This window comes from Haliotis rufescens, unplaced genomic scaffold, assembly GCF_023055435.1.
Source record: "Haliotis rufescens isolate VD_foot unplaced genomic scaffold, xgHalRufe1.0.p SCAF_4, whole genome shotgun sequence".
NCBI classification, from domain to species: Eukaryota; Metazoa; Mollusca; class Gastropoda; order Lepetellida; family Haliotidae; genus Haliotis; species Haliotis rufescens.
This window is the reverse complement of record NW_025964112.1, coordinates 14574966-15728398: the sequence shown is the minus strand read 5'-3', so window position 1 is coordinate 15728398 and position 1153433 is coordinate 14574966. Positions and strand designations below refer to the sequence as shown.

General features: G+C 40.0%; 10 protein-coding genes, 1 long non-coding RNA gene and 2 other non-coding genes across 25 annotated transcripts; 3 read left to right on the top strand and 10 right to left on the bottom strand.

The window, feature by feature from the left end:
- Positions 1-81916: 81916 nt before the first annotated feature.
- Positions 81917-201963, bottom strand: LOC124140510 (frizzled-5-like). 9 transcript variants are annotated; one of them, XM_046508118.2, is made up of 5 exons: positions 170208-170950; positions 169514-169618; positions 135224-135285; positions 120519-120606; positions 81917-85214 (listed from the first exon to the last, which is right to left on the bottom strand). In XM_046508118.2, exon 5 carries the CDS (start codon positions 84649-84651, stop codon positions 82891-82893), a length of 1761 nt encoding a protein of 586 aa, XP_046364074.1. In that variant the 5' UTR covers positions 84652-85214; positions 120519-120606; positions 135224-135285; positions 169514-169618; positions 170208-170950; the 3' UTR covers positions 81917-82890. The 9 variants fall into 9 exon arrangements, with proteins under 9 accessions (XP_046364074.1, XP_046364073.1, XP_046364078.1 ...); XM_046508117.2 differs by lacking the exons at positions 169514-169618; positions 170208-170950 and adding an exon at positions 201844-201963; XM_046508122.2 differs by lacking the exons at positions 169514-169618; positions 170208-170950 and adding an exon at positions 172972-172989.
- Positions 189233-254141, top strand: LOC124140512. Of its 2 annotated transcripts, XR_007218055.1 has the most exons (4): positions 189260-189642; positions 195737-195870; positions 201903-202223; positions 253442-254141. XR_007218055.1 is itself a non-coding variant. In XM_048381755.1 (3 exons), exons 1-3 carry the CDS (start codon positions 189420-189422, stop codon positions 201918-201920), a joined length of 375 nt encoding a protein of 124 aa, XP_048237712.1. In that variant the 5' UTR covers positions 189233-189419; the 3' UTR covers positions 201921-202033. The 2 variants fall into 2 exon arrangements, 1 of the variants encoding a protein (XP_048237712.1); XM_048381755.1 differs by lacking the exon at positions 253442-254141 and having other exon boundaries at positions 189233-189642; positions 201903-202033.
- Positions 254142-341134: 86993 nt separating this feature from the next.
- Positions 341135-402712, bottom strand: LOC125372458 (proline-rich protein 36-like). Its single transcript, XM_048382528.1, has 6 exons — positions 402585-402712; positions 384961-385085; positions 343907-344838; positions 343742-343815; positions 343478-343551; positions 341135-343287 (listed from the first exon to the last, which is right to left on the bottom strand). The coding sequence occupies exons 1-6, from the start codon at positions 402710-402712 to the stop codon at positions 341135-341137; spliced, it is 3486 nt and encodes a 1161-aa protein (XP_048238485.1).
- A 6080-nt stretch (positions 402713-408792) lies between these two features.
- Positions 408793-409206, bottom strand: LOC125372457 (protein GVQW3-like). Its single transcript, XM_048382525.1, has one exon. It carries the CDS (start codon positions 409204-409206, stop codon positions 408793-408795), a length of 414 nt encoding a protein of 137 aa, XP_048238482.1.
- A 28432-nt stretch (positions 409207-437638) lies between these two features.
- On the top strand, positions 437639-477176 carry LOC124140509 (Krueppel-like factor 6). Of its 2 annotated transcripts, none has more exons than XM_046508115.2 (3): positions 437639-437894; positions 473294-473993; positions 474490-477176. In XM_046508115.2, exons 1-3 carry the CDS (start codon positions 437793-437795, stop codon positions 474675-474677), a joined length of 990 nt encoding a protein of 329 aa, XP_046364071.1. In that variant the 5' UTR covers positions 437639-437792; the 3' UTR covers positions 474678-477176. The 2 variants fall into 2 exon arrangements, with proteins under 2 accessions (XP_046364071.1, XP_046364072.1); XM_046508116.2 differs by lacking the exon at positions 437639-437894 and adding an exon at positions 472588-472742.
- A 2469-nt stretch (positions 477177-479645) lies between these two features.
- LOC125372456 (extensin-like) lies at positions 479646-481469 on the bottom strand. Its single transcript, XM_048382524.1, has one exon. It carries the CDS (start codon positions 481467-481469, stop codon positions 479646-479648), a length of 1824 nt encoding a protein of 607 aa, XP_048238481.1.
- A 3447-nt stretch (positions 481470-484916) lies between these two features.
- LOC124140507 lies at positions 484917-512247 on the bottom strand. 2 transcript variants are annotated; one of them, XM_046508114.2, is made up of 6 exons: positions 512094-512247; positions 505337-505632; positions 494979-495191; positions 492724-492894; positions 492152-492314; positions 484917-488666 (listed from the first exon to the last, which is right to left on the bottom strand). In XM_046508114.2, exons 2-6 carry the CDS (start codon positions 505381-505383, stop codon positions 488556-488558), a joined length of 705 nt encoding a protein of 234 aa, XP_046364070.2. In that variant the 5' UTR covers positions 505384-505632; positions 512094-512247; the 3' UTR covers positions 484917-488555. The 2 variants fall into 2 exon arrangements, with proteins under 2 accessions (XP_046364070.2, XP_046364069.2); XM_046508113.2 differs by lacking the exons at positions 505337-505632; positions 512094-512247 and adding an exon at positions 496189-496718.
- A 15031-nt stretch (positions 512248-527278) lies between these two features.
- Positions 527279-530782, bottom strand: LOC124140541. 2 transcript variants are annotated; one of them, XR_006861933.2, is made up of 3 exons: positions 530723-530782; positions 528432-528496; positions 527279-527611 (listed from the first exon to the last, which is right to left on the bottom strand). It is a non-coding gene; the product is annotated as an uncharacterized LOC124140541 (long non-coding RNA). The 2 variants fall into 2 exon arrangements; XR_006861932.2 differs by lacking the exon at positions 530723-530782 and adding an exon at positions 529863-529908.
- A 1965-nt stretch (positions 530783-532747) lies between these two features.
- On the bottom strand, positions 532748-548264 carry LOC124140538 (fibrinogen-like protein 1). Its single transcript, XM_046508168.2, has 5 exons — positions 547311-548264; positions 545608-545707; positions 540275-540363; positions 535609-535875; positions 532748-534321 (listed from the first exon to the last, which is right to left on the bottom strand). Exons 1-5 carry the CDS (start codon positions 547620-547622, stop codon positions 533998-534000), a joined length of 1092 nt encoding a protein of 363 aa, XP_046364124.2. The 5' UTR covers positions 547623-548264; the 3' UTR covers positions 532748-533997.
- Positions 548265-559437: 11173 nt separating this feature from the next.
- On the top strand, positions 559438-1021253 carry LOC124140501 (titin-like). Its single transcript, XM_048381766.1, has 281 exons — positions 559438-559575; positions 584149-584306; positions 585498-585560; positions 587372-587486; positions 588089-588179; positions 589116-589214; positions 590750-590863; positions 591603-591783; positions 592070-592296; positions 592931-593053; positions 593357-593548; positions 594377-594491; positions 594889-595130; positions 596223-596345; positions 596936-597127; positions 598277-598464; positions 599256-599860; positions 600859-600998; positions 630703-630825; positions 635193-635384; positions 635605-635713; positions 636351-636595; positions 638056-638175; positions 638425-638616; positions 638826-639023; positions 639379-639492; positions 639686-639808; positions 640117-640308; positions 640885-641055; positions 641329-641508; positions 643289-643417; positions 645552-645740; positions 646214-646390; positions 646869-647018; positions 647583-647705; positions 648470-648661; positions 649102-649285; positions 650015-650133; positions 650930-651045; positions 652084-652304; positions 654033-654329; positions 655192-655346; positions 655585-655733; positions 656501-656639; positions 656744-656924; positions 657251-657438; positions 658080-658385; positions 659150-659436; positions 660063-660364; positions 660999-661196; positions 661736-662023; positions 662263-662930; positions 663836-664094; positions 664404-664710; positions 665341-665695; positions 666810-667046; positions 667721-667968; positions 668101-668308; positions 668678-668810; positions 668955-669117; positions 669396-669526; positions 669879-669939; positions 670672-670773; positions 671223-671330; positions 672188-672337; positions 672679-673062; positions 673603-673704; positions 674878-674934; positions 675507-676028; positions 677052-677150; positions 678631-678702; positions 679130-679204; positions 679559-679726; positions 681785-681850; positions 683093-683331; positions 683587-683730; positions 683866-683947; positions 684430-684610; positions 684787-684973; positions 685258-685374; positions 685562-685826; positions 686273-686360; positions 686728-686857; positions 687090-687392; positions 687585-687719; positions 688010-688201; positions 688367-688557; positions 689110-689239; positions 721661-722446; positions 725657-730228; positions 732794-737788; positions 739877-740493; positions 746413-749548; positions 751037-751099; positions 752109-752180; positions 753564-753860; positions 755285-755617; positions 756413-756461; positions 757682-757780; positions 759579-759681; positions 760074-760374; positions 760655-760776; positions 761417-761494; positions 763896-764369; positions 764436-771926; positions 773461-773612; positions 774314-774495; positions 775458-775605; positions 776025-776440; positions 782108-782386; positions 785684-785778; positions 786170-786410; positions 786670-787083; positions 787584-787703; positions 788052-788231; positions 789296-789393; positions 789564-789922; positions 790426-790610; positions 791088-791202; positions 791466-791638; positions 792097-792208; positions 792918-793147; positions 793988-794273; positions 794687-794858; positions 795535-795735; positions 796488-796746; positions 797260-797529; positions 798569-799369; positions 799627-799893; positions 800173-800439; positions 804243-804509; positions 805162-805428; positions 806123-806389; positions 807338-807607; positions 807892-808158; positions 808883-809152; positions 809672-809941; positions 810478-810744; positions 813523-813789; positions 814386-814652; positions 815215-815481; positions 815794-816060; positions 816471-816737; positions 817051-817317; positions 817728-817994; positions 818306-818572; positions 818983-819249; positions 819562-819828; positions 820222-820488; positions 820934-821200; positions 821676-821942; positions 822237-822503; positions 822883-823149; positions 824962-825231; positions 826230-826499; positions 826982-827269; positions 827722-828015; positions 828357-828659; positions 829331-829633; positions 830184-830471; positions 830825-831112; positions 831700-832002; positions 832899-833201; positions 833596-833901; positions 834413-834524; positions 834683-834855; positions 835505-835792; positions 835980-836282; positions 840275-840577; positions 841074-841370; positions 842160-842465; positions 843017-843322; positions 843802-844104; positions 844570-844872; positions 845034-845339; positions 845819-846121; positions 846586-846888; positions 847050-847355; positions 847838-848140; positions 848370-848672; positions 848793-849098; positions 849358-849660; positions 849953-850255; positions 850858-851163; positions 851733-852035; positions 852494-852799; positions 853286-853591; positions 854358-854660; positions 855326-855628; positions 857131-857436; positions 858243-858545; positions 858918-859220; positions 859695-859997; positions 860413-860712; positions 861232-861537; positions 861861-862166; positions 862619-862921; positions 863051-863356; positions 865201-865506; positions 865989-866288; positions 866737-867042; positions 867277-867579; positions 868362-868664; positions 869074-869379; positions 869711-870013; positions 870387-870686; positions 871609-871911; positions 872134-872439; positions 872935-873240; positions 873839-874144; positions 875205-875510; positions 875944-876249; positions 876445-876753; positions 877055-877357; positions 878088-878390; positions 879074-879237; positions 879819-879960; positions 880170-880475; positions 893567-893863; positions 895099-895404; positions 895556-895667; positions 895841-896013; positions 896397-896684; positions 897325-897645; positions 898011-898101; positions 898549-898749; positions 899151-899292; positions 899905-900104; positions 900576-900728; positions 901014-901059; positions 904532-904570; positions 905435-905515; positions 906190-906292; positions 907563-907680; positions 921278-921450; positions 921682-921727; positions 922542-922654; positions 923418-923621; positions 924286-924412; positions 925014-925189; positions 925981-926213; positions 926951-927074; positions 927183-927318; positions 927863-928038; positions 928498-928698; positions 929475-929670; positions 930579-930640; positions 930992-931015; positions 933519-933881; positions 934737-934877; positions 935561-935596; positions 935919-936042; positions 936451-936623; positions 937059-937186; positions 941986-942145; positions 943834-943855; positions 944426-944570; positions 945990-946128; positions 947998-948051; positions 996076-996139; positions 996443-996647; positions 997739-997868; positions 998466-998579; positions 998984-999184; positions 1000543-1000641; positions 1001760-1001960; positions 1003112-1003275; positions 1003692-1003855; positions 1004122-1005286; positions 1005886-1006036; positions 1006860-1007045; positions 1007379-1007522; positions 1008353-1008522; positions 1010231-1010384; positions 1011900-1011941; positions 1013168-1013255; positions 1014453-1014653; positions 1015063-1015404; positions 1016548-1016700; positions 1017480-1017603; positions 1019777-1021253. Exons 2-281 carry the CDS (start codon positions 584156-584158, stop codon positions 1020320-1020322), a joined length of 81780 nt encoding a protein of 27259 aa, XP_048237723.1. The 5' UTR covers positions 559438-559575; positions 584149-584155; the 3' UTR covers positions 1020323-1021253.
- A 5219-nt stretch (positions 1021254-1026472) lies between these two features.
- Positions 1026473-1026546, bottom strand: Trnan-guu. Its single transcript has one exon. It is a non-coding gene; the product is annotated as a tRNA-Asn (tRNA).
- Positions 1026547-1028756: 2210 nt separating this feature from the next.
- Positions 1028757-1028830, bottom strand: Trnan-guu. Its single transcript has one exon. It is a non-coding gene; the product is annotated as a tRNA-Asn (tRNA).
- Positions 1028831-1089277: 60447 nt separating this feature from the next.
- On the bottom strand, positions 1089278-1118088 carry LOC124140500. Its single transcript, XM_046508072.2, has 13 exons — positions 1117537-1118088; positions 1104716-1104804; positions 1103700-1103806; positions 1103122-1103159; positions 1098435-1098673; positions 1097711-1097878; positions 1097289-1097396; positions 1096962-1097082; positions 1096658-1096834; positions 1096277-1096364; positions 1094992-1095898; positions 1093459-1094561; positions 1089278-1092371 (listed from the first exon to the last, which is right to left on the bottom strand). The coding sequence occupies exons 1-13, from the start codon at positions 1117577-1117579 to the stop codon at positions 1092257-1092259; spliced, it is 3303 nt and encodes a 1100-aa protein (XP_046364028.2). The 5' UTR covers positions 1117580-1118088; the 3' UTR covers positions 1089278-1092256.
- Positions 1118089-1153433: the final 35345 nt, after the last annotated feature.

Genomic DNA, 1153433 nt, shown 5'->3' with positions numbered 1-1153433 from the left:
CTATTTAATATTTCTCATCATCCCAAAGGCTCTAATTGTATCATTAAGGGAGAATTGAGTACGCAAAAAAGAAATTATGTCGGCAGACTCCACCAAACCTGATATTAAGGCTCCTCCAATGTGCCAAATCAAACTACAGAATAGTACGTACCATTTCCCGAACATCTCCGGATATTGACGAAGTTTAGCGAATTACCAATTGTGACATTGACAACTCAATCGCTTTGATATTTACATGGTTGCCAACACGAGCTTCAACTGACGTTATTATCAGAGCAATAAGTGCCATATGTAACATTTGTCTGGCTTCGTTGAAATTAGTCTAATTATATAGTTGGTATGTAGGCAAATGTTTTCATTTCAATCTTTGACTTTTCAAACATTCTGTGTATTGCTGGGGCTCGGGCAGACATCATGCTGTGAGAAGGACAAAATATTACAACGATTTCCGGGCAGCACGTGCATCGCTTCGTAATTGTACTAGTCAAATGACAATTTGAATTTTTTTTATTAAAATTTGTGCTGAGCAGTGATTCTAACTTTGAAAGTGATTTGACAAAAACAAATTCTGAGACAAACAACTAGACTAACATCTAGTCTCTGAAATGAACATATCGTAAGAAATAGATAGGAGCCCAGATAAATTTCTTCATTCTAGACTTGCCAAACATTATAGACTTGCATGGGCTGGGTTTTTTATATATTTGTATCAGGGTCTGTAAGACTGACTAACAAACCACCAACTGTTGTATCTTTGGTAAGGTCCGAATAACTCTATTTATGTCAAGATTACAAAGAAATATAATTGAATATGTTTGAATTTCCTGAAAGGCTTATTAAAATACAAACTGCTACAAAACTATGTCATGATGGTGTTCGAAATAAACATATTTTCGATCGAAAACATCAACACGGTTTAAAATATATTTATGTTGTCAAACTTAAGGGACGGCGTGTGCGTTAAAAAGTAAGAGTGAGTGAGTTCGGTCGTACGACTTTTTTTGTAGCTGTGAGTGAGTTGGGTTTAACGCTGCTTTTAACAGTATTACAGTTATATCACGGCGTATCAGCTTAATGTGGGAGGAAAGCCCGAAGTGATGCAGGTCTCAGACGTTTACCACTTCGGTGAAACCCACGAGCACGGGTATGATGATGACAAACCTAGAAACATAATCGGGGCGAACTGGGATTCGAACCCACAATCATAAGTTTCTGGCGTGCCCAAGGGACGCAACTCTGCACAGCGAATCGCGGCGCCTTAGACGATTGGGCCACCCGTGTCCCCTTTTTTGGCTGTATTCCACGGCGGGGAAACACCAAAAATGGGCTTCCGCATTATTTCCATATTGCAATTCTACCACGATGGTCGATGCTCATGATGTCAATCTCTGGACTACCTGGTCATATTGTAGGAACAAATGTCTGAGTGTGGCGTTAAACAAAACGATTCCAACGTCATGATGAATACTCGATTTGCCCAAACAGTTAATAATAATATGTCAGTAAACCGTGCTTGGGAAACATTTACTCTCTCCATGCCTTCAAAACACTGGAAGAATCCCCAAATCAAATTCAATTTAAATCAGTGATAATTTATTAAGTAAAACGCCTCCCCATCCAAGAAGTTTAATTTAACAGCTATAACCGAATCATTGGCTCTTACTCGGTATAAGTACTGCTAAATTGGCCCTTACTCGGAATAAGTACCACTGCAGTGAATTTGAATTAATCCAGGAATTATGACAGAAATTCACGTCTCTCCTGAAGGCGGGGGTCACGTCCGTACTAAATGTTGCTCTTGTTGCAAGCGGTCATAATTTAACTAAAATCTCATAGCGATTAATCTTGGTTCCCCCTTCCCGCGGCCTGGTCGTAGGAAGCTCCTCGGTGTAGTGTTACCTAACATTGTCACCTTTGGGCGGTTTTAGTAATCGGACTAATTTAAAGTAGCAAAACTTTCTCAAACTTCTATGTAATTAGCGTTCGCAAACACGTTTGTCACCCTCAGCAACGACATTTTATCCTATCTGGGAGATTCTCAGATTCTGTCAATAAATGGCCATTAGAAGCTCTTACGGAGCTAAACGAATCTAGCTAAAATAGTCCGTTCACAAGCAAGTGCGACAGATGGTCGGCCAAAAACTGATAAAATCTTTGGCAGTGGCATTTCTCCTTTCCGCCCTCTTTCGACCCAACCAAGCTCTTTGCAGGGTGTTTTTCGAGTTCCCGTATCTATTAGACAAAATAAATTCTTGTTTGGATATTATTCACTTACTAACAGCTTTGGCCCTTCCCCACAGGCGCTGGGCGGTCGCGCTGCTGCCGTAAAGTTGATTCATATTTGCGACATTCAGATCAGATTACGACAGTCGGTTAAAATGGCGTCTTGACAAATAAACAAGCACCTGTGCACACATATTTGTGCAACCTGAGATAGGTGAAGAATTAAAGTAAGAAAAACGTTGCTACTATCAAAATATATAAGACGGCTTCATATTTAAAGGAGGGCTAGAGGCTACGTCGCTGTTCATCTCTGTTTATCTCGCGAGATCGTGGCTCGCGCGGCGAGAGTTAACGTTACATGTTTTGCACGTGAGATGATGTTATGTGACGTCAGATAAACAAACCAGGCATATCCCAATGGGGAATGTTATTGCTGAGAAACACGATCTTACTCCTGGTTATCAAGAGTATGCAAAGATGACAAGCCAATTTCCATTTTTATTTTGATAATAGCTTTGTTTGACACTCTGACTTTCTCGGAATCAGTGAAAAAGACGAAAAAATGGGTACCCACTCTCCAGAAATGGAAACCCGATCACTTTTTAGTTCATTTGTCGATCGCCTTGTATAGATTAGGACTCTTTAGGGCAACTTAGAGTCCATAGAAAACATTCTCTGTATATTCACGCCTTTTCAAGATATTCATTTTCATGGAGGTTTCCTTGATTTAAAGTGAGGCTGTGCTTCACGATTAGGAGCCCACTTACAGTCTAGGCCTCCACGCGTGAAACAGAGACTGTGGTGTCGCTGTGTGAATGGGGTATAACTAATTACAAGAATGATGTACAGTAGAACCCCGCTTATCCGGACCCCCAGGTACCCGGAAACCTCGCCTACCGGACGATATTTACCTAAAACAAAATAAATGCTACGTGAAAAGTTTCTTTTATCAGGAAATACGATTTGCGGACCCGAAGAGTGAATTTCAATTACCAACAGTGCAGAACACATACTAGTGTGTCCGGATAAGTGAGGTAATTGTTTTGTTGGTACTTCAGTGACTTGAATCAAACGTGCTAGGGCTGTCAATAAGTTGGGGCGTAGTTCCCCTTTAACGAGGAACCAATATGTATGAAGTTGTGGTCTAGACGATGTAATTATTGTCTTGTAAGAATGAAATGTATGCGTCTAATTTGTTCATTATTTTCTGCTATTTTTATATAAGCCAACAGTTTGAGTTAGAGAGCGTGAGTGAGTATGGTTTTACGCCGCTTTTAGCAATATTCCAGCAATATCACGGCGGGGGGCACCAGAAATGGGCTTTACACATTGTACCCATGTCGGGAATCGAACCCTGGTCTTCGGCGTGACGAGCGAACGCTTTAACCACTAGGCTACCCGACCGCCCCTAGTTTGAGTTGTGTGTCATCGGACCCCGTTGCTCATGATATCGATCACTGTATTGTCATATAAGCTGGATTATTGGTAAACAACAAACAAACAAACATACTAACGATATGTAAAGTGAATATTATCCTAATCTGCATTGAACGCAACTGACTCACTCACGGTATAAAACAACAAAATGAAACAAACATGAAGGAAAAAACAGCACTTTTTATCATGGGAAAACACTTTTTCCTAAACCTCTTCAAGTAAGTTAACACGATACCATTAACATAACTACAAAGAACATTATTCTACTAACAAGATCATCATTCTTCATATAGCCTTCTATTTGTGCGAGCCACCATCTTTTTTCTGTATCGCATTACATTTTCGAATACATGCTAGCGAGGAATAAATGAAAGGCTTAAAGGCTAGTTATGTTTGATGTGAGGAAAATACGTTTATAATGACCTTTTTTAATCCATCAGGCTCACGTGCTCCGTGCCTTCAACAAATTTGTTAGCAAAACACATTAAACTACTATAATTAAAGCTAATAGGAAAACGAAGGTAAACAAGTGAAGACTCCATCCAATACCAAGGACGATGCACGGTGGACAGCTTTCAGTCCATTGTAATCGTCTATTACCAGTTGATGAAGGCAAGCTCGAATTCCTATGCACCTCCGTGATCAAAGATGTTCTATCCAGACAAAATATCCCCACACACGCGAAGCATCTTTAAGAGGACATTGCCACGGAACGCTCAGGTATGTTTCAAGATTGGTCAGGTAGGGGAATGCATGAAGTCATTATCAGTAGACGTGTATTAATATGAATTTTATGGTCGTGGTCGCCTATTACATCCTCGTAGGGTTTCTTAAGTTAGTTTAGATCATGTACGTCTTTGTCGTCGTTGTTTTTTTAGGTAATTGATCTGGGAATTGTGTACTTTTTTTAATAAATGATACTGTTGTGTTTTATATCAGTATTGTCAAATTTATGGTTATTTGAGATCGATAATGATGTCCGATAATGTCGAGCCTCGTTGTGTCGTACTCGTGGGTACCTGGGAAAAGGTTCGATTTATCCGGAGTTCGAGAAGTGAATTTCCGAAAACCAAACATTGTGTTATGAGAGATTATTACATCTCATCTAGTAATCGTTGGTTGCATACAACGTTTCAACGTCGATAACCAAACTATAACCAATAATTAAATTTTCAGACGGAACTCAGTGATATCGTGGATTTGTATGATATTTTCATTAATGAGTTAGTTGGGGAATTCAACCAGGTACCTAGGGCGTGACGAGGCACTAAAGTAAAGGACACATTTTAGAATACAGGAAACCCCTTTATCTCGAAGTCCATTAACTCGAGATATTACACAAGACGTATGCGACAGAATCCATGTTTTAATATCGTAACGCTTGTCTCGAAGGACCCACAACTTGATACAAGCTATTTGGTCCAAGATAACAAAGTGTTACTATGTATTGAATTCCAAATCAATATCGTCGTCGAACTATAGGCTAGAATACTATTTAATGTCACAATCACTGCTTTGTGTTCCAAAAGCGACATTTCGCTTGTCTCGAGCAACGGAAACCGCCTCCGTGGTCTTGTGTTTGAACGTCCGCCCGGAGAGCGGAAGGTCCGGAGTTCGATCCCCGGCCGCGTCATATCAAAAGACGTTAAAAGATAGTACTTGTTGTTACCCTGTCTGGTGCTCGGCATTAAGGGGCTAAAACAAGGACTGTTCGTCTCAGAGCACTATAAATCGCACTATAAATCGCACTATAAATCGCACTATAAATCGCACTATAAATCGGCATCAGTCCGGACTAGTACAAGCACACACACACACACACACACAGACACACACACACACACACACACACACACACACACACACACACACACACCACACACACACACGCACGTGCATGCACGTCGCTATATAAGTGCATTAATCTTGGACGCGGATGACAATGACACGATATACTGTATGACCACAAGCACTGTACGTCTATGTTGCTTCAGTGTACACAATTAATGGTGCAGTATGACTGAATCGATACAAGACACCTTCAGATGCAAATAATGAAGATGTTTCTTTTCTGCAGACCTTGAGTGTCCACGAAGTGGTGTCATGGAAAAGGACCTAGCTTCGTCGGCGTTTAATACAGGTACAAAACAAGCACAACTCGCCAGATCCGATATTCCGAGCAGCAATCAGAACAACATCGGCTCTACAAAACGCCTCAGATGTCCTCTGTGCTGTGAGGACGTCCTCGGGATGCGATGTCACACGGGCGGAGTCACACCAAGCACAAGAGTTATCTTTCCCTGGTAACCATGACCTCCACACACAGCAGTTTTCAGCAGCCAATCCACAAATCGACACACGCGGCTATACATGATTTAAGCCAGTGACGTTGATCCTTTGTTATCCAAGACCAGGGAGACATACGGGAGAAGACGTGTACACTAGTTAGAGATGACAAGAACTGACCGGAACCTAGTCAAGACATCCGTGTTATCTCGAGATCTTAATAATTAATAATAATAATAATAATAATAATAATAATAATAATAATAATGTTTGTCGAAATAAGCAATATATATATCGAGAATCGCAATTCAGTAAATTTATCAAAATAAAATATTTCGAGCTTTAACATTTGATGAGTAATGGTCAATAACAGCAGTTTTTCGAGATACGCCATTTGCCGAGATAACCGTATACACTATGAAAAATACCGAATTACACTCGTACACAACTTGTTTTTAGTGCCTTTTGTAAATTAGGCATCATTGGTCACATGGCATTGAAAACATTTATTAGATAAATATCCCGTTTATACCTAATGGCTACACAATAGTTGGTGATTAGCTGAACTTATTTAATTTCATTTGCACTGAATCATCAACACACATCGTCTCGTACTTAAAGTCCTTCGTTAAGCCTGATGATGCCATGCTGGCATCCCAGGCATCTGACCATCGGCTGACCCAGGCGTCACTGGACCTTTTAGTTATGACATATAATCAATAAATAGCATTTCAAATATCATTAAAATAATAAAGTCGACACTAATCACGTTGTCACATTAGTGAGCTGCTTATTAGCACCCGTTCGTAGTGAATATAACCAGTTTAAGATTGTACGATTCGCAGCCAATGTACATGCACTTAACGTTCTTCGGTAAACAAAAATATCGATGTTCATAAAGTTTGTATTTGAGTCTGGCGATCCTTCCCCGTGGCATTTCGAATTATTAACATTCATCTGATGCGATTTGATTTCCATCACGTCGTCAGACAGTTGAATAGTCATGAAAATAGTTAAACTGGTTTTATGAACTTAAGGTGTTGACGCACAGTCTCCCCATAACTTCACTGATGTTCAGCAGAAAATTATTCATTAGGTCTGAATACTTATTTTTGCGAATTAATCATCATTTGTTCTAGCTAATGGCATTTTACGCACTTCAGAATTTATTATATCATCATTAATGTTAAAATCTTACAATAGCATGTTACAAATATCCTTCTTTGTTACACGAATTACCCATATACGTCGGAATCGCTCATTATCGCGGTAGTAATGCTAAATTGCGAGTAATTAACATTTTGATTATATCTGCGATACTTCGTCGGCCGATTGTATCTTAAAGTAACGAATTCAAAGAGGAATAGAGTGTTGAAAACTAAAATAGAATAAATTTGAATTTAAGCAGATACTATGCGGAATAATTCAGTCACATAATGCAGATGGCCTAATTCATAATTTATTATAACCACCAACGGAACAATGTGTCTCTAATTATCTCGTCACGTGCCAACGGGTTAATGAACACGTACTAATTGCTTCAAACGCGCCTCTCGCTCTGAAACGTAAGTGCGCGAGATTTGCAAAGAGATTAGTCGGCCATGCTAACAAACTCCGTGCACCGCCTTCCTCTTTGCTTTGGGGATAAATGGACGGTTTATAAATTCATTAGGCAAATTAACGACAAAAGGTGATTTGTAAAGGATTTAAAGGGTGAAGTCAAAGTACACAAGGATCGGGCCTGGTGTTTATCAGAAGACTTCATTGAAGACATATGTAAGGGGAGATAACTCTACTTAAAAACAAAAGGGCTCGGATTTCTTGCAATGTTTGCTTTCGGTAGTATCGATGTGCGTGATAAGCTGACACGATTGTAATTAGTGGTAGTCGTGTAATTGAAAAAGATACTTTGTTTTGTTTGGCGTCATCACCGGTGCCGTGTTCATAAATGCGTTAGTCTTTGCCAGCAAGTCTCCAAGTACTCTTATTCTCAAGGGGACCGCCTCCGTGGTCTAGTGGTAGAGCGTCCGCCCGGAGAGCGGAAGGTCCGGGGTTCGATCCCCGGCCGCGTCATACCAAAAAGACGTTAAAAGATGGTACTTGTTGTTACCCTGTCTGGAGCTCAGCATTAAGGGGCTAAAACAAGGACTGGTCGGCTCGGAGTCAGTATACTGTGTCTGAGTGGGGTATTCATGTTAAACTGCGGCATGCTATCTCAGCGTGCTAGCACTATAAATCGGCATCAGTCCGGACTAATGCAAGCAGCCACACACACACGTGCATGCACGTCGCTATATAAGTGCAATAATCTTGGACGCGACGTTAAACCCAATTTCACCTCACCTCACCTCATTCTCAAGGAATATCAATGTGGTTTGACGTACAGACTTGTCTACAGGGTCACAGTTCAGTATGTATATATATTCTAATGCGCGGAATGTGGTGGCCCAGTCGTCTAAGGCGCCGCGATTCGCTGTGCAGAGTTGCGTCCTTTGGGCACGCCAGAAACCTATGATTACGGGTTCGAATCCCGGTTCGCCCGAATTATATTTCTAGGTTTGTCAGCACCATATCCATGCTCGTGGGTTTCACCGAAGTGGTGGACGTCTGAGACCTACATCACTTCGGGCTCTCCTTCCACATTAAGCTGACACGCCGCGATATAACTGTTATAGTGTTAAAAGCGGCGTTAAACCCAACTCACACACTATAACTGTGTTGAGACTGTCATGTTGAAGGGCATCTGACATGGTCTACAGGCTACCGCAACATTACCGCAATATTTCGCAAAATGCAGTCATTATAGGCATTTCTTTGAACTTGACGGACGATAAAGTAGAAAACATTCTCGGATAACTACTTCTTGTTTAGGCTAGGAATAAGCTAAGAATGTTTTGTACAAGATCACCACAACATGAAAATCTACTGCGATGTGATAACCAGAATACAGTTGCACAAGTCTATACAAATAACAACAATTTCAAGATTCTGCTATGTCAGAGCTTAGTCAATGCTGTAGGGGAAATCCCGTTTCACCCTGACCTACAACATGATGTGTTTTGTCTGCACGTGTCGACGGCGACATTTTTTCCCACCCGTGAACTGACATTGTTCAAGGTGACGGTTAAACCGACCATTCTGTGCGTCGCATGGTAAACTGTTGTCCACCAACAGCTGGTTGTTTGCATTAGCGATTAAGGCCTGCAAGAAATCAAACATCTCGCCTTTAAACGGACCAAGGATCAGGGAAGCCCTCCGACTCCTTTTTATCTGTAATCTGGACCTGTTTGTCCCATTTGGAGAGTGTCATCTCCTCATTGTGGACTATAGAGCTCTTTACCCTAGGGATTTAGTTGTGTTCGGCAAAAGAAAGGGCTTTTCCACACCTGTAACGGAAATGACACGATCACGTGACCACGATTGGCCGTCACGTGATCAGACGACCATTTTGTAAATAACGTTGGTTATGGACGTGATAACAAAACCACACATGCCTACAAAAGCATCAAAGGGGAGACAACCCTCTTGAACCCACTTACGACGATGAACAAGATTCACTTAGAGAACGGTGTTTGATGGCGCCCTGAGAGGGTATTTGCAGTGGTATTCCACAGAAATACAATCGTGTAAGGACTCTGTTCAAGCTTACTGATAGAGCAACTCTTGACATACTAAATGTTTGCATAAGATATTACAATTTGTCGATTTTACATCGTTAGTTCTACATTTACCTGCTTTCCAAGTGCATTACCAGTGAAAACATACTTGAAGAAATGTACTTTGCTCTCGAATCACTCATTTAAGGCCCTCGTTTGATCTTTGTTCGTAGGGAGCGGTAACCAAACACCGCACATTTATGTAACAACGCCAGGGCTTTAATTAGTCTCACGAAATTGAATCACCAATACTAAAACTAATATTGCTGTGAACACCCGTCTAAAAAAATCTTTTCTTGAATGCCATGACATTTAGGTGTCACTTGCATGTAGAAATACGTTTGAGAGAATTCAATTTTACAAACTAGTACTTGCATTTGATTCCGTTTCTGCGTATATTTGCGCAACTTCAAACAGCGTGAGATTTAAAATAAGATAAACCTCTCCGCGAATTAATGGATAAGGTTGAGTCTGTAAGTATAGAAATTTGGTTTTAGATATTATTAAAGTATTTATTTGATTTTTTTATAATTAGTTTAATTTTAACTTAAAAATAAATACAAACAAGAGAAAGGTATTAATGAAACCTGGGAAGGAAAGTCACAATTACAGAATTACAAAATACGCTCTGCGCTCGGAAGTAGTCAGTTTCACAGTCCTTGAGCCATATTATATTTCCTTTTGCCCATGTCACCCGTACTTTCAGTAATGCTATAGCCCAAAATGAAGCAAGTCAAGATTTTTCGCAGTTTCTGAAACTCCCATCTCGCTGGGGTTCCTTGTCAATTTAAAATGTAGTTGCTTGTTTCTATCAAAATTATATATTTTAAGAGACAGCGTGTTTGTCTCGCTTGGGAAGCCAGGTCACTGTTACAAAATACGCTCCACACGATCGCGCACCTGTGTTATTATCTGCACGTACTTTTGGGAGAGTCCATTATCAAGCTGCGCATGTACAAAATCAGGGCAGGTTTTGTGCACGTGCGTTACTCCTTGTACGCCAATCCTATCCATTGAAACAACAAATATCACTCATAACGTATCTGTGAAGATGAACAGTAGGAGTGTCATGGCGGATTGATGAGCCAAGTGCAAATCTCCGTATTTGGTTGTTGGGTTGATATTTGCATATCATTCGGAAAACGTCGGATGTTTCCGTTTGCGAGAAACGACACGGGTGGCGGTTATTTTCTCGACATTTCTTAACCGTCATGTTTGGACTTGAGTTTATAACCTCAACAGATGCCTTTGGTTTTCATGGGCACTGGTGGCCTTGTGGTCAAAGACGGCGTAATTGACGAGGCATGCTTGCATCAGCTGGTCGATGGTTGGTTCTGATTATGAATCTTTGTCAGTACTATACATGAAACTGTGGTTTACCAGCGTGGCAGTGTGTGCAAACCTGACTCTAGTTTACATGAAGCTGAAAGTTTGTGTGATGATGCAATCTGTAATGTCTCTCAGCTGTACTCACCGAATCCACGGCAGCCATTTTGAAAATTCATTTTGCCCATTTCTTAGTCTTTTCTGCATGTTTTTGTTTGTTTTATTTGTTGTTTAACACCACACTCGGCAATATTCCAGCGATATGACAGCTTGTAAATGATAGCTTCTGTATCGATTATCCAGTGGAAGACATCATAAACATCGATCTACACAATTGTGAGAGCCTGACCACCTGATTCCGTTAATCGCGACCCGTGAAGATCCGGGGTAGGATAGGTCTTCAGCAACCCATGCTTGCCGTAAAAGGCGACTATGCTTGTCGTTAGAGGCGACTAACGGGATCGGGTGGTCAGGCACGCTGACTTGGTTGATGCATGACATCGATCCCAATTGCCTGGATCGATGCTCATGATATTAATCACAGGATTGTCTGGTCCAGACTCGATTATTTACAGACCGCCGTCATATAGCTGGAATAATGCTGAGTGCGGCGTTTAACAAGAAACCAATCAACCAACCAAACCGTTAGTCGCCTATTTCGACAAGCATGGGTTGCTGAAGAACAATTCTTACCCGGATCTTCACGGGTTTTCTGCACATATCATTCTAAAATGTGTAATGCAGTTAGTGTGTGGTGTGCAGAATTAAATCAAATACATTTCTTGCATATTTGACTATTTCACCCAGCTTCAGAGAGTCTGCACGGAGAACGGAAGGTCGGGGGTTCGATCCCCTGGTCGCGTCATACCAAAAAGACGTTAAAAAATGATACTTTTGTCGTTTTCTTTTTCATATTTTCAAATAAAAACTATGAGGCTTGTTTCAGTGTGTAAGTATTACTACATAGCGTGAATGAGTGAGTTGGGTTTAACGCCGCTTTTAACAGTATTCCAGTCTTATCACGACGTGTCAGCTTAATGTGGGAGGAAAGCCCGAAGTGATGCAGGTCTCAGACGTTTACCACTTCGGTGAAACCCACGGGTATGGTGCTGACAAACCTAGAAACATAATCGGGGCGAACCGGGATTCGAACCCACGATCATAGATTTCTGGCGTGCCCAAGGGACGTTACTTCATAGTACATATAGAACATAATGCTTCATTAAACAAGTTTTTACTTTCTTAAGCAATAAATATATTCCTTATTCTACCTATATTCTGACCGCCTCCGTGGTCTAGTGGTAGAGCGTCCGCCCGGGGAGCGGAAGGTCCGGGGTTCGATCCCCAGCCGCGTCATACCAAAATACGTTAAAAGATGGTACTTGTTGTTACCCTGTCTGGGGCTAAAACAAGGACTGGTCGGCTCGGAGTGAGTATACTGTGCCTGAGTGGGGTATTCATGTTAAACTGCGGCATGGTATCAGTCCGGACTAGTACTAGCAGCCACACACACATCCACGTGCATGCACGTCGCTATATAAGTGCAATAATCTTGGACGCGACGTTAAACCCCATTTCACCTCACCTCACCTCACCTCACCTCACCTCATTGTCTAATTCTTGTACATATATTCTCATATACAGGTGAAAATAATACGTGTTATCCTGCCTGGCGCTCGTCACTTAGGGGATAAACCTTCGGTCGGACTTCAGTATACTGCGCCGGTATCCATGTTAAACTGCGGCATGGTATCTAGCATTATAAAACCGGCATAAGCCCGGACTGAACAAGCCCTAACAAACGCGTGCATATACGCGGCTATATAAGTGCAAGAATCTTGAACGCGACGTTAAATAGAGAATCTCACCCAAGAGTCTTTTGATATCACATATATCGACACAAGTTGATAAAAGTGGAAACATTTCGAGGCTTGCCGAGGATTTTTTCCACTTTTATCAACGAGTGTTGATATATTTGATATCAAAAGACACGAGGGTGAGATTTTATTTATCATCCAACATCATTCTTCCAACTTTTTCAATTTGTAGACAGTAATTATCAGTGTCTTCAGTGTAAAAAGTACTGCTAACAGCTTCAGTAGCAGTTTAGTGATGCCATTTGATTGTGACGTCATGGTAACAGTGACGTCACAATGGTCTGCAAAGCATTGTGATGTAATTTCATTGCAGCGATATCTACAGTGTAGATATCGCTTGATCTAATCCCTGTGGGAGCCAGTTTTGGATGATAAACCCCATTTAACCTCACCATTCCAGTTTAACTTCGTTCTCAACATATCGTGGTTGCCAGTTACGCACGTGTCAGTTTGTCACTTAATAAACGTTTCGTTTGCTTATTCGTTTCACATTTGTGATCTCATACACTGTTCAGAATAAATCAGCTGAGTTATAGAGGTCTGTGGCTTTAATCGTTCTTTCTATTGCCTGCAAATTTTGTACACGATCAAGTACAGATGTATGGCTAAAACGAGTGAATGTTGTTTATATATTTTGGGAGAAAATGTAACTATAACTGTCATTGCTTGGCCCAAGAAATGTTTCTACAATCTTGACCAATATGTGTTGAGGTCTATTCAAAGACTTGCCGATGTTCAACTCTATGCAAACCACAGAATAAGTAAGATTAAGAGCCCAGAGCTAGGATGGCCAAGTCGTTTGAGAGAGAGAGAGAGAGAGACAGACAGACAGACAGACACACAGAGAGAGAGAGAGAGACAGACAGACAGAGAGAAGGGTTCAAAATAAAAGCTTGTACGTCCGGCCTTATAAGGCTTATGAGACACATTAAAATACATGTGTATTCATTGTGAAATAATAAATGAAATAATAATGAAACAAAATTTAAAAAATTTAAATAATGATAATAAAAAACATAAAAAACAACACCAAAGGTTGCAATCGCTGAGGCATCGTGTGCCTATTCTTGGTATCCCTCCGCCGTCATGTTGAAGAAACAGTGTTGACACCGTTGTGAGTGAGTGAGTGAGTATGATTTTACGCCGCTTTTAGCAATATCACGGCGGGCGACACCAGAAATGGGCTTCACACATTGTACCCATGTCGGGAATCGAACCCGGGTCTTCAGCGTGACGAGCGAACGCTTTACCACCAGGCTACCCGGCCGCACTACGCCGTTGTGATACCCGCCCACTCTAACAAATGACCACACATAACCACCGCTATTTAATTCACCGGTGGCATCAATAATATATGGTGATACAATGTTCTGTAGTGTCTTACTTATCATTATGCTGAGAAACGGCTCCAGTTTTTCCTTTTTCAAAACAAAATTAAAGCGACAAATCCCTTACCATAGCCACATGAAATCTCTGCTAAAAGCAGATAATTAAAGATAATACAAGATACTGATGAAATATTTACATTAGCTAATGGATGAAATAGTGTCTGTTGATCAGTTTACAGGGATTCAATTATGGGCTTGAAAACATATTTCATGTTTATGTTGACTTAGGTTCGTTTATAGGAGGACTATGTATGATAATGACACGGCAGGATAAAAGTGATTTGTTGGTGTCGTGCATGTATCCGATAAATCTGCTTCTTAGTAATTGAGTGAGGGTGGATTATGACTAAATATAGCCCTACATTCACCCGCCGCGATGTTGAACAACCTGGTGATCATTCCCATCATCATCATCATCATTATCATCATCATCATCATCATCACCACCATTATTAAGGTCTTCCACTTTTAACAAGGCTTTGATTAACCATATTTGATTGTTTGTGAGTATTTTGTTTTCATTGACTGTTTGTTCTTTATCGTTTCAAAAGATAATCGAACCCGGATAAGTGGAATCGCCGCTTGTGTCGAACTCAGTCCCGTTCCTGTATATGTCACTATTTTAACCCGAATTTATCGGCATTTCCCCAGAAAAGTGTCAGAAAACTGACCCCTCATATGTGTTAGCTGTCATATGTCGTTCGCGTTTTCATTAGCATTACCATTATCGTCATTATTATCACCATCATCATCACCATCTACGTCATTAGCATCTCCCCTGGTCCTTTGTCTTCATGGCTATTACAAACTGTGCATCAACATGCACCAGATGGCTTCATTAGGTGACACATCCTGTTATTGTGATGGTAAATCTCGAAGGTCACTGAACTGCATTATGGACAAACCCTACTGTACACAATTACCAACGAGGTGATAATTGAGGTCGGTGACGTAATGGCTAGCAGGCATCGCAGCGCCACTCCTGACGTGACGTCGCCAGCGTCGAATTCACCCCTCTGACTGGACACAGGCTCTGGCACACTGAGCAGGAAGTGTCATTCAGACTCTGTAATATTGTTTTTAGATACACATCATTACATATTCGCCACTGGGGGCGCCAGCTTTTTCAACAAGACGGCACGTAAACCGGTTCCACCCTCGAATCCGCTGCCGCTAGATCAGCTTCATATATATATCGATTTTAAATGAAACGAATTCGTGAACCTAGTCTAAATGATTATATTTTTGAGTGTTTTGTCTTTATCTACATAAATGCGAAACATTCACGCAGAAGCATTCAGGCGATTGATTACTTCCATTTAGGACACCGTGTTCCCGGTAGGGGTCGCTGTGATCTGGCGATAGAGAGCGCTGATTACGTCACTAATCCCGAGGATCTACTATGAAGAATTTGTTCTCGGCGAGGATTAGCAACGCCAGGCTGTGTACCTGCATACCTGTATCGTTATTCTGTGTGATAATGTATTTACTGCGGGCCTGCTACCAATTTACTGTCAATTATGTAACTGTTACGATGTTCAGCATAACGAGTCGTTATTGAAGCCATAATGACGGAGTTAGGTAGACTTAGTGTCATAACACGTCGACGCAGTAGAATAGGAAAGTACGATAAACATCGGGCATTCAAGCCAGTGCAAGAGAGTCATTAGAGGCTTTTGGTATTGTTAATTTGTATTAAAACAGGGCTTTGTTATTGTTTATTTGGGCCACAGTTGTGCTGACTGTCTGGTCGAATTAAGCATAAAGGAAGCATAGCATCATTTAGGTTAATCCAAGATTGTTGAAACTCCAAATCCGGTTTAATGTAAATTACACTTTTGATTTTGAAATCATTTTGAACATGAGGCGAACATTCTTCGTGCTTTGCATCATTAAGTTTATTTTCGAACTCAGTTTTAAACAACCCGTGAAGATCCGGGGTAGAAAAGGTCTTCAGCAACCCATGCTTGCTGTACACGGCGACTGTGCTTGTCGTAAGAGGCGACTAACGGGATCGGGTGGTCAGGCACGCTGACTTGGTTGATGCATGTCATCGATCCCAATTGCCTGGATCGATGCTCATGATATTAATCACAGGATTGTCTGGTCCAGACTCGATTATTAACAGACCGCCGTCCTGTAGATGGAATATTGCTGAGTGCGGCGTTTAACAAGAAACCAACCAACCAAACTGTTAGTCGCCTATTTCGACAAGCATGGGTTGCTGAAGAACAATCAGGCACGCTGACATGGTTGATGCATGTCATCGCATCCCAATTGCGTAGATCGATTCTCATGATGTCAATCACTTGATTGTCTGGTCCAGACTCGATAATTTACAAACCGCCGTCATATAGCTGGAATATTGCTGAGTGCGGCGTTAAACAATAAACAAACAAACAAAACAGTTTTAAACACATCACCGGGCACACATAGGGCAGACCTCTTAAAGTGGACCCATGGGTATTCTGAGCTTGCTCATAATGTCAATCACTCGTTTGGGTTATTGTTTTTTTGTTATTTCAATCACTGGTTTGTCTGGTCCAATACCTCGTACTTGTTGTAACATTGGTATCGGGTTATTATGTATGGGCCACCATGACACCGGCGGATTGTTGTTGCGGGGTAAAACATAATTCATTCACTCACTCTTTTAATGGGGCGGTCGGGTAGCCTAGTGGTAAAGCGTTCGCTCGTCACGCCGAAGACCCGGGTTCGATTCCCGACATGGGTACAATGTGTGAAGCCCATTTCTGGTGTCCCCCGCCGTGATATTGCTGGAATATTGCTAAAATCGGCGTAAAACCATACTCACTCACTCACTCACTCACTCTTGTAATGAGACAGGTAATATTTTTGACGGACGCCTTCAAGTGTAGGAATCATGGGAGAGACACATATGCTCCAGTTCAGATTTTGCAGATACAGTATCAGCGAAAGATCCTGATTTTCGACGTTTGATGCTTGATGGGTGTTGCTGAAGCAGTGACAACAGCACCGCAACCCGATGTCTGTCGGGTGGCCAGTCTGATGATGACATCCCTGTATAAATCTTCAGCAACGCATGCTTGTCGTGAGAGGCGACTAACGGGGTCGGGTGGTTGATGCATGTCATCGTACCCTAATTGCATCGATCGATGCTTATGCTGCCAGTAACGGGATTGTTTGTTCCAGATTCGATTATTTACAGATCACCGTCATGTATCTGATATACTGTTGAGTGCGGTGTGAAACAACAAACAAACATGAGAAAGACGCCTGGCTTGGTTTCAGCATGTAATTACATCACGTCTTTCTGTTTCCAGACTTTGGATATCGCCTTTGATCGTTTCTATTCTATCCCCTAGTGTTGGGAATTGAACAACCGAGAAACCAAACTCAGTATCCTATCTGGATCACTGCGTAGAAATTCAAAATAGTGGCAACCTCTGTACCAAGCTGCGTGACAAAATATATGATTCCTATTTTCCAATCGTTAATTTGTCTTTCATATTGGGCAATATACACCATCAGTTCCAGCTCACGGCGTCTACATAATGCATCTCAGGGCTTATGAACCTACAAAACATGCACATGTTATTCAAATTTCATTAAAAGACACATTTCTTTTAACAGCCAAGCTTTTCAATCAAGATTTCACCGTCAAAGTTTTGGTTAAGTGATTCCAGAAATTTGATGGTTGACATTCGGAGGAATATACAAAGTATGACACGTTGCTTGGCAACAAGATGCGTGATGCTAGCCCACACTATGACCTTTCACCCCTCCTTAATCACTGGCACTTACTTCAGTGTATCGGGTGGTCAGGTTCGATGACTTGGTTGACGGCGTGACGCCCATCTTCCTGAGGTAAGGGAGTTAACTGACTATAAAAGTCTAGTTTCCACCCTTGTCGAAATAGGCTGGATTTCTGGAGTATAATTTGGCTGGACTAACGAGTCTATGCATAGTCAAATCAAAATCTCGAAACGAAATCGACATCCGGTTCGTAAACTGCCATGCAGAATTCGGTCGATTGCAGGTTTTACAAAGCATATGTACGAACAACTTAGCGTCAATGGATATTTTCCTAATCTTTTCATGTTTTTAATCAAGGTGCTCAAGTGAATTGATGCACTTCGGGAAGTAAGACCCGTTTTATTACAATGTAGATCTTGATTATCAATCAGTTCGTCTTCACGCCATTTTACTTGAAGTAAATGCAAGTGATATTAGAGGTGGAATCTGAATGGTCAATAGGAGGGACATAGAAGGGACATAACTCGTAATAGGCACTGGTGGCGCTGCGATCGAGCGCAAAATTCCCAGCGTAGTTCGGCAACGTTGGAAACTGTCAGTTTTGGTTTGGTTTGGTTTGTTTGTTGTTTAACACCACACTCAGCAATATTCCAGCTATATGACGGCGGTCTGTAAATAATCGAGTCTGGACCAGATAATCCAGTGATTGATATCATGAGCATCGATCCAGGCAATTGGGATCGACGACATGCACCAGCCCAGTCAGCGAGTCTGACCACCCGATGCCGTTTGTCGCATCTTACGACAAGCATTGTCGCCTTTTACGGCAAGTATGGGTTGCTGAAGACCTATTCTACCCCGGATCTTCACGGGTCTTTACAGTCAGTTAACTCCCTTGCCTCGGGAAGATGCGTGACACCGTACCCCGTCGACGCGGATCATTACTCGTGAAACTGATCACTTGATTGTCTGGTCCAGACTCGATTCTCTACAGGCCGCCGTCCTATGACGAGATTACTGTGTTAGGCAACAAACAAACAATTACTTTTAAAATAAATATTGTGCGAGTGACGGTTGCTAACGGTAGGACCCTTTTCGCGAACACCTGGTGTCATCACTGATTTGTCCGTGATCCATTCATTAAATTTCCATCAATTTTGTCATTTTGTCTCTTACTCCCCATGAAATCTGTTTCAGCACATAATCGAGACTGACTATTTTCTGGCGTTGACCCTTTGAGTTTAATCGCCCAGAGAGTTTATTCCCGTCTGTACACTAAGGTTTAACACGCATGGACAACAAATCTCTGTAAATGAACACGTTATCAACCAAATACCGATTTATTGGTGTAATAAATAAAATGAATGATATAGTTACTTTCTTACCGTCGTAAAACACAATAAATTCTTTTCGTTACCCAAATACAAATTTAAGCACCGAAAGCGTGCTTCAGTTAGTTAACACGGAGCTGTAAGTAGAACAGACTCTATTAATGGAGTAGGGCTTCCCTGGCATGTTCTGCCAGTGTGCAGTAAGACATTATTCAATCACTGTTGACAGGAACTAGAATAAATCACCTACTTTGGCTGCATCGTCTGTAAAGGACCATAATTATTTATACTTCACAGCGATTGTTAGGGATACAAGTCAAGCCATTTTCTTTCTCTGGCTTCACGAAGATCGTATATTCAACGAAGGGGACATTGCAGTGAGCGAGACTGCATGGATTGGACGTCGTGTAAGAGTTGCCCCCCCCCCTTCCTGCTGGGATCCGCAGTTTGTAGGTTTGAATCCAAGATTGCCATGGTTATTATGATTGCTCTTTTAGCACTGTACTCAAGCCTGTGGATTTACCCAGGTTGGTAAGCAGTGGCCGTGCTTCTGGTTACTGTTACACGAGTTGACTGACTTTGTTTCCGGCCTAACTAGGTGCACATAATCAAGGAAGAGTGATAATTTGCAGTGAGGGGGTATGGGCGGATACAGGAGGGGTGGGGGGTGGGGGGGCTGCGCACCCCACCCCACCCACCCCTTTTATTTCGAAAAAAATCTTTATTTCTGTACAAATTACCACCAAAGACAATAAATAGATCTTAATTGTGCACCCCCCCTTTTCAAAAAAGCTGTATCCGACCATGGGGGGTATGGTATTACGCCGCTTTTGGTAACGGTCCTATGGTATCTCTGTTAGGGACATGGCTTCACACATCATAAACATGACGGAATCGAACCCGTGTCGGGAATCGAACACTCTTACCAATTCACAACCACGTCGACTCTAAATCTGTTTGAAAATGTGCATGGCTTGGACGTCGTGTAAGAGCTGCGTTTCCTAGCAGCCGGGATCCGCAGATTGTGGGTTTTGAATCCAGATTTCCAGATGCGATGCTGCTGGTTTCTTTTCCACCAGCAGACATGCCGTTTTAAACTGAAGGGCCAAACAAGTATACCGAGTTTGTTTTTTTATGAATTTGAAAATTGAAAGACCTGTTGTTCATTTTGATTATTATGTCTATTTAACAAAGACTACTTCATGCAACAGGGCGGTCGGGTAGCCTAGTGGTTAAAGACCCGAGTTCGATTCCCGACATGGGTGCAATGTGTGAAGCCCATTTGTGGTGTCCCCCGCCGTGATATTGCTGGAATATTGCTAAAAGCGGCGTAAAACCTCAGTCACTCACTCATTCATGCAACAGTCCGTATAAAGTAGTCTGTGGCTGGGTAATTTTCTGTAAAAATATATTGGTTCAAATTAAGACTTGGGTAAGAAATGAATTTGCAACCACATGACCCCCTGCCATGTTTGAAATGTAAATTTGAGCTAGAAAAAGCAAATATATTGATTTTCAAAAATAATATGTAAAAGATATCCAACAACAGATGTGTATAAAAATGAAACCACACAGGTGTATTTTTTGAGTGCTGACTAAGCGCCAGTACAGTTCAGTATGTTCGTTTCTGATGGAACCAATATAATCTCTCTTGAATATGAGTAATTCTTCATATATTAAACAGCATGTATGGTATTTGCGTTTCTTTTGTTGGTGAGTATATATAACCTATAGCAATATGAAAGAATCGGGCGATCCTTAACTTTTTTTAAAACATATATACATATTCCTCAGTCCGCATAATACCCATGGTTGCTGTTCATGGGTTTTCACCAAAGAAAACTACGTCACGCCGGACCTTCCCCGAGCATTAAGCTGACACGCCGTCACATAAGTAAAACATTGTTCAAAGCCGCGTTAAACCCCATGTCACCAGATAGAATCAAGGTTAAAAGTCCTCGTTAAGCTCCGCAACAAGACATGGGTGCGTCTACCGGTGCCTGCGCATTCCAAACAAGAAACCAGTCTTGTCCGACATGTCATTCCTCGTGCCTCGTCCCCTCCCCCGGGCTGTTAGGGCAGGACATTAGCACACAGGGGATAATCCCCTGATCCCGTCAAGCCAGTGTTACGCGTAAGAATCTTACCCAGCGGTCACGTAATCCCTGACATACGCTGAAATCTGTGGCAAACCACAATGCCATAGCTGCGCTAACGTTGTTGTACTGGTTCGGCGAAACGGAACTATCGCATGGGGAGTAATAATGAACTGGGTACATTATTTCGCTTCGTGTAATTAAGAACAATGATGTTTCGCTTGTTTAATGTAAAGGTCAACTCACCACTACCACTGGCCTGCATATTTAACCTTCAATTGTGGTTTAGGTAGTTATTTGGATTATCCATATCACGCGTTTCCGTTTGTCAAATCAAGTTAGACACGTTCAATATGAATATGACAGTTCCCTCACTTGAAGCTTAAAGAACTTCTAGGCTCGGTACGTTTGTGAGTGAGTTTGGTCTAAGGTCATTTATTTATTTCTGTCATATGACGACGTGTCAGCTGGATGTGGGAGGAAAGCCGAAGTGATGCAGGGCCTCTAGTCTGTCACACAGAACCTGATACAAATATATCCAAAACAGCCCATGCAAGTCTATAGTGTTTGGCAAGTCTAGATTAATGCAGTATCAGAAAATGAACAAGGACTGGTCGGCTCGGAGTCAGTATACTGTGTCTGAGTGGAATATTCATGAAAATATGTTCATTTCAGAGACTAGATGTTATAGTTTACAGGACCCCGTTCCACAAGACGACCGTAGCACTACGACAGTCGTAAGTCTATGTTAATGTATGACGGTTACGAACATCTTAGCGCTACGGTCGCTTTGTGGAACGGGCCCGGATCTTAAACGAAACCCACCCGTGAAGAATAGGGTTTCATCAACCCATGCTTGCCGGATCGGGTGGTCAGGCTCGCCGACTTGGTGGATGCATGTCATCGTATCCCAATTGCGTGGATCGATGCTCATGATGTCAATCAGTGGACTGTCTGGTCAAGACTCGATTATTTACAGACTAACGTTATATAGCTGGAATATTGCTGAGTGCGGCGTAAAACAAACAAACAAATTAAATAAAACCTGACAATGAAACATAATCAGGTCGAATCTTGGATTCGAACCACTATTTTTGGTTTCGGTAAGTTTGTAGTCCAACGTTTGAATGGTGTCATTCAGACAATACGTTTCTGGTCTGCTAGCTCGAATTTTATTGTCCAGATCAATATAGCAATACGGGAGTAGCCTTATCACTTATGGAACATGTCATGTTCCTACAAGGCTCTAATTACAGCGTCTGAACCAACACAGAGTGGGCCCCAGACCATGAAGCGGGGGTACCCTGTAAAGTGGTCCCTGGATCAGTGGACTGGATCCCATTACTGATATAAGGGTGGTCTCTGCTGTTAGTGCTTTGTGTCAAATTCACAACAGTCTCAGTGCAATTAAGATAATGGATTACTGCTAGATCGATCTACATCATAATATTTCAGTTTGCACGCGGGCAAAAACACTATCATCTACTCTCTGAAATAAAAACATTTTACCAAAAAAACAGTTGTTAAATTATCTGAATAGATTATAAAACAAAGAGCCTTTAGAACTGCAGTAATCAAGACTCGCATGGCCTGTATATATTTATTTTAGGACTTCAACGTCCTATAGCCAGTCCATCAGCGGAATCTCGTTGCCCAAGCTCGATTATCCCAGTTTATTATGTATCCATTCTATTATGATAAATATCCTTACCCATTTGCCGTCATAACCTCGTTTGAAGCCCGAGTCGAATGGTATGCTCCTCAAATGACTCCTTTAAGCGAGTGAAATTCCGTGCTAAATTAGAGATACAACGATGGAGGTGATGACGTCACAACCGAAACGAAGCTATGATTGGAAATTGTACCAAGGCATTTTTAAAAATAGAATGGATTTATAATACACTTGATAATCGAGGATGTCCGCTGTCAAATCGGAAGTTAAAGAGAGACAAGACACGTACTAATTTGCTCTCCCAGCAAATTTGATACCTCAGTGTGACCCAAATCACTTATTACAGTGGGTGGTGGGGTAGTCTAGTGGTTAAAGCGTTCGCTCGTCACGCCGAAGACCCGGGTTCGATTCCCAACATGGGTACAATGTCTGGTGTCCATGTCTGGTGTCCCCCGCCGTGATATTGCTTGAATATTGCTAAAAGCGGTGTAAAACCATACTCACTCACTATAAATACAGTATCTTGACCCTTACTGGAAATTGGCTGCAGGCCATGGAGTTTAGTACCCCTTTAACAAATGCACGTTATATATACTAGACGGATATATATACTACTCAAAAGAAGTTACAGAACACGCGATTCTTTTATATTATGTATATTAACGGTGTGACAGATTAACTGTAGTTATACAAAACAATCTGGTGTTCTTTAACTTGTTTTGAGTAGTATATATTCTACTAGCAGGTCGGATCAACGGTGACACGGATCCCACGAGCTCATCAAAGCTTGAGACATCTGATGCAACTGGCATGTTTGTTTACTTCGCGGAAACATACCTGTTTTAACCAATCCCTTATGGAACAGAGTAGGAGTGGGGGATCGGTCATGTTACATCTGGTTTAATCAGGTTTAATCCTGACTGACATGAGGATAACAGCTGGCAAAATTGTCAATCCCTTTTTACAGATTTATCAGAAAGATGTACAAATTACAATGACCTCGAAACCTTGAAATCCTAAATTCCAACAAAACATGACACTGACGAGGATGATGCAAACATGTTGTAAGAAGTTGCATATTTCTTTCATCGTGGAAGGTTACAATTCTAACCCCAGCTCATCGAGAACCAAATCTAGCGGTAATACTGTGGGTTCCTCATAGTCTCAGTCGTCTCAAGCACCACAGGGGCGGTCGGGTAGCCTAGTGGTTAAAGCGTTCGCTCGTCACGCCGAAGACCCGGGTTCGAATCCCGACATGAGTACAATGTGTGAAGCCCATTTCTGGTGTCCCCCGCCGTGATATTGCTGGAATATTGCTAAAGGCGGCGTAAAACCAAACTCACTCACTCACTCAAGCACCACAATTCGCGGTGGAGAGTTGCGTCCTATAGGCGTGCCAGATTAGTATTACCCAATTCCTATTAATGGTTCGAGTCCCCGATTTCACTTCTCTGGGACGTCCTGGTGTGTTGTATGGAACAAGACTGTCATATTCTAAAGAAGAAGAATTTGGTGTTGTCTTTTCATGACATTGTCTCCCACACGGAGAGACGCCATCTCGGTGAAGAATTAGCTTCTGAAAACGGTGTTTCATGCAATATGTACTTATATTTCTACTATTTCCAACACTGTACAGTTTCTGTACGACATGGCATAGTGTCATGTCTAAGTAGGCGTGGGATAGCACAGCGTACATCGTGATCTAGTGGTAGAGCGCCCGGTCGCGGTCATACTAAAACCCGTTAAACATGTAACTTGTTGTTACCCTACCAGGCTCATTCGACACCACTCGTCCCTTTCCGTGACCTGCAAGAAGATTCGTCCCCCTATCGATGAATGTTATGTGCGAAAATACGACAAATCAATCACAATGCGCGTACGATTTTAAGTTCTTCGTCAAAGAATCCCTCAGAAACAATTTTTGATTTTACATATGTCTTGCATCTAAAAATATACCTAATACACAGTTAAATGTGTTCAATCATACTGTATAATTCCGCACGTCCCAATGTGCTTTAAATTGTATCTAAACTATATATAATACATGGGGAAATAATATGTGAACCATTACGCAACGAGTTGACAATTGTTTTAGGTATGCCCGTTTGCGCTAAGACGGAACCCGGTCGCAAAAATGGCCACGAGAGGGGCACGAGTCGCTATTCGGCTGTCCCGGAATAACACGAGATGGTCACGAATGTACCAGGCTAAGTGGTTAAAACAAGAACTGGTCGGCTCGGAGTCAGCATATTGTGTCTGAGTGGAGTATTCATGTAAAACTGTGGCATGGCACCTAACACTTCTACATGTCTTCCCCATTAATATCCAAGTTAGTTTTATCCGACTTATCATATATCCGATTTCGTTTTTACCTATCTGTCAATATACAAATTTTCGATATACCCAAGTATTTCTGCTGTGTTTTATTCACTACTTCCATAAATATGTACAAGTCATTCAATCCAAAGACGGTCGGTTGGTAGTCTATATAAGTTAAAGCGTTCGCTCGTCACGCCGAAAATCCGGGTTCGAATCCCATAATGGGCACAATGTTTGAAGCAGATTGCTGGTGTCCCCTGCCGTGATTTATTGATATTGATATTGCTCGAAGCGGCGTAAAACCACACTCACTCACTCGGGAGTCTAAAGGGGCTGAGGATGTATTCGTGTCTGTTTATTTACCTCTTCTCTCTCAAGCTTCAAATATTTCCCTGCTCCTCTCAACATCGGGAAACCAGCGTCGACTGAATGTATATATAACGAATAATGACCGCGGGGGAAACTGCGTTTTAATTAATTTACATTTTAAACTGCTCTTTGTTTTCAATACGATTTAATTAAAACGCTTACGTGCATATTACCCATATGTTAACGTATCAAACAATGACGTCGACTCGCCTCGCCTTCCGCAGGCACCTGATAATACTTGGACTACAAATGTACTCTCGCTTAGTAAACAGGCTGGAAAGTAACAACTATTTATTTTCCGAACACTCACAACAAATAAACAGACCACTCTGTATACGTTCGTGACAACTACAAAATAGACCCATGTTTAACAACAAAAACAAGCTACGGAGAGACCCTGGAACGGTGAGGTCAACCTAAACCCGATACTACTTGCCTAAAGACTCAATGTTAGTCGGTAAGCAGTTCCAATGAACACCGCATGAATAAACAGCCTTGGTCCGCACATTTTCTGGATCATTTATTTTGAAACATGCTCGGAGAGGAGCGAGGCAGCCGAAGGTTGGTATGTGAAGAAAGCGGCCGAGGGTTACATACACCAGCCCGGCAATTTTCCACACGACTGATCCACAAAAGGATGCGCCCTGGAACAAAATCCACATTGATGTTGGTTCACGGGCGACCTGCTCCGCTTGCTATTTGACCTTCATCAGAGACGCGCCATATTTATTTGGAAATATAATATTACACGCCTTGAGTGTTGGGATGTACGTTCATCATTTCTTATATTAGAAAAAAACCACCTTTTGGTGAATACTACATTATTTTAAATTTAGAGAAATTTAGGCGTTTGAGTATGAGTAGGTGAATATTATTTTACGCCGATTTAAGACACCCTGGGCATGTCAAGGCTGGGGACTCCATTTTGGGATTCCGGGTAAGAATATAAGCCCCATAACCCATGACTGAATCCCCGTGGGGATTCCGGGTAAGAATACCCAAAATGGACTTCAGGCGTACTACCCATGCGGGATCGAAGCCGGGAGTTTGGCGTAACGAACGAGTGCTTTAACCACTGGGCCACCATACTTCCTCCTTCCATTATGACTCAAAAATCAGTAATAGCTAGTCACAGTTTTCCAGAATGTGATATTTCGTTTCCCTATTTCATTACATAATTCAGTTTGAAAATCAATCCGGATTTAAACCCTACCTGTCAGATGTAGTTCGAGCAAAAATAAACTTTTGATGGTTATCGGTCCTAATGTGAAATAAAAAATACATGTGGATTTTTTTTGTCTCAAATCAAATTACCTATAAACCAATTTGTTGACTGATAGGGTGAAAGGTATTGATCGTTTTGTGAAAATGTGATTTGAAATTTCATTTGGTGAAAAGATTATCTTGAGCTCATGCAAAAGTCCTCTATGATTGAGGTAAGCTGCAATTACTGTACCCTGCATCCGTTCTTTGTTCAATATCAGCGCATGCGCTTCGCATTTTAACATCTCCGATTTGGCTACAAATCATACACTATAATTACAATTAATATTCCAATCTTTTCTTTAACCACTTACAAATACATATCATATATTTAATCGAAAGTGAACTTTGAATAAGGATTCCAGATCGAAAACGAGTCCGGTACGGGTTTTGGAAAACAAGATGGCGGCACCCGCGAAAACATCGCCATTTAAACATTAATTATTTTCGATCTTATCTGTAGTCCTTATTTAAATATATCATACGTGTTTAAAGGTAGGCGGCTGAGGAAGAGACTGGAGTATTGGTTCTGAAAATATGTTATGATGAAAAGGCAATCGGAGATGTAGAAGTACGCTGTACATCTTTCAGCGCAAATCCGGAAACCTTTCTTACGGGAGGACTCGTAGCCCCTAGTCGTGACAGACAGAAAAAAACTATTTTCGGGAACCGCAGCTAGGACAGAGACCTACCTGAATTACCTAGCCGTGGTGTATGGACAGCGACTAAAACCATATAGTCCTATTCATCGTGATAATCTGACCAAGAGACCTATTAGACGGCCGCAGTTATATAAAAGAAGAATTCGACATAGAACTATCCCATGGAACGGAATAGGATTACACGTTATTTAATAGAATGTATTTTGCACAGAGAAAGAATCCGCGCCTGATCCAACCTAACATTTCCCCGCTAGCGTTGGATCACCCGCTAACGACCACTAATCTTCTGATTGCTTATGTAATCTCAAGAGACCGGAAGTTAAATTAAAGTTTTTAGTCGACCTTGCGTACAAAATCCGCACCGGACACAAATGTGGAACGAAATAAAGAACCATCCGCTCGTCGTGTAGGCCTAATAACAGCGAATCCCCGTGGCAGTTATTTTAATGGGCTGCTGACTGTTATGGCCCCGACTGAAGAAAATTAATTAGGGGGCTTTCAAGATATAGAAAGTCTCCAGTGAAAGGATGCCGGGGTAAAATACAGCCCCGTCGTGTCGAGGGGCCACGACTTGACGAAGACCGAGCCAAGTTTAAAGACAAATATTTGTGTTTAGCTTAGTAGGGAAACAATTAGCGTGTCTTCGAAAGGATTTGTTAACAGGGATTTGGTTGTAATCACGACGTGTTAGTTTGACATGTTAATACAAAATGTAACTAGTTAATCAGTTGATTTGAAACATGGTTAATGACTTGTTGTGATTAGGAAAGCAGCGTTCCAAGTCGTATAGTAGTCCAAAGGGCACACATGGAGCTGTTTGCAGTTTTAAGATTTCTTGATCCGAACTGTTCGGATAATCAAAAACATTTGTATTTGCCTTGTTTCGGTTTAACAAAAAGAAACCCGGAATGTTAAGAACTGGATAATTTATTCCGAAATGTCGGTGATATTGATAAGGAATCTCAACCTTCTGCCTCCTTGCTCTTCGCCATCTGTCTTCTTTCCCTTTTTCTCTTTTAAACGCTTCTATCTTTTCTCCTCTCATTCGCATCTAAACTCTCTCATCTCTATTTCCCCATCTTATTGCTTCTCATCTTATTGCTTCTCTCCATCAGCTCATTGTTTCATCTATGTCCCTCCATCATACTCTCTCTCTTTTTTTCTTTCCTTCTCTCTCTCCGGCTCCTTCCCTCCCTTCTCTCTCCCCAACTCTCTCTCTCTCTCCCCCACTCTCTCTCTCTCTCTCTACCTCTCTCCCCGGTCCCCTCTCTCTCTCTCTCTCTCCCCTTCTCTCTCTCTCTACCTCTCTCCCCGGTCCCCTCTCTTTCTACTCTCTCTCTCCCTCTCTCTGTCTCTCATACCCCGGCTGCTCCCCCCCCCCCCCCGTTCTCTCTCTTTCATACATACACACCTGCCTCTGAGTCACTTTGCTCAAGGTCTATGGGCCGAATACCAGACACAATGACTGACATGTCTCTATTATCTACACCCTACCTTAACCAGGTGCAAATAGTCTTCTGTATCCAATTTCCCCAACAATTATCTTCCTGACCAGCAGTTCTACAAAATGTCGACATATCCCAAGCCCATTGTATTCCCATGAAAACAAAAATAAACAACAATATGAAAAATCATTTATAATATGACCCTTTGCAAGACACATAATCATTCATTGATCAAAGCGAACCAGCTGCACTGGTCTACACTTAGATGTATAGATTTTCTCTTGAGTAATTGGTCATCCGTTTTCTGCCAATCATCACTGAATATTGATAATGAGTCTTTGACTACTAGTATGTTAGCTGTCGACACAGATAATCATTAGCGAACTGAGCGCATCCGGATAGTATCAAAGTACATCAGGACGAAGATACACGCGTAGTTTTTTAAGCATCAGTGGATGTGTCGATATTAGCTCTTATTACTGCTTTTCTAATTGAGCTTTTGTCTTATGCTCATGCTCACACCGTGTAGCTTACAGACGAGTTACCATGACGTGCCTACCCTTTGCCGGGCATCGTGTGAATGTATACGTCTCAAAAAAGATAGTTTATTAAGTGTCACGCTTAACATTATACAGCTGCATTGGAGGTCTTGTATGTTATAATCTTCACGTTGTATTTCCTTTTCATTATATCTAGCTGGACCCATTGACCCGGTGTCTCCTGAAATCTTTACAAGCCCCAACCCCCCCTCCCCTCCCCTCCCCAACGATTCAACGCTGAATCAATTCATTCTACAAATTCATCTTCCTCTTTGTTTTACTCCGAATCGTTGAGCGAGACTGCGAAGCAGGCTCACAGCTTGCCAACGATCAACACTCTCACGCGACTGACAAGCCACCGAGGAAAGTAGATGTAATTTTGACTGGCGAACGCTCCGCCCCCCTCATTAGACGGGTCATTCGAGAAACGACGAGGAGGGACGAAGAAGGGAGAGGTGGAGGGGGGTGGGGGGAGATATTTGAAGGAGGAGAGCTTGTTCGACACGGCGCTCAACAGGGGGGTCAAAATGGGCCATATGCTTTCACTTTTCCCTCCCCCTGAATGATCCCCCCTACACTCAACGATTCCTACCTTACCCCCCAACGCTGTAACCCGAGCCCGGTGTGAGTACAAATAGAAGCAAGTACGTTCAACACTCACTATTATGCGTAGAATATGCGTAAATAAAAACCCTCCAAAATGGAAACCGTCGTCTTTGCCCGCTATTTGTCTGCCAACAATGAACGCCCTTACTCTTCCTCAGACCTGACTTAATTACCCCAGCTTCTCATGGAGGAGACGGACGAGAGGAATCGGCTTCCCCGACCCCCCGCCGCTGTCTGCCTCTCCCCTCGTCCTCTACACAAATACTCTCTCACGTCTCACCGACGTGGGTCTGGACAATGCACATACAGAAAGAAGAACAATGCGCGGAACAAAATAGTCCCCACTTATATAGTTCATTGGACACGGGGAAGACTGCCAACAGCGTTCCATTGTATGAACGTAGAATCGTTCACACTTGTGTTTAGTTTTGGCTAACAAATCTCAACAAACCACGGCTAATTATGTCCGAGGAAGGGTTCTGCCCAGTTCTGGGTCTTCTCTTGGTCTAATCAACTTGACATCTTTTCTGAATGTCAACATGCTTCTTAACACATTGACCAAGGGGTTGACCCTTTGGCGGACACGCGGCATTTGCACAGCTACCGCGATGATCCTGGTCCGCCAATTTCAAACGCATCAACGCCCACTCTAGTTTTCATATCAAAGGTACAAGTGAACATTTTAAAAAACGTTCAGTATTAGTCTACGCAGAGTAGCTAAAATATCTGACAACCCGGTATCCCGTGGCTAGAACATTTTTACACGGGCAAGTTATAATCTCTCCTTGCCATATGTAGTTTTATATTTCTTACTTGTTTTACTTATGGGGATTTATTCCAAAATTTGGAAATTTATTATTCTCATATCTACCAGTCGAATACTATTTATTTCTTAAAAATCGAATCTGTATCAGACGTTCCAGTGATTGATATCATGAGTAATATCCTACGCCGTCGGGTACGATGACACGCAAATCACCGATCCCGACCACCCTGTCCATTAGGTCGCCATCTTGCGACCAGCAGAGGGACCAGTTCTAACCCGGAATCCGGAGGGGACATTTAACTCAACACGAAGAGATTGATCAGTTGAGAGTCCCTGGCAACTTTGGCAAATAATCATCCCTTCTTGCAAATAGTTAATCAGCCGCGACATACTTAGTACCTCCCCGTGTTGGTCAGTGATCAATGGTTAAGGGTAGTAATCTTGGAGAGCTACATGTCGGCTTAGCCAGGTATGTTTTTGAAATGTTTTCGTACAGTGGTCCCGTATAAATAAGTTGTAGAAATTGATTTTAGACAAGGTATTGTTACACATATCCTTTGGTTAAAAAAAACAGGAAAACACATTAAATATATATTTTGTGATTAATAAGTTTGTAATTTTAAGACATTTGGCAATGTTTGTATTGACAATTGAGAAACAATACTGTGAACGTTCAATTTGAAGACTACCGGTTGGCTGTAACCTAAGCTGTATGGACCAATGGCCTACATCCATGCTGAAGAAGAAGATGGAGATGTAATGACGACGACGATGATGATGACGACGACGATGATGATGATGGTTATGATGATGACTTCACAGCACAGCAGTACAAGGACGTGCCTATGGAGATGGGGATCACATCAAGAACTTAAGCTGCAAATAGTATAATAGCTCCATAATCAATTTGTACTTAGAACTTACAAGACAATCTTACACAAAGGACCATAAACAAAATACAGCTATTACTATTCCAAAAAATACTTGAAAAACGGCAAAGATAATTAAACTTAACTCATTTTTCGCCCATTAAACAGCTGAATTGCCTTTTATTTGCAAAAACTACCCCCACGACTCGCTGCTCATTATTTACGTCAACATGTCATCCAGATTCGTTTTAGTCATAGAAGGATAAACATACTCAAAATTCCCATCACGCCCTGGATGAAACTAAAATTATCGTGTCAAACATTATGCCAAGACATAAAAAAAATTAAAATACCAAACATATCACGAGTTCAGTAAACAAAATAATGACGTCATCACCCCAACCTGTCCACCCTGTAGTTGTAGACAAGTGCTTGTTCCCAGGATTCAAAGGTCGTCTCAAACTCCCAACAGCGCTTTTCTCTCACAGCATGTATTTGCAGTGAAAATGCTGTTCAAATACTTATAAAGATTGGGGTAAATGAAAACCGCCTCGCATTGCACCTATAGGCGGCAACAGGTTTTCCTTCCCATTTGAAATCTTGGAATGTCAGGAAGGTGTGTCTACAATATGAAATGTGTCCTGATGAAGTCAATGAAATATCAAAAACGTGTTACTTAAATACGCTATTCCATGCGCCCGTAACAATCCTACCGACTTTTGTTGCCTGGAGCATATAGTCCAATCCACCGCGTATTATAACTTGAATTGTGGTTTAGCTTAAAAAAGTAGTGTATATCCTTTTGAAGTTTTGTAGGGTTTAGGATGACAACTCCATGGCTACAACGCGTGAAAATGGTCGAAGTTTAAACTGAATCATTATGCCATGGTACTGTAGCTCACCTGGATAGTTTTTTATGTGGTCAACATTTAAAAAACGCCACTAAACAAAAGCTACTGTAAGCATTGATATTCAAATATTTTCTGGATGATATACCAATACACACGTTAAATCCTAGTGATTTCAGCAAAATATTACATCATCACGGGGAAAAACATACATGCCAAAATCTTCATTTATTAGTGACCCCCCCCCCCCCCCCCCCCCCTCCCCCAGGGACGTGTCTCTCCCCCTATTATGCAAGTTTGTTGTCCTCTGCTGCAAAACGCTTTACACGCTCATAACCCTCGTGTATCACCAGCAAAACATCAGCTGGCCTCTCATATCACCAGTAAAACACTACTTGGCCTCTCAGACATCAGTAAAGTACTAGTTGGCCTCTCATACACCAGTAAAACATTAGTTAGCCTCTCATATCACCAGTAAAACACTACTTGGCCTCTCAGACATCAGTAAAGTATTAGTTGGCCTCTCATATCACCAGTAAAACACTACTTGGCCTCTCATACATCATTAAAGTATTAGTTGGTCTCTCATACACCAGTTAAACATGCGTTGGCCTCTCATACACCAGTAAAACATTAGTTGGCCTCTCATACACCAGTAAAACATTAGCTGGCCTCTCATACATCAGTAAAGCATTAGTTGGCATCAGTCAAACATTAGTTGGCCTCTCATACACCAGTAAAACAGTTGGCCTCTCATATACCAGTAAATTATTTGTTGGCCTCTCATACACCAGTCAAACATTAGTTGGCCTTTCCTACCACCAATAAAACATTAGTCGGGCTCTTACACACCCGTAAAATTTTATTTGACCTCTTATACACCAGTAAAGTATTGGTTGGCTTCTCGTTCCACCAATAAAGCAGTAATTTGCCTCTCATACCACCAGTAAAACTTTGATTCCCCTTCGACCAACAGTAAACGTTGCTTTTCCTCTCCCTCTCGCAATAAAACACGGATCCCACGCATGTACCACCAGTAAAACATTACTTGCCATCTTATACCACCACCTAAACACCACTACCCTCCTAAGACAAAAGTAAATCACCTTATCACACAAAACACAAATTTCTCTCTTTTATCACCAATACAACCCGGACTCTCCACTTACACCAACAGTAAAACGTTAATTGCATTCCCATACCAATACTATAAGAATTTACCCTCTCGTAACACCAGTAAACACTTAATTCCCGGTATACAACCAGTAAACACTTCATTCCCAGCATACACTCAGTAAACATACACCCTTCTTTTTCCACCAGTAAAAACCCGCTTTCCTTTTATGCCAACAGTAAAACACCACTTCCTTCTCATATCCCAGTAAAACACTGAAACCCTACTATACCACCAGCAAAACATTGCTTTCCTCTAATGCAACCAGTAAAAAATGATCTCTTCTTTAAACCACAAGTGAAACACTGATTCCGTCTTATACCACCAGTAAAACACAGATCCCTCGCTTATATCACCAGTAAAGCACTGATTCCGTCTTATACCACCAGTAAAACGCTGATCCAATTCTTATACCACCAGTAAACCAGTAAAACACTAATCCCTCTCTTATACCACAAGTAAAATACTGATTCCGTCTTATACCACATATAAAACACCGATCCCTCTCTTATACCACCGGTAAAACACTGATTCCGTCTTGAACCACCAGTAAAACACTGATTCCGTCTTAAACCAACAGTAAAACACTGATTCTATCTTAAACCACCAGTTAGGGGGCACGTCCAGTCGTCTAAGGCGCCCTCGGGCACGCCAGAAACCTATGATTGTGGGTTCGAATCCCGGTTCGCCCCAATTATGTTTCTAGGTTTGTCAGCACCATACCCGTGCTCCCGGGTTTCATCGAAGTGGTAAACGTCTGAGACCTGCATCACTTCAGGCTTTCCTCCCACATGAAGCTGACACGTCGTGATAAAACTGGAAAACAGTTAAAAGCAGCGTTAAACCCAACTCACTCACTCAATTATACGACCATTTCGACACTGATTCCTCTCTTATACCACCAATAAAAAACGCTTCTCACATCACACTACCAGTAAAGCACTGCTTCTGCTGCGGTAAAACGTGTGGTTCCCCTCTAATGATTTTTTTCTCCTACGATCCTGCTATGCCAGCGCCACTGGTAAGACTGGACACCTGCACTAAAAATGACTTGAGTGGTGTTAAAACGTGACATGAAACCTTCGTGCCTTCTCCTGCATACAAGAGTTTTAAAATTTCCTCCTGTGACTCTGCTTCAAGGCACGTCTCCAGGAAGCAGTTATCCTCAGCATCTACATAAGAACTTATCAATCATTACATATCTCTATCGACAAAAAGTTGAAATTACTTTTGACATGGAATTGGCACTGAGAGCACTTTCTGACTTTACACAATCACAAGCATCACTGAATGAGCCAGTTTGTTACCCAACACAACCTGTTACGTTAGTTTTATGGCTGAGTATGCGAGACATACCCTTGTCACAATCAGCTGGCTGCATCTCAGAGAGTAGATGTATCGTGCTGTCATGTTGCTCACGTTTCCTCCGTTTACATGGGGGTGGAAGGACTGAGTACATTTGCATTTTTAGATATGCATTCTTCCATTAAGAGGACTGATGAACAGGGCAACAAGTTTGAAAATCAAGGAAACCCCGTCAGAGACATGTATGGGTGGCGTCATTGGAAGCATGCTCTGTCTGTGTATGTTTTTTCCTCATTCTGACTGAGTACATTTGCATTTTTAAATGTGCATTCTTCCATTAAGAAGACCGATGAACAGGACAACAAGTTTGAAAATCAAGGAAACCCCGTCAGAGACATGTATGGGTGGCGTCATTGGAAGCATGCTCTGTCTGTGTATGTTTTTTCCTCATTCCACGGTCTCAGTCTGGCCTAAATCCTGCCTGTCTCTCACAAACAGAAAACAGACGGTTGGGTAGTTCACATCCTATATCGCCCGGACCTTCACGCGGGAGGCCTGGGTTCGATTCCAAGTACTGATCGCCCATTCTTAGATTGCTGGTACGGGGCTCATAGTGTGGTAAGGAACAAATATATTCAAACGTGGATACTAGTTGAAGAGTCCAGTTTCTAAAGAAATATTTAAGAAATTTTAATCGAACATAGAAAACAAATTTTGGGATATTTTGCTTTGAAACGAAATGAAAGGATAAGTCATTGTAAAATGGATAAAATGTATTGAAATAAATATTTTAAAAAAAAATAAAAAAAAATATAAAAAAATAAATAACTGAATAAATAAATAAACAAACACACACACACACAAACAAACAAACAAACAAACAAACAAATAAATAAATAAATCCAACACGATCGCCAACTACCGCATCCATTTACACACAAAGCTCTGCTCTGCGTCCGCCGGTACCTGGCATAGCGATATCCACTCTACACATACCGAAACAGCTACCTGCGGACTTCGATCTTCAAACTTCATCCTAGATTATCGACCAGCATGCTGGGAGAGCAGATTAGCAGGTTAATCCTTCATCAGATGGCGATCAGCCGTGTCACTCTCGCGCTCACGTACATACACATTGCTAGGCCTACACCAACGGCGATCCGCCACTCAATCGTATCATCGATAATTAAATTACAAGATATAGCTTGTCAGCTGTGACATCAATAGCGGGTCTGCTGAAACGCGGATTTGGTATATTGTGGAAGCGGCACGAATGTTTGTTGCTGTATTCACGACGTCTCGGGGCTTATGGTAGGACTATGGCTGAATGTCATAACCTTATGTGGTGTCCTGTTTGATTACATTACAGATTGGATATTACGTAAACTCAAGAATGGTATCAAGATGGTTTGGTGATATAAATTACTGCAAATCCGGAAAATATCGAACTTATTAAAAGTCGTCTTGAACATGCTGGATTTCGTTTTATCCGAAGTTCGCGTTTCACATGAATTACAATATAAAAAAGTGACACTGAAGCTCGCCAGTGTATTATTTTAACGGTTCAAAATGTGACTGCATATAGATCGCTATATCCGAATTAACTGTATTAAATTTAAACTCGGGGATTATACAATACTGTTTAAAACAAATGTTACCTCCATTACCATCGCGGCGCGAATTAGTCGCGTCATGGTCGCGGTCCCGTTACGCGTACGCACAAATACTTATACCCGTGATCGCTACAGTGGTGCGGACATTTCGCGTTACGTTCGTGAGTGAGTTCATTGTAACTAGTAGTGTTATGTTAGACACGTTTCAACATCGGTTACATTAAATGTGGCAGAAAACTGATAAAGGAGAAATGTAGACTTGGAACTTATTTGTTACAGATTTGTCTGTGTATTAGGATTCCTTTATGATTCTGTCAATAAGACAAGAAGAGACTTATTCCTATAATTGATGATGTAATAATGCGTATATTCTTATTCCTATTATCGATGATGCAATAATGCGTATACCAAATCACATTCCTTCGTCCAAGCCTAATGTTGTTAGCATAAACGCAAGAGTGATGTACCATGCGTAGATATCTACAAGTGCATAAATAGATTTATGCGCCATTATCTGAATCGATATCTTTCTTTATCCATGATGAGATTCTCGACAGTTTATCTTCATGAGGTCAATGCGATAAATGAGATATATATTTCAGATAATGAATTGTATACAACGCGACCTTGTGTGACATTGAAGTGACCTTGTGTCAGGTAATCGACACAGTATTACATTCGATCAAGCTCGCGGTTGAGACTTGTAAAATGTATGTTTTCAAAACGGGACCCTTTAACCACATTAGTGATCAGTCTATTCGGCACAAATGGTGACGACTAAGTCCCGCTATCTCGAAGCCGATCATATCGAATAGATGCATATTGATTTAATAAACATTCAAAGCACGTCAAGCATTACATTTTTGGTTTAATGGAAACACGCGATGACTCGATGACACTAAGAGGATAAATTAATTATGTGGAATATATAAAATAATCTTCAGAGGAAAAGTGAGTGAGTTTGTTTTCACGCTGCGCGTAACAATATTCCAGTTATATCACGGCGTGTAAGTTTAATGTGGGAGGAAAGCCCGAAGTGATGCAGGTCTAAGACGTTAATGACCTAGGTGAAACCCACGAGCACAGGCATGGTGCTGACAAACCTACAAACGTAATCGGGCGGACCGGAATTTAACTCCACAATCCTAGGTTTTTGGCGTCAGCACAGCTAATTGCGGCGCCTGAGACGACTGGGCCACTCGTGTCCCCAGAGGAAAAGAGTTGATTTCTTGAAACCCAGTTCAGACCCATGGTAAAACGAATAAATGACTGAAATGTTAACGTAATAATTGTATTTCTATTTCTTTATTTTGGGTATTAAAAATGTTCATTTTAGTGAAGCATTATATACAGTGAGAAAAAGAGTTTAATGTTCTTCTCAATTCTCTTTCCCCCATGAATCTGGTATGTTCCAATCGACGAACTGTCATTCAGTTATAAATCCCAAACAACCTCGTGTTGATTTGTGCAAAATCCAGGATAACAGACTAGGTCGTCTGTGTGATTGTCATTCAAGTCTTGAGTATCACAACCTGTGCATCCGAGTGTAAGTAAGGGAGGTAATTCCCAATCAAGTCGGGTCGACGATATGACCGACTGACCCTGTGATTTTGTTACAGTAATCGCGCGAAGGAAGATTGGAAGGTGACCGTCATTTCAGATTGGAATTGCGAAAAATGATGACCGTCAGCGCAGAAAGATTTTTAATGTTCTTTTTAGATTTCTTTATTGAGTGTGTCAGGAAATACAGTCACAGCAAAAAAAATGCAGTTTCCGGTATCCGGATACCTGCCGGATACCACCGGACACTTACCCAAAACGCGTCCGGGTATCCGGTGGCAGATACCTTGCCGGATACCAGATCCGTGGTATCCGGCATGGACACCTCACCTGAAAGTATGCCACCTGGAATCCGGGTATCCGGCACCGGATACCTCACCGGATACCTCAATCTGGGTGTCCAAGGATCCGCACCGGATACCAAGAATCCAGCACCGGATACCTTATTCTGAGTTTCCAAAAACATGTCACAATTTGGGGGTGCATTTTGTTCAATTAAGTGTGAAACACCTAAATATATATTGGAAACTAACCATGAAAATTGAACATTGCTGAAGGTATCCGGCAGGTATCCGGCAGGTATCCGGATGCAATTTTTCGAGATGTCTTATTTCTGGTAAATAATGTTAGCCTGGGCATATCAGATAGCTGTAGTAATATTCTGTGTCATTTTAGTTGTAAATATCCCCTTAAAGTTGAGATCTATGGGCATGTACTTTTGGAGAAGACAATTTTTTTCAATTTCATCTATAATTCTTTTTAGATGTTAAGCTGTTTAATGCACAAACATCAGTTCTAATACATGTATGATGATATCCTTAAATTTCATGTTCAGACTTCCAGATTATTCTGAGTGAAAGTATAAACTCATCGACTGTGTGCTCACTTGAGCCTTTGGTCCTAGTGAGATGATAATATGATTATTTGTAAAGGTACAAGTACTTGTTATGAGCATACCAGCTTCATTTAAGTTTGAAACACAATATGCCTCACTCTGAGGGTGACATGTACCAGATTTCATCACACTACAGAGAGCTGTTCCTCAGTTACTGAACATTTTTACTGAAAGACATTGAAAGCTAATTTGACCTTCAATATCAGTTGCGACTATTTCAAAAACAATTGTAAAGCGCTTCATTCAGTGTAATATTGACAAACATATGACAATGATATACAACTATATGTATAAGAGTTATTTAGACTTCTGCAGGAAAAGGCACATTAGAGAACAAGAGTCATCAGAAAGATGACATATCCCCCCGGCAGCTGTCTGTAAAGTAACCACTAGTGCAATTCTGTATGTAATGAGTCAACAGTTGAATGTTCTTTAAGAAGCATACATTGTTTATCCAAAAAAGATCCACCATGGTCGCATCCATATGAATGCCAAGTTTCGATCAAATTCTGCCCCAGAAATGAACCTCATCCCCAATTGAGTCTATGTCCAACTTCATTCCATAAAAAAATAAAAAAATAAAAATTAGAAAAATCCCAAATTTGAAAGGCACCACTTCAGTATGTGCATGATAGCTTTGCCAAGTTTCGATCAAATACACTGAATGGTTTTCGAATTCTGCCCCGGAAACGAACCCCATCCCCAATTGAGTCTATGTCCAACTTCATTCCATAAAAATTTAAAAAAATAAAAATTAGAAAAATCCCAAAATATCAAAAGGCACCACTTCAGTATGTGCCTGATAAGAGTTGCCAAGTTTCGATCAAATACACTGAATGGTTTGGGAATCCTGCCCCGGAAAAGGAAATGATTACGGACGGACAGACGGACAGACAGGCTGATCACTATATCCCCCGTATTATATGCCGGGGGATAAAAAGTAAGTGTATGACCTGTTGCCAACTTCTATCCCTGCCCTAAGGAAGAGTTTGGCCATTAACAATTTTTTTGTCTGGCTGTGACATTGACCTTTGACATAGCAGATCAATGTGTTATTCCAAAGATGTCCAAGCAATGCATGGTTTTATACGATAACTGTGGCTATCAAACTGAGGCAAAATATTGGAAAATCCCCATTTACACAGCTGGCTAAAGAAACAAACAACAAACAAATTATTAATTTCTTTTATTTATATGCATATATCACACATTGAACAGTGTTCACATAATAGTTCCTGATGCAGTATGCACTTTCCTCCTATTCTTCAATACTCATAACAGAGCGGGATAACTGTTCGCTTGAAAGCATCAGCAGACCATGCTCACCAGTTCAGAGTTACTTGCCCTCAAACATCCTTTTCCTTCTATATTGCCATGGAAAAACAGGAACCAGGATGAGGGGAGGCCAGATGGGCTCTATCCCTGTTGCATTGTGTTAGTAGAATTGTGAACATTCTATTTGGTGTTTTGGTCCACATTTATAGACAAGTAGTCGCAAACATCATTCCTTTCAAGTGATTACCACATGGCCAAAGACAATAATTTCTTCAACGTCCTTGAAGGGTCCCACTCCGACTTGGCATTGGGTGGTCTTCTCACATTAGCCTGACCACCCTTTGTGAGTGTGTCCCAGTGCCAATTGGCATATAACTTCTCGGTAGGCTCCCATTGAAATAACAGGACTCTCCTCATCGCTGTCTGCCAATCACTTCGGATATCTGGAAGGGTCCTTCCAGACTGTCAACCTGTCATCCGGGTATCTCAAGCTGGACTTCAGTTTCTGCAAAATTATGTATAAAGATTGTAGCAAAAGAAAAGAATTGTTGCAACATGTACTTACAGATAAAAGGCAGCAAATTCACTTAATTTATCATCTTTGAGTTTTGTTATATACCAAACATTTGAGATATATATTGTTCCATGCTGATGAGTTGAAACAATCATTAACTGACATCTCTTAAAAATGTTCCTAGCAACCTATGCTTGCCATACAAGCCAAAGTAATAGATGAGGTAGCAAGTGGGCTCATTGAAAGCTCGTAATCGTACCCAATAACGTGGGATGTTGTCCATAACAGTCATCATCGGTGCGTCTGGATTGAGCTCATAACATTAATCTCTGGTTTGTCTAGTTGAGAAGTGAGATTTGATTAATCTATAATCCTTGTCATTTAGCCGAACTATTGCTGGATGTGGTGTTAAATGAGTGAATTGGGTTTAACGCCTCTTTGAACAGTATTCCAGTTATATCACGGCATGTAAGCTTGATGTGGGAAGAAAGCCCGAAGTGATGCAGGTCTTACATGTTTACCACTTTGATGAAACCCACAAGCAAGTGTATGATGCTACCCTCGATTCAAACCCACGACCATCGGTTTCTGTCAAGCCCAAGAGATGCAACTATGCACAGCAAGTTGTAGTGCCTTTGATAATTAGGCCATCCATGCCAACAGGTGATAAAGAACAAGCAAACTGAAGAAATATTTGCAGAATAGCTACATGAACATGATGAACCAAACAGAATAATTTCAAATATTTACCACTCACTGCTACTCTTCTCTTGTTCCTCATTGCTTCCCTTTTTCCATTGATGCCGTGCAGATGACTGACTCATTCATTCATCCAGACATTCTGCAAACATAAGTAGCATTCACATTACAGAAATGTCCAAACTGTACATGCTGTACATTGAATTCAATTGAAAAGGCCCCAGTTGAGTTTCCAACTTAGAACTGTCCTTATTAAAATATTTCATCCCAAACATTCAGAGATAAAACATAACCCCATATTTAACAACTGTCAAACAATTATTTGACAACAAAGCCAGGGTCATTCAACATACACTTTACATAAGGAATCACTTGTTGCAAAAAGGATCCTCGCCAAGGTCAGAGTCATTCCATGAAATATTGAATGATTAAGTTATAAAGCTTATACAAAACAAGGACATAACAGTGTAATTATAACAATATCCTAAGCGTAAAAAAAATAAAGTCTTTGGTGGCCATTATTGTAAATTATAATCTGTATGAGCATCCCAAGAAAGTTTAGAGTTAATAATCGTTCCTAGATCTTGATATTTTTCTTCATTATCTATAAAAAAGCGGATCTAATTTGGATCATCTTGTTTTGACCACAAATCCATTACGCCCCTTATGCTAACAAACAGTTGACCATAATACTAAAAAAAGGACCCTTGGCGTTTACGGTAAAGTATGTAGAGCAGGAAAATATCTACATCAATCCGTTCCATAAGATCTCTGCACAGAAATCATAAGGCCTCGAAGCCCTGCTACGTACCTGGCAATGCCAATCGCCTTTCCAAATACTGTTGACTTCCGCGTTGTGGATGGCTGAGAGGAACTTCGGCCGGCATTTCCGTGGTGGAGGTGAATGAGAACAATGTATCGATACACGAGGTGAGCTTATCGTAATCAAGCATCACAGTGTATATCGATACACGAGGTTTGTTTACATCCATGTTCTAAAATGGCGCCCTGGACCGTAGGGGAATATGGGTAAAATGGCTTGTTCCGGGTTAACACTAAGCTGGGCCCCGTCTCTAATATCACATTATTGTTTGGCGCAAGTTGACGACGCGCATAGGGAGCCGGGAACCAGGTTAACACGACATAAGCTGGTTCCCGGCTCTCTATGCGCGTCGTCAACTTGCGCCAAGTTATATTAGAGACGAGGCCCAGCTTATACACTGAACACGATCGGTCATTTCGTCAAAACTGGCCAAATATTGAGATTGCAGCTGAGGTCATGCTGGCAGCTGAAGTGACACATTAAGGTAAGGAATATGTGAATGTTACAATGATCACGTATTAAAGTAATTTACCACATGTAAGCCTGTCACATGTGACACATTAACTTTTATAGCCAACATGTAAGTAAATGTATAATTATATTTTTATATGACAAGTAGCCTGTCTATCATATGTTAGTATTTGCTTATGTATATAATGTAGAAATATGTTTACTTTAACTGGATAATTTGTATGCTAATGTGACTCACTGTCTTATTTCATATACTCCCTGTACTCTGTGAGAATGATTAATAGCCTCAACATATTTTTCCAGATGTGAAGAATCAAGAACAGCTTTAATAACAGGGAAGTTTTGCATCAGAGATCATCGTGAAGTGGAAGATAAGACATTTTAAGGGTATGAACATTTTCACTTGAACTAGTTGAACAATAACCATGATGACAACTTTATCATGGGGGAATTTTTGGTGGTGGGGTAGCCTAGCGGTTGAAGCGTTCACTCTTTGTGCTGAAGAACCAGGTTTGATTCCTGCCACATAGCTGCGATATTGCTGAGTGTGGCGTTCAACATCAAACAAAGCTAACAGCCGCATACTTACTCACGTGGGGATTCCAGGTTGAAGTTAGTCCCTATCAACATGATCAACCTATGCTAGTTGTGAGAGATAACTTAATGGATCGGGTGATCAGGCTCCCTGACTTGGTTGATCCATGTCATTGTATCCCAATTGTGTGGATCGATGCTCATGATGTCAATCACTGGATAGACTGGTCCAGACTTGATTATTTACAGACCGCCGTCATATAGCTGGAATATGGCTGAGTGCAGAGTTAAACAACAAACACCAACATGATTCTACAACCTGCTCTTGTGGATACCATTTTGAAGATCCTACACATAACTTCTTTTCGGGTCTTAACTATTGCAATATGTTCTACTACATGTGTTTTAAACATATTTTTTTTTTATAGTGAACTGGATTTGCAAACAAGCCGATGGCTTATCTAAATGATGCTGAAATACAAAATAAGTATTAATAAAATACTAATTCTATACTATTGCAAACTATCAGTTGAGCAATAATGTAATCATCTGATTATAAGTAGATAATGAAGGAGAAGTCCATATTGATTAAATCTACCAGATTCTGAGATAAATGCACGTATTGATTGATTTATTTCAATGTTTTCCTGTACATAATTTTCAACAATTCCATATAAAGCTTTCTTATATCATATCCATGCTGTATAATAATACCTATTATTTCTAATAATAGCATAATTTGGACACACAAATAAGTAATGAATGGTATTTTTATAACAGGTCCCACACATGCGGGATAGGTCATTTGACATGAATCAGTTTTATGTGAATTTATATCACTACAAGCTGATCTGAGTCATGAAAGGATATGCCTTCGATTCTGTGAAAATGGAAAAGCTAAAACATCTCCCAATATTAACCATGCTATTACAGAATTTGTTCACTTGTTTTTGTATGTAAAATATTTTTGAACGATTACATCCATCTAATGATTGTTTGTATGTGTGATATGCCAGTAGAGGTATATGTGTACAAGCATGTGCATACACGTAAAAAAATTATGTTTGTTTGGCTAGGTACCAGTATATGAATAGGTTGTTTTGTGCGACTTGTATATTAGCATCATCATAGTTTCAACAGACAGTTTATGTATATCAAATGTTAAATGTCTTTGTAGGGAGAATTGCATATAAAAACTGTCATTATTTTATTACTTATGAGTAGAACTTTTTAAGTATCTGGCATGATACATTTCCTTGGTCCACAGACACATGTTACCAGTAAACTGACTTGATAAGTAGCATAACAGTCAGTGTGGTTGGAAACTAACTAAGCCGTCACTACTCAATTAAGTAATTAACAGACAATTGCAAGTGATAATACCGACCTGACACTAGTTGCCCTGTTAATCCCTAATCCACCATGAGTTGACATTGAGCTCATCTTGCTAATGAGCTGTTGTGAGCGTAACGAGATGATAAACATCAAAGGTGGGGCAGGCTTTGATCAAGTGTTCTGTAGTAGAGATTACGTCACTTGTTTAATGTTTATTTAGGATTAGCTACATCCCTTGATGCGACCAAGACCATACTTGAGATTATCAGACAGTTTGTCTGGATACAACCTGATGTCTCAACTGTACTTATTGGATTCTGCCTTGTAGCAAACTATGTGTGTGACACGGACTTTGACCACTCTGTGCAGATGCATAACAATGCATAATGAACTTGGGGTATGATTCAATTATGTCACACAAGTCAAAGATAGGTTCCACTGTATTAAGAAACAGACGATAGATGCAATACTGTGTAATTTTATAACAATCAAATGAGTATTCAAATAGGAATACACATATATTTACAATTACCCTTGAAAAGTTCCAAAACCAAATAGAACTACTTAAATTATGATTACACTTGACCAATATATTTGGCAGTTTTTGCCGTTATTGTAAATCTTAATTAAAGATAGGATAAATGATAAACATATGATAATGCATATCACACACAAGTGTGTATTATACGCAAATAAATAAGTCTTGTATAAATAGATTAATTGGAAAGGGTGCTAATTGGGATTGTTCACTAGCCAATATATTAGCAAATATTCCCATGGGCGCTTATTACGTCAAATACTTTAGTTCTGTTTTTATGTATAAGAACCTATTTTATGCAATTTGCATTGCCTTGTTTACCTTTCCTTATGTTTTGATGTAATGCAAACATTTGAGAAAAATTCAGGTGAGCCTGCCTTATGGCACTACAGGAATTGTTTTCAGATGATCAATTACAATTTTGTATTTTCTGTAAAATTTACTGTTTGCTATGGCTTTTTTACATTGGTTAACATGGTTTGGTTAACAGTTGCTTGATAAATTGTCATTACCTTACTCATTGAGAAACCAACTTTTTACCCTTTGTCAATATATGTGTGTTTCTTATATTTTTAATAACAAGCTTTTAAAGATGTTATAAATTGTTTCAGGCACCTGAATTTCACAATGACACCAGATCAGACAAGTCATACAAAGGACTCTCCGGATGATGAATAATCCTCCCCAGAACAACTAACAGGTTCACCTCAGAAAGTGATGATTCTGAATGAATAATGCCACATCAGTGTGATTCTGTAGGTTGTTTTATTACGACATTAATCAAGTCTAAAGGAATTAATACCACAGCAGTGAGACTGTTTATGTGGTGTACACTGAAGCTGACTATACAAATCTGAATGACTTTTGTGGTTTACTGCACAAACATAATTGACTTTAGATATTCTTCTACCTTGAAATTCTTCTGAGATTTGACTAATTTGTTTATTTAGAAAATGGCATTGAAGCATCTGTTTCTGTTTTTGAATGTTCTTGCAAACACCTCTGGTTACTGAACCAATGAAATGTCATAAAATCAATAAATATGATTTTTTATCTTAACAAATTTTTTGTTTTGCTTCTTTAAAGAAATATGATATTGATCATTCATAACATAGGTGCTAACATATATCAAATATACTAATGCCCTGAATGTTTTCCTACAATTAATACAGCTCACTGAACAAAGTTTTTAGTTCCATGTCAGTAGAAAAGTTACATTGATATTTTTATGTACCAGTACTTTATTAGGTGTTTTCTGTGGATGCCATTAGTCTTATGCACCCATTTGGGTTAATGATATTCTGTTTCGAACTTCAATGAAACTCGTCTGTCAAGATGTAACAAGTATTGATACAATTCCAAAATAAACTTTTAATCTCATCAGGAACAAAGGCCCAAGTGAGCACATAGCCAATGACTTTCATTTTTTTGTCAGAGTGAGTATGGTGTTATGCCACTTTATGAGCAAAATTCAAACAATATCATGATGGGTGACACCAAGCAATGTACCGATGTGGTGAATCGAATGCTTCAACCACTAGGCTAGAACAAACTGGGAATATGAAGATGAAATGTAAGGATACCATCATACCAGGACTGAATGCTTTTCATTTAATACGCTGAACATCTAAATTGAAATATATATGAACTTGAAAAATGTTTTCACCAAAAGTACATGCCCATAGATCTCAACTTCAAGGGGATATTTACAACTAAAATAGCACAGCATATTACTACAGCTATCTGCTATGCCCAGGCTAACATTATTTACTAGGAGAAAGACATCTCGAAAAATTGCATCCGGATACCTGCCGGATACCTGCCGGATACCTTCAGCAATGTTCAATTTTCATGGTTAGTTTCCAATATATTTTTAGGTGTTTCACACTTAATTGAACAAAATGCACCCCCCAAATTGTGACATGTTTTTGGAAACTCAGAATGAGGTATCCGGTGCCGGATCCCTGGACACCCAGATTGAGGTATCCGGTGAGGTATCCGGTGCCGGATACCCGGATTCCAGGTGACATACTTTCCGGTGAGGTGTCCATGCCGGATACCACAGATCTGGTATCCGGCAAGGTATCTGCCACCGGATACCCGGACGCGTTTTGGGTAAGTGTCCGGTGGTATCCGGCAGGTATCCGGATACCGGAAACTGCATTTTTTTTGCTGTGAGTCTGTACTAGCACAGCCTTGAAACGGTACTTCAGCTAACCATACCAACTGTCTATGTCTGTATTTACCGAGGCATCGCATTGTGACAACGAAAAGAGACACTCATTTCGAGTTAAGAGCACTCATACAAGCGTTACCTCCAACATAGGGCATTAGCCGAATATTGACACTTATTTTCCCGAATCTTCCTGAAGCATTCACACCATTATTTGATTAATATCATCGGAAATTAGTTCATTGGGTGGACACACGACTCGTCACCGACATCAGTAAACACACTGCTCTATTGAGCGAGTTAAAGACTGATTTCATAGAGGCCATTGTTAAATGACTATTACGGGCTGAAGGGAGGACAGTTCCGCACACAAATGATCCTGATATTTCATTGGTTGAAATAATAATGTCCTGTCACAATCTAAATCGATGGGGACCGATTTGCCATGGCTCTGCTATTGGGTTGGAGCAAAATACATTTTCCGATGTTCTTGCTGTGAGATACTGGTCTTTTGTTCGAGTAACCCAGACATCCCCGTCATCAGGCATCGAGACTGACAATGCAGCCATTAGCGGCTATCAATTTTGTGTCGCAGGAAAATTGCATGCCCTATTTTTGTCGCTGAAAACTACTCGACAAAATAGCATTGATTCCATACTAACAGTATGTGTAGTTGGACAAATTACTCCTCGAATGAGTCATTTTCATGCAGTTAAAAGACAATAGCCTGCACGGTTTGACTTTATATACACCAGAAGCAAGAGCGTAATACGAGACCTCAACACCGTGTAGCCCACAGCGATCGTTGCGATAGTATGGGTCTGAAAAAGACTCGGAAACGCTGACCGAGGACTATGGTGTCATTACACTTTTTTGTTTGGGTGAAGTAAGTTTGAGGACAAAACACGTTTTAAGATGATTGATTACATGAGGTACTATCGGGCACATTGTGAAATATGATTAAAGAAATTATGTGAATGAATATCGAATTTCAATGTGAAATATCTTTTGCGAATGAGTGAGGTGTATCTTGGAGGAGGATGTCAAGTATTGTGTTAAGTGTTGTGTTATGTATAGTGTTACGTGTTGTGTTGTGTTGTGTTATGTATAGTGTTATGTGTTATGGTAGGTGAGATGACATGAGGTCTAACCTCGCGTTTATATTCCGGTTTTATTAAGAAGACTTATTTGCACGATTCCGACTATATCATGAACATGTGTTACGAATCACTATCAAATGGTGATGATATTAGATGTTCGCGGAAATGTGAGGATATCCTGCTCCACCGGGGGCATCGCCACAAACACATGCAATGGCAAGTCAATTGACCACCTGGGAAAAAAACAAGGTAACATGTGATGCAAACTCAAATTGGGGAATTTGCATGGGACATCATTTTTGTCACTGATGGTCACCTTTGGGAATAACCTACCTATATCTATCATAAAATTCTTTGATACCATGAATATTGATATCTTGATCAAACAACGTTTTGAGCAAGAGTTGTATGACGCTCTTTGAAATCTTTGAAGAAAGAGCATGCTCGTATCCTCAAAATGTGTGAAATCTAGAAACAAACAGCTGGAGACGCTGGAATATTGCTTGACACAACTTGTCATACAGTCTTGTGGAGAGTGTTTTGTCACACTGAATCTTTATGCATAGATCTAAATATAAAACAAATGAGGCGGTCTCACTAGTCTCCATTATTTCTAGTTCAGGTGGGCAAATCAGTGGAAGGGAATTGGCTATTTGACCGTTATTGAACGATATCAGACCATCGATATACCTGAAATTTAAATTAAATTTCTCGGCCAAATTTCCTTGTTCTAAGTTTGCTAATCCGAGAAGAAATTCTGATTCAAATCCACAAAGAAACAGATCGGCAGGAAGGGAAGCACAATTGGTGCCCATGGGGATGCCTACTTCTTGCCTAAATGTCTTATTCCCAGATGTATCAATGAAGAATACCAGCATTTCACATATTGTTTTCTCAGTAAACTTCAGATGACATTTACAGTAAACTACGGTTATTACGAACTCAAAGGGACCACAAATTTTAGTTCGTTATAACCGTAGTTCGTTATAAACGTATATACAGCATATATACAGCAAATGACCGGGAAAAAAACAACAGTTCGTTATATCCGCCAGTTCGTTATAAGCGTGTTCGTTATAAACGTAGTTTACTGTACTTTCATTTTTGACAAAATTATCTTGAACCACTGATCTTGGAGATGTAACTACAGTAACCTACGGTTATGACGAACACGCTTATAACGAACTGACGGATATAACGAACTTACTTACCGACTATTTGTTGTAGTTATGTTGTATACTAGTATATGCATTTAACGAAACACGGCTACAACAGACTAAATTTGGTGGTCCCTTTGAGTTCGTTATAACCGTAGTTTACTGTATATCTATCGTCACCACGTTAAGTAACAAATTCCCCTATGGTTCAATGAATGAAGTTTCCCTTTAAATTTGACTTGTGGGATGGTGGTGTACAAATTTGTAAAATCAAATGTTTAGACAGAATTAAACTTTTAGTTCTTTTCTAACATTGCAAACATTTTAGCCTATTTTTGAGAATTCATAAGATACAAATTCCAAAGAATACAAAGAAAATCTGTCCTTGGTTGTATCAGGTATTAAGGGTAGTAATGGGGAAAGGGGTTCGGTGGTACATGTGCTGGACCCAGAAATATACATCTACAGTAAACTACGGTTATAACGAACTCAAAGGGACCACTAATTTTAGTTCGTTGTAGCCGTGGTTCGTTATATGCATATATACATCATAACTACAGCCAATAGTCGGGACAAAAAAGTAAGTTCGTTATATCCGTCAGTTCGTTATAAGCGTGTTCGTTATAACCGTAGTTTACTGTATTTGTATGAATTTTTATGGAGCTTTGCAATGCAGGACAAAAGAGGAATGGGCATGCCTTCGGGTTTTAGCTTCATGTCAGAAGTTGATAGAACTGATGCATGGTCTTGGCAGATTTCTTCCTCAGTTGACATACTGGCCTTATAGGTGGCACTATTTGATATGTCACTACTACTAAGCTCTTTGATACAACGATTAATACAATGATGCTTACATATAATTAGGAGATAAACATACTGTGTTTTCAATGTAGAGCTAGGTAGCTAGCTACCTGTAGATTTAACCCCGCTAAATTGAATTTGGAACCGAACGCGCAGCGTGAGGTTTCAAATGTTAAATTAGCGCGGTTAAATCTACAGGTAACCTAGCTCTACATTGAAAACACAGCATGTTTATCTCCATTCTACCATGACTAAATAAAACGCGAACTCTTTGGTGTTAGCAAATATACTGAGTGAAGCGGGATGGGTTGAGTTCAGTGTTTTGAGTTGGTTATCGATCTGAATTACGGAATCACCGAACAAAATATGGTGCTGTATATACTCAAGCAGTTTGTTTACACCGAAATACTTCACTCGAACATATGACAGGCATTGAAAGCATATAAGCACGGCAACTTGGTAAGCTAACATGAGGTGGGCATCCCTAAAGAAAACAAAGCAAGCTTTGCAAGGCTTTTGCTCTTCATCGCGCGTCACCATTATGACGTCATATCGCTCATTGTGACGCAAAAAATATGACGTCACAGTCGTATATAGAAAAGCGCCAAAATTCCAAGCTCTCTGTTGTCTCCAAAACGTAAATACATTCCCTTTGTTGATTTCTGTCGTGTTTTTCTGCACGAAATGTATTGCCACACATCCTTTGAATATTGTAGTAACCGCATCTGTGCATTTTGTAACCTGTAATTGTAGATATAATTATTTAAATATGCCTACCGACAATGACTGAAAACCAGCTGTTTCAATCAGAGGGGGTTTATTGTGATTTAATAGCCTCTGATTGACCGATCAGAATCGAGTAAATTCCAGATTCATGGTAGAATGGTATATATGGTCATAGTTCTGTAGCCATGTCAGTGGGAACAACGACAAACGTTTCACGCAGGGCAGTCAGATTTTTGATGGCAGCTGACTGAGACAGAAGGAATTATTCCAATTCTGTTTCCTCTCCTTCAGTTTGTGCATTCCACACAACATCACGCACTGACTTAACCTACTCTGAAAGACATTCAACAGGTTCCTCTTCCCTTTGGCCCATATTTTGACATATGCTTCGACAGCATCCATAAATTATATAACTTGTGATCTCAGTTGGTAGGAGGCTGGACACTATTTTTGGTCCGTATTTGAATAACTGGCAAAGGATGTTATTATGTGTGGATATATGACCTAAAGGTAGCACTATGGTGAGTCTTGGCAGCCACAAGTAGTGTGTGTGTGTGTGGGGGGGGGGGGGGGGGGGGGGGGGGGGGCGGTCGGGTAGCCTAGTGGTTAAAGCGTTGGCTCGTCACGCCGAAGACCAGGGTTCGATTCCCGACATGGGTACAATGTGTGAAGCCCATGGTGTCCCCGCCGTGATATTGCTGGAATAATGCTAAAGGCGGCGTAAAACCATACTCACTCACTCACTCACTCACTCACTCACTCACAAGTAGGGGGACTTACATCGTGAGCTGCCAAGTCCACGTTCTGCAACACGTTCCAATAAATGTTTGTTTGTTGTTTAACGCCGCACTCAGCAATATTCCAGCTATATGTCGGCGGTCTGTAAATAATCGAGTCTGGACCAGACAATCCAGCGATTGACATTATCCACGCAATTGGGATACGATGACATGCATCAACCAAGTCAGCGTGCCTGATCACCCGATCCCGTTAGACGCCTCTTACGAACAACTTGGATGAAAAGGTTTTCCTATTGGAAAATGAAAATCGTTTGGTGACTCCTCAAATTTGAAATATTGTGGGACATTTCGTGAAACTGATCTTTTTTTCTGAGAATGTTACTTATATTTAAGGCATCAATTCTTTTGTTAGCAAGTTTATATTCAGGAACAGTGAGTCTGTCTGTTTTTGGTTGACCAATCGTTTAAATGCCAGCCCACTGAGATACCTATTGTACTGACTTACAGCCTACCAGTCCTTGTTTTATCCCCTAATGCCATGTACTAGGCAGGGTAACAACAAGTACCATATGTTTAGGTCTTTTGATATAACGCGTCCAGGGGATCGAACCACCGAACCTCCACTCTCTGGGAAGTGCTATGTTAAATATTGCGTCATATGAAGTACAGGGGTAATGGAGCACACCTGGTGGCTAAAGCGTTGGTTTTGCAAGCCAAAGGTCCGGGTTCGATTCCCAACATGGGTACAGTGTGTGAAGCTTATTTCCCGCCGTCATGTGGCTGGAATATTGCCAAAAGCGGCACAAAACTCCCTCACAATATGAACATATGCAATCCAATGTCATATGTAGTGGTATGTGGGTTTTGTGTGAAGTGCAATGCGAATTAAGTGGGTAGTGGAATGTGAAGGGCAATGTGAATTCCCGTTATATAAAATCAATATTAAGAATAGTCTGAAATCATTAGTGGTCATATGCCTACAACCAACCAACGAACACCAAAGGTCATTATTCCCATAATTCGTAATAACCAGAGTGACTGATTCAAAATTTGACGTCGTATCGGCATTATGCAGCCATATAGCGACCGTAATAACCAGAATTTGTATTAACCGGAGTTGGCTATTCATATCTATAATGAGGTTAGTTGTCACTCCCGGGAGATAAGATTGAATTCGTTAGTCGACGATTCGTTATACAGTGAAACCTCGGTGGTCCGGACCTGGTTAATCCGGAAACCTCGCTTTTCAAACGATTACCTTTAAAAACGTCTACATGCATACAACGAGCATCACCTAGACTAACATCTAGTTATTATTGTAGTTATAAGATATAATAAAAAATAGCCCAGAGACTTTCTTCATTTTATGATACTGATATTGCAGTAATCTAGAATTGCCAAACATTATAGACTTGCATGAGCTGAATTGGATATATTTGTTTCAGGGTCTGTATGACAGACTAAACATCACCCTGTAACAATGGTTAGGCATGTGGTTAATCTAGACGATTTTACTGTGGCTTTCCGGTTGAAGAGGTCTCGTTATAAAAGACTTCATTATATCAAATCTTGAATGTACAAGATGCTTGCTCAGCAGTCACTCAAGGAAAGTTCTTTCACTTCAGCTTTCAGGGTAGAATATCATTTTTCTTTACAACCATATTCTGTCTGACGCTGATAATGCACAAAAAGGTTGTTTCCCCATGGCTACCGTACGTTAAAACAAGGCACGGAGTCACGGGTGGCCCAGTCGTCTAAGGCGCCGCGATTCGCTATGCAGAGTTGCGTCCCTTGGGCACGCCAGAAATCTATGATTGTGGGTTCGAATCCCGGATCGCCCCGATTTTGTCTCTAGGTTTGTTCGCACCATACCCGTGCTCGTTGGTTTCACCGAAGTGGTAAACGTCTGCGACCTGCATCACTTCGGGCTGACACGCTGACACGCCGTGATATAACTGGAATACTGTTAAAAGCGGCGTTAAACCGAACTCACTAAAACAGGGCAAGGAATGCAAAGTACAGAGTTACGTCCCTTAGACGTGCCGGATCCCTATGATCGTGGGTTCGTATCCCAGATTCGCCCTGATTTTGTTTCTGGGTTTGCCATCACCATGTCTTAATAGTGGGTTTCACCAAAGTTTTAAATGTCTGATACCTGCATCACTTGGGGTTTTTCTCCTGTGATATAACTGAAATACTGTTGAAGGCAAATTCACTCACTATACGTTAAAAACAAAGGAAGATACAAAATGTAGTATTTCCTTCCTAATTCCAAAGTCTGACTTCGAGACATCTGTTTCTATTATAGTGAGTGAGTTAAAATTAAACGTCGCATCGGCATCATCGCAGCCATATAGCGACTGCTTCCCTTATAGAAAACCATTGAACATTCGGAAATATGAATCATATATGATGTTTTTACACGTGATGCACTTACAGGATCATGTTTTCATTACTCACATATTTTCATATTTTCAAGTGTCTAGATTTCCGTCTATGTTCTGTCGAATATTGCACAAGCTTAATCTCTTAAAACCTTTAAGCTGATGAAGGGTTTGAAGATGGGAGCCTCCGACTGAGAGAAAAAACACATATTGTTGGCTCCGTGTGTTTTGATTGGTCCGTTTGACACGTTTAGCACGGGCTAAATGTAGTCTCGGCTGGGCAGGAAGAAAGCGTTTTGGTAGAAATAACAAACTTTGTGGAAACAGTGCTGAGATGGATTCTGGAAAATACATCTATCATCTCAAGAAAGACGGTCTAAGAAAATATCTGTGAAATGCCAAACGTTCATAGTCCAATATCATATCTACTTTCAACGTTCCGATTTGATCTTGGTAAAGATGTTGCCGACTGTATAGCCTTGTTCGACCTGTGAAGGAAAATAATCCTTAATATGAAGAGATAACATAGCCGAATTATTGTCATGCCTATTGTGAGCATTTGTCGGTTGCATGTGTCAGCTGTACGGCGAAACTCTGTCAAACCGGACTATACAACATTCCCTCTGAAGTCGCCCGGATTAACAAATTTCCGGATTAACAAGGGAGCAGAGTTACGTCACTGTTTCTATGTAAGTGTTCCCAGCAGTAATGGTACTGGAGAGGGGGGGGGGGGGGGGGGGGGGGGGGGGGAGGGGGGGGGGGGGGGGATTCTGGATTAAAGGATTAAAGTGTATTGAGGTTGACTTTGACTTTGGAAATGTTTTATCAATATATGAACAATAAAAGTCATTCTTTTTGCGTTTTGACTTTTCTCTTGTCAAGAATTGTCCATCTAGTGTCGTCTATGGATCCGCCCCGTAATGCTATCTAAGAGCGACTGTGGTAGATGAATGTTAAATTATGGCTGTAATACGGTCGTTTCAGCATAAACATCGCTCTGTCGAACCGGGTTTATATGTCGTTCTTGCTTTGCAACGATTGCAACAACGATTGGTGTTAGGGTGTTCCTTGCAAATAATGAATGTTGTGGCATTGTATGTCATTACATCTGTGGTAGATGGCATGAATGGCAGATTGCACGCGACAGAATCATTGTCAGTCGTGACATTATTAATCTACTGTCTTCTACATTGAGATGTGAAAAGACTCTCGGTACTGGTTGACCTTGATTAAAATCGCCCAGCAGTACGATGTTTCTTATGTAAACATGCAGTTGGAATTATGTCCGGGTGGCGGTGGTGATATTGCGTTTGATAGGCGGTGGACGGATGGGGTAGGATTCTGTTTGGGGTGAGAGTAGCGACAGCGCGTTGGGAAGACGGTGGAGGGGTTGGGTGGGTCTCACGCGTTGGGTGGGGAGGGTGGGATGCGTTGTTGGCGTTCGAAGGTCCGGGGTGGAATAAAGGATAGGGGTGGAATAGGTTTGTAGATGGGAGAGGAGGATTGCGGATGATGGAGTGGAGGTTGGATGTCCGGATGATGTTTCGGGGTCAGGTGCATCTTCCCGAGGCAAGAGAGTAACTGACTATAAAAGTCCAGTTTCCACCCTTGCCGAACTAGGCTGGTATTTTGGAGTTACATTTTGGCTGGACTAACGAGTCTATGCATATTCCAATCAAAATCGCGAAACGAAATCGAAATCCGGTTCGTAAACTGTCGTGCAGGATTTGCAACTCGTTGTCAGCAGATATTTTCCAAATCTTTTCATGTTTTTAATCAAGGTGCTCACATGATTTGATGCATTTCGCGATGTAAGACGCGTTTTATCACAATAAAGATCTTGATTATTGATCAGATCGTCCTGACTGGGCGCCGCCATTTTGTTTGAAGCAAATGCAAGTGATACGAGAGTTGGAATCTGATTGGTCAATAGGAGAGGCTTAGAATGTACGTAACTGGCAATAGCCGCTGGTGGCGCTACGATCGCGCACTGGAATTCCTGTGCAAGTGTGGGTTAGGTACTGATGTGGAAGGTGTCCACTGAATGAGGTTAAGAACTGGTGTTCTGGTCACAAAAGGGGGCACGGGTGGCCCAGTCGTCTAAGGCGCCGCGACTCGCTGTGCAGAGTTGCGTCCCTTGGGCACGCCAGAAACCTATGATTGTGGGTTCGAATCCCGGTTCGCCCCAATTATGTTTCTAGGTTTGTCAGCACCATACCCGTGCTCGTGGGTTTCACCGAAGTGGTAAACGTCTGAGACCTGCATCACTTTCCTTTCCTCCAACATTAAGCTGACACGCCGTGATATAACTGGAATACTGTTAAAAGCGGCGTTAAACCCAACTCACTCACTCTGGTCACAAAAGCACCCTTTGTCTTGGTTACAGTTATGTACATGTATAAGGAGTTTGACACACATACAAATGTGTACGGACACCGTCAACACTCCTTCCGCACTTAAGTTCATCTTTGATGCTAGTTCCTGAAGCAACTTTATTTATTTAGTTTGTGTGATGCTTAACGCCGCACTCAGCAATATTCAAGCCGTATGACGGCGGTCAGTAAATAATCGAGGCTGGACCAGACAATCCAGTGATTGACATTATGATCATCGATCCACGCAATTGGGGTACGATGACATGCATCAGCCAAGTCAGCGAGCCTTACCATCTGATCGCGTTAGTCGCCTCTTACGACAAGCATAGTCGCCTTTTGCGGCAAGCATGGGTTGCTGAAGACCCGGATCTTCACGGGTTTGGAGCCACTGGTAACGTTCACGAGAATCACGGTATGCCTCTTGACCACGTCCACTCACACGACTCAGGTTGTTAATCACTGTTTCAATCAAGTGTATATGTAGATGAAAATACATCTCAGCTACACGAAAGAAACGAAGATTCTCCAAATAACCTAACCTGTAATAGATGTAGACGCGACTGAAAAACTTACAAATTCCACATGTGAATCCTGTGAAACCGTCCATTCCGCCGCAAGTAGACTGCTGAAACGATGAAAAACGCTGCAGCCGATCTAGTATCTCACTGTCGTGAGAAAACTGCAATGGCGCTGAAGCGGGGCTGTAACAGATCTCAATTCTCTGTCATGAATAACATGCATGCTGAAACGTTACTATAGCATTGATTCAGCGCCATTAGAGCTACAAGAGTCCTACAGAAAGCTATTTCTAATGCACATTAGAACAACAATTGAGTAGTCTACCTTAGAGATCCCAGAGTATATATTTTATAAAACAATCGCCTCTTCCTTTCCACCCTTCATCCAAATCCCTGCTCTATCAGCCTATACTCCTCCCATTCTCAGCTCTATCAGTCTATACTCCTCCCATTCTCAGCTCTATCAATCTATACTCCTCCCATTCTCAGCTCTATCAGCCTATCTCCTCCCATTCTCAGCTCTATCAGCCTATACTCCTCCCATTCTCAGCTCTATCAGCCTATACTCCTCCCATTCTCAGATCTATCAGTCTATACTCCTCCCATTCTCAGCTCTATCAGTCTATACTCCTCCCATTCTCAGCTCTATCAATCTATACTCCTCCCATTCTCAGCTCTATCAGCCTATACTCCTCCCATTCTCAGCTCTATCAGCCTATACTCTTCCCATTCTCAGCTCTATCAGCCTATACTCCTCCCATTCTCAGCTCTATCAGCCTATACTCCTCCCATTCTCAGCTCTATCAGTCTATACTCCTCCCATTCTCAGCTCTATCAATCTATACTCCTCCCATTCTCAGCTCTATCAGCCTATCTCCTCCCATTCTCAGCTCTATCAGCCTATACTCCTCCCATTCTCAGCTCTATCAGCCTATACTCCTCCCATTCTCAGCTCTATCAGCCTATACTCCTCCCATTCTCAGATCTATCAGTCTATACTCCTCCAATTCTCAGCTCTATCAGTCTATACTCCTCCCATTCTCAGCTCTATCAGCCTATACTCCTCCCATTCTCAGATCTATCAGCCTATACTCCTCCCATTCTCAGCTCTATCAGTCTATACTCCTCCCAATCTCAGCTCTATCAGCCTATACTCCTCCCATTCTCAGATCTATCAGCCTATACTCCTCCCATTCTCAGCTCTATCAGTCTATACTCCTCCCATTCTCAGCTCTATCAATCTATACTCCTCCCATTCTCAGCTCTATCAGCCTATCTCCTCCCATTCTCAGCTCTATCAGCCTATACTCCTCCCATTCTCAGCTCTATCAGCCTATACTCCTCCCATTCTCAGATCTATCAGTCTATACTCCTCCCATTCTCAGATCTATCAGTCTATACTCCTCCCATTCTCAGCTCTATCAATCTATACTCCTCCCATTCTCAGATCTATCAGCCTATACTCCTCCCATTCTCAGCTCTATCAGCCTATACTCCTCCCATTCTCAGATCTATCAGCCTATACTCCTCCCATTCTCAGCTCTATCAGTCTATACTCTTCCCATTCTCAGCTCTATCAATCTATACTCCTCCCATTCTCACCTCTATCAGCCTATCTCCTCCCATTCTCAGCTCTATCAGCCTATACTCCTCCCATTCTCAGCTCTATCAGCCTATACTCCTCCCATTCTCAGATCTATCAGTCTATACTCCTCCCATTCTCAGCTCTATCAGTCTATACTCCTCCCATTCTCAGCTCTATCAATCTATACTCCTCCCATTCTCAGCTCTATCAGCCTATACTCCTCCCATTCTCAGCTCTATCAGCCTATACTCCTCCCATTCTCAGCTCTATCAGCCTATACTCTTCCCATTCTCAGCTCTATCAGCCTATACTCCTCCCATTCTCAGCTCTATCAGTCTATACTCCTCCCATTCTCAGCTCTATCAATCTATACTCATCCCATTCTCAGCTCTATCAGCCTATCTCCTCCCATTCTCAGCTCTATCAGCCTATACTCCTCCCATTCTCAGCTCTATCAGCCTATACTCCTCCCATTCTCAGCTCTATCAGCCTATACTCCTCCCATTCTCAGATCTATCAGTCTATACTCCTCCAATTCTCAGCTCTATCAGTCTATACTCCTCCCATTCTCAGCTCTATCAGCCTATACTCCTCCCATTCTCAGATCTATCAGCCTATACTCCTCCCATTCTCAGCTCTATCAGTCTATACTCCTCCCAATCTCAGCTCTATCAGCCTATACTCCTCCCATTCTCAGATCTATCAGCCTATACTCCTCCCATTCTCAGCTCTATCAGTCTATACTCCTCCCATTCTCAGCTCTATCAATCTATACTCCTCCCATTCTCAGCTCTATCAGCCTATCTCCTCCCATTCTCAGCTCTATCAGCCTATACTCCTCCCATTCTCAGCTCTATCAGCCTATACTCCTCCCATTCTCAGATCTATCAGTCTATACTCCTCCCATTCTCAGATCTATCAGTCTATACTCCTCCCATTCTCAGCTCTATCAATCTATACTCCTCCCATTCTCAGATCTATCAGCCTATACTCCTCCCATTCTCAGCTCTATCAGCCTATACTCCTCCCATTCTCAGATCTATCAGCCTATACTCCTCCCATTCTCAGCTCTATCAGTCTATACTCTTCCCATTCTCAGCTCTATCAATCTATACTCCTCCCATTCTCAGCTCTATCAGCCTATACTCCTCCCATTCTCAGCTCTATCAGCCTATACTCCTCCCATTCTCAGCTCTATCAGTCTATACTCCTCCCATTCTCAGCTCTATCAATCTATAATCCTCCCATTCTCAGCTCTATCAGCCTATCTCCTCCCATTCTCAGCTCTATCAGCCTATACTCCTCCCATTCTCAGCTCTATCAGCCTATACTCCTCCCATTCTCAGCTCTATCAGCCTATACTCCTCCCATTCTCAGATCTATCAGTCTATACTCCTCCCATTCTCAGATCTATCAGTCTATACTCCTCCCATTCTCAGCTCTATCAGCCTATACTCCTCCCATTCTCAGATCTATCAGCCTATACTCCTCCCATTCTCAGCTCTATCAGTCTATACTCCTCCCAATCTCAGCTCTATCAGCCTATACTCCTCCCATTCTCAGATCTATCAGCCTATACTCCTCCCATTCTCAGCTCTATCAGTCTATACTCCTCCCATTCTCAGCTCTATCAATCTATACTCCTCCTAATCTCAGATCTATCAGTCTATACTCCTCCCATTCTCAGATCTAAGTCATTTCGAGACTTGAGGGTTCCTTAATACTCGATGATTTCCTTATTAGAAGTTTGTTTTCCTTCAACCTTATACTTAACTAAATTTCGGGGACTATATGTCTTTCCAATAGAGCTACAACGGAACATAAACATAGCTACACTAGAACTATTCGATATCTACAGAGCTACAGTAGCTACTGCAGAACTACAGCAGAACTACATGGCTACAACAGAACTGTAACAGAGCCACATAAGAACTTAAACAGAAATATTGAGCTACAATGGGGCTGAAACAGAGCTACAACAGAACTACATTAGAGCTACAACGTAACTATAATAGAGCTATAATAGAACTATTATAACAAACTACATCAGACCTACAACAGAACAAAAGAGCAAAAACAAAACGATAACTGAAAAACAGAGCTACTAAAAGCAAGTAACTTAACAGGGCAACAACACAACTGTAACAGAGCTACAACAGAATTGATTGTAACAGGGCTGGAACAGAGCTACAACAGAACTGTATTAAAGCTACGACGGAACTATATTAGAACTACAACGTAACTATGTTAGAGCCACAACATAACTATATTAGAGCTACGACGGAACTACAATAGAGCTACAACAGAACTACAATAGAGCTACAACGGTACTATATTAAAGCTACGACGAAACATACAATAGAGCTACAACAGAACTATATTAGAGCTACGACGGAACTTCAATAGAGCTACAACAGAACTATATTAGAGCTTCAACGAAAGGACAATAGATCTACAACAGAATTATATTAGAGCTACGACGAAACTTCAATAGAGCTACAACAGTACTATATTAGAGCTACGACGGAACTACAATAGAGCTACAACAGAACTACAATAGAGCTACAACATAACTATATTAGAGCTACGACGAAACTACAATAGAGCTACAACAGAACTACAATAGAGCTACAACAGAACGCAATCAACTACCGTGCAATTAATTCGGAACGACCTTCCATCAACTAATGTTCTGCTGCAGCCTCATCCCACATGATTGACCTATTGTACATTGATAATGCAAACATGACACTACAAACGAGTTTATTAAAGCCAGCTTTACTGCGAATAATATACATGAATATTTGATGTCGTTATTGCAGTTGAAGACTGCTGTGAATAAATGAAGTATGGGTCCGTTTAGAATTCCGAAACAACCCGAAGCTGAAAATGGTTAATGTTATTTTAGGTACTTGATGAAAAACAAACTCAAACAAAATGAATTTTATTGAAAACATGGCTCGTTATTACTTAATGTTTTTATTTATATAGTTAAACATCAGACACTGTGCTGTTTGTCCTTGTCAAACATCTTTCCATGGCATCTGAGCCTTATCTAAACATACATACGACGCCATTTAATTGATGTGGTTTGACCCCAAGGTGGTAAACGTGGGAGAAGAAAAAGACAATACACGTTTATTTAAATGCCATACATTCAAAACATTTGTCTTCTGAATTAATTCATAAACTGTCCTAGACGCACATCCGGCCTTGATTATGGAAAATTTATTGAACTATTGGTTTGTTATTTACGCGTATTATTGTTTTATCACCAATAATTATTCTCACCGCAACATCTTGGTTCGTTCATAAGTAAATAATTTTCTTTTATATGATGATTGATACAACTTGTTTTTTAAAGGTTTTTCATGGGGGTGTTTAATTTAACTTTGCATTGAAAATTAACTTACGGGGTAAGACCCTACTAGAAGAAATATCGTGTCGGCAGCCTATATAACTTGGTTTACAGTGTATGATCGTACCCCGACAGACCTATTTTGAAACAAAATGGCAAAAAAAACAACATTCAGTTCACTGGACATATAAATCAAGCTTGCGTGAAACATAAGGAAACACTCAAGCAAAATTAATTTGAGCAATCTATCAAATGAGAAGATCTTATTTTTATCCTACTTTACCACGTAATATCACGGGTGTGTGGTTTTCCTTTCTGCAGAGCAACAGAAAGTATACACACTTGTTTAATGGTGGGTAAAAATGAAACAAACAAGAAATGGTTATTGGATGGTGATGTATTTTATAAGGGTTGCATAGTAGTATTTTGGACCTAAGGTATGCAGTATTTTGGCGACTGTTTACAGCAGTGTAACGTTTTGATGACATTTGTATTTTATGGTCAATTTTTCAAGTGTGTACTTCCTTTTGTCCGGCACTTTACTTCATGGTAAACCTGACCATATGAAAACAAAACATAAAACATACAATTTATAACTTCCATATATCAATTTTCGTCGTATGAATATTTTAATAAAGAAAGAAAAATTGTTAATTTCCTGATTTTGAACCAGTTATCTGTCTCCAAAATGTCCGTTTCAGGTAGAAAATATATCCTCGTACCAAAAATGTCGTCTATGAGGTTGTCATCGGCATTACTCCATTGCATCATAAACGTCAGCATAATTATAGATAAGCCGTTAAAAAACCGACAAAATGTATGAAATATTAACCACATCATACTAATCCCAATTAAACGTGGGATTATGACATGTGTGCCAACAAAGTATACATTAATATTTCAGCGCAGTTTACACAAAGCTAATAGCGAGGCCACACAAGTCATTGCGCGGAGCTCGGGGCTCGTGTCACGTGACAGGTTCTAGTCGGCGGATATGGAGCGACGCGCATTCAGGTGGAAAATTGGTGAGGTTGAATAATTAAATAGCCACGGCAGCAGGAGAACGCCAGAGCGAGCGCTTGATCCAGAAGAATAGAGAGTTAAGGGTTATCACGGATTTTATCAGCTTGTCATACAAGCCATACTAACAATGACGAACATGGGGTCGGGAGATTGACTGCAATTCAACTGCCTGGGCGATCTTCTCCGTTGTGTTTGTTCGCATTGGAATAAAAACATTTCTATACCTACGTATTATATATTTGTTTCCCATGGGAGCGTGGAGTTGTGGCACGATCCACGACTGTGAGATCTGTTTGTCTGTGTGCAGTAGGTGGAACAAAATAAGATAGTGACAGCTAAAATGAAGTCATTTTGATGTGACTGTATTAGACATTTGGGCAAATGAGTGTACTCGACGGCAAAGAGAATTTAAAGATTATGGTCCACGCTCCGCTGCAAATCATCACGTACGAAGTAAATAATTTCGAAAAGGTTTATGGAATTTGTTCAAGAACATATGTCCAGGATTTTAATTTGGCAATTATTGGAACTGAAAGGATTAAGGGTTGTTTGGAAACGCAGCAATATTATTACTTGGTGATAATTGGTGTATAATTAACAATTTTGAAATATTTCGGAATGAATGGGTATATAGATATAATGCAAAAAGTTGGGTGAGTGTGGGGGATGTATAGAAATTATTAGAAGGACAATGTTTGACAAGTGCCCTTTTTCTAACCACAGGAGCTACATAATTTTACAAAGGCGCAAAACTTACTAAATAAACAGGTATGGCTAAAATGTGTTCAAAAGGCCGAATTTAGAGATTTTCAGAGTTTCTTGAGCCAGGCTGATTTTTTTTAGGCTGTCAATACCGAACATATATGTATTAAAATCATTTTAGATCAAGGAATTTTTCAGATTTTCTTCAAGTTCGAAAATCGAAAAAGTCGTGATTTGTAACGCATTTTATCCTATACTTGGTCAAGTCAGAAGTTACAAACTTCCAAATGTAAGAAATAAATTATGTTTGTTGTCAATCTTATGAACAAATACATATTTTCATACCAATATTTCAAAGTTTAAAATTTAAGAATTTCCAGTGGGCTAAAATTATATCTTACCACGCCTTGTTCTTTGTGAAAAATAACACAAAAAACGACAATATGTTTAGATTTGTCTTGATACATGTCTTGTTGATAGTTGCACGTTAATATTACTGCTTTAGAAGGATTGAAATGTTTCTTAAACGTGTATTGTAATATGCATGACGTCAATTTTAATCGCATTTTGATCATTTTTGTGTGCCAGAGAGCGTCCACTTGGCAAAACTGGATATAAAACATTATATCTTCAGAAACTCATTTTCTGAATGATTGGATGAAGGAAATTGATGAGAGCATCAGCATCTTAAAGGTGATACACGCAGTGCAGAAAATGAGTGTGTCATAAGGCGTGATAGAATCACATTTCGCCCTGATAGATATGATTGGTATTACGTTCAGTTCTCTTACACTCAAAGCAATATAATCTATTTAATATGTAACGAATTCACCCGCTAATAATGGACATGTTAGTTATATTATAAACATTTGTCATTTAATTTACAGTCTTTACTTTAATCAGAAATATTTAATGGATTACAACATAATGTAAAACTGGACTTAAGTTCCTGGTGAAAATGTCCGGATTAACAGTTGTCCGGATTAACAGTTGTCTGGATGAAGAATTGTTTGGATTAACGAATCATGGATTTTTAAAAGTATCTCATTGATAATAATACTCAGGCAACAGATAACTGTCCATCTTGACGGGGTCCAGTCTAAAGAGGTTTAATTGTGTATACTTATCTTGTTTTGCAGCCATATATGAATGAATAATCCAGTTGGTCATCAGGACGAGGGCGGTCGGGTAGCCTAGTGGTTAAAGCGTTCGCTCGTCACGCCGAAGACCCGGGTTCGATTCCCGACATGGGTACAATGTGTGAAGCCCTTTTCTGGTGTCCCCCGTCGTGATATTGCTGGAATATTGCTAAAAGCGGCGTAAAAACATACTCACTCACTCACTCACTCATCAGGACAAGAATGATCAGTTATGTTTAGAATTCATGTATATACGTGTTTCAAAATTTTATTTATCTCTCTCTTATGGTAACAGTCAATTTCTGATGTTAGTTCATGTTTAGCATCACATTTTTATAACGCCTAGAGGCGGTCGGGTAGCCTGGTAGCCGGGTAGCCTTGTGGCGTTCGCTCGTCACGTCGAAGACCCGGGTTATATTCCCGACCACGGAACAATGTGTGAAGCCCATTTCTGGTGTCCCCTGCCGTAATTTTGCTAAAAGCGGCGTCAAACCATACTCACTCGCTCACTGTAACGCCTAGCTTTACCATACCGCCAGTTTTTACCAGCAAAGTTTGTCAATCTCGTTCCCAAGTATATGATTTTTTGTTCATAATACCTGATTTCCTTCGATGCATCCATCATAAACAACTGTACAAAATATGGGCGCCATAACATGTTTGCAAAAGGTGAGTGAGTGAGTGAACATTTAACGTCGCATCAACATCATTTCAGCCTTATAGTGACGAGACCAAGTTGATATATTCACAAGTGAGTGATGAATGCAAAGATATATTTAAGTGAGTGAGTTTGACGTTACATCGGCAATATTTAAAGAAGAGAACAAGGAATATATACGCGTTGAATAAAGTAAAGCACCGCTTGCTATATATTTACATGTCAATTAGTCAGTTGTTTAAATCGCATTATGTATTAGTTTTCTGGAAAACATTTGTTTTTCTTCACAATATGACATACAATTTTTATATTTTCAATTCATATTTCAAGATATTTAAGTCAAGAACGGAACGATTATCTGATAATGTGTTTTGTATCTGTTCACTAGCAACACGCGTAGTTATATGGGTATCTTTTCAAATGAATCCCCTGTTTCTTTAAACAAGAAAACAGTGTTATCACTAACCCCCTCTATGGGGCAGGCTAGAATTTTATTGGTTCGTATAGTAGTGAATATAAACTTTACAAAAGAGTCGTATAAAGCCCTAAGAAGCGACAGGCACTGGGATCACTTTATGTCATCAGAAAAACATGATTGAATGTGAGAGTAATACACACGTAAGGCACATCCTCTGTAAAACAATATGGCGTCAATTCTCGACCTCAGTCTTGACTAGTATTTCTTAGATAAGCATTCAAACTTTCACTCACGTAACTCCCAATTGCAGACACTATGCACTAAGTTAAAAAGCACGGAGCAAAGGCCATAACTCAGTAAAAATGAAAAGACACCAATTTTCGCATTTATTTAAGATCATGACCAGTGATATAAGTGTGTACAATTTCATTTTTCTAACTGAAATAGTTGTTGAGAAAATTGTATCATTTGAGAAGCGGACGGACGGACGGACGGACGGAAAGACGAAAGGACGGACGGACGGACTTCGTTCCTGTATCCCCCGCTCCACTTCTTGAGGGGACACAGTAATCTGATGTGAACCAGTTCCTGTGTCCATCAAGAAGAACATGCATTGTACCGTTACCTATTGTCATCAGTTATCGGTAGCATCTTTGACACTTATGAAAGGTCCTATGAAAACGTTTCAAAAGTTACATTGAAATTCAAGTCAAATGAAAATATAAGGTAAGTGGTGCTAAGAATGATTTTATTCCAGGTTCATATATACACAGCCGGTTATATTGTTATATATATCATGATTTTGTTTACTACATTATATTTCTTAGATAATTACCCCCTACCCCAACCCTAACACCTTGTGAGGTTTCCGCGAACAGGACCAAAGTACCTTTTGCGTGTAGTAACGCTCTGTGACCTGTGTTAAACGACATTCATTAACTCACTCGCCCTCAGATATTTCTTTGTCTTTTGTCTCAACTGGAGTATTTACTGTAAACTGATGCACATCACTTAAGCACTGATAACCGTCATAACCTCGTTATAACGCCAAACTGGATGTAGCTGAGTACACAGAAGAACAATAGGGCATTACAACGATGCTGTTGTACATGCGTAACATTGTACGTGCGAATTGTCTGTCCGCTTGTTGATACAGGAGGGAGCTTGTTCTGAAGCCGTTACTATTGCAACAGCCGCAGGATAGACATGGAATCCGTTCCTTTATATCTGAAGTACAACCATGTTGATGTGACCGACGTCGATGATGTTAGTGTAGTTGCAGTAGTAGTAGTTGAAGTAGGTGGTAAATGTTGAATGTGAAGCAGTTTCAAAGTGCTGTCTTCAGCAGCAGTAACGGCAGCTGTGGTGTCGTAGTTGAATCCACAGTAGCAAAACTAGATGTAATGCTTATTATAAACGCAAATGAATAATATTAATATAATTATTGATTCTTATAGTACATATGCAATAAGTGTCAAACCATTTTCCATAATCATTAAACAAACTCTGTCAAAAGCAGAGTCAATTATACCTTTCCGGCCATTTGATAAGCGACCCGTGAAGATTCCGGGGTAGAATAGGTCTTCAGCAACCCATGCTTGCCGTAAAAGGCGACTATGCTTGTCGTAAGAGGCGACTAACGGGATCGGGTGGTCAGGCTCGCTGACTTGGTTGATGCATGTCATTGATCCCACATCGCGAGGATCGATGCCCATGATATCAATCACTGGATTGTCTGGTCGAGACTCGATTATTTGCAGACCGCCGTCATATAGCTGGAATATTGCTGAGTGCGGCGTTAAACAACAAACCACCCAACCATTTGATAAGCTTTTGTTTATGAATCACTATCAAATAGTGATGACACCAGTTGTTCGCGAAAATGTGAATGTATCCTCACGACACCACGCTTACCTGGAACAAAGGGTCTAACATATGCACCCGTGAATTGATTTGTTAGTTGTTGTTTCTTTGTTTGTTGTTTAACGCCGCACCAAGCAATATTCCGGTTTAATGACGTCGGCCCAGGTAATCCAGTGATTGATATTATGAGCACCGACCCACGCCGTCGGTGTGCGATGACGGTCCCTATCAACTGGTCCTCTGAGTAGCCTCGTTCGACCAGCATAGGTTTCTGGGTAGTCTGTCTCGGAGACCCGAGAGACTTAATTTAAAACCGAATCCAACACAAGTCTAGATTGTCTCAGTTCTTGGTTGACATTGACAAGATCATAGATCAGTGCCTTTGGTTACATATTTGGTTAGTTAATTGTTCTGGGCTCCATTTTAATTTTATGTTATGTATATCTTATTAATAGCATACATACATACATACATACATACATACATACATACATACATACATACATACCACATACATACATACATACATACATACATATATACATACATACATACATACATACATACATACATACATACATACATACATACATACATACATACATACCACATACATACATACATACACACACACCACATACACACACACACACACACACCACATACATACATACATACACACACATACCACATACATACATACATACATACATACATACATACATACATACATACATACATACATACATACATACATACATACATACATACATACATACATACATACATACATACACCACATACATACATACACATACACACACACACACACACACACACACACACACACACACACACACACACACACACACACACACGTTGCGGTCAAGAAATTTAGCATTAAAGAAGTTTAGCAGAAGAAGTACATTTGTAACAATTCGCCAAAATAGCTAAATATCTAGTCCTGCACCATGGCCGTGGAATGTACTTATTTTATTAAATCAACGTGTATATATATAAAAAGAGAGAGAGAGAGAGAGAGAGAGAGAGAGAGAGAGAGAGAGAGAGAGAGAGAGAGAGAGAGAGAGAGAGAGAGAGAGAGAGAGAGTTGGTCTGAAAGATTGAAGATATGGTTGGTCTGAAAGATTGAAGATTACTTGTTATGTCCCAGAACTCAGTTTAACCACTACTGTTATCGTTTTCAATTTACACCATCACCGATATACCGGTTTATCGTTGGATTATGTAGCAGAACATTAGCCAATTATTGTGTGTGCTTGTAGCTCCTGTTTGTAGACTATGGGTAACAGAACGCGAGCAGATGTCCCCCTTTTTATTACGTGAGGATCGCTGGCGTCACATTAGCCAAACTTTTAAAGAAATTACCAACTGTACACAGCCTTCTAACCCCATACAGGGCCTAAATTATCCCAGTGTTCAAGTAAATTGCCCCGACTTTTTCACCCCCCTTTTCTGAAAAGTTTGGTCTGGCGTCCCACCTTGTTAACTACGTCAGGAGATGGGAAACGACGGCAGAGACAACTCCATAATTGCCACCGTATAATCAAATTACTTCAACCAAACTTTTACATTTGCCTCCTTGTCGACTAATTCCGTGTCCGTTTTAGCATCTCCAGTTACTCTTTCGTGGTCCACAGGCAGTTTTAGTCACAGTTTCTTCCAAAAGTTTGCCTGGAAACCGGATCGGTAATTACGTATGCATGAGCTGGTCACGGTGCACACGTAAGAGCGCCAATACAGCCCCCAGCCTCCTCCTATTTGTCAGGCCCGATCCGTCTCTGACCACATATGGCTCATTTCAATATTTTAAGGATTCGAAACAAAGAATTTGACATCAAGGATTTCTGTTGTTGGCATGAACTCAATGTCGTCAGTTTAAATTATTTAGTTAATATTCGTGGAAATATTATCAAATGGATGCTATCTAAATGGCATGATGATTTTGAGTTTTAATCACAGGCACGAAGATTGATACAGGATATCGGTTTCTTTACCCTTTTTAAATAGTAAATATTTATTCCGAAATAAGTTAATTTTTTTAAAGTATTTTAAAATATTGAAATTGAATATCTAACCGACTATTTCCTCTGTTTGATGTTGAGCTTTTCTCAGTACTGTTTTTTATATTGATTATTAGAGCATTAATGCTGACAGTACGGAGATCGATCCATAAAGCAAGGCTGGCCACCCACCCTCACTGTTATGTGGAGTCATTGTACTCAAAGGATCCACAATACTGACAATTCGGTCCACAACGATAGGGTAGAGTCACTCACCAACACAGTCTGGCGGAGTCGGTTCCAGCCATTGTACCCAACGGATTCACAATGCTGACAGTGCGTGGATCGATCGACGAAACTGGAGTACCTTCAGATACCAGTGTTGACAGTGTGTGGATCGATCGACGAAACTGAGGTACCTTCAGATACCAATGTTGACAGTGCGTGGATCGATCGACGAAACTGAGGTACCTTCAGATACCAATGTTGACAGTGCGTGGATCGATCGACGAAACTGAGGTACCTTCAGATACCAATGTTGACAGTGTGTGGATCGATCGACGAAACTGAGGTACCTTCAGATACCAATGTTGACAGTGTGTGAATCGATCGACGAAACTGAGGTAACTTCAGATACCAATGTTGGCAGTGCGTGGATCGATCGACGAAACTGGGGTAACTTCAGACACCAATGTTGACAGTGCGTGGATCGATCGACAAAACTTGGATACCGTCAGATACCAATGTTAACAATGTGTGGATCGATTGACGAAACTGGTGCACCTTCAGATACCAAAGTTGACAGTGCGTGGATCGATCGATGAAACTGGGGTACCGTCAGATACCAATGTGGTCAGTGCCTAGGTCGATCCACGAAACCGGTGTACCTTCAGACACCAATGCTGACAGTGCATTGATGGGTCGACGAAACTGGGATACCGTTAGATACCAAAGCTGGCGGTGCATTGATGCATCGACGAAACTGGGGCACCGTTAGATAGTCTGTGTCATCAAGGTGATCACTAATGTCGATATAACGGCTTTCGTTGGCTTAGTCCCATTTTGTCTTGATTATCTAATTAAGATATATTCGCTTCTGTGTGTGATGGTATGAAACATGGATACATAAAATGCCCTTTAATCTCAAAATACGGTGTTGGTCCAGATGTCAATACCATGTGTACATGTGCACCAACACGCATCAACGTATCATCTACATCCAACGTAAAAACATGTTTAATTTGAACAAAGAAATTAGATTTTGGCACCGATGTCCTCTCTGTTAAACCAGACATTCCATTCTGTCAGCGCTCATTAATAACAATGTGTTTGTAATTGTCTGTAATTAAAACAACATTTTATATGTTGCCCTCACCTTATGTCATGAAACGATAACTTTCTTACTTTTTGGGTTAAAATGTCATCAAGATTCCTTTACCCCTGAACCTGAGCGCCTGTGCGTATATGTGTGCGAGGGTTTTGGCACGTGTGAACATCACGTGCGCGAATTCGTCTGCGCATGCGCGTACGAACGGTTCGTCTGAATCTCGTTAATATTTTTTAGCTCACCAGGACCAAAGCTCCCAGTTAACTTGAAGCGTTGTCCGTCGTCAGACCGTCTGTCCGTGAACTTTCGACTTTCGACTGAAGGGGAGAGCCTAATACTTTAGAAGGACATCTGTATTCAACTTTGGCCATTTTGGCAATAAAGGGTCTTCTATCTCAGTATCTGTTACCAAAATGAAGCGTTACTTTACACGATGTTAGTTTATCACAACGATGTCCTTTAAAGACCTTTACATGGAGGGAATTTGCCCTCACGAATCAACCAGTCCACAATACACAGCAAATTAACAAACCAGCTCTCCTTTCTCGATTGTTCCAAATTTCACAACAATCAACAGTCAGCACACCTTGGGATATACCTAGTGAGCAACAGTACATAGGCGGTAGTTTTAAATGTTTTATTAAATGTTTTATTAAATGTTTTATTGAATGTTTTATTAAATGTTTTATTAAATGTGTTTTTCTTTTACAAATTCGTCGCAAATCCTCAACCCATTGTCCCTTTTTCACGAGTTTACTGTATTTTATTTTTTTAATTCAAAACCTTTAACATAATGCAAATTCATAGCATTTCGATAGGGTTGCAGTATATGCCAGAATCCTTAAGAAACGATGCTCTTGTATTTCCGGGTTTGGCTATTTTTCACTCTAGAGTAATCAAAGTATGATTACGATTTCTGATTTCATAGACGATTTTTATTTCCGGTAATTCTATATTTGTCTGTGTTGGTCTGGCTGTGGGAAAGATAATCGCTAAAACTGTATCACCATGCTGTTCTTGCTTCCGTCGCCATGACGACAGGAATTTGCTTTTGAAGCATCTATAGAGGCATATTTCACAGTTGTTATACATTAAGAGACATAGACATATAAAATATACATAGATAAAATACCAGGTATCTCAGTCTTAAAGAAATAAAAAGAGACGATGGAAAATTCGAGACAAGGGGGTCAATCTCAAAAGTTTAGTTTGGTTTCACTTCGGTAGAATCGATATTCGAGATAACTGATGTTTCGATACTCCTGCGAAATAAACATCATCACAAAGTTTCTTATAATTATTAGTTTGACATTTCCACGAAATAAATCGATACAACCCGGATAAAGATATAAAGGGGTATGAAAATATCGATGCTAATTGCAGTGCAGAATTTGTTTTTATTTGAGACAACTTGGACGGTCTGGCTTAGTTGTAAATACGGCCACGATTCCCAACGTATGTGGAATATATCCGACCCATTCCCCGTCTCTTAATTATGCTGCGTTGTTGCTAATAACGACACAGAATGACATTTAATGACATACATGATAAAAAAACATAACTGAATAAAATCAGCCATGGTCCCCGTTCAATCGATCATCGCGAAGTTTGATTTTGTTTTAAAAAAAAATAAACAGTCAAAAATACCAAAATGCATCAGTTTCACCTCGACTCGAATCGCTTGGGTGAGGGCGATGGTAATTATTTCCTGATAGACAGGTCAAGTTAGGTTGTTGTTTGTTTTTTAAAAAACATGTGTTGAAATAAATATACATGTATTGCAAGAAAAAGCGCTGAAGATAAAGTTGAATCTCGAAATATCTCCATCACCTTTCTCGTTGAATTCGCGTAGCACTTGTAGGCCTGAATTTCCCAGGGTTCCCCTTTACCAACGGGGCATCATGGGTAATTTGCCATGTGCCCGTGGTGCTTGGAAGGTCGATTCAATTAGAGCTCTTCTTGTGGAGATTAAGAGAAGAAGTCAGAGAGTATAGACAAAAATAGATGTCGGAAGGAAGACTTTTTTCTTAGAATCTTTTATTTCGTTTATATCAATGGTTAACTTGGTTTCAAGAGAGAACAGTCACCGAAATCAGCCTGACCGTTGTCGGTGGTGATTGGAATAGGTAAAATGAAGGCCGAGGCCTTAATCTTCTCATTCTAGTTGGCTTCGTGTTACTTAGTGTAGGCATCATCCATAACCTAGTTTAGTAGTCTTTGTATCAGTTAGTATAGGCATTATCCATATTCTAGTTTAGTTGGCTACGTATAAATTAGTTTATGCATTATCAATAACCTAGTTAAGATGGCTTCGTATTAGTTAGAATAGGCATTATCCATATTCTAGTTTAGTTGGCTACGTATAAATTAGTTTATGCATTATCAATAACCTAGTTAAGATGGCTTCGTATTAGTTAGAATAGGCATTATCCATATTCTAGTTTAGTTGGCTACGTATAAATTAGTTTATGCATTATCAATAACCTAGTTAAGATGGCTTCGTATTAGATAGTATAGGCATTATCCATATTCTAGTTTAGTTGGCTACGTATAAATTAGTATATGCATTATCAATAACCTAGTTAAGATGGCTTCGTATTAAATTCTATATGCATTAACCATAACCTAGTTTAGTTGGCTTCGTATTAGATAGTATAGGCATTATCCATATTCTAGTTTAGTTGGCTACGTATAAATTAGTATATGCATTATCAATAACCTAGTTAAGATGTCTTCATATTAAATACTATATGCATTGTCCATAACCTAGTTTTGATGGCTTCGTATTAATTAGTATAATTATGCATTATCCTTAACCTAGTTTTGATGGTTTCGTATTAATAAATGTATGCATTATCCATAACCAAGTTTGGTTGGCTTCGAATTAAATAGTATATGTATTATCCAAAACCTAGTTTTGATGGCTTCGTATTAATAAATGTATGCATTATCCACAACCAAGTTTGGTTGGCTTCGAATTAAATAGTATATGTATTATCCATAACCTAGTTTAGATGGCTTCGTATTATTAGTAAATGCATTATCATGAACCTAGTTTAGGTGGCTTCGTATTAATCAAGATATGAATTATCAACAACCATGTTTAGTTGGCTTCGAATTAAATAGTATACGCATTATCAATAACCTAGTTTTGATGGCTTCGTATTAAATACTATAGACATTATCCATAACCTAGTTTAGTTGGCTTCGAATAAATTAGTATATGCATTATCAATAACCTAGTTTAGATGGCTTCGTATAAATTAGTATATGCATTATCAATAGCCTAGTTTAGATGGCTTCGTATTAATTAGTATATGCATTATCCTTAGCCTAGTTTAGATGGCTTCGTATTATTTAGTTGTTGCATTATGAAAACACTGAAGGTGTCAAAAGCCAATGGCCTACGTTCAGGTTGTATAATATCAAAATCTTTTCCATGCTTGTTTCATGGTTATAGGGTTTTAATTACCTACCGTTTCCAAATAGACCGGTGAGGTTGTTTTATTTGTATTGCGCATCATTTTAAGTGAGTGAGATTATACGCCGTGTTTGCAACTGTTGAAAAGCCCTGGTGAGTTAAAACATTGTCACATATCGTGCAACTTGAGAAATCGAACTCGGATTGTCGGAGTGACGAGCAAACACTTTGACCACAAGGCCACCCGAAATGGCTCAGTACATGGATGAATTCCGATCTGAGAACGAGGTCCATCGATGAGCATAGAGTATGAATGACATAGGCTAAATAATTATCTTGTTGTACTAAGATTAACCCTGAAAAAAACACTTTGACTCCAAGCACTCCATCTTGAATTAGTAGAACAGTAAACCATTGTGTGATTACTCGTTTGCTTTTCTCAAGCCCATGACTGTGAAGAATTTAAACATTTGTGAGTTGTTTAATACTAAATCGGAAACTTTTAACGATCGTCATGGGTTACTATTATATATTATATATAGAACTAAACGAAAATATTACATATGTTGCCCTACACATTGTAGTTAAGTTATCAAATTTATGTTCCCCAGACCATACCGTTATCTGGCTGCAATGATGCTGATGCTGATGCTGATGCTGTATCACTGGTTCTAAGACAAAACTTACAGAATATACACCTTACATCCTGTACATATTAGTGAGGGGTGTTCTTTTTCTTTAAATATTGTAAACTCAACAAAGAAACGGAATATCCACTGGGTAATTTTCCCCATACTATTGACATCTGTGTACATACTTACAAGAGAATTGAACTATTTTGAATCAAATGAGGAAGGGGAAAAGAAAATGCAATTTGCTTATATTTAATTTTTTTTAAATAAGTTCGTTATATTTGAGTGAAGTTGAATTATAATTGAAACTGTTCGTACAAATTAACTTAGGCTGCCACCAAATATCACATGTCTTTTCGTTACTAAAACACGAAAGTGTGGATTTGATTGGTCCATTTTACGTACATTCCTTGTCAGGAGCGGTGTATACGTTGCCATTTCCTGTTTGATATCATTGTTTCTGATTCATGTATACTACTCAAAAGAAGTTAAAGAACACCCGATTGTTTCATATGACTGTTGTGAGTCCGTGTTTCTTATGACCATTGATAATATGTCATGGCCATGACAGATAAACTATAGTTATATGAATAACTCGGGTGTTCTTTAACTTCTTTTCAGTAGTATATTAACCTGCAAGACATTTTGACGTTATATGTTAGATAAATGGAGCTTTGTATTGAGCTTGGCCCGTGAAGATCCGGGGTAGAATAGGTCTTCAGCAACCCATACTTGCCGTAAAAGGTGACTATGCTTGTCGTAAGAGGCGACTAACGGGATTGGGTGGTCAGGCTCGCTGACTTGGTTGATGCATGTCATCGATCCCAATGCGTGGATCGATGCTCATGATATCAATCACTGGACTGTCTGGTCTAGACTCGATTATTTACAGACCGCCGTCATATAGCTGGAATATTTCTGAGTGCGGCGTTAAACAACAAACAAACAAATTATATGGAGCTTACCTTCCCCATTTGATTTGTAGAACAGTAACGACCTTTTCTAAAACATACATTCGAATAGAAAATGGATTTATTTACATTTCATTTTATAAATCTCCAGTTTAGTTTTAGCTGTAATCGGTGAAATAAATTACTCTTGGATCCGTTCGCATAACACGGTTACTGTTGAAGTTGTTTCGTTTCCTCCCGGTCTTTTAACAAATGAAGACATGTCGAAGAATTACATGGTGGTTCTCCTGTGATTGGGTTCATTCCGTCTTATGCAACAGTCAGTATCATTAAAGTTGCGAGCCGATGTCAGACAAGCAACATCTAACTTAAAACCAATATGTACGAAGCTGGATTCCGAATACGATGTGTTATAATTTCCTTTGGCAATGCTTATTTTAGACCCTTCAATTTAATGTTTGATTTGAAAACATATAAATAAGTTCATTTGAAAACACTGCCATTTACTAAGAAATTATTTTTGATAGGATACCAATTTTCGTCATTTTGGAATGAAGTTTTTATGTATTTGCGAAAGATTTTGAAGTATTGATAAGTTTTGTACAAGAGTATCTCGTTATATTTCTGTCCACCATATTTTATATTTACAGATTTAAGATTCGTTTAATGACTCATGTTTATCTAATTCAGCCAATACCAGACTACATAGACACGTGATTTGAATAACATTAGGTAATTCGTTCAGTGTGTTTTCGTTAAAGCAGAAAAAGTGCAGGAAATTATTGGCAGAACTCATAATTCGCTTTTCGTGTTTTCGGTTCCCAAATTGTATTTTTGATTAATTCTACGAGCGATTTAAACCTTTGCTTGTGTGTGGCTGAGTGTTTTAGTGCGGAGTGATACACGGTAAAGTGTCAGAATCACTGCGCGCCAGTGCTTATTGAGAACATATAACGGTAAACCGCCGGATATTGGTGTTAGCTGCTACTGAACACGGGGTTAATTTACCGTTATTTGGCTGTTCACAAACTGGCAAAAATCGCAGCAATTCGCTGATGAAATATCGCTGGCGTGTTTAGGAGAATAGCCCGTCACAGTAAAATACCGTCTTTGCATTTCAGAATCAATAAAGACTAGCCACTTGGAATCGTCTCGCTGAGAATTGCTCCAATTGTCGAGAATTGACGACGTTGATTTCCAATAACATTTATCCGTTTTTCGGCTGTTATGTCCATATTTCAGAAATGGAAAGGTGTTATGCTCCGAAGCATCGCCTTAACCCCTGTACCTTAAAAAATATGACAGCCACACAATACTAAAGATCCAACTCGTTATATGAATTCGAACAGATCAACATTTTTATCAAATCCATATTCGTTTTTGAGAGAGTGTAACGGAAAGAAAATAGTTGTATTTTAGATAAATGTTTATGTTTTCAGCCGGAAATGAGGCTCTACAACCAACACATGCACGTATGAATGGCGCGATGGCGATAAGAAACACGTAAGCTCCCAACCATAGAGATAAACGATATTGTTTTACACTTGCCTAAAAATACCTAACCAGAGCCGTTTAAGATACGTTTAGTTTAGTCTTGAAACAGGAATTAGAATGCACACAACGTGGGTCTGGCATGTTGTGGGGAACTCTGGGGGCTGACACTACGCATGAAGGAATACACGCTCTTCAAAACAGCTGTTATGATTGAATTAGAGGAAATATTTCATAAGAAAACGAACGAGTTGATGCTCTCATTTGGCAAAATATGTTGGAGTATTTATTGAAAGTTTTATGGAGTAACGGGACTATTTGGACATGTGAAATTGATGAAATTTATTCAGGTTTTTGCCAACTGTGATTGAGTCGATTCCCATGCATGTAGTCAATTTAAACAAAGTATTATTTAAATTGGTAACTGATATTTAGTATTATCGTGACACTAAAACGAAATTAGTTTAAAACCAAATACGTATGGCAAATTTGAATGTCAGCTGTGAAAACTAATATTCTGACCACAAAAGAAAACTATAATTATTTAGTGTTTTATCACGAGAAAACATACATTTTCTTAACGATTAAGTATATATTCGTAAATCATTTTTCATTTATCGATGATAAGTTTAAAAAAGGGTCACAGTCAATAAACAGATAAAAAAAAATTCGTATTGAACGATACATTCTGAACCATAATTCTGAACACCAATATTATTAAAATTTGAAAGCCGGCTCTGATAACCAGAGAGGATTGACACCCTTCCATCATGAGAAAATGTATACATTTGCAATTATCAGCTTTCAATCACAACACATGGAGTTTTAATTAAAGTCTTTCACGTGGTGTGCCAGAAAGCAGAAATCGATGTCCTAAGTTAAATCAAACAAAAGAGAGAGACGCTGGTTCCAAGTTTGGTAAAATTCCTGGTTTTGTTCATTCCTGGAGGGGAATCCAAGTCTTCAAGAGGTTCAAGACACCACTCGTCACGGACCGGTGTAATCGATAGATCGATATCTATTCAATATTGGCCTCTGTCTAGACACTGGTCGACTCACGCAGGGGGGAAAGGGGGATTCATGAGGGGGATTCTATGGGGGGTATCATGCCACAGTTTCAATAGATGGGCTTGTTTTACAAAAGTGAGCACTGAAAACCAATGTGTTTTAATGGACACATTCCTTACCATGCTAGTTTCAGAATGAGATTTTCAATGGCAGTTTCTGACGAGATTAAGCTATACGGAATGACTTTGGTTATGCTGAGTCACAAATGGGACTGGTCAGTAATTGGTCAGCAGACTGGTCATGTTCGACTGAGCGGTCCTTGAGGAGGCACGTAGAATCCTCTTGAGACGGAATCAAATGTTATGTTTCACATTGATGCTCGTGTTCTACAGGATATAGGTGCCAGAGAATCACTTCTAGGGCGGTGCTTGTCTTTGACACATAAAGAACTATCTCCTTGTGTGATTCCTGAAATTTAATTTGTTTTTGAAGACTTACACGATGAATGACAAGGCTGACTCTTGTTCTAGATACAGAAATATATCTTTGATAATTTAATCTCTTCTACGATGCTTAAGTTTAGATGTATCTATCATGTAATTAACACTACTCAAACACTTGAAACACAGGTCTTTGACGATTTACTGAAATTGTTTGCATATATTTACCTGATAAATGACTCTGAAATCAAATCTTTCAAATTTTATTTGTTTTAAGACACTTTCGTGAAGGATTTATATTACCTAACAAAATTAACATTTAATTGTCAAATAAATTCTTAGGGATGCTAATGATTAAGGTTTATAATTAAATCATGATCAGTCTAAGAACTATTGAGGAGTTGACAACAAAAATTACAAAATTATCAAGCTAGATGGTATATTTTGATACAAATCGTTTGAAATCGTTTACAAATAGTACACTGACGTGTTTCAGTCTGCTGCATAGCCGACACGAAACGTTATCATATTATATTTTATAAACTCCATGTCAACACAAGTAATGTATTTTAAAAACATTCTAACAAAAGGCGTTTTCATTTATAAAAATTTATTGCAGAACCCATAGCCGAGAAACGTGCTTCATGAAAAGAAAAAAACTACCCTCAAAATAACCGAAAATAAACGTATAACTTCATACTGCGGTTAAAGATTATATGTGGTATTTGCACTGATCTATTGCCTATCAAATACAGGCGTGTCAGAAATCGTACCAAATACGGTAGTGTTATGAATAGATTTTACAATAACAATGTTTACAGATTCGGAGTGTTTTCTCTGCAACGCGATATGTGCGTTATACAAGACATGACATAGCCTTTTGATAAACTGATCCATTTTGTATTGAGAGGTCTCGACGAGCGAGCGAGTGGAAGTGGTGTTTCGACATTTAAAGTGTTAATTTCAAAGCCAGATATATTTTCTATTTCTCAACGTTTCGCTACAAAATGTTCGATGCGGTCGTTCAATGTGACATTAATATTCTATTATGAATTTAATTCATTGACATTATTCACACAAAATACATATTTTGATAACATACCTCTGGTTGTGATATCAAGCTTAGATTTCGACAAAGCTTCAAATCTTCAAAAGGGATTAAACGGTTTGAATGAAAGAGTTCATAATTAAGTTCGTTTCAAGAAGAGAATACTATTCTCACACCTGAATCAGCACAAATAACAACTTGATATCCCCGAATTAAAAAACGACTAAATTGATTTTATAACTATATACTAATTCTACTTTAAATGTCACTCTTTCAAAAAATAACCAGATGTTTCAAACAAACGTGTTAATAATTCTGTCCATGCCATATTAGTATACTTTCAAGAATTTTGTAATTGGTCAATAGACATTGTGAAATTTATTATCAACATTTAAAAACGAATTCAGTCTCGAGTTCTCTCGAGTGTTCGCCGTCCCAACACAGTTCCTATGTAAACACAATTCAGTATTAAATATTAAACCCTTAGCAAATATTAAACACAATGAGAAATATTTCCGCCTCATTTCCCTTGAACACCAGGAACAACGAAGCCGTCCTGAGACACGCTCCTTTATAATCAAAGTTTGGGGAAACATATGAGACTATTTCAAATGTTGTATCACAGGAAACGCTCTTAACACATGATTTTAACATAAATCTGTTTAAATGGTCTAAATGATAACATTCCGGAAATCTTAGAATCTTATTGGACCCAAACTCGGGCCATTATCCATTAAAACCGTATCACAGAGATATTGGAATATAATGCCTCCTGAAGCAGATGTAAGGGGTTTTTGAAAGTGAATAAATACTAAAGCTCGCCTTGTATTATTCTTCGAGATTTGTGATTGAATTGAATCCCACGTCAGACGTGGCGATTTGCAGCGATTGAATTAATTCCATCTTTATCCGTTGGAGACATTGGAATACAACTTTTGGAATTTTCTCATGTGTTTTCCCCCAAAACGCGTCCAGATGTTGTACCCTGAACTTTGACAGTGCTTCGAGCTCGGGTGAATTGAGAGTGACGCCGGTTTTGTAAACGAGTCTAAAACGTGATGTGTCTAACAACAAATTTTGTAACTATTCATTAAATTTTGTTTTTCTTGTGTCACTCGGTAGCTGGGACATTCACCTTTTCCAGGCGATTATGCCTCCCAGAAGACGCCAAAGAAACATAACGGTCTTTCCACAATGGACATTTCGAAAAACAACGAGGAGTAATTTTAGGAGTAATCAAATTTGTTTCACTCTCAATTTTCTCCGGTCGTGTTTTGCCTGCGATTTGACCTAATAACTTGGTCCCTCTTTTATACGGGTTCAGACGAGGCAAGGAACACTGTGAGGAGTTCGATTTTTTTACACGGGGCATTGTCCCCTTGTGAAAGGACCCAGCTACTGTGGGTTGTCCCCCCGGGCTAAGCAAAGCATAAAGAAGAACGAGAGACATTTTAACATGTATGTAGGGCTGTCTTTTCTACAAATTGCAATTACTAGTACATCATATCGTACAAACAGCAGCTAGAACCCGTATGCGGAAGTTCCACGAGGATTATAGAATCTTTTTTTCGGAGGAATGGCGGCCCGCCGTTCCTCCAACGCTTTGCCAGATCAAGCAAAAACACCCTTGATCAAACATAGTTCGGATCAATTCAGTTCCACTTTTGGTAGCACTGCTGGCAAATATTCTCGTTGTTGCGGGATCCATTTGCACTCTTACTTATTCTCGTTGTGGAAAAATATGTACAAAAATTACATTTCATTTTGTATATTGCCTTTAAAACGTCCATTACACAATTGTCACAATTGAACGCTGCACAAATTGGACGCATTGACGTTGAAAGCATCCCCAGAGCATCGCATATGCCAGCTGGCTTACGCCCAATTCACAATATCTATATGTACAATGCACCTTAAACATAAACACAAACACTGAAAGGTCTCTGAGGTCCATATTTCCTCGTAATGAACAGTTGTCTTCAGGGAAACAGTCTCGGTTGGGAACAAGAAACCTAGGTGTTGGACAGAATCGAGGCTTCTGCGTTGACCATAAAATATCATAGGTTTGAGAAGATACAAACTTCTCATAATTTTAGTGAGAATTTCAAAACAAATCTTCAAAATATCCTTTAGCATAAATATTAGTTTCATAACAGTTCCACATACAAGTACTAAATGAACATTATAAAGTTGTCCAGTAATAAATAAACAAAATATTCTCACAACATACGTAAAATACAATTTCTGAGTATTTTAGAAAATAAATAGCTCAGAATTAGCTCTAGTTTTCTTGATTTCCCGAGTCGTTTCTTTTAGTATTCTGAGCATTTCACGTAATACACAGCTTCTCCATCAACGGTCATTATCGTGTCCCGGAAGTCCGTGTTTCTAATCTCAGTATGCTTCAAGTCTCCCCAAGTCACACGTGACTAAGTGGCTGGGGTTTTGCACCCTGATAGGACGGGTTTGTATATTTTGTCATCATTCTACTTGGATGACTATAAGAATGTTTGTGGCACAGTTTCCCGTGGAATAAATTTCTCCAAGAGTCCACGGTTTTTCCAGTCCAAATCCAGAATCCGGATGTGATTCCGACAACAAGACACATAAAATATTTCAACATAAACACACTATAGTCCGGCCTCGACCCAGGGGACTCGTTGCCGCAGGAGGGACAGGCCCACGTCCGCTCCCAAGCCTGACGCAAATGCTGTTCGTAAAAGTAACATGCGATCACAATGGTGGCCGGCACAGTGTATAACACGGAGAACACTCCGATTCGAATCATCAGACGTTCTAGTTTATCAGTCTTCCCCCTGCCTTGTTGTTTAATAACGTTTCTGATCCTAAACAACGAAACGAATCCGGCGAGAAGGAAGGACGTCCCGATGATAAGGTAAACGAATAGTGGAGCTAACACAAATCCTCTGAGATTCTCGATATTTTGTCCCCCAACGTAGCATATCCCGGCTATAGGGTCCCCATCTACTGAGGACATGGCCAAAACGGCAATGCTTTTCACAGACGGGATGAGCCAAGCGGCGAGATGGAAATATTGGGAGTAACTAGCAATCGCTTCTTGTCCCCATTTGAGGCCGGCTGCCAGAAACCACGTGAAAGACAATATGACCCACCAAATTGATGAAGCCATGCCGAAAAAGTAAATAAGTAAGAACACGACTGTGCACACTGCGGGTCCTGTGGTCTCGTAGCGGATCATATCATTGTCACAGGCCACCTGTTCGTGGCCGACGATGAGGCGAATGATGTATCCTACACTTACCATGAAGTAGCACGCACTGAGGAAGATGATGGGCCGCTCTGGGTATTTGAACCTCTGCATGTCTATGAAAAAGGTACTCACTGTCATCGAAGTGGATATGCAGCAAAGAATTGACCACAAACCGATCCAGAATGTCGCAAAGGTTCTTTCGTCTTGGGTGAAGTATGGGCTGTAACAGTTTACGGCACAGTTGGGAATCCCGCCTGTAGATATGCGATTGTAATAACCGTTTGAATCTTCGATGATTTTCACAAGGGGTTCGCGACATCCACAAGTGCAGTCCCTCTCTGTGGACCTGGTTGGGGCCCCTGGGATGGGCTGGACCCCCGCATCTCCGGGGACGCTGGGGTTGAACAGGGAACCGCCGCCGCCGCCGTCGGTGGGTTTACCCGTGGAGCCACCCTCTCTAGGTGGGGCTTGGGTTTGGGTGTCGGTCGTGTTTACATCCATGCATAAATGGTCCTTGTCGCCGTATTCAGGTAGATTTTCACAATTCATTCTTTCAGGCCAAGCAAATCCATATTGTCTCATGAGAGGAGCACATCCTTTCTTGGCTCTCTCACAGACCGATCGACAGGCAGGGAGATGTTTCTTGTAATTCGTCATACAGATCGGCGCGTACATTGAACACAGGAAAAACTTCAAGTCAGCTGAACACTGAATTTCAACAAGAGGCCAAAATTGGTGAACCTCAAGTCCTGCCTCCTCTTGGGTCTCATGGTTGAATTGGTTAGGCATGTAGGTATTATTGTACCCGATACTCTTACACATGGGTATTGTGATTTCCTGGCATTTCCTGGGTTGCTCTGTCCCCCGGGCACACGGGAGGGACAGGAGGAGAGGGATAAGTCCCGTGATGACGATCCAGGGGAAAGGGGGGCCTCCGCTATTGCCCATACTGAGCTATAACTTGGCTATTCTCTCACTTGGAATAAGTAATGCTTGTTCAGGCTAACACATATTTCGTCGTCTGCTGCCACAAAAACAAACGCACTCTGTTCATGTTAGAGAATTATTCCAGTGAATGCATATCGGTTGTCCTGTTGTGATTAACTCCGGTCAGTTAGAACTGTAGAACTAAAGTCCAAATCTTCTTATTCTTATAGAACACTGAGCATGCCTTTGACACGCAGTGTGCTTCCAGGTAGACGAGTCGGCGAATCCCTATAAACAGGTGAAAAGTATTCCACAAGACGATATCCCACCGTGGGAGAGCAGAGGACTGCCTTGATGTTTGGGCACATCCAAATTTTACCTCCGAACTAGCATCTATCAGTCGTCATGGCTCTCGCCCTCGACTGCCACTTTCACAGCTCATTAGACACTCTGACAAATGACGTCACCTGTCAGTCACGCGAGCGTAATCCAATCAGGTTCCGCGGAGGCTTGAGCAAATTGGTGGGGCGGGGCGAAGGCGGGCTCTGGTTACAGCGGAGTTGTGGCGCTTCTCCGAGCGGGCTCTGAAAATAAAGATACGACTATGTGAGCATTGTGAAGTCTCGGCCGGGACTCTGTTTGTGTACAGAGCCACGAATAAGTAGTATAAAAGTGACACTAGATGTGAGTTACAACACGACCGCTTCGTCAACGCAGGGGAGTTCATTAATAGACATTTTCGTGTTGGGCGACTGGCTTGCTCAAATAATGGTTTAGTCGAATAAAGGAACGGCGAATGGCCTTGTGTGGTTCTATAGTCGACACTATTCATACATGTGTTCCCCGCTAAAGATTTCTATTGTGGACGACTCCATAAAGAAGACTTTTTATTCTACATGGTAGCACGCTGTTACGGGTAGAATGGGACACGGTTAAAGCGTCTAATCGGTACGCGACGGAACGTACCCTTTTGTCGATAGCCTGCCATGTCGATGAAAGAATTATCTGACAAAGTCACCATGATATTTGTGGAAAGAGGGCCCGTTGAAAGAGGTTTACAACACTTTCAATGGGCAACATCGCCTTGGAATACACACACACACTAAAGGTCCGCACAAATTTTGCCCAACGACGATTCGGGGTAAAGCGAACGCATTCCCTATGTGTTGATCATGCACCCCTTTTGTTGAGGCCACACCGTCCTCCGAGTCCGACTTCATGCGTGTTTAGTTAGGGTAGAAAACAAAATATTCTAACCGAAGAAGGTTTTATTTAGCTTTTCTCGACCTAAGGACCAAACCGAACGGGGCACACATACAGAGATCATGTCCCGGTCTATGACTCTGTGATGTGATACTGGATCTCAAAACAGATGAAAAGTCATCCTCAAACTCCGTTACCTGTTAACTGCAAAGCTACCAGTTGTCAAATTAGGGAGACATTTATGTCAATGTATTATTGAGGCTGTACGTGATCATTTTGACAATTTCCCCGAGGTCGGCGGGTATACATAGAGTCCAATATGGTCTTATAAAGGAAACCGTTTGAAAAGCTGGTTTTGAAAGTAGCTGATTTTAGTATCACATAACGAAGTGTGTTTTAGATCTGTAATGTTAAAATTCATAACTTTTAATTACATTATTTGATTTTATTTACCGAGAGTGCGTGATGGTGTTACATTTCCTGTGCTCTGAACTATTCATGGGTTTAATTTGGATCGGGTGACTAATAGCACAAGGGGTCCGTTAGCTTGGGTCTGTTTGCTTTGCTCGGTTTGATTCATGGAGTAACTTTAACTACATATACACCTGATGTCCTGGGGTTATATTGAGCCTTCCAACAAATACCCGTGCTCAACAAGGAGGAGTTGGTTCATTAGGGCCAATCATTATTATACCAATCAAAATATTCCAAATATAGAAAGTGCTTTAATAATTTCCAATTTGATATGTATAAACAGGAATAAAATTTATTCACAAAACGTATTTATTCGTTATACTATCGAAATAAATAGTCCTTATAAACAACGTAGGTGAATATAATACTCGTTGTCTTCGTGTTATTAATAATCACTATAATTCAAATATGAATCAAATATAGTGTTAACATTCAAACATTGTTACTGTATGTATACTGATATGAAATAACACGCTGTGGTTAATTATGAAATAACATGCAACAAATGGTGGGATTACTTTCTAAAATGTGACAAAGTTGCAAAATTACATTTGTAGAAAAAAATGATGTATTTTGGGAAATCATGAACTTGAATAACTTATATGTAACGACTCGGTTCTAAGTGCTTGTTGAGAGATCGGTGGATTTATACCAAAACAGATTAACAATGTGCGTGTCAGGAACCCCAACGACTTATCATTGTCAAAACACAAAGAAACGGCCCTCCATGACATAAATTCACGTCAACCCATCACAAAATATGAATTGGGTAGCTGAAACGAAATCGGATTGCTTTGTCATGATTGAAATGTTCGTGTTATCATTTAAGTTGAATAACTAGTCAAGTCCATATTTTGACTTAATCTCTTCTAAGCATTAGCTTGGATAACGGGAAGATAATCCCGTGATGTAAGACCTCCGAATTAGACCTCCATTGTGTTGGCTTGACATGAAACACAATGGGAAGGAAGATATTTCACACATAAGTCTTGAACGATCTACACCAGACCATGCTCATTATCACATCCTTGTTCGTATCAGAAAGGGCTAATTAGATCGCACTTTTACTGTCAACCACGCTGGGATGCCTGCGAACTGTAGTCAAAATTTCACAACTTTCTTTGATGGCCGTGTAACGACTTAAACACGCTGACAAAATGAGTTTGGGGGAGGTGAGAATAGTTTCCACGGGGATTACATGCTGAGCGACCAAGAGTTGTTTTGACAACTTCGCATCTCTGATAAATATTCGTCAAATTTTGCTAATTACATATGCAGGGGGTCCAATATGTTGTCACGTGTGAACCTGCCCTAACCCAAAACATTTTGAGTAGATATAAACCCACATCCTCTACACTCAAAACGCAAGCTGGGAGGGGGTTTACAGTATCAGAAATTTTGAAACTTTTCCCCCGATTCTAATCGGTCTCGCACAGCGGTCTCGTTACTTCCATTTTGTTACTCCGCTATCGCAAAGCTCCCTACAGCGTTATGAGATTTTGATTGGATAAAGACTAATGGACATGATCATGTGACCATACGATAAGTTCCCGCTGATAAACGGAGGGCTAGAAACACTTAAAAGTTCCCAAAACAACTAATGTTTCTCTGATTTACAACTCGTAACCAAATAAACAACACTTAAGGTTTCTCTAAATATCCAAATGTTTCAAAATTGTCTCGCCCGATTATGAGAAAGTATTATAACTACCATTTCGTAACCTTTTGTAAGAACTTTTTTTTATATAAATGTCGACTCAATCCTGAAGGCATCACAAGTTTGGAATCCTATATTTTAAAAAGTATGTTTGTTGAACTTTTTAAAATCTGTATGATTGGAATCCATTGTGCAGACTGCACAAATTGGATATAAATTTTTTCAAAGTATGTTTCGACATTGCGTATGACCTGTTCCAACTTTACAAAAAACAGTGCAAATACAAAAATCCTCCAAAACCCGATTTGAACAAAATAGTAATGGCAGCATTTGTAAATCTTTACGTCTAATAACCTTTTAAACAAACAACTGCGATGCCAGACAAATCAGTGGCGCCAAAATTGTATGACTTCTAATTTAAGGATTTTATTTTCAAAAATTCCCAAACCCAGCTTACTATAAGAGTAAACAAGCCCAAACAATACATCTTAATGTGACCTTGATCCAAATATTTACTTTGTAACAACACATAATCGCCTCTCAAAACTCGGCACACGCCCATGTCGCTACACGGAGTTCCTGTTGACTCCCCACAGCGCATGCGTAATGCCCTCTTGACCCCTGGAGATTAAATAGTTACTTCCCGACAATGTTACAGCCCTTATTAGTGATGTAATAATAGTAGTTGATCAAACACTACTCGTTAGATAATCATTTAGGCCGACCATGTTGACAGAGGCCTCAATAAGTCAGCGACCCCTAGCAAGCGCCAAATGGCCTATTCATTAGGCGTCGGCACCTGGGCCGAAATTTTGACCTTATTTACAAACTTTCCTATCGCCGAACCATCACGCTGAGCAGATTCTTACAGAAATAAGTATCTTTGTAATGCAGCCAAAATATAGTTTTGTTGAATCCTTAATAGAAAAATGGTAATCGCTGAATTAAAAAAATGTGTTTAATATTAAAAATACTTTAATATAAATTTATGAATCATACCGGAATACAGATGAAGATGTAGAATATACCAGGACAGGAAATAAACTAATATATGCACACAAAAACTTGATATCAAGTTTGAACCATAGAACCAATGTAAGAAATTACCGATGCATTTCTCTAAATTAATACTTTGTGGTCGAAAATTTCAAAAAGCGCTTGGTTGACGCACAAAACCGCCCACATCAATCCATCAAGGACTCAAAAATGCACTTGTAGATGATGAAAAGCACTGGCCAATTCACTGCATAAAACATAGCCAAGAACGAATGATTCTATATAATAAATTAGCTAACGAAGTTACCAACAAAAACTACTAAGATGAAAATGACCGATTCCACTATATATTCTCCAATAATGACCAATAAATCATGACACATCATATCAATAATTTCAATTCAACCGATTTTATTTTGCTCTATCCTTGTCATTAATGAACGTATATTTGATGAGTTTGTGTAAAGGTAAATAGTATCTGTGTTGTACAATGCACCTGTTCTTCAATAGAATTTATTGCAAAGAATATTATATTATCTCATATATATATTATTTTCATACAATCCATATGAAAATGGTCAACATTGATTATTATTAGTTATTGTTACTACTACTACTACTACTGATGATGATGATGATGATGATGATACAACAATGCAATATATTTCTTAATTATCCGAGTATAATCGTTTCAAATGTTAAACTAAACAAACTAACATATAACTTATCCAACATTTTTCAACTTTTCATGAAAGTAAATAAAGTCATAACTTCATATTCGATCATATCATACATCCTAAATATTGTACTATCATCGTCTCTCTATACTTCGCACATTACTACACGACAAACATACCTGAAATGTTTATCCCAGCGAGCTCTAACAGGGGAAATCGTGTCAAAGATTAACAATAATGACGACCGGAGTGTCATAATCCAATCCCACGTCGTGTCACGCCAGTGATTATATTTACAATCCCGAACGCGTAAATACGAATCGTGTCAGCCAGAAACATAATTAGATGCCTTGTTTAAAAACCATCTCCAAGAACACAGACATTGAGCACGTGCACTAATATTCACACATTTTCATAGCATGTTTGACTTGTAAATATGGCATTTTGACTTGAGAGGGCCCATCTGCTTTGGGAGATAGCACTTTACGGTTCGAGGAGGAATCTAATACCTTGTAATATGTTTGAACATTATGTCAAAATATTATTTCACGTACGCCTAAAGTTAATAAACTAACAGGGGAACTTGTACTGGCGGGGTGCCCTGTCGGATTAGCATGTCAAAAATGCGTGACGTTTTTCATATTAGTGTTTCATAAAAATGCCTATAAATGCAGATTGGATATCATGTATTGACATAAATCTAGAGCCACGTGATGAGAACGTGCTATTGGCCCATTAAAATTATTGATATTGTTACAAACACGTTGAACAATTCTTACATTTAAAAACAAAAATGGTTGATAAATCCACATATATGTGCTTTATAAAATACCTCCAACGTTTAAAGAAAATAAAGTATCGACGAAGTATAACACATTCTATTCCCTTCAATATTCTAAAAATAACAGACTGTACATCCAAACCATTTACACTGTTTTCAATGATTCCAATATCAAATTTAAACAGGCACGTATTCTTTCAACCATAAAACCGTTTTGGAAATACAACTGATTCTAAATTACTGCAATATTTTTATTGTCAATAATCGGAAATAAAATGGCGTTTGTTCAACGAGATATTAAATAGACACAACGAGACAGTCACGGCGTACACAGTCAACGTCTACTCACCAGTCAAAGCAATAGGCGGTAATGTAACTAATATCAGCCCAATATCACGTATCCTGGAATTATCTTCGAGAATGTCATACCGATTCTGACAACTTTGTCGATCCGCCGCTCAGTATAAGCTATGCTAAAAGTACATACAGTCTGTTAATTCGGTGGCGACTGTTTGAACGGCTTTGCAGACTGAAGCGAAACTATGTCCTCGGCCCTATACAGGTGAATCTTATCTGGGGTTGTTCTTGCTACTAGCGAACAGTGGACAGTGGACAGTTGACAGCTTGGTCAAAGTGATAACGGTGTTATGTAATGATGGACATGGCCGGAGTGACCGGGGAGTGGACAACGCTGTGGGAGGCAGTGCACCTGGATGGGTTGGAATGGGGTGGGGGATGTTGGGTCGGGGAGGAGAAGAAAGGGGTGATGGTAGGTGAGTAGATGGGAAGGATTGTCTTGGAGGGGTGGGAATGTGTGTGTGTGGAGGGGTGGGGGTTGGGTGGTAGCTGAGAAAAAGAAATATTAAGTGAATTATCATTTAGCGATACATCAGCAATATTCTAGTCATATGGGAGTAATAAGAGAAAGAGAAAGGAAGAGAGATACATTATACATAAATATGAGTAAATGATGAAGGGTGCGAAGATGGATTGAACTGAATGGCGAGGGTAGAAATAAAACAGAAAAAAGAGGAAATGAAAGTGAAAATGATGAAGGGAGAAAGCGAAGGAGGAAGATATGAAGAGGGGTGAATAGAAAATGGAACTAAAGATGGAAGGGAAGAACAAAAAGAACGAAGGATGAAGGGAGAAAAGGGACGAAGAGGAAAGAGAAGGATGAAATTGAAAAGGTAGAATAAAAGAGGAATTGAGAGCGAAGAAGGAAAGGTGGCTGAAGGATGAGCAAGAGAGAAGGATGAGACGAGAGGGTATAAAGGAGCTGAGAGAAAGGCAAGAAGGATGAAACTGGAAAGAGTGAATAAAAAAGAAAATTGTGAGAAAAGTGAAAAGAAAAGTGGACAGGGATGGGCAAGAGAAAAGGTTGAAGCGGAGATAGAATGATAAGATGAGAGAGACTAAAAAGAAAGTTGGGAGAAGGTTGAAACGAGAGAATGAATGGAGAGTGAAGGATGAAAGAGAGAGAAACTTGTTCATACGGGATCACATGCACGTGGTGTCACTGGTACAAGATGAGTATGTAGTTGAGTGTGTGTGTGTGTGTGTGGGGGGGGGGGGGGGGGGGCTGTTTGTTACAATATGTACAGAACAAAACATAAGTTTCACAGTCATACCCCGACATCGGAAAGTCGGCGATCTCGAGGTTGATGTAAGAATCTATGCAGTGAACGAAAGGCATATTACTAACAATAGCCACAAATAAGTAAAGAACACATTCTGGTCAAATATCCAACAATATGTCCATATTAACTGTACTAGAAAAAAACATATCATATTCATATCCGCACGGAGGCCATCCAATTACGCCGCCTTCACGCAAGGCTCATGTTTCACGCCAACGTATGTAGCTCTCATGTAGTATCGCCGATCGATACCGGATTCGTAATTTCATCCCATCGCCATCAACTCATCTTCACAGGTATTGCTCATATGAGAGGAAGCGCAGCATCAGCTGACCTCCACTTCCACAAGCCTCTAAGTCAATAAGTATTAGTTTAAATCATAATTTCTAGATTATATTAAGCATAAGAACAAGTTGTCCCTGAAAGAGACTGACGTTCCTTTGCCGTTCGCTCATCTAGACTTGCCTATCATAAGGATAGAATTACTATACATACACCAATGGACGTATCATTCAGTACAGCCTTGGCAGAAGGCTATAGCTGACCCTGCGATGTAGGTCGAACAGGGACAGGCTAGATGGGTGGGGTGGGTGAGTATGGTTTTACGCCGCTTTTAGCAATATTCCAGCAATATTACGGCGGGGGACACCACAAATGGGCTTCACACATTGTACCCATGTCGGGAATCGAACCCGGGTCTTCGGCGTGACGAGCGAACGCTTTAACCACTAGGCTACCCGACCGCCCCTTCAGGCCTGATGGTGGGGCTGGGGAGTGGGTAGCGTCAGGGTAGGTTTATAGGGGTGCTGATAGACCCGTGAAGAACCGGGTTAGAATTGGTCTTCAGCAACCCATGCTTATCGTAAGAGGCGAATGGCAGGATCGGGTGGTCAGGCTCGCTGACTTGATTCATGCATGTCATCGATCCAAATTGCGTGGATCGATACTCATAATGTCATTCACTGGATTGTCTGGCCCAGACTCGATTATTTACAGACCGCCGTCGTCTAGCTGGATTAGTGCTGAGGGCGCGTTAAACACCAAGCAAACAAACAAAATAGGGGCCCTAATACCAATCCGACCTGACATCAATATCGGAACTGTTATTCAAGTTTGTTAAAGGGGTACTACACTCGGAAAAATTGGCAGTCCAAGCAAGTTCGATTCAAGTCTCTAAAACACCACTTTGTCTGCTAACTCCAATGTTAATGTGTGTATCAACATAACGGTTTATGATAACCCTGGTTACAATGGTTACAAAATGGGTATGCATCACAATGCTGAAATGGACATCAGACTCAGACACCTTTAACTCTTCATCATTTCAAATAACAGAACATTTGCATATGTTTAAGAGCAAAAATAGATTTGATGAACTATGCATAACAAATCTAAACCGAACATGTAAGTTGCGTATATGTCTGTCATATCATAAAGTAATTTATAAACTGCAGGGCAAAAGAAAGTTAACACTCATGTTTGATTTTGTCTAAAAGAAACAAACAAGAAATGGTCATTCGATGGTGATGTAATTCATACGGGTATCATGGTTGTGTTTTGGACCTAAAGTTTGCAGTGATTCGGCGACTGTTTTTTAGTCTTGCTAACGTTTGTAATTTTTGGTTAAATCCAATTTTCAAGTGCATATTTTCTTTTTCCTGGCAGTATATATTGAATTCAGAGATATCATTCTCTTGTTTGAAAAAAAGGGAAGACACCGATTGCGATGTGATTTAAGTGATAACAAGTAAAATAATTATTAACATTACATAATTACAATTTTGTTGTTGGAAAAACACACCTCACAACATATCTCTCTTACGAATATAAAGTTGAAACTGAAATAAAATCTCAATACAAATATATTCTATCGATCTGACAAAACAATTACAATATTCCTTTTCAAATGTGATCTTCACGACGCGTTGTTCATTTACACCATGAATGACAACCGTTATTCAACATTAAGTAGCGACTGAAATATCTTCCCCTTGAACATAATGATGAAACAGTGATAAAATCCAAATACCAAAATATTATCTCGATCCCACATTCCCGATATTCCTTTCTTAATGTGATCTTCCCAACGTGTTCCTCATTCGCACCATGAGTGACAACCGTTATTTCAACATTTAGTACTGGACCAGAAACAACAATGAGTAGTAACCAAACACCGTTATAACAACAAACAAACAACACCGTGACAACATTGCATAACCGTGTCTCATCTGTTCGTCTCGCCTTCCTAATCATTACCAATACAGCACAACAACCAGCTGTATAATTCCAATTAGTGCTGATAAGCAGAGATAGATGAACGATTGATGTACTGGGCTTGTTTACATCGATTACATACCCTCATCACAACACTGTTAGGTCGTAATCTTCCTACTGGCTACTGTGCTAGCGCATTGCTCCCGTGTTGGGCAGGTGCGATATTTAGAGAAATCAGGTCTGTTCTCGTGACGTAACCAGTATGACCTCATTCTGATAAGAATGCCAATGTGTTGGCAATGTGTTCGTGCTTGACTTTACAGAAATAAACATAGATAAAACTGATAGGAGATAAACAAATCCTATATCTGAACAATATACGAGTATTTCTGTTTTCTGTGTGTTAGTTTTATGGGAATTTCTGAAATACATTTATATAATCTATTTTAAACGTATTTACGGAATGGCAAACAGATGGGACACACTGCAGCTGTTTCGCGAACTTAGAAAGTTTGTGTTGAAGGTGGGAATATGGGCGGAAAGGTAACCATGTGCGTATGCGCGGGATGCCATGCCTACGACAGGGGTTCGATTCCCGGCGGTGGTACTACATGTGCAGTAAACGGACGATATTATTGATACAAGCGTAGCGACTCGTGAAGATCCGGGTTTGAATAGGTTTCCAGCAACCCATGCTTGCCGTAAAAGGCGACTACGCTTGTCGTAAGAGGCGACTAACGGGATCGGGTGGTCAGGTTCGCTGACTTGGTTGATACGTGTAATCGTATCCCAATTGCGTGGATCGATGCTCATGATGCTAAACACTGGATTGTCTGGTCCAGATTCGACAATTTATAAGACCGCCGTCATTTAGCTGGGGTGATGCTGAGTGCGGCGTTAAACAACAAACAAACAAGCGTAGTAGGTCTTTGGTCTGAGTCCGCAAGGACCCATTGAACCTCAAACGCCTCGTAAGAGACGACTAACGTGGGGATTGGATCGTCCTACCCAATGGCTTTGAGATTTGCTCGTAGTATCAACCAGCGATTTACTAAGAGTCGCTTGTTTACAGTGAGTGATTATGGTTTAAGCCACTTTTAGCAATATTCCACGCATTGTACCCATGTGGGGAATCAAACTCGGGTCTTCGGAGTGACGAACGCTTTAACCATAAGACTACCCCACAGCCCCGCTTGTTTACATATGCTTGTGGTATAACTATAATATTGATGATTGCGGTGTAAAAGAATGTGTTCTCATTGCCATATTGAGGAGTGTGTTTGGTGACTATGGTTTCCTCAAAGTAAATTCCGTTTCAACCGATCAACATTAAAGAAATTATCGCTGGTGTAATGAGTTAAAATATATGCCTCTGTCTTTTTCCAAACGTGGACATGCGTCAGGTCTTTGAAAGGCATTTAGAAGTGAGGTGAGGTGAAGTGAGGTGAAATTGGGTTTAACGTCGCATCCAAGATTATTGCACTTATATAGCGACGTGCATGCACGTGTGTGTGTGTGTGTGTGTGCGTGTGTTTGTGGCTGCTTGTACTAGTCCAGACTGATGCCGATTTATAGTGCTAGCTCACTGAGATACCATTCCGCAGTTAAACATGAATACCCCACTCAGACACAGTATACTGACTCCGAGCCCACCAGTCCTTGTTTTAGCCCGTACATGCCGAGCGCCAGACAGGATAACAACAAGTACCATCTTTTAACGTCTTTTGGTATGACGTGGCCGGGGATTGAACCCCGGACCTTCCGCTCTCCGGGCGGACGCTTTACCACAAGCATTTAGAAGTGATACACATAAGGAAGAGAATATATGGATGTCAACTTCTTTATTATGATAAACAATATCATAATAAAGAAGTTTACATCCATATATTCTCTTCCTTATGGGGGGTGGGGGGTAGGGGGGCACGGGTGGCCCAGTCGTCTAAGGCGCCGCGATTCGCTGTGCAGAGACGCGCCAGAAACATATGATTGTGGGTTCGAATCCCGGTTCGCCCCGATTAGGTTTCTAGGTTTGTCAGCACCATACCCGTGTTGTGGGTTTCACAGAAGTGGTAAACGTCTAAGACCTGCATCACTTCGGGCTTTCCTCCCACATTAAGCTGACACGCCGTGATATAACTGGAATAATGTTAAAAGCGGCGTTAAACCCAACTCACTCACTCACTCACTCACTCTTCCTTATGGACATGCGTGTTTTGAAAAAGCTGCCTTATACGTGTCCGCACGTGTCGACATGGCGCCATGTCTCGATACTATTAAGTCCTATACCACAAATTGGTTGGACCCACAGACTTAGAACATAATACAGACTTATGTAAAGTTTCTTCAAGTGCTGAGTATATAAGGAAAAGCTTATGAGCTCGACCACAAACTAATCTTCCCATACCTCCGACACAATGTGTTGTTAGGATGAGATAACGCGATTACCACACGAGGACGTTGTTCAGCTTGAGCCCTTGACGCCATGACACGGGAACAACGCGCTAATCACTTGTCAAATATTGACAGCTATGTAACGATTGACAGAAATGTACAACGCTGGCCAGCTGACTCGGCCCATGGTCGATCGCACTTGGAATACCAGCACAGTGCCACTCGTACCACTGACTAAGTCCCAGGAAAATCGGTTTTTGAAGGGGTCCAATGAATGTAATGTGGTTACATTGTAGAATCAAATCAATGAACCACTTAAACTTGATTCAACGAAACTTTAATTCTTGGAGCTAGTATTCTAGTGATTGAATCGATGACAGCTATAATTTCGAGGAATCGGAATAATTGAGTTTGGAGCAATGAAGATAGTATTACATGATGAATCACTTACACTTGTTTAACAAATCATTAATTCTTGGAACAGGTATTCTAGTGGTGACAAATAAGACATATATAGTCAATAATTTTGAGGAAATCAGAAAAATGATAAAGATGTTTCACTGAATCTGAATGTGAAAGATCTAAATGAAACTTAAGAAGTTATTTCATGTTAAGATTGGAACATGGGGGTATTCGGTTGGTATTCGGTTAAAACTGGTGAGATACAATACACAAAGCATATAATATTCTGGAACATCAGTGAAATCCGACTTCAAAAGATTTAGACTGGTCGCAACTTCATTATCAATCATATTCAAAATATGAAACATATTTTTATCAAAATTATAATGAGCCGTTGGCCACGTAAAAATAAAATATTTCTACGATACACTTTACACGTTTAAGAAAAGATTGAAATGCAGTGCGAATCTTGAACTAAATATTCCGGAGTTTTTTCTCCCTCAGAAATTCAATTTTAAAATGACCAGGAAACGTGAATCACGCTTAAGTGAGAGCTGTCCTAGGCTACGTTTAAAAAAAAAATCGGCGAAAGAGTTCTAATCTTGGAAATCCAAACATAACAATGGCGTATTTAGTATTCTGGTGATGACAACTTATATTAGTGATGACACGGTATGAGTCCTTTGCAAATAGACGAAATTATATGCTTTCATCCGCTCTAATTCAGTGACTCTTCGCTTGGACCTGACTCATCGAATAATCTAATCCATTTCAAGACTGACCGATCACGTGATCAGATATTGAGAAATCAACTGAGACATTTGGTATTAGTAGCAATTACGATTCCTACAGAACGTGTAGTGCGACATTATACTGTTGGTATGATTAATACCCACGTTTCCCTGAAGCATAGTCATAAATATTGCGATGTATAGCGTTATGTTCCACATAGTGCCCAATTTCTAACTTCACAAATTTGTAGTAATTTGGTGGATTTCTGTGTAACAGGAACGGAGATGCAGTCTTTGGACATTGTCCACTTAGTTACTGTGTAGATCATACCGTGATCGTGGTTTTGACCAGTCGTAAACGTGGAAGACCTACATCACTTCGGGTTGTCAATCCCAGAACAAGCTGACACACTGTGATATAACTGGAATACTGTTTAAAGCTCACCCACGCCTCACTCACTCACTCACCCATACAACTGTGTAGATGCAACCGAAAGTACAATTCAAATCCTTAATAAATTTTCATTTTCATAGATACCTAAGTACATCAAATATTAAATAAATGTAATCACAATTCTCCACCGAAGGTTTAGAATGGATGTCATTGAAAGTTACAACGGAATAAATACCAAATCGGATATAATCAGCTGGGATGGTAGCCTGGAGTTAAAATCAATACCCCGATGTGTGCCTGCATGTCCCATTTCATCTTAACTGCTATCTGAAGCCCAATTAAAAATGCCAGTGACATGGACATCTTTCAATTGACCACGCCCTCCTGGAGTGGACAGGGGTAACCCAAACTGACCCCTGGGGACGATGGTTTTTTTCCCGGAAACGAGTGACCTCACCATATTCTACATCCTCTGTGATGAAATACGAGGTTCAAATTTATAACATATGATGGCATATAAACTGCCAGCAAAAGAGAGTGTACACTAAAAAGTTGGATTTGTCCAAAAGATTACTGTTATCAAAAGTTACTTGCCTGAAAAAAGGTCGCTGAAACACTGCATCCCAAAACACCACTTTGGTAACGGTATCACATTCATCACCATCGAAAAATCATTTCTTGTTTGCTTCTTTTTCAGCCACCACCAAACATGGGCGTGTATACTTTCTTTTGCCCTGCACTTTACATACTCAGTGATGCTATGGGAAGTTTCAAATGTGGAATATACGGTGGCACATAGTTGGAATTGTACCATACGGTTGCAATGGGTTAAGTCTGTTGTTGGCCGATGTTTAGAACTGTTCACAACTTGAAATAATCAGGTTAGAATAAGTATTCTTTGTAAGAACACACCGCGTATCCTAACATGCTCATATATTGTCAAAGTAAACAATATTATGTGAACATTCCCTCTTACTATTTATTACGTGGATGATTTACTGAACAACTATGTAAAGCTAGCGTTCGTGTATTTATGTTTTGAAAACTGCACCTGTGACAAAGAGCATTCATGGAAGGTAACTTTGAAGGTGTTATTATTATTATTAGAGTAAAACCCATCTTTGAGAACAGTTTGTGTTCGAATTGAATTCCAATTCAGTCTCTTTACATTTGGTCTTTAGAATAAAGAGCTATTTTCGCCTTCACGCTTTAACAATCCCCTCCCCCTTCATTTCCAAATTCCCACCCCCAGGGCAAATGTGATGACCGGGCCCGTCGCGTCCTGATGACCATAATATAATTCCAGCACCATTTTGTCGCCTGTGAGTCACCAACAGCAGCGTGAGGTCACTACGATGACATGCCAGTCACCTCCCCTTACTGTCCACAGTTAAATTCTGTCACTAGGGGGCGCTGTAAATCCCAAAGCGTCCGCCATATTTCAATATTCATGTATCTGTGTGTGTCGAAAGAGGCCTAAATGCTCGAGTAGCTACAGATTTGTTTGACGAGACCAATAGGATTAGTGTAAGCAGAGACAATGCCGTGATTGGGTTCCCTCCGTGCTTGTCCGATCTTACTTGCATCAATTACGCCAGACCCGCTGGCATAAAAAAGTGGGCGAAAGAATATCAGAAAACTTGTTCGACTTCCAAGCGCTTCCTCATTCTAAAAACATCCCATTTACACACTTCATGAGGCGGAAGAATCGTAAATAGTCTCCAATTAAAACTACTATGTGAAACTTGACAGTATAAACAATAGTTATATCATGCAAAATGTAACAATTGACAAGTTAAGAGTTTCTTAAGTGGTATATGAAGTTAAAGAGGTTATTGAAGCCTTCCTCTCGAGCTGTGGTTGATTACAGTTAGGTTTTTAATTATAACCGCCACCCCTTCTCACTTTCTCCAGTAAACAGGTTTAAAATGTGAAATAAGTCATGAACATGTGATATATTTTTTGTAAAATTGTTTTTTTATATCACCGTCCTAGAGCGTATCTGTGTAATGTATAGTACACACGGGCCTTGACAGACGCAACTCTCCTTTTGATAAATTCTCAATTGCAATTACATTAGTGTTCTTTTACGAAATCACAAGTCCCTCTTGTTTGAAGTATACAATAACGACCATGTTGTCTGTTTGTTGTAAGTGTATTTTTATCAACGTTTTGAGGGTGTCTGAATAATAACGCAAACGGTAATTAATAAACGCAACTCTCCTCTTTAAACATTCTAATTTCTTAAATTTAAAGTTGATAAAAATCCTAAAATTGTCAGTATGTTATGTATACGTTTTCCACAACACTCAACTGAAAGCAATAACTGTCTAAGTCAACATCAACGATTCTGAAGCCTTTATATAGCTTTTAAGTACTCCATCCCTCCATCCACGAAATAAATCGTAATGTAATAAATAACAATTTACTTGTTTCCATTACGAAAACAGTTCGGATAAGCATTCACTTACCAAACCTTGTCATTTTGTATCGAAATGTGTGAAAATCGGAATTTTCAAATTGTATCGTGATGTTTGTATATATGCACATGATATGCAGTTTAACATTTCGCCTTTAAATGTCGGAATGTTGTGTGCCACAGTCGACAGCTGATGGTGCAGCCGGACATCATTTTATGTCCGTGCATAGGACAGGTCAAGGGGTTAGCCAATTGAGTCGTGTGACTCATCGGAATTACTCCGGGATAAGGTGAGCTAAATCAGACCTGACAATAATGACCCCATTTAAAACATAACAAAGGAAACAAGATGAAATACTTCAGTTTGATTTATAATTCTCTACTTCGAACATAGCAGAATGTATCAACGACTTCTTCTGATGTACAAACGCCCAAAAGAGAAACATGTATTTATAATTTTCTCTACGTCACCATGAAGCCAAAGTGTATAACGAACTATAATGAATGCTATTAATTCATATTAACAGTCACTTGTGCGTTTCTTCTGAAATTAACCCGGTAACAAAGAGTTTGCAAAGGCATGGGACATTCACTCGACGAATGGATTCGTGTTATTATCAACACCGAGAGCTCCACATTAAGAAATATGCTCAATTTTATAAGACGCGTCTCATCTTAATGAAATATTCATAACGAATGATTATCAATTATCTTTTCATTTGCATGTGCGTGAAATTAAGTTATTGCATTTCATTCTCGTAGGAAAGAACGCTCGCAGTAAACTTGTCTATTTGATTACGAGAAAAAAACATGAAATACGTGCTCGTGACAATGAGCTGAAACCAGTCCAACGACCAGTCGTCATTAGTGAGGCTGACGAGCGGTGTAACACGACATTCTACACGAAAAGAACAATATCTTACAAAACAGCTAACACTCAATCGTGTATTATTGATAAATTTGATAAAACTGAATAGAAAAATAAATAAACAGTCTTTATTGATCAAAAGCAGGGTTCAATAGTTGAACTGAAACTACCGACGACCGGAAGTAATATTATGGCCAGGAAACATAACCCATAATACCTGATTACAGGAAAGCCTTGTGGCATTAATTAATTGGTTTCAGACTAAAGGGGAATAACTGGGGTGAATAAACTGTGAAAAATATGTAAACATAATGGCCATTAAGGATAGGCTGGTTCAGTATGTGTATAAGTCTTATAACCTCAGGTGAAAATCTCAGTCATTCGAGTCCATGTGTTATTGTTTGCTGTCAACACTATAATAATGAAAATAACGTCTAGCCACCATCTTGGTATGTCGTACATACGGGGACCAATAGTTAATTTGATCATATGGTTAAATATAGAACGTAAACGCCAGAGAAAACCCAGTCTCGAATATCCGGAGAAACATATTCCACAGGGCGTAAAGGGTGAAATAGCGGTGAAAGCAAAATGAATGGATCACTGAAAATCAGTGATGACACCAGGTGTTCGCGAAAAGGGGAAACATGTTTTTATTGTTTAACGTCACACAGCAGCTCTCCAATATATCGGAAACATGACGTACAGGTCTATATATATATAGGTCGTCGAATGTTTGTTAATTCCCAGATGGCACAAATAAATATATACTCACTGCCAAAAGAAACGCGAAAGGTTGGATATATGGAGATTTACTCATATTTAAGAGATATTATATTGGTTCGATGCACATACGAACATACTGGTATTTTGTGTGAACCGAGGCTCATGAAAGCTTCACATGTGACGTCATAGATCCATGACTCGAGATGCGCCATTTGGAAATCACGTGCAGCATATCGCGATAAGAATAAAGACACGCTATTGTAACACTTGACTGATTGTTAGTTTTGTCATTAAGTGTCTCTTCTTGACGTACATACTTCTCCGTATGTTTCTTTTGGCGGTGAGTATATAATGTTGATATGAATAGGCTTATGTAAATAACGCAGACGGCTAAAAAGATCTTGGGGCACGGGTGGCCCAGTCGTCTAAAGCGCCGCGATTCGCTGTGCAGAGTTGCGTCCCTTGGACACGCCAGAAACCTATGATTGTGGGTTCGAATCCCGGTTCGCCCCGATTATGTTTCTAGGTTTGTCAGCACTATACCCGTGCTCGTGGGTTTCCCCGAAGTGGTAAACGTCTGAGACATGCATCACTTCGGGCTTTCCTCCCACATTAAGCTGACACGCCGCGATATAACTGGAATACTGTTAAAAGCGGCGTTAAACCCAACTCACTCACTCACTAAACAAATCTACATCTACATTTTAACGTTTGAAACATACTCCTTCCAATCGAACCGAGAACATTGATTTGAATTCAGTTTGGCGTTTGAAGAAAATAAAAAAACCGCAAGGCCGCTTCCAGAGACGGGCAGTGAAGGTTGAATGTGTAAAGAAATTGGAACGTGCAGGTTTAAATGATAGACCTGACTGGCACGTGACTGATATTAGACTTAGGCTAGGCCTAACGACCAGGGCGCACTTTGGTGTCACGCGATCTTTGCGCTACGACTTTTGTAAGTCTATGTTAAAGTATGGGAGTTACGATCATCTTAGCGCTAAAATCACTTTGTGCAAGTGGGCCCAGGTTTCATTTGCAGAACCAGAGACAAACTAATATCAACGTGTTTAATTAGAAATGAGACGTAATAATTACAGTGGCCTTGTCCTGTGGTGGCGGCCTTCAGTGGTTAGGTCCTGGAGCCACGATTAATGGTCACGTGCTGTTGCGACGTCCTATGGACCAGTAATCCCGTGGTGACGTCACGTCAAGTAATCATATGCTAGAGTCAGGGTCAAGGGTCACGTCCAGTAGTCATATCCTATTGTCAATAATCGGGTTAATTGTCATGTCCTACAAGGTCGTCCAAAGGTTGGCATTCTGGGAAAAATAGGTCGCCAGAACCCCATGTATGTAGTCAGGGCTGTCTAAAACAGCTCCGAATTGTTTGTTAGTTTGTTTGTTTGTTGTTTAACACTCAGCAATACTCCAGTTATATGACGGCATTCTGTAAATAATGGTCCAGACTATCGGTCCGAATGGTCAAATCAAACACAGATGCATCATTGCTTATCACATTTATTCATTCCAATAGTGAACTGTTATCAATGGCCACGTCCTAAGACAGCGTTCAAAGGTCATGTCCTAAAGCAACGATCAGCTGTGACGTCCACCAGTCATTTCCTATGAATCTGAGACAACGATAACGACAATCAATGGTCACGTTCAGTGTGCAAAGTCGAGAGGACACGTCCAATGATGGCGGACAATGGTCACGCGTCAGCTTATATACTGTGAGGTTATTCTTAGCAAAGTCCTACGGCCACGCACTGTGCGATCTCCGACATGGCTACGACGTCAATATAAGACGACATCTATTCCAAGAAGAAAACTATTACCAAAATATTTTCTGCAAAACAAAATGATTAATTGACACGTACAATCTATCAAATAAACAGCAGATCGAAAAATCCACTGAAATGAATCCAGGGACATAGCTTTGAAAAAACTAGCCAAATTGTTTGGTTAGAGCAAATCTCTAGGACATGAAGAAACCAGAACAGGAAGGGAGGGGGAAAAAGAGGGAAATGACACCCCCCTCCCCCCTCATTATGGGGTGATTGCCCCCGTGTTTCGTCCAAACGCCACTAACCCGTATTACTCATGCGTGTGGGCCCATGTGCGCGCGACATCCACGTGAAAGCGCACGCATGCACGGTTGAATCATTGACGAGACTGCTCTAACTGTATCAGTCTGCCGCGTGATCACGATGCACCCCCGGGCTGACATGCACAGAGGGGAGAGTTGGGGTTAGTTGGGGGGGGGGGGGGGGGGGGGGCGGAAATGAGGACGTTCCCTCACGAACGCTGTGATTGCAACCTCACGCTGGGGTTCACATTAGAAACTGTGGAAGACAGCGAGTATACCCTCATGAACATACCCCAGCGGGTGACGGGGGTGGGAGCATGGTTGGGTGGGGTGGAGGCCAGGTAATGGGGTGGGCATCACGCCGATTAATGTAGTGTTCTATCCTTGCGCCTCTTGACACGCCGTTAGCCTACACTTACGTCGGTCACGTTGGACCTGGTTGGGTAGGAGGACTGCTTCACCTAAGACGTCATGGTTCTAGGGGGTCGAGGAGGGGGGTCGCATGTGAGGGGGGTGAGGGGATTTGCGAACAAATGGGAGCGGGAGGAACGAACACGAGTAACAGGAGTCTTATTAGAGCCGCTACTGCCTCAGGCAAAGTACATACTGATTGAGTCAAATTGGCAGGGATTTAAAGCGCCACGCTCCACGGGCTATCAAAACGTGTCATATGGGGCATATTTTTTATATATATATATATAGGTCAGGCGTGACATTATCGCAAACGTGCTGCGTTTGAGGGTTTGATTCAACACGATATCCGAAAACCCATTGCCCAAATAATATACAGGCACGCAATGTCCAACCTTGTAAATTAATGTCACAACACAAAATCTTGTCTCTATTTACCGACAATCACAATTTCACAAGACTAAATAAAAAAAAATCACTTGAAGAAAGGTACAGATATCTATTGATGATCCCGTCAACATAGTACAGCATCCATTTGCGACACTAAAAAAATGCACGTCTTAAGCCTACGCAAAATTTCAGTCTTGACATAAGAGCTGAAAGACACCACACATGTCTATTATCGTCATGCGTAAGTCCATGGTTAACGCATTCTGATGACAACATAAATTGGTGGCAAAATTATCACCAGAGAGCAGGCTCTGCCCTACTCTCTGACCCAGTACGACACAATGGTGGGGAGAAGGCGCACTCCACCCGCCCATGAACGCTGCTTTGTAAAGATCCACCGAGGCAGCTTGATGGGCCGCCTTGCCATTCACAGGACGGGGCTACGTACAAGTGAATTCTCAAGCTCCTAATCGAACTAATACCACATAATCAGGTCTAATTCCTGAAATTACGCTTCCAGGACTACATTAGCGGAGCTATAGGCAGCAAGCTTTCTCATAGGCAGTCGGAATGGCTTAGTTCGGGTCCATTTCACTGCCTGAAAACTTCGGACATCTGATTGGTCGAGAGATATCCCCCCTTTCACGTGAAATATACCCCCCGTGGTGATTCTCTCCCGAAGACATGTGGGAAGAGCAAATCGCCGTTCGGCGTTATTTGTCGGAGCTGGGGGTTAATTAGTGCGGAACTTGTGTAACTCAGTCGGTCTCTTCCTCCGCTTCTGTTCGCAGCGCCATCTGCCAAATCTCAGACCCGTATTTTTTTGGCCGAAACAAAACTTCTAGGCATTGCTTGTTGGATGTAATGGAGGGAATAGCCTTCGTCGAGCTAAAGGAGAGCTGACGCATACTATTACGCGTACGAGGGGAGAGGTTCGGGGAAGGATGAGAGGATGAGGAGCGGGGTGGTGATGAGGAAGGGGGAGGGGGATGAGAGACTTGCGTAATGAAGAACAAATCTGACCACGATTGCCTTCTGTCCAATCAGCCATGATAACCTTATTCATACCTTGTAAAATTACAGATGAATTTCAAATGACGACTTGCCTAAAGGACGACCGATTGGTGGTCTATAATTTGGGATGCAGATTAATGATCAACGCCATGTTGTCATTGACATGTTGGGATGGGGACTAGTTACTTTGCAACAAAGAAGGTCAAGGACATCGGTTATTTTCATCACAGAACGTCAAAGGTCAAGGTTATTTCTTATCACGACTCACGTGAAATAACGTTATGGTGTGGATTTTACATCAACGACCTGATATTGATGGAACATTTATTTGTACATTATTGAGATCAGTAATACTTTCTTGAGTACCCCCATCGTTCAAGCGGGAAGCTACGGTTTCAGACCATCTGCCTCTGTTCACAGAAATGCTGCTTAGAATGAAATATTCCCACACATTGGACTAAACTCATGCCGTCTGGAATGGGTTTATGATTTCATTTCGATAAATTAATCTATAAAGTCGATATTGTCTAGCGTGATGGGAATGGTTGCATAGATTAAAGATCTAGAAGATAACTGTCCGCGACATCCAATGCTGGTCGCACATTAAAAACCATCACAACCGCCTTAGGTACAGGCAGTGATGACGGGAACAAACAGCATGCTCGGCTGCAACACATGTAGACGAGCCGAGCCTGAGAAGGAACGTTAGTGTGGAGGGAAAGGACTAAGAAGGAGGTGAGAAAGAAGGCTAAAAGGAGAGGTGATAAGAATAAAGGTGAGACAAGGAGAGGAGGAATAAAATGAGAGGCAGAGAGATGACAAGACGTTGTACCACTGTACCACGAAACTTGAGAAAAGAAACAGAAAAGGAGAGAGAGAGAGAGAGAGAGCGCGCGAGAGAGAGAACAAGAGAGAGAGAGGGGGGAGGCAGAGAGATGACAAGACGTTGTACCACTGTACCACGAAACTGGAGAAAAGAAACAGAAAAGGAAAGAGAGAGAGCGCGCGCGAGAGAGAGAGAGAGAGATGACAAGACGTACCAGTGCCACGAAACTTGAGAAAAAAAACAGAAAAGGAGAGAGTGAGAGAGAGAGCGCGCGCGAGAGAGAGAACGAGAAAAAGAGAGAGGGGGGGCAGAGAGATGACAAGACATTGTACCACTGTACCACGAAACTGGAGAAAAGAAACAGAAAAGGAGAGAGAGAGAGAGAGAGAGAGAGAGAGAGAGATAGAGAGAGAGAGAGAGAGAGAGCAAAACATCCAAGATAGCAGGAGCGGTGGCATACTGTCGACGTTCATGGCCTTTAGTGAAGCTAATTGATATGAAATATCAAGCAACGAGGCCCTTTCAATGACTGACAGATAGGTAATTACATTTACCGATTACTTTATCAGCTTCAGAAGCGTACACAAATATTCCCCGCGATGTCGTAAAGATATGATGTATTCGTTCACCCCATTCTTGTTATAAAATATTAAAAGGAATTGTCGACATTTCGAAAGACGTCAAACTATCTTTTCATTCTAAATCCAATTTCATTTCAATCCAAAATGTCATTAAATGGGTGACGTTATCGGATAGAAGATTGAAATGAACCTTACAAATGTTTTATTTGTATTGGACAGCATTGAATCACATACCGGAATTAAATAGCATCATGTACATAGCATGTTCAGAGAATCCAGCTTGCTCTATAGTAAACCTCCCAAACTCTAAGACAGAAGAGAAGATTATCTGCAATATCGATGGAAGTTGACAGTGCCCCTAGCGCCTCTGAGCGCACAGGAATCAAGACGAAATCTGATTGGCTGATGGAGTCTTCCCATGTCCCCTTCCCCTTACCCCCCTAAGGTATTCTCACCAGCTAACTGGATAAGGCATTACGGGGGCCTAAGTGAAATCAATATAGGCCTTCATTAGTAGTTTTCTGCTTGATAATGTCGCTGCCAGAGGCACCGTTCTCCTCCCTCATCCTAACGTTAATACTCCAGCAGTAATATAGAACAACCCAAGAAAGCCACAAAAGTGATTTTGCGCTTCGACAACTCTTACCTGCATATATTGATTACGTCCACGAGGAAAGAGCTCCTGATCTCGTGCCTAACTTGGATCACGGGACTGTAAAGCTGGAGGGAGGAAGGACACGGTGCTTCTAAGAATGCTACTCTGGTCCCGAGATCACGGGCCCGTCCTCACAAGCACATTATCAAGCCCGCAAACAACGTAAGGTTAAGGTGATCACAGCCCGATGCTCTCTTATAGGGCTTCTTCAATATTGAAGATTTTAATATCGGCCATATTACATCACAATTACGCCATTTCTTGTATTTTAATATTTGCCAAATTCAAAGGCAATGTAATGGACTTACGAGGCTGTGCAATGGAGGATTAATCGCGAGATCTGCAAGCAAGCTGATCAACTAATATGACCCTTAACGCTGATATAAGGTCGTGAAGGTCATTCTATATTGAGCTGTTCGATCTGGGTCCTCGTCAAGACACTTGACGTCAGAACGCACCTTATCCATAGCAGTGTGATGTGCTCAGGTAGATGTAACTGGGGCTGCTTCAGCAGGAACATTGATTGGTATCCGTCGCAGAGAACTCAGATCCAACGTTGCGTGAAGACATCCCACTTGAGCTGATGAGGCAGCACACTACTCCAGTCCTACCTTCGTTTCCATGAACAATGAACTACCTGTACTTTAATTCACAATGTCCTTGAAGTGAACCGTGTATATAAACACGATAAATAACGGTTACCACAGTTCAGGCCTGTTCATTTTTTACCATTTTTACAAATACAGTAAACTACGGTTATAACGAACACGCTTATAACGAACTGACGGATATAACGAACTTACTTTTTTTGGTCCCGACTATTTGCTGTAGTTATGCTGTATATATCCTTAAAGCGAACTACGGTTATAACGAACTATAATTAGTAGTCCCCTTGAGTTCGTTAAAACCGTACTTTACTGTAGTGACTGTAATATTTGCAAATGTCGAAATTGGCATGATGACTGGTAATGTGAAAGATGGGGCGGGAAAACATATTTAAGGTCGTTTAGGACATTATTACAAGGCCTTAGAAACTGGGAATATTGGGAATCGAACCAGGAACCCTAGTGTGACAAATAAACGCATTAACCACTCTACTATCCAATTTGTCGAGATGAGACGTGTACTGTTTTCACATTTTGGTCGGTTGACCCTCGAGATGCCTGCAAGAAACTTTAACTGGAATCTAACGGTGTCAGTGGTTCGATTCCCGGGCGGAGTGTCGGTCGTTCGATTCCCGGCCGCGTCATACCAAGACGTTGGTACTCGTTGTTACCCTGCCTGGCGCTCGGCAATAAGGGTACAAAACAAGGACTGGCCGGTTCGGAGTCAGCATAATGTGTCTGAGTGGGGTATTCATATTAAACTACGGTATGGTGTCTCAGAGCTTTGTACAAGCATCTGATGGCTACCTTTAATGCGTGCCAGTGAATGCTTGACAAAGCTTGTCCTGGAATGTTATTGATTCACGGAAACGGCCTTGTTATGAGGAATTCATTGAGCCTGAGTCGGTATACTACGAGACCATTGAAAATTAAGTGGCTTCTTAATGGATGTTGACCAGTCTTTCTTGAGACGTTTCCTGTCGATTGCCCAGTGGTGGCGCAAGCCGGTATACTGTAACGTCAGGATCGAATGATCCTGGGTTCGAATCCATGATCATTCCCTATAATGATCCCTGGACTGTATGCAGCAGCCCATGGGTTTTAACATTCTGGATCATCAATGCATTATATTTCAGTTCTAATGGGATAAATGCCCCGGACCTATTTGCTACCAGTGGTTCATGAAGGAGCTGGCGGCACAGCATCCATCTCTCGTATCAGTTGCATCCCACTGAATACTCTCGGACAGTTTGAAATAATCGGACAACTGGTTAAGCATCTGTAAAAATGAATCGAACTCAAAACGAATAAGTGTGGTCAAAAGGACCAGGGTACTTAAAACAGAATGGAGATAATATACCCTAGATAATCGAGGATGTCGTTTCACAAAATGTAAATGTCTTCGGGTTTCGCAATGATGAGACTCATATGCTGAAATTTCAATTTCCATTCAACAATTGGAGCAATTGCTGCACGGTGACTTTGGAACAGATTCAATAAATGTTGTTTAACGCCGCACTCAGCAATATTCCAGCTTGAGACCTGTACTTAGTGGAGTCTGGATCAGACAAGTGATTGATATCACGAACAGTGTCCCATGTCGTCGAGGTAGGATACGATAATCCACAAAGTCGACAAGCACAGGTTGCAGGGGATCAGTTCCAACCGGGAATCCCCAAAAGGCTCTATAACTACCCACCTGACTGGCTGTAACTTCCCTCGTTGACAAAAATGTGTTCCGTACTACTCGGTATACTTCGTTAACTCGTCAAATCACGTGTGGGTAATCGTCAAAATGTCATAAATCTTTGTCCGCGGTGTTTACATACATTACACCGCCGCATAACGATCGGGAGATTAACTCATTCATAACTGTACCCTGTCACTCAGCAGGAGAGGCAAACGACGAACACTACAGCAATTCTCGTAAATCAACACTCTCGGGTTATTTCGTACATTTACGGCGGCCCGTCAAAGTGACGGACAGGCACGAGCGGTGGCAACGCCACCTGTCGGCCTTGCTGTCAGTATGTAAGCAATGAACACGTTGGAACGTTGTGCTAACAAGATGGTGCGTGGCCAAGACACCATGGAACAGGTGTTGAGGCATTCAAATAAAACCCTCCAACAATAAGTTATCGCAGAAACTCTAGTGTAACATTGTTAACTAAATTTCAAAGAGGCTGCCTGGTGGAATTGGTGTATACAATTAAGGTGTCCTTGTAGGCTTTGTAATTAATGTTCCGATTGCATGTGTTGTAAATGGCCACTTGTCCTGAATTGCTCTGTTGGTGATTTTGAGGAAATAGGTAAATGTATTTGACAAGCCATAAAGACATTAACATTTACCAGTCTTTGGAGAATGATTTGGGGTTAAGTCCTGAAAGGATCTTAAGTTCGAGCTTTATATCATATCATACAGCGCTAAAAGACGCCCGCATTAAGAAAAATAATGAGAGGTTTGTTTGTTGTTTAACGCCGCACTCGCCAATACTCCAGCTGTATGACGGCGGTCTGTAAATAATCGAGTCTGGACCAAACAATCCAGTGAATGACATCATGCGCATCGATCTACGCAATTGGGATAAGATGACATGCATCAACCAAATCAGCGAGCCTGACCACCCTATCCCGTTAGTCGCCTCTTACGACAAGCATGGGTTGCTGAAGACCTATTCTAACCCGTATTTACGAAAGGAATCGGAAGTGGTAGGTATGAGAGTAATACTGTGAGTGAGCATGGTTTTACGCCGCTTTTAGAAATATTCATGCAATATCACTTTGTGGAAACTAGGGCCCACTTGCACAAAGCGATCTTAGCGCTAAGATGATCGTAACTCCCATACTAGACTAAAATCTAGTCTCTGAAATGAACATATCGTACATAAAAAAACAGTTGTTTAGTTATCTTAATAAAAATATAATAAAAAGGAGCCCAGTGACTCTCTTCATTTTCATACCGCAGTGATCTAGACTTGCCAAACATTATAGACTTGCATGAGCTGTATTTGATATATATTTGTATCAGGGTCTGTAAGACAGACTACTCCCATACTTTAGCATAGGCTTACAATAGTCTTAGCGCTAAGATCGAAATGGGCTGCATGCTTTGTACCGTTGTCAGAATCGAAACCGGGCCTTCAGTGTGACGAACGAACGCTTTTACCACTTTGCTATCCCACCGCCCTAATTGTATTTAGACGTTCCCCAACGTTATTGCCCAGATAACAGAGATTCTGCAATAAGGGGGTTGCACTGTTTACAAACATCATCATTACATCGGTATATCGATTCCATGAAGGTGAACTGTTTAGCAGTAATACTCTTCAGGCATTCAAGGGATACATGTATCTTTTTTTTCCATTACTACTGGTTAATCAGTTAAAATATGGATATCTGACCATAAAAAAACATCGGTACCAACCTCCATTTTTCAGGCTCCCTAAAATGTTCCCGTATAATGTGCATTACATGACAATTCTATAGAGAGATACCACAGTATCCCGTTTTTAAGGTTGCATGCAGACTTATTTCAAACTGATTGATTCTCTATCATATAAGCGAGGACTTCTCTTGTAAGCCAGGAATGCATTTTCTCATGGACAAAATGATGATAAGGACTTTGTATTTATAAAACAAACAAATAGTGAATACGTCAGACATGTACCGATTTTTTCATCTATCTTTTAAGTTTAAATACATGTATAGAAGGGAGAATTGTACGATTGAATTAAGATTGTAGCAAAACGGCCTTTCAAATTCGGTCATGATTTAAATGAACTTCCATCGATGTCTAAGATGATAGATTCGTTGTCTATACCACTGTCGATAACATAACCAGTGACTTCGATAGCGCAATAACGACACCCAGCAACACCAGCCTTCGCCACACAGATGAGGCCCTTCTATCTAACCACCGTGCATTAATGTTTGCTAATTACAATTGCCAACTTTCATATTTCTCAAAACTCGTGCTTCGCTTCCAGTCCCAGCTCCAACCTCCCTTCTGATTTGACATTGTCACGTGACATGTTATTTGGTCGACTCCGCGGAAGAAATTAGTTCCCGAGTCCATTAATTCACCATCGAGGGCGACGTTATTGAAGGCCTGGTCCCGTAATGACGGCCGTGTCGTTTGGGTTACAAAGAGGGTTTAGGCGGTAATTGTTGGACTAATTAACGGGGAGGAGCTGTATGAAGCAGACGACTTTTAAAAACAGGGAAATTGAAGTCAGAATTGGCAAGGACTGACGGTAATTTTATGAGTGACAAACAGAACAGCCTTTTACCATACTCCGAGTCAGTTAGTCATCTGGCGGACCCAGAAACGCTGGTGCAGAGATGGGATGGTTTGGGCACTGATTTGGACATCGGAAAGGGGAAATTGGCCGAACACGGACACATCTGTAATGAGGTTCTCATGAAAAAAAAAAAAGGAATCCGTTTTTGAAAATATGACTCGGTCCATGTGCTTTGGTTTGGTGTTAGCGTATTGGGTTGTGCGTTTGCGCATCACCATAGATGAAGCGGTTTGAATCTTAACGTCTTCATCTATCGGAAGAGGATCCTGTCAGTACACTAATGGGTGAGTTGGATTTAACGCCGCTTTGAACAGTATTCTAGGCATAATGGAGGAAAGCCCGTGGTGCAGGTCTTAGAAGTTCCTGTTTAAACCAACGAGCACGGGTATGGTGCTGATACACCTTGTAACATAATGAAGGCGAATCTTGAATTCAAACCCACAACGATCATAGGCTTCTGGCAGGCCTAAGGAACTCAACTTTTCACAGCGAACGGCTCCGCCTTGAACGGGTGGGCCACCCATGCCTATGTACATACCAATGACCCCTTGAAACCATGCAATGTGTCTCAACGGTACGTACCATTTTACGAACGGGTTTGTGACAAAAAACAACCAGTTACCATCCGTACAAGCAGAATGACCATCAACAAGAAAAGACCAAATACCGGGCTGTTCACAAATTCTTAAGGACATGGACAGCCTCCTTGTTGTAGTGGATATAGCGTCTGCCTAGCGAGCAGAAGGTCGGTGGGTCGATCCCCGACCTCGTCATGCCATAAGACGTTAAAAGATGGTACTTGTTGTTATCCTGCCTGGCGCTCGATAAAACAAAGATTTGTTGATTCAGACCAGAAGTCTGAGTGGGGTCTCAATGTTAAACTGAGGCATGATATCTGAGTATCTGATATAAAACCGGCATTAGTTCGGACATGTACAATCACACACACACGCACGCACGCACGCACGCACGCACGCACACACGCACGCACACACAGCGTCGCTATATAGTCATGTGACCACTTAGACAATATATCGTTGGTCAAAGAACATTATTCACAATTCGAATACACTTTATACGTATTTGCTCAAGTAATACCCTGCCAAGTCTCAGTAACTTTTCACAAACAGTAGACCTGTCAATGGCCATCCAAATCAATATCTTCTCCCTACAATAGGGAATGGAGCCGTGAGATTTAACAATAGAGGAGATACAGAACCTCCGGGTTGTTGCCATCTGCGAGTTAATGCACACTATAACAATAGATAGACAGGTAGAATCGCATCACCAGACTATCAGTCTGGAAGAGAGGACGGAGTTGGGAGATAAATACCAAATGAAATACATTCATTAAACTACCACGACAACGACGGTGTACGTTCTATTGTGGAGACCAATGGCTGAAGATGTACGTGGCGTGCTGCGGCGGTTTAGTTTGTAATTTACTTTGAAACGAAAATATCGCCAAGTTCCGGTTGTGAAAGCTCCAGTGGCCACGTGGATTCCCGACGAAATCTTTTCCTGTAGACAATTCATTGCTTGGGAGCTGAACGGCGCCGTGAAGCAAGCAACTATAGAGTAGTGGATAGCGTCTCGTCGTGAGGCTCGAGAATCTTGTAATGCCTAATGGACTAGTATAACAACATGTACGAAACTATACTTGATTAACATGGTAACAGAAATCATTAAACTTGAGAAGCCTTTTTTTTCAATGAATTGTAAAACTGGGAAGAAACTCGGGCCATGTAGTTTTTGTATCCACAAAACATATTTTATTTTCCAAATACTCCAACAATTTCACTTAGCGAGTAGACATTAATGTCACTTTAAGCAATATTCCAGCTCTATCTTTTGGCACAACGAGCGAACACTTTAACCGGCCCAAAACAGTATTTCAAATTAGGTTTTTAAACGAATAATGTGGCATTCTCATATACATTAGCGTGAGAATATCCTTTCTTCGTGGTTTGAGGTCGTTGTTCTGCATCTGAATGGTTGATCAATTCTTTTACAGAAAGAATCTTCATGTGAAATTACGCAATGCTTTCGTTGCGGGAAGTCCATAACAAGACAACACCAGAGTGAGTGAGTGAGTTGGGTTTAACGCCGCTTTTAACAGTATTCCAGTTATATCGCGGCGTGTCAGCTTAATGTGGGAGGAAAGTCCGAAGTGATGCAGGTCTTAGACGTTTACCACTTCGGTGAAACCCACGAGCACGGGTATGGTGCTGACAAACCTAGAAACATAATCGGGGCGAACCGGGATTCGAACCCACAATCATAGGTTTCTGGCGTGCCCAAGGGACGCGACTCTGCACAGCGAATCGTGGCGCCTTAGACGACTGGGCCACCAAAAAGAGCGCCATAGTCCAATCTTTCGCATGATGACAAATATACTACTCAAAAGAAGGTAGAACACCAGATTCTGTCAAATGGCTATAGTTAATCGTGTGATCTTTAACTTCTTTTGAGTAACATATACAGATACAAAATGTGATTTCATTCGCATATGAAAGCATAAACTATTATCCCTACAGTCTTTCAAGGTACATATGTACGTATATTCTATCTTAATCACCGTAGTAACAAACGCAATCCTATTTGTGACATTTCCAGCCGCGCGTTCTTGTAAATCAAAGAGAGGCCTGATGTGATTTGTTCTGATATCTTGTCACTCTCGGTGGGTCTCGAATCTAGGGAACAAGATTCAAAGTGACAAAATAAAACACCTCAAAATCAAAATATCCAGAAAATATTAAATCAATTACGGAGCTATGGTGACACACACATGACGACTGCCTTTGATTCAGGCGTGGTATGGTATAATTTTTAATGAAATAGCTGAGATCAAAGATGGACGAGCGTTTGTTCAGGCATTCCTCAGCGAATACTACCGACCGCGACCGACTGGGACCGACAACACCCGAGATCTGACGGCGTCAGACATCGCCTTTAATTAGTCGTCGCTCGTTCGTGGATCACAGGTGAAGGTGACACGAGGGAGAGATTTGTCTGGACGAGAGAGAGGGAGAGATACCACCACTGATACGAAAGAGAGAGAGAGAGAGAGTAAGAGAGAGAGAGAGAGAGAATGCGTGTGTTACATCTGTTTCAAGACTTTATTTAATCAACCGAAAAGAATACTAGTCATTTAAGTCACGTTTTTCGAAGAGTTTCCACAAGTTTAACTTAAACATATTTTGGGTGCGCTTACGAACCTCTACATTTCCCAATTTAATTTTGGATCGTTTTCACAACAATGTCATGTAGATAAAAGACAATAAAACAAGTAAAATTGATTCAATTAGTTTAAAGTTGCCGGCCTTCACCTTCCCCTCACAAGGGGACTTAACTCTTGAACGATTTAAACGTCTCCACCAAAACGCTCATCTGTGTAGACTGATGGCGAAATTATCTAAATAAGCTAGGGGTGCAGGAAAAACTACCTGTGTTGATTGACAAGTGAGAGAGAGTTATTGAAAAGAAGGCGGAGACAGTGTCTGGAATAGCCAGAGGCGGACAAAATAACAACCTAATATCGCGCAAATATTGCTCAAACCAAACTTATCACGCTGTGGCCGGCAACCACGACGTCCCTGCCACGGCAAGGATCTAATTAAAGCAGTCAACGAGCTGCAGGCATATTCGACGGTCATAATTACAACTTTCATCCCCGATGTAAAAAAATGTACCAAACAAGCATTATTTTTTCCTAAAGAAGCACGGAGAAACCTTTCCAATGGCAACTTTTCTGTCTCATGACTTCCCCACCGTCTCCGATCGAGCTTCAAGCACCCTAGAGGCAGGAGCCCGCCTGAGGGTAGGGGGAATGGTGGAGGGGAGAGGGGTGAGGGGGAACACAATGGAAACCATCCAACTTACTTCCAATCCTGTCTATCCAATCTCGTCTGCTTTGCCCTAATGGCGGGAAATGTAAGCTATTCACGTGGAGTGCGGACCTAACGAGATGCCAGCTGAATTAGAATGTATACACATCTCGAATTCTCCAAAGCCTATTTAATGGGCGGATACAAGATTTTAGTCGCTTTGAAAACTTTGAAAACTTTTTATCACCAGACATCTTCGGAGTACTAAGTATTTCTCCTTTTACCAAGTAGCGCGTGGCCGGTCGTCTGCCGGTGTGTATGCGCGCGCATGAAAGAGCCGCGTGCTTACCTGGACGACTGTGTGACACGTGAGTTCTCTTAATAACTTCCGTAAATCACTTTAATGCAGTGTTCTGTCTATTGGCAACGTGTACATTCGTCCGTATTAAGAGCCACTGAATGCAGACAACATGCAATCTTTCAACCGGATTACTTCACATCACCATTTATGCTCCAATATGCAGGTGGGTTATACAAAATTTACCCCTGAGACTAATTGAAAAAGTGTCAGCGTGTTTTTAAGTGTCACTGCGGGTATCCCACCGAATGTTCTGTTAAGAACAATTAGGCCGTTTACAACCGACAAAACAAGCACTTTAATTTCAAAGTGTAGAGAATGATCACAAAGACAAGGAGCTTTGTATTCAAGGAGACGTTTTATACAATAGTGAATGACTTGAGGTTGTCATCAAAAATCAGTAATACAACGCAAGAATAACTTATTCACCCGAATGCATAGTTATTCATTGTCATTATTGAATATGTTTTGAAGTTTTAACGAGTGGCAATAATTTCATCAATACGGCAGACACGTGTTATACTTGCGGTCGGCAGACTGTTTCATTTATGTAAGATGTTTTCATGGCAAACGTATCTTAAAAGAAAAATCATAGTTTCTTTCGAATTCTACGATATAACATTTTTTTTCAAATTGCCATCTTAAGTAATAAACGTAATAAATAAAAGTAATTTGTTCTCAAAACACGCATGGATACGCCCTTTTAATCGTCCCTGCCACTTCACACAGCAGTCAGTATCCTTTTAATCCCGAGCTTTGAATCTCGAAGTACAAAGAGCCCAAACAGCAAAATATCAAACCTAAAGACTATTTGAACATTTCATTAGCTCCAGAAAACATACCCCGGTCAACCCAGGCGTATAATTCCCATAACGCGAGCCCCAAATTTATTAATTTCACCAATTAGTCACAAGTTCAATAGAATCGAGGACCCGAATAAGAAAAAATAACTTACAAATTGCTTTATTTTATATTTCCAGATGAAGTCATGAAAAATCGATCACAACAAAAATCTTGATAGTTTTTCGAAACCTTTCGCATCAAAAGAAAGTCTCTTTCATTTGGAACTTCCTTCACGATGACGTCATGATTCACGCACAGGTTACTTAGCAACTAGCAATAATAGTCCGCTTATATCAAACGGGGTGTAGTGTTTCCAAAACTACTTCCCATTTCAATCATACTCTAAAATTTGCAAGATGTCCGACTAAAATACATGTTTTTTTATCAGCTTTATAACTACTAAATTACCTATTTATAGCACCATATCCTTTAGGTGTGAGTGACAGCGCAGACAACTGTGGGAGGGGCATATTATGTACGTTACATATTTGACTGACAGTTCAGTTTGACACGACAGTGTCATGATCATCTAACAGACTAACCATGGTAAATGTTCCTTATGGAAAAATATAAAAAGTTCATATTTACGTACTGCCAGGGCGATGCCATATGAACATGGTCAACATTTAAAAATTCTTTTAATAAGTATCAATAGCTCATATTCGGTTCGGTTAGCGATAAGTCTCTTAATCTGACACACCTCGTCATTCATGCATTACACTCACAAAGTCGACTAACTTGCTTCCAGAAACATGGAAAGATGTTTTAACAAATGTAAAGTAAAATATTAAAACTTCTTAATTAAACAAATAACCAATCTGAATAGGTGATTTCCCAATAGCTGAAAAGATATACATTGCTCCAACAGACAATGATTATGGTGAATAATCATATTGAATATATGATTCATAACGATTCGTTTTACAAGCCATGGGCACTGCGAACATTTGTGGACCGTATTGTATATAGGATCTCTGCTGACATTCCCTCTCCCACGATAGCTTTATTCAAGGCATTATCAACCTCACCATCATCATCACCATCGTCGTCGTCGTCGTCATCGTCATCGTCAACATTATCATCACTATCAACGTTATCATCATTAACATTATGCCAAATACAACTATTTCATCACAATCATCATCAGTGCTATTGTACGAGAAAAGGATGACATATTACATCATGTTTATCAATATTTATCATCATTATTACCATAATGAGATACAAAGATGAAACTAAAACTGTACCATCATCATCGTCGTCATTTCATACAAAGCACAGGCCATATTCTAAATTCCTATATTATTTGTGTTTAAACACATTTCATTATTAAAATGGATTTTGAACAAGTTATCACAACTTTTTTTGCAAACTTCTCTAAAAATAGGTTATCTCGTCTCTACATCATCTACACCACCATACAAAAACCCTCTCCCAAAATAGGTTATTTCATCTCTACATCATTCAGCCTCCATACATCATTAATATACCCGTGAGGATCCGGGTAGAGAATAGGTCTTCAGCAACCAAAGCTTGCCGTAAACACATTTTCAATATTCTATAACTCATAACTATAAAGAGTGTGAATGAATATTGTTTTGTGCCACTTTTAGCAACATTCCAGCAATATCACAGTGGAGGACATCACACATTTTACACATTTTACCCATGTAGGGAATCAGAGCCGGGCCTTCGGAGTGACGAACAAATGTTTTAATGTAAGAGGAAACTAACGGGATCGGGTGGTCAGGCTCGCTGACTTGGTTGCTGCATGTCATCGTATCCCAATTGCGTGGATCGATGATATCAGTCACTGGATTGTCTGGTCCAGACTCGACTATTTACAGACCGCCGTCATAAGCTGGAATATTGCTGAGTGCGGCGTTAAACAACAAACAAACAAACAAAAACACCATCTTTAGCACAACAGCACTTATCAACACACTGACCTCCCTTTCTGACCTCATGGCTAAGCCGAACTTGCTCCAATCCAGGTAAGTTGATTACATCATTCAAACAAACGACAAGAATTCTAAATGGGAAGATATCCAGTGGCCTCAACAATCTAATCAATATCAAGTGACATAGTTCCATTTGATGGGACGGCGAGTGGAAGATGCTTTCAATCACCGTTCTTCAAATCTGCTTTTTCTACAGGTGCATTAGCTTGTGTGGAGTCGCTTAGTATATAGACATACCTTAGAATGTATATACTTATCAATCGGAGACGAAATTGTGTCGTTCACAGAATTGAATTTTCTTTAATGGATCCCAAAAACCATACGTATGGGGAGAACCAATTGGAAAAGTCCTGCTGCCAGGTTTGGGGACACACCATCACAAAGTTCAAATTTAAACAATTATTCATTTGTTACAAAGATATATAAACATGAAATAACGCAAATAGATACTCACCGATTTAATTCTACACTGTAAGTCTATCGTTGATCACCTTTTGCCAGACATCTAGTCATCTACCTCCACGTCTATTTCTCCAAACAATCTGAAATGAAAGACTCGTGTGTTCAGTATGTTGTCTATCGGTGATTGTCAAAGGGAGGTAACCGTTATTCCTACTCCATCGGCCGAAGAGGCATGTCAATATCGGTTTAGCGGTAGCGTGCGTGTCCAAGTGGACATGCTTGAACCAGCGGTCGACAACATACCTAACGTCCACTCGGAGTGATTTTACCGAATCGACGGATTTTCAGAGAGAATGATATTAGGATTTCGTGAATAGGTGAATTTTCTGTATGTAGATGCACTGCTGAGACAAACGACACCGTTCGTGATAGATGCTCGTTAGACTTATTTCATAGGTCACGGGGTACATAAAATCAGCTCTATCCTCTCTAACAAACTAGATAGGACACATTGTGTGCTAATACTCTCTCTATAACGCTGTGGCAGCCAATCGGGGGTACAAACTGGTGGCGACTGGGCGATAATATCACGTTGTGGCAGTGATGGGAGTCTAGCATCACGGGATATCTCGCAACGTGCACGCGATGACAAAAACTGCCGCAGGAATTAAATAGATCCCCACAATGGACAGTTAAACAAATATTGAACATCCATGAAAAACATAAACAGGTAATAACTGTAATGCATTTTTTAATCTAAACCGCGGTAACAATTCGTTGTTTCTTATTTAAATCCTAGGTCATGTAGTTGTTCCTTAAATAAATAGCGACAAAAATAAGAAATCTCTTCCATTGTACGATTCCGACTAGATCTTGAGCATGCGTTTGTGAATCACAAAATCACAAGCATGAATCACTATCAAATAGTGATCATACGAGGTATCCGCGAAAAGGTGAGCATATCCTGTCATCCGTCACAAATACATGCAAAGGCAAGTCAATTGTTCATCTGAAAACAGATTATATTTGGTTGTCCGACACCTAACCCATGATTCTGGTTTTATTGTTTTATCTATCATCGGTTCCGGCTTAGATTTAAAATAATTGATTCGATGAATAAAACTTTCAATCCATGCATCATGTGATTGTACGATGTTCTTGAAAAAAGTAGTTTAAGGTTTAAATATTCTCTTACTTGAATATTATTATTAAGCTGGTACATGTCACTGAGATTCCAACCTTGACCTTGAATTACACCTTGCTCCTTATATATCCTTAAACTTCGAGACAACCGGTAATACGAGGAAGGAGTGGCATGAACGTTCCTCGGGATAACCAAATGTGCTTCACTGTGAGTGACCGACGATTTACGCATGGGGGCCTATCAGCAATTTCTGCACTCATACGGGCCCAGATATATGCCTACAGTACTCATATAGACCCTGAAACAAATATCCAATACAGTAAACTACGGTTATAACGAATACGCTTATAACGAACTGACGGATATAACGAACTTACTTTTTTGGTCCCGACTATTCGCTGTAGTTATGCTGTATATATGCTTATAACGAACTACGGTTATAACGAACTAAAATTAGTAGTCCCTTTGAGTTTGTTATAACCGTACTTTACTGTACATCCAATGTAAGTCTATTAACGTTGGCAAGTCTAGATTACGGCAGTTTCTGAAAATAAAGAAAGTATGGGGGGGGCCTTATTTTTTTTATATTTCATTAAATAATTTAACAATTTTTTTTTCTGTAAAATGATTCATTTCAAAGACTAGATGCTAGTCTAATGTATACTCAATATTGTCGAGTATCTGGGACGGCTCTCACCCCAATCCCACCTCATTAAAATAGGGTGACCAAGCAGTTTTTCCGAAGACCTAGGTTTAACCCTTGTTGATCTGCATTAACCCCGCTGGCTATATGGGCCAGGGGTAACACGAGAAGGGAGGAGCACTAATTGAGATTTAGATGGTTAACAAGATACGTTCTGAGAAATTTACTGAATAGCTACAAAATGCCCTGGTGGGTAAGTTCTAATCCTAAACGATTTCAGAAGGTTCGCCCAGTGCCCCTGCACCCGTGACCACTCCCTGTCCGCTCAATACGGGATTGCAGCCGTGGCCAGAGTGACACCTCTAATATTCAAACGCTTTTAAACCCGATATATCTTTTCAGACGTTTTGGGGGGCACGGGTGGCCTAGTCGTCTAAGGCGCCGCGATTCGCTGTGCAGAGATGCGTCCCTTGGGCACGCTAGAAACCTATGATTGTGGGTTCGAATCCCGGTTCGCCACGATTATGTTTCTAGGTTTGTCAGCACCATACCCGTGCTCGTGGGTTTCACCGAAGTGGTAAACATCTAAGACTTGAATCACCTGGGGCTTTCCTCCCACATTAAGCTGACACGCCGCGATATAACTGGAATACTGTTAAAAGCGACTCACTCAATTTTAGACGTTTTGCACACTTACGCACTACTACGGAGGACTTCGAGAGAACGAAATATCAGTATGGAGCTATAAGGCATGTACTTCTGTCACATCGAGTTTCTCTTGTAATTCTGTTCGTATTTGGTGTGTGAGATGGTGGTATTTTGGTTGAATCGTTGGATTGTGACGCCGAAGGCCCGAGTACAGTTCCTCACATAGGTACAATGTGCAATGTGTGAAGCCCATTTCCTGGATATTGCTGGAATATTGCTAAATGCGGCGTAAATTCATACTCACTCACTCATTCACTCACATACTATGTGAAACCCAATGTTCCCCGCAATGTTATGTCCTAAATAATAACAAAGAAAACATTCTCTCTCTCTCTCTCTCTCTCTCTCTCTCTCTCTCTCTCTCTCTCTCTCTCTCTCTTTCTCTCTCAGCGTGATGAATGCTGAAGACAATGACTAACCCATGCAGTTAACATAGACCGCGCTCCACGGGGAATACCACGAGATTCTACAAAAACAGTTCCAACAACTCCTGGTTACAAAACAAACGACGTCTCCAGTTCCATTCACGTACTTCATCACACGGACAACTGAACATGGCGACAGCCTCTGACAATCTCTGAATCGTAATATCTAGAATCAACTGTATGTACAACGTCTAATAGAAATAACATGCAACACCAAGCAGTCGAGCCCTCCATTTCGTGTCCTGGCATTTCTAAATGTATTTTAAAATAGTCCTAAATACAACCATCCTTCGTGCTCCATGCTGTTTAATACTATTAATGACCAGCAAGCAAACGCCATTATGCCTGTACTTAAGGCCCATGGGAATATAAGGTCGGGATATTTGTACTAATTTACTCGATGAAGCTACTATTCCTGACTTATCGATTACCATAGAAATGACATAATCATACTCCGAAAGAAATAATAACAGCGACCGGATAGTACTTCAGTGACCGTCAGGATTAACCATTCCTAAAGTGCTTCTTAGTCGGCAAGAATTCAACCGACATGGCATCTCAATACAACACTATTCCCCACCATCGCGGCTGAATAGATGGACGATTGAATCTCAATCCTCTATGTAACCGAAAGAATGTAAATACAGCGTTGTATAGCTATCGGCTCTCAACCTTCACAAACATATCATGCCTAGGCAGTTTATTACTTGGCAAACTCTGGTACGATCTCCGCGTCCTCAAAACGCACACTGTCTATCGGTGATGTTTGCAGATTTTAGTGTCCGCCGTTCCATGGATTCAGTGTAAAAGTATTCTGTTGAATTTCAAGGCACTGGGTAAATATACCGTCAATTCGAAAAACTATTCTGCGAATATCGATGTGGGATTGCCTCGGTTGAGTGGCCCGAGAACTCGCCATCAGCTCATTGAAATACGGCCTTCCTCTTAGCCAACAATGCAGTTCCATTGATCAGACAAAACGGTTACATAAAGGAAAACACGGCCGCAAATGAAGGCAGCAGCTCCCAGAATGAGAAAACCAAAATCAATGACAACCATTTAGGCGAACATTACTTGTAAGTATAATCGAATGCTGCAGCATGGCATTAGCGGCAGTGCATGAATGCGAGATTGATTTGCTAGTGGTTTGCCAACCGCCGTAAGACGGACTGAGAAGCGAGGGGTCGACGTTAGCACAATAGGAATCGAAGTTTGACAGAAATTGTGAACATCATCTCTGAGAGACGGCAAGGTAGCTGTCATTAACTGACATATTCATGCTATCTGGGTGAACTTTTTGCCCACTCTGCATCCCCGTGTCACTCGACTAGGTGCATTCAAAGGTTGGGATCGCATGATGAAATAATCACTTAGTTATGTTGTCATTCAGGCAGAGCGCTACGTGCAAGAAATGACAGTCAATTAATTTGGTATCATCATCTAGGGATGGATATAGAACAGGTAGATGAAGACTTTACGGGAGGGGGTGAAAGGGGTCAGATAGGTGGTGTGGTTCGGAAGATGAGTCAATTAACTGTGACAGAAGTTCTTGATGGAAGGTAGGGGCTTGGGGAGGAGAAATGTTGATGGATCGTGTGGTAGGGGTGGGGCATTGGTGGATGGTGGCGTCTTTTGCTTGGTGATAACGGTAAAGCAGGTACTCAAAGAACATCTTGGAAGAGTGCGATTGTTGGAAGGAATGACAGGCAATGGGGGTGGATTCGAACAAGGTGGGGGTCGTTGAGAAAGACGGTGCAACGGGATGATAGTGTGCAAATGCGAGCAGCAGTTTGGTGCAATATAAGACTGACGTACATATTGAGAGAGGGTGCAATGAGTCGGTCGATTGGAATATGGGAATGACACTAAGTTTAAAGAGTAGGCTTCTGGGAGAAGATAGCAGAGGTAGGGGTGATAGTAGGTACACGGTTGTGGTAATTGGAGCTCAGATGAAATGAGGGGTGTTCCGCGGAAAAAACAATGAGCTGGGGGCTGAGAGTCTGGTTATGGGAAAAGAGGCAAGGATAGAGGGGAGTTAAAGTTATGGATTGACTTGGCAGGATATGACAGAGTGGAGTGCCTGGTGAGGTCGATTGGAGACGTTCACAAGCCTTTCCTCGACGAGGATGTTCGAAGTGCATCTATATAAAGGATTCCTCATTTATTTTTATCGTCCACGTGGGTGTGGGTGTCACCGAGGCGGTGGTGGGAGCCAGGGGTTGGTCCGGAGGAATGAGAAGACATTAGGAATCGTCATGAGGAGGACGGACAGTCAGCTTCTGGAGGATCAACGGCAGAGAGTATGACAGAGGGAGGGGGTCGGTAATACATCGATGGGTTTAGAAACAGAGGAGCTGATACAGACGGAGAAACATGCATTTCTAAGGTAATCAGTGTACGTGATAAGGAGATTTCCTTGGTAAAACCTATCAGGGCGGAGTTATAACAATACTGATTTCGAGTGACGTCGCTTTGAAAAGTATTTGAGATATATCACGGCTTGATGAGGTAGTAGATGAAACATACGATAACTGGTGCCGAAATACTTTGAATCATAATCGGGGCGAATCTTTGATTCGAACCCACGTCTGTTGGATCCTGACGAGCAAGGGACGCAACTCTGCGCAGCTTGTAGAGGCACCTTAGACCAATGTACAAGAAGCTGCCACAAGTATAAACAACTCAGTGGGATCGATCGATGTGTCTGACGAAGCTCGGGTCGGTCATTGTTACCAACTGATCTCCATAAAAGTGTGGAACGGTGCTCAGGTCGCTCATTGTCAACAACTGATCCTAATATAAGTGTGGAACGATGCTCAGGTCGCTCACTGTCAACAACTGATCCTAATAAAAGTGTGGAACGATGCTCAGGTCGCTCATTGTAACAACTGATCCTAATAAAAGTGCTGAACGATGCTCAGGTCGCCCATTGTAAACAACTGACCCTAATAAAAGTGTGGAACGATGCTCAGGTCGCTCATTGTCAACAACTGATCCTAATAAAAGTGTGGAACGGTGCTCAGGTCGCTCATTGTAAACAACTGATGTCCATGAAGTGTGGAACGAGGATCAGGTCGCTCATTGTAAACAACTGACCCTAATAAAAGTGTGGAACGATGCTCAGGTCGCTCATTGTCAACAACTGATCCTAATATAAGTGTGGAACGAGGCTCAGGTCGCCCATTGTAACCAACTGATCCTAATATAAGTGTGGAACGAGGCTCAGGTCGCTCATTGTCAACAACTGATCCTAATATAAGTGTGGAACGAGGCTCAGGTCGCTCATTGTAAACGACTGATGTCAATGAAGTGTGGAACGAGGCTCGGGTCGCCAATGGTAAACAATTGATGTCCATGAAGTGTGGAACGAGGCTCAGGTCGCCCATTGTAACCAACTGATCCCAATAAAAATGTGGAACGAGGCTCAGGTCGCCCATTGTAAACAACTGATGTCCATGAAGTGTGGAACGAGGCTCAGGTCGCTCATTGTCAACAACTGATCCCAATAAAAATGTGGAAAGAGGCTCAGGTCGCCCATTGTAAACAACTGATGTCCATGAAGTGTGGAACGAGGCTCAGGTCGCTCATTGTCAACAACTGATCCCAATAAAAATGTGGAACGAGGCTCAGGTCGCCCATTGTAAACAGCTGATGTCCATGAAGTGTGGAACGAGGCTCAGGTCGCTCATTGTAAACGACTGATGTCCATGAAGTGTGGAACGAGGCTCAGGTCGCCAATGGTAAACAATTGATGTCCATGAAGTGTGGAACGAGGATCAGGTCGCCCATTGTAACCAACTGATCCCAATAAAAATGTGGAACGAGGCTCAGGTCGCCCATTGTAAACAACTGATGTCCATGAAGTGTGGGACGAGGCTCAGGTCGCTCATTGTCAACAACTGATCCCAATAAAAATGTGGAAAGAGGCTCAGGTCACTTATTGTAAACAACTGATGTCCATGAAGTGTGGAACGAGGCTCAGGTCGCTCATGGTCAACAACTGATCCCAATAAAAATGTGGAACGAGGCTCAGGTCGCCCATTGTAAACAACTGATGTCCATGAAGTGTGGAACGAGGCTCAGGTCGCTCATTGTCAACAACTGATCGCAATAAAAATGTGGAACGAGGCTCAGGTCGCCCATTGTCAACAACTGATCCCAATAAAAATGTGGAACGAGGCTCAGGTCGCCCATTGTAAACAACTGGTGTCCATGAAGTGTGGAACGAGGCTCAGGTCGCTCATTGTCAACAACTGATCCCAATAAAAATGTGGAACGAGGCTCAGGTCGCTCATTGTAAACAACTGATGTCCATGAAGTGTGGAACGAGGCTCAGGTCGTTCATTGTCAACAACTGATCCCAATAAAAATGTGGAACGAGGCTCAGGTCGCTCATTGTCAACAACTGATGTCCATGAAGTGTGGAACGAGGCTTAGGTCGCTCATTGTCAACAACTGATCCCAATAAAAATGTGGAAAGAGGCTCAGGTCGCCCATTGTAAACAACTGATGTCCATGAAGTATGAAACGAGGCTCAGGTCGCCATTGGTAACCAACTGATGTCCATGAAGTATGGAACGAGGCTCGGGTCACACATTGTAACCATCTTTTAAAAATGTTGCAGCCTACGTTCTGGCACAGTGATGACGTAGCAGGGAACTCTGGGTAGAAAAATGACGATGGATCCATGTTTATTTAACCATGATACTCATTCAAAGACACATATCAGTATTGTTAACATGCGTGAATTTCAAAGGTGATAACATTCATGAGAACATGTAGCAGACACTGATTTATGATGTATGAGTTGTGAATTTCCATTCCCATTCGTAGTCGTATTAATTCACTGCAATTAGTAAACCTATGCATCGTACCGTTTCATAGTGATAGTGAGTGAGTATGCTTTTACGCCGCTTTTAGCAATATTCCAGCAATAACACGGCGGGGGACACCAGAAATGAGCTTCACACATTGTACCCATGTCGGGAATCGAACCCGGGTCTTCGGCGGGACGAGCGAACGCTTTAACCACTAGGCTACCCGACTGCCCTCTCATAATGATAAGATGAAATCAGTCTATGGAACTCTCTGCCGGGCAACTGTCATTCTTTTGCTGGCGTTAAGTTTAAAATCATATGAGAATGTACCCTTGGTCTTGTCGTCTGGTTGGTTTATTAATACACCAACAAATATCCTGTCTGTATTATTAGTAGAAATAGATATTTGGTGTCTGGTACTTTTATTAGAATTGATATGAAATGTGAACGAAATCAAATTACATAGCTTAATATATACAAAATCGTAAATAACCATGAACGACGTCCATTCCACCCACATTACCAATATATAGACAGTAGACCATTTACGTTATTGAAAGTACGTACGCCTAAACTAAGAAACCGGGGTGCCGTTGTACAAGACAACCTTAGCGATACGACTGTCGTAATTCTATGTTAAGGTATGGGAATTACGATCACTTAGCGCTAAGATCGCTCTATACTACGGCACCGGGCCCATTTCACAAAGCGTCATCAGCACTAGTATGAACTTAACTCTAACGAAGCGCTGCGGTGCCTTTGCAAAACGGGACCCAGAGAATAACTTTACCATGTACATGTAGTAAAACGAAGTCCGTGGTAAGGACAGGCCCAGTGACACCTTAACTGAAGTTCTAACGTATGAGTGAATGAGTTGGGTTAGACGCTGCTTTGAAAGATATTTCAGCTTTTATCGTAATATCATGGGAAAGGTCGAAGTGAATTCGAAAATTGTCATAGCCACTTGCCACGCTGGTAAAACCCATTGGTAGGGTGCTCATGACAAATGTTCATTATCGGGGCAAATTTGAGATTCGAACCCATAGCAATCGGATCCTGAGTGGCTAAGGGGCGCAACTCTAATCAATGAGTTGCAGTGCAGGTGGACAACGAGCTCTGATCCACAAGATTTGACATCAAAATTTAAAACCGATTCTTCAAACACAAATAAACCTGAAAGAAATACGATCATATAAATTAATTAACAAGTATTAAATTATCATATAAAATCAAGACACGTTTCAGTTGGCTCGTCTTACCTTGCGATGAGCACCAAGCGAGTGTCCAACTGGCGCGCGTGCCGTCTATATCCCCAAATGCCTCGGTAATGCAATTACCGGAATCTGTATTACAACATAGTGTTTATAAACATATATCAAACTAACCACTCTACAGTCACATACTCATGACCCACACGTCTTAATTGTAAGCAACCGAAATTCCAGTCGACCAATCACAAGCCGCGACGGATGGCAATGCTGGCCGCTGATTGGTCAGCAGCTTGTTTGAAGTCTGGTGTGGTCGAAAACCTGTTCTAAACGTCGACGACTGACAGCGAAGACGTAGTGTGGACCATTGACAACACCGTCGACATTTGACCTTTCCTAATTGCAATTTATACAACAGGTCGCCTCTGTTCAGACCCTGCTTATTACAGCGCACGTCACTAAGTACATGTTATGGGCCTTTTTTAACTCAATAACAAGCCCCGACAATGATATATTTTTTTCTCCGGAGACATTTCAAAGGAAGAAGGCTGGTTTGTTTTTAAATTATCTGCGATGAACATGGCAGTTTTGTTGCACAGACAGTTACATCGTTAACCTATACAGAGTACTCGGTCCGGATGCTGTCCTTGCACGTGTGATTCGCGCTCTTCAAAACCCAGTTTTCCTGCAAACTCAGTGTTTATCAGATATATTAATCTAGCAGTTAATGAGTACCCTTATTGCAAGGAGTGAGTGAGCGAGTTGGGTTTAACGCCGCTTCAACAGTAATCCGGTTATTAGCTTGATGTGGGAGGAAAGCCCGATATAATGCAAGTCTAAGTGACCCGTGAAGATGCGGGGTAGAATAGGTCTTCAGCATCCCATGCTTGCTGTAAGAGGCGACTAACGGGATCGGGTGGTCAGGCTCTGACTTGGTTCATGCATGCCATCGTATCCCATTTGCGCAGATCGATGCTCATGATGTCAGTCACTGGATTGTATGGTCCAGACTCGTTTATTTACAGAAGGCTGTCATATAGCTGGAATATTGCTGAGAGCGGCGTTAAACAACAAACAAACAAACAATGCAGGTCTTAGACGTTTACCACGAAGTCTTTGGTGAAACGCACGAGCACAACCCTAGAAACAATCGGGACGAACCAGGATGGCTTCGTATCCACGATCATAGTTTTGTGGGGTGCCCAAGCCAAGGGACGCAACTACACCTATAAAGGAACTATTTAATATGAAGGCATCCTGATAAAGTGAACACAGACGGATTGATGGCCAGGAATCAGGGTTAGTGTGATAGAGAGTGAGCATAGTTGTACGCCGCTTTTAGCAATATTCTAGTTATCTCACGGCGGGGACACCGGAAATGGGTTTCACACATTGTATCCAGTAGGGGATCGAACCCGGGTCTTCGGCGTGGCGAGCGAACGCTTTAACCACCAGGCTACCCCGCCACCAATCAACTTTAGTAAGTTTACATAACAAAATAAATGATCCTAAAGTTGGAATGAAAATTTCGTTTCGATGTTAATATTGAATGTAAATGTAGGTAAAAATAGATGATACTTTAATTAATTCTTAATTACTTTAATTAATTCTTAATGGCGGACCATACTCCATAGACTGGTAATGTGTGTCTAGATTCTGTACCAAGTGTCATTTGTGGCACTGTCTGTGTGACTGGGGCTACTATTACCTGGTGCCTTCATCTCCATCAGATACTTTGTAGCACCAGACAAACCAATGCTCATGTTGACGTTTTGAATTAACCGTACTAGCGCTTAGCGCTGATCTTGTCCCCATTCAACCAAATTCCGAAAAAAATAATATATATATGGACTTTCTTCTTAGTCATGTTCAACCCTCCACGCAGTTATTACTAATTTACTCAAAACAAGAAAGAATCAATGCGATTATTGTGATAACAGCGGGATTTTTTAAAATCTCGAAATGAAACGCGCGTCTCCGTTGACGAATGATTGCATGTTGAAATAATAGGATTGTTTCCAAATCTGACAATTAAAATAAACACGAAGAAGAATTTAATCATCCATTTCACTCAGCCATAACTCTAAAAAGTAATTTACTCAGAAAATCATCAGGTTCCGAAATGTATTATTTTTCAAAAACCAGTGAATTACACTCGTATTTAAATCAATTCTAAACCAAATTTATCCATCCAAGCAGTTATATTAATTATCTCAATAAAGTACCCGTCAGTCTATGACAAATGGTAATCGTTGCGGCAAATGCCGGACCAGCTAATTACCCTTGCTGGGCCATTTGTTTACAGCGAGGGTAGAAGCTTGTCTCATTGCGTGAGGCCATCATTTGTCATTAGTTTACGTCACCTCTGAGTTTAGACCTGAATTGCCAACAGGTGGCGCCTCTGGTCACTGCTTGCACGAGCTAATCGACGTCACGATAGCACGTGCCACGAGATTCAGAGTGACCACTGGCTAATTGTCCAGTCGGGATGGTCTGACAAGGCCGGGGTGGCGTCTGGTTGAGCTTGATTACACTTGTCACCGTGTATTAGCAAGACAGGTACGCTCGTGACAGGTGCTTCAGCTTGATGTACATGTAATCTATGACCTTCCTACATGGGGTCACCGCTCGTAGCAGGGCTGGGTCGGTGCTTAATGGGATCACGCATCTGTACCTGTGGTTACCTTATCCCTTCATCCCTTCATGGTTTCATATCAATTTTCTATATTGTCACTACTGGGGGCGAAGGATCGTGGGATCGCAGTAGGATTTACAACGCACTTTTACATTTCCGATTGACAATAAATCAAAATAATATGTTTTTAATTACATACCAACCTCTTCCTACGTCACCTCTAAATACAATACTTTACTTCGTGTCTTATTACAGAATTCGCCCCGATTATGTTTCAGGTTTTGTCAGCACAATGCTCGAATAGGTTTCACCAAAGCGGTAAACTTGGAGACATGCATTCCTTCGTTCTTTACTTCCTCCCACATTAAGCTAACACACCGTGATATAACAGCGGTGACAAAAAAGCTGTTGTGATCTGGTAAAAATATTGCATTTTATTTCATTTTTACTGCTTCAATAATACACGATGTTTTGTGCATACGACAAATAGTCATTTCATATTTGATAAATTGATACAAGAATATCATATATCATACAAGCATCCTTATGACATAAATAGAAAAGTTGATACCTTCATTGGAGACACAAGAACTATATGTACATCCGTTATTGTGAAAAAGAGTAATGTAAATCGACAATAAAATGAAAAAAAGAGACGGAAATTAAATTAATGAATTTCAAAATAGATTTTCAACAGGAAGGATATGCCTATAGATAAATGATTTATAACTTTCCAATAGTTCGTTTATAATCAGAGTGGCGAATTAATTGACAGACAGAAGTTCATACATGGCAAAATTAAAACGGATCAGTTTGTCAAAACCACTGCCGCCGTTAGCGGAAGACGCGAGTAAACAAGAGAGGGATGTTGTTCGCTCTTTGGCATTGACAAGTTATGAGGCAATCTATCACAGAACCCATACCAAATTTGCTATAACCTGCTTCACAAGTAACACGTGGATAATGTCAGGAATCCACGCCAGATGCCGCCACTTGCGTCTGTCAAAACTGACATCGCCATGTTTGACGCGAAATCGCGCCATAACCAGCATGGCGCAACTTCCGGCCAATTAGCGGGTCAGAGCGGCGTGACAGTGGAGAACTGGCCTCATCCCCAATCCTCGTCTATCATACAAACGCTTGCAGTAAATCTGCCTAGTTTTATGAAGACGTCATCTCCGAGGAGTTGAAAGTCGGTAGGGGACGGACGGGTCCAATTATGAGACCCCCTTGGTGTGATTTACGGCAATCATAGCCTAATTTGGTTCCGTCTCCCGTCGTATGCCACAGACTTTGAGTCTTGAGGACAGCACAATTAGCTCTGTAACCCAACTCGATTTCGCTCCAAGTTTCGGTATAAAATACTAATGCGAAAATTATCTTCGTTAGATCTTCCATGGTAACTTCACTCTTGGAAGAGATGTAGGCTGACTAAGGCCGGATTTACCATGGGTTTTATATACATGTTTACTGCGACTTGCTGCATGAAGGGTAAAGCCCTCTAGCCGAAGACCTAAAGTACAATCACTTGAAGCTGTCCAACACGTCCAATCCAGCGTTCCACTGTGTCATGCTGTGCTCAAATGGCATTTCGGGATAATCCCAACGTATTTTTCCAACTCAACTCAAAAAATCAGCTATTCGTAGACACTTAAAAATCCCCGGGAACGTATCCATTACATAATCATGAACACGAAGAGTTCAGAGGAACGCGTTTAGCTCTTATTAGTGTTATTCCCTTTCTGTTTTCGACCAAATACGGATCCTCTGTGTAGACAAGCTGTTTGTGTAACATGCGCGTACTTTTGTCAAACAACTGCTCACTGCACTTGGGAGACATTAACGTGACTTTTCAAATAGACAGGACTTGGCAAAGAGTCGACCATATGTTTCGCCCAGTTGTTGCACCTGAAAAGGGTTCTCCTGTACGACATGATCGTTATTTTTCGGTTCAGTTCTAACACAGTAAGGTCCTTACAAACAGAAACCATATGTGCATGATCAATTGTTCGGTGACCCATGTGCAGGGATTAGTCCAAGTCCAAACGGTCTGCCGGAATCATCTTGATGTTTGGACTCTTTGAAGGATTGTTTGAGAGCTTGCTGGGCTGCGTTATTATTATATCCAAACGCGTCTGACCTGACTTACCTCTAAGGTTACCCATGCAGTGACACAAGGTACATGTTCCAAAAACGCCCACACATTCCGTGGAGGATGAGGAACACTTCCTGCTCTCATGCCCACTATATACAGACCTTAGGAGTAATCTCATCCCACTGATAGAAATAGGCGACCCTTCCCAGACCGATAAAACCAACCTCTTAAAACACTTTATGAACCCACCAAAAGAATGGTCAAGTCTTGTTGCCCGGACTATATACCACATGTTCAATATCCTAATATACATAAATGTTTATATGATGTAAATGAAATAACATGTAATGCCTCTATGCATAATGTACATCATATACATATACCTTTCATATCTATAATTATATACATGTTCATATGTAGATAGTCTGTACCCTGCCCTACGAGGGTGTTCAGTACAATAAAAATTCTTGATTCTTGATTCATATTCCTGAGTGAGTGAGTGAACTAGATATAACACAACTTTCAGTTAGTTCACAGTGTGCCAGCTAACTGTAAGAGGTTGTGATGCAGGTCGTGAACGTGTCACTTTGTTAAGCACGACCAAGGATCATAACCAGGTGTCATAAGGGTTTTGATACTGGCATCAGTGGATACTGGCATGACCAAGGGGAGCAACTATTCCCGAAACTGTTGCATCAGTGGTAAAATAGTAATACGAGGACAAAGGATTAGAATACAACTGGTTTTGCATCCACTCTCTAAAATCTCGATGTTGACCAGTAAAATGTGATTGGCAGGTTCTTAAACATTCATCAGAGTTCACCATCGGAGGCGCGGGAAAGAGAACGAGGAAGGTGTGTTTAGCGTTACCGTAAACACACTTACGTAGGTGTCGTAAACAAATCTCTGAACACTGAGCTTGGCGGTGAAACATTTCTTTATCGAAATTGTACATAACATACAGGCCACAGAAAAAGGCTTAACATGTAATGTCTGACCCGCTGGGACAAATTCCGTCAACCAAAACATCCATGTCGTTTTCCTTGATGAGCATCCAAGTAAACAAGATGTCTAAGTCTTACCTAATGTGTTCCTGGTTTTGAATCCACCGTAAGCGAGCTGTCATTCAGGTTCTTGAGCGTATCTGGAAATAGAAGCGACACATTAGCATCCTGCGTAGCCAACCGTTATAGAGGCCCTGAGCCTCGTTTCAAAACGTTATCACAGCGTTACTAACGCTACTCCCGTAGACTTTCAGCAGTCCTGACACTGAGATCACTTTGTAAAACGGGACCTGCTTTGGCAAACTATTTGTGTTTTGGCACATTTCAATAGTAAAGCCAAACTTTCGACACAAGCGATATATTTTTTCATGTATATCAAGAAATATTTACAATATATTACATACATTTCTTAGCAGTGTCTTAATTAGCTCTAAAATCACGCATTATTTTGGAGTTACTAATTACTAAAGTACGTATTTGTGTACATTCTGCTGTTATTATTACCACCACCACCACCATCATCATCATCATCATCATCATCATCATTGTCCCTATCCTAATTTGATCAGGGGAACAACCGACTTAGCACTCTGCTTCATATATGTTGTGGTAATCAATTCTAGAGCAGGTGAGTTATCAGGTTAGCAGGTCGATATCATGAGCACAGATTCACGTCAATGGTGTGCGATGACGCGTCATCAGGCAGGCCACACATTGTGACCATCCGATCCTTATTTCAATCGGTTCTTTCGACAGAAATTGGGTGACCTTTTGGCTTTTCAACCAGATTCCCAACGGGGGAGAAACGACTAACAACAACCTCTTCCTTAAGTGCACAAGTTGAGAAACCGGTACTCCCGTAACGGCAAGTTGGGTTAATCCTATACGTATTCAGCAGGGGACATGCAGCCTTGATGGACCATTAATAAAACTAACGCCAAAAACACTTCCCCACGGGGCATTGACCACAACAGGGCCAGCAGGATTCGAGACCTATGTCGGTATATTATTTCTACTTTCAAGACCTGTTTCCAAGCTAGCAAACGGTTTTTCTCACAATGTTTTGAAATCTGACGATTAGCTTTTCGCATCCCCAAAGGTCTGTCTTGGCGTCAGTTTCGCTGCGCTCTTTTTGTCCGATGGGGCTCCCGATAAGGGTGGTGCAATATGTTCGAAGCAAGCTCCTCAATTACCCCAGGATTCAGCCATGATTAGTCTTAAAACCGTGATCAGAACGCTTAATCAATAGAGTCTTGACGTCATGACTGTTTAGATGCTGATGTTACGTTTAGAATTGGGTGGGTTTTTTAACTGTGATGAAAATAAAAGCGACAAAAATATTTCCATAATCGTAAGAAATCTCAACTAAAAGCAGAGTCCAAAAAACATCAAATGAAAAGGAAGCACGCCCTTTGCCCCTCGTTTTTTGACAGCAGATTCTGTTTTTTGTACGGAGTTTACATAAATGAAAGCTCGGCGTGATTCATACCTACCTACATGCTTCAAATTGCTTTTAGCCCTCTTTTTAGAAGCCATTAGTTTTTGATGAGACATAAACAGTCAATATGGAAGCTTTTTTATTGCTTACAGCGTTTCGAGAGAAAGACCCACAAAAAACGCAGCGTGAGAGTTTTGCGGATATCAAGACATTTGAATGCGTAGCTTAATTATTAAATTCATAATATGTCCTCCTGCACACTTCATCAAAATAATGATACATTTCGAAAATATTCCCTGGTTCAGGATGTGTTTTGTAGGCAACACTGAAACAGAAAATACGAAACACTTATATCTTTTACTTTTCGATTCGGATGTACCCTTTGTTAAAAGAATGTGAACAACAAGAGCACTTGAAAGTCAGAAAAAGATAACAGTAACCAAAGTTGCAAAAATACAATGGATCGTATTTTTCGTAGATCCGGTTCGAACTTATACACACAGAGCATTAAGTAACATTGAATAATAAAGAAAGTCAAAGGTCATGAAGAGTGACGCCCCTTTGTATAACAAAACCCCAGCACATTGTGTGGCACGAGTTGTCAAATATCCTGTGGTGGCCCAGCTGGTTAAAGGTATTTCCGACCGGGATCTTCTGTTCTTACCTAAATATTTTCCTGAACAGATGTTAGAAAAGAATGAGAAGCGTAAAAGTGTAACAGTTTAAACCTTTCGACTGAGATTAGCAGATTTTGATTGCCAAAGTTTGAAAATGCAAGTAGACCTATGATATACGTTCATAATCTTTTTATTTCGAACGTTTTGAAGATATATCTAATAACATTATCCATCTTATAATTCACTTGTTTGCTTTTGTTTTAGTAAGTTACAATAAGATAAGATTAAAATTTAGATCTAGATATGAGTGATTGAGTGAGTGAGTGAGTAAGTATGGTTTTATGCCGCTTTTAGCAATATTCCAACAATATCATGGTGGGGGACACCAGAAATGGGCTTAACACATTGTACCCATGTAGGGAATCGAACCCAGGTCTTCGGCATGACGAGTGAACGCTTTAACAACAAGATTACCCGACCGCCCTAGATCTAGATATGAACAGATATGTCTTGGTGTATAAAGACAAATAAAATATTATTGTAGGCCCTATTAATGATATGGTAAAGGTTGATACGCTATATGTTGTCATTTTGAATTCTTTTGATGAAATAAAAGTAAATAACTAACATTGGCATGTTTCTTAAATGTCAATACAAATTGATTTTATGGATGATATTTGAAGGCCTTTTTGAATTGATTGAATGCTCAATTTATATGAAACTTCAAACAACAAAAGTCCTATTTATAGAATGGTGCAGGAAAAAAAAGCATTTTCAAAATAATAGAAATATTTCATCAGCTTAAGAATTACTATTTTCTATAAGAATAATGGAATCAGTTTTATACTTACTAAATATATATATATATAGTGAGTCACTATATATTTGTTAAAACATTCATGTAAATGTCAAGTGACATTATCCATCTTATAATTCACTTGTTTGCTTTTGTTTTAGTAAGTTACAATAAGATAAGATTAAAATTTAGATCTAGATATGAGTGATTGAGTGAGTGAGTGAGTAAGTATGGTTTTATGCCGCTTTTAGCAATATTCCAACAATATCATGGTGGGGGACACCAGAAATGGGCTTAACACATTGTACCCATGTAGGGAATCGAACCCAGGTCTTCGGCATGACGAGTGAACGCTTTAACAACAAGATTACCCGACCGCCCTAGATCTAGATATGAACAGATATGTCTTGGTGTATAAAGACAAATAAAATATTATTGTAGGCCCTATTAATGATATGGTAAAGGTTGATACGCTATATGTTGTCATTTTGAATTCTTTTGATGAAATAAAAGTAAATAACTAACATTGGCATGTTTCTTAAATGTCAATACAAATTGATTTTATGGATGATATTTGAAGGCCTTTTTGAATTGATTGAATGCTCAATTTATATGAAACTTCAAACAACAAAAGTCCTATTTATAGAATGGTGCAGGAAAAAAAAGCATTTTCAAAATAATAGAAATATTTCATCAGCTTAAGAATTACTATTTTCTATAAGAATAATGGAATCAGTTTTATACTTACTAAATATATATATATATAGTGAGTCACTATATATTTGTTAAAACATTCATGTAAATGTCAAGTGACAAAAATGAATCTTCATCAACTATGGATATAAATAATACATAGATGTAATGTACATATTTCATCACTTCTTGAGTTGAAGTTTGAAATCAGCTCTCTAGCAGGCAATGCAATACATTTTCAAATATGATCATTTGTCAATTTCATAATTTGGATAAGGACACAAGAATGGACCGCCCACATCACACATTATGTTGAAACTGGATGCAGAAAAAGAATATACTCCATCCCGAGAGACGCAGAATAATATTCAATGTACCTACAGCGCATCAAGAGCAGTTATGTTTGTTGTCATATCATCCCTCAATCATGACCACTGTCCACATGATCACTGATTCATTCCAGGCTCTAAAGTAATTCTCAAAACTTATAAACCTTCTGGCTGTTTGTGTAACCCGATATGGAGATTTTGAAATTGTGGAAACACCTCGTAGGAGGTATTACAACGATTGTAACACCTCGCAGTAGGGCTTACAATCATTGTAAACCCTTGATAGAACAAAAACTAGGAAGAGCCTACGAGATGCACGTGCAGATTTCGTGCCATTGCGAGACGCACGTGCAGATTTCGCACCGTTGCGAAACACGTGCTGAGGTCACCGGTTTCATTGAACCGAGTTCATGACTGCAGGCGATATTTCATCTCCGATACAGGTTATACATTTGAGAGATTTTATTACGGTTATTTAATTAAGAACGTTGTCTATGCGATGAGTCGGTTTATAAGTTGGACAAACCATGTCTCCACGAGATTACTAGAGATTGTAATCCATACTTGCCGTAAAAGGCGACTATGCTTGCTGTAAAAGGCGACTAACGGGATCGGGTGGTCAGGCTCGCTGACTTGGTTGATACATGTCATCGCTCCCAATTGCGTGGATCGATGTTCATGCTGTCAATCACTGGATTGTCTGGTCCAGACTCGATTATTTACAGACGGCCATCATATAGCTGGAATATTGCTGAGTGCAGCGTTAAACAAAAAACCCAAAAACAAACAACTCGAGATTGTAAACCCTCACATTCGGGAACGTCCCTCATGTGAGGGTTTACAATCTCTAGTAATCCCTCGAAGACATGGTTTCTCCTACACATACAGTACACTACAGCGTATCATCACTGTACAGGCGCCTCATTTACCTGCAAGGACCCTTAAAATTAAATATTGGAGGTCCCCTGGACCCCCACTGTTGTAAGACAAGGTAAAACCCTGATGCCCCTATGAGGAATCAATCCTGGGTCTTTGGCAGGACAAGTGAACACTTTAACCACTTGACTACCCAAATATACTTTAAGAAAACTGGGATAAAAGAGTGATTAATCAGACAGCTGTGTATCATCACTATCCTCTGTTGACTGACGAGGAACTGTACACATGACGAAATATTTGATTGTCAAATATTTAACGTAGAAAGCCCATGTATAGTAAACTAGGTTATCAAATATTGAAATTGGTGTATCAAGGTCGCCTGTAATGTACATTAACAGGGTGTCACCAGACACAAAGGATTCATTCATTTCACTTACAATTTGAGAATGGAGAATACTATTCATTGCGAGTCATGTAGGATTCAAAGAAGTGAGGCTTTTTGAATCATTAAGTTTATCAAAATTGTAGATTTCCTTTTACATGTAAGTGACAATTTCTATTCTACATATAACAGATATTTTGTATTCTGGTGAGAAATATACCGTACTTTCTTGAGTATAGTGCGCACCCCTCTCACACATTTTCTTGGAATCTACCAGTGATTCGGTCAAGACACACCCAGTGATATAACTTTACAGGATTTTAATGCAAGGATCGGCAAAACATTTCAAAGTTCAACGTGTCAGAGGTTTATTTTCTTAAATCTAACGTAAAAATTACAAGTCATATTAGGCTTAAGGCTTTTATGCCTTAATAAATGACTAATTGAATAATTAATAGTTATGACTACATCAGTAAAGTCCTTGGAAAGTGAAGCGTACTGCAGGTCTTTCGTCAATAACCCTCCTGTTCATGCCAGGGAGCCCTTGTATGCATTACTGAAGCCCCCACTCTCAACAGTGGATAGACCCAGCTTAATCCCTAAAGTTATTTTGTTATTTAGACAAATGGAAAGCTACCGTAAAGAATAATCAACTTCTGTGTGTAATTCTGTCAGGTAAGTTGATCCAAAGTTTAAATTCTTAGCCCCGAGTAGTGACAGCTATTTTTTAATGAATAGCAAATTTTGGATCTAAAATTAATATTCTTTGGTCATTGATTTTTGATTTACTATTTCAATCTCGGGACTGATTTTAATCTTTAATATTCAATATGAGGGACTCGACTTTTGTTCTTTATTTTGAACATTGAAGTTCCAAATTGAGTTGTTAGCATTTCCTTACCTCTTACAAAAGTAAAATTATGAACTGGTCTAAATGACATTTCAAAGTAAAACATAACAGGTCATCCTTGCTATAAGAAGAAAATTAGGGATGCAGTTTCAAATTTTGGATTTTTTAAGTCTGTTGTTTTCATGTAGATTTTGAAAGTCTAGTAATTAATTTGTAATATGACTGTGACAAATGAAACATATGCCTTAGAAGATTTAAGATTATCAGTAATAGCACTTCTGTTAAAGAAATCCTGAAAATAAACACAAGCCCACAGCCTATCTCTAAACATATGTAACATCACGTAGCCATTTTCCATCAGGGTGCTTGTGTTTCGATCTATTTATAGTTCACCAAAAAATGATAGAGCCTTTTTATTTGAAAGCCATAACTCATTTTTTCCAGTGTTTATTTTTTCTGCAAGTTGTCTGTTAAGATGTATACAAAACCCATGTGTTAACCTCAAGTTGATCATGCAGGCCCATTTCGCAACCCTTTTATAGTCATCACAACGGAAGCTAGTGATTTATTGGAAGTTTTGCTGGCTCCGTGCTCATGGAGTAATACACAAGCTTTAAACAGTGACCAAGGATCGTAAACTTGTCTCACATGGCCAATAAAGCACTTGCAGTCATTGAATAAACCATTAATTGATGATCCGTTACAAATAAAGCTTGAAGTATTTGTGTTTAGGTTTTAACAGAACATAAAATGTTCCGCAGGTTTGCCGAGCGCTCATCCATATCCAACTCAATTCAGAACATGTGTTACTGCGGGTTTGAATTTTTTTTACCTTTTTTTAATTTGATATTGTGAAAGAAGGAAACAGTTTTAGGATTTTCCTGATTTAGCTGATGATTAAATGTACGAGGATCACTTGTGTATGATTATCTGATTTACTGTTTGAAGACTGATGTGATTATTCTGAAAATTGATACAGGATTAGGACCCAAAATGTCAATTTCAAGTGTGCCATGAGGCACTCAAAGAGATGTTTAGATGTGCCCTTTGGAACTTAAGTGTATCCGATATGTGATGTGGATGTAAAAACCTTTTAGCGCTTGTAGGCAGCTTGGATTGTATACTCCCCAGGGAGTTGAGAATGATACTGGAATGCAAACAGATCTACAAATAAAACTGCCTTTGAGCAGATGCTAGTACTTGGATATCTGTGGTATAAATATGTATAATAACATTACTTTTGATCTTACTGAATATTTCACCATTGCCAAATACCGTATTCGACGTAATAAGCGCCCAGGGCACTCTCAAAATTATAACTAGGGGGCTCTCATTAGAATATAATTTTAGTGGAAAAAATCATAAATTTCTGGGTTCATGTACCTGAAATGATACAAAAGAAAAGTCTGTGCTTATTATACACGACAGATATATTTTTCCAGAATTTAACTGCCCGTTATTAAGGGTGCATATTACAAATGTGTGCGTATAATACATGAATAAATAAGTCTTGTGTACATTGATCAATGGGAAGGGGTACCAATTGGGATTGTTCACTTGCCAATATGTAGCAAATATCACTGTGGGTGCTTATTAGAGCAGGGTGCTTATTACGTCGAATACGGTAATAAAGAAATAAGTTTGTTCCCTTCTGTTAAAATGAAATTCATCCTTACCATTTGGGGAATTTTGTGACATACTGTCCATTAAGCATATTTAAACGTTCATTAATGTGCTTGTCGAGATTATTTGTATGAAACTACATTTTTCACTGACTTCATAAAAGAATCAGTTTCGATAAGAAATATGATTTCTAAATGTGATCTTCATGCACCGGAAACCTATTTTAATTATGCATTAATGTCTGAATTATGTCTTTGGTGTGTTAATACAAGGAATTCCAAAGCATGTTAACTTCATTTGTCGGAGTATGTTGGAATTACTCCATTTAGTGTGATAATAACATACCGTATACGGTATGCAATGTACGGTATACAATATATTGTATATATATATCTTAAATCTACACTGTTTAGAGAGAGAGAAGAGAGAGAGAGAGGGAGGCTTATATATATATATATATATATCTTAAATCTACACTGTTTTTTATATATATATATATACACCTTAAATCTACACTGTTATAGAGAGAGAGTAATATATAGTTACCATATTCAACGTAATAAGCGCCCTGCTCTAATAAGCGCCCACGGCGATATTTGTTAATATATTGGCTAGTGAACAATCTCAATTAGCACCCCTTTCAATTGATTAATGTACACAAGACTTATTTATTTGTGTATAATACACACTCGTATGTTATATGCACCCTTAATTATGGGAAATTAAATTCTGGAAAAATATATCTGTCGTATTTAAACATTTCAGGCTGTCAGCATAAACCACGAAATTTACGATCTTTCAACTCAAAATAATATTCTAGTAAGAGCCCCCTATTTCTAATTTTGAGAGCGCCCTTGGCGCTTATTAAGTCGAATATCGGTCGGCATATATACTTGTAGTTATATATGTTTATATATAGTTATATTCATAATATAAACATAGTTATATATATGATACATACTGTTATAGGCAGAAATGAAATGCGGGCCCAATCGGTGATCAGGCCAAACTTCACAAATATTATGTTATAAAAATGGTTACAGCTTTAGAGCATGAATTGATACCTCTGCCAACATATCATGTATCATATCTGCTGTAAGTTTTGAGTGCATTGATATATCAGGAATCATGGCATCCCGCATGCTTGATGTGTCAAAATATGGCAGTACTTGATCTAAATGGATATTGTTTTTATACAATACCAACATGTTTGTTTGTTTGTTTGTTTGTTTGTCTAACGCCGCACTCAGCAATATTCCAGCTATATGACGGCGGTCTGTAAATAATCAAGTCTGGACCAGACAATCCAGTGATTGATATCATGAGCATCAATACCAACATGTAATGCCTTCAGACATAGTTTGTTTATATGATACCTGGGTAGGTTAAGGGACAAATATATGGGTATTAATACTGTGAGCAATTGTCAGCATCACGTTGATATCGGTTCTTCTGTTTACGTGGGTCAGCTATCAGAACACAACGCTGAAGCTGCTTGTGTTGCACTCTCCCCAGGAAGCTGAGAATGTAATTTGAATGCACATTGATCAATAGACCAGGTTAACAATGTTGCACACTGTGAGTGAGCATGCCTCTGTGTTATGACCTAATACATTGTGATAATTTGCGGTTTTGCTTGTCAACTATGTCCAGTAACAAAACGTGGAATAGATATTTGGATATGTAGCAAAACACACTGAAATAGAATGCTTGTCTCATGTATTTGAAACGTGAAGATGTCGTCCTTGACATATTCGATAACATCTCATATATAGATATATCATGGCATGTGACATGTCAAAAGTGAACGTAACACTGATAAGAATATGTTCTGATTCAAAATGGCAGCATCAGTGTAAGAAACTGAGCAGGGTTGGAGGGAGATGGTAAGAGAATTAATTAGGAAGGAGAGATGAGAAAGAGAGGTGAGAAAAAAGATGGAGAGAGGGCTGGAGAGGAAGCAGACGGCAAGAGAAAGATGGCGAGAGAAAGAACGAAATGTAGAAAGAAAGAGGGAGAAAGAATCTTTATGGAGCGAGAAATGATTGTTGTCAGAGTTACCTTATACATGTTATATACATGCATCAAGTTCACATTTATAGCCTATCATATTTTCAACACTCTACTCCATAAATACATATTTGAAACTTCCTCATTCAACTGTGCTTTCACCACTTTTGCCTCCTACACCCAATGAAACTCAATGAAACACTGATTACTCTCTGGCAATGATGTTTCATATCATCTTCAAGATGTTCATGAAATCCATGAAATCAAGCGAAACATGCATTTCAGCCACCACCGAACCATCCAGTAAATGAATCTGATATGTATCGTATACAAACCTTGATTCAACTCCTTGATATCCATAACATACAACGATAATCCACAAGAAATCACAAGCTTATCCAAGTATCACATTCGCTAATCCTTAGGCTTCACCATGATAAATTCATCTTTGACGAACAGCCATTGTAGAGCCCACATCAAGAGTAAATAACCCTCAAATACAAGGGCCTCCATCCAACGCTAGCTCCAGAACTCACAGCCTAAATAGTCCTCCATTCAGACATAACCCATATAGTATAATAGTGGTTTTCCTGAAGTATTTTGCTCCCTCTTCACAAGCATAAATAGCCCCATGCCTCTATTAGACTATTTGAGGTGTTTCTTTTCTGCTTGGTGGGTTGATTGACAGTATTTATTGAGAGTCTGACGGGTCTATTGAGTCCTTGTCGGGTTCTTTGGGAAGCGTCTCACCTCCGCTGTTCGGCCATTCAGCGGCAATCATCCATGTAACAAGCTAGCATCATTATAAACACATTGGACCCTCGTAAAATACCTGGATAGAATTCTCGCCCAATAAACATTATGCCCATATTGAAGTATTTGTACGTCTTTTGTCAATATCTCGCATTGAGTTATTTTGCTTTCGTGAACAACTTAGTAAATATACATGTGTCCTTTACGAGTGTAACATTTTCAAGATTGCCTAATCATTAGGGAAAAATATGAATTGGTGACCGGACAGTTTTGTGGCGAATATTCAATAGAATTTTACACATCATTCATGCTGTCCTCAACGACGTGTCTCAAGTGCTTGGCAAAAGAATGTCTTCGCAATACTCCATGTTACGCTCTTGTGTCAACGCACTTCAACCAATCTTCAAGTGCACTGCAATTAACCATTTTTTTTTTAAAAATCCACACCTGTAGGATTTTAATTGGCTGCACCATATAAAAAGGATCCATTTTCATTTTTTCTTTAAAAAATCGTGTGCACTACATTCAAGGATACATCTTTCAATACACATCCGACATGTATGCCTGGTTTGTGATGAAAATCTGTCATGATTTAAACAGCTTTATCGTTGGCAGCATGTTCCGAGAACCTTTCCTGATATTTCAGTTGTCTGACTGTGAGAAAGGTTTTGTCAATTTAGAATTAATGTAGTTAGTCAAGAAAAGGTCAACTTATTTTCTTATGGAAAGATTTTCGATAAATTACCAAATGTAATCTGTCCATTTTACATTAAATTTATATCATAGGATTACTTAAACCAACGCTTATGAAATAATTACCACAGTGATATTTGCTAATATATTGGCTAGTGAACAATCCCAATCAGCACCCCTTCCGATTGATCAATGTACACAAGACTTATTTATTCATGTATGATATGCACTCGTGTGTTATATACACCCTTAATTATGGGCAATTAAATTCTGGAAAAATATATCTGTCGTATATATACATTTCAGGCTGTCAGCATAAACCACGAATTTACGATCTTTCAACTGTTTTTTTCACCAAAATAATATTCCAATAAGAGCCCCCTATTTCTAATTTTGAGAGCGCCCTGGGCGTTAATTACGTCGAATACGGTAACATCAACGATAAATAATGAACACAACTTGACATTGACATACATGCACTCACCGATGCTGATTGATGTTAAATATTAATCCACAGTGTTGCACCATGATACAACGATATGGAACTATTTTCAGATCCTCTGAATATCCCTGAAGTTACACGTCCTGGGTATTTGACAGTCATCTTCCAAGTAAGTGCTTCCCAGCTATACACTATCTGCGTAATTATATCAGAAGTGCATTGTGCAACAGCTTTAGTCCCAAGCCAATATGATATCCTGATATCTTGACGATAAACATATGTGTCCCACGATTCCTGCAACCAGAAGTCTCCAAGGTCCAGTGGGTTAACTATCCGTCTGTTCTTAACTCTTGAGTCGTAAATGGTTCAATGGTTAGACCAGATTAGTGAATTACCTGATATTACTCTGTTACAGTTGAACCAGTAGTAGATTGGTAGAGTTTAGGTGGAGTCTAAGTATGGTAGGGTTGTGGTATAGGAAATGGTGTAGACACTATTACCACATTCAGCTGCCCCACAGTTTGTTTGTTTGTTTGTTTGTTTGTTTGTTTGTTTGTTTGTTTGTTTGTTGTTTAATGCTGCACTTAGCAATATTCCAGCTGTATGATGGTGGTCTGTAAATAATCACGTCTGAACCAGACAGTCAAGTGATTGATATCATGAGCATCGATCCACGCAATTGGGATACAGTGATATGCATCAACCAAATCAGCAAGTCTGACCACCCAATCCCGTTAGTCACCTCTTACAACAAGCAAAGTCACCCTTTTACAGCATGAATAGGTTGCTGAAGACCTATTCTAACCTGGATCTTCACAGGTGTTGCCACACAGATTGACTCTATCATTGATAAATACACAATGCCATTTAGAAAGTGGTCAAATGTAACAAATGTCATATTCGGGATTACACTTTCTTAGTAAAGTACACATTCTAGTACTTATTGGTTTGAGTCTCATGTCGGATTCGAACATCTATCATTGATGGAACTGGGATATGTCATGGTTTATATAATTCCTGCGAATATCCTACATCTATTACATCTCTGCCATAAATCTTGTAATTTGGCTTGTCATCACACTATAAAGTCCTCAGATTTCAACAGAAGTCCTCTTCACATATAAAGTCCTCAGATTTTCAACAGAAGTCCTCTTCACAATCAACTATCTTAACAGTTGGGAATTATATTTTTTTCCAAATACCCAGAAGCCAAGACCCAAATTTTTAATATTTTTTCCTTTCATTTATGTTTCCATTAAATGAAAGATGCCATTTTACTGTATTCTTGAATTGACTTTTCACAATTTGATATTCTACAGCTGAATTCTGTTTATCCAGACACCTTAAATTTTTTGCTGTGAAAAGAATGTTATAACAAGTGAACCAATTTTAGGTAAATTTAACCATTTTGGTCACCAAAAATATGACAATCTGGATCTGGAATTTTTTCAAGATATAATAACAACATTAAATAATAGAATTATTGTTTTCATTGAGATTTCCTAATATCTGAGGTTAAGACTAGTGGTGTTTACTGTTGATATTCTGTTATGAAGAAGAACCCACCTATTAACCAGGGTGCCATTGTACAAAACAACCTTAGCGCTACGACTTAGTCCATGTTAAGGTATGGGAGTTACGATCACCTAAGTGCTAAGCTCGCTTTATTCAACAGCACCCTGCCAAAAGTCAGAATCACAAACCTTTTGGGGATGGGTGCACAGATTGTAAAAAGGTTTAAAAAAGCAGTATTTCAGGTGAAGAGTAACAACATTTATATCCAGAGCTATGGTTTCTCTTAAAGGGATCATATACAGCTTACAGTAGAATGAATGGTGACTGAGTAAACACATTATCTCAAACATCGCCGACTTAAATACATGTATTGTTCATGTCGATGTGTAACTTAATGCCATGATATATGAACATATTGATCCCTCAATAAAAAAAAATAGATTTCAAAAAGGGCACTCCTGGCACAGTTATTGTTTAAAAATAGATTCAACAAATATTGTAAATAGAGTTCCCACTGCACATATAGAGTCAAGCACCTGTCTCTTTGAGAAGAGCTCCCTTGCAGTGTATGACTTCAGTTTCAGGAATTCATGGGCACAAGGAAATGAAATTTCATGATTATCAGTATGAGTTAATGAATAACATTAAAATAAACTAATAATAATTCTTTACTTATAATAACAATAAGAAGTATTTACAGCTGTAGTAGGAAAAACTTCTTACCAGACTTCTTGTTTCCATTAAAGAAAACCATTCAAGGGAGACAACTTAATCCATTCAGAATACTCCTTAACTCTGATTGGTTCTTAATACAAAGTATGTAAGAAATCAAAATGTTTACAACAAAAAACACAGAAATCCAAGGTTTTGTTTAGAAATAAACACAAGGCATCCAAGTAAATTAAAACTACCGCTGCATAATATCACAGTGAGAGATCCCACATGTCCCCTCAAAAAGTCACTGTAGACCAAATGGGTTGTTGCCAAGAAGGCATCGTGAGACTTGAAGAGCTCTACACGTTAATGCCTTGTAAAGTCTTAGTGTTGGTGTCAGGGAGAGACTTATTGGAGTCACAGGTAATACTGTACAATCTGTGATAACAATGTTGACAGGTCGCTGTTGACAGACAAACTTTTGCAGGGACTTTGGAAACAGAAACCTAGATTTAGTAGATTGAGGCCATCTCTTACACAAGGATTAGTTTTCAGTTAGTATTATAAATCAGTAGATGATACATCACATTTTGGCGGAATACATCTGATGACATTTTTTGTAAACTCGAGAATGATAATGTGAAATTGAGATTAGGTTTCTGAATATTGGATAGCTTCATTGAGGTCACAGAGGTAACTCTATCAGGTCAAGGACCTCGACTTTTTTACTTTTTTCACACTTGAACGTATTTTTACCAATCCCCACTGTGAGTAAATAAAACTCCCTTGCGCTACAATTACGAATTTGGAAATTAATCCACGTTGAATTGTATTCAATAAATCTGAGAATGAAGTCATGTTACATGAGACTTGTATTAATTTTCTTTAATCTAGGCATAGAAACCAGTAAAAATGTCAGCCTCGTGTTAAACGTCACCGTCCCAAAACGCATAGGTATATTTCCCTGAGAAGCGAGACGCTACAAGGAGCATCCAGATATCAAGTGATAGTCGCCTTCCATAAAATCCCCTTTACCTGTCACAGGTTAAAAAACTCCACTTGGGTCGTCCAACCATACAGAAATCGTCCGACCATACCACTAAACCAGCAAGGACGACCAGCAAAACTTCAGCAGGATGGTTTTCTTACAAAGAATGAACAATAACTAACAGTGAGTCCGCACAGGTAAGGGCCATCGGGGTGACAGTTAACAAGCGTTGGGCTGTGTAGGACTGACTAGCTCTCAGTTGCTGCTGATGATACCGAAGATGAAGGGACGCTTAGAAGCAGCCGAGAATATTGCCTTTGTGGGTTCTGGATGCGATTCGTTCCTCTGCTTACCGAGCAACAATTAGCCGGCACTCCGACAAAGCTTAATTGGCGAGCTCATTTGTTCTGGATGTCACGGACCGCTCTCTTCGCGGTCACCCTATCCCTTGTTAGACGCTTGCTCAAAGTCCGCGATATAAGGGTGTATTCTCCCAGCCCATGTTTTCCGAGCTGTGAATTGTTACATGTGTCATACTCACAGTGATAAACCCACAGCTATGTATTGAGTTCCCTCCCCGGCACACAGTGTGGAGACTTAAGTGTAAAAAAAAGTTGTGGACATAAATAAATAATTTGTATCAATCACCAAGAAATTTGGCTTTGAACCTTGTGAGACAGCATTATTTTCTTCTTTAAGTTAATTTTCAAACACTGTAGGATGCGAGGTTTTAGTGGATTGTACAAGCTGATTGTGGAAATAGAGGTATTGATTGGTTATTGATGTTATGTAATTGAAAAGAGCGTGATGATGTTACATGGCAGTGTGTCGTTACCCCCAGAAGTGTATTTTTAGACATGTCGAATGTACTGATTACATTAATCAGGAGACTTGAATGTTTTTTGGTAATTGTTCACTTGTTATGTTGATTGTGTGGGAATGTTTTTGCCAGGATACATATACATATTCTGACATTTTAGCTTAATAAGTCTGTACAAATCTGAATTTTTCTCTTCAGTTTTATGAGACAGCTCAAAGGCTTTTATTTCTGAGACTACCTGGTGTCATGTTAATTTTGCTTTTTATATTCTACTCTGTGTGCTTTAATATACTGCTCCATGTTGAAAAACAAATATCTCTTGTCATGTTTAATTTTAATGCAAATTTTGAAAAGAAATGTTCATGAAAATATTTTCTTCAAAAGTAACCCACTGCAAATTGTTTCATAATAACTCCCCACACCCTATGTTTTTTATGATGACTGAATTGAGGATTGAGGCCTAGGTTACCTGGCAGATTGTGTTTCATATGTCACCCTGATCATGCATCATGGATTGTTGTTCATGCTATCAACCACTGAAAAAGCTGGTTATTTTGTGGGACAGCAGTGTACAACATTCACTTCTGAAAATGAAAATGTAACAAAAACATAACTTGAAAATAATATTTTTGCATGAAGCTGTGTAATGACAATGAAGAAACCAGGGCCCACTTGCACAAAGCGATCTTAGCGCTAAGATGATCCTAACCCCCATGCTTTAACATAGGCTTACAATAGTTGTAGCGCTTAAATCGCTTTGTGCAAGTGGGTCCTGGTATTAGAGGCAATCAGAGCATCTCCTGCCCAACCGATGACACTCATTGTTACGGAACGTGAAGGGGGAAGGTTTGGGAAGAATGTTCAAGCAATGTAAAGAAATTGTTTCAGCAAGTTATTTGGGGCTGATGATATTTTCCATGGGTGGCAAATCTCCAGTGAAGGGGCAGCTGTATCCTTGAGCTGTTGGTGATTCAAAAGTAGTTCCCAAACACAAGCAATTGGTCCGAAATGTTTTTGTCAAACTGCAGATACATGAAACAGTTAACTAGTGCGGGATCAGTACAACATGTGATAAAATCAAATACGGAAAATAGATCAGTATAATCAATTAATTTGAGATGCTAGCATACAATTACACATGAAATATTTGGAAAAACCCAGTAGTATTACATCTCTCCTAAGCTTCAAACCAGAATATCTTTTCTCATCTATATTTAACAGATAAACGATGAGTGGGAGTTGTTTATTTCTGACATGAGATATCAACATTTTGTACATCCCCTTTAAGAATGTTAATGAAATGTACAAGCTTTATAAATATTCACGCTATTTTGATAATGATGACTCCCTGAATAGAGTCCGACCTCAGCTATGTTGGACAAGTCCATTGTTAAGTTTGGTAATCCCCACACATTCTCACAATCCTCACATCGATTACCTGTACCTTTTCTCCTAATACTGATTGTCATATCTCTCCCACTCTCCGCCACTGCGTTTATCTGCGTTGCCAAGCTAAATCTATGGGGAACAACTCACCAGACACTTCCCTCTTAAAAATAACGTCGTCCAATATATGACGTCATCAAGTTTCGAGCACATGTTCGAATCTCCAGAAATTACGTCATGATAGAAGAATGTTTTATTGTGATTAAACCGCAATTCATTCCTAGTTGTTCTTTGCGATATATCGTATATTTAGTGATTGAATGCACGCATCACATATTCATAAAACTCCACTGCAGTGAATAGTGCACACTAGGTCTACGTATCACTTATTGTAGCCGTGACGTGTATCGCTGCTGTGAGCTAATGCACACTATGACACATGGGGCAACACCTGAAGAGAATAAAATAAAAAGTTGCCTAAACAACATTGTAAGCAGAATTATTTTTTAAGAATGTGTACTCATTGGTTTATAAATAGACTGATCCAAAGGTGTATAAATATATTGAATACCCAAAGAAAACTATGAAAATATCAACGTGACATGTGAGTAAATACTCACTGGTTTTAACAAAAATGTCTGGAGCCCTGTAAATCTATGATTAGTTTCTGTGATAGAGGATTCAGGGTTGGCATTAGTCTTCAACAATCTCTGCTGTTGGTATGACGTGATTCAATAGATGGATCAGGGGGTCAGGCTCTAGGATTTGGCTGATTTCTTGTCACCTGTCCCAGTGTCATGAGACTTTGCTCATAATATCAATCTCTGATTTGTCTTGTCCCGATTAGATTTTTTCAAGCCGCCACCATAGAACTAGAATATTTCTAAGTGCTGCATTTAACAAAAAAGCAAACTAGGAACTCATATATATTTTGCCATAAAGCCCTACATATCCTGACATACATGTAAACTTATTATGTGACACTTGAGACACCCATCGGGATTTCGGATTTCAAAATTAAAAATTAACCCTAGCAGCCTATGCTGGTTGTAAGAGGCAACTGACCAGATCAGTGTTCAACCTTGGTGACTTCCTTGACAGCATGCCGATGACATGAATAATTGTTAACAATATCAATCACTGGGTTGTCTGGTGCAGATTTGATTATTTACAGGCTGCCATCATATAGCCGGAATATTGCTGATTTTGGCGTTAAATAACAACAACTCCATTTCTTCACTTTAATTTTTTAACGCTCATGCTCCTGCATTTTAAAAAAGGGTCAACGTCAGAGAATTGTTTTTCTTCGAGTTTTCTAAACACGTTAACCTGACATGCATTGTTGTGACTAAAGTCATGTTTAGGTGGCATTAACCCCAACTCCCGCCATGTTTTCAACAATGTAAATCTGTCAAAAGAAATAAACTACTTACCCCTGCTTCTTGTTTGCAGGGATCTTATGCCAAGATTTAAGGTAGAAATCGCCCACTGATAAAACTGGCACTGATAATGAGAACATTGTCCTGACAACTTATTGTCTTTTGAACATCATACTTGATGACAACCTTGAAGCATGCTAGTCTTATACTTGGGCTGATTGTAGTCTTGTTTGTTTCATCCTGTGTTTGTTGAATTTCTAGAAAAGCAACTGTGTTGTCTAATTGAGGATTGATGTGATAGAGTGCCCAGCTAACCATGGTAGGCCTAAACGCTTTATTTGCTTTTATTAAAGCCACTTCACATTGCACGAGTGAGATTATGATATAGGCATGTGTCAGTCAGTCCTTAAGCTGGAGAGCTTGCTGACAGAGTAGAACATAATAGTTATTGTACAACTTATTCTCATTGAGTGTTATGGGTCAAGGTCATGTGGAAAGTGGGTCCATTTTGTGCGGGGACATTGTTTCCAAACGCATTGTGTGCTAATGGAATCTTACATTCATATTTTTATTTTTCATGTTTGAAGTATTTTTTTAGTACGAATGAAAATGACTGTTTGACGGAATGAAAATGGTCAACATTAATGGATTTGGTTTAAAATTTCATTTATAGCCCGAAATTGTTGGGTGACCTTGAATCTAAGACATATGCATGGTAGTAGCTGATAGTTGATAAGCTATTACACAGGAAAATTCAGAATTAATAAAGGGCACGGTTTGAACAATGGTCTGAGGGGACGGATTCTGTATACCAGAATCTCAAGGTGGTGGATCCCGGATCTCAGAATCACCCAAATTAAAGTCATCACCCTGGTTGAGCCATCAGCATCAACAGTGTGGTAGGTGTCCGTCACTTCAATATTGTTGTCATATTGTTAGAGAACCAGGCTCAGTTTGAATATTACTGATGGTGGAGTAGCCTAGTGGTTACAGCGTTTGCCTGTCACGCTGAAGATCTGGGTTCGATTCCCCACATGAAACTCTGGTATTCCCTGTTGTGATATTGCTGGAATACTGTTAAAATCAGCATAAAACCATACTCACTCAGTTTAAATAATACTTAAATAAAATTTATATAACCATCACATATTCTGATTTTCTTTTTCAGTTGTTCGCACAGACAAACCCACATGCATATACAACATTTCAACTAAATAATAGCTCCCCGAAAATGAATATATCGACCACCCAGTTATAATGTAAAAGCAAGTTGCACTCCATTCAACACAAATAGTTGACATAGCTGCCAGGTCTCAGTTACAGGGCCGTGTGTAGTATGACCAGTGCAGTCACAGATTACATTGTCACGTTAAGTGTGTACTAAGGTACGATTTGATCACCAGCTGAATGTCCGAGATTCTATCTGGCATATTGATCCAGTCACACGAACAAAACAGAAAAAATACTTTAGGTTGAACACCCAGCGTTTTGGCTTTGGGACATTATTTAATCTGTGAGATTAAGAGTTCAAGATTATGTTTGTTTGTTAATATTGATATTTGTATAGCACTTGAGATCGGTCTTGTACTTGCTGATCTGGGTGTGTGACATGTGTCAGGTGAAAAGTGGAGATTTAAGTACTACTTTCTTTGTCATTATTAAAAAAATATGTAACCTGGATTCAGTTGTTCTGTATACATGTTGTCGTTATTAAAATATGTGAAGTTCATGGGCTTGGATCGTTGAAGAATTTTTTATTCTTGGGTCAACTGCGTAGTGACCTTGACCTTAACCTTTATTTGACCTTGACATTACCTTGTACGGGTGTTGCCTGGTAAGGGTTCCCTTTTGACTGACACCTGGTGTCATAATTAGGTGTTTAATTAAGAATTTTTTCAACATCTTTTGCATTTATGGATGTATAAACGTAAAAAATTATGCTCTTTGCAAATCCGTAAATTACGCAAAGTTTGCACACAAGTTTATAAACAAATATTGCTTGGTTAGATAATCAAACAATGAATCACTTGCAATTTATTTATAATTATTTGAGAGTTAGGATTCTATCAGTTGATGGTTTTACCTTGTTGGATCTTTACATGTAAAGGAGATATGAAAAACCCTAAGGCTTTGAAGCCCTGATTGATTGTGGTTTACCTTAAAGGAGTTCGTTTTGTATACCCAGTCAAGAAAAATGCTGATCTCGCATCTATGTTGATGGTTAATTAGAAGCAGTAAAATATTCATGATACTGTAGACATTATGTATTTATTGGAATCATGTTTTCAAACATAACAAATAATATTCATGTATTGTATATTTATTATTTATTATATTGAATGCTTCTCATCTGGTGCAAGGGGGCACGGGTGGCCTAGTCGTATAAGGCGCCACGGCACGCCAAAAACCTATGATTGTGGGTTCGAATCCCGGTTCGCCCCAATTATGTTTCTAGGTTTGTCAGCACCATACCCATGCTCGTGGGTTTCACCGAAGTGGTAAACGTCTGAGACCTGCATCACTTCAGGTTTTCCTCCCACATTAAGCTGACATGCCGCAATATAACTGGAATACTGTTAAAAGCGGCGTTAAACAAAACTCACTCACTCACTCTGGTGCAAATTCTTTTTCTTGTGAATGTTGATCGTTTGTTCAATGTTTAGTGAATTAAAATGTAAATGTATAATTGTAAGAGTGTGATTTTTCATGAACTTGTCAGTATCATAGCAACATGATTTTATTATCATTTTTCCTATAGATTATCATTTTGCATTTCTTGAGATTACACACCCTCCATCTATTCTTTATAAAAACAAAAAAACAAACACATAAAACATATTTATAGTAAACTAGCAAACCAACAAGCCCCTCACTCCCAATACACATAACACTAACAGTTTGAAATATCCTCATTATATCAAACTTCATCAACCGACCAAACCCCAGCACCAAGCTCTCGTTCACAAGTCCATAAAGACCCACCCTACCGTTCCCCTCCATCTCCTAATGTGATGGCATACCATACCACCCAAGACCAAACTCATTTGCCAAAATTGTAAGTTCTAAAAAGATGGTATTGTATAGTTCTTACTTCATGCCTGTCATTGTTTGCTGGCTCATGTCAAAATGGATTACGTAACAGGACAAAAACATGACATGCAGTTGTGAAATGTCAGTGGAAAGAATACAGATTGACATTCGTTCGTGTCTAAGATCCTTAAAGGACAGGTGCTCCACTTGAGCAGGGAATCTTGTCTGTGCATCGCAAGGTGCATCTGCGCAGTGGGGATAATTTTGTGTGGTAATAGCTAAAGTACACCTGCGCTGTGGTTGATTTACGTAGTTATGGTGTCCGTGCTTGCAGTTTGAGGTTCCGTGCTGAGGTAGATTTTTCCATTTTGGGTGTCATCGCTAACATAGAGATCTGTAGTGTGTGTAGTAATTGAGTCTGAGGATTTATCTCTGTGTGGATGTCTGATTGTATATCTTTGCCATGAAGGTGTCAAAGGATATATCTATGCCTTGTGGGCGTCAAAGGATATATCTATGTAGTGTGGGTGTCAAAGGATATATCTATGCCTTGTGGGCGTCAAAGGATATATCTATGCCTGGTGGGCGTCAAAGGATCTATCTATGCCTTGTGGGTGTCAAAGGATATATCTATGTAGTGTGGGTGTCAAAGGATATGTCTATGCCTTGTGGGAGTTAAAGGATATTTCTATGCCTTGTGGATGTCAAAGGATATATCTATGTAGTGTGGGTGTCAAAGGATATATCTATGCCTTGTGGGTGTCAAAGGATATATCTATGTTGTGTGGGTGTCAAAGGATATGTCTATGCCTTGTGGGTGTCAAAGGATATATCTATGCAGTGTGGATTCTAATGATATATCTTATGCAGTGTAGGTTTTAATGTGCAGTGTGGGTTCTAAGGATATTTTTATGCAGTGTGAGTGTATAAGGATATATCAATGGACTGTGACCATTAAATTCAATACTGTCTTAGTCCTAAGCTATATCAATATTTTCCAATACATGTTTGCCTGAGCACAATTTGTCCTGTGTGGCTTGTTCATTAGGCTAATGGTTTCATCAATACCATTCCAAAAGTAAAGGATAAGCAAAGGCAAAAAGTCACTTTGTTGGGGTAAAAAAGTACACCTTTACAACCAGCACACCTACATATAATTAAATCCATATCCCATAGGTCAGTTTTTCCAATGGTACACTGACGTAATGGCGCCAGCACTCATCAGTAGAGTTTATGTCCTAACACTTCCCATCTGAGCATGTATTAACTGTATGGACATAACAAACAAATTACTCTGCTTCTTCAATGTTTCTTTTGACAGTCAGCTATACGCAGCTTTCAGACAGTGTTTACAAGACTGCGGTTTGTTACAGGAATGTGTCAAATGTTTTTGTCAGCATGCTTTTGGCAAGGTAATGACAACAGACAATGTTGATCCTGGTAGACAATGCATTCAGACGGTTAGGCTTATGTATGCATTGCTAGTTGTTGTTCTAATCGTACATGTCTTCAAGAAGGGAGCTTGTGTACTATTCTTGAAGACTAAATTAGCTTTGGCACATAGCCGTGTAATAACCTGGGCCCCGTTCCACAAAGTGATCTTAGCGCTAAGACAATAATAACTCCCAAACTTGAACATTGGCTATAATACTGTAAATCTTGAAATTAACGCAAGTGTGAATTAAATGCGAAAAATGTGAGCGGTCTTTGTTCGCATTAATGAAACTTCACATTTATGTCTCCAAAATGACTATCAACAATAAGACAGCATCACTGCACACTTTGGATACTGAAATACCAACTTGAATATATACACAAACGCGGTTTATTGAGCAGCAGTTGTAACAAGTACATAACAATGTCATTTAAAGAATAGGAATTACACAATAGGCACCCGGTGAGTTATCACTGCTGGGATCAAGAGTTCTACCCACTCGTGTCAAACTAGGCATCACTGACCACTCTAATCAGTGAACTGTGTTGTTCAATTATTTTATTGCCTTTGAACTTCCTTAATGCCAGTCAACAGAATAAAAATATATACTGTGTGTTGTTATTAGGAAAACACTGTTGATTCTTATTACGGAAGTGCTGTAATGAGTGCTAATAAGCGGTGCTATTTGCTGATTGATTGGATAAAAGAAAGCATAACTTCTTTGATAGGCATTAGAAGTCGGCGTTCTAAGTAAGGATAAGAATTTATGGATGAACAACTTCTTTGTTACAATTAAGAGCGAAAGCATATTTATCATTCTACTGGCGATGGGGTGGGGGAGTCGCATTGATTTTGAGTTGCATTTCTGGCTAGGGGTCAGCAGTCGTAATACTTTGGAGACGTATTAATTTCAAGATATACAGTAGTCGTAGCTAAGATGGCTTTGTGGACGGGGACACTGACATTTAGTGAGGTTAGTTTCGAGCGAACCAGTCCTGTAAATATAAAGCGTAAATGGGAAAATATTTAGCCTCCATTATCTGCCGAAACAGATTCCATTGGGTGTAAAAGGCTAAATAGCAGTGAATATGATATGAATGGATCACTGAAAATCAGTGATGACACCATGCATGTGTTGAAAAAAGGGTAAACATGTTTTGCTCTACAGCTGGCATCAAACCCAAGCCCAAATATGTTTGAGTTATCTTCCCTTGCCATGTGTACATTTGTTAGTACTATAGCAAAGATGGATCCATGAATTGCACACTCTACCCATGTTATGAAGTTAACAAAAGTATCTAAAAAAGGGAAATGCACCCAAGCCTAGATGATCAAGTCTAGGTGGTGCCTTGAAAACCTGTGAAGATCCGTGTTAGAATAGGTCTTCAGCAACCCAGGCTTTCAGTAACAGGCGACTATGATTGTCGTAAGAGGTGACTAACGGGATTGGGTGGTCACGCTCGCTGACTTGGTTGATGCATGTCATCGTATCCCAACTGCATCGATCGATGCTCATAATATCAGTCACTGGATTGTTTGGTCTAGACGTGATTATAGACGGACTACTGCTGACTATGGCGTTTAACAACAAACAAAACAAAGTGTCTGGAATCCAGGAAACAGGAAATGGCGTTGATCGTTTTTGAATGAATTGTTTTTTGTTGTTACAAGGAACACTGAGAATAAAAGATTTCATGGCTTAAATGTAAGACTAGCTTAAACCTCCTTATCCTGAAGTTTGGTTGAAAGTTTGATGTAATGGGTGCTGGTGAACATTTTCTACATCTTTCCAGTAATTCTCCTTGAAATATATATGGGGCATTTTGACCTCTTCCCCTGCTAAAATCATGCCCATATGCCCTCAAACACATTCATTTCGGAAACATTATATATTATTCATTGAGGCAAACTGTTCAAATTTCAGATATTCTCAGGAGGGAGTGTTCCTTTGAAATGATATCAGGGTGTTAAAATAACTCACAAACTGACTAGACAAATGTTTCCCAGAAAGATATGAACAAGTCACTGGGTCAACAGCATTTGAAAATATTGCTTGCTCCCTATAGGAAAATAAGATATTAAATGTCGGCCTTTGTACAAAGGGCTAAGTTTGTGTGCGTATTACATTATCAAGCAAAACAGAAAGGCCAAATCTACACTAAAAATACATGTGTTAAAGTGTGATCATTCAAGCCATCAGTTATTCAACTCAAGTTTGTACAACAGTAAAGTAAATACAAAACATCAACTTCAAAGACAAGAAGCGATCCCGTTGGAGTTTTGCCGTGCCCCTCTTCCCTGTGAGGAGCTGAAGGACAGAAATGTTTTCACAAGTCATTCGGGAGGAAATCGGATCCAAATGATTGGGAAAGAGTCAACAGACGCAAATGAGGCGCATTTAGTCATGTGATCGTGGGCAAGGAACCCAGACTGTATGGGGTCTCAGCTGTCAGTGGATTGCCAGAGATGGCAGCAGATTGTGCACTCCAAAACTGTACCTTGTTTCTTGGTGCAAGACAAAATGGAGGCAAAAACGTTTATTATCATGATCACATTTTTTCCGTTTTGTTTCCTCTTTGGAAGGGGCTGCCTCTTGGTGTTCTTTGTCTCGGGGAAACTATCAAAAATAGAAATTGCCTTGTGCTCTACAGCCCATCTGCGTGTTCAGATTTTGCTTTCGCATATTTCCCATCTTTTATGAAACCTTGTCTTTTAAAGTATTGGAAAGTTTTTTTGTGTGAGTTTTGGAAAGTCAATGAAATTTATTTGCAAATTATTTGAGTTGTTGTGATTACTTTCATTTATAGCAATTTTCAATATCCTCAGATCATTGTATTAAATAAGTTGAACTTATTTATATGCTCAGAGAAATATGTATGAAGAGTTCACATAAAGATATGAATAAAAAATATATAATATATTTGTCAGAATGTGAAGTTTTTTGAACAGAACAAATTTTATCCTTTTTTTATCACATTTAATCAAGAGGTTAATACGTAAAAAAATGATGAAGAAAATGGTAAAAGAAGATGCAGCACGGTCTCTGGTTGTGAATGCGCTGTTAAAGACATTGTATTTCATACTGTCCATATAAGGTTACTGGGTTAGTTTTTCTCTTTTACGTTCATGATAATTAATTTCTTCACTTTCAATGTTATATATAATTATCAATTATAAATTCAAAGTTGATGTAGTATTATTGTCATTTCAAGATGATTTGGCCCAATTTGCAATGTCATGAAAACTGTGTCAAGGTTACATATTGTTTATAATAGTCTGTTTTCATCATAACATCTTGAAATTTCAAGTTAATATCTTGAAATTTCAAGAAAAAAAGATAGAAAAAAATGGCCCTAAAAGGCTTCCGTACAGTCAACACATACACACAAAATATTATGTCACCTTCAAGATGTCATAATTATCTAATATTCTTGCATTCTTCGGAGTAAGGGTGTATGGTCTTCTTTCAACACGGCAAATACAAAAGTGGTATGTTGTGTAACAAAACTAACTTCCATTTAATACCCAATAACTGACTCCCGTGTAGCTTGTTGTAATATGTCAAGCATTACGACCTCTAGCTATACGACTGTACAAAGACTGTACAAATGTTAGCAAGGCATATGCCAACTCACGTCCAACAAGAAGCATTACAGTAATGGCCCTGCACAGAGCATACAAAGCTCCTTGCACAGGTGGCCCTATTGAACAGGTGTTTGAATAAACAGGTACACTTTGTCAGCATTCCTGTGTTTGACAGGGATCCCCTTACCCGACATGTGCCCAATTGTAAATTACGCCAAACCAGTTCCCATAATGCCTCAGCTGTCGCATATACATCAGCAGCTTTATCGTGGCTCTCCTATACTGGAGAAGTAATTACCACGTCTCATCAGCCTCTTATAAATAAGCCCAGGTGGGCCTACTTCTGGATTTAGACCCTGTCGTTACTGCACTATTAAAAATTGGGAATGAAAGTTATTGCGCGATCGAAAAGTAGGAATGAAATTGTGATAGCTGAGGTGCAGTATTAAAAAATGTTACATGATTTGTTTGTTTTGTTTGTTTGTTTTTTCTTAAATGTATCATTTCAATTCGGTTTCAAGTCTGAATGTTATTTACCTTTGTGTGCAAATATGGTTTTGTTTGTGATGTTTAGCATGGGGTGTGTTGGGGTGGGGTGGGTTTAGCTTTAGCTGGTTGTGAAAAGAATTGTGCATGCTGTACAAAAGGATAATGACCAAAAATTGTTAGAAGTGGTCAACCATGAAATCTCAATAGCCATTGTCTGAAATAGAGGGGTTTTCTTGAAACTAGCATCCCCTAAAACTCTAGTATTTGACATTAGGGTTATGACAAGGACTTTATGACTTTCATTTTGATTTTGAATACTGCCACCTAGCTTTCTACCGGGTACCCATGTCAGTGATGGCCACAGACACTTAATGTTGCATATATCATCCACGGCCTTTTTGTGGTACTGTAGTGTATCATATTCAGAGTATCATCTATCAGTCACTGGTTTGTCTGGTCCAAACTCAATCGTTTACAGGCTAACTTATTGCTATAATACAACATTCACAAGTTTCCTCGCAACATATGATGGTAACAGATGATTTAATGGATCGGGTGGTAAGACTTGTTGACTTGCTTGACTGTGTGTCATCATACCCTGAAGGCATAGATTGGTGCTCATATCAAACGGGTTTGTCTGGTCCAGACTTGATTATTTACAAGCTACTGTCATATAGATGAAAATTTGGGTGAGAGTTTCAACAACAAACAAACAAATATACAATTTACACTTGTCAGAGGGGTACACAAAGTACGTGATCTAGACTACCAGTTGTCGGACTTTCTTTTTGTGGAAGTCTTGGTGGCTGAGTAGGTTGGATCGCTGACTTTGTGTGCTGGCGAGTAGGTGCCTCACTCTTGCAGTATGGGTTTGAATCCCAGATGGGACTCAACCCAAACAAGAATCTGTTCTTTACTAAGAACATGGAAAGTGTTATCCCAAATGTAATATTTGTTATAAACAAACAAAATTTTGCAGATCTCAGAAATCTGTCTGCTTCTTCTTCATCTTTCTACCAAGCCAAAAGAACAATATCATAAAATATATATGAAGTTTTCACATTTTGTATAAAAATGGCGCTATGACCTAATTGCGGATGATAACCAAAAGCTCTGTAGGCGTTGTATGTGTAAAGCATGATCTTGGGAGGTCCTGTTGTATCTAAATGTCTACAAATAAAATATTTTTCTAAATGTACCCAGAATTCCCTTGCCAATTAGTGATTCAAAAGTCCTGCTTTTCGGGCATACCTTGTATTTACACATCTTTAAATCTTCACTTCATTGATTATTTAATGATAATCGAGGGAGTGGTTTATAAAAACAGAATATTGAATTTTGAACGTCAAAAAAATGTTGTGCAAATAGTTTTTTGGGAATGAAAACAAGCACCTGACAATATGGCGTGCAATGGTAGGTCGGCCATCTTGAACATGTGTTCCTGCACTCTGGTGCAAGTCGTGAAATATGGAGAATGACTGTTTAAATGTCATCAGTTGAAGATAGCTACGGTTAGGACAGATGCATTCAAATGTGAGACCTGCTTCGAAATATTTCTTGAATCGGGATCTCCTCTTATTCATACAGAACTGTAAACATGATATTTGATTATGATTTCTAGGGCAGAGGATAATTTGGGATACATCCCAATAAATATTTCCTATCTTGTGGTCCAGATTTGTTTATTTGTTTATTAGGCCAGGATTTGTTCGTGCGTGTATTGGAGGAAAATGTCATGAAATGTTGAGGAGAACAGATCCTTGCTTGTTGGGTAATTGCGATCAGATTTCAATATCAGAGCTGTGTATAAGGTCATATACAATATTGCCCAGACATTGCATTACTTGATGTATATTTATTTAATTTTGAATTAAGTTGGATGTGAATCATATTCTTATTAGAAAAAACAAATATATACATCCAACTTAATTCAAAATTATATATATAGTCACAGAGAAAATATCATTTAAAGATTGATTTGTCAACTATCATGACCTATTTGATATTAAATTATTTTGGAGGATTAGATTCTCATCTCTGGCTGATTTACAGATTCCTTTTTTTAAATCATTAAAATTCCCCATAAATTTGAAAATGCTTATATACCACTCAAAAGAAGTTAAAGAACACCCAATTCAGACAGACAGACAGACAGATTTATTTGTATAAGGCCATTTGACCCATTGTACAAAATACGTTTACATTTTATTTATCTAAGAGTTACCTAATTGATACTTTTTTTTGTGTGTGTGTGTTAAGAACACGTAGATTAGAAATTTTGCAAAATTTATCATTGCATCGTTGTTGGATACTTGACAGAGTCTTTCTAAACAAAAATAATTATGATTAACTGTCTTTGGGATATACATTTCCCGCCGCCTTGCATAAAGAGGACAGTTGTATATAACATGAAGTTCATCCTCAATTACATGACAGTGTTTACATAAGACGGCATCCTCCTCAATATTAGCAACACCCCTACGTATAAGTTGAATACCAAGAGTATTCTGTCCACATCTAAATTTGGTTATTAGCCTTCTATATTCACAATGCTTAATATTTGATAAATATTTTTCAGACTTGTGGGTGGTCTCACACTCCGTCGCAGTGGTGACTCAGCATAACACCACTGCCACAGGCTAATTTGCATATCACGGGACCGGACTTTTCTCTTGTTTGTAAACAAACACGCTTTTTCAGAAATCAGTATAGAACGGACTAATGCAAGTATTTGGGGGCGCTTTACATATTGTTTTGCATAACTATATAGATATGCTACTACAACTGCGACAGTGAGTTGCATGACAATATATATTTATGCATCAAAGTGACCGGGTCGCTAGCTCTCCGTTGGGCTTCGATGACAGCACGTGGAGCCGTACAACCAATGTAAACATAGGATAACTACGCAAAAACAAGTAGATTTTTACGTAGTTGCATACTTTCTCAATGAAAGTTAACCATTCTTTGACATTTGTTTATGAAAATGTGTAGACTTGTCAAACATGAAACGGATGAAAAGCATATGCAATATCTTGAATGGACTGTGAAAGATGTGACGAATCGTCACATGGCGCTGGCCTGTGGCAGAGGTACTATGCTAGCTGGCTGCCGGCCGCATGGAACTCTGGGTAGGAGAGTGGGGTGGTCTTTGACTTGTTTTGAGTAGTATATATGGATATTGACAAGGAATGTTTTGAAGGAGAATGTTCAGTGGATATAATGTTGGTTGATATGAGGCTCGTGAAGATCCGGGGTAGAATAGGTCTTCAGCAACCCATGCTTGCCGTAAAAGGTGACTATGCTTGTCGTAAAAGGCGACTAACGGGATCGGGTGGTCAGGCTCGCTGACTTGGTTGTCGCAATTGCGTGGATCGATGCTCATGATGTCAATCACTGGCTTGTCTGGTCCAGACTCGATTATTTACAGACCGCCGTCATATAGCTGGAATATTGCTGAGTGCGGTGTTAAACAACAAACCAACCAACCAACCACTTAACAACAAAATCGCTCAAGTGCTACAGATCTCATGGAGGTCAAGGGTGGCCCAACTAAAGTGGCACATCTGGCAGTCAGTGTTATCTTGCTTAGATGCTTATTCTGGGTTTGAATCCCAGATCCATGACATGCCAGTATGGTTTGTCAATATGGTAAATGTCAAAAACACATGAATCACTTTGGGCTTTTCATCCAACACTAAAGTTTGCTTGATACTTTATATTTGGATGCGATGTTAAACCCCATTTCACCTCATCCACCTGTAATTCAACATTAAATCTAGAATATTTATTACATCTAATATGAGTCATTAATGGACCAGTGCATAACAATATTATGTTCAATAACATGAATACGATATATTTTCAGTAAAAATGTTTTTCCAGTTAATTAAAGTGTGTAATGTTTCACTTATCTACTCTTTCAAAAGATGAGTTAAAACTTGGCACAGTGTCTACATTTTTTATTATCAATATGAAATCTAAAATTCAAACAGATCATTTAGCAGTTTATCAATGATAGAAAAAAGTGATTAATGTGATCATGTTTTCCTTATCATATCTTCATTAAAAGAAGTTTTGCAGTTTTTGAGTATCCAGTCCATGAAACTAGGATTTGTATCCAAAATTGGATTATTATTTCAAAGTCAGTATTTCGCAATATATAATGTTTAATTCTTAAAGGAATATTTGATCATATTCTTAGGTAAGAGAAGAGGAAGGAAAGGGGCTCTTGGGGCCTTGGAAAGTGTCAAATTTGAAGATAACAAAGACTTGAAATATTATCATGAAAATGATCAGGCATAATTATATGACTAACATTTATTTTTCTGTCTTTCACTTTCAAGTTTAAGACTGCTGATATGAGAAAGTATGTAAGAATGGTTGAAATCTTGAGTGAACTGACTTCGAGATTAAATCTAACTGTGCACAAGTCTGTGACCCACGACGTACCGTATTTCCTCTATTAGACGCCGGGCCTCTAATAGACGCCGGGTCGATCAATTGATACGATTAATGATCCCTTTTTGGGACCTAAATTACATAATGAGGACTCGTGACGATTCGGGACATTCGTGGTCATAGTGAAATGGGGGTATTAATAGAAGCCTGGCCTCCAATAGATGCCGGGTAAAAGGCTTGTCCGAAATAAATGGAAGCCCGGGCGTCTAATAGAGGAAATACATTATTTGTCTCCATATGTTTCACTCTCGTATTCTAGATCTCCTAAGAAAATAAGCTTGGGTCAAAGAATTACTGCTACTCAAATTTCATAACATGCCTTTTCGACACAATTTAGCAAATGTCATATAATTAATTAAAAATATTATTATGTTGTAAGTCTTAACAAATTCTGCTTCTCATTCATTTTAACAGATCTGACAACTTTCTAAACAAGTTTCTTACATTTCTTAAAATAAGCAGATTCTGAAAAGGGCCCTTGTCATACCTTGTCCTTTTCTTGGTGCCAGTGTGTTTTCACTTGGCGGACACCTTCATTGTGTTTGTAACATTGAACTTATCTAAAACCAATCCACCCAATAGAATTTCAGGAAGCGCAGCAACCAACCAATCAGAATCCAGATGTAATCCTGTTTACATTGAATATTGTCAAGTTTGTTGGAAATTTCCTGCATGTTCAAAATGTCAAGGTTTGTGCAAGTGAAGATATTCTGAACATAATCTCAATTAATCGCGTCACTGAACTTCAAAATTGAGTTCAAATCGGTGATTTTTAGGAATCCTAGATGGTCATGGAGTACAAAACATGTCAGGAACAATTATCAACATAATGGTCTTATCTGGTACCGATCTGTTTGATCTTCCAAGTTGAGATTTCTAACAAGAAAGAGCATGTCAGTTTTGTTGAGCATATTTGGATCAAGGCATTTGGTTTGAGTGGAATTAAAGTTAACATGATGAAACAAATGGGATGGTTTACGAATAAAACAGCTGTCCCTTAATAAAACAGCTGTCCCTTTTATTTAACTTGATGTGATCAATGAATTGGTTACATGATGAACCGCATTGACTAACAGCAAACCGCATTGACTAACAGAATATACATCAGATCCAGTCTAAAGTTTACATGCATTAGATCACTGTATGGTATTTATTGGTGGTGACAGTGCTGTCAATATTTGTTACCTTGAGCAGTGAATTGGTTTACGAGAAAATATTTTATATTGATGGAATTCTCCCTGTTCAAATATTCCTGTCAGAATCAGAAAATTGATTTACTAGGTAATTGTTTTTTGTATTATAATACACCTCTTTTGTGAAACAATCATGTTAGAATCAGGGAATTGGTTTACAAGGTAATAATATATTTTATTCATGATACACATCCTTTATAAAATTATCCCATTTAAATTTTTCTCCCACATCAAACCAACATGCCGTGATATAACTGAATTTTTTTCAAAGTGGCATTAAACCCAACTCACTCAGATTACAATCAATGAATTTGTTTCCTGGTTAATAGTATTTTTTATTCAGCACACACATATCTGATAAAATTATCATGTTAGAATCAATGAATTGTGTCCAGGGTAATAGTATTTTGTAGTCATCATTTTTATTATTACTAGATATTAGTTTCTGTCTTTTAATGGTAAATTAATCAGTTAAAGTTCATAACATAGCATACAGAGAAATGGGATCCTAGTCTTGCTACTCCAACAGGTTTAATTATGCATAGCACCAATGGTTGGTTGGTTTGTTGTTTAACGCCACACTCAGCAATATTCCAGCTTTATGATGGCGATGTGTAAATAATCGAGTCTGGACCAGACATTCCAGTGATTGACATCATGAGCATCGATCCACGTCTTTGGGATACGATGACATGCATCAACCAAGTCAGCAAGCCTGACCACCCGATCCCGTTAGTCGCCTTTTATGGTAAGCATGGGTTGCTGAAGGCCTATTCTACCCCGGATCTTCACGGGTCTAGCACCAATAGCTGTGATATAACTGGAATACTGTTCAAAGCGGCCTTGAACCCAACTCACTCACTCACTCACTCACTCACTCACTCACTCACTCACTCACTCATAGCACCGATGAATTGCATCAATAAGAATTTCAGTGCTTAGGTTATAAAGGCTGCCTCACATACCTAGAGAATAAATCAAACAAGAGTCATCAGGAGATGACATATCCCCCTGGTCTGGTGCAATTCAGAAATGGAATTTAGCTTCTTATACCCCACTTTTGATTCATTGCCATTGATACCTTCAGTTCAGTGAAGAAAAAAACTATTGCTGTTCAATATCTTTCTGAAACACAGGCTTGTCTGCTGCCATTGTCACAAAAGTTTATGACACACTGCTGTAGCATAATAGGAACACGTGCCCATAATTGTGCAGTACCTAGGTTTGATGGACATCTAACCTGAACGAGCAGGAGATATTACACATAGCACTTGGATTACTGATGTAGTAAATAAAAGTCGTGTTGTTGAAAGATCGATTTTGTGTGGACCAGTAAGTGTTATAGTCAAACACAAATTGCATTATTTTTTACATGCACTTTGTGCATGTAGACTAAAATATAAAATTTCATTTTTCAATAATAGGTTGCACTTGTGTATGTCTTAAATAGCTTAATCGAGCCCTGGTAAAAATGTGTATTTTATTGGGGTTTTTTTGCTTTTGTTTTTGTCTCTTATTTTTTTGGGTGTTATTTTGTTATATTGTACTGTACTGTACAAGAATCAAGAATCTTTATTGTACAGAACTCCCTCGTCAAGCAGGGTACAAACTATCTACATATGGAATAAATATAACTATAAACATGAGAGGTAGATATACATAATGTACACTATATATACAGATATTACATATTATTTTCATTCATAGTGTTTAAACATTTATATATATATATGTACTGAAGGGGGATTTTAATAATTATGAATGTCAGTAAAATACACTATTTGAAGCAATTGTTTTTACTGCATGAAACTTAACACCTGTATACTTGAACAGTGGCTGACCTGACCACAGACTGTCAAACCAGCGGGAGCTTTAGGGGGGAGGAGGGGAGGGGTCATGGCTGGCAGATATTGGTGAGGGGGATATACCTTGTGACAGACTGTGACCTCCATTTACAGATTCGCCTTCTCAATTACTCCTCGTCCTAGCTCGTCTCAGCTCTGAGGTGGCTTGCTTGGTTTGAAGTAATGCCTCTATGTTCAAACAGATGTACCTTTTTCACAGATTATATATTAGGAGATTTAATGTCAAGTGATTTAACACTGAACGGTTTTATATTCAAAACATGTTTTAGTGATATTATATCCAAAGATTATGTGTACGCTGTAAATTTTTGCAATATGAGAACCTATACATTTCATTGCTCATGACATGAATAAATATATGAAAAAGAATAACAAATTAATCTGATAACCCTAAACTTATTAACTGATAGAACTTATTCCTTTACATAAAAGTAACATACATAGTAAAATATTAATCATGGCTTTTTCATGTTTAAAGTGACTTTTACAGCAAAATTAAGACTAAAAAAATCTCTTCCATTTTGAAATTTAAGCTTTTTCAGATATCTCAATGAGAATAACTCTCCATTATTTCAAGTGTTATTTTGAACATAATAAGCCTTTAGGAGCCATAACTAAGTATGTAATGTCACAATAACAGCCATGAACTATGTACCACACAAACTCCAGCAATAAAACCTGTCACGCTGCCTGTACGTCACTCATAAGTGGAGTGCAGCCTGTTTTCTGAATGATGCGATATCCGTATAACACTCACGTTCCCCCAATCTGGATTGCATATCCTCGGATTCTCAACTTGCTGGATTTTCCGGCCAGGATATGCCTGCCTCATCGTCGCTGAGCACATCTAAATAAACGGTAACTATGGGCGGCAGATAGTTGCTATCGGAGAGGAAGAATATAGCCTGTGAATCGGAATGGTGTCCTACTTTGTAAGTTCCCTCATGAAGATTTTCCTCTGAGGCTCGTCTCCCTTAGAGCCCGGTATTGTGGTTCACAAACAACATGAAAACATCCTGTTTTGTTGCCTTTACCTCATTGTTTTGTTCATTCGATCAGTGGAGCAACTTAACCACTGTCACACAAGTGTGTCCACCAACACCAACAGAAAAAACATCCCACATCAAGGAAACTTAAAATTCTGTCCCATAGAATCCCTGATTCGACTTGATTCAGGGTAGCAATTCATTCGGTTGAGGACATCTTGGTAGTCTCCAGAAAGAATTCAAAGTTTGACAAACTGCCACATCTTCATCACAAACTTGTAGGGTTTTGGCCCCTGCTCACCAAGCTCCGCATCCTCTAAGTGATGTTTTAGTGAAGCAGTTCACTATCTCAGCCCTCGTCCATCCAGATTCCATACCCTGTGTATGTGGAGAACCCACACATGCCTTCACTCTTAAACAGGCTGATTTATGAATGAATTCATTTCTGGTGGCACACGGAAAGTCTACCGTCACCTATCTCTGGCGGGGATAGTATTTCGGCAGTGTAGGCTGGTAAAACCCTGCTCTCAATGGTGGAAGTAGAGAGTGCTAATTATTCAAGTATGGCCTAACTGACACAATGCATTAAGTCCCACCATGGGAAGGTGGCCGGGTTGAGAAAGTTAACAAAACTCATTCAGGTGGGCCCAGGGTAGTCATTGTTTACCCACTGGTGTGAAATGGAGCTCTAACCAACCTATTCACATAATTAGGTCTTGGCATTAAATGATATTTCTTGACACATATTTTTCATTCATAATATTGTGCTTGTTAATGAATTTTATGTGTGAAGTTATTTAGATTTTCTATGAGAATGTAATTTGAAACTGGTATCGTGATTTCGATTTAATGGTATTGTAATTTCTGATAGTTTTATATTTCTTTTAATAATCAAAAGCTAATAATAGTTTCTATTTGTGTGAATAATATGTTGATTTTTTTTATACTGAAAAATCAATATTCTAAATAAATGGGTAACTTTTCATTATGAATGGTTTTTTTCAAATTATATATACCTTTTTATTTAGACGATTTTGTTTGCGAATATTGCTTCAAACTCATGTCAACACTTGTTGCAGACTGAATTCAGCATCAAACGCGGTCACAGTTTTGAAAATTTGAAAACATTACTCCACTCAAAATGCGTTTTGAAAGTGACATTCATGGGGAGTTTTTAAGTGATATTTATATAAGCAATACCTCACGCAATTTGTTGCTTTAAACTAATCTGTTATCTAGATTCAAAAGGGCCACCATAATTTGTCTCAACCGTGTCGCGAAATCCCGTGGAATTTGCGTGAATAATGATGCCGTATTGTGTAACCAGCAAGGATATAGGAACAGAATACAGAAAGGTGTAGATGATCATTAGATCTCAAACTATTCTGACAGCTAGCCTAGCCTTATTGTGTTCAACAATGTTCAGTGAGAAGTGCTTAGTTCTTTAGTGTAGAGCGTTTAGCTGGTATTTTCTCACTCCCCTCTGATCAGCCATGCAAGGAGAATCTTCATACATAGCGATCTGACAGGCGAGGCCCCTGCGTCCAACGAGGACATAATGGGAAGAAAATCACATTATTAGGAATAATTGGATGGATCAGTGATACTGAGAGGAAAATAAAAATACTGTCACAACGTTCCTCTGAGAGCAAGTACTTGTGGCTCGTCACATGCATGAATGTAGCACTTTGTCGGGTAGATTGGAGAAAATGAGTGTGACAATGATGGGTAGTTTTTTATGCTCCTACAAGCATGAATCGTCATGTGTATTTGTCCCCCTTGTCGGACTGATGAGGTTGGGGAAATGGGGTTGTGGATGGAGACAAAGATGAACCAAATTGAGGAACTTCGCGCCCTCGTAAATTACACGCTGCTGGGGAATGATTGACAGGTTTTTGAAATGAGGAGTGAGCATTAGGTAGTGAAAGTGTTTTCTGATAGATAATAAGCACACTTTGGGATGACACCTCGCTGATGACTGCCCTCACAAAGTGAAGCTATACATGATCATATTTTTGAACTCGACCAGTTTGTAGATTACTAATTCCCCATCTGTCTAATTACTCCTCTACCCCAATGTGAAATGAAAGATTTACTTCTAGGAGTTTCTCACTTTGCACTTGTTGGTTTGTACAAATTAAGAAAATAAACAATTCCTTGAACAGTGATAATATACCTGATAATAATGCATTAACCAAATTATCATTTATAATGTTACCGAAATGTCACTAAATTGTAACTGGGAATCGATCTACCATTGTCCACAATGGATAGTAAGGAATAATGTGAAAATGTTTGAAAAATGTCATGTGAGAAAAAGGTGCAATTTCTTATGAACTTTCTAAGGATCCAAAAAATAGTTTATGGTGGAAAATAAACACAAATATATAGATTGTTCAGTAATTTTAAAAACGTTACTCTTCTACCTGGTTGTCAAGGATACATATTCATATTCCTGCATATTCATAACAGCTATGAGAAGTAAAATACATAAGTTTTAAACATTGAAAACAGCACTAAACACTGCATACTCACTTGTTCAATCTTCATCTGGAACCTTTTCCTGAACACTAAAGCGTCCAAGCACATGACAGGGAGGACCAAAACGCAGTCCTTGCGGGCAGGTCCTACCTCCCTTCACAGTTTGAACAACTCGAAACCATATAGCCCCTGTTACAGTGTTCCTGATCTCCCATTAGGACCCATCACATTATACTCTTTATCCCCCAAACATACAATGGCCAATATCTTATCACACTATCTAATGTCATCCCCGATCAAGCCTATTCCTCTACACATGCTGCCAGGCCTGATAGGAGAGGTCAAGGTGGTCAGGGGGAGGTCACTCTAGCCTGGACCTGCACTGACAAATCATGGTCTATAATGAGGCAATGACAGATACCTGTCCGGCCATGCGGCTTGACTCATTAAGTGTGGAGCAATCCTTCTCCAAGCAGTCTGGAACCTTATCTTCTGTAATTATTCCAGATAAGCTTGTCTCACAAATATTTAACAAAATCCAGCCTTGGATCGGTGGGAAAATATTCCTGGTAGCTGCGTGGAATGGCCAGGGCCCATATGCACAAACAGTTCTTAGGCTGTGACTGATGAAACTGGCTTAAGAAAGACATGTGCGAGTCCAGCAGATTGACTTGTGTAAGCATTTTAAAGATAAGATAAATTTTATTGTACATATACCCTCACAGATACAGAAACGTGTAGATTGGATAAAAACTAAAACAAGAATGGTTCAGGACAATACAATGCACTTTAGACTAGACATCATCAGCGCTTAAACAATTCACTGATGAACTGTTTTTTTAACAATACAACATTTTCAGAAAATAACCCATGTATATCATTCGTAGTCTTTTTTTCCGAGAAAGTGAAGAAATAAGTGGGTTCCTTATCACTAGCGGAGCTGTCAGCGCAGTATTATTGGAACATCACATAAAACCCACTGTGATGTTATAAACAATAAAGGACATCATCTTTAATCATTTGCAATAATTCGTTGATATGACAAAAAATTAAAGAATGCTTAATGAGAATTCCTGAAAATAATTCCACCATTATCCCTATGGGTAATATTATATAACATGCACAATTGTGTATGTCACAAGTCAGAAGACTATATATATGTTGTATACTTTTGTCAAGGCCGCACAGCTAGTCCACAGATCTTAATGATGTTTGTACACAGTGTGTATTTGCTCCACAGGCTGGCATCATATTGACATTCAAAGACTAAACTATCAAGTGGACTATTCAGTCGGATCCTGTATTAGTTTGACGTTTTAGTGAAAAAATGGTATTTTGTCTGGGTCACCATCATGAGCTACTTACACTGTCTGTGCACCATGATGTTATTGTGCGGTGAACAATTGTCTCCCAAGTCTGTTTTGTATTAAGGCTAAAAATAAAATAGTCTTGGTTCTCAGGCACCGCCCGCATCATCATGAAGTTCGCCGCACATTTCATTTCTATTTCCATTTTTTAAAAATATATAAATATCCTTTAGTCAAATACTGTATTACATTTATGTAGGGAGGCCCTTTCCCAGATTGATTGTACACAATTGTTTATCTGGTTACACAACTGTTTATTTGGTTACATACTAGTTTGAACACACACACCAAAAAAAAAAAAAAAATTGACACCGCCCGCACTATATTTTCAAAAAACATTGCCTGAGAACCAATTCTTGTATTTTTTTAAGCCTAAGTTTTTTTTAAAATTTTGTTTCCACACAAGTTTGGACCAAATAAAAATAACAATACACAGCTATGTCAAACATCTATATATTTATATGAAAGTCATTCTGTGTGGAGTTAAAACTGCAGCTGGTTTCTTGAATGGAATTTATATACATTTTATTTTGTATAAGAGGGTCTATATTACGAGCAGGGGACAGAATAATAAATTTTTTATTTTTAAATATTTTTTTCTTCTACCTGCTTTTCAGTAGGGGTGGCGGGCCTGTGAAAAATGTGCGGCCTAACAGTTATTGTAGCCTAATGTTTTGTTTGTTTGTTGTTTAACGCTGCACTCAGCAATATTCCAGCTATATGCTGGCAGTCTGTAAATAATACGAGTTTGGATCAGACAATCCAGTGATTGACATCATGAGGATCAATCCACGTAATGGGGATACGATGACATGCACCCACCAAGTCAGCGAGCCTGACCACCCGATCCCGTTAGTTTCCTCTTACATTAAAAGATTTGTTCGTCACTCCGAAGACCCAGCTTTGATTCCCTACATGGGTAAAATGTGTAGAATGTGTGATGTCCTCCACTGTGATATTGCTGGAATGTTGCTAAAAGTGGCACAAAACAATATTCACTCACTCTCTTTATAGTTATGACAGAATTTTCTAGAATATTGAAAATGCTTTTGTGTATACAAATATTTCAAATGATAACTTTTGACATAGATGAAAGTGTGATTACCTTCCATGATGAAATTTTATGTTTGAATTCCATTGTATTATGTTATGATGTGTTATGATGGTTTTATTGTTAAATACTGAAATACTCTTAAATTATGTTCGTTCTCAGCTTAAATCTGACTGGAACCAAAGTACCAGCATATTGATTTCTCCCTGGAAAATATTTTTCACATTTTTCTGTTTGTCATCTCGAACCAATTGTAACATGTTTCATACATGGTATATACTTTCATATTGTCTTTGCTTCCAAAGGTCAAAGGTTGTTTAATAAGTGAAAGGTATTTGTGAAAAGACATCACGCCACAAGGTCATCATAACCTCATGAAAGTTTAGATGCTTACAATCTGTTAATGTAAAAACTAAGTTATGCAAACAAATAAAAACGCCATGCCATTTTAACATAACTGCACCATCACAAAACAAGCCAGAGAGTTTAGCACGAGCTGGTGCAAGGATCCAAACAACAGCACTCTCAGTCTGCGTCATTGCTGCCATGATAAGACCCAACATATATTTTCCATAATCATCAAAAAATGAGTATGAAATTGGTTGTTTATGAGGATTTTATGTTCAAGATATCAGTGTTTTTTTTAGAAATCTTTCTCTCGATACCAGACTAAGCGCAGCACAGATAGGCCTTGTCTGGAGTCAGGTGTTTTCTTGACATGTGGAACTTTGTTTTGTTAAACCTAACACTCCTAATGGTTTTAACAGGAAGAACAATATTGATGAATGCTTATCACTGTAGACTCGGGGAAATGCTTGGCAGAGTTTTACACATACTTTAAAAGTCCTTGCATTTGGACGTCTGCTGGCTGAGAAGAATACTGACTTTGTCCATTTAAATTTAAAAGTATTATGAGGATTAAAAAGGAGATCCAGACTGCTTGAAGATTGGAAGTATAGTTCATCTGAATGCTCTTCAACTAAGACATCAAATGTCTGAAGGATAATTCATCTCATATCTCTGTTGCATGAGAAGAAACAAGTCATTCTTATCCTCTTTACAGCTCCAGCATCCCATTCTCCTCCCCTCTCAGCACTAGAATCCCATTCTCATCCCCTCTCAGCACTAGAGTCCCATTCTCATCCCCTCTTAGCACTAGAATTCCATTCTCCTCCCCTCTCAGCACTAGAATCCCATTCTCATCCCCTCTCAGCTCTAGAATCCCATTGTCAGCTCTAGTATCCCATTCTCCTCCCCTCTCAGCTCTAGCATCCCATTGTCAGCTCTAGTATCCCATTCTCCTCCCCTCTCAGCTCTAGCATCCCATTGTCAGCTCTAGTATCCCATTCTCCTCCCCTCGCAGCTCTAGAATCCCATTGTCAGCTCTAGTATCCCATTCTCCTCCCCTCTCAGCTCTAGAATCCCATTGTCAGCTCTAGTATCCCATTCTCCTCCCCTCGCAGCTTTAGCATCCCATTCACATCCCTTCTCAGCACTAGAATCCCATTGTCAGCTCTAGAATCCCATTTTCATCCCCTTCGAAGCTCTAGTATCCCATTATCAGCCCATTATCAGCATTAGCATCACCTTATAATACATTTGCATCCCCTTCTCAGCACTGGCATCTCATTCTCATCCCCTTCTTACCTCTAGAATCCCATTCTCACCCCTTCTCAGCTCTAGAATCCCATTCCCCCCCCCCCCCCCTTAGCAGAATTCTGTCTTTTTGATAATTTTTATTAGGATGTTTTGATGTTCAACATGTGGTGCACACACTGTTCTATGTCTTCCTCAGCAAAGAAGACCAGTCCTATGGGTCTTTTTGTCATTCTTCAATCACTTGCTTGTTACATAAACTCCATCTTGTACCCACAAATCCTGTTCCTGTGTTTAACGCTAATGAATTCTTCCCATCACACTAACCTTCAACTAGATATAATCAGCACAGAAGTCTACCACAACTTAAGATGAAGTTTCCCAGAGACTGTCAGAGACAGAGACTGTAAAATATAATATAAATACAATATAAATGTTAATTACTCAAAAAGGGTTTGTCATTTGAGACTTGGACAGTGATGGGCTCCTATTTGAAAGCTTATGGACTTAATTTGTACAATGTCTAGACTTGGCTCATAAGTGGAGGAATTATTAGTAACTATATGAATACTTTTAACATCATACAGCCAAGGTGACTGTGTGGTTTGTTTGGAATCAGACAAGAAATTGATTGATTTAAAGAACGAAAATTTACAATAATACTTCTGTGTGGTGATCATTTAAATGAATATACGTAGAAGAAAGTATTCAATGTGTTTTTCATTATTAATATGTTTCATTTGTCATGATAGTTTTAAATACCCCTCGTGAAGATCTGAGTTAGAACTGGTCTGCAGCAACCAATGCCTGTGTCCCTGTGAAGATCTGGGTTAGAACTGGTCTGCAGCAACCAATGCTTGTCTCCCCATAAAGATCTGGGTTAGAACTGGTCTGCAGCAACCAATGCTTGTCTCCATGTGAAGATCTGAGTTAGAACTGGTCTACAGCAACCAATGCTTGTCTCCCCATAAAGATCTGGGTTAGAACTGGTCTGCAGCAACCAATGCTTGTCTCCCAATGAAGATCTGAGTTAGAACTGGTCTGCAGCAACCAATGCCTCTCACCCTGTGAAGATCTGGGTTAGGACTGGTCTGCAGCAACCAATGCCTGTCTCCCTGTGAAGATCTGAGTTAGAACTGGTCTGCAGAAACCAATGCCTCTCACCCTGTGAAGATCTGAGTTAGAACTGGTCTGCAGCAACCAATGCTTGGCTCCCCATAAAGATCTGAGTTGGACCTGGTCTGCAGCAACCAATGCCTCTCACCCTGTGAAGATCTGGGTTAGAATTGGTCTGCAGCAACCAATGCCTCTCACCCTGTGAAGATCTGGGTTAGAATTGGTCTGCAGCAACCAATGCCTCTCACCCTGTGCAGATCTGGGTTAGAATTGGTCTGCAGCAACCAATGCCTCTCACCCTGTGAAGATCTGGGTTAGAATTGGTCTGCAGCAACCAATGCCTCTCACCCTGTGAAGATCTGGGTTAGAATTGGTCTGCAGCAACCAATGCCTCTCACCCTGTGAAGATCTGAGTTAGAACTGGTCTGCAGCAACCAATGCCTCTCACCCTGTGAAGATCTGGGTTAGAATTGGTCTGCAGCAACCAATGCTTGTCTCCCCATAAAGATCTGAGTTAGAACTGGTCTGCAGCAACCAATGCTTGTCTCCATGTGAAGATCTGAGTTAGAACTGGTCTGCAGCAACCAATGCTTGTCTCCATGTGAAGATCTGGGTTAGAACTGGTCTGCAGCAACCAATGCTTGTCTCCCCGTAAAGATCTGAGTTAGAACTGGTCTGCAGCAACCAATGCTTGTCTCCATGTGAAGATCTGGGTTAGAACTGGTCTGCAGCAATCAATGCCTGTCTCCCAATGAAGATCTGAGTTAGAACTGGTCTGCAGCAACCAATGCCTGTTTCCCCATAAAGATCTGGGTTAGAACTGGTCTGCAGCAACCAATGCCTGTCTCCCCATAAAGATCAGGGTTAGAACTGGTCTGCAGCAACCAATGCTTGTCTCCCCATAAAGATCTGGGTTAGAACTGGTCTGCAGCAATCAATGCCTGTCTCCCAATGAAGATCTGGGTTAGAACTGGTCTGCAGCAACCAATGCTTGTCTCTCAATGAAGATCAGGGTTAGAACTGGTCTGCAGCAACCAATGCTTGTCTCCCCATAAAGATCTGGGTTAGAACTGGTCTGCAGCAACCAATGCTTGTCTCACCATAAAGATCTCGGTTAGAACTGGTCTGCAGCAACCAATGCTTGTCTCTCAATGAAGATCTGGGTTAAAATTGGTGGCTCTGTGGAATTGAGTCTAGAACTTACTTCAGTTTTTTCAACAGTGCTTAATACTGTTGTATGTGTACCGGGTATGTAACAAGCATGGGACCTATGATGGTCTTAGTGCGAGTTACAACAATCTTAGCGCTAAGAAGGCTCTATGGAATGGAACCTTGAACTTTTTTTCAAGTTTTCAACATTGCTTAATACTGTTTTAAGTGTATATTAAAAGTATGGAAGTTATGATGGTCTCACAGTGAAATATCTGTAATGGAGGGTACAGTTTCTGATGGTTTCATGACATGATGTGCATTAATTAGCACGCTGTGTAAACAGAGCACTTCATCTTAATGTAGTTTGATCATTTATGTTACAAATCATCCTTTAGAAGCCATATTGAATTCATGCCCAAAATGGAATTTTGCACGTGCTTATAAAAATGTATCAAATTCAAAGACAGTGATATCCTTTTACAATTAAGATAGTTTTAAATGTCAAGGCCTAATAAGTATCAGGTTATGGAGAGATCCTGAAGTTGGACAGTGTCACGAGAGAAGCATTTCTTAATTTGGACCCTGTGAGGATTCTGATGATCAGGTCCTGTGCATCCCATGTCTGTCATAAGAGCCGACTTAAATAGGATTGTTGGCTCGTTGACTTGGCCAATTGTGTGTCATCATGCCTCAATCATTTACTCAAATATTGGTGACTGCAGGAATTAACAACTTTCACTCTTTCATGAACTCACTCACTCACTCACTCGCTCACCCACTCGCTCGCTCATCCACTCGCTCGCTCACTCACTCATTCACTCACTCACTTGCTCACTCACTCATTCACTCACTCACTCACTCACTCACTCGTCCACCCTCCCACTCACTCACTCACTCACTCGCTCACCCACTCGCTCACTCACTCGCTCACTCACCCACTCACCCACTCACCCACTCACTCACCCACTAGCTCACCTTGGAATGGTTTTCCATGCTTAGCAATATTTATGTCATTTCAAGACATCTAATTGCTGGACATGACACAACAATCAAAAGCCAACCACATTCACCAGTAACTGCAATAGGAAATTGTTTTGTTGAATAGTTCCCTTGGCATTCTAAATGTTTATTTCTTCTTGTTAGTGATGCGTCATGTGGCAATATGAGCACTCATGATCCATTTCAATAAATAGTATTGAGTGAGAGAGTTTTATTTAATGCTTATTTAAACAGAATTTCAGCAATATCACATCAGTTAAATGGCACAAAAATGCCAAAATGACACAGCTCACAGCTTACTACTAACATAAAACTCAAGAGTCCAGGGAGAGTGGTGACAGCCCAAGGATCATAATCAGGGTAAATCAAGATGTCAGATCAATGATCAAGAAACCAGTGATAGACAATTTTGCACAGTGAATTACAGTGCCATCATCCATTAAGCCCGAACTGCACAGAGTATATCAGATGTTCCTAATCCAGTGTTCGACGCTTACACTGATCAGCTGACCTGAGTCTCGCATATTTTCTTAAACCAGTAAGATTAAATAAATGCTGGGCCAGAGTTTATTTTGGGGCCTAAGAAGGTAATTTAAGTTATTTTTGGGCCTAAGAAGGTAATTTAAGTTATTTTGGGGCCTAAGAAGGTAACTTAAGTTATTTTGGGGCCTAACAAGGTAATTTAAGTTATTTTGGGGCCTAACAAGGTAATTTAAGTTTTCAACTATGGACATCAGTGATAGACACTAACAATATCAGCAATCTAAACAGCCTGTATGGTGCTGTGGTTACCTTCTTAGCTGGTTTCTCATTCTAATTGCACAATACAGTAATATCTTTTAAAACACATTTTTGGTCATGACCATTGTGTCCTGCAGAGAACCAACAAGATCAGTAGATTTTTCCATGTGCTGATCTTCTGGACAATTGACAAATTTTGGACAGTGTCAAATACTGTTAATCTGTAAATTTTGTTGTGCATATGGATTTGAAGAAATAAGTTAATGTGAGTTAAAGATAATTAGAGTAAGTCTATAATTAAGGTATTCTTGGTATTGAACAAACCATGAGATTCTATAGCATGGTTGATCTATAAAGGAAAAAAGAAATTGATAATTGAATTCATAACTCAATCAATATCATTTTGTTGGCACATTTTCTTTGTCGTTGGATGTTTGTTGCAAAATAATGTTAGTTTGTACATAGCACTGTTGTTTCATATCTTCACAATATCTTTAATAGATGTGTACAAATCTTTGAAGTAAGTATTATTTAACTTTACTTACATATTTGTTGAAAAGAATATGCATTTTTTTTATTATGTTCTAAGTTACCCAGTACGGGAATTATCAAACACATTTATAAATTAGAGCCGATTCAATGAAAGGCCACCCAAACTTGGTAAAAATGCTGTTATCCTAACAACATCCCATACTCCATGAGGCGGAGATTTGCGTGGCACGAACAAGTAACTGTAAATGAAGCAGATACCTTTGATGGTTTTAGCAGCGACTGTTAATGGATTGAGATGCACACAGAGCACAAGAGCAGTTGTCAGTCAAGCAGTATGTGTGTAAATGTTTATGGGAGCTTGGGAGTTGTTTTTTAGGACACACGATCCATGTAATGATTTTACCAGACATTTTGACTGCTGGAGGAAGCAACTTGTTGTCTAAACATCCTTGAAGATGTAACGCTTGCCATTCAAGACAGAATTATTCATGACTGATGGAGGTTCTCTTGCAAATTAGATATTTCTGTATGTCTTTTTGCGCCATATTAGCTATCGGCTCCTTACTTAATTATGACAGGATGAAGATAGGGTTTATTCGGTTGCACTCCCAAGATGACCTCCCTTTGAAGAAGGTTTCGCCTACTTTGCGACATCTTCATTAAGCCTCTTCAAAATCAATGCCTTAGAAAATGTTCCACATCTTGATTAAAGATCCTGTTTTGTTAACAGGGTCTTGTTTTCTTGTGCAGAGAAATATTCATAAGTGGATACAGATTTGTTAGAACCTTTTTCTTGTTTAAGTATATTTTTTTCTAATTGACATTTTTTTCGGTAGCTGTTACTTGAGGACTCGTCATCCACTGTGATTAGGACTAATACATGAATACATACCACTCCCCCTGATAGACATTTTTTATCTTTCCATGAAACACAAAACTGATTCTCATAATATGTCATGTATATATTTTAATGAATGAGAGCTTATTATCCCTATCAAAAGTGAAGAAGTATAGTTTGTCAGTGTGACGATAATGCATTTTCTACACAAAAAAGGTACAGATGTTGGACTTCTGTAGTTTGATTATCCTTTCACTGAAAACTGAAAATTTTGCGTGTTTTGAAACAGTGAATGTAAAAATATCTGATCGTTTACAAAGATCACAGGCCCTTCTGAATATTAAATAGTGACCCCAAGCTGGGCACCATTCAAACACACATTGACTTATGGCCAATATTATTTAAATCAAGACTACGCTCGGGACAACTTGCAGACCTTCAAACATCAAAGCATCAGTGTTAGATGTGTTTGAAGTGTGCAGTTATTGGAAACTTAATTACACAGTGAGTGAGTGAGTGAGTGAAACTTAATTATACAGTGAGTGAGTGAGGAGGTTGGGTGTCACGCAACTTTTAGCAGTATTCCAGCAAAATCACAGCGGGGGACCCCATAAATGGGCTTCACACATTGTACCCATGTTGAGAATCAAACCTGGCCCACACGAGGACAATGTGTCAATTCCACACAGGGCATCCACTACAATGGCTGAACTTGAACATGTTCTCCAGACCTTGGATCAGAGTATCTTCCCAAGGCAAGAGAGTTAACTGACTTTAAAAGTCCAGTTTCCACCCTTGCCGAACTAGGCTTGAATTACTGGGCTCAATCGTAGCGCCACCAGTGGCTATTACTAGTTATGTCCCTTCTAAGCCTCTCCTATGGACCAATCAGATTCCAACTCTCGTATCACTTGCGTTTGCTTCACACAAAATGGTGGCGCCCAGTCAGGACGACCTGATCGATAATCAAGATCTACATTGTGATAAAACGCGTCTTACATCGCAAAATGCATCAAATCATGTGAGCACCTTGATTAAAAACATGAAAAGATTTGGAATAATATCTGTTGACAACAAGTTGGCCGTGCACATGCTTTGCAAATACTGCAGTCGATCGAAATCTGCACGACAGTTTACGAACCGGATTTTGATTTTGGTGCGCGATTTTGATTGGACTATGCATAGACTCGTTAGTCCAGCCAAAATGTAACTCAATAATAACAGCCTAGTTCGGCAAGGGTGGAAACTGGACTTTTATAGTCAGTTAACTCCTTTGCCTCGGGAAGATGGGATCAGAGTGCCCCTTTAAGAGTTTGCATGATCATGAGTGACTAGTATTAAAACTGTCTTATTTTAAGAAACTTATTATTTTAAGATAACCATGATAACTTAAACTTGTGCAGTGTTCCTGGAAAGAGGGCCATTGAGATAAGTATAACTACATTAATACATGTTATTATCATGTGCAAATATTAAAAGATATGTTACCCACTTGGTACAGAATATGTTGGAATTATCACTGAAGTAAGCGCATTATTTTCTCAATAAAATAATCATCTTGATTTTCGTTAATGTGATAAGTTCAATGAAGTATTCTTAGTCTACATTTGTTTAAATGAAATTTGATCAAAAGATCCAAAACTAAATTGTCTTTGTGTTCTTATCACAGCCAAATATTACAAATTCACAGAGCAGCTTCATATAGAAGATGTGAGCTCACTTGTCTGTCAACCAGGAAAAAAAAATAATTTGTGAAATATATGTCCCCCCTCTCCCACCTCACCTCAACCCTAGCAACCCCAACCCCAACCCCAACCCCAACCCCAACCCCAACTCCTCACAAACACACACATTATGATAACCAGACAGTTTGACACAGGAATCACATTACTTTGGCTTGACAAAGCATCCCAATTTTTAGTTAGGACATCATGCCATATGGTTTCTGCAAGATGCACACTTGAAATATTTTAATCAAGCCAATTTTCATACTTTCTGCTTTGCCAGAAGGTGAAACATTTTCAGAGTTTCACATTCTTTGACTTGCACAGAGATGAGCTGTTTTGGAGAGGTTTCATTGTTTGATGTTTTGGAAGGGAACACGGGAATCGGCTGATTATGGGAGCTGTCATGGTTTCTCCTTGTGGCAGTGTCAAGCTTTAATTGGACTTGTGTCAAAGTGACTTTTATCAGAACTCATTTCATTAGGGCTTGTGTCAAATGTGTTGAAATGCTACAAACTTAAAATGAAGGTTGACAGCTATCAGACGAACAATACAATCATTGACTCTGCAATAGCATCATCAAAATGTGTTGAAATGTTACAAGCTTAAAATGAAGGTTGACAGCTATCAGACAAACAATACAATCATTGACTCTGCAATAGCATCATCAAAATATACTACTCAAATAAATGTGGGGTATATGTGACATGACTAGCAGACTATTAATACTACTCAAAAGAAGTTTCAGAACATCTGGTTTTTCCACCGTATAACTAATGTTAATCTATCATCTTAATCAGATTAACTATAGTCACATGAAAAAATTGGGTGGTCTTTAACTTCTTTTGAGTAGTATATATGTAGTCTACCCATGTCACATATACCCCAAGGATGTGATATGGGTGGTCTTTAACTTCTTTTGAGTAGTATATATGTAGTCTACCCACGTCACATATACCCCAAGGATGTGATATATGTGAATATATTTAAACCATTATGATGGTGTCACGCTATGGTTGTGTTTGATTCTAGGTCAGGAATTCACTGGCGATTCACAACATGCATTTTTTGCAAGTAAGACTGAAAAAACTATAATAGGTCATTGTGCAAAATTAAACATCAACCATAACATGGTTTAAGTCGGAGAAATCGCTCGAATCTGTTCATTCCGGAAGTAAAACCAACAGATTGTCATGATTTCTCCGTTAAATCATTTAATTACTCTTGAAGTAATCAACCAAATTGTTCACAGCACGCTTTTAAACCAATAGAAGTGTGCTCATAACGATAATTTGACACATGTTGAAAGTATTGCATTATTGTGTGCCTCCATTCTTTTGAGATTTATTTTGTTTATACATACAATGCAAAGTAAAAAACTTCATATCGTTTTGCTGTATGTTGAGAAGCGAAAGAGCATACTTTATCAAAACAATTGTCTACAACTTTGCATGTATTTCCTGTTACAGAATAGTTTTAATGCAGTAATCAATGGTATGTGCATTTTCTCTTATAACACACAAAAAATCAATCACGTAGCTTTACATTTGACCTTTGTTTCTGTCAATATTTGTTCAGAAAAGAAATCTTACAAGTTTAATTACAAACGGTCAACTCAATGTTTATAATTTTGTCCAAGGTATTTTTTTCTGATTTTCTTCCATCTGTGATGATTTGCACAAAGGGATATGTTGAGTGAAAGAGGGTTCTGATTGGTTGATGTTTGCTTCAGGATTGATATCTGATTGGTTGAAGCAGGTGATGGGGAGATATTTGATATTTAATGAAGTTGTTGAAGCTGTGGTTGATGGTGGTGGTGCTATCTATGATCAAATTATCTACCGATCCAATAACTACAAAGGCGCTGTTTTGATGATGCAAAAGCTCAGTTAAAAAAAGGGCGATATACATTTTTTTTAATAAGAATTCAATAACATTCATATGTAATATCTCAATCAAAATGCTCTCGTTCAAATGCTTACAATGGCACCTTTAATGACACAAAAGCTCATAATATGAGAATATGAAAAGGAGAAATTGTTAAGCCTTTTACGCCCAACGGAATCTCTTTCAGTAGATTATCAAGACTGGCTATTCTCAGGCGTTGACGTTATATATTTTTAAAGATGTCATTAACATGCAAATGTATTTCATTCAGAGGTATTGCTAAACGCCTACATATGTCATAACCAACACATGTGAACACATTTTAACATGATGCCGGAAATTTATCAAGAAATGTAAACAAGCGAGTCTACTTTATTCGTTTATGTTTTGTTTTCGTAAAAACAGTCGAAAATGACATTTGTGAGACTTTGACAGTCAAGAGACAACGTTTGACTTTTTGTGCATATTGCATTGACAGCTTCTTTAGAAGCATGAGCCCTTCATGTAAAAATAGAGATGTTCGTTGAAAAGCCTTAGTAATAACTGCAAAGACTGTATTTTCATTAGCGACTGTTCTATTATTGATGAAGCGCCGTCTCTGTTGCATGCAGTAATTAGGAGAACCTGTATTTTGCAAAATATCTGGTTACCATCTTACACGTTTTTTCTCACATGTTTGAACATAGGATTTGAAAATATTGATTTTTTTTTCTCTTCAGTGATGGCTGGGGAGCTAAAATGGATCTATCTCTTTTGGAGATCTTAACCAATTATTTACTGATCTTTATTTGATAGTTGTTAGCAGTGTTGCCCAGGGAAATCGAAACCTTCCAAAAGGGAATTAATTATATTATGCAAGAGCTTGTCTATGCCATATTCAATGAAAAATAGATGGAACAGTTGTCGAGTTGAGCTGTGACAATCTTCGACTGTCTGTGACTGTCTGTGAGTGTGGCTGTCTGTGATATTACATGTTTACTGAAGCGATGTCAATTTCAGTCTGAGTAATGTCTTAAATTGAAGCAAAGTCTGGCTTGGTTAATTCACCAGATTTAATGAGAATATTTTCGTCTAATCCTCTTAATATCGTTTTGTGTGTTTGTGGATTGTCAAGATTGTCGCATAGTTTGTAAAGTTGTACTGCAGAGGAAACTTGTTGTCTTTCTTGCAGGGGGTTCAGCCTATGATTTATTTTTAAAAAATAACTTTCTCCTAAAAATTCTGAAATAATAATATAATTTATAAAATTGTACATTGGCCATGCTCCATCTCCTGAAAAGTACAAAAAATCAAATGTTTGCTTCCTCTATTCAGAGAAAACATTATGGCTTGAAGCAGTTGTGAAAAGAACACTTCCCAGCCATGATGGTATATTTCACATGTTGAAGCTTAGAATGAAATGATTGTGTTAACAGTTTGAAGTTGAGGCTTCTGTTGTTATTGGATTGAAGCTTATTTACAGTTGTCATGCTAGTTTTCTTGCAAACAAAGTCCTCACTTGGAAGTCCTGAATATGGACTTGTTTGTCAGGGATATGGACTTGTTAATCAGGACACTTTCTGGATATAGACTTTGAAGTCAGGAATATGTCTGGATATGGAAATGGAAGTCAGGAATATGTCAGAAATAGACTTGGAGAACTGGATATGGACTTGGAAGTAAAGAATATGTCTGGATATAGATTTGGAGAACTGGATGTGGACTTTGAAGTCAGGAATATGTCTGGATATAGACTTGGTGAACTGGATATGAACTTTGAAGTCAGGAATATGTCTGGATATAGACTTGGAGAACTGAATATGGACTTTGAAGTCAGGAATATGTCTGGATATAGATTTGGTGAACTGGATATGGACTTTGAAGTCAGGAATATGTCTGGATATAGACTTGGAGAACTGAATATGGACTTGGAAGTAAAGAATATGTCTGGATATAGAGTTGCTTAATGTAGTGTACAAATAAATCCAAGAACTGCATCAAACATAGTCTGACACAGGAAGAACGCAATAAGATTCATCTCCATCACTGGCAAGATGAACAGACTCTGGCTACCTTTGCTGGACTTGCTGTGAAAATTTACAATGGTTTGGCTTAGTGAATTTGGAATCAATACTCACCTCAGATCATTCTTTGAGAATGTTTCTGAAGGTACAGACTGTTGGGTGATGGGGTTCAAGTGATTCCTGTCCGGCCAGGCGTACCATGGTCTAGACTCCATCTCACAGAATTTTGAAGGAAGATCATGCTTACTTGCACATCGCATTCCCAATCTGCTCAGCGTCTCTTGATTAATACAGATGCGCTAATTGTGCGCTAAACTGAAATGGAACTATGGTCATGGGCACAGTTGATTCTTCAGACATATTCCAAATGTTCCGTGTTGAAATGTTACATGTCAACTGAGATGGGAACTCTTTTCTTGAAAGAAGCTTGTGTTCTGTGGATGATCAGGATATAAATAGAACTAAACCAGCAGCTACGATTTGTTATGAGCTAAAATGACAAAGATATCTTTTAGATTTGACATCCGTGACAAATTGTCATGTCTGACAAAAATGTTCTCTGCGTCTCCATTTCAGCCAAATGTGTTTTTTGTTCCTTCTGTATGATAGATTAGAAATTAAAAGGTTTAGTTATTCCAAAATGCAAACAATATTTTTTGAACATTTAGGATCCTAAAATCAAAGATTTCAAGCCTTTTAGGCCCAGAGAAATCGAAATTGTGAATTTAAATTGTCTTTGATCTAAGTGGCCTTGCGTTCACCCTGCGTTCGGCCTTCGGAGAAATGAAGCTCTCGCCGGCTTTTTTCCGGAGTCTATTACGTTCCTGCGAAATACTCTTCACATCCCACCTAAATTCGGCAGTCGCTTGATGAAATCGTCTCCTTTGATCTGAAAACTATTGATTGATTTCAAACCAATTTGAGACAGTTATTTGACGACATCCTTGATACTCTTACACTCGCTAATTCCCTGATCAATGAAATCGCGCTAGGCTTTTATCAGGCTGACAGCGTCATTTGGGTTCCTCTCATGAACGAAACCACAAATTTGTGCCATGTAAAGGGTTAAAGACGCGTAGCATATGCTCATGAAAACAATCCTCCCCTTGGTGTCTTGGTAATATTAAAGAAATGTTGCTTTAAAATTTGCATCTTTAATTTTAGATAATTTTATGTGCATAATTGACCTTTGTGTCAAAGCAACTTAATTAATGTAATCAGTTTGTGGTCAAATAATTGCTTAGAATTGAAATTGCTCTCTAAGGAATCGGTTGTACAATGTACAGTTTAACATTTGTCGATAACATTTAACATTCTTGTGATGGAATGGTACTCATGCCTTGGTCCATCTATGAAGAAAATATCTTATGCTGATAGAACTGTTTTGCAATTGTTTGGATGGATTAGTATTTTTTCATTTCAGATATTTTATTGTTGCTGACAGTGGAATGTGTCTTTATTCATGTTTTACATACAATGGACCTGATTTATATTAATGGTGCAGCTATGATAAATAATAAGGAATTTTAAAGAAATATGGCAACCAGTTGTCAAGAACTTTCAAAATGGCTTGTTCCGAATGTTAGGATCATTTTCAAGAAAATGTCTTTTTCAAAAGTATTGCATCTTCCTTTCAGAAACATAATTGCAGACTGCCTCTACTGGTTTGCATCATCAAGATGGAGGAGGAGGATGGTGATGGTGATGGTGATGAAGGTAGTGATGATGTTGGCACTGATGGAGTATGGTGAAGATGATGGTAGGCATTCTGATGGTAGTGGTGATGGTAGTGATCATGCATGGTGATGTAGTGATCGATTGGGGTGATATAGTATTGATGATTGGGAAGAAAGTACACTTAGCTGTGATAGTGATGATGGTACCAATGTTGACGAGGTAGTGGTGATGGTGGTGAGGATGGTAGTAGTGATATGTACTGCTGGGTGATGGTAGTGGTGATGTGTACTGCTGGATGATGGTAGTGGTGATGTGTACTGCTGGATGATGGTAGTGGTGATGTGTACTGCTGGATGATGGTAGTGGTGATGTGTACTGCTGGGTGATGGTAGTGGTGATGTGTACTGCTGGGTGATGGTAGTGGTGATGTGTACTGCTGGATGATGGTAGTGGTGATGTGTACTGCTGGATGATGGTAGTGGTGATGTGTACTGCTGGATGATGGTAGTGGTGATGTGTACTGCTGAGTGATGGTAGTGGTGATATGTACTGCTGGGTGATGGTAGTGGTGATGTGTACAGCTGGGTGATGGTAGTGGTGATGTGTACAGCTGGGTGATGGTAGTGGTGATGTGTACTGCTGGGTGATGGTAGTAGTGATGTGTACTGCTGGGTGATGGTAGTGGTGATGTGTACAGCTGGGTGAGTGATGGTAGTAGTGATATGTACTGCTGGGTGATGGTAGTGGTGATGTGTACTGCTGGGTGATGGTAGTGGTGATGTGTACTGCTGGGTGATGGTAGTGGTGATGTGTACTGCTGGGTGATGGTAGTGGTGATGTGTACTGCTGGGTGATGGTAGTGGTGATGTGTACTGCTGGGTGATGGTAGTAGTGATGTGTACTGCTGGGTGATGGTAGTAGTGATGTGTACTGCTGGATGATGGTAGTGGTGATATGTGCTGCTGGGTGATGGTAGTAGTGATATGTACTGCTGTGTGATGGTAGTGGTGATGTGTACTGCTGGGTGATGGTAGTGGTGATGTGTACTGCTGGGTGATGGTAGTGGTGATATGTACTGCTGGGTGATGGTAGTGGTGATGTGTACTGCTGGGTGATGGTAGTGGTGATGTGTACTGCTGGATGATGGTAGTGGTGATGTGTACTGCTGGGTGATGGTAGTGGTGATGTGTACTGCTGGATGATGGTAGTGGTGATGTGTACTGCTGGGTGATGGTAGTGGTGATGTGTACTGCTGGGTGATGGTAGTAGTGATGTGTACTGCTGGATGATGGTAGTGGTGATGTGTACTGCTGGGTGATGGTAGTGGTGATGTGTACTGCTGGGTGATGGTAGTAGTGATGTGTACTGCTGGATGATGGTAGTGGTGATATGTACTGCTTGGTGATGGTAGTAGTGATGTGTACTGCTGGGTGATGGTAGTGGTGATGTGTACAGCTGGGTGAGTGATGGTAGTAGTGATATGTACTGCTGGGTGATGGTAGTGGTGATGTGTACTGCTGGGTGATGGTAGTGGTGATGTGTACAGCTGGGTGATGGTAGTAGTGATGTGTACTGCTGGGTGATGGTAGTAGTGATGTGTACTGCTGGATGATGGTAGTGGTGATATGTACTGCTTGGTGATGGTAGTAGTGATGTGTACTGCTGGGTGATGGTAGTGGTGATGTGTACAGCTGGGTGAGTGATGGCAGTAGTGATATGTACTGCTGGGTGATGGTAGTGGTGATGTGTACTGCTGGGTGATGGTAGTGGTGATGTGTACAGCTGGGTGATGGTAGTGGTGATGTGTACTGCTGGATGATGGTAGTAGTGATATGTACTGCTGGGTGATGGTAGTGGTGATGTGTACTGCTGGGTGATGGTAGTAGTGATGTGTACTGCTGGATGATGGTAGTGGTGATGTGTACTGCTGGATGATGGTAGTGGTGATGTGTACAGCTGGGTGATGGTAGTAGTGATGTGTACTGCTGGATGATGGTAGTGGTGATATGTACTGCTTGGTGATGGTAGTAGTGATGTGTACTGCTGGGTGATGGTAGTGGTGATATGTACTGCTTGGTGACGGTAGTGGTGATGTGTACTGCTTGGTGATGGTAGTGGTGATGTGTACTGCTGGGTGATGGTAGTGGTGAGGATGGTAGTAGTGATGTGTACTGCTGGGTGATGGTAGTAGTGATGTGTACTGCTGGGTGATGGTAGTGGTGAGGATGGTAGTAGTGATGTGTACTGCTGGGTGATGGTAGTAGTGATATGTACTGCTTGGTGATGGTAGTAGTGATGTGTACTGCTGGGTGATGGTAGTGGTGATATGTACTGCTTGGTGATGGTAGTGGTGATATGTACTGCTGGGTGATGGTAGTGGTGATGTGTACTGCTTGGTGATGGTAGTAGTGATGTGTACTGCTGGGTGATGGTAGTGGTGATATGTACTGCTGGATGATGGTAGTGGTGATGTGTACTGCTGGATGATGGTAGTGGTGATGTGTACTGCTGGGTGATGGTAGTGGTGATATGTACTGCTGGGTGATGGTAGTGGTGATGTGTACTGCTGGGTGATGGTAGTAGTGATATGTACTGCTGGGTGATGGTAGTGGTGATGTGTACTGCTGGATGATGGTAGTGGTGATGTGTACTGCTGGATGATGGTAGTGGTGATGTGTACTGCTGGGTGATGGTAGTAGTGATGTGTACTGCTGGGTGATGGTAGTGGTGATGTGTACTGCTGGGTGATGGTAGTGGTGATATGTACTGCTGGGTGATGGTAGCGGTGATGTGTACAGCTGGGTGATGGTAGTAGTGATATGTACTGCTGGGTGATGGTAGCGGTGATGTGTACTGCTGGGTGATTGTAGTGGTGATGACATAAGGAGATGCTGCACTGTTGGATGGTTCTGGTCTCGAGGATAGTCTCCACAATGGCAATGATGGTGGTGATGATTGTTCCAATGTTCTAATCAAAAGATCACAAATAAAACAGAATGTCATTAATGGTTTCCTCATGTTGTTCATGGTTTGTCCTGTCCAGACTCCATTATTTACAGACCGCCATCATAAAGTTGGAATATTGCTGACTATGTCATTAAGCAACAAACAAACAAAACATTCTTTATGACAATGAACCTGTACCTTCTCATATACCTTAATTGTTGTACCAACAAAATAGGTGTTAAATAGTGTCATTTCTATGCAAGGAAGAAAATAAATTTATACTTTTTACAATCTATGAACAGTAATATCAGTGTTTTCTATTTTTGCCAACCTATTTGCCAGCTATAAACAGAAACTCTGTTTAGAAATATTTAACTCAGATAAGAGGTATACTCTTTTAACCTATTATAAAAAAACAAGCCGTCGGTGTCTCCCACAATAAAACTAACATGTCAGTTTTTCTTTACCATTTGTGTTAGTAATTGTTTTTGAGCCATGCCAGAAAAAAAGAGCAAGACTTTTAGTTTTTATCATCAGAGTACGAAAGATGGGATGAAATCATGGCGATGTACTTAGCATCCTGTAAATGCTTGGAACAACCTAATGCACGTTGAATTATCTACTTTTGAATCTTGTATGTGTGCACCAGACGCATAAACATATTAGTGTCTTGTGTGAAACCAGAAATGAGGATGTGTTTCTTGTCTAAATACAATTAATGTTGGACTAACTCTCCAGTTATTCAACATTTTGCGATAAGCATAATTATTTGAAAGCTTTACAGTGTCGTAGTGGAATGGAAGTGGGAATATTGAATCCTCTTTATGATAATGGTTATATTATGCAGTATATATTGTTAGTTGAAACCTGATGGTGAAGTCATTAAAATAAAATAGGAGCTACATGCACACACCATTTATTTCATTTTCTGTAAAACATGGATGTATGCATCAAGATACATTTTCTTTCTGCACAGCATGGTGTTTTAAGGAATCTTGTAATTGCCTCACATGATGTAAAATGGTGGGGTTAGATAAAACGCATAAATAAGACTTTGAGACTGACAAATGAGTTCATGGCTGTATCTGCCCTTCTCCAGTTTCAAATGACTTGAAATTAATGTGAAATATAACTTTTCCCAAAGCAACATACCAGCATTTATTTCATTTTTTATGAGGGTGTGTATAAATAACATGCATGTATCAGACAGAGCATATTTTCTTTTCTGGCAATGGGACAAACTATTTTATATTAAAATTTTCTTGGAGGTGGATGATGGAAGGGAGGGGGGGGAGGGGGGTGTACAGGAAAACCTGAAGCAAAGTTGTTGTTATTATTATTATTATTATTATTATTTCAAAATGTTTTTTGCAAGTATTGGTCCATTATTCAACAAAGCATAATGTGAATGATGGTACTTTTTCATCTTGCAAACTGGATTGAAACTTTGTTGCACCACATGCAACATGGATATCTTGATTCCAAATTTCAAATTGTCTCCAATATATCTATCAAAAGGCTTGCATCGAGCCTACAATAAACTTAAAAAGAAGTGAATCAGTCGTAATGTTAAATGTAACTTGATTATGGGTTGATAAAGATGTTTATCATACCTCCATGACCGAATGGTCTGATTGGTTCAGGTGATCTTGATAAAATACTGTGTATCCCGCCTTGGAGGGAAATAAATTTCTCAGCAGGAGAATAAATCCCTTATACCCCACCCCAAACATGTCTGAGAGGCAGAATAATGTCCTTATATCTCACTTTGAAGCAAAAAGTCACACGCTTTTCTCCGAGTCAATGTAAGTCATGTGACATAGCAGAAGTTAACCTCAGCTCAATCGAACAGCTGTTTTCTATCAATTTTAAAGTTGTTTTAATTCATTTACAGTGTCATATTAAAACATGTTTACTCCCGGCATAAAACCTAACACGGGACTCCATGTATCCCTCTTGATCCTGCTTCAACTTATATGGTATTGTACAATCTTATATGTCAAATTTACAATGTTATTTCACAACACCCAGAAATACCATGAAATGCTATACGTCATTGCATATGATATGGATAACACTCGCAACATCAATGTCTAATAGGACTATTTTTAATTTTGTTATTGCAAATTCATGAAAACCATATTTATCATGCTAAGGCCCATGTTCTTCGGGATCACCGGAGGTGAGGCTTCAATGTAAACACTTTGTACCTTCCTCGATCTCTGATGCTTATACAGGTGTAAGAAATATATTTTCAGATCTAGATTTTGTTGATGCACATGGTAGATGTTATGTAAGAAAGTTATTGAGCAAGTTGGAGTGTTTAGGAATGATATTGGACTTGCGTGTAATATTCATCAGGTTTTCAATACAGTAATGATTAACCAAACACAGCCTGATGTAGGGAGATTTCAAGAGGGTTGTATGGCTAAAGTTTTAGCACCAAGGCACTGTTGCACACTGTTGTTCTGATTGTTACACGCCTCCCGAGAGAGGGGATTCTGGGTAAGAGTATAGGCTCCCAGCAACCTTTGCTTGTCGTAAGAGGCGGCTAAATGGATTGGGTGGTTAGGCTCAGTGATTTGGTAAATTGCATAACAATTCCTTGGATTGATGCTCATAATGTCAGTCACTGGGTTGTCTGGTCCAGACTTGTGTATTTACAGACCACTGTCTTGTATCTGGAATATTGCTGATTGCGGCATTAAAGGACAAACAAACAAAAAATCTTGTGAGGGGAAGAAATATTCAGGCATATTTCTTGTCTTCTGGTAAATGATAAAACGGTTATGAGGCTTTGGATGCATTAATATCAGTTTGGTGTTAAATATTGACGGGCTAACTAAAAAAGCCTTGAAAATGACAGTTGAAGCCTTGAAAAGGCCTTGAATTTTAGTGTTCCACATCTGTATGAAGCATGGGTATGGTGCCCACAAACCTAGAAATATAATCAGCGTAAATTTGGGATTCGAACCCATGTCCATAGGTTCCTGGATCACCTAAGGGATGCAACTCTGCAAAGTCACTGGGCCCCCAAGCTCAGATAGTCATTTTCATGTGACTAGTGACCAAGCAGAAGTTTCTGCTTTTGAGAACATTTCTTCTTAAACATATTTAATTGCTTTTGTTTTAATTCTCAGAAACAATGGCCATGTTCTTAATTCTATTGCCAGGAACAAATCACTTTTCCTCTGTGGTAACAACTTTCCTACTCGCTCTTCCAACTCTAGGGACCTTGTTGGTTTGTGAAAAGAAGATCCTTGAACCATTTCCGAGAAGAAGAACAAGGGGGGACAGTGGAGGGACAATGGAGGGATGGACAGATGACAGACACAGGCTAACAGAGATATTCTGTCCCAGTGAGGTATAAAGTTAAAAACATCTGTTGCCTCTTGTTTGTTGAGAAATTATGACAGGCCTAAAGAACAATGTATGTTTCAGTTCTCATTACAAAGATTTCAAAGGTCTGTTAGTTGGCGGTCGATTTGTTTTTACGCATATTTGAAAATGCAACTGAAGTATATGGGGGACATAGTTTTTACCTTGAATTAGATAAGATTGTCAATGAGGAGGCTAGAATGAGGCAATAAGAACCATGTAGAGGGAATATTTGCTTCTATCTTGTTATTGCCAATGTTGAATGTTTAAAAAGTTCTTTGTTTGCAAATTATTGTCACCCAATCATGTGAAAGAAGACTGTTGAGGAGCTATGTCATTGGGAGATTCAAATTACAATTGGGAGATTCACTTTAATGTGCCTCGATGAGTTTGATTTGATGGGACCCCCAACAAAGACGTCATTGCTAATGGATGGGGTCGACATGCTCAGTGGCTTGGTTGATGGCAAGGATTATTGCTCATAATTTGAATCATTGGATTGTTTGGTCCAGACTTGATAACTTTGCTGATCCCCATCTGTTGCTGAGTGCGGCATAAAAAAACACTAGTAAGTCCAGTAAGGTGTCCACTGTCCCTTAAGGTGACCAATGCCCAGTAAGGTGGTCATCTGTTTTCCGGTAAGGTGGCCATCAGTGTCCAGTAAGGTGACAATCAGTGATCAGTAAGGAGACCACCACTGTCCAGTAAGGTGTCCACTGTCCCTTAAGGTGACCAATGTCCAGTAAGGTGGCCACCACTGTCCAGTAAGGTGACCATCAGTGTCCAGTAGGGTGACCACCAGTGTCCAGTAAGGTGACCATCAGTGTCCAGTAAGGTGACCATCAGTGTCCAGTAAGGTGACCATCAGTGTCCAGTAAGGTGACCACCAGTGTCCAGTAGGGTGACCACCAATGTCCAGTAAGGTGGCCACCAGTCTCCAGTAGGGTGACCATCAGTGCCTAGTAAGGCAACCATCAGTGTCCAGTAGGGTGACCACCAATGTCCAGTAAGGTGGCCACCAGTCTCCAGTAAGGTGGCCATCAGTGTCCAGTAAGGTGACCATCAGTGTCCAGTAAGGTGACCACCAGTGTCCAGTAGGGTGACCACCAGTGTCCAGTAGGGTGACCATCAGTGCCTAGTAAGGTGACCACCAGTGTCCAGTAAGCTGACCATCAATGTCCAGTAAGGCAACCATCAGTGTCCAGTAGGGTGACCACCAGTGTCCAGTAAGGTGACCATCAGTGTCCAGTAAGGTGACCATCAGTGTCCAGTAAGGTGACCACCAGTGTCCAGTAGGGTGACCATCAGTGCCCAGTAAGGTGACCACCAGTGTCCAGTAAGCTGACCATCAATGTCCAGTAAGGTGACCACCAGTGTCCAGTAAGGCAACCATCAGTGTCCAGTAAGGTGACCACCACTGTCCAGTAAGGTGTCCACTGTCCCTTAAGGTGACCAATGTCCAGTAAGGTGGCCATCAGTGTCCAGTAAGGTGACCATCAGTGTCCAGTAAGGTGACCACCAGTGTCCAGTAGGGTGACCACCACTGTCCAGTAAGCTGACCATCAATGTCCAGTAAGGTGACCACCAGTGTCCAGTAAGGCAACCTTCAGTGTCCAGTAGGGTGACCACCAGTGTCCAGTAAGGCAACCATCAGTGTCCGGTAGGGTGACTATCAGTGCCCGGTAAGGCAACCATCAGTGTCCAGTAAGGTGACCACCAGTGTCCAGTAAGGTGACCACCAGTGTCCAGTAAGGTGACCACCAGTGTCCAGTAAGGCAACCATCAGTGTCCGGTAGGGTGACCACCAGTGTCCAATAAGGTGACCACCAGTGTCCAGTAAGGTGACCATCAGTGTCCAGTAAGGCAACCATCAGTGTCCAGTAAGGCAACCTTCAGTGTCCAGTAAGGTGACCACCAGTGTCCAGTCAGTTGACTATCACTCATCAGTAAGGTGACCACCAGTGTCCAGTAAGGCAACCATCAGTGTCCAGTAAGGTGACCATCAGTGTCCAGTAGGGTGACCATCGGTGATGTGAGTGAGTGAGTAGGGTTTTATACCACTTTTAGCAATATTCCAACAAGTTCACTACAGGGGACACCAGAAATGGGCTTCACACATTGTACCCATGTAGGGGGTCGAACCAGGGACTTTAACATTATGAGCGAATGCTTCAGGCAGATTAAAGGCTTGGGATGTAAATATTAGAGTTGTCCTAAGATTTGTACAATTCCTGGCTTTACCACCTATCTAGAATCATCCCTCTGAATGATCTTTTATGTACGTTGGTAGTATTGTTCCATCACCATGCACTCCTCAGATTACAATCAAACCCAGACTCTTTTCTTTGCAAGCAGACACCCTGCCCACTTAGCCCTCACATTGGCATTATTATCATAAGGCTTATCATACAATCACATTGATCATTCTGTTCAGCACTACGGCAATGATGTTACAAAAATTGCGAAAAAATTGCGAAAAACTTACCTTCAAACATTCCTCAAGACATATTTACAGAGAAATGCCAAGCAATGAAAAAGATTTTATTGTGATTATTTTTTGACAATGAAAATAACTTCAGTAGGTATTTCTGTGTTGAAAATTGTCTGACACAGTGTTGTTTAAGAAAGGCTGTCCAAATAACAAAGCATCCGACATGTTTGGATTGGTTTTTTTAAGTTACAAGTATTTTTCAAGGAGGCATTGAAAGAAGGTAGGGTATAGAATGGGAAACAAAAACATATTTTGTTTAGCCTCCTTTAAAAAATTGCCACATAAAGCATGGTGTTCTTGAAGGATGCCACACGCGTCATTTCCAGGCAAGCTCTGATTTATGCCTCCCTAGATGCTCGGCAGACGCAGTCGAACTACACCAGCAAGGAAGCCACATAAATTAGTCCAAGACACCACATAAATTAATTAGTGTAACTGCCTAAACAGTTACAGGGGTATTAACTTTGTCAAGACATTCACATCGTTTTTGTGATGTTCCACATAGCTAAATTCACATTCTCACTGCAATTGCGAAAAATAGTTTTTAGATCTGTTAATTGAAACAAAGCAGTAAATAAAATAGGACTTGATTAGTCGGGTCCTTTCATCACATTCACTTAATGTGTGTGTAACAGATTCAAATTTGCAAGAGCTTTTTCAAAATGGATTACATTTCTGAATACTGCTTTCCTGAAAACTTAGACTTTCTCCAACTTTCAACTTGAACAAAGTACAAATGCATAATGTTTAGATTTATCAGTTTCGATGGTAGGTTGGCATTATTTGTCAGAACTGGGCGATACGAATCATGTTTCATGTTAAAAATGAGAATTGTAACAAGTGTGATTAATTTCGTTATGCTCTTTTAAACTTGACCTCACTTGACCTATCATCTTACCCTAACAGGCTTTCCTTGGTCTCACCAGGGACTCCCTCATTATAACACACATTTTGGGAATCATAACATGATCTTTCAGGACCATGTTCACCTTATAGTGAGGGACTGCACGTTTGGCATTTAATCGGAAAAAGTTGATTCCTGACCACAAACTGTCTCTTGATCAAAGAGGGCTTTTAGGAAACAGTTTTGTTATAACGGAGGGTTATGTTTTTAGATTGAAGATAAAATAGAGCTGATTTTTGAAGGGTGTCTAGTTAACAAAACACTCAGTCGGTAAGAATTTTACAAGGTGCACATATAGAATTGGCACTTGTTTTTTTGACTGGATCTCCATGAGAACAGCATGCCAAAAGGGAAGTGCGATTATGCTATATTTACAAAATCTCACATTCATTTAGACATTTTTGGAGTTGATTGTAGATACCCTGCGAAACTCATTCTGATAAAACTTGTCTGGAAGTGTATCTTACATTGGAACAAAGTTCACATGTCTGGGGGAAATTTGATAAAATGGCCCCATTTGGTGATAAAAGGCACAAACTTATGTATGTTAAACGAACTACGTTTATAACAAACTAAAATTAGTGGTCGTTTTGAATTTGTTTTAACCGTAGTTAACTGTATTTAATCACAAAAGAAGTGCTAAACGTGTTATAAACTCTTTCTGTATCAGCTATACTGAATATACCATATAGTCACATTTGTATCTTTGCATCTTTCTTTCAAAATGTGAAAATAATGTCCAATATAACCAATATCTCATTCACGTGTCATTCAATCTTTCAAAGTGGGTAGGCTATGCGCACCTTTTTAAACGAACACCTGGTATCATCACTGTTTGATAGTAATTCATAAAAACATGCTCATGATACAGTTGGAATCATCGACAATGGACTCTTTTTTTAAGTAGTTTCTTGTAATTATGGAAATGTTTTTTTGTCACACTTATGTACATGTATGATAAATTATTATTATTATTAATATTATTTATGGTACATTTAAACTGATGTCATTTAAGATGAAGAAAAATGAAACACAAATGTTAAAACGATATTTAAAGAATCAACAAGGACACTGTAAAACGTCATAACTTCCTGTAAGCATTTGCTAAACATTTATCAGTGACAATTTATAGCGTGAAATGCATTCCAGAAAAATACCTTTTCTTCTTGAACAAAATAACAAAGCAATTTTTTCAACACATTGAGGCAAAAACTCTCGAAACGCAAAGGCTTGTGCTACTTAATTCAATGTATTGTTTGAAAATCCATATCATTTGTATCTAATGGGTTGTATTTTGAAAAAAAATCCCTTTGTACTCCCGCCATGGGAAATCGCAGGAAAATGGAATACTTTGCTTGAGCTAAAAACATGTATGTTTCCAGAAACCAACATGAAAAACTATTTGATCAAATCCCAGACATTTTCATCAGACCTGTTGCCTTTTTTGGTTAAATTGTGAGTTTTCTTTGAAAAAGGGTGTTTTTTTCTTAAGTTAGTAATGACATACTCAGTTAAGTACTTTTTTTAATTATTATTTTTTAAGATAAATGTAAACATAACAAAAACACCTTATCAACGAATCTTTTAAAAACTCTACTTTTACATCATTCTCGTGTAGAGAATCATCCACCAGAAATGGAGATAATACAACTTGAAACATTTAACTTTCAAATATGAAAAGCTAAACGTAAACTTACAATAGGACCTAATTGTAAACCTACAATAAAATCTAATCAGTCAATTTTCATCCAATGAATTTATAATGACTTTACCTTTAACTTTCCAATCCAATTAATGAACTGACCATAAAAATATAATGAGACTTTACATTTGATCTTGAAGTGCTTTTTTTAAGCCGGGCCTCTTGAAGTTAAAGATTTGTTTAATGACGTTATAAATTAATTGAATAATCCTCGTCCTGTGTGGGATTTACTTGTCTTTCCAAAGTGAGGCTCAAATTGTCTTCGCTAATGTAGGTGCCATTAGCAGGCAGCATGAAAAACATGTGCACTGGAGGAATCCGCCGCCAACCAACAGCAGATAATTTACTTTTTCTGTTCCCCACTCACTTCACGGGTTCTACAGGATGCATGCAATTTACTTAACACGCTTTTGGAGTAACTTAAGTTACAAAATAGTATATTCACTTTAAGTGACCCTGCTGTCAGCTTTTTCATGAAGAGTCACACATGTACATTAAGTCCTAAATGAAAAAATTTAAATATTGAATTTCAGATTGAATGCTTTATTACTGGTTTGAGTTTGAATTCTAATTACTAAACGTGTCAAAGGAAATGTTTAACCCCACAAAAGTAGGTACTTCTGTTTTGCAGTTTTTGTAAAAAGGGTTCCAACTCATTTCCATGTTAAATCCTGTTACACCATCCCGTTATCGCCTCTTCGTTACGATGATGGGGGTCTTGGTCTACATACTTTTATACACTGAAATCTTATATCACACTTGTTTTAAATAAAGTATGTATCTTTAGAATTGATTTTGTTGAAAATATAAAGTTGATTGGTGTCTGAAATGGTTTGAACATGACTCAATTCTAAACACCTACCTGTACAATAGATTCACACTGCCGCAGTAATCCAGTAATTCAGCGTCTCTGTTTTTCAGACTGTCCAACAGACTTGAAAAGCACAAATTTGATTGAGAATGGTTGAAAGCCTAGAAAGCTGAGAGCATCAGCTGATGACATCTGCTGTTGTCTGCTGCTCGTTCTGTCACAATAAATACACAAACTGTCGTCTGCTACACAGACCTGTGACCGTCTGCCATTGTCGTCTGCTTCTGTTGCCTTTCAAAGCTTTCAAAAAGTGATGTCGCTTCACAACTTGGAACAAGTTTTGACTGAAGACTTTCGAGAAGTTTATCCTCCCTTCACCAGTGTCGTCTGCTTGAGTCTCCAGCCTCTCTCCCGCTACCTCTCACGCCTCTGTAAGTACAAATTTTGTCCAATTACTCTCGGTGGGTTCTCCGAGGGGTACCAACCTTCCTTGTGTCGGTTTTCATAGAGCTAGTATCTAATCACTTGTGATAGCTGTGCCGTGTCAGAGCACAGCACATTTCTCATCCTCTCTCTCCCAGCCCGACCCACTGCCTCACACACACATAATTAACTTGTTATAAGATGCCAAGGACTTCCACCACCAAACAGCCAACATTATCACACAGATGTACACCGAGTCTCCATGTCTTTCCAACCTTTTGGCAAGCGTCAGTACATGTCATATACCTCACTGTAAACTAAGTATTCCTTCCCGGGGAAGAACTACCAACAACAAATTCCAACGATTCTTCTTTATGTAAGAATTTGAGCTCAAGTTAGACCTGTCAGGCTGGCACGGAGCTTGTTACCTCTCTCTGGTCCTGGACAGGATTAATATCTCAGAAATTGTCTTGCATTAGCACAAGTTGGGCCAAATTTGTCTGTAGACACAGTTAGAGTTAGGCTGATGGAACTTCACAGTGGAGTTTGCAGCTCTGAGGATTGTAGAGGTGGTTAACTATGTAAACAATGAGATGACGGACAGATCCTAGCAGGGGGCTCCTCCCTACAACTCAGCTTATCTCTCCACGGTGCCAGAGACTCTTCTCAAATATAGAGTCTCTCATGTTGGCTTCTGGAGATTAGTTTTATGAAATATGTTTTTTATATATTGATGCTTTATCTCACGGGTTAAGTGTTACCATATATTAATGATTTTTTTACATGACATTTTCATGCATTTTCATCCCGGAAATGAGGTTTTTAGAAAGCATGAGGTTTGCTTCCGATGAATTTACAGATGCTTCTGAGTTGATTTTTGTAAGTTATTCATAACGTTGACATGCCATGCATAGAAGCTCTGCACATGGAAGAAATCCTTATTCAACTTTAGCGCTGAGGAAAATATAGAGTTCGACCATCTTTCTTAGATTGTTTTTCGAACACCTGGTGTCATCACTGATTTTCAATGATCCATTTATCTAATTTTCACCACGATTTTGCCTTTTATGCTCAATGGAATCTGTTTCGGCAGATAATTGAGACTGGTTATTTATTCTCTGGCGTTAACATTCCATATATATGGTATAGGTATATATGTTGAGACAGTTCATTGTGATTGATTTAATTCATGTTGATAAAATACTACCATATAGTCAGGCAAACACAACTCATTGCTAACCATCATTATTATTGCTATTTTGAACACAAATATAACTTTTGCTATGTTTAATATCTTTTGTTTCAGATTGGGCAAGAACTGACAATGGTAAAAATAATGATACTGCTCATTCTCATGTTAACAGCGGGGGGCATGGGTGGCCTAGTTGTCTTAAGGCGCAGCGATTCGCTGTGAAGAGTTGCATCCCTTGGGCATGCCAGAAACCTACGATTGTGGGTTCGAATCCCGGTTCTCCCCGATTATGTTTCTAGGTTTGTCAGCACCATACCCGTGCTCGTGGGTTTCACCAAAGTGGTAAATGTCTGTGACCTGCATCACTTCAGGCTTTCCTCCCACATTAAGCTGACACACCGTGATATAACTGGAATACTGTTAAAAGTGGCATTAAACCCAACTCGCTCACTCATGTTAACAGCAAAGGCAAAGAATATGAGGCAATCATTTGGTGATGTCAGATGGTCTAGTGGTAAGTGTGGTAACTTGTAATGCTTTAGGACCAGGTTCAATTCCCTAACTGGGTTGACATTGTGTGAGTCTTTCGTTGTGTCTCCTCCCTACCAAAAGCTGATATAGTATACTTCCCAATAGAAATGAAAGAAAACCTAAGTTTTTTTGTATGACTATTGTTAATCTGTCATGGCTGGTGGGTATTGCAACACACAGCCTTCAATTGTGGGTGTTCTTTAACTTCTTTTGCGACGTATATATACATGTTGCCTCCAACGAGTGCTTCAAAACTTGAGTTCAATTCCCTAAGTTGGTAGAAATGGTGAAAGCCTTTTTCAGTTTTCCCTTCCAATAGCAAAGAGAGTGCATTAGCGAAGTTGATTTTGAGGGTATCTTTGTGGGTGGTTCATGACCCCATCATGTTCAGGACCAGGAACCTGTTCCACAAAGTGTTCTTAGCGCTAAGATGCTTGTAACTCCAATACTATGACATTGGCTTACGATCGCTTTGTGGAACCGGGCCCAGGTATGGAGGCATGGGTGGCCCAGTCGTCTAAGGCGCCTCTAAGGGTTCGAATCCTTTGTTCACCCTGGTTGTGTTTCTAGGCTTGTCATACATCTTCTCATGGGTTTCCTCAAAACTTGCATCGATTTGGGCTTTCCTCCCACATCCTGAGGTAGATGCCATTGGTGATATTACACTAATCTGCAGCTCCTTCAGACTTGTGGTTCCACTAGACCCTCTTGAGTTTTGCTTGTCTCAGACTAACAGACTAGTGGCCGTGTCTATCCATGACATCAAACTGACATTCTGTGATATAACTGAAATAGCAGTGTTAAAACCAAACTCCCACATCCAATCACAGAACGGACAGAAACTGAAAGAATGTCCAGGCTAATTTTTTGAAAAATGCAGAACTCATTCCTTGAGTTCACTTCCATTAGCTAATGTGGAGACTGTAGAATAGCTATGTGGTTAGTGTGTTGATTCATGACACTCATGCACCAGGTTCAATTCTGAAAAGGGTATAAATGATGGCACTCATTCTTGGTGCTTCTCTGGGTATTATACAGTGTAGGAGGCACGACATGAAACTGACTCCTGTGACTTTACACAAATTGATATCCCATGCAATTAATTATTATGACTTGTACCACTTCCTGTGTGTTATCCGCTGAACAATTGACTTGCCTTTGTATGTATTTGTGACAGGTGCACTGATGGGGCAGGATAAGCTCACCTTTCATGAACACTGGTATCATCACTTTTTGATAGCGATTCATAAACACAAGCTCATGATATAATCAGAATCACACAATGGACTCTTGGACAATGGATATTTCTTATAATTATTGAAATGGTTTTGGTCACTTTTGTTTACAGACAAGTTGTACCTGGTGGGATCCCAGTTTTGAGATTTCCATCCTCGACCATGTCAGACTTAAACAAGGATGCTGCCAATTAGGCCTGGCCTGTTTGATTGAATGCAGTACCCCGACAACACTCTTCATGTCTGCTAACCCGAGTTTCATTATCTACTTCAATCTGGCACTAACTGGTTCACCTCTCTAATTGGAGCCAGGTACACGATGATCTCTGTAAATTAGAACCATATAGAAGCAGATCACACTGGTATCTTTCGACAATTGTGGGTCTACTTGAGTATATATTTCATGTTTAATTGAGTTACAATATTCATCTTCAAACTATATATTGTCAGTTGCCAGAAATAAATGGCAATCTGTCATCTTGCTCATATTTTACACATGACCCTCTTAAAAGTTGTATGGAGCTGAAATTCTGAGGCAAATGATTTTTTAACTGTTGTTAGGTCCCTTAAGCAATTTTTTCAGCTAAAAGTGAGCCTCTATGGAATAACTGTATTCATTAGGATTCGCATGGCATCTATAGTTTGTACATCGTAATAATATTCATCATTTAAGTCCAGGATCATCTGTAATGAAGCGACCCGTGAAGATCCGGAGAAGAATATGTCTTCAGCAACCCATGCTTGCCGTAAAAGGCGACTATGCTTGTTGTAAGAGGCGACTAACAGGATCGGGTGGTCAGGCTCGCTGACTTGATTGATGGATGTCATCGTATCCCAATTGTGTGGACCGATGCTCATGTTCTCAATCACTGTATTGTCGGGTTCGGACTCAATTATTTAAAGACCGCCATCATATAGCTGGAATATTGCTGAGTGCGGTGTTAAACAACAAACAAACAAGTGTAATTAAGCACTGATCAGCAGCAATCATCATGACATTAGCTTAATTAGCATCAAGACCTCTCGTCAGCAGTCAAATCTTGCCTCTTAGGGATATGTTATCTATTAAACTGGTAGGCAAGGTTAGAAACATTAACTAGAGCTGGGTGAAAATCTGATACAATATTTCATGTTAACCCCCCAAATCTAGATATTTTACATCAACCTCTATAGTCTGCACTGATCTTTGGACAAGTAGAATCACTGTATTGTCTGGTCCAGACTCGATTATTTACAGATCGTCGTCATATAGCTGGAATGTTGCTAAGTGTGGTGTTAAACAACAAACAAACAAACTAAATGAATCCCTCCTATCACTAACTTAAAACAGAATTTATAACCTCCATGAGAGCATTTGATTAGACAACTTTTTTTAAGCTTTGTGCCGTTTGAATCTCCAAACCAGATTATGGAAGCGAATGGTCCAGGTAGCATTGAGTGAGTGAGTGAGTTGGGTTTTATCGCACTTTCAACAATATTTCAGAAATATCACATTGAACCCATGGGGAAATGAACCCGGGTCTTTGGTGTGATGAGCGAACGCTTTAACAACAAGGCTACCCAATCACCCCCTTAAGTATGATCTGCTAAAAGCAGAGCCTATTGTTGGATTCCAGCTATATCGTACCAGGGCCCACTTGCACAAAGCAGTCTTAGCGCTAAGACTATTGTAAGCCTATGCTGAAGTATGGGAGTTACAATCATCTTAGCGCTAAGATCGCTTTGTGCAAGTGGGCCCAGGTGTTTATGAATCACTGTCAAATAGTGAAGATACCAGGTGTTCGCGAAAAGGTGACCGTCTCCTGCCCAACTAGTGGCATCCATCACAAACACATGGAAAGGCAAGTCAAATTGTTCACCTGAAAAAACACGGGAACATATGGTACAAGTCAAAACAGGGAATTGCATCAGACTTCATTTTTGTCACTGATGAGTCATATTTGGAAATCCTCCACATGTCTACCATAATGCTTTTGAAAGCTTTGCTGTGGCCATGAATGTAAACAATTCCTGATTAACAAATTGTTCTTACAGAATGTATATACCAGTGAAGACGTTCCTTGTTGTTACAGAGAATATATACCTTGAAGTCGTTCCTCGTAACAGTCCGACCCGTGAAGATCCGGGGTAGAATAGGTCTTCAGCAACCCATGCTTGCCGTAAAAAACAACTATGATTGTCGTAAGAGGCGACTAACGGAATCGGGAGGTCAGGCTCGCTGATTTTGTTGATGTATGTCATCGATCCCAATTACGTGGATCGATGCTCATGACATTAATCACTGGGTTTTCTGGTCCAGACTCGATTGTTTACAGACCGCTGTCATATAGCTGGAATAATGCTGGGTGCGGCGTTAAACAACAAACAAACCGACCAATCATAGCAGTCCAGAAAGTCAAGGTTTCCGGATTAACTTGGTACAGACAAAATGAGGTTTAACTGTTTCTCTAATTGACACCCATAAAAATATAAAAGAAAGTCATTTTCTAACAAGTAACTCCCTTCTAAATAACTATTATAACTTATTTTCTGTTGACAAACAGTTAGGTTTATGGCGAAAGATTGAGTTGTAAGTAGATACACTTGATATCTTAAATCAATATGTTTTACAAAACACTTTTTGAAAAAACATATTTCATCATTCAGGTTTGGTTCTTTGCATATCCTTCATACATTTATTTTTAGAAAAAAATATCTTTGCATATATAGTAAATCTTTCATATGGCATACATGTAGATATAAATTACGTGAAAATCTCAATACAGTAAACTGCTTTTATAACGAACACGTTTTTAACAAACTGATGGATATAACAAACTGATGTGTATATGCTATACATATGCTTATAACATACTACGGTTATAACGAACTAAAATTAGTGGCCCCTTTGAGTTCGTTATAACCATAGTATACTGTATCATCATGTAAATTGAAGTGACAAAACCATTTCTATAACCCATGCTTGCCGTAAAAGGCGACTTTGCTTGTCGTAAAAGGCGACTAATGGGATCAGGTGGTCAGACTCGCTGACCTGGTTGATGCATGTCATCGATCCCAATTGCGTGGATCGATGCTCATGATATTAATCACTGGATTGTCTGGTCCAGACTCGATTATTTACAGACCGCCGCCATATAGCTGGAATATTGCTGAGTGCGGCATTAATCAACAAACAAACAAACATAACAAACATTTCTATGATCATAAGAAATCTATGCTAAAAGCAGAGTCCATTGTACGATTCCAACTATAGCATAAGCATGTGTTAAAGAATCACTTTCAAATAGTGTGGTACTGTTGGCAAAACTGCCCCACATCGATATGACCCAGGGTTAATGATCTTCACAATCGAAGTGTGTAGAAAGTGACTAATAAGGTACTAATTGGATCGTTCCATCCTGAGGATCCTACAGAACAAACACTCCACAAAGTTATCTTTCAATTACCCCATCTTCCCCCACCATCTTACCTACGTGGACATCAACACGATAGCAACACGCAAAAACATATTCCTCTCACTTCGTCACAACTGTTCGCCAAGAAATCCACCTTTGACCTCAAGGTCAGCGATTTTAGTGAGGAATGCAAGAACATGAGAACGCCCTGACATGATTCACATAATGAAGTATCGATAGTTCCTTGAGACACTTCCAACGTGTTGACATCTTCGCTATTTGAATGGTCAAAATCGTGAATCGTCCGAAATATTATCATGTCATTCCGTAGTGACTGGTTCCGTCACTTGAGATTTGGCAAGCCTACAATTTCCTTGGTCTCTCGTTGCTGCCATTACTTCAAAAGCATCACAGTCCTAAACTAAATTTGGCCATTTATCAAACATTTAACTGTTAGAAATGGCTCATCATGAATATTTTTTCGGCATAATTGGTGTATAATTGCTTCGTGAGGCTCACATAAGGAGACAGGCGATGGGCTGCCTCCAAAATATTTTCGTATTGATTGAGAAACTAATGAAGCGAAATAAGTTTCCCGTTTGCGAGCTCATGTTGTTACAACAGAGGCTGGTACACAGAAAACGACATGCCTGCGCAATTAAATGATTACAGTCAGACTCAATCAATATTGAACTTGAATATACCCTCGGCCTTTTCGGTTGCAAAGCAGAGACCTTTTCATACCTCGTTTAAGCATTTTGAAAGGAATTTGTCCCATCATCTCAGCTTTGATGAGGTCCTTTCAAATTAGACTCACAATTTGGTGAAATGTTTGCGAATATTTGACAGTTACATAAGAATCGTGAGATTGGTTCCATTCAAGTCTCCCGCCAAAATTGATCAACGAAATATTCCTTGGTTGTGCCTAATGAACACAGAAAGTCCTTGTGGTATTTTTTGGGATAAGAGAGCACAATTTTATTTACTGGGTTCATCGATTTTTCAACACAAGTATGTTTGCAAATTGTCAATTTTTTACGAATCATTCATGAGAAGAGATGTATATTTACCATGATGACGACATAACTTTGGGAGAATGTTTTGACAAGGTGTCTTCAATGACTAATGTGTCAAGACTACATCTTAAAGTAATATTTACACTCCTCTTCGATATTCCAAACACGTCATCAGATAAGCTTTGAAACTGATTGAGATGTCTTTCCACATATACAGGTTGTAAATGCCAGTAATGGTGGCATTTTCCAAATATGCATTTTTTTCACAAGATTGATGAGGTAAATGTAATGTAAAATCTTAAGATGGAGAAATTGATACCACACATTGAAAGAAGTGTATGATAGTGATTTGAAACGAATTGATTATGATCTTAAAATGAGTGTGTCACTGTTAGTTGTTGTATGAATACATTGTCGGCCGGCAATACATGATTAGTCTTGAGATCATTGAAAACTGAAGACAGCAGTAAGTGATACTTTACAGCATGGGATGACAAGTTGTTTCAGATCATCTTCTTGGGTAGCCTAATGGTGGAAGTGCTTGATTGTCTTGCCATAGAGTTGAGTTTTATTCCTAATAGGGGTAGAAATGTGAAGTCCATTCTTCCACGGACCAGCTGCACAAAGTGATCTTAATGCTAAGATGATTGTAACTCCCATTTTTTAACACTGACTTACAAGTCATGGTGCTGAGGTTACTTTGTGGAATGGGACCCAGCTGTCATCCTTGTTTGTTTGTTTGTTTGTTTGTTTGTTTGTTTATTGCCGGACTCAGCAATATTCCAGCTACATGATGGCAGTCTGTAAATAATCAAGTGGCCAGACAATCCAGTGATTAACATCATCAGCATTGATCTATGCAATAGGGATATGGTGACATGCAACAACTAAGTCAGCGAGTCTGACTACCCAACAATAAATAAATTACTCGATTTTCATCCATTTTTTTTCAAAATGTGTGTGAAGCATTTTATTATTTATACTTTACTTTTTTAACAAACTTTTCAAGGTATAGGTGTAAGGTAACTGTCAATAACCTTAACTTACATGAAGCATCGATGTTTGATTGGAAATGTAAATAGAATTTCCTTAAACCTGTACGTACTTTGACAATAACATGATGGCTGTCAGTGTGTATGGTAGGCCACGGACAAAGCATTAATTTATTATGACAGTTTGTTTTAATAAAAATTCAGGTGCGAAAACTTTGGTTTACCAGGCTGGATTAAACTGTGCAAATGATGTCATGGTACAAAGAGTGAGTGAGTGAGTTGGGTTTAACGCCGCTTTTAACAGTATTTCAGTTATATCGCGGCGTGTCAGCTTAATGTGGGAGGAAAGCCTGAAGTGATGCAGGTCTCAGATGTTTACCACTTCGGTGAAAGCCCCGAGCACGGGTATGGTGCTGACAAACCTAGAAACATAATCGGGGCGAACCGGGATTCGAACCCACAATCATAGGTTTCTGGCGTGCCCAAGGGACGCAACTCTTCACAGCGAATCGTGGTGCCTTAGACGACTGGGCCACCCGTGCCCCCTCAAGGTACAAAGAGCTGATACCAGGAACGAGACCCTTTACCCTGAAACATTTTGGGTGATAATTACTGATTACTTGATTCTGGTTCATATACACTGAGATATTTAATGAATGAGATATTGTATTAAATCCTCAACTAAATGAAGACATGAAAATATGTTTCATTTGTTGCGATATTCCATATGAGGGTTGGGAGTGGTTGGCAAGGGGGTTGGGAGTGGTTCCATATGGTAGCGTGAAAAGAATAGAATCTGGTCAGACAATCCAGTGATTGAGACCAAGACCAAAGATCTTTGTGTCAGGGCACGATGAAACGCCATCAACGAAATCACCGAGTTTGACCACCCGATCTATTAAGTTGCATCTTTCGACCAGCTTAGGTTGCTAGGGACCAATTTTATCCCCGGAATCCCCATGGGTATGCAAACAAAGGGAAAGAGAAAGTTGGATGGATGTGGCATGAACAATTTGAAATACATCGAGAGAAAAGAAAGAAAGATAGATGTAGGGAGAAAGAGAGATAAGTTGGATACAAGATTTATGGGAAAGAAGTAATTGAGTTTGTTTTTACGCAGCTTTCACAAATATTCAAGCAATATCACAGCGGGGGACACCAGAAATGGGATTCACACATTGCATGTGTGGAATCAAACCTGAGCCTTTGACACTTCAACCACAAGGAAAACCCACTGCCCCATAGGACAGAAAGAAGGATATATGGAGAAATATATGATAGATTGGCTGGAAAGCCAGAAGGATGGAGATATAAAGGATGGATTGGGAGGAAAGAAAGAACGATAGAGATATATAGCATGGATTAGGAGGAAAGAGAGAAGGATGGAAGGAGAAATATAGGATGGATTGGGAGAAAAAAAAAGGGATGGATGGAGATATGTAGGATGGATTAGGAGGGCATAAAGAAGGATGGATGGAGAAATATAGGATGGATTGTGAGGAAAGAAAGAGGGATGGATGGAGAAATATAGGATGGATTGGGAGGAAAGAAAGAAGGATGGATGGAGATATAAAGGATGGATTGGGAGGACAGAAAGAAGGAATAATTGAGAAATATAGGATGGATTGGGAGGAAAGAAAGAGGGATGGATGGAGATATAAAGGATGGATTGGGAGGAAAGAAAGAAGGATTAATTGAGAAATATAGGATGGATTGGGAGGAAAGAAAGAAGGATGGATGGTGAAATATAGGATGGATTGGGAGAATAAAGAAAGAGGGATGGATAGAGATATATAGCATGGATTAGGAGGAAAGAGAGAAGGATGGATGGAGAAATATAGGATGGATTGGGAGAAAAAAAAAAGGATGGATGGAGATATGTAGGATGGATTAGGAGGGCATAAAGAAGGATGGATGGAGAAATATAGGATGGATTGTGAGGAAAGAAAGAGGGATGGATGGAGAAATATAGGATGGATTGTGAGGAAAGAAAGAGGGATGGATGGAGATATAAAGGATGGATTGGGAGGACAGAAAGAAGGAATAATTGAGAAATATAGGATGGATTGGGAGGAAAGAAAGAGGGATGGATGGAGATATAAAGGATGGATTGGGAGGAAAGAAAGAAGGATTAATTGAGAAATATAGGATGGATTGGGAGGAAAGAAAGAAGGATGGATGGTGAAATATAGGATGGATTGGGAGAATAAAGAAAGAGGGATGGATAGAGATATATAGCATGGATTAGGAGGAAAGAGAGAAGGATGGAAGGAGAAATATAGGATGGATTGGGAAAAAAAAAGAAGGATGGATGGAGATATGTAGGATGGATTAGGAGGGCATAAAGAAGGATGGATGGAGAAATATAGGATGGATTGTGAGGAAAGAAAGAGGGATGGATGGAGAAATATAGGATGGATTGGGAGAAAAAAGAAAGGGATGGATGGAGAAATATAGGATGGATTGGGAGAATAAAGAAAGAGGGATGGATGGAGATATATAGGATGGATTGGGAGGAAAGAAAGAAGGATGGATGGTGAAACATAGGATGGATTGGGAGAATAAAGAAAGAGGGATGGATGGAGAAATATAGGATGGATTGGGAGGGCATAAAGAGAGATGGATGGAGATATATAGAATGGATTGGGAGGAAAGAAAGAGGGATGGATGGAGATACATAGGATGGATTTGGAGGAAAGAAAGAAGGATGGATGGAGGTAGTAAGAAAGGTGACATGGACACAAGAATGGAAGAAGGGAGGATTGACAAATATCCAAAATTAAAATGGATTGAGAGAAGGTCAGTGAGTGAATGAGTTCGGCCTCATGCCGCTTTTAGCAATATTTCAGCAATATCATGGTGGGGGACACCAGAAATGGGCTTCACACATTGTACCTATGTGGGGAATCAAACCCCACGAGTGAACACTTTAACCACTGTGCTACCTAACTGCCCTACAGAAGAAGGAAGGAAGGAAATGAGATGGAAAGTTTAGTTGACAGGATGAATGAAGGCACAGAAAGGGAGATGTAGAGTCTCAAGTGCTTGATAGAGAGTACATACATGATATCAAAATAATACAGTGTCTGATGACAGTGACACGCCAGTCCTCCCAGAGGTTTACTGAGTGTAATAAAGAAGAAGTGGGTGTATTGGTGAAATTATGACTTGGGATTGGTTACCTGTACGTAATGGTTAGCTAATGATGTCATGCAATTTTATAAACATTTCCATTGCAGATGATCTATGTCCATGTAAACACTACTTAAATCTGTCATGGTGGTAATTATGGCTGCTTATATTGTACTAACCGCATGTATGACCTATTGATATTATGATCGAGTAACGGCTAAATAAGTGACTTGGGTCACATGAACAGAGTGGGAAGTTTATGTAGTGGAAAATGTGTGTTTATATACTACTCAAAAGAAGTCAAGCAACACCCAATTCTCTCATATTACTATGGTTAATCTGTCAAGCCACCTCCATGGTCTAGTGATAGGGCATCCGCCCAGGGAGCGAAAGGTCAAGGTTTTGATCCCTGGCTGTGTCATACCTAAAGAGGTTAAAAGATGGTACTTGTTGTTACCCTACGTTGGCATTAAGGGGCTAAAACAAAGACTGGTCAGTTGGAGTCAGCCTGTTTTTGTTGACACAAATGTGTTTTTTCATTTTTTAAACCTCAAAACGATTGCCTGTGTTTTTGTGTCAGGGATGAAATCGCGAATGTTTTCATTATCTGATTGACTAGGTCGTCACCTATGGTAGTCGCCATCTTTGTGAAGCTATATGAGGTAAGAACAGTAATTTGATTGGATATCACGTTTTCATTACAAGGGGCACAAGTCGTAATCTACGCAAGGTGGCACCAGGGTCGAGCCAAGAAATGGGGTCTTGATGTGGCAAGGGTAGAAACTAGGCTATAATATAGACCTGTGGATGATGCACCTTACCTTAAAGATAAAGATTTATCAAAACTTGTACCATTGGGAAAAGTATATGACAATTAATTGGTGCACATTGCTAAATCCCTATTACTAATGCATACTACTCCTCTTGAGTGTTTGAGTACTCTGCATGTGTAACTTTACTGGGTACCCCAGTGAACCTCCAAGTTAGTCTGTTGTTATCCTCATCATCGGGTCCCCTGAGTAGAAAGCATATGCTAAACAGTGGTGCCCTCTCTCAATTGTTTGGTGTGAGCATGTGTGATGAGGCACGCAGGACGTTTACACATGGCTCACAGAACACTGGCCTCGATTGGTGACATTTATCTACTGAAAACACAAGCTCATTATAGACTGCCTCGTCAGATGATTTCCCCCTCCGAGGTGGGTGATGGGAGCCTGTTTTTTAAACATGGGGAAATATGGTTTCATTCATTCAGAGGGGCAGGTGTGCTATCCATTTGGTGGAGTTGAAATGTTTTCGAACATTTGCCAGTTCTTCTTATAGGTACTGTGTACTTGGATGTATGATGACATGTTTATTATAATAGTGATGGTCACTCACTCACTCACTCACTCACTCACTCACTCACTCACTCACTCTCACCCACTCACTCACTCACTCACCCAACCACCCTTCATTTAAATCTGTTGCCATGACAGCTGCTACATTTATTCTCCAAGACAGAGGGAAAAACCCAACACATGGTGAAATGTCAATCTGTGTCAGGATTCAGTTTGTTCACCTGATCAGTTCTAGAAATATGATTCAGATTTACAGGATTTCAATGACCATGCCTTAGTTCTAAAGGGTAGATTATGCTGAAGAGTTACAAAGTAGACCTTATTCTCGACTGGAGCTCATCGGATGTGGATAGACCCAAGAGCTAAATAGGGGGATGAGTATAGGCTGCTAGAGCTGTAAAGGGATGAATATAGGCTGCTAGAGCTGTAAAGGGATCGGTATAGGCTGCTAGAGCTGAGAAAGAGATCGGTATAGGCTGCTAGAGCTGTAAAGGGATCGGTATAGGCTGCTAGAGCTGTAAAGGGATCGGTATAGGCTGCTAGAGCTGTAAAGGGATCGGTATAGGCTGCTAGAGCTGTAAAGAGATCGGTATAGGCTGCTAGAGCTGAGAAAGGGATGAGTATAGGCTGCTAGAGCTGTAAATGGATCGGTATAGGCTGCTAGAGCTGTAAAGGGATTGGTATAGGCTGCTAGAGCTGTAAAGGGATCGGTATAGGCTGCTAGAGCTCTAAAGGGATCGGTATAGGCTGCTAGAACTGAGAAGGGATCGGTATAGGCTGCTAGAGCTGTAAAGAGATTAGTATAGGCTGCTAGAGCTGTAAAGGGATCGGTATAGGCTGCTAGAGCTGTAAAGGGATGATTATAGGCTGCTAGAGCTGTAAAGGGATCGGTATAGGCTGCTAGAACTGAGAAAGGGATCGGTATAGGCTGCTAGAGCTGTAAAGGGATCGGTATAGGCTGCTAGAGCTGTAAAGAGATCGGTATAGGCTGCTAGAGCTGTAAAGAGATCAGTATAGGCTGCTAGAGCTGTAAAGGGGATCGGTATAGACTGCTAGAGCTGTAAAGGGATCGGTATAGGCTGCTAGAGCTGTAAAGGGATGATTATAGGCTGCTAGAGCTGTAAAGGGATCGGTATAGGCTGCTAGAACTGAGAAGGGATCGGTATAGGCTGCTAGAGCTGTAAAGGGATCGGTATAGGCTGCTAGAGCTGTAAAGGGATCGGTATAGGCTGCTAGAACTGAGAAGGGATCGGTATAGGCTGCTAGAGCTGTAAAGGGATTGGTATAGGCTGCTAGAGCTGTAAAGGGATCGGTATAGGCTGCTAGAACTGAGAAGGGATCGGTATAGGCTGCTAGAGCTGTAAAGCGATCGGTATAGACTGCTAGAGCTGTAAAGGGATCGGTATAGGCTGCTAGAGCTGTAAAGGGATCAGTATAGGCTGCTAGAGCTGTAAAGGGATCGGTATAGGCTGCTAGAGCTGAGAAAGGGATCGGTATAGGCTGCTAGAGCTGTAAAGGGATCGGTATAGGCTGCTAGAGCTGTAAAGGGATCGGTATAGGCTGCTACAGCTGTAAAGGGATCGGTATAGGCTGCTAGAGCTGTAAAGGGATGATTATAGGCTGCTAGAGCTGTAAAGGGATCGGTATAGGCTGCTAGAGCTGTAAAGGGATCGGTATAGGCTGCTAGAGCTGTAAAGGGATCGGTATAGGCTGCTAGAGCTGTAAAGGGATCGGTATAGGCTGCTAGAACTGAGAAGGGATCGGTATAGGCTGCTAGAGCTGTAAAGGGATCGGTATAGGCTGCAAGAGCTGTAAAGGGGATCGGTATAGGCTGCTAGAGCTGTAAAGGGATCGGTATAGGCTGCTAGAGCTGTAAAGGGATCGGTATAGGCTGCAAGAGCTGTAAAGGGGATCGGTATAGGCTGCTAGAGCTGTAAAGGGATCGGTATAGGCTGCTACAGCTGTAAAGGGATGATTATAGGCTGCTAGAGCTGTAAAGGGATCGGTATAGGCTGCTAGAGCTGTAAAGGGATCGGTATAGGCTGCTAGAACTGAGAAGGGATCGGTATAGGTTGCTAGAGTTGTAAAGGGATCGGTATAGACTGTTAGAGCTGTAAAGGGATTGGTATAGGCTGCTAGAACTGAGAAGAGGATTGGTATAGGCTGCTAGCACTGAGAAAGGGATCGGTATAGGCTGCTAGAGCTGTAAAGGGATCGGTATAGGCTGCTAGAACTGAGAAGAGGATTGGTATAGGCTGCTAGCACTGAGAAGGGGATCGGTATAGGCTGCTAGAGCTGTAAAGGGATCGGTATAGGCTGCTAGAACTGAGAAAGGGATCGGTATAGGCTGCTAGAGCTGTAAAGGGATCGGTATAGGCTGCTAGAACTGAGAAGAGGATTGGTATAGGCTGCTAGCACTGAGAAGGGGATCGGTATAGGCTGCTAGAGCTGTAAAGGGATTGGTATAGGCTGCTAGAACTGAGAAAGGGATCGGTATAGGCTGCTAGAACTGAGAAGGGGATCGGTAAAGGCTGCTAGAACTGAGAAGGGGATCGGTATGAACTTCAGGATGAACATTTTATTAGATATATGCTCAGGGGTCTGTAAGAGAGACTAGTTCTCATTCTCCACACTATCCCCATTAGCATTTTCTTTATTGACAATAAAAAAACAGATGAAAATTTAAATTTAGATTGTGAACGAGTTTCTTCATCATATTCTCAGAAAGTACATCAACGCCAAGAGGTGACCTTTTAGAAGGATATTTGGCTTGACAATGGCATTCAGATTCAGTCATGACATTTAGATCAAGAATTAAACTTTTTATTTTTGTCTTATATTGACAAAGAATAAAGTTAAGAGCAGTCAAAATACGACAGTGATTGATCTGTAACTTCAGAAATTTCAATTTCCTTAAGGCATCACGACCTGCATTATCTTTAATCTTCGGTGACGATGTTGTGAAAATAAAATATCTTACATCTCAGAAACTGCTGTACCAGATGAGGTGACTGTTCTCTCCTATCAGATTACCCAGTAGGATGAGATTGTAATGTGACTGTTAACCTTCTAGTGCCTCGCAGGCAGCTTGGGTTGTATACTTCCCAGGGAGCTGAGAATGAAAATCAGTGAACACTGATCCATTGATTGGGGTAGTAATGCAGCACTTTGAGCATGCTTTAGTTTGTGGATTTCGCACATCATAAATATGCACATTGTTATTGTCTTTTACATTGATACATAGAGGATTCATCACAAGTGTTTTTTAATATGGGAAATATCAACCAAGTCTTAGTTAATCGGTATTTGCCGAGCCTTTGGCGAGGCAAATACCGATTAACGGGACGAGGTTGATATTTCCCATATTAAAAAACACGAGTGATGAATTCTATTTATCATTTTCACATTTTTGCTTCCAAATTAAGGAATAATTGCATTAAACATTAACATCAGCAACTTGTCGAAATCTTACGTATAGATCGTGCGTAGTGATACATGTTTTCCATAGCCATGTAAACCAAAATAAACAATTCGCTGAGAAAAAAAGTTCCTCGGATTATTTTAAACAAAATACTTGAACAGACTTTTGCAGAATAATGGAAACTTTAATAACGGTAACAACAACGATTCTGTGTAATCTGATTATATCTCTGGTGTAACTTCACTTATAATATATAGTTTCAAATCAAACTGCTCGCTCTTCCGGTTATCTAATTTGCATATCTAATTTGCATACTTATGTCATTGGGGTATGACATACATGTTTTTATGTCATAAGCTTATGTCATGGATAAATGCTTAAGTTAAATGATAAATTGATAGTATCATCTCACCTCAAACTGATCACATTACACAGACAAGTAATATCAAGATATTTAAAAAACCATCAACACACACTTTCTATAACTGATGTCTCCAGATTGCACAACAAAACTTCGAGCTCACACAGAGTGAGTGAGTTGGGTTTTAAGCAGCTTTGATAAGTATTCCAGTTATATCATGCACATCTGTTTGATGTGGGAGGTCTTAGACGTTTAACACTTTGGTGAAACCCACAAGCATGTGTATGGTACTGACAAACCTAGAAACATCATCCGGGCGAACCGGGATTCAAACCCGTCATCATAGGTTTCTGGTGTGCCCAAGGGAAGCAACTCTACATGCGAAGTTGTGCCCCAGTTCACTCACACTGTACCCAGTGAGCCAGAGTGCCTTGGTGCTATTTTTCCATAAATGAGCAATGTTATTTGATACCTCTTGCTGATCAATCACAGCTTGAGCATAGAGTATTTTTCTCCAACACTTTTTACCAGACTAACACTATATTTATGTACTTTTTGCCACGATACAGATCTTGTTAAATGATGTTCTGTGGAATCTGTCTGAAACCAGATTTGTGTTTGACCAAAAGATTATTCCAGTTTAGACAGTGGTCTGGATTAGATTACTTGATGATGAATTAATATTGTAAATTCAGGACTATAAATTTAGTCCAACATGATCAGAAATTCGTCTGAGTCTGGTTTTGACAGACCCATGAAAATCCGGGGTAGAATGGGTCTTCAACAAACCCATGCTTGTCAAAAAAGGCTTGCTGACTTGGTTGATGCATGTCATCGATCCCAATTGCGTGGATCGATGCTTATGATATCAATCACTGGATTGTATGGCTGGAATATTACTAAGTGCAGCGTAAAACAACAAACCAACCGGTTGTAACAGATTATGTCTCATATGACCTATTTATGATGATACCATCACTTTTAGTTTGTCATACAGACCCTGAAACTTAAATATCCGTAAACTCCCTAGCAAGTCCAGATGACTTCAGTTTCTGTAAATGAAGACATTTTCTGGGTACCTTTCTCTTATACAACAACAATCAATTTATGAAAAATATTTTAAAATATTTTCGATTTTGAGACCAATTGTTGGTTTAAATAAGTGTGCATAATTTGATCCCAATCCACCTGGTACTGCTGTGCTGTGGGGCATGGGTAACGTAGTCATCCATGTTGTCGCAATTCACTGTGCAGAGTTCTATCTCTAGGCATGCCAGGGACCTTGGCCTTTTATGTTTTATAAGTTGGTTTAACATGACATGGTATCAAAAGATAATTTCTTATGAACAGTCGTGATAAAGTCTCATGTTTTTGTCATTTCATCTGATTGTAAAACAGCCAGCCAAACAGTTTTTGTCGAAATGTCTGTTTTTTCTTCTGATTGCGGTTTCTTTGTTTTGGTTGGTCTTGTAAACCAACTTAAAAAAAGGCGTTTGTAGGTTCAAATCCCGATTCGCCCTGATTATGTTTTCTTGGTTTACCAGCACCGACCCGTACTCGTGGGTTTCACCAAAGTGGTAAACGTCTTAGGCCTGAATGAAGCTGACGAACCGTTCTACAACTGAAGTATTGTTCTGAGTGTCCACAAACCAAACCCACTCACTATATAAATTTGAGACTGAGAATACTTTAATCATGCTCCTATCCTCATTGTCTCAGAGAGGATTATTTTTATGAAACAAAATATTTTTGAATTGTTCACATTTTACTTAAAAGTTCATATCAACATCAACTTGAGATGTTTGTCAAAACTCCAAAATACCAATGTGTAAGTCATTCTTATAAGTACATATCATCCCATCTTTTATGAGAGTCTGTCTGTTAAATTGATACAGATTAAACTTATTGAGGTTATAGACATCAAAATCCCATATCCGCTCTATCAGTACAACCAGGACATGATTTGTAACACAATAACTCAAAACTAAATGTCTTTCAGTCTCCTGCCTACATCCTTTCATCTCCACCATTATCGTTGGTGATGTTGTGAAGCTGAAAGGACTCTGCCAATGTGATCCCTGAAACTATTTTAAAGAAATACCAGTCTAGACAATTTCTCTTGAAAGGTCACATAATGGGTCTTTGGGAATATAGTATGGTATTTACAAAAATGTATGTAGTATTGAATTTATAAAATAAGTCTCACAAGATGGAATGACATGATAAAGAGGAGACCCATTTTTCAAAATTCCATGACTGATTTATTATGATTATGAGAAATTGTTATATTGAGGAATTTGTTATATTAATTCTCAGCTACCATTTTTGACTGGCACTGTTTTCTCAAACACTTCAAAGGGGCACTAGTTGCCCAATAATTCAAGGCACCGTAATTCACTGCAGAGTTAATAGGGGGTTGCGTACCCGGGTAGTAAATTTGGACTCTTCCCAGCCCTACAAAGCAGTGTTAAAACCCAACCCACTCACTCACTCATTCTCCCACTCACTCATTCTCCCACTCACTCACTCACTCCTACATTTCAAGGAGATCCTGAAATACTTTTAAAACACACACATCTCTCTCTCTCTCTCTCTCTCTCTCTCTCTCTCTCTCTCTCTTTCTCTCTCTCTCTCTCACCCTCTCTCTCTCTCTCTCTCTCTCTCTCCCTCTCTCGCTCTCTCTCTCTCTCTCCCACATAAAGACAGATATGATCTGGACATGTGTACTCTGTTTCATGTATTTGTTGGATATATTCTTCCTCTTTTTGAAAATATGATTCATCATCAGGATTTAGCTGATGGAGGATAGCCGAACTTCAAGATGTTAACAAATCCACTCTAAATCTACCAAATGTATTTTAATCATTTCTGGTTTTCATATTTATTTTCTGGTGTTTAAGTTGTTTAAGTACCCCCCAAGACCTATTAACATCATATCTGGAGCTGTCATTCATTTCACACGTCCATTCCTGACAAAACATATTACCAATAGTTTGTCAGAAATGTCATAAAAACATGCTTCAGACAGTAAACCCAATTAGATTGTCTGCTGTGCTTCAAGGGTTAAAGGTCGTAAAGGAGTAGAATCGGTCCCCAGTAATCTGTGATTGACACAAGAGGGGACTTTATGGACGTGGCAAGTTCATTAAAACCAGATCTTTTGCTCTGATATGATCTCTTCTCTATAGAAGGTTGGGTCAGGTGAACCCTGAGCGATCTTTGAATTCAAGTTCATTTCTTTACCACCTCAATTCGGAATTTTCAATATTAGAGAAAGAGCACAGCCACAGAACACAATATACCCCTGAAAGTACACCCTCCTGGGTGTAGATGCCATGGCCCAGAGTGGCAGGATGTAGAAAATATCCATGATATCATAGCACAGCTTTTTTGTTTTGCATTACGAACTTCCCAATTATATTCATTTTTAAGATATTGGAATCAGGTATTTTTGTTAATAATATCAACCACTTGTAAAATTTTTCTACTCCAGATTCGTTTATTTACAGGTTGTTGTCAAACAGCTGGAATATTATTAAGTGCAAACAAACAAACCCATGATCAGTGGATTCTGACATAGGTAAGGGACACAACCATGTACAGTAACTTGCAGCACCTTACGCCAGTGGGCTACCTGTGATGCCTAAAGTGTTTTATGAATGGTGGTTGTGGCTGTATTCCTAAAGACTAATCATATGTATTGAGTATATTTCACAATACTCATCCTGTCTGGTGTTTCCGACACTGAATTGTTTATATGGCTGGCAAGTGGGTTTGGAGGATATTAATGGCCACTCAACTATTTGTATTTGTCAAAAGCTCAGCAAATGATTTGTGATAATAGCTCTATTTACCAACTTGATGTTTATCAATTAATTCTCATTAATTTGTCTGCTGTACGACATAAAGTAACAGTCTGGGCAATATTTTCATTCCATAAACAAAATAATAGGTTATGTGTGCTAATTGTGTATGGAAGGTGTCTGAAAGTCATGGTAATTGTTCTCTGCACGATAAATGTCGACATTTGGTCACAATAGGTTGACGGTCTTCATGACAAGATTTAAAGCTATTTGAATGATGATGTTTATGAAAACAATGAAAATTTTAATAAAAAATATCTTGAACTATTTGACAATATGATTATATTACAACAACATGTGAAATATGTTGCAACCAAAACTGTTAAAACTGAAACTTTGTGACAATTAATTTCGATGTTTTTTGGTTAATATTAACCAAAAAGTATATATTACCATCATATGTTTTAAACCAAATTTGGCTGCATGTGAACTTTGAGTGAGTATGGTTTTATGCCACATTTACCAATATCACATATTGGGGAAACCCATCCAATGCTTCATACATTAGAGAATATAAAGAATATAGAGAATCAAACCCAGGTCTTTAGTCAGTTATGCAAGTGCATTAACCACAAGGCTACCCAACAACCAAGGGCTTGATATTTTGACACTAGCCAATATACATAGTTAAGACAATCCACCAGCCAAGTTGGAATACCACTAGCCCAGTGTGAAGCATTACCACGGTCAGATATGATAAAATATGCACTAATTGTTATTGTTGAAATGTAGTTATGAACTATCAGTAGAACATATAACAGATACAAAAAGGAGTAACTAGTCAACATTATCTGTTTACAGTTGTCTTTTGCAACTAATCATCTTCTAGTCAACCTTTTTTTAGGTCTGACGTTAATCAAATATTTGTGGAATTAAGTAGTTGTCCAGTTAATGGTTCCTACTTATTACAGAAGCCAGCTGGACAACTAACAATATAATGAGGTGTTAGGTTAAATAAAATTAATTCTAAAAGGGAACCCTTTTAGTCTCTGAATTTCAGACCCAAAACGGGGCTGAGAGTGGAATGGGGGTGGATGGTATACCGGTATATGCCCTGGGAATGGTTGTAAATGGTATACCGGTAAATGCCCTGGGAATGGTTGTGAATGGTATACCGGTATATGCCCTGGGAATGGTTGTGAATGGTATACCAGTATATGCCCTGGGAATGGGGGTGAATGGTATACCGGTATTTGCCCTTGGAATGGGGGTGAATGGTATACCGGTATATGCCCTGGGAATGGGGGTGAATGGTATACCGGTATATGCCCTGGGAATGGGGGTGAATGGTATACCGGTATATGCCCTGGGAATGGGGGTGAATGGTATACCGGTATATGCCCTGAGAATGGGGGTGAATGGTATACCGGTATATGCCCTAGGAATGGTGGGGAATGGTATACCGGTATATGCCCTGGGAATGGGGGGGAATGGTATACCGGTATATGCCCAGGGAATGGGAGTGAATGGTATACCGGTATATGCCCTGGGAATATGAGTGAATGGTATACCGGTATATGCCCTGGGAATGGTTGTGAATGATATACCGGTATATGCCCTGGGAATGGTTGTGAATGATATACCGGTATATGCCCTGGAAATGGGGGTGAATGGTATACCGGTATATGCCCTGGGAATGGGGGTGAATGGTATACCGGTATTTGCCCTTGGAATGGTTGTGAATGGTATACCGGTATATGCCCTGGGAATGGGGGTGAATGGTATACCGGTATATGCCCTGGGAATGGTTGTGAATGGTATACCGGTATATGCCCTGGGAATGGGGGTGAATGGTATACCAGTATATGCCCTGGGAATGGGGGTGAATGGTATACCGGTATATGCCCTGGGAATGGGGGTGAATGGTATACCAGTATATGCCCTGGGAATGGGGGTGAATGGTATACCTGTATATGCCCAGGGAATGGGGGTGAATGGTTTCTTTTATGTTAAGTCAGAGCCATAATCTTAAACTGATTCTTATGAGGGCTTCTTTCTCAAAAGGAAAACAAGAATTAAAACAGTACAAAAGTGTAACAGACCTAATTGTGGTACTTGCCCTCATGTTTTACAATGTTGTTCTTTTACATTCAAAGACAGAAAAACTTTCTATGTCTGTGAAAATATGTATTGTGCTTCCAAAAATTTATGTCATACAATGTGCTGGATGCAAAGCCAAGAACATTTGGACAGACAGGGGACTCAGCGAGAGAGAGGCCACGACAACAAATAAGGGACCCCTCTTGCTGGTGTATCGATCCCAGTCAACATTCTGAGCTGTGCTGGGAATTAAGTACCAAATTTTGTGATATTCCCGTTTTAAAAATGTGAAAATAATGCACTGAGAAAGTTGAAAGAAATTTATTATATTAAAACTTTCAAACCAAAATTATATGGCTTCAAATAACATATATATGTATATATGCTCTGGGATGTGTAGGAGAGGCCAGTAGTTTCCATGTATTCTATTATTGCTTTTGCTTCAATGCACTGTTGAGGCTATGTGTAACAGATGTGCCGAAATAATCAAACATTGCCATTCATAGCCTGCTGGCTCACTTGTAATGCATTTCTCTACTTTAATTTAAGAAAACATACATCTTTTATTTTATGTTCCCTTGAGATAAATGTTTATACCACAGTGCTATTTACATGCCCAAAATCTAAAATCGGAAAACGATTGGAAGGAATCTTTTGATAGTTTTTATTCAATCAGTGATAACTGAATTCAGAAGACATAACATTCTTCTAGTATCTCCCAAAAAAAGTTGCAAGTTTGTGGAAGGTATTGAAATGATACAAACCACATTTTGGGTTTCCACTTTCACAAATAGATCACCAAAGATGCCCTTTGGGAAGAATTCCTGCCAGCCACTTCAGGAAAACAACATGTCACGAAGGCTGATTTACCTGTACTCATGTCTGCATTTCACCCAATCCCGCCCCAAATCCAACCCAATATTTCAACCCCTAAGACAATTCTGGTAGATATTTCACGGCTCAGCTACTGATACCACGATCCAGTGTCGGCCATTGTTAGTGCTGGAGAGATAACTCTGTCAAGTTCTCAAGGAAGACTTATGGATCAAACATTTGTTTCCAATCAAATTAGTAGCATATTTATCAGTAGAGTGTTGCTATCCTCGGTTATCAGCCCTCTGTGTCAGGATAAGTCTCCAGGGGAATATATAGCTTAGTTCCGGCTACCCCAGACTGTTGACCTTATGGTGCCTGTGAAATGACCTTCATGGTTTTAATCGACAGCGTTGAAAGATAACTTTTCTCATTTTCACACATGGTGTGGGTATTTAAATTAAAGAGGATTTTTCAGAGATTAGAATGAGTTGTCGCACATATATCTCATTTGGGTGGATCACATTTGGCGACAGTTTGAACTTTTAAGATTTAATTTTGCAAATTGATCACATGGTGAACATGGATATTCATACGAAAGAGGATTTTTCAGAGATTGAAATGAATAGCCACATTCCTATCTGTGTATTAGTTTTCGAACATTAATGGTTACAACCACACAAAATGTTAGACTGATATGATAATTTTACATGAAAAGAGGAATTTTCAGAGATTAAAATGAATAGCCACACTCCTATCTTTGTATTAGTTTTCGAACATTAATGGTTACACCCACACAAAATGTTAGACTGACATGATAATTTTCAAGAGACTTCCACTATTCCACTATCATATCATTTTTTTAAGCCTCAAAACTTATTCCACAAATTTGAATATAATTAAATCAATCATTATTACTGGCTCATATTTTTCAAAAAATATTTCATATGCCACAAACGTTAAGTGTAATAATGGCTCTGAAAACCTGACACAGACGATAAACAGGAAGATTTTTCACACTCCTTTCTGCCCCATCTGTGCCTATAATATGTGAGTATCTTTGTTATGAATTCCACTGAAAGCATAACCTGTTAGCTGTGTCATTACTCTGCGTATCTACCCCCGCCATTACCTAGTGCCATGGACCATCAACTCTCGCTCCAGCCACAACAGTTACACAGCAGACACAACCAGACACAACCAGACACAACCAGACAGATGCTTCAGTGTATCTGCAATCTACACTGCACACATATCAAAGCTGTGTCAGGACTATAACAGTCAACTTAGATATATTACAAACTCCCAGGGACCTTTAGCATTGGTTTGTTTCAACATTGAAATATGTGTATCTGAAGAGATACATAATATCTTTCCATCCTAATATGGCAAAGATTGGCCAATCCTTATCTTCCTGCCGTCAAGATATAGCCTATATGACAATATGATCCATATCTTCCTGCTTGTAAAATATTGTGTATATGGCAAACTCACAAGCATTGCCATTGAGTGACATCACAACATTCTGTTCCGTTAGATTTTGAATGATGTCTTGATAAGATTCAATATTCAAGATTTTTTATTGTACAGAAGACCGCCTCCACATTCTAGTGGTGGAGCATCCGCCAGGAGAGCGAAAGTTCTGGAGTTCGATTCACACCAAAAGATGTTAAAAGATGATACTTTCACTCACTCACTCACATACTCACTCTGAGGGGAAAAGTGATTACGTCAATATTTAGCAGCCATTGTGGCCAACTTTGTTGCCTTTTAAGGCAAAGCATAGTATACTGGGAACCTTGTGTTCACCAGGGACCTTGAGGCTCTAGTACATGCTTGTTTACTCGGAAAGGAGGGAGGGAGGGGGTCTCTACTTCGGACCAGGAGAGCTCAACTGGGGACAGAGTGTGCACTGGAATCCCGATGGAGGCTCCAGCTGGTGTACCTAGGGTCACCAGGGTTCCTTTAGAGCTCATCTGAAGACATAGTGTGCACTGGAATCCCGATGGAGGCTCCAGCTGGTGTACCTAGGGTCAACAGGGTTCCTTTGGAGCTCAACTGGAGACATAGTGTGCACTGGAATCCCGATGGAGGCTCCAGCTGGTGTACCTAGGGTCACCAGGGCTCCTTTGGATCTCAACTGGGGACATAGTGTGCACTGGAATCCCAATGGAGGCTCCAGCTGGTGTACCAGCTAGTGAACCTAGGGTCACCAGGGTTCCTTTGAGTTCATCTTGGGACAGAGTGTGCACTGGAATCCCGATGGAGGCTCCAGCTAATGTACCTAGGGTCACCAGGGTTCCTTTGGAGCTCAACTGGAGACATAGTGTGCACTGGAATCCCGATGGAGGCTCCAGCTGGTGTACCTAGGGTCACCTGGGTTCCTTTGGAGCTCAACTGGAGACATAGTGTGCACTGGAATCCCAATGGAGGCTCCAGCTGGTGTACCAGCTAGTGAACCTAGGGTCACCAGGGTTCCTTTGAGTTCATCTGGGGACAGAGTGTGCACTGGAATCCCAACGGAGGCTCCAGCTGGTGTACCAGCTAGCGAACCTAGGGTCACCAGGGTTCCTTTGAGCTCAACTGGGGACAGAGTGTGCACTGGAATCCCAATGGAGGCTCCAGCTAATGTACCTAGGGTCACCAGGGTTCCTTTGGAGCTCAACTGGAGACATAGTGTGCACTGGAATCCCGATGAAGGCTCCAGCTGGTGTACCTAGGGTCACCTGGGTTCCTTTGGAGCTCAACTGGAGACATAGTGTGCACTGGAATCCCAATGGAGGCTCCAGCTGGTGTACCAGCTAGTGAACCTAGGGTCACCAGGGTTCCTTTGAGTTCATCTGGGGACAGAGTGTGCACTGGAATCCCAACGGAGGCTCCAGCTGGTGTACCAGCTAGCGAACCTAGGGTCACCAGGGTTCCTTTGAGCTCAACTGGGGACAGAGTGTGCACTGGAATCCCAATGGAGGCTCCAGCTGGTGTACCTAGGGTCACCAGGGTTCCTTTGACCTCATCTGGAAGATAGTGTACGCAGGAATGCCCATGGGTGCTCTATAAGAATCTAGAATCAAGAATATATTGTACAATATTGAGTGAGTATGGTTTTATGCCGCTTTTAGCAATATTCCAGCAATATCACGGCAGGTGACACTAGAAATGGGCTTCCCACATTGTACCCATGTCGGGAATCGAACCCGAGTCTTCAGTGTGACGAGCGAACGCTTTAACCACTAGGCCACCCACGACCACCCCTATTGTACAATAAACACCATTGAGTACTGTGTACACCATAGGCGACGGCATGACTTGACATTTCTAATGGTGCTCTAGAGTACCACCATGTGGCCACCAAGTACTGTGAATGGAACACCACCTTGTAGGTTGACACTGATTGACTTCAGTCAACCCAACGCCCATGCCTCCCACAATGACATTTCTTCCAGTCAGTGCATGGCAGTCAGCTACACAATGCATTCCACTTCATCCTTGATGCAGACCATTTGCATCACCTCTCAGAGGCCAAATGCATTGATTCATGGACTGAAAATGCACAAAATGTAGGCGGTATTTAACCATATGCACAGGAATATTACATTTTTCATTTGAATTGTTGTAGAGTCACAATCTTATTTCGTTATTAAGATTATATGATACACTTTATGATGAAAAAAAATCAATTAAAATAAAAGTTTTTCGAAAAAATGTGTATTATTTCAGAAAGAAGTATTTTACATTTCATAGCAATATTCCAGCTATATGATGCTGGTATGTAAATAATTCAGTCTGGACCGGACAACCAGACAACCATGCAGTCTGCATGTTTGTATTATAATGCATGGAACCTTTAGTGACATAGACAGGGTGCACGGGGGGCACTGGGGGCATGGGGGCCCAGTCGTCTAAGGCGCCGCAATTCGCTGTGCATGCCAGAAACCTACGATTGTGGGTTCGAATCCCGGTTGGCCACGATTATGTTTCTAGGTTTGTCAGCACCATACCCGTGCTCATGGGTTTCACCGAAGTGGTAAACATCTAAGACTTTCATCACTTGGGGCTTTCCTCCCACATTAGGCTGACATGCTGTGATAGAACTGGAATACTGTTAAAAGCGGCGTTAAACCCAGTAGACTTACTCACAGTCATTGCTACGTTCACTGAATAAAACAATTCAGGGTCCACTTGTATAGTGATCTTAGCGCTAAGAGTGTCATAGTTTACATGCTTTAAACATAGACTTACAATCGTCTTAATGCTAAGATCACTTTGTACAGTTTAGACGGTGAAAACATTACTCAGTTAGATATCAATAATGGTGTTATAGACTTGGATTCGGATAGCTATGAAACTTTAACATAAACCTACAGGAGCCATAACACTAAGTTCATTTCTGCAATTTGCCCGAGGTGAAAAAATACATCAGTGTAGATCTCCTTAATGGTCTAAAATCAGATTTACAAACGTTTGTGTATTCTATTTGAGTTCTATGTGAAAAAAAATTATATTGCATTTATTATCCTGTCCTGTGCAAATATTCAATTCAATATAGATTTGTCAGACCAGATTTTCACATAAACATGATGCAACACAAAGACTACTGAGAACCAGTCTGTGTAGTAATCTTCATTGTAGTTCTCACACACTCCAATCCAGCTATGTGACAGCAGCCTGTAAATAATCAGTCTGAGCCCACTATAACGTGTACTCAACATAATGAATGACATCTAGGTACAATGACCCACAACTTACCAATCCATAAAGTCACCTTGCAGGACAAGCTTTAGTGACTGTAGGGACATATTTTAACCCAGAATCCACACTCAGTGATATATATCAGAGAAGCTGCATACTAAAATACCCAAAATAGTAATGCCTCACAGGCTCCCACGGTTGTATACTTCCCAGGGAGCTGAGAATAAAAATCAAGTTCACACTGATCCAGTGACAGGGTAATAATAAGACCTATCATGGTCTAAGAGCATTTGAAAGTCATAAATGCGAAAGTGATCTGTACAAATTCATCATCATAATAATAATTATTATTATTATTATTATTATCATTATTATTTATTATTATTATTATTAATAATAATAATAATATCCATGGATGGTATGTTTACCCTTAAATAAAATTAAAATGTTCTGTTAAAAAAATAAAATTAATAGTCATCATCTTCATCATCCATGGATGGCATGTTTAGCCTAATATCAAATGAAAATATTATTCTGTTAAAAAAATCAAATAAAAAATATGTGGAGATGAAACATTTCTCTTTTAGAATATCCAAAAACACATCATCATCAACATAAATCTGATCGCACGCTTATAACAAGTCCCTTTATAGATATGTAGCCAAGGCACTGTGCACTTGAAACTATCATTTGAGAAACGTTTGTCCTTGAGGGTGGTTACGTCAAATTCATATCATGTCGGAAACATATAAACATAAGTTAAATGATAAGTGGAGGGATTTTCCCATCAAGGTGAGATACTTGTTTTACCCGAACATGCCATACTTCTGATGCTAAACACACATTAATGTCAGTGTAGCTGTAATATGGAAAGGTTATTAGAGATGAAAAGATAAACTAGTAGATAAATCAATCAAATCTGAAATTTGGATCTTGCTACATTGATTTTTATATTCTGAAAAGTCATGTGCATGTCAAACTAAATTGACGCTTTGTAAATCTTTTCTAATTTTTTAAATTTATAATTTTTATAGATATATAAAAAAAATTGTTTTTTCATTTATGAGGTCTCATAATTGACCTTTTTGTCCCACTGGAAATGTTAAACATAAAGTTACAGAAAGCATTAAAATGTTGTTATGAATATTAGTACCATGTTCATATGGCTAAGAACTGCATGATTTTTTTCTCTAACTCAATTTCAAACATCAAGGGAAAATCTAAAAGTGAGCAAGCTAGTCTTCTTAGGCTCAACAGTTTGCGCTGCCTCCGTGGTGTGGTGGTAGAGTGTCAGCCCGGAGAGCGGAAGGGTGGGGTTCAATCCCCAGGCCATGTCATACCAAAAGACGTTAAAAGATGGTACTTGTTGTTACCCTGTCTGGTGTTAGGGATTAAGGGACTAAATCCTTGGCTCAGAGTCAATATACAGTGTCTGAGTGGGGTATTCATATTTACATGCAGCATAGTATCAGCAGGCTAGCACTACAAAATCGGCATTAGTCTGGACTAGTACAAGCAGCAATACACACACCAAAGTGGTAAAGGCCTAAGACTGCATCACTTCTGGCTTGCCTCCTACATCAAGCTGATGGAAATAACTGAAATATATTATGAAATGTACCGTTAAACAGACTAACTCACTCGAATTCATTTTACATGTTTTGTATTCTCTGTCACAGTGAGCCATTTTCACAATAATGATTTTGGGCGAAATGCCATAGCTTTAGTGGACCTTTCATTCTCCTATCAGAACAATTACCCATTGTGCCATGACATATGTGAATATTTCCATTCTTTTGGTAATTTCAGACAATATTCCATCACATCAAAATAGGTGGCAAATTTACGCCATTGTAAATAATCTTCAAGAATAATTCCAAATTTCATAATCATTTCATCTCTGTTGTTTCATACAGATCATATCACCATCTGAAACCCTGCCAAAAATTTAATTGTTTTTAAATGCACATCTAAAAAAAGCAAATCTAACTTCATCGCTTGTCTTCTGTTTATTTCTCACCATAGCGCCCAATGCCGACATCCCATTAGTGGTGCCAATTTATCAAGTTCACTTTTGATTTCAGCCGGATTGTCTCAGATTGCCTCCCCTGTCAACATGGAGAATACCCAAACCTTTGATAGAGGGCACTGGGTGTACACATGCCAGTGGAAGTCAAATTTGGTCCCAAAACCTACATTCTTGAAAACTGCTTCCATATGATTGCAAGATGTTTAGTCACTGTTGAACAGAGGGGTCTGCATAGAAGACATAGCAAGTTGTCAGTAATCAGTATGTTTTAAGAGAGATGACATGTGTCGATTTGACATGTTATTTCATTGGTGGCAGTTTATTGGGTTAACTTTAATTGGTCATAATTGAGAGATGTCATTTTTTGAATTCGCTTCCTATCTGTTAAACACCTGTGGGAGAAAAACAAAAGAGGCTTTTGTCAGCAAATACTTATTTTTTAGGACATGTCGCTGAACTTGCTTTTTAGATTCATTCTCTATTTTATTGAGATTATGATCTGAGTGGCCTGTTTTTTTAGATGAAATGTAATATGTGTTCTCAACAAGCAATGTCATGAGGTGGCCAGATTCACATTGAACCCTATACCCACTGGTCTCATTAATCTAAGCACTTGTGATATTCCTCTCAAGTGAATGGTGTGATGTGTCTTATGAGAATCAAATAAGTAACAATTATCTTTTTTTTAATTTTGAAAAATGCATTATAATCATGTATTATAATCATTAATTAGATGAATCATGATCATCAGTGAGGTGATTCATGATCATCAGTAAGGTGAATCATGATCATCAGTAAGGTGAATCATGATCATCAGTAAGGTTAATCATGATCATCAGTAAGGTGAATTATGATCATCAGTGAGGTGAATCATGATCATCAGTGAGGTGAATCATGATCATCAGTAAGGTTAATCATGATCATCAGTGAGGTAAATCATGATCATCAGTAAGGTGAATTATGATCATCAGTGAGGTAAATCATGATCATCAGTGAGGTAAATCATGATCATCAGTGAGGTGATTCATGATCATCAGTAAGGTGAATCATGATCATCATGGTGAGATGAATCATGATCATTGAGGTGAATTGTGATCACCCGTGAGGTTAATCATGATCATCAGTAAGGTGAATCATGATCATCAGTAAGGTGAATTATGATCATCAGTGAGGTAAATCATGATCATCAGTGAGGTAAATCATGATCATCAGTGAGGTGATTCATGATCATCAGTGAGGTGATTCATGATCATCAGTAAGGTGAATCATGATCATCAGTGAGGTGAATCATGATCATCAGTAAGGTTAATCATGATCATCAGTAAGGTTAATCATGATCATCAGTAAGGTGAATTATGATCATCAGTGAGGTAAATCATGATCATCAGTGAGGTAAATCATGATCATCAGTGAGGTGATTCATGATCATCAGTGAGGTTAATCATGATCATCAGTAAGGTGAATCATGATCATCAGTAAGGTGAATTATGATCATCAGTGAGGTAAATCATGATCATCAGTGAGGTAAATCATGATCATCAGTGAGGTGATTCATGATCATCAGTGAGGTGATTCATGATCATCAGTAAGGTGAATCATGATCATCAGTAAGGTGAATCATGATCATCAGTGAGGTGAATCATGATCATCAGTAAGGTTAATCATGATCATCAGTAAGGTTAATCATGATCATCAGTAAGGTGAATTATGATCATCAGTGAGGTAAATCATGATCATCAGTGAGGTAAATCATGATCATCAGTGAGGTGATTCATGATCATCAGTGAGGTGATTCATGATCATCAGTAAGGTGAATCATGATCATTAGTAAGGTGAATTATGATCATCAGTAAGGTAAATCATGATCATCATGGTGAGATGAATCATGATCATTGAGGTGAATTGTGATCACCCGTGAGGTTAATCATGATCATCAGTAAGGTGAATTATGATCATCAGTGAGGTGAATCATGATCATTAGTAAGGTGAATCATGATCATCAACAAAGTGAATCGTGATCAGTGAGGTGTATCATGATCATCAACAAAGTGAATCGTGATCATCAGTAGATTTGTCATTCACATGTACAGCATTAATGTCTCATGGACAGCTTCACCAACAACGACTTTAAAACAAAAAAAAAGAAACAATTTTAAAACTTCCATTCCTGCCTCTCCTCATGTAATAAATATAAATGAAAGTGCCGTACCAAAGTAAAAATATCAAATACCATATATTTCATTAAAGATTGTACTAATTATCACTTGATCAGTGCTATCTCAAGATGATAATAACGTCATTAGTTTACTGTAGTTTTGAGCCCAAATCCTGTTTCTAAATGCAGTAATTTCTGAGATTAAATCATGAGAATGATTCCTCTCCAAGACTCATCCCTCCAGGATCCTTGTGCAAGCAACATCCTGCACACAGCATTTCTACATGCCATTCCTAAAATTATCAGTGACAGCAAAAAGTTGTGTCAAGAAATGAATCAGTTTATTTCTTTGGCATGAATGAGAAATGAAGAATATTGTATTGCAGTTGATAAGGCCCCAACAAGAGGAGAACCCTGGCTCCTCCAGTGCTGAAGAAGCGGCATTGTCCCAGGGGCTCATGAACAGGCCTCTGAGAACAACTAGCTGGTTTGCCTCAAAAACAGTTATTTCCAGGGAGAGAACAAGGCTTTTAGGTGAAAAGCAGTGGTGTGTTTGGTGTAGGTTCCTGAATTTTGAAGCTGTGAGAGTTGTACAGGGGTAGTCAGCCCCATGGCTGCGTAATCAGACTGACTACCATACCACCGTTATCTTCCTTGCCATCAAGCTGGTGCACTCCAGACTTTCTAGACTTGCTTCAAGTTGCTGTATGGATAATGTCAGTCAGGCAGTCTTGACGTGGCTTAGAGTTCAGCCTGAGCACTTGAAATATCTAGACTTGGTTAGGTTTTCCAAATGTTTATTATGGCTCTTGAGATTTTCTAAACTTGTAAGATGTCAGGTTTATGTCAGGTTAACATATTGGCCAACTTGAATTATCTAGACTTGCTGAAGTACCGCAGCTGAAGTTTGGCAGTTATGAGTTTGCTTAAGTGCATTCCAGAGCTTTTGACTGTGTGGTAGATGTTGGTTAGACACACTGAAACTGGGGGGTTTATACAGTGCTTGAATGACAGAAATTGCTTCTCAGTGTTTAGGTATTGCAACTGTATAAATTTAAGTTAATTGGTCATCTAGTGGATTGGACTAGCAGAAAATGTATCTATTCTGTAAATCATATTTAAGAAGAAGCTTGATCCCGAGTGCAGGCACTTGGTCACTTGTGGCATGGATTTTGTGACATGATGAACAAATATGTGGCAGTTTTTACAGTATGATTTAGTGATATAAACTGGGCTCAAACATGACAGGATCAGGTGGAGCACATTCATAGAGGATAGCATTATTATTACATGTAAGTCATTACCTTCGCTGACTAAAGAGGATGTTCAGAAAAAGAAATGTCTTCAGAACCATTGTGAGTGAGTGAATGTTGTTTGATTCTTCTTTCAGCAATACAGCACCAACATCATGGTATCCTATATTTAATCGAGTCTGGGAAAGACAAACCAGCGGTTGACGGCATGAGCATGACACACAACCAGCCAGGTCAGGCATTGTAACCACCTAATCCTCATTATTCACATCTTCTTTAGGCAAGGGATTTAACTGACTCCAAAAATCCAGTTTCCACCCTTGCCAAACTAGGCTGGAATTTATGGGCTTGATCGTAGCCTCAAGTGGCTATTACAAGTTGTGTCCGATCTATGCCCCTCCCATTGACCAGATTCCACCTCTTATATCACTTGCATTTGCTTCAACAACATGGCGGTGCTCTATTAAGATGATCTGATCGATGATCAAGATCCGTATTGTAATAAAACGGGTCTTTCCTCGCGAAATGCATCAAATCCCATGAGCACCTTGATTAAAAACATATAAAGATTTGGAAAATATCTGTCGACACCCAGTTGACAGTACACCCACCTCCTTTGCAAATCCTACAGTTGACTGAAATCTGCATGTTGAAATCCATGTTGCTTACGAAACTGGATGTCAATTTCGTTACGAGATGTTAATTGGACAATGCATAGTTATTTCTATCGTTATTTCAGCCAAAATATAACTCCATAATTCCAGCCCAGTTCGGCAAGGGTGGAAACTGGTCTTTTACAGTCGGGAAGATGCATTATTCAACTCTTAACACAAACAGCATGTACTGAGAGAACTGATGGAATTTAAGACAATATTTATATATTATTGCACCTGTTCTGCCAAGAATCTCTATGGGTTGCAATAGAAATTAGAAGCAGAGATTAGTGCCCAAATGCCTAGATCCCATGCTACATAAAGTGACATTGACTACAGCAAAATTAAATGTAAATATTTAGAATACAGTATACATGCATACCATTATTGGATAAAAAAGAAGAGCTATAATCATTTGAATTGGGAAAATATTTCGCATAAAAGAACAGTGGCATTGCTGACAGTTATAAGCTGACAAAAACATTGAAAGAATTTTAACCAGCAAAAACTTTACAGTTCATAAGCGTCAAGAACTGGATGAAGTGGCAAGTTCAGTTACAAGAACAGACAAGAATAATGCAACTCGTGATTACAACACCAATAACAAACAGGAACAGTTTCAAAAACTGACAAGAACAATTGCAGTAAATGACACAGGAAGTGAACTACAAGGGGAGATAACTCTTGTGTTGCACTATTGAAGTGACTCAGCTCGAACCCCTACTGTCATGGTGCATAGCATGGACTTGATTGGCTTAAATACTATCCTGGGACTGTTTTTCCTGCATATAAACACTGTCTGGCTCAGCCATGGCTGCCTGTTTTGTATATTATCCTGTTTAGCCAAATGCCAACAGCAGAACACATTGTTATTCCTTTACATTCAAACTTGTCTGTTCCTTTACTTTCTTGCAAACTCAGAACACCAGACTAGGAGAATGCCTTAGGGAAGTTGTATTTAGACTTTTAAACATATATCTGAGATGTAATGGGACTGGCCATTTAGGTTTGAATGATTGTAATTTCATGTAACTAAATATGTATCAAATTAGATTAAATGAGACATGAATATGCCATCATGTCTAGTTTATTTTGAGAATTATGGTATTGGAATTAGATTTCAACGACATGTGCAATTGGTTATATTTTTGTTTCTGTAAATTAACTGAAATTAAATATCTTAACCAGGACGGAGAAATTAATCATAGAAAATTAGAAACATTACATGATTCTATCTTGTTTAGATTCCGTTTTTATGTTGTCAAAATGGTTTTATTGCAAAAACAAAAGTAATTATTTTGCTTATTCTGATTTCAATAATTCTACAGACTTCTATTGAATACATAAAAGTGTTATTTTCACATATTTACCAGAAGCCTATGCAGAGTTGCTTCCTTTAGGCATTCGATATGATCGTGGGTTTGAATCCCTGAATCGCCCTGATTATGTTTCTTGTTTTTTTCCAGCACTATACCCGTGCTTGTGGGTTTTACTGAGGTGGTAAACATCTGATACCTGTCTGACACTTCTGGTTTTAGTCCCACATCTAGACTAACATCTAGTCTCTGAAATGAACACATCTTACATAAAACAAGTATTTGTCACAGAGTGACGAAATATCCCCCGCCATATACACCATAGTACCAAATATGAAGACAATCCAGCGATTAGTTCTTGAGATATTGTGGCAACACCGTTTTCCAACTCCAAAAACAGATTTGCCTGCTGTGACCTTGAAAATGGGGTCAAGGTCACCAAATCTGACAGGTGTATGCGGTGTCTGTATATACACTATAGTTCCAAATATGAAGACAATCCAGCGATTAGTTCTTGAGATATCGCGGCAACACCGTTTTCTAACTCCAAAAGCAGATTTGCCTGCTGTGACCTTGAAAATGGGGTCAAGGTCACCAAAACCGACTGGTGTCTGCGGTGTCTGTATATACACCATAGTTCCAAATATGAAGACAATCGAGAGGTTTAGTTCTTGAGATATCGCGGCAACACCGTTTTCCAACTCTAAAAGCAGATTTGCCTGCTGTGACCTTGAAAATGGGATCAAGGTCACCAAAACCGACTGGTGTCTGCGGAGTCTGTATATACACTATAGTTCCAAATATGAAGACAATCCAGTGTTTAGTTCTTGAGATATCGCGGCAACACCGTTTTCCAACTCTAAAAGCAGATTTGTCTGCTGTGACCTTGAAAATGGGATCAAGGTCACCAAAACCGACTGGTGTCTGCGGAGTCTGTATATACACCATAGTTCCAAATATGAAGACAATCCAGTGTTTAGTTCTTGAGATATCGCGGCAACAAACAGGTGGGACGGACGGACGGACGTACGGACGGTCGTGAATACTATATCCCCCGCTTCGCGCTTTCGCGCGGCGGGGGATAAAAACAGTTGTTCAGTTATCTTAATAAAAATATAATAAAAAGGAGCCCAGTGACTCTCTTCATTTTCAGATACTGCAGTGATCTAGACTTGCCAAACATTATAGACTTGCATGGGCTGTATTTGATATATATTTGTATCAGGGTCTGTAAGACAGACTAGTCCCACATCAAGTGATCTGACATACTGTGATGTGAGCAACGTACTGTTCCAACCAGCATGAACCCAAACTCACTCACAAACTCACATAGTTGATAATGTGTCAATTAACAATCCCTTGGATTTGATAAGCTGAAATGAGTAGAGTTTTTCACTAATTTCCATGCTTTTCAGAGACGTAATCGTGATATTGCTTAGTAAGTTGTTATTCTGATTTATATTCCTGTTATGGAACACCAACCTCATTTGATTTGACACCTGTTGCTTTTGGACTCTTGCAGCACACTTGATAAACAATATCAGAGTTGGAGTAAGTATTTTGGAAAAGGGGTCGGGGGGGTGTACACATACTGTCCACGTTGCAGAGTGCTGACCATGCAGTAAACACCCACAGTTTGCATCTGCCAGTGAATACTATGAACAACTGCATTAGATGTGTATTGGCAGATTAAATAATATTTTTAAAAATTATTATTTACAAATTGATTGATCAAATAAGCTGAACTTACTTAAAGTGATATTAAATCTGACATGGATATTTTCTATAAGTAGTTTCATCAATTGATTTGTTGTCATTTTTCTTCAAGAACTTTCCATGTAGAAATTACTTATGATTTATTTTTATTTCTAAGTAAATCAATTGAAAGACAATAAAGATATTTCTAATTTTGTTCCGATAATTGTTGGCAAATTAAGTTTGATTGTCATCGTGAATGAACTTTTCAGAGAAACATTTTCTTGTTTTGCTCACAGAAATCCTTGTTAGACCTACTTTGACCTATCATTATAAACTCATTGTTTCATTGTAGCCAAACTTCTATTATTTAGAGAAACCCGGTTCACTATGATTTGATACTGCAGGAAGACCAATCAGAATGCCGATTTCTTAAATGATAGAATAATGTTTGCATATACTTGTCCACCCTTCTGTTACAACTGTTATGTTCTTTTGTTTCAAGTAATCCAGAAAAATGAAGGTGAGCTACATAACCTGTGACTTTTTCATTTTCACAGTAATGGGCACCTACTCATATCAGATACAACACAAGTAGAAGCGGGGCGGTCGGGTAGCCTAGTGGTTAAAGCGTTCGCTCGTCACGCCGAAGACCCGGGTTCGATTCCCGACATGGGTACAATGTGTGAAGCCCATTTCTGGTGTCCCCTGCCCTGATATTGCTGGAATATTGTTAAAAGCGGCGTAAAATCATACTCACTCACTCACTCACAAGTAGAAGCACACAAGAACAAGGATTACTGAAAGTAATGATATCGTTTTTGACAAAAAAGGATGCACAAATGCATTAACATCCTTACAAAATAACACATGTAATATCAATAAGAACTGCACTTACTGACATTCATCCAGGATTTATATGAGATAATGTGTTATATGTCCACGGATGTAGTTATAGTTCTCTAGATTTCTGTGCAGGAAGATGTATTAGTGCAGGAAAAAGTATTCCTGATGAATTTGCTGTCAGGCCAAACACGTTGTGGCTATTGTATTACCCTCTAGGATTAGATTAACACTGCATGGTGCCACAATGATAGGTGGATAGTGTCACCTGTGTTATTTAAGCAATGTTGCGGACATACTAACTTTGGACTGGACAGTATTTATGAGTGACATTTTCCACTTGAGATGGAAGATACTGCTAGGATTGCAAATTTATATGATCTTGAGGTACGAGGATATTCTTTATCATTATGTACCTAATAGCTTATTAGGATTGGTGTAGACGTGTGAGATAGTGATTATTATTATAAAATACCTGGGTGACTATAAAAAGGTCTGGATTTGGTGTAGAAGTGTGAGATAGTGATTATTATTATAAAATATCCAGCTGACTATAAGGAGGTCTTGATTTGGTGTAGATGTGTGAGATAGTGATTATTATTATAAAATATCCAGCTGACTATAAGGAGGCCTTGATTTTTGTGTGGAGGTGTGAGATAGTGATTATTATTATAAAATATCCAGCTGACTATAAGGAGGCCTTGATTTGGTGTAGATGTGTGAGATAGTGATTATTATTATAAAATATCCAGCTGACTATAAGGAGGCCTTGATTTGGTGTAGATGTGTGAGATAGTGATTATTATTATAAAATATCCAGCTGACTATAAGGAGGTCTTGATTTTTGTGTGGAGGTGTGAGATAGTGATTATTATTATAAAATATCCAGCTGACTATAAGGAGGCCTTGATTTGGTGTAGATGTGTGAGATAGTGATTATTATTATTAAATATCCAGCTGACTATAAGGAGGCCTTGATTTGGTGTAGATGTGTGAGATAGTGATTATTATTATGAAATATGCAGCTGACTATAAGGAGGTCTTGATTTTTGTGTGGAGGTGTGAGATAGTGATTATTATTATAAAATATCCAGCTGACTATAAGGAGGCCTTGATTTGGTGTAGATGTGTGAGATAGTGATTATTATTATAAAATATCCAGCTGACTATAAAGAGGTCTTGATTTGGTGTAGAGGTGTAAGATAGTGTTAATTATTATGAAATATCTGGGTGACTATAAAGAGGTCTTGATTTGGTGTAGAAGTGTGAGATAGTGATTATTATTATAAAATATCCAGCTGACTATAAAGAGGTCTTGATTTGGTGTAGAGGTGTAAGATAGTGTTAATTATTATGAAATATCTAGCTGATGATAAAGAGGTCTTGATTTGGTGTAGATGTGTGAGATAGTGATTATTATTATATAATATCTAGGTGACTATAAAGAGGTCTTGATTTGGTGTAGATGTGTGAGATAGTGTTAATTATTATGAAATATCTAGCTGATGATAAAGAGGTCTTGATTTGGTGTAGATGTGTGAGATAGTGATTATTATTATATAATATCTAGGTGACTATAAAGAGGTCTTGATTTGGTGTAGATGTGTGAGATAGTGTTAATTATTATGAAATATCTAGCTGATGATAAAGAGGTCTTGATTTGGTGTAGAGGTGTAAGATAGTGTTAATTATTATGAAATATCTAGCTGATGATAAAGAAGTCTTGATTTGGTGTAGAGGTGTAAGATAGTGTTAATTATTATGAAATATCTAGCTGATCATGAAGAGGTCTTGATTTGGTATAGAGGTGTGAGATAATGTTTATTATTTTGAAATATAAGATAGCTGTGCGATAAATTGCAAAGAACAATGAAGGACAAAGTGTGGTTTATTTTACAATAAAACATTGTTGTATCATGATGTCATTTCTGGAGACTCGAACATGCACTTGCAACTTGATGATGTCATATATTGGACGACATTATTTTTGAGAGGGGATTGTCTAGTGAGTTGTTTCTTATAGATGCAGCTGGGGTACCCAGATAAACACAGTGGCCGAATGGTCACATCCCAAAGTGGGAGAGATATGACAATCAGTATTGGAGAAAAGGTACAGGCAATCAACGTGAGGATTGTTAGAATTTGCGGGAAATCTCAACCTGTGCATAAAATGGACTTGTCCGACATTGCCAAGGTTTGATTCTATTGAGGGAGTCATCAGTATAAAAATATGTGTAAATTTTTTTGAAGCATGTAAATTTTATCACCATCCTGAAAAAGGCTGTAAATAATTTTGATATCTCATGTAAGAAATAAACAAATTGTGGTTGTTGTTTATTGCTCAATAACAACTCCTCATCATCATTTTTTTCTTATACATCTAGCTGATTATAAAGAGGTCATGATTTGGTGTTGAAGTGTAAGATACTGTTTATTGTTATAAATCTAGCTGATTTTGAGGAGGTCATTATTTTAGTAAAGAGGTGTACAGTACTGTTTATTCTGTACATATATGTATATATACAACGCTGATTTTAAGAACAGCAAGCAAAATGAAGTGATGCTGCCAAGAATAATAGACTAAACATCACTTCTTAAAAAACACCCCACTTCTTCTCCCAAGTACAATGTCATTGGTACCCACAGTCTACCCACACCCTTTTCATTTGTAATATGATCTTAAACATCCTCCATCCCCCTCTCCCTATGATTACACTAGGCACCCCAATTGAAGGTCATTGGTACCCAATTACACCCACACCCATGTGATTTGTCTGTAATATGTCCGTAAATTTCTCCACCTTCACCCAATTGCGTGGATCGATGCTCATGATATCAATCACAGGATCGTCTGGTCCGGACTCGATTATTTACAGACCGCCGTCATATAGCTGTAATGTTGCTGAGTGCGGTGTTAAACAACACAACAACCAACCACACCCCCACCACCCACCATCCCCTCCTTATTACTCCTGGGGCCCCAATACAAGGTCAGTGGTACCCGCAATCTTACCCACACCATCATTTGTAATATATCCGTAAACATTCTCTAGCCCCCACCCACCCACACCAACCACTACCTCACCCACAACCCCTTCCCTTTACTCCAGGAGCCCCAATTAAATGTCATTGGTACTCACAGTCTTACTTTCACCAATGTCATTTGTCAGAAATCTATCGTAGGTCCGTAAACATTCCCCACCCTCCCTCTCCCATTACCCCTGGGGCCCCAGCACAAGACCATTGTCCCCACAGTATTACCCCACCCAAGTTATTTGTCACATGGCCGTAAACATTCCCCACCCTCCCTCTCCCATGACTCCTGGGGCCCCAGCTCAAGACCATTGTACCCACAGTATTATCCCACCCAAGTTATTTGTCACATGGCCGTAAACATTCCCCACCCTCCCTCTCCCATGACTCCTGGGGCCCCAGCACAAGACCATTGTACCCACAGTATTATCCCACCCAAGTTATTTGTCACATGGCCGTAAACATTCCCCACCCTCCCTCTCCCATGACTCCTGGGGCCCCAGCACAAGACCATTGTACCCACAGTATTATCCCACCCAAGTTATTTGTCACATGGCCGTAAACATTCCCCACCCTCCATCTCCCATGACTCCTGGGGCCCCAACACCATACAAACCAGGGTACCAGTCTCAACACCACCCACCCATTCCCTTACTAACAGACTGCCAATGTTAATCCATTCACTCCTCCCATTGCCCTGGGGGTCCCCGCCGGCTGCCTGGGGGTACCCCAGGTAGAAAGGAAAACCACAATGATTATTGACCTAAGAAAACTGTTTACAAATTGCCCAAGGGGAGGCGACAGAGTGTTGAAATGTTTTCTGCCAAAACTCATGAAAATAGCATCAAGATGTCTTTGTGGATGTGTGTACACAGCAGGAGAATCAGCAGATGGCCTTTCACAGTGGGCCAGACCTCATCCCCAGAACAATCCCGGATTCCTGGTAATGCCTTCCGGTCTTTACTTACCCCTTTCCCCCCATGCTCGTTTCCTCCCCTGTCTAACCTCAACTTATTTTCTAATGGAATATCAGCTCTGTTGATAAATCTCATGTATAAATATGCCACTTCTTATAATCTAATCCATCATGGTTTCCTGTGAAGTGTTAACCCCTTTGTTTGCGCCTGTCGATGTTGGGGTTTTGTTAATCTTTAATCCTTTGCTTATTTGTATATGTATGCATATTATTCATTTAATACGAACTTCATGATTACATATGGTTTCATGTTTCAACCTCCACAGTTTCCAGTTGTGAAATTCAGATCTTTTCTGTTGAAGGATGCTTGATGGTTTGGGGTTAGCTAATCCTGCAGTGAATGAGTGCGTAAGTTTGGTACTATTCGCCTTTAGTAATAATATTCCATCCACATTCCAGAAATGGGCTTCACACAATGTATGCATGTGACACTGAGATGTTTTTTTGTTTTTTGAATTATTTGTTCCAAAAAAAGGTGGCAAAAAAATTCTCAATTTAAAAAAAAAAGAGTCCCAGGACTCCCAAAATATTAAACGGTTGGCACCTAATAGTATTGCTATACATATATTAGAAGGAGCATCAGGTAATCTAGTGGTTTAAGGTGTTTGCTTGTAACGCTTAAGGTCCAGGTTAATTTCCTGACAGGGCTACAATGGTGTCCCCATTGTGATTCTGCTGGAATATTGCTAAAAGCGGCGTTAAACCCAACTCACTCACTCACTCTGCTGGAATATTGCTAAGAGCAGTGTCAAATCCTCGATGAATAAAATTCACACTCACTCACTCACTCACTCACTCACTCACTCACTCACTCACTCACTCACTCACTCACTCACTCACTCACTCACTCACTCACTCACTCACTCATTCAGTATGTCTATCTTTTCCAAAGAGGTCATATTCTTGGATTCATGTTTGCCACAATGTCAAGAGCAACATGCCCATTTTATCGTACTTAAACCTATCATCCATTGCATTTCAAATTATGCCCCCAGCATTATCATATCACTGTTGTATAAAACACTCATTCCAAATGAAATGGGAGCTAGATATTCATTAAAGATTTGCTGGAGACACTCCTTTGTTGTACTCATAATATACAACAAATGTTAAAGTAAGCCTCACTGAGTGCCTGGAAGCAAGTGCTTTTAAACAAATGCCATGAAGTAAGAATCTTGAAGTAATAGATGCATTATTTTAAGTATTTGAAACAAGCACCTTGAAGCAAGTACCATGAATCAAGAACCAATGAAGTGCCTTGTCACACGTGCTTTGAAACAAGCACCTTGAAGCAAGTACCATGAATCAAGAACCAATGAAGTGCCTTGTAACACGTGCTTTGAAACAAGCAACTTGAAGCAAGTACCATGAATCAAGAACCAATGAAGTGCCTTGTAACACGTGCTTTGAAACAAGCATCTTGAAGCAAGTGCCATGAAGCAAGTGTGTTGAATAAAGTGCCTTGAAGTAGGTGCCATGAAACAAGAACCATGATATGAACACCTTGATGCATGGATGATGAGATAAGCACCTTGAAGCAAGCACCATAATGTAGACACTTTGAAGCAAGCATTATGAAATATGCATCTTGAAGCAAGCATCATGATATGAACAACTTGAAGCAAGCACCATGATATGAACAACTGAAACTAAACAAGTGAGTGAGTGAGTATGGTTTTACACCGCTTTTAGCAATATTCCAGCAATATCACGGCGGGGGACACCAGAAATGGGCTTCACACATTGTACCCATGTCTGGAATCGAACCCGGGTCTTCGGCGTGACGAGCGAACGCTTTAACCACTAGGCTACCCGACCGCCCCGCTTCTACTTGTGTTGTATCTGATATGAGTAGGTGCCCATTACTGTGAAAATGAAAAAGTCACAGGTTATGTAGCTCACCTTTATTTTTCTGGATGACTTGAAACAAAAGAACATAACAGTTGTAACAGAAGGGTGGACAAGTATATGCAAACATTATTCTATCATTTAGGAAATCGGCATTCTGATTGGTCTTCCTGCAGTATCAAATCAGAAATGGGCTTCACACATTGTACCCATGTCGGGAATCGAACCAGGGTCTTCTGCGTGATGAGCGAACGCTTTAACCATTAAGCTACCCGACCGCCCCTTAAAGCCTTGAAGCGAGCACTATAATATAGACATTTTGAAGCAAGCACCATGATATGAACACCTTGAAGCAAGTATGTGCCTTCTGAAAAATGCAGACACACAAGAGCAGGCACACACAATAGCATCAATCTGATTTTCTCCTGTCACAAGGTCACCTCCGATTAACCTCTATCATTTCAGATTTGATTGTTCCAAACAAGCTGATGTCATCACAGTACTTAAAGATCAGCATTACATGCTTTTCAAAAACACAAAACATTCTGATACAATAGAAACACATCTCCATGAGGGTAAGCCGGATGAACAAGGTCATGACAATGCAATGGCATGCAAACATTCAATGCATTATTGATTACAACCATAAGCTTGCCAATAGCAAAAGTAGAGATCCATGACAAGCATCATTTGATGGCACAGCCTCCCCTGTGAACATGACCTCAGAAATTATCAGACTTTAAAGAAGAAGTCGACATTTGATCAAATTTTCTGAATTAATATCACATGGATAAATAAATTTGATTCATTATCACCTGAAATCCCCTGACAATTTAGTCTTTGATGTTGACTCACCTGGCTCGTTAAGCACCCGACATAATGAAAATGTGATCAGAAGACATCTCTCGACACCTGATCATCGCGATGACTGATTAAATGACCAATCAAAGATTGAGAGAAGATGTCACAATTTTTCCGCTCAGGTAGCCATTTATTGACGTTATTGATTTCCACCTGCAGAATGTGTGTACTTAAGGCCAAGGAAGCCATTGTAGAGACTGTTTGGGAATATTTCCAACATGAGAAATAAGATTGTGGTAGTTAAAATCAGGTAGTGTTCTATTTATTTTGCATCCAAGAATTGGATTTTATGTATTATTTGCTTGCATTGTTGATACCATGAACAATTCATCTATTTTTGAATGCTGGATCATATATGCGTCCTGGTATTGATTTTAATAATTGTATGACCAACAGTGTTTTGAAACATAAACAAATGTAATTGAATCTGTGAATGCTGTTTAAAGTTTCCCAAACTTGCTTATGAAATGCATGTATGTTTATTATAGAATGTGCATTTGAATAATATTTGGGGTCAAATGAAGTGAAAATATGTTCATTTTTCGATTTTTACTTACAGTTTGAAAACACAGCTTGTTTCAATCACTTAAGCTATGCTTCCGTACTTGGGTTTGTTAATAGTTAAAATCGTAATGTCATTGAATTAATAAGGGCTGGTCTTCAGTCACGTGAGTGAGTGAGTTGGGTTTAACGCCGCTTTTAACATTATTCCAGTTATATCACGGCGTGTCCGCTTAATCTGGGAAGAAAGCCCGAAGCGATGCAGGTCTCAGACGTTTACCACTTCGGTGAAACCCACGAGCACAGGTATGGTGCTGACAAACCTAGAAACATAATCGGGGCGAACCGGGCTTCGAACCAACAATCATAGGTTTCTGGCGTGCCCAAGGGATGCAACACTGCACAGCGAATCGCGGTGCGTTAGACGACTGGGCCACCTGTGCTCCCTTCAGTCACATGAACATATCGGATAACATTTATGACAAAAGTTTTGCAAATGTGACACTGCAAGTCATTGGGACAATATCCCTGGGAAGGTTTCTGTATGGTTTATGAAGGTTTCAGTGTACTGTGCCATGTTAATAGGAAAGCAATGGTGAAATCATTGCAATGAAAAGGCAGCGTTAAAAAATGGCACTGGTCCTACAGTCCTTGCCAAAACTGCCCAATAGTTAAGGTATCATGAGGACTAGTAGACATTTGCCATTATTAAGAGTTTTGTTATATATGTTATCATTATAAGGACTAGTGGACTAAAACAGTTAGTTTCTGTCGCTGAAAGGTAACTTGGATAATGTGTCAATATGTTGTACCTTGAATTGTGTAACAAGGAGATATATAGTGGGTTCCTAGCAACAAGCTGGTCCTGAAGACTGTAACCAGGTGTAATCGTTATGGCAACTAAAGACAGTCTTGACTTCATCATCCTACATCCTCGCCGTGAATGGCTGGAAAATTGCTGATGCGGCGTAAAACAATATTCATTCATTCATTCATTCATCCTACATCTATAAAATAAGCTCTGTTGTTTTTCTGGTGGCATTTTCTGTTTCAAGAACACTATCAAAACACTATTTCGGACATGGATGGATGTTGAACTATGCTCAATTTCAATTTGAGTAGGAATTAAAAGTTGAATTTGGACACGTGATGTTTATTGGATTATGATCCCATGATTCGAACAAGTCGTACGAGTTACAGGAGGTCCTCTGTTCTGTATTAAAAGTACTAAACTTTTTCTGAGATAGATATTTGTAAAATTACTTATAATCTGTTGACTGTCCAAATGAAAAGGAGGGGGTTAGTGTGCATTCATTTCACAAGGCCCAGTTCATACCTACCATGCCAGTTTAAGTTCACAGTTTACAATAGAGACATGGAGAAATCATTCACTGTGTTCACAGTTTACAATAGAGACATGGGGAAATCATTCACTGTGTTCACAGTTTACAATAGAGACATGGGGAAATCATTCACTGTGTTCACAGTTTACAATAGAGACATGGGGAAATCATTCACTGTGTTCACAGTTTACAATAGAGACATGGGGAAATCATTCACTGTGTTCACAGTTTACAATAGAGACATGGGGAAATCATTCACTGTGTTCACAGTTTACAATAGAGACATGGGGAAATCATTCACTGTGTTCACAGTTTCATATTTAAGTATAATAAATTGTATTTAGTCATAATATCCATATATTTATCTAACATTTATTTCACAAATTGATCAGTTATGCTTGTTTATAATTACATTCAATTTACATGGAGAAAATTCCATGATGTCATCATGCAGTTCTATGATGTCATGCAAAGAGTTTACAATGTAATGATTTCCTTCAGTGCTATGACAGACCCGTGAAGATTCCGGGGTAGAATAGGTCTTCAGCAACCCATGCTTGCCTTAAAAAGGCAACTAACGGGATCAGGTGGTCAGGCTCACTGACTTGGTTGATGCATGTCATCGATCCCAAATGCGTGGATCGATGCTCATGATGTCAATCACTGGATTGTCTGGTCCAGACTCGTTTTTTTTACAGACCACCGTCATATAGCTGGAATATTGCTGAGTACGGTGTTAAACAACAAACCAACCAACCAACAGTGCTATGACATCACACAACCAGGTTGCACTGAAGTTACATCATTCAGCACCATGACATCTTGCAACCATGTTACAATTCAGCAACGTCACACAGTGCGTTCCAAGTCATACCAAGAGACATTAAAAGATGGTACTTGTTGTTTCCCTGTCTGGCGTTCGGCATTAAGGGGCTAAAACAAGTACTGGTCGGCTTGGAGTCTGTATACTGTGTCTGAGTAGCATATTCATGTGCATGGTATCTCAGTGGGCTAGCACTTTTAATCGGCATCAGTCTGGACTTAGTACAAGCACACGCGTGCATGCACGTCACTATTTAAGTGCAATAATCTTGGACGCAACATTAATCTCAATTTCACCTCGCCTCACCTACAGTGCATTCAGAATTCAGACATTCGTTCAATATTTACTACATACTTTTACATTACAGTACATTGATTTTATGTTGCACAAACAAAACACTCTTCTCACTGCAATTAACAACAGCAAGCAATCAATGTACAAGTCATGTACATATCAACTCTAACATGTGATCATATTGTTGAGAGTTATGTGTGACAATTACTCCATGGAACATGCATAAATGGAGCGAAATGTCACCCCAACACAATAGAAATATTGTCTTGTATCCTACCCCATAATGACCAGCTATAAACAAGAACAGCTGTTACATGATCAGAAACTGATGTTAGTTTACGTTGTATTTATTGGAACAAGGCGTCAAGTTCGTAGCGCTAGTATGAATAATGAGACGTGTATGATTTTGTATGGATGTGATAAATATGTAACCTATCCTTGTTGAGTCATTCCTTGAGTCAGACCAAATTTGGTATGGTAATTGTTATGGTTATTTTATCATGGCACCGAAGTCCCACTGGGTGATTATAAAACTTGAAATGTCGGATGCGACTTTGGATTTATTACATTGCTGAACAATGTGGAATATTTGTAGATGACTTTAATATTTGCTGTGTCACTATAACGAAGGTAAATTGGTGCCTTTGTGTAAAGTTCTCAGTGTAGATTTGATATGTTAAGTAATGATGATCCCTGAAAACTGATTATTATGAACTTTCATTTTTTAATTAATTTTTTGTTGAACATTAAGGCTCATATATTTGATTGATGCATACTCATAATGCCAGGTGTTGTTGTTGTTGATTAATTAGTAGTTACATGAAAACCGGGTTATATTTTTATGGCTTGATACATGATATAAGGAGCTGTTTAATGATGTAATTAAATTGAAAAATGAAACAGGTAGATCTCACATAATTTAAACACAACTCATTTGTTCTCCATTTTCAGGATGTTTAATCATTTTGAATTTGATTCTGATTTAAAAACTATTTAAAGATATCTCTTATCCGATTTTTAGAGGTCGGATGGGTATCCTTGTGGATCGTGCTATCAGTTGTCACAGAGAGGCACGTGGTTTGAAATCCGACATTGGTGTATTATGGATAACAACTTCATTGTACATACACATTGGTGTTATATGGATAACGACTTCATAATGCATACACATTGGTGTTATATGGATAACGACTTCATAATGCATACACATTGGTGTTATATGGATAACGACTTCATAATGCATACACATTGGTGTTACATGGATAACAACTTCATTCTACATACACATTGGTGTTATATGGATAACAACTTCATTATGCATACACATTGGTGTTATATGGATAGCAACTTCATTATACATACACATTGGTGTTATATGGATAGCAACTTCATTATACATACACATTGGTGTTATATGGATAACAACTTCATTCTACATACACATTGGTGTTATATGGATAACAACTTCATTATGCATACACATTGGTGTTATATGGATAACAACTTCATTATGCATACACATTGGTGTTATATGGATAACAACTTCATTATGCATACACATTGGTGTTATATGGATAACAACTTCATTATGCATACACATTGGTGTTATATGGATAACAACTTCATTATACATACACATTGGTGTTATATGGATAGCAACTTCATTATACATACACATTGGTGTTATATGGATAACAACTTCATTCTACATACACATTGGTGTTATATGGATAACAACTTCATTATGCATACACATTGGTGTTATATGGATAACAACTTCATTATGCATACACATTGGTGTTATATGGATAACAACTTCATTATGCATACACATTGGTGTTATATGGATAACAACTTCATTATGCATACACATTGGTGTTATATGGATAACAACTTCATTATACATACACATTGGTGTTATATGGATAACAACTTCATTATGCATACACGTTGGTGTTATGTGGATAACAACTTCATTATACATACACATTGGTGTTATATGGATAACAACTTCATTATGCATACACATTGGTGTTATATGGATAACAACTTCATTATGCATACACGTTGGTGTTATGTGGATAACAACTTCATTATGCATACACGTTGGTGTTATGTGGATAACAACTTCATTATACATACACATTGGTGTTATGGTGCTATCCATAATAATCCATTGTGTATGTAAAATAAAGAAGAAAACTCAGAAAACAGATTTCACCAATGTGATAAATGACTTTCACCTGTGTCATGTTAAACTCCAAATATTGGTAGGGATGTATTGCAGTAGACAGTGTCTGTATTGTGATGTATTGCAGTAGACAGTGTCTGTATAGTGATGTATTGCAGTAGACAGTGTCTGTATTGTAATATATTGCAGTAGACAGTATCTGTATTGTGATATATTGCAACACAGTGTCTGTATTGTGATATATTGCAACAGACAGTGTCTTTATTGTGATATATTGCAGCAGACAGTGTCTGTATTGTGATATATTTCAGCAGACAGTGTCTGTATGGTGATATATTGCAACAGACAGTGTCTGTATTGTGATATATTGCAACAGACAGTGTCTGTATTGTGATATATTGCAGTAGACAGTGCCTGTATTGTGATATGTTGCAACAGACAGTGTCTGTATTGTGATATATTGCAGTAGACAGTGCATGTATTGTGATATATTGTGACAGACAGTGTCTGTATTGTGATGTATTGCCGTAGACAGTGTCTGTATTGTGATGTATTGCAGTAGACAGTGTCTGTATTGTGATATATTGCAGTAGATAGTGTCTGTATTGTGATATATTGCAACAGACAGTGTCTGTATTGAAATATATTGCAGTAGACAGTGTCTGTATTGTGATATATTTCAGCAGACAGTGTCTGTATTGTGATATATTTCAGCAGACAGTGTCTGTATTGTGATATATTGCAACAGACAGTGTCTGTATTGTGATATATTGCAGTAGACAGTGCCTGTATTGTGATATGTTGCAACAGACAGTGTCTGTATTGTGATATATTGCAGTAGACAGTGCATGAATTGTGATATATTGTGACAGACAGTGTCTGTATTGTGATGTATTGTTGTAGACAGTGTCTGTGTTGTGATGTATTGCAGTAGACAGTGTCTGTATTGTGATATATTGCAGTAGACAGTGTCTGTATTGTGATATATTGCAACAGACAGTGTCTGTATTGAAATATATTGCAGTAGACAGTGTCTGTATTGTGATACATTGAAACATGATGATAGGTCCATGAAAGATCATCAAGACAGCCCCTTTGTTTGTTTACAACTAATTGTACAACCATATGTACTTGACATATCTATTTTTATATGATTTCCTCACGACAAACATATGATCAGATTCCCTTTAATACCTTGTTATAGTGTACATTCGTCACTTTAACCATTGTTACATGCATATTGTAAAACAAAAAGATGAAAATTAAACCAGTTTGGCACGATCATATTGTGCAAAACGTATTGCAATTAACTGATGCATGGGTGTATTGTTACATCACTAAAAAATTCCTTTTTCAATCAATCTTTTTTCGTGTTTATTTTTTTGTTTGCAGATTATTTACTGGTCATCCCCCAATGATTCATGAAGCTAAATCCTAATTGTGTGTAGCACCCAGGGAGAAGGAGTAACATGATGAGGTGCCCACGTCCTTATGAGGAAATATGATGTTAACATCCCAACAAAGTGAAGTACTCCAACTGGAACTATTTTGGATATTTATGGCACTCCAGATTAACAATTGTTCACATGGGGTTTTCGCTTGACATCGGAACAAAGTGCAGATGTGGGTTGCAAATTTGAGGCAGATTTTGTTTCATGGCCTTACATGTGATAATTGATCTTTTGGGGGCAGTAATGATTTTATGAGGATTTGGAAGTTTATGGGGGTGATTAACAGTCCCAGAACACTGACCATTGCCTGGAAGTCTGGAGAGATGTCTCGTCTTTGGAATCGGTCAAATATTTCATGATGAATTATTATTTGTTCATTTATGAAAGTGTTAAATGTTGAGTAATAGAATAAATATTGAAGTATTAATCAATGTTGATTTCAATCATGAAATATCTGTCTTATTCTATGGCCGACTAGTAGTGACATCAGCAATAATATAATAACCTTATGGAGTTCCGAAAGACGATAAAACAGCAGATGTAGAGTTACTTCCCTTCTTCAAATATCCTTACAAGAAATATTCTTTTAGATTGTTAAATGATCTGCAATTGTATGTTCCTGAATAATACCCTTGAGTTCATGTATGTTTTATGAGTTGTTTGTTTGTTGTTTAATGCCACTCTCAGTAATATTCCAGCTATTTGCTGGAGGTCTGTATTTTAGCAAATAATCAACATCGTGATTGTCGCCTCTCAGATCAAGCTTGGGTTGCTTGAGACCAATTTTTTTTCTAATTCGGATCTCCAAGGAGGGGAGGGGGAGGGGGAGGGGTCTTTATGAACAAGATGACAGGTTTATGTTCATGAGTGAGTGTGGTTTTACGCAGCTTTTAACAATATTCCAGCGATATCAAAACGAGGACACCAGAAATGGGCTTCACACATTGTACCCAAGTGGGGAATCAAACCTGGGTCTTCGTTTATGATGAGTGAATGTTTTGGTATTTGTGGGGTTTTTTCTGCCCTTTAGGTTCCAAAATTATCATATGTTATCTGCATGTTATCCTCCTGGCTTTACATACCTCTTTCCCGCTAGTAATTATAGAGTGATCTATCGAAACATTCACAGAAACCATCCCTGTCTGCCTACTCGAGGGACGTGTTCCTTTCGGAAACTAATTAAATACAGCACCCGAAAAACATTAATATTGACATTTTTGAGTAATCAAAGTTTTATTGGGATTGAAAGGTTCAATTTTAGATTTTAAGAATAAAGTTAATGGATAATTACCAACAAACAAAAGTTGAAGAACTCATATGTTTGTAGTTGAAACTGCTGGATATAAAAACAGATAACAGAATATGCGAGTACTTCAAGTGATGGAGAATTTAGAAAATACTTTCACTAGCCCTTCTCCCCTAAATGAGAGGGAAAAGGTAAGTTATTTCAGGAAATTACATCTTTCAGAATATTACTATATAAAAATTTGTTCAAACCACATCCAACTGGTTTAAAAAAATATATCTTATATTATTCACACCATGCACCGAAGAAGATTCTATATTTAAACTTCCATCAGCGTATTATGGTGTGTGTTTGTTGTAATGTGCCACGGATGTCATTATGACTGGTGTACACGGCACCAAGAGATGGATTTACTACAAAAAAAGTAACAAAACAAGAAAGAAATCTCTGTAAAAGCAGAGCCCATTGTACTATTCTGACTATATCATGAGCATGTGTTAATGAATCACTATCAAATAGTGACAATAACAGGTGTTCACAAAAAGTTTAGCAAATCCTGCCCAACCAGCGGCACCCATCACGAACACATGCAAAGGCAAATCAATTGTTCACCTGACAAACAGGGTAACATATGGTACAGGTCAAAGAAGAGAATGCAAGATGCTTCATCATCTATTTTTGCCATAATAATTGTCTTGTAATGTTTCCACTTATGTAATTGGTGTATTTTCCAATTGAACTAGATCTAATTACAAAATGTTTGACGTCTCAAAAGACCACAACTTGGAGGGCGCAATAATGGCTAATTGTATGTGTTTGTAAATGTGATCCCATTGTCACAAGAACCCTCACAAACATCCTCCAATTTCCCCTTCATAAACAGTACCTCCCTGACGTACTTTGTGAACTGTTTCTTCCTAAATGGCAAGCTTGTTGTAGTCTGGGACCCTGTGGCCCCTATAAAGGCATATGGCTGGTAAGTTGAGCTCAGGGGATCAACAGGGGCCAGCTGAATGCATTAGCAGCCCAATAAGCACTCCCAAGACAATTTGTAGCAAACTCGGGTCTGTTAGCTGCCAATTAAAAGCAACCCAACATGACCTGGGTTGTCTTGTTATTCCTGTAGTTTGGAGAGAGAGATAGTCTCTGGTTCTAGAGATACCAGATGAAAGCCAGATACCCTTGGTGCTGGATCAGGCAGTGTTCACACAGAGATAACACAGTTCTGCATGACACAACCTTGGGTCTGAATTTGTGGACACCATAAAAAAAAACATCAAAAAGATTAATTTCTTAATCTTACATATATGTATGAAATTTGTTTGAAAGAAGAGATGTTTCTGTTTAATATGAATCCCATTTGATGTGGTTTTAGTGGAATTAATTTTGTTGTATATTGGTTACAAGACGTACAAGATCTTGTGTGGATGAAGCTTGTGCAATAACCAGATACCCTTGTTGCAAGATAAGCAGGCTTCACACTCAGATAATGATGCAACCTCGGCTTCCATTTTTGGTTTTTCACCATTTTCTGAGATTAACCATGATCTGTGTAGGTCTGAGGAAAGTTCACATGTGAGACTGGGGTGAATGTCTGCCCAGAGCACGTAGTATACAAACCCTCGTACAGTGCTACAAGATAGTCTTAATACTTGGTAGCTTGGGTTTGGAACATTTGTCCTCATGTAAACTGTATGATTATAAACATTGGTTGATAGCAAAGTGTTTGAAGGATAAAGGAGAGGGGTTATTTGAGCAATTTATGAGTTTTTGGTAAAGTGAGCTGTTTAAAGCTTTGTGGTATCTATCTCATGTACAGCGAACATCTGTATGATAAGATTGAATGTAAGGTGTTTAGTTTTTCACAACTTGTTATGAGAACATAATTTTGAATAAAACTATGATATTTAGAAAAGTCTTCTGTTATTATTCTTGTCAAGTGTGATGCTGGGATGCCAAAAAATAATTTGTCATCAACTCCCCCCCCCACAAAAAAAAATGTCCTGCAAATCATTGTTTGGCTCTTTCTTTTAGAGATAAATTTGTATGTCTTCAGTGAGTTAGTTAAAATTTAACATCACATCCGATTATTGCAGCCATATAATGACAACTGTATGTCTTGAATCATTGACTGATAAACGAATACAATACTGTTCCTAACCACAGGACCATGTTACTAATATTTTATACAAGACTTCTCTGTGAGTGTGTTAGACAAGAATATTAGTTACATAATCCTGTCCTAAACAAAATTCTGGAGAAATGTCAGTGTTATGAACAAAACTCTGTTCCCCTCCAACCAGGACTTCAGTTATCCCTGTTCTATACTTGACCTATGTCCAGACACCACTCACTGACCCATGTATAAGTGTCATATATCTTTATTGTTTATGCTACATTTTACTGAAATTTCTTCTTTTCTTGCACACTTAGGGTCAATCTTCATATCTGTATTTATTTCTACTGAAAGTATTATTATTATTGTATAAACATTTGTTACAGTCGGCCATAAGAGAGGGTTGGTTGGTTGGTTGGTTTTTTAACGCCGCACTCAGCAATATTCCAGCTATATGACGGTGGTCTGTAAATAATTGGTCCAGACAATCCAGTGATTAATATCATGAGCATCGATCAATGCAGTTGTGATCGATGACATACATCAACCAAGTCAGCGAGCCTGATCACCGATCCCGTTAGTCTCCTGTTACGACAAGCATAGTCACCTTTAAAGCAAGCACGAAACCTTGACATATCATTCCAAGGTACATTGCTTTTTTTTTGTCATTTATTCAATTTTAAAGAACATGCTTTTTTAATGTGAACTTCTTCTTTTTTAACCACTGTCACTATGAGATTACAAAAATATATCTGAAAAGTTACAAATTAGAGGAGTCTTAGATAGTTTTATTGACTAAATAGAACATGATGCCAGTACTGAGAGAAGAAAATAACAACAATGAAAAAAAAGTGGAAGTTTTTTGTTTTTTTAATAATTCAAAATATAATTTCTATAAAAAAATAATTTCAAAATTGAAAAAAAATAAATTGGAAAACAATGGTGAAATATCTCCAACCGATCTGAAAGTACCAGATTAATATTTAATGATCCAACATGTCATGTGAAAGTTCTTGAATGAGTGACTTAAAGCATAGACGTTTCCAATTTTCAAGTTGTTGTAAACTTCCAAATATTGCCAAGTGACATCATCACATTACAATTAAGGGTAATTTCCAAAGCCACATGTTAAATGTACCTTGGGGTGGCAAGATGCACAATGTTCTCACTGGTAGATGTCGGGCCACAGCTGTAGATTGTGGGGAGGAAACACATCGACCCTATCTGTTATTTGTGTGTGCAGGAAGCAATAAAACAGATCGCTACTACAAAACCCTCTCAGCTCACGATATGTCAGTGCTCTACCGACTAGTTTATGTCAACAATTCCCTCGCAATGCTTTACTTCGGAGGACATTTGTGCCAAGTTAATGTGCTGAAGATGATGTTTAGAGTTCATCAAAATGGCCATGATTTTCTTATAGCTGTTGAAATAAACTCACTGACAGCGACATGCTTGTTAGTTGTGTGTTCTTGTATATACATTTTTTTTCATTTGACATGTTTTGTTTGTTTTTAAAATTGAGCCGAAACTTCAATTTGGCGTCAGTTATGAATTGTTGATTTGTACAGTCAGCATGGCTGATTTGTTCAGTGATTAATGTCTGAATGAAAACAGAAAACAGGACCGGAGGGTGCAGGTTTGACAGTTCTTGAAGTGTTAAGATTCAAGTGCACGTTTTGGATACAAGTGTTGTAGCCATTATGAATTTGTGTGTTCAGTTGTTAAGTGTGTGTGACAATGGATCTGGTCATGTATATGTCATACACTTTAAATGACATTGTGACACTCGTATAATGTCATGATCCTCTCGCCCGCCATTGACAATGAGTTAGTTGACAGGGGAACAGTTTCTGCCAGTGGTATGTCAGTTATGATTTGGGGCGGTCGGGTAGCCTAGTGGTTAAAGTGTTCGCTCGTCAAGCGGAATACCCGGGTTCAATTCGCGCCATGGGTACAATGTGTGGAGCCTATTTCTGGTGTCCCCAGCCATGATATTGCTGGAATATTGCTAAAGGTGGCATAAAACCATACTCACTCACTCACTCACTCACTCAGTTATGATTTTGTGTTTTCTTAGTCGTTGTGACCCCCCAGGACACAGCCCATGGACAGAGTGAATATTGTTTATTGTTATACCTCTATTAAGAATCTTGCAATTCTATTGGTTAATCCGTACCACGTGACGAAGCAATACATTTGGATGTTGACCCAAAATTATGTAGCTGACACTGACCTCGAATATTGACTTGTCATGTGATCAGTATTGACCTGTCATGTGATGAATATTGACACGTCTGCTAGAAAACAAGATGGCGCCTGGTACTGACATTTCACAGTTTGCATCTAAGTTACTGTTATGAAACAGAGGATGGTTAAAGAATTCATAAACTTTAAAGGGAATTTCGGTAGAACCAATTGGACCCTTGGACCCAACCCATTCGGCAGTCTGACCACCAGACCACCTCAGGGGTTGGGTCCTTGGGTCCTAGATTCCGGGGTAGAATAGGTCTTCAGCAACCCATGCTTGCCGTAAAAGGTGACTATGCTTGTCGTAAGAGGCGACAAATGGGATCGGGTGGTCAGACTCGTTCTCTTGGTTGATGCATGTCATCGATCCCAAATGAGTGGATCGTTGATATCAATCACTGGATTGTCTGGTCCAGACTCGATTATTTACAGACCACCGTCATATAGCTGGAATATTGCTGAGTGCGGCGTTAAACAACAAACAAACCAAATCAAACCTTGGGTCCTTGTTTTTCGCATATTTACCTCATCAAAAGTGGGGCGGTCGGGTAGCCTAGTGGTTAAAGCGATCGATCGTCACGCCGAAGACCCGGGTTCGATTCCCGACATGGGTACAATGTGTGAAGCCCATTTCTGGTGTCCCCCGCCGTGATATTGCTGGAATATTGCTAAAAGCGGCGTAAAACTATACTCACTCACTTACTCATCAAAAGTAATTATTTGTATAATGTGTCAGTCAACAAAATTCCAGCTGTATTACTTAGGCCTTTCAACAATCATGTCTGGAAAAAAAGAGTGCCTGAAAACATGAGCAATGCCCATCAAGGCATGATGACACACGATCAGCCGAGTCACGGAGCATGACCACTCAATCCTCTTTAGTCCCCTCTGACAACAAGCAGGGGACACTGGGGACATAAGCCCCAGGGGGTTCATCACAGAGAGATATGTTTGAGACAGTGTTTTATCCACAAACCAAAACATAGATATGACAGAAGTTTTCTTACTTTTTTTTATATGTATGGAAAAGAAACCATGCAGCTAAGATGGCATCACGAGATCTGTCAATAGAAAGTAAAAAAAACTTTTCCATAGCAGTTATTTTAAAATGTTAAGGGAGCATCCATTTCATTTGTAATGGGGGTAGGTGAGAATTTATTTTGGGAAACAGTCTATTCTTTTTCCCAACTGAAAAACTAAAATTGTTTAAACTTATTTTTTCACCACTGTGAACAACTTATCCTTTTTAAGGCATATTTCTGAACAAACTATTTATTTAAAACTATTCCCCCCTCTCCCATAGAAACCAAATTGATTCTCCCTAAGAAAAGCACAATTATTCATACACTTTTCACAGCCCATTATTCCTAACTTTCCTATAAATTGTTGTATAAATTATATATTTTGTTCTGTGTTGAATGAAAATATTATGATGCTTAGCCCTGACCTGTGATTGACAATGGGAGCAGATGATCATTTGATTCTATTGTATTTTCATGTATAAATATAAAAATGTTGATGAATATTTTATCTAGCTGTTTTAGATGTTACACAAAGATTATTTGTCAAATTAAGAACACAAATCATTTTCAGTTTAAAAATTAAGAATTGTCTTTCAACTCACCGTAAACTTTGTTTGTTGAGCAAATAACACAGTTCGTGAAAACAAATTAAGAAATCTCAAGTCAAATTTAATAACACAGTTGTTCATTATGTATTCTCTATGAAAGTAGCATCTTTGCTTTATGAATGTTTGGGTGCTATTTTTCATTTTTAAATGATCAAAAGTTTAACCTTCCAGCAAATGGAGAGTGTATTTATCTGGCCCTTAGACATCTTCCCGAGGCAAGAGAGTTAGCTGACTATATAAGTCTAGTTTCCACCCTTGCCTGACTAGGCTGGTATTATGGAGTTAGATTATGGCTGGACTAACAAGTCTATGCATAGTCCAATCAAAATCGCGTAATGAAATCGAAATTCGGTTTGTAAACTGTCAAGCAGATTTCGGTCGATTGCAGGATTTGCAAAGCATGTGCACCGCCAACTCGTTGTCAACAGATATTTTCGAAAATCCTTTCATGTTTTTAATCACTGTGCTCACGAGATTTGATACAATTCATGATGTAAGACCCGTTTTATCACAATATAGATCTTGATTATCGATCAGATTGTCTTGACTTGAAGCTGCGATTTTGTTGAAGCAAATGCAAGTGATACGAGAGGTTGAATCTTATTGGTGCACAGGAGAGGCATAGAGGGGACATAACTTGTAATAACCATTGGTGGCGCTGCGATCGTGCCCAGGAATTCCAGCCTAGTTCGGCAAGGGTGGAAAGTGGACATTTAAAGTCAGTTAACTCTCTTGCCTCGGGAAGATGGCCCTTAGACTGTTGTCCTGTACTGTCAATGTGTATGATGTACCCAACAATTGTTTGGTTACTGAATCATTTAAAAGGAAGATGTTAAGAATCCCAGGTATTTTACAATGAAAGTTTTAAGAGGTTTATCTGCATTAGACTTTGTCATTAATGTTTACTGCAGCTTATGGATATTGATGATGTATTTTATTGTTATTTAAACATAATTATATTTTTTGAAAAGCTCTGTGTCTCAGGTGCTATAATTTGCTGAGCAAAGTTACATGTTTAGACTTACCAGAAACCAGTGATCATGGGTTTGAATCCCAGATTGGCCCTGGTCACTTTTATGTTTCTAGGTTTGTCTGCACCATCACCATACTGGTGGGTTTTCCAACAGGGTTATTGTCTGAAATACTGTTGAAGTGCCGGGAAACCAAAATATATACTCACTCACTCACTCACTCACTCACCTCGGTCACGCTCGCTCACTCACTCACTCACTCACTCACTCACTCACTCACTCACTCACCTCAGTCACGCTCAATCACTTACACAATGTAATAGATAATATATAGAAGTGCAGATTGACTGCCCATGGAGATTCCACAATAGAATAGGTTCCCCCAAACATCTCCTGGTTGGAATGAGTGAGTATGGTTTTACACCGCTTTTAGCAATATTCCAGCAATATCACGGCGGGGGACACCAGAAATGGGCTTCACACATTGCACCCATGTCAGGAATCGAACCCGGGTCTTCGGCGTGACGATCGAACGCTTTAACCACTAGGCTACCCGACTGCCCCCTGCTGGTCGGAGGAGACGACTTGATTGATCAGGTGGTCAGACTCTGTGACTTAGTTGATTTTTTTCCTTAATACCCTGATGGCGTGGATAGGTGCTCAAAATATCAATCCCTGGATTATCTTGTCCAGACTCAATTATTAAAGCCTGCTGTCAAATAGCTGGAATATGTGTGGCATTACACAACAACCCAACAAGGACAGAACAGACTTACTTTTGTCCTGATATTAATATATTTGTGATATAAGTTTGAGAGGCTGAGAACCGACCGTAAAACAAAATGATATTTAGCTGAACAATTAAGCATAGAAAACTGTTGTGAAAGTAACTACAATCTAAATCAGATCCTTCTTTTTGTTTGAAATCAGTTCCAGAACTATCATCTCGCTGCCACGGCAGATAGGGTTTTCTTGACAGGTCAGAATACGAGCATAGTATCTTGCTTCTCTCATTACTGGGTATGCATGTGGACTGCACTAGATAAAGTTGCTGGTGTCACTTTTATCAGATGGTCTATGTTCCAGACCTGCCCACCCCCAGTGCTTATCTGCTGGTGATTCCAGTGCCAATTAACTCAATTACAGGCAGTTGCCACTTGCAATTGTCCCCAGGGGCAGGTCACAGGGGTGGGGGAGGCAGGGTCGGTTGTGTTGAGGGTGGGTGTATGTATTGGGAGAGGATTAGGGAGTGAGTGAGTTGGGTGTAACGCCGCTTTTAAATGTATTCCAGTTATATCGCGGCATGTCGGCTTAATGTGGGAGGAAAGTCTGAAGGGATGGAAGTCTCAGATGTTTACCACTTCGGTGAAACTCATGAGCACGGGTATGGTGCTGATATACCTAGAAACATAATAGGGGCGAACCGGGATTTGAACCCACAATCATAGGTTTCTGCACTGCGAATTGTGTGCCTTAGACGACTGGGCCACCCGTGCCCCTGAGGTGTTAGGGAAGTGTGTTACGAGTTTGTGGTGGGTCATAGGTGTCAGTATGTTAAAGGTAGGGCATATGTGTGTGTTCTAGTAAATGAGTATCCTTGGTCTACTGGTAGAGCATCAGCCCAGAAAGCTGAAGGCCCAGGGTTCGATCCCCGGCCACGTCATACCAAAAGAGGTTAAAGACGGAACTTCTTGTTACCCAGTCTAGCAGTCAGTTAAGGGGCTAAAACAAGGACTGGTTGGCTTGGAGGCAGCATACTGTGTCTGATTTGGGAATACATGTTAAACTGCTGGGTGGGATCTCAGTGGGCTAGCATTTTAAAATTGGCATTAGTCCGGACTAGTTATAGTTTACAAGCAGCCACACAAAATCATGCATGCACGTCGCTATATAAGTGCAAAAATCTTGGATGCGACGTTAAACCCCATTTCACCTTACCTCACCTCTTTGTTAAAGGTAGGGTATATCTTTCGTGTGTGTTCATGTGTGCGTGCATGTGTTCATGTGTGCGTGTGTGTGTTCATGTGTGGGTGTGTGCGTGCCTGCGTGTGTTGAAGGTTACAGCATTGATCTAGAAACAACTTTCATGAACAAGTCAGAAACTGAAAAATTACCTCTTGATTGTATTAAATGAAATAATCAATAGTAATAAAACATAGGATCTACGTGATTAAGTATTTTATGGTTCAATATCAAATTTTATTTCCTAAATACCCCAAAGACAAATTTAGTTATTACATTTCACCAGCGAAAACATTAATTCCTCGGCCACTGATGAGTTGATAAATTGGTTATTTTTTTCCAAGCGCTTGTGAAAAATAATATTCCACCAACAATTTTGCCAATCCTTGAAAATTTGGAACTTTTTGGAAGAGAAATATGATACATTCACTAATACACTGCAACATGGAGGAACGCCCGTGAAGGAAAGTGTGGCGAGTAGAAGACAATGAATGCCAAACAAATTGTTTTTATGGGCAGTAATCAACATATTTTGACTGCGCAATGAAAGCAGTCTCCCAGGGGGTATGAAGTGATTGTGATTAATGATGAAATGGCAAGCTTGTTTCCAGGTCTAGTGAACTTTCCAGCGCCAAACTGACATTCATTTATAGGCCTTTTAGTTCATGTATACACAAAGGACATTTGGTATACAGAATCACTGTCATAATGTTCCACCTATGCTGTAAATGTAATGGCTGTTACCAGAGACCATATAATAGATTAATCTATTATATCTCTGCTGTTACCCTTCGTATGTTATGCAGAACAGTTTTCGGGACTAATGGTTATGGAGGCCTTATGAACCTGTTCAACAAAGATTAAATTTCAAAATTTGAATTTACAATACAATAAACAAATATTGAGTTCAAGTTGACCTTTCGCCTTCATGATTGATCGCATACTGCAATAACATTGACATGAACTTTTACCCATGATGTCAGACGTTATGAAATGAGGACCCTGAACAAAGTATATGATACAAGAGGGAGTTTCTGTTGAATTTCCCATATATGATACTATATCAATATATGTATGAGACGGAAGGTGGTGCTTGTGGATTCACTGATGTCCTTGTCCGATAATATTTACAGTTTAACACTCACAAAGGCTTGACTCAGTGCCTCACCGTGGTGTTGTAATTACACCTGCGGCTCCATGATTCACAAGACTACAATCAGCCTGACTAGCCATTGGTCAGAATGATGTCATGGTTGTGTAAGGGGGAGCGACAAAAGGGTCAAAGCGCCATATCAACACTTAACATGTGGAGGTGACAACACGCAATATTTATTAGGGTGCAACTCTCAGAATCAGTCAATAATGGGTAAGAGATGGCAAAACCAGTTATGATATAGTGGTGTGTAAGAGCATGATGAATGGTAACTCAGAATCAGTCAGTAGTGGGTAAGAGATGGGTGGCTATCCTCAGAATCAGTCAGTAGTGGGTAAGAGATGGGTGGCTATCCTCAGAATCAGTCAGTTGTGGGTAAGAGATGGGCGGCTATCCTCAGAATCAGTCAGTAGTGGGTAAGAGATGGGCGGCTATCCTCAGAATCAGTCAGTAGTGGGTAAGAGATGGGCAGCTATCCTCAGAATCTTTCAGTTGATGGGTAAGAGATGGGCAGCAGCCATTCATCCATCACTAGAGGAGAAAGTCAGGTGGTGCAAGTAATCCAATCTAAAGATGGCATCCACTGAGACTGGAGAAGACAACTGTGTTGATTTCATACACTTGACGAAGGTTTCATCTAGGGTGTCATGACAACCTTGACAATATTAACTGCAGAGACAAAGAGTCCACACTTACATTGAGGTGTTTGTAACTCCTCTATTTTGTCCACCTACTTTAAGAAAGCCAGGGCCATCCCACAAAGAGACCATACTTCTAACCAGATCAATCTTGTCCAGTGTTTTAGTCAGAGGGAACCAGCTGGTGATTGTCTTGAACTCCAGAACGAAACCCATGAAAACCAGTTCTTCCTTCTACCCTGTCCCCAGACCGCCTCTGTAGTCTAGTGGTAGAGCGCCCGCCCGGAGAGCGGAAGGTCAGGATTCGATACCCGTCCGCGTCATAAAACGTTAAAAGATGGTACTTGTTGTTACCCAGCCTGGCGCTCAGCATTAATGGGCTAAAACAAGGACTGGTCAGCTCGGTGTCAGTATACTGTGTCTGCATCAGTATACTGGGGTATTCATGTTAAACTGCAGCATGGTATCTCATTGAGCTCGCACTATAAAACGGCATCATTCCAGACTAGTACAAGCAGCCACACACACACATGCATGCACGTCTCTATAATGTGCAATAATCTTGGACGCGACGTTAACCCCATTTCACGTCACCTAACCTACCCTGTCCCGTCACTAGCAAGGATGTGAAGCCCACCTTTAAATTTACCTTTACTAAAGCAAAGGGAAAAACCCATGATCACCATTGCTAACAAATCAGTGAACATAGTCAGGGAAAATTTGAAGTAATTGTCACAGGATTATGGCATCCTATTCGATACATTACTTGATCCTGAGTTTGAATGCTGTTTCTGAGACAAGATCCTACACAACCAAGGCCTCACAATCTGATTTAAATCAGATCTAAGTTTTCGCTGCCACTAAACAAAGATCTGAGGACATCCCATTAAGGGTCACATCAGAAAGACCTTTCGCAAACTTTGACCGACTACCGAAACAGCCAACAAAAAGTCGACATCAGCCAATTAGAAAGCAGCTTTCTCGAGCTTTAGGCACTCGTTTCAACCTGGTGACTTCCATTTCAGACTACACGTGAAAAATATGTTGACACAGTTTTCGATTAAAATTTTGAAAACTGAATAAACGAACATTCCGCAATGTCTAATATGTGGTTGCGATTGTATGGCAGTGCTTCCCACATACTGTGCAACGCCTACTCCGTTCAAATGTTTATCCCACGGAAGCAAAAGATAGACGATAATTTTGACAGAATCAGTCGTATGGGCCGTAACTGTCGTTCGGAATACCCCGTGTTAACTTTTTCGAGGTTGCATGATTAGAAAACACATTCCAGTAATCTGGTAAGTGATGCTTTGATTGGTTGGATGAAAAGTCGTTCTGATATGTGACCCGTAATGGGATGTCCTCAGATAGCGAGGACTAAGATCTGATTTTAATGAGATAGGCCTCACGACTGGTGTCATAAGAGGAAGTATCCAGCTCAAGAGCTCAACTGGTAGCTCAGATTTACAAACATGGACACACGCAGTTTCAGTTCATCTAATGCCTTGAGTGAGTGAGTAAGTATAGTTTTATGCCGCTTTTAGCAATATTCCAGCAATATCACGGCGGGGAACACTGGAAATGGGCTTCACACATTGTACCCATGTTGGGAATCGAACCGGGTCTTCGGTGTGACGAGCGAACGCTTTAACCACTAGGCTACCCGACCACCCCTCTAATGCCTTGAGGCCAGGTAAGGAGACATATGAAGAACTCCTGGAGCAGGGCCAGAAACTCGGGGATCCTGCCCAGTTTGATTGAATCCATGGTTGTGTCCTGAAAACAAGCTTCTGGTCCATCCCATGACAGGATGGTGTTGGGATAGGACCTGTGGATCTGCATCCTAAGAGCTGCTGTCACACAAAATAAGGTCCCACTATACATGGGGAGGTCAAGCGAGGTCAGCCTGATAGAAGAGTCAGGTGTGTCATATTGGGGTGCAGAAACTGGAGACAGGGACACATAAATGATGAGGACACTTTCACAGCTGAATGTCCAGTTATTCTATAGAAGCCAAGCTTGTCAGATTTTGAGATGAGACAGCTAGAACATTCAGACATCAAAGCTGCAAGGTCTGCTATTTCCCGAGCCTCTTGATACGACTGCCATATAGAATCCTTCAAAGCTCAGCCCTAGAATACAAAATTGATGAAGGTCTGTGCCAGTGGGGAAGATGAACTTCTCTGATCGTTAGTAGTGGGACAGTGGAGAGCCGGATGTGAAACATACCTCCGAAAGACTGAAGCCAAAGACTTAAAGTAATGGAAACCAAATACCCACACAGGGCCTACAAAACAAAGCAGAGGGAATGATGAAAGGCCAAAATGTTTCTCTTTGTTCTGACTATGAAGAGGCAAATTGGCAATAGCACCACGCAATCAGGCACAACTTGTAGTTTTTAAGCCAAGTTGATAGGAGGGAGTGATTATTGATGCAAATGTTTGGATCATATCACAACAACAATAAATGGATTCAAAGAGAGCTTGGGTAAATGCTTTGTTTTCTCATTTTGTTTTCATGTATTTGAGGGTTGCAATATCAGGAGTAGTTGAGGTAACTAACTTGTATTAGAGTGAGTGAGTGAGTGAGTTGGGTTTGATGCCACTTATTCCAGTTATACCAAGGCGTATCAGCTTAATGTGGGAGGAAAGCATGAAGTGATGCAGGTCTCGGACTTTTACCGGGGGCCAGGGGTGGCCAGGGGTCTAAGGCGCCGTGATTCGAGTTGCGTCCCTTGGGCACGCCAGAAACCTAGGATTGTGGGTTCGAATCCCAGTTCGCCCCAATTATGTTTCTAGGTTTGTCAGCATCACTTCGGGCTTTCCTCCCACATCAAACTGACACACCGTGAATATAACTGGAATACTGGCGAATAAGTGGCGTTAAACCCAACTTACTCACTCAGACTTTTACCACTTCGGTGAAACCCACGAGCACGGGTATGGTGCTAGGTTTGTCAGCACTATACCCGTACTTGTGGGTTTCACTGAAGTGGTAAATGTCTGAGACCAGCATCACTTCAGGCCTTCCTCCCACATTTAGCTGACACGCCGCGATATAACTGGAATACTGTTAAAAGCGATGTTAAAGCCAACTCGCTCACTCATCTTTGTCATCGATTTTTATTTTATTGCTCAGATAGAATTCATCTTACAGATGTGTTGTATGTGGGCTAACATATTGGAATATGAACTTCCTCAGTCTTAAATGTATTAAAGACTTGATAAAAGAAATATTTTCATAAATTTTGAAATATTGACATTCAAGACCAACTTCATTTCCTGAAAACACTGATTGCAATTAAAACAGGCCTTACCTGTATTTATGGCCACAAATAATGAAATTGGATACACTTTGAGAGTTTAATTAAATTCAAAAATATTACAGCGACTTTTATCACCAATTTTTATGCAGAATGTAATATTTATGTTGAATTTGGCAATAAATATCTGAGTTTCTGGGAATTAAAATGGGGGGGGGGATATGTCATTTAAAACATTTGTTCGTTTATTTTTGTCACAAATAGGAATGTTCATGTGCTGTAGAAGTATGACATTTCAAATTATTAGTAAATATTTTGAGAAGAGAGTGATCAATTGAGGGATGTGTACAAAATCAAATGAAAATAATATTCAAATGTATTTGAAATACAATATTAATAGTATTCATCAAAGTATAGTCAACTTTTTAGGAGTTAATATACTTGAGCTAATATTCAATTTTTCAGATCAATTAAATTAGGAAGGCCTTTTTTTGTTACGTGATAATTTGACCTTGCATTATGAGATTAGGAAAGGAGTTTAACTGTTGCCTGCTGGGCTATTGTTTTCTGCACTGCATACATATAAGCTGAACAAACAACAGTTCTATATATATTAAATGCATGCTGCACATATGCATGTACTTTTCCTGCATTATGGTTTCAATAAGCCATACACAGAAGAACCTCTCTTGAACTCTTTATCATGGAACATTCTATTCAAGCGGCACATATTTGCCAGCAGAAACCAAAAACAAAAAACCCAGTGAGACGGAATGTCTTCAGTTCCCTACAGTTGCCATAGCAAATAGGAAGGGGATTGGATGATCAAAATGGCGGCTTAGTGTGAATGTATATAAGTTTGATTGGCAGTAACCAGTTAAGACAAATGTCCCGCTTGGTTCTGACAGATGCTGATTGAGTGAGTGAGTGAGTGGGTGAGTGAGTGAGTGGGTGAGTGAGTGAGTGAGTGAGTGAGTGAGTGAGTAAGTGAGTGAGTGAGTGAGTGAGAGTGGGTGGGTGGGTGGGTGGGTGGGTGGGTGAGTGAGTGAGTGAGTGAGTGAGTGAGTTGGACACCAGAAATAGGTTTCACACAATATACACCCTTTGGTATGTTGAGCTATTTAACTGAAAAACCTATGAGACTGACTTCTTGAACACCATTGTCATGGCAACATAGTCATATAATGTTTTCAGTTAAGTTACCTGAAATGTCTTTTTTATTTTTTATATAATTCCCCAACCTCGACCAAGCTTTTGAAAGAAAGTCAATGAGGGTCAATAAGTGACCAATAAATGAAGAAATAGCCTTGTTAAATAAAAAACTGTTCTTTGGCTATGGGGATTTCGTTAGACTACATTCTATTATCTGTAGTCTTTCATACAGACCCTGAAACAAAATCACAAAAAAAGACCAAGCAAGTCTAGATTTCTTCAATTTTATGAAAAATATTCTCCTGCATTCTTTATATTATATATCAAAAGACAATTTAAAAAAAAAATCTTTATAAAATGTTTTGATTTCAGAGAATTTATGTTAGCCTTGTACAAACTTTTTCAAAAGTACCTGGGAAAGTTCATATGTAAACATACATACTTAAATGTACCCAGCAAAAATTCATTGGGGTAATGTTTGAGTGATAGTCATAAATTGTTTTGCAGAATCTTCGTTCCGACTCCAATATCTGGACTTCTATTTGTTCAGACATCGTTCTTTACATTGATCACCAGTGTTCAAAGATAAGAATTTGCCTTGGTCGATATTCAGCCAGTGAATATTATTTTTGCTGAGTCAGGACGTTTTACAGATATTCTCGTTTAGCAGATATTGCACTAAGACTTTATCATATCTGAAGTTGATGGACGGTGTTCTCCACGTGTCTTATGTGACTGTCTTCTCTACAACATATGCCATCATTATGTTCTAATGTTTCAGCAGTTTACTTTTCTGAAATATATATTTAGAAATGGTTTATGAATCACAATATTGTATTGAACAAACTGTATTTGGAATTATCTGGTGCATGAATATAGCATAACTCAACTTCCTATTAATTATGATTAACTGACTGTGTATGAGACTTATTGGAGCTAGAATGTCTCAACTTGCTCAAATCTCCACTCCACTCCATCCCATTCCATTCTACACCACTATCCTGTGACACTCGACTCCGCTCCACCCAACCCCCGCTTCCCTTTGCTACTCCGCTCCACTCCATCCCACTCCTCTCCACCCCATCCCACTCCCCTGTGCCCATCTGCTCCACTCCACCCCCTCCACCCCCTCCACCCATCTCCTACTCCACTGTGCCCCTCCACTCCGCTCCGCTTCACCCCACTCCACCCCACTCCCTTGTGCCCCACCCCTCCACGGTCCACCCCACCCAACGCCTACTCCCATGTGCTGCTCCACTCCGCTCCAACCCACTCCACCCCACCCCTACTTCCCCTGTGCCACTCCACTCCCCCATGGCGCTCCACCCAACCCCACTCCCCTGTGCCCCTCCTCTCCACTCCATCCAGCTCCATCCAACCCCACTCCCATGTGCCACTCCACTCCAACCCACTCCACTCCAACCCACTCCACCCCACCCCACCCCACTCAAACAAATGGATTTCATGACGCATCAACAACACCCAACACACTTCTTACAGACCAGGACTAGAAGCAGACTCTTCTGATGCAGCCACACAACCCACAGATACACCTATATATGCAACTGTAAATATCTTCATCACGTATGTCTCCATCAATAAAAGTATTCTAACTTTCCTTTACTTTATGACCAAGTTGAACAACTTCACTGCAAGAACCGTATTCCATCTTCCATTGTGTGACCCCAAGTCTTGCCAGACATTGATAAGGATGTATTATCATCATTTGAAGCAGGGCTGATAGAGCCTTTTCTGTTTGTTTAGTTAAGGCGAAGGTCTTGATAGGTGCAGCAAATCCAACATGACAGGATGCACATACTCTGATTATTATAGACTGCGGGTAACAGGGGCCGTCAGAGGCAGGAGTCTGCAACATTTGTCCTGCAGAGGTGAGACTTGTTTTTTCCACACTACTGAAAGATAATTTTTTTGTGTGAATGGGTATTTTTTTGTTTTGGTTTCTTCTGGCAACTCTGTGGCGCTTGAAAAGAATGTTCTGTGATAAAGAGTTCACAAGAGGTTCTTCTGTGTATTGGAACTGGATATGTGAAGATGGTTCTGATAGGCTTGTGATGTAGTAGTGCTTGCTGTTCAGAAATACATGGAAGAATGGTTGCAGTGTTTAAACATATTTCACCTGGGAAAAGGAAAGCAACACCCTATTGTTATGTTCGTATATTCTGATAAGTGTACACCAATAACTCTTGGGCAGTTGCTACAAGAACACTCCATGTTCCTCCATATAGTCGCACATACTGGCTTATATGATATTGCAGCTGAAAAGGTAGTCAAATGGCCTGAGATAGAGTGAGTGAGTGAGTTGGGTTTAATGCTGCTTTTAACAGTATTCCAGTTATATCACGGCGTGTCAGCTTAATGTGGGAGGAAACCCCTAAATGATGCAGGCCTCAGACGTTTACCACTTCAGTGAAGACCGCCGTCATACATGTATATTTGGAATATTGCTGAGTGCGGCGTTAAACAACAAACAAACAAACAAACACTTCGGTGAAACCCATGAGCACGGGTATGGTGCTGACAAACCTAGAAACATAATCGAGGCGAACCAGTATTCGAAACCCACAATCATAGGTTTCTGGCGTGCCCAAGGATGCAACTCTGCACAGCGAATTGCAGCACGTTAGACAACTGGGCCACCACCGGTCCCCGGTGGCATCATGTCGTCCGACATTCGTGACCAACTCATGTTATTCCGGGACAAGCCGAATAGCGACTCGTGCCCCCCTCATGGCCATTTTTTGCGACTGAGTTCCGTCTTAGCGCAAACGGCCATACCTAAAACAATTGTCAACTCGTTGCATAATGGTTCACATATATTTCCCCATATATTATACATATTTCAGATGCAATTTAAAGCAAATCGGGACGTGCGGAATTATACAGTGTGATTGAACACGCTTATCTGTGTCTTGGGCATAGTTTTAGATGCAGGACATATGTAAAATCAAAAATTATTTCTGAGGGATTCTTTGATGAAGAACCTGAAATCATACGTGCATTCTGATTGGTTTGTCGTATTTTGGCATATAACAGTCATCGATAGGGGAACGAGTCTTCTTGCAGGTTACGGAAAGGGGTGAGTGGTGATGAATGGTCGTCGGACACACTGACTTGGTTGATGCATATCAGTGTATCTAAATTTAGATTGATACTCATGATGTCAGTCACAGGTTTGTCACATGTAGCACAGCAGTAATGTTACTGGCTTGTTATTCAAAAGGCTCCGAGTTTGCATCCCATGTACAAAGGTTAACATATTACCTAATATTAATTCACATCTGGAATTGTTAGAAATCATTTAAAATAAACTACCTTGGCAACATGATAAAAGTTAAGTGTACAGTTCACCAAAAGACTAACATCTAGTCTCTGAAATAAACATATTTTACTAGAAAAAAAACAGTTGCTAAATCATAATTATAAAATACTATAAAAAGGAGCCCAGGGACATTCTTCATTTTCAGATACTGCAGTAATCTAGACTCGCCAAAAATTATAGACTTGCATGGGCTGTATTGGATATATTTGTTTCAGGGTCTGTATGACAGACAAGTACACCTACCATGTAAGTAAAAAGGAAGGTGTATCATCCAATACACAAACGGTTATTTAAAAGAACCGTGGCAATGGGACCTGCATGGACATGGGTATAAAACACTGATGCCATGACCTACTTGTCCTGCCTACACCATATTACACAGCCAATGCCATCAAAAACATTTAAAACCCACATAACAGGCACTTTCTCCTTTAATTACTTTCATGGTTGAAAATGTTTTGCAAAGAATTTCAGCTCGATCAGAATACACAGTGTGAGCAACAGTACTTTCAACATCAACATCTTACAGAACTCTAGCAGGTGGATCCACGCTTCCAGTAATAAATATAGGGAGGTCTTACATTGTTACTCATTACACATAACTTGGCAGTGTGTTGGACTAGCTCTGAAGCAAAACATGACTAGCTGACAGTGTAATTCATGAGACAAGTGTGTAAAATCACAACATTTCACCTAGTAGATAGGACTGCTGTCATCCCAACTGAAAACATCAGCAAGAATCTGGTAAATCTGTTGTGTTGAACATATATGAACATATGCAGGTATGATAGACAGAAGGGCTTCAGGACCTGTTATAAATGTTTTGGCTCATGAAAGGAAGAGTTCTCAGGGTGCAGGTCAAAACTTTTGTCGGATAAGAAAGTTAATTCTGAAAGTTATGAGACATACACCTCCATTTACAGCATCACCTGTGAAACCACGCGGCTTGTGATGCGGAGGCTTTACACGAATGAACCCAGAAAAAAGTGCTCCAAGAATTTTGATCTGATTGTAAACATGGCCACTATGGCAGCCATATTGAATTTGTTAGCCTTGTGAGTGAGTGAGTGAGTGAGTGAGTTGAGTTTAACGCTGCTTTTAACAGTATTCCAGTTATATCACGGCGTGTCAGCTTGATGTGGGAGGAAAGCCCGAAGTGATGCAGGTCTCAGACTCTTACCACTTCGGTGAAACCCACGAGCACGGGTATGGTGCTGACAAACCTAGAAACATAATCGGGGCGAACTGGGATTCGAACCCACAATCATAGGTTTCTGGCGTGCCCAAGGGACGCAACTCTTCACAGCGAATCGCGGCGCCTTAGACAACTGGGCCACCCGTGCCCCCTGTTAGCCTTGTGGTGAAAGGGGACTAACAAGATCGGGTTGTTAGACTCGCTGACTTGGTTGATGCATGTCATCTCATACAGACCCTGAAACAAGACTATCCAAAAACTCCCAAGCAAGTCTAAGGCCACACTTTTTTTAATTTTATGTTTCACAGATTTTTTCCAGCTATTCCAGACAAGGTCAATTGAAATAAAAAAAATTTTTAAAATGTCAATTAGTCTATATGAAAGTCATTCGCTGTGGAGTTAAAACTGCAGGTGGCTTCTTGAATCACTGATAGTGATGTAGACATGGAATTCATATAACATTTTATAGTGTATAAGAGGGTGTATTAACTAGTAGGAGACATAATAAAAATATATATTTTTATGTTTAATTTATTTCTTAGACCAGATGCTTTTCAGTAGGGTCAGAAGGCCGGTGAAACGAAAAATAAAAAATGTGTGGCCTAAATTTCTGCAGTTTCAGGCTGAAAATGAAGATGTTTTCAGGGCTTTTGGGGGTTTCATATCAATGGACAGTTTTGGTAAACACATCTTAAAATATTTTCTTTTCAAACTAAATGTTAGAATAAGAGAATAACAATATCATACAATTTTTGGCATAATTTTATTATTCAACATGCTACATGTATGTACTATTATGAAATATTCATGCAACTTTATGGACTTGAAGTCTTCATATTCTTGTTCACCCTTTTGTATTGTTTGTCATCTAATTTCAGACGAAGCCAGTGGCTCTATTTGTTATGAAAAATATCTCAGTTTGGTCAGTCGCATTTCAAAGTTTAGCAGTAAGTGGTTTAAACATTCAAATGAAATGGCATTATGACCTATATCACATAGTTTCCATGACAACTGACTGGATCGAAGGATTCCAGACAGTTTCATACGTTAACTATTTTGTTTTGATCAAGTTTCTGGATTAAAATGGTTACATAGCATTTAAGAACATACACTGATGCTGTTATGATATTTGCAAGATTGACAAACAAGCATCACAGATAACCATCACTTCATCTTGTGGTAGGGAAACAAATTGAAATGTTACATGTTACATTCTGAAGATTCTGTCAATCATGGCTCAGATATTTACCTGTCAAATCAAAATTAAACAGTTGTTTGTTTCATGATATAGATGTATCTCTTGTGTGACGTCACAATAGGGGCAGTGGGTTACGCATTACGCATAAGAGGCGACTAACGGGATCGGATGGTCAGACTCGCTGGCTAGGTTGATGCATGTCATCGATCCCAATTGCATGGATCGATGCTCATGGTATCAATCACTGGATTGTCTGGTCCAGACTCGATTATTTACAGAGTGCCGTCATATAGCTGGAATATTGCTGAGTGCAGCGTTAAACAACAAACAAACAAGATTAGTAGGGAAATAAATACAATACACTGTGTCTAAACTGACATCACATGGGACAGACAAAACTTGACGGTTTTGGGAGAGTGATGGACTTCTCCGGGTGTGAATTTCAAAAGGAAACATCAAAGGAATTGACGATATTTTGAGGTCTCTGATGATGTATTTGCCAGTTCAACTTTCGATTGTTACAGATTGACACAGCCCACCAGTTACTTGTTTTCCTAACTAACACTGCTAATTGTAACGTAAGGTAAACACCAACATTACAAATACTAATTCATGTTTAGATGTTGACTTATAGTTACTGTTACAGGAAACCTTTCTCAAGCGAGGAAAACAATGCTGGTGGATAGAAAGGAAATTTGAGATTGGGACGAATACTCAGTGCCTGTACCCAGAATAGACAGATCAGGGAATATTCAGAGTTTAAGTAGATAAAATAATGTTTTAATCAAGTTTTGTAAGGGCCAGAAATAGATGCCAGTTTATAGAGAGTTCTGGTATACTGAGATGCCAGTTTATAGAGAGTTCTGGTATACTGAGATGCCAGTTTATAGAGAGTTCTGGTTTAATGAAATGGCAGTTTATAGAGAGTTCTGATATTTTGAGATGCCAGTTTATAGAGAGTTCTGTTATATTGAGATGCCAGTTTATAGAGAGTTCTGGTATAATTAGCTGCCAGTTTAAAGAGAGTTCTGGTTTCCTGAGATACCAGTTTATAGAGAGTTTTGGTATATTAAGATGCCATTTTATAGAGAGTTCTGGTATATAGAGATGCCAGTTTATAGAGAGTTCTGGTTTTCTGAGATGCCAGTTTACACAGAGTCCTCTGTAGCACTGTCAAGCTTTAGAGAAGCGTGTATCCATTTATTTTTACCCACTCAGAGTCAGTTTAATTCAGATTCTTCTTCAAATTGATCCAGAACTTTTTGCATAGGTAGACTTGCATAACACCGGATACCTGTCGGCCATATTTGTTTGATGTGCCCAATACAGGGACACACAATAGCGTGTCTATTTGAAAAATAGGGGGATAAAGTTGAAAATAAGCAGAAAAAATTACCCCACATGCATTGCATTTGTATGATTTAATATGATTAAGCCACAAAACTGAATATCAAAGCAATTCATAAACATCAATAATCAGTCATCAACATGGAACAAAAAATACTTGAAAAAAGAAGTTTCATAATTGTGTGTGGCAACCTCGTCAGTTACATGCATCAGGCCACATTTCAACAAGTATGCAGCATTTTGGTGCAATTTTGGTTACTCAATAATGACATTTACTTACAAATGCTTTTATTACAATGAATTGTGTCTGGGGAAAGCCCCTTTAAATTAAGTGAGACGGCTAAAAATGGCATCTGAAAACTTAGAAACCGTTACTAAGGAAGGAGCTTGCTCACACCGTTTAACAAAATGGTGGAAGGTATCCAGTATACTGCAATCTCTTAGCATACAAATAATTGATAATTGTTTCCCAAGTATTGTTGCTAGCGCTCCAGCTTTGACACAAAATGCAAGCTGTTCATTAAATACAAAGACAGAAGAGATTAACTGGAAAACTGAGACAATATTGTCTGTTGTACGATAAATCATTTGAAATAGAATTTAAATACTGTTCTAAGTGTATATCCATCCATTCACAAACAGGTAATTTGAATGAACAATGCGATGGAAGATTTTAACAACAAACCTTATGTTTCTTTAAGTAAACATTGTCTTTTTGCAAATAGCCACTCATTTGAATCAGATTTGTTCTACTAATCCAAAACCCATTAGTAAGGTTTTTGTAAAAAAAATCTTCTTTTCTTCTAATCAAATACCCATTTGTAGGGTTTGTGTTAAAATATACACTTTTAAGACCCGGCCCAATTCATCTTCATTTTCCAAATTCCACCCTTAGGATCCGGAGTTGGTATCTCACGAAGCTACAAGCTAGAGACATAATTCACCCGGACTTGGCATCAAGACAGACAGTTAGCACATGTGTCTATCTAATGTTTATAAGCTTCCTGCTCTCTCCAAAACAAACCCATGATTTGTGAGGGTCTTTGCATCTGGCTCGAGAGCACTACCGGACAGCAGGGCATTGTATGCAAGGTTCGAGATCTAGATGATCTGCTCTTTGATATACATTCGGCAAAACACAGTTTTGGATTTCATGGCTTCACACACCATAAATAGGCCATATAACTGATATATACTAAGAGAGTTTAAACGGGATTGTATTTTTCAACATTCTTTTCACACCTGATAAAATGGTTTAGGTAGCAGTGAATGTTTGTGAGATTGGTCCAAAGATACCAATGTTTTTTAGTTTGTGTTTTTTGTTGGTTAATTGACTCTGAGTGCACAGCAAAGATTGAGATACTCAACAGAAAGTTTCATAAAAAAAATATTTAATCGTTGAGGAATTGTAGATAGTAATAAATAAACAATGAATGGATTTGGGCAACTTTTGACCAGCTAATCTGATAACACTGAAGTCCTGTAGAACATACTGGTCACAAAGGGAGATAACTGGTCCACAGGGAGAACATATCTTTTTAAATACAGATTGCAAAATAGGGTACCTAGTGATGACAATATCAGTCGACGTGAGATTAAAGTGTGGTGGTACCAACCTTGACATGAAGTTGACTCCAGACCCCATGGGGAACCAGGGTAAAAATAGGAAACAAGCATCCCCTGAACACACAATGCCTTTTTAGAAAGTGGTCAAATGTAACAAATGTTATATTTGGGATAACACTTTCTTAGTAAAGTGCAGATTCTCGTACTTTTCTGGGTTGAGTCCTGTCCGGGATTTGAAACCACACTGCCAGAGTGAGGCACCTAATCACCAGCACACTAAATCAGCGATCTAACCCACTCAGCCACCAAGGTTTCACAAAATGAAAGTCCAACAACTGGTAGTCTAGATAACGTACTTTGTACCCCTCTGACAAATGTAAAATGGCATGGCTCCCATGGCTGAAAGCTATGAACAGACAATGTCTTTTTAGAAAGTGGTCAAATGTAACAAATGTTATATTTCCGATAACACTTTCTGAGAAAAGTACAGATTCTCATACACGGAGGAACATTATGTCATGCAGGTGTAGCAGGGCAACATGGAGGAACATTATACCATGCACGTGTTGAATGAACTCCTATAACATTTGTTACAAGTATCTCATGTTTGTCATAAGAACTCATTATAGAGAATCAAATGGTCAGATGTCTGCAAGTCATCATGTCCTGACTCACTCTTTCAGTCACTGGTTTGTAGACCCGTGAAGATCCGGGGTAGAATAGGTCTTCAGCAACCCATGCTTGCCGTAAAAAAAGACTATGCTTGTCGTGAGAGACGACTAACGGGATCGGGTGGTCAGGCTCGCTGACTTGGTTGATGTATGTCATCGTATGCCTTTTGCGTGGATCGATGCTCATGATGTCAATCACTGGTTTGTATGGTCCAGACTCAACTATGTTGCCATTATATAGCCATTATGTAGCGTGAACATTGTTAATACACACCCACAAGAAGGGTTAGACCATTCAATATTTTCCAACAGCACCCCACCAAACCCCTGGAATATTGCTCAAAGTGGCATAAAACAATACTCATGAACACAGCCCATTCACACACACAAGATTATTGAAGAGCATTTCATCCAATTAGCATATCATTCTTAAAAATACCCAGATCGGGAGGTTTCTGGATTACCCAGGTCTGTACTGAAAAGGTTATCTTGAGCAAAGTCAGAACAAGTTACACTGCATACCTGTAAACAAACAGCAAGATGAAATAGTCCAGGTTGATTGTTGCTGACATTGCTGTCTCAGCATAAACTCCTAATGAATGTAACCGTTGTCAGCAGGTATCGAGGCTGTTTTAAGGTCATCAATCACTACTGTTAATCCTTGTTTGGGTTCTAGAGCAGAATAGCTCCCCATATACAAGTGACTAAAATTAGAAGTGGATAAGGATCGAGATGATGGATTTCAGACACCTTACAAAGCTGTCACATCCACGGATGTGAAACAAATACAGCCAAAACAGCCCATGCAAGTCTATGCTACTTGACAAGTCTAGATTACAGCAGTGAAGGGGGTCCTTTGTATTTTATATTTTTATTATCATTTAGCAACTGTTTTTTCTGTAAAATATTTTTATTTCAGAGACTAGATGTTAGTCTTACACCTCCTTTGCCTGATGTGTGTTTGTGGTAGTGTGTGCACCCAATTGTTTCTAATCCCAGATCAGTCTCTGAATTGTTACACCTCATGACATAGTGTTTGTTTGTTTGTTTGTTTCTTTAATGCCTCACTCAGCAATATTCCAGGTATATGATGATGGTCTGTGAATATTCGAGTCTGGACCACACAATCCAATGATTGACATCATAAGCATCAATCTAAGCAATTGGGATATGATGATATGCGACCACCTAAATCTGTTAGTCGCCTCTTACGACAAGCATGGGTTGCTGAAGACCTATTCTTACCATGAGTCCATGACATACCGGGTAGTCAGACCTGACTGATTGAGTGTCACTGTACCCTGATGACGTCAACCATTACTCAAACTGTCAACCACTATGTCATGTCCAGAATTTAACATGACATAGTGAGATCTGATTGATTGAGTGTCACTGACGTCGACCATTGCTGAAACTGTCAACCACTATGTCATGTCCAGAATTTAACATGACATAGTGAGATCTGATTGATTGAGTGTCACTGACGTCAACCATTGCTGAAACTGTCAACCACTATGTCATGTCCAGAATTTAACATGACATAGTGAGATCTGATTGATTGAGTGTCACTGACGTCAACCATTGCTGAAACTGTCAACCGCTTGTTGTCATGATTAGAATTTAACCTCTACAACCCAACTGCAATATGGCTGACTATATGTACAAAACATTCCACAGGCAACCAGATTACAAACTTCTTTTTTTCGAGGCAAGCTAAACATGGACAAGCATTTTGAAACATTCTGTTGAATTAGATACATGTTAACTGTATACAGAACAGTAGTTGAGACAAAATTTCCAGAGCAGAAAAAATGGCCAATATTACATGCCAATTTCTGTAACGAAAACCAGTGCTGTCAACAATATCTACTTCCATGTCAACCTGATATATCATTCATATTTTTCAGTCCACTTCTTCAGAAGTTATCAATGTGTTCAGTTTTAAAAAAGGTCAGAAATATTGTCAGTGTGCTGTTGAGGAGCCTTGTGTATATTTTACAGAACCTGAGTGTTTGTTGTGTGAGTCACATCATTATTCTTAATGCACTCTTCTCATTGGAATCATTACTTCAAAGTTCATGAAGGTAAATTATCTTGAATATTTCTCAGAAACAATCACATTTTCTTTCACACGACATCTCCTCAGTACTAAATCTTTAACACTGATTACAAAACTGCACGTAGTCATAAACTTACATAAAAAAATAACAAAAATATTATTTCTCTTTTTCAAGTTGAAGCTACATGTAATAATTTCCTGCAGCAATTAGGCATGAAAATTGGATTATAAATATGTTTTACGATGTCGAAAGTTATAAAAAGGTCACTTGACCTTTAAAAAAAGAAAAATTAGTTTTTGACCAGCGATTGCATGAGGAATTAATAGACTAGAACTGGCATAAAATGACACTGAGAACAAAACCGCACTGAAACGTGAGTTCAATGACACTTACCGTTACAATATCCATGGTATTAAACTACAGCGTTCTCATTGAAAGCCACAAATCCAGCAAAACGTCCACAACACCTAACATCCCCAGTCCGTGTCAACGAATATGGTCGAAATGATGCGATGAGTTCTTTGCCCTTTTTGTGCGTCTGCTAAACCTCTTAGATAAATATAAAATTAGTTTTTGATTGGTCGATCTGCGATCGCCTAGGGCATGTTCGCCACTCGTCAATATCTTCATCATTTTGATATTATTTCACTGAGCACAGCGTTAAACCGCTTGTCCGAAATAGATCTCCCTGTCCCACATCAATATTATTGTCAGGAAAAAGACGATGTCCTTATTTTTGTAGCTCAGGAATGATCTGATGACTTGATTACCCTAGCCTAATCAATACTAACGTCAGAGACGACCAATTTCACTGTTAACGAGTCTGTCCTTGTTAAAATGCAAAGTTGACATGACAATATAGTTGATTTCAGAAAATAATCAATCTACATGATAATATCAGTTTGGCTTAATCTTCGATGTAATTCCTAAACTGAACGGAAATGTGATTGGGGTTATCACCATGCAAACATGTTGGTTTTATTTTGATGTTACGATATCAGTAATTCAATGTGTACAAGCATTCAAGCCTCTCTTTAAATAATGATGCACGATACAAGATATAGGTCACATTTATTTGGTTTAATATTGAGCCGTGAATATTAATGATAATATCTTCATTGAGATAGAAAGGTTAGCTCATGTTTGTTATTAATATTCTAAATGTCAGTTCATAGTGATTAATATAATCCGATGTTGGGGTTTATGGGTCTGTTAGCAGAAACCTTTGAATTTTGTCATTTGATATACAATCAATGATCCATGATGCATTCTTTGATCCCTGCTTAATTCCGTGAATGGAAACAGAATAATCAATGATTTTTTGCTTTGCCTGGAATAAATAGTGTTGTAGATAAATGTGGATTTGTTCATTGCAGTTGGCAGTGTTGATTGACTTTTAATGTTTGAAATCTTTGTTTGTATCTTACAAAGTTTTTTTTTTTAATTGTTTGTCATTTTTTATTGATTTTTTTTCAACCAGGTCACTGGGAATGGTTTGGAAGCTACTTGAATGGGATTAAGTTCTGTTTGCTTAATAGGGACTGGAGACTTGGTGACTTAACATTGATTGTGGAGATGGGATCAGTTTCACAGGATCTCACTTCAAGGAAAACATGAAGAGAAGAAACGGAAGCTGAGTGAGTGAGTGAGTGAATGAGTGCGTGAGTGAGTGAGTGAGTGAGTGAGTGAGTGAGAAACAAGTGTGAATGAAGTTTTTTAGTCACCATGACTGGAATTTATATTTTTTTGGTATTTCTTTTTTACTAAAAGCCTAGGCAAGTCTAGATCAAACTAACGAAGTCTTGTTTGCTTGATATGAAAACAGCAGAAGAGGAAAGGTTCTTTCGAAGAAAAAAATCGTAATTATTTTAAAGACATGTTTTCAGTGTTAGTCTAGAAGTTTTACTAGCATTTTAGTAATAATACAAGAGGGACTCACCTCGTACGAAAATCCCTTTTTACACATACCCCCATTTTTTAAACAAAGCAGAGTTACAAACTAGATGCCAGTGATGTTTCTGTTATATATTTGTACATATTTAGCATTTTTATAAGTGATCAGGCACACAAACATGAACATATGTCAAATGTATTACTCACTCATTTAGTGAAACCTTTTCAACACAAATAACAATCTCAAATAACTTTGGGGAGTAATTGAATTCATATAACACTTCAGATTGTTCATCAGCTCTTATGCATATTGCTTTACATGTATTTATTATGTATAACCTTTGACAGTCAAGATATGGCTGCAATACTGCCGATAAATTTAAATTTAGGTTTAAATTTTAACTCACTCACTCACTCACTCACTCACTCACTCACTCACTCATTATGCATATTGTACGCTTTGGAAACTCAACTCGTAATACAGGTTGTATAGAGAATCTCACCTGAGAGTTTTTTTTATATCAAATATCAAAGCACAAGTTTATAAAAGTTAGATCTTCAAAACTTGCAGAGGAGTTTTAAACTTTTATCAACAAGGTTTCATATGTTGGATATCAAAAGACACAAGGGTTAGATTCTATTTATCATCCAAAATCATTCTTGGATCAAAGTGTAAAATATGACCTGCATCACATTAGCTTTTTAATTTAGCAGACATCTTGTGATGGGTTTTTTTGGTTTGGTTTGTTGTTTAACACCACACTCAGCAATATTGCAGCAATATGATGGCAGTCTGTAAATAATCGAGTCTGGACCAGACAATCCAGTTATTGATATCATGAGCATCAATCCACGCAATTGGGATAAGATGACATGCATCAACCAAGTCAGCAAGCCTGACCACCTAATACATCTTGTGATATAACTGAAGTCCAGACAAGGCAGTGTTGAGCCCTATTCAGGTATTCTTGATCCATCTATGATGAAATTATATGATTACTTAGTAGATTTCAGGAAAGAATATGTCCCATGTACCCTGTGTTAATGCTAAGAATTTTCTTAAATGGTGATTGGATAGACAAAATGGCTGCAGAGAATGGCTAGCCCCTAGATGGGTTTCCACGGGAGAGGAGTTACTCTCAACTTTGGCCTTTCAGTATGGATAGATGCTTATGCTATCAATCACTGGTTTGTACGGTCCATGCTTGTTGCACTGATATAAAAAAAAATAACTCTTTTTTAATATTATAAAACATCTACCCATACAACTGATGATATCGATGATCTTTTGGAACAAACCTGTTATAACCAGTCATCAAAGCTGAAATCCAAACAAGTGCCAAAAGCTAATCATAACACAAAGATTAAATGTTGGTTGTCTCATACAGATGAAAACTGAAAACTTTGTCAAGTTTATTTTTGAAAAAAATTCAATTCAATCCTCCTGTATCTGAAAACTGCTTAAATTTCATCTTAACTTTGGACTTTTGAACTTATCATTGGCATATGACTTCCAGAGTTTCAAATACAAAAAAATCAATGTGAATTTCCATTAATATTTGAATCATGCTATAAAAAATTCAGAATTTATCTAAAATTGCAATCATCACTGCTGATCAAATCTCATCAGCAATTATGAGTTATATAAAATAAAAACTAAGCTTTGTTATGAAATGGGTATCCCATCCTCTCAAAATCACTGCAAGAGCAGTATCTAATGTATTGTATCAAAAATTTATTCCAGGTCATTAAATTCTGATCCGGTCGTTTTCTGATCGAATATTTTGGGATTAAAGCCTAACATTTCAGGCCCATCTGTCAGTCATGCCATTGAAGGATTAGTCGTGATTGGCCGTGATAGCAATCTCTTGCATCGAAGATAGAAAAGAGTCAATATCGCTGCGATCATAGCGATAGTCATGTGACACAATCAAGCACTTCACGTATGTTGACTCTGTAATGTGGTGCCCGATGGCAGGAAATCGCTTTAAGAGTTGTGCGATCAAATTATCGCTCCGATGTTAGTCAAGCGTAAAAAGAACATTCTGAAACAATTTCTCTCCTGCGTCGCTGTTGAACTTACTTTAATGTATATTTGAACAAATAATGCATTAGTTAATAGCTTTTGAATGAAATTAATTGGGTATAACCTGACAGACTTTTTTTTTAATGTGAAATCCATGTGTTGGATATTGAGAATTGATATTTCATTCAGTCAGGATTTGTGTACGTCGTTTTGATAGGACATTGAAATAAATGTTGTGTCTCACCCCTCATTGTAAAGAAAACACCTGGACTGTTTTGTTTTGTTAATAAATGTTTCCCATCTTTCAATCATCTTGCAATTTGTCTGTCTGTCTGTCTGTCTGTCAGAGAGTGTGTCTGTGTGTGAGAGATAGTGTGGTGTGTGTGTGTGTCTGTGTGTCTCTGTGTGTGAGATAGTAGTGTCCCTGCTGGAGAATTAATACAGCTTTCATCCCTCAACTCTTACCCTTCATCCAAGCCTCCAACAATCTTGCCTCCACCCATTCGTGTCCTTCCTGCACATCTTCAACCTCATTTACCTCACTGACTGCTCCTCCCCATCAACCCTCACACTCAACCATCACACCTTACCCCTCACTCCTCAACCCTCATCCCGCACCCAACCCAAATTCACTACCCTCACCCCTATTTACTGTAGTTCACTCAAATCTCACACAACCAAACCCAACCCAAATTCCCTACCCTCACCCCTATTTAATGTAGTTCACTCAAATCTCACAACCAAACCCAACCCAGCTACCAAGTCAGAACCCAGCCTGACACTAACCTTACCCAACTTTACTTCAACCCAAGCCACAAGCCACAAGGCACATAACCCAAAACCCAAAACCCATCCCTTAACTCAAACACAACCCCAACCCCAACCCCAACCTCAACCTCAACCACAACCCAAACACAACCCCAGCCTCAAACACAAACCCAAACGCTAACACAAACCCATCCCTAAACTCAAACCCATCCCTAAACTCAAACCCATCCCTTAACTCAAACACAACCACAAACACAACCACAACCACAACCACAACCCTAAACAACCCCAATCTCAAACACAACCCCAACCTCAACCACACCAAAACACAACCCTAACCTCAACCACACCCAAACACAATCCCAACCCCGAACAAAACTTCAACCTCACCCCATCCCCAACCTCGCCCTCACCCTAACCTCATCCCTCACCTCATCCTCACCTCATCCCCAACCTCTACCTCACCCTCACCTCATCCCCAACCTCGCCTTCACCCTCACCTCATCCCCAACCTCTACCTCACCCTCACCTCATCCCCAACCTCTACCTCACCCTCACCTCATCCCCAACCTCTATCTCACCCTCACCTCATCCTCGCCTTCACCCTCACCTCTTCCCCAACCTCTTCCTCACCCTCACCTCATCCCCAACCTCTACCTCACCCTCACCTCATCCCCAACCTCTACCTCACCCTCACCTCATCCCCAACCTCTACCTCACCCTCACCTCATCCCCAACCTCTACCTCACCCTCACCTCATCCTCGCCTTCACCCTCACCTCATCCCCAACCTCTACCTCACCCTCACCTCATCCCCAACCTCTACCTCACCCTCACCTCATCCCCAACCTCTACCTCACCCTCACCTCATCCCCAACCTCTACCTCACCCTCACCTCATCCCCAACCTCTACCTCACCCTCACCTCATCCTTGCCTTCACCCTCACCTCATCCCCAACCTCTACCTCACCCTCACCTCATCCCCAACCTCTACCTCACCCTCACCTCATCCCCAACCTCTACCTCACCCTCACCTCATCCTCGCCTTCACCCTCACCTCATCCCCAACCTCACCTTCACCCTCATCCTATCCCCATCCACATGTCCTCAGCTCCCACCAACCAACTCCTCATCCAGGCCTTCCTGTCCCTCCTTTATTTATTTCGTACCACAACCAAATAAACCTGCACATCTATTCTATTTGACAATATGGTATCTCCAGACTCAACATGATTTATTTAAATGCCAAGATTGAAATAGGACTTGAACGATGGCGACAGAGATTAAGTCCCCAGAGATGCATGGAGTCGGAGTAACTACGCCGATCACATTGCCACACTGACGATAACACGATATCAATATCAGCACATGAGACACATGGTATCCCCCAAAACTCTTCCACAAGAGGGGGCAGGGTGGCCCAGTCATAAAAGGTGCTGCAGTTTACTGTGCAGAGTTGCATTCCTTAGGAATGCCGAAACCCTATAATTGTGGGTTCGAATCTTGGTTCGCCACAATTATGTTTCTAGGTTTGCCAGCACCATACCTGTTCTCCTGGGTTTACCAACGTCTGAGACCTGCATCACTTCAGGCTTTCCTCCCACATTAAGCTGAAATGCCGTGATATAATAGGAATACTGTTAAAAGCTGTGGTAAACCCAACTCACTCACTCACTCTTCCACTTGAAGATGTTCCTCCACAATGATAACATGATACATAGGCATACCTTCTGTATCCAACCCTCTTAGGCTACCTCACAGCATCTTTGCTGCCTCTTCATCCATAAAATCTATTATTGTCATTGAATTACATGCTTTGCTTCAGACCAACTTTAATATTTGGTCTGCAAAATCAATGTCGCCCAATGATAGGAATTTCAATTCCAGAAACATTGGTAAAATTAAATATCTTGACCCCCATTGAAGTAATTCTCAGCAAATTTTTGTCCTATTTTTCAAGCATTCATGATGCCTTCGACACATTTAATGCACTGAATTAAATCAATGAGGTACAACAAAAGAGGGAATATTGAATCCTCCCTTGTGTGGAGAGGCCGCGGTGTAAGTGTGCAATGAAGCCTGTTGACAATCGGAAATCAAACTCCGGAGAAAGACACAAGCTATCGTCTTTGGAAGTCCAAACAGTATGTACCCTGCTGTGAGGGGTATTATGGGAAAAAACGTGTTATTTTCCGTCATTGTTGGTCGCTTCTGCATGAATCTGGGTTTGAGGGTCTTGCTATTGTTGCTTGGACAAAACATTTCAGATGAGAGGTGGTTTACTAGACAACATGCCAGATAATGTCATGTATTATCTTTGTTTCCTGGGACAAGAGAGGTTCTTTTTGTTATTCAGGTACTGCCAGTGTTTTTATTATTTCACAAATGTATTTCATACAATGGAGGCTTCTGATTAAAATATTGATCTAATGTTTCCGATGGTCTTTTTGACACTGGTTAAATTATGACCCTAAAAAAAATAAAATAATTTAATTAACGTTACGTGACAGCTATATGTTCTTCATTGAAACATTTAGTTCAAGTGGCTTCAATTATGGTTCCATGAACTTTGTTTGAATCTGTAGGGGTTGGACGGGGGAGGTATCCCCTTGCTTATAAGACCTGACTAATGAGATCTGGATCTGGCTGATTGTGTGTCATCATACTCCAATAATGTTGATCGTTGCTCATGATATCAATCACTGGTTTGTCAGGTACACACTTCATTATCTACACACTACCACAATAGTGCTATCAATTTGTGGTTTGAAACACCATTTTCTTTACTCATTGACACTACGAGACATGGTTTTAAAAAGATTTAAATATTTAATGACCACTGGTCTGATTTCAGAGTATTTACCTTGGGTAGGGATTTTTCAAATCTAAATGATTAGTGTACATTCTATTTCACTTGGCACACTTTTGTATCTATACGTATTGGAGCAGTGGGGTAGCTTCATTAGGCCTCATCTTTTCCTATTTGTTTTTCAAAATTAGGGCCTACAATTCAATGTGTGGGGGTGGGTGGGTGGAAAGATGAATGAAAAACAAGTTTTAACATGGCAACATACTGAACGATTGTTAGTATAAAGATTGTTATATGTATTATTATTTACCATTCCTTGTGAAAAGTGGTGATAAAATCTCCCATTTTTTAAAATTGGAAACCACCAATATTTAAAAATTTTTTATAAGTTACCAAAAGATAAAATCAGCAATGGAAGTTCGTTTTTTTGTAAAATTATTTTGATAATAAAAATATTTGGCATCAATTAAATGTTGAAATCAAACACTGGTTTGAGACAGTGAGACCAGACTTTGTTCCAACTACTGACCCAATGAAATTTCAAACCCCAATAGAAATCCAATTGAAAGCATTTTAATTAATTTTTTATTTCAACCAACAACCAAACAAAAGTTTTCAGTAATATAATCTACAATCACAACTGTCGACTCCAAACTGTTCTCAGTCAAGCACTGTTGCATTAAAAGATGGATATCAATTTTCACATTAACATTCAAACAAAAACATGTTACTCACTTTGTGACAAAGAACTAAACAATAAGAATCATGTTTTGGGCAAAAAAAGAAATTTCTGAAAATGGAAGTGACAAGTAGAAAAAGAGCATCTTATGTAACTGCCTTCATGCAAACGGTATTGTCACTTTTATTTGGTGGTTCTTCAAAGTTTTCAAACTGTAAGGTACGAGATTTGAACAACTAGCTTTATATCTTGATCGATGAAATCTTTGTATTAGCTAAGTTCTTAAGTTGTAAATAGTGCAGAAAACATGTTCAATTTTATGGTTTGGTTTGTTCAAGAGATTACAATACATGTAATGTCCATTGAAATGTTTGACAACTCTGAATAAATAGAAATCCATCCATTCATTACACTGAAGGATGATATTTTTTTCTGACTTTATATGGAGGCAGTTGCATTCTATCCCATAACGACAACTCCCAACTTAAAACACCAGTGCTAATATTTTCTAAATCGATATCGGTATTTGCTCTGACGTCATATTATTAGCGTTTGGCACTCATCCTCCCAACCCTACTACCCATGATGCACCTCATTACGTTTCCCATCATCCTTTAGACCAAGAGGTCTTTGCTCGTCGGGACAATATGACGGCTTTTCTTTAGAAAGCCATATCGACAGCTTTTGCAAAGAGCATCATGGTTAACTCCTGATTTTTGCCTCCCATTCATTTCTTATTGATCCAAGTGGCCTGCGAAACAAAGCACCTATCGAAATGCGATGTTGACGATTTCTTGAGTGAATTGATCGAGAGTATAGCTGATGAGCTTCATTGTGTCCTTGTCTTGCTATTTGTCGTGTCCGTCCCATGAGAGCACAATATGCTCCGGCCCATATAAGATCGGCTCTAATTAGTCGGACATTTTGGTAAGACAGAACCGTGTATTGATGTAGAACACTTTTTATTGACAGACGAAAGCCGAAGATAACGTAGCGAGAGCTGGAGTATTGACACATGACTGTGTGGGGAGTGAGAGCATTCCAAACTTTGTCCATGTCAGCCGTCACTTCAGTTGCATGGAAGGAAACATACACGGTTGTCGTGGTCAGATTGCATTGGAATGTCACGGCGATGAGCTCACTGGGGCATTGGTGGAGATACATGCTTTATGGCGGACTTGTGGAGAGGGAGCTCTTGTGTCACTGAATATTCACTTTATGGAGATTTTTAATATTTACTTTATGGAGATTTTAGATGATACAAATATATTTATTATATGTAGAAATCATATTGATGCCAAGTAATTTCTTAAACCTGTGGCATATTTCATGTCTATGGTAGATCCAACTATTGCATGTGAATAATGAAAAAGTTATTAATATAACCCTCAGATATATACTTGAGACAAAGAACTGTAAAGGGTGCCTAATGGTCAGACAGTAGGCTCTAAGGCACTGATAGTAAAGGGTATCCAATTGCTCAAACAGTAAAGGGTGTCCACAGGCTCCACTGGTAGAGGATGTCCACAGGCTCAGACAGTAAAGGATGTCCACAGGCTCAGACAGTAAAGGATGTCCACAGTCTCAGTCAGTAAACGATGTCTACAGGCTCAGACAGTAAACGATGTCTACAGGTATACACTTGTTCAGATAGTAAAGGGTATCCACTAGCTCAGACAGTAAAGGGTGTCCACAGGCTCAGACAGTAAAGGGTATCTACTGGCTCAGACAGTAAAGGCTGTCCACAGCCTCAGACAGTAAAGAAAGTCCACAGGTTCAGACAGTAAAGGGTATCCACTGGTTCAGACAGTAAAGGATGTCCACTGGCTCAGACAGTAAAGGGTATTCACTGGTTTAGACAGTAAAGGATGTCCACTGGTTCAGACAGTAAAGGGTATCCACTGGTTCAGACAGTAAAGGGTGTCCACTGGCTCAGACAGTCAAGGGTGTCCACTGGCTCAGACAGTAAAGGATGTCCACTGGTTCAGACAGTAAAGGATGTCCGCTGGTTCAGACAGTAAAGGGTGTCCACTGGTTCAGACAGTAAAGGATGTCCACTGGTTCAGACAGTAAAGGGTATCCACTGGCTCAGACAGTAAAGGATGTCCAATTGCCCAGACAGTAAAGGGTGTCCACTGGTTCAGACAGTAAAGGATGTCCACTGGTTCAGACAGTAAAGGATGTCCACTGGTCCAGACAGTAAAGGATGTCCACTGGTTCAGACAGTTAAGGGTGTCCACTGGCTCAGACAGTAAAGGATGTCCACAGGTTCAGACAGTCAAGGGTATCCACTGGTTCAGACAGTAAAGGATGTCCACTGGCTCAGACAGTAAAGGGTATCCACTGGTTCAGACAGTAAAGGATGTCCACTGGTTCAGACAGTAAAGGATATCCACTGGTTCAGACAGTAAAGGGTGTCCACTGGCTCAGACAGTCAAGGGTGTCCACTGGCTCAGACAGTAAAGGATGTCCACTGGTTCAGACAGTAAAGGATGTCCGCTGGTTCAGACAGTAAAGGGTGTCCACTGGTTCAGACAGTAAAGGATGTCCAATTGCCCAGACAGTAAAGGGTGTCCACTGGTTCAGACAGTAAAGGATGTCCACTGGTTCAGACAGTGAAGGGTAATCACTGGCTCAGACAGTAAAGGGTATCCACTGGCTCAGACAGTAAATAGGGGTTTGCAGTGGAAGACTAAACTCAGATTAACTGAATATGAACTTACCTTGCAATCAACTAAACATGAAATCCCCTTGTAATGTAATGAACAATGAAAATGTAATAAGATAAAGTGAAATGTATTTGAAAGAGAAGTGTCCGTTTGATTAGCGTATGTTAACAATGTAAATGGGTTACTCTCTCAACTATTTCTATTCTATTCTATTTCTGTACTATTCTAGTTTTCCATTTTGTAACTTAAAGAGAGATATCAATTTACTGCTTGCACATATGAACGCCAGAAGCCACTGTGTCTAGAGCATGCACATTTTATGCTCATCCAGCAAGAAGCTGCTGCATGCCAACTTTAACGCTTTCTGCGAAGCTGTTGTTTACCCATGAATCAACCACTGTGTCCCGGAACATGACACTTGTTCCCGGACGCTTTTTCCCAGACACTTCAGAACAAAAAGGGTATCCACTGGTCCTGACAGGAAAGGGAATCCACTTGCTCAGACAGTAATCAGACTCCATCCCCTCCCCATCCAATGTAGTTGCTTACAGACACACCATCCCCCTCTACTCAATGTAGTTGCTTACAGACACACCATCCCCCTCCACACCCAATGTGGCTGCCTACAGACACACCATCCCCTTCCGACCCAATATGTCTGCCTACAGACACACCATCTCCTCCCCCAATGTGGCTGCCTACAGACACACCATCCCCTTCCGACCCAATATGTCTCCCTACAGACACACCATCTCCTCCCCCAATGTGGCTGCCTAAAGACACACACACCCCACCCAATATGGCTGCCTACAGACACACTATCCCCTCCCCACCCAATGTGACTGCCTACAGACACACCATTCCCTCCCCACCCAGTATGTCTGCCTACAGACACACCATCCCCTCCCCACCCAATATGTCTGCCTACAGACACACCATCCCCTCCCCACCCAATATGTCTGCCTACAGACACACCATCCCCTCCCCACCCAGTATGTCTGCCTACAGACACACCATCCCCTCTCCACCCAATATGACTGTCTCCAGACACACCACCCCTCCACCCAATGTGACTGTCTACAGACACACCATCCCCTCCCCACCCAATATGGCTGCCTACAGACACACCATCCCCTCTTCTCAATATGGCTGCCTACAGACACACCATCCCCTCCCCACCCAATGTGACTGTCTCCAGACACACCATCCCCCACCCAATATGTCTGCCTACAGACACACCATCCCCTCCCCACCCAATGTGGCTGCCTACAGACACACCATCCCCCACCCAATATGTCTGCCTACAGACACACCATCCCCTCCCCACCCAATGTGGCTGCCTACAGACACACCATCCCCTCCCCACCCAATGTGACTGTCTCCAGACACACCATCCCCCACCCAATATGTCTGCCTACAGACACACCATCCCCTCCCCACCCAATGTGGCTGCCTACAGACACACCATCCCCCACCCAATATGTCTGCCTACAGACACACCATCCCCTCCCCACCCAATGTGGCTGCCTACAGACACACCATCCCTCACCCAATATGTCTGCCTACAGACATACCATCCCCTCCCCACCCAATGTGACTGCCTACAGACACACCATCCCCTCCCCACCCAATGTGACTGTCTCCAGACACACCATCCCCCACCCAATATGTCTGCCTACAGACACACCATCCCCTCCCCACCCAATGTGGCTGCCTACAGACACACCATCCCCTCCCCACCCAATATGACTGCCTACATACACACTATCCCCTCCCCACCCAATATGTCTGCCTACAGACACACCATCCCCTCCCCACCCAATGTGACTGCCTACAGACACACCATCCCCTCCTCACCCAATATGACTGCCTACAGACACACTATCCCCTCCCCACCCAATATGACTGCCTACAGACACACTATCCCATCCCCACCCAATATGACTGCCTACAGACACACCATCCCCTCCCCACCCAATGTGACTGCCTACAGACACACCATCCCCTCCTCACCCAATATGACTGCCTACAGACACACCATCCCCTCCCCACTCAATATGACTGCCTACAGACACACTATCCCCTCCCCACCCAATATGACTGCCTACAGACACACTATCCCCTCCCCACCCAATGTGACTGCCTACAGACACACCATCCCCTCCCACCCAATATGACTGTCTCCAGACACACCATCCCTCCACCCAATGTGACTGCCTACAGACACACCATCCACTCCCCACCCGATGTGGCTGCCTACAGACACACCATCCCCTCCCGACCCAATATGACTGTCTCCAGACATACCATCCCCTCTACTCAACATGACTGCCTAGAGACACACCATCCCCTCCCAACCCAATGTTACTGCCTACAGACACACCATCCCCTCCCCACCCAATATGACTGTCTCCAGACACACCATCCCTCCACCCAATGTGACTGCCTACAGACACACTATCCCCTCCTCACCCAATATGTCTGCCTACAGACACACCATCCCCTCCCCACCCAATATGACTGTCTCCAGACACACCATCCCCTCTACACAACATGACTGCCTAGAGACACACCATCCCATCCCCACCCAATGTGACTGCCTACAGACACACCATCCCCTCCCCACCCAATATGACTGCCTAGAGACACACCATCCCCTCCCCACCCAATATGACTGTCTCCAAACACACAATCCCCTCCCCACCCAATATGGCTGCCTACAGACACACCATCCCCCACCCAATATGGCTGCCTATAGACACACCATCCCCTCCCCACCCAATATGACTATCTAGAGACACACCATCCCCTCCCCACCCAATGTGACTGTCTACAGACACACCATCCCCTCCCCGCCCAATATGACTGCCTACAGAAATACTATTCCCTCCCCACCCAATATGACTGCCTACAGACACACCATCCCTCCACCCAATGTGACTGCCTAGAGACACACCATCCCCTCCCCACCCAATGTGGCTGCCTACAGACACACCATCCCCTCCCCACCCAATGTGACTGCCTACAGACACACCATCCCCTCCCCACCCAATATGGCTGCCTACAGACACACCATCCCCTCCCCACCCAATATGACTGCCTACAGACACACCATCCCCCACTTCACTTAATCACAATGGAGTTATGTTGGGGATCATAGCCAGCATTATTTTTGATGCACCGTATGAACACATTCACAGTAGGGTGTGTTTACACATCTTTTTGGAAATGATTACAGCACTTGATCGCATTCATAGAGTCAACAGACGGGTTTGAGTTGCAAATATTTTTTACGTCTGTTTGTCTGATACCATATTACCTCTAACAATTCTTCATGAAGGAATCTCCGAGGTCACTCGTATTTCATACATATCATAGAAACTGACTGTCAATGAGGATCAGGTGCGTCCAATGTGCGACCTCATTGAATGTGTAGAGTGCTGCTCATGCAGTCAACCACTTGTTTTAACTGACACAGATTCTATTTTTTACAGTAAAACAACAGCCACCCAAGGCTAGGAGTACTAGGATTAATGAGGGAAGAAATATTCTTGTTATTTCTTCCTTGTCACATTAGTGTAGTAGTGGGTGAGGTGAAATTAGGTTTAACGTCGCGTCCAAGATTATTGCACTTATATAGTGACATGCATGCATGTGTGTGTGTGTGTGCGTGTGTGTGTGTGTGTGTGGCTGCTTGTACTAGTCTGGACTGATGCTGATTTATAGTGCTACCTCACTGAGATACCATGCCGCAGTTTAACATGAATACCCCACTCAGACACAGTATACTGACTCCGAGCCGACCAATCCTTGTTTTAGCCCCTTAATGCTGAGCGCCAGACAGGGTAACAACAAGTACCATATTTTAATGTCTTTTGGTATGACACGGGCGGGGATCGAACTCCGGACCTTCCACTCTCCGGGCGGACGCTCTACCACTAGACCACGGAGGCGGTCCATTAGGAAATGAGCTGAGTTGATTTATATACGCTTGAATAGTATTTCAGTTATGATGTAGGTGTGAGGTAACCCTGATATAATGATAGCATGGCAGGTGCTGACAAATGAACCAAGAATCATGATCAGGTTGAATCTGGGATTCAAACCCATGATCACAGGATCCTGTCATTCCTAAGGGATGCAACCTTGCAACCTTACGGATTCATTATATATGCATCTTCAATAAGGAAATATATACAGTCAAAGTCACAAATTATATTAAGTGACACTACTGACTTGTAATAAATTCTGGAAGCAGATTTATAATTTATTCATGATTGATAAGGAAATGTGCAGTCAACATATCAGAAGACATGGTCAGTTGCCATATCTTTGTTTTCAGTGAGTAAGTATGGTTTTACACTGCTTTTAGCAATATTCCAGGAATATCACGGCGGGGGACACCAGAATTGAGCTTCAGAAATTTTAACCATGTCGGGAATCGAGCCCAGGTCGACAGCGTCATGAGCGAACGCTTTAACCAAAAGGCTACCCGACCGCCCTTTAGTTTTCCAATCATTTCCAAGTATAAATGTGTGTATTTGGTGCTTCAGGATTACAGTGCATTTGTCAGTACGCTAACATAGCATAGCCTAAATGAGAAGGGTATTTTTTTCTCAAAACTCCTAAAAAAGTCACAATAGGTTTGACAATGACACCACATTAACAAGTGAACCTGTGTGTATTTAACTTCTCCCTATACAAATAATGACTATATTAGATTGGGAAAAAAATATTTAAAGAGCTTTATGTAATATATTCCCAAACAAGAACAATCAGTGTTTGTTCTTACATATAAATCAAACGGCAATGATGTCGTGAATTCTTGCATGTACTAATATAATTTATCTAATTGTAAGAGTCTCATTTTCTTTATTTATATGGAGGAGACGGTGTCTGCATATCTAACTTTGAATGTCTGTATCGCCCCCTGGTGGTAAGGCACGAAACTAAACACCTGATATTTGACAGATAGTAATATATTTGAACTGTCTGAGGACTCCCGAGCCAAATGTCCCCATCTGTTAGGAAAGGTCCTCTGAGGACGAGTCTATGAAACAATGTTACCTCGAGAGGGAGGGCAGAAGTGTAAAGCTGATACCGGCATTTTCTGAAACTTGACACGACATATGGCGAAAAACAATAAGAGGAAAGACAACAAATGGGAATCCAACAATGACGATGCATGCACATCGCCATTAAGCGCGCCTTACCCTACAACGGGTCGCCAAGCGTGAAGATTGCCGATTTGACTTGTTGTGTGGGTCACTTAAAGCTATTAATAAAATCCTGACTTTACTAAACGACTCGAGACTTTACAAGAATCATTGCATAGCAAGGAAAGACTATATGAAGTTAACAATACTGACTGCTGAAATTGTTGATATCGCCTGAGACCACCTAAGCGTGCATTGTGATGAAACATGCATGCTGATTGGCTGGATAGACTGATAACGCATCCATGTATCTGATTAGAGCCAGTGCAAATTAAATGTCATCTTTATTAAATTTATTGGCATTTACTCTTACTTCAGTTACCTCCCTTTGACTTTTTCTATGTAATTCTTTCATAAACTGAATAAATCAATATTTTTGTAACGAGATTTTCATTCTAAAATTGCTCTCTTGTAAACTGTAATGCATTTCTGTGCATGAATTTCAAAATGAGTGTGTTTAATTTCAGGGCATAGGTTGAAAGATTATGTGTCATTTTCTTCTCTGGATGTTTTTTTTATCAAATCAAGGGCAGGAATATGAATATTAGCGTTAACCCTTGTAGTTTTGTATTTTGTATGATTTATAAGGTAGTATTAAGTGTGAAGTTTGTGAGTAGATCCGGGGTTAAGATTCAGAAGAAATATTATTTTCAGTGGTGAAACCATAGTACTCTTTTCTCCATGCCAGTAATGTCATCCCTCACCCTTGCCACTTAGCAGTCACACTTCACCCCAAACCTCACCCATTTCACTGCCACCATCTCACACCTTCAAGCTCACCCATCTCCCTGCCACCATCTCACTGATCACCTTCGGACTCACCCATTTCACTGCCACCATCTCACACCTTCAAGCTCACCCATCTCATTGCCACCATCTCACACCTTCAAGCTCACCCATCTCACTGCCACCATCTCACTGATCACCTTCGGACTCACCCATTTCACTGCCACCATCTCACTGATCACCTTCGGACTCACCCATTTCACTGCCACCATCTAACTTACACCTTCAGACTCACCCATTTCACTGCCACCATCTCACTGATCACCTTCGGACTCACCCATTTCACTGCCACCATCTCACTGATCACCTTCGGACTCACCCATTTCACTGCCACCATCTCACACCTTCAAGCTCACCCATCTCATTGCCACCATCTCACACCTTCAAGCTCACCCATCTCACTGCCACCATCTCACTGATCACCTTCGGATTCACCCATTTCACTGCCACCATCTCACTGATCACCTTCGGACTCACCCATTTCACTGCCACCATCTAACTTACACCTTCAGACTCACCCATTTCACTGCCACCATCTCACTGATCACCTTCAGACTCACCCATTTCACTGCCACCATCTCACTGATCACCTTCGGACTCACCCATTTCACTGCCACCATCTCACTGATCACCTTCAGACTCACCCATCTCACTGCCACCATCTCACACCTTCAGACTCACCCATCTCACTGCCACCATCTCACTGATCACCTTCGGACTCACCCATTTCACTGCCACCATCTCACTGATCACCTTCGGACTCACCCATTTCACTGCCACCATCTCACTGATCACCTTCGGACTCACCCATTTCACTGCCACCATCTCACACCTTCAGACTCACCCATCTCACTGCCACCATCTCACTGATCACCTTCGGACTCACCCATTTCACTGCCACCATCTCACTGATCACCTTCGGACTCAATCATTTCACTGCCACCATCTCACTGACATCTTCAGATTCACCCATCTCACTGCCACCATCTCACTGACATCTTCAGATTCACCCATCTCACTGCCACAATCTCACCAACATCTTCAGACTCACTCATTTCACTAACACCTTTTCACTGATCACCTTCAGATTCACCCATTTCACTGATAATGTTCAGACTCACCCATTTCACTGCCACTACCTCACCGACACCATTTTCGTTTGCCCCATCCCATCTCTATGACTTAACATATTTACCTGGTTGCCCAACCCATCTCTACTATGACTCCACCCTTTTACCTGGTTGCCCCACCCATCTCTACTATACCTCCACCCATTTACCTGGTTGCCCCACCCAGGCTCCCCTATGACTCCACCCATTCAACTGGTTGCCCCACCCCATCTCTACTATACCTCCACCCATTTACCTGGTTGCCCCACCCAGTCTCCCCAATGACTCCACCAATTTACCTGGTTGCCCCACCCATCTCTACTATACCTCCACCTGTTTACCTGGTTGCCCCACCCAGTCTCTACTATACCTCCACCCGTTTACGTTGTTGCCTCACCCCATCTCTACTATACCCCCACCCGTTTACGTGGTTGCCCCACCCAGTCTCTACTATACCTCCACCCGTTTACCTGGTTGCCCCACCCAATCTCTACTAAACCTCATCCCATTTACCTGGTTGCCCCACCCAATCTCTACTATACCTCCGCCCATTCAACTGGTTGCCCCACCCCATCCCTACTATACCTACACCCATTTACGTAGTTGCCCCACCCCATTTCTACTATACCTCCACCCATTTACGTAGTTGCCCCATCCCATTTCTACTATACCTCCATCCATTCAACTGGTTGCCCCACCCCATCTCTACTAAACCTCATCCCATTTACCTGGTTGCCCCACCCAATCTCTACTATACCTCCGCCCATTCAACTGGTTGCCCCACCCCATCCCTACTATACCTACACCCATTTACGTAGTTGCCCCACCCCATTTCTACTATACCTCCACCCATTTACGTAGTTGCCCCATCCCATTTCTACTATACCTCCATCCATTCAACTGGTTGCCCCACCCCATCTCTACTATACCTCCATCCATTCAACTGGTTGCCCCACCCCATCTCTACTATACCTCCACCCATTCAACTTGTTGCCCCACCCAGTCTCTACTATACCTCCACCCGTTTACCTGGTTGCCCCACCCAATCTCTACTATACCTCATCCCATTTACGTGGTTGTCCCACCCAGTCTCTACTAAACCCCCACCCGTTTACCTGGTTGCCCCACCCAATCTCTACTATACCTCCACCCATTCAACTGGTTGCCCCACCCCATCCCTACTATACCTACACCCATTTACATAGTTGCCCCACCCCATTTCTACTATACCTCCACCCATTTAAATAGTTGCCCCATCCCATTTCTACTATACCTCCATCCATTCAACTGGTTGCCCCACCCCATCTCTACTATACCTCCACCCATTCAACTGGTTGCCCCACCCCATTTCTACTATACCTCCACCCGTTTACCTGGTCGCCCCACCCAATCTCTACTATACCTCCTCCCATTTACGTGGTTGCCCCACCCAGTCTCCCCTATGACTCCACCCATTCAACTGGTTGCCTCACCCCATCTCTACTATACCTCCACCCATTCAACTGGTTGCCCCACCCCATCTCTACTATACCTCCACCCGTTTACCTGATTGCCCCACCCCACCTGGTTGCCCCACCCAATCTCTACTATACCTCCACCCGTTTACCTGGTTGCCCCACCCCATCTCTACTATACCTCCACCCATTCAACTGGTTGCCCCACCCCATCTCTACTATACCTCCACCCGTTTACCTGGTTGCCCCACCCCACCTGGTTGCCCCACCCAATCTCTACTATACCTCCACCTGTTAACCTGGTTGCCCCACCCCATCTCTACTATACCTCCACCCGTTTACCTGGTTGCCCCACCCAATCTCTACTATACCTCCTCCCATTTACGTGGTTGCCCCACCCAGTCTCCCCTATGACTCCACCCATTCAACTGGTTGCCCCACCCCATCTCTACTATACCTCCACCCATTTACGTGGTTGCCCCACCCCATTTCTACTATACCTCCTCCCATTTACCTAGTTGCCCCACCCCATTTCTACTATACCTCCACCCATTCAACTGGTTGCCCCACCCCATCTCTACTATACCTCCACCCATTTACGTGGTTGCCACACCCCATTTCTACTATGACTCCACCCATTTATCTGGTTGCTCATTATGTCAGTCACATGGTTTTCTGGTCTAGATTTGATTATTTACAGCTTATATAGCTGAGATACCACTGAAAGTTGTATAAATAAAAACTCCCTTCTCCCCTCCTCATTCCAACATCTACCCACCCATGTCCCGTCTTCAACCTGACCCACCCAGTCCCATCCTACCCATCTCCCAGTCCATCTCTCCTCCTCAATCCAGCATCTACCCACCCATCTCCCATCTTCTACCCGACCAACCCAGTCCCATCCTACCCATCTCCCAGTCCATCTCTCCTCCTCATTCCAACATCTACCCACCCATCTCCCAGTCCATCTCTCCTCCTCATTCCAACATCTACCCACCCCATCTCCCATCTGACCCATCAAGTCCCATCCTACCCATCTCCCAGTCCATCTCTCCTCCTCATTCCAGCATCTACCCACCCATCTCCCATCTTCTACCTGACCGACCCAGTCCCATCCACCCATCTCCCAGTCAACATCTCTCCTCCTCATTCAAACATCTACCCACCCATCTCCCATCTTCTACCTGACCCACCCAGTCCCATCCTACCCATCTCCCAGTCCATCTCTCCTCCTCATTCCAACATCTACCCACCCATCTCCCATCTTCTACCTGACCCACCCAGTCCCATCCACCCATCTCCCAGTCAACATCTCTCCATACTTAATCCCCCCTCTCCCCTACAACTTTCCTACTACCAGTAACTTCCTACCCTCCCCCGTTCAACCAAGCATTATCTTCAAACAATGGCAAAATAATTAATTACTGAGTACACCACCTCACACAAAAACCATCCATAATGCCACAAATTAATCCATCAGATTACAGTAAGGATTAGTGACAAGATTATCTGCAACAGTGACAAATACACACAGTAATACACTTGAACGTGATGTAGACCCACTTGACACAACCGGTTACATAAACACAGCTATGACAGACAGAAGGAACGCCGAGACAGAAAAACAACAGGTTGAAATACACTATTACCGATCATACCCAGTTTGTTTGACATCGCACGGAACCTATCAAATTTTGACAGCTATTGTTGACTGTGACATTCTGCCATTGTTTCCATGACTTGCTGGAATTAATTTCGTGTAACGTCAGGGGCCGATTTCTTGATTACTTTGCAAGGTGGAAATCTGACCTCATGTCACATTTATCTATGGTAATCGTTTGAATCGGCCGTGACTTGGCAGAGATTTTCTCATTTTTTAGCTCATCCGAGTTGAAAATCGAGCATTTAGATAATAGCAAGTTATTAGTTCTATTGGCTAGTCACGGCCCCCCAGATGGCTGTGTTTCACAGGCCTGGTGTGCTGCAAGGAGAGATCGTGAAGTCATCTGAATATGTTTTAAGAAGGTTGAACGTTAAAGGATAGGGAAGGGTGTTTAATGTGTTTGTTTACTGTCCTGTGAATTTTGTCATTTTCTGGAAGAATTGGTTTGGATTTAATTTTTATGGTCGATGGTACTAGACCTGTTTTCAAGTGTTCCCTGGTAACTGTTTTATTTTTCCTTTATAAAAATGAGAAATATTTCAGAAATTTATTTATGCCTGTTGTTAATAATACAAAATAATATTTTTAGATACAATTTCTTCCGACTATTGCATCAAAATTCTTTGAAGTTATATCATTGGGTACCTTTTAACTCAGTCACCAGTAGATTGTGAGGAACGTGAGCACAGCTGACAAGAAAAGGTTTTTGAGAAAATACACATGGTAATTTTAATCTCTGCATATAAAACAATGCCTTGGAGAGCAGGAAATCTAATTTAAATGGTAAATCATCATATCTAGTGATGTTTTGTATCAAATTTCTTATTTTTATTGACCAAGTTTGTTATACCTGTTTGTTCACCTGAATTTGCCGAAGGGATAGGATGTGTTTTTTTAAAAGTGCGTAACGCTCGATCAATCTTTTTTTAGACTATGAATTATAAACAACTACTATTCTGTTTTTAAACTCTGAAACATGTCAGGTAGGCAGAGCATGTATACTGTTGTGTTGGTCATCTACCCCCTACAACTCCAGCTCGGTTAAACCGCTGATTGTCTATAATGTTCCTAAATTATTTGGACCCTAAAGGTACTGTTGTAGCATGTGATTACTGTAATACCAAAGTGGTTGGGGGTTGTTTGTTTGTTTGTCTGCTTGTTTGGTTGTTTGTTTTTTAATGCTGCATTAATCAATATTCCAGTTTTATAAAATTCTAAAAGGACAAGACAATCGAGTGATCGACATCATGAACATCGATCCTCTTAACTGGTATACAATGACATGCAGCAATCAAGTCACTGAACCTGACCACCCAATCCATTTAGTTGCCTCTTTCGACAAGCAAAGGTTACTGGGAGCCTATCCTAACTGAACACCCACAGGTCTCAACGGGTTTCTATTAAAAATTATCTTCAAATGAACATAGTATCTTTTTCACTTGCCTCCAGCCTGATGTATGGGAAAGATAAAAACAATAATTAAAACTGTCAGGTCTTATCATATACCAACTGAACTAATGTTATTGTACTGAAAAGGTATTTTATAAGACTATATATGGCTTACAAGTTTTTATCACCAGATATTATAATGATAGGATTAAATTGCGTAATTCAGTTCGGATTTGTTGACTGGTATTTTCGGTGGTACGTGATCGGGGTGATCAACTGATAATGTTTTCTGAGATGGGGGAAAACATTGTGTCATTGGAAAACTTGAGTTTATTAAAAATGTTAGTAAATTTTGGGAGCCATGCTTTACCGCGCTATAACCAAAGCGGCAATAACGAGGTACAGTACATAACAACTTGTAATGTGTGTGAAAAGTCGTACAATAATACGCTATTTGAAGGGGGCGTGGCCTTAATGCAAATGTCCGATTGGGATTTTAAATTTTCCGGACCCCTACTTACAACATACTCCTTTACTTGAGACCCTTACTCAATTGATGACTTCTTGACTTGTTCCTGATTAGAATTGTGCATGTATTTTTAAATGTTAGATTAGCACAGCATACTTATTGTTATTGAATATCTTATCTTATTGTTAAATCATTCATATTGGAATGCTACATTTAAGAAATAAAATAAAAAAGAATTATGTAAATGTCTTAAGGAAGTATTAATGATATTGTTTAAATATGAAACATTATAGAGAAATATAAGATTGCTACGCATTAAATCGCAAAGATCAATGAAGAATAAAGCGTTGTTTATTTCACATAAAACATTGTTCTATATTGACGTAATTTTTGGAAATTCGAACATGCGCTTGCAACTTGACAACATCGTAAATAGGACAACGTTATTTTTTAGAATGAAGTGTCAAGTGAGTTGTTCCCCATAGCTGTAGCTGGGCTACGCAGATGAACGCAATTGCAGACAGATCACATTCAAAAGTGGGAGAGTGAGTGAGTAGATATGGTTTTACGCCGCTTTTAGCAATATTCCAGCAATATCATGGCGAGGCACACCTGAAATAGGCTTCACACATTGTACCCATGATGGGAATTGAACTCAGGTCTTCGGCATGATGAGCGAACGCTTTAACCACAAGGCTGCCTGACCGCCCAAAAGAGTATTGGTGCAGATATGAAAATTGTGAGAATATCTGGGAAATACCAAACGTAACCCCCCTGTTCATTAAATGGACTTGTCCCACATTGCCAGGGTCAGATTGTATTCAAGGAGTCATCATTTTTTTATTAAGGTAAATATTTTTAAAGCTAAGTGCATTTTACAAACATTCTTAAAGTGGATGTACAAAATGTTGATATCTCATATAAGAAATAAACAACTCATTGTCATTGTTTTTTGTACAATAAAACATTGCAAGGAGAATAAAACACTCGGGGCTGTGCCCCCCATGGTTTATTCTCCTTGCAGTGTTTTATTGCACAATAAACAACTCCCACTCGTCGTATAGTTCTTAAACATCAATTCTGAGAAGACAGAGAAGTTAAAAGTTAGACTGACATTTAGTCCCAGAAATAAATATTTATTAATAAGTATCTTCATATTTATTTATTAATAAGTATCTTCATAATAAAAAACGTAAAATCCAAATGGAGCCCAGAACAATACTAAATTTCCTAGTTCCGAGGCAATGTAGACTCGTCAAATCATTCTAGACTTGAGTTGGATTCAATTATAATTTATTCTGCTGGGTCTGGGAGTCAGACTTGGGATATATCTGCTGTCATTTGTGACTTAAACTTCTGTCACCTGTGTCAAAGAACATGAAATCACTCCCCGATTGATATCACGCGTAAAACATGTAGAACACAGACGCGTCAGGAACATAACCACGACAACCGATCCTAATAATTCCAAGTGTTACATGCACGTTCATTAATAAACATCTCATCAGCAACGTAAAAGGTCAAGGTCACAGCTCAGATGACCTCCTCTTAGTTGGAGGAAAAGATAAATAGTCACTCCGATCTCAAATTACTGTCGAGCTGGAATCCAGGCTATTGTTTGGCTGATAAGTTGGCATTGTCGGGGAAATAAATGAGGATATATCCCCCAAAAAGCCTCCCCTGCCCCATGGAGGTCAGCCTTGCACATATACATAATCTCAAGCCGTCTCTCTACCGCCTGGCTGTCCATTCCAGGATATCAGAGGATACTCTGGCCTATTGTTTTCATAATATTTACTGGCAAGGCCTGCCCAGTCTCACCCCTGGAGACAGATTGGGAGCAGGATGGGGGTCGCAGGTGGGGTTGGTGAATTCTATTAACTTTACAAACAAACTAACATAATTATGATGCTAAAGTTCACCAAAGATCACGGGGCAGAAGCAACTTGCTCATATTTACACACCAACATTAATGCATAGGAATTTGTTGCTGGATTGAAGTACATAAAGTATCAGTGTTTGGGGTTAGGGAGAGGTTTGTGTTCATATCAAGGCAGGATTTATTTTGAATTTTGATGGGATTCAAAACATCTCCCAAACCACACAAGTTTGTAGCTGTACTTAAATATCCAGATTTCATAGAAGTGCATATGAAAATTGATAATTGTATGTACAATGCCTATTCCTATGGGCATTGTTTGTCTTGATATTTTTGTATTTCGAAACTCAAAACAGTGTTTTCAAAATTTACTTTGGATGTGGTGAAATATAGATTAGGACTACAAAATTTAATTCATTAAAATTAAATTGGTTTAGGTTTGAATTTTGTTTTTAAGTTCAATAAGCAGGGAAATTAGGCAGTCACATGATACTGCTTACTGGAATTTTGATGTCATGAAATGCCTGAATTATTTAAAAAAACATTTTATTCTATAATTTAATGTCTATGTAATAAATTTGTTTTTAAAAAAGTAAGCCTTTTACATGTTATGCATGAAGTTGTTTTGCAGTTAATTGTAAGAAAGAGTTACTAATTATTATGGTACTTAACAATTTAACAATGCTCATGTTCAACCTACAAATTACAAAAAAATATAAAAAAGTCACTTAAATAATAACTAAACTTAAATGTTTACAGGGATGTTAAGTTTACAAGGATGTCGAGGTATAAATATCACTCATCTTGTGATGACCCTTTATTTGTACATCAGAAGAACGTAGAAAAAAACATTTTGCAAGGATTCATTTGTTGAGCAATATTTAAAAAAAATGGAAGTATAAATATTGCATTCAATACGTTTTTGAAGAGGTAGAAAACTGAAGTAACTATAATTTAATAGAATGAAATAAAAAACATTATAATATTTGAATTTGATTTTTACCAACACAAAAGGTATTTTTTTAAGATGAATATGTCAGTTTCATGCTTAAACTCAAAGGACTAGTTTTCATAAATAAAACTGTTAATAAGTTAAAAAAAACATAATGACATGAATTATAAAAAAAAACATAGCCATAAGTGTGTGATTGTTTTGAAATTGATCCTTTTTTTAAATCCAGTGTATGTTTTAGTGGCGAACACTGGAGGATGTCAGTGCCAGAGATAGACGTGACACGCCCTTCCTATTACTTCATCGTGTCGCACATGACATTTACATGCTCAGATCAGATGGCGACATGACGAAAATGCCAAACAACCCTTGTGTGACCTTTGCTCTATCTGTCACAATCTCATTCAATAAATCTGATTGGGATTGGGGATAAGGGGTTACGTCTAGTCTATATTCTGATTTATAATTGTAGCATTGGAATTGTGTACATGAAGTATGCTGTTGTGTCTTTGTATGTGTGAGACACCATTTTATGATTTATTTTGTATTTTTTACATGTCAATACATCATTTACGGTCATGAATAAAAAATATTTATTTTACTCACTCACCGATAACAATTTCATATCTTGTTTTAAAGATTTTCTTGGTCAATATGCCAGGAGTACAAAAATTATAAGAGACCAACTACTTGATTAAGCATCTGTTAATGTTAACAAAAAGTAAGTGAGTTCCTAAACATTAAAATGAAAGTGCTGATCTCTAGACAAAATGTACCCCACCCCCTGAAAATCAAATGGTTGCTCCCCTTTTTGTCATGTTCTGTTTTTTTGGTTTATTCCCAGAGAAAAAAACCCCTTAATGATACACATACAAAGATGTAAAAAAACACAGCACTCTAAAAACAATATTTTTGACTCATAAATAAAACTAATTTTGACTAAATTATTATTTCTTAGTTTTTAGAATTTTGCAATGACAAAATAACAACGAATGGAAAGTCATGGACCACCTGTCAAGTTCAGTGTTTAACGTTCATCCAAGTTTGAATTAAAATAAAAGTGCTATCTTGAAGTGGCCACTTGTGTTGGTTGTAGTGTAGTGATTGTGGTATAGACTCTGTTGTTTATGGCAGGTGAAACTCTTGGCTGTCAACATACAGTTGACATATTTATGGCTGGAGACACCTTATAGTGGCTCTTGGGCTCAATGTCTGTCACAGACTTGTAATTCATACATGCCAGACTGCATGTCATTAAAGGCTCAAATTCACAATATTTTGCAGTGGAGATTTGGTATAAAGGGTACATGGAATGTGACCGAGTGAATGTTGTTTTTTACCACAGTCAGCAATATTCCAGCTAGCTCACAGTGTTTTTTTTTTATTAACAAGCCTGGACCGGGTAAACCAGAGGTTGATGGCATGAGCACCATGTCGTCACCATGGTGACACATGATCAACAAGGATGGATCCATTATTTAAAAATTCCTTTCTCAGTGTTAGGGGTGGGGTTGTCTACAACATTCTACATTTGGTTTTCACTGGGAGGGGGTGCAGACCCCGTGGACCCCCCACTCCGTATTTGCCAATCATCAGGTTGTCGCACGTGCAACCACTTGGTGTTCATTTTGGGGGGTCAGTACCATACCCATACTTATGGGGGTTTCACCAAAGTGGTAGCACATTATTAGAGTGGGATCTAATTGTTTTGGTTTCCCATGGGGGAGAAATTGAATTGGTGAAAGTTTCAATTACCGTATTTGAAGTAATAAGCGCCCAGCCCTAATAAGCGCCCATATTTGCTAATATATTGAATAGCTAGTGAACAATCCTAATTAGAACCCCTTCCGATTGATCAATGTACACAAGACTTATTTATTCGTGTATAATACGCACTCGTTGCAGCCTGCGGACAGCCTGAAATGATACAAAAGAAAAGTCTGTGCGTATTATACACGACAGATATATTTCTTCCAGAATTTATCCAGTAATTAACGGTGCTTATAACACACAAGTGCATATTATACACGAATAAATAAGTCTTGTGTACATTGATCAATTGGAAGGGTGCTAATTAGGATTGTTCACTAGCCAATATATTAGCAAATATCGCTGTGAGCGTTATTAGAACAGGGTGCTTATTACGTCGAATACGGTATTTGTATTGTGTTTTTTCCACGCTGGATATTTTAATTTTGCTCTCAACTCCCTGAGGAGATACAACCCAAGCTGCCTATGAATGCCAGAAGACAATCAGATTACTATCTCATCCTACCGGGTACCCACTGCTAGATGTACAGAGGAATTTTGAACAAAGTCTCTTGCCGAAGTAGATATAACAAAACTGTGTTTCAGTGTGGGGCATGACTGAAGCCCTAGAAACTCATAGAAGTCACCTTGGTAGACCACGGTCAGCCATCCACCTACTTTCAGTAACCAAAACTGACAATGCTGGACCCACACTTTTTCGTTTCGCTGCAACCCCCTCCGTGGTCTAGTGGTAGAGCATCCGCCTGGAGAGCGGAAGGTCTGGGGTTCGATCCTCGGCTGCGTCATACCAAAAGACGTTAAAAGATGGTACTTGTTGTTGCCCTGTCTGGCGCTCGGCATTAAGGGGCTAAAACAAGGACTGGTCCGCTCGGAGTCAGTATACTGTGTCTGAGTGGGGTATTCATGTTAAAATGGGGCATCGTATCTCAGTGGGCTAGCACTATAATTCGGCATCAGTCCGGACTAGTACAAGCAGCCACACACACACACACATACACACACACATGCATGCACGTCACTATATAAGTGCAATAATCTTGGACGCGACGTCAAACCCCATTTCACCTCGTTTCGCTGCATCAGTTTTTTATGGCTTTTCGAAAAATTGTTGTTTGATCCCTGTATTGGATGAATTAGTACAACCCCATTTGTATGAACCATTTTCTCACACATATGCAGCCATAAAAAGCCCAAAGTCTGACCATGTTGACAACCATGCACTTTGTTTACTGACAAAATGGCAGAACTTAGTCATCTATGATGTCACAATCTAAGAGCAGCAAGATGAGGCTACAAATATGAATATTGCTAATGTGCAATGATTTTAAATTTGTATTAAATATAAAAATAATATTTTACAAATTGTATTTGCGGAATTATGGGTTTCTGATTGACTTTCGTTATATTTGGGAATTGGTAGTTCTTGTATAATTTCAACTGATTTGTGCCCGAATGGAATAGTTAATTGCTGATCCTGGTAGCCATAATTGTTTTGCTTGGTCAAGACTGACATCCTTTCAGACATGATACAGCTGGAATGATGCTGACTGACTGCGTCATAAAATAACATTCACTCATACACCATATTATTGCTGACTAGGCAAAACACCATCCTCGCAATTACCTTGTCTTTTGAGTACCCAGATTATCACAAAATTTAATCAATAGATTTTTGTCTTTATTCTATACATAGATACTTCTTGCCATTTCATTTCCTATACTGGGACAACACTGTTTTGAGGGCGTTATCCACAGAACTTATTGGAATAATTATCTATGGATTAGCAGTGTCAAAAGAAATTGATTTTGGTGGGAAATATTAATGCACCTTTATTACCTGAGGCCAACGAATCAATGGAGACTTACACTTGTCTTATTTACAGGACAGAGGCAGGAAGGAGGAGAGTTAAGCAAATATTTACGCCTTGAGGTCACCATACAGACATGTAAACGATTTATCAAAATTGGAATCCATTAAATAAAGATTTTTTTTTAATCCAAATTTAATGGGAAAAATATATGATGAACCTGAGTGTAGGTTTTGATTTAAAAAAATCCTGCCATACAGCTGCAGACATGATGGGACATCAGTTGAGGAAGTATGGCATGCAGCAACATCGTCGACAACATCCAGGCAGAGCAAACACATGTACACAATACAACATCCCAAAATACATGACGAATAGTTGGTTGGTTTGTTGTTTAACACCACACTCAGAAATATTCCTATGTGATGGCGGTCTGTAAATAATTGAGTCTGGACCTGACAATCTAGTGACTGATATCATGAGCATCGATCCATGCAATTCGGATTGATGACATGCTTCAACCAAGTCAGCGAGCCTGACCACCCGATCCTGTTAGTCGCCTCTTACGACAAACATAGTCGCTTTTTACGGCAAGCATGGGCTGTTGACGACGTATTCTACCCCGGATCTTCACGGGTTACACGACGAGTAGAGTAAGAAATGGAACAAATGGAGATGAGAAATAAATGACAATTTGTCTGTGTCTTATAATTCACATAGCAGGGATTATGGAATAATGTTTCTTATTCATTCAGTTCTGTAATTACAGTATTGGTCTTAAAGCTGGCGACTCATTCAGAATCTGACTTAAAAATTAAAAACTTGAAAAAAGTTCTAATGAAGTCAATAACACATTGGCCAGTCTAGATCATTTCAGTTACAGAGCGTCTAGGCCCTTTCACATAATAGATTAAAGGACGATTTTTAACCAAAAATCTTTTAAAAATCTTTTGAATTCAGAGACTTGAAGTAAGTCTTCATCTACATCTCTGAAACTTGTAACAAGAGAATGGGTGTTTGTTTCAGAAGATTTATATGTTTTAATTATTAATATTAAAGGGTCTGTTTGTTTTTTGTCAAATTTCCAACACTACATATCAGTGTTGGGAATTAAGTAGTGTCTTGGGTTTGGGATTTTCTGATATCATTTTTAATCCAACATAATCCCTCAAACAGTATTTTTCAATATTAGGAACCTTCATGTACATCCAAATTTTTAATAATGACAACAGTTTTATTTTTTACTATCAGTAGGTCCGTGTGTGTTCTGGTGATATGATAACAGTGTGGTATTTTCATGTCAGACAGCTTACAGTACTTCAACTGGTTTAAGAGATTATGTGTGCTTACACACACATCAGGATTCCATTTCCTTAAACTTTCACAGCTAAACAGGTTTTGCCCAACACACTACATAGATTGTAGAGGCAATGAACATATTACATGTCTCATGTCTCGTGTCATGGTAGTGTGATGAGAGAGACATATAGCAAGAATGTGTGCACCTATCAAATATAATGCATACATTAAACAACAAGTAAATAAGTCTTGCACCGTGACTGTGAAATATATGTATTTCATGAAAACAAAACTGAGATTTTATAAAAGCAAGTCTAGCCAGCTCTATTCCATATTCAGCATCAAGATAATATTTTTTAGATGAGGAGAAATGTATTGTGTAATAAAAGATTTCATAGACTATATGTTAAGCCATTAGGTGAAAATGTGTTTCAGAAAATTACAAAAGTCTACAAAATAGCATGTAATATACAAAATAGGAAGCATCAAATACATTATATATTGTAGATTAATTCATAAGACAGCTAAAAAGTTAGAGATCAAATTCAATTTTTTATGCATTTAAAAGAACATGTTGTATTGTGTGATGAGTGTTGACGTGTGTTTGTGAACATAAGCCTACTGACTCAGCAAGTGGATGTGTCACAAACATCATTCAAGAGCAATGGTAGATGAAAAGAATGTGGTTATTCTTTGTGGAACAGTATAGGATGATATGAATTGGCTTACCAGTAGATATAGGGTACTGATTCCGAATTGTTGTCGCTCATCACTGGATGAATGTAGGTCACTTGGCTATATACAGATATGAAAATGCATAAGCTGAAATGTAATAGCACCTGTGATTGGGTGGGTTAGGCCACACTCAGAGATAGAATGTTTGACAGGGTGGGCCACACACAGCAATAGAATGTTTGACAGGGTAGGCCACACACAGCAAATAATGTTTGACAGGGTAGGCCACAAACAGCAATAAAATATCTGTCAGGGTAGGCCACACACAGCAATATAATGTTTGACAGGGTAGGTCACACACAACAATATAATGTTTGACAGGGTAGGCCACACACGGCAATACAATGTTTGACAGGGTGGGCCACACACAACAATATAATGTTTGACAGTGAAGGTCACACACAGCAATACAATGTTTGACAGGGTAGGCCACACAAAACAATAAAATGTTTGTCAGGGTAGGCCGCTCACAGCAATACAATGTTTGACAGGGTAGGCCACACACAACAATAGAATGTTTCACAGGGTGGGCCACACACAGCAACAGAATGTTTGACAGGGTACCTTTAACACACTCATTGATAGCTTGTTTGACAGGGTAGGCCTCACTTGGAGATTGAATAGTTAATGGGGTAGGCCTCACTTGGTGATTGTATAGTTAATGGGGTAGGCCACACTTGGTGATTGAATAGTTAATGGGGTAGGCCACACTTGGTGATTGAATAGTTAATGGGGTAGGCCACACTTGGAGATTGAATAGTTAATGGGGTAGGCCACACTTGGTGATTGAATAGTTAATGGGGTAGGCCACACTTGGTGATTGAATAGTTAATGGGGTAGGCCACACTTGGTGATTGTCTAGTTAATGGGGTAGGCCACACTTGGAGATTGAATAGTTAATCGGGTAGGCCACACTTGGTGATTAAATAGTTAATGGGGTAGGCCACACTTGGAGATTGAATAGTTAATGGGGTAGGCCACACTTAGAGATTGAAGGGTTAACGGGGAGGCCACACTTGGTGATTGAATGGTTAACAGGGTAGGCCACACTTGGTGATTGAATAGTTAATGGAGTAGGCCACACTTGGAGATTGAATGATTGACAGGATGAGTTGGAAAATACCTACGGCTCTAAATAGAAATGTAATCAGGTGGCACAATATCAAGACTATTTCATTATTCTAATGTTTATTAGTGAGCATGTGCTGCAATGTTTTTATAATATAAAAATCAATAATATCATACACTATTGTTTGTTTTGTGTAATATATGCAGCAAGATCTATTTCAACTAGTGTTATATAAGAAAAAGTTCAATTTTCTTTTGTTGTCAGAAAATCTAATCCAAAAGAAATGTTATGATTGTGCAAAATATATTCAAACAAATTCACCTCATGTAAATGGCATTTTGTTGTCAAAATATTTTAAAAGCATATAATTCCTCAAATCAGCCTCTGCAGAATATATTCCAAACATCGGCCTCACCTGTGTTGATTATATCGTCATGTGACTGTTGACAGGTTGGCCCCTCCTTGACCTGGTGTGTATGACTTATGTACACCGAAACCTTTGGATTTGGAAAAATTTTGCTGTCATTTTTTGTGGGGCTAATCGTGTGATCTGAGATTTGCATGCAACGTGAAACTTATTGATGTTTTGTATTTGTCTGTATTGCTCAACAAAATATTATCTCGACATCTCAGTTGCATTCTTGTTTTTTGTGTTTATACTCATATGCACAATCAATTTTTTTTTTTTATGAATTAATTCGTGAGCTTTTGAAATGATATGAAATTTCCAACATTGATATCATGAAGAGCTTTTCAGTGTTTCAGGAGTTTTTAATGTTGATATGTTTAGTTAGGCATGTATAACACATGCACTCAATCATTATGACATTTAATTCCAAACATTGATAATGAATCATTTTTGTGATTTAAATGTTGATAATGAATGTAATGTATTCTCCAGCGCTGCATCCTTGAAGTGCATGTTATCAAACCATGAGACACAAGCTATTTACTGCTGAAGTGATTTGAGACACTATTCACTGCTGAATTGATTTGAGACACTATTTACTGCTGAAGTGACATGAGACAGTAACTATTTACTGCTGAAGTGATATGAGACACTATCTACTGCTGAAGTGATTTGAGATACTATTTGCTGCTGATATGCTTGGAGAAACAATACACTGCAGATGTGATACAAGACACTTTTATTGGCTGAAGTGACATGAGACAGTCACTATTTACTGCTGAAGTGATTTATGACACAGTTTACTGTTATAGTGACATGAGACATTATTCACTGCTGGAGTGTCAGACATTTTCCACTGCGAAAGTTATATGAGACATTTTCACTGCTGAAGTTATACAAGAAATATTTCACTGCTGAGTGAGTGAGTGAGTGAGCGAATGAGTATTGTTTTATGCCGCTTTTAGCAATATTCTAGCAATATCACGATTGAGGACACCAGATATGGGCTTCACACATTGTACCTTCACTGCATGCTGAATAGACATGAGACACTATTTTCTGCTGAAGTGATACGAGACACTTTACACTGCTGAAGAGACATGAGACACTTTTACTGCTGAAATGACATGAGACACTTTACACAGCTGAATAGACATGAGACACTATTTTCTGCTGAAGTGATACGAGACACTTTACACTGCTGAAGAGACATGAGACACTTTTACTGCTGAAATGACATGAGACACTTTACACAGCTGAATAGACATGAGACACTATATTCTGCTGAAGTGATATGAGACACTTTACTCTGCTGAAGAGACATGAGATACTATTTACTGCTAAAGTGATACAAGACACCTTTCACTGCTGAAGTTATACCAGACACCTTTCACTGCTGAAGTTATAAGAGACACTATTTACTGCTGAAGTGATACGAGACACCTTTCACTGCTGAAGTGATATGAGACACCTTTCACTGCTGAAGTGATACAAGACACCTTTCAGTTCTGAAGTTATACAAGACACCTTTCACTGTTGAAGTGATACAAGACACCTTTCACTGCTGAAGTTATACAAAACACATTTCACTGCTGAAGTTATAAGAGACACTATTTACTGCTGAAGTTATACAAGACACCTTTCACTGCTGAAGTGATACAAGACACCTTTTACTGCTGAAGCGATACAAGACACCTTTCACTGCTGAAGTGATATGAGACACCTTTCACTGCTGAAGTGATACAAGACACCTTTCACTGCTGAAGTGAGATGTGCTGAAGTAAACATTATCAGACACTTTTATTCTGAAGTTCTGTAACTCATCAACAATCCCAAAGTTTCAATAATCAAGTAAAGTTCATTAAATCATTATGCCACCGGCACATTGACAATCAACAAAGCTAAATAACTGTTTTATTCAATTTAGATTCAGCATCTCCCCTTTCTCTGAACCAACAATCCTTACATAGTTTAGGCTGGAGCCAAATATTATCAATAGTATATCTCTGCATGTTTTTGTGCCGGCTGATTTTTATCTAAGAAGTGTTCAAACATCAACACATGAGAGTGGCATACAACTCCAGAACTAACTTCCATGTCAAAGAAGACCCCAAAAATGGATAATGACTTCAACGTCTTTATTGTAGCTATTACAGTATAATAAAGAAGTTGTTATCCACATTATTTTGTCTACTTTGTCACCCGTCAACTTCTAAAAAATGCCTATGAAACAATTTAACTTCAGTGTATTTTTTTAAATTAAAACCCCATTATGAGGTTAGATTCTTGAGATAATAATAATCTATGTCCACACTGTGACATGCACAGTGTTAGTGGGTGTGTCAAGTAATTTGAAGATAATTTCAAATATCATTTATCAAGTTGAGCCCCCATGACATGGGAGACTTGAGCTGACACATTGCCTGGTACTGACAACATTGATTAATATATGTATATTTGACAGATTTGTGTGGACAGTATTGTTGGTAGATTCTACACACAGAATGACAAACTTCAGCTTTATCTTGACCTCACCTACACATTATGATCACATGCAATCTGACAAGCAACACGTCATGTCTGGAACAGCATACGATGTAGATTTCACCTCACCAACAATTAGCTTGTGTATACATTTCACGAGCAGGACAATGGGACTTGTTTATTTTTAAAGCGGGCAAGTTCTAAAAAAAAAACAGGATGAAAAACTCTGTTAACAAGTAATAATTTACACCTGCCCTCATTTCTGGTGGGTCTTGAAATCATGGACTTACCATATTGCTTCTGGGAAATTTGATGTAGGGAAATGTTTGGCCTGTTGATCCGCTGGACCATACCACCAACTCCATTCCCAAGCTATAACAGAGGCATTGTTCACCTTGGGCGCAGCAATTTGCTGTGCAGAGTTCTTCTGTCTCTTACACATATCAACCGCTCTGTGGTCTAGTGGTAGAGCGTCCGCCCGGAGAGCGGAAGGTCCGGGGTTCGATCCCCGGCCGCCTCATACAAAAAGACGTTAAAAGATGGTACTTGTTACCCTGTCTGGCGCTCGGCATTAAGGGGCTAAAACAAGGACTGGTCAGCTCGGAGTCAGTATAGTGTGTCTGAGTAGGGTATTCATGTTAAACTGCGGCATGGTATCTCAGTGAGCTAGCACTATAAATCGGCATCAGTCCGGACTAGTACAAGCAGCCACACATACATGCACGTCACTATATAAGTGCAATAATCTTGGACGCGACGTTAAACCCCATTTCACCTCACCTCACCTTACACATATCAGATCCTTTCTTTAGAACTCACCCATACATTCACATTCACACCTGCACCCATACATTCACATTCACACCTGCACCCATACATTCACATTCACACTTGCACCCATACACCCCACTCACACCTGCATCCATACATTCACATTCACACCTGCACCCATACATTCACATTCACACCTGCACCCATACATTCACACCTGCACCCATACATTCACACCTGCACCCATACATTCACATTTACCCCTGCACTCATGCATTCTTATTCACACCTGCACCCATACATACCACTCACACCTGCACCCATACATTCACATTCACACCTGCACCCATACATTCACATTCACCCCTGCACCCATACATTCACACCTGCACCCATACATTCACATTCACACCTGCACCCATACATTCATATTTACCTCTGCATCCATACATTCACACCTGCACCCATACATTCACATTCACACCTGCACCCATACATTCACACCTGCACCCATACATTCACATTCACACCTGCACCCATACATTCACACCTGCACCCATACATTCATATTTACCCCTGCACCCATGCATTCTAATTCACACCTGCACCCATACATCCCACTCACACCTGCACCCATACATCCCACTCACACCTGCACCCATACATCCCACTCACACCTGCACCCATACATTCACATTCACACCTACACCCATACATTCACATTCACACCACCACATATCAGCACATACACTCACACTGCCACATCCACTCACACCGCTATATCCACTCACACCGCCACATCCACTCACACCGCCACATCCACTCACACCTCCACATCCACTCACACCACCACATCCACTCACACTGTCACATCCACTCACACCACCACATCCACTCACACCACCACATCCACTCACACCACCACATCCACTCACACCTCCACATCCACTCACACCACCACATCCACTCACACTGCCACATCCACTCACACCACCACATCCACTCACACTGCCTCATTCGATCACACCACCACATCCACTCACACCGCCACATCCACTCACACCGCCACGTCCACTCACACTGCCACATCCATTCACACCGCCACATCCACTCACACCGCCACATCCACTCACACCTCCACATCCACTCACACCACCACATCCACTCACACTGTCACATCCACTCACACCACCACATCCACTCACACCACCACATCCACTCACACCACCACATCCACTCACACCTCCACATCCACTCACACCACCACATCCACTCACACTGCCACATCCACTCACACTGCCACATCCACTCACACTGCCACATCCACTCACACCACCACATCTACTCACACTGCCACATCCACTCACACCACCACATCCACTCACACCACCACATCCACTCACACCACCACATCCACTCACACCACCACATCCACTCACACCGCCACATCCACTCACACCACCACATCCACTCACACCTCCACATCCACGGACACCGCCACATCCACTGACATTGCCATATCCACTCACACCGCCACATCCACTCACACTGCCTCATTCACTCACACCACCACATCCACTCACACCGCCAAGTCCACTCACACTGCCACATCCACTCACACCACCACATCCACTCACACTGCCACATCCACTCACACCACCACATCCACTCACACCACCACATCCACTCACACTGCCACATCCATTCACACCACCACATCCACTCACACCACCACATCCACTCACACCACCACATCCACTCACACTGCCTCATTCACTCACACCACCACATCCACTCACACCACCACATCCACTCACACCACCACATATCAGCACATACACTCACACTGCCTCATTCACTCACACTGCCTCATTCACTCACACTGCCTCATTCACTGACACTGCCTCATTCACTCACACCACCACATCCACTCACACCACCACATCCACTCACACCACCACATATCAGCACATACACTCACACTGCCTCATTCACTCACACCATCACATCCACTCACACCACCACATATCAGCACATACACTCACACTGCCTCATTCACTCACACTGCCTCATTCACTCACACTGCCTCATTCACTGACACTGCCACATCCACTCACACTGCCTCATTCACTCACACCACCACATCCACTCACACCGCCACGTCCACTCACACCACCACATCCACTCACACTGCCACATCCATTCACACCGCCACATCCACTGACACTGCCATATCCACTCACACCACCACATCCACTCACACTGCCTCATTCACTCACACCACCACATCCACTCACACCACCACATCCACTCACACCGCCACGTCCACTCATACCGCCACGTACACTCACACTGCCACATCCACTCACACCACCACATCCACTCACACTGCCTCATTCACTCACACCACCACATCCACTCACACCGCCACATCCACTCACACCGCCACGTCCACTCACACTGCCACATCCACTCACACCACCACCACATCCACTCACACTGCCTCATTCACTCACACCACCACATCCACTCACACCACCACAGACCGCCTCCGTGGTCTAGTGGTAGAGCGTCCGCCCGGAGAGCGGAAGGTCCAGGGTTCGATCCCGGGCCGCGTCATACAAAAAGACGTTAAAAGATTGTACTTGTTGTTACCCTGTCTGGCGCTCGGCATTAAGGGGCTAAAACAAGGACTGGTCGGCTCGGAGTCAGTATACTGTGTCTGAGTGGGGTATCCATGTTAAACTGCGGCATGGTATCTCAGTGAGCTAGCACTATAAATCGGCATCAGTCCGGACTAGTACAAGCAGCCACACACACACATACACGTGCATGCACGTCGCTATATAAGTGCAATAATCTTGGACGCGACGTTAAACCCAATTTCACCTCGCCTCACACCACCACATCCACTCACACCGCCACGTCCACTCACACCGCCACGTACACTCACACTGCCACATCCACTCACACCACCACATCCATTCACACTGCCACATCCACTCACACCTCCACATCCACTCACACCACCACATCCACTCACACTGCCTCATTCACTCACACCACCACATCCATTCACACCACCACATCCACTCACACCTCCACATCCACTCACACCACCACATCCACTCACACTGCCACATCCACTCACACCACCACATCCACTCACACCACCACATCCACTCACACTGCCACATCCACTCACACCACCACATCCTCTCACACTGCCTCATTCACTCACACCACCACATCCACTCACACTGCCACATCCACTCACACTGCTACATCCACTCACACCACCACATCCACTCACATCATCACATCCACTCACACCACCACATCCACTGACACTGCCACATCCACTCACTGCACCACATCCACTCACACCACCACATCCACTCACACCACCACATCCACTCACATTGCCACATCCACTAACTGCACCACATCCACTCACACCACCACATCCACTCACACTGCCACATCCACTCACACTGCCTCATCCACTCACACTGCCACATCCACTCACACTGCCACATCCACTCATACTGCCATAACCACACCACTACATCAACACAACCACAACACCACCATATCAACACCATAACATCAACACCACCACATCCACTCACACCACATCCACACCACTACATCAACACAACCACAACACCACTATATCAACACCATAACATCAACACCACCACATCCACTCACACCACATCCACACCACCACATCAACACTACCACAGTCACCCCATGCCGTCATATAGCTGGAATATTGTGCAGCGTTAAGCAACAAACAAACAAACAAAACAGTCACCCCACAACATCCACACCACATCTCCACCCAAACCACACCAGGCCCCCTTTACCCTGATAATATCCTCCCATGTGTTTCTGTATGAATAGATACGATCGGCTAAAATTCAATTTGTCTTTTTTGTGCAAGATGTCATCTGTTTTAAAAGTGCATTACCACATCCCTTATGGTCAATTAGATGTGATATATTTACAACTTAAAAAATCAAAGCTTTTTAACAGCAAATGAAGGATCAGGAAGCTAGAATGAGCAGAAAAAACATTCTTGTAATATCACACTGGATCCTGTTTGAAAAGGTAAAAGATGCATTTGTATCTTTGTTGCAAACTGAGAGCCATACATTCAATGGAAACACAAGAGGATGGGAGTGAAAAAATGTCAGAAACCACACATGTTTCATGGGAGGATCATAGAAAGAAAAACAAATTAAAAATACACTGATTTGAAATGAATGCAAAGCAATGCACTGGAAATACATCTATCTAAAAAAAAAAAAGAAGCAGAAAAATATCAGTGTTTAGATATTTTCAGTAGAGACGTGTATGAAATGTGTCGTATCTAACTCTCGTAAGCACCATCAGCAGACATTGTGTTTCATGTAAACCCTCAGCTCCCACAAATACATCATTAGACTGTAGCCCCTGAGATGATCCCCTTGCATTTATGTACTTTTTGATATATGACAGATTATGCAGGCATTGCCAAGCCTTGTTATATCTGATTGGTCAATTTTCCACTTCATTTCTCCCATTTGTTAGATGGGCAGCTTGTGATTGGAGATAATAGCAGACAGAGTTATCTCCCTTGTATCTCTGACATGGCAGGAAGCCATCTTTGATGTGTCAATTTAATTCCTTTGACTAACTAGATATTCCTTAAACAGACTGCTGGTCATCATCGTGATGCTTAATGATGCTAAGATTATAAAACCTCTTTCAAACTGCAAGTCTGTTTAGAGCCGAAGTGAAGGGAAAAGGGTAAAATAAAAGGATGGATGATTACATGCACTGAGCCAGAAAGGATTCATGAAAAAAAGTATGAAACTGTAATTTGCAACCTGTTGAATGTGTTGACATGATAATCAACACATTGGCTACAATGTCGATCACGACTCAGAGGAGTATTTCGATCCTTATTATTTTTATAAATGGAGCTGTTTGCTAGGTTAACATATTACCTTTATATTACCTTGCTCAAAAGAAGGAAACGGTAACCTATGGTTTAAATAACCAGAACATGTTTATAGAGTTGCCTCCCTTAGTAGTGCCAGGATCTGCTCATCCTGAGTTCAAGTCTGAGACTCCAGTTCTCACCATGTTCCTTGGTTGATCAGAATCTTACCAGACGTCATGCATTTCACACAAGTGTTGAACACATATGGATATGATCTCTTATGGCTTTCCACAAACATTAAGTTGACACACCATGATATTAATATAAAATACTGTGAAGAGCACTTTTGAAACCCAATTACATAAAACTCCAAACTGTAGTATACAGTATGTCAATTTGAAACTTACTTCAATAGCTTTCCATCTCTAACATTTGTAGATTTTATTAATGTGTGTTTTCTAAGATGCTAATTGGTGAATAATTTGTAAAAAATATAATCATAATGTAGACATTTTCTTGCATGCATTTCAATGATGTAAGTAATGTACATTTGTATATCAACAAGAAACTGCATTTAAAAACCTCTTCAACTTTAATTAATTTAATTTAATTTAAACTCATATAAGTACATCAGAATTACCAGATGATGCCTTGTATAGAATGATGTGTGTGTGTGTGTGTGTGTGTGTGTGTGTGTGTGTGTGTGTGTGTGTGTGTGTGTGTGTGTGTGTGTGTGTGTGTGTGTGTGTGTGTGTGTGTGTGTGTGCTATTTATAGCACAATGATAATACAGACCTCACTTCCTTTCTTCCAATGTCCTAATGAAGTTTGTGGAACATAGTGTCGTGAATCATGTCACTCTTATCTCCCTTGAACAGACAGAGGTCGTGCACGGCCCTTGGCAGATCCCTGGTCTTAATACAGGCGAATTAGTGCCATAGCAGAGCCTCCTCTATGTTCACTGCCAATTAAATGCGTCTACATGCAGAGGTAATTAATGTCAAATTTCTCCTTGGAAAACCTACATGGGAATCAACGAGTACCTACTAAGGTTTTTCCGTTGTTTTAACCCTGTGTACAGCAAGATCAGAAATTTAAGTGCATATATTTTTTTCACTTTTACAATTTTCTTTGGGGACATTTGAAAGTGTAAATGGTAAGGTAGCGTTAGGATAAAGAATATTTTGAATATTTCTGTTTGGAGTTGAAACATTATGCGTTTCAGGTTTGTGGATGTTTTTGAGTATTTGATGCCTGAAGAATTAATTTGTAACTTGTGTCAGCCAGAGGTTTCAAATGTAAAAATTTCCACACACAACTCAATTCATCACGTTAGCACAATGCTGCGGGGGGAAATAAACGAAGGTTTATTGATCAATATTAATTAAAAACAATATAATGGATGAGATGATTATATATGCCATTTTATCAAAATTTGATATTTGATATTTATAAAATTCATAATAGATTCAGATACAGAAGAGGCTTTGAGTCCTGTTTGAGACTTATGATTCGAATCCACTTAGCCTTGAACAGTAATGACCTGTCATATTTTGGACAATTTGACTTTCAAGCTCTATGATTCTATAATGATCCATTCCTGATGATATGATGTTTTTTTGCACTCAGCAATATTCCAGCTATTTGACGTCCGTCTGTAAATAATCGAGTCTGGACCAGAAAATCCAGTGTTTGACATCATGAGCATTGATCCATGCAATTGGGATACGATGACATGCATCAACCAAGTCAACGAGCCTGACCACCCGATCCCGTTATTCCCCTCTTACGGCAAGCATGGGTTGCTGAAGATCTATTCTACGCCGGATCTTCATGGGTCCATCCTCTCCTGTCGGCTATATATGAAACACTGCAACTTCAGAACAGTCAACACACAATCAAACCATCAGGCAGCCTTAAATAGGTCTTGAAAAAGCAACAAGCCTAAAAGCTGTGAAATTCTGTTGGAAGTTCGACAGCAATGAACATGTATCCATGGTTTGTCCAGACATGTGTTAATCAAGGGGATTTCACTCTTAATTGAACCATCCATATCTCACTACATACATGTCCATTCACATATTGTTGGGCGACCTTTGAACAGTCACAAGTATATCTCACCTCTGGACATAAACCATAAATAACTGATCAAATAACCGAAAGAATATCTGAAAATATGTTATCAAATACAACATACATGCCGCCTAGAATGCTGCCATAGAAAAAAAAACATCTATCCAAATTAGTTTTCAGGATAATAGTATGTCCTAAAAAACAGCTGCAGCAATGAAGCGTGCTATCTGGCACGAACATGGATAAGGCTGAAGTCTCACACCTGCATACAGCGCCACCTATCTCTCTATCCGACACCATCATGCTATATTCGTCTGTCATCACAATGCTTGAAAATTTACACAAATCCTAATGAATGCAAAGTGTATGGTAAGATAAGTTTTCAGGGAGACGGTATTTCGCAGATGAAACTATATCAGCTTGATAAGAGAAAGCGGCACACATGTTGAATTACCATGGGCGAAATCTAGGATGATATTAAAGGTTGCAAAGCCTGTTAATCTTTTCCGTTCAGGGTTAGTTGTGAAAGGTGGGTCCTTCTTCTCAGAAATGTTGTGGTCCTCCTACAGTTACGTTCTTGTTTGGTTATTGCAGATAAGATCTTGTAGCATTTCATGGCCAAGCATTTTCAAAAATGCAGATCGTCAAGTGCATTTATTTCATAAAATATCAGCTGATACAATCTAGTGACGTCTTGTGTGCGTATTCTGCCAGCTTCAAAACCAGAAATTGCCAACTAGTCTCTATGTTTTGATTTGTTTATACTAACATGCTGAAAGCCCAAACTGGTCATATGCCAGTGCATGTACAAAATCTTAGTTTCATATGTGGGGTGTATCATATAGATGGTGAATCTGAATATCAGGAATATATCAGTCTCAGATGTATCATGAAATTGTTAGCTGATTTTTTTGTTCATCTTCCGATTGGCCCTATACTGAAAACAAATCAGAGAATATATACTGATAGGAAAAAGAAAGGGAACACATTTTCTAGCTAAGTTTATTGATTTTGTACATATGCATCCACTTAGGGTTGAGTACAAACAGCTCCAAGGTAATGATGATGATAGTGATGATGATGATGATGATGTGATGGTGATAATGATGATTGATGATGATGATGATATACAGTACAGTGTTATACAGTATGGATTTGAATAAATAAGTTGCATGAATAGATAATAAGCAAAAGTTGTTAAAAAAGTAAATAGAAAATTAGCTTTAATTAACATCAAACCCACCAAGATGTTTAACTCTACGTTCTTGTTTCAAACTTGGACACCAAGCTACTTGGGTACCACTTGGTTTATCTGGGAGACAGGCTGCTGAAACAGGGCTCAGGGAGGGTGTGGAGGGTATGGGTAAGAGGTGGGGGACGGAGAAGGGTCTGGGGCTGCTTGGTGCATGGAGCACCATCTTGGGGGGATTCTTGAATAATGAAGCAGTGTCGGTTGGTCTGCCCTCTTTTAAACAAAGATACATTAGTGTCACTGCGGATTATAAACATTTACATTCCCTCCCCCATTTTGCAACAAGTTTTTCTCGATATTTATCACCGCAGTAAGTCAGAACATGACATGCACTGTAAACCATGGTAAGTCGTTTGGCACTTCTTAATCCAAACATGTTTCTGTTTGGCCACACCATTGCAAGACACTAATTTATGAGGTAGCGTTGCAGAGGTGAAAGTTGTGTTGTGTAATGTTCTGGAAGCTGAGAAGAAACTGTATATCCATAACAAGATAATTGAGATGAATGATACACAGTGTTTTAAAGGGATTTTGGAAGATGTTTGCTTCCAAGTTAACAAGGCAATCTTCACAGATGCTGAATATGTCTTATCTTTTTCTGTATGAAAATGCTTTAAAATGGCAGTAAAAAGAATGCATGATTTTATTTACTGATTTTTAGATTATTTGAAAAGATTTCTTTATTTAGATTTGCACATTTGTTTTTATCTTTGTCATGATGTGTTTATTTATACGTTTTTATTATTATAATTTTTGTAACTTCAAAATTTTAACAAAACCTCACGCATCTGGATCATATATTAAACTATATTTCTATTTATCTTTAACATATGCAAACCTTTATGAGGCCAGATCAATTAATTTCTTGTTTTGAGGATTTTCATGATCAATATATGCCAAAAGGCAGGAGACAAGAAATTTTGAAATAAGATTGAGTTCGATTAATTACCATAATTACATCTTATATGTAAAGTTTTGACCGATAAAAAAGATAATTTTTCGAAAAATCATGAAAACCACAAACTGTTTTTGTAAAATAAGCATTGAAAATATACTTTGTGAGCATTTGTTTGTATTTTGTCAAAACCTATTATTATTTCAAGATTCTTTGTAAGATTAACAACAAAAAGTACTACACATATATTTTGGTTATATTTAGCCTCATTTATAAAACAAGAAAATATATTGGTCTGCCCGAGCAATAACTTCAGGGCTAATTATATCATCTGCCTGAATTTTTCACGTTTTAATCATTTTAATCAGGTCAGCTGGAAATCAAATTTGTAAATAAAACCCAAAAATCTCGTCAATTCATGCCCTCCAGTTAATAAATAAAACCAGTGTAAGCTAATTCCAATTTTATTCCTTGAACATATTTTTAAATTTCGGCAGAAAAAAATCTAATCTACAAGATAATCTCAACATTGAGAGTCCATGTCGTCAAGTTCTCGAATCCAGACGTGTGTCAGCAAGTTTAGACAAACACATGTTCTCTATCTTCTGTGAAACCATCTTTTCTTTGCTTGCATCACACAAGATACGATATACTGATATGGAATGAATCCCTAGTGGTATCAACTGGTCATTTGATAGAGATTCTGAAAGAACCCTTATCAACCAGCGACCTTCAGTGTGTGGTCAGGGCAAAGGGGAGGTAACTGTTCCTTCACCCTTGACAACTTCCTTTGGATATGTACGCCACACCTGTATGGAGTGAAACCCTATCTCAACCCAATCCATGCTCTTAGCTTTGGCCGCTAAGAGAGAAAACACTAAGATTTCTTGTCATGTTTTTGTTTCTTTAGTTAACAGAATGCTCATGCGATTACGTTCCGGACAACATACAGGGATTTTCGAAGAAGTCCTGTCCAAATAAACGGAAATTGCTGAGAAATGGCTGGAGGCTAGTCGGTTCCAGTGAAAGGGATCGTAGGAAGGTGGCGCTGGTATAGTGCTGGCGAATTGAGTGTTTATGCTGTGTTTATGTGCTGAGGATAGTTTACAGGCATATGTTTCTTGGAGGATGTGTATAGATTAATATAGCAGCACAATTGATGATTCACTGCTCTGTTCATTATAGCAGTATTCGTCATGCACACAAAAAACACTGACTGATAATGCAGCTATTAAACCAGATTTCTTTTAAAGGTTATTCATCTCGAACTTTTGCCAACATTTTATAGATGAAGTCTTATATATGAAGTGTTCAAGAAAATGTTTATCCTTGAACAATAATGACCCATTACTTTTATAATGACAACTTTAAACATCCTCCATGTCATTCTAAGTACCCAATTTACAGTGCAATTGTAGATGAAGTATCTTATTTTTTTTTTGAGAATACATAATTTAAATATATATGGAAAATCAGGATGTTAGACAACAAAACATAATGTTATTTCCTGTATCTTTTCAAAGGATGAGCATGGGAATTGGTACCTAGTTGGATGAGATGGTAATGTGACCTCCTAGTGCCTCACAGCCAGCTTGAGTTGTATACTCCAAGGGGTGGTCAGGTAGCCTAGTGGTTAAAGCGTTCGCTCGTCACGCCGAAGACCCGGGTTCGATTCCCGACATGGGTACAATGTGTGAGGCTCATTTCTGGTGTCCCCCGCCGTGATATTGCTGGAATATTGCTAAAAGCGGCGTAAAACCTTACTAAGTCAGTCAGTATACTCCAAGGGAGCTGAGAATCTAATCAAGTGCTCACTGATTCATTGACCGGGGAAATAATAATTTTGCTGCTGTTGTGTAGAGAAAGAGAATTGCTTTGTGAAGTATATAGACTATGTGATTCTTGAGGTTGTCCAGCCTCTCTCTCTCTCTCTCTCTCTCTCTCTCTCTCTCTCTCTCTCTCTCACTCACTCACTCACTCACTCACTCACTCACTCACTCACTCACTCACTCACTCACTCACTCACTCACTCACTCACTCACTCACTCACGCACTCACGCACTCACTCACTCACGCACTCACTCACCAGTGCCGTAGATTTGAATCATGAAAATACAAGTTGGGGACAAGTGATACTTGTACAAATATTTGCCCCCCCTGTCAAAGAAAGTTAACTATGGCCTTGCTCACTCACTCACTCACTCACTGACTGCCGGTTAACGATGGCCCAACAAACATTAACAATAATGATCTGTCATTTATTCGATACTTCGACTTTCACTCCTCAAGATTCTAGAAGGATCATTTCCTATCAGCCATATAGGATACACAACAACTTCAGAACAGTCCACACACAATCAAAGCATCAGGCAGCCTTAAATACACCTTGAAATAGCAACAAGTCCAAAAGCTGTGAAATTCTACCAAAGTAAACTAGAGGAGGAATTGCACCACTTAGCAATCACTTAGGTATAGAGATAAGGAAGGATGAAGATATTAAACTTTAGCATGCAGGTTATATATCTCCATAGCAGTGTCAGCTAGTGATATGTACATCGCAATATACACCACCTCAGGCCTGGATAGCAGAGATAAATATATGTTGGTAGACATATGTCAGAGTCCGATGCAACTGATGGTACCGCCGATGAGGAATATGCCATCCATTTCTTTTTCCAGAATCTAAGCCAAAATGTTTTGACATTTGCTTTATTATTTGTGTAATTATACCAGATATACTAAAAGAAAATGTCATGGTATGTACTCCTGTGTTGTTGGTTGTGTTCAAATTCCCTTTGTCATTTCTGTGTAGGAATGGTGTGGTAGCCCAGTGGTTAAAACCTTTGCACTTCACTCCGAAGGAATGGTTTGAATCCATGCATGTGTTAAGGGTGTGAAGTCCAATTCTGGTGTCCTCCTGCTGTGATATTGCAGGAATATTGTTAAAGGCACCTTGTGCCTGGGTACATTATGGTGTCCTTACATGTACCAAGATAATTCAGGGCTTGATTTAGGTCTGTAAACCATCACCAGTGCAACCAATTATTGAAAAATGCAACCAAATATTTTTGTCTACATATGCACCAAATGTAAATAAAAAAATGTTACATAAATGTTATAATGCATCTGCCCTGAGAGCGGGAAGTCGATCGCCTCCATGGTCTTGTGGATAAAGCATCTGCCCTGAGAGCAGGAGGTTGACCGCCTCCATGGTCTTGTGAATAAAGCATCTGCCCTGAGAGTGGGAGGTCTACCGCCTCCATGGTCTTGTGAATAAAGCATCTGCCCTGAGAGCGGGAGTTCGACCGCCTCCATGGTCTTGTGAATAAAGCATCTGCCCTGAGAGCGGGAGTTCGACCGCCTCCATGGTCTTGTGAATAAAGCATCTGCCCTGAGAGTGGGAGGTCTACCGCCTCCATGGTCTTGTGGATAAAGCATCTGCCCTGAGAGTGGGAGGTCTACCGCCTCCATGGTCTTGTGAATAAAGCATCTGCCCTGAGAGCGGGAGGTCTACCGCCTCCATGGTCTTGTGGATAAAGCATCTGCCCTGAGAGCGGGAGGTCGACCGCCTTCATGGTCTTGTGAATAAAGCATCTGCCCTGAGAGTGGGAGGTCGACCGCCTCCATAGTCTTGTGAATAAAGCATCTGCCCTGAGAGCAGGAGGTCGACCGCCTCCATGGTCTTGTGAATAAAGCATCTGCCCTGAGAGCGGGAGGTCGACCGCCTCCTTGGTCTTGTGGATAAAGCATCTGCCCTGAGAGCGGGAGGTCGACCGCCTCCATGGTCTTGTTGGTAAAGCATCTGCCCTGAGAGCGGGAGGTCGACCGCCTCCATGGTCTTGTGGATAAAGCATCTACCCTGAGAGCGGGAGGTCGACCGCCTCCATGGTCTTGTGGATAAAGCATCTGCCCTGAGAGCGGGAGGTCGACCGCCTCCATGGTCTTGTGGATAAAGCATCTGCCCTGAGAGCGGGAGGTTGACTGCCTCCATGGTCTTGTGGATAAAGCATCTGCCCTGAGAGCGGGAGGTCGACCGCCTCCATGGTCTTATGGATAAAGCATCTGCCCTGAGAGCGGGAGGTCGACCGCCTCCATGGTCTTGTGAATAAAGCATCTGCCCTGAGAGCGGGAGGTCGACCGCCTCCATAGTCTTGTGAATAAAGCATCTGCCCTGAGAGCGGGAGGTTGACTGCCTCCATGGTCTTGTGGATAAAGCATCTGCCCTGAGAGCGGGAGGTCGACCGCCTCCATGGTCTTGTGGATAAAGCATCTGCCCTGAGAGCGGGAGGTCGACCGCCTCCATGGTCTTGTTGGTAAAGCATCTGCCCTGAGTGTGGGAGGTTGGTGGTTCAATCTGGCAGCATCATACCAAATAATGGTAAAAGATGGTATTTGTTGTGACCACGCCTAAGGCAATAAAACAAGGACTGGTCAGGTCAGAGTCGGTATACTGTGTCTGAGTGGGGTATCCATATAAAACTATGGTATCTCAGTGGGCAAGTACTATAAAACTGGCATCAGTCTGGACTAGTTCAACCAGCCACACACAGATCATGATACTATTGCAATGATCTTGAACACGACGTTAAACCCCATTTCACCTCACCTCCCACACATTCCACAATGATGGGCTCTATATGTCAATATCACGTGTTGCATCTTGGAATCAAACCAAGGACATTATGTCAAGAGCAAGTTCACTAACATCTCGACCACCCAGCCTTCGCTTTCACAGTGACTCACAACAAGAAAATTCTTGCAAACTCATGTCTTTAACAAAAAATTAAACATCAGACAATAAATTTTCAACAAGTATGTGTGACATAAAAAAGTAAGCTCCAAATAAGGCCTTTGGCATGGAGTGTCAATAAAACTGCCAAACATAAGACTTTGGTTATGTAAAGTGTATTTAAACAGTTTAAATATCCAGACCAATTGAAGGAACATGTTGTAATTTGGTATAATAGCTGACACAAATTGCCTTCCAAACTGTAATGTCTAATGATGGAGAGATTTGGATGTTAGACTCAACTTTAGACCCACCAGTCAGACTTCCACACACACAACAGTAAATAGTCCCACTGCAAAAATGACATGGATTCAGAATCTCGCTATTTACAGAATCTGACAATAGCTGAAATATTAATTGCAACAAGTGTCGCTAATGCTTCCCAATACGGAGATTGATTGGTTGTAATAGGAGGAAGGAATGATAACAGCAAGGATTATGGTTAGATAGCGTCTATGAAAGCGCCTACCACCATCAGACGTGTAAATCAGAGAGGCGGTTGTTTGTGACATCCAGATTTATGCTGGGCTTCGGATAAGAAGCTGATGCTTCGAATGTGCAGCATTCTGCTGGAGTTGCACATCTAACGCACATCTCGTTATCAGTGCTGCATGTATTTATTTCTTCGTGTAGGTTAGCGTTCTCACAATTTTATTTTTTTGTGACTGGAAAAGTATCATAAGTTTTCCTTTTTTTCAAATTGTTTAGATGTCTTGTTTTTCTTGGGAAGAATTGGGGCTTTTTTAAAGGCTTAGAATGTTTCTTCTTCATAAGTTTTGCCAGCATGACAAACTGAAATTGTTCGTGAGTTCGTCTTACTTGAAGTATGTTATTCTGTATGCAAAAGATGTGTTTAGAACCCATAAAAGAACATCTTTTTAATTTTTATTTAAAAAAGAAATAATTTATTCATTTTCTATTTTTTTGCCATTACCAAACTAAAATATAAGCACAGCCAGCAATTCTAGGATTTTTGGCTCACCATGGCAATGAACCCATGTGAGATTATTTCTGCTTTGTTATCATTTGGGAACAACATCTCCTCTTATGCCTCAAGATGTGCAGAAATAGTTTTTCTCTTGTGCCTTGAAATGTACTGAAATAGTTTTTCTCTTGTGCTTTGAAATCTGCTGAAATAGTTTCTCTCTTGTGCCTTGAAATGTGCTGAAATAGTTTCTCTCTATTGCCCCCAAATGTGCTGAAAGTTTTTCTCCTGTGCCTTGAAATGTACTGAAAAAGTTTTGCTCTTGTGCCTTGAAATGTGCTGAAAAAGTTTTTCTCTTGTGCCTTGAAATGTGCTGAAAGAGTTTTGCTCTTGTGCCTTAAAATGTGCTGAAATAATTTCTATCTTGTGCCTTGAAATGTGCTGAAATAGTTTTGCTCTTGTGCCTTAAAATGTGCTGAAATAATTTCTATCTTGTGCCTTGAAATGTGTTGAAATAGTTTTTCTCTTGTGCCTTGAAATGTGCTGAAATAGTTTTTCTCTTGAGCCTTAAAATGTGCTGAAATAGTTTCAGAATTTTTGATGTTGTCATAAACAAATTAACTCAATTAAAGAAATGAAAGTTTGTGTGAATGATACAGCCAAGTGAACTTAAAGACATTTCATGATGTTTTATATTTGTGAGTGAGTAAGTGAGTATGGTTTTTACACCGCTTTTAGCAATTTTCCAGCAATACGGCGGGGGACACCAGAAATGGGCTTCACACATTGTACCCATGTCGGGAATCGAACCCGGGTCTTCGGCGTGACGAGCAAACACTTTAACCACTAGGCTACCCGACCGCCCCGAATTATATTTGTAACCAACACATACTGTTGAATATATAACTGACATGGTGACACTGGATGCTGTTTTTACAACTTGGTGACTGTCCTAAATGGTTGCCACAGGTGACACAACAGGAACTGTTGGGTGAAGGTGTATACCGTATTCGACGTAATAAGCACCCAGGGCGCTCTCAAAATTAGAAATAGGGGGCTCTTATTAGAATGTTATTTTGGTGGAAAAAAAACAGAGTTGAAAGATAAATGTTGTGGTTTATGCTGACAGCCTAAAATGTTTATATACGAGAGATACATTTTTCCAGAATTTAATTGCCCATAATTAAGGGTGCATATCACACACGAATGCGTATTATACGCGAATAAATAAGTGTTGTGTACATTGATCAATCGGAAGGGGTGCTAATTAGGATTGTTCATTTGTGAATATATTAGCAAATATCGCCGTGGGCGCTTATTAGAGCGGGGCGCTTATTACGTCGAATACGGTATCCAACTTACTTGTATTCACAAAGTGGGTGAAATTTCTGGTTACTAAAGTGCTGTGGTAATATGAAGACAGTGGTGATATGAGGTTTAACATCACTTTCAAGATTATTGCAGTTCTATGTCCATGCACACGTTTGTGTGCATGCCACAGTTTAACATGGACACCCCACCCAGGTACTGTATACCGACTCTGAGCTTATCAGTCCTGGTTTGATCCCCTTAATTGCCGAGGACCAGGCAGGGTAAGAACAAGTACCATCTTTTAACATCTTTTGGTACGACGAGACCGATGGACATGTCAAACCACCGACCTGCTCTCCAGACCATTTCTCAGTGGACCATTCCTCAATTAATGGTTATGAATTCATCGACAGGAATCTGTCTTATCATGATATTTATGAGTCGTAGGGACTCTGAGTAATACATTGGGGGACTGGGATTTGAACCCACAATCATAGGTTTCTGGCCTGCCCAAGGGACGCAACTCTGCACAGCGAATCGCGGCACCTCAGACGACTGGGCCACCCGTGCCCCCTATCAGCATAGGAAGTACACACTCATGCACTTATACTTGTTAAAGAAGCGATTTCCTTGTTTGAAAGAGCTGACATGAAAACTTTGACATGGACTATCCAAGCATACATTGTATTACTTATCACAAAAGAAATAGATAATGCAGAGACATCTAAGATACGTTTCAATTTATTAAGTTTCAATCATACCAACAACCATACACTTTTGTGTGCAGTAGGACTAATATTGTTTGCATCCATTGTAAATTTGTTTGTGTATCTAATGCATTGTTTTGCAACTTATCAGTTGAAGAATGAGATTTATTCGAAGAACGTATATATTGCTGACTTGGTAACTATGGCTCAATCTCACTCTTCATGTTTAATTTTATGAAAGTATGCTTGGCCCTGAAATATTGAACCAATATTTCAGGGCCATTTAGCCACTGTATTATACAATAAAAATAAGTATAAATTTACATTGTTGATTATTCAGTCATGGGAAAATGTTTCAGAATATTGACATTGACCTCTTATAATTTACCGGTAAGTAAAATTTCTTGCTCTCTGATTAAATATGTTATGAACTTCTTTAAGCTTTGGGGGCGGTCAGGTAGCCTAGTGGTTAAAGCGTTCACTCGTCATGCTGAAGACCTGGGTTCGATTCCCGACATGGGTACAATGTGTGAAGCCCATTTCTGATGTACCCCGCCGTGATATTGCTTGAATATTGCTAAAAGTGGCGTCAAACAATACTCACTCACTCACTCACTCTTTAAGCTTTGTGTAACCCAGCCACATCCTGGCAAAATGTTAACACAAAAGGATGGTCTGAATTTATAGAGAGGGCCTACTCTCCATGACAACATTACATTAAAGTGTAAAGCAGTGTTTGAAATATAAAACACCCGTCAGTGCCTTCTCATTTTTGAAAATTATTAAAAATTTCAAAATTACTTGTTTCATTTTAGAATGTTGAGAAAGGTTGCAAAAAGCCCGGAACTAATGAAGTTAGATAGATTTTATTTCCAGCAATAAGACCGTCTTACGGTTGAAATTTGTGATAACAGAGGCTGCTAATGGACAGTAAACGAGATAAGGCAAGTACCGATGGTGAACATAAAAAGACCTCCTTATCTTGAACTACAGAAACTCAATCTAGACATGCAACACTAAAACTGGATTTAATCTAGTCTTGCTTGCTCATATATCGGAATGTAACACATTAAGAACCAGTTTACAGGCGAGTCAGTTATTAAGATGAGAAGAGTTATCCCCCCTGGCCACACCTTATTACTGTTTCAATATCAGTTTAATATGCTAGATGTATGTATTTGTGATCCAAGGCTTCCGATTTCTCCAGTGGGGATTCCAGGGTGCTGTTGTACAAAACAACGTCAGTGTAATGACTGACGTTAGTCTATGTTAAGCATTGGGAGTTACAATCACCATAGCATTGAGATCACTCTGTACAATGTCACCCTGGGCAGAGTAGGTCTTGTAAATTGTCCCATACAGGGTGCAGGAGTTGACTTACTGGGTAACTATCATCATGTCCGTCTGTCGTATGTCCGTCCGTCAATAATCATTTCGTTTCCAGAGCGAAACTTGAAATCCATTTAATATTTTTCAACAAAAACTGGCAAATGTATCAAACAGATCATGAAGTGGTACCTTTTGGTATTTGCAGATTTTTGGGGTTTGTATTTTTCTCAATTTCCATGGAAACAATTTGGACTTAGTCTCAAAAGTGGGGGTAGGTGTCATTTCCGGAGCACAACTTGAAAACTGTGTAGATAATTTGACAAAGGGCTGAAGTTTTTTAATTCTTCCCTGTTTCCATGGAAACAAGTTAGACTTACTCATGGTAATGTCTTTCCATGGGGGAAAAAAACCATCCAAACTCCTAATTCGTGTATAATGCACACCCCCTTCTACACAGCTGTGTTTTTTGGGAAAAAAGTGCGCACTATACTCAAGAAAATACGGTTGCTGAAATGGAGGTAGGTGTCATTTCCAGAGTAGAACCAAAAAACTATTCAACACTTTTCATCCAAACTTGGTTCATGTATTAATCAAAGGCTTAAGTGGTGCCTTTTGCTGTTAAGGAATTTAAAAAAAATATTTTTTTATGTTTCCATGGCAACAAGTTTGACTTTGACTCTGTTCATTGTGGTGTGTTTGTCCGAACCACATCTCTAAAATTAAAAGGTATTCTTTCTTGAAACTGTGCATACACAAAGACAAGATTGCCAACTGGTGCCTTTGAATATTTAGGGATTTTTAGAAGTTTTAATTTTTCTGTTTCCATGGCAACAAGTTTGATTTTGATTCTGTTCACAGTAGTGTGTACCCGACATAGAAATACAAAGTTCCGAATCCCAATTCCATGGTATTGTTTTGACAGCTCAACAACTACTCTTGTATACGGACAGACAGATTAGATACAAATTCTCTCATCAAATTGGACTAAAGTAACAGTCAGATGATTTGTTCTTTTGAATTTGTGGGGGCCGGGGGTGGTTTGAGTTTGGGTGATGCAAACCTGTGACTGAACCAACGACCACATGGTCAAGTATTGCCGTGTTCATAGACCCTCACCGCCAGATCCAAGTAATTATAAGTCACATCTTACAACCAGTAATAAGGGAGTGTCTGTTTGATATTTTATGGGGTGCCTTGGAATTTTTGAAAAAAACTTGAAAAACATCATTTGCTCTCAGTTTTTAAGATGTCGCAACACATGCTGGAAACTCCCCTGCTGAAATGGTGATGGAATCACCATGGTAAACCTTTGCTGGTAAATGGCACCATGGGTTAACATGGTGAATTTGACCATGGTTTTCCATGGTGTACCATGGTCTACCATGGTCAAATATACCATGGTCAAAGAAACCATGGTCTACCATGGTCAAATATACTATGGTCTACCATGGTCAAATATACCATGGTCTACCATGTTCAAATATACTGTGGTCTACCATGGTCAAATATACCATGGTCTACCATGGTCAAATATACCATGGTCTACTATGGTCAAAGAAACCATGGTCTACCATGGTCAAAGAAACCATGGTCTACCATGGTCAAATATACCATGGTCTACCATGGTCTACCATGATCAAAGAAACCATGGTCAAATATACCATGGTCTACCATGGTCAAATATACCATGGTCTACCATGGTCTACCATGATCAAAGAAACCATGGTCTACCATGGTCAAATATACCATGGTCTACCATGGTCAAATATACCATGGTCAAATATACCATGGTCTACCATGATCAAAGAAACCATGGTCTACCATGATCAAAGAAACCATGGTCTACCATGGTCAAATATACCATGGTCTACCATGGTCAAATATACCATGGTCTACCATGATCAAAGAAACCATGGTCTACCATGGTCAAATATACCATGGTCTACCATGGTCAATAACCATAAAGGATCCCCAAAGGGTTATCAAATGTTACTGTATGTTATAAGGCAGTGTCCGCATGTAATGACGGGGCCCGGGTGGCCCAGTCGTCTAAGGCACCGTGATTCGCTGTGCAGAGTTGCATCCCTTGGGCACGCCAGAAACCTATGATTGTGGGTTCGAATTCCAGCACCATACCCCTGCTCGTGGGTTTCACCGAAGTGGTAAACATCTGAGACCTGCATCACCTCGGGCTTTCCTCCCACATTAAGCTGACATGGCGTGATAGAACCGGAATACTATTAAAAGCGGCGTTAAACCCAACTCACTCACTCACACATATAATGACAACATGGATCTCATGTCTTCAAGTGTTTGTTTATAAACATGCTGGTTTGACAGTAGGATGTTGACAACACAGTATTCAAACAGTCACTCCCTCACCATATCATCATTAGTTATGCAACATGTCCTTGAAAAGTGAGTGGTTAAAGCGTTTGCACGTCACGCCGAAGACCCGAGTTCGATTCCCGACATGGGTACAATGTGTGAAGCCCATTTGTGGTGTCCCCCGCCATGATATTGCTGGAATATTGCTAAAAGCGGCATAAAACCATACTCACTCACTCACTCACTCACTCACTCACTCACTTTGTGTTGGGGGAAAAATCATTAAAACTTGCACAGCTGCATTTTTTTCAAGTGTGCACAATACACAAGAAAATATGGTTTATATATTGTCACTGAGCATGCTGAGGAATTTAATAAACTATTTATGTTTCATTGACATAACAGTAAGTACACCATCAGTTTGTTTTTGTTTGAGTGAGTGAGTGAGTGAGTGAGTGAGTGAGTGGCGGTATGGCATTTTTCCAGCAATATCTTGGCAGGGACACCAGAAAATGGACTTCACACATTGTAGATTGTTTGTTTGTTTGTTTGTTTGTTTGTTGTTTAATCCCGCACTCAGCAATATTCCAGCTATATGACGGCGGTCTGTAAATAATCAAGTCTGGACCAGACAATTCAGTGATTGACATCATGCACATCAATCCACGCAATTGGGATTGATGACATGCATCAACCAAGTCAGCGAGCCTGACCACCCGATCCCATTAGTTGCCTCTTACGACAAGCAGAGTCGCTTTTTACGGCAAGCATGGGTTGTTGAAGACCTATTCTACCCAATTTCACAGGTCTCACACATTTTACCCAGTTGGGAAGTGAACCTGGGTCTTCAGCATGACAAGCGAATACTTTAACCACTAGGCTACCCCATCTCTCTCTATTTGAATGAACTAAATAGGACCCGATGTCTCCAATACATATAGACAACATCAAAGACATTTGATCTCATCCTCAATTATCCAGAGTATTGTATGGCCATTCCATTATGATCAATAACCTGGCCCTATACAGGATCCTAGTTTTATGTTGAGCCTGATTCAAATGACACGACATTAAAGGCAGCCATCTAATCAAATTACACAGATGAGTGAGAGAAATTCAGTGCTAAGTCATAAGAGATGGCGATGGGGACATCTTTACCAAAATGAAGCTAAGTGATTGAATCGAAGTATTATACACTAGATTAAAGGTGAGGTGAAATTGGGTTTAATGACGCTTCCAAGATTATTGCACTTATATAGCGACGTGCATGCACATGTGTGTGGCTGCCTGTACTAGTCCGGACTGATGCCGATTTATAGTGCTAGCACCCTGACATACCATGCCGCAGTTTAACATGAATGCCCAACTCAGACACAGTATACTGACTCCGAGCCAACCAGTCCTTGTTTTAACCCCTTAATGCCGAGCGCCAGACAGGGTAACAACAAGTACCATTTTTGGGTATTTTGGTATGACACGGCCGGGGATCGAACCCCGGGCCTTCCGCTCTCCGGGGGTTGCTCTACCACTAGACCATGGAGGCGGTCTCTTCCAAAATGAAGCTAAAGGAAGTAAAATACACTAGATTAAAGAGGATGATGATGTGATGAAGAGATTTGTTGACACCAATATGTCTGTTTTAATTGTAACATGAAGCACAATAATTTCAGTCAACGTTTCTAAGTATTTTGCCCTCTGTTAAAGTTAGACCTTTATTTTCTTCATGACGCTACACAAATTTTATTTGTTGTTTTTTGAGATTTTATAAACTATCAAGATATTTAACTAGTAGTAAGTTGAAACTTCTTTTTCTTTTCAGAATCTAGGACAAGCTTGTGAACAGAACAAGACAAGAAAGGATCTGGAGATACAAATATTGATGTATGAAAGAAGATTATCAAACTTCACATTCTAGAAAATACAGATTGACAAGAGAAATCATTGGGACAGTCCATACAGTGTTCGAAATAAGTGCCTGCCTGTCGGCCCGCTGCAGGTAGATCTTCTGTCAGGCCGGTAGTTGTAAACATGTGAAGGTCCTTACGGCCTGTACGTTTTCGTGTCGATATTTTTGTCACAAAAAACTGCAATTCTTAAATGAGGGACTGAAGAGTTTAGTAGGGGCTTGTGGCTTCCTGAAGACAGCCTGGCATTTTTTTTATTTCAAACACTGAGTCCATACTAGTCATGAAAAGTCCAATTGGACTTTTCTGTACATAGTTTATGTTTGTAGTTTAAAGTCCCACTGGGCAATGTTCCAGCTATATGTCGGCAACCTGTAAATAATCGAGACAGGACCACACAAAGCAGTGATTAATGTTATGAGGAAACATCCAAGCTGTCCGGGTATGTATGTATCGTTATCATCCGAGTCACTGGGCCTGACCACACGATCCATGAAGTCAGCGAACAAGACAAGCATAGGTTGATGGGGACCAATTCTAACCCAGAACCCCAATTGGGGCTATGAATCAAGTAGTTGTGAAGTGCAAATATATCAGTGAGACAAAGTTGACAACGTACCTGGCCACACTCGATGTCCACATGTCTGTTTGAGCAACCCTAACACCATTGAAACATTATATTTTATTGGCCGTGTCGTACTAAACGCCAACTGACTGTTACCCATACCCATATTTGCACAGATCATATTTCATAATTTACATTTCACAGATGAAGGGACCAATGACAGACTAAACTTTCTGCCACATTTGTTGTAATTATCTCATCGTACAACCTGGCCTATTTGTCTGCTGTGTTTTATTTGAGAAACCGAACAATATGGCTGAATTTGCCAGGCGTATCTGTGGACATTTGTACGCGACCAGTGAAGGGGTGGTGTGGGCTTGGGGTCGATAACGAGTTTACTTTGATTGTGTAAACATCTTTCTGTATGATTGACAATGCTTGTGGTAGGACGGCGTGTGAGAACGGATTGAGAGGGTTGTCCTTCCCGAATTGTGTATAACAGCAAGTCAGACAGATGGCCACGGCTCAACAAGTTCTATTCATCCTACATGCAGGTGGATCTGATCCACTAAGTGATTTGAATCAGTGGTTTGTGATTATATTTCGTTGGGTACGATTTGTTGATCAATGCGACGACAGATTTGAGGGCCTTCCTTTCGTGCAAGCGGTGTTGGTTGTATCACAAACTTTTGATATTGATAATGCTCTGTTTAATATTTTTTATGTTGTACTCTGCACATGTTGCATAAAAAGTTATCTTCAGGCTGGGGTTCTGTCATGGTGAGAGTTGTGCTGTGGGTGAGAGTTGTGCTGTGGGTGAGAATTGTCTGTGGGTGAGAATTGGGGTCCTGAGAGGTACTGGACAGAGGAGTTTTGGAATTGGTTGTGAGAATTTTGGGTTGGTGAGAGTAATGGTTTGTGAGAAAAGTGGGTTTGTGAGAATAATAGATTGTGAGAATTGTGGCTTGTGAGAAAGGTTGGTTGGTGAAAATTGTGGCTTGTGAGAACGGTGGGTTGGTGACAAATGTGGCTTGTGAGAAGGGTGGGTTGGTGAGAGTTGTGGCTTGTGAGAAAGGTGGGTTGGTGACAATTGTGGCTTGTGAGAAGGGTGGGTTGGTGAGAGTTGTGGCTTGTGAGAAAGGTGGGTTGATGAGATTTTGTGGCTAGTGAGAAGGGTTTGTTGGTGAGAGTTGTGGCTTGTGAGAAGGGTGGGTTGGTGAGAGTTGTGGCTTGTGAGAAGGGTGGGTTGGTGAGAGTTGTGGCTTGTGAGAAAGGTGGGTTGGTGAGAGTTGTGGCTTGTGAGAAGGGTGGGTTGGTGAGAGTTGTGGCTTGTGAGAAAGGTGGGTTGGTGAGAGTTGTGGCTTGTGAGAAGGGTGGGTTGGTGAGAGTTGTGGCTTGTGAGAAAGGTGGGTTGGTGAGAGTTGTGGCTTGTGAGAAAGGTGGGTTGGTGAGAGTTGTGGCTTGTGAGAAAGGTGGGTTGGTGAGAGTTATGGCTTGTGAGAAGGGTGGGTTGGTGAGAGTTGTGGCTTGTGAGAAAGGTGGGTTGGTGAGAGTTGTGGCTTGTGAGAAGGGTGGGTTGGTGAGAGTTGTGGCTTGTGAGAAAGGTGGGTTGGTGAGAGTTGTGGCTTGTGAGAAAGGTGGGTTGGTGAGAATTGTGGCTTGTGAGAAGGGTGGGTTGGTGAGAATTGTGGCTTGTGAGAAGGGTGGGTTGGTGAGAGTTATGGCTTGTGAGAAAGGTGGGTTGGTGAGAGTTGTGGCTTGTGAGAAAGGTGGGTTGGTGAGAGTTATGGCTTGTGAGAAGGGTGGGTTGGTGAGAGTTGTTGCTTGTGAGAAGGGTGGGTTGGTGAGAATTGTGGCTTGTGAGAAGGGTGGGTTGGTGAGAGTTGTGGCTTGTGAGAAGGGTGGGTTGGTGACCATTGTGGCTTGTGAGAAGGGTGGGTTGGTGAGAGTTGTGGCTTGTGAGAAAGGTGGGTTGGTGACAATTGTGGCTTGTGAGAAGGGTGGGTTGGTGAGAATTGTGGCTTGTGAGATGGGTGGGTTGGTGAGAGTTGTGGCTTGTGAGAAGGGTGGGATGGTGACAATTGTGGCTTGTGAGAAGGGTTTGTTGGTGAGAGTTGTGGCTTGTGAGAAAGGTTGGTTGGTGACAATTGTGGCTTGTGAGAAGGGTGGGTTGGTGAGAGTTGTGGCTTGTGAGAAAGGTGGGTTGGTGAGAGTTGTGGCTTGTGAGAAAGGTGGGTTGGTGAGAATTGTGGCTTGTGAGAATGGTGGGTTGGTGAGAATTGTGGCTTGTGAGAAGGGTGGGTTGGTGACAATTGTGGCTTGTGAGAATGGTGGGTTGGTGAGAATTGTGGCTTGTGAGAAGGGTGGGTTGGTGAGAGTTATGGCTTGTGAGAAGGATGGGTTGGTGAGAGTTGTGGCTTGTGAGAAAGGTGGGTTGGTGAGAGTTGTGGCTTGTGAGAAAGGTGGGTTGGTGAGAATTGTGGCTTGTGAGAAGGGTGGGTTGGTGACAATTGTGGCTTGTGAGAAGTGTGGGTTGGTGACAATTGTGGCTTGTGAGAAGGGTGGGTTGGTGAGAGTTGTGGCTTGTGAGAAAGGTGGGTTGGTGACAATTGTGGCTTGTGAGAAGGGTGGGTTGGTGAGAGTTGTGGCTTGTGAGAAGGACGGGTTGGTGAGAGTTGTGGCTTGTGAGAAGAGTGGGTTGGTGACAATTGTGGCTTGTGAGAAGGGTGGGTTGGTGAGAGTTGTGGCTTGGGAGAAGGGTGGGTTGGTGAGAGTTGTGGCTTGTGAGAAGGGTGGGTTGGTGACAATTGTGGCTTGTGAGAAGGGTTTGTTGGTGAGAGTTGTGGCTTGTGAAAAAGATGGGTTGGTGACAATTGTGGCTTGTGAGAAGGGTGGGTTGGTGAGAGTTGTGGCTTGTTAGAAGGGAGGGTTGGTGAGAGTTGTGGCTTGTGAGAAAGGTGGGTTGGTGAGAGTTATGGCTTGTGAGAAGGGTGGGTTGGTGACAATTGTGGCTTGTGAGAAGTGTGGGTTGGTGACAATTGTGGCTTGTGAGAAGGGTGGGTTGGTGAGAGTTGTGGCTTGTGAGAAAGGTGGGTTGGTGACAATTGTGGCTTGTGAGAAGGGTGGGTTGGTGAGAGTTGTGGCTTGTGAGAAGGGTGGGTTGGTGAGAGTTGTGGCTTGTGAGAAGAGTGGGTTGGTGACAATTGTGGCTTGTGAGAAGGGTGGGTTGGTGAGAGTTGTGGCTTGTGAGAAGGGTGGGTTGGTGAGAGTTGTGGCTTGTGAGAAGGGTGGGTTGGTGACAATTGTGGCTTGTGAGAAGGGTTTGTTGGTGAGAGTTGTGGCTTGTGAAAAAGATTGGTTGGTGACAATTGTGGCTTGTGAGAAGGGTGGGTTGGTGAGAGTTGTGGCTTGTTAGAAGGGAGGGTTGGTGAGAGTTGTGGCTTGGGAGAAAGGTGGGTTGGTGAGAATTGTGGCTTGTGAGAAGGGTGGGTTGGTGACAATTGTGGCTTGTGAGAAGTGTGGGTTGGTGACAATTGTGGCTTGTGAGAAGGGTGGGTTGGTGAGAGTTGTGGCTTGTGAGAAAGGTGGGTTGGTGACAATTGTGGCTTGTGAGAAGGGTGGGTTGGTGAGAGTTGTGGCTTGTGAGAAGGGTGGGTTGGTGAGAGTTGTGGCTTGTGAGAAGAGTGGGTTGGTGACAATTGTGGCTTGTGAGAAGGGTGGGTTGGTGAGAGTTGTGGCTTGTGAGAAGGGTGGGTTGGTGAGAGTTGTGGCTTGTGAGAAGGGTGGGTTGGTGAGAATTGTGGCTTGTGAGAAGGGTTTGTTGGTGAGAGTTGTGGCTTGTGAAAAAGATAGGTTGGTGACAATTGTGGCTTGTGAGAAGGGTGGGTTGGTGAGAGTTGTGGCTTGTGAGAAGGGTGGGTTGGTGAGAGTTGTGGCTTGTGAGAAAGGTGGGTTGGTGAGAGTTGTGGCTTGTGAGAAAGGTGGGTTGGTGAGAATTGTTGCTTGTGAGAATGGTGGGTTGGTGAGAATTGTGGCTTGTGAGAAGGGTGGGTTGGTGAGAGTTATGGCTTGTGAGAAAGGTGGGTTGGTGAGAGTTGTGGCTTGTGAGAAAGGTGGGTTGGTGACAATTGTGGCTTGTGAGAATGGTGGGTTGGTGAGAATTGTGGCTTGTGAGAAGGGTGGGTTGGTGAGAGTTGTGGCTTGTGAGAAAGGTGGGTTGGTGAGAGTTGTGGCTTGTGAGAAAGGTGGGTTGGTGAGAGTTGTGGCTTGTGAGAAGGGTGGGTTGGTGAGAATTGTGGCTTGTGAGAAGGGTGGGTTGGTGAGAGTTGTGGCTTGTGAGAAGGGTGGGTTGGTGAGAATTGTGGCTTGTGAGAAGGGTGGGTTGGTGAGAATTGTGGCTTGTGAGAAGGGTGGGTTGGTGAGAGTTGTGGCTTGTGAGAAAGGTGGGTTGGTGAGAATTGTGGCTTGTGAGAAAGGTGGGTTGGTGAGAATACAAACATACAAATGTAACAAATGTTATATTTGGGATAACACTGTCTTTGTAAAGTACAGATTCACATACTTTTTTCAATTCCCGGACGGGACTCAACCCCAAAATAAATACGAGAATCTGTACTTTACCAAGAAAGTGTTATCTCAAAAATAACATTTGTTACATTTGACCACTTTCTAAATGGCATTGTGTTGTCATGACTTACATACAATTCACATGATTATTTAGGTTTGTTTGTTTGTTTGTTGTTTATCACCGCACTCAGCAATATTCCGGCTATATGACGGCGTTCTGTGAATAATCAAGTCTTAACCAGACAATCCAGTGATTGATATCACGAGATCAATCTACACAATTCAGATACGATGACATGCATCAACCATGTCAGCAGGTAAGACCACCCAATCCGTTAGTCGCCTTTTATGACAAGCAAAGTTGCCTTTTTCAGCAAGCATGGGTTTTGAAGACCTATTCTACCCCGGATCTTCACGGGTCGATTTCATTCCTGACTCATGCATGACTGGAGCCATTGATGGGGTAGGATATGTATCATCACTATCAGATAGTGATTCATAAACACTTACTCATGATTTAGTAGGAATCATACAATCGACTCTGATTTTAATAGATATTTTTTATGAATATTGAAAAGGTTTTTCTACTTTTATGTACTATATGTAAAATAAAATTTGCAACCTTAAGATTGTCTTCTATATCTTCTAATTTAGAGGACATGTTTAATAAGAACATTTGAGTGTGTCTTAAAGGATTAGATCGTTAAACGGAACCAGCTCTTCCAACACAGAAAATTAAACTTCAAAATGTCAAAGTGGAATTTAAAAGGGATTGGCCTATTATTTCCCAGACAAGAAAGATTCAAGTTACTCAAATTTGCATGAACTTGTTGAAACTGTCAAAAGCAAATAAGAAGGATCGGCCATACATCTGGTTGATGATTTCTGTGTCTACATCCATTCACACAACACCCAGATTGTGCACAGAGAGGCCTGTCTTCAATTGTAACTCGAGACTGAAAGCTTGCTCAATCACTGGTAGCCTTGTCAACTTTTCATGAATCTGCTGTCAGATTGTGATTCAAATGTTTAGATTGTATTTGATTAGGAGCCAGTTGGTATGATTTATGACAGGTAGATATCTAATATTTGATTTCTTTCATAATGTTTGAAGATCAAATTTGGTCAGTTCAAGTAGCAGGTGTCTGGAGGGGGTTAGGTCAAGGTCAATCGGTGGATGCCGATTGGAAGCACATGGTTATTGTAACCACCAGTCGACCAGTCGATACTCACGGTTATTGAAATGTGTTTGTATTTCGTACAAATCTATCCAGATTGGTATAGGTCAGATAATCTTAATAATAGTTTGGGTGGTCGGGTAGCCTAGTGGTTAAAGCGTCCACTTGTCACTGAAGACCAGGGTTTGATTCCCGACATGAGTACAGTGTGTGAAGCATTATGTGAAAGGACATTTATATCTCCATTTTTATTATGGGAAAGGACATTTATATCTCCATTTTAATTATGGGAAAGGACATTTATATCTCCGTTTTTATTATGGGAAAGGACATATATATATCTCCATTTTAATTAGGGGAAAGGACATTTATATCTCAATTTTTATTAGGGGAAAGGACATTTATATCTCCATTTCTATTAGGGGAAAGGACATTTATATCTCAATTTTAATTATGGGAAAGGACATTTATATCTCAATTTTAATTATGGGAAAGGACATTTATGTCTCCATTTTAATTATGGGAAAGGACATATATATCTCCATTTTTATTATGGGAAAGGACATTTATATCTCCATTTTAATTATGGGAAAGGACATTTATATCCCCATAATTACTGCCACAAGTTCTCAATCTTACTGAAATCTCCTTGAAAAACATCATTGTAAAATGTAGGTGCAGCACACAGTCTGGTGATGTCGTGTTGCAGTTCATTATCAGGATATACAGAGAAACCTTGATAATCCAGACACTGTCAAATCCAGGCACACTGCCTCTTAATCATTAATACCATCAGCAAGCCTTCTGTATGTAATTAAAAGGACATTGTAAAATGTATAAATGTATGTGTGTTGCAATCTGATAGGTTGAGTGATTGAGTGAGGTTTTACGCCGCTTTTAGCAATATTCCAGCAATATCACGGCGGGGGACACCAGAAATGGGCTTCACACATTGTACCCATGTCGGGAATCGAACCCGGGTCTTCGGTATGACGAGCGAACACTTTAACCACTAGGCTACCCGACCGCCCCCTGATAGGTTGAAAAAATGTTAATATTCATCCAATCTCATTGAAATCAGATCTTACTTTCCATTACCACCGTACAAAAATCTGTGGACACCCCAATACAGGTCATGTCCAGACTACGAGCCAGACTTTGTTTTAAACTTACAAAGCACTGTTTTTTTGTAAGACTAGAGAAAAGTAGCATGTTAAACATGTTAAAAAACAATAACTACATTTACTGTTGTTATCAGTATAAATACATTATGTACAATACTATAACAAAACCTTGTGAAAATTTATCTTAAAAACTTTTAAACACGGCAAATTATGACAAATAACAATAGATCCATGTCTATTACAGAAGGGAGGTAGCTCTAGTACTCATTTTCTATTTTTTTATGGGTTTTTAACCTACTAATCCAAAATTAATTTTAATATTAGAAAATGATGTCTGGCCGTACTCCATATTATCAAGTGATGATCTTGCATTTAACTGGAACCTTACACTATGCTTTCAAGACAACATTTTTCACATGTATCGCCTCCTTTCATCAATGTCAAGTTTGACATATATATGTTTATGTGAAGATACTGATGGTGCTCTTCTGTCACCATGGAGACCGGTGTATGGTTTTTCTGCAGCTGTAAATAGCAACTGCAGTGATTACCCACAAGCCAAGCCTCATACAGACGACAGGACGTGTCCACGACTAATTAACATTTATAGATATTTTAAGATATACGAAAGAGAAGACAGATTTGGAGATATTAGAGCAGGTAGGCTTTGCCAAGTCTGTAAGGCAATTAATAGTTCTGTCTCTTCTGCCGTGAGCTCACCTGGTCTAGTCCACGGTTGTCAGAGTGTATAACCCTTTTCATTTTTTACTTCTCTGAAATTGTTTAATGGATTCAGCTGAAATTTTGTGTGGAGTTTTGTTACCAGTGTTCGAAATACCTGCCTGCCCGACCGTCCGAGACGGGTTGATTTCAACTCGGGCTGCCAGATTTTCAAATCCCCCTCCCCGACGGTCGGGTTATATTTCATATGTGAAAATATTCTAAATATTTCCCGATGATAAGCATTAATTCACATGTAAAGATGAATGATAAAATGTAACCAAAAAGAAACCCTGTTAGCTTATCCTGAGAAACATGATTATAGTGGGCAGGCAGGTTTTGGTCAGGGCTGGAAAGTATTTCAGCTAGCCAGTCCTGTGGTCTGGCTGAAATTTTTGGGAGTTTCATACCCTGTTGTTACTACAGAGGGTTCATGTTTGAGCAAGGCATCAAAATTGCATTCTTTGATTTAGCCTATTTAATTAAAGAAAAAAACACGAAAAATTGTCTTCTCAAAAACTAAAACCAGAGACGTGATACTTGATGGATGTGGAACCAAATTTGTTCAAGGCAACAGGATAATCAAATATGGCCGTCATAAACATCTTTGCTTCAGAAGCTTCTGAACCAATGACTCTGAAACTTAACCTGCTTGTTCCCACCCATAATGATACCTGAATTTGTTCAAGAGGTTCAAATCACTACTCAGTACTCATGTTATTCTTAAGTGAAGCTGAATCTTTGCATGCTTTTTCCAACAAATGCTGACTCCCAATTTGTTCGGGGGTTCAAATCCGATTTGGAACCTGAGGGAGCTTGACTTTTGATGTATGTTTCTTCTTATGATGACTTCATATGTGATCAAATCAGTCAGATTTTAGTGGGTTTTTGTGAAACAATTGAAAATTAGATCCTTCTCCTTAGAAGGTGTATTAGCTTCAGATTATTATTTTTTGTAAAGTAGATTTAACTGTTGGGTATTTCAACTATGTTCTCCATTAGTTCGTTTGTTCGTTCATAGAAACATCGTGGAAATTGAACTACTTGTTCATAAGGAATACTTGTTTCATATTTGTTAATACTTTTGTCCTCATTATTTATGTAGAGACTACTGTAACATCAATGCTAACAGCAACTTTTGCCGTGTGGCTGTCTACTGCAGGTGAGCTACAGTGATTTGGTGCTATTTTTGGTGAGGGTGATGCATGTGGCACTGGCTCCTGTGCATCTTTTAGATAAGGGCACTTTAGAGCAGAGGTGGATAACAGGATAAAATTAATAAATTGAGATTGATCATTCAGTTATGCAGGTAATAAATATCATATATTTGGAATAGATATGATTTTGTTTGTTGTTTAATGCCACAATCAGCAGTATTCCAGCTATATGACAGCGGTCTGTAAATAATCGAGTCTGGACCAGACGATCCAGTGATTGACAACATGAGCATTGATCCACGCAATTGGGATCGATGACATACATCAACCAAGTCAGCGAGCCTGACCACCAGATCCTGTTAGTCGCCTCTTAAGACAAGCATAGTCGCCTTTTACGGCAAGCATGGGTTGCTGAAGACCTATTCTATCCTGGATCTTCATGGGTCGATATATATGAAGGTGAATGAAATAGATACAAGGAATTCACGTTCAAAAATGTATACTGCTTCTTTAAAATAATCTCTTCCTGGATTGACTCAGGTCCTCAGCATCAAAGAGTCGATGACAATGTGGAATGGATGGCTTGTAATATTGCTGAAATATTGCCAATTGCAGTGTTAAACAACATTCTACCATGAATTTTGAAAATATTTTATTTTGATTGGCGAATCAGTTATCAAATCACGATAAACACCCCTTGATTGAAACAGCCAACATCACTGCAAAGCTAATATTTTTGGAATAGTCCTTCATAGTACAGTCACTGTCGGTATTCAAAAGATGTGTGGCAATACATTTCGCGCAGAAAACACGATAGAAATCTTCAAAGAGAATGTATTTAAAGTTTTGAGGACAACAGGGAGCTTTCAATTTGCTGCTTTTCTATATACGACTGACGTCATATCTTTTGTGTCACAATGAGGGTTATAACCTCATAATAGTGACGTGTGGTGCAGAAAGAACCTTTGAAAGGTTTGCTTAGTTTACTGTAGAGGTGCCCACCTTACGTTAGGTTACAAAGTATGTGTGAAGTATGACATGAGTGAATGAGTGGGTTGGGTTTAACGCAGCGTGTCTGCTTCATGTGGGAGGAAAGCCCGAAGTGATGCAGGTCTCAGACGTTTACCACTTCGGTGAAACCCACGAGCATGACAAACCTAGAAACATAATCGGGGCCAACCAGGATTCGAACCCACAATCATAGGTTTCTGCCATGCCCAAGGGATGCAACTCTGGACAGCGAATCGCGGCGCCTTAGACGACTGGGCCCCCATGCCCCCTGTGAAGTATACGGTGTAAACAAATTGATAAAGAGCATATAGAGCACCATATTTTGTTTAAAGGCAGTTGTCTGTGTTTTACAAAACACTGGACTCAACCAATGCCACTTCGCTCCTTATATTTGCGAACACCAAAGAGTTTGTGTTTTATTTTATCATTGTAAAATGGAGATAAACATCCTGTGTTTTCAATGTTAAGCTAGTTTACCTGCAGATTTATCTGCGTTAAATTTAACATTTGAAACCTCACGCTACACATTTGGTTGAAAATTCAATTTTGCGCAGTTAAATCTGCAGCTAACCTAGTTCTACATTGAAAATACAGTATGTTTATCTCCTATTCACAAACTCCGTAACAGACCGTCACTCACTGTCAGCACATCCTGTTTGAATACACCAAGTTCTTCTTTCACCCGTGAATATATTTGGCATTGGTGTAGTTGCCATTTATAACCAACAAATCATACGACAGCCTGGTTCTTGCAAGAGGGAGAACTGCAATTATCCAACCAATGAACGTTCAGTTTACGAAGAGGGGAATCTCCGAGTAACTCTCCATTCCTTAAAAATAATGGAGCAGAGGCCCCGCATCGGATATTCCCCTACCTAGAACTCATCCCTACTTTTACACTTTGACAAAATATTCTGTTGTGGAAAATATTTGAAAAATAAACCAGAACTCTTTGTTGTCTGGTATTTATACTGCGTGAGTCGCCCTTGCGTGATGCACGAGGAATGCGTTCTCTGCCGCTGTTGAACGTGCGCCAAGCTCCGTCGCGAGCTGACATTTACAATGCATGCATGGTACACGGCTCTTCATAATTTTCTTGGGTCCTAAACAAGTATTTATCAATCGCTTGCATATTGTGAATACATGCGGGAATAACAGGAAATATAGAGCCCCGAACAAAGATATATATATTACCTGATTTGTATTTCTCGTCAAAGGTTTATTTAATTGCTAACCTGCTCTTACACAATATTATATACATATTATTTTTAATTATGCAAGATTATGAAAATATTTAATATTTGATTTCACACGATTCCTTCATGTGCCGCCGTAGCTGAGGTTGACAATTACACATTCTCAAATCAAACGATGCGGGATCGGACCCCGTTGTCGACACATGGTTTCGGAAAGAAATTGAAATTATTTTCTTGTCAGTAAATGTAAAAAATTGTTCCGTCTATTCCAAGTGGAAATTAATTCAAATGTTGTTGAAGATAATGTATAGTTGACAAAGAACTCTCCATTCCTGAAAAGTAATGGAGCGTTCAAACAATAAAATGACGTCACAGATGTGTTTTAATTCCTACAGATGGCAGTGTTTCTCACTTCCATCATGCTCTACATACACATTGCTTCAATGTCAGGTCATTGTTGGCGACACACAGAGTATGTGCACAGTTTAGGGCTTATTTGAATTATGTGAGTTATAAATGGCCTCATTTCATTAGCTGACTAAAGTCAGTCACGCTAAGGCCCGGGGAAATCCGGGGTAGAATAGGTCTTCAGCAACCCATGCTTGTCGTAAAAGGCGACTATGCTTACATAACGGGATCGGATGGTCAGGTTCGCTGACTTGGTTGATGCATGTCATCGTATCCCAAATGCGTGGATCGATGCTCATGATATCAATCACTGGTTTCTTTGGTCCAGACTCGATTATTTACAGACCGCCGTCATATAGCTGGATTATTGCTGAGTGCGGCGGTAAACAACCAAACAAACAAAACAGTCACGCTTAGCAAGGCCGTAGTTAACTTTTTTTGACAGGGGGGGGGCAAATATTTGTACAAGTATCACTTGTCCCCAACTTGATTCAAATAAAACTGTTTTCGATAAAAAAAAATCCAGGGGGTGGGGTGGGGTTGGGGTTGGGTGTGTGTGTTATATTGTTTGCTGCCCTTCCCCTGATTCCCTCTGGCACCCTCATCCCCACCCCACCCCACCCCACCCCCTCTATTAAATGACCAGTCCCAGATGTTTAGTTATATTTATTGAGGGCGATTATGTTTCTAGGTTTGTCAGCACCATACCCGTGCTCGTGGGTTTCACCGAAGTGGTAAACGTCTGTGACCTGTATCACTTCGGGCTTTCCTCCCACATGAAGCAGACACGCCACGATATAACTGGAATAATGTTAAAAGCGGCGTTAAACCAAAGCCACTCACTACAATGTTTGCCCAGAGTGATAGTATATTACACATTTTATGAGTGCTTCGCTTGCTTTGTGGGGAACGTTATTGAACTTGCTGTCACAGTGTCTTGTATGTTGTTAATGGCACAGTCAACAACGTTCCAGCTATCTGGCAGTAGCCGGTAAATAATTGAGTCTGGACCAGACAAACCAGTCATTGATATTATCAGCCCGTGCACTCAGCTTTTTATAGTATTCGACACTTTCATGTTATTGTTGGTTCACCCACTCCCACGGACAACTCATTGGTCATAAATTTGTTGGAGGCTGCCAAAAAGAAGTTAGTTAAATCTGTTAAGAAGAAAGAGCCTATTACGATTGAAGTACTTGAAAGAATGTTTGATTGCAAAATGCAAAACCAAAATGTATTTAATTTGAGAACTGTGTCAATGTGTTTGCTTGCATTCGCGATTTTATTATGTCTGCTGAATAGCTTAATATTTAGCATGTCGATTTGTTGTTTTTCTATGCTCATATGAGGTTCAAGACCGATATATACAGTGATGGAGCTTGGTTAATTATTGGTAGAACTGGGACAAAGATGTTTCCTGTGAAGTGTGTTGAATGTTTCTTGGAAAAATCTGGATTAAAGGAAGAAACTAATTCTGAAACTTATCTTTTTTTAAATCTGTCCAAGACCAGTGAAGGCTATATATTTTGAGCCGAAAACAAACCGATGTCTTATACTCGTTTGAGGGTGTTATATATTGAAGCCTTTAAGCCTTATGTACCTGATATAAAATGCATGGTTTGATTTGATTGGTTTCTTGTTTAACGCCCGGCGATATGTAAATAATCGAGTCTGGACCAGACAATCCAGTGATTGATATCATGAGCATCTGGGTCGATCAAACAAGTCCGCGAGCCTGACCACCCGATCCCTTTAGTCGCCTCTTACGACAAGCGTAGTCGCCTTTTACGGCAAGCATGGGTTGCTGAAGACCTATTCTACCCCGGATCTTCACAGGTGTGCATAGTTTGAGGTCAGTGGAGCCACAGTGGCAACCAATAGAAGTATCCCTGCTAGAATGATTAACTGACATGGTTGCTGGAGGAGCGAGAGTGACAATGATGGCTATGTCAAGGACAGCTTCCCAAATAGATTGAAAGTGTCTCTTTCTTTGGGGCTTTGAATTTCCCGTTTTTTGTTTCCTCAGTGCACCGTACAGTATCTCAATATGTTGTAGTTGTGTATTGTATTGTATTAAGGGGGAGAAGGAGGAGAAATATAATTTCTTCCTTTTGAGGGACGAATTAGAACGAAATTATTTTCTCCTAACGTCGGAAAGCACAACAAAGGGAGGTAACTTGGTCTCGTAAGGGGTATATAAGTGAAGGCGCGATGTTGAATTATATTCTTAGTTGCGGTTCAGTCGGGGCTGGCTATATTAAGTTTACATATTCAGTTATGTATGATCTCGATTGAAGTACCAGGCCGATGAATCTTAGTCCTTAACCATGACAGTGGAAAATATGTTTTAGGTATTTTTTTACTAAAACCCTTGGCAAGTCTAGATCAAACGAACCAAGTCTAGTTTGCTTGATTCCACATATGAAAACAGCAGAAAGGAAAGGTTCTTTCGAAAAAAAGAAAGACATGTTTTCATTGACTAAGTGTTAGTCTAGGTGAATCTTTATTTTTTATTTTTTTATGTGTGTACTAGCTGCTGCTAGTGAATGAGAATTGTTTTATGCCGCTTTTAGCAATAATTCCAACAATATCACTATGGGGGACACCAGAAATGGGTTTCACACATTGTACCCATGTCGGGAATCGAACCCGGGTCTTCAGCGTGACGGGCGAACGCTTTAACCACGAGGCTACCAGACTGCGCCTGTCTCGATAGAAAGTGGGATAGAGCGAGTTGGGTTTAACACCGCTTTTAACAGTATACCAGTAATATCACAGCGTGTCAGCTTAATATGGAAGGAAAGCCTTAAGTGAAGCAGCTCTCAGACGTTTACCACTTTGGTGTAACCCACGAGCACGGGTATGGTGCTGACAAACCTACAAACATAATCGGAGCAAATCGGGATTCAAACCCATGATTGTAAGTGTTTGACGCACTCCAAGTAACGCAACTCTGCACAGCGAATTGTAGCACCTTAGACAGAAAGTGTGAATTTGACACAGCAGTTAAGTGCATTGAGCACAATAAGATGCACACTAACCTACTTCTTTTTCAGTTGCAGAATAAGATTAAATATCTTCATTTTAATAATACTCATCTTAGCAATGATAAATTACTTTGACTACACACCAGTGGATGCCTTAGGTATATGTATAATAAGACAGGTAGTGTGTTTCATAATAATTCAAATTCTAAGGATGTTTTAAAAATCTTCTCAGAAAATGCAAACCCCAGAGAGCTGTTCGTTGTTTGAATGATAAATATTTTAAATTTTTGTTGCTGCATGTCAATATTTTCGGTTTTGGGTGCTGCATGTTAATATTTTCAGGTTTTGGTGCTGCATGTCAATATTTTAAATTTTTGTTGCTGCATGTCAATATTTTCAGATTTGGGTGCTGCATGTTAATATTTTCAGGTTTTGGTGCTGCATGTTAATATTTTCAGGTTTTGGTGCTGCATGTCAATATTTTAAATTTTTGTTGCTGCATGTCAATATTTTCAGATTTGGGTGCTGCATGTTAATATTTTCAGGTTTTGGTGCTGCATGTCAATATTTTCAGGTTTTGGTGCTGCATGTTAATTTTAAATTTGAACCATATCGGATTATACATCCATGACCTTTTAGTTTACAATGTGTATGTTCATGCCTTATCATTTGAAGGTGAGCTACACATCCTGAGACTTTTTGCAGGGTAAAGTTAAAATTCTTTCTCGTGGCCATACCCTTTGAATAACATTTACTTAGAAGTTAAGCCTTATGTGTTTTCAGAGTTGTATTTGTTATTGAGTATTACAAGGGGGGATGCAGCATTTCTAAAAGGGAGGGGTCCAAAATATCAAAATCAAACACCGGACCCCCTGGACCCCCACTCTGGATCCACCTATGTCTCAGATGATTAGATTTCACCGGCAATGCTTATTGCTCTTATATAGCGACGTGCATGCACGTGTGTTTGTGTGAGTGTGTGTGTGTGTGTGTGTGTGTGTGTGTGTGTCTGCTTGTACTAGTCCGGACTGATGCCGATTTATAGTGCTACCTCACTGAGATCCCATGCCGCAGTTTAACATGAATACCCCACTCAGACACAGTATCCTGACTCCGAGCCGACTAGTCCTTGTTTTAGCCCCTTAATGCCGAGCGCCAGACAGGGTAACAACAAGTACCTTTTTTTAACGTCTTTTGGTATGACGCGGCCGGGCCTTCCGCTCTCCGGGCGGACGCTCTACCCCGAGACCACGGACATTTTCAAATAGAATACATTTTCTGAAGAACTCTCTCTCCACGTGAGCTCTCATAGTTGAGAAACAGACATGACATGTTGTCACTCTGGAATGCAATGGAAAACATCAAATTCTTGAATAGACCTGGTATGGATAATGTGGGAAAAAAGCCCAATTAAATCAATGTTTTCTATAGTTAATATACATGGTACCCATTCCGTCAAGGCAATTCTCACATGTTCAAATTTGGAATTGAGAAAAAAAGATAATCATCAAGAAAAGTATTCATGTCGTGTGAATAGTCCTGGAGATTTCCGGAATGGGAAACACATTTGACAACGTTTTTCATCCAGACAGATTGTAGCACACACTCCCATTCATATTTCAACTCAGAATTTGTCCCTCTTGGTGGATGCAACTGTGTCCATATCGTAAACTCTCACTCTGACTCAGTTCTTACTTGGGTTCGAATCCCGGTTCGCCCCGATTATGTTTCTAGGTTTGTCAGCACCATTCCCGTGCTCGTGGGTTTCACCCAAGTGGTAAACGTCTGAGACCTGCATCACTTCGGGCTTTCCTCCCACATTAAGCTGACACGCCGCGATATAACTGGAGAAGTGTTAAAAGCGGCGTTAAACCCAACTCACTCACTCACTCACTCACTCACTCAGTTCTTACTTCGGTGATGTACTCATGTTAATTGTTGAGGAAATTACAAGGCACTCATGTATCTCATATAGACAAGTGCAACTTAAATTCTAATTTGACAAATTTTGTAAATATCATTAAAAAAATTGCAATCCAATTTTCTCCCCTAGCCTAGTTTTATTGTAAACGGTTATTTACCTTTCTAATCTAAACTATACAACACTCACTCTGTCACTTTTCTATGACGACATATTTTTACATTGCTTTTGAGATATTTTATGTAAGCTTCACAAACAATAGATTATCTCCCTTGTCTGTTAGTCACACTCAAAAACAGACAGAACATGATACGAATATTACATTTTTCAAAACGTAAATATGTAGATTTTTTATGCTTGTTGATTTGCCAGCAGAATGTTTGATAAATACACATCTGCCCAGTGACACTGCATTGTGACACTTATGGTGAAGACCAAACGTGATCACTTGGTGTTTAAACTCACTCACTCACTCACTCACTCACTCACTCACTGATGATAAGTCCTCTGGTACATCAACCTATCACAGACAAATGAAAATGGTAACTGATGTTGTCAGGACACCTTGCTGATGTAGTGGCCACCTTGCTGATGTAGTCAGGACACCTTGCTGATGTAGTCAGTGTCCAATGCTGATGTAGTCAGGACACCTTGCTGATGTAGTCAGGGCACCTTGCTGATGTAGTCAGGACACCTTGTTGATGTAGTCTTGGCACCATGCTGATATAGTCAGGACACCTTGCTGATGTAGTCAGGACACCTTGCTGATGTAGTCAGGCCACCTTGCTGATGTAGCCAGGGCACCTTGTTGTTGTAGTCAGGACACCTTGCTGATGTAGTCAGTGTCCCATGCTGATGTAGTCAGGACACCTTGCTGATGTAGTCAGGACACCTTGCTGATGTAGTCAGTGTCCCATGCTGATATAGTCAGGACACCTTGCTGATGTAGTCAGTGCCCCATGCTGATGTAGTCAGGACACCTTGCTGATGTAGTCAGGGCACCTTGCTGATGTAGTCAGGACACCTTCTTGATGTAGTCAGGACACCTTGTTGATGTAGTCTTGGCACCATGCTGATATAGTCAGGACACCTTGCTGATGTAGTCAGTGTCCCATGCTGATATAGTCAGGACACCTTGCTGATGTAGTCAGTGCCCCATGCTGATGTAGTCAGGACACCTTGCTGATGTAGTCAGGGCACCTTGCTGATGTAGTCAGGACACCTTGTTGATGTAGTCAGGACACCTTGTTGATGTAGTCTTGGCACCCTGCTGATATAGTCAGGACACCTTGCTGATGTAGTCAGTGTCCCATGCTGATGTAGTCAGGACACCTTGCTGATGTAGTCAGTGCCCCATGCTGATGTAGTCAGGACACCTTGCTGATGTAGTCAGTGCACCTTGCTGATGTAGTCAGGACACTATTGATGTAGCCAGTGCACTATGCTGGTGTAGTCAGGACACCTTGTTGATGTAGTCAGGACACCTTGTTGTTGTAGTCAGGACACCTTGCTGATGTAGTCAGGGCACCATGCTGATGTAGTCAGGACACCTTGCTGATGTAGTCAGGACACCTTGTTGATGTAGTCAGTGCACCATGCTGATGTAGTCAGGACACCTTGCTGATGTAGTCAGGGCACCTTGCTGATGTAGTCAGGGCACCTTGCTGATGTAGTCAGGACACCTTGCTGATGTAGTCAGGGCACCTTGCTGATGTAGTCAGGACACCTTGTTGATGTAGTCAGGACACCTTGTTGATATAGTCAGGACACCTTGCTGATGTAGTCAGTGCACCTTGCTGATATAGTCAGGACACCTTGCTGATGTAGTCAGGGCACCTTGCTGATGTAGTCAGGACACCTTGCTGATATAGTCAGGACACCTTGCTGATGTAGTCAGGACACCTTGCTGATGTAGTCAGGACACAATGCTGATGTAGTCAGACACCTTGCTGATGTAGTCAGTGCACCTAGCTGATGTAGTCAGGACACTTTGCTGATGTAGTCAGGACACCTTGCTGATGTAGTCAGGACACCTTGCTGATGTAGCCAGTGCACCTTGCTGATGTAGTCAGGACCCCTTGCTGATGTAGTCAGGACACCTTGCTGATGTAGTCGGGACACCTTGCTGATGTAGCCAGTGCACCATGCTGATGTAGTCAGGACCCCTTGCTGATGGAGTGAGGACACCTTGCTGATGTAGTCAGGGCACCTTGCTGATGTAGTCAGGACCCCTTGCTGATGGAGTGAGGACACCTTGCTGATGTAGTCAGGGCACCTTGCTGATGTAGTCAGGACCCCTTGCTGATGTAGTCAGGACCCCTTGCTGATGTAGTCAGGACACCTTGCTGATGTAGTCAGGACACCTTGCTGATGTAGTCAGTGCACCTTGCTGATGTAGTCAGGACATTTTGCTGATGTAGTCAGGGCCCCTTGCTTATGTAACTCCATCAGGACGGGAAAAGGTGGAGGATGCGATCGTAAAATCATATATTTTGACCGTTCCTCGATAGTTTAAACATGCATCTGTCAATGTGATTTACAAACATAGGTGATTATCATATGTAGCGGCATGCTATTAGATGCACCCGCTGTATAAATTGCTTATGTAGTTTTAGACTTAGCCGCCAACAAATAACAAGAGCGAATAGTTCGTGCGAAAGAGATTTAAATAATGCCATAGAGAGTTCCCTCCCCTATATTGTGACTTTGGTTTGGAACACTGTTGAGGCGCGGCTGAAACGATTATTATTAATAATAAAGTTCAGAACAGCATTAACGCATCTTATTTTTTATTACTCCAGCAAGTACTAAAGCAACAGAAAGTAATCCCGGTGTCCCTATGATTTCTGCATATAACTGGCAGACACACGACCCCCGGGGTTTATGTATCATTACTTGAGTCGGCGCCAAGTGAGCTCGATTGACCAAGTAAGTCTCCCTCAAGGCCTTCCGTAGCTGGTAAACCCTTAATGGGTTTCTGTTCCTAATCTGTGTCGGGGTCATGAAGCACAAGCCGCAACAGGAACACTCCGACCGGCCACACATTTCTGAAGGGAGAAGAGCTCAGTCGTTCAAAGTAGTCACGCGTTATTATTTTTTATACAAAATATAGAACATATGCTTCAACTCAGTCAATGATATCTGAAAGAATTTTGAGAGCATTGGGTAGTTAAAACGTCCGTTCGCTCATTGCGCCGACAACACGATTCCCATTCCCACGTTGGTGCATCTTCGTTACCCCGCCGTTTTTAAGCCAAAATGAGTGAGTATGATTTTAAGCCGCTTTTAGCAGTATTCCAGCAATAACACGACGGGGGACACCAGAAATGGGCCTCACACATTGTAATTGTACTGATGTGGAATGCTTGCTGATGGTCGGTGGTTATAGCGAACGTTTTAACCACTAGGCTACCCCATCGACCCGTAAAATAAGGTGTTAAAAGCGGCATATAACTATATTCACTTACTAGCTCACCCGGAACCAAATTAGTGCGAAAAATCGATTGAAGTGTTTGAAACTTCACAATTCACATTTCCAGTCATGAACCGTTGCTCATACTCTCAACCACTGGTTTGTCTAGTTCAGGTTTGATTTTTGCCGTGAACATATAGGTCCTCAGCAATCCATTCGTACCGTAATAGGCAACTATGCTTGTCGTAAGAGACGACTAACAGGATCGGGTGGTCAGGCTCTCTGACTTGGTTAATGCATGTCATCGTATCCCAATTGCGTGGATCGATGCTCATGTTACCAATCACTGGATTGTCTGGTCCAGACTCGATTATTTACAGACAGACGTAATATGGCTCGAGTGAGGCGTTAAACAACAAACAAACAAACAAACAACATTCCAAGTCTCCAGGCGGCAGATGACCCCTGATTCGAACCCACGATCTTAGGTTTCTGTTGTGCACAAGGGACGCAACTCCGCACATCTGTAAATGAAATATTTCTATAAAAAATATGCACAAAAAAATAGTCATAGAATACATATTGTGATCGTATAACTTGTCCTTTTAACCCACTCTTACGTTCACTGAATGACGTAGCGTGCCACTACCCACATAGTGTCATGCAATGTAGTAGTCAGGACACCTTGCTGATGTAGCCAGTGCACCTTGCTGATGTAGTCAGGACACCTTGCTGATGTAGTCAGGACACCTTGCTGATGTAGCCAGTGCACCTTGCTGATGTAGTCAGTGCACCTTGCTGATGTAGTCAGTGCACCTTGCTGATGTAGTCAGGACACCTTGCTGATGTAGTCAGGACACCTTGCTGATGTAGCCAGTGCACCTTGCTGATGTAGCCAGTGCACCTTGCTGATGTAGTCAGTGCACCTTGCTGATGTAGTCAGGACACCTTGCTGATGTAGTCAGTGCACCTTGCTGATGTAGTCAGTGCACCTTGCTGATGTAGTCAGTGCACCTTGCTGATGTAGTCAGGACCCCTTGCTGATGTAGTCAGGACACCTTGCTGATGTAGTCAGGACACCTTGCTGATGTAGTCAGTGCACCTTGCTGATGTAGTCAGTGCACCTTGCTGATGGAGTCAGGACACCTTGCTGATGTAGTCAGGACACCTTGCTGATGTAGTCAGGGCACCTTGCTAATGTAGTCAGGACATTTTGCTGATGTAGTCAGGACATTTTGCTGATGTAGTCAGGACACCTTGCTGATGTAGTCAGTGCACCTTGCTGATGTAGTCAGGACATTTTGCTGATGTAGTCAGGGCCCCTTGCTTATGTAACTCCATCAGGACGGGAAAAGGTGGAGGATGCGATCGTAAAATCATATATTTTGACCGTTCCTCGATAGTTTAAACATGCATCTGTCAATGTGATTTACAAACATAGGCGATTATCATATGTAGCGGCATGCTATTAGATGCAGACGCTGTACATATTGCTTATGTAGTTTTAGACTTAGCCGCCAACAAATAACAAGAGCGAATAGTTCGTGCGAAAGAGATTTAAATAATGCCATAGAGAGTTCCCTCCCCTATATTGTGACTTTGGTTTGGAACGCTGTTTAGGCGCGGCTGAAACGATTATTATTAATGACAAAGTTCAGAACAGCATTAACGCATCTTATTTTTTATTACTCCAGCAAGTACTAAAGCAACAGAAAGTAATCCCGGTGTCCCTATGATTTCTGCATATAACTGTCAGACACACGACCCCTTGGGTTTTAAGTATCATTACTTGAGTCGGCGCCAAGTGAGCTCGATTGACCAAGTAAGTCTCCCTCAAGGCCTTCCGTAGCTGGTAAACCCTTAATGGGTTTCTGTTCCTAATCTGTGTCGGGGTCATGAAGCACAAGCCGCAACAGGGACACTCCGACCGGCCACACATTTCTGAAGGGAGAAGAGCTCAGTCGTTCAAAGTAGTCACGCGTTATTATTTTTTATACAAAATATAGAACATATGCTTCAACTCAGTCAATGATATCTGAAAGAATTTTGAGAGCATTGGGTAGTTAAAACGTCCGTTCGCTCATTGCGCCGAAAACCCGAGTTCCATTCCCACGTTGGTGCATCTTCGTTACCCCGCCGTTTTTAAGCCAAAATGAGTGAGTATGATTTTAAGCCGCTTTTAGCAGTATTCCAGCAATAACACGACGGGGGACACCAGAAATGGGCCTCACACATTGTAATTGTACTGATGTGGAATGCTTGCTGATGGTCGGTGGTTATAGCGAACGTTTTAACCACTAGGCTACCCCATCGACCCGTAAAATAAGGTGTTAAAAGCGGCATATAACTATATTCACTTATTAGCTCACCCGGAACCAAGTTAGTGCGAAAAATCGATTGAAGTGTTTGATACTTCACAATTCACATTTCCAGTCATGAACCGTTGCTCATACTCTCAACCACTGGTTTGTCTAGTTCAGGTTTGATTTTTGCCGTGAACATATAGGTCCTCAGCAATCCATTCGTACCGTAATAGGCAACTATGCTTGTCGTAAGAGACGACTAACAGGATCGGGTGGTCAGGCTCTCTGACTTGGTTAATGCATGACATCGTATCCCAGTTGCGTGGATCGATGCTCATGTTACCAATCACTGGATTGTCTGGTCCAGACTCGATTATTTACAGACAGACGTCATATAGCTCGAGTGAGGCGTTAAACAACAAACAAACAAACAAACAAACAAACAAACAACATTCCAAGTCTCCAGGCCGCAGGTGACCCCTGATTCGAACCCACGATCTTAGGTTTCTGTTGTGCACAAGGGACGCAACTCCGCACATCTGTAAATGGAATATTTTTATAAAAAATATGCACATAAAAATAGTCATAGAATACATATTGTGATCGTATAACTTGTCCTTTTAACCCACTCTTACGTTCACTGAATGACGTAGCGTGCCACTACCCACATAGTGTCATGCAATGCATACATTCAGAGGGAGTTGTCAAATTTAAACAAGGTCTTGCCTCGGCTTGCTAAAGACCAGGAAGTGATGCGCGTGTTCACAAACAACATTAACCTATGTAATACCGTCAGGTTAAACCGACTTTCGCTCTCAAAACGCCGTGTCAAGTAAACTCGTGAAGGTTGAATTTAAGTCCAAATATGCCAAGCGTCGCCATACAGGATTGTCGTCTCTCAGACCCTGAAACAAAAACACCCCAAGCAGGTCTAGATTTTTATTTCAGAGTCTATACGTTAATCTTGTGGCTATGGTTTCAATACCAGTTCATAATTCCCCGCACTGGGGGGCGGCGGGGTAGCACACCGGATTCGATTCCTTCATTGGGTACAGTTTGTAAGAGTGAATGAATGAGGGAGGTTGGTTTTACGCCGCTTTTAGCAATATACCAGCAATATCAAGACAGGGGACATCAGAAATTGGGTTTACACGTTGTACCCATGTCAGGAATCGAACCCGGATCTTCGGTGTGACGAGCGACCGCTTTAATCTCTAGGCTACCCGACGGCGCCAAAGTCTGGAAGACATGACGTTTGTCATGATGTTAATCAATATTGCTGAGTGCGGCGTTATACATATTTATGGTTACGACAATTCATGGATAAAGTGCCATTTGTATCTATAAGCTTATGTCTTGTCAGTCTCATTAAAGTCATATGAGGGCATCTCATAACAGGTCACGTCACAACGACCTTTCGCGAACTTTGACCGACCAGTGAAATGACTAACAAGAAGTCGACATTAGCCAATCAGAATGAATGTTTTCGAGCCATACGGCACTAGTTTCGAACTGTCGAGTTCCTTTCAAGACTATGCTTTGAAAATATCTTGAAAAATTTGAAAACAAAAGGACATTTTGGAATGGCTAATAGATTGCTGAGATTGTATGGTGTTACTGTACATGGGCTATGGAAAGTCTCTTCCGTTTAAATGTTTATCCATAGTGAAGCGAGAGAGAGACGATTGTTTTGACGGTTTCTGTCGTACAGCACTAACTGTCATTCGGCATAACCCTTGTTAACCTTTTCGAGATTTCATGATTAGAAAACACATTCCGATTGTTACAACCCTGATCTGGTAAATGACATGTGAGTGGTCGGATGAGTGACCCGCAAGGGACCGACCATTTCATCTTCCGGTGGGGGTTGTTCTAAGATTTTATTGAAAAAATATGTTGACCCCGAAACTTCTTGAAAATAATTATGCTACAGACTGTTGAAAAACAAAAAATTTGCTTGCTACAAAAAATACATTGCTGCGAGGTATTTTTCTTCAAGAACAGGCTCATAGTTATAAAATTAATAAATATATTTTGTAGCTGTAAAAAATGTCTGATCGCGACACAAAATCCAAATACACACACACACACACACACACACACACACACACACACACACACTCTCTCTCTCTCTCTGGTTGAACCCTAATGTCCTCTGATCTTTGATTTGGGGCCAGCCTGATGTACAGATCTGACCACCAACAGGATCAGTAGCCTACAACATGCTACCAGTCTCTCTACAAATGTCATATATATTCTCTTGTGGTTGAACAACTTATGTAAACGATGTTTAAACATTTGAAGAGAAGGGCACGTGTTCCTGTCAAACATGATATATAACAGACACAAGTCATGTTGAACATGTATGGAGAGGATTACCATTCACGCCTTGTATGGAAACTGAACCATCACTTTTTAAAACTTGTTTAGATTATATCATATCACTCATAAATGACGCTGTTCACGAACCCATTCCGTCAATATACCCCAGTAGATCGAGTGGTCCCCACCCGTTCATCCCTTAAAATATATAATGGAATCTTCTATGTTCGTAACATAACCATTCAGACCAGTCAACTCGCAATGGACCGGGGTATGACAGGTATTTCAATGCAAGAACGTCTTGTAAACAGTAACGTTTTAATATACATTGCGGATAAAAAGCGTAAACACGCGCACGTGATGCGTCAGCGACCTTCACACTTGCGCATGTCACCAGATTTTCATGTTCAATCACACAAAGACTCTTTTCACAGAGAATCGTGACTGGACCTTCGCCAAAAGAGCCACGCTTTAGAATTTCTTACAAAACGTGGTGACGCAGGTATATAGGGGCTGATTACTAAACGGTTACATAAATGTTTGGTGACCAAGCGTTTTGAAAAGGACCGAGGCTGAAAATCCCCCGTATATTCCGGGTCGGTTAATGGAATGGAACGCATATCGCCATACTGCGTCTTTTAAATTGAACTGGTGTTGAGTTAAAGATATGAACTCTATTACTTCAAGCGTTTCGTGACTGATCTGAGTCTGTATATAGAAAGTACTTATATTCACCAGCTTGAGCAAAGGACGAAATTAATCACATATTAACACTTTTATGATTTAGTGTCATTACAAGATCGGTTCAAGACAATAGCAATTCAGATCATTCAGAACAGGTGTATGTCGTTACAATCAGATCGTTAACTCTGATATCGGAATAAAAGATCTGTTGTTTTGCCAATAGATGATTTTTCAAAATCTACAGTCTCCAGACATTATTGCAACCATTGTAACAAGTCCAGTCGGCAGAGGGTTATCGTATCGGAGTAACAGATCCCATGTTTATGAGATTCCAGGACAGGACAATAATTATTCTGACACGTCAAGCGTCCGTGCATAATCTACTGATTTATAATTCACTAAAAGATTAACTAATATTTAGGCCTGTTTTATCAGTATATTTAAGACATGAGCCCTCGGACGCGTTTAGGCGTTTCTTCCTTGATTCAGATTGCTGTGATATTGCGAAACGGCCGAGGGGTTCTACCCCACCCCAGATATCAATGAATCTGACATTGAATCATTCAACATGGACGTCAGGTGGACATTGATAGACAATTAGGAGACTGATCCCGAAGCTCTTGAGAAATACTGCCCTTCTTTAAAAAGGTATCTATACACGTACTTTCAAAACAAAGTACTCTTCTCAGTATTAACGCTCCGATATTGGGTGTACGTTATGTAATTATATATGCCCTTAAGTCCACCAACGCCTACATTGTATTTCAAAGTCATAGATCTAACCTGGATGAGGGATAGTTTTAATGATTATCTAAGTTAAGTATACTTAGATGAAATCTAAACCTGGAAACAAAGAACCTTCGTTAGTCTGGAAACCTCATCAAACGGTTAATGGTGGAAGAGGATAAGAGAACCGACCTGACGCCCTTTAGGCCGAGCGCCAGGCAGGTAACGTTTTTAACGTCCTTTGCTATGAAGCGGCCGGGGGATCGAACATTCCGCTCTCAGGACAGACATTCAATAATATTGGGGAGTTTTTTTTATATCATGTAGGGGTTTGTGACTACTGCTGCAGTAAAGACATGTTAATAATGTTTCCTTTTTGTTGTAAGATGTATAGGGGCGGTCGAGTAGCCTAGTGGTTAAAGCGTTCGCTCGTCACGCCGAAGACCCGGGTTCGATTCCCGACATGGGTACAATGTGTGAAGCCCATTTCATGTGTCCCCCGTCGTGATATTGCTGGAATATTGCTAAAAGCGGCGTAAAACCATACTCACTCACTCACTGTAAGATGTATAATGAGGTAATAAACAGCAATAAACAAAATATGTAATATTACATATTACCTCCTAATAAACATTATCAACTGTTAGTAAATACGTTCCATTCATAAACCACAAATATGCGGAAATGTATATGGGTCTTTGTCCATGGGCGTGGTTCGACCCAGTCGAGAAAATATATATAAATAATCCCAACAACCTATATGGACTTTCAGAACCTGTTTTACTACTTATATTTATATATACTTATATATAACTTACATCTATATATAAGTCCTACGTGTTTAATACACCCTAATGTGTGTCATATGTCCATGACAGTGTGTCTGCCCGTTGGGGCAGTCATCAACTGTGCTGACAACACAGGCGGAAAGAACTTGTATGTTATTGCTGTCCATGACATCAAAGGACGTTTGAACAGGTTGCCAGCTGCTGGCTCTGGAGACATGTTTGTTGCAACTGTCAAAAAGGGAAAGCCAGAGTTGAGAAAGAAGGTTATGCCAGCAGTGGTCATCCGGCAGCGAAAACCATTCCGAAGGAAGGATGGTGTCTTTATCTACTTTGAAGACAATGCGGGAGTTATCGTCAACCCAAAGGGTGAAATGAAACGTTCGGCCATCACAGGGACCAGGACCAAAAGAATGTGCAGACCGTATTGCATCAAACGCAAGCTCCATTTCCTAATTGTAACTAAGGGGGTAAATAAAGGGGTCTGTGTTAAAAAAGAAACAGAAAAAAAAAGGCAAGCCAGTGAAGAAATATTGACGTTCAGTTACAGTGCAGTGATCATTGGATGTTTGTTGACATTAGGCAGACGTAATGTTATATTCTTTGTGAAAATACAATTTAATTGTGTAAATTCTATCTTAACTATGTATGTTCCTTAAGCCTATTGTGCAGATGTTAAATACAGAATTACTTACCAACATAAAGGATGCTTAAAGTGTGGTATTTGTATAGCCTTGGTGTGGTTAAACTTTTTGTCTCCAGGTATGTCAATTCTACCATGATTTTGGTGAAATCTCGAATATGAGACCAGCGGTTTCAAATCCCGATAACATACCTCTGATTCAGACATCTACACCCAGATTAACGCTTATTAGATTCGTTTTTAACCCATGCAGATTCAAATATTGGAATTCGCAAGTGTAGGTTATGTAATGCCGATGATTCCTGAAATATTTAAAGCATCAGTTGAGATAGAACTACAGTTAAGAGCTTCAAGACGTAAGTATTGCCCTGCGTTGAAAACACAGCAAGATTACCCCCTATATATGGTCAATTCGAATGTAACATATATTTTCGAAAACTTTATGCACTAATGGGATGATCTGTATCGGTAACACCCTCATCAGTACCATAAGGAAGGTCTTTGGACCGTTCCAAAGGAAAATATATGTGAGTATTGTGTCGAAATAAGTAGGTTTAGGAACGAGACATAATTTCAGATATGGGTCCACAACACTTATGGGTACTTCAATGCAAATTGGCACCTTTCTGATCTTACGTCACGTATTCTTTTGTGGAGTGAGTGAGTTTGGTTTTACGCCGCTTTTAGCAATATTTCAGCAATATCCTGGCGGGGGAACACCAGAAATGGGCTTCACACATTGTACTCATGTCGGGATTCGAACCCGGGTCTTCAGCGTGAGGAGCGTACACTTTAACTACTAGACTACCCGACCGCCCTCCTGTGGTGTAGCGATGATGATGATGATGATGATGATGGTACAACGTCAAGAGGTGTTTCAGTGAAAGCCATGACAAATTCTGATTATAGTGCAGCTGCCAAGGTAATGAAGTAGGCCGTCATCCCTTCTGAATTGACCCCCACCCCTTCACTCACTCACCACCCACTCTAACGTACACTTGTTGAATTACAGTCAGAGGTTACATATAAGGGATATAGTATATGTTTCATGGTGACTGCGGGTGTCTGTCATATTTCTTCCCTTACTCGGGGACTTTTTAAAAATATTGTTTTTGATATGTTTTATCTCTTTATTTCTTTTAATTTTTTGTTACACGTTGCTTTATCAATATGTCACGATTCTGTAACTATTAACATGGACATTCTATCAACTTATCATTTTATGACAATTTGACCAAAATTTGTTTGAAGTTCTTGTTAACATATATTGATGCAGTGTATTTGGTCGTGTAGTTATGCTGTGTGAGTTCCTCTTTAACTTTTTTAAATATAGAAGGTTTGTTAAAAGGTGTGTAGCAATACACCATGTACTTTGATACAAAGATTAATGCTTTTATTTGGGTTTTAGTTCTGTGCTGAAAAACCTATGAAGACAACATGTTTAGTCATTTTAATTGAGACCTGTAATCATTTAATATCAAGTTTTCTAAATCAATCCAGAGAAAGCTCTTTCCGTGACTTGGTAGATGGTACCCGTGGATCGTTCACAGTATTAATCCCTGGCTTGTAAGGCCCGGACTCGATTATTTACAAGCCACCTTGATATAGTTGGAATATTGCTAAATGCGGCGTTAAAAAACAAACAAACAAACAATGGCGGATTGGTGGTTTCATTTTGGAATCAACGGCAAAATGTCCCTCTTTGAGCTCAAATTGGAATCAAAAAGAGGAAACGTCCCCCTTTGACCCACGCCTTTCGCTATTGAGTGATTTGATACATTACGCCATGGCCAGTTTCCTAAATATCTCCCAAGAATGAACTAGTGATAATTACCCGATTGTTTTTCGTATCGTAAATATATAATTTCAAGAATAAAAATTGTATTACGCGAGCCTCTGACATACACAAAATGAAATGACGTAAGTTTCAAATGAAAGTGCGTTGTCACAACGATAATGTGTACAGAAGTCTGAGCTTTGTTGGGGTATTTATAATCAGGGTGGGGGGTATTGAAATCTTGTTCTACAACTTGTAGGATGTATTTATAACACATAGCTAACATACGTATGTGCACGCTCGTACACCTACTGATATCCCTGCTTTATCTTGTCCATTAAATAAAGTAGTTTGAAAACAATCTTAGAGTGTGTGTGTCTTATGGGTATGGGAGGGGTTACTGACAGAATGTTTATGGTCAGAGGACAAACGAAGCTCTGTCTCTTTGTATTTATCTTGTGCCTCCAGTTGTGGGGACCGCCTCCGTGGTCTAGTGGTAGAGCGTCCGCCCGGTGAGCGGAAGGTCCGGGGTTCGATCCCCGACCGCGTCATACCAAAACACGTTAAAATATGGAACTTGTTGTTACCCTGCCTGGCGCTCGGCATTAAGGGGCTTAAACAAGGACTGGTCGGCTCGGGGTCAGTTTACTGTGTTGGAGTGGGGTATTCATGTTATATTTCGGCATGGTATCTCAGTGGGCCAGAACTATAAAATCGGCAACAGTCCGGACTAGTGCAAGCAGCCACACATACACGCACACACACACGTGCATGTTCGTCGCTGTATAAGTGTGCAATAGTCCTCAAGTTGTGGGTGATACGGCGTAGATTTGTGAGTGAATGAGTGAGTGAGTATGGATTTTCGCCGCTTTTAGCAATATTCCAGCAGGGGACACCAGAAAATGGGCGTCACATAGGCACCCAAGTGGGATCTTGAATTCAAGGCTGTGCAAGTTGCCGGAACTTATTTCAAAATCGTGTGTTGAATATTTCTTTCCCAAACCGTTCACCGAGCTGGTAATATATGGCAATACCTGGTGTCCTTTTATTAATTGATTTTAGACCTAATCAAACTAAAATCACAATATCTTAAGGATATCGACCTCTATGTACATAAAAGCTTTATAAAATCTAAATTGTACTTTGGTAACTTTAAATTCTCTCCTCATTATTTTCCCAGATGGGACCTCTGTTTATGAACTTCGTTTGCAATGGTTGATGTTCTACAATATATCATCGATATGCCTGTGTGTTAATACTCGTCAATTTGGTAATGCACTGTTTGTACAATCTGCCATTATGCGAATGTGAAATGATTTTGAAAAGGGCAACGCACCGGCAAAGAAAATGGTAATTACCTCCATCGTCAAGAAATATATTTTTGGCTATAATAGGCCAATTTGTATCCATGTGACATTTGCGGTGTGTGTCCTCAATAATTACCTCACAACAATTATCAGTGATTAATCCATGTTAATATCTTCGGCTCATTCAGGGGCCTTGGGAACAAAGGAAGTTTTACGAAAATAAAAGAAATAATAATAACTCTCATATTGCCAAAAAACTAAACCGTTTAACAGTATTCCAGTTATACCATAGTCTGTCTTACAGACCCTGATACAAATATATATCAAATACAGCCCATGCAAGTCTATAATGTTTGGCAAGTCTAGATCACTGCAGTATCAGTATTCTGAAAATGAAGAGAGTCACTGGGCTCCTTTTTATTATATTTTTATTAAGATAACTGAACAACTGTTTTTTTTATGTACGATATGTTCATTTCAGAGACTAGATTTTAGTCTAGTTATACCACAGCTTGTCGGCTTGGTGTGGGAGGAAAGCCCGAAGTGATGCAGGTCTTAGACGTTTACCACTTTGGGGGAACCCAGGAGCAGGGTATGGTGCTGACAAACCTAGAAACACAATCTGGGCGATTCGAACCCACGATCATTGGATTCTGGCGTGCCCAAGGGACGCAACCCTGCACAGCGAACTGTGGCGCCTTAGACGATAGGGCAACCTGTTGCCCGATGTCATAAGAAATGATAAAGCCTGTTGTACATATTTCACTCTGATGCACATAACTGCACAGACAGATTTCTTCGTCAACTACTGATTTTCATGAGCGGTGGTCTAGCCAAGTGGTAAAGGTGTTACTTCGTTTGTCATTCCGAATACCTAGGCTTAATTTCATAGTATGTTTTTTTCGTGAGGCCAATTCTTCACCCACTACTAGGTCAATTATGGCCTCTGCCAACAGTATGTTACATAGTTGCGGGGGCCTGTCTGGCCTTGGCATTAGTCTGTCTCCATGACCCGAGAGAAAGGAGCCCAACTCAAGTCTAGAATGATTTGGCAAGCCTACATTGCCACAGCTCTGAAATTAAGTATTGTTCTGGTCTCAATTTTTTTAATCAATATTTTAATATATATATATACTAAATAAATCAATTGATTAAAAATTTAATAAGATAAGTTTATTTGTAAATGAGACTGACTGGCAGTCTTGCCTTGACATCTGCATCACCAGTTACAGCTTCCTAAGGCCGTAACTGTGGCCCTTCTTGAATGCAACACTATAAAATAATTCACACCTGTTAGCACTTGTCACCAGCGACACTGACATGAGGGGCGGTCGGGTAGCCTAGTGGTTAAAGCGTTCGCTCGTCACGCCGTAGACCCGGGTTCGATTCCAGACATGGGTACATGTGTGAAGCCCATTTCTAGTGTCCCCCGCCGTGATATTGCTGGAATATTGCTAAAAGCGGCGTAAAACTATACTCACTCACTCACTCACTCAATGACATGACACCGCTGGCCACAGGTGAGCGGCAAAGGGTGACAAACTTTTGGCTCAGGACTGAAGATCGTATGTCCTTGAAGGTTTTGTAGATCCCGTCTAAGCCTATTGACTACTTACATGTACAGCCAAGCGAAGATGAAACTGATGACACAGATGCCAGATTACGTGACCACAGGGTCAGCCAGGTCTCAGCTGTGGATTCTACTGTTGGCAGAGTATCTGGTACATTGTTGGTGCTCCCCCTCCGTCACATTCGTGACCAACTCGTGTTATTCCGGGACAAGCCGAATAGCCTCTTCTTGCAGGTTACGGAAAGGGGCGAGTGGTGACGAATGCCTCCGTCACTGCTGAAAAGGTGCATAACCACTCCCTCATTCCCTCACTCACTCACTCACTAATATTATATTTCCAAATTAAACTGACTAGATTTTTTTTCCATTTGAAAAAGAACCCACTTATACATTATTCAAATATTAATGGTAGATTTCAGTTATAGTTCTGACCAAAGATGAAATGAAAAAAAGTAAAGGTTTGTGGTTCTGGAAATTAAGTCTTCTTCTTCATCTCGGTGTCGTTATCTGCGGCTGCTGCTACTGGTGATGATGGTATTATGAGTACATGTAATCCATCAACTCTATGTTTACGATCTAACAAGGGGGAGGTAACCACGAGGATGTGTATTAGACCATTCATGCTTTTAGCTGGCTAATTAAAGTTAGTTATTTGAGACCAATGTGCCAATATGACACATGGGACATCGATTTCGTGAAAATAACCACAAATCAAATCACGACTGATCAGGTTTTGCGTCCAAGTAGATCGATCTAACAGACTCCTGACACCGATGAGAGGAATCGCTGCGGGTGATATTGTCGTAGTCTAGCCTTACCCATGTTGACACAAGAGGTGTGCGACGGCACTGACATCAAAATTGATGTATCGATTAAACTGATATTATGTCTAGAGGAGGTGTCAGTCAGAATTTGCATTTCTTTTTGTATAAAAATCGGTATTGTCAACACAAAGGCTGTCTGGAGAAATATGGCTGTAGTTTTAAAGACGTAAATGTCTATAGCATCAGGTCGATATCCAAAATGAAGACCCAATGCAGACACAACTCTATACTTAACACATGTGGCTTGGAGGCTTATTTCAATACATATTTCATATGCTTTATTAGCCTTATTGGGTTGAATATAAACATACTCCCTCACTGGAAACTATATTGAGATGCCATTTATCGCCATACGATATTTAGTAACTGAGCAGATATTGACTCTACTGAATGAATATGATGGATTATATCAAGATTTTATTATGGATCAGACGGCGTATCTAAAACCCCGATCTTTTGTGAATAACCGAGCTAATATAAACGCTGTATGTTCTAAAGAATGGAAAGTACAGTTAACTACGGTTATAACGAACTCAAAGGGACCACTAATTTTAGTTCGTAATAACCGTAGTTCGTTACAAGCATATATACAGCAAATATGCAACAAATGCCCCCGACTGAAAAATAAGTTCGTCATATCGGTCAGTTCGTTATAAGCGTGTTCGTTATAAACGTAGTTTACAGTACAAGAATTTATATTTTACTTAGAAAGTGTTATCCCAGCTATAACAAATGTGACATTTGACAACTTTCTACATGGCATTGTCTGTCCGTAGCTTCGGCCATTGGAGCCGTGCGGACGTAGACTCATTGTTGAGTTGTTGGGGCGGTCGGGTAGCCTAGTGGTTAAAACGTTCGCTTGTCACGCCGAAGACCCGGGTTCGATTCCCGACATGGGTACAATGTGTGAAGCCCTTTTCTGGTGTCCCCCGCCATGATATTGCTGGAATATTGCTAAAAGCGGCGTAAAACCATACTCACTCACTCACTGTTGAGTTGTTGGACTTCCGGTTTGTGAAAGTCTCTGTGGCTGATTGGTGGTAACTAGTGCTGGTGATAAGGTGCTTCACTCTGAGAGTCTGGGTTCGAATCCCGAATGGGAATCCACCAAAAAAGCGCTCTAATTTGTACTTAACAAAGAAAGTGTAGACCCAAATATAACCTATGTCATATATGTCCCAGTAGATGTACTACCACAGACATGTCGTATTGTCTATATGTCCTAGGCGATCTAGACAATTTACTATTACAAACCTTATGCAGAGACCATATTGTGTTTGTGGTTTGGTGCATTTGATAAACGTCTCTTGTATAGAAATATATTCCAGTTGTTCTCGTGAGTTTGACATTGAAGACCCGTGCAATGTCTGTGTGTTCTGTGTGGTCTCGTTCAGACATATGGATTACGTGTTCTGGACATTCTTGTTCAGACAATATGTCTGAACGTGGTGAGTGAGCTCGTGAATTCTGTTACAGGTCACACACAGTAATATATGCGTTATATCATGGCAGCCTGTACCATGTTCAAGTCTGGACCAGACAAACTAGTGACTGAAATCATGAGCAACGTTCGACACCAATTGGGTACGATGACGCACACTCACTAAAGTCACCGTGTCCGACCGTCTGATCCATGTTAGTCACCTCTTCCGTCACATATAGTTTGTTTGTTTGTTTGTTTGTTGTTTAACGCCGCACTCAGCAATATTCCAGCTTTATGACGTAGGTCTGTAAATAATCGAGTCTGGACCAGACAATCCAATGATTGACATCATGAACATCGATCCACGCAATTGGGATACGATGCCATGCTTCAACCCAAGACAGCGAGCCTGACCACCCGATCCCGTTAGTCGCCTCTTACGACAAGCATAGTCGCCCCTTACGGCAAGCATGGGTTGCTGAAGATCTATTCTACCCCGAATCTTCACGGGTCCCGTCACACATACAATACTTTTGACCACACCGTGACTGAGTGGGTTTGAGTGGGTTTGATGTTTCAGTATATCGTAGTGTATCATCGTGATGAAGGGGGAAGTCCCGAAGTGATGCAGGTCCTAGACGTTTACCCACGAGCATGGATATGTTGCTTGCAAACCAAGAAACAACTGGATTCAAACTCATGATCACAATTTCTGACACGCCTAAGGGACGCAACTCTGCACCGCGAATTGTGATGCAGTTGAGTGGAGACAGTTGGCTGAGAATTCAAAGCGCCAACAGCGTCATGACACACAGTGACCGATGATGTTCATACACGACATTGTTCGACCATGCGGGGTCAGCAGGACTAGATGACCAGCTACAGGACAGTTTCCTTCCGCTGACCAGTGTTTACGACAAGGACTCGTTGTTGCTGGCTTGTTGTACACGTGTTTATGTCGCTCAGCATCATAACATTCTCATCAACACAAACCTGGACGTCCGCGGTAATAAATAACAATGTCTCATTATTCTCGACGTTGACGCCTAGGTTTTAAATATGCTATACGTACCAACTGCTATGTTGTGTATAACATTCCAACTGCCCAGGGGTCGATCGCCGCAATAAAACCCCTTCCAACATTCGTGACCAACTCGTGTTATTCCGGAACAAGCCGAATAGCGACTTGTGCCCCTGGAGTGGCCATATTTGCGCCCTGGTTCCATAGCTAAAAGAATTGTCAGCTCGTTGCGTAATGATTCCCGTATATTTCCGCATATATTATATGTATTTCAGATGAATTTTAAAGCATATCGGGACATGTGGTATTACACAGTATGATTGAACACATTTAACTGTGTCTTTGGTTTATTTTAGATGGGAGAAATGTGTAAAATCAAAAATTATTCCTGAGGGATTCTATGACAGAAGAATATAAAGTCATACTCGCATTCTGATTGGTTTGTCGTATTTTCGCACATAACATTCATCGATAGGGGGGCGAGTCTTCTTACAGGTTACAGAAAGGGGCGTGTGGTGACGAATGCCTTTCCTGCAGCTTTGTTTTCATTCGGGAAGAGTGGTGACGAATGTGGGTTTTTTGTGTGTCAAAAATTCGCATTGCGGATTGCGAATTTATGCTGAGCGTGCACACCGTTTTTTTTACGTTTTGTACCCAATAAACGCAAAAAACAAATTGTGATCAATTTTTATAAATACATGCGCCAACAACAATAATAACTTCACAGACTGCTTATTTATTTATTTATCTATTTATTTACTCACAAAAAAACTGTAGACAGTAAAAGAAATCAGCGACATCGTTCAGCACATTAATACGACACAGGCCCCTCCCATTCTATTATCAGCCTATCAGGAAACAGTAGTCCGTGGGCCTGGTTGACCAATCAAATGCCACGGAGTCACTTGCAATTTACTTATTCATCTATAGATCGTGACGACAGGGGTCAATATTGTGTTTATATTCTTTTTCTCTGAAAGGGTGATGTGAGTTCTTGTTAAACTGGGATCCATCTTCCCGAGGCAAGTGAGTTAACTGACTATAAATGTCCAGGTTCCACCCTTGCCGAACTAGGCTGGTATTATGGAGTTACATTTTGGCTGGACTAACGAGTCTATGCATAGTCCAATCAAAATCGCGCACCGAAATCGAAATCCGGTTCGTAAAGTGTCATGCAGATGTCGGTCGACTGCAGGATTTGCAAAGCATGTGTACCGCTAACTCGTTGTCAAGAGATATTTTCTAAATCTTTTCATGTTTTTAATCAAGATGCTCACGTGATTTGATGCATTTCGCGATGTAAGACACGTTTTACCACAATATATATCTTCATTATCGATCAGATCGTCTTGACTGGGCGCCACCGTTTTGTTTGAAGCAAATGCAAGTGATACGAGAGGTTGAATCTGATTGATCAATAGGAGAGGCATGGAAAGGACCTAACTGGTAATAGCCGCTGGTGGCGCTACGATCGAGCCCAAGAATTCCAGCCTAGTTCCGCAAGGGTGGAAACTGGACTTTTAAAGTCAGTTAACTCTCTTGCCTCGGGAAGATGACTGGGATCCAACTCGATACCTTTCTTAGTCAAGATCTGAAAACCCCTTCATATAAATGACCACATCTGATGAACCGGATCCCGGTCCAAATGAAGGTCTGAGAAAGAAACCACCCAATTCCTTGACGCTTTAATGTAAGCAAAACTGAGGCAGCATACCATCATACCATATATTGTATCCATGTTTGGATTCGAACCCGGATTTTGCTGGAGTACAAGAGACACTTTAACCACTAACCGCGTAATCAATTACACAGCTGGCAATGTAAATCTATTTTCACGAAAATTACGTAAAACCAGCTTTTGATTATCCATAAGTTCACTCAATACTTTGATAAGAACTGAAGATACCGTATTCGACGTAATAAGCGCCCAGGGCGCTATCAAGATTAGAAATAGGGGGCTCTTATTAGAATATTATTTTGGTGAAAAAACAACAGATAAAGATAAATTGCGTGGTTTATGCTGACAGCCTGAAATGTATATATATGACATATATATTTTTCCAGAATTTAATTGCCTATAATTAAGGGTGCATATAACACACGAGTGCGTATTATACGCGAATAAATAAGTCCTGTGTACATTGATCAATCCGAAGGGGTGCTAATTGGAATTGTTACCTAGTCAATTATTAGCAAATATGGCCGTGGGCGCTTATTAGAGCAGGGTGCTTATTACGTCGAACACGGTAACTGAGACGGCACGTAACCATCCAATTATCTGTGTATGGCTTGCCTTATAACATATTATCTACGTTACCTGTCAATAGGTAAACACGGTGTTCAGTGGACACGTCGACGTAACGTTCCTATTAATCATTGATTCAGGCATGTAGACTTCATGTCCAGGTTCCACCCTTGCCGAACTAGGCTGGTATTATGGAGTTACATTTTGGCTGGACTAACGAGTCTATGCATAGTCCAATCAAAATCGCGCACCGAAATCGAAATCCGGTTCGTAAAGTGTCATGCAGATGTCGGTCGACTGCAGGATTTGCAAAGCATGTGTACCGCTAACTCGTTGTCAAGAGATATTTTCTAAATCTTTTCATGTTTTTAATCAAGGTGCTCACGTGATTTGATGCATTTCGCGATGTAAGATACGTTTTATCACAATATAGATCTTCATTATCGATCAGAACGTCTTGACTGGGCGCCACCGTTTTGTTTGAAGCAAATGCAAGTGATACGAGAGGTTGAATCTGATTGATCAATAGGAGAGGCATGGAAAGGACCTAACTCGTAAAAGGCAATGGTGGCGCTACGATCGAACCCAGGAATTCCAGCCTAGTTCCGCAAGGGTGGAAACTGGACTTTTTTTAAGTCAGTTAACTCTCTTGCCTCGGGAAGATGAGCTCCGCTTGCTGGAGACCCAGTTCTAGCCCGGAATCCCCACGGGGTCTTTCTGTATGAAACCAGGAGTGAAATACTGGTGTTATTGCAAATACCTGCTTCTGAGGGTGACTCTCTTTAATATTTATTCCCACTGTTTATGGCAGAAATATATATTTTTAAAAAAGGACCACTCATATTAACTTCCATGATGATAATTATAATTATAACAACAACAACAATTAATATTATTATTATATGGTTATATATATTATTTTTATTTTTAACTGAATAAGAATAAAAAATGCAGTAAAGAGGGTTTGGGTGATCCTGGCACAGTGAGCCTGGTTAGGCTCGTCATCAGCTCAGGGCTCTTGCCCCCTCTACCCGCAGTCCAGACAACGAACGGGACTTCTCCCAGGAAGCGCTGCCTAGTCAAACCCACCCAGAACTTTTCGGAGAATGTGAAGACTCCCTAACACTGCAGCCTTCTGCATTAGCCAGATTGTCAGAAGAGCTGTATTCCTGGATGCGAACCCGGGTTCTCCCAATGTCAGAAAACAGATCTAGAGGTACCAAACCTAAGGCACTGAGAACAATTGGGAGTCAGACAACTTGGTACTTGGGATGCAAGCGTGACATTTCGAAAGCAAGCTCCGCATATTTGCCATCTTTTGCCTCAATCTTGTCGATCACATTAGCGTCAAAGGGGACAGAAAATTCAATGATATAAATGATTTCATTGGATTTATCAAAAATGACAAGGTCAGGTCTGTTGGCCTGGATACGTCTGAGGCCGTAAATGGGTCTATTCCAAAGAATTGTGTATTTATCATTTTCCATGACGCCCTCTACATATTCCGGGTCGTACCATGGGTAGGACTCTGTGTCAAAACCACAGGCATGGCGAAGACGGTTATAAACTGATCGAGCTACACCATCATGTCGTTTAAGATACTGTGTTTGTGCCAAAGCTGGGCATCCACTGACAATGTGTTGGACAGTCTCATTTAATTCATTACATAATCTATATTTCATATTTACATTTTGATGCAAAATCACACATTGACGTTTTCGAATGGGAAGTGACTGGTCCCGAGCAGCAAACAGAAAGCCTTCTTGTTTCACTTTTCAGACCAGACGACTTCATCCAAGCAAAGGACTCTGCAGGATTGCTGATCTTCTCAGCACACTGCACATATACTCGATGCAGTGGTCGTTCAGATAGCCTCTCCTTTAAAAACTGTCTGGGTCTGGGCCGACTTGACATGGTACTTCCTTGGTTGACACATTTTTGTACCGCCCAGCAGTACAGAACCATCAACAAAATCAACACCGACATTGAGATTATGTCCCACATCCTTGGCTCGTTTTAGAAAACTGTGGAATGCCTTGTTTTCATCATGAGTCTTGACACACTTCACAAGAGGATCATCAGACAAAATAAATGTGTGCAAAAGTGCACAAAACAATTCTATCATGAAGAACCCCAACGTTAATCAAACCACGTCCCATAATGATTGATAAATATTTTTATTATTATAATTATTTGTACGTGACAGCGCATTGAGCATGGCCGGTTAAAAGACTGAACTCGAAAATAGTCAGTGTCATACTATCTGTGCTACCAACGACCCAGGGTAATTATATATCGGATTATCAAGGCAACCCGTTAATGAAGTACCGGGCGGTATATCCCTATTTATCAGCTCGCGAACACACAGTGGGTCTATTATATCATTCCCTTGCTTTCATTATCACTCTCGGTAGCAGCGAGAAAACACGAGGAGAGAGGCGAGAGTTACCTATTGTGTGATGTGATACCTCGTTATTTGCCTCGCTGATGAATCTAATTCCGCTTAGTCCGTGGCTTATATATTGAACGAAAACGAGGCTGCGCGTGAAGGTCAAGGATGCGGAACCAAAATATCAATAGGCGAAATGATATTTTACAAAGAGCATGGTTTACACCCACTTCCTCTCTAATCAACGATTCTAGCTTCTATTGTTGGAGAATATATTAACAATAATGCTGTTTCAATCTCAGGTAGGTGTTGACGACGTTTCAGCGGCTTCAATAGCGAAAATGATTTAGTCCCTTGGCGTGTAGATGGCATTCAATATGTCCCTTTGATTTTGAATTGAAATTTCCATGGCGATATGATGAATGAATGCGATGAAATTCGACAAATATAGGATGATTATTAGGATATTATATTATGTTTTGCCAAACTAGTTACAGGATCTATATTTGTCTTGTAATATGTATTCATCCATAATGGTGCCGCCTCCGTGGTCTAGTGGTAGAGCGTCCGCCCGGAGAGCGGAATGTCCGGGGTTCGATCCCCGGCCGCGTCATACCAAAAGACGTTAAAAGATGATACTTGTTGTTACCCTGTCTGGCGCTCGACATTAAGGGGCTAAAACAAGGACTGGTCGGCTCGGAATCAGTATACTGTGTCTGAGTGGGGTATTCATGTTAAACTGCGGCATGGTATCTCAGTGAGCTAGCACTATAAATCGGCATCAGTCCGGACTAGTACAAGCAGCCACACACACGCACGTGCATGCACGTCGCTATATAAGTGCAATAATCTTGGACGCGACGTTAAACCCAATTTCACCTCACCTCACTTCGTCCATAGTGACTGAGTGAGTTGGTGTTAACGCCGCATTGAACACGTTTGCAGCTGCATCACGGCGTGTCAGCTTAATGGATCGGGAGAGCCCAAGTGACGTAGTTCGTCAATGAACAATTTTGGTGAAACCCACGAGCACGGGTATGTATGGTGCTAACACACAAAGGATCATACGATTTTGTATGGATATTAGATATCTTTACATCATCTTCCCGAGGCAAGTCCAGTTTGTACCCTTGCCGAACAAGGCTGGACTTATTTCTTGGCTCGATCGTAGCGCCACCAGTGGTTATTACGAGTTGTGTCCCTTCTATGCCTCTACTTTTGACCAATCAGATTCAGCCTCTTGTTTCGCTTACATTTGCTTCAAACAAAATGGTGGCGCCCAGTCAGGACGACCTGATCAATAAACAATATCTATATTGTGATAAAATGGGTCGTACATCGCAGAGTGCATCAAATCACGTGAGCACCTTGATTAAAAACATGAAAAGATTTGGAAAATATCTGTTGACGCCTAGTTGGCAGTGCACATGCTTTGCAAATCTTGCAAATGACCGAAATCTGCACGGCAGTTTACCAACCGGATTTCGATTTCGTTACGCGATTTTGATTGGACTGTGCATAGACTCACTAGTCCAGCCATAATATAACTCCATTATTCGAGCCTATTTCAGCAAGGGTTGAAACTGGACCTTCAAAGTCAGTTAACTCACTTGCCTCGGGAAGATGTCTTTTCATATGGTCGGTTTCAATCAGAGCAAAGCTGGGTGCCGAACGTACGGTCAACGATTCCGGGGGCCAACCATCTGTTTTTCCGTTCACAAAAAAACAAATGTGTTTTGAAGCAATGAAAGACAAAATATCATGTCTCGTCTTTCACAAAAAAATATAAGCCAGGGGGCACCTACAGTTTCACGTGCGTAGATTCTGCATTGTGTAAAAGGGTAACTTTAATCACCAGTTTCAACGTGCATGCCTTGTAGACAATGTCATGATACTCTGACAGGTTTGATTAATGGCGGTAATGCTAAACAACATGCATGCTAAAATGGTTATTTTTTATGCATAATTTATGGTCATAGAGAACGCCAGCTCATGTCCATGGTGAGAGTCTTCTACTTCACTGATTTAATAGCCGCGAGAACACAGAGGAATGTTTGAAGTTTAAAAAACTTGTTTTCCATGTCCTTGCGACAATATACGACCTTGACATTTTCGGATATAGATTCAGTTTACGGTTGTCGTAACCATCACTGTGAGTTGTCGTCTACCGTCTACCGGGTGGCCTGACCCTGAGGATAATACCAAGGGGTAAGCGTGAGAATAGTAAATGGGGATTTAGTTAATAGGTAACAAACAATGCATGGCTGTTTGTGATTATTGACTGTTTAAATTTCAATCATTTACTAAACTATATATCCCATTTATATTAAGTCTTACGAGATATAATATATATATATATATATATATACTATTACAGGATCACTTATTTCAATAAGAAAGTCATGAAAAATCAACTTGATGAACAGTTGCCGATCAAGCGAGCTTGGTGGCAAGTAAACGGTGGTGTTTTATGCCGCATTGGCCATGTCGCAGAATTTCACGGCCCTCTGGGACGCTACACAAACACAGATGCAGATCTTCCTCCTTCCCCCCCCCCCCCCCCACCCAAGAAAGTTGCCCACTTACGTCAAATGTCCACCTGACTCCTACCTGGAATATATATCCGAAAAAAATGGAGACCAAACAAGATGACGTCACTTCCTTCCACCAAATATACAGTAGATGACGTCACTTCCTCCCACTAAATATACAGTTGTGAGTCCGCCTCCGTGGTCTAGTGGTAGAACGTCCGCCCCGGGAGCGGAAGGTCCGGGGTTCGATCCCCGGCCGCGTCATACCAAAAGACGTTAAAAGATGGTACTTGTTGTTACCCTGTCTGGCGCTCGGCATTAAGGGGCTAAAACGAGGACTTGTCGGCTCGGAGTCAGTATACTGTGTCTGAGTGGGGTATTCATGTTAAACTGCGGCATGGTATCTCAGTGAGCTAGCACTATAAATCGGCATCAGTCCGGACTAGTACAAGCAGCCACATAAACACACACACGTACATGCACGACGCTATATAAGTGCAATAATCTTGAACGCGACGTTAAACCCTATTTCACCTCACCTCACCTACAGTTGTGATGTAAACAGTTAATTTTTCTCTTATCCTTTCTTTGCAGATGGATACAATAAAATGCATTTAGTAACATAAATAGCCTGTACCTCCAAGGGCGTGAAGCGTTTTACCTTTTGTTCAAAAGCAAACGTAACAACGCACGTCGCCCACAGCAGTCAAAAGGTTTACCTCTCATGACAAGCCCACATAGGTAAACGTACTTAAACGGAGGTCCAGAAGAAATAATTGCTTTGTGTGGAGCTGTAGGAATGTCGTGTTACATACAACACTGGGTGTGACTGGTGTCCATGCAGGTAGACGTTCATGTCGGCCTATATCCTTCTTATATTGTTGGGTTCACCCAGATAGATTATATTTACGAACCTCGGCCCAGGATGTAAGTTAGTTTGCAAGGCCAAACTGTACATGGATAAAGTTTTGTTTTTTATCAATTGTTTACCCGATTCCTTTTTAATCGATTTAAGTTAGTTGCACGCACCGCACCAAGCCATTGAGGTTTTGTCCCAATTGTTTCTTTCAACACGTATCTACGCCCATTGGTCCCAATTTGTTAGTTACTAAACGTACCCCAGCTAACCATTGAGGTTTGGTCCTAAGTGGTTACTTTCTACGCGTACACCAGAAAGCCATTGAGTCTTGGTCCCAAGTGGTTACTTTCTACACGTACACCCGACAGCCATTGAGGTTTTGTCCCAAGTGTAAACTTTCTACACGTACACCAGCCAGCCATTGAGGCTTGGTCCCAAGTGTAAACCTTCTACACGTACACCAGACAGCCATTGAGGCTTGGTCCCAAGTGGTTACTTTCTACACCTACACCAGACAGCCATTGAGGCTTGGTCCCAAGTGGTTACTTTCTACACGTACACCAGACAGCCACTGAGGCTTGGTCCCAAGTGGTTACTTTCTACACATACACCAGACAGCCACTGAGGCTTGGTTACAAGTGGTTACTTTCTACACGTACACCAGACAGCCATTGAGGCTTGGTCCCAAGTGGTTACTTTCTACACGCACACCAGACAGCCACTGAGGCTTGTTCCCAAGTGGTTACTTTCTACACGTACACCAGACAGCCATTGAGGCTTGGTCCCAAATGGTTACTTTCTACACGTACACCAGACAGCCACTGAGGCTTGGTCACAAGTGGTTACTTTCTACACGTACACCAGACAGCCACTGAGGCTTGGTCCCAAGTGGTTACTTTCTACACGTACACCAGACAGCCATTGAGGCTTGGTCCCAAATGGTTACTTTCTACACGTACACCAGACAGCCACTGAGGCTTGGTCCAAAGTGTAAACTTTCTACACGTACACCAGGCAGCCATTGAGGCTTTGTCCCAAGTGTAAACTTTCTACACGTACACCCGACAGCCATTGAGGTTTTGTCCCAAGTGTAAACTTTCTACACGCACACCAGACAGCCATTGAGGCTTTGTCCCAAGTGTAAACTTTCTACACGTACACCAGACAGCCACTGAGGCTTGGTCACAAGTGGTTACTTTCTAAACGTACATCAGACAGCCACTGAGGCTTGGTCCCAAGTGGTTACTTTCTACACGTACACCAGACAGCCATTGAGGCTTGGTCCAAAGTGTAAACTTTCTACACGTACACCAGGCAGCCATTGAGGCTTTGTCCCAAGTGTAAACTTTCTACACGTACACCCGACAGCCATTGAGGTTTTGTCCCAAGTGTAAACTTTCTACACGCACACCAGACAGCCATTGAGGCTTTGTCCCAAGTGTAAACTTTCTACACGTACACCAGACAGCCATTGAGGCTTGGTCCCAAGTGTTTACCTTCTACACGTACCCCCGCCAGCCATTGAGGCTTGGCTTCAGTTGGTTTCTTTTTACACCCACTCCAGCCGAGCGACGAAGTTAGATCCTCTTCATCGATTTCTTTCACCTGAACGAGGTATTGACTAAACAAGAGAAAAGAAACAAGAGAAATATATCCTGGATAAAGTATTTTGTTCATTTCCTCACCAAACAAATTCTCAACCTGAAACCGAAACCTTCTAATCGAGATGGCACAAAATAGCCTGAGCACACCTGCCGGAAATTTGATGACGGGAACGCCAAGCCACACCTGAGTATTCCGTAACAAATCTTTTATACTTTCTTGGCAAGCCCCGAGGCCAACGCGCCGCCAGAGGGCGCCTGCATGAACCACGAGATTCCAAGCCCTCCACCAGGGATCCGTTGTACAAAACGATCTTAGTGCTAAGGTGATCGTAACATTCCTTAACACAGACTTATGACAGTCGTAGCGCTAAGGTTGTTCCTATCATGTTAGCGCAGGAAGACGTCATTGTCAGCTGTTTAATTGTGACAATCAGCCCTTTTTGTTTTATCATACATTAATACATGTTATCTAAACCAAAGGATTTATACATCATTACTGTTTTTTTTTTTTATTGTTTAACTCCACACTCCAGCTATATGACGGCGGTCTGTAAATAATCGAGTATGGATCTGACAATCCAGTGATTGGCATCATTAGCATCGATCTACGCAATTGGGATACGATGACCTACATCTGGGTTAGAATAGGTCTTCAGCAACCCATGCTTGCCGGTAAAGGCGACTAACGGGATCGGGCGGTCAGGCTCGCTGACTTGGTTGGTGCATGTCATTGAATCCCAATTGCGTGGATCGATACTCATGACTCGATTCTTTACAGATCGCCGTCATATCGCTGGAATATTGCTGAGTGTGGCGTTAAACAACAAACAAACAAACAAACAATGAACCCGGGCACATAATTAGGTATAATTGGGCCGAGAACTGAAAATGTTGACATGAATATTATATCTTTCTTTGACACAATCCTAGATCGGCGTCGTTCAAGGTTAACGCGGACATGTTGTATAATGATACATGGACATGTTGTATTGTGAGTACATGGGCATGTTGTATAATGATACATGGGCATGTTGTATAATGGGTACATGGGCATGTTGTATAATGATACATGGGCATGTTGTATAATGATACATGGGCATGTTGTATAATGGGTACCTGGGCATGTTGTATAATGATACATGGGCATGTTGTATAATGATACATGGACATGTTGTAGAATGATACATGGACATGTTGTATTGTGAGTACATGGACATGTTGTATAATGGGTACCTGGGCATGTTGTGTAATGATACATGGGCATGTTGTATAATGATACATGGGCATGTTGTATAATGGGTACCTGGGCATGTTGTGTAATGATACATGGGCATGTTGTATAATGATACATGGGCATGTTGTATAATGATACATGGGCATGCTGTATAATGGGTACCTGGGCATGTTGTATAATGGGTACCTGGGCATGTTGTATAATGATACATGGGCATGTTGTATAATGATACATGGGCATGTTGTATAATGATACATGGGCATGTTGTATAATGATACATAGGCATGCTGTATAATGGGTACCTGGGCATGTTGTATAATGATACATGGGCATGTTGTATAATGGGTACCTGGGCATGTTGTATAATGATACATGGGCATGGTGTACAATGATACATGGGCATGTTGTATAATGATACATGGGCATGTTGTATAATGGGTACCTGGGCATGTTGTATAGTGGGTACCTGGGCATGTTGTATAATGGGTACCTGGGCATGTTGTATAATGGGTACCTGGGCATGTTGTATAATGATACATGGGCATGTTGTATAATGATACATGGACATGTTGTATAATGATACATGGGCATGTTGTATAATGATACATGGGCATGTTGTATAATGATACATGGGCATGTTGTATAATGATACATGGGCATGTTATATAATGATACATAGGCATGCTGTATAATGGGTACCTGGGCATGTTGTATAATAATACATGGGCCTGTTGTATAATGATACATGGGCATGTTGTATAATGGTGACCTGGGCATGTTGTATAATAATACATGGGCATGTTGTATAATGGGTACCTGGGCATGTTGTATAATAATACATGGGCCTGTTGTATAATGATACATGGGCATGTTGTATAATGATACATGGGCATGTTGTATAATGGTGACCTGGGCATGTTGTATAATAATACATGGGCATGTTGTATAATGGGTACCTGGGCATGTTGTATAATAGGTACATGGGCATGTTGTATAATGGTGACCTGGGCATGTTGTATGATGATACCTGTGCATGTTGTATTATGGGTACATTGGCCTGTTGTATGATGATACATGGGCATGTTGTATGATGGGTACCTGGGCATGTTGTATAATGGATACATGGGCATGTTGTATAATGATACGTGGGCATGTTGTATGATGATACCTGTGTATTTTGTATAATGATACATGGGCATGTTGTATAATGATACATGGGCCTGTTGTATAATGGTACATAGGCATGTTGTATAATGATACATGGGCATGTTGTATAATGATACATGGGCATGTTGTATAATGATACATGGGCCTGTTGTATAATGGTACATAGGCATGTTGTATAATGATACATGGGCATGTTGTATAATGATACATGGGCATGTTGTATAATGATACATGGGCATGTTGTATAATGATACATGGGCATGTTGTATAATGATACATGGGCCTGTTGTATAATGATCCATGGGCATGTTGTATAATGATACCAGGGCATGTTGTATTATGATCCATGGGCATGTTGTATCAATGGCACCTAGAAATGTTGCACTACGAACACCTGTGTTGAGTGCTTGTGGACGTAGTTCGTCTTGGCAACCCGCCAACGTGACACAAGGTACAGTTTAGGAAATTTGAACTGTCAACTAAACCCTGTTTCTTGTTTTTATTTAACAAATCTTCTTTCGGAGAATGCTAGTATACTTTTATATGTTTTTGTTTTCATGTCAAAATAATCTATGACGGTCATTTGTTATCTAATATACTCAATTCCTATAAAATTCTTTTAGAAACCTCTCGTTCATTCCTCTTTCGACAATTTAGACAAACCTAATGATATGTACCAGTGAAAAGTTATCTGTTTCATAGTTGCTACAATTATATTACGGGTCGACATTTTGACAATGTTTAAAACAACATCATTGTTCCAGAAAATTTTACAAAACATACAATTTCGTACAATGGTTATGTTGTGAATCTTGAAATAAATGTCTTGCGTAATAAAACAAATAATAATTTAGCTCCTCCTTGTATAAAAAAAAATACTTTCCCCAATAAACAGTCGGCCTTTTGGTTTTGGTTTCCCTTTGGTAGTTAGCATCGTATACCCCCTTGGGCTCTCCTCCAACATTAAAAAGGGGGCACGGGTGGCCCAGTCGTCTAAGGCGCTGCAATTCGCTGTGTAGAGTTGCGTCCCTTGGGCACGGCATCACCTGGAATCGTGGGTTCGAATCCCGGTTCGCCCCGATTATGTTTTAGGTTTGTCAACACCCCACACGTGCTCGTGTTAAACGTCTGAGATCTGAATCACTTCGAGCTTTCCTCCAATATTAAGCTGACATGCCGTGATATAACTGAAATATTGTTCAAATCGGCTTTAACTAAACTCTTTAACTCTTTCAAACGGATCCCTCGGGTAGGAACATGTATTTCCTATGTCGCCAAAGTAACCCAGGTGCTTCAAGCCTACACACTTGGAGACCCGATCAACATAGCATTTACCCTAGTCGTGACCTTCACTTATGCGTGTAATATAATATAGAAACTGTTTGAATATTTTGTTAGTTTCGTGGTACCAATCACGTTTTCCTCGAAAGGTCACCATTCTTTCTATGCGGGGGTCTTAAATCACTCGGAAATATTAAAGCAGGGTTGTCCAGTGTGTTGACCAATATAAGTGGAATCGTGACCACTTAACACTTTGGCCTCTTGACGTGATAATGAAACCGCCGTGTCACTAGGGGTGGCCAACAGCTCCCAAACACCTCCAACAGTGACCTTCAAAACACGCGGAAATATACGAGCCCAGTTTTGCGTTGTGTCGCCGTTCTCGCGTGAGTTTGGAGCATCTGACGAGATTTGCTTTTGCTTTGAAATGACCCGTAATTCCTGTTATATAACAAGCAAAGTACCGTCACGAGTAGACTAACATTTAGTCTCTGAAATCGTATATTACACAATATCCTTCTTGACTCTAAAAATTAAAAAAAATTCCCTATGCTGATTTGTGGAATAGAGCTAGCTTGAGCTGGCTAGACTTGCTTTTGTATGCATTTCTAGATTATTATTTTTTCATAAAATAAATATATTCCACGGTCATGGTGTAGGACTACGTCACGGGTAAGAGTGGAAATCGCTTTGTTCCACTTGCAGCAACTCATACGCAAGTCACAGTGGGGTACTGGTCCTCCATCAGCGTGAGACAAGAAGCTCTGTACTTGTATAAAGACGATGGTGGACAGATAGCCCTCTGGTTAATGTATACTATTGTTCGAATCCATATGTGTATCGTATGAGAAACCCCACCTTGTGATACTGTAGCGTCACCTCATAAATTGCTCATTGTTGGGATAGATTGTTGTAATTAAGTCGTATTTAAGCGCGTTACTCAGGCTTGACGCTAAAACTGACGTTATTATCTTAAATTGACACGATATTGTTTGGTTTTTTTTAAAGAAGCATATTTATATATAAAATAAATTTCCAAAAGATTTAAAGTGATTCCACACGATAGTACATTCGAGTCATTCTAGACCGTGGCATTCAAGCGTAGCTAAGTTCAAATACGGTTTAAAATCAAGTGCGTATTTTAAGATCCAATCTGCCTGGGGGCTCTTGTCCTTGTCAGACTGTGCATTAACGTTGTTTTTCTACTTAACATACTTTGACAATTGTACATTTCCTGACGTACGTCAAGGATGCTAGCCCAGTGAAGGCTTGAAGACCCCCCACTGTAATTTCGATCAATTTCACTGAATCTCTTAACCCGTGTTTTACTGTGGCATTACCCGTCGCGGGGAGGATAGGTTTCGGAGTGATCCGGTGAATTGCTGCGGATTTGATTACAGGTATGCGACCAGCGTCCTGCGGGTAGCTGGTTGAGATGATGGTCAGTAAGATTGACCACAGCAGCTGGTCTTTATCTGCGGTATGTTTATCGGAATACTGTTCATCGGGAAATGACTACATGGTGAGACACTGAATGAGATGGCGTCCGTCTGTTGAAACCAAGCATAGGAAATGCATCAGACGATGTACACTTTTACAAAATAGATGCACAATTAAGATATTTTTTTTGGGGGGGTGGGGGTGTTGATCGTGATATACCTGTGTTAAATATATTTTTTGGTACTTAGAACTTGCAACACAGCAGTCAGTGATCTTTGTGCATCATTTTGAACATTATTATATTTATCTCACGTACCCGCTACAGATTGGAGGAAAGTCCATGTTGACGCAGGTCGCAGGCGTATTTAACTTTTGTGAAAAAATACAAGCTTATGCGTGGTGCTGACAAAACAGGGATCATTAGCAGATTTATACCTTGATCGGCGGATCCTGGCTCGGATAAGGGGCGACACTGCGCAGCGACTTGTGCTAGGACGTTTCCAAATTTGACACATCTGTGACAAAAATTATGCCAAGTGCAATTCCCATTTGGTTGCATCAAACGAGTCGCCGAACCTGACCACCCGATCCCGTTAGTCGCCTCTTACGACAAGCATAGGTACCAAAAAAAATGTAACTGAAGACGGGTTTCCCTATTTTGACTTGCACCATGTGTTCTCGTCTTTTTTCAGGGAAGAATTGACTTGCCGCTGCATGTGTTTATGGCGATGGGACAGGATACGCTGATCTTTTGATAGTGATTTATGAACACATGCTTATGATTTAGTCAGAATCGTACGATGGACTCTGCTTTTAGTAGATATTTCTCATGATTATGGAAATGGTTTTGTTGCTTTAATTCGACCAGCGAACCCCTGACCAGAAGGACGTGAATGTTAATTACTGACAACAGCATGTTTATATCAGAGGAACAATAAACCTGTTGTTCTCAATCAAACATAAGAAGCGAATTGAGATCCTAGTGCTGAAAGCAAACACCCGCTATAATAATAGACCCGGATTCACTTGTGAAGTCCATTTCTAGTGTTCCCTGTCGTGATATTGCTAGAATATTGCTAAACATATCGTAAACCCCACCGCCCAATCACTACTTGTACACGGGGCGATGGGTTAGCCTAGTGGCTAAAGCGTTGGCTCGTCACACTGAAGGCCCGGGTTCGAGTCCCAATATGGTAGACTAACATATAGTCTCTGAAATGAACATATCGTACAGAAAAAAACAGTTGTTCAGTTAATATCTTAATCTTAATAAAAATATAACAAAAAGGGAGCCCAGTGATTCGCTTCATTTTCAGACCCTGATACTGCAGTAATCTAGACTTGCCAAACAGTATAGACTTGCATGGGCTGTAGTTGATATATTTGTATCAGGGTCTGTAAGACAGACTACCAATATGGGTACAATGTGTGAAGCCAATTTCTTGTGTTCCCCGCCGTGATATTGCTGGAATATTGCTAAAGGCGGCGTAAAACCATACTCACTCACTCACTGCTTGTACACGCCTATCATATGCATTCTTTCAACGGTTTTCAACTTTTACATGTATTATTATTCAGTGGCACGGACGCCCATTCATTGTACCTAAGCCTGTTATGTCTGTCATCGCTGTAAAAAATAAGCCATCCAGAAATAATAATAAACAAGGACGGTTTAATGGGATTTATTTGTTTGTTTGTTGCTGGGGAGATAGGGTAGCCTAGTAGTTAAAGCGTTCGCTCGTCACGCCGAATACACGGGTTCGATTCCATAATGGGCGCAAAGTGTGAAGCCTATTTCTGGTGTCTCCATTGCTGCAATATTGCTCAATTGTTCTTCGCTTAACGCTGCACTAACTCAGCTATATGACGACGACTTGTAACTTATCGAGTGATTGACATCATGGGCTACGTCCAACACCATTGAAATAACATGACATGAAATCAACCACTTCACAGAGCCTTAGAGCCCGATCTTTTTAGTCACCTCGTTTGTCAACCCGAGATTAATGGGGAACAATTCTAATCTAGAATCCCCGAGTAGGCGTTTTTTATGGGATGGTGTCGAGCGTTGTTGTTGGGGGAAGGCAGACAGCCTCTGATTGCAAGCGGCTTACATTACCTATAGTGGTGTCCCCACCTGCCAATGTCTTCGGTGCACGCGGACTGATGCTCTATACAGGTAAACAGGTATAGTTTACGAAGCGTGTTACTTTGTGATAAATTAATGTCGTGTGGGTATCCATTCATACTAACACATCGCGAGATCCTGACGGTTAGTTTACGATGGCAACGTCTGATTTGTTTCCGATAAATAGGCAATCTCAAATACGACCTTAGAAATGAAACTAGGGCGTTTTTATCTTCACACTGGAGAGCCCTGGATTAAAACATTACCCGTGTTCAATGTAGCGTTTTTGGCAGTACCTGTTCAAGGATTTGCTTATCAATAGTAGTAGTAGTAGTAGTAGTAGTAGTAGTAGTAGTAGTAGTAGTAGTAGTAGTAGTAGTGGGGAATTGGGTTTCAGCGTCACGTTCAAAATTATATTACACTTATTACACTTAAATATCGACGCGTGTGTCTGTGTGTGTGTGTGTGTGTGTCTCTCTCTCTCTCTCTCTCTCTCTCTCTCTCTCTCTCTCTCTCATATTTGAAATGGGGTTATTGCACTTATATACGTGTGTGTGATTGTGTGTGTGTGATTGTGTGTGTGTGATTGTGTGTGTCTGCTTGTACTAGTCCGGACTAATGCCGATTTTATAGTGCTAGCCCACTGAGATACCATGCCGCAGTTTAACATGAATGCCCCACTCAGACACAGTATACTGACTCCGAGCCGACCTTGTTTTAGCCCCTTAATGCCGAACGCAGGCAGGGTAACAACAAGTACCACATTTTAACGTCTTTTGGAATGACGCGGACGGGGATCGAACACCGGACCTTTCGGTCTCTGGGCAGAGGCTTTACCACTAGACCACGGAGGCGGTCCCCTTATAGAATAAGTGTTAATTGCAGCGTTTTAACGTCAATGATTGTTAATGTGGATCTAGTCGTTCTCGACAGCACAAAGCTTCTCTCTTACAGCGTGTCACCATAGTTGGATATTAGCGTTGGATAATACCACTATTATGATTATTATATGAGGTTCTCGGTTTGTCGTCACCATATATGTGTTCGCAGTTTTCATATCACGCAGGTGGACATCAAAGGCCTGCGTTATCTTGAGAGTGTCTCCGGAGATGCAACTGACAACACCAAAAATAGCTGATCCCAAGCGGCTTTAAATCTAGCTAGGATTTGTTCTCTGTCAATGTGAGTACGACACACACAATCGCTTCTTGTGGTTTCGTGTCTTGAGTGAGTGAGTATGGTTTTACGCCGCTTTTGGCAATATCCCAGCAATATCACGGCGGGGGACACCAGAAATGGGCTTCACACTTTATACCCATGTCGGGAATCGAACCCGGGTCTTCGGCGTGACGAGCGAACGCTTTAACCACTAGGCTACCCGACCGCCCCTCGTGTCTTGAGAAGCTGGTCTGGGTTGCTGCGTGTAGATGAAGCTTGTTCCATCATGTAGGCGATGGTGTTGGTGGCGTCGTGAGTGGTCACCTCTGCCGTGATTGTGGGGATGTAGATCCGGCGTCACTATGGTTAACGTCAGTGGTAAGGCCATCGTTACAAGAAAGTGTCACCCTGCTTGAATATTCCCACCTGACTGTGGTGTATCGTGTGTAGCGCTTGGTGTACATGTACCCTGAAAAGTTAAGCTTCATATCACTGAAATTGTTTTTTGATAAATTATATGATTCTAACTAAAACCATAGATGCTGTTGTTGCTTGAAGTGTTCAAGAGGTTGCCTTCTGCCTTAGCAATGTCGGCTGACCTGTCCCTCTTTGAGACTCATGTAGGGTAAACATTCAGTTTTTTTATTGATAAGATTTCTATTTTCGTATTGACATAATTTCAATTTTGACTTTTAGAAGTTGATAGAATTTCTTTGGCTACTCTGTTTATATACGTTCGAGGAGCTGACCACCTCTCAGAAATATAGTTAGCTTTGCCTTAGCTATTGCATATCTTAAGGCAGGGGGAGATCTACGACGGACAGTGGACCTAACTGTACTTCTTGTATTGATCGAGTCCGACAGCATCATTCCAGTATACATTGACTGCAAGACATGCATATTTTGTCATAGTGCTTTGGTGACCGATTCTGAGGCGTGAGATGGCTATTTCAACTTTCTTTCATTTGAGTATGAGTATGGCTTTTGGTGGATGTTGGGTTGAACTTTGTATAGCCATCTGCCGATCTTACTTGCGTCCCGTTGGGCTTGCCATGTTGGGGCAATGGAGGCTTTGGATTGGCTTTTCATAACTAGATCTCTGAAGAGAGTAGGCTGTATATCCGCTTTCGCCAGTGTTTTTGCTTTTTCATGTCCGTGAATATCTATGTCAGACGGGATTCGTCAGAGCTCCACCTGTTTCCACCGGTCTATTGGTATAGAATATTATTGACAGAGTTTTTGCCGCTGATCAGTCATTATGGCCTGCTCAAAGTAATGTATTCTCCAAATCAGGAACTATATATTTCCCGTGTCCCCTATTTAATTCATATCCAATTGCCTCATGAAGTATTTTAAATTGTTAGAAAAACCTCCTTCATCACACGACCACACTGAAGTGTTAAAAAAAACACACAAAAATACCAATGGCATTGAAGTTATTGTTCCCACTCTCTTAAACAACCTAACTAACTTTATAAATAATTTGGTATGGGGTATTGTCCGGTGGGGTATTGTCCGTTGGAGTATTGTACCAATTCAATTTCAATTTCTCTATTAACTCAAACCACCGGCCAGTGGTATATGAGCAACATAATGGCATACATATATGCAAAAATACAAGGTGGTAATGGCAACAGTGGTTTACTCTAGTGCAGAAAGTAATATTTTTACAAATTTAGACAGTTTTTAAGATTGTAAGTTCTCATATTTGACATCAAATGCTTAAAGGAAATAATGTTTGACCAGTCTGTTATCAATTAATGTATTTCTTTGCTGGTCAAAATATTCACATCTAATGAGGTAGTGGAACTCGTCGGCTATGGCAGGGGAGGAAGAAAGTTTACATGTGCGATATTCGCGTGGGATGCCCTCCCAGCGGCCAGTCTCAATCGGTAAATTATTATTTAGGGTTCTTAATTTTAAAATTGGAGTAATGATTTCTGGTGATAAGAGAAGATATTGTTGTGATATACCCATGTACCCGGGTCGTGTCCGGAGCCCCCCTATAACATGTAACATATTCAACTTCTTGTAGCCCTGTCGTGGCATTGAAGTAATTGTTCCCACTCTCTTAAACAACCTAACTAACTTAATAAATAATTTGGTGTGGGGTATTGTCCGCTGGGGTATTGTCCGGTGGAGTATAGTACCCATGTACCCAGGTCGTGTCCGGAGCCACCCTAAAACATGTAACATATTCAACGTCTTGTAGCCCTGTCATGGCATGATGTGATTGTGAGAGGTTTAATGTTTCTAAAATTGGGTGTACACATCTCGCATCTGAGAGTAATATAGAACAATGGCAAAAATATCCTAATACCCATCTCACAGGTATATGAAACCTGTCAACAAGGGACAGTACAACAATGAGTATAGTATTACAGAATGTTGTCTATATTTTTTCAACTGTAAACTACTATATTGAAAGTGGAGTGTTACTATGACACCTGAATTATATATATATATATATATATATATATATATATATATATACACACACACACACACATATATATACACACACATATATATACACACACATATATATACATATATATATATATATATATATATATATATATATATATATATATATATCACGTCTGATCAGGCCATACTGACTGTTCAGCGGCAAAAACTCTCTCTCTCTCTCTCTCTCTCTCTCTCTCTCTCTCTCTCTCTCTCTCTCTCTCTCTCTCTCTCTATATATATATATATATATATATATATATATATATATATATATATCCGTTGTCATAGTCACCAGCGACACCATGGTTTTCAGTGATAAGTGAGCACATATATATTAATAGACAGGACTTTTGTCTTTTCTGGTCATATAATCTGTTTATCTTATCGAATGAACTGACAGTTGACACGTTCACTCATGGCTAGCCACTCATTAAAATAGTAACTTGGTAAGGTCACTCGCGATCGATGCGATAAACGACACGTGAAGATCCGGGGTAGAATAGGCCTTCAGCAACCCATGCTGGTACAGACTCCATTATTAACGGACCGACGTAAAAGGCGACTCACGGGATCGGGTGGTCAGGCTCGCTGACTTGGTTGATGCATGTCATCGTATCCCAATTGCGTGGATCGATGCTCATGATGTCAATCACTGGATTGTCTGGTCCAGACTCGATTATTTACAGACCGCCGTCATATAGCTGGAATATTGCTGAGTGCGGCGTTAAACAACAAACCAACCAACAACCAGTTATCAGATGTGTTGAAATGAGTGAGTATTAATTTATTTAAAATCTTGTATGTTTTGTACTTAAAAGTACACTAAATGGAATCGGTGGTGCAACGAGGTGGCGAAACGGCTTATATATCCGAGGCTTCGGGGAGGTTTTTGTGTGTTATATTTGAATATGCTGTCGTAGGAATGGATGTTTAGGGTTGTGTTTTTTTCGGTTGGAAAGTTTTTTAAAGATTAGTCACACCGAAAATGTCCCGGATAATGACGCCTATTGATGAGTCATGGCATCTCTGGACATTGCGACATATTGGACCTTTCATCTGAGAAAACTTTTGCATGCTTAGCATTCGTTGTGTGTAATGACTCGGTACAATAATCACGTCTACCAACTCCTAATAAAAACAAACTGACAAAGATTAATGCTTATATTACAACCCATGGATTTGGCCATTCGTCGTATTTGTGTGAATACTTAAACAATTCGCCATGCATCAGTGACTGGCCGATAGAATGAACTCACCGGACTGTGATCAAATCACACTTATATTTTACCCCCCACTCACAGACCGACATCCGCAGATAATCAGTGCGAGAACTGAACTTCAAGTTCAAAGTCCTTTCTTGTGACTTATGCTCACTGAGTCTAACACATAATTATTTGTCAGAGTTTGCGCAAAATTATATGTGTAGGTGCATAAAATATTCTAAACATTTTTGTAATAAGAGACGCAGCTTGGAAAAACTTGTGAACAGGCTGTAAACTCAATTTTAAGATAGATTCTAAATTACATTTATCAATTCTTATTTGAGGATGCTTTCTTGTTTTTGTTTTTTTTGTTTTGGTTTTTTGGTTTTTTTTATGTCAGACATCTAGTAGTACTGGGTAAATGGAGAACTGTTCCCTTTTTAACTGTGTAAACGCTAATAGAAAATGCCCCTTTTAACTCAATAATTGGCATCAGGGAGTAAACTGTCCGCAACTTCCCTCATGGCGTAGATGTGTCTTCATGCAAAGAGGACCGCCTCCGTGGTCTAGTGGTAGAGAGTCCGCCCGGAGAGCGCAAGGTCCGGGGTTCGATCCCCGGCCGCGTCATACCAAAAGACGTTAAAAGTAGTACTTGTTGTTACCTTGTCTGGCGCTCGGCATTAAGGGGATAAAACAAGGACTGGTCGGCTCGGAGTCAGTATACTGTGTCTGAGTGGGATATTCATGTTAAACTGCGGCATGGTATCTCAGTGAGCTAGCAATATAGATCGGCATCAGTCCGGACTAGTACAAGCAGCCACACAAACACAAACACGTACTTGCACGTCGCTATATAAGTGCAATAATCTTGGACGCGACGTTAAACCCAATTTCACCTCACCTCATGCAAAGAGATTATAATGGCTGTGCAGATTACGACTTTTGGGTCAAACAACGTCATTGTACAACAACCGTGGAAGGACAATCGTGCCATATTACCCCCACGTTGGTGCAGAATTCCAGAACATACACCCCACCCCTTTTTATACATACTGAACATTTTAAAGATATAACTAATAATATTTGAAATGATTTAGGTGACATTCTTTCAAGGAAAATAATTAATGTTATTTTCTTATTACCAAACGCATTTTTCTTCACGAGTTATATGGATTCATCATGCATATTGTACGCTAAGTGCATTCCCACTTTTCCAAAAGCACTATCCGCGCTTGAACGGATGAGCATATAAGGTGACGCTTGGCACTAGGAAATACGACTCTGAGCACTGAGCAAGGTGACATCAAGGTCACGCCAGACGACTTTGAGAAATGTAATTTGACCAGATTGCATTTCAAGGCTATCGTGCACACAGATGCTCTGGACCTGCACACTCATCTCAGAAACGAGCAGATTTGTTTTGTAACACAGAATTGACACTGATGCTATCGACAAAAAACACAGTATAAAAATGACTGATGGGTGAAATCGAAAAAAAACAATAACTCACGTATGTCTTTAACAAACGATACTTCATACATTGCTTTTGTTTTTATGGTCATCGCTTTATATTAACTGCCGGAAAACGAAAGTATACACACTGACTTTAAAATTCGATTTGACCAAAGGTACAGAGCTTATCAAAACGTAACTAGGCTTAAAACAACTGCAAGTTTGAGGCCCCAAAACAAACCTGTGATACTCGTATCAAATACAACACTACAGAATAAACATTTCTTTTTGTTTTGTGTGTGTGTTTTAATTATTTTAGCCACCATCAAACATGGGTGTATACTTTCTTTTGCATGGCAGTTTATTGAAGTAAATATACCATACTCGTTAAGATTGATAAGGAAGTTATTGTTTCTACACACAATAACATTGATTCAAACATTTATTTATTTTAATTTTAAACCCCATCCTATATTTGATAACGTTTATATTCATCGTGAAACCATCGCACCACAACCGAGGCTGATACCAGATCACGTGACCACTAGCGGGACGCACTCGGCGTCACTCCTGCCACTTTTACAGAACTTGGCGAACTGTGACCGGCAGACCCCAGCAAGAACACTGAAGGGGAAACTGAAAAGATTTTGTTCAGATTATGACAACAAAAAGCCTTTCAATAATTTCAGAATATATGGCTACACTCTTATCATATTAGCAAGATAAGGATTATATACTCTTCAGCCTGGATAAAAAGGCCAAAAACCTAAAGAAAGGCTTAAAATGTACGCTCTGGTTGGTATTCAATTACATATGAGTATGTATGGAAAAAATTGTTGAATAAGGTCACAATATTAATTATAGAGCAACCAACCTCTTTATCGGCCATTTCGGGTACATATTTCAGTGTCAGGTACGTTTCAGACAATTATATATTTAAGGTAAAGATTTTTTTTTTAAAAACATAAGGATACCGGGACATGTTGGTCTACAATACTTAGACTGACACTTAGTCCCAGAAATAAAGTTATCTTATTTAAAAATATATATCTACAAAATAAAAATAATAAAATCCAAATGGAGCCCAGAACAATCCTTAATTTCTGGGACTATCCAAATCTGCAGCCCTGAAGATTTGGACAAACCCTAGAACTGAGGCCATCTAGACTTGCCAAATCATTCTAGACTTGAGTTTGACACCTTTTTATTTTTTCTCTACGGTCTAGGAGACAGACTGCACAATACACACTGCAGGTCTTAAACCCCGGCTTAAATGAGAATCCGATTGTTATAATGTGCTGTCTTGCTGATTTCATGTGATCTACCTATCCCGAAAGTTCAGATCGCACATACTTTTAACCACTTGTTCGCCTGGCGCAATGTTCGGTTATTTTACAAGCAGCTGAAATGTAGCCGAGATATTGGAGACTGGCGTATAACACCATTCGCTCACGCCTTGTAGTACATGGTTTTACTAAACGCTCAGTAGTCTGGGTTCGATTCCAAACATAAATACTTGGTGTGATAGCTAGCCTTGTAAATCCAGCATCCAGTGTTAATTCATGTAACAATATAGGTCCCCCGCACCCTGTGTTTTGATCAGCGGTCAGACGCGGTGGCTTGGTTGACTGTGTGTCATCGTATCGACAACGATGGGCGTTGCTCATAATGTCCATCACCGGTTTGTCTGGTGCACACTTGATTCAGCAACTCACCGTAATACCACTGGAATATTGCTGAGGGTGACGTCAAACAACAAATGACTCCTGCTTCAAAATCAATGTGTACTTATTATCCAAACTCTGTATGCAGAGTTAGGTCCCTTAGGCGTGCCAGGACCCTATGCACTGGGGCCTGATTCTCGCCCTGAGTTTAGGTTTGGCAGAACCATACCCGTGGGTTGCACTAAAAGTCGTAAAGGTCGCTACAATGTTTGCATCGACCGTGTTTGGTGCCACTGACAATATGCCGGGTTCTTATCATGATGATGTGAAGACCATTTCTGGTGTCCCCCGCCGTGATATTGTTGGAATATTGCTAAAAGCAGCGTAAAATCAAACTCACTCACTCACTCACACTCTTATCTTTTCGATGCAAACTTTTGTGTCTCCTTTCTAATTTGTGTGACGGTTTCTATTTAAAGTGTGTACCCGTAACATATTTCATTATTTGGTAGCTCTCTGCTGGTTTTCTTCGGTAGGCCTGCAGTATATCATTTCAATATAACCTCTGCGGTACAGTTGTTTTATTTTTAGCCAGAACTGCTTCTGAAATGTCAAACTGAATGGAAAGGCATGTTCCTCAACTTTGGTAACCAATGTTACAAAAATGAATTTGAATGCTTATCAAGATTGTAGTCATGTTTCTGTAGAATCTAAGGCTTGAGTGAGTGAGTGAGTTAGTTGGGTTTAACGCCGCTTTTAACAGTATTCCAGTTATATCACGGCGTGTCAGCTTAATGTGGGAGGAAAGCCCTAAGTGATGCAGGTGTCAGACGTTTACCACTTCGGTGGAACCCACGAGCACGGGTATGGTGCTGACAAACCTAGAAACATAATCGGGGCGAACCGGGATTCGAACCCACGATCATAGGTTTCTGGCGTGCCCAAAGGACGCAACTCTGCACAGCGAATCGCGGCGCCTTAGACGACTGGGCCACCCGTGCCCCCTAAGGCTTGAGAGCCAGTGATGTCAAATTGATTGGTCTTTGATGTCACAGTGAGCGATGCCCTAGCTGAATCGACGCGGCGTGTTAGTGTGGTCAGGTCTGGAACAGACACATCAGTGATCGATAGTGTGACCATCGATCTACGCGATCGGGGTACGACGTCAGTTTCGATGACAGGTCACAACAGACTATGGCCACCCACCTGTATGGATGGTGCGTTATGCGAGAGCTTAAGAGGTGGTGAGATGAAATGTGGTTTGAGGTCCCATTTAAGATGATTGCACTTATATAGCGACATGCGTGCGTGTGCGTGTGCGTGTGCGTGTGCGTGTGTGTGTGTGTGTGTGTGTGCTAGTTCTGGGCCCGACAAAAGCCGGTTTATAGTGCTAGCCAACTGTGATACCACGCCGCAGTTTAACATGGATACCCCACTCAGACACAGTATGCCGACTCGACAGTATACTTCATACCTATCAGCCGGTATGCGGCTGTGTGAATATAAATTGATTACCATGCTCTAGTGCAGAAAACAACATGTCAATGTTAGGCGATCTTAAATATATATTTAATATAGGCACTATCTATATTTCTACTACCTTGACATATGTATGCATATAATATCATTGAAAAATATAGTCTACGTGATGGGGATAGAAACTAAAAAAATGCATTCTGTTGTCTGTTTGTTGTTTAACGCCGCACTCAGCAATATTCCAGCTATATGACGGTGGTCTGTAAATAATTGAGTCTGGACCAGACAATCCAGTGATTGACACCATGAGCATCGATCCACGCAATTGGGATATGATGACATTCATCAACCAAGTCAGCAAGCCTGACTACCCGATCCCTTTAGTCGTCTCTTACGACAAGCATAGTCGCCTTAACGGCAGCATGGGTTGCTGAAGACCTGTTCTACCCGAATCTTCACGGGTAAACTAATGCATTCGATCGCCTCACCTAAAATAAAACTTGTTTGAATCCCATGTCGTTTATTTGCCTTCCGTCATGATTGCAAACTAAAAACATATGCATAAAATATTAATCACTCACTAATACAGATACTGTTGAAATTTCAACCATCTGCGTTATTTAATGTTACAAATTTCTGCTCCTAAAAGTGCATGCTCGCATCCAGCTGTGCCCACAACTGAAATATAAACCGCTCATGTTTGTCACCTTGAATCGCAAATGTTGCAGAGGGTGGTATTTCCCTTACATTTGCATATGAAGAGCGGGGTACATCCCGACCGTGAGAATTCGGGGATACCGTCGCTGACTCTCACTCAACTGCAAACACAACCACCCGCATACCTCTCTCCAATACAATGGCGCTCGTAATTTCGCCGGGAGGGGGCGCTGATGCGGGTCAGCGAGGTCGGGAGAGCAGACGACCATTTACCTCGCACTTGTGCACTGAAGTGTATGAGGCCGTTCGTCATAATGGCATGATAATTGTACGAAGCGAAAATAAAGGTAACTTTGTGTGAAGTTTGTCCTCCAATAAAGGCAACACATGTCCTCGCAGTTCGTTGTAGGTGAAAACGTTGATGAGTCACTTCGTACGATGCTTTCAGAATCACATGATTGTAAATAACACACTTTAAAAACATTCCATGTGAATAATATAGTGGAACGTCATGGTGGGTGAGTTTGATTCAATTCCCAACAATTTATTACATACCAGCGATGTTCATCGCATGAAATATTTTACCTTCACAAAATATTTTGTTCATACTCGGAGATGGCCGAGTGCTCTGGAGTTATTAATCTCAATAGTATGACATTTATTATTATGTAGTTAGTGTGTTGGAAATGGCATGAACAACTATTAGTAAAGTGCTGCGTACTTAATTATATATTTGAGATCGACCTTCCGCGAGGAATGTCTGTTAGATCGGCCCTGACATTAGCAGAATCTAGTGTCCTCAGCGTGCAGCCAAATCACCAGTTGTGAATAGATAAAGGACATTGAGCACAGTCAGCTATATCGCCCATGTCAAGCGGTCGATAAGTAAAAATCCTGGTATGTTGGTGTAACATGCAACATGCATCATTTGCATGCATTTACTATAAATGTGGATGGTAGTTGGGGAGATACTGAGTTCAGTCTTAGACTACTTCGATGTCAGTTTTCTCATGGAACAAGTTTTGTTTGTTGGTTGTTGTTAAACGCCGTACTCAACTATATTCCAGCTACATGACGGCGGTCTGTAAATAATCAAGTCTGGACCAGACAATCCACTGATTGATATCATGAGCATCGATCTACGCAAAGGGGTTACGATGACATGCATTAACCAAGTCAGTATACTGTGTGTGAGTTGGGTATCCATGTTGAAATTGCGGCATGGTATATCGGTCGACAGGATTTATAAAACCGGCAATAATCAGAGTGAGTGAGTGAGTGATTTGGGTTTAACGCCGCTTTTAACAGTATTCCAGTTATATCACGGCGTGTCAGCTTAAAGTGAGAGGAAAGCCCGAAGTGATGCAGGTCTCAGACGTTTACCACTTCGGTGAAAGCCACGAGCACGGGTATCGTGCTGACAAACCTAGAAACATAATCTGGGCGAACCGGGATTCGAACCCTCAATCATAGGTTTCTGGCGTGCCCAAGGGACGCAATTCTGCACAGCGAATCGTGGCGCCTTAGACGACTGGGCCACCCGTGCCCCCGGCATTAATCAGAACTAATACAAGCAGACACACACGCACACACACACGTACATGCCTGTTGCTGTAGAAGTGCAATAATTTTGAACGTGACGTTATACACGATTTAACTTCACTTCACCCTGTTAATGTTGGTTCGTTGTTTTAACAAATACTGTGTGGTGTGGAATGCATGTCCCAACCTACTAGAGTCCAAGCAGAAAATGACGTGTTCCACTGCACAGCTGTAACACTGGAGCCAATGCCAGACAAACCAGTGGTTGGTAGCATGACATCATCCACGACCAGTCCAGCAGGTCATACAGTGCAACAATGTACAATAAGCCTCGTTTACCGGGCATATCCCAGAATCATACCGGGCATATCCCAGAATCATACCGGGCATATCCTGAATCCTGACATGACAGTGAGTAGAATGGAACGCAGGATTGGAATGGAATGCAAGTTCTTTTTAATTCAATTTTCAGGCACCTGACACGCAAACTTCGAGTAGCGTGGCTGTATGATCATGTTTGTGTTCCCTTCGTGTACGTCCCAGTGCAACAGTTACACCTATTTTAGGGCCCCATGAAGATTCCGGGGTAGAATAGGTCTTCAGCAACCCATATTTGCCGTAAAAGGCGACTATGCTTGTCGTAAAAGGCGACTAACGGGATCGGGTGGTCAGGCAAGCTGATACATGTCATCGATCCCAATTGCGTGGATCGATGCTCATGATGTCAATCACTGGATTGTCTGGTCCAGACTCGATCATTTTACAGACCGCCGTCATATAGCTGGAATATTGCTGTGTGCGGCGTTAAACAACAAACAAACAAAACACCTGTTTTAGGCCAGACATTAACGCCGAGATTATTCTGAAATATTTAAAGCCGTATTTATTTTGACCGATGGTTGATCAAATTATGGCACAGCAGCGGAACCCTTTACTGTCGTGATTAACGCTTACAATACTGAATGTATGCCTCGATTTACGATGTATATCGTTTGTCGTGTTAATTTCGACGAACGCAGCCTCGTGACATTAATGTCTGGCAAAGGAATTAGCAATGCGCATTAGAAAGAAATAAACCACATGAGTATCGCTTACCACGGTCATGTTAAGCACGGCTGCCGAGACATGGCCATATGCCCAGATGCCATTGACATGCCCTAAAGAAAGAGTCACAATCAAATCATCCGATGAATAGCGTTATAGCGAAGGGAATTAATATACAGCGATATTAACATTAGCAATGGCAATGACACCGACAAGCTGATTGGCTAAGTGCATTTGCGTGTGAGGGCTATCCATGTGATATTGAACGTGACTGCTATATGTCGTGAATCGTTTTGGAATATTTTCCGATATCACTGCATGAATATTATATATTTACGATGCCTTCGTTTTCAATTCTTTTTGTTATAATCTTTTAACAAAAACAGATCTCATATAAAATTCCGAGCGAAAGAAGTGTACACTTGAAAATTGGATTTGGTCTGAAAATTACAAACGTTATCAAAACGTTACTAGGCTGACCTGCTGTGAGATACTTATTGATATTGTGCACATACTGCATGTCAAGGGCGGATCCAGCATATTTAAAAGGGAGGGGTCCAAAATATCAAAATCCTCTCACAGATTATGTTACTGTCTACAACATACTACATTTGGTTTTCAAAAGGTGATCCGCCTGTGCATGTTATATCGCCTGTGGTAGTCGTATCAAATACATCACCATCGAAGGGTTTTGTTTCATCAACATAGGTGTACAGTTTCTTTTACCCAGCAATTCATACGTTGTTTCAGAATATGTTTGATCGTACATCGGGACCACAATGTAATTGCCATCTGGTGATATATTATTCTGTTTCCGTGTCTTACTGAGCCAGCTGGCACACATGTTCGTGACGATATCACAATTATGAAATATTGATTCAATAAATATGATATATTTTGTCCAGAACAAATGAAACAAAGAGACTCGTGTAAAGGTTTATACATAAACTGACGGCCAAAATTCACTGTATTTTGAAAGCCACAAAAGATAGATGCAGGAAGTAAAATGTATTGAAAATATCAAATCTCAACGAAATCAGGATTTTAAATGACAGTCATACAGCATCCGATATTGGTATGACACTTGCCAATATTGAGTTCCGGTAACAAAAATAAACTTTCGTAATGGACAAAGGGCAGAGACATCTAAAATTGCTCAAGTTCAATGACACGTTACATTAATAGCAGACCCTGAAACAAATATATCTAATACAGCCCATGCAGTTCTATACTATTTAGCAAGTCTAGATTACTGCTGTATCAGGCCTATCAGACTAGATGTTAGCCTGGACTACCCTCTGCCAGTCACGCCGCTGCCAACGCCGTACATCTTAATCTCTGACGACAATGTTGCGCTGTCAATAACTATCCCCGGTAAAGCCTGTAAGCCCCAAATCCTTGAGCCCCAAGTCTGTCCGCTCTGTCGACTAATCATTCCGGAGATTCCGGAGATGCAAAGTACGCAAGTACCGGTTTTCATTGGGAGTAGTTACCCTGGATCTACCTGCTCTTTTCCTGTCTGTTTTAACGATCCCCTGCTGCTCTGTTAAAGGGTTTTCTCCGTAGGGCTACCCGGGACAGAATTGAGTCCCATTTTACAGTATCTGTCTCACAGTCCCTGAACCATATTATTTCTCTTCCGTCCAGCCCTTTCCGTAATGCAAAGGGCCTAAATGAAACAAGTCTAAATCTCCCGTCTCACTCGGGCTACTTTTCAATTTAAATGGAGCTATTTGTTTCTGTAAAAAAAAAAATATATTCAGAGACTTAGCGTTAGTCTGGGTATGAGAGTTACGATCAGCTTAGCGCTTAGATTGCTAGGTGAAGCGGGACCCTTGTCACCAGTACCGATCAGTACCCATACGTGCCGTAAGAGCAAACTAATAGGAAGATCGGGCTGGTACAGTGTGAGACCTGGCTGAGTTAGCGCCATCAACTGCGTTGATGGTTGTTTGAACTATCAATTACTAGTTTGCCTGGCCAAGACACGATTTACAGGTTGCCTCTTTATTTATTTATTTATTTATTTATTTATTTATTTATCTGTAAAGGAATAATCCTGAGAATGCGTTGATTCTCTCCGGTGAATCCGTAACAGACCATGAATTTCGGATTCGAGCTCATGACCTGCGAATCCTGTCACAGCTAAGGGACGCAACTCTACACAACGTTTCACGGCACCTTAAGCCACCATTTAACAATGCTGACAGTGTTAGCTATATGCCTATACCTCGTCCAGTTACACCGATATTGTGAGTAAAGTTTTCTTAACGTCGCTGTTAAAAAAAATGAAAGCTATTTATTACATGAACTCAAATCAAGATCATGCAAGCCAGTGGTCGATAGCATGAACAACAAGCCACGCTGTGAAGTACGATTACATGCAGTCTGTTAGTCATACATCAACCACCTGTTATAGTCAACTATATCAAGCATGGGGCACTGGGGCGTACTCTGCCCCGCTACACCCACTTATTTTACGGAGCGGTCTGGTAGCCTCGTGGTTAAAGCGTTCGCTCTTCACGCCGAAGACCGGGGTTCGATTCCCGACATGGGTACAATGTGTGAAGCCCATTTCTGGTGTCCCCCGCCGTGATATTGCTGGAATATTGCTAAAAACGGCGTAAAACCATACTCACTCACTCACTACTTGTTTTATCGTGATGTATCTGAGATAATTCATTCCCCGCAAATTACCTATGTGACAAGCGACACCACCGAGTACCTATCCCTGTGTCTTATTGGCAGTAAATGATGGAGGCAAATATCCTACTGCAAGGCGAGTGTCAGACGTGTTTACGTCAGCTGTTGACATGTAGACGGCGATACGACCCTAGTGCCAGGTAGCTACTCATCCCACGCACAGCCATGTCACATAAACAAAGCCACTTATCAGACCACGGGCTGGCCGGCGGTGATGTATGGCCGATATAGGGAGCGCATGAGTCTGCAGATAGTGTGTCCAGTCGGGGACTGAGTTATGATGCGAGTCGTAGGAAGCGGTTGTAATTGTTTGTATGTTAGAGTTCATACCAGGCCGTAGACAAACGTGTTAGTCTATGAAATCTTATATTACACAATACTCTTCTTGACTCTAAAATTAATAAAATACGAGGGAATATCAAAAAGTTTTGAGCCTCACACAGAAAAAGTAAAAGAATTGGATTGTTACTACTTTATTTTTCAACATAGTCCTCTCCCAACTCCACACACTTGTTCCACCTAGTTTGCCAGTCACTGATGCCCGATCGGTAGAAGTCAACATTCTGGTCCCCTAACCAACCCTCCACAGCAGCAGTTAGTTCATCGTCATCTTCAAATCTCCGGCCCCGGAGGTGTTTTTTCAGCCTGGGAAAGAGGTGGAAGTCACTGGGGGCTAGGTCTGGAGAATAGGGTGGGTGAGGGAGGAGTTCGTAGCCACATTCTTGCACAGCTGTCATTGCAACACGGCTCGTGTGGACTGGTGCGTTGTCCTGGTGAAGCAGAATCCAGCGACGGATTTTTCCACGGCGTTTCACCTTGATGGATTGGCGCACCTGCTTCAATAACTTGGCGCAATACTCCCCATTCATTGTGGTGCCATGGGGCAGGTAGTCGATGTGAATCACTCCTTTGCTGTCCAAAAGAAGATGGTCATCATAACCTTCTTGGTCGATCTGGTGGCTTTGAACTTCTTTGTCTTTGGAGAAGTGGCGTGTTTCCATTCCATCGACTCCTGTTTGCTCTCCGGATCATAATGATAAACCCAGGTTTCATCACTGGTTACAATCCTAAAATGAAAATCATCTGGGTTGGCGTTGTACCGAGTTAACAAGGCTCCACTGATGGTAATAGCTTCATGTCATCTGTAAGCATTCTCGGGACCCATCTGGCACACACTTTGGACATGTGGAGTTTGCCATGAATTATATTATGTATGGATCCATATGATAGGCCTGTTGTTTCTTCTAGCTCATGGAGAGTAATACGGCGGTTTTCCATCACTAGTTTGTGTACAGTGTCGATGTTTTCAGGGCTGGTACTGGTTGATGGCCGTCCGGACCGGGCATCATCTTCTAAGCTCTCTCTGCCACGCTGAAATTCCTTCGCCCACCGTTTGATAGTTGCAGACGATAGGGAAGACTCTCCATAAACTGCAGTCAGTCGCTCTTCCACCTGTTTGGCAGATTGAGCCTCTAGGACAAGGAACTTTATCACCGCTCTGTACTCAGATTTGTCCATTTTGCCAATTCACTAGGGGTAGGTCTCTTCCACGAAGTGTTGTGACAAAATAATTGCAGCCAGCAATATGTTTCTACATAGCATCAGTAGCTAAGACATTCATGTACATCAGGTGTAGCGCATTGTACCAACACAGGAATATTGTGTGAGGCTCAAAACCTTTTGATATCCCCACGTAATTTTCCCTATGCTGATTTCATGTGGAATGCGTGCTTTTGTATACGTTTCTAGATTATTTTTTCTTCTATAAAATAAATATATTCTACAGTCATGGTGCAGGACTAACCAGGCCGTGGTATTTGGCCATTTCCCCTACATTCCAATGTTTTAGATTTAAAACCCCCTGTGTGTTCACGGTCGCTTCATAACTCTAAGATAAACTGTCGGACAAAATGTTTCCCGGCCGCGTCATACCAAAAGACGTTAATAGATGGTACTTGATGTTACCCTGTCTGGCGCTCGGCATTAAGGGGATAAAACAAGGACTGGTCGGCTCGGAGTCAGTATACTGTGTCTGAGTGGGGTATTTATGTTAAACTACGCCATGGTATCTCAGTGGGCTAGCACCAGAAATCGGCATCATTCCGAACCAGTACAAGCAGTGCCCGGTCCGGACGGCCATCAACCAGTACCAGCCCTGAAAACATCGACACTGTACACAAACTAGTGATGGAAAACCGCCGTATTACTCTCCATGAGCTAGAAGAAACAACAGGCCTATCATATGGATCCATACATAATATAATTCATGGCAAACTCCACATGTCCAAAGTGTGTGCCAGCACAAGCAGCACACACACACACACACACACACACACGCACGCACGCACGCACGCACGCACGCACGCACGCACGCACGCACGCACGCACGCGCGCGCGCTATATATAAGTGCAATAATCTTGGACGCGACGTCAAACCCCATTTCACCTCACCTCACCTTCGTTTCATGCAATCTTTCTCCCTACTGTATCGAAATTCCACAGCTCGTCTCGGATCATGCTTGCCTTTCAGATAATGGAACGTTGCGTAATACGTTTACTACGATGTTTACTGAGTATATTTATTTATCCCTATTGACCAGTCAGAATGGCACAAGTGTTTGAAATCAAGTTATCGATAGTGAGGCTTAGAATGAGAACTGCAATCTCCAAATTTTGTCTTTTTAGGCCCTTTGGCGACAGTGAAACGGCTACGCAATTTATTACACTTGATTTTAGAATCGTAAACGCATGTCTACTCGTGGAAGACTTAGATACGCAACGTAAACGGAGAATATGTACTAAAATACTTCAACTACTCAAACCAAAATATACCCGAATACATATATACATCAGAAACACAAATTAAAAACAATATTAAAAGGAGGAATATTAATTACATTCTTAAAGTACAGTGTTTTTTCTGTGTAAAATCGTCTGGCAAATATATCCAGATTTTGATTGCATTGATGCTACTTTAATAGGCAGTCTTAAAGACAACAGCATGTTCTTATTACATATCACGTGTTTGCCTGCGATCTGCATAGAGTCTACTCATGGAACAAGTGAACCCGTTTAGGACCACCCGTGCTATCCCATTATAGGGATTTCGGGTCATATAGCTCCCTGTACTTCGATGTTGTCAAAAGAGTCGGGCCGCCAGCGTGGTCTAGTGGATAGAGCGTTAGCCAGGAGAGCGCAAGGTCGGTAGTTCGATCCCCAGCCACCTCATACCTTGGTAAAAGACGTTAAAAGATGGTACTTTTTGTTAGCTAGTCTTTCATACAGACACTGAAACAAATATATCCAATGCAAGTCTATAATAGTGGGCACGTCTAGATGACTGCATTATCTGAAAATGAAAAGAGTCTCTTGGCTCCTTTTATTATATTTTATTAAGATGATTTAACAACTGTCATTTTTCTGTAAGATATGTTCATTTCAGAGACTAGATGTTAGTCTAGATGTTAGCCTGTCTGGCGCTCGGCAGCAAGGGGATAAAACAAGGACTGATCTCAGAGTGAGGATACTGTGTCCGGCTAGCACAATAAAAATGGCATTAGACTAGAACAAACGCACGCACGCACGCACGCACGCACACAAGCGTGCATGCATGTACGTCGCCATACAAGTGCAATAATCTGGTGCGATAACTCCACTTCACCTCACCTTTCAGGCGTTACACTACACAGAAATATTCTTTGCTCACGCCAATAGTATTTGTTTACTATTGCCTGGGTGTTAAACAGTTTGCATATTAACGTTTTTAGCCATGACAAGTTGTGTTGAGACACGTAGGAGCTTTTGACAATATCCCATCCATATCACGGCGGGCAACTCCAAGAATGTGATCAATGGGATTCGAGTAAATAATAACACTAATAATAAAGTGCTTTTAAAGGCGCATTTCACTGAACGAAGAGTGAGTGAGTGAGTTGGGTTTAACGCCGCTTTTAACAGTATTACAGTTATATCACCGCGTGTCAGCTTAATGTGGGAGGAAAGCCCCAAGGGATGCAGGTTTCAGACGTTTACCACTTCGGTGAAACCCACGAGCACGGGCATGGTGCTGACAAACCTAGAAACATAATCTGGGCGAGCCGGGACTCGAACCCACAATAATAGGTTTCTGGCGTGCCCAAGAGACGCAACTCTGCACAGCGAGACGACTGGGCCACCCGCGCCCCCACTGAACGAAGAGCACTTGCTCGTTGTTTTATTCTTTTGAATTACATGCTGTGAGAGGAACACTCAAAGTCGTCAACGAAACCATTTTAACGTTAGCAAATGGGGTTATCGCCATAAGGAATAGCGTGTTTCACAGATATGAATCTAAACCAAAGGCTTTAAAATCCGAAACCAGCACATCCGGTCACAAGAAAAGGGACGTAACTCTATACACACTGATGTCCAATCAGATACCCATAGCTATCTCTCCTACCAAGATTCTGTCTAGCCATGGTCTTTAGAAGAAGGTGTTATATATAATATATAACCCTTTCAGATAACCTTTGATCGATCGCATTTCCGACATGCTAAAACGCATATGCTGTGTCACTACCTAAATACAATTAAAACATGTGCTAAAATATGTATAGTACTGTATTTTCGTGATAGTGATACTATCGCTAAAAGTCTTTTTGTTGTTGTTGACGCCGCACTCAGCAATATTCAAGCTACATAGCGGCGGTCTGTAAATAATCGTGTCCGGACAAACCAGTGATTGATGTGATGAGCATCGATTCAGGCAGCTGGGAGACGATGATATGCATCAACCAAGTCAGCGAGCCTGACCCTCCGATCCCGTTAGTCGCTTCTTATAAGCATAGTCGCATTTTACGACAAGCAAGGGTTGCTGAAGACCTATTCTAACCCGGATCTTCAATGGTGTGAGGTTAGAGCGTTCGATCGTCACGCCGAAGACCCGGGTTCGATTCCCGACATGGGTACAATGTGTGAAGCCCATTTCTGGTGTCCCCCGCCGTGATATTGCTGGAATATTGCTAAAAGCGGCGTTAAACCATACTCATTCACTCACTCAATGGTGTGAACGCTAAAAGTATTGCCCTTACATGGATTATATCGTACATAGGTTGTTCATAAGTATTGAAGGCACAATCACTTGGCAACGCTTCGTTGTCACTGACATTATACGTCCGTGTTCACTGACCAGTGACCATAAAGTCCCGTGGCACTGACCAAGGGCAATGACCGACACGTTCAAAGTCGCTGACCATCATTTGATCTTTGCATTTAATAGAGCGGCACGGCTCTAACAGTTCGAGAGAAATGTCGGTCATATCCTCACGGCATTGTTAGACGCTGGTTAATATAAACCATCCCATATTCTATACATTGATGTTCACATCTTTGTAAGATTACATATACGCTTGATTTGCTTTGTTATTTATTACATGTCGATAGACGCTCCGCTGGGGAGAAATATACCCGTATGTCTATGTAATTAGAACAGGTTTTGGGTTATGTTCATTATAAAGGTTGGCATGGATAGGATGCACTTTAATAAAACGATTGCTTATTCATTACATTATTAAAAAAACAAAGTGGTTTCATTTACGAAGCCAAAAAAACATACTTTCAGATTCAAGTTACCGAAAATATTACACGGATATGGATTTTAACCTGTTTGGGTAAGCAATGATCGATAAAAGCGTACAAATTAGACTAATTAAGTGTACGTGAGACTTGACGTCTTGTAGAGGACATAGATCTAATGGCATAGCATCAGGGACTTAAATGAATATGAGAAGGGTAAATCGATTGGTATGAACAACAGTGTGATGCAGGAGTGAGTGAGTGGATGTAGATGTAGCCAATGTCTCAGTTGTTCCAGGGAGAACGGGTGGCCCAGTCGTCTAAGGCGCCGCGATTCGCTGTGCAGAGTTGCGTCCCTTGGACACGCCGGAAACCTATGATTGTTGGTTCGAATCCCGGTTCGCCCCGATTATGTTTCTAGGTTTGTCAGCACCATACCCATGCTCGTGGGTTTCACCGAAGTGGTAAACGTCTAGGACCTGCATCACTTCGGGCTTTCCTCCCACATTAAGCTGACACGCCGTGATATAACTGGAATACTGTTAAAAGCGGCGTTAAACCCAACACACTCACTCACTCACTCACTCACTCACTCACTCAGTTGTTCCACGGCTGCCCACGAAGTAATAATGTCTGACTTCAATTCTATTCCTAATTCATGCGATTGACACGGGTCACTTAAAACCACTACCTCAAGCACACAGTCACTCAATGCCGGATTTCAAGTCGAATAAATCATTAAACCTCGTCCATCCTGCAAATGCATAAACGATGAATGTTGAGTTTCAAATTTAAATTTGATCAATTTAACAGGCACAAATGTTTATGTAAATATCTGTTAGCGACCCAATAGTACTTTCATTAATTTGCTTCTACCCGTGAAGATCCGGGGTAGAATATGTCTTCAGACACCCATGCTTGCCGAAAAAGGCGACCATGCTTGTCGTAAGAGGCGACTAACGGGATCGGGTGGTCAGACTCGCTGACTTGGTTAATGCATGTCATCGTATCCCAAATGCGTGGATCGATACTCATGATGTCAATCACTGGATTGTCTTGTCCAGACTCTATTATTTACAGACCGCCCTCATATAGCTGTAATATCTCTGAGTGCGGGGTTAAACAAAAAAACAAAACAAAACAAAAAAATTGTTGATATTTTTGCCAAGCATTCTTATGTACGGTTTTAACTGGACACATGGGTTCTTAATGAAATAGATAAATGGTATATTCTAAAGAGAGGAGCATGAAGTCGGTAGTCTTCACGGCTATAGATAAGTGTAAGTGTAAACCAGAAGACTTACAAGTGGCTTTAGTTTCAGTGACACGCTTTGCGTCCCAAACCGAGACTTTGGTGTCAGGATACACGACAACTTTGAGAAGTCGAGTTTAAATGAAAAGGGTCTTAACACAGAAGTGGCGGTCACTCACCCTGGGTTTAAGTTGGAAGACTGTGAAGGTGGTGTTTTTTTTCTTTCAGGAGCGGCTTTTCACATATATCACGCCAGATGGCTCTAATAGTGCTTATCTCACATTTTACCCGTGGGTTTATCCAAGGCGCTCAACTCAGTGACTGTCGTAAGTGGATGTACAAATATATTTTTACGGTCACTAAAGTGCTCCACACACTGAACAGGCGCTTTGACAGGGCTGAGCAGTGCAGTGCAGTGTGTCGGTGCGTTTTATTTTAACCAACATTTGGACAAGACGTCAATGCAGTAAACGTGTCGATTATGTAGAGACGAAATTTGTTAATTAACATAGAATAAGCGAATGAGCTAACATTTTCCGTCGCATCAGCAAATATAGAAATATAGAAAATAAGACATCACTTGAATAAACGTTATCTTGCCGATTTTAAATGTTCAGGGGAATTTGATTTCAATTAATTAAATTGACAAACTGATGGCTGTCCATATAATGCCTCGAGTTCATGGCATACAGACACGGATGTTTCTGTACTTCAAGACTCAATTATTCTTCATTTATTTGTTATTTTGGCGTAGTTCTTTCTTCAATAAACACGTGTGTGTTTTTTCCCGGAAGTGACATCATAGAAGGGGATTTCCCAAAGCGTCGGCCGGGCAGCAAGCCTCGCTTTTTTGCGATTAAAAGAAATACTTCCGTCGCGCTCTCGCTGCGCTACGTTAATTAAGGTTGATTATCTTAAAACAGCTGGAGTTATTATTTTCTGCCAAAGCACTGGCTTAGTGGGTGCATACCCTATTGGCCTACTGCTCATTTGGTCTATAGAAATATAAAAGGAATTTCTCATTTGGCCTGTCCTTAATTAATCCCCTAGGGAAAGAGCACTACCTTGATGACTTTCTACGAGATGTGTCTGTTGTACACAACCATCCAACTGAGAATGACATCGCGGTTCCAGTCATCGACATGATGAAGAGAGCCCTGGATAAAGCAGACCCTATGTCACAACCAAAAGGATCCGTGAACATCTGGGTTACGAGGTTTGGTCTTCAGCGATCCATGCTTGCCGTAAGAGGCGACTGTGCTTGTGGCGACTATCTGGACAGGGTGACTTGTTTGATGCATGTCATCGTATCCCAGTTGCGTGGATCGATGCTCATGATGTCAATCACTGGATTGTCTTTTCCAGATTCTATTATTTACAGACCGCCCTCATATAGCTGGAATATCTCAGAGTGCGGCGTTTAACAACAACAAAAACAACAAATTTTGTCGATATTTTTGCCAAGCATTCTTATGTACGGTTTTAGTGTCAATCTGTACACGTGGGTTCTTAATGAAATAGATAAATGGTATATTCTAAAGAGAGGAGCATGAAGTCGGTAGTCTTCACGGCTATAGATAAGGGTAAGTGTAAACCAGAACTCTTACAGGTGGCTTTAGTTTCAGTGACACGCTTTGCGTCCCAAACCGAGACTTTGGTGTCAGGATACACGACAACTTTGAGAAGTCGAGTTTAAATGAAAAGGGTCTTAACACAGAAGTGGCGGTCACTCACCCTGGGTTTAAATTGGAAGACTGTGTAGGTGGTGTTTTTTTCTTCTTTTAGGAGCGGCTTTTCACATATATCACGCCAGATGGCTCAAATAGTGCTTATCTCACATTTTACCGGTGGGTTGATCCAAGGCGAGATGTGTCTGTATACACAACCATCCAACTGAGAATGACATCGTGGTTCAAGTCATCGACATGAGGAAGAGAGCTCGGGATAAAGCAGACCCTATGTCACAACCAAGAGGATCCGTGAAGATCTGGGTTACGAGAATTGGTCTTCAGCGATCCATGCTTGCCGTAAGAGGCGACTGTGCTTGTCGTAAGAGGCGACTATCTGGACAGGGTGGTCAGGCTCGCTGACTTGTTTGATGCATGTCATCGTGTCCCAATTTCGTGGATCGATGCTCATGATGTCAGTCACTGGAATGTCGGGTCCAGACTCTTTTTTTTTATTATTTCCAGACCACCGTCATATAGCTGGAATATTACTGAGTGCGGCGTTAAACAAGAACAAAGAAAGCAACCAACGATATGACCCAAAAGGGCAGGAGGCCAATGGAGTGGACACCATTTAGTGTGTGTGTGTGTGTGTGTGTGTGTGTGCGTGTGCGTGCGCGCGTGCGTGCGTGCGTGCGTGTGTGTGTGTGTGTGTGTGTGTGTGTGTGTGTGTGTGCAGTCGCCGCTACTCGCTGAACAGAGGTGCGTACATTACGCATACCAGGATCCGCTGATAGTGGGTTCGAATCCTAGATTCGGCCTGAAGTACTCTAAATGGTTTCACCAAAGTTGAAACGTCTACGACCAGCTTCACTTAAGACACATCTTGGATTAACTGAAGAACTGTACTCACTCACACACCAACCTCCCCAGCCACCCATTCATTCACTCACCCATTTAATGTCTGTATGTTCTTGCAAACAATACCCCGTGCTTCATCTTCTGCACGTGCAAAAGGCCACCGTGTGTCACGCATGTCAATTCCGTCAAAACATGTTCATCGAGACAAGGTTCCACAGCCACTGTGCACATATCAGAATGATGATTGTTCAAAATATACATAACAAAACCTTTGTTTAATAATTGATTCATTAGATCACAAACGGTTAGATTTAAAAAACCTTAAAGAAACGCAGTATTGTCAAGAATTGTAGCTGGAAAAAAATCCAAAGCTTAAGAAGTTATGTCGACAACGCATGACAATACAAAGCTTGAATAAATCTACAAGGTATAGTGGACCATGCCGGCAATGCATGATCGTAATGTCAATTTCAGCTCGATTTAACATAAATTGGTCTCCTATAACTAACGTCTTTTCAAAGCACCCAGTGAAGCACGACACTGAAGCCATACACCACTTCTTGTCTGCCGTTCACAATGTTGGACTTGACAAGTTGCCAAAACCTGGTCCGTCGGGCCATCAATGGGTTTTTTTTACCCTTAAAGGAGTTGGATTGGTGTCAGCGTTGTTATTAGATAGAGTCATAGATGTACGATATACAAATCTAGCCCCTGATATATTAACTCGTTTATCTACGCGCATCCACCGTGACAGACTGTGGTGTTTTATGTAGCCGACAAGTAAAGTTCGGTTACCCCTATCTGTCCTTGGAAATATTAACTTGCAACCATCTGTGAATCAAAACTCCGAAATTGGGTAATGGAGCAAACGGTTGAGCTAAAAACTAGTAGATACTTCCTTTAGTAATGAAATACACGATATATGTTACAGTTGTACTGACAGCATTACTGACAAGGTTTAATGGCTGGTTGGGCATACCGCTGATAGAGCTGTTCGCTGGTTTTGGCGATACGTCCGTCATAACGCGGCATGGGATATCAAGAATGGGGGTATTTCACATAATGTGTTCATGATACGAGTCAAATCCAGGTGAGACAGATGCAGAAAGCAGGATGAAGGAAGCAGAATGCAGGTGTGAAAGATGCAGAATGCAGGAGTAAAAGATGCAGAATGCAGGGTTGAAGGATGCAGAATGCTGGGTTGAAGGATGCAGAATGCAGGGGCGATGGATGCAATACGTAGTGTTCAAGGTTGCAGAGCGCAGGGGTAAAGGGTGCAGGATCCAGAACGCAGGGGTACAGGATGAAGGATGTAGAATGTAAGGGTGAAGGGTGCAGAACGCAGGGTGAAGGATGCAGAACGCAGGGGTGAAGGATGCAGAATGCAGGGGTGAAGGATGCAGATTGCAGGGGTGAAAGATGCAGAACGCAGGGGTGAAGGATGCAGAACGCAGGGGTGAAGGATGCAGAAAGCAGGGTTGAAGGATACAGAATAAAAGTGTGAAGGATGCAAAACGCAGAGGTGAAGGATGCAGAATAGAGGGGTGAAGAACGCAGGGTGGATGATGCAGAATGCAGGGTGAAGGATGCAGAATGCAGGGGTGAAGGATGCAGAACGCAGGGGTGAAGTGTGCCGAACGCAGGGTGGATGATGCAGAATGCAGGGGTGAAGAATGCAGGGTGGAGGATGCAGAATACAGGGGTGAAAGATTCAGAACGCAGGGTGAAGGATGCAGAATGTAGGTGAAGGATGCAGAACGCAGGTGTGAAGGATGCAGAATGCAGGGAAGTGTTCATTGTAGGTAAAAAATATTTAGAGCCTCCACGGAGTTCATAAACATGAGATCATTTTGAAAATATGAGGGCACAACCTTTAAATGTTTTAAAAGTATAATTCAATTATAATTTGTTATTATAGGAGTTTTAATATACATTATGAAGCAATCACCTACAACCTCTTAGGTCACACACAAAAATGTTGTGGTTCCCATTAGTTGAACGTGTGTAACGTAGGGGATAATGGCTTCGGGACAGGAGACTTGAAGTGAAGGCTACAGGATTGGGGGCCGCCTTAGGAATATATTTTGTGCCTGAAAATGCTGGCCAAAATTGTATGGGCTCGGCAGGTTCACATGTCTTGTTGGATGTCCTTAAAGACCATTCGAATGCCCTAAACAGTGGCAGAAAACATACGGTCATTAAGACAAATCCCAACTCTCCCGCTCCCTGAATATTATTTAAATGGTCGGTCCTTGATCTGCGATATGCGATTTTTTTATTCAAAGGCCGTCAGCACCATCCCACAAAAAGCTTTTATTTGTATAGTTGAACACGAAAGAAACAAAATATTTTCTTATACGAATCAAGGTATACATAATAGCATATTACTGTAACCTGAAAATTAAGAAAAGAAAAAATAGGTCAATATTAGAGGTGTGGAGCCACCTCCTTCGCCTTCTTGTGGCTGAGTCGAGCCGTCAAGGTTGAATACCGTATTTGAAATACATATGCTTTCATTCTTGAAACTCTCGTCGGATAAAGCCAGGCAAAGTTACATTATGCCGTGTGGCGTTCCCACGATGCTCCGTCTGTAGATAATGGTACACATTGTTTTCAGTCTATTCACGTGCGGGGCATATCATGAATGGCCTGAAGAGCTTCCCCATATGGGGCAAAGATGCGTTTCAGCGCAACGTTTAAAGAACCATACACCAGATCCCAGTCGGTGTCCCAGTTGGTATTGTCGTGTAAGAAACATCTATTAGTAATATTTTCATTGTAACCTCAAATTCAGTCGTAATTCGAACATAGCTATACACCTCTTGTTTCATCTTCTATTTTGGCAGGCTGGTGGTTAAAGCGTTGGCTCTTCACGCCAAAGAGCCCGGGTTCAGTTCTCCATATGGGTTTGAGATCGACCATTTCATATTTCGGGGTAGGCATATTCCCGAGGCAAGTGAGTTAACTGACTATAAAAGTACAGTTTCCACCTTTGCCGAACTTGGCTGGTATTATGGAGTTATATTTTGGCTGGACTAACGAGTCTATGCATAGTCCAATCAAAATCGCGCACTGAAATCGAAATCCGGTTCGTAAACTGTCATGCAGATTTCGGTCGACTGCAGGATTTGCAAAGCATGTGCATCGCTAAATCGTTGTCAACAGATATTTTCTAAATCTTTTCATGTTTTTAATCAAGGTGCTCACGTGATATGATTAACTTCGCGATGTAAGACCCGTAGTAGTCCAAGGCACCGCAATTTCAATGGTTTGGTTAACGTTTAAGACGTGCATCAATTCGGGCTTTCATCCCGCATCAAGCTGATGCGCCGTGATATAACTGAAATACTGTTAAAAGCAGCCTTAACCCAAACTCACTATGGCTTGTAACGAAATTAAGCCCAATGCACTCCCTCACTCATTCTCCTTGTGCCATACCCCTGGTGATATACTCTTTCTCTCCAGCATTTCATCAGGGAGATTCAAACATAGTCCAGCCGTGATTATTGTCGTAATCCTGACATTGAATTGACATAAAACACACGGCGTGAACCGCTAACCAACAATCCTCGATTACCCAGTGTATTATTCTGCATTATGTGACCAAAATACCCTGGTCCATTTCCTAACATAGCTTCATTGTGACCTCGATTCGAATAAGACGATACTATAATTAGCCACCCAATCAAATTGTTCTCATGAGCGACCGAAAATCCGTGCTAAGTCCATGACAAGAGAGCTCGATTTGTTGACGTCAAATATGCCCAGGGTATTTATCACAATAGTTAGTGAGTGAATGAGTATGGTTTTACGCCGCTTTTAGCAATATTCCATCAATACAACGGCGGGGGACACAAGATATGGGCTTCACACATTGTACCCATGTCTGGAATCGAACCCGGGTCTTAGGCGTGACGAGCGAACGCTTTAACTACTAGGCTACCCGACCGCCCCTTATCACAATAGAATGAGGTGTTAAACATTTGATAGTCGAGGATGGTTACTATACAGTGACCGGGTGACTGGAGTTGTATTATGTTTATATCTGTTCGGGTCGCATTGGGCTCTGTCTCATCATTAGGGGCGGTCGGGTAGCCTAGTGGTTTAAGCGTTCGCTCGTCACGCCGAAGACCCGGGTTCGATTCCCGACATGGGTACAATGTGTGAAGCCCATTTCTGGTGTCCCCCGCCGTGATATTGCTGGAATATTGCTAAAAGCGGCGTAAAACCAAACTCACTCACTCACTCACTCACTGTCTCATCATTGAGTTCGTTTTTTCTTTGTTTTGAGTTTGGCCTCACCCTGATCCAGTAAGCAGTGCTTTGTGGACTCATTGTCTCGACAAGGATCTTGTCGATTGTCCAAACAAATATCTTTCAATCTAAACGGCGGTCATGTATTTGCGTTTGTCCGAAAAGTCTGTTTGAACAATTTCTTACAATCAAAATATTTCTGAATATAAAACCCCCTCGACCAACACTTCAGGTGTCATGAAAATATATTTTAAAAATTCTGTACCTTTCAAAACAGTTTCTGTTCATTCAGAGCAAGGTGCCCCCACACACCCTCTTTTATGAGGTTTCAGGAGCCCTCATATGTGAGGGTTAAGGCGTAAAGGCATCTCAATAGGCGCTGTACAGCAAACAGAGACCCTATTGTTCGATGCCATCAAAACACAATGCCTGACCCTACCTACGGCGAAGTAAAAGCGAAAGCATCAAAGAGCCTCGGACACTTATGTTGATAGTGGACATAGATAGTCACCATGCTGGCATCTGAAGAGAGATAGGGACGCGGCAGGGAGATTGCCTCCGTCCGTGTCTTTTTGTTGTACGTGGGCAGAGTATTGTCACCTCGACGATGAATAATTGCATACATTCTCACCCACTCTCTCTCTAGCTTACATTCCGAACGTCTATTTATGCAACCCACGCATTTACTTAAAGAACATAAACAGGATATATACCTAAATTCTTCTTGTCATCATCCTGATACTCAATCGTGCATGTTGTTGGAGGAGTTTCAGGTTTGACAAAAATATGACTTCAGCTTCGGATGTAAAGGAAAAAGACTATATTACAGCAAATGTTACTTTAGTTATCGTACTTTTCATAAATGTATCAAATTTACGCAAAATTCTGGTCTTATCTTAGGTTAATACCTGTTCTGTTGCACGTATAAAGTATTAAAAGGGTGTACTGCCAGTAGCTGTGTGTTCGAATCCCAAATTCGCCCTTATGATGGCTCTAGGCTTGTCAGCATCAAATCCGCTCTCATGGGTTTCACCAAATTGGTAAACGTACATCCTCTCGGGCTTTCCACCCGTGAAGATCCGGGATAGAATAGGATCTTCAGCAACCCATTCTTGCCGTAACAGGCGACTATGCTTGTCGTAACAGGCAACACACGGAATCGGGTGGTCATGCTCGCTAACTTGGTTGATGCATGTCATCGTATTCCAATTGTGTGGATCGATGCTCATGATATCAATCACTGGATTGTCTGATCCAGACTCGATTACTTACAGACCGCCTTCATATAGCTGGAATATTGCTGAGTGCGGCGTTCAACAACAAAGAAAGAAAGAAACCTTTCGGGCTTTCCTTTCACATCAAGCTGACACGCTTTGAAAAAACATGAAGTACTGATTAAAACGCTGTTTACTCAAACTCACTCACTTACCATTGGGACTACCACTATCCCCTAAAGGAAACTGAGCTACAGCTAGTCCATATGACAGTCCATGAAACGTACTGTTTCATTTCCACCAAGACCTTATGGTATTGGTATTGCCCTAAATGAATCTCCCTTCTCATAGGGGCTCCGTTTCAATTAAAATGTAGTTGATTGTTTCTTTCAAAATTATATGTTTATATAATTATAAAACTATACATCATAAGCAGTTAATGCATATATTAAACGGAGAGCCATTCGTTGATGGAATGATCTTGACAATAATATTTGAGTTATCACACAGTTGGTTTTGAATGACCTGAATCCACTTGCAAGGACAGCCAATTTCCCCGAACCTAGCCCCGCTTTAAACGACGTTTTCACGCATATGAAAAAGAAGCAAGACGTCATTGTTAATCTGAAACTTTACAGGGTATAGCGAACTGACCGGGTTTCCGATTCCGAGCGATAGAAGCCTAGTGTCTGCAGTTTTGTTCTTGTGCATGTACCCAGACACATTAAGACCTCGTATCAGCGATGTCACACTGAGATTGAACTAAATACATACATTACGCGCTGTACCTATAGTACGATCGTCTGAAGGCTTTATCTTGGCCTGAATACTAAGGGCTTCGTCGGCTTCAGCTTTCTGTCCGTCTCATTCACGATACTTGAGAAATGTCTATGAGGGAGGTTTGGTCGAATTGCGTTGTCATACAATATGATCAACTTACGAGGGGACTATGAGTAAATCTGGAAGGAACTGGGTTTAACTTCTGTAGTATGTATATGGTACATCTATATCCCTTCACTCTTAACCATTGGTCTGATCTTTGTTAGTTTTTGTCTTTTAGCCTTGCTATTTTTCAGGTGAGACGAAGATGCACCGACTGGGTCATTTCGAATGTGATGGTGCGGGTCATCTACAGATGTGATGAGTAAAGATACCGGGTAGAATGGGTTCTCAGCAACCCATGCTTGCCGTAAGAGATTAACGGGATCGGGTGGTAAGGCTCGCTGACTTGGTTGATGTATGTCATCGTATCTCAGTTGTGTGGATCGATGCTCATGATGTCAATCACTTTATATTCTGTTCCAGACTGGATTATTTACAGACCGGAATACAGCTGAAATATGGATCGAACCCCGGACCTTCCGCTCTCCGGGCGGACGCTCTACCACTAGACCACGGAGGCGGTCCGGCCTGTAAATAATCGAGCCTGTAACGCGACGAACGAGGTGTAACGAGAAGTGTACGGGGTGCAGAGCGAGGTGTAATGTGAAGTGTACGGGGTGCAGAGCGAGGTGTAACGTGAAGTGTACGGGGTGCAGAGCGAGGTGTAACGTGAAGTGCACGGTGTGCAGAGCGAGGTGTAACGTGAAGTGTACGGTGTGCAGAGCGAGGTGTAACGTGAAGTGTACGGTGTGCAGAGCGAGGTGTAACGTGAAGTGTACGGTGTGCAGAGCGAGGTGTAACGTGAAGTGTACGGTGTGCAGAGCGAGGTGTAACGTGAAGTGCACGGTGTGCAGAGCGAGGTGTAACGTGAAGTGTACGGAGTGCAGAGCGAGGTGTAACGTGAAGTGTACGGGGTGCAGAGCGAGGTGTAACGTGAAGTGTACGGTGTGCAGAGCGAGGTGTAACGTGAAGTGTACGGTGTGCAGAGCGAGGTGTAACGTGAAGTGCACGGGGTGCAGAGCGAGGTGTAACGTGAAGTGTACGGAGTGCAGAGCGAGGTGTAACGTGAAGTGCACGGAGTGCAGAGCGAGGTGTAACGTGAAGTGCACGGTGTGCAGAGCGAGGTGTTACGTGAAGTTACGGGGTGCAGAGCGAGGTGTAACGTGAAGTGCACGGAGTGCAGAGCGAGGTGTAACGTGAAGTGTACGCGGTGCAGAGCGAGGTGTAACGTGAAGTGTACGGGGTGCAGAGCGAGGTGTAACGTGAAGTGCACGGAGTGCAGAGCGAGGTGTAACGTGAAGTGCACGGTGTGCAGAGCGAGGTGTTACGTGAAGTTACGGGGTGCAGAGCGAGGTGTAACGTGAAGTGCACGGAGTGCAGAGCGAGGTGTAACGTGAAGTGTACGCGGTGCAGAGCGAGGTGTAACGTGAAGTGTACGGGGTGCAGAGCGAGGTGTAACGTGAAGTGTACGGGGTGCATGCACGTCGCTATATAAGTGCAATGATCTTGGACGCGACGTTAAACCCAATTTCACCTCCAATTTCCATGCGTCAGTGAAGGTTCTACGATGTACGCCGATATCAGCAATCATAACAGCTGTATTATGGATTCGTGTTAATAACCATAGCCAGGTAAACCAGTGCTTTCAAGCATGGTTAACAAGCCACGCAGTACTTATCAAGTGACACACGATCAGCCAGGACCAAAGTGGCAAACGTCTAAGACTTGTATCAATTCGGCTTTCTGAATTACGCTGAGACGCGGTGAAAAAAGTGGAAGACTGTTAACAGCGGCGTTAAACCCAACGTACTCACTCACCCTATACGCCCGGTCATTGGGACACCTGGTCTTAATTTTGTCAGCTCTTACCCACACACATGGGTGGTTGTGGCCGATTTGGGCCATCAGAGTGAGAGAGTATTGTTTTACGCCGCTTTTAGCAATATTCAAGCAATATCACGACAGGGGACACCCAAAATAGGCTTCACACATTGTACCAATGTCGGGAATCGAACCCGGTTCTTAGGCGTGACGAGCGAACGCTTTAACCACTAGGCTACCCGACCACCCCATGTGTTGCCTTAGTGTAGTTTCTGTAGGTACCAATAGTGCATGGAGAACTCAACCTCTGAGGGTAATCGGTACGTGTAGTGAGAGATGTCTTACGAGTAACTAAAAACACAAATTGAATGTGTTTTCCAGTAATGACAGATTTCCGTTTCTGATGTCAGGAGACTTCCCCGTCTACAACCTGCACGGCATCCGTCCATCACGATACACGACGTCATCAAACGAGAGACATCGACATCGCTCAGTGCATGGCATGCTCGCAAGGTGCACGTGGTGTTTTGTAACTGTTCAATGAAATAACGCAATGCCGCGCATCAGTCTCATTAAAATCAGATCTTAGTTTTCGCTACCACTAACCTAAGATCTGAGGACATCCCATTACGGGTCACGTCAGAACGACCTTTCGCGAAATTTGATCGACCAATGAAATGACTGACAAGAAACCGACATTGGCCAATCAGAAGGCAGCTTTCTCGAGCTTTACGACACAAGTTTCAAACTGGCGACTACGCTTCGAAACATATTTTGACGTATTCTCGATTAAACATTTTAAAACTGATCAGAAGAACATTCTGGAATGGCTTATAGATGTCCTAGATTGTATGGATTTAATCATAAACCCCGTAACTGTCGTCCGGAATACCCCATGTTAATTATATCGCAGTTGCATGATTAGAAAACACATTCCGACTGTCACTTTCATGATCTGGTAAGCGACGTTCTGATTGGTTGGATGAAAGGTCGTTCTGGCGTGACCCGTAATGGGATGTCCTCAGATCTTTGTTTAGCAATAGCGAGAACTAAAATCTGATTTAAATGAGATTGTGCCGCGCATATTCTTTCGGTCATAAATAGTCGCTTCAAAGTAATGTTTGACAAACTGCAGGTGCGTTATGTTCTTTCGTAGATCATTTACTTTTTTTGTTGTAATGTATTCAATTTGGGGGCACGGTTGCCCCAGTCGTCTAAGGCGCCGCAATTTGCTGTGCATGGTTACGTCCCTTGGGCAGGACAGAAACCTATGATTGTGGGTTTGAATCCCAGTTCGACCCGATTATGTTTCTAGGTTTGTCAGCACCATACCCGTGCTCGTGGGTTTCACCGAAGTGGTAAACGTCTGAGACCTGCATCACTTCGGGCTTTCCTCTCACTGACACATCGTGACATAAGTGGAATACTGTTGAAAGCGGCGTTAAACCCAACACACTCTATTCAAGTATGTGCAGTCACTGTGGTCGTTAAGTTGTAATTGAAACAGTTCATATCAAGGCGGAAGTAGGCGCTTGTCATGAACCTATTTCTGTCTCAGTCATCATAGCATGGTTTCATGTCATGTCATTTTGACTTTCAACAAGGAAAATCTGCCCGCTGAGCAGAACGTCGATGATTCAATCATAGGCCGCGTCATACCAAGAGACGTTAATAAGATGGTACTTGTTGTTACCCTGTCTGGCGCTCGGCATTAGGGGGATAAAACAAGGACCGGTCATGTGGGAGTTTGTATATCTGAGGGGTATTAATGTTAAACTGCCGCATGGTATCTCAGTGGAAGAGCACTATAAAACCGCCATTGACCCGGACACGCACTCCAACATATACACACACTGTGTCGCTATATAAGTGTGTTAAACTCCATTTCACCTTACCCCACCTTCAACAAGGAAAACAAATATTGATTATTCAGAAAATGCAGTTCTTGAAATAGATCTGAGATAGGCATGGTACGTACACGTCTCTCAGCTATAGTTTCGATATACTCACAGCTACAAACGCGACCTGGTCATAAACTATTTAAAAACTAAATCGAAGGATATATTAATGCTCCATTTGGATTTTATTTTATATTTAGTTGATACGTATTTTAAATAAGATAACTGTATTTTGGGACTAAATATTTGTCTGCCATTCGACACCATAGCTTCGGTTTGAGTCCATTCGAATGACACGACACTAAAAATAGCCATCCAATCAAATTGTACGAGACTGGCTACAGGCACTCCGTACACAGGAAGTGGCGATATCACAAGTACTCGACTTGTGTTATTATGTACCGCCTCAAATTCAATTAGGAAGTCCTGGTAGCACGAGGACCTCCCTCTCCCTGTTGTAATACGAAAGAAAGATAAAAGTTAAATTCCCAGTAGGATCGTATTTGAAATCTATAATAGAGAGCGAGCTCGAACGAGACATTCGGCGCTTGGTTAGCGATGCAGGAGGTTGGGAATTGTGACGTCACTTCCGCAACGAAGCTTTGGTGCCGTATAGGCCAGGGTAGGTATATCGTTATGGAAAGGAGATATAATAATACGCTGGATTTCTTGAATAAAACCCAACTATTCTTCTAATATTCCATAGAAGAGGGTGTGAGCAACAACATTGAAACGCATTTCGTCCTTTTCAGTTCTGTATATAAGAAGAGCATCAGGGAAATGTAGTTGTATGTATGCATGCCGTGTAGTCTTACGGAGATTTTGTTCGGAACAATTGACGCGTTGTGGGGCGATAGGGTTAGTTATCGTGGTTAAATCGTTAGATAATAATGGCAAAACCCCGGGTTCGAAGATGGTGCTCCCCGCCGTGATATTGTAATTCTGCCAAAAGCGAAGTCAAACTTTACTCATTAAAGTTGTCAAATTTATTCCTAAAAGTGGTGTAAATTTCTATCCGTAAGTGATCTCACTATTGTCGTAGCTACAAAGGGTGTAAGCCATGATATGATCTCTCTCGACAGATTTGGCGTAGCTACCACGTGGCACAAAATAAACTTATAAATCGTTACAAAAATCTTCTTTTTTTTAAAAACAAGGTACTATTGTGTGTTTTACTTTCAGTCGTTTGTTATAGTAACATGAACTTTCTAGTGGTCCCCGCTGATGGAGGGGCGGTCGGGTAGCCTATTGGTTAAAGCGTTCGCTCGTCACGCCGAAGACCCGGGTTTGATTCCCGACATGGGTACAATGTGTGAAGCCCATTTCTGGTGTCCCCCGCCGGAATATTGCTGGAATATTGCTAAAAGCGGCGTAAAACCATACTCACTCACTCCCCGCTGAAGGAATATTGCAACAAATAGCGTAAAGTCATACTCACTCACTCATTAACCAACATTATGCACATCCGTTCCAGTGAGCTTTTGATCACTAAACTACAATTTTAGTCACGACGTTAAAACATGAATAACTAGAGACATAGAAAGAAACATGGTCCTCATACTGTATACACTCTCAAAATATAACAAGCAGATTTCATTTTCTGACAAAAAAATAATATTTCATCTGTGTCATTGTACATGTGTCATTGTGATTCCGCTCGCCGACTGCTTTGAAAATACATCTAGTGCTGTGACCTCATCCTGACTATGAAAGGCCAGCTTCTAAACGTGAAGAACGTATATTTGATCATAGATGACGGAATGTCGTTGTCTACAGTTTATTTCCGATTCTTTGAAGTAAATGAATGGGGACATTTGGTCGAAACATGCTGGGAATTCCGGAAAAGAGATTTTGCCAGACAAAGACGAAAGCAAATGGCCGCGGCGAATTTGACAACTACCGCTTTTAGTTTGTCGCTTGTGACGTTTTTACGATGGACTGAGAGCGAGGGGGCGCATGTAAATGTCTGATCTATCTTAAATGACACATCCAGAAATTTGCAGGCCCGCAAAACGTTGTTTATCAGGTTTTTAAAGTAAGAAGAATGCCGTAAACATACGATTATTGTCATCTTTATTGTGATGATAATTGCTTATCATAACTGAACGGGGTTTTCTAGTGTGTGAGTTCGATTCCCGGCGAATATTGAAAATGCTTGTCCGATTCACACTGGCCGGCTAGGAACTGGAAGCAAAAATACACATTCGTTGCAGCCAGTCGCGTACATAAAAGCATGCAAACTAATTCATGTAATTAGTAACGATTGCGAAATAATTGATAAGAATTACATAATGTCCAAGTCACGCGGTCTGCATTATAGGCCCCAATCAGGCACGGTGTACAGTATACGCCCCAATCGGGCACGGTGTACATTTTAGGCCCCAATCAGGCACGGTGTAGTGTATACGCCCCAACCAGGCATGATGTAAAGTATACGCCCCAATCAGGCACGGCGTAGAGTATACGCCCCAATCAGGCACGGTGTAGAGTATACGCCCCAATCAGGCACGGTATAGAGTATACGCCCCAATCAGGCACGGTGTAGAGTATACGCCCCAATCAGGCACGGTATAGAGTATACGCCCCAATCGGGCACGGTGTAAAGTATACGCCCTAATCATGCACGGTGTAGAGTATACGCCCCAATCAGGCACGGTGTACAGTATACGCCCCAATTAGGCACAGTGTAGAGTATACGTCCCAATCAGGCACAGCGTAGACTATACGCCCAAATCAGGCACGGCGTACAGTATACGCCCCAATCAGGCACGGTGTACAGTATACGCCCCAATCAGGCACGGTGTACAGTATACGTCCCAATCAGGCACGGTGTACAGTATACGTCCCTATCAGGCACGGCGTAGAGTATACGTCCCAATCAGGCACGGCGTAGAGTATACGTCCCAATCAGGCACGGTGTACAGTATACGTCCCAATCAGGCACGGTGTACAGTATACGTCCCTATCAGGCACGGTGTACAGTATACGCCCCAATCGGGCAAGGTGTAGAGAATACGCCCCAATCAGGCACGGCGTAGAGTATACGTCCCAATCAGGCACGGTGTACAGTATACGCCCCAATCGGGCAAGGTGTAGAGTATACGCCCCAATCAGGCACGGTGTACAGTATACGTCCCAATCGGGCACGGCGTAGAGTATATGTCCCAATCGGGCACGGTGTATATAGTACGCCCCAATCGGTATAGTGTGCTCCCCAATCGGGCACGGTGGAGAGTATATGTCCCAATCGGGCACGGTGGAGAGTATATGTCCCAATCGGGCAAGGTGGAGAGGACATGTCCCAATCGGGCACAGTGTTGAGTATATGTCCCAATCGGGCAAGGTGTACAGTATACGCCCCAATCAGGCACTGTGTACAGTATGACAAGCATGGATTGCTGAAGGCCTATTCTAACACGGATTTTCACGGGCCGCCTTGATTAAGAACGATTCGTTTTGAAACGGAAGAAATCTAGACTTGCGAAGTATATTAGATTTGCTTTGGAGTTTTCGGATATTTCGGATGTTTTGTTATATTACTTAGAATTTCGATTGCTTAGTTGTGTACCAATAGTAGCTGTATTGTTCGGTTGATGACGTAGCAGCATAATCGACTTGCGTCATGTCAAGTGTTTGAAAGGTAGATATCCGATTGGATGGGGATTTCCTGCACTGCTGTTGTAGTGGCTATAGCTATCCTGTGCCCAGGGCTAGTGCAGGGCTATCTGATGCGGAATAGCCTCTTCCCCTTGGGTGACCTTTGACCTGTCAAGTGTCTTTTCAGGAAGTGTTTGTGTGATTTTGAAGAAATGTTTCTACTGTTAATAATATTATCACCACATTTAACTACGTGCACGGGCCCCACACTCTTAAGGCGCCGCAATTCTCAAGGGAGTTGCGTCCCTTGAGCGTGCAAGAAAACTACGATCCTGGGTTCGAAACCAAGACACGGCTTCATTCAGAGACATAACTAAAAAAATTCCTGCTGTCGCTAGCAGCTATAACGTATGGGTAATCCCTCAGCTCTTTAACATAAATCGACCATGGAGATTCTGGATCAGAATACGTCCCTTGTACCCATTGCTTGTCTAAATGCCGACTGGGGCGGTGGGGTAGCCTAGTGGTTAAAGCGTTCGCTCGTCTCGCCGAAGACTCGGGTTGGATTCCGCATATGGGTACAATGTGTGAAGCCAATTTCTGTTCTGTGTTACCCCGTCGTGATATTGTTGGAATATTGCTGAAAGCGGTGCATAGTCACTGACTAAAGTCCGACCAATAATAAGATCTGGTGGTCACAATTTGTCTGCGTGTACTCTGACCTCGATTATCCAGTCATTATGTCTCCATTCTGATATGATAAATGGAGACTTTATACTCTGGATAATCGAGGATGTGATGGTTCATGCCATCAACCACTGATGTTCCTGGTATAGTTTTGGGGTTTATATTAAAAAACATTGTCCCCAAAATTCTTGAAGAGAATAATTATACTTCAGACTTTTTTTATAAAATGTCTGCCACAAAAAATACATTGTTGCTAGGTGTTTTCTTATTTAAAAGTTCAGGCTTATAGTTTTTGTACACAAATATCTGGTTTTGCAGCTGTTGCTGAAAAAATATCTAATTTCCATACAAAATGCATGAGTCTGACCACCCGATCGATTAAGTCGCCTTTTTTTACCAGAATGTCTCGGTAACTGGGGACCACCGCCCCATGATACATACATTTTATTGAAATGCATTTTTTACACAACGGAGAAGATGTTATGTTATTGTCTTATCCTTGCTAATACTTGGAATTATCGAAATGTCGGTTCATGTGTCGTGATTAATTACAGCTCCACCCCCGTCGGAATTCCGGCTGAATAGGTCCCCAGCAACCCCTGCTTTGTCAGACGAGGCGACTAAGTGGATTGGGTGGCCAATCTGTGTGATAGCGTGCCATCGTACCCGGACGGCGTTGGGTTAGGTGCGAAAACGTGTATTAAGTCACTTTTCAGTTGGTATCCATAACATTTTTATCAGCTTCATAATGAATAAACCGTTTGACACGGTGAGCTATATTTTCCATTCTTGAATCTGTTCTGGACTGGAGTCTTTCGAAAAAATAATGTTATTTCAATCTTGGATTTCAAACATTGTGCATGGCAAAAAATGAAACAAAATTAATTTATGTCTACGGGAAAACGCCACATTGCCGTGTTTTTGAGGTAGCACATGTGATATTGTCAGCGTTGCTGTTTGAATTAGCAACGCGCAGGGACGGATCCAGGATTTCAAAAAGGGAGAGGGGCCGCTTAGGCCATTTGTAACTTCAGTGTGTGTGTGTGTGTGTGTGTGTGTGTGTGTGTGTGTGTGTGTGTGTGTGTGTGTGTGTGTGTGTGTGTGTGTGTGTGTGTGTGTGTGTGTGCGTGCGTGCGCGCGAGAGAGACAGAGAGGGCGTGTGCGTCGAGGTTCAGAGTGTGTGTGTGTGTGTGTGTGTGGGGGGGGGGGGGGGGGGGGGCACACAAAATATCACAAACACTCCTTGTAAACCATTATAAATTTTACATTAACAACCAAATCAACATGTTTTTATTTCAGGTATTGCGCCCAAAATGTCATCAGATATGAAAAAAACGTGGTAGATATCCACCGCCACTGTCGCGTTTATCGAACCAGCAATACATCGCTCCTGATGTATTTCAACATGGAGAGGTGCGGTCGGGTAGCCTAGTTGTTAAAGCGTCCGCTCGTCACGCCGAAGACCCGGGTTCGATTCCCGACATGGGCACAATGTGTGAAGCCAAGTTCTGGTGTCCCCCGCCTTGATATTGCTGGAATATTGCTAAAAGTGGCGTAAAACCATATTCACTCACTCACTTCAACAGGGAGTATGGAGGTTACTTCGTCTGTTACCCCGTGGAGATTCCCTTTAGAACAGGACCCCAGTTATCTGTGCTTTGTCACTCGAGGCGACCAAGTGGATTCCATAGTCGGGTTCTTGGCGTAACTGATTGCGCATCATCATCCCTCGACCGCCTGAGACTTTGCTCATCATATCAATCACCAGTTTGTCTAGTTCACACTCGATTATTTTACATATAGTTGGAATGCTGCTGAGTATGATGTTCATATCAATATCACAGATACAGTTACTGACGTCATTGACGTCCACTATGGTTAAGGGGGTGCGGATGGTCACGTGGTATGAGGCGCCGGAACTCACCACAGAGCTGTGGGTCTCTTGTGTCCGAGGATTCACGGAGCGTTGGTCGAGGCATATATTCCAATTTTGACGCTCTTCTCCAGAGTTCCACACACGTACTGGACGTCATCCAATTGCGTTACACCTATTAGCGTCTTCCCACGCATGACGCTGACTCACCGGGATGTAACTAAAGTATATGTATATATGTGTTAATAAACACCTCCACATCCTGTCACATCTTAGGTGCCAAGTGAGTCAAGTCATTTTTCAAATGTTGAGGTGAAGTGAAATGGGGTTTTACGTCACGTTCAAGAGTATTGCATGTATGTAACGACGTGTATATACAGTAAACTACGTTTGTAACGAACACGCTTATAACGAACTGACGGATATAACGAACTTATTTTTTAGGTCCCGGCCATTCGATGTATATATGCTTTTTATATACTTATAACGAACTACGGTTATTACGAACTAAAATCACTGGTCCCTTTGAGTTCGTTATAACCGTAGTTTACTGTACATGTGTGGTGGGGATGGCTGCTTGGACTAGTCCGGACTAGTGCCAGTGCTAGCCCACTGAAATACCATGCCTCAACATGGATACACCACTCAGATACAATATACTGACACAAAACCGACCAGTCCTTGTTCTATCCCCTAAACGCCGAACGCCAGACAGGGTAACAACACGTACCATCTTGCAACGTCTTTTTGTATGAGTGGCCAACCACCGACCTTCCGCTTCCCGGACAGACGCTCTAACCACTAGACCACGGAGGCGCTCTTTTTCATATGAAGTAGGGGGCACGGGTGGCCCAGTCGTCTAAGCCGCCGCGATTCGCTGTGCAGAGTTGCGTCCCTTGGGCACGCCAGGAACCTATGATTGTTGGTTCGAATCCCGGTTCGTCCCGATTATGTTTCTAGGTTTGTCAGCACCATACCCGTACTCGTGGGTCTCACCGAAGTGGTAAACTTCGGGCTTTCCTCCCACGTTAAGCTGACACGCCGCGATATAACTGGAATACTGTTAAAAGCGGCGTTAAACCAAACTCACCCTCTCATATGAAGTAATGACATTCACATCAGCATCATATTAAATGAACTCTGTCTGAAATGTATTGTTTGACACTGTAAGCTATATTTTCCATTCTTGAATCTGTTCGGGGCTGAGGTTATTCGAAAAAAATAATTTAATGTCAATTTCTTTTCGCAAAACATTACAAGTGTCAAGGAAACATACGACCAAGACTCGAAGCATGAAGTGTGACAAGTGCCTCGTAAAACAAACCTCAATCAGACAAATTGGTCTTCCATCGAGACACTGAAACAAATAAATCTAAGACATCTCGTGTAGGTATATAATTGTTAGGCAAGTCTAGATTTCATCAGTCTCAGGTTAAAAATGAAGATGCCGCCTCCGTGGTCTTGTGGTAGAGCGTCCGCCCGGAGAGCGGAAGGTCCGGGGTTCGATCCCCGGCCGCGTCATACCAAAAGACGTTAAAAGAGGGTACTTGTTGTTACCCTGTCTGGCGCTCGACATTAAGGGGCTAAAACAAGGACTGGTCGGCTCGGGGTCAGTTTGACTGTGTCTGAGTGGGGTATTCATGTTAAACTGCGGCATGGTATCTCAGTGAGCTAGCACTATATATCGGCATCAGTCCGGACTAGTACAAGCAGCCACACAAACACACACACACGTGCATGCACGTCGCTATATAAGTGCAATAATCTTGGACGCGACGTTAAACCCAATTTCACCTCACCTCACCTCACCTCACCTCAAAATGAAGAGATTCTCTGGGTTTCTTCCTAGTTACACACATGGCAAAATGTTAAGCACCCTTTATATTGTCACATATCTCGAACTTCCAGACATCCTTTTTGAAATATCTACATATTAAAATGGATCTCAGCAGTTTTCTATGAATATCCAAGATGCCCCAGATAGCTTTTGTACAGTTGATACAGAGCCGCTATGTTCCTCCAGATGTTCACAAGCACTGAGGGCGGTCGGGTAGCCTAGTGGTTAAAGTGTTTGCTCGTCACGCCGAAGACCCGGGTTCGATTCCCGGCGTTGGAACAATGTGTGAAGCCCATTTCTGGTGTTCCCCGCCGTGATATTGCTGGAATATTACTAAAGTGCAGAGTTGCGGCCCATGAACGCGCCAGAAACCTATGATTATTGGTTCTAGTCCCGGTCGCCCTGATTATGTTTCTAGGTTTGTCAGCACCATACCAAAGTGGTAAACGTCTGAGACCTGCATCACTTCGGACTTTAAGCTGCTGTGACAAACCAATATCTTGCTTTATCTTGCTCAGATTGGGCTTTTTACGGATCAGCGTAGACTTGCATAAGTCTCTAGGGTAATCCTTATCAGTTTGAACAATACTTTCTAGATTATATAAATGATAAGAACAAATTGTCCCTACAAAAGAATGACGGACTGACGTCCGTTCTGAGCGCTTATTAAGACCTGCCTATTATAACGATTGTTCACCCATGGACTTACCATGTATTCAATACAGCCTTGGAGCAAGGCTATGGCCACCGTACTGTAACGTCTGGAATATTGCTGACTTCGTCTTAAAATAGCATTCACTTCCTCTATGATCCTCGGTTTTATTGAGTATGCGTATTTCCTACTGTGAAGGTTTGCTTACATACCACTTTGTATACAAACACACAAAACAATTTATGGACAACAACTTCTTTAATACTGTGAAGGGGGCGTTTCGATACAGATCCTTATACCGTTGACATGCAGTATTAAAGATGTTGTTTTCCATAAATTGTGTCCACTTTGTCATCCGTCAACTTCTAAGAGTGAGTGAGTGAGTGAGTATGGTTTTACGCCGCTTTTAGCAATATTCCAGCAATATCACGGCGGGGGACACCAGAGTGAGTGAGTGAGTGAGTGAGTGAGTGAGTATGGTTTTACGCCACTTTTAGCAATATTCCAGCAAAATCACGGCGGGGGACACCAGAAAATGGGCTTCACTGTCACATTGTACCCATGTCGGGAATCTAACCCGGGTCTTCGGCGTGACGAGCAAAAGCTTTAACCACTAGGCTACCCGACCGCCCCCCAACTTCTAAGAAATGCCTATCAAACAAATCACACTAAACAAGCTCACTGAGATTTAATTATGTCGGTAACATGTGTGCAGTTTGTTTGTTGTTTACGTCGCTTCTCAGCACTATTCCAGATACATGACGGCGGTCTGTAAATAATCGAGTCTTGACCAGATAGTCCAGTGATTGACATCATGAGCATCGGTCCACGCAATTGGGATACGATGACATGCATCAACCAGGCCAGCGAGCCTGACCACCAGCCCGTCCCTTTAATCGCCTCTTACGGTAAGCATAGTCGTCTTTTTCGGCAAGCATGGGTTGCTGTAGGCCTATTCTGACCCGGATTTTCACGGGCGTATCGGTATCGGTCTTGACCATTTAAACTAACTAAAACGTAAACAGATATTTATATGAAAATTCACGTGAGGACCATATGACAACACGTGTTTAAAGTGTAGATTTGACTATCTGAACTAAGACGAATTTTAATTCTGGATACCCGTATCATCAACGATATTGCATGGTTTTTTTTATGCCGCCAACACCTGATCTATCACTAGTCTGTATATTTACATTATTCCGTGTTGATAAATTGTTTTCGCATTGTTTACAATACATATTATAATAATAGAAGCCATAATAAATATTGATAGGCTTTAATATGAATGAGTCCTTAGCCATGTCGATTGTGAAATTAAATATCCTTTGAATATATACATTATATACCATGATGAGAATAATTTATATCCATGAAACCACTGGATGATTCAAATTAACTTCATACAGAGTGATTATATTGTCAGATTCGACCGTGTTGACAACGGCAGATATAAACATTACATCACAACAGCACGTGTTGTTGAAATTGACAACAATCAACCTGACCACTGTAACGGGATCACGTATAGGCAGTTTAATGTCATCGATCAGTCAAGAAAATCGTGACCAAAATGTTTTGAAATATAAGCCTATGAATCAGAAATTGCGAAATTCTCGCCAGGAGGCCTGTGAAGCTCCCACTGCGTTCAAGCCGACGTTCACAGTCTGACTCACCTCGCGCGACTGTCACCAGGATCAACTCACGGGCTGTTATAGTGGTCTATAAATAGTAACATTAATCTATTATCATAATATATCCCATGTAAGGAAAATAATACCGACACTCATCCAATCAGCGCCGAGGATTCCCACAAGCGACGATTTATCTTATTGGTCAATGAACATTCCTCAGATTCCTTTCGTCTGTAAACGGGCTTTCCATTGGCTGGTTTTCTACGTTCACACAACCGTGTATGCAATGGCGAGTGTTTAACGATAGAGTGTATAGTCTGTAAGTCTGCGTTGACAGCGAGTTGTGTTGATCCTTGTTGCTTCATGTCTGAGTCGAGGTGACGAAACTTGCCGGTTGCTACTGTTTCAGCCATAGGGCAAAAATGGATGTATTACCAAGTGGGAATATTTTCCGGGAGCTGCAAGTTGTCCACGACACCGGTTACTTTAGCTCTCAGCCATCGCTTGAAGACACTTGGCAACAGGTTGGGACTTGAAACTCATATTTGTGTGTTACCTTTAATTCGTGCGTTGCGCGTTTGCTATCTGCTTGATATATGTCATAACACACGGTCATATGGCATATTTAGGTCATAAGCCAGATGACATCTCATATCGACCCGGAACATAATGTTAAATACATCCTGAAGTTGAAATTAGTATGACAGACGTGACTTACATTTTGACAGATCACGCCATATTTAGTCAAGGGGGTATAACAGTCATGATATGTGTCATATTTTTCAAATTGTATATCATCATGATAAATCAACCAACCACGCATCATTGCATTAGCATTCCACTGTTATGTTTATTAAGCAGATGATATTGAATGCTATATATGTGTGGTAACTATATCCTGTCTGTTTTGCAGGAAGGGAATAACTCATTGCACTCTCTTCCAGTTCCTATATTCCCCAACCAGTAGTTGTTGGTGTATAAACGACATATATACTGTACAAACATACATACATCACGTGTATTGTACTCACTGGTGTTATCAACAAGTAGGAAGTGGTTGGTGTCAATATCTGACAGTGATTGACTGATTTCCGCGTATACCCCAACATCCTCAACAAAAACATGCGTTCACTTCAGATCAAGGGGCTATGTGTTTTTGATTTCTCTAATAGTTGCTATATATTTATGCCAACCAGGAGGCTTGTCTGGTAGTGATGTTTTTGTTAGGACAGTCACAATTTTATGAAAAGCAACCCTTTTAATCATAAATGTGATATCACAATCATAACAATCATTTCATTATGTTTTTGATTTTTAAAGATGATGATGATGATGATGATATATATATAGTTAATAAGTCAAAGAATAGTCATGTGTAGATCTTGTCATTTGAGTCATTTGTTTCAAACTGAATATGTATTAATGATGAGGTCAGTGACATTGGAATTTCCTTCTTATCCTTCCTTCTACATTCAGGTTTAATGACAAATAAAGTGGCAATTCTCTTTAAGTGACATCTTTCATAGGGCCAGCTGAATAACGAGAAGCATGACTCATGGCAATATACATGATATACATACCACATGCAAGGCAGTGACAGCTGGGAATATGACTGCTGACAGTGGTATAAGCACTTGTATATTCATTTCTCTTGCTGAGAGGGTGATGCCAATTTCGGTGTTTATAAACACAGAGTCTACAATATATATTGTACAGTTGTAACTTAGTAGGACTGTAGTTGACAAAATTGACATTATTGAGAAATTGTTGAACAGTGTTGTGAACTGTTAGTATTTCATGAAAGGTCTTTGTATCCTAGAATTTTCCTAATTTGATCCTGTTATGTGTATGATGAGATATGCAATTTTGATAATTTGATGACAAAAGGGAAATTGGAATGTTTAATAATGTGATAATCATTTAGATGGGAATTCTTATAATTTCATTATTTACAAACTTTACTTACAAATATTATCATATTTAGGAAAATACCAAAATGGAATTTCGTTTTCAGATGACTTACATGAATGGTATACAGTAAATCATTTATCTAGACTGCCGGAATCACACCACACTGCAAATGAATGTCAAAGCATGTCAAAGCTATCAAAATATTCCAGAGTAGTATCTATAGTGAAAGATCAAACCCTTCATGACCTGCCAAGGTCAAAGGTTAATATACTATAGATGTCAGGGTCATCTTCACACAGACAGGCCCTGTCTGGTAATAACGTCCCATATTACCACAGAGCTGTTTATAGTGCATAGCATGCCTCATGCCCTGCAGAGCGTACCATGTGCATAACATCTTCCCAGCAGCCCATTCCGTGCTGCTCCATACAACGGATCTATTGCCATGGAATGCATGGCTCAATGGTGCAAGTAACTCCTAACTGCAAGGAACGTTTCAGCGTAGGTCTCTATGATCCTGCATAGCAAGTGCCCCCTGCAGACTGGAGTGTGCATCCTTCATCATGGCGTACATTCCTCCCCATCCTCTGGGGGGAGGGGGATTAGCCTTGAGCCAGTAGGGATGTAAATTGGCAGATAGGGGTGATGGTATGTGGTGTGCAAGTGAATTTGGAGTGCATGATTTTGGTAGTAGTTTGTGAGAGTGATGAGTACAGAGGGAAGGGGGATGGTGGGGAAATAGGGTGGGGGACTCATCATGCTCATAGGTCATGCTGGTGTGGAGTTTTTTTGGGTTTTTTTTGTTGTTTAATGCCGCACTCAATTATATTCCAGCTAAATGACAGCAGTCTGTAAATAATTGGCTCTGGACAAGTAAACCCAGGGACTGACATCCTCATCTTCCCAAAGCAAGAGAGTTAACTGACGATAAAAGTCCAGTTTCCACGCTTGCCGAACTAGGCTGGAATATCAGAGTTCTATTTTGTCTGGATAACGAGTCTATGAATACTCCAATCAAAATCGACATCTGGTTTATAAACTGCCATGCAGATTTCAGTCGATTACAGGATTTGCAAAGCATGTTTACCATCATCTCGGCATCAACATATATTTTCAAATCCTTTCATGTCTTTAATCAAGGTGCTCCAGTAATTTGATGCACTTTGAAAGTAAAAACCCGTTTTATCACAATATTGATCTTGATTATCGATCAGATCGCTTTGACTGGGTGCAGCCATTTTGTTTGAAGCCAATGCAAGTATGGTATGTGGAATCTGATTGGTCAATAGGAGTAACATAGAAGGGACATAACTTGTAATAGCCACAGGTGGCATTACGATCGGGCCACAAAATTCCAGTGTAGGAAACTGGACTTTTAACTCGCAGTTAACTCCCTTGCCTCAGGAAGATGGACGTCGATCCAGTTTGGGGACAGTGACATGGTATCACCCAGGCCTGAATGCCCTATCCCTGTAGTCTCCTCTTTTGACATGCACAGGTTGCTGGGAACCTTTTTGAAAAAAGGGATGCACAGTATTCCCAAGCCATGATGTAACTTGGCCAAGTGCACAGTTAGCGTGTAAGGTGTTTGAAAAAGTGCAATATGCCCACCACACTGAAACACAGTCCCAGCAGCAAGGATGCTGTGCCACAGATAAGTTGGACCCCTGCTGCCTCACAGTGTTTAATTTGGTTGGCATAACCATATTATGTTTGTTTGTTGTTTAACGCCGCACTCAGCAATATTCCAGCTATGTGACGGCGGTCTGTAAATAATCAAGTCTGGACCAGACAATCAAGTGGTTGACAACATGACTATGATGAGCATTGATCCACGCAATTGGGATCAATGACATGCATCAAATCAGCGAGTCTGACCACCCGATCCCGTTAGTCGCCTCTTACGACAAGCATAGTCACCTTTTATGGCAAGCATGGGCTGCTGAAGACCAATTCTACCCCGGATCTTCACGGGTCTCTCCATATTATGAGACGATGCAGTCTACATTACGTGCCACGGTTCATTCGGATCGCAAATCAAATGATTCCATGAAACCAATCTGTGTGATTTTATTATTGCAAACCTGCTTGACCAAATGAATATCCATTTTGAGTTGGACTGAAAAACAAAAGTGGTTGTCCCTCGTTAGATCCAATTAACACCATCTCCCTGCTCCTTGCTGCCTCCAAGGGATGCAGGTGGGAGCACAGGTGTATTTGTGTGCTTCTGTCATGAGCAGTTCAGCAGGTGTAGGTAGGGAAGAAGTCACGGCAGGATTCCAGGCAGCCTGGATTACAGGATTGTGAAATCTAATCAGACCTTTGTTTGGGAGGTGATTAATGCACTGCTCACTGCGGTGTGTTGTGTTAGTAGGTAAACAAGGTTATCCACTGTGTGTATTGTTGTAGAGATGAGGCATCTTGTTAACATAAGTGAGGAATTATTTGATGTTCGGGGTAAGGTAATGGTATAAGCAGAGTGAAAGTGTTGCTTTGCCATATGCATGGTAAAACTTCCTAACAGCAGCACGCATCTTTGGGTTGACTAGTTGTAGGAAACAGGACCTGGGTGCCGTTGTACAAAGCCATCTTAGTGCTAAGGTGATCGTAACTCCCATACCTTAACATAGACTTACGAGAGTCATAGCACTAAGGTTGTTTTGTACAACGGCACCCAGTGCCTTTGAAAAATGCTGGTCTCGCAGAATATAACTGTGAAAACATATCGTAAAGCATTTTCACACATTCACATACAAACAGCACTTCTGTCATTCATTCCATTAAATTTGTTAAGGGTGAACCAAATAACAAAACTGACATTTTATATTTGCAAGCTGATCAGTCCATCTTGGTTTTAGAGTTACTGCCCCTGATGAATTTCAATTTTATCAGTGTTTTAGAAGAACCATCTTCATTTTTTAGGAATATAATGTCACAAACAAATAATGAAATCCTTACCATACTTATGATGAATGTTGTATTAAAATTGAAAAATTAGTTGAAACCTAAATAGTGAAGAAGTCAGCCTACAAACAGCTGTAATGTTTACAGCTGTGAAACAGCTGAGGCTGATTGTCCTAAATCCTCTGTTGTTCATGCAATAAGTATGAAGGAGTGATGAATAATTAACAGCACCCATTAACAGCCACTGTCTGTGGGATTAAACAAACAACGCTGACAGCAGGGTGGCGCTTGGGGGCTGATAATCATCCCTGTTGATAATCATTTATCGCAAGCAAACAGGTGACAATCTTATTTCGTAATGTTAATAGAAAACCTTACAATGTTAACCATTGTCCCAGTGGCTTGCTCCATTACATGGTTAAAAGATGTGTGTGGGTGTTGAGGTTGTTAATTGATACATTGTGTTTTGACATTGTTAGTCCTTGTACATAGTCTATTTCATTGTTACAATATTATACAAGATGTCGATTTCGTTGTTACAACATTGTACAAGATATCTACTTCATTGTCTATTTCATTGTTATTATGTTGTACAAGATGTCTATTTCATTGTTATAATGTTGTACAAGATGTCTATTTCATTGTTATTACGTTGTACAAGATGTCTATTTCATTGTGACTGTTGTTCATTTCAGCCATATGATATTAATGTGACACATTGGGGTTTCTTGAGGGATAATCTATGTAAAAGGCCAGCCAGGTCTTGATCATGATGATAATTATAAAACTAATTTGCCACAGTGACTAATTATGTTTCCAAATGTACAGAGAGGAAGTCTTTATGAAAGGATGTTTAAATGTGCTTGATAATTACCATAGTAACGTGTCATGTCTTTGCTTGTCCATTCAAATACGACATAAGTGATGTTCAGTGTTGTTAGGAGTTCGAAGGACATAGGGTCATATTGTTAGGTGCACTTATCTGTTTCATATTACAGAGCAGCATCATTAGGTACGAGTGAACACTGAGAGCATGTGCAATTTGTGGATTTAAAGTTCACTGGAAGGTCGTAGTGGAATGATGGTGATCACATTTATCTCAACTGAATTTAATCCAAGATCCTGTCAAATAAGGATTAATAATATTGATAAAATGAGAATCATTAAATGCCTTGATCTAAATGGTTCAGGGTTGTCGAGAACTTTTAAAAGAGGTCACAACATTTAGTTTGTCATGCCTAAATTTGGTCTAAATGTCACTTCCAAGTGAAGGTCCTGGTTAGAATTGGCCTTCAGCAACCAAACTCGATGGTCTGACTCACTGATTTGGTTGATGCTCATCATCGTATTCCAGTTATGTAGATCGATGTTCATAATGTCATTCACTAGATTGTCTGGTCCAGACTTGTTTGTTCTTTTACTTTGTCATATAGTTGCAACAGGGAACGGTTAAATCTCACTTGTTATAGAAGTTCAGAATGATGAAAATTGTCAAAGTGTAAAATGAATTTATTTGTTTTAGTATTAAATTTTGTAGTTTATGGAGTCAAAATTACAAATTAACAGATTGAAAAAATTATAGTGTTTTATTTATGTTTATTTATTTTGATTAGTTTTATCTTGAATTCCTCCATGTCATAGACTCCGAGCAAATGTTTTGAAGTGGTATGACCAAACGTAAAAAGGAAAAGTACAGAGTGAAGTGTACGTGAGGGATTGGTGTTTGAGCATGTCTTGATCGTATCCCCCACAAGGAACAGAGGTAAATAACATGGGCAAAGAAGACGTTGATCCTGCATTAGAAATGTCAATATGGGCATAGGTATAAGATGCCAGTTTCTATGTGCGGTGGCTGCGTGTGCAAACAGGAGCACAGTGAATGCGCAATTTGCGTTTGAACTGCCAGCATGCATTAAGAGGTCTGCCGTACCTGCTGAACTTGAAGTTAGGAGAACATGATTGTATGTTTGATTTGAGGTCATTGGTTCAATTGCTTCCTGATACAGGATGTACATTTCGTATGTGTGTACATTTCGTTGTGGTAACATGTCAATAACAACTTGTCAAATGTAAGTCATTTATGGGGGCTATATATCATGATATGTGTGTTGGTTGATAAATTGGATTCAGATATAAGTATTTCTTTCTAAAAAAGGGCTCATTATTCCAACTTAGTTTTCTTTGTTGGTTGTAAGAAGATAGTGTAATTGGCGATTGATTGGTCAGGTTCTGTGATGATGTATCATCAAACGATTCTTGGATGTTGATCGTGATACTGTCAACCATTTTTTTGCCATAACAAGACTCAGATATACAACAAAAGAAGTTAACGACCACCCGATTCTTTCCCGATCTGCCACTAACTATGGTAGTATAAAAGAATGAGGTGGTCCTTTACTTTTTTTGGAGTAGTATATTCACAGTTTGCCATGATATAGCTGGAATAGTGCTGACTGTACATCATGCAACAACTTGATCATTGTTTGTAGTGGTAGCACCATTTTGTGGATACGAGTAGAAATCTATTGAATTTAGGCTTTGAAACAATTATGCAAAAGATAAAAAGGATTTCCTTTCAAACAGCTGAAAACATTACGGAAGCTGGTGACTTGTGTGATGGTGATAGCCTCATCATTTCTATCACCTGACCAATAAAACATACAACTAATGCTCAAGTAATTGCCTTGATCTTGTTCAGCATTGTGAGAAGATGTTCATAACACCTTGTCCATTTCACATCTTGACAGTGATACATAGAGCTTGCATTTCACCCTGAAGCACCATGTTTATTGGTTGGGGACAGTTTGTTATTTAGATTGTCCAGTGTCACAAAAGCCTAATATCTCCCCCCCTGAGCTTCGCTCATGTTTCTCCGAGCCGAATGACCTGACCCCTTGACCTGCAAACGGACAGTGAAATAAACTAAGACAAGTAATTACCTATAATACAATGGGGCAGTTGGTTTCCCTGGAGCAATGAATGGGCAATCTGGCCTTGCACTGTTTGACCAGATTGCTTGACCAAGCAGAATCACAGGACACTGGTCATTGTAGTCAATGAGGTGTGACTGGTCACTGAACCATGGTCAATGACAGGCCAATACACGGTGGTAGACTTATCTCAACACTCTCTGCATGGATCAAAGGTGATCACTGTCTCCATGCTTCATGGACTGACTGCTGTTGTCATTAAAGATTCAAAAGTAAACTGTTTCTTAGAGGCATTGTGAAATGAAGTATTGATTATTGGTTTAAGGACCATAGTTCTCATAAGTTTAAATTGAATTTAAATTTAAAGACCAGTAACCTTATAGGTTTCCACAATGTCAGAAGAGAAATGAAGCTATCGTTAATTGATGAGATGAGTCATTAGTTTAAAAAAACGCCTCTGTGGTCTAGTGGTAGATCATCTGCCTGGAGAGCAGAAGGTCTGCAGTTCGATCCCCTGGAGCGTCACACCTAAAGACGTTAAAAGATGGAACTTGTTGTTACCCTGTCTGGCGCTTGGCATTTAGGGGCTAAAACAAGGACTGGTCAGCTCGGGGTTATGTTAAATTGTGGGATGTTACAAATGGGCATCAGTCCGGACTAGTACAAGCAGCCACACACACTTGTGCATGCACGTCGCTATATAAGTCCAATATTCTTGGACAAGACTTTAAACCCAATTTCACCTCACCCCATTAGTTTAAAAACCAAGTATGCATCAGTAATCAGGGCCAATAAGGTTCATAAGATGAGATATATTTATTACAAAAACATACTTACAATCAATTTACATAACTATGCTTGTCCTAGGAGGCGACTAACGTGATCGGGTGGTCAGGCTCGCTGACTTGGATGGTGCATGTCATCGTATCCCAATTTCCTAGATCGAAGCTCATGATGGCAATCACTGAATTGTCTGGTGCAGACATGGTTATTTACAGACTGCTGTCATGCAGCTGGAATATTACTGAGTGCGGCATTAAACAACTAACAAACAACGCCACACTCAGAAATATTCTGACTTGGACGGTGCATGTCATCGTATCCCAATTTCCTAGATCGAAGCTCATGATGTCAATCACTGAATGGTCTGGTGCAGACATGGTTATTTACAGACTGCTGTCATGCAGCTGGAATATTACTGAGTGCGGCATTTAACAACTAACAAACAACGCCACACTCAGAAATATTCCAGCTATATGAAGGCGGTCTGTAAATAATTGAGTCTGGACCAGACAATCCAGTGATTGACAATTAAAATGTCGTTGTATGATATCCTGTTCAATCAGTAGGACTAATGCTTCCTTCACGCCAACCTTTCACAACATCAGAATAATTTGTACGTATTATATTCTAATCCTATCGATACAGATAAATGAACCCAACAAAATGGAGATGTCAATGAGGCACTGCACAGTGTATAGAAAGGGGATAAATAGCCCATTGTATTGAGACCGATGTGTATCATACTGTGGTCACTTTAAGGCTGCTTGTCAACAACTGTGGTCAGTCAGGCATGAATTCCCAAGGGCCTGTTGTGACTACCGATCGATGTTCAATGACCCTTGCAGTTCCAACACATTTATAATTCATGTTCTTGTGGCCACCATTACTGTTAGGGGCCCTTGATATGAATAAATGTCGTGTTGATACTCATGTGATTTTCCTGTAGGTGTTCATATTCCCCAAGTGTCACAAGGTTGAAATGACTATGCATGCTCAGGTATTTATGTTTGATCCATGAATATGGATCCTCTATTGTTCACTAGATGGATCCTTGGGGAACGGTGGTTGACATGTTTCTCAAACCTGTAATGAAAGTTTTAAGGAAAAGCTACCATGGGAAACAAAGCTATACACGACTATCAGCATGAATTGTGTAACGTAGACGCACACATACATACACACGTTCATCATAAAACCAATACAGTGATACTGTTAAGCTTACTATTCCAAGGGCGGTCAGGTAGCCTAGTGGTTAAAGCGTTTGATCGTCACGCCGAAGGCCTGGGTTAGATTCCCGACATAGGTACAGTGTGTGAAGCCCATTTCTGGTGTCCCCCGATGTGATATTGCGGGAATAATGCTAAAACCATACTCACTGACACTTTCTATTCCAAATGAATCTGGATAATAGTGTATGATAAAGGTGAGCCATGTCATGGCCTGTCTGTTGACTACATATCCAGGTGAGCTACAGTGGCACTATTTTTTCAAAGGTGGCACTTTTTTTCAAAGATTTATTCAGAATTACAAGAACACATTGGAAACATTGTCCCTTTTATTATATGAGGCTGTTTCCTGCAGTAGTGGTAGTTGTACAGGAGGTCCAGATTGACAGGAGTTCTGTTTCCAGTCAAATGTTATTATTACTGACAGTGGTGTTTTCCCATAAACTCATCCGTATTAACAAATCCTGGGTACAAGTAATGTTCCGTTATACATGTGTAAGCCATGTACATGGGTATATATGCATGTGTGTTGGGTCATGAGCATGCTTACGGATATGCTCAGTTCCAGATTAGACCTGTGAAGATCCGGGTTAGAATAGGTCTTCAGCAACCCATGCTTGACGTAAAACTATGCTTGTTGTATGAGAAGACAACTGGGATCTGGTGGTCAGGCTTGCTGACTTTGTTGGTGCATGTCATCATATCCCATGGTGTGGATCGATGCTTACGATATCAATCACTGGATTCTGTGGCCCAGACTCAATTATTTTCAGACCGCTGTCATATAGCTGGAAAATTACTCAGTGCACCTTTAAACAACAAACAAACAGTTTCCAGATTAGCAGGATCCGGATTAGCAAGGTTCCAGTTTGTCTTTTTATAAATAAACTATTAGCAGTTTTGTATTTTTGTTCGTTTGCCTATATACAACCCAAAGACTCCACCCCCCAAACACACACATGAAAGTTTTTTCATTCATGAGCAATTTAATAATTGTATGAAAGTTTTTATTATAGTTTCAATGATTTCTGGAATAAACTTCAGCCTTAAGCATGTTAAGGATCCAGCATTAAAGGTTTTTAATGTCTTCATAATGACAAACAAGTTTTTCCAATTACTCTTAAATCTAACACTCATCCCAAAATGGCCTAAAATTGCCTTGATCTCTTTAGCTAATGCAAATTAATCGGCTTGGTCTTATAAAGCATGATTAGGAGTCATAAAGCAATTCCCCAGAGTATTCAAATGATGGATGTCGTAGATAACAGTCTCTAAAAGTGGGCACAAATTGTGGTCTGAGCATCATGTAGAAAAAACCTCCATGTGTACTTTGCCTTCTGGGAACTCTCCAGTTTCTGAGCAGTTCATTGTTTGTGGGCAGATTATAGTGTTTACTCTTCAGTAGCAACTTTTACAGTATTACCCAAGGCTGTAATTACTGTGTTTATGTTTGGCCAAAGTGTTATGTAAATATTGTTGTAATGTACTTTTATGTTTAAACAGTCTTACAAAGTATCTGGAGTAATTAGATATGAATATTCATTAAGATATTGTATGCCTTGTTTTACATTTATTTTGGTTTTCTTGTTGGTGAAACATGGATGGACTTACACTTTTTTGTTTTGGTTCCTGTAACCATGGTAATGTTTCTTTTATAAATCAGTATTTATCATCATCATGATCATGAATTTACGTTTGGTGTATTAAGCGGTGATGGTTATATTAGGAAGTTGATTGTGATTCCTGTGACAGTGTCGTGGGTCTGAATTGGGGCAATGTACAAACATCACCTGATGTGAACAGAATGAGATACAGTGAAACCTTGTTATTCAGGACACTGTTAATCTGGACGCTGGACGCAGTATACACAGGGCATTACTCCGACTCACAATTATGATTTTGGGTTACCATTCAGATTAACAAGACTTCAGTGTGCAGGCTGAAAAAGTTTTACTCCCACTTGTTTGTTAGTAGTTTAACGCCACACTCAGCAATATTCCAGCTACATGATTGCAGTCTGTAAGTAATTGAGTCTGGACCAGACAATCCAGTGATTGACATCATGAGCTTTGATCCACGTAATTGGGATTCAATGACATGCGTCAACCAAGTCAGAGAGCCTGACCACCAGATCCCATTAGTCGCTTCTTATGACATGCACAGTTGCCTTTTACAGCGAGCATAGGTTACTGAAGACTTATTCTAACCTGGATCTTCATAGGTGCATGGAGAGGTGACCGTGATGGACAGAAGTACACCTACAGTACATTAGGGTTGACCATGTAGCAATGTGTCAGTGTCAATCAACTGCCAATCACACTTGTGTAAGATGTACGCTTGACATATCTTGTATATATCAGTCAGTTTGTGGGATAGGCTCGGGGCTGTTCCAGGTATCGCGGGTCAAGTATCTTGTCTAAACTTGTCAATAGTAAGACTTGTCACAAGTCCAAAACAGGAGTTTGTGCTGAGGTTCTGGAGCGTAATAAAGGTTATTTTCAGTGTCTTTAAAAGAAACTCTTTTTAGAACTTGCATCTCTACTGTACGCTGAATAATATAGCCTCTCAATGTAACCTACCAAAGAATACTCAGTATCATCATCTAGTCATTTCAGTGTCAAAGGAGTGTTGATTTCAAGCAAGGATAAGCCGGGACAAAGTGTTGCAATACCCAGAAGAGTAATCGCCATTTCAATAGAGCTACAGCTTGAATGCTTAGCCTACTGGTGAATAACAAATGTATTTGATTCAGTCAGAGGCTTGTCAGTTTGGGATGAGAATAAAAAGAAAATTTCATGATTTCAAACATAGAAAATAAAACTTGAACAACTTTGAACATAGCATGTTTCAATTGCATATCCCACAAATAAATGCCATCAAAGGTATGTACATTGATACATACATGTTATAACAAACCCCAAAATGCTTCAGGACGCAGGATTGTCAATTGGGGGACAGGGAAATGTTACTGCCCATACACAAACCTATCCTCTGAAATTTCATAAACACTAAGTGCAGCAGCTTATATTTTTGTGATAAGATAAAACAGGTATTATGTTTCAAGATATAAATGAGCTTTTTGTTTTACGCATTGATCTGAAAACTTTATTTTGAATAACACTGGCCACTGGATCTCAGTTTATCATGTTTAATAATTCTTGTCAGTTTATGTTTCAAAACTATTTATGATAATATGAATCTCCAATCGTCATTACAGTGAGATTGAGATTAAGATGGAATAACAACACAGTGAAAATATTTTGAAAATTTAGGGAATTTTGCATCTAAAATGGAATTTATCAATTTCTGTCATTGATAACATGTTTGTGTGCACTCACTGATTCACTGGTGTTATATAACCAGTAGCAAATATTTGTTCCTTTTGTGATTACCAGGGTCCTTTTTGCTTGGCTGAGCTCTGATAGTAGCACAGCATTCCACACACGTAATGAGCTCAAGGAATGGCTAAATGAGCTATGACAGCATGCAAGCTATGCAAGACACAATCATGGCCCAGTCATAGGGTCAAGGTCATGGGCACTTGAAGAAATTCCTTTTTGGATAGATCATTTTCTGATAATGTTGATCTTGATTTTGAAAGATGAATTTTAATACAACTATATATCTGTTTAACTCTTAACAGTATTTGTTTCCTATCTGGCTGGTTGTTGAACATGTTGTTATTGTCTTTAATATTTCATAAGTATACATAATCTCAGACATTCAGCCTGCCAGATATACTCTTTTGGTTTAGCACTACATGACTAGAGATGCATGTTCAACCATTACTGGGGGCGGTCGGGTAGCCTCGTGGTTAAAGCGTTCGCTCATTACGTCGAAGACCCGGGTTCCATTCCTGACATGGGTCCAATGTGTGAAGCCCATTTCTGGTGTCCCCCGCCGTGATATTGCTGAAATATTGCAAAAAGCGGCGTAAAACCATACTCACTGACTCACTCATTCAACCATTGCTGTAACTGAATGAAGCTATGATGTCATTACTAATAACGATGTCATATTTCAACTTATTTTCTTCCATGTTTTACAAGGCACAGTAGTGTAGCCTAGTGGTTGAAACTAGCACTCCTCAGTCCAAATGCCCGGGTTCGATTCCCTGCTGAGTACAAAGTGTGAAGCCCATTACTGGTGTCCACCGATAGGACAATATTTTGGAAAAAAAGGACACAAATATTTAGCATTTTGTCAACTTTTCTTTTGTACATATGCAGATTCATAAAACGGAACAATATTCTAATTTGGCCTCAGTAATTATTTTGGAAAAAAAGGACACGAATATTTAGAATTTTGTCAACTTTTCTTTTGTACTTATGCAGATTCATAAAACGGAACAATATCCTAATTTTGCCTCAGTAATAATTAGACTTTTGTACTCTTCTGTGAGTAGTGATAATGGTTGTGGTGTCAGTTTACCATTAGGCGAATACATGTAAACAGATCAAACAGCTTGCCACCAATTTGACAAGATCAGGTGTTGTCAGGTGTAATTAGAAATTTTAGGAAGTGTCTTTATCCATATGAACAAAACCTGATACCTTAATGAAATGAAGGACGGTCTTGGTGGATCCGGACTACCATGGATCATCATTGATAAGCACAATAAAAGCATGTTGCTAATGAAGACAGCATCACATGGGGTATTGAAAATCACAATAAAGATAGCATGCATCTAAGATGTCATATAAGTACCGGTAAAAGGCTGTGTTACTGGAAGATAACAACAATATCTCGCTGCTCATCAGGAAGTGAGATATTGATTCTGATGGTGTTGTTGTAGCTTCTACAGGAAACAGATGGAAAATGATTTACTTTCTGAGGAACGTCGCATCTTGTAGCATTATCACAATAAAGCCTGTTTCTGACATTTGACAAAGTGCTTTTGACTTCTATATGCTCTTATTCTGTGTAAAAAATAATACGATGGGTTATGTATGGTTTGTAAGTTTGAAGATAAATGTTTATGTAACTAGTTTTTGCTTTGCTATAGATTGATATGTTGTTGAAAACTTTTTGCTCCTTTCTTTAAATATGCTACCTATGATAAATATTCTGAAGTTACCTTTCATTCTAAGACATGTAATAAGATCATTGCATTTAAACCATTGATACAATGGCTGAATCTTGGAAAGATTTTTTGAAGAATTTTGAACATAAGAATAAAATTAATCATCTGATAATAGTATACATTTCCTACACAGTTTCGTATACTTTGGAAGATTAATAGACAACTTTGTCCTTAATTACAGGTATCTGTGCAGGTATATGTAAGTAAATTGTCCCTACTTATGCAACTGGTAGGAGTTAATCACAGACAGTGATGGTTACTGGTAACTGGAGTGGTGACCACCTGAGATGATGACAGGTAACTAGCCCAGTTAATTACAGGTAGCTCGAGTTAATTACAGGTGTGGTACAAAGAAGCTGGGATTACAAGATTACTCTAGGTACCAGGTGATATTACTGGCTTTGAATGTAATACATAGACTGACAGTGGCGGATGTTAGGAGAGGGGGGGGGAGGGAGGGTGGATGGGGGAGGGGTAGATGAGACGTGTGGATTGGGGAGGGGTATATAAGGGTGGACAAAGGAAGGAAGGGGGATGGGAAGGGGGGAGGATTGGTAAAGGATAGGGGGAAGATAAGGTCGTAGAAAGGATATATGACACAGTAATTGTTGGATATTCTTTTTTCTTTTTTGCCAGTTGTCAATTTGGTATCGTACACAATAAATTTCAGCTGAATATTTTTTGGATTACCATTGATCATGTTGATTGCTGGTTAAATATAGATAAGACATGTACACTGTAGATATTGATCAGCATTAGATTTAGTGATAATGTTTTTTTAATGTTGAAATGTTCCCTTCTTGTCTTTCTTGAAGTTGAAATACTTCTTTCACTAATAAAAATGGATACCCAACCTCTAAGCCAAATATATACATTTCTTTGTTTTGCTGCAGACCTTTTTTAAATGGACCTACATTTTAAGGTATTTTAAAGGAATGTTTCAATACATATGTTGTGTTGTTTCTGCTCTATTTAGCATCTGCGTAATAGAATATAAGAAATCTCACAAGGTGATCTCATAAACTTCACTTGACGTGCAAATACCTTTTGTAGGCAAGATATGCATATTAAGTTTTCTGACTAGTCCTAGCCTAGAGCTATATACAACAAGAACACGCGAATATGACAACCCAACGCTGTGTCACTCACACTAAATATCAGAGGTCACAAAGGTCACTGCATTAAAGTCAAGGCTGATGAGAACAAGCATTTATGCATAATGTATTGTCCTTATAAGGGTTTATTCCCACGTAAGAACAGATCTAATACTGGTGCAATGGTGATATTTTTCAATGTCAATGTGTGAAAACATATATGGAATATTTCTGTATATACATTCTGGGTTCTCAGTAATATTGAGTGAGTATATAGCTATATTCAAGCAATATCACGGCGGGGACACTCGAAATGGGCTTATTTCCTTGTATAAAGCACAATGCTTCGTTGTATGGTATTTGCATGGACTCCACTGGGATCAAAGGTTCTGTCGTTATGGTGCTGCAACTCGTTTCATTATTGTGCGATGTAAGATAATTTGTTATGATATATCTTTGAGTTCAGTAAGGATCAACTGGTTGCTTTTGAATCTGCAACTTCTGATTTTACTGATAAATACAGTTTGTGATCTGATACCTGTGAAACTTGATTTCAGCTGGAAAAAAATCAATAAATGTCAGCTTGACTTTGAAAATAAATATTGATGAATGAAATATGTTTTGTATGAGTGTCTACCTGTTCCATCATGAACGTATTGATTCGTTTCAAAACATGAAGAATGATTCGAGCCCATTGTCTTGTTGTAGTTCATTAGTTTAATAAGCATTAAAATCCTGGTTCTGCTGGGAACTCCTTATAATGGTTTTAAGCTGGGAACTACACCTTGGTTTTGTCAACACTGTATCAATTCTGAGAATGTCTCCGTAGTCTATTGGATACATCATCAGCCCAGACAGCGGAAGGTCAGAGGCTCAACCCCCGTGGAAGAGATGCATCCCTTAGGTATACCAGGATCCTATGGTTGTGTGTTCTATCCCAGATTCATCTTGATTATCATTGTTGGTTTATTCCGTGCTCGTAGGTTTCCTCAATGACATCATGTTGCACTCCCCTTTCACAGTGGACACTCCATAACTCAACTACTGTCCAAAGAGGCATTAATCCCACCTCACTCATTTATTTTAAAGATGAATATGTTTAAGAGATATTTTTTTAATTGCCATCAACTGTGTGCATATGTACATTAAAGTCAGAATATCAATAGTCACCCTCAGTTCTACGAAGGAAACCCTAACTCCTTGTGCATATGGTATTGATCATTTTAATGGCTGAATAAAATCTTGCACACAGCCAATTTGGCATCTGAGATCCAAATGTTTTTGACAGCTTTCATTTGTCAATATCTCCCCTACATGTTACAATGAATTATTTTTGAAGTACCGGTAACATTAACAAACTGCTTAATTGACAGACATGTTTATCTTGATCTTGATAATCAATAAGTGGCAAGGGCAACATGTTTCAGTGACACTGATATTGATATTTCTTGATTTGTGGTTTATTTAATTTATTTTTTCAACCAAGGTCATGAAGTCAGTTAGCATGATTAGTTGTGGTATAACAGTATGTGTATTTTCGACAAATGTTGGTGTGTGGCATGTGCTAAGCATGCAGACCGGTTCAGTTTAACACTTGTGAGTTGACATCACTTCCTGGTGTCATCATCTGACGACAAACACTGATACAGTAGCTGTCACATATTTTGGCGACACTTGCCTTACTGATGTACCCTACTGTACAAGCATACACTTGACCTTCAGGTAGGTCAAAAGGTCAAGTTAACATGGCTGATGATGTTAATGATTACTGATTCAAATAAACAATTCATGATATGCCATATATTGCACAGAGACAATGAATAAACATTTCTTCATCTGGGTTGCCTCAGTCATCATATGAGCTGTTCCTTGCTGTGCTGAGTTGAAGCCCCGTCCTGCAAGGCTAGCTAGTCATGTCATTGTTTCAGATTCACTCGGGGTCAAAGGTAGCCGAGGCGTCTAGGGCGCCTCAGTTCACTGTGCAGGATTGCACCCCTTGGGAATGCCAGAAACCTAGAACTGTGGGTTTGAATCCTGGTTCACCCTGATTATGTTTCAAGGTTTGTCAGCACTTTACCCATGCTCGTGGGTTTCACCACGGACCTATATACAAGTCTGTGGTTTCACCAAAGGGGTAACGTCTGAGACCTGCATCACTTCAGGCTTTGTGCAACAGTATGTGACGAGAATACTGTGATGAACCCAGCTCATTCATTCACTTGATAATTATCCTAGGCTCATCATCAACACCATTCCCTTGCCTGTGGGTTTCATCAAAGTTGTAAATGTCAACAACTTGCATCATCCTCAGTTTTCCTCCTACATTAAGCTGACATGTATCATTGTATGTCATACTGTTCCGAGGATCCCTGAAACCCAACTCTTTAGCAGTGTTTAGCCTCTGACGAGCCTTATTCCATCGATTCTTGAGCAACAAAACCCAAATCGCTCACTCAGTCCTCATGATTTCTTAAGCAGCGTTTGAAGAGCCTCATTGAATCGATTCTGAAGGAAATCAAATTACGAAAAACTTTCTCTTCAAAAGAAATGTAAACACTGACATCAAATGAAAAATAACAGTGTCACTGCTCCTATTTACAAAGCATAGACGTTTACATCGAGTTGTGTGAGTTTATAGATTTGCCTCGTTGAGGTTTGTTACGCAAAGGACCTCTTTTGAGTCGTTTGAACAACTTCTTGTCAAAAGCGTAGTTTAGGTCTGTTTGATATAGACATGACATACAGGTGTGAAGGATCTTATAGTCTTTTGTAGGTGAGTTCTGGTGTGCAATTACCTTGATTACAGGTGTGGCATAGACCTGACATGGTGTATGCACAGGTGTTTGCAGGAGGTATAATATGCCAGCTATTGATGATGGTAAGATGATATTGTTGAGCTGTGACACTCAGTAACTTTGTACTTAGTGCCTGTATGTAGGTAGAATCATTAAGGGATTTACCCAATCCTAATCTCAGATTAAGGGATTATCTCCACATTGGTGTATTTGTTATTTCTTCTACTTTAATCCATTGAGGCATAAAATAGATCATCACTTTGTTTTTGGATGGGATTTTGCCTTATGTGTTGAGTGAGTCAATATTACTTCACGTCATATCAGCTATATCTAATCTGAATCATACATTTCGTGATGATAATTTGAAGTGAGGAACATGATAAAGGTTTAATAACTATGATGACAGTTAGTTACTGCGAAAAATATTAGATCGCTTAGTTCAATCACACAACATGATGGAGGGAACCATTCTCCATGGTACCTTGATGACTTGGATTGGTGCCCATGCTATCGACCACTTGTTTGACAGGCACTTGAATACCACACATAAAGAATATAATAATTACTGTTATTCATAATCGGGAATTTACCAGGGTTATTTTTTTCACTTTTTAAGCATATAGGATGCACAATTTCATTTCCGATAAATCTCGATATATGCAATCCTACATCCCCATACACCTTCAGTAATAAATTTGTTTACAAATTTGCAGACAGAATCATGTCAGTGGAGTGTTTATCATAAAATCACCTATCAATCATTGGCAATGACTTGATGAATTATATATAATGTTATATCAATAATCGATTTCAATATGCTTGCTATCGTTTTGTTATGCTGTTCAACTTATCTTTACTCTTCAGAACAATTTGCCATATACTGAATGTTGGTGTATTTCCTCCAGGATTTTTTCAGGAAATATTCTTGAACAATCAACAAGCACCAGATCAGTAATGGGAAAATAATTGATCCTGAATAGCAAACACTGGAAACACTTATAAGCTCTTAACCAATCAAATGATTTCTCTGCTATCTCCACGCATCTGTATAATCAAGGTGAATTGTGCGTAATCACTTCGGGTAAGCTTCAGGGTTAGAAATCATGCTGAAGAAAAGCCATGAAAAATGTCAATAATCAGTATTGTGTTTTAGAGAGATGATTGCCAGTTTGGGTGATGTGACCAATAGTTATCGATTGGTGAGTGTATTTGCCCAACAACTGCTCTTTATGTTGCGTGTTGTAACATCATGACTGAGATTGCCGATCTTGAGTTGCTATTGATTGTCATGGCAGCAGTGTGGTCCATGTTTGGTCAGGCTTCTCTTTGGTGTGTGCTCCCATTCAGTTGAAAAAAAAATCATATCACTGGATATTTTTTATGGCTTCTTTTTTTCACCTTTCACATCTTATAATGCCTAATTATTGACATTTGTATATATCTTTTTTTATTAAAAATCAAAATCAAACCGTTTGCATTGTCAAGTTCAATATCTTTGTAAATTTATGTTAATTTGGCGATGCAATGTCTAATACATTTGCAATCCAGTTTGGAAGATTTTCACGTATTTTTTAATCAACATATCAGCAAATAAAGGATGTTGTGTTCATAACAACTAGTTATGAATCTATTAATGTTAAATGTGTTGTACAAAAGATGTGAACAGTTAACAGGAACAAGCTTGTATTATTATTCCCAAAGGGTTGCCTTTAGTCTACCAGATCATTGATTGAGTCAGTGGTGTGGAACCTATTATTACTCTTCTTGAATGTTCATGCCACGGACCACCAGCTGTGAAAAGTGTCACACGAATATCTGCTAATTACTCAATGTCAGATCAAATGCCAGTGTTTAGCAGTGATGGAGTGCACTTAATCTCACAAGTGGTTTATCCTCCAGAAAATCGGATCTTATTTTGATTCTTCAATACAAGCATGTTTGTAAGCATCATACATGTATGCGGTATTGGCTTTCAGTCCACTTGAATCAGGGCACTTTGAATGACCAAGTTACATCTTCCTGAGGCAGGGGAGTTAACTGACTGTAAAAGTCCACTTTCCACCCTTGCTGAACTTGAGCTAGGCTGTAATTATGGTGTACTATTTTGGCCGGACTAATGAGTCTATGCATATTCCAATCAAAATCACACAATGAAATCTACATCCAGTTTCGTAAACTGCCGTGCAGATTTCAGTCGATTGCCAGATTTGCAAAGCATGTGGACCGTTAACCCGGCGCAAAACAGTTAATTTCCAAATCTTTTCATGTGTTTAATCAAGGTGCCTTCCTGATTTGATGCACATATGCAAGGACTTTTACAAGAAGTTAACTCCCTTGCCTCGGGAAGATGGTTGTTTTATTGTCTTCACATGGTGACAAATTATCATCTTTTTCAGTATGAGGCTTTTGAAGACTATATAAATCTATCCTGTTTGTGTGAAACAATTGTATCAAGTTTAGAATTACCAATAAAACTGAATATGTGATATTTATAATCATGGTAAGGATATAATCAGTCAAGTTTGAGAAACTATTAAAAAAAATGCGATTAGAAGCTTTACATACCATATACATGGTATATGTTCGCAGATAAGACAAATTTTGAGAACCAGAAAAAAGAATCTGTAGAAAGGGGTTGGCTTATCTACAGGATACGCTTTCCAAAATTAGGGGAGTGGATGACTGGTTTGTTAAATTATAATGACTTTTTCAATAGAATTACTCCGTTTTTCATCTTATATTATTGAATATCTGCAAGTACCCGCAGTCTTGCAGTCCGACTTCGCGATGTGTCTTTGCCTTTCACTTCCTGGTTCGGCTTATCTACGGGTCATATCATTTTCAATGGTCAAGTTAATAGTAATACCTCGGCTTATCTACGGGGTCGGCTTATCTGCGGTCATATACAGTATATTATTTTTGAAAGGATTTTCATTGTGACAATGTTCGGACTGCTGGGCCCACTTGCACAAAATGATCTAAGCGCTAAGACTATTGTAAGCCTATGTTACGATCATCTTAGCGCTAAGATCGCTTTGTACAAGTGGGCCCTGGGCTTCAACAATGTTGATTGTAGTGGAGTTGATTAATTGTACATCCTCTTTCAATATGTACCATTAAAAGCTTTTTCACACTTCCTTACAACCCTGTTTTAAGATAAATCTACACAGCTTACTTTAACCGCATTTATATCAATTTGATCAACATGTCCCCAGGCAGAGGCTTTGTGGAATGAATCTTTGGAGTTATCTGCCCTTGGCTGGATTGTGTGCATGTTGAGATAATGCATGTAAATTGTTTGATGTTGATTTCAGTCCCTCAAGGCTGATGACTGACAGCTTGTCAGCCTTCATCAGTTTCATTGTCAATAGATCACTGATTGCACATTGCTCTGAGATAATTGGGAGGCGGTATGGGGGTGATGGTCGTTACCATAAATGTTGATTTTTCTCTGGGAAGATAACTGTTTATTGAAATGCTAAGGAAATTCCAGAATTATGTAAGAGTAATTCGGATGTGATACAGTGTCTGGATTATGTGTGTCCTCTTTATGTATTATTTTTTATGATTTTGGAAGCAATTTTGTTTTGATGGAGACTTTTTTGGATGGTCTGACAAGAATTCATGCATTATATTTTTTATTGGTAATATATGATGTACTTCCCAAGCCCTGAGCATGAAACTGGTTATCAGTGCGAATTAACATACTTGCTTTAGAAACCATTGCAAATAATTATATTTTTATGGTAATTTTATTTGAATCTGAGAATGGAATGAATATGAAGTGGTTTCATGAAACAATAACATGAATAAATGTATATTAATATGTCTGCTTTAAGGAAAAGACAAGGAAACAACTTCAAACAACAAAAGATTGACTTGATAGCCTGTTGGACATTTCCTCGTAATAGTTAATACTGACATATGTTATCAGACATTAGTCACAGTGTCTCGAATCTTGTGGCAACCCAAGAATATTCATTGAACCAGAGCGACATGTATATTGTGTACCATGTCTGTATGTGCAGGTAATGTGTTTAATAATTTTGATTTGTTTTTAAAAAAGAGGAAAGCATTTTTAGTTGGAGTCCATGGCAGATTGATGTAGTTATCTGTAGGTCTACAAGTTCAAGACCCGTGAAGATCCGGGGTAGAATAGGTCTTCAGCAACCCATGCTTGCCGTAAAAGGCGACTATGGTTGTCGTAAGAGGCGACTAACGGGATCGGGTGGTTAGGCTCCTGACTTGGTTGATACATGTCATCAATCCCACTTGCGTGGATCGATACTCGTGATATCAATAACCGGATTGTCTGGTCCAGACTCAAATATTTACAGACCGATGTCATATAGCTGGAATATTGCTGAGTGCGGCGTCAAACAACAAACCAACCAACCAACCAAGACAACATGGACAAGCATAGCGTCAGTGTTAGACCATATGTTACCAATTCCCCCAGGACTCGTGACTACAGTTAAATATTGAGTATTATCATAGAGTTCCAGTTGTAGTTGACAAGATTCACTGTATAATGTTACTGATAATTACCTTGACATATGAGAATGTTTGTCATAGCATCAGATCTTTATTATAATCAATTTATGTAGTATTGCTTCAATCAAAAGTCAGCTGTCTGTGTCATTTAAACAAGATTGTACACTGAAAATGAAACAATTATGAATCAATTAGGTACATTCACAATCTCATTAAAATCAGATCTTAGTTCTCGCTATCGCTAAACAAAGATCAGAGGACATCCCATTACGGGTCACGTCAGAACAACCTTTCATCCAACCAATCAAAGCGTCACTTACCAGATCATGAAAGTGACAGTTGGAATGTGTTTTCTAATCATGCGACCTCGAAAACCTTAACACGGGCTATTCTCTACGACAATTACGGTTCGTACGACCATTTAAATGGAGGAGGCATTGCACAGTACGTGGGAAGCATTGCCATACAATCGCAATGATATATAAGACATTCAGTAATGTTCGTTTGTTCAGTTTTCAAAATTTTAATCGAAAACTGAATCAACATATTTTTCAAGTGTAGTCCGAAATGGAAATCGCCAGGTTGAAACGAGTGCCTAAAGCTCGAGAAAGCTGCTTTCTAATTGGCTGATGTCGACTTCTTGTCAGTCGAATCAGTGGAAGGTCAAGGTTCGCGAAAGGTCGTTCTGACATGACCCGTAATGGGATGTCCTTAAATTTATGTTTAGCGGCAGCGAGAACTTAGGTCTGATTTTAGTGAGATTGGTACATTCATCACTTACATCAATATTGTACATTGTACATGACGTTTCAGACTGCAGACTTGTCTTTGTAGTCTTCGGAGATTTATCATACAAATAACTGCAAAAGTAAACAAGCACATTTATCACTGCAACGTGACAACTCTTGTCACCTTTGACAGCTCATCTGGAATAAGAACAAGGTGCTGCAATGTACGTCTATTTATTTATTGACATCATCATCCGACCCAGATCTGTCTCTCTGATATAGCTCTGCAGAATATAGGACTGAACTGTCATCCATCAGAACGTGTGGCTACAAGTTAATATTGGAGCCAGTGATTGTAGCATTGCTTGTTATTAGCATGTGTTAATAGATGATGTATATGCTATATGCAATATACACACTGTAATAAGGGCTTGTGATCAACAGTCTGGCTTTATTACTTTTCTTGGGACTTTGTAGCATATGTGAGCAAGACTAGCAATGGGACATTTCAAGCTGTTTATTCCGGAACACACTCAATATCCTTTTTCGATGTACGAGTGACACTAAACTGCAATGGCTCCAATACAAAATACTTCATCATATACTTCCGACTAATGTTCTCTTGTGTAAATTAGGTTATGTTGAAAGTCGAAATTGCAGTTTTTGTTCAGTTGATATCGAGACCCCAATCCATCTTTTCTGGTCCTGTAATGTGGTTCAGCAAATCTGGCGTCAACTTGAAGTTTGGCTACTTCAAAAGGCTAACTTCCAAATAGAAATTACAAAGAAACATGTGATGATTGTTTTTTCAGAAAAGCGCAATGACCCTCTAAATATCATCTTTTTGATAACAAAAGATCTTATATTTAAAAGTAAGTTAAATAAGAGACTCCCGTCGAACGAAATAAGAAACTACTACAACCTTACTAAATGTTCAGCGATTATTGAGTGTGACATTGGCCTATTCTATAAATTTTGGTCAACTTGCCATCATCTATTTAGATGATTAATCAACTATGTACTGGAATGTCACATTTTATCAAATAAATGTAAAATGATTGAAAAAATAAAAAATTATTAAAAAAAGATTACACACTGTAATCATGGTAATAAGGGCTTGTGATCAACAGTCTGGCTTTATTACTTTTCTTGGGACTTTGTAGCATATGTGAGCAAGACTACAATGGGACATTTCAAGCTGTTTATTTCGGAACATGCTCAATATCATACCTTTACAAGTAATTGCTATATAATACTGTTTGCTTTTGATGGGTGGGGTTCCCATTTTCAAAGCGATGTTGACAAATGATTTGTTTGCTATGCTTACACACTATATACCTGCTGACACAGAATTTCAATCTAACCAAGCCTTGATCCCCACCCATTGGCTCCCACAGAGCGCATATCTAGAATGTGATAACACGCTGCTTGTTGGCCCTGCCGGTCAGTCAAGTTGATTCCTTGATAGACCTGGCACTTTATCATTGGCATTCTGTCAGCTTGCCATTTCAAACATGTGGATAGTACACAAGGAGGTTTGGAACAGGAATGTGTTTTTATGGCAATGAAGAATATATGATGACAATTTGGTAAAAATGGGGTCAGTGGTATGACATGACCAACAACATGATTGAAACATGATTTCATATTGACAATAATGATTATTGGTAATTTATTTGGACAGTTTTACACTGACCCTTTCACTCCCCAAGGAGATTCAGGGATAGAACAGGTTATCAGTTTTCCATGCTTCTTGACAAAAATGGTGGTTACAATGTTTGTCATCTTCTGAAAGATATGGGTCGTTGCTCATGCTCTCAACCACTGGTTGGCCTGGATAAGACTCTCACTTTCAGATCTGAACTTGCCCACTCAAGCACTCAAACATGCACATGTACTATATGTACTTAGATTGGTCTCAATAACCAAAAATTCAGCACAATTCAGTGTGTGGCACTCGTTATATGTCATCCCAAGTCTGATCATGTGGTCTGTGCAATACACTTTGCACTATATTTTCAATAACCACATGCCCCCTAACATGGGTACTAGGACAGTGACTTGACTGATAAACATGCATAGGATAGATCATATGTAACACTATTCAGGAAGTGTCACCATGTAATGGTTACCGGTTGTCCTTTACATGTGATTTATGACATTATAAATATACCGGCCTCTTGTTCTAGTATCTAAACTGTCCGTCACATTGAGATGTTGTACTCCGTCACTCAAGAGGAATGATAAGTGGTTATCATTTTTTCTGACAGATCAAATTCCTGGGATTTCCCTTTTTGACGGCTGCCAGAACTTTATGAATCTTTTTTCATTGAAGATTATCTTTTATATGAAAAGTTTGAAAAGTTCAAAGAATGTGTGATTGATTCATAGCAGTTGGATGACAAACATTTCTCAGCCTCATGTATGATCAATCAATATTGAAAGACAGACAAATAATAAACTCTCTGAACAGGCTGTTGTTTTGGTGATGGTGGTGAAATGGGGTTTAACGTCGCGTCTTATATAGGGACATGCATTTACGTGTATGTGTTTGTGTGGCTGCTTGTACTAGTCCGGACTGATGCCGATTTATAGTGCTAGCTCACTGAGATACCATGCCGCAGTTTAACATGAATACCCCACTCAGACACAGTATACTGACTCTGAGCCGACCAGTCCTTGTTTTAACCCCTTAATGCCGAGCGCCAGACAGGGTAACAACAAGTACCATCTTTTAACGTCTTTTGGTATGACATGGCCGGGGATCGAACCCCGGACCTTCCGCTCTCCGGATGGACGCTCTTCCACTAGACCACGGAGGCGGTCCTGTTGTTTTGTGGCAGGAGTACTGCTGTGCGACATTAGGAAAACAAACATTTTTTTATTCAAGTTGTGTGAATGGCGGGTGCTGTGGGGCTTGCTTCCCCTTTTTGTAAACACCTGGTGTCTTTACTGCTTTTTGGGATCTATTTGTCTTTTGAGCAATGTGGAATCTGTTCACATGATGATGGAGACTGGTTGTTCTCTGGCATTGACATTTTGAAGTTGACTGCAGCTGCAGATTGGGATAGCTCGGTGGTTGAGGCCATGCTTCTTACATTAAAGATCCGGGTTTGATCCCTCACATGGGATGGCTCGCTGACTTTGTTGATGCATGTCATCGATCCCAATTGCGTGGATCGATGCTCATGATGTCAATCACTGGATTGTCTGGTCCAGACCCGATTATTTACAGACCTCTGTCATATAGCTGGAATATTGCTGAGTGCGGCATTAAACAACAAACAAACAACCAACCTCACATGGGATCTATGGCAGTACTCACATGAATTAAAAGAAACCAGACCAATAGTCCAAACTCCAGACAGTATTCATGCAAACTCAGACCCTGAATGAAGATCTAACAAGTGTGATAGGAAATTGCCTTACTTGGCATGAAGCAGACACCAATTTGTCATCCGAGTTACAAAGTTTGGATCATTCACAAATATGTTTGCAGTACCCACAAGCTACCATCATCATTATCATCAGCAGATAAGTAGCATGGTAACGGGAAATTTGTGCTTCAACTAACACTTGCACACAGAAATGGGTGTTTGCTTATGCAGCAACAGTTCTTGCACCTCGGGCACATAGCTGTGATGGTGGTTTGAAATGTTGACTCGTTTAGCTCTTGATGGGGAAGCACTATGAAACATAAACAGCTTACTTTGCTGTTAATAGTTATTTCTTGCAACCAGGAAGACGTTCCTTTGAAAAATTGCTATGCGAGGCGAATCACTTGACGTCAAAGATGCTGACATATTACACTGGTTGCACAACTGCTGAAGATAAATTTCAGAAATCTTTTGGAAGCTAATGACTACTTGTGTCAAGCGACAACTAATTGGATTTATCTTGGCAAAGAAAACAGATTACTTCCTAGAGTCTCTCATGAACAGACTGCTCCATGTGGCCTAGAGGAGAGAGGGGAAAGTCGGCGGTTCGATCCCCGGCCGCGTCCTGTCCAAAAACATTAAAAGATGGTTCTTGTAACCCGACTTGGGTCGGAGTCAGTACACTGTGACTTAGAAGGGTATTCATGTTGTACTGCGGCCTGGTATCTTAGTGTGCTAGCACTACAAAACTGTCAGACTGTTTATATCTTCCTGACCTACCTACTTCAGACCTCCAGATAAATCTTTCGAGTTTTTACCTACTCGAAGGTTTCTATTTTAATGGGGTTATTACATTTTTCATTGGGTAACCAATATTTTTTCACTCATCTATTCATCACTCTATTGTTTTTTTCCAAAAATGAGATTACATTTTGAGATTTAAAAATGTTTTAGATGTATATAACGGTTCTAACTAAAGGCTTGATTCGGAAAGTAAATTAGCTCGTAATTGTGTTTTGGAAATTAGCTCCATTGTACGCATGCTGATAAAGCTTCATTGGGTATTTATGCATGCTGTTTTTATACATTTGAGTTTTTATTTAATGCATGTGTTTCTGTACGCAAGTTAATTGAAAGTAATTGGGTTTTGAATATTTTTGGGTGGTACTTTACGCAAATACGCAGCTCATCTGTAGCTCTGCTACTTGATTGCTTTGCATTGGCTACACATACAATAACTTTCTTGTATATTTGCCGACGTGTGAAAACATGTGAAATGTATGAATTTGATAAATGTTTTAACACCCTCTTCCTTGTTGAATAGATTCTCCATTCAGCCACAGAATTCCCATTTCCCCTCTCCATTTCTGTTCTACCCTTTGGGATGCTAGAGCAGACACCCTCAAGTTAACTAGAATAGGCATTGGCTGGTTACAGTGTCGATTGCTGCACTTGCTACGAAGATCATCAACCAGTGTTTTATTAGTCCAGGCCAGTTTCAAAGTCATAGTGATGTTGATGTAAAAAATAATTCTAACTAAAGGACTCTAAAGCTATGAACTAAATTATCATTTTTTTGCTTTTCCTTCCAGCCTCTTTATTATTTTAACAGGGTGGTGGGTAATAGACCTGAGATGGACCCCCATCATTGATAGATCTGTGAAGCCCTTGATCACACTCCACTGTATGGAGCCTGGTCTGTGTAAGCTCAGAGCACACGTGCCTTCCCTGGGCTTTCTCTCCCCCTGTTATGCATATGTTCCTGTCAAGTTTATATCCCCTACACTGTGTTATGTATGCAACCTACACCTCCCTGGATCCAGTTTGTCATCATGACTCATTAAACAGTCAGAGGAATCTGACAGGAATTTGTGTACCGAGCTAATACAGACTTGCAGCCTTCAACTGTGTGGAAGGTACATATGTGTGATTGGGGAGGCAGGTTGCCATTAAAATTGCCAGTATTTTTACAGTTATTCAGCATGTTCAGTGAATGGGGAATTGTCTGGCTGATCATGTAGTAAGTTTCAGTTGGTCGATCTGACATTGAGTGCACTGAGGGAGATTAAGATTAGTGCCTCAACTAAGTTTTGCCAACATAGACAGACATGAACCTGTCTGCACAGTGCACAGCTAAGCAGCCACACTTGGTGCCTGAGTTAGGCAGTTGCATTATAAGAATTACTTGTCCAAATATACTTTATTAGTTGTAGGATTGCCGTAATTATCAAGTCTGTCTCTATTTGACAGATTATGGTGCAGTTCCAAATGAATTGCTTGCTGCATCATGAAAAGTTTCATTCACAAAAGTAACAAAAATGTTTTTCAGTCTGAGTCTACGGTCAAGTGCGTAGTCGAAACGTTTCTTCAATTTGTCAGGGTTTGCTATCTCTATTATACCTGCTGTGATCAATCGACATTCCTGAAAGCTTATGTTATCGGGATACAAGAATTCTGATGGTAATGGCGCCTCAGTCAATATCATGAACCAAATTCCAGGAATGTACAATTGTGTTCAAGTTAACATACACTAATCCACTAATTTACTTCTGTGTTTGGCAAGTTGAGGAATCCAGATTGACTACCTTCTGCCAGTAACCCCTTTATCAAATAATCCGTCCGGCTGCATCAGCTCTTGTCAGGAACATTAATGATGAGTCAGCTTGGTGTTGGCATATTTGCTTGACCGCAAATCAAAACTGAAAGCTTTGTCTGCTTAGTTCAACAATCTAGAAAAAAAAACACATTCTAGGATTCACATATCTTCAAGGGTTGATTCAATGCTTTCATCAAGAGATCGCTCATTAACTCGTCTCCCCAAACAAGCTGCACATCCTATTCAGGAATTGTTTGTCTGGGGTCAGAGGGAACAACATGTTGGTCATTTTCTGACTGGTCATGTTGATCCAAGCAAGCCCACCGGTCAGTTAAGGGTGGGTTGGAACAGATCCGACTTCAGGAGCATTGGTCTCCAGTCTAAGGGCCTGCTGTGTTAGGACCGATTCCATTCACTGATGCTGATAAGAAAACCACGGCTTCATTCTGAGGTGATTATTTTGGGATGGTCCATTATCTATGATCATGACCTTCCTTCGAGGATGTGCTAGACTAACATTTAGTCCAGAAATAAAGTTATCTTATTCTAGAATATATATCTACAACAAAAAAAGTAAAATCAAAATGGATCCTAGAAATAATGCTTGATTTCTGGAACATTGGCAATCTAGACATGCCAAATCATTCTTAACTTGAGTTGGATTCAATAACCGTATTTGATGTAATAAGCGCCCCGCTCTATTAAGCGCCCACCGCAAGATTTGCTTATATATTGGCTAGTGAAAAATCCCAATTAGCACCCTTTCCGAACCCTATTGGCATATAATATGCACTCATGTGATATGTGCACCCTTTATTATTGGCAATTAAATTCTGGAAAAATATATCTGTCGTACATAAACATTTCAGGCTGTCAGCATAAACCACAAAATTTATCTTTCAACTCTTTTTCACCAAAATAATATTCTAATAAGAGCCCCCTATTTCTAGTTTTGAGAGCTCCCTGGGCGCTTATTACGTCGAATACTGTATACTTTATTCTCAAGGATCTGGGAGACAGACTAGGGGTTACCAACTGATATGCATCAAACTGTTGACACTCAACAAACAATGTTTATACATGACAAAGGAAAATATAGAAAGGACAATTATGCTATTTAATTATGAAAGCATTTTCATTGCTTCTGTCATCTCTTTCCTCATCATCCATCAATTGGTACATTCACTGAAAGTTCCATTATCACAGGCTTTTGAAGTAAACCTAGAAAGGTCCTGTTACATATGAGAGTAGACTTATGTTGTGACAACAACAACTGTATCCATGGCATCCTCCGGCCTTACACTAAGTCACGCAACAACAGCAGTGGCATTACAGGCATTAACGAAGTAAAGCCGGCGCTGGTCCCAGGGAGGCCACTGTAGCTGGCCACAAGCTTCACTTCTAGGGGCATGGACATGAGGGGCAAGCTTTTCTTCAGAGAAACGAGCACAAATGTTTCAATGTATAATGGAATCGTTCAGTGGTCCTACACACTATATCAGAATGGAGAATGCTTTGAATACATAATGTCATTGAGAAGGTGGTCAAATGTAACAAATGTTATATTTGGGATAACACTTTCTTAGTAAAAAAAGGGGCGGTCGGGTAGCCTAGTGGTTAAAGCGTTCGCTCATCACGCTGAAGACCCGGGTTCGATTCCTGACATGGGTACAATGTGCGAAGCCCATTTCTGGTGTTCCCCGCCGAAATATTGCTGGAATATTGCTAAAAGCGGTGTAAAACCATACTCACTCACTCACTCACTCACTTAGTAAAGTACAGATTCTCATACTTTTTAGGGGTTGAGTCCCGTCCTGAGAATGCTTGCTTGTTTTGTATATCTTGCTGTTTCACAAGGAACAATTGTGCAAAATCTCAGTCAGTCATTAATTATGTATATATATATTTATACATACATTTACATATACACAAGAAAATATCAGCAGGCACTTATCCAAATCTTCAAAACAATATTTCTGGACTGGACAGAAAAGGAACATGTTATAGAAAAAGTTCAATATCTTTTTTAAACAGATGTACCACTTTCATAAATAACAAGGACGAGTGATTGTAAGTAATTATACAGAAATCAAACTTCATCATAAATAGCAAATACACCGATTTTGTGTTACTTTTAGAACAGTGTACCATTATGTTGGTGTAAATTCACACAGCAGAATATCTCTACACTGGCCGTGATCACAGAATGGCTGCTTGACCTCTAGACAAGCCAGAAGGAAAAACTTGTCAATATCTGTCATCGGATAGGTCTTATTTCCACCGTCCCCTAACCAAACAGCCACACCCAGTGGGCTAATGATTTCTGGTGGGCAAGCTATCCCTCTTGTCGTTATCTGATCAGGGAGATGTCTCAAGTCGGTAGCTTCAGTCGCATCTAAAAATCAATGTCTTTCAAGGGCATCTCCATAACAGTAAATATGAATCTTACCGGTATTAGTGCTGACAATGTTTCTTAAATGTTAATCAAAGCTGGTTAATATTCTGGAGTACAGGGAGGGGAAGGGCGGATACCATGCTAGAAAAATACATTTCGTACTTCACGTTGGGTGAAAGGTTCAATATGTTCACCACAATGTGAGTGAGTGAGTTGGGTTTAACACAACTTTGAACAGTAATCCAGTTATATCATGGCATGTCAGTGGGAGGAATTCCAAAGTGTTGACAATAAGTGGAATCATTTTTCGTTTTAATTTAAGCTGCTACTGAATAGCAATTTATGTTTTTCCGTAACTTTCGAGAATTACTTCCCCTTAGTTTCACCTGCGGTCCAACACAGTTGGAAACATGAAGAAACTCTGTAGAAGGTAAAACACATGTATGACGTGCTATGAGACGCATGAAGCAAACACAAACACAATTTCATGTATCCAAGTGATGGTGTAGCAGGAATAAACGTTTGAAACGAATGACTTTAATTCTTTATGTTCTCTCACGAACACGAAGTGATTCAGGTCAAAGATGTTACCACTTTGGTGAAACCCTCAAACATGGGCATGGTGCTGAGAAACCTCGAAACATAATTCGAACCCATGATCAAATGTTTCTCGCATGCCCAGGGAAGCAACTCTGCACAGCAAATAGCAGCACCTGAAGCAGCTGGGCCTCTCTTACCACGATATGAAGACATGTAATATGATCAGCCAGTACTGAATCATGTTATGGAGAAAAAGGTTTCATACATGTTATACAAAATTCTTACATACCAGTTTCATTTCCTATATATTCCTCAAAAGAAGATTTGGAACACCTGATTATTTCATATTGTTTTGACATGACACATTGACTATAGTGATATGAAAGAATCAGGAGATCTTCAACTTCTTTTGAGTAGTATATTAATGATGTCGACATCAACTCGTGCAGCGTTACAGCAAAATAAACCCTATACCGTAGTCCCATACTATGTATTTCTTTTGGGTTTTTTTTCTTTTGTTTTTGTTATTACAGAAAATAGCCACGCTTTACATATAGCTCTCATACCATGTAGGTTGCTTAATGTCTGTCTAATCTTAAACATGTCAAGATTCTGTCAAAAAAGTAGGTCCAACAAGTGACATTTTTTAAAGCTTTAGAAAGTATCTGTCTTGTAAATGTCTTTTGTGCAGAATGAATCATGACAGCCATTCGTACATGACCCAACTCACATTTCCCATACCCTTGTGAACATGATGAAAAGATTTCAGAATAAACACACGCTGCAGAATGAATGTGAGAACGAATACCCCCGACACTCTTTGTGCACCCCCTCCAAACAACAATAGTTGGGTGAAGGTAGTCGTTATAGATTGTCAATAGAGGACGCGTCCACACATTCCTCCACATGAAATCTTGTATAATAGCGCAGCAATAGATAGGTAAAGATCACATGTCCCTGTGGTGTGATATGGGTACCTACGTCATCACCGACTAATATTCCAACAGGTCCCATTGATAAAGTCATCCAGTGAAATTCTTTGCATAACGCTATTATAGAATTTATTTGGGTTTAAACTTTCCTTTGATGGTTCATTCCCATGTGGTCGACTCAACTTCTTGCCATATATGGTAAACATTGCATGCATAAGTGCATTCTTAGTTAGCCATGAATACTGTTCAGACAAAGTGAAATATGTATGCATAATGCTATTTCATTTAGAAAAATGACATGTATGTGTAGCATAGGCTGTTCAGTCAGCATTCCAATACATTTGGACAGGCTGTTTGTATGCATTCTTATCATGCCTTATTCTCTTCTTATCAAGTGTGAGAAGTCACAACTGCCAAGAATTGAAAACAAAGCCTAACATACACTCATTTTGGGGAGAGCTATACAATCAGGATCCTAGTATAACAATAGCGTATTTAGGGATGATATCAAAGTTGTCTCGCCATTGGTGGTTTCTACCTCAATGTCAAATTCAATTGACTTACATCTTTGCTGATGAAGGAATTCTATTGTTTTTGTTGACAATGGATGTCTGATAAGCTGTATTTGTTGAGAGGGGTTAGTATACAAGATATTCATTCTCAAGCTTTACCATTTCTTTACATGGCAGTGATATTAAACAAGAAAGATTATATTACTTTGCCAATAATTTGAACAACTGCCGAAATTTGTTGGATTTTGAAAATTTGATTTAAAAATATATGCCTCCATCAAACTGCCCTAGGGACTGTTTTTTCTCAGTAGCAAAACTGCAATCCAAATACAAAAACATCAGTTGAATCTAAAATGTACATAAAAAATGCATTCTTTCTTGACAAGCAAGTGATTGAAGTCATATTGTGTATCTATTCTCCTGGCTAGTGACACAGGAGGGTCAGAGGTGGGTTCCCCCAGATGAGTAAGAGTGCAGGCATCCGTAACCAGGAATGCCGACTGAGGTGGGATGTGGGTGTTCCTGTGTTTGCTTATAGATGGGTTCGTGGTTAACCCATATCCTGCTCAATCCATCATTTACCTACTGTGGAAGATGTACTCTAACCAAACTTGTCTATTGACAGCCTGAATGATCCTAATTACTTGAACAAAAAAAGTTAGGAATGATGAATATTTTGGGGAATATTTTTATGAATTTGTGTGCCCAGTCTTCACTACAAAAAATATCGTCAAAAATATTCATGATCCCTAACTATTTTTGATCAGTTTAGATAGGGCAGCTTGAATGACCCTAATGTAGGAGCACATTGACAACCCATCGCTGTCGTAAGGTCTCGTTATAGCTTCACCTGCAGGTATATCTAACAAGGGTTAATTTACATCAGAGAATGAGCCACTGTCAAAGCCAGAGCACTATGATGAGAATGAATAGAATATGAAATTGCTGTGTCCCTCTCCCCAAAACGAGGTGGTGTGACAAGTTTGGATGAGTACTTGATATTTGCTCTTCAGATTGTGTATGTCCGCATTATGATGGATCTATGTAGGCCAACCAGTTACTCCTTGACCAGGTGCACAAGTAGTTTTCTGAATTACTCTCTCGAGATTGTTTGTTCATCATATGTAGCATCTGTATGTGTGTCATAGTAATGCTAGGGATTAGTTAGGGGCAGTAGCAAAAGAATGGATAGTATCCTCTGATAGATACAATCCTCTGCAAGGCCCATTAGAGGCAAAATAGTGGGAATTTTGGAACAATTGAAACTAATTATCTGACTTTTGTGTCGTGGTAAGAACACTCAATGTTCAGGCAGTCTATATCAGATTTTATTTGAAATAAAATTTATATATAGTATAGAAGATCTGACAATTACTAAGTTTCTATTCCAACTTTCTATAATGAGGATAAGGCTTCACACTTATTTCCTGTTCTGTATATTTGGATGACAACAATACCAAATCTATGGAATGATCATGAAAATAATTAATTGATATGATATTTTGTCACATTTATATTATTTGTAATGGCTTCCGTGATGGAACTAAGCATTATCATTCTTCATTTGAGAAAATATAAAATCAATGACTTTTTTGCTCAACATTTTCTTGTTTTTCTTTTCAGAACTGCCTGGAAATGGAACGCTACCTCAAAGATGAACCTAAGCTCACGTCTTTCAAGAAACTCAATTCCGAGGATGCCGCATCAGGAGGGGTATCGATGAAGCGTCGGGCTGAGGCCTGTGAAGCTTCAGAAGCAGAGGGAGAAGCAGATTACCCTGAGTCCGATGATGTAGATAACATTCCTGATGATGAAGATGACGATGATGATGTGTGCGATAGCGGTGATGAAGTTGAAGCCGATGACAAACTGAATGAATTTGCACAGCTCAATTTGAATGATCGGGCATCGGATACCCTCAGTATAAACAGCTTCAGTTCAGCATCTAGTGGTGTGTCATGGGATAGTAACATAAGTGACCCTCCTTTGTCACCAATACGACCGAAATCTAATGACCCTTTTGCTTTGAAATTAGTTGCACAGAGGCCTGGCAGGACAGAAACAGTTGCACTGCGTCCAATTTCAGCAGAGTTGGTTCATAGACATCAAAAAATTATTGTGGCAGCTGGGTCATCACATAAACGGCCACAAACTGCCCACCATCATAGCCAGTCTCAGCAGTGTGTATCACACCCTCCTTCCGGAACCCGTATAGAAGTTAGTCTCGACACCAGGAAAAGGGTTCACCACTGTCCATACTCGGGATGTAAAAAGGTCTACACCAAAAGTTCACACCTTAAGGCTCATCTACGAACGCATACAGGTAAGACAGTTATTATAGTGTGTGTGTGTGTGTGTGTGTGTTTGTTTGTTCTTTAATGCCACACTCAGTAGTATTCCAGCTATATGATGGTGGTCTGTAAATAATCGAGTCTGGACTAGACAATCCAGTGATTGACATCATGAGCATCGATCCACGCAATTGGGATATGATGACATGCACCAACCAAGTCACCTAGTCTGACCACCCGATCCCGTTGGTCGCCTCATACAAGCTTAGTCGCATGGGTTGCTGAAGACCTATTCTGACCCGAATCTTCACGGGTAGTTATTATTGTAGAGTTGTCTCCCTCTTCGTTAAGCACTATATTGTTTAGTGGTGAATATGTATAATGCTTGTCATTTCAAACTGGGGCACGGGCCAACCAACACATGGGATGTTCTAGTGCTCTAATACGAGCCTAATTACCATTATGTTTCATGAGTTTATTGACACGTTTATGTAGACCCATTCTAAATGCTGTGTTTTTCTTCTTCAGGTGAGAAACCCTACAAATGTACATGGGAAGGTTGTGAATGGCGATTTGCCCGAAGTGATGAACTTACACGCCACTACCGAAAACATACCGGGGCAAAACCCTTCCAATGCAGGTATTGTGAGAGATGTTTCTCCCGATCGGACCATCTGGCACTACACATGAAACGTCATGCAACCATGGATCTTTGACACCGTTCAAGTCCTCACCCATTTACCATCGCCATTTGACCATGACCTACAACTCTGTGATAAGAACAAACAAGCACACGTGATACGAAACATTGAATCTAAAATCATAGTGTTATGTCATTTGAAAGGGGAGAATTTCCTCATTTGAATGAATGGTCACATGACAGAATAATGTTTGAACAAAAGTGCATGACTAGTGGTCATCTGAGCCATTTTGAAAGCACATTGAAATTACACCATGACTGGCCAGTGATGGGACTCGCAGTTGTGCCAAGAAGACTTCACATTCATGTTAGTGCACTAATCAGAAAAGACAATGAGTGGCTCTCAGGAATTGTTACTCCAGAGGAGAATTTGTAAGAAACACTGGACATGTTGAACGTCATCGTGCATTTCCATATACCAGTACTCTGAAGACATGGACAAAAGATCTGGAACATTGTTAAGGAAGTGTGAGAGAAAGGAATGTTTGAATTGGCTGTGGATTCAGCCATTGGTGACCTCTGAAGGTCATGACATTGAACTTATGATATTAACTTCGTACTACTTCACTGTGATATCATTACATATCTTGCCTAGTGCTTGAATAGAACGTAGCTACGTGGAAATCTCATCAACATGATAAGGTTAAGGAAAGATTGCAGTCCAACATGTTTATGTCCTTCTTGTTTTCGAATCGTTTCAAGAAAAGAAGGATGTAGTGTGTTTTTGATATCAGTTTACACTTTCTTCATTACTGTATTTCCTCGATTAAACACCCCGCCATATATTTCATTCAGACCCCCTGTGTTTAATTACAAAGATCGTAATTGGGAGAATTATGTTCATAAAATCTCCCACGCTTTAATTGAGGAAATACGGTATCTCTGTCACACATACAGAGGTTTGAGGAAAGAGGGTTAGGAATGTATCTAAATGACCAGTATGCAAAAATAATTTCTTCTGCGATTTTATTTTCAGACTAGACATAACTTAGCCACGTATCTCAATATTGGTTTTTTGTCAGTTAATTATTTGCTTACAAACTCGATCAATTCCAATCTGCTGGTATTTGTTTGATTTTGACGACAGGGCGTTTCTGTTGTACCGATATTGTTTAATTGGCGTTTCCTGTTGTTGGGTTTTACATTTGTTCTTGAAGATCTGTTACCTTTGTTCTTCTGTTACTTATATCTCAATTTTTATTGTCGTCATCTCTCTTATATTCCAACGCCCAGGTTCCATGAAAAGTCACATTCTGATTTTGTTTTGCTTGAAAGCGGACATCTTGGTTCCTCTTTTTCACTGCTCAATCTGTTATCATTCTTTTATGGGTATTTTTTTCCATTTCCTTTTAGCATGTTTATCTCAAGTTTACACTGCAATATGCAAACAAATTTTAACTAACAAATGTCCAGATGAACAAACCAATTTCACCCAAAGTGCTATTAATTTTACAGTATATTTAATTGTTTTGAATCAGACATTGAAACATTGGCCTCAGTGGATATATGCAAACATCCTTTATTGTTTATGCCATTTGCACAGGAAATTGGGACAGCTGTGATCTCAACAACACAAGTGGCAGCAGCTATTTATGCATCCTGCAGTTGGACCAATCAGATTCCCCGTCTCAGATCTGCCTTCTCCCAATGTAATGTGTCTGAGTGGCTGTGATTAGTTTGTTTTGTACATGAATAACAATGAGATTTTAGTATTGCTCATATTTATATATGTCATCTTATTCATGTGTGTAGTAACTATGTGATAAGTGCTAATACCATAACACTCACTGAAGAAGAAATGGTTGGGAAAATATCTAGAATCAGTGACTTCTCCCTTGATAATTCAGTGCAAAAAATGTTTTTAGTACATATATATATATGAAACCCACATGACAATTTTTTGACTCTTGGGATTGTGCAATTTTGTAAGTTTAGGAAGTGGTTTTAAATATTTTTATAGCTAATTTATTTGGCAGAATATTTTCTTAACAAATGCCACACAAAGCTGTTGCCCTTTGATACTCAATAGGCATAACAGTCCTGTACAAGTATTTTCTACTTGACAGAAATATTGCATGTTTGGAAACTGGTGATATTCTGTCAAGGCCATTAAGAATTAAATTGCTTGTTTAATACAAGATATTTGATATCCTTGTTGAGACCTCCATTTTTCCAATTCTCCACTTTTACTCAACTAGTGTACATGTATTTGGAAAAACTGAACCAAAATACATTTGAGTTTCCATTTTCAGCATTCATGACTTCCAGTAACATTAGAAATGCATCAATTCCCAGGAAAACAATAGTAAGGACATGTTAATTGTTAATGATTGTTAATTGTTCGCTTGTTTTTTTATACTTTGATGTATATTTTGGTAACATGTAACTCAGTGAAGGATCATGGGAGAAAGCAGTGATGTCATGTGACATTTGCATTCTGTTGCTAGGTTTGCAAGTTCTCTCATGTGAACTTGGTGTATATAATCAAAGAATAAATATATGTATGTAATAAAAAGCTTCCCGTTTTGTTTCATTAGTCAGAAAATATTTCAGCCAAAATATTGCAAAATGCTAACACCCTTTGAGCTTTCTGCCTGTGACTTGTGAAAGGGGTTTAGCTGCAAGGGACAGAATCTGATTCAGTCCACAAACAGCCATGTTCCCGAGGCAAGGGAGTTAGCTAACTAAAAATGTCCAGTTTACACCCTTGGCGAGCTAGGCAGGAATTCGCGAGTTACATTTTGGCTGGATTAACGAGTCTATACATAGTCAATTCAAAATCGCAGAAGGAACTAGATATTTGGTTTGTATATCACAACATAGATTTCAACATACATATTTCAGTCAATTGCAGTATTTGCAAAGTATGTGTACTGCCAACTGGGTGTTAAATCAAGATGCTCAAGTGATTTCATGTACTTTGCAGAGTAAGACCCTATACAGCTCTTAATTATCAATCAGATCTTCTTGACTGGGCGCCGCCATGTTGTTTGAAGCAAATGCAAGTTACATGAGAGGTCAATAGGAGGGACATAATTCGCAATGGCCGCTGGTGGTGCCTAGATATTCTAGCTTAGTTCGGAATGGGTGGAAACTGACCTTTTATAGTCAGTTATATATCTTCCTCGTGAAGATGACAAACAGCAGATATTGGCCCCCCTTAAGTCTGTCTCACAGACCCTACAGAATAAAATATGCATTGTTTGGGGCTCCATTTGGTTTTTATTTTTTAGAGATTTAAAAATCTCTTGGCCACTATAGCACTAGAAGAAAACATCAATGGTGTGACATGTTCAACACTTGTAAAAAATATTAGTTTGAATCACATCAAGTCAAATGACTGATTAGATGAACAATGTCTTATCTCCAGAAACATACTAATAGTATTTAAAATTAATTTGTGGTAAATGATACATATACACATTAATTATCAAGTTCTTTTTTTGTAATGAAGAGAGGACATGATTTGATTTCAGTCCTTCAAACTGGTGAAATATGTCAATATATAGTACATCTACATCATGCCAACAATTCTTCTCCATCCTTCATAACACTCAACCGCTATAGTGAGGAAGTTGGGTTTAACACCGCTTTTCACAGTATTCCAATTATATGATGGCGTGTCAGCTTAATGTGGGAGGAAAGCTCAAAGTGAAGCACGTCTGACGTTTACCACTTTGATGAAACCCATGAGCACAGGAATGGTGCTGACAAACCTAGAAACATAATCAGGGCGAACCGGGATTCGAACCCACAATCATAGGTTTCTGGCGTGCCCAAGGGACACAAATCTGCACAGCAAATCGCGGTGCCTTAGACGACTGGGTAACCCATGTCCCCTGTACTTAAAGAACATAAACAGGATATACACCTTAAATCTTGTCAGTCATGGTGATACTCCATTGTGCATGTTGCTGAATGAGTTTCAGGTTTGAAATACTATGACAGGGATTCAAAGTCATGATCCCAGGTTTCTGGCATACGTGCTCAAGGGCCTAGACAACTGGTGTCCCTCTCCTGAACAGGCTGCCATTACTCTGCTTGTTTCATTCAGTGCAAGTTTTAACCCGATCTCGTGTGAATACAAAAAGCTGCATATTCTGATAAAGGGCCAAAAATATCAATGCACAGTAAGTACAAGTACACTTTTCTTTTTCACCAAGAGGCCTGTGTCAAGGGTTGTGTACCATCCATGCACACCCGCAGATACAACGCTCACATTACCTCACTGAGAACTTGCTGAAAGCAACAGGCGGAAATATGTCAAGTCATCTCCGCTGAAACCCTGATCGGTATCAATAGCCGCCATTAAAAAATCTGTCAGGAAAAGAATTAGCTGTTATGTTATATGTGCACAGGCTCAACATATTTTCTGTGGCACGTAAACAAGTATTTGTTATGGCAACGCAGAGGGAGGGAAGATAAAACCAGGCAATGGATAAATCAGTCAGTCAGTAACAAACCATGATCATAAACAAATTATCATTTGAATGACTACTTGATCAATTATTCCAAATATATTACAAATCTATTTAAATGTTGGACTTTCTAAAGAAAACAACTATTATGCAAGTATAAATTACAGGTATTGAATATTTACTCAATTTTGAGCGACAACAGAAAACACGGTTGGGATTTTCCCATAAGCCTGTACAATTTATGGAGGCCGTAGGTCATGGGTTTGGGGTATCAAAGCTTGAGGTGTGGGATGGGAAAGTTCATTGTTGAAGCGTGGGACAGAAAGACAGAGGGTTATTGCTGGGTGTGGGATGGGTGTGTTTGGGAAGGGGGTTTGTGGCTGAGGTGTGGGATGGGTTGATTGTTGGCTCAGTGGGAGTGGGGTACCATGGGATGAGAGTTGATTGTTGGGGTTTGGGATGGGAGATGGTTGTGGTGCTGTATGGAGGAAGGCTGGTTTGGGTGTTGGATGGGTGAGTGGAATAATGAGGGCTAGTTGACTGGGGGGTAGGAAATAGTTGGTTGACTAGGGGGTGGGAAGGGGGATAGTTGACTTGGATGGGGGAAGGGGGATAGTTGGCTGGGGTGAGGTAAGGGGGTAGTTGAGATGGGGTGAGGGAAGGGGGGTAATTGAGTTGGGGTGAGGGAAGGGGGGTAATTGAGTTGGGGTGAGGGAAGGGGGTAGATGACTGGGGTGGGAAGGGGGTAGATGACTGGGATGAGGGAAGGGGGTAGTTGAGTTGGGTTGAGGGAAAGGGGTAGTTGAGTTGGGGTGAGGGAAGGGGGTAGTTGACTGGGGTGAGGGAAGGGGGTAGTTGACTGGGGTGAGGGAAGGGGGTAGTTGACTGGGGTAAGGGAAGGGGGTAGTTGAGTTGGGGTGAGGGAAGGGGGTAGTTGAGTTGGGGTGAGGGAAGGGGGTAATTGAGTTGGGGTGAGGGAAGGGGGTAATTGAGTTGGGGTGTGGGAAGGGGGTAGTTGACTGGGGTGAGGGAAGGGGGTAGTTGACTGGGGTGAGGGAAGGGGGTAGATGACTGGGGTGAGGAAAAGGGGTAGTTGACTGGAGTGAGGGAAGGGGGTAGTTGAGTTGGGGAGAGGAAAGGGGGTAGTTGAGTTGGGGTGAGGGAAGGGGGTAGATGACTGGGGTGAGGGAAGGGGGTAGTTGACTGGGGTGAGGGAAGGGGGTAGTTGACTGGGGCGAGGGAAGGGGGTAGATGAGTTGGGGTGAGGGAAGGTTGTAGTTGACTGGGGTGAGGGAAGGGGGTAGTTGAGTTGGGGTGAGGGAAGGGGGTAGTTGAGTTGGGATGAGGGAAGGGGGTAGATGAGTTGGGGTGAGGGAAGGTTGTAGTTGACTGGGGCGAGGGAAGGGGGTAGATGAGTTGGGGTGAGGGAAGGGGGTAGTTGAGTTGGGGTGAGGGAAGGTTGTAGTTGACTGGGGCGAGGGAAGGGGGTAGATGAGTTGGGGTGAGGGAAGGGGGTAGATGAGTTGGGGTGAGGGAAGGGGGTAATTGAGTTGGGGTGAGGGAAGGTTGTAGTTGACTGGGGCGAGGGAAGGTTGTAGTTGACTGGGGCGAGGGAAGGGGGTAGATGAGTTGGGGTGAGGGAAGGGGGTAGATGACTGGGATGAGGGAAGGGGGTAGTTGAGTTGGGGTGAGGGAAGGGGGTAGAGTTGGGGTGAGGGAAGGGGGTAGTTGACTGGGGCGAGGGAAGGGGGTAGATGAGTTGGGGTGAGGGAAGGGGGTAGATGAGTTGGGGTGAGGGAAGGGGGTAATTGAGTTTGGGTGAGGGAAGGGGGGTAGATGAGTTGGGATGAGGGAAGGGGGTAGATGAGTTGGGGTGAGGGAAGGGGGTAGATGACTGGGATGAGGGAAGGGGGTAGATGAGTTGGGGTGAGGGAAGGGGGTAGATGACTGGGGCGAGGGAAGGGGGTAGTTGAGTTGGGGTGAGGGAAGGGGGTAGATGAGTTGGGGTGAGGGAAGGAGGTAGTTGACTGGGGCGAGGGAAGGTGGTAGTTGACTGGGGTGAGGGAAGGGGGTAGTTGACTGGGGTGAGGGAAGGGGGTAGTTGAGTTGGGGTGAGGGAAGGGGGTAGTTGAGTTGGGGTGAGGGAAGGGGGTAGTTGAGTTGGGGTGAGGGAAGGGGGTAGATGAGTTGGGGTGAGGGAAGGGGGGTAATTGAGTTGGGGTGAGGGAAGGGGGTAGATGACTCGGGTGAGGGAAGGGGGTAGTTGACTGGGGTGAGGGAAGGGGGTAGTTGACTGGGGTTAGGGAAGGGGGTAGTTGAGTTGGGAGGATAGTTGAGTTGGGGTGAGGGAAGGGGGATTGTTGATGACAGGGGGTTTGATTAAATAGCATTACTAGGGCACAGCACCCAGTGGACCAGTTCTTACCCAGAATCCCGGAATCCCGTAGCAATAAGTGCTCCAGTGGTACAGAAGCCGACCCTAATCTCCTACTTCTCATTCAAGGGACAATGTGCTGACCAGGCCAAATGAAATGAGCCAAATGCACTTTAAATACTCGTCCTTTAGACGAATACCAAATTGGTATATGTACAGTAAGTATACATCATGAAGGTGACAATAATATTTCAGATACATCACAATGATTGGCTGTTGTGAAATAATTACATGAACAAATAAAAAAAAAAGTACAGAATAATTTATTTATTCACAGCAAATGCTACCACTCTGTAAATAAACAACACAAAAACAAATTCATACACAAGACAAATATTGCTTACTTCAAAGAAATACTGGATGAGCAAAATGAATGCACTTTTTAGAACAGTTGGGGCCAATTTATTCAGATAGTTGTTTAAATCATTTTTATGTTTAATAACGTTTAAAACTTTAAATATCTTTAAATGTTTAATAATGTTTAAATGTCTAAAAAATGTTAAAAAAAAGAAAGTGTATATTCATCCACTCTGCATGACAATGATTGTAACAGACATCATAAAGAAGTAAAATGTCTGTTGTACTTCAGTCATTGTATACTGAACAAAATTGTTAGGGATCATGAATATTTTTTCGAACATTTTTTGGTAGTGAAGACTGAATTTTTTTTAAATGTGCATGGTATTTAAAAATATTTCATGATCCCTTATGTTTTTGCTTCAGTATAGAAATCAAATCTGAGGTAAAAATCTTAAACATACTTTACAAATATTCATGTAAACAAACATGATAAAAGCCACAAATATGTAAATAGCATAAACACAAGATACAAAAGTACAATCTAAAAAACAAATATTGCAAGTTACTTATCAATTATTTACAAATAAATTGAAAGTGATTCCATGCCATATGATTGACAAAACAAGCAATTATATTGGGTATATGATTCCATAAACCAAGAACAAAATTGACCACGCCCATTAACGGACTACCGTTTCCTAATCAGCCTGGTTCCCTGGGTATGCTGCACTGTCAGTGTAGTGCCAGCAGTGTAGCGACAGGGAACCAGGCCGTTTCCTAATTGGCTGATTACACAGTGGGTGGGGCTGATTATACAGTGGGTGGGGCTGGTGTTGCATTACTGCACTGCCTGACAGTTTTCTGTGTTAATGATTAAAAAAGCAGTTTGAAGTTATTATTGTTGATGTTACTTTTAAGTGAGTGAGTGAGTGAGTTGGGTTTAATGCAGCTTTTAACAGTATTCCAATTATATCGCAGCGTGTCAGCTTAATGTGGGAGGAAAGCCCCAAGTGATGCAGATCACAGACGTTGCATGGGTATGGTGCTGACAAACCTAGAAACATAATTGGGGCGAATCGGGATTCGAACCCACAATCATAGGTTTCTGACGTGCCCAAGGGGTAACTGGGCCACCCGTGCCCCCTACTTTTAAGAATTGATTTCAATATATTTTGGCATTTATGGAGGTATGACCATAAAATCCAGTGTGCACATCTTGTGTAATTCCGCTATGCATTTCACCTTTCTGAATCAGCCCAGACACATTTGTCTATTCAAGTCAATAGCACTATTATTCTATTTTCTGTCTGAATACTATAATAGAGAAATATCTGCGAAGATGTTTTACACCAAAGAACAATGCTGAACACCAATGCACTTCTTACCAAATACATCTTAGCCATGTGTAACACATTTAATGAAGATATTCATTATCAATTTATCATATAATTCAAGAAATCAATCCAATTCAATCCTAAATTTACATATAACATATCATAAGAATACCAAGTTTTAGTTCCAAACTTATAACTGCATAACTGTATCCATGAATACCTGCAATATTCATCCGAATACACACACTTGGTATGTAAAAATACAAATATTGGAATTTTCCAATTAATTGTATATTTATATACTTAACCATGTCACACTATGCATTTCTTCTTTCTTCTTCAATCCTATGTGGAAACGTGCTTGAACAGTTTCCAGGTTCTAAAAGCATTCACCCAAACAGATCCCAGCATCACCATGGTCTTGAATTCAACAACTGCGTCACACACCCAGGGAGGTGAATGTGGAATAAATGTTCGGGACACCATGTGCAACTATCTCATCTTGGGGTGACTTCAAAGTGGAAGACCAAAGTCGACGAGCGAATCCACCCTCCAATCAGGAACTAGGTCTGGGAATCCTGAACAAATAAAAAAACAATAACACGGGTGTTAAAGGTTTCAAGATTTAATAAGTAATATACATGAATGTATTACGAGAGCAGGAACGGGTACATGCGTCAGTTATCTGCTTTGACGAGCCATTGACAGCTGCTGCACCAGGACTAGGACTGAACCTGTGTAAGTCCTGGATGTCAGTGACATGTCATGGAGATGGTGGGAGGCAAAGACCGTGTCCGTCTTCAATAAGCACCCTTCCATGATGGCGGAAAGGGTGCAACCGCTGTGTAAGGCCATGGTTGAGGTGACAGCCTGATGTTATTCTGGATTGGATGCAACAGGTTGAGGCAACGAAGCACTAGCGCTGACATGGACTTGCAGCAGCTAAGTAAAGACGGAGCAATCTCACCAGACATAAGAAGAGATTTTCTTGGTTGTCCGGGCCAAAGATGGGGATCATAAAAACCTTCCCATTCTCAGACCGTTCAAACTAGACATGGCTGACATTCAGAATGTGGATATTGCTAATATATGCAGCAGTTGCAAGGGCTAGTAAAAACACAGTCTTGAAGTGATCAACTCGATTGCTTTGTCATCAAGCGGTTCGTAATGAGCCGAAATGGCAAAGAATGACGTTAAGATGCAAAACGGGTGGCCGAAACTGGGATGATCGAAGCAGAGAGTTCAGCAATGGTAGAAACCTTCAATCCCATGGTAGTGGCAATGACAGAGTTGATTGAAGCAGGATATGTGACCAGGGGAGTTCCCTTGAGCTTCAGCAAAGATCAGGAGTGATGAAAAAAATTGGTGATCTGTTGTGGCGAGGCAGCAGTGGGTGTGGAATTGTCATGAGCATTACATTAAGCCTCAAAAGCCGTCCAGTTGTGGTCGTAAAGGTGCTTTTAAAAGATCCTGGGCAACCCACCATGAGAGCAAGAGTGAGGATCCCGGCCATTCGAGCCTAAGAGGTGCAAATATCTGAGGACACAAGCATTATTGGTGTAGAAGAAGTCCCAGTCTTAGTAGCAGCATTGTCCGTTAAAAAACTGTCAGAGACTCATCTTCAGCCAGAGAGAGCACAGGCAAAGAGGGTAAGTAGGAACAGCGACAGGAACAGCGGCAGATGGTTCGCTGGTCTTCTTCTTGGAGACAGTACACGCAACCATAGGTGGAAATGAAGCTTTGGATTTTTTTCCTTTTTTATCAGAATCTTGAGATTTTAAGTGACGGCCAATGACACCTGCGTAAGCAGACAAGAAATTCCGCCCCCAAAAGGTGTTTACATTCGGAACAGAATGCATCAATACTGCACCTGCCGCGACAAACACAGCACCAAACGTGTCAATCTGAGTTGGAAAAAGTATGTCGGCAATGCCGGTTGTGGAAGATCTGTCTTGTCCATTCCTCTCAACGTGGACAGAAACAGCTACGCGAAGTGAATGGGTAGAGAACCCGCAGGAAAAAAATGTCTTCTCTATACTGACAAACACATCTCCACTGTGTGGCAATGTGAAAGAGTATGATGTGTCAGATATAGACACATCATTAGGTCGTGTAAGGTTGCTCTGCACAAGATTAAGTGCATTACCCAGTTCTTGGGTTCATGACCATGGTGATGCTGGGATGTGTTTGGGTGCATTGTTTTAAGAAGCTGGAAACTCTTATCAAGCACGTTTCCACATAGGATTGAAGAATGAAGAAATGAATAGTGTTAGAATTAAACTCAGTTTTCTCAAGGTATCAGTTGTGTGCATTAGAATTTCCAGATAGACATTCATTGCAAGTTACAGATTTAACTGATAATTGTGGTTTTGTTTAAAGAATCTGTTAACAGACATTCAATAGGAGACAAGTCGTATAAGTGAGCGATTGGGTTTAATGCCTCTTTGAACAGTAATCTAGTCATATCATGGAGTAATGTGGGAGGACAGCCCTAAGTGATGCAGACCTCAGACATATACTAGTTTGGTGAAACCCACAAGCACAGGGATGGTGCAGACAAACCTGGAAACAAAAACCAGGATTCGAACCCACAATTATAGATTTCTGGGCTGCCCAAATGACACAGCTCTGCACAGAGAATTTTGGCACCTTAGACGACTTGACCACCCGTACCCCGAAGGTCATATAACACTGCCTTTGTGTCAGCTCTATTTTACCCAAGCCCACAGAGCGTACTGTTTAATAAAGTTATACTGTGTATATTAATCATGCATGTATACAACTTGGGACCGAGTCATTTTGGCTTATCAAAATCCACGTTTTCCAATGACTATACTGATCAAGTAATTTGACGTGCACAGGTATACTGCCCCATTGATGTAATTATGCCTGCAAGAGTTGTTCCCCTTTGAAAACAATTTTATGTTTTATTTTCTAAATGTACCTGTTTATAAAAGCTATATAAACAACAGTCACATCAGGCAATACCATAATAAGACACAAATAAAGATAGGTGCTATACATTTTGCATCTGTAATTGAATAATTGCCTCTACACAATAAATGATTATGATATATTTTATGAATGCTTCAAATTTGACACTTTTTCCCATAGGAATTGTAAAATTTATAATTCAATGAGTGATTCCACTTATTAAAATAAAGAACAAATATGCTTTATGATAGCTGATAGCTACAGATACTTTATGAGTCCACTGTTCTAACTTTGATGCATGACATGGTTTGAAATTCCTTGTATTTTAGTGCTGATGACTGTTACATCCATAACGCCATGGTTATTGTTAGTTAGTTGCTGGAAGGACAAAAATACCTTGTGACAATGTTTATTTTATGAAACCACAAATAAACATGACAAACACATGGGAAATTACCACTTGGCTTAATGCACAGTATGTATGATTCACTGCTTATTATGTAACCTTGGTGAAAGGACGTTTACAGAGTTCAAAGATGAATAAAATATATTCCGCTTGTTGGCAGATGTTAAGTACAAAGGGTACATCTACATCTTAGGAGTGCCCTGTGGTAGACTTGAAAATAATAGATTTCTATCCCTGCTGGGGTAAAGAAGATGCAAATAAAAAATCAAACAGAAGAGCAACTGATACTGTTAACTTCTTTAATTGTAAATGTTCAGCTGGAATGTGTAATCTCTTAACACCTCATACAGGGAACAAGACCTCTGACAGCAGCAGATGCACACATATTAACATCCAAAAAGAATAGGAATGTATGCTTTCCCGCTAAGTGACTCACCCAAACAACTTGATGCAAAATTTAAAAAACATTTTGAGCTACACAAACCTTTACTTACATCGACTGATGTAAGCTTACTGGTTTGGATGAAATAAGAAGTCTGGCCTAAGGATCAGAAGTAAAAACCTGAAACTTTCACCAGTAAGTCAGAGTCTGATGCTGCTCACTGATGGGAAGGGTGTTAGGCTGTGCTGTCATGGCTTACATGGTATACACCAATCTCTTTAAAATCAGATCTTTTACTCAGAATAACACCTCTCTGCACAAAGATCTGAGGACACACAGCAGGCAGCAATAGGTGAACTTTCTAATTAGCAAAGGCTTCTAAAGTCTCTCTACAAGAGATAAAAACAACAAGACAAACATATCTGATTTCTGTACATCTTGAAAATAAATATAATTGGGGAGTTCCAAATGCAAAAAAAAGGGATGCTATGATACTGTTATTGATATTTTATGTATGCCGTTGATTACAGCTTCTACAACCAAAAGGGTGTATAATAATGTTGTGGCTAGTTGCCTGTTTTTAATATGTCCAATATCTGGTTTGTTTTGGGAAGATCCTTTCATTTATTATTTTGAAATGTTAAAAATCATTCAGAATGAAATCTCACAAAAAACTGAACATCATAAGGAACAACAAAATGTAAGTGTGCTCTAGCAAGTTCTTTACAAGCGTTTGTACATCTGAACAAATATGATTTTTTTACCAACAACATGAATAGACCTGGGATCGATGACATGCATCAACCAAGTCAGCGAGCCTGACCACCCGATCCCGTTAGTCCACCCACAAAGTATTATCCCTCGATCATGCATGGATCATAAACACAATTCTTATGTGTGAAACATTCATAAACCTGTTTTCAGTTCTAGTATTACAAGTGCATCTGAGATAACAAAAACGATTGATAATAAATAATGAATTTACTGTTTGAAGACTTTTGGATACCATTTAGGTAACAATTTTCATTTTCCTCACAGTTTTTGAAATAAAAGCTAAAAACAAATAACGACAGCAGTTGTTTGAAACAAACATCCCAAAAGAACGGAGTGCAGGTCTAGCCGTTGTGAGTGAGAGAGTTGGATAATACCGATTTGAACATTATTCGTCATATCACAGTATATCAGCAAGATGTCAGAGGAAAGCCCAAAGTGAAGCAGGTCCAAGGTGTTTACCACTTCGGCGAATCCCATGAGCACAGGTATGGTGCTTGCAAACCTAGAAAAATAATCAGGGTGAACCAGGATTTGAACCTATAATCATAGGTTTCTGGCATGCCTAAGGGACGCAACTGAGCACAGCAACTTGCAGCACATGAGACTGGATCAACAGGGCCTGCTGGCATGTCCGTATCCATGACAACAAATTATTAAGACTTGAATAATTGACGCCAACACCCATGTAATACTTGTGTAGTTCCCTGAATGTATTTTATCATGACAGTAAACAAAGGCTATATTACCAGATGAAACTTCACAATAAAACTTAAGTTAATTGACCGTTACACAACAGAAGTCATTCATGATTCCCAGACCTCACTGGCAGAGCCAAGCATACCTCTAAATGTCACCGTATAACACCAGCATTTTCAAGGCGATGTTTTGTTTGTAATTTTAATTTCTCCATTGCTAGTGATACATGGTCTTCGATCGTCCCAGCTTCAACCTCAGCCAGTTTTGTGGAGCAAAACATGTGACTGTGAACTCACGGGAGAAGGGTCCCTGTGCTCTTCCTCTACCCTGTAGAAAGGAAAGTGTCCTCATTAGATCCCCACCACAATGGATGCATGTTGCTCTCACTCAGTAAAACACTCCTTGCAGCAGTGTTTGTCTGTCACACTTTGCATGTCAGATTAGCATCCAGTTGTATATAACTACATATAACATCATCCATTCTCCATGTCTGAGAGACCCCTGAGCCATATATTTAATCACCCCATTCCTTAATCATCCCCACCTCAGCTCGAGCTGCCCAAACTCATCCACTCTGCTCTAGTTGACTAAATTCATCCCCTCCACAGCTCTAGCAGCCTACACCCAACCTCTCTCAGCTCCAGTAACCTATACCCATCCCTTCTCAGCTCTAGCAGCCTATACTCACCCCCTTCTCAGCTCCATCAGCCTATACTCACCTCCTTCTCAGCTCCAGTAGCCTATACCAATCCCCTCTCAGCTCCAGTAGCCTATACCAATCCCCTCTCAGCTCCAGTAGCTTATACTCATCCCCTCATCAGCTCTAGCAGCCTATACTCATCCCCTCATCAGCTCTAGCAGCCTACATCCATCCCTCCACAGCTCTAGCAGCCTACACCCAACCTCTCTCAGCTCCAGCAGCCTACACCCATCCCCTCTCAGCTCCAGCAGCCTACACCCATCCCTCCACAGCTCCAGCAGCCTATACCCATCCCCTCTCAGCTCCAGTAGGCTATATCCCTCCCTCCACAGCTCTAGCAGCCTATACTCATCCCCTCTCGGCTTTAGCAGCCTACACCCATCCCCTTAGCTCCAGTAGGCTATATCCCTCCCTCCACAGCTCTAGCAGCCTATACTCATCCCCTCTCAGCTCCAGTAGCCTATACCCATCCCTTCTCAGCTCCAGTAGCCTAAACTCATCCCCTATCAGCTCCAGTAGCCTATACCCATCCCCTCTCAGCTCCAGTAGCCTGAACTCATCCCCTATCAGCTCCAGTAGCCTATACCCATCCCTTCTCAGCTCCAGTAGCCTAAACTCATCCCCTATCAGCTCCAGTAGCCTATACCCATCCCCTCTCAGCTCCAGTAGCCAAAACTCATCCCCTATCAGCTCCAGTAGCCTATACCCATCCCTTCTCAGCTCCAGTAGCCTAAACTCATCCCCTATCACCTCCAGTAGCCTATACCCATCCCTTCTCAGCTCCAGCAGCCTACACCCCTCCCTCCACAGCTCTAGCAGCCTAAACCCAACCTCTCTCAGCTCCAGCAGCCTACACTCATCCCTCTCAGCTCGAGCAGCCTACATCCATCCCCTCTTAGCTCCAGTAGCCTAAAGTCATCCCCTCTCAGCTCCAGTAGCCTATACCCATCCCTTCTCAGCTCTAGCAGCCAAAACCCATCCCCTCTCAGCTCCAGTAGCCTACACCCATCCCCTCTCAGCTCCAGTAGCCTATACCCATCCCTTCTCAGCTCCAGCAGCCTACACCCATCCCTCCGGAGCTCTAGCAGCCTACACCCAACCTCTCTCAGCTTCAGCAGCCTACACTCATCCCCTCTCAGCTCCAGCAGCCTACACCCATCCCCTCTCAGCTCCAGTAGACTACACCCAACCTCTCTCGGCTCCAGCAGCCTACACTCATCCCCTCTCAGCTCCAGCAGCCTACACCCATCCCCTCTCAGCTCCAGTAGCCTACACCCATCCCCTCTCAGCTCTAGCAGCCTATACCTATCCCTCCACAGCTCTAGCAGCCTATACCCATCCCCTCTCAGATCCATTAGCCTATACTCATCCCCTCTCAGCTCCAGCAGCCCATACTCATCCCCTCTCAGCTCCAGCAGCCCATACTCATCCCCTCTCAGCTCCAGTAGCCTATACCCATCCCTTCTCAGCTCCAGTAGCCTAAACTCATCCTCTCTCAGCTCCAGCAGTCCATACTCATCCCCTCTCAGCTCCAGTAGCCTATACCCATCCCTTCTCAGCTCCAGTAGCCTATACCCATCCCTTCTCAGCTCCAGTAGCCAAAACTCATCCCCTCTTCAGCTCTAGCAGCCTATACCCATCCCCTCTTAGCTCCAGTAGCCTATACCCATCCCTTCTCAGCTCTAGCAGCCTATACCCATCCCTCCAGAGCTCTAGCAGCCTACACCCATCCCCTCTCAGCTCCAGTAGCCTATACTCATCCCTCCACAGCTCTAGCAGCACATACTCATCCCCTCTCAGCTCCAGTAGCCTATACGCATCCCCTTTCAAGCTCTAGTAGCCTATACTCATCCCTCAACAGCTCTAGCAGCCTACACCCATCCCCTCTCAGCTCCAGCAGCCTAAACTCATCTCCTCTCAGCTCAAGCAGCCTATACTCATCCCCTCTCAGCTCTAGCAGCCTATACTCATCCCCTCTCAGCTCCAGTAGCCTATACTCATCCCCTCTCAGCTCCAGCAGCCTATACTCATCCCCTCTCAGCTCCAGCAGCCTATACTCATCCCCTCTCAGCTCCAGTAGCCTATACTCATCCCCTCTCAGCTCCAGCAGCCTACACCCATCCCCTCTCAGCTCCAGTAGCCTATACTCATCCCCTCTCAGCTCCAGCAGCCTATACTCATCCCCTCTCAGCTCCAGCAGCCTATACTCATCCCCTCTCAGCTCCAGTAGCCTATACGCATCCCCTTTCAAGCTCTAGTAGCCTATACTCATCCCCTCTCAGCTCCAGCAGCCTATACTTATCCCCTCTCAGCTCCAGTAGCCTATACGCATCCCCTTTCAAGCTCCAGCAGCCTATACTCATCCCCTCTCAGCTCCAGCAGCCTATACTTATCCCCTCTCAGCTCCAGTAGCCTATACTCATCCCTTTTCCACATCTAGAAATTAAGAGACTCAAGGGTTTCCTAATACTCAAGGGTTTCTTTATAGAATTATTTGTATGTAACTTTATTTTGGGACTATATTTTCAACTGCCATTCTTCCTGCTCTCACATACACAAAAACTTAATCATCCCTGAAAATTACACATCATGTGGATTTTAAGAAAATATTGCATGATCTTGAGCAGCTTGGTTGGGTCTATATTTACCACTTGGTGGCAGACTTTACCATGATACTGACAGAACAAGAACATACATCTGGGGAAATCTGAGATTTGATTCAACAACAAGTGACACAGCTACTTTGTACCCAACCCAGCACAGTGAATTGTCTGGGGAGTGAGTGAGAGTGAGTATGGTTTTACACCACTTTTAGCAATATTCTAGCAACATTACGTCAGGGGCCACCAGAAATTGGCTTCACACATTGTACCCATGTCGGGAATCGAATCTGGGCCTTTTGCATGATGTGCAAACACTTTAACAACTAGGCTACCCCACCTGCCGAAAATGGTCTGGGATACAAAGCTATGACCAGCACAATGGGGTAACGAAAGGGGGTGGAAATGGGCGTCAAACAGTGTACCCATGTGGGGAATCAGACCTTCAACTCGACAAGCGAGGGCTTCACCCACTAGTCTACCCCACTAAGTGAAGTACAATTCCTCCTCACCCTCTTATCAAACATGAGTTGTTTGTTGACACTGCTGCCCAGGGTCCAGTGAATACTCTTGACCGATTTGGTGGGCGAGGCACTGCGGCTGACTGGGGAGGGGGCAGGGTCGGGGTAGGCAGCAGTGTCAGAGTTGTCTCCCATGTTGGCCTTCTCCAGTAGACTGGAAAAGAATAAAATTTGACATAAACAAGTATATCAAACACTAAACTTGCTATGTAAACAAAGTTTTCAGCTTAGTTGTGTGCAGCTCTCATAACCAATGATTGACAGTTGTTTGTTTAAATTGCCAAAGTCACATTCTTGTTACAGATACTCAATTTCTGCAATTTTTAATAATTCAAAATCAGCTAAATATATTCCATTCACTTTTGCAGATTTTAATATTCAGGGTAATAGAACTGCTTGTTGTGGTAATATGGAGAAAATCTGTATTGATATAAATTTAGAGTATATTTTAGATATGCCTCATTATTATGCGTTTGGTTTTAAATTGAATTTTGAGGCACTTAATGGTTTATCTCACAGGTGATAACGTTGTCAAGAGAACTGATTCTAGGTTTCAACCTTACCTTTTATATGCCTCTATCTCATCTTTAATCTTCGAGAGAGACTTAGTTGGTGTAATGGCAGCAGTTCGGAATCGGGGAATGGCAGTGCCGAAAGAAGTGTTTAGGGAATTGGTCATCCGTGGGTTATTCACAATTGTCACCCTGTTGATATTAGGCGTCAAGGCGGGGATTCTAGCAACAATATAATCATGTTACATGACATATGCATCTTGTTTGTTTGTTTGTTGTTTAATGTCACATTCAGCAATATTTCAGCGAAATGATGTCGGTCTGTAAATAATCGAGTCTGGACCAGACAATCCAGTGATTGACATCATGAGCATCGAACCACGTAAATTGAATATGATGACAAGCATCAACCAAGTGAGCGAGCCTGACAACATGTAAGTGAGTGAGTGAGTTGGGTTTAACGCCGCTTTTAACAGTATTCCAGTTATATCACGGCCTGTCAGCTTAATGAGGGAGGAAAGCCTGAAGTGATGCATGTCTCAGACGTTGACCACTTAGGTGAAACCCACGAGCACGGGTATGGTGCTGACAAACCTAGAAACATAATCGGGGCGAACCGGGATTTGAACCCAAAATCATAGGTTTCTGGCATGCCAAGGGACGCAACTCTGCACAGAGAATCGCGGCGCCTTAGACGACTGGGCCACCCCCTGACAACATGTAATGCCGAAGGAGTCAATGTTTAAAGACAGTCCACTTATGACAGCTGGGTCATGGTGGCCTGCAAGCAGCTGATTAAGCGAATGATGTTTTTATTAGCCAGACTACACATTAGCCACACAACCCTCACTCAAGCCTGGGGTGAGCTGGGGATCAATGCTGCCCTGGTGAATTCAAGAATCAACGTTAACTTTCAAAATATATACTGCTCAATGAAATATCATTTTTTTTACTATTATAGTTAGTGTTAATTAAGATAATCTTTAAAATAATAAAACCAAACTAAGGTCACAATAAATTAATTATTAGTCATTCATCCAAAATAGTTCTAAATTGTGAGGTGCAAGGCATTATATTTTTTATATACATCTTTCATAAACAAACTATTGAAAGCTGTATACATTAACTCTTGATGGATGCGATTAACACAAAGGATGGATATTTGGTAGGAGTAAGTGAGTGACCAAGTTAGGTTTTACGCCAATTTGTACAGTAATCCAGTTATATCACAGTGTGTCAGCTTACTGTAGGAGGAAAGCCTGAAGTGATGCAGGTCTCAGACAGTTACCACTTTGGTGAAACTCACGTATGGTACTGATAATTCTTGAAACAATCATGGTGAACCAGGATTTAAACCTGTTATCGGTTTCTGGCATGCCTAATTGACGCAACTTGCCTTAAACAACTTGTCCCCTCGTGCCCAGATAAGGTGAAGAAGAGGGGTTATAAACTTTACATGATTCAAAACAGTTTCCACGGACTGATTATCGCAAATGAGAACCATAGCTTTCTGGCTTGTCCAAGGGACGCAACTCTGCACATCGAACTGCGGTGCCTTAGAGGACTGGGCTACCATGACCCCACTATTTGTAGGAGAATGCATAGGGTGTATTTCATCCAGTAAACAAAGAAGGGAACATCTTCCCCAGGCAAGAGAGTTAACTGACTTTAAAAGTCCAGTTTCCACCCTTGCTGAACTAGCCTGGAATTACTGGGCTCGATCGTAGCGCCACCAGTGGCTATTACCAGTTATGTCCCCTCTAAGCCTCTCCTATGGACCAATGAGATTCCACCTCTCGTATCACTTGCGTTTGCTTCACCCAAAATGGTGGCGCCCAGTCAGGACGATCTGATCGATAATCAAGATCTATATTGTGATAAAACGGGTCTTACATCGCGAAATGCATCAAATCACGTGAGCTCCTTGATTGAAAACATGAAAAGATTAGGAAAATATCTGCTGACAACGAGTTGGCGGTGCACATGCTTTGAAAATCCTGCAATCGACCAAAATCTGCACGACAGTTTACGAACCAGATTTCGATTTCGGTGTGCGATTTTGATTGGACTATGCATAGACTCGTTAGTCCAGCCAAAATGTAACTCCATAATACCAGCCTAGTTCAAGGGTAAGGGTGGAAACTGGACTTTTATAGTCAGTTAATTCCCTTGCCTCGGGAAGATGAGAAGAGAATAAATGAAGCTATTTCTTTCATCTGCTTCTATTGTAACAATAGCAGGGCGATTTGTTGTGAGGCAAAGGGTATGAAAATATATTAATTGATTTTGGCCAGAAAGAACTTTACCGGATTATTTCCTCATAACCAAACCTCCCCCACATCTTCTCTGACACCTCATCTTCGCTCTCCTCCTCACTGCAACACAGACGAGGCGTCACGCCGGGGGAAATCCGCGGAAGACGGTATGGAACAGAAGGTTTGGAGTTGATCTCTTCGATGTCCACGCTGGACACAACTGCAGGGGTTTGACCATCTACCAAACTTCTGGGCTTGCTATGTCTGGAAACAGAGTGAGTGAGTGAGTGAGTGAGTGAGTGAGTGAGTGAGTGAGCGAGTGAGTATGTCACCCAGCATGGGTAGTTGATAAATCAAACCATTTTTACTACCGTATTTCCTTGATTAAATGCCCAGGCGTATCTTTCACTCTTTACCCCTAGAACTTAATCACAAAGATATTGGGGTAAATTCAGTGCATTAAAACAAACCTGTGTTTCATCGACAACCTGTCGTCTATTCAAGGCCCGGCAGTTAATCATGGGAATACGGTATCTACTTTGAGCAGGCAGGCAGGCTGGTATTTTCTTTAAGATAGTTTTATATAATATATACTATAGCATCATTTCTGTCTTGGTCTTGGAAAAAACAACAACAGTGGGCGTGGATCAATCTGTATAATAAACGCTGATCACAAACAAGTGTCAGTCAATACATACAGATTGTCACACGTGTACCAACAGCACTTAGAAATATATACCACCACCATCCTCATTTTATTGTGTCTCCTGCTTGAAATATAGACCATATTACACCATAAAGTGTTATATATTAATGCCATGTCTACATCACTATCAGTGATTCAAGAAGCCAGCTGCAGTTTTTACTTCACAGTAGAATTACTTTCGTATAAATAAATAAATGATTGACATAGGTAATTTTTTCCTTACTTCAACCGACCTTGTGTACAAAAGCTGGAATAAAACCCATGAAACATAAAATTAAATAAATATGGCCAAACGTTAACTGTCATTATCACGTTAATAAGATACACTGATTCTAATTATCATATTTAACTATGCATTAAAATCTACACAAAAAGGTAGGCTGTTTTTTTCAAGTATTATTCATAGTTTGTCCAACAAATGCAATCTCATTAAAATCAGACCTCAGTTCTCGCTACCGCTCAACAAAGCTTTGTTTAGCGGTAGCGAGAACTAAGATCTGATTTTAATGAGATTGCCAACAAATGCAGAAAAGTGACAGTAATGATAAAACCTACAGTGATTTCAGCACATGTCCTCTATAGGCAGGTTCTGTGGCCAACACAGGTTCCATAACAGTCGGAGGCAAGGTCGCCTGAACGTGTGTGACAGACATTGTCACAATACCTCACATCTATATCACATAAAACTCCAAAGCACTCCAGTCAATTTGGAAAAAAACCTTAACGACTTGTTTACTCAAACATCATTGTCACACCAGCTGTACAACAAATTCCAGATCCACAAAAAGAATATATATATGTAGGTGCTATCACATTGTGTTTACTCCAAACAACACAATGGTGAAAACTTCAGGCATTCAATGCCTGATCACGTTCCACAAATAAATCAGCTTCATATTTCAACATGCCTCCTAATGGCAGTGTAAGTTAATCTTGTCGAAGACTCTCTGTCCGAAGTTTGTTGATTTAAAAGTCCTGTACGGAATATATGCTGTCAAGGCCTATCCTCAGCTGTGGGGGACAATGCGTCTGAACACAACACACCTAAACATGGCATGGTTGGCTTGCTACCGTTACCCTATCGTGGCTAGACAGGTGTGATCTGTAAGCCACCTAATACAGGGTATTGTTTCCTGTGGCACAGGCAAGGAGTTATTGTAGGTATAATATGATTAAAACAGACCCCCAGATCTAATACGGGTCGCCTGCGAGGTCCCAGTGGTATTTTATCTCAGACTGCCATATTAGCCATGGACAAAGCATGAAAAAGTGAGTGAGTTGGGTTTAACACTGCTGTGAATGTAATTCAAGTTATATCACACATGATATGAGTGCACATGATAAATACAAAGTTTAAAGAATTCTTGAAAATTCAAATTCCCTTGATATATGTCTACATACAGATTCATCTTTAAACATTTTGAAGTACTTGTAACAATATTTTGATAAATGTCTTAAATGGAAATGTCTTAAATATTGTAATACCCTTGCAAAATAAAAATATTACACATATTTAAGAAACGAATTCCATGTTGTGTTGTTTCACAGGAGTATGAATGCTTATTTCATGAATAAATGTACCTAAGTCAATATGTAGGATTATGCGATAGGGGCTGTCGGGTAGCCTAGTGGTTAAAGCGTTCACTCGTCACACCGAAGACCAGGGTTTGATTCCCGACATGGGTACAATGTGTGAAGCCAATTTCTGGTGTCCCCCGCCGTGATATTGCTGGAATATTGCTAAAAGCGGCGTAAAAGCATACTCACTCACTCACTCATTTTGCGATATGTATACAAAGAAACCAGTAAAGGATCAGCATGGATCAATATTTATACAATTGCTTGAATTCCTGAACTTATATTTTATTCCTTTTAACACATTTATACCCCATTGCCTAAAATGAAAACAATGACAGACATCTACATTTGCCATTGTCAGACTTCCTCTCAAAGGATAAGACAATGAGATGTCCTTGGTTGGTTGTTTAGCAATATTCCAGCTATATGACGGCAGTCTATAAATCATCAAGTCTGGACCAGACAATCCAGAGATTAATATCATGAGCATCGATCAATGCAATTGGGATCGATGACATGCATCAACCAAGTCAGAGAGCCTGACCACCCGATCCCATTAGTCGCCTCTTACGACAAGCATAGTCACCTTTTAGGGCAAGCATGGGTTGCTGAAGACCTATTCTACCCTGGAATCTTCATGGTTCCAATGAGATGTCAATTAACAATGAGTGAGTGAGTGAGTTGGATTTAACGCCGCTTTTAACAGTATTCCAGTTATATCACAGCGTGTCAGCTTAATGTGGGAGGAAAGCCCGAAGTGATGCAGGTCTCAGACATTACCACTTCGGTGAAACCCACGAGCAAGGGTATGGTGCTGAAAAAAACCTAGAAACATAATCGGGGCGAACCGGGATTCGAACCCACAATCATAGGTTTCTGGCGTGCCCAAGGGACGCAACTCTGCACAGCGAATCGCAGCGCCTTAGGCAACTGGGCCACCCGTGCCTCCCAATTAACAATGAATAGTCATCTATTTACTAAAGCAAAACCTTTCAACACTTTCAACATTTAAGGCAGGACATGTGAACAGAACAATTACTAAAGGAAAAACTTCAAACAATGTTGACGCTGATTAACAAGGAAAAGCAAAAAGGATTTGCAGTAATCATATCAAGAGAAGCTTAATCTTAAGTCAATGAATGGTTATGGATTTACTCGGTGGCAGTGGGTTCATTTGATTGGCTAGTCACTTCTTAATAGTGTTATGCAATGTAATAGGTAAGTGTATTTTTCAGGGTATATTAGATAACGTGAATTGGGTTCTATTGCACTTATATAGCAACATGTGTGTATGTGTGCATACCAGTTAGGACTAATGCTGGTTTTATAGTGCTCGCCCACTGCTATACCGTGCCAGCCCACTGATATACCGTGCCAGCCCGCTGATATACCGTGCCAGCCCGCTGATATACCGTACCAGCCCGCTGCTATACCGTGCCAGCCCGCTGCTATACCATGCCAGCCCGCTGCTATACCGTGCCAGCCCACTGCTATACCGTGCCAGCCCACTGCTATACCGTGCCAGCCCACTGCTATACCGTGCCAGCCCACTGCTATACCGTGCCAGCCCACTGCTATACCGTGCCAGCCCACTGCTATACCGTGCCAGCCCACTGCTATACCGTGCCAGAGTTTAACATGGAATACTGGCCAGGGGCCCCCATTCCACAAAGCAATCGTAACACTAAGACCATTGTTACTCACACACTTTAACATCGTAGCACTACAATCGCTTTGTGGAACAGGGCCCAGTCCTTGTTTTATCCCCTTTATGCAGGGTAACAAGGCAGGGTAACAACAACTACCATCTTTTAACATCTATTGGTATGGCACGGCCAGGGTATCGAACCACCAACCTTCTACACTCCCGATTAGACTCTTTATCCATTAGACGACAGGGGCAGTCTAAGGTTGCACTAAGGTTGCACTGAGGTTGAAACAGTTAACACTAATGCAATATTCCTCTTCTTGATGGTTCTGATAACATGACATATACTTTTTAGTGTTACTCATTGATAAAATGAGGAAATCAAGTACATGAAAATAACATGCAATACAAAATGCAGTGATTGATATTATGACCACCCGATCCTTTGGATGCCTCTAACAACCAGAGTAGGTTGCTGTGGACCTATTCTACCCGGGTATCCCCATGGGAAAAATGAATCTGATGACAAATGACATCATCACTTCACATTAGTAACGTTGTCATGATCATCATGCCAGGTAACGAAACATCTGCCATATGTATCTGCTCAGTGAATATATTGCATTCAACCATCTGCTGCCAATACAAATTCACTATTGTGTAATCAAGTTATTATTTCAATAACTTATTTACTATTTCTTTTTCTTTATGAGTGAGTGAGTGAGTTTGGACAGTATTTTAGCAGGGCTGGGATGGGTAACTCGGGTCGGGTAGATACTGAGCACAACCCGGGGACCCACAGGATTACCCGGAACCATGGTTAGTCACGTCATATATTGTTTCATAACAAAAATTCACAATATAACTACATGGTAACGCAACAATTTTAACTCTCCAATGTTCGCATTTCTTCATGACTATGAACACGTTCCTTCCGACTTGTTATATATGCATGACCACATCGTTTTATACGTGTATCTAAATACATTCTGCCAGGGCTACTGTCAAACTATTCCCAGTCGTACATTTTGTACCTATCTCTTGACACCAAGAGTGGGTACCCGGGTAGGGTCGGGTAATAGGGGTGTGGATACCCGGGTAGTAAAATTGGACTCGTCCCAGCCCTATATTCTAGGTATATCAGCTTGATGTGGGAAGAAAGCCCAAAGTGATGCAGGTCTTAGATGTTTACCACTTTGGGGAACAACAAGGATGGGTATGGTGCTGAAAAACCTTGAAACATAATCAGGACGAATATGGGATTCAAACTCAAGACCATAGGTATCTGGCATGTCTAAGGGGGAGAACTCTGCACAGCTAAATGCAGTGCCTTATACCACTGGGCCACCCATGCCCCCACATAGTGTATATATTGCCGAGAGTGATTGGGGAACACTCTTGACAAGTACGTAACCCTGAAATGTGAGACTGGATCAACACAGTCATAACTTCTTACCAAGACAAACAAACCCTTCTGACCTACGTTGAGTTGACCTTCCCCAACATTGCTCTGATCAGGCAACAGTTAATGGTATTTCAACTGACAGTTAACCACGTTTATATGTTTGTAAAACTGTAAATTAAATTTCTTTTCTAATCTCTGGCGTCAAATGTAGTTGTAGGCCATCAGGCCCACTTTCATACTTTAAAATGGTGAAAATATTACTTGTAAACAGCTCCCAATTAAATTTTAGATGACAACAATGGACAATGTTTAGTTCATATAATGAATATTAGAAATACTAAACTATGCAAAACAAAACAAAAAATCCTTAAAAGATTCATATTATATGACAACTTTTATGTAATTAATATTTCATATTCATCAATGATAACAATATACATTCAGACAAGAAACTTACCTAACAGAATGGTTAAGATTACTGAAAACAGTTACACAACAAAACATCTTTTTTATCTTTGTACAAAGTAAAATAAAGAAATATTGGTGACAATATTCCATAATGTGTCCAAATGCAGTCCTTATTTTCAAAACATATTGTACAAAGTATGACGTCATAACAATATTGAGTAAATACAACAAAAACATAAAAGCATATCCATCATCTACAGTAGGTCTTAGATGACCTTTTCAATGAATCTTGACAACTGATTTTACATTGACAATGTCAACGTGTGTGCAACATTGTATCCAAATGTAAAGGGAAGGATCAATACACTCTATTGACCAGTCTAATTGTCCCACATTGATTGACACCCTCCTAATTGATTGCACCAGTACACGCAATGTTGAAGTAGGGCTTCAGATGTAGAAACTCACATAAGCACAAGTGAGGAGTGAATGCTGGTTATACCAGTCAGAAATATTATGGCTATATCATGGTGGCCTTTTATATACTCAAGCCTGGACCAGACAAACCATTGATTGATGAATATTGGGAACACCTTTAACTAGTTCTTGTCAATAAGGCCATGATAAATTAATTATTAGATAGTCATCCATGCCCTCATCAAAACCATCATACCAACCACCTCATCATTTCAATGTCCCATAGTACCTACAGATAAAATCATGGCAACCACATATGAGGGAGTATGGTTTTACACCACCTTTAGCGATATTCCATCAATGATACAGCGGGGGACACCATAAATGGGCTTCGCACATTGTAAGCATGTGGGGAATCGAACCTGGGTCTTGGTTGTGACGAGCGTATGCCTTAACCACTTGGCCACCCTACCACCATCCCACCCACATATGAAAACATGGTACCCACATATGAAAACATGGTACCCACAGATGAAAACATGGTACCCACAGATGAAAACATGGTACCCACAGATAAAAAACATGGTACTTAGAGATGAAAACATAGTACCCACAGATAAAAACATGGTACCCACAGATGAAAACATGGTACCCACAGACAAAAAACATGGTACCCACAGATAAAAAAAATAGTACCCACAGATGAAAACACAGTAAACACACGAAAACATCATACCAACAGATAAAAACATGGTACCCACAGATGAAAACAGTACCCACAGATAAAAAAAATAGTACCCACAGATAAAAACATAGTACCAAAAGATGAAAACATGGTCCATAGATGAAAACAGTACCCACAGATGAAAACAGTACCCACTGATGAAAACATGGTACCCATGGTACCCACTGATGAAAACATGGTACCCACGGGTAAAAACTAATAATTAACTGATTTTGGCTTAAAGATAAATGCATCCATAATTTAACATGTGTTACCCTCTGCTGTAAGTAGATAAGGGGGAAACATCAGTAGGGCTATCAGTTAAAATAAGATTTGCATTAAAGGTCAAAAGAATAACTTGTCACTTCACATTCAACCCTTAATCATACAATGACAGCCAGAAACCAGTCTATATTAGCGGGACTGCCATGCTGATTGCTACAAATTTGTTATGTTCTTGGTAGGGAACAAGATGCAGTGATGACAAGACAATGACCACACACATACTGGTACAGATCAATGAATTAGGATCCGTTTTAGAATTATATAATAACATATTACGTGTAAACATATATAACAAAACAGTGGCCTGAAATATACTACCTAAAAATGTTAAAGTCACCTGATACTTTAATATTTCTCCAGTTAATCTGTCATGCCATGAATCTGTGTTCTTTAACTTCTTCAAAGAGGGATATATGATTCCTAATACAAAACTTTTTTTTTTCACTTTTGACAGTATAAACCTGTACAGGTTGTATCGATTCATTTCAAAATGACCACAAACATCACGTTTCACTTGAACAATCACCAGCAACTGTGCCTATATCATGTATATGTGTTTCAAAATTCTCCATGTAGTGTCTTGTATATACCACATAGATATTCTAATCTGAAACCCCCACTTGACGTGTCATATAGATAACCGAAGGGTCCCCAGCACATGCTATTGGTGATATATTTATGGATTATTGCCGTCTTATACCAGCATGAGTCTAATCTGACATTGACATTTCTCAAGCATACTAGCCGTCTTCTGTGATTAATTTAATGAGGTCAAATAAGTATATAGTCTCTGATCTGCTTTTAAGTTTTCAAAATGTAACCTTTGCACTGGCATAATATTGGTTTGATTTTACAGTTGAAAATTGATATAGAGCTTATATTTAAAAGTTTTCCGAATTGGTTAAAAGATTTCTAACACATGACCTTTTTTATTTGCATGCTTTTAATCCAGTAAAAGGCTCCAACCTTTCAAAATTATGTCATCTTATCCATCCATTAAATATATATATCTATAGTGAGTGAGTGAGTGAGTGAGTTGTGTTTAATGCCGCTTTTAACAGTATTACAGTTATATCACGGCATGTCAGCTTAATGAGGGAGGAAAGCCCGAAGTGATGCAGGTCTTAGACGTTTACCACTTCGGTGAAACCCACGAGCATGGGTATGGTGCTGACAAACCTAGAAACATAGTCGGGGCGAACCGGGATTCGAAACCCACAATCATAGGTTTCTGGCGTGCCCAAGGGACGCAACTCTGTACGGCGAATCCCGGTGCCTTAGACGACTGGGCCACCCGTGCCCCCATATAATATATATATAATACTGGTTGTTATGATCACATAAGCCTCAAGAAATATATTCAAATAGATTTCCACAGTTTTGCTCAAAAGCAGACTGGTATGAAAGTACTGTACATGTATCATGTATCAGAGTTATCTCCCTTCGACTGACTTGCATGTTGTTGGGTGTCACTTTTGCTCGGTTTTTAAAATTCATATACAGACTGAATAATCACGATGAACTAAAATCTCTTGCCCAACTCTTTTGCAAATGTCTTTTTAAAATACACTTTGACTGGCTAGAGTGTTTGTAAATTCAAGTCAATGTTTTGTTGATTACTCAACTCTAATTTGGTGTTATTTCTTTCAATAATTGACGAAATAGCCTCACAAAGCCACAAACAACAGCTATATGTGAACCAAAAAGAAGAAAATAGCAAGTCGGTAGATATTTCCTTTTGATACAAAGCTACCATCAAGAATGCTTATTATCAAGGCAATAAGCCAACCAAGGTAGGGTGCACCAATCTCGACTATGACCTCTATCCATTATGGCAAATGATTATATCGCCCAGGGTATAATCAGTCATATCTCCCCCTACCTCACCCCCCAGCTTAACAGACCTTGTCATCACACTATTGTGGTATTATACATAGTGTCGGGCCTAACTGATTGGCTGACAGTGCATGACAAGCTGTTCACTATAAGGAGGGGAAGAGGGGCTATAAACTACATGAACTGACACATATTACAAGAACTAATTATTAAAAATGAGAACCATGTAAATATATAGTACTCAAAGGAAGTTCAATGCCATGACAGATTAACGAGAGTAATTTGAAAGAATCAGGTGTTCTTTAACTCTAGTCATATAAAAGAATCAGGTGTTTTTTTCAATTCTTTTGAGTGGGATATATCTTTATTAAAAATATAACGTTAAGAGTATTCAATTTAAAGTTTAACTGACAGTTCTATCACATTTCTATCCTTCAGAAACCAATTTGTAAACTCCAATTTCAGTGAAGCAGTAAATGATTAACCCTATGCTATTTGTTTGTTGTTTAACACCATACTCAGCAATATTCCAGCTATATGATGGTGGTCTGTAAATAATCGAGTCAGGACCAGACAATCCAGTGATTGACATCAAGGACATAAATCTATGCAATAGGGATAAAATGACATGCATCAACCAAACCAGTGAGCCAGACCAACGTATTGTGTTAGTCACAATCATATGCAATCTAGATCTTATAGTGTAATAACTTTGTTTAGATCCTGATTCCAAAGACACTATGCTGAGAAATTCTGAGCAAAATTAAGATGAGAGAGTTTGAGATTGAGATCTTACTTCCGAAACAAAGCCATGGGTCCAGAGTTTTTATCATAATTGGATGTAGATATAATTGTAAAGACAAGTACACTGGTAACCAAGGACAAATTAAATGGAGACTAAATAAATCTCACGTTTTACTTATTGAATAAATTACAATTTCTAGTCCTAGACTGCAAAATCAGCAACAGCCCACCAACACCCACCCCGCTCTTTAAAAACTGTGAAAAGAACAGTTTGATGAAAAAATACCATACAATCAACCGCTAAGTTGTGCCTTACCCCGATATATGAGAGATTTAAAAAGCGGCCATTATTTCAGCCCTATAGCGATCTGAGGAGATTTAAGTTCGCAATTTGACAACATATATCAATCTACTTTATAGAGTCACTTTAATTGAACTCTAACTGTTTATTGAAAGCTGCACAAAAACACCAACTGCATCCCCCATGAGCGTACAGGATAAAATGGCCAGTTTAGGGTTAAGTGGAACGTATGTACACAATCGAACATGTTTTCGTTTCGCATGAACGGAAAACTACAATCGACCTATGGTCCGAGACAATTCAAGTATCCACGAATACCCCCAACTGGGAAAAAATCCCCCCCCCCAACGGACCTACCTGCGATGTCTGGTCCGGATGGGGAGACGGTGGTGGAGGGTGGGCATGGTATCGTCCCCCTCGAACGCTGAACGTCTGACCCCTTCAGCTAGGGCGCGGGGCTACGGGTAGCCGTCCCACGGTGTAGTGGTGTCGGGGTGGTTCAATACCCGTGATTGTCACAACGATAAGCACTAAGTCGTCACCTCTGCCGTTGTTGACATTGTCTTTACCGTTGTCACGCAATTAGCATTCTACTTGAGTCAAAGGGAGGCAACCGCTTTTGGCGTGGTTAAATGAAACCGGGTATGTGCCCTCTGCACATTCATTCTCCACTAACAGGCGCCAATCCACTTTCGTTAACTTTTAAAAATAAACTTTAATGTTTTCTTTCAAAATATGTCTTAAATCAAAGTTGGATAGTGCCTAGATATGATGGTAAAACGGCTTCCCTCTGGCAGTTCTAGATATTTTGATACTGACACTCACAAACAGACCAATGATTTTGTCAGATGACAGATACGTTACATTTAGTATGTCAGATTGATGTCAAGTTTGTATGTTTTACATTTCTCTTGCAATTGGAAATGTATTCATTACGAACATTGGTATCAAGCCTAAGTTTTGAGCAAAACATACATTAACTGAATGATTTTCAACTTTAGTGTCACACAGTAACATATTTTCTTATTTCCTGACATTGTCCAAAATAATTTTTCATCCGAGTGCAGATGAACTAGTTTTTTAGTTGTAAGAGTAAACATGTCTTTTGTTATTCTAGAGAAAACTGTTTTATTTATTCTCACGGTTTGTAAGACATAGTTTTCAAAATATGTTGCCTGGGATGCAAGAAATATGTTTCTTGATAGAGTTGCAGAAAGTAACGTATCTGTCAAATTTTCAAAGCAACAAAAAACAACGTATATTTTGAAGAACACAAACATTTATTTTCAACGAAGAGTCATGACTTTTCCTTCAAATGATGCCCTTCAGATGTCAATGTTTCATAACAAATATAAACTTTTGAATATTTTTGCAAAAGAAATATACTTTCATAGTAACATATCAGTTGCTAGTTTGGTTCCTTCTTATCAAATATACTATTCAAACACTAAATGTTGTTGTCAACTAAAAGAACAAATAATATTTTCCATTATCACAAATAAAATTATTATGAGTCTCTCTTTGCTGAGGAATCATGTGCGGTAACGTATCTGTTAAGAAAACGATGAACAATTTTAGGGCTAACAATGAAATCCAACTTCAAAGTATTGGATAACAATTGGACAAGCTTGACATGTTTGTTACTTTGTACGTGAAAAGAACATTGCCAAACTGTCCTGAACTTTCATGTTATCCTCACTGGATAACCTGTAGGACCTTCTGGAGCGACCGACTGGAATTGGGTTCACTAAACAGAGGATGTCCTCAAATGGAACCAAAATCTCATCAGGTTCATCAGGCCATTTGAACTGTTTCTGACCTTTCGTTGCTGGACTGACCATGAAGGAAACAAAAGCTTCTCCATCTATTTCATCGACTTCAAGAACCTGTCCAACGTACCACTTGTCATCATACATTGCAGCAATGAAAGACTCAACATCTGGTACCTGTCTTGGACTATCAGCATCCAGAACAGTGCGGTCCTGTGGTGACCCAGGAACTGGAAGATCCTCATCTGCAGTTGCTTCTTTCTCCTGTGAAGAACCAGTCATAAGAACCTCATTATGGTTTTGAGTGTTACCAACACAGATGACATGTCTTGTCCAGCCATCACAAAGCTGAGTTTCCTCAAGACAACCGCTACAGTAGCAAGAGGTATCCCGGACAGTGATCTCCCCAGCTGCTTGACTCAGTACAGCATGCACTTTCATTGTACCACTGACTGGTTTCACTGTTTGGCTTGACTGGTAGTTGGCTGCTGCGTCATAATCTTCCCTTGAATAAAAGAAATATCTGATTGACTTCTGGTTCTTTTCAGCCCATGAAAAGAGATCTTTTGCATCCTGAATGATACATTTTCCCTGCTTTACAGCTTCCGATGCCATACGCTTGACAGTTCCACCAATTCCATCACATGGGCCCTTCCCATGTCCACTCTCAAAATAATTCCATTGAGCGGAAACGCCAAAGAGCTTTTGGTGGTTGGTGATTACATTAAAAATGTACCGATTTCTGTATTGTGAAGAAGGACTGTCAGTCCAGTAATGTATTTTCTTCAGATCGGTGACATCTTGTTTCAGAATGGGGACCAGCTTCTCTATGATGGCAAAAACAGCATTTGCATTGTGACTGTTGACATCTGAAATAAACACATAGTTGTTGTGTTCCATGGTGTCATTCTTCATGTAGTATGCTACAACTGGATGAAGTGTAGCACTTGTAGCATTCCAGTATGCAGATTGTATCTCGTCCATTGTCTGACATGTAAAATTTTCGGCAAAATCCATCTGGACAATCATTTCCCCACCAGGAAGCCGTGCCTTTAGGTCGCAAAGTGCTTTGTACTGAGTTCGGACTCTGATGACATGTTCTAGAAACCTTGAATATTCTTCTGACATCATAACAGTAAAATCAGGTTTGGACAAAGATTTTTTCACCACACGCATGACCTTTTTTCCTTCAACCTCAATCCGGCTCCATTCGTTATATTCAATCTCTCCATCAGGAACCTGAGATAGCTTCTCCTTCATTTGTTCTAGTGATACATTTCTACTGACTACTTCTGGGTGTGAAGAGATCTGAATGCCAACACATGTCAGAGCCTTCAGTTTAAGAGCCATGTTCTGGTGTTTTGTGCAAAGGCATGTGTTTCTAGACAAAGCACATGTCAGTTTGATATTTCGCGGACGCAGCTTACAAAAAGCAGAAAATGAAAGTTTGATTGTCGGATTTTCAGCTGTGTACCGATCATGGAGATTTGACAGGTAGTCATTGAGTATCCGAGTCTGGCGTTTCACTCCATCTACTTTCAAGGCATCTTGTTTCCCAGGCATACACCGGCTGACATCATCTCTCTCAAGAAAGCTGACAACTTTATTTCTAATTAGTGATTTGATATGAGTCTGCCGTGATCGTTTTGTAATGGCAATAGCCTTGGTTGCGACATTGGTCAGCCCACGCCGGCACAAGCCAGTAGCTCTATTGAGGAATCGCCCACACTTGTACCGCTTCACAATTTTGCCACCGACAACAGAATTTAGAACACCTTTAATGGTGTCACTGTTGTTTGCATGACGGGCGTCCTTTATTTCATCCAGGAGACAGTTACTTACTACCAGTTTCCTCACGACACCTCTTGGAAGATCTCTCGGACTGACTCCATTCTGCCTTAGATCATCGACCGTTCTAGATCGAGGAGTGTTGTTGATATCATGAGCATTCCTGACTTCTGTTTCATTTCTCATTTTGTTTTTGAGACGCTCATATCGTTTCTGCCATCGTTTAGCACTCCGGCGATAAGAAACAGAAGCTTGTTCCAATCTTCCAACTTCATCACGTGCTTTCTTCAAGGCTTTGGATCTTCTTTTGGGAGGTCCTGACTTTGGCCTAAAAGGAATCCGTACCAGTAGTTTGCCTCCTTGAGGTGATGTTAAGCGAGTTTTTCTTGAGGTACCAGGCAGAGAATCAGTCTTGAGATCACCAGAACTGGATACTGCCTCACTCTGTACTGGCTGAGGTAGAATTTCTTCTGAGTTAGAAGTGGTCTCTGTTGCGTCATCCTGACGATTAGCTTGTGATTTCTTTAATTTCTTTAATCTATACATAGCACAGTATATCTTGTTTTTGTTTCTCCTGTTCTTCAATTTTGTCCGAGAGAGTTGTGCAGCAGGGACTCGATTTGATGCAGTTCTAAGTCGTTCACGATGAAGATACTGGGGGTCGTTTTTCTTTTTTCTTTGACGATAAGATTTCTGTATCTCAGCCCTGGATCGTGCCATTTTCTGGAGAAACAAGACGATATTTATAACAATCTGAATGTATGATAACCGCCTGTAAAACGTCAGATCACTTGCAGCAATTATAGTTCAGTACAGATTGAGTTTTCAAAAGAGACCTGTATTTGCAACAGATACGTTACCAAACCAACAGATACGTTACCACTGTATTTATGACTTTAAACACAAGAGTATATTGATGAATAATTTGGATGTTGCTTTACACTTGCTTGTATGATCATATCATCAAATTTAGACCATTTCTTTCATATTGTTGGATTGAAAAGCCTTAGCAAGATACGTGACCTCAATAAACAGATACGTTACTTTGAAAACAGGTACGTTACCATCAAAATGATCAGAAGTGCAGTTTCATTAAAACTACAAACATCCATGCTAAACAACAAGTCAAAGAGCATCTAAAAAGGCGGAAAGAAACAATGGTTGGCTACATATGTTATTACTTACCTATGTTCATTGGAGAACCTCCACAAAAGTCTGGATGAGGTTTCAAAATCCCTTTCGACTATACTTCTCTGCCGGAAACGTGTCAAATGACAAAACTCACGTCAACTATGCAAATAACGCGTGATTTAGTTGTCATTTCAGCGGGAAATTTGAAATTTGTACCAGTACAGATGACCAGTAACGTATCTGTTGGTAACATATCTGTTTGGCAAAAACGTTTCTGGTTTCTTTTTGTACACGTATGAAATGTAGTGAGCAATTTTCTGTACATATGAACTAAGTAACGTGTGACTGATGCATGTGTGTTTGTTATGGGGCAATGGAGAAGTTAAGTTTCGATTAATTCTAGGTTCTCTGGTAACGTATCTGTTCAACATCTCGCGTACCTTCACAATCCAAGTGAACAACATTGGAATTGTATATTTTTACGCAATGTTGGTAAAGCAAAACCTTATGTTATGGTACTCTGCAGGCCTTCAGCGTCTTTGCTAAATAGTTTTCTTTCACAATAATCAATTACACCTAAACACCCAACATGTTTAAGAACAGTAACGTATCTGTTCAGCTGTGTGGAGACAGTATCATTTGCTGTCACCAGAAGATATTCTTCGGAAGAAAAACATATTTTGGGCTTTTATCCCTTTCCCAGTGGCAAGCGGCAGCATATAGGGCAATAAACGGATTCCTAGTGATTAAAGATAAGATTTTAGACAGGCCAAATTAACCATAGGGTACTCTGGCGACAGCATAATTTGTTACATTTGGCCTACTGTAGACAACTGTAAGTTCTAAAATTGTGGCAACATTGCAATTTTGTTTCTATTTACAAAAAGATCTCCCTCTGCTACATGACAAATAACTATTACTGGTAGTTTAAATCGCTAATTTAATGTTCAAACAACATAGCGACACAAAATTATGGTATTGGTACCTGTTAGTGGAGAATGAATGTGCAGGAACGCAAAATCATGAATATACTAAAAAAGAACAACGTGCATTTCGTTAACTGTATGTTTTTAAACGACGTACCTTGTTGGATAATTGAATCGATTCTAATTTCTATTCATCACTTAAACACTATATCCCAAACAGGGAAAGCTTTCTGTTTTTCTTTGGTTATGCAGATCTTGGCCAAAAAGAATTGTTTGTTTGTTTGTTGTTTAACACCGCACACAGCAATATTCCAGTTGTATGACGGCGGTCTGTAAATAATCGAGTCTGGACCAGACAATCCAGTGATTGACATCATGAGCATCGGTCCACGCTATTGGGATACGATGACATGCACCAACCATGTCATCGGTCCTAATTGCGTAGATCGATGCTCATGATATCAATCACTGGATTGTCTGGTCCAGACTCGATTATTTACAGACCGCCGTCATATAGCTGGAATATTGCTGAGTGTGGCGTAAAACAACCAACCAACCAACCAACCAACCAACCAACCACCCGATCCCGTTAGTCGTCTCTTACGATAAAAATAGTTGCCTTTTACGGCAAGCATGGGTTGCTGAAGACCTATTCCACCCCGTATCTACACAAATGGGATACAATGAGATGCATCAAACAAGACTGCGAGCCTGACCACCCAATCCTCTAGTCGTCTCTTACGACAAGCATAGGTTGCTGAAGACCAATTGTAACCCGAATCTTCATGAGAGGAGAATATATTGGTCCTTTAGGATCTCTTGTGTACCTAACCAACAAGTGATAATATATTGTATGTTGTCTTTCGCCCGACTCAGCAACATTCCAGCTATATGACGGTGCCCTGTAAATAAGACTGTCTTTGCCAGACATTCCAGTGGTTGACACCATGAGCATCGGTCTGCATGATATTAATACGATGACATTCATCAAACCAAGGCAGCGAGCCAGACCACTCAATCCATTTTGCATACATAACCGATACAGGTGAGGTGAGGTGAAATGGGGTTTAACGTCGCGTCCAAGATTATTGCACTTATATAGCGACGTGCATGCACGTGTACGTGTGTGTGTGTGTGTGTGGCTGCTTGTACTAGTCCGGACTGATGCCGATTTATAGTGCTAGCTCACTGAGATACCATGCCGCAGTTTAACATGAATACCCCACTCAGACACAGTATACTGACTCCGAGCCGACCAGTCCTTGTTTTAGCCCCTTAATGCCGAGCGCCAGACAGGGTAACAACAAGTACCATCTTTTAACGTCTTTTGGTATGACGGGGTCGGGGATCGAACCCCGGACCTTCCGCTCTACGTGCGGACGCTCTGCCAATAGACCACGGAGGCGGTCTAAACGATACAGAGATCGGGAAGGACAAACAATGATTTTCGAACATTTTTCGGAATATATACAAGTATATAAAAGGAACAAATCGTTATACCTCGTTTTGTGTTTCCCTCTCACTGAATTTCCCAAAGCGAAAACATTCGGCTCCTGAACAAAGAACACACTCCTCATGTCAACTGGATGAACAGACGTCACAACCATCGGCAGTCACGTTCACGTGCACACGAGTTGCACGTGAAACTCGAACACGGAATGGTCCATTGTGTTATAGGTGTAAAAGGCTGTTTCTGACAAGTTCAGCTGCCTATATAATGTCAAGGAAAGCGTGCAAAACGTGCGTTCGTGAAAGATACAGTTACCCTTCAGGACATATAAGGACAATTTTTTTTAATTTAAAGGCTTTAATATAACGTTACCACGAGATATCATCACACTCATCGTGACGCGATCGTTGAATTATACATACAGACGACTTGACTGTTAAGATCACAGTGTGAAATATTCCAGCAATGCTCGTATGACCGCCATCTGTGAATAATTATAACTCGCCCAATCAAACCAGTGATTGATAGCCAAGTCACAATCTGTACCTATCTATGTGGTGACACACATACAGCCATATATTACACATTGTAACCAACCGATCCGCGCCAGTCCCATCTTCCCGAGGCAAGAGAGTTAACTGACTATAAAAGTCCAGTTTCCACCCTTGCCGAACTAGGCTAGTATTATGGAGTTACATTTTGGCTGGACTAACGAGTCTATGCATAGTCCAATCCAAATCGCGCACCGAAATCGAAATCCGGTTCGTACACTGTCGTACAGATTTCGGTCAAAGCATGTTCACCGCCAACTCGTTGTCAGCAGATATTTTCCAAATGTTTTCATGTTTTTAATCAAGGTGCTCACGTGAGTTGATGCATTTCGCGATGTAAGACCCGTTTTATCAGAATATAGATCTTGATTGTCAATCAAATCTAACTGACCGGGCGCCACCATTTTGCGTGAAGCAAACGCAAGTGATACGAGAGGTGGAATCTGATTGGTCCATAGGAGAGGCTTAGAAGGGACATGACTGGTAATAGCCACTGGTGGCGCTACGATCGAGCCCAGTAATTCCAGCCTAGTTCGGCAAGGGTGGAAACTGGACTTTTATAGTCAGTTAACTCTCTTGCCTCGGGAAGATGCGCCAGTCCGTTCTTGAGACAAGCCGAGCAACTTTATAGTTATTGTACCCGGTATAATCCAAGTGGGTTATGAAAGACAATGTTATCTATTATAAGTTTTAAAAAACCATTTTCTTATTGAATAGCCTTACAATCTGTTCAGCAACATATCGTTGCTGACAATCAAAACGGCAATACAATGGGTCAAGTATGTGGTAGCAGGAAGAAACCCTGCAGTTAATGTCAGGATCTCACGAATCTTCAGAATATCTGTCTCAGTTCTTGAATCCAAAATAGTGTTGGAAGTTGGAGGGAATTCGTTGTTTCCAAATTGGTATATATCAAAACTGCACTTGGCAAGTGGATCAGAAACAGGTCAGGTCCGAAAGGCAACGAATCCCCATCACGGCGTGTCAGCTTAATGTGGGAGTAAAGTCAGAAGTGATGCAGGTCTCAGACGTTTACCACTTCGGTGAAACCCACGATCACGGGTATGGTGCTGACAAACCTAGAAACATTTTCGGGGCGAACCGGGACTCGAACCTACAATCATAGATTTCTGGCGTGCCCAAGGGACGCAACTCGCGAATCGCGGTGCCTTAGACGACTGGGCCACCCGTGCCCCGTGTCGCTCTTATAAGTACAGCTAGCCTTTGAGAAACTGTCTCATCCAGAAACTTCCAGAACGATGAAGCCTGTCATGTTCATGTACACCACAAGGGGAGATAACTATTTCCAGAACAACACATTTCTGGAAAGCTCTCCTCGCTGATTTTGACTGCTGTTCAAATCCGGCCACGACGGGACTTGGTATTCTTCACCAGTGGTACAATCATTTATCTACTCCAAACCTGTCATGTCTGTTATATGTTCAAATCACTTCTGTCTTCTCATCTCTTCCGCTTAGCCTATACCTCTAGGGACATTCGAGTTTGCACCTCGAGCCTGTCCTAGTGCATGGAGATTAGCGCGTTATAAATGGACTATAGATATTATGTTGTACAAATAAAAATAAAAGGGGTCGGGTGACCCTAGCACTGTCAGGCTTGTTAGACTCATCGTCAGCTCAGGGCCTTTGCCCCTGACACGCATCCCAGACAACGAATGGGACTTTCAGCGCTGTCTGGTCAAACCCATAAAGAACTCTCCGGAGAATATGAAGACTCCCGAAACTTCAACAACAACACCCCCGCCTTCACTGCAGTATGTCAGAACCCGGCATCAAACCCGGGTATCGTCCCAAAGTCAGTCAAGAGATAGGGAGCTATTGAACCTACGGCACCGAGAACAATGGGCTTTGTAATTGGGATGCAAGCGTGACATTTTGTAGGCGTGGATCTTGTCATTCACATCAGTGTCAAAAGGGATGAAGAATTCGATGATATAAATGATTTCATTTGATTTATCAAAAGGAACAAGATCGGGTTTGTTGGCTTAGATTCGTCTGAGGTTGAATATGGATTTTCATTTTCCCTGAAGAAGATTTAGTAGTAGTAGTAGTAGTAGTAGTAGTAGCAGCAGCAGCAGCAGTAGTAGTAGTGGTAGTAGCAGTAGTAGTAGTAGCAGCGGCAGCGGCAGCAGCAGCAGTAGTAGTAGTAGTAGCAGCAGCAGCAGTAGTAGTAGTAGTAGTATTCACTTTTCACCTTGTGGCAATTCACCATAACCATTAGCAACATATCCCAATCCTTATTTGTGTAACGTTACCTTGACTGGTTGATCTTGTGTATCATCGTACCCCGACGGTACGTACTCTCGGAAATAATTTAACATGCCCGCTTAAATGCCAGATAGTACGTTGTCATGGAGATTCCACAATTCCCTCTACTTTGGTTATTCTATGACAATACCACCCATAAAGAACCTGAATGTAGACAAGGTGCATAAAAATATGATTTATGTTAAAATGGCGGAATGATCGAAGATATTTTTAACTCTATGATAGCCAGGTGTGTGACCTACCCAACAACTATTTATAACAATAAATACACAACTTCATTGTGATGGATTACCAAAGGACATATTTAATTGACATTTATACCAGAATGCCGGTTGAAGAATCGCACATATTTAAAATGTCCAACGGAACTGCTGTAGCGATCATGCAACAGCTGTATATCGTACAGTGGCACTGTTGTCAGTATATCACTCGCGGGGCAGTATAGTTTTAGTCATACAACACCAGCAGACAATTAACGTGGATGTCAAACATCGCCTTCCGACTCCGACGTTACATCAATCCAACCATGTCCGATATGAGTGAGTGAGTGAGTGAGTGAGTGGGTTTGGCTTAACGTCAGAGCCATCAATATTACAGAGTGAAGCTGGTATTCGGCGGATCCTGGAATAGCAAGGGGACGCAATCTGCACATATGCGACACCTTTGACCACATGGCCTACCTTGACCTTTGTGCAATATGAATGTTTTGACGGAAACCGATTTCTATTCATTCAACCGACAAACCAATCTCATTAAAATCAGACTTCAGTTCTCGCTACCACTTAACAAAGATCTGAAGACATCCCATTAGGGGTCACGTCAGAACGACCTTTCATCCGACCAATCAGAGCGTCACTTACCAGATCATGAAAGTGACAGTCGGAATGTGATTTCTAATCATACAACCTCGAAAACATTAACACGGTATACTCCGAACGTTAGTTACGGGTTTAACGACTGAATCCATACAATCTAGACCATCTATTAGCCATTCCAGAATGTTCTTTTGTTCAGGTTTCAAATTTGTGATCGAGAATTTGTCAAAATATGTTTCGAAGCGTAGTCGCCAAATTGAAATTAGTGCCGTAAAACACGAGAAAGCTGCCTTCTGATTGGTCATTCCATTGGTCGGTCAAAGTTCGTGCAAGATCGGTTTGACGTGACCCGTAATGGAATTTCCTCCGATTCTTATTTAGCGGTAGCGTGAACTAAGATCTGATTTTAATGAGATTGACTGACAAACACAAGGCTATACAGACTACTTCCACACATCCCATTACACGTGCACATGACCAGGGAAACCAGTGGCTGAAATCATGAGCAACAACACACTCTGTTACGATACGATTACACACAGACGGACCCGTGAAGATGCGTGTAGAGAATAGGTCTTCAGCAACCAATGCTTGCTGTGAGAGGCGACTATGCTTGTACCCCGCTCTTCATATGCAAGTGTAAGGGAAATACCCCTCTGCAACATTTGCGATTCAAGGTGACAAACATGAGCGGTTTATATTTCAGTTGTGGGCACAGCTGGATGCGAGCATGCACTTATAGGAGCAGAAATTTGTAACATTAAATAACGCAGATGGTTGTTATTTCAACAGTATCTGCATTAGTGAGTGAATAATATTTTATGCATATGTTTCTAGTTTGCAATAATGACGGAAGGCAAATATACTATTTGGGATTCAAACAAGTCATATTTTAGGTGAATGTCATCAATCCCAATTGCGTGGTTCGATGCTAATGATTGCTGAGTGCGGCGTTAAACAACTAACCAACCAAACCAAGCATGAGTTTACTCGTGAAGATCCGGAATATAATAGGTCTTCAGCAACCCAGGCTTGCCTTAAAAGGCGTAAGCGGCGACTAACAGGGTCGGGTGGTCAGGCTCCGCTGACTTGGTTGATGAATGTCATTGTATCCCCATTGCGCAGATCGATGCTCATGATGTCAATCACTGGATTGTCTGGTCCAGATTCGATTGTTTACAGACCGCCGTCATATAGCTGGAATATTGCTGAGCGCGGCGTTAAACAACAAATCAACCAACCAACCAACCACATAGACGGGGAACACACTGAACCCACCAGACACTCATATGACGTAGATTCGCTCTTTGTTGTCTGCTCCATACTCGATTATGTACAAACTGTCATAATAAACTGTCGGGCAAAAGAAAGTATACGCCCATATTTCATAGTGGCTAAAAATAAAATAAACAAGAAATAGTTATTGGATGGTGATGTATTTGACACGGGTATCTTATTACGTTTGCGGTATTTCGGCGACTATTTCCATCCTAGTAACGTTTTGATAACGTTTGTAATTTTTAGGTCAAATCCAATTTTCAAGTGTATACTTTTTTTGCCCGCCAGTTTATATAACTACAATATTACCAACTGCGGCGTTAGACAACATTCACTCACTCACACATGGGTTCTTACAAGCATGGGACCCTATATTCTTCCTTAGGTTTAACACGCGAACGTAATCAATGTCATCAGTGGAAGGGTAGGAGAACTCGAACGCTCCAATAATGAATATAATATTTATGCACAAGTATATATACATTTATTTTCACATATGAACACATGTTTCATTCAACATTCATAATAACATGTATAGTCGAAAATATAGTATTTCTGTTGCCATGCATACTTCATCAGAGAATTTATATAAGTGGAATATATACATGTATATGACAACCCGTCTCATCCATTTACATACAGTATGTATTATCTAGCAAGGCCTGCAGTCAGTAATACTTATCTATTAGATATCGTGTATCAGGTGTGCATCAGCCAATTCCTATCACAAGACTGGGCGACCCGTGAAGATCCGTGGTAAAATAGGTCTTCAGCAACCTATTCTTGCGGTAAAAGGCGACTAGGCTTGTCGTAAAATGCGACTAACGGGGTCTGGTGGTCAGGCTCGCTGACTTGGTTGATGCATGTCATCGATCCCAATTGCGTTGATCGATGCTCATGATGTCAGTCACTGGATTGTCTGGTCCAGATTTGATTATTTACAGACCGCCGTCATATAGCTGGAATATTGCTGAGTGCAGCGTTAAACAACAAACAAACAAACAAACGACTGGACACTGTCTAAATGCAGCAGTGCTTACACGATAAACTGGCTGGCAAAAGAAAGAAATTTGATTTGACAATAAAATTACAAACGTTATCAAAGGATGAAAACGGTCGTCGAAAAGTTACGGTCCTAAACACAACTATGATACCGGTATCAAATACATTACCATCGAATAACCATTTTTTTTTTTTTCATTTTTTGTCACCATGAAACATGGGTGTATACTATAAGCGATAAGTTGTAGCAGTATCACGCGGGGTACATGGGGTTTCATGCGTCCCCGTTAGGTTTTGAGTCGTGTGGTATAAAACCCCATGTACCCTGAGTGATACTGCAACAACGAATTTATCTTATCGACATGTTAAATCTGCCATTGTTAAAGAATTAAAACAAACTGAAAAATGACAGAAAACAGCTGTTCGATTGAGATAAGGTTAACTTGTGCTATGTCACGTGACTTTCATTGACTCGGGGGAAAGAGCGTACGGCCTTTTGCCTCGAATCGGGGTATTTGGGATTTATTCATCCGCTCAGAAATCCACGTGCAGTCTGTTTTCTTCGTGGCGGGTATAAGGGATTTATACTCCTGCTCAGAAATGCATTTTCCTCCCAGGCGGGATACACAGTATTTTATCAAGATCACGTGAACCAATCAGATCTCAACATGGTGACATAGAAGTTTGATAATTTCGATTGCCGGACAGTTTATGATGTACATGGATAACATTAGAGAACAGGTGGTATTTTGCGCCAGCTTAAGCAGTATTTCAGACACACAATGACGGAGACACCCAGAATGACATCCGAACAATGTTTCCACGCATTGTTCCCATCAAAGGAATCGAACCCATGTTTTCGTCTTCATTTTACAACTGGACTACTGCATAGGAACCTGAAGGGTATCTTCTACCATTCATACTGAATTTTGTAATGAAAATAGCTACAAGTAGTGTTTACAACACCCCTTTCGACATTATACACATTTAAATCATACTCTCGTCACAACAATATTTATTGTTTGTAACCATAATCCAAAATATCATTAAATTGTATAAAATCATCGTAAAATAGGTAATCATAATTATTTAACATTTGTCACCTTGGCAACAACAGCTTTCCTTGATCTTGATCTTATGTGATATTTTCCGAGAAGGAGGCTACTGTTTTATTCTGATCCAATTTAACACATAATTCTTGAATTATGTTATTAAATTAGAAGTCATCACAAAACAATTTAACTTCTTGAAAATGATTGATATTTACATCAATCAACGCTTATTCAATCTGACCACATTAAATGACACATACATTGTATAGGTATTAGATATGTTCACGCGGAAGCGTGAATTCATTGGAATCAATATTTCAGTCAGCAGCTCTTCGTAATATCCACAAGCGAATTCCGACATTCACAGTGAATGTATCGCCGGTTCGCCTTTCATGTTCACAGTTTAGGGCTCCTAGAATCAGACCATTGAGTCCCCAGTTCGCATGGACCATGTTCATGTCATGCAATTGTTTGCCTTGAACATTAACACGAAAATAAAATAAATAAAAAATGTCAAGGCCAGAGGATAACCAGTCTCGATTATCCAACGAAACAGATTCACAATCACATTCTATCCTGAAGCCACATGCCTGGCAAATGTACATGGAATCGACCAAACTTAAAAATATTGGAACTTGTGTTTTCGCCATTCTGTGTTTGGTATGGTCGCCTATGAAATCTGGACTATCCCTGAATATCCACGCGTCAGCCGTAGAACAACACTGATTCAAGTTAAATGGGGAAATACGTGGACCAGTGACTTGAACATTCATCGCTTCTTCCTTAACTTCTGAACATGCTCCTTCCTTGACTTCTGAACATGCTCAACATCCAAATCCATAGTGTTCGCCTTGAACAGAATCAGCGCAGACGAAATGGGTAGCTTCTCAAATATGACCTTTTTGAGGAGAGAGAAAAATAGCCCCACCCTTCTTGCATAGTTTCTAAGGCAAGACCCCGCCTCTGCTTTTTTCTCTGTGAACGTCTTTTTGCAAGCCCGTTTACTGTGGGTAGAGACCATGCTTCGCACGTGGTTCAACAACAACTGGGGTCGTAGCGCCAGACAGTTTCAATACGTTGTATCATGGCAGCGCCACCTGGTGCTGGTCGGACTGTCACATGAGACATGCATTAATTTATGATTGAGATGATATCAGCTTGGTTTGGTTATGATCATGTAGTCTATAGAGGCTTCATAAACTGCGTGTTGGAGCCGGAGTAGCGGTAGTAGCTGGGTGCTCGTGTGCACTTGCAGTTGAGGCCATTTGCAGTGGCGGTGGAAACCATGCCCCCCAGTTGCTGAAGAAGCTTGTTTGTTTGTTGTTTAACGTCCCACTCAACAATATTCCAGCTTTATGACGGCGGTCTGTAAATAATCGAGACTGGAACAGACAATCTCTTGATTGACAGCATGGGTATAGATCTGCGCAATTGAGATACGATGACATGCATCAACGAAGTTAACAAGCCTTACCACCCGTTAGTCGCCTCTTACATCGCATGGGTTGCTGAAGACCTATTCTCTACCCGAATCTTCACGGGTTGCTGTAGACGTAGTAGTGATATTAGTGGTCGTAGATGGGGTGTTACGCTAACAGCTAAAACTGAGTTGGAGCGTCAGCAAAAGGCGAGGCGAAATGGGTTTAACGCCGCGTTATTGCACTTAAAGCGATGTGTTTGTGTGCGCTCGGGTTTGGCTGCTTTCACAAGTACGAACTTTTGTAGGTTTTATATCGCTAACCCAATATACCATGCCGCATTTTAACATGAATACCCCACTCAGACACAGTATACTGACTCCGGGCCGAGCAGTCCTTGTTTTAGCCCTTTAGTGTCGAGTGCCAGACAGGGTAACAACAAGTACCATCTGTTAACATCATTTGGTATGACGCGACCGGGTATTGAACCACCGACCTTCCGCTCTCTGGGCAGACGCTATACTACTAGCCTTCGGAGGCGATCAGCGCCGGCAGGAACCAAAAGTTCTAGCAGAAGCGGTAGCGTAGTCGTAGTATCGTTGGAGCAGTAGTTCAAGCAGTAGCAGTAGTAGTAGCAGCAGAAACAGTAGTAATAGTAGTAGCAGTGATGATATTTGTAGTATCAGTATAAAGCAGGGTTAGAGGCAGAGGAAATCCGTTAAGGTAGCAATAGTTTCAAGTAGAAACAGAAAACAGTAGCAGTAACATCAGTTAGGCAGTATCAGTACTAGTAACAACAGTAGCAGTAGTTATAGTTTGTGCAGTGATGGTGCTACTGGTAAAGGGTTGTTGTAGGGGTAGACGTGTGTTGTGTCGTCGTGAACATGGGAACTACCATCTTCCCGAGGCAAGAGAGTAAACTGACTTTAAAACTCCAGTTTCCACCCTTGCCTAACTGGGCTGGAATTCCTGGGCTCGATCGAAGCCCCATCAGTGGCTATTACGAGTTATGTCTCTCCTATGCCTCTCCTAAGGACCAATCAAGGGAGTGGATGGGGGGGGGGGGGGGGGGGGGGGGCACGGGTGGCCCAGTCGTCTAAGACGCCGCGATTCGCTGTGCAGAGTTGCGTCCCTTGGGCACACCAGAAACCTATGATTGTGGGTTCAAATCTCGGTTCGCCCAAATAATGTTTCTAGGTTTGTCAGCACCATACCCGTGCTCGTGGGTTTCACCGAAGTGGTAAACGTCTGAGACCTGCATCACTTCGGGCTTTCCTCCCACATTAAGCTGACACGCCGCGACATAACTGGAATACTGTTAAAAGCTCACTCACTCACTCCTCTCACGCGGTCACTAATATGGGTTTCTCGAACCTTGTTTTTCCATTAACATGCACTACTCGCATAAACAATTGACTGTATATACACCAGCTGGCGTTATCTGTAATACATCACATGATGAACGTGGTACACCACACATTAAGATACAGTATGGCACACCCGAAATGATCTAGGAGCTGTGGGTAAGATATTGATCAATAGATCTGAAAAAGTCATCATCGTCGTCATTTTTGTTTTTAACGAGTTTAAGACGGGTATTTGGAAAGATGGTAAAACATTCTTATTATCATTATTGTCATTATTTAGACATACATTTTGTATTTTTTACAATAATGCTAGTTTAGAAATCTGGTACATAAACCATGACCACCAGACAAAGGAGGTGTCGGTGAGGTTACCACCACTCTAGTGAGTGAGTGAGTTTGGTTTAACGCCGCTTTTAACAGTAGTCCAGTTATATCACGGCGTGTCAGCTTAATGTGGGAGGAAAGCCCGAAGTGATGCAGGTGTCAGACGTTTACGACTTCGGTGAAACCCCCGAGCACGGGTATGGTGCTGACAAACCTAGAAACATAATCGGGGCGAACCGGGATTCGAACCCACAATCATAGATTTCTGGCGTGCCCAAGGGACGTAGCTCTGCACAGCAAATCGCGGCGCCTTAGACGACTGGGCCACCCGTGCCCCCTTCACTTTATGATGTAGTAACAAACAAACAATTACAACCTGACAGTTGAACCTCCTGTGGATCTGCGATAGCTCACAACAGCAGGGGTTAAAGGTTTGAGGGAGCCCGATCAGGAGAAACAGGTGGTGCTGGAGGAGTTCAAAGCCATACTCGTGGATTGTAACCATGGCAATGACTGATTTGTGTACTGGCGCATTGTCCAGAACAAATTTATCAGCTTATTACATCTTGTCTTAATATAATCCCGTAATTGCCTATGAGTGTAGCATAATATGTTCAGTATATTGTCTGGCCTTTTGGAAGATAGTCAACCGTGATGGCACTCTCGGCATCCCAGAACACGGAGACATAACTTTTCCGGCTTAAGGGACAGTCCATCGCTTTTTGTTGGTGCTGATTTCAAATGCTTCCACTGTTTTGATTGTTGTTTGGACTCAGAATGGAAGTGGTGAATCCAGGTGTCCTCGATAGTCACAGATCGTTGGAAGAACCTTTTTGGATCAGCTTCAAACAGAGCTAGATTATCACGAGACATGTTGTGTCTGGATTAGATGTGTAGCTTTGGAACACCTGAACAAGCTGGAACAAGCTGATATTTTCGAACGTTTTTGTGATAATGGAATGTAAGTTCTCCTGGGAAATGCCTACTGAACTGGCAGTATCAGCATCATTTGGTGCAGTGGTATTAGCCGCAGTAAGTGTAGTACTTACAGTGTAGACACGTAACGTTATACCAATTGCAGAAGCTGCTAGCAGTGGTGGTAGTAGTAGTAGTAGTAGTAGTAGTAGTAGTAGTAGTAGTAGTAGTAGTAGTAGTAGGAGTGAGTGAGTTTTATTTTACGTCGCTTTTAGCAATATCCATCAATATCATGGCAGGGTGCACCAGCAATGGGCTTCACACATTGTACCCATGTCGGTAATAGAATCCGGGTCTTCGGCGTGACGAGCGAACGCTTTAACCACTAGGCTACCCAGTAGTAGTAGTAGTAGTAGTAGTAGTAGTAGTAGTAGTAGTAGTAGTAGTTGTTGTGCTGCCGAGATTCGGGGTTTCGAACAACACAGTAGATGTCGTTTTCTCTCATGTTTGTTTGTTGTTTAACGCCGCACAGAAATATTGCAGCTATGTGAAGGCGGTATGTAGTTAATCGAATCTGGACCAAACAATCCAGTAATTGAGATCATGAGCATCCAACCACAATTTGGATCCGATGACATGCATTAACCAAGTAATCTAGTCTGAGCAGCTGACCCATCATTGGTTGCTGGGGATCTTTATTCTTACCAGACATCCCCAGACATTCAACACAGACTGCATCCAGCATGGTATTGATGTTCATGAAACCACTATTGACAAGTCTTTGTAACACACATCGTGACACCTGCTATCGACAAATAAGAAATTGACACGGTCCAGCTGATACTCTGAATCGTTTTAAAATACTGTCAACTGACATTTGCGATTATATCCGTAAAAACATTTACTCGGGAATATTAGTCACTGCTGATGTGATCATCTATGCGTCAAAACACATGTCAGTATTTTCGTTATCAGCAAATAGCTATCACATATGTCATTATTGACGATGACAGGAGATGAGGTGAAATGGGGTTTAACGTCGCGTCCAAGATTATTGCACTTATAAAGATACGTGCGTGCACGTGTGTGTGTTTGTGTGGCTGCTTGTACTAGTCCGGACTGATGCCGATTTATAGTGCTAGCCCACTGAGATACCATGCCGTAGTTTAACATGAATACACCACTCAGACACAGTATACTGACTCCGAGCCGATCAGTCCTTGTTTTAGCCCCTTAATGCCGAGCGCCAGAACCCCGGACCTTCCGCTCTCCGTGTGGACGCTCTACCACTAGACCGGACAACATAGATGTCATACAAATGCAGCACAAAGGTATAAAAGGTGTATAGAATGTTGGAAATACCACCGTAACATGAATAATAAACAGGGTGCATATGCTTATTTCTAAGGATCTAGCCTAGTCGTTAAAGCGTTCTCTCGTCACCCCGGAGACCCTGGTTCGCTTCCATATATGGTACATGGTGGTCCCCGCCGTGTTATTGCTGGAGTGTTGCTAAAAGCGGCCTAAAATCCTACCGACTCACTCGATCGTTTCATATGGCTCTTCAGTTCTACACTAAAAAGTGTACCTATCTATGGTTACCTCATTACATCTACGTATCCTAGGGGCGATCGGGTAGCCTAGTGGTTCAAACGTTCGCTCGTCACGTCGAAGATCCGGGTTCGATTCCCGACATGGGTACAATGTGTGAAGCCCATTTCTGGTGTCCCCCGCCGTGATATTGCTGGAATATTACATAAAGCGGTGTAAAACCATACCCACTCACTCTCAGGATGGGGGGTGGGGGTGGGGGTGGGGGTGGGGGTAGGGGTGGGGGTCCGGGTTAGGATAGGTCCTCAGCAACCTATGCTGGTCGTAAGAGGCTAAGTTATTCTCAGATCCTCGTTGACTTGGCAAAAGTCCGTGTCATCGTACCCCACCGTGGACCGTTGCTCATACCATTCACTGGATTTTATCTCGCCCAGACTCGGTTATTTGCAGGACCTTGTATACATATGAACCTGCCGAACGAAGGTGGACTATCACGATACGTACGTGTACTATATACGAGGCGAGTGTTAACCTTTTAACCTGGTGTCATCACTGATTTTCAGTAATCCATTTATATAATTATTATCCCTATTTTGCTTTTGACGCCCAGATTGTGACCCTTGGTATTCCTGCGCCATACCCGTGCTCGAGGTCAAGATCTCCGACCTACCTTGCCTTTAAAGGATTCATTCGCAAACGTCATTGAAACGTAATGAAGATAATACATAAAATATGTTATATGTATTGAGCAAAGTGTTTTTGACAGTTCACGGAATCGACCAACCAGGAAAATAGAACACTGATTTTTGATTGCGTGGAAGGATAAAAAAAGATATGTTTACTTTTGGATAATACATCCATGTATCATTGGGTACTTTTTAAGTGAATCACCGATAGATGCGGGAGGAAACGCGATAAAACGTGTATATGTTTTGTGTTTTGCTTTAGCCAAAATGGCGGACCGTGAGAAAACGTATGTAACGAACAACGTGTATAACGAACTGATTTCTCCGGTCCCTTGTAGTTCGTTATATCTATGTTCTACTGTACCTGATCACATGTATCATGTTCCTGGCCACTGTAAACAGATACTAACGTAACAAAAGTCATCTGTGGCTGAATACATATTGTTTCTGAAAATATGATAAAAATACTTTGTCGGAATAAACACAACGCGTCGAAGGTATTTTACTGACGCTTCTCGATGTGGCCATTAATTTCAATTGCAAAATAATATCGATTAATAATATTTGTTGACATACTTAGTTCTGCATCATAAAGTTATCAAAATGATGTTATTATACATCTCTTCCCAAAGATCTATGATATACTGATTTTATATTAATAACAAGAGTAGTCTTAAACAATGCAGTGTTGGTACACACCCATGGACTCATCGTTGAAAGGCTGTGTGTTATGATCCTGTGGATCGAGATGTATGGAAAAACATAATCTCCCAACATGGACATATTGGAAAGGGTGTCAATATAAGATATTAACTTTTGAAGTTCAAAACTCCCCATACCCTAGATTGCCAAGTGTTTTATGTTTTTTGTGAGAAACGAGCCTGTCTATGACGTAAATGTGACCTAAATATAACGTAAATGTGAAGGAACTGGCAAGAGACCGACCAGTGATATTCAGGGCCGGGCACCTTTTGACGTTTTGAAAAATAACCTTTTCGAGAAAAAAACGCTGAAAATAAAATTGTCCCTATGTTCAACAAAAAAACATATCGCTCGTTGGACATGCTGGGTAACCTAAAATGTGTTGTGTGAATTTAGAGAAAACAAAGTGCGTGTTTTAAAGGAGTGACCAGAACATACCCTGTTTCTAAAGAAATGTCACTCCAATTCCTAAAATCGTATTGTAATTCTTCGAGCACATTTTACGGAAACATTTGCTGGGATCACATTCAAAACGTAAACTCAGCATTTCTACATCCCAGGTCTACAAATCAAGAAATCATTATGCTTACAAGTCGCATGTATATATCACAGTAAATGCAGTTAATCTTGATACATGGGGCATTTGAAAGTCAAATACCATAGTCGTGCACAAAATTAGCCCGTACGATGGCAGGTAGACTTGCACAAGCCTCTTAGGCAATTATTATTTGTTTAAATCCTAGATAATATAAATCATAAGAACAAGCCCCCATAAAAGACTGGCGTCCTTTGACTGTCTGCTTATTTAGTCTTGCCTTAATAAGAAGATAATTACTATACATCCATAGACATATCATTCAGTACAGACTTGGAGCAAGGCTAGATGGCAGGCAATATACCACTATACCAATATACCGTGCATGACGTCCAAATCCATTCAGTTACCTCTTACGACCAACATTGGTTGCTGGGGATCAGTTGTAACTCGGCGTTCCCAACGGGGTCTTAATTTCCGGGTTATTCAGAGTTTGATGGGGCTGTCGGGTAGCCTTGTGGTTAAAGCATTTACTCGTCACGGCGGGTGACAATGGGTACAATGTGTGAAGCCCATTTCTGGTGTCCCCCGCCATGATATTGCTGGAATATTGCTAAAAGCGGCGTAGAACCATACTCACTCACGCACTCACTCACTAAGAGTTTGATGCCCACAAAGTATATTTAAAAACGACTGTGCTTGATTTAGATATTTGAAAAACGTTTTAAAAAGGTTTATTCAGACTCTTTTATTCACAAAAAAGGGGAATCTTTTACTCTGTTCACAAGAGATGCAAATTCCGGTGACCTTGAATATCTAATACGCGTAGGATGTTATTATCCAATGGCGCGTCTCTCATATTTTTCATCTTTAATCACAGACAATAAAGCGTTTCTGCAGAAGAACGCTATACATAAGGTGCTCTATTAATCGTAGCACTCGCAGACATATTTTCCATATTCCATTTCATATCCGCATGCGCCGTCGCCATAGCACTCGTGACGACATGACCAGTAGCACTCTTCCTCGTCCACACTGCAAGATCGTGCCCCGCAAGTTTCGCGGACTCTCGGCTGACCCAAACCTGAAAAGACGATGACATCCTTGCACGTGAAAGTCGTAAGATTTGTTAACAACCCAGCAGGTTGATATTGTTAGACCCGCTGAACATACGCCACACAAAACCATTTACACCTACACCCAAATCATCACGCACACCCACACGCACGCACGCACGCAAGCACGCACGCACGCACACCCACACATACACATAAGGCAGAGAGATAGCCTACAGGTTAAAGCGTTCGCTTGTCACGCCGAAGCCCCAGGTTCGATTCCCCCACATTGGTACAATGTGCGAAGCCCATTTCTGGTGTCTCCCGACGTGATATTGCTTGCATATTGCTAAAAGCGGCGTAAAACTATATCCACTCACTGACATAAACACACATCCAAACCACACAAATACATTCATCAACTTCACACCACACACACCCCACCCCTCCACCCCCCACACTTCACACCCACACACTAACATCCACACACGAGCCACAACACCGACTCCCATCCACATCCACATCCACAGCCAAAACCACTCAACTACAAAACCACACCCACTCCTAAACCAACTCACCTTTACCCATCCAAACTCCAAACATCACATCATTTCCACACCCACCACCATCTCATCCGTACATCACACTCAAAGTCTCCCATCGACAATACACATACATTCCATCCATCTTGATAAGCCTATAACGTTTATCCGAGTGTCATTCAATTGATAAATATATTACGATAAATCGAAACAATGCTTAGGAAATATGTCTCATAACTATTTTCAAAGACACGTCAATCTAAGGTCACGGTGGAAATACTACAATTGTTGTTTCCGAGGACCTTACCTTGACTTACTAAAGTCACAATCAGGACCAAAACGAGAACTTTAGCCTGTGTATTCATTTTGCGTCTGTAAGCAAAACATAATGATTGATTAGTAAGCAAAACATAATAAGTGATTAACGAGCGAGTTGAGATAAACGCGGCTTTAAAAAACAGTATTCCACATGACGTGGCGGCTTCGGACTCATGAAAGAGACTCCTAGAACAAAAACACTTTGACTAGCGGTAAATTAAACCCATACGAGAACGAGCAAGGTGTTGACAGTCCAAGGATCATAATCAGGGCGAAATCGGGATTCGAACCAACGACTACCATATTTGGACAAACAACAGTATAATTGTGTTAATCTCTGAGTCAAACAGTCATACATGATACATGATAAAAAGAAACTGACCAAAGGAATCACGAAAAAACAAACATGCTCAGTAACATAACAAAGAACATTCAGTTGTTGAAGTTAGCAATGCAATGCAAGTCGTCACTTGTTTGTAAACATAACGGTCAGTCGGTTGCGAGTTCAACTCTAAGCATGGTTGTGAACAATCATCACAGTGTGGAGTTTTGACTGGTGGCAGCGATAGTATAGAGAGCTCCGCGAACGAGCTTGGTGGCAGCGATGTTACCGAGAGTGTAACGAAAGACCAGATAAGATATTTTTTATAATAGTGTCACATATTGTACATAATAAAAATATAACATGTTATCTCAGCAATGAAATGTATAATATCAATCCTGGTAAAAGCTTCAGAGACACTTCTTAAAACATGTTTAAAACATATAAATCATATTAAAACCCACCAAACATTAAAATGTAGCTGTATAGAAAACTACATACATTTTCTATAATCATTAAATAGGGACTTAATGTTTAAAGAGCACTTGGGTGGATAAAAATAACTTATAGAAACGTCAATAAAAGGTCTATGTAAACGCTTTATGTAAGTTAACTTATGGCTGTTTGAATAAGTACAAAATTAAGGGTTATATGTTCCAAACAGCATGTCGGGGAAATGCGGGATTTCCGGATCAACGAGGTTTCATCGTATAAAGTGTTCATGTCATAGACATATTGGCATAATGTTCAGCACAACTGGTTTGGTTGAAATAATTTAATCCCGTCAAATTGTCCCAGACATCTTATTGTATCTTACATGGTTGAAGGTCAATATTGTTGCTTACACATAGAGAAATATTTCAGATTCAAGTCGTCTTTGAAGATGACGTTAGAGTATACGGTATAACGTATATATTTACAGAACAAAATTATAATTTGTAAATTAAAAAGAACTTAAGAAAACATAAAATTCTGTAAACATACCACGACAGTATGACTACAGAATACAAGTTGTGAAAGAATCTTCAAAGGTCTACCTGAATAGTTTGATGTAAAAATAAACAACTTGTAATGTGTTACAAAACAGCGGATACACACAAACTGGTTGTCAGCTCAGCTCGACAGTAGAAATGTAGAATGTGTGTTTATTGCCTGTATAAATGCTTAAGTAACCCATCCTTATATTCTATCCGGTGTGATGACGCTACAGTTGTATCCTGTATAAACATCTTGCCCAACCCCGCAAGATACTGGTCATACGTACCGTATATAGTAAAGTAAATGAGGAGGTAAATCAATTATATATTCATAAAACTGTAGATCTATTCATTTGCAAGAAGCAAACGTTTTTATATATATTTTATGGGTGGTCCAGTCGTTCAATGTGCGGTAATTCTCGCACGCCCCACCCACTTTCTGGATCCGCCAGAGGGGTTCGAATCCCAGGTTCGCCCTGATTATGTCTCAAGGTTTGTCAACACCATACCCGTGCTCGTGGGTTTCACAAAAAGCGGTAAACGTCTGACCCCTGCACAATTTCGGGTGTTCCTCCGAAAGCACACAGACACGATGTGATAGAACTGAAATATTTTTCGCGGCGTTAAACCAAACTTGCTCAATCACTGTATGATACTATGCTCTTTACGTGTACAGTATATGTAAAATATTGTATTTTTAATTTTTTTTATCTCCTTTCGTATTCATTCTCATGTTTTTCAATATACATTCACGTGCTAGATGCTTTGTCTTCTTGATATAACAGCCACAGCTTTCTACCTTAAGTTATGGCGTTGTTGTAGTCGACTGGTCAAACCGTCCCTCAGAGATCCGGGTTCGAATCCAGACGGGTATAATGTGTTAAGATCGTTCCCTAATGCGTTGTAAAACCATATTCACTCACTTGCAACATTGGTATAATCGTATGTTGGATTAACCTGATAATATAAACCAAAACATACCTCTACCTCTCTCTCCAGCACCTTTCAAGCTTTGCAGCATCTGCCACAATAAAGGCGCAGTTTCCTAGAAATAGCCTCGTTGACCTTTGTCTCACCCGGATCCGTCGCTGACGTCATTCCACGTTATTACAAGTGAACAACGCACATGCACTCATTCAACGGTAAAATGGTCCTATTTGACAAAAAGTTCATTCAACCCAAAGACGTATACACACGCACGCAAGCACGCGCGTCTTTGTTTAACCCAAACATGCCTTATGCGGGCTAAAGAGACTTGAGTGAGTTGGGTTTAACGCCGCTTTTTAACACTATTCCAGTTATATTACGGAAAGCCCGAAGTGATGCAGGTCTCAGACGTTTACCACTTCGGTGAAACCCACGAGCACGGGTATGGTGCTGACAAACCTAGAAACATAATCGGGGTGAACCGGTATTCGAACCCACAATCATAGGTTTCTGGCGTGCCCAAGGGACGCAAATCTGCACAGCGAATCGCGGCTCCTTGGACGTCTGGGCCACCCGTGCCCCCTGACGAGACTTGACCACATATTGCTCTTGTTAAGATTTTGTTGAAATGTTGTACACCAATACACAAATATAGCTGCTGTTTACTAATGAACTGGGCCGACTAACTTCATAAACTTTCATTCATTCAACTTCTTAAAACAATAACAAAATGTCTGTTAACAACGTTTTATTACGTATAGTAAATCTAACACTTGCAAATATCCAATTTTCACATTACATTTGCAAACACGAATACAGCGTTATCACTATTCCCCACCATGGGGCACATTAGAATTAGGTTTGTTCACATAGTAGTAAATAATATGGTAGTTAATGTAAACTATAAAAAAAGACCTATAACTATAACGCCTTAAGAAGAGATAGGTACTGGGGAGGCTTCATGTCATGAGAAAATCTGATTAAATGTGAAATTAATACACACAAATGCGCCTTCTCTGTAACAAAATAATACATGGCACACTTTTCAAACTCTTACAAATATATATATATATCTCTTACATAATATTTGAAAGTTTCATTCATGTAACTTCAGTAGTTCCTGGGAAAACTTGTCATTTGTTGAAATAAGTTGACATGGATCAAAGGCAATAACTCAAAAATGAATTTAGGACACTTATATGAGATCATTACCAGTTACATCAGTGCTTAAAATTTCATTTCTCTAACTTATGTAATCAATACACCAGCCACATCAATGCCAGGACGCGACAATGGGATGTGTCTCTTGAGCAAAGGTGAGCACAAAAGTACTCATGGAAATTAAAAAAACACCTGTTTTGCTGGATTTAATAATCGACACAAAGCATTAGGTAGATGTAAATACGAAATAACAAAACAACTGGAAAAGTACTAGTCTGGATTTGCTAGTTTTATCTCAGCGCTCAATACAAAATGTACTTTACAGGAGGTAATTTGTAGGCACTTTCAACATTCAAAAATGAAACTAAGTCCAAATTGACATAGCAGAAACAGGCTATAGGCATTATGCAAATTAGCCTGGAAAAAAGTTATCAAAACAACAATAAAAATAACAGCTATGTTTATGTACATAATAATAATGACATGTAAGTTGTTGTTTGAGAAGGGAATATGTTACTTTTACGTTCTGATATTTTGACGATGATTCACTATCCCACAATGCCACTCACAAATCACTAACCACTGACAAATCACATGCACGTGGGTTTCAAGCACCTGTTTTCACCTGTCGTCAAGGTGTCATAGGTCATGGACATTCACCTTGATCTACTAACCCCTGGTCATTCTCAGTTTCACAATAGTCTGTTTTGTTCATATTTTTACACACTTTTACGTGTAAAACGACATAAAAACCTTTGATACGCTGTATTTGTGCCAAGGCCCAATTAGTACTAATTGAGTTGTTTGAATATTTATATATTTTGTATATTAACTGCATTTATTTAAAATCTGAGATCGAAAAAACAGTTTTTTGTCATTTCCGTGAGTACTTTTTTTTTTTTTAAAACCCCGGTCGATGTGCCGAGCGAACGTTTTAACCAGTTGGCAACCCCACCCCACATCACTCCGCCTACCTACCCATCACTAACCCGTCAGTCCAACACCTCGACTGCAAGTGCTGTACCTATCAGCCAAGTGTTATAAACGTGTAGAATGTGACTTGGATAATTATATACATAACACGGTTATAACGAACACGCTTATAACGAACTGATGGAAATAACATACTGTTTTTAGACCTGTCCTTTTGCTGTTGATAATTAGACAATGATTTTATATATTTTATCTAATTATCAACTGCAAATGGCTGTGTGTGTGTGTGTGTGTGTGTGTGTGTGTGTGCGTGTGCGTGCGTGCGCGTGTGCGTGTGTGTTAAAATCATTATCTAATCAGGAAAGTCATATCCTAAGGCTAATAACACTTGGCAGATAGGTACAGTACTTGCATTCAAAGTCCATTTACAATAAATCTGAAAAGAGAAGGGGTCTATCTCTGCTATATTTGAAAATACTAATCTGTTCCGAAAATGCTTGGGAAAATTTTTGTTCTTAAGGTTTACTGTCTGTCTTAAGTGTATACCTGTCTCCAATGTTTTACACAGATATGAACTCCATTCAGAATTGTTAGCACTGCAAACCTTGGCTACACTATGGCTATATAATCTCAAACAGTCGTTAATTATTAACATAGAGAAATCTTCAAACGCGGAAACCGTGACTTATATAACAAATTAATTCACACTCATGTCGATACAAACATCAACTTTAACGAGGACATGATAATAATTGTTAATCAAAAATTTCCAGTCCAGCACATCATAAAGTTTCTTTGTTCGTGAAGCGTGTTTCAATGTCTAAAATCATTCAAAACACGCTCTAGCAAATATTGATAAATTTATTGTATTGCACAATGGATGTCTATGATTATTTAAACCTTGGAGTGATGATTAACTTCCAAGCGATTGGACCCGTTAAGATCAAAGACAACAAACAAAATCAAAACGATTGCTATATAACAAAGAAGATCCATCTTCTTTCATGGAGTACATCCAAATAAAATGTAATCATTCCAGCTTTCTTGCTGCCAGAGATCTTCAGTATCGGGAGAATAAATTTCTGAAAATGAAACTATTCTGAGCTTTTTTCGATCATATATTATAAGTCAAGTTAGCAAAACAATAAGTCAATATTTTCACAAGCAATGTCCGTGATATAATACCTTCTCTGAGGTCCTTTTCAAAGAAACCAAAATGAAGCACGTGAAAGTTGTTATCCAACTTTATGCTTCAAAAACATCCTCAGGAACCGAGCAGACATGTTTGTTGGGACTGGCCAGGTCATGGATGTCGGATCTGAAGAAATGACAGTCTCGGAAACGGGTTGTATTATCCCTGTCGGGTTACACAACGAACAGTCCTTAAACCACCATCCTGACATGTATGCGCCTGCACAACTTCCGGCGGAACTGTCGTTGTCTATGGTGGAAAATGGAATTCCCTCGAGGTTTGACATGCAGTCGTCGAGAACGTGGTCGCCTGTCTTCGGGTAATGGTAGGTCACCGAAAAGCGATATCCGTTACTTTCGGAAGATACCTACAAACAGAGTATTCCAGGATAACGTGAACATGGTTTTGAAAATATGAATGAAGTTGTATGCAGGTATATAGCCTCTGATGAAATATACGATAAGATTGCCCGCAAAGGTATGGCGATTAAAGGGCGAAGCGAATAAGATTCTATCTCCATAGCAAAAACAACATTATTTTGTAAAACACTTGTTGACTGCTGGTACTGGTAGACAAACGCTTAGCTTCTAAAAAATATATGATTTTGATTGAAACAAACAACTCAATTTGATTTGAAAAAGAGTCCCAGAAGATGGGAGATTAAGAACCAGTAGAAAGTGTAAACTTGCTTCATTTGGAGCTATAGCATTACACTAATGGCTTGGCGGAAGGGTGGGAGAGTGAGTTTGATTTTACGCCACTTCAATCTTTATTTCAAGTACTGAAAAGGCCATAGCTATTAGGCCTATAGTACATATATACATACAGTAGCAATGGGTGCAATAGGAATTACTTATATCGTAACAAAATATCGCATCTATAATGGCATCTATACGCCACTTTTACCCATGTCGGGAATCGAACCCGGGTGTTCGGCCTGACGAGCGAACGCTTTAACCACTAGCCTACCCGATGTCCCCTGCGCGGAAGGGGAAATAATATGGTTCAGGAACTGTGATTCAGCCTAGACTTCTAGCTGAACGTTTATATGCGGTAATGTCTTAACTACTCTTAGTTGAAAGTGGACACTAGGCAGTACAGAAATCTGCCACTTTCCGTCAGTTTTAAATCCGTAAATCCACAGCAGAAACATCAAGTATATGTGCTGTACAGTGTAGCTACGTGAGTGAGTGAGGATGGTTTTACGCCGCTTTTAGCAATATTCCAGCAATATCACGGCAGGGGACACCAGAAATGGGCTTCACACATTGTACCTATGTCGGGAATCGAACCCGGGTCTTCGGCTTTGCGAGCGAACGCTTTAACCACTAGGCAACCCGACCGCCCCTGTAGCTACGTAGTCGCGATACATGTATATAGTTTAAATCGATGAGGTTTTATTCCCCCAGTATGATCCGAATTAAAAATACGGACCAATATCAGTATTGTCTGGAACAAGGGCCAGAGTTTGAGGTTCCAGAGTTAGAGCTTTTACGGTATTCACAGGGGTAGCCGCCATTGGTTCTATCCAACGAGTCCGCAAATCATTTCAGAAAAGGGGTTATGTAAAATATTTCGAATTTTATAGAAAACTAGCTCGTCTAGATTTCACGACTGACTGACTGACGGACTAGTTGTGTATATCCCGATTCACCTTAAACATGTGATAAAAATGTTGCCTGTAGTTCCACGTGGATATTTCTGGAGGTTCGGCCATAATGCCTTCGATGCCAAGTAGATGATCTCTACTTGTGGTGATCAGATGAATCTTTTCATTCCCGAGCCAGAAGTTGCCTCCCATAGAAATGTCACCGAACCCGTCCCTGTAGTCGTTCCAGCCTCGGCTGAAGTTGACGTAGGGGGCGTCGTATGCTCGTCGAAGAACGAACAACTCTCCTCCCCACTCCATTTCACAAAAAACCTAAAACATTTATTGCTCGAATTATATGAATCTCATTAAAACCAGAGCTTAGTGCTCGCTACCACAACACAAAGATATATGGATATCCCATTACAGAACGACCTTTTGCGAACTTTGGCCGACCAATCAAATGACAAGCAAGAAGTCGACATCAGCCAATCAGAAATCAGCTTGTTCGAGCTCTGCGACACTAGTTTCAAAACTGACGATATCCATTGCAAACTACGCTTTAAAAGATATCAATTCAAAATAAAAACTGAACACAAGAAAATTCTGCGATGTCTAATAGATGACCGAAATTGTATGGCAATACTAACCACGGGCTTTTCCGTTTCAAATTTTAATGCATTTAAGCGAGAGATGGACGAGGGTTTTGACGTAATCCGCCGTAAAGGCTGTAACTGTCGTTCAGAATACCCCATGTTAACCATTTCGAATTTGCATGATTAGAAAACACATTCCGCGTGTGACTTTCCCGATCTGGTAAGCGACGCTCTGATTGGTCAGGTGAAAGATCGTCCTTACGTGACCCGTCATGGGATGTCCTGAGATCTGTGTTAAGGGCAGCGAGAACTAAGATCTAATTTTAATGAAATTGGAATTATATGATATTATTAATTATATTGGAAATAGTAAATTTGTTTTGATTGTTGTTGAACGCCGCAGTCAGTACTATGTCAGCTAGAGTATAGGAATACACTGAAATGGGCCGATTTAATGACTGATCGTATTTTCACGTGAATGTTCACTTGGAATGTTAACAGTAGCAAAATACGACAAAAACGAAAATTGCCAAGCCAATTTCCTGCTGCCAAGGCAATATTCACAGCACGGTCGACGTCTAATTGTGATTCTGTAATATATGCCAATCGCAATAAAATAGCTCAAATCAGCAACTGGTTAGGCACGACAGTGATGAAAATGTACAGCCTGGTATCAAATAGCACCAGATAACATTGATGAAGATACCTACCACCTTTAGAATGAATATATACCGTATGCTGAACAGGGCTTACAACTTGGAATATATATTACTAGATTGGCAGGAAATTGGATTTAAAGATTACTATTGTCTGGTTACAGTATTATTTCTGGGTACTGGATATGGGACAGGCATTTATTGAGAACACTGCAACACAACTGTCATACCGTATTTGCTCCAAAAACGACCGAGTATTAATTTCGCACAAGCCGTTGACTATAAAAGTCCAGTTTCCATCCTTGCCGAACTAGGCTGGTATTATGGAGTTATATTTTGGCTGGACTAACGAGTCTATGCATAGTCCAATCAAAATCGCGCACCGAAATCGAAATCAGGTTAGTAAACTGTCGTGCAGATTTCGGTCGATTGCAGGATATGTAAAGCATGTGCACCGCCAACTCGTTGTCAGCATACATTTTCCAAGTCTTTTCATGTTTTTAATCAAGGTGCTCACGTGATTTGATGCACTTCGCGATGTAAGACCCGTTTTATCAGAATATAAATCTTGATTATCGATCAGATCGTCTTGACTGGGCGCCGCCATTTTGTTTGAAACAAATGCAAGTGATACGAGAGGTGGAATCGGATTGGTCTATAGGAGAGGATAATGAGGGACATATCGTAACAGCCACCGGTGGCGCTACGATCGAGCCCAGGAATTCCAGCCTTGTTCGGCAAGGGTGGAAACTCGACTTTTAAAGTCAGTTAACTCCCTTGCCTCGGGAAGATGCCGTCTTTTAGAGGCCGGTGTGTATTCTGTTTAAAGCTGGCACAGTGACAACTAACTACCTCACCAAATCCCAAATTCTAGTCATACGAAGGGTACATTTGCAGGAAACGGTCATTATTAATCAACAACATATCACTGTATTAGAGACAGTTTTTGTTTGTTTGACAGAGCATATAACCTGGCGTATTGAAGGGCCTGCGTCTTACAGAAGAAGTAAGGTACACAGCTTGCTTTTGCGTATGATGCATAAGATGGCTCGAGAATGCAAACGGTCAGAAAGAGTCAGTGAGTTTGGTTGGAACAGTACGAACAAAGGAAAACCGTTTCTAGTATAAATATCTATGTTTAATATGCAATGCAAGATTTGCGCCTTATCCGTTGGCCGAGAAGCGGTCACAAGTCATTCCACAGAAATGCATATTGACACATATCAGGTCAGATAATTTACGGTAGTCACTTGAGTTACTCAAAATATAACGGGTGGGTGGGTGAGTTCGGTTTACACCGCTTTTAGCAATATTCCAGGAATATCACGGCGGGGGACACCAGAAATGGGCTTCACACATTGTACCCATGTCGGGAATCGAACCCGGGTCTGCGGAGTGACGAGCTAACGCTTTAACCACTAGGCTACCCGACCGCCCAAAAATATAATTCTTGTCTGTTGACAGGAGGCAGATGGCGTGCTCTAATCTGTCTGTCAAGATGGTCCCACAGATGATCAATAGGATTCATATCGGGTGAGTGGGCAGGCCAGGGCAAAACGTCAACGTTCTGCTGGTTTAGAAAGTTCCGAGTCAGTCTTGCAGTATGGGGCCTGGCATTGTCGTGTTGAAACAATGTCCCCTGCTGTTGGTTTTGTAAGAACGGAAGCACAACTGGCTGCAACACTTGGTCTCTGTACTGCACAGCGTTCAGATTTCCCTGTACAATCACCAAATCAGTCTTCTGATCTCCACAAATACCACCCCGCACCATTACACCTCCCCCGCCGAATGGATGGACCTCTCGAATACACGCCGGAGCCAAACGTACCCCTCTGCGTCGATAAACACGTTCTCTGCCGTCATTTCGAAACAAGTTAAACCGACTTTCATCAGTAAACAGCACTCGACGCCAATTTCTCACTTGCCAGCGTCGAACCTGCCTCGCCCATCGCAGTCTCAGGCGTCGATGTTGAGCAGTCAGTACCATTCCTCGGAAAGGACGATACGCTCGGATTTCAGCAGCACGAAGTCTTCGTAGTACTGTACGTTGGCTAATGGAATTTCCCAACACTGTTGCTGCCGTCGCCGTCGCCGTTACGAATATGTTTAACAGGTGAATGAGCCGTATCTGACCGTCTTCCAGTGGTGTTGTCACTCGGGGTCGCCCGGTTCTAGGCCTGCCCTATGTCCTCCCTGTCTGCCTTTACCGTTGAATCAGCCTGGCTACTGTCAATGGTGTACAACCAAACCTTCTGGCAATTTGGGCCTGTGTTGCCCCCATTTCGGCCATACCGATGGCTCTCTCTCTCTCTGCTCCTGTGACAGTCGTGGCATTTCTTTTGTGTGCTTTCATCACGTGTGGTTATACCCTGCAGACGAACGACATTTATACAGCTAACATGCACGTGCAGTTTATGCCATAGGCTGGGGACCTGTTTCACCATTTGTTTGTCACCGCACGAGCGCCGTCAAAGGTGGCGCGTTCGAGTGAGGTGTTTTTTTGGTACCTGTTCCTGGGCAGTCATATTCCCAAAACCCACTTTCCACGAGTTATCGCTGTTTTTAGGAAAATTACAAATTGCCAACCTATACCTTCTTTTGCCGCTTAGTTTTTTTGGCCTTAAAAGCGAACGCAGCAATCACCAGGGTATTAACTTGACAGCTTACTCTTACAATTATATCGTAAGCATATACATTCAATATATTATTTGAGAGTATTTGTGAGTGGCCTCGGAAAATAGAACCACTAGACCGGGTTTGGCCAAAGTAAAATACTCTGAATTCACATAAAGTTGTGTTTGTTGTTTACGCCGCACTCAGCAATATCACGGGAACCTATAACTAATGAAGTGTGGATCAGACAATGATTGACATCGTGGACATCCATCCACGCAATTTGGGTACGATGACAATCAATGAACCGAGACCCGTGAAGATCCGGGGTAGAATAGGTCTTCAGCAACCCATGCTTGTCGTAAGAGGCGACTAACGGGATCGGGTGGTCAGGCTCGCTGACTTGGTTGATGCATGTCATCGTATCCCAGTTGCATGGATCGATGCACATGTTATCGATCACTGGATTGTCTGGTCCAGACTCGATTATTTACAGACCCCCATAATATAGCTGGAATATTGCTGAGTGCGGCGTCATCAACAAACAAACAGTGAACCGAGCCACCAAACCTCTCGCGGTATAACGAAATGGTTTAAGATCTTCATCTCGGGAACAGTATTACCTCGGAGTACGATGACACACAATCAGCCAGGTCCGACTCATACGTTGTGACCACTCCATTCTCGCTAACCTCTCCCAACAAGTATACCAAACTACTGACTCCCAATAGAGTGAAAAGAGTTCCAACAATTGCGTAATATAAAACTGATACAGTGAAATCAAATGGTGTCATCACAAAACTCACTCGCTCTCTAGACAACACACTCACTTGGCCAAACCATTTCACTTACTCATTGGATACGCACCTGAAACGGGTACGTCGATGCAGTGGGGTGGATGGTAAAGACGTCTTTCATGCCGTTGTAATGTCCAGAAACAAAACCATCATTGCAGTCTGAAACAAACAAACAAACAAACAAAATTTCAGCAGCTGGTTGACACAAGAGTGGGCAATCAAACCAAGGTATTCATCGGCGGTTAGAGATTCTCACAACACTCCTCATTTAAGCATAGCGAATTCTTGCACTTGCTACATGGATCGATGGAGCAGAGCCGCAAATGAGAGATCGTCACTTTATCATGTACAGTGCATTTATGTTCCAGTTATTGTGCTGCAGAAGTCTTGGCGTCGTGCAAGGATTGCGTGTTGCACGTGCGAATCGTGCAGTGATCGAGAACTCGTGACATCACCTCAACGGGATAACGGTCACTCGTGACGCTGTAATGATACACCTTGGAGCGATACGTCATGTATCTCAGGACGGGATCACGAAACGCAACCTTTCCGTAGCATATTCTTATTATTTGGACTTTTGAACGGAGTGAGTGGACGGAGGTTTTACTCCGATTTTAGAAATATACTGAGTCAAATTAAAAACTTCACATTTTTAAAAGTAATCCCATATATGATATACAACGGACAAATGTATCAGAGAAGGTAATTTTTAATCATTAATGTCCAAAGAAGGATTTTAATTGACGGTGGTAACCATAATTTGTTCCAAGCACCTACGGTATTGGGTAATGATGTTGATGTAAGCTGTATGTAAGCTTAATGTTGGAGCCAAAGTTATACACGAAGATGAAGCCACACTGAGATTCGAACCCGGGACCAGCTGAGTCTGGTCGGATTCCGCTGGGCCACCCGCGTCCCCTTTCACGCTGAGTGCGGCGTTAAACAACAAACAAACCAACCAACCAGCCATGTAGCCTCAAGCTGTCTGCCCCCATCTTGTCTCAAGACAAGAAAACAACCAACGCACATTTTGTTTCCACTGTCGATAAACGTCCGTGCATCCGCGACCGCTGTCTTGATACGCCCCGTCTCTGAATTAATAAGGGAAATCGCCAGCGGAAAGTTATTGTTACCGAGGATAATTTTCTTGTAAAGGTCCATCAATACAATTTTAGAACTTGTTTGTTCAATAAACACAAATAGAATTGAGTAACAAACACACAGGAAATAAGATATAATTGTTTTACACCCGAACGTGTTAGTTGAATTATGTATCGGGTTTTGTCATATCGTCAATATGGTTGAAAAAGGGGGACATGCTCCATCTACCGCAATCGTTACCTGACGTTCCGAAACATGCGCTGTAATAACAGACTCACAAGGCTAACATTGAACAACACGAATCCAGAAAGCTGGTAACAAAAGGGGATCTCACAGGAAAGCATTTCCTATAGGAAATGAAGTTTATTTCATGGATAAAGGCTTTTTCTTCAATTCAATCCCACGCCGTGATATCGATATAGCTGAAATAGTGTTCAGTGGGGCGTTAAACCAGACTCATCTTTTCACTATCTGAACATACTCTCTGAATCCAAGTAATGTGGAAGGGAATGTGAGAGGAAAGCACTCCATCTTCTTTACCTATATCCCGACATTCCTTATGTGGCACATTAATACCAATCTGAATTGTAATCAAGCTCTTGATTTCCGCAACTTCGCCATCATAACACAACAACGATGTTCAGAGATAACTGCATTAAACACTTGTCTTTGAACAATAAACTTAAGTCAAACAAAACCTCGGACACTCAGCTGGGGTTCATGCAGTGAAACTGGGGAGCATCGTTTACACACATGCACAACGATAACCAAGGAAAAATCCAAGAAAAGATATTATAAAAACGGTTCGAGGAGTTGTTTGTTATACCAACAAAGTACATCCACAGTGTTCGTCCGATGTACCCAGTGACTTCAGGTTTTTTTTATTAAAATAGGCCATAGCTCGCAAGTATTACTTTCAAGACCTTTCATTACTTATTGATCAGGATGACGTTGTACTAAGCGATCTTAGCGCTAAGGTGATCGTAACTCCCATACCTTAACATAGACATACATCGTAGGCTAAACTTGTTTTGTACAACGGCATCCAGGGCCCTGTTCCACAAAGCGATTTTAGGAGCGGGCCATCAGGGGCTGAGGTTTTAATTTTCTAATAGCTGAGATTTTGTTTTTACGGCACATTTCAAATTCATCCTTGAAAGACTGTAACAATTTTGGATGTAGGGAATTTTGAAACAGAACAATGAAAATAGCAGTATGATATGGCATTTTTTAAATATATAAAAGACCATTTTTTACAAAAACATGTGTAGCAAAACCCAGTCAACTTGGCATCTTTGTACTCACATCTACTGGAGGGATGTACTTTTCAAATACTGAGATGATGTGGATGAGGGACATAAGTAGCATAACCTTTGATGTCAACTGATTAAAAAAAGAAACGCTACCAAACGGAAAGTTGGAAACGTTGGGTCCAAACCCCGAATAGTGTTACAAAAGTATACTGACAAAACTGCTTGACTGTTGGGTGTAAGGGAAGAAGAATAGCCTTTAATCGTTAAAGGCCAGGGAACTATGATCTACGAATGTGATATTTAGCATTAAACACAGTCTGTGTTTATTGACGTTCAAGTATATAGGGATAAACTTAGTCATAGATGTGGTCACATTGATATTTATCGTTTATGTTTATATATTTATGTCTTTGAACGATTATACATGTAGTTATTGCTGTACATGTATACACCTCGTCATAAATATCGCACCACACATTTTAAAGTAAAAGTAGAAAATATAATTTTCATATACTACACCATCTGTGAACATAATATCACAAACACACCCTGTTCAGAGCTGCACGTGCATGCTTGCGTTGAGCATGCTTGTACCGGGGGTCGGTTTGCTAAAAATGAAGTATGCACAGCATTTCCTCGTTTGGCGTATGTCATGTTGGCAGACACAACTAAAATTTGGTTTTAGGCATAAATTAAGCTTTATTTTGACCAACCAGTGAAATGCCCAAGCGTCCAGTGCCTCTGAACCAAAGATGGCAAATTATTGGTTTGCACCAGACTGGTATGTCATGTCGTGCTATTGGAGCACAACTGAACATTAATCACACTGCCATCAGCAGGCTAATACGTAAGCATACTGCTTCCGGTGAAGTGAAGGATGCACCGAGGTCTGGACGTCCCAGAAAAACCAATGACAGGGAAGATCGTGCTCTCGTACGCCAAGCCAGACGAAGCCCAAAGTCTACTTGTACACAGCTGCGACATAGATGGTATCCATACAACAGAGTGTCCATCAGAACCATCAAACGACGCCTAAATTCTGCAGGATTGAGAGCAAGACGACCAATCAGACGTCCACTCCACACAAATCAGCACCGCCATGCCCGTTTAGCCTGGTGCCAAGCACGTGCTCGCTGGAATCTGAGGACATGGAGAAGGATCCACTGGTCCGATGAAAGCAGACTTTTGCTGCATCATACAGACGGGAGGGCACGAGTTTGGAGGCAGAGAGGCACAGCATATGATCAGAGGAACATTCAAGCTGATGTTCCATTTGGGGTCGGATCCGTCACGGTGTGGGGGTGTTGTTCCTACGATTGTAAACTTGACCTCATCACAGTTCCCGGAACACTGAATGGACAGAGGTACCAGAACTTGATCCTGGACGGTGCTGTTGTGCCTCATTTCGATAACCATGCTCTCGCCCACACGTCCAGTCTTCATGGACGATAATGCCAGACCACATCGTGCTCGAGCTGTTGTTCAGCATCTCCAACACAACGCCATTGAGGCACTACCCTGGCCTGCCAGAAGTCCAGACATTAATCCTATTGAGCATTTGTGGGACATTTTGGGACGTAGGGTGAGAGCAAGGGATCCTCCAGTTCAGAACCTTCAGGAATTGACCCATGCATTTGCATGCTGAGTGGCAGCAGAGAATCAGACGTCTGGTGACCAGCATGAGACGGCGTGTAGAACATGTTATCCAAGTGCGAGACGGTTACACCAGATACTGGCCAGTTGGCCAGTCATTGTGGACCTAACTAGTGTGTTCGACATTAATGAAATGTGCACTGTGTTGTGTGTCTGTTGTAACGACTCCGGCAGCCGTACTTATTTCGCCTTATTTCACGGTGATTTTAGTGAACTTTAGTTTGCTACAATTAAACCCTCAATTAGTGCTCAAATTCGGTCTTGTGTTGTCAATTTTCTGACTGAACGCTCACATGAGGCCATATAAACAGTTTAATGTGCTTTTCTAAGCACCATTTTTATGAGGTTGAAGATCCAGTTTTACTTAGTGAAAAAAGTGGGTGGTGCGATATTTATGACGAGGTGTATATATATCGTGTAATGAAATATCCAATAAAGCTTGGTATTGTCTTGAATCATGTAAGTGTGCTCTTTGAATTGATTTTGAACCGGATCACCACTCAGATGAGAATGAAAGACTTAGCCAACTGAACAACCCATTCACACAAGCTCAAATTGATTTTGAGTACCTTGGGTATACATATTGGATCAAGTGGTATGACACCGGATACATCATGGTTATGTTCATTGACGTGGTAATGATTTGCAATTTGCTGATTAACGAGTCATCCCTTGCATCTTCAGTGTGTATTGTTACAACATAATTGAACACATCTATGAGGCTGAGGATGTGTAAGTATGCTGAAGATGGGCATTTCATTTTGGGCTTTGTATCAGCTTACTTGCAAGTGTTTAAAAATTGATTGCTTCTAAGCTTCTACAGTTTATAGATTTTAGAACTTTGTTGTGTACATTTTGATGTAAGATGTAAACATGATCTTTTCAAATATGCTGGGTGTCTAATTTTATGTCTCGTTAATGGAAAACTGATCGTATGAAACCAAATGACCTGAAGATATACGGGATAGGCTGAAACAGGATTCCAAAGGCCGCGTAAAGAATCAAATAGATCTTTTAAAATCATTATGTAGCCGCAGATCAAAGACATCCAGAAACTAGCCGAAATATTAAGGACTAGCCGAAGCGTGTGAAACATCCCATACGTTCGCGACTGGAAACATGAAACGGTGTGCGACGCTTGGCGAACTCCGTGTGGAGACACAATTGTGACAGCAGTTGGAGATGTTTTTAGCAGTAGTTTAACATGAATACCTTTCTCAGACACAGTAAACTGACTCCTTGTTTTCGCTCCTTAATGCCGAGCACCAGGCAGGGTAGCAACAAGTACTATCTTTTAACGTCTTTTGGTTTGACGCGGCCGGGGATCGAACCATCAGGGCGGACGCTGCACCACTCGACCACGGAGGCGGTCGCGTTCAATATGAAGTATACCTACCTTGCATGAGGCGTTCACACTTGACACCCACGTAGCTGTTGTAACATCGACATGAGTTGGAAACCTCGTTGTACACTCCACCATTGAGACATGGCGGTTCCTGGAGATTATACAATAGTATTAATGTTGGAACTTATAACGCAGATATTCATATTACTAAGTTATACTAAAATATTTCTCCTGTTATACAGGGAAACATCTTTAACCCAATTATGTTTGTTTTGTGTTTGTTTTGTGTTTGTTTGTTGTTAAAACGCCACACTGTGCTATATTCCAGCTGTATACTGGAATAAAAACGGCTCCACTGGCCGGGGAACAAATATAAACCGCATTTAAGCAGATTCTAGTACCTGTATAAGAGCGTATAATAATAATAATAATGATAATGATAACGATAATGATGATGATGATGATAAAAATGTAAATATGAAGTGTAGATTATACCCAGCTTTGGCACGAACACAGTATCTTAAGCAACATGATAGCTGTTATTGCCGTCTTCGCCATGCTTGTGGTTTTGACAGAGATCCATCCATGGTACGGCCCAGAATATACGGAGGGCGGCGTGGAAAGTGATGAATACGAAATTCTTTGGAATAGGCCCGTATTCAGCCTCAAACCTATCCAGGAAAACAAACCTGATCTTGTTATCAAGCTGGAAACCAGAAGTTGTTATCCATAAAGTTGTACCTTTTCTTACTTACTCACAAACTAGTAGAATGTCAATCAAACAGTTGCCAATAAACCGGTACCTATTGATAGTGTCAGCTTCATTATTTGTGTGATGGTAGTGACAGGTGTTCTGTTTGTCAGTACTGTACTCTTAGGTCGTGTTTCCAACAATGAATCACACTAGTTATGTCTTAATGTAGCACATATCCGAAAAAGTTGGTGGTGCTTAATAAATGTTCATGAGTATATATCGAATGTATCGGCAGTAAAAGGCAAACAGGGTATCTATATTTGTCCATCAGAGGTTTCTGCCGAGACCAGGAAGGTACACCAGCGATATGTCGAACATCGAGTAAATGGTGCTCGAATTAACTTTCAGGGTATTGTACGATCACTTTGGAGTCGCCCCGCATCTGTTTTAGGCGATACGCATACTGTATTTTGGATTGGATTTGACCTTTAGCTCTTGGCCTGATATCAACATGGTCCTATAGCTTTCTTCCCGAACACAGACGTTGTTTCAATACAGCACATATAAACGAATATTCTTGAAGCACATTCTTAAAATATCACCAGCGAACAACAATTGTAATTATAACATCCCAACGTTCTATATATTACAGGGGGCACGGGTGGCCCAGTCGTCTAAGGCGCCGCGATTCACTGTGCAGAGTTGCGTCCCTTGGGCATGCCAGAAACCTATGATTGTGGGTTCGAATCCCGGTTCGCCCCGATTATGTTTCTAGGTTTGTCAGCACCATACCCGTGCTCGTGGGTTTCACCGAAGTGGTAAACGTCTGAGACCTGCATCACTTCGGGCTTTCCTCCCACATTAAGCTGACACGCCGCGATATAACTGGACTACTGTTAAAAGCGGCGTAAAACCCAACTCACTCACTCACTCACTCTATATATTACACTTAATTTTAACCCAAACCTACCCAATACCAACAAAACTTACCAACTTTGACACATATAAACAAGCCTATAGTCGCCTTCAAATAGATGAAGAAGTAAGCGCTGCATCTTACCTTGTCAGAATTGAAATGAAGGTAAGAGTCCGTACACTCAGTGTCTAGGAGAACCACATCATTTATGTAGCATGTCCGTGTGGACGGGTGGACACTAAATGACTTACACCCTTCGTCTTGAAGACACTTGGATGCACAGAATACTCTTATGCTCCTGTGGAAATTCGGCAAACTGAGGGCAATGGCAGTAGTTCCCGCTGGGTCGAAACAGGCATTAACTTTTGCAAAGGAGCCTGTCGAAATTGAAACGATGTCGGTTATCCACTCCGCGGCCAGAAAGATGATGACCGTCAATATTGGTTCCAATCCCATTGTAGTTGTGGGGTTTAGAACACAGAAGTGGTAAAAAGCAATAGTAGGCTTTTGTTTCGTCCAGTAGAACAGAATAGTTGCCCGTGTTTCTTCTAGTAGAACAGAATAGTTGCCCTTGTTTCGTCTAATAGAACAGAATAGTTGCCCGTGTTTCTTCTAGTAGAACAGAATAGTTGCCCGTGTTTCCTCTAGTAGAACGGAATAGTTGCCCTCGTTTCGTCTAGAAGAACAGAAAAGTTACCCGTGTTTCGTCTAGTAGAACAGAATAGTTGCCTTTATTTCGTCTAGTAGAACACAAATGTTGCCTTGGTGTCGTCTAGTAGAACAGAAAAGTTGCCCGTGTTTCGTCTAGTAGAACAGAATAGTTGCCTTTATTTCGTCTAGTAGAACACAAATGTTGCCTTGGTGTCGTCTAAAAAAACACTAAAGTTACCCCTGTTTCGTCTAGTAGAACAGAATAGTTGCCCGTGTTTCTTCATGTAGAAGAGAATAGTTGCTTTTGTTTCGTCTAGTAGAACAGAAAAGTTCCCCTTGTTTCTTCCTGTATAACAGAATTACCGACACACAACTATTGTGAAGTGTATACGAAGTTGCCCATAACTTATACTGATGCTGAATCTCAAGAACGCCTTTAAGGTTCAATGGTTAGCCAACTTCTGCCGTTTACAGTGACGCATCCTCGCCGCTTCTTCGCTATTGGTTCGGTGATTGATTGATTAACTCTTGGGTGCTTGAACCGTTTCATGGCTCCACACCATGAGTTCTACTGAAGTAAGGAATACGGATACAGCTATTTTATGAGTGTAACCTACATATTCCTTTTCTTCATTAGTGACGCTTCAGAGGCAATTTCACCGTGTTCAAAAACATATTATGTGTCCTTGTATGCATCAATCAATCGACCCACTGAGGTTGTTGAACTGATGAATCCTCTTTACAGGGCAAGTCAAGTCAACATATCAACTTTAGGAAACCTAATCACAAATGGTTGACCAAAATTAAGTTTGAAAAGGGGAAAAACCGTAAAACGGACGATAAGAAACGACAGGCAAAATCGTCCTCCAGACGAAACATTCCGCCACTGCGGGGATTCCCTATAGTGATGTTTTTATTTATTTATTTTTATTGTATACTTTTTGGTATAGTTTTAAGAAGTAGTTATTTCCGGAATGTGTAATTAAATATGTTTCATGGTTGGACATATTTACATGATTGCTGGGACCATACTGATTTTGCGAAAGGAGTGACCTATGTTTAGTATTTATGAAAAAAACATGACTTTTGACAAGACTTACGAATCTGTAACAAACACGAATGTCTTGACTACTTTTTTTTACCGGAAATCCAAGACAGCAGGCCGTTGGCGTCTATCACTGAGCCCTAGTCGTCTCCCAGAACCTAGAGAATAGATTAAACAAGGAGACCAACTCAAGTCTAGAATGATTTGGCAAGTCTAGATTACCTCATCTCTGAAATTAAGGATTGTTCTGGGCTCCATTTGGATTTAATTTGTTTCATTTTGTAGATATATCATTTTTGATAAGATAACTTTATTTCTGGGACTAAATGTCAGTCTTACTGAACCCACGAATACTGTTATGGTTCTGAAGGACCAGAAATCTGGCAATTCGTGAAATCCGGAACTGGAACCCGGATGCAGCGGATCCTGTCAACACGTGGATTGAAGAAGCATCGGAGGTCGTACTAAAATATGTGTTGAACGAAAACTGGACAATAACGATATTGAGCTTCAGTAGTGAGTGAGTTAGGTTCCAACCGTTTGACAATTATGTCATGGCGCGTCAACTTTAATCACTTTTGTCAAACCCACGAGCGCGGTTTTGGTTCGAGACATGCCTAAGGGACGCAACCCTGCACAGCGCATTGCGGTGCCTTATTCTACAGGGACACTCGTGTGTGCTTTATCTTCTTTTGAGTAGTATATTACAGGGGCCACGAGGCGCCCAGAGTTGCGCCCAGAACCTATGATCGTGGGTTCGAATCGCGGTTAGCCCTGTTGATGTTTCTAGATCTGTCAGCACAATAACCGTGCTCATGGGTTACACAATAGTGACCTGGAACACTTCACACTTTCCACCCACACCCATCTGACACAGTCATATAAGTGACATTATGTCCAGTGGGCGTTAATAACTCACCCACTCACCCACTCACTCACTCCAGAGCGTATCTCAGTCAGACGGAAAGTAACGCTGGCAAAACAACATGGAAGCAACACATTCCAAAATATTACATTGCGATTGCATTCTTGCATACGTGGTATTTTGCATTCTTGTATGCATGGTATTTTGCATTCTTGGAAAAATGGTATTTTGCATTATTGCACACATGGTATTTTGCATTCTTGCATACATGGTATTTTGCATTCTTGCACACAAGGTATTTTGCATTCTTGCATACATGGTATTTTGCATTCTTGCACACATGGTATTTTGCATTCTTGCATAATGGTATTTTGCATTTTTGCATACATGGTATTTTTCATTCTTCCACAGGTGGTATTATGCATTCTTGCATACATGGTATTTTGCATTCTTGCATAATGGTATTTTGCAATCTTGCATACATGGTATTTTTCATTCTTCCACAGGTGGTATTATGCATTCTTGCATACATGGTATTTTGCATTCTTGCACACATGGTATTTTGCATTCTTGCATAATGGTATTTTGCATTCTTGCATAATGGTATTTTGCATTCTTGCACACATGGTATTTTGCATTCTTCCACACGTGGTATTTTGCATTCTTTCATACAACGTTATTTTGCATTCTTGCATACATGGTATTATGCATTCTTGCATACATGGTATTTTGCATTCTTGCATAATGGTATTTTGCAATCTTGCATACATGGTATTTTTCATTCTTCCACAGGTGGTATTATGCATTCTTGCATACATGGTATTTTGCATTCTTGCACACATGGTATTTTGCATTCTTGCATAATGGTATTTTGCATTCTTGCATAATGGTATTTTGCATTCTTGCACACATGGTATTTTGCATTCTTCCACACGTGGTATTTTGCATTCTTTCATACAACGTTATTTTGCATTCTTGCATACATGGTATTTTCCATTCTTGCACACGTGGAATTTTGCATTCTTGCATAATGGTATTTTGCAATTTTGCATACATGGTATTTTTCGTTCTTCCACAGGTGGTATTATGCATTCTTGCATACATGGTATTTTGCATTGTTGCATAATGGTATTTTGCATTCTTGCATAATGGTATTTTGCGTTCTTGCATACATGGTATTTTTCATTCTTCCACAAGTGGTATTTTGCATTCTTGCACACATGGTATTTTGCATTGTTTCACACATGGTATTTTGCATTCTTGCACACATGGTATTTTGCATTCTTGCATACATGGTATTTTGCATTCTTGCATACATGGTATTTTGCATTCTTGTTTCAAGGTAAAATTATGTATGCAAGCAGCAATATGTTATAAAGGGTGCATTGGAAATTCATTCTTCCGAACCAGCTTCCAATAACCGATAGTAATCAGAATTAGTTCTGTCATTAGCTATCGATTGTAATAAAGGGGTTAACGCGTGTTGCGTAGCGAATGAGAGAATTGACTTCCTGTCAATAACCATCGATTGTAGTGACATCTTTACTGATTACTTCTTTGTGTATTCTCTGGTGTCACCGCCAGTGGTTTTAATACGATTTTAAGAGGGTTTAGGCGTGCGGAAAATTGAGTATTACACAATTGAGTACAACAATAAGCTGTTATTTGTGTTGAAGGCTTATTCTTGTTGGTGTATGTTTATTGCACAACAATATTAGCTCTGTTTGTCAACAGCTATTGTTGTCATTAAGTACCCCCGGAGGTTGTTTGTTATAGCGGGGACTAGACAGATCAATAATGCAAAACACGAAGTTGAAATTACCACTCACGAATAATACACATTTGATGTATATATATTACAGGAAACAAGTATAATCAGTGATTAAGTCTAATGACTGAAAATTTCAGTGATTATGTCTAATAACTGATTCACTCGGTGGTTTTGTCTAATTACTGAAATCTTGGCTGAAGATTGGCTTAGGACAGGAATATGAAGCCTTCTCACAAGTTATTATTAAAAGGCATGAATATGCTTTCAGTAAACAAGTATAAACTCCCTTGGTTCATTTAAGTGGTTATGTCTAATTACTGAACATTTCAGTAATTAGACATAACCACCGAGTGAATCAGTTATAAGACATAACCACCGAGTGAATCAGTTATTAGACATAATCACTGAAATAATCAGTTATTAGACTGAATCACTGATTCTTCTTGTTTCCTGTAACATATATACCAATTCTAGTACTGTTTTTAAATATGTTAAAGACAAATGCTGCACATGATGACAGATGAAATACACTCAACATCAAAATCTCCTAAAATATGACATTATTAGAAGTATATATTTGTTTTTAAAGTCACTTGTTTTGTTTTTGCTGTTGTTTAACGCCGCACTCAGCAATATCCCAGCTATATGACGGCGGTCTGTAAATAATCGGGTCTGGACCAGACAATCCAGTGATTGACATCAAGAGCATCGATCTAAGCAATTGGGATATAATGACATGCTCGTATCGTACTTCATGCTGGATATCTGCTTCTGTTTAAACATATTTTTTTCAGATTGAAATGGATTAGGAACAAGTTATCCAACTTAGGACCCCCTCTCCAAATCTGTACACACAAAAATCAGTCATAAGCCAGACACACGGCTAACTTTGAAGTGCAGTGGACAGATTGAGCTGACACCATACATGTTAACTCGTACTCGGCTAAGTCTTTTCGTGACTTGGCTATTATGTAGACACGCCCCTTTTTTTCAAATTCCGCGATTTATGAAAGGAAATATGTCATTCTTTGATCACGTTAGACATGATTATTAGAAGAATTAAATTAAAGATATATTGTAGTTCTCTTGTACACGTGTCATAAACTGGCACATACGGTTTAAATATATGAAATAAAAAAACCGAAATACTGAAACTCAGCCGAATCCAAGACTCAAACAATGCGAAACGTCTGTCTGTAACAAATCAAAGTGACATTGTTTTTACACTGCTTAATAAGCACGGTTGGTTCATCAAATAAATATTTAAACCTAGAATCTAGACATTGTATACAATGACTCTAGCTTTATCGCCTTTGATTGAAAGAAAATTTTCCAACCCTTAAATGGAAAAAAGGTTGAAAAAGTATCAATCATTTGTCCTGTTTGTATGGAGTTCCTCAATGTGTATGGCATATGGTAAAAAATGCTTCAGGGTGCATATAAATATGCATTGTTATTATTAAATTACTAATGGAGATATGTATCATAGTACATAATATCGATAAGTAATAGAGGTAATGTTCCCGAGATGAAAGTTATGGAAACCTGGAGAAGCGTCAGTAAAATGCTCAATGTATGATAAATGACCCTTGGTGGCCCCCCTATGTACACAACAACTGTATAAATATAATATAAAATGAGCAGAACGTTCAGAAATTCGCATCGGAGTCGATATAATTGTCTGGTTTGGGGATCCGTGGACCCTAACTTTTCACAATGTTGAATGAAGTTATAATTAGGATGACATTTTTTGGATTCCCGCAAAGGCTGTTTATAATAACTGATTACAAAAGTTATTTTTAGTAGTCATGTCACAATTGTTTTGTTTGTTGTTTAACGCCGCACTCAGCAATATTCCATCTATATGACGGCGGTCTGTAAATAATTGAGTCTGGACCAGACAATCCAGTGATTGACATCACTAGCATCGATTCACACAATTGGGATCGATGACATGCATCAACCAAGTCAGCAAGCCTGACCACCCGATCCCGTTAGTCGCCTTTTACGGCAAGCACGACAAGCATAGTTGCCTTTTACGGCAAGCATGGGCTGTTGAAGACCTATTCTACCCGGATCTTCACGGGTTGTCGCAATTGACTACCTATTTTAATATATATGGTTGCGAGTTATGGGGCTACGGAAATCATTCTATGATTGAACATTTTCATTTACCGGGTATTACAACAGAAGTCCTGTAAAAAGTACCCCCTTATATGTCACTTTCAGTTTATTATATTGTTTTATAATAATTTCTCTGTGAATAAAATGCACCAAAGGTGGTTAATGTCTGTGAAACTATGACTGGTAAAATGATCATCTAGGCTGTCTACTTAAACATCTGATCAGATCACGTCTTGACTATCTTGACTGCTTAAAGTGAGTGAGTGAGTGAGTGAGATTTTACGCCGCTTATAGCACTATTTCAGCAATATCACGGCGGGGGGACACCAGAAATGGGCTTCACACATTTTACCCATATCAGGAATCGAACCCGGGTCTTCGGCGTGACGAGCGAACGCTTAAACCACTAGGCTACCCGACCGACCCACCAATGCTTAAAAAACAGGAAGTCCTTATATGTTAAATTCAAGCAAAGCAAATTCTATAAAGTCATAACGGATAACATTGTATTGGAAACATACTAAGTTGTTTGGAACATCTTGTCATTATTTACCGGATGTAGAAGATGGAACAATACACACTTTGTCGATAGGAAATGCACAATCTCATTAAAATCAGACCTTAGTTTTCGCTACCGCTGAACGAAGATCTGAGGACATACCATTACTGAACATTGCGGAGTGCGGCGTTAAACAACAAACAAACCAACTGCAGTGTTGAGAAAAATCCTCACCTGAAGCGTACGTAAAATATGCCACCGACCCTTTTCTAACGAGTTCGAAAAGGTCCTTTCAACCCGTCCGCAAAACGTTAAAAACACACACGATGAAATACAATATAACTAAAAACAGACTTGTCATAATTAATTAAACTAGCCCAAAGAGATAGTTTTTAGTTTTTTTTGTGAATTTATTTTTCAGTCGGTACTGACGTTCCTCTATTTATCATTTACGCTCGGCAAGCGCAAGGTATTATATTGAAGTCAGTCTATTCTCTCTCGGAATTTTTGACTTAATCTATAACGGAATGCCAAGCAAAAATATATACACCAAACCAATTTTTTTTTACATATATTTTTGATTAAAATCCGGATTTTATCAAGGTTGTGTGTACATGTAGGCGATGAAGCAAAGCTAAGGGTGCATGTCGTACCCTCATAAACATATGAGGGGGCACGGGTGGCCCAGTCGTCTAAGGCGCCGCGATTCGCTGTGCCAGAAACCTATGATTGTGGGTTCGAATCCCGCTTCGTCCCGATTATGTTTCTAGGTTTGTCAGCACCATACCTGTGCTCGTGGGTTTCACCGAAGTGGTAAAGGTCTGAGACCTGCATCACTTCGGGCTTTCCTCCCACATTAAGCTGACACGCCGCGATATAACTGGAATACTGTTAAAAGCGGCGTTAAACCCAACTCACATAAACCACGGACCTATATAACCTTATACTTGGTTATACAAGTCCGTGCATAAACATATGAAACTCGGTGATCGCAGACTCGGACGTTCACTTCGCAGAGTTGTGTCCCTTAGCCTTTACATGATTCGATTGTCGTTGGCAAGAATGCTATACTCGCCTCGATTATGAACCTTTGAGAAGAAGGCAATATAAATTATTGCATTTACTGCTTATCGGTCATTTAATCCCATTAATCTCTGTTTAAACACCTACAATATTAATGCCTATGCATTCTTAAGTGAGAGCCATGTGCAGTCAGGCTCATCAACCGTAACGATGCTTGCTCATGTGAAGAAACTCATCATTAATTCATGCCAGCGTTCTTCTACAAGTACAAATAAACATAGGGGCAAAATAAAGTATACCGAGTTTGTGTTTTTACGTAACTGAAAATTGAAAGAAACCTTGTTCAATTAGATTATGTCTATTTAATCATCACTACTTTCTGCAACAACTTGCAAAAAGATTCCGGTGGCTGGGTAATTTTGTTTAAAAATATATTGGTTCAATGATGACTGAGATAAGAAATGTATTTGCAACATGACCCCTCCCATGTTTGAAATTTTGTAAATTTGCGCCGAAAATATATATTAATTTTTACAAAATAAGATATCTATATGTGTATTATGCGAAAACCTTTTTTTCATTTTGAAAAGTTTTAATTCAAATTATAGTTTTCCCGTTATTCATTTACTCATGTATATACGAGACATTTTTTCACAAAATTAAATGGTTAATCGACAGTAAAGACTTAGTATTTGATAGGGTGACATATCGGTGTTTTGAACCTTAAGTTTGCAGTGTTTCGTCGACTGTTTCAGCCTAGAAACGTTTTGATAACGTTTGTAATTTTAGGGTCAGATCCAGTTTTTAAGGGTATACTTTCTTTCTCCGGGAATTTATGTTGATAGTGAGTGGGTTCCCTAGACGCCAATTCTTAACTTATGGTCTGCACTTTTATCACGGATATAAATTGTTCAGCACGTGAACATGATCTCATTCGAAATATATGCTTTCTCGTCTGTCATTTTCTCAGCTGGGTTTACCCGGAAGCGTTTTCTCAATGTTTTTTTTGTGTTTTTATTATTTTGTTCACAAAGCAGAAACCGGTTTCCATAGATCTGCAAATATTCAGAAGAGTCTGAGTGAGTGATAATCTTGCAGCTCTTGAATAATCCCGTGACGCAAGTTAAAACTAACACCCTGGGGTACGTTAACTTGATGGCAAAGCCCCATGGATCATGTGACATTGGCTTGTTACGTCAAAGTGACGTGACTTAAACGGGTTTCTAGAATAGCTGCAGTTTCTTTGAATAACGGATCGACAATCTGATATTCTGAGTTGAGGCTGGGTGGGATTTTTTGCAAACAATTTATTTGTGACAGAAATACTGTAAAAAAATAAAATTCTAAAAGAACACCAAAAACAGTTGTTCGGCGTCTCCTTTTAGATAAAAGAAAGCAGTGATGGGTCTACAACAGAAATCCAAGCATATTGTTTAATGTTTGCAAAATCACTGTTTATATTAATCGTAGTTGAAAGCGTGACCTGCATTTTGGGTGTCAGAAATAAACACATATTTTATGTTTTATTTAATGCAGTAAATCTACCATACACGTTGTATTAACAAGTTTTGTCATCCTTGAAACTGGGTCATTACATGTACTTTTTTAAAATTTTATTCAACCCGCTATTAATATGTTGTTTTTTATGCCACATTTATTATCGTCCATGGTGACATGTATCACGTTTATGGAAATTCCTGTACAATGTGAAATACAGAAATATCATTTTCGGTGGACAAAACGTTGCCAGGTGAGTGATGGGTGTTGATGGGGATCCTTCTGCGCGCGAACACGAACTGGGATTATGTCATGGGTGTGAGTAATTTTCGACGCATAGCGACAACATTCGCCGCTACATTCCATGCATCCCCGTTATAATGCGTCGCATGGCATCTCCTATTGGTCTAGGCACGACACGCGAGTGCTAAACCCACTCAAATATCCGTGTCCTTTTATACATAATATTATGCTCATGTAATGGGGTTCTCAGAAATATGCAGAACGGCCACATATACTAAGACTTACTAGCGTAATTAGTCTTAAAAATCAAACCCAATCTTGATTAATTTTGTGTCATGGCTGAACTATCTTGATCAATTTCGTTGTGTATTATTGACATTGTCTCGAAATGAGTCGCACAAGAATTACTAAGGGTGATAAATTCAAGATTTCAAAAGAAATGATACAAGTATGTTGTTACCCAACGGTCGGCCCGTGAAGATCTGGGATAGAATTGGTCTTCAGCAACCCATGCTTGCCGTAAGAGGCGACTATGCCTGTCGTAAGAGGCGGCTAACGAGATCGGGTGGTCAGGCTTGCTGACTTGGTTGATGCATGTCATCGATCCCAATTGCGTGGATCGATGCTCATGATGTCAATCACTGGATTTTCTGGTCCAGACTCGATTACTCACAGACCGCCGTCATAGCTGGAATATTGCTGAGTGCGGCGTTAAACAACCAACAAACAAAATTACTCAACGATCGTCAGGGTAAAACTAACATCGTGCGTTGTAACAATAACTTAATTAATCTGGGTGCGGTTATGTTTTGACTGAACAAAATGCAGATATTCCAGAGCGAATAAATAACTGATTTTGCACTGACATGTACTTCCAAAAGAGGTTGAATTAAATCATTATTCGGTTATTACACAAATATAAATAGAGGGCACTATTTGTTTGTAATTCCGACCCTGCTTTAGATGCAGGTCTCAGTGAATCTAGTAGACATTGTGGAATTCAAAGAGAGGACAGAACACTACTTATGTCAACTATGTAGTTTCATCATATCGGTATAAATATCACTTCTTACTTGTTCGTCCATGTCATTGCAATATAAAAAAGACAATTCATAAGTGAATAATTTTGCAAGCATCCTCACTTGTATAAAATTGACTTACTAAAGTAGACTAAGAATACGGTCACAGTTAAAAGAAAATATGTTCATTTGTCATGCTATGATAACAGTTTTCGTGGTTATTGATGTGTATTCCATTGTATAAATGTACCCTGACCTACTTTGTGTACATGTACAATAAGCCAATGACCTCAGTACTAAGAAATAAAGACTGATTGATTGAAGTCCTACAGGAGTGAGTGAGTGAGTGAATGAATATGGTTTTACGCCGCTTTTAGAAATATTCCAGCAATATCACGGCGGGGGACACCAGAAATTGGCTTCACACATTGTACCCATGTCGGGAATCGAACCGGCCGGGTCTTCGGCGTGAAGATATCCCGGCGACGACAGCCTTTGTTTTTAACATTTTAGATTCGTATTCCCATTACCTATTGATATAGGTAGGTTATTCGGTAAATACATATTGCAGCATGACGAACCCCACTAGTAATTTTAACGATAAACATTCATATGAAATTTAACAGCGCTGAACATTCAATGAACATGTCTATGTTCTTTTAATTTCCTGTTATAATTAAGAGTGGTGGGGGTAGCCTTGTGGTTAAAGCGTTGGGTTGCGATGCCAAAGACCCACGTTCCATTCCCCACAATGGTACAACTTATCCCCGCCTCTGTATGGACTCCTCTTTAAATTATTTTGATAATACTCTTATATAATATATGCTGAAATTTAATCATCGAGATTACGCCACAGTGTCAGAATCAGGAAAAGGATTGTGATCAAATTGGTTGACAGCGGCATTCATTCAAGGCACACTTTTGACAAATTTACCGTCTTTGGTAGAATACTTTAATGGACCTATTAGACGACTAAAACCAAAATTGACGTTAAGTTTTACATAAAAAGGGAATACAATGGTTGTACCATGTGAGAATGATCTTTCTGTCGCTCGAAAATAGAAACAACGACAAAAACAGGCGAAATATTTGTCACGCCAAATTCCGTGTCTGCCATTTTTCAAAAGTGAACTGATACCTCGACTTCCACTGTTTTATTGTGTGAAAGACATAGCTGTGTGACTATGCGAAGGCGCGCGTTGTTTGCCCAGGTAGATAGACGCTCGTCGGGGGAGAATCCTTACCTGTGCTGTTGCGGTAACTCTTCCTCAAGTACCGCTATGTAGTCGGGCGACATGGCTCTTCCAACAGCTGTCAACCTCCCTCGGTAATACGACATCAATTAAATGTCGTCAACAAATTCTACACCTACAAAAATAACGCTGCAAAGATGTTCAATATGCATATGATGACGTTGGAAGCAATGTCCCATGTGTGATATACGTATACACGTGTAAATTGACAATGTAATTAATTGAACGACAGTCCCCATACCTGGGCGTTACTAAAAATAGCTCAGCCGGTGGCCCTAGATTGGAACTTCCTAGGTGATGTGATTGCAAGTGTAGGACATATTTCGTTGTGGATGTAACTTTGTGAGCGGACGGATGGATTAGTGAAACGTGTTTACAGGAGGGAACGCGCGGAGAAGGATATATATACACCTGAACAGGTAAATGCAATATTAACAGGTGTGAAATCGGGATAATTTTGGACAGTTGTCCTGCGTTGTTGAAAACGTTTGCGAGTTGAGGGTGGGTGGGGACCCGTCCCGCGCTCACATACCTGTCTGGATATCACACCTGGCTAAATGAACGCTTGAGGTAACTATATTTGACAGTTAAAACAGTTGGCGCTTTTAAAATATGACCTGTATCTCGTGTCAAAAGCGTCTCGACCTATTTTCAGAGGAGAACCATGTACATCGCCATATAAAGTTCACTCGACCGGAACGAGCATATACATGTCTGGACATCAAGGAGTGAAACCTCCCTTGTCTATTTCTTATACGCGCAGTTGAATATTATATAGATTCAACATGTCCATCATATTTCTGGTGTCTCGTCACAACCGTATAACGCTCATCTTCAAAACCCAAACAAACCGACTTCCGCTACCATGCAAATACCTGAAACTTTCCTGTCTGTTGAAAGTAAATATACGTGGGTGCTCACATAGAGACTAGCAGTATTCCTGTATGGTATCTTTGCAGAAGAATCCCTTTAACCCCCCTAGTAATGCAGTATTAATTTTCAATGGCAGCCTGTTTGAACATTGTGCTATACGTATAAAATCAATACTATTACTATAAATATTCAACCTGTTGTGAATAGAGTTCACATATTGCCATTTCACAGGTAATGAGCTTGGAATGCACTGTTATTCAGAGTATTCAAAAGTTGGATAAGATTAAGGCAATATTCGTATCACAGAAACCAGAACTCGTTATGACATTAATACTTTTCATTATAACAAATAACACTAAAAAGTATTTGACTTGCTCTGAACCCATGCGTTCATTTGCTTACAGCTGTTTTAGATTTCACTGTTGTGAGTACAGGGAACCCATTAGACAAATGTGTGCTGTTTAGATCTCACTATTTCAGCTTTAGGGCTACCTATTTGACAAATGTGTGCTGTTTAGATCTCACTATTTCAGCTTTAGGGCTACCTATTTGACAAATGTGTGCTGTTTAGATTTCACTATTTCAGCTTTAGGGCTACCTATTTGACAAATGTGTGCTTTTAAGATATCACTATTGCAGCTATAGGACTACCTATTTGACAAATGTGTGCTGTTAAGATATCACTATTGCAGCTATAGGACTACCTATTTGACAAATGTGTGCTGTTCAGATATCATTATTGCAGTTTTAAGACTGCCAATTTGACAAATGTGTGCTGTTTAGATATCACTATTTCAGCTTTAGGGCTACCTATTTGACAAATGTGGGCTGTTTAGATATCACTATTGCAGCTTTAGGGCTACCTATTTGACAAATGTGGGCTGTTTAGATATCACTATTGCAGATTTAGGGCTACCTATTTGACAAATGTGGGCTGTTTAGATTTCACTATTGCAGCTTTAGGGCTACCTTTTTGACAAATGTGTGCTGTTTAGATTTCACTATTGCAGCTTTAGGGCTACCTTTTTGACAAATGTGTGCTGTTTAGATTTCACAATTTCACATGGTACCTATCAGACAAACATGAGCAGTTGAGTTTACATAGCTCTTCTACATCATCTCCTGGCTCGAAATCATGAAATATTTAGAATCTACAACTACCTTTAACAATTTCAATATAAGATAAGATGCCTCATCAGTCTTTTAAATGTTAGAGAGGACCAAACAATACCCTCATAGTTTATATGCCTATCATATTCATGTTATTTATGTAAATGTTGCAAAAGTAAAAATAAATTACATATTGCTGATGGAACCTAAACCCTCTCAAAAGTAAAATAAAAACCAAAAACGCTGTGTTTAGTCTAAAAATATTTTGGGGATGATTTTTATTATTATAATTGAAAACAATACAAGCAAATAATCAATATGCTGGGGCCTAAGTTGTATATTTTTCTTGGCCTTCTTCTTAATATCAAATAAATTGCCATATCCCATTAATCACATAGCTTGCCAGTATTCGCCAACTATGCAGTTAGTGAGTAATGACTTGGTATTCAGGAAGCACTGGGTCATAATCAATTATATATCAAGCTTGAATTACTCCAAAATCAAAAGCAAACATCAGTGTGAATTGCTCACATACTTAATTGCTTTACGTGAAATACCTGTATACCAGGGCGGTTCACTCATTGATCAAAAGCAATCAATCACAAATGCAGTTCATCAATAAACATCGCAACACCTGACCTCACAGCTATCCATTGTGTAGTTGTTAATTGCATAACATGATTGACAAGTATGCAGGGGTAAGTAGTGTGATGTGTCAGAATAATGTGTTATGTAACCAGACCACAAGGATACAGTGTTCACATGGGTCATTATAACATGGAGTCTGCAGGTCAAGGGAACAGTTAGCAGGATAAACTATCCGAAATCAGATTGTGGCAAACATACCAATAGTAAGAAATATGAGCAGTTTGGGCCATAATCAATTAATTATTACAAAGTAGACACAATTTATGGATAGAAACATTTAACAATCTTTGAAAAAATATAACCAAAACAAATTCAAAAGTAAAATTGGCTTATTGTAGCTTATTAAATTTGTCAATGATTTTGTGATTCAATTGTTTAACCCAAGGACGAAATGAAACTGAAGAATAATTGCACCTGGCAAAAAATGTGAAAGTCATAGGCATCCTGTATCAAGATGTGCTACATATATTGGCTAATGTTTTTCTCTGTGTAATGTGATCAGGGAGACCAGTGGTGTAGATATACACAGTATCCCAGCCAACACACTGACAGCAGTGTCTGGGCTCTGTAGCATGTTAATATCATGTCTATTTCGACACTGTCCATCAGCCTGACACACACAAGCACCTGTTGTTAATTGACAATCTTAACATGTTTATGTAAACAGTGAGGCATTGATGTTCTGCAAGCATGTTACATGATGTCATTTCTGTCGTGAATATTCCAGCAGCACTAAAGAGACACACATGTTCAAGGGTTGTTGTAATTTTATCTTCGATCATGTCTATCTTTAATGTATTGCTACTATCAACATGGTAGATTTATGACTGACTACGCCTTTGACTACCGTGTATGCATGAGGCAAATAGTGAAAGATTATGATGCAGATTACAGTAGGAAAACTTATAAGTTCGTACTCAAAATGTACGGGTCATGGGTGGACCAGTTGTCTGAGGTGCATCCCTAAGAAGTACCAGGGTTCAAATCCCAGATTTGCCTTGATTATGTTTCTTGGTTTTTCAGCACCATACCTATAAGTATAAGTGAGTTAGTTAGGTTTTATGCTGCTTCTAACAATATTCCAGCAATATCATGGTGGGAGACACGAGAAATGGGCTTGTACCCAAGTTGGGAATCGAACCAGGGTCTTTGGGGTGACGTTAACCACTAGGCTACCCCACTGCCCCATTTCACCAATGTGATAAACACTGAAGATCCACATCACTTCAGGTTTTCCTCCCACACCCAGCTGATATTCCCTGATAACTGAAATACGTTTCACTCACTCTTGCAATTTTTCCTATTCTGGAATGGGTTAAATAATTATTATTTTTGTTATTCTGGATCCATTGACTAAAGTTTCATAAATGTCAAATAAATCAAAATTTTCAGAATAGTCTTCAATGTCTTTTCTTCTTTTCAAATCTCTTAACATACATACCAGATATTTGATATATACTACTCAAAAGAAGTTAAGGAACTCATTTTTTTCAAATGGTGATAGTTAATCTGTTACGGGCATGACAGACTAACTGTAGTCATATGAAATAGTTGGGTGTTCTTTAACTTCTTTTGAGTAGTATATGAATGGAAACAATGCCTTGACTTTCATTCAAACACTCCAAGCTGTATTGCAGTTTCTTCATCATATCCTGGACATTTCCCACCACGCCAGCCCAGATACTGATAACGTGTGTGAACGCACACCCAACCAACAGTTATATGTGGGAGGTGGTATGGCGTGTTCACTGACTATGGGATTACTGTATTGGTTGTGTATGTGAGTAAGTAAATATATTGCAAGTGGTTCCCTGACATTTGATTGGCTACCTAAGCAATTATCTTTGGCAATTATGCACCAAGTTCCATAAACCAAAAATACCATTAGACCTTGCCGACTAACAGACTACTGTTTCTTGGTAATTGAAAGGGTGTGGCTTTTGTTGCATTACTGTGTTGAACAATGTTGCTCATTTTGCAATGTTTTTTTTGTGTTAATTATTAAATAAGCAGTCTGTGAGGTTATAATTGTTGACATATTTATTTATAAGAATTGACTTCAATATCTGTTTGCATTTATAAAGGTATAAACATAAAAAAATGGCGTGCACACTTTGCTTTATCCACTACGCAGATTTGCACAGGTTTCACGTTTACAGTCTATAAACGGAACAAATATTGAAGTCAAATCATAAATATGTAACTAAAGTGTCCTTGAACATGACGTCTGATGTCATGAAGAGAACAGAACTGTTGGTGTTTAGGTTGTGTTTTCATCACCATTTTATGTTCAAAGTTTTCAAAACATGTGCATGTAAATAGATAATAATTCTATATTCATTGCAGCAGCAATAACACTTACCAGACAATGCTACAATAGACCCCTGCCGGCTTACATTACAACAATTGTACATGTCATGGTTAGAAAGGTAAATGATAAACCACTTGACTTAAAGAAACTGATTTGCAGACATACACCTTCTGATTTACATTTTTATAATTTGTTCTGATTTGTGTTTGTCATGGCCTGTAGAACAGTGACATATTGTTTGTTAGTTTTTAATTTGATGTGAGTGCGTCATGACACAGACACATTTTTGATATTGGGATTACATGGAACACTTGCAATGCATTCATACAGGAAAGTTTCTTTTAAAGTACAGTAAAATTACTTTTATAAATTCACTGTCACTTATAGTAGGACTGCCTGCCCCTGTGGTTTTATTTTTTTGGTTTAACGCCACACGCAGCAATATTCCAGTTATATGAAGGTGGTCTGTAAATATTTGTGTCTGGACTAGACAATCCAGTGATTAACATCATGAGCATCGATCTAAGCAAATGGGATACGGTGTCATGCATCAACCAAGTCGGCAAGCCTGACCACCCGGTCCCATTAGTCGCCCATTACGACAAGCATAGTCGCCTTTTACGGCAAGCATGGGTTGCTGAAGACCTATTCTACCCCGGATCTTCACGGTTGGATCTTGTGGTTGAGTGTTTGCCCGGAGAGTGGAAGGTTAGGGGTTCGATCCCTGGCTGCATCATAACAAAGGACATTAAAAGGTGGTACTTCTTTTTACCCTTCCTGGTGCTCGGCATTAAGGGCTAATCCAAGGACTGGTTGGCTCGGAGTCACCATACTGTGTCTTAGTGGACTATTCATGTTAAACTGCGGCATGGTATCCTCATGGGCTAGCACTTTAAAATCTGGATTAGTCCTGACTTGAAAAGCAGCCACGCACACACATGCCAGAGTGAGTGAGTGAGTAAATATTTAACGGCGGATTGGCAGTATCGTAGCCATATAGTGACAATACACATGCTTGATGTTGCTATATAAGTGTTATAATCTTGTACGCGAGGTTAAACCCCATTTCACCGCACCTCACCTTGTTGATAGTAAGTGAATTTGTTACTTATGATTTGTTATGTAATTCAGATTCAAGAAAAGACAATTCAAATATTATTTCACTGTTGATATTTTCAACAGTGCACAGGTGTGAGCTTTCTCAATTTCCTGTTGATAATTTAAACAGCTACAAACACCGATTGTTAATTGACAGCAACCACTTGTGATTGAAAGTGATGATGTCACTTGTTTAAAAACAGAACATATTCTAAAGTGTAATATTTTCATAATGTTCTAGAAACACGGTTTAGCTATTGCGTGATAATTGGTTTTCTTTTTAACGACAAGAATTTCATTGATGAGAGTTGTTATGGAAATGCCACAGACATGATAGACAAGAATGTATGGTATGGGTGAAATGGCAAACATTCTCCAGGTTCTTCTTTAGTTTCTTTCAAGAAATACTTTCTAAAGGTTATGTGTTTGTTCTGAGTTTTGAACAAGTTTGAGCAGCTAGTTTTTAAAGGTGACAAGCTAGAAACGTGATGTGGTCAAAGTTCACCTGTTTAGCATAAGCTGGTTTAGCAATGTTTACATTTAGTGAATTTTCTGTTTTTGACCTTGACACTTATTTCAGTGTCATCATTCTCATAAGAAATCTTTCAAGTATTTAAATATTATATGGATGAATAAAAGTAAATATTTCTTGGTTCAGTCATTTTTATTGCTAATGAAAAAAACATTTTTCAAAGTTCACAATGTCATGTCAAATGTAGCAATGTATTAAAAAGCTGAGTCAGTATGTTCCCAGTTGTGTTTGTGGGTATTCTTTGGGATGGGATGGGGGTGGGGATGTGGGATGCACATGGGGTGGGGTGGGGTCATGTTCCTCCCTCATTACATCATTATTTTGATATGGGCAATGGGGTAGCCTAGTGGTTAAAGCATTCGCTCATCATGCCGAAGACCTAGTTTCCATTTCCCACAAGGGCACAATATGTGAAGCCCAATTCTGGTGTCCCCTCCACTGTGATTGTGCTGGAATATTGCTAAAAGTTCTCATTCTTTCAATAAAAAAATATTAAAAGTCCCTTTTTCATGCAGCCTGAACAGTAGTGATTTAAGCCAGACTAACTTGCTCTTGGTCATTATGTATGACAAGAAGCAGGAAACAAAATAACAAAAATATATATACCCGTAAATGGTATCAGGTTGATTTGAGATAAAAAGTTTTAACAAATTTGAAACAAAGCTTTAATAGAAGCATATGTTCAATCCACACAATGAAACAAATTTGATTTTTAAAAAGAATGCTTCCATATCATAACCACATTTAAACTTTGTTTCAAGGTTTATGTAAATGATCATGATGATAAATATTTTATGTTAAATGCCAATTTTCGGAAGTGGAATTTTAGAAAGCAACAAGATAACAATGTGTTGAAACAATGAGGAGATCGCCATTACTCCTCCTGCCTACATTCCTGGAGCATTGGGTTTCAGTAGCAGCGTGTCACTACGACATGTTGACACTCACCTGTGACCATGCAGCTAGCTTCATGTCCATTGCTGAAATAGCATGTCAACTGATCTGCCACATAGGCAATACACCAGTTATCCTACTTTTCAGTTTCTTCATACATCAGAAAGTCTCTGCCCACTAGCTTTCTGACCTGTGAAGATCCGGGGTAGAATAGGTCTTCAGCAACCCATGCTTGCCATAAAAGGCGACTATGCTTGTTGTAAGAGGCGACTCACGGGATCGGGTGGTCAGGCTTGCTGACTTGGTTGATGCATGTCATCGTATCCCAATTGCGTGGATTGATGCTCATGATGTCACTCACTGGATTGTCTGGTCCAAACTCAATTATTTACACACCACCTTCATATAGCTTGAATTCTGACTGCTGTGTAAATCAACAAACAAACAAAACCACAAGCTTCCTTCTTTAAGATGGTTCATTGCTGTCATTCATGTCTGTGATAGATCATTAAGTGGAAATATATACTGAGCAAAAATGTTAGGGGTCATGAATATTAATGATCCCTGTTTTTGTTTGTTCAGTATATAAATGACACTATCCCGGTATTATCATGATTATGTGTGAGGTTTGATGTTTTATTTCAATCAAATATTTAATTTCAAGGTTAGTGATTTTTATTGGTGTTTGTTTGTCTTACTATGCATGGTTGGTTAATGTCTCCCACTACATTGGTCAATGGTTATTGTGTTAATATAAGGCTTGTTATGAATTATTGGTTTCACTTGACACCACCCCCACCAAAGTACTGCTGCCCCGGAGCAGTGTTAAGTTTTAGGCCCTGTTGGGAGATAACCTTTTTGTACTCAAATTTAAGTCTTGCAACAAATTCCGAACTTTTACCATGCCATGTGATTCAAATTTTGTCAGATTTGCAAGAGAACCCAGTCATTGTCAGCCTTGCCTTAGGCTCTGTCTCTTCACACTTCGGGTTGCCAGGGGCATAATAAAAAGAGGTCCTATAAATTGAGTTTATATACTGTTTAACATCTATTCACAATAACACATCACTAAACCCCTGCATCAGTGTTCAACATCTATTCACAATAACAGATCACTAAACTCCTGCAACACTGTTCAACATCTATTCACAATAACACATCACTAAACCCCTGCAACACTGTTCAACATCTATTCACAATAACAGATCACTAAACTCCTGCAACACTGTTCAACATATGTTCACAATAACAGATCACTAAACCCCTGCAACACTGTTCAACATATGTTCACAATAACACATCACTAAACCCCTGCAACACTGTTCAACATATGTTCACAATAACACATCACTAAACCCCTGCAACACTGTTCAACATATGTTCACAATAACAGATCACTAAACTCCTGCAACACTGTTCAACATATGTTCACAATAACACATCACTAAACCCCTGCAACACTGTTCAACATCTATTCATAATAACAGATCACTAAACTCCTGCAACACTGTTCAACATATGTTCACAATAACACATCACTAAACCCCTGCAACACTGTTCAACATATGTTCACAATAACACATCACTAAACCCCTACAACACTGTTCAACATATGTTCACAATAACAGATCACTAAACCCCTGGAACACTGTTCAACATATGTTCACAATAACACATCACTAAACCCCTACAACACTGTTCAACATATGTTCACAATAACACATCACTAAACCCCTACAACACTGTTCAACATATGTTCAAAATAACAGATCACCAAACCCCTGCAAAACTGTTCAACATCTGTTCACAATAACAGATCACTAAGCCCCGGCAACACTGTTCAACATATGTTCAAAATAACAGATCACTAAACCCCTGGAACACTGTTAACATCTGTTCACAATAACAGATCACTAAACCCCTGGAACACTGTTAACATCTATTCACAATAACACATCACTAAACCCCTGGAACACTGTTAACATCTATTCACAATAACACATCACTAAACCCCTGCAACACTGTTAACATCTATTCACAATAACACATCACTTAGCCCCTGCAACACTGTTCAACATATGTTCACAATAACACATCACTAAACCCCTGCAACACTGTTCAACATATGTTCACAATAACACATCACCAAACCCCTGCAACACTGTTCAACTCCAATAACAATAGCAGCTTGTGAAAACATCACAACACTGTATCAGTGCTTTTAACAATTCAAGATAACAGGACCACAAAGAGAACTGTGTCCGGCTATCTGATGTCGGAGTGGTTACACAACCTACAGCTATAAGCTGTTTGTACATGCTGCAGATTAAGCCTAGACCTTTCCTCTGTCCTGGCGTATGATTGAAGGGCAGATCCTACACACCAGTCAGTGATCCATGCTAATACAGACCCATTGAAAGTACTATCCCCCCTCCGATGCTGTCACCTTTGACACAGACATGTTGGAGACCCACTTGATAATGACAACTTAAGGACTAAATGAAACTGCCGACATTGCTGATACGTGTATTGATAAGGGATATACATAGTCAAAGCTTCTGAATCTGCAGTTTTCAGTCTACCTGCTCATTACTGTGTTGCTGTCTTGTAACTTGTTGCTGGAAACTACAATATTTGTTTTGTTAATAATTGCCATATATTTTCCATGCTTTGTGGGACACGGATCGTCTAAGATGCCACAATTTGCTGTGCAGTGTTGTGTCCCTTTTTGCTCACCAGAAACCTAGCTTGTAGGTTCAAATCCTGGTTCACCACGATTATGTTTCTAGGTTTGTCAACACCATACCCATACACCATACCAAAGGGTTTAACCTGGTGGTAAAGTGAAGTATCTGCCAAGAATTATATGCTGTGGTATTAAAGTATAATATATATAGAGTAGGCAAGTAACTTTTCTCTATATATACTATAATAAACTTTGCCCTGATTCCGCAGTTCCCTGGGGAAATAAGCCTATATATCATGACAAATGTTGTCATATGTCTGCAGGCATCTACCTGGATCTCTTGTCAAACACCTCAACTAGACCCGATGATGGTGATATCACTGGTTAAACCCTGCAGTCATTTCATTTTTTTTGCAAACCATGTACGACATCATGACTGCAAAATGATCACTAAAGCCTCTTGAACTGATTAAATCTAAAGAAGAGCATCCATCATGTAGAAACTAGGACACTAAAACTGTTGAATGGCCGACACATTTGTGTGTACGCATCATTATGTCCCAGTGTGCCAATAATCAGGTGTAAAACACTGAAATGTGGTGAATTCACAACCCCATTGGCTTGCCAAGCCAACTGAACAAGCATACAAAGGACGGATTCATGACAACGTTTTGTGACTGTATGAGGAAAAGGATATTCGATGACAGTTTCCGCTTCTGATCTTATAGAAAATGGGTCGGCTGTAACCTGAGGAGCTTCAGGTGACTGAATTATGTGGTGCATGTCAAAGGTCATGACGAGCTGTAGAATATTAAACACCCACGATTCAGTCCTTCTTTGGGCATGATTGAATCATGAATCATATATGATTTTTGTAATCTTGATGTTACCAAGAAGTTATGTTGAGGAATCACTATTCTATGAATGCATTTGTTTTTTTTTAATTTTTGAAGAATATTCTGTATTTATAATATGGGGACTATTTTGTTGGAGTTGTAATGGAGGAACAAACTGTTGTCACATTTTACACAGGTGAAGATTGACTGGTTGCTGAAGAATTGTCAGAGAATCTGGTGTCGTAGTCTTGATCAGATTATGATTAAATGTCAAAGAAATAACAACAATCCACAAGACGGTTTGACAAGATGGATGACTTCAACTTTCTATTAGTCAACTTCCCCTTTATCATGTCATAGTCAAACAGTATTCCTGCACCTCCAGCGTTGGGTGTCTACATTTCACAGCTTTTGAGGGTACAATCGAGCATGCTCTTTCAATGAATATTTTAAAGAGTGTCATACGACTTTGATCAGGGTTACATCATTCAAGGTCTTTGTAAAACTTTCAAAATGTTTTATAGCAGACAGGTAACTGTGCTTGTCGTAAGAGGCGACTAACGGGATCGGGTAGTCAGGCTCGTGGACTTGGTTGAAGCATGTCATCGATCCCAATTGCATGGATCAATACTCATGATATCAATCACTGGATTGTCTGGTCCAGACTCGATTATTTCCAGACTGCCGTCATATAGCTGGAATATTGCTGAGTGCGACGTAAGACAACAAACCAACCAACAAACCAATTTTATAGTAGACATGTGGAGGACATTTCCAAATTTCAGTGACTTGTACCATATGTTTCCTTGTTGACTTGCCTTTGCATGTGTTTGTGATGGTGTCAACGGTGGGGCAACATACACTCACCTTTTTGCGAACACCTGGTATCATTGCCATTAGATGTTGATTCATAAATAAATGCTTATGATCATGATGATATAGTAAGAATCATACAATGGACTCAAAACCCAAACTATAGCTTGGTTGAGCATGCTATTCATCCTTATCAAAAATTTGCCAGTAACCTTGGCAACTATACAAAGGCCACTGAAAATTCTGAATGTACTATCTCCAGTATCGGAAACTTAATCTACAGATAAGCGACACTCAGTGATGGTAGTACTGATTTCAATCTTTAAAAAATGTCATATGACTTGTGGAACAAAGACGATTGGTTTCAAGTTGGAAACAATACCCGTTAACTTGAACAGGTCCTCTGTGATAAGAATGTGTACTGCAAACATGAGACACATGAGACACTGAGACACTGGAAACAGAGACACGAGCAACTACCATTGACTACAATGAGGCGTGTTAGAAATACCATAACACATTGACACACATGTAATAACTGGTTGTAAATGCCATGCCTGAGATCACTTGAAAGGCCACAGTTGATATTCTGACTGACTGAGCGGTGTGTTGCTTTGTTGCATGTTTATTGCTGGATGGTGTGTTTTTTAAGAAGAAAGAGAGCCCTTTTCATGGTTGATAGATTATATACATACATAAATATACAGTGGGATTTATGAGATTTGGTTGAGTGAAACTGGAAAAACCTTTCATATAAGACTTTGAAATTGTTTGCACTCTAGGTTGATTCATCCAGCGTATATATTCCATGAGGCAGGATTCTCTCCCTTTTTTGCAAACACTTGGTGTCATCACTATTTTATAATGATTCATAAACACATGATTTGATGTCAACCTAATCATACAATGGACTCTGCTTTTAGCAGAGATTTCTAATGATTATATAAATCATGGAAATGTTTTTGTCAGTTTTATTTATAAACAATCACTTCAATTAGAAAATTAAAATAACTGTCTTTTATTTAATACATTATTTAATGTACATCTTTTGTTATACAATGTAATAGTTTTCTCGTTGGTAAAAACTCTGTGAGGATTCCATGCTAGAATTGTTCCATAGCAACCTGTGTTTGTCGTTAGAGTTGACCAAATGGATCGAGTGGTCAGGCTTGGTGACTTGGTTGATAGAACGTCATCGTACTCTAATGGTGTTGGTCATTGCTCACAATATCAATCACTGGATTGTCTGGCCCAGACTCAATTATTTACAGACCGTTGTCATACAGCTGTCATGTAGCTGGAATATTGCTCATGGTGTATGGCATTGAACATTAATAGCAACTGGAACTACCACTACAGGATAATTAATTTCATCATGTTCAAAAGGGAGATCTACACATAAAGAATGTTTTCAATACATCAAAAGTATTTTTCTCTATTTTATTGGCCTGCCAGTAAAAAACAAGTAAAAGACATAACTGATTTTTTCAGTCAGTCCCCATCCATGACTTCTAAGAACACATTTTCCTGTAGATGTCAGACATTGAGGCATTTGTGCAGAATGTTCAGAAATATCAGATGCTTAGATGATTTTAACCACTGCTAGTACCGTTTCTCCAGAACTCCCACAGACAGGTAGTAGGTAATTCCTTTTGTTCATGTTATTATCTATCTATTTACCTGGACCTGACCTGACTGAATGATATGTAGGAACATTATTTCTACTAAAATGGACAAAATAAATTATTTTGTCACAATCAGTTTTTCTAGCAAATACCATGTATACCAAGCCTGATTTTAGCAACATGATCAAAATACATTTCTTAACTTGAAATTAAATTTGACTTAATTGCAGCTATGAACACCCCAGACTAGACTAATCAGCATTAGTGAACATTACCGGTATTTTATGCTAAAATGGTTAAAGAATCACTCTGCAGCTCAAGTAAATATTATTAAAAACAAGGAAAATGTTTTCTGTTGACATGACTGATGTTCTTTTACCATATTATATTGAACTGTATTATGCCTAAATTTGACTTGTTTCAAATCTTGTTGGCATGTTTAGTATCTCTATATCATTCATCATAAATTGTTTTAAATGTTGTGGTTTTCTTTTTTTAATGAATGAAGAAGAAAGTGTATCATCAGGCTTCATGAAAATCAGATGTTACTGCTTGCTAGCAGTAGTGAGAACTAATATCTGATTTTAATGAGATTGGTTAATGTCTAATGGCCAAGAACGTCAAGGCATGCAGTGATTAAGGTAAGGTTTGAACCTGTAGCAACTAAATATTCCTGTGTGCTAACTTGGGTCACTGTGACCTCGAGTACCTGAAGTAGAGTATCTCCACGTAGTTCGGTCACAGTGCCCTGTAACACTAGCCTCAGACAATCAACACTTCCAGAACACGGATTTATTTATTTATGTGTGATAGTGCAGTATATTATCTATGGTTAATCTCATCGTGTATATGCGGATGTTGTTCAGTCCAATAAGGTTGCCATGAAGGATGTTCATTTCTCACAATCTTGTTTAATTTTGTTTCAACATGTTCAAGACATCTAAGGATGGCCTTTAATTATCCCCTAGAGTTGAAATTGCTTGTTAAATCTCCACACATGCTGCAATTCTTTACTCAATGTATTTGACATTGACGGAAGGAAGGCCACCATCAAGAAGATAATCTGTCTTTAATATTGAAAATGTTATCCGCTAATTTGAAACCTTTAATGTGCTTAAAAGATGCATGCATGACAATATTTGTTAAATATTTTTTGTTTTGTTTATGGCTCTATTGATCCTGGAATATTGAATATTACCATGATTACAGTAGTATTGATGAGGGAATATTGAATATTATCATGATTATGGTAGTATTGATGAGGGAATATGGAATATTATCATGATTATGATAATATTGATGAGGGAATATTGAATTTTATCATGATTATAGTAATATTGATGAGGGAATATTGAATATTATCATGATTATGGTAATATTGATGAGGGAATATTGAATATTATCATGATTATGATCATGATGAACCAGGGATAGAAATGCATTTTATTCCAATATGCCACAGAACACTGGCAAAGATTAGAAGGTATACCAACAACAAGAAATACCTTTGCCATTTTACAATGACGTAGATAGAATCAGTTGTAAGTTAAAATGACCCCTCCTCTTCATTGATGACTCTCTTTTCAGTTTCTGAATCCCATGTGTATTCATATTGTAAGTGTCCAGTTTGCTTTTGTAAAAGTATGTTTATAATAAACATTCCTACAAGATATTTTTGTTAAAATTGTTGGCACTCTTAAAATAAGGAAATACAAACCCAGTGTGTTTTTAAATAAAGAAAGGGATGTCCAATCATGAGCAACACAAGCATATCACATGTATCAACTGTATTTTTTTCAAACTATTTGATCAGTTATCTTTAACTTGTTTAAGTATTTGATGATGTTAGTCATTGTTAATAATGGTCTGCATTTAGTTAAAAATACAAGATTTGCTTCAGCAACCTCCATTTCACTATTCCACGATAATATTGATAATTTTATCATGATTATTATTGCATATTTTCGCAATATGATAACATTAGTATGATACAATATAGTTTTGGCTTTAAAGAAAAGGAATCATACAGATCATGTTGACACCTCACTGTCCTGATAGACACTGTAGATGCATTAACAAAATTGAAGATATCAGTATCTCTTAAACCTGGAATATGATGTATATTATCAATGTATAAACTTCCCTATAACTTCAGTCAGACAACTGGACTGGCAACTTTGCAAAGTTACCAGACCAGATAGAATGTCGCCAGTCAGGACTTTTCTAGACTAATGAACAAAAGTAACAAAATTGTTAGTTCTCAAAAAATAACAATAAACTGGTCAACTTAGTAACTTTAACGGACCGCCTCCATGGTCTAGTGGTAGAGCATCCCCCCGGAGAGCGGAAGGTCCGGGGTTCGATCCCCGGCCGCGTCATACCAAAAGATGTTAAAAGATGGTACTTGTTGTTACCCTGTCTGGGGCTCGGGGCTAAAACAAGGACTGGTCGGCTCGGAGTCAGTATACTGTGTCTGAGTGGGGTATTCATGTTAAACTGCGGCATGGTATCTCAGTGAGATAGCACTATAAATCGGCATCAGTCCGGACTAGTACAAGCAGCCACACAAACACACACACGTACATGCACGTCTCTATATAAGTGCAATAATCTTGGACGCTACGTTAAACCCCATTTCACCTCCCCGTGTAACTTTAACTCCCGACCATCGGGCGTGCAACTTTTCAAAACTGACCGTCTGTCAGTGAAATGGACCATCTCAGACAGTCGGGCAGGTTGGTAGTTGAAACACTGATATGACTGGTCCATTACACTCAGTGTCCAGATGCTCCTCCAGTGTGTGCAGTGTCCTTGAGACTGCTGCACTGTGTTGTGCAGGCGCACATGATGCAGCCATCATGGTGTGTGGTTATGCAGTATTTGCACGGCCGGTGCTATCTGCGGAATGCAGGGCTGGGCTCCAATTGATGATTTAGCTGTCCTACCCAGTTCAGGGCTTGTGCTGAGCTATGTCAAGGCAATCTGTGAGACCTTACAACAAGTATGTGTTGTAGGTGGACAAGGATCATTGGTCACACACCTGGATGGTGTTTCAGAAGAACGTGACATCTTTTCATGGTTATCTTATTTCTTCATTTTTACAATAAAAAAATGTTTGCAAAAAAATATCCCCAAAAATATTTAAGATCCCTTTTAAACTTTTTGTTCAGTTTAGGTTTAAGCAAGGTAAACATGGTATTTATCTGTTTTTCACAATTTTATGAACATCTAAATGGACATTACAAGATATTTCAGGGCGGTAGGGTAGCCTAGTTGTAAAAGCGTTTGCTCACCATACCAAAGGCCTTGGTTCAATTCCTCAAAAGGGTACAATGTGTGAAGCCCATTTCGGGTGTCTCCTGAGTTAAAAATTGCTGGAATTTTTATGAAGTGGTGTCACACCATATTCACTCACTTACTTACTACAAGATATTTCTCTTTTGAAGTATGTTTGGTTCACTGATGTGTTTTTAAGTATACTTTACTCTTAAAATGAGGATGACTGTTTAGGTTTTGAAATCAGGACATGGCAAACTCCTATCTAGTTTAATACTGTCAGTTCATACGGGCCAAAAGTTGCAAGGGTGATTCCAGTTGTGTGGTCTGGGATGTGATAAACTAAATAATCATGATAGTTTACATTCATCATGGTCAAAGAAGTTTTATTTTATTCCTTTCCTTTGGAGCCACTGACCCGAAATTTCACAAAGAAAAAAGCGAGAGAAAGGTGTGTAAAGATTATGATATAGAAAGGGAGATAACTCTTTTACTTGTCTTTCAAAGAGACTCTTCAAGCACTGCAAAAAATGCCACTATGGAAAGGCCATGTGTCCTTTATCATGTTTATCATGTGTATATTTGGTAAAGGGAGAGAAGATATTTATATTATTTATGTGGAGTGTTGATTTAATGGGAACGCTTGAAGGCAACATATGTGGTTCTGGGAATCAATATGTGTGTGTCAACACACTATTTTGTGTATGTCAGTCGTGTCTATAAATGATATTGACGCAGTTTGGCCTGCAACATGCTACAAGCAGTACGGTAGCAGGATGACTTGGGACATTGTGTGGATGCTGTGTCAGTCGTCAATATTGCTATATTTGGAAGAATGCAAACACCTAGCTACGACATGTACAAAAACAGTATTGACCATGCTTTTGTATGGTTTACAGATTTTTGCTATAAATCAACTTTAATTAAGCTAATAAATGATATAATCATATACCAGGATGTACAATATATTTGTGTTTTGCCCTACCCATGATAATTTATTGATCATGGGAAATTATCTAAGCCATTAGATAAAATGTTTGGCCTGTTGACGGTGTGATTTCTTTTTTTTCTCTTCTGCACCAAGTGCGGGCTGCACAACAGATAGTTTGGCTGCACCACATACTTTACTAGAAATTTAAAACTTAAAAAGGTTATCTCAGATAATGTTACGATATATATTTATTTATATTACACTAAATAGTGACTCTCTACTGGGTTGGGTGGGTCCTGAGTAGGACCTCGGTACTCACAGGACTACTCGGACCCGTGTTTGATCACGTGATATGTTGTGTAATGATGTCAACAGTCATCTCCATTGTTACACAAGTTGCTAAATGTTCGCATTTTATACTGACTTTGCACACATTCCTTCGACTTTTGTATGTTTGAGTAAAGATAAAGCTTCTGTCAACTTCAGCGGTGCATGATCAGATCATTTTATGCAGGCCTCTGGTAAAACTTGAACCTACAGCGGGTACACGGGTAGGGTCGGGAAATAGGGGGTTGGGTACCCAGGTAGTAAATTTGGACTCACCCCAGCCCTATGTAATACATGAGTGAGTGAGTTGGGTTTAACGCCGCTTTTAACAGTTTTCCAGTTATATCACGGCGTGTCAGCTTAATGTGGGAGGAAAGCCCGAAGTGATGCAGGTCTCAGACGTTTACCACTTCAGTGAAACCCACGAGCATGGTGTATGGGTATGGTGCTGACAAACCTAGAAACATAATTGGGGTGAACCGGGATTCGAACCCACAATCATAGGTTTCTGGTGTGCCCAAGGGACGCAACTCTGCACAGCGAATCGCGGCGCCTTTGACGACAGGGCCACCCGTACCCCCATGTAATACATGATCATAATCACCCCATAATGGTTATCATGTTACAATTACAATGTTTAGTATACATTAACAGGATATCACATGAACATCATGCACAATGAAAGTAATTTTGTTTCAGTTTGTTTAAATCTTGGATACATGGTATACGTCTGATACATTTGAAGCAAATTATGTATTATCGCCTGATTTTGGAATATTTTACCAAATGCACTCAATGCAGTTTCCTTAAAAATATGGGCTGCACAAGCCGATTTTAACCTGCACCAGTGCAGTATTGTCAATGGGAAATCCCTGGATGATAGCCGATCCTCTGTCCTGCTAATGACACCTCACTAGATCCAGGGTGTTGATGTTTGTGTCAGTCCAGTCAAACACAGGACATGTGTATAGTTTTGGACACGAACAGGTGATGATGTGATGTTATTCTCTTGGTGTATATCTGCAGGCGGATTTAGCTCACTGTCACTGATACTATGTGATGTATACATTTATTTGAAATTGATGTTAATTTCATTGATGTCAATGCATAATGATATATGTTTTATCATTAATCTTAGTTTACACTGTTAATTGGAATACTTGATATTCATGGAGGATTTTCTGCAAACGTTTACAATACCCGGTAATCAAAAAGAAAATGCTGTTCATATTTTTCAAAATAATTCCTGAAAGACATGCTCACTGTTGTTTGTAAAAATTATTTTTGTGAAAGATTTTTCAAGAAGATGTTCATGACAGATCAACATTTTCAAAATTAAGACCTTAATTCTTATCCTGTTTACATCATGTACACGTGAAGGGTCATTTCATTTCCTCTCTGCCTCGTAGGACGGTGGGGAAGCCTAGTGGTTAAAGCGTCTGCTCGTCACGCCAAAGGCTTGGATTTGATTCCTCACATGGGTACAGTGTGTGAAGCCCATGTCTGGTGTCCCCCATCGTGATATTGCTGGAATATTGCTAAAATTGGTGTCAAATACTAATCACCAACACTCTTCTCCTGATTTGGATGATTGCTGCATTGTTAGTACCCTGCATATCCTGCTTGTCACATGACTGATAGTGGATGGTCAGAATGAGTGATGAGGCTCATGGGATATGTCATAGCATCGAGACAGCTTGTGTTGTTGCTCATACTATCGACCACTTGGTTGGTTGTCGGGTTGTTTACTGTTGCACATGATATAGGTGAGTATTGCTGACTGCACTTTTATTGATAGTATCATTTCATCCCCAACAACCTATGCTTGTCATAAGACTTAATGGATCAGGTGGTTGTTGGGGAGGTCGGGTAGCCTAGTGGGTAAAGCGTTCACTCGTCACGCTGCAGACCCGGGTTCGATTCCTGACATGGGTACAATGTGTGAAGCCCATTTCTGGTGTTCCCCGCGTTGATAATGCTGGAATATTGCTAAAAGTGGCGTAAAACCATACTCACTCACTCAGGTGGTTGTGTCAATGATTTGTTTGTTGGGTATCAACACACCCTGATGAAGGGGATTGTTGCACTAAAATATCAGTCACCAGATTGTCTGGTCCAGACTTGATTATTCACATGTTTACACAGACTGCCCTACAGATGAAATGCAACCTTTCACAATATACAAACATTCTGTTTAACACAAGCGTTTGATTTTTATGCAGAAGTCCACATCCTACAGGACACGTGAAGATCCGGGGTAGAATAGGTTTTCAGCAACCCATGTTTGCCGTTAAAGGCGACTATGCTTGTCGTAAGAGGCGACTAATGGGATCGGGTGGTCAGGCTCGCTGACTTGGTTGATGCATGTCATTGATCCCATTTTGCATGGATCGATGCTCATGATATTAATCATTGGATTGTCTGGTCCAGACTCGATTATTTACATACCACCATCAATAAACTGGAATATTAATTGCTGAGTGCAGCGTTAAACAACAAACCAACCAACCAGCATCCTACAAGATGCTCCAGATTCAGCACATATTCTAGATTTATTAGTCATGTAAATTCTCAAGGTTTGTTTGTCTTTAATGGACAGATAGGGAAACATTTCAGATGAGGATGTATTTTCTCACACTGAAATGGGAGGTGCGTGTTTCCCATGTAACCCTAGCACCACCTAGCCCAGCCTCAGTGACCCTGTGCATGCCAGCCATGTTTAGGCTGAGCTTCATAGTTCAAATGTTTTGTAAATTTGACATATATGTATCTATGATATCCAAACAAGGGTTACACAGATTGTAATGCACATACTGAATCACAGACACTGGAGAATGCATTGCCATTCTTTCAATTTGCATCACTGTGTTAAAAATGTCATGCTTTAGTTGGTTTGTTTACGCAGCACATTTTTATTATTTAAAATAATTTTCTCTTATTTATTATTTTCTGCTTTTTTAACTCAGACCTCAAAACTGTTAAATTAGATTGGGCTTGTAAATGTCATAAATGTCATAAATGTCACAAATTTAATCAATTTAATTTTTCAAATTTTATATGTTTTTATTTGAATGTTTGTGTTCTTCACTAACACTATGATGATAATATTGGTTATGTTCAATTACCATAACTGAAGTACAAGAGTTTTCAAGGGTAAAGAAAGAAAGGTTGAGTCAGACTCAAACCTCAAAACTATTAGATTTGCTGCAAGATAGGGCTTGTAAATGTCATTAGCAATTTTACGAATAAAATTAAGATTTTTAAAATTTAGTCAGTTTAATTTACAATTTTTACATTTTTGTTTTGAATGTTTGTGTTTGTGTTAACACAATTATAATAATATTGATTATGTGTAATTATCATTACTGAAGTACAAGAGTTTCAAGGGTAAAGAAAGAAAAGTTGAGGCTGGACAGTGATTTACCCCAGTATACAAAAGATTGACTTCAGTGGACCCAGTACCATCTTGACAAGCAGTTTTGTTTTACCCCAGGGAAGGTCAGGGGTTTGATCCCTGGCTGTGTCATACCAAAAGATGTTAAAAGATGGTACTTGTTGTTACCCTGTCTGGCGTTCTGCATTAAGGGGTTGAAACAAGGACTGGTTAGGTTGGAGTCAGTATACTGTGTCTGAGTGGGGTATTCATGTTAAACTGCGGCATGGTATCTCAGTGGGCTTGCACTATATAATCAACATTAATCTGTACCAGAACAAGCAGCCACATGCACGCATGCATGCACGTTAATTTTGAATGCGACGTTAAACACCATTTCAACGTGGTCACCTTGTACCCCAGGGTATACAGATGTCTGATTAGCCAGATATCTTCTTCAAAGCCAAAGCTCTTTGGAATTCCGGGTTAAAATAGGTCAGCAGGAACCTATGCTAGTCTTAAGAGGCGACTAAATGGTGACTTGGTTGATTGCGTGTCGTCGTTGTGGATCATCATTCACAAAATCGATCACTGGATTATCTGGTCCAGATTTGATTATTTACAGCCTGCCATCATACAGCTGGAATGCTACTGAGTGCTGCATTAAAAAACAAACAAACAAATACTTCTTCTTATATATTAACTATTATGTTGTAACTATGTAAGCTGACACCTTCGGCTGGTAATTTAGTGTTGTTTTATTGCTCAGGGTCGTGTTTGTGTTATTGATAGGCAAAGAAATAGTCATTTTATAGGAGCATTTCTGGTTTAGGATTTCTAAAGTGTAAGATATATGTAAGAGTTTATCTGGACCTGTTCCGAGACTGAAATTCAGACTCAGGTTTGCAGCAAATGTCATTACAAATTCCCAACTTGGAATAACAACATTTCCAAATTCATGTTGTTGTCCTATAACCAGTGATATGGCTCTGTAGAGGCCACTTGTATTTCACTGATAACTGTCACCAATAAAAAGGATCAAAGAGGCTTTAATACTTAGTTTTACACTATTGCATTGAATATGTTGAATGTAATGTTAAAATATCTCCCAAGTTAGTCAGAGAAGAACTTGATCAAAAATCTGTATTTTTAAAAATAACAATATTTCCCCAATTTGCTTGCCAAGGGCTCTAACTGTGTAATCCCAGATACATCCTTGTATGAGGTGTTTGATGTGCGATGATGATGGCGAACTATTGCCCCGACTTTATAGGTCTTAATGTTTTATGACCTTGACAATGACCGTTGTTCATGATGGATGCAACCAGTAGGGCAGGGTGTGATCACCCTTTTGAAAGGAGAAAGGAACAAAATATAGAAAAGATTTTCTGAATCGTTCAGTTATAATAAAAAAAATTATATGCACATTTATAACAAGGCAAATCCATATAAAGCATCATCAAATCATCGTTACCCTACCAATGACGATCCAGGGTAGAATAGGTCATCAGCAACTCATGCCTGGCGTAAAAGGCGACTATGCTTGTCATAAGTGGCCACTAACAGGTGGTCAGGCTCCCTGACTTGGTTGATGCATTTCATCAAATCCAAATTGCATTGATCGATGCTCATGATGTCAATCATTGGACTGTCCGGTCCAGACTCGATTATTTACAGACCGCCGTTACATAGCTGGAATATTGCTGTGTGCGGCGTTTAAACAACAAACATACACGGGAAAATCTAAAGACTGCTGGGGATACTACTCTGTATTGTAAGACATCAGAGGCACATTGGTTGTCAACAAACAAACAAAATATCATTACCCAGGTCAGTGGATCAGTGTGCATATGATTTTATATTCTCAGCTCCCTGGGGAGTATACAAGCACATACTCGAGACATGTTAAATATAATTCCTTTAGAATTCCCAACACATGGTAAAAGTCCACATGGTACGTTACTCCCATGTGTATGAGTCATGTATGATACCTCCATGTTATATAACTCACACAGCGCGGGAGTTATCCTCAAGCATCTGTGACAACAACATCAGGAGGAAGCTGCTTCAATATTTAATTTAGTTCCTAGACTTGCTGTTCACAAATGTTCATGTATACAACATGTACAAATCAGATGTAGAGTTTGTTCTTTCTAACCATGCTAACGGGCCTGTATTTGTTTCTTGGGGTTAGGGGAGCCGTGCTGCTGTCATCATCTTCCATGTGTTTTTATGTTTTTTTTGGTTTTTTAACACATACTCATATTGTCGGGACAATGACAAGAGAACTATGTAATGAAGTACACTTACAACTTAGTTGTTTTTTTATACCCCCGACAAAATGTCGGGGGTATATAGTTATACCAAGGTTCCGTCCGTCTGTCCATCTGAAAACTTTGTCCGCGCGATTTCTCTTAAACTATTCAGTGGATTCATCTCAAACTTAGTACATATAATCTGTGGCATATGGAGAGGTGCAGTCAAAAGAAAATTATTTTTTTTATTAATTTTCAATTTTTTTATGAATTTTTCAAACCCTAACGTCCGTCTGAAAACTTTGTCTGCAGGATTTCTCTTAAAATATTCAGTGGATTCATCTCAAACTTAGTACATATAATCTATGTCATATCGAGGGGTGCAGTCAAAACAAAAATGTTGTTTTTATTTATTTTCCATTTTTTTATGAAATTTTCAAACCCTAACCCTATCATAGCTATTTAATTTGTAACTACTGACACACTAGGCGGGTCAGGGGTATTAGTGAGCCACGCTCACTTTTGCACTTGTTTCAGACAGTAAAGCAAACATGATGTATGATGGTGTCAGAACAATTTAAGGATCTAAATTTTTTTACTGTTGTCATCACATATATTTATCTATATCACTATTTAGTACCTTTTGTACTGTTGTGATTACAACATATTTCAGGATATTATCATTATTCATTGTAATTCCTTTTGCAAACTTGTATTTCTTTATTGAATGACTTCAGATTGAAAATGGTAAATGTTATGTTATTCTGGTGTCCTTGCCGTGATGTGTGAATATTGCTAAAAGTGGCATTAAACAATACTCACCCATCATCCATATTTGGACTATACACAATTTTATTTGTTTTGGTTACTTAAAATTGTAAATTTGTAGCGATATAAAAATATATGAATTTCATACCAAATGTAGCAATACAACATGATACAATGAGGCTTTGGAGTACAACACCACAAGTACAGCTACAGCATCCAGTATAAACACTACTCATACCTGAATATATGCTTCTCAATTCGACTGTACATCACTTACTTGATATCGGTGTAAGAATCTACAACGAAATGTCGCTCTTAATCATAATTCATCCATATATCATATCCCAACTTAATGAGGTTATGTACAATGAAACCTTATTCAATTACTTACTTGGGCGGTCGGGTAGCCTAGTGGTTAAAGCGTTCGCTCATCACGCCGAAGACCTGGGTTCGATTCCCGACATGGGTACAATGGGTGAAGCTCATTTCTGGTGTCCCCTGCCGTGATATTGCTGGAATATTGCTAAAAGCGGTGTAAAACCATACTCACTCACTCACTCTATGACTTACAATGCTAATCGACTAATATCCAGACTTGTTGCCATGCTGCTTATATGCTTCTGTTTCTCTGACCAGGTGAGGTATGGCCAACTACCGGTCAGATGTCCCTCCGTCCCCCAATCCGTCCATCCAGAGTGACCGGCGCAGGTCCCGAGCGGACAGCGTGCGAGCGTCCCGGAACAGCCTGGCCCGACAGAGCACAGGAAGCAGTATATATGGGTACCTGGTGGGAGGTCAGTAATTTTGTTGATAAGACATGATGTCAGTCATGATGAAGGTATTTTTCACATACCGTATTCGACGTAATAAGAGCCCAGGGCGCTCTCAAAATTAGAAATAGGGGGCTCTGTTATATTATTTCAGTGGAAACAAAACAGAGTTAAAAGATAACTTTAGTGGTTTATGCTGACAGCCTGAACTGTTTATGTACGACAGATATATTTTTCCAGAATTTAATTGCCCATAATCATGATAATTAAATGTGCATATAACACATGAGTGCGTATTATACGCAAATAAATAAGTCTTGTGTATATTGATCAATCGGAAGGGGTGCTAATTAGGATTGTTCATTGGCCAATATATTAGCAAATATCGCCGTGGGCGCTTATTAGAGCGGGGTGCTTATTACGTCGAATACGGTAATCATTGTTTATTATTTGACCGCCTCCGTGGTCTAGTGAAAAGAGCCCAGAGAGCGGGAGGTCAGTGGTTCATTATTCTGCCCATGTCATACTAAAAGATGTAAAAACATGGTACTTGTTGTTACCCTGCCTAAAACTTGGCATGAAGGGGATAAAACAAGGACTGGTTGTCTCGGAGTTGGTATAATGTGTATGAGTGAGGCATCATGTTAAACTGAAGCAGTGTACCTTAGCAGGCTAGCGCTATAAAACCAGCATACATGCACGTAGCTGTATAAGTGCACTAATCTTGAATGCGATGTTAAACTCCATTTCACCACACCTCACTGTATTATTTTACATCAAACATGATTATGATGGTTTTACTTTTGCTATGCTTATTATGAAGAATGAGAGAAGTGGATATAATCATCTAGTCATAGTTATCAGGCGATTGATATATAAATAACAATGGATTGTTTAAGTGAAATTGGTAGGGAATTTGTTTCCCATAGTATATTTCTTAGATATGATAGTGGTGATGATAATTTCTTCTTGTCAGGAAAGTGACTTTTTTATCTTGCTTTGCTGATAAAACATTAAAATTATGCGTCAATCAAGTGTTTTTCCAAAGTTTTTGATTGTAAGGAAAAACAGATATATTGAAATTGAAATATTAAGAGAATTCAGTTTGCTGAGCTCAATTTACCTCAAGAATTAGTACATATTCATCTTTAAGCTTGTCTGGAATGGTGCAGATTGACAGCAATGATATTATAGTTCCTATCCTTTCTGTTGCAGGAAGAGAAATTGAAGCCACGAAAATCCTTGAAGTGCTACAGAAGGGTATTGTCATATTGGCAGGTAAGGAAGAATAAAAGTCACATCAACAAGGGTCAAGGTTACGTTGGCAAGGGGAGCCAGTAGCATAAGGCATTGAAATTAACTTTACAGAGTTGTCTCCCTTTGTCGTGCCAGAATTGGCTTGTCATGGTTCTAATCCCAGATTCACCCCAGTTATGATCCTTGGTGTGTCAGTACAGATCCCATGTCTGTTGGTTTCATTAAGTGGAAGATGATGACACCGTGAAGATCCGGGGTAGAATAGGTCTTCAGCGACCCATGCTTACCATAAAAGGCAACTATGCCTGTCGTAAGAGGCAACAAACGGAATCGGGTGGTCATGCTCGCTGACTTGGTTGAAGCATGTCATCCTATTCCAATTGGATGGATCGATGCTCATGATATCAATCACTGGATTGTCTGGTCCAGAATCGATTATTTACAGATCAGCGTCATATAGCTGGAATATTGCTGAGTGCGGTGTTAAACAACAAACCAACCAACCAACAAATATAACAATTGCGACATGACGACTAAAAATAACTTTTGTAATCAGTTAATATAAACAGCCTTTGCGGGAATCAAAAAAATTGTCATCCTAATTTTAACTTCATTCCACATTGTAAAAAGTTAAAAGTCCACGGATTAACAAACATTAGGTGGTAACTGCCTTTTAATCTGGGTCACTTTAGGCTGACACATCACGAAAGATGGGACTTTCCTTTGAAAGTGTTCAATTTATTCTTTGATGTGAGGCATTTAAAAAAAACAATTCTAATTTACAATATGAAAATAATTTTATGTGTATGTAGCGTTTGGCTAAATTATCAGCAAAACTGTTTCATGAATGCAAGAGATAATTCATTACTTTTAATCTCATTATCATTAGCTGTCTGTTTAACCCCTTCAATATTAATGCCAACATTCTTGAGAGTGTAATCGTGAGGCGTGTTCAATCAGCTTCATCTACCACAACCACTTCCTAGTGTGAAGAACCGCATCAGTAATTCATGCCAACATTCTTCTCTATTGATTTGTTGCATTGGGAGGATCTGAGTCTGTGTATATGTGAGCTTTAAGTGACTTGAGGGCAGTAGGGTAGCCTGGTGGTAGAAGCATGGCGCATCACACCACAGCCCGAGTTTGATTCCGGGTACATTGTGTCAGCCAATTGTTGGTGTCCCTGCTTTATATTGCAGGAATATTGCTTTAACCTGGGTAATGCAAAATCCAATAGTCACTCACATGACTAAACAAATGAAAAATGAATTTGTTTCATTGTCCATTAGGGTCTGGTAATTTATTTTAAGGGGTGGTAGGCCGGTGTTATTAGTAAGGGGTAGGGGTCATGAAAACTGACACAGCATAATAGGGGGTACCTAAAATTTATCACAAATATATAAGGGAGGGGGGCATGAAAAAGTGACACCGTTCTATTTTTTCAAGTAAAGAGATTTAAAGTAAACATTTAAAGGTCTTTTAAGAACAACAACTCCAATGTAATTGAAGTCAATCACATTTGAGGGAGTAACTCTCAAAGTGATGCTGGTCATAATCTGAAAGAGAGAAAAGATTTAGAGTTACCTCCCTTACATAACATAGTTGAATAAGATGTGTCTCATAAGAGCGTTTTGTTTTAGGAATAAAATTCATAATTTCTCTCATGAGATTTGTATGAATGTTGGATATTGCAAAGTAGTTTTATGTTGTCTTAGAAATTTTACAGCATTATTATCCTGAGAACTTTAAGGTGATCATCTGAAAATCCGAAATTTTTACATTCCAGTATAAATGAACATAGCTTTGTCTCAATTTATTTTTATTGTTTTCAGGAGGTCGCGATCCTCAAGGAGGACCACTCATCACATTCCCAGCCAATGGGAAGCGAGGGGACTTCTCCCCTACTGACATCGCCACATGTCTCAAGTACCTTGCTCAGATACCCAGGTGAGGATTGTGACACATTGCAAGCTGTTGCCTGCTGTCTGGTCATCAGCATAATTAGAGAACCGGAAAGCCAATTAAACAGATCTCAAATAATTCCTGCACACCAGCAACTTGTAGATGTGACTTGCAAATATTACAGTGTTTAACTACACACAATGATACTGTCATGGTAAAAACTATCCCCCACGGTATTCAGTAGTATAAAAAGGGGTGGTCGGGTAGCCTAGTGCTTAAATCGTTCGCTCATCACGCCGAAGACCCGTGTTTGATTCCTGACATGATGGGTACAATGTGTGAAGCACATTTCTGGTGTCCCCCGCCGTGATATTGCTGGAATATTGCTAAACGTGGCGTAAAACCATACTCACTCACTCACTCAGTAGTATAAATTCCAAATGACGATTTTTAATTTTTTGGGGGGGGTGGGGTGGGGGGTTGATTTAAATGAATCCTTCCACATCAACTAGTGACATAACTGTACTATTGTTTGAAGCACTGTCAAGTCCAACTCACTCATTCACTGATTATTCAAAACGTAAGATTGATTTAACTGTTGTCTTGGGTCATCAATATTAATCATCCTGCTGTTGGTTTTGTTTCAGTGAGGAGTACAAGAGGCGTGGCTTCAGTATAGTGATTGACAGTCGAGATGGGTCCTGGTCTAATCTAGTCACTGTTCTAGGATGTCTCAAGGTCAGTGGAGTCAAATGTGTTCCATAGTATCGTCAGACTGAAAAATTAGGTAAAATGACATCATAATTTGTATCCGTCAACTATCTCTTTATACACTTGAATAATGATGAACATAAGTAACAAGCTTTTAAATAATTTGGAATGGGTTGGAAAAGTGGATCTTCATGGCCAGAAAAAAGCACAGAGAAGGGCAAGGAGCATTTCTTTTTGTGTTTTGGAGAAATACCTGCCATAAGTATGCAGAATTGAAAAATACAGTCGAACTTCATTGTCTTGAACTCTTGGGCGCAAGGGAAATTATAAGTATGACCAGGGACCATCTATTATATAGTTTCTGGTTCGACTTATCCAAGCTCACCACATCAAACTGCACCTTCTCAACCAATCACCTAATCATTGGTTTCTGGTCTTTGAGATTTCATGTCCTGTTGTGTTTAGGCCATTGTCATTGTACAAATTCTCTCTTGTAAGTTGAATTCTACTTATTCTTCTTATCAGGGTAACTTATTTTTCACTCTTGGGACTATGAATTGAGTTCAAGACAACCTGAAATCGACACATACAGTTCGACACATCCAGATAAAATAGTGATAAATATAGTGAGAGTTGCCTAGACCGGATTGTGAGTTTGACACAACCAGGGGTTCGACACAACTGAGTACAAGACAATGGGGTTTGATGATATTGCCCATACTTGTTATGGATTATGTTTGTGTTGTCAACAATCTCTGGGGAAGTACCTGAAGCAGGTGTCTGTCATCCTGATGTAGGGAGCAGGTCTTAGAGTGTTATAGCCAAGTCTTGTTATGGATTCTGTTTGTGTTGTCAACAATCTCTGGGGGAGTACCTGAAGCAGGTGTCTGTCATCCTGATGTAGGGAGCAGGTCTTAGAGTGTTATAGCCAAGTCTTGTTATGGATTCTGTTTGTGTTGTCAGCAATCCCTGGGGGAGTACCTGAAGCAGGTGTTTGTCATCCAGGCAGAGTATGACCGGCGGAACAGCCTGAGGAGGGAGAGGCCCTCCGTCAACATTGAGGTGAGTCCTATATCTTGTCTGTGTACATAGTGGGGCGTTCAGGTAGAGTTAATGTGTTTCAGTCCATAATCTCCATATAGATCCAGGGATGTGAAATCTCTGCGGAAACGTGAAAAATCACGTTTTTTAAAACAGTAGTCTTCTGAAAAAATCACCTTCCTCGTAAAAATATAATCAAAGTTTTTTTTTTAAATAATCCGAAAAGTATTATTGTGATTTCGGACAAGAGTCGCATGGATTGTCCTGTTTTCGATCAGAGCTTTCAGCAACCTTTATGCCTTTTTCGGACATCATACATTTTCTATCACGAATATTTGCACTATAATGTTGGGTGTTGCGTCACACAGAAAACTACTCAGATAATGGCTTGTTTTTAAGATAAACTTGTCCTTTAGCCAATAAGTAAATAAGATGTTTTACAGTTGTCCATGTGATTAGCAAGAAAACTATGAATGTTTCTTCAGCGTCCGAAAACGCATAACACGGGGATATATGTTGTATTTATGTCTTATGTTTACAATGTTGTTGACCCAGCAGGTGCGCGGAGGCTATTCCAGATTTTTTTTAAAGTACTAATTTAACTTCGAAATTTTACTGCATCTGCCAACTTTGTTTATTTGACATTAACTTTTGCCATTGACTTATTACATTTCTTGGTGTGAATGTTGTCCAAACTGCATGAAATAGCTTAAAAATGCAATCAAATGTTTAAAAAATTCCTCCCAGACCCCCTTAGAGTTTTCCTCTTTTTTTTTCTTTTTCGGAAAACCTGCTCACATCACTGTGGATCAGATATTATTTAAATTGATGTGGCAATGTTTGATTTGCCTTGCCCAGATTTACATATGGACATAATTTATATTGAATAATGCTGACTGGGTGTAAATCAAGATTCACTCACTCCCTTGCTACCCACTTCTACCCTCCCGAGGCAAGAGAGTTTACTGACTTTAAAAGTCCAGTTTCCACCCTTGCCGAACTAGGCTGAAATTACTGGGCTCGATCGTAGCGCCACCAGTGGCTATTACCAGTTATGTCCCTTCTAAGCCTCTCCTATGGACCAATCAGATTCCAACTCTCGTATCACTTGCGTTTGGTTCACACAAAATGGTGGCACCCAGTCAGGACAATCTGATCAATAATCAAGATCTATATTGTGATAAAACGGGTCTTACATCACGAAATGCATCAAATCACATGAGCACCTTGATTAAAAACATGAATAGATTTGGAATAATATCTGTTGACAACGAGTCGGCGGTGCACATGCTTTGCAAATACTGCAGTCGATCGAATTCTTCACGACAGTCTACGAACCGGATTTCGTTTTTGGTGCGCGATTTTGATTGGACAGACTATGCATAGACTCTTTAGTCCAGCCAAAATGTAACTCCATAATACCAGCCTAGTTCGGCAAGGGTGGAAACTGGACTTTTATAGTCAGTTAACTGTCTTGCCTCGGGACGATGCTTCTGCACTGAAGCTGACTCACTCACTCCCAGTACAATTTAATCAATGAACATTTTATGTTTCAGCCCTTGTTTGTTTCGGTACCCAAACTGCATGAGTACATAGACAGGAACCAGTTGACAACAGACATTGGAGGCTTTCTACCATACAACCAGAAAACATGGCTGCAGAACAGACTGGTCAGTAACGCAATATGCAATATGCATTGTGTTCAGTATATCAATATAATCAACTTATCAGGTTTCACTGAAGTGGTAAATGTCTGAGATCTGCATCACTTCCACTTTCCTCCCACATTAAGCTGACACGCCGTGATATAACTGGAATAATGTTCAAAGCGGCGATAAAATCAAATCACTCACTTACTCACTAATCAACTTTATCTCCTACTGTTGAAAATTCAATGAAGCAATAGATGTGTAATGCTCTATTCGAGCTAACCCTAAAAGTTTAGATTATGTCAGATCCTAAAAATGTCCAAAACATGGTCTTTTTATGAAAGTGACTAATAAGTTTCTTATTACTAGAGTAACAGGGAACAAATACAAATCAGTTGTTGAAACAAAACAAATTTTTTTTATCAAAACATATTTAAAGGCATGTCTTAAAAGCATGATTGGTAGGGTGAAATAAACAGAATGTATTAAAACAACCTGTTTTTTGGCGTACATGTTTCACTGATTGACATATGGAATTACTCCCCTTTTTATATTCATCTGGGGCAAGTTTGGCCCCTTCATCTAATTCACAGTGCAGAGTTATGTCCCTTAGGTGTGTGACAAACTTGTTAATAGCAGCATTAAACTGATCTCACACACTCTCATATCCATCCACCTTAACAGGATTTTGTTTTACTGAAATGGTTAACAGTCTTGGAAAGAAGGAATGTGTTTCCTAAAATGCCTGTTTTTTTTGCAGGATTTAGAGCGGTTCCTGCAGGACTGCCAGGATGTGGTGCAGCATCTGGACCAGGAGGAGGTGCACATCCAGCAGACTTACTCCCGCCAGGACCCCCAGATGAGCCCCATCGAGGCCCTCCGCCAGCACCGCTACTTCCAGGAATCTATCATGGTCACTCCACAGCAAGTCATCAGCTCCGGTGGGTTCAGTCTTAGGGTTCTGTAACTGTGATGACTTTGAGTGTACCAGTTGTGATCCATTGTGTTTCCATTTCTATAACATCCAGTGATATCATGCAGTTTCTGTAACAGCCAATAGTTAGTGATATCAGTTTTTGACAGCCATTGATGTCAGCTTCTTATTGATCTAGTTTCTATAACAAGCAGTGACATCAGTTTCCATAACATCCAGTTTACATGACAGCAAGTACTCTCGGTGACACTGTTGTCTGTTATCTTCTATAAACACACCATCATGTCTCCCAGGTAAGGACCTGCTGAATCGACTGCAGTATGACAGTGGTCAGGGCAGCTTCAGGTCGGAGGATGAGGTGATCCCGACCTTGGACAACCTGGAGGCCCAGAAGCAGACAAAGCGGGTGATCCAGTACCTGGAGAACCGGGTGGAGAAGCTGCAGGACTACCTGGACGACCGGGACAAGTACCTCAACCTCAGCATGAAGTACAGCGAGTGGAAGAGGAAAGTCAAGTCTGTGAGTACACTCTTCCAGATGCACGGTGCATCCTTTCTTCAGACACCTAACTTGCCAACTCATATGTTTTGGTTCACTCTGGACTTGGGTACTTGTGCACCATCCTATTTTAGAAATCGACCAGTGGAGTGTCTTCACCATTCAACAAGAGGTTTGGATGTTTCATAGTGAGCAAGGTCAGATCCGTGTCAACAGAGGGAGCAAATTATTATGAAGCTGTCCGATAAGGTAGCCAGGGGCTTCCTGTTCTAATGTTCAGAGCTTGTGTTTTCAAACCAGAAATATTGTCTTTAGACATAGCATATAACTTTCTTTCAAAAGAAGTAAAAGAAACAGGCTTTTTAGGTCATGTGTTTTCTCAAACCACAAGCAATGCCTTAAGACTGGCCTTGCATTGAGGTTCCTCATTATGTCAGCAAGAGGCTAAGTACTTTAATGTGGCTTCAGGTTGAAATGAGCATGTGTGTCCTCAACCTGAAGGTAACTGGAAATATATGGCAGTATTTCGTGATTCCTCAAGCTTCCTGGAAATGCTTGTGCATCTTTACCTATAGTGGTTATAGTGATCTAGTTTGTAATGGACTTTCACAAAGCAAATGTACAGTTGATTGAACTGAACTTGTATCATTTCCAGGTGGTGGACTGGGTTCTCGGGCCAGGAGAGAAGCTCCTTGCAACACAGACAGATATTGGGGACTCATATGAAACTGCAGAGGAACTCAGGAAACGTCATGAAGAGCTGCAGATCAAATGCACAGTAAGGAAAACTCTTCTAGAATATAGCATCTCTTGAGAACTGTACAATGATGTCATGTCTTGCTGCTGGGTTCACACAGAGAGTGTGCTGGAAGATTTGTGATAACATGTGTTGTCAGTTTTGCAGATGTTATTGATGCAGGGAAATTTGTACATTCATAAACTTCTAACACCATCGGTTCCATGTAAATTTTCCCAGGTATCAAATACCAGTAAATCTGAAAACACATACTTTTACTTCCTTAGTTTACCACAGCTGAGAGTCCTGCTAACATCTGAGTTTATGTATGACTGTGTTTCCAAGGACACCTATGGACAGTATGCTGAGCTTCGTCACGAGGCGGAGGAGATGATGAAGGACGGGGGCTCCCTGACGGCAGACATCCGAGCACAGCGGGACTACATGGACACCGTGTGTCGGAGTCTGGCCAGTAGGCTGGAGCGGAGACGGGTTCTCCTCATCACCTCCGTCAGGTTCCATCGACTCGCAGAGGAGGTAGGCTTGCTGCAAGAAACTTCACGGCATACCAGGGTCTCATTTCACAGTGACGTTAGTGCTAAGACCAGAGATACTGACCAGTAGGATTTTGGTGGTATCTTTACCATAATTTACACCAAATTCTACCAATATAATGCAATGTATATTTTCACATATTGTCAAAAACATTACCACTAGTTTTGACACTGGTTATTGACACCAATATCATATCAGCTTCGTTAACCATATTTACAAAATAACAATAATCAAATTATTGTATTCTTGGCCTTGGAAACTTAGTGCATTGCTATCGTGAGTTTGAAAAATCGAACTTTAAGAAACTGGTTTCAGTTGGCAATGCTTTCCAGTGCAATTTGTGGTTGTATTTTTCTCTGCCCTGTGGTCAAATCCAGTCTCTCATGACTAGTTTAATGTACAACCAACTACAACCCAAACTGGAAGGAAGGGCATTTACGAAAAGAGGGCTGTGACAAAACAAAAACAGAAACAAAATAAATGAAATGGTGCTGAGTAATGTCCAAGACGGTCAGTGATGCTGATTGTGATTACTGATCTATTTTAATAGTGAAACCAATAGTGAAACACGATTAAAGATGATGTTGATAAATACTCATGCAGTTAACTACTGGTTTGTCGGGCGAGACTCAATTATTACAGACTGTTTGATATATACAGACAGTTTGATATATACAGACAGTTTTATTTAAACAGACTGTTTGGCATAAGAAACATTCAGTCATCCAGTCACTGGAAATGTCATTAATAGTTATGCATGGATGTTACAATTGCTTTAAAAGATGTACAATGATCTTCTTCCAAATGTAGTTTTCGCGGCGCCTGGACAACCTGTTGGAGCTGCTGTGTACTGATGTAGTTGCTGAAGATGTGGAGAGTGCGGAGGAGGCCCTCAAGAACCTACATGAACAGTGTGATGGGATTGGTAAGCTATTCTTCATTTTACTGAGCTACTGAGGGGAGCCAGGATTCTGAAAAATGAGGAAGTGTGCACTACCCTAGTCATGAACTGAACAAAGGCACAAGGAGGGACTGACATAGTTTGCACCCCTCGACCCCTACCTCTGGATCTGCAGGTGGACTACATTCACCTTGACTGATCCCAAGAAATGCCCCTGTTGAAGAGACATTAAAAACATACCTGTTTTTGAGAGCCGGTAGAGCACTTCCTAAGTGTCAGTATTGATCAGTACAGCAAACCTGTAAATGTTATGAGATAGTATTGAGAATGTTACAAATGTGGTGTCATGTTGACTTTTCATTGTTTATGAGAGTTAAGCATAATGTCTTTCAGTGAATCTTAACTCTCTCTTCCTCTGCAGATGACTCTGCACAGCAAGCACTGAATGATGGCCAGAGTCTTCTGGATGAGATGTCCAGGCCAATTAAAGATGCTTTTGGCAAGGACATCTCCCCGGACTACAGCGGCCAGATCAAGTACATAACAAAGAAGCTGGAGGAGCTCCAGGAGAGGAAGTTGAGGTGTGATGAACTGGCCGATGTCCGCAAGCTGAAGCTCCAGCAGATACTGCAGCTGAGGACCTGCGAGAAGGATGCAGATCAAGTAAGTGTCCATCAGATCCTGCAGCTAAGGTCTGCGAGAAGGATGCAGATCAGGGTGAGGGTCCATCATATCCTGCAGCTAAGGTCTGAGAGAAGGATGCAGATCAGGGTGAGAGTCCATCAGATCCTGCAGCTAAGGTCTGCGAGAAGGATGCAGATCAGGTAAGTGTCCATCAGATCCTGCAGCTTAGGTCTGTGAGAAGGATGCAGATCAGGTAAGTGTCCATCAGATCCTGCAGCTTAGGTCTTCGAGAAGGATGCAGATCAGGTAAGTGTCCATCAGATCTTGCAGCTTAGGTCTGTGAGAAGGATGCAGATCAGGGTGAGGGTCCATCAGATCCTGCAGCTAAGGTCTGCGAGAAGGATGCAGATCAGGGTGAGGGTCCATCAGATCCTGCAGCTAAGGTCTGCGAGAAGGATGCAGATCAGGTAAGTGTCCATCAGATCCTGCAGCTTAGGTCTGTGAGAAGGATGCAGATCAGGTAAGTGTCCATCAGATCATACAGCTCAGGTCTGCGAGAAGGATGCAGATCAGGTAAGTGTCCATCAGATCCTGCAGCTTAGGTCTGTGAGAAGGATGCAGATCAGGTAAGTGTCCATCAGATCCTGCAGCTTAGGTCTGCGAGAAGGATGCAGATCAGGTAAGTGTCCATCAGATCATACAGCTCAGGTCTGCGAGAAGGATGCAGATCAGGTAAGTGTCCATCACATTCTACAGCTCAGGTCTGCGAGAAGGATGCAGATCAGGTTAGGGTCCATCACATTCTACAGCTCAGGTCTGCGAGAAGGATGCAGATCAGGTTAGGGTCCATCACATTCTACAGCTCAGGTCTGTGAGAAGGATGCAGATCACATAGGAAGGAGGAACATCAGGCATTGGATGTCATAGTGTGTTTCCCTGGGATTACTGTACATTTATTGTACATTTATTGACAAGGGGTGCTTCTGTCCCGACAGGACTTAATCACCTCAATTTATTAATTAATTAAATCATTCAATTCTATGATTACACTGAAGACATTTAAAACCACATGTATTCATGTTGTTTGTATGAGCAAATGTAACATGCGCACATATGTGACTGTGACTTCAGGCAATAGACTGGATCCTGGAGCTGTGTGATGTGATGGTGACAACCCACACGGACATGGGGCGGACGCAGGAGGAGGCTGAGACGCTGCAGGAGGAACATCGCACCTTTGAATCAACTGCTGCAGTACGTTCACTAGGATTGCCCTTTTGGGGATATTTCGGGGCAGAATGTCCCCAGTACCTTATGCTGATCACAAGAACCAATCAGTGTGGATTGAGTGGTTACCATGTCATGATTGTGTAGCATCATGCATGAACTCTTGAATCAATGCTCATGCTTTCAGTCACCTGTTTGTCTGATCAAGACTTGGTTCTGTACATGTCATTATGATAAGGCTGGAATATTGCTCACCTTGGCAGAAGACAACATTCACTCACTCACCTACCTGTGGTCGGGATAACAGTAGTTGTACATGTATTTGGACACGTGTGCCAAAACGAAGCCTATTTGCACCCATCCTGTGGTTTAAGGCACAGAGTTGCTTCCCTTGGATGCCAGGATCTGCTGGTTGTTACTTCAAATCTTTTTTTGTCTCATTGTGTTGAAGGGTCATCACATATATGATTTTCATTTCTCCTGAATATGATAAAATGAATGAGTAAGAGTTTAATGTTGAATGCAGACATAAGAAGATTACATAGCTTGTTTTGTACACAGTATTTTTATTTGATTTGTAAAAGAAATATTATTTATTTATGGTATGATTTTATCAGGGAACATATGACTACGGAAAGCAATTGTTGCAAGCTGCCTTGGTGTTGAGACGATCACTGAGATATGACCTTGAACCAAACAATCAGCGTGCCCAGAGACTGGAATATGCCTGGAAACGGTTCACTCAGGGAACAAGTGAACGAGCCAACCGACTCACTGTGTCAGCCATGTTTCTCTCATCATGTGATAAGGTAGGCCACATAACTGTTTCTGATGGACATATTAATTTAAATTAAATTGACAATAATACTTAATGAAGGTATAAATTGATTTTATTTCACATTCATTTATTGCTTGGTAGGAAATGTAAATATATATACTGATCCAAAAAAGTTAGGGATCATGATTTCTTTTGGGAGGTGGGGGGGGGCGGTTTTATAGTGAAGAAAATACAATATTTCATAAAATCATGCCCCCCAAATATTGATGATTCTAACTTTTTTGTTCATTATATAAAGTCATACTGATGCACTGTTCCTAAAAACATCCCCCCCCCAAAATATTGATGATCATAACTTTTGTGTTCAGTATATAAAGACATTCTGATGCCCTGAACCTCTGTTTGTAGTGAGCCATCTAAAGTGTCTGTAGTGTATATGCTTCAGTTTAGCATCTTGGTATTGTATGATTAGGGGGATTTGTGGTATTTTGTGTTTTATTATATTGACATGACTTATGAAGACTCAGGCTGCTGGACCCGTGAAGATCCGTGGTAGAATAGGTCTTCAGCAACCCATGCTTGCCAATAAGGCGACTCTGCTTGTCATAAGAGGCGACTAAAGGGATCGGGTGGTTGGATGCAGGTCATCGTATCCCAATTGCGTGGATCGATGGTCATGATGTCAATCACTGAATTGTCTGGTCCAGACTTGATTATTTACATACCACCATCATGTAGCTGGAATATTGCTGAGTGCGGCGTTAAACCACAAACAAACAAACATGGGCTGCTGTCTTATAGAATTGGTCCCCAGCAACGTATGCATGTCATAGGATCAGGTGGTCAGGCTTGTTGAAATGGTTGATTCTGTGTTATCGTAACCCAAAGCTATGGATCAAAACTCTTATATCAGTCAATGGTTTGTCTGCTCCAGACTCATTTACAGCAAACTGTCATGGAGATGGAATATTGCTGTGTGTGGCATTCAACAACAACAAAATCATATAGCACTTATGGCATAGAGAAAAGTAAAAAAACAGCTTGTACCGAAACCCTCAAACCATTGATGAGAGTTTTGCTGACAATTTTATTTACACTCCAGGTCCTATGGGGTCTATAAATTTAGTAAAACTGTTTGGATTATGTCTCTTCTGAAGAATGAATGTAATTTGTGTTTCAGCTGTTTGACCGAATTGAGGAGATCCTGGTGGTGATCAGCCAGGCGTTGGGCCGGGAGGTTCCTATAGACGAAGTACTAGTGCAATATACTAAACCCAAGAACACCCTGCTGGCGGACTGTGCCGACACTACACAGATGGGGAAAGCCTTGCTGGACAGACTAGCACTGCCAGTCATCATGTTGGATGAGTGAGTTGATTGTCGGAGTGCTTAAATAATGTCCTAACATAAACCCTCTTGCGATCCTGGTGAATCGTGAGTTTGACTTTATGCCTTTTTCAGCAATGTTGCAGACATATGGCAGGGGACACCCAAGAATGGGACTTACATTGTACCCATTAGGTTAGTCAAACCCTGGTCTTCGGGGTGATGAACGGACACTTTAGTGAGTTAAGATTTAACATTGCATCAGCATTATTTCAGCGGACACTTTAAGCACTAGACTAGATTGCATCTTTAATTAAGCAATGGAGGACTCATTTCTGAGGGTGTTGGGGTAAGCTAGTGTTATGATCCTATCACTTTGAATACTGGATCAATTCCCCACATAGGTTCACTCTGTGAACCCAACCATTGGTCCAGCTTGTGATGTAGTTGTAATATTTGGAAAGGGGACACCAAGAATAGGATTCACACGTGTTGGGAGTTGAACCCAGGTTTTAGGCACGACAAGTAAATGCTTTAACCACAGAGCCAACCTGTCCTTAGGAAATATGTCTTTTCCACCTATGCTTGTTGTAAAAGGTGACCAATTTTGTGTGTCTCTGCATCCAGATGGCATGGATCATGCTTACAACTCTCTTAAAAGTTAAGGTGTGAAATATTATATAGCGCCATGATGTGGAGCTGTAATATTGCTGTCATACACCATCTGAAATAATTTAATGGATTGAATAAGACTACAATGTCCATTAAAGATCATTAACTCATTGCAAGTGACAGCATGATTAACGCTTTACATTTGTTTTCTTTCTTTTCAGAAATGATCGGAGATTGAGCATAAATGAGGAGGGAACAACTGACACCATTAATCACAAGTTACGGAAACTTGACCGCAAAGTTGGAGACTTGGAGAAATATTGGGCCGAACTTGAAAACAACCAAAATAATCCTGATTACAAGCCAAAACTTAGAAGAACCCCATCCTCAAGAACAAGGTTACCAGCCGAAACAGGACAAGCGCCACCTCGAAGAAAATCTAGCAAACGCATTCGACCTAAACCGCTTCCAAGAGGACAACAATCTCAGCGTGATGGGTCCACGTACCCTGATAGCCCAGGTTCATCATCTCATGGCTCGCCAAGTAGAGTGTACCCGTCCTCTGAACAGGGCTCGCCTGCAGGTCGGGGATATCCTGCAGGGTCACCTCAAGGTTACCCTGCAGGATCAGCCCAGGGTTACCCCGCAGGATCAGCTCAGGGTTACCCCTCAGGATCAGCTCAAGGTTACCCCGCAGGATCAGCTCAGGAGGGGATACATCCTGTGGCATATGCGCGGGTAACTCAAGGACATTCACAAGCATCACCTGGGTTCTCTCCGAGTGGTCGAAGAGGGGGCAATAGGCCTGTCACTAATGGATACTCAGGTAAGGGGTTTATTTACTGTAGGTGAGGAAATATAGGATAAAGCACGCCTCCAAGGTTTTGGTTGAAATGTAAAACCATGAAGTCAAGGTTTTACATTTTCAACTAAAACTGAAGAGGCATGTTTTATCCAAATTATGAAGCAACTAAATGCAAGAAAATCCAGAAAAAATGAAAACATAGACATACCTTATAGTGAAACAATACAGTGTGTTGCGGTATAAAAGGAATTCGCTCAAAGTGTGCGAGAGAAAAAACATGCAGCATGGACTAGCTGAAGTCATGACATGATAAACTGAACAACTTATCATCACCTGCCCCGGTAGCTTAGTGGTAAAACAGTGGGTTACAAAACATAACACAATATGTGAAGTTGCAGGTTCGATTCACATCATGGAATTTTCATGTTAAAAAGAAATTGTGACTTTTAACCATTCATCAAACACAATTGTATTCACATCAAGAGGCAAGTTTATAAAACGTTAATTGTAAAACCAAGGTATTACAGTTGCAATGTATTCATCAGGCCCCGGGCATTGTTGATACAGCCTTCCTTGGAAGTTTATCCACATTTAGAAGAACCTTCTGTTACTGTAGTGTGACGTCATCAGAGGTTTATAAGTTTTGTTCATAATGTCCCCAGTGTTTCATGCATGTCGTAAGAACCACGGATCAGGTGGTTAGACTGTGACCTGGAGGTTTGAATGATATCATGATATGCATATTCGCTTGTAGGTTTGCCCAGTGGTTTCCATGTGGGTTTCACCCCCATTTACCTGGCACACTGTAATATAACTGAAATACTGTTCAAAACAGTGTTAAACCAAAACCCACTTGAGCACACTCTCACTAGCATTTAGCTGACCCTTAACTGATGCTGTTGAAGGTGGAGGAGAGCCCCAACTCACTCACTCACTCACTCACTCACTCACTCACTCACTCACTCACTCACTCACTCACTCACTCACTCACTCACTCACTCACTCACTCGTTATTGCAGGTATGGGTGACCAGCTTGACCACAGCCAAGGGTCTGAGAGGGAAGCTCCAATCCAGCCAGTGTCAGTCCAGCTTGCCAATACTCAATATGTCCAGTCACAGCCACCAGAGGGCGCTGAATTACAAAGAGAGTTAGAAGAGGTGAGATTTATGGTTCAATTCTGAACACTACCGGTATCTTTTGCTGATTGACAAATCAGTGTCCCAATTACAAATCAAGCAAACAGTATACAGGGTCCGTCTGCACAAAATGATTGTAAGCCATCAGCCTTACTTAATATAGACTTACAATGATCAAAGCACTTTTGTGCCATGTGCAGGTGGTCCCAGGATTAGAGTTCTGCATGTTCGCCCCTCTTGACTGTTTTGTATGTTTCTCATTTTTTTCTCTCTCATAAATCAACATCCGGCTCAGACTTTAGGAACACATGGGATGTCTGTGTCATGAACACATGGGATATATGTGACATGAACACATGGGTTATCTGTGTCATGAACACATGGGATATATGTGTCTTAAACACATGGGATATATATGACATGAACACATGGGATGTCTGTGTCATGAACACATGGGATATATATGACATGAACACATGGGATGTCTGTGTCAGGAACACATGGGATATATATAACATGGGATATATGTGTCTTAAACACATGGGATATATATGACATGAACACATGGGATGCCTGTGTCATGAACACATGAGATATCTGTGTCATGAATGCATGGGATATATGCATCATAAACACATGGGATATATGTCATGAACACGTGGGATATATGTGTCATGAATGCATGGGATATATGTGTCATTAACACATGGGATATATGTGTCATAAACACATGGGATATATGTTTCATGAACACAAGGGATATCTGTGTCATGAATGCATGGGATATATGTGACATGAACACATGGGATGTATGTGACATGAACACATGGTATGTCTGTGTCATAAACACATGGGTCACTGTGTCATGAATGCATGGGATATATGTGACGAACAAATGGGATATATGTGTCATAAACACATGGGATATATGTGTCTTAAACACATGGGATATCTGTGTCAGGAACACATGGGATGTCTGTGACATGAACACATGGGATACATGTGTTATGAACACATGGGATATATGTGTCATGAACACATGGGATATATGTGTCATGAACACATGGTATATATGTAACATGAACACATGGGATATATGTGTCATGAACACATGGGATATATGTGACATGAACACATGGGGTGTCTGTGTCATGAACACATGGGATATGTGTCATGAACACATGGGATATATGTTACGTAAACACCTCAGATATATATGTGTCATAAACACATGGGACATATGTGTCATAAACACATGGGATATATGTGACATGAACACATGGGATATATGTTACATGAACACATGGGATATATGCATCATAAACACATGGGATATATGTGTCATAAATACATGGGATATATGTATCATTAACACATGGGTTATCTGTATACACACAGATATACGGTTTATCATAAGCTTGCACCAAGACGAGGCAATCAACACCTTACTTTCCTAATCTCATTTTCCTGCATAACTTGCTCAGGGAATATGGGATCAAGCCAAATTGTTTGTACAGATATTACGAACAAAGACAGGCAGTCAGAAGATAAACATTCCCTTCCAACTTCTTTCCCCAAGCCCCTTCCTATATTGTTAACTTCAGTTCTATTATTCTGCCACTAACACAAACAATTGCCAATTCTGTCATGTCTATCTGATGCAAGGGTAATTCTCGTGTCAATATCATGTTCACAGCAGGATCAAAATTGTTTTATAAATAAACATTTTCTATGGCCTGTTTAATTTTGCATATTCTGATAAGAAATATTTTGTCTACATGAAAAAGTTGTTTTTTGAATTGTGGTTAGTTTTATGTTAAACATGCCCACCCTCACTCATTGCCATGTGCCACAAATCATGATGTCACAGTTTTTTGTGTACACAGATTTCCTCAAGCTCCAAACATGCAGTACTACTTCTTTCACTGTAAGGAGATCAGGAGTTTCTCAGTCACTAGAGTACACTATCTTCAATATTCACAGCTAAAACTTCATGATGTAAGAGGGGTGGTCGTGTAGCTTAGTGGTTAAAGCGTTAGCTCATCACGCCGAAGACCCGGGTTTGATTCCCGACATGGGTACAATGTGTTAAGCCCGTGATATTGCTGGAATATTGCTAAAAGCGGTGTAAAACCATACTCACTCACTCACTCACTCATGATGTAAGAAACAAATATTTTAGCTGTCTTTATAGGAATCCATTGTTAGGCTCAAAATGTTCTTAGAGTTGAGTATTAATGTCGGGAGTAAAGTTTAGCGTGTGTTGAGGATGTTTCAGAATGACTTTCCTCCTATAGGATTGGTTGGATTGGTTTGTTGTTTAACGCCACACCCGGCAATATTCCAGCTACATGACAGCGGTCTATAAATAATCGAGTCTGGACCAGACAATCCTGTGATTGATACCATGAGCATCAATCCATGCAATGGGGATTGATGACATGCATCAACCAAGTCAGCAAGCCTGACCACCCAATCCCGTTAGTCGCCTTATACGACAAGCATTGTCGCCTTTTACGGCAAGCATGGGTTGCTGAAGATCTATTCTACCCCGGATCTTCACGAGTCCTGCCAAAAGGAGGCAAGTAGGATAAACGAAACTGACCTTGTACATTGATATATAAAGGATATAAAGATCTGAAGGATCCAGAAAATGTTTAGAACATTTTGTTAACTAAATCAGTGGTTGTGGCTGAATTAATTTAATTTCATTTAATTTATCACAGATTACAATTTCACGATTAGTTTGGCTTTAAACTGTAGAATTCTTGAAAAATTGACAAGATAAGACCAGCCAACTGTGTGAATTTCACTACTGGGAAGTATATTCCTGCCAATTTTGGCTGTTTTTGCACCTCTGGCTCACGTCTTTGTAAGTTAAAGAACCATTCAGTTTCCTATGCCTCATTTCCACTGCCGATTGCATGCCAATGAAGTTTAAGGCATCCGTGATTCAATACGTGCCACCTGTAGCGTACACAGGGCTAAAACATTGCACAAGACTTAGTCAGAGTGGGTTGGATTGCTCATGAATCTGTGTGATAGAACCTGGTGCTTGGTCAGCCTGTGGTAGTGCACTGTGTAGTGATATGTTGGTAGCTGGATGGATGGTCGCGGGAGGAGATACAGGTGACCAGTTGACTAAGGTGCTGCAATTCACTGTACAGAGGTGCATCCTTTAGCTGTGCCAGGATTCGATGATAATACCACTCACTCACTCACTCACTCACTCACTCACTCACTCACTATCTCACTCACTCACTCACTCACTCACTCACTCACTCACTCACTCACTCAACCACTCACTCACTCACTCAACCACTCAACCACTCACTCAACCACTCACTCAACCACTCAACCACTCACTCAACCACTCACTCAACCACCAACCCCGCCCACCCAACCACCCACTCACCCATCCACTCACCGACCCACCCACCCACTCACCCACCTACTCACACACTCACTCACCCACCCAACCACCCACCCGCCCACCCAACCACCCACCCATCCACTTACTGACCCACCCACTCACCCACCCACTCACTCATCCACTCACCGACCCACCCACCTACTCACACACTCACTCACACACTCACTCACACACTCACTCACCCAACCACCCACCCACCCACCCATCCACTCACCGACCCACCCACTCACCCACCCACTCACTCACACACTCACTCACCCATCCACTCACCGACCCACCCACTCACCCACCCACTCACCCACTCACCCACCCATACAGATATAAGTACATGTTTATTAATGCACCCAACATTCTGAATACTGTTTGATAGCATGAAGCCTTACATGTAAACATTGCAACCTGCTGTTCACCTATTATAAGCAGTCTATGCAGGCGAACTGGTTTCAGAAAAGATGTCCTTAAAGAATATATGAATACATATGAATAATCTAAATTGTCTCCATTAATTACATCAAAATGAATAAAGAAAACATATCAAAACATATAACCATGTTCCCTGCCAGGCAGGCAGCTAGATGTTTTTAGACAGGTAGTCAAACATATAGTCCACAAAATTAATTAAAGTACAACGTTGAATAAAAATTATTCTGTAAAGGAACCCATGAGTATTAAGTCTCTTTATTCAGTGGCATCGGAATGAGTATGGGCTGCTAGAGCAGAGAATGGGATGAGAGTGGATGGGGATTATTCTTTTATTTATTATTTTCTCTTGGGTCTATAAGTGTACTAGTAATCAGGTATTGTGGAGTCTGTCCGGTATGTGTGATGCATTAGTCACAGCTACAAATAGCCTGTCGGAAGTAGGGGTGTCTGTCTGCCAGGCTACGCTGCTCCATCTTGGAGAGATGCCCAGGCTCCAAGATGCCCAGACTTTCTACAGTCCATTTTCATCTAGTCCCTTGATATTATTACATAATCCTGACAAAATGGTTGAATCTCCCACTGCTTAATGAGATATTAAGGACTTAGACTGAGAAGTTATGGATGAATGGCTATGTTATGAGACACATAAATAATTCTTCAGAACATGCAATGTGATGGGTGAATGATGTGGGCTTGACAGGAAGACTCACCACCTCACGAGAGGCTCGGAGATACATTGGAGATGAATCGTTCGTCTTGCCATCACCACTTCCTGTTCTCAGCATCTGATGTTTGTCAGAAGAGCTGACTAAATGACTATAATTAGTATCACATTATTGTCCTCAAATTTTACGTGACAGCCAGTTATAAAAACTAGTATTGGAATATATTATTCCTGATAAAATAATAATTCAGATGCATTTCTTCCGACCATTGCATCAAAATTCTTTGAAGTTGTATCATTGGGTACTTTTTAACTGAATCACCGGTAGATTGGGAGGAAACGTGTGCACAGCTGATTTCCGGCTTAGTTTACGAGAAAATACATGTACACACGGTAATCTTGATCTCTGCATATAAAACAATGCCTTGGAGAGCAGGAAATACATTTTAAATTTTAAATCATCATGTCTAGTGATGTTTCATATCAAATTTCATACTTTTACTGACAAAGTTTGTTATACCTGTTTATTCACCTGAATTCGCTGAAGGGATACAATATGTTTTTTGAAAGCGCATATTAATACTCGATGAATCCTTTTTTTACACTATGAATCATAAACAACTTCTATTCTAATCTTTACTTTAACTCTGAAACGTGCAACGTAGATCGTGTTAGGTAGGCAGAGCATGTATACTGTTTTGTTGGTCATCTACCACCTACGACTTGACCTTCGTTAAACCACTGATCATCTATAACGCTCATTGATTATTTGGACCCCGAAGGTAGCGTTGTAGCGAGGGATCACTGCATACCAAAGTTCTAAACTGAGGATTTGTATTTGTTTTTGATACATATCACAAAAGAATCAGCTAGATTAACAGATAGGAGAAAGTTTCATCTGTCGTACAATAATGGTTAAGATTATATTTCTTTCGAAATAAGAAAACATGAAAAATAACCAAAGTAAAGATTCGGGGCATTGTTTACTGAATCCCCATAAAGCAAAGTGAAAGGTCAAAATGTTTACTATTTCCAGGTTATTCAACAATAATATTAATTACATCGTATAAAATGCCAACTGTCATGATTGTCTGATAACCTTTTGTCGCAATGTTTTAATTACATCGATTTATGAACTAAGTTTGTTTTCACCATCCCGCTCTCTGACATCAAGTTTCAGCTCAGTCTATACGGTTTCAATAAGCAACCCTTTTGTTAATTTTCAAAGCACCCAGTGTGCTGATACAGAGTTGTGCCTGTCATAGTGTTACATGTACCTACATTGAAGTATGGCTGTTATATTATGAGGAGTTGTGATACAAATATCATCATGAACCAAAGTACACCATGTTATGTAAGATTGGGTTATCACTTGGGAGAATCACAGAATAATCTGTACAGACATTAATCATTTAGTGTTAGCTTCCCTCCTGGCTCTCTGCCCAGCCTCAACGCACCAGGTGGAATGTGGAAGGCAAGAGTTATGTCCCCTTTGACCATTGGCAACAGTAAAACTGAGTGCATCTACTCTGCATTTGTGACCTTCCAAAATTGAATTTTGTTTTATTGGAATCAGCGTTTGACTGAAATGATGTATTTCAATATTATATAAAATATATGTAAGTAATCAAATGAGAAAAGTGTCAATATATATAATGTGGTTAGTTATATTGCTTTAGACTCCTGACACATGCATGCTCAAAGGGCTAACATTATAACTCCGGTCAGTGGATCAGTGTGCACTCCGTTGCTCCCGAGCGACTTTGCAACCCAAACTGTCGGGTCAGGCACTAGAAGGTTAACAGTGACATCACCATCTCATCCTACTGGGTACCCTTCCACTGCTGGTTGAACAACGGCACATCTGAACAAAGTCACATTTCAAACAAAGTCATTGCCTATGGAGACACAACATGTGCTACATGTGCTTCAGTGTCGGGCAGGACTGAATACCTTGAAACTCTCAGGAGTCAAGCTGCCGAAAGTGTAGTCCTGCACCATGACCGTGGAATATATTTATTTTATGAAAAAAAATTAATCTAGAAACGCATACAAAAGCAGATCTAGCCAGCTCAAGCTAGCTCTATTTTTTATTTTATTTTTAGAGTCAAGAAGGATATTGTGTAATATAAGATTTCAGAGACTAAATGCTAGTCTACCGAAAGTGGTCACCCATCCGACTATTCTCTGTGACCAACAATGCTTAACTTCACCTGATTTATGACCTGTGTGCTGTGCACAGGACCACATGCACAAGATGTAAACCCTTCCTGATAAATTATTTTTAGGTCTTCGTAGTCTTGCAACAAAAGATAGTTAAGCTAAATACTAATGTTATTACATTATCTCTTCTAGCATCATTTAGAAGCTGTAGTTTCAAAGAAACTGGTAAATTTATTGGTTTCAAATTCTTTATTCTTTCAATGCATCTCTTTTTGCCTGCAAAATTACATCCAGACTTGTGACCTGCAAGGAGTATTAGGTAAAGCTATGACAATCTTCCGAGTATGTATGCATCGAATGATGCTGTGATACTCATGGGAATTCCATGGTGTGATACGTACGGCCCATTGGGTAACTCCCACTGCACAGTCAGCATGTAATATTACCTCGTATCACCTGTGTTCTGTCTGGAGTGCTGCTCCTGTAGATGCCGATGTCCAGATGTTGGGAGGAGATGGAGAAGGCTGACTGCATTAGCTGTCTATTTATTTTTGTCATTTTCACTCCAGTGAGATGAATCCACAGTTCCTGATGTTCCCCCACTCAAAATGTATAATTGTTTTCTATATGAATAATAATGTTGTTATAAGTAATAAGTAAAATTTTTTAATAATAATGATAATAATCTGTTATTACTCAATATAATTGAACATTTTTCAAGTTTCTGAAGAAAGATTTTTTGCATTAGGTAATTACTGATTTTAAGTGTAAGTGCATGACTGCACATATCTTCTTTATTTTCAAGTTTGGAAAAAAGCATCTAAAAGTTGTTAGGTTAATATAGAGTGAGTCAGTCAGGCATTAAACCTCTTTGAAAAACATTTCCGTTAGTCTGGTAGTGTCAGCTTCATGTAGAGTGATGGCTCAAAGTGACCTAGGTTCCATCATCCATATAATTGTTTACCGCAGGTATGATGCTGACAGCTAGGTCAAGAATCAAACAAGGTGCCGGTCTAAGATTTGAACTCACGACCAGCAGATCCTGGCAGCTAGGGGATGCAACTCTGTGAACTTTATTGTTTGTTTCACCTTTGTATAGAAACCAATTTTCTGGGCAGTTTTTGTTGCTGCATTTATTCCGGTAGATCTAAGAAAAAACAGTCAATTTTTCTGCCCAGCCATCACCCAGACAGGTAATCTGTAGGATTGGAAGTTTACATTTTTATCATTAATTTGAAATGGTACATCTAGCTGCTGGCTGCACTTTTGAGTTAAACCTGATCTGGAGCAAAGTCACCTTTCAGATTTAACTACTGATGACATTCTCAGCTCTCCCTGAACATATTCTGACTACACAATTGTGCAGTGCTGCATCTTACCATCCTACTGTACACCGGGGCTGCTGTGACACTAGGAGATAGGAATTCTTTCTGACAACTCTGTAAGTGGAGGTCATGTTGAGAGAGACTTTGAGAGGATCGGCTGAGTTGATTTGTGGCGTCTGCCTTGCTGACCTGGCATGTGCACTGACAGCAAGACTATTTTCATCTTCTGTTGCTATTTATACATTTCACAGCACACAGCTGCAGGAACAGCCCCAAACTCTGACTAGGGGTGGAATTTGTCGAAAAGTTCACTTTTGGAATGTTTGAATGTGTTTGTATGATTACAAATGTCTTTGCAATTTCAACAGATTTTGTAGACGAGTATGTATCGAGGCTATACCTGCAGTGTAGTAGTGGTACTTCCGTCCTCTTAAGATTTAGGATGTTTACTTTCATGCAGTAATTTCTCAAAGGATGCTCATTTTACTCAGGCATTTTGAAAATGTTGTCATCCTTTTATTGTTTTAGAGAAAAAATATTTCTTGACTGTCAAGGCCAAATGTATGCTGACCTTCCCTCTCTCTTGACTGCCTCCATGGTCAAGTGGATAGAGCATCTGCCTGGAGAGCGGAATGTCTGTGGTTTGAGCCCCGGCCGTATCATATCAAAAGACATTTTAATTGGTGCTTGCTAACGTGCCTGTCACTCACAATTAAGGGAATAACACAAGGACTGGTCAGCTTGGAGTCATGTAATGTGTCTGGGTGGGATATTCATGTTAAAACTGCTGCATGGTAACTCAGTGGTAGTACTATGAAACTGGTACCAGTCCGGACATTACCAGCAGCCACAACCACATGCACACCAACATGTACATGCATAGAAGTAGAAGTGCTGTAGAAGTGCATAATATTTAACTCACTCACCCACTCACTGAACCTCCAACCCTCAAACCCTCGCTCGCTCTTGTCACTCAGTCTTGATCGAACTCACCCACCCACCCTCACACCTACCATACTCACTCACTCGCTCACTCACTCACTCACTCACTCACTCACTCACTCACTCACTGATCCTCCAACCTTCCAACCCTCACTTGCTCTTGTCACTCAGTCTTGATCGAACTTACCCATCCACCCTCACACCTACCATACTCACTCACTCACTCACTCACTCACTCACTGATCCTCCAACCCTCCCTCCCTCACTCCCTCCCTCACTCACTCCCTCCCTACAATACTGCTACTGTGTTTCCTGTGTATGGTGTTGCCATGTCTGTTGAGGCAAGGTCATAAAGCCCATTCATCACCCACCCACAATTCCCTTGATTCCAAGTATGCAGATCATGAAACTGAGCACTAGCAACTAATTGCCTTCAAAATTGCTTTTCTTTGGCAGATCATCACTCTTTTTATGCACACACTGCTTATACCTTGAGGCTGAGAGTTTCCAAACGTTAGTTCCTGTTAACTAATTGTAATAGTATTGAAGCAATGTTGAAACTAAAGCGAATCTACATACACTACCTGTAGCATAAGAGTTGGATTGTTGGATTGTGCACCATTAAAAAGGGACCACAATATTGTAAATAACCAGACAGACTAGTGATTGATATTTTGCGCCTGACCATCCAAACCATTGTCTTGCACTAGTATCGTTTTAAGGGTGCTTGGGACTTATTTTAGCCCAGAATAAATCTTTCGAGCACTCCCACAGAGCAGTTCTTCTTACATCATACATACATGCCACATGCCAGGTGATACTAGGTCTCTAGCACTCATGCTTAACTTAAGTGCTGACTAATACAATCCTACATGCCATGTCCCAGATGAGTATAGGCCTCTAGCACTCATGCTTTACTTAAGTGCTGACTAATACAATCCTACATGCCACGTCCCAGGTGAGAATAGGTCTCTAGCACTCATACTTAAGTGCTGACTAATACAATCCTACATGTCCCATCCCAGATGAGAATAGGCCTCTAGCACTCATGCTTTACTTAAGTGCTGACTAATACAATCCTACATGGCACGTCCCAGATGAGAATAGTTCTCTAGCACTCATGCTTTACTTAAGTGCTGACTAATACAATCCTACATGGCACATCCCAGATGAGAATAGGCCTCTAGCACTCATGCTTTACTTAAGTGCTGACTAATACAATCCTACATGCCACATCCCAGGTGTGGTCACAATAAGTACTGGTAATCCAGGATAAGTTGAACCTACTCACAAAACGCATTTGAGATAAGCAGGCGATAAACAGAATTTGGATCAACATATTTTGTTTGATACTGGTATAGAGGGTGTACTGATGTTGTGCACTAAAGGGCATGATTGACTTTACTCCTGTGGACACACGTGTTGCTCATGAGACTATTAAGAGGTCGGTGTGACTAGTCAATACCAGAATTCTCCAAAAGCTGTTTGAAAGAAGTTAATAACAAACAAATAACCATGTCGAAGAAAGTGGCTTTAATGTCGTAAATTACATGGAGAAAGATAAATCACAAGCATTGTCGAAAGCTAGCATTGCCACTGGTCTGTCTGTATCTATGTTAAGTGCATCAGAGCAGAAGGTATCACTCGTGACTGAGGCAAGAGTAGTTTCATTAGCGCAAGTAAGTTGTGAAATTGTCCAGTGATCAAATCTCAAATCAACTTTCGACCAGTACTATTGAACTCGCCACTAGAACTCGTTTGCCGAGACACGACACACACATATCCATGGTACTACTTGTTGCGGAACACTTTCTTCACAATGGTACACGCCAGTAGGCGGAACTCCTACAGCCATACAGGGTTAATTGTCAGGTCACAACTCAACTTAGTTGTCATCATGCCCTGATGGTTGGTGGGATAGCCTTGTTGTTGAAGTGTTTGACAAAGGCCTTGGTTTGATTCTCCACAGGGTTATATTGTGTAATTTCTGGCGACCCCTGCTGTTATATTACAGTAAACTACGGTTATAACAAACTCAAAGGGACTACTAATTTTAGTTTGTTATAACCGTAGTTCGTTATAAGCATATATACAGCATAACTACAGCAAATAGTCGGGACCAAAAAGTAAGTTTGTTATATCCGTCAGTTCGTTATAAGCGTGTTCGTTTTAACTGTAGTCTACTGTATTAGATTGTTGCTAAAAGAGGTTTCTCTGTAGATTGAGTATTACTCACTGTAGGCAAAAACAGCATTTAACTTTCCAGTGACATAAGGCTCTCGGCTGCAGTCAATATATTTAGATCCTGGATAAATGTGTTCACAATTTCTTTTGAAAAAATTCACTTTTTGGTAGAGTATCAATGTGAGACAATCATATCCTCTGATGTATGCAAGTAAGAAACATATAATTTGGGATTGACATAGTTACCGAGTTCTTTGCATCACACTGGCCTTGCCACAATAATCAGGATCTCAAACACAGAAACATGCCCCATCCATTAGCTATTATTTATTTCCTGATCTAAACGAGCAAGGAAAGAAAACACTGAGAGATGGGATAAGTAGTATCATTGTCTTTGGTAGACAGTGGCACATATAGCTGTCTAGGAATACAGACTTAATTGCAGGAGATGAGGTACACGTATGCTTGTGTTTCTTGCTTCTCTCCGGTTTGATGCAGATAGTACTATCTGTGTGTAAATTCTACTGGTGATGGTGCTTCATACTTCTTGTTGGCTGAAAGGCTGTACACATTAACTTTTGTTGTTTGTCCATATGATAATATGTTGGCAGGCATGCTATAATTTGAGTGAGTGAGTGAGTTAGTGTTGTTTCATGCAACCTGTTCAACCAAATACACTGACTCACTGAAACCGGTATCAGTCTGGACGAGTACAAGCATTCACATCCAAATGCACAGCAACATGCACATGAATGTCGCCGTAGTCTTGAGTCTTGAAGTCACTCACCCACCCATCAACTCACTCACTCACTCACTCACTCACTCACTCACTCACTCACTCACTCACTCACTCACTCACTCACTCACTCACTCACTCACTCACTCACTCACTCACTCAGTAGACCAGTGGTTAAAGTGTTTGCCAATAATCCCCCAAACCCAGGTTTTGTTCCCTATATGTGAACAATTTGTGAAGCCCTTTTTGGACATGCTCTTCCAATGATTCTATAACTGTAAACTATCTGTAAACTCTCATAAAATTCACTAACTCATTGGAAGGCCCAGAACATTCACGCCCTACGTCGTACAGTACACTTGTGGGTTCATGCTGACATTAACAAGGACAAAAACAAAGTGTAGGAGTATGTTGTCTTCTCTCCTACATCCAAATATCTGTTGTGTTCGTAGAATTGTTAAAAACTTGGTCGACTGTCTGAGCCAAACACATTCTGGCAACCCCTCAGTTTTGACTCCTCTCCAAATATCAGGTTCATTGTTGGATAATAGATGCCTTTGTTAGAGAGGAACAAGCAAGTCAGTGTCTACACAGTGGTAGGAGCTACCCATAGAGGTCCTGTGAGAGCCACACCTGTTCTGATGGACATCAAGGTGCCTGATGCAAACACTTCCATCCTACTCAGGGGGCACAGATAGGAGGAGTGTGCTCACATTGGAAGCTGAACGCACTCATCAATTCTGAACTGAATCTTTACATTACATTCAGTACAGTCAATGTCTGAGAGTATGAACAAATCAGAAACCCTTAATCCATGCAAATACTTCTTTTGCTTCAAACATGAGACCTTTATTTATAACATGGTTCACAGCTTTCGTTTTCCTCGGGGTAGAAATAAAAATAATCTGCTTGAGTGTCTCTTAAAAGTATGGGATGGTGGGGTAGTCTAGTGGTCAAAGTGTTTGTCACTCCAAAGGCTTGGTTCGATTCTCCACTTAGGTACAATGTGAGAATTTCATTTCTGATGTCCCTGACTGTGATTTGGCAGGAATATTGCAAAGAATGGCATACAGCATACTCACTCACTTGAAAATATGGTTGGTAGATATCTTCTGAAACCTTACCTATTCAAAGCCTGTTACTACTGAAGTGCATACAAAGACGTCCACGTTATTGCAAAACTAAAGACTCACCTCTTTATTGTGTCTTACATTATATTACATATATATATCCTTTCATTATTGCTTTTAGCCATACGCAGAACAATTATTCATTGCTCCTAAGCACAGTTGTGATCAACTGGAAATATACACTTTATGAATGTAAACATTATTATTATTACCGTATTCGACGTAATAAGCGCCCACGGCGATATTTGCTAAGATATTGGCTGGTGAACAATCCCAATTAGCACTCCTACCGATTCATCAATGTACATAAGACTTATTTATTCGTGCATAATACGCACTCGTGTGTTATATGCATTCTTAATTATGGGCAGTTAAATTCTTGAAAAATGTATCTGTCGCATATAAACATTTCAGTGTGTCAGCATAAACCACGAAATTTATCTTTCAACTCAACTCTCTTTTTTCCACCAAAATAATATTCTAATAAGAGCCCCCTATTTCTAATTTTGAGAGTGCCCTGGGCGCTTATTACGTCGAATACGGTATTATTATTATTGTTGTTGTCGTCGTCATCATCATCATCATTATAACATATGAAATGTTTCATAAAAGAAGCATGTGTTTAGAGTCTCTTTGAATCACAAGTCAAGGAGTTGTGTCAGTTTGCTGTTGCTAGCTGATAAATTCAAAGAATCCCAGGTTTGGTTCCACCGATACCTGGGGCAAGATCCTGTCTGACAAATGAAACCTAAGTCTGATTCCATGGCAGATGGGAGTCAGCAGTATTACATCAACACTCTTGCTGTTATAATGGAGTTATACACCAGTGCCAGAAACAGGCAGGACCAGTCATGTGATATACACCACCGTGTACCATGTACCTGACTAACACACAAAATGGTAGAGGTGGTTGCCATGGTTACTTTATCATCAAGAGCTATTTTTTTTATCCCGGTAAATGTCAGATCGCCTGCATTGCAGCAGTATCTAAAGAGAGATATCCCTGGTGGAGCCAATGTAAGGTTCAGGAACATTTTATGGATGAAATCCTTTCAACCATCTTGCCACCAACCCACACGCTGGCGATAAACATGCCCTGTAATAGTGGTAAAAAGTTTTTGATAATGTAATGCCATTTTACAGGCCGCTGTGTCTCTGAAAATAGAAACTGTGGGGTTTATCATTCAACATGTTCTAGTTTAGTAAGAATTGTTGTTTTGTGTGAATTAGATATTTATTTCTTTTATTTAACTATTGATTACAAATATGACGTCTTTGACCTATAAGATTCATCCTTGTGATCAGGTTGATTGTATTTTTTTTATTATGTAGAATCTGTCCAAGAGGGCATTCTTTTGACTACACAAGTTTAAGATCTATGGCCTTCTAATTACTCCACCCCTGTGGGGATTCTGGGTTCAATTTGGTCCCCAGCAACCTCTGCTGGTTGTTAGAGGTGACTTAACATGGTTGATTGCATACCATCGTACCCCTACGGCATGGAACGTTGCTCATAATATCAATTACTTGTTTGTCTGAAATATTTTGGCGTTTTGTAAATTGCCCAAGTGAAAGTTTCAGTCATTTTCCACATTGACTGTAGCATATCCAGGCTGCAGTCACAAAACTGGAATATTGGTGAGTGCGGAGTTAAAGAAAAAAAAAAAAAATTCCTACTGGTTATCCAGGATAAGTTGAGGCAACTTAAAAAAAATTAATGAGATAAGTAGGCAGTGCACAGAATGTGGGCAAACATATTTGGTTTGTTACAGGTATAGAGGGTGTACGCATGTTATGCAAGTAAAGTTGGGGGGTGAGTGAGTTTGATTTTACACCGCTTTTAGCAATATTCCAGCAATATCAAGGCAGGGAACACCAGAAATGGGCTTCACACATTGTACCCATGTCGGGAATCGAACCCGGGTCTTCGGCGTAACGAGCGAACGCTTTAACCACTAGGCTACCCAACCGCCGTTGCAAGTAAAGGTCATGATGATGAAATTGACTATGCTCCTGTGGACACACATCAGCACTTGCTATTATCTGCTATTGATGTAGCCACTAGAACTCATTGTTGGACACTCACATATCCATCTGACCACCTGCTACCCCTTTCTTCCAAATGGTACGCACCAGATGTACTCAGATGTAGTAATACGGGTTACGTATTGTCAAGTCACAACTCAGCTTATCCTGGCTTACCTGAAAGTACTGATATGAAATGAGAATTGGGTGATGGCGATGTGGAACCTGGCCAATTGTGTGTCATCATTCCATGGTGATATATATTGTATGGCATTCATGCTATCAACCACTTGTTGCTCAATGATGTCTGTCCAGGTTGCACTTAAATGGCTGGAAAATGACAACGTGCTTAAGACAAAGCAAACATATTTTACATAATGCCAATACATATATCAACAGGTTTTACAATTCATCATGTTCCTATCAAGGGTAAAATAATAAGTTTTGAATATCTGTTGAAAAGATTGCAAAGGGCAAAGTAGTGATGAAACTTATATCAAAAGATTATCGAATCTCTCATTTTCAATTATGCTCCTAATTACCCATGAAATAGTCCATGTAACTTTAGAATTTCTCTACTGGACTGATGCCACATGTTCAGCATAGTAATGACTAGATTAATGACTTGTTAATCAGATGCTGGTTAGTTACTTGTCAGCCTCTCTTTACCCTCAGTTATGTCAGGGTCTGGGGGCAAGGGGGTTGTGTAGACCTGTCCCAGGCCCCCGAGGGAGTTGTGTAGACTTGTCCCAGGCCCCCGAGGGAGTTGTGTAGACCTGTCCCAGGCCCCTGAGGGAGTTGTGTAGGTCTGTCCCAGGCCCCTGAGGGAGTTGTGTAGACCTGTCCCAGGCCCCTGAGGGAGTTGTGTAAGTCTGTCCCAGGCCCCTGAGGAAGCTGTGTAGGTCTGTCCCAGGCCCCTAAAGGAGTTATGTAGGTCTGTGCCAGGCCCCTGAGGGAGTTGTGTAGACCTGTCCCAGGTCCCTGAGGGAGTTGTGTATGTCTGTGCCAGGTCACTAAAGGACTTGTGTAGGTCTGTCCCAGGCCCCTGAGGGAGTTGTGTAGGTCTGTCCAAGGCCCCTGAGTGAGTTGTGTAGGTCTGTCTAAGGTCCTTGAGGGAGTTGTGTAGGTCTTTGCCAGGCCCCTGAGGGACTTGTGTAGGTCTGTCCCAGGTCCCTGAGGTAGTTGTGTAGGTCTGTGCCAGGTCTATGAAGGAGTTGTGTAGGTCTGTCTAAGGTCCTTGAGGGAGTTGTGTAGGTCTGTCCCAGGCCCCAGAAGGAGTTGTGTAGGTCTGTGCCAGGTCTATGAAGGAGTTGTGTAGGTCTGTCCCAGGACCCTGAGGGAGTTGTGTAGGTCTGTGCCAGGCCCCTGAGTGAGCTGTGTATGTCTGTCCCAGGCCTCTGAGGATTTGTGTAGACCTCTTCGTGGTCCCTGAAAGGTTTGTATAGGTCCATAATTTAAAAACAATAGCATACTTAATATATTAACATATTAATTTGGAACTTTAACCTTGAAAATCTGCAAACAAGGTTTTAATAACTTGACCTACCTCATATCTATACCATAATTACAATACGTTTAAGGCTTGATGTGATGTTCAACACGGAAATGATTTTGTCAAATAATGTTTTACATATGTTGAGAGTGTGTTTACAGATCGTATAACATGTTCCCTGTTATTGTTTCATCATAATAACTAGTGGGTTTAAATAAGTGGGTTTGGTTTGTCGCCATAGGAGAGGATAGCAGTGAAACACCTCAACATTTTAGCTTTCATTATATTTACAAAAGTGGTGCAAAAAGACGGAATGCATTCTAACATTCCATCTCTTAGGGCAGTACGGAAGTATTTATAATTTGATGCTTTTGCTAAATCAGATTAATCAAAAGGTTGTAATCTGTTGTGAAATGTGATGGAATGTTGTATGTGTTTTGGGCATTAAATGGTGTAAGTACGGCAATTCTAGATAGGTTGATTATCAAGCCCGAACAGCTGATGAGAGCTACACTATTATCAGTAGGTGATAAAGCTTGGCACTAATGATCTCCAAGCCAGGAAATGGGAGGTAGTCCAAGAGCTGTACATTGAGGAGGTCTCACATCCATGTCCAAGAAACTGTATCTGGGTTCTCTTTGGTCCAACATGGAGTCCAGAATTATAAGAGATGTTGGCTGAAAGCTCTCCAAAAACAACATCCACTTGTTACCATGTGTGATGATCTTTATGGATGGGGTATAGCTATGGCATATGTAGCACACCTAGGATGTTATAGAGTATATCACATAAGCTGCGTAGACATGGCACCTATCCCCCTCAGAGTGTTATAGAGAGGGGTTAGGCAAGGAGATTCTCTGAGACTGCCTCTGTCTGCCCACAGAGCCCCCTCATAAGCATCTTTCCTTGGTGTTTGTTTACAGGATGGGCGATTTTCCTTATATGGGGGACACTCACTCCTATGAGGAATGGTGCATTGGCACTGTGGAAGAGGCCATTTAATCATGAGGGGTGTTTGCTAAATGTCAAAAATAAATCTAATATATGCATATTTCTTTTATAATGATATAATAATAAAAGTATTATGATTACACATGCTTTTATTATCAATTGAAATTAAAGTATGTAAGTTAAGTTGATGAGTTAGAACAATGGGATGAAAATCTCTCCTACCTTCCTGACCCCTATTGCAGTATGTGAAGTGAACTGCTCTAGAGCTTCTGTGTATATGATGGTAAAGCAATGTAGAGAAATCAGTTAGTGTTGTTAGAGCCGTGAACTTGTACATAGCTGCATGCATGCCTATTACCACCAAGGCTTTGCTGCTAATATCAGGACAAATCTAAAGCTAATAACTGTCATATACATGTGATATTTACCCAAATCCCATACACAAGATGTCGGACAGATTCAGAGATTTATCGGAGATTCCTCCGACAACGACCACCATCAGTACAGTTGCAGTACAAGCTGGTCGAGCCAAAGTTGTTCTTGCCATTCTCAGAGTAAGTAAACTTTGATAATATTAACTAAATCACTCCTGGATATGTGCAGGTAAAACCTGTACATCTTTGTGAATACTACTTTCCTACAAACCAACAGCATATATATGTTATATATGAATGTTGATAATTATGTATGGTAAATAAATAGGTTTAATTGTTTATCATGTTCATAGATCAAAGGAATACTTAAAATTTGTCAAAAATTAACAGCTGAAACATGTTTGTAGCAAGACTTATGAAGGGATACGGTTTATTACATGTTTACCTGTACAGTATGTCTCATGCCTGTCAGAACACATACATCAATTCCTTTGATGTGCTATAGCTATCACAAATTATCCTGTCAAATTAGGGTTGAAAATGCAGCATCATGTTAAGTATATTTAAGATAAGAAAATTTAATTGGCAATGATCAAGTTTGACCCTTATTATCTAACAACCTTTGGATCATTCCACCTGCATTCCGTGGCAGCCATCTTGGATTCATATAATAGCCCTTGCTTCCTTGATTGCTTTGCCATGAATTCAAGTGGTATACACCAAACTGTGATTCAGTGGATACTATGAGATTATATTTGTCCTTTCTGCATACAAATTCAATGTTACACTAAAGATTTAATGTTGATGATATTTTTATTGAGTATTTTCACCTGTCAGACATTCCGCTCTTTAAGTTCACAAAAAAATTAACCTAAGTTAGATTCTTCACAGAAAAATTATTAGGTAAAGGATCTACCATGTCATTTCTAGTAGATAAGATAATTTGTCCAAGGTGATTATCTGTACACCTGTACAGAACTACGTATTGTTCAGCACTGAACCTGAAATGGTTTTATAATATATGTGTTGATAGATACCAGTTTTCAAGCTTTGGATTTGGAATCTCGGTGTGGAAAATAGTTTTTGGTGCTCTGTTGGGCATCGGAATGTTATTTTTATCTGTCTGCGAGTTAACTTGACCTATGACTCATTCTCAGCCAATGATCAGGGTGTTTTAGTCATGCGTAGATTCTATTTAGCTTTTGCGCAATATTGACTTCCACTGACTAAATTGTGATTATGAATTTATAGGATTGATGTATTAATCATCCAGCAAACAGCTCTTCAGTGGATCAAATTATTTGGCATTCTATAATTTTTTTCTGTTTAAATGATTTAACATATCAGCTGAATAGATGTACAGTTATTTTGTTTAACAACATTTTTGTGTACATCATTTTATGCCAATCATCCAAGAACATCTTTATGGTTTTCTATGACAGTTTGTGTTAATGGGTTTTTTCTCATTTGGCAATAAAATATACTATCAAGAACAAGTTAAAGACATAGTAAACTGGCATTAATCTGTCGTGACGGATTAACTATAGGAATATGAAAGAATTGGGTGGTCCTTCAATGTTTTAGGAGTATGTACATACAAATCAGAACTGAAAGTTACACAAGCATTAAGAGTATCCTGAACTTAATTAGTTGGGTTCCTCTTTGCTACATTTCTTCAATAACAAGGTACAATGTTCACTTGGTCATATTCCGACCAAATGGATATACAGAGCGCTTCATGATCCAGCCTAGGAAGCCTTGGCCGAGGGAATTGTCGACTTCTCAACCTTCATGGGTACCCGGAAGAACCAGTATCACAAACTTTTGTTGTATTCTTATCAATGTAACCAAAATGTGGATCTGGTGATCATTAGTTGCAATCATATTGCCCTTGATGGACATGAGATCACCCAAAATGTGGATCAGTAACCCTAAATGTGGATCAGATGGCTCTTACTGTGAATCAGATGGCCTTACACATGGATTTGATGGTCCTAGACACATATCAGATGACCCTAGAGAGGTAGCCAGCGGCCCTAGACATGGATCTGATTGCCCTAGATATGGATCTGATGGCCTTAGACATGGATCTGATGGCCTTAGACATAGATCTGATTACCTCTGACATGGATCTGATGGCCTTAAACATGGATCTGATGGCCTTAAACATGGATCTGATGGCTTTAAACATGGCTCTGATGGTGCTAGACATGAATCTGATGGCCTTAGACATGGATCTGATGGCCTTAGACATGGATCTGATTACCTCTGACATGGATCTGATGGCCTTAAACATGGATCTGATGGCCTTAAACATGGATCTGATGGTGCCTGGCATGGATCTGAAGGCCTTAAACATGGATCTGATGGCCTTAAATATGGATCTGATGGTGCTAGACGTGGATCTGATGGCCATAAACATGGATCTGATGGTGCTAGACATGGATCTGATGGTGCTAGTCATGGATATGATGGCCTTAAACATGGATCTGATGGTGCTAGACATGGATCTGATGGCCTTAAACATGGATCTGATGGTGCTAGACATGTTTCTAAAGCCTTAAACATGGATCTGATGGTGCTTGACATGGATCTGATGGTGCTAGACATGGATCTAATGGCCTTAAACATGGATCTGCTGGCCCTAGAAATGGATCTGATAGTGCTAGACGTGGATCTGATGGTGCTAGACGTAGATAAGATAGCCATTGACATGGATCAAATGGCCTTTGATATGGATCGGAAGATCATAAATGTGGAAAAATTTGGATCATATACTTTCAATGCGAGTCATATATGCCAGTAAACTATAATGTTGTGAAAAAAACCAGTTTGAACATAGACAGCACCATCATGTTTTGAAGGATACAATGTATTATCAGTTTATTGATAAGAAAAACATGGAAAACATTGAACTTAACTCATTCTGCTTCACTCAATATCTCCGCTAACACCAAAGTGTTCACATTTAGTTTTGACATGGTAGAATGAAGATAGACCTAGTGTGGTAAAGTGCTCAGTTAAAAATTACTACAACAGGTACCTCATCTTATCCACTGTGACACCAGCGCGAAATTTCAAAACACAGGTTTATTTCCTAATTAAGACATGAAAATTGGGAGAGTTAATGACAAATTTTCACAACTGAAAAATATGATCAAAGTCCCTGAAAGTAAAACATTGGATGATATGATACTGCAGCATAGGACTGCCTTGCAGCTCTGTTGTCAAGTGGACAGAGAATCTGAAAAGCATTCTGAATATCCAATAGAATATTTCGCTAAATAATGGGACATAATTTGACAGCTGAAGTTTTATCTCGATCATATTTTGAAATTCATCATTTGCTGCATACATGGGGGCACAGGTGGCCAAGTCGTCTAAGGTGCCACGATTAGCTGTGCAGAGTTGCGTCCCTTGGGCACGCCAGAAACCTATGATTGTAGGTTCGAATCCCGGTTCACCCCGATTATGTTTCTAGGTTTGTCAGCTTCAAACCCGTGCTCGATGGTTTCACCAAAGTGGTAAATGTCTGAGACATGCATCACCTTGGGCTTTCCTCCTACATTAAGCTGACACACTATGATGTAACTGGAATACTGTTAAAAGCGGCGTTAAACCCATCTCACTCACTGCTGCATACATAATCTTCCTCGGCCCAAAGAGCGTTTTGGTGGACTGGCTGCTGTATATGCTCTGGTTTGTTTTACATAAGTTTTGTCCAGGTTATATCCACACAGAGAAAGAGTGAAAAGAAACGACCTCTCCTTTTATGTTAATGTCTTCGGCGGGGATAAACATGAACCCTAACATTTACAGAATGTTGTGGCATTTTGCAGCAGCAGCAGCAACAACACAAGTTGTCCTCATGTGCTGTATCAGAGATTTGCAACAAATGAATGCCCAATACTCCCATTTTAGACTAAGGCTGAATCTCTGGAAACATTATTTTGAAACAAACAACTCCATTTAATTTGAAAAGGAGACCCAGGCAGATGGGAGACCTGAACATGTGGTAAATCTAGACTTGCTTCATTAGGGATATAGCATTACAGAAAGAGCTGGGAGGATGGGAAAATAATATGGTTCAGGAACTGTGGGACAGACTTCTCCCATTATTACAGGGAAACTGCCCTTTGGAAGCCACAAAACCACACCCTTCAGATCTAGATATTGTAAAGAATATTTTGAAAATTATTGATGAAAACCATATACAAGCATTGAAGGAACTGAACTTTTGAGGCAATTGCATCAAACATGTTGATATGGTTCGTATGCTTTGGCTAAATAAAATATGTAAATACGCATTTGAATTTGTTAAATATCAAGACAATATATTTCTTATGTTTTGGAAACAGAGATTTCAGCAAATATACTGAGTTGGATGTATTGATGAAAACCTTTTCTCTTAGTTTGAACATCATTGGTTATTGAGTGTATTATATCTCAATTCCGATAAATACCCTAAATAATCATTGCCATCATAGTTTATAGTCTGAGGGGCGGTCGGGTAGCCTAGTGGTTAAAGCGTTTGCTCTTCACGCCGAAGATCTGGGTTTGATTCCTGACTGAGTACAAGTGTAAAGCCCATTTCTGGTGTACCCCGCCATGATATTGGTGGAATATTGCTAAAAGCGGCATAAAAACAAACTCACTCAGTCAAAAAAGTCTGACTGACAGGATGCTACATTACATTGCAACTCCATGAACAAGATAAGCTCTGTGTAAAACTGGTATGGAGATGGTGATGTCCCTTCTGAAATGAAGCTATCTTGGAGAATGGGTCCAGGACATTTATCACAATAACATTGAGATATATGATAGTTGGACTTAATGGCACAATGTCAGTAAATTCCATCTGGAGAATAACCACTCTTGATTTGCCACTGAGGCAGATTCCATTGTGCGTAAAAAATAAAATAGCAATGAAAATTATGTGGACAGATCACTGAAAATCAGTGTTGACACCAGGTGTTCACAAAAAGGGTATGCATGCCCTGCCCTGCCCTGCCCTGCCCTGCCCTGCCCTGCCCTGCCCTGCCCTGCCCTGCCCTGCCCTGCCCTACCCTGCCCTGCCCTACCCTTAGCACCTGCCACACACACAATTTACATAAAAAAGTTGCCTGGCGCTAAACTGCAGTTCTCTTGTAATGAAAATGTAATAAAATATTTCTTTCTTTATTTTACCTATTTATGATTCGGAGTGGGCAGATCTGTAATCCAAGTTATAATAAAGATTGTCCTAGTATTGACTTTGATGGAGAAACAAAACAAAAGTAAAACAAATGTTCATATGAGAAAAACATGACAAAACCTTCAAAATATATTCAAATAAATTATCCTCAATTTTCTTTTCCCATTGTTATATCCTTAGTCCAGGTGATATTGTATCCTACCGGTATGCGATATTGGATCCTATGTGATATTGATTCCTGTGTGACATTAGATCCTATGTGATATTGGATCCTCTGTGATATTGGATCCTCTGTGATATTGGATCCTCTGTGATATTGGATCCTCTGTGATATTGGATCCTATGTGATGTTGGATCCAATGCTACATATGCCTTCCTGTACAAAAATGTTACAGCAAGTGCTATAAAAATGTGGTTTAGAGGTAGTTGAAATCTTGAGATGGAACTCAGGCTTAATTTAGATTATAGTGTTTATTTCACTCCAAGATGTTTATATTTCTGTGTAGTATCTTTCCTTGTAATAAAAGAAACAATAATTAACCCAGTTTCCGGAGGCAGATGAACATTTCAAGATAAACCAAATTGAAACTTCCTCCAAGTTCCTGTGTCTATTTCAAGAGAGGTGATTAACTAACAGATCAGTTACCTGCACACAGCAGAGACACATTATCAGCAGAACATGGAAACAGAACGTTGCTGGTTACACTCTGATACCTTATCTTATTACCAAAGTCAGTTTTCAAAACTGCTGTTTTTTCAGTTTTGTCCTCTTAATGCCTTGTCATCCTTATAAATCATCTTTTTGATGTTATTGATATAAGCATGAGGCCAGTTTCTTCAGCATCACACCCAGGCTTGGTGATGCTTTCAGAAGAAACCTGATATCTTCTTGTGCTGCATCCATTGAGCCAAGATAGACCTGCCAGCCACCGCCTCTATCTCCCATCTTGTATTTACTGCTGCTATTCCTGACACACCTGGTACCACTGCTGGGAGCAGGCCCAACTTGTGGGTGCATCTGGTAACCATGGCAACACTCATCACTTGTCAGATATGCCTTTTTCTGAGAAGACCAGAAGTTTCTTGGAAGCTGATAGTTTGGCGTTGGTGGAATTGAAACAGGAGCAGTCAGGACTTGGTTGTACTGAATGATTCATGAATGTTCAGGCAGCGGTCATGGCTCTGCTCTGCGATATACTTCCTATCTTCATCATAGTGGCAATATTTGTCCATTGAAGTCATTATGATCCTGATTATAAGTTTTGAACAGATGTGTCAAGTAAATATATTACGTCAACGCCAGAGAATAACCAGGTTCGATAATTCACTAAAACAGATTCCATAGGGCGTAAAAACCAAAACAGGGGTGAAAATTATATAAATGGATCACTGAAAAACCGCAGTGGAGACACCAGGTTTTGTGAAAAGGGTAAACATGTCCTGCCCTACAGATGGCATCCACCACTCACATAATTTGTAGAAAAAAAGTTAGTGTTTGTTGCCTGAATCGCAATGTTAAAAAATGTGATGTGTTAAGTTTCACAATGAACAATTTATACTGAGGGAAACGAATAATGATGTATAATTTTTGCTGCCGTGTTCAATGATAATGTTTCATATCAGCTGTGTTTCCTATCTGGTGTGTTTCATATCAGCTGTGTTTCATATCAGCTGTGTTTCATATCTGGTATGTTTCATATCAGCTGTGTTTCCTATCTGGTGTTTCATATCAGCTGTGTTTCATATCTGGTGTGCTTACCACATTACCAATCATTCTATGGATATTTTCCATAGTATGTGTAAATACAAAAATTGCTGACATGTTATGTCCCAATTTTCGAAAGTTTCAGATAATATAGATATTATCATGTTTAAACAGTAACCTGCTACATGGATAGTGAAGATATGATAAAAGACAGTGAAACATGACCTGGCAGAAAATAGATGCAAATTTGTTCCCTTTAATCCCAACCTGCACGACCCATCAAAATAGATACCAGGATTTAAGAAGCCCCAAAAATTATTTCAAACTGGACATTCCCTCAAATAACCATGCCAGCTGCACTAGGATATTATGCTCATAGAAGAACTACTTAGATGTATCAGTATGCATTTACCCAACTAATTTTGGTGATATTGTTCGTAAAAGTGATGTACCAAGTACTTGATGGAAAGCTCTCAGTGATTATTTCCCTTTCTCTGTCGCGTTCTTAGTTGTGAGTAAACAAATGGACATTTGAAACTGGATTTTGCAATCTCTTTGGAAAGTTTTTGGAAAGACATTTTTCCACAATACAGGGCATGCATTCAGTGAAGACAACTGCCTTGAATTAAGTGACAAAATCTGGGCAAATCGCTCTAAAATTGGTGCTTTAAATGCTGTTGACTCGCACACTATGAAAGTGAGTGAGTGAGTGAGTTTGGTTTTACGCTGCAATATTTACATTTAGTACTAGCGACTTAATGTTTTTATTGCAGGTATATCATCTTATGTTTACAGTTTTACTTATTTCTATTTCCTGTTGCGTCATTGCACGCGCGTGTCCTCGGAAGTTATGTAACCATCTCGTGGTGACGTCATCACTGCTTTTTCAATTTAGTAAATCACTCCACATGATAAATGGAGACAATACATGATCCTGTTATGTGTCAGTATGTGGTATGTAATCATTGTTAAACAGAAAGGGCAGAAAGTGGCTGTGGTTACCCCATCATCTGTTCATGGTTCATGGAGTGAGTAAGTGAGTGAGTGAATTGGGTTTAATGCTGCTTTTAACAGTAGTCCAGTTATATCACTGTGTGTCAGCTTAATGTGGGAGGAAAGCCTGAAGTGATGCTTCAGACGTTTACCACTTCAGTGAAACCCACGAGCACAGGTATGGTGCTGACAAACCTAGAAACATAATCGGGGCGAACCCGGATTCGAACCTACAATCATAGGTTTCTGGCGTGCCCAAGGGTTGCAACTCTGCACAGCGTATCGCGTCACCTTAGACGACTGGGCCATCCGTGCCCCTTCAGGGGTATGGAGCAACAGATTAGAAAAGTGTGTAGGATACAGGTCAGCGGGCAATGTGTACAGTGGGATTTACAGCATGTTCTACATATCCAATTGACTACAATCATAAAATATCTTATAAATCTGTATACCAATCTCATCCTTAATCATGTACCTCCAAAATTTGTATAAGGATTCAATATTAAAAACATAAACTGGAGGGGATTTCGTTGGGGTCGACTATACCGGTTCATCTTTTCATTCTTGAGTTCATTTTCTTTAAATGAACGATATGTACTTAGATGGTTAGGGGTTGGTCTGGTAATTGTAAAAATGTAAATTGCAATTTGGCACCCCCAGTTGTAATGTATAGTCAAAATGATACAAAATGGTTAACAGACGAAGGGATGCAGTCACATTTGGCAGAATGGTGTTCAGAATCACTTGCTCCATGCTGTTGCCGTCTTGCTTGCTGGCCAGCTAGATAGGAGCTCTGGGGTTGTGATGGGTGTGTCCCTCTTACACAGCATCATAAACACAGTATAGGGTTCCAGTACACCCATGTTTACATGTGGAACAGGGTTTGCAGAATGTAGCCTGACACACAATCTTGTCTGATTCATTTGTGTTGCATTGCTGCTGACTGAATGATATGTTTATTAATAGAAAGCATAATGAATCACTTTATTTACTTATTGTTGGGAAGCTTTATTTGGTTTGGACACTTATAGTACAATACACAAGAAATACATTGCTATACTTGGATAGAGTATAGATTTGAAAATTATTATTTTTTGGGTACTATTTTGATCTTTCATGTATTGTTGTTAAGAATGCAGATTTAACACAATTATTGGACAAAAACTTTTTCAAATATTGTAGAATCTTACACTTAGTAACATTAACCTGATGATGATCCTCATCCTCATCATTATCCCCCTCTTCCTCCTCCTCCTCCTCCTCCTCCTCCTCCTCCTCATTTCTACACAAACATATGTTTGATGCAGATTATATTCTTCTTGGTCACATCACATGATTATCTCATCCCATTACACTGATGGGTGAAAAAAAGAACATTTCAATTCATAATTTACAAATGAAACAAATTAATGTTTCCTGAAGAGGGGCTTGTTTTATCAGTGGCCTGACATTATTACATGGTTGAACATCTACAAGGGCATCTGAGGTGATGGCGTTAATGGCATTACCACATGGCCAGGTGGTGATGAGCCAGCAGACCAGATGGTGGCTGGCTTTAATGCCTTCTTCAAGTAATTGAATTAAGTCTAGGAAAAGCAGCATGCATTCTACTAATAGATCCCATGAGTTTGTATATGTATTTAATTAGGAAGAATTTTGTTCCAATATCCTATCAAGTTTTATGAAACCTATTGTATCTAAGGGATAAAGAAGAAAAAGACCTAGGAGGGAATCATGGAGGGACTCCTGAATTGGTCTTCACATGCTTGCCGTAAGAGGTGACTAATGGGATCGGGTGGTCCGACTCGCTGACTTGGTTGATGCATGTCTGATGTCATCCACTGGATTGTCTGGTCTAGACTCAATTATTTACAGAACGCCATCATATAGCTGTAATTTTGCTGAATGCGGCGTTGAACAACAAAGAAACAAACAGTCATTTTGGGACCTTTCACATACTATCTTTTCTTTTCATAGTTTGGATTGTTAGAACAGTTTTGGAATTGCAACTTAGGGAATAACTTGGAATATTTTGATAAAAGTGTCCACAGTGTTGTTGATATGATCAAAGTAACATTTACAACTCAAAAGATTGTTAAAGAACAACCTGTTCTCTTATATTACTAAAGTTAATGACAGATTAACTATTGTCTCCTTTAACTTCTTTTGAGTAGTATATTTTAGTTAAATTCATCATCATTTGTTACTGAATAATTTTATCTAAAGATAAGTAATAGAAGTGTTTAGGTAAGTAAAAATGACATTAAAATGAGTTATATTTCTAATTTCCTTATGGTTCAAAGACACCAAAGACACCAGACAATCTATAGCTGACCATGTAACAAGATATTCTGATATTAGTTATCTATCAGCTTTGATCCCTTGTCTATCAGTTGAGAACAGAAATATTCTGACTGCCTCCAGATCCTGCTTCCTGTGTAGATCTATCCCAGAATTCCTGGGGAGCATTCCCATTTGAACGATGGTGACAGCTGTATATCTTCTATCTGGTGCTACTGGCATCAATCCAGGTGTTTCTCGTTGGCTGGCAGCCAGCGGGCACCTATAAGCATGCGCTAGTCACATGCTGAAACAATTTACCTTTCCTATAAACTTCTAGTGCCAAATATTTGCTGTATTATTCTTAAAGAACTGAGGTTCACCTCCGAATAAATTGGTACTGAAGTTCACTTTAGACTTAAATTATACTGAAGTTCACCTTAGACTTAAGTGGTACTGAAGTTTACCTTAGACTTAAATGATACTGAAGTTCACCTCATACTTAAGTGGTACTGAAGTTCACCTCAGACTTAAATGATACTGAAGTTCACCTTAGACTTATATGGTACGGAAGTTCACCTTAAACTTAAGTGGTACTGGAGTTCACTTTAGACTTAAATTATACTGAAGTTCACCTTAGACTTAAGTGGTACTGAAGTTCACCTTAGACAGTGGAACTGAAGTTTTCCCTTAGACTTAAGTGGTACTGAAGTTCACCTTAGACTTAAATGGTACTGTAGTTTACCTCTGAAGACTTAAATGGTACTGAAGTTCACCTTAGTCTTAAATGATACTGAAGTTCACCTCAGAAGACTTAAATGGTACTGAAGTTTACCTCATACTTAAATGATACTGAAGTTTACCTAAGAAGACTTAAATGGTACTGACGTTTACCTTAGACTTAAATGGTATTGAAGAAAGAAATTGAACTGAAGTTCACCTCAGAATGAAATAAAACTGAAATTCACCGTATTCATATCATATTATTTTCAAGAGGGGTGTGTGTGTGTGTGTGTGTGTGTGTGTGTGTGTGTGTGTGTGTGTGTGTGTGTGTGTGTGTGTGTGTGTGTGTGTGTGTGTGTGTGTGTGTGTGTTTTTGTGTGTGTGTGTGTGAGGGGGTGGTTTGAATCTTACATTTTATTTCACCTGTTTTGGAGTTCAGACATAATCAGTGATCCAAGCACCAAAAGTTCATGGTGGCCAACAGTTTAGGTTTTAGCAAAGAGAGAGTCCTGTCTGTAGCATTCTGGAAGAAATCATCTCAACAAGTCATTGGTAATTAGTTATGGCCCTTTTAGTCCCTATACTTTTATTATATGTTACCAGTTCTATCTTATCCATGAAGATCCTGGTTAGAATAGGTTTTCAGCAACCCATGCTTGCTATAAGAGGTGACTAATGTATCCCAATTGTGTAGATCCATACTCATGATATCAATCACTGGACTGTCTGGTCCAGACTTGATTATTTACGGACTGCTTTCATATAGTGTGACTATTGCTGAGTGCAGCGTTAAACAACAAACAAACAAACAAACCAATTGTATCTGTCTGATAGATGTAACTTCTGGATTAACAGTTGATACTCAAGCTTTTCTTTCAGAATTCAATGAACATCATAGATCATGTTGGATTTTCGAAGGGTATAGCTTAGAAATCTGCAGAGTATTTTCTTTAAAAAAGAATTAAATTTGATGTGTTTGTGTTTGCAGAGTGGAGAATGGATTCGAGTACGTGTCCACCAAATGGAACCCGACCTCTTGGAGGTCGGCGCGACCTTGGAAGAAGCTCTCCAGCTACGCAGGGAACATGACGAACTCCTCTCAAAACTTCAGGTAAGTGAGCCAATGTTATGTAAGCTGCAGTGCAGGAAGTGCAGCATGGGAAACCTATTCTGAACTGTAGGGTGATTAACACATTACCCATATCTTGAATATCTTTAAAATATTCAAATATGTTCAGCATGTCCAATAATCCAGACCAGATTTTTCACAAGTTGGTGATGTGTGGTGGTAATTTTGATATAATCATAAACGTTTCATGTTAGTAGTTAAATGTTGAACTGGGTTATCATACTAAAAATGTTTAAGTGGGAATGAATGAATTCAATCATGCTGTTTCATAAATAAGTTGTGGTTTGTTTATGGCTGCTTGGTACAGTCATCCAGTATTGCAGTGAGGAAAACTGACTTGATACAGGTCAGAGACATGTACTGCAGTAAAACTCACATCTCAAGTAGGAGCATGATAGGATTAAATCTTGATTATTTGATAAGAACTAACATTTCATTAGTAGTACCCATGTGATACAATCAACACATATATCTTGTTGAAACATACCCATGAAGATCCGGGGTAGAATAGGTCTTCAGCAACCCATGCTTGCCGTAAAAGGCGACTATGCTTGTTGTAAGAGGCGACTAACGGGATCGGGTGGTCAGGTTTGGTTTGATGCATGTCATCATATCCCAATTGCGTGGATCGATGCTCATGATGTCAATCACTGGATTGTCTGGTCCAGACTCGATTATTTACAGACCGCCATCATATAGGTGGAATATTGGTGATTGCGGCGTTAAACAACAAACAAACAAACCTTGTTAAAACAACCTGATTTTATGGGTACCTATGCAGGATGACAAATGGATGATACACATTTTCTCCATCACCCTAGGGTTCTCCCCCTGCTCAGTCATGATCCTTAAAAGGTGGCAGACATTTTTACCCCCTGATAGACCTGCTCAGGAATCTGACCTTCAATACCCTCCACAGCCTCAACAGAATTACAGTGGAAGGAATATATAGTATCATGCTAAATGCTTGATGAAATCTATTTTCTAGCTGTCACAATTGAAGGCTAGTTGTTCACATTTCATTGGCACAGTATATCCAGTCTTTTGCATTTTTTGAGTCATATCTGTGTTACATCTGAGGTAAAACATAATGAGGAAAATCAGTGATGAAGTCTTGAAATGTACCATGTAAATAGCAAAGTTCTTAAAATCCAAGCTAAAAGTGCTCTAAAATCTGATTTAAGAATGAATTACACTTAATCTGTTTAAATACCAGTTTGTACATATGTTTTTGTTTCTAAAAAAAATAGTAAATTTTCCAAAGACAAATAAAACGAAAAATCTCCTTATCTGACACTCAAACAAACAGACAGACGAGTCAGACATTATGTTTCCACACTTCTGGCTATATCATTAAATCATAACCCTAAAACATGCAACACCATCCTCTGCAGCACCTTCTCCATGACATAACAGCACCATCCACACATCCCCTTGAAGACTGAGTCACCTCCAGGTATTGGTGCGGAAGCTGCATTGTGGGGGTAGAATTGATTGTGATGTAACATGCAGGCAGAGCTATACATCTGTCAGACTCCACAGGGGGCTGCTGTCAGACACTGGTTTAATTGGTAACATGGATGCCGGAATGCACCTCTTGTTACCTGCAATTGCATGCCTTCTATGACCATATGGGTCCCTTGAGCATAACATCTTATTTTGTTCAAAAGTGGGATATTTTAAGGTTATTTTCCTAAAATTCCGAGTATTTTGATATTGAATATAGTGCAATATTGTAAAACTACACAAGGCATATCCTTCTTTATTGGTCCTGATTTCAGTAAAATACAAGTTACTACAAAGCCATAACATTAGATAGAACTATATCAACGTGAATTGGGATTTTAGTTTATTCCAATTCGGGATGTTTTAATCACCATTTCATGCAGATCTGGTTCTGGATATTCCATAAGGCCTCTGAGCAGGTCTAGATCAATTTAATGATGAGGTACTTATACTTCATAATAATTTATTCATTTTGGAATAACCATTGATACCTGGGCATGATATTCATGTTTGTACAAGCTGGATATGGCAGGATGCGTAGACACTACCACAAATTGTACCCACATACCCTATTGAAGAAAACCAAGGTTTTGTAATGGTTATCAGATGCATTTGACACAAGACTGTATGTTGAATGTCAGTGCCTATGAATTATCAAACTAAAGCAAAAATCAATTTTTCTCAATTTGCCTACCAAGTATATATATATGCAGATATATAAATGATAATGATAACTGGTAATGGGTAATAGTGCTTATGTTAATTCATAATTTGTTTTATGCTTATGAAATGTTGCACTAACAATCTCACTGCGTAGATTGTTGCTGTGAGTATTTGACATTGAACTTCAAAAGTAAACTGTTTTTTCATGCTAGAAACAAAAGGAAGCCATTACCCAACAGGAACAACCAAAACAGATTTGCTCAAGGTCACAGGGCTTTCCTGTACATGTGTAGAATACAAGGCCGATGGTGCCAGGATTGTGATGTACTTTTGGCACGTTGATACAGTAACGAAGAAGCCAAGTTTTCTATGGGTTTAGAGGGGGAGTGTGTAGAAGGAGAGCATCGGGTATAGCGGGGAGTGGTGGGTATAGCGGGGAGTGTTAGAATGGGGATCATGCAGAACTCCATGACCAAAATAACTTCCTTAGCCGCAGTGAAGTCAGCTTCTGCCGGCTGCAGCGTAGTCTTGGATGATAACACACCTCCAAAAGAGGGGGCTGATAAATACATTCCTGGCACCTTAACATATATACTCTCTGGAGTAGCTATTTCGCAGTGGATTTACTTGCCAAGAAATGGAAATAGGTTCAATAAAATGTCTGCATTTATTTTTATCTTTATATTTTGGTATCTTTTGAAGAATTTGATATGTATACTAGGACATTAAGATTATTCAATTGTATTGATATGACGGGTAAGATCATTTCAGGGCATTTAATTTTTGGAAAATTATCCAAGATTACTTTAAATGTCAACATGGGTAAATATCAACAAGTTTTCTTAAACTGATTTCAGGTGATCCAATAAATGTGTGCATGCATGTATAATTTGGTTACTGAAACCCAGGGTTTCTTATCAATGTTCAGCAAAGATGTTCTTACTTAAATATTAGGTTTATCAAGTTGTTTATTGGACCTGAAATGTTAATCTGCCAGTATTACATACACAAACATCCTACACAGCTCCCATTACCCCTGCAGTCAAAATAACTTATTACGTCCGCCTCATTACCCCAGCAAACCCATGTTATGTACTCAGCGCCAGCAGATCGTGTGCTGGTCGGGGCTGAAAAGTGATAGAGATGCTTGCAGTACCTGACACATTACAAGTATTCACCTCTAGTTCAGTGGAATATTTGACATTTCAAGCTTTTATCAGGCATATATTCATCCCCTTAATCTTGAGTGACAACGGTATAAGGATCTATACTGAAACATTGCCATTACAGTTGAATAAAGAAGTTGTTATCCATAAATTGTGTCTACTTTGTCATCCATCAACTTCTGAGAAATGCCTTTTGAATAATTCTGCAGCAAGTGTAAAAAGAATTTCCCAAATTGGAATTTCAATGTCAATTTATGCTACTGTTAGAATTAAGATGTCCCAGTTCATGAACAAATGTTATAACTTTGTGGAGGTAATTTGTACAATTTCTTGAAAAGAAACACATTATTGATTTACCATGATGAAGATTCTGTCCCTGCTTGCCTTCTTGTGGAAGTTGAGAGCTCAAAATAGCTAAATATTTCTTCAATAATGTATCATGTTTAACTTAAGAAAATTAGTTATAGAAATATTAGAAATAAGGGGCTCTTATTAGAATATTATTTTGGTGACAAAAAACAGTTCAAAGATCGTTAATTTCGTGGTTTATGCTGACAGCCTGAAATTATTATATAAGACAGATATATTTTTCCAGAATTTAATTGCCCATAATTAAGGGTGCATATAACACACGAGTGCGTATTATCCAAGAATAAATAATACATGTGTACATTGATCAATCGGAAGGGGTGCTAATTGGGATTGTTCACTTGTGAATATATTAGCAAATATCGCCGTTGGCACTTATTAAAACGGGACGCTTCATATGTCGAATACGGTAATTGTGTATGACCTGCATTCTTTTGAGTTTTGCACCTCCATGAAGCTGATACACCATTATAAAACTGTAATACTGTTAAAAGTGGCTTTTACCCAACTCACTCACTCTCTAATCATTGATTTATTCTGGTCAAATGCTTTGAAACATATATCTCAGTGTTCTTAGGTTATAATAGCATGTAAAGATGTCATAATTAGCATATTTTCATATCAGTGTGATTTGTTTAATTTCAGTCCAAAGAAGGAGAAGTTAAGGAGATGCTGTCGAGAGCAGACTCGTACGCAGACGAGAATCGATCACAAGCAGACGTATACGTTGCAATGGCCGACACGCTTAATGAAGCCTGGCGAGACCTCAACGACAAACTGAAACTACGCGGTCAGCTGCTGGACCAAAGCATTGCATTCCACCAGGGCGCACAAGATGTGAGTACCCAATGACATGGATTGTTGCACACAATATCGATCACTGATTGTCTGGTCCAGACTCGATTATCTACAGGCCACTATCATATAACTGGAATATTGCCCAGTGTGATGTTAAACAAAAAAACAACTCATGTTGTCTCTTAATATTTGCTATTCTGTTTGTTTTACTTATTAATTATTGTAGCAGTGATAGTGATAATTAATTCAATTCTTGCAGCTTTCATCCAAAATGGAACAAGCACAAAACAACTTCAGCAATGTTCCTCTTGCCAAGGATGTGGAAACCGCTCGCAGCCTCCTCCAGCAGCACCAAGAGATCAAATCAAGTAGGTCGCCACCTTTACACACACCTCATCACAGAATGTTAGATAAACATGATAAATGCACCAGACTAGATTAGATACACTCAGTACAAGGGCAGGGCCGCAAGCCATGAAATATATGTATGATATCACAGATATACTTGAAGCAAGATGGAACCCTGTGCCAAAGAAAGCTAAATCTAAATCTATATGAGAGGGGTTCCCATCTTTAAGATGTCCTTATCTTTTTTTAAATATTAAATCAATAGCGTGTAAGGCCAGCTAGATAAGATAAGTAAAGCCTACTCTATAATTTCAATATTAAAACAAAACTTGTGGGTAGAATGCTGTTTATAACAATATGTTTTGCCTATATCATTCTGTTTAACATACAAAGTAGGATGCATTTTAGGAAATTGTTCAGAGATCAACACTAAAATTATTTTGTATTTTTTGCATCCCACAACTTAGGAAAATGAGGAGGAAAATCGGAAATACAAGAAATTTAATTGATGGGCCTGAGTTAAAAATGACAAAATATAACCTGTTTTTGACTTTATTATGAGGTCTGGGAAGGGATCTTACCCCTTTGATGTAAAGGATTTTGATCTGTTCCAGTTTGAAACATAATCCATTGTTCATGGTTTGTCTGTATTTTCAGGTATATTGGAGAAATCTAAATACACACTTGACATTGGTCAGTCCTTGCTTGATCGCATCAAAGAAATGGGTATGCATGCAGACCTACAAAACAGGCACGCCACCACCGCAGCCTGTTATGGAATTGAACATTTACTGGAACTTTTACATGATCGACGTCGACACCTAGAAGAACTTATGACACAACGAAAAATAAGACTGGAACAATGCTTGCAATTGTGCCAGTTGGACCAAGAAGTGAACAAGGTGGGTATTATTTGGTTTAGAAATATTGTGATCACAACAATGATCCGCAATGATTAGGTTCTGAATATTGTGTGAAGGAAGACAAGGGGCTAGGGGGTTCCAGTTGTCTGAGGCATCTGAATTCACTGTGCAGTGTTGTGTCTTTGGCAGGAATGGAAATAAGCATTAGTCCAGTAGTTTGTGCTAAAGGACTCTAGTAGAATTTCAAACATTTTGGGTGTATTGCTGTACATACATCCCAGATACTGAATGGCCCTAGGTTTTTGTAGAGTGATCATTTTCTTCTTACATGAAGCTTTGTCTTGAGTACAGTCTCATTAAAATCTGATCTTAGTTTTCACTACCGCTAAACAAAGATCTGAGTACATCCCATTACTGGTCACGTCAGAAGGATCTTTCGTGGACTTTGACCGACCAATGAAATGACGGACAAGAAATCGACATCAGCCAATCAGAAGGCAGCTTCCTCGAGCTTTACGACACAAGTTTCAAACTGGCAACTACACTTCGAAACATATTTTGACGTATTCTCGATTAAAAATTTTAAAACTGATAAAAGTACATTCTGGAATGGCTTATAGATGGCCAAGATTGTATGAATATAATCATAAAACCTGTAACTGTCGTTCGGAATACCCTCTGTTAATATTTCCGAGGATGCATGATTAGAAAATACATACCGTCCGTCACTTTCATGATCGGGTAAGCGACGCTCTGATTGGTTGGGTGAAAGGTCGTTCTGACGTGACCCGTAATGGGATGTCCACAGATCTTTGTTTAGCGGTAGCAAGAACTAAGATCTGATTTAAATGAGATTGTCATGAGTAGTAACCTTCAGTCCACAGTGTCTTAGACATTGGCTGGGGGAGCTCACTGGTGAAAGCATTGTCTTGTCCTACTGACGACCCTATGCCCCACTTTGTATTTTGTGGTACATAAGTACAAAGGATTTGACCTGTGTCTAGAGAGACAAGGTTTCACTGAAAACTGCTAAGAGTCTAACAGGCTTTCTCACAGTTCTTTGTCTGATGTGGTGGTTTTACTTTCATTGTTGTGTTTCATTTGTCACAAATTATACAGTTGTGAAGATAACAACATTAATTGCACTTTGTTATAGAAAGTACAATGCAACATGTGTATAGTACTCAAAAGAAGTTAAAGAACACTCGATTCTTTCATATTGCTATAGTTATGTCATGACAGATTAACTGCAGCAATATGAAAGCATCGGGTCATGCCATGACACCTTTACTATGGTAATGTGAAAGCATCGGGTCATGCCATGACACCTTTACTATGGTAATGTGAAAGCATCGGGTGTTCTTTAACTTCTGTTGAGTAGTATATGTGTGAAATGTTGAAGGCCTTACGGCCACCACTTGTGTAAAACACTGATTGTCATTAATCCAATGGTGTGAGATGTGGTCACGTGTGTCACTAACATACTTCAATGTACACAGATTCTTGAGTGGTTCCGCACTATTGGAGCAGACAGCATAAACAACTCGGATCTCGGAGAGTCTTACACCTCCGCCAAGTATTTACAAGACCAACAAAACAGATTTGAGATCCAAGCGAGGGTACATACATACTGTTCTTATGTCTGATAAACACTGGTCAAATTGTGGTATAAAAACTTCAATAAAACTATCCTATATATATTTCATTTGCTAAAAGAACATATAAATGTACGCATAGATCATAATGAGTTTTTACATAGATTTATTTGAGAACATTGACGATATTTCACTTTTAAATTAGCCTTTGTTTATTAAGTAATGACCTTGACCCTTTTGCATTTGACCTTCTGACCTTGGCTTGATTAACAGGATATGCAGGACACGATGCTGCGATTGATCCGGAACGTAGACCAACTCCTTCTCCGAGCCAGTCTCGATGCGGAGGGAGTGCGTCAGCGATTGCAGATCGTGGATGCCGAGTGCGAAGACTTCATGGTCAAACTGGACAATAGAAGAAAGAACATCTCAAGCTCTGTATCTTTCTTCAACCAAGCAGAAACGGTAGGTGTTACACCACATCTGGTGTTGCAGTGTAATATCTCAGGAAGCAAATTTAAATCACTCAAAACATGATACAGATCTTATCCTGAATCTTGGCATACTTGCCTGGAAATCCATAGAAGGTATAGATTTGTTTGGACATATTTTCTATTCACAACTTCATTTGTTGTTAGAACCTACCAATAAACACAATATCTGGCTTGTTGCAGGCTCTAACACAACTGGGACAGATTGAAGTCCAACTTAACAACATGGACTTGCCACGGAACAGCGCAGAGCTCGCCGAGCATCATGCTCACCTTTCTAACTCCATTGTGGAAATTTCCACGTCAGCCTTTATGGAAGGTCGTCTTCTACTCGAGAGGGTCAGTAGGAGCGACGCCGGGGCTGATGGCGTCAGAAAGAAGGTAGGTCAAGGTCATTAGGTCATTACTGCTGAAGGTCAAGGTCACGGTGGCATTACCGCTGAACTCATTGACATTGGCAGGGACATGTCCATTAAAATGTTCTTGGCAAGGAAATTGACATAATTAATTTATCAACCTGAATATGTTTGTCGAAACAGCCAGTCATAATATTTGTGATTTTTAGAAGTTCTGTTAATGTTGTATGGAGACCTGTAACCCAGTTTGCGTATCTATTCCTTGTCTAAAATTTCTTATCGAGACACTTGTGGTACTAAGGCCTTGGTCCAACCGAATATATTCTAACCCATGCTCAAAAATATTTTCTTGGTTGTACAAATCTGCTGTTGTTTTGCAGATGGATGAACTCGAAGCTCGCTGCGCCCAACTTGAGTCGCTGTGCAAGGCGAGACGGGCCGAGGCGTGGGAGCGTAGTCAGGCTTATCTCATCTTCCAAGAGAAATTCAACAGTGTACGTACAACAAGAAGCATTGGACATTTCGTAACTGGCAGAAAAAAATATTAATGCTAATTTCCAGCTTCAGATGGCAGCTTTTATGTTGTTTGTTGAAGAAGAATTTGTAACATGATGAAAGGTAGGTTTTGATTAATAATGGATACTTGATATTGTGTCAGATAATTATGAATGTTTTCTTTTCCAACAGCTCTTCACGTGGATGACACAGATTTGCCAGAGTACGCTCAGTCGCCACGGCAACATGGGAAACACCCTTGCCAGCGCCAAGGACTTTCTTGAAATACACGAGCAATTGGATGAAGACATTAGAGTATGTAGTAATCTGTAAACATTATTCATTAAAATGTATTGTGTGTATGGCACTTGGCCTATGTTAATCACTGGATTGTCTGGTCCAGACTCGGATTATTTACAGACTGGAATTTAGTGGAATATTGCTCAGTGTAGCATAAAGCAACAATCAAACCATTGATCTGAGTCTCATATAATTGATGTTCAGGTAGATTTTTTCACAAACATTATATCTATTATTATGAATGTTTCAGACTGATATGACTTTAGGTGGCAGGATCCCTGACTGTGGATGAGAATTTATATTTCATGGATGTTGTTTTCCAGGAAAAAAGTGCGGAAATTGACTCCTTATCCGAGGCTGTAGTGAACCTGGTCAGGTCAGGGGACCAGGAAGCACAGTCGGCCGCGGAGAAGGTGGACAACATGCGCAAACAGCTGAATCGGTTGCACCGCGTCACCGAGACCCGCATTCAACTTGCTCTCTACTATGTCTCATTCCTCAGGCTTGCAAATCAAGTAAGTTCAACTGAGAAAAGTCACCTGTGTCACCTAGGTCAACCCCGTGGTGACCTGGGTTGGAGTTGGCTCCTAGCTCCCCATTGCTGGTTGTAAGGCTTCTGGATTGGATAGCAGGGCGGTGGGGTAGCCTTGTGGTTAAAGTGTTCACTTGTCATGCCTAAGGTCTGGTCGATTACCCTCATGGGTACAATGTTTGAAGCCCATTTCTGGTGTCCCCAGCCATGATATGGCTAGAATTTGGCTGACTGTGGCATAAGGCAACATTTACTCATTATGTTTGGTACTAAATTGTTCACTGTATCTGGTGATGTACCCAAACAGGAAATTGCTTCAATATTGACAATAGCCGTTTAAAACCATATTGCCTTTGAAGAATAGATTTGAAAAGGTCTTGAATGTCACAACAATTCTAATTTTTTTTTTAAATATTAAATATTATTAACATTCTGTCTATGTTCTGAGAAACCTCTAATTTAAAGTCCACCAGAATAACCTTGAACAGGCTTGAATTGTCTGTTGTTATGACTGAACGTTTTGTCCTTAGCTGTAAGCCTATGGTTTGTGTGCTTTCAGATGGTCACCAATATGAGTGGCCTTGAACACATCATCCATTCAGAAACCGAAGATCTGCAGGAACTAACAGATGCTGCAGTTCTTCACACACAGGAGATGTGGAACAACATGTCACGTAACTTTTCGGAATTCGATGAGAAGGGCAGAATATTTTTGAAGAATTCCTCCACAGTAAGTGCTAGACGACATTGATTGCTTTATAGCCAGTTTTAGGAATGTTCCCAGTTGTGATGATGATAAGGATGATGATGATGATGGTGATGATTGATGACGACAACGATTGGTGATAATGGTGTTAGTGATGATGATGATGATGATGATCAATGTGATGATGATGACGGTGATGATTGATGATGACGACGACAACGATTGGTGATGATGGTGATAGTGATGATGATGATTATTGATGATGATGATAATGATGATGATGATTTGTGTGCCCAGATCACTGATGACTCCACTTTGGAGATCCGCAGCACCATCAACACTGTGGAGAAGCTGCTACTGGACTTCCGTGAGCGAATGTCGTCACTGACACAGCACTGGGAGTCGTGGCAGATGCGTGTGTCCTCCAGCAAACAGTTCAAGTCTCAGTGGCACCAGTATATCCAAGAAGCCAGACGGGTATGGTGGCCATCTTGAATTTCCTACATCAGATATGATAAAACTGTGTTGCAAAACTGAAAAACAAATTGAAGGATATTTTTGTGAAATTTCAACGCTTTTTGTTTTCCCTTTCAGTGTTTTAACGGTGTGTTGATTTTAAGACATACTGTACATTCATCTGGAAACCAGAGCTTTTTATTTTCAAAACACACATTTTGAATTATCATATTCCTGTAAAAATATTATCTCTCATGTACGATTGATTATTTTTCTATAACAACGTGTGTAAATTCATCTTTGGTGGAGTTATCACCTTCTATTCATTATACTATTTAATGCAACAATTTGAAATATTCCCCTATTGACCATTGGTAAATGTGATACCTATCTGCCCCAATGCACCACTGCCTGTGACAGACTATGTTTAATTAAGCTGTGAAGGGGAATAGTTAGGGGTTCCCGCTCGCCTGCTGATTACAGGAAAAGGTTGTTCTCACAACACCTATAGGATATGGATTTTATGTGTCATATCAGTACAATACGATAAGCTGCAAATGTGATATTGGTATAAAATGGAAAATATCTACGTGACATCAGTACAAGGTAATTGGTTGCAAATGTGATCTCTGTACAAGACAGTAGTTTGCAATACGATGTTCCAACTTTTTTAATCCATTTTCAGTTTGGAAGTCCAAATGTAATTTCAGCACTAATCTGTTTCTGTATTTATGTGCAGTCAGTATATGTCTGTAGTTACATACATCCTATCAGTTCAAGACAGTAAGTATATACCCCAGTATGTAAATAAGTAAAAGACATTAGGAATATATCATGTATATGATAAGCTTTATGTATAAGACATATATTACCTATTATATAAAATAATTAACACCTAAATCAAGTCTACTTTTCTCATTAAGTTTTAGTGAGGTTGAATGAGTTGAGTCCATTTTGTATTAGCCGGTGACTTTTGTTACAGGTGATATCAATAATATTATTCCTATGACTTCCATGTATATATACAAGCATCGTTTATGGTTATTTATTGGAATGATTACAAACAATAATCGCAGACAAAGAGGCATGGTTGTCAGCCAGGGTTCTGTATGGTGTTCTCTTGTAATGGCAGTTTTTGCACTACTTAATGTTGTGTTTTCCAGACAATAGAGTGGGTCATGAGTATTGAGAACGACTTTTTCCCAGTAATCGCAGGCGATCTTGGGAACTCCTTGGAATCGGCTAAAGACTACCAGGCTCGCTACGACGAGTTCTTGCCCAATTACAAGGTATATGATCATGTCACACCATGCTGTCATGGGGAGATGAGATGCGAAGCTGTGGATCCACCGACTAAATAACCCATGAAATGTTTTGAAGCTTTTGATATCATATCTTTAAATGGCAATCTCAAAGCTTTAACATCAACGAAGACAGTTGGCTTTAGGAATTCAATGTCTTTATTCTATCTATGTGATGTTTAGGTACATTTAATTGTACCTTTATCAAGTTAGCCACTGTAGTATTGTACAGGTACTAGTACCTCTATCAAGCAAGTCGCATACTTGATAAAGGTACTAGACTCTGTACTGAAACATTGCTTAGAAAGAATATAGAAGTTGAAAACCTGGCAGAAAATTTCGGAATTGAATATACGAAAAAGTTTAATTATCATGAAAATATTATAAGAAATGGACATGGTTATCCATACTCACAAGTCTGAGATCCACACGAAAGCATCCCATCTCCTCTAAGCCTTGTAATATAGAGTAAATATTGGAGTGTCTTGTGTTCTCTGTAGACCATTGACTGGGTGATGAAGGTAGAGAGGGAGTTTTTCCTCCCCTACATCGCAGGACAGCTCGGAAACTCGCTCGAACGAGCAGAACAGCTTCAGCGTAAAGTGGAGGAGTTTGTTCCAGTAGCCAAGGTATTGACTGTTGTCAGTGTGAGCTTATATACAGCTAAACTCTAGATGTTGTTGCGTGGACTCCTCGTCATGGGCTGACTGAGGAGCAGGATTAACAGTGTTCTGTAGATAGTACTATGCTGTTGTAACTACTGAAATAGCGCTGCGCTTTTTGCTGTTTGCGTTTCAGGCACTTCTCCTCTTTACTTCTTGTCCAATCTGCCATCTTTTTTTTAATAAATATTTTGTTTATTTTAAATTTATTTGGAGCAACTTCTTTGAGAGGCATTTAGAAGTTGGAGTACTAAGTAAGGATAAGAGTTTATGGATGAACAACTTCTTTATTACAATTAAGAGCGACATTTCGGTGTAGGTTCTAACACCGTTATCAAGCAAGAACCTACACCGAAACGTCGCTCTTAATTGTAATAAAGAAGTTGTTCATCCATAAGTTCTTATCCTTACTTATTTGGAGCAGTTTCATGCCTTGCTTAAAATGATAGGCAAATGTGTCTCAATATATAGTGAACATTGGCTTCAAAATAGTTTCAATGATTTGAATTTTTTTTTTAGATTAAGGCACACCGATTTTACCCTGCATCTGTTTTTGAAAATTACCGCCTTGATAAGTCATTGGGTTATTTCTGAATAATAATGCAACTTGTCTGTCCTTGAAACATGGAAAGATGGAAATATTATCACAACTGAAGCTGTTTTTTCATTCATGGACACTTGTTACATTTTCACACATGATATCATTCCAAATGCCCACAGAAAAGCATTGTCACATATGTCCTGAAGAAAATTTTGTCATATCTTGATCCATAAGTCTTTGTCTCATTACACCGAAGACCCGGGTTCAAATCCCGACATGGATACAATGTGTGAAGCCCATTTCTGGTGTCCCCCGCCGTGATATTGCTGGAATATTGCTAAAATTGGCGTAAAACCATACTCACTCACTCACTCTTTGTCACATTTCCCAATATATCTTTGTCATACTTTTATTTATTGTCTCTTTGTCCAATTTTATCTATGTTTTTCTTACACATTTATTAATGAAATCATTGTCACACTTTTCCCCATGTAATCATTGTCACACTTTTTCCCATGTAATCAGTTCCACAATTTTCCCCATGTAATCATTGTCACACTTTTTCCCACGTAATCAGTTTCACACTTTTTCTGATGCAATTGTTGTCACACTTTAATCCATGAAAACGTCACTTCTTGACCCATGAAAACTCGAACTCTCTACGGTATCGAACTCTAAGCACAGATTGCAGGATGTTTAATTTTGTTTTCCAACTATACTACTCAACACCTTGACTAAACATGGCTATTTTGGTCCTTAACAAACGTTGAGTTGTATATTTGTATACAGGCCAGACATCACCATAGACAATCAGTCTCCATCGCTTTGCAGCTTTTTGCCTCCATGACATAACTGCAGAGCAGTGTAGCACTAGATGTTATATTTTGATATGTATTCAGTTCTTCATCGTTCTTTGTTTGCTTGCAAATGGAGTTGTACCAATTGTTGAGTACACTTGCATTGTTACTTGCTGCGGCTGAGCAAGGGCGCTTTTGTTCTTGCTACAGTTGGACTCAAAATATTCTCTGACCACTGCAAGATGTGACTTACTGTTAATTACTGTTTCTCTATCTCTATATTGTGAGATGGGCGTGTTCCACAGAGCGGTCTTATTGCTATGAATGTCACAGATTATACATAGACTTCTGATAGCCATAGCTGTAGGATCACTCTGTGGGATGTGACCTGTTGTAAGTTACATAGAATAGTCAGTTTGAAAGGTTTTGTTGTTCATCTTAACTAATTCATAACTTACTATCATGACCAGTCTATTGTTACTTTCATTAATTTATTCTAGATGTTACAGTTTTATACAGCACTGACATTTCAGACAAATATTTTTTTTAAATATGTGTCATATTTAAATTGGCTATATTTCATCAGTTTGTTTTGTTCCTGTTAAAAAACTAAGTGATTTTTTTTCTTCATTTGCTCAACACATTAGTAAAAGATACAGTTCTACATCATTGCTGAAACGGTGTAAAACATTTCACTCTCTCATCAAATTTAGTTTTCAATATTCGTTTCACCCTGTTACCAATGAGCTACCTATGGTTGCAGAAGGCCAAGGAGGAGATCGAGAACCACTTGAAGACTGCCGAGCTGTTGTCACTGAAGGGAGACACCAAAGGAGAGAAGGACAAGATCATCAGTGAACTGGTCAAGGTCCACCAACGATTCCAGGCACGCATCAACGAGTACCAGATCCTGCTCAAGATGACCATCACATTCTTCAAGAACCTTCATCAGGTCAGAGCATAAACTTGGTCCTTGAGTAGAACTTGCTCCTCTTGCTGGAACTGTTGATGCTGGGGGTATCTCAGAGGAACAACCAGTTCCTGATATTTATTTACAGAAGATTCATGTTGAAATTTGTGTCATCAGTGTTGGAAATGACACTTTGTGTCTCTGAAATTTGATAATTTGTTTCACCATTCGAAAAGTGTAATTAGTTTCTGTGATTATGGAGTGTTGCACCAAGCACAGGTATGACTCTCCATTTCTTGATGATACTAGTTTCCTGGCCTCATGCCTCTTAAATGTGGTCAATCATCATTATGCATAATGGGTCACTTGATCAGTATCCAAATGTATTTGAGGCCTGTGTCTACACCAGTGCCCTCCTAGAAATGATGTATTTGATATGATTATCTTTAGAAAGATCACCATGAAAGACTAACCAAGTATTCTCAGCGATGATCCTAATGTTGATGTGTTGATAGTTGGATGAGGTGATCTCGAGGACAGAGCACACGTACTCCCAGTTGGAGCTGCCATCGGACCTGACGACAGCTGAGTCAATGCTGGAGGACCATAAACGCAAGAAGAATGAAGTGTCACAACTCATCCACTTCTCTGCCGACGAGGGCGAGAAAATCGTCAGAAGAGTAAGACAGCAGGTTAGTGTTGTGTGGGAATTTATTTTTTGAATTTTGATTTGAATTTGTGTACCAGTCATGTTAACAGTGAGTAGTTAAGACGTTTAGTGAGTCATTGGAATGGTTAGTGAGGTAACAGAACGGTTAGTGAAGTAAAGGAATGGTTAGTGAAGTAACAGAATGGTAAGCTAGGTAACGGAATGGTTAGTGAAGTAATGGAATTGTTAGTGAAGTAACTGAATGGTTTGTGAAGCAACGGAATGGTAAGAAGGGAATGGATAGTGAGGGAATGGAATGAATATTTAGTGAACATATTGCTTTGTGAAGTAATGGTTTGGTTAGAAGTTGAAACCTTTACAACATTAAGTTATGTCAGCCATGTCTGAAATTAATTCATAATTATGGTAATAATGATGCTGACGATCATCAAGTATTGCCGATCATACAATTCTGTCGAGATATATCTTTAGGCTCTCTAATACTGGTTATTCTTTGTCAGGATTCACAAGCTGTCGCGTCAGAAGACGTTCACAGTGTGCTGAACGTCACAGAGGAATACAAGCGTCGCTGGAACCAGACATGGGACGAACAGCAGAAACGCTTGCAGCAAAATCTACAGATCTGTCAGTTCAACTATGATCTTAGACAGGTAGGGCAAAGACTAGACAAAGAATAGACACAGAATAGACAAAGTCTTAAATTGACACCTTAAATCTAATGAGTTTGGAGAAATTCCACTGAAAGACAAACTGTCCTTTGACTCTTGTTTACAAACCCCAACAGTTTTGAGAGCCTACATTACTTGACATGGAGCAGTTTCCTGTGCACAGTTATTTCCCTTAGGCATGCCAGGATCCAGTGATCATGGGTCCCGATCCAAAAGTCGTCCTGATTATGATCTGTGATTGTCAGGACCATACCCATTGCTTCCACCAAAGCCGTAAACAGGAAGACCTGCATCTCTGTCCCTTTTCCTCCCACATCAAGCTGCCAGTCTTTTAGATAACTCTGATATTGTTACTTTCTAAAGACCTAAATTCTCCTCATGTACCCCATTGTAGATTATCCACCTGTATACTTTAAAATTAATTGTTTGAATAAATAGATGTGCTTTTCTTTCTCTCAGATAGTTATACGTTCAAAGTACTTATATATCATGGTAATGTATATCTGTATTATGTATGACTACATTGTTGTTTCTGTTCTTTTAAAGATCCATTCAGAGATAGATGAATTACATCAGCATCTTCAGGCACGACGAGGCAGCTACGGCAACAACCTTCCGGCTGCCAAGATGACGTCGCAAGCCTTCAAACAGTTTGAATTAACTGTTGAGGTGAGAAATTGTTTTATGCTATTACTGTTATGATCAGAAATGGTTTGACAGCGGTGAAAAGAACTTGACAAAAACTTAAGGTTTTCACATATAATTGTGGTGGGATGATTCACTGATGTATGGTGGGATTACAAATTTAACTTGATATGACACACAACACACCTACCCCTTTTTGAATCATGTGGGGAGGTCGGGTAGCCTAGTGGTTAAAGCTTTCGCTCATCATGTCGAAGACCCGGGTTCAATTCCCGACATGGGTACAATGTGTGAAGCCCATTTCTGGTGTCCCCCGCCGTGATATTGCTGGAATATTGCTAAAAGAGGGGTAAAACGATACTCACTCACTCACTATCAAATCATGTTACAGTTCTGTATTTATTTTCAAAAAATAAATATTTGCAAACCAGTCATGTGAGTTGTGGTGATGTGACAAAGATGTCTTCATTCCTTAACTAAGTGTCATCAGCTTAATTGTAGCTGTACACAAGAGGCTGGTGCCATGTGCTTGCACTCATCAGCTTACTAGTGAGAGTTATCTCCCCTATCTTTCTTTGGCTGAGGCCTATTTAAGGATGGGGCCTATTTAGGGTTTAGCTAATGCCAAATGTATTATATCAACCTGGTTTAGAGCAACAACTATTTCTTGCAAAGTTTTGTACAAATTAAGTGTTGCAGGACTTATCGTATGGTGATTCCAGTACCCATACTCCGAGTTTATGAAGTCATATCGTGACATGTTCTTATGTGTTTGTGTTTGGTTCCAGTTGATTGAGAAGAAGATAAGCAACTTTATCGGCACCGCCGAGGTGATGGTGCAGGACAGACACTATGACTCTGTCCACATCCGCCGAGAGATTGATGTGCTGAAAAACAAATGGAGTACATTCCACACCAGCGTGCGAGACTATCGCCGCCTGCTTGATACCTCTATCCAGTACTTCACACTCATCGAGGAGGTGAGATACATATATTTCTCGGCCCTGTCCCACAAAATAATCTGAAGTCTTTGTTGAAGTGTCACTTTCGAAGGGGATCCTGTCACTACAGTACCAGGGAGTATTTTGCATGAAGGGACTGATTTTTTCAAAAGTGATGTTGGCGACTAATTATCTTTTTTCCGTGCATTCTGAGGATAAGCTGTAAAAAGTACAATGTTCCTATTTGTAATAATCATTAAATGATATGTATTGAATTAATATACAGATTTGTATTTTCTTCACTTGTGTAGATTTTTATTCACAGACTTCCATCTTTCATGAATATGTTCAAAGGTTTTTGTCATGAAATTGATTTTTAGTATGTGATGTTTACTGGGAATGTCATAACAGGAAAATACTTCAGAAATACATGTGATGGTTATTCACTATTGATGACCTATGCCCATACCTTGTTTCAGTGTGAGACTTGGATGAAGGAAGGTAGTCACCTGCTGATCACCATTGGTCGCAGGTCGACTGAGTGCCGCAACCCACAAGAAGCCAACGAGCTTATCAGGAAGTTAGAGAAATACGTCGAGGAAGGAAAACCTCTACAAGAACAGAGACTGCAGAAAGTCTCAGAACTAGCAGTACAACTATATGGTAAGTTCAACAGCACATTTTACCATCATCTGATTTAATAGTAAGTGTTATGGCCTGGTGGTTAATGTGTCAACATCTTATAGATACAGGTTGGATTCTCATGGAGAATATCACACTCCCTCACTCACTCACTATTTGGTTAAGTCTTGGTGCCGATTTGTGTCTGGATTAATTGTAAATATGTAAAGCCCAATTAATTCAAACACCCTATTTTAGTCACACAAACATTTACGAAATTCACAACATAGCTTATGAAACATAGAAAGAAACATCTTAGAAATTAAAAGGACCCTGAACAGGATACCTCAACATGTCAAGTAATGTTTGAAATATTAATATTTACATATTAAACATTAGGGAAAAAAACAGTGGTAAGGAAATAGCATCTGTTGTTTGACTTTGAATATTATTAGACATATAGGTATTTATTTATTCTGCTTTGTAAAATGTACGCCTTGGTCCTGTTCTGCAAAACAGTCTTAATATACTACTCAAAAGAGTGGCATTACAGATTAACTATAGTAAGTAAACTACGGTTATAACAAACTCAAAGGGACCACTAATCTTAGTTGGTTATAATCGTAGTTCGTAGTCCTTGACTTCTTTTGAGTATTATAATATAACTGTTGTAGATCGTTGTTAAAAGTACAAGAGGTAGATAAACTTGGTCCTGAGTGCTTTGTGGTTACTGTTGCAGGTTATTATCATGGCTCTGTGTTCTGTTTACAGGTGAACAGGGTCCCAGCAAGATCCGCCATGTTGTGATCCAGTATCAGGATCTCATGCAGTCGTTTGAGCAGGCCGACAACGAACTGTCCATGCTCAGAGACAACCTAGAAGGAAAGAAGGTACGACACCCTCAGTCATGGACATGCAATAAAATGTAGATTAATTACATTTGGTCTTTTCACTATTTGATCAAACATGAACACATGCTTATGATGTTGTCAGAATCGTACAGTGCCCTACGCTTATTGCAGAGATTTCTAATGATTATCAAACGTTTTTCTGTTGCTTTTGTTTACAGAACGTATTTATTTTGGAATTTATAAGGGGGAACGGGTGGCCTAGTCTTCTAAGGCACCGCCATTCGGTGTGCAGAGTTGCGTCCCTTGGGTACGCCAGAAACCTATGATTGTGGGTTCGAATCCCGGTTCGCCCCCATTATGTTTCTAGGTTTGTCAGCACCATACCCGTGATCGTGGGTTTTACAAGTGGTAAAATGTCTGAGACCTGCATCACTTTGGGCTTTCCTCCCACATTAAGCTGGCACGCCGTGATATGACTGGAATACAGTTAAAAGCGGCGTTAAACCCAACTCACTCACTATGAATTTATATTCATGATTTAATTATTGACAAAAATATGTTTGAAATTCTCTTGACATTTATTTCGTGACAATATGTTTGACATTAACTTTATGTTTTATTTAATTATAACAATATGTTGGACATTCATGTCACATTTTAATTTGGGACTAACAAAGTTTTTGATATTTGCTTCTCATTTTAATTAGTGAGTACAAAATCTCTGACATTTACTTTAGATTTTGGGGACTTAAAATAAGTTTGACGTCTCCAGTGTGGCAGTATGGAAGGTGTAGAATACAATGAGATTGTTGCAACTGTTGTTGCTTGATTGCAGCAGCCGGTGGAGGAGAGCATGCAGCAACAGGCTGCTGCCCCTGCCGCCGCCCCTCAGTACCGACCACCCCGCATCACACAACACCTCAAGAATGCTGAGGTGGTAGAAGGAACAAAGTGAGTACCGGAATCGTTAATGTTGCAGTGATAATCGCACCATAAAGTTGTAGGCAGACTGTGTTTCCTAATGTTTGGATAGTCCTATTGCTAGGGTGATTGCTTACCAAGCATATTATATGAGTTCAGTTCTCTGTGTGAGTACTTTCTTGATATTCCGTGGGGTGTTGGGGTTGCCTGGTATTCACCGTGTGGATAATAAGCGTGAAACCAATTTTGGTGTCCAATGCCATGATATGGCTGGAATATTACTAAAATTGCCTAAAAAAACCCTCACTCACTTAATATCCTGGCAGTGTTGTCATTCTATTGATCCTTTCAGAAAAACATGAAAAGATTAGATAACTACATTACATTATTTTGATATTATTAAAGCTTTGAGGTGAGAGTACATTTAGCTAATGCGTTAAAGCATTGGTTTGCAAAGCTAAAGACATCGGCTTAATTCCCAGCATGGGTACAGTGTCTTGAGCCTGTGTGTCCCAAGCATGGTGTAGCTCATGTCTTTTTGAAGTTAGGGGCGGTCGGGTAGCCTAGAGGTTAAAGCGTTTGCTCATTACGCCGAAGACCTGGGTTCGATTCCCGCAATGGGTACTATGTGTGAAGCCCATTTCTGGTGTCCCCGCCGTGATTTTGCTGGAATATTGCTAAATGTGGGGTAAAACAATACTCACTCACTCACTATCGAATCATGTTACAGTTCTGTATATTTTTTCCAAAAATAAATATTTGCAAACCATGTGAGTAGTGGTGATGTGACAAAGATGTCTTCATTCATTAACTAAGTGTCATCAGCTTAATTGTAGCTGTACACAAGAGGCTGGTGCCATGTGCTTGCACTCACCCATGATATTGCTGGAATATTGCTAAAAGCGGCGTCATACCAGATTCACTCATTTCTGAAGTTAACTTCAAGTACCAGAATGAATATGTACACGTATCTAAATAAATACAGGTTTACAGATGGTATATTTTTCAGTCTGCATGTGTTGATCAGCCAACAGAAAGTTATAATGTCCTTTCTTTTGTCATCATCAGATTCACATTCGAGTGTCGTGTTGAGAGCGACACACCATCGGAAGCCAAGTGGTTCAAGGATAACTTACCTCTTGCTAGCCCTGACTATGAAACTCGCTATAATAATGGTCTAGCAACACTGACGATTGAGGAAACGTTCTCAGAAGATACTGCTCGCTACACGATCAGAATCACAAACATGGCGGGCACAGCCGAATCCTCAGCTCATCTCAATGTCAAAGGTATTCCACAACTCATACTTCTAGCTGTTTATTTTCTTGAAAAACAAAAACAGTTAACTGAAATCATCACAATGTCCAAAGTAAAGTGTTGGCGATTTGATATTTTCATACATCAGTTTCAAAGTGATGATTTGTTGAAACAAATAACAATAACTAAATACATATCATTATTACACATTTATTCTTGAGTATATGTTTTCCTTTATTTGTGCAATCTGTTACATACTTACATTTAAATTTAAGTTGTCATTTGAAAATTATGTTTTACATGCCAAGTATGTTCAAAGCTATATAATTAAAACTAAACTTCTTGTTAAAAGTCCACTATATGTATAAGACTTTGTCTGCACAGTGTCTAGACTAGACAGTAGATCTCTGTCAACTTTCGCTCCCTTTCAGCTTCTTTAGATTCCTATGAAGATACCTCATTTGTAACTACATGTATAGCGGATGTGTCGAATCTCTCCGACTCTTCGTGTAAGGATGTCATGTTGTATCCTCCATTTAGCATCCTGAGTCCAGTACTCTATACTGCATCCTCAACCCCTGTATATATATCATGAGGTCAATATAGGGTGGATACTCTTGCACGTCCTGGCAAGGCGAAATGCATTTGGATGAGATGATGAGGTTTTGTGGTTGTGGTGTATTGGATGTGGTGTAGGACCATCATTATAGGTTTTGTTGCTTAATATTATTTTTTCCTTTTTAATGTGACAATAAGTCAAGAATCTCTAGAATAATTTTTATGGTTGTGTTTGTAAATTAGCAAGTGTTTGGGGGCATATTTATCAAAAATGTTTGAATTTGGAAATTTGTTTGGATATTTTAACACAAGGGTCCCATTCCACAGAACGATCTTGGCATAAGATGATTGCAACTCACATACACTGACTGATGACGGTTGTAGCATTATGATCTCTTTGTGGAACAGGGCCTCTTTCTTGTGGTCAGCTGTTGACTGTTGGATACATGTGTACTCTGGTTATGGGACGTTATCTTTGGTTGTGGGATATATAAGTCATTAGTGATTTCTCATGCCCAGGTGGTTGTATTTCCTCTATACAAATCTGTACAGAATGTTTTGCTAAATTGTTGCAAAGACTGAAGACTCACCTGTATGTATAACACTACATCAGGCATCAGGGAGTAGAGAGTAAAACTGTTGTTATATAATCAATGGTACATGACCTGAAGAATCAGCTCACAAGTTATTTGAATGAGGTGTAATATTTGGCTGGTTTATCTGCAACCTGTTATTCATTTCAACCAAGCAATAATGACAAAAGTCTTATTTGAGACTGGGCTCAGACAAAAAAAAATACTTCCAGTTCACTAGCTTCATATCGGACTCATGCAGTCATCTCCGACATGAAATTTACTACTTTGAGGCAACTGGCTCCAGAGTTGTAATTTTCTTCCCCCAGTCTGTGCTTCGTTCTAAAACACTTGAGCTTTCAAATGAGTATTCTGTGTCAGTGACAGCCTGGTGGTGTAAGAATCTCAATCTGTATGCAGAGTTATGTCCCTTAGATGCCTTGTCACGTGTTGGAGTCCAAAATTTGTCTTGTGAGTTTAGCCAACATGGTAAACATATATGACCTGCGTCACTTCAGGCTTACCTCCCACATTAATCTGGCACACCCTCAAGTGAGCAAAATGCTGTTCGAAGCAGCATCAAACCCATCTGAATCCCACTGCTTCACTGTTGATCATCCTCCCTTACAGAAACGCACCAGCAAATCGTTCCTCCCGAGTTCATTAAGAACCTCAAGTCAGTGGAGGTCATCGAAGGCTCCTCTTACGCCTTTGAGTGCCACGTTCAGGGTATCCCATCGCCGACTGTCTCTTGGTACAAGGACGAGATTAACGTTGATAACTCTCCAGACTTTGTCATCACAAAAATCAATGGCACGTGCTGTTTGAAGATACGTAGAGTGGTACAACACCATGGTGCTCGATACACATGTCGAGCCTTGAACCCTGGTGGCGAATCGTCCACATCAGCTCGTATGACCGTTATACGTAAGAGGATTAAGATATTGGCATGGTCGTGTGTGTGAACATTAGGGTGCATGTTCTTTACAGAACAAAGGCATGTTATGAATAAAAGACAACATTTTTCAACTCATGAAAATGTTTGTTTCAGTTGTACCTTTAACCAACCATCACAAAGTTTTGACTGTTTGATAAAAAGCATGATAATGTTTTCTTTAACAAACATATTATATTTGCGTTAGAGTGAGTTAAAATATTTGCTTCTGCAGTATCTAAACCATATAGAGATGGTACTTATTCATAGGTTAATAACTACCATTGATATTGTAGAATATGAATGCATGACGAAAGCTTGTACATAAGATGTGGTGAAATATGAACAGTCCCTATTAAATAACACCTCCTATGCAACCCTAACACCAAACAAACAAAATAATCATAATAATCATACGTTTTCTCCTTTCAGTTTCTGCTCTCTCCCTCTGTGCATGCACTCTTGTACCCTTGATATGCTCTTTCTCCCAGTTGTATTGTGATTCCCCAAAGATCTTTTTTTAAAATTTGGTTTTGACATGTTTGATAAGGAGATAAAATTGTGTGTTGTGATTATGCATCAATCAGATATATGTAAATAATTTTTTCATTTTCTTTGAATATGAGAAATATTATCTCGGTTCACAATTATTACCACGTAACAATGTAATATAATACAGTCAACTATCAAATGTACAGCAGTTTTGGAGTCAGTAGCATATCACACAACATTGCACACAACAGTGCTTTAGAAAACAGTACAGTGCTTTAGTACACAGTCCAGTACAATGTTGTACACTTAGCCTTATGTTGTGCCCTGCATGACAATGTTGCACAGTGTTGCCCTCTGTTGCAGCTCTCCAGACACCAGTGTTCCACCAACCCCTCCAGGACATGACTGTCCCCGAGGGCAAGGCGTTCCGCCTGGAGGTCCGCTTCACCGGATCACCTGCCCCCGAGGTCCAGTGGTTCCGGGGGATGGACAGAGTCATCACATCAGGACTCTTCAAGGTAAACACTTCAATAACATATTGAATACTTAAAGTATAAGACTAAATCATTGGAAAAGGAACACATGCAAAGTATAGTATTGAGATGTTAATATAAATTTTAATGTAAATATGATATATCATGATATTTTTTTTCTAGTCTTTTTAGGAATTTGTACTATTGTTTTTATTCAGTTCATGGTTATTATGGGATGTTATCATTATTTAGGTTTCTAATTGTTCTAATTTGTGACTTTCAGGTGACTGTGGAGGTCAACTATTCCTGTCTGGAAATAGCTGAGGCGTTCCCTGAGGACTCTGCCCAGTACACTGTGGTTATCAAGAACGCAGCCGGAGAGGCTAGAACACAGTGCAGGATCACCATCGAGAGTTTCTACTCCAGCACTGGGTCAGTAGGGTTCAAAACATTCATTGATTTTTGTAGTTTTTAATATTTTCTGAGACATCTGCATTTCCCAATTCATTGGAATGACTTGCAACAAGTCAAGGAATATTCTTCGTAATATGTATAGAAAATATTTCTGATGAGATATGACACCTCAGAATGACTTGTCAGCGTCAATCTTACAGCGATTCTCTTTTGTGAATTCAGTTCTTGGATTAGCTGATGTCACTGTTGTTTAGGTAACGGGATTCTTGTTGAGGCCATATTGTAGAGCAGATCCAGATACTGTATTCGACGTAATAAGAGCCCCGCTCTATTAAGCGCCCACGGCGATATTTTCTAATATATCGGCTAGTGAACAATCCCAATTAGCATGCCTTCCGATTGATCAATGTACACAAGACTTATTTATTCGCGTAAAATATGCACTCGTGTGTTATATGCACCTTAAATACTGGCAATTAAATTCTGGAAAAATATATATGTCGTATATAAACATTTCAGGCTGTCAGCATAAACAACGAAATATATCTTTCAACTCTGTTTTTTTTTCACCAAAATAATATTCTAATGAGAGCCCCCATATTTCCAATTTTAAGAGCGCCCTGGGCGCTTATTGCGTCGAATACGGTACCACTTTGGTTAAACCAAAAGCATGGAAATGGTGCCGGCAGATTAAGGATGATGACTGGGACAAATCTAGACTTTATTACATCAAATACAGTAAGCGGAAACAAAAGGATGTACTTATTTGTATTTGTGTTGGTCAGTGAGGACATGTCTCAGGCCTCCATGGAGCAAGTGGCCATCAAGCCTCAGTTCACACAGCTGTTGTCCCCGACCAAGACAACCCCCGAGGGATCTCGTGTACGTCTCGACTGCATCATTGTCGGACACCCAGAGCCAGAGGTAAGAACCTACCTCAATATGCAGCAGTGGTAGATTATTTCACACAAGAATTTAAATCAAATTTAGAAAGTGTGAGGTTCTATGATAATCCTTCTCTGTGCTAGGTGATCTGGTTCCACAATGAGAAGCCCGTGAAGGAATCAAAGGACATCCAACTCCTGTTCGAGGGAGATCGCTGCACACTTGTCTTGAGAGAAGCTTACCTTGAAGATTCAGGAACATACAAATGTGTCGCCAGGAATGACCATGGTCAAGCTGAGAGTGGCTGTAAACTTCATGTTGAAGGTGAGTGAAATTTAATTTCAAATCATTCACTTCCAAATCTTCATGATTTCATGCATCTCGTTTCATATGCACCTCAGAGTAATATGGTTGGGCTCTTAGTATAAGCAAATATATCTTCTTCATCATCTTATGCAAATTTTGTGTTCAGGATTTTACGATTAGTCCATAAATCATAGCATAGCTGAACATGTTTGCCAGTGCTTATATTCTTACTCAGGCTCTTCCTTAGGGTGTTCCAGTATCACCTCCATCATCATCAATCATTTACATCTCTCCTTTTCCTTTTCCCCACAAAGTTAAGAGAATTTATTCTCGTGACTCTGTAGCACTCAGCGAGCTTAGTGACGCGTCCGTGGGCGAGCTGTCACCACCCAAGTTTACCCAGCTGCTCAAGGACATTGCTGTGAATGCTGGTCAGCGAGTGTGTCTGCAGGGCCGTGTGACCGGTCACCCCCTTCCAGAAGTACAGTGGTTCAAGGATGACCATCCTCTACAGAGCTCACCAGACTTCCAGGTACAGCAGTTGAAGGAATAAATTTGAATTTCGAAACAAATAAGAATATATATGATGATCAGTTGTTTCAGAATATTTACTTTGCCTTTCTTTATGTTCTGGTTTGAATAATACTGTTGACATTAGTGTCTTATGAACATTAAAAAATTGTTCAAACAAAACAAGTCCCTTCAAATATTTAAACAACCTAAGGTTTGGCCATTTTGTGTGTGTCAAGTGTCTATTGAATTCAATTTCGTTGATGTTGATGTTTTTTAAACAAAAAGATTTGAAACACATATGAAGACCTGGGTGCCGTTGTACTAAGCGATCTTAGCGCTTATATGATCGTAACTCCCATACCTTAATATAGACTTACAACAGTCGTAGTGCTAAGGTTTGTTTTGTACAACGGCACCCAGGTCAATTGTATTTCTTCTTTACGGATATCCTTGGTGACTATATCAAAAGGCTGGAGGGAAATTGTAAAATATCTGCACGATTTGAGGCTAACTTCCACTTGGAATGAAAGCTAAAAGAATTTAAGAGGCGCACCACTTTCACATATGTTTGAACATTTGTAATATTTAAGGTAGACTCAACAATAAAACTGCAAAATATGTTGATATGCTAAATATAGACACCTCATTGTCCTATCCCAGATTACTGCCTTTGCTGATGTCCACTCCTTGACCATCCAAGAAGCTTTTGAGGAGGACAGTGGCACATACATGGTGAAGGCTGTCAATGTTGCTGGCGAGGCCAAGTGTGTCTCCCAGCTGCGTGTCATGCCTTCCACAGAACCAATGACCACGGTGCGTCGCACTACCACCGAGACTCGCGTGGTTCATCGTGAAGAGATCACACAGGCAGCACCAGAGTTCAAGAAGCTCTTCCAGGACATCAACGTTAGGGCTGGTGAATCAGTCACACTGGAGTGTATTATCACTGGAAGTCCCAAGCCAAAGGTTGGTGGATGTTTGTTTCTTGGTTAAGGATCTCTTTTGGTTGGCAGATTAGGTCCATGTTTGCTGTAGGGGTCATTTGTGAGGATTGGTTGGTCACAATGGGTGTTTTGGGCCTTGTTCCGTGATTTGTTTGTTTGTTGTTTAACGCCACACAGCAGTATTCCAGCAATATGACAGCGGTCTGCAAATATTCAAGTCTGGACCAGACAATCCTATGAATGACATCATGAGCATTGATCTGTGCAATTGGGATACGATGACATGCATCAACCAAGTCAGCGAGCCTGACCTCTCAATCCTGTTAGTCGGCTCTTACGACATGCATGGGTTGCTGAAGACCTATTCTTACCTGGAATCTTCATGGGGCTCCTTGTTTCAAGAAGCAGCCTTCAGCTATTGTTAATGTTACAGTATGGGAGTTATCCGATCCTGCCTGATTGTGTGACACTAGTGATGGGTGCTCATGCTCTCAACCAGTGGTCTGCCTGGCCCAGAATTTGATCATTTACAGGCGGCTGTGATATTGCTTGATTAATGAGTGAACATAAAACAACACTCACTCATTCACCCTTTGGATGACAATGATAATCTTCTGGGATGGTATATTACACATTTTGTTCATTTTTGATGGGTTTATTGCTACTCTCTCATGGTCAATTCAGAAACAACAACTTATAAGTTCATATTCATAATCAAACATGTCTATAGTCAACTCAAACTTAATGGTCATCACACAATACCATTATGACACTTTGTTGTTCCAGATCCAGTGGCAGTTCAACGGTGAGCCACTGGTCTCCCAGGACTACAACATGACCATGGAGGGAGACACCTACAGACTCATGATCCCCGAGGTATTTGACGAGGATGCAGGCCGCTTCAGTGTCACAGCAGAAAACAACCTGGGTAAAGCCACCTGCTCTGCCCAACTGACAGTAGCACCAGAGCTGCCCAGCACGGAACCTCCCACGCTCCAGATCCGCAAACACAAAGTTAGGGTGGAGAGAGAGGTTCCCATGGATACATCTGAGTCCACCACCTACGAGGAAGTGTAAGTACTTCCACACAAATGTAGTATAGTTCCATTCTCATATGAAAAATGATAAGATATTGGCAAACAATCACAAAGGAAAACTATCAACTTTCCCTAATTATATCTTCAAATGGGCAGATTTCTTGAGGTGTGTATTTCTGGGCACTAGATTATACTTGGTACTCTTGAGCAAATTCATTTTTGGCACATAATTTTATTTAATCTCTGTGCCTGATGTCTATTTGCAGATTTGTGTAGTTTTCACTCATGTACTATTGCTAAAAATACTATTAAATCCACCAGAGCCCTTTGCAAAAATTATATCTAATTTCATTCACAAAATGTTCAGGCAAAGAAAATCTGCATCTCTTCCCTAACAATATAATCATAGCAATATTTGTATTCTGTTTTGTATGTCAATGTTTTAATTAGTCATGTTCATGTTTTGTACCCTGCCCCCTGTGGGTGTTTTGTACAATAAATATTCTTCTTCTTCTTCTTCTTCTTCTTCTTCTTCTTCTTCTTCTTCTTCTTCTTCTTCTTCTTCTTCTTCTTCTTCTGTATTGAGACTACCCAAAATGTAAAAAAAATTCAGTCAGTAACTTTACAGAATTATTTTTATTTTTATTTTTATTTTCCCATAGAACCCGAACTGTGACACAGACCGAGACGCGTCTAGAAAGGATGATCACTGAGATGCAGGATCAGACGTATGCCCCTGGCACGGAGCACTTCGCCACCACCATTACCACTGGTGTCGAACAGCAGATGCCCAGGGTGCCCTCACACGAACATTTCGCCACCACGATCACCACCGACCTGCCACAAAAATATCAGCCGGTGGACCTGACGATTGAAGTTCCTGTTCCCCCTAAGTTCCTTCAAGCTCTGAAGACAATCACTGCCATGGAAGGAACACGAGTCATCTTTGAAGGTGTTGTAACAGGTGAGTTTCATTGAGATGATACTGAAGTAGGTCCAGGAAATACACACTAATATTTACTTGGTTTGGTTTGTTTGTTGTTTAACGCCGCACTTAGCAATATTCCAGCTATATGACAGGGGTCTGTAAATAATCGAGTCTGGACCAGTCAATCCAGTGATTGACATCATGAGCATCGATTCACACAATTAGGATACAAGTACATGCATCAACCAAGTCAGCTAGCCTGACCACCCGATCCCAATAGTCGCCTCTTATGAAAAGCATAGTCGCCATTTACGGCAAGCATGGGTTGCTGAAGACCTATTCTACCCTGGATCTTCACGGGTCCTAATATTTGTAGAATGTTATTTTGGTCCTCTGTCCCATGGAGATTCTGGTCAAGATATGCCCCCAGTAAGATCATGAGATCATAAGATCTAGCTTATAAGGATCAATGGGTGGCCTGGCTGATTGTGTGTCATGATGCTCCATCATTGCTCTTGCTATCAGTCACTGGTTTGACTGACCCAGGCTGCTGTGATATAGCTCAAATATTGCTCGCAAAGTGTGGCAAAAAAACAGCATTATTTCCCTCAGTTTAGATTCCTTAGACCACAGCTACTTCTGTATTTTTATTGAGTTGATTCTCTTACAGGAAAACCAGAGCCAAGTATCAAATGGTACCGTGAGGGAAGGGAGATAACTCAGCAGGCAGATTTTGAAATCTCCTATCGCCAGGGGCGTGTAACCCTGATAATACCCGAGACGACACAAGACGACGCTGGACAATTCAAGTGTACAGCTGAGAACATTGCTGGACAGTCCTCTAGCACAGCTGAACTCATTGTCAGAGGTAGGCAATGGCTGTCCCTGTCTGAATGTCTCTACATCTATTTGTTCCATTATTTATCATTGTCATTATGTTATGTGTATTGTAGTCATTTCTGTCTATACTTATCACTAAAATGTTGTCATATAGGTGGGTCTAAAGGGAACAATTTGGTGTTCAGAGTTGCATCCCTTAGTTCTGACAGGATCCTTTGATCATAGTTTCAAATTCCATATACTTTATGAGTCTTTCCTGGGATGTTGGGATAAAACTGAAAATATTGTTCAAAGTTGTTCTTACCTCACTCTCTTCATATAAACATCGCTATTGAAAATAAAGAGTGTGTCAACAATTGTTGACTCTTAAAATAAACTCTCACTTTACATCCACTGAGTAATAGGTAGTCTTTGTGTTTGCTTAGTACTCAAATCCAGGTTTGCATCCCAAATGGATAAATGAATGCCAGTTCTTGATTTAGCCCAATTAGCAGGCTTTCAGTTGAAGTCAAATTGACTACATTTGTAACTAAGTGTCTCACTGTCAGTATCAATCTTTTCTTGCAGCTTCTATGATTCCACCCACATTCACAGAGAAGCTTCAGAAGGTCCATGCTAAGGAGGGTGAGCCAGTCCGACTCACTGTCCGCGTGGCTGGAACACCAGCCCCCCAAGTCACATGGTACCGCGAGGGTAGCCGTATCGTCAGCTCTCCTGACTTTGAGGTCATCCAAGAGGGAGCTATCCACTCACTCTACATTCCGGAAGTTTTCTACGAGGACGCCGGACACTTCATGGTCCGTGCTGATAACCCAGCCGGGGAAGCTACATGCTCAACTCAGCTTATTGTGCCAGGTGATAATAGCTTAGCTTTATATGTCCTAGTTGGACCAATGTTTATGCCAATAGAAAATGTGATGGAGAAATGGTCTTGGTTTACAGGCTTTCAGTTGTAAGACGATCACTGTGTCGACTCCTTTTTTTCATTTTGTCTAGATAAGGTTTAAGCTGGTTTTATATGAAGTATTTTTTTAAATTGTGATTGATGGTTCTGCTTAGAATTTTATCTTATATTAAAATATGTATTTCTGTAGCTCCACCTAAAGAGAAACCAGAGCCTCCAGTTCAACGTGCCCCAGAAAGGAAACCAGTTTATGAACATGTGGAGCCATCTAGAGCTCCTCCAGCCAAGGCTCCAGTTTTCCCACCAATGGAGCCATCTCGAGCTCCACCAGCCAAGGCTCCAGTTTTCCCACCAATGGAGCCATCTAGAGCTCCTCCAGCCAAGGCTCCAGTTTATGAGCCATTTGAGCCATCTCGAGCTCCACCAGCCAAGGCTCCAGTTGTTCCACCAATGGAGCCTTCTAGAGCTCCTCCAGCCAAGGCTCCAGTTTATGAGCCATTTGAGCCATCTCGAGCTCCACCAGCCAAGGCTCCAGTTTATGAGCCATTTGAGCCATCTCGAGCTCCGCAAGTGAAGACTCCAACCAAGCCTTTCCCACCTCCTGAGGAGCCAACAGCCAAGGTGCCCAAACTTCAGCGCCCATCGGACTTCGCTGCCACACCTGCTCCAGTTCCAGCACAGGAACAGCAAATGTTCCGGGACCAGATTGACATGCAGGTCGAGGGCGAGCAGCAGCTGCCATCATTCGAGAAGAGAATTGCTCTGTTTAGTGAAGAACAGCAGGCTCCACCACTGCCAACATCAGATATTCCAAAGAAACCTATTCAGACTGGCAAAGAAAGGCCAGCATTTGTAGCGGTAAGTTTATGTTTATTTGAATACATTTACAAGATTAAGTACCGTATTCGACATAATAAGCACCCAGGGCGCTCTCAAAATTACAAATAGGGGGCTCCGATTAGAATATCATTTTGGTGAAAAACAACAGAGTTGAAAGATCGTAAGTTTCGTGGTTTATGCTGACAGCCTGAAATATACCTCAGATATATTTTTCCAGAATTTAATTTCTATAATTAAGGATGCATATAACACACGTATTATACACGAATAAATAAGTCTTGTGTACATTGAACAATTGGAAGGGGTGCTAATTGGGATTGTTCACTAGCCAATATATTAGCAAATATCGCCGTGGGCGCTTATTACATCGAATATGGTATGGTGTTTTGATATGCAGTTACTCAAACAATGTTTGTTCAGTTCCAAATTGAAATTAAGCTTGGTTAAATCTTTCTCCTATTCCAATGAAGTTTAGGTCACTGTCCTTTGCATGCCATGATGTTGGCTCTAGTAGTATTAGAACTGCCTCCATGGTCTAGTGGATAGAGCATCTGCCCAGAGAGTGGAAGGTCGGCCGTTCGATACCAAAAGATGTTTAAAGACGGTGCTTGTTGTTACCCTGCCTGGTGCTTGGCATTAGGGGGATAAAAAAAGACTGGTTAGCGCAATAAAACAGACTTTATTCTGATCTAGTACAAGCAGCCACACACACAAATACACACATGCATACACATCACTATGTAAGTGCAATAATCTTGAACCCGATGTTAAACCCCATTTCACCTTATCTCACTCCTAGTATAAGATACTGGTACATCATTTTGTTCTGACCCTAATGACACAGACATACCCCTGAGACATGCACACTTGTGATGATTATATGAAAAGAAAACATTTGTCAATAAATGGATTTTATGTAACAGCCTCTGAAGAACACAGAAGCCAGACAAGGTCAGAAGGTCGTGTTTGAGGTCAGAGTTGATGGCAGGCCTGAACCAATAGTGAAATGGTACAGAGAAGACGCATTGATCGAGACAAGCCCCGATTATGAGATTACCTCCAGCAATGGAGTTCACAGACTCACCATCCATGAAGTCTTCCCAGAGGATGCTGGAAAGTTCACCTGCATTGCTACCAATGCTGATGGAACAACCACATCAGAGTCTCGCCTCTATGTTGAAGGTGAGTGTTGGTGCATCTAACCCTAGAATAACAATTGTTATTTGTTTGGAGCTTATCAAACTGAATATCATGATTTATGTCTTCACATATCTGAAATACTTTTTAACATTCATTCATGCAAGTTATTTTTCAATTTAATAAATGAAGCCAGTCAGGAAACAGGAATCTGGTAGTGGATGCGGCCTGTGTTTTTGGGGGGTTATGGAAAAATAAATGCAAAATAATTGCTTGTGTTAGCCAAAGAACTGTCTTGGAATTTCTTTCATTTTATTTAGAGTGACATTGCATTGATGTAAGATCTTTTTACAGCTGCACCAGAGCCCATGGAGGTGACTCCGGCTCCGAGAGCTCCAGTCTATGCCCCACCACCTCCAGTCACACCAACCAAGGCAGCACCTCCAGAGGTGGCTCCTAAACCAGCACAGAAGGCCCCGTCGTGGCAGCCCCCGCCTCCTCCCGTCCCACCAGCAAACATCCCGCCATCATTTGTCCAGCGACTCAGTGATGTGCGACTGGTGGAGGGAACTAACACCAAGTTGGAGTGCCGTGTGCTGGGCAAGCCCTTCCCACAAGTCTCATGGAGGAAGGATGGGATGCCAGTGTATGAAGGTCCAAGGTATGGGAACACAGTGTGGTTCATCTTGCACACAAGTCTTCCAGTGTTAAGTTCTGTTAATGCATCCATGTACAGGGTATATCTTTATCCTATAATGGCTCCCTCAGCATGACAGATTAACAATAGTAATATGAACGAATTGGGTGGTCCTTCTGTCTTAATTACCTATAGTACTTGAAAGAATCGGGTAGTGCCTAACTTCATTTGTGAGATCAAGTAATGTCCCTTTCCTGATCATCCATTAGTTGATAAGCTTAGCAAGAGGTTTTAATCTAGTGAAAGAGTTTTCAGCAAAGTCAGTCTTTTGTTATTTTGAGAATGACTTTTCTCTATGGTCTGGGTCTAAACATTGAACATTCACACCAGTGAACCTGACACATTTTCTGAGTAATTTGGGTCATTTTTAACTGCCGATATACATGATGAATTTGAGCCAGCAAACAGAGTGGGTGTTTGAGGACCTTTTGAGATTGAATCAAATTATCTGGGACTGCTGTTTATCCGAGCCTATTCAATACTTTAACTCAACTGATATATTTGACATCAAAAGTTATTTAGGGGATTCCTTCTATATATGTCTAATATTCATATAATCTAATGAGCACTAAGATATATCACATAATCTTGCAGACACAAAATGATCAACGATGAAAGAACAGGACGTTGTACCCTCCTCATCTCCAAGAGTTTCTCGGATGACGAGGGAGAGTACACCTGCACTGCTGCCAACCCTGCTGGGGAGGTGTCCACCACGGCCAGGCTGCTGCCAGAAGGGCCCCGCTTCAAGGAGATGCCCGCTGATGTCCAGCCAAGCCCTGTCCAGGAGATGGTGCTGGCTGCAGATCAAGCTGCTCCTCGTGCCGAGAAGATGAAGGACTTCTACATCCCTCCAGGTCAACGACAGCTGGATCGTAGAGCCATCGAGAGACTGACATCAGAACCTGAGGATGAACCGATGCCTTATGAAAGAAGAGTCAGTGAAGCTGTGAGTTGGACAATATTTAATATTACAATGACAAGCCAATAGTAGGGCTATGCAGATAATGTGAACCCAAGGTGCAGAGGGGCGGTAGGGTAGCCTAGTGGTTAAAGCGTTCGCTCCTCACACCGAAGACCCAGGTTCGATTCCCGACATGGATACAATGTGTGAAGCCCATTTCTGGTGTTCCCTGCCGTGATATTGCTGGAATATTGCTAAAAGTGGCGTAAAACCATACTCACTCACTCACTCACTCACTCCCAAGGTGCAGTTTACACGTGTGTGTGTGTGTCTGTGTGTGTTTAGTCCCATATGCCAACACATCCACAATGGAGTTCAGGTCTTGATCTCATGACGTGATAAATCTTGCACAAGATTACAATACAGACTCTCATACCAATCTGCTTCACGTAAGTTTATCGTCCCCAAGTGCCTACATTGGTAAGAAAGTTCATTATGTAATTTCCCTTCTTCATGTGATGAAATACACCATATACATAGTTCAACCAAACAAATACATGCTTTCTGTGAATCATAACCTCCAACTGTATATGTACGCAGATGCCTTCATTGTGAAGTATTTTGTGAAGTTCTTCCTGCATGTCGATTAACTTAGTGGGGCCGAAATATGAACCTAGACTCACATGCCATACTGGTTTCATACCTACATCTTTTGAAATCACTTTTGATATCCACTGCCATGATTTTATATCTTCAGAACCTTCTGTCATTGATCTCTAATGTCTAAGTTTAACATATCAATATGAGATGAATATAGCTGGGGATATTATATAAATATAAAATGTCAATGCCAGAGAAGACCAGTCTTGATTATCCAAAGAAACAGATTCCATTTGGCGTAAAAGGCAAAATAGCAGTGAAAGTTGTATGAATGGATCACTGAAAAAGAGGGAACCAGTCTTAAGCAAGTTAAAGATAAGGGACCTTGAAGATACATGTGTTTGACAAAGCTGTGTTCGCAGAGTTGAGGCTTGGCTTTAAACCATAATAATGAGACGTGGTCCAATATGGGTAAATCTGGCTTGTTTTATAATCAGTGTTATGGTAAATGTGAAGAAAAATGTAGATGTGCAATTGACATCAAGCTTCCTTGTTGTAGGAATTCAAAGTTTCCTCATTTGAGACACGTCTCATGACTGAGATTGAGTACCGCGAGGGAAAGATCCGCTTCAACAGTGAGACAGAGACCGAGTACGACACAGACCAGCCTGAGGACAGAGTTGGACCAACACAGACCATGGCTCCTCAGATCTCACAGACCCTCAAGGACTTCAGGCTCATTGAGGGGTCTGACGCCACATTCGTCTGCAAGATCATTGGCAGACCTAGGCCAAAGGTTAGTGTTATCTATACTATGACCTCTTATTGATAACTCATTTTTGTTCTCTCTGTAATATCTTATGTTTAACATTTTGGTAGCTTTGTGGTTAAAGCATTTGCTTTTCATGCCAAAGACACGGGTTCAATACCCTTTAAGGGTACAGTGTGTGAAGTCAATAGCTGGTGTCCCCGAGGGTGATTTTGCTGAAATATTAGGAAGGGATGTGGTACACCAAACTCCATAACCCTGGGATATCTAGAACACACCAGAATGTGTTAAACACAGTGGATTCTGTGATGTCTCTTAACTCACATCTATGGGGAGTCTGGGTTAGAGTAGGTCCCGAGTGGCCTATGGTCATAAGAGGAAACCCTATGGATTGGGTAGCTAGGGTTGATGTACTGTTTGATTTGATGTCATTGTACCCAACGGCGTGAATGATTACTCAAAATATCGATTTCTGATCCACACTCAATTATTTACAGGCTGACATTATATGGCTGAAATATTGTTGTTTGTGGCGATAACCAAAAAAAATAATTGTGAACATCAGTTATGAATCCATTGTGCATAACAAACCCTCTTTGATGCCTAGGAATTCAACAGGTATATGTAGTGTGCTTCATGCATTATTGCTACAACATGCCACCTATTTGAGTGGAGATTGCACTGTGTTATGCTATTTCCAGACTGCCTGGTACAAGAATGGCAAGCGAATCAAGCGCTCCAGCCGCTACGAGATCAAGTACACTGCTGATGGCTACTGCACACTGAAGATTCGCATTGCTCTGCCAGAGGACGCAGGTCACTACACAGTGCTCGCCGCCAACTCAGTGGGACGCAACACCTGCTCTGCACAGCTATATGTGGACAAAGTTGGCAACATCGACGCCACCTCCTTCGTTGCTCCAGAAACCCTGGAAAAGATCTTGAACAAGTAGGCCAGATTTTGTTAAACAAATTATTATCGACAAAATTGTGATACACATGTATTAACCGATTAACAGGTCTTAACTCGTAAATGTGGTCTGTGTTATAACCTTGTAATGACCTTGACCTGGTGTTTCAGGGGCACTGAGAAGGGCAAGAAGGGACCCGAGGACCAGGGTGGGATATTTGAAACTCACACCCGCCCCGTCTTCAAGAAAGTACCAGAAAACATGGAAGCCCGCGAGGGACAGACTGTGAGATTTGACTGCCTGGTGTCTGGCCGACCGCTCCCAGAGATGTTGTGGTTCAGAAACAACCAGCCAGTACATAATGACGACAACCATAAGGTAGGGGGCTTTAACAGTAGACCAGCTTCATCAGCAGAAAGGCTGAAGTCAAACAAAATAATATGAACTCTAATGCACTGGCAAAAACATCCTGCAGTAAAGTATTTTATTTCTGTTTTGTCAAGAGATAAATATTTTTACTATGGTTAACATATTTGATACATAATTGACAAACATAATAAGTCATTGTACTAGTTCATTGGATTGACTTGTCTTCTTCTGTTTTTTTCTGTCCTATGATAAGTGTTGTGTTGTGTTGTGTTGTGTTGTGTTGTAGTGAAACTTCAGGAAACAAGTCGTGTTGAAGCAATCAGAAAATAGGAAACAGGAATTTTTTAACTGAATTTTAAACTGATCCTTCATCCACAGATTGTGATCAACGAGGATGGAATTCACTCGCTGATCATCTTGTCCGTGACACGGCAGGATGCTGGCAACTACACCTGCATTGCCCGCAACAAGGGTGGCGAGGACACGTTTGGAGTGGCTCTCAATGTACTGGGTATGTAGATTCATAGAGATTCTCAAAGTTCTGACTATTTATAGATTAGACATGTCATAAAAAATGCACAAGTAATGTTGTAATCATAAATTCGTACTGACACGTCTCAGGTTTTATAATTTTGATTACATCCTTATCTTCCAGAGCGTCTGCAAATGCAGCACCCCAAGTTTATTGATCGCATGCAGAACTACACTGTACGGGAAGGTCATCCTGTGACCTTGACCTGTCAGGCAACTGGTGTCCCCACCCCAATGATGAGCTGGCAGAAAGAGGGCAAGATGCTCACCCCTAACAAGGAATACAAGTAAGTATATATCTGTTATAAAGTGTAATGCTTAATTGTGACCTTGTATGCTTTGATCAGTTTAATAATGATGACCTCAGGACTTCAGCTTGATGAGTGATACATTGGTTAATTCGGTATGAAACTGTGATGGTTTATGAAAATTAATAGTGAATAAATGTTAGATTATTATTGAAAAAGGGTTTGGACTCTGACATTTTAGATGATGCTTTGCTTATTATTGATGTTTACTTCCAAGGTAGTAAAGAAAAATAATATTCTTGTAATTGCCATTTCAGGATTGACACTGAAGGTGGAAGGTCATCTCTGATCATTGACCAAGTTGTGCCCTCGGACAATGCCTGGTTCCAGTGTTCTGCAGTGAATGTAGCAGGCACTGCCACAACACGAGCAAAGCTGGTCGTTCAAGGTGCGTCGGAATTAACAGCTTCTTTGTACTGTTACTGTTGATACCTGTTCATCAACATGTTCGTGTTGAGCCTCATCGGCCATTGGGATTCCATTTCTGAATCGGCCCTCCGAATCCCATGGTAGAGTTAAGTGAGGATGAGGTGGTTTTACAGTTTGTGTCCTGGCTGACTGTGTGTCACTGTGTCCTTGACATTGATTTTTGCTCATGCTGTCAACCACTGGTTTTCTGGCCCAGATGTAGTTATTAACTTTGATACATCTGAAACGTTACTGACTTCAGTGTAAAACAACATTCACTCACTCATACAATTCAAACATTTCTGTTTAAAATGAGTTTTGATCCCTTCCAGTTGAAGCCAAGCAGCAAAAGCCTGAAAAGAAAGTCACCTACCCCAAGAGAACAGTTTCACCGTAAGTATCTACTTTCCTTTGCCAGTCTTGCACAGGGTGTTCAGCTTGAACTTCAGGCTTGTGTAGAGTATACCACATAAGCATCAGCTCAGGAAACACCAGACATGTGTCATACGGGATCCATTGTTGGAAGACGTCTACCAGAATGTATGGCCCAAGGAGGGCCATGATGTATCAGCAGTGTTTTTTTTATTGAAAAGTATGTGAGTTTCGGATGCTACCAGTAGCTTACCCTTCCAGCAAACACCAGGGCCCACTTGCACAAAGCGATCTTAGCGCTAAGACTATTGTAAGCCTATGTTAAAGTATGGGATTTATGATCATCTTAGCGCTAAGATCGCTTTGTGCAAGTGGGCCCTGGTGTTTTCATAATTATTTTGCCTTAAATGCCCTATGGAATCTGTCTTGGCAGATATTCAAGACTGATTAGGCTCTGGTGTTGACATTTTGAATTTGTTTGGTCCCAGTGGACTGGTGATAGGTGCAGATCATTTGTTGGGATGTTCAGATGTTGTGCATTGATGGCATCTGTTTCAGCTGTTTTGTTAGTCTTCTGGCAGTTGATCCTTGACACTCTGTTCATACCCATGAGGAAAAATTGATCGGGAGAATGTGTTATACGTGAAATGCCTTGAGATTTCAATGCTACAGTTCCTGGACTGTTGTCCAGATTGTCCAGATTGTCCATCTTCTGTGACAGGCTTGTGATTGTTTGTCGTGTTCTCCCTGCAGTCACTATGACATTCAGCCTGAAGGCCCTGTGCAGCAGATCACCTACGTGAAGGATGGGGATAGCGCACTCCTGCGATTGGTCAAAGAGGAGGATGCCAGAAGGTGCGAATTATGCATGTGGCATGGATTTTTGTAGGAAAGGCAATCATGGCCAGTCTGCATGTGTTCAGGTCCAGCTCAACAAGGAGCTTGACATCTACCACAAATTATTACTATCAGAAATGCCTCATATATTGCCTGAACTATTTTATGAAGAGGACTGAGAAACATGCTGATGAAATATTGCTGATTATGACGATGCCATTGATATAAGCCATTTTGTTCAACCATTTTCCTTTGGAACTATTTCTTCAATGATTCAATGATCTTGTGTATTTTTCCTCAAAACTGCATGTGTAATTCCATGTTAATGAAGAACTTCCTGATTTTACCTCTCCTACTAATGTAAGGAAACAGTCCAGTCCAGCATGATATTTTTCAGCCCCAAAACAAAAATTAATTTGACTCAGGTAGTGTGACAGATTTCTAATGGTACCTTATTCAACATCCAGTTACTATGATATCCAAGAGAAGGGGCCTGTCCAGCAAATCAGTTATGCCTCTGAGACGGAGAGGGGTACACTTAGGATTAAGTCCCCTCCTGGCATGGACAGAGAGAGGTTGGTTAAGATAGTAGTCGGTTGTGCTGGTGTGGCTTATGGGGATGTGAACTGTAGTATTGTCTGTAATCTAGCTGGTGTGTCTGTCTCTAGGTTGTTGGCAAGTTTAGTAAATATATGTTGTCATAACAATCTAGTCTCGTAAGTTTACTGAAATACATGTTGTCATAATTTGTTGAACTAATTAAACCTATGTTATTATGATTTATCAATAAAATCATTAATTTTTTATTTATTTTTTTAAAACTACTAGATAATTAGGTCTTAGATATAAATCAGACTTAATGGAATTAACCACTATCACTAATTCATTTTTAGATAAAATGGTTTCTTTTCTTAACCATAATAAAATTGATTAAATTGATTTATTAGACTGAAGGCATGTTATAATTAACAGGCTGACCTTTATTGTTCTAATGGCCTTTAAAAACAATTAGTTTTCTTGTTGGTTATTAATGTCACGTATTAGTTGTTATTAGTATGTTTGTGGTCAAGATTATTTGATTGATATTTTCTTTGATTGTAGAATGTATCCTTCAGATGTCATGATGTTAATTAAATAAATTAATCAATCAGTTTGTTTTCTCAGTAAAAGTTTCTATATGAGCTATTGACATAGGAATATAATATCAAGATAGTTTCATATCTTAGGATCAAATTATGACTATATGTGGCATGCTGGTAAACCCCAACAGCTTCATGAATTTTTTTTCTTTTAAATTTTGTTTATTAAAAATTCACACTGAAATGTTAGATGTCACAAAAAAAATATTGATATTTTTCTTGTGGAGTGACCTCTGTGTGATTTTCTGATTCTCTTGAGTGACCCCTAACTTGTGTTTCTCTGTGTGTAACAGCAGTCCTGACTTATCTCCCTTGATCTCCACCCCTGGGGAGTACTACTCCACCCCCAGGGGACGACTGTACGACCCCATCCTTTCCTCTCCTCCTCCTACCCCAATGTCCACTGATCTGTCACTCGAGGACTTTGGGATCATTGTCAACAGGTTTGTCTCCTTCCTGCATGGCACCATACTTCAGAAACAAGTCTGTACTTCTCACTTGTGTGTGACCAAACATTCTGGTTGCCTTTCCATGTTGTCAGTCAAGTGAATTATTAACCTGTTTGGACCTTGAACTATTCTGCTGAAGTTAATGTACATGTTTGACCACAGGCCAATTCAATGCTGCATGTGAAGAACTGCAACCCTTGTGTTGTTCGTATTGATGACATTGTCTACTAATGAACAATGAAAGAATTTTGTTATCAAATTCAGCTCAAACTTAATATTTTTGCATGGATCAAACATGTGAGATAAGTTTCTAAGAGAGTCTGTGTGGTTGCTAGGATGCCAGTTGAGGAGCAAATGCCAGTATCACCTGTCAAGGCTCCAAAGGCTCCAATGGCGCCACCCCCAGTACCAAAACCAGCTGCTCCAGTGGCACCACCAATGGAAACTGAGCAGGAGGAACTTGTTCTGCCCAGTGTTTCTGAAGCTAGGAGAATGTTTGACAAACCAGACGGTGCCCCACTGCCACCTCCGGCTAAGGTGTCGAAACCTCAGGCACCACCAGCGCCAAGACCAGTGCCACCACCTGTATCACCAGTGGTGCCTAAACCAGCGCCGAAGTTTGCAGCACCACCAGTGTCACCTGTGGTGCCAACTCCTCAGCCTGTCTTTGTGTCCACTGCTGAACCAAAGGCCAAGAAACCAAGAGAGATGTCGCCAAGGTGAACATTGCATGCACGAGTTTGTGTCAGAAAAGCTCATCTTCATGCATGCAAATGATTTCATACAACTTGGTCTCATTTTTATCTTGAGACATCTTCCCCTGACCTCCCCTTAGCTGTGCCAGGATCTGCTGGTGATAGGTTCAAGTCCAATATTTGACACCGTCATGATTCTTGGTCTGTCAGCACCATACTTGACCTTGAGAGTTTAACCAAGGTGGTAAATGTCCCCCATTAAGCTGGTATGCTGTACAACTGAAATACTGTATAATTCTGATTAAGACCCAACTGACTGACTCTTTTGACTGACATATATTTGTTCAGTTGAATACATATTAAGAAGAAGAATGTGTTAATTCATTGACTGTCAGCAAATATACATTCTCCTTTCCAATTATTAATTCTGTGGTTGATGTTTTGTTTCTTGCATGAGTTTCTGTGTAAGATGCGTCAAAAAATATTTGTCATTTCAATTTGATTTCAATATGCATTGTTGACCTTTGTGTTGACCCTCATTGATCTATGTCCATTTTGGTCCAGCTATGACATCCAAGAGACTGGACCTGTTCAGTTGATAAGTTATGCCTCAGACAACGAGAGTGGCTACCTCAGACTCGTAGATCAAGAGCCCATCAGGCCAAGGTTTGTCTGAGTAGATTATACTGCATGGTGTGAGAAGTAGATGACTGTAGAAACTGATGCTGTGTGTTCTGCTGATGGTGAACACTGGATGATTTTTAATACTGAGATTATAGAGATTAGACACCTTTGACTGCTGCTGGCATGGGAGTGAACACAGATGGACCAGTTCTAAACAATTCTTGTTAACACTGTGATATGTCAGCTTGATTGTGAAAATAGACCATCCTAATTGTTTGTCTTTAAGTTTATTAATTCTATTCAACCTGAGTGTAAAGTTGCAGCATGCCTCCACTCCATGGCTCTTTTGCATAGAATGAGCTAAGAACTCCCATACTTTGACATCGACTTACAATAGTCTTAGCACTAATATCACTGTGCAAGAGGCCTAGGCATGTTTGTAGCAGACAGTTGTTGATGCCATTGTAGCTTGTCTAGAAATTCTGCTCTTCTGGCAGTGTGGCAGTAGCATGATTTAGAAACCATGTGCCCATTCTCTAAAGTCAAAGTCATAATGTCTAGTTACATCTTTCAAAGCATGACAATTGGTAGCAGCTTGCATGGTACCAGCTTGCATGGTACCTGATATTTTCTCTGGCTGTGAATCTTACTCGGAAGCATGTACTGGAGAAGCATTCATCAAAGACTTATTTGTACATGACTTACTTGATTTTGAAGTTTGCTGAAGGGTACTGCATTATATGAAGTCACAGAACTGTACTGTTTGTGCATGGAGCATGTGTACATTCTGGGCCCCGTTCCACAAAGCGATCGCAGTCCTAAGACGATCTTAACTCCCATACTTTAACATAGGCTTACGATAGTCGTAGCGCTAAGATCGCTTTGTGGAACGGGCCCCAGGTCATTATTCAAACATTTTTAACAAGAACCATGTTTTATAGATGTATTCTACATAAAAGTAACAATTTACTGGTATTACTTGGATACATCATCATCTTCTCAATATCTCTTTCAACAATGTAAAAACCTGATGTTATCTGTGGCTGTAAAGAAATGTTACATGACACCTCTATGGCTGTATAGAAATGTTACATGACACCTCTATGGCTGTATAGAAATGTTACATGATACCTCTATGGCTGTACAGAAATGTTACATGACACCTCTATGGCTGTATAGAAATGTTACATGACACCTCTATGGTCATGTTTGCAGGAAGCAACCCATTGACAGGACTCCAAAGCCAGAAGTAGCACCTGAGCCTCAGAGAAGGTTAATATAAAAATCTCAGCATGGCTTAGAGCATGCATAATGTTGACCGTAAACTCTTGTTATTTCATCCAGATCCTAAGGAAACTGTAGATGTTACCGATCTGGTTATAAGTACATTACTTGACATCTAATTGGAGTTGCATCATACATATATGGTTGAGTCATGTAAGTTTTATTGAATGCTTATATCCTCATACTCTCTAGTTTAAATATTTGTTAGATCTACCTTTCATGCATGAGTTTGCAATGGTATATTATCTCCATAGGGATGAATATAGACCCAACTGGACCTGCATAGACTATGTGTTTACCCATAGCAAGCATGTAATAAGAGCAAGATTCCATAGCAGTCCCACATATAATGCATGTCCTATTTGTCCACTTCACTGACATACTCTAGGGATAGCATCAGTATATATATGCTACAAAAAGTCTGTAACAAGCATCTTCAGGACCAAGCTTAATTATAACAATCATTGAGTAGAGCAGTGATACAGGTGAGGAAAATCGAGGTTCCTGTTCCTTATTATATTACCAAAACATATCTGTAGTGTTCACAAATTACCACACAGACCACAGCCACTGGCTCCACCACCGCCGCCACCACCACCACCACCACCACCACCAGCACCACCTAAAGTGGCTCCTAAGGTGGCTCCTAAAGTGGCCCCCAAACCAGCTCCTAAACCGGCACCAAAACCAGCACCAAAACCGGCACCAACACCGGTTCTGAAACCAGTCACTCAGCCACCGATCTATGCCCCATCACCAATGATCCAGCCAGTGATTCAGGCACCACCACCAATGCGACCGTTCATAGTAGCACCATCTCCACGAGTGCCAATGATGGCACCGAGACCAAGAGCTCACTCAGTGCCAAGAGTGGCACCACCAAAGGCGCCACCCGCATCGATCCGTGTAGTGAAGTTGCCCTCCCCACCCAGGGAGAAGGTCCTTCCGCAGCCGTCACCAGTGGTTACCATGCCACCGCCACCCACCAAGCCACCTCCACCAACCATGATGAAGAAGGCCAAGGCGCCACAAGTGCCAAAGAAGCCTCAGAAGGTCACCTTCGTGCTTCCACCTGGAGAAAGGTGTGTGAGGTTCCCTTGAAGCTGCACCTGGCTGGTTTGGATTGACAATTAACATGGACATTAACATCAGGGAGTGTTCGCTGTTCATTAATCTGAGTGCTCCTGCTATTTTGGACATGGCAATTAACACATTGGACTGATTCTTTATTAACAGTTGTGTTCTCCCTGTGCTTACATTCATGCTCAAGATATCCAACTGATGGATAGTTGTGGAGCGATATGGACAGTTTAGCACATCCACATTATCCTTACTCTTTAAATGATTTCCTGTTTCCAGAAGATTTGTTCTCAAGCCTTTCTTTCCACATTCATCTGCTTGTGTGGTCCATTACCAGGACATTGAAATAACCCTCACAAAGTCTAATACTTCATGATGCTTATCTTTTACAATGATTTCTTTCCCTGTTTTCTTTCGTGTGGATTTCTTCTCGAAGAACAAGAAACAGGATATTTTTCCTTCACCGTCATGATACTGTCTCAACCACCAACAACCCTTGTGTGTGCATTTGCATGATCTTTTTGTGAAATATTATATGAGACATTTGTTGAATTCAGTCTTAGTGTATTGAGGATCAAGGAGCATGCTAATGACAGTCTGCGAGAAGTCATTCCACAGTTGCCAGGGCAGCAGGGCAGTTTAGTGCTTAAAGCATTACATTGGCTTGAACAATGCCGTGGACAAGGGTTATAATCTCCAGATGTTTACAATTTTTTTAGTCCATTCTCAGTGTCTCAAGCCATGATATGGCTCGAATAATTCAAAACTCAACCCACATATTCCACATATACAAATATTCCTTCCACCCTTGTTCCACCAGAAAAGAAACTTTGGCATGTTTTGTCAGATTCTTTAAATTGGTCAACTGTATAATTAAACTGTTTTTGTGAAGCAGATGACATGTAGTTTCAGTAGCAGGCAGTTTACTAGATTAACTTCCTATAGTAGCATGTGAGAGTTCATGTTTGCTGGACACTGTGACCAAGTCTTGCCAAGTTTGACTGATCATATTCTCCTCCGCTCAGTGAGTACGAGATCCAGGAGGAAGGACCAGTCCAACTCATCTCTTACGCCTCAGACACGGAATATGGGTCTCTCCGCCTCGTCAAGCAGGAGAAGAAGAGGTTGGTGTCTGTCTGCCCAACTTGCTGTGTGCTTCATCTTTGTTTTACATTTTGGAGATATTGAGAATTTGCATGGAGCTACAGTCAGCAGAATCGCCAAAATGTTCCCTCTGTGTCTTGAAGAGTTCTTGATGCTCAAGTGTTTCATTGTTAACTATGCATGTTTGGTGTTCACTATTTGCTTAGGGTCAGTTTGTGGCAGATATGTTTATAAGGGCTGGAACAGTAATCTGTTCATTGAGTATGTAAATTTTGCATGGTGTGTTGATGTTCAAGGTTTCCATGAAGGTATTCTTATAGAAGGAATGAGATGTAACAGGGTTTCTGTCCTGTTGAGAAAATTAATTTTGCATGAATTAAGTGAAGAGTTCTGGATTTGTTTTCATATGAGTTAATTCATAAACTACGAAGTAATTGTTCTCAGCAAAGGCATTGAGATATTATGATGCATGGAGTGTTGGCGTACAAGAGTTGCAGCAGCTTTTATGTCATAGAAGAGGAGATGAAAGTTGTGTGACAGTTTTGAACAATTTTGTACGAAGAATGTGGAAGATGTGTTGATGTATCTCGTTGCTGCATGATGCCACCAGATCAGACAGTATCAAGTGTTGATGATTGATCCTGAGCTATGCCTGATGGTACAAGATCAGACAGCTTTCAGGTGTTGATGATTGATCCTGAGCTATGCCTGATTGTACAAGATCAGACAGCTTTCAGGTGTTGATGATTGATCCTGAGCTATGCCTGATTGTACAAGATCAGACAGCTTTCAGGTGTTGATGATTGATCCTAAGCTGTGCATGATGGTACAAGATCAGAGAGCTTTCAGGTGTTGATGATTGATCCTGAGCTATGCTGGATGCTACAAGATCAGACAGCTTTCAGGTGTTGATAATTGATCCTATGCTGTGCATGATGGTACAAGATCAGACAGCTTTCAGGTGTTGATAATTGATCCTGAGCTATGCTGGATGCTACAAGATCAGACAGCTTTCAGGTGTTGATGATTGATCCTATGCTGTGCATGATGGTACAAGATCAGACAGCTTTTAGGTGTTGATGATTGATTGCTGCTGCTGCTTCAGCTTCAACTCATGGACAACAACTGACAAAAGAAACATGTTCTGTTTGAACTTTGAATTAATGTGTGTTGCATGTATTGTTTTCAGAATTCAAGATGGCTGATATCGCATGCTGATATTGTTTGATGTGAATTGAATTGTTACATGTGCAAATGATAGGAATACACTATATTGATGGATTGTTACGTAAAGGCCAACATACTGGTAACACAACTGTAGCCTTCTTGATTTATTGAGCAGAATTATAAAGTGTCTTGATTCACACCAAGGTAAAAAAGTGGCAAAGTTATCAGAAATCATTCTAAAGGTCAACTTTGGTGAAGGCCAAGTGAAATGAATGATTAAACAGGAGTTAACCAAAGTTATCATCTGTTTAGATTTGATTGATCATCTTTCAGACCTGAGCCCAGACCTCAACCAACATTTGAGCCAGTCACAGCCACATTCAAGGTCCCTGAGAAGGATTACAGGTAACTGGGTGTTTAACACTGTTTTACAGAGGGAACCTGGTCTAGAATATTATGTGCATAGGCTAAAACATCAGACTTCTGCCATAGATCTTGAACTGCTTTTTCAGGGTCCGAAAATGAGCTTGAACTGTAAGAGCTACACTTGTCATTCATGGGAATACCATGACACTGATATTATATTCCAAGTTCCCTTGGAGGATTTTTATAGACGTGTATATTGGTGATGGGTATATATTATATATATTTCCAACATTTTGTACAGTTATTCTACATTTTGTTCACCTGTTTGTATTGTGATATGTATTTATTATAAGATATGTTCAACAACTGGTAGTCTCGGGTCAATATTCCTGGTGTTTGAAACTGGTTGTAGATATGTATGAACATTCTGGTAACATATTGGTAATCTGGCACTATTCCTACTCAGACCTGTGGCACCATCAACACCAGTACCAACTGTTCAGAAAGTTGAGATGCAGATTCCACCACAGGCACCTCCAAGGTTAATTGCCATTCTGTTCTGTGTGATCCCTGTTTTGTACAAGTCCCCAATGACCTGAAAATTAACCAATTTGATAAGAAATGGTTTAATATTTTCTGATAAATATGATAAGATAAGAAACAGTTTTAACTTGGAGATAATCCATTAAAAATCTTTACTATCCTTTAAAAAAGTATGTAAAATTGTTTTGAAGTGCTTTTAATGAGAAGAATTGATTTCTTTTTTCAAACATGTTTGCTGTGCCTAATATCATTTCCTCAAAATGTGTGTCCGTAATATTGCACCCGTCAGAAACACATTAACAAAGAATTCTCTGCACCTGGCGTATTTCCATGAAAAATAAATCTTTTTTAGCAAACCAGCACCTCCACCTGTGTCACCCAAACCCTCACCAAAGAGGGTTCGTGCACGCAAACCTAAGCCTGAGGAAGAACCTCAGCCAATCATATTGCGACAAGATTCCTCACCATGGTGGCCCGAGAGCATTGATGTGCCTCATGCTGTAGACACATATCAGAAGGGGTTAGTTTCAAGACTGTTAGCCCTTAGCTGGAATGGACACATTTGGCCTTGAACATGCATCTGTGAATCATGCAGTACTTTGTCATGCTTTGTGGAAGCATCATGCTTGTTTCTTGGCTGAAGCATCGATTATCATGCTTGTCGTCTCGTCTTGACCATCATTGTGCAGCTTCTCGTCAGTGTTGTCTGAATATGCATCATTGGTAGTATTTGTATATGTCCGATGCATTGGTGCAATGTTCTAGAGGACCTTTGGAGTTCATTGCCTTTGTAGAGAGTCTGCTTTTTCACCCTGAGTTGAAGTAGAATGGTCTTGCTGTTGATGATCCCGAGAAACCAATCCAGCATCTTACTTCTAGAACCCTAGATTCAGTCTTCATAAAACCATTGAGTTTGCACATATATCTCCGCCATCAAACATCTTCCCTGCTTTAGATTTGAAGACATTTTGTTTAGTGAATTATTTTGTTTGTAGCATCTCGTGTAGATCTCATGTGGTTATGTGTTTGCTGTCATGAGGTCGAGGTACCCGTGCTTCAGTACCAGCATCAGTAGAGTTCATCTTCAGCGACAATGCATCACTTCATGTCCACAAGACCATTCACTGACTAGATTCAATGCTTTTGTGTCATATTGCAAGAATGCTGAATGGCATATTTTCAAAGCTTTTCATTGGCCAAGATGCTGTGTGTTTTCATTGGCTGAAATAGTTCTGCAGCATTTGATTGGCTGTATCGATCAGAATGACCTTTTTGCTGGATGACAACTTAGTTGATATCAATTCTTGTGTTTACTGCATGTCCAAGCACTGATTGACTGTAAAGCATCACAACGTTGCCTTGTACCCTGTGAAGCACCTGCTGAACCTCTTAGCACATCTGTTTTGTCCTTAACTATGAACATTGTTGTCAATAATTGAACTCTGTGTTGTCTTCACTCCATCGAAGCATGGAACCCTTCTCTCACCCCTTTTCCTCTTCATCAGCTATACATTCTGCACGTGATGGACCATTTTTTCCCATGCTTGTCTTAAGAGGCTGCTAAATGGGCATCAGGTGGCTGAAATGGCTGCAGAGTGTGGTCGAGGAATGCCCACCTGAGAAGAACAACTCTGTAGATAGCCAGGTGGTAAAGTGTTCGCTCACACCAAAGATCCAGGTTCCATTGCTACATATTTTCATGTGAGAAGCCCATTCCCGGTGTTCCCTGGATAGTTCTGGAATATTGCTGAAAGCTTTTCAGTTGTTCTTGACCAGATTGTGGCCAAAACAACTTTTCTTCCATGCACGCTCCATCAACCACTTGCTTGCATGGTCAAGGCAGGTTATATTGCTGATTATGGAGTGAAACACTATTTACTCACTCACTCATCCTGATGTCTTCTTGCTACCCTACCCTATGTTATGACTTCAATAAACCACACATATTAGTTCCTTATACTAAGGGGGCGGTCGGGTTGCCTAGTGGTTAAAGCGTTCGCTCGTCACGCCGAAGACCCGGGTTGATTCCCAACATGGGTACAATGTGTGAAGCCCATTTCTGGTGTCCCCCGCCGTGATATTGCTGGAATATTGCTAAAAGCGGCGTAAAACCACACTCACTCCTTATACTAAGCTACATGTATGTCTTGATATCATTTTAGTTGTGATATGGTATTAAAGTCCTTATTCCACCTTACAAGTGCAAACTCAGTATTTATATATTTGATGTTGTTGACATTGATGTTTTGAGTCTGTTCTAGAACTGTTCAAACTGTTTCAGATGTTCTTATATTCTTCTACACTCACTGAAAACGTTTTCTAAAGATCCTTATTGTTTAATTTCAACATGTTTTATTAAATTTTCTGAGCATACCTCTTTCACAAAAATGACTCCAAAGTGACTTGTCCATTTCAAAGGAATATATAAGCATTAGCTTTCAGGCTAAACAATTTAGACAGTTCTAGGATCTATTGAAATGAGATGTCTTTTGATGTGGTACTGTTTGTTGTACAACTATTTATATTGTATGGTATGATGTGTGTCGTACAGCTGTTTATTACCAAATACTTTCAACAGACCGCCAGTTATCATGACGCCAGCGCCACCTGAGATATCAAGCGCAATTCTACTCTTTGATGCGAGGTTCGGTCACAAGACCATGCATGGCGTTATGTTTGGAATCAAATGTTTTGTTTTCATTTGTTCCGACTAACATACTTTTGCCATCATTCATGAAATATTTCTGTTCCAAATTTGTCTCCAAATCCATTTTTTGTTTTTTCCTAATCTACTGTATTTTGTTCAACAACTGAACCCTGTTTTAGAACCCTTATTCACCTGACAAAGAATTAAATTTTAAACAATTTTACACAGGTTCTAAACAATATTCCTTGTTCTACCCACCATGAATTTTACAGACTGAAGATCTTTTTGTGATTCCCCACATCGATGCAATGTGTGAAGCCTGTTTTTGGTATCCCTGTGTGTGGTATGGCTGGAATATTGCTAAAAGCAGTGGAAAAATCCAACTCACTCTCTTTTGTTTAAAAATGATAAAGGAATCCATATTTGATATACCCAAACTCATGCAGTCCTCAGTTTAGTTCCATGTTGCAACTACCTGACACAATTGTTGAAGATAATAAGGATTATTGTTTATTTCATTTACGAAAGAAATTGTCGTTATCACACATTATTTTTATTCTATTTTTGGGGTTCAGTCTCAGCACAATTTGTTTGCATATTTAACAAACTGTGTTCATTTTTTAACTCTGAGACCAACTCATTTTCAGTAAAATATTGTAGGAGCACATTCATACATATTTTTATTTTAAGTTAAAGATTTATTTTGGTTTATTTTAGTTGATGATCTTCATATGATGGGAGGCTGTACTTAATATGTGTAACAATGAAATAATTAATTATGGGGTTAGTTTGAAAATATTATGTACCATAACTTTTTATGGTATGTATCCAATAAAAATATATCAATATCTTGTGATTAAAAAACGCCCATAAATACACATTATATGAAGATCGTCTTAGAAGCATTGCGAGCATGAATTTTATCATTTTTTTTGCAGATTAATACTAACAGTACCTAGTGATAAGAAATTTAATATTTTCTGATGTTTTTCTTTCAAAAACATTAAACTTCTAGAACTTCTAGATGCTTCAAGTCTTTACAATTTCATTCTGTAAATATTAATAATTACAAACTGAGTGAGTTAACCTGGCCACAAGATCTTGCTGTTGAGATGTTTTAATAAAAAAAATAATAGAGTATTGCTTAGAATTGTACTCGAATATATTCTTAAATAAGGACATAATGGTAGGTTCATGTCTTGTACAGAATGGTGTATTCTGTGTGTATTCTCCCAACAGTCAAAATCTGGACCAGGAGAGTGCTGTCCGCGAGTACATTCGTCGTGAGGGACAGGAGCCAGAAGCTGGAGATATCTTTGACAGGACGAAGCAACGTCCACCCAAGTTCAAGACACAGATCAAGAACCTGCTGACTCTCAAGGAGAATGACTCAGCACACTTTGAATGCAAGCTCATCCCGATGGGTGACCCGAACATGAAGGTCGAGTGGTTCAAGGATGGAGAGCCTCTCCACCATGGTGAGTCCATGGCCCTTGATGCACCTGATGCTGAAGTTTATTAAGAGTTGTGTCCCTTTATATTGTCAGGATCTGTGGATCATGGGTTGAAATCCCTGATTTTCCCAAATTAGGATTATTTTTGGTTGTGAGCACCATACATGATGATTTGGACAACGTTTGATTATCCAAAATAACTGATATTGACTTGAACATTTTGCTCCACATTTGGAGCCATGTCAGTTTAAGTGAAATTGATGTGCATCCTTTTTGCAGGCCACCGCTTCAAGCCAATGTATGACTTTGGTTTTGTATCCCTGGACATCTTGTATGTGTTTGCTGAAGACTCTGGCACATACACCTGCAAGGCCACTAATAACTACGGTGAAGCTACAACCATTGCCGACATCAAGTGCAGAGGTAGGGTTTAATATTATGTTGTGAAGAGTTCAAACAGTCATATTACAAGTGTTAGTCCTATTGAATTCTAGTGCAAAAAAAAATAAAAATTTGCAAAATATTTTTCTTTTCAAAATGTATTTATTTATCTTTTAGCCCGCAAGTCCATCATCATGGACACTCAACTGCCAGGAGAGGGCGCCACTCGTCTCTTTGAGATGGAAGAGCATTGGAGAAGGTGAGTTACTTCCCTTTATGAATACATTGTCAAATGCTTTGACGTTGCTACTTGACTACATGTAGATAGATATATGAATGTGGCATTTAGAAGCTGAAGTACTAATAAAGACAGAGGATACTATTGTTTTTGACATTTTTTTATTAATTCCATACAATGTTACAGTATAAATTGGCTTGATAAGGATATCATCATTTTATGTCAGAATGTATGAAAGCAATATTATGCTGTCTTAGTGTAGGGGCTCAGGGGTAGTGCAGTGGTTAAAGCGTTTGCTATTCAAGCCAAAGACAATTCCCCACATGGGTACAATGTGTGAAGCCCGTTTCTGGTGTCCCCGGCTGTGATATTGCTGGAGTATTGCTAAAAGCAGCATAACACCATACTCACTGATGTCTTGCTGTAAAACTCACTTGTGTTAATCTGTATACAAGAGAGTTTATTCTTTCTTGTTGTGATCATCATGATTTTGTGTCTTCCAGTGGTATGATGTTGGAGGAACGGGTTATTGAAGAACCTCAGGTCAAATGCCCTCCAAGCTTCGACCTCAAGCCTGAGCCAGTTGAAACTGGCGAAGGTGAACCGGCCAAATTCCTGGTCAAAGTCAGCGGCTTCCCACGACCCCGTGTGTCATGGTGGGTCAACGGGTCGCTGATTGTCGGGGTGAGTACATTTGTCGAATGTGGACATTTTCTCAAATTATGAAAAATACATATGTATATATATATAGTGACATTATAAAGTTCTATATTCACATCTCCCTGACGATACCACTGAAACATGAGACGCGGTTTCACCTCACCCCACCACTTAGACTAAAACATGTTTTTCATTTCCAGGGTACAAGATTCAAGGTAACGTATGATGGCATGATGCATTACCTGGAGATTCCACGTTGTCGTGAGTACGATGCCGGACAGATCCGTGTGGTCACCAAGAATCCTCAAGGTGAAGCCGAGACAAGCACATCGCTGACGGTTCTTCCAAAGGAGGACTGGCGAGCCAAGCTGAAGCAGGCACCCAAAGGTCGGCACATTGTACTGTACTGTCTGTTACTACTGTTATTTTTTTCGGAAAGCCTCCATGATCAAGTTGATAGACCAATTGCCCATCGAGCGGAAGGTCTGTGGTTTGATCACCTCGCTGAGCCATACCAAAAGATGTTAAAAGATGGTGATTTACGGGCTGTAGTGATAAAGCTGGAATATTACTGACCTTCAGGAACTCTTTCATATTCTGTAGTCAATGAGTCAACCTTTAAATTTTGTGTTGAAAATTACTTATTCATATGATATCCCTTGATCTTTCAGGAGAGCTTGAGATTGAACTTGAGCGTAGAAAGAAAATTGAGCTCCGTAGTGTGGAACTTGAAACAGCCTTTAAAAAGCCAAAAGCAACTGAATTTGAACTTCGCCAACTTGAAAAAGGTATGATTGAACTCTATCCTTTTGGTCTGAGGTTCAAATCTCAGAACCAGACTTTTTGTTACCATGACAAGTACATATATATGAAAATTTAAATGAATGTATGATGTTTAAAAAAATGTTTCCTTGTGTTTTGATGGTGAAGATGGGTACATATAAATAGTCACTGTGTCTGATGATGACCTTGCAGCCTCAGAGTCGAAGATCAAGATCCGCCGTGATGACGAGGTCGTCCTTGCGGAACAGCAGTACATCAGCGTGCACACACATCTCCAGCCAACCAAGAGGGATCTGGTTGCTGAGCATGCTCAGGCATTTGCTGTCCCCCCTCAGCCAATGATCCGGCCTGATCAGACCCACACCACTCAGAAGCAAGTGACCTTGGCCCAAGGGGAACCACCCGTGTTCTCTAAGCCATTGCGTCCAGTCCGTGTCACAGAGGGAGTGTCTGTCAAGTGAGTACAGAGATAACTTCTTACGTTTATTGGTATATACAACAGGGATGGAAATTAAGTTGAAAATCAAACAAGTCCACAGGGCTGGTGGGAGTTTTGGTCTGCTAGCCCTGCAAATAGATAGTAGTCCTTAAAGAATATACAACATCATTGAGCCCCAATGGCGTGGATCATTTGTCATAATATTAACCATTGGTTTACCTGGCCTTGACCTGATTATTTACAAGCTTCCCTGAAATAACTGATGAATAAAAATACATTCAATCGCGTTTACATGTAAGTCAGAATTAATCTGTTTTGTCATCTAAGTAGTTAAATGAATTTTTATATATGATTTACATTATAATTTATATGGTTTATTTGAATGATTGCCTTGATGTTTGGATGGAATAAAGTTCACTATCTCTCCTGGTATAATGACACCTGGTGTCTGCTCCCTGTTACAGGCTGGAGGTTCAGTTCAAGGGAAGTCCACCCCCTGTCATCACTTGGTACAGAGACAACTTCGAGGTGCAGATGTCCAGAGACTTCCAGGTGAGACGAACAAAACACCTGCCTTAAACTAGTGATTTTCAGTCTTGCATAGAAACAGGTGCCCATAAGGTACTGCAGAGCTGGGACCAGACAGTACATCTGTCTATGAATTTTGCACCCAAAATAATACAAACATTGATTTGTATTATTCTTAACATAAGAAGTTAGAGATCATGAATATTTTTAGGGATATATTTTTGAAGTGAATTTAATAAAATATCCCAAAATATTCATGTTCCCTAACTTTTTTGTTTTTCTATATGGTAGTCCACATCCCTTTCCACATTCCCTGATTTTGTCTGTAGTCAGTGTGTTATCATTACAGTAGTAATGGGTGTAGTTATCTCATCTTCTTCATCCATTCCAGATCACCACAACAGACAAGAGCAGCACTCTTCAGATTCCTGAGGTGTTCAATGAAGATGGTGGCATGTACACTGTGAAAGCCTATAACAAGTTTGGCATGGTCCAGTGCAAGGCCAAGATGACAGTTGTTGGTCAGTGCATATGTATCTTATAAGATCCTGTGTTTTCTAAAAACAGGAAGTAGCAGCTAGTTGGTTGGAAGCTAGAAATTGTGAAAAAAGGTTCAGTTCCTGTTACTGAAGTCCTTTGGTCCATACAAACTATATGGAGTTCTCAATGCAATAGAAAAGTCGAATGTAACTTTTAACATTCATGGACGAATGTTTCAAACTTAATTGATAATGGATGATCTTCTTGTTGCAGAGCCTGAAGAGCCCGAGAGAGTAGCCTCCCCTGAGTTCACAAGTTTGCTGCGTGACAGCTTAACCACCCAGGGAGAGCCCGCCACCTTCGACTGCCAGGTGTCCGCCTACCCCAGGCCACAGGTGTCCTGGACGAAGGATGGGAAGCCACTGTATGAGAGCAAGCGGTGGAAGTTCATTGCCGAGGACAACAACTACACTCTGGTCATCTATGAAGTCCAACCAGAAGATGCTGGCGTCTACGCCTGCATCATCATCAACACTGTTGGCAAGGCAACCTGTACCGCAAGACTCACAGTTGAATGTACGGGATGCTTATGTATATTAAAAAGGGTTTCGTTTTGATTATTATCCAAATGAAATCCCAGAGGATGTTTATTTTGATGATAGACTTGATATTTAATGTAAACTGTATTTAATTGCAGTATTTGTTTGAGTAGGAAGTCCACTTAGATGACGTTGACAAAAAGTTAATTGGCCTGTTGTTGTTGTTTAGTGCCAATCCACCCACCAGAGGAGCTGAAGCCTGAGGAGCCTTCTGTAGCCCCAGTTGTGCAGCAACAGCCCCAGCCCAAGGAAGTGGATGAGGGAGAACCTGTCACATTCACATGCAGGATCACAGGACACCCTCGTGAGTACAGCATTTGAATGGTGGTTACAGAGGAGGATTAGAATCACTCTAATCAGTGATGATGATGATGATGATGATTACTTTAATCAGTGATGATGATGATGATGCTTACTCTAATCAGTGATGATGACGACGATGATGATGATGATGATGATGATGATGATTACTTTAATCAGAGATGATACTATTGATAACAAAGGATAATGTTGATGGTAAACACTGAGGATAGTTTATGATGATGTGATGGTGATGATGATGTTGTAGAGTTCACATATGGCCCTATGTTCCAGCTCCTGTTGTGTCTTGGTACCGCAACACCCACCTGGTAAAGCAGTCCAAGTACTTCAAGATGGAGAGTACCCCAGACGGTCTACACACCCTCACCATCATGGAGGCCTTCCCCGAGGACAGTGGCACCTACAAGTGTGTCGCTCGCAACACCGGCGGAGAAGTCTCCAGTGTCACATACCTCAAAGTTCACGGTCAGTCTTCAAAACTTTCAAAATTGGTTTATGACATTAAACATTGAACAAAACTGTCATGGCTTTCATAGATTCATATTTAGTCACATTTGAGTGTTCCCTTGGGATGATCCAATGATAGAAGTACTGGAAGACCTCTCTAAGACATGCTTTATATTCCTGCAGGGATCGAGAGTGAGCCAGAACCCACTCAGCCCCAGGCTATGCCTCCAAGCTTCATCAAGCCAATTTCCAACACTCTAGTTGTGTCAGGCAGCCCAGCTCGCTTCGAGGCTGTCTTCTCAGGACATCCCACCCCCACAGTCACCTGGATCAGGAATGGCATCCAAACCATCCATGAAACTCGGGAGACTACTGTAAGTCAAATAGATCATATCATTGCGCTGTTTGGCTACCTTTTAATGAATTTTTGTGGATATCAATTTCTTTGTTGTTTCAATGCAACATTTCTAGCATCTGTATCAAAACGTTTTGTCAAAACAACAAAAAGTTGAAACCCAGAGGTAAACTGTTCAAATTTGGAATTTACTCTTTTGACTAACAGATATGCTTGTGGTTATTTATTTGTTAAAATATGTAAATAAAATGTTGAATTTGAAATACTCCATACACCATATTCATATCATTTAAAAGATGATGGAGGATGCAACATGGTCTTGAGCATGTCCAGTCCAGTTCAAATCATGGTACCTTGTGCCTTGTATGAACTTGAACAGGGATCAGTAAAGTAATCATTCACTGCTACAAACTGGAGTTTGGCAAACAGAGTGATTGTATGACATGTATAACACTTGCTGGGCCAGCCAATATGTCTGAGTGTTTTGTCTCCCTTTAAGAACATTATCCTTTTTGTTCTTGGTAAAGCAGAAATATACTTCACGAAATTGAAACTTTTTTTTTTATTCTAGATTGAAGTTACTGAGAGCATGACAACTCTGACTATTCGACAAGCCTTCCCAGAAGACAGTGGTCTGATCACGTGTCGCGCCAAGAACCCGGCCGGTATCTCGGAATGTTCCGCTGAGCTCTACATCCAAGGTGAGTGGCTGCCCTCATTTCTGCATCATGGTGCCCCTCTCTGCATGAACATCAAGCCAGGATTCTTGAGAAAACTTCTCCAATTGCCAAGAATTTTCTATCTTAATTTAAAATTGACAATGATTTCATTGTATTTTTGATAGTCTCCTTATCCTTTTGTAGCCATTTTATAAAAAACATACTGGTCTCTTTCTTGTATTTTCCTGGAGATCCCAAGCTGATCATGTTTGTGCGTTATAAAGAATGATTAAAGGTGCATGTTGGTGTTTTTCTGTGTGTGAGATAGATTAGGTATCTGCATGCTTGTAAGTGATGGAGAATAGACCTCAGCTGATTGCTTGCTTTTTAGTTTTTTCAAGGAATTTGATTGGTTGACAGCAAAATGAGAAAATAGTGTTGATTGGCTGGTTCTGTTTGGAGTGCATGAGATGGATTTTGAGGAGTGTGTGTGATTTAGAGAGTGTTTGTATGAAAAGCATTTGGAGAGATGTCCAGATATCAAGAACAGAAGAAATTTCTCGAGCAGAAGAGGAATGATTTGCATGGTTGAAACTAATTTGCATGTCCGATTTTACAGGTGAGAAATTATCAAAATTACTTTTAGTTTCAAATACTATGCATCCATTTCTGTTGAAATGGATGCATAAATTTGTTTATAATTGTAATATTTTTATTGCATTTCTGCCACAAAATGTGAAATTTGATGTTTTGTTTGATGTGATTGTAAATGCACACACAGTGTTTATTGAAACATTTTGTGTACATATAGTTCAAAAGCATGTAACCTAGCAACCTGTTTGATGTTGATGCCATAAATGTTGGTTTGTAATATTGACCATTGTGTTTGACCATCTTCTCCTTGACTAACATTTTGTTGTTTTGATGACTAACACTAGTGATTAGGAAAGTAGCTTTCTAGGTTTTTGACATTGAGCATGTGACAGCATGATGGAGGCACTATTGGGAGACGTTCAGCGTGTGTGAAATAACGTCCTCCCTGAGACCCCCGAATGAAGCATGTGATGTGTGCATTACGCCAACTATCGTACATGTGAGTGAATTTGTATCCTTCAGATCTGATCAAAGTCATACAGTAGAAGACTTGTATTGATATGTTTGAATCAATTTGTATGATATCAATTTTAGACAGATGTGTTTTGGCCAGTGCTACAGAATTACAATGTCAAATCCTGTGAATAAAATCTTTGCTCTGTCAGATTTGTATATACCTACACTCAGTCTTACTTGACAATGGTAAAAGGATAAACGCTGTTGTAATAGAATATTAAAGAAGTTGTGATCTATAAATTATGACTATTTCGGCCCACACTCAAGAATCAGTGTTAACGTACAATGATGCAATTTGTTTGTGAAAAGGTTGTACACATCCCGCCCTACTGGTAGAAAATCTTCTCTTTATTTGGGGGAATGAACACAGGAATGTCACAGAGTTTCTGAAAATGTTCGTTTTAATCTCAATATGAGGATTACACTGTTGCAATTTTCTTTGTAGAAGAGGAAGAGGCTCGGCAGATGGAGAAGCAACTGCACGTGGTGGTGTCACGGAGAGCGCCACCTGGTTTCACGAAACCACTGAAACCCTACGTGGAGGTGCGGCCAGGAGAAACTACAAGGTAGGTGCACTTAGTGTGGGGAGGTTGAGAAACTCATGTGTGAAGAATGAGACATTATAAGATAGATTGGCCTTATTCTAGTGAGAACGAGAAACTACAAGGTAGGTGGACTTAGTGTGGGGAGGTTGAGAAACTCATGTGTGACGAATGAGACATTATAAGATAGATTGGCCTTATTCTAGTGAGGACGAGAAACTACAAGAAAGGGTAAACTTTTTATAGAGAGGGTGAGAAATGACAAGATATAGTGGGCTTATTCTAGGTAGGACAAGAAACTACAACTGTTGGCTTATTCTTGTGATGGTGATAAACTTCAAGAACTACAAGATATGTTTGGCTTATTCGAGAGAGGATGAGAAACTACAAAATGTTATGGGTGTATTCCAGAATGTATCTATAAAACTGCAAGGTATTCCAGGGAAGGTGAAAACCAACATAAAAGTCCATGGTACACTTAGTGATAGGTTTCAGGTTGAACCCATTTCCAAGATAAAGCTCAAACAACTTTATCTTGGACATCAAAACATGTAACGATTGCTCTGGTGGTTTCATATGATCCTGTCAAGTAATCCATCATGGTTCTTCACCTGTTTTCTTGTGTCCTGTAGACTCGAGGCAGTGGTTGGAGACATCCCAGTCCTCAGGAGTTCCTGGTATGTGAATGGTATCGAGATTCACCCCACCGAGAGGACCAAGATTGTGAAGGAAGGCAAGACCCTGGTCCTGATCATCATCAGTGTCAGGCCGGAGGATGCTGGAGAGTACACCCTGAAGGTGGAGAACGAGCTTGGCCAGACCACCTGCAAGACAACGCTCGTCATGAAGGGTGAGATATAGCATCACTGCAATCATACAACATTTAGCAATCATTACTAGTATTTTGTAAAAGGATATACTGTAAGGACACTCTGTGGGCATTGTGGGATAGAACTGGTCCCCATCTTCATAAGAGGTGAATTTAGACTGGGTGGTGTTGTTGATTGTGTGGTATCATACCCAAGTGTGTTTAGTTGCTCATAATAGGAATCAATAGTTTGGCTGGTCACCACTTCATTATTTACAGGCTGCCATCATATATCTTGACTATTGCTGAGTGTTGCATTTAAACAACAAAGAAGCTTTTAGACAAATCTAGTGAAATACTTGAAGAAATAAGTGATGCATAAATGCATAAATTACTTGCATATTTCTCTGAGAGTTTGTGGCAGTGTCCCATATCAGAAGCTGAGTAATACAGACAACATTGGTAATATGTCCATTAGATGTCATTGTTTACTTCAATACTGACTGATTGAATCATATGTAGGTACTGAGAAGACAGTGGAGCTGCCCCACACCGAGGTGACCACCGAGAGCATGACAGTCACCAAGACAGTGACCACCATCCAGAGAGAGGAACAGGTCATTCTTCAGAAGGTCAAGCCAGTGGTTGTGACACCGCTGGAACCAGAGATCTATGTCAGGGAGAGAGGCATTGCCAGGTGGGTGCACTGTTCTCAGGATGAGATGTAGCATCTCAACTCACATCTTGATGGATTAAGCAACTTTCTCTATCAAGACCCTTCGATATGTACCATATTCGACGTAATAAGTGCCCCGCTCTAATAAGCGCCCACGGCGATATTTGCTAATATAGTGGCCAGTGAACAGCCCAATTAGCACCCCTTCCGATTGATCAATGTACACAAGACTTATTTATTCGCATATAATACGCACTCATGTGTTATATGCACACTTAATTATGGGCAATTAAATTCTGGAAAAATATATCTGTCGTACATAAACATTTCAGTCTGTCAGCATAAACCATGAAATTTATCTTTTAACTCTGTTTTTTTTCACTAAAATAATATTCCAATAAGAGCCCCTTATTTCTAATTTTGAGAGCGCCCTGGGCGCTTATTACTTTGAATACGGTAATCATTTTGTTCATGTAAACCACAAAATGACTTAGGTATTTCTAAAACAGTGTTATTTGATGATAACTTATTTTGATGCAGATGCTTGCATTTTAAACTCTGGAGCATGTCATAGTATTTCCCAGTAACTCTGCCTTTTGTGTGTATATAGGATCTTCATGTGTTTCCTTCCAGGCTGGAATGTTCAGTGAATGCCATTCCACCTCCGCTTGTCACATGGTTTGTGAACGGCATGGAGATCAAGCCCTCACCCCACTATGAGATCCGCTACGAAGACGGCAAGAGCACACTTCTCATCATCCAGGTCGGACCTGAAGACACGGGAGAGTACACCTGTAAAGCAGTGTCTGAAATGGGAGAGGCCATCAGTTCCACAACACTCTATGTACAAGGTAGGACATGTTAGCCATTAAAATTAAACTGAAATTCTTTTATATGTTTTACATGTTCTTTGCTCTTATTGCTAGCATGTACCTGCCAAATTACACATGTGACCTAAATTGTCATTGTATTATTGTTTTGAATTATAATTAATTATTTTGGACTAGAAGTGCCAGGATCTGCTGATTTTGGGTTTGAATCCCAGATTGAACCTGAAATTTTATGATTCTTGGCTTGTCTTCACAATGCCCATACTCACAGATTTTGACAAAGTGGTAAATTTCTACGATGATTTCATTACAATGTTTAATCATATATGGACTGAATCCCTTTAACCACATATATGTATAGAAATTGTGTGACTTCATGCAAAAGTGTTTAATGATCATGTTCCTTGTCCTACAGAACCAGCTACAGAGGAGCTAGCCCCGGCTGCCCCCGAGTCAGTTGCCACCATCGAGGTCTCCCCAACAGCTCCCATGACTCCACCTCAATTCGTTGAAGTCCTCGGCTCTGTGGAAGCCAATGATGGCCAAGAAGTCCAGATGGTATGCAAAGTCATTGGCTCTCCAATGCCACAGATCTCCTGGTTCCATGACAGCAAGAACATTGATGAAGATGAAGAGTTTGTCATCTCCTACAACCCAGACACTGGGGTGATCAGCCTCATCATTGTGGAAGTGTTCCCCGAGGACCAAGGACAGTACATCTGTATTGCCCAGAATCCTGCAGGAAGAGCCACTTCATCAAGCTACCTCAGTGTGGTAGAGACGGCTGTAGTGGAGGAAGAGGAGGTCACAGAGGAGATCACAGAGGTCGAGTTCACTGATGCCTTGCCTTGTGAAGAACCTATGGATGTTGAGAAACCCACTGAAATGACACAGGTTTCCGAGGAGCAGGTTGTTCCTCAGGTTATTGACAGACCAAAGGTGAAGCCTCTGGTTGAAGAAGAAACAATAGAGTCTCCTATTCCTGATAGCATTTGCTCTGACGTAACATCGGAACTGTATGAAACATGCCCTGAGTCTCCTATTTGTGATGAAGTTTTGGAAGAAATCACTGAGCCAAAGGTTGTCTCTAAAAAGATTAACAGACCTAAGGTGGTTCCTCTTGAACCTGAAAGAGTGCCCGAATCTCCTCTCCGTGAGATTGTCATCCCTGATGAGCCTATGGAGGAGGAGCTTGACACACCAACTGGGGAGGAGGTCACTGAAGAGGTTGTGATGCCCCAGATGGTCACTAGAGAGGTGAAGATCCCAGAAATCACAGAGAAGGTCACAGAGGTCGCTCTGCCAGTGGAGGAGGTACCAATTGAGGGAACAGAGGTTGAATCTCAAGAAGTTACTTTTGTTATCTCTGCTGAGCCTCAGGAAATCATGGATACAGTACCCTCAGAGGAAGCTGAAATATCCGAAACCGAAGTGAAGGAACCGCCAGAAGAGATTGCTCCCATTGAAGAGGAGAGTGTTGAGTTTCAATTTCAGATTACTGATGAGATCCCTCAACAGATTATTACTCCTGAAACAGCAGAAGAAATTTCACCAGAGTTTGTGGAGATGTTGCAGCCTCAGATTGTAGAGGATGGCGGGGCTGTTTTGATGTCCTGTCGTCTTGTCGGAAGCCCTGCTCCAACCGTCACCTGGTACAAGAGCACCATTCAGATTGAACCCAGCCCAGACTTTAAACTCACCTATGAGCCTGAGACAGGGGTCTGTACCTTGGAGCTGGCTGAAGTCTTCCCTGAAGATGCAGGGGAATATGTGTGCAAGGCTGTCAACCCCTTCGGTGAAGCTACAACATCAGCAACTCTTCTTGTTCGAAGTAAGTGGAAAACTTGATTTGGTTTGGAAAATTGAAATTTTATTGTTGAAACGATTCATCAACTTTGGATACTGGTAAATGAGGTGCAGATTATTTTTCCTCTGATAACCTTTTAAATGAATAGCAAGAGTGATCATTGGTCAATACGAGACATATTTTTTATAAGGTTTTTATTTTTACTCTTGGTAACAACTCTTTACTTTCAGAAAAATGTTTAACATGAAAAAGATTCTGTCACATGACAGTCACATGGGATAATGAAGAATACTGCTTCCTAAATAATATTTGTAATGTCTCATCACCTTGCAGCTGTGGAAGAGACTGAGACAACTACATCAACATCAGAGACCGTAACAACAGTCACCCTTGATGCTGAGATGCCCGAGGTGAAGCTTGTAGATGAGAAGCACACGACTACCCTGGAGATCTCACCGACCTTCACGAAGCCTCTTCTGCCAGCTATACAAGCTGATGAGGGAGGAACTGTTCAGTAAGTAGACATCTTCAGATGATGATCAGCCTTTCATGCAAACAATATATGTGACCAACCATGAGATAAGGGACCTTAAGGATGAAAAATCACACTTTGACTTCTCATTATGTTAATATCTTTTGTAACTTAGGAACACAAAAATACTATTTACACACTTCAATTGATATGTATTACAGAGATACATGGCATCAAACATTGCACTCATTTTCCGCAGTCCTATTTTAAGACTTATAACTGTTTATGTAATAATTGCAGTTTTTAGACATAATGTCTGACTAATTGAAAGTAGACATGTATGCTGAAATGTTTTGAAATAATGTTATTACGTAATAAACTGACTTGTGAAGACCTGGGGTAGAATAGGTCTTCAGCAACCCACGCTTGTTGTAAAAAGTGACTCTGCTTGTCCTAAAAAGTGACTCTGCTTGTCATAAGAGGCGACTAACGGGATCGGGTGGTTAGACTCACTGACTTGGTTGATGCATGTCATTGATCCCAATTGCGTGGATCGATGCTCATGATGTCAATCACTGGATTGTCTGGTCCAGACTCTATTATTTACAGACCGCCGTCATATAGCTGTAATATTGCTGAGTGCAGTGTTAAACAACAAACAAACAAACATAATATACTGATAAAAGAAAAATAACATAGTTTTGTACAGTCCGCACACATGACCATTTTGCTTAAGTTGACATCAAAAGTCTTTCACAGCACAGTTGTATCCCAGCCCTCATAAGGCCCCTATTCTCCTGGTAGGTCTCATATGACATACAGTAGTGCATGAATGTCTTGCTTGATATTTACCAAGAAGCAGGGTCAAAGTAAATAGGGTTGTTTGGAGGTTATTTTCTTTAACAAAACTTCTTGAAATATTAGTTTCAAGCTAATGAAATAAATTGTTTTAATAATTGTCACCCATTGTGTTTCAGACTGGAGGTCGAGCATGAGAGCATGCCCCCATCTAAGGTAACATGGTTTGTGAACGAGCTGGAAATCTTCCCATCTGACCACATGAAGATCATTGAGGATGAGAGGACAAGTGTGCTGGTCATTGTGGACCTCACTCCAGAAGACTCTGGAGAGTATGTGTGCCAGGCAGAAAATCCCATTGGTGTCACTCGATGCAAGACCACTCTCACTGTCAGACGTAAGTGTCCCTTGGGTTTTATTCCTCATATGGGGAAGATATCTAAAGCCAATTACTGGTGTCCCCTACTGTGATATATTTGAAATATTGCTAAAATTGTCATAAAATTATTTTCTTATCTCATTCAGTTATGAAAGAAACTTATGTTGATGTGAGAGCATGAGAACTAATAATTTTTTATAATTAAAATGATTTATAATTTATATAATATTTTTCCTCATAAATATAAGTTAAGATCCTTCACTTCATAAAATTAAAAGTATAATGTTCGTTTATTACACTGATGATATCTGCCCATGTTAGGACGATGTATAGATCAGATGCTTTGTATTGTAGCTGTCCAGAAGGATGAGATTGAGATACAGAGAGAGCAGGCTCCCACTGAGGAAGAACTTCCTCGCACCGAGGAGAAACCAGAGGAAGCAAAACCAGAACCCAAAGAGGAACCAACACCAACTCAGCCAGCAGATCAGGCTCCAGAAGAGGGTATCACACCTGTTGCTCCGGAGTTCACAGAGCTTCTTCAGAACAAGAAGGTTCGTGATGGAGAACGTGTGGTCCTCAAGGTTAAGTTCCGTGGCACCCCTACTCCCAAGATTACCTGGTACCAAAAGGGTCAAGAGCTGCAACCAAGCACAGACTTTCAGATTACTGTGGACTATAGCAAACAAGAGAGCATCCTCATCATTGTTGAGGTGTTCCCAGAAGATGAGGGAGAGTACACCTGTATTGCTGTTAATGACTTCGGGGAATCCATTACAACTTGCAAGGTCACTGTCATCTGTAAGTATAAATGTTTATGTTTATGAATCATGTTAAATAATATGTGTTATTAGCATTGTTATTACAAACGTGTGAATATACGGGTTAGAATTAGTCATCAGCAACCCATACATCTTGTAAGAGGCTACTAATGAGATCAAGTTGTCAGGGATGCCGATTTGGTGGATGCATGTCAAGTATCCTAATTGCGTAGATTGATGCTCATGATGTCAATCATTTGATTGTGTGGCCCAGACTCAATTATTAACAGGCATATTGTAAAATAGTAAATTTGTGTTTCATTGTTTAAAACTGCATATTTGCAGGAATAGGAAGGATTCAAATTCTGTGCTCCTTCACAATGATTATATTATTTTTATGTATATTCCAGCTGGCCCAGAAGATGAAATTTCATCTGATGAGCGACACAGGGAGACAATTGAGATCGACCTTACACGTGAAATCACATCTGATGATGAGACTCGTGTTAAACAAGTCCAGGTTGTACATCAAACACCGCAACCTGAAACTGTTGAGATTCAAATTGGATTCCCAAAGCAGCAAAAGACCACAACGACCACCACAACCACAACAACCATCACTCAGGAAACATCCACTATGATTCAAGCACAAGAGGAGATGGAGGAACCAGTAACAGAGACCGATGGTGTTCACACAACCAAGGTGACCATGAGGAAGAGCGAAGAACCTGGACCATTTGAACTCAAGATCCAGCTCCCAGCACAAGCTGATAGTGAAGAATTGCTCTCACACACCACAGAGGCAACACGTACAGTTACATCTGAGCTGAGATCAGTCCCTGTGGCTGAACAAGGTCCACAGGAGATCCATACTGAGACCATTGAGATTGTAAAGGATGAGCAACCACAACCTCAAGAGATCCGAGTTCAGATCCCAACAACAAAGACTGAGGTAACAGAGGTCACTCAGGTGATGGATGCAAAGCCAGCTGCTCAAAGAATTGAAGTTGAGATCCAGGAAACTGTCCTCACAAGAGAACCCAAGCCTCAAGAAATTGAGATCGAAGTTGGTAAAGTTAGCAGAGCAGATTTTCATGTTGAGGCACCAAGACCGACTGACCAGCAAGTCGTGGAACACAGAGCAACTATCACAAAATCCCAGGAAATTGAGGAGACAGTTGAAATCACTGCATCTCAAGTTGAGGAGGTCACACATGAAGTGGTTATCCAGCCAGAAGTTGTCCCACAGGAAGAACCAGCCGTTGAAGCTAAGGCTCCAGAAGAAACTGTAGTAGTGACTGAGAGGGAAACTATTGAAGTCGTTACACAGGAAAAACTTGTCCCTGAGGAAATCGAAAGGGAGACAATTGAAATTACAACTTCACCAACAAGTGAAACACAGGTTTCTATTGATGTTGAGGAACCGAAGGAAGAGGTTACTTTTGAAATTCCTATTTCTCCAATGGAGATTGTTGAATCAGAGGAGACTGAAGTGAAAGAAATTGTTACCGATGTTGTTGACACCGCTGAGGAGACAATAAAGGAGGAACTTGTTGTTGACATCCAAGGCCAACCTATGGAGGAAGTTGCCTTCACTCTTCAAGTGGTGCCAGATCAGATTCCAGTAGAGAGGGAAGAAATTGAAATTCCTCTCTCAACAGAGGTAGAAGAGACAGTATTCACATCTGAGGTTGAAGTTGAGAAACAAGAAATAAGAGAAACAGAGGAGACTCATGTACAGGAATTGTCTTTTGAGATAAAGGGCAAGGAGGAAGCTCCAGAGGAGGTTCAGTTCACATTCAAGGTTGATGAGGAACAACCTGTAGCAGTTGAGGTTCAAGGCCCCGAGGAAATTGCTGTACCATCTGAGGAAGTATCAATGGTAGTTGAAGAAGAGATAGTGAGGGAAGAAGAGGTGGAACAGGTTATTGAGACAGCTGAAGTTGACCAAGTTGAAATTCTGCCTGAGGGCCAGGCCCCAGAGTTCACATGGGGATTGATGTCCCTCAAAGTCATGGATGGAGAGGAGGTGAAGTTCCGATGTGAAGTCATAGGAAACCCTATGCCAGAGATCTCGTGGTTCCATGATGATGCACCAATCACAGAAAACCAGGACTTCAAGTTGACCTATGACATGGAGTCTGGTGCATGCACCCTTCTAATAGTTGAAGTATTCCCACAAGATGCTGGGGAATACAAGTGTGTTGCAGTAAACCCTCTAGGCAAAGCTGTCACAAGAGCAACTCTTGAAGTTGAATGTAAGTGCATACAGTCAAGTCCTGTTAATCCGACATTGTTGGTTGCATATGATAATGTCGGATTAACAAGTATGTCGGATAAACGAAATTAGGCAGTATCAACATTCGTGATTGAAAATTGGAAACTACACGATAGATAATGATTCAAACCTGTTAATAAAATTAATCCTCTTTTGTTTATTTAACGCAGTAATTATTTATTGTTCAGCAGGTTTATCTCTGCAGCCGTTTAAATATGCAGCTACTCTACTCTACTTGCATGACTTTTTCCATGGATAATTGCCATTCTTTAATGGTATTAAATATTGGCAAAAGTATTATGAAACACCAAAACCTACTTATTCCATTTTTCTATATCTTCAAATTGATTCAGTTGTCTTCTGGTTTCAAACAATTTCTTGTGCATGATATTTACTTGCATCTGTTTTCTTCCAGCTTATGAATATGTGCCTGACACAGAAGAAGCATCTGACTCTCTGATGTCCTCTCTTGAACCTTCATCGCCCAAACCTACACCAGCAGACTCAGACACTGAAGCAGTTGCACACTCCCGTGGTTTTGTTGAAGAGATCCAACGTCTTCAGGAACAAATTGCATCTGAGTTGACTGAAGAAAAAGATGAGGAGGAAGCCCCAAAGCAAGAGGAAGAGCTTGCTGTGGAGGTTGTTGAGGAGGCAGAGGAACCAGTTGAAGAACATGTTGCTGTCATACATCCAGCCACACCAATGACAGTGGCTGAAACTCAGCAAGACCTTGAGGAGGCTGAAGCAATAGCTGAGGAAACAGAGTTCCAAGCAGATACAGTAACAGAGACTGAGGTACAGGAAGTAGTGTCTGAAGTATCAGAAGTTACAGCCAAGGAAATTGATACAACTGACACACCAGTGGAGTTAGCTGAAGTTGCTGCTGTAGAGCCGACACCATACAAAACTGAAATAGTTCAAGAAGTGTCTGACATTCCCACTGTGTCTGATGTTGCCGAAGAGCCAACAGATGAAGCAGTGAGATCCTCTGTAGATGTGGAATTAGCTCAGCCAGCTGCTGAAACACCTGCTCAGTATAAAACAGAAATGGTGATAGAAGAAGTGGAGAAACCTACCATTGATGAAGTTGATGCTGAATCCACAGATGAAATTCAACCATCTGAAATTACAACTGAGTTTGTGGAAACAGAAATGGAAGAAATCTCAACATACAAAACTGACATGGTTGTTGAGGTGACAGAGGAATTTGAGGTTTCTGAGGTTTCTGAACAGGAAGCAGATGAGGGCATCACTGAGGATGTTCCCACAGATCTGTCTCAGAGTGCAGCAGAAGAGCCTGCTGTGTACAAAACTGACATCGTCCTGGAAGTTGGCGAACCACAAGATGTTACAATTGTTGCTGAAGAAGAAACAGATGAAGCAATTACTGAAGAAATTGTGATGGATCTTGCTGAAACTGAGGCTGCAGAAATAACTGAATACAAAACTGAGATTGTTGAAGAAGTCACTGAACAGCCAGAGCTCGCTGAAGTTTCTGAAGAGTACACCGAAGAGGCTGAGCCATCTGAAATCACAGTTGAGCTTGGTGAAACAGCTGTAGAAGAACCCTCCCAGTACAACGCTGACATTGTTGCTGAGGTTACTGAACAGGCTTTGACAGAGGATATTGTGGAAGAAACTACTGATGAAGCATCAACAGCAGAAATAACAGTAGATTTGGCAGACTCATCTGCTGAAAAGCCTGAAGAATATCAAACTGACTTTGTGGAAGAAGTGACTGAAGCTACAGAGATCACAGTAGTTGAAGAAGAGATCACAGAAGAGGCTGAAACTGATGAGATTATAATGGAGTTGGCTGAAACTACTGCTGAAAAACCAACTGAATATCAAATTGGAATTACTGAAGAGGTGACAGAACAACCAGAAACCACAGATGTTCAAGAGAAAAGTCCAGAAGAAGCCCAACAGGAGGAGATTACTGTTGAATTAGCTGAATCTGTAGCTGATAAACCCTCAGAATATGAAACTGACATTGTTGAGGAAACAGTTGAAGTTGCAGATGTGTCAGAGGTAACTGAAGAGGTATCTGAGGAGGCTACAACTATTGAAATCCCCACAGAGCTTACAGAATCTGTAGCTGACCAGCCAGAAGAGTACAAAACAGGCACTGTTGAGGAGATCATTGAACAACAGGAAATAACAGATGTTGAGGAGACAGTCACAGAGGAGGCTGAAACTGAGGATATTACTGTGGATCTATCCGAAACTATCACTGAAATAGAAGCAGAATATGAAACAACCATTGTTGAAGAAGTCACTGAAGTTTCTGAAATCACTGATGTTGAAGAAAAACCAACAGATGAGGCTCAAACTGAGGAAATTGTCATGGAGTTGGCTGAAACAGTTGCTGAGAAACCAGCAGAATATGAAACAACTGTTGTTGAAGAGGTGACTGAAGTATCTGAAATCACTGATGTTGAAGAAAAACCAACAGATGAGGCTCAAACTGAGGAAATCATCTTGGAGTTGGCTGAAACAGTTGCTGAGAAACCAGCAGAATATGAAACAACTGTAGTTGAAGAAGTCACTGAAGTTTCTGAAATCACTGATGTTGAAGAAAAACCAACAGATGAGGCTCAAACTGAGGAAATTATCTTGGACCTGGCTGAAACAGTTGCTGAGAAACCAGCAGAATATGAAACAACTGTTGTTGAAGAGGTGACTGAAGTTTCTGAAATCACTGATGTTGAAGAAAAACCAACAGATGAGGCTCAAACTGAGGAAATTGTCTTGGAGTTGGCTGAAACAGTTGCAGAGAAACCAGCAGAATATGAAACAACTGTTGTTGAAGAAGTCACTGAAGTATCTGAAATCACTGATGTTGAAGAAAAACCAACAGATGAGGCTCAAACTGAGGAAATTGTCATGGAGTTGGCTGAAACAGTTGCTGAGAAACCAGCAGAATATGAAACAACAGTTGTTGAAGAAGTCACTGAAGTTTCTGAAATCACTGATGTTGAAGAAAAACCAATAGATGAGGCTCAAACTGAGGAAATTGTCATGGAGTTGGCTGAAACAGTTGCTGAGAAACCAGCAGAATATGAAACAACTGTTGTTGAAGAGGTGACTGAAGTATCTGAAATCACTGATGTTGAAGAAAAACCAACAGATGAGGCTCAAACTGAGGAAATTGTCATGGAGTTGGCTGAAACAGTTGCTGAGAAACCAGCAGAATATGAAACAACTGTTGTTGAAGAGGTGACTGAAGTTTCTGAAATCACTGATGTTGAGGAAAAACCAACAGATGAGGCTCAAACTGAGGAAATTACCTTGGACCTGGCTGAAACAGTTGCTGAGAAACCAGCAGAATATGAAACAACTGTTGTTGAAGAGGTGACTGAAGTATCTGAAATCACTGATGTTGAAGAAAAACCAACAGATGAGGCTCAAACTGAGGAAATTACCTTGGACCTGGCTGAAACAGTTGCTGAGAAACCAGCAGAATATGAAACAACTGTTGTTGAAGAGGTGACTGAAGTTTCTGAAATCACTGATGTTGAGGAAAAACCAACAGATGAGGCTCAAACTGAGGAAATTACCTTGGACCTGGCTGAAACAGTTGCTGAGAAACCAGCAGAATATGAAACAACTGTTGTTGAAGAGGTGACTGAAGTTTCTGAAATCACTGATGTTGAAGAAAAACCAACAGATGAGGCTCAAACTGAGGAAATTGTCATGGAGTTGGCTGAAACAGTTGCTGAGAAACCAGCAGAATATGAAACAACTGTTGTTGAAGAAGTCACTGAAGTTTCTGAAATCACTGATGTTGAAGAAAAACCAACAGATGAGGCTCAAACTGAGGAAATTGTCATGGAGTTGGCTGAAACAGTTGCTGAGAAACCAGCAGAATATGAAACGACTGTTGTTGAAGAGGTGACTGAAGTTTCTGAAATCACTGATGTTGAAGAAAAACCAACAGATGAGGCTCAAACTGAGGAAATTGTCATGGAGTTGGCTGAAACAGTTGCTGAGAAACCAGCAGAATATGAAACAACTGTTGTTGAAGAGGTGACTGAAGTATCTGAAATCACTGATGTTGAGGAAAAACCAACAGATGAGGCTCAAACTGAGGAAATTGTCATGGAGTTGGCTGAAACAGTTGCTGAGAAACCAGCAGAATATGAAACAACTGTTGTTGAAGAGGTGACTGAAGTATCTGAAATCACTGATGTTGAAGAAAAACCAACAGATGAGGCTCAAACTGAGGAAATTGTCATGGAGTTGGCTGAAACAGTTGCTGAGAAACCAGCAGAATATGAAACAACTGTTGTTGAAGAAGTCACTGAAGTTCCTGAGGTCACTGATGTTGAAGAAAAACCAACAGATGAGGCTCAAACTGAGGAAATTACAACAGAACTGGCTGAAACAGTAACTGAGAAGCCTGCTGAATACAAAACCTCAGTTGTTGAAGAGGTGACTGAAGTTCCTGAGGTTACTGAAGTAGAAGAAAAATCAACTGAGGAAACAACGCACGAGGAAATTACAACAGAACTGGTTGAAACCATCGCAGAAAAACCTGCAGAGTTCAAAACAGCTGTTGTTGAAGAAACAACCGAACAGCCTCAGGTCATTGATGTAACAGAGGAAGTTCCAGAACAGGCTGAAAGCACTGAAATCACAGCTGAACTTGCTGAAACTGTGACTGAAAAACCAGAAGAGTACAAAGTCGACATTGCAGATGAAGAAAAGGTTGAGGAAACCATCACTGAAACTGTTGAAGTTGACACAAGTGTTGTGAAGGAGGAAATAGAGACCTTTGCTACTGAGATGGTCGAACAAATTATTGCTGAGGTTAAAGAAGCTGAGAAACCCCAAGAAGAACAGCCTGAAGAGGCCCCTGAAGAAGTTCCATCTGAAGATGTTGTTGACTCATTTGTCACAGAACTCACCCAAGAGATTATCAGTGAAGCTGAAACAACAGCTGTGTCTACCATTACCATTGAGGCCAAGGAACCAGCTCCTGAAGAACCAACAGCTGAGGAACCAACTGAAGCACCAACATTCATCAAGACGCTGACTGATATAACAGTTATGGAGGCATCCATCCTCACCCTGGAGGTGGTTGTCAAGGGAATGCCCTTGCCTACACTCAAGTGGTTTGTGGATGATAATGAGCTGACCCCATCAGAAGACATCCAAATAACAACAGAGAATAACCGATCAACTGTAGTCATCACTGATGTCCTGACAGATGACGAAGGGGAATATAGAGTTGAAGCTGTCAACTCTGTTGGTCGTTGCACCTCAGTTGCATACATCACTGTACTACGTAAGTACAAAATTGATTTGTGTGAAACCCTTTCTCCTCGAGGCAAAGGAAGACTGAATGTGATTCATTATCTATGAAGGCACAATTACACATTTTTAAGGAAGTTAAAACCCATTTTCAAAACTTAATATGATAAAAAAGTTAATACATAATTATTTGGTAGTAAGTACCAGCTTCCTTTGCCATACAAGTCCTCACCCCTCTGCTTTGCTTATTGCTTTTAGTAGTAGTGAATAGTTATCTTGCTTTGAAATTCATATTGTTAAGAATGTATAGAATTGCAATAAATATGAGTAATTAGTATTTTAAATACCATAAAATAAACTTAACATGGATTTAAAGAAAGTTTAGATATTCACAGTGTTGGCTCTTGACAGGGTAACTTCTTATTGCGGAAACACTACTGTTACAGTGAGATACTAGTTAATGGTTGTTTAGATGTAATCAACTATGTCATGAGACTAGGCACTTTCATAAAGCAAGATGTCAACAGTATGTCTAGACATTAGAACTATGCTGCACTTCCTGCAATACACTGAATGCTCAAATCCCTTCCTGAGAATATTTCCTAAATAAGTGCTGTGAGTTTGATCCGTGAGAACATGTACTCACCTGAGATACATAATCTGTCCGATTTCCTTACTGTATGTTTGTAAAAACCCTCAATATATTGCTCCAACTTGTGACTGAGCACTCTGTGTTCTCGTCATGGGTCATTTGTGTAGCCCATATCCTCTGTGATAGTTGAGATGGGTTTAACAATAAATAAGTGTGTGTTTGACCCTTTGTGGAATAAATAGTGAATGAACAGCTGGATATCTACGTGTACTGCTTCCCTTGCTCCTAAAGTAAAACTGTGTCTTCACCATGTAATACTTGTTTGTTGACAAAATGTCCAGTTACATTGTCCAAATTCAGTTTTCAACTGATGTCATACGAACAGACAGATTTCAGATTGTTGTCATATGTAATGCATTCATGCATTGCCACAATGTCATTGTGCAATGTGTTTATATAATACATGGCTATGTGTATATGGCTAACCTGATTTAAATATGTCAATCAAAAACTGAAAATACTTTGAATTTATGTCCATTGTGTAAGATTGTGTGTTTGTCTCTTCATTTTATCTCTTATGTTTTAATCACCTTTTTAATTTGTTTACACACATTCACTGTTATCAACTTTTGTTTCTGTTTTTAGTTTTCTTTGTTGTTAAGAAACTACAGTCGTCTCTTTGTATTTTGTTTTCATAGTTCATTGTGATTGAACATACAGATTATGTTATGTTTTCTTCATCTGACATACTTTTGTTTCTTTTTCTTTCTTTCTTTCCTTTTCCTTGGTTTTCATCCTTAGTTATTCCATTGAGTCATCTCCTGTAAATATTACTTATCAGTACCTGATGAATACCTTCCAAACTAAATAGTCCTTAAATAAACTGCCATGTAATTATCTGCCTAACCTTCTAATTACTCCTTGTTTCATTTCAAAAAATAAACTCAGACATATATCCATGAGTTTTACCCATACTATTATGAGATAAAGCTCCATTTGGATATTATCTGAGGTCTATTGTTGGAATGGAATATCAAAGAAAGCCTAACCATGAAAACTCTCCAGTAAACAGTTAAATAAGTAGTTTTTCCTACCTCCAAATTATATACCAAAACCTTCACCTAAGCCTTACCTATCAATATAAACCTGACTTGTAGAGCCTATCCTAATGAGAAGATCCTTAATATGCCACATAGACCAACCTGTGTGCCCTTGCCTACCCTTACCTGTGCTTGTTCTTTCAGCATCCAGTGTTCCATCATCAGAAGCTCCTGAGTCACCCCGTGAAGATGTCAGTGTTTCTGAAATGTACAAGGAGGAGGTGACTGTTGAGCAGAAGGTGCATGAAATTATTGAGATGGAGGTGAAGGATGATCAAAAGTTCTCAACTGAGATACAAATTCAGCCCAAGACTCAGCCAGAGGAAGTGGAGGTAGAGACAACTGAAGAGGTTTCTGAAGTGACATTTGAACAGACAGTTGAGATTCAACAAGAGGAGACAGTTGAGGAAGAAGAACCTGAAGTGACTGAAGAAAGATTCATTGAAGAAGTCACGTTAGCTCCTAAACCTCAACCAGAGGAGATTGAGGTTCAGACAACTGAAGTCGTCTCAGAAGTTACCTTCAAGCAGACTGTTGAAGTTGACCAAGAAACAGTGGAGGAAGAAGAGAGGTTCACCGAAGAGGTTACCATTGCTCCTAAGCCATCTGATGTCCAGGTAGAGGTAGAATCTACTGAGGTTACAACTCTTGAGATCCACAAGGAAGATGTTGATACTTTCAAAGAAGAGATCACAGTTGAAAGTCAACCTGAAATTGAGGTTGAAATGTTATCTTCCAAGGAGGAAACAGAAGAGGTTGTGAAAGAAACTGTGGAATTTCAACAGGAGTATGAAGCAGTTCCACCTTCTGTTGAAGAAGTTGAGGAAGTGCGAGAAACAACTACTATCAAAATGATAACATCTCAGGTTGTGGAACAAGTTCAGAAGGTTGTTGAAGAACAGCCAGAGGAAATTCCTGAGACAATTGAAACTGAAAGACCCATATCTGAGCAAACAGTTGAGATTAGAGAAACAATAGATGTACAACAGGGAACCGAATCTATTGTCACTGAAGAGACGTTTGAGGAGACAACTGAAATCACAACAGAAGGTTTTGTAACTGAGATTGAGAAACCTGAGGAAGAGATCATTGAGGAGCTCCGAGAATCAATCCAAGTTGAAGAAGAGAAACCAAGTGTGGTTGGAGAGAAAATTAAGGTCATTGAGGAGACTGTTGAGGAAATTGTTGAGAAAGAAACTGAAAAACCAGATGAGGAAATAACCGAGGAATTAAGGGAAAGACTGACAGTGGAGGAGCAAAAACCTTCTGTTGTAGTTGAAGCCAAAGAAATTACGGAAACTCCAACTGAAGAAGATATTGTTGAAATGCAGGTTGAAGCTCCTGCCCAGGAAGTCACAGAAGAACTTCGAGAGATCATCAAGATTGAGGAGGAAATGCCAACTGAGTCCAAGGAAGAAGAGGTCATGTTGGAAACGACTCCCACTGAGGAGATTGTTACTGAGGTACAAGTTGAAGCACCAGTTCCTGAGACTACTGAAGAAATACGTGAAACTATTGAAGTCGAGGAACAGAAGGAGATGGAAACAAAGGAAACTGTTGAGGTTGTTGCTGAGGCACCATTAGAGGAAATCACAACTGAAGTTAGTGTTAAAACAACAACTGAAGAAATCACTGAAGTTGTGCGGGAAGTCGTGGAGATCAAGGAAGAGTTGCCATCTGAGGTTACAGAGGCTGAGGAAGTAACTGAACATGTTCCAGTTGAAGAGATCTCCACTGAACTGCAGATTGAAGCTCCCAAAGAGGAAATCACCGAGGAAATCCGTGAAACAATTGTGGTTGAGGAGGAAAAACCTGCAACAGCAAAGGAAGCCCTTGAAATATCAGAAATACCTACAGAGGAAGCAATTGCTGAGGTGCAAATTGAGGCCCCTGTTGCTGAAACTACTGAGGAAATCAGACAAACAATTGTTGTTGAGGAGGTTCAGGCAACTGAAACTAGAGAAGAACAAGAGATTACTGAGGTACCAACTGAGGAAACTATTGCAGAAATTGAAATCAAGGCTCCTGTGGAAGAAACCACACAAGATATCCAAGAAACTGTTGTTGTTGAGGAGATTCAGACAACTGAAACCAAAGAGGAAGAGGAAATTACTGAGGTTCCTACAGAGGAAACTATTGTTGAAATTGAGATCAAGGCTCCTGTGGAAGAGACTACAGAAGAAGTACAAGAAACTGTAGTTGTTGAGGAACAAATCCCTGCTGCAGCTAAGGAAGAAGTGGAAATTACTGAGGTACCTACTGAGGAATCTATTGTTGAACTTGAGATCAAGGCCCCTGTTGAAGAAACCACACAAGATGTGCAAGAAACTGTAGTCGTTGAGGAGATTCAGACAACTGAAACCAAAGAGGAAGAGGAAATTACTGAGGTTCCTACAGAGGAAACTATTGTTGAAATTGAGATCAAGGCTCCTGTGGAAGAGACTACAGAAGTAGTACAAGAAACTGTAGTTGTTGAGGAACAAATCCCTGCTGAAGCTGAGGAAGAAGTGGAAATTACTGAGGTACCTACTGAGGAATCTATTGTTGAAATTGAGATCAAGGCCCCTGTTGAAGAAACCACACAAGATGTGCAAGAAACTGTTGTTGTTGAGGAACAACAAATCCCTGCTGAAACCAAGGAAGAAGAGGAAATAACAGTTGCTGAAACAGAGGAATTCACAACAGAAATCAAGTTTGAAACTTCAACTGAGGAGGTTACTGAAGTTGTGAGTGAAACTGTGGAAATCCAAAAAGAACTTCCAGCAGAAGCAGAGGAAGAAGTGCAGATTGTTGAAATTCCAGAGGAAGAAGTTATTCCTGAAGTTGAAACTGAAGCACCTTCAGAAGATGTCACAGAGGAGACAAGAGAGACAATAACTCTCGAGGTGGAGAAACCCACAGAAGCCAAGGAATCTATTGAAGTTATTGAAGATGTTCCCATCACAGATATTACAACTGAACTTGATATACAAACAACAACAGAGGAAATCACAGAAATCATGGAAGAAACACTGGATATAAAGCAGGTTGAACCTTCCACAGTTCCTGAGGTTGAAGAAACTGAGGAAGTCCCTGTGGAAGAAGTCATAGCTGAAGCACCTGTTGAAGAAACCACAGAGGAAATTAAGGAAACAATCACAATTCAAGAAACCAAGCCTTCTGAAGTAGAACAGGCTGTGGAAATTGTTGAAGAGGTACCGGTTGAGGATGTCACTGAAGTCACAGTGGAACAAACTTCAGAGGAGATCACTAAAACTGTCACTGAGGTCATTCAGGTGGATGTGGAACAGCCCTCTGAAGCCAAGGAAGCAGAGGAAGTGATTGAAACACCACATGAGGAGGTAATCATGGAAGTTACACCAGAGGTAATTGTCCAAGAAACAACAGAGATTGTCAAAGAAACTATTGAATTACAGGTGGAGAAACCCTCCGAAGTAACAGAAGCTGAGGAAGTTGTGGAAATTCCTTCTGAGGAGACTATTTCTGAGGTGGAGGTCTCAGTTCCGGTTGAGGAAACTGTGGATGAGGTTACAGAAACAGTTGTTGTGCAAGAAGAAAAACCATCTGAGACCAAAGAATCAGATGAAGTCACTGAAATTATCTCAACTGAAGAGGTATCTGAAGAAGTTGAGATACAAATTCCTTCCGAAGAAGTCCAGGACATCCAAGAGACAATCACAGTGGAAGAGATAAAGCCTTCAGAAGCTGAGGAGACCATTGAGATAACTGAGGAGGCACCAACTGAGGAGATCACAACTGAAGTGGAGCTTGAGACAACCACAGAGGAAACTACTGAAATTATACAAGAGGTGGTAGAGGTGAAAGCTGTGGTACCAGCTGAAGCAGAACAGTTGGAGGAAACAGTTGATGTCCCTGTAGAGGAAATCACTGAGGTTGAAATCCAGGCTCCAAGTGTTGAAACAACAGAAGAAACTAAGGAGACTATTATTGTTGAGGAGACAAAGCCTTCAGAAGCTCCTGAAGATGAGGAAGTTGTTGTTGAAGCTCCAATTGAAGAAATCACAACAGAAGCTGAGTTTGAAATTGTGAAAGAAGAGGTGACTCAAGTTGTTGAGGAAGTTGTATCCATAGAAGAAGAAAAACCTTCTGAAATAACAGAGACTGCAGAGGTTGTTGACTCTGCTCCCCTTGAGGAGGTCGTTACTGAGGTAGAGGTTCAAGCACCCAAAGAAGAAACTGTGGAAGAAGAAAAGGAAACCATTACTATTGAAGAAGAGATTCCAACTCAAATTGAAACCAAATTGGAAGCTCCTGAAGAACAAGCTGAAACAATTACTGTAGAAGTTGAAGAAATGCAAGGTGACAATTGTCATAAACATATATTTATGTCTGTACATTATTGTAACATTTTTCAGTGTATCTTATTTGATGTTTACTGTCTGTTCTGTCGAGGAGCACATGTCATTGTCTAAACTGTTGCCCTCACCTCATATTTATTCACCATCCGTAATCACCTTTGAAAACTGCTGCCTCAAGCCCATTACATCTATCATCATGTAAGTGCATGTTTGTATGTGTGTGGTGTATGGGTCCCGAGACTACCAACATTCCACCTATGCATTGATGTTGATCTTGTCAAGAAACTGTAAGTAACAAGCTTAATTGTTGTAATCAAAGGATTGAACATTCATAGATATAAAAATGATGTTAGATCATAAAAAGTGATATAAAAGTTTTCTCTTGTATAATATTGTTATTATGAGGAGTCGTTGTTAATAGTGGAATGACCTGTTATTCTGATATTTACAGCAATAGAAAAAGTGGAGGAAGAAGAGATTGTGGAGGAAGTCACTGTTGACTTTGAAGTTAAACAGGAAGAAATCACTGCCCAAACAGGTGAGAAACTTTTACATCTTGAAAAATGCATGCATTTGTTAATATTTTTTAAAAATGGATCTACTTTGAGCTTTATGAAATAACATTTACTTGTATCAACATGAAACTTTCAGGCAAATTGTTTTCCATGTTGAAAGTTTGCAGATATTATGGCAAGATTCACTGGCAATGAGTTTGTCAATGGTAATAAGTATTTTTTAAGATTATCTTATGAAGATATTTGGATATTGTAGAGTGGGAGTTTTTTGTAAAAAATTATTTATTTTTTTAAATTATGGAATTTCAGAAGTACCAGAAGAGAAGAAGCCTGAAGAGGCCCCAGAAGCGCCCCGTTTCACACAGACCCTCCAGACGACGCTGGACGTCTTCCTGGGCAAAACGGTCACCGTGGAGTGTGTGGTCACTGGCCGGCCGCAACCCACTATCACGTGGTACAAGGTATGTATATCACTATGTCATAAGACAACACAGTCATTGTGGAGTGGGTGGTCACTGGCCGGCCAACCAACTGATGGGGTTATTTCGTCTTTGGCCATTTGGATAATGGATCTTCTGAGCAGAAATTGGGTGTAGGTAATCTGTGCAGCTAACAAGGACATTAGGACATTTCGGAAACAACACATTATAACTGAGCTGGGGATGTCTTTCTAATTATAATGTTCACTGCAAAACATATAATCATGTTATCAAAATGACAATATGTCAGTGACTCAGTATGAATATCACCTAAAGAGGAAAATTACTCATTTCCATCACACTTGACCAAAAAGCCCCAGATATGATTTGCAGAAATAAGAAATCTCCTTTTTGTTGCAAAACAGATGTGTTTGTTTCAGGATCGAACCACTGTTATCACCAGAAGTGAACGTTTCTTGACCACGTACGAGAACGGTCGGTGTACTCTCACCATCCAAGCCATCACGATGGACGAAGATGCAGAGTTCACTTGTGAAGCCACCAATGAGGCTGGCACGGCCACCACCCGGATTGAATTTTTCGTGGAAAGTAAGAAAACCATGAAAGCATCCTATATTCTTGAATTACTTGCTGCCATAGCCATCCTGGCCTTGATAAGTTCTAGGAGTATGGTCAGGCTAGGGAATATTGCCTCGTCATGTATCCATACAGTACAGGCTTTTGAAATTATGAATACGTACCTTTGAAAAAAAATTTAATTGCCATCATATAAAAACAATATTTTAATGATGGAAATTTCTTTCATGAATTTTTTGAATATTTATTAATAGTTTATCATGGTTAGATTTTTAAAAAAAATTGAAAAAGGAAAATTATTTTTCGAAAGTTGCAGATAAAACAGCCTGTTTAAAGATGTACTTCTCAAAAGAAGTTAAAGAACACCCAATTCTTTCATATTACTATTGTTTATCTGTCATGCCTTGGCAGATAAACTATAGTTATATGAAAGAATCAGGTATTCTATGACTTCTTTTATGTAGTATACAAGATGGGTATCTTAATCATTGTCTTCCCATCAATACATCGGAACCATGTTGGAATGTGTTGATTGCTAAACTTCTGGGAACTGAGTGTGTTGATTGAAAGACAGAATTTTGGATTATGGAATGATATCTTGATAACATGATTAATAATGAACATTGAATATCTTTGAATCAAAATACCTCACAATGTCCATAATGGAATGTTTCATCAAGCATGTTCATAGCCTACAAATAGTTGCTTAGCCTAGCTAGAACTTCAGTAGGAATCACACTATGCTGGCACTATTTTTCACTCTTTTTTTAATTTTGTAGATTCAAATTGTAGTACTCTCTGGAAGATACTCAAACTGAATTTATAAATAACATTTTTTCGGCATAATGAAATTATGATTCTACAGATGTTTCTTTTAAGTGCCATTTTTCGGAAATTCTTCTTTTTTTAACAGTGTGAGAGTTTTTTAATTGACTTTCAAGAAATCCTTTCAAAAATGTATATTTTTTTAATATTAATATTTTTTGTAAGACTTTTGTATCACTTTGGATGGAGCCATTTGGAATGGGTTATTTTTCTAAACTGTTTTGGTATATCATAAGGAAAACATTTTCTTAATTTGATATATTTAGTATTTATTGCTTGGTTGTGTGTATTTAGTGACATGGCTTCTTGGTGGAAATGCACAGTGCATAGACAGTAGAATAGTCCATTGCATGTTGCTAGTGAAGGTAAAAGTACCGAAACATTTCCTTGGAAATATGCATTCAGTTATATCTGGGACAAATGACAATAAAATAATAACCAAAATACTGATCATAAAGATGTAAAAAACATGAAGACCTTGAAAGTTATAATTATATTGTTTGAATTTTCGGGTTTGTATGTTGTACTTTGGTTCATTATCAGGGATAGATTTTAAGGAAGTTCTATATTTGTTGAAGTTATTATTAATGTAGGACCAAGTCTTCATTGCTCACACTACTCTCGGCATACTAGCTGACACATGACTACTGGTTATATAGCTTTTACCATATTGATATGTGTAGATATATTGTCATTGCAATGTAGGGACATTTTAAGGCAATTTGGACAAATTATATCGTTTCTTTCTTCGGGTTGTGTTTTTAACACATTCTTCAAGTTACATTTAACAAATCGATGACAGTTTATTGTTACAAACGCTATGGGAATGATTTCAGCATTGAAATGTTTGCAAGGAGAAATCTTTCATGTTTTGTTATATTTGCAAATCTGTTACATTTGTGCTAAAGTTTAAGCTGTTATGGAATATTGCCAAGTTGTTATATGGACAAAAGCTAATTTGTTAATTTTCCAGAAACATTTAATATTTTCAAATATAAATGTACAATTTTGAAGATTCTTGAATTAATTATCATTGATAATATCTGCTAAACAACTTTTTAGCTTTTGTCAATTGTATAGTGTTACTGTAGTTGATAGTGTGGTTCTTGACTATGGTTTATCATAATGTCAAAACTGCGTGTGTAGATCTAGATGTAGTTGTAGCTGAATAAAATTATGAAACCAAAGACTTGTTGTTGTATTTTGTAGTTTGCATGGCATGCATGAGTATGAAATGTTGTCTTTGTATTTTTCGACTTATGTTTGCCACAGACTACAAAATACAGCTAATTGTCTTGTCTATTGTTTAGTATTAATACTGTTCTCTTTTCATTTCTCTGTCATGTATAACATCGTTTCATAGTGCTTTAAATTTGTCCTCTTATAAATTGTCATTTTCTTGCTGTAGTCAAAAGAGCTGAACACAGGCACAAAAAAAAGTTTTAAATTTATTTATTTTTAATCTTTTGAAACATTATTTTTACTTTTTTGTGAAATGTGGATGTGTTTGGATGTCTGCCTGTGTTCATGTTTGACTTTGAACTTTCCTTTCTTTAATTCTCAATTTGTATTTTGCATGAAACAGAGTGTTTGAACGCTGAGGAAAGAATCGTGCGACAGGAATTCTATTCCATCGAGGTTGAAATCGAAATACAGTGGCCCCGACGAATCAAATCCAGCCAGCCACGCGCTCAAAAACAACATGTGACTGAAATATTACCCAGAATGCCCTGTAGATGTGGGGAAATTTGTACATCAAATGATGTCTAGTTTATACTTTTCATGTCCCAAATTCTAAATTATATATATATTTTTTATTTATTTATTGTTATTCTTTGAGTATATCAAAGAAGTTTTTTGCACTTGAAGATATCTATCATGTTAATTATTTATTGATAAACAATAAAAGACAAGAATGGTTGCAGGTATTTCAAACATTCATTATTCCATTCTTTTGATGGAATGATAACATCAAAAGTATAAACTAGACATGCACCTTGTCATGAAGTTGTACGACACTATTTTCTACACATCTGACAATATATGAGTGTATATAACACTGTATTTATTCTCTGCCATACAGTTCTGTCCCATGTGCAGCGAAGTCACACAGCCATGATACACCTGAATCTCAAAAAACGTTATGAATAGTTGTTTAGAAAGTAGTCTGAAACTGATAAGAGCCAAGAGGTCTGGCAGCCATTGCAAACCTTCCTCAAATATTTCAGTCATTTTCCAGAGCTGAAATGTTTGTTTATCCTACAGAAACAGTCTTATATATCTTATCATGATGATGAATATAAAGACTCTTTGTAGAATGGTCAGAATCAATGGAGAATTTCGGATTACAAATGAAATAAAATTTGATGTCGGTGAGATTGAGGGTTTATCAATCGTTGCCAGGATGGAACTGAAGGCAGTATGACAAGAATGCTCAAATATGAAGAATTCTCATGATCGTTTGTTGAGAATATAACTTTGTGATGGGCCAGTACATAGTTAATGTACTTTGCAGGTTGTGATGTGAATATTGCCAGTTTTATTTTCCATGACATATACTATTATCTTGAACACATATCATGACAAGTCCGGGCATCTGATTGGTTCACTTTCCTCAGCAATGTCCGCTCATTACCAGTTGTGAAGCATGAAGCGTAGTGCCATGGAGTGATCTGTCACCTATCATTGTCATACTCATTTTTCATTTGAAATTAAATTTGTGAAATATTAAAAATTTCAGGTATTTGTTTTCCAGAGAAGTTATAACTTTCTCTTTCCAGGGTCTCAATTTTTGTTATCATTTGTTGACATTTCAAAACAGAAGGAACTTACAAAAGAGTTTATTTTTTTATACAAACTTTCAAAAAAATTTAATTTGTATAATAAGATTCTATATTTCTGTACAAAGAAATTTAAAGTTGTTCCTTTGTTTCATTACCTGAATTTTTTATTTTAAATCAAATTAACATGTCATCAAAAACGTTTTCTTTGAGACCCTGTGGGAAGGTGACGAAGGTAAAATGTGAAGAGAGTTTGCAGGATTTGGTGCTGTTTCAATTGTAGAACCACTCAGTGTCGCGGAGAGTGAACCTGAGGCAGTTGAGGTAGAGGTGACGCAGCCCTTAGAGGAAGCCAAACCTGAGCCTCAGGTGTTGGAGAAACCATCGGCCGTGACAGCGGCACTAGGTTGGCACCCCACCAATGTTGAAGATGATGCAAGCATGCAGCAATTTCTGCTTGCTATAATTATTGTAATGATATTGCTCAGGGTCCTTGCTTGGCTGCTTGATTTTGGTTCTTGCATCTGGTCATGTATTTTTACACTCATTTGGCCCACGTAGTGTATTTCATTGGAGGTGCCCTTTTCTTTAAAAATATTTTTCTCATGTAGACTCATTCACACAATTTGCAGTTTTCAATTCCCTCTACTACTTCTAACCTTCAAAGTGTCCTCGCAGAAGTTGGACATGTTGTGGAACTAATGCTGGCATTATATTCTACGTATTTTATAGCAGTTAAATTGATTGGGTTTGAAATGGAAGTTTGTGAAATTATTGGCTGGAACATTATCTGTAATTGAAATGACTTAGTCATCATAGTCATGATTGGGAAGTTAATTTTCATCGGCGCCTCCAAAATCTAGATGCAGAATCAGTCTTGGGCGAGATCAATGTTTTGGACTTTGTTTGAGGAAACTTTGTCATAGAATGGAATCATTGCATGATCATGTGTTCAAAACCCAGATTGTAGCCAAAATTTTGTTTTAACAATTAATATATTCATTTTGTAGTATAAGTTAGGATTCTTATCACAGCAGATGTAATGTTTAATTGAACATTCTTAACATCATTTCCGGATCAAATGTTCATTAAAACCGAGACCCTCAATTCCCTGACTATTTATGTCTGCTGTTATAAAAATCATTATGTTTTATCCCTCTCTTATGGCAGGTGAACAGTTAGAACACCAAAGAATATTCTAGTTTTTACGTCTTTCAAAATACTTTGTACAGTTTTGCACAAAAAGTTTTTAAAAAACACACAAAAATATCAAATCTGTATTTTTGTAAGAATGTGTGACTTCGTACTTCTGTATATGGGCAAATGAAATAAATAAATATTATGAAACAAAGTGATTTCTTAGTTTTATTTTAAGGAGTTTTATGTATTTTAGCATATACAGGTTTAGAGATCATTTTTCTCCAGTTTTAATTAGTAAATGGCATGAAACAGGCCGTAAGCTTTCTGCATGGCTTTGGCAGTTTCTTATATTTATATTTGTTGTATTTAAAACACTGAGTTGATTAATTAATTAGTTAGCACTTAGTATCCCTTTATTGTATATAATGTGTTTCAACACCTGCCATAAGAATTAATTGTTGTGTGTCATTTTGTTATTTATTCATGCATATATTTCCTGTTTTGATTGATATGTACTGTAATGCACAAGATAAGCTGAAATACAATCATCAGGTTTTAACCTGAAAATAAACAAATAGAAATATTTGGAGTCTTTTTCAAGCCTGATTTCAAGGCTATTGCTTTGTGAAAAGTTTGAAACAGCACCGTTTGATGTGACCATAACTTCTTGTGCATTTATTGATATTGTTAAAACTAACTTGTAAATGTTGAAGTTGATCTTTTGTGTGTTTTGAATGCGAACATTTTGCAGAAATACTTAATTTAGAAATTTAACATCTTCAGAAAGGCTTCTGACTGAAAATAATTTTGATAAATATTTCAACACTGATGACTCACATTTATTCTCAAATATTACTGAATTTTTTTCTCCGGGGCGGTCAGATAGCCTAGTAGTTAAAGCGTTCGCTCTTCACGTCAAAAACACGGGTTCGATTCCCGACATGGGTACAATGTGTGAAGCCCATTTCTGGTGTCCCCCAGCGTGATATTGCTGGAATATTGCTAAAAGTGGTGTAAAACCATACTCACTCACTCACATTTTAGTTTCTGCAAAATGTATGTTAATTTTTTTCATGTTTCTATGTGGCAGTTATGCATGAAATGACCCAATCTATTTATTCCCCATACAGCATGTTTGTTTCAGAATTATCTCCCTTGGGGGATGATCTTTTCTAGATGAAAGAAGAAAGTTAAATGATGTTTGTATTGAAAGACAGAGGAAAGGAGGAATGCAAGTTGTGCATGTTATTCTCATTACTTCATAATATTTGCTGAACACAAAAGGTATTGAATTTACAATGAAATATTTCACAAAAGTCACTTTGAACAATCATTTTGCAAGGATCATAAATCATGTTTATCACCTTCTGAAGTACATTGTATATAAAGAACCTTCAAGCTTCCTTTAACTTCCTTACCATACTGGCAAAACATTTTCATGGAAACCTGTCCATTTTACACCAATTCATTGAGGTTGATCATATTGGGAAGTGTTATGTTTGAAAGAATGGCATTACCATTATATATCATATACCAGTAGTGTTCTTATATACATGGTTAGAAAGGATATTCTCTTTTAAGAACACCTATCACAGGCATGCCTTTGGAATTTGCTTTAAAATTCAATATTGAAAGTTATTTTATGATCACTTTTGAGAAAACAGAATAGAAACATATATTAACTTATCAATACTGTATTTTTGTTTAAGTGTTGCAAATAATTACATCTGGGCTGCAGTTATCGTTTGTTTGGAATTCATATACAAAAGAAACCATTAATTAGCATATACCTCCATGTGTTCACAAGAGCTGTTTATTTTCCCCATACTCAAGTACCTTGTTTCTCCCCATCACTCATCTGATTTTCTTCTGTTTGCGTTTCATTAGCTCTATATTCTAGATTCATACTTGCTTGGTCTGCTCATTCGCCAACCTCCCCCTTGATCACATGACCACTCCCAGCATGCATCCTAGCGAAACTGGAGATAATGGCATTCATGAAAGACCTGACACATCCAAAGCTGGATGCTGCTGCTACATTAGCTCTCAATGCTCTTCAATCAGAGGAAGGTTATCAATGGTAAACAAAGACATCAAACAGTCAACCAAAACATTTGTATGTTTGAAAACATATTTTAAACGTTTCTTTGATTCTCTTAACATTTTCTTCAAATTTACCTGACCAACATTTATTTATTTAAGTTCTCTCTCTGCATTTTAACAAGAATATATTAAAGTAAGGAATTAAATGGCTAATATAAACAATTATTTTCATTCTTTGTTTACAAAATGAACAAAATGTTTGGTTGCTGTTTTTGATGTTCCTGTTGCTTCACTGACTATCATCAAATATCACTAGTAGAAATGATTTGGTTTCCCAAAAATTGGATCTTTGTGAAAGAAATTGTATTATGAAGGCAGCTATTACTGCTCCATGTATTTGGGAAGTTTGAGAAGTTTCATGGTAGCTCTACACAGTATTCAGTGATTTGAGATGTTGCAATGAGGGTATATTTTGATGATGGTCAGTGCTTGACAGATCTTTGTTATCACATGTGGAAATGGAACTATGGTAAGAGATCGAAATAAGACAACATACCCAAAAGACAGACACACAGAGGATTTTCTGATGTCATGACAATGGTATTCTTGAAACAGTTTTTGTTCCTTTTGAAATATATATGTATCTGTACAGAAAAGTTAAAGCGCTTACCAATGATTTAAGAAGAAATATCAGAATAATCCTTATTCATCTGAAGCTATTACAGTTGTCATGGTAACAGCACATCCAGAAGGGCCTCCAGCCATAGAGAGAGAATACAATACCTCCTCCAAGGTGATCCAACATGTTCGTATCCAACATGTCCACACATCAGATGTAGAACTCTTAAGTCAGAGATCTTGGTACTCTTTTTAAAATATTAGAACCAGGCATGTCTCAGAGCTATGGTGGGCCTCTAATGTGTGGCAGAAATGAACTGTTGAATTGTGATTGGATGTATACCTCAAGGGGATGTCAAACACACACACAATATTCTTGTAATGACAATGTGTTTATGTGACATCATCAGCTTATTTTGTGGGTTTTGTCTTGTCCCCTTTGCTATATTTCCTAAATTTAAATATATACTATTTGCAGCGTGGTGGAGTAGCCTAGTGGTGTTTGCTCATTGCACCAAAGCCCTGGGTTCAGTTCCCCCCATGGGTACAATGTCTTAAGTCTATTTCTGGTGTCCCTGTCATGATATTGCTGGAATATTGCTAAAAGCTGCATAAACCATATTAGCAAGGTCCACTCTTTTCAAGGTTTATTTTCTTTATTGTCCGTTATGTGTTGATATACCATTGCATTGTCTTTCATTGATAGGGTTGGTGGGGTAACATAGTGGTTAAGGTATTTGCTTGTGAAGATGAAGGCCCAGGTTTTGATTCCCAGGGTGGGTACTATGTGTGAAGCCCATGTTATTGCCCTCTGACCTTGATATTAATAGATATATTACTCACTCACTCTTTCACAAAGTAAATAGATAGACTATCATGTAAAGAGTCTTACAAATATGTTGATTAACGGTTTCCACCATTTAATAATAAAGCTGATTATGAACTTGTGGTCTAAATACAGCCCAATTCCACAATCGATTGTTGCACTTTTATGAAAGTAACTCCCACACTTGAGCATAGACTTACTATAGTTGTAGCACAATGATCACTTTCTGGAAGCAGACCCAAGTATGTCCATTTACATCAGATGTGTATCATGTATGGATCTGACTTGTTGAGACACTGATGGTTTCAGAAGACTAGCATGGATACCTTACGATGGAGAAGGAGATTTTCCTGCTGCATCACACAAAGCAGCTATTGTGTCATCGATGTTTGAGTTCTCATTTACATCATGCATTCATCACACAAAGGAGACGCAATTGGTTACATGAAACAGATTCCACCTTCACCACCACCTACACAATCCCATACATCTGTCATCACCTGCGACACCCAGAGTAGTACCCCATGAGTGGCTCCTCCCAGAGGGTCGACACCTGATTCATCAATCTCATCAGAAGTATCATTATTGCTTGTGTGAATGGATGGCTGTGATGGATGGATGAACAAATACTTGCTATTCTTCTTTGTAAATGAAGTTCAGGAATGTTAAAAATGTATCTTAAATTCTAGGGTTATGGTTATTCAGTTCCAAACTTTAATTGCATAAAGTGTTTTTGAAAATTCTTGGCATATTGTGAAGTTTTCTTAAATGGTTTGTTTTCTTCTATCTTAGTCTTGCACTTAAATTATTCATCTATCTATACTCTTTGTACTTTTGTGGAGCTAGAATCTATTTAAAGCTTTTCGTGATCTTGAACTTTTCTGAATTTTCTTGAATCTATGGTGTGGATATGGTAAGGTTCTGCTTTTTGCTTTCTTAGATTTGAATCAGCTTTTTGCTTTAAAACAGAATTGCCCGAATCGGAAGAAACAGCCAGTGAAATCACACAAGTTGATACCGATATAGTGGAGGGTCTGGACGTTGCTCCCACAGTAACAGAAGCTCCAGAGAGGTCTGAAATTGTTACAATTGAGACCACTGGAGATGAAACAACTAAACCTGAGACGGAGGTAGTTTCACATGAATTTGTCGTCCAGGAAACGGTGCAAACCGTTTCCGAGGAAGTCATACAAGAAGAAGCACCTCTTCCCTCTAAAGAGGAAATCACTCCGGTGAGTGAAGTCACTGAAGTCTCCATCCCATTTGAAGTTGAAAAGGAGGAAGAAATTCCTGAGGAATCAACAACTGTGGTTGATGCCTTTGAAGTAAAGGAACAACTGCAGGAGGCAGAAGCAGAAGAAGTTCCTGTTCACACTGCACCTGAAGCAGTGGTGGTAGAGGAGGAAGAGGCTCCAGTCCAACCGGAGGTTCTTCTCCAGGAGGTGCAGAGGGAAGAGGTTCCAGAAATCCTACAAGCACCTCAATTCACACAAGCATTGTCTAATGTAGAAATACTTGAAGGACAACCAGCTACTTTCGAGTGCAAGGTAACTGGCATACCCGTGCCAGAAGTTACCTGGCGTATTGATGGTGAGGTCATTGACGACTCACCAGACTTTCACATCGTCCAGAAAGATGATGGCGTGTGCAGTCTCACCATCACTGAGACGTACCCCGAGGACGAAGGAGAGTATGAATGCCACGCCATCAATACCCTTGGAACAGCCACAACCAAAGCAGACCTCTACATTCAAGGTTGGATTTTGCTTTCTTGCCTTCCTATAGCATACTTGTACCCAAAATATCATCTCATCCATAGAACCATATGTTATCACCATTGCCACTGATTGTTCTCCTTACTGGTATTTCAGTTTAGTAATTCTGAAGAAAACAATCACGATTATTTCTGTTATTTTATTAGTGTATTATCTTTCAAAAAGTGGGATTATGCAATTTGTTCAGTATGATTTTCCAATTAAGTCCAGTCACACATTAGTTGGCTGTGCTGAGTTGTGTCCCTTAGATGGGTAAGGATCCTATGATTGCTTTGAAAACCAGATTGACCCTGTTTGGAATGTTAGCACCATACCCATGCTCATGGGATTCATTAGAACAGTAAACAGCAAAGACTTGCATCACTTTAGGCTTTCCTCCCACCTTTAGTTTACATGTCGTGACGTTACTTAAATGTTCAAAGTGGTGGTAAACCCAACTGGAAGAATAGGAATCTGAATTATGGAACAAACTGAAATACGGTTTGGAGACTGTGGCTACTGACCTAAGCACACTAACTTTGCCCGAATAAGCATGCCCTGCCTTCTCTTCTGCACAAACAACAAAACACCATTTTGAAGATATGTAAAAAATCTATGTGTTTAGATTCCATTTTATATATATATATATTTGAGAAACTTGAACAGGATTGATCATTTTCATATTTAGACTTCAGGCTGGTGTTTTGTGTACAGTAGCTTCCAATCACTTCAAAATATTTCTTCAAACATCATTTTGCCTTCAATAGTAGAACTTTATCTTCTCTTATCAAAATTCAAATTTTTGCTTATATTCTTTTTTTTATTAATGTTGTTTAGGCATCTTTGTCATTCATGATTGATGACAAATATAAGTAAATGGATGACAAATATGGAAATTTGATATAATTTTGTTTTCTGTTTTAATGGAACTGATTGAATGATTCAATATAATTCTTGAAATATATGCACATAATCATATATTTTTGCACAATGACCCAATGCTAAACCCATGATCATCTTAACATACATATAGTAATCTTACTCTTCATAGAGTGAAACCTTTCCTAGTGATTGCATATGTAGACCCTGAAGAATCCACACAGATTGTGCCCTTTCCAAGAATGTTGAACGTACCTTACTATTGGAAATATATAAACCTGGGAGATATCCAGCAGATTGTTCCCTATCCTGGAGTGTTAAAAAGCTTATTGAGTACCCATGAGAATGTGTTGAGATCCCTGAACACCAAGAGTGAATGGTACCTAGCAAATGGCCCCGGCCCCAGCCCCTGCACTCCTTCCAGACCGTTATTTGACAGTACAGTGCTCATTTTAGAAATATAGTTATGAGTAACTATGAAGGAATATTGATGTTTTCTTTGTTAATTGCTCGTGTCTACTGTTCACAACAGGTATATCTGTTTTGGACATCATTATAATACAATACATCAAAGTTAAACATTGCAATTTCTTTATGAAACTTTATTGCATGTTCTAGTTTCATGTGAACAGTGGACACAGCTGGAACTGGCGTTAGGCCTGCAATATAATGTTGTGGTTCAAATTGCACAGCTTTTGTTAATCTTGAATGGTCAAAAGAGGCATTAGTTGCTTTTGAATCCAAGAAGAACTGCAGAATAAATTTCATAAAAAGCTGTAAGCCAACTTCTTGTTGGCATGGTAATGTGAACCACAGCATGGCTTTCATTAATGTGACACTTTGGTAGTGAAACAGATTGGTAGTGAAACAGAATCAGATCAATATATCTGATTGTTTATCATTGACCCTCCCATGAATTTTACAGAATATGAAAAGGAACAAGAAAATGTTTCAAATATTCCTTTTATTTTTTAACTTTTTTTCCAACAACCCATTTTGGGAGATTTACTTCTTTTAACCTGACCCTGTATACTTTGGACTTGACATGCAAAGAAAGTTTATGAAACAGGAAAACAACTTGATCTGTTCTTATTTCCCACTAATATAAACTATTTAGAGTGTCATATTATTTGGAAAAGTGATACCTTCTGTTGTACATTGTGGACAACTTTATACATGCTATTGTTACTACTGCTATTGATGTAATTGCTACTGTTGTAACTGCTGTTGTTATTTCTGTTGTTGCTATCTGTTGAATGGTTTATTCTGTATTGTTTTCTCTGTGAAACATAACATTATTCACGTGTCAGGAGAAAATTGCTTTCCACTGTCATCAGTTTGGTGTGTGTTGCAGTTGACATCAACATAACAATATTATCTGTTTATACTAGCAGGTTAGATGGAATACTAAGTATTGGCAAACATTAACAAGAACATTGAACACCTAACAGCTTTGCCATGCATTCACTTAACAGACACTTAATATGAAGTCAAGAAACACAATAGGGATATGTTTGCTTGTGAGTACCTATGTTCTGTACATTTAAGAAATATCACCATTGTTATAAATGTAATGTTTTTGTATAGAAATAGAGTTATATATATTTTGTTTGTTTAGAAATTACCTTAAAACTTAGATTGATTGATTGCATTTCTTGATAATTTTAGAATTTTTAACATTGATGTCTTTATTTCAATTTTCTAGACAGATCATTCTTAGTAAAGTGAGATTGTTTTTAGGAATAAAACTAACATTTGCTGATTTCGATGAGGCATTACTAATACCAGAGTTTCTTGCAAAATACAAAGAAGCATGTGCTTTGTCAATGCGTTGATTGATTTTACGGCCATTTTACATACTTTGCCTCACTTTGGGTGTAAGACACACCCACATCATGACAGCTTGTGCCTGTCATTCTTCTCTGATGCATGCAAATCTGAACAGAACAAGAGCCGCCATGAACTGCATGAAGGTGTGCAAACTGATAAAGGTGTCTGTCACAGTGCGCAAATAACTCCACGACTACACATCATTCCATTTCATGCCAGCATGATACAAAAGAGTTTTTCAGTTTAAAAACGATTTACATACCATGTGCCCAGTAACACAACTGATATCAAGTTGGACTTCCATCAGGAAAATACTTGAGTCAGCATTTTAAATGATGAAATGACTTTAACTCTTTCACAATATTTCATGATAATCATATATACCTCCATTTATAAAGGAGTGTTGTATAATGTCAACAATCAATGATGTATTCTGTTGTAAAAAACAGAGAATGTGGACTACAGGAATTATTGAATTGGTAAATATACTTCTGCCCATCAGACAGAAGAAAGGAGGCTCCAGACGAAGACCAGATAACCCCAGAAATTGAATATCCTGTTGATAAACCTGTTGAAGTTGACACAGATGTTGTAGATAAAGTAGGTCATATAATGGAAGAGCTGCAGGAGTCAGACACTGAGGAAACAGTTCCTGACATATCTGAAGTTGAGGAAACAACAATTGAAGCGAGTGAAGTGACAATTGAAGAAATCACTGAAGAAATACCCGAGGAGGGTGTTGAGAAACACAAGGAGGAGATAGTCATTTCTCTCAAACCTCAACCTGATGTAACTGAAGTTGAGGAAATTACCACTGAGGTAAGTGAAGTGACAACTGAAGAAATCACAGAGGAGATACCCGAGGAAGGTGTTGAGAAACACAAGGAAGAGATAGTCATTTCTCTCAAACCTCAACCTGATGTAACTGAAGTTGAGGAAACAACAACTGAAGTAAGCGAAGTGACAATTGAAGATATCACTGAAGAAATACCTGAGGAGGGTGTTGAGAAACACAAGGAGGAGATAGTAATTTCTCTCAAACCTCAACCTGATGTAACTGAAGTTGAGGAAACACCCACTGAAGTAAGCAAAGTGACAATTAAAGAAATCACTGAGGAGATACCTGAGGAGGGTGTTGAGAAACACAAGGAAGAGATAGTCATTTCTCTCAAACCTCAACCTGATGTAACTGAAGTTGAGGAAACAACAACTGAAGTTAGTGAAGTGACAACTGAAGAAATCACTGAGGAGATACCTGAGGAGGGTGTTGAGAAACACAAGGAAGAGATAGTCATTTCTCTCAAACCTCAACCTGATGTAACTGAAGTTGAGGAAACAACAACTGAAGTAAGCGAAGTGACAATTGAAGATATCACTGAAGAAATACCTGAGGAGGGTGTTGAGAAACACAAGGAGGAGATAGTCATTTCTCTCAAACCTCAACCTGATGTAACTGAAGTTGAGGAAACACCCACTGAAGTAAGCGAAGTGACAATTGAAGAAATCACTGAGGAGATACCTGAGGAGGGTGTTGAGAAACACAAGGAAGAGATAGTCATTTCTCTCAAACCTCAACCTGATGTAACTGAAGTTGAGGAAACAACAACTGAAGTTAGTGAAGTGACAATTGAAGAAATCACTGAGGAGATACCTGAGGAGGGTGTTGAGAAACACAAGGAAGAGATAGTCATTTCTCTCAAACCTCAACCTGATGTTACTGAACCTGAAATAACCACTGTAGTCAGTGAAGTGACAACTGAAGAAATACCCGAGGAGGATGTTGAGAAACACAAGGAAGAGATAATCATTTCTCTAAAACCTCAACCTGATGTTACTGAACCTGAAATAACCACTGAAGTAAGTGAAGTAACAACTGAAGAAATCACTGAAGAAATACCCGAGGTGGGTGTTGAGAAACACAAGGAAGAGATTGTAATTTCTCTCAAACCTCAACCTGATGTTACTGAACCTGAAATAACCACTGAAGTAAGTGAAGTAACAACTGAAGAAATCACTGAAGAAATACCTGAGGTGGGTGTTGAGAAACACAAGGAAGAGATTGTAATTTCTCTCAAACCTCAACCTGATGTTACTGAACCTGAAATAACCACTGTAGTCAGTGAAGTGACAACTGAAGAAATAACTGAGGAAATACCTGAGGAAGGTGTTGAGAAATACAAGGAAGAGATAGTCATTACTCCCAAAACTGAACCTGTTGTCACTGAAGTTGAGGAAACAACCACTGAAGTGAGTGAAGTGACAACTGAAGAAATAACTGAGGAAATACCCGAGGAAGGTGTTGAGAAATACAAGGAAGAGATAGTCATTACTCCCAAAACTGAACCTGTTGTCGCTGAAGTTGAGGAAACAACCACTGAAGTGAGTGAAGTGACAACTGAAGAAATCACTGAGGAAATTCCTGAGGAGGGTGTTGAGAAACACAAGGAAGAGATTGTCATTACTCCCAAAACTGAACCTGTTGTCACTGAAGTTGAAGTGACAGCACCTGAAGACATCACTGAAACTGTTTTCAGAGAAACTATTGAAGTGACAAAAGAAATCACTGAAGCACCAGAGGAAGTGGAAGCTGAAGTGATTGTTGAGGAAACACCAGAACAGGAGGAGGTTGAGGCAGAAGTAACTATTGAGGAAGTTCCTACAGAGGAGGTTGAAGCTGAGGTAACCTTTGAAGAAGCACCTGAAAAGGAAGAGGTTGAGGCTGAAGAAATTCCCCTTGAGGAAATCACAGAGGAAATACCCGAGGAGGGTGTTGAAAAGTACAAGGAAGAAATAGTCATTACTCCCAAACCTGAACCTGTTGTCACTGAAGTTGAGGAAACAACCACTGAAGTGAGTGAAGTGACAACTGAAGAAATAACTGAGGAAATACCCGAGGAAGGTGTTGAGAAATACAAGGAAGAGATAGTCATTACTTCCAAAACTGAACCTGTTGTCACTGAAGTTGAGGAAACAACCACTGAAGTGAGTGAAGTGACAACTGAAGAAATCACTGAGGAAATTCCTGAGGAGGGTGTTGAGAAACACAAGGAAGAGATTGTCATTACTCCCAAACCTGAACCTGTTGTCACTGAAGTTGAGGAAACAACCACTGAAGTGAGTGAAGTGACAACTGAAGAAATAACTGAGGAAATACCCGAGGAAGGTGTTGAAATGTACAAGGAAGAAATAGTCATTACTCCCAAACCTGAACCTGTTGTCACTGAAGTTGAGGAAACAACCACTGAAGTTAGTGAAGTGACAACTGAGGAAATCACAGAGGAAATACCCGAGGAGGGTGTTGAAAAGTACAAGGAAGAAATAGTCATTTCTCCCAAACCTGAACCTGTTGTCACTGAAGTTGAGGAAACAACCACTGAAGTGAGTGAAGTGACAACTGAAGAAATAACTGAGGAAATACCTGAGGAAGGTGTTGAGAAATACAAGGAAGAGATAGTCATTACTCCCAAAACTGAACCTGTTGTCACTGAAGTTGAGGAAACAACCACTGAAGTGAGTGAAGTGACAACTGAAGAAATTACTGAGGAAATACCTGAGGAGGGTGTTGAGAAACACAAGGAAGAGATTGTCATTACTCCCAAACCTGAACCTGTTGTCACTGAAGTTGAAGTGACAGCACCTGAAGACATCACTGAAACTGTTTTCAGAGAAACTATTGAAGTGACAAAAGAAATCGCTGAAGCACCAGAGGAAGTGGAAGCTGAAGTGATTGTTGAGGAAGCACCAGAACAGGAGGAGGTTGAGGCAGAAGTAACTATTGAGGAAGTTCCTACAGAGGAGGTTGAAGCTGAGGTAACCTTTGAAGAAGCACCTGAAAAGGAAGAGGTTGAGGCTGAAGAAATTCCCCTTGAGGAAATCACAGAGGAAATACCCGAGGAGGGTGTTGAAAAGTACAAGGAAGAAATAGTCATTACTCTCAAACCTGAACCTGTTGTCACTGAAGTTGAGGAAACAACCACTGAAGTGAGTGAAGTGACAACTGAAGAAATAACTGAGGAAATACCCGAGGAAGGTGTTGAGAAATACAAGGAAGAGATAGTCATTACTCCCAAAACTGAACCTGTTGTCGCTGAAGTTGAGGAAACAACCACTGAAGTGAGTGAAGTGACAACTGAAGAAATCACTGAGGAAATTCCTGAGGAGGGTGTTGAGAAACACAAGGAAGAGATTGTCATTACTCCCAAACCTGAACCTGTTGTCACTGAAGTTGAGGAAACAACCACTGAAGTGAGTGAAGTGACAACTGAAGAAATAACTGAGGAAATACCCGAGGAAGGTGTTGAAATGTACAAGGAAGAAATAGTCATTACTCCCAAACCTGAACCTGTTGTCACTGAAGTTGAGGAAACAACCACTGAAGTTAGTGAAGTGACAACTGAGGAAATCACAGAGGAAATACCCGAGGAGGGTGTTGAAAAGTACAAGGAAGAAATAGTCATTTCTCCCAAACCTGAACCTGTTGTCACTGAAGTTGAGGTAACAACCACTGAAGTGAGTGAAGTGACAACTGAAGAAATAACTGAGGAAATACCCGAGGAAGGTGTTGAGAAATACAAGGAAGAGATAGTCATTACTCCCAAAACTGAACCTGTTGTCACTGAAGTTGAGGAAACAACCACTGAAGTGAGTGAAGTGACAACTGAAGAAATTACTGAGGAAATTCCTGAGGAGGGTGTTGAGAAACACAAGGAAGAGATTGTCATTACTCCCAAAACTGAACCTGTTGTCACTGAAGTTGAAGTGACAGCACCTGAAGACATCACTGAAACTGTTTTCAGAGAAACCATTGAAGTGACAAAAGAAATCACTGAAGCACCAGAGGAAGTGGAAGCTGAAGTGATTGTTGAGGAAACACCAGAACAGGAAGAGGTTGAGGCAGAAATAACTATTGAGGAAGTTCCTGAAAAGGAAGAGGTTGAGGCAGAAGTAACTATTGAGGAAGTTCCTACAGAGGAGGTTGAAGCTGAGGTTACCTTTGAAGAAGCACCTGAAAAGGAAGAGGTTGAGGCTGAAGAAATTACCCTTGAGGAAATCACAGAGGAAATACCCGAGGAGGGTGTTGAAAAGTACAAGGAAGAAATAGTCATTACTCCCAAACCTGAACCTGTTGTCACTGAAGTTGAGGAAACAACCATTGAAGTGAGTGAAGTGACAACTGAAGAAATAACTGAGGAAATACCCGAGGAAGGTGTTGAGAAATACAAGGAAGAGATAGTCATTACTCCCAAAACTGAACCTGTTGTCACTGAAGTTGAGGAAACAACCACTGAAGTGAGTGAAGTGACAACTGAAGAAATCACTGAGGAAATTCCTGAGGAGGGTGTTGAGAAACACAAGGAAGAGATTGTCATTACTCCCAAAACTGAACCTGTTGTCACTGAAGTTGAAGTGACAGCACCCGAAGACATCACTGAAACTGTTTTCAGAGAAACCATTGAAGTGACAAAAGAAATCACTGAAGCACCAGAGGAAGTGGAAGCTGAAGTGATTGTTGAGGAAACACCAGAACAGGAAGAGGTTGAGGCAGAAATAACTATTGAGGAAGTTCCTGAAAAGGAAGAGGATGAGGCAGAAGTAACTATTGAGGAAGTTCCTACAGAGGAGGCTGAAGCTGAGGTTACCTTTGAAGAAGCACCTGAAAAGGAAGAGGTTGAGGCTGAAGAAATTCCCCTTGAGGAAATCACAGAGGAAATACCCGAAGAGGGTGTTGAAAAGTACAAGGAAGAAATAGTCATTACTCCCAAACCTGAACCTGTTGTCACTGAAGTTGAGGAAACAACCACTGAAGTGAGTGAAGTGACAACTGAAGAAATAACTGAGGAAATACCCGAGGAAGGTGTTGAGAAATACAAGGAAGAGATAGTCATTACTCCCAAAACTGAACCTGTTGTCACTGAAGTTGAGGAAACAACCACTGAAGTGAGTGAAGTGACAACTGAAGAAATCACTGAGGAAATTCCTGAAGAGGTTGTTGAGAAACACAAGGAGGAGATAGTCATTTCTCTCAAACCTCAACCTGATGTAACTGAAGTTAAGGAAACACCCACTGAAGTAAGCGAAGTGACAATTAAAGAAATCACTGAGGAGATACCTGAGGAGGGTGTTGAGAAACACAAGGAAGAGATAGTCATTTCTCTCAAACCTCAACCTGATGTAACTGAGGTTGAGGAAACAACAACTGAAGTTAGTGAAGTGACAATTGAAGAAATCACTGAGGAGATACCCGAGGAGGGTGTTGAGAAACACAAGGAAGAGATTGTAATTTCTCTCAAACCTCAACCTGATGTTACTGAACCTGAAATAACCACTGAAGTAAGTGAAGTAACAACTGAAGAAATCACTGAAGAAATACCTGAGGTGGGTGTTGAGAAACACAAGGAAGAGATTGTAATTTCTCTCAAACCTCAACCTGATGTTACTGAACCTGAAATAACCACTGTAGTCAGTGAAGTGACAACTGAAGAAATAACTGAGGAAATACCTGAGGAAGGTGTTGAGAAATACAAGGAAGAGATAGTCATTACTCCCAAAACTGAACCTGTTGTCACTGAAGTTGAGGAAACAACCACTGAAGTGAGTGAAGTGACAACTGAAGAAATAACTGAGGAAATACCCGAGGAAGGTGTTGAGAAATACAAGGAAGAGATAGTCATTACTCCCAAAACTGAACCTGTTGTCGCTGAAGTTGAGGAAACAACCACTGAAGTGAGTGAAGTGACAACTGAAGAAATCACTGAGGAAATTCCTGAGGAGGGTGTTGAGAAACACAAGGAAGAGATTGTCATTACTCCCAAAACTGAACCTGTTGTCACTGAAGTTGAAGTGACAGCACCTGAAGACATCACTGAAACTGTTTTCAGAGAAACTATTGAAGTGACAAAAGAAATCACTGAAGCACCAGAGGAAGTGGAAGCTGAAGTGATTGTTGAGGAAACACCAGAACAGGAGGAGGTTGAGGCAGAAGTAACTATTGAGGAAGTTCCTACAGAGGAGGTTGAAGCTGAGGTAACCTTTGAAGAAGCACCTGAAAAGGAAGAGGTTGAGGCTGAAGAAATTCCCCTTGAGGAAATCACAGAGGAAATACCCGAGGAGGGTGTTGAAAAGTACAAGGAAGAAATAGTCATTACTCCCAAACCTGAACCTGTTGTCACTGAAGTTGAGGAAACAACCACTGAAGTGAGTGAAGTGACAACTGAAGAAATAACTGAGGAAATACCCGAGGAAGGTGTTGAGAAATACAAGGAAGAGATAGTCATTACTTCCAAAACTGAACCTGTTGTCACTGAAGTTGAGGAAACAACCACTGAAGTGAGTGAAGTGACAACTGAAGAAATCACTGAGGAAATTCCTGAGGAGGGTGTTGAGAAACACAAGGAAGAGATTGTCATTACTCCCAAACCTGAACCTGTTGTCACTGAAGTTGAGGAAACAACCACTGAAGTGAGTGAAGTGACAACTGAAGAAATAACTGAGGAAATACCCGAGGAAGGTGTTGAAATGTACAAGGAAGAAATAGTCATTACTCCCAAACCTGAACCTGTTGTCACTGAAGTTGAGGAAACAACCACTGAAGTTAGTGAAGTGACAACTGAGGAAATCACAGAGGAAATACCCGAGGAGGGTGTTGAAAAGTACAAGGAAGAAATAGTCATTTCTCCCAAACCTGAACCTGTTGTCACTGAAGTTGAGGAAACAACCACTGAAGTGAGTGAAGTGACAACTGAAGAAATAACTGAGGAAATACCTGAGGAAGGTGTTGAGAAATACAAGGAAGAGATAGTCATTACTCCCAAAACTGAACCTGTTGTCACTGAAGTTGAGGAAACAACCACTGAAGTGAGTGAAGTGACAACTGAAGAAATTACTGAGGAAATACCTGAGGAGGGTGTTGAGAAACACAAGGAAGAGATTGTCATTACTCCCAAACCTGAACCTGTTGTCACTGAAGTTGAAGTGACAGCACCTGAAGACATCACTGAAACTGTTTTCAGAGAAACTATTGAAGTGACAAAAGAAATCGCTGAAGCACCAGAGGAAGTGGAAGCTGAAGTGATTGTTGAGGAAGCACCAGAACAGGAGGAGGTTGAGGCAGAAGTAACTATTGAGGAAGTTCCTACAGAGGAGGTTGAAGCTGAGGTAACCTTTGAAGAAGCACCTGAAAAGGAAGAGGTTGAGGCTGAAGAAATTCCCCTTGAGGAAATCACAGAGGAAATACCCGAGGAGGGTGTTGAAAAGTACAAGGAAGAAATAGTCATTACTCTCAAACCTGAACCTGTTGTCACTGAAGTTGAGGAAACAACCACTGAAGTGAGTGAAGTGACAACTGAAGAAATAACTGAGGAAATACCCGAGGAAGGTGTTGAGAAATACAAGGAAGAGATAGTCATTACTCCCAAAACTGAACCTGTTGTCGCTGAAGTTGAGGAAACAACCACTGAAGTGAGTGAAGTGACAACTGAAGAAATCACTGAGGAAATTCCTGAGGAGTGTGTTGAGAAATACAAGGAAGAGATTGTCATTACTCCCAAACCTGAACCTGTTGTCACTGAAGTTGAGGAAACAACCACTGAAGTGAGTGAAGTGACAACTGAAGAAATAACTGAGGAAATACCCGAGGAAGGTGTTGAAATGTACAAGGAAGAAATAGTCATTACTCCCAAACCTGAACCTGTTGTCACTGAAGTTGAGGAAACAACCACTGAAGTTAGTGAAGTGACAACTGAGGAAATCACAGAGGAAATACCCGAGGAGGGTGTTGAAAAGTACAAGGAAGAAATAGTCATTTCTCCCAAACCTGAACCTGTTGTCACTGAAGTTGAGGTAACAACCACTGAAGTGAGTGAAGTGACAACTGAAGAAATAACTGAGGAAATACCCGAGGAAGGTGTTGAGAAATACAAGGAAGAGATAGTCATTACTCCCAAAACTGAACCTGTTGTCACTGAAGTTGAGGAAACAACCACTGAAGTGAGTGAAGTGACAACTGAAGAAATTACTGAGGAAATTCCTGAGGAGGGTGTTGAGAAACACAAGGAAGAGATTGTCATTACTCCCAAAACTGAACCTGTTGTCACTGAAGTTGAAGTGACAGCACCTGAAGACATCACTGAAACTGTTTTCAGAGAAACCATTGAAGTGACAAAAGAAATCACTGAAGCACCAGAGGAAGTGGAAGCTGAAGTGATTGTTGAGGAAACACCAGAACAGGAAGAGGTTGAGGCAGAAATAACTATTGAGGAAGTTCCTGAAAAGGAAGAGGTTGAGGCAGAAGTAACTATTGAGGAAGTTCCTACAGAGGAGGTTGAAGCTGAGGTTACCTTTGAAGAAGCACCTGAAAAGGAAGAGGTTGAGGCTGAAGAAATTACCCTTGAGGAAATCACAGAGGAAATACCCGAGGAGGGTGTTGAAAAGTACAAGGAAGAAATAGTCATTACTCCCAAACCTGAACCTGTTGTCACTGAAGTTGAGGAAACAACCATTGAAGTGAGTGAAGTGACAACTGAAGAAATAACTGAGGAAATACCCGAGGAAGGTGTTGAGAAATACAAGGAAGAGATAGTCATTACTCCCAAAACTGAACCTGTTGTCACTGAAGTTGAGGAAACAACCACTGAAGTGAGTGAAGTGACAACTGAAGAAATCACTGAGGAAATTCCTGAGGAGGGTGTTGAGAAACACAAGGAAGAGATTGTCATTACTCCCAAAACTGAACCTGTTGTCACTGAAGTTGAAGTGACAGCACCCGAAGACATCACTGAAACTGTTTTCAGAGAAACCATTGAAGTGACAAAAGAAATCACTGAAGCACCAGAGGAAGTGGAAGCTGAAGTGATTGTTGAGGAAACTCCAGAACAGGAAGAGGTTGAGGCAGAAATAACTATTGAGGAAGTTCCTGAAAAGGAAGAGGATGAGGCAGAAGTAACTATTGAGGAAGTTCCTACAGAGGAGGCTGAAGCTGAGGTTACCTTTGAAGAAGCACCTGAAAAGGAAGAGGTTGAGGCTGAAGAAATTGCCCTTGAGGAAATCACAGAGGAAATACCCGAAGAGGGTGTTGAAAAGTACAAGGAAGAAATAGTCATTACTCCCAAACCTGAACCTGTTGTCACTGAAGTTGAGGAAACAACCACTGAAGTGAGTGAAGTGACAACTGAAGAAATAACTGAGGAAATACCCGAGGAAGGTGTTGAGAAATACAAGGAAGAGATAGTCATTACTCCCAAAACTGAACCTGTTGTCACTGAAGTTGAGGAAACAACCACTGAAGTGAGTGAAGTGACAACTGAAGAAATCACTGAGGAAATTCCTGAGGAGGGTGTTGAGAAACACAAGGAAGAGATTGTCATTACTCCCAAAACTGAACCTGTTGTCACTGAAGTTGAAGTGACAGCACCTGAAGACATCACTGAAACTGTTTTCAGAGAAACCATTGAAGTGACAAAAGAAATCACTGAAGCACCAGAGGAAGTGGAAGCTGAAGTGATTGTTGAGGAAACACCAGAACAGGAAGAGGTTGAGGCAGAAATAACTATTGAGGAAGTTCCTGAAAAGGAAGACGTTGAGGCAGAAGTAACTATTGAGGAAGTTCCTACAGAGGAGGTTGAAGCTGAGGTTACCTTTGAAGAAGCACCTGAAAAGGAAGAGGTTGAGGCTGAAGAAATTACCCTTGAGGAAATCACAGAGGAAATACCCGAGGAGGGTGTTGAAAAGTACAAGGAAGAAATAGTCATTACTCCCAAACCTGAACCTGTTGTCACTGAAGTTGAGGAAACAACCATTGAAGTGAGTGAAGTGACAACTGAAGAAATAACTGAGGAAATACCCGAGGAAGGTGTTGAGAAATACAAGGAAGAGATAGTCATTACTCCCAAAACTGAACCTGTTGTCACTGAAGTTGAGGAAACAACCACTGAAGTGAGTGAAGTGACAACTGAAGAAATCACTGAGGAAATTTCTGAGGAGGGTGTTGAGAAACACAAGGAAGAGATTGTCATTACTCCCAAAACTGAACCTGTTGTCACTGAAGTTGAAGTGACAGCACCCGAAGACATCACTGAAACTGTTTTCAGAGAAACCATTGAAGTGACAAAAGAAATCACTGAAGCACCAGAGGAAGTGGAAGCTGAAGTGATTGTTGAGGAAACACCAGAACAGGAAGAGGTTGAGGCAGAAGTAACTATTGAGAAAGTTCCTGAAAAGGAAGAGGTTGAGGCAGAAGTAACTATTGAGGAAGTTCCTACAGAGGAGGCTGAAGCTGAGGTTACCTTTGAAGAAGCACCTGAAAAGGAAGAGGTTGAGGCTGAAGAAATTGCCCTTGAGGAAATCACAGAGGAAATACCCGAAGAGGGTGTTGAAAAGTACAAGGAAGGAATAGTCATTACTCCCAAACCTGAACCTGTTGTCACTGAAGTTGAGGAAACAACCACTGAAATGAGTGAAGTGACAACTGAGGAAATCACTGAGGAAATACCCGAGGAGGGTGTTGAAAAGTACAAGGAAGAGATAGTTATTGCTCCCAAACCTGAACCTGTTGTCACTGAAGTTGAGGAAACAACCACTGAAGTGAGTGAAGTGACAACTGAAGAAATAACTGAGGAAATACCCGAGGAAGGTGTTGAGAAATACAAGGAAGAGATTGTCATTACTCCCAAAACTGAACCTGTTGTCACTGAAGTTGAGGAAACAACCACTGAAGTTAGTGAAGTGACAACTGAAGAAATCACTGAGGAAATTCCTGAGGAGGGTGTTGAGAAACACAAGGAAGAGATTGTCATTACTCCCAAAACTGAACCTGTTGTCACTGAAGTTGAAGTGACAGCACCTGAAGACATCACTGAAACTGTTTTCAGAGAAACTATTGAAGTGACAAAAGAAATCACTGAAACAACAGACGAAGTGGAAGCTGAAGTGATTATTGAGGAAACACCAGAACAGGAAGAGGTTGAGGCAGAAATAACTATTGAGGAAGTTCCTGAAAAGGAAGAAGTTGAGGCAGAAGTAACTATTAAGGAAGTTCCTACAGAGGAGGTTGAAGCTGAGGTTACCTTTGAAGAAGCACCTGAAAAGGAAGAGGTTGAGGCTGAAGAAATTCCCCTTGAGGAAATCACAGAGGAAATACCCGAGGAGGGTGTTGAAAAATACAAGGAAGAAATAGTCATTACTCCCAAACCTGAACCTGTTGTCACTGAAAATGAGGAAACAACCACTGAAGTGAGTGAAGTGACAACTGAAGAAATAACTGAGGAAATACCCGAGGAAGGTGTTGAGAAATACAAGGAAGAGATAGTCATTACTCCCAAAACTGAACCTGTTGTCACTGAAGTTGAGGAAACAACCACTGAAGTGAGTGAAGTGACAACTGAAGAAATCACTGAGGAAATTCCTGAGGAGGGTGTTGAGAAACACAAGGAAGAGATTGTCATTACTCCCAAAACTGAACCTGTTGTCACTGAAGTTGAAGTGACAGCACCCGAAGACATCACTGAAACTGTTTTCAGAGAAACCATTGAAGTGACAAAAGAAATCACTGAAGCACCAGAGGAAGTGGAAGCTGAAGTGATTGTTGAGGAAACACCAGAACAGGAAGAGGTTGAGGCAGAAGTAACTATTGAGGAAGTTCCTGAAAAGGAAGACGTTGAGGCAGAAGTAACTATTGAGGAAGTTCCTACAGAGGAGGCTGAAGCTGAGGTTACCTTTGAAGAAGCACCTGAAAAGGAAGAGGTTGAGGCTGAAGAAATTGGCCTGGAGGAAATCACAGAGGAAATACCCGAGGAGGGTGTTGAAAAGTACAAGGAAGAAATAGTCATTACTCCCAAACCTGAACCTGTTGTCACTGAAGTTGAGGAAACAACCACTGAAGTGAGTGAAGTGACAACTGAAGAAATAACTGAGGAAATACCTGAGGAAGGTGTTGAAATGTACAAGGAAGAAATAGTCATTACTCCCAAACCTGAACCTGTTGTCACTGAAGTTGAGGAAACAACCACTGAAGTGAGTGAAGTGACAACTGAGGAAATCACAGAGGAAATACCCGAGGAGGGTGTTGAAAAGTACAAGGAAGAAATAGTCATTACTCCCAAACCTGAACCTGTTGTCTCTGAAGTTGAGGAAACAACCATTGAAGTGAGTGAAGTGACAACTGAAGAAATAACTGAGGAAATACCCGAGGAAGGTGTTGAGAAATACAAGGAAGAGATAGTCATTACTCCCAAAACTGAACCTGTTGTCACTGAAGTTGAGGAAACAACCACTGAAGTGAGTGAAGTGACAACTGAAGAAATCACTGAGGAAATTCCTGAGGAGGGTGTTGAGAAACACAAGGAAGAGATTGTCATTACTCCCAAAACTGAACCTGTTGTCACTGAAGTTGAAGTGACAGCACCCGAAGACATCACTGAAACTGTTTTCAGAGAAACCATTGAAGTGACAAAAGAAATCACTGAAGCACCAGAGGAAGTGGAAGCTGAAGTGATTGTTGAGGAAACACCAGAACAGGAAGCGGTTGAGGCAGAAGTAACTATTGAGGAAGTTCCTGACAAGGAAGACGTTGAGGCAGAAGTAACTATTGAGGAAGTTCCTACAGAGGAGGCTGAAGCTGAGGTTACCTTTGAAGAAGCACCTGAAAAGGAAGAGGTTGAGGCTGAAGAAATTGGCCTGGAGGAAATCACAGAGGAAATACCCGAGGAGGGTGTTGAAAAGTACAAGGAAGAAATAGTCATTACTCCCAAACCTGAACCTGTTGTCACTGAAGTTGAGGAAACAACCACTGAAGTGAGTGAAGTGACAACTGAAGAAATAACTGAGGAAATACCCGAGGAAGGTGTTGAAATGTACAAGGAAGAAATAGTCATTACTCCCAAACCTGAACCTGTTGTCACTGAAGTTGAGGAAACAACCACTGAAGTGAGTGAAGTGACAACTGAGGAAATCACAGAGGAAATACCCGAGGAGGGTGTTGAAAAGTACAAGGAAGAAATAGTCATTACTCCCAAACCTGAACCTGTTGTCTCTGAAGTTGAGGAAACAACCATTGAAGTGAGTGAAGTGACAACTGAAGAAATAACTGAGGAAATACCCGAGGAAGGTGTTGAGAAATACAAGGAAGAGATAGTCATTACTCCCAAAACTGAACCTGTTGTCACTGAAGTTGAGGAAACAACCACTGAAGTGAGTGAAGTGACAACTGAAGAAATCACTGAGGAAATTCCTGAGGAGGGTGTTGAGAAACACAAGGAAGAGATTGTCATTACTCCCAAACCTGAACCTGTTGTCACTGAAGTTGAGGAAACAACCACTGAAGTGAGTGAAGTGACAACTGAAGAAATAACTGAGGAAATACCCGAGGAAGGTGTTGAGAAATACAAGGAAGAGATAGTCATTACTCCCGAAACTGAACCTGTTGTCACTGAAGTTGAGGAAACAACCACTGAAGTGAGTGAAGTGACAACTGAAGAAATTACTGAGGAAATACCTGAGGAGGGTGTTGAGAAACACAAGGAAGAGATTGTCATTACTCCCAAACCTGAACCTGTTGTCACTGAAGTTGAAGTGACAGCACCTGAAGACATCACTGAAACTGTTTTCAGAGAAACTATTGAAGTGACAAAAGAAATCGCTGAAGCACCAGAGGAAGTGGAAGCTGAAGTGATTGTTGAGGAAACACCAGAACAGGAAGAGGTTGAGGCAGAAGTAACTATTGAGGAAGTTCCTACAGAGGAGGTTGAAGCTGAGGTTACCTTTGAAGAAGCACCTGAAAAGGAAAAGGTTGAGGCTGAAGAAATTACCCTTGAGGAAATCACAGAGGAAATACCCGAGGAGGGTGTTGAAAAGTACAAGGAAGAAATAGTCATTACTCCCAAACCTGAACCTGTTGTCACTGAAGTTGAGGAAACAACCATTGAAGTGAGTGAAGTGACAACTGAAGAAATAACTGAGGAAATACCCGAGGAAGGTGTTGAGAAATACAAGGAAGAGATAGTCATTACTCCCAAAACTGAACCTGTTGTCACTGAAGTTGAGGAAACAACCACTGAAGTGAGTGAAGTGACAACTGAAGAAATCACTGAGGAAATTCCTGAGGAGGGTGTTGAGAAACACAAGGAAGAGATTGTCATTACTCCCAAAACTGAACCTGTTGTCACTGAAGTTGAAGTGACAGCACCTGAAGACATCACTGAAACTGTTTTCAGAGAAACCATTGAAGTGACAAAAGAAATCACTGAAGCACCAGAGGAAGTGGAAGCTGAAGTGATTGTTGAGGAAACACCAGAACAGGAAGAGGTTGAGGCAGAAATAACTATTGAGGAAGTTCCTGAAAAGGAAGAGGTTGAGGCAGAAGTAACTATTGAGGAAGTTCCTACAGAGGAGGCTGAAGCTGAGGTTACCTTTGAAGAAGCACCTGAAAAGGAAGAGGTTGAGGCTGAAGAAATTGCCCTTGAGGAAATGACAGAGGAAATACCCGAGGAGGGTGTTGAAAAGTACAAGGAAGAAATAGTCATTACTCCCAAACCTGAACCTGTTGTCACTGAAGTTGAGGAAACAACCACTGAAGTGAGTGAAGTGACAACTGAGGAAATCACTGAGGAAATACCCGAGGAGGGTGTTGAAAAGTACAAGGAAGAGATAGTCATTTCTCCCAAACCTGAACCTGTTGTCACTGAAGTTGAGGAAACAACCACTGAAGTGAGTGAAGTGACAACTGAAGAAATAACTGAGGAAATACCCGAGGAAGGTGTTGAGAAATACAAGGAAGAGATAGTCATTACTCCCAAACCTGAACCTGTTGTCACTGAAGTTGAGGAAACAACCACTGAAGTGAGTGAAGTGACAACTGAGGAAATCACTGAGGAAATACCCGAGGAGGGTGTTGAAAAGTACAAGGAAGAGATAGTCATTTCTCCCAAACCTGAACCTGTTGTCACTGAAGTTGAGGAAACAACCACTGAAGTAAGTGAAGTGACAACTGAAGAAATAACTGAAGAAATACCCGAGGAAGGTGTTGAGAAATACAAGGAAGAGATAGTCATTACTCCCAAAACTGAACCTGTTGTCACTGAAGTTGAGGAAACAACCACTGAAGTGAGTGAAGTGACAACTGAAGAAATCACTGAGGAAATTCCTGAGGAGGGTGTTGAGAAACACAAGGAAGAGATTGTCATTACTCCCAAAACTGAACCTGTTGTCACTGAAGTTGAAGTGACAGCACCTGAAGACATCACTGAAACTGTTTTCAGAGAAACTATTGAAGTGACAAAAGAAATCACTGAAACAACAGAGGAAGTGGAAGCTGAAGTGATTATTGAGAAAACACCAGAACAGGAAGAGGTTGAGGCAGAAATAACTATTGAGGAAGTTCCTGAAAAGGAAGAAGTTCAGGCAGAAGTAACTATTGAGGAAGTTCCTACAGAGGAGGTTGAAGCTGAGGTTACCTTTGAAGAAGCACCTGAAAAGGAAGAGGTTGAGGCTGAAGAAATTGCCCTTGAGGAAATCACAGAGGAAATACCCGAAGAGGGTGTTGAAAAGTACAAGGAAGAAATAGTCATTACTCCCAAACCTGAACCTGTTGTCACTGAAGTTGAAGTGACAGCACCTGAAGACATCACTGAAACTGTTTTCAGAGAAACCATTGAAGTGACAAAAGAAATCACTGAAGCACCAGAGGAAGTGGAAGCTGAAGTGATTGTTGAGGAAACACCAGAACAGGAAGAGGTTGAGGCAGAAGTAACTATTGAGGAAGTTCCTGAAAAGAAAGAGGTTGAGGCAGAAGTAACTATTGAGGAAGTTCCTACAGAGGAGGCTGAAGCTGAGGTTACCTTTGAAGAAGCACCTGAAAAGGAAGAGGTTGAGGCTGAAGAAATTGCCCTTGAGGAAATCACAGAGGAAATACCCGAAGAGGGTGTTGAAAAGTACAAGGAAGAAATAGTCATTACTCCCAAACCTGAACCTGTTGTCACTGAAGTTGAGGAAACAACCACTGAAGTGAGTGAAGTGACAACTGAAGAAATAACTGAGGAAATACCCGAGGAAGGTGTTGAGAAATACAAGGAAGAGATAGTCATTACTCCCAAACCTGAACCTGTTGTCACTGAAGTTGAGGAAACAACCACTGAAGTGAGTGAAGTGACAACTGAGGAAATCACTGAGGAAATACCCGAGGAGGGTGTTGAAAAGTACAAGGAAGAGATAGTCATTTCTCCCAAACCTGAACCTGTTGTCACTGAAGTTGAGGAAACAACCACTGAAGTGAGTGAAGTGACAACTGAAGAAATAACTGAGGAAATACCCGAGGAAGGTGTTGAGAAATACAAGGAAGAGATAGTCATTACTCCCAAAACTGAACCTGTGGTCACTGAAGTTGAAGTGACAGCACCTGAAGACATCACTGAAACTGTTTTCAGAGAAACTATTGAAGTGACAAAAGAAATCACTGAAACAACAGAGGAAGTGGAAGCTGAAGTGATTATTGAGGAAACACCAGAACAGGAAGAGGTTGAGGCAGAAATAACTATTGAGGAAGTTCCTGAAAAGGAAGAAGTTCAGGCAGAAGTAACTATTGAGGAAGTTCCTACAGAGGAGGTTGAAGCTGAGGTTACCTTTGAAGAAGCACCTGAAAAGGAAGAGGTTGAGGCTGAAGAAATTGCCCTTGAGGAAATCACAGAGGAAATACCCGAAGAGGGTGTTGAAAAGTACAAGGAAGAAATAGTCATTACTCCCAAACCTGAACCTGTTGTCACTGAAGTTGAAGTGACAGCACCTGAAGACATCACTGAAACTGTTTTCAGAGAAACCATTGAAGTGACAAAAGAAATCACTGAAGCACCAGAGGAAGTGGAAGCTGAAGTGATTGTTGAGGAAACACCAGAACAGGAAGAGGTTGAGGCAGAAGTAACTATTGAGGAAGTTCCTGAAAAGAAAGAGGTTGAGGCAGAAGTAACTATTGAGGAAGTTCCTACAGAGGAGGCTGAAGCTGAGGTTACCTTTGAAGAAGCACCTGAAAAGGAAGAGGTTGAGGCTGAAGAAATTGCCCTTGAGGAAATCACAGAGGAAATACCCGAAGAGGGTGTTGAAAAGTACAAGGAAGAAATAGTCATTACTCCCAAACCTGAACCTGTTGTCACTGAAGTTGAGGAAACAACCACTGAAGTGAGTGAAGTGACAACTGAAGAAATAACTGAGGAAATACCCGAGGAAGGTGTTGAGAAATACAAGGAAGAGATAGTCATTACTCCCAAACCTGAACCTGTTGTCACTGAAGTTGAGGAAACAACCACTGAAGTGAGTGAAGTGACAACTGAGGAAATCACTGAGGAAATACCCGAGGAGGGTGTTGAAAAGTACAAGGAAGAGATAGTCATTTCTCCCAAACCTGAACCTGTTGTCACTGAAGTTGAGGAAACAACCACTGAAGTGAGTGAAGTGACAACTGAAGAAATAACTGAGGAAATACCCGAGGAAGGTGTTGAGAAATACAAGGAAGAGATAGTCATTACTCCCAAAACTGAACCTGTTGTCACTGAAGTTGAGGAAACAACCACTGAAGTGAGTGAAGTGACAACTGAAGAAATCACTGAGGAAATTCCTGAGGAGGGTGTTGAGAAACACAAGGAAGAGATAGTCATTACTCCCAAAACTGAACCTGTTGTCACTGAAGTTGAAGTGACAGCACCTGAAGACATCACTGAAACTGTTTTCAGAGAAACTATTGAAGTGACAAAAGAAATCACTGAAACAACAGAGGAAGTGGAAGCTGAAGTGATTATTGAGGAAACACCAGAACAGGAAGAGGTTGAGGCAGAAATAACTATTGAGGAAGTTCCTGAAAAGGAAGAAGTTCAGGCAGAAGTAACTATTGAGGAAGTTCCTACAGAGGAGGTTGAAGCTGAGGTTACCTTTGAAGAAGCACCTGAAAAGGAAGAGGTTGAGGCTGAAGAAATTGCCCTTGAGGAAATCACAGAGGAAATACCCGAGGAGGGTGTTGAAAAGTACAAGGAAGAAATAGTCATTACTCCCAAACCTGAACCTGTTGTCACTGAAGTTGAAGTGACAGCACCTGAAGACATCACTGAAACTGTTTTCAGAGAAACCATTGAAGTGACAAAAGAAATCACTGAAGCACCAGAGGAAGTGGAAGCTGAAGTGATTGTTGAGGAAACACCAGAACAGGAAGCGGTTGAGGCGGAAGTAACTATTGAGGAAGTTCCTGAAAAGAAAGAGGTTGAGGCAGAAGTAACTATTGAGGAAGTTCCTACAGAGGAGGCTGAAGCTGAGGTTACCTTTGAAGAAGCACCTGAAAAGGAAGAGGTTGAGGCTGAAGAAATTGCCCTTGAGGAAATCACAGAGGAAATACCCGAAGAGGGTGTTGAAAAGTACAAGGAAGAAATAGTCATTACTCCCAAACCTGAACCTGTTGTCACTGAAGTTGAGGAAACAACCACTGAAGTGAGTGAAGTGACAACTGAAGAAATAACTGAGGAAATACCCGAGGAAGGTGTTGAGAAATACAAGGAAGAGATAGTTATTACTCCCAAACCTGAACCTGTTGTCACTGAAGTTGAGGAAACAACCACTGAAGTGAGTGAAGTGACAACTGAGGAAATCACTGAGGAAATACCCGAGGAGGGTGTTGAAAAGTACAAGGAAGAGATAGTCATTTCTCCCAAACCTGAACCTGTTGTCACTGAAGTTGAGGAAACAACCACTGAAGTGAGTGAAGTGACAACTGAAGAAATAACTGAGGAAATACCCGAGGAAGGTGTTGAGAAATACAAGGAAGAGATAGTCATTACTCCCAAAACTGAACCTGGTGTCACTGAAGTTGAGGAAACAACCACTGAAGTGAGTGAAGTGACAACTGAAGAAATCACTGAGGAAATTCCTGAGGAGGGTGTTGAGAAACACAAGGAAGAGATTGTCATTACTCCCAAAACTGAACCTGTTGTCACTGAAGTTGAAGTGACAGCACCTGAAGACATCACTGAAACTGTTTTCAGAGAAACTATTGAAGTGACAAAAGAAATCACTGAAACAACAGAGGAAGTGGAAGCTGAAGTGATTATTGAGGAAACACCAGAACAGGAAGAGGTTGAGGCAGAAATAACTATTGAGGAAGTTCCTGAAAAGGAAGAAGTTCAGGCAGAAGTAACTATTGAGGAAGTTCCTACAGAGGAGGTTGAAGCTGAGGTTACCTTTGAAGAAGCACCTGAAAAGGAAAAGGTTGAGGCTGAAGAAATTGCCCTTGAGGAAATCACAGAGGAAATACCCGAGGAGGGTGTTGAAAAGTACAAGGAAGAAATAGTCATTACTCCCAAACCTGAACCTGTTGTCACTGAAGTTGAAGTGACAGCACCTGAAGACATCACTGAAACTGTTTTCAGAGAAACCATTGAAGTGACAAAAGAAATCACTGAAGCACCAGAGGAAGTGGAAGCTGAAGTGATTATTGAGGAAACACCAGAACAGGAAGAGGTTGAGGCAGAAATAACTATTGAGGAAGTTCCTGAAAAGGAAGAAGTTCAGGCAGAAGTAACTATTGAGGAAGTTCCTACAGAGGAGGTTGAAGCTGAGGTTACCTTTGAAGAAGCACCTGAAAAGGAAGAGGTTGAGGCTGAAGAAATTGCCCTTGAGGAAATCACAGAGGAAATACCCGAAGAGGGTGTTGAAAAGTACAAGGAAGAAATAGTCATTACTCCCAAACCTGAACCTGTTGTCACTGAAGTTGAGGAAACAACCACTGAAGTGAGTGAAGTGACAACTGAAGAAATCACTGAGGAAATTCCTGAGGAGGGTGTTGAGAAATACAAGGAAGAAATAGTCATTACTCCCAAACCTGAACCTGTTGTCACTGAAGTTGAGGAAACAACCACTGAAGTGAGTGAAGTGACAACTGAAGAAATAACTGAGGAAATACCCGAGGAAGGTGTTGAGAAATACAAGGAAGAGATAGTCATTACTCCCAAAACTGAACCTGTTGTCACTGAAGTTGAGGAAACAACCACTGAAGTGAGTGAAGTGACAACTGAAGAAATCACTGAGGAAATTCCTGAGGAGGGTGTTGAGAAACACAAGGAAGAGATTGTCTTTACTCCCAAAACTGAACCTGTTGTCACTGAAGTTGAAGTGACAGCACCTGAAGACATCACTGAAACTGTTTTCAGAGAAACTATTGAAGTGACAAAAGAAATCACTGAAGCACCAGAGGAAGTGGAAGCTGAAGTGATTGTTGAGGAAACACCAGAACAGGAAGAGGTTGAGGCAGAAGTAACTATTGAGGAAGTTCCTACAGAGGAGGTTGAAGCTGAGGTTACCTTTGAAGAAGCACCTGAAAAGGAAGAGGTTGAGGCTGAAGAAATTGCCCTTGAGGAAATCACAGAGGAAATACCCGAGGAGGGTGTTGAAAAGTACAAGGAAGAAATAGTCATTACTCCCAAACCTGAACCTGTTGTCACTGAAGTTGAGGAAACAACCACTGAAGTGAGTGAAGTGACAACTGAAGAAATAACTGAGGAAATACCCGAGGAAGGTGTTGAGAAATACAAGGAAGAGATAGTCATTACTCCCAAAACTGAACCTGTTGTCACTGAAGTTGAGGAAACAACCACTGAAGTGAGTGAAGTGACAACTGAAGAAATCACTGAGGAAGTTCCTGAGGAGGGTGTTGAGAAACACAAGGAAGAGATTGTCATTACTCCCAAAACTGAACCTGTTGTCACTGAAGTTGAAGTGACAGCACCTGAAGACATCACTGAAACTGTTTTCAGAGAAACTATTGAAGTGACAAAAGAAATCACTGAAGCACCAGAGGAAGTGGAAGCTGAAGTGATTGTTGAGGAAACACCAGAACAGGAAGAGGTTGAGGCAGAAGTAACTATTGAGGAAGTTCCTACAGAGGAGGTTGAAGCTGAGGTTACCTTTGAAGAAGCACCTGAAAAGGAAGAGGTTGAGGCTGGAGAAATTGCCCTTGAGGAAATCACAGAGGAAATACCCGAGGAGGGTGTTGAAAAGTACAAGGAAGAAATAGTCATTACTCCCAAACCTGAACCTGTTGTCACTGAAGTTGAGGAAACAACCACTGAAGTGAGTGAAGTGACAACTGAAGAAATAACTGAGGAAATACCCGAGGAAGGTGTTGAAAAGTACAAGGAAGAAATAGTCATTACTCCCAAACCTGAACCTGTTGTCACTGAAGTTGAGGAAACAACCACTGAAGTGAGTGAAGTGACAACTGAAGAAATAACTGAGGAAATACCCGAGGAAGGTGTTGAGAAATACAAGGAAGAGATAGTCATTACTCCCAAAACTGAACCTGTTGTCACTGAAGTTGAGGAAACAACCACTGAAGTGAGTGAAGTGACAACTGAAGAAATCACTGAGGAAATTCCTGAGGAGGGTGTTGAGAAACACAAGGAAGAGATTGTCTTTACTCCCAAAACTGAACCTGTTGTCACTGAAGTTGAAGTGACAGCACCTGAAGACATCACTGAAACTGTTTTCAGAGAAACTATTGAAGTGACAAAAGAAATCACTGAAGCACCAGAGGAAGTGGAAGCTGATGTGATTGTTGAGGAAACACCAGAACAGGAAGAGGTTGAGGCAGAAGTAACTATTGAGGAAGTTCCTGAAAAGGAAGACGTTGAGGCAGAAGAAACTATTGAGGAAGTTCCTACAGAGGAGGCTGAAGCTGAGGTTACCTTTGAAGAAGCACCTGAAAAGGAAGAGGTTGAGGCTGAAGAAATTGCCCTTGAGGAAATCACAGAGGAAATACCCGAGGAAGGTGTTGAAAAGTACAAGGAAGAAATAGTCATTACTCCCAAACCTGAACCTGTTGTCACTGAAGTTGAGGAAACAACCACTGAAGTGAGTGAAGTGACAACTGAAGAAATAACTGAGGAAATACCTGAGGAAGGTGTTGAGAAATACAAGGAAGAGATAGTCATTACTCCCAAAACTGAACCTGTTGTCACTGAAGTTGAGGAAACAACCACTGAAGTGAGTGAAGTGACAACTGAAGAAATCACTGAGGAAATTCCTGAGGAGGGTGTTGAGAAACACAAGGAAGAGATTGTCATTACTCCCAAACCTGAACCTGTTGTCACTGAAGTTGAAGTGACAGCACCTGAAGACATCACTGAAACTGTTTTCAGAGAAACTATTGAAGTGACAAAAGAAATCACTGAAGCACCAGAGGAAGTGGAAGCTGAAGTGATTGTTGAGGAAACACCAGAACAGGAAGAGGTTGAGGCAGAAGTAACTATTGAGGAAGTTCCTGAAAAGGAAGAGGTTGAGGCAGAAGTAACTATTGAGGAAGTTCCTACAGAGGAGGTTGAAGCTGAGGTTACCTTTGAAGAAGCACCTGCTAAGGAAGAAGTTGAGGCAGAAGTAACTTTTGTGGAAGTTCCTACAGAGGAGGTTGAAGCTGAGGTTACCTTTGAAGAAGCACCTGAAAAGGAAGAGGTTGAGGCTGAAGAAATTGCCCTTGAGGAAATCACAGAGGAAATACCTGAGGAGGGTGTTGAAAAGTACAAGGAAGAAATAGTCATTACTCCCAAACCTGAACCTGTTGTCACTGAAGTTGAGGAAACAACCACTGAAGTGAGTGAAGTGACAACTGAAGAAATCACTGAGGAAATTCCTGAGGAGGGTGTTGAGAAACACAAGGAAGAGATTGTCTTTACACCCAAAACTGAACCTGTTGTTACTGAAGTTGAAGTGACAGCACCTGAAGACATCACTGAAACTGTTTTCAGAGAAACTATTGAAGTGACAAAAGAAATCACTGAAGCACCAGAGGAAGTGGAAGCTGAAGTGATTGTTGAGGAAACACCAGAACAGGAAGAGGTTGAGGCAGAAGTAACTATTGAGGAAGTTCCTGAAAAGGAAGAGTTTGAGGCAGAAGTAACTTTTGAGGAAGTTCCTACAGAGGATGTTGAAGCAGAAGTTACCTTTGGAGAAGAACCTGAAGAGGTTGAGGCAGAAGTAACTGCTGGGGAAACTCCTGAAATGGAGGTTGAAGCAGAATTGACTGTTGAGAAAGAACTTGAGAAGGAGGAGGTTGAGGCAGAGTTGACATTTGAAGAAGCCTCTGAAAAGGAACTTACAGACTTTGAAGTTTCAGATGATGAAGAAACGGTTGGCATTTCAGAAAAGCTCATGAGTAAAGATGAAGAGAAATTTATTGCTTTGTCTGATGAATCTGATATCACTGATGATGAATTATCTGAATGGTCAGATGAAGATTATGCCCAGGAGTCTGACAAATCTGCAGCTCTTCCTTCTGACCTTGATCAGCTAGATCATGTAACCCCTGTCAAAAAACTCTCAGGTACACAGGATATTTCAATAGATACTGTGGAATTAAAGATGGCCCCCCAAGATGATGAAGAAGGTAGAAATTGTATAAAATATGCTCATTGGCTGAGTTTATGTATGTTCTGAGCTAATTGGCTGAGTTGTACTCTGTTTGACTGATTATATTCTTCACAGGATTATTTTCATAATTCTAGAATGTAACAAATAGAATCTGCAATCTAACATTGAAGCTTATGTTTAAGTTATTTATCACAATTGATCATCTGATCAGTTGTTTTTGTTGATGTTAATACATTTTTAGTTCCAGTATGTTTGTTAATATTGACTTTGGTTTTGATTTATGTTGAAGTTCTTTTTAGCATGTCTGTGTGTCTTTTGTTCATTTTATAGAAAAAGATGTTAAATATTTTTGTCAGTTTGTTGAACTAATCTCTCTACATTTTGTTATGCATGATTAGAAAGTTAGACTAGTTTGGTTGATGCCATCATGGATAAAAGAAGAACTGCTTCCATGAGAATGAACATTTCTTCTTGAAATAGTTTTACAAGACTGAAATAGTGTATTCTTGCTTTACTTGCTTTAATCCGTGATGGCAAAGTTCAGTGCAGGTAATCTCATTAAATTTACTCAAGCAATTTTTTTTTCTATGAGAATTGTCCTGCACTGAAACTCTCGTATGTTGTTTTAAAATACTGATTGTCAAAGAAACTTATCATTTTGTCACAGTATGAACATACATTTTTTTACAATTGGTATTTTAAGCATCATTTTCTAATTTTTGTGTTCAGTTTTACTTTTTTAAAACTTTTTGTTCATTTATTTTCTATGAGTTTTGTTTAGAATTTGAATGCTTAGAAACTTAATATTCAAATTATCGGCCCACTGAATTGAAATAAACACTATACACTTGTCACAAAGTTTTTTAAAAAGAATACCTAAAGAATAGTAATAAGATATTTGCTGGCAAATACATGACAGAAATTGCATGTGTTACCTTTAACTGCTTTTAGAAAAAAAACATATTTACAATTCATTGTTTACGTCAGATTCATGTACACGTGTGTTTCATGTTTTTTTTGTAATAGTGCAACCCATATTTAATCCATATATTTATATAGCTCATTGCTTTTAGTATAATTAGATATATATCTACACTTTCTATGTAACTTTATATATTTATGTGTGTACCATATTCATATTATATGTTGTACAGTGAGCACTGTATAGATGTATTCTTCCTGTGACACTTTGTGTATGAACCTTAGAAACCCCTCCTGTTTCCCTAATGACTTGTTTCCTTTGCAGCTGGAACATCATTCATGATTAGTTTAATTTTAAAGATAGTGAAATATACTTTTACATTAAATTTATTTATCAATTACCTTCACTTAATATATTAATTTTTAACAGCATTTTAACATTTGAATATATGTGATAATTTTATTTCATTTATTATATTTTGTAATTGGTAATAGGTTGAATTAATTGTATTACATATAAAGAGTTACTTAATGTTTGCGTCAGTGTTAAAGTGGTCCTTAATTATGAAATTGTTGCCTCCAGGTCCTGTTGACAAAGCACCCTCAGAGGAGGAAGTGCTTTCTGAAAAAGAGAGACTTACTGCAGGTAGGTTCAGTAATGTATTTAGGGGCTGTGGGGTAGCCAAGAGGTTAAAGTGTTTACTCATCAAGCCGAAGACCCGGGTTCGATTCTCCATATGGGTACAATGTGTGAAGCCCATTTCTGGTGTCCCCCGAGATATTGCAGGAATATTGCTAAAAGTGGCGTAAAACCATACTCTCTCACTCAGTGATGTTTTCAGCATGACAAGGGATTGTAGAGTGAGTGAGTGACCTGCAAACTTAATTGGGGTAAACCGGGATTCGAACCCATGATCACTTGTCCACGGGACACAACTCAGTGCATAATGGTGCCTTAGACGACTGGGCCACTCATGTCCCAAGGGATTGTACAATATTCCTTGATCCAGGGACCCACAATTTTTCAAATGTTTAATTCAATTAAATGTCAAGAAAAGTCTGTTGGGTCAGAGAGTGATGCAGTGGTTGATAATCTAGGTATGTTTTATTGAATTCTGTTAATTTCTTTTCTTGATTCTGTAAATGCCCTTGTTCGTAATGCCCCCATACAAACCCATGTGACTGGGGGGAATGGGTTCATGTTCGTATATAACAACTATTGTAATTGAAAGATTCACAGAAAAGGAACAGGAAGGGTAGAGGTAGATGTAAAATACCTTCTCATGTTCCTGTGTTTTTTAAGGTGAACAATTGACACTCCTTTGCATGTGTTTGTGATTGAGACAAGGTATGCTCACTTTTTGATGAACACTTGGTATGATCACTATTTGGTAGTGATTCATAAACACATGCTCATGACAAAGTTGGTATCATACTATCAACTCTGTTTTGGGCAGAGATTTGAATATGGAGAATATGGAGAGGCTTTTGATGCTTTTATTTACTTTTGGCTTGCATTAAGCTGACACTCTGTGATGTAGCTGAAACACTGTTCAATGTGGTGTTAAACTCTTTATCTCATTTACTGAGTTTGTGTTTAATGTTTCTTTATGTTGTCATTGCCCCCCATCTCAACTTGTGTTGTATTATTTTAGAAGAAGAGAAGGAAGTCGTGTCTGATGAAGAACGGAAAGAGATTGAAGAAACTGTGCAACTCTCTGTGGCAGGTTTGTGGAGTTTCTCTTCAATTTCGCGCCATCTCTGTTTTTAGAAGTCTTCCAGCACTTGGGAATTCTTCATTAAGTGGTTTATTGAGTGAGTATGGTTTTGCGCTGCTTTTAGCAATATTCCAGCAATAACACGGCGAGGGACACCAGAAAAGGGCTTCACACATTGTACCCATGTCGGGAATCGAACCCAGGTCTTCAGCGTGAACGCTTTACCACCAGGCTACCCGACCGCCCCTTAATTCAGTACATATACATGGGACAAGTAGTGAAGCCTATTGTTGTTGTCCCACTTGGGAACAGTATGTAAGGCCTGTTATTGTATCCAACGTGGGTACAATACATGAAACCTGTTGATGATGTCCATTAGCACTTAAAGAAGTATCTTGGGGAGTTTTATGTGTCTCAGAAAGGAACTTTACTTTATGTATTTATCATTTTCATTCTTATCTATGGCTCAAAGGCTCATGAAATATGTTACCTACACACAAGGATTTTTAAATTACATGGCAGATCATTTCCTTTGAAACCTTTGGAACGTTTTTTTCAAAATTAAGGATCAGAGTCCATGGTCCTTGGCTCTTATGTTAATATTTAACATGTTGGGGGTCGCTAGATTAAAAATCTATATCCGTATACCCTTAAGGACCTCTTAATATTGAATGTTGAAATGTATTTCCTGTTAGTTAGCACTATGTGTGTGTGATAGTGAAATATTAGTTTGCATGGTGTGTAGTTTGTTTGCTGTGGAAATCACTCACATTGAAGCCTAGGTGCTTGCAGTATCAGTTGTCCAGTCACCTGTAATGATTACTGGTAATGGCTAATATGTTCAGCCATGTTGTCTGCAGAGAGCACGCACAAGCAAAAGTCTCACTAGGCTTTAACTTGTTCATGCATCAGGACATGGAAACTTTCACTGTGGGCACCCAGGTGTAACACATTTAACCCTTAGCTTGATGATAGTGGTTGGTATAAGCATGTGAAGAACTGCCACTGCCAGGATCTGCTTGTCATGGGTTCAAACCCCAGACTTGCTTAAGATTCTGATCCCTGGTATGTCTGCACCATACCCATGCTTGTGGGTTTCTCCAAAGTGGTAAACATCTATCCAAAGTGATCCATACATATTTACCATTTCGACTTTTATGCCCAATGGAATCTGTTTCGGCAGATATCCAAGATTGTAAATTCTCTGGTGTTGACATTTTGAATCCGTGACCTGCATCACTCTGTGTGTAATCATACTCTGGTATGGATTGTAGGTCATGCTATCAACCACTGGTTTGCCAACTGCAAGATATAGCTGTAAAATTGCTGACTGCAGCTAAAACAACATTCACTCACTAACTCAAACAGCATGTTGGCTTGATTACCTTTCAGAAGTATCCCAGGAGAAGGAGTACCCCGAGTTCACCCAGTTCTTGGAGAACGTCTCTGTTAAGGATGGCAGCTCTGCTCGTCTTGTGTGTCGTGTTGCCTGCATGTCGCCTCCCAACATTAACTGGTTTAGAGACAGGCAGCTCATTGTTTCCTCGGACGAGTTCCAGATTACTTACAATGATGATCTGTGCATGTTGTATATTCCCGAGATATTCCCAGAGGATGCTGGCGTTTATGAAGTTGTCGCAGAAAACGCCCATGGCGCTACCTCTACTTCTGCACAGCTTCATGTAGAAGGTGAAATTGAATGTTTACATAGAAAAGAAATGCCATTGCTTTGGTTTTCATCGGGTTCTTCAGAATTAAGCTGCACACAAATAGATGTTTCTCGGTCAAATTATTTTCAAAAGTGAATAGAAAAGTATAGGACTTTACTGTTTCTTATTGCAAACAGAAGTCGTGAGAAGTCATTTTCCTTTTTCCCACCCAAAATACTAAAAACACAACTGGGCATAAGCATGTCGTTTTATTGGTGACAGGATCTGCTTTATATGAGACCGGAAATGACAGACATGCCATTTGCCATTTGTTAGGGTCAGTGAACATGTTAGAAGGTTATGTTTCATTCCAAGATAAATCCTACGTAGAAGGAGAAAATGGTTCACCTGTCACGATTAACGAATGTGAAAGGCAGTCTCATCAATATCTAATGTTTGTCAGATGAATAAAAGTAATTGATATGCAAGGAGAAGAAAATAAAACCAAATAAAAATGTATATGCCTTTAGGGAGATCATGATAATAGCAACAAAAAGGTCATAATATGTGACCCACATAATATGTGAAGAAAAGGGACCTTATGGGTGCGAGGATACAATTGTGCTGTGACGTCATTAAGAAAAACATTTGACGTCAACTTCCGTAAAAATTGCCATGTGTGTGGACTCTACAAAAATATCTTATTTTTCTCCCGTGAGTTCATAATGTAATAAAAACATTATTTCAAAGCATTTCAGCATACATGTCTAGATTCAATTAATCAGATATTCTAGATAAAAATTATTAGAAAAACAGTTGCAAGTCTGAAAATGGTACTTTGCAGGAAATGAGCCCAAATGTTTGATGCCATGTATCTCTGTAATAAATATGAAGGGAAGCTTGTGAATTTTATTTTTGGGTTCCCAAGATACTATAGTTTAAAAATATAAGGAGAAGTCAAAATGTGATTTTTCACCCATAAGGTCCTTTATCTCATGGTTGGTCACATGTATTGATTTTATTTCCTGAGTTGGTATCACTGAACATATTTCAGTCTGTCTGATATACTTGAAGATAAAATTGTCATAGATTAAGGACGTTATGATGTGTGTGATCCTGAGCCTGCGTGTGTGACTTTAATTGCATGTTCATATGCAACGTGGAGAAAACTGCTTAATAAACTGAACAAAACATTAGGGATTTTGAATATTTTTGGGAATGTTTTTTTGAAATTGTGTGCTCACTATATAATAGTATCCCCCAAAATATTCTTGATCCTTTTAAGCCATGACATTGCCAACACCATGATAGGCATTTTTTTCTGCATGGTGTGTTTAGCATAGACTGTTTGCTGTGTGTGTTCTTGTATGTTGAAAAGAAACTAACATAAAAGATAATAGTGTATCATAGAAAAATTGAGCTTGAAATATTTTTTTTAATGATTACTTCATGGTTCATAAACAGCTGAAGAAATCATCGAGGAAACTGTGGAGAAGGTCGAAGGAATTGCACCCACCTTCCAACAGAAACCCAAATACCAGAATGTCGACGAGAGAACCAATGTTGTCTTCGAGGGAAGAGTTGTGGCCCTTCCTGAACCTGAGATCGTGTGGCTCCGTGATGGTGTGAAGATCGAACCCACCGATCGTCATCGTGTGACAATCAACAAAGATGTCCACATGTATCATGTGAGTCTGGAGATTGACAGCGCCACTCCTGAAGATGCTGGAAATTATGAAGTCATTGCCACTAACGAACATGGTGAAGCTACGGTGAAAGTTTCTCTTGTTGTCAAAGGTATGTCTTCACAGGTAGCACCTTTTGGTGAACACCTAAATATTATATGTTCTTAGTATCCTCATATCGTGAGGATATAAGCAAAACATCACTCACTCACATACGTGTACAAATATTCTTACACATAAAATGGGTGTTTGCATGGATAAGAACATTTTAATGTCTCTCTTTGATTTCCAGTTTACATACCTTATATGGTATTATATATGGTTTAGCTCACCTTGTCATGAGTTGAGTGGTCAAACTTATTAACTGTCAAATCAGAATGGAATTAAAATTATATTTATTTTTTCATCACAATCACCCTTTTTATGTATACGACTTTTATATGGACTTCAGATAAACATTTTAATTTTTTATTCTGATTTGCCAGTTTAAGAGTTTCGTAGTTTTAGCTCACCTGGACGTGAGGTTATTGGTCATTATCTTTGTGTAAATAATGTTACCAAGCCATTTCATATTCATGAATTTCTGACTTATAATTTTTCATGAGAGTCCTCAAATTTTGTTTCAATCAGCCTTAGTTTCCACTGTATGTGGTTTGTAGATGAAATTTGTTAGAAAAGATACAAAAGTAGGAACTGCAATTAAAAACAATCTTTTTTAATGACAATCACATCCATATTTCTAAAAACTGAATGCTGAAAGAAATGACTCGGAGAATATTTAAGTCAGCACTGTGTATTTGAAATCTTTTAAAATATTTGTAAGGGGAAAAACATGAAATGAGGATGTGAATTGTTTCATACAGAAATATATGTTGAAACTAATCCAATATAATTTTGTTTCCTTTAGAAGAAGTTGTGGAACAAGTGGACTTCCGGTCTGCCCTTAAGACAAGAGTGTATGTATATCTTACTGTATTCACTAGCATTGTAGTTTAGTCGTTTGTTAAGGCAGTTGTCATTAATGTCAGCTGAATGCCTTTAATCTCTGAATGTTGTGACACTGTAGTTCACTCTGTGTAAACCAGCATTGCTCGAAAGTAGAATCAAGGTTGCTTTAGAGAGAATGATGGATGCAAGAATATTGGCAACTCTCAGAACCAGAGTTAAGTGCTTGTGTACTGAGGAAGCTAGTTTGTGGAGATGTTTAAACAAAGTGCAATGATTGTTTTAGCAACCTTTTTGAGTTGTATATTCCCCAGGCCCACTTTATTTTTCAAGACCAACTTTTTTTTCGCAAGGACCACCTTGTTTCTTTATCGTTTAAAAGTTCCTCTTTTGACATTAAATCTTTCAGTAAGTGTATCGGGAATTATGAATTTTTTCACGACTGGAAATTTATTAGAGAAATCTATTTCTGTTGTGTAAGTTTACTTCATGATAGGCTTATCAGTTCAATAAGATTGTGAACAACCATGACAAGATTATCAGATATGTGGTTGGTTGGGTAGTCTAGTGGTTAAAGCGTTCGATCGTCACGCCGAAGACCTGGGTTCGATTCCCGACATGGGTACAATTTGTGAAGCCCATTTCTGGTGTCCCCCGCTGTGGTATTGCTGGAATATTGCTAAAAGCAGCGTAAATCCATACTCACTCACTCACTTATCAGATATGTGTCACTGGAAAAGAATGACTGCGCAATAGTCCAAAGTTTTTCAAAACACTACAAGAACAATCTGATGTAATCCAACACAATGTTTGGAAATATTCTTGGAAAGCAATTATTTGACTCGGAATGTTGGAATTATTGGAAACATGGTGAGTGTGGAATGAACGATCATTTTTTTGTCTTTCTGTCTTCTTTCCAACTTTGGAAGAATATATTTCTTCCAGAGTAGGGGGTGAAAAAATATAATCTGAATTAAATTAAATGCAAAGAAACCCAAGCATGTTTCCTGCTTAGAGTGTTAGTTGTTTTTTCTGTGTAGTGTCATGTCTTCAGTTCTGCGTGAAGAAGTATTGTTTTATGTTTGATTTCTCAAGCTTTTTTTTGCTGAATCCAAATGCTAGTCAATGGTTATTTTGTGTGCCTTGATTAAGATTACCTTCATGTTTTATTTTTCATAACATTCTGCATGTGAATGTTGTAATAAGCTTGATGTCAACATTAATTCAACAGGACAACAAAAGTCGGAATGCATCACTCTGTTAAACAAATGGACTTCCGACATCTCTTAAAAGAAGGTCATATCACATCCACTAAGCATATTTCACTCACGTAAGTCTGGGTCAACTTGCTGACCTTCATTTCTGGACAAGAAGGTCAGCGCCTCTCTCTACAAAGCTTGGACATTTATCCTCACCATGGTATCGGTCATTAACATTTCTATACACTGTATAACCAGCCTATCTAGGTCTTCTTGCACATTTTCCATCTGTCTCACCATATCTTATTATCCATTTCTCAATCAAGAGCACCTTGCGCTTGGACCTCCAAGACATCTTAAAGCTAATGTCACTGAATTACCCATTGCTCTGCACAAGTTCCAAAAAGTACCAAAGTTGTGGCCAACAACCTGTACTATTAATATGCACACATGTGACAGAAGTTGGCTTTGGAAACTTCCCCAATCCCTCAATAACCTTTTGCAATCCAAGTTTGAAAGAGGTTGTGTGAAAATATGTAAATGCACCAAGTAAATGACGATCTGTTCACAAGTCACAATGTCACCCTTATACACTCACTCCTTGGACCAACTTGTCCAACACACATTCTACATTGTGACATTCCATCACATCCTAACCTGCTGTGAGTTCCTGAATGTGTGTCATTCATATCAATATTTGAAGTATCAATGTTTGTATATATCATATATTGTCTAACATCATTTTCAAAGCTTTTCTCTTTAGGTTTTGGTTAACAAATAACATTCACTGTTTATTATAACCTTAAAGGACATTCTTGAGTAGATGTATATATATTAGCCTGATATATTTTCATGTAATATCTTATATCACCAAGATGTATCATCTCATCGTCTCACATTATGGTACGGTGTGGGGTGGTGGGGTAGCCTAGTAGGGCTGGGACAAGTCAAAATTTCCTACCCGGGTACCCACCCCCTTATTACCCGACCCTACCCAGGTACCCGTTGAAGGTCTCGAGAGATAGGTCCAAATGTCCGAATGGAAATAGTTTGACCCTAGCCTTGGCAGAGTATATTCTCGTAAATGCTTGTATAAAATGATCCAGTCATGCATTCACTGAAGTTGACTGAAGTTTTATCTCTATTTAAAGATATAAAATCAGAAGAAATGTGTGCATAGTAAGAAAGATATGTGAACATTAGTCTCTTACAGTGTAACCGTGGAAGTTCAAGATAATTTTTGCCATTAAACAATATATCACGTGACTAACCACTGGTCAGGGCAGTCCTATGGATATCCGGGTCCTACTCAGGACCCACCCGACCCGAGTACCCGAGTTACCCGTCCCAGCCTAGTGATTGAAGCGTTCACTCATCACGCCAAAGGCTTTGGTTTGATTCACCACATGAGTACAATGTGTGAAGCCCATTTCTGGTGTTCCATGCTGTGATATTACTGGAATATTGCTAAAAGCAGCATAAAATCATACTCACTCACTCACATCACAGTGTAGTATCATTTTCAGCATTCGATAACCAAGGCAATGACCTAACAGCTATTAAATAGTGTTTCTTGGTCATGATGTAAATTGATCTTAAGTGTATATAGACCTGCCAGCTTGTAAAACAGGTGTAAGGTATTCAATAATAGCATAAATATTCTATGTTTTAGTTCTATGTTTATTCCAGAGAAACTGTTTGATACATTGTATACACAAGTTGGACCCATGTTTGTGTGGATAACACAAGGCTTTACATGCTAACATTTGTTAAATTGATCATATGTATTTTGTACTGAAGTTGAACATTGTGTTCTATCATATCCAGGAATCGGTTCAGCTGCACATTGTGTACAATAGTTTATTGACATTAATCAGATTTTCTGCTGTATACACAAGCTGTACATAGTGTTTAATGTTATTTCCACAGCACTGAACAGGAGGAGGTCGTTGAGGAAACAGCAATTGAGGTCGTTGAGGAAACAGCACCTGAGGTCATCGAGGAGATCCCAACTGCAGAGGTCTCCATTGAGGTAAGAATGTAATCAAGTGTATGCTAACACGTTCGGTCTTGGAAGTTGTGTTAGGTTCCAGTGTTATTCCTTGATTTACTATAGACCAAATATTACTTTTTCTCCTCGTAAAATGGAGAACTCAACATATGAGTTCTTTGCAGTGGAATCTGTTTTAAAATAAACTATTTTGACATCAAATATATTCAGTGAAACTCTGATGAGTGGAAAATGAAGGGATGTGGAACAAATCACAACCTAACAGGTTTACTAGTTAACCAGCTTCGACTTGCGTGCCATTATCGAATCATCTACCTCATGATCTTTATGCATTGTCAGACTCTCATAAATTGTTATGAGACACAGATAATAAGTAAAATAATATGCATGAAGTGTTTTGTATTCTTTTTCAGGAGGAGAAACCAATACTTGTTGCCCCAGAGTTCATCACCAAGATACAAGATGTCAGTGTTCGTGAACGGGAAACTGCACGTTTCGAGTGCAAGGTGAAAGGTGAACCTGCCCCAAGTGTGGTGTGGTATCATGATGGAACTCCCCTCAAGTCCGACGACATCTACCAGATTGTCCCCGGTCCCGATGGAGAGAGTGCTCTGGTCCTGCCAGAAGCCTACCCCGAGGATGCCGGAACATACTCTGTCATGGCCAAGAACGATGTCGGCCAGGTGGAGTGCCAAGCTGTCCTCACAATCATTGGTAAGTTGCATAAAGATGTGATCCAAACACACAATCATTGGTGAGTCAGATAAAGATGTGATCCAGTCACAGAATCATAGATGAGTCAGATGAAGATGTGAACCAATCACAGTCATAGATGAGTCTCATAATGTCTCCTCAAAATTTCAAGGTTTGTGAAGAAAACTTGTGGCATTATCTATTTAAATTTGTGAAATCCATAAAAAATAGTTGGTCTTCCTGATGATTTGATGCCACCAAAGTCAGTGTCAACTTAGTGATGCATATCTGTATGTTACAGAGAGCATCTCCGAGACCAGTTCCATCAGCTCCAAGCATGAAGAGGAGGCCGAGGAGATCCTGCCTGAAGACACCGCCGAGCAGGCGGCCATCAAGATACAGTCAGCCTTCCGGGGCTACAAGGTGAGCAGATTGTCGCACATTTGATTTGGAAGTGTTTCCAGGGTGATAAGAGTCCGACAAAGTCATTATCAGTCTGTGAAAAGGATCAGACTTGTTGTAGGTTGCAGCACCAAAGTCATTCATGCACTTACTTGAGGGGTGGGATGAATTTGTAACAGCGTGTCTTTATGATCCTCTTTTGTTGATTTTTACAACGATAAATCCTGTGGTGGATGGTATTGAGGTGAAATGGGGTTAACTGATGCATTCAAGATTATTGCATTTATGTGGATACTGGTACTAGTCTGGAGTACTGCTTTTGTAGTGCAAGCCAACTGAGATACTATGCTACAGTTTAACATGGATACCCCACTTAGATACAATATACTGACTCCGATCCGATTTTAACCCCTTGATGTTAGGCAGGGTAACAACAAGTACCATTTTTTAACATAGTTTGGTTTGACGCGGCCAGGGGATCGTATCACTGACATTCTAGTCTATGTGCAGATGCTCTATCCACTAGACCACAGTAGTCAGGATAGTCAAACAGGTACTGCAAAAGGATCAAACTTGTGCTGCCAGGCTTAGGTTTTATTGTGGTATGCTGTTTCAGATTGTTTCAATGTTGTTTCAGTGTTGTTCGTTGTTATATTTCCAGGCTCGAGAACAGGTGAAGGTGATGAAACAACAGATTTCTGTCGTGGACACCGACATCACCATCACAGAGGAGGTTCAGGTAGGATTAACAAGACTTGGAAAAGTTTACGTTTCTCCAAAATTATATAACTGTGTAGGTATTTACTGCTATCACATTGTTTCGTCTAAATTTTGAAACAAATTTGTTCTCTCCTAAATCCTGATTTTGTGTAAAATTAATGTGCACAACATGCCAGCACCTCCGCACACCTGTTCTTGGGGCACTTAATTATCCCTTTGTGAAAAAAATGTCAAGGATAAATTCAGCACGAAACTGTTTAAACAGCACAGTCTGAAATTGTTCCTGGAACTAAATAATCCATTTCTAACAAGAAAAAATTTAACATGCACTTCTGTTTCATGGAAGCACAATTTATTAAAGATTCATAACAGAAATTGTCATTTGAAAGTGTCATTAATAAATTATTTTCAGGTAAACTTTTTGTGTTGAAAGAAAGAGTTTTATATGTTTGAATCTTTGATTTAAAAAAAAGATGAAAAGAAGTATGACATCATTATATACTGAACACAAATAGTTAGGGATCATGAATATTTTGTGGGATATTTTGAAAATTGTGTGCTTAGTCTTTACAACAACAAAATATCTCCAAAAAAATTCATGATCCTTGACTTTTTTGTTCAATACATGATCAATATGTGAATATGTTTTTGAGAAAACTTTTGAAGAGGACATGAATGAAAAACTTTCTTTCAACTATTAGTGTGATAACATTTTGAGTATGTTCAGAGAACATTATCATTTTGTAAGTCCAGAACGATTTATTCCATTGGTGTATGGCCTAAATAAGTCTATTTTTTGGCAAAATGAGATGGCCGATTTTGGTAATTAACATCAAATCATTTTTTTCAATAAATGTCCTTTACATTTTGACTCTTGGCACTTTGACCAAGAAAACCCATAAAATGAGAAATTACATTGTCCTGACTTAACAAAGTCGTTACAGATTCCCTGAACATTCCACTCTTTATTTCAATTTTGGACACTGTTAACATAATTGAGCTTATTCTACTAAATATTGTTTTGTCTTGTCTTGATGTTATTATTAATATGTTTTAATGGTTGTGATTGTTGCACACAGTTCTGTTGACATCACAACTTGTGTTTGGAACATTCATTCTTAATTTTATTTGTTTATTCACAATGGGTTTTCTGAAGCTGTGTTTGTTTTGTTCATTTAACTCATCTTGCTCATCTGGTCATGTTTTGTTTGGACTCTTGTGTTTTGTGGTGATGACATTTGCCCAAACAGGGTACTATGGTATTCTTTTCCATAACAGTCCAGTTGTTGTGGAAATTAATTAATCAAATATGGATTTCTTTAAGTCTGAATGTATACCCTATTCCAAGGCAAATAGTCATCAGTAATTAAACAAACTTTTTTGCTGATTAACAAAGTTTGACATGTTGTTGCTAAACTGCAGTTAGTTACAATACGCTTCACACAAATTTAACACAGGCTGAACTATCAATTGTTGTTTTTTCATCTTGCAATTTTATTTTTATTTGTCTGGTTCTAATAAAGTATATTTATTTTAGTGTGGTTGTTTATATATTTAGTTACTTTTTCACATGATTTGTATCAATGTTTTCAAAAACACCACTCCCTGTGTTTCCTGTAATGCATCTACTCTCAAGATATGTCTATCGTCTTAAACTTCAGAACTATTAGATGTGTGCATGCCCCACATCACAACAATCCAGACTTAGTAGATGAAACAAGGATAGAAATTCATATGGCCACTGCCTACACATTCATGGGGGGCACGGGTGGCCCAGTCGTCTAAGGCGCCACGATTCGCTGTGCAGAGTTGCTTCCCTTGGGCATGCCAGGAACCTATGATTGTGGGTTCGAATCCCGGTTCGCCCCGATTATGTTTCTAGGTTTGTCAGCACCACATCTGTGCTCGTGGGTTTCACCGAAATGGTAAATGTCTAAGACCTGCATCACTTCGGGCTTTCCTCCCACATTAAGCTGACACGCCGTGATATAACTGGAATACTGTTAAAAGCGGCGTTAAACCCAACTCACTCACTCACTCACTACACATTCATGGGCATGCAGTTGACCCGTAGACCTAAGGTTCTACTTTACAAAGTTGTGTCCCTTGTTGTGCTAGGATCAGCTGGTTTCATATTGCTCAAAAGGAGCTTCCAAAATTCACGCACCAAAACATTAATATCTTCCAGTATTATTGTTGTGTTTCTTGAGAGTAGATGCTCCCTTTGATTGTGATCCACTGTGTTGCCTGTTCTCCTGTGTTTAGTGGTTTGCCATTCTACTGCATGGTTGTTGGCAAGACATGTTACCTTTGCTTTTGCCGTTCACTTGCTCTCTGTCTAAAACTGTCCAAAGACAACGTAGTGAATGAGCAACTGATAGTGACGAGATGCACCGTATCAAACTCACATTCTACTGTAGGAGATTGAAGAAGAATCGGAAACCGCTTTACAAGAAATTCCTTTCCTGGAGGAAGAACAACCAGTAGTCAAAAAAGTGGAAGCTGGAATTACGGTTGAAGTAGAAAAGCCAAAGGTTGAGGAGCTTACCATTGAGGAGGAGGAGAAATCAGTGGTTGAGGAAGTTCAAGCCGAAATCTCCATTGAGGAGGAGGAGAAACCAGTGGTTGAGGAAGTTGAGGCCGAAATCTCCATTGAGGAGGAGGAGAAACCAGTGGTTGAGGAAGTTCAAGCCGAAATCTCCATTGAGGAGGAGGAGAAACCAGTGGTTGAGGAAGTTCAAGCCGAAATCTCCATTGAGGAGGAGGAGAAACCAGTGGTTGAGGAAGTTGAGGCCGAAATCTCCATTGAGGAGGAGGAGAAACCAGTGGTTGAGGAAGTTCAAGCCGAAGTCTTCATTGAGGAGGAGGAGAAACCAGTGGTTGAGGAAGTTGAGGCTGAAATCTCCATTGAGGAAATCTCCATTGAGGAGGAGGAAAAACCAGTGGTTGAGGAAGTTGAGGCCGAAATCTCCATTGAGGAGGAGGAGAAACCAGTGGTTGAGGAAGTTCAAGCCGAAATCACCATTGAGGAGGAGGAGAAACCAGTGGTTGAGGAAGTTCAAGCCGAAATGTCCATTGAGGAGGAGGAGAAACCAGTGGTTGAGGAAGTTCAAGCCGAAATCTCCATTGAGGAGGAGGAGAAACCAGTGGTTGAGGAAGTTGAAGCCGAAATCTCCATTGAGGAGGAGGAGAAACCAGTGGTTGAGGAAGTTCAAGCCAAAATCTCCATTGAGGAGGAAGAGAAACCAGAGGTTGAAGAAGTTCAAGCCGAAATCTCCATTGAGGAGGAGGAGAAACCAGTGGTTGAGGAAGTTCAAGCCGAAATCTCCATTGAGGAGGAGGAGAAACCAGTGGTTGAGGAAGTTGAGGCCGAAATCTCCATTGAGGAGGAGGAGAAACCAGTGGTTGAGGAAGTTCAAGCCGAAATCTCCATTGAGGAGGAGGAGAAACCAGTGGTTGAGGAAGTTCAAGCCGAAATCTCCATTGAGGAGGAGGAGAAACCAGTGGTTGAGGAAGTTGAAGCCGAAATCACCATTGAGGAGGAGGAGAAACCAGTGGTTGAGGAAGTTGAGGCTGAAATCACCATTGAGGAGGAGGAGAAACCAGTGGTTGAGGAAGTTGAGGCTGAAATCTCCATTGAGGAGGAGGAGAAACCAGTGGTTGAGGAAGTTCAAGCCGAAATCTCCATTGAGGAGGAGGAGAAACCAGTGGTTGAGGAAGTTCAAGCCGAAATCACCATTGAGGAGGAGGAGAAACCAGTGGTTGAGGAAGTTCAAGCCGAAATCTCCATTGAGGAGGAGGAGAAACCAGTGGTTGAGGAAGTTCAAGCCGAAATCTCCATTGAGGAGGAGAAACCAGTGGTTGAGGAAGTTCAAGCCGAAATCTCCATTGAGGAGGAGGAGAAACAAGTGGTTGAGGAAGTTCAAGCCGAAATCTCCATTGAGGAGGAGGAGAAACCAGAGGTTGAGGAAGTTCAAGCCGAAATCTCCATTGAGGAGGAGGAGAAACCAGTGGTTGAGGAAGTTGAAGCCAAAATCACCATTGAGGAGGAGGAGAAACCAGTGGTTGAGGAAGTTGAGACCGAAATCTCCATTGAGGAGGAGGAGAAACCAGTGGTTGAGGAAGTTCAAGCCGAAATCTCCATTGAGGAGGAGGAGAAACCAGTGGTTGAGGAAGTTGAGACCGAAATCTCCATTGAGGAGGAGGAGAAACCAGTGGTTGAGGAAGTTGAGGCCGAAATCTCCATTGAGGAGGAGGAGAAACCAGTGGTTGAGGAAGTTGAGGCCGAAATCTCCATTGAGGAGGAGGAGAAACCAGTGGTTGAGGAAGTTGAAGCCGAAATCTCCATTGAGGAGGAGGAGAAACCAGTGGTTGAGGAAGTTCAAGCCGAAATCTCCATTGAGGAGGAGGAGAAACCAGTGGTTGAGGAAGTTGAGGCCGAAATCTCCATTGAGGAGGAGGAGAAACCAGTGGTTGAGGAAGTTCAAGCCGAAATCTCCATTGAGGAGGAGGAGAAACCAGTGGTTGAGGAAGTTCAAGCCGAAATCTCCATTGAGGAGGAGGAGAAACCAGTGGTTGAAGAAGTTGAGGCCGAAATCTCCATTGAGGAGGAGGAGAAACCAGTGGTTGAGGAAGTTCAAGCCAAAATCTCCATTGAGGAGGAGGAGAAACCAGTGGTTGAGGAAGTTCAAGCCGAAATCTCCATTGAGGAGGAGGAGAAACCAGTGGTTGAGGAAGTTCAAGCCGAAATCTCCATTGAGGAGGAGGAGAAACCAGTGGTTGAGGAAGTTCAAGCCGAAATCTCCATTGAGGAGGAGGAGAAACCAGTGGTTGAGGAAGTTCAAGCCGAAATCTCCATTGAGGAGGAGGAGAAACCAGTGGTTGAGGAAGTTCAAGCCAGAATCACCATTGAGGAGGAGGAGAAACCAGTGGTTGAGGAAGTTCAAGCTGAAATCTCCATTGAGGAGGAGGAAAAACCAGTGGTTGAGGAAGTTGAAGCCGAAATCACCATTGAGGAGGAGGAGAAACCAGTGGTTGAGGAAGTTGAAGCTGAAATCTCCATTGAGGAGGAGGAGAAACCAGTGGTTGAGGAAGTTCAAGCCGAAATCTCCATTGAGGAGGAGGAGAAACCAGTGGTTGAGGAAGTTCAAGCCGAAATCTCCATTGAGGAGGAGGAGAAACCAGTGGTTGAGGAAGTTGAGGCCGAAATCTCCATTGAGGAGGAGGAGAAACCAGTGGTTGAGGAAGTTGAGGCCGAAATCTCCATTGAGGAGGAGGAGAAACCAGTGGTTGAGGAAGTTGAGGCCGAAATCACCATTGAGGAGGAGGAGAAACCAGTGGTTGAGGAAGTTCAAGCCGAAATCTCCATTGAGGAGGAGGAGAAACCAGTGGTTGAGGAAGTTCAAGCCGAAATCTCCATTGAGGAGGAGGAGAAACCAGTGGTTGAGGAAGTTCAAGCCGAAATCTCCATTGAGGAGGAGGAGAAACCAGTGGTTGAGGAAGTTCAAGCCGAAATCTCCATTGAGGAGGAGGAGAAACCAGTGGTTGAGGAAGTTGAGGCCGAAATCTCCATTGAGGAGGAAGAGAAATCAGTGGTTGAGGAAGTTGAGGCCGAAATCTCCATTGAGGAGGAGAAACCAATTGTAGAGGAAATTCAAGCCGAAATCATTGTTGAGGATGAAAAACCAATGGTTGAGGAAGTTGAAGCTGAAATCTCAATTGAGGAGGAGAAACCAATTGTTGAGAAAATTCAAGCTGAAATTATTATTGAGGACGAAAAACCAATGGTTGAGGAAATTGAAGCTGAAATCTTAATTGAAGAAGAAAAACCAACCGTGGAGGAAATTCAAGCTGAAATTATTGTTGAGGATGACAAACCAGTTGTTGAGGAAGTTGAAGCTGAAATCTCAATTGAAAAAGAGAAAACAATCATGGAGGAAATTAAAGCTGAAATTATTGTTGAGGATGAAAAACCAGTTGTTGAGGAAGTTGAAGCTGAAGTCTCAATTGAAGAAGAAAAACCAATCGTGGAGGAAATTCAAGCTGAAATTATTGTTGAGGATCAAAAACCAGTTCTGGAGGAAGTTGAAGCTGAAGTCTCAATTGAAGAAGAAAAACCAATCGTGGAGGAAATTCAAGCTGAAATTATTGTTGAGGATCAAAAACCAGTTGTGGAGGAATTTGAAGCTGAAATCACGATTGAGGAAGAAAAACCAGTTGTTGAGGAAATTCAAGCTGAAATTATTGTTGAGGATGAAAAACCAATGGTTGAGGAAGTTGAAGCTGAAATCTCAATTGAAGAAGAGAAACCACTTGTTGAGGAAATTCAAGCTGAAATTATTGTTGAGGATGAAAAACCAATGGTTGAGGAAGTTGAAGCTGAAATCTCAATTGAAGAAGAAAAACCAGTTGTTGAGGAAATTCAAGCTGAAATTATTGTTGAGGATGAAAAACCAGAAACTGAAGAGGTTGAGGCCAAACTTGTTATTGAGGAGACACCAGACGTGGAGGAAGTTGAGGCTGGGCTTGTCATTGAGGAGAAACCCCAAGTGGAGGAAGTTGAGGCTGAACTTGTCATTGAGGAAACACCAGAAGTAGAGGAAGTTGAAGCTGAACTTGTTATTGAGGAGAAACCTCAAGTAGAGGAAGTTGAAGCTGAACTTGTTATTGAGGAGAAACCTCAAGTGGAGGAGGTTGAGGCTGAACTTGTCATTGAAGAGAAACCTCAAGTAGAGGAAGTTGAAGCTGAACTTGTTATTGAGGAGACACCAGAAGTGAAGGAAGTTGAGGCTGAACTTGTCATTGAGGAAACACCACAAGTGGAGGAAGTTGAAGCTGAACTTGTTATTGAGGAGAAACCTCAAGTAGAGGAAGTTGAAGCCAAACTTGTCATTGAGGAGACACCTCAAGTGGAGGAGGTTGAGGCCAAACTTGTTATTGAAGAGACACCAGAAGTAGAGGAAGTTGAAGCCGAACTTGTCATTGAGGAGAAACCACAAGTGGAGGAAGTTGAGGCCGAAGTTGTTATTGACGAGACACCAGAAGTAGAGGAAGTTGAAGCTGAACTTGTCATTGAAGAGAAACCTCAAGTAGAGGAAGTTGAAGCTGAACTTGTCATTGAGGAGAAACCTCAAGTGGAGGAGGTTGAAGCCGAACTTGTTATTGAAGAGACACCAGAAGTAGAGGAAGTTGAAGCTGAACTTGTCATTGAGGAGAAACCACAAGTGGAGGAAGTTGAGGCCGAACTTGTCATTGAAGAGAAACCTCAAGTAGAGGAAGTTGAAGCTGAACTTGTCATTGAGGAGAAACCCCAAGTGGAGGAGGTTGAGGCCGAACTTGTTATTGAAGAGACACCAGAAGTAGAGGAAGTTGAAGCTGAACTTGTCATTGAGGAGACACCAGAAGTGGAGGAAGCTGAGGCCGAACTTGTTATTGAGGAGACACCAGAAGTGAAGGAAGTTGAGGCTGAACTTGTCATTGAGGAAACACCAGAAGTAGAGGAAGTTGAAGCTGAACTTGTTATTGAGGAGAAACCTCAAGAAGAGGAAGTTGAAGCTGAACTTGTTATTGAGGAGAAACCTCAAGTGGAGGAGGTTGAGGCTGAACTTGTCATTGAAGAGAAACCTCAAGTAGAGGAAGTTGAAGCTGAACTTGTCATTGAGGAGAAACCTCAAGTGGAGGAGGTTGAAGCCGAACTTGTTATTGAAGAGACACCAGAAGTAGAGGAAGTTGAAGCTGAACTTGTCATTGAGGAGAAACCACAAGTGGAGGAAGTTGAGGCTGAACTTGTCATTGAGGAGAAACCTCAAGTGGAGGAAGTTGAGGCTGAACTTGTCATTGAAGAGAAACCTCAAGTAGAGGAAGTTGAGGCTGAACTTGTCATTGAAGAGAAACCTCAAGTAGAGGAAGTTGAAGCTGAACTTGTCATTGAGGAGAAACCCCAAGTGGAGGAGGTTGAGGCCGAACTTGTTATTGAAGAGACACCAGAAGTAGAGGAAGTTGAAGCTGAACTTGTCATTGAGGAGACACCAGAAGTGGAGGAAGCTGAGGCCGAACTTGTTATTGAGGAGACACCAGAAGTGAAGGAAGTTGAGGCTGAACTTGTCATTGAGGAAACACCAGAAGTAGAGGAAGTTGAAGCTGAACTTGTTATTGAGGAGAAACCTCAAGAAGAGGAAGTTGAAGCTGAACTTGTTATTGAGGAGAAACCTCAAGTGGAGGAGGTTGAGGCTGAACTTGTCATTGAAGAGAAACCTCAAGTAGAGGAAGTTGAAGCTGAACTTGTCATTGAGGAGAAACCTCAAGTGGAGGAGGTTGAAGCCGAACTTGTTATTGAAGAGACACCAGAAGTAGAGGAAGTTGAAGCTGAACTTGTCATTGAGGAGAAACCACAAGTGGAGGAAGTTGAGGCTGAACTTGTCATTGAGGAGAAACCTCAAGTGGAGGAAGTTGAGGCTGAACTTGTCATTGAAGAGAAACCTCAAGTAGAGGAAGTTGAGGCTGAACTTGTCATTGAAGAGAAACCTCAAGTAGAGGAAGTTGAAGCTGAACTTGTCATTGAGGAGAAACCTCAAGTGGAGGAGGTTGAGGCCAAACTTGTTATTGCAGAGACACCAGAATTAGAGGAAGTTGAGGCTGAACTTGTCATTGAGGAGACACCAGAAGTGAAGGAAGTTGAGGCTGAACTTGTTATTGAGGAGAAACCTCAAGTAGAGGAAGTTGAAGCTGAACTTGTTATTGAGGAGAAACCTCAAGTAGAGGAAGTTGAAGCTGAACTTGTTATTGAGGAGAAACCTCAAGTAGAGGAAGTTGAAGCTGAACTTGTCATTGAGGAGAAACCTCAAGTGGAGGAGGTTGAGGCCAAACTTGTTATTGAAGAGACACCAGAAGTAGAGGAAGTTGAGGCTGAACTTGTTATTGAGGAGAAACCTCAAGTAGAGGAAGTTGAAGCTGAACTTGTTATTGAGGAGAAACCTCAAGTAGAGGAAGTTGAAGCTGAACTTGTTATTGAGGAGAAACCTCAAGTAGAGGAAGTTGAAGCTGAACTTGTCATTGAGGAGAAACCACAAGTTGATGAAGTTGAGGCCGAACTTGTCATTGAGGAGAAACCACAAGTAGAGGAAGTTGAGGCTGAACTTGTCATTGAGGAGAAACCTCAAGTGGAGGAGGTTGAGGCCGAACTTGTCATTGAGGAGAAACCAGAAATTGATGAAGTTGAGGCGGAACTTGTCATTGAGGAGAAACCACAAGTAGAGGAAGTTGAGGCTGAACTTGTCATTGAGGAGAAACCTCAAGTGGAGGAGGTTGAAGCTGAACTTGTTATTGAGGAGAAACCTCAAGTAGAGGAAGTTGAAGCTGAACTTGTCATTGAGGAGAAACCTCAAGTGGAGGAGGTTGAGGCCAAACTTGTTATTGCAGAGACACCAGAATTAGAGGAAGTTGAAGCTGAACTTGTCATTGAGGAGACACCAGAAGTGAAGGAAGTTGAGGCTGAACTTGTCATTGAGGAAACACCACAAGTGGAGGAAGTTGAAGCTGAACTTGTTATTGAGGAGAAACCTCAAGTAGAGGAAGTTGAAGCTGAACTTGTTATTGAGGAGAAACCTCAAGTAGAGGAAGTTGAAGCTGAACTTGTTATTGAGGAGAAACCTCAAGTAGAGGAAGTTGAAGCTGAACTTGTCATTGAGGAGAAACCTCAAGTGGAGGAGGTTGAGGCCAAACTTGTTATTGAAGAGACACCAGAATTAGAGGAAGTTGAAGCTGAACTTGTCATTGAGGAGACACCAGAAGTAGAGGAAGTTGAGGCTGAACTTGTCATTGAGGAAACACCACAAGTGGAGGAAGTTGAAGCTGAACTTGTTATTGAGGAGAAACCTCAAGTAGAGGAAGTTGAAGCTGAACTTGTCATTGAGGAGAAACCACAAGTTGATGAAGTTGAGGCCGAACTTGTCATTGAGGAGAAACCACAAGTAGAGGAAGTTGAGGCTGAACTTGTCATTGAGGAGAAACCTCAAGTGGAGGAGGTTGAGGCCGAACTTGTCATTGAGGAGAAACCAGAAATTGATGAAGTTGAGGCGGAACTTGTCATTGAGGAGAAACCACAAGTAGAGGAAGTTGAGGCTGAACTTGTCATTGAGGAGAAACCTCAAGTGGAGGAGGTTGAGGCCGAACTTGTCATTGAGGAGAAACCAGTAATTGAGGAAGTTGAAGCTGAACTTGTCATTGAGGAGAAACCTCAAGTGGAGGATGTTGAAGCTGAACTTATCATCAGAGATGATGAACCTAAGCTTAAGAAAGAAGTTGATACTTCTGAAGCAGCCTCTGTCGAGGAAGAGACGGTTGATTTCACAGTAGCTGAGAGCCCTGTGGTGGAGGATGTAGAAGGGGAGATTACTCTCACAGAGCAATTGGAGTCCGCAGAACCTGTGGAGGGAACGTATGCCTTTAGAGAGGTGGGTTGTTTTGCAAAGGCTGGACAGATATTATTGTGGATAATACTGTCATGAGCAACCATGTGATAATTTCAATTTTGAACCATATTAGAAAATGCCAGCTATTTGAAATCTGGCATCCTTGCCTTCCCCATATATCCTGGCTCCTATATCCTAGACTCCAATATCACATGTAATCACCATCCTGAAATAGGACTAGACCCAACCTACGTGCTATTTTCCTCATCACATATCTATACATAGATGTAAATCCAAACCCTAACTTTTCCACATGAATTGTGAATTGTCCTTGCACAAATACCAAATGTTTCTGTGTGTCATTTGTTTCTACAAAGACATTTGATAAATCCAAACCTTTCTTATTTTGCAGACTATTTTCATATTTTATACCGTTCAATTTTAATTTAAACATATTCTCCAAAATGCCATGCAATATTACAAGATATATTTAATTTTGTTGTGATGTATTCTGTATCTGATGTAATTCACTGTTGTGAAGTAGTTGTTTGATGAATATTGTATATATATATCACTGTTGTCATAGATGAGGGAGGACTGTTGTCTTCCGACATATATCTGACTCTGTCGTGTTCATCTGTATTGTCCTGTATATGTCTTATGTGTTGTCCTTGCTGTATCACTAGAATATGTATTCTTCTGGTGTTGGGAGTCAGTGTGGTTGTCAGCTTCACATATTCCATTTATTTCGCCTACAAGGTGTGCATGTCATTCACCCAGCAAAGACTCTTGCATTTGTTCAGTTTTCAAGCCTACAGAGATTGGGCCTGTGAATACTGGACGTTGTAGGATGGCCAAAATAGATCTGCGACTCACAATTTTGTCATTGTTTTTTTGGAGAAGTGATTGATTTTCAGCAGCTTACTTTTTTACTCCAAATAGATGTAGTCCAATGCGAATTCCTCCACTAAGGTTCTCAACAGAGGGAAAATATTGCACCATCATCCAGGGGCCCATGGGTCTTATTGTTGCATCCGGGGGCACAGGTGGCCCAGTTGTCTAAAGTGCCACAATTTGCTGTGCAGAGATGTGACCCTTGGGCATACTAGAAACCTATGATTTGGGGTTGGAATCCCGGTTCACCCTGACTGTTTTGAGGTTTGTCAGCACCATACACGTGCTCGTGGGTTTCACCAAGTGGTAAAGGTCTAAGACCTGCATCACCTCGGGCCCTACTCCAACATCAGTCTTAGGGAGAAGGCGGTAATAAGTGTTGCACTTGTGCCAAATCCCATTGTCCTTTTGGACAATAAAATATGTTTAATAATCAGTCTGTCAGTGCCATGCCCATTTTCCCACTTATCTCCACTTATCACCACATTTAGTTGACATGCTGGATATGACGGAATATTGTTGAAAACAGCATGAACCTCAGATCACAACATCATCATCCAATACTCTCTGTTCAGGGTATGTCATTTATCTCCGTCCTGTCAGTCTTGTTCCGTGTGTTCATCACATCTGTCCTCCAAATACCATCTCCCCCAATGTCACGTATGTGTGTGTGTACCTCTAGGTGGAGGACAGGACCACAGTGGAGGACATCAGCGTCGAGATCACACTCGCCCCCAAGTTCCTGCAGGAACTCAAGAACCAGGAGGTCACAGAGGGAGCTACAGTGACCTTGACCATCAAGGTCACAGGAACTCCTGAACCAGAGCTCAAATGGTAGGTCTTCACTTGACATATTATATTGTATCGCTTTTTGTTTCCTATCCTGTCCAGGTTTGTGATAACAGATCTGAAATCGACAGATGCTTGACAGGATCACATTGAACTATTTATGGTTTGTTAAGAGGTGTAATCATCCTTTGCAAAATAATTCTAGTAATTTTACAATTTTTGTGATCCTTATTTCTGTCATGTACCTCAGACAGACTTTGTTTCTCTTCATCATGGAAGAGCATATGAATTTTGAAGAACATAATTTGTTTAATGGTGTTTACTTATAAAAGTCATTTTTTGTTTATACATTGTTTGCAAAAAAATTAAAATCAACCCTGATAACATTTTTATTTTACGTTTCAATTTGTCTGGCCATATATGGCATATTTAACACGTGATAGAATGGACTTTTGTTATCTAGTATGCCACATGTACTTGTTGACTGAAACTCATGAGACAGAATTCATAAAGTAATCCAAAGTTTTTTCCAGCCTCCCTGAATAAATTGAAAGGGGCTTTTCCTTCAAGTGTGTACTTTCTTTTGTTATTGTTCAGGTAACAACATGAAATCCAAATTCAATGTATTTACTATCTATGCAGAATAATTCTAAAGGAAGTAAGTACTTCATTCTCAATATAGGTTTAAGGACTGATATTACAATCGTAGTATTATAAGTTGTCAGTAAACCCATATTTTTGTGTAGGTATCGTGATGAGGTAGAAATCCAGTTCGATGAGCGTGTGACAGTCGAGAAGCTTGAAGACAACACCTACACCCTCACCATCAGGAACACCACCATCGACGACGAAGCAGATTACACCTGCGTTGCCATCAACAAGGCAGGCAAGGCCAAAACAACCTCCGAACTTCTGGTGAACCCAGCTGGTCAGTACATGTCTCTCAGCATGTTTGTAACTAGTTTTAATGTAAATAGTATATGGTACATGCATATTGCATCGAGCGTGTTTTCTTAAGATTGATAGGTTTAGAATTTAGAATAATTTGTCAAATTTCTTACGTGCTCCTATACCTTATCATGGTTACACTGAAGGTACCTGTAGTTTTAGTGGTGTGTCTAAAATTTGAATAATTAATGTGTTTTTAAATTAAACAGTCAAATGGCTGACTATGCTTGTCGCAAGAGGCCACTAACGGGATCGGGTGGTCAGGCTCGCTGGCTTGGTTGATGCATGTCATCAATCCCAATTGCGTGGATCGATGCTTGTGATATCAATTACTGGATTGTCTGGTCCAGACTTGATTATATACAGACTGCCGTCATATAGCTGGAATATTGCTGAGTGAGGCGTTAAACAACAAACAAAACAAAGCAAAAAACAATGCAAACTGATCACTGTCCCACTAGTTTTCCTTTGTTTTATGCTGTTTTTGGAACTATCACAATGATATCAAGTCAACATGGAAACCATCCAGGAAACCATGCTCTTTCAGTACAAAATCTCTGAATGTTTTATGGACATATTTTAAATTTTTGATTGAAAATATGCTTTTTCAAACATCTGTTTTTATTTTATTTTTCTTTGGTGAGGGGATTTTTTAGGAAAACAACCTCAGATACAATTCAACGTCAATAATCAGTCTGACTTATCTGCCTAAACAGAATTCATTCGGCATAAAAGGCGAAATAGTGATTAAAATTATATGAATGGATTACTGAAAAACAGGCATTATCCTTAAAGACAAATAAAGTTTTGGCTAAATAAAATGACAATAATATTTGGCTGAGATAATGGGTGAAAGGAATGTCTTTTAGCATGTGCCTTATCAAATGTAAGATGGTGAGAAGAAGAGTGCTGAGACAATTATTTCATGTCCTTGTTGTGTAGGAGAAGCTCCTTCCTTCATCACACCACTGAAGGACACCGAAGTGGAACTAGACACGACCGTCACCCTCCAGTGTCAGGTCACCGGTGTACCACGCCCAGAAGTGACATGGCTCCATGACAATAAGGAGGTCAAGGGTGACAAATACAAGTAGGCATTCTCATGTGTTTCTCATGTTACTCATCACAAATTAATCTGATGGAGATTATTCATTTCATCAGAAGCCTTGATGGAAATAACGCAGGAGCATCACAGAGAATATTTATGGTTCTTCCATGCATGAATATCCTGTCTTACCCAAGTCAAAATGTCTTTCAAAGAGTTTCAACAGAATTTTTTAGCAAATAATTTTTACTCATCTTCTTGTGACTGTACAGTTTCTTGAATGCAGTTCTTAGCTCTTGGATTGGACAACTTGATTCATACATTATAATACCATCTCCAAATTGTTGGGCAACTATATTTCTTGGTCCTGTTGTCCTCTTGTCGGAAAGGAGTTGTGTGGGCTGTTTTGCCTTTCAATTAACTTCATTTCAAATGCTTTACAAAAATAATTTGTCTCTTTGCAGGATCGAATATATTGAAGAAAATGTGACCTTGACATTTGACAAATGCACTTTGGATGATGAAGGTGACTACACAGTTAAAGCTGTCAATGAAAAGGGTGTCGCCTCATGCAGCGCCGAGGTCCTTGTCCACGTTGAGGCACCAAAGGTCACCAAGCCTCTCTCTGATGTTACAGTGAAGGTGAAGGACACTGCTCACTTAGAGTGTACCATCACTGGCCTTCCTAAACCCGAGGTCATATGGATGTCCGACACAGTCATACTCAAGGACAGTCCCAAATATAAGATCACCTCCAGAGATGATGACTACATCCTAGAGGTCAAGGACGTTACTCTCGAGGACACGGAAAAGACATACACGTGTAAAGCTTCCAACGTGGCTGGTGATGACTCGACATCAGCAAAGATCATTCCCGAAGGTCTGTTTGATGTTCTAGTTCTGACTTATAGCATGTTGATGACTGTTCTGCATATAACCCCCACAGTTTTGTACACGTTGTGTCGAGTTCTCAACAAGAGCATGGTGTGTTCCAGTCAATATCATCCTAACAAATCTGCATGTTTGAATCCCATTGTTTGTCCTACAACATCACAGCTAATTGTTGTGTAGAACGTTATATTCGTTCTGTTATAATCATGTGTTATTTAAAGCTCTGTTCGATCAAACCATTTCAGTGTTATAGCGTAGACTTATAGTTTATCCTTTTGACATATTGAAGATAAGTGTATGATATCTATACGGTGCATGTAGGGTTGAGGCCTGCTATTATGGCTACAGAATATCCATGCATGGCCATGTTACAAGTTGAATTGAATGCATGATGTTGATTGCATGATAATTAACTATGACAAATATAGCATGATTAAGGAAATTTAAAAAAATAATAAGTCTCAAAATATGATCGAAATTTAGACATATATTTCTTGTTTATTGCAAATTAAAAGTGTTTGCAAAACATTTGCTTTATTTATAAAAGTTAAAATCCAAATTTGATGTATGTACAGACACAACACATATCTCATTCCTGCCCATATATGGCTAAAACTTATATTTGAATCGAAAAGACAAGACACATATTTTGTACAGTGCAAATAAGAAGAAACACACTTGTATTGTACAAAATAGCTTTGTATTTATCAAAAATGTTTAATGTTAATGAGTGAGTAAAGTTTGTTGGCAGACGAAATAACAAATTTTATCTCTCTATTTGTTATATGTTGATGAGTTAAGTTACTGTCAAGTTTTATCCTTTTAATTTTATCCTTTAATTATTATTACTGACTAATGCTCTTTTGATATAAATTATTTTATCAAATATGTCATTTACTGATATGCTTTAATAGTTTTATATATTTACTGCATATTATTGGGTGTGTAGATTACAAGATTTGTCTGATTTAGTAATTAGTATGATTGAGTAATTAGTAATTTTGTAATGAGAACCACTTGTTTGAAAAGTGATCACTCGTTTGTAATTCCAGTTGATAATGGCAGTGGGTCATTTCGCTTGATCATGTTATCATATCATTTTAGCAGCAGCATGAATATATCAACATAATCATATCTACATATCATCATATTCATTATCGTTCCCCCATTACTCAACCATCTATATTGTGACAATATATGTGTTAACAATTTCATAGCTTTTACTATTTATTATACCAAATAAATGGACTATTGGTAGACAATGTGTTGGACATGTTTGTTATCAAATACAAGAGTTTAGTGACCTTATTGATGTATTTTGATATAAATTCAAAAGAATTATTACCAGTGTGTTCAGTGCCTTTATATATCACAAGCCATTTTCAGTATCTTAATTCCGGCAATTAGTATAACTGTTCTTTAAAATATGTTGGATATAATATTATTCAATATTATGGATATAATATTATTCAACATCAGTAAAATATACATTTTACAATTTGTATACAGTTCTGACAAGGAGAGTCTACCATTTGCATAATAACACTGAATACAAGTTGTCTGAAAAAACAGTATTGAATTATTAAATACGAAGCTCATGATTAGAGTCGATGAAGTATACTGAACAAAAAAGTTAGTGATCATGAATATTTTGGGGATATTTTTATGAAATTGTGTTCTGGCCCTACAGACATAAATATCGCCCAAAATATTTTTGATGCGTAAATGTTTTTGTTCCGAATATTTTGTACTTATTGCCTTTAAGAAGATAGATACTGATTTGATCTCTGCTTGAATGTAGCCATCTGCATGCTTGAATGTGTATCATCCTCCATTGATTCTAGTGATTGTGATATTAGGGGAGTTATCTCCCCCTGCCTGATGTATTCACATTTTTCTCAATAAACTATTTAACTGTTTGTGCCTTCCCTGTAGTGTGTAATATCACCTAGCTTCTGTGTAGATGCCTTTCTGTTGAAAACAGAATATATTACAAGAAAGAAAATGTTTTTCAGATTTGTATGAGTTGTTTTTATTTGGTTATACCTCGATGAAATACACAATATATTTTGTGAACAGTTTTGAGAAAATAACGTTTTCTTTCATTGTAATATGAAATGAATACCTCACAATATACAGAAATAAAGGGTATAATCTATTAAATCAGATTTGATGTTGACTGACTTTAAATGCAATAGAGATGCAGTAATAAGCTCAACCTTACTTACCACACAACAACTTTTCTAAGAACATTTTATTGTAAAAAAATATATCTGTAAGATACACATATACTTGACTATATCTTAATTTATTTGAGAAAAATATTTGAAAAGTTGTCATCTCAAATTACTTGGCCACAAAGATGATAATGATTATTTTATCACTATACGATCCACGCTCACTGACCTATTGTATACAATGACATACATACACCACTTCTTCGAAATGTATCACCCAGGTCATCATGTGATAACATCACACTTGTCAATCAAACCTGATATGTACACTCGTATGTGTTATTATATACAGAAAAACATCATTATTTCTCAAATAAGGTAATCGTTAGTGTGTATATTTTGAGGCTCTTAACCAGTGGTGCTTGCTTTCGAAGATTCTAGATTTTACTTCTAGATTCCTTAAAAAAATGTTAAAATTTAAGATAGATATTTTATTGCTTAAAGGTAGAAATTAATGTAAAGATGATGATTCATATTTTATATTAAGAAATTGACATGAGTCAACATGAAATGAACCAAACATGAATTACAATGACTTTGGTAAATATCCCACAGGTCGTGAGTCACATGAAACAGAAACCTGTTGAGCATGAATTATTTATAAGGTGTATCCCAAGCTGGCTCACACAAGCAATGAGCTGTATCCCTAGGTATATTGAGATTCTGAGACGGAACACAAACAAGATGGCTGTAGCTAATGCTGTTGACTTTCATTCAGAAACATTTGTCAAAATAATATTCAAGTTTGCAAAATATCAGTTTTCATTGTCAGGAATATGTGTAAAATATTTTTAAAAATCCAATTCAGTTTCATAGTACAAATTCCTAAATAAAATATTAGAGAGATGTGATAATGTGACAATAATATAAAAAGGTATATGATAGCAGTATAGATTTCAACATATTTTTTGTAAAATGTAACCTTTTAAGGGTTATTAGTAATATTTAGGCCAAAACTAGTAAATTACTTGTTTTTAGGATTTCTTGGTCAATATGCAGGAAGAGAAAATGTTTTAAATTAAAATGTAATGTGTTAACATTATTTTTCTGAAAACACTTTAAATATAAAGGTTAAATTACAAGCAGACTACACTATACATAAACTTATTTTTATTCAAAAATCTTTTAATATTTTTTTCGATGTTAAAATATTTAAGGTAGTTTCATCAATAAACACAGAAATAAATTGGTCTGTCCTTGTCTGATAAAAAATAGTAAATATAATTGTGTTCTTTACAAAATAAAACTATGATAGCAATGTCAACCATCCCGTGACTCAGATATTAACCCTTTCACAGACCAACCCAGTCATATCTTATTGATTAATTGCACACTTAACCTTCGATCAGGAAGAAATTCCAGGTTATCTATAAATCTCATCGGGAAAGAATGTCATTTTCTACTTTCATGACTGAGCTTAGTGTCAGTGTGTTAATTAGCATCACTGAATATGAAACCCAAAGGGTTAAATGCCATCTGGTCGGCTTGATAAAAAACATCCCATCAGAGAGTAATTGACAGATCTCAAGGGTGTGTTCACAAACCAATCATTAAATACCTATTGATAAAGATACAAGCCTTTTAACCCCAATGTGCAAACTGACAAATACATCTGACACAAATATCTGGTGTTATTGTGAGGTATTCATGTAGTTTGTCCATGGTTTCTTGTTAACCCTTCATACATCATTAACCCTTTATATCCTTGATATAGCTGCCTATAACCTTCATTATCACTGTTCCACTTGGATAATATTACCTTGGGGTGCAGCCAAAGGTGGATAGCCTTGGTTATCAGCATACCTTTAGCTACACTCCTAACTCACAGACAGGCATGCTTTTTATAACCACTCTCTATTCAGGATCAGTGACTTAATGTTTTGAAGAAAATACCCAGAAGAATATTAGGAATGCGATTTGTACTGTACAGCCTTTAGCCTCCATTGATAAGGATTTATAAACACTTAATGTACTTATTATTGTGGAAAGATATGATAATGATTGAGCAATTCTTTATGCCTTAATTTGAATGTGATATGTACTGTACAACCTTTAGCCACCATTGATAAGGATTAATAAACAATGAATGTACTTACTTTTTCAGAAGGATAAGATAATGATTTAGAAATTCGATATGCCTTAATTTTTATGTCATTTGGCTTTTGTATATATACTACCCCAGTTGAAATTATAGACAACCTAACATCACTTTTTTCACAAATTTGATCTTAATATTTTTTGTGCAGATGGTATATAATATTTTGGATAAAATATAATTATGACAAAATCCTTCCATTGAGGAAAGTATGACATTTTGACATATCTTTGAATAGGCTTCATGTGAAATTTAAGTTTAGGAAACTAATTAATTAATAACAATTTGGAAATACAAGTTTTGAAACAAGAATGTTTCGAAATGGCCTGTGATGATTTTTAGGATGAATATGGTATTTCGTTGTTTTCCATTTTCCAAATGGCATAACAAAGAACCTGAATTAATCCTTTATGAGAATTGATCTGGTGAAAATTTGTATGAAATTTCTGAAAAAGATGTCGCTAACGATTTTCAAGCAGGTACTGCAAATATACCAAGGCAAGAGAAAAACGTATAAATAGAGAAACGATTGTAATCCAATTTTGAATACAAGCTGTGAAATCTCCTACCAAATATTTACAAAGAATAAACATCTTCTACCTGTTTGAAATTCTTCTTCATCACTTACCTGTAACATCTCCAGTGAAGGAATGTTTGTCACTGAATGCGCTGACCTTGACCCCAAACTTCCATTTTAAATATTTGCATTGATCTCATCATCAGAAAGAGAGAAAGTGATAGTAACCTTTCAGCAATGACAGGGCAGCTTTCTTATTAAGTGGCAAGGTTAACTGAAAACTTAAAAGAGATTTGACGACACACTTGATATGATTTAAGGAAAATTGCAGTGTCATGTATTGTTACGAGCATTTGTATTCACATATTCAACTCGCTGTCATGCCTTCACAATAACAATCCTCATAATATCATCCCCTTCACATATGCTCACCTCCATAATAAATCCAGACCAGTTTATGTCTCTCTTTTTATAGCATTTATTATTTGGAAAGGATGTTTTAGCCTGTTTTTGCAGTGATCAAAGTCTTTTTGAAATGGATATTTCAAAAACATACCATTTATAAAATATATGTAATGAACAAATGATTATAAAATAATGAAAATAAGGTCTTGTTCAAATTAGTTCAAATTCATGAAATATGGTAAAGAAACTGAAAAACTGGTTTGGTATGAAATAAATCACATCACCACTTCTGGCACTGTCCTGAATTAATGTTCTTGTTATCCATTTCTGAATTGACTGAAAAACGTTATAAATATTGGTAAAAATTGAAATACAGGATTTCTTTATCATTAACCCTTGCAGTACCAGCCCACATAATTATGGCGCCATCTGCAGTTGAGGTAACAACAGGGGAGACAATCCATATTCCCTGTAGTTTTGAAGGTATCCCTACCCCTTCAATCAGATGGTCGGTCAACGGCCGACCATTGGCTGTTGATGACCGGCTTCAAGTAGCGTCAACACCCAGAAGTGCAACCTTGACCATTTCGCTTCCAACGACCTTTGACACAGCGGTATATACATTGACCGTTGAGAATGAGGCTGGATCGGACCGAGCTGATATTGACGTACTAGTCCAGTGTAAGATGACATGAGATGTTATAAAATAATAGATCATAGGAATATTGCTAAAAAACATATCTGAAACAAGCTAATTAAGGTATCCATAATAATATCATATACCATTTTTCATTATGCATGCTGTTTGGCTTGAATTAGAGTGTGCATGTTTGAGTATATTGTTGTATAGTGTTTAATAACTTAATTCTTTTATTAGTTTTTTTCCATATTTTTATGATACACATATAATATTTAATATCTGTAGATTTATTCTTGTTGGAAATGCCGGGTTAGAATTTGTCCGCTGTAACATGTGCTGGTTGTAAGAGGTGCCTGCCCTGATATTGCTGGAATATTGTTAAAAGCAGCGTAAAACCTCATTCACTTGTAACAGGTGACTAAATGATCAAGTGGTCAGACTCGACGTGGTTGATGCATGTCGTTGTACCCTGACTGTGTGGATCGATGCTCATACTATCAATCACTTGATTGTCGTGTCCAAACTTGATTATTTACAGCGTGTCGTCACATAGCTATTGTATTGCTGAGTGGGGTATTCAACAACGAATAAACAAATCTTGTTAAATTAGGATCTCTTAACAAAATGAATGATTTATAAGTATGACTGTTGAGTGAGTGGAAGTCTTGTCAGTAAGTATGCAGCGTAGAGGATCATATGGTTTGAATGAGACATTTCAAAAGAGTTAACAACGGGAAAGTTCAACTCTAATGTTAAGCAGCAGTGCATTCTGCAGTATGTCCACAGAAATTTAATTCAATAAGCACCCTAATACTTACATAGTGGCTGAACAACAGCTAACGCAAGCAATGTTACACCACATAGACACACTGACATAACAGGTTTAGCGAGACACATACACAATCCCTTCTAGAAAAACTGAATACTTGCGTCGGTGTGTTCACAATGTATGTAGTTCATGTATTCTCTGAAAGGCATGCCATTTAGGGGTGGTATCATAAATTAAACACATATTTATAAAGAATCAGCTTAACATTATGTCAATAGGTCAGGTCACACCAAATTGAAACTTTGTTCTTCCAATCTTTATCCAATTTTAATAAATGACATTTATTACTCTCAATGGCTGAAAAGATACAATATTTTCTCTTCATCACACACACACTAGTGTAATGCAAATGATAAGATATTACTGAATTTATATTTTGTAACAGTTTTCTTTTTTAATTTTCTTTTTTTAAATAGTTTAATAGCCAACAATAAAGTTTATATTCCACATTCCCCATTTTTGGGGCTGCTAAATTTGTGCAAGATCGTACTTGAGAACCAAAGAACAAATTATTATTTTGTTGTGTCCTTACTGATAACAAATAAAGAAGCTGATATTAAAATCAGTTTGTAATCCACCAGTTGCCTGTGTACAACCTATGTAGCAAGTATTACTTACTTAGCAGAAACTGGCCTGTATTCTCTGAATGTTAACGGGAGCACTACGGTGTAACACAATGGTGTTGTAAACTCCCTGAACTAGTCATGGCCAAAGTATGACCATTAATCATCTGCTGAAAGCAATCAGGACAAAATCACCTGTCACCAATAGACAAGAATTCCCTTTCACCACTGACAAAAACATAGCCATAAATGTGTTCAGTTTCCAGTGAAATCATAATCACATTTCCTCCAGTCAGGTCGACATTGTTATATTTATGTAAACTAAAATGTCACTTTTTACAAGTTGATATTGATTAAACCGCTCAATCTAGAGGTATGTCTTCAAATAGATATATCCCAAAATGTTTTTTACCTCTGACCTGATCTTGTAAGCAAATATGTTGAGTGTTGATCCAATGGCAATAAAACAAGCAAATGTGGTCTCTTAGTGGTGATAACGACTGACAGGTTGATAAGATAAAATTGGCAGACATTCAATCTGTCGATCTCACTCCCCACCTGTCAATCGGGGTTGGACAGACCTGTCAATATTCTATCGTATGTTACTTCTGTGGAGGTCATGTCAGGGTTTGATTTCTCACACGTGCTGAATTGTGGATCTTTTTAATAGGTTCAGTTGAGTTGAAACAGGTGGACATGAGATTAATTAATGAAGAATGGTAACTAGATCTATGACAAGGCCATGCTTGGCCAGGCTCAAGCGGTATAGACATAGGTGTGGGACAAATTGGTTCATGTATAAATCTCTGTTCCTGGAGCGCAGGTGTCTGTGAGGTTGTGTATTGGTGGCGACACAAATAACGACAAGACTTTGGATATGAATGATGTATTTTGAAGTGGGAGATTATCAGCGTCATCCAAGAACAGAGATTCAAGTCAGATTCTTAAAAATGTATGGATATATTTTCTGATCTAAAACAGGAACAGATCTATTGGCAGCATTGACTTATGCATGCTCCTAAAATGAACACATTCAAAATATTGAAATAATTGAACATGTAATAACAAAATTATTTTCAAAAATTGGATGCTGGATTATACAAGATCTGTTGAACAAGAGGAGGCTCTCACCAGGATTGTGATTTTTGACAGAGGTTCCTGGAAGAATAAGTGCAAAATTCAGTATGAGTTCTTCAGATGGCCAAGTGTACCAGTTAAGGAATTATATTTCACACATAACCACCAGTATTTTCTGGATGTGGTGATGCTGTAGACCTGTGTCATGTGAGGTGTGTTGAGGAGGTGGAATGGCCCCCAGCGTTACGGCCATCACTCTGTGTGGTAATGTAAGGATCAAGGAAATATATCTGCACTATTACAGTAAACATGGTAAGTCAGCACTGTGCTGTCCTACATAGAGTCTGTGGGTGGGCGTGGTGAATACAATTTTAAAATAGTATCCCTACTGTGTTAATAGGTTGCCAGAAATAGGTTTATGATATTTTCTTTGGTATGTAAATAGGATTTGTTGAACTAATCCCCTTCACAGTTTGAGAGAATATAAATCACAAATGGTTTGAATTTTGAGAATGAAAGGAAAGAATGAAAATCGCAAGAAATGAATGAATGAAAGTCTGAATGAATGAATGAATGAATGAATGAAATGTGAAATTAATGATTAAGGAAAGAATGAATGAATGACTATATGGAAATATTTTGACCTAGTGTATTCTAAACATATTTCATACTTATGGCAAGGTAAGATATTTTGTAGCTTATATTTTCTTGCTTGGGCAATTACCAATTTGCTTCTTTCAATACATTTTATCATGTAGTTTATAGAATCTGTATAGTTTTTTTAATTTTTCTGAGTAAAAATGTTCAAATATAATGTCAAGCAACCAGTAGATTTGAATGTTCATGACAGTGTTACTGTTGTCCTTCAGCTGTGGAGGAAGTCATTGAACCAGAGGAAGATAAACTGGAGGAAGTGCCAGCAGGCCGGGCACCTGAGTTTGTCCTTACCATCAAGACTGAGACTGTGAGTGTTCCTTATATCCCTATTATGATGTTCACATGGCTGGTTAGGCAAGTGGTTACAGCATTGAGTTGCCATGACAAAGATCTGGGTTTGACTCCCCACATGGGCACAATGTGTAAAGTCTTTTGGGGGCCCATTGTATGATATGGCTAAGATATTGTAATAAGTTGGTTAAATATAAAAACTCGAGAAAGCTGCCTTCTGATTGGCTAATGTCGATTTCTTGTCAGTCATTTCATTGGTCGGTCAAAATTCACGAAAGGTGATTCTGACGTGACCCATTATAGGATGTCCTCAGATCTTTGCTTAGCGGTAGCAAAATCTAAGATCTGATTTTAATGAGATTGTTTTGATGATTATGTGCACTGCATCGTCGTTACTCATGGTGCAGGTTGAGGAGGGGGAGACAGCCGAGTTCACCTGCCAGGTGGTTGGAGAGCCAACGCCAGAGATCCAGTTCTTCTACAACACCAAGGAGCTGCAGGATGAAGGCCGCTACATGATCTTTGAGGAAGATGGTCTCCATCATCTTGAAGTCTATGAGATCCTTCCAGAAGATGAAGGAAAATATGTCGTCAAGGCAACCAATCCATTCGGTCAAGCAGAATGCTCAGCTGAATTGGTTGTCAAACGTAAGTATCAAACAGTATTTTGATTAATTAAAATAAATCACCAATGATTTGTTGGTTATACTTATCTCGGCACAAATCCAAACAAATTGGCACCAATGATCCTGAAAATTCTGAAATGAGTTGATTGATGAATAATTTGGTAATGTTGGTATTTATGGTACAATTTCCTTATCAAAACATAGATTTTAGGACTGGTTTTTAGTGTTCAAAGTGTTTAGGATATTGACGAATAAATAATAACTAAAATGTTCTTTATCAGCCAAACCTGTTGAGGAACCCAAGGAGCAGGAACCTGTTGTTGAGGAAGAGATTCCTCAGGAGGAAGTTCCTGTTGTCGAGGAGATCCCACAGGTGGAAGAAGTGGTTGTCGAAGAAGCACCAAAGATGGTTGCTCCCAAGTTCATCATCCAGATCGAGACTGTGGAGACAAAGATCGGAGAGACTGCCAAGTTCACCTGCAAGGCAACTGGTATTCCATCTCCTGAACTCATCTGGTACAAGAATGACAAGGAGATCACAAAGACGGACAAAGACTTCAAGATTGACTACGCCGAGGACAACGAGACTTCCCTGATCATTGTCAGTGTTCAGCCAGACCATGATGACACTTACACCTGCGAGGCCACGAACCCTGCTGGCTCAGACAAGACCAAGGCTGAGCTGTTTGTTGAAGGTAGAGTTCAAGTTGTTCTAACAAACTTAATTCAGTTCATTCAAAATCCGCTTTGTTTATCCATCCAGGATTTTAAGAACAGATATTTTAGAATATGTTTTGTTTCACACATGGTATTAAGAATAAAGTCTCACTCTAGAATGGACCCGATCTGGTGCTCAAGATTGGGGGATAAAACAAGGACTGGTGGGTTCAGAGTCAGTATTCTGAGTGGGGCATCCATGGTAAGCTGCGACATGGTATCTCAGTTGGCTGGAACTATAAAACTGGCATAAGTTCAGACTACAAGCAGCCACATACTGATGTGTATGTGCATGTCTATATGAGTGAAATAATCTTGAACGAGACTTCATAATCTTTTTGGCCTCAACTTGCTTAGAATGGAAATGAACTTATTATTTGTGGTTCTTTGTTCAATGTATTTTAAGCACAGGGACTGATGGTGGTGATATTAATGGTGGTGACACATGATGACCAGTGAACCTTTTTTTTGTCTTCAGAAGAGCCAGAGGAGAAACTCTCTCCACCTGAGTTCATCAAGGTTCCAGAAAATGTCACAGTTCGCGAACATGACCAGGCCAAGTTCATTGTCAAGGCCATTGGAATGCCCAAGCCGACAGGTAAAACTGAACAATTGTGTTTCAGTGATAAGTCATGTTGTGATAATGAAAGCACTATAATGGCTTTGTGTGAGTGTACTGTAAGAACATGCAACATATGTTTTTAGATGCCATGCAATCCTTATGAGAATTATGATTGTTTTTTTAAAAAAAGGAAACTAATGAAAGGATGTGAATAATACTGATAAAAGTAGAGACTTTGTTATCATATATAATGACATTGGCAATGAATAAGTTAGTGAGAGTGTGACGTGTTGTGTGTGTGACGTGTTGTGTGTGTGACGTGTGTGTGACATGTGTGTGACGTCTGTGTGATGTGTGTGTGACATGTATGCATTGCGTATTCAGTCACCTGGAAGCGGGACAACAAGGAACTGGATGACAAGGAGCTGTTCCACTTTGAGAAGTACGAGGACACCTACTGCTTCGAGATCAAGGACACAGAACTCAACGATGCAGACACCTACACCTGCCATGCTGTCAACTCTGAGGGTGAAGCCACGGCTGACATACCCCTCATTGTCAATGGTAAGACATTACAGATGATTGTACTTGTGTATCAACCAATCAGAGTGTAAACCAATCGCTCAAATCTTTACTGATGTTTCTGACATGTAAATGCTGCAGTTAAAGTATAAATCCAACAAATATGGAATCGGCAAGACAAAACTATTAACAAAAACAAGTCACTGATGCCTTGTGCATGTCATAAAATACTACACAACTTTTGATAGGGATATTCAAAGTTCTAGGTGGCTATATTGAATGTGACTTAATCTTTTGGAGATGACATCATACGTGTATAGTATTGCCTAGACTAACATTTAGTCTCTGAAATCTTATATTACACAATATCCTTCTTGACTCTAAAAATAAAAAAACATTTCCCTATGCTGATTTCATATAGAGCTAGCTAGAGCTGGCTAGACTTGTTTTTGTATGCGTTTCCAGATTCTTATTTGTTCATAAAATAAGTATTGCCATGCATACAGTGATTTAAAAAATGCCAGTCTTCCATCAGGACCCACAGACTTTAAAAGCCGCTGGCCCTGACTAAATTCTACAGGCCCTCATTTAATAAACTGCAGCTCATTTTGAAAAATAAATTGTCATGTAAACCTACTGCAGGCCATACAAATTTGATTCTATGGGCCAGACACAAGATGTACCTGACACAGGCCAAAATGGTGGCACTTAGTCAAGACGATCAGATCGATAATCAAGATTGTAATAAAACGGGTCTTAATTGGCAAAGAACATCAAATCACTTGAGCAGCTTGATAAGAAAACTTGAAAGGATTTGGAAAATACCTGATGGCGGGTTGGAAGTACACATGTTTTACAAATCCGGCAAGTGACCCAAATATGCATGGCAGTTGACAAACTGGAAGTCGATGTTTTTACTCGGTTTTGACTGGACCTTGCATAGACTCGTAAGTCATGCATAATTCCAACCTAGTTCGGCAAGGGTGGAAACTGAACTTTTTTAGTCAGTTAACTCCCTTGCCTCAGGAAGATGCACTTTGTCCTCTGTGACGTGTTATAGTTCTGATAAGGTCACAAGATTATCTAAACCATGTCTTTTGTTTCAGAAATTAAACGTGATGAGAGACTCTCAGAGTCCCCGCTCCTGCTGAAGACAAAGGAAGAGACTAAACCTCCTGTCTTCATCGAAACAATTGAGGACACTGTGAGTTGTTTGTCCTTTACATTGCAGTAGTTCCATCATTAATTGTAATCTTTCATTTTGTATTGTGGTTGAAACTCATTTTGAAATTTGACATTTGTTACAACTGTAAAGATTTCCATTAATGATGAGTACATTTGGACATATATAATTTCTTGTTTCTTTTCATACAGACCATCATGGAAACAAAGACCTTGACTCTTGTTGCCAAGGTTACTGGACTACCCCGCCCAGAGGTAGAATGGTTCAGAAACAACAAACCAGTCACTATGCTCCCCAACCATCGGCCAGTCTATGAAGACGAAACATGCACTTTGAAGGTTGTCAAGGTAACCATGGACCAGGCCGGAGAGTACAAGTGTGTTGCCACCAACAGTGCTGGCACTGCAGACTGTACTGCCAACATCACCATTGAAGGAGTGATGGAGGCGCCAGAGATCACACGTGAACTGCCAAACAGGGAGGTCCGCGAGGGTCGTCCTGTCAAACTGGACTGTGCTGTGAAAGGAATTCCAGAGCCAGAAGTCACATGGTAGGCATGAAGTTGAGGCTTAGTTGGAAAGTGATGAGTATCTGATTTACAGCCAATTCTCGTTTCTATTAATTCCTTGGTAGCCCTGCAAGCATCTATCAAAACTTATTTGCAATGTAAATAATTGTACCAACTGATTAAAATGAAGAGTTTTGAGTCTTGATTCAGCCATAAATTTGATACCTGAATTTGTTTATCATTCATAATGATCTGATATAAATCGTATACATTTAGGGCCAGTTGGGTATCTTGGCGGTTAAAGTGCTTGCTTGTTTTGCCGAAGATCTGGGTTAGATTCCCCACATGGGTCTATTTGCTGTGTTCTTAGCTGTGATATTGCTTCAATATTGCTTATATAAAACCTTCTTTACTCATTCTTATACACATTGGATGATTCCTGAATGACTGGTTCTGTGTTCAAATGTTGGTTTCAAGATCTATGTGATCCAGCTAATAAATACATTTTCACCATCCTGTACATCCTGCACACAATGTGTCTTCAGGTTTATCAACGATGAGAAGATCGAGCCTGGTGTTAGGTTCCATACCGACCAGCGCAAGATGTACACAGACACCCAGCATACTCTCAGCATTGAGCCTACCGAGGTGGAGGATGCTGGCACCATCAGCGTCGTCGCCACCAACAAAGCTGGAGAAGCCAAGACTGAGGGCACACTCACTGTTGAAGGTCAGTAAGGGGGATAACTCTGTGAAAAAACTTGTTATTGCAAATGGACATCACATATCCTCAAGAGTGTATTGCTGTGTAAGTAACTTGGCTTGGTCAAAGTACCACTTCTAGCAAGTTGGATTGAAGTCAATCAGAAACAATTGTGTCGTCTTGTTTAGTTTCTCCCGACATGGGTACAATGTGTGAAACCCATTTCTAGGGTCCCCCACCGTGATATTGCTGGAATATTGCTAAAAGCGGTGTAAAACCATACTCACTCACTCACTCACTTGTTTAGTTTCAGTTTTACAGATGACACTTGTTACAATGTAAACACTTGAACTGAAACTTTGCTGCAGGTTGTTGAGTGTAGTCCTCAGGAATGTAAGTTTGTGTGACATGTGTTTAAAGCACCTCCCTGTAATACTTTTCTGACAACTTTATAGAGATTTGTGTAAGTTTGTGTTTGATAATAACCGTTGCTTGCCTTTACAGAGAAGAAAGAGGGTCCCAAGTTCATCAAGAAGCTGGAGACATACGAGATTCTGGAACATGAGGAACTCCGTATGGAAGTGGTCGTGTCCGGCAAACCTAAACCCACAATCACATGGTGAGTGAGATGCCTCATATTTGATACAGATGTCGTGGTCCTCTGCTTTCTTGCTAAAATTCATGGGCTTGGACGGATGAAGATTTTTCTAGAATACGAAATGTGCCATAACCTTGACCTTCAGTCATGAGAGCCATAATTGTTGTAACTGGAATTCTGTTTAAAGCTGAGATAAACCCAACTCGCTGTTTGCATCCCCACACAACACGAGTCTGAACCGACATCATGTATGTTAACTATGTGTGCTGTTTTCCCCCTTGTAGGCTGAAGGGAGACAAAGAGCTTGTGGAGTCTGAGGACATCAAGTTTGAGGTGAAAGATCAGACCCACACAGTGGTCCTCAAGAACGTCAAGATTGAAGATGCTGGACTCTACACTGCTCGTGCTCAGAACCCAGCTGGACAGATATCATGCAATGGACGCCTCAAGGTCACACGTAAGTGGGAATACTTTTATTTTGTCGGTAGTTAAAGCGTTCATTCATCTCACTGAAGCCACAGGTTCAGTTCCACACCTGGATACAATGTGTAGAGCCCATGACTAAACGATGAGTCGTGGAACAATGACATTTTAAAATTGATTTGTAAACAATAGTTCATTGCTTTCACATTTGGTCAGATTGCAATAATCCATTGCTTTCACATTTGGTCAGATTACAATAATCCATTACTTTCTTATTTGGTCAAATTACAATAATCCATTGCTTTCACATTTGGTCAAATTACAATAATCCATTGCTTTCACATTTGGTCAAATTACAATAATCCATTGCTTTCACATTTGGTCAAATTACTCCTGGAAATACTACTGGTAAACGTCAGTATATTCATATTCTTGTGAGATGTTACTTCCAGCATGATTGCTTACAAGTAAATATTACTGTTCTTCCTACAGCTGTCAAGAAGCCAGACATTACCAGGAAGCTCTCAGATGCCCTGGTCCCAGTTTCTGGCCCTGCCAAGTTCGAGTGCCAGGTCAAGGGTGTGCCTCAACCTGATGTGGAATGGTGTGTACACATATCTCAATATTAGTTGTAAAATATCAGAAAAAAAATATTGATGCCTTTTCTTTGATGCCTGATCACAATTACTGAAACACTACTAAAAGAATGGTAATGAAGTCTTCCTCTCCAGTCCATTTCTTAGTGGCAAGACCGCCTCCAAGGTCTAGGGGTAGAGCGTCTGCCCGGGGAGCGGAAGGTCCGGGGTTCATACCGAATCATACCAAAAGATGTTATAAGATTGTACTTGTTGTTACCCTGTCTGGCACTCGGCATTAAGGGGCTAAAACAAGGACTGGTCGGCTCGGAGTCAGTATACTGTGTCTGAGTGGGGTATTCATGTTAAACTGTGGCATGGTATCTCAGTGAGCTGGCACTATAAATTGGCATCAGTCTGGACTAGTACAAGCAGCCACACAAACACACTTAGTACAAGTGCAATAATCTTGGACGCGACGTTAAACCCCATTTCACCTCACCTCTAAGTGGCAATCAGGGTGGTTGGGTAGTGGTTGATCTGTTCACTCATCAGTCTGAAAACCCAGATTCGTTATGAGGAGACCATTTTTCAAAGTTTCATACAATGGTATTACTGGAATATTGCTAAAAGTGACGTAAAACCATACTCATTCACTCATACTTTAAGTGATAATCAACAAGATGTTTTTCACTGTTATTTATGGCTCATGACATTTTCCCTGATATAAATTGCCAGGGTGCTTAATGGAGATGTCCTGGAACCAAGTGACAACATCCATATGGAGTTCAACCCCAAGACTGGCACCCACTCTCTGGTCATTGACAAGGCCACCAAGGACATGAAGGGAACCGTCGAGGCCCGTGCCAAGAACAGTGGCGGTGAGGTCTTCACTTCCGCCCAGATGGATGTCCGAGGTCGCTCACCTGAGTTTGTCATGCCACCAATGAAGTGCACTGTGCTTAATGGTAAGAGATGTTGAACATGGAGTCTTTCTTTGGTTCCTTGTCCTCAAAGCATGATGTATTATTGCCAACATTGATTATAAGTATGTCCTAAATATCGCTTATGTGTTTATGGATGAGTAATGATGTGTTAATAAGAAGCATGTAGATATTTAAGTATTATAGTGGATTTATATTTTAATCAAAATATGACATTTTCTAAGTCAGTCATATCTTAAAATTAGATGTTATTTTTTTCTTCAAACAAATGAAAATGTATTGGATATAATTGATTCAGCTATAGATAACAGACATATTAGGTTAAAAGGAAATTCAGCCTTTCCAAACAGAATATACCTTCTACAATCACTACGTTCCAAAAGTCATTGTTTTCTGGTTGGGATGGATATTTGTTTGAGATAGAATATTTTTTCAATTTTTTTTCTCTTTAATTGGAGTCAAACAATTATTGTGGGATGTTATTTTTCAGGAAAAAAACTAAGTACAAATTACTTTTTTACCAGCATTTTGGGGAACTGATGTGTTTATTGTTTAAAATCCCTGGACACCCCCAACTCACCTCTGAATATCAAATTGTCATCCTCTACATCAAATTCCCTTTTCCAAGCAGTGGTGAACAATATTTTGTTACAATTAAGAAGTGATGTTCACTTTGTGTGAGTAGGAACCTTCATAGAGTGAGGGCCAAACTGTCTGAGCTTGCAAAAAAGCTGTATATCGTGTAAACTTCAAATAAAAAAAATGATATGGTGATGTGAAAGGTTCACTGGATTATGTTTGGTTCAATGACAGGTTCTGAAGCACTGTAAACCAGGCACTACATGTTCACATCTTCCCTTGTAGGTCAAACTGCCATCTTCCGGAGTGCCATTGGTGGAGAACCAGAACCCAAAGTTGAATGGTCGAAGGGCAAATGGCAAAAGATCAAAGATGGAGGTCGTTACCATGTATACGAGGATGAGTCAACTCATGAACACGTCCTGGAGATCGACCAGATCAAGGCTAGCGATGCTGGCACCTACACCATCACTGCCACCAACGAACATGGCTCCAAGTCCGAACCCGCAACTCTGATGGTGACGGACAAGGAGGAAGAGGCAGCTGACTGGAAGAAGACACTCAAACACAGGTAAACTCAGACAACACAGGTAAATTCAGACAAACAGAGGTAAACTCACAAAAACACAGTCAAACTGAGGTAAACTCAGACAAACAAAGGAAAACTGAGTCAAATACAGGTAAACTCAGACAAACACAGGTAAACTCCGTCAACACAGGTAAACTCAGTCAAACACAGGTAAACTCAGACAAACACAGGTAAACTCAGACAAACACAGGTAAACTCTGTCAATATGGGTAATCTCAATTAACAAGGGTAAACTCAGTCAACACAGGTAAACTCAGTCAAACACTGGTAAACTCAGTCAAACACAGATAAATTGAATCAAACATGGGTAAAAACACTCACACAATATTAATAAAAATGTAAAAATCTCAATGAAAGTGCAAGAACAGAGCTTGACTGTGAACCTTCTTTCACAGAGAACACAAGACCCTGGTTGAGGAGGAATCAGAGCTGAACTGGCGTGACATGCTGAAGCATGTGGATACCCCAGAAGAAGAGGCTCCAGCACCAGAGGCCAAGCCTGCCCCCCAGATGATGGAGATGGAGAGAGAGGCCTATGAGATGCTGCCCAAGAGAGAGAGACCAGAGGTAAGATCACTACAAACAATTATCATGTGGGTCATGAAGTCATCATGCAATACGAAATGCCAAGCATACAGTGTTGAATACCTGGCTGATAGTGCATCACTGATGGACCGCCTCCGTGGTCTAGTGGTTCAATCCCTTGCCACATCATACATTAAAATATGGTACTTGTTATTACCCTGACTGTCTCTCAGCATTTAGGAGCTAAAACGAGGACAGGTCAGCTCAGAGACAGTATACTGTGTCTAAGTGGAGTATTCATGTTAAACTGCGGCATGGTATCTCAGTGGACTAGCGCTATAAATCGGCATCAGTCCGGACTGGTACAAGCAGCCACACACACAGACACACATGCATGCACGTCGCTATTTAAGTGCAATAATCGAGGATGCGACGTTAAACCCCATTTCACCTCACCTCACCTGTATCCCTCATGGCATTGATCATTGACCATCAATGGTTTGCCTGACCCAGATTGATTATTTACAGTCCACTACCGCTGGAATATTTCAGACTGTGGAATTACCATGAACTCGTTAAATCATGTGGATGATCGTGTCGATGATGTTCTACTCAACCCTGAAATACATTTCCAGGCAGTGAGAAATGCTTAGAGTGATGCTTTTTCAAAAGTTAATTATTCCCTGGTTTGAAGTTGTCTTATTCTCCTTGTTTGCAGATGGAGATGGACACATCCGAATACTCCTACACCCTGCCTAAGAGGGACCGTCCCGAACTGGAACATGCAGAGTTCCAGCGCCCAACTGCTGCAGCTCCTGAAGAGGCACCTGAGGAGGAGAAGGGTCGTTATGTCCGACCTCAGAAGTTCAAGGAAGCAGAAGAGATGGAGGAGGGTCATCTGATTATTCCCAAGACTCAGGTAAGTCATGTTTCAAGTCTGGAGTATGACCATTCTGAAGCATTTAACCTTTGACAAAAACAAGTATATACTGGAGTCTTTTGCATTGGGTTCTTTTGGTGATGTCAGGGTAGAACACATCCCATTAGCTTGTTATTAGGGTAACTGAAATGAGGGTTGGGTGGTCAAAAGGATGGTTGTTCTTTGGATGATGCCATATACTCCAATGTCATGAGACCAGTGAAGATTTGGGATAGAATAGGTCTTCAGCAACCCATGCTTGTCGTTAAAGGCGACTATGCTTGTCGTAAGACGCGTCTAACGGGATCGGGTGGTCAGGCTTGCTGACTTGGTTGATGCATGTCATCGTATCCCAAGTGTGTGGATTGATGCTCATGATATCACTGGATTGTCTGGTCCAGACTTGATTATTTACAGATTGCCATCATATAGCTGGAATATTGTTGACTTCGTCGTTAAGCAACAAACGAACAATGTCATGAACTTGTGATGACATTTTCTGTTCCAGACCAGATTGGGTTAAAAATGTTTCTGGCTACTTCTTGACAAACAATGAAGATCTCATTATCCATAAAAATTGTCAAGTCTTCATGTTTAACTTTCTTCTAAACACCAAACAGAAACCTTACAGGTTTATGTTCAATACAACGAGTTTAGGAATCCTCAATACAGAATGAAGGATCATAGGGAGATTTGATCCACGTTGTCAACCATAGCATTTTTATTATTATGAAATTGTTATTCTTTTCCAGTGGAAGTGGATTGTACCTCTCGAGGACATGACAGTGAAGGAACGCGAAGCTGCTAAGTTTGAGTGTGAGCTCTCTGTCACCAATGTCAATGTTGTCTGGACTGTGAAAGGTGAAGAGGTTATCCCTAGCCCCAAGTATGCTATCAAGGCTGACGGCAAACAGCACACACTACTGGTCAGCAAGTGCCGCCCCAAGGATGAGGGTCCTGTGTCATGTGCATATGGAAACATCATCACAGAGGCAAAGCTTAATGTCATAGGTGAGTTTGTCATGTCAAATAATTACTATTTATATGGCTTGAAGGACTGAAAAAATACATTCATTGGGTTAAGGTGGGTTAATGCGATCAATACAACATACACGTGTAAACAATTTTACAGACTTTTTCACATATTTCAGATGTATGGTTGACATAATATAGACATCTTGTTCATGTAATGTTGAGTGAAATCAAAGTAGATGAAGTCTTTGGGCATTCCAAGCTGGATTCAGTCCCTAGTCCCATAAGAAACAATGAGGAGTGATTATCAGACCTGGCTTGTTGTGTGTCATTATACCCTGACAGAATTGATTACCTGGTCCTGAATTTATAATTTATAGGCCACCATGAAATAACTGGAATATTGCTGACTGAGGCTTAAAATTGCTCAATTTACTCAATTGCTGATAAAATACAACCTTAGAGATATCATTTTTGTTTGCTATGAGAGACTAAGCCACATATCGTTTGTCCATGACCTGTTTCTGATGCTGAGTTCCTGTTGTGATGCAGAGGTTCCAGCCGACTTCCTGATGAAGCTGGAGGATGGCAAGGGCAAGGAGGGAGAAGACGTCACCTTCAAGTGCAAGACCAATGATGATGATGTCCCAGTCTTCTGGTTCGTCAATGGCAAAACAGTGCCCATTCCTTCCGACAAATACATCATTCGATCAGAGGGATATGAACACACTCTTACTATCAAGAACTTGCTTCCAGAAGATGCCTGTGAAGTCACAGCAGTCATCGGTGACAACAAGACATCTGCCAACCTCGCTGTTGAAGGTGATTGTCACTCATTATGTAGACCAAGTGTATTGGTAGCCCAGTTGTCTAATGTGCCACAATTCCAGAGTGCAGTGTGTCAGAAACTTATGGTCATGGGTGTGAATCTCAGATTCTCCATGATTATGTTTCTTCGCTTGTCAGCATCATAGTCATGTTCAAGGGTTTCAGGAAAGTGTTTCATGACAGCCATGATATTACTGAAACATTGTTCAAAGTGGCATTAAACCAAACTCACTCAGTTTAAGGGTAATTGCTTATTGTTGCATTCACACTCTAAGAAAGATACTAATTGTATCTCTTACTCCTAAATAATCCCTTGTCTTTTTCTGCCATTGTTCTAAAGGCAGAGTTGTGTAAAACTTTGTTTCAAGTTTTAAATAAGCTTAGCTTATGATGGTCTATATGTTCAGATTAACATCTGAAAATGATATGGATGACTCCAAGGTAGTGCTGGGACGGGTTAATCGGGAACTCGGGTTGGGTGGGTACTGAGAAGGACCCGGGTACTCACAGAGCCACCCCGGACCTGTGGTTGGCCATGTGTGTATTGTTTAATGACAAAAATGATCTTGAACTATATGGTTACACTACAAGTCACTAATGTTCGGATTTCTTTCTGACTATGCACCCAGACTTTTAAGTTTGAATAAAGATAAAAAAACTTCAATCAACTTCAGTGTATACATGACCAGATCGTTTTATATGTGTATCTAAATACATTTTGTCCAGGGCTCTTGAGACCTACAGTGGGTACCCAGGTAGGGTCTGGTAATAGGTGGATGGTACCCGGGTAGTAAATTTTGACTCGTCCCAGCCCTACTCCAAGGCTATGGGCACATAAATGCATAAATAGAATTGTAACACTGAAAAGTTATTCCTTCTGTATAGGAATAGTCCTATCAGCTGTTGGCCTGGTATGAGACATTATGACTAGATTCATTTTCTTATACAGTCTTGAAGGGGATAGTGTTTAGTAAGAGACTGGACTTATTTGCTTGAAGTGAGCTCGTTCCAAATGCTTCATGTATAATTTCAGAAATTTCTGCTGACTTCACAATCCCCCTGAAGGATGTGACTGCCAAAGAGAATACAACTGCTGAGTTTGAATGCACTCTGACCATACCAGTGGACAATGTCCAGTGGTTCATTGATGGAGAGGAGATCACCCAGGATGCCAAATACCAGTTTGTTGATGATGGCAAGGTTCACAAACTCATCATCAAAGATGTGGCCCCAGAAGATGCAGGAACTGTCACTGTAAAGGTCGGCAACAAGTCATCTGAAGCCCAATTCATTGTTGAGGAGATTGATGTCGACTTCACTGTTCCTCTTGAGGACAAGACAACATATGAGAAATCAAGTGTTGACTTTGTTGTTGAGTTGAACAAAGAAACAGACAAGCTGAAATGGTACCAGGACGGAGAAGAACTTAAGATGGTAGAAGGCATCAAGATGGTCCGAGATGGTAAGACCCACAAGCTGACCCTTGATGATGTTATGGTTGAGGACACAGGGAAGATCACAGCCAAGGTGGGAGACAAGTCCACAGAAGGTCAACTCACTGTCATTCCCCTTCCTTTGGAGTTCACAGTGCCGCTCAATGATGTCACTGCCATTGAAAACTCCACTGCTGAGTTTGTATGTGAGCTGTCCCGGGATGTGGAGACAGTCAAGTGGTTCCTGAATGACGTGGAGCTGAAGGAGAGTGACAAGATCAAATTCATCTCTGATGGCAAAACGAAGAAGCTCCAGATCAAGGATGTGAAAGTTGAAGAAGAGGGACCAATCAGCATCATGGCTGATGATAAGAAGACCACTGCATCACTCTTTGTGATAGGTCAGATTCTTTAGATGCATAACTTAACATGAATAGGTTTATAACATATAATATCATGGATAACACATTTATTATATATTCACAACATTTCAGGGCTGCTACTTGCCCCAGGCGAATTCACCTGTTGAAATCAGGATTTAACCTGTTTAAAGTTTCTACAGACATCAGGCTCACATATATAATATGTTGTTTGTGTGACACATAAACACAACAGTTCATTTCTCACAAAGTTAATTCTTTGTTTTCTCTGTTACCAGAACTGTCCCCAGACTTCCTGACTCCTCTCAAAGACCTGACCATCGACGAGCTCCAAACTGCAGAGTTCATGTGTGAGGTCAACAAAGATGGTGCCACACCCAAATGGTTCCTGGATGGCCAGGAGATCAATGAAGACAAACGCTACCAGATCCTCAGCGAGGGTCGCACCCACAAACTCGTCATAAAGGAGGCAACACTGCCAGACTCAGGGGAGATAACTGCCAAGATTGAGGACAAGAAGACCTCTGCCAATCTGACAGTTAAAGGTATTTCTACAATATCTTTCATAGACATTGTTGTGAGGTGAGAATAAGACCAGAGAAGTCCTGTTTCATCTGAGATATCTTGATGTGAACTGCTTCACAGAAGTCCTGAGAATCAAATTGGCTTAAATGTGGTACGATATATTGAAACATCTGTTACGTCACAGAGTAAACTGGTCTTGTTCTCAAAATATTGCTCTCTTTTTGGAGTTGCTTGATTCCAAATGCATGACCTTGACCTTGATGTTTGTCCTTCACCTTCACCCATTTTTCCGCCAACAGAAATTCCAGTTGAGTTCACTGCTCAGCTTTCTGAGCAACACGTTGAGGAGCACAAGATCGCATGCTTCAAATGTGACGTGAACAAAGAGGATGTCACTGTCATGTGGGAGAAAGAGAACTTACCAATCGAACCCAGCAATAAGCATATCATCCAACAGGAAGGCACATCACATACTTTAGTCATCAAGGATTGTGATAAAGATGATGTAGCAGAATATTCGGTCGTCGTTGGCGACCAGAAGAGCTCTGCTAGGCTTCGTCTTGATGGTAAATTTCTCTGCATAGTATATGTATTTCAGCCATAACCGCATTTTGCTTATGCATCAGTGCTAATGCAACCAAAGTCATGGAACAAGATATTTTGGAACAGAAATTCCTTTGATGTTTCCTTTTTTGTCAGAAAAGGTAATTTAGCGTTCCATGATTTTCGTTGTTTGATGAACAGGTGACCAGGTAGGAAAATAATTATTAATGAGACATTTTATTTATTTTACATCATCTATTTTCAGTTTATGTTATTGTGATGATCATCGATTGTCCTGTTTGCATTATGGAATGTATGAAACTATTTGTTTGTCAGCCTGAAAAAGCAATTAGTTTGAAATCCACCACATGTCATGAATTAATTTATTGTGACTGTTTTTAAGCATTACATTTGTATAATGGAATTCAGGTCCTCATTTCACAAAACAATCATAGCATGACGACTATCTTAAGGCCTATGCTGTTATATAGACTTACGACAGACGTTGTACTGGTATTGCTTTGTGAAATGGGTGATCAGTAGTGCAATGTTTACTACTCAGAAGAAGTTAAAGAACACCCGATTTTTTTCGTGTGACTAGTGTTAATCTGTCATGGCTGGTGGGCATTGCAACTCACAGGCTTCATATTCTGGGTGGGGGGCACGGGTGGCCCAGTCGTCTAAGGCGCCGCGATTCGCTGTGCAGAGTTGCATCCCTTGGCCATGCCAGAAACCTATGATTGTGGGTTCGAATCCCGGTTCGCCCCGATTATGTTTCTAGGTTTGTAAGCACCATACCCGTGCTCGTGGGTTTCACCGAAGTGGTAAACGTCTGAGACGTGCATCACTTCAGGCTTTCCTCCCACATTAAGCTGACACGCCGTGATATAACTGGAATACTGTTAAAAGCGGCGTTATACCCAACTCACTCACTCATATTGTGGGTGATCTTTAACTTGTTTTGAGTAGTATATCTGTCATGACAACTCCTGGATTTCAAACATTCGTGCTAGCCATGTTTCATACATTGTTACTTGTTGATGCCATGCTGTATGTTCTTGCAATGAGAATGGTAGGTAGGAATCCCTATGGCATGCTGTTGTTGATGAGGTTCTTGGACAATACCAACCTTTTAGTGAAAACGTAGGCTTTTTTCTACAATGATAAATAATGTTTTTGATATTAACATTTAGATGCTCTCTTATTATTTATATAAGGTCGCCTGTTGGTTTGCTTGTCATGTGAGGAAAGTGATTTAAAATTTTACACATTGAAAGTTATGTCAGCCATTTGCAGATGGAGGTCATTCCAAATGCCTGGGTTTCATTGCCCACATGGGTACAATGTGTGAAGCCCCTTCTTGGAGTACCCAACCATAATTTTGTTAGAATATTGCTAAAACAGGCATTAAACCATACTGAATTTTTTATTACCGGGGTAAGTGTTGCTAAAAAGACATTTTTTTAATATACAAATCTGGATATAGTCGCATCTGAAAGGTTGGTTTGGGTTGAGGTAGCATGGTTTCTTTACTGTTAATAATTACCGTCTTTACATACAGTGACACTCTTGTTTATGAAACATTTTTAACAGTTGTATTTTCAGACATTTGTGAGGACAAAATTCAGAAGTTGATTTGTTTTTTCTTTTTCACCTTTTACTTAATTTTTATAAAAATGCTTCAATTAACATATCACCCCTTCCTGCTGTAGAGTTTAATTCCCACGAAATATTGGTAGACATATTGGTCCAAGACACCTAGTTTCACTGTATAACATGCATGGCAATATTAGTCATTACAGTTGCATGAAGGGTGTGGAAGATCAGACCAGATCATTAAGTACCATATACATGATTGCTCTTCATATTCTTGTAGCTGCAAAACCTCAATGTGGTGTTGATATATTTTTTTATTTATTTTAACTTTAGTGGTAGACTTAATGATTTTTCAGTGCCTCTTATGATAATGAGGTTACTGAAAGTTTTATGGGTATAAACTATTTTTTTTCGATAGTTTTTTTGTGAATCATATTATTTATACTACTCAACTTATACTGAACAAATTACATCAGGGATTGTGAATATTTTAGGGGATATGTTTATGAAATTTTGTGCTTAGTCTTCACAACAAAAAGATATCCACCAAAATAGTCATATCCCTAATATCCAATTCTTTGTTCAGTGTATAAGGATTCTGAGGTATGGAACTCATACAAGTTTAAATTTGTAATATTTTTTTTGTTTTATGAAATAACAGGCATATTCTATCAAAAGTTGAGTTGTATATAAAATTTATCTGTTACAAATGATTTTTCAGTGATATATATTTTTTTTATAGTTATAAACTGTATGCACAGTTAGTTGTAAGGAAAGTATTACATTTATATGATGATGTGGTCTGTCCATGCATGATGTTTTAATGTTTTCCCTTGTAGCATCCTCTGACCCACTGTTTTTATTTGCTTGGATTGCAGACAACCCTGTTGAAATAATATCACCTCTTCAACACATACGAGCGTTCGAGCATGAATACGCCACGTTTGTGTGCAAGTTGTCATGTGACAGCCGTAATGTCACCTGGCTCAAAGATGGCAGCTCTCTTGTAGCCAGTGACAAATATTACTTTGCTAATATGGGACAGGTGTATACCTTAACAATCAAAGATGTCCAGTCAGACGACTCGGCCGAATATAGTTTAGCTTCTGGTGGCAAAATATCCACAGCCTCACTAATAGTTGAAGGTCGGTTCTTCGTCTGATGTTCACATATTGTTTGCAGTGCGCTTCCTGAAGCTCATCCTTCCAGGGTTTGAATTTATCAAAATGCAAAACCACAAACAATTATTACAATCAAATCATTTATCATTTTGATTCATTCCCAGTCATGAATGAAAGAAAGAACATTTAAAATGTATATACACATGTATATTTCACACAAACTGCTCAAAGTGTATGACTGTGCTTCCATTAAAGTGCTGTAGAATTGGAACTATTATTCGCATTGAGCCATGTGAACTTATCAAGTCAATCTATTCAAGCCCTGCTACTAGGTGTAGTGTAAGCTCTTGTGTGTTCTTCAAGATAGAGGCTGTTGAAAGATGTCATAAGATGGAGACATCTTACACGATAATACCATTTTGATATTGGAAATATCCTTTTCTTATAGGTACCGGTAATGAAGACATTTTTGTCTCTGCCTGTCTAAATTTCAAAATATCATATTCTGATGATATAAATCCAATGATATTATTCCAAAGATAAGGATATGACATTTCAATGACATCATAAATCCATTGATATCATTATTCCAAGGATATTTCATTTAATGTATGAGGGATATCCAATGATATCATGATTCTACTTCATACCAACAGCCCCTACCTCTTGTTGTTTCCGTCTGCATGTGTTGGTGAGTTAGTACCTTTAGTGGGCAGCCTTATAGTTCTAGTTGTTGCTAGCTGTAGATATTTCGTTTTTGTTGTTTATTAGTTCTTTATTTAATCCTAATCTTTTGTTCCTTCCAGCTGTATATTTCTTTCTTTCTTTCAGTTCCTTACTGATGTATTGCATATTTCTCTTGTCTGGCATTCTCATTGTGATTAACATCACTGTTAGCTATACTTCACGAATACTGCTTCATTGTAAGCGCAGACGCCTGAAGCTAAAGCTGAGGAAGCACTAAAATGAAGCAGCATTTCTACCATTATAACCCCCACGACCCCTGTGTGAGTGCGGTGTGTTTGTTTGTCCGTCCGTCCGTCCGTCCATCCATCATCTATCTCTTCGCCTCTCTCTCTGCACGGTTGTTTGCGTGACTTGCCTTGCAGAAATTCCTCTGCGACTCAACTTGAACTTGAAACGTTTTTCGACTGGTTCGGAAAGCGTAGCTGTATTTACGTGCACGGTTTCAAAGCATGATATGCGAGTGTCGTGGTATAAAGACGAAGAAGAAATTGACCCCTGTGAGAAGCATGAACTACGAGATCAGGGATGTGTTCATAAACTCATCATTCACGACTTATCGGCCGACGACTATGGCAACTACGTGGTTGTCATTGGTAGCAAACGCATGACCGGGTTCAGTCTCAGAGAAGGTGTGTATGTCCATTTAATTCTTGAAATGAGGAATCATTTTTTGAAAGAGTCTCTTTTAACTGTTGATATTTACGGTAATAAATGTTCAGGTTTTGTTCTGCTCTGAAACAATGTCTTCAATGAATTTCAAATGTACTATTGTCATACCACTGGTAAATTGTTTCCTCGTTTGAAGTCATTTCAACTGATATTATAGATCAGTGTTCCGATAAATCCTGTGTTTGCAGTGAACTGCTTGTTGTTTGTTGTGAAACTAGCAATGTAGTAATATTTGGCATGGATCTGATATATTTTCACTCACTGTTATATTTTCTTTCCAGATTTTGAATTACTTATCATACCATCACTGATGATACTCTGTGTTTGAGTAATATGAAAAATATGAATATTATGTTTTTTTAAAAAGAAATAAGATTACTCAAGAATACCTTATAATTGTAAATTATTTCATGACTATATCTGGAATAGTCATGGGTCTACAAATTATATCAGTACAAAATTTTATCCACAAAGAATTTATCTCAAAATTACCTGGAATTCTGGAATTTGGCTGGGACTGAATTGGTCTTAAATTCAATTGATCTTAAATTTCATATTTTAACAATTTTGTCATTACTGTCCATCTCAATGATTTGTGCTCGTACAAAACAGAAGCACCGCTGGAGTTTACAATCCCCCTTGGTGCCCAGACATGCAAGGAAGGTGAAACTGTGACCTTTGTCTGCGAGGTCACCGAGGCAGATCAACCAGCCAAATGGATGAAGAATGGCATTGAACTCAAACCATCCGACAAAATCAAGAAGGAGGTAGATGGCAAAATCCATCGCCTGATTATCTCCCCTGCTGAACTTGACGACCAATCAGAATACACAATTATGATCAGAAGTGCTCAGAGCACTGCACCGCTCACAGTTGAAGGTAATATATATCATCATCTTGAATGCATGTATAGAACAGACACATTGACTTTTTATAGTCATAGGAGTGTGATCACGTCATGGAAGAGGGCCTCGTAGAGTCACAAACTGAGTAGGACAGTGTAGAAGTGTTAGGATCTTAATGTTCTCCATTAGATTGTCGGTTGATAACAATATTCCTTCTCATATCTCTTTCTTATCAAAAGAACCAAAGAAAGTGAACGTGAGAAATCTGAATTTATGATACACACACATATCGATGTAATATTACCAACTTCAAGCTCACTCACACGATACGGAGGAGGCATGGTTGGCCCAGTCTAAGGCACCGCAATCTAGTGTGCAACATTCCATCACCTATACAAACCTATGACCTTGGTTTGAATACCTGATTTGTCCTAAATGATTCTTGGTTTGTCAGTACCCAAATCTCTGATTTACACAAAATGATTCTTGGTTTGTCTGAACCAAATCTGTGCTCATGGGTTTCTCAAAAGTAGTAAATGTCTAAGACTCGCTTCTGGCCTTCCTCCCACATGACGCTAACACGCTGTGACAAAACTGAAATACCGTTCAAAGTAGTGTAGAACCCAACTCACTCACAAAAAGTTAGGGGATGGTTAAATGGTATCACTCGAAGGCACAGTACACAGTGATACCCCTTTGTTCACGTGTGGCGTCCTTGTCACCACCAGAAATCCCCTTGGAGATCATCGTTCCCCTGAAGGAGACTGAGTGTGTTGAAGGCGAGACCATCACCCTCCTCTGTGAGATCAACCGACCTGATATGGAGGTCATCTGGATGAAGGACAAGATCGAGATCAGCTCCACTGAGGACCGCCAGATTAAGATGGATGGCACCAAACACACGCTGACCTTCCCCAAGGTCGCACTTGAAGACGAGGCAGAGTACACCATCAAAATCAGAAACAAGAAGTCAGCTGCTATCTTATTCGTGGAAGGTTAGTGAAAATTGTATTTCATTTGGAAACAGATGAAGGAATGTGTAACATACTGCTCAACACTTCATAGGGATATTCATATTTTTCCAATATAGGCAGTCATTATCCCTATCAAATGTTGTGTAGTATATTAAGTATTGACAGTCTTTGTGAGCAGTCATAGTGGGAATTATCTCCCATAATGCCTCAGTGTAGTATTGTTATTTGTACTTCTGTTTGTTTGTTTGTCTGAACAGAAACGTTTGTTTCAACTAAAATACAGGAATAGTAGTCTCATTACCTGCATGAATCCAAAACGGTCACAATGTACATTTGTTTTCAAATTTATATCTTCTTCTTACTTGTGTGTGGATTTGTCTAGTCTAACAGTCTCAATGTAATGTAAAACTATTGTAGATAACATGCTTACTTCCTGATACAACTTGTTTAAATAACACCTTTGGGAAAATCATTTTTAATGCAGTTGTTATTTAGCAAATTTGTCAAAGATAAAGTTCAAAATATTTAAGGACAAAATTATTCATAAGACCTTTACACGTTTTAAAGGGAATTGTTCATCTAAATTCACTGCAGTTTGTTCAGCAAAGTTGCCTCCCTTGTTGTGTCAGGATTCTTATTATTTCACCAAAGTGATAATTGTTGACATTCTATGTGCTTCCCTCCCACATCAATCTGCCCTGCTTAATCACACTTCTATTGATGGTAACAATATAACATTTTTGCTTCTTATCAGATATTTACTAACCCATGAAGTACATGAAGCTGACACACAGTGATATAACTTGAATACTATTTTAACCTAACTCACTCTCTCACTACTAATTCACTAAAACATTAATCCAAAATCTCACACTTTATATTACTAAAACCAATACTTGCACCATGCCCAGGTTAAATGGACATGGAGCTTAGTTCAACAGGTTACTAACATGCTTGCTTGGTTTGCAGACACCCCTGTGTATTTTGTCAAGACTTTAGAGGATCTTGAGGCATTAGAGGGAGATAACTCTGTCCAATTAGATGTGACATTGTCGAAGCCAGACGTTCATGTTGACTGGCATTTCGATGATGTTCAGCTTCAACCCAGTGAGAAATATGAATTTGTGATCAGCGATGCTGATCGGTCGTTGCTCGTATACGACATTAATCTTGACGATGAAGGCGAATATTCTTGTCGGGTTGGAGATACGTCAACAACAGCTTTTGTTGCCGTTCTCGGTAATTGAACATAGCTCTGTTATAAAATATTCCTTCTTAATGGGGACATTGGTATTTCTTAAATATTTCAGTAAAAAGTATTCACAGCATTGACTTCATCCTTTTTCATAACTCATACTGTGAGATACAGAGCTAATTTGGATGATGAGGTTGTTGCTGTAAAAATTCACCATTCAGTAATCGTGCTAATTTTAGAAAATTAATAATTGAGTGTGAGCTGTTGATGCATTCCTTTCTTGAAATCTTAAATAACCTTGAGTTTAATTCATTGTTATGGTTTACAGAAGAACCACTGCGAATCACAGTGCCACTCTCAGACAATGAGTGTCTTGAAGGCGAAACCGTCAGCTTCATCTGTGAGATATCCAAGGACAACGTTCCTGTGGCTTGGATGAAGGATGGCCTTGACATTTCCGAAGAAGATGGCTACCAGTTCATCATCGATGGTAAACAACACATCCTGAAGATCCCAGATGCTACTCTATACCATGATGCCGAGTACACCATTGTTGTCGGAAATAACGAATCATCGGCCAGACTCTTTGTTGAAGGTGGGTGATGCTCTCTACTTTGAACTAGTGATTGAACATGAAAAACAGGATCTGCCGAAGGCTAAATGATGGATTCGGTCAGTTATGATTGGCTCCAATATACTTCTTTTAGAAGGTTGAGTAGCAGTGTAGTGGCAAAGTGGTTTACTTGTTAGCACAATCTGATGGTTTAATTCCCAACATGGGCACAATTTGTCAACCAGTTAAGTAGCAAAGGGGTTGGTGTGTTCCCTCGTTGAAACAAAAAGATGGTTTGGTACAGGATGTTAGCCAGTGAGTGAGTATGGTTTTACGCTGCTTTTAGCAATATTCCAGCAATATCACGGTGGGGGACACCAGAAATGGGCTTCACACATTGTACCCATGTCGGGAATCGAACCCGGGTCTTCTGCGTGACGAGGGAATGCTTTAACCACTAGGCTACCTGACCGCCCTGTTAGCCAGTGAAGAAGCACAGTGGTTAATGGGTTTGAAGACATTGGCTTTATTCCTGTGATGGTTCTGGTATGTCAACCATTGGAGTAGCACCGTGGACAGTATTTCACTGGTGGACACAAGATGATGGTGACATTCCCTTATGGACACCATATGTCAGCCAGTTCCTTGAGTCCCCAAGGAAGCAATATCAAGCTCGGTTTACTCTGCCATCTGAACACATTTAACTAGCTTGTGGGATATCTTGACCTGCCAAATAATATCTCGTATTTATCCTTTGTTGTTTCAGAAATGGCTGCCGACTTTGTGGCCCGACTCCAGGATGCTGAAGCCAAGGAGACAGAAGATGTGGAACTTGTGTGTCAGCTGAGCAAGATCGGCGTCCCAGTACGCTGGATGAAGAACCGCAAACCCCTGGAGCCAAGCGAGCGCATCAAGATCGTGTGTGACCGGTACCGCCACATGCTCCGCATCATGGAGACCATCCCTGAGGATGAGGCAGAATACACCATTGTCCTGCCTGACAACAAGGAGTCATCCTGCAACCTCACCATATATTGTAAGGGAAACATTAGACATCTGACTTCATACAGACCTCAAATATGGACCGAGGCTAATGCATGTCAAATGGTATTCCATGGAGCTTCAGATCTCTGTAAATACTTAGGGTCAAGTTGCCCGTTGCCAAGTGAAAAGTTATAAGGACTCAACAAGGTCACTTGTCTGTTACATGTGAAAAGTTATAAGGACTAAAGTTATCTTTTATCCTGTATGCAGTAATGTTAAGTGAACCATACGCCTAAAATGAAATTGATTTTTATCATGGTGTCTCACCCTGAGCTGATGAATGAATGACCTGTTAGGATTTTGATTAGCGCTTTCTTGATATGAGCTTGTCTTTCGGGTTCATAAATAATGATGCGAAATCTGTTTTTGTTTTCCAATTATTTTATTTCTCTCAGAGGGAACTGATTTTAGTTTTGTTCAAATGCAGCATTAATGTGTGCAGCTGAAACAACTTTCACTCACTCACTCACTCTTGGGATTGATGATTAACTGTGCAACATGTTGTATTCAGCCATCCCACCAGACTTCTGCAAGCCTCTCAAGGACCAGGAGTGCGAGGAGAAGGAAACGGTTGTGTTTGAGTGCGGCATGACAAAAGCCAACGTGGCTGTCAAGTGGTTCATCAACGGAGAGGAACTGTCCCCTGACAGTGACCAATACGAGATCTCCACCGACATCTACACACAACAGCTCATCATCCATGACGTCACCCTGAAGGATGCTGGCGAGATCAAGTGTGTGTGTGGAGACAACTCGACAAGTGCCACACTCACTGTTGAAGGTATTATTGTTGTTGTTGTTGTTTTGTATCCATATCTCTCTTGGTCCAAGCAAGTTTTATTGCAACCATGTCTTTCAGTGTAGAAATATAAATTTGATGCATCTGTGACCAAAATAAAGTTGATTTAATTTCCTATTTTAACCATATCTTCCTGTGTTAGTTCAGGTGAACACTTTACTTGCCTTTGCATGTGTTTGTAATGGTTGCCTCCAGTGTGGCAGGATATGCTTACCTTTTCACCAACACCTGATTTCATCACTATTTAATAGTGAATTATAGACACATGGTAATGATGTACGGTAGTTGGAATCACACAATGGACTCTGCTTTTAGCAGAGATTTCTTATGATTATTGAAAAGGTTTTGATACTTTTATTGACATATCAATCACAGAGATGTATTTAGAAGTTGAGGCTTCTCAAGTCCTCAATTTTGGGGGAATTGATGGCAGAAACTATTCTTTTGGTTTGTTTGATTTTGTGAATTTTGCAATTATGGAGAATTTGTTTTAGAATTTTGTCCATACTTTGTTGCAGCACTGCCAGTAGAAATTCTGCGACCGCTCAAGGATGCAACCATCATGGAAGGCGAGAGTGTCGTGTTTGAGTGCGAACTCTCCAAGCCTGATGTGCCAGCTGTATGGCTGAAGGACTACGAACCATTCACTCCCAGAGAAGGCATCAAGATCACCTGTGATGGTGCCATCCATCGCCTGGAGATTGAGGCTGGCGTTGTTGATGACGAGGCTGACTACACCATCAAAGTGGACGGCAAGAGCAGCAAGGCAATGCTGTTGGTGGAAGGTAGGAGTTGGCAAGATTGGGTGCTCCTGCATCGTGTATATCCATATCTATAGTTAGGTCATGCAAAATGGTTTGGTTGTTAGAATGTTCAGATTCAAAATGTCATCTGATTGTTTCTGTTTTTCTGGATTATTAACAACAATAGGTTTTGTATTACTTAAAAAATATATTTACTTGAGTCTGAATGGGAATATCTCAAGGTTATGAGTTTATGCTGAGGGAACTTTTTCAAATGTTCTTTAACCATAGCCAACGAATGTTAAAAATATTTAAAATATACTGACATATATACTTTTACACTTATGGTGTCGAAATTCATTATTTTATACTCTTGACGTTTGAATTTTACATTTTTGCAACCAGATCATTTTTATGACCTTTGTAATGTTATGTGTAAAAGTGACCATGTGCTCGTAGGCTGTCTCACTGTGGTGAATATCCTACTTGATTTTCATTCTTTGTGAAGAAAATATAAAATAATTGCTTCTCAGGCAATGATGTTTTTAAGATGTTGCAGGAATTATGTTTTGAAGTTATCACTTCAATTCATGGTGTTTTTGACAAATATCCATGGGGTCAAAGAATTTTTTGTCAGAAAATTGCAAAATTATTCTCACAACTTTCAATACTTTTCTTTTAGACAAAGATATTATAATGAATGGAAATCAAATGGGTTGCTTAAGTGATGCATTTGTCTCTGAACAAATTTGTAATACTGACAATAAAGTCCTGCTCTCCATTCAACATGAAAAGAGAAGTGAGGATACTACTTTCTTTGCAACTGATACCATCTGTGATAATTCATATTGTTAATGATAAGATTTGTTTAAGGAGACAAATGTGTTACTAATTAAGTTTTATCGTTGTGTGATAAGCATTTGATGATTGCCATTGCACACTCTCAGAAGGAAATATAAATCTTTTTCACTATTTGCAACATAGTCTTTGAGTCCAGTAGCTAAAAGAAGCACTCCAACTCCATTTTGTATTAGCTTAAAGAAGCACTTCCACTCCATTTTATATTAGCTTAAAGAAGCACTTCCACTCCATTTTATATTAGCTTCAAGAAGCACTTCTACTCTATTTTATATTAGCTTAAAGAAGCACTTCCACTCCATTTTATATTAGCTTAAAGAAGCATTCCCGTTCCACATTAAAAAAAAAACTTAGATTCTACCCAACAGCACATTTCGTAGTATATGAGTTTATATCAAATAATATATCCTGTTTTGTTATTTACACTGTAGACTTGAATTTCTTTTGTTATTACTGATTTGTTTTTTCCATATTATAACATGTTATTATTTATGATAATCATTTTTGTTATTTTATTTCTTTTGTTATTACTGATCTGTTTTTTTCCATATTATAACATGTTATTATTTATGATAATCATTATTGAAGTAATTTGTTAAATTGTTTCTTTATTGCATGATTATATTCCTTGAGCTTGCTTCTGGTATCTTCTGTAATCTCATGACATCCTCACACCTCCCCAGATTCCCCTTTTTGTTCACAGACAGTACAACACTACTTTCCCGCTTGTTTATGTTTTTTATTTCTTATACTACCCTGCATCTTATTTCCAAAATTTTCTTTCAAACTTATTTTTAAAGAATATAAAGCCCTTGTTATTATATACTCCCCAAGGATGTTACTGAAATATTACTTTTTATAGAACACATTATAGATACAGCATACTTGATATGACACATATCAATTACATGAAATGCCGTTTGAATATATAGTTATAGATCATTGTTAAGGTGTTTAAAAATAAACATTTCCTGGCACCAAATTTCCCTTTCTTTAGGGAAAGGTATTAATGTTTTATAAGATATAGATGTACAGTTTGGTGCGGTATTCCTATGGTATTATCCACACAACAAATTATCACGAAGTAGGTACCTCAGAAGATTCTTGACCAGTACAAAAATAGACAAGTACAGCCTGTACCATACTATATATTACGAGGTATTGTCCAACCAAGGCTGTAGTTCAACTACCTTCCTCTACCTTTGAAATCAGCTCCTTAATCATACGCCTTGGAGAAAAGCCATTTTGTGATATAAGAAAGGTCTAGCAGATATACAGTATGCAGAAAATGTTTTGACTAAAACTTAGCATATGCCCCATCGTTTAAAGTATTTTCACTGAAAACATACGAAAATATATTTTAAAAAACCATCATGGACAAAAATGATAGTTTGAACAGGAATATTGCACCATACGTACACAGAATTGTCATGTGTCAGTCATTAGACACGTTTGTCCTTTTTATTTTTTAAACTTGCATAGCTCTAGTGCAAAGGATGTTTATTTTAAGTCCACATTTTCAACTTTTCCTGTGCCATCAGTTTTTGTGAGAATCGAGAACAGGGATTTATCTAGACCATCTAAAAGGCCGAGAGTCAGACCCAAGTCTCCAACAAATGTCATTAAAAATTCCTGAATTGGAAATGCAATTGATAATAAGTAACTAATTTTATGGCTTTGGAGAGTTGTATTTCACTAATAACAGGACCAGAAAAGGTCAAGAGGTTTTATGCTATATATTATTGCATTGACTGCTATCTCAAAATACAGTGTTAAAATACCTCTGATTTTAAGAAATACGAACAACCTCGAACCAAAAAAGGATATTTTTTGTTTAAATTGCTCTCCAGGGGCAGTTAGTTCAGAACCCTAGATAAATCCCTGACTAAAGAACACTGTTTTTTTATCACTTGAATTTCTTCAAAACATAAGATCTGACAGTAATCCTGTTCTTCCATATAGAAACTCCAGTCCTGATAGTTAAACCACTAACCGACATCAACGTCATGGAACATGAGAACATCCAATTTGTTTGCGAACTTAACAAACCCAATGTCAAGGTCAGATGGTTGAGGGATGGCCAAGAGGTTATGGCAGAGGACGGCTTTGTAATTGTTTCTGATGGCTGCGTTCACACACTATCTCTCGATGACGCCTTACCTGAGCATAGTGCTAAAATTATGATAGTTGCACAAGATAAAAGAAGCTCTGCTACGCTCACTGTGAAAGGTAAATTGATGCTTCAATTGCGTTTGTTATTAATTTGTTGATGGTTTAATGGTTCTATTAACATAAATTCGAAAAAAAACACTAACCCAAAAAATGTCATCTGTACATCATGTCCTGCTTTTTTTTACATTTTCATGCAGTACATAGATCATAGACGTAGTAGGTCATATAGATATATAGATATACCTACATAAGCATGTCCATATAAGGGCATCATATTCATTATTGCTAGATTCAAGATGATAAACTTTGGCTTGCATTCATCAGCTTTGTGTTTTGTGATATGGAATGTCGTTTTTTTACTGTGTAATGCATACATTTTATGTACATTTCTCTACATCTGTTGGGGCGGTGGGGTAGCCTAGTGGTTAAAGTGCTCACTCGTCACGCCGAAGACCCGGGTTCGATTCCCCACATGGGCACAATGTGTGAAGCCCATTTCTGGTGTCCCCTGCCGTGATATTGCTGGAATATTGCTGAAAGCGGGATAAAACCATACTCACTCACTCACTCTATGTCTGTAAATTTTCATAATATTGACTTACAATTAAGTAGTGTGTTGAGAAATGTGTTATATTAAGTTCCATAAATTACAGCCGAACCTGTGAAGTTTGTCCGCCCCCTGGCAGATATTACAGTCACAGAAAAACAGGATATCTACCTGGAGTGTGAGATCAACAAGCCTGGTCTGAAGCCAACTTGGAAGGTCGATGGCTCTAAAGTTTCTGCCAGTGGGAGAATCCAGCTCCTGTCAGAAGGCAACGTTCACAAACTGATCATCAAGGAGGCTGACTTGGACGATGAGAACGTGTACACAGTTACATTTGATGATGCTACATCCACTGCCAGCGTCATCGTCGATGGTGAGTACATCTATTTTGTATTTACCACTTTGTCAATGAATAAGAGTTCCAGAGAGAGGTTTCACAACAGCTGTGACATGATGCCAAGATGACGATTTGGTTCAAACATGTTATTATCCATTCTCATGGATTTCCACAAAGTTTTGTGATCTTGGTAATTTTCAATTAATTCATGCTTTTGTTTGATCAACATTGGTCAAGTCACTTCTAAGATGAGAATTTGGAACAAAATATTTATTTCTTCCATTTTGATATATTTAACTGTTTTTGTTTTATGGGGACTAATACAATCTCAGGGTGCTTGTTGTTATTTTTCTAACACTTGTTTTATAGATTAATAACCATATATTTGTAACATCACTAACGTTTATGTTCAATTTATATTTATATGTCAACAGATTTTAATCATGTCTGTTGTGTTAGGTTATTTTCAGCCTCTTTTTCATCACATTTGAACATGATGATGTAGATCATTTGTATGTTTTGGGTTGATACGGTTCCAAGTATCATTTGTATAAACCTCTGGCCAGACTAATGCTTTATATTGCCCTCAACTTGCTAGCCATCCCAATCAAGTTTGTCCAACCTCTGGCTGACATCACCGTCACAGAGAAACAGGAGATCTTCCTGGAGGTCAAGATCAACAAACCAGGACAGACTCCAGTCTGGACCTTTGAAAACAAGGATGTGTCCACCAGTAAACGCATCCGCTTGACATCAGATGGTGCCCTTCACCGTTTGGTGATTGAGAGCGCTGACCTTGAAGATGAAGGCTCCTACAAGGTCGCCTTTGGTGATGTTGACAGCTCAGCCAATGTCTTTGTTGATGGTGAGCACAGCAAAGTGCAACAAATTATGAAATCCCATGTTTCTATATGCAGTTTGTTTTCACTGCTTTGTATTAAGCAGATTGTTCATGTCAGTGTTGTTAAATATACCATTCACTGTGTTCACTTGAATCCAGCACCTACACATTATGTTCCCAAAGTGCTATATGGTATGTTTCCAAATCAATGTTACCCATGTGTTTTGTCATAAAGTAGTACATTTAGAAAAGTTTCTTAAAAAATTCAAACCATGGAAAACATCTGAAGCTGGACCATATTTCCACATTTGACCTCTGATAACCTGCCCTTTGTAGAGGAACCACTTGAAATTGTGAAACCCCTGGAGGATCAGACCATTGATGAAGACCAGTCAGTCAAGTTCACATGTGAGGTGTCCAAGCCAAATGTCAAATCCCGCTGGTACAAGGATGGTAAGGTTGTGAGTGAGAAAGATGGGTATCGCATAGAAACCATCAACTCTGTTCACACCTTGATCCTTGATAACGCTGCCGAGGAGGATGGTGGAAAATACAGCATCAAAGTGGAAGACAAACAGAGCGAGGCCACACTCACTGTCAAAGGTGCTTACAAAAAAGAACACCGGAAATATAAATTGGAAATCTATCCTTCCTCAATTTCCTTTCACCTTTTGCACAAGATATAGATTTCCTTATGAAGATCTAACCATACTAATAACTGTAGCTATAAATCAGCCTTAGGCTACAATGTAATCGTCTATATTTGGTTTCTGATGTAAAGAGAAATATGTTTACATTTTTGTGGAAAATTTTTTTCAACCTTTGTACAAGAAAACATGCGTCAATGGATTTTCAAATTTTGGGTGGGTGGGTGGGTGGAATGAGGTTAAATATCTGTTATTTAATTCAAAACTATAATCCTTTACTGAAAAAATTGTTTTGACTGCAAACAGTTAACTACACATTATTCCTCCACCTCTAATCTTCATTCCTAACATCTCCCCTTTCTCCAGTCCTTCCAATCAAGTTTGTCCAACCTCTGGCTGACATCACCGTCACAGAGAAACAGGAGATCTTCCTGGAGGTCAAGATCAACAAACCAGGACAGACTCCAGTCTGGACCTTTGAAAACAAGGATGTGTCCACCAGTAAACGCATCCGCTTGACATCAGATGGTGCCCTTCACCGTTTGGTGATTAAGAGCGCTGACCTTGAAGATGAAGGCTCCTACAAGGTCGCCTTTGGTGATGTGGAAAGCTCAGCCAATGTCTTTGTTGATGGTGAGCACAGCAAAGTGCAACAAATTGTGAAATTCCTATGTTTCTATATGCAGTTTGTTTTCACTGCTTTGTATTAAGCAGACTGTTCATGTCAGTGTTGTTAAATATACCATTCACTGTGTTCACTTCCATCCAGCACCTACACATTATGTTCCCAAAGTGCTATATGGTATGTTTCCAAATCAATGTTACCCATGTGTTTTGTCATAAAGTAGTACATTTAGAAAAGTTTCTTAAAAAATTCAAACCATGGAAAACACCTGAAGCTGGACCATATTTCCACATTTAACCACTGATAACCTGCCCTTTGTAGAGGAACCACTTGAAATTGTGAAACCCCTGGAGGATCAGACCATTGATGAAGACCAGTCAGTCAAGTTCACATGTGAGGTGTCCAAGCCAAATGTCAAATCCCGCTGGTACAAGGATGGTAAGGTTGTGAGTGAGAAAGATGGGTATCGCATAGAAACCATCAACTCTGTTCACACCTTGATCCTTGATAACGCTGCCGAGGAGGATGGTGGAAAATACAGCATCAAAGTGGAAGACAAACATAGCGAGGCCACACTCACTGTCAAAGGTGCTTACAAAAAAGAACACCGGAAATATAAATTGGAAATCTATCCTTCCTCAATTTCCTTTCACCTTTTGCACAAGATATAGATTTCCTTATGAAGGTCTAACCATACTAATAACTGTAGCTATAAATCAGCCTTAGGCTACAATGTAATCGTCTATATTTGGTTTCTGATGTAAAGAGAAATATGTTTACATTTTTGTGGAAAATTCTTTTCAACCTTTGTACAAGAAAACATGCATCAATGGATTTTCAAATTTTGGGTGGGTGGGTGGGTGGAATGAGGTTAAATATCTGTTATTTAATTCAAAACTATAATCCTTTACTGAAATTTTTTTTTGAAAAGCAAACAGTTAATTACACATTATTCCTCCACCTCTAATCTTCATTCCTAACATCTCCCCTTTCTCCAGTCCTTCCCATCAAGTTTGTCCAACCTCTGGCTGACATCACTGTCACAGAGAAACAGGAGATCTTCCTGGAGGTCAAGATCAACAAACCAGGACAGACTCCAGTTTGGACCTTTGAAAACAAGGATGTGTCCATCAGTAAACGCATCCGCTTGACATCAGATGGTGCCCTTCACCGTTTGGTGATTGAGAGTGCTGACCTTGAAGATGAAGGCTCCTACAAGGTCGCCTTTGGTGATGTTGACAGCTCTGCCAATGTCTTTGTTGATGGTGAGCACAGCAAAGTGCAACAAATTATGAAATCCCATGTTTCTATATGCAGTTTGTTTTCACTGCTTTGTATTAAGCAGACTGTTCATGTCAGTGTTGTTAAATATACCATTCACTGTGTTCACTTCCATCCAGCACCTACACATTATGTTCCCAAAGTGCTATATGGTATGTTTCCAAATCAATGTTACCCATGTGTTTTGTCATAAAGTAGTACATTTAGAAAAGTTTCTTAAAAAATTCAAACCATGAAAACATCTGAAGCTGGACCATATTTCCACATTTGACCTCTGATAACCTGCCCTTTGTAGAGGAACCACTTGAAATTGTGAAACCCCTGGAGGATCAGACCATTGATGAAGACCAGTCAGTCAAGTTCACATGTGAGGTGTCCAAGCCAAATGTCAAATCCCGCTGGTACAAGGATGGTAAGGTTGTGAGTGAGAAAGATGGGTATCGCATAGAAACCATCAACTCTGTTCACACCTTGATCCTTGATAACGCTGCCGAGGAGGATGGTGGAAAATACAGCATCAAAGTGGAAGACAAACAGAGCGAGGCCACACTCACTGTCAAAGGTGCTTACAAAAAAGAACACCGGAAATATAAATTGGAAATCTATCCTTCCTCAATTTCCTTTCACCTTTTGCACAAGATATAGATTTCCTTATGAAGATCTAACCATACTAATAACTGTAGCTATAAATCAGCCTTAGGCTACAATGTAATCGTCTATATTTGGTTTCTGATGTAAAGAGAAATATGTTTACATTTTTGTGGAAAATTCTTTTCAACCTTTGTACAAGAAAACATGCATCAATGGATTTTCAAATTTTGGGTGGGTGGGTGGGTGGAATGAGGTTAAATATCTGTTATTTAATTCAAAACTATAATCCTTTACTGAAAATTTTTTTTGGACTGCAAACAGTTAATTACACATTATTCCTCCACCTCTAATCTTCATTCCTAACATCTCCCCTTTCTCCAGTCCTTCCCATCAAGTTTGTCCAACCTCTGGCTGACATCACCGTCACAGAGAAACAGGAGATCTTCCTGGAGGTCAAGATCAACAAACCAGGACAGACTCCAGTTTGGACCTTTGAAAACAAGGATGTGTCCATCAGTAAACGCATCCGCTTGACATCAGATGGTGCCCTTCACCGTTTGGTGATTGAGAGCGCTGACCTTGAAGATGAAGGCTCCTACAAGGTCGCCTTTGGTGATGTTGACAGCTCTGCCAATGTCTTTGTTGATGGTGAGCACTGCAAAGTGCAACAAATTATGAAATCCCATGTTTCTATATGCAGTTTGTTTTCACTGCTTTGTATTAAGCAGACTGTTCATGTCAGTGTTGTTAAATATGCCATTCACTGTGTTCACTTCAATCCAGCACTAAGATAGTATGCCCCCCAAATGCTATATGTTATGTTCCAAGTCAACGTTTTCCCATGTGTTTTGTCATAAAGTAGTACATTTAGAAAAGTTTCATAAAAAATCAAACCAAAGGAAAACATCTGAAGCTGGACCATATTTCCACATTTGACCTCTGATAACCTGCCCTTTGTAGAGGAACCACTTGAAATTGTGAAACCCCTGGAGGATCAGCTCACTGATGAAGACCAGTCAGTCAAGTTCATATGTGAGGTGTCCAAGCCGAATGTCAAATCCTGCTGGTACAAGGATGGTAAGGTTGTGAGTGAGAAAGATGGGTATCGCATAGAAACCATCAACTCCATTCACACCTTGATCCTTGATAACGTTGCCGAGGAGGATGGTGGAAAATACAGCATCAAAGTAGAAGACAAACAGAGCGAGGCCACACTCACTGTCAAAGGTGCTTACAAGAAAGAACACCTGACTAAATTCAATATAAATTGGAAATCTTTCCTCAATTTCCTATTACCTTTTGTACAAGTTATAGATTACCCTAAAGAAATCTAACAATACTAATAACTGTAGTCATTTCTCTGTCTGCGGATAAAATGTAACCATCTTTTTATGTTTTTAATGTAAAAGGATATATTTAAAAGCTGCTTGTATCAGGAATATTGCAATTGACCTTGCACCAAAACGTGCATCAATGGATTTTGAAATGATCATCCTTCATATTTTTTAATCCTTGGTAAAATATCTGTTATTTCATTCAGAATTGTCACTGAATGCAAGCAGTAAAGTAGATTTTTTCCTCCACCTCTAATCTTCATTCCTAACATCTCCCTTTCTCCAGTCCTTCCCATCAAGTTTGTCCAACCTCTGGCTGACATCACCGTCACAGAGAAACAGGAGATCTTCCTGGAGGTCATGATCAACAAACCAGGACAGACTTCAGTCTGGACCTTTGAAAACAAGGATGTGTCCACCAGTAAACGCATCCGCTTGACATCAGATGGTGCCCTTCACCGTTTGGTGATTGAGAGCGCTGACCTTGAAGATGAAGGCGCCTACAAGGTCGCCTTTGGTGATGTGGAAAGCTCAGCCAATGTCTTTGTTGATGGTGAGCACTGCAAAGTGCAACATTTGTCCTTTTGTCAAATTTTCTATGTTTCCTTCCTGTTTTTCAAATATGTGTCTGCTTGTTCTGTTTCACCATCAGCAGACTGTTCTTGTCAGTGGAGTTTCCACATTGTTCCACATTTCCACACACTTTAAAAATGTGTTGCCAGGTGTGTCATGTACTGACCTACAACAGTTAGAGATCATGAACATTTTCTGGATATTCTTTATGAAATTGTATGGGCAGTCTTCACTACCCAAAAGTATCCCCAAAAATATTTATTATCCCTAACAAAATTTGTTCAGTATATATTATGTTCAAATCCAAAGAATTCCCATATTCTTTTATTGTAATGCTGTACAAGTAAACAAAACAATCAAACCTAAGGAATACTGAAGCTGGACTATGTTTTCACATTTGACCTCTGATAACCTGCCCTTTGTAGAGGAACCACTTGAAATTGTGAAACCCCTGGAGGATCAGACCATTGATGAAGACCAGTCAGTCAAGTTCACATGTGAGGTGTCCAAGCCAAATGTCAAATCCCGCTGGTACAAGGATGGTAAGGTTGTGAGTGAGAAAGATGGGTATCGCATAGAAACCATCAACTCTGTTCACACCTTGATCCTTGATAACGTTGCTGAGGAGGATGGTGGAAAATACAGCATCAAAGTGGAAGACAAACAGAGCGAGGCCACACTCACTGTCAAAGGTGCTAAAATGACTAACATGCTATTCTTCATAAAACAAATTTCGGTCTTTATATTCACATATACAAATTGTCAAATAATCTGTTTGGCTCCTTGTAAGAATAAACCAATGGTAACACCTATGGTTCCATGGTAATTGGAATAACTTGTTGAAATTAGATGTATGAAAAAACTATTATGAATACAAAGTTTCATAATTTCATAATTCTGGGTTAGAATAGATCAACCTTATCTTGTTGTAAGAGGTGTCTAAAAGTTAGATCACATGGTCAGACACTGTGACCTCGATGAGCATGTCATAACACTCTGATGGTGTCGATCATTGCCCACAATATCAATCACTGGATTGTCTGCCGCAGCCTCAATTATTTGCAGACCACCGTCAAATAGCTGGAATATTGCTGAAGTTGGTGTTAAACTATAAAACAAACAAACTTCTTTGATTAAACCATACTAACCCCTCCCTCCTGCCCCCAGCTATACCTGTGGAGTTTGTGCAACCTCTGGCTGACATCACCGTCACAGAGAAACAGGAGATCTTCCTGGAGGTCAAGATCAACAAACCGAACAAGAAACCGGAATGGTCATTTGAAGGAACCAATGTGTCAGCCACAGGAAGAATAAAACTCACTTCTGATGGTGCCATTCACAGACTCATCATTTCTAAAGCCTCTTTAGATGATGAAGGTGTATACAAAGTCTCAATCCAGGGCAAAGACAGTTCCTGCAATGTCTTTGTTGATGGTGAGAACATTGTAGATTTCCCGTGGGATTTATTTCATTTTTTTCACAGGAACATACAACCATTTGTTACGCTGGATTGGAAACATGTATCTTTTCTGTTTTATTTTTGATATTTTTTTCAGAAACTAAAGCTAATACTAATAAATTTTGTATCTGTAAATGACAGTAACTTATCAGTAACATTAGTTGCATTTATTAACTCATACTCACTTTTGTTTATACTAACGTCAGTTTATTTCATGTATGGAGACAAATAATCTATGTCACTAACACCCATATATGTCATATTTGTAGAAGAGCCTGTAGAAATAATCCGACATTTGAAAGACCAGGAGATCTCAGAGAAAGAAACTGCCAAATTTAAGTGTCTGTTGTCCAAATCCGGAGTCAAGGCCAAATGGCTTAAAGATGGCAAAGTAGTGACTGCAGCTGATGGCTTTGAGATAACATCTATTGACGTCACTCACACATTGGTCCTCGAGGATGTTGCGCTGGAGGATGGTGGAAAATACACCATCAAAGTAGAGGACAAGGAGAGTTCGGCCAACCTCAGAGTCATGGGTATGGGATCCCGAAACTTTTCTTTTCAGTTTGATTTCGGAACTTGGCTGACCTTTTTGTGGAACTTCGACCATAGCAACAAGAATATCTCCTTGATGTATTCTCCAGTCAGCATTCTCTTCTCTTCTCTTGTTTATTCTCTGTAATGTCAAATTTTGATGGCTCCAGATTAACATAACTACTATGCATGTTTGTTTTCATTAATTAACAAATTATTTAAGACTATTAATCCTAGCAATATATTGTTGTTTTAGAAGTGACTAACTTTATTATGACACTAATTCATTGAGTTGGTTTTGAAAAGGATTTAACAATGCAAGGGGACTAACATTCTTTCTGTATTTATGAATGTGTCATTTTATTTGACTCCAACTTTCAGAACTCCCAATTGAAATTACCAAACCACTGAAGGACCTTGAGATCATGGAGGGCACAGCCTTGACCTTGACCTGTGAGGTCAACAAACCCAATATTCCATCCAAATGGCTGAGGAATGGAGAGGCCATTGCTCCCTCTGAGCGTATCGAGATGACTGTTGATGATACCAGGCACACACTGACCATCCCGAAGTCAGAGATGGATGATGAGGCCGTGTACAAGTGTGTCATCAAGGACAGGAAGACATCAGCCAGAGTCACAGTCAAAGGTGGGTCTGCGAGGGATGGCATCATAATAGGAGAAGATGGCTAGATGATACTCAGTATTGATGCAGCTCCATACACATCAGGGTTAAAATTGGTCCCACAACCTGTGCTTGTGCTAGCTCCATACACATCTGGGTTCAACTCGGTCCCACAACCTGTGCTTGTGCTAGCTCCATACACATCTGGGTTCAACTCGGTCCCACAACCTGTGCTTGTGCTAGCTCCATACACATCTGGGTTCAACTCGGTCCCACAACCTGTGCTTGTGCTAGCTCCCTACACATCTGGGTTCAAGTTGGTCCCACAACCTGTGCTTGTGCTAGCTCCATACACATCTGGGTTACAATTGGTCCCACAACCTGTGCTTGTGCTAGCTCCACACACATCTGGGTTCAACTCGGTCCCACAACCTGTGCTTGTGGTAGCACCATACACATCTGGGTTACAATTGGTCCCACAACCTGTGCTTGTGCTAGCTCCATACACATCTGGGTTACAATTGGTCCCACAACCTGTGCTTGTGCTAGCTTCTTACACATCTGGGTTAAAATTGGTCCCACAACCTGTGCTTGTGCTAGCTCCATACACATCTTGGTTAAAATTGGTCCCACAACCTGTGCTTGTGGTAGCTCCACACACATCTGGGTTCAACTCGGTCCCACAACCTGTGCTTGTGCTAGCTCCTTACACATCTGGGTTAAAATTGGTCCCACAACCTGTGCTTGTGCTAGCTCCATACACATCTTGGTTAAAATTGGTCCCACAACCTGTGCTTGTGGTAGCTCCACACACATCTGGGTTACAATTGGTCCCACAACCTGTGCTTGTGCTAGCTCCATACAAATCTGGGTTCAAGTTGGTCCCACAACCTGTGCTTGTGCTAGCTCCTTACACATCTGGGTTAAAATTGGTCCCACAACCTGTGCTTGTGCTAGCACCATACACATCTGGGTTAAAATTGGTCCCACAACCTGTGCTTGTGGTAGCTCCACACACATCTGGTTACAATTGGTCCCACAACCTGTGCTTGTGCTAGCTCCATACACATCTGGGTTCAACTCGGTCCCACAACCTGTGCTTGTGCTAGCTCCTTACACATCTGGGTTAAAATTGGTCCCACAACCTATGCTTGTGCTAGCTCCTTACACATCTGGGTTAAAATTGGTCCCACAACCTGTGCTTGTGCTATCTCCATACACATTGGGGTTAAAATTGGTCCCACAACCTGTGCTTGCAGTAGCTCCATACACATCTGGGTTACAATTGGTCCCACAACCTGTGCTTGTGCTAGCTCCATACACATCTGGGTTCAACTCGGTCCCACAACCTGTGCTTGTGCTAGCTCCATACACATCTGGGTTCAACTCGGTCCCACAACCTGTGCTTGTGCTAGCTCCACACACATCTTGGTTAAAATTGGTCCCACATGTACAACCTGTGCTTGTGCTAGCTCCATACACATCTGGGTTAAAAGGCTGTGCTTGTGGTACTGGATGAATATGGATATGGTTGGCAGGACTAGATTGTATGTCATCATATCCCGATAGGGTGGCTGTGGCTCACAATATCAATCGTTGGTTTATCTGGTCCAGACTTGCCATCATATAAAGCTGAAATATTGCTCAGTATTAAACAACAAACAAACTAATATTCAGCTCATGAGGCTGTTGGTTAGTCCCAGTTGATATACTGGTATCTTTCCCCTGTTTTCAGGTTTTGTCAAAGAAAATTCTCATGATGATATGAAATACATGTTTCTTTTTCTGGGGTACCTGACATTTTTCCTGCACTGAAAACTCTATATCCCATTACAGAAGAGCCATTTGAGTTCCTGCAGCCACTGACTGATGTCCATGTCATGGAAACCGAGACCATCCACATGGAGTGCATCGTGTCGAAACCTGGCAAACCTGCCACCTGGTACAAGGGTGGTGTGAAGATGTTACCATCTGACCGGGTCAAGATGGGTATTGACGGAGCAGGGAAGTACATGCTGACCATCACCAATGCTGAACTCAAGGACGAGGCTGAATACTCCATCAAGCTTGCTGACAAGAAGTCCAAGGCTCAAGCACTTGTTGAGGGTAAGGACTGGTTTCCACCTTCTTTATTCACCAGGATAAGTCAGGAAGCAGACATAGTTGCACAGCTTCGTGGTCGAATGACTGTACAGCAGTAAGGGTTTTTGAAGATTCAGATTGGCATCAGTAGGTTCATCAGTGAAATAATTAATTAAAATATTTGGCCGTCAAATGGTAAATTATGCCCTGGAAACATATCCGGTAAGTATCAGTTCTTACATTTTCCCTGAAGGGGCATAGAAGGCCCAGTCATCTGAGTTTAGATGCTTTTACTCACAGTGAAGAGTTGCTTCCCCTTGGCCTGGATCTACTGGTATAGAGGATTATGATCCTTGGTTTTTGTCAGAACCATACCTGTGCTTATGGATTGCACCATGTCACTTTGAGCTATTTCCTTCCCATGTAAAGCTGACACAGCCTGTGATCTAACTGAAATATTGTTAAAATGGACATTAATTCCTGAGTATTATTTTGCCTCATAAAGAGCTGATCAACATACAGTCATGTTGATGAGTTAATGTGTGTTCCGGGATCAGGCCCAGTTCCACAAAGTGATCATAGGGGCGGTCGGGTAGCCTAGTGGTTAAAGAGTTTGCTCGTCACACTCCTGGGTTCGATTCCCGACATGGGTACAATGTGTAAAGTCCATTTCTGGTGTCCCCCCCCCCATGATATTGCTGGAATATTGCTGAAAGTGGCATAAAACCATACTCACTCACTCACTCACTCACTCAAAGTGACCATATAGTGCTATATCCAGTGTTAGGCTTTGTTTTAGTATGGGAATTATGATCATCTTGGTTCTAATGGAGACGATTAATGTTTCTGTGTCAGAAAGTTTCTGGAGGAAAGAAATTCATATGGGAAAATTTGTCCTATTACACTAAGACCACTTCAAGGAATATAGGCCAGAATATTACTGGAAGACATTAAAGAACAGCCAAAAAATAGATAAACATCAGGCCAATAAGTCAACAATAAGTTACTGTCTCTGATTACAGAAGAAGATGTGGACATCATCCGACCACTGGAAGACATTGACATCAGTGAGATCCCCGGCACAGCTGTGTTCGAGTGCGAGCTGTCCAAGCCTCATGTCATGGTTCAGTGGAACCGAGACACGGAGGTCCTCCTGCCCAGCGACAAGTACGAGATCATTCATGATGGCTGCGTGCATCGTCTCATCATCTCAGACGTCACAGAGAAGGATGAGGCTGACTACAGCATCCAGGCCAAGTCCAAGAGAAGCGATGCTGGTCTGTTTGTGGAAGGTGAGTGGATGCAGACTTTCACTGTTCATTTGCAAGTGACCATTTTTATGTGCTTTTATGTTCATTTCATTCAGTCAGAGACTTTATTGTGCATTATTACCAGACACTTTATGCATTATTATCAGACATTTTATGCATTATCATCAGACACTTTATTGTGCATTATTATCAGACACTTTATTATGCATTATTATCACACACTTTATTATGCATTATGTCAGTACATCAATTGTATAGATTTAATTTGCCAATTTTTGCATTGGCAAAGGAGATATATTTCACAACTTAGATTAGGTGTTTTTGTATGTTTACACCTCTGCTCCTGTTCTATTGTGTATAAATGCCTACAGTCTGGCTTTGTTCTACATGCTGTCAACTCATACTGTCTTTGACAACAACTGATATCTTGATTCTTGTCCACATTTTTACACAGACTCTATCTTATTCTGCTGCATATATAAACCAATCTATCTGTCCTGCAGCTCCACCTAAGATCCTGTATGACAAGAGGTTTGACGAGACAATCATCCTTCACATCGGCCAATCCACTGCATGGGAGGTGCCCTTCTCAGGCAACCCCCAGCCCAAGTGCACATGGCTGTACAATGGAGGCTCTCTGCCCGACAAGAAGAGGATGGAAGCAGAAACAATCGACAACATGACCACCATTCGTCTGGCCAAGGTGATCCGCACCGACACTGGAGACTACACCCTTTCACTGGAGAACCCCAATGGCAAGGCTACCATCACCATCAAGCTGATTGTCTTAGGTGAGCACCCGTCAGGGTTGTATGTTATACCGGTCTAGGGGCAGTAGGGTGGCCCTGTGGTCAAAGCTTTGGCTCGTCATGCTGGGTTTGAATCCCCATGGGTATGACATGTGAAACCCGTTACCGTTGTCCCCCAACCATGGTCTTGATGGAATATTGCTAAATGTGGTGTTGAACCCCACTCACTTCTTTGTCAACAAGTGTAGAAAATTTGTTCTTTCAGTCAATTTTCTTGTATATTTCACCAAAATTGTTAACATCTACAAACTGCCTCGCTTTGGGATTTCCTCCCACATTAAGCTGAATAATATATTATAACTGAATTAATTTACAATGGTGTATGTTAAAAATATCAAAATAGAGATTTTTACAAAATACTCATTGTAATGTTTCATTTATCTTTTTTTTTAATTACTTTTCTTTACTTGAACTTTTTTCTGTCCATTTTCAAGACAAACCCAGCCCAGTGAGAGACTTGACTGTGTGTGACATCACTGCTGAGAGTGCCACTGTCAAGTGGGAGGTGCCCGCTGATGACGGAGGCAAGCCAATCACAGGCTACATCATCGAGAAGCGTGAGTCTGGTCGCAGGTCGTTCTACGAGGTGGGCAGCACCACAGAGCTGCAGTTCACTGTCCCAGAGCTGGTCGAGGGCAACCAATACGTCTTCAGGGTGTTCGCTAAGAATGAGATTGGAAAGAGTGAGCCGGTCGAATCAGACACCATCACTGCGAAACATCCATTCAGTAAGTTGACTTGATTAGCTTTCATGATTTATTGAAGCATGTATGTTGTCATTTAAGAATGTCAGTTCCTTGGGTATTTACATCTATGCCACAAGAAAAAAAACAATCTAAAATGAAAAGTACAAGGGAACAAAATGGCAGTGACACAAATTCAAAACCATCCCCTCATGAAGAACTGTAAATATTCATCAGCATTTGATCTTTTAAAACCTAATATGAAGATTATTTTAATGATATAATTTATGATTCTGAGAATAAAATTTTCAAGTTTTTTTATTTTATAGCTTTTCTGACTGAAAACACAATGCAGACTTGAACTGATAATGTATTTCCCCACCTAGATGTACCAGACAAGCCTGATGCTCCCGAAGTGTCGGACATATTCAAGGATTCTGCTGTGGTCTCCTGGAAGCCTCCTGCCAATGATGGCGGATCCCCAGTCACAGGCTACCTGCTGGAGCGCAAGTCTGGCTACAGTCCTCGCTTCATCCAGGTCAACAAGGAGCCTGTAGCTGACCTCACCTTCAAGGACGGCGACCTGCTGGAAGACAACACCTACCAGTACCGCGTCATCGCCGTCAACAAGGCCGGTCCCAGTGAACCCAGTGAACCATCAAGGGAGTTCACAGCCAAGGATCCATGGGGTATGTATTGTGTGTTAGGGGTGGTTGGGGGTAGCCTGGTGGTTAAAGCGTTCGATCGTCACGCCGAAGACCCATGGGTACAATGTGTGAAGCCCATTTCTGGTGTCCCCCGCCGTGATATTGCTGGAATATTGCTAAAAGCGGCGTAAAACCATACTCACTCACTCACTATTATGTGTTAATGGAAAACAAGAAGTTGGTGATGTATGAAACAATTTTTGCAGAAAAATAACTTGTTATCATACAGATTGTGATAAGTATTATTATTATCTGAAAAAGTAAAATATATGTTCTCTTTGAAGTTAAATTACACTTTGTGCATGGACTACTTTTTACTGTGTGTCTGACAGAATAACCTCCCCTTGTTTTCCTGACACCATTGTTTCCGTTGAAGAAAAGGTAGAAAATAATTGATAAACAGATCATTTATCTTTTCATGAGAAAAAATGATTTTCTTATCCCCTCACCTGCCATAGTGAACATTTCAACTTTGTCAATTAGTGAGATAAACGTATTATTTGACAAAAATTAGCCATCTTGACATATTGTACTAGAAGATCCAGAGTTGGGTGCAGGTGAAGCGACATCCATCCTACCTTTTTTCTTGGAAAAAAATGACATCATGTTTCTTTGTGATGCATCAGTCACTAACTCTGTTGTATCGCCTACAGGACCCCCTGGACCTCCCGGCAAGCCTGAAGTCACCGGAACTGACAAGAAGTCTGTAGCCTTGAAATGGGCTCCTCCAGAGGAAGATGGCGGCAGCCCCATCACCAGCTATGTGGTGGAGTACCGGCCGAAGGACTCGTACAACTGGCAGAGGAAGAGCGACGGCATTGTCCCCGACACCACCTTCAGTGTCACCGGCCTCAAGGAGAACTCGGAGTATGAGTTCCGTGTGAGTGCAGAGAACAAGGCTGGCGTTGGACCACCATCACCACCTACAGCACCAGTCAAAGTGGTGGAACCGATTGGTACGTGACTCTCTGGAACAAGATAATGCTGAGGAGACACTCGTTTCATTTTTTCATTTACTGTTTGATAGGCAAAATAGTCAAAAATGAAAATGATTTGTGATTATTTTGGTTTGCTGATCCACTCTTTTTTAATATATGAAAGATATAAACCATGTTCATTTTTTGTAAATAACAAATAGTCAGGTTTATCATACAGTCCTTATCATACAGTCCATACTGCAAACACCTATTACATAGAAAGCACAAGCCACTCTTACTGTACAGATTGTTAATATAGTAGGCATCTTTCACTTGTACACTTTTAGTATATATTTTCAAAGAAAAACATTCATGTATACAAAGTTATTTTGAACTAACCAAGCTAAATATGTATCTAAAAAATCCACACACAATAAAATATAAATGTGTGGCTTTACGTGTGTCGTGCAAATCTGAAAGTAAAGTAACTAAAGATTAATAAATAATGACATGAATATTATACATGAACATGACTGACATTATCAACCTTCTTGCACATTTGTTTACATTGTACCCAATTTGTTTACAGTTGGTGTACCACCAGTTATCCTGGAACCCCTGCAAGATGATGTTGCAGTTGCCCCGAAGGATGCCATCTTGGAATGCGACGTTGACGTCGGCGAGCCTGAAGGTGAGATCAAGTGGTTCAAGGGAACCAAGGAGGTGAAGAAGAGCGCCAAGTATGAGATGAGCTATGAGGATGAAGTTGCATCCCTCGTCATTCACAAAACTGAGCCATCGGACACTGCCCGCTACAAGTGTGAGGTGACCAACCCACTTGGTCAAGTCAGCACCCAGGGACAACTTGCAATTCACAGTATGTACATATTTCTTGAAAGAAACCATCTTCATCACTATCCACGACCAAATACCATTAATACCAAATTTGGTAGGGACATTACCATGTACCCATGATTCGTAAATCTGGGTGCCGTTGCACAAAGCGATCTTAGCGCTATGGTGATCGTAACTCTCATACTTTAACACAGACTTACGACAGTCAAGGTTGTTTTGTACACCACCACCCAGCAGTCTTGTTCTGGACTATTTACAGGGTTTCACAATATGTGGCTAAGCCATTGCTAAGGCAACATTAAACTTTAAGTTGTTAACATGATGAGAATGAAGTTTCAAAGAAGGGTGTTAATATTTCCTCTTTGTGACACCCAGCTGCTCCTGTTCTGGAGTATGACAATCGCCTGAAGAGTGCCCAGACTGTGAAGGGCGGATCCACCCTGGTCCTGCAGGTCAACGTCAGCGGTATCCCATCTCCCAAAATCTCCTGGTTCCTCGATGATGAACCTTTGGAGAAGTCAGAACGCATCAGCGTGGACACTACAGATGACTTCAGCACTCTGACCATCAAGAACGCCATGCTGGACGACAGTGGCATGTACACCATCGCTGCCGAGAATGTCGTTGGCAAAGCAGAGGCTGACTTCGAGATCAATGTTAAAGGTGAGGATAAACAGAAAGTCCCCGTGTTATCTGTGCATGAAATAAGAAGTTTGTCCTTTGTCATTGTGGAGGGAAAATGCGTTTTTTCATTATAAGCCCATGTGGGTATTCCAGAGCAGAATAGGGCAGCAGTACCTTGCTTGTACCAGAGCTAATGAGGATTTGGTGGTTACCGTGACATGTAGATTGATAGTATGGATCATTGCTGATGACGTCAACCACTGGTTTGGCTTGACCACACGCAATCATCTATAGGCTACCATTATATAGCGGGAATATTGATGAATGTGACATTATTAACTTTCACTCACTAACTCGCTCCATGGTCAAACTTGATGACTTAATAGCGTGTTAGTTATGGCATGAATAGCCTGATTATCTGGTCCAGACTCAATTATTGACATGTTCCAATTACATTGCTGGAATATTGCTAAAGATGGTGTTAAACTTCAAATAAATGAACTAGAACCCATTTCAAATTTCATTTCATGTAATCAATACATGGAATGCAAATGTGTTTCAAAGATAAAATAATGAAAAACATGTTTTCAAAGATCTGACAGAAATGATTAATTCTGTTTCCCCAGACAAGCCATCCAAGCCGAACAACCTCCATGTGATTGACGTGATGAAGGACTCTATTGTCCTTTCATGGGAGTCTCCATCCGACGTCGGTGGCTGCGACCTTACTGGATATGTCATTGAGAAGCGTGATGCTAAACGCAACACGTGGATGCCAGTCCACACTGTAGATGGCAGCACCAACACCTATGCTGTCATCAAACTGCTCGAAGGAAATGAATACTTCTTCCGTGTGTCTGCTGAAAATGAAGTTGGCGTCAGTGAACCAGCTGAGATGGATGAGGGAACTATTGCCAAATGTCCATATGGTAAGAGAAATTGATATAATAACCCCAAATGTTGATGGAATATGCCAGTCAGCATAGAAATAATTCTTTAATAGAAAAATATTCGTAATTATCTTCCATAGCCTTCCAACTGATAATTCAGGTAAACTGGGAGTGATGGGGTCAAATTTTGTTGAGAGAAACTGTTGTCCATTTCAGTCAAGTTTTTGGCTCAAATGAGTGCTTGCATGAAACTTACCGTACCTGTTGTCTGTGAATAAGTAACTATACTGAACATGAAAAGTTGAGAAGCATGAATATTATTGGGGATACGTTTTTATTAATTCAAGTAAAGAAGGCAAACACTGGTTTTGTTTATGACATAATCTCAAATTTGCAAGGAATGGCAACTGACCAATTCTATTTCATCATTTAAATAGTTCTTAACCGTATGGTATTAAAACAGTGTTGGAAATCTGTTTTGAAAACAGTGAAATGTTGACAGTAATTACTTGTAGTCTTTCCAAACAATAAGTATTTATCTTCTTCGTCCTTCCAAGTGAGGGGGGCACGGGTGGCCCAGTTGTCTAAGGTGCCACGATTTGCTGTGCAGAGTTGCGTCCCTTGGGCATGCCAGAAACCTGTGATTGTGGGTTCAAATCCCGGTTTGCCCCGATTATGTTTCTAGGTTTGTCAGCACCATACCCGTGCTCTTGGGTTTCACTGAAGTGGTAAACGTTTGAGACCTGCATCACTTCGGGCTTTCCTCCCACATTAAGCTGACACGCTGATATATAACTGGAATACTGTTAAAAGCGGCGTTAAACCCAACTCACTCACTCACTCACTCACTCACTCACTCCTTCCAAGTGATAGCTAAGTGAGGGTGACTTGGACAAGAACTCTCCAACTTGACCATGTTACCGTCTTCATTTCAGATGTGCCACAGACTCCCAGGAAACTGAAGGCAAGTGAGGTCACCAGGTCATCGGTCACACTCACATGGGAGCCACCAGAGAGCGATGGAGGATCACCAATCACAAGCTACATTATTGAGAAGAAAAGCCCAACCAGTTCTCGATGGGTCCGTACCAACAAATCTCCAGTCCGGGACACTGTCTTCACCGTCAATGATTTGGTGGAAAATGACAAATATGAATTCCGTGTGTCCGCAGAAAATGCTGCTGGAATTGGCAAACCATGTGATGCTCTTGGACCAATCCTTGTAAAGGATCCATTCAGTAAGCTTTTCAAATACCTTTCATAAAATCCTCAATATTGATAAAAATAATTTTATTTTATACCCTTATGTTTGATTTGTGCCTGTTTATGTCTATTGGATTTTGCTTCATTAATCCAGATGGAACTATTCCCAATGAAAAATGTGGATTACCACATTTAAGAATTACCAATGATATGAAAACAGTTGCCCTACTGATATTCAAGATGGTTTCTCTGTTACACATATAGTGTAACTCTGATACTCCTTTCGACATGAAACCAACATTATTTTTGTATGATCATAGGGACATTACTGTGTACTCATATACAAAACATCAACATTCAAAATTGCAGTGGACCGTCAGAATTCATCAGTTTTTGCCATTGTCAGCACACTCTGCTTTGCCTCCACAGACAAACCAGATGCTCCTCGCAAGCCTGAAGTGGTGGACGTCACCAAGGAATCTATCACTCTGAAATGGCTGGCCCCAGAGAAGGATGGCGGTAGCCCGATCTTTAACTACGCTGTTGAGATGAGAGTAAGTGGAAACGTCCGCTGGGTACAAGCCAGTCAAAACATCAAGATCCCCGAGACCAGTTACAAGGTCACAGAACTGATGGAAGGCGCTGAGTATGAGTTCCGCGTCATGGCCGAGAACAAGGCTGGTCTTGGTCCACCATCTTCTCCATCACAGCCTGTTGCTGCTAAAGATCCAATTGGTGAGCATAGCACAAGTTTAAGTTCAGTGGTTGGCTTTGAAACAAATCTTTTTTACAAATTATGAAGTAAGTGAAACCTTATGTGGGTTTCCATCTGCAAATGACTGAGATGCTGCTCTATTTATTGGGGGCGGTCGGGTAGCCTAGTGGTTAAAGCGTTCGCTCGTCACGCCGAAGACCCGGGTTCGATTCCCGACATGGGTACAATGTGTGAAGCCCATTTCTGGTGTCCCCCGCCCTGATATTGCTGGAATATTGCTAAAAGCGGCGTAAAACCATACTCACTCATGAGTATGGTTTTACGCCGCTTTTAGAAATATTCCAGCAATGGGCTTCACACATTGTACCCATGTTGGGAATCGTACCCGGGTCTTCAGCGTGACGAGCGAGAGCTTTAACCACTAGGTTACCCGACCACCCCTTATATTTAGCATATGTCAAGAGGATGCCTTCGTGTGTTGTATGTTGGTAGAGCCTTTCCTTGACTCTAAACCCCTGCTCTTTTCCACAGTTGGTGAGGCGCCAGCCGTGCTTGAAGGCCTACCCGACCTGGCCGTCATGGAGGGAGAGACAGCCATCTTGGAATGCAAGATCAGTGGTGAACCAGAGCCCTCTATCAAGTGGTAAGGGAGATCACTCTCAAAAGTCCTGTATTCAAATACACATGATTCAGAGAAATAGGAGTTAACTGGATGATTTTGATAAAGATTTGAAATGGAAACAAGACAGGGATGTTGTATTTGATTTTTCCTTATACTACTGTGTGTTGTGTGGATTGTAGGATGAAGGACCGTCGCGATGTTCTGGAGGACAAGAGACATGAAATCTTCTATGAAGACATGTTCGCGTCTCTGACGATCACAGAATGCACTGAGCGGGATGCTGGTAGCTACACATGTGAAGCCAGCAACGACCTCGGCACAGTCACCACATCAGGGCAGCTGGACATTCAAGGTAGGCCTACAAACAGGCAGACATAAACAGAGTTGGAATGAATTGCAGAAAAATTCAAACTGTGTTTGAGACAATAGTTTCCAGAAATTAGTGATCAAGTCAGCTCACTATTTCGATGTCATTATCATATACTTATACATCATGGTAGACTATTGCTTACTTACATTTCTACGCTCATCTTTTCGCCAACACCTGGTATCATTTCTATTTGATTGTCATTCATAAACACATGCTTTTTATATTATTAGAATCATACAGTAGAGATTACTATGATCACAGAAATGTGTTTGGTTGCTTTTATTTGAGAGAAAATAAGAGAATATTGACTCTTTCCCCATGAGCAAGAGTGACTCTTTAGGTCTAAGGTAAAGCTACTCACTGTACAGAGCTGTTCCCCTAATGCAAGCTTAGGATCTGCTGATCGTGGATTCAATTTTCAGATGCAGATTATGATCCTTGGTCTGTTGGCAACATATACTTTTCACGTTGATTTTACAAAAGAGTTTCTCAAATCATCCACATCCTGCACCATTTTGAGTTTTCATTAGATTTGAAACTAACAGGACATCATGTATCTAAAATGTTCTTAAAGCGGTGTTAAAACTCACTCTCTTACCACAATGCTGTAAGATGCATTTCATCCCAACAGCTCCCCCTGTACTGGAGTTCGACAACAAGTTCCGCGACCTCATCACACTCCATGCTGGCAGTAACCTCAAGATCCCTGTCAAGGTCAAGGGTATCCCCACTCCAAGAATCACCTGGGCAAAGGAGGATCAGCCAATGAGATCAGCTGGTAAGGTTACCATAGATATGCAAGACACAAGCACCTCACTGACCATCAAGAAGGTGAGCAAGGAGGAGGATGGTCTGTATACACTGACCGCCGAGAACGAAGCAGGCGAGGACAAGGCCAAGTTTGATGTCGAGGTCATTGGTGAGTTCATTATAGTCTTCTGTTTCATCAACACAGTAAAATGCAGTTTTTTATTATTATATTTTTTAGATAGTGTTCTGATAGTATTTTTCGAGTAACTTGGCAGTTTGCAATGTTTGCAAAGTTCATAATCTCAGTTAAAATATTTTACATACGTTACACACATTTTCATTGCTTTATAATTCAGACGTTCCTGCAAAGCCCGGTCCTATCGAGTATGCTGACATTGTCCGTGATGGTGTGACTCTGAAGTGGACTCCACCCAAAGACGATGGCGGCACTGATATCCTCTCCTACATCGTGGAGCGCCGTGATGCCAAGAGGTCAACGTATACCCGTGCAGGCAAGGTCGAGGGTAACGTCACACAGCTGAAGGTCAGCGGACTTGTTGAAGGCACAGAATATTTCTTCCAAGTGACAGCAGAAAACGAAGTCGGAAAATCTGAACCCAGAGAATCCGATTCCGGCGTTGTTCCAAAGAGCCCATTCGGTAGGTTACAACTAGCCAACAGTTCTTTGCGCTTCTTGCCCAAATCGGGTTGAGTGTGGTAGTGAGCTAGATTCTGACTGACTTTCCTGCATGGACCCAAGTGGACTGAATCTATGTTTTATGCTATATCAGAGACCATTTATCGGTATGTGATCTCTGGCTATGTGAACATCCCATTGTGCTTGTCAACTTACAAACTTTGGAATAATACTAAGTATTTGGGAATGATTTTTTCTTTAGCCAAGTATGGAGATTTTTCCTTTTCCATTATGCCAGTAATAATACATCTTTTTACCTCATTGAGTTTTGTGATGCCAAAGTACTTAGAGTTGACCAGCACAGTATATTTAGGTAAAGAGGGGTGAAGGTGCTGAATCATATCGATGGTGTAAGACTATCAGGAAACTAGCATTACAAGAAAATGATCTCAGAAAGTAGTGGATTGGCATAGTTTCAACATACTCCAGATATCATAATCACAAATTGTTTTTTCATTATCAATGTTCTTTCCACTCTCTGGAAATATGGAATATTAAGCCAAAAAAGACCCACATAATTTACATGTTTTCTATATCCTGAAACTCAAAAGCATTCCAGTTTTCCAAAAATATTTTGCCTTTATGCTTTCGTTTATTCCTACTCTACTTATACCACGTTTATGTGTTTGCTTTATGTGTATATGATAAAGCTGCTACATCACAATAGTCACATTTACCTACCAACTACTTCTGGTTCAGCATTTTCATGTCATAAATCATGAGTATGCTAAGAATAATGCATTTTTACTGACATTTATGTATTTTTTATAATTTTATATCAAATATTGAGATTTGTTTCTAGATTGTTATGAAGTCTACAATCTGATTCTGTTCATATGAATATTTAAACTGATATCAATATTATGGAGAATATTTCAGGGAATGTCCCGAACAGTTCAATTGTCAAGTCTGCAATTTTCCCTCAGTCAATCAGGGTAAAATTGTCCAATCAAAGATCAAATAGTTATTTACATTATGAGACGTATTAGAGATCAGGTTGTAGATTTCAGTCCAGTTGTTTTACTTATAATGCATGTTAAGTTTATTTTGATGTTGTGTTTGAATTATTTTGAAGATTGTTGGACTTTTTTTCAGCATGACAATATATCCTACTAACCTGTGACCAGTTTGATTTCATGACATCCAAAATAATATTTCATTATTAATTTATAAATCCAATTCCTTATCATAAATTATCTTGTAGTATTAAAGGAATTATTTGCTTACAATGAATATTGGTTAGAATCAATATGTGAGCAATTTAGTAGGATATAATAATCTACATTTACATACACATTTATATACTGATGGTTATTCTGTAATTAAAAAATGTTGTTAATTAGTCTTGTAACTATAAGTAATTAGATAAATTGTATTATACTACTTACCTCTATTTTTATAAACAATTATCTGTTGTTATTTTTTTTAAATAGTGTATTTAGCAGTAGTGGTTGAGATCTGATATGTACGTATGTACATAGGGTTTGCATAATACATCTTCATTGGGAATATCTATGCATCAGTTGATATCTGCTGAGGGGGTAGGGGTCACCAAGCCGTCTCAAGTGCCACAACACTCTGTGCAGAGTTGCGTCCCTTAGACGTGCCAGAAACCTGTGATAGTGTGTGAATTTCGGTTCGCTCTGCTTATTAGGGCTGGGACGGGTAATTCGGGGAAACCTGGGTCGGGTGGGTACAGAGTAGGACCCGGGTACCCACAGGACTACCAGGACTCCTGGTAAGTCATGTGATATATTGTCTAATGACTAAAATTATCTGGACCTCTATGGCTACACTACAATCACTAATGTTCGCTTTTCCTTCTGACTCTGAACCCATTCCTTCTGATTTTTCATATGGTTGAATAAAGATATAACTGAAGTCAACTTCAGTGTATGCATGACCAGATTGTTTAATACATGTATCTAAATACGTTTTGCCAGGGCTAAGCTAAAAATATTCCCAATCGGACATTTTGAGACATCTCCTGAGACCTAGAGTGGGTACCCAGGTAGGGTAGGGTAATAGGGGGGCGGGTACCCGGGTACCCAGGTAGTAAATTTGGACTCGTCCCAGCCCTACTGCTTTTGTCAGCACCATACCAAAAATACACATACGTATAAGACCTCCATCAGTTTGGTCTTTTATCCCACATTAAGCTGACACGCCGTATTAACATAAATACTGTTCAAAGCTGCATTAAACATAACACTCTACATACTGCTGAAGATACACAGAAATAGAACAAAGCACCTTAATACAAGAAGTATTTAGTAATTGTCCTTTACATGATGATGCATTTGTAAATAAAAAAGCAATATTTATCTATAATTACAAAATGCATTTGCTGAATTTTATTTAAGCCACATTTCTTAATCAAATTTGGATAATTTACTTGATTATGTGCAATATGATAACACCCTTCAGTTTAGATTTAGGATTTTAGCACTGTTATGAACAAAATGTATTTTAAACCGAATCTCTTATGTTTGTGTTAGAACAATACATCCCTTTGCCAAAGTGTGATGAATATTTGTGACATGTTAATGGTAGCCATTGTGTCAAAGTTCACTGAACAGAGGTATACCTTTCATTACATTTGAAATATTTGAAACATTTTAAGAATGATATTGCAAATGTCATTTAATTACATTTTAAACTTTTTTAAGAAAATGTTGCAAAAATGACTTGTTTTGTTGAGTTTGAATATGCTATATGTTGGTTGTTTTTGTATATAAACTGATATTATATATGTAAGGAGTGTCTATAGGGCTTAGCGTGGTATAACTCCATATAACATATATACTCATGTAACATTATATTATACTAGGCAATAAACTGTTATCACAACGTTGATATGAATCTGTTATTAACTGTTCCATACTTTTAACAGCCTGTGTTCCATGTCATCTAACACCCGTTATGTGTCTTTGTGTAACACTGTGTCTATGTCTCCGACAATATTCCTGTTCTCTTCTCTCTCCTGAATGAAAAACTGGTGAATGAGAGGATGAGAATTTTAGTACAATCATTATCCATATAATTACCAATTATCATCATGCCTAACTTTTTGTGGAATATTGTCTTGCTTTGCTGCTTGAGGGGATAATTCGCTTCTTGCTCAGCCTGGAGGTCAAACAGTTTTTGTTAACAAATTATAGTTATATAATTATTTACGGTATATATTTTTTTTCATGGCTTTTTTTAATTCCAAAATGAATTTTTTTCTTCAATATATCTTATATTTATGATGGATGGTAATTAGATAATAGGAAGTTTTGTTGTTGGAAAAAGCATTTGATTGGAGGAAAATCTTACCAATCAGCTTGATGATTGTTATTTGCTGCTGCAGCATGCATGGTGCAGTTGAATACTAATAACATGATTTTATTCGTTCCGCCTCGTGCAAGTCGTGTTTGTTTTGATTGATGCTGCATGCTGTAATACATCTTGCAGACAGAATCTGGTGAGTATTGCCAATCTTTTTTACTTGAAATATAAAAAAAACATGAATATAAAACATTTCACTTGAATATATGGTAACAGCCAAGTGATCGACTCTCATATAACATTTTCATTTTTGTAACCTTTTGTCAGTTGAATTGATTTCTAAAGTTTCTAAATTTCTGAGTAAAGTTGAAACCTCACACGATTATTCAATATATTTTCAATATGATTGATTCTCAATACAAATGTTTCTCATAAACATCCCTTTAATAAATTCCCTTAGTGGTTAAAGTATTGAAGCTGAGGACCTCGGTTTGATTCCACATGTGGGTACTATATGTGAAGTCCATTTTTGATGTCCCTGACTGTGATGTACCTGTAATATTGCTAAAAGTGATGCTAGACAATACTCACTCCCTGCCCTTAAATAAAATAATGTTATATGAAAATAAAAAATAAAAATAAAAATGTATTTTTATTTTTACTGATAAATGTGTTCTTTCATAGGTAAACCATCAGCCCCAGAGGACCTTGAACATTCTGACATCACAGAGGACAGTGTGACCTTGAACTGGAAGCCCCCGAAATCAGATGGAGGCTCACCACTCACAGAGTACATTATCGAGAAGCGAGATGTCCGGAAGACATCCTGGTCAAAGGTTGCCTCAGTGAAATCTGAGACACTCAACTACAATGTGAAGAAGTTGTTGGAAGATACACCGTACCTGTTCCGTGTGATTGCCGTCAATGCCGAGGGCCCAAGTGAACCAATTCAATCTGAACATGAAATTGTGCCCACAAAAGCACCTGGTTGGTTTTTGTCTATTTTCTTTGATAATATATGGAACTTTTGATTATCCAATGTCACTGATAGATTTATGTTGTCATAAAACTAAATTTGGCAAATGCAAAGGAAAAGAATTTCATCCTTCGTAGTATCCGTGTATACTATAGTAACCCGAGTAGAATAGGTCTTCAGCAACCCATGCTTGCCGTAAAAGGCGACTTCGCTTGTCGTAAGAGGCGACTAAAGGGATCAGGTGGTCGTGCTTGCTGACTTGGTTGATGCATGTCATTGTATCCACATTTCGTGGAACAATGCTCATGATGTCAATCTCTGGATTGTCTGGTTATTATTATTTACAGACCGCCTTCATATAGCTGGAATATTGCTGAGTGCGGTGTTAAACAACAAACAAACAAAACTACCGAGTATCATGTTTTCCTAATAATACACCTTATATGTCCAAAATATTCTCATTTTTTATGACTTCATGTGGCATTACTTATCATTATAAACTTGCAGAGGTGCCTGGCAAGCCCATCGGACCTATTGAGTTCAGCAATATTGGTGAAGACACTGTCACTCTTGAGTGGTCCAAACCCAAGAGAGATGGCGGTGCCAAGATCCTCAAGTACAACATCGAGGTGTACGAGGATGGCAAGTGGAGGCCACTAGACTCAGTGGATGCTCCCACCACCCAGTACACAGCCAAGAAGCTGAAGGAAGGCAAGAAATACAAGTTCCGAGTATCGGCTGTCAACTCTGTTGGCGTCGGAGAACCACTGGATTCAGACAATGTCACTCCAACCAAGAAGATCTGTAAGTAGATTGTTGTTAGAATTAAGTGTAATATATGTGAAAACAATATGAAAAAGTCTTTCCTGAATCAGCTATATTATTAGAATGGGTTAACCATATATTAACAATTATTTTCCATTTATTTCTTAATGTTGTCAAACTGCAGAAATCTATATTATCCACATGGATACTTTTTTGCCAATAACTTTTAGGGATCACATATCATATTGTCTAGGCATTTCTTCACTTATCATGGGTTGAAAATCTGTATCCATCACTCAGTAACATTGTTATCATTAGAAGAAAGAGAGACGGATTACCGTACTGGGGCCGTTCCACAAAGTGATCATAGCGCAAAGACAGTCATAAGTCTATGTTAAAGTATGGGATCACCTTAGCGCTACGATAGCTTTGTTGAACCGACCCCTGGACTTTAATTAGTCAGTGTGGACAAAGACTTGGCAAAGTCGGTGCTATTCATACATTATGTCACTGTCATTTACAATGAAACAAAAGTCAAGCCTCATTAAAAGTGTCAAAAATCAGTAAAAGTTCTCAAGCACCATTGAAATTTCTCTAGCATCATTGACAAACATCAATTAATGTTGCCAAGCTTCATTATCAATTTCAAGCATCTATAAAAGTTATCAACCTTCAAAACAAATTGTCAAGCCTCGTGAAAATTTGTCAAGCATCATTCAAGGTGGTCAAACCTCATTAAAAATTGTCAAACACCCGAGATAGTGACATAGTTACTGATATATAGTCAAAGTTTCTTCAAGACATGTATGTTCTGTATCCCATCCACAGCTCCACCCTCCAAGCCAGTCGGACCACTTGACATCAGCAATGTCCAGCGTGACTCTGCTACACTCAAATGGAAGGCACCAAAGGACGATGGTGGCTCCCCACTCACTGGATACATCATTGAGAAACGGGATGCCAAGAAGACAACATGGTCCAAGGCAGGCAAGGTCAAGCCAGACACACTGGAGTATGTCGTGGATGGCCTTCTGGAGAACAATGAGTACTTCTTCCGTGTGATCGCAGAAAACAAGGCTGGTCAAAGTGAGCCCCTTGAGGCCGATGCTGCCACCATGGCCAAGAGTCCCTACAGTGAGTAGAAAGTGCTTGTTGCTTGGTGTGTCAACACCATTGTAGAGTGTAGAAATGATCTGGTCACTTGTATGTGCTCTTGGCTTAAGCTAATATCATCATGCACATATTTCATGCAAACAATTAAGAACCAGGATGGTCCATAAAAGTAAATAATCATGAACAAACATATTCATCAGTGCATGTGTTAATAATGTTTTTTCCGTTCCTGTCTTAATGTCAAATCTGTAAGAAAAGTCTTCCCATACTTTAAGTAATAACCAGTTTTAAAGTTCCTTTAACAGTAGTATTGCTAGAGGATCATTAGTGCCAAAGTCTGTACACCTAAATGTGTGTTTCTGCAACATTCTTGACTTATTCTGATGAACATTCCAATCCATATGTCCTCTGGTGATCAAGAATATGAGCATTTTAAAAACCATTAAAGGATATTGTCATTGGTCTTGGATACGGCCTTACATATCTGTATGAAGTCTGCTGTATGATCTGTATATAAGCAACGGTTGGTCAGAGGACAGATACAGATCAGTGAAATTGTGTTTGTTTTGCAGACAAACCATCCAAGCCACGTGGTCCTCTGCTGATTGAGAACGTGACTGACCACTCCTGCGATCTGGAATGGAAGGCACCAGAGAGTGATGGCGGTCTGCCCCTCAAGAACTACATCATTGAGATGAGACCAGCCACAAGAACCACCTGGTCCAAGGCCGGTAAAGTTGACGGACAGACACTGAAGTTTACACCAGACAACCTCATCGAAGGAACTGAATACTTATTCCGCATCATTGCTGTTAATGACGAAGGAGAGAGTGAACCTCTTGAAGGCAAAGACTCAGCCAAGCCCAAGAAGGCTCTCAGTGAGTTTTTCAGAAATCAAATTATACTATTTTTAGGTTCTTGTGCTAATTGGAGATAGTAAGCAGATGTGTATATGTGACTGCTATAGTGTTTTTGCTAATGTTAGTAAACAATGGAAGAAAATTATTTCATACAAGTTTAAGTTAATATATACAGGTTTAGGAAAACATTTTTATGGCATTTAATTATTTGAAATCAAGTATGTAGAATTAAACATTTAAAGATGGATTCATCTCTTCTAATAATGCAGTCACAATTTGATATTTCTTTCATGTGTTGATTGAGGTATGATGAGAGAGTTGAAACTAGAAATAACTAGTTAAAGATAGACTTTTTTCAGTTTTAAACAACAATCTAGTGAAACCTGTAAATTGCTATTTGACTTTGTAGACAATTCCAAAGTAAGTTTGACATTCCACATCCCTGACAGTAAGGGTCTGTCCTCATCACAATTGACCTTTGTTTCTTTTTTTTCCAGAACCTCCAGGTCCACCTCAGAACCTGCAGCCAGGCCATGTTGGACAGGACTACGTTGCCATTGAATGGAAGCCGCCAAAGGAAGATGGTGGTGCCAAGGTCACTCACTACAAGATCGAGAAATGTGAGGAGACATCCGATGAATGGATCAAGGTTGCAGAGATCAAATCTTATGACACAGCCTACAAGATCGAAAAACTGAAGGAGAATGTTGGTTACTTCTTTGCTGTCGTTGCCAAGAATGAGGTCGGCTATGGTGAAACTGCTGAGACTGACTCAGTGATCACACCCAAGAAACCAGCTGGTACGTTGAGCTCACCTGTGTGACATCACTTCCTCTCTTGATACGACTCTTCCAACTCCCCCTATGTATCATTGTCCATTCAAATATTCAGGGGGCAAATGTTTTATTGCCCAGCAGAATATTGTGCAGTGTTGCATCCCTTAGCTGTGCCACGATCTGCTTATTATGGTTCTGCATGATATCTCCCCAATGATGATCCATGGTTTGTCAGCTCCATACCCATGACTCTTGGATTTCACCAAAATGGTTAACAAATATGACCTGAGTCACAAAAAGCTTTTCTCCCCCATTAAAAGCATCACCAGTCCATCTCAGAGATGTTCAATTGCCTGACCTAAGTCGTTATATTTAAGAATTGGTTATCTTTTTCAAGGAAATTTTATGATAGGAAACAATGAACAAAGGTAAAACTAAAGCATGTTATGAAACAAAGATTTCCTCAACTTCATTGTCCGTTGGCTTCAGGCAAACCGTCCAAGCCTCAGGAGTTCAAGACATCCAAGATAGACAGGACATCAGTGACTCTGGAATGGAAGCCACCCAAGGACGATGGTGGATCTCCTCTGACTGGCTACATTGTTGAGAGGCGGGAGGCATCTCGCTCCTCATGGACCAAACTGGACAGAGTGAAGTCAGACATTCTTACATTGGAGGCTGTCAACCTGATCGAAGGCACCGACTACTACTTCCGTGTGTCAGCTGAGAACAAGATCGGTGTCAGTGAACCCAATGAGTTGGACAAACCAGTGACACCCAAGAGTCCTTATGGTAAGTAAATGTTGAAACTTCCGATCAAGAAGAATTTCATTTGGATTTTTATAAAATATCATATATATATCTGTAATATCCATTGTACGATATTTATATTAAGGTAGCAACGGTTGGTCAGAGGATAGATACAGACCAATGAAATTGTGTTTGTTTTGCAGACAAACCATCCAAGCCACGTGGTCCTCTGCTGATTGAGAACGTGACTGACCACTCCTGTGATCTGGAATGGAAGGCACCAGAGAGTGATGGCGGCCTGCCCCTCAAGAACTACATCATTGAGATGAGACCAGCCACAAGAACCACCTGGTCCAAGGCCGGTAAAGTTGACGGACAGACACTCAAGTTTACACCAGACAACCTCAATGAAGGAACTGAATACTTATTCCGCATCATTGCTGTTAATGACGAAGGAGAGAGTGAACCTCTTGAAGGCAAAGACTCTGCCAAGCCCAAGAAGGCTCTCAGTGAGTTTTTCAGAAAACAAATTATACTATTTTTAGGTTCTTGTGCTAATTGGAGATAGTAAGCAGATGTGTATATGTGACTGCTATAGTGTTTTTGCTAATGTTAGTAAACAATGGAAGAAAATTATTTCATACAAGTTTAAGTTAATATATACAGGTTTAGGAAAACATTTTTATGGCATTTAATTATTTGAAATCAAGTATGTAGAATTAAACATTTAAAGATGGATTCATCTCTTCTAATAATGCAGTCACAATTTGATATTTCTTTCATGTGTTGAGTGAGGTATGATGAGAGAGTTGAAACTAGAAATAACTAGTTAAAGATAGACTTTTTTCAGTTTTAAACAACAATCTAGTGAAACCTGTAAATTGCTATTTGACTTTGTAGACAATTCCAAAGTAAGTTTGAAATTCCACAGCCCTGACAGTGAGGGTCTGTCCTCATCACAATTGACCTTTGTTTCTTTTTTTTCCAGAACCTCCAGGTCCACCTCAGAACCTGCAGCCAGGCCATGTTGGACAGGACTACGTTGCCATTGAATGGAAGCCGCCAAAGGAAGATGGTGGTGCAAAGGTCACTCACTACAAGATCGAGAAATGTGAGGAGACATCCGATGAATGGATCAAGGTTGCAGAGATCAAATCCTATGACACAGCCTACAAGATCGAAAAACTGAAGGAGAATGTTGGTTACTTCTTTGCTGTCGTTGCCAAGAATGAGGTCGGCTATGGTGAAACTGCTGAGACTGACTCAGTGATCACGCCCAAGAAACCAGCTGGTACGTTGAGCTCACCTGTGTGACATCACTTCCTCTCTTGATACGACTCTTCCAACTCCCCCTATGTATCATTGTCCATTCAAATATTCAGGGGGCAAATGTTTTATGGCCCCGCAGAATATTGTGCAGTGTTGCATCCCTTTGCTGTGCCACGATCTGCTAATTATGGTTCTGCATGATATCTCTCCAACGATGATCCATGGTTTGTCAGCTCCATTCCCATGACTCTTGGATTTCACCAAAATGGTTAACAAATATGACCTGAGTCACAAAAAGCTTTTCTCCCCCATTAAAAGCATCACCAGTCCATCTCAGAGATGTTCAATTGCCTGACCTAAGTCGTTATATTTAAGAATTGGTTATCTTTTTCAAGGAAATTTTATGATAGGAAACAATGAACAAAGGTAAAACTAAAGCATGTTATGAAACAAAGATTCCTCAACTTCATTGTCCATTGGCTTCAGGCAAACCGTCCAAGCCTCAGGAGTTCAAGACATCCAAGATAGACAGGACATCAGTGACTCTGGAATGGAAGCCACCCAAGGACGATGGTGGATCTCCTCTGACTGGCTACATTGTTGAGAGGCGGGAGGCATCTCGCTCCTCATGGACCAAACTGGACAGAGTGAAGTCAGACATTCTTACATTGGAGGCTGTCAACCTGATCGAAGGCACCGACTACTACTTCCGTGTGTCAGCTGAGAACAAGATCGGTGTCAGTGAACCCAATGAGTTGGACAAACCAGTGACACCCAAGAGTCCTTATGGTAAGTAAATGTTTAAACTTCAGATCAGGAAGAATTTCATTTGGATTTTTATAAAATATCATATATATATCTGTAATATCCATTGTACGATATTTATATTAAGGTAGCAACGGTTGGTCAGAGGATAGATACAGACCAATGAAATTGTGTTTGTTTTGCAGACAAACCATCCAAGCCACGTGGTCCTCTGCTGATTGAGAACGTGACTGACCACTCCTGTGATCTGGAATGGAAGGCACCAGAGAGTGATGGCGGTCTGCCCCTCAAGAACTACATCATTGAGATGAGACCAGCCACAAGAACCACCTGGTCCAAGGCCGGTAAAGTTGACGGACAGACACTCAAGTTTACACCAGACAACCTCAATGAAGGAACTGAATACTTATTCCGCATCATTGCTGTTAATGACGAAGGAGAGAGTGAACCTCTTGAAGGCAAAGACACAGCCAAGCCCACGAAGGCTCTCAGTGAGTGTGCAGAAAGTTTCCTCAGTCATTATTGTAAAGTTTTGCCAATCAAAAATGTTAAGACTTGCCTGTTTTGATAGAGAAACATGCCCATTGTAAAAGTGAAATCTTGCCTGTTAAAAGTGTAATGTCCCACTCATTATAACTGTAAAATCAAATTTCTGCAGTTTCCTGAAGTGATATTGCTCTTGCACTGATCCATATAGTGTAGCTAATGGGACAAGTATTGGTCATACATCTAGTCAATCAATATTAACCCATGTCCATCAAACCTCCCTCTGTGCGTTATGTAAGAACAAGTTCTTTTGAGAGCAATATATGGTGATGTTTTTCATAGAAACAACTGTATATTGATAACCATGTATCTAAGAAATTAATACACTTCATGGAGGATTATTCTTGAAATGGTGATTGAGCAGTGAGTAAGCTAAGCTCATTTACTGAGTTGTATTTTCATCACAAATTCCTTTTTTCGCTCACAGAACCTCCAGGTCCACCCCGGAACCTACAGCCAGGCCATGTTGGACAGGACTACGTTGCCATTGAATGGAAGCCACCAAAGGAAGATGGTGGTGCCAAGGTCACTCACTACAAGATTGAGAAATGTGAGGCGACATCGGATGAATGGATCAAGGTTGCAGAGATCAAATCTTATGACACAGCCTACAAGATCGAGAAACTGAAGGAGAATGTTGGTTACTTCTTTGCTGTCACTGCCAAGAATGAGGTCGGCTATGGTGAAACTGCTGAGACTGACTCAGTGATCACACCTAAGAAACCAGCTGGTACGTTGGACACTGTTTGCTTGTTTCCAGTATTATCTGTCTCCTTTTATTTTTTGTACTTATGATTGAATAATGTTTCTCTCATTCTCTAAACTCTTTTTTTCAACAGAACAATATATAAAAAACACCTGTCAAATTGTTCCAAGATTAGTATAACCATACCAGCCTCACGTTCATTTGAAAGAAATCCTTGATCCAACAATTTATATTATATCACATTGTTATTCAGGCAAACCATCCAAGCCTCAGGAGTTCAAGACATCCAAGATAGATCGGACATCAGTGACTCTGGAATGGAAGCCACCCAAGGACGATGGTGGATCTCCTCTGACTGGCTACATTGTTGAGAGGCGGGAGGCATCTCGCTCCTCATGGACCAAACTGGACAGAGTGAAGTCAGACATTCTTACATTGGAGGCTGTCAACCTGATCGAAGGCACCGACTACTACTTCCGTGTGTCAGCTGAGAACAAGATTGGTGTCAGTGAACCCAATGAGTTGGACAAACCAGTGACACCCAAGAGTCCTTATGGTAAGTGAAGGTTCTAATAAAACCACTGAAAGGTTAAATAACATGAAATCTTTATCTTGTGTTCAGTAATTTTCAAATACATATTCCATAAAAAAATGCAATATTTATATGTTATTGCAGACAAACCATCCAAGCCACGTGGTCCCCTGCTGATTGAGAATGTGACTGACCACTCCTGTGATCTGGAATGGAAGGCACCAGAGAGTGATGGCGGTCTACCACTGAAGAACTACATCATTCAGATGAGACCAGCCACAAGAACCACCTGGTCCAAGGCTGGTAGAGTGGATGGACAGACACTCAAGTTTACACCAGACAATCTTGATGAAGGAACTGAATACCTCTTCAGAGTAATTGCAGTCAATGATGAGGGAGAGAGTGAACCTCTGGATTCCAAGGAAGCCATCAAGCCAATGAAGTCTCTCAGTAAGTTTGTAGATTTGTCTTGACAACTATCCTGGTAAATGATGTTTAGTTGGTAAAAGCCAATATTCTATGGCCAATACCATCTGCCCCTGTCCCCAGCATGATATGGTTGTAAGAGCCACCTTTATGAGTATCAGGTGGTCACAATGGTGTCACCTCACTGTGGATTGTTCTGACTATGGTTTAGAATAACATCTCTCAGTTTACACCTATGTTGAACATCATTTGATGACTTATTGTTCTGATTTTGTTTTTTCAGAACCTCCAGGTCCACCACAGAACCTGAAGCCAGGTCGTGTCGGTCAGTACTACGTCGCCCTGGAGTGGAACCCACCCAAGGAAGATGGTGGTGCTAAGGTCACTCACTACAAGATCGAGAAATGTGAGGAGAAGTCAAAGGAATGGGTCAAGGTCGATGAGGTCAAGTCCTACGACACAGCATACAAGGTCGAGAAGCTCAAGGAGAATGTTGGGTACTTCTTTGCTGTCACTGCAAAGAATCAAGTTGGCTATGGTGAAACTGCCGAGACTGACTCAGTCATCAAACCAAGAAAGCCAGAAGGTCAGTCCACAGATAGAGTTTTTGTTGTATATTATTCCAGTGATCTTTGACCATAAAAAGTTAACTAAACCATGTTTCAATTTGGGTAGTGACGTAGCCTTGATAAATTATTTAGTGTCAAGCTAAAAACCAAGGTTTTATTCCCATAATGGATACTATGAGTGAAACTTTGGTGTTTCCTTGCTGGGATATAACTGTGAAAGTGTAAGAATAATCTTCACTCTTTTTAAGGGTGTACTGTTTTGTATGTTTGTGGTAACATTTATTATAGTCCTTAAATCATTTGCTTTAGGACCTCCTGGTCCACCAAAGTCTCTCAAGACTGCTGATGTCGAGCGAACATCCCTGAACCTGGTCTGGGAGCCTCCAAAAGATGATGGTGGTTCACCAATCACAGGCTACATCATAGAGAGACGGGAAGCTTCTCGTACCAACTGGACCAAGATTGACCGTGTTGATGCCAAGACGCTGAAGACCAAGGCTCAGAATCTGGTGGAGGGCACAGAATACTCCTTCCAGGTGTCGGCTCAGAACAAAGTGGGAGTCAGTGAACCTATTGAAATAGACAGAGGTGTCACCCCCAAGAGCCAGTTCAGTGAGTATCTCAGCCACCGCATATAACAATTAGGATGCATCCTTGGTTGTACAGGGTATTACACATATCCATTCTAATATTATAATTACCCTTGACCCATTTACACCATTGGAAGTGATGACACAATCTCCATTTCTCTGATCACTAACTTAGCACAAAATTTCCCTTCCTCATGAACAAATATTTGATTGGGTGGCGACTGACTGTTGTGTCTTCAAATGACTCTATAATGCTATGGTCACAAATGGGTCCAGGGTATTAATCAGTACAGAAATGAGATTGATACACAGCATAATCAAGGATGAGTTTAATGTGGAATTTGAAAACTATTTGATAATTTTCTCTTGAGAATCTATCTGATGTGAAATGTGAAAGATCTTAGTGACCAAAATGAGATACCAAATGTTGTTGTTTTTTGTGTGAAACAATATGAATTAAAGATGTTTAGGAAGAATCTTGAATGTTTGCCTATGTTAGTGATAGATATATTCTGAGGATTAGTTTCTGTTAGTTATTCTATTTTCACATCAGTAGAATACTGATTTTATGGATTTATGCATGTAATTAGTTTTAGAGTGTCTATATATTTAACTTTATTTCAGCCAAGCCATCAAAACCAAGAGGACCCATTGATACAGACAATCTGACTGACCATTCCGTTGACCTGACATGGAAGGTTCCTGATGCTGATGGAGGTCTGCCCATCACTGGATACATCATCGAGTACAGACCAGCCACCAGATCCTCCTGGATGAAGTCAGGCAAAGTTGATGGAAAGACCTTGACCTTCACTGCAAATGACCTTCGTGAAGGCCAGGAATACTTCTTCCGGGTCATTGCTGTCAACGATGAGGGAGAGAGTGAACCACTCGAGAGCAAGGACACAGTCAAGCCTGTTAAAGAACTTGGTATGTTTTGATCAAATGTAAAACTGTGAATAAGTAGAAAAGCAGTTCCTCTTAAAGTAACTCATTTCAATATTTATTTGGACGAATAAGACAGGAATCTTTGTCTTGGTTTTGATGCATGGCTGACATCAGAAAAACATGTCAGTATTTTATGTATGCATGAAGAAAAGTAATTCTCTGCTGTCGATGCGGAATGTCAGATACAAGTTCCCTATGAACTAATGGCTGTTTGGAATTAAGCAATCCGTGAAGATCAGGGTTTGGATAGGTTTAGCAAACCATTCTTGCTGTAAAAGGCTATGCTTGTCGTAAGAGGAGACTAACGGGATTGGGTGGTCTGGCTCGCTGACTTGGTTGATGCATGTGATCGTGTAACAATTGCAAAGATCAATGGTCATGATGTCAATCACTGGATTGTCTGGTCCAGACTTGATTATTTCCAGTCCGCCGTCATGTAGCGGGAATATTGCTGAGTGCGGCGTTAAACCACAAACAAAGGTATTAAGCCTTTGAGTATGATCCTTTTATTACTCGTCTGAACTGCATCCTAATTGTACCTTTCATCTCAGAACCCCCAGGACCACCCAGGAACCTGAAGCCTGGTCGTGTCGGTCAGTACTACGTCGCCCTGGAGTGGAACCCACCCAAGGAAGATGGTGGTGCCAAGGTCACTCACTACAAGATCGAGAAGAAGGAGGAGAAAGCTAAAGACTGGACCACTGTGGAAGAAATCAAGTCTTACGACACAGCTTACAAGGTGGAGAGCTTGAAGGAAAATGTCGGCTTGTTATTCCGTGTATCAGCTAAGAATCAAGTTGGCTATGGCAGTTCTGTGGAAACAGATGCTGTCATCACACCCAAGAAGCCTGAAGGTGAGGACATGGATGCTAATAGTGATGAAAATTTATGGATGTGAACTCAATTCTACTGTCATTCCTTGATAGTGGCACCTTGATAATGGCATCTTGATATTGACTTATTGATAATGGTACCTTCATAACCATCCATTGGCAATACTATATCGATAATGTCATCTTCATGATGGTAACTTGATAATAACATATTGATAATGGTAGCTTGATATTGTATCTATGTTTGTTGTTGAATGCTGCACTCAGCAATTTTCCAGCTGTATGATAATGGTCTGTAAATAATTGAGTCTGGACCAGATCAATAATCTTAATTATAATCATAGTATCTTTGTCATCTTTTGGAGGAAAATAACATGGAATCATTGTAATTTTGGTAGCAGGTGTTCTGTAATAATGTGGAAATGCTCTCATTGTCAGTCCATAACATCAATGATCAGTTTAAATCCTTGTTCTTACAGGCCCTCCAAGTGCACCAGAAGGTCCAGTTAAGTTCTCTGATGTTGACCGCACAGCCTTGACCTTCAGCTGGTCACCTCCCAAATCTGATGGTGGATCTCCTCTCACTGGCTACGTTCTTGAGCGCCGGGAAGCATCCCGGCCCAAGTGGACACCACTTGACCGCGTTGGACCTAAAGTCCTCTCCCACAGGGCTGAGAAGCTTATTGAAGGCACTGAATACAACTTCCGTATATCTGCAGAAAACAAACATGGTGTCAGTGAGCCTCTTGAAACCGAAACTGGAACTGTCCTCAAGAGCCCATACAGTGAGTTCATGACTCGATTTAACAGATGATTGATTTCATAACATTTGTTTTACTTTTAATTGAGATTAATTCATTATCTTGATTGAATGAGGAGCAAAGCATTCACATAAAGTGTTAAATTACTGTCATGTAAAAAGGCAAAAACATGTAAACTTCTGGTCCTCCAAATTTGGGCGTTGATGTTGATGTATGCAGAGCTACAGATAAGAAGCGTATTTGGGTAAAATACCCCCCAAAATATTTAAAACCCAATTACTTTCAATTAACTTGCGTACAAACGCATGTATTAAATGAAAAACTGAAATGTATAAAAACAGCATGCGCAAATACCCAATGAAGCTTTTTTTAGCATGCATACAAAGGAGCTAATTTCCAAAACACAATTACGAGCTCATTTACTTCCCGAGTCAAGCCTATTGCTGTATTTATACTTGATGTGACCTTAGTATTGCACCTCCTTATATGGATACTGTATGCCATTCACAGACAAACCATCCAAACCTCGAGGTCCTCTGAATGTGGACAATGTGACCTGCGACACAGCTGATCTCACCTGGAAGTCCCCAGATAGTGATGGCGGTCTGCCCATCAAGCACTACATCATCGAGATGAGGCCAAGCAGTAAGATGGTATGGAGCAAGATTGGCAAGGTTGATGCTGACAAGACCTCCTTCACAGCTCAGGACCTGAAGGAAGGAACGGACTACTACTTCCGTGTCATCGCTGTCAATGATGAAGGCGACAGTGATGCTCTTGAGACCAAGGACACCATTAGGCCACTCAAGAAGATCTGTAAGTATTAAGCTTTGTGATAACTTTTGTGGAACATATTACAAACTACGCCTGTTTATGATTCTGTGAGAGTTTGACTGGACAGCCTTGTGATTAAAAAGGAACATTGCTCCATGACATGTTGCCAATTTCAAGCCAAGGCCTCAGTGCCATGAGTGAACCTGTTAATTATCTTTGTGTGTTCGACCGCCTCCATGGTCTAGTGGTAGAGCGTCTGCCCAGAGAGCGGAAGGTCCAGGGTTAAATCCCCGGCCGCGTCATACCAAAAGGCATTAAAAGATGGTACTTGTTGTTACCCTGTCTGGCGCTCGGCAATAAAGTTCTAAAACAAGGACTGCTCGGCCCGGAGTCCGTATACTTTGTCTGGGGTATCCATGTTAAACTGCGGCATGATATCTCAGTGTGCTAGCGTTATAAATCGGCATCAGTCCGGACTAGTACAAGCAGCCACACACACACATGCACATTGCTATATAAGCGCAATAATCTTGGACACAACGTTAAACCAAATTTCACCTCACCTCAAATCTTTGTGTGTTCAGGGTAATATTTAATTGCTGTAACTGCTCTAAACTTTAGATAGCAGATATAATATGGATAAAATTTTGCAAAATATGGAGCAAAAACATGCTTGATTTTGATTCTGGGAACAATGTTTGAAAAACAAGAAAAAAACATTGCACAAAGATATGAGACGTCCAATCATGTATGCAAGAGATGTTACAACACAAGCCAGGTGTTGATGCAAGATTTATGTTGTTCTTAGTGCCACCTGGATCACCAAGGAGTCTTAAGGTCACCAAGGTTGGTCCTGACTTTGTCATGCTTGACTGGAAGGCTCCTCTGGAAGATGGCGGAGCTAAGATCACCAACTACAAAATTGAGAAGTGTGAGGATACATCTGACGAATGGGTGAAAGTTGAAGAAGTCAAGTCCTATGACACCAGCTTCAAGGTGGAGAAACTGAAGGAGAATGTTGGCTACTACTTTGCTGTATCTGCCAAGAATGAGGTCGGCTTTGGTGAACCCGCAGAAACAGAAGATTCTGCCAAGCCTAAGAAGCCTGAGAGTGAGTAACTTACTTTCAGCTGTCATGAATGTGTGATAGTTTGTGTTGTGTGTGTCGAATTCATTAATCTCTGCCATAGTGGATTTGTATTCAAAGTCAGATGGCCAAGTTATCTTAGTTATTAGGATTGTTATTAGTTTGATTCCTAAATTTGCCTTGATTATTCACCATCGCTCTCAGCACCTTTCTCATGCTTATTGGTAAACACCTGTGTCACTATGAGATATCCTCCCACATAATATTGATATGCTTCAGGTGAACCTGAATACTGTAGTGAATAACAATTATGACAACTCTCTTACTCACCATTACAAGAAAGTTTGAAATGTAGTGAGAGATGTATTATGCAGCGGTAGAAACTAACAGTTTTGGTCCACTGGTCCTTATAATGATAACATATAGCCAAACCCTTCAAAATGGCAAATTTCTACCGGTCCTTATGATACCTTAATTATAAGGGAGTTTGGCAAGGACGACAGGACTAGTGCCAATTTCTAAAGCTGTATTATGTAGTTTAACCAGTTATGCATCATAAACAAGGACTATATTTGAAGGTCTGTCTGTAGTATATCATGGAAGATATGCAGTGTATTCCACTCCAAATCATATATAGACAGTAGAAAAAAATCTTCATGGAGGTACATCTTGCATCTTGTCTTTTTCAGCCAAGCCACACAAGTGTGAGAACCTGACTGTCAAAGATCTGGAGCGCACAGAACTGACTCTGGAATGGACTCCACCAAAGAATGATGGAGGATCACCCATCACTCAATACATCCTTGAGAAGAAGGAAGCAAAGCACCCCACTTGGTCCCGCGTCGACAAGGTGTCCTCAAAGAAGACCTCCCATCACGTAGCTAACCTCATTGAAGGCACTGAATACGTGTTCCGCATCTCAGCTGAGAACAAACATGGTGCCAGTGAACCGCTGGAGACAAGCAAGGGCTACACTCCTAAGAGTCTCTATGGTAAGTCTTCTTACTGTGTGATCTGGCTGGTTGTGTGCCATCATTAGAACATAGCCTTGAGCGTGGTCATTTTGTCTGGCCAACTCTTAAATTATTTACAGGGCACTATGATAGATGACTGTGGAGTCAAACAGGATTCACTTATCACTTGATTTCGGTTCTTTATTATGCCCCAAACACCCACCTCACATATTTCACTAGAAAATTCTGGTACAGAAATTTGTCATTCAGGCACTGTTTTGTGTTTTAATATCATGAATTGTGATGTGCAAAAACATTAGTTTTTGATGAAACCACATTTGTGACTTTATTAATATTAATAGAGAGAAAAAAAGCTCACAACTGCGCTCATTGATTTACAAATAGCAACTTCATCGAACATAATATAGGATGACGTCACAAACAAGAAACGTGACTCCATTGACATCAAATAGCAATAGAATAGATAGCAGCCCATTGTTTGGGAAATGCGGACTGCTTTCAAGTTCCTGAAGATTTCTGATTTCTGATTTCTGCGGGCAATTTTATGATAATTATATCCATTTAGCAATAATAATTGTTTAAACGTCCACATTTAATGCATTATATATTCCATTGTTAACATTTGTGTTTAAACTAAAGCATTGTATCGGAAACATATGTACTGGTCCTGTCATTTATACCGGTTGTAGGGGCGGTCGGGTAGCCTAGTGGTTAAAGCGTTCGCTCGTCACGCCGAAGACCCGGGTTCGATTCCCGACATGGGTACAATGTGTGAAGCCCATTTCTGTAGTCCCCCGCCGTGATATTGCTGGAATATTGCTAAAAGCGGCGTAAAACCATACTCACTCACTCACTCACTATACCGGTTGTAAGTGTCAAATTTTTATTTTGACATCACATATGCGATGAATATACAAACAGTGTACACTTTTCGGTAAATAAATTTGGTATGGTATCTTTAGTTGCCATATACAGTGTCATATTAGGTTAGATGAAAAATATTATTTCTTGTCGGCAACTAAAGACACCATAACTAATAGTATTATAACTGTATGAATATTGGTGAAGGGAGTTCTAAGTTTTCCAAGTTGTGGTAATGGAGAATTTTGAGAAAGGGGGAACTTGAATTGGGATGCGATTATTGCAAGGCTGCTTGATGTAAGTAGTTCCTTGATGGATGACGACCAGCTTGTATCCTGGCTCATTGTGTGTAGTTATATCCTGTGGATTGTTGATCATACTATCAGCCATTGGTTTCATTGGTTCAGACTTGGTTACCTTAAAGCTACTATGATGCACTTGACTGGGGCATTAGTATCATCCACTCACTCACTCCTTCTGTGGGAATGTTAATTCAGAAAGAACTCAATCTGATTGTAAAATATACCCTCTATCTGCAGTTTCAACTTAACAGATGCATATTGTTATGAAAAGATTTCTACTTTTGTGTATTTCTTGTTCCATTGTCTGTATGAATTTTGAGTCTATTGTACTCATTTCATGACATCCCCTGTCCTCAGATAAACCAAGCAAGCCCCTTGGTCCACTCAAGTTCTCTGACATTACCCATGAGTCTGTGGTCCTGACCTGGCAGCCATCTGAGAGTGATGGAGGAACGCCACTCACTGGCTACCTCATAGAGTACCGTGATGCTCGCCGACCTACCTGGATGAAGACAGCCACTGTTGGCCCTGACGTCCACAAGCACACAGTCCAGGATCTGATAGAGGGTTCGGAGTACTTCTTCCGTGTGACCGCCATCAATGCTGAAGGTCACAGCCAGCCCCTAGAGAGCAAGGATGCCGTCAAGCCTCAGAGGGAGCTGAGTAAGTACAAAACATGGATTTGTCATGTTCTCAGGTGCTTTCATTTCTGAATTGAGAATGTATTAATAAATATGAAACTCGGTCGGGACTGTCAGCTTTAACTGCTGAATAGAAAATAAGGTTTGATATAACAAAATCAGGTATGGTAAGTTAAAATTAAGCCAGAATGAACTATTCTTAAGATTATCATTTGTCATTATCATCCCTGCCTGCCTCCATTGAAAATCTTCAGGTAAACTTATTTTATGTTTGTTGAGAGTCAAGCCATGAAGAATAGTACCTGTGTGTCTAAAACAAGGACTTGTCTTCTCAGGTACCCCCAACAGAAGAAATACATCATTAACATCATGATAACCAATGAATATAAATAAATAACACTTAAGTACCACAACGTTTTATGCTCAAATAAGATGAGGCCAGATTTGATTTAACAAGGTCAGATAATGTAAAATAATGACATTGAGACCAGTATGAATAAGTCAGATCATCATCCCAACCTGGCTCACACTCTTTATAGCATCCTGCATTGTTTCATGTGATTTGCTTGGCCCAAATGACCAATTTAATCACCCTGCTCTTTTTGCATAAAAATTAAAATAAAATACCATCCTCATCACTTTTCTTGAAACACTGTATGATAATTTATGCCAAACTATTATGTGAATCAAAAAGACATATTTCCTTCTGTTGCCTTATGGCCCTGGCTGATACTATTTTGTTTGGACAAACACAATAAAGTTTTGGGATTTTAGATTGTCCAAGGTTGATCTCAATATATTTCTTATGCTGTCATTTCCTTCTTCCAGGCCCTCCAGGTGCTCCTGCTGGAATCAAGGTCAAGGACATTGGCAAGGATTCTGTTACACTCACATGGACACCACCAAAGGATGATGGAGGTTCCAAGGTGACAGGTTACGTTATCAAAGTGCGCGAAGAGAAGAGCAAAGAATGGACGAGTGCTGGCAATGTCCGTGGCACCGATAGTACATTCGTTGTCAAGAACCTGAAGGAGGAACATGGATACTTCTTCTCAGTGACTGCTGAGAACAAGATTGGCACTGGTCAAACTCTGGAAACAGACAGTCCAATCTCACCTAAGAGACCAATTGGTGAGTGTTGATCAGGAACAAACAGCCATACATGTACATAAATGGACAAATATCATACACAATCAAACAAGTTCACACTTCCTTTCTTTGTTATGTCCACCCTACATGAGTTTATTTCCTTATATTTTTATAAACTTCTTAAACATTATACCAAGTTTGTTCTGTCAAAGAAATGAAATGGGTTAACCTTAATTACATAATCACATGATGTATCTGACTGCAAATGACAAGAATTTACTTTGTTATAATGAATAATCTTGTTTATCCTTGCATCAGATTTGATGCAAACATTGGTTTAGATCTAGATACTTGCCAAGGGTTTCTGTCAGTACCTAACTCTAGATACTCACCAAGGCATCCTTTCCTTTCTAGCCAAACCAGCAACCCCAGAAGGCCCTATTGTCTTCAGTGAAATCCAGAAGACCAGTCTGACCTTGACCTGGAAACCCCCGAAGAGCGATGGAGGATCTCCTCTCACCGGCTATGCCATCGAGCGCCGTGATGGCTACAAGATGACCTGGTCTCCAGTTACCATAGTGAAGCCAAACATGACCAGCTTCTGTGTCCAGAACCTCAAGGAGGGACAGGAATATGTGTTCCGAGTCTCTGCTGAGAACCTCATGGGCAGATCTGAAGCTCTGGAATCAGACAAAGTCATTCCGAAGAGTCCATTCAGTATGTATTATCATTATGTTTATTGTTCTTGAGTACATTGATTTAAAGATGATGAGGGTCTGTTGAAGTGGATCAGACATTGTGCCTACTTTTAGTATTAATTCATAATGTACAAAAGAATCTAGGCGTTACATTTTACTCTGTAATAAATTTATCATTACTTGTCATCAAATGTAACCATCTGATTGGCTTTACAAGTCTGCCAGCCTATACAGACATCCTGATGTTATTGTGCTTAATGTAATATCACTTGCTTGCCTTGACTTAAATTGCCTTGATTCTGTTTGCAAGTTTCCCTACAGAGAATGTAACATGTCTAATTGTGACAGAAAAATATTTAACAGAAATAAATCTCTGTAACTTGACCTTGTTATCTGTATTAAAATCCCGGATTACAAGATTTTAGAAGGTGGACATTCAAATTGACCTTGCCTATGTACAAAGCAATTTTAACATCTACTATTGCTATTGCAGAGGTACCCAGTGCCCCAGAGGCTCCCATTGAGGCAACAGAGATCACAGCCACAAGTGTCAGCATCAAGTGGAAGCCACCCAAGTCTGATGGGGGTACCCCACTCACTGCGTACATCATCGAGCGCCGTGATGCTACACGCATGACCTGGATCAAGGTCGACAAGGTCAAGCCAAACATCACCACCTATTGCATCCAGGATCTGGTCACAAACAACGAGTACTTCTTCCGTGTCATCGCTGAAAATGCAGAGGGCATGAGCCCACCTTTGGACTCACCCAAATTCAAGCCCGTTAGAAAAGCAGGTCAGTGTCTTTAATGTTTAACAGTTGATTGTTATATGCCTGTAAAATGTACTTCTCTGGGTTCAGGCCGTTTGTATCATATGTACAATTTGGCTGCTGTCATATCTTTTTGAAGATGTAAATTCATGATTAACGCTTCTACTCTTAATTCTTAAAGCATACCTGGTTTGGGGCAAAAGTAGGGGTCATGAATATATTTATACTATGAGAAATCCTCCCACACATTTGGGGACACCAAGAAGGTTGTCACACATTTTACCCTTCTGGGGCATTGAACCCAAGGTTTTGGTGTAAAGAGTGACCTTCTAAGCTGACCTATATGGGACAATTTTAGCATTAACATTGCTTTGTGGAACGGGCCCTACAGTATTTATGGTGACAGACAACTGACAAGCACCATGTGTTATATCTCCAGAGGCACCCACACCACCAAAAGGACCAGTCCGCTTCAGTGATGTGGAAGCAACATCTCTGACCTTGACCTGGTATGAGCCAGAAGATGATGGTGGATCACCACTCACAGACTACATCATCGAGGTCAGCTCAGACAGCACCGACTGGACCGAGTTCAAGAAGGTGGACAGCCGGAAGACCGAGTACAAGGCTCACAACCTGAAGGAGGGCAAGAAGCTCTACTTCCGCATCAAGGTTGCCAACGATGTTGGTGTCAGCAAGCCAATTGAGGCTGAGCCTGTCACACCAAGAAGACCCCCAGGTGAGTCTTAATCAGTAGCAGAAAACAACACAGGTTACCAGAGGATCACAGATTTTGAAAAAGGGGGTTGTGCACTACTCTCGTCATGAAGTGAACAAAAAAACAGGGAAGGACTGACGGGTTGACATGGAAGGTTTTGAAACAAGTGGGGTGTGAACTGGGGAGATGCAGACTATGTTCATCAGTACATTTGCTGAATAGGACGAGATATGACAAGGGTCCTTAATATGTTCATATAATGTTTTTAAAGTTTTGTTCATTTTTTTAATTCTGCTGATCTAGTGGGTTGAAAGGATCCTTGTCATACCTTGTCTTTTTCTCAGATTAATTCAAGGTAAAAGACTTACCAGCCTGATGCTAATGGAGAATGTCATTCTCCAAAAGATGCCTCATAAACCAGTTAGAACAGTGGTGATTGTCCTCAGTTTCTGTAAATTGACATGACAGCAAGATTCCTGTATTTTCGCCCTTTAATTCAGGGTAATATACTATTGCTAAAAGAAGATGTTGTTTTCACAGAGCTGCCAGGCAAACCAGTAGGACCTCTTGAAGTACTGGACATCCAACGTACCAACATCAGCATCAGATGGAAGCCACCCAAGGATGATGGCGGTGTACCACTCACAGCATACGTCATTGAGAAGCGGGATGCCAAGAGGATGACCTGGGCAAAGGTTGATCGAATCAAGCCAGACATCACCACATATACTGTCCAGAACCTTGTTGAAGGCAGTGAATACTTCTTCCGTGTCTTTGCTGAAAACTCAGTGGGACTTAGCAAACCTCTCGAATCAGAGAAGGCATACATCCCCAAGAGTCCATTTGGTGAGTTTGAATTGATGGATCCTCTTTTATATCTTTGTTTTTAATTACCGATACCTGGAGCTTAGTTAAATTGAGGATACGTCTTCCCTTTCTCAGGTGTTAATGGGGTCCCAGAAGTTCACTTGTCACATTGAAAGTCTGACTTTGATTCTCCTCATGGAAACAGCTATAGGCAATCATGTTATGTTTTAGTGATCCCACAATGCTATGAATGCCACTTGTCAGTATCAAATGTGGAAGATCTATTTTTAACAAATTACTCTCCAAATTATCACCAAACTTTGTGACAATGTATTGAATGGTATTGTCTTCTCTTATTTCAGATGTTCCATCTGCACCCACTGGACCAATCAAGGTGTTCGATGTGACTGAGGACAGTTGTGTGTTGGAATGGAAGCCCCCTCAGAGTGATGGTGGAACTCCACTCACCAAATACATCATCGAGATGCGTGATGTCCGTCGCTCCGTGTGGAACAGAGTTGACGAGGTCAAGCCAACAGAACTGGAGTATGAGGTGTTCAACCTGGTGCTGGGCAACGAGTACATGTTCCGCATCATTGCAGTCAATGCAGAGGGAGAAGGACCTCCTCTCAACTTGATCGAAGCAGTCCAGCCAATGAGAGAACTAGGTCAGTTGGTCCACAAGGAAAATAATTCTGTTGCTTACCTTCATGTAGGAAAGTCTCCTTTGATGATTCAAGGTCAGAGTAGTAGTCTAGCTCCCTTGCTTGTCATAAGAACAGATTTAAATGAGATTCTGGTAATCGCCATGTGTGCTTGGGCTGACTTGTGTCACTGTATGATCATTACTTCTTCTATCAACTACTATTGAATGGCCATGACAGGGCTGTAGTCATATGGCTGAAATATTGCTGCTGTGGCACAAAACAACAATCACTCACATTGAATTTGAAGGAAAGTGCTCAGAAAAGCTGCATGCAAAAATTGCTACAGAATTATTGTGGAGCAAAGCTATTTTCACTCACTCATGTACAAGAGGTTTTCGTGAAAGAAATTAGGCAACCTTTTTTGTAAGCCTGAGAGTCCCACATTGTAACATAATATTCTTTAACTTCCTCAGAACCCCCAGGCCCCCCACTGTTTGTGCGGGTCAGCAAGATCACCAAGAAGTCTGTCACTATTGACTGGGGTACACCCTCTGATGATGGTGGCTCCAAGATCACTCGCTACCACATCTACACCTCAAAGAAGACAAGGGGAGAGTGGAAGGAGGTTGCCAAGGTCAAGGCCTTTGACTCTGACTATGAAGTACAAGATCTTGAGGAAGGCCAAGACTACTTCTTCGCAGTTGCTGCAGAGAACGAAGTCGGCATTGGCAAGATGGCAGAAACAGAAGCTGCTGCTAAGCCCCAGAAACCAATGGGTAAGAAGAAGAGGAAGAGGATGTTTAAATTATCTCAGTAGACAAGTTTTGATTTATACTAATATAATATCCAGGTAATATTTCAGTAAAAATTGAAAGATCTCTTTCTCATTTTCTACTTTATTGCAGAACGACCTTCACCTCCAACCCCACCACTTGAAGCCACAGACGTTCAACGGGAACAGGTGACCTTGACCTGGAAGGCATCAAAGAGTGACGGTGGTTCGCCTATCTTGCATTATGTCCTGCAGAAGCGTGAAAGCTGGAAGACATCTTGGACAGAGGTCACTAAGGTCAAGCCGAACATATTCTCATACTGTGTCCAAAACCTGCGTGAAGGCCAAGAATATTACTTCCGCGTGTTTGCAGAGAACCAGGTTGGAGCATCTGATGCCATCCAGACCGAGGTCGGCATTACTCCAAGATCTCCATTCAGTAAGTACTTGGTTAGCATGCGGGTTTTGGGCTTAATGCTGGTATTCTAACAGGTTCTTGTTTACATGGAACTAACATGACCATAAACAGTTTTGGACTTTTTGGCCTGATCACTTTTAACATTATACAAACAATGACTTTTGGCTGGGTCATTATGCAAAAACAAGGACCCAAGGACCCAGCCCCTTTGCTGGTCTGACTGGACCGAGGCAATTGGCCATGGTCCAGTCACAGCAACGAAGGGTTGGGTTAAACAGATACTGCAAAGTTTATTGTTTGTGTATGTGTTGTTGTTTACAATACTGATATTCCAATAACAACTTATATCCATTGTACGAATAACCCTAAATTCATTTGTGACAGGATGTAATTGCATATTCAGAATATTTGGCTAGACCTGTGGTTTATTGTTATTGAATTCTTTTGCCAAAAATGCAGGAAGTGAAAAGGTTTTTAACTGATTTGAAGCCAATTTCATCTGATGCTCAAAGAAAATCCAAATATGAATTATATACTGTAAGAGTAAAATATTTTATTTGGAAATATCTGTTACATTTTACAATAGTCATTTTTAGTGTCTTGAAAAAGCTTTTGGAATAGAAGTTCAAGTAATGATATTTTCACTTTGTGCAGGTTTATTCGTGGTCTGGCCTTGAGAATATCTTTTAATATCACCTGTAACTTCTGTGCTTAAGCTAATCATTGTAACAATGTTGTTGGTTATTTGTCACTAATGACCTATTCTGTTCACTATTTGGTGTGCTTCTACTCACATATTGACCCAAACAGATTTTATGAGTATTTAATGGTGTATTATCTCCTCACCAACACAGCTGTCAATTGTTTAATGGCTAGATCACTACACTAATAATTTTGCCCCTTGTTTCTCAAATATATTCTTCGGAATGTTCATGACAGGATGTGCTGATCAAAGAATCAAAATCTAGTTCCACCTGGATTATAATCCTTGGTCTGTCAAGTCGTCTAAGGTGCCGCGATTCTCTGTGTAGAGTTGCGTCCCTTGGGCATGCCAGAAACCTATGATTGTGGGTTTGAATCCCGGTTCACCCCGTTTATGTTTCTAGGTTTGTCAGCACCATACCCGTGCTCATGGGTTTCACCGAAGTGGTAAACGTCTGAGACTTCCATCACTTCGGGCTTTCCTCCCACATTAAGCTGACAGGCTGCGATATAACTTGAATACTGTAAAAAGCGGCATTAAACCCAACTCACTCACTCACTCACTCATTCACTCACTCACTGGTCTGTCAACAATTTACCTCAATTGTTACCCATGTTGCAAATGTCCATGACCTGTATCAATTTAGGCTCTACACCAACATTAAGCTGACATGCTGTGATATATAACTGAAATAATGTTGAAATTAGAGATACACCCAACTCATTCACTCTTTTACCACCTCAGTGGTATAATTGATAGAACATCTGCCCAGGAGCAGAATGTTGGTGGTTCGATCCCTGGCCGCATCATACCAAATGACATTTGACAGTTTTGTGTTGCACCCATTGTTGAATTCCCGTAACACCAGTCATGCCGAGACAAGATGGAAACATTCTCACATATGTAAAATGTGCATTTCTAAAAGCTGATCTTAAAAGTTAATTCGCAAATTTTTGGATTTGGATTGGTGCTAGATATTCCGTGCAGTGAGTCTGATTGGCTAATCTGGTCAACCAGGAGCTCTGACTGTAACACTGACTCGGAATAAACATTGGAATTCAAGATGTCTGCCTCATTAAACTTTTATATTAATATTGTTTCAATGTTGTCTGTGATGACTAACTGTGACTAACCAGTGTTCTATTAACCAATCAAATTACAGATGTGCCTTCAGCCCCAGAAGGCCCTCTTGAGGTACTAGAGATAACAGCCAGAACTGTAACTATCCAATGGAAAGCACCCAAATCTAATGGTGGCCTTGCCCTTACTGCTTACTATATTGAGCGTCGTGACAAAAAACACACGGCGTGGCTTAAGGTGGACATGGTGAAACCCAGTATCAAGTCTTATTGCATTCAGAAGTTGTTGGAAGGAAATGAGTACTTTTTCCGCGTGATTGCTGAAAATCCAGAAGGACTCTCAGAACCATTGGAGAGCCTTGAAGCAGTCATGCCCAGGGAGAAACCAGGTTAAGATCTAGATGCTGTTAGCTGTTACTGTATAGCAGAACAGATCCATTCAAGTACACAGCATGCCTACACAAATGTCTTTGCCAACATTTTTGTCGATTTAATATTCCTTTTATGAGTGATTTTCATCAATTTGTTTGAAATAAATATGCAGACTTTTATGTATTTACACACAATTATTCATAAATTTGGATATATTATACTACTCATCCTTTGATAAGGATAATCGGATATGTCATTCTATTCAAAAATACACTCATTGAAAGATAAAAGTATAAGAAGTATGTAATTTTTGTTTCTTTAGATTAATATTTATGAAAAAACTCTAGAGAAGTTATAGATATTATTATAATCATCAATGTATTCAATCTAGTATTCCAAATCAAATCACTCAAATCACTCACTCGCCCAAATCAAAGTAATATATTGTCACAATAAGACCTCCTTCCTGCATTAATAACAGAATAATTTCTGCCTCTAGCTCCTCCTCTTGCACCGATTGGACCAGTCCGCTTCCACAACATCTTGGCAACATCTCTGGCGCTTGATTGGCTGCCTCCGAGAGACGATGGTGGAGAACCAATCACAGAGTACCTCATTGAGGCCTGCTTGAAGGGAGGCGAATGGTTTGAAGTTGGAAAGACAAACTCAACCACCACCAAACTGAAGGTCAAGGATCTTACTGAGGGCAAGACGTACGAATTCCGTATCTGTGCACGAAACAAGATTGGTCTTGGCAAACCACTGGAGTCTGAGCCTGTTGTACCATGCAGACCTCCAGGTGAGATTGTACATCTTCTAGATAGGCAGGACCAGAAGGGGGTTCACACCTATCAAATAGTGTCGTATCCAAACTAATGCATTCTGAATTTTAGTCTCATTCCACCATCAAAGTTCCTAATTCTGGTATAACTATCATGTCATTAAAATATAGATATATTTGTCAATATCTGCAATCCAGAATTGGAAATAACACAGAGATGAAAAATGCTTATCTTAATTCAAGTGCTTTCACATGAAAATGATTGGGATGTATAAGTTTTCATTCAAAATGGGAAGCTCTACCTACACCTGACGTGTGATATTGCCTCAAGCTTCGTCCATTTATTTCATTCCATCCAAATAAGACCATCTGACAGTAAATAACTGGTCATGTTTAACTCATTTGCCGTGAGCTTCTGTCATGATACTTGTGCATGGAAATGACAGTCTTCGTCTCCCTTCAACAGAGGTTCCATCTCGACCAGTTGGGCCCATCAAGGTGTCTGACATCACCAGGTGCTCCTGTGTTATTGCCTGGAAAGAGCCAGAGGATGATGGAGGCTCTCCTCTCAAATCCTACATCCTGGAGAAGCGAGACATGAACCGTACTAAGTGGAACAGGATTGACAAGATCGATGCTTCCATCACCAACTTCTGCTGCCAGAACCTCCAGACTGGATCGGAGTATTACTTCCGTGTCAGTGCTGAGAACAAGATAGGAGTTAGTAAACCACTTGAGATGGACAAACCTGTTCTCATCAAGAGTCCTTATGGTGAGATATATTTTCAAGAATGAATGGTATCTTTTGTGTCATTTGGATAAGGTAAAGAGGAAATCGGGTCCATTTTAAAAAAACCAAGGCCGTCTTGTGGTTAAAGCGGTCACTTTTACATGAGGATTCAATTCCCCACATGGGTACAATTTGTGAAGACCATTCCTTTGTCCCCTGTCTTGGTGTTGCTAATAATATAGAGCCATATCCTTTCATAAGAACACTGTCTTTCAGATGTTCCATCAGCGCCCAAGTTCCTAAAGGCAGCCAATGTCAATGAGAAGACAGCAGACATCGAATGGAAGGCACCAGACAGTGATGGAGGTCGACCTCTCACTGGCTACATCATCCAGTTCCGTGAGTCACGTCGTTCCATCTGGAACACCTTCTGTGAAGTGGAAGCCACAATGACCTCCATCAAGCTGACAGACCTGGTTCCTGGCAATGAGTATGTCGTGGCTGTAGTGGCAGTTAACGAAGAGGGACAGAGTCCCCCAGCCATCCTCTCTGAGCCAATCAGACCACAGAAACACCTCAGTAAGTTCTACTCAGATATAGACACTTATCGATTCTCATTTAACAAATTCTTGAGTCTTTGGTTTTATTCTAAAGTTTCCTTCAATATGAGGTGTGGTGGGATCTACGTCAAGGATATAAAGGTATATATTCAATATGGGTATAACATGTCCAGTCTTTTCTTCGTCTCCTTGAGGGACGGTGGGGTAGCCTAGTGGTTAAAGCATTTTCTCATCACGCCTAAGACCTGGGTTCGATTCCCCACATGGGTACAATATGTGAAGCCTATTTTCCAGTGTCACCCGCCATGATATTGCTGGAATATTGCTTAAAGTGGCATAAAACCATACTCACTCACTCACTCATCTCCCTGTTATATGCTGGAATAATTCTGAAAGCAGAATCAAACACTGGTACTCACCTCTGCACCAAAAGGTTGCCAGCGTCATTAGATAGTATCCTTATTTCAGTGGTTGAAGTCTACAGGCAGCAGAATCAATTGCTGCTTCATCTTTATGATGGCAATAAGCATACATATCTTTTTGCTGCAGAGGATTGTCCTTGTTGCATAAAACCCTGGGGAAGAAATAGTATTTCTGTTTGGAAGGAAACATTTGGACAAGAAACAGTAGGGTTGCCAATTTGTTAATCCCATTTGAGTACAATATGTGAAGCTGATTTTTTATGTCCTGTGATATTGCAGGAATATTACTAAAATTGGTATGAAACCAAAATAACTCAATTAGGCTTTTAGGAAATGGGTCAAGGATTTTGTTCAGATTCTCATTCACTTCCTTCAACAGGAGTTCCAGGACCACCGGAGGCCCTCCAGCTGAGGAACATGACCAAGGTGGGTCTTACCCTGGAGTGGAACCCACCATCAGACGATGGCGGCACCAAGGTCCGACGCTACCACATCGAGAAGTGCACCATCGACAGCAAGGAGTGGGACCGAGTGGAGACAGTGGAACATTACCGCTCACACTGTGGGGTGTCAGGACTGAAACCCGAGGTGGACTGGTTCTTTGCTGTTGTTGCCGAGAACGATGTTGGTGTCAGTGAACGCTGTGTCTCCAAGAAGCCAGTTAGATTTGACAAACCAATTGGTAAGATTTTGACATGTATATTGACACTCTGTTCCACTCGCATTAATATTCATGAACCAGTGGTGTTAATGGGAAAACATTTGTCAGACATATTTGATAAAGGGAAGAGACTGGTTGCTTGCAGAGTCAGATTGAAAATCCATTAAAGCAAAGCACATGATGCAGAGTTATAGTAAAACATAGGAAGAAAAGGAGTTAAATGGAGACAATGCTGTCAATGCTTTTGAGAGTCTGAGACAAATGGGTAATGGGCTGTTGGGGTGGTTTGATGGTCAATGGGTTCAATACATTTCATGTGGACAACATGTGAAGCCCATTTATGATGTCCCATGTCATGGTAAGGCTACGTGTTGACTAATGTTGATGTTAAATTCTATTCTCACGAAGTCAAAAACTCCACACTTTACAGTTGCTCCATCACCACCTGTTGGTCCAATGGTGGCGTCCGACGTGAACCGTCGTGGTTTCCGCGTAACCTGGAAGCCAAGTGAGAGAGATGGTGGCTCCCCCATAACCGGCTACGTTGTTGAGAAGCGTGAGGCATGGAAGTCCACATACCTTCCAGTGGAGAAGGTGCCAGCCAAGGTGCTAAGCTGTGACCTGACTTTCCTCATTGAGAATCAGGATTACATGGTGCGCGTCATGGCAGAGAACATTGTCGGACAGTCTGAACCGCTGGAATCAGACGACCCAATCACAGCCAAAAGCCCCTACTGTGAGTAGCCATGGCTTTTTACAGACTTGTACATGACCCTGTGATAGGAACATTTTTGGGAGATTAAGTTTGAATGACAGTGATGTTATTATTTCAAAATCATGAGGACTTGGAATATTATTATTGATGAATATGCTTTGATTGTGTCATTCTCAGTCAAAAAGAAATGTTTCACAATCAATTGACAAATAAAACTAGACTGGACTGGTGAGTGCGTGAGTGAGTGAGTGCATTAGTGCGTGAGTGAGTGAGTGAGTGAGAGGTATTAAACAACGAACAAACAAATATTAGAGCAAACAAATATTTAATCTACATGTATCTCCCATGACAGCACCACCTGGACCACCAGAGTCTATCACAGCCGCCGACAGCACAGAAAACACTGTCACACTCAAGTGGAAACCACCCAAGACAGATGGAGGTCTGCCTATCAAGGAATACATTGTGGAACGTCGGGACAAGAAGTATGGATCATGGATCAAGCAGGATGTCACTCGTGGCTCGATCCTCACCCTCGAGGTCACCAGGCTGACCGAGGGCACTCCATACTTCTTCCGTGTCTTTGCTGAGAATGAGGAGGGTATCGGAGCTCCATGTGAGATGAAAGAACCAGTCATACCAATGCGAGAGCCAAGTAAGTAATTGATTTATTAATGAAAATCATAATGCCATCTTTAAAAAATATGTAAAAGTTAATTTAATTATTTATGTATCAAATGTTCCTGTCAGGATTCCTATGCAGAAAATGTCCAGGGCTTGTTGTAATGGCCGACTAAAATGAGAATCGGATGGTCACAATGTGTGACAATGTGTGTATCATACCCTCATGGCCTGATTGTAATGTAGGTTATCAATCACTAGTTTGCCTGGCCCAGACTTATTTATTTTGAAAACTCTGTGATAGTTAAAATATTTTTTACAGCGTAAATCAACACTCACTTATATCATGCAACATGTAAATAGGCTTTGAATTGTAAAAAATGAATATGATGTCATTTTCATTTCAGAGCCTCCTGGTATTCCAATTGGACCGATCAAATTCCGCGACATCGGAGAAGACTTTGTGACACTGGACTGGCACCCACCCCGAGATCCTGGTGGCATCCCCATCATCGGCTACAAGGTGGACGTAACACGAGACCTTGACACCTGGACCGAGGTGGCCACGACAGACTGTGGCATTACTTCAGTCAAAGCTAAGGAGCTGATACCAAACAAGAAGCACTACTTCCGTGTGTTCGCCATCAACCGTATTGGCAACAGCAAACCCCTCGAGTCGGAACCTGTCGTGCCCAACAGGCCCCCAGGTTAGTCTCTAACCCCATTGGCTTGGAATAGTTGATTACACGTCGATGAACACGAATATAAGAGGGATCTTGTTGCTGTGACTATTGTGAGTCTGTGTGTTCAGTCGTGCCCCACAGGCCCCAGGTCAGTCTCTAACCCCATGTAACATTGGCTTGGAATAGTTGATTACACGTCGATGAACACGAATATAAGAGGGATCTTGTTCCTGTGACTATTGTGAGTCTGTGTGTTCAGTCGTGCCCCACAGGCCCCTGGTCAGTCTCCATCCCCATGTAACATTGGCTTGGAATAGTTGATTACACGTCGATGAACACGTATATAGGAGGGATCTTGTTGCTGTGACTATTGTGAGTCTGTGTGTTATGGTACTCAGATATGTTGTGTAACAATGCCTGACAAATAGTAGCTTCATTTACTTCAGCATCATGGCCAAGGTGTTAAATCACTAATCTGTTTTAGTGCTGCAAATACTCTAAGTTATGTCAGTCATCATGGCACTGTTTTGGTAGACAAGGCCTGAAAAGTGAAGCCTTGAAGTTAAGGCAAAGCTAACATTACTTTCTGTTATAAGCATAGGCGAATCCAGAGAGCAGGGGTCCAAGGGTCCGGATTTTGAATTTGTTTTACAGACCAAACCCTCCAAACCCCCCCCCTCTACTGACAGAAGAATTTGACATTTTGGACCACTCCCTTTTAAAAAAATTCATGGACTCATCTCTTATTTCACAATGAACTGTTCTTGCACTGTTTATGACTGTGTCTAGGTTTTTTTTTGCCAATGCGGGAATCAGTATTCCTTTGATCAGGATCACAGTTATTCATAGATTTATTTCCAATAATGAAAAGTCATATTTGGTAGATCAAACATCACCATAAGATAAGTCAATATTTAACATGCACACATTGGTATTCACTATCCAGGTGAACCAGGCAAGCCAGTTGGTCCAATTGAAGCTATGGATATTGAACGAGAAGCAGTGACCTTGACCTGGAACCCACCAGAGGATGATGGTGGCAGTCCAATCACTCACTACCTGCTGGAGAAGCGGGATGTGATGAGAGCTCATTGGTCACATGCAGAGAAGACCTCCAGCACCTCATGCAAGTCCAAGGTGAAGAATCTGACAGAAGGAACCGAGTTCTACTTCCGTGTCATGGCTGTCAACAAGATAGGAGCTGGCATACCTCTTGAGAGCAGACCCATCTTAGTCAAGAGTCCATTTGGTAGGCATTTCTCTATCAGTCCGGTGATGTGCACTGTAATGGATTCCTGTTCATGTGATAATTTCTTGAAACTGAAACAGGAAACAGCAAGAGTGACCATTTGTATTAATTGGTAAATTTGCAAGATTCAATAAATACTGAGGTTTTCTAATTTGAACAAATATGTTATCAAACTGATCTTTAATACTGTTCAAATCTTGATGTTAAACGTAATGTCTGCAGATGTACCATCTCCACCTGTTGGCCCTCTGGCCATCTCCAACGTCACTGACTCAAGCGCTGACCTAGAATGGAAACCATCAGAAGACGATGGCGGTTCACCAATCCTCCATTACGCTATTGAGATCCGTGAATCAAGACGTAGTATTTGGGGCCGTGCTGGTGTAGTAGATGCCAACACATTGACTTTCACAGCCAAAAACCTGGTGGTCAACAATGAGTACTTTTTCCGTGTCCGAGCGGTCAATTCTGAGGGAGAGAGTCTGCCTCTAGAGGGTGTTGACTCTGTCACTCCCAGCAAGAAGAAAGGTAGGTTGAACACATGAAGCAAGAAATACATGGGATGCCACACTGTTCATGTTACTCTGTTTTCTTCTTGATAAAAGACTAATATGGATAGCTTCAGGTATTTGTAGGGCCACACAGCATAAACTCCAAAACATTTTGATGAACTTGTGCAGTCACCATTATCCCAGTAGTTTCTCCAGACTCCCGGTGGTTAATTCTCACTTGATTTCCAAAGGACAGGGGTGATGCCATGTTTGTTTATAAACTCTGAATGTAGTCCCTTCTTGATCTTTGATATTTGCATATCTATCCGCATATCTATCTGCATTTGACCCCAATGGATATCGTTCTTATCTGTTGGCTTTATCCTGCCGAGAAACCTACCAATTATATGATAAAAAGTATGATTGAGACCCCCTTGCTTTGACCAAGACAGTTTCCTCAGACTTCTTGGCCTACCATCCCGAATTCCCGATATCCAGATTGTATTTTGATCCCTGTCGTCATCTTCCACAGATGTCCCCGAAGCACCAGCATACATCTACCCCGGCCGTGTCTCCGACTCGTCTGTCACAATCGACTGGAAGGCTCCTCTCAAAGATGGCGGTTCCCGCATCAAGCAGTACCATGTGAAGATGACCGAGGACAAACCAGGCTCGCAGTGGGTGGATCTGGGATCAGTGGATGCCTACAAGACATCATTCAAGGCTAAAGACCTTGACTCCAAGAAGAAGTATCTGTTTGCAGTGGTGGCAGAGAACAGTGTTGGTCTCAGTGAGATGAGCGTTACAGACAGACCAGTGTCAGTCAAGACTGTTGTCAGTGAGTAAACAAATCTTCCATTTTAAAGCAAGCTACAAAGTAAGACCCAAGTACTCTTGCTATTCTTAATATGGTGATTACATGGTTACAATGACTGTTGAGATTGGAAGATAGAATTGAGTTACTATGATGGGATAGCTGGCTTTAAAAAGCTTTTGTTAGTGTCACCATACTCAAGTAATGACCCCCTGGAGTAGAAATCCTTGGCAGAATAAGTAAGGATAAGATTTATGGATGAACAATTTCTTTATTACAATTGAGAGCGACGTTTCTTTGTAGGTTGTAACACCATTATCAAACAAGTGATATACAGAGTATGGTTGACAAGTAGAATAGGTGGAGACCCATGTTTGGTGCATAAGCTCACTAAAAGAAGAAATGGATGCTCAAAATGTGCAACCTTGCTGATTGTGTGTCATGAGATGCCATCCTGACATCAACCAAAATGGCCCCTTTCAGATGAAAATTTGCTGTCTGGGCAAAAACCAGCTTTCCATTCACTTTATGGGTACACACAATTTGGCTGATGGTTTGTCGGAATCAGATTGTTACAGATGTAATGATGCTCCCTCATGCAAACTTCTTTCCTTGTCCCCAGAGCCACCATCACCACCTGAAGGACCCCTGAAGGTCATCAACCTGAGGAAAGACGGAGTCACCCTGTCCTGGATGCCACCTGAGGAAGATGGCGGTTCTCCCATCACTCACTATCTCATCGAGAAGCGTGATGCGTTCAAGACCAACTGGAGTCACGGAGACAGGGTCAAGGCCAGTCAAACCACCGCTGACGTCGACTACCTGACCCCAGGAAACAGCTATCACTTCCGGGTCCTGGCTGAGAACCTCATTGGCATCTCAGATCCTCTACTGTCAACTGAGCCTATCACACCAAAGAGTCCATACAGTAAGTATTTTCATTTTTAGAGAATTCAAAATGCAAAACCAGACTAGACCAAAAATATTCTTGTATTTAGAATGATCCTCACTAAACTTTTATAACAAAAAATATGGGATTTGATTGAAAATTTATTTTAGGTTTAATAAAATATAAGAATTGGTTCTCAGGCAATGGTTTTTGAAAATTAAGTGCGGTCGGGCAGCGTCTTTTTTGTTGTTGTTTAAACTGGTATGTAACCATAAATGTATTCCTTGATGAGTAAATACTGTAATACAGTATTTGACTTCTGTTGGAATATTTAAGTATTTTTAGGGTTTTTTAATAATGGAAATAAAAACGAAACGTTCGGCGAACATTGTGATGCAGGCTGTGCCTGAGAACCAAGATTATTTATTTTCTTTAGCCTTATAAACATCATTTTGTTGTATTAATGTTTCAAGATTGGAGATTAATTTTTTTATGGAATTATCGTGAGACGAACTTTTTATATTAACTGCCCACGTAAGTCATGGATGTAGGAGTGTGTATTTAGAAGGGACCACATATAGTACGTAGGATTGATAAAATAATGATGTATTTATTATGGCCATAGTTAACCATGCGTGTAAATTTGCCCAAGAATTTTACATCAAGTAGCTTAATGTGCTGCTCCCTCCGTCTCATGAAGGGCGGTTGGGTAGCCTAGTGGTTAAAGCGTTCGCTTGTCACGCCGAAGACCAGTGTTCGATTCCTGACATGGGTACAATGTGTGAAGCCCATTTCTGGTGTCCCCCACCATGATATTGCTAGAATATTGCTAAAAGCGGCATAAAACCATTCTCACTCACTCACTCCATCTCATGAATGGACACATTTTGTAAAAAGCTATTGTAATGTGATAGGCTGTGATTCTGTACTTTAACGTAGCACTATAACACTGCAACCACTTTATGAAACAAGTCCTTTGTCATATGTCTTTTGCCCCTAGCTAAAGGATACAATTGTTTACCCATATTTATTAAATATTTGAATACAGTGAGCTACAAATGGCCTCAGAACAAATCATTTACAAGTTCTGTTCTTCTAGATGTGCCCTCGCCACCAGTTGGGCCACTGGAGATCACCAGTGTGGATAAGAATTCGGCCACCCTCAAGTGGAAGCCATCAGAGAGTGATGGAGGACTTCCTATCAAGCACTACGTCATTGAGCGTCGTGAGGCCAAGAGACAGTCCTGGTTGCGTGTGGACAGCGTCCGCCCCACCACTCACAGTTTCACCGTGGAGCGTCTCATTGAGGGCAATGACTACATCTTCAGGGTGTTTGCTGAAAATGATGAAGGCTTAAGCCTGCCATTGGAATCTACTTCACCAACATCGTGCAGACGTCAAGCAGGTCCGTGTTTTGAGAAGCAGACATGAATCTGATCTTATCACTGTTACTATTGCCATAGTCATCAATTTTGTAAATCAATCTGAGTAAATTTTACTTTTCATGAGGCAGATTGCTGAATGGATTTAAAAAAATTGATATTTATGGGTGTGGTCACAATAAAGAATAACACACAAGATTGTTCTTTCAAGAAAAGCACATCCTTTGTTGGCCCGACTTTGATATGTAAAAAAACCCTACTTACTCAAGATAACTGTTGTATCTCAAGCTAATGATCGTATTTTAAAATGTGAAAGGGTATATTAAGATTTATGTTTTTTTAAAATCATTCATTAAGTTTTTGTGGAATATGTTTTGATAATGATTATGTTATTTTATCTCACATATGAAATTGACACCAATTTTGCATCTCCAACTTTCAATATTTTCCTCCCAGAACCCCCTGGCCCACCATCAGGCCGAATCCGAGCCAGCAAGATCACTGCCGACTCCGTTATGCTGGACTGGCTGCCTCCCATCGACGATGGTGGCTCCCCAATCACCAAGTACATCATCGAGGCTCGTGGGGCCAGTGACACCGATTGGAAGACCATGGCTGAAGTGGACTCTACTGCCACCAGACAGAACATCCGGAACCTTAAAACTGGAGAGGTATATGACTTCAGAATCGCTGCAGTGAATGCAGTCGGACGCAGCAAGCCTAACAACCTGGAAACAACTGTCAAGCCAATAAGACCTATTGGTAAGTCAAGACTATCAAATCTATTATGACATTTTCCAGATGTCAGTTTAAAAGATTAAAATTCATTTTGTATTTCTTTACCATTAACTAGAGGCTCCAGGTAATTCAGGACTATGGAATCTATTGTTTGATTTTATAAATGTGATCAAGTTTAAAAGATTAAAATTCATTTTGTTCTTTCTTACCGTTAACCAGAGGCTCCAGGAGCCCCTAGAGGACCTCTGCAGCTTACCAACATGAGGCGTGACACTGCCACGTTGTCATGGCAACCACCACTTGATGATGGAGGCACCCCAGTGACAGGCTACACCATTGAGAAGAATGACACGACCCGCAATGCTGGCTGGATGAGGGCAGCAAGGGTCGCCGGCCCCGTCACCAACTACACTCTGTCCAGTCTCGTAGAAGATCACTCGTACATCTTCCGCGTGTCAGCAGAGAACAAGATCGGACTTGGTGCTCCACTAGAAATGAAGACAGCTGTTGTTGCAAAGAGCCAGTTTGGTGAGAGCTGTTTTTATAAAAATTATTAGTTCTGGCAAGTATTAGTGCTCTAATATAATGAGTAATAATATCACAAGATATTGGACATGCAAAATATGGCCTGTATTGGTCTGAAGTTTCATCCCAAAAGAATATGTACTACAATGAAAAATCTGTGAAACAGTTCTTAAAAAGAAAAAACCTTGTTTGTTGTACATGAACAAAAACCAAAAGGAATCAACAAATAGTAAAAATTTCATTGCTAAATACCTTGTAACAAAGAATTTATGACATCATTTTAATGGTGGCGTTCTCCTGCTAGATGTTCCATCACCACCCAGTCGTCTGCGGGCTTCTGATGTCATGGACGAGACAGTTGAACTTGAATGGCTGCCGCCAGACTTTACTGGCAACCTTCCCCTGACTGGTTATGTTGTTGAGCGTCGCGATGCAGACAGGATGCAGTGGCAGAGAATCGGCAACACCGGACCTGATGTGACCAAATTTGAGGCCTTGAACCTGTTGGAAGGTCGTATGTACATGTTCCGCGTGATGGCGGAGAATGCAGAGGGTCTCAGTGAACCGGCCATGTTGCCAAGACCCATCATGCCCGAGAGACCAGTCGGTGAGTGCCAGTTCCAATATTTGTTGGACTGGATCTTTATTGCCTTTTGGCAGCGTTCTTTGGTAAATTAATGATGGACTCAGCTCCTTGGTATGTTTCCAATGTCCAGTCTAGGTCAAGATGTTGTAATTGTTCCCATGTATGAAATGAAAACATTGACTCTGTGTAATTAGGGTAGTCTTGCCCTTTTCGTGAACACCTGGTGTCATCACTGATTTTCATTTACTGATTCACTGATGACCCATTTATATAATTGTCACCGCTATTTTGCCTTTAACCCCCAGTGGAATCTGTTTCGGCAGATAATTGAGATTTTCTTGTGTTGATGTTTAATATTTAACTTCAAAATTAATATACATCATCAATTTTGAATTAGCAAAGAATGTGATGTGCATGAGTTGAATCGAGCTTTCTGGGACTGCCAATTGGCTTCATTGAGCCTTGTTGCTTTCGGGGGTTACAAATCAGATCATTGTAACAGTGACTAAATGATGACGTGACTGCATCTTTCCGTGGTAAATGATACAGATTATGTGGCCCCAGTGGTTACTGAGAGTATGTAGACAAGGTTGAGAGACACCTCAGAGTCCTCCGTTAGCTGAAAATGTCACTGTACTGCTGCATGGTAGATGATGCTCACGCTATCGGCCACCAGTTTGCCTACTCCTGACCTAACACATTCTGAAAGCTGCTGAGATACTCACTGATCCTGTTTATCCTTTGTGAACAGATCTGCCCGGACCTCCAGAGGACCTTCACGAGACAGCTGTGGACCGAAGCATGGTGTCGCTGACATGGCGCCGACCACAGTATGATGGTGGCGCTGTCATCACAGGATACAAGATCGAAGAGAGAGACGGCAAAGCTGCCACCTGGGTGACGGCTGGAGAGGTTGGAGGCTTTGACCTCATGTACGACGTCCGTGGACTTATTGAAGGATATGAATACTTCTTCCAAGTCAGCGCCAAGAACATCAGAGGCTATGGTCCACCTGCTGAGCTCAAACAAGCCATTGTGCCATCTAAGCAGAAGGGTGAGTGACTTTACAAACTTTGTCAATAGAATCTGTGAAGCTTCTCATGACAATTTGCTCAATAAGGTATGTTGATTGTTTTACCGTGTCAGCTGGATCAAGGCGAGCTTCATTTCAACTTTATTTGCGGAAATTATTACACCTTATTCAAGGAAAACAGATACAAATCATGTTTATGTATGGAAATAGTTATTTGAACAGTTACTTAGGAAGAAATGCGAAGTTTTATTGTCAAATGCTGAGCTGGCTATCGAACGCCAGTTGACATTGCCAGTGGAAGCTGAAAGTAAAACACCTGGAAAAAAACATGAGATCTTTGACTCTGTGTATAAGACGACCCCCCTTCTTAACCCCCTCATTCTAGGTACGAAAATCTCGCCTTATACACAGCAATATACAGTATATTCAAATTAATGGTTGGATTAAGCAAATAAGGAAAGATTTCTCAATATTCAAGGCATTTTCTATATGATTTAAGAAAAATATTGACCCTGTGTTATTGTGTTTGCTTAAAGTAAAGATATCCTGGTTTCTATTCCCTATATTATATATGGTGGCAGGTTTTGTAGTCCCTTTCTGTGATACAAGATAATGCAAGCTCTTTCAGAACTTTCATTTACTCAATTTGATGACAGTTTGAAAAATGTCAGTGGCTATCAATGTTTCTTGATGTTGTTCCTCAGGTAAACCATCCCGCCCAGTTGGTCCACTCCAATGCAGCAACATCACCGACGATTCTGTGAAGCTGTCATGGCTGCCGCCAGAGAGTGATGGAGGGTCCAGACTGACTGGCTACATTGTAGAGAAATCTGACATCAGACGTCCAACATGGCTACGTGTTGGCAAGGTCAGTAAAACAGGACTGAACAAGAGCAAAATTTGCCATACATGCTTGATCATGGAGTATAAAACCTATGCCTTACGTGTAAAGCCCATTCCTGGTCACTAGTTTACTTTCTAGTCCCTTGGGAATTCCAAGTCAGAATAGGTCCCAAGCAACTGGGGGCGGTCGGGTAGCCTGGTGGTTACAGCGTTCACTCGTCACGCCGTAGACCCTGGTTCAATTCCCGACGTGGGTACAATGTGTGAAGCCCATTTCTGGTGTCCCCCGCTGTGATATTGCTGGAATATTGCGAAAAGCGGCGTAAAACCATACTCACTAACTCACTCCCAAGCAACTGATGCTTGTCACAAATGACTAAATGGATCAAGTGTCTATTTCATCCCATGGATTCAGGACAATATGTAAACAATGTTTATTTTTATCATGTTAGAAATCATACAATTAAACTTAAAAATTATCCTAAACTGCAATAAATGAAAGTAGCTTTGGTAATAAAAATTGTATTGTCCTACATAGAAATGGCATGATTACTTTTATATTGAGGTTTATCGTATTGCACAGTCCAATTTTGTTGGTATTTCTAGGTTGATCCTGATACAACGACACTGAAAGTTGAAAACCTCCTCGACAACGTTGGCTACTTCTTCCGTGTAATGGCTGAGAACGCCGTCGGAGTGGGTCAGCCTCTTGATAATGAATCTCCCATCATTCCAAAGAGTCCATACGGTAAGGAATAAAAATATATTCATTAAGTTGTTTCTGTTTTCATTTTATTTTTGAATTCTTCAAGAAACGTCACTTAGATTTGTAAATATATGCATGTACGTTTTAATCTGAAATCAATGTTGTTGAAAATCAAACTTCATATTGATATCTGAGACCAAATTTAACTTTTCTTGGCTCTAATTTCATTTTTGTATTTCTTTCACTTTTAGGTCCCCCAGGGCCCCCTACTGGACCAATCAAATCAATGCAGATGACCCGCGACTCTGCAACCTTCCAGTGGGAACCTCCAAGTCAAGATGGTGGCTCAAAGATTACTGGCTACATCATAGAGAGGCGAGAAGAAGGCAAGAAGTCCTGGATGTATGTTGGCCGCAATGATGCCGACAATCTTTCCTTCTCGGCCACTGGACTGACCGAAAATATGGACTACTACTTCCGAGTGTACGCTGAGAACAAATATGGCCGCAGTGATGCTCTGCAGTCAGAAATTCCCATCATACCAAAGAGAGTATTTGGTAAGTACAAGATGTTGTTTTATTCATTTGAATTATTCTGTTTGAAATCATACAGTTTTAGGTGATGGTATTTTAAGTTTTTAAGTTTTATTATATATATTTATTATATATTGTATTTTTTTAAAATGACCAAGTTCGTAAAGAAAATTATACATAAGTCATTCAGTTATCAGTTATAGAAATTGAAACTTTTATTCAGAAAAGTTTTGTCTAGAAATTGTATGATTTCAACTTAAAAATACTTAAATGAGGCTTCTGTTTTGCCCACAAGTGAGTATTTATCACAGCTTATGTTAGTACTGGTTTGTTTTTGCAAACACTATCATCGAGAAATTTATCTATTTTGTATCACGGATTCATTGAGTTCAACTTTTTTAAAGTTCAATTTCTACCATAAGCTGTTGATGGATATGTCAAGTGGGATTGTCCACTGGTTTTGGGTTTGCAATGTGGGGGTTTGAACCTGTTTCCATGACGACTTCTCTGAGGCATGGTGAGGGGGCGTGGCACCATGTACCCATATGGCCAGACACGCCCCCCTTTCTGTGTGACATGGTGTGGACAGTATATTCCTTAGCAGATGTACTTAGACCCATTAGAGTTCAGCCCACAGTACAGTCTAAAGGTAGTTGTGTTATGTACATTCTTACATAGGCGATACTTTCTGATAAAAGTAAAAATATATTTTGAATTACAAACCACAGATATAAAAAAATAAATGACATTTACAATTTTTAAGGGATTTAATAAAAGACATTTTATCACATCGTTTTATCAGTGAAGGTTTTGATTGCTGAATTCAACATTTTCATTTAAAATCATGATAAATATTCATGCATACATTTAGAGTATTTTTTCTGGGTTGGATGTCAAAGGTCAGTTTCAATCTAGACCTGAAGCAGTGAGTCTATCTGATATATTCAACCCACAATCTGCAATATACCTTCACCCTAGATTTAATACACCTAGTATAAAAACTATGGTTGAGTACATGGAATAGAGGTCCTGTTTTGTCTCCATTTCAAGTCTAGTTCCAACAATAGATGCACGATTGATGCAGTAGGTGTGTGATTCGTTTTTATAATTAGAGTTACCTCCCCTTCAAGTGAGTGTTGGAAATTAAGAGAGACAAAGTCACATGTTGACTGGTGAATATAACTGAAAAACTGTTCATGTAATGCATGTAAGATAGCATGAAATACTATTCCAACATAAAATATTACCACCTGGTAATGTAATAATAGAGTTATCTCCCCTTCAAATGAGTGTCGAAAATTAATAGAGACAAAATGGTGGTGACTATAACTAAAACACTATACATATGTTCACAGTTTTCATGTAAAGCATGTTCTGTGGAATGAAAGACTATTCCAAAATAAAGTATTACCACCTGGTAATACAGTGGAACCTCATTGTGTCGAGGGGCAGTCGGGTAGCCTAGTGTTTAAAGCGTTCGCTTGTCACGCCGAAGACCCGGGTTCGATTCTCGACATGGATACAATGTGTGAATCCTATTTCTGGTGTCCCCCACTGTGATATTGCTGGAATATTACTAAAAGCGGCGTTAAACCATACTCACTGACTCATTTGTGTCAAACTTAAAAGTGTCAAATTCCCTGTTGTACTGACTCATTTGGGAGTCCCAAGTATCTAAGTTAAACTAAAATTCCCCTGATGTCTCGAAACCCAACATAACTCCAACATTTGTCCAACTCCCCACAAGTTCTCCACAACGATGTTTGACTGTTTAATGATGGACACAATCACTTCACATCGTGGCGAAATAAAGGGGAGATAACCTCAGTCTGACATCCTTTATCTTAACCCTTAGTGCCTCTATATGTATGATGTCCTTGCTTGTCTCACTTAACCTTCTTGCCTTGTGTTTGTGGGGCATGGTGCATGGTGCATGGTGCATGTGGAAATCTTTTAATTATTCTTTCATTATGTCATTTCTTTCAACTTGTCAGTCTGTTTATGATATTACAGTCAAAATGTTTATTATCGAGACATTTTTCAAAACTTGTAACACGAGTAGAGCTGCGTGTTGAGCCGATTTCATTTGTGTAAATGATTACAAAAAAAGTAATGTTTCCCTGTTCTATCCTAAACAGACTGATTGTACTTTAACTTTTTAATCAGTAATTTGTTAACCAAGACTGCTGCTGCTCCGTGAAGCTGTTGAAGCATCTAACATTGAAATTATTGGTTCAGTTTTCATGATCTTCTGTATACTTACTTACCTTTCCTCTGGTGCTTCTTTGCAAAATTAACACAAGCTTCCTATGAGATATGGTCTCAGAAGTTCAAACATTTTGAAGAGGAATTACACCGTGATAATTGAAAGGACTATATATAATTTATTTCCTATAACTCTAAACAATTAAAGATGCATTGGAAAAGATATTGTGAATGAATTGAAACCTAGAATTCTAGACTGCATATTTCTTGATTATTATTCGGAAAAATATGGATATCATGTTATCTATCTCTAACTGCTTTACAACTGAAATTTAAGTTTGACATATATTTTTTGTGGAAAACAAATTGACAGGTGTTTTTATGTAATTTTCAAAATGTTGAATCCTTGACACTCTCTCTGCATCCTACTTTGAAATTTATGGGATTAAAAAATATATTATCTTGATTATATATCAAAACTTCTGTAAGACACATTGTGGTATCCACAATAATCTCTATACTCCGTGTTGGACTTCCTTGATTAGCCTGTGTAATATTTCTCAATTCTATTGGGATGAATATCATGGACCCATTTGTTACCATAGCTTCGATTTTAGCCAGATTCAAATTAGGTGACAACTAAGATTGCCATCAAATCAAATAACTCTAAGACTGAGAGAATTTCTGTGCTAAGCTGGTCAAAGGCTAGATGAAGATAGTGACGTCTCTTTCCAACGAAGCTTTGATGTCAAATGGGTCCAGGGTATTTATTTACTAAATGGAGATATAATACCATGGAGAGTAGAGGATGAGTGTTGGAAGGTCAATGGTTGTCGTGTCAGCAGCTGTCTTGGTTAACTCTCTGTGACAACTCACATTCTCAACGCTGCTGTTTCTCTGTTTCTCCAGAATACGCTGGGAATAGTTGGCTCCGCCAGGCAAACCTTCAACCATGTATTAATGTCTACATGATTCAGAATCTTACAAGACACGAGTATATCTATCGTGTATACGCTGACAACCCCCTAAGCTCTGTGTGGGATTCCATAGACTTGAGTTCTATTGCGGGACGATTTTAACAAATTGATTGTTATCCAACCACACGTTATATTCTCCTAACAACTTATGGTGTGAAAGTTCGGAAATTTGATTTCATTTGACGCGTTCTCATTTCTCTTAACATATTAACCACTAATTTATTATTTATTGCTAAAAGCTTTCTGATTTAATTTTTAATGACTAACATCTGTACATTCTATGACTAATATCTGTACATTTATGTATGGTAACTTTGTTATCATTGTTAGTTTTCTTATTTCACTGATCTCTTTGTTGACATTGATATTAACATATTTCCTTGGCTGTGTCTGGAGCATATTCACCTGATGGGCATTTATCATCAGAGATTGTGAGTTGTGTTCATTTTCTGCATTTGCGTACCATTATTGCTTCTTTCTGCGCTGAAGCTGTCATATAGACGCATGCGAATATTTGGCTTTACAAGCTTTTGAGGTATTAACAATGTACCAAAATTGCATAAATTTCAGGAAACATGTCATAATGTCAAAATATTGATGTTTGGGGTGTTTCATTTTGGCCTTGACTTAAACGTAATTTGTTTCCTTTTCTGTTTGAAATTTATCAATGTGTCATTTTCGGTGACTGTAGTTATCTCCCCTGACTTGATATCTACAGTTGCAATTATATTGTTGGGCACATTTGTAGATACCAAACAGCAATGGAAATAGTTCTGTTTAAAAATGTTTATTGAAAATATAATGCGCTTTGCTTCAATCGGAAATATTTATCGATGGAAAACAAATCTCTAATGATTTCGGCCCTGACCCTTTCAGTTGTATTATGCTCCGTACACAGATGATTCTATGTGTTAAACTGTCATTTGTGAAGTCAATTATCTCCTCTTTAATTTCTATAGGTTTCCCTCGGTGAATAAATCTTTATAACTGTTGGCGATGTTATTTTGTTATCAATATTGTACTATGTTGTGTATATTAGTGTAGATTAGATGTAGTCGATGTTGTCTATAACAGCACTCACGTTGCATACACAGGCAATATGTTGTCGTATTACAGGATCAATGCTGAATGGCTCACGATGCATGGATAGGAAAGTTTTTGGATCAAGTGTTATAAAACAGTTACATGACAGCTATCATAAAGTGGTATTTTAGAAGCTGTAGTGTCCATGAACACTAATGGATTCAACTTATTTATTAATTTATTTGGAAGTTTTACACAAATGATTCATTCTTTGTTTCAACATCAGAAAGTTTGATGCTGATCTCAAAGCAATGTCATTGAAATCAGATCTCAGTTCTCCCTACCACAAAACAAAGATCTGAGGACATCCCATTACGGGTCATGTCAGAACGACGTTACATCCGACCAATGAGAGCGTTGCTTACCAGATCAGGAAAGTGACATTCGGGGTGTATTTTCTATTCATGTAACCTGGAAAAGTTAACACAGGGTTTTACGAACGACAGGTACAGGTTTTATGACTGAATCCACACAAGCTGGGCCATTTATTAACCATTCTAGAATGTTGTTTTGTTCAGTTTTCAAATTTTTACTAAAAAGATTTGACAAGATTTGTTTCGAATGAAAGTCACCAGTTTGAAACTAGTGCTGAAAGTAAGAAAGATTGCCTTCTGATTGACCAATATCGACTTCTTGTCAGTCATTCCATTGGTCGGTCAAAGATCGCCAAAGTTCGGTCTGACGTGACCCATATTGGGATGTCTTCAGATCTTTGTTAAGGGGTAGCAAGAACTAAGATTTGATTTTAATGAGATTGATCTCAAAGCATTGACTGAAGCTGTTAAATGATGTAGAAGTTTCTCTCTCTGTTGTGATATCAATGATGTAGAGTGGTTCTAAAACAAAACATCAAAATTAGATATTTTCTGAAAAAGTTCATTGTACTTAATCTGAAAAAATACAAAGAAGTACATTGAAGTCTTGTTAAATCAAACTCCTTGATCTCAAGATGATACGTCTCAGTAGAAAATTGTATTTCGAACCGTGAATATCTTCAAATTTTCTAAGGTAATCAGGATATCTAGGTAACACTACAGTTTTTAATTTTGTCAGTTATATGAGTTTGTGACCCTTGATCTTCAGACTTTCCGTGTATCTTGCATATAGCATATTTAGAGCATCTACACATGGCCACACTCACTTGACTCACATAAGCCACACTGACTCACAAACACATATATCCTGTGTATCACTCCTCACAAGGCACATCTAAGTAGTTAGTTTCACTCAACGTTTTGCTCATTTGCAAATAATGAACATTCTAATCTGAAAATAACTCATATTACATCATGAATGACTGAATTTAATTCAAAATTCGTTCATGAAACTTTCTCACTTGTTTTTTTTGTCAACATTTTTTCTAACATTTTGTCATCTACTGGTAATCAGAAAAAATTGTGGAATTATGTGTTAATTTAAAAAAGTTGTCTGTAGCAAGATTTTAAAAGTAAACTACTTGGAATAAAAGATTCCATGAAAAGATGCAAAGGAAAAGTATTCTTTGAAAGAAGTCTGATTTCATTATTCCCTGGAACTCTTTGGGGAAGAATCTTACTTCTTTTTTTTGAATGGGAACAAACATCATCCTCTGTGATGATTTGGGGAATTACCGCTGCAATATATATCTTCAAGAACATTAGAACAGTCCCAAGTTTGTCATGATATTCTGCGACTAGCTTACTCTGCGACTAGCTGATGTTAAGCTGGTCTGTGTAGACTTTGTTTCCATGTAATATGTCTGTGTGTACTGTCCACCCTGTCATACTTGGCATCCAGAGTCCGTTCCGGGAATGTCGTCACTTTTACCAAAGTCAGGTAAACTTTGTGTATATGTTTATTGTGTTTCTGTATGTGCAGTCATAGCCCTAGCTGTCACAGGGCAGATAGTCCTCAACGATTGTGCCAAAGTGACATTTGGCTAAGGGGTTTACCTCCACCACCTGAAGGTTTAATAGGACTGTTTTATATGTTGTGTATGTTAAGTGTATGTACTGTATGTCATCTAAATGAGCTGTCCATTGGATGTCATTTAGCTGTATGTCTCTTGATATTACTGGGATTGGATGAACATCAGCTGTATGTCAGCAATTTGTTGGGTGCATGCTTGCGGAGTGTCAGTTGTATGTTAGCTGAACATCAAGTGTACATTGGCTGTACATCAACTATACACGGGCTATATATCAGATATACATCAGCTTTATGTCAGCAATACACAGTGCACCTGCTGAACAGAAGCTTAACATTGGCTATATATTGGATATACATCAGCTGTATGTCAGCAATACACAGTGCACCTGCTGAACAGAAGCTTAGCATTGGCTATATATTGGATATACATCAGCTGTATGTCAGCAATACACAGTGCACCTGCTGAACAGAAGCTTAGCATTGGCTATATATTGGATATACATCAGCTGTATGTCAGCAATACACAGTACACTTGCTAAACAGAAGCTTAGCATTGGCTATATATTGGATATACATCAGCTGTATGTCAGCAATACACAGTACACTTGCTAAACAGAAGCTTAGCATTGGCTATATATTGGATATACATCAGCTGTATGTCAGCAATACACAGTACACTTGCTAAACAGAAGCTTAGCATTGGCTATATATTGGATATACATCAGCTGTATGTCAGCAATACACAGTACACTTGCTAAACAGAAGCTTAGCATTGGCTATATATTGGATATACATCAGCTGTATGTCAGCAATACACAGTACACTTGCTAAACAGAAGCTTAGCATTGGCTATATATTGGATATACATCAGCTGTATGTCAGCAATACACAGTACACTTGCTAAACAGAAGCTTAGCATTGGCTATATATTGGATATACATCAGCTGTATGTCAGCAATACATTGACAGAGTCTCTGATGAACAGAAGCTTAACATAGGCTAATTGGTTCAACAGCAGGTATACATTGGCTGTACATGAGGTCTACATCAACTGTACGTCTGCTGAACTAGAAGCTTAACGCTGGCTACATGTTGCCTAAACATCAACTGGACATCGGCTACACACCAGAGCCCTGCACAAAACCTGCACAAAACATTGTAGCTATATTATTGTGAATCCTCAGATTGCAATCCTAGGCTCTGTCTGCACACCATACACTTGCACAAAGCCATTGTAAGTTAAGATCATTTTCAGCTGCAATTAAAATTTCCATTTGTTCTGGACTAAGATTATTGTAGTCCCTGAATCAACTTGAACAAAATGGCATACAAGATAGGGTCAGTTTCACAAATGATCTGCTTTACTTTCAAACATTGCCATTTCATTTTGTTTAAATGTGTGATTCGAACTGACACTTCAACAAAATGAAGAATGTATCACGTCAGAAATATCTTGAATCACAATAGTGAACCATATACGAGCCGATAGCTAAAAGTACCATTCCCACCAGACTCAAATGCTGAAAGAAATGTTAAATACTAGTAACCTTATCAATGACCAAGAGAAGGATACCAGGTTCTAGAATGACAATTAAAGAGGTTATTAAAACAGGTGAATTCATATCGCATGAATTCAACTGAGCAAAATATTTTAAAAGTCATGCTCCCTACCTATAAATGAAAGGGAATATAAAATTAAGAATAGTCATCAGAATGAATAAAGGTAGTGTAAAGGATCTTTGAAATAGTGAATATGTCATGTAAACGTAACTGAAAAGGGCATACAAAATACAGATTTTGAATAGTGAGCACAATAATGAGAACAGAATAGTGTTGTCTTTGTAACTGAAACCCATCCTCGATTGTCCAGGGTACTGTATCACCATTCTGGTAGGATAAATATCATGGACCCATTCTCAACCATAGCTTCATTTTGAGCCATATTGAAATAACATAATGCTGAAAATATCCATCCAGTCAGTTTACACAGGGACAAGAGAAATTCTGTCCTACGTCAGTGAGATTGGGATGGTGACGTCATTTTTTATACAAAGCTATGGAGACAAATAGGTCCAGGGTATATTTATCATAACGGATGGCAATATAATACACCGGCTATTCAAGGATGCTGAAAGTTTGGTACAGATAAGCAGGAATCAAATTGTCTGTAACTAGTGTAAATATATCATATTTACTTCAGAACTGACTTCAATATTTTTTACATTTGTGGAGGTATAAATGTAAAAAATTGTGTGCATACTGTGTCAGTCAACATAGCAGATTTGCACTGTACTTTTTACCCTTTATACCTCCATAAACACGGAAACATATTGAATTTGATTCTTATAAATATTCATGTCAATGATAACTTCCCAGACTGCTTATTTAATCATTAACACACAAAATGTAGATAACAGTACGAAATCAATGCCATCATTCAGTGCAATATATTAATGCAACACAAGCACCACCTATTCTGTTATCAGCCAATCAGGAAACAGGAGTCCATTAGTGGGTGTGGCCTTTTGTCATATTTTTTTCAGTTTAAGAAAACAAAGAAATAATTGCTTGATTAGCCAGTCAAAGGCCATGGAATTGCTTTCTACAAGATAATAGATTCACAGGTGTCCCTGGATCTGTTTTCTGCACAACAACATGGAGGGCAAATGTGCCTCATCCACCAGGGCCCACTTGCACAAAGCGCTCTTAGCGCTAAGACGATCGTAACTCCCATACTTTAACATAGGTTTACAATAGTCTTAGCGCTAAGATCGCTTTGTGCAAGTGGACCCAGGTCTTGGGAGGTTAATAAAATCAGTGCCAACTCAGCATGTAAAGTTTGCAAATTATGACGATTTAGTAGTCTATTTTTCTTTGATAACTCACAGGTATTAATGTAAGCATAAATAAAGAAGTAAGTTGGTTACCATAAACATAAATAATTATGAAGCATTCTTAGTTAAGTAGGGGTGGTGGAATGGTCTAGTGGTTTAGGCATTGGCTTATCATGCCCAAGTGTCCTGGGTTTATTTCCTCACAGGGTGTGGAGCCCATTCTTGGTGTCTCGCTTCTTTTATATGAATGGAATTATTGCTAAAAGCAGCACAAAACCACTCACTCACTCACTCACTCACCTACTCACTCACTCACTCAGTGAGAATAAAAGTTTATTGTTTAAAAGCTTTAATTCATTATACTTTACAGAAAATGATTACATGAGTTGATACAGAGGAATTGTTGTCTGCAGCAAAAAATTACCCAAAGAAACTTTTCTCCCTGGTGAAAGGGAAGTAACTCTGAGTTGAACTCTGTTTGAGATAAGTGGGTGAAAGATGTTTGTTGCAAATATTGTCAATTATTGACCGAGTTCAAGACATGTTTGGCTTTGCAATCAGTCTGATTAGCTGAACCAACCATTTGTTTGGGGAAAAAATTGGTGTTTGAATTATTCCATTGTAAGAGTGCAACGAAGGCCTTCTGTAACACTGACAACAGTTAGAAAGAGTTGGTCTTTTCACAAATTTCAAATAATTAATTGTATTATTATGGATGATTTTATTATCATAAACAGTACCTCTAATTTTAGCTCGTCCTATAAAAAATATTTTTTGGTTCAGTTGGAGAATTTTTGACAGTCAAAATATTCCTCTTTATTTCAACAATTCATTTCTCCAAAATGGCTGAAATATTAAGAGTGTACACTGGAAATAACATAGTTGTACTTTCAAAGGAATGTTTACCTAACTTGAGTGGGGTTTGAAGTTGTTTGTCTACCTAAGACATTTTCTCCTAAACATTGTCACTTCAACCCATTCTACTCCAGCAAGGTAATCCATTAACAAAACACTTTAAAAACAAGGGCCTGCTATTTGTCCAGTTTATAAACAGCAAATATTCCGGCAAGAGTGAACTGTTTAATCACATGCTATGCGAACTTGTATTTAGCACGTGTTTACTCGAACCCAAATTCACATGATCAACACTGTCTCCAGCCCCTTGAGCCATCGGCCTTCTTGTCTTGGGAATGGGGGGTATTTATAACCCACGGTTGGGAGGGACCTGACGTGTTACACGTTAATGTCCAACCAATGCAATACAAATCTCTAGGCTCTGTCATGGAATTTGAAAAAGCTGGTTATTTGGGCATGGATTGCTGAAGAAAACCTGTAAGGTTAAGTACACATTTTCTTTATAATTTTTGGAGAAATCGGCAACGTTTAATATAGAAGTTTGTTCTTTACATATTTTTCTGCTCAGTTTTATTTTAGATTCTTAAATGAATGAAGTGGGTGATAAAAAGAAGCTGTCTTTTTGGTTTCTCTCAAAACACATGTATTTATTTCATGATATCACTAGTAAAACCTTCATGTAGGACTACGTTCAATTGACACTGTTATTGTGAATATAAGTACTTTATAACAGAATCCACATTAGTGTATTGCAATGAATTATGCAGAATATAGTCCTGTTTTTTATAATGATGCACCAACTCACCATGTGGCATTGGGTGTCCTAGTGTTGAAGGTGTTTGCATATCACACCTAAATCCTGGGTTTGATTTCCTACATAGAAACAGTGTGCCTTGTCTGTGTGTGATGTTCTAGGCCATGCTTTGTCTGGAATATTTCAAAGGAGACAATGTTGTACATCTGCATCTGTGCATGTGATAAGATAAATATATACTAGAACTGATTTAGGACAGTTTCTTCATTGAGTTAGAACACAGCCGAAGGCTCTGCTGGAATAGGACTGGTGTTTGTCACTTGAGTCATGTGTGGTATAATGATGGCCTGGTATGTACTTCAACCAATACAAGCTCGAGCTGCAAGTTCCCAGACTTACACAAATGCCTAGGTCATGGGTTTGAAAGGAAATGCCTAAGCTCAAACTGTTCACTAGACACACAGAGACGCTAACTCGGTAATTTTGTTCCAAAACTGATGGAGGACCTGATCAGGATAATAAGGAAGAGTTGTGATAATGATAGTATTGTCACTTGTCCTGTAGCTATTATGTAACTCTATTGAGCTCTCAGTTCATCAGGGATAACCTGCTCACATGTTAGTAAGGGGAACATATGGAAGTGCTAGAGATGGAGAAATGTATATTTGCCCACAAATGACACAAGATAACATGAAACACAAACAACATGCAGTTTTTCCATCCTGCAACCTGAAATGTAATGAAAAACTAAAAAATGGTTTGCTTTAAATATTCATTTAGGCTTTAGTGACCTAACTGTGTATTCAGTCTTTATCAACCAGTTCCGGACTACACTGGTTCAGTAATCATTTAAATATTTAAAGGATGAATAAACAACAACAAACATTATTAATGTGTTGTTGTGCCAGAGCCACCTTTATATGTAGCATTAGAAATGAAAATGATTTGTATGAATGCTGCTGACATAGCTTAATTTTCAGTGATGATGTGCATACAAACAGTGAACAATAGAGCTGTATGATATTCAAATACATGACATTTTAAAACACGTTCTGTACAGCTGTATGATATAATTATGAAACAGGTTCAGTAGAGCAGTGTGATATAATTATGAAACAGGTTCAGTAAAGCTGTATGATACAATTATGAAACAGGTTCAGTACAGCTGTATGATAAAATTATGAAACAGGTTCAGCAGTGCAGCTAGTTATGTCCTTCAACGTCTCAACACACAGAGTCTCCACCACAAGAGACTGGACAATGCTATGACCTAGTTACAAGTCCTCATGAAAAGACTGAAGGAACAAACAGTCCCAAAGAAAACATGTCACATAAGTTGGCACAATTCACTATGCAGGATTGCATCCCTTTGTCGTACAAGTATCTGCTGATCATGAGGTCGACTCCCTTGTTGTTGTCATACTTGGTTTGTCAGGTCCATACCTACGGGTCTCACTTTGCCCTCAAGGGGACAGATATGGTGGGGGTAGCCTCGTGGTTAAGGTGCTCATCACGCTGAAGACCCAGATTCAATTCCCCACATGGGTACAATGTGTGAAGCCCATTTCCGCCGTGATATAGCTGGAATATTGCTAAGAGCGGCGTAAGACCATACTCACTCACTCATAAGCGGATATTATGGTAACTGGTAACTCAGTAGTTTAAAGATGGCACTGAATCAGGTAACAGATGGCCATGTGATCCTGTCAACACTGTGTTATATCACACACTCCATTCGTGACCAACTCGTGTTATTCCGGGACAAGCCGAATAGCGACTCGTGCCCCTCTCATGGCTATTTTTGGACCGGGTTCCGTCTTAGCGCAAAAGACATATGTAAAATCAAAAATTGTTTCTGAGGGATTCTTTGATGAAGAACTTGAAATCATACGCGCATTCTGATTGGTTTGTCGTATTTACGCACATAACATTCATCGATAGGTGGACGAGTCTTCTTGCAGGTTATGGAAAGGGGCGAGTGGTGACGAATGCACACACTCATTACGTATTTTCAGTTAAGTGTATCTGTGATATGGAATGAGTGAGTGATGTTGGGTTTGATGCTGCTGTTTACTGTCAATGTGTATATCACAGTCTGTCAGCTTCCTGTTGGAGTAAAAACCAGAAGACAAAACCAATGAGTATTGGTATTTACAGACCACAGATCACAACATTGGCAAGCCAGTGGAACCCTCAGGATGCATTGGTGGCTGCAGTGCTGTGCTGCTAGTCACTGTGCAGAGTTGTATCCCCTACCCATGCCAGGATCCTCTGATCACAGGTTCAGATGATGTTCTCTGATAATTATCTGTGGTTTGTCAACAGTGCTTATTGGTTTCCCAGTGGTAAATGACAACAGGTGTCATATTATCTCTGAGGTATCCTCCCACTTTAAACTGCAGTACTGTTCAAAGCAATTCAAAACCTATATGGGATTGTGTAGTTTCCCTTATCATGGACCTGGCAATCATATATTCATGCACTCTGTATGTCTTGCAGCTCCACCGGAGGCACCAGCATCATTACGGGCGGAGAACATCGACAAGGATTGTCTCACCCTTGTCTGGAACCCACCAGAGGGCGATGACAGTATCACTGGCTACATTGTTGAGAAGAGAGCACAAGACTCTGAAACCTGGGAACGTGTTGCACATGTGCCAGGCAAGACTACAGCTCGCGATGTCATTGGTCTGCCAGAGAACCAATCATTCTTCTTCAGGGTCATTGCAGAAAATCCTGCCGGAGTTAGCCCCCCTGCTGAACTCCGACTTCCTGTTGAGCTGAAGGCAAAGAAAGGTATGAGCAATCTAATGAAATATGTTACAGTAAATAAATATTTGTAAGATATTTAATTTGAGATTTCATTTTGTGTATATTGGTAATATAATTCATTCAAACAGTCATCCTAGAACATATGAAAATGTATTTTACGTTATGTTTGCTAGTTGTTCACGTACATACATCAGCACTTGTAGATGAACAGGCTTTCTTCCTTTTTTTTGCCTTGAACATTGTGTGAGAGTTCAGTGTTTCTCAGCATGCTTTAAATGTTGATTTTGTAGTTTCACAGTAGTTATACACAGTAGTTGAATGCACAGGTTCTATTCTAGGTATCTGTTTACTTTTTACTCTGACTTCCTAAATACATAATTATTTGTGGCATGACAAGTGTATTCCAACAGTGTATTCCCAGTGTATTTAACTACATGCATGAACCTTAATCTATATGCCTTTAATTCATTTCAGATTTATTTTCTTTCATAAAGGTTTGCTAATTATTAACACCTAATGTCAGATGTTCAAACAAATCTCTTGAATAAAGCATGATACAAACATTTGTTGTTGTTTATTTCTCTTCTTTTTTTCACTGAATGGATGATAACATGTGTGAGTTGTTTGAGTGTGAATGCATGACCTTGACCCTAAAGTTTGCTGTGACCTTTCTGTGATTAAACCTTGACCTTTCCTTTGCTGTCAACCTATGACCTCATTATCCTTGACCTTGTATCTATGCCTTGCTTGTTCTTTGTGCTTCATACTTCTGTCTGCGTAATGTGTGTTGTCAAGTTTGGAAATTGTACCTCAGTTGGATACATTACATCAGTATGTTACTATGAATTATTTTCAAAAATATATTTGGACACTACTGCGCAAAACCTTATTTCATTTGGGGGACATGCAGCAGTGATTTAAAAAAATACCATTTTTTAACATTCAGGTTTGTAAGAATCCATACTGAGAAACCTTGTTCACTTCTTGTACTGAAATTGTTTTGTTTTCATTTAGCTGTAGATTAGCTTTGCGAATGCTTTATGTTAGATAGTTATAAATTAGATTCGCTTATTTCAAATATGCACTTCGTATTAATGATTCCTTCCATTTCAGCCCTTACTGCATGATTTGATGTACATTAACATGCATTTGTGTAGTTGAATTAATTCCATGTAATGTGTTGTATCTCCTACAGGAACTGAGTTCATTAGTGTTCAATGTTATAGACATGGAAGTAATCTCATGTGCCGTACTTACAGAACCACCCAGTAGAATCCCAGACTCACCTGAAGTACTGGAGGTTGGTCCAACCCACGTTGAGTTGTCATGGCAACCACCAGAGTCCGATGGAGGCTCTCCTGTCACTGGTTATTTCATTGAGAGGTCGGATGTGACTGGCCGATCCTGGCTGCCAATCAACAAGGAGGCGATCCCCGACACAAGACATCGTGTTGATGGACTCCATCCTGGCTGTACCTACGAATTCCGCATCATTGCCCAGAATGCAGTTGGGCTCAGCTCACCTTCTCCACCATCTGCTGCTGTTGTCTGCAGAGAAACAATCGGTAAATAGTGGACAGTGTTGAATGAAACATAGACATGTATATAGACATAATCAACATTAAGGTCTGAAGTCTGAAGCGAACTATTTATTCCATGCGCATTTCATGACTGAAACTGAAACAAATCTTTATACACTACACCCTGCAATTTCAGTGACGGAAGCACCCAAGTTCGTGCAGGAGTTCGGTGACCTTGACATTCCAGTCGGTGAAGAGGCTCGCTTCGTTTGCCAAGTGACTGGAATACCAAACCCAGAGGTCACATGGTAAGAGACATGGCATCATCACATACAACTTAAAGTTAATATTCAGTAGTGTTTTGGAAATAAGGAATTGTTTTAGTCACAGTTGGAATCTGGACAAAAGGTACGCCAGGTGGAGTTCTAAATTTGCAATGGTCTTTGCCATGTTGTAATGGGACTATTTGTTGTTGCTCCAGGTACAAGGACTACTGTGAAGTGTTCGACACCCGCAAGTACTCCGTGAAGGCTGATGACATTACCTTCACCCTGGTGGTCAAAGATGTGGAGCTGAAAGACAGTGGTGACATCGAGTGCCAGGCCAAGAACAGATACGGAATTATCTCCATCAGAGCCAAGCTGAATGTGCTGGGTAAGTTGAGATTATCAGAGCCAAGCCTAATGTTCTGGATAAGTTGAGATTATCAGAGCCAAGCCTAATGTTCTGGATAAGTTGAGATTATCAGAGCCAAGCCTAATGTTCTGGGTAAGTTGACATTATCAGAGCCAAGCATAGTGTGTGTGGTATGTTTTGCTAACTCAAATTGTATAGTGTATATTTCTTGTAACAGCTAATTACACAATGTCTCCGTTTCACGCACACCACTAATTACGTATAGACCTAGACCAGGGTGCACCAAACCATGGATCACAGTTTCTCTTCTAGCTAATAATGTTGACTGATAACATGCTCCACGTATAGTGAGATAGAGATGTTGAGATAGACCTATAGAATATCCTGCATCTGCCCTTCAGCTCCCGCCCGTATCGAACTCCCTCCACGCTACGCCGACGGTCTCTGTATATCCAGTGGAGACTCCATCAAGCTCCGCGTGCCCATATTTGGACTTCCTCTTCCCACTGCCACCTGGAAAAAGAATGGGAAAGCACTCCCCGATGAACTTCGTATCGACATCACGACCACACCCAAACACTCCACCCTCATCATCCAGGATGCTGACAAGCGTGATGAGGGAGAGTACACTCTTGAAGTACAGAACAAGCTGGGCTCCGACAGCGCCACAGTGCCCATCTCTGTTGTTGGTCAGTACCAAATAGACATTGACTGCATATCTGCATATATGCTACTCAAAAGAAGTAAAAGAACACTGATATTGTTTCATACAACTATCGTTAAAATGGCATATTTAAAGTCAATCTGTTCACTATCTGCCATGACAGATTAACTATAGTCATTTGAAAATATTGGGTGTTCTTTAACTTCCTTTGAGTAGTATATACTGACAGAAAGAAATAAGGCAACATAAAGAAACATCTGGTGGTCTTAAATTTTGTCTGTAGCAAAGAAAACAATAGACTATTGAGCAATGTATGAATGTAGTAAACACACCAGATACTAGCAGATTACTGTATCATTATTTTGTGGATACAAAACAGTTTACTGAAATTGCAGTTAGTATTAATCTTTGATATTTCTATGTTCCCTTTTTTTCCTTCTGCATATAGATATAATATTAGCTCATCCTATGGCTTAGCCATGTGGCTGTGACCAAGATTCCCCCTGTTTATGATTGTTGGTTTGGCAGCAGCATACCCTTGCTTTTGGCTTTCACCAAAGTGGTAAATATGAAGACCTGCCAAGTTAAGATGACTTGCAAGGTGTAGCAGAAATAATGTTCCGAGTGCCATGATATACTGACTTACTCTTTACCACTGTCCTCAGATCGACCTGACCGTCCTGGCAAACCTGAGATCACAAGCGTGGACAAGCACTCTGTGAGTATGACATGGGCCGCCCCCAAGGACGACGGTGGCTCCCCCGTCACTGGCTACATCATCGAGAAGTGTGACATGCAGACCACTATCTGGCGCCACGCCATCACATCCAACACACAGTCCTGCACAGTCACCTGCCTGGAAGACCGAGGACAGTTCAAGTTCCGCATCCTGGCAGAGAACATGTACGGCATCAGCAGTCCTGGACCTGAATCCGAGCTTGTGGTCACCCGTGAGCCGATCCCAGTCGTGGACTATGATAATCTATGTAAGGAACAAGGCTTTGCATGCTTTTTGAACTTTATTTGCAAGGTGGTATTTACACAAAGAACAGATTTTCATGTATTGATATGAGTAATGGATTTGGAAGGGTTGTTTTGATCTAACACTGTATTAATTTTGTTCCTTGAGGAATTTCTGGAAAAATGTCCTGATCTTGTGCAAAGAATGGGTATTTTGTGAGTTGCACACATAAAGTAGTTGGCCTACTTGCTTTTAGCCCTGGTTAGGCATTTCTATTGAAAAAGGAACAAGATTTCTTTGATAAGAGTCTTACAGATTGATCAAAAGATTGTTTTCAGTTAAGAGATTTACGAATGTACAACTCTAATACACCTCTAATCTCTAATACAGATGATGCTGACTTCACCGGAACTCCAGTTGATGTGAGCAGAATCCGAGGAGACATCCTCAGCAAGTACATCATCTGTGAGGAACTCGGAAGGTCAGTCACAGCTAGTTCCCAGCCATGTTCACGAGATAATATTTATCCTGCATGTGTTAACAGTGAAACAAGGGGGCACGGGTGGCCCAGTCATCTAAGGCACCGCGATTCGCTGTGCAGAGTTGCATCCCTTAGGCACGCCAGAAACCTATGATTGTGGGTTCGAATCCAGGTTCGCCCCGATTATGTTTCTAGGTTTGTTAGCACCATACCCGTGCTTGTTGGTTTCACCGAAATGGTAAACGTCTGAGACCTGCATCACTTCGGGCTTTCCTCCCACATTAAGCTGACACACCGTGATATGACTGGAATACTGTTAAAAGCCGCGTTAAACCCAACTCACTCACTAACAGTGAAACAGCTTCTTGTTCTCAATGCCTAATTTAGTTTCATTACAAATATCTATGAACGTATACTGATCTCACTTAACCGTCAATGTCATTACAGAGGTGCATTTGGTGTTGTCCATCGCGCTGTTGAGCGAGCCACCGGTAAGAACTGGGCCGCCAAGTTCATCCGCTGCCGCCCCCACGAGAAGGAGACGGTGCGTCACGAGATCGACATCATGAACCGCCTCCATCACAAGAAGCTGCTGCAGCTCCATGAGGCCTTCGACCAGCCAGGCGAGATGGTCATGATCCTTGAACTGTGAGTCCTTGGTGTAGTCTTTGTTGACAATAAATAGATACTATTGCCTTGTGGTTTAATTGGAAAATTGATAATGCGGTATATTTGGGTTTTAATATTTTTATGTTGTTAATCATAATTTTATTTTTCTAACAGTGGAGGTAAATGGTATTGGTCATGATAATAATAATACACTTATATAGTGCCAGGCACAAAATACATGACATGGTTAGGGAATCAGTGTGTATTTGAATTTCTATTCTCAACTCCCTGAGACGACACCATATTTTCTGGTCAGGTGATCCGGTTTTGGATATAACAAAATAAATGTTTTGTTGAGTTGGATCAAGAGTTGGATCAAATTTTGCTTGTGTTAGAAAACCTTCATGAGTTGATTAAGATGCCATGGTATGTGTTTGCAGACTGAGTGGCGGCGAGCTGTTCGACCGCCTGGTCCAGCAACAGTACGACCTGACGGAGGAAGACTGCATCACCTACATGCGGCAGATCTGCCAGGGCGTGCAGCACATGCACAGCAACAACATCATCCACCTTGACCTCAAGGTCAGTCAGGCACTTTCAACATATTTTAATTATATGCTTGTATATGATGCCAACCCAGAGTACAGTTGTTTCTGTTAAAACATACAGATTCTACACACAAAAAAGTAAAGAAAACACGATTATTTCATTTGACAGATAAGCTATAGTCATATGAACAAGTATATAGATGTATGGACACTGCTGAAGGAATTTCTATCATAGAACGCTTAATGTTCTACATAACTCTGAACAATCGGTAGCCAAGTGGTTAAAGTGTTTGCCTCATTGAAACAGAGACCCGGTTCTAATCCCATCATTGGTAAAATATGTGATACCATTTCTGTTTTCTGCTGGGATATTACTGAACTATACCTAAAGGGGGGGCGGTCGGGCAGCCTAGTGGTAAAAGCGTTCGCTCGTCACGCCGAAGACCCGTGTTTGATTCCCAACATGGGTACAACGTGTGAAGCCCATTTCTGGTGTCCCTCGCCATGATATTGCTGGAATATTGCTAAAAGCGGCGTAAAACCATGCTCACTCACTCAATCTACCTAAAGGCAGTTAAAACCTTAGCTTTCATAATGATTGGTGATGTAACTGAAGCAATGACAGAAGTGTCTGTCCTGTCAACAGCCAGAGAATGTCATGTGTGTGACCAAGGACAGCAAGGACGTGAAGCTCATCGACTTCGGATTGGCTCAGCGCCTGGAGGAAGGCAAGTCCGTCAAGGTTCTGTTCGGAACAGCCGAGTTCTGTGCACCTGAGATCATCAGCTTTGAACCTGTGTCCTTCGCAACCGACATGTGGTCCCTCGGCGTGGTCTCGTATGTCCTGTAAGTACCCGATATTGTCAAACCTGCCTGGAATCCATTAGGAAACTTATTTGAGGTGAGGTGAAATGGGGTTTAACGTCACCTCCAAGATTATTGCACTTATATAGTGAGGTACATGCACATCTGTGTGTGGCTGCTTGAACTAGTCTGGACTAATGGCGATTTTATAGTGCTAGCCCACTGAGATACCATGCTGCAGTTTAACATGGATACCCCACTCAGACACAGTATACTGACTCCGAGGCAACCAGTCCTTGTTTTAGCCCCTCAATGCCAAGCGCCAGGCAGGTTAAAAACAAGTACCATCTTTAAACTTTTCGTAGTATGATCTTGTCAGACAAATGAAACCTGTTTCTCTTATTCTCTCCATCTGTATGTTAAAGCTACATTGCAATAACTGAAGCAACTGACATTGGCCTGAAGTGTGGCTATCCTAGATATGGCATTGTATTTTGAGTGTATTTCATCCAGACTGAGCGGCTATTCACCATTTGCTGGAGAGAGTGACCAGGAGACCTTTGTGTACATCAACCGTGCCGAGTTCGACTACGATGACGAGGCCTGGGCGCCTGTATCAGAGGAAGCTCGGGACTTCATCAACAAACTCCTCTTGAAAGACAAGAAGTGAGTTGCTAGAGTAGTCTCCCCTTGACCTTGGTGACTAATTTGCGTATGCTATAGCTTGCATTTTGTCAAACATTTCAATTTCATGAAGAGGACGGTAATGACCATAATAGTTACTTAATTGATGGCGAAGATTAGTATGAATTTTACTGACACTTTTTGAGCATAGGAATTAAATCCAGAAGACACAACCTGCCCACAATTCATTCAAAGAAGAGAGATGTTCAGTGGTGTCTGTAGCTTGTTGTTTCGGTACATATTAACTTTCTGCACTGCAACTTTCAGGCAGAGGATGACGATCGACGAGGCGTTGGCCCACCCCTGGTTGAATGTAAGTACCGCTTCTACCTACCTTGTGTTGCTGTCATCCTCTCATCTGTCGTGGGACATACACTGCTTTAAGTGTGGCAGAGGCATGGCTACAGTCTCCAGTTTGGGAATGAGATATGTGTAGTATTGTACATCATCGCGGAGCCCTGTGTCCCCACTAACTGCTGGGGGCTTGAAGGGAAACTAGACTTGGGCCAGTTGGCAGTTGGAGCAAATTTGATTCAAGTCTTTCAAACCAAAATTATTTGTCAGCAAACTTAAAATTAACATTGATACCAGCCGCTAAATTGTGGAGAATGGTCACCCTTTAAGTGATGCCCTTAAGTATAAGTCAGTACCGTATTTACCATATTAAGCCCCCTTATCAACTTCTACACCAACAGGGGGCACGGGTGGCCCAGTCGTCTAAGGCGCCGCGATTCGCTGTGCAGAGTTGCGTCCCCTGGGCACGCCAGAAACCTATGATTGTGGGTTCGAATCCCGGTTCGCCCCGATTATGTTTCTAGGTTTGTCAGCACCATACCCGTGCTCGTGGGTTTCACCGAAGTGGTAAATGTCTGAGACCTGCATCACTTCGGGCTTTCCTCCCACAATAAGCTGACACGCCACGATATAACTGGAATACTGTTAAAAGCGGCGTTAAACCCAACTCACTCACTCACTCATTCTACACCAACATGTGAGTAATTTTGATAAACGTCCCCTAATAAGACCAGAAATGTACATGACGGTCCATATTTACATTTACATTAAACTGCCCAACTATTATCAAATTTTTTACATTACCTTTTCTTCACAAATTTGGTTCACTAGTGCCTAATCTTTCAAAACAAATTTAACTTGTTGGTTCTGGTCTTGATAAGCATCCCCCTTGGTCAAGTTTCAAGGGCGCTTATTACGGCAAATACGGTACATTGAATTCTATCTGACTTTTTTCATTAGCATTGTTATGCAGTTTAAGAATATTTGGTATTTCTTTTACAAATGCAGCTGATGAAATTCTTTAACTGGATTTTTTCAAGACTTTCTAATTGTTACAGATACTGCCAGCTTAAATATGATTTGGGATTCAGGATTAAGATGGTGATGTTTGGTTCTGAGGGGTAAAGAACCTATAATGTATCGGAATATTTGAAAAAGCAACTTTGTATTTTACGCTTGTTACAAGCTAATTTGTCAGAATATATCTTATTATATTGTGACAAACTGTAGAGGCATATACCTTTCCTTAACCTAGGAGCATGGTGCTGACCTTTGACATTTCAACCATTCCATTTCATATCCTTCATCAACCATTCCATATTATATTCTGCAACAATTATAAGGTATGGTGGGGTAGCCTAGTGGTTAAAGCATTCACTCCTCATGCTAAAAGGCCTGGGTTTGATTCTCCACATGGGTACAATGTGTGAAACCCAAATCAGGTGTTTCCATGGTGATATGGCTGGAATATTGCCAAATGTTGGGTAAAATTATACTCAACCATCTACTATTCCATACCATATTCATCATCAAGGGTGGAATTTCATCTTCATCATCACTTTGAATTGATGATTCCTCTATTGTGCATTGTGAGCATAGTCATCTTCATCAACAGCCAGGCATCTTCATCAACAGTGATATGCATTGTTATACATACAGTGGTGTATAAACCATGATATCAGTCATATCCATATATCATTGTATCATAATATTCATTGTTATTAACTGTGGAACTTTGTTGTCATCTAACTAGTACACTGTACAATGCCATATTCTGTTGTTTTTTTATAGAAATTGTATAACAATTTTTCTGATTCAGTTTAAGACTGTTCATAGAGGGATAAAAAAGGAGTTATTCCTTTGCTTACAAAGTTTCTTTCAAAACCATAGAGTTTTATAGACAGCCATCTGGTAAAAAAATACAAAGTTGAAAAAAAGGACAAAAGTACGTAATTATAGTCAAATGTTATGAAAAAAAGAATGAATGTTTCAAATAGAGGTCATTATTTACATGCAAATAATGAATTCAAAATATCAAAAATTACCAATGAACAACTCAGAAACAAAAGATGTCATATGTGAAGAAAGAACAATGTGTATGAAACAACGTCAGTGAACAAAAAGGACACTAAACTGCTAAAGGACATCATTGTCAATAAAAAAGGCTAGATGGTGCTGCAATTTGCAAATGATATTTTGTTTATTTGGCTTGTTCCTCCGTGTAGATGATAAATGCTCATTGTATTTAATCATTCCTCGTGCACTCAATTTGATGGTTAAACTATGATATGCAAAAATTGAATTGCAAAATTAGAAAAGAAATGCAAGTGATCTCTGAAAGGTATGTTTTGGAGGGGAACAAAAAATAGTCAGCAGTCGGTAAACCAAATAATAACTTGTTAAATAATGTTATTGTCAAGCGTATTTCAAATAGCATGTCCTTTCAAAAAAATCAATCATTCTATATTTGTAAAGTGTCAACTACTTTTGACATCCATGAATCATCATCAATATATAAAGGATTGTATATCATCATGTCTTGTGATCTTTTATCACAAAAGACCTGTGAAGATCCGGGGTAGAATAGGTCTTCAGCAACCCATGCTTGCCGTAACAGGCGACTATGCTTGTTGTTAGAGGCGACTAACGGGATCGGGTGGTCAGACTCGCTGACTTGGTTGATGCATGTCATTGATCCCAATTGCGTGGATCAATGCTCTTGATATTAATCACTGGATTGTATGGTCCAGACTCTATTATTTACAGACCGCCATCATATAGCTGGAATATTGATGAGTGCGGCGTTAAACAACAAACCAACCAACTTTTATCACAAAATGTACATTCACGTTGACCAACTAGGTTATATCCTGTTTGTTCACCTGAAGTAATACAATGTAATTACTGACTGCACTTTACATATAAGACAGCAATGTTTCCCGAAATGGGTACCCAAGTAATGGGTGTGTGCATTCCACACAAGAAATAGGATAAATATAACTGAGACAAGGCAAGTTTAGGGCCCACTTGCACAAAGTGCTCTTAGAGCTAAGATGATCTTAACTCCCAAACTTTAACATAGGCTTACAGTAGTCTTAGCGCTAAGATCGCTTTGTGCAGGTGGGCCCAGGTATTATCTGTATAATAGTATGACAAGATCCTAATGCTAAGATGACAGCTAGGCTCCAAATGCTAAGATGACAGCAAGGCTCCACACCTTGTGTATAGATGTTAACAAGCTTGTACATTCATGCTCATTGCATCAACGGGACCAAGCCAGTGCATGTTGTGCAATAATCATCCATGTCAGTATCTAAATCATGTGGATGCTGTGGCCCTTGTTGTCTACAAGTGGTATTTTGCTCACCTGATTGTCAAACTGTGGCTATGCTGTCTATAACCAGTGAAGACTCTTGTTCCCCTTGGTGCAATGTATACCGTCACGCAAAATGTCGAATGCTCACGTATATGCCGCATTTTTGCTCCCGCAGCCCCGACCCAAGACTGACCTTGACCTTGATGTCACAGATGTAAGTAACGCTTCTGCACTTGTTGTCAAATGTGAAACCGTATCCTCGAGACACGAATCGTGAATGCTCTTGTATTAGGAGTTCTCTCCCCTTGTGTGATATAAATTTTAAAAATGTTTAGTTCTTTAAACATGTGTCGGAATTTGATTCAGAATTCTGATGGTGATAGGGATTTATCATTTTGAAGTTTCATCTCATAGTCCTTGAACGAAAAAGAACTATGTCACCATTTATTTATTTTAACATTATTTCTCTTATAAATGTTTGAAAATAGCTTCCATGTAATATATCTACTTCCTGAAGTGCTTCTTAGCTGAACATAGAAATATTAATTTCATACCAGCTTGCTAACCAATGAGCCATTTGCTAATATATCACATTAGGCTACTTTTTTATTTCAAATACATATCTTGTGAGCGCCATCTGATGCCAACAAGAATGTCTTTTCAATCCTGGGTTGTATCTGTTCAAGGATTAAACAACTTTAGATACAGATATGTGTTAAGAGCTATAAATATTGTCAGTGGTTTTCACTAATGTGACAGTGATGTTTGTTTGTTTGTTGTTTAACGCCTCACTCAGCAATATTCCAGCTATATGAAGGCGGTCTGTAAGTAATCGAGTCTGGACCAGACAATCCAGTGATTGACGTCATGAGCATCGATCCACGCCACTGGGATCGTTTACAAGCATCAACCAAGTCAGCGAGCCTGACCACCCGATCCCGTTAGTGGCCACTTACGACAAGCATTGTCGTCTTTTATGACAAGCATTGTCGTCTTTTATGACAAGCATTGGTTTGTGATGTGGAAGTATGTGATGCTATGTGGCCACTAACAGCATCACGTCGTCGGTATGTTCCAGGGGGCAGCAGAGAAGAAGTTGAAGGGGGTGAAGCTGTGTCGCCAGGGTCACAAGGACTACAGGGACAGAACCAGACACAAGGTAACTTGCAGTAACACAATAGGAAGCACACATGCTGGCCAAACTTGGAAACATTGCAGGGATTTGTGTAGGATTCTGAACGGAGAGCCCTAGATAGGCAAACTGGGAAAAATGATCGTTTTATTCTAAATGAGAAATTTAAAAAAGAATTCTGAGGTTCTAACTTAAAATATTTTTTAAAACTCGCAGTAATGTTAAACTAAGGATTAAAGTGTTTTCCTTCATGTTGGTCCTATGAAATGATAGTGAACTTTTAAAGCCATAACGTTAGCTTTAACTAAAATAGCATTAACTGTAAAATCTTTAATTCCAATTTGGAAATTTTTACTGACATTTGCTGCAGGTTTTTGGTCTTTTAGCAGGACTAGATACCGGTAAACCTCAGAATTGTGTCAAAATTTTAAATGGTTTGGATGTTAGGTTTTACTTTTTTTATGTTAAACATTCTGTATTTCTGAGCTTATTATTTTTTGTAAATGAAGAATGATTAGGAATACTGTTATATTTCAAATTTTCAGTTTGCTATTACCATGGTATCCCTCCTTTTATGTCTAAACAGAAAACTGAAAGAACTAACCACAACTCTAACAAGAACACTGGCCTTTGTTTGGAAAATGTCATCATGCTTTTGGTCAAGATTTGATTTTGATGAGTTTTGTGTTTCCCTGTTTCAGGAGGATGAGCTGGACATTCTCCCCATCGGCCGCCTGTCTCGGGACAGTGCTGTCTTCAGGAAGGAGGGCGAGCTCGGCATACTTGCACGCAACCTTGTCATGGGTAGGTACTTCACAACATGATCAGGAGATGATAGTTTGGAAAAGAATAACTGATAACTGTATGCTTATGAATGTTGACACAAGTCTGAGACATGATGAACTAGGTTGAGTGACAGATGAATTAAATATATAGTTGATATATTGGTTGACCTGTGCATTTAGAACAGTGTTGCATTGTTTGTGTATATGTGGTGTGAAAACATAAAAAAATATTCTGGTCACAATATCAAAATGGCTGATTTTTTTTTCTAACTTATCCGACTTTTTTGTTTTAGTTACTAGGTTTACAGATCCATCAAATATTTTAAAAACATGGACTAAAGTAAGGTTTTTAGTCTATTTTTTACCAACAAAATCTGTCCTTATAAACAATATCTTGTCAAACAACGTACTGTTTGACAATTAATCAGTTTTGGCGAACATTTATGAAAGAGAAACAGTTGTTCGACAATTGTTTGAGAGTTGTTCAGCATTTGTTTGACAACAAACTCATTCCAAGGTCAAAGTCATTCAACACATAATTTACATAGGCCATCGGTAAAGCAAACAGCTTCAAAACCGTAAAAAAATACCCCCAGAAATAACTGATCTCGCCTGAAGTACGAGTCTTGCTTGTTTTAGAAAAGAAAAATGTCATAGGTGTCGGCCATTTTGAAATGTCTGATAATTTTCATGTGAGTTTCACTTAACTTATAAATGTAACACCTAATAATTAAGCCCTTAAATGATCCTACCTTTAATGGTCCTGCTTTAATTTGAACCACTGGTTGAATCCTGGAGATATGGGAGAAAATCTGTATTCCAAATAATAAACAAAAAAGGCCTAATGGATGATAGTCAAGGAGATCTGGACAACCCTGTATATCAGTATGTGAGAATGGCCTGAGGTATACATATGGTAGTGGGGCCTGCAATCTCCAGTCTTTGTATGGTAGACCTGTGGTAAAGATGCTAGTTACCTGACACCTTGTTAATACCACTGGGTAAACATAGGTACATCTTTAACTGGTTACCTAAAGGTCATAATAGGCTATGCCACATCTGGTTGTATTTTCTCATGAAGTGAATATCAGTCAGTAAGAAGATAGTACTGCGGTCAATAAGAGCTGGATTTGTTTCAGCATAGTGTTTTGAAACCTGAGTGGAATAGTATCCAGTCTGAGTTTTGTTTCATAATGTCATTAATGAGATGGCGATTTATTGTAAATACTGAGAAGAAACGAATATTCAAGTTTTGAAAGAGATGTTGATTCCCTGTGTTGCGTCCACAGAACTGCCAGAACATGCCCCCATTGTATACGAAGAGCTGGATGATGTCACAGGTTACGAGGGGTCAAGGACACAGTTGGCATGCAAAATCATTGGGAAACCAGCCGCAGAAATTATGTGGTAAGTTGGTGTGAAACTGTATTGTTTGAAATATTCGCAAGGGCAGATCCAGAAGCATGTTTCAGCACGGGTGATTTCTCAGATGTGTGTTCCGATGTTGTGATATCTTTATTTTGTACAATGTTTGTGCCACATTATATAGAAATACTAGCCCTGTATACTAGTCTCTCCTAGTATGTATATTCATTGTAAGAGAGGTGCACGGGTGGCCCAGTCATCTAAGGGGTAGAGTTGTGCAGAGTTGCATCCCTTGGGCACGCCAGAAACCTATGATTGTTGGTTGGAATCCCAGTTCGCCCCGATTATGTTTCTAGGTATGTCAGCACCATACCCATGCTCATGGGTTTCACCAAAGTGGTAAACGTCTGAGACCTGCATCACTTCAGGCCTTCCCCCCATATTAAGCTGACATGCCGTGATATAACTGGAATACTGTTAAAAGCGGCGTTAAACCCAACCCACTCACTCATTGTAAGAGCCAGCTAAATGGGGATCAGGTAGTTACTGTCTGTGTGACCTGGGCCCATTCTATAAAGTGTTCGCAACCCTTACACAATTTTATATCCAATACATAAACAGAGACTTACATTCATTGTAGCGCTAAGATTCCTTCATGGAATGGTTCTCTCCCTGAGTGAAATTGCTCTCATTTGCATTTTTGGTAGTAGTGTGGATCTGCCCTTGATATTAAATTTTCAAAATATTGGTATTATGTACACAGTAAGTCTGAGGTACTCTGGTTGGTTTATAAAACAATTCCTGCAACAAAACAAAATTGTGGACAGTGTGACACACAGAAATGAGTGATTCACGCAGCTTCAGGTGGAAGATTTAAAGCCAGTGGTCAGCCTCTTATTCAGGTGCACATTATGTAGACTGTGGGTATACCTATAGGTGCAGTACTTGATGTACCCATGTGCTCATCCTCAACACCAGAATATCCCAGATCATCACAGGTTCTCTTCCATGCTGTGTATTTTGGCAGCGTTGATGCTGGGAGTTACACCTTTACCAGCACTTCTGCACGTGTTATGACATTATTTGTGCATCACAAAACAGATGCACATCTTGATGTAGAGATCTGACATTTACATACGTGATTACTTGTGGGTTGTATAACATGAAGTCATTCAGTGCCACTTAGGCCAACCTCATTGTATTGTGGTAGGAATCTGAAGTTGTAGGATTTGATACACTCAGAAACACTGGATCGAGTGAGGTATTCCAGGTATACAGACGTTTCAGTTTAATGTGGGAGGAAAGCTCAAAGTGATGCAGGTCTCAGACGTTTTCCACTTCGGTGAAACCCACGAGCAGGGGTTGGTGTGGACAAACCTAGAAACATCATTGGGGTGACAAATTAAACAACACTTTTTCAGACACAAGCTTTTGTCCTTTTCCTTTTTTGCCCCATCTTTACATTTTATGGAATAAAACTTGCATTACAATACGTGGTGTTTTGATTGTTATAGGTGAACAAGAAACAGGCCACATCCTGGCATTATTATCTTTGAAAAAATTGAGTAGGTGTATGAATTATTGGCAATACTAGAAATATTACTGACATCAACAATATGTTTCATGTCAAATGGAGTCCACTACTTACGTATCGGTAATGATGGTACTGTTTTTGGTGAAGGCCTGTGACTCTCAAGCCATGCCATGGTGCATTGGGGTAGCTGAGTGGTTAAAGCGGTCACTCATCAGTCCAACTAGCCAGGTTCTACTCCCCACGTTGATACAGTCGTTAAAAGCAATCACGGGCCTGACAGAGGAAATGGTACCATTAAGAGAAAGACATTACATACTCTGAAGTTATGAATTGTATATCTGGTTGGAGTTTGTGTGAGGAAATGTTCTGGTTATGAAGCGTGATGGTGTTCTAGGGAAGACATATTGATGCTCTTGGGAAGATGTGTGGTGATGTTCTGGTTATGAAGCGTGATGGTGTTCTGGGGAAGATATATTGATGCTCTTGGGAAGATGTGTGGTGATGTTCTGGTTATGAAGCGTGATGGTGTTCTGGGGAAGACATATTTATGCTCTTGGGAAGATGTGTGGTGATGTTCTGGTTATGAAGCGTGATGGTGTTCTCGGGAAGACATATTGATGCTCTTGTGCTTATAAGCCACTGTAACAGATATTCAAGTCCCAATACCATATTTTTGTGAACTTATAAGCCACTGTAACCAATGTACTACAAGTCTCAATACCATGTTGTGAACTTATAAGCCATTTGAACAGATATGTTATTGAGGCCATTCCTTCTTCTCGTGTGCTTACAAGCCTCTTGAACAGATATGTTACTGATCCAAGTACCACCTTCTCATGCTCTCATAAGAATGATATAAACATCCCAGTGTGTCTGACATTTGTGTGTGGGACCCCATGTCTAACACAGGTAGACTGCGAGTGGCTCTCTTACGTCTGTCTGTAAGGTCCCTGCAACAAATGCCACATGAAATGAGAGATGTCTACTGGTAGACATGATGGAAAATAACAAACATAGTTTCTTTGTGAGTAACACAAAGTCCCAAACTGAGATGGGATGACAGGCATCATGGTGGTGTTTGTAGAAAATGAACTTACGTAAGTTGTCTTTGAGAGCATTGTTGTATTGAAAATGTTTTTGATGATTGAAGTACAGACAAAATTATGTTATTTTAGAATAAACGATGAGCGAGAGTTGTTTATCATACAGCAGTGTTTTATTGTATGATATACAACGACCACAAGTTGTTTATTTCTTTTATGAGATATCAACATTATGAACAGCCTCTTCGAGGATGTTAATATTATGTATGAGTTTTAAAAATATTTATCCAAATTTAAATCATGATGGGACCCTGAATACATTTCGACTTTGGCAATGTTGGACAAGTCCCTTATGTGAACAGTGGGGTTAAGTTTGGTTATCCCCTGATGTTCTCAGAATTTTCTCGTTGATTTTTTGTTCCTTTTTCTCCTAATTCCGATTGTCATATCTCTCCCACATTTGTATGCAATCATACGGCCATACATTTATCTGCATTATCAACATCTATGGGAAGCAACTCGCTATACACTTCCCTCTCAAGATAACATCGTCAAATTTATGACGTCCTCAAGATGTGAGCCTTTGTTCAAACATCCAGAAATGATGTCATGATAGAACGATGGTTTATCCTGAAAAAAAAGCCATGTTTCATTCTTCATTGTTTTTTGTGATTTATCACAAAGTTATCTTATATACAATAATACATTTAGTTTCATCAGTGTTTGTTTATGTTATGCAATGAGAACCAAATTTGTTATCATTTTCTTTTATTGTTGTGAAAGTTTGAAATTTTTTAAACATGATTCAACTTGTAACTATTATCCTCCAAATAAAGCCGTTTTTTAATACTGAAAAAAACTACTCTGACACATACTGTTGGCTGTGAAGTGCTGTGGCTTCAAAATAGGATGTGAAACTATTTCAACAATTTAAACCACACTGACAATAGCTTTCAAATAGAAAGATTCACAAGGTGACCTACATGTAGGGAGTGACTACCGGTACATATGGTGTGAGGTATGTGTCCTGATCTGCAGCCATAGAAACAAAACTAGACAGGTGAACTCGAGGAAGATATTGAGTTAAAGATGCTAATTTCTGTCAGTTATCATCTGAGTAAACAGTGGGGGGCGGTTGAAACCCTCATCAGACTACAACCATTCCAACAGATGATTAATATGTGAAGAGAGAGGTTTCACAGAGCTATATCTAGACACAGGCGATTGTGTTGCCGCACAGGTGGTGGTGAGATGTACGCCACTGTGGGGGATGCAAGCGTTATCACATGGGGAGAAGTGATGGACTGTATGCCTCCAAGGTGTTACTGATAGGCGGGACTGTGTTACCGTGTTATGACGTTAGTTGTGAGTTAACGTTCTGCTGTCATGGGAGCACTGTTAAACATGTTATTTTGAATGAGGTTTGAATGTTTCAAGTTCCTGACATTTCTGGCATTGTTTAAATTTTAACTTGGGCATTCCATTTTTTGCATGGTTTATGGATTCAGTGACATTAAACACTGAAAATTCAGAAAAAAATGAAATCAGAGTGACAGATTTTTTCCATACCACCGACTGTAAAGTTCGCTTTGACAATAAAATTGACAATAGAATGCCACTGTCAGTTTTTTACAAATATAATATTTATAAGGACCTGAACCAGGGCAAGGTTATCATATTTTTTTTATCACATTCCAACCCAAATCCAATTTTTAGATGATTACAAAATTCCTGTACAATGCATCTTTTTTGTCGGGGCTGTCCTCAAGTCGTGCACAACATCACGACAAAAAGCTGCATGATTCCTTAGTCACTCTCTCATGTACAATATGAGTGCTCTACTAAATTCCAGATCAGGAATTTAAATAGTTGATATGTAAATGATCTAAAGAAGGCCATATTCAAATGTTGTAATTACCATGAATACAATAATGTTTTTATCTAAAAAAATAACCCCTGGTGTAGCTTTCAAATTGGAATAATTTGTAGCTATAATATTGAATTAAATCGACACAACAATCAACAAGCACCAAGAGGAGAAATCAAACTAAATGGAAATTCATATCAACAATAATTAAAGCATCATTGATTAATGAGGAATGCTAAAATGGATTTGTGCTCTTAAAATTATGTTGGATTTTCTATCAATTCAGTTTCACTCCTTAATGTTTTTGAAGTACAGGTTAATGCACCTTTTCAATCAGCTTTCACTTACCTCCATCTTTCATGAATGTTAGATATCCCTACCACTATTAGTATATATATCATATATCATGTGGTATAAGGGGCAGTTGGGTAGCCTAGTGGTTAAAGTGTTCGCTGGTCATGCCGAAGACCTGGGTTTGATTCCCGACATGGGTACAATGTGTGAAGCTCATTTCTAGTGTCCCCTGCTGCAATATTGCTGGATTATTGCTAAAAGTGGCGTGTAAGCCATGCTCCCTCACTCACTCATTCATATAGAATAGTATAAACAGTGGTTTGAATCATTACTATCTAGTATAAAGCCACACTGAAGACAATTAGCTGTCCGAGTTTAGTGGATGATGATACCGTTAATCCATTAATAAGAAGCATCGGATATGAGAAGCTTATGTAAAAGTCATCTTGATATGTAACTTACCTGCATATTTCAGTTCGTTTACCTGATGCCTGGCACGAAATAATTACCTGCTGCTGTGTATGCCATGTAGCAAGCCTTGGCAGGTGATGGGTGGGGTCCATTTAGTGATGAGAGAAGCATGCAGGAAGGGGGTTGTTTATCAGGGTCTGGTTGCTAATAGCAACGGTTCCAGTTTTACCCCCAGGGTGGTGTCAGGTTGGCTAATGTCTTAACTCCTGTCTTCATTCCTGCTATGGTACTTGGTCCCTTCAGTACTTCTGAACCAGTTTCAGACCTACTCACTCAATCACTGTCAAATTTATGTGGTGTAAAGCAACACTTTGAAACCTTTATCATCTATTGCATTCGTACAACATGTCTTCACTGAACGTTCCTCTGTAATTTAAAAACAAACACATTTAAATGTATTCAAATTTTTACCCAGACAATAATGCTTTAGCCTTCAAGGGAAACCAAAAAATATTTGAGAACTAAAATAAATCTAAATTGTTGCCAAAGATATTTTAGGATCCACCTGACACTGTTTCTGCCTGCACATGAGTGTTTGTAAGTATGTAGGCGTGTGTCTGGGGGAGTAGGTCAGTGTGTACCTCTCAAGGGGAATCTGCTGTAGGAGTCGTATGTCAGACAGATAAACAACTCTCTAGCATTGCCAATACTCCTTCAGTAATCACGCTTTCACTGGCTTATTTTCGGGCTGGTACAGGAGCATGTGGCCAGTATACCTTTAGAAGGGCGTTACTGCTACATATTCCTATCTTACAGTGTTGTTGGGTTTATTTCTCGACTAGGAATGTCTACGGAATAATAATGATTGTTTCATTTGAAATGTTCAAATTCTTTAGATATAAGTGAAATTTAAAAAATGACATATTAAGATGAACACTTAGGATGTAAGTTTGACAGGTACAAGGTACAATACAAGGTATTTATTTTCAAGTAATTCAAGATGATGTCTGATATTGTAGAATATGAAAATACTTTTTATAAGTAAATAATTATGGTGTTAAATATTTCAACATTATGATGCGTATTCTGGTAGGATGGAGTGTTCTTTATGATTCATCAAGGTACGTGCTTTGTGGTAATGTTTCCCCTGACATTCTAACTATTTCCTGCGATTCCGAAAAGAAAGGTCACTGCTTACGTCAGTGTACCCTGTCACTTGTACACAGCAGTCAGAGTTGTTGGTCTTGAATCTCTGCCAGTTGGACACCAGGTGGTGCTGTTTTGGTCATGCTCAGGCAATGAATCGCCAACATATGGTTTCTCAACATTCACAGAATAACAAGTTATCAGACTAATCTGATATTAAGAAATGCCAGAAATATTTACAACCGAAGATTAAATTATGATTCAAGTTTAGAAAATTATCTATTCTTCTATGATAAAGGAACTTATAAAGTATGTTTTATGTATGTAAGATATGTGACTTCTTTAAATGTTTTATTGGTAATGAGACTTAGGAATGTGCAGATTATAAATATTGTGGGCTGGTTTGGCAATAAATACCTGTTGTGGCTCGCTGGCTTAGCAGTTATTTAACTCTGTGTTTATCATGAAAGATAATTAGGAGCTACATGCTTGAGGCTGTGTTAATTATGGTGGTTCAAGGCAGTGGAGGAATGTTTTTTTATCATCAAACTCCGATATCAAACTGTGAGGTGTAGGTGGAGGTTGTTGATGTATGTGGTGGAGGTTGTTGATGTACGTGGAGGCTGTTGATGTACGTGGAGGTTGTTGATGTACGTGGAGGTTGTAGATGTACGTGGAGGTTGTAGATGTACGTGGAGGTTGTTGATGTATGTGGAGGTTGTAGATGTACGTGGAGGTTGTAGATGTACGTGGAGGTTGATGATGTATGTGGAGGTTGTTGATGTATGTGGAGGTTGCATGGGCTATGTTAGAGCATATTCTTAGTTTCTGCTCACATTCCTTGTTTATGTCAATAGATATTTACTTTTTCTTCATCATGAGATGATATGAACATATTTGACAAGACAGTATAAGTATTATATTCATTTAATACTACCCTATGAAGATCGGCCTTCAACAACCCATACTTGTCCCAGTAGGTGACTAACAAGATTGAGTTGGTCCATGTCATTGATCCCAATTGCATAGATCGATGCTCATGATGTCAATCTTTGGATTGTTTGATCCAGACTTGATTCTTAACAGACCGCTGCAATATATCTGGAATATTCCAGATTGGGGCTTTAAACAAGGAACGAACAAACTAACATTCAATTCTGAGAAATATTCTGGATTCTCATTCTGATTTGTTTTGGAGTGCCAAGAAGATTAAATAACAAAGTTTACACTACCAAGATAGTGAAAATTAATCTGGGATGCAGCCACTTGTGAGATGCTATGTATAGACCCTAATGATCAAAAATGAGACACAAGCTCTAAAATATCCAATAGCAGACCAAATTGCTCCAGACATCTTCAATGAGACCCAACTGGTTCCCTGAGCAGAAACTCATTTCTGTCAGAGCAGATTACCCCATGTGTGTACCATCCATTAAGTATTTCACAAACTTCTGGAATTTTTTACAACCAATCTCTTGAAGCTGCTTCATGTTTTCCGTCAGGAAGCGGAGCTGTTAAACCTGGCATGAATGAGGAGTTGGTAACATTTCTTGAAAGAAACAAGTGTTGGTATGCTGTTAAACAAACTGTAAACCCCAGACTTGCAAAGTACCCGCTGACAGCTTTTTTATGCTACTCAGAAGAAGTTAAAGAACAGCTGATTTTTCATGTGATTAGTTAATATGACATGGCTGGTGGGTATTGCAACAAAGAGCCTTCCAATTGTGGGCTTGCTTTAACTTGTTTTGAGTATAGTATATATAAGGGTTCTTTCAACTCTGTTCAAAATCATTCAAAATTGTGTTTAAGATAAAGAATTGTAACCATTTTGGAATTCTTTTAAAATATTTACCGAGAATTTGGTTTACTGGTAGTGATATTTTTATGACATTAAGTGATAAATTCCCAAATAGAGGCATAGTCTTATAAATGTCAAGTACTGTATTTGTTGAATCAAAAATTGTGTCGAAATAATAGCCAAAAAATAAATTGATCCAAATCAACACTCACTATCTCATGTTAAATGTTTAGTTCCATTATCTAAGTTAAGTCTATATATTTGCATATTTATCTACAGCAAGATCTACCTCTTTCAATACAAAACATATATGTAGCAAGCCAGGCTTCCTCCTTGTAAAATATACAAAGATGTTTCTGTTTCAAGAATCAAGGAAGCAACAAATCTTTAAATAACGTTTTTCAGTCCTCATCACTGAAAGAATGCACAAAACTATGGCGTAGTTTACGACTGACCTACTTTACTGTTGCACATAAACACTGGGAGAAAATAGTTTGATCTGATGTAAAGCAGTGGTTACCCTGTCAGGAAGCTATTGTCAGGAACAGGTGTAGATGATACCCTCATCAGCAGCCATGGTGCAAGAAGCCCCTGATAGAAGATGACCCTCAAGTCTCTATAAACAGTCTTGATATAACACTGAGGACGAGCCAAGCTCTTGTACTGTAGAGACTTTTTTATGTACATGTCAACATTATCTAATTAGAAAATTCAAAATAGATTCACCCTTAAATATTCATCCTGGTTCAAATTACTTTCTCTTAAGATTTTATTCTTTGCAATGCCATAATTAGATTTTGGATCAATTTCAAGGTAATGATCATATGTAGTTAGTTATGATGAAAGGAATATTTTCCAGTTTATCGACTGTTCTTAATAAACTATTAATTATCAGCAAATCTAGATAAAACCTATCATCAAGCATTCCATCCTTATCAAAATGTTCCAAAAATGTTGGTATGTTTCTTAATGAAAACGTCAAACATTTATGAATAGCATCAAATCAGGTAAAAATAGCCCCACCCAACAGTTTCATGCAAAACAAGTGTTAGACAGTTTCAAGCCGTGATCCAATCCTGAAGGTCAGAGAGTAATATTACAAGAGTATTTGTGTGGACAGGCGTGCCCCACATGTGTGTTATCACAGCCGATATCTCCCGGCAAGGTAGAACCTCTACAGGTATACCATCATGTCAGCTGGATGAGCCGACGTAACTAAAGGTTCCGTTCTTGGCACAGGCTTAGATCATTCCAGCTCTGACTTCCTCTGTTTTTTGTTGGCGTGTAGGTGAAATTCCTCCTCTCTTGCTCCTCACACAGTCTGGTAGCTTTAGATCGGTGTAGGCATTTGTTCTTTAATTCTCCCATTTCACGTTTTGGCGTAGATGTTTATCAGTTTTTTACTCGGATCCGGTGGAACAAACTGACTTTTGAGACACATCTTGGGTCTCGTTTCCATTTGAAGGGCACTTTTGATATTGGGATAAAGTTTGCTGTGGAGTTATAATTTTCGGATTCTTCATTATATTCCTTGTTGGATATTTGTGTTTTCATCATCACAACACCTGATTGTTCCGCTTTTCCATTTTGGATGGACTGTGTGCTGTGAGTGCAACGCCGTTTGAAGAGATTGTGTGGAGCTGTAGCTAATTTGGCTTGTTGAGTCACAAAGTTTTCGAGTTGTGACTCTAATTCTTCATTGTGGATTAAAGTGACTACGTCAGGTTGTGGTTTTGAAAATCAGTGAATATTCATTGTGGAATTTCGTACCACAATGAGCCAGGAGTAATAATATTTTGAGAGTGATCATTTTTTTGTGGGGTTGTGTGAATCTAGCTACCAGCAATCATGAGTTTGATGTTTATTTTGCCCAATCATAAGTGCCCTTCAAAAGACTGTCCATTCCATGCATCTGAGATGTCATCCAAAAAGAAACTATTTGAGGCCCCTGCTGAAGAAATACAGCTAGCAGGGGCCGCTGGCGCTGGAATTGAAGATGGTGGCAAATTGAGAAAAGGTCCAAAAAAGAAAATCCGAACGGCATGGAAGACTGCGGATGTGGAAGCTGAAGAAGAGAGAAGAGGAAGTATGACAGGGAGTGTGACTGAGGACGATGTTGTGACGGTGTTGTCTGTTGACACGGGCAACGAGTCGGGGTCAAGTGAGTGTGAGGCCAGGTTTACACTAGGGTCTGTGGCAAGTGACAAAGTGGATGTTGAAGACGTAGAAACTGAATTTTACGCCGACACTGGAATTGATTCCCTGACTAGCGATGATGTACATTTGGATGATATTCAGGAAGAAATTGCAGATATTGCCCTTACGAAACTTGAGAAAATTGAAGAAATAGAAATGCCACTAGTTGAACAAGATATTGAGGAGTTTGATGTGGATGATATAAAAGAAGAAATAGTTTTTGCGACGGAACCTGAAGTTCCTCTTGTGAGTACTGCCACGGAGCAGGAGCTCATTCTAAAGTCGGAGGAACAGGTTGTTGAAAGTGCTGTGGCTGTTAGGGTTGTACGAGAGGTTTGTGAGGAAATAAAAGTTGCAAAACATGTGACAGAGACGCAACAAATATACACAACAAACATTCAGGAGGAGGTAATCCAGTCCGAGACACTGACAGAGACACATGTGGCAGTGGAAAGGTGCGTGTTGTCAGGCCTCAGTGTAATTCAACCTTGGATAGGACGTAGTGAAAGTCAGGTTTGATAAGCTGCTTCTAATCGTCAAGAAGAGGTAATATGCTATGATTCCTGTAAATATTTTGAAATAACAGTGACTCTTCACGTCATCTGCCATCTCAAGATGTGAACTTAGTTCATTGATAGTCAGTAATCAAAGCCGTACATGGTAAAAAATGATGATGATGATGATGATGATGATGATGACATACATGGTCAAAAATGATGGTGATGGTGTCTATCCTCTTGGTCAAATCAAGGTCAGAGTACATGATATATTACCTTGGTGCATTCAAATTGCATTTTCAGCTCCCTGGGGAGTATAATTTAAAAAAAATATTCTGTAAGCATAAAACAGATAATCAATACTCTCATCTGAGCTTAAGTAAAAGATTAAGTCAGTTATGACATAATTTGTCTGCCACAGAAGCTAGTATGGCTGTTGATGACCTTCACCTTGCCTGCATGTTGTTATTGTTAGAACTGTATTCTGAGAATGGAAAAGAAAGCTGGATGTGTACAGTTATTCCAGTAGACTGCATTCATGGGTGAATATGATACCTTCACCTCATTGTACCAGTTTTTCAGTTTATATTTTAGTAACACATTTCTGACTTTTAACATCTATGTATCAGCTGAGATCTGCTCATGACCACTATCAGGAACATGTTACCATGGAAACCTATGTCAGAACAACATGGTATTCCTATTCGAATGGGAAATAGAAAGACTACGTCAAATCACTTTTTTGGCATGTTGCTCAATATATGCATGTTCTGAATCGGTTCCAAGTTTTACACCAAGAACCCGCCCAAGCATTTCAAGTGTTGCTAAGTGATTTTATATATACTGCTGGATATTTTTGTGTACTTACTTTAAACTGACAGATTGGAGTTGTTTTAATCCTATCATTATCCCATAATTCCTCTGCCACAAATTTTGTTGAGTGAAGATATCTGAAAAAACGTTAGGAAGTTGTTAAGAGATTGATAGGAAGATTAGATGTTTCGCTTGGCTCACAGGGCAGATATTAGCATTAATCCCGGCTGTATTTGCCATTATGAACTGTATAAAAAGCACTTGCATCCACTTGATAAACTGCCAGACGTCTGGGAAGCTGCTTACGAGATTTATCTGCGGGAAAAGTAACGTTCTTACTTGATTATTTTCTCATCTTTATAATCAAATGGTTATCGGTGTAATTGAAACATACATATCTACCTAAGAACTTGTTTTGACTTTATTTTTATGGGAATGTGATATTGGTTATAGTTTGATGATAGCAGTCATTCATGGTGCCTCATATATGGCATGGGGGTATACTTAAATGAATTCGAGGATTTTCTTGGATATTCAGTGTTATTGGTCAAGAGCTGACCCAGCTGTTTATTTCATCACTGTCTATTGTTGGTGTGATCCTGTGCCATGGTGTATTAGTCACTACAGGTCTAATCAAGACTTCTTTTTAGACTTTTTGTGAATTTTTTTAATGAGGTTTGCTTTAAGGCTCAGTTGACATATTACATGGAACTAGGCCTGGTTCAATTGGCAGTTCCAGCAAGTGTGATTCAAGTACCGTATTCGACGTAATAAGTACCCCGCTCTACTAAGCGCCATGGCGATATTTGCTAATATATTGGCTAGTGCATGATCCCAGTTAGGACCCCTTCCAATTGATCAATGTACACAAGACTTATTTATTCGTGTATAATGCGCACTTGTGTGTTATATGCACCTTCAATTATGGGCAATTAAATTCTGGAAAAATATATCTGTCGTATGTAAACATTTCAGGCTGTCAGCATAAACCACGAAATTTACGATTTTTCAACTCTTTTTTTTTTCACCAAAATAATATTCTAATAAGAGCTCCCTATTTCTAATTTTGAGAGGGCCCTGGGTATTATTACATCGAATACGGTAATTCAAATCTCACTTTGTTGTTTGATGAGTCAAATTTGCTCCTGTTTGTCAATCTAGCAGATAGCAATTAGCCACATTACACAGAGACAGTGTCCTATTGGCTTGAATCACAGATTCTTCTGTCAGTACCTTACCTTTGCTTGGGTGTTTCACCAATGTGGTAAAAGTCTTTAAAAGTGACTTCAGGCTTTTGGTATTTAATTCAAGTCACTCACTAAGTTATCCAATCTTTGTAACTGTTAGGGGGCGGTCGGGTAGCCTAGTGGTTAAAGCGTTTGCTCATCACGCCGAAGACCCGGGTTCGATTCCCGACATAGGTACAATGTGTGAAGCCCATTTCAGGTGTCCCCCGCCATGATATTGCTGGAATATTGCTAAAAGCGGTGTAAAACCATACCAACTCAATTGTAACTGTTCGGCTGCCATGTTGTGCAATGCATCGTGGACCATGGTGATGTAGTTAGTAACTCTATGCAAGCGGCCCACCTCGGGCTGATGTGTGGTGGAGTGGTTGTAAGGCAGCTGTAAGGAACGAAGCATGTTGTTGTCGGTATATAACCTTCTCCAGGATGTTGCAGATGAGGGTTCCTATGGAGACTGGAATATTACACGTGTGACTTTACAGGAGAGATGTGTTTGTTCTTGTTCTTGTTGTCAATGGTGGCATCTTAAAGATGTAGGGTCAGAAGGACGTTCTGTTGTATATGCGAGGAGATGGGTTTCAATGAAATAATCTCTGAATCTGAGACTGGACATCGCCAGACCATCCAGACGAACTCAACCAAAGTTTTATATTGATCACCTGTGACTGTTGTCTCATGTGGGGAAAAGAGTAAAATGTTACAATCAATGACATTCACAGAAAACCTGTGTGACCATTCTAGAAAGAGCTACAAAGTCTCTGGTCTATATTTAATATATCTTTTTCCCTTCCAGGTTGAAAGATGGTGAAGAAGTCCTCCCAAGTCCACGTGCCAAAGCCACATACAAAGATGGCATGGCAACACTTGATCTCAAAGACCTTGAACCTGAAGATGGAGGGAAATACACCTGCCGTGCTACCAACAGCTTTGGAGATATTGAAACCACAGCGAATCTCAAAGTTGAAGGTCAGTACGCTTCTCGTGTGAACAATGGTGGTGAAGAGGAATGGTGTGTCTAGAAAGTATCAGTTGTTTTATTCTAATCTTTCATATCTGTTTGTCTTCTAATATAGAAGGATAACATATGCATTTAATTTCAGTAATATGTGATTAGTGGTGTGATGTTTTTAAATATATATAGCAATGGAGGTGATTGTATATTTTGAGTTGTTATTGATGTTTATTATTGATTTACAGAAGTTCGCCACCGTAGAAGGAAGAAGGCTGAAGAGGCCAAACTCAAGTGAGTGTTTTGGAATATTTTAGCCAATCAATAGCATTTTTAGTGACCTTCATTCCATTATTCTTGTAGAATATCAGGTACAGGATAAGGTGGGAATGTACTATCTCAGTCATGAATGACATGGTATGATTATGGAAGTTTCCTTCAAGGAAACATGGTCGCCTCAAACTAGTTGGCCTTCTGATGGGGTGATATGTATTTATTGTCAAATGTAGGTTAGACCGGTATTAAGTTTAATGACTAAGTCATCATCCATTTCTTCCTGGAAAGGGCGATCGGGTAGCCTAGTGGTTAAAGTGTTCGTTCGTCACGCCAATGACCCAGGTTCGATTCCCGACATGGGTACAACGTGTGAAGCCCATTTCTGGTGTCCCCCACCGTGATATTGCTGGAATATTGCTAAAAGCGGTGTAAAACCACACTCACTCACTCACTCTTCCTGGAAAATGAGGAGGAAAGCATCTGTGGGGATGCCAGGTTAAAAATTATCCCAACCCACCTATGAGGTGACTTAATTGATTGGGTATAGACTCGGTGACTTGATTGATGGTGTGTCAACATGGACAGATGATGAGGATCATTGGTCATAAGTGGATTGACTCGATTTACAGGCTGCCATCATACAGCTAGAATTTTGCTGAGTGCGGCATTAAGCAACAAACACAAAAGTTGTAGATTAAGTGTTCAGATGCTTGAATCCTTGTTCCTTTATATGATGCTGATGAGAGTCTATCCCCTGAGATGGCTTATGCCATTTCCTGGAACACCCCAATCAGTGTAACATCTTCATTGACATCTTCATTTCTCACCCCAGACAACCTAAGAAGGAAGTTCCAGAAGTTGAGGCCGACATCCCACCAGAGTTCACACTGCCTCTGATCGACCAAGTAGCACCAGTGGGAGACTCCATTGAGTTGACTGTCACAGGTATGTTCAGTGGAGGAAACATGCTCCTGGTGTTGGAGGAAGAACAGATGTTTGTGAATAGACCTTGACATTTTTTCTTTCAGAATTTTGGCTAGATGCTAATATATTTTGACACATTTGTATGCTCTGGCTCACTGCTGGATGCTGACAAGGGACTGTGACACTTTGGGACTGTCACAGGTATGTTTGGTGGAGGAAACATTATCCTTGTGTTGAAGAAGAACAGATGTTTGTGTAGTTTTTATACTGAATTTTTGGCAAGATGCTAATATGTTTTGACCCATTTGTATGCCCTGGCTCACTGTGGGGCTGTGATGGTGTTGGATGTTGCTCATACTCTCAACCACCAGTTGTCTGATCCTGACCTGACAATGAACAGGTGGCCATGGTTTATCTGTACTATTGATGTATGAGGCCATCCACTCATTCTATGCCTCATCCTGCCATACATGCATGCTAGAACACTGTCACATTATGTCTTGATATGATGGATTTAAGATCAAGCCATAGCTCAGGCTCCCTGGTTGCATATAACTCCAGCTGCCTCAGTGCTCAGCCTCGATAGTGTCTAGTCCTTCCGGGTACCGATTCAACAACTGGAAAGACTGTGGTGTCATCATGTTAGATAAAAATGTACTTTTAGACTTTTAGAGATGCAGAACACTTTGTTGTAAGGTGGATCTATGACTGAATCTTTCAGCAATGTTAGTAGAAATTATTTATATCAAGATAGAATCTTCACTGGTCTCATTTATTGTCACAGTGACATGCCGACCTGAAGCCGAGGTAGACTTCTATCATGGGGATGAGAAGGTGTCGGCTGGAGGTCGCTTCAAACTGAAACAGGACAAGGACGTGTATAGTCTCATCATCAGCGATCTCAGACTGGAGGATGCAGGAGAATGGAGCTGCCAAGCTACAAATGCATTTGGCAAAACACAGTGCTCATGCGACGTCCAGGTGCTTGGTAAGTCTTGTTTATCGTCTCGATGAAAATAAATGCCAGATGTGTCTCTGTCACAGGATGTACCGTATTCGACGTAATAAGCGCCCCGCTCTCATAAGCGCCCACGGCAATATTTGTTTAGAAACACTTCAATTGATCAATGTACACTTATTTATTTGTGTATAATACACACTCCTGTGTTATATGCACTTTTAATTATGGGCAATTAAATTCTGGAAAATATATCTGTCGTGTATAATACGCACAGACTTTTCTTTTGTATGATTTCTGACTGTTAGCATAAACCACAAAATTTACGATCTTTCAACTCTATTCTTTCTCTAACCAAAATTATATTCTAATAAGAGCCCCCTATTTCTAATTTTGAGAGCGCCCTGGGCGCTTATTACGTCAAATACGGTAAGTTTCAGAAATTGTTTATTGTCGCCAGTAAAATATAGGCGAGATATTTTCTGTCATGGGAATAGATTTATATTTCAAAATCATGTTTGATGCTAGGTCATTTATTTAGAACTGGAAATGCAGGATGCTTGAAGACCCAGAGGCCATAAGGCTGTGGGATACACATTGTTTTTTCTATGTCCTTGTGCAGTAAGATGATGCGAAGCATTGTTATTGTTGAACTCATGCACCTTGCTGTGATATCACTGTTGTTCTGCTACAGACTCGGTGCCAGAAGGTTCCAAGAAGCCTCGGTTCACACGAGGACTGGATGCTATGACCATCACTGAGGGCAGCAAGGCACAACTGAAGTGTCGCGTCACCGGACTGCCACAGCCACAGATTGAATGGTAAGAAATCATAACTCTCTGATCTGACTGAAAGTAAACTGTTAGAGTTGATTAGTTGAGTGGATTCAGTTCTTCTTAAAGTCTTCAAAAGAACTTGAATCATACACTCAAAGTGACGACTGTGGGAGGTGTTGGAAGAGACTTTATTCAAACTTTTCATTCAGATTATCAAAATAGACAAGAGTACCTAGCTATATTCCTCATATGAAATCATCATTAAAAAAAACAAAATTTAAAAAAGAGAAATGTCTTGTGTAACAAAAGATTGTATAACCTGTCTACCATAATTTCAGTGTTTTGTGATTTGTAAAGACATGCTCATGGTATTGTCTGAATCATAACATCAACTCTGCTGTCAGTAGAGATTTCTTTTGATTATGAAAAGGGTTTTGTTGCTTTTATTTGAGTAAGTAATTATCTTTCTTTCATTCAACCATTGTAAGGTTGTATGTCTATTTTGAAATATTGCTTCTTGGGATGAGCATTACAATTATTTGAAAAAAAAAGCCTTCAAGCTGGCAATAAAGAGTGTCAGCAGTAAACAATTAAGTGGACTCCAACTGTGGCTGTTGTGTGCTGATGGAGTCATCTCTCCTTCCAGGTACAAAGACAGACAGAGGATCGAGGCCAGTCGCCACTACGAGATGATCCAGGAGGATGACGACGTTCACATTCTGGTTATTGATGGCGCCACCAAAGACGACACAGGGTCATACATGTGTCGTGCTGTCAATGAGGCAGGTTCTGCTTCTACAGAGGCCAGAATCCGTGTACAGAGTAAGTGCATTGTGTCTCTCAATTAGTTCCCATCTCCTGGACCATATGGTTGTCAGGTACGTGACATTGGTGGTTCATGGTTCAATGCTCGATCACTCACTCACTTAGACATAGTCAGGTTTGTAATTGTAGTTTTCATACACATCAGTAAAATTATTCCCTGCTTGAAGCTATATTTCCATAGTGATATGATTTGGGTGGATCAGGAAGCCAGTGTGAAGTAGGTTGGATCCTCCGTAAGCACTTGTTAAATCTCCAACATCATCAACAAGGCTGGGCATTTCCTTTCGAATTTATACATGTTGATAGTAATGGAGTTTTTCTGACACATGCTTGCCGTAAAAGGCAACTATGCTTGTCGTAAGAGGCGACTAACAGGATCGGGTGGTCAGGCTCGCTGACTTGGTTGATGCATGTTATTGTATCCCAATTGCGCGGATCGATGTTCATGATGTCAATCACTAGATTGTCTGGTCCAGACTTGATTATTTACAGACCGCCGTCATATAGCTGGAAAATTGCTGAGTGCGGCAATATACAACATGAAACTGAAACTGACACAGAGAGTTATAATGCTTGATGGTGTGGAGTAGAGATGAATCAGAATTGAATGTAGAGTAATGGAATTAACAGCAGTCATGATGTGTGACAGCAAGATAAACATCAGAGACAGGTTTAATAAACAATTTATGATTTCACTGAGCAGGAAAAAGATCTTCATGCTGCAAGTGATACACTTAATCAGGGTCAAATACGAAGCATGTAATGATTTAATGAATCTTGTATTGCAGAGGTGTCTGATCAAGAGATCCAGAGAGAAGACACCACCAGAGTGACTGCAGCGCCGACCAAACAATACCGATTCCAGATGGCACCAGACTTCACTGTCAAGCTCCGGAACAAGTCTGTCCTGGAGAACAGCCATGTGAGACTGGCCTGCTCCGTCACTGGCATCCCCGACCCCACCATCAAGTGGTACAAGGATGGCCAGGACATCACCGACATGACCAGATACACCATCCTGGTAAGGGACATCTTGTTATTCAGGAAACACTGTGGGGATACCAGGCAGAAAAGGTTCTGATTTTAGATTTGGTTATTTCTGGTTGCTTTGATATAACTGGAATATTGCTGACTGTGGCTAGACATCAAGTAGATGTGTTATCTGTGGAGAACAACCAGTGAGCCAAGAGGACCTTCAGATTATCTGTCCTGAGTGAATGAATGTGTCTTTCATCATTCAGTTATTGGGCAGGGAGTATTGTGTGTTTTCAGTGGGTTATTCTCTACATTAGTAACACATGTAAACTCTACAAACAAGTGTTAATGAAGTTTACCAGTTGTTATCAATCTGTGATGTCATGAACAAGTGATGACATCATATTGGATTGTTCACAGGATTGTATGTCACGTGGCTTTAACTGACCAACCAGCTTCAAGAATCTCTAAAATGCTCCAATATTGTAAAGTTATTACACTAAATCATTTTAGGTCTGGGTAATATATTACATGAGGTGGGACTCCTGGGGCAGAATAAGACCCCTGAAGCCCTAGCCCCTGAAGTCCCTGAAGCCTATTGGGTATCAGATGGACACAATGGGTGCTGATTTTGGCATAGCATGAAGGAGATTCTTTCACTTTCACTACCATAGCACAGAGACAATCCATTGACACTCCATCATAACAGAGATAGAACTATTAACTTGTATGTGGCTTTAGAAGACTGTGTGGAGGAACTATAATTTCTCCTGGTGTTTACAGAACAACTACGGTCTGCTGTCCCTGGAAATCCTGAGGACGGCAACATCCGACGGCGGCTGCTACACCTGCGAAGCCTCCAACTGCGAGGGCACCGTCACCTGCAGTGCCAGTCTTGATGTGCAGTGTATGTACACAACCCTTTATCCATGTAATAATTTCATTAAAATGCAAGGATATAAGTAATCTTTTTCCACATAACTGTATTGACAATACCTTCATTACTTTACCCCAGGCCTGGACCGTATGTCCCCCGAGTTTGACCAGCGACCCCGTTTCCAGAACCCCCTGGGTGACATCTGCATCAGGGAGGGAGAGGATGCTGTGTTTGAGTGCACCGCCACTGGCAAACCATCACCCTCATTCAAATGGTAAGACACAATAGTACATTTGGAAAAGGAATTGGTTACACTGTTGGCTCATGCAGCAAGCTTAGCACGTTTTGTCAACAGAAGATGGGGGCCAAAAGATGGGGTACATTCTGCACCGTATCTGGTTATAGGTATCATTAATTATGAATGTAAATAAACATGGCCACATGTCTACATCTCGGTGTGATGTTTAATGTACTTACTCACTCAACACCTGGAAAGATTATTTGGGGCCATATAAATTATAACAAAGTTGCTGCTGATGTTGCTGTTGATGCTGATGATGCTGGTGCTGATGATTTGGTATTTATTGTTCCACTATTTGTTGTCATTTGATTCCAAGAGCCAATGAATGCTTTTTAGTAGTCATCCAATCACAGCCTTAAAAAAATCAGCCACTGCCTGTCTACTTGTTTATGTTGAAGTTGGCCAGTCAAAAGGACATCTGAACACTTAAGCTTTTCTACAAATATTTGACCAATTATTTTCCTTGGATGTACCAAAATTTCACACTAATATTGATTTTCCATTTTGTGAATGCCAGGCAAAAGGATGTTAGAGAAGTCTTCAGCAGTTCCAGAATCAACATCGAGTCGGACGAGGACGGCAAGGCCCGCCTTGTTGTGAAGAATGCCCGTCTTTCTGACTCTGGGCTCTATGTGTGTGTGGCCTACAGTCTGGCTGGCCGCTGCAAGTGCTCCGGGTCACTCAGAGTCATTGGTGAGTTGGCAGTTCCAACTGCAACAACATTAATGTGACATAATCATAATGGTTTAATTAGTGTCATATCTTTAATCTATGATTTGTAGGGTGAAGAAACGTGTGTAATGAAAGTGGTACTCGATTCCTCGAGTTAAATATCAATGAGTTACTTGCCTTCTTATAATGATTGTTATTTGAACAAGAATTCAAAACAATATTTATCTTTGAAAGTGATATGGATTCAAATGACTGAAATTTGTTAGCAGGCAGGTAGAAATAATAGTGTTCAATGAAAATGATTATATTTCACAATCCGTACAATAATTGTTTGTGGTTCTGTATTCAAAGTACCACCACCCCAACCCCAAATAATACCTTAATAAAAAAGTTAATTGTCCAATGCCATAATATTCATTCAAACATTTAGTCAAAGAGAACTTTAAGTTGCAATGATACCCTATTTTACCTTCTTTCCAGAAAAATCTCCCTCACCACCCTCGCAGGATGAGTTGATGCGTCTGGGCTATGGCCCTGACGTCGAGTTCGACCCCCTGCAGCGTATCACAGAGCCTGGCCGACCACCATACTTCTCCATCATGCTACCCAGACAGCTTGAGGTGACCGAGGGACAGAAGCTCCGCCTTGACTGTGCTGTCGAGGGATTCCCCACACCTGTTGGTAAGTACATTACTTCACATACAGCCTTGTTTGTTTGTTTGTTTGTTGTTTAACGCCGCACTCAGCAATATTCCAGCTATATGACAGCAGGCTATAAATAATCGAGTCTGGACCAGACAATCCAGTGATTGACATCTTGGGCATCGATCCACGCAATTGGGATACAATAACATGCATCAACTAAGTCAGCGAGCCTGACCACCCGATCCTGTTAGTCGCCTCTTACGACAAGCATAGTCGCCTTTTACGGCAAGCATGGGTTGCTGAAGACCTATTCTACCCCGGATCTTCACGGGTCACGTACAGCCTTGACGTCCTTTATATATATATATATTTTTCAGGTTATGATCTCATATTGGCAATCCACTTTCTTAACTTTCAGATTACATTATATATTTTTAATGGCCCCAGTTTTTATAGGGTATGAGGGGCGGTCGGGTAGCCTAGTGGTTAAAGCGTTTGCTCATCACGCCGAAGACCCGGGTTCGATTCCCGACATGGGTACAATGTGTGAAGCCCATTTTCTGGTGTCCCCCGCCGTGATATTGCTGGAATATTGCTAAAAGCGGCGTAAAACCATACTCACTCACTCACTTATAGGGTATGATATTGAACAAGTTGCAAGTTTAATTTGACATAAATGTAGAACAAGTCATATTGCTGTGACTTTAAATATCAGCTCGCTAACTCATTCATTCATACATGATTGGTTCTGCTACTGACAGCCTTAAAACAGACATAGGAATGAGGTTTTATTTTGAGTTCCTTTCCTCCAGTATCCTGGCACAAGAATGTCCGCGAGCTGTCATACGGCGAGCGGCACCGCATCATGATGTGTGCAACACTGCACACAATGGAGATCCCATCTGCCATGACCATTGACTCCGGAGAGTACATCGTCCGGGCAACAAACGTCTTTGGCTCTGTGGAAACATCCTGCTTTGTCAAGATTAATCTCAAAGATCCAGAAAGGTCAGTATACTGTGTGTAAAAAAATGAAGTGTTTGAATGGCATTCACAAGTTGGTAGAACAAGACATGACATATTCTGGGGGGATATAACTTTGTTGACTAGAATCATCTGAAAGGGGGCAAGAAGTAGCCAGCCTGCAATGTCAATACAAAAAAGAAGTTGCTATCCATAAAAAAATGTTCAATTAATTTGAATGAAATTTCAACTTATAATGTTCGTTTGATAGTTTAGTTTTAGTTTATTGAATTTCAAAACTTACCTAGAAATGATGATGGAGCACTGTATGCCTCTGTTAGTAGTGCTAGCTTCCTCTAGTCCTGGGTTTGAATCCCAGATTTGCCTCAATGTCGGCACCATACCTGTTTCACCAAAGTGGTAAACATCTATGACCGGCTTTCCTCCCATATTAAGCCGACACGCCTTGATATAACTGAACATGTGTTCAAAGTGCCATACATCCAAACTTATTTACATAAAATTCTTCCCAGTAAGACTAATAGCTTCAAAACTAGGGGTCCGCCTCTGTGGTCTAATGGTAGAGCGTCCGCCCGGAGAACGGAAGATCCGTGGTTCGATCCCCAGCTGCGTCATACCAAAAGACGTTAAAAGATGTACTTGTTGTTACCCTGTCTGGCGCTCGGCATTAAGGGGCTAAAACAAGGATTGGTCGGCTGGGAGTCAGTATACTGTGTCTGAGTGGGGTATTCATGTTAAACTGCAGCATGCTATCTCAGTGTGCTAGCACTATAAATCGGCATCAGTCCGGACTAGTACAAGCAAACACACATACACGTGCATGCATGTCGCTATATAAGTGCAATAATCTTGGACGCGACGTTAAACCCCATTTCACCTCACCTCAAAACTAGGGGTTAGTTAATGCTTACAAATATTGTTGTATTTTTCAGTGAGGAGTATGTTGAGCCTGTGTACACACCCAGGGATCGTGCACCTGTTGAACTCAGAAGAGGTGGGTACATTCATAATATTAACATCTATTACAGACTTGAGTACAGACTTAGGTACAGACTTAAGTACAAATATTACCTTCAACAGGAGTACAGAGCGACATGGTCATGGTTGAAAATCTGAAACCACATCCAACAATTCCTGTGTGATAAGAGGTGATGAGGTAGCCTCATTGTTAAAGCGTTGCCTGTAACGCTGAAGACCCAGGTTCGATTCTTCACAATATGTGAAGGCCATTCTTGGTGTCCATGGTATGCAATAGCTGTAATATTGCTAATAGTGGCTTAAAGAACTTTTATGCCTGCAATGGGTAAATGGAATTTATTGGAACATTGCCTGTTGATCTTCGCAGATGGAACCAGCAAACCCCCACAAGGTATAAAAATGTAGATCTTCCTAGCACCTAACAATGTTGTAGTCTAGTTAATATGTCTAACCATATCACTCTGGTTAACTCTCTCTCTCTGTCTGACAGTATACCAGTCACTTCACAATATTTAATCAACATTTGTCATATTTTCTTGAGAATAGTGCACAATATTTTCCTCAAAATACAGGGATGTATGATACATGACTACAGTGAGCTGTGATGTGTTTTCCCAATGCAAATACATTCCTGTGAGCATGTAACATTGGTGATACCATGTGAGCAAATCTGTACTGACATGTACAGCTGATTGTTATTTCCGGCTTAGTTTACGAGAAAATACACACAGTCATCTTAATCTCTGCATATAAAACAATGCCTAGCAGAACAAGAAATACAATTTTAATGGTAAATCATTATGTCTTATGATGTTTTATTGCACATTTCACGTTCTTATTGACCAAGTTTGTTTGTACCTGTTTGTTCACCTGAAGGGGGGGGTCAGGTAGCCTAGTGGTTAAAGTGTTCACACCGAAGACCCGGGTTCGATTGCCGACATGGGTACAATGTGTGAACCCCAATTCTGGTGTCCCCCGCCGTGAAGTTGCTGGAATATTGCTAAAAGCGGCATAAAACCATACTCACTCACTCACTCACTCGCCTGAAGGGATACGATTTAGTTTTTACTGCACATAATACTCGAAAAAAAAAATCTCTCCAAAATACCCCCTCTGCTGGAGGGGGCCATGCATCATGCTTGTGTGCGCACTATTGTCAAGAAAATATGGTAAACCTTTCTATGTTATACAACTCATCTTCAGAATTAATTATTTCCATACAAAGGCCAAACTTCCTTTTTGCTTGTTTTTATGGATTGTTCCTTGTGTCCGGCAAGGGGGATGCTAAATCCGTAATACAAGGGAAAAATTGTTTGGTCTTTCCTAACTTCTTAAACTCAGATGTGTTTCATTTCAGATGTGTAAGCACTATACACTTTGCATGTTCTCTAACAAAGTATTATTTTGTACTCTATGCACATCTTTGACTGTCATCAGATTATTGAATTAATAATCAAATAAATAATGAACTCTGAATTAGTATTGATTTCTTTTAGAACTAATGAGTTGAATATTATTTTGGATACTATTTCTCATTTACTAAAACTTATTTACCAATACTTTATTGCAAATAATCCTATTATTGGAAAATCAATAATCTATGCACATCACCTGATTGTATGAACAAATATTTTTACCCATGAATATATGTATTTAATTAATGATTTAAATCTTTATTATTTTCTGAAAATTATTTTCATATACATGTTTATATATATATATATGAAGAGGTAAGATTCATTGTGCACAGTAGCACATATATATATAGAAATTTACAAAGTAATCACGATTATTCAGGAGAATTAACAATTCATTCTGTGTGAATATTTTGTGAATTTCTTTATATGTGCTACTGTACACTAGTGAATCTCACCTCTTCATACATATGTAGGGGGCACAGGTGGCCCAGTCGCCTAGGGCGCCGCAATTTGCTGTGCAGAGTTACATGCCTTGGGCACGCCAGAAACCTATGATTGTGGGTTCAAATCCCGGTTCGCCCCGATTATGTTTCTAGGTTTGTCAGCACCATACCCGTGCTCGTGGGTTTCACCGAAGTGGTAAACGTCTGAGACCTGCATCACTTCGGACTTTCCTCCGCGATATAACTGGAATACTGTTAAAAGTGTCGTTAAACACAACTCACTCACTCACTCATACATATGTATGGTTATGATATGACATATTCCGATATTTTTCTTAATTTCTGTGTATCATTCATGTAACCTCTGCAATCTGTACAGATTTTTATTTGATTGTTTAATTATTTCATAGTCTCAGGCGTGGTCAATTATGGCGTCAGTTTTTAATTACAGTGTGTTCTTGTAGGCTCAATTCCACAAAGTTATGTCAAGTCTTATCGGAAATATGCACAGAGCACTCCGGAATGGTCTTACTGTTTAGTCATAACTGTTGTGACATAGACTTATGACAGTCACAGTGCAAAGATTGTTTCTGGAGCAAGGCCTTTGACCATAACTTTGCACATGTATGTATTGAGTAACACTATTTTAAGTCTGTCAAATGTATGGCCTGGTGTCCAGGGCCCTGTTTCTCAAAGCAATCTTAGTGCTAAGACAATCGTAACCCCCTTACTTAAACATAGACTTACGACAATCGTAGGCTAAGATCGTTTTGTAGAATGGGGTCCAGGTCTCAATTCCGCAAAGAGAGTTCATCCCAAAGATGATCATACTTCCGAACTCTAACACAGACATAGATCATCATAGCGCTAAGACCTGTTTAACAGCCCCAGGTCCAGAATGAAATCTTAACATTGTGTTTTTCATAGATTTATATTCAAACTTCACCCTGGATTTGTCATAGTGCTAAGAATCTTCTGGAACTGGGTTTGGAAACACAGGACTGTGTGTGACATTTAACCATCAATGTTCCAGCACCTTTCTTCATCAAGCATCTGCCACCCAGGATTGACGTCATGGAGGGCGTGGATGTCCAACTGGACTGCATCCTCCGTGGCGGCATCGACCTTGTCCAATACTCCGACGAGGGTGCAGACCAGGCCAAGAAGGGTCTGGAAGAAGAGGGCTTCGTGGGAGGATTTGTTGACATGGGCAGACTCGCTGCCCCGTCATCTCCGCAGGTGTCTGCTGCGACAGGAAGTCCTCCTGTGTTTGAGAAGAAACTGACCGATGTCCAGGCACCAGTCGACAGCCTTGTGAACCTCGTGACCTCCGTGATTGACGACCCTGTGGCTGATATCACATGGTTCAAGGATGGGAAGGAAATCACACAAGGAGGTGGGTGCTGATGCAGTTTTCTTGTTTTAAGTCAGTATACCAGTAAGGAGAATAGTATCTGATGTTCAGGAATCAGTTGACATGATGGGATGGATTAACCCAGTGGATATTGTACAAGCATACTATACACCTTGATTTCATGCCGTTCTTGACATTCAGTTAAGTAAGATTATCGATGGCCAGTTTGTATGTCTGGTATATGGTGTCTGCTGGAAACATCTCCTCAGAAACTACTGAACCAGTGATGCTGACACTTCACAAAATTCTCTCAAAATGCATATTTGTCTTCATAATTTCTTCTCCATCTTTTTATGCCATCATATTTTGTTCAAATAATTAGGACATTAGTGTTAGGTAAGAAGATGTCTGACAGCAAGTTTTGTAAAGTATCTGTCTTTTTTGTAGGGTGAGTCATTACAAAAAATAATAATAATTTGCCTTATTGCAAATATTGATGTATACATATATTCTAATTTGGGTGCAAATGGTGATGGTTCTAGTTTCTTTTCACAAATTCTGATCTCACAAATAATCTCCATGGTTACCTGAGCAGGGAGACCACTGTTTTCAGTCTTTGGTTATGTGTCAGATATATTCATTTGTGCCCAATATTGCTTCATCTGAAATGGAAGCTGCGATTAATTAGATAATCACATAGGACTCTGATACTAAGACCAATTTCAGCTGTGTTTGTGATTTCCTATTTGTTGGCATGGCTTGATGCTCACACTATCAACCACTGGTTTGCCTGCTCCAGATCTGACACATCAGTTTCTGTCATAATGCTGTAATACGCTGACTTCCTGTCTCCACTGATGTAGTATCGGTGACAATAACTTGTATGTTTTCATTCAGACAAATATGAAATCTTCTTTGACGCTGGCTGCCACAACCTAGAAATCTATGACACTGAGATCTCCGACAGCGGAGTGTACAAATGTGTTGCCGTCAATGCCCTCGGTTCCACAGCCTGTCAGTGCACAGTTACTATTCAAGGTACATATAGTCTCACCTTATATGCCCTCCTTTCCCAAGATTCTACGAACTATGCCCTCTGCAATATCTGACTTTCACATATATAAGTGTGTCTGGCTACTAAAGTGACCTTGTGTAAGGTCGCATCTATCCCATGATGCAGTGTGTCTAGAGGAAGCTAGCCTGTGTACTATTTATTCTCAATAGATCTTTAGTGTGTGACCATATATCAAGTTGCTTATCTTTTAGCGTAGTGTTAGACATGTCTATCTTTTTCCTTTGTGTGATATAGTTTATGTTATTATTTTGAAAGTAACATGATGAAAAGTAATAACTATCATTTTTTAAGGTCACATTTTTGAAACATTAAATTATTGAATATATAAGATTACATTGGTTTTCTGTCAGTAATGATTAATCAATATGATGTTCTAATAATAAACTGATACATACATTACAGAAATAATAATGTCCACTTGATAACAATGTTTATAACAATAACAATGAAACAACATTTATAACAATCATAATGAGTACGTAAGTATGTTCATAAAACTATCTCTTTAACTTGGCTTAATCACTCAGTTTCCCTGGGATCAATATTCTATTTTCTATATTGATATCCGTGATATCCATGCAATGCACAAGTGCCCCTGTTTTGCTGTGACCCTGAGCTTGCACAACCTTGACCCTTCTCTCCACAGATTCTGATGATGTCAAAGCTACAACATCCCTTCCTGGTATGGCCCCCAATTGATTGACTTTTATTTTTATTTATTTGAAATATGACTGATCCTGTTATATTTACCTCATTAACTATAATTATTTTGAATAAAACAGTGATGTCATACTTCACCAGCAACCATTTTTAATCAAAGACTAAATTTAACTAATCATGTTATTTTTCCAAGAAAAATTAACATTGATCTGAACCTATAACAAAACATTGATGATCTTAATAACATTATTTCTTACACCAGCTTCTTAATGAATAATCCTTAATGACTAGTTCCATTTGTGATTCTCACCTGTATGTTTACACCTGTAACCTGTTTACTGTAGCTGATGACTCCGGGAAGGAGGCACCCAACTTCACAAGCACCCCAAATGACCTGACCCTCCCAGCAGGTAGTGAGGCTGTGTTTGAGTGCAGTGTCACCGGCAAGCCCACCCCAGAGGTTGCATGGTAAGATGTAGAAACTTTCAAAATAGTTTTGGCCAAACATTTGAAATCCTTATTTTCTTAAATTCACATTGGTTTTAGCATTGTTTTTGTTTGCTTTTGTTTCTTTGTTTGTTGTTTAACACCACACTCAGCAATATTCCAGCTATATGATGGTGATCTGTAAGTAATTGAGTCTGGACCAGACAATCCAGTGATTGACATCATGAGCATTGATATACACAGTTGGGATACGATGACATGCGTCAACCGAGTCAGTGAGTCTGACCACCGATTCTGTTAGTTGTCTCTTTCGAAAAACATATGTGCATAGACTTATTATTACACGAAAGACAGAATCGTTTTAGAAACTAAATAATGTGTTCAAATTCACATTAGGTTGGTTTAAACATAAGTTTTTGTTGTAATCAGGTTCAAGGACGGCAAACCTGTAACACCCAATGACTGTCTGAGAATCGTTGCCAAGGGCAACAAGCACCAATTGAGAATATCTGCCATTGTGAAGTCTGATGAAGGACAATATGTCGCCACGGCAACATCCGAAGCTGGCACCAAGTCTTGTGCTGCTCGACTCACCATACAAGGTGAGATGGTGAAACATGAATGAGGACGCACTGTTATATTGTAGCCTGAAAAATTCATGTGAATTATGTATCATGTCAGAAACAGTGTTAAACCAAACTCACTCAAGCCCTTATGACAAAAATCTGGCAGTTATGACATATAATGATTTTGTTTAAATGATTAATTGTTGTCAATATCTGACATTTAGACAGAAGCACCTTTTATGTTCACTCTTCAGTGATTGATTCATAAAAATGTGACCACTATTTTGCCTGTTATGCCAAATAGAAACGGTTTCGGCGGATAATTGAGACTGGTTATACTCTGATATGACATTTTATATTAAATATATGACAAATGTTTTGTTTACAAAATGACCAACCAGGTTTGATCAGCAATATGGTCAAAGCCTCTGTGATGTCACGGACCCATCACCTCCTCTTGTTTATCCCCAGTTCTGGCCACCAAGTTTGCTACTGAGTTGCCGGCAGAAGTCTCCGCCTCCAAGGGGGACAGTGCCACCCTGACCTGTGGCACCCCCCAGGGGGTCAAGGACGTCCACTGGGAACTCAATGGCAAGAAGGTATGTACTCTTCTGCTACCAGATGTTTGTGGGGTTAGGATTTGGTATTACAACAAACTGCTGTGTCAGCAGTTGTTTACGTGGCCACATTTTTATTATTGGGAAAGGGAATGTGTCTTTATGTGCAAATGTGGAGATATTGTTCAAGTTTCAGAATGGAAAGCTTAAACTGTTTTTTGTTGTTGTTGTTTTGTTTGTCGTTTAACGCTGCACTCAGCAATATTCCAGCTATATGACAGTGGTCTGTAAATAATCGAATCTGGACCAGACAATCCAGTGATTGACATCATGAGCATCGATCCACGTAATTGGGATACAATGACATGCATCAACCAAGTCAGCGAGCCTGTCCACCCAATCCCATTTGTTGCCTCTTATGACATGCATAGTCGCTTTTTACGGCAAGCAGGGGTTGCTGAAGACCTATTCTAACCCGGATCTTCACAGGTCCACATTAGACTGAGGAACACATGACTACTCCGTAATGGGTTGTGACCTTGCACCTGTTGAAGTGTCTGTCAAATACTTTCATTCAGTTGAACCTTGTAATAATTTTCACTGACCTACAAAAAAGAATTTACTTCAAACATATTTTATCTTCAATATCACATTTTTCTTTGTAATTCCTACAATATACGAATTGTGGTGCAACAATACTCAGTATACCGTCAGTCTCTTGAAACTCCTAAACTAACACTGATGAACACAAGCTGCAGTTATCCCCGCGCGAGAACAGCAGAACGTGTGTGTGTGTGTGTGTGTATTGTGCAATGGTGACACAAGACTGTATGATAAGTGTGTTGTGTGCCTCTAACCTGTATAACAGGCCCTCCCTGGGTAAACATGGGTATTCACAAACAGTGGGTACAAGGCACACACTGTGCAGTCAGTCATGTTATGCACATCTACTGCTGAGATCAGGGAGTAAGGTTTGTTGAGGCTGATTTATAATTACTTTGTGTCTTGTCATTAATTTGTGTCTGGGTTTACCGTGTCCCTTGTTTATTTGTATCTTCAGTGTGTAATCGTGTATAAAAATGATAATAATATCTGAAGACAAAAGGACCAAAACATGATGAGAATGATGCATTGGGGAACAAATATTTTTTTGTTTGCGTTTACATTAACTATGGTAGAGGTAGAGATTAATGTCATATCAATAATTGGTATTTGTTTAGATTACATGATTTCAGTCCTATATTTAAATTTGTTTATATATATTTTATTTTTGATATTTGTATTTTGTTATAAATGTAGTTTTTGATATCCAAGGAAATATTTGCCCTTAGCAAGAATACATTTTCATTAACATGTTATATACTGACCAAAAGGGTTTGGAATCATGAATATTTTAGCGAATATTATTTGTAGTGAAAGGACTGATCACACAATTTTTAAAAATATCCCCCAAATAGTCATGACCCCTAACCTTTTTTGGTCAGTATATATAATATATTCATGCTTTTAGATCATGCAGTCAATGTACGTCATATAATGTCCTTGACTTCAGTCCATAATGGTTGTTTTCGAGATAAAATCAGAAATCCTGTTTTTCAAGACAGTCCATATTCATTGAAGCATTACAAATTGACCAGGGAGATTTATTTGCTATCAATGGTTGGGTTAAAAGGTGACTGCTAACTGATTTGGGAGTGTGTTACTATTGTGTGTATGATCATAAATGAATTCCCACCTGACGCACTGTGACAATCCCCTGTGGCAGGGAATGCATGTCACAAGTTCACAAGCAAATCCCCGTTGTCATCAAATTTATGGCAGTTGTTTGCTAGGGAGTAGATTGGGTATATATTTCTATACTTGATAGGAAACAGTGCAATAGAGAATATCTACATACAGATTCAGGTAGGACTTCCTCTGGACTGAATATTGAGGTGCCATTAAGCTAGTCCACTGGAAATGTTAAGTTTTAATATAATTGAAAGCTTACAATGTTGGTTTGAAAGTTATCAGACATGTTCAAATGGTTGACAACTAGTATTTTTTACTTACTTACACTTGCAAGTTTTGGACTTCTGGTCTGATCAAATGCTAAAAAATGGCTAATGTGAATGGGAAAATGCAGATTCAAAGTATGACATAAGATGATTTATTTTTTTTGGTTGTACTGTCATTATCAGGTCTCCTAAGAAAATCGGCTTGGATAAAAAAATATTTCAAAATACTTCTTAAAAACTCAAAAATCAACCTTTTTGACACATTTCAGCCATACATGTAAATTTAATGTTATATGTTCCAAAAATGTAAGTATTGCAAAGTCAGGGTCACTTTTATATGAACTGTCGGATAACTTTAATTACAAATTCGAAAAAGTTTGCTCTTTGCTTAAATTTGTATGCATAAAAACTTGTTCTTGTCACTATAAATAATGCTGATGTGATGTTAAATTGTGACTCACTCACTCACTAAACTAAGGTATGCAGAACCTGTCGTCTTGTAGAGATGTGTCGGAATATGCTTGGCAATTGTAGGTAATGAGGTTCATGTCATGTATAGATTAGTCACCAGGAATGTTTTTGGAATGTGGGCCCATTTTGATTTATTATTTTCTTGTCATTTGATAATAATTTTCCTGAAATATATTTGAAATACCAGGAAAGCCTATGGGTTAGTATAGGTCCCCAGCATCAAATGCTGGTCATAAGAAGTGACTTCGTGGATCAGGCTCTGTGACATTGTTGATTGGGTTGATAGTTGCTCATTACGTCAGTCACTGGATTGTCTGGTCCAGACTGGATTATTTACAGGCAGCCATCATATAGCTGGAATATTGCTCAGTGAGGCAATAAGTGACAAACAAACCAAACTGCAAGTTACAATAACATCTCACCAAAAGTCCTTAAAAGATGATACTTTTTTATCTTGCCTGGCTCAGATTCAGTAAAATACATTTGAGTGGGGTATCCAAGTAGAACTGCAGCATCATATCTCAGTGGGGAGGACTATAAAACTGGCATAAGTCTAGATACATACAAGCAGTCATGCACACACATACACATCTTTGTATAGGTTCAATAATCTTGAATGCGACATTAAACCCCATATCAATCACCTTTAGTTAGTTAGTAATACAAAGATACTTATTATTAAACTATCACTGTTATAATTGTCATGTTTGTTTTTATAGAATCATTTGTGAGTGTTAAATATTTTCATAGTAGTTAATACGCTATGTTCAGTTGTACTTTCCTTAAGCTGTTTCCACTGTTTTGGAGTTCATTATAAAGCAGGTTTCTGATGGATTAACTTAACGCCATTAGGATGGATCACTTTCAAGATTGAAAGGCAGATTAAATTAAAACTATTTTCTGATGATAACTGATGGGTCTCTATACAGTGTAGGTTTTGTCAGTGCACCTTTTTCCTTAAGCAAATATATGGGTGTCTTCTTTTAAAGACAATGATACAAAATATCTACTCTATAATAATGGTGGGTGGTGCCTGTGTATTCTGACAAGCTGTCAATCTGACATATCCTGGGGAGGGGAGGTGATATGGGGTTAAACATCGCGTTAAACCTCGCGTTGAACATCGCGTTAAACATTGCGTGAAAGATTGTCCTGCTCAAATAGCAATGTGTATGTGTGTCTTCAATTATTACCTTTTTATCCTATTCTGTTTTTGAAGTTAGAGGAGAGGCATAATAATTTTTGGGGTTTTATTTTTCTTAACAAACTGTTCAAAGCATATCTGTGTATGTTAATTGTTGGTGGAGGAGATTGACAGGAAGCATGGATGTTTGGTTGAACTGTGTATATGGTGTATTACCGTAGATAAGCCAAATTTTGAGGACCAGAAAAAAGGTTCTGCAGAAAGTGGTCGGCTTGTGTATGTTACACTTTCATCAAATAAAAAACCACTGCGTTGTATCGCTTCAGGTGAATGAACAATGCTATAACAAATTTTGTCCATGAAAATGTGAAAATTGTGATTAACCATCACCAGACATGATATAATATACCCTTTAGATTGTAATTCTTGTTATACTAGGCATTGTTTTATGAAGATTACCGTGTGTATTGTCTTGTAAACTAAGCCGGAATAGCAATCAGCTGTACACGTTTTCTCCCAATCAATCTACAGGTGATTACGCTAAAACATACCCAATAATATAACGGAAAAGAATTTTGATGCAATGATCAGAAACAATAGTATCTGAAATTTCTATTTTGCTAAGAATGATAATATTATATTCTGATATTGTGTTATTTTAAGTACAGGTTTTACTATATATCTGTATTGTCGGATAGTTTATTACCGATGATGTAACGACAGGATTAACTTGCATAATTCAACACGGATGTGTTGATATTCTATTTTCAATGACGGATCATGATGAGACATAGTTTTAGGTTGAGGGTCTGGCTTATGTACCGCACATAACAGTTTGATACAGATTTCAAGGACCAAGCTTAAACCTTGGCTTATCTATGAGATCGGCTTATCTACCGTACGTTGGGTAAAGAAACCCAGGCACGGATGTTGTGATTTCCTTTATCTGTTAGAACAAGGTGATGTGAGGTGTGTGTTTGGTGGGTATGGATGACAAGCTAATTATTAATTTATCATGGCCTACTCCTGGCCTTGGCTTGAGCCAGTGAGATACTTCACGTTGTACTTGGTCTTGGCTACCGCCAAAGAAAATGTTATTGATAGTCTAGAGATTGTCAGGTCAATGATTTTGATGACATGTCCGTATAAGAAATGGAAGATAAGTGTTGTTTTGCTTATCTATGAAGGTTAATGGATTACCTGTCTGCATTTGCATTATCTCGTTACAGGTAAACAAAAGCCACCAGGCTGTGATGACCTCTGAACCTGATGGGACTCAAACCCTTGAGTTGAAGAACCTCATCAAGTCAAACTTTGGAACATACTCATGTGTAGCCAAGATGGCTGACAAGACAACTCTCACCACGAAGACCAAGCTGGTGCTTGAAGGTCAGTTACAGAACTATCTCCTCCCTCTTTTAGTTTAAGGATTGAAAGGTTGTCAGTTGCAGATCCAGATTGGAGATTCTGGGGTGGCCACCCCCTTTTTTTTAACATCTGAGGGCAATTTGTATGGTCATTGTTTACCATGATAACATGTTGATTTGGTTGTTAATGTAAAATAATAATAGTTTACATATTGTGTTTGTGATATTTTGGGTAGGCTTTTAGGTGGAACTCCCACACCCTACCCACACCCACACCACCCCACTGAAGTTACAAATGAAACAAGTGGAACCCCCCACCCAACCCACACCACACCACTGAAGTTACAAATGACACAATTGGAACCCCCCACCCAACCCACCCCACCCCACTGAAGTTACAAATGACACAAGTGGAACCCCCCACCCAACCCACACCACCCCACTGAAGTTACAAATGACACAAGTGGAACCCCCCACCCAACCCACACCACCCCACTGAAGTTACAAATGACACAAGTGGAACCCCCCACCCAACCCACACCACACCACTGAAGTTATAAATGACACAATTGGAACCCCCCACCCAACCCACACCACCCCACTGAAGTTAAAAATGACACAAGTGGAACCCCCCACCCAACCCACACCACCCCACTGAAGTTACAAATGACACAAGTGGAACCCCCCACCCAACCCACACCACCCCACTGAAGTTACAAATGACACAAGTGGAACCCCCCACCCAACCCACACCACACCACTGAAGTTATAAATGACACAATTGGAACCCCCCACCCAACCCACACCACCCCACTGAAGTTAAAAATGACACAAGTGGAACCCCCGGGGGGTGACGTGCAATGCCATTAGTTGCCTTTTACGACAAGCATAGTCGCCTTTTACGGCAAGCATGGGTTGCTGAAGACCTATTCTATCCCGGATCTTCACGGGTCTAACCTGGTTGTGAGGCAGCTCAAACAAGACAAAGGAGATTGCAAGAAAGTTAAAGCTGCAAAGATCACTGAACATTTCAGTTTTTCTACAAATGATTCTAAAGTTCCTTGGAAATTTACATGGCAGTTTTAATACATGAGTGAACACTTAGATTATTAATAGACAACGATAATCAGGTGTGTAAAAAGTAGACACTGTTTTCACTCCTGATTGAACCAAGTTGGCATTGTTTGTTTGATGGACGTAGACATAACAAACCTTTGATCTATCAGGGCCTAAATATCAAAGAGCAGCATCACAGTGTATTGGAAAGTAAATCAGTTCTTGAATAACACACTTAAATATTAATAGGTTTTTAATATCCAGTTATCTATTGCTATGGAAATGTCAGACAATCACTTAGAGTTATCACAGTAGAAAGTACTACCAGATTATTTCTTTTTGTGAGTGCAGAGTAAATATGCCAGATTAAGACAGATTGTCGACATGAAGCTTATTTCTGCTGGTGGAATATTGATGGGGTCTTTTGGACTGACAGTGCTATTGACATCATTGTGAGGCAGTGTCACGTAGGTTGCTTATCTTCATCGGTGTTGTGGAGGGAGGTGAAGGTATTGGTCAATAGTTCCATGTTTTGGGGGTTTGAGGCCTTGGTTTGTTGTGTATTATGAAATTGTTTCGAATGTTACAAAAATTGTTTTGATGTGTCAAATTGATAGTACAGCTGCTGTAATTGTGATTAATTTTTTGTTGCAGAAGTTGTTGAAATGGAGGAAGAGTAAGTACCTTTTTTTAACAATGATCCATTTGATAGATCTTAAAAATGTCTACATGTTGAGAGGATAAAGATGTTGTAAAGGATTACGATTTTTTCAGTTCCTTTGCTTGTGTTGTGATGTTTCCATGACCTTTTTTCATGCAAAAAGATCAGAATCAGAATAATATATATTTTTCATTTTTCAAGGATTACAATTTCTTTGTATTTGAATGTACATTAGCTATATGTGGGAATGTATATGTGCAGATTTGTAAGAAAATAATATTAATGATAAATATCTCAACAATTCCAGTCAAAGACGTCTTCTGTCAGGATTCTGACCAATAACATTCATGATAAAACAGGAAGTGCATGTGCAAGTAGGTAGTGTGGTCACTGATTATGTAGAAGTCCTGGGTTTGATTCCACATGAGCACAATTTGAAGAAGGTTTTGGTGTTACGTTTGGAAACATGGCAGAAAAGATGTCATGAACAATGTCACTAGGGTTGGAGGAATCTGTTGAATGAACCTGTTGAATGAACCTGTTGAATGAACCTGTTGAATGAACCTGTTGAATGTTTGTTGCCAGCATGAGGAAACCCAAGTTTGTGAAGACTCTCATGGACCTGTCCTGTCGTGATGGCGACATGGTGAACCTGGAGTGCCAGGTCCGTGGCGACCCTCGACCTCAAATCACATGGTACAGAGATGGCGAAGAAATACCCGACACTCAGGTAAATTTGAAATGTTGATGAATAGATTCAGTTTCAGGTGGCATAACAAGTCTGGATTAAATAATGACTTGGAATAAAGGCACTTTTACTTTAGAAAATTGTTGAGGGGTGGGGTATATAATCCATATTCTCAAGTTATATAAGCTTGTTACTGTTACAACCATAAAAACAATATGGCCTGTTTGAATTATATTATTATCATATTGTTTGAATTATCCATAGTAAAGTATTTTCCTGTGAAATGACTATGATATCAAATTATTGATTTGATTCATGATAAAGTGGTTCTAAATCTGTTCTTACACTTTTGAATACTTTAATGATTTTTCACAAAAACTATGTAACTAAGATTGAGTGAGCTGATTAACTGATCCCTCTGATATCAAGATCATAGAACATACTTCTCAAAAAGTCTTGTCAAAAGACATTATCACAGAAAACTTGTTAAAAGTGTTGTGATGATGACGTGGTGTGTGGGATTGTTTGTGTGCTGACACTGGGTCGTCCATCAGCCTCGATGTGAGCGTGATGACAGTGATGGAGGGTGTGTCAATAGGGCCGGTATTAATAGTAGGACTGTCGTAAACATCACTGCATGTGACAACACAGCTTCTTTATGATAAAATAAAGCCAATAAAACAGTACATGATTAATTTTAACTCTTTTGTCATCTTAAAACAGCATGGAAATTTGTCGTCAGAAAGACATTATTAATGTGAACAATGACGGTCCAAAAATAGTTCATGTATTTGTGTTTATGGTATGGGTGGCAACCCTTCGTTATGCCAGGATCCCCTTTTCATAGGTTGAGTCCCTGGTACCGTACTCGATGTAATAAACGCCCAGGGCGTTCTCAAAATTAGAAATAGGGGGCAGTTATTAGAATATTATTTTGGTGAGTTGAAAGATAAACGTCGTGGTTTATGCTGACAGCCTGAAATGTTTATATACGACAGATATATTTTCCCAGAATTTAAATGAATGATATAAATGGAATACTGTTCAAAGTGGCATTAAACTAACTCAGACACACGTCTTTTCGTTTTACATCAACACACCCAGAATAGTCTTGGAATACATCAGCATCTTTGGAGATGTAACAAACTTTATAGTCTAGATGTTTTTATAAAAAAAAACCTTTTTTTTATTATGTTAAACCCTTGATAGTCACAATACGGCTGAAATATTGGTGATGTGACTTAAACCTCACTCACTCACTTATAGTCTCGACCCTGTATTTACCACTGAAACCTAGTTTAGTTTGAACTCATGCAAAATCTTCCCAGACTGTTGAAATCAGAAAAAAACACTCACATGATAAAACAGAATTTGATGGAGATTATAACCAAGATTTCTCAAATAGTATTATTCTGCAGTTAACCAATGAATAGAAGATAATACTGTATTGTTTTATTTCAGGATTTCCAAATGAGCATGATCGGCACAACCTGTAAACTGTGTATAGTTGAGGTGTTCCCTGAAGATGAAGGCAAATATGAGTGCAAGGCAGTCAGCAGTGGAGGGCAGGCAACTACGTCATGCATAGTCTTTGTTGAAGGTAGGTTATCTCCCTTTGGCCTCATGCCCATGACCACTCTACATCACACAACATGTATCCATTTCTTCAGCCTATATATCTTGTCACATCTCTTTCAGGAATGTGTATTCGGCTTTAAACTGTTTGATATTACAAACACACCACAGTGTGCATCCATTACACACTGTCCAGCCACAAAACATATTTACATTTCAGATGTATGTTTTTCTCAGATATTATCCCAAGTTGATCTAATGTCCAAACATCCTAATAGCCCACATTTATTTTAATACTTTCTTCCTGGATTCTAACACTGAATGAAATTTTGTTTCTAAAAAGGATCATCAGTCCATTATTTACCTTCAACTGTGCTGAAAATTTGTTAACTGAATCTAAGCAGGTTTTCTAACACAACAATGGTAGAGGACTGCCCCGCTGCTATGGTTGGTTACCTACTAACAAACATGTAATTATGCCCTTTCCCTAACTCCCAGCTTACACAGTGGCTTCATGGATTCCGGCCCAGCTGTTGTGTCATGTTCTGTAATTGTGTAATGTGTGTCTTTGTAAACATTGCTAATGACCCATGTTTTGAGGTCACCTTTGAGCTGTGCAAGGTCAATGTCCTCCCCCTGAGGGGTAGAACAGATACCAAACGCCCCTAATTTCTAAGAAAGTAAAAAGTTGTCAGGATAGCTACTGACTGTGTGGGGCTTATAAGAAGTGCAGCTATCAGATCCTACATGGTGTGACACCATTGCCTGAAAGAGGGGTTTGGTGCTTAATCCATTGATCACCGGTTTGCTTCGATCTTCAGTGCAGTGATATTCTCCAGGCTGTCATGTTATGGCTGAGAGATTGCTGCTATGGCACAAATATTCATATATATTGAAGACTGAACACACAATTTCATAAAATATCCCCCAAAATAATTATCCCTTATTTTTTTGGTTCATTATTGCATAAATATATTGTTTTGTATTTATAAGCATCAGTTTGATATTTTGCATAAACTCTCCATATGTTCTGCTATCTAGAATATCATTTAAAATCATGGTGCTTTGTTCCGAAATAGTTCTTGTAATCAGTTGGACTGTATATCAGTAAGACAATATGAGTAGAATAGGTTGCCTTAAATACAAGCTTTGATAAGGTGGGATAAACATTGTCAGCCATTTTGTGCTATTTCCCTAAACAGTTGTTTGTTGTTGTTGATGTCATGTGACATGGTGTTGATGCTTTGTTTCCTTTGATGCTGGATTGTTGCAATGCCAAGATGCTTTGACTTTGTTTATATGTGGAGACACTCAAAGCTGTCACAGGGTGAAATATTGATCAAAAATAAAATCAAGAAAACAGTATTTCAAAACTATTTTCGTTCATCAAATTTTCTTCATTTGTGAATATGAACATATTATTTGGATAGCCGAGGAAATTATTGTCAACAACTGACAATCAAACGTCACAAGTATCAGGATATTTCTTTTAAACAGAACAAATTTGAAAACTTCTCCTGACTTTCAAAAGGCTGAGGGGCGGTCGGGTAGCGTAGTGGTTAAAGCGTTCGCTCCTCACGCCAAAGACCCGGGTTCGATTCCCAACATGGGTACTATGTTTGAAACACATTTCTGGTGTACCCTGCAGTGATATTGCTGGAATATTGCTAAAAGTGGCATACAACCTTACTCACTCACTCACTCATTACAAAAGGTTAAATATCATCACAAAATTCCAGAGGAATTTTGTTGTGTTAAAGTTTACTGCAGCATAATTTTGGACATGTTTTGAGTGTCAATTTACAAAACAAAACCTCCCTGTGCTAACTTTGTGTGTTAACCCAAACCCATGTTGTTAACCCGATCTGACCACCTCCCATTGTTTTCCAACTAGACGTCAATGACATGTCCATCGATACCGAGTCCAATGCCTCCTCGCTCAACCACGGTAAGACGCAGCCTCATCACATCTTGTGTAGACCTCGCTTAACTGCAGCCATGACCTCGCTAAACTGTCGAAACATAACTGAATAGGTTAAAACAGCATGTAACATTGTAACATAAAAAGTTATTTTTGTAACATAAAAAGTTATATTTGTAAATCATGTTTGGTATTCCATTCTTTTCATGTACTGATATGGTTTGTTAAATTGAAATAAGTTTGACATTTTTGGCGAAGAAAATTGTCATACCTTTGGTAATATTAATAACGTACATTAGTGAATATGTCAGCTTGGCAAGATATGGCTGTAGTCACTGCTTATATGTATAATCATACTCCAGAGCTTTCATCCCTAACAATATATGCTCTTGTTTACATGATAGAGAGGCAGTCATTTGTGAAACCCACAACAAAGGTTGCATATATTGTTGAGATGAAATCACTGGCTTCAGAACAAGGGATAAGTTCCATAATGTCTTCTCCCTTGAAAGCTTTTATTCAGCTGCTATAACGACAGTGCAGTGCTTCTATATAGCCCAAGTCTGTTTTCTGAATTTGTTCCCAGGAGAATTTAAACTGTCTGTTACTGACAGTGCAGAATCACTCATCCTTAATGGACCATTGAATGTTGTCTGATCAAATGCATCAACTATTTAGGCCAGATTGATTTTTATTTGCTTTACAGATTTTGATTATAAAAACTTTAGTTGGTAGGTCAAAACAATTTTGTTTAAAAACATGATACAGAATTTTTTGATCATTTTATAGTTTGATTTTGATTTTCGATCAGTAGATAAAAAAAAATATAATTTTGCCCTTGTTTGGGTCCACATTATTATTAATCTAAAATCTGTAATGATGATTTATTGTTGGAAGAAATTCTGTTTTAGTCATATAAAAATCTGTTTAATTTTTTTAAATTTTCATTTTTAAAGCAAATTTTATAGTTGGAGGTATAAAGTAACACCTTGTCATTCTGTGTTTATTGTGTTTCTGAATTTTCAATTTGAAAGGTCAGTTGATCTGTAAACCAACACTACAAGTTGTGAGGCCTGAGTGAAATATTTCTCCTGCTGCTGTCTCAGAAGGCAGACTCTGTAACCAGGTCTAGACCTTTGTGCTTCAGTTTATCACTGTAATAGCATTTCTTTCTTTATTTCCTCTAGACATTCTGTCACGCATACACACACAATATAGTCTCATGGCTAGAGGACATGGAGGGGGGGAAGCATGAAGTTGTTTTATACAAAACACCAAGCACATGTTTAGTTTTGTTATTTTATTTGAAATGTAAATTAGAAAATGCACAGGAATACCGGTGTCTTCGAGGAAACTGCAGATGTAAGATCAGATGCATGCTGAAGTGTTATGATTTGATTGTGATGAGTGTGCAGACACACACCAGGTGATTGGCGATGAGTGTAGAGATACACTTAGTGATTAGTGTTATACACCAGGTGATTGGTGATGAGTGTAGAGATACATTCAGTAATTAGTGTTATACACCAGGTGATTGGTGATGAGTGTAGAGATACATTCAGTGATAAGTGGTATACACCAGGTGATTGGTGATGAGTGTAGAGATACACTCAGTGATTAGTGTTATACACCAGGTGATTGGTGATGAGTGAAGAGATACACTCGGTAATTAGTGTTATACACCAAGTAATTGGTGTTAGAATGTACAGATCCACTATGCGTTTAATTTATTGATGTATTCTCAGATACACCCACCTGTGGTGATATGTGAAGTGATTGTAATATGATACGACAGATTGGTGCATGCACATTTCAACAACTGTTATCGGATCATATTCTATGAAACACATGTAAATATTTGAGAATTCTCAACATATAAACAGAATTGACTAAATATGGACTTCTGTTTGTTGATAGTTTAGTTATAATACTTACAGGAATGTCTGGAACATATTCTAATGTACAGACCGATATGTGGGTGACAAGATAATTTATGTGCACACAATGATAGATATTAAAAATGAAAGTCAAGGGGTCCTTGTCATAACTCTGATGTTAAGATTTAGGGGATCCCGAGATTATGTTCTGTAGGTTAAACTTCAACGTCCCCATGATCCAAATTAATTTTGAATGTTATATGGTCTATGATATTATTCCACTTGAGATAAGGTTGCAGTAGAACCCTGTTAAACCGGATGATGACAGTCGGCGAGAGTCATCCAGGCTAAGAAATTTCAGAATTTTAGACACCTGAACAGCAACTGTATGAAAAAAGGTGGGGTGTCCAATCTAATGGGGTTTTGAAACACAGGTTCTGAATAAACAAGGTCCACTGTACTCCTTATATTATTCTTCTGGTACACCAGACAGATGACTTGGAAGGATGGAAATCTTCCATATCTTAGTATCCCTATCAAAAGTTGAACAGCATCCATATCTTAGTATCCCTGTCAACAGTATCCGTATCTTAGTATCCCTGTCAAAAGTTAAACAGTATCCATATCTTAGTATCCCTATCAATAGTTGAAGAGTATCCATATCTTAGTATCCCTGTCAACAGTATCCGTATCTTAGTATCTTTATCAAAAGTTGAACAGCATCCATATCTTAGTATCCCTGTCAACAGTATCTGTATCTTAGTATCTCTATCAAAAGTTGAACAGCATCCATATCTTAGTATCCCTGTCAACAGTATCCTTATTTAAGTATCCCTATCAAAAGTTGAACAGTATCCATATCTTAATATCCCTATCAAAAGTTAAACAGTATCTGTTTCTTAGTATCCCTGTCAAAAGTTAAACAGTATCCATATCTTAGTATCCCTATCAATAGTTGAACAGTATCCATATCTTAGTATCTCTATCAACAGTTGAACAGCATCCATATCTTAGTATCCCTGTCAAAAGTTGAACAGTATCCATATATTAGCATCCCTGTCCAGTGTTGAGTTGTGTGCAGTGTTATATCTGATGTAGGTAAATATGCAGGGAATTTCTGCCTGCAACAGCCATGCTACGTATGAATCATCTAGTGTCCAAGTGTGTGTCTTCATACAGAAGGATTTCCTGCAGTGTGAGATACAATCAGAGGATGTCTGACCACACCATGGGTCAAGGAGTTGTTGATGTACAGCCAATATTACATATATAATGCAATGTGTTGTGAACAAAATTAAGGAAAACAAATTATCACAAGTATGATGTTTTTTAGAAGTGAAATAATTGTCATTTGGTGAAATATCTTATGGTTGCTATATTCCACATTCAATCAGGGTTTTGAATCCTGGTTTGCCCCAATTATGTTTCTAAGTTTGACATCACCATACACGTGCTTGTGGGTTTCACCAAAGTGGTAATTGTCTGAGACCTGCATCACATCGGGCTTTCCAACCACATCAAGCTGACACACCGTGATATAACTGGAATACTGTTCAAGGGGGCGTTAAACCCAACTCACTCACTCACTCATTCACTCACTCACTCACTCACTCACTCACTCACTCAATTACTCATCCTGTTGTAGGATATCAAATGTCAAGTCTCAAATCTAAAATTTTAGAAATCGTTATTTAAGAATTATTTTGACTTGGTGTGTAGTTTAAATCCATTCTCTATTTTGAGTAGGTTAAACTTATATAAAATGACAACATATACTTGTCCACCATTGTTGGTGTCCTCGTAGCTGGGTTGGTGACAGTGACAGACAGATCTGTTGGTTAAGTGATGGGTGATGTGGCAATCTGCATGGGATGGACCACCAACAGCTTGCTTTTACATCAGTTGAGATTGAGGAAATGGAAAACTCATTGGGTAACAGCTGACCGATGGTTGTGGGAGTGGACTCGTCATCCTGTCATCCATTGTTGCACACACAGCTGATGGGAACGTGATTCCGGGGAGTGTGATAATCATTGTTGTGGCATGTCCCCATGCAGTGAAACCATGCCTATTTATGTACAAGCCCATTTTTTGTAAATTTATTACCGTATATGACCGCAGATAAGCCAACCTCGTAGATAAGCCGAGGTATTAACTTGACCACTGAAATACGAAAGAAAATGATATGACCCGCAGATAAGCCGAACCAGGAAGTGAAAGGCAAAAAACATGTAAAGATTGTGGAGTTTATGAAGAACGATAAACTTTGAACATTCAATTGAAAACTTATTATCGGAAGTAGTAACATGCATAACATTTTTTTAATAATGACAACATTGGTGTATAATAATAACTTTATTGGTAATTTATAACAATAAATGCTCTAGTCGTGGCAACTTCCAAACTTTCGGGAAGTTGTAATCTATCGGACCGTCATTCAGGTGATGTTTCTGACAGATTACGATCTGAAAAATAGCATGAAAGTGTACCCCGTGGATAAGCCGACCCCTTTCTACAGAATCTTTTTTCTGGTCCTCAAAATTCGGCTTATCTGCGGACAAATACGGTAAGCAGTTTTCATTGTCAGCCTTTTTCTTTGATGTGGCATGGGTATGAAATTGATGAAATTAACTTGATGAACTTTGACAGGCTCCATCCCTGCTTGTGTCAGATGGATGATTCAAATGAAGAATGAAATTGAAGGATTGTTAATAAAGGCAAAACAACATGTGATGATGAGTTGGTGAATGACGAAGATCAATTATTGATGATTGTATATGCTAATGCATCAATCTGTATCAGATATCAGCTAGAAATGTGCTAAAATGGACCTCAGTTGCATGATGATCTTATGTGGTAGCTATGGCAAAATAGAGCCTATGTTTTATAGTGTATTTTAGGAGTTATCCATAAATATCTCATGAGGCAAGAGGCCAAATTACGACAAGAATTAAGATGGGTTTTTTTTAAAAGAATGGAAAGAGATACAAACACAACATTGAAGTGTTAATGTATTATTTTTAAGTGAAAATGAAATAAAATTTGCAAACTTCAGGATCGGCTTGTCTGTGTAAAAAAAGTAAATTTATTTGGCCTTTTGGAAAGATGTGTATATAATGTCAGAATTTACATAGCAACACATGGCGATGAATCACTGACTAGCAAATATCTGAACTTGATATATTTACATTCTTAGTTTTTCTACTTATACTACTTCACAACTTATAGATTTATCGATAAACATTGCCTGTATTCAAGGCCTGGAAACCTAAAAAAAAATAACAATTTTTTTTATATACATTCATTGATTTGCTGTTGCATGTAAATCTGAGCCTCATTCTGAAGTAGCGTGTCCTGGTCATGAGCTGGCTGGCCGGGTTTTTCCATCGCATGTCGGGCAAGGATTAACCTTGGTGACATAAATTCTCTGAAAAACCTTCATGATCAGCCATATGTTCAACAATGAGTAATGTTTCAAGGCCGCACATTGCATGGCACTTTGTGCCCTGTTACTGGACAATAAAAGTTGACTATGAGTTTCATGTTCATTTCATAACAACAGTATGTTGTTAGATTTCATGTCCATTTAGACAGGTCTGATTGACATGCTGTCAGATTATCAATGCCAATTAAAACAATATTTTTGGTGTAAATGTCATGAACTTAAATTCAACAGCAAAATAATTTAGTGCAGTACATTTGTTTAAATGAATATGTGCCTTTGTTGTTCATTTGTTTGAGGTGGTTAATGTTGAGGAATGAGAGAATGACTCAGGTTTGATAAAGAAACGTGTCAGCCTTTTATCCTAACATACCTTCTGCTGTCTCGTTTCCCGGTAGGAAAAGAACTGGATTCAATTGTTGCTGGGATAAAAACCAACAATGTGGAATTTTTAAAATTAGTTTTATTCTCCGGAAGATAGGTTTCTTCAAATAGATGAAGGCTTGAGTTAGGTTTTGACTCAACAGAATATTCCTATTGCCATCCATCATAATTGATATTATCAAAAGAAAACCTTACATGCTAATGACTAGTTTTAATGAATCGAGTGTCGGACAACGAAAGGCTGTGTATAACAAGGGTTGATGTTTTGCTTTGAAAAGCAGCTCGTTGTTACAAAGAAGGAATCTTGGTTTCTTTTCATGTTAAAAACTTCTTAAAGCATCAATTGTTCATGTCAAAAGACAGCTTTGTTCATGAAAGAGCAAATTGTGTTTTTAAGTGAGAACAATTTGTCCGTGTGGAGGATGAGATGGATGAGGACTTCCTTTGTAACGGATCCTTGAACATTGTCGCTGTGGTTTCCTGCTGTTGTCTGTCACATTCATCCTGCTGTTCATGTAACATACATCTGCCCCTTAAAATGATGTGTTGAATAAAACGGAAACTTTAAGTTAAATATTTGAAACAGGATTAATAAATTTCTTATTTAGAGAATGCCATCATTGTTCTTCAGATTATTATTAATACATTCATAAATGCATTATTGTTATTATTATCATCATCAATAATGACCAAAAGTCATCACTCTGTGAAACATTTTACAAATAAATAATTAAATGAAGGTATTGATGTGAGTTTACTGTTTCTTTCTGAGTTCAGTTCAGTTAAATTTGAAAAATACCGATATCTCCATTTTGTGTAACTTTTGATGTTGAAGATCTTAAATATTTGTTGATTTCATATTCAACATTTCATTGTCTGTTTGCTGAGGGTAAAAGGGGAAAGGTTAAAAGGTTGAAATGGTTGACACTTTAAGAGCCAGTATTAACTTAGAAACTTTACATATGACATTACAAGTTTCAAATTGCATGTTTGTAGCTTCATGATTCTGTGGTAATAATTGAAAACAACACACAAAGTAGCATTGTACACATTGAGAGGGGTTTCAGTGAGTAAACATTACATATCGGAGTATGTCAGTGACTGTGAGACTGACAGAGTTTACATGTCACTCATATGTCAGGTGATGAAGGTCACGTGACCATCATGTGACAGTTACCATCAAAGATGAGACAAATGGTCAAGGATTTAAAGGTTAATTTAAGACTTTCTTGTCGAACAAATCTTTGTTTGTTGCAGTTAACACACTCCAAAGAGGGTTAAATTTTATCTTATCTTTCTTGTATATACAATATTTCATGGTTGTTATGAAACATTAATGCTCCTCGTGGCTCCAGAAGAGCGATGTTTGAGATAGTTATGTAATGGTTGTTTGACAGATGGGGGTCACGGGTCCAAAAGCATGAACTCATCGGTAGATTTCTCTGTATGTTTCATACTCTCATAGGCTCCAGATGACCATGTTGTCTTTCACTGGTAAGTACATGAAAATACACCACAAAAAAACAGGAAATGTGTTTATTGATTGTCCAGAAATGTGTCGTGAAAATGTATCAGATTATTGGACCTGTAAAATTAAACAAAACGTCCTGGAATCATCAAAAATTTTACCTGTAATTTGAGACACATGTATTAAAGTTCACCACAGAAAAAAAACGGGAAATGTGTTTTTTAATTTTTCAGAAATGTGTCGTGAAATTGTATCAGACTTGCTGCAGCTCATTGTCATGTGACTACAGTGCTTGTGTTAGACCACAGTGACCGATGATAGAGATTCCACGACTACCTCTCATTATTGTACTCTCATGAAAGCCTTGAAACAAAATATATATGAAATTCCTAAGCAGGTCTACAATATTTGGGCAAGTCTAGATTTCTTCAGTTTCAGCATCTGAGCCCCTTTCTTTGATATATTAATTGACAATTTAACAAGACAAATAAGAAAACATTTTCATTTCAGAGAATACTTCTAGCCTAACCAGGACCGTAAGGTCTCGTCTTTAATGCCATGGCAGATTAAGTGTAGTGATATGAAAGAATCGGGTGTTCTTTAACTTCTTTTGAGTAGTATATATTGAGTAAATTGAGTTTATAAGGTTTTACTGTGTAGTTGTAGAAAATAACTTTGATTCTACATTCTACAGGCCCATGTTGTATAATTAACATTTATCAATCTGATTTTGCATGACAAAACCAAACAATGGACACCATGCCTGTATGAGATGGGGTGAAATGTGATGACCTGATTTTCTAACATTCCACAGCAGCTGATAGTTGTCAAACAGATATCTCACAATATGAAGGATGAAATATTTGAGGAATCTTATTGTCAGAGAGTCATCATTTCCATGGCCGATGTTCTCAGCTGGAAACAAATCGGTCTAATAGTTTGCGTTGTCATGCCATCTCCACATGACAACATGACAATCTGGTGTAATGTGAGATGGTTTGGGAGAAAAGTGGGTGCTTTGCTGTCTCTGTGGTTGTAGGACAATGTATCTGGATATTGAAACCTGATAGCAGGAGTTGTCATTGAACAAAAAGTAAACACATTAAGGTTTAGGACAATTAATATTCTGGTTCAAATGTGTGTGATGGCTCTGATTTGGTGTTAAAGTTTATTGAGAACTAGCAGTGAAATACAAAATAAATTCTGCTGAATCAGGTCAGGATAATTTTGTTAAATTGACATAACATAGGTAATTATATTAGTAGAAATATTGTGTGACTTATATTGCCCTCGGTGGATGCTCAAAGCACTCACATCATTGCTCCGGTCAATGGATCAGTGTGCACTTGATTTTCATTCTCAGCTTCCTGGGGAGTATACAACCCAAGCTGCCTTGTCAGGTGCTAAAAATTTAACAGTCACAGCCATCTCATCCTACTGGGTATCCATTTTTACTTATGGGTAAACAGAGGTATATTTGGAATAAAGTCACTTGCTTTAGGTGACACCACATGTGGTACATGTGCTTCATCTATAGCCCTTTTTTCTATTGTACCGTAATTTATAGTGCTATCTTTTTTATAGTTGTATGCTAGTTTTAAATAATAAACTGTGATATTCTAGTAATTTTACTGTCCATCGATGACAGGTTTTAATTTAGTTAAAAATGTATGTATTCAAATTGTCACATTTTTCGTCACAATATGGCTGAAATATTGCCGATGTGACGTAAAGCATTAACTCACTCACTCACTCAGTTAGGAGCAGGACTAAAGCCCTAGAAACTCTCAGAAGTCTAGCTGCCAAATGTGGTCACCCATTCAACTACACTCTGTGACCGACATTGCTTAACTTCAACTGATTTGTGGCCTGTATGCTGTGCTCAGGATCACGTAGAACCACAAGGAGGTAGAGGTGATATTGCAAGATAAGGGTTCCAGTTCCTGAACTTAGTTGAAATCCAGAAAACTACACTGTCATCATGTTGGCTGCCTCGTTGGTCTAGTGGATAGAGTGCCTGCCCAGAGAACGGAAACTCTGTGGTTTAATTTCCATCAGTGTCATACCAAAAGATGTTAAAAGATGATAATTGTTACCTTGGTGAATGGCATTTCGGGGCAAATCAAGGACTGATCCTTGGAGTCAGTATACTGTGTCTGAGTGGGGTATTCATGTTAAACTGTGGCATGGTATGTCAGTGGGCTAGCACCATAAAAGTCCGGACTCGTACAAGCAGCCACACACATACCTGTACTTGCATATCGTTATACGAAGCGCATTAATCTTGACCGTGACGTTGAAGCTCATTTCACCTCTCCCGTCTACATGTTATATAGTGTAACTGTATGGTGGATATCCTTACAATTTGCAGTCATTTAAAAAGAGGACGTACAGACAAGACTAAAATAATAAAACTTGGCTTAAAATTATACATAGCTTAACTTAATTTCTATATATAAGATTTGGAAATACCGTATTCGACGTAATAAGCGCCCAGGGCGCTCTCAAAATTAGAAATAGGGGGCTCTTATTAGAATATTATTTTGGTGGAAAAAAGAGAGTTGAAAGATAAATTTCGTGGTTTATGCTGACACATTGAAATGTTTATATGCGACAGATATATTTTTCCAGAATTTAATTGCCCATAATTAAGAATGCATATAACACAAGAATAAGTCTTGTGAACATTGATCAATAGGAAGGAGTGCTAATTGGGATTGTTCACTAGCCAATATATTAGCAAATATCGCTGTGGGCGCTTATTAGAGCGGGGCGCTTATTACGTTGAATACGGTATATGTGTCATATTTAAGCTTCACATAATCTCAGCCAGAAGGGAATCATCATGTTCTGTATAAACCCTGCATATGTGTGACGATTAACAACAGCGAGTAATTATTTGTCTGTTTGTCCTTCCCCATAAGCTACTTGTTAAATTTACAAAACAATCTTTTACAGTGTTTTAGAGTTGCAGTGGTATCTACAGCCAACAAGTCTCATTTTTTAATCTCTCGAGGAAAAAATCTGCTATCTCCCACTTTAGGCCACAATAAATTGATTATAAGATTATCAGACAAATTTCAACAAAATGTAAAGGAGTGGGATTGTATTTTATTTTTTTAACAAACTGTTCAAGGTATCTGTGGACTTTATCCGTTGACGGATGTGATTCACATAAAACATGCATGTTAGTTTGGACTATGTACATGGTGTATTTCGGCCCATGAAGATCCGGGGTAGAATGGGTCTTCAGCAACCCATGTTTGCCGTAAAATGCTTGTCGTAAGAGGCGACCAGCGGGATCAGGTGGTCAGGCTCGCTGACTTGGTTGTTGCATGTCATCGATCTGAAGTGCGTGGATCGATGCTCATATTGTCAATCACTGGATTGTCTGGTCCAGACTGATAATTTACAGACTGCCGTCATATAGCTGGAATAATGCAAACAAACAAACAAACAAAACATGGTGTTTCAACAATTAAAGTTGGGAAAACATGTAGCATCTTTTATTCATCAGTCAGTGCTTGTGAATGATAAAATGAGCTAAGGGTTTTGGTTGTCGGGGGGGGGGGGGGGCAGGGATGAAATCTTATAATTATTCTGTCATGATTGGAGGCATGATCAAAGATGCTGATTATCTAAAAAACAATGTGCAGTAACTTGTTGCGTGAACCAGCCCCTCGTGATTAAACTATAACAATGTGGGGCCTAACCATCATCTAATAGACAACAGACGATGCCTTGCCATGTTATATTTCTTAAAATTATTATGGCCTTACGTTTGTCTTTTCTTCCCATGTCAGTATCTCATCTTGTTTAAGATTTTAATTATCTATATTTAATAGCAGTAATATATATATATATCGCAGAACAAGATGTACACCTGTGTCTTGATACACAGAATCTGTTTATGTAACCAAACAGAAATGCACTAAAATCGCACACCAACAGGTTCAAAAGTGTATAAACTCTAATGTTTACCTAACATCCTTAAACCAGTTTAATTTCCAGTATATTTTCAAGAGATAGAGTACACAGTGATTCATGGGTCATTGAAATGTGTTTAAGTGTTTAATCTTGCAAATCTACCGTCTAAATAGATGAACAAATATTGACCTTTTCCTTGAACTTGTAAAGTACCAGGTAGGTCCATTTATACGAGTGTTCCATTTGTTCTGATTTAGACCCATATGTCCATTAGGCTTCAGGGGTCAAGCTTTGGAGTCTCTAATTTGGTCCGCTACTGCAATGCAGGGTGATCATGGCCTGATGTATGCAGACCCCAGTTAATAGGCCTTCTGTTGCTTTGAAGGTCTCTGTGTTGATTACAATAGCCTACCTGGCTATACAAGTTACACTGCATCAATTGTGTCATAAATTTTCTTGATATTGATCAATAATGAATTATCAATAGATTTACTTCCCTGGTGATGATAAGAAGGAATAAAATCCTAAATAAGTGTTTTAAGGTTCTTGATGAAATTGGCTTTAAAATATTTTTCTCAAGGTCAAATGTGAGTCTCACAGGACATGTACCGGTATTATGTGATGGCATAAGTATTGCATGGCTAGTGACATGCCTGTGGTTGCTATGGCTGCAGTCAAGGTGACAGTGGTTTATTGGCTCTGTATTGAGCAACCTGTAGGTTGTGTTGGGGTATGCTGATTGTGTTACCTGCAGCAACAGCTGAACATAATGTAGGACTTTTCTACAAAGTTGTAGTTCGGTGCATTGCCTACCTACCTGTGTTTGACAAGTTTGGGGTTAGGGAATGTATATAGGTTCTTTAATAAAAACTCATGGAGACTGAATGATACATGCATTTAAACAGCGTTGTCGTTACTACGTTCATTTTAAGAGCACTTTACTGTAGTGCTTAGTCAAGTAAATGTTTAAGTTTATTATAGTTAAAAGAATTATTTTTCCTACTTGTTTATGATGGAATTATTAGAAATAGCTACCACGGTCATGGAGTAATCTGAAATGATTGGTTGGTTGGTTTGTTGTTTAACGCCGCACTCAGCAATATTCCAGCTATATGACGGCGGTCTGTAAATAATCGAGTCTGGACCAGACAATCCAGTGATTAATATCATGAGCATCGATCCATGCAATTGGGATCGATGACATGCATCAACCAAGTCAGCGAGCCTGACCACCCGATCACGTTAGTCGCCTTTTACGACAAGCATAGTCACCTTTTACGGCAAGCATGGGTTGCTGAAGACCAAATCTACCCCGGATTCGTCACGGGTAATCTGAAATGAAATTACAGTATCATATATTTATGTATCAATTAATATTTTGTGTCAAGTATTGAATCAGATATTTATACAGAGACAGAATTCATACCCTCTTGATCAATCAATTTTTTCCTTGAATACTTATTCTGTACATGTACTATTGTCTTTCGGGTAATTTTTTTGTTATTTTGTCATTTTTTAAATTTGTAAGCTGCTTAATTTCTTATTAAAAATCACAGGAAAACTTCATGTACCATATGTTATGCTGGTCCACCTGGGACCACAGTGGGCATTCTGAGTACCTGGCCAATTGCTGTGACTAAGTAGGTAAATCGAATGTAAACATTGGCACTCCGACTTGACCGATTTGGCTTGGCCTGTCAAAGGGGGAGATTGGGGCTGTAGGCCGCATACAAACAGCTACAGCCTTGTCGTATGGTGATTAGAGGTTGTGGTCACTTCCGACAATGTAACACAATACATCAAGATTGACCCGTGGGGGCGGAAGGGATGGCTACCTGTTCTATTCATTCTGATTTATTGATGTGGGGAGTATATGGCCACTCGGATATTGAGGCTAATTACTGTTATTTGACTCCTTTATCATTTTGTACAGGAATTTAAACCAAATTTCTATTTCGGCCATTTCAGTGTTATAGTTACTATTTCAGGGAAGATGATAACGGGTTTAAAAATCCATGTTTTATTAATCATGAAATATAATTTCATCCCCCAAAAAGGAAACGATCAGCAGGTACATTTGATATGTTGCTGACGATGCAATTTTCTAGTTCAGGTAGAAAATAATTTTTTAATAACCATAATAACATATACATTGGATTTCGTTTTTTTCTACTGATTTAATTATTATATGTTATATTAATATAATAAATACAGGTAGACGCATCACGATCAATACGGCCAAGCTGTCGGTGAGACAAGCTGGTGTTGATGAAGTGTAGGTGTCATTGTGGTATTTCCCTATTGATTCCCTCCAGGTGATATGGCGTCGCTACCTGTGTGGCACTGGGGCCTTTATTGAATGTGTCAACAGTGTCGTACATTGTGGCAGTGTTCCTAACACTGGCCTGTCTGTCGCAAGTACACACAGACTTGGTGTTACATCAACCATTACCATCTTGTACATTGCAGTACCTGGAGTTAACTTGAATATTGCTGTCTTTGTAATAGACGGGATATTTACACATCACAGACACGATATTGACAAAATACTTGTTTCTCTTGGGCTAATATATATATATTTGAGTGGCTCAAGTTCTATAATCTGTGAATGACATGCCTGTAGCTTTTGATAAGAGGGTGTTATATCAACCATCACTAACTTTTTTATCGCAGGGCTTTGATAAATTACCTCCTGCACTGGTATATATCCTTGAGTACATCGATTAATTTCTGTCAGCTTGGGATGATACCGGTAGGCCAGATTTTGTAAGACTTTTAATATTGAAGCAGAAAGGGTCACGTCTTGCAGGAAGTACAAATGTGTTCATGATAAGTTGAATATTTTTCAAAAAGTTGAGATAGGGAAGATAGCATTACAGGTATTGTTTTCTTGGCACAATTCACAGCCATAAATGAAATATGAAATAGACGTTACTGAGTTTGGATGTTCTTCTGAGTCTTGTAGGGAGAAGGATGAAGGTTTCTATAGAACAGAAAAACAACTTGCTGTGGCCGATTTGTTAAAGACAAAGCTCAAAGAATATTCCATGATGTTAAATGGGTGCCGTCTCTAACTAAATAATTCAAAAATCCTTTTGGTTGATAATGTGAATGTTTTAGGAATTAAATAATAGACGCTAATCATTGATGTTATTTTAAGAGTGGATTTTAGGGGGTTCTTAGAAATAATACAAGTGTTCCTGGTCTTGAGAACCATTTTTCATGCAGTATTTTCATACAATATTTAGGTTACATGTACACAATGCCAAGATGGCTTTGGGTTAACGTGTTTGGTCATGACGGCTTACAATCCAGGTTTAATACTCGTGCTTCCGAAACCCATTCTCTATATTTTGTTGTTGCTCTTGTACCAACCATGGTGGTGAAAAGACAAATAAAGAATCTGAATAAATCGGAAATATATGATATTGCTTAATTTCAACAAATATATGTGCCCCTTTGATAGATCAAGATGTTGATGACATTAAAGCATTTAAGAATATAATTATGACAATATTTATCTTGAACCAAAACAAGCATATGGTTATTTCAGCCAGAGTACCAAGTTCCTGTTAGACACACACCAGATTACAGATTGTTTTCATTCATTATTCATCGGACATGCGTGTTTGCAAAGTACACATAGTATCTTAATCTGTTCTTTGTTTTCCTTCTTTATTTACGTACGACGTTTTCTTCAAGATCTGTTTCACAAACATTTAATTATTTAGTCATTAATTGGTACAGGAGTCAAGTTACGTGGTAGCTTTTGAAGCAAATATAGTGTGTCCAGTGTTTAAATGGCCACGGGGTCCAGCATGGATTAATTTGTAACATTGTAATCTTTTTATTACCACATGTATATTTTGTTACTTCAGTCTCAGAACTGATTGGTTGGTAGGGTGGTCACGCTTGGGAAGCACCCCAGGGGCAGATGGGAAGCACCCCGGGGCGGATGTAGAAGGGAGGTGCTAATAGGCCAGGAAGGGATTAATTAGCATGTGGACAAAACACATGGTGTGCAGACCACCTGGTGGCGGGACTGGTGTCTACAAAGTGGAGGTATATAAGTAATTACATATAGATGTGGACAGGCGAGGGCGTGAGTAGCTGTGGTCCCAGTTGGGTTGTCATATTCATGGATACATGGATGGTCTGGATTGGCAGATGTGTTGGAACAGGATTTTAGATATGGATTCTGCAATGAAATGTTACCCTTTAAGAAGCAAAAATGTGTTTAACGGACTGTGAATTGGTAATGGTCTGAATTGACAAATTTCTTGGAACAATATTTCAGATATAGATTCTGCAATGCAATTTTACTCATTGAGGAAGCATAAATGTTTTAGATGTGAATTCGATGTGTGGTATGAATTGTCACAATTCTTGGAACAGTGTTTAGGATATAGACCCTGCAATGCAACTTTACTCATTGAGGAAGCATAAATGTGTTTACAGACGTGAATTCGATAAGTGGTATGTGGTATGAATTGTCGCAATTCTTGGAACAGTATATATTTAGGATATAGATCCTGCAATGCAATTTTACCCATTGAGAGGCCTAATTGTGTTTAACAGACAGCGAATTTGATGTGTGGTACATGGTCTGAATTGACAAATTTCCTGGAACAGTATTTGCAATATACATTCTGCAATGCAATTTTACCCATTGAGGGAAGCAGAAATGTGTTGAACAGACTGTGTACTTGACATATATACCTCGAATGTATTTGTGGTATTTGGTGTTGAGCTGAAACTATATGTGTGTCATATGTGACCGTGTTGATGACTTACATATGAACTTATGGCATGGTGACTGCATGCAAGCATTGACAGACTTACAGTAGCAGTGACCCTCAGTGTGTTGTCAGTGTTAGGGGGGACCCTCCCAGGCAGGCCAGCCCACCTGACTTACCTGACTTTACCTGAGCAGCTGACGAGCCAGCCAGCTTCCAGGTGAGCTGTTTTTACCTGGCTGGTTGAACACAGAGAAAAGGCTATTGTTCCTAGAAGAGGTAGGAAGTCACCTGCTTGGCTTATGTGAATATTACTCTGGAACAGAGACACAATCGCTGCAGGTTTAGTGGGGCTTGCATTAGCTGAGTAGAATGGACATCTTGAGCTGCCTGTGAAAGGATATTCTGTTGACAGTGTGTACACAGTCATTGCTGTTGAATACAGTGATCAGTAGATCTGGCTGTGGACCGTGTGCATTGCCCCCTGGTTTATTATAGGATTTTCTCTGCTTTGTGCATGACAGTGTATTAAGTTGTAGAAATGTTTTTTCTACGGAAATCTTGGATTTATTGATGAGGAGACTCTGGAATTTGCATTTCTATGAAGTTTATGGGATGGCAGAGCGGTTCAGAGTTTATGTGTGTTGGGCTTCACAAACTGTCAAGTGGATATATTCGGCAAATATGTTCACGATGAAAGAATCCTATTTGCTCTGATGAACATATTCATGGCAATACATGAAAAACAAATGAGATTGGAGATTTAATATTTGTATGCAGACGTCACTTCCAATAACAGCTGAGCAAGCAGAAATTGATACAGAAATTCCTGTTACCATCTTGACAGAATAATTTCATAATTAATATAACTTTATTGTCCAATGACAAGTGACACGGAGGCGGAGCTAAATTCTTGAACTGTTGAACTTCTCTTTGAATAAGTGAATGTCAGATTGTATAGCTATGCAAGTGCTATCACATAGCATACGTCATCACCCTCTTCTGCTGTACCTGAAGACCCATAGCTCACACAAATTTTACCTTTGCCTGACAGTTTCATGATTTCCAAACTGGGCCATATATTCATCCAAGTGGCGTCATTACTAATTTGACTGTTGACTGGATGACTTGCTGTTCTACTAGATCCTTTCAGATCGGCAGTTCGGATCCTTTGAATTTGGCGTGGGTGGTAACACAATAGGACTGTGAATTGAAGGGGAAAATAACCTGGATGGTTTGATTGTGAAAAAATATAGTCTTTACAGCTGAGTATTGTTAGGTTGCACAAGACTTGTGTCAGGATTGAATAACTTGGATTAGAAAGTAATAGGCTTGGACAAACAGGACGTCCGTGGTGAGATTATCTCCAAGTTTGTATGAAGTCGCCAGGTGGATAGTATGCCTGTGATTCTTTTGAGAGGTTTTTGTAACGTGAATTAATTTTGTTAACAGTGATTGTGCAAATCATTGACACTTATATTATTATTCATTGCTGAAAAGATTTTATCTTTCAAGAACTCTTTCTATTTGTGGACTACCTGAAAGATATTCCAAGAAAGACAAGTGCAAGATTGAGGACATAATGTTAACTTGAAGTTTTGTGTCTTTTAATCTGCCTGGGCAATTGACAGCAGGAAGTTGTACTGTGAAAGTTGTTTGTTTACCTAAATCCTGCCTGTAATCTGTTGGAGATATTTCAATTTGACAAAAGGATTTAGTTGTCCAACATTTAGTGGAGTTAAGAGACGCCGCTCACTGACTACTTAACACAGACAGGGAGATCTGATAAAAACTTGAAAGAACTGTTTACCAGGACACAAAGAGTTCAGTATTGCACAAACTGTAGCAGACATCAGAAGCAGATGTCATCTTGGGAATATCACAAGTGAAATATTTCCTAGGGAATATACAAGTTCCTGTGATAGTAAGGAGTGACGTTGGTAATCTCAATAGTCGTGAGTCATACATTGACAGTGAGCTAATAGCATACACTCTGTCACCAACTGTTGCGGACAAGCAGACGACACAAAAACAGCCCAGGCCGCAAGCTATGTTTACTGATAACCACAAACGCTTTGTGAATGGAATACAAGGCTTGTATAGCCTGTGAGTTCTTACGGGTGGAGGCCAGTTGGGCTCTTTATTGAACAACCATAGTGGTATCTGGTGAAGTTAGCGTCATACTTCTAACTTGGGAACAACCTGCGTATTTGACCTGAATCGTTGTCACCTGAAAGGATGGGAGCTAATCAGTCGCACACAGTTGAGGCGAAGTGGCGAGAAGGGGCCGCCAGAGAAGCTACTCTAACTCGGCATAATCCCGACCAGGGCCAGATCGGCACCATGAAGAGTAGCCATAGTAACGGACAAGGTATAACACAATTTTCACTTATTGAATATAGGATGTATATATTATATGTAATTGATAGAATAGTTTCAGTGCATGATAGGAGTATTTATTTGGACAGTATGACAGCTTCGTCTGTTATCAAGATTTTTTTTTTTTATTTGAACAACTGTTTTTCGTCATTTGAAGTCAAGTGATAAAGTCATATTGCCATGTCACATGAATTAATACATGATTCATGTGGATATGGAAAATAAAAGTAGGTATGGGAAATTTGTACTGACAAGTGAACAGGACTAACGTCATCATACATCCTTGTCTTATGTAAGTAATCATAAGTGGGCAGATGAGTGTATATTGAACTTAGGATATGGTTATGAAACATATTTTTCTTATTATATGTCAGTTAATATTTGCAAAATTATGTTTTGAGTTATTATTAAAAAATTAGACAACAGAAACATTATTCCTTCTTTCTGCTTATATCTTCTGAATCTCTTATCTGTTAATTCTGCGGTTTTACTACTTCAGAACTATATAGCCTAACTAGCTAACTGATACATTTTGTACTTTAAATATATTTCTAACATTTATGTTTAGCAAAATCTAATCAGCTAATTTTAAAATATTGTAATCTAATAATTTAAATATGTTGGTACTTTTTACGTTGCTTGATATATGTTCGCTTTTATTATGCCGTCATAACGTTTATCTTTAAAGTCAAGAAGTTGATGTTAAGTATTTCTGAAATACTTCCTTTTATGACGAAATAATTTGAAAAAGCACTTTATCAGTTGAAGATGATAATTTCAATGCGCATATTTGAAATGCGAAATGATATATTATTAATATTGCCATCTTGGATGAAAGATAGATAGATGCATGGATATTTCAACTTGTTGTTTTCAGGGAAACCATCCCCGCCACATGGAAAACCAAGTGTAGCAGAAATTACCCATAATTCTCTCTCATTGTCATGGCAACCACCAAAACTAACCAATGGTGGCACCATTATTGCTTACATGATTGAGCTGTATGAGTTCAACAGCAAAGCCTGGGTTACTCTGACCAAATCTTGTCAAGGAAACGGTTACAAAGCTCGGAACCTTCAACCAAACACCTCATATCAATTTCGAATAAGAGCTGAAAACATCTTTGGGCGAAGTAAACCTGGAAACATATCAGAAATTGTACAAACAAGTTCCTTTGACGTCCATGACTTTTCTCCCTCCAAAGAAAAGAAGCTGACCGTTAGACGCTCGAGCACGAATACTTTAGTCCCAGTGGAAGGTCGGGTGGCAGCCATCTTGAATCATTCCAGTCCGGTGATTGAAACAACATCGGTGAGATGTCCTGAAGAGTCTCGTGCCACGTTGCAACGAGAAGGATTCCGATCATCATTGCAAACGAAGAAACGGTCAGGCTCAAGCCTGATTCCTGGGACTAAGACAAACAGTCTTGGGAGATTACGTACGCCACAACCTAAATTTCCAAGTAGCCATGATCATGAAATCAAGAAAGATGGCAAGGGTAGTAAAAGAAACAGCATAGAAGATTCGGATGAGAGAGTCCCTGCAAATGTTAATAATGACAGCGACGCAAGATCTGACCTTGGCAGTGAGTGTAATACTCTCAGCCAATCATCAGGCAGTGACTTTCTTGGGAAGGACGTTGAGGATGAGCCTGACGGTGATCACAGAGTTTCGGAGGACATGATGCTCTCAGCACCAGTTTGTGATGACATTAAGCTGGCGTTGTACTCTCGAAAAATAGAATCCTATTCGGATGAGAAGCTGCACTTCCTCAGTGACGAAGGGATAGACGCATCAAGTCCTGTGAATCCAGACTTTCGGACTCTTCGTAGTATGTTGCAGTCTTCTGATGTTATCATTAAACCCACGCAGTCGCTTCCTGAAATATCCGATGTGTGTAGAGGGAAAGATGGGCGCGGGTCATTACGCCAAAAGTTGACCCCGATAGTTGATGAAGAAGATGATGACTCTGTGAGAGTGACGACATTATAGCATTGTCCAACTTTTTCAAAATATGACAATTTCAATAAGTGTAAAGACTTGCTTGGTGCAAATCAAAGGCTTGAACTGTTGGGGAGATGATACAACTAAATGAAATGTTTGTCCCTTGTTGATTAGAATTAATAATATATTAATAGATAGTTATGACATGACATGACGTGACATGACATGACATGACATGAAACAAGGAAGGTATGCTATAAATGGAGTTATATCTCAGATGCCAAATGTCATGTTTTGTATACAATCAGAGCCTTGATAGCAACCTTCATGTTGGTCCCCTATCAATGGAGTTAAATTCAATGGCAAACGTGTTTATATGCTATAAATGGATTATACTGATGGAAAACAACATATTTGATGTTGATAATTTTCCCAAATATGTGAACACATATAAATTTCAGTTTTATATACATCTCTTAGAAATATTAGCTATAATCTATAGTTAAAACTTTCAGTCTTTATATCTATCTTGGTATTTATCGTATATATTATCTTTAAGTTTCAGTATTTTATTCAAATTGGTGCTGACTACCGGTATTATAGGTATATAGATGTTTCCCTATTTCTTGATTTCAGTAAATGTAGGCCAATGGCCCATTTTTACATGTAATCCAATGTAAAATTGGGCCTTACATGTAATCCAATGTAAAATTGGGCCTTACATGTAATCCAATGTAAATTGGGCCTTACATGTAATCCAATGTATTTTGGGCCTTACATGTAATCCAATGTAAATTGGACCTTGGCCCTCATTTACTGAAATATAGCGGGATAGGTGAACCATATTGTTTTCACATTTTATCATGTATCTGTTTAAACTGAAATAGCACTTATAGCATCAATTTTTTTTGTACAAGAGTTAAAACAGGCATTTTTCTTCAAAGATGTATTTCAAGGAGTGAAAAAAACATAGGTGTTAAAGTTATAGTTGTTGGTGTTTGGGCTTTGCTGTCCATTTCGAGTTGAGAATGGAATTTAATGTTTACGCTGTGACTTATCCCCAGCAATCTGTTGGAGGACGTGTTTTGTGAAGGTTGACATTCCACAGTTCATGAAATGGCAAGTGGATGAAACTGTTTGGCCAAGTCATGCTGCACTTTGAACTGTCACATTTATACATTAGGTGTAGGCATGTCAGGTGTTTGTTAACATTTTGTTAACATATTTTTCATGCTCTTGACAAGAGTGGCGGACTTCATGACAATGCTCAATTTCTGGTACTGCTCTTCATATTTTCAAGTTTCGGAAGAATGTACTGTGAAATTGATGTATGAATGGAAAGGATGGATAGTTATTCAGGTTTAATCCAAACCTTACCTCATTATAGTGCTATGAAATTACCAATAGTTTTATGGTTGTAGTGTGAAGCTATATTCAATAAGTAATAGTGAGGATTGATTACATATGTGATCAGAAAGCTGTGGCCTTAGGTAAGTATTGTGAATCTGAAATTGAAAAAAGGGAAATTCCCCTTGATCATCATAAATATTTCAATACAGATATACAGCATGTGTTTATATTTGTTAAATAAAAGTTTCTTATCAAGGCGATACGACATATCTAATATCTCATATCCGCATGTGTCGTTTGTGTTCTTGGATGTATAAATATGAAATGGATGTTCAAATTTAGTAAAATGTTTATTTCAATAGTCAGTGTTTTGTCGTATTTGTGTTCTAAACCAGGTGGCTGAAGTTGTCTAAGGTGCATAATCGCCATAATCGAGAGTCGCTTCCCTTTGACATGACAGGATCTACTTATCATCAGTTCAAGTTTGATTTTGCAGAAATATGATTTTGGTCTCAGCATACCAATCCTTGGGGCTTTCATGACAGTGGAAAATGTATATTAAAAGCATCATTGAGGGTTTTTGTCCCACATGACTGATACATGCATCAGCGTGGCATTAAACCTAATTAATTCACTCATATATTTTAAGAAATTACATGCGACACGAAGAGCCTGCATAATATTTCTTCCTATAACCTTTTATGTCAAGTAATGTTTAAGCTGCCGTGTAAATTATCCGAGGATGTAGTTGGACTCCAGCTCCATTTTGATTACTGTACATTATGATATCAAGGCCAGGCGGAGTAGTCTCCCCTCCATTGCTATGTCAGTCTGACAGGTATGTATATTTATAACCTCTATAAAACATAAACGACAAGTTGAATCCTGACCTGTATATGACGAAAGTAGAGACAGGAAGATGTGACTCATGCTTGTAACATGTTGCGGCATACCTGTCCTCAATAAAATAACCTATTTATTGAAACCTTTTTTCTATTCAAAATAACTATAAAATTGATGATAATTCATTTATTGGTATTACTGAAGATGAAGATGAGTTTTTATTGTTGAATGGAACTGAATATTGGATTACATTGGTATGTTAATTAAAATAAATTATCAAATAAATTTACATTGATATGGTCATAAAGCATTTTCAAACCAGGAAAAACGTATACACCTTTTTTATTTTTGCTGAGCTTGAAATCCTTTGGTATCAGGCTTAGTTTTGGATTAACAACTGAAATAAATGAAGCAGGTAAGGCAATATTGGAGAATATTCTGTATGTGCTCATTGTTTGGCAAAGTAATTAACCTAGATTAAAGTATGATATTTTTATCATGTATATAAGCAAATGTTAAACAAGTACACATGCAAAATCATTCTGGAATGCGAAACACCTGTGTCGTGTAGTAAATGACACTTGTTGTACACATTGTCTGTGTCAGTGAGAGCAGTATTCAGGCCATCGGCTGCTGTTGACTGGTGTTGACTGGTGTTGACTGGTGTGTAGTCCACTATATACATTGCAGTGAGTCATGGTTTGAACTTTTCTGTTAAGAGGTGTTATATCAACAAAGCTTTTGACCTATTGCATCAGCAGAACATGTCACTTCTACGGCCATTGAATAATAATGTACTCAATTTATTCGATTGCGTGCTATTTCCAGGGAAAATTTGTATTGATGCAGTGTTTGCGAATGACAAACAACTTTGTGTTAATATAAAAGGGAAATGCTCCTATCAAATTCTACAAATAATTTTTAAGATTCAACATTATTTTTAAATTATCTGATAAGGTATTTGAGATATAATATATAGGATTTAATAATTGCTGGAGGGCAGTTGAAAATATTTGTTTTGTGAGTGCATGTCCCTTAGTATTACTGCTGTCAATTTTACAGATAGAGGTTGAATTGTTTCTTTCAAGAGGTTGAATTGTTTCTTTCAAGAGGTTACAAACTGTCATTTTCACTTCTTGTGCACTCAAGCCTGTTGCATGGTGGTCCAAGAGAAGGAACTCTTACTGTCTTGTGTTTCATGTGACATAAGTTCCTGTTGAAGAGACATAAAATCATTGAATTTCCCACTGTTCAGTCAGTGATTTGAAAATGACTTGAAAATGAGATGTTTTATTGTGATGAAATTACAGTGTATTGAATAAGTTGAAAGGGAAAAGAATCCAAATTGAGATCTCCAACTTGCAGCAATCCAGGTTCCAATTCATCTGACGATCTTCCTGCCAATACTGTCATAGCTATTGTATGAATAGAGACTTTAAGATAGTTGTTGTGCTAAAACATCTTTTTAACTTGTTTAAGCAACTTGGGTGCTCACTGGGTAGAGGACGGCACATGATTATCCAGTGCATTACGTCTCCAGTCTATTATGATAAATAATTTCAGAATATAATTTCACCCCAGAATATAATCTGATTGAGGTCCTACTATTACTGCCATGTAATTTGAATTGGGCCCAAAATGAAGCTTTTATAGCAGCTTGGTCCATGATATGTATCATTAAATGGAGATATAATACATGGATCATCAAGAATAAATATGGTAGAGACCAGGGCCCACTTGCACAAAGCGATCTTAGCGCTAAGACTATCGTAAGCCTACGTTAACGTATGGCAGTTACGATCATCTTAGTGCTAAGATCGCTTTATGCAAGTGGGCCCTGGACCCACTTAGGATCTTTGGACCCTGCATCTTAGTGCTAAGATGATCATAACTCCCATACTTTAACATAGCCTTATGATAGTCGTAGCACTAAGATCGCTGTGTGCAAGTGGGCCCAGGACTGAAATGAACTTTATATGGCAAATATAATTTCACAAGTTAATGTCTCAACCGTACTTATACTTGATTATCTCATGTATTATATCTCACATATTATGAGCCAATTATTTATGAATATTTTAAAAGAAATATCTTTACTTCTTTAATGAAGTGTATTGCAACAAACAGGAAACTATGTTTATAATGAACATGCTTATAACAAATTATAACAAACTAAAATTAGTGGTCCCTTTGAGTTTGTTACAGCCATAGTGTTCTGTATCTTAGCAATCTGCCCAGGCCCTTTCACGCAAGGTGATTACCGCACTACGACTATTACTTTAACGCTGACTGTACAGGAGTCGTAGTTATGAATACTTTGTAAAATGGAGCCCTGGTCACACTGACATATGTATTCTATAACATAATTCCTTGAGTAGGTAAGTGTGACCATAATGATATTCTTGAAATATAATATTGTTTACTGAGGTGGATCAAGGCTACACGACAGAGGTAAGGATTGCTATTTGTGGTTGGCTGTAAAGCAAAGGAAATTTGCTGCCACAATATGTCAAATATTATCCAACCATCTGTACTATTGGCCTCATGGCCAGACTATACGAAATAAATTCTGTTCTGCTCTGTTCTGTTCTGCCAAGGAAATAACAGACAAGAAAAATATTAATAAACAATGGGTTTACCTCAGATTGAAATCTCAGGCAAAAAATTCAAATTGGAATTTTTATGTTGACCCGTTCAGGTTCTGATTATCGCAAGCAGTGTGTTAGCCCTGCAAAGGTGAACTGTATTTCATGAAACACAGGACCCCTAAAGAGAAGAGAGGTGTTAGGTTATTGTTGCATGTTAGTGCATTGAAGGCAGTGCCAGAATACCTCCGAAAAGGCTTAAAATTGTACCATATTCGTACAAAATACACCAACAAGTTGAAAATCGTAGATTTCCGGTTCTATCCATGACTAATTTTACATCAATCAGCAATTGCATGAGAATTTCCTGTGAAAAGATTGGTATTATGAAACCGTTGTGGTTATCAAGGAAATGGAAACTAATTTTAAAAGCTTGCAGTAAAAATTATAATTTTAGACATGAGATAAGAGACTATTTGCAAATATTTCCTATTTCTGTAGAGTGATCTTAATGGATCCCCCAACTGCTACCTCTTGGTGTCTGCAATGATCCACGGGGCAGATCCAGCATTTGTAACAGGGAGGGGTCCAAAATATTATGATTACCTTTGTTCAAGTCTCTACATGGTTATTAGTCTGTCTTATAGACCCTGATACAAATATATATCCAATACAGCCCATGCAAGTCTATAATGTTTGGCAAGTCTAGATCACTGCAGTATCAAAATGAAGAGAGTCACTGGGCTCCTTTTTATTATATTTTTATTAAGATAACTGAACAACTGTTTTTTTATGTACGATATGTTCATTTCAGAGACTAGATGTTAGTCTACATGGTTATGCTCTATGTACTAAGCTTGATAGATTGTAATGGTGAGGTGTCCAGAATAGCGAGGTCTGAAATATACAGGTGTTAGATAAACTATAATCAACCAAATGTGGGGTGTCCAGAATAGAAATGTGAAAGAATAGAATAGAAAACTGAAAGAGGCAGGCTGAAGTATGAACATAGACTATGCTGACCTACCTTACACTGCTACAGTGCACCCTGTGTAAACCAGCAGCTCCATAATTGAATGATAGTTGAGAAGCATTGCAGGAATATAATAGATGTTGTAGACAGCATCTATTTCTCTGTCTAGCTATTCCAAGTTATATGATGAAATACCCCTGTGTTTGCAGACAATTAGACTGACGTTTAGTCCCAGAAATAAAATATATATTTTTAAATATACATCTACAAAATAAAATAAATAAAATCCAAAAGGCGCCGAGAGCCAGTTTTTAGGCCTAGAGCTGAGGCAGTCTTGACTTGAGTTGGGATCATTTTTTAATTTATTTTCTAGGGTGTGGGAGACAGGCAAGCAGACAATATTTACATGTTGGAAATGGGTATCACTAGAGTTAAGTATGTCATTATGCCTACTGGAATGTGAAACAATGGGACAAGTTTGTTTGGTTTAATCCTGACATTTTCCCTTTTGTAAATTTTTGTGTTGGAAAATATTGTTTTGGAAACACAGTTCATTTCTGTGTTTGTTCCAAATCCACGAATTAAAAAATATATCAAGCGTTGATTATTTTCACAATAAGTGGCTGGAATTTTCACAAAAAACAAATTGCCTTTCTCCTGCCTGTATCAACAATTTCCACAGCATGATAAACAATCTCTGCAACCTCATCATGAAATATGGCCACACACAAGCATCTGTGGCTGCAGAGTATACAGGAGATGTAGAGAAAGGCCACACAATGGTGAGTGGTTTCATAAGATGTTTATGTTACAAATTAGGTGCAGACATTTCTTGATAGAGCTTCAGTCTAGTAATTTATCACAAGAAGTAGAAACATTTCCATCTTTTCACGCTGAGAGTACCAGACAATACCATGTGTCAAGAAGGTCTTGTAGGACGATGATCCATCAGCGGCACCCAACAAACTACAGTTGGGTTCATTAAGAAAACGGTCACATCTTGACAGTGAGTTCACTGATGTGCCCCCCTGGGGACCGCCACACCCAAGAGGTTAAGAGTACTGCTGGTGACTGAGGATGTTTAGACTAACATTTAGTCTCTGAAATCTTATATTACACAATATCCTTCTTGACTCCCCATTTCTGGTGTCCCCCGCCGTGATATTGCTGGAATATTGCTAAAAGCGGCGTAAAACCATACTCACTCACTCTCACTCCTTCTTGACTCTAAAAATAAATAAATAATTCCCTATGCTGATATCAGAATAGAATAGAATGGAATAGAGCTAGCTTGAGCTGGCTAGACTTGCTTTTGTATGCATTTCTAGATTATGTTTTTTTCATAAAATAAATATATTCCACGGTCATGGTGCGGGACTAGAGGATGTTTTACTTTCTGGAATGTGTAGAATCTTCAAGGCGTGATATACAGTTTTATTATTAATATTACATTCCTGCTAAAAATTATTTATCATAAAATTCCTTTTATGTTCAATATGTCTTTATCATGTAACAGAGATGACATGCATTCTAACTGTATTGATTTAAGTGGACTGTTTTCATGTCTTAATATTTTAGATGAATCTTTGAAATCAATTTCTGATGTCCAATCCAGTTTTATAGAATTGGGATTGACTAACGTTACATAGAAGGAATGCTTGCTCTCGTTTGTTAACAGCTGTAAATAGCTGCGATAATGCTGATGTGGCTATGAACATTATTCACTGACTCTGGAATTACCTAACATTGTTGGGTGGTTAAGATGCTATCACTGACCATTGATAACTGATAAGATAGATGTTATCATTCTATTAATAAAGATCACAGAAATCTTAGAAAAATGTTGTTCGGGCATACAGCTCCATGTACCATCTCCTTCAGTTTCAAAGGTTACATAAGACCCTATTTGTGGCCAATTACCCACAAAGGACTGTTGTTGTTGATACCTGTGGGGCATTACTTCACTGTGTGAATCTGCAATCTTCACCCCTGATTCACCTTTCGTATGTAAGCTCCCAGAAATAAAATATCACCCAAACATCAATCCTGTTTTAATGAAATATATCATATGGCACTTCATTAGAAAGGAAATTTTCTGCCCTTTCAAACAAATAGCCACACATTGCTGTTTTAATATTATTCAAAGGTGTAGGTTGAGTATCCGAACTTGTCCACAGGGGTTAAAGGGTTAAAAGTGCAATAGGAAAGGAATTTGGGTCTATTGTCATGTATCTTCAGCTCCCCTGACACTGTATCCCCAGGCTGAATCACTGACACAGTGTAATTCCTTATTACATCTCCATACATGTAGCTTCGTCCCTATTACCAACACCGGGACAAGCCTTCTTCCTAAGCCCAAGATACACTCACAGTCTACTTCCTGAAAATTTGAAAAGTGTGGATCAAATTCACTTAACAGTAATCAGTTGAGAAATTGGATTTTAATGAGATGGAGAGGCTGGTCTTTGGGCCTCGATGTGATCTTGTGTAAAAACATATTTGTTATCCTCGAAGGGACTTCATTTGATATTAAGAAGGTAAATTGCTTGTTAACACAAATGTTGGTTGAGAAACTGTTTGAAGTCTTCTGTTAGGATTGGCTCTTTTGGGAAGTTACACGTAACAAGAGGTCAGGAGGTTCATTGTGTGACATTCATGAAGTTCTAACAGGATTCGAATCCAAGGTAACAAAGATCTCATTTCTAGGTTCCCTGGGTATGATGCCCTGTTGTGGAATATTTTTTTAAAATGGTTTAAAAATATTCATAAATTCAAATTGTCATAAAATCAAATTGATAACATCACAGTTGTAATGTCAGTTGATTTAAATATTTATTAATATAATCTTTTATTCATTCTTTTATGTTATTGATCAAGCACTGATATAATGTGAAGTATTTGGGTCAAGTAATTGATATTGTCTGTCACCTGCTTGTTTATCCAAGTCATAAAATCTGGATTCTTTATTCATGACTAACCTTATTGAAAACAGGGGTCATCAAGTTATCAAAAAGTAAATAACACCATGAAAGTAGTTTTCGGTGGTTTTTATTCCCAGATGCCAATCTCTGTATCAAGATTACTCGTAATCCTAGTGATCTGACTGGTAGCCCGGCCAGCCTTCCCAGCCATGTTTAGACAGACACATTCCCGGGAAGTTTTAGGAAGGAAAACTTTGGCCAAAATGAAGTGTTGAGGTAGTGATATGGAGAAATCTGTTCATCTGTGTGCATTGGGTCTTTGCCATGCTTTGAGGTGAGGCAGGTTAGCAGCCGAAGGAAACGAGGACCCACGCAAGTTATTGGCTATTCCGCTCTAGTGAACTTCGGGATAAAGTAGAGGAGAGGTGTGTGTGCTATGACTCGGTGTTGTGTGGAGTTCAGTTATCTGTAACCCTTGTTACGACGGTGTAGAGGAAATATTTTCTAATCGATGAAGGATTTGATCGATGTGGAGGTGTGAAATCTATGTGAAGTCAATTTGAAGTTTCAGGTAGGCGGAAAGCTTCTATGGCTGCTAATGGTGTCTGGATCAGATTTCATTCCAGGGATGTTTTTGTTCTGGGTCATGTTTAGTTATTTTTATTGGAGAGAATAATGGCCAACACACCTGTCTCTTGCATAGTATGGATTTGGTTAGGTTTGAATGTGGTTAAGAAGCTAGTAGATGCAGTTTGAGTGTCAGACAAAGGTGAGTTTGGCATAGCAGTCAACAGTTTTTAGGGTAACATTTTAGGATAACATATAGTTTCATTTTTGTGATTCCAGTTGAGGGTTGTGTTGTTATAGGAATGTGTGGGTTGTGATAATTTTATTTGGATTTCTAGTGTCATATTCACCTTTGATTTCATAAACAGCCTCCTCGTTGTCATAAGAAATGGTTTGTAGGAATTATTATTTTGTCATTGAGGTTTGGGGAGGGGTAAAGGGATTGTGATTTGTATCATAAAAGCTCTGTCCAAATGATTAGCCGGTTAGATGTGTTGATTTTTTGTCATAATGTTTGTATGGTGATTAATCTTCCAGTAAGTTTTTATTTAAACTTTTACAAGGATTCATTAGTATAGTACTGCATGAAACTCTAACACAAGTCAGCAGGAAGGGCATGGTGTCAGAACTAACTCCAAATTCCCCAGGAACAGTTGCCTTGTCACTTTTCAAATAAATTAGGTTAAATATTAATGTTATATTAAATGTGAGTGCAGTTTAATGAAAAAAATATCAAAACATCAAACTACATTATTTGTTAATTAATTTTTAATTATATTGATTTTGTTTGATTTTTAATATCTTTTTATATTTCTAATTCATCAAATATGTAGCTGTCTGCCCAGTAAAAAACAAATTGTTATTTTCTGATGACCTTTGACTGGTCAAAACTGTAAACCCAAAAACATTTTTTAGTGACCGTGAAGTTTTGAAAATTCAATTAAATTAATTTTATGAAACCATTCATACCAATGATTACTGCTTTTTTGACATGATTGTCTTTCTTTGCAACATGAATGAGAGATTGACGATAAGGGGCCAATTTGCCCACTCCCTCCAAAGCTCATTTCCTCTACATTAAGAAACAATGTACATGGCTTACATTTTTTGTTTGTGGTCACACTCCTAGTGAAATATATGACTTGGCATTATAGCCAGCGGTTGTGGGTCAAGTGACATTAGTAACAGCAGTATGTAGGTAGATCAGCTGGCGTTCGTCATCAGAGGTAGTGTAGTAGGCAGATGTATTTATCAGATGAATAGTACCTGTAATTACCTGTAATTACCTGTAATTACCCTAAATCGCCACGCTTCTCGATTTGTAGTGCTATAGAGATATACATGCCTCTCGTATGAGCTGTGAAGTGGGTGTGAATGGTGAAATGTCTGGGAGATTGACGTCGTTGATGTGCGTCGTGTGACTGTACCGACAGCTGAACATAGCAGCTCTCTCTCCTAGCTGGTTGTCGTTGTTTATATTTAGAATTTATTGATTGACGTATATTTGATGTCATATGATTGTAGAAATAACTTATTTCACAATACGATGTTAAAATGATTTTTTTATTAATCTAAATGAAAGATTTCATATGTCATTCTTTTAAATATCTGTAGCTAACTTGAACAAATATTGATAATTAAGGATAATATGGGGAGTTTTGTATATAAATTTGTATGTTCCAAAGTTCAATCATGAAAATAAGCAAACAAAACATGAATAAGAGCGGGTTATGATATCTCTCTCAGTGTATAGGTAAACATTGTATATATACAGGCAACTGACTGTTATGATATTCAGTGGCAAATTTCTAATCCCTTCATATTAGTGCACTGGTTAAAAGATTTACAAAATGTTGATTTAGAGCATTGTCTGACTTTCTGGGATTAGGATCTCATAAAGTATACAGCTTATCTAATACAGTAGGTTATTCAAGACATTAAATTATTTCTTGAACAGAGTTCAATAATCTACCAAAATAATACAAACTTTTTATATGAAAATATTTGACAGGTGTATTTTTTATCCTCCCACGGAGAAGGCAGGCTTGGATTGACCCTTAATTAAGCTTGTTGACATAACAAAAGGGAACAGAGAGCTTGTTAAGAATTATTGGCCTAACAATGGACTGGTCAAGTACCTGTTGGTAGTCATTGTCATGTGAACAATAGATTGTCTTGGAAGCATTGAGGCTCAGCATCTTTCCATCTCTCACCTGCCTCAGGTGTGCTTTCAGGGCTGCAATCGCCCAAGGGTTTTCGTGAGTGGTGGCAGTTAACTGGTGACATCGCAGATTTAAGGTTCATGTTCTTCAAGTCAGTAACCAACTGGGTAGTTTGATTCCATAGGGACAGTGTTTCATGTTCACAGAAGGTATTAGGTCATTGTTGAAAGTTTGGGTTATTTGCTGTTTATATAATGGGATTAGACGGATTATCTGGCTTTGCGATTAGGTGTCGGATTATGATTATGTGTAGGGTTAGGTCTGTGGTTGGAGGAACATTCTAGAATCAGATTATTCAGTGTGTCATTGGGAGACAAGTTTCTTGTTTGTAAGGCAATGGTATTCCAGATATGTTTCTGTTGAGGGTAGACTGTCATGTCTCAATTTCTTGTGGGGAATATGTAGATTTGTTAAGGAAGATTCTTCTGTCTGAGATGTTGGGTAGAATTTATTAGTGAAAAGTTTATGGATGTGTTATAAAAGTGTGTTATGAATTGTTTGATTTCTTTGTTGCTGTAGCTGAAGGATTGATCCAGTTTGAAGTTAAGGAACAGAAACAGCTGGCTTCTGTCCTACACCAAACAATGGAGTATTTACTTGAACTGTTGCAAGCACAAAGTGATTACGGGAAATAACATGCCAGGACAGAACATTGACGGGGAGCAATGAACAGTCAAACAATGGATGTTCAATGATGAGGCTATATCAGTAGATACAAAACAGGATATGAAATGAAAACTAAGTCGTAGACATATATTAGCCATTTAATTGAAATTTGTGATAAAGATTTGTCATGACGGACATGGGATTGTGTCACAAATGTTGACATGAGTGATTTCGGGATACATGTTACTGTGAGATTTTGAGGATATTGCAAGATTGTGGATGTCGCTGATGCCATGATGAGTGTGAATCAGGATACTGGGAAGATATACTGCTCGGCTGTCACAATCCAGATCGGTGAGTTCCCCCATTGATATATTATATACACGTCGTGTTTGTGTGTCACATGTTGGTGTTCCATTAAGTAGCAATGAGAGTGGTGTACATTTTTCAACATGAAACATGGCCTGATCTACATCCTGTATTCTGTAAAACGTTGAATTGTATTCATGATAGAACCTAGTGCAAGTTTGACTTTTAGATTCATGCATATTTGGAATATGATTCTGATTTCTTTTGTAATAAGTCAGACAACTTCTTTTTATAAAAAAATATTTTGATGTTTAGATATTTATATAGATGTGGAGTAGTCTAGTGGTTAAAACGTTTCCTTGTCATGTCTTAGGGGCAAGTTAAATTCCCAAATTCAAACAATGTGTATGTCCAGTTCTTATTATTCAAGCACTGATATGACTGGCTTATATACTAAAAGTTGGGTTGATAAGACAAGGATGTGTAATAAAGTAACTAAATATACAAATGGCCACACAATTATATGAGTCTGTTTGTGTGTAAACAAGTCCTAGGTTGCTTCTGAAGACAAAAAAATGAGTTGTGAAGCAGATGTAGGCTATGTTGTTGTATGCCATATCGATGCAGCCTGGCGCAGTGAGCAGGTTGCCATGTTGCCGTCTGCTTCAATATCTCACTCCCCTTTTCACATCAACTTCTGATTTTCAGCAATTGGGCATGACACTCAAAATAGTCAAAATCAATACCAACATGTTTGTTTGTTTGTCCCGTGAAAACAGACACTGTTTGTTTTTCATGTGGTTGGTTATCGAAAGGGGCAAGTTTTTTTCCTGCTCACTGTGAAGTGTGTCAAAACAATGGCCACCATGTTTGTTTAAATATTGTATTTGATTCAGATTATGAAAAGGGTCACAAAACTGTGTGATAGTCGTGTTTGTTGTTTTTAAATACCTGTGCTGGGGAGGATACTGAAAGAGCCTTGTCAAATGGCTTGGTGTGAATTCAGTATAATCTTTAATATCATCACAGAGATCAAATGTATAGCCTGTCAAAACCTTTGAGATTTATTCTCACTGGCAGGTATGCATCTTAAATGAAACTTGTTATCTGTAAAATATTTTTTTATTGTTTTCAATACATCATTTCTAGTCCTTTGAAAGTATTTTAGATTGAGGTCATATGTGATGGTTTCAGAGCAGTTTCACAGTTAAATAATAAAAATTGAACTTGTGTCTCAATGTCTTTCAACTTCTTAACATGTTGTGACAGATTGTCTTCTCACACAAGCAGAGTCTATAATCCTTGAGTATATATTCCCAATAATACCCCGTGTCATTGAAAAGTACAATGTCCACTTGGTGTCCTCGGAGCTGAACGATTATGATTACACTCAAGACGAATGCTAAGAATGTAAACATGGGTTTCTATATGATCTAAAATTCCTCCACAGCACTGTTAGTCAAGTTCTATGTCCCAACTTGTGCGGTTCAGCTTGTATGGTCTTGTATTGTTGTCATGTTAAACAACCCACGTAATGGAAGCGTTTCTATCTACAGGTATGTTTGTTGTCAAAATAGATAGATAGGTGCATTCTTGAAGCATTAGTTTTCAGTTGGTAGTTAAATGGCTTATTACTGCTTTGGTAGTTAAATGGTTTATTACTGCAGTAAAGTTTACGACCAATTTATCTGATATAAATTACATTTATTGACCGTGTTTGACAGATTGTGAATACTGCACTGTTAAGAATGTGCTTGTATAGATTTAAGAAATTTGTCAGCGTGACCCATTATTAGTGGTTAATGAATATTGTGGTTGGTTTTAGGAAATCCTAATGTGGCATGACGGATAAAAATCTTGATATGCTGTCGTGGGATCATTATTAGAGGATATACTTTGTATGACTGTGATGATGTACTTAAAGCTGGACATATATTCATGTGTATATTACAGATAAGACATATGGAATGATTGGTGAGATCATGTTGTATGATGATGATTATAGTGATGATGATTATGGTGATGAGTTGGGATACAAACATGCTGGTCATGAATGTAGGACAAGCTACATTTGTATTTAGTTTCCAAAAATCAGAAAGGGAAATCACATGAAATGTAATGTTAATTCTGCATTGTGTGGATAAAACTGACTGTAGTCCTCACCATCCTCAACCTTTTCTACATCATCATCATCATCATCATCATCATCATCATGTGATGCTTGGGGTGTAAGCTTCAGGATAAAGCAATCATGATGGTGATGAGACATTGATGGTGTGTATTGCAATAGTTGACAGGTGTGATGCAAGCGGTGATATATGGCCGTATGTCCCTTTCACATGTACATTGCACTTTGTCACCTGTCATGTGACTCACTGGCTCATTAGTGGACACAGAGTGGACAATGACTTGTCATTGTTTGAGCTGTCAATAGCTGTATTGGCTAATTACACTGGGAGAACATTACCGGACATTAATGCTTGGAGATTTCAGCTGTCTGTCAAATATACATGCCAGTTGGGCTTGGTGTTAGCCTGGTGGATGAAGCAATGCTTGTCACACTAGAGTCGTGGGTTTGATTTCTCAAGGGGTACAATGTGTCAGCCCATTTGGGGGTTTTCATGCTGTGATATTGCTGGAATATTGCTAAAAGTAGTGGAAAACCATATTCACTCACTCATGCAAACATTTTGGCATGTCTGTGGGTCATGTATGATTGTATCTATGTATTGTATATCTAAAATTGTAATGACAGTATTAGTGTTACTAAAAAAGCAAGGTAAACCTGTGTAGATCAGGGTTGGAATAGGCTCACTGACTTGGTTGATGCATGTCATCGTATCCCAATTGCGTGGATTGATGCTCATGATGTCAATGACTAGTTTTTTTGGTCCAGACTTGACTGCCGTCCTATCGCTGGAATACAACTGAGTTAGGCATTAAACAACCAACACAATTTAGGTCAAAATATGACAACATATGTATTGGATAAAGTAAATACCTCAGCCAATCAATAGATATATATGGTAATATATTCATGTAGGTAGTTCTTGAATGTTCATGAACATCAGTGAATAGGAAATATTTGATTTTTTGTTTGATGTCCAACACCACATTCAGCAATATTCCAACTTAAGAATAACTACCTGTAAATAACCGAGTGTGGATCAAACATTTTAGTGATTGGTATTTTGGGCAATGATCACAAGGGTCCAAGTATGCTGACACGCTATCAACTAATTAAGTCACAGTGTCCGACCACCCTATCCATTCAGTCACCTCTTACAACCAGTGTAAGTTGCTGGGGACCTATTCTAATCCGGAATCCCCACTGGGCAGGAAATATTTAAGCATACCATAATCTGCATGTAGACATCCAGACAACATGCGAAGGTTGATAGCATTCGGATATAGAATGTGACTGTGAGCCATTTTCATTGCCATGATTATGTCAAAATAACGCATGACAAAGAACTTTCTAATTTTATAGTCAAATGTGTTATTTTTTATTACAGTTGTTTGCGTGGTCTTGACATAGCCCATCAGCAAGGCAGGCTAAAAAATATTGCAACATCATCAAATAGCTTTGAGGCACTCATGTTTGACCTGTGAAAGGTCAATGTGATCTCAAGATAATACACCCAGTAAACCTGCAGCGTAAATATGCACATGTGTCTATAAGATAAGTTGTCCAACAAGCTCTACGTCTCCATCAACACTTTATCACATCCCCCATCGTGGATTCCTGGCTGTTTGTTCAAAACATCGTCATAGTAACACTACCTCCATCCAGGGAGAACTATCTTTCCGTGACTACTAAAAAATGTGCTCCTTTGTACTTATGATGATCTGTCCCTAACTGCCGTATCCCCGTGGCTGGTTCGTGGAGACACCGGGCATGAGGGCGGGCTTACCTGTTGGGACAGGATCAGGGTTGTCTGACAACTGCTTGATGTTGGTCAATTATTGCAGTCATTGCATTGTTGTTAGAAGCAGCTTTTGTTGTTACAACAATAAACAAACAATAAATCTTCTTTTAAAAAAGGGGGCGGTCGGGTAGCCTAGTGGTTAAAGCGTTCGCTCGTCACGCCGAAGACCCGGGTTAGATTCCCGACATGGGTACAATGTGTGAAGCCCATTTCTGGTGTCCCCCGCCGTGATATTGCTGGAATATTGCTTAAAGCGGCGTAAAACCAAACTCACTCACTCACTCACTCTTTTAAAAAAGATTGTGTAAATCATTCTTGCTTGTAGACATGCAGAGATCCAATCTGATTTGAATATTAATCAGCCAAGGAATGCAGTACTTGTGACAAAGATCAGAATTAGAAGACATAGGGCAATATTGCACTGAAACAAAGGTCATATGCTTTTTGAGGGGTCATTGACCTTACTTACCTCACAATCAGATAAAATTCAGTATTAGTGACTCATGGGAAATATTTAAAATTGTGTGAGTGGTCAGTGCTACCAGTAGGTCAGGACATGCTTACCCTTGTGAACACCTGGTTTCATTTTCGGCATTCCTTTCAAATAATTTTCTCTGCTATTTTGACTTTTACACCAATGGAATCCGTTTTGATGGATAATTGAGACTGGTTATTCTCTGGCATTGATGTTTTTTATTCAAATGAATATGAGAACCGGCAGAAATACCAGGCCTTTAATGACATCCTGGGTTAATATAAGCAACAATTTGTATAATAGCCAAAGATGAATGAACGGTTTGGAAATATTTCACATGGTTCTACAATGGTTACTTTACTGTACAGTATTGAGGTTCCCTGTTCACAGACCATCTGCCGTAACGCAGCCTCCCATCCTTCCACACAGGAAGTAACCTTCACGATATTAGAATCACATGATAATATATCTGGACTGGTCAACCATGAATGATCATAACAAAACAGGGTACTCTATGTGGTGAAAGAAAGACGTTTGTGAATTGAGTGTGACTTCTGTCTCTGAATATTTGTTGCGAGAACGGCCATTTTGTGCTACTTACTTGTGACGAGGGTTGCGTTTCACAAGAGAGGAAGGATGGGTGGGGACTTGCAACAGCAGGAGGCCATTGAACTTTGTTGAAATATAACAACACATTTCTTAATAGTGACCCCAGTGTACTGTACCAATGTAAACTATTTGTCTGTGGCACACTCAACATATTGATGTTTATTTTCTTTGGATAAAGTGTCCAAGCAAAAGTTTAATAAAACCAAAGTTTGAAATGTTGAGCTTGAAATAGATGTAGTGACACACATGTCCTCCCACCTATCATGCAGTCTAGTTTAGTCTTGCGATGTCTGGCTCGCCTGTGTGTACAGATGTGATAGTACTGTACTACTTTGTACAGACAGACTATACAGACCGCCTCCGTGGTCTAGTGGTAGAGCGTCCGCCCGGAGAGCTGAAGGTCCGGGGTTCGATCCCCGACCGCGTCATACCAAAAGACGTTAAAAGATGGTACTTGTTGTTACCCTGTCTGGCGCTCGGCATTAAAACAAGGACTGGTCGGCTCGGAGTCAGTATACTGTGTCTGAGTGGGGTATTCCTGTTAAACTGTAGCATGGTATCTCAGTGAGCTAGCACTATAAATCGGCATCAGTCCGGACTAGTACAAGCAGCCACACAAACACACACACTTACATGCACGTCGCTTTATAAGTGCAATAATTTTGGATGCGACATTAAACCCCATTTCACCTCACCTCACCAGACAGACTACACAAACTGAATTAGCATAACGCAACAACAGTGAAGAAAGAGTCTGTTGTTGACAAAACATTAAGTTTTTGCCTGAAGCTGCAATAGCATTAAAAATTTGCATTTGTAAATTTAAAGTTGTTTTTTATACAATTTTACCAGAAGAGAATGAGATAGAACAGCTCTTAAGAAAAGTATTACTGATTTCACATTAACCCCTTTGTACTTGATAGTGAAACATTCTTAACCCTTTATCAGTCTATGCAGGAGTTATGTGCAAAATGAGTTTGGATCTTGACAAGGCAATCTTGAATTTTACTCCACTGTAGATAATATTGTGGTTTCTAAGGCTGCTTATCTTGGATATATCGTAAATATTTTGACAGCTTGATTTGTTATCAGATTAAATTCCGAACCTGTTTTCATTACCAAGTCATGTGTGAGACCTATTTTCATCATTACCTCATGTGTTATGATATATTTGGTAGTGATTTGTATGAAAATAGTACACATGTTTATGTTGTCAGATGATGGTTAAACAATAACAGTTTCTTGGATAATAACATTTTTTTCATTCATTCAGACACCTTAGGCCTGTATACAAATTTGTTTGCAAAATACATTTTAAGAAATTAGGAAGCCAAGTTATGTTGATTACTGCCACAATCAGCAATATTCCAGCTCTGTCACAGGAGCATGTAAATGTGGGCCAGACAAACCAGGGGTTGATATCATGAGCAATATTCCATGCATTTGGGGTACAATGACACCCAATCAACCAAGTCACTGAGCCTGACAATTTAATCTATTTAGTCAGCTCTTGTGACAAGCAATGGTTACTGTGAACCAATTCTAACCTGGACATGCTCACGAACACCTGGTGTCATCACTCACTGATTCATGATTAAACAGCCATCACATATTGAACCTGTTCTGAGATGATTGCATTGGCAGCACATGCATGAACAGATAGACTTCAAAATTCTGTCACTTATGTATCAGTCAAAAAATCGGAGTGCTCCTGCATATCTTCAAGATCTGACTTCAAAAGGGGGCAAGGGTGGCCCAGTCGTCTAAGGCGCCGCGGTTTCGCTGTGCAGAGTTGCGTCCCTTGGGCACGCCAGAAACCTATGATTGTGGGTTTGAATCCCAGTTCGCCCTGATTATGTTTCTAGGTTTGTCAGCACCATACCTGTGCTCGTGGGTTTCACCGAAGTGGTAAACGTCTTGAGACCTGCATCACTTGGGGCTTTCCTCCCACATCAAGATGACACGCCGCGATATTACTGGATTACTGTTAAAAGCGGTGTTAAACCCAACTCACTGACTTCAAAATATGTTCTTGCGAGACAACTTCATTCAGCATCTCAAATTCGCTTCTCCTTGAATTTCCTGTCTATAAGCTAAAAACATTTTTCAATTCATTGGCTCATATTTATGGAATTCTGTCCGCTTGCCCTAAAGAGTGCTCCTTCTCTTTCTGCTAATAAAATCCAGATTGAATACTGACCACTCACATACTCTTCACATATGCGGGGGCGGTCGGGTAGCCTAGTGGTTAAAGCGTTCGCTCGTAACGCAGAAGACCAGGATTCGATTCCCGACATGGGTACAGTGTGTGAAGCCCATTTCTGGTGTCCCCCACCGTGATATTGCTGGAATATTGCTAAAAGCAAAACCATACTCACTCACTCACTTCACATATGCGCTTAGATTTCGTCCTCTGTGATGTAGAATATAGCACCATTTATACGACTTTATTATAAATTATTATGAGCGTATAATTTAAGTTCTTGAATTTGTCACATTGGAATCGCTGTTTATGACATAGATACAAATATGTAGCCTCTAGCCTTTTCATTAATTTATGAGTTCTGGTCACAGATGTGCCCTATTTGTCTGCATCTGTCATATACTATCTTCCTGTACACTAACATCACCTATGAACACAGTTGGCGAGAATTGTGGGGACAAACTACCCGTAGCTCTGTTGTCCTCCAGTTGACCGTATTTTAAACTCTATTCCAGCAGAGCTTTTATGTAGGCTAGATGAACTGTCCATGGTGTCACACCTACAATCGGGTACAATCAGGTACAACTCAGTACGACAACGCATTGATGGAATGAACTGCGTGTTCTTGAAGGCCATGGAACAGTAGAAACTGTTTTGTGTTTGTCAAGTTCAGTGTGAAATCTTGAAACTATGTTGTGGAATTGCGTTATGGCAAATTACTTCTGATTCTCTTAACATCTGTAGGTTCCAACAATGCAACTAGGATAAGCAGAAAATCATGTTTGTTATTTGAACACACCTTACACTGCAGGGATCGACAGATTATTCACAATATGGTGGGATGGTGTTTGATCGTTGATAGGAAACAAATATCAATATCATAATTCCCCAATCTCATTAAAATCAGACCTCAGTTCTCGCTACTGCTAAACAAAGATCTGAGGACATCCCATTATGGGTCACATCAGAACGACCTTTCACAAGACCAATCAGAACATCGCTTACCAGATTATGAAAGTGGCAGTCAGAATGTGATTTCTAATCATGCAGCCTCAAAATTTATCTTTATTAGCCATTCCAGAATGTTCTTTTGTTCAGGTTTCAAATTTGTACTCGAGAATTTGTCAAAATATGTTTCTAAGCGGAGTTGCCAAATTAGTGCCGTAAAGCGTATTAGTGGTCATTCCATTGGTCGGTCAAAGTTCACGCAAGGTTGGTCTGACGTGACCGGTAATGGGATGTCCTCAGATCTTTGTTTAGGGGTAGCGAGAACTAAGATCTGATTTTAATGAGATTGATAATTCCCTTTCTTTGATCAGATTTCCTATATGATAAAATTAAATAAGGTTCTTTTAATAAAGTTCCAAATTAACTGTAGATAATGATTAGGAATGTGCCCTTTGAAACTTTTGAAATGAAGGTGACATATAAAATTGATTTTTTTCCCCAAGTTTCTTACCTATATGAGTGAACTTACATGATAGTATTTTTTATTTTTGAAACTCTCATCCCCAAGGTATTTCTGTGCTATCATAAATATTTCATACATCATACAGAAAATGCCTTTGTTGCTTTGAGGCTTGAGTATATCATGGAACAGCATTATTCATGACTCAAGCACTACAGGGTGAAATGAAAGTTGGCATATCTATTTTCTGCAAGACATGAGTCATAAATTGTATGTTTAGTTATAAACTGCTCCGGTGACACAAGTCAAGGTAGGCACACACACACCTACTCAAGTGTATAGAGTCACATAAGCAGCAATGTCAGCGACCGTGTCATTGTTGGCAGCCGCTGAAGCATGTGACACTACTTGAATCATGTGAATTGGTGACTACAGAATGACATTTTTGTATTGTTGAAAGCTTACTATTTATTCATTGCTATGAAAGTTATAGTATACTTTTCTAAAGTCAGTCCACTTTTATTAGCTCACCTGAATGAATGTCAGTGAGCTTGTGTCATGGTCTGTTTGTCCGCGTCTGGCGTGCATCATCTTCCCGATGCGAGGGTGTTAACTGACTATTAAAGTCAATTTTCCGTCCTTGCTGAACTAGGCTGGAATATCCAGGCTCAATCGTAGCGCCACCAGTGGCTATTACGAGTTATGTCCGTTCCATGTCCCTCTTATTGACCAATCAGATTCCACCTCACATATCACTTGCAATTGCTCCAAACAAAATGGCGGCACCCAGTCAACACGATCTGATCGACCATCAAGATCTATATTGTAATAAAACAAGCCTTACCTCGCGAAGTGCATCAAATCACTTGAGCACCTTGATTATAAACATGAAAAGATTTGTCAAATATCTGTCGACATCCAGTGGGCGGTACACATGCTTTGTAAATCCTTCAGTCAACCCAAATCTCTGCCGGATGTCTAGATAGTTTTGCGATTTTGATTGCACTATGCATAGACTCGTTAGTCAACCAAAAATGTAACTCTGGAATTCCAGCCTAGTTCAGAAAGGGTGCAAACTATATAGTCAGTTAGCTCCCTTGCCTCGGGAAGATGGGCATACCTCTTCTGCTGTTCTTCTCCTCAGAAACGACTGAATCAATGAAGCTGAAACATCACATACTTGTTCTCACAATGATGAAACCCCAATTTATGTAAGGGGTTTGAATCTGATTTTCAATATGGTCACCTTAGCAGCCATATTGAAAAAGCTATATAGGACATTACATATGTCGTTAGTACTATAGGGCTCAACATATATGTTTTTGTGGTGTTTTTTGTGTGCGATAATTGAAATTTGATCTTTTTACTTTCATTTGACCATGTACTTTGACCACACTCCTAAATTCTCTCAATATGCATTTTCCCACACTGTCAACATCATCTCCATGGAAACCACTTGACAAGTGAAGCTGAAACTGGCGCTCTCTTTCCTTGTTATACAAGAGTTGCTGGTTATAATGTTGCAGAGGTTTTGTTTTATTAGTTTTGGTCAGTATTGATTTTAAGATGAAGTTCATCTACAAAAGCCTCTTGAAATAAGGGTTAAGCAGAAATGCAAACAGATGATTTTTAAAAACATGTTTTAATCTGACAACATTTTTTTATTGACTTTTGTAGCCACATCCATTAACCAAGACAATAAATTGGCTTGACCTAAAAGTAGAATGATATTACAAATGACAAATGTCACAATTCTGTTACAGCAAAAGTATGGTGGAGAGAGAAACATCAACTACAGAATTAAGCCATTATCAATCATAATCAATTTCTTGGAATGTCATTGTTTTAACTTTCATAAGGAAACCAACTTTTGTTTCAACATGTTCAAACAGAAAGAACATTGAAGTACATTGTGTATGGCTATTGTGCCAGAGGCAAAAGTAGGATATATCCCCTTATATTACACCTCAAGCAGAGTTTAAGGGGCCGTCGGGTAGCCTAGTTGTTAAAGCATTTGCTCGTCACGCCGAAGACCTGGGTTCGATTCCCGACATGGGTACAATGTGTGAAGCCCATATCTGGTGTCCCCCGCCGTGGTATTGCTGGAATATTGCTAAATGCGGCGTAAAACCATACTCACTCACTGACTCACTCACTCAAGCAGAGTTGCAGCTCAGTCAAACCCAAGGAGTCTATATATATATTGTAACAAATTGTTTGCCTATTTTGTTTTTTCATCCACTCATCATTTTAATCAAATTTCTGTGAAGCTTTTGAAACTCTTATGAAACATGTTTAAAATCAAAATGATGAAATGCTTCATTTTTTCTCTGCATTGACATATAGTGATGTTTTGTATAACATTGTCACCTTGATCTACATCCTGTGTGATATAACTGTTTATCCTTGGCCTTTATTTATTATTCTGAATCAGTTTTATTGCTGTTTTCTAGATTTGGATGAATCATCATGTTATGGAAAAGGTCGACCTGTAGACCGCCTAAAGGATGAAAACAGAATAATTGAGTTAAAGATCACAAACAGAGAAATATTTGTGAATAACCTCATTTTTTGCCTTTTATTCTTTGTGCCGTTTAATTGTTTACTCATGTTGCATTGTTTCCAGTCATTGTTGAATATTTTGATGTTTAATTCAGCGCGTGCCATTGGAGCTGGTCTGAATCATAGCACACATAGGCACCTTGAACAAAGATGTGTAACTTTAGAAAATAAATTTGTTGAGGAAAAGTAAATGCGATTATTTGGTGGTTGTGTAATAGACATCGTCACCAAGTGGTCAGTTTGCCCCAGACCTGGCATATAAACATCCTTTCCTGGGGGAATCTTAGGAATCTTCAACAGAAAATGTGTTACAGTGTTGTGTATGTGTTAACCCCTTCACTGCCAGGTGAGAGAATACTCTTCAGTTGTATTTGGATCTGTATTGCTAATAATTGTTAATGCATTGAAGACTTGAAGCTTTACTTGTTGATAACATTTTTATTGTGAAATAATCTTTGAGGTTTTTTTTATTCAAGCTGAAATTATTTCGCTTTTTAATTTGTGACAAATTCATCCACTTATGTCAATGTCAGAATTTCAATAAAATAACAGTCAATATTTGATTATAGTGGTAAATATTTTCCCAACAAAACTATGATAGAACCTTTGTGACACTTTCACATGCTGAGGTATATTTGATGTGAAAAAATATTTGTTTAGCATTAACACTTATAATTAAAAGCAAATACGATCCACTGTTTAGCAGATTCTAAGGAGCAGTTGTCTCTAAACCTGCCCTGGGATTACCATGCATTCACCCATAAGGACAATCCACATCAACTGGTGTCCTTCAATGGCTTGGGTTAGCCAAAATAAACAACTATTATAAATCTGATTATATGTAAATATCTAGTCTTGACAGGGTGTTGGTAGGGTTGATCAATTTAACAGATAAAAGATAATTGCTAAATCTGTTACATGATGGGAATTTACAACCAAACTCTCTGCCTGTGACTCTGTTCAGAATAGGTCTTCAGCAACCCATGCTTGCCGTAAAAGGCGACTATGCTTGCTGTAAAAGGCGACTATGCTTGTCGTAAAAGGCGACTTACGGGATCGGATGGTCAGGCTAGCTGACTTGGTTGATGCATGTCATCGATCCCATTTGCGTGGATCGATGCTCATGATATTAATCACTGGATTTTCTGGTCCAGACTCGATTATTTACAGACTGCCGTCATATAGCTGGAATATTGCTGAGTGCGGCGTTAAACAACAAACCAACCAACCAACTGTTCTGTCAAGGCAGTCCCAATATCTTGAAACTAGTTATCGCAAATTTATCATTTGATCCCCACACCAATCCTTCCAGACACAACATGGGCACATTGTGTCCATGTCCAGTCTTGTGGATTAAGTGGGGATTAGGAGGGCTGTAAGACCAAGCTTAGTACAACACACCGACAATAAACCCACTGACCACACACAAGAGACACTGAATAGTGTTGGTGAAACTGCCACTTTAAGTAGTTAGTCTTAGCAGGCTGAGTAGGCCTGACATAATCTTTAAAGGGGCTCTCCCAACACAATAAGACTCCTAGTTTTAAGATAGTGAGCTTTATCACTTACTGTAGGGATCTTAGCCTAGATACATGGTGAGGATATACTGAGGGCAAGAATATATCAAAACAGTTTGGTGGTGTAATGACATTTTTGTCTAAACATCTTGACTGGTAGACTAATTTGTTTTTTAGCCAATTATATCAAGAACATTTGTATTATTCTTATCCCCCGACCTGTGAAGATCCGGAGTAGAATATGTCTTCAGCAACCCATGCTTGCCGTTAAGGGCGACTATGCTTGTCGTTAAAGGTTACTAACGGGATCGGGTGGTCAGGCTCGCTGACTTGGTTGATGCATGTCATCGATCCTAATTGCGTAGATTGATATCAATCACTGGATTTTCTGGTCAGGACTCAAATTTGAACCAACCCCACCTTCATAAAAATGTTGACAAGGAAAAAGCAAGTGTTATTGTCTGAGTTATAGAGTTACATACATAGAGTTATGTCTGCAATAACAATGGCAGCCATAATCAAGGAGAAAAAAACAAAGCCGCGTGATGTCTGTATCTATAACAGAACTGCTTTTTTTCATATTTTTTTATCTGGGGGTAATGTTAATCACAGAAACTTCTGACAAAATATTGACTGAGCATTGATATGTATATTCCCCTGAAATAACTATACTATTGCATGCAAGGATTGCCTTTCATGTATTCAATACAAATGAAATTACTTTCGCTGAGATTGCTGTAAAGATTATGCAGCTGTAACATGTATACACCTTGAGTTACCTGTCGATAATCACCCAAGTCACCTTGTGTCTCAGATCCTCTTACGTGATGTGTCTCATTAAAGCAGTTGTTGTCCCCATCTCAGGTGTGAGGGTGTTATCCTGACCTCACCAGCAGGTATGATCTAGGAATAAGTCTACGAGCCACGAGTCAGATCGGTTGTTTAAGTGGCTTGAGGTAGTCCAGTGGTTGAACCGTTATTCTGTCGAGTCAAGGAGCTCGACTCCTCATGGGTACACTGTATGATGACAATACAATTCATTGAATTTTTTTGTCAGCATTTTTCATTTAGGTGAGTTAATGAAAGCCACTGTTATTTTTTATCTTAGTTTTTTACAAATTTTCTTGGATCAGTTATACTGCTAAGACAGATGAGGCAAAATGAACAAGAAATGTTTCCAAGTGAAATTTGAGGGTTAAGTTCCTCCACAAAAATGTTTAAATAATAGTTTAACAATAAGATAAATCTAAAGCTATTACAAGATTAAGAGCAGATTCATCCATAAGACAGGACATGTTCAAATCGTCAACTTTATATATCAGTGAAATCTTATATTCAGAAAAGTGTTTACGGAAATCATATATGCTGTGGTGATAAAAAGAAATATTTTCTTCAATTACATAGTATTTGGTTACATTCCTAAACAGTGTAGAAGCATTGTGACATATTTGATATTAAGATTTTGCAATATTTCAGTGGTTAATGGTTAATTTGAATCTCGGCCTTAATGAACACCTCAATGTTGAAATACATACATCTAAATCTGATATTGATGATGTTAATCACTGACAGAAATAGCACTCCCACACAGGATGCTGGGTATTTTTAGAAGTCATCTATATTAAGAATTCTATTTAAGAAAGGTAACAGATACTCCCAGCAAATTAAGATATTGTTTTCTGTTTACGAGATCCCTCATTTATTGATTTTTCCAACAAACAAAACGTTACATCTTCATGTTGCAGACTAATTGATGAAATAATGTTTTAATTTGTATGATGTCATATGTCCTAAAGCATCTGTTTCCTGAAGGCTGACATAGAAATCTTAAAGTAGCAGACTGATTGAAAAATCTTTCATTTCGTATAAATTCATATGGTACGTGTGTCATGTTTTCATGACTGTCATCAGACAAGGCTGTAGTTGGATGAGGTCGGGGGATGGAGAAGGGTCTTTATAAGATGTGGGTAGAGATGACGTTTACATTGCGTGCCAACTTTGCAATGTGCAGTCCATCATTGTGTTGATGAGAACCACGGAGAATAAGGATGTCGATACGTAGTTGTGGTGGGAGGGGAAGCTGATTGCTCTGGACAACCCGAGGAGTCTTACTTTAGCCACAGCCTGAGTACCCTGATGATGCCGTTACTCATTCTAACAGGTAGCCAAACGTATATTCATTTAACATGTAGCAAAAGGTGTATTCATTTAACAGGTATTCAAACATATGTATATTCATTTAGCACGTATACAAACATGTATTCATTGTAACAGATAGACAGAATTGTGTATTCATTTTATCACATAGCCAAATTTGTGTATTCATTTAACAGAAAGCTATAAGTGTCTCTTCATTTTCAGGTATTCAAAGATACGTGTATTCATTTAGCACGTAGTGAAACGTGTATTCATTTCAACAGGTAGCCAAAATTGTGTATGCATTTTTACAGTTAGCCGTGCATATTAAGTACATTTCTTTGAGGAATAATAACTATGTCAGTTCTGGATGTGGTGAACTGCCAAGGATATACTGGTAGCCCAGTCCTGAAAGTGATCTTAGTGCTACAACTGCCATCATTCTATAAGGGAGAAACATTCATGTTCGCGCTAAGATCACTTTGAAGAACAGGCCCTGAAATACATTTCAGTACATTTCATAAATCTAAATACTTAGATCTGTCAGTGTAGCTGTTTCCACTGGTGTTGTATTTCAGTCTCCATGCTGGGGTACCGGGTATATCATTATGCAGTGCATCTATTCTATTCATCTGTGTAAATTGGGCTGTAAATTCACATTCTGTGTTTTGTGTTTCAGGAGGTAACCGAAATCGTGACCCCAATACAGGGGCGCTGGAGTTCCGCATTGATCTCAACAACAGGTAAACTTTCCATACTTCCTCTTGAGGGTCGGTAACCTGAGGCTGAGGTGGTGGAGATCCTACCTGAAGCCTGATTGACAAGACTGGGGAGGTGGGAGGGCTTGTTCAGCGAGATGTTCGCAAACAACAAATCAATAAGATGAAGACCAGATCTTGGGGGGATTTAACGATTAACTTTTAAGAATGTTTTGACATTTTGATTTAGAATGTTTTTATCTTCTGAGACTTGTCACTGTTGAAATAACATTTGAAATGAATGGTTGCCCTTTTGGAATTCTAGATTGTGAAGGTATTGATTTTCAGAGTTGCCTCGGCTGAGAGTGGAGGAAGACAGAAGGTGCAGCCCGGGGAAGTGGAATTTGCACCAGAATTTGGTGTCAAACCCAGGAGACAATTTGTGGATGAAAATCAACCAGCCAAATTCAAGATAAGCTGTGAAGGGCTACCAAGGCCGGACGTTTCCTGGACCAGATTTGGAAAAATACTGAAAAATGATTCCAAAATCAAAGTAAGTGGTTTATCTCAAATTCAAAAACTGAAAACCTGGGGATAGAATTGAGTTATCTGTAGTTTGAGTATCACAAAAAGCAGGGTGCCAACGTTATGTTTGTTTGTTTGATCTTTAACGCCACACTCAGCAATATTCCAGCTATATGAAGGCGGTCTGTAAATAATCGAGTCTGGACCGGACAATCCAGTGATTGACACCATGAGCATCAATCCACGCAATTGGGATATGATGACATGCATCAACCAAGTCAGCGAGTCTGACCACCCGATCCCGTTAGTCGCCTCTTACGACAAGCTTAGTCATCTTTTACGGCAAGCATGGGTTGCTGAAGACCTATTCTATCCCGAAACTTCACAGGTCGCCAACGTGAGGTCATAATTCAGATATGGAATTAGTTGGTCACAATGACTGCAGATACTGTGGGTTTTGCTTGGTCACATTGACTGCTGGTGATGTGGGTATTAGTTGGTCACAATGACTGCGGATACTGTGGGTTTTGCTTGGTCACAATAACTGCTGGTGATGTTGGGATTAGTTGGTCACAATGACTGCAGATACTGTGGGTTTTGCTTGGTCACAATGACTGCTGGTGATGTGGGGATTAGTTGGTCACAATGACTGCTGGTGATGTGGGGATTAGTTGGTCACAATGACTGCGGATACTGTGGGTTTTGCTTGGTTACAATGACTGCTGGTGATGTGGGGATTAGTTGGTCACAATGACTGCTGGTGATGTGGGGATTAGTTGGTCACAATGACTGCTGGTGATGTGGGGATTAGTTGGTCACAATGACTGCTGGTGATGTGGGGATTAGTTGGTCACAATGACTGCTGGTACTATGGGGATTGGTTGGTCACAATGACTGTTGATGCTAGGAGAGGGAGGACCATCTCTCTGTGGTAACCTCTAAGATTCTATGTCTATGTATTTTGATTTGATATATAAGATTAAATTTAGGATATATGATCACCATGCAGTATTGTTGTGCATCATATTTTGTCGCATGCGTTTGGATGACATGCGTTCTTTGTGACATATGTAGTTTCCATAATCATATGCAGTAATCATTCTCTGTATTTGTGTCTAGGCATACGAAGAGGATGGCTACAACATCCTGGAGATCCAAGACGTCACTGTCCAAGACAAGGGCATGTACACATGCTCCCTCACCAACAAACTCGGCACACTAGAAGCCTCAGCGGAACTCAGTGTGTTTGGTAAGTTGTCACATTCTGTCTCACGTGGGGATCATTATACAAATGTGATTTGATGTTTTCTTTTACTTACAATTAATTTACTTAATATTGGACTTTGATATTATTTAGTATGTAAGACCACCTCTTTCAAAGTATATTTATATCTACCTTTATTTTAACTGCAGCATATTTGTTCATTTTTAATCTCTGGCTAAACTTGCAACAATCGCCAGTAACTTGGGGAAGTGTAAATCCTGCTGGGAAACCATGCAGGTAGCAGAGGTACCTTAAGTCCCCTTGGTCCCCAGTATGGTGATTTTAACCTTGTTGCTGGTGATCTATAGCCCAATTTTTATATCGTGTCCTTCCCCAATAATCAGATATTTTTAATGTTCTACAACTAGTTTTAAGTCAATCTGTGATCTATTGCTAGTTATTATACTGTTCTTCATCAACAGTTTTTATTAATATTGTATAACTTGTTCAAGTCACATTATGGCTGAAATATTGCCGACGTGATCTTAAATTGAACTCACTCACTCACTGATATTATTTAATAATATAATTCCACTTTTTCTAAGTTCAGCATTTTCATTACCATGCTTCTTGGGTTTATAGAGAAGCCGAAATCATCGTCCAAGAAGCCTGTTGGTCCATCTGTTGTCGCACCTCTGACTGATTCCACCACAGTAGAAGGCGAGAAAAGATTTGTCCTTGACTGCAGCTTTGAAGGTGAGTAAAAATACAAGTAGATTAGTTGTCCTATAGCTGTATATTACCATAAAGCAGATTGCATTATCATCAGATTCATGGAGAATGCATATTGCAGTGCAAGCCAATTCAGAATCTTGGCAATGGGGTAGCCTAGTTGTTAAAGCGTTGGCTCATCATGCCGAAGACTCGGGTTCGATTCCCGACATGGGTACAATGTGTGAAGCCCATTTCTTTTGTCCCCTGCTATGATTTTGCTGGAATATTGCTAAAAGCAATGTAAACCATACTCAATCACTCAGTTCAGAATTATTGCCAGGGAACAGGGAAATACAACTTTCGGATCCTATTTTATGCGCTCCTTTGAAATATCAAGTGCGAGCACATGTAGGGAAATATTAAATCAATGAGACCTTCACTTTCAGATGCCACGGATTGTTCCATCACATGGTTCAAGGATGGAGAAGAGATAAAGCCAGGTCGCGAGTTCCGGGCCAGGTTTGACGGCAGAGTTGCCTCCCTTACCATCTCCCGCGTTATCGAGGAAGATGTTGGCAAATATGAATGTGTAGCATCCGGACCCACAGGCGAGGAGGCTAAGACAAACTGTTACCTCAAAGTTGAAGGTGAGATATGAAATGTGGAACTAATTGGCTCTGTATTATCTGTATGTGAATGTATATTATATATCAACATACTCTTGGCTTGTAACAGAGATGACTATGGTTCCATCCCCAACAGGTTGAAGTAGTGTAAAATTATCGTCCCTCTGAGAGGGTATGTAAGACCACGTCTTTCAAAGTATATTTATTTCGGCCACGTTTTTAATAGTAGTATATATGTTTGTTTAACTTTGGCTAAATTTGTCATAATCGCCAACAGCTGAAGGGATGATGTAAATCCGGCTGGGGTCCATGCAGGTAGCTAAAGTACTGTAAGTCCCCATGGACCCTAGCATTGTGGCTGGCAATCTCTAGCTCATTTTTATCTTGTATTGTTTCGTATGATGTTATAATTTTATTGCTATCTACTAGTTTTAAATATAATCTGTGATAAATCTGGTTATTTTACTGTCCATCGTTGACAGGTTTTTATTCAGTCTAAATATATGTATTATTAATGTACTTCTCGTCATGATATGGCTGAAATACTGCCGATGTGTCGTTAAATATTAACTCACTCACTCACTCACCATCCCCAACATGGTAAGAAATGCTCTAGTCACATTATGGCATTACTGTTGATGTGATTCACATTATGATTGAAATACTGTTGATGTGGAAAAAAACCCAAAAAACAACATACAACAAAATCTTTTAAACTCGTATGGGTACCAAGGAGGGGATTTGAGACAAAATGGGCTACAAATCCCCCAGATGAGCCAACTACATGGAACATGAGGATCAGGGGGTCAAAATGTTGTTGTTTACAACATACTTATTTTGATACAGAGTTACAACATTCAAAGCATTAGTAAAGCTTTCAAAAAAAAAATTATGGTAGAGGATTTCCAAATTTGATGCATTGGTAACAAAAATAATATCTGATGCATATCCCAATTTTGACTTGTTCAAGTGTTTTTTCATGTGAACACTTGACTTGCCTTTGCATGTGTTTGTGTCAGGTGCCACCAGTGGGGCTTGATACACTCACCTTTTACCGAACACCTGGTGTCATCACTCTTCGATTCTGACTCATAAACACACGCTAATGATGTAGTGGGAATAGTACAATGGACTTTTTGTGATTATATAGAGCTTTTTTGCTTCTATTTACTAATTTTGTGAAATTGTTGCTTGATGGCTTTTATATTTGTCTGTCTGCTCCAGATTTAATACAGTGATTGAAGTTTGTTTCATACAGCCCTCCCTACAGTATTGCTACGTGTGGCAGAAAACAATCAATGTTTGCACATAATTTAGACACTGTGCTTGGGATCAGATTTAAGTGATGAATATGAAACCACTCTTCGTCCTTGTTTCAGTTTCCAACGAAAAACGTGAACCTCCCGTGTTTGTGCGAGAACTGCGCGACATGGAGGTCGACAATGGAGACAAAGTTGAGCTGGTTGTGGAGGTCAAAGGTAATTATGCATGAATATTCTACCACTATAGAAGTGCAAGTATCTGCAACTTGACCTCAGTGTGTGACCAACGTTTGCGTGACCGTTCCTGTACGCAGGAGTTAGTTAGACATATGACTCTATATGCATGGTCCAGAGGAGCCAGTACTTGCGTGTACCAAGATGTGATTTATGAAATAGTGAGGTTGAAATAATGTTTACAAAGCCATTGGAGCATGTAGAGACCAAACCCTTCAATGTGTCTCATTGCATCTTGGATTAATCCTATCTGTCTAATTTCTTTGTTTCAAAACTCAGTCTCCATAACTTCCCTGTTTTAGAACAGATTCTGCTATAGCCAACCAATAGGCCACTTCCTTAAATGGTGTCATTTAAGGTCATACTAGATGGTTTGCAAATAGTTGACTAGTAATGAAGTTTCGTATGTCAAAAGAAAAATAATTTTATACAAATTTGCACAACCTTGTGTGTGTCAGTTAGCTTGGTTGGAGCAGGTTATACAAAATCTGTATTCACATCTGTCAATAGATGCATTTGTTAAAGTGTTGGCCATAGCCAGAGAATAAACTATCTCTATATGACTGTTTTTATTAGAAAATTCAAGGTTTTTTTATTGTGTAGTTTATTATTTACATTTCTTATAAGAAATAAATAGAATCATTAAAATAGTGATAAATCTACCTCATTTTGGTTTCATTTTTTGTTTGCTCAATCTGTAAAAAGAAAAAGAAATAAATGTTGCATAGCTTCCTTAGATTATGCTGTGGTAGGTCTATAGTTGCTGAAGCTGCTGAAATACCCTGCTCAGATCTCCCGCTGTAGGTGTCAACTCTCAACTTCATCCTTTAATACTGCTGCCTCTAGTAATCTGCCGAAACAGCATCTTGAACTATGTGTGTGGATTTTGTGTGATGTGAAATAAATATCCCAAGTGTGATATGAAATATATTTCCCCATGTGTGATAAGACAGATACTCCATTTGTGATGAAATCCCATCTCAGTGGTATATCCTGTCTGTGTAACCATGGTAACATGACATATGTTACCCATTCTGCTAGTGCTTGATTTTCTATCCTATGCATGCTTGCTGCACGATTTATGCATGTTGTGTTTTCAGGCAGTGAGCCAATCGATGTGTTCTGGATACATAATAACAGGGAGGTAACTCCGCAAGACACGGAGTGCCAGCTGATAAGGGACGGCAATATTCATAAACTCGTAATCCCCCAAGTGTGTCAGCAGGATGTTGGGGAGTATGTGTGCGAGGCATACAGTGATTACGGTGATACAGACACGTTTTGTAGACTTAATGTCCGAGGTAGGAATGACATGAAAACCGTAATATCTATAGAGGTCACAAGGGATTAATGAAGTTGTATTTCAACAAGCGTAGATATGGAATGTGTTTGTGTATGTGTGCATGAATGTTATAAAAGCATTTTGAAGTTTGGAGATTCTATTCAGCGAAACTATTTGTATTTAAGGTATTTATAAAATAAACAATCAACTCTAAATTCTTTTCTTATACTTACCTATTCGATATCAATCTCATTAAAATCAGATCTTAGTTCTCGTTACTGCAAAACAAAGATTTGAGGACATCCCATTACGGGTCACGTCAGACCGACCTTGCTCGAACTTTGACCGACCAATGGAATGGCTGACAAGAAGTCGACATTAGCCAATCAGAAGGCTTTCTTGGCTTTACGGCATTAATTTCAAATTGGCGACTAGGCTTCGAAACATATTTTGACAAGTTCTCGATAAAAAATTTGAAACCTGAACAAAAGAACATTCTGGAATGGCTAATTGATGGTCAAGATTGTATGGATTGTCGTCAAGCCCGTAACTATCGTTCGGAATATCCTGTGTTAAAGTTTTCATGGTTGCATGATTAGAAATCACATTTTGACTGTCACTTTCATGATCTGGTAAGCGACGCTCTGATTCGTCGGTTGAAAGGTCGTTCAGATGTGACCCCTGATTGGATGTCCTCAGATCTTTGTTTAGCGGAAGCGAGAACTAAGATCTGATTTTAATGAGATTGATTCGATATGTATAATTCATAAAGTTTCAAATGAATCGTATACAAATACATAATTTCCATATCTTAACTTCTTTGATATACAAACTTCTTTTCATTGATAAATCATTTTAGAATATGACTTAAGTAACATTACACATTGCTAAATTTGTTCAATATTCTCAAGCTTTTTCTCCTTTCTCTCTTCAGAAAATGAACTTCCCAGCTCATCGGAATCAGAAAGTTCCTGAGCATGATTATCTCCCTTTAGTATATCCCATCATTCCTATTTCTACCTCCATTTTCTCATTTTTGTTTGTCTATCCATCTTCCCTAACATTTAAACTATCCACCTTTCCTTTCTTCCCTGCCTCTTTCACTCACTCACTCTTTCCACCCTTATTAACCCCATGTTTTGTTTGAGTTTGAATCATTGTTTTAAACAGACGTAGAGCTCCCCGCCCCTCCCGAATTTGTCTCGAGTCCCCGTCTTTTAACAACAGAAGAGGGCTCAAGTACAATGTACACGTGTAGGGTGAGAGGTCACCCAGTACCGCACGTTTCATGGGAGAAAGATGGCGTAGCCATCAAGGAAAATAGCCATTTCAAGGTAAGAATTAAATTTGTTGATTACAAATTGATATCTATTTTATTGTTATATGGTTAAAAAGCAAATGCAACTTTAATTTAATTCAAATTTTGATCACTCACTGTCATTTTCAAAACTACTAACAAGGGAAAGTGAACATGGATCATTATTAGGGTCAAATTATGATCCACTGCAGTGAGTTTGGTTTTACACCGCTTTTAGCAATATTCCAGCAATATCACAGCGGGGACATCAGAAATGGGCTTGACATGTTGTACCCATGTGGGGAATCGAACCCGGGTCTTTTGCGTGATAAGCAAACAATTTAACCTCTAGGCTACCCCACCAACCCTGATCCACTGGTGTGTAAGTACTCTTGTACATGTACATGAATTGGAGGAAGGGAACCTGCTGAGTGATTTCTATGTGTATTCCAGATATCAATGCAAGGGGACGAACATATCCTGGAGATACTAAACACGAATAAGACAGACGCAGGAAACTTCACCTGCCGTCTACACAACTCGAATGGAGAAGTGTCGAACACTGCGGCACTTGTAGTCAAAGAGAAAACAGATTTTAGATCTGTCCTTAAAACAAGGTAATAGAGTTAACATTGTCAAGAAGAAAATAATATCAGACCTTCAAAACCGCATAATTTTTAATAAACTCTGTTCGGATCAGAATAATGAAAACCTCTACAGTCAAACATAAGCTGTAGGAAAATTTATGTATGCCATCAATTTATGTAGCAAGAAATAATATGCAATTTTGCAGTTTCTGAAAGCAATAGATATGTTGTTGTTTCAAAAACATACCCAAAAATCTGAATCTGGATGTGTAGATGTCTTTCGTTGTCCTTTTCAGACCAACTCTTGGAAAACTTGGAAAACAAAACAGCACTGATTCTGAAAAATCAGACAAAGAGAACGATCTACAATTCCGTCATGTGTTACGCAAGGGTGATCGATCAACCCCACCTGGTGGCTATGATGACAAGCGTTCACGCTCTGGGGTGCAGCAAGTTGACTTTCGTAATGTCCTCAAACATAAAACAAGCAAACCGGATCCAGTATTAGCATCAAAATCAAAAACGTCTGAACCTGCGAGGGAGACAGTGACACTGAAGTCAAGAGAGGCTTACAAACAAAACAGAGACTTGAACAAGTCAACCACTGTGAAAACCGAAACAATATCTGTAAGAAGTGTCTCCAAATCAAAACTATATGACTCTCCCAAAATAGAGATAGATAAATTTGAAAAAAGTTCAAATGTTAGTTTAAAGAAATCTCCCCCACAGGAAGACAAGGCTCTGAAAAGTAAGCTTAATAAGTTTGAGCAGATGTCAAATCATGAAGATTCACCCTCAGGGCCATTTGTCAAAAGTCAGACCAAACAGGGATCCTTACAGGGAAGATTAGAAAAATTTGAAAAGAATAAACTTCAAGATGAAGTGAAAACCAAAGTTCAAACAACACCGCCTACCTCCAAAACACCAGACAAATCAGTGTTAGGAAAGCTGAACAAATTTGAAAAACTTTCAAGTGGTGAACAGACGTCTGCTAAGAAGAAAACACCCCCACCTACTCAGACCCCAAAACCCCGAGGAAATGTTTTAGACAAGTATTCCTTTAAAGAGAGGACATCACCAAGTCATAACTTGCAAAATGGTAAATCAAATGTGAAGCAAGAAGATTTACCAACTAAAAACAACACGACAGAAAAATCTGTGAAATCCCGCAAGGAGAAATTTGAGGCCTCTTCTGACTTTGCATCGCCAGAGAAAACAAAGCAATCCAAATTAGACAAAAGCAACAAATTGGAAAATTCCCCCGAACAAACATGGAGGTCAAAACAAGAGAGTGAACCTCTGGCTGTGTTGACGACACGACATTCAGACATCGTTCAACAACCTCCACGAGTCCGACGTCAGTTGGCAGACCAACGCGTTCGTTATGGCCACCAGGTGGTGCTGGAGTGTGAGATATCAGGAGGATCTGTTGACTGGAGCGTCAATGGGAAAGCCATTCGGGTATGTCGTAACCCCAAAGCTTTGCAGTCTTTTGATAAAATTAACTTCCTGTCAGGGACCTTATCCTGTATGAATCTACAACAGACCTAGGCGACTGTTTGTTGTAAGAGACGACAAACAGAATCTTGTGGTCAGGCTGGCTGACTTGTCTGATGCATGTCATCATATCCTAATCGTGTGGATTGATGCTCATGATATCAATCACTGGACTGTCTTGTCTCGATTTGATTATTTTCAGACCGCCCTCGTATAGCCGAAATATTGCTGAGTGAGGCGTTAAGTAACAAACAAACAAAATACAACAGACCTTTTTTGTGTTACATCTTCATTCAAGATTAGTAATCAATGATAATTTTCATAATGGTTAAAATAATGGCATATGTTGAAAATTTGATGGATTGTTAATCTCAAATCAAAGTCTAGTTGGTTCCTTGGAGTTCTCATTATGATCATGTATGTAGAATAATCAGAATTAAAAATCCCCCATAGTTTGATGAACTGGTATCTTATCCTGAAGCAAGCAATTTACTAAATATTTTATGACGATTTTTTAACAATTATGGACAATTTAAGAAAGTTTGTTGGTGTTTTTTTGCCAGTGTTCCAAGTTTTTCAAGATGGCAATGACACCCGAAAATGTCGCAACACTGATGATCGCAGAAGCATACTCTGAAGACGAGGGAGAATATATTTGCACAGCCACCAACAAGTTTGGAACAGCGTCTACGTCATGCAAGCTGTTTGTTGATGGTATGTATTCATTAAATTCTTGACTCATATAAAGACTGCATCAGAGATGGGGGCCTTGGTGAGGTTGTGATGTGTGGGTATGAGGGTGCGCTGGGATCATGATGAGATACAATGTGAGCACTGTGGTCACAATGGCTGTTGGGTATGGATAGTTACATTGATTGTCATTGCAAGATTAGCTATGTACATGATGTACAGTTAGCAGGGATCAATGCTTCCTGGACGGATTATGTATATTAGACAACCTAGGCTCACCATGAGTATCCCAGGTTGGAATAGGTCCCAAGCCTAGTGCTGGTCGTAAGAGGCAACTTGATGTTTTTTTGTTTGTTGTTTAATGCCGCACTCAGCAATATTCCAGCTATGTGACAGCGGTCTGTAAATAATTGAATCTGGACCAGACAATCCAATTATTGACATCATGAGCATTGATCACCCATATGGGATCGATGACATGCATCATCCAAGTCAGTGAGCCTGACCACCCGATCCCATTAGCTGCCTCTCACGACAAGCATAGTCACCTTTTACGGCAAGCATGGGTTGCTGAAGACCTATTCTTACTCTGATCTTCACAGGTTGGCAACTTGATTGGGTGGTCAGGCTCAGGAAGTTGGTTGATTGTGAGTGATCGTACGCTAATAACGTGGATTGTTACTCATAATATCTATCACTGGTTTGTCTGCTCTAGACTTACTGTAATTACTTGCAAGCAGTTGTCATATAGCTGGAATTTTGCTGAGCATGGCATTAACCAGCAAACAAGCATGATACTTGTGACTAAACAGCAGCTTTCACTCTTTTCACTGCTGTTATCTTCCAGCCTCCAGTTCCCTCTCTTCACGCTCTGACATCGAAGGTGCCGTGACTATACCTGCTCGACTTCTGACTATCACTCCCTCCTCATTGGCTGTGACCAGAGGTCAGAAGGTCATCATCGAGGCAACATTTAACGGGGAGCCCAAACCGGAAGTGAGGTGGTTCAAAGGGAGAGATGAAATTCTGAAAGGTGAGATGGTCGGTCCAATATAAGGCATTGCAATGGGTTTGACTTCCACATTCTTTCAGTTCGATAATTTGAATACTTTCTAAATATCTTCACTGCAATAATAAACCTAATGCGATTGAAATTTTGTAATTGATATCAACCCCAAAATGTTTCATGATATGCATTTCATTTATAACATTGACTCAAGCTTGCTCTGGTGTTACCGTACATCAGTGTTTTATTTACCCCTAGTTGTGTGTTTTTCGAGATTTGAACCTGCATCTTGTGGCAATCCCTCCACAATGACATTGTACTGCAACATTAAGTTTATAAGTACTGTTTTTTATCCTTCAGACAAGAGAATCCAGCTTGACAGCACAGGCGACCACAGTGTCCTGACCATCAACAAGGTGACACCCAAGGACGCCGGCAGATACATGGTTGCGATTGAGAACCATGCGGCCAAGGATTCTCTCTGTGCCTCAGTCAGTATAGAAGGTGGGTGTTGTCCACTCTCATCCACATCCCATTTTCAGATCATGACACTGACATGACTTGGACTTGACCCAGCCTGCTGTTACAAAGACTTTTGAGTCTACTAGACTACTGGCATTGGATTCAGTGGTTATATATGAGCTACTAAAAGCTTGATAGAAAATGATTACCGTATTCGACGTAATAAGCGCCCTGCTCTATTAAGCGCCCACGGCGATATTTGTTGATATGTTCATCTTAACCATCTGATTACCGGTACTTCCCATTTAGGGTATCGATGATGATTTTAACTCATTGTTGATGTGGAGTTGTGTTATCACAAATACGATATGTAAGTCAATACGTGCAAGCATGCACATGGTATTATTTGTAAGAGACATATACATTGTATATCTAAAGGGGTAAAATACTGAGGGCGATCGTTTTCTGTGTTCAACAAACCACGTAATTTACGATCTTTCAATTCTGTTTTCTTTCCACCAAAATCATATTCTTATAAGCGCTCGCTATTTCTAATTTTGAGAATGACCTGGGCACTTATTATGCTGAATACGGTACTAGAATTGGGCTTCAGATGAACGACAGGCACAGACTGATAGCCACAAATAAAATAAAGTTTGAGTTTGTATAAGTGTAAAAAAACTGACCTTCCATCGTAAAGTATCTTCAAGGGCTATGTACCATGTACAATGTCATACCACAACAAAATGAACGTCTTGCCTCGTATAGGAATTGTACCACTTAGCTATTCCTAAATATCTATTGTGAACATTCCATATGAATGTAGTCCATATGCCAGTGTATCTGACCGTTCATCGATGATGGCATTTCAGATATCCCCGAACCACCCGGCAAACCCCAGGCCAACGACATCCTGCGAACATCAGTGGTATTGTGGTGGTGTGGCTCCCCCTATGACGGGGGATCTCAGATCACCCATTACAAAGTCCAGTTGAAGAAAGTTGGAGACTCTAACTGGACGACTCTCACCTCGAGTTGCAAGGTGCGTACTCTTTCATCTACTTGCAGGTACAGTTGGCCTGGTCGTCTAAGAGGACACAGTTCACAATGTAGAGTTGTGTCCCTTAGCTGTGCCAGAATATGGGGTTTATGGGGGTTGGTTCCATGATTCCATTACCCTTAATACCACCATGTGTCTTGAGGTGACTTTCTAAAGGCTCCTCCTGCTTCTCGGGCTTTCCTCAAGCTGACACGATGTGATATAGCTGGAACACTGATCACTCCTTCTATGTTTCTAGGTTTGTCAGCACCATACCCGTGCTTGTGGGTTCACCAAAGTGGTAAACGGCAAAGACCTGCATCACTTCGGGCTTTCCTCCCACATTAAGCTGACACGCCGTGATATAACTGGATTACTGTTAAAAGCGGCGTTAAACCCAACTCGCTCACTCACTCACTCACTCACTCCTTCTGCTTTCAGACACTGGTGTGTTTGGTCATAATGTGATTATTTAGGCTAAAAGAAATAATAGTCTTTCTTCTCAGGCACCGCCCGCATCATCATAAAGTCTGCAGCATGTTTTGTTTTTATTTCCATTTTCAAAAAAAAGAAGAAGAAATCTTTAAATATTCTGTGTCCCAACACATGACCCCGGCAGTTAAATGCTACAATACTTAAGAACAACATGATTTCCTGAAATTATCATAAACAAAATTTGGTTACATACTAGCTTGACACCTACCTGCGCAATAATTTCACAAGCCATTGCCTGAGAACCAACCCAACACACACACACTTCCCCTTAACAGCGGGGCGGTCGGGTAGCCTAGTGGTTAAAGCGTTCGCTCGTCATGCCAAAGACCCAGGGTCGATTCCCGACATGGGTACAATGTGTGAAGCCCATTTCTGGAATATTGCTAAAAGTGGCGTAAAACCATACTCACTCACTCACATCCCTTAACAGCAATCTCATTAAAATCAGATCTTAGTTCTCGCTTCCGCTAAACAAAGATCTGAGGACAGAACAAAAGGACCTTTCATCCAACCAATCAGAGCGTCACTTACCAGATCATGAAAGTGACAGTTGGAATGTGATTTCTAATCATACAACCTCGAAATCAACACGGGGTATTCCGAAAGAAAGTTACGGGTTTAACGACTGAATCCATACAATCTAGACCATCTAATAGCCATTCCAGAATGTTCTTTTGTTTAGGTTTCAAATTTGTAATCGAAAATATGTTTCGAAGCCTAGTCACCAATTTGAAATTAGGGCCGTAAAGCAGAGAAAGCTCCCTTCTGATTGGTCATTCCATTGGTCAGTCAAAGTTCGCACAGGTTGATCTGACGTGACCTGTAATGGGATGTCTTCAAATCTTTGTTAAGTGGGAGCGAGAACTAAGGTCTGATTTTAATGAGATTGCCGTAACAGTGGTGGAAATAAAAATTTTAGTCCACTAGTCCTCATAATGATAACATATAGTGAAACCCTAAAAAATTGCAAATTCCACTAGTCTCCAAGATTCTCTAACTATTGGGCAGTTTGGCAAGGACTGTTAGACAAGTGCCAATTTCTAACGTTGCAATTTCAAATACTGATTGTAATGTATTGCTAATTACAACGCTAAACAACTTAACAATTCAACAATATAGAAACCCAAGACACTATATATGGTAATCCTCAAAGATTTGACCAAACAAGCTATAGAAGTTCTGCAGACACTTGAATTATGAACTGTGCTGGTTGTAGAACACCTTCTATCCAGTGGACAAACTAGAAGAGAAGACAGCCTATTATTTCCGTGTGTATGCTGCCAACAAACATGGCTACAGCAGCTCGGGGGAGATGTCTGACAAGGTCTTCACATCCAACAGGAAAATATCCCTGGATTATGAATCAGATGGTGAGTACCCCAAAAGTAGCAGGATGCATCCTCTGATGGCTCTGTAGGAGGTGCTCCAGGTGTATGCCACAACACTGAGTTCTCTTCCACGGCACACGTTATGCAGCTTAGGCTTAAAATAATTTTATTGGTTCACAGGCAGCACCACATACACATGATATGGATTGGTAGGTAGGTTTTTAATTCAATGGATGGCATAAGGTGGGATGGGGCAGCTGTTGTTTATTAGGAGATGATACAGATATGACGTGAGATTCAGGAATCGGCTAACAACATGCTTAATTCTCAACTCAATCATTTTTTTGATATATGACGTATGGATAGCATACTGTCACATTATAAAGAAAATTAGCACAATTATCCAAATTCTTGCCAAAGAACCAATTATTTTATTTTACAGTCTATAGTGTGAGAGTGTGAGAATCTTTCATATAACAGCATGAATAGAAGCCAGAATAGAATACTAGGTTTGTGAGGATATTTGTGAGAAAGCTCTCAGTGAATCCAGACCTCAACCTGGTCAAAGGTAGATAACTCTGTATGACATTCAAGGCTGCAGACATATATATCCAATCACGTGCCTTGCACTGTTGAGCAATATGGCATTTGGCTTTGTACACAAACATATATTCAGCATGAAGCATTTGCTGTGATTGATGCATGATATAATTTGTATGTATATCAGTACATCTAAAAACTAATTTCAAATTAGATGATCACAATACTACACCATGCCACAGCTTGGTTTTCTTGGGTCTAGCAGCATGCCCATTTTTGCCAGCTCAATCACCACTAACCATCATGTTATGTATATAATATTTTGAAGTAGAAAGTGCAAGACACATATATATTCTGCTATAAGCTGCATGAAGTAGAACTTAGAAATAGGAGAGTTGCTAACAGCAATCTTATTGTATTAATATTGCCATGCTATTAGAGTACATAGCAGCTTTATATGACCTTCAGTTAGATCTTCATTAAACTTGCCATTATATATTTAACATCATCTGTTTGTAGATGTGCCGTGATATCTAGGAAAGTAGTTTTGGACATTCTCTGGAATCGTTATATCATTTTTTCAGAGGATTCTAATATATTGCTTGTAAACTCAACCAGTTCATAAAAGTTATAAAAAATATATCATTTGATGTTATACTGAAGAAATCAAATTTGATTTTCTGAAATGAAAAACTTCTAAAAATTTGTGCAAGGTACTTTTTGAAGTGGTTGAGTTGCACATGGGTTTTTTGTGTTTCTTCTAGCTAGTTGTATTTGGATTGACAACAGATGTTTTGCTGGGAAATATTTGTTCTTTTCGACCCATAACTATTTAAATGGCATTTATGGCATCTTTTTGACACATGCTGAAAAACATCACCCTGGGGAATAAAAACACCTTTGCAAAATTACTATTTAAACTTTCAAGTTGTCAATCCAGTTTAACATCTAGACACCTGTCTGAAGCATTAGTCTCTTTGCTTTTATCACCTTTCTTTGACGTTACCATGGTTACAGGCGCACCTGAAGTATTCTCACCTGTGGAAACCAAGTTCAAAGGTAACTTGTTGACATTCAGGCAAGGGCAGATAAGCTGACTTACACAATATTATTGACAGGGTAACCTTGGATATTAATCCTGTATCTATAGTTAACATAGGGACCACATATAGGACATGTTTTTTTGTCTTGGTATACTGTGTATGTTTATTAGAGGAATCTAAACAAGATGTAATTCTTTTATATCAAACATGCAGTGTCTGAAATAACCTATATACAAACTGTAGTCTAATGGCCATACAGTTATACAACGTTACCTTCAGGTTCCAAATAATTGATGAGGGTTATAGATGATCAGCAGTTTAACCGAGGACGAGTCGTAGTTGGTAGATGACTAACAAAACAGTATACATGCTCTGCCTACCTCACACGATCTACGTTGCACGTTTCAGAGTTTAAAAAAAGATTAGAATAGAAGTTGTTCATGATTCATAGTGTAAAAACAGATTTATCGAGTATTAATATGCGCTTTAAAAAAACGACATCGTATCCCTTCAGCGAATTCAGGTGAATAAACAGGTATAATAAACTTGGTCAATGTATTAGCTTTTTTGCGATATAATGTCATACTGGTCAACAAGAGAAGGCACTCTATATTGAACTGTATAGGAAATGTATTGCCTGAAATATTTATAGCAGTACATATAGGAATTCTAAACTGATTTTGTCAATCTTGTCAACAGTTTATCAGGAAACACAGATAGCTTTCAAATGACTGAACAAGAGAGGGAAATTTCAGACACTGCTTATATATTATAACTTAAATTGTAATATTTTAATAATTTTAAGGGAATGTGGTTTCGCCAATGTATTTTGGAAATATTATTCTTACCTTCCAATATATAGAGGATTATCAAATAACAAATACATATATATATTTCACAAACATTTCAATAGATAAGTATTACCTTTTATGTTTTATAACTTTGAAGGAAATGCACTTTGGGCCAAATGGAGAATAGTTTGGCTGAAGTGATTGGCATGCAGAATACTGATGAATTGTTGGTTATAAATGTGCATGTATTTTTATGGCTTGTTTTAACTGATTAACAAAAAAACTAAGTTGCCAATATAACCACAACCATTTTACTTATATCATATAGCATCTATTGTTTTTTTAAAGTTAACAATTCACATGCACTGTTTCAACAACTTGTAAGATTGTTTTGACATAAATGAGACAAGTACATGTCACTTTTTTAAATTACTTTTTTTATGTTTTGTAGATGAACTTCCATTTGAGCCTAGAGAAGTGAAAGTGGAACCATCGAGGAAGTTTGAAGATGAGTATGAGGTCATGCACGAAGTTGGCAAGTAAGTATTTTATACCGCTTTCAAATTCATATCGTCATGTGGTGTTGATTGCCCACGTGGGTGTAACGTGTGATGCCGAGGTCCCTAGCATTACAGTTTCGCTGTAATCTTTACGATTATAATCTAAAGGTTATTGTATTATGATGATAAAGTCAACTATTACAGAAACGATGGGTAAATTGATTTTTTTTAAACAGCATGTTTTTAATAGTTTACTCATCACGTTGTTTGTAATTTGCTTGTAGATTAACATCACATCCTTCTATCAAATAACTGTTGAGCGAGTATGTGAAAATATGTGAAGAGTATTCCAAATGTCAGCGACATGAACTGGGGACTACTGAAAATTGCATTGATGTCAGGGATAGAATTCTGAAACAAACAACAAACAAACTAACTCTGCGGGGTCATTACTGTCAAATAAGTATAATTACTGAAAATTACTCCTATTTTATCAAGATGTTACGTATAGGGCATAAATAGGGAGGGACCTCTCATGCCTATTGCTGGTATCTCCTGCTGCCATACAGCTGGAATAATGCTAAAAGTGTCAAAAACTCAACTCACTCACATTAAAATTGTTTTTGTATAAATCTTTTTTCCCTTATTTATTTTTGTCATTATACATAGCTGAAAGTGGGGAAGTTTATCAACAATATTTGCACAACATTACGACATTGTGTATTGGTCGACCCCCCTTGAAACCCCCCTAATTCTAGGTACGAAATACTCGCCTTATACACAGCAATATACGGTAGTTGCACCAAAGTCACTCTTCACAAGTGGTGTTTCTTGGTAATGTTTGCAAAGATAGGATTGTATAGTTCAGATGCTTCATATAATGTTGTTCAGTATTGTGATATTATACCATGCTCTACACCCGTGAAGATCCAGGGTAGAATAAGTCTTCAGCAACCCATGCTTGCCATAAAAGGTGACTGCTAGTCGTATGAGGCGACTAACAGGATCGGGTGGTCAGGCTCGCTGTCTTGGTTGATGCATGTCATCGATCCCAATTGCGTGGATCGATGTTCACGATGTCAATCACTGGATTTTCTGGTCCAGACTCGATTATTTAGACCACCGTCATATAGCTGGAATATTGCTGAGTGCGGCGTTAAACAACAAACCAACAAACAAAACAAACAAACAAACAAATATACCATGCTCATGTCTATATATTCTATCTATCTCTAGAGGCAAGTTCGGCAATGTGTACAAATGTAAAGCCAAGGAAAGTGGGAAAATCTGGGCAGCGAAGATTTTGAAATGTCGAGAGAAAGAAAAGGCCAACATTCGTCATGAGATAGAAATCATGAATGATCTGGCACATCCCAAACTTATGATGATCTGGGATGCCTTCGAGGCTCAACGAAGTATGACTCTTGTCATGGAATTGTAAGTCATGTCATGCAGACATTGTTTGAATCTTTGATCTGGAAGTCCAGAATCTAGTGTTTGTTTTTTCTTCTTCTTTTTTTTTAAATATAGTTTTATGCACATGGGGTCGTCTTGTGCTTAAGGTGTTCACTCGTCACACCAGACCTGGGTTCGATTCCCCACATGGGTTTGCTAAATGTATATTAAGTTAAAGTTAAGTTAAACTCTTTTTGAAACTTATGGCAATGTGTACTTATGCGTAGCCTGCTTGATGGAATTTGTGTTTGCAATTGGTACAAGATGTAAGGGTTTCAAGTGTTCCCTACAGTTATATTGCTGGAATTTTGCTAAAAGCGTCGTAAACCCATACACACTCAAATACTCACTAATTTATAATGTTCTCAAAACACTATATGTTACACTTCAGCGTTGGCGGTGGCGAGTTGTTCGAACGTGTGATCAGCGACGATTTTGAGCTGACAGAGGGCGACTGCGTCCACTTCATGCGTCAGACGTGTGATGGCGTAGGCTATATGCACAATAACGGCATCCTTCACCTTGACCTTAAACCCGAGAACATCCTGTGTATCTCAGACAAAACCAACCAGATCAAGATCATTGATTTCGGTCTTGCCAGACGTTATGAGGATGGCAAGAGTATCAAAGTTCTTTTCGGGACGCCCGAGTTCATCGCCCCGGAAGTTATCAACTACGACGAGATCAGCTTTGCCACCGACATGTGGAGCCTTGGTGTCATTTGTTACCTACTGTGAGTCCCTTTGTACATCTTGCTCAAGTTAGGCTGATAGCAACACTCTCAACCGGTTCACCATTGAAATGTACCCTGCCTACAAAACAATATATAAGTTGTACACAGACTTTTATTCCTGCATCATTTTCTACCCAGACCATAAGTCCCAGTGTACCCAGATTTTTAAAGTCTCGCGATAGTCTATTTTGTAAATGTCTCCACGGTTTGTTAACGTCATTGAACAACATGGTCGCTCCCACACTTGCCAGTATTCCCGAGTAAAAGGCGACTATGCTTGTCGTAAGAGGCGACTAACAGGATCCGGTGGTCTGGCTCGCTGACTTGGTTGAAACAGGTCATCGATCCCCATTGCATGGATTGATGCTCGTGATATCAACCACTGGATTGTCTGGTCCAGACTCGATTATTTACAGACTGCCGTCATATAACTGGAATATTGCAGAGTGCAGTGTAAAACAACAAACCAACAGTATTCCCGAAGAAGAACTTTATGTGTATTTGAAAAGAATACCAACATTCATTCCTCTAATATAGATCTATCGGTTGATCGACCAGTTTTCTACTGGGAACAACATTGGCCCTGTGTGAGGAGTTATCTTCCCTTATGCCATCAAGTGGGTTGATGTTGTAAACATCACATTCTGAAAACGATTAAAAAAATTAAGGTACACTTAGATATGATCTGGGCACACTCCACATATCATTCTGTACCCAAGAATGTTTCAATGGTTAACTGATCGAGAGTGACACTATCAGTGTTGATAGAAGTTGGGTCCAGGCAGGGTGAAAACCTGTTTAATTTCTTTCTCCTGACTGTCATGGTGTTTGGCTGGTACCAGGGATTGTTTAACAAGGGCTTTGTAATTCTGAACAATTGTGTGGAATTATTTGTTGTATCTGTTGCTTGCCATTGAGTCGTTAGTATGAACTGAATCACTATTTGTACATACATGTAGTATCTCTTTTGTACTCAATATCGAGTGTCAAGTAAATAATAACAGAAACTGTAAGTATATGTCAAGCACTTGATTTTCTTTGTTAAAAGCCTTATTGTCTGTTTCTTCACAAGGTTATTCATGCTCCTGTCTGCACAATAACTTCCTGTGTACATCATATACCATGTGTTCCTTTTTCCATCAGATTATCAGGCTTATCTCCCTTCCTGGGGGATAACGACGCAGAGACGTTAGCAAATGTTACCCGGGGCGAGTTCGACTTTGATGACGAGTCATTCGATGACATTACTGATAATGCCAAAGACTTCATTACACGTTTGATGATCAAAACGAAAGAGTAAGAAATTTATCCAAATAATTATGTCTGTGCCAAAAATGTTAGGGATGTTAGAAAATTTTTGGGATATTTTTATGAAATTGTATATTCAGTCTTCCCTACAAAAAATTATCCTGCAAAATATTCATGATCTCTTAACCTTTTTTGTTCAGTATTTTAACTTAACTATGTTGATTGTGTTAAATTTGTGGGCAGCATAGACCCGATTCCCAATGCTTTTTGCATGATTCGATTTTTACAATATGTGACCTGGCTGATTGTGTGACATTGTATCCCCAATGAGTTGATCGTCTCATGCTATCGCCCCATGACGATCCGGGGTAGAATAGGTCTTCAGGTACCCATGCTTGCCATAAAAGGCGACTATGCTTGTCGTGAGAGGCGACTAATGGGATTGGGTGGTCAGGCTCACTGACTTGGTTGATACATGTCATCGATCCCAATTGCGTTGATCGATGCTCATGATATCAATCACTCGTATATTTTCACCCTGCCATCATATACCTGGAATATTGCTGAGTGCAGCGTTAAACAACAAACAAACAAACAAATCCTCATGCTATCAACCAGTAGTGTCTCTTACCCAGACTTTTATATATATTCTGCCATGATAAAGTAGGAATGTTACTGAGAGCAGCATAACCAAATATGCATTTATAAAGAATATGAAACAATTCCCTTTTACATTATTAAATTCAACATTCATAAATTTTCATTATTTGAATGGTTTCATGTTCTAGACAGTTAAATCACTGTGTCTCTTTAAATTGCCTTTCCAGCAAACGCTACCTGATCAAGCAAGCAGAACAACATGTTTGGCTTGCCCAGGACGAACGACGTATCAGAAGCAAGCGTCTCAACACTGAGAGATTGAAGCGATTCATGTTAAGAAGGAAATGGCAGGTGTGTACACTTGGGCAATCAACTTCTAAATGTCATTATTTTCTGTAAAACTTAAACTGTAATTGTAAATTTGGGAGTGGTTTAGGTAGAAATTTACATTCTTTGAATATATCAACCCCATGGGGATTCCAGAGGTCGTAAGAAGCCAGGAAATAGATCGGGTGGTCACGCTCTGCGACTTGGTTGATAGCGTGTCCTCGTACTCCAAATGTGTGGATCGTTGCACACAATATTGATCACTGGATTGTCTGGTCTGGAGTCGATCGTTTACAGATCTCCATCATATAGCTGGAATATTGCTGAGTACATTGTTAAACAACAAACAAAACAAAAGCATACTCTTTAAATTATTTCAAATATGTAGAAAGCTTTTAGAGATAGCAACAGTACTTTGGGAGTGGTTTGTTTAGAGTTTTTTAAAAGAATACCTTTTTATCTCAGTAGTTCAAAGAATGTGTAAAACATGCAGTTTGTTTCATTTGTGTAATGATTCTATGTAGTCGTGTATGTCAACTAATATCACCTTGACTTATTCCCCGAAGGACTTGTGAGGTACAGTTGTGTGGGCTTACTCGGTCTTGCTTACTCTCTCATGCAACTTCTCTGTTAATTTAAACAATAAATTGTGTCAGGAACCACAATGCAAATGAAAAATGGTTCTTAAATTACATTTCAAATTCTTTCTTCCAAGGAAAGACGAAAGGTGCTTTAAAACTATTCAAATTTAGTTGGGGTTCCGAAATCTGTTAAGGGCAAGCTGGTATCTTGGAATGTGTGGGTTGTGCCGGTGTTGGTGTGTAATCTATCATGTATTGTGAGCTTTGGCGTGGGATATAGGCTGGACAGGTGCACAGGTGGTATGCTGTGCTGTGCTGTTGCAATCATCAAATATAATATATGTATGATTACTCAGAAATATACTGCATTAAAGGGCTAAAGAGCTACTGGCATCAATACAATTTGTTAGTACAATTTTGCATTTGAATTCTGTAGCAATGGATTTTTATGAGCATGTTTGGGTAAAATGGTCAGTATTTGAATATTTAGTGAAGAGGTGAAATCAAGTCACTTAAAGAAATGTTTTGTTGTCCTTTGTTGTGATCAACCTGTTTCGTCCTCATTTTGGCTTTTTGTTGTATGGTAAATCCAATTGTTGTCAGCACTTGCATGACAGATGTTCTCACATTTCAATATTTCCCCTCAAATTTAATTGCATATTTGCACCTATAAGTATTCACATGGAATTTACAAACCTGGTGATATTGTGAATACTTCTTCAATCTGCCATGACCTTTCCACACCCTCAATGTTTTCTGATCCCTTACCTCTATCTTAGATCATCAGTTGAGAAAACATTAACATCATCTTGCAAGACACTTTTCCTGCTTGCGATTTTTTTCTTGGAAACTTCCACCTCACCATTCTTCCTTTTGTTTTTGTTTATTTTAATTTTTCACCACTTCACCACCTATGTTGTTGCATTCATCATTCATGTGTAGGGGCGGTCGGGTAGCCTAATGGTTAAAGCGTTCGCTCGTCACGCCGAAGACCCGGGTTCGATTCCCGATATGGGTACAATGTGTGAAGCCCATTTCTGGTGTCCCCCGCCGTGATATTGCTTGAATATTGCTAAAAGCGGCGTAAAATCAAACTCACTCACTCATTCATGTGTACCATAATTCAAGTCTTAAAGACAATGATAACATTTTTTAAAAAATAATGAATGCAATTTTGAAATGACACACCTATCATCTGGGAATCCACTAACTCTCATTGCAATTTGAAATTAGGCAACATTTTGGATTCATACATAAAATAAATCATGTTTCCTAACATTTTTCTTACATATTTCCAACAAATTCTTGTTTCTATTGCTATTATTTGTCAGTTTCATATCTCTACATTCTCCCAGATGACATGTTGATGTCTGTGCACGTTGTGTTGTTCGCTTGAGCCTGCATGAGCCTTTTTTGTTATTTAGAAAACTGGAACAGCAATCCGAGCTATTGGTCGCATGGCATCTTTGCAACGTTTAATGTCAGGAAGCACCATCAGTAGCACGAGCAGTGGTCGGGAACGTTGTGACAGCAACGCTAGCAATAGCTCAAACAGTGCATGCTGGGATACTGACAACTCTGCGTCTGATAACACCCATTTCTCCTCTCCTCCTAAGGTTTGTGACGATATGGATGACATCGATGCCATGATAGAAAAACCCAATCAACCAACGACCCAAGATACCCATTCTAGTCCAAGGGAGATTACCCAGGAGGTATCTGGAGGAGAAAGGGAGACAACCATATCTACTGACACTCCCGACTTGATGCAAAAGAAGAAAACCTGCCCAGATCACAACGGGAACGTTGCAATATCAAAACAAAATGGATTTAATGATTCTGATAATACTACCGATTGCGGAGCTTCACCAAGTTTTATCAAGGAAATGCTAGACTGTGAAGCTTTTACTGGTGATGTAATCCGCTTCGACGTACGGGTTGCAGGCAGCCCTGACCCTGATTTTCATTGGTTGCATGAAGAAGACGAGGTTCAAGAAGATAGGCGGCATATCGTAGATGTTAGTGACAATGGACAATGTTCGTTAATCATTCGCAACGTAACCGAGGCAGATGAGGGGGAGTACAGCTGCATCGCAGTGAATGATAATGGTGAAGCATCATGCTCCGCAGAACTTATCGTCTGCAGCATTGGTGCAATATGATTGGTCAAAATTCCAAATATGCTTTCCATTGGCAAATGTTGCCATGTACGATGTCATCCGACTGAGACTTTTCACTGCTGTGAGATTTGAGTTTAGGGTTGGTGTTATGGCTGAAAGTTATTTTTGTTTGAACAGCCAAAATGTGATCAGCCGTGTGGAAGAATGTCCCCCCCCAGTGTCCTCAATTGTCCATCAAACCAAATGCATTTTGCAACCAGACTGACTTATCGTTCATTATCTGGCTCGAATGACAGATCCAGTCTGTGCGCTCCTCCAATCAGAATGGAGTACACGGAATGTACCTGTGATTTAAGCCAATGAAAAAGATGGACACATATTAAAGTGGTGCTGATCCTGTGACGTCATGATATTATGTATGTATACTACACAGAGTGTCTATACCTGTTTTATTATTATTTTTAAAAATGTACTATTCAGTTGTCTGTCAATGTAGATAGAACTACCTTGTTTATGTACAGTGTAAGGCTATGTTTCTCCATCAGTGCCCAAGATTTCCTTGGATATGGACAATCTCTCCACATTTTTATCCATTATATTTCTTTCTTTAATTTTTTTTTCATTATATTAAAAAGTGTGGGGTCTTGTCCAAATCCATTTTTCGATGACCCTCTTTCTGCCCTGATGAGCGTTGATGGATGAACATGAATTGTTAAAACAGAGACTGTTAGTCATAATACTGCTGTTGTATATTTGATGTAGATACAGAGAACACTGTTGACTGTACAGATGCTCAGGATGAACATACTTGGAGGTATTTATGTGATAACTATGTGTTGGTCTTTACCCATTGGCTTACACTAGAACAACAGAGACTTACACCATTGAGATAGTTCAGTGTAGTATAGTTCAGTGAAAGACTGTGCATCCATACACTGTACATGAACTTTGCTCAATAAAGTATCCAATAAAATTCTTGCAGTGGTATTTTCAACCAAGTAGTACAGTAGAACACGGATATAATGAACACGGATATAGCGAACAAACGGATACAACGAAATCCCCGATTGATCTCCTATATAATATCTTATAAAATTTACGTATATAACGAACTCTCGACAGCGAACTAACGGATACAGCGAACTGATATCTGATCACCGACAAGCCCATCTATCACTAATTGGTATTTACAAATGTCAAGTTGGATATATACTAAGCATCCCAACAGGTCGACAAGGAGGGTACAGGGACATGCCCTACAGTGTGGCAACCATAAACAGGTCTGGTGCAGACAAACCTGGGATTCAAACGAACAATCAAACAACTGTCTTCTTGAGCAAATCAGGAGCTGACATTGTATTGTGTGCTAGCAGAAAAGCATAACTGTGGTTGGTGATATTTGGTCATTTGTCTGATCAATGTTTTGTCATAAATTCATTGACAACCTGTACCAGGAGACAGAGCGACATGCCCATAATTAAGGGTGATGTAACAGTTCCATTAACAATTCCAATATTGGGTGTGACCACCATTTGCAGTGATACAGGTGAGGCAGTCATGACACCAGATGATTGGCTGGTTCTGGTCCTGTCATAGGTGTCGACCCATCTCATCCCAGGCATGATCTAAGGGGGAGGGTTCGGGAGGAACCGACAGCAATGGCAGTATGGCCGACTTGAGTAATGCAAGTGTAGACCCTTTCACTACAGTCAGAGCTGTTCAGTCTCGTCTTCTGAACTAAAGATGAAAGTTGGTGTGAAGGTGATATGGAAGCCAAATTGGGCATGTTGCTGGACGTCTGAGATGAATGTTGAGCTCCCTCAAATGGTTGTGTATGGTTCTGCCGCTAATTTGTCTCAATCCATGAATTTTCGGAGCTGTTTATGTGGTAGCTTGGTTAGATTCCATAGATGCACCAACCGAATATGGTTGTCTTGTTGACCTGACATTACACATGTGAATCACGATCTTAAAGTTGAGGAGATGTCTTCAGATTTTATTGAAAGTTGCAGAATAAATGTATTTTTGTTTAACTTTACATGGGGCACAGATACATGTTTTCGTTAGTATACCAGGCAGAACTGAGCATTGATCCACACCACCAATACCACATAGTCACAGAGGCTGACCACCCAATCTTTTAACATGTTTTAGTTACTGTGGACAAAATATACACCGAAATCCCCACCTATTTCGATGGCCATAAACACAATCACAAAAGGCGGTAAATGTGTAAATAGTATTTGAAGCGAACATACAATACCTTCTTGGTGAAATAGCTGATGGTTTAGCAGCTCCGGTGTTATTTCCTTAAATACCTTTACAAGAAATCTTCATTTCTACTTACATGAACTTACATTGGTGACTTAAAACAGGACATTTTAGACACTCTTCGTCATCTCAGTGTGTTTTGTTGTCCACCCACATCATATTGACAAATGCATCATACCAAAGATGAATGCAGAACAACCCTACAGATCGATTGTTTGATTGTTGTTGTTTAACGACGCACTCAGCAATATTCCAACTATATGTAAACAATCGAGTCTGGACCAGACAATCCTGTGATTGATATCATGAGCATCGATCCACGCAATTGGGATACGATGACATGCATCACCCAAGCCAGCAAGCCTGACCACCCGATCCCGTTAGTCGCCTCTTACAACAAGCATCGTCGCCTTTGACAGCAAGCATGGTTTGCTTTAGAAATATTCTACCCCGGATCTTCACGGGTCTTCAGATCGGCTGATGTCATGAAGACCCCATAGGGGACCTTGCATCCTCCCCCCTCCCTCATCCTGTGTTTTGTTTACGTCGCAATATTCCAGCTATATGACGGCGGTCTGTAAACGATGACATGCATCATGGACACTTCATACTATATTTAGGGTCCATGCATGCATCAACCGAGTCATCGTACTTGACCACCCGAGGTCGTGAGTCGCCTCTGACGACAGACGTAGGTTGCTGAAAACTAATTCTAACCCGGATCTCCACGGGTCTGGAGATTCATACACATCAACACTTCTCATGAACAACCCCACGTCATCAACATGTTAAACATGTTCCTTAGCAACGCCTTCAAAGGTGGCAAGAAGCATTACCCACAGACTGGGGTGTTGACCGATTTATCCACGCGATGAACGACGGGTAAATACAGTACGACACCTTGCCCACTTAAAGTACTATCAGTTCTCTGCCCTGTCGGAGGGCACGGGTGACCCAGTCGTCTAGGGCGCCGCGATTCGCTGTGCAGAGTTGCGTCCCTTGGGCACGCCAGAAACCTATGATTGTGGGTTCGAATTCCGGTTCGCCCCGATTATGTTTCTAGGTTTGTCAGCACCATACCCGTGCTCGTGGGTTTCACCGAAGTGGTAAACATCTGAGACCTGCATCACTTCGGGCTTTCCTCCCACATGAAGCTGACACGCCGCGATATAACTGGAATACTGTTAAAAGCGGCGTTAAGCCCAACTCACTCACTCACTCTCTGCCCTGTCTGTCAGCAAGTCATTCCACAGTGAGTGAGTAGTGTGTGGGGTAATAGGCTTCATACTGCATACCCAGGTTGCCTGCCAACCCAATGACAAAATGGTATGATGTCTTAAAGCCTAGCTCAACACTGATGTGCCTACATCAACTAAATTTGGGGAAAATCTTTATATATTGTTATACCACCGCTCTTACGTCTGATGGGACCTGTGAAGATCCGGGGTAGAATAGGTCTTCAGCAGCTCATGCTTGCCGTAAAAGGTGACTATGCTTGTCGTAAGAGGCGACTAACGGGATCGGGTGGTCAGGCTCGCTCCCAATTTCGTGGATCGATGCTCATGATATCAATCACTGGACTGTCTGGTCCAGACTCGATTATTTACAGACCTGGAATATTGCTGAGAGCCGCGTTAAACAACAAATATTCAATACTTCTGGGGGCGGTGCGGTAGCCTAGTGGTTAAAGCGTTCACCCGCGTTCGATTCCCAACAAGGGTACAATGTGTGAAGCCCATTTCTGGTTAATGTCTATTGCTGCAGCTGGAATATTGCGGCGTAAAACCATACTCACTCACTCCTACTTCTGATATAGTGTTCACGAAGTACGAAGTCAAAGTAAAGCTGTTTGCTTGAGTTGGTGAAAATATTGAGATAATTGCATGATAGGTATGTAGTACTGTTTTTTACAAAAGAAGTGTATGAATTTCCTCCGAGTGAGAATTCTGACACAAATTCAAATAGTCAACGGTGCATATGGATGATAAATCATGGAAATCGGTAACGCTGACTGATTCAAACATTTTAATGACAATCAATAGGAAAAAAACCCTCATGTTATTTGATCTTATCCTTTTCCAAAGTGGAACATGGTCAGTGTATCAACACATGCAATGGAAAGTATTATTTACAACCAACATATACTTGGAGACGAGAGCATAAAATAGTCGAATCTGAAAGTCGAAAAACGTCTCCAGTATAAAAATGAACAGCTTTAAATGGAATTCATCCAAGTTTGTGTCTAAAATACTATTCAGGTCAAATGTTATGCAACATTTTGAAAACCCTTATTTTAGTAATCTACGAGATCTTATGTAATTCGAGGAAATAATGTAAAACACTTTCATAGCACATTCTGAACCACACTTTTCTTTTCTTTGAATATGTCGGCTTTTAAGATGGCACCTTGCATGAGTCTTGTTTTTAAAATAGTTCCTATTTCCTGTGGTTTGATTATGGCTTATAATAAACTACTGATCGGAGTTGATTTCACATATAGCTGCAATCATGAATGAATGATTTTTGCAGAGGTTGATGATATAATCAGTAAAGGTTTTATTTATTGAAGGAACCAGTGAGTGAGTTGGGTTTAACGCCGCTTTTAACAGTATTCCAGTTATATCGCGGCGTGTCAGCTTAATGTGGGAGGAAAGCCTAAAGTGGTGCAGGTCGCAGACGTTGACCACTTCGGTGAAACCCACGAGCACGAGTATGGTGCTGACAAACCTATAAACCGGGATTCGAACCCACGATCATAGGTTTCTGTCATGCCAAAGGGACGCCACTCTGCACAGCGAATTGCGGCGCCTCAGATGACTTTGCCACCCGTTTACACAATTTTTTAGCATGTACAGAACTTTTACTATATGCGTCCAGTACTTAAAGGTGAAAAAATATATATATATTGCTATAGAAGCACATTAGTAAGACTCGTCAATATTTCAGCTGTATGACGACGTCTGTAAATAGAGTGGATCAGACAATCCAGTGATTGACATCATGTGCATCAATCTACGGGATACGATGACATATATCAACCAAGTCAGCGAGCCTGACCCCCCGATCCCTTTAGTCACCTCTTACGACAAGCATAGTCGCATAGAAATTGATTGGAGACATATATTTATCATCCAAAACTGGCTCCCACAGGAGATATCGCTTGGATGAGATCAAGCGATATCTACACTGTAGATATCGCTGCAATGAAATTACATCACAATGCTTTGCAGACCATTGTGACGTCACTGGTTACCATGACGTCACAATCAAATGACATCACTAATGGCTCTGCTACTGAAGCTGTTTGCAGTACTTTTTACACTGAAGACACTACACTGCTAATTACGGTCTACAATTTGAAATAGTTAAAAGAATGATTTTAGATGATAAATAAAATCTCACCCTCGTGTCTTTTGATATCAAATATATCAACACTCGTTGATAAAAGTGGCAAAAATCCTCGGCAAGCCTCGGAATTTTTCCACTTTTATCAACTCGTGTTGATATATTTGATATCAAAAGACACTCGGGTGAGATTCTCTATATGTATATACACACACAACGGTTTTGCAACTGAGGTACAAATCTGTTTCAAAGCTATGATTAAAACCATCAGAGATTTATTACCTGCAAAGATGGAAATTTATCAGTTATTTCACTCTAAGTAACCTTGACAACTGTAAAACCATGCTCACGACGATTACCTTATGATTGTAAAAGCTCATCATCACCATCATCATCATCATCAAAACTAGAAATAGATACACATTTACGGTTAAGGTTTGTGTACACAAGGATATTGTTTCAAGGTATTTTTGGTTTGGAGTCAATTATTTATTGTTAATACGCCAAGCATTGCTATATGTATTTTTTTCATAAGTCGAGTTTTAGCGAGTAATATCCTGAAACAAAAATGAGCTGCGTCCCTGGGTGGGCTCGAACCACCAACCTTTCGGTTAACAGCCGAACGCGCTAACCAATTGCGCCACAGAGACCTTGCTGATTGCCGAAGGCAAAGTTAAGCACATAAACGTTAACCCAAATAACAAGCTTGCAACTATTGTAAATAGTGTTGTTCTTTTTGTTGGTGATTCTGTTCAAACATTAGTGTGTGGACCTTCCGTTTAACCTAAACAAACTAACGGGATCGGGTGGTCAGGCTCGCTCCCAATTTCGTGGATCGATGCTCATGATATCAATCACTGGACTGTCTGGTCCAGACTCGATTTATTTACAGACCTGGAATATTGCTGAGAGCCGCGTTAAACAACAAACATTCAATACTTCTGGGGGCGGTGGGGTAGCCTAGTGGTTAAAGCGTTCACCCGGGTTAGATTCCTAACAAGGGTACAATGTGTGAAGCGGCTTAGCCAATTTCTGGTTAATATCTATTGCTGCAGCTGGAATATTGCTAAAAGCGGCGCAAAACCATACTCACTCACCTGATATAGTGTTCACGAAGTACGAAGTCAAAGTAAAGCTGTTTGCTTGAGTGGGTGAATATTGAGATCATTGCATGATAGGTATGTAGTACTGTTTTTTACAAAAGAAGTGTATGAATTTCCTCCGAGTGAGAATTCTGACACAAATTCCAATGGTCAACGGTGCTGTCTGAACGTATTACGTCAACAATAGTATTGCTCCTACAATGACGTTGAACGCTTTAAATGATGATTACACATATGGATGATAAATCATGGAAATCGGTAACGCTGACTGATTCAAACAATTTAATGACAATCAATAGGAAAAAAAACCTCATGTTATTTGATCTTATCCTTTTCCAAAGTGGAACATGGTCAGTGTATCAACACATGCAATGGAAAGTATTATTTACAACCAACATATACTTGGAGACGAGAGCATAAAATAGTCGAATCTGAAAGTCGAAAAACGTCTCCAGTATAAAAATGAACAGCTTTAAATGGAATTCATCCAAGTTTGTGTCTAAAATACTATTCAGGTCAAATGTTATGCAACATTTTGAAAACCCTTATTTTAGTAATCTACGAGATCTTATGTAATTCGAGGAAATATTGTAAAACACTTCCATTGCACATTCTGAACCACACTTTTCTTTTCTTTGAATATGTCGGCTTTTAAGATGGCACCTTGCATGAGTCTTGTTTTTAAAATAGTTCCTATTTCCTGTGGTTTGATTATGGCTTATAATAAACTACTGATCGGAGTTGATTTCACATATAGCTGCAATCATGAGTTTGATGATACAATCAGAAAGGTTTCATTTATTGGAGGAACTAGTGAGTGAGTGAGTGAGTTGGGTTTAACGCCGCTTTTAACAGTATTCCTGTTATATCACGGCGTGTCAGCTTAATGTGGGAGGAAAGCCCAAAGTGGTGCAGGTCTCAGACGTTTACCACTTTGCTGAAACCAACGAGCACGGGTATGTAGCCTAAACCTAGAAACCGGGATTCGAACCCACGATCATAGGTTTCTGTCATGCCAAAGGGACGCCACTCTGCACAGCGAATTGCGGCGCCTCAGATGACTTTGCCACCCGTTTACACAATTTTGTAGCATGTACAGAACTTTAACTATCTGCTTCCAGTACTTAAAGGTGAATTTTTATATATATATTGCTATAGAAGCAAATGAATAAGACTCGTCAATATTTCAGCTATATGACGACGTCTGTAAATAGTGTGGATCAGACAATCCAGTGATTGACATCATATGCATCGATCTACGGGGTACGATGACATATATCAACCAAGTCAGCGAGCCTGACCATGCGATCCCTTTAGTCACCTCTTACGACAAGCATAGTCGCATAGAAATTGATTGGAGACATATATATGTATATACACACACAACGGTTTTGCAACTGAGGTACAAATCTGTTTCATACCCATGATTAAAACCATCAGAGATTTATTACCTGCAAAGATGGAAATTTATCAGTTATTTCACTCTAAGTAACCATGACAACTGTAACACATGCTCACGACGATTACCTTATGATTGTAAAAGCTCATCATCATTATCATCATCATCATCATCAAAACTAGAAATAGATACACATTTGCGGTTAAGGTTTGTGTACACAAGGATTTTGTTTCAAGGTATTTTTGGTTTGGAGTCAATTATTTATTGTTAATACGCCAAGCATTGCTATATGTATTCAAAGCTATTTTTTTTCATAAGTCGAGTTTTAGCGAGGATATACTAAAACAAAAGTGAGCTGCGTCCCTGGGTGGGCTCGAACCACCAACCTTTCGGTTAACAGCCGAACGCGCTAACCAATTGCGCCACAGAGACCTTGCTGACTGCCGAAGGCAAAGTTAAGCACATAAACGTTAACCCAAATAACAAGCTTGCAACTATTGTAAATAGTGTTGTTCTTTTTATTGGTGATTCTGTTCAAACATTAGTGTGTGGACCTTCCGTTTAACCTAAACAAAACAATTAACTGTGGTAGATTTCAGACTAGCTTCTCTTCCTTCATAGGACACACGGGGTTGATCTTAGACGTATGAGCTGTTCACATCGATCGTGTCATTACGGGACAAGCTGAATGGCGGGTAACGGACAGGGGCGAGTTTTATCGAATGCTTTCAACGGACATATCCGAATGGTGTTCTATAAATATCGAATGTTGCGTTCAAATGTGTAAATGGGAGTTCCCTCCCTTGGCTTATATCACACGCTTAGTGATTAAAACAAGCTACATGGGAAACTTGTTTAACTTTTGCAAGGCTTACACTATGCGTTACACAACAATAAAATGTATTAGATCTAAATATATTTCTATGAAGTCAATCTGGACCTGAACGAATGAACTATCTAGACTTATCATATATCTGTTTTTGTAGAGATTTTGTTGAAAAGGGTTTTATCGCTTTGTTAACAGATTTCAATATCGAAGTTATTCATCAGACTGTAAATATTTAGATCGATTATATGTTTTAAAAGGGCACTGATCTAAAGCAATTCCCCGGGACTGGTGGTTGCCTTTGTTATTGTTTTCCCCCCGTGAGTACCCGGATGATACGCAACGCAACTGAGCGTGACAAGAGACTGGGCTACCGTCTGCAAGGACAGCTAAATAAACTTGGAGGCAATAATTGTTTTACTCATTTTTGAACACTGGTTAACCGTGATCTATTAAGATTTCGACAAAGGGCGCATGTTAATTAATTTCTTCAGCCTAAACAAACAGACAAAAAGAAGCTTATCGGATGTCGTCATTTGTAAATAGTTATATGATTGTTATAGTTTAATAATAAAAGAGTATCCATGCAGTAAAAGCATTTTCGGATTTCGGATTGCGTCGATAATACGATTACTACTCCCTTGTTGTTATCCACGCGTTTTCTGGTATAACCCTTCACTTGTGTGTATTTGTCGTCATTCACTTGATGCTCAGTTAATGAATTTATTACAGGTATAGTTAGTGGTAGCACCGCTCAAAATACCTGACAAAGGTTCCCCATTTGGCATTTATTGTGTCTGGGGTAATTATTCAATCTAAATCCAGGTTTCAAGTGAGGTGAAACGTGTGTTATGTAATATGCACGTGGCAGCCCAGCGAGAGATGAATGTAAATCAACGGATCGTTCCTAGTCATCAAAGGATTAACAGAAAATACATTGATTGGTTAATCACTGTTATCTTGCACAGTGGATATGTCAAAAGTGAGTGTTTACATGTCTAGATTTACTAAAACAAAGGGAATACACTCATATCATGGCGTGAAGTGCCGATGTAAAAACAACATACTTTGTTCAATGGGTTAACCGATAATATTTTGTTTGATTGCTCATTGTTATCTAACTCAATGGATTTTTTTTTAGGAACCGAGGACGTTATGAAAATAGATGTTACGTGGGCTTTCTCAGCCGACCTTTGAGACATGACGCCTATGTGAAACACATAAAACAATCTAAGTGATCAGTTGAGAAACGAACACCGGTCCTACTAAATAACGCCCGGAGGCGTCCGGAAACGTCCGGTAGTGTCCGGTAGCGTCCGGGCAATGCCAGGGAGCGTCCGGGAGAATGATACTAAATAATAAAGTGTATTCTATATAATTGTGTTCTTGTATTAATTATACAAAATAACAAATGGAAACAAATTACATACACCCCTATTCTTTTTAAATGGTGAATCTGCGAAGCAAATACAATTTTTTTTTTTATTCGAACTGACGAGGTATTCGGAACGTAGGCTTTGAAGGATACAATGTAAATTTGCTTATGGAAGAAAAATAATGTTCTTTTATAGCGTCATATTCTGTATACTATTCCATAACTAATACTGAAACACAGATGTTTCCAAAAGTTCATGCGTGGCCCCAGAATGGTTCACTGAGTGTAAAACGTCCGGTACTATAGCCGGGGAGTATCTGGTGGGAGCGTCCGGGAGGTTTCATCAGACGTCCGGGAGTTTAAAAATGAAGTCAATAAAACATGTCTTCCTCAGTTTGGTAAGATCGTGAGAATATCAACTGGCGTACGTGTTTGCCACGTGCAGCGACAAGAAACATCCGGGTACTGGTACTTCCATTTTCTGGCCGCTCGACATTGTCAGTCATTTCATTGGTCGGTCGCGAAAGGTCGTTCTGACGTGACCCGTTATGGGATGTCCTCAGATCTTTGTTTATCGGTAGCGAAAACTATGATCTGATTTAAATGAGATTGACATCTTATCTGAATCAAGGAATGAAGTATGGGCAAAGGGCAGATGGGTGTTGACATGGGGTCCTGTAGCTCACAATATATTATATATTAAAATGAATAAGTGAGTGTGGCTTTAGACATCATCGTGGCCCCTACAGCCCAGACCTTGTCCCCAAGCAGAGACCATATGGTCTCTGTCCCAAGTGACTATTACGTCTTTCAACAGCTTGCACTATACGTGACGATGTTTTGCACACAATGATGCCTTAAAGCTAGTCTGTCTTACAGACCCTGATACAAATATATATCAAATACAGCCCATGCAAGTTTATAATGTTTGGCAAGTCTAGATCACTGCAGTATCAGATAATATCTGAAAATGAAGAGAGTCACTGGGTTCCTTTTTATTATATTTTTTATTAAGATAGCTGAACAACTGGTTTTTTTATGTACGATATGTTCATTTCAGAGACTAGATGTAAGTCTACCTTAAAGCCTGCAGTTGAGGTCTGATTTGGGGGCCAATCAGGCGAGTTCTGTTATAGAGGGATATCAAGTATAAAAAAGACAAATGGACTAAATGTGTTGCAAAGGAGGGTCATTATATTGAAATATAAAAATGAATTCAACTTTGTGTTCCCCACGTTTGTGTATATGAATTACAGAACGCATTACATGACCACCGTATCGTATCACGTTTGTCTGCACTAGATACGTTTGATATTGTTTACTGGATACGTCGTCACGCCCTCTTCGATGATTTAAGCAAACCTGTCTAGCACGTGTAGATATGGCAGTCGGGAAAAAAATGAGTTGTTTTCAAATGCAGATATCGAGGGGGGCGTGATTACTTATTGACAAGAACCTGTCCCGTCTAGCATTTCCAATGTGTTTATATACGCTCTATATATACAGTGAGTGAGTTTGCTTTTAACAGTATTCCAGTTATATCATGGCGTGGCAGCTTGATGTGGGAGGAAAGCTCAAAGTGATGCAGGTCTCGGACGTTTACCACTTCGGTGAAACCAACGATCACGATTATGGTGCTGACAAACCTAGAAATATAATCGGGGCGAACCGGGATTCAAACCCACAATCATGTGACTGCGCCTTAGACGACTGGACCACCCGTGCCCCAACTATATATACACTTAAGCATACAAAGTCTATAATGTACAGACAAGAGCCGGTCCCGTCTTTTTGCCATGGGTTTATACCTACACTACATATACACAGATGCATAAAACGTCTGGACATGGGACATGTCCAATTAATTATTTGAACCATTGTGTTCTAATTCTGATCCGGAAACAGTTTGTCCATTTTGAAATTGTAAAACTGACGCAACTACAGGTCATGGTGCAAAATTATAGAGAAATGAATGAGTGAGTGAGTGAGGGAGTTGGGTTTAACGCCGCTTTTAACAGTATTCCAGTTATATCGCGGCGTGTCAGCTTAATGTGGGAGGAAAGTCAGAAGTGATGCAGGTCTCGGACGTTTACCACTTCGGTGAAACCCACGAGCACGGGTGTGGTGCTGACAAACCTAGAAACATAATCGGGGCGAATCGGGATTCGAACCAACAATCATAGGTTTCTGCCCAAGGGACGCAACTCTGCACAGAGAATCGCGGCGCCTTAGACGACTGGGCCACCCGTGCCCCCTATAGAGAAATGATATATCAACGTTAACAATAACATAATCACTCGAATCTGTTGATTTCTGAAGTTGAATCAACTCGCAATTTCGCGACTTGTTGATTCTCCTTCCGGAATCAATAGATTCGAGTGATTCCTCTCCATTACTAGAATACTGATGACATGAAAACGAATAATCAATCTGCCAAAGTCCATCTCCAAACACACCGAATGAGATTCGAATCCGTGAGAGGACATAGTTGTGTATGATTATCTCATGCCTAAATACCCCAAACCAACTTTACTTGATTTTTTGTGACCATTTTGCCAAAATATTTTTTTTTAAAAACGAATAAGCGTTTTCAAAGTGTTTCAGTATATAATTATATGTGTGGTTTCATTTTGGAAATGTTGGTCATCCGGCCCAAGATTAACAAACAATAGATTGATGAAAGTTCCACCTTTGGACATTCAATGCATTAATATCAACAGAGTGAGTGAGTAAGTAAGGGTTTCCGACGCATTTAGCAATATTTCAGCAATATAACTGCAGGGGACACCAGACATGGGCTCCACACATTGTACCCATGTTGAGAAACGAACCCGGGTCTTCGCTGTGACGAGCGAATGCTTTAACCATTAGGCTCGAGCTCCCAACTGCCCTTATAATATATCTATATAAGTTATCAACAAATGCTACTAATTCACATCATAGTGGTTTTCAATCCATTGGTTCCTCACACTGAAACCATCAAATATATATTCACAGGGTTTCCATCCACGTTAGTAATTACAAGCTTTCATAATATTGATAACATTAATATATCAACTCCTAAAGGTATGGGAAATAAACATAGGACCTACAGATTAGCAAACAATGAAACAAAATCAGAACCGTATCTCAACCACTGTCAAGACGGTCAGGAAGACGCTCCAGTACCTTTTAATCAAAGACTTTGTTCTAATTGTGCCATTATTAAAGATGAAAAACACAATATTACATACATATTACACAATAACAAACATTATCATCAAATATCTCTTCTACATAAAGTGCTTGACAAAGATTGTAATAATATTAAAAAATGACTACAAAAAATATATATTCTGATACATTTAGCATGTAATGGACGTCAACACCATACATAATGTCTGTCACCATGTTTTCAATTTCAGACAATAATTATAAAGTACCAGATTATAAGCCTAATGTATGTACATATCTTATATGTTGTAACTATAACTTCTTGGTTATGTTATTTTGAAATATCATTGATAACGAAAAACATTACTTACTTCACTGTATTAAACACACTCGAGAAAGAAATATACTCTTTGAAAAACTATCCAGACAAAATGTAAATGTAAATGTCCACAGTCATGAAGACAAATTATTTCAATACATCCTATCAAATAATGAAGCAGTCAATATCAACTGCATTTGTTTCCACATCTATAATTTCAAACAATAAATACCCCTTCATAATCAACCGTTGACATTTTATGTATAAAAATATGTAATATTGATTATTTTGTTTTTGTATGTGTCTACAGGAATGTAAATTATGTATGTCTGTATATATGTATATATAAATCATAATGTCTTGTCTTTTAAAATTGCATCTGTCCCGTAATTGAACGTTTCTGCAATAAATATTATCTTATCTTATCTATATTTTATCCATCTTATCGTATGTTATCACACGCCCGTCTGTCTGTCTGTCTGTCTGTCTACTTGGAGGACGCGGTACGAGCGGTTTTACCCTCGATACATTTTAACCAGCATGACGCCTTTGTTCGCCCTGCTTGTCCACGTGTGTAGCTCTCAGTGGGTCTGCGGGTGACTGGCCAAAGCCTAGATCTGATTCCCGGGGAGGGTAGTGGGTGGGGGAGATCGGCGGAGCACTCACAGGTGAAAAATGTGCCCGCGACGACACGGACCGGCGCTCTGGGTCAAGTCAGGAGAAAGGTCAAGAGGTCATGCCATGCACGGGGTCACTGGGGTCAACGTTTGAAGAGATTGTGCCCTTTGCTGTCGACACATAAAACCGCCCTGTGTAAAGTCATTGTAGATCACTAATCGTATGCGACATCGGAAAAGACATCTATCATCACTGGTTATAAATCATACCTTTTCGAAGATATTATTTTGACAACCTAACATTATACTGCTTAAAGAAACACCTGTTATATATATGACTACCTGGTGTGCGTGTGCTTGTGCGCGCGGACTAATGATGGTTTTATAGTGTCAACCAACTGAGATACCAAGCTGCAATTAGCCCGACTCCAAGCCATCCAATCCTTGTTTTAGGCCCTTAATGCCGAGCGCCAATTGCAACACCCAAAACCATATTTTAACGCCTGTCGGTATCACGTGGCCGGAGATTGAACAACCTTCCGCACTCGTGAAAATATTATGAAGAGAACTTTTCGCTGTTTAGGTCGTGCAATACAAGAATGTACCTCAGATACATACAGTAAACGGTTATAACGAACACGCTTATAACGAACTGACGGATATAACGAACTTACTTTTTGGTCCCGACTATTCGCTGTAGTTATGCTGTATATATGTTTATAACGAACTACGGTTATAACGAACTAAAATTATTAGTCCCTTTGAGTTCGTTATAACCGTAGTTTACTGTATTTGTATACATCTGTATATTTATATGCAAATATATTCACAACAGAAATTTTGTATACATATATCTACCTTCGATTGCCAAACATGTTCGCCGAAATTTGTCTCAGGATTACATTTCATTAACTGCCAAATATTACAATAAATTAGCGAAATTAAAACACATATTACATGACCATAAAGCTACATATACATTAGGAAATGCCCGAGTAATGGGCAAACACGTCATTTTCAATATGGCTGCCGTGGCGGCCATGTTTAAATTTAGGATATGAATTCTCGAAGACTTTTTTAATGACAACATTGCTGGGATCATACACATTTGACATCGTCTTCAAGATCATCGGCAACTGAACATCGTCTTCAAGATCATCGGCAACTGAACATCGTCTTCGTGATCATCGGCAACTGAACATCGTCTTCATGATCATCGGCAACTGAACATCGTCTTCATGATCATCGGCAACTGAACATCGTCTTCATGATCATCGGCAATTGAACATCGTCTTCATGCTCATCGGCAACTGAACATCGTCTACATGATCATCGGCAACTGAACATCGTCTTCATGATCATCGGCAAGTGAACATCGTCTTCATGATCATCGGCAAGTGAACATCGTCTTCATGATCATCGGCAGCTGAACATCGTCTTCAAGATCATCGGCAACTGAACATCGTCTTCAAGATCATCGGCAACTGAACATCGTCTTCATGATCATCGGCAACTGAACATCGTCTTCATGATCAGCGGCAACTGAACATCGTCTTCATGATCATCGGCAACTGATCATCGTCTTCATGATCATCGGCAACTGGTCATCGTCTTCATGATCATCGGCAACTGAGAATTGTCTTCATGATCATCGGCAACTGAACATTGTCTTCATGATCATCGGCAGCTGAACATCGTCTTCATGATCATCGGCAACTGAACACTCTTACTACCCATGATTTGAAAAGGTCAGAAACCTGGCGCATTATGGCGCATTAGGAACTTTTCAGCACAGATGTTAACCTTACAATCACCACGTGACTGCCGGCGGGCCTAGTGAATGTGGGACTGATGTGTCGACAACCTGACAGTCAGTTCGGTGCTGGTCAAGGTTGGTGGCCCCAACATGGGATCGACAGGTCGGCATCCGTCCAGGTGGGTTCGTCTCCATGTTTCGGCAGTTCTGTACGATATGGACAAAACAGAGCTGAGACACCCGCGGAGACCACCGATGTGCACAACACCGCCGTTCGTCACTCCGGTGCTGAACAGCACTCTACGTGTCTATAGTAAGGTTTAATTCAACACCTTCTTTGACAGCTTCTCGTGGAGAGACATAGGTAACATCGGGAGATTTAAAAGAAAATTGTACCGTATTCATTTACTGAAATCTGACACACACACACGCACTCACGCACGCACGCACGCACGCACGCACTCACGAAAATAAGGACATGTATGCACTTTATTGTATTCGAGAAAAAAGTTTCAGAAACTTGAAAAGTGTTTGCGTTATATGCATAATCATCGACTGTACGTAAATCCCCATTATAACGCTAAAGAAACCATTAACTTTCAGACTGTATAACTTCTGATAGACTTAGACTACGGCTTTGAATCAGAACGTCCATTAGCTGGCAATAATACAGTCCCATATGTTATTGATCTTTTCTGGGTATGCTACTCATTATTACCTCTGATGAATAGATAAATGCAAATATAAAGTTTAATGGATGTTTTGTTGTGTTTGTTGTTTAACGCTGCACTATGACAGCTATATGATTGCGGTATATATATAATCGAGAATGAACCAGACAACCAGTGACTAATAGATAGATCTACGCAATTGGGATACGATGACACGCATCAGCCAAGTCAGCGAGCCTTACCACCCGATGACGTTTGTCGCCTCTAACGGCAAGCATGGGTTGCTGAATACCTATTCCAACCCGGATCTTCACGGGCCTTTTAATGGATGTTGGGGTAACATTTCCCTCGAAACTGTTCATGATAACAGACAGGAGTTTCAATTATTATCGTAGATAATGGGTTGGGGTGGGGTGGGGTGGGGGGGTGGGGGGGTGGGGGGGGGGGGGGGGGGGGGGGTTGGGGGGGGGGAAGTAGTGAGTTGTTCTCCATAGATGTAGCTGGGCAACGCATTATAAACGATCGTATCCAAAAGCAGGAGAGATATGACAATCGGTATTGGGAAAAAAGGTACAGGTAATCGACGTGAATATTGTGAGAACATGCGGGAAATACCCACGTGTGCATAAAATGGACTTTTCCGACATTGCCGAGGTCAAATTCGGTTGAGGGAGGATCATTATTTAAATACGGGTAAATATTTTTAAAGCTTGTACATTTTATCATCATCATTGAAGAGGCTGTACATCGTGTTGATTTCTCATATAAAAAATAAAGACATAAAGCGCAGATTAATACTTAAAACGCTATTTCCATGACGAAAATGTCAACCTTCTCTGATCACGACATGAGATACACAATTGACAATTAGATTATTTTATTAAAATTATGGCTTTTCTTACCGATTTTTACAATCTTACTCTGAAACCAATAGCGTCATTGATATTGATGCAGTCTTGCATAAAATGTAATTTTATTGGAGTGAGATATTTGTTTTTCAAGAAAAATACAATATTTCATCGCTAAATAAGAAATAATATATTTATATTGACTTTTTTAAGCCAATCTATATCTTCAATGACCTGACCCCGAGCACCCTCTATCCCACATCCTATTTATCTCCTTGGCACTAGCGTCGCCATTACTAAACCCCGTATACTTCAATAACACTGCCACTTTCTACCGAAATACCGTACAAACATGCGTAGTAGATATCGTGTAGCATATTGACTGGTCGTTGCTGAGGTCATCTATTCTGGGTTGCCTGGACAAAGGAAGTGTGGTCAGTTTACAGTTTATTAGAGCTGTGACGTGAGCAGTCCGTGCCCACGTCAGTGGGGTAGGTGTAACATGGTTGCCATGGTGTCGAAGGTCACGAGGGATGGGTGTGGGATGTAGTGAGTGAGGCAGGATTGAGTGATGGGAGAGAGGGGAAGAAAGGTTTGCTCGACAATACCTCGGGGGAGAATATTGGAAGGGAGAGTACACCAAGAGTATTGGGAATATGCACGAGCGCGTGTGCGCGTTTTGAGGGTTGTCATGGAAGCATGATATTGTTAATGGGATGGGCGGTGGGCTGGAGTGAGATTTCTTTGAACGTTAGTGTTAACAGTATTTCAGTGATTTCACGTCGGTTAACTCCACTGAGGCAGGGAATACTGGAGTGACGGGACTCCCATGCCTTACCCACGGGGTTAGATGCAGTTACCGTATCTCTGCGCTTCTCCGAAAAAAAACCATTTTGATTTGGGCTTGAAAATCAAAACCGTTTATTGGGAGCAGCAATCAATGAGATGCTTTAGTCTTAAAGGATCATACACAGTGATTCGATTCCTCATCCAGCCAGATTAACGTTTAGTCTCTGAAATGAAAATATTGTTAGATTTGATTTGGTTAAATTATATTTAATATACCAGTGAAAAACAGTTAAAGAACATCCGATTCCTACATATTATTATTAGTTAATCTGTCATGCCGTGGTAATATGAACGAATCGGGCCCAGAGAAGCTGTTCCTTTTCGAAAACTGAAGGGGGCCGTGGGGTAGCCTAATTGTTAAAGCGTTCGCTGACACCTAAAAGAAATAATTTTAATTTTGAAGACATGCATGTTTACTTCTTCCGTGCGTCATAATTGCCAGTTATAAAGGCATTTGTTTTGCTATGTTCTAGTGAAATGCCTTATCTTGAACAGTGCGTATTTTGTTTCACTTTCACATAAGTACAATTGTGAATGTCCTCTCTCCATTTTACTCGTGACAGTGTTTCTTACCCAATAGCGTTCATGTTCTTCTCCCATTCAATAAATACATGTATATGTAGTAACCATTTTACCGATAATTGTTGGAAGATAGTGAGGATGTACTTTAAACCTTTCACCATAAATAATAGATATGTAAATACCTTTGAACCCCACACATTCCCTCATTCAAGCTTTTCGCTTTCGTGGTCCCTAAGCGTTTCACGTGCCCGTCCCAAACTAATATATTTTCGCTATCCTGGTCCCCAATCCCTTCTTCTGTCCCTGTAGGTTGATAAATAGCGGACTCAATCGATGAGGGTATGACAAGTGCACATATGTTTTCACGTATATCTGCAATAATAAGCGCACGGGCCCCAAAATGCCCTTCCCAAAACGGGCAAGGTGATAAATGCCTCTGTACCAAACCCCCAGGATAGAGATGTTTGTTTCATGCAGGTTCTCCCGGGCGCATTTTCCGCCCATAACACTATCATACATGCCCCACCTTACGCTTCAAAGCGGTGCCACTCGACCTTAATGAGATCGTTAGTTTCATCAGACCATCGCCCTTGCATTCACATAGCCCTATTTCGCAATGTCGTAGAGTATGCGGGGTTTACCGTAAATGTTGTAAATAAACCTGCTTTTTATACGGTACCTTAAAATAGGAATTTTTGAAGAGCGGTTTTTCCTGAGGTAATTAATTATTTATAAGGCAAAGGATAATATAAAAAAAATACCTTCTCAAATTTATTATATATTAAACAATTCACGTAAATGTATTTGTAGTTGTTTGTTGCCTAACGCCGCAGTGAACAAAATTCCAGCTTTAACGGAGGTTTGTCGATAATAGAGTACCTAACAAACGAGTTATTAATATTATGAAGGAAGCCCACAGACAAACCAGTGATTAATGTTAGGAAGAAAGCCCAAAGATGACACGCAATCTACGCGTTTGTGATCCCTACAATCGCCTCTAACACGAATAGGTTACTGCGGATCCATCCTAACCCGAAATCCCCACTTGGCTGTAAACAAACGTAGATAATGATGGAAATAGCTTTGAAACACAGCTGTTAATTCAAATGAAATCGATGACTGAGAGCTTTATAACAATACTGCTGCCATATGAGGACGGGTGACACCAAGAATGGGCTTCACCCATTGTACCATGTGGAAAAACGAACACGGGATGTCGGTGTTTTCGAACGAACGCTTTAACCACTAGGCCACCCCAGTGTCCCACAGATCAGTTCGACAATTATTGAGGCTGACGGAAAGTTACAACAGCATTTGTTTTTATGCAGAAAAACAATAGACCAATACCTTTAATTACCGATTTTGTTCTACAGATATAATGTCAGTGCACCCATCCGTGTGGATTCCGGTTTCAGATATAGGTCCCCAGCATCCCATGGTTGTCAGAAGCGACCAAATGGATCGGGTGGTCAGGCCCGATGATTTGGTTGATTATATTACAATTGCGGGGATCGAATCTCATGTTATAAATCACTACCTTGTCTGGTTCTTACTCAATTATTTACAGACTGACGTCATATTACTGGAATATTGTTGAATGCGGCGTTAACAACATGCACAAATCCCCAACAAACATCATTGTTTCGTTTTCTTTTACATGTATCATCATGTTTGTTTATTTGTTGTTTACCGCCGCACTCAGGAATATCCCAGCTATATGACTGCGGTCTGTAATTAATCGAATATGGACCAGACAGTCCAGTGATTGACATCATGAGCATCGGTCCACGCAATTGGGATACGGTGACATGCATCAACCAAATCAGCGAGGCTGACTACCCGATCCCGTTAGTCGCCTCTTACGACAAGCATAGTCGCCTTTTATGGCAAGAATTGGATATAATCGTGACCTCAACAAGCACTTGCAGGGATAAAAGCAATTATGTTATGTGTTTTCGCGAGACTTGATAGTTAGTACTGGGCTATTATATTGAACACTTTACGGTAAAAGGGTGACGCCCGAATGCTTATGGTTTATCGCGTCAAGTGTCCAGTTGTGTTAGGCTGTTTACCATCAACATAACAGTGACCAGTCGAGCGTCATGGCCGGCCACTGGAACGCGGTAAACACATTAATAACAACGGTAATGTCGATCAAGGCTAAAGTTCATCGCTGTGTTGTCGTAAACACTGCGGCGATGTAGGAAACGGGGCCACATGCAGCTAATGCTGCAGCTCACCAGGCAACTACCCCAGCTAACAACTCCCCCTAAGTCATAGCAGCGGTGTTTTGCAACTTTAAACACGTGACATATATATTGAACAATACTGAGCCATACTCAACTGCTTTTAACTGACATGTTTTGTTTGTTTGTTGTTTTAACGCCGCACTCAGCAATATTCCAGCTATATGACGGCGGTCTGTAAATAATCGAGTCTGGACCAGACAATCCAGTGATTGACATCATGAGCATCGATCGACATAACGAGCCCTTTAGACACAATGTGGAAAAGTTGAAGATGAATCTCATTTCCTCCTTCGCTGGTCCCTTTGACTAACGCTTAGTTGCTGAAATAATAATTTTTTGAAAGAAACGAACACCTCTATTTAAATTAAAAAGGAGCCTAGACGGAAGCTGGAACATGTCTTTGTTTGTTTGTTTAACGCCGCACTAAACCATATTCCAGTTATGTGAAGGCGGTCTGTAAATAATCGAGTATGGACCAGACAATCCAATGATTGACATCATGTGCATCGATCTACGCAATTGGGATACGATGACATGCATCAACCAAGCCAGCGAGCCTGACCACCCGATCCTGTTAGTCGCCTTTTACGGCAAGCATGGGATGCTGAAGACCTATTCTACCCCCGATCGGCTGGAACTAGACTAACATTCAGTCTCTGAAATCTTATATTACACAATATCCTTCTTGACTCTAAAAATAAAAATAAAATTCCCTATGCTGATTTCATTTGCTGTGGAATAGAGCTAGCTTGAGCTGGCTAGACTTGCTTTTGTATGCATTTCTAGATTATGTTTTTTTCATAAAATAAATATATTCCACGGTCATGGTGCAGGACTAGGCTGGAACCTGTGAAGGTTCTAGACTTGCTTCACAAGGACTATAGCATTACAGTAAGGCTGTGTGGAAGGGAAAATAATATGCTTCGGGGACTATTTGTCTCTCTTTCCATCTGTCAGGCCCCAGTTGTCGAGTTATGTTTCCAACAGTAACTCAGACCTCGAGGGAGATAGTACCATGGCCTTAACACACACTGCAGGCCCTTCACGAAATAGCATATCCTTGATAGCAAGTCAAGTGTACAGCATGTTCGAAATAATTAACGACCAGTCTTACATTGGTTCCACCATGGCGTCGTTAGTGTATTATGTTTTAATTATCACTGTCATAATAAATAAATAATAATAAATGTATGCCCTTATTTTTTATGTATATTTTGTTGTTGCATTCTGTGTACACGGCTTCATATTGGGAGTATATGAACAATAGATTACCTTATTTATTCGATATTAAATTGGATATTGGTGTGGTTACATAATTCAAATAGCAATATTATACCAAAACAAAACAATCTTCAACCGATAATAAGCAATAATTTTGATGCTATTAAATGATGCCGTAAATGATTTTCCAGTCTTCCCACTATTAGTATGTACACACCTGAACACGTGTAGGATTCCTTTAAGACGTTTTCATGTGTATTGTTCAAAGAAAATATACAATCCCTTCCCCATCTAACAGCTGTGCTCCAACAAAGTCAAAATAAACAGACATTTTACCATGATATTTATATTTATGTGATATGATGTATAGAACACAAGAATCTCAAGGCAGCGTGTCCCACTGAAAATGGTAATACTTCATTCAATTATTTTTTAAAAGGAAAAACTCCATATTAATAAACCCGTCCTAGCGAACGCATTACAGATCTTTAAGACAAATTTGAAGATGGGATAGTTTATTCCGTTTGTTTGTTGTTTAACGCTGCACTCCGCATTGTTCCAGCTTTATGACGACCGCCTGTAAATAATGGAATCGGGACCAGACAAACCAGTGATTGACAAAAACGCCTCGGGGTACGATGACAGCAGTCGACCAAGTCACCGATCTATTGAGTCGCCTCATACGACATGCATGGGTTTTGTGGGGATCAGTTCTAACCTGGTATCATCACTGGCACTTTATTCGGTCGTATAGACAGACACACGTGTATTGTCTAGAGTTGGTGTCTGGTTGCTTTGAATTATACACATTGTGCACTTGCTATGAATAATGCACGTTTCTTGTCGCTGGCGATCTAATTAACATACAGTATAAACAGTAACGCTCTGTAAGAATTATTTTATTTTATTTTATATGAACGGGATTGACAGACAGTCCTTCTTTCATAAGGCGTGTACGTCCCAGTTTACATACACAATTAACAATGGTGTGTTTCACGTATATATTATGCACTTCGAGGAGAATCTTTATTTAGAAGAGCACATTAAAGCTATACTACGCAGTCAATAGATCTATAGTGATTCTTGTAATTGATTTTTTAGCCAAACTGCTAGTCCGTGTCGCGAATGTTCCTTGTTTCTATGGTAACGTTTCACACGCATAGAAAAAACTATTTAAGTAAATAAACAGTTGTAAATATAACTGGTGTATATAAGCGTCATCAATAAAGACAAAAACATTCATAAAAACGTAATTTGACAATGTTTAAGAAAATAATACAAATTCCTCTTTAAACACGCGCAAACAAATCCTTCGGCATATCTATTTCCTGACTTTATAAGTGTTTCTTATGATTTATGAAAAATAAAACATATATATACAATAATTAAACATGATTAGGTTAAGGCTTTGTGATCATAAACTTAATATAGATAAGGTAAGATATGTTTGCGTAACATTCCATGGAGAAACAGTATTCTACAAACTAAAAATATGCAAAGTAAGTACAAAAGATGCAAGTTCATTCCACATACAAAGGAGGTACATTATAACAATGCCGTTTAAAACAAATGTGATATTATGATATAAGAACAATATGAGAACTGAACAAGAAATATGGTAATGCTGTACAAGTATACAAGGACTTTTTTAATAATTGTAGATATAACAAAAGATCACGGGGAATTGTTTCTGTATACTGTTGGTAAAAATCATTAAGAATTGTTCCCTTTAAAAAAATGCGCCAAATCCTTTATCATGATTGAGGATTATCTGTAGAAGCGTTGTTAAATAAAGGTTGCTAGACGAACAAACCGCCTATACCAATCCATCAAAGATTCTGCTCAACATGCGCTTCAGTATATGATGAAAAACACTAATTCATTGTATAAACCCTAGACAAGAAAGAATGTTATATGATAAATTTGCCAACGACGTTACCAAAATAAAATACTTGGAATATATTTTCTCCAATAATATCACCTAAATCAATACCATTTTTTCATATTTACAATTTCAAACAATTAATCATATCCATCTTTTAATTCATGACTTTATTTTGTTCTATCCTTGTATTTTATGAATGCATATTTGACGTGTTTGTGTGAGTCGAAAGCTTTACATTGCATATGTTCATCAATGGAATGTAATGCAATAAATTATTATCTTATCCTTTCGTATACACACAAAATATATGCGTTGTATGTACCTGATACATGCCTTGTTAGTTGTGCATAGAAGCCCACGGTAGAGACGGACATCAAACCAGGCGTGGCCATATATAGGTGCTACCGCCTCGGTATTCTTGTCTCGCCTCCGTATTGTTGATGACCCACGTGTGACCTTCAGTCATAGGTCGTCAACAGGTCAGGTCATACAGCGGTCACTGGGTGGTCGGTGTTTTCGTGAGAGACCAACTAACCTGGCTATGCGTTGACCTTGATTTACCCCCCAGATGTTTGACCCATTGGCCAGTGGTCACCGCTCGGTTGCAAGCCCTGGCCACAACGGAATTGCACTGTAAAACTCAATATGACTTTGAGCGGCGTCATGCTGTATACAATAACGGAACTGTGAGGAGCTATATGATCGCGGCGACATCAAAGAACATGACGTCAAGTTGTTTACGGGAAGCTCGCGCGCTGTTGATGTCTTCGATTTAGCGGGCATGTCAAAACCAATACTGTCATGGCGGACAACGTTATTGATTAATTTTCAATGGAATAAATGCAACTTTGAGGTTATGAATCAGACAAATGTTCTTTGACTATATACAGCTTTGAACCGTGGGCTATACATAAAATGGCTTCAAGTTTAAGAACATCAAACGCACATGTAGTTTTATTGTGTTCTCATAAATACAACCGAGTAAGTACACGGTGAGTTTATAGAGTGCAATATAATTTTCGTTTCGTAAACACTTAATCACTTATTATTGCATATAGAATATGTTGAAAGAATTAATAAAACACAACACCCTTTCCGATTCTGAACATAATTGTAAAATGTTTACAGAACAGGTGAAAAGGTTAGATAGGATTAAGTGAATTTTGTAAACATATGTTTCGAGATATTAACATAAGTTTACTGTTTGTTGTTTAAGGGGCGACTAACGGGATCGGGTGGTCAGGCTCGCTGACTTAGCTTAGTTGATGCATTTAATTGTATCCCAATTATGTGGATCGATGCTCATGATGTCAATCACTGGATCGTCTAGTCCAGACTCTATTATTTACAGACCGACGTCATATAGCTGTAATATTGCTGAGGGCGGCGTTAAACAACTAACAAACAAAAAAACATCTTACGACAAGCATACATGTAGGTTGTTTGGGTCCTATACTCTTACCCGAAATCTCCACGGGTGTTAACATTTGAAAACAGTATGATCTTCATTAAAAAAGATAAAACAGAAACATAACACATCGATGATACATATGTTTGTTTGTTGTTTAACGCCGTACTCAGAAATTTTCCAGCCATATGACGGCGGTCCATAAATGTCAACTTTCTTTTCATAATACAGTTAAAGCCACATTTTTTTAACTTCCTTTATCACGGATTTTTTTACAGGAAAACACCTGTTGGTAGATGGGAAAATATATTCTGCTCCACTACAGGTAGGCTGGTATAACAAAATGAAAATGGTTTAATGTGACAGGAGAACGAGACACAAGTCTCCCCAATGCAATAATTATTATTTTAAATCATAATTTCTAGATAATGTAAATAATAAGAACAAGTTGTCCCTATAAGAAGCTGGAGTCCTTAGACTGTCCACATATCTAGAATTGCCTATTAGGATGATAGAATTACTACACATCCACGGACTTTTCTTTCCTTACAGCCTTGGAGCAAGGCTAGAGGGGAACCTGCAACACAGCTGTTGCCTAAAATGCAAACCTGACGAATCAAACGGTAATGCTGTTATGCACGTATGCATCGAATCAATTCAAGTAAAAACAAACTTAATTTATTTTGATTCCCATGTTTAATATATGTAAACTTCAGTGGTCCTTTTTTTAGAAAATATTTTTGGGTGCGATATGCTACCAGCTTATCGGCGGATGGAAAAAAGGATATTCTGATGGTTCTTTTTTCATATCAACAAAATTTTCAATCGGCGGATCCGTGGAGCAAGTAAAAGCAGTGTGGCCTAAATAATGTCCCCATTCCCAGCAAGCCATGATTGTATTTGCTCACAATTTCTTCAGTAGGTGTAGCATTATGTAAACAGTCATAAAGCTGGCGGTAAACAAGATGTCCTTGAAACGCATGCGGTACTCGTTCGATGCTGCATGTTGATGGTTAGTGCTACCAATGGGGAATACTACTGCTTGTTGGAGTACTCGCCTGTCATTGTATAATATAGTGCATCAGGGTTATATCAACCGCGTGCACTGCATGCACCCTACAGCTTCCACAGATGTGCAGAGTTTTAATTCAAACAGAATCGATATTCTGGTTCTTTGTGTGTGACATACCGTAAAACCTCGCTAAGTCGAATATCATGTAGTGAGTGAGTGAGTTGGGTTTTACGCCGCTTTTTACAGTATTCCAGTTATATCACGGCGTGGCTTAATGTGGGAGGAAAGCCCGAAGTGATGCAGGTCTCGGACGTTTACCACTTCGGTGAAACCCACGAGCACGGGTATGGTGCTGACAAACCTAGAAACATAATCGTGGCGAACCGGGATTCGAACCCACAATCATAGGTTTCTGGCGTGCCCAAGGGACGCAACTCTGCACAGCGAATCGCGGCGCCTTAGACGACTGGGCCACCCGTGCCCCCGAAAAATAGCGAGAAGAAGCGCTTCTGGATCCGCCAGTGTGCCCGGATTGAATACATTTATATTTTTCCACGACGCAGCCACTTTGTCTCCCTTGTTCTCCCATAATTCCTGTAATCTCCAACTCCGGACTACTTTTGGAATTACTTCGCCCATGTAACCGCCTCCGTGGTCTAGTGGTAGAGCGTCCGCCCGGAGAGCGGAAGGTCCGTGGTTCGATCCCCGGCCGCGTCATACCAAAAGACGTTAAAAGATGGTACTTGTTGTTACCCTGTCTGGCTAAGGGTCTAAAACAAGGACTGGTCGGCTGGAAGTCAGTATACTGTGTCTGACTGGGGTATTCATGTTAAACTGTAGCATGGTATCTCAGTGAGCTAGCACTATAAATCGGCATCAGTCCGGACTAGTACAAGCAGCCACACACACACACGAGCATGCACGTCGCTATATAAGTGCAATTATCTTGGACGCGACGTTAAACCCCATTTCACCTCACCTCACTTCGCCCATGTAAATACCCTTAGGCGGATCTAGATTTCTAAGGAGGGGTGGGGTGTTAAATTTGGCAAAAAAAAGTTATCGGATACTCATCGGAAAGTTGCAGCAACAATATTTGTATTAATACTAAAAGAAAATAGGCGTTTAATTTCCGAACCTATTTATTGAATTAGTTCTCTAGATAAAATATGAATATGTCAGTGCGTCAACCCTTGTGGATTTTCAGGCCATCGTCCAATATCTAGAATAGTGCGTGAGTGCGGCGTAAAACAACAACAAACACATCCGTTATGATCCAGGATAACTTATCTTCATTCTATCTTGATAAATAACATGGATTAATTCTTCACCATAGCTTTAACCCGATTCTTATGGAACTACGCTAAAACAGAAGTCCGCTCATAAGGGATAAACTGTATGTGCTTAACTACAGCTAAAGGAGATTGAGAAGCTATGGTTGCAAACGAGTCCAGGGGATTCTTCATATACTAGAATAGATATATGCTTTTTAAAGTATTTTGAATCGGTCATACAGTCCGTAACAGTTGTTTTGTGTTAAACTTTAGAGGTTGCATGATTTGAAAACATATTCCGCCAACAATGTAACATAACAATATGAATATTTATTTTATATTTTTTATCACGTGTTTGAATCCTTATCTATCGTGTAGTTGTCCGATTTTCGTTGATGCTACTAAATTTCGTTTATCCGACATACTCGTTAATCCGACATAATCATATGCAACCATCGATGTCGGGTAACGGGACTTGACTGTATGATGGAGGATGGAAATGTGATTGTTGATCAAAATGTGAAAGCATTTGATAATTATGCCTTAAGTTAAAGGAAACTTGGTGTCTTATCGAATGAAGCGTTATCTCGAAGTCGCTATGGTGTTATGAATACGGTGATACCTCGTTAACTCTATGTATCGATCAAGGCGTTGTACTTCAACGTGTACCTTCACCGCAGAATTCTTGTTTGTTTATTGTTTAACGCCGTATTCAGCAATATTCCAGCTGTACGACGGTGGTCTTGTAAATAATCGAGTCTGTGGATGACATCACCATCGATCTACGTCATAAGGATACGATGACATGCATCAACCAAGTCCGCGAGCCTGACCACCCGATCCCGTTAGTCGCCTCTTACAAGCATGGGTTGCTGGAGACCAACGCTAAACTGGATCTTCACGGTATTCCAGATTTTTTTATGCATTTTGGTGTTATATCTGAGGATGTCGCGATACATGTTCTATGATATTGGGGGGGGGGGGGGGGGGGGGGGCACAGTTGGCCTAGTCGTCTAAGGCGCCGCGATTCGCTGTGCAGAGTTGCGTCCCTTGGGCACGCCAGAAACCTATGATTGTGGGTTCGAATCCCGGTTCGCCCCGATTATGTTTCTAGGTTTGTCAGCACCATACCCGTGCTCGTGGGTTTCACCGAAGTGGTAAACGTCTGAGACCTGCGTCACTCCGGGCTTTCCTCCCACATTAAGCTGCCACGCCGCAATGTAACTGTAATACTGTTAAAAGCGGCGTTAAACCCAACTCACTCACTAACTCGCTAACTTTTAAACAGTAACCATGAATAGTGTTTGCCCACTGACAGTCGCCAACAGGACATAGAGCGTACTCAGGCTGTTCGCTGCATTCATGCAGTCTTACGGGTCATTTGACTCTCCACTTATAGTCTATTAGTAATTCATGGGTATTTTACCACTGCAGTATCACCGACAGTATGGCAAACAGGATACACGTTTGTAACCATGGATACCATGTACACCATCCTTCCGTCGTTTAACGTCAGTTTTTGTATGAAGTTTATATATTCATTTTTTTCGGGAACCCCCAGTATAGTGACATAGAAAACTGATATTAACGATAAAGGGATGAGGGTATACGGTCACCCAGCTAACACGTTTGTATTCAATGTATCTCAAAACAACACGTTGACCATTCGTGACCAACTCGTGTTATTCCGGGACAGGCCGAATAGGGATCGTCTTTCATGATAAGATAAGATAAGATAAGATAATATTCATTGCAGAAACGTTCCATTACGGGAGAGATGCAATTTTAAAAGACAAGACATTATGATTCATATATACATATATACAGACATACATAATTTACATTCCTGTAGACACATACAAAAAAACAAAATAATCAATATTACATATTTGATGATATTTTTATACATAAAAAGTCAACGGTTGATTATGAAGGGGTATTTATTGTTTGAAATTATAGATATGGAAACAAATGCAGTTGATATTGACTGCTTCATTATTTGACAGGATGTACTGAAATAATTTATCTTCATGACTGTGGACATTTACATTTACATTTTGTCTGGATAATTTTTCAAAGAGTATATTTCTTTCTTGAGTGTGTTTAATACAGTGAAGCACCCATTTGGATTATTTGCTGATATATTGGCTAGTGAACAAGCCCAATTTGCATCCCTTCCGATTGATCAATGTACACAAGACTTATTTGTTCGGTATAATACGCACACGTGTGTTATATGCACCGTTATTTATGGGCATTTAAATTCTGGAAAAATATATCTGTCGGACATAAACATTTCAGGCTGTCAGCATAAACAATGAAATTTATCTTTCAACTATGTTTTTTTCACCAAAATAATATTCTAATAAGAGCCCCCTATTTTTAATTTTGAGAGTGCCCCGGGCGCTTATTACGTCGAATACGGTATGTACTATGAACACAAGACTGAATGTAACATATATATGTATCATAAACACTGGACTGAGTATAACATGTATGTACCATGAACACAAGACTGAATTAACGTATATGTATCATGAACACTGGACTGAATATAACATGTATGTACCATGAACACAAGACTGAATTAACGTATATGTATCATGAACACTGGACTGAGTATAACATGTATGTACCATGAACACAAGACTGAATATAACGTATATGTATCATGAACACTGGACTGAGTATAACATGTATGTACCATGAACACAAGACTGAATTAACGTATATGTATCATGAACACTGGACTGAATATAACATGTATGTACCATGAACACAAGACTGAATATAACGTATATGTATCATGAACACTGGACTGTATATAACTTATATGCACATTGAACACACGATTGAATTTATTATATCTCCAAACATATTCATGATCCCTAACCCTTTTTGTTTAATAAATATACATTATCAAGACCGTACAATGCCATCTTCCAGACAGAAACCTTATCCACAATGTGGCCAGTTACAGTAAACTATGGTTATAACGAACTCAAAGGAACTACTTATTCTAGTTCGTTATAACCGTAGTTCGTTATAAGCATATATGCAGCATAAGTACAAAAAAAAGTCGGGACCAATAAAGTAAGTTCGTTATATTCGTCAGTTCGTTAAAACCGTATTTTACTGTATTAGAATTTCGGTTTACACGGAGTACGGATAACACGTACGTAAGACCTGAGGTGTTATTGTACATGTACCATTTCAATTTTCCCATCTCATTATCTGATAATATTCCCATCTTCTATTGCCAACATTAATTCCTGACGATACCATGTCTCGCGAGATGTAGACTGTTGACTGGAGTTTCCTTATACAAGCTATTATAGGACATCCAGATATATTCCTGTGATGTGAATATCTAGTAATAGATTGTTTCCGCTGATATTTTAACCTGGTGTTTAACTCTGGTCTCCCATCTTCCGATGGTGTTATTAAGCAGACTGCCAGCCTTTACTGTAATCAATGAACCATATGTTTAAAGTTCGTCGCAAACATGTTTATGTAGGCCAAGTGGTCGACGATCGATGACGATCAGCCTGTCGTGTAGCAGCACGCCGTGTTCCTATTCTGTGAATAAACACGGAACATTATTCAATGTTGAGGTGAGGTGAAATGGGCTTCACGAGGATGGGGCAAATACAACGACGTGCATGGTGTGTGTGTGTGTGTGTGTGTGTGTGTGTGTGTGTGCTTGTACTAATGCCGGTTTAATAGTGCCAGCCCACTGAGATACCATGCCACAGTTTAACGTTTATACCCCACTTAGACACAGGATACTGACTCCGAGCCGGCCACTCCTTGTTTTAATCCCTTCATGATACGCTGCAGGCAGGGTAACAACAAGTACCATCTTTTAGCGCTCTTCGGGCAGACACTCTATCCACAAAACCACGCAGGTGGTCACTTTAAACGAAATGAGTTGGATTTAACGCGGTTGGAACAGTATTTCCGTTATATCGCCGTGTCAGTTAAATATGTGAAGTGTGTGTGTTTAAATAATAACTTATTATTTAACAACGCATCGGCAATATCCCTACCATCCTCGATTATCCAGGGTATTATATCACGATTATGTCACGATCAAAACCCAAAGGGCGGTGGGGTCGATAAGTGGTTGAAGCGTTTGCTCGTCAAGCAAAATGACCCGGGTTTGAATCCCGACATTGGTAGAATGAGTGAAGCCCATTTCTGGTGTCCCCCGCCGTGATATACCTGGAATATTGCTAAAACGTGGCGTAAAACCATACTCACTCACCTACCGATTAAAACCCTGGACCCATTCGCTATCCATATAGCTTCGGTGTGACCACGTTCTTAACTACATGACGCTTCAGGTTCTACTACACCAAATCAGAACTAGTCGTTCGACAAGCAGTTTTCGTAGCCTTCAGTGCAGATTGAATCAGCTGGCAGCTGTGATTGGATGATTTTGTGTCAGATTTTTATGATTTTTTAAATGTTCGTCAGCCAGGAATTGAAAATAATGCTGCTTTGATGACGTATGCTGAATGTGACCACCGATATTTTCAAACAATTGACATTTGGTGCGGACCTGGGGTGGTGTGTTTAGCTTCCTGTATCCGGAAAAGGAGCTGGCTAAGCTTGTCATTTTTATGTTTTTATTGCTGCTTTTAGACCAGGACTGTGTATACATGTACATGTAATGACTGCTGAATGCTTAGTTATTTAAAACAATAATATAACGTTACTACAGAAGTCTATGGGAAATATCCTCCGGTCAAGTTACAATCATAAGCTTGATAAATTAGGTGCTAAGTTAATGATAAAAGACATTGAGATGTGACGTCATTTCCGAAACGAACCCTTGGTGGCGAATGGATCCAGTGCATTTATCACCAGTTCGGCGATATAAGACACTTGGTAACGGAGGATGTAGCCGTTTAGCGATAATGAGTGCAGAGAGCCGACATTGAAACCCGCCGCCGACATTCAGTTACCCTTGTCGTGTGTTATTGGGGTGTAACACAGATCTAGCAGTATTTCTGTTATACATGTCACCAGTTTGTAGCTGAAGACAAGCCGGGGGAATGAGGTCGCAGACATTTCCAGTTTCGTTAAACCCATGAATATATGGGATTGGCGCTGACAAACCTAGGGTCATAATCGGACCGAAAATGGGAAATTCGAATGGGATCCTAACGTCTGTGACAAACCCTGGTAGGTCAGCGGCACGGGACCCAGCCGTCTCAAGCGTCACAAGTCGCTGCGCAAAGTTCCGTCCCTTAGGCGTTTCAATAAAAACTATAATCATAGGTTGGATTCCCGTGCTGGTGGGTTTCACCGAAGTGGTAAACGTCTAAGACCTGCATCACTTCGGGGTTTCCTCCCACATCAAGCTGACACGACGTGATGTAACTGGAATACTGTTAAAAGCGGCGTTAAACCCTACTCACTCACTCGAATATCGCCGCCGCAACCCCCCAACCCCCCCCCCCCCCCCCCCCCCCCCCACCCCCCCCACCCCCCCCCCCCACACACACACACACAACACACACACACACACACACACACACACACACACACACACGCATCCAGCTGACACACTGATAGGCTCACACCTCCTGTCACTGACTGTCGTGTTATAGCGGGGATATTCCTGTTTGGCACAAATTTACATTCATTAACATTGCCTCAATGTATTAGTAGTTTAGCGGACAGTGCGTTCGCTATATACACTGGAGTTACAGATTAAACGTAGATCGGACCAATACCATGTGCTTATTATGTAAGTTCTAAAATGATGGTCTGACAAATGCATTTTTTGTATATTTGTTGTTTAACCCCGCACTTAGCAAGATTCCAGCTATATGGCTGCGGTCTGTAAATAATCGAATCTGGACCAGACAATCCAGTGATTGACATCATGAGCATCGATCCACGCAATTGGGATCGATGACATGTATCAACCACGTCAGCGAGCCTGACCACCCGATCCCGTTTGTCGCCTTTTACGACAAGCATAGTCGCCTTTACGGCAAGTATGGGTTGCTGAAGACCTATTATGGGTTGCTGAAGACCTACCTATTCTACCCCGGAATCTTCACGGGTTTAACGATTCATGACTACTTAGTATGTTTCGTCAAGTATATATATTATGGAATAACCAAGTTATACCGTTTTATAAGCGTTGATATTTCTCACTGTGGATTAGTCCGTGGATAACTCACATACTTTATGTCGCACATAGTTTCAAACTGCGGAACGTTACACTTTCTTTAATGTTATTTATATTGAAAATTCAAATTAAAAAAAAATCAAGTTGTATGTCAACAAACTCGCTGATGAACTGTTACAAATAAAAGCCTTGAAATTGCTCATATGACGTCACACGAATCTACTGACGTCAAACGTTACTCCTTACGTCACTAACAGTGTTTGTTTGTTTACTGACGCACGTTCTGACAAAAGTAGGTCACAACTACGCCATGTCTCCACCCAAAAGGACGTAGATACAAGGCTTCGCATGTATCACATCACGTGTGGTCAAAAACACAAACTTCAATTACCCCCTCTTTTCTTAGCGGCGGATTGGGGGCACTCCTTTGGCGAAGAACTGCTACTACTGCCACGACCGACGCAGTATGTTTGAACTACCAGATCAATACATTTGTACTTGGAAGCCTGATAGCTGGGAAACGGTTTCACGAAACCGTTTTTCGTCATCGTGGCATTAAAGATACCTCGCAAACGTTTCACCTCATTTGCTGTTTTATAGAAAACACCGAACGAAAATTTCAAATAAAGACTAGGTCAAAAATATACATTCACTTATTTTGGTGGCTAAAAAGGAAACAAACAAGAAATGGTTATTCGATTGAGATGTAGTTTATACGGGTATCATAGGCGATATACATGCATCATATCAATGCGTCACTCACAGCAGGTGACGTGCACATGACGTCTCGAGGAACATGGGGTCACACTTTATACACAGTATACGGTAATGAGCAGCGTGAAGCAGATATTGTCATGATCAGTTTGAGTTGGTTCACTTATACCGGACATAACTCAGTAACGAACACCAATTAACGTCCAGACTCGCCGTCTCATTGATGTCGTCAGCCGCCTGATGACGTCATTGGGAATTCGTTGCCATTCGGCTCTCGGTGCGGCTTCCAGCTGTGGACAGTTCTGTGGTCACACACTTGCAACGTGCGGCCAAGCTATGTCTTCCTGTTTAGCAACCCATGCTTGCCGTAAAAAGGCCACTATGCTTGTCCTAAGAGGTTACTAACGGGATCGGGTGGTCAGGTTCGCTGTCTTGGTTGAGGGGCGGTCGGGTAGCCCAGTGGTTAAAGCGTTCGCTCGTCACGCCTAAGCCCCGGGTTCGATTCCCGACATGGGTACAATGTGTGAAGCCCATTTCTGGTGTCCCCCGTCGTGGTATTGCCTGAATATTGCTAAAAGCGGCGTAAAACCATACTCACTCATTCAATGTATTGGTTGAAGCATGACATGATGTCCCAATAGCGTGGATCAAGTTCATGGTTTGTCTGGTCAAGACTCGATTATTTACAGACCGCCGTCATATTGCTGGAATATTGCTGAGTATGGCAATGCAAACAAAACAAATAACCTGCTGTAACAAGGTTCACTGCTGATGTTCGCTAAGGAATGGTAACACCGTGGCCTTAAGAACGACATCCATGTGTTAATGGCCGGATGATGACAAGTCCCGTCCGTTGGTTGCCACAAATTCCACCCATAACCGTCACCCCACCGCCACCATTACATATGGATGCACTAACTGAACCCATCCTGAGGCCAATCGTCCCCCATGCGAGGATAAACCCGAACACGACCACCTTTGTGGAATAAGCAGAATCTTCCTTAGTCAGGATTTGCCAGCGTTGTATTGTCCTTTCCTTGTCCAGTGCTGACTTTGACTTTGATATGCATAGGTCAAGGCCACTTTACGGAAGAGACGATTTGCACTGAGCAGTCTGGCGATGGTTGCACGTATGGTAAAGTTAAAATTTCTAGACCCATTTGTGCCTCATTCCTACGACCCCTCCCTACGACACACACTCTCTCTCTCCTTCTCTCTCTCTCTCTCTCTCTCTCTCTCTCTCTCTCTCTCTCTCTCTCTCTCTCTCTTTTAATGGAATAATTGACCTTTATTGAAGGAACCCATACATGCATATGCATGAGATCAGGCAGCGCGTCCCCTCTCCCTGTTCCGGATGCTGACAACTGATTAGCACTGATTCCGTTGCTGAAGACAATCCAGTCAGTTGGAACTTACAGGATAAAAATAGATGGCTCTATGGGGAAAATATCAGGCATAATTACCCCAAAACGCGCTACGTGTGGCATTAATGCTGTTACTGTTGAGTTGAAGTTGTTTTGCATCGAAATAGAAGTTAAACTGCTATCGGAGGCATTTGCAGTTGCAGTTGAATAAGTTCATTTCTGTGTGCCAAACACCATCACTAGCTGTATGCAACATAAATATAGAAAAAACAGAGTTTGAAACATGGTCGGCAGCGATGGGCATAGACTTGCACAAGTCGCTTAAACATTGAACATTAGTTTAAATCATAATTCGTGATTATATAAATAATAAGAACAAGTCGTCCCTATTAAAGACTAGCGTCCTTAGACTGTACTGTCCGTTTATCTAGACTTGCCTATTATGAGGACAATTACTATACATCAATGGACTTATCATCAGTAGAGACCTGGAGCAAGGCTATGGTGAGCATTCAGGGCAGTATTTAGGACTAGAACGAATTAATGATTTAACATGTCTTTTAACTGATAGTAAGAATCCATAGATTAGCTTCAGCATTATTGCTTTAAGACAAAATGCAAAATAAATACAATCTAATCTTATGCTTTTACAAACAAAGTGTATAAATTACTAAGTCTTTATCTTCGTTGACATGCCATTATCTGGTCTATAACTAACCATCATAATCTGTTCATATCATAGTATATTAATCTTATGTTGAAGCATGCTTTGTGTATATAGTGTACTCTTTCTTATGTATATTTTGGCTGTAAAGTGTATCTGAGTGAGTGAGTGAGTGAGTGAGTTGGGTTTAACGCCACTTTTAACATTATTCCAGTTATATCGCGGCGTGTCAGCTTAATGTGGGAGGAAAGCCCGAAGTGATGCATGTCTGAGACGTTTACCACTTCGGTGAAACCCACGAGTACGGGTATGGTGCTGACAAACCTAGAAACATAATCGGGGCGAACCAGGATTCGAACCCACAATCATAGGTTTCTGGCGTGCCCAAGGGACGCAACTCTGCACAGCGAATCGCGGCGCCTTAGACGACTGGGCCACCCGTGCCCCCAAAGTGTATCTGATTCTTGAGCACTATTGTGTGTGTATGTCTATCTAAAGGGATGTGGATTCAGTTATGTTTGGATAAACTGACCCATAAAGTACTTAAAGAAATTATGCTTCAGACTGTTGAAAAAAGGAAATCATATGACACAAAAAGTACACTTTTTCAAGATGTTTAAAAATGAGGCTCAAAATATTAATTATAAAACTATTTCTTTTTTTAGCTGTATCTAAGAAACTGATCCAGTCTCCATACACAATTCCAGGTGCCCCTTTGGCGATTTTGTTCAATTCTTAACAATTAGAAGGGAAAACACAAAGAAATAATATGAGTAATGATGATTGGTATGATCATTTTAAAAAAGCTGATCCGAACACTGAAATTACACTCACTATTCTTGATTCTCCAGTAGTAAACTGAGGAACAATACAAACTACACCTCTCAGTTGATTTTACCATATGTTTGATTTTTAATTGAAAAAGATATAGATAAAAGAGTTTGCATAATACACAACTGTCAGTGCTGATGGGTATCTTATTTTTGAAACTCAATAGATGTGCTTTTTTACGGCACATTTCAAACATTTTTTACCCCAGTCTTCATTGAACCAATTTAGTTTTACACAAAATTACCCAGCCACAGATTACTCTTTACAGACTGTAAATGAGTGATATTTAAATAAATATAATCAATTTTAACAACAGTTCTTTCAATTTTCAATTATATACAAAACAAACTCGGTTCACTTTCTTTACCCTCTCAGTTTAGTATCAAGGGAGGAAATATTAGAGAGTATACAGCACTTACAATTGGAAAATACTATTTTCCCTGAATTCGTCATATGGTCTTCAGGTTTGATACTTCTGTATCTCGAATTAAATTCAATGATATATTAGAAAAAGGGGTTTTCCTCAATCATAGCCACTTCAAATCATCATACCAATCCACAAAACAAAGTGATCCAAACAATGTAAATACTTATAGAGGTATTTCTCCGATATATATATAATTTGTTCATCCCAGTGACTTTAAATTTGAATAGTTGCAATCTAGTCTGCCAGATCATAAAACAAATAAGTAAACTACGGTTATAACGAACTCCAATGGACCATTTATTTTAGTTCGTAATAACCGTAGTTCGTTATAAGCATATATACGACATTTATACAACAAATGGTCGGGACTGAAAAATAAGTTCGTTATATCAGTCAGTTCCTTATATGCGTGTTCGTTATAACCGTAGTTTATTGTATATCCAAAACAGCTCATGCAAGTCTATAACATTTGGCAAGTCTAAATTACTGCAGTACTTGAAAACGAAGAGAGTCGGATTTCCTTGTTGTATGATTTTTATAACTATTATTTAACAACTGTTTTTATATGAAACAAAATGTCCATTTCAGAGACTTGATGTTAGTTGGAATCGTACAATGGACTCTGCTCTTAGCAGAGAAGTCTTGAACTGTGATTCGAATAGAAAACGTCAAACGCCAGAAAATTATCATGTAATCATTATTATCAAGATGTAACATAAAAAATTGTACCAAATCTCTATAGAAGTAAGCAGCAGGTATTAAGCAGAACTAGAACATATCTTTAATCGAATCTCTCCTGAAATCCATCAAATATCATGATTACGGTTGTAAGGAATAAAAACGAAAGGAAACGGAAATTGATTTCTGCAATCATATGTTGTGTCAAAGAAGTAAGTTCACAACACGATGCCTGTTTAACTTATATACACAGAGAGTACATGATTGTTTGATAAACACTAATTTAGAACACGAAAGTCAGAACAAAAATATGCCTTTTGTGAAATAAAGTATGGTAATCCTAAAGCCAATATACAGCCCTAGGTAGCAGATAACATTTAAAATACGTTTCACTATGGAAACATAAAAGGTTCTCCATAACATTTTCGTTTTAAAAATTCATTCCCCTTTTTACGAACACCAAGTGTCCACCTCTATTTTGCCTTTTACGCCTATTGGAATCTGGATGGACGGTTAATCGAGGCTGGTTATATCTTGACTGTGGGTAGGGTTGTGGGGCTTGTTTGAGGTGGAATATATTTTTTCATTTCGATCATCGAATCATAAAAAAATCGTTTCTATGAACGGTGACGCCCCAAAATATTTTTGGGACCTACAATACGATATTTTCAAAATATTCATCCTCATCATCCCCGAGAAGAGCGTCAAATATAAAATGAATTCCATGTGTGACCTAAGCATGGTCATCCAATAAAGACTAATAAAACAAGGTCAACCTTGTATGACACACGTGTGACATACGGATAATTTACCAATTGTTCTCCCATTTGAGTTCAGCGGTCGTATTGCCAAGGCTATTATGTTGGTATATGCAGTGTTGAATGTTATCATATCAAGTGTTGCAGATCACAGGGGGGACATCAATAGGGGTGAACATATCTTGGAAATCCAACCTGGCGTGACGATCTTGCGACAGATCACAGGGCAAACCACACCATTCCAAATGTCCTTGTCCAATACCTTGTCCGTATTTTCAATATTTTTAGCACATAATTTGTTTATGCATGTTCCTGCTTATGTAGGGTGTTCACCTCAGTGCTGCCTTTGGAAGTCTTCACCTCAGTGCTGCTTATGTAGGATGTTCTCCACGGCGTTGTCCCGAGACAAACTGCAATAAAAGCCCACGGCATGTGTATACAGTGAAGTACGTTTATAACGAACACTCTTATAACGAACTGACGGATATAACGAACTGTTTTTTAGGTCCCGTCCATTTGCTGTATATATGATGTAAATATGCTTATAACGAACTACGGTTATAACGAACTAAATTTAGTGATCCCTTTGAGTTCGTTATAACCATAGTTTACTGTATGTAGTGTATGCGTGTTGGTTCGCGACCATCATTGATATAAGTTCTCAAACGATTCCACCATACCTGTATAATTAATCTCGATTTCCAGATCCCCTGGAGGAGCAATGAGTAAGGGTGAACCTAAGTGGGTAAGGAACAAAAAGAAGAGATTTTTACCTTTACAGAACGCTTCTTGGTGCCATGGCATTTCGCGACGGCCCAATCGGCAGTCTGAGCACGTTCTGAATTTCAGTGTGTGACATATTGCTCTTCGGGAGCACTGAGGTGTCCCTGAACCAGTTCCCCGTGCCCTAGGCCGAACCGCGACCTTCACATTCCTAAAGACCATTGTGTTAATTAGTTTATATTGATACCTCCTCGCAACATAGCACTATAACCAGTAACGCCGGTCTCATGGTGTCTTTGATCTATTTTGATGCCAACAATAAATGGATTGTTTTTTTTACGTAATTAGCCCCGTAATATGAAACATTACACGTAACTACATGCTCCGGGTGTTTTACACATTAAATGCAGTTTGGAAATAGAAACAAAAATAAAAAGAAAGTTACGTCTTATATTTATGTCTTTTTATTTGTATGATCGTGTTCTTGTAGTGGCAGAGGGATTAGCAGTAGTTATAGTGGCAGTTGTAGTGAAGATACTGACGAGTACCAGGCAATTGTAGTTATACCATTGCAAACGGTATCACGTTCCGGATGTTACGTCATAAGTAACATCCGGGTCTCTTTGTGGGAGTGTAAATCTATAGGGGTACGTCATAAGTAACATCCGGGTCTCTTTGTGGAAGTGTAAATCTATAGGGGTACGTCATAGGTAACATCCGGGTCTCTTTTTGGGAGTGTAAATCTATAGGGGTTCGTCATCCTCTCACTATCATGATCCATGCTGGGGTCTCTGTGGCCATTATCGATAATGAAAACATATACCATGTGAATAAATTTGTTAGAAAGCATACATGGAGGGGACGTGTGTTCACAGATCCCAAAAAGAAAGGGACCCGTGAAAATACGGGTTAGAATAGGTCTTCAGCAACACATCCTTGCCGTAAGAGGCAACTGACGGGATCGGGTAGTCAGGCTCACTGACTTGGTTTGAAGCATGTCCCAATTGCGTGGATCGATGCTCATGAAACCAATCACTGTATTGTCTGGTCTAGATTCTTTTATTTACAGAACGCCGTCATATAGCTGTTATATAGCTGAGCGCGGCGTTAAACAACAAACAAATCAACAGTCTTTAAAGCTACATGAAGGCCATTACGTACAGCCGTGATAATCATATCTTCTTCTTTAAATATTTCTGTCTGTGCCCAAGGTTTGCATTTGCCAACTTAAAAGTATTACCTTGTCAGGTACATTGTACATACCTCAACAATATGTTATTTGTTCACTCTTTCCTTCCCTCACCAACGCTTTGTCTACCCAGGTATTTTACCTCACCAACCCTTTGCCCACCAAGATATTTTACCTCATCAGCCCTTTGCCCACCAAGATATTTTACCTCATCAGCCCTTTGTCTACCCAGGTATTTTACCTCACTGAGGTGTCCCTGAACCAGTTCCCCGTGCCCTAGGCCGAACCGGCGACCTTCACATTCCTAAAGACCATTGTGTTAATTAGTTTATATTGATACCTCCTCGCAACATAGCACTATAACCAGACACTTTTTCTTTCCGATATTCTTTTGGTTTCTCTTTTATTGGAACAAAAGCGACTGGGTAGCTTAACGTTTTGGCATTATCTCGCCTCACCAAAGATCATACGGTTACAATGTGTGAAGCCGTTATCTGATTTCTCCTGTCGTGAAATAGATGGAATACTGCTAAAACCGGTGCTGCTTATGTAGGATGTTCATCTCAGTGCTGCTTATGTTGGTTGTTCCTCCCAGGGCTGCTCTCTGAAGATGGTCCTCTCAGTGCTGCTTATGTAAGACGTTCCTCTCTGCTGCTTACGTAAGACGTTCCTCTCAGTGCTGTTTATGTAAGACGTTCCTGTCAGTGCTGCTTATGTAAGACGTTCCTGTCAGTGCTGCTTATGTAAGACGTTCCCGTCAGTGCTGCTTATGTAAGACGTTCCTCTCTGCTGCTTATGTAAGACGTTCCTGTCAGTGCTGCTTATGTAAGACGTTCCTGTCAGTGCTGCTTATGTAAGACGTTCCTCTCTGCTGCTTATGTAAGACGTTCCTGTCAGTGCTGCTTATGTAAGACGTTCCTGTCAGTGCTGCTTATGTAAGACGTTCCTCTCTGCTGCTTATGTAGGATGTTCCTCTCAGTGCTGCTTATGTAAGACGTTCCTGTCAGTGCTGCTTATGTAAGACGTTCCTCTCTGCTGCTTATGTAAGACGTTCATCTCAGTGCTGCTTATGTAAGACGTTCCTCTCTGCTGCTTATGTAGGATGTTCATCTCAGTGCTGCTTATGTAAGACGTTCCTGTCAGTGCTGCTTATGTAAGACGTTCCTGTCAGTGCTGCTTATGTAAGACGTTCCTGTCAGTGCTGCTTATGAAAGACGTTCCTGTCAGTGCTGCTTATGAAAGACGTTCCTCTCTGCTGCTTATGTAAGACGTTCCTCTCTGCTGCTTATGTAGGATGTTCATCTCAGTGCTGCTTATGTAGGATGTTCATCTCAGTGCTGCTTATGTAAGACGTTCCTGTCAGTGCTGCTTATGTAAGACGTTCCTGTCAGTGCTGCTTATGTAAGACGTTCCTCTCTGCTGCTTATGTAAGACGTTCCTCTCTGCTGCTTATGTAGGATGTTCATCTCAGTGCTGCTTATGTAAGACGTTCCTGTCAGTGCTGCTTATGTAAGACGTTCCTGTCAGTGCTGCTTATGAAAGACGTTCCTGTCAGTGCTGCTTATGTAAGACGTTCCTCCCAGTACTGCTTATGTAGGATGTTCATCTAAGGGCTGCTTTCTGAAGATGGTACTCTCAGTGCTGCTTATGTAAGATGTTCATCTCAGGGCTGCTTATGTAGGATGTTCATCTCAGGGCTGCTTTCTGAAGATGGTCCTCTCAGTGCTCCTTATTTAAGTTGTTCATCTCAGGGCTGCTTATGTAAGACGTTCCTCTCTGCTGCTTACGTAAGACGTTCCTCTCAGTGCTGCTTATGTAAGACGTTCCTGTCAGTGCTGCTTATGTAAGACGTTCCTGTCAGTGCTGCTTATGTAAGACGTTCCTCCCAGTACTGCTTATGTAGGATGTTCATCTAAGGGCTGCTTTCTGAAGATGGTACTCTCAGTGCTGCTTCTGTAAGATGTTCATCTCAGTGCTGCTTATGTAGGATGTTCATCTCAGGGATGCTTTCTGAAGATGGTCCTCTCAGTGCTGCTTATTTAAGTTGTTCATCTCAGGGCTGCTTATGTAGAATGTTCCTCTCAGTGCTGCTTATGTAGGATGTTCATCTAAGGGCTGCTTTCTGAAGATGGTACTCTCAGTGCTGCTTATGTAGGATGTTCATCTAAGGGCTGCTTTCTGAAGACGTTCCTCTCAGGGCTGCTTATGTAGGATGTTCATCTAAGGGCTGCTTTCTGAAGACGTTCCTCTCAGGGCTGCTTATGTAGGATGTTCATCTCAGGGCTGCTTTCTGAAGATGGTCCTCTCAGTGCTGCTTATTTAAGTTGTTCATCTCAGTGCTGCTTGTGTAGGATGTTCATCTAAGGGCTGCTTTCTGTAGATGGTACTCTCAGTGCTGCTTTTGTAGTATGTTTATTTAAGGGCTGCTTTCTGAAGACGTTCCTCTCAGGGCTGCTTATGTAGGATGTTCATCTAAGGGCTGCTTTCTGAAGATGGTCCTCTCAGTGCTGCTTATGTAAGATGTTCATCTCAGGGCTGCTTATGTAGGATGTTCATCTCAGGGCTGCTTTCTGAAGATGGTCCTCTCAGTGCTGCTTATGTAGGATGTTCATCTCAGGGCTGCTTATGTAGAATGTTCCTATCAGTGCTGCTTATGTAGAATGTTCCTCTCAGTGCTGCTCATGTAGAATGTTCCTCTCAGTGCTGCTTATGTAGGATATTCCTCTCAGTGCTGCTTATGTAAGACGTTCCTCTCAGTGCTGTTTATGTAGGATGTTCCTCTCAGTGCTGCTTATGTAGGATGTTCATCTCAGGGCTGCTTTCTGAAGATGGTCCTCTTAGTGCTGCTTATGTAGGATGTTCATCTTAGTGCTGCTTATGTAAGACGTTCCTCTCAGTGCTGCTTATGTAAGACGTTCCTCTCAGTGCTGCTTATGTAAGACGTTCCTCTCAGTGCTGCTTATGTAGGACGTTCCTCTCAGTGCTGCTTATGTAAGACGTTCCTCTCAGTGCTGCTTATGTAAGACGTTCTTCTCAGTGCTGCTTATGTAAGACGTTCCTCTCAGTGCTGCTTATGTAAGACGTTCCTCTCAGTGCTGCTTATGTAAGACGTTCCTGTCAGTGCTGCTTATGTAGGACGTTCCTCTCTGTGCTGCTTGTGTAGGATGCTTTCTCTAATGTATACAATGCCTATCTGTTTATCGTGCTTTCTTCTCATCGCACGGCTCTTCGCGCCGCATTCAACACAAGATGTCCATGTCGCTGCTTTGGGATGGCAACGTACCTTGATACTGAATACATGCGCACAATGGCAAATACATCTAAAATCAAATCAACTGAAGTGTCTAAAATTTCGCCTTCAAATGCTGTTTTATAAAAGTGTTCTGTCATATTCTTGTCAATAAAGCAATACAACGAAGATATATAGGTTCAGCCGAACACTGTTTGAACAGGGTAACCTTGAATATAATCAGCAAGCCTAATTGCGAGACATTACATCAGCTGCGATTAAGTACCCCCAGGGTGTGATCGCGACAAGACCACGGGATGAAGTGAAGTGTGCCTACTGATTATCAATACACAGACATCAACATAACAGTACATGGGATGAGCAAAGACCTTGAAAGTGCTGACGGCCTACTTCGGCTTTAGGACTAATCAATTTCATTTGACACACTTGACACACGAGGTTCGCAGCTCGTGTAGCCTCTTTACTTCGATACGCGGTTGCTTTAAAGTTTATATAACATTATGCATATATGATGCTCTCGTGTCTCTGTGGACGTGTTTATCAACAACAACAACAACAACAACAACAATAATAATAATAACAACAACAACAACAACAGAATAGTTGATGAATTATAAGCATGACTGTAGAGCTAGGGGCCTGCTTAACACAGACTGGCCCGGGGATACCTATACTAACATTTGACGTTATAGATAATTGTGAATATTTCCAACATTAGACGTCATAGATAAGTAGGAGAGCGTGTTAATAAGGTCGAAGTGAACCTTTACGTTTAACGTCATAGATAAATGGGAGAGTGTGTTAAATAGATCGAAGTGGATCTTAACGACAGACGAAATGGGAGCGCGTGTTTAATGGTCGAAGTGATCCTTTCAAACATTTGACGTGAGAGATATATAAGAGAGGGCGTTAAAAAGGTCGAACTGTTCCATCCTTTAAAACAGTTGATGTGATAGATAAATGGGAGCGCGTGTTTTAAGGTCGAAGTGATCCTTTAAAACAGTTGATGTGGTAGATAAATGGGAGAGCGTGTTTTAAGGTCGAAGTGATCCTTTAAAACAGTTGATGTGGTAGATAAATGGGAGAGCGTGTTTTAAGGTCGAAGTGATCCTTTAAAACAGTTGATGTGGTAGATAAATGGGAGCGCGTGTTTTAAGGTCGAAGTGATCCTTTAAAACAGTTGATGTGATAGATAAATGGGAGCGCGTGTTTTAAGGTCGAAGTGATCCTTTAAAACAGTTGATGTGGTAGATAAATGGGAGAGCGTGTTTTAAGGTCGAAGTGATCCTTTAAAACAGTTGATGTGGTAGATAAATGGGAGCGCGTGTTTTAAGGTCGAAGTGATCCTTTAAAACAGTTGATGTGATAGATAAATGGGAGAGCGTGTTTTAAGGTCGAAGTGATCCTTTAAAACAGTTGATGTGGTAGATAAATTGGAGAGCGTGTTTTAAGGTCGAAGTGATCCTTTAAAACAGTTGATGTGGTAGATAAATGGGAGCGCGTGTTTTAAGGTCGAAGTGATCCTTTAAAACAGTTGATGTGGTAGATAAATGGGAGAGCGTGTTTTAAGGTCGAAGTGATCCTTTAAAACAGTTGATGTGGTAGATAAATGGGAGAGCGTGTTTTAAGGTCGAAGTGATCCGTTAAAACAGTTGATGTGGTAGATAAATGGGAGAGCGTGTTTTAAGGTCGAAGTGATCCTTTAAAACAGTTGATGTGGTAGATAAATGGGAGAGCGTGTTTTAAGGTCGAAGTGATCCTTTAAAACAGTTGATGTGGTAGATAAATGGGAGAGCGTGTTTTAAGGTCGAAGTGATCCTTTAAAACAGTTGATGTGGTAGATAAATGGGAGCGCGTGTTTTAAGGTCGAAGTGATCCTTTAAAACAGTTGATGTGGTAGATAAATGGGAGAGCGTGTTTTAAGGTCGAAGTGATCCTTTAAAACAGTTGATGTGATAGATAAATGGGAGAGCGTGTTTTAAGGTCGAAGTGATCCTTTAAAACAGTTGATGTGGTAGATAAATGGGAGAGCGTGTTTTAAGGTCGAAGTGATCCTTTAAAACAGTTGATGTGGTAGATAAATGGGAGAGCGTGTTTTAAGGTCGAAGTGATCCTTTAAAACAGTTGATGTGGTAGATAAATGGGAGAGCGTGTTTTAAGGTCGAAGTGATCCTTTAAAACAGTTGATGTGGTAGATAAATGGGAGAGCGTGTTTTAAGGTCGAAGTGATCCTTTAAAACAGTTGATGTGATAGATAAATGGGTGAGCGTGTTTTAAGGTCGAAGTGATCCTTTAAAACAGTTGATGTGATAGATAAATGGGAGCGCGTGTTTTAAGGTCGAAGTGATCCTTTAAAACAGTTGATGTGATAGATAAATGGGAGAGCGTGTTTTAAGGTCGAAGTGATCCTTTAAAACAGTTGATGTGATAGATAAATGGGAGAGCGTGTTTTAAGGTCGAAGTGATCCTTTAAAACAGTTGATGTGATAGATAAATGGGAGAGCGTGTTTTAAGGTCGAAGTGATCCTTTAAAACAGTTGATGTGATAGATAAATGGGAGAGCGTGTTTTAAGGTCGAAGTGATCCTTTAAAACAGTTGATGTGGTAGATAAATGGGAGAGCGTGTTTTAAGGTCGAAGTGATCCTTTAAAACAGTTGATGTGGTAGATAAATGGGAGCGCGTGTTTTAAGGTCGAAGTGATCCTTTAAAACAGTTGATGTGGTAGATAAATGGGAGAGCGTGTTTTAAGGTCGAAGTGATCCTTTAAAACAGTTGATGTGGTAGATAAATTGGAGAGCATGTTTTAAGGTCGAAGTGATCCGTTAAAACAGTTGATGTGGTAGATAAATGGGAGAGCGTGTTTTAAGGTCGAAGTGATCCTTTAAAACAGTTGATGTGGTAGATAAATGGGAGAGCGTGTTTTAAGGTCGAAGTGATCCTTTAAAACAGTTGATGTGGTAGATAAATGGGAGAGCGTGTTTTAAGGTCGAAGTGATCCTTTAAAACAGTTGATGTGGTAGATAAATGGGAGAGCGTGTTTTAAGGTCGAAGTGATCCTTTAAAACAGTTGATGTGGTAGATAAATGGGAGAGCGTGTTTTAAGGTCGAAGTGATCCTTTAAAACAGTTGATGTGGTAGATAAATGGGAGAGCGTGTTTTAAGGTCGAAGTGATCCTTTAAAACAGTTGATGTGGTAGATAAATGGGAGAGCGTGTTTTAAGGTCGAAGTGATCCTTTAAAACAGTTGATGTGGTAGATAAATTGGAGAGCGTGTTTTAAGGTCGAAGTGATCCTTTAAAACAGTTGATGTGGTAGATAAATGGGAGAGCGTGTTTTAAGGTCGAAGTGATCCTTTAAAACAGTTCATGTGGTAGATAAATGGGAGAGCGTGTTTTAAGGTCGAAGTGATCCTTTAAAACAGTTGATGTGGTAGATAAAAGGGAGCGCGTGTTTTAAGGTCGAAGTGATCCTTTAAAACAGTTGATGTAGTAGATAAATGGGAGAGCGTGTTTTAAGGTCGAAGTGATCCTTTAAAACAGTTGATGTGGTAGATAAATGGGAGAGCGTGTTTTAAGGTCGAAGTGATCCTTTAAAACAGTTGATGTGATAGATAAATGGGAGAGCGTGTTTTAAGGTCGAAGTGATCCTTTAAAACAGTTGATGTGATAGATAAATGTGAGAGCGTGTTTTAAGGTCGAAGTGATCCTTTAAAACAGTTGATGTGGTAGATAAATGGGAGAGCGTGTTTTAAGGTCGAAGTGATCCTTTAAAACAGTTGATGTGGTAGATAAATGGGAGAGCGTGTTTTAAGGTCGAAGTGATCCTTTAAAACAGTTGATGTGATAGATAAATGGGAGAGCGTGTTTTAAGGTCGAAGTGATCCTTTAAAACAGTTGATGTGATAGATAAATGGGAGAGCGTGTTTTAAGGTCGAAGTGATCCGTTAAAACAGTTGATGTGGTAGATAAATGGGAGAGCGTGTTTTAAGGTCGAAGTGATCCTTTAAAACAGTTGATGTGGTAGATAAATGGGAGCGGGCGTTAACAAGGTCAAAGTGATCCTTTAAAACTTTTGATATGATAGATAAATGGAAACGGATATTAAAAAGGTCGAAGTGATCCTATACGATAGATAAAATGGGAGAGCTTGTTAAAAGGTCGAAGTGATCCTTTACGATAGATAAAATGGGAGAGCTTGTTAAAAGGTCGAAGTGATCCTTTACGATAGATAAAATGGGAGAGTTTGTTGAAAGGTCGAAGTAATCCTTTACGATAGATAAATTGGGTGAGTTTGTTGAAAGGTCGAAGTGATCCTTTACGATAGATAAAATGGGAGAGCTTGTTAAAAGGTCGAAGTGATCCTTTACGATAGATAAAATGGGAGAGTTTGTTTAAAGGTCGAAGTAATCCTTTACGATAGATAAAATGGGAGAGCTTGTTAAAAGGTCGAAGTGATCCTTTACGATAGATAAAATGGGAGAGCTTGTTAAAAGGTCGAAGTGATCCTTTACGATAGATAAAATGGGAGAGTTTGTTGAAAGGTCGAAGTAATCCTTTAAAACAGTTGATGTGGTAGATAAATGGGAGAGCGTGTTTTAAGGTCGAAGTGATCCTTTAAAACAGTTGATGTGATAGATAAATGGGAGAGCGTGTTTTAAGGTCGAAGTGATCCTTTAAAACAGTTGATGTGATAGATAAATGGGAGAGCGTGTTTTAAGGTCGAAGTGATCCGTTAAAACAGTTGATGTGGTAGATAAATGGGAGAGCGTGTTTTAAGGTCGAAGTGATCCGTTAAAACAGTTGATGTGGTAGATAAATGGGAGCGGGCGTTAACAAGGTCAAAGTGATCCTTTAAAACTTTTGATATGATAGATAAATGGAAACGGATGTTAAAAAGGTCGAAGTGATCCTATACGATAGATAAAATGGGAGAGCTTGTCAAAAGGTCGAAGTGATCCTTTACGATAGATAAAATGGGAGAGCTTGTTAAAAGGTCGAAGTGATCCTTTACGATAGATAAAATGGGAGAGTTTGTTGAAAGGTCGAATTAATCCTTTACGATAGATAAATTGGGTGAGTTTGTTGAAAGGTCGAAGTGAACCTTTCAAACATTTGATATGACAGAATCATTGGAGAGCGCGTCGACGTGAACGTTTACGGCAAGAAACCCCCTTGTTAAATCAGGACAAAACACTGACGATTATATTAAATATGATTGACGTCTATGGTGACGTTAAAACGTTGTAAATGTCGATGATGCCGAGGAGTAGAGGGTTAATTGGTGTTTTTCATGCGTAGACTTGGAGATTAAGTAAGTATTTCGAACTGAGTCGTCGGGAAGCGATGCTTTTCTTCCCGAGGCAAGGGAGTTAGTTACCTGACTATAAAATCTAGTTTTCACCCTTGCCGAACAAGGCTGGAATTCTGGAGTTACATTTTGGCTGGACTATCTAGTCTATGCATAGCCCAATCAAAAGCGCGTAACGAACGACATGGATTTCAACTGTGACATGAGAGATTGAATCTGATTGGTCAATAGGAGGGACATAGAAGGGACATAACTCGTAATATCGAGCCCAACCGGGTTGTATCTGGTGTACAGTGGTCTTAATTGTTGGTGATGCAGTGGCTATGATCATGATGGTGATGGTGATGATGATAAGTGATGATGATGATGATGATGATGATTATTATTATTATAACAGTGTGTTTGGGCGTATTTCATTAGTTCACATTTACCCCTTTATAATGCCAATCTCTTGGTAACACCTCCGTTATTATGCCCCCCAAAACCTGGCATAAAACCCGTGAGAAGGTGCCATTGTTATTCTTACTTAGCGTGTTCCGCATGCCAAAATGAAATACTGCCAAAACTAAACGGATAACAATCTCATTATGCATCCCGTGTGTGCACTGTGGGAGAGGCGAGGTGAAATGGGGTTTAAAGTCGCGTTCAAGATTATATTGCGACCGGCATGCATGTGTGTATGTGGGTACTAGTCCGGACTAATGCAGATTATGTAGTGCTAGCTCACTGAGATACCATGGCTCAGTTTAACATGAATACCCTATTCAGACACAGTATACTGACTCCGAGCCGACCACTCCTTGTTTTAGCCCCTTAATGCCGAGACGGACAGGCAACACAATTATCCATTTTAACGTCTTTTGGTAAGAATCGGCCAGGGATCGAACCCACAAGTGAGCATACGCTATATCCACTAGACCACGGAGGCGGTCGCATTATGGGACAATTCTTTAAAATATATCATATACAAGCCCGAAAAAAACATTAAAAATGCTTGATAAGATGATACAAACGGCATGACCTAGACTGTCGGATGTCACGCCCACAAGTGTTGGTCTCCCGTCATTTCAATCTGGTGCCCCAGTCCCTCTCAACACACGCAGACAGACTAGGTCATTCCGGTATCGCACGTAAACTGACTATAGATCACTGATTACACGCCACACGTGCTCCATCAGGACCTCTCATACACACTGGAGTGCTGATGCTTAAATACTTGTAACACAGCTGATGTACATATACCTACATGCACTATAAGGGCGAGCACCCAGACAGTTTTACAAGTACCGTTCTCGCAAAGTAGGGCATCCCCTTCTGAACCGTCCCACATCTAATTTGGTTAGATTACGATCCATGGTGTCTGCCAGTGTTTGTACCTTTCGCCAAAGTAGAAAACGTCTAAATCTGCATCACTTGGTGCTTTCCTCCCCATCAAGGTGACACGCCAAAGCGTTAAAAACGGCGATAAGCCAGACTGACTTACTATACTTCTGTTGACGGTTCAATGCGTAATGCCGATTATAATTTCAGCTTCAAGTATTATTTAAATTAAAGTAGACACATTCAAGGATAATAACTTCTTTATTTTAATGTAAAGGCGACGTTTCGGTATAGATCCTTATACCGTTGTCAAGCACGTTGGTTGACAACGGTATAAGGATCTACACCGCCAACTTCTTAGTAATGCCTATCAAACAATAATATGTAAATTTACAAAACTAAATTACAGCGAAATATCGGTCTTAACAAACACAATTACACGATACCATCTTCCTATAGTCAGACTCGTGCAAAAAGAGAAGTATCTTAATTAACTTTTTTTTAAAAAGAAGCCCAGAGACTCTCTTCATCCTGATACTGCAGTAATCAAGACTTGCCAAATATTATAGACTTGCATGGGCTTTACTTGATATATTTGTCTCAGGGTCTGGGTCTCTACTATGTACTGCATTACAATTAATTTCAGTTTTTGTTTGTTGTTTAACGCCGCACTCAGCAATATTCCAGCTAAATGACGGCATGCTTGTCCGTATAAGGCGACTATGCTTGTCGTAAGAAGCGACTAACATGATCGGGTGGTAAGACTCGCTGACTTGGTTGATGCATGTCATCGTATCCCAGTTGCGTGGATCGAATGTTGATGATATCAATCACTGGATTGTCTGGTCCAGACTGGATTATTTACAGACCGCCATCATATAGTTGGTAGATTGAAGAGTCCGGCGTAAAACAACAAACGAACTTGGGTTAAACGTTTTGTTTCTCGACGTTTGACCTTGACCACGGAATATGACCTTGCTGGTATAATGGATGTCGGATAAGAAAAGTCCTTGATCTTGTCCACCTACCCAAATCATCCACATCTGGTAATTGCTCGTATTAATACGGAGATATTATTCCCTGCCCCCTGTACGTAGCCTTGCTCCAAGGCTGTACTGAAGGTTAATTAAGCCCATAGGTGTATAGTAATTCTATCTCTTGAATAGGCAAGTCCCGATAAGCGGACAGTACACGCCAGTCTCTTATAGGGACTTCTTATTATATATATAATCTAAAAATTATGACTAATAATTATTGCCTAATAGACTTGTGAAAGTCTCCCCTGTACGGTCAAATGGAACGGTTTCCATCAGGTTTACAAATGTTTTACAAAGCATGGACATACCCCACTATAAACACGACAGGTAGACGTAGAACGAGTATGTTTGTAATTACTGAAAGAGATACCTACCGGACCTTTTATTTTTGCATATTTATCCGTAAATGACCTAAACGGATATCGTTCTTATCCGTTGGTTATCCCGCTGAGAATCCTACCCATTTATGTTAAATAACGTTTCGTCTTTCGGCATGATGAACGAAGACTTCAACCACTCGGCTACCATACCGACCCCGATATAGTGACTCGGGGAACATGGTAATGTTCTCCTTGCACAGGTCTTTGTATCTACACGATTCAAGTTATGAGGTTTCAAATTAGGATTAATCAGCCTGGGCCAGCCGAGACCCATTAAGAGTATCCACTTGTCCGTTTGTTTCTAGTTGTTCAGTTTCCACTTAACGAAATGCGTAAATACAACAGTAGCGACGAATCAAAATAGAAATCGTTTATATAGGGAGCGGCTCAGAGATAAAGTTACATCAGCTAAGCCAGGATAAGTGCGTTCACCGGTCATAATTATGTATGAAACGCTCAAATATTGATGGCAATAATCCATATTTTTGTGCGTTTTGTAGACGTTATCCCAATATTATCACAGATAAAACATTAGATGGCGAGGTGTGGTGAGGGGAAATTGAGCTTAACGTCGCGTCCAAGATTATTGCACTTATATAGCGACGTACAGGCACGTGCGTGCGTACGTGCGCGCGCGCGCGTGTGTGTGTGTGTTTGTGGCTGCTTGTGCTAGTCCGGACTGATGCCGATTTTTAGTGCTAGCTCACTGAGATACCATGCCGCAGTTTAACATGAATACCCCACTCAGACACAGTATACTGACTCCGATCCGACCAGTCCTTGTTTTAGCCCTTTAATGCCGAGTGGCAGACAGGGTAACAACAAGTACCATCTTTTAACGTCTTTTGGTATGACGCGGCCGGGGATGGAACCCCGGACCTTCTGCTCTCCGAGCGGACGATCTACCACTAGACCATGGAGGCGGTCAAAACATCAGATGAGTCGTCTAGAGAGGCAGGCGTGTGGTATGGAGCAGGTAGATAAGCTGTCAGCGTCAATTAGGATGTGACCATTTGTGTTCTATGGTAGATACTGCGGTCTCATAACATTTCAAGGATAAGGGGGTAGTGGGGTAGCCTAGTGGTGAAAGCATTCGCGCGTCGCTATGAAGGCCCGGGTTCGATTCCCAACATTGGTTTAATGTGATGAGCCCATTGCTGGTGTCCCCCGTCGTGACCAGCGGCGTAAAACCATACTCACTCACTCACTCAAGATTAGGATCTATATGTTGCGTCTATATGGGACATAGTCATATTTACTTAATATATTCATGGAGGTGATTAATGTTTTGATTTGTTGTTTGTTGTTTGCACTTTATATTGCAGCTATATGACGGAGGTCTGTAAACAATCGAGTCTGGGCCAGACAATCCAGTGATTGATATCATGAGCACCAATAAACACAATTCGGATACGATGACATGCATCAACCAAGTTAACGAGCCTGACCACCCGATCCCGTTAGTCGCCTATTACAAGCACAGTCGCCTTTAATGGCATTAGGGACATCGGTGAAAGTGTTTCATATCTCCAACACATGGAGGTTCATTGTTAGAATAGTACACTTCAACCTATGCTGGTCGTAAGAGGCGTGGTCCTGCACGAGCATGATTTGGTTGACTTGCGCGTCAGCGTACCTCACGCTACACCGTCGGTCGTTGCCCACAATATCAATCACATGATTGTATGGTCCAGATTCGATATTCGCAGGCCTTCGCCATACGCTGAAATAGCGCTAAGTGTGGCGCTGAACAACAAACAAACATGCATTCTTCATCACGAGGGCGGTCGGGTAGCCTAGTGGTTAAAGCATTCGCTCGTCACGCCGAAGACCCGGGTTCGATTCCCGACATGGGTACAATGTGTGAAGCCCATTTCTGGTGTCCCCCTACGTGATATTGCCGAAATATTGCTAAAAGCGGCGTAAAATCAAACTCACTCACTCACTCATCACGAGGCAGTTCATAAAGTATGATAAATGTAAGTTAATACATGTTGACAAAGGTCTAGGAGACTAGTGGGAATAAATACCGCGTATTAAATTCCGCAAAACGTGTCCTGCTTCTCCCTCTGGTTATAGGTCATGGCAATTCTCCCACAGACGTCCTCCAATCATCGATTTTCTCACCCCCGTTCACTATCACTACCCCTTGAGGTGACCCCCGGGCCATCAGACCCCTCTCTCCACCCCCGGTCTACCGGAGATTCACTTTACATCACCCCCAGGCTCCCAAGTTGTGACATTCAATTGTCCTTAGTCTGGTGCATCTGTCGCAGAGATCTTCTTAAATAATTGCTTGGAAAAATCAATTGTGGATCACTTTGACAAGGTGGAAGAGGCCTATATATGTGCAAACCCCACACAAAGAAGGAAATGACAATGTCTGCTCGTGCTGCGGAAAGGGGGATTAATGTAAGTGGGGGGAAAGTATCGAATATATAAGTAAAAAAAGAAGCGGCCACCTTTGATGTTCTTCCGCCGAGGCCGTGTCAACCTCCCAGTCAAGACTCCGAGGTCACAAACAAGCTCTGCGCATGCGCCGCGGCTTAAGTCGGTTAGTCGGTCAGTAAGGCACACGTAAACTGTCAGGAAATTTGGGTCGTATAATTTTGGTAAGTGGATTGGCTGTGAAGATCCGCGAGCTGTCGGCGGGAAAGATGGCGTAATATTCAATAATTGACGATAGCACATTACGTGGGAAGGCAGTCAGACAAATAAGAAACAGTCGGTGGAAGTAACTGAATTAATGCACTGATTTATCATATTAGGATTACACCAACTTGCGTCACGGCAATCAGTTGTGTCTGACGTCATATTGAACTGCGTGAACCAGTTAGCCTTCTGTTGTGTTTGCACACAGTCACATATGACAGGGACACGAGATCCTGACGCCCACGACAACAATGCTGATATCCCTGTGTGTATTTCATATCCGTAGATTTACATGTATTGCATTACGAAGCAATTGTTTGTTATGAATGTATTAATAGTGTCTTTTTTTTATGTAGAAATCAATAGTGGGTATCAGCACCGGTAGATGTTTTTTGCAGTTGCAGACTTTGGGGTGAGTGGTGACTGCAGCCATATTGATTTGAGGGAATGTTTTACAAGTTCACTAAAACCTGTAATTAATCGAAGGCCATACAACCATCGTTGACGATCCAATTAATCGAACGCTACACAGCCATCGTGGTCGGTCCATGCCGACGGGGTTTGATGTGCACAATCGCAAAGGTTACATGTCCTTTTCCACTCCATCCCATTTTAGACGGCTTAATGGCAAGCACGAGGTACTTGATACATATTTTTCCCCAGAATACCGTATTGCCTCTTTGTAAGTTATAGCTCCTATGGTGGATCTTCGAAGTGCCTGTACAAATTCATATCCATATTGTCAAAACGATGTAATACAAACAATATGACGTCGCTCGTAACGACGTCATTTTGTTCCGACTACGACTTTTTGAGTTATTGAGGTAGCTAGTTTGTAAGATATGGTTGTGAGTATGGTTTTTACGCCGCTTTAGCAATATTCAAGCAATATCACGACGAGGGACACCAAAAACGGGCTTCACACATCGTACCCATGTGGCGAATCGAACCCGAGTTTTCGGCGTGACGAGCGAACGCTTTAACCACTAGGCTACCCCACCGTCCTATATATGGTTGTGATCCGGCCCGTTAGCCACAGGAAAGCACCCCTCGTTCCACTCAACAAATTTATAGTTATATCAGATACAAACCAAACGGTGATTCTCGGTCGATACCAGGAACATGTACCAGTGATCAAATACTTGCAGATTGTTGTTTACACTTGGGCTGGAAGTAGTGAACCCAGGTTTCATCCAAAATCAGAAATCGCTGCAAGAACCTTTCTGGATCAGCTTCAAACAGGTCTAGATTATCAGGCGTCGCAAATCAGAGCGTACGTTTGCGAGTGCTGGGTTCTGAAAGCACTGGCAACGCAGGCAACGGTGAACACATGCGATGGCACCCGGGAAGTAGTCCGCCAAAATAATAAATCCAAGAAAAACGCCTCTCCCTATCATCACACACACCTTCAGGATCTGCTTGGCATTTGTAGATCGGGCGGATGCCAAGGTTGTACGAACACTCATCTTCGTTCACTTTTACACTAATCACAGGCGAGCGTTCGCCCTCGTGCATACCCAAGACCGATTATTAATAAACTGAGTGTCCATATTGGAGTTAACGAAACCTGTAAATGCTTAAGGCAAATGAACTTGGTTCCTGAATAATACCCTTGACATACATAAAACGATTACGATTTTTTAAAAAATCTAGACCGCTTGATTATAAAACATCATTTATCCACATTTTCATTTGGCCACCACTTTTTCATTTTTCTTTGTTTGTATGAGGCGACTTAAGGGGCAGGGATGGGGTGAGCCTCCGTAAGGTGGTTGCGGGTTGCTGATTATGATATCAATCAATTACAGGCCCTGTCTTATTGCTGGACTTTTGCTGAGAGCGGCGTTAAACAACAAATATCCTGAATTAAACACTGTAAGCTATCGTTTTTTCTATAGTTGGTACAGGAAGCACAGTGGCTATAAAAAGTTATCTCGTTACGCCAATACCATTTTCCATTACAGCTGTGCGCGGTGTTTCCCTCACTAACTCTCTCGGTTTGTAATGAGGTGGGTTGAAAAGGGGATTTAAACTTTAGCGACCTGTATGCACGTGTTTTGCTGCTTGTACTAGTCCGGACTAATGCCAGCCCACTGAGATGCCATGCCGCAATCATATATACAACTCTGCAGACGCCAGAGCTATGACCAAAGTATGGCAGTGTGCCAAGTGTCACCACTCCATCTTGATTCCACCCTTCTCGACATTGAATCAAGCACCAGTAGCCTTGGGAGTACAGCTGCCCGCGTTATTTAGACAGCTATTACTTTACCATGCAAGTGCATCACTCTATTGTGCCACGTGCAATGACGACTATGTGACATAGATTTCACCTGGAGACATCCTTCAGCACACATTTCTGACACGAGTCAGAGTTATGTAATCATCGCTTCGGGTTTCTTGCCAACTTGTGCCGTGTCAACTTCAGCAAATTGAGCGCCAGTGGGAAAACGCGTTTTTTTACTAAATACAGTGCACATAGACTATATTGGCAAAGCCTCAAGCGTTGCAGAGACACATAAAACAGTAACTAAAATATATTCTCATCAGCAACCTGGCCTTGGCGACGGCAGACGGGTTCCGGGGTCAGCACGTGAAGGTGAAGGATGCTTGCACAGCATTATGGAAATACATTATTGTGAGGTACAACCATAAATAATTTAAGTAGGTGCGTTAGTAAAAACGTCGCATTTACATTTCTCAAACGACGTTGTTATATCGTGTTCCAGTCGGCAAAGCACTTCAATAATTAATGTATCTTACATTTAGCGAATGAATGCGTACTGTCTTCAGGTTTTATGTCTTTGCAGTATTTCAGCAGTTTCACGGAGGTGGGACACCAGAAATGTACCCATTTGGGAAATCAAACCCAACGAAGGCTTTAACCAATAGAATACCAAACCTTTTTAAAACAATCAGGGGCGGTGGGATAGCCCAGTGGTTAAAGCGTTTGCTCGTCAAGCCGAAGGCCCGGGTTCGATTCCCCACTTGTATACAACGTGAAAAGCAAACTCACTTACTCACTTAAAGCAATCGATAGAAAGCTCATGTTCTTTTATCTATGCATGAGAGCTGGGATTACTTATCACGCCTAAGACTGGTTCGATCCCGCGCGCTGTACGAACCATCATCAATGTTCAAGGTCGTGATGCAGTTGAAATGTTGGGCGCCACCTCCACTCACTCACTCACTCACTCACTCACTCACTCACAATTGAATGAGATGTTTTTATGCCGCATTTATCCAGTAATATCACCTGGGGATGGCTGCATATACAGTGTGGCTCGATGCAGCTCCATAATCCAGATCGGGTGGTCATGCTTGCTGACTTGGTTGATGCATTTCATCGATCCCAATTGCGTGGATCGATGCTCTTGATATCTATCACTAGATTATCTGGTCCAGACTCGATTATTTACAGACCGCCGTCATATAGCTGGAATAATGCTGAGTGCGGCGTTAAACAACAAACCAACCATAATCCAGATGTCAAACATAACTGTTGGGCAAAAGAAAGTATACACTTTCAAAAAAAGTGGACAATACTCGCTTCACTCTGCTCATTACCGTGAACTGTGAAATAGCGACCCCATGTCCCTTGCGACGTCATGAGCATGTCATCTGTGGTGAGATATGGTGCATCAAATACATTATCATCGAATAGGGGCGGTCGGGTAGCCTGGTGGTTAAAGCGTTCGCTCGTCACGCCGAAGACCCGGGTTCGATGCCCGACATGGGTACAATGTGTGAAGCCCATTTCTGGTGTCCCCCGCCGTGATATTGCTGGAATATTGCTAAACACGGCGTAAAACCATACTCACTCACTCACTCGAATAACCATTTCTTGTTTGTTTCATTAAGACACCATCAAATATGGATGGACTTCTTATTACCCGGAGGTTTATATCGCATCCACGTCGAGTTGACGTGAGGAGCACGACACCACCTGGCGTCGCTGGTAGTTGCCGGTGTTGCCGTCACCCTTATTCGAGACATCCAAAGCTTCGAAAGATTTTTAGATACCAGAAAATATTTTGTTACATTTTTGTCATTTTTACATTTTTTAATGTGAACATTATTCGCGGCAATGAAACAAAAGACCAGAGACCTGTGCAGAGTTCCATCCCTCATGCGACTGGTCGAGGGTTCGAATACTAAAAGGGGCGGTCGGGTAGCCTAGTGGCCCATTTCTGGTGTCCCCCGCCGTGATATTGCTGGAATATTGTTAAAAACCAAACTCACTCACTCACTCACCCGAATACTAAAAAAATAAAAATAAATAGTTTCGGTCCCACTGTGAATATTGATCTGAGGCTTTACGTGGTGATCACAACTTAGATCCTCCCACCCACATTAAGCTGACACGCTGTGATCTTTCGGAAATACTGTTCAAAGCGGCGTTAAACCCAACTCACCCGTTAAATGTATCACATAATGTCACATCCTAACATTAACCCGTTGACGGCTATCCGGTGTGTGTTTGAAACATAGAAGAGTAATAAATGAAATCCTCTAAAATTAAATTCAAACCTTGTGGTTCAAGTGTTCGCTCGTCACGCCGAAGGCCTGGGTTTGATTCCCTATATGGACACAATAAGTGAAGCCCATTTCTGGTATCCCCCGCAGTGATATTGCTGAGATATTGCTTAAAGTGGCGTAAATCCATACTCACTCACTCTAAAATTAAAACAATAAATTCTCTGATTCTGATTAAATAGCGCTGGTTATGTTTTCATAAAATACATATATTCCACAGTCAGACCGCAAGACTGGAAACACTGCAACATTAAAAAATAATGTCTGTTTGATGACATTTCTGAGAAGGACAACCTCTACAAACTGTTCTCGCTAATCATCTACCCCAGGACACTGTATCTGAGATGCTTATTTTCCCCATGGCTCTAGGTGTCAATAAAGCGTCTATTTTCAGATGAATACCCCGTGCTAAGCAGGCAGGCAAATATGCCTTCTAGTCAACTCCTTATTGCTCGGACCTCTTCAGTCTCGCGTAATCGCGCGAGGTTACCATTTTCGTGCGAGAACAAAGGTGAGCTGTTTATATTTTCATCCGCTTTATCATTAAAGTAATATGGTGGAAATGGGTGGCATCATTAGTCCGTCATAAATAGTTGTTCCTGAATAGAAGATAGCACATGGTTCAAGGCCTACACTTCCTGATAAACGACTCCTACTGGATAGAGCCTCTGCCCGGAGAGCGAAGGTTGGTAGTTCGATGACCTGACCGCGTCGTTAAAAGATGGTACTTGTTGCTACCCTGCCTGTCGCTCGGCATCAAGGAGCTTAAACGTGGACTGTGGTCAGTATACTGTGTCTGAGTGAGGTATCCATGTTAAACAGCGGCATGATATCTCAGTGGGCTAGCTATAAAACCGACTTTGGTCCGGAAACACACACACGCACGTACGCACACGAGCTATATAAGTGAACGTTACGTTAAACCCAATAATAAGAAAGGAGAAGGAGACGGAATCTTAAAACAAACTTATTCATGCTAAACATGCCACAGACCACAGACACAGACCTCCTCCAGTAGTTAAAGCGTTCGCTCGTCACGCCGAAGACCTAGGTTCGATTTCCAACAGGGGTACAATCATCTTCCCGATGATGTAATATACTGTATAACCCAAAATGGCTATGAATTGTACCTCTTATAAATCTATGTGGCGTAGAATTATTCATATCAGTATGTATGTCATATACCCTGAGAAAACGGACCTGTCGAATACCAGTACACACCCACTCCCCGTTATATTTGTCACACAAGGTCTTGAAGAGATCTGAGTTATTGCAATACATTACTAACAATAGGTCTCACAGAGGAAGAAGAACATTGACACTCCTTTCATTATGGCTGTGACAAGCGACTACCGTGCCCCCGTACTTCCGGTGATGAAATACACAAGCAACAGTGTGTGGTGATTAAACGCCCCCTCCTCTCCAGTGATGAGTCGGCGTTTTGTGAACAAGTGACAATTGCAGTTTTATTGACCAACACAAGGTGCACCTAATACACGGTACAGTGGTATCTGAGCTGAACATTTTGTATAGTTAGACAGGGGCACGGGTGGCCCAGTCGTCTAAGGCGCCGCGATTTGCTGTGCACAGTCGCGTCCCTTGGGCACGCCAGAAACCTATGATTGTGGGTTCGAATCCCCTTGCCTCGATTATGTTTCTCGGTTTGTCAGCACCATTCCCGTGCTCGTGGGTTTCACCGAAGTGGTAAACGTCTGCGACCTGCATCGCTTCGGGCTTTCCTCCCACATTAAGCTGACACGCCGTGATATAATTGGAATACTGTTAAAAGCGGCGTCAAACCCACTCACTCCCTCACTCATTGTATAACTATACGGACTGTTCTAACTTAGTCACGGCCGTTGTGTCAGTTTATGTCTTTGGTTTTGCTTTATTGCAATGAATAAAAGTCTTTCATTATTTGGTTGTATAATGTCTTTATGTTAATTGCCGTAGGGGTAGCCTAGCTGTTAAAAACACCGGGATCGAAATTTCCACCTGTGAATACCATTCCAGGTATACTCAAGCTTCGTGTTTTAAAATGGTTACCTAGCCAATCAACGAGAGAGAGAGAGAGAGCGTGACAGATATGTTGAAAAGAAAACAAACAACCAAAAACAATATTTCCAACCTAAAATCTTAAACTCGCCTGCCTTTCGGAAATCTTGATAAAATTTATAGATCTCCCCTCCCTTTTCCTTGTGTCGACACATATAGAGATTGGGCGGGCCCACTAGGTTACGAGGCTGATTGCGTGTCACCGTACCCCTAGGACAATAGATTGTTGTTTATGTTGTCATTGGTCTCCACTGTTGTGACTCGATTATTTAGAGGTATTCGTGATACGGTTGGATAAGTGCAGAGTGCCATGCCAAGCAACATTCACCATCTCACTTCCGGGTAAGAATATGTCTTCCTGCCAGAAACTTTGGGTCGTGGGTTCGAATCCCGGTTCGCTCTGATTACGTTCTTTGTTTATCAGCATCATTATGGGTTTTCCCAAAGTGGAAAACGTCTAAGACCTGCATCACTTCGAGCTTTCCTCCCACATAATCCTGACACGCCGTGATACAAAATCATTGTGGGATTTCCCAAAGTGGAAAACGTCTGAGACCTGCATCACTTCGAGCCTTCCTCCCACATAATCCTGTCACGCCGTGATACAAAATCATTGTGGGATTTAAGACCTGCATCACTTCGAGCTTTCCTCCCACATAATCCTGACACGCCGTGATACAAAATCATTGTGGGTTTTCCCAAAGTGGAAAACGTCTGAGACCTGCATCACTTCGAGCCTTCCTCCCACATAATCCTGACACGCCGTGATACAAAATCACTGTGGGTTTTCCCAAAGTGGAAAACGTCTAAGACCTGCATCACTTCGAGCCTTCCTCACACATAATCCTGACACGCCGTGATACAAAATCATTGTGGGATTTCCCAAAGTGGAAAACGTCTAAGACCTGCATCACTTCGAGCCTTCCTCACACATAATCCTGACATGCCGTGATACAAAATGAAATGCTGTTAAACACGACGTTATACCCAACTCAGTCAACCACTCTATGCATCAATGGAAAGCACGTGAAACCATCGCCTGGAAAACGGTGATCCTCTGTTTGTGTTATGGTATTAATGTCACGCGCTAGACTTACTTGGTATCCAACAGTCCTTTAACGATACTTGACACTTTAACATCTAGCCAAAAAGTGGCCAGATTTCCGCCCTATGGTTTACACACGGTCAACAACTTGGGAAAGCAAAGACGCTTTTAGCGTATGGGGGTTAATATGTAGTGGACTAGAGCTGGTGATTGACAGTGATAATGTACGTCTACATACGCGCATGCGTACATACATATACTTATCAAAGAAAGTTAAGGATCATGAATATTTTTGGAAGATTGTTATAAAATTATGTGCTCAGCCTTAAATAAACCCCATATCCCCCCAAAAATATTCATGATCCCTAACTTGTTTCGTTGAGTATACAAACATAAAAATTTGTGCTAGCACCCAAACAAAGTGGGTTATAAGTATAAATCAAACTTGCTGGGACTGCCAGTTTGCTTGAAATGAGTCCTTCTTTAATCCGAAAAATCTCATTTCACACGATTCATACTGTGCTGTGAGTGTTCTGTATGAGACTGCAGTGAGTGTTTTGTATGAGATTGCTGAGAGTGTTTTGTATGAGACTGCTGTGAATGTTCTGCATGAGATTGCTGTGAGTATTTTGTATGCGATTGCTGTGGGCGTCCTGTATGCTTACCTGTTAGTATGCTTTGAGCGGGATTTTAATGCGGATGTGGGTGCGGATGTGGGTGTGGATGCGGGTGTGGGTGCGGGTGTGGGTGCGGGTGTGGGTGTGGGTGTGGGTGTGGGTGTGGGTGTGGGTGTGGGTGTAGTAATATACTAAGTTACAACTAATTTTTTAATTTTTTTTAATATATTTTAAATGTACCATTATGTAATTAGTGTCTCGTAGGCCAACTGGCCGGGTGCTGTTTTTTTTAATGAAATGTTTATATGTCCATATATTTTGTACTGCAGCATGTGACACTCTAATAAAACAATTTTCTTCTTCTTCCTCTTCTTCTCTTCATACTCGTATTAGCGGTAACCTCCCATTTGGCAGACATCCCATTTGTCAGACAGCGTATACCAGGATTAGTCAAGGTTGGCTAGTCAAGCAATAGTTACCTGTTTACCTTTCATTAAAGTGGAACAGACAAGAAAACACACATTTTGAGGAATTTACAGGATTGGTTTATTATGCACTTATAATCATCAAATCTTACTAGAAATCACACTTTTTGAAGTATTCATAACGTTATTGCAATATTGCTATACACACAATACACACTGATCACAGTTCAGTACAATGGCTGTTTTCAGCTCAGCCTCAGCAAATGTCCAACAGCATCCAAGAATTCAAGAGGTTTCTTCTCTCTGTAGACCTTCTTCCTGGGTGGGGGAGCAGTACCAAAGTCTACAGTAAACTACGGTTATAACGAACACGCTTATAACGAACTGACCGATATAACCAACTTATTTTTTAGTCCAGGCCATTTGTTGTATATATGCTGCATATATGCTTATAACGAACTACGGTTATAACGAACTAAAATTAGTGGTTCCTCTTAGTTCGTTATAACCGTAGTTTTTGTGTCAGCTTGGCACCTTCCGACTTCTCAATGCCTTGAAGCCATTCCACAAAGCTGTACAGGTTGTCCTTGGTCCTACTGTGTGGTGATGATTCCAAAGGGGGAGACCGCCTCCGTGGTCTAGTGGTAGAGCGTCCGCCCGGAGAGCGGAAGGTCTGGGGTTCGATCCCCGGCCGCGTCATACCAAAAGACGTCAAAAGATGGTACCTGTTGTTACCCTGTCTGGCTCGGCACTAAGGGGCTAAAACAAGGACTGTTCGGCTCGGAGTCAGTATACTGTGTCTGAGGGGGGTATCTCAGTGTGCTAGCACTATAAATCGGCATCAGTCCGGACTAGTACACGCAGCCACACACACACACGTGCATGCACGTCGCTATATAAGTGCAATTATCTTGGATGCGACGTTAAACTCCATTTCACCTCACCCACCTCCAAAAGGGGGAGTCGGAAACGGGCCTCGTCGTCAACCCACATTGTCACAGGAGAAGTCCAGCTGCGGATCTTCTTTGTACTGGACAGATAAGCCAAGGTCTTGAATCTTCCTCCATATAGCCTGTGTTTAGTGAAAGAAACACCCCTTGATGTATGCTGCTGGGAATTCACTTTCGATCGCTCGAATGGTCGCCATCTTAAAGTCTGTCTGTACGGTAGCTGTTGAGAAGGGTCGGTTGAGAGTCTGCTGTACCTCTGTTTTCAGCAAAGTGAGAAACATGGCGTATGTCGTCTGTTGTCGGTTGGACAGCAGGGCGGAGACAAGTGGGTACATGGTGTCCACTGCGTGCATGTACAGTGTACAGTTGGTTCCACGGATGGGGACAGCAGGAAAACCATCCATGTACACCGTATCAACTTCAGCAAGACACCTCAGCTGCTCATCAGTGGAAAGGATCAGGATCTTATCTTCTTCACCGTCTGCGCAGAAGGGGAATCTTCTGCCATGCCCTGGTAGTGGTCGGAGAGGGGCGGTCGGGTAGCCTAGTGGTTAAAGCGTTCGCTCGTCACGCCGAAGACCCGGGTTCGATTCCCGACATAGGTACAATGTGTGAAGCCCATTTCTGGTGTCCCCCCACCCCACCCACCCCCCACCCCCTCCGTGATATTGCTGGAATATTGCTAAAAGCGGCGTAAAACCATACTCACTCACTCCTCTCTGAGAAAAATTGCATTTGTTTTAAGGCGTCTTTTTTAAAACATTATTCAGGCTCATAGTTTAAATAAAAAAAATACTTGGTTTTGCAGATGAAGCTTATAAAATATCTTATCTCGATGCAAAATCGAAGCTCCCCAGAATATCATATTGTCGGTCCCTAAGAATAATATTGAGTGTGAATCACTGGGAGCGGTACGGACCGGATAAACGGGATGTCGCGATGCATACATCAATACGTTAATTTAAATAGATGAAGGACAAAATGCGATTGGAATTTCAAACACGTGATGGTTTTTGTTAGTTCAATATTTCATTTGCACCATTATTACGTCTCACAGTGTCACATAGGGTGTTACTCTGATAACCGGAGTCACGTCTTATTAATAAAGTGACATTAAAAGTGATGTTGGCGAGGTAAACAGGACAATCGGACCGTCGTATCATTCGTTATCGATTTCCATCATTACTTTCACAGCTGTCGCGTTTTGTGTGACGCTATACAATTTTTATGCAAACATCACGTGACACACAGCCTTGACACTTTCAATAGTGCACGTTCAATGTCGGAGCGTCATCAGAGAAATTGCAGTCGATTTGAGGTCGTTATTAATATTTTGCCTCACATCTACAATAGTAAATCAATACTCCAAAATTAATACGGACAAAAGTGTAGAGTTCTTAATTTGATATCGATCGCCATTAATCTGATGAGAATTAATAGCACTGTCACATCGCCACTTTTTTACAATGTTGTTGGCTGGAGATACACCTATGTCTGGTCTGGATACAGTGCCACACACCAGATTCCAACAGTCAGTTACCACGTGGCACACTGTGGTATAATCAGACTATGTGGCACATTGTGTGGCATACTATGCGGCGTAATCAAACCATGTGGCACACTATGTGGCTTAATCGTAATCAACGCCGCCATCCCCACACCTCTAGGCACCCGAATACCACTTTACTTGTCTTGGCATCCAATTTAAGAATTCTTGACTCACATCAGTGTACACAGCTGCTACACGTTAACTAGACTGGGATTTTCACATAGATTGCATGACTAGGCATGCTCATAAGCTAGTGGCTAAATATTTTATTTTCACTCTGCTGAAAAAAAAGAGGAAAAATATATTTTAACATTAAAATATTGACATCCACGTACCAGATAAATATTTCATGGCATCCAGCGTACTATACTGTGGCATACGGAATGCCACTTAACAGGGATCGGCATCCGGCATCCCTTTGCACCCTCATCCTGTGTGGCATAATCATACTATGTCATATTCACCCTTTGTGGCAGACTGTAGTGGAGACCGCCTCCAAGGTCTAGTGGATAGAGCGTCTGCCCGGGGAGCGAAAGGTCCGGGGTTCGATTCCCCAGCCGCGTCATACCAAACGACGTTAAAAGGTGGTACTTGTTGTTACCCTGCCGGGCGTTCGACATTAAAGGGGCACTGATCTAACGCAATTCCCCGGGACTGGTTGTTGCCTTTGTTATTGTTTTTTCCCAGTGAGTACCCGGATGTATAGCGAAAACAATGAATTCTCGGTTCGGAGTCAGTATATTCAGTTGAAGGCCCGGGTTCGATTCCACACATGGGTACAAGGCGTGAAGCACACTTCGGGTGCCCCCCTACTTAATATAGCTGGAATAGTGCTTGAAACGGCATAAGGGTCTTACTACTTACTCACAATTAACTCTTGTGAACAATAGGTGCCAATATTACCTGGTCTATTTTCAACTGGAACTTATCTTTAGCCTTTGAGCACTAGGGGTTTACATGGCTTGTTCCACGGTGCGATCGTAGCGCTGCGACCATCGTAAGTCCCAAAAATATACAGACCTACGAATCCGGTTTGCTTTGTGAAACTTGGCGACGGCGTCCAGTCGAGGTCGATGCCTCGTGACAATGGAACTGGGAAATAACTTAAAATTTCCAAAAGTGTAAGAGATATTAGTTTTTTTTATCAGTAGTGCGTAATACCCCCACAATTTTCAAACATTCATTCACTCGAGGAAATAAGCGTATTATCAAGACTCTCAACGGCGATGTGAGGGAGTCTCTCACTTGCAAGGCCTGGCCACATTCAGGCAACGTGGTCGGCAGCCTATGATGTTGACGCACACGTCTCCCTATTATGGCCCAAACGTGTTCAATTGGGGAAAGTTCTTGGCTCATTTGTGGACATGACATTCTCAGGATGTTGTGCTGCTTCAGGTGAGCATTGACGATTCGTGCACACGGAGCACTGGCGTTGTCCTCCTGTCAGACCAACACCCCTAGCAAACGGGACAACAAAGAGTGTCAGTATGTTGTCCCGATAGTACTGTCCAGTGACCCTTCCTTGCACAATATGGAGTAGGATTCGGTCAGTCCCATACCATAACGGATCCAGCGCCAAATCTGTCACGAGGTCTCAGGTTTACATTGGCGTGACCTTCATTTGACTGAGTGAGTAAAGAAGATTTTACACCTCTTTTAGCAATATTCCAGCAATATCATGGTGGGGGCAACAGAAATGGGCTTCACACATTGTATACCCATGTGGGGAATCGAAACCCGGGTCTTCGATGAGCAAATGCTTTTACCACTAGGCTACCCCACCGCATAAGACACAACAGACCCCTGAAGATCCGGGGTGGAATAGGTCTTCAGCAACCCATGCTTGCTGTAAAAGGTGAGGTGAGGTGAAATTGGGTTTAACGAGGCGTCCAAGATTATTGCACTTATAAAGCGACGCTGCTGTAAAAGGTGACTATGCTTGTCTTAAGAGGCGACTAACAGGATCAGGTGGTCAGGCTCACTGACTTTGTTGATGCATGTCATAGTATCCCAATTGCGTGGCTGGATGCTCATGATGTCAATAAAGGGATTGTCTGGGCCAGACTCGATTATTTACCGACCGCCGTCATATAGGTTGAATAGTGTGGCATTGAACACCAAACAAACAGACACAATCACCCAAGCAAAGTGCACAGTGATTCTGAAAACCTGACAAGGGCCCAACAACGATTTCCCCAATTTTGGGGCTGCTGTGTACACCAGTGACGTCTGTTGGCAAGGGGCTGGTAGGGAAAAACAACACACAAATGCTTATGACTGAACACAGTATGTTTATTACACACCTAGAGTGACCACAATGACCTATCATGCAACCAGAACACTGGACACCTCAGAAATAACTTAAAGACATATCAATCATTCTTAATGAAGACAACAACTATAACATAATTTAACATAGAAAATGCCAGATGTAGTGATTCTATCTGTTGGAATGATGTATTTTACGGGAAGCAAGCTACACATATGAACAGCCTTCAGTAAAATGCCAGTAAAAGAGCAAGACGATATTCTTTAACTTCAACAATTTAACAAATAGTTCTTAACATCTTGTGCAGAACCTTTTGAAAAAGTATTTTTTCAAATCATTAAAATTATGTGAGGTTGTGATTAGGAATATACAAATATAGACAATTAACTTTGTCAATTTATTATCTTTCATAACATATTTTTACTTTTTGTTTTTTATGTTATTAATCACTGATTTGAGCACTATTAGTAAAAGCATATCATTCAAAATTTGACTGATATTTCTGATATAAAGCTGGGTGGCCCCTATGCAGAGAGAAATGGATTTCAGATATAATGTGATTACTTTTCATTTCCTTACAGAAACGAAGTTACAATGACACAAACATCACCTTCTTACATCCAGCAGTGAAGCAAAAAAAGGTTACTTAGCAACAGTCATCTTAACCATGGCAACATAATAACATGTTTTTTATTAACAGAAAACTCGCGAAATGTGATAAATTATAAGCACTGATGTTTTAAGCTTGAGAAACTTAGGATGATGTTCAATGACATTTCCATACTAAAAATGAGAATGGCTTCATGAATCTATCAGATGCATAAATGATCTTGTCTCAAATGAAACAATATGTGTGAAATCCTGCTACTCACAAATAAACAGTTAGTCAGAGGTATTATGCATATACAATCCATCTTATGGCCGTAGTTCATACATATTGATTATTTTCTGATAAACAAATAAATATGGTCTTTTTCAGCATAGCTTCATCAGCCTTTGCAAACATGATAATAAAATAAAAGATCGAAGCATAAGGTGTATACTACACTTCATCATGTTCATAGTAACACAGACATATTTCTGGATAACTATTTAGTACTGTTTCAGTTGTGTCTGGATGTGTTTGACATTATTCTTTGAAAGATAGTTTGTAAATATACAACAAATAAATACATAAATACAACAGTATAAGATGAAACACCCTAGGAATATTATAAGAAATTAATATTTTAGGAATAATATCCAGTCATTGACAACTACACAGTTTTCAAAACTTTTACTGTTTATCATTTTATTTTTTTGAAGTTGTTTCTGTGTAAAAAAATCAACAAATTCATAAAAAAGCAATAACATAACACATGAAGAATTGTTTTTTAAATTTCAATACAAACTGAAATCATGCCCTTTTGGGTAAACTATTGTTAGATTATCCATCTAAACTAAATCAGCACTTTAGGCCAAAGCTTCCAGATACATAACATATCTAAACATTAATAAATAGTTAAATATATATATATATATATATATTATATTATAATACATTAAGCCGCACATGATTGTGTGGTATCTGGTACACACTCATTGTCATATCTCAAACATTCAACAAAATCTGTAACACATTCACTCGTCTCATTGATGTCAACCCCTTTTGAATTGCTTCTCGCTCGACGTAAAAGGAAACACTGTATATAGCGATTCTAATTAATGATACCTTTCATATCTCACACCAATATAGATCTAACATAGTTGGATGAGCCAAACAAACAGAATACATTAACAATAAATACCTCATGTGAATGATTTACGATTTGATAACCTAATGCCTAAAGCTACCTGATTGAATGCAGACCAGATTTCGAAGGTAGTTGTGTGGAGAGAATAACACAAAATATACATTTGGGTTTTGGACAAAACAAGGCTTGTGTTCATGGTACGGATTTTGAATGATCAGGTGACCATCATTTTGAATTAGCATACCAACACCACATTTCTTTTATACAAAACCTAACTGTAGAGTTCTAGCTGTTTTCAAATGCTGTGATCACTTGCAATTCTGTATATTGAGTCAGTTGGTCACACATGAAATCGTAACAAGCCAAGTACTCATTTTGTAAGGGTGAAAGTTCTCTTTAGTTCTTGTAATAAGATCCTTTACCCAACTGTATATGAATATTTCATATCACAGAATAAGGTCACCGTGCAAGGTCATGAACCTACTGAAGGTCATGACCTTACTATACAAAGTTCAAGGCCAAGCTGATCACTGGTCAAGGTCGTATTGTCCCTTGAGACCGAGATAATGGCCATAAGTATTCATTATCACTTTCAGCAACCAAGTCTCATAGATCACATCAGGTCATAGTTATCACAAGATTGATGGATCCAACCGCTCTGTGTCTCTCTGTTGTCCCACGGAAACAAGAACTTGAAATCAGGACTTGCATGGCCATACCTAATGTAAAGTCTAAGAGCTAATACTATCTTCCTTCCGTATCTACAGCATAATATCCACTCCCTTTTGTTGCCTGTATCTACGCTTGCACATCTGTCGTTGGTTCTTTCCATCAGTCAGTCTGCACAAGTACACCATCATCCTCAGACAGGACAATCTCTACTAAATGCATATAGCAAATGATGAAGTCAAATTTCAGCAAACAACATAAATCAAATTTTGGCAATTTACAAAGTGTCTGGGTGAATCCTATCCCCCGGAGCATCTTGAAGGCACGTCTGTAAACGTACAAGAAATGCCATTTTCTGCGGAGTTATGGACATAGTCAGTCTACAGGGCTGAATGACTGTCAGCACACAAGCAATACCAGATCCAACTTCTCTCTTCGTCCACCCACAGCACTACTCAGCGAGTCACATATAGCTGCTCTTGTCACAGTTAACATAAAATGCAAATATTCTATGATAATAGCACCTGCTGCTGTAGTTAGTCTTTGAGGAATGAAGCATCCTCATTGTATCGGAGCTGAGAATCAAACTGCAGCCTCTTTCTCCAAGTTATTTGACATCCTGGACATGGCCTGACTAGTAGGCAGAGATTCCTCGGGCCTCGGAGTGGACAGGTTCAGAGGCTGAGTGTGGTCATTCCTGGAACACAAGATTACACTATCAGTACATGGAGCTGATGTGCGTTTATCCACGCAATTGGGATCCATGACATGCTTCAACCAAGTCAGCGAGCCTGACCACCCAATCCTGAGAAAGTATCTCAAACAATGTCAAATCTCTGAACAGTTGAATGATGACCCCTATCTTCTTCCAAGACAAACATTAACATGCAACAAAAAATACATCAGTGAGTGTGTTGAATAGTATTGTAGCTGTATCACAGCATGATAGCTTAATTTGGGATAAGAGAGCTCAATACGACACAGGTGCTAGAATTTATCGAGCTGATGCAATTCATGAGCACGAGTATGGAGCTGACAAACCATGACGATAGTCAGGGTGAATGTGGGATTTTAAACCCCAATCACTGGTTCCTTGCAACCTAGGTTGGAACTCTGAACAGTGAAATAGCAGCGCCTAGATAACTGGGCCACTTGTGTGTGCTCTGAAGTCCCTACACCAAACCGTCCTACTGAAGCAGAAATCAACATCACACCTGCCAACACCTTCCTCATAGGCATGCATCAGTATCAGGTATGGAGACTCTCACATGTGTAAAACAAATCACAAAACATGCTTAACTCATCATAATGTGCACTAGATGGCTGTCTGGTAATGTCTCCCTTCCAAGCTGACTAGTGTGCCAAGCATGGATCATTGTACTCTAAATACTCTGTGGTTCATCCAGAGTTTGAAATAGCTGCTTGCCTGCTATCCTGTGGCCAGTACTTTTCAAGGGGGGGCAGTAATCTATCAAACTTCCTATCTACCTGTCTCATAACTTTGTTTAACGTTAATACGTCGATTCAATAGAATGTGCTTAACGCATCTTTTTAAACGCCACTTTCCCCTTATCGAACATGAAATATTGGTTACCAGGTTCTGTCTAAATATATGCCAATAAGAACAGTGTAGTACAGAGAAGCAGTTTTATAGCACTCCTATTGTACTTGCAAACAGATATGTTCAGTTTACTCTTGTTTTGTGGACCAGTTATCTTTGCTGTGGGATAGTGTTAGTGAAAGGTAACTAGCACCTAATTTGATTTTTTTAAATGGCTGCCTACCGTTTGTCTGTGGTTTGTGCTGCACTTTTGCTGCCATAGGGCTGTGTGAACTGCTGCATGTTGGCAAGATGTTGGTTGAGGGGGCCTGGGGGGAAGCTGACGCCCCTCATCTGGGGCAGATCTCGATTTAACATGGACTGGTAGAGAGATGAGGGGTAGTTCTGGGAGGCCAGGAGGGCCGCCGTCACTTGAGCCTGGGAGGTTGTGGGAGGAAGCAACACTGTCCCATTGGTGGCAGAGGTGGAGGACTTTGGCTTACAGTCCTGAACACCATTGTCCTTTGCTATTTTCTGCAAATTCTCCATACTATCGAACTTCCTCATCAACTTGTCCTTCAGGTGAGACACCGCTGTGGCATGGAACTGCTCCTTTGATCCAACTTCAGCAGCAGGTTTGGGTTTGGGCTCCGACGAAACTCCATTCACTGGGCATTGACCTTGCATGCCACTAAACATCATATTAGGATTATCTGTCATGGAGGAAGATCCTGGCTGCTGCATCATGGGATAGGCATGGTTCCAGGGAATTGTGGGTATAGTTGGCCGTGTAAGCTGTGGCTGAACAACCTGAGTTGGGGCTTTGAGGTGAGCAAGAAGATTGGGGTGAGCTTCTCTAGCAGATCTTTTGGATTTTTCATCTTGTTCTTCTTTAACAAAAGCATCTCTGATAACTGCAGCAATCTCCGAGTCCTCCGGGGTAGGGGAGGGATCCAGAGTCATGGAATTATCATTGTCTTCATTACTGGAATGTACAGTATGCTTTCTCATCTTGTCAAACTTCTTGTGGAAGATCTCCGGGGCTGCTTCATCTTCTGACTTGATGTCAAAGTCCAGCTTCTCTGATGACCCCGAGAGAGAGGCAGTGGTCACTGTGGCAGAAGCTTCCTTGGGAGAACTTCTTTTCTCTGCCCCAAAAGCCTCGATTCCTGCCTTTCTGAGTACTGGCATGTCAACATCCGAGGGCTTTCCCCCTATTTGATCATCTCGGGGGCTGATGCGGAGGAGGACGGGAGGGGGTGGGGAGATGCCAATCACAGAGCTGGGTGGGGGGTAGAGGCCATGGCGGGTAGCTGCATCATACATAGCCTGCTCCTGAACCATTCTCTGCAAAACAGGGAAAACAAGTGTTCAACATACATAGTTAAGATCCCGAGCTAAATATCATTATGATTTTGATCTCATATCAATTTCAAACAACCTGTGTTATTTACACTTCATCATAAGATAGTAGGGTATTCTGACCTGTTTTGTATAGTCACAGTACAGTGAGTGAATAGAGTTTTACATTTCACAATAATCCAGTCAGTCGGTGGCCTGCATACAGCAAACCTATGGTTGACAGTATAAGCAATTATCCATGCTATTTGAGTATGATGACTTCAACCTTTAACATATTTGTCGGATCTTAGGACAAGGATGTGGAGCTGGGGACTTATTCTGCCCTAAAAGTACCATAGAGGTCTTCATCAATAAAATCAATATTTTCCGTATCAATCATCATAAACATCCATAAAATCCATTCAAAATATCTCACCTTGAGTTTAGCCATTTCTTGGCCGTGAGCTCTTTTCTCAGCATCATGAAGTAGTGTTTCTGGGTTGACACTGAGATAAGATGGATGGCGGTCAACCAGCAAGGACTTCTTTCTGGCATGAAGGCCATAGGAAGAGCTGATGCTGCCTCGCCTCATCTCGGGGGACAGGTACTGAGAATCGGCCGACATCTGGTCTTTGTCAGGGAACTGTTTGAGAGAGGACACCCGAGATGCACGACCTTCGCTATTGATATGAAAGCTGTAGCAGCGAGGACGCATGTTAGGGTAGTCATCTGTACCAAATGACCCTGACCTTGACCTTGGACGGGGTGAATTGGGTGAAGACCCAAACGCTATGAGTCCTTCTGGGTTGAGAAGAGGACTGGCACGTGAGCTGCAATGGCTGGAATCTGCAGTGGATATTGGCACAAACTCGCGGTTGCTGTTCAAATATGGATAATTCTCCTCAGGAATCGGACTACTGGCCGCACTGCTTGATATAGAAGGTGGCATGCTATCTCCTCTGAAAGTTGCTCGCTTTTCAAGACGATCACTCAGTTTGTTCACCATTTTGTTAATGTACTCCCTATCCAATGTATATCTTCTCCTGTTTCCTTCCTCAATAGTATGCAGACGAGGTCGTGTGAGTGTATCACGATCTAATGTATTGCACCGGCGCCGAGGTTGATCAGCAACCATCCCATAGAAGCCACTCATTTCCTCGCGGTAGAATGTCCCGTATGGGGTTCTCAGTACCACCTGTTGGTGAGCTGCTGCCTCGAATGGTAGTCGTTGACCAGGCACACCGTTGCTGTCAATGGAGGCGGAGTCAGCGCTGTTGAAGCCCGAGGTCACCGTCATGTTGGAGGAGGCCTCAGAGAGGGTGGGTGACACAGAACGGACAGATCTGAAAGTCAAACATTTACACAATAAATATAAACAAATGAAATCTGTATGGTAATTGGGGACCAACCACTCAAAATGCTTTGGGAGCCGATATCTCAAATTTTTGTAAGACCTGGGTATTTAACATGTCAAGCGAACAATTTTGTTATGTACCTGAAGCAATAATATATTTACCCAGTATTTCTGAAACAAATTATGCATTTAAAAAAAAAATCTCCGCTCCCCCCTAAGACAAATGGTTGGTTCCTTAACAAAGGCATTTTTCTAAGTTCACAAGTTTACAGATGTATCTCTGCCTCTTTGCAAGATGATGGCACTTAAATTGCTGCATCCTTTATTTCATTATATATTATCACAAGGTACTGTTATTCTTCCATACCGTATACTTTGAGCATCTTGAAAGTCCATCTCCATCTCTTCAGCACTATTGCGTTTTTCTTGAGCATTTCGGCTGCCATTTTGACCAGCTAAAACATAAAATGAAAAAAGTGTCAGAGAAAATGAGAAAGATACACTGAAACAACCATCCACCAATTCAAGAATAAGCAGTTTAATTGTGATGTATACGGATGATGAAGATCTGGATTGGGAGGATGCTCTGGATTATAACACTGCTGACTGAAACTATCAGTTGGGTTTACCAATGTTCTTCAATTTGGCCTCACTTGAAAGTATGGTTGGCTGGTGATGACGAAGTGGTTTTAGAAGAACGCACACTGCATTTATTTGATGCTTGGGGATTGATAGAGTGGCCACATACCTATGGATTTCTCTGAGTGCAATGTGTTGAGTGTGCGGAGGTCTGTGGTTTTCATGAGCAGTTTAGCGAAGAGCGTGCTGTCCTCTTTGTGGTTTGTGTTAATGATGTTCTGGAGAGCCTCGGTCAGTCTGTTCTGTATCCTCTCCACCTGCTCCAGGTTCCGGAGACCAGGCCGATCTGAACACAACAAGTACAAACTATGAGTCCTGGGACAAGAATATTTTGTTGATCCGAGAGGAAACCTTGGACAGAAAAATGAAGGATATAAAACGAGTGTTGATATTAACAAACAGAATCTTCTTACCTGGGGACAACAAGACAATGGCAGAGAAGATAGCCAGTTCGTCATCACTTAAGTTCAATCGATTAAATCTCTCAGCAAAGTCAAACATAGAATCAAGCAGGAAGCCAGCATTTGACGTCATCTGAAACAATGAGTGAGTGAGTGAGTATGTGAGTGAGGGAGTGAGTGAGAGAGAGAAAGTGGGCATCATTTATTGTACCAAAATCATTTTCAATCCAAATGGAATATATCTTTAAAATAAACGTACGAAATTTAGATACCCCTCCCATTTGAAATTACTGAATTGGTGTTGGACAAATTAAGCCTGTGGTAGTCATGTCAGCTTACCGAAGCTAGATGTCTCTTGAAGAGTCGTCCTCCTGTGAACATCATGGTGTTTGTGTCTGGGTCAAACAGACAGGCCAGTCTCACAAGCAGCACCTCAAACGTCCCTGCCTGCAACACACAAACATGTTTATAAGTTCATCTAATAGAATTTACTTTTAGGTTATCTGACATCATCTATCATTCAATGATGAATCAGCTTATTAGAATGATCTTTCTGAATACACTTAATATGCATCACTTACATTTTGTTGGAACAAATTTGTTAACAAGTATTTGCATGCAATATCCTGGTCCAACATAATAACCATCAAATCCTCATTTTTCAAGTTCTTTTAGCATGGGATGGTGGGATGTATTGTGGAATCCCCACTGGGGACCTCTGTCTGACCTATGGTCATCGGTCTTGCCGAGCTGTAGCTCACCTTGAGCAGTGTGACCTGATCGTCCTGGTTCAGCAGAGTGAACCCAGGGATACCCTTGGCGAAGTCCACAACTGATTTAATGGCTGGCGTGAAGCTCTCAGAGAAATCTTCCCAGTCAGCATTGTTGGCGTTGTTGTCCATGCCGAGTTGATTGTTGAGGGGACAAGCCTGTAACACACAATCACCATTGAAACATTACTTACCCACATCAACAAGACAAATTGATAAATGTCATCGTTTAGATCTTAAAAGGCACAATGTGCTACTGAGGTTTGTAATTTTGAACTAAAAGGTTTTTTAAGAGCCTTGTGATTTTCAGTGATCCATTCACATAAATTTTACAGATATTTTGCCTTTCCCTCCAAAAGGAATCTGTTTCATTGCATAATCGAGACTGGTTATTCTCTGGCATTGACATTTTATATTTGTCTGAAACTGAAACATTGATCAACGTTATCAGTTTACAAGGTCAAACTAGATCATAACACTTGGAATTTCAGTCATTAAAAGTGTTGTCTAAACGCCCTGATTCACACTCTCTAAGGAATCCAGTCCACTTAAAACTTATCTCACAGACAAAGGCTGTGTAAAAATTTATGTGGGAGTGTGCCCTTCTCATTTCGAAGGAAAGAGAAAAAAGATTTGTTTTGTCTGTAAGGATGCGTGGTATGTGTGTAACACATCAATCTGTGCCCTACAAATGATTATTTCTCCTCCCACTCACCATATGTGCCGGACAGTTGAGGTACTCGTTAGTTTGAAGTGAGTTCTCCCTCATCTTGTGTACACGGAGTGCAGTAAATTCACAGGTGAGCTGATGGCTGTTGACGACAGCCTGAATGACATCGGTCTCGTTCTGGAGGATGGTGGACAGAGCTATGGTCTGGGACTGGGAGTTCACTTTCTGCATCTGCTCGATAATACGTGCCTTCTCCTTCTTGGGGACACGGCCAAACCTCACAGCTGAAAAAATACAGAACATGTCTAAAGTCAAAACCATCATTCAGATAAACACAACAAACTGTGCAACACAGAATATTACTGTCAATGTGAAAATTGTGAGACATTTTGCAACTCAGACTAAGGTTATTATGGAATTTATCATCATCATCATCATCATCATCATCATCATCATCCCCATCCCTACTTATTCACTCATCATCTGCATACTGGCAATAATTTGGCCCAGTAGCTGCTGATACAAAATCCCATCAAAATTATCACATAATGTTAACATTATTCCTGCAGTTAAAACAGATGAGACTTAAGAGATTCTTTAACAGTAACAGTACTGATACCTTACAAAAAATTGACATTATTAAAAAATCATATACTGTATATTGCTGTGTATAAGGAGAGTTTTGGTACCTAGAATTAGGGGGCTTTCACGGAGGGTCGTCTTATACACAGGGTTGAAGAGTTTCAATGTTATTTTCCCCACAAAGTCAGTACCGTGAGCACATAACACCGGAAATATCATCATGATCATGTCAACAAATCTGTACTTAAGTACACAAATTAATCATGTAATTACAGTGTCTGGTCATAAAAAGAGTTCATTGTATATCTGGACTTATGTTTATAAGCTATTTTATTAATTTTATTCAAAATTTCATTCAATATTGTCCACATTCATTTCGGCGAAATTGTGTGTGAATCGATTGGTAGATTGTACAACTCACCGCTATTTACAGCGACCATGGTCAGATAGCGCGATTAACGCCTTGAAACGAACTTTTGTGGATATTGCAAACTTACGGCTACATATGGTCGTCTACGATTAACTACTATCTTTGGTCTTAAAGCTCCAGAAACGTTTAAACACAGTGAGAGTTTGTTGGTTTATAGCAGTTTTACTACCCACAGAATATGAGTTTAAAGTGCATCCTCTCTTGTGCATCCTCTCTTATTGTTATATGCCATGCATGATATGTGGGAAGTTAATTCAATTTACTTATATGGCTGGTTTGTTGTTTAACGCCGCACTCAGCAATATTCCAGTTATATGACGGCGGTATGTAAATAATCGAGTTTGGACCAGACAATCCAGTGATTGATATCATGAGCATCCATCCACACAATTGAGATCGATGACATGCATGAACCCAGTCAGCGAGCCTGACCACCTGATCCCGATAGTCGCCTTTTACGACAAGCATAGTCGCCTTTTACGGTAAGCATGGGTTGCTGAAGACCTATTCGACCCCGGATCTTCATGGGTCAATTCCTTATATGGAGTGTTTTCCAAAATAACTTAAACACAGTACTTGAGATATATGAGTTGATGTTATAATATGAATTTTAACTAGTTTTAAAAGTACTCTGATGCCGATATAAATCTAACTAATAAACAATACACAATTTTTTTTATCTAAGTTCCTATTAATAGAACTATTGTTGTTGAAAATAAGACCTTAAAAGCATTCAAAATTTGTCACTGATTATCTGCATTCTACTAACTTGTTCAGCTTTAAACCTTTCAGCAATAGTCTTTATCAATCTGAATTCTACCAACTTGCGCAGCCTTTGCTGCAGCTAGTTTGCCACTAATTGAATGGTATCTGTCCCAGCCAAGGAGTGGAGTGACACTTAAATGCTTGCTACTTGGAGTGGAAAACAGGTTCAGTGAATCAATGTGAATAATACATGTGTCCCACATTATTTATACACATGTATAGTTCATTCCACATGAAGTCATCAATGATATATATGTCCCTGCCCTGCTCATAAACAAGTTCCTGGCCTGAGACTGCCGGCGACACAGCGAGGGAGAGCATGTCAGAGTGGGTTGTTGGGGATTAGGGGAAAGTTGCTTATAAACGCAAAACAAGACAGTGGAATTCATGGCGGAAAAGTAGGTCAAGGCTAGCTTCTTACAATCTTAAACGTTTTCACAGCTATCCTTCTAGAATTCTTACTTTGTATGAAATATAGATCCACTAACTTGATCATTGAAATTAATAATATTTTTTCTGATTTTTACATAAATATAAATCTGTCACAAATGTAATTATAAGAACGAAAAATTTTAAAAATATTTCATAACTATTCTCTACACTGATCTAGGCATTTATATATATTCATAAAATAAATGTTATCTATTTTTTTATAACATCCTACTTTCCTGAGTAAGATGATCAGGGAATCTAACAACAAGATAACTCTCTCTTTATCTCCCTGTCATGAAAATACAACATGAAAAGATAAAGTATTGTCTACAACCTGCTCAAAAATAACTCTTCTTATGATTTGGGAAACAGCAAAACTGTATTCAAATGTCCCCTAACCATATCTGCCTTGACAATTTAACCTGTAATGTTTTTAATATATATATTTGTGAATGGGTGTTGATTTGTGTTATCACCATGTTGGACACAAAGCCAAGTTGACTCATCCAATCTCATTAAAATAAGATCTTAGTTTTCGCTACCGCTAAGCAAAGATCTGAGGACATCCCATTACGGGTCAAGTCAGAACGACCTTTCGCGAACTTTGACTGACCAGTGAAATAACTGACAAGAAAGTGACATTAGCCAATCAGAAGCCAGCTTTCTTGAGCTTTACGACACTAGTTTCAAACTGGCGACTACACTTCGAAACATATTTTGACGTATTCTCGATTAAATTTTTTAAAAGTGATCAAAAGAATCATTCATGAGGCATATATTCCCAAAAGAGTCTAAACCTTTCTTGAAACATTTGGATAGGTCCAAGTACAAATCTGGGGCAGAACAGTTCCATGGTTCCCCATGCTTATCTTAAGAGCTGACTAAATAAGGAGCTGGTGATCAATGTCACCTGTTTGTGTGAGACCTGTTTGATCACGTGTGACCTGTATGTGACCTGTTTGACCAGAGACCTGATGGATCAATGTGACCTGTATGTGACCTGTTTGATCAGTGTGAGACAACACTCTGATTGGTTGGATTAAAGGTTGTTCTGACATGACCCGTAATGGGATGTCCTCAGAACTTTGTTTAGCGGTAGCAAGAACTAAGAGATCTGATTTTAATGAGATTGTTGACTCATCTTGCCATAGATTACCAATTAGCATGACATTACAAACCAAACAAATCATTCATGAGGCATATATTCCCAAAAGAGTCTAAACCTTTCTTGAAACATTTGGATAGGTCCAAGTACAAATCTGGGGCAGAACAGTTCCATGGTTCCCCATGCTTATCTTAAGAGCTGACTAAATAAGGAGCTGGTGATCAATGTCACCTGTTTGATCAGTGTGAGACCTGTTTGATCAGTGTGACCCATTTGACCAGTGTGTGACCTGTTTGATCAGTGTGACCTGTTTGATCAGTGTGACCCATTTGACCAATGTGAAACCTGTTTGATCAGTGTGACCTGTTCGATCAGTGTGAGACCTGTTTGATCAGTGTGACCCATTTGACCAGTGTGTGACCTGTTTGATCAGTGTGAAATCTGTTTGATCTGTGTGAGACCTGTTTGTGACCTGTTTGACCAGAGACCTGATGGATCACTGTGACCTGTATGTGACCTGTTTGATCAGTGAGACCTGTTTGATCAGTGTGAGACCTGTTTGATCAGTGTGACCTGTTCGATCAGTGTGAGACCTGTTTGATCAGTGTGACCCATTTGACCAGTGTGAGACCTGTTTGATCATGTGTGACCTGTATGTGACCTGTTTGACCAGAGACCTGATGGATCAATGTGACCTGTATGTGACCTGTTTGATCAGTGTGAGACCTGTTTGATCAAACCTGGGCATTTAAAGTTGACGAGCAAACACTAACCACAAGACTACCTCACCATCCTCGTCATATGATTTTAATTACTGACTGCAGTGTGAAACATCCGCTCACATGAATTGTACTAATAGTCTGTTTCAGTCCCTGAACAATATTATTTTCACCCAGCCCTTACGGTAAGGCCATAGCCCTCACTAAAGCAAGTCCAGATTTTCCACAAATTCTGAATCTCCCATCTAACTGGGGCACTTTTTCAATTTTAATTGAGTTGTTTGTCCGTGTCAAAATAACATATCTTAAGAGACTGTGTTAGTCTGGTATTGTACCAAATCAGGATACATACATTTCATGCAGAAACGCGTCACTGACTTCCTTGAACAATCAAATCAAAAGTGAAAGCAGGTTTTGTAGGTGGATGGGCCTTTCCTCGGAAACAACTGTAATTATGCTGTGATGATAAACAGGATGTTGCATATGTCATGTAAAATAACTGGTTGAGCATGTTGAGTTATTTGGGTCATGACCTGATAGAGATTTGAAACTTCCTCAAAATGAAACCTCCATGTCTTATATGGGGCGGTGGGGTAGCCCAGTGGTAAAAGTGTCGGCTTATCTCAACAAAGGCCCAGGATGAAGACGATGACGTCGACGATGATGATATAAATTGTCAGATAGAAAATAACGACTCACCATCTCTCGACATTCCAACTGAAATACATTTCTTCAACCTGGAAAATGAGAAAATAATATTAGAGAATAAGGATTTATGAGAGACTATTTCAGTCATATTGTTTGTTTGTTTGTTGTTTAACGCCGCACTCAGCAATATTCCAGCTATATGACGGCGGTATATAAATAATCGAGCCTGGAACAGACAATCCAGTGATTGACATCATGTGCATCGATCCACGCAATTGGGGTCGATGACATATATCAACCAAGTCAGCGAGCCTGACCACCCGATCCCGTTAGTCGCCTTTTACGGCAAGTATGGTTTACTGAAGACCACGGAATCATTTCAGTCATAATGAACATAAAGCCATTTAATATTAACAAGAGCAATATCTGCCTAAATATTGTAAACCATACATATGAATTTCTGTCATTAACAATATTGACTAGTATTTGAGAGCAAACAACTCATAATCAACTGGGTAACAGGGATGTTTTTTGCATTTTTTTATGCAGATACAGTTTGTCCGGAGCTGTCCTGGTATATGACAGCAGTGTTAATAGACATCTCGCAGAAAGTAGTCAACCATCCCTACCTACAGTATTGGCACCGGTTCCGATTAACTCTCATGATATTGCACTGCTGGTTCTTAAGACAGGGTCTATACTGGATCTTCTGCTGAATACTACGTCGGAAGAATCCCTGAAACAAGTCAACATTGTTGTAAAAATTGTGTTCTATGCGGACACTGTTGTACGTGAGGCGAAGTGGACTTTAGTGTTGCATTCAAGGTCATTGAACTTACATGTACATAGCGACGTGCATGCATGTGTGTGTGTGGCTACTAGCATTATGGCATTTTCATCATAGTGCTAGCCCATGGTGATACCATGCCGCAGTTTAACATGAATACCCACTCAGACACAGTATACTGACTCCGAGCCAACCAGTTCATGTTTCATGCCCTCAATGCCGAGTGCAAGGCAGGGTAGCAACAAGTACCACCTTTTAACATCTTTGGGTACGATGCGGCCAGGGATGACACACCAACCTTTCGTTCTCCTGGCAGATGTTTTATCCACAAGACCACTGTTGTATGACACTGTGGTCTAAATGTGATATTGATCTATTGTTACTTATTATCTATGTGTGATATTGTTGTACAAACTATGCGATACTGTATAAATACATGATAAATTGTGATTTAATTAACACTTTATATGCTTGATTGACAACAGTGCAAGGACATATACCGAAACGTCGCCTTTACATATTTATATATATATGTATTAGGACTAAATTACTGTTCATCTTTTTCATTGGTATCGCTGTTTTCGTTCTGGCTGTGTCGTAAGACTTTGCATTATTAAGTTCAGAAAGTAATCTGATAAAAAAAGATTGTGATTTTCAAAAAAGCTAAATTACAAATCTTGCTGTCAAATTGACCTACACATTACCATAGTCTCAAACGTGCTGTGTCATATGAGAAGTTGTAATAATCACTTTCCGTTGGTGTGAAGTCACAGTATCATTTAGTTTTGTTGCTAAACTTGTTGGAATGTTTGACTGTGTTACTAAACCTTGTATCATGACTGCCATGTTTTAGCTCACCTTACATCCCTCACATGCATGTACGCCATAGTGAAAGCCGCTGGCCTTGTCTCCGCAAACGCGACAAAGTACTGTTTCCCCATCAAACTCTGCAACACAACAAAATATATATTCACATGGGTCACAGCAGCGTTGATATTAGATTTGCACCACACAGCGTCCATATTAAACAAACACAACAGCATCGAGATTATAGATGCATCACAACAGCATCCATATTACACATATATCACAACAGCATAGAAATTATAAAAGTATCACACATTGTCAATATTACATGAACAACAACAGCATTGACGTCATAAATCTTTCACAACAGCATCCAAATACATAAAACAGGATACAATGCTTTGATTCCAGTAAAATTCTGATTGATAATTATTTTTTTTAATCACAAAATCTGTTCAAATTGAAACAATAAGTAATAACATAACTGATGTCAATATGCAATATTCCAGTTGCATCCAGAAAATTTCAAATATTAAAATCTGAAAGCTGATGCTGGGGGTCTGATGACTATTGTTGGTAGTTGAAAAAGAAATTATTTTTGAGCATAAAAAAAAGAAGGCTAATGTCATGTAGGGTGACTATAGTACTTCCCTGCATTATATTAAATGCCAATAAAATTGTCAGGGTTGGCACAAATTTATTAGGAACATTCTGACAGGTCAATACAGGGCATAGCCACACTGTTACATGATTTATAGCCTCCCATGTCTCTATATCAGCAGCATCCATGTTGTCACACACACAGACACCCACACACACACACACACGCACGCACGCACGCATACACGCACGCACACGCACACACACACACACACACACACGCACCCACGCACGCACGCACGCACACACACACACACACAGACACCCACACGCACCCACGCACGCACGCACACACACACAGACACACACACACACAGACACAGACACACACACACAGAATCTACACTTGCTGCAGTCATAACCCTCTTGCACTTTTTATTCATTTGAGATAAACGTATTTTTTCAATCCTGTATTTGGTCCCTTTACTATATATTCTGTTAAAGGTAACCCTGCATGATACCATGGGATATCTGTATATAATTTAACAAAAACAGATTAGTTGACAAATAGTGGCAATATTTCTTTCCGTAGATGCCATACAGGAGTATTTATCAACATACAAATCTCTGCCTTTGTCTTAAATGTTAAATACTTCGGAAATCTATCCAATTTGGAATATCTCAAATTACGTCTTATTCTTCGTAAACAAAACCTTTCCACCTGAACCATAGAGAAACATGATAAACATCTGTTCACAAATCAATACCACAGACTACTCCATACTTCTTAAAGCTTTGACCCTTTACTGTATTCAAAAGACCTCTGTACTTCCACATTAGGAAAAATCAATTACTGCTGTTTCAATTCTGTTTGGCTGTTGGCTGACCCCACGGTGACTGCTGCCTGGGTCACCCCTCACTCCCCCCATGGGTCATTCTACTCACACAGCCTGCCTTACCTATCTCCTGACCAATTGACCGCTCTCTGAACTCGTTGCCATGAGACACCAATACCTCCATATGAGTAATCCTCATTGGGGCATCAAGGTAAATGAGTTAGACTTGCACAGGGCTCTGGGGAGGGCAGAAACTAAACTGTAGCTTGTTTATACATAAATGGTAATGTATATCAAGGCTGTTTAGTACAAAGGGTAACTACCCAAATTATGCCAGCATCTTATCCCACTCCAAAAAGTCAAGGAACACCCAATTCCTTCATATTACTATAGCAGTCTCCAACTTTATCCACTGGTCCGAAGCCCCTGTCTAGTACAATTTCTTATGGTCTAGTAGCTAGAGGACTCAAATTATTTTGGCACCGACTGCAACCTTTAATTTGGCAAGACAGATTAACTACAGGAATATGCAAAATCTGGGTGGTCGTTAACCTTTTTTTTGAGTTGTACATTACAAAGATGTTTCTTGTGGGGACTTATGAAATTAAAAATATTTCTCGGCAAAATATTTAGTACAAAGCAAGATTTGCTCGACTACGGTATAAGGATCTATACCAAAACATTGCTTTTTACAGTATTAAAGAAGTTGTTATCCGTAAAATTGTGTCTACCTTAACACTTCTGATATCAGTAAAGTACACCAGCTGGGTGTGTATCGTCATGGTAACCAATACTGTTACTGAAACGGGAGCAAGTCTATTGCAGTCTCCCATCAGGATGACCATCGGCCAGAGTTCACTGCTGACACACACAAGTCATGTGACCAGCGGTCAACATGTGGCCATCACATAATTAACAAATATTGATCACCAATGCACCATGTTTGTCAGTGTGATAGACCTGGGAATCTACCCCAGCTGCCCTGGTCATCTATGGCTGCCTCGTGAACTCTGTGTAGCAGCCCCTGAACTTGTCAATAACCAACAATAGACTTGACGGGGTGATGACTTCACGGCCCCACCCCCAGAGATCCATATCACCACCAGAGAAACATGATTCATGTGGCAATGTCTTTAGCATTGATCTATAATACAATGTCAAAACCATGACGATGTTTTATCATTATCAAGTTTGTATTTTTTCACGGCTTATCAAAGAGGAAACAACACTGATGACTACTTTTCCTCCTGGGCAATTAAAACATACTCTATATATTAAAGGAAATAATATCATTGATAATAAAACATTCCAAAAAAATGTTCAAAGAATTCCCACACAAAAGACCAAATTTCCATTTAAAAAATTAGACAAATAATATTTTCCCATTTACCATGTAAATTTCCCCCTGCCTAGATTGCTACAAAACTACAGCTGTTGCAACTTAACTGCTACTACTCTCCTTACAACTCCTTTACAGCAAGTACTACTACCCCACTACTACTTTACACACCATCTGTCACAGCCTCCACTTTACAACTACTTCTACTGCTATTACGACAACCATCGTGTTGTTGCTATCTTTTCCAGCATGGAATCCAATCAATGATCTGGTGGGCATGGTGAATGATATTACATAACAACACAACGCGGTCATTCAATTAATAGATGCTATTGACCATCTCTTCTGTTCATAGTATTGACCCTGTTTTTCAATCAGCTGTGTTACCCATTGTTCTCAAACACAGGGATACAGAAAAAAGGAAACAAAAGATGTTGTTATAAAGATATTCACTGAAATCCATATTTCTTTTCCTAATAGATTTTTAGTATTAACAGCTGTCTACAAGCATTAATCATAAGGATATAAATCTTCATTCATATGTGTGTTACTGTATGTTGGATGTCAACAACTGTCCAATAACAATTTGTACTGCAGCTGATATTGATCATCAGAATCCTTGACATCTGAATCAAAAGGTATGCTTTACAACATCACTGTGTCGACCTGAGCTCAGGAATTGCGACAACAACAAAATTCGCAACAAGAACAGGAGTACCATATTCGACGTAATAAGCGCCCAGAGCGCTCACAAAATTAGAAATAGGGGCTCTTATTAGAATATTATTTTGGTGGAAAAAACAGATTTAAAAGATAAATTTTGTGGTTTATGCTGACAGACTGAAATGTTTATATACGACAGATATTTTTTTTTTTCAGAATTTAATTGCCCATAATTAAGGGTGCACATAACACACGAGTGCGTATTGATGTACATTGATCAATCAGAAGGGGTGTTATAGCCAATATATGAGCAATTATCGCCGTGGGCGCTCATAAGAGCGGGGCGCTTATAACGTCAAATACGGTATATGCAGGACCTACATTGATAGAATGGCAGGCTGGAGTAGAATGTGGTTATAAAAAGAACATGATCAGTTTCCTTACATCCTGTTTACAATACTTATGAACAAAGACTGTGAGTCCGGCTCTTTTCTCACACTACATGTATCAACACATAGAAAATAATCTAAAATTAGTTTTGGGCATCATACTGACTAGGAAGATACTGTAAAACACAAAAAAGTATAAGTATTGCCTTGTTAAAATTATTATTTCTTGGTTTCCATAGTTATCAAATTATGTTTCAAATATTAATGCAATAAACAAACAATTTTACAATTAAAACAATATTCAAATCAAAGTTTTAACCATGGTCAGAAATAACTATTGAATTGAAAATATTTAGTGTTACATGGACTTGTCCTTTTAAGGCTTATCTTTCAGTAATGAAAAAACTACTGGGCCCACTTGCACAAAACGATCTTAGCGCTAAGACTATTGTAAGCCTATGCTAAAGTATGGGAGCAACGATCATCTTAGCGCTAAGATCGCTATGTGCAAGTGGGCCCTGGACTTGCAGAGACTAGACAGCCATGAAATCATTAACTTACTAAGTCGCTCTGACATACTGAACTTTAATACTGTTACAACCAGGTACAGTTTTACAATGTTTGAAGTATATTATCAAGGATAATCTGATTTCATTAGCCTCCTTATCATAATGTCTCACACAACGCATAAGGAGATTACATAACACTGATACCCGGCTGCAGATTAGCATGAGGATTAAGGTCAAGCATTCAACAGTCAGCTGTGGTGTTTCAGTCTTCAGGCTTTTTCTCGTGCACTACTGACTGATCACCTCCCTTGTGTAGCAGATGTGAATGACAGGAACAAATGCACTCTTATTTCCATCATTTATCAGCGTTAAAAGGAACACATCAAGAAAAAATGGATGAGATCATTGCTTAAAATTCGTCAAGGAACCTGAGGCCAGACTGGTTTCTTTCATAAAGAAAGGAAAAAAAATAAAAAAAGGAGCAAAATTCTGTTTTGGTTTGGAATTATACTTATTTTCTACATCATAAATGAAGATTTAGTGTCTGTCTGTACTTTTAAACTATTATCCTGGATACCTGTTATCAATGATTTTCTTTGCAACTGACCGTATTTCATCAGTCTTCTGTTCAAGCTCTTGACTTATTGGTTACAAAATCTGTGAAACAAGAAATAAAACTGTTGTGGCCTATTGGACCCTGACTGTCACCTAAAAATGGATCCGTGAAGATCCGAGCTAGAATAGGTCGTCTTTGCTGTAAAAAGCGACTATGCTTGTCGAAAGAGGCGACTAACGGGATCGGGTGGTCAGGTTTGCTGACTTGGTTGATTGACAATTGTGTGGATAGATGCTCATGATATCAATCACTGGATTGTCTGGTCCAGATTGGACTATTTACAGACTGCTGTTGGTGCAGTGTTAAACAACAAACAAAAAAAACCTGAAAATGTTTAAAAGTAATAATCTAGAGCGAGTGAGTTGGGTTTAAAGGTAATAATCTAGAGTGAGTGAGTTGGGTTAATTGGCTCTTTGAATAGTATTACAATCATATCCTGGTGGGTCAGCTTAATGTGGGAGGAAAGCCCAAAGTGATGCAGGTCCGACATTGACCACTTTGGTGAAAACAACAAGCACAGGTATGGTGCTGACAAACCTGGAAACATTAGATAAGATAAGATAATATTTATTGCAGAAACGTTCCATTACGGGACAGATGCAATTTTAAAAGACAAGACATTATGATTTATATATACATATATACAGACATATATAATTTACATTCCTGTAGACACATACAGAAACAAAATAATCAATATTATATATTTTTATACATAAAATGTCAACGGTTGATTATGAAAGGGTATTTATTGTTTGAAATTATAGATGTGGAAACAAATGCAGTTGATATTGACTGCTTCATTATTTGATAGGATGTATTGAAATAATTTGTCTTCATGACTGTGAACATTTACATTTACATTTTGTCTGGATAGTTTTTCAAAGAGTATATTTCTTTCTCGAGTGTGTTTAATGCAGTGAAGTAAGTAATGTTTTTCGTTATCAATGATTGAACATGTAGAGCATAGCCTCTGATGTAGTGGGGTTGGTGGCTTTGTGTGTCTTCCAAGTACAATATTTAATTTATGGTAACTTAATCTTAGTTTAGAAAAGTGGACTCGATATTTTTTTACTTTACAGTGACTGAGATAGGGTTCTAATTTTATTTCATTTTTAACTATCCTATATGTCCTAAGTTTGTTTCCTGTGCCTCTTTTTGTATTTACATCTTGAAGAGATTCCTTGAAGAGGGAGTTGAATTTAGATTTGATTTTCTCTTTGAATATTGGTGATAGGAAAGCTGAAATACTCAAATTGTGTTTTCCTAAGAATCAGGGCGAACCGGGACTTGAACTCACAACCATAGGTTTCTGAAGTGCCCAAGGGAGGCAACCCTGTGAATTGCAGCACCTTAGACGACTGGGCCACCCGTGCCCCCATAATAATCTAGAAGCTAGATGGCCTTCAGCACACAGTGTTGTATTATGACCAACTTACAAAGTGCATGTTTTTATACCTGAAATTCCATGGGCAATTTGAGAACTAATTCACTCTAGACCATGGGGGGAGTGCTTCTGTACTTTTGGTATTCATATGCATAAATATCTTATGAATGTCAAAGTGATTAGTTCGCAAAAACACCACTTTGAGATCCAGGTCCCTAATTTCATCCATTACTCTCCAGCGTCCATCATTTTCTCGGACATGTGATACTGAAAATCTAATTTCTACTGGCAAAACAAATCATAAACTAGCTTCATAAACATGGCTAAAAATATGCCAATCAATACGCCTACGTCAATGTGACCTCGTTCTCCCTACCAACAATACATGTTTGTGTACAATTCACACATGAATTAGACTAACAGTAAATGCGTCAGAGTCCATCTGGAAAGCCTGGCATGACCTCAGCCACATGATACCACTCTTATGCAAGTTAACGAGGTATTGGCTGGTCGCAGCCCTAATGCCTGGGGCTGTTGTTATGCCTTAATACATTGGTGCTCCCAATAATCACTGGGGTCACTCAGTGGTCACAAGTGACCAAAACATCTTCACTATCCCTGAACTTTGTGAACTGTGCCCTATTTAGTAGGGGACTCTTGTTCTGGCTAACTAGACTGCATTATATATACTTTTCAATAACCGGATACCTTGCAGGCAATATATTGTTTTTTTCTGGTTTTGCAACATGTTGGAGATGTTCTGAAAACATTAAATCTAATTATTATGTCCTCAATAGATGTACATAATTGTTTTTAAATGTTATGTTTTTAACATAAAATTAAATATGATCTCACATTTTAATACTAAAAGACAAATTGGGTGATGAAAAAATTGTAGTCATATTTGTTTCACATTCTTAATGGTCCAAACTTGTTTCCTGTTGGGAGACTCAAGTCTCAAAGTTTTGGAAATCGGATTACTATTTTCTGTTTGATATGACCTTGAAGTTGGATATAAAGATATTGTTTATATAAAAGTCTTATGCATTTATAAATCACCAATCAGGTTACACAAAACTCATCATTCATAAGCAACAGACCTGAACTGTGTTTCTGCTCAGATGATAAAACATAAACGTCTATGACGGCTAAAAAAATCAAACGAGTTGAAATTGTAGGAGTCATATTCATGCCATAATAGAAATGTATTGCCTGTTGACAGAGAAGCATGACAAGGACACTAGTTCAAAATATATCATCAGTTACCAAAACATAGTTCATATTGAGTGAAATGTATTTGTTTCAGTTGTTAAGATGCGAGTCAATGAAATATAGGTATGTATCTGATACAGCTTTGACCGACATTTAGTCCCAGAAATAAGTTATCTCATTTCAAAATATATGTTATCTACCAAATAAAAAAATAAAAAATCCAAATGGAGCCAAGAACAATCCTTAATTTCAGAGTTGAGGCAATCTAGACTTGCCAAATCATTCTAGACTTGAGTTGGACTCCTTTTTTATTTTTTTCCTTGGGAGACAGGCTAACAGAAGCCCTCTATCCAGCACATTGGTTAACCTGCATAGATTACATGCCTTGTAAAAATATCATTAATCTTGACACATGAAGCTGATAAGATGAAAGCTTCTGCAACAAAATATGTCTGCAGAACAAAAAAAAAAGAGTACAAATTTACTTTGTTGAAAAAACAAGCTCTTTACTCATCCTCATTGGTTTTTGCTTATTGTTTTATCTCAAAGCGCTTAGAAAGACAGCAAAGCTGTGGTTTCACAGCATGAATCTGCTCTAAGGAGACTACTATAAATATAAGAACATATCCTTAATACTGACCTACAAAATCTAACAAGACTGTGCACTGGGTTTAACCAACACCTGTGCAGAAATTAGCATACCTGCTAACAAGATAGGTCATGCCCTCTCACCTGAACGCAACTATTTTTAGCATGACCTCAGGTCAAACTGAGCAAGCTGGGTTCAGGGAGAATTATTTCGGGTGAAACATGTTGGGAGACAAACAAACATGTTGTGCCCTGGTCTGGATATGTCAGTCATAGCATTAGACTTAGACTCAGTGAGAAAAACAAAGTGGAATATGACTAATGGTTGCTTAGCGATCAGTGTTTGGAATCAGATTTCTAGGGGCATTTTTTAAAGATTAGTTTTCTCATTATTTCTAAATGTGACCATATCAGACACTTTTTACTGGAAATCAGGTCATTACATACATTAAAATCCATTTAGAAAGTTAACTTTTACGTTGAATAGAGATGTGTAAAAACTACCATTTGTAGCATGTGTGTTGTATTTTTAACACACCATGAGTAGATTTTACTCTCATAGCATAATCATGTCAATATCTAAGGTTATTAACCCAAAATATAATTACTGGACACGACCTAGGAATTGTTATTGGTGACCAACTTAACTTAAACTCCAATATAGTTTCTCTACCAATGATATAACCTCAATCAATATCATTTGTTTTCATATTAACAGTTTTATCCAATAAATCATGATACATCAACTTGTCCATTTTCTAACATATTTCATCCATGACTATGTTTGCTCTATCCTTGTCTGTTATGTATGCATATGTGATGTGTTTGTGTAAAAGTACATTGGAACAGTGCTATACATTGTATCTGTTCTTTAATGGAACATATTGCAATAAATATTATAAATCTTATCTATTATCTATCAAAGCTTAAATCAGAATTCACAGGGTAATGCACTGTTATCTGAATCTTCATCCTTCGATTCACTTAAGAGGATTGTAGTTTGATGTAAACAAAAGAATAATGATAATCTTAATAATTTAAAAAGTGCCAAATCTACCCATGGTTGCATGCTCACCATGCTCACAGCGCAATATTATTACTACCCCAGGCAATGGATCAGTGTGTCCTCCAATTTCATTCTCAGCTCCCTGGGGAGTATACAAACCCAAGCTGCAGAATAGAGTGCTAGAAGTTTAACAGTCACATTATGATTTCAACCTACCGGGTACCCAGTCACTGCTGGGTGGACATGGGCATATGTTGAACAAGGTCATTTGTTTCAGAAGACAACCCATGTCACGTGTTTCAGTGTGGAGCAAGACCCAAACCCTCAAAACCCTCAGTACTCAAGCTGGCCAAACACTTTCACCCATCCACCTACTCTCTGCCACAATGTTTGCCTGATTTGTGATCTGTACACAGGAACATGTCCTTCCACAAATATATTGGGGGGCACGGGTGGCCCAGTCGTCTAAGGCGCCGCGATTCGCTGTGCAGAGTTGCGTCCCTTGGGCACGCCAGAAACCTATGATTGTGGGTTCGAATCCCGGTTCGCCCCAATTATGTTTCTAGGTTTGTCAGCACCATGCCCGTGCTCGTGGGTTTCACCGAAGTGGTAAACGTCTGAGACCTGCATCACTTGGGGCTTTCCTCCCACATTAAGCTGACACGCCGTGATATAACTGGAATAATGTTAAAAGCGGCGTTAAACCCAACTCACTCACTCACTCACAAATATATTGAAAAATAATACTTGTATTTTTGGCAGTATGCCTTTAACCATTGTTAAACAGATAAAGGTTGGTAGGCAGACAACATGGATAAAACATATTTTTTTCATTACTGTAAGTTTTTTTGAAGATTGATTAAAGATGAAAGGAAAAAAAACCCTTCTGCATTACACGTAACCAGATATGCTGATGTTTTACTGGAAAAAATTACCCTTGCATATAAAACAAGGTTTGGCGTCTATTTTCCATTATTGGGAGGACGTATTTGGAAATCCATGAAATGATGTTTCTCACACTGTACGTCTTAATCATGCAAGCATCCCAAATAATATATAACTATACCGGTATTTACAAATCATATCTCATATACACAATGTTCAGTAATTTGAAATACTACTATTACTCTAAAGATTTAGTGCTCATCTGACTGTTTTATCGTCTAAATAAAAATCTTCACAATAATATGATGAATCGACGATGTAGAGAAAAACTTAGCATATTTTATTTTCTACCGAAACTGAAGTCAACCGCAACATGTCCCCCTGTTGTTCCATGGTAAAAACAGGAAAGACCTTCTCACAAATTAAACATAGACTCGAAACAGGAAGTGAAGCTGTAGGGGAGAAACAAGGGCGCCAACACAAGAGCATTCTTGACATGTATTTACAAAAGTTAATGAAAAACTGCCCAATGCAGAGGATATGATATAATCTTGCGATCAATACTAGGTTGAGAATGTGGTAAAATGGACTTGGGTTGTCGCCAAGATACTTAACACGGTCCTTAGGGAAGTTCCTGATATTTTTGCTGTCGATTTCATTGATATTGTAAATAGGTCATTTTTGTCACAATCAAAAAAGAAAATATTTTAAGCAGGAAAGTACTTTTTCACAACAGTGCCTGAGAATTTCTTGTGTGTAATTTATGTCATGAATCTATCAGTGTTGACTTTCAATGAATGGCCGATCTAGGATTTGCAAACACTGAAACAGACAGTAAAACTTATGACTTATTTCTTGTAATACTTAGACAATTTTGAAACAATAAAGCCTATTATAATTTATTTCACAGCTAAATTCTTACTGAAACCATACCCCAATAATACTTCACCCAAATATGTAAAGCTTACATATATCAAATTGAGAAATTTTTTACAAGATGTTAGTGTCGCTACGGTAACCAGAAAGGACATTATGAGAAGAAAATGCATCCTCTTATGTTACAGACAAATTCTGAATTAGTATTAATATTTAGGAAATAAACACAAATTTTCATATTTGAATTTTCTCAAACATGTTATTGGCTGACCATGTTGATAGACAACTGTTTTGGTTGCCAATAGTTGGTATTATAAATGTAACATAATTTGACAGAAAAGGACGTCGAGTAAGCTGGCAGGATATAAGTAAAATGTGTATGCTATAAATAGATCGCCTGTCAGTTGTTGACTATGGCGACGACACAGGATGGAAATGACTTAAGTAGATCATACGTACTGACTCAATTGAAGTTGTGGATGTAACTTAAGGGATAATTTCTGGGATGGCGGGGAGTGTTCTTGGAAGATTGATATTCAGTCCCTTATCTACTGCAGATTTTTGTGAAAATTCCTAAATTGGAATTCAAGTCTTTTTAACCTTCTAACGAAAGTCCTTATCTCTTCAACATAAAAACACACACCATAAAACACTGTAAAAGAAAGCATAACATTATTATAGGTCTTTTTCTCTTGAACCGGGTCACTGAAATACAAGACACCTCAAAGCAAAATGAGAGAATTTTGTAATTCCAATTTGGGAATTTTCACAAAAATCTGCAGTAGATGTGGGACTGAATATCGACCTTCCAAGAACACTCCGCACCATCCCAGAAATTATACCTTAAGTTACATCCACAACTTCAATTGTGTCAGTAAGTATGTACTTAAGTCATTTCCCTCCTGTGTCGTCACCATAGTCAACAACTGACAGGCGATCTATTTATAGCATACACATTTTACTTATATCCTGCCAGCTTACTCGACGTCCTTTTCTGTCAAAATATGTTACATTTATAATACCAACTATTGGCAACCAAAACAGTTGTCTATCAACATGGTCAGCCAATAACATGTTTGAGAAAATTCAAATATGAAAATTTGTGTGTATTTCCTAAATATTAATACTAATTCAGAAATTTTAACACAAGAAGATGCATTTTCTTCTCAAAACTCCTTTCTGGTTACCGTAGCGACATCTTGTAACGAAACATGCTTTCACATGAACAGAGAACGCACCACACACCAGTGACAGTCTATAATTACACATTGAAATATATGTGCGCGGTAAACAGCTTCAGGAAAATAACAACTTTACACCCAAAACTATCTAAAAGGCATATCATTATTTACATATTAGTCATGAAAAGATATCAGATCTGTGGATTATTACTTTGTAATCCTATGTATTGAGTAAGTATACTATATTTCACATTATTATAAATACCCCATTTGAAATTGAACATAGTATATTATTTCCTCTAATTTCTGATGGTATAGTATGACTTAGTAACAATGTTACACTTCTTTACCAAAATCAACTTAAAATGTTGAAATATATTTTGCACCACATGTGACAATAATTGATCAATGTAGACAATAACTCATTTTACAACACTAGACAAATCCACACTGATATTGAAGTTCATCGATTAGCATGATATAGTTATTATTAATCTAGCTTGATCCTGATGAACAGCAAAAGTGTAACGCAGATATGACTATTTTTCCAGGATATAATTATACTTTATTTTTTGAAAATATAATAATGTGTGTTTGGTATGTCTAACTAAACAATGAAACAAAAAAACGCCAATCACTGCTCCTGTCTCGCTATTACGTAATGACACCATGCGATCTACGTGCCCCGCCCACTCAAAAATAACAATGACGTGGAGCCAAATTTGTCAGTTAAAAAAATAATTTTAAAATCCTTATTTACGACATAAAAAATATCGATGACTTACCTAAACCGTCCAAACTAGCTTCTTTACCCATCGTGGTGGTCATACTCTAGACTGAACGGTGCTTCTTCAGATTCCTTTGTACAGAGAGTAGGGTTCTCTTCATTGACAAACCCTAACGCTGTGTGGATGGAATTCCGTTATTGGCGAATTTCGACACTGGAATTCAAAGGTTGAACAGATATCTGTCATTTCACAGACTAATGTAGTTTTCCCAACAAGAGCAATGGCAGACAAAATACTTGAGCGGTTACAATGATGTTGAGTTATCGCGGAAGTCGGCCTGTAACAAGCGCACGGTCTAACGTAATGTCGGGCTATTGTACAACGAGCGATGAATGGGCTTCCTCACAGCCTGGTCGCTTTCACGTCAGACGAGACGAAATATCTTGGGTTGTGATCGAATCAACTCACAATCGTCCATGGAACCCTCGAATACATGTCCATGTTCCTAAATACTAGACACCGGGACTTCTGAGCACACGCTCGCGTCGTCCGTGCTTTCCTTGCCAGTACGAGTGTGACAGACTAACCTATATTTGCCCCCTAAGCCATGACCCACTTCAGAATCCCCAAGTACACGTCGCTGATTGGCTGAAAGATTCTCGTGCAAAAAAATACCAACAGATTTTCTGGCAGAAAACCGGACAATACGAGGATGATATTGGTCAAGTTAAACGATGGTGGTTGTATAAATGTCAAAGGTTTTGTACAGTGTGTTGTCATACCAATTTACGTTGTAGTTTGTTTGTTCGGCAGATTGTACATATCATTTAGGTCACGGAGAACCAGCCAATCAAATGTACCGTTACAAACATGGGTGCCGGTTCTCGCTGACACAAAATATGCGACTCTCTAGAAGTAAACAACTAAAAATATCCACTCGATGTCGGTGCACTCGCGAACGCGACTACAATTAGAGCGTGTTGGCAAACTGTGAATAACGTCTCTTTGCGGGGTTCGTGCAAAATATATGTTTCAGATTAAAACATATCAACTTATTGCAGGCGGGGAGAATTAATAATTAAATCGCAAAATGTATGTGCAATTTTGTGACATGGCTGTCGGGTTGGTGGTGTCGGCTTTTAAAATGGGACAGGTCGAAAAAGTGAGTCATTTAAATAGGTCTCGTCCATGTCATCTAAACGCTAAGGTCACATATTTTCGATTGCGGATTAGAACAATCACTCTATAAATACCATCTATATTTTAGAGTTTTAGAAAGAATTATTGGGCCTTTTAACCATTTAAGGATTTCTATTAAACCTTAGTGTCTATATGACGTAAGTCGCTGTCATGTATTTGTTATTCAAAAAGACAAGAGATTAACCTTTCCAACGCTGTTTCAACAAAATAGGTTTAGTTTTGTATTATTATTATTATTTATATTATTATTATTATTATTATTATTATTATTATTATTATTAATGTGTTTGTTAACAACATTATCATGTTTCACCAACATAAGATGTCATCAATTAACCCTTTCAAAGAAGCTATGCCCTATATCACAGATTGTTTTACAGAGTGTCGTTTCCCTGCGTTCTGTTCTGGTTGACAGTCCCTATGCTCTGACAGCTTAAAGTAAATCGTGCAAGGCCCGACTAATAGCTCTCAAATGAACTTGCATTTAACACTAATCCCTTTCTCACATAACAAGGCCCTAATCAATAAGGCAAGTGATGCTAATTGACACCACAATACATAACCCTCGAAGTCTATGACGTACGCGTGTACCGATATATATAAATGCTATAACATCTACACTTTCAATATTTTTAAAGATCTTTTAAGGACAGTGTGATCAATTTTGCATGATGTGTGCACATCTTCTCACAGCTTCACATATACGGCAGAACAGCCCTCTCCGCTGGGACTAAGCCATACTTTTGCTTGCCATGTTGTCTGGTGAACCCGTGTTTTGGCGATAACACTGTTGGGAGTGCTCTTGCTCTGTTCGGAGTGCTCGTTTAACACCGTATGCAAGAAAATGTGTTCTGTGTATATACTTGGTTATCCTGTATGTTATGTCTCCATTGTGTTATAGTGAGTGAGTGAGTGAGTTTGGTTTTACGCCGCTTTAAGCAATATTCCAGCAATAGCACGGCGGGGGACACCAGAAATGGGCTTCACACATTGTACCCATGGCGGGAATCGAACCCGGGTCTTCGGCGTGACGAGCCATTCTGTTATAAATACCCTGGATCCATTCTCCACCGACACTTCGTTTCAACATAATCATTTCTATCATCACTAGCTTACCACAGAAGTTATCTCGCTCAAGAGCGTGCTTTCATTGGACAGCTATTTTTAGCTGTATTTGTATTTCGAATCGGACTCAAAACAAACTATGATAGCGAATGGACCCTGTGAGCATTTATGATAATTTAATGTACATATGTACCCTGGACAATCGAGGATGTGTTATTTGTTTTCACATATCAAACATATACAAAATACGAACATCTTGAAGCTATAAAACTTTTCTAGATATTCAACCTTCTGTCTAATTCACGATTCGGAAACAAAAACCTTTTAAGCTCCATCAAAATAAATTCAATCGGAAAAGGTGTTCCGTCTGAATTTTAATCAAGGGTGTGCCTATTTCCTGCGTCAGATAGTGATATCGAGCCATTTCAGGCCTCGACACTGAATTCTGAATGAAAAGCGAACTGTGATGAGTTATATAGAATCAAAGACGTACATAGAATGCTGTAACGATCTCAATAATTCAAGCTCGCGCCTCGGATTCCTTATTTAACCGTCTGCGTCGCCATCAGTGAAGATCATTGACTTCTGTCGATGCATGTGGGTCTATCTTTAGCCAGTACTGACTAGTTTCTAAAACCGGAAACATTAACACTATAGTGTTCGGGTTTATTTTGAACATCTGTTCCCACGTAATTCATCATGAACGACAAGAGCACGTAAATATGGAAAACATGTATATGGAAATCAATAAATATATCAAGAACGAGTCTTCTGGGAAGCATGGTGTGAGTTATGGGTTCATGGTTATGTTTTGTTGGAGTCTTTATGTACACGGTAAATGTTACGTTTTTCAATGCCTCTTCTGACATAATGCGTTGTGATTGGGAAGTGTGTTTGCAGAATTCTTTTGGTAGTGATCATTATCCTGTGTTTACTAGCCTTCAACTTGACCCAATCGCTGAACTGAGTGGTACACCTCAGCGGTGGATTTTCTCCATAACTGACTGGTCTGCATTTACTGCTTTGTGCTCTGATACAATCACGCATGCTATAAACTCGATTGACATAGAGCAGTTTTACAAATGCTTTGTCTCTAACATTATTGATGCTGCCAATAGATTTATAGGCAGAAGTTTCTGGTAAACGTCCGCTTAAACCGCCTGTTTTTGGGTGGACGGATACATGTCAATCAGCACATGATGCCAGGAAGAGGGCAAAGAAAATTGTTCAAAAATCGGCTTTGCCGTGTGATTAAATCAAGTATAGGCGCACTTCCGCATTCCTTAAAAGAACTGTTATTGAAGCAAAACGTTTGTCTTGGTCTAATTACTCCAGTTCTATAAATACAAATATACCTCTATCTCAGGTATGGAGGAAAGTGAAAAAGGTTTCTGGTAGTTCAAGTTACAATCGTGCTATTCCGTCTATTGGTAAAGTCACGCCTGCAACAAGAAGTATTGACAAGAGAAATGGACTGGCTCAGTCATTTCAAAATGTATCGAGTACAGTTAACTTTAACTCAGATTTTCTACTCTATAAAGACACACTTGAATTAGAATTCTCGGACATCTTACATTGTCCAACATATCATATCGCTGATTACAACTCATTATTTAGTTTCCAGGAATTAAAGAATGCCTTTTCTGGACGAAACAATACTTCTCCATGTGATACTAGGATATGTTTAAACATCTTCCCCATATCAGCCTTGAAACCATGCTTTTACTTTTTAATAATATTTGGTTTGAAGGCAAATGTCCTATTTCTTGGAAAAAAGCAATAGTAGTTCCAATTCCGAAGCCTGGTCAAGATCCTACTGAAGCCACATCCTACATACCTATTGTCTTACCTCTAACATGTGTAAAATAATGGAGAGAATGGTAAAAAACTGTCTGGTGTACTTCATGGAAAAGAACAATCTGTTTTCAGACGTTCAGTCAGGCTTTAGAAAAAATAGATCTTGTGCTGATCATTTAGTGTGACTTGAAACTGAAATTAAAAAGGCTTTTGGTAGCACTGAATATTTGTAGGGAAGATATTGTGGAGGGAAGGTTTGGTAATAAATCTGCATAACCTTGGAGTTTGTGGTCGTATGCTTGATTGGATAAAAGATTTCGTAAGAGGTAGAACTATACAAGTTCGCATTGGAAGTTCACTCTCAGATATTTATATTGTAGAGAATGGAACACCCCAAGGAAGTGTGATCAGCCCAACATTATTTAATGTTATGATAAATGATTTGTTTGAGAATATTAATATCCTGGTTGAAACATCACAATTTGCAGATGATGGAGCGTTGTGGAAAAGGTCCGGTAATTTTGACACTGTCTTCAAAGGCGTTCAACAATCTCTCTATCTTGTACAGAATTGGTGTGTACATTGGGGTTTTAAGATTTCAGCTTCTAAATCTTAAGCTATCATTTTTAATCGGAAGAAGATTCCTCGTAATTCAAAATTAGTCGTGTGGTTCTGAGTTGGAGTTTGTGGATAAAATCCAGTTTTTACGTCTCTGGTTTGATAAGAGGCTCACCTGGAAACCACATATGGACTATCTGATTCAGAAATGCAAAAAAGTCCTGAACCTTCTGAGAAGTATTTCCAGTACCAAATGGGTGCAGACAAGAAGTGTTTGTTAATGTTATATAGAGCCCTCATTAGATCTTGACTTGATTTCGGTTGTCTAGCCTATGGATCTGCATGTGCTACACAAAAAGCAAGACTTAATGTTGTTCAGTCCAAAGCCCTAAGATTATGTCTTGGAGCGTTCAGGACTACCTCTATTGAGGCTTTACAAGTTAATTCAGGTGAAATGACACTAGATCTCAGGCGTGAACTGTTAGACGTGAGGTACATGTTAAAATTGAAATCTTTTGGGAGTAAACACTCAACGTCAACTGTGTTGAATGATTGTGTGGAATATTTTCATGACTCTTGGAAAAAATGGTATGGGGCCTTTTGGGATGCGATCTCAGAGAACGGCTTTCAATCATACTGTGCGTGATGTTGCAATAGATGACACTACTGTTCTGCCTGAAAAGCCACCATGGCTGCTTGAACTGCAATCAGTTTATCTTGATGTCCGGGAACAGGTAAATAAATGTGAGCCAGCACCTCGAGTTAAAGGTATATAGCTGAGGAACATATCCGAAGTCTACAGTGGTTAAATGTCATGCAGATTGACACTGATGGCTCTAAGTGCCTAGTGCCTGGATGTGTTGGTGCTGGTATATTCATCGTTAATGAAAAGAGAGAACTTTCTACCCGATTGGCTGATCACTTATAAGTATTTTCTGCTGAACTTGGAGCAATCATTGAAGCATTGTGTTGGATTATTTTTTTAAGGCCAGTTTCAGCGGTAATTTTCAGTGACTCTGTCAATGCATTACAAGCAATTCGGGTAGGTTCTTCCTCAGCGAGGCAGGACTTGATCAACATTATTCTCGTCCTTTATAATGACTTAAGTAAAGATCTGTTAGATGTTGAATTTTCATGGATCCCTGCTTATGTTGGACTACTTGGAAATGAGAAAGCTGATAAATTGGCAAAATCTGCATTAGAATTTGATGAATCAGAACAGGATGAAACAATTTTACTTTCTCCTGCAGAGTTAGGCACCGTCAGTATGACCCATGCTAAAACAAAATAGCAGCAGATATGGGCATCATCCTTAAAAGGACGTAATCTCTTTGGCATCGATCATTTTATCGCTAAATTACACATATCTAGAAATAATCGGAGAGAGGAGGTTCTCTTAACCAGACTTCTTCTTGGGCATTGTGGTCTTGATGCTTATCTAAATGTTATTAATAACGACATTTCTGCACATTGTACAGTGTGTAATCAGCTTGATAAGGTAGCTCACTATTTACTGCATTGCCAAAAGTATGTTAATCAGCGTAAGGCAATGGTGAAGTCTCAAACAGTTCTCAATATTGACATCTCATTGGCTGGACTTTTATGTTCCAGGAATATTGTTCGCCATACATACATGTAGGTATATGTGTTTGTGGGTAATACTGTATATATATATGTGTGTTATTATATTTTCTCATTACTTGTATATAATTCCTATGCACTGTAAATTTATTCTGCACTATTATTATTTAAATATTACAATAAAATTAAATGTATGCAGGAGAAGGCCTCGTAAGTGTGTCACTTGTTCCTTATCCATTTGATTTCCCGCAGTAAGATATGTTTAAATCAAAATTGTTCGCCATGATGTTCAGAATGTCATTCTCGCTTATATTAACGCGTGTGGCAGTTTTGATACTTTATAAAACATCTAGGTACTTAGCAAACCTTTATTATGGGCAAGGTGTAATTATAAATGGGCCTCAATCAATCAATCAATAGAATTGCATTTCATTAGAATTGTAATTCATTTATATATTTACATCAGTTAAGTTTTAAGCATGATATCGCCAATTGGACACATTCACATATCCTTTTGAGTTGAGTGTATAATGTATGCCACACGTCTTCATTGTTTACCACGTGCCTGGAGACATGCAAGGTATAAAAAGAGATAAAAACTGATTTCGTGCATTTATTTTAAGAGTGTATAATACATAACTAAAAATAAACTTTACAAACATTCTGCTCAAATGGACACACATTGCCTTTGCATGTGTTTGTGACGCGTGCCACCGGTGGGGCAGGATACGATCACCTCTTTACGAACAACTGGTATCGTCACTGTTCGATTGGGATTTATAAACACATACTCAGATATAGTCGGAATCGTACAATCTACTCTGCTTTCGGCAGATATTTCTTATGAATATGGAAAGGGATTTGCCCCGTTTATTTACAGAATACGGAATATAACAGTACGTTTATAAACACACTGGAAAATACGTAGGCGCTGATAGCTATATATGTTCACAGCCATTTCACAAAATCGCATACTGTATTCATTTTCTGATGAAACAAGGTTATTTTGTTTACAACGTCATATTGACGTAAACAACCGAAATCGTTTATAAATTACATATTTTGTTAATATTCCATGCCAATAGATATTTGACAACCCTTTCAGCTACTTTCTCGGCTTCTGAGCATCATATATGACCCACTCCTTGTGACCATCTGGAGGAACATACAGCGTGCTTAAACTGAATTTAATCAGGTGTCAGCAGTATCCTAGTAATTCAATGTCATATGTATTTAAAGGGTTTTTTCCAAAAGATAAGCGGAAGTTCATAATATATGAAAAAAACAATAAATTAATGGTGGTGAACCTTTTCCTGTGTCATCTAAAAAGATAGTTTGCACTACTTACGTTCTGTCCAGCAAAGGGAGAGGACCTGTCTATCTGGCGAAGTTGTTTACTTGACTATCGCTCCATGTGCGTCAGTACATCACAGTTTTTCACACATATTTGCTCGACATCTTACACATACCCAAAACTGTCATAAAATAAGACCATATAGTCTGTGGTTATTATCTGTATGATTATTGTATTTTAGTGGACATTCAACTACAGAACGTAGCATAAATGCGAATATAATCCAGATTTTCGTGATATTTTAACGTTTCCTTTCATAAATAGTATTAAGCTCATAACAGGTTGATAAGGTTAGGCTCGGCAGGTGCGTTAGAGATGATGTGAAATGGGGTTTAACGTCGTTTTCAAGATTATTGTATCTCTGCTTGTACTAGTCAGGATTAATGCCGATGTTTGGACGGACTGCTAGCCCACTGAGATACCATGTCATGAGATAACATGTCAGTTTAACACGAATACCCCACTCAGACACAGTATACTGAATCCGAGCGGAAATAGCCCTTGTTTTAGCCCCTTAAGGCCGAGCGCCAGACAGGGTAACAACAAGTGCCATGTTTTAACGGCTTTTGATATGACGCGGCTGGGGATCGAACCCTGGACCTTCCGCTCTCGCAGGTACTAGTATACTAGAGGTAGACACGGTAAAAGTGCTACATAAATTGTCCCTCGTTATAACGAGGTTCAGTGACTGATAGCCACTTTGGGGCAACACAGTGTGAGAAACTGCACGCGGATATACTGCGAGATACACGCTATTTCGAAATAAACAGTTTTCGAATGACGATAATCATCGTCTCTCTAAAACAAGACTTTATGTCTAGAGCAGGACCCCGTTCCACAAAGCGACCTGGACCCTGTTCCAGAAAGCGATCTTAGTGCAAAGTCGGTCGTAACTCCCACTCTTTAACACTGATTTATGACAGTCGTAGCGCTAAGATCGCTTTGTGGAACGGGTCCCAGAGCTGTACGACTGCGGTAAGTCAATGTTAAGTATGGGTCTGAACTAAGATCAATTTGACCTATACGCAAACCTAGAATTCCATACCGCGATCTTAACTATCACAAATCTGTAACCGCCCATGTCTGAAAAGAAAACCGAACGTATAGATGATCACACTAAAGCTTGTTGTAGACCCTAGAACAGATTTAATGAAACACTTACACACATCCAATGATTCTACTTACAGCTCCTTCTTAGCTCTAGCGGGGGCACGGGTGGTCCAGTCGTCTAAGGCGCCGCGATTCGCTGTGCAGAGTTGCGTCCCTTGGCCACGCCAGAAACCTATGATTGTGGGTTCGAATCCCGGTTCGCCCCGATTATGTTTCAAGGTTTGTCAGCACCACACCCGTGCTCGTAGGTTTCACCGAAGTGGTAAACGTCTGAGACCTGCATCACTTCGGGCTTTCTTCCCACATTAATCTGACACGCCGTGATATAACTGGAATACTGTTAAAAGCGGCGTTATACCCAACTCACGCACTCACGCACTCACGCACTCACCCACTCTTAGCTCTAGCAGCCAATACTCATCCCCTTTATCAGCAGGAGAGTTGAGAGGTTTCTTTAACACTCCCTGCTTCCCTTGTAGAATGAAATGCATTTAACCCAATACCGTACTTAACTTCATTTCAGGGACAATGTTAATCTGTCATACAGGCCCTGAAACAAATACATACAAAACAGCCCATGCAAGTCTATAATAGTTGGCAAGCCTAGATTACAGTAGTAGGGCTCCTTTTTATTATATTTTTTTAAGATAATTTAACAACTGTTTTTTTCTGTAAGATATGTTCATTTCAGAGACTAGATGTTTGTCTAGGACAATATGTTTGTTTATAACATACACACAAAAAAGACGATTCTTTTTATATGTTTGTATATGTTTATACTTTAAACACATACACAGGCACATTACACTCCAAATCAGAAGATCGGATATTTCGAAAAAACAACAGATAATATGGAATAAACTAATTAGGCAGTGTAGGTTTTCCACACCCCCGAGTAACCCTGAAATGACCTTCACACAAAGATACAAGTATTCCAGCATATAAAGAACAACATTTTTCCAAAAAACTTCATATCACTACTGGCAGTAACATATCTATCAAATAAACGACCGAAAACAGTAAGCGAATCTTTCTGTCTGTTTCACCCCCGCATTCTGTTTCAATATTGTCCTCTCTCGCAGAAGAACCAGCAGAAGAGGAATGTTATTTTCCCCATGGCTGCGCGGAAGTTGAAACACGCTATAACGACTACAGTCGCGAGACATGCCCCGTTCGGAGCATGTCATCCAGTCGGTCATCGCTTCAGCTGCGCGTGGATGACCGCCAAATGAACTCTCGCCCCCGGCATTCGCGTGCAGCGGGGGAGGGGCATTGGTGGGGGAAAGACCGGGGGAGAAGCCGTCCTCATGCAGGTACATGCCGTGAGAGGAATGTGGTATCCATGTTCACCACAGTTCTCTCCCTTGAAACGCTTGCTATCACGAAAGTTGCATATATATATGTATGTGTGGAACACGACTTTAAAAAAAAAATCTCTCTGAAATTATTTCTCCACTATTGTCAAAAACCCAAACCTTGTATAGTTTAAATAATATATATGATGAAATACAATGATATTAACTTTGTAATCATAATTATATTATATGTGTACCAAATTGAAACAGATAACCTTTTTTATGTATGTTGGCATTTTAACAGTACAGTGATTATAACTACATTGATTGTAAAATCATCTTTGCTAGGTGGACCTAAATATGGATCATTTCAACAACAAAATCTTGGATTTGTGAACTTATTCAGGTTACATTAAGACCCATCTGGTTAATAAGCCCCCTCTTGTTATTGTGAGAATGACCTGAACTCACCGACCTTACTTTAGTATATCACAAGGTCGCCAGACGGTGAGCGCATGCGCAGTACGTCTCCCGTGTGAACTCTATACGGTTACAGGGAGCTCCAGTCAATAAAAGCTTTTGACACACACGGTCAGTCAAGCATTTCCATGTTGGTAACCAACTCAATCTGGTCGTGACCTGGATAGACAGAGAAGTTGAAAGATGGACTTTTTTCTGAAAAATACTGAGAATTATTCACCGTCACATTAAAACACCCAGTAAATTGGAGTCACATGCAGACACAAAGCACCTGTTACATGTAGACAGACGAAAAGAAACGAACGATTTTTATATGATTAAAACTACTTCAATTGTGTCCTGATAATGCAATGAGTGATGAGTCACATACAGCTAGTTATACAGTCACCCTAAATAGGTGTATATTGATTATGCTATTATGTAGATAATGGCTTAAAAAAACGTCTTACGAAAACAAGCTAACGATAGGTCTTACAAACAGATGCTGTGACGAGATATAATTATTGTTATCTGTTAATCTTTTCAATGTATTTAGATCTTCGATCACGGGATATTACCAAACGGGGTGAAATACAGTCAGAGCGAATGAAGTAAGATATTAACCCCTGAAGATCTTCAGCAACCCATGCTTGCCATAAAAGGCGTCTTTGCTTGTCGTAAGAGGCGACTAACGGGATCGGGTGGTCAGGCTCGCTGACTCGGTTGATGCATGTCATCGTATCCCAAGTGCGTGGATCGATGCTCACGAGAGAGAGAGAGAGAGAGAGAGAGAGAGAGAGAGAGAGAGAGAGAGAGAGAGAGAGAGAGAGATGATTTATAACTTGCGAAAGCTTGAACCCTTAAGAAATGTAAAGGAATTGGTTTATTTACCACTGTAAGTCACTGATGTGACTGTATCTGCCAAATACTGGTCCCGATCGGTTATATGTTTAATACAAGTAATTTAATTATGATAATGGGACGGACACATTTAGGTCACGTGTCCCTGCTGGCTAATACGTGTCCTTTGATGCCTTTTCTTCAAAACGTACAGTTTTAATTTTCTCTGAAACGAGGAGACAAGAAATTATGTTGGACAAGCATCACATTTAATTGTGTGCGTGGGTGCGCGCGGGCATGACTGCGTGTTAGAGACGGAATTTGTTTCTGCCATTTCTTCAACGCACACATTAAATTGTTTATAAGGTTATCAATTGAACGATTGCGCGCGCCCGCGTGTGTGTACGTGCGTGTGCGTGTGCGCGTAGTAGCTGATGTAAAACTAGAATATCAAGAGGTTGGCCCATCACACACTGAAAGCGGATCGAACAAGCCGCTACTTTCGTTATACTTGGTTGCACTGATGACACTAAGCGTCGGAATGGTAATTTGATTCCCAGCTGGTCGACTCTCGGTTTTTTTCGACATGACCCCACCCCGACTCCCCACCCCCACTCCCTACTCTTAACATATTAAATATTTTGGCAGTCAACCTTCGTCATGTCGACATTATGCCGACCTCGACTTGTTCCAATATTCGCCGTACACAGCCATCGTAATGTCATTACGTCATAATGCCAACCTCGACATATTCCCAACTCGACTGTCGTCATATTGCCAACCTGGACATATTCGACGCTTGACTCTCGACATTACACCATATGGCCAACCTCGACATTATTATAATGAATGAGTATGGTGTTACGCTGGTTTTAGCAACATTCCAGCAATATCACGGCGGGGGACGCCAGAAATTGGCTTCACTCATTGTACCCATGTCGGGAATCGAACCCGGGTTTTCGGCGTGACGAGCGAACGCTTTAACCACTAGGCTACCCGACCGCCCCTGACATTATTGTAACAAAGTTACAATTAAGTCCCGTTGACATAACAATAATTGCCCCTTTTGTGTGACTAGTCAAAAACGCACGAAACGATTTATTTCGGGGTATTTCTTAAGACGTTTTTTCCTGCCTAGCTTCACTTTTAAATGTCATACATATACTATTTGTATTTTGAATAATATTTCGAAATAAGGAATAAGCACAGGGTCATCGGTAAAAATGATTGGGTCCTTCTGAAGTGTTTGCGCACTCATGAGGACGATGCACACCGACCTTTGTGTTCTCTGGTATTGTCCGGTAGATGTCGCCCTGTTCATTATCCTCATTTGAACTCTGACCGCTCACGCCTTTGATGATACCTTTAATGGCCCCATGCTCTTTTGCCGACCCCAATAATTCAGTAAATTAGACAATGGACTAAAGTTTTTTGTTTGGCGCAATTTTCTCCTTGTGTCACCTACTGAATGATAACTATAAAATCTTATTGTTTGATTAATCTTATTTTTACTACCAGACATACACTGGTCGCAAGTATATCAATATATATTAATGACCAGTGGATGTATATCGTTAAAATTGGAGAGTACAAACTACGATTGTGCAGCTGTAGATGCATGACAGACAGCTATAAAGGGCGCTGGAACGCTAGACTAACGTCTAGTCTCTGAAAGTATTTAATTTTGATGGAAACAAACAACTCAATTTAAACTGAAAAGGATATCCAGTGAGATGGGAGATTCAGAAGCTATGGAACATCTAGACTTGCTTCGTTTCGAGCTATAGCGTTAGAGTAGGGGCTGGGCGGAAGGGGAAATAATATGTTACAGAGACTGTGAGACAGGCTACTAGAACGCATGCAAACATGCAGACTTGCATGTGTGTTCTAATGATAACATCACTTTTTTATTTTTACAATTATCAGATGTCTGAGTATATCCACAGGTCACGTGAGATAGACGAAGTCAGGAGATTATGGCCACTTATTGTTGTGGTTGGATTGGGACACACCTTTGTTTGTCTGGAGTAGTTTTTCAATAGCTATTTTTCTATAAACATGTCTATGGTGGTCATTAAGTAATCAAACATACATAAGGTGGCCGATCATTTATTAGGAGGGAATGGCAGAGAGATGCAAGAAGGTTCATGGAATAACAATAATAAAAGCGGGTGACTCATGGAATGACATACATGGAGGGAGGATGACTCATTGAATGACATACATGGAGGGAGGGTCACTCATCCAATGACATACATTGAGGGAGGGTCACTCATGGAATGACATACACTGGGAAAGGTTCACTCATGGATTGACATACATTGGGAGAGGGTGACTCATGGAATGACATACACTGGGAAAGGTTCACTCATGGAATGACATACATGGAGGGAGGGTCACTCATTGAATTACATCCATTGGGAGAGGGTGACTCATTGAATGACATACACTGGGAGAGGTGACTCATTGAATGACATACACTGGGAGAGGTGACTCATTGAATGACATACATTGGGAGAGGGTGACTCATGGGATGACATACACTGGGAGAGGTGACTCATTGAATGACATACACTGGGAGAGGGTGACTCATGGGATGACATACACTGGGAGAGGTGACTCATTGAATGACATACACTGGGAGAGGTGACTCATTGAATGACATACACTGGGAGAGGTGACTCATTGAATGACATACACTGGGAGAGGGTGACTCATGGGATGACATACACTGGGAGAGATGACTCATTGAATGACATACATGGAGGGAGGGTCACTCATTGAATGACATACATGGAGGGAGGGTGACTCATGGGATGACATACACTGGGAAGGTGACTCATGGAATAACATACATCGGGAGAGGTTGACTGATTGGATGACATACATGGAGGGAGGGTCACTCATTGAATGACATACATGGAGGGAGGGTGACTCATTGAATGACATACACTGGGAGAGGTGACTCATGGGATGACATACATTGGGAGAGGTGACTCATGGAATAACATACATCGGGAGAGGTTGACTGATTGGATGACATACATGGAGGGAGGGTCACTCATTGAATGACATACATGGAGGGAGGGTGACTCATGGAATGACATACATTGGGAGAGGGTGACTCATGGAATGACATACATTGGGAGAGGTGACTCATGGAATAACATACATCGGGAGAGGTTGACTGATTGGATGACATACATGGAGGGAGGGTCACTCATTGAATGACATACATGGAGGGAGGGTGACTCATGGAATGACATACATTGGGAGAGGGTGACTCATGGAATGACATACATTGGGAGAGGTGACTCATGGAATAACATACATCGGGAGAGGTTGACTGATTGGATGACATACATGGAGGGAGGGTCACTCATTGAATGACATACATGGAGGGAGGGTGACTCATGGAATGACATACATTGGGAGAGGTTGACTGATTGGATGACATACATGGAGGGAGGGTCACTCATTGAATGACATCCATGAAGGGAGGGTCACGCATTGAATGACATACATCGGGAGAGGTTGACTGATGGGATGACATACATGACGGGAAGGTCACTCATTGAACGGCATACATGGAGGGAGGGTGACTCATGGAATGACATACATGGACGGAGGGTCACTTATTGAATGACATACATGGACGGAGGGACTTGCATGGAATGACATACATTAGGAGAGGGTGACTCATGGAATGACATACATGGACGGAGGGTCAGTCATTGAACGGCATACATTGGGAGAGGGTGACTCATGGAATGACATACATGGAGAGAGGGTCATTCATAGAATGACATACATGGACGGAGGGTCACTTATTCAATGACAAACGCGGAGGGAGAGGGTGACTCATGGAATGACATACATGGACGGAGGGACACTCATGGAATGACATACATTAGGAGAGGGTGACTCATGGAATGACATACATGGACGGAGGGTCACTTATTGAATGACATACATGGACGGAGGGTCACTTATTGAATGACATACATGGACGGAGGGTCTCTTATTGAATAACATACATGGAGGGAGGGTCACTTATTGAATGATATACATGGAGGGAGGGTCACTCATGGAAAGACATACATGGAGGGAAGGTCTCTAATGGAATGACATACATGGAGGAAGGGTCACTTATTGAATGAGATAATGGAGGGAGGGTCACTCATAGAATGACATACATGGAGGGAGGGTCACTTATTGAATGAAATACATGGACGGAGGGTAACTCATTGGATGACATACATGGAGGGAGGGTCACTCATGGAATGACATACATGGAGGGAGGGTCACTGATAGAATGACATACATTGAGGGAGGGTAACTGATAGAATGACATACATGGAGGGAGGGTCACTGATAGAATGACATACATGGAGGGAGGGTCACTGATAGAATGACATACATGGAGGGAAGGTCACTGATAGAATGACATACATGGAGGGAAGGTCACTTATTGAATGACATACATGGACGGAGGGTAACTCATTGGATGACACACATGGAGGGAGGGTCACTCATGGAATGACATACATGGAGGGAGGGTCACTCATGGAATGACATACATGGAGGGAGGGTCACTTATTGAATGAGATAATGGAGGGAGGGTCACTGATGGAATGACATACATGGAGGGGGGGGGGGGGTCACTGATGGAATGACATACATGGAGGGAGGGTCACTGATAGAATGACATACATGGAGGGAGGGTCACTTATTGGATGACATACATGGACGGAGGGTAACTCATTGGATGACATACATGGAGGGAGGGTCACTCATGGAATGACATACATGGAGGGAGGGTCACTGATAAAATGACATACATAGAGGGAGGGTCACTGATAGAATGACATATATGGAGAGAGGGTCACTGATAGAATGACATACATTGAGGGAGGGTAACTCTTTGGATGGCATACATGGAGGGAGGGTCACTTATTGAATGACATACATGGAGGGAGGGTCACTTATTGGATGACATACATGGAGGGAGGGTCACTGATTGGATGACATACATGGATGGAGGGTAACTCATGGAATGACATACATGGAGGGAGGGTCACTTATTGGATGACATACATGGAGGGAGGGTCACTTATTGGATGACATACATGGAGGGAGGGTCACTCATGGAATGACATACATGGAGGGAGGGTCACTCATGGAATGACACACATGGAGGGAGGGTCACTTATTGGATGACATACATGGAGGGAGGGTAACTCATTGGATGACACACATGGAGGGAGGGTCACTCATGGAATGACATACATGGAGGAGGGTCACTCATGGAATGACATACATGGAGGGAGGGTCACTTATTGAATGAGATAATGGAGGGAGGGTCACTCATGGAATGACATACATGGAGGGGGGGGGGGGGGGGGTCACTGATGGAATGACATACATGGAGGGAGGGTCACTGATAGAATGACATACATGGAGGAAGGGTAACTGATAGAATGACATACATGGAGAGAGGGTCACTGATAGAATGACATATATGGAGGGAGGGTCACTGATAGAATGACATACATGGAGGGAGGGTCACTGATAAAATGACATACATAGAGGGAGGGTCACTGATAGAATGACATATATGGAGAGAGGGTCACTGATAGAATGACATACATTGAGGGAGGGTAACTCTTTGGATGGCATACATGGAGGGAGGGTCACTTATTGAATGACATACATGGAGGGAGGGTCACTTATTGGATGACATACATGGAGGGAGGGTCACTGATTGGATGACATACATGGATGGAGGGTAACTCATGGAATGACATACATGGAGGGAGGGTCACTTATTGGATGACATACATGGAGGGAGGGTCACTTATTGGATGACATACATGGAGGGAGGGTCACTCATGGAATGACATGCATGGAGGGAGGGTCACTCATGGAATGACACACATGGAGGGAGGGTCACTTATTGGATGACATACATGGAGGGAGGGTAACTCATTGGATGACATACATGGACGGAGGGTCACTCATGGAATGGCATACATGGAGGGAGGGTCACTCATGGAATGACACACATGGAGGGAGGGTCACTTATTGGATGACATACATGGAGGGAGGGTCCCTCATGGAATGACATACATTGGAGGGAGGGTCACTTATTGGATGACATACATGGACGGAGGGTAACTCATTGGATGACATACATGGACGGAGGGTCACTCATGGAATGACATACATGGAGGGAGGGTCACTTATTGAATGACATACATGGACGGAGGGTAACTCATTGGATGACATACATGGAGGGAGGGTCACTGATAGAATGACATACATGGAGAGAGGGTCACTGATAGAATGACATACATGGAGGGAGGGTCACTTATTGAATGACATACATGGACGGAGGGTAACTCATTGGATGACATACATGGAGGGAGGGTCACTCATGGAATGACATACATGGAGGGAGGGTCACTGATAGAATGACATACATGGAGGGAGGGTAACTGATATAATGACATACATGGAGAGAGGGTCACTGATAGAATGACATACATTGAGGGAGGGTCACTGATAGAATGCCATACAAGGAGGGAAGGTCCCTGATAGAATGACATACATGGAGAGAGGGTCACTGATAGAATGACATACATGGACAGAGGGTAACTCATTGGATGACATACATTGAGGGAGGGTCACTCATGGAATGACATAAATGGAGGGAGGGTCACTCTTGGAATGACATACATGTATGGAGGGTCACTCATGGAATGACATACATGGAGGGAGGGTCACTGATAGAATGACATACATGGAGGGAGGGTCACTGAGCGAATGACATACATGGAGGGAGGGTCACTCATGGAATGACACACTTGGAGGGAGGGTCACTCATGGAATGACATACATGGACGGAGGGTCACTCATGGAATGAGATAATGGAGGGAGGGTCACTGATAGAATGACATACATTGGAGGGAGGGTCACTCATGGAATGACATACATGGAGGGAGGGTCACTCATGGAATGAGATAATGGAGGGAGGGCCACTCATGGAATGATATACATGGAGGGAGGGTCACTTATTGAATGACATACATGGACGGAGGGTAACTCATTGGATGACATACATGGAGGGAGGGTCACTCATGGAATGACATAAATGGAGGGAGGATCACTCATGGAATGACATACATGTACGGAGGGTCACTCATGGAATGACATACATGGAGGGAGGGTCACTGATAGAATGACATACATGGAGGGAGGGTCACTGATAGAATGACATACATGGAGAGAGGGTCACTCATGGAATGACATACATGGAGGGAGGGAGGGTCACGCATAGAATGACATACATGGAGAGAGGGTCACTCATGGAATGACATACATTGGGAGAGGGTCACTCATGGAATGACATACATGGAGGGAGGGTCACTCATGGAATGACACACTTGGAGGGAGGGTCACTCATGGAATGACATACATGGAGGGAGGGAGGGTCACTGATAGAATGACATACATGGAGAGAGGGTCACTCATGGAATGACATACATTGGGAGGGGGTCACTCATGGAATGACATACATGGACGGAGGGTCACTCATGGAATGAGATAATGGAGGGAGGGTCACTGATAGAATGACATAAATGGAGGGAGGGTCACTCATGGAATGACATACATGGAGGGAGGGTCACTCATGGAATGACATACATGGAGGGAGGGTCACTCATGGAATGAGATAAAGGAGGGAGGGTCACTCATGTTATGACATACATGGAGGGAGGGTCACTTATTGAATGACATACATGGACGGAGGGTAACTCATTGAATGACATACATTGGGAGAGGGTCACTCATTTAATGACATATTTCGGGAGAGGGTCACCCATGGAATAACATACATGGAGGGAGGGAGGGTCACCCGTGAAATGACATTCATTTGGAGGGGGTCACTCATGGAATGGCATTCATTTGGAGAGGGTCATCCATTGATTGACATATATTGGGAGAGGGTCACTGATGGAATGACTTATATTGGCAGAGGGTGTCTTATGGAATGACATACATGGATGGAGGGTCACTCATGGAATGACATACATTGGGAGAGGGTCACTCATGGAATGACATTAATTAGGAGAGGGTCACTAATGCAATGACATACATGGAGGGAGGGTCAATCATGGAATGACATACATTGGGAGAGAGTGACTCATGGAATGACATACACTGGGAGAGGGTGACTCATGGAATGACATACATTGGGAGAGAGTGACTCATGGAATGACCAACACTGGGAGAGGGTCACTCAGCGAATGACATACATTGGAGGGAGGGTCACTGATGGAATGACATACATAAAGGGTGGGCCATGGATAGAATGACATACATGGACGGAGGGTCACTCATGGAATGACATACTTGGAGGGAGGGTCACTCATGGAATGACATACATGGAGGGAGGGTCATTCATAGAATGAGATAATGGAGGGAGGGTCACTCATTGAATGACATACATTGGGAGAGGGTCACTCATTGAATGACATATATTGGGAGAGGGTCACCCATGGAATGACATACATAAAGGGAGGGTGACTCATGGAATGACATACACTGGGAGAGGGTGACTCATGGAATGACATACACTGGGAGAGGGTCACTCAGCATTGACATACATTGGAGGGAGGGTCACTGATGGAATGACATACATAAAGGGTGGGCCACTGATAGAATGACATACATGGACGGAGGGTCACTCATGGAATGACATACTTGGAGGGAGGGTCACTCATGGAATGACATACATGGAGGGAGGGTCATTCATAGAATGAGATAATGGAGGGAGGGTCACTCATTGAATGACATACATTGGGAGAGGGTCACTCATTGAATGACATATATTGGGAGAGGGTCACCCATGGAATGACATACATAAAGGGAGGGTGACTCATGGAATGACATACACTGGGAGAGGGTGACTCATGGAATGACATACACTGGGAGAGGGTCACTCAGCGAATGACATACATTGGAGGGAGGGTCACTCATTTAATGACATACATAAAGGGTGGGTGACTCATGGAATGACATACATTGGAGGGAGGGTCACTCATTGAATGACATACATTGAGAGAGGGTGACTCATGGAATGACATACACTGGGAGAGGGTGACTCATGGAATGACATACATGGAGGGAGGGTCACTAATTGAATGACATACACTGGGAGAGGGTTACTCATGGAATGACATACATTGGAGGGAGGGTCACTCATGGAATGACATACATAGACGGAGGGTCACCCATGGAATGACATTCATAAAGGGAGGGTCACTCATTGAATGACATTCATTTGGAGGGGGTCACTCATTGAATGACATACATTGGGAGAGGATCAGTCATGGAATGACATCCATTGGGAGAGGGTGACTCATGGAATGACATACATGGAGGGAGGGTCACTCATTGAATGACATACATTGGGAGAGGGTCACTCATTGAATGACATACATGAGGGAGGGTCACTCATGGAATGACATACATGGAGGGAGGGTCACTTATGGAATGACATACATGGAGGGAGGGTCACTCATGGAATGACATACATTGGGAGAGGGTCACTCATAGAATGACATAGATGGAGGGAGGGTCACTCATGGAATGACATGATTGGGAGAGGGTCACTCATGGAATGACATACACGGAGGGAGGGTGACTCATGGAATGACATCATTGGGAAAGGGTCACTCATGGAATGACATACATGGAGGGAGGGTCACTCATGGAATGACATACATGGACGGAGGGTCACTGATGGAATGACATACATGGAGGGAGGGTCACTCATTGAATGATATACATGGAGAGAGGGTCACTCATGGAATGACATACATTTGGAGAGGGTCACTCATAGAATGACATACATGGAGGGAGGGTGACTCATGGAATGACATCATTTGGAGAGGGTCACTCATGGAATGACATACATGGACGGAGGGTCACTCATGGAATGACATACATGGAGGGAGGGTCACTCATAGAATGACATACATGGAGGGAGGGTCACTCATGGAATGACATACTTGGAGGGAGGGTCACTCATGGAATGACATCATTGGGAGAGGGTCACTCATGGAATGACATACATGGAGGGAGGGTCACTCATGGAATGACATCATTGGGAGAGGGTCACTCATGGAATGACATACATTGTGAGAGGGTCACTCGTGGAATGACATACATGGAGGGAGGGTCACTCATAGAATGACATATATTGGGAGAGGGTGGCTGATAGAATGACATACATTGGGAGAGGGTCACTCGTGGAATGACATACATTGGGAGAGGGTCACTCGTGGAATGACATACTTGGAGGGAGGGTCACTCATGGAATGACATCATTGGGAGAGGGTCACTCATGGAATGACATACATGGAGGGAGGGTCACTCATGGAATGACATCATTGGGAGAGGGTCACTCATGGAATGACATACATTGGGAGAGGGTCACTCGTGGAATGACATACATGGAGGGAGGGTCACTCATGGAATGACATACTTGGAGGGAGGGTCACTCATGGAATGACATCATTGGGAGAGGGTCACTCATGGAATGACATACATGGAGGGAGGGTCACTCATGGAATGACATCATTGGGAGAGGGTCACTCATGGAATGACATACATTGGGAGAGGGTCACTCGTGGAATGACATACATGGAGGGAGGGTCACTCATAGAATGACATATATTGGGAGAGGGTGGCTGATAGAATGACATACATTGGGAGAGGGTCACTCGTGGAATGACATACATTGGGAGAGGGTCACTCGTGGAATGACATACATTGGGAGAGGGTCACTCGTGGAATGACATACATGGAGGGAGGGTCACTCATAGAATGACATATATTGGGATGAGAGACGAGTAAACTGCTCCATGTCTCGTTTTACTGTTAAATGCAAGGCAGATCACTTTCAGCATGGATCAAGCATGTACACCACACACGCCACATTGACACAGGGTTGTACGACACACATACGCATGGAGCTATTGAGCTACATTTTGGAAGTGATGATTCATATATAACACTAAACCCCTGGTAACATGTTAGAAAAAGAACTCGTCCTCTTCTGCCAGTTGTGCAAAATAAGTGGACGAACTTCACATACGACCTTGAGTGTTATCTACCAAATGTAGAGCCCCCGGGCTGTTTATTATTCACGAGTTGTACAAGAAAGTGCGTACACATCTTATTAAAACTGGTGTTATATCGATCTATATCATACGCTTGCTTCTGTCATGCGCAGAAGTTGTTTACGAGAGTATGTTTAACCTCTAACCTCTGCCCTGCATACTGGGACGGTGTGTGTCAATATCGCTTGTTATTGTCAGCACACCACGCATGCCGACCGCCGGTCGGTTTGACCCAGTGCGTGATACAGTAAAGCTGACGTGACGAAAAATAGTGACATTAAGAAGACATTAATTTAAAAGGGCGTCCTGCTTCTTTTACTGGACCTTGTTCCCAGTATGTTTGTGTTTGTGTGTATGTGTATGTTCATGTCTGCATATGTGTGTGTTTGTTTGTGTCTGTATGTCTGTCTGTCTGTATGTATGTTAATAGCTACAATGCCTCTCAAACCTACAAGTGTTTACATCAGTTGATAACAAATGCATATATTATATGTTGTTAAACGCCGCACTCAGCAATATTCCATCTTCATGACGGCGGCTTGTAAATAATCGAGTCTGGACCAGGAAAACCAGTGATTCAGAACATGGACAACGCCCCACGTCGCAACCATTATATTTCTGTGATGTGCATGCAAAGGCAATTGTATTATTTTATTTTCATACCCCGAATTCCTGGTTCGATTCTTACAGCGTAGACTAATGGTTTGTGCGCTCCAGACTGGACCACTTATTGCTAACAGGTCTATGTGATGCTGTTGGGAACGTGTAACTGACACTGACCTAGAGCCTACTCAACTCTACATCTATATGGACCATGGAACACCACAAACACTCCACACAGTGCACCATCAGGTCATGGCAGCGTTAGCAAATCTCACGGGACTGTTGTTCTATTTCTGACAAAGCGGAAGATAACGCGTTACATGTAGCCGCCACTGCTCTCTGATGGGGTCACTGCAACAATCGCCAGTACCGGGATATATCTCGTATTTTGTCCTATATATAATACAACCGGCAACCTTGCTCTTAGATTGGATGCGTTAGGTCAAGGTGACGTACCCGATAACAACTTGGATATGCGTCTGCCATGTCTCTCTGCCCGTCTGTCGCTCTCTGTGTGTGTCTGTATGTCTCTTATACACACTCACGTTATATACAGTAACGTTACATACCGTCACGTAACGTCAATAACGTTACTTACTCACGTAACATGCAATAACGTTACGTAGTCACGTTGCACACTCACGTTACGTGCAATAACGTCCCATTGACAAGTTACAGTCACGTTGCATGCAAAAACGTTATATAGTCACGTTACGTAGACACGTTACATGCAATAACGTTATATAGTTACATTACGTGCAGTAACGTTACATTGTAGCGTTACAGTCACGTTATATGCAATAACGTAACATTGACACGTTACATAGTCACGTTACATGTAATAAAGTTACATAGTCACGTTATATGCAATAATGACGCATAAGCACGTTACATAGTCACGTTACACGGTCATTTCATGCAATGACGTTATATAAACACGTAACATACAGTAACGTTAGATGCAATTGTGTGAGTGAGTATGGTTTAACGCTGCTTTAGAAATATTCCAGCAATGTCTCGACGGGGGACACCAGAAATGGGCTTCACACATTGTACCCATGTGGGATTTGGGTACGACGAGCGAACACTTTAACCACTAGGCTACCCCTATCGTCCTAGACGGGACTGGATATATGTGGTGGCATCGGTTACAGGTGTTAAATTGCAGAAAAATACTATACATATTGGACTTCTAGCGAGTAGAGGGGCACGGGTGGCCCAGTCGTCTAAGGCGCCGCAATTCGCTGTAAAGAGTTGCGGCCTATGACCGTGGGTTTGAAACACGGTTCAGGTGAGAGTGAGTGAATGAGTGAGTGAGTGAGTGAGTGAGTGAGTGAGTGAGTTGGGTTTAACGCCGCTTTTGACAGACTTCCAGTTACGGAATGTGCGCTTAATGTGGGAGGAAAGCCCGAAATGACGCAGGCCTCAAACGTGTATCATTTTGGTGAAATCCACGAGCAAGTGTATGATGCTGTCAAACCTAGATGTCGTAAGCGACGACTAAGGGGATAGGGTGGTCCGGCTCGCTGACGTGGTTGATGCATGTCAACGTATCCCAATTGCGTGGATCGATGCAAGGCCGGCGCCATGTTTGTTTGTAAACACTGAAAGTAGTATACCTACCTGACCTTTCATATTTGCATCTTTATCCCTATATGACCTCAAAAGGATAGCGGTTTTATTTGATAGCTTTATCCTGCCGAGAAACCTACCCATTAAGTGATAGACCATTATAAACTACTCTGAAGCAGTCAAAGAATACCCGATTTTTCATATGACTATAGGGCGGTCGGGTAGCCTAGTGGTTAAAGCGTTCGCTCGTCACGCCGAAGACCCGGGTCCGATTCCCGACATGGGTACAATGTGTGAAGCCCATTTTTGGTGTCCCCCGCCGTGATATTGCTGGAATATTGCTAAAAGCGGCGTAAAACCATACTTACTCAATCACTCATATGGCTACAGGGCGGCCGGGTAGCCTAGTGGTTAATGCGTTCGCTCGTCACGCCACAAAGACCCGGGTTCTAATCCCCACATGGGTACAATATGTGAAGCCCATTTCTGGTGTCCCCCGCCGGGATATTGCTGGAATATTGCTAAAAGCGGCGTAAAACCATACTCACTCACTCATATGGCTACAGTTAATCTGTCACGACATGTAATCAAATCGGGTGTTCTTTACTTCTACTGAGTGGTATATATACCACCCCTTCTTTTATTTTCATAAATAACGTACTTATTTTAGTTGTTAGAAATATAAAACTGACGTCCAAAAGAAACTTTACCAGAGTTTGAAATCACTCTTGCTCAAAAACAACAAAACATACATGCATGAAGTAAAGTGTATTGAAAAGATCAATATATCAACATAATCAACACTGAAAATGACAATCATACCGCGACCGAGAATGACGTCAGAGCCCCCCGACCCAAGTTGGGTGTGGTACAAAACTCGAGCTTTCAGAATCATGGACAATAGGCAGAGTACATAAACAATCGCTCACGTTCAATAACAAGTCATTAGTAGCGTGTGTGACCACCAAATGCCTCAATACACGCAAAAACTCTTCGACGCACAGAAAAAGTCAAGTCGTCTGATGAGGTCACGTGGGATTTGACGCCATTCTTCTTGGAGGGCAAAGATCAGTTCTTGCCGGTTGGCTGGAGAGTGTGGTCGTTGTCGAACACGACGATCAATCAAGTCCCAGAGGTGTTCTATGGGGGACAAGTCGGGTGAGCGTGCAGGCCACGGCAGGCCGTTGGCGTTGTTGGCTGCGAGGAAGTTAGTGACAATTCTGGCTGTATGGGCTCTAGCGTTGTCATGCTGATAAATGACACCACGTGGCTGCTGTTTGAGAAATGGTAGGACAACTGGACGAAGAATGTTATCCATGTAACGCTGAGCTGTCAAGTTTCCGTCAACGATGACCAGCGGTGTCCTCTCCTGCCCACAGATCCCTCCCCACACCATGACACTCCCTCGAACCATATGGTACGACCTCCTGCACGCAACACGCCGCCGTTCGTTCACCCCTTCGGCGGTAAACACGTTGTCTTCCATCAGCCCTAAACATACAGAATCGACTTTCGTCAGTGAAGACAACCCTCTGCCAGTCACGTCGTTGCCAACGTCGTACAGTCCGGGCCCATCTCAATCGCAGACGACGATGTTGCGCTGTCAATAGATGTCCTCTGTATGGTCTAAAAGCCCTGATTCCATTAGCCCTGAGTCCCCTGGCCACTGTCTGTCGACTAACACTGTGACCTAAGGCATTTGTCGCCGATGACGTCACTGTCAGGAAGCGATTTCGGAGGTGCAAGGTACGCAAGTACCGGTCATCATGGGGCGTGGTCACCCTGGGTCTGCCTGTCCTTGGCCTGTCAGCGGTCCGCCCTGTGTGTCAGTAATGTTGCATCAAGTTGGTAACGGCAACACGGGAGCAACCGAAGGTTCGTGCAATATGGGCGTAGGTGGCTCCCATCTGTACCATACCCAAGGCTCGTTCACGTTGTTCGACTGTGAGTCGTGGCATTTCTTTTGAGTTTTTTTTATCACTGTGGATGTCTGACTTGCCGTTGCAGTCGTTTAATACCCTTACCCGCACGTGCATTTGCAGTTGTCCGTGGTGCACGTGTTTTTCACTTTTTCGCCTGTTATCTCGTAAACATGTAACAGACGATAAACATTTTCTGTATAAACTATTGTTGTATTTAGGTTATGTGTTTTAGATAGACTTCATCGAAAAATAATTATACTTTGTCTGAAATTTATATTTTCATTTGGTAAAGTTTCTTTTGGACGTCAGTTTATATACAAAGGACAGTGATCTCATTTTGATAATGCTGACCACTGATACCTCTACGTAAGTACATTATCACCGTGTTCCTCCAGATGGTACTGAGTCTTATCAAATGACGCAAAGACTCAATGGAAGCAAAACAAGGGTAACAAAAACACTATTGCCACGAACATTAGTTATTTTCTGTATAATTTTTATCGGCTTCAATATGAGTATGTCACGTTGTTAACGGAAACAAATGAGTTTCTTCAGAAAATTAAAACAAGTTACGATATAATTTAATTACGATACAGATTATTCATTATGGGTAGGTCTACCAACACAATACAGTCTGTCATTCAATATACTGTTACAAGTTCAATAGTCGTATCTGTAATTAGAAATCAACATGTCAGGAACTGAAGTGCTTCTTTATTAATGCTGCAATCATAATCTGTACTTGTATTTGTTTATGCTATTATTCTTTTTTTGTATTTGCAACAACTTGAACTATTGTATAAAAAGGGAGGGGGAGATAGCTGTTTTTATGAGTGAAGACACATTCCAGTTAATAATACATATTCTTTCAGTGGCAGTTCAAGCATAACGTGACTTTGATCCATGAAACACAACCCAGAGGTTATTAGTAAGAACAAATGGCTAAATACTGATCAAGCGATACTTTGGCGTAACCTAAAACGGGGAGATTCATATTCGGTACAATAGAGTAACGAGTCCTATGTACCAATGCCCGTGTATTGTTGGTGTCCCTCGCCATGACACGTTAAACCACCGCCAAACCACCTTGTTTTCGACATACATAGATACACGTTCAGAGATGAATTGCTTTGATCGTTGATCATACCTTCAATAACTGGTTTGTATCGTAAAGTCTGGGGCGGTCGGGTAGCCTAGCGGTTAAAGTGTTTGCTCGTCAAGCCACAAAGACCCGGGTTCAAATCCCCACATGGGTACAATATGTGAAGCCCATATCTGGTGTCCCCCGCCGTGATATTGCTGGACTGTTGCTAAAGGCGGCATTATACCACACTCACTCACTCTTGTGCAGTGTCGATTTTTTACAGGCCCTCGTCAACCATCTTCATTACAGCTAATGTCGGGGTGCATGCAACAACAAACATCAAAGCTTGGAGATCATATGGCCACCAAGAAGACAGAGCCCTATACAAAATCTTTGTCCTTACAGGTCTGAATTATACAGAATTATTTATGGCTAATACTAATTATAGGTCATTGAACTCTATAACCTCTCATATCCAGACAGTGTATATAAAGTAATCGAAAACTGTATGGCGACAGATTTTATCAAAATTGGCATATTTTCTTCATTTTCCGTTCTCACGTAAAGGTAACAGGCTTTCTTGTTTAACTGAGGTCATGTTTGAATACCGGTTACAGGGTCAGCTGGGTGCTTTTTGATATGATGTATAAATTACCCCATATCTGTACCCCGTGACATGTGTTTGGTATTGTAAGAGATGTTATCGGATTTTCAATGCTCAGTGTTGTTTTGTCCTGTCAAGGGAGATAACCCTTGTCTACGCCGCGACATAATGTGATCGTATTGTGATTGGAATAAAACAGATTTGTAACTTCACGCTACGCGTTCGGTTCCAAATTCAATTTAGCGCGGTTAAGTGTACAGCTCTACATTGAAAAAACAGTAGATTTATCTCCTAAATGACGTTTGTCAATCCGCAGTATAAACAATCAAGGCTGGACCAGATAATCCAATGATTGGCATAGTTAACATCTTATAGAACTGTATAGGCTTTGAAAATGTAGGCCTTAGGGTAATTTGTTTTTCTTGTTTTTTTACAACTGTAAGTCACTAATGTCATCCCACATTTTATGTTTTGTTTGTTTGTTGACTGATTGACATTATGAGCATCGATCTGCACAATTGGAATACGATGACATGCATCAGCCAAGTCAACGAGCCTGACCACCCGATCCCGTTAGTCGCCTCTTACAAGCATGGGTTGCTGCTTGAAGACCAGTTCTAACCAGAATCTTCGCGGGGTACGAATTCGGTTAATATAAATACCCGATTAAAACGAATTCGTATAATACAATACCCTGTTATAACGAGTTCGGAGTCAGTTGTACATCTCTGGTGGTGGAAGGTTGATTTTTGTTTACGAATATTAATGAACACTTATATACGTAACACATTTTTTATCGCTACATAAAACACATACAAAACATTTATACTTATGTTATTCCGAGCGCGATATGTCAATCACTTATCGGTTTGCGTTCACACAAGGGGTCATGAACCTGAAAGCTAGACAAATGGGCGTGGTTACAAAACGACCCTAATATCCGTTTTCTACAAATAGACGCACCATCTGGTATTATGACGAGTCACGATACCATGTCAAATATAACGCAGCACACGTTCGAATTAACACACGAAACTGTTTCGTGTACACCGATTGTAATCATATATAAGTATAGATCACATCCGTCGCCGTAAGACATGTCAATACTCATAAGAGAACAAGATATCGCTTCAGAGATGAAGCTAAATATTGATTTTTTTCTTGAAAAATCGTGGCTATTTTCGAAACCGAGGCGTCGTCAAAGTAGGGCGATATACACAGCACCAAATCACACGACCTACAGGCTCACCGCCGACTCAAAACGATTACGCATGCGCGAACTGTAGATCCCAGTGACCTAATACCCCTGAGCATATTTTGTCGACCGAAGAGTTAAGCACCTCGTTAACATCCATACATCGCCACATTGAGAAGTACAATCCTTTGCACAATCCTATCATCTGGAGTAAATGTGTACGTGTTATATTATATAACCCAATGGTAACAATAATGTCTTTACCACACCAAAGTCGAGGTGACCCAGAGATCGCGCAACGTGTTTGTTTACCGATACGGCTAGCATGACCGACTAACACACTTACTAAGAATGCACGTAACCACTCGTAATCCTATCGAGCTTGTAACGGGGCTGCTCATTGGCTGAAATGCAATGAAAGGAAGTTGAATGGGCCGCATAGAACCGCGCGAATGATAATTACCTGGCTTTATTTTCATCATCATCAAACGATATGAAATGTGTGCCTATTTGGTATTTTGTGGAATTTTGTTCATTAAAGGTCATTGGGAAATGAAACATGACACATTTTACCGAGCTTTTACGGACAATGTGTATGCATAGAAACCGGAAAGACCTACCATATTGCAAGTGGCATGTGACGCAATGGATACCACACCGCCGGCTTCGTCATACCCAGCACTAGCCAGCCAGAGAGGGCGATGGGTGAAGGGAGCTGGCAATATTTTCATACATGAATGTTCTACAGGGGTCATTCAGCCTTAACATGTGTTATGTTTTCCCTTTTATTATTCTCTGACGCCAAAGTGTATAATTACTTTTCTCAAACGAAAAACCCCCGTTGGATTCCTGGTTAGAATAGACCTCAAGCACTCGATTTGAATCGTAGGAGACGAATAAATGCATCAGTCGTCAGTGACGTGGTTGAATGCGTCTCATCGAACCCGTGGGACGCTGCTCATAATATCAATCACTGGTTTGTCTGGTCCATTTCGATTATAAACAAGCCGTTGTCATCAAGCTGAAATATCGTTAAGTGCGACGTTGAACAACATACAATGAGGTCTGGGACAGTTATACATGGGCGTCAATTTAGATAAAGACAAATATGACAGACTTTGGAGTAAAAGCTTACTGATAATTTATTGATGATTGCGGCGTAAAACAAGAAAACAAGTCCTGACATCCCGGAAGGTTAGTTAAGTAAACGACTGGACCGACTTCATGGCCTATTTGGGTGTACGGGTGGCCCAGTCATCTAAGGCGCCGCGATTCGCTGTGCAGAGTTGGGTCCCTTGGGCACGCCAAAAACCTGTGATTGTGGGTTCGAATCCCGGTTCCACCCGATTATGTTTCTAGGTGTGTCAGCACCATACCCGTGCTCGTGGGTTTCACCGAAGTGGTAAACGTCTGAGACCTGCATCACTTCGGGCTTTCCTCCCACATCTAGCTGACACGCCGTGATATAACCGGAATACTGTTAAAAGCGGCGTTAAACCCAACTTCTCACTCACTCACTCATGGCCTAGTGGACAGACCGAGAGTCAGCCCAGATAGCGACAGATCGGTAGTTCGATCCCCGGCCGTAGCATACTTCAAATATGTTAAAAGATGATTTAGTTTGTTTTCAAAGGTCAGTGTCTCGGGCTCCGCGTTGAAGGTACTAAACAGGGACTGGTCGACACGGAGTCTAAGTACATTTATGTCTGAGTGGGGTTTCTGTGTAACTGGAAATGTGTGACTGACCATTGTATGTATGTGTTTAAAGAGCGAGTTACCATAATCGTGAACATAATTTTACTAGACTCGGGTTTCGGACCAGTGACTAAAGTCACCGACTCCTGTCGAAGCGTAAACAGCGCTTATTGTTTTACAAATGAGTCTTGCATTCGTTTCCTGACACTGTTTAAAGTCATTCTATGATCAAAATAGTTTTAGTTATCACAAGATTATATGTTGCTTAGCAACAGACCAGAGTAAACGGCATCTGCTCATGTCGTGACTCGGTTTGGGGCGGTCAGGTAGCCCAGTGGTTAAAGCGTTCGCTCGTCACGCCGAAGACCCGGGTTCGATTCCCGACATGGGTACAATGTGTGAAGCCAATTTCGGGTGTCCCCCGCCGCGATATTGCTGGAATATTGCTAAAAGCGGCGTAAAACCTCACTCACTCACCTATTGACGGTTCGGGTTAAAAAAGTTGAAACAGTGATATACACTAGGTATGTTTTTGAAAAACAAAGCCACAAGCCTCTTCAGTTCACCTGAATTAGGAAGAAACTATGGGGGCCATGTTTAAAGTTAGATTGGAATTGTGCAATTTCAAGAGACACCATAAGCTGGGATCATTCACACAGAGCATCATTATGTTATGTTATTACCACAACGTTAACTTGCATATCACAAACTAGCTGCACATCACATTTTATATTGATACATGCAAAAATGCCTTAGAAATGGGCGACCGGTGAAGATCCAGGTAAGAATTGATCATCAGCAACACATACGTAAAGTAATTAACGGCGACTTATGGACGGGTGGTCAGGCTCGCTGACTTGGTTGTTACATGTCATCGTATCCCAAAAACGTGGATCGATGCTCAATCAGAGGATTTTCTGATAAAAAGTGGCTTTTATTTTCTAAACTTCCAACTTGCACATGCCAAAATACACACACTTACGTATTTTTATCCCCCCGGCATATAATGCGGGGGGATATAGCGATCAGCCAGTCTGTCTGTCCGTCCGTCCGTCCGTCCGTAATCATTTCCTTTTCCGGGGCAGAATTCGAAAACCATTCAGTGTATTTGATCGAAACTTGGCAAATCTATCGGGCACATACTGAAGTGGTGCCTTTTGATATTTTGGGATTTTTCTAATTTTTATTTTTTTTTCAATTTTTATGGAATGAAGTTGGACATAGACAAACCTCACTCCTACTCAGAGGCAATTTAACTATAGACTTATTCGAGCTAGGATGACTTTTGAAAATGCATTGATGTTCTGAAGGGTAGATGGCGGTGTCTCCATAAAAGACTGGATGTGTCATGGAATTAGCAACAGTTGTGATGACCTGTGTAGTGCTTCATAACCTGCGTGAGATGCGACGTGAGGAGTTGGAGGAGAAACTAGCTGATGTGGATAAACAGCAGCAGCTGCAGCAGCAGGAGTATGTAGACTGGGAGGATGACGTGGTCGTAAGTGCTGCAGCACAACGCTCTGACCTTACAAAATATTTTGTCTCAGTGTCTTAAAACTTTACTTTTGTGTATAACAATATCATTTGAATGTGACAGTGAAAGTCATGTTTCAATGTGTTCAATTGTATTCAAAAATTTCAGAAGAAAATGCTCAGTAGAATTATCGTTCAACATACTGATTCATGTTTTCTACTCAAAGATGTGGATACCAACACAAAGTAGTAAACTGAAAGGGAATAGTTTCCTTACCAGTTTGATATTTTTATGGTATTATTTTTTAACAAACAAAAATAATCAACATTCATGGTATTACAGGTTTAAGGCGACACTCCACTGAAAACCATGAATGCTTCCGCCTGTTATTCAACGTAGAGCTGTTTCATCACTATATTTAGTCATATTTGTTATATAGGTCCGTGATTTAGTCTACCAGATCATCCATATTGCACCCAAGGGTGGGTACTAAATGGTTGGCTACATATAGGGATGATATAGCAGTATATTGGATAGCCGCCACAAGCATTCATGGTATCGGAGGAAAGTTGCCTCGGCCCCGACCCGCTATGGTTCCTTTAAGCAACGTATTTGCTTTCCAAACAACTTTCACAACAACAAAAAATGTTATTTTTGATGAAATCAATTACAAGTTGTAGAAGGATTCTGATCTGCTTATGCATTCTCTAAAGGATCATAAAGGTATGCATGCGGAGGTATGTGCTCTGGATTTTTCAAAGCCTCGATTCTGCAGTCCTGATGACAAATGTTGATATATGACACCTTTGTACCATTTTGTATCATCCAACTGGCCTTCTACGTTTTCCTCACTCCAAACGCTGAGAAGAACCTCGGTTTCTTAATCAGTTCAAGAAGAACATTGTCTTTTATATTTCTAGTTACAATTTTATATCTGTTCAGCTTGTAAGCAGTGGATTAAGAGTGGCAATATGGGATTGGATACTTTATTCTATACTTTAGTGTGAAAGACTGAATATTCTGAAGCTGATAAAGATGATATTTTCATTGCTGTGAACATAACACTTAATATTTCATGGCAGTCGCTGTTGTGAACGTAACACTTTGACGGAACTATTCTTATACAATTGTTATGCAATAGTTACCTCTCCGCAAATTGTCTCCCTTTATCGGAAGTGTTAGCCCCGGACTGACAACCCAAGTAGGTTAAACCGATATTTGGTTTAATTTCATGTAATTTATTTATGTCTACTTGGGGGTCCCACTTCTTTTGCATTAGATAACGGATGTAAGATCTAATCACGGGTTCATAATTAGTGTATGGGATCAGAAGCAGTGTCACAGATTTGTTGAGTGGTGCTTTAGCTGCAGCATCAGCCATTGTGTTACCAGTTATTCCAACATGGCTGGGTAACCAAAAAAAAGACGATGTGTACTGGCCAGTAGCAAGATCATTATGTAGTTCTATGATGCCACGTACAAGTGGATGTTGACAGGAAATATTCTAAATGGCCTGAAGACAGGAATTGGAATCAGCAAATATAATGAATGGTGTATGCTGAGATTGAGTATAAAAAATATTTGAGAACTGTTAAGATTGCCTTTGATTCTGCTGTAAAAATTTAACTGTCATTTTGAAATGTGTATGAAATGGTCCTTGATCCAATGACAGTGGCGCTAGCAACTGTGTCACCATCCTTGGATCCATCTGTAAAGATAGATTTGTATGTATGGTAGTTGTTTCTTACTTGATCATATTGTTGCTGATATATTAATTGACTCGTGTCTGATTTCTGTACCTTTGTTAATGAAAGATTTACCTGTGGCTTTACCAGTTGCCACGGGGGAGACGGCAGAATGTGGGTGGGAGATATGTTATTATCCCCCGCCACGAAGTGGAAGGGGGACATAGGAATGGGTGCCGTCAGTCCGTTCTTCCATCCTTCCGTCCTTCCTTCCATCCTTCCGTCCGTCCCTCCGTCACATTTCGTTTCCGGAGCAGAACATAAAAACCCTGAGAGATATCTTAACCAAACTTGGCACATAGATAGGTCTTGTGGCGAACTTGTGCCTTTTGATACTTTGGGATTTACAAAAAAAAAGTTTTCCTGGCAACGACTTTGACTTAGACTGACAATGGCGGTAGTGCTTGTTTCCGGAGCAGATCTTGAAAACCGTACAATATTCTGTCATGATTGAAAGAAAACAGTATCCAGGAACTTTAGCATGGGGCCTCACAATCCACAAGTCTCAAGGTAGTACCTATGAGCAGATGATTGGGGACATGACAATTACACAAGGAATTAAATTTAAAGCCCAGCCTGGTCAAGTGTATACGATGCTAAGCAGGGTCAAATCAAGGAAAGGCCTAAAACTTGTAGGTTTTGCTGAACACAAAATTGTAGTAAACAAAAAAGCATTGAATGAGATGACTAGATTGCAGAATGAAAGACTGTTCACCTGGACACTCCCTGTAGAGAACATTCATGGTGATGGACTCAAGGTGGCTCACTTGAATGTGCGATCCCCCAGAGCTCATTTCGAAGATGTGAAGAAGGATAAGTTTGTTGGTGTGCTTGATGTTTTGTTTTCACAGAAACACACATCAATGATTACAGTGAAAGAGACCTGTCAGGATATCGAGTCAATCCAGGAGACACAACACATGGTATTGCTGTGTATGTTTCAACAAGTTTCGAAAACAGTGTCCAGGTATGTGATGTAATGTCATCTCGCAGTATTGAATACATTTCCTTTCTTGTTGGCAAGTTCTGCATTGCTTGTGTGTATATTCCTCCAAAAGTGTCATGGACACGGTTGTCGCATTCATTTTCTCATTTCATGCAGAAACTTCAGGATCTCTCCAAGCAGCATGAATGTGAACATGTACTAGTTAGTGGGCATTTCAACTGTGATATTAGTGAAAACCTTAAACTTGAAGATTTCTTTAATGTGAGGAAAATGACTCAACTTATTCATTCTCCAACTCACTGTCTTGGAGCTCTACTGGACTTGTTGTTTACTGATCATGCCATTGCTGTAGCATTCCAGACTCCAGTCCACTACTCAGATCATCAGATGATTGGTGCTGTACTTCTCAGTACACCTCATGGTGACCCCTGCTCTCATTGATCTCTAAGTAAAGTAAGAACTCCCTTACTTCTCTATTTTTTATAAGTAATAACACAACTCATTACAAATACAACAGTGTAACTGCATCTTAAACCTACTTAACTATGTAAACACCGCCTCCTATCCTGTATCTATTCTTGTCAACCATACTCTGTACTTCACTTGCTTGATAACGGTGTTAGAACCTACCGTATGTCTCATCCTTACTCATTACAAATACAGTTACGT

Coding starts and splice junctions, on each gene's coding strand:
- LOC124140510 (XM_046508117.2), bottom strand. CDS start 84,651: ATGGGCAATAGCGGAGGCCCCCCTTTCCCCTGGATCGTCATCACGGGA.
- LOC124140512 (XM_048381755.1), top strand. CDS start 189,420: ATGGCAACCAGTTGTCAAGAACTTTCAAAATGGCTTGTTCCGAATGTT. Junction 189,643..195,736: donor GGAGTATGGTGAAGATGATG/GTAGGCATTCTG, acceptor TTCCAACTCTAG/GGACCTTGTTGGTTTGTGAA.
- LOC125372458 (XM_048382528.1), bottom strand. CDS start 402,712: ATGACGAACGGCCTCATACACTTCAGTGCACAAGTGCGAGGTAAATGG. Junction 385,086..402,584: donor CGCCATTGTATTGGAGAGAG/GTATGCGGGTGG, acceptor TCTCTTGTTTAG/TCAATACCTCGTTCAGGTGA. Junction 344,839..384,960: donor GGCGGGGGTACGTGTAGAAG/GTAAACACTTGG, acceptor CTTTCTCACAAG/CCACAATTCTCACCAACCCA.
- LOC125372457 (XM_048382525.1), bottom strand. CDS start 409,206: ATGGACAAATCTGAGTACAGAGCGGTGATAAAGTTCCTTGTCCTAGAG.
- LOC124140509 (XM_046508115.2), top strand. CDS start 437,793: ATGGATGTATTACCAAGTGGGAATATTTTCCGGGAGCTGCAAGTTGTC. Junction 437,895..473,293: donor TTGAAGACACTTGGCAACAG/GTTGGGACTTGA, acceptor TTTTCTTTTCAG/AACTGCCTGGAAATGGAACG. Junction 473,994..474,489: donor TCATCTACGAACGCATACAG/GTAAGACAGTTA, acceptor TTTCTTCTTCAG/GTGAGAAACCCTACAAATGT.
- LOC125372456 (XM_048382524.1), bottom strand. CDS start 481,469: ATGCTATTTAATCAAACCCCCTGTCATCAACAATCCCCCTTCCCTCAC.
- LOC124140507 (XM_046508113.2), bottom strand. CDS start 496,286: ATGTCTGTCACACACGTTCAGGCGACCTTGCCTCCGACTGTTATGGAA. Junction 492,315..492,723: donor GAGATAGAGGCATATAAAAG/GTAAGGTTGAAA, acceptor ATTCTTTTCCAG/TCTACTGGAGAAGGCCAACA. Junction 488,667..492,151: donor AACTCATGTTTGATAAGAGG/GTGAGGAGGAAT, acceptor TCCTTTCTACAG/GGTAGAGGAAGAGCACAGGG.
- LOC124140538 (XM_046508168.2), bottom strand. CDS start 547,622: ATGGGATTGGAACCAATATTGACGGTCATCATCTTTCTGGCCGCGGAG. Junction 540,364..545,607: donor GTGTGAACGCCTCATGCAAG/GTAGGTATACTT, acceptor TGTTTGTTTCAG/ACTGCAATGATGGTTTTGTT. Junction 534,322..535,608: donor ATTTTTATCACATGTTTAAG/GTGAATCGGGAT, acceptor CTCTGTTTGTAG/GTATCTTCCGAAAGTAACGG.
- LOC124140501 (XM_048381766.1), top strand. CDS start 584,156: ATGGCCAACTACCGGTCAGATGTCCCTCCGTCCCCCAATCCGTCCATC. Junction 662,024..662,262: donor AACTCAGCTTATTGTGCCAG/GTGATAATAGCT, acceptor GTATTTCTGTAG/CTCCACCTAAAGAGAAACCA. Junction 791,203..791,465: donor CCTAAACCCACAATCACATG/GTGAGTGAGATG, acceptor TCCCCCTTGTAG/GCTGAAGGGAGACAAAGAGC.
- LOC124140500 (XM_046508072.2), bottom strand. CDS start 1,117,579: ATGACCACCACGATGGGTAAAGAAGCTAGTTTGGACGGTTTAG. Junction 1,098,674..1,103,121: donor AGTTGGAATGTCGAGAGATG/GTGAGTCGTTAT, acceptor GTATTTTTTCAG/CTGTGAGGTTTGGCCGTGTC. Junction 1,094,562..1,094,991: donor AAGAAATGGCTAAACTCAAG/GTGAGATATTTT, acceptor CCTGTTTTGCAG/AGAATGGTTCAGGAGCAGGC.